We start from the raw sequence: 1,085,149 nt of genomic DNA, 5'->3' as shown, positions 1-1,085,149 counted from the left end.
TGAGAAATCCTGTGAATCTCCTGATAGAGATATACAGCTGTCATCACCAGAAATAATTTGAGGAAAACATTTATTTATTCTGACATTTCTTACCCTTCTTTCTATATAAAATATAATCAAGACAGCTTACAAACAATAAAACAAACAGTAATTAAGGAAAATTATTTAAAACTGTGTACAAGTAGATTAAAACTTTTAAAAACAGCAGTGAAGTTCCAAAAAAATCAATAGATTGGAAAAGCTGTCTGAAATAAAAGTGCCTTTGATGCTCATCAAAAAGCTAGCAGCAATGGGACCATGCATACCTCTCTTGGAAGACTATTCCAGATTCTGGACACGATGACTAAAAAGGTCATTTCTCTGGAGCCTGCCAGTCATACCTCCCATCACAGGGCAACGTAAAGAAGGACTTCAGGGGATGAGTGAAGTTGTCAGGCAGTCTCATGGTTAGAAGGCAATTCTTGAAACACTCTGATCCCAGGCTGGTTAGGCTTTGAAGTTTAAAAGAAGTACTAATTTGAATTGGGTTTAGAAACAAATGTCATGCTGGTAAAGGATCAGTGTAATCTGGATTCTAAGACTCAGTTTGTTCACCCTCATCCAATAGAACTCTCTGATCTGTTTCAGTGCAGAATGTTACGAAGTATGCTTTAATTTACATGGACGTGCATATCACATACATGTAAACCAAACACATACCTGAGGGATCTTTTGGCATTGAACTCTGGGCTCTTAGGAAAACCTGATACCCCTACAAGCTGGGAGAGTCAGAGACCGCAACAAGGTCTTTGAAAGCAATTCTTTTATTTATTAAAGAGGAATTTAAAATGAATTAAAATCACACATCAGGGGAATTAGAACTATATATACATTTGGGGAATTAGAATCATACATTAACACACACAAGGTTAAAGATAAGCATTTAAAATCAATAGTGAAGTGTTGCAGAACCCAGAGTCAGAGAGACCACGGAGTGAAGGAAAAAGAGATTCTTTATTTAACGCGTGGGCTTAAGGCTGGAATCATTTCCAAAAAGCCATAAGCCCCGAAATACATCAGCACATTGGTTTTATAGACATTGTGACACATATGAAACGGCTCCTCCTCCCCCTCCCGCGTGGGGTTGCAGTCCTCAACATTTCTTTTCCCAGCACCATTTTTTATAATACAAGAACTGGGTTATAGGGTAGCCATGATAAGGAGAGAACAGCAGAGAACAAGATATACAATTGTATGACCTTTGACAAGATAAGGAATTCCTGTGTCTCATCAGCTTACAACAATATATTCAAGGGAGAAAGAGCTCAGCAAGAACATGAAGCATGAGACTGCATGAGGCTACTTAGTCTGACCCCCGATATGGCTGCTACATTCCCCCCTTAAATGCATAATTTCATTACAATTATAGCATTTCTGATAACCATACAAAGCTTTTTGTGACATACATATTACTTAGCCTCTTCTTGGGCTATTAGAGCGTAGAGGGCAGCAGTTTTATTAGCTGAGACATAAAACAGATTGGTTAAACAGCGCATAAGACAAGGAACGCAGAGACATAACAGTATCTCCATGAACAACACTGGTAGAATTAGGATGAACAATGCTTTCAAGCCAGCTAAGATTTGGAAGCCAAGGGGTTAACTAATTGAGCTAATTGTTTTGTCTTATTGTTTTGTTAGCTACTATATTGTGCAGCTTGTTGATCTGTTCATCTACAGCATTGCCATTATCAGTTAAGTTAAAACAACAGAGCTTTTGGTGTGTCTCACAACTTAAATGATGAAGAAGGAAGAGGTAATCTATACCAGCTCTATTTTCTAGAACTGCACCCCTTAGATCACGCAACTCTTTATTTAACTATGACAATGCTCGTGAGGTGGCATTTATGCTTTTGGCTAAGCTGCAAGCTAACCGGTTGATCTCCAGACCATCAGCTAAGGCTAAACCTGGAACCCCAACGAGTGACATTGTTAAGGCCAATTTTTCTGAGTCAGAATATAACTGCACATGACTATTACAATTTTTAGTTAGTTGGAGTGCTCAAGGCTGCCGTCGACGGATTTTCTTGGGCCACAGGGGAAGAATTGGCACCAGTTCAATTGGTGGCTGAGGCAACATGGGTGGTTATTAGACAAGTTGGCAGGAATGAATGACCAAGTGCGGGAACTACATGTCTAAAACCATCCATGAGGCAAAAGTATGTGGGCATCATTAAAAGATATGTTTTGAATTTTATTACAGTGGAAGGGGGCCAGGGATAGCTTTATATTTTCTGGAAAATTTTTGACAATTAAGCATTCATGCACACGTAGTATTTGTTTCAGCAACGATGGGGGTGCGTAGAGTGAACTCTGTAGGGGGTAGGATCTTTGCAACCACGCCCCAATTAGCATTTTGGGAATAAGTTAAACTTACACCATGAACTCTTAACATGGTATCTTTTTGAATTTCCCCAGGATGTCTACAGACAGGTATTAGGCAAGAGCTAATAAGCTTGTTTGCAGGTATACCTCTTGGCAAACAAAAATGTTTTATTCTCGTGATGTTAGCCAGGTGGAGCCAGTAATTATCAGCAAATCACTGGGACAAACTTCTCCTTCCAGGCGCAGACCCCCCTTTTGCACCTTATTAAGGAAACACAATGCAACACTACTAACACTACAACACGCATGTTTGATCTTCTTTGGGATCTGACCGTACGCCGGGCAGCTATTCACCTGGCAAGCTGCAGTAGTGTCTAGTCCCCTTCTTCAATTCTCCAGTTGCAGGTCTGACCGTACGCAGGGGGACAGTCTCCCGGTGTGTCCACAGTAAGGTCTAGCCGCGTCTTCTTACTGCTTTTTCAGAATGATTTTTAAAGGATTTTCAGGATTTCTGTTTACAGTCTACTCTCCCCCTCTCGCTCTCTTGACTCGTGTCCAATGTATCCAGGGTTTAACTCTAGCTGCTTTCATAGCTGCGGGGGTGGAAAGTATGACAGTTCTCAGTCCTCTTCATCTGGGAGTCAAAGGGTTATTTTTCCCTCTTTAACTCATACTTTAACTCTTGGTTGGAAAGGATGAACTTCTGTGATGGGAATTGGGGGCTTATTTTTTTAAGACAAAGCGACGCTGGGCTTGAAGAACTTTGCTCAGTGTTTGGACTTCTTGTTTAAGGCTAACGTTTGCTTGCTCTTGATGCCGCTCTAGTGTCAATTATGAAGTCAATGTCACGGCCCCTCACAGTCAGTGTCATGGCCCCTCTCAAGCTGTCTCCCTCTTCGCCTATTCTGGCCCCTTTGGTTTTCTCTTTTGTGTATTTGATTTATTTTATTTGGGCATTCATGCCACTAATGTCCATCTTGTCCACACTGGGCACATTGGTTCTTTTTAAAGAATCTTTTGCCTCTGCCGGGTCTTCTTCTTCTTTCGTCCACGTCTTCTTGGGCCTCTGGGTTGAGGGAGGGGGTTATACTGGCGATAGGCATCTGAAAGACGCTCCAAGCACGCTCTGGGTCCTCGGTGGCACCTTGCAGCACTTTAGACACTTTGGTCATATTAACTGACTTCTTCATACCTGCCTTTCATGGCTTCTAACAGCAGGGTTTGATACTGGGTGAGGCGCTCTAGCCCCACTTGTGTTTTGGGATTCCAGCGGGGGGGGTTGACTTACAAGGAGACTTTATTGGGTAACTTACAGCACACAGGCGTACTTAATGGTTGGATCAGACAGCTTCTCTGAACTACGAGCTATTGGGCTAAATGGGTTTTATACCATACATGTTACCCATGAGGCAGCACAACACTAGCAAGCATTTTCAGCATAGGCTAGAAGTGTTTGGTTCTCAGGCACAGCTTCCTGTAAACAACTTCGCTTCCCAAAGTGCTTGATAACACTTTTATTTATTAGTATGGGAAGACAAATTTTTTCTCTTTCTTTTGCTTTCTTTTTCTTTGCTGATCTGCCTTTATTGCAGATCATGTTTCAAACTTTTTATAGAAAACTTTCTGCTCCATGCACCAGCCTTGTCTCTTTATTTGTCTTTTTCAAGTTAAACTCACTTACTTAAACCTTTCTGCCTTACACTAGTCCCAATGACACACATTTGGGATAGGCTCTTCTTCTCCTTCTAGTTACATGTTCTTCATCTTAAAGAACTATTACATTATTGTGGCTACTTTACCCCAGGTAATAAGCTCCAGGCACAATCAGCTGCTTTTAATTTACCCTGGGGGCAACTATGGCCATGCTTCTTTTCTACAAATGTTTTTTCTTTGTCTCTTTTCTTCCTTTTTTTTTCTCGCTTCTCTATCTGTCTGCTACTTTCTCTATTTCCTTCTTTTCTACTTGCCTTTGTCTTTTCTCCTTGTCATCCATCGGGAACCACACTTAGTATCATTTGGAGTTGCAACTAACACTAATTTGCAAATATCACATATATTTCATGATATTTAAGAAATCATAAAATATACACAACAAACTTTTTCTGCAATTTAACACAATGAATGGAAAACACTTTTTGCATGGTAAGGCATGATGGAGCAGATCCAGCAATTATACTGCTCTTCTGGCTGAAAGCTCAGGGCCCATTAAAATCAAGGGACGGGCATACCCACACACGCAAAGAGTTCTAGGTCACCATTTTTGCATCGGCAACTTTATGCTGCATGAGTTTTAGCAGAAGGAAATCTAAAAGTCATAGATCAAACTCAGCTTGCTGTACACTGAGCTGACTACAAACACAGACACACGGTCCACAGCGATGAGAGTTCAAGTTTATCCAAAGCTTCACAGCACTGTCCATGGCAAGTCTTTGACAATTTAAAATTTTAGTCCATGTGCAGAGTGTCTCTAAAAAGCCCAGATGATGATGGAGGCAAACAGAGAAGGCTCTGGGCAATGAAGATGAGATGTTTCCAGCAAAGGCTCTCCACTTTTGCATCAGTTTAAAAAGGGAAAGTGTGGCCCTACACCCCTTCTGACAGACAAGGGCCTTTAACTTTTTAGCAAGGCCTCTGTCTAAACAGAGCGGCACAGCTCAGCTCTCTAGCCGTGATGCTTTAACTTGGGCAACTCTTCTGTAAATTTTATTTTACTTCTGTCAGGTTCTCACAGACATTCTAAAAACTTACTCTTTTTTTTTCTCTTCTAACCTGGTACACGAAAGCACTGAAACACTGAGTGCCGAAACTCAGGACGCTGGGGGGTGATGGGCATCGCCTTATACTTGCATTTTTCAGGCAGCCATTAATCTTCAGGGAGGCGGTGGGGTGATTTGCAGGACTTCAAAGGCAAGCTTCTTAGTTTGTTTGTATTTGTAAATCCCAAGCTCAAAACAGGACATGATGAGGTACAGGGCAGCCAAATTCTTGCTTTGGCACGGGCAACAAATAACTCGGGTCAGCTTTCTTCGCTGGGGTCTCAAACAGGAAAACAGTCTTAATTTAAAGTTGTAACATCACTGACAGCGTCAGCCAGCCAGCTACACAGATCGCATTGTTTTTTAAGACAGTTGCTCCAATATCTTCTTTTCTTCTCAATCAGGTTGGGTCTCCCAGCTTACACAGTTTATTGCAGCTTTTAGGAGCATGGTAGTAGCGTGATTTTGGCTTGGCAAGGAACATGCTGTCTGGTTTCTCGATCTCTTCAGCACACACACTCAGGCAGTCTAACACTGGACACTCAAATCAGTGAGATTTCTTCATTGCAGGGAATCCCACGGCAAAAGCTTAATGGTTACGCTCTTCAGAAATCATATAGCCGATGGTCAGTAGCTACAGGCTCTATGCAATTCTAACACAGTTCAAAGCTAAACACGGTTACCTTGACAGAGATCTTCAACGTGGTCTTTCCGCTTCATTCTGCTTTGGGACAGTCTTATGGCACACTTTTCACTCGAAGCGGGGTCTAGCCTGTGCTCTGGGGGCTGATTCTTCACCTTTATTTTCTATTTTGCCTTCATCTTCTGGGTCTTCATTTTCAGTTTCCATTTCTTAGGGATTTCATCTCAATTAGGCGAGGTGATGATGTTGCACAACTCAGAAGGTTGTGGGCAATTTTCCTGCCACGCCTCTCTCGGCGCGCTAGGCTAACAGGTACTTCTTCGGCCTTACACTCTCACGCTTTGTTAAAAGCCAGACTGTCCTGCAACATTTTTCTAATTAACAGCCTCAGATCTTGTTCTTTTTTTCCTCTCAGCTCGACCTTGAGCTTTTTGCTGTTTTCTCTCTCTATTCTGAATCTTTTTAAAAAAACCTTTTTCCTTCTTTGTTTGACATACATCTCAAGGGGGTGCAAGGTTTGCTTCCCCCACCACCCATAGCCTCCCTCCTAAATTGAAGACAGACACAATTAGGGAATGGGAATTGGTCAGTGAGTAAGGGGTCTCACTGGCCGACACAAGAGGATTTTACACACCACGCACTTTGCTACTGGCCTGGGCACCCGGACGGTCAACGGTATGCGTCAGAAACCGCAGTAGCCACTCACACAATCATCAATCTCTCCACTGCATCCATATGTCCCTGCCACCCACTTTCCCCACTTTTTACCAGAGCGGAAAGCGACTTCCCCAGCTTCCTACTGAGTACTGGCGTGCTGGGTACTGGCGCCCACTCGGGGGTGTGATCAGGCCCCCCTTCTACCCGCAAGGAGTAGGTTCTTTTGTATACGTATACCACCAACACTGACCTTCTTCATAAGGCGGGGCCCTCTTTTTTTCTGCCCAGTGGCCTTTCTCCCTAAAGGCGGGGCCCTCTTTTTCCCATATACTTGCCTTTCTCCTGAAGGCTTCCAATGTGGGTTTCAACTCAATTGCAGCTGTGATACAGGCAGGGCTCAAGTTCCTTCCTCCGCTTCCCAAGGTTCTCTTGCTGCTCGCTGCCGTTTGGGCGATCCCGGTGCAGGCTTTCTCCCATTCACTCGACAAAAAGGTCGGTGGCGCCAAGAAAGGGAGGCATGCGCCGAGCTCGTCTTCCCGGTGCGGCGATCAAGAGCAGGCAACTGCCACCTGTCTGGCTCAGAGCCTGCCACATCCGAGTCACGGCACCATTTATGTTGCAGAACCCAGAGTCAGAGAGACCACGGAGTGAAGGAAAAAGAGATTCTTTATTTAACGCGCGGGCTTAAGGCTGGAATCATTTCCAAAGAGCCAGAAGCCCCGAAATACATCAGCACATTGGTTTTATAGACATTGTGACACATATGAAACGGCTCCTCCTCCCCCTCCCGCGTGGGGTTGCAGTCCTCAACATTTTTTCTCTTAGCACCATTGTTTATAATACAAGAACTGGGTTATAGGGTAGCCATGATAAGGAGAGAACAGAAGAGAACAGCAGAGAACAAGATCTACAATTGTATGACCTTTGACAAGATAAGGAATTCCTGTGTCTCGTCAGCTTACAACAATATATTCAAGGGAGAAAGAGCTCAGCAAGAACATGAAGCATGAGACTGCATGAGGCTACTTAGTCTGACCCCCGATATGGCTGCTACAGAAGTACACTGGAATGCTTAGGAAATTGCATGTGTGTGTGTGTGTAAGAAGGGGGAGAAAGTGTGGGGAAGAGAAGGAACTCCCCGCTTGATATTTTTGAATGGGAGTGGAATAGACTGTTCTGGGAGAATTGTGAGAGTGTTTTAGAGAAAATGCAGGGTTCTGGGAGAAGGTGGATGGAGAAAGAGCTAAAGCCTAGGACTTTTGGAGTTGGTATTGGGTGGAATATTAGAAAAGGGTAGGAAAAGAGAGAAGGAAATAGAAGATGATACAAAGATTTACCTCCTTATCTGCTGTCTTGTGAAGTGATGGGAAGCTCTGAGTTCCTTCTCTGAGAAAGAAGGGAGGAAGGTGGGGGGGGGGTTGCTCTTCTGAGCAGAAAGGATGGAAGGAGTCCTCTTTCCTTCTCTCCCTTGCTGCTCGTTCTATAAATTTGGGTTGCTGTTTTTATCCTTTTTCTCTCAGGATGTAGTAATCAGAATAAAAGAAAACAAATATTTCTTCCAAGATTACTCGAGGATGTTGGAAAATGGATTTTTAGGTGTTATACATGAAGGGAAGAAAGAAGACAATGGGATTCTCTTTCCTGATGTGAGGAAAGGATGGGAGTTGATGGGTGCATATCTCTGGCTTTCACAGGTCCAGGTGAGCAAGATAGCCAGGGGGATTTTGGTGATGGTCTTAAGCAAAGGTAACAAAACAGTCATGTAGGCATGCTTGCTTACACAATATTGAGTTTTCAGGGTCTAACAGCTTTAAAAGACATTGAATTCTTTATTTTTCCTTCTATTCGGCTTAAACAGGAAGATTAAAAATCATCATAAAATATTTTCATGGTGGGGGCTTCTGTAGTTGTTGTCCTGAGGCGAGATCTGAAATTTGCAAGTATTAACTGAGGAATTAAGGCAATCAGAGCACAGTGGCTGTCCAGAAATGGAAGAAGTCTGCATCTCCTCTTGGATTGTGCAAGGCATTAACATCCTGTGAGACCTGCTTTTCTGCTCTTCTCCAAGACCAAAAAACCATGGTCCCCATCCAGATACAGGCCACATTTTCCCAGATCAGCAGAATTTTGGGATACTTTGTAACCAGAACTTCTGCTTCCCCATAATTGAAGGATGGATGCAAAAGAGAGTTGGGTGTCATTACATACTGGTAACATCCTAACCCAAATCTCTAGATTATTCATCAGTTTCAAGTTTTATAGAATGAGAATCAAGGGCCACAAGGTGGAAAAGCAGTCTTCCTATATCACTTTCTGGGACCTTCCTCCAGGAAGAGCCAAACTCACCCCAGAATGGTGGCCCTAGTCCCATCACAGCCAAGCAGCCCAGTGTTGCTGAACAACCTCCAGACATGGGGCAAGATAAATGCCCCCCCCAAATTGGGTCCAGTGTATATTCTGCATGCACAAAGAGCCCTCCCTGCCACCCTTCTTCACTTTCTGAAATCTACCTGGAGGTGGGGAGTCCCATAGGCTACAGCAACTATACACAGGACTATCAGGCACCGCTAAGAACCATGGTAAACGTAGTCTGCATGAGGGTGGCATTCCTCGATGCAGCATCTAGAGCATATTGGTTGGCCTCCCTGCACCACTGCATCCAGTTAAGTTTGAGGGGCGGGGGAGTCATCCATTTTGGATTAGTCTGCTGTTGGAACTTTCCCATTTTCATGCCTTGCCCCTTTTGTATTTTAAAATCACAATTCCTCCAAAGAAAATAATGTTCATCTATGATTGTATTTCAGGCAATAATTAAGCCCTTGAATTATATTTAAATTATAAAAAAGTTTGCATTTCTCAACATGATGTATGTTAAAAATAATCAAAACAATAATAATTAATTAGGCTGTGGTGTATTAAGTAACATTTAATGTAACTGCTTTGTGGAAGCAAATACTTTTTCATTTGTAGCCCAATCTTCTTCAAGGCCCCAGGGCAGCTTACAATTAATACAGAAATGTAATTAATGCTTATCACAATCTATCCCACACATATGTAAAAATAATAAAGAACTAATACTCCTTAAGAGGAAAATAGTGCTAAGTACTACAAAAGACACAGTTCATAAGCTGGCATACTTTCAAGGGCCTTTGTTATAACACACTTGCCCTCCCCAGCAGTCTTCAGTATGGACTATTGCTAAACTTAGTTGCAGATTATAATTTCAATTCTTACCTTTTTAAAGCCCTAAACAGCTTTGTACCTGTGGTATCTTAGGAAACACCTTCCTCTATATTACAGACTACTAGGATTCTGATCAACATGTATGCAACTAAGGACTAAACGACACACTACTTTAAAGGCGTAGCATGTAGCTGATCCTAACTTCTTTAAACATTAGTGTTAAGTATGTGGAGCCCTGATCCAGATTGTGGCCACTGGTGAAGGCAGGGGGGTTTAAACCTTCCCACCCAGCCACTTCCCCTCCTGCCTCCCTTGGGGCAGCAGGGGCTAAAGAATGAATAAAACTTTAATTGGTGGTAAGGTGTTTTTTTTTCCTTTGGCTCACCCGCACCCAGGGCGGGGATTTAGGGGAGTAAGCAAATGGTTCAGAAGGTTTAGCTTCTGTGCGGTGGTTCCAATCCTGATCAGGGGCCTGTGCACTTAAACTAATTTTTTGTTTTTTAATCCAGGATCATCTTATAGAATCATAGAATAGTAGGGTTGGAAGGGGCCTACAAGGCCATCGAGTCCAACCCCCTGCTCAATGCAGGAATCCAAGTCAGAGCATCCCTGACAAATGGCTGTCCAGCCTCGTCTTGAAGGCCTCCAGTGTGGGAGAGCCCAGGTAATTGGTTCCATTGCCGTATTGCTCTTACAGTCAGGACGTTTTTCCTGATGTTCAGCCGGAATCTGGCTTCCTGTAACTTGAGCCCATTATTCCGTGTCCTGCACTCTGGGATGATCAAGAAGAGATCCTGCCCTTCTTCTCTGTGACAACCTTTCAAGTACTTGAAGACTGCTATCATATCTCCCCTCAGTCTGCTCTTCTCAAGGCTAAACATGCCCAGTTCTTTCAGTCTCTCTTCATAGGGCTTTGTTTCCAGTCCCCTGATCATCTTTGTTGCCCTCCTCTGAACCCTCTCCAGTTTGTCTGCATCCTTCTGAAAGTGTGGTGCCCAGAACTGGACACAGTACTCCAGATGAGGCCTAACCAGTGCTGAGTAGAGGGGAACTAGTACTTCCCGGGATTTGGAAGCTATGCTTCTATGAATGCAGCCCAAAAGAGCATTTGCCTTTTTTGCAGCCACATCACATTGTTGGCTCATATTCAGCTTGTGATCGACAACAATTCCAAGATCCTCCTCGCTTGTAGTGTGGTTGAGCCATGTATCCCCCATCTTGTAACTGTGCATTTGGTTTCTTTTTCCTAGGTGCAGAACTTGGCATTTATCCCTACGAAATGTCATTCTGTTGTTTTCTGCCCAGCGCTCCAGTCTATCCAGATCACTTTGAATTTTGTTTCTGTCTTCCAAAGTATTAGCTATCCCTCCCAATTTGGTGTCATCTGCAAATTTGATCAGCATTCCCTGCACCTCCTCCTCCAAGTCATTAATAACAATGTTGAAGAGCACTGGGCCCAGGACTGAGCCCTGCGGTACCCCACTCGTTACCTCTGCCCAGTTTGAGAAGGTCCCATTGAGAAGCACTCTTTGAGTCCAATTCTGTAGCCAACTGTGGATCCACCAGATTGTTGTTTCATCTAGCCCACTTTGAGCTAGTTTGCTCATCAGGATATCATGGGGCACTTTGTCGAAAGCTTTGCTGAAGTCGAGGTATATGATGTCTACAGCATTCCCACGGTCTACAAGGGAGGTTACTTGATCAAAAAATGAGATCAGATTTGTCTGGCAGGACTTGTTTTTGACAAATCCATGTTGGCTTCGAGTAATCACGGCATTGTCGTCAAGGTGCTTCCAGATGGATTGCTTTATGATCTGCTCCAGAATTTTCCCAGGGATTGATGTCAGACTGACATTATGCTATGCATTTAACGTACTGGGTAGTTTAGCCCTGATTCAGCAGTTCAAGTGAAGATGCATTTTGGCAGGCAGAGAATATTTCACCAAGTCTGAGTTTAAATTTAGTAAAACTTTGTTTCCTTTGAATTTTGTTGTCAAAGAAAAATAATCACCAGCCATAGGTTCGTAAGTCTTCCAATGCTTGCTTGCTTTTTTTAATACTTGTATACTGCCTTTCCACAGAACTCACCAAGGCAGTGTACAACAAAAGAAGGTAAAACAATACAATAAACTCTGATTTAAAAACCAGCGGTAAAATAATGCTAAACTATTAAGACAATATAAAAGGCCAGATTAAAAAGATGTGTCTTAACTCCTTTTCAAAAAGTTGAGAGAGTAGGTTCAATGGTAACTGTGAAGGGAGTGCATTCCACAGTTTGGGAGCGATATAGGAGAAAGCCCTTCCATGCATGCCCGACAAAGTGGGCCTCTATGAGCAATGGTGTCTTCAAAAGGTCTTTTCCTGTGTATTTTAATAACAAGGCAGGTTTATAACGAGTCAGGCGGTCCCTTGAAAAGTTAAAACCAACACCTTGTATTCAGCCTGCAAAACAACTGACAACCAAAGCAGATCTTTCAATATTGGGATAACTGGTTTTTTTAAAGTTCTGGCCCCAGTTCACGTTTCCTGCAGCTATCTCATATGGAAGTAGAGAGCATCCTGCACGTTAAAAGCATGTACTACCCATCTTTCCCTGTCTAGTACAGGCCCTCCAATATCTCTCTGCTGTCCTTTGATGTGGACTAATAGACTCCACCTGTGCCCATTATCAATTATGAGTATGGGCAAAGCCAAACAGTAGTCTTCCTAGGTTATTGATTTATTACATACAGTCTAAGCAGCCATGTTTTGTGTTCCTTAACTAAGGTTAACTGTTTTATTTCTGAATAAGGGGACCTGCAACAAAATGTTGTAGCATGGAGTGCTTTTGTTCAGAATTTCAGCCACACAATTCCATTCCCCCTCCAGTTTTCTGGTTTGGTCTTTTCCCTTCCCTGCTCCAAACAGTATTCTCTAGCAACTGAGCACACTCAGTCTGCATTTGGACTGATTTTTGGGTTCCCCCTAGATTCTTTTCCTAAAGATTTTTATCTTTCTGTAAACCTTGATATCCCCCAAGCCTTCTGATACCTCCCTTTTGTGCATGGGAGGTGCTGCTTTGGCTACCTAACCAATGGCACGCATGGACTGGTTAGGCTATGCCAGACTACCAGCCCAGTTAAGCCACAATAATTAATGGGACTCATGATTAATGTGTTTGTGCATCATGACTATTGTAATATGAGAATTTGTACTCGCAGTAAAGGAGAGCAAAAGAACATTTACAGCTAAATACTAAAAGTAGCAGAGGGGAAAAGCAACAGGCTATTTGCATGCATGGTGCTCTCTCTATGCCTACAGATCTACAACGTTTGTGGTCATGCTCTGACTGATACAGTACTAAAAATGCAGCCCTTGAGCTCAATTCAGATGTGTATTTTGCATGCACAGAGTATCACATATTCAAAAGCTACAAATATCTGGGTGGTAAAGGTGTATGGATCCACTGTTGGCTACTTCTAGGCATTAATTGCAGCAGTGGTGGAGAACCTCTGCCCACTGTGCCACCTCCCTCCCACCATGCAACAATTAGGCTTCTAGAAACCTGCATTGATGCTAATGGAGCAGGGGAGGGGGAGCCATTTAGGGAGGTGTTGCTTCTGGGGAAGGAAGGCCTAATTTTCCCTGCATGCTGAGACTTCTGGAAATTGCCACTGCCATGCACAATGAGGCTGTTTAAAAGACTCAATTTGTGCCAATGGAGATTTTAGAAGCCTAATAGCTGTGCAGGGAGGCAATTTTAGGGCGGATAGCTGGGAAGGGTTAAAACTGCACTTCCCCATTGCTCCCCCTTCCATTTTGCTGCCCCGCATGGTAACTAGGCTTTTAAAAAAACCTCCACTGACACCAATGGAGGCTTTTAAAAACCCTATTTCCTGGCAGGAGAGAGAAGAGAGGAACAATGGGACATAGGAGAGTGCTATAGAGCACAATGGTGAGAAGAAAATGCGGTGGATGGGGAATGTGAATGGGTGTCATGGGGGTACCTCCATCCCTCGTTAGTTTTGGTTCTGGACTCTCCCACCCACCCAGTGCTGGCAAGTGGCCCATGGAAGGTTGGAAACGATGGAAGGTTTCCCATGCATGAATATGGCCCTTGAAAAAGTCCCCCTCTTCCCCACAGCAGTCGAACATATCAATCACCTGCATCATTTGTACCTCTTTCAATCAAGGCCCCTGAAGTGGTTGTTGTTGTTCAGTCGTTAGGTCGTGTCCGACTCTTCGTGACCCCATGGACCATAGCACACCAGGCCTTCCTGTCCTCCGCTCTCTCCCAGAGTATGCTCAAGTCTATATTCATTGCATCAGTGATGCTATCTAGCCATCTCATCCTCTGCTGCCCCCTTCTCCTTTGCAGTCCAGGGGACTCGTAAGAGTCTTCTCCAGCACCACAGTTTGAAAGCATCGATTCTTCGGTGCTCAGCCTTCCTTATAGTCCAGCTCTCACAGCCATACGTTGCTACTGAGAAAACCATACCTTTGATTAGACGGACCTTTGTCAGCAAGGTGATGTCTCTGCTTCTTACTATGCTGTCTAGGTTTGCCATAGCTTTTCTCCCAAGGAGCAAGCGTCTTTGGCTACAAGCACCGTCTGTGGTGATCTTGGAGCCCAAGAAAATAAAATCTGTCACTGCTTCCATTTCTTCCCCTTCTATATGCCAGGAAGTGATGGGGCCAGATGCCATGATCTTCGTTTTTTTAATGTTGAGTTTCAAACCAGCTTTTGCACTCTCCACTTTCACCCTCAACAGGAGGCTCTTGAGATCCTCTTCGCTTTCTGCCATTAGGGTGGTATCGTCTGCGTATCTGAGGTTGTTGATAATTCTCCCGGCAATCTTAATTCAGACCTATGATTCATACAACCTGGCATTTCTCATGATGTACTCTGCATATAAGTTAAATAAGCTGGGCGACAATATACAGCCTTGTCGTACTCCTTTCCCAATTTTGAACCAATCCGTTGTTCCATGTCCGGTTTTTACTGTTGCTTCTTGTCCCTCATACAAGTTTCTCAGGAGACAGGTAAGGTGGTCTGGTACTCCCATCTCTTTCAGAATTTGCCACAGTCTGTTGTGACCCACACAATCAAAGGCTTTAGCATAGTCAATGAAGCAGAAATAGACATTTTTCTGGAATTCTCTTGCTTTCTCCATGATCCAGCGAATGTTGGCGATTTGATCTCTAGTTCCTCTGCCTCTTCGAAACCCAAGCTTGTACTTCCGGTAGTTCTCGGTTCTCATACTGCTGAAGCCTAGCTTGTAGGATTTTGAGCATAACCTTGCTGGCATGTGAACTGAGCACAATTGTACGGTAGTTTGAACATGCTTTGGCATTGCCCTTCTTTGGAATTGGAATGAAAACTGACCTTTCTAGTCTTGTGGACACTGTTGAGTGTTCCAAATTTGTTGGCATATTGAATGCAGCACTTTAACAGCATCATCTTTTATGATTTTAAATAGCTTAGCTGGAATACTGTCATCTCCGCTAGCTTTGTTGTTAGTAATGCTTCCTAAGGCCCACTTGACTTCACTCTATAGGATGTCCTGCTCAAGTTCAGTGACCGCACTATCATGGCTATCAGGGACATTCAGATCTTTCCTGTATACTTCTTCTGTGTATTCTTTCCACCTCTTCTTAATCTCATCTGCTTCTGATAGGTCCCTGCCTTCATTGTCCTTTATCATGCCTGTCTTTGCACAAAATGTTCCCTTGAGATCTCCGATTTTCTTGAAAAGATCTCTAGTCTTTCCCATCCTATTGTTTTCTTCGACTTCTTTGCATTGCTCATTTAAGAAGGCCTTCTTGTCTCTCCTTGCTATTCTCTGGAACTCTGCATTCAGTTGGATATATCTTCCCCTTTCTCCCTTGCTTTTCGCTTCCCTTCTTTCCTCAGCGACTTGTAAAGCCTCATCAGACAGCCACTTGGCTTTCTTGCATTTCTTTTTCTTTGGGATGGATTGAGTTGCTGCCTCCTGAACAATGTTACGGACCTCCGTCCATAGTTCCTCAGGCACTCTGTCTATCAGGTCTAATCTCTGAAATCTATTCCTCACCTCCACTGTATATTCAAAAGGGATATGATTTAGGTCATACTTGAATGGTTTAGTGGTTTTCCCTACATTCTACGATTTAAGCCGAAATTTTGCAACAAGAAGCTCATGATCTGAGCCACAGTCAGCTCCAGGTCTTGTTTTGACTGACTGTATAGAGCTTCTCCATCTTTGGCTGCAAAGGACATAGTCAATATCATTTCGATATTGACCGTCTGGTGATGTCCATGTGTAGAGTCACCTCTTGTGCTGTTGGAAAAGAGTGTTTGCTATGATCAGCGTGTTCTCTTGACAAAACTCTATTAGCCTTTGTCCTGCTTCATTTTGTACACCAAGGCCATGATTGCCTGTTATCCCAGTTAATTCTTGACTTCCTACTTTAGCATTCCAATCCCCTATGATGAAAAGGAATCTTTTTTTGGTGTTAGTTCTAGAAGGTGTTGTAGGTCTTCATAGAACCCATCAACCTCAGCTTCTTCAGCCTCAGTGGTTTGGGCATAGGCTTGAATTACTGTGATGTTGAATGGTTTGCCTTGGATTCGTACTGAGATAATTCTGTCGTTTTTGAGATTGTACCCCAGTACTGCTTTTCCCACCCTTTTTTTGGCTATGAGTGCTACTCCATTTCTTCTAAGGGATTCTTGCCCACAATAGTAGATATAATGGTCACCTGAATTAAATTTGCCCACGCTTGTCCATTTTAGTTCGCTGATTCCCAAGATGGCGATGTTCAATCTTGCCATCTCATGTTTGACCACCTCCAGCTTGCCTTGATTCATTGATCTTACATTCCAGGTTCCTAAACAATATTTACAGCATCAGATTTTCTTTTCACCCCTGAAGAGGTACTATCAAAAGTCACTTACAAGAACTGAGCAAGACCAGTTAAGTATTTTCTCATTCTCCATTCATTCATTCATTCATTCATTCATTTTTTCATTTCATTTCTATACCACCCAATAGCTGAAGCTCTCTGGGCGGTTCACAGAAATTAAAACCAAACAGCACACAATAAAACAATTTAAAATATATAGAACATTAAAACCACAATCATTTGTTTTTCCAGTGGGTGTGCACTACTTCCCCTGAAGGTTTAGTTGAAGTATGTAACCTACACCTCTCTTCCTTATCATTTTGCAGTCTGAAGCAGTCTTCGAATGGAATTGTAGTCCAACATCTGCAGGGCCATGGGTTCCCCATCCCTGCCCCATACTATCCAGGCCTCCTGAGTGATGGGCAAAAACTGAGCATCTGACTCCCCTCTAATCTGCAGTCCGGTACTCTTTAAAGATGGGCCAATGCCATTTTAGCAGCTACAGCAAAAAATTCACACCCCAAATGGTCTGGCACCCAAAATTTGCCTCTGGAGACAACCACATCTCTCTATGCCTAATGCTAAGGAACTCTGCTTGCCTAGCCAAAGTTGTAACAGCTCCTCCTTAGCATCTTTACTTGCCTCCTAGTGTTCCCTCACCATTTTGCTTCTCTGCATCCTGGAAGTGTAGCCCCAGGGACAGGATTTCACCAGTGCTAGAAGGCTTAAGCCGCCTTTTCTCCACACAAATCCATGCCTAACCCTTGCTTTCTCTTCCTGTCAAATAGTGTCCACACATCTGTATACTCTGCATAATGTTGTCTCTGTATGCTGGCCCTAAAGCATGCCTCTGAAAAAGAATGGGAATGCACTGTGGATCCTTCCTTTGGAGAGGTCCAGCACTGCAGGTTCTAGGCTCTGGATGATATCCCTTCGTTGAATTATGTTGCTTGTACATACAGATGCAGAATTTGTTAACACCTGAGTAACTCTATTTTTATACATTAGACAGTTACCTAAGCAATTGTTCCACCTCAGCGCCAACATCTGCGTCATCCAGTGACTCAGGAGACATACACCTTCTGTTTACAATCACATTAAGATACCTGGTGCAGGTGTTCTGCTGTAGCTCTTATGGAAAAGCATCCCTCAAAAGAGAGCTTGCTGCAAAAAAGGCCATGGCCTCATTGGTTTTGAACAGATTTCTGACACCACTGAATGCAGCAATGCTTCTTGTGGTTCACACCAATATATGGATAATACAATCACATTGCACTAGACAGAGCATCCATTTTGAATTGTCCTATGCCTTCTCACTTATTTTCTCAGAAGCATCAAGATTTGGAATTTGAGGAAGATGTTACCTAAACAACAACCTGGAGCTGGACTCTATAGCATATATTCGGATCGTGTTCATGAATTTGTTGTGGGCAGTTTTAGCCTTTTGGCAGAAAAGTGACTGCAAAATTAGATGCTCTTTCCACATTTGTTTAGTGATGCTGTTTGTAATGTTCGAGAAAAACATGTATAACCTGGTTGAATATGCAACTGCCACTCAGGCATTGTCATGTTATGCGAATCCAGCAAGCGTGGTTCACCTAACATTACCCTAAACATTACCGCATGCATTACCCTAAAACAGACCACGTTTTCACTCTGTTTCAACCTGCATTTCCTGGGTTCGCAGAACACAACAACCTGAGCAGGGACTGCATATTCAGAATGGCGGCTGCACACACCACAGCCTCACTCCTGTCAGGAGAACAGCCTTTGGATTTGCTAACAAGTGTGATTAATGGATAAGAGACCGTATTTTGCTATTTCTCCAGCTATTGCAACTGCCTTTGAGTGTGGAAAATACGGTCTCTTTTATCCTCTGCTGCCTCTGTCACTACTACTGAAGTGTAGTGTGGAGTAACGGCTAAAGTAATGGACTTGGCCCAGGAAAAACTGGGTCCAAATCCCTTCTCGGTCATGAAATGCTATCTGAGGCAAGTCGCTCTCTCTGCCTTACCTGCCTCAGATAATCGAAGGGATACACGTTTTGTTGGATGTGAATATGAACAAAGAGAGGGAAAAGTTACTTAATACAGGGAATAGAAGAAACACGGAACTGAAATCTTATTTTCCTAGGCTGCACGCTTCTTTAAAAATCCCATATTCTGGAATGAGGATTAATTATGCAAAATTGCTTACAGAAATGTGTTAAAGTTGCTTTATTTGATGCAAACTGGGCTAGACTATATTCTATATATTCATTAAATCTGGAAAAAAAAATCCAACTTTACAAACTGGAGAAATAGGTATATAGGGGCACAACGGGCAGACACTGTCATATTATGAGGCACAAATTAATATTAATTATGATAGCACTTGAAAACTAATTGGTTAGGTAAATGGATTAGGCTATGAACAATTGTTGTTGTTCAGTCGTTCAGTCGTGTCCGACTCTTCGTGACCCCATGGACCATAGCACGCCAGGCCTTCCTGTCCTCCGCTCTCTCCCGGAGCGTGCTCAAGTCCATATTCATTGCATCAGTGATGCTATCCTCTGCCGTCCCCTTCTCCTTTTGCCTTCAGTCTTTCCCAGCATCAGGGTCTTTTCCAGAGAGTTTTCTCTTCGCATTAGGTGGCCAAAATATTTGAGCTTCAGTATCTGTCCTTCCAAGGAGCAGTCAGGGTTGATTTCCTTTAGGATTGACTGATTTGACTTCCTTGCAGTCTAGGGGACTCGTAAGAGTCTTCTCCATCACCACAGTTCGAAAGCATCAATTCTTCGGCGCTCAGCCTTCCTTATAGTACAGCTCTCACAGACATACATTACTACTGGGAAAACCATAGCTTTGATTATGCGGACCTTTGTCGGCAAGGTGATGTCTCTGCTTCTTACTATGCTGTCTAGGTTTGCCATAGCTTTCCTCCCAAGGAGCAAGCGTCTTTTAATTTCATGGCTACAGTCACCGTCTGTGGTGATCTTGGAGCCCAAGAAAGTAAAATCTGTGCCATGATCTTCGTTTTTTTAATGTTGAGTTTCAAACCAGCTTTTGCACTCTCCACTTTCACCCTCAACAGGAGGCTCTTGAGATCCTCTTCACTTTCTGCCATTAGGGTGGTATCATCTGCGTATCTGAGGTTGTTGATAATTCTCCCGGCAATCTTAACTCCGACCTGTGATTCATCCAACCCGGCGTTTCTCATGATGTACTCTGCATATAAGTTAAATAAGCAGGGCGACAATATGCAGCCTTGTCGTACTCCTTTCCCAATTTTGAACCAATCGGTTGTTCCATGTCTGGTTCTTACTGTTGCTTCTTGACCCTCGTACAGGTTTCTCAGGAGACAGGTAAGGTGGTCTGGTACCCCCATCTCTTTCAGAATTTGCCACAGTTTGTTGTGAGCCACACAATCAAAGGCTTTAGCGTAGACAAAGAAGCAGAAATAGACGTTTTTCTGGAATTCTCTTGCTTTCTCCATGATCCAGCAAAAGTTGGCGATTTGATCTCTAGTTCCTCTGCCTCTTTGAAACCCCGCTTGTACTTCCGGTAGTTCTCGGTTTGCATACTGCTGAAGCCTAGCTTGTAGGATTTTGAGCATCACCTTGCTGGCATGTGAAATGAGCGCAATTGTGCGGTAGTTTGAACACTCTTTGGTGTTGCCCTTCTTGGGAATTGGAATGTAAACTGACCTTTTCCAGTCTTGCGGCCATTGTTGAGCGTTCCAAATTTGTTGGCATATTGAATGCAGCGCTTCAACAGCATCATCTTTTAGGATTTTAAATAGCTCAGCTGGAATACTGTCATCTCCGCTAGCTTTGTTGTTAGTAATGCTTCCTAAGGCCCACCTGACTTCACTCTCTAGGATGTCCAGCTCAAGTTCAGTGACCGCACTATCATGGCTATCAGGGACATTCAGATCTTTCCTGTATACTTCTTCTGTGTATTCTTTCCACCTCTTCTTAATCTCATCTGCTTCTGTTAGGTCCCTGCCTTCTTTGTCCTTTATCATGCCCGTCTTTGCACAAAACGTTCCCTTGAGATCTCTGATTTTCTTGAAAAGATCGCTAGTCTTTCCCATTCTGTTGTTTTCCTCGATTTCTTTGCATTGTTCATTTAAGAAGGCCTTCTTGTCTCTCCTTGCTATTCTCTGGAACTCTGCATTCAGTTGGATATATCTTCCCCTTTCTCCCTTGCTTTTCGCTTCCCTTCTTTCCTCAGCGACTTGTAAAGCCTCATCAGACAGCCACTTTGCTTTCTTGCATTTCTTTTTCTTTGGGATGGATTGAGTTGCTGCCTCCTGAACAATGTTATGGACCTCCGTCCATAGTTCCTCAGGCACTCTGTCTATCAGGTCTAACCCCTTAAATCTATTCCTCACCTCCACTGTATATTCATAAGGGATATGATTTAGGTCATACCTGAATGGTTTAGTGGTTTTCCCTACGTTCTTCGATTTAAGCTGGAATTTTGCTAGAAGCAACTCATAATCTGAGCTACAATCAGCTCCAGGTCTTGTTTTTACTGACTGTATGGAGCTTCTCCATCTTTGGCTGCAAAGGACATAATCAATCTGGTTTTGATATTGACCATCTGGTGATGTCCATGTGTAGAGTCGCCTCTTGTGCTGTTGGAAAAGAGTGTTTGCTATGATCAGCGTGTTCTCTTGGCAAAACTCTATTAGCCTTTGTCCTGCTTCAATTTGTACACCAAGGCCATGCTTGCCTGTTATCCCGGTGATTTCTTGACTTCCTACTTTAGCATTCCAATCCCCTATGATGAAGAGGACATCTTTTTTTGGTGTCAGTACTAGAAGGTGTTGTAGGTCTTCATTGAACCCATCAACTTCAGCTTCTTCAGCATCAGTGGTTGGGGTATAGACTTGAATTACTGTGATGTTGAATGGTTTGCCTTGGATTCGTACTGAGATCATTCTATCATTTTTGAGATTGTACCCCAGTACTGCTTTTCCCACCCTTTTGTTGACTATGAGTGCTACTCCATTTCTTCTAAGGGATTCTTGCCCACAGTAGTAGATATGATAGTCACCTGAATTAAATTTGCCCATGCCTGTCCATTTTAGTTCGCCGATTCCCAAGATGTCAACGTTCAATCTTGCCATCTCACATTTGACCACCTCCAGCTTACCTTGATTCATTAATCTTACATTCCAGGTTCCTAAACAATATAGTTCTTTACAGCATCAGATTTTCCTCTATGAACAATTGGCTAGTGGCAAATTCACCCATGCCTGCTCTAGTTTCTAAATGCAGGCAAGGCCAAATATACATTTTAAAGGTTTTTTCTACTGTAATGAGAACTCTGAAAGTTTGTATTTTAAATACAAAATCCCAGTGTTAGGTTTCTGTGGCTTGCATAATATTAGGCAGTGTGTGTGTGTGCATGTGTCTGTATGTCTTAGCTCTTTGTAGACATATGCTATCTTTGTGCACAACCATGGCCACTTACATTTCTAAGACAGTAATCTTACATTCATTTGTAAGAACAAAAGAACAGCCACACTGGATCGATTCCAAGTCCATCTAGTCCAGCATTCTGTTCACACAATGGCCAACCATCTGCCTGTAGGAAACCCACAAGCAGGACATGGGTGCAACAGCACTCTCCCGGTCATGTTCCCCAGCAACTGGGGTCCATAGGCATACTGCCTCTGATATGGGAGTATCAGATCTAGTAGCCATTGATAACTTCCATAAATTTGTCTAATCCTCTTTTAAAACCATCCAAATTGGTGGCCATTACTACATCATGTGGCAGTGAATTCCATAGTTTAGCTATGTGCTGTGTGAAGAAATGCTTCCTTTTATCTGTCCTCAATCTCCCACCAATCAGCTTCATGGTATAAACCCAAGTTCTAGTATTATGAGAGAAAAATTTCTCCCTGTCCACTTTCTCCACACTATGCATAATTTTGTACACCTCTTATCATGTCTCCCCTCACTTGCCTTTTAAGCTAAACAGTCCCAGATGTGGTAACTTTTCCTCATAGGGGAGTTGCTCCAGCCCCTTAATCATTTTAGTTGCTCTTTTCCCAAGTGTGGTTGCACCACAGATTTGTATAAGGGCAATACGATACTGACAGTTTAATTTTTGATTCCTAATTATGCCTAATGTGGAATTTATTTTTTCCACAGCAGCCACATACTGGATTGACATTTTCATCAAGTTGTCCACCACAACCCAAAGATCTCTTTCTTGGTCAGTCACTGCTAGCTCGGATCCCATCAGTTTATATTTGAAGTTGGGATTGTTTTGCCCCAACATGCTTCACTTTACACTTTCTTTCACTGAACTTCATTTGCCATTTTAATATCTATTCTCCCCATTTGGAGAGATCCTTTAGGATCCTTCACAAACATTTTTGGTTTAACCTCCCTAAATAAATTGGTGTCAGCAGCAAACTTGGCCACCTCGCTGCTCACTCCTAATTCCAGATCATTTACAAACAAGTTGAAAAGCATTGGTACCAATACAGATCCCTGTGGGACCCCACTATTTACATTCCTCTATTGGGAGAATTAACCATTTATTCTTACTCTCTGCCAGTTACTGATCTATCAGAAGACCTCACCTCTTATTCCATGACTGCTAAGTTTGCTCAGGAGTCTTTGCTGAGGGACTTTGTTTACTTGGACGTCCAAAAGACTTTTGACAATGTCTACCACATCATCCCTGTCCACGTATTTGTTGGAGCTCTCAAAAAACTCTAAAAGTTTAGTGAAACGGGAGTTAACTTGGTGGAAGCCATTCTTCTTGATTCTTTGTCAGTAGGGCTTGTCCTTCTATATAATCTATATGCTTACTAATTTCACCTTATTCACTTCCTGGGAGTAAGTCCTGTTGAACTCAATGGAGACATGTCTAGAAGTATGCTGCCATTCTGTCTAGACTGTGGGTGCTTCCAGATGAGGCTTGTATTGTGCAGTCACCTTGCCTCGTTCATGGAATTTTACTGGGGGTCCAGATGGCATCTTCCATTTGCAACCCTTCCATGTTTTCCTACAGCTGCTTCCACTTTTTTCTTTCCATAAAAAATCTAGTAAGGAAGAAAAGATGGAAGAGCTGCACAGTTAAATATTTCCAGACAGAGGGCTCCTAGTGCTACTAGCATTGTGCAGCTTTTGAAAGAAAAAAGCTGTTGCAAGAAAAAAGATAGAAGTGGTGGAAAAACATGGGGGGGGGCTACAAATGGAAGTCTACGGGTGCTTCCAGTTGAGGCTTTTATAGCACCATCCTCCTTCATTCATAGAATTTTACAGGGGGGGCCAGACAGCAGTGTAGCGACTGGGGGACAATGACAAATGAGGGCATTCCCCGCCCCCATGATCATTCTGCCCCCCCCCCCCAATGAAAATTTCCTTCAGTCCCCAAATTTCTAGCATTGCAGTAACTTAAAACTTCTTTAAGGCTTTTACAGTTTAGGCATCCAAAGAGGTGGCAGGGCAAAGTTACCAATGGAATGCAAACACAGCAAATATTTGGTGTCTTATCAGTATCAGAATGGTCCTTAGTTACAACACAGTACAATGAGAATTACATATAAGTAACTGTAAAATGGAGTACGAATATGTATGTTCAGGGAAATAAGATTAATCCATGCACCCAAAGTTGGGGCAGAAAAACAAACTGGAGCATTACTACAGAAAGACAGCAGGAAATGAAGAGATGAGATTGGAATTAATTTGTCCCATTCAGATGAAAACGTGTGAACACAAATCCTGATGGATGGGAGATTGCAACTGGAGGAAGGAAAGGTGTGAAGGCCAGTATTGTTATGCACTACGGAGCATCTCCCCCTCCCGTCATACTCAGCCAGCTTCTGTTAGGTGGTGGGTGTTATTAGTGCATCTGGTGGGTGAGCCTAGGCTTTTGGGCCTACACTGTGCAGCAGCCTAGCCTAGTCCAGGGCAGGACCTGAAAAGAAGCAGAGGGGTGAGTGAGCTGGCTCTCCAAGGCCCAGGAAGCCTAATGAGAACCTTACTTAGACCAGGCAATGGGGGGCTGGAATATTGTGTGCGTGTGTCTAGGAGACATTTCTTCCCTAGTTAAACAAGTTGAAAAATGTATCCTTTCAAGCTGGTTCCATTTCAAAATGGTTTTGAAGAGTATAATGTGGCTAGAGCCTTAGCTGCAATGGTTTTAGACCTCCACCGAACTGTGGAAATTATTATAATTCACCATATTTAACTTTTCTTGCGTGAACTTATGTACTATAGAGTGTGTGAGATTTGCTCGTTGAGCCACCGGAAGCAGGGTTAGCTGGCTGGCCCAGGCCTTTCTGGAGAACATAGATTCTGTGCTTACACAGTTTATTCTAGCACCTGTAATTTGGGGAGATGTATAGTTCCTATGTGACATGCTGTCAAGCATTTCCTTATGAAAAGTGATGTTTATAGGTATTAAATTATTTTTTAAAGTGAAACTTCTCAGCTGCTTTCCTGATAAGGCAAAGGAGACCTGGGTGGTTAGTTCTGGGAAGCAGCTGTCCCAGGAGAACTCGCAGTTGTGGGGCAATTGAGGCCTAGTAGAAAACAGCCAGAATGTGCGTTGCTCACAGATTCCACCCTTACAGAGCCTTTCCACAGAGGCAGATTGCTGTATGTGTTGCCCTTGCAGTGGTGGCAACAGAATACAGGATTGTATGGAATGATCCTGTGGGCTGTTACTTTTTAAAACTAAAAATTAAATTACATTCAATTAAAATGGTTAAACTGTCAAAACTGATTCAGCCAGCAAATGCTATTCTGCAGTCATTTTCAGTGGATATCTCCCAAGCCCTTGATGTCATAGCAGTTTCAGAAGAAATTACATCACTGAAAAAATGATGGCAGTTTTCAAAGCATTGAAGAAGCAAGACTGAAGACTATAGATGAAGGATACCAGTCAGATCATGCAAATGAAATAAGACTAATGCCAAAGAAGATTTGTAAACCTAGCTCTTGACGACAAAATATGCTGATGTACGAAGGCAACGTTGTCCAGTCTGTGAACGAGAGCCATTCCACAGATGATGAGACATTTAAGAGAATAAATTTCAGTGCAATTGATACAGTGGAAGGTGAAATGGCAGCTCGATTTTGTGAAAGGAATATGCACATTTCAGCTGCCATACAAACTCTAAAGAATATAGACACAGATAACTTTCTTGATCCAAGCAAGCTTACACCACTGTATGAACTTTCCAGATGCACTCCAGAAATTGAGAAACTTCAAACATATCTACTGAGCAAGTACAAGGACATGGAAGAATCCTGCAAAACCCCAACACTTCATGAGCTTACTAAAATGTTATACCTGTACAAGGAAGCCTTTGTACGCTGCAAAACTCACCTTTGGTGCATCTACAGCTGTGTGTGGAAATTCATTCTCAACTTTGACGCATGTGCTGACACCATACAGGAGTCCAATGCTTCATCAGTGAAAAGCAAACTTAGTAATCTTTGCTTTTGAAATTAACATTTGTGAAGGAATTCCAAGTGAACAGTTCCTCCACAAGTTTGCAGAGAAATCACGCACATTAGATTTCATTAACAGTTCAGATCATTATGGTAGGATGACTTGCACAATATACATTTACTTCCTAGTCACTGCTACTTAGTTTACACTACTATTTTGCATGTGGAAAATATTGTAAATTATTTGCTTTTTTGTACACTTCACAAATCATAGTTCCTAATTAAAATGCATAAAATTGGGGTTTATTTTTGTCACTACCTATGAAAACTTTTTTCTCCAGAAACTTGTTATAGTGACCGCTGTCCCAACCCTTTTGCCCTGCCCCCCATTTTTGTCTCTGCCCACCCAATAAAAATTGGCTCGCTGCACCCCTGGGTCCAGATATTGTTCTTTTCTTCCACTCCTAACCTGCCTGTGTTTTCCCACTGCTTCTCTCTTGCCACAGAAAATGCATTCAGGAGAAAAAATCGGAATAGCTGCATAATGGCTTCTAGTTGGTAAAATTAGGGCTAGGAGCCCTCCATCTGGAAACACCCTAGGTCATCTGGACCCTCTGTAAACTTCCATGAATGAGGCTGGTCACAATGTCTTTTATAAGCACCCATTGTCTTTTAATTGGTAACACTAAGAGCTGTCCATCATAAAGCATCCCAAACCCTCAGGAGTGCAGCCAAGGGCATCATTATAGAAAGGCCCACCTGGGCATGGGCCCTGGACCTTTTTCTGAGCTGTGCCCGAAATCTTTTGAACGGTCTTAATTGCCAGTTTTTTCCCATTTTCCCATTGACTTGCACTGGAAAACAAAAACGAACATAACTTTTTTTAGTTTGTATGATAGATATATGACATTTGGAGACCTGGTAGCCCCCATGGATATGATTGAACCTGCCCAATTTCAGGCAGTTAGGTCCAGTGGCTTTTGTGCTAGTCACAGGCAAAATTAGCTATTTTCAAGAAAATCCATCAAAGCAAACAGCTATATATTTTTTTGTGATTCCATATATGTGCATGGAATTTGGGGCCCTGGCAGCCCCTATGGAGCTGGCTGAGCATGCCAAAGTTCAGACAGTTAGGTCCAGTGGCTTTTGTGCTAGCCACAGGTAAAATTTGCTTTTTTCAAGAAAATCTGTCAACATAAAGAGCTATAATTTTTGTGTGCTTCCACCTAAGTATATGGAATTTGGGGACCTGACAGCCCCTATAGAACTGACTGAACCTGCCAAATTTCAGACAGGTCCAGTGGCTTTTGTGCTAGCCATGCATAAACTTTCCTTTTCTCAAAGACTAAAACAAAAGGTAAATTGTCAAGCCACTTGGGGGATTAGAGATCCTATAAGGCAGAAAAAAAACCTCTTGCTGCTATTCATGCCCACTGTTAGGACATGCTTGCGATGAAATTTTGAAGAGAGAGAAGGAAGAGCTCCATGTGAAATACTGGTATTTCACACACAACCTGATTTTACTGCCCCAAAGTGGAACCTTTGGCTTCTGCAGAAGTTTAGTAGCTTCAATACAGCAAAGGATCCAATCAGCCTCCACAAACTTCTTTCTCCCCCTCCACTTTAATTTCTCCTAAACAGATATAGGACTCAAATTCTCATAAAGGAGAACACCTCATAAAGTTAATGTAAGTACATGCAATCCTTACAAACCCTGCACAGCCTCCTAAATTCCTCTGAAGTACTACCTCTCTGAAAGGAGCCACTTCGCTTAGGGAATTCCCTCCCCCACCCCGCCCCTTTCCAATCACCATTCTTCTTTTCTTCTTCCTTCCCCTATCCTGTTCTGTCTTTCTCTTCTTTATTCTACCCAGAATGTATCTTGGGGAATTCTTAAAGAGAATTCTCTTTGGTGGGCAAGAGAAGTTCTCAACTGTATTTGACTTTATACAAACAGACAAGAGGGTTGGTTTTTCTCCTTCTCAAGTCTTTGAGAAAAGTGGGTTCACATGGTTGCAGAGAAACAAATCTGGGGCTGTTTTGTTTGTCAGTTGCCATTATCCAGCAATAGAAAGGGCTGTAGCTCAGTGGTAGAGGACATGCTTGGTATGCAGAAGGTTCCAGGTTCAATCCCCAGCATCTCCAGGTAGGACTAGGAAAGAATCCTGCCTGAAACCCTGGAAGAGCTGCTGCCAGTCAGTGTCAACAATACCAGGCTGGATGGACCCAGGGTCTGACTCAGTATAAGGCAGCTTCCTACGTTCCTATGAACAGAAAGCTTTAATAAAAATAGGAGTTTTTGGTTTGTTTTTTAAGTGGAGGGGAAATAAATACGGTTCATTTATACAAGCCTATGTATGCCTACTCAGAAGCCTCATTATGTTTAATGAGGCTTCCCCTCAGGAAAGTGTGCATAGGATTCCAGCACAAGTTACTTTTTGCAGGGAAATTTGCACCCTGATGTTCTGCATGTTTACTCAGAAATAAGTCCCGAGTTGTGAGCATGGTACTGCAAGCTTAATACAGTGCCTACCCAATTCCATCTAATGAATTGACTGCTCTTTCAGCTCAGTCCTATGCATGTTTTGTCCTTTGTGGGTTTGGGTTTTTTTTTTCCTTCCATGAACTCTAGCTTCAGTGGTGAGGGAAAGGCAGTTAGTACATGCTCAGAGTTTCTCCATAACTTAGCCCTAGTTTTGAAAACAGACTGATTGGCTGAATCCTGGTGAAGCCTTGACACAAGTTATGGGGAGGAAGATACAATGAGACCTTGTACATAACAAGGAGGAGGTAGAGGAGAGTTGCACAAAAGAAGACATCTTTTTTTATGAAGAGTTGCTGGAGGATGGTAGGATGAGGAGGAAAGAGAATTGGTAGGGGGGAATGTAAGTGCTCAGTGGTGAAAGAAAAGCATTCTGCATATGCTCAGAAGCACTCTATTTAAGAACATAAGATCCATGCTGCATCAGACCAAGGTCTATCTAGTCCAGTATTCTGTTCACACAGTGGCAAACCAGATGCCCACAGGAAACCCACAAGCAGGACATGAGTGCAATAGCACCTTCCCACCCATGTTCCCCTGCTGCCAACATTGGTGAAATGTAAATAAATTCTAGTAATTCTAAATATGCATGCATGCATATCCTTCAGATATTTTGCAGGGTTTTTGCATGGGGGGCACCTCTAAGGACCTGTGCATTTTCATTCAAATGTACCCAAAAACTATTGGGGAAGGGGGGAAGGGAAGGAAAAGCCAATCACTCCCTCCCCTGAATTGGAGAACTCCCCTTCCACATGAACTACTGCACCTATCCTTCTGAAACTTTGCTGGTTTCTTACTTAGGGACAACTAAGTTTCTTACTTAGGGACAACTAATGTCCTCTTTTGGAGACCTCAAAATGTCAAAATGCACAAAAAACCTTGTGGCTATCATTCTGAAATTTGGCAGACATGATCTCCTCTGATGGGGCAATGAATCCTGAAATGTGTATCCAGTTCTTCCAAGGAATTAAAACGTTATTGGCAGTTCCCTTTAAAAGAAAATCAAAATATAAACCCTGCACCTATTTTTCTGACATTGGGCAGGTGTAATCCCCTTCTAGGAGGCTACTATGCCTGAAATTATCATCCAGGTCTGACCAAAATAAAAAAGTTACATTTTTTAAAAAAAACTTCCAATGGTAGTCAACAGGAAGCATAAAAACTCATTTTTCCAAACCTTGACTCAGGTTTGGTGCTGAACTGAAGTGGTCCAACTATAAATTGGCCCAAACAGAAGTGGGATGTTTTCCAAAACGCTGAATCGGGGTCTTGAGTTGAAGGGGGGGGCACTGCACACTTATATATGTATGTAATCTACACACACACACGCAAGCACACTACATGTGTGCCCACACACGCACCTATTAGAGGAGTGCTTAGACTCGTGTGTCTAATATATATACACACACACACACACACACGAATTTGTTTTTTGGGCCTGTGCCCCGGATCTTTTAAGAACCTAGCAATGTCCCTGAGTGCAGCTAAGTCACTTTAGACTTAATGGTCTTATGGAGATCTCCTTTAGAAGGCTATGTGTTGGGAAGCATACAGCTAACATTTCTCTTCCTCCCTCCAACCATCACTCCATGCTTTAAACCTCCTTCTACGTTCCTAATATGTTAGACCAACAGCAGCAGCAGCCCTGCTCAAAAAACCAAAAACTCTTGAGCATGTTCAGTTTTGCATTTTAAAGTCACTTAAATCATAGCACCATCGTGACTACAGGAATCAAATGGGAGTTTGCTTCTGCTGCCCTCTTCACCTACTGCTCCCTGGGTGGTCTTTTTTTGGGGGGGGGGCCTGGGCTACGGCCCCAAAGTGCAGCCCGAGCCGCACCATTGTCAGCCCTTGCGTACGGATGCGTAGTTTCCCCAGATCTGCACGAGCGTTCGGTCTATCTTCACCAGGAAACACTTCAATGCTTCCCAAGGAAGACTTTGATAATGTTATAACGATATCCTGAGAACACAGATTTGCGCACGCTTTCAGGGCACGTGGGCGTAATTCCCACTCAATTTGGTGTGGTTTTTGCAGAGGACCGCGCTGCCCGAACTAGGTGTCGATGGGGAAGGCGGGGGCGAGGATCCAAGAGCTCGCCAACGAAACAAATCCACCTCTGGGCTTGCATTAGCGACGTTTCATCGCCAGCAGCTGCCGCCCCCGCGTTTCTCTGCCTGCACCGAGACAGATTTCCCGGCCAGCCCCAGGAACGCCTTCTCCAGGGGCTTGTGTGCCGCTTCTGTGGTCGCCAGGTTAAAATTGGGTGAGCAGCCAGGGAGGCAGGCGCCGGGGACGCTGGGAAGCGTTTTGCATCAGCGGGCGGAGAACCGGGCCCAGCAGCCGTTGGCTGTCGCCGCTCGAGTCACAACGTGTTGCGTTGGGGGACTCTGCAGCTTCTGCTGTGATGCCTGCAGCCGGTGCCCCCTCCCGGTGCAAAGCCCCCAAGCCCGCCTTTCCCCCTCTTCCTCCTCCTCCAATTCCAGATGTTTAATCGAAGACCTGAAAGGAGCTCTCTCGACTGCATTCAAGCGAACGTATTTCTGTCGGGCTTCCTTGACTGTTTTGCTCCTGCTCCTGCAGCAACAGCGAATCCCCTTGAATTGTTTTGCACGTTGCAGCGGCGGCTGGAAAATTCCGTGCAAGAGCCCGAATAATTAGCCTAAATAAATCCTGCCTCCCTTACTTGCTTTTGGATCTCCGTGGGGTAACAGCATCGTATTTAAGGGGGGGAGGACACACTCCCTTTTGGACCAAGTGGACTACTATGTGAAGGCCGGCGTCTTTCCATCCAGCCGCACCAGTATTTTTTCCCCCTCATATCTTTTGTTTTGGCGAGCCATCCTTTCTCTTCCTCCTCAGCTCTGGAACCAGGAGAGATCCTCCCTCTCCCCTACCCCACCCCACCAACTTCACCAAGGTAACTAGATAGGACGCCTTTCTAGTTCTCTCCAACAAGCGTGTTTCTCACCGCCTGCTGCCTCGAATGGCTTATTACTCAGCAGAGCTCCGATTACATGTTTACTGCCTTGTTTTGTTGCTGGTGTTTTCTTAGCTCCCCCGTATATGCTTTAAAAATATTATACGCCGGTGGCATTTTCATGCAAGCTCGTTTTGCGTCCTCTGATTCGGTGTAGCGCGATTTGGATCACGTCTCTCCTCCTTGCCCCGTTCTCGGTCGCAGCCTCGCCACCTGATCCTCCGTGCTAACTGCATGGCGCTTAGCGCGATCGTTGCCCGGGAAGGAGAGGGGGGCGCGGGCGGACAGATCGGCGGCGGGCGGCGGCGGCGGCGGATGCCAAGGGCAGCCTCCTGGCCCCGTTGCCGCAGTCTCCCTAAGGACTGTGCCCTTGTGCAAAAGAAGATGGTGCCTCTACTGCCGTTAGCAAGCCCGGGCCGCGTCCTCCTCCCACCACCACGCGGGCGCTTTCATTGGTCTCCTCCGGTGTTGTTCTCATCCCCGCAGGCTGGGTCCATCCTTGGCTCCGGATCTTCGGCCCGGTGACGGCCAAGCTTTCCTTGCTGCTGCTGGACTCGCTCGGTGAGCGCCACCCGCCCCGCCGCCGCCGCCGCCGCCGCCTATGCAACACATCATCGAAAACCATCCGGACATGGCAACGGCGCTGCTGGCTGGGGAGAAACTCAAGGAGCTGATCCTGCCCGGGCAGCAAGACGACAAGACGGGCTCGCTGGCGGCGCTGCTCCTGCAGCTCAAGCTCGAGCTGCCCTTCGACCGCGTGGTCACCATCGGCACCGTCCTCATCCCCATCCTGCTGGTCACGCTGGTCTTCACCAAGAACTTTGCCGGTAAGCACAGCCCTAGGCGGGCGCTGTAGTTTGCCTGCAGCGGCGCTTAGGGATCCCTTTAGACAGCGGCGTGACAGGCACCTGTCCAGTAGGTGAAGCTTTTCCCCATCGCTGCATCGCAAGATTAGGAAACGCTTCACCTGCTGGAATGCTGCCAGTCCTGGCAGCTGCTAGAGCTTTGCCAGAAAAAGAGTGGCTGGAGGACACAGTTAAAACACACGCGCCCTGCCCAGAGCAGTGAGATGAACGGGGGGGGGGGGGGTCATCGTCGTTTCAAATAAAAGAGGCAGTTACTGGAATTCCCAAGAAAACGACCCCAAACGGTAGACAAGACATATGACACGCGGCTGCAAGGAGCCAGAGAAAAGCAACAGAAGATGTGCAGGGAAGGGCCAAGGGCCTGACAGTATATCTAGACCCAGCGTAGTATAGCACTAAAGGCCCAATCCTGGGGAAAAAAGACATTTTTCTGTCTAAACGTGCACAGGATTGTATCCTAAGAGGCTGAGCTATGAATCCGGAGAGCCCTCCCACCCCAGATGAATCTCGCTTTTGCCATGTACTTCTTTGGTGCCCTCAGTGTGACAACCCCTTTCTCAGCCTTGGGCCCTCACCTGTAATATGGGGATAATAACAGTGAGCCACCTTACAGGGTTGTTGTAAGAATTATGACAAAATATAGGACTTCGGCGTGTGGGTGTGGGAAGACCTGGGTGGGTGACAAATGGAAGAAAGACAAGACGTCTGGATCCCCTGTAAAATTCTGTGAACGAGGCAGAGCAATTGCAAAGTAAAAGCCTTGTCTTTATTTAGGATTTTTATTTAATTATTACATTTCTAATCTGTCCAATAACTAATGTTCTCTAGGCGGATTACAAACATTAGGATGCACGCACTTAGGACAAGGCTGCAATAGAAAAGAGGGGGGAAACCAGAACTGTGGATATTAAGGGGAATGGCAAATGAGAGAGAGAGTTTGAGCGGAAGGCATGGTGCCTCTTGTAATGAAATGACAGCCAAAATTCAGTTGCAGGGAGTGGGGGGTCAGTAGCCTCAGTGCTTAGCACCAACCATAATTGTGGGGGAACAACAGAGTAGAAGAAAAGGCATAGAGCAGCCTTCCCCAACCTGGTGCCCTCCAGAAGTGTTGGACTACAACTCCCATCTTGCCAGCTGGTATATAGAGGGCACTAGGTTGGGGCAGGACAGGAAGGCCTGGCGTGCTATGGTCCATGGGGTCACGAAGAGTCGGACACGACTGAACAACAACAAGGTTGGGGAAGGCTGGTTTAGAACTTTGCTCCCCAGAATCCATTTACATGCATACTCCCGTGGGTATGCATTTTATCATTCCAGATCACTCCCCGCAAAGGAGGACATGCCCTCTGCAGTGGGTCCCGGACGCTTTTATCTACTCCTGTCCTGAAAGTCATGCCCATATTTTCATTGCAAGCAGCGATGCGTACAATGAGGCGTGTGGTTCCCATTCTCCCCAGTGGTGCCATTCTGTATTTGCCAGCATGCTCCAAAGAGGTGCTGTGCTCCCACTCCAAATAGGCACTCATTGCTCCTGTTCTTCATAGATCACTCCTTGCCATCCTTCCCATTCCCAGGTATCTTGGGTTTGGTCTTCTAGAGTTTCAGCCTAGGCCTTCTTCCATACATCTGGTTTTCTGTGTGGGTGGACATTTTTCTACAGAGGAACATTCCGGTGTGCATGCCCCCGGCTTCAGCCTGAAGCTGTACCACCCAGATATAGGTTTACCATCTCAATGGCGCTGTAGTTCTGCCGTCCTTCTGCCTTCCTCCTGGCATGCAGTTTCCTTGTGATTTGGTGCAGCTGCCATGTGTGTGTTTTTCAGGCCATTACAGCTGATGATCTCCTTCTTTGTGCCTGTTTATAACTGGCATTCTATTGCTGCCTGTTACTGGTAGGGCTTACTAAGAAGCACCACCTTGCATACCCAAAGGCATTCAGATTGGTTTTAGTTCGAAGGACTAGCAGCCAGTTGATAGGCCATTGCAGATGTATCCTGACTGATTGCCCCAAGGACTTTAGGTCTTCAGGTATTGCTAGGTATTACAGGTACACATCAAGCTGTTGTTCCAGGCATTTGGGAGATATATGAATACAACAGAATAGGATCTCTTTTATATGACAATTTCTAGAGACATAGCCGTTTTAGTCTGCTGTGACAACAGTCTTCTGGCATCTTAAAACAGGCGTGCAGAACCTGTGCCCCTCTAGATGTTGTGAGACTCCAACTCCCATCAGTCCCAGCCAGCATGATCAATAGTCAGGATGATAAGAGTTGCAGTTCAGCAATAACTGGAAGGCCGGAGGTTCCCCGCCTTAAAGACTAACACAGGTAGGCAACTTGGTGCCCTTGAGATGTTTTGGACTATAACTCCCATAATCCCTGGCCACTGGCAATGGTATTTGGTATGTATGGGAATTGTAGTCCAAAACATATGGTGAGCACCAGATTGCATACTCTGAAATAATAGATTTATTAGGGCATAATAGGGGAGATAATTTGGCTCTGTGCTAGTTTGAATCTTGCCTGTGCTGTAAACTCACGAGGTTGCTTTAGGGAAATTATTCTCCACCTTAGCTCCTCCGTAAGCAGTATAGTGATAAGAATACTGACCCACCTTATAGGATTGTTGTAAAATTACAACAGGGTAATGCTTGTGAAGTACTAAATAAATGCTAACTATTCTGATTTCCCAGTAACTTTCTGACACTGAAGCAATTGTATCCTTTGCAAACACTGCAGTACTTTGATATGATGGTAACTTTTAAAAATCCAGATATACCTGAAATAAAACTATGTATATGTGGATCTAAATATATTTTCGTAGAATTGAGCTTTCATATGAATACCTTGTTTTTTGTGGGGGCAGGTTAGAAATTATTGTCTCTCTCTGTGGGAATGGCTACTGGTGAATCTGTATTGAGGCATTTAAAAGCATTATATTTTCAGCTTGATTGACCATAACATCCCTTTCAGAGCTTTAGAAAATTAATCATATTGCCCTTTGAAATCTACCCATCCAATAAATTGTTCAGGATTTCAGTGAAGCCATATCGTTAGTCACATTATCCCTTGTTATTGTCCAGGGTGGGGAGTGGGAGTAAAGGCTCGGGAGGTAAGATGTAAGGTCATTTGTTTTGGCGTAATAGTAGGCAAGCTTCAAGAGGTGAAAAATTCTGTAAAACTTGAAAGCATGCACACTCTTATGCTGACAGTAGTTCTTTTAATAATAAATAACCCTTTCTATTTTATGTCCTTGATACATGTATTTATCAATTGGGGGGGGGATGTGAACAGATTTATCCAGGGGTCCTTATTAGGTTAATGCAACCACTTCACAAATGCCCTGAAACTATTGCTGTGATCCAGCAAACATCATCTATGTGTGAAAAATGGTTTCCACATGTGAATCAACTGTAGGAGGGATGCCAATGCCTGCTGCAGGCGGGACAACAGACAACATGCATTTACCCCAGAGATATTGCCAAGGAGCCACTAAGGTTACAGGCGCCATTTCTCCATCAGACGCTTCCTTTGTGCATGAGGCCTTCTGCTGTCCCCAGAGAGTTTGTGTGGAGAAAATCCATATCTGAGCCAGAAACCAGGGAGGTTGCAGCAGTTGCATTTATGTTTGTTAGCCATAATATTCTAACACTTTGAAAAGTCACATGGATATAAATTGGAAAGATGTAGGCACAATTCACCCATTAAAATCAATGGAATTGTATACCTGCTTAACTGGGAGTAAGGCCCATTGAACTCAGTGGGTCTTACTTTTGAGCAGACATAGGATGGCATTGGTAAAAGTGCTTAACTAGTAATACTGTCCCTGACTTTCATGACTCTTATTGTGGTGGTGGGATCAGAGTGCTCAGTCATATACATGTTTTCTTGGAAGCATCCCATTGTATTTAATAGGGTTTACTCCTAAAGAAGTGTGCACAGGATTGCAGGCTGAGTGATTATGCAGGATAGGTTCTTTAAAAAAAAAAATGTAACAGTGTAGGCCTATACATGCCTACTCAGAAATATGTCCATTGACTTCAATAAGCTATAATCTTATACACACTTATGTGGGAGTATGTCACATATTCTCAGAGGGTTTACTTCTGTGTAGACATGTATAGGGTTTCACTATTAGGCTATATAGGCTGTCAGTGTAAGACAACCAAGGAAGAACAGTGCTTAACTCTGAAAACCCATTCAAATGTCAAAGAGAATTAAAAGACAAAATCATACTTTAAATGAGCACACTCCACTTACAGTTCAATCCTATATACATCAGCCCCATTCAGTTCAGTGGGACTTACTCCCAGATAAGTGTGTATAGGATTGCAGCCTCAGAAATGGGGTTTTAAAAAAATGAGTCCAAATGATTTATATAAACATGTCCATATCATTATGTGGACACATTCAGATAAGCAAGTATACATTCAGTATTAGGAATATATTGAATGCAAATTAATACACAGTCATTAAAAAAAAATCCCAGTACAATGCTGAACCTTAAGATTGAAACACCACCAGGTAGTAGCAATAATCACAAATCTTTACAAGTAATTAAAAGTTCCTTCAAAATTTCCCAAATGCTAAAAGTTCCTTCAGAATGTCAGTGATCTCCAGGAACACTCGTCCCACAATGCCTGGCTCTGAGGAAGGACCTTCTCAGGGCCAGGCATTAGAGCCTAACCAGCTCTCTGAAGACCTGTGCTGGCCACTTTTTTGGCCAACATGGCTCTTCAGAGAACCCATGGGCCCACTCTGAGAGGATTTGCAGAATGAATGCAGCGGCAATGAGGTAGGGGGGTGGGAGTCGTGGCAAAGGGATGGGGGCAGGTGGGGCAGGAAACATAGCAGCGATGGCGGGTGGCAGCGATGGCAGGAGAGCGTGCCAGCACTGGGCTGTTTCCAGACAGAGGGCTCCTAGTGCTAGCAGTCAGAAGGTGCTGTGTAGCTGTTCTGTCTTCTTTTTTCCTTAACAAATTTTCTGCATGAAGAAAAACAACAGAAGAGGTGGGGAAACATAGGAGGGTTAAGAGTTTAAAAAAGGTGTCATCTGGACCCCCTGTGAATGAGGCAGGGTAGTAGCACCATAAAAGCCTTGTCTCAAAGTACTCTTGGTATAGTGGGTTTGCATATGCAGAACTGTTGTGCTGCATGCACAAGGCCCCCTGCCATTTATATGGGGCAATCATTATGCCAGGTCTGATGGCAATTAAGTCAGTAATGAACAGAGTATGGAAAATCCAGTGGAGAAAATCCAGGTTCAAGTCACTATCCACCCATAAAGTCCACTTGATGGCATTGGGTAAACTGTTTCACAGGAGCTCCGTGAATGATGAGCAGGATACAAATAAGGGAGAAAAAGGAAGATTTTTAAGGATACAGTTAGATCAGCGGTGGACTATTAAGACTAGCATAGTTACCGAGTTAGTTCATTTTAGTTTCCCACTTTATTGGTGTGTTCTGTTTCCAAGAGATTATATGCACAACTGTATATAATCTGAACATCTGGGATTTGGTGTAGAAGCACAGAATTTCTCTGTTTGGTACCAGCCTTTATATCCTCATCTCTGCTTTCAGGGCTTTTTCCTTAAAATAAAAAAAAAAAACAAGAGCTTGATCCAGATAAAGTTAAGCACTTTTAAGTCCCATTCATCTCAGCTACAGAGAATTATATGTTCATGCTTTTATCTCTCATTGAACTTTAGTGTTGTTTTGGCTAGTGATGGACAAACTCACCTCGATTTAGAATGGGCATAGCTGAAATTAGTATCTTGCTCCCCTCCCCCAAAATGGGAAAATAATTTGTTTTTTTCTTTCAATTTCTTTCATTGGGAGCACGGCAGGGTCCAAAATTCTTCCCTTCTCTCTCTGCCCTTTTCCCAAAACTTACCTGGAGAAACCTCATTGAAGGTCTCTCTGTGACACCTCCATTCCTACCTACCTACCTGATGCCTTGAAATGCTACAGTGACAGAATTCCAGATGCCAGGGACAGTGATAACTGAGGTGGCCCAGAGAACTACATTTCTCAGAATTCCTGGTCCTTGGGATACGAACACTGCAATGTTGGCCAAGAAAGAATGAATACAGGCCTCCACAGGGACATTTAATTTAATTTCATTTTTTACGTTTCTATATCGACCAACAGCCAAAGTTCTCTGGGCAGTTTACAAAGATTAAAACCTTAAAAATACAATGTACTAGCATAATATTAAAGCACTTTTTACATACAAAAAATAAAACAATTTTGTCAGCATTAAGAAATCCCAGGACCTGTTAAAAACCCTATCATATGCTGTCAAATGCCTGGACGTAGAAGAAAGTCTTAACCTGGTGCTGAAAAGATGACAATGTTGGTGTCAGGCAGACCTCGTGGGGCTCCCCCAAAGAAGGCCCACTCCCTTCTTGCCATCCACCGAACCTCTCTCAGATAAGACACTTGGAGAAGGGCCTCCGATGATGATTGTAGTGTATGGGTAGGTTCATACTGGAAGAGGTGCTCCGTTCTTGGCACCAGTAAGTGGGGATGGAAGGCAGAGCAGGTGTAGGGTGGGATCTCATGATGTCACTGGTGAACTGATTATGAGCTGGGACTGAATTTTGGTGTTTGGATTCAACTCAGTTCAGGGGGGCAAACACCTAAGCTCACCATGATAAGCCCTCGTTTCCAAACACTTGCGCTATCACTAGTCATGGCTTTAGAGTTTTGTTTTACATTGACACATAGCACACGGAACTCTGATTATAGTCTTTGCAAGATTTGTGGAGGAAAAGTTACCCTGGAAGTGAACTTAGGATAGCCAAACAACCTCTGCAGAAGATCCTGTATGCTAAGCAGATTTTCAAATTGTACAGTACAAATCCCAAAAAATAAAAACAATCTAAAGGATTTATCTAACCGATGAAAAATTGGAAACAAATGACACTATCGTATCATGCTGAGGGAGAAAAATGATTCTCTGTTCTGCTCTTCAGTGACCTAATTTATTGTTTCCTGAAATATTACAAAGTATATTTTTAAAATGTATATGTGTAAAATGTAGGGTGACAGACCATGTACCCTACTTTACAGAGGACAGCCATCTATTTAAAGGCATCTTCTGTTTCAAGGGCAGTCCAGTCCAAGCCCAGTTTAAAAATAAAGAACCATAGGAAGGGAGATCAGGAGTCCTGAGTTTACCCATCAACAGTGGTCACAGTCTTCCTCACAATGGTGAGATGTACTGTGTTTCTATATGAATGATACTAATTCCTTCTGAATTTTCACCTATACCTGTAAATTAGCGTATGTGAATGTCATGCAAATCTCTGTCCTCTTTTGTCCTGTGTTGGCTATGCATTTCCTCGATTTTGAGTGATATGTAAGTGGCCACCCTAGTAAAATAGCAAGATAGATTACAAAATTGCTTTATGAAGCAACCTTAATAGCTAGAATAATTGTCCCCCAAAATCAGTGAAAGTGTTACAAGCTGTAGACAGAGGTCTTGTTTTTAGTTTTTTCTTTCTTAGATGAGTATAGGAAAGGCCTGCAGAGAATATGGAATGAAGTGTGGAGTTCTTAAGGTAACCTTATTATTCTGATGTGCTTCTGGCCTTGTTATTCCGATATGTTTGCCAGAACAAACATTTCTCAGGGATTATGTAGAACAAGGAAAGAAATAGCATTTCAGATATAGGCTGAAAGATATGATATTTCAGATATACACAACACGACAAGCCATAGTTGAGAATGGGTTGAGTGTGGGTTGTCACTGAACGGTGGGTTGTTGTTGAATCATGGGTTGTTGTGTTGTGTGAACCCAGCTGCACTAAGAAAACATGGTTTGTTAACTACAACCAACCCATGGAGAGAAACCCTGGTTTGTTGTTGGGTTGTGAACTGTGGATTGTTCATGGTTAACAAACCATGTTTCTTAGCGAGGCTGGGTTCACACAACACAACAATCCACGGTTCAGCGACAACCCACACTCAACCTATAGTCAACCTGTACTGTGGTTTGTCATGTTGTGGGAACCAGGTCACAGAGTAGCTTTGGAATGCAGCAACTAGTGTGAATGTTCCCTAAGGTAAAGATGACAAGGAGCTATTGCTTCTGTGAACCAGATCATCATCTGAATTTGAATGGATCAAAGTTTTTTAAAATGGCAGCAATTAATTATGTAAGGGATATGTTCCAATATTTATACATCATTAATAACTACATGCTGTTGGACTTGGACTGTACCTACTTTATAGGCCTGGTACAGAAACCATTAAGGGAAAAATATGGCATGCTATTAAGTGTATTTTAGGAGCAGCTTAGGTTTTTAAAAAAATATTTTCCCATGCAAGGGCAGTTTTCTTCTGTATTTTCATCTAGCTGCTTATTGCATTTTCATTATTCATTACCCTTCTGTATTTATGGCACCACTGAGAAATATTATTACACCTATTTGCTAGTTCATATATTCCCGAGCCACATCATTTACATCCATATATTCTGATTATCCAAATTCACCGTGTTCCCCCATACAGAAATTCATAGTGTATTTATCAATGCAAGTATATTGAGGAATTGGAAGATCCAAAGAAGACTGATAACCTTTTGGGTGATTTGGATGAGATTTCACTTGTTTATTAACACATATAATGATGATATCAGTACTCTGATCAAAAGCATGGGGCTGTTCAAATGATACATCCCACCAAAACATAACACCCTTCTGTGTACTGTGAGATCAGGAGCAGGCCCAGAGCTCATTTATGTCTTCTTTCCGCAGTCTCCTGTGCCTCTCATCACATGTAGAAATGAACCCCCAAAACTGGGAGATCCTGTGGAAGTGTGTGAATGGTGTGGATTTTGTGAATGGAGGGAGGGGGAGAGAAAAGAGGTTAGCACAGGGAGAGAGGGAGAAAAGGGGTGTTCCCAACTAACTGTGGTTCTTTTTCCAACCCCTATTGGTTTTGGCTATACCCACTGCCTGTATGCAGCCTCAACAACTTTCCCCCTAAAGAATGTGGCCCTCAAATTTTAAGTAGTTGTTATTTTACTGTGAGATGTCACCTAGTCCTAAATATTCATACCGGGAAAGATGAATGAGAGTGTGAGCCAGTGTGGTGTAGTGGCAAGAGTGTTGGACTAGGAGCTGGGAGATGTGGGTTCTAGTCCCCACTCGGCCATGGAAGCTCACTGGGTGACTTTGGGCCAGTCACAGACTCCCAGCCCAAACCACCTCACAGGGTTGTTGTTGTGAGGATAAAATGGAGAGGAGGAAGATAATGTAAGCCGCCTTGGGTTCCTTGCAAGAGGAAAAAAGGTGGGGTATAAATGCAATCAATAATAAAGCAGTGACTTTAAAATGGTGTTTTAGGGTAGGGGCAGGCAGAAGGTAGATCTCCAGATGTTTGAGACTTCAACTCCCAGAAATCTTTGTCAGCATGGCCCTTGAATGTTGGGAGTTGAAATCCAAAACATCTGGAGATCTACTTCTTGCCCAACCCATGTTTTAGGGAACACTGGGGTTCCTTAGAAGCATATCAGTAGTTCTTCAGTGAGAAGAAAAGTAATGGTGGATACGTTTCCCTGACTATCAACCTGGCCTTGCAGGTAGTGATGGGTGTGTTCCAGGGTGCACTATTTCAAGTTGCACAGAGCAACAGTGAAACCAGATAGGCCTGCCCAGTGCTCTTCATGCCTTGAATCTGTGTATCCAAAAATATGTCCCAGAATTGTCTACAGTGCGCACGGGTTCTAAGGCAGACCTGTCTATATGGAAAGGATCCCCTAAAAGTTAGAAAGTTTGAAAACCGTGGCTCTAGAGTTATCTAGTTTCAATATCCAGGTGTAGGGGATATCCAAATATCACAAGGGGAGATTTGGCTTGCTTCCATGTTTCCTCATCACCTGATACATATTTACTGTCCTCTTGTTCCCATGACAGGAGTAGCAAATGGGTAAATAAATAGCTAGGAAGTGCTTAACAGTCCAATCGTAAACATGTCTACTCAGAAGTAGGTCCCACTTTATTCAATGGAACTTACTCCCCAGTAAGTGTGTATAGGATTGCAGGCTAAGTATTCCTTTGGCATAGTATAAAGAATCAGGAAAACACAGAGGTTACTGCAAGTTAGGGATCATATGAGTCGTTTCACAGTCGATGAGATTCTTGCTCCAGTTCATTCAGTTCGTTCCGCTTTCTGCTTCTGAGGATTGCTATGGCAGTAGATTCTGAACATGGCCTTTTCCCACTTCTGTCCATTTCTGTCTGGACTTGTGGGCTCACCAGAGTGAAGGATGATTCATTACGAGTTAAAGGCAGGGTTTTATTTTGTAGCAGTTCTGACATCCGAATGATAGGAGGAGAGGTCATTATTATCTCCACAATGGGTAAGTATTTAGAATTACAGTGTTTGAGGGTGCCCTTTAAGAAGCTTAAGGATAGATCCTAAAATAGGATAGATGATATAATATTGAGCCAAGTATGTCAAAAGTGATATTATTATATTTGACTGCCAGCAAAGATTGCAGAAACATACAAGGTTGTTTTTTTTAATATAGATCCTTTTTTTCTTTCTCCCAATGTTCTGGTTGTTGTTTGTTTATTTAGAAGACAGACAAGCCAGACTGTGCAGAGTTTAATAAAAAATGCATGCTTTGGCCTGAGCTTTCTCATTGCGTGTATATGAAACAGTTTTATTATACCGAAATGAGATCATGAATACTGTATTTCTGTATCTCTTAGCAGTTCCCTAGCTTAGCCCTCTTCTACTCTTCTGCTAGCAAATTCTCATGAGGAAGTAGTGGAGAAGACAGTAAGTTATAAGATTAATGAGTCAGTTCAATTGTTTTGTTTTAATCTCCAGTATGTCATCATTCCTGCATAATTCAGACTTTCACTGTATAGTTCACTTATTTGAATGGATTCATCTCTTTATGCACTGCATTATGTGTAGCGTCTTTCACTGAAAATTAATTTCATGTCCAGTAGTAGCTCTAAACCACTTTTCCTCCACCTCATGCAGCCTGATCCTATGTATATTTACTCATCAGTTGAGTCATACTGATTTTAATGGGGCTTACTCCTAAGTATGACTCCCAAAACTTCCTGACTGTTAGAGCAATACGACAATGGAACCAATGACCTAGGGAGGTAGTGGCCTCTCCCACACTGGAGGCGTTCAAGATGAAGCTGGACAGCCCTCTGTCAGGGATGCTTTGACTTAGATTCCTGCAGTGAGCAGGGGGTTGGACTCGACAGTCTTATAGGCCCTTTCCACCCCTACTATTGTATGATTCTTTGTAATATAAGTTTGCAGCTTTAATGGGCAGCACTTTGAAACAATCACACAGAGACTTGGTGCAGCTTTTGCTGGATTGAACTATTTGGAACTGAAGGAGGTGGTTTCACATGCTTCCCCATCCTGCATTTAAAGTGGAAGCAGAAAGCCCTGTGTTAAGTGCAGGATTTTAGGCTGGTATAGAGATTCTCTGGACCAGCTGAGGTTGCCAAACAATTTTCAAAGCCCCATGTAGAGCTCCACATACCTTCAGAATACTTCATTAGCACAAGCCCTATATGAGCTGAAATGGTTTGTGCTATTAAAGTATGAATGAGAATCAGAACCTTGGGATAAAATCCAGCCTGCACTCATTCACATGCACCAGAAATCAGTGAATGTATATTTGATCTTGTTGGAGAACTTCATTTTAATTCTAGCCCCACTTCAGCAGTTCACCTGAACCAAGTACTTAAAAATGAATGCACATGTGCTTCTCTGAGAACATGTGTGCCCTGCTGTGGCTTCAGTGCGAATGAACTGGATAATGAAATGGTGGTTCAGCTATTAAATAAGGATGGCAAAACGATAACAGATGACAAAGAAAAGGCAGAGGTGCTCAATTCCTACTTTGGCTCAGTCTTCTCCCAAAAGAGGGTCTATGACCCCCCTGGCAAAGGCGAAGTACAGGCTGAAGGGGCAGGATTGCAACTTGAGATCGACAGGCATATGGTCAAGGAACACCTCATTACTTTGAATGAGTTCAAATGTCCAGGGCCAGATGAACTGCATCCTAGAGTCATAAAGGAACTGGCAGAAGAACTCTCAGAACCGCTGTCTATTCTCTTTGAGAAATCATGGAGGACGAGTAAAGTGCCAGATGACGGGAGGAGGGCTAACGTTGTCCCTATCTTCAAAAAGGGTAAAAAGGAGGAACCTGGGAACTACAGACCAGTCAGTCTGACATCAATCCCTGGGAAAATTCTGGAGCAGATGATAAAGCAATCCATCTGGAAGCACCTTGACAACAATGCCGTGATTACTCGAAGCCAACATGGATTTGTCAAAAACAAGTCCTGCCAGACAAATCTGATCTCATTTTTTGATCAAGTAACCTCCCTTGTAGACTGTGGGAATGCTGTAGACATCATATACCTCGACTTCAGCAAAGCTTTCAACAAAGTGCCCCATGATATCCTGATGAGCAAACTAGCTCAAAGTGGGCTAGATGAAACCACGATCCGGTGGATCCACAGTTGGCTACAGAATCGGACTCAAAGAGTGCTTCTCAATGGGACCTTCTCAAACTGGGCAGAGGTAACGAGTGGGGTACCGCAGGGCTCAGTCCTGGGCCCAGTGCTCTTCAACATTGTTATTAATGACTTGGAGGAGGAGGTGCAGGGAATGCTGATCAAATTTGCAGATGACACAAAATTGGGAGGGATAGCTAATACTTTGGAAGACAGAAACAAAATTCAAAGTGATCTGGATAGACTGGAGCGCTGGGCAGAAAACAACAGAATGACATTTCATAGGGAGAAATGCCAAGTTCTGCACCTAGGAAAAAGAAACCAAATGCACAGTTACAAGATGGGGGATACGTGGCTCAACCACACTACAAGCGAGAAGGATCTTGGAATTGTTGTCAATCACAAGCTGAAGATGAGCCAACAATGTGATGTGGCTGCAAAAAAGGCAAATGCTCTTTTGGGCTGCATTCATAGAAGCATCGCTTCCAAATCCCGGGAAGTACTAGTTCCCCTCTACTCAGCACTGGTTAGGCCTCATCTGGAGTACTGTGTCCAGTTCTGGGCACCACACTTTCAGAAGGATGCAGACAAACTGGAGAGGGTTCAGAGGAGGGCAACAAAGATGATCAGGGGACTGGAAACAAAGCCCTATGAAGAGAGATTGAAAGAACTGGGCATGTTTAGCCTTGAGAAGAGAAGACTGAGGGGAGATATGATAGCACTCTTCAAGTCCTTGAAAGGTTGTCACAGAGAAGAAGGCCAGGATCTCTTCTTGATCATCCCAGAGTGCAGGACACGGAATCATGGGCTCAAGTTACAGGAAGCCAGATTCCGGCTGAACATCAGGAAAAACGTCCTGACTGTAAGAGCAATACGACAATGGAACCAATTACCTGGGGAGGTGGTGTGCTCTCCCACACTGGAGGCCTTCAAGACGAGGCTGGACAGCCATTTGTCAGGGATGCTCTGACTTGGATTCCTGCATTGAGCAGGGGGTTGGATTCGATGGCCTTGTAGGCCCCTTCCAACCCTACTATTCTATGATTCTATGATAACCTTTGCTGGAAGTGAATGCCTGTTTACAAGCAAGGATTAAAATGAAGATCAAAATGGCAAAGGGTTGGAACCTGGGGTTGCAAACAGTTGCCAGAGTGTGCAAACCTCATCTCTTACATTTTGTATCCACACCTTTCCAGGGCTGGCCCAACCATTAGATAGAGTGAGGCAGCTGGCTCAGGCAGCAGGTGATGGGAGATGGCAGCAAGTGTTGGAGGAGAGAGCTGTGTGCCATGTGGCCTGCTCTGCAACTCCAAAGTTAGCCTGCTGCCTTCAGGTGCAGTGAAGGACACTGTCAATATTGAAAGCAGATTCATCTGCCAGTCCAGTTTGGTTTTGTATGTGGAATTGGAGGGAGTGCCATCTTGTTCTTCGCCTCAGGCAGCAAGATTTTTTGGGCAGACCTTGCACCTGGCCCTACCCTTGGAGCTCTCTATAGCTATCTTTTTAGCATCCCAACATCTGGGATGCTCCATCCCATCTGATATTTTTGTTGTTACAAAGCAAGGAGGGGAATAAGTATTTTGTGGTCACCTAGAAAGTTATAGATGTGCCCCAGGAGTGTACCTTGCCCTGCTATGCAAAGTGCTCTTTTCCTTACTCCAGAAACAGCAAAATGAACTGAAGACTGAAACAGTGGCAAAGACAGAGAGGACCATCCAGCAGCTAGCTGTGCATTGGTTTCCTTTTATGCCTGGCATTTGAATCGGTACGATGCATTAGACAGATTGTTGAACTTGGCCCTATGAGATCTGAGTTCAAATCTCTGCTCAGCCAAGAAATGCACCGAGTTGCCTTGGGCATTTCTCAGGCCTAATTCATGCCTCAAAGGGGAATAATCAGAACCTGAGCAACTTGGAAGAATAGCAATTTGCAGATCTGATAAATAGCATTTTTCCAAAGAGGGGAGTGAGTCTGGTTTTCAACTTAAATTAACTAGGACTGCACAATTTTGCATTGGCAATTTAGGCAGAGATGAGTTAATACTGTTGTAATCATCCTACTACAATCATTTCATATCCTTTCTAAAATAATCCATTTTGAATGTAGCTAGTCAGAAAGTTCTTTCCAGGTTGTATGTGCATCATTCCTATGAAATTTCAGTGCAACTCTGTATCAGCTACATTGCTATTCTTGGACCCCAGAAATCTGGAAATAGACGAAGTGTGAATGCAATTTAGCTTATACACATCTAAGGGAGCTCTGGCAACTCATGCTTATTCCCAAAATAGCTCCTAGTGCTGTGCTACTTTCTTCATCAGTCTTAGTCGAAAGAAGGTTCTCTGGCTATATAAGGTGAAGATAGCAGTTAATGGTGCAAAGCATGATTTTCTGATTGGAAGACAAAAATCTGTGAAAGGGCTGTGATGTGATCTGAGCAAGTTAGAATTGGGGTTCTGCCATGCCAAATGATAGCTGTAGCTTTGATATGTGCTAAAATTAGAGTCTGGATCTAAACAACTGCTTATTTTTTAAAAGGCAGGAAGTTAACCATATCCAGTACCCTTTGCCCACAAAGAAAAGGTTAGAAAGAATTTCAGATGATTTGAATCAAGTCCTATGTTGAGTTCTTGTTAATGCAGCAATGATTGTGAGTAAAGGAGACAGCAAATGGATTTCCCTACTGTTACGTTTAACATATTCTATAATTGCTGCTGCTTGAACAATAAAGTCTTTATATGAGCCTGAAATAACTAACTCATATAAATACTGTAAACACAGTATCTGATGGGGCCTTTGTGCTCCTGCTGATTGTGTTGCACCAGCAGGACTATCCACTTACACAACAGGGAATTAGTGGTTCTCGAAGTAACCCCAGAAAGTCATTTCAGATTGGGGTAGGTCAGCAGAGCTCCCTTCAGTGAGCTCCGCTGACCTAACCCATTCTGGAAACCAGCATTTCCACTCATTTCAGGTTGCTTTTAGAACTGCTACCTCCGTGTTCTTCTAGCGATTGGTCTCGCTGGCTCACAGGCATGATAGAATATTGCCCAGTATGTATACATTTTCAAACTCTTATCATAGGCCCAGATGCAAAGAACCACACAACTATTTCTGCACAACCTGAGTTTCTTGAACAGCAGATCATCATGATGCACAGCAAATGGCATTTGAAATTGAGGGAAGTTTCAAAAGAGTTTATTGTGGAAGAGCAGGGCAGAGGGTCTGATAGTTAAATAACAGAAATCCGACTGGGCATGCTTGAGCTCTTGGGCATGTCTGAAGTAGCACTTTGGATCCCGGTCATAGGCTACTGTGAAGGAACAGAACTGTTCTCCATTTCTGTATTTAGTTTACTTTTAGGATATTATGGGGATAAATCTCTTGTGTGGGTATGCTAGACAGTTTCAGCCAAAAGGTTAATAATTTAGAGGTCAAAAGTTTAGTTAGAATGTAGAGGTCCGGAACTTTGCTCAGGAAGCCAAGATATTATAAAGTTCAACAAAAGGTCAAAGGAAGGGAGAAACTGTTTTTAATTCAAGAAACAGAAAATTCATTTGCCAAAACGAACAAGAAGCTACCCTCCTGATTGTAGTTGGGGAAAGAGAAAACTAATTTTAAGACATAAAAACCAAAGGCAGAGAAGCAGAGAGAAGAAGCCAGAATCCTAGAGGAAAGAAAGAGTCAGAGGTGCTAGAACTGGAGAACTGATTGAAAGGCTGGACCAAGGACTGTAAGGTATTGTTTGGAAGGGACCCAGATAAAATAGGGGTACAGTCTACTTAGGTTGGCTGGATGCATTTATCCCTGGTTATTTTATTACCCTATTGCTTATATGGGGTTTTTTTCATGTGTTATGTGTCTATCCACTCAGATTGTTTTTCCTTTTGACATTTTTCTTCAGTAAAAGTTAGGGCACAATCTTATGGCCCTGGGAGAGCATCCCAGGGACCATAGGATTTTTCAAAGTCCTGAGGCTGTAGACACTTCTACAACCTTGGGAGGGAGACTCTGTGTTCCAATCTCTTCCCTCACAGTTGAAAAAAATTAAAAGGACAGAGAGGCAAAAACCACCTCCATCATTCTTCCTTTTCTGTTGGCAGCAGCCTGGCAGGGCACAGGAATCCAGGAAGCCTCCAAAATCAGAGGCTTCTGTCTAGTGGATGGCAACCTGATAGGGTTGTGCCCCAAAACTTTGTTGAAATTTTGTCATCTCATTTTTGGGTACCTATCCCATGTCTAATAGGCTCCCCAGACTATCTAAAGTAGATACTTGACGGGAGAGTTTTGAGGTTGGCTTGGTGGAGGCAGCCAGAGAAATAAAGATTTCCACCTTGTGGCAGCGGAAAAGGCCACAGGAAGGGAAGGGCAGCAAGGGCTGTGGGAACACTGTTTTGCCTGTTTTCCCTTCCACTCACAAAACAGGGCATTGCCAGTCTGTGACAGCTACTAAAAGGCATTTTCTTTGGCAGTCATGCATACCTTTGCATGCAAAAGTCTCCAGTTAACAAAATCCTGTTCATCAGTAACACAGAACTTGAAAGACAGATTTTTGGGTCCCTTTATCTGCAAGGAGATGAGAGGGTGGAATGTGCAAACTGAAGGAGAACCCCAAAATCCTCTGCACAGATTACTCATGCAAGCCATCCGTATGCCAAATTGATTGGTTATCTGTACCTTTCAACTGAGGGCAACAATATGCCTACTTAAGGCTTTGTCTAACTTCTTTAGACGCCACCACAGGAGGCCTCCTATTGGCCCCAGTGCTCTGGCAGCTGCCCACATTAACGACGTAGTTACATTAACGGCATAATAAGCTGCTTTAATATTTGAAGGAATTTTATTTGTCCCCAGTTAGAGGCAGACATTTAGCCCCATCCATTTCCAAGGAACTCGCTTCCTTCAACTGTGTTTAGAATCGCAGTACTGCCTGCGCTTAGCTGTACATATTGTAGGAGAAGGTTTTCTGAGGAAAGCTGTGCACCACTGAAGATACCATTCTTAATTAAAGGTAATATTATCCTTTTAAAAAATAGAAACAAACTTAGTTAGAATTAATAGTACCACTGCTTACTAGTTGAGATTTTGTCTCAAGGTATTTTATTTTATTTCTGTGTTTCTATATCACCTCTATAATTTTGCATGTGCACCATTTTGATATTGTAGGAGCACGAGCAAACAAATTATCTGTTTATTTGAAACAGCATTGTCTGTATGAGTATATCTTGCATATGGAATTGTTTGGTGAGTGGAGTTCTGTCAGTTCTAAGCCACAGGTAGTATTGGGATCAGGTCCAAGTGGGGATTGAGGCCAGAAACTGGCTGTGTTCAGGCATAATGATAAATTAGGATTCCCAGCTTATTGTGTTCAAGCAGCATGCGGGTGTATGCAGCCCATTTACTCCCCACTTCATGCTAGTGGGTAAAACTAACCAGGAAGGGATTGTTTAGTGCAACATCCAAACCCAGGATCCTATTCTGTTGTTTCCAGACAAACCAGGATTCATAAGCCAACAAGAAATGTTGGTTTGTTCCTGGCTTACTATACAAGCTTGTCTGGAAGCAACAAACCAAGATCCCAAGTTCAGATATCACAATAAGCTAGGCCTTCCTGGTTAGTTTCACCCTCTCGCACAAACGGAAGAGTGAAGCAGGAGAGTCAAAGGTCTGTGGGTATTCACACATTGCTCCTTCATAGTAAGCCAGGAATGCAACCAGAGGTTGTCATAATTGAAATCAAAATCAGTGTAAGTAAGTAATGCATCTCGGATGTTGAAAGATTGAGTAGCAATATTCACCCAGGCCAAGTCTCATAGCTGAACCCAAACGATTTACCCCAAGGTCAGAAGGAGCCAATTACATGCCTTAAAGGATGGCTTCTCAGAAAGTATACTCTCCACAAGCCATGTAATTCGGCAGGTAGTGGTCTCGGCAGGTAGTGCTCTCTATATGGTGTCAAAGTCCTCCATTCACCTACTCATGGTGCACTTCATCAAATAATCATTCAAGGGGTGCCCGTTGTTTAGGTAGCTAGTGGATTTACATGTTTTTAAAATTTACATAGCAAAGGTGGAAAAAGCTGTGGCAAGCAAATGCCAGCTTTATTTCAACCATTTTAACCTATTTATAATTTATTTTCCAGAAAGAAGACGATCTGAGACATTTTTTTCTTTTAAACCTGTTACCAGGAACAATGGAACAGCTACTTTCCATTCAATTAAAAAAATCAAGTAATTAACACACTGCATTGTATTTTTATTCATGGGCCATTTGCCCATTCTAAAAGACTGCTAGGAGATTTTTTTTCTGAGCGGATTGCTGTAATGTTGTGGTACGTTATGGGCTAGGGATGTCAGAGATAGGGATGTCAGAGAATTCTGCGACGGATCTCTGTGAGGCCGAATGCCAGTGCTCGGCCCCCCGAAAACCATCGTGGAATGAAGCCCCCCCCCACGAAAGGCGTGCGGGACGAAGTACCCGCCGCCCCCACCCCATGAAAGGCACGCGAAACGGAGCACTTACCTGCTCCTGTCTGTGCTGCTGTGCGAATGACAGCCATCCTGCGGCCGCCATTCGCTTGCTCCTCTTCAGCCGTGATAGGCTACGTAAGTATTTACGTAGCCTATCACCGCGCGGGGGGGACCCCAGCGTACACAAATGGCGGTGGCTACCGCCATTTGTGTACGCTGGGGTTTTCCCCTTCCGTGATAGGCTACATAAAAATTTACGTAGCCTATCACGGCGAAAGAAAGGGACGCAAATGACGGCAGCTACGACAACCGCCATTTGCGTCCCTGCAGGGCTGCCCAGCAGCCGGATGTCCGCCTGCAGGCAGCTGGAGCCGGCCAGTGGCTCTTCAGCTTGGCCACAGAGTGGGGCCGGCCGGCCAGGATTCTGGGGGGAGGCACAGAGCACCTCCCACCCCGTTGAGGATTCCGGGGGAAGGGACGGAGCGCCTCCCCCCCCCCAGCGGAACCCGGTGGAGCCAGGTAAGCGCGGTTTCGTACACCCCTAGTCAGAGAATTCCGCCACGGATCTCAGTGAGGCCGAATGCCAGTGGGAACGAAGCCCCACCCCCCACCCCATGAAAGGCGCACGAAATGGAGCACCTACCTGCTGCCATTCGCACTGCTTTGCGAACGGCAGCTGTGTCTGCGGCCGCCATTCGCTTCTTCATTATAGCCATGATAGGCTATGTAAATTCTTACGTAGCCTATCACGGCTAACGCAGGGACACCATTTGCATCCCTGCGGAGGCCGTGATAGTGTCAAGGGCTCCTTGGAGGCCTCTCTCAGTCTAATCCAGTAGCCAAGTCCAGACAAAGACAAAGGGATTCTTTTCAAAGCTTTATTCCTCTTTTACAACTTAACAACTTTACTGTTAGCAACTAAATATGAGCAGCAGAGTACCTATGCCCTAAGTTGGAACAGTTGGTCCCCATTTGAAAGGGAATCACTGGCAGACCCTGAACTTAAGGGCTAGGGAGAGTCCCTCCCCTTTTCCCTTGGATCCTCTGGGCGCAACCGTTGTTTGTGCACCAACCGGGCACTACACCTCCATTTGGTGCCGCTCTCTGTGTCGGCGACGCGCGTCCATCAAGTCTGCTTCCCGTCCTCTGTCACTCCCAGGTCTGTTATCTAAGCTAGGAATGCCAGTGGGACGAATCTCCGTCAGCTGTTGGCCCTGGGAGCGTGTTCCTGTCCCAGGAGCGACTCCTCTTCCTCAGAATCAGAACTACTCTGGGATTCTATGGGCTCAGTGTCCACCCTGACAGATAGACTACATAAATATTTATGTAGCCTATCACGGGGGGGGGGGGGGGACACCGCAAATGGTGGCGGCTACAACGGCCACCATTTGCATTCCCTTTTTTTGCCATGATAGGCTATGTAAATAATTACGTAGCCTATTACGGCAAAAGACAGGGGCTCAAATGGCATAGCGGCCACCATTTGCGCCCCTGTATTTTGCCATGATAGGCTACGTAAATATTTACGTAGCCTATCACGGCAACAAAAAAAAGGGGAACACAAATGGCGGCCGCCGTAGCCATCGCCATTTGCGTTCCCTTTTTTTTTTTTTGCCGTGATAGGCTATGTAAATATTTACGTAGCCTATCACGGCAAAATACAGGGACGCAAATGGCGGCAGCTACGGTGGCCGCCATTTGCATCCCTGTGCAGGCTGCCCAGCAGTCGGATGTCCAGCTGCGGGTGGCCCCGGCTGGCGGCTCCGCAGAGTCGCTGCAGAGCCGGCCGGGGAGAATTTCAGAGGGAGGGACGGAGCACCTCCCCCCCACCGCGAATGTCACCCTTCGAAAAGGTAAGTGACTTTCGTATTATGGGCACACTCTAACAGGTGTGTGTGCTCTTGTGGAGTTATCACTTGTTCCAGCGGGGTTTGTGCATGAAAAGCTTTGGATGGATTGAAAACTATGTGCTTCATTACATTCTTTTGTCATATATGAGGCCTGTTATTCATATACAATAGTTCTCTCTTTCAGCTGAACTCGTGCTTTCTTTCTTATTTTTCATGCTGAGGCCTATTGTTGCAGAGGTCAAAGATCCAGATTATTAGTATTACCTAATTCCGTACAATGGGTTTAAATCTGAGCAATCTGACCATGGAACTTTGCCACATAAACCATAAAGCACTGAATTTATCAGAGAAGGAGCACTTTTCAATAGCATGGAATCAGCACAATGGAATACTTTAATTTTTGTGAACCGCCCAGAGAGCTTCGGCTATTGGGCGGTATAGAAATGAAATGAAATAAATGAATGAATGAATAAATAAATAAATGCCACCCTTAGGGGCAAATTACTTAACAAGTTCTGAGGATGGATTTTGCTGTTGCTTACAAAATATTTCATAAATAAACTTTTATTGGCAACCATATTTAGCCTTTTCTGGAACAGTAGCCGCATTAGTTGACTGTAGGAAAAACAGCAGTTTTGTGGCAGCTTTTATTGTGTCATAATGTTCTTGTGGCTAGATGAACAAGGACCAAACTACATGTGATCTATTGAAACAAATGGATCAGTTCTTGGCAATGTAAATTGCAAGTGTGGCCTCCCAATCCAGATCAAGTCTCTGTGCTCCCTTTAAAGTTTTAACCGTGTAGTTTAAAGTAAGCTGTAGTTTGACTGTAAGTGTCATTCTTAGTTGGCATATCTATCTATACACAAACACAGACACACAGCTGTAGAGTGGGGGAAATATGAATAATGAGGTCAGAGAGAAACGACTTGCAAAAAATACAGTCTATGAAAACTACATTCAAAGTTTATGCAAAATAAGTAAAGTGACTTTACAACACAGGAATGTTTGATAACGCAAATATCCTAGCATTGCCAAAGTGTTTCGCATGCCATACATTTTCTTGCTTTACCTCTTCAAGGGTTTATTGTTTTGAATGAAGTAGTACAATCCAGAATGGTTCTGATTAGTATGATTCCAGTTACTATAAACATGGATCACACATATATGAAAGTTCAAACTTTTGCTCAAAATTTCTCCCCAACTTTTAATAGGTCCCATTGTTATGATCAGAATGATGTTAATATTTCTATAGTGCTCTCCATGTACATGGCGCTTTGCAAAACCTAAGAAGACGGGTCCCTGCCCAGCGGAGCTTACAATCTAATACTGGACTCGGGGGAGCAACAGGGGAAGGGAAGGGAAAGCAGGAGTAAATTAGGAAGCAGTATGTGGCAGATTCAGTTGTATGTGCTTGTTAAAGGCTGACAGCAGGGCTGGAAAAAATCTGGCTGTTCAAATGTTGGACTCCAGTTCCCATCATCCCTGATCATTGGCTATAGTAGGTGGAACTGATGGGAGTTGGAGACCAACAATAGCTGGAGGGCCACACAATCCCCACCCCTGACTTACAGTCTCAGTTCAGTAGGACATGGGAACTAGAGGGTTGTGTGAAGAAGCCTAAAGAACCATACAGTTAAGTTCTGTGCGGGGGAGGGGGGTGTCCTCAGGCAGTAGTTCTCCATTCCACATGGCAAACTATTTTGGAAACTTGGGAGAGTGGGGAGTCTGCCCAAGCCCTTTGATATGCTAAAACAGCTCTTTAGAGGTCTGTTCTATTTTTGACATTCAAATGACTGTATGTCCCATGGCTTAAAGGACAAGGATATTGCTGCATCTAAAGCTTTAAGTCTAGAGTTCATTCATACTGCACTTATCAGATGTCAGGACCAAGATAAGACGAAACATGGGAGAACTGTGATGGGATGTTAGGGGAGGGCAACTTTAACACAGACATGGGATGATGTGCTTTAAAACAAATGCACTGTAATGCTATATAGACAGGGATGAATCCAGACTTAGTCATGCTTATAGTAGACCCATTAAAACCAGTGGGCCAAGGTAGTCATGACTAAGTTAAGCCCCATTTATTTCAGTGGGTCAACTCCAAGAATTTCCAAGTCTGGACCCAATTCATTCTACTTGGTATGTTTGAGAGGTAGAATTGTTGGTTTTGAGAGTTTGTGCTGCCTTTAGGATTAGGGATTACTTTCGCTTTGCAAAAGATTCCCATGACTGGATATGTATTGAGTGACTGGTTCATATATATAGTTTCCCTCAGACTGATCCTGAGAACTACTGCCGAGATTCTTCAGGATTACTGCTCATAATATTGTCAGGGAGCTAATGATGCATGTGAGTCATTCACACAACACATCTCTACATGCAGCCAATGACAGGAGCCATTAATAGTTGCTTTTGGCTGCAGATTCTTATGAAAGGCTATAACCTACATATAACCTTGCCATTTAATCAAGCCTGAGTCATAGGTGTGTGATCCTCATCTACATAAATTTGACAACCCTGATGTTCTCAGTATGCATCCCCAAAGGAAAAGGCTAATGGCATTATTTTAGGAGCTTATTGTCAGGACGCTGTCAATAATTTGGTCCATTTGCTTCAGCTAGTAAAGGAGCTTCTGTGAACTGTTATGAATACAGAATAGACTCATCCAAATGGATATCTAGTCTCAAACTATTATTGTGTCATCGCACATAGCTTAGCGGCTCATTTCCCCCTAGAGAAAGTAGAGCAAACATTTGCAAAAAAAAAATGGTAAATTTTCATATTAAAAAATGAACATTGATAGGGGAAAGTGCGCATTTGATGCAAATTGAATTGTAGTTTTATTGAAATAAATTAATTTGATGGACCCCCACATGAAAAATCCAATTCCAGCCCGGGTAATAATTATATAGAACATGGAAAATGCCCACATTATGATATGTGGGATATATGTGGAGATTTGTATATTGCAGATACTGTTGGCAGGGTCCTTGTGGCTCTGCGCCTTGTGTATATTCAACACACACCCTGCAGAATCCCGATCAGTAGAGGTTGGGCCACTGGTGAGGGGTAAGGGGTGCCCTCACAACAGTATCCTGAAGTGCAACAATGCTTTAACCTTTCTCCATAGAATGGATAGCAATCATTCATGTATATGGGGAAAACTAAAAGTGTACATATCTGGGATGGAAGCTAAACCTGCCCTGTGACCCCAACCGTTAAGACTTTAATGTGTTCCCATCTAAATAGGCCACTTCCCTGAAGTTCTGCAGATGAGGCCTCTATTGCAGATACTTTCCTTTACAGAGGTATAGTTGGGAACCGTAAGATGTAGAGGCTTTTTCTTTAGTGATTTCATAGTTACGGGATTTTCCCACAGGCTGGCCTCTCTAACTGTCTCTTTCCCAACCTTTAGAATATTGCTAACCACTTGTCATTTCCAGAGAGCTTTGGAATCTCTGGTTTAGTGGGCTGCTGGAGTGTTGCTGATGCTGTTATGTTCCAGTTATTATATTTGTAAGTTTTTATAATATTGTATTTTATAAATTATTGTAAGCCGCATATTTTAAATTAACAAATATCCATTCCTGAAAGGCTTAACATAGATCGAGATTCTGGATCATTAGATTTCCAAATTGTCTGCATTCGGACATGTGCTGTGCAATGACTGTGATTTAGTGTTATGAAGATTAGCCACAGCGTGCCTCAGGCTTGCACACTCCCCCGTCTCCACTCCTCCTTTGGAGTGGCTGCAAGGAGTTCAAAAGTTTTTGCTTGTCTTTTAGATTAACCGTGGCTTGCTGTGTGATCCAGACAAACTGCAGTTAGCCTAACTTAATGTTAGTAGGAACAAACCAACTTCAAATCATAGTTTAGGACACTGACTTATTTTCACTAACTGTTGTTCAAGATTAACCACAGTTTAGCATTCTGATGTAAGAATAAACTGGTTAATCTAAAATGAAAGTAGAGGCGTCTGATCTCCTTGCTGGAGAAGGAGAGGGGAAGGGGGAGCATGAGATCCCAGGGTTCACTGTAGCTCCTTCTTGTAACACTACCATAGTAACGCTATTCCATTACGTATGAATTGGGCCATTATTTACTTAGATGAGTCTTTCCCAACCTGGTGCCATCTGGATGTTCTGGACTTCAGTTCCCATCTGCCACAAGCAACATGGTCAGTGGTTGGGAAAGCTGAGAGTTGTATTATTATTTTTATTATCCTCCTCATCATCACACCTTTTTCCCAATATTGGGACTCAAGGCAGCTTTACAGCATTAAAAACTTTTACAGTTAAAACATATAAATAGAAATATACAAAAGTTAAAAATATAATTAAATCATCAATTATATTAAAATTGTATAAAATACCAAAATGTTAAAAGACAGCAACAACATAAACAATAGTATCAATCCATCATATTCTCACAGGTCCAGACTTTATCCCCAAAGGCCTGCTGGAACAAAAACATTTTTGCCTGCCTGCGGAAACAAACCCGGGGGGGGGGTAACCACTCTCGCCTCCCTGGGAAGAGAGTTCCAGTGCTTTGGGGCAGCCACCGAGAAGTCCCTCTCCCACGTTTCCACCAGGTGAGCCTGTGGTGGAGGTGGTGGGACCATGAGAAGGGCCTCCCATGAAGATCTCAGGTCACGAGCAGGCTCATAGGGGAGAATACGGTCTTTCAGATAACCTGGACCCAAGCTGTATAGAGCTTTATAGGTCATGAACAGCACTTTCAATTGTGCCCAGAAACAGACTGGGAGCCAGTGAAGCTATTTTAGCAGGGGAGTTGTATACTCCCTGTAGCCAGCCCCAGTCAACAGTCTGGCAGCAGCTCTTTGAACCAGCTGAAGTTTCCAAGCACTCTTCAGAGGCAGCCCCATGTAGAGCGCGTTACAGTAATCCAAATGGGATGTAACTAAGGCATGTGTTACTGTGGCCAAGTCAGACATCTCAAGGAATGGGCACAGCTTTAACTGTGCAAATGCAGTCCTGGCCACAGCTGAAACCTGGGCATCCAGGCTCAGGGCTGAATCCAGAAGTACGCCCAAGCTGCGAACCTGTGTCTTTGGGGGGAGTCTAACCCCATCCAGCACAAGCTGTATCCTTATTCCCCGATCTACCTTTCGACTGACCAGGAACATCTCTGTCTTGTCTGCATTAAGCTTCAGTTTGTTTGCCTTCATCCAGTCCATTGCTGCCGACAAGACACCCGTTTAAGCACTAAAACAGCTTCCTTGGAATTAGATGGAAAGGAAAAGAAGAGTTGGGTGGCATCGGCATACTGGTGACACCGAACCCCAAAACTCCAGACAACCTCTCCCAATGGTTTCATGTATCTAAGTTGTAGTTCAAAACAACTGGAAGGCACCAGGTTGGGAAGAATGACTTAGATCTTGAATAGGCTTCTAGGAAGATTTACTTGGCATTGGACTGTTTAACCTCAGCTACACCTATTTATAGGAAGTGTATTTTGTGTCAAGTTAAAACTGATATGATTTTGTGAATCCCAGTCTGTTGTACCTTTGTCCCCATACAGAGTGCATGGCATTTCATTGTAAAAGCTTTAGGAGTTCAGGTTACAAGAGATGACTATTAGTAGTTGTCTACAAAGATTTCTAGCTTGCAGTCATTTCTCATGAGAACCTAGATACAGTAGGAAGTAAAGTTGTTTGTTATCACTCCACCAGTCTGGTGTTTTATAACAACAAATATGGGGTTGGACTCAATGGTCTTATAGGTCCCTTCCAACCCTACTATTCATGATATTGCATCAGTTACAGATAGCTGTTCTTCTCTACTTCATTATCTCAAAAGTTGTGTTAAAATCTAACACCCTTTTGGTTTCCTTATCTCTAAATTCACTTTCACCACAGTTCCACAGTTTTGGAATAGTACATGATAGGATACAGATTATGTACCCTTTCTCATTGGGCTGTACATAAGCCAGGCCAGCTGAACATTGAAATGTGCTGTGAGGGAAGCTGTCACTTCTGCTGATACTGTAAATGTCTGAGAACATCTCTGTGTTCAGACAGACCTGTCCATCTTTGGAGCTGGTTTAAAAAGTTCCAAAATGTAGAACATGACTTCTGTTTCCTCACCACATGAGAGGGAAACAACTGCCATAGTCCAAGGTGTGGGATAATTTTAAACTACCTTTGCCTGGTTCAGCACAAGTAGTAGAATGAATTACAAAGAGAGGAATCTGGCACGGCAAAGAGAATATGGAACTTTTACATGCTGTTCAGCATGGAACATCCAAATCTTTCAAATATATTGTTTGAGCTTCTGTTCCTTTGAGAACTATGAGGAAGCCAGAAAGTTCACAGGCTTAGCTTCTCCAATTACAGTGATGCATTGAGGGAAAAACTGCACCACATGAATTTTGATCTGCTCCAGAACTCTTAAATGGAAAAAGAATATGGCAAATCTGTTTAGTCATGGGTTTACAAAAACATAGCCATTGTTTTGAATAGTAAATATGCTTGTGTGCACTGAAGGACATAGCACCAATTCTTGTTTTGTGTGGACGAGCCCTTGTTTACTATATAGCAGGGCTATCCTGTTTGCTTTCCAAAGTGTATTACAATTTGCATTGATAATGGTCACCAAGACAGTTTGTGTAAATGTTATTGATAATTCCTAGTTCAAGTTCACTGTAGCATTTTCAGGTGTATAGGTTTCCCAGGGTTTATGGAATGACATAGGAAGGCAGAATTTAACACTATAGGAATGGTGCAGTTTTTGTACACAATGCTATTTTAAATATACTGTAGATTAAAATTGATATAGCTTATAACATATTTATTTTACAGAGTTCCTTTTGTAGGTTAAATGCACAGCAGTGACTTTTCTCTCTGTTATACAGAGGAGCCAATATACTGTTACACACCACACAACTTCACCCGTGACCAAGCCTTGTATGCCAGAGGATATTGTTGGACAGAACTAAGGGATGCCTTGCCAGGAGTAAATGCCAGCCATTGGCCCTCCTTGTTTGAGCATAAGTTTCTTCCATATGCCCTGCTGGCTTTTGCTGGCATTATGTACATTCCAGCACTTGGCTGGGAATTCCTGGCCTCCACCAGACTGACTTCTGAACTTAACTTTTTGCTCCAAGAGATAGATAATTGCTACCACCGAGCAGCTGAAGGCCGTGCGCCAAAAATTGAAAAACAAATCCAGTCCAAAGGCCCTGGAATTACAGAACGAGAGAAAAGAGAAATAATTGAGAATGCTGAAAAGGAAAAGAGCCCAGAGCAAAATTTGTTTGAAAAATACCTGGAAAGGAGAGGGCGCAGTAATTTCTTAGCCAAACTTTATCTTGCGCGACATCTGTTTATCATCTTTTTAAGTATCATCCCAGTCACATACTTGTCCACCTATTATGCTACACAGAAACAAAACGAGTTTACATGTGCTCTCGGAGAACCTCCTGACAAAACAAGCAGTTCTAAGTTGCTCATCCGGGTGAACTGCAAACTGCCTTCAGTTCAACTACAGCGCATAATTGCTGCAGTAGACATTGTCCTCCTCTGCTTCATGAACTTGATTATTCTCATCAATTTAATTCATCTTTTCATATTCCGCAAATCCAACTTCATATTTGACAAACTGAACAAGGTTGGCATAAAGACTAAAAAACAGTGGCAGAAGTCACAGTTCTGTGATATCAATATCTTGGCCATGTTTTGCAATGAAAATCGGGACCACATCAAGTCATTGAACCGCTTGGATTTCATTACCAATGAAAGTGATCTGATGTATGATAACGTGGTACGTCAGCTGCTTGCAGCACTAGCCCAGTCTAATCATGATGTTACACCGACTGTGCGTGATTCTGGAATACAAACCATAGACCCCAGTATTGATCCTGCAGATATTGACCCTAATGAACCACTGATCATTAAGCGACCTCGAAAGAAAATGAAATGGATCCCAAGTAGCAATCCACTTCCTCAGCCATTCAAAGAACAGTTAGCTATTATGAAGATTGAGAATAACAAGCCTGAGAAGCCAAAGCCAGTGCGTCGGAAAACAGCAACAGATAGCCTGGTTGCCCCTTTGCTAGAGTCCAACTCAAAAAACTCTCAGCCATCTTCATCTCACAAAACTGAATCTAGCACCCTGTCCAACACAGGTAATGAGAAGAAGCATACACGCCACTTTTCCTTAGATGTTCATCCATATATACTTAGTAGTAAGAAACCCAAGCCAGAGATTCAACCCATTACATCTATGGCAACATCCAAAAGCCAAGGGAGTGGATTTTTAAGCCAAGAAGAAAAGGCCCTAGTGCACGTCACCTCTTCTCTCAAAGGTACAGTGATATTTCAGCTACTCATTCTATTGTGTTTAAGTCAAATGCAATAAAGCAGCCTACAAAATGGCTACTTACACTGGAGTTTTTCCGGCAATTACTCAGATATCATTGGGTTATGGTGGCTGTTTTCCACACAGTTGGAATTTCATACCACAGCAGTAGCTTCTCTGTTGGAAACCATGTGCGTCAGAGTGGCAGAGGCAGCATGCGAAGATGTTATTGCTGCATCATGGCATTCTTACCACACAGAAGTGGCAACTACATCACAGGAGTATGTATAAACCAAGCCTGAGACATGTCAACAGGATTTTTGTAGAATTTGCTGACTAATATTCATTATCTTACTTAAGCTTAAGATTTGTCACCCTTCTTGCCAACTTATTTTTACATTTTAACTATTATAACTGTGTATTTCAGGGGAAAAAATTATTGGACTTCTGGCCCATTTACATATTCTGGGGACTCAGTCTGGACTCATGTCAGCCCCTCACAAAATCATGCTATTTCTCTGGGAAACCATTGAAAGGTGATGATTTTTAGGAATCTGCTTCACTTCAAATGGCATGAACCTCAGAGTTTGACCAGAGCCAAAATAAATGTAGAATATGATCATATTAATAGGACTATGGGAAAAATGCAAGGTGGCGTCATGTGAAAATGTGGAGAGGTGAGGTTCTCCAGTCTGATATAATTTGCAAATGGTTCAAATTACAGTTTTCAGTAATAACTCAGGTTTCCAGTTCTCTTACGATGTCAGGATATTTAGAGTAATTATTTAAAATCATTATGAAGGATTTGCCCTCTCAAAAAATGAAACAAACATGTCCAAAAGCACTTTCAAAATTTTTACAATGAAAATTAGGTATATCTAGATTAGGAACATTATATCAATTTTATCACAATCTGTCATGGCTTCCTCCAAAGAATCTTGGGAATTATAATTTGAGGATACTGGGAATACTCTGTTAAAGATCCCAGCCACAGTACTGAAGTTCCCCGAGAAGAATGAGTAATTAAAGCAGTTTAACTCTAGAATTGATATGCTCTTAAAGCTTTCCTAGAGGCTTTGTACTGTAGTCAATTCATATACTCTTGAGTAAACTCATTAGCTTCAGTGCAGCTACTTTGACATAAGCAATTTAAGGACCTCTTCTTAAAATGTAAATTCTGGCTCCAGCTCTGCTCTAATTAACAATAGTGCTACATAATGTTTTCCTACTCTGGTCTTTGATTGTTTCCATGTGCTGATTATGACATAATGCTGTCACATTTGTCAAAAATTAAAATGTTCTGTTTATTTTAAGAATTTAAAGTCCAGCTTTCACATATGCTTCAAGACTAATTTTTTAAGACAGTGTAACAATAAAACCACGCATCAGTTCTTAAAGAACAATAAGAATAATGAACGAGTAGATAAACTTTAAAACAATAATCCAATTGGAGGCAGGCCAGATATCCTAAAAGACCATCAAATGTCATTAAAAACCTGGAAGAACAGGGCAGACTTTGCCTGCCACCTAAAAAATAGCAATGAAAGCACCAGCCAAACATACCTAGGGAAGAAATATCACAATCTGGATGCCAAAGAAAAGGCCCTCTTCAATAGCCTCTTCCTAAGTGGGAGTATGTGGCAAGGGCCCCTGATAAAGATCTTAATTGGTTTGTGTGGAAGGTTATCTTGCATTCTTTCTCTGGACGCCTTAGAGAATCCTTTGTATGTGTCTGTGGGATACCTTTTCTGTTATGATTATTTTGATGAGGAAACAATATCCTCAGCACTAAAGTCTATAATAACTTTCTAGACATCTATAGCTTCTGTGCCTGCTATAGGTCTTTCAGGGCCTGTTCACACATTAGCCTCTTAATGAGGCATCAGATATATCTCCAAGCTTCCAACCGCTTCTACAGGGTGCTGACAGCAAGAGGGCTGCTATCACCATGCACTAACCATCATAGTAGCCCCTTTTTACAACAGGAAACAAGTAAGTTACTGCCCCCAGCTGGTTTTCCTTGCAATCAGGAGCAGCCAACGCTAGAAAGAACAAAGAAGGAAAATAGCCAGGGTATTGACTTACTTGTTACCTCTAGTAAGAAAAAGATGTGGGCCAGTGAAATGAAGGTGAGTGAGCATTGGTTGCTCACTTTACATAAAACATAGAAAGTGGCCTTATACTTAAGAATCAGACCCGTGGTCCATCTAGCCCAATATTGTTGAAACTGACTGGCACCAGCTCTCCAGAGTTTTAGGCAGCTTTGCCTGCCCTACCTTGAGATACCAGAGATTGAACCAAGGACCTTCTGCATGCAAAGGATGTGCTCTACCACTGAGCTAAACCCGCTCCCCAGGTGAGGGTTAAAGGAGATTTTCAAGCTACAGTTACCTGTAGTGGCTGTTAAAACCAATGGCCACTACAGGGAAATGGTGGCATTAAGACACTAATGTGGCAGGTAGCCCAGAGCTGCATGGATGTGGGAAAATACAGCATACAGTTACCCAGCTCTGTCAGAGTGTACATCCATGGAATATGTTGGGGTCTCTCACAACTGCTTTTACAGAGATGAACCCGTAAAACATACCTGCCAGAACTGATCCTGTGGCAGTACGAGAAGTGAACAAAGTAGCTAATGATTTATTATGTACTGTGTTTCTGTTTCAGATTCTTCCCTTCCTGGAAAAGATGCCCTTTACTCACATGCCACATGCAGGACTGTGCCTGCCACTGGGGCTTTTCTCACCTGTAATCACAACCATATAGCAACTTCTGGTGTTGCAACACAGGTCACTCTGCCCCAGGTCAACAAGGCAGAGCCAGTGCCTGCCCTAAACTGTAACCCCACACATCCTCTTTTGCACATCAATACACTGTATGAAGACCATGAAGAAGAGGTATCAGATCTTATAGAGGATACTTTAGACAATAGGATTAACTCGCCAACAGAAGCAGGAGACATAATCTCCATACCTTCCACAAAGCAAATCATGTTGGCAACTTTTGACGAACCATTGGCAATAGTGAATTCTGCAGAATATTGACAAACCAGAGCTGATGCTGATCAAAGCTTGAACCTGATGGGCCGCCTCCCAGTACCACTGTAATGTGATCCATGCTGCCCCACAGATACCACCCACTGCATGAGCATGGAGTTCTGAAATGCAGACCATAAGTTTCACTAATACTCCAAATTGGTTGTTCAGGGTAGTGTCATCACTTCTATCAGTAGCCTGCAAAATATAATAACAGTAATAATAATGCCAACCAAATTATTCTATTCTTGGAACACCAAGAAACAAAACACAAAGACGTTAGCTGTAGCTTCATGAATTCAGTGTGGATTACTACAACTATCCAAATATTTAAAGTGCTTGAGCGCATGTCATGCAGTGTTTCTGAAACAAAGCACTTATAGCCTTGGTACTCCAACTCACTATGTAAAGTAATGAAGCACATAAATATGTCTGATACTTATTCTTCCATTTTAAAAGGCAGGAGTAAAATTGTATTTTGTCTCTTAAGGTTTAAAAAAGGGGGGTTTAACGACATGGCTGTACGCAGGCTTATTTTGGTTCACGGGTATTGGGCTTGCCAGTGACATAAGAGCCAACTGGGCTCACACCAGCATCAGTATAAAGAGAGTTGAAACTTGCCAGCCTGCTGCACTTGCAAATGAGGGAATCAAGAGCTATGCCCTGCCCTTTAATTACATTTATATGTGCTCTGAGAGGTGATGAAAATGAAGAGTTTATTTTTTTAACGTCTATTTTATTGTGAACAAGAAGAGAGTTTATTGATTCAGATGTTATCTTTTAGCAGAGTGGTAGAAAGACGGTTCTATAGCTCCTTATTTTTGTCAAAAGGGTGACAACTGCAAACCAGGTTAGAAACTTTCTAAGATACTTCACTGATGTGAAAACTATTCCAGTGCTGCTAAAAATATCCAATTAGAGCTAAGTGCACCATTGGTATGGAATTTCAGTGATTGTTACTTAGGGGTCTTTTTAAGGACTTAACTGCACTACGGCTCTCTTCACACCTGGCATTTTATTCCACTACAAACCGTTCCTTTTGATTCCTGATCCTTTTTGGGATTTAGACGGGCCCTGTATACAGGCATCTCCCATAGCGCATCCCTTCGCATTATATCTTTTCATGGCTGGGCCACGCTGCATGGAACAATCAGGACAGAAGGGGGCTGCTGGCTCCATACCCCCTCCCCTGATCATTGGCTCCTGTTAAATGAATGATGGCTCTGCCCCATCCCTCCACTCCTCCACAGCAGGAGAGATGTCGCAAGCCCTTCTAGTGATCTGGATAGCAAGCTATGGGAGCTGGTCTCCTCCTTCCTCTGAGGGAGAGAGAGTCTTCTCGGTGGCTTACCCTGAGGTTGCTGGTGCTGCTTGTCCTTCTGTACTAAATATGTCAGTGTGTGATGGACTAAATGCAGTATATTGCTTGCACTATTGAGTTTGAAGGGTATACCGATTTCTGGGTTCCCAACTACAGAACTAAGAAATCCACAAATGGACTTGTATACAGTCAATGCACCAAGCCATCCCTAGCAGCAGCACCCCCCTGGCAATCACTTCATGGGGAACACCTTCTTCATTAGATCCAACTTGCTCCCCTCACCCCATGCTGTTGTTGCTCTTCCCCCTTATTCTGGCTTCCCAACAACCCTGCAAGGTGGGCTAGGAGAAGAGATAGTGGCTGGCTAGGTGGGAGGGAGTACTATGAAAAACCACCTCAGCATTACTGCCTTATCTAAAACAACTCCACACCCAAACAGGAAACTATTAAAAATGACTATTCCAAGCTCTGCATGATGAATTTATTCAGGGGAGGAGAAAGGGCACTTTTAATACCCATTCAAGCCTTTCTCCTGCGTGTCTGAGAAGGGAGACTTCCCTATCACCTGGGAGGAAAAAAAGCCCATCAAACTGGTGGGCAAAAGGGAGAAGAAGCAGTCAGTAAGTCAATGGGAGGGGGAGGTTCCAAGTAAATGCATTGAAGGGGATGCACTCCTATGCATGCCTACTCAGAAGCAAGCCACACAGATTTCAGTGGCACTTACTCCCAGGAAAGGAAAGCCTTACAACTAGTGAGTTTACTCAGAAGTAAGCATTGCTCTATTCAAGGCGATCTTGGAGCCAGTAGTGGAATGGGAAAGAGGCAGAAATGGTGACTGCAAGCCCGGTCAGTAACCTTCCCCCCCTTCTCACCAGTTTGTTGTCACAACAATGTTATTCAACAGCAACACCCTGTTCAGCAGCAACACCCCCTAGCACACGCTCACACAAAGCACTAAAGGGGAAATAAACAACAGGGAGGAAATGGCGATTTTAGTCACAAGCACAGAAAATGCCTGGTTTTCCCGTTCTCAGATAATACAGAAAGAGGGAGTGGAAGTTGTGAGATAGCAGGAGGAGAGCAGCTGCGTCATCTAATGCTTCTGTGAAAACCAGTGGTTGAAGAACATCCCTGCTAAAAAAAAACTCATGTGTGAAGAGAGCCTACAGCTTACCACACACAGGTTAAGCAAATACAGTGTAATTCATCTCACATGTAATGCTTCTCTGTCTTAACATTTGCTCCTTGAACTGCTGCAGAATAAGAGCCAATTCAAATGTGCAGAAACACCATGTGGTACAGACGGGAGCAGAGTTAAAAATTCTTGGAAGACTTTTTCTGAGAAACTATGAGATTTTTCTTTTTCTCACCCTCCCTCGCTAGAAAAAGAAGGCCACTTTGAAGAAATTCTTTTCTTCCCCCATCCCTCACTATAATTAGCTCCTTTTGGAGACAAAAAAGAGGTACTGGAATTTGGGACTGTGTGGCCACCACAACAAATTCCCAAGCACGCTCATGTTAAGGAAATAAATGAACTCCAGTAGTGCTCTAAAGGAACATTTATTTTGGCCATGGGAAGAAGTGAGCTCCTCCCTTTTTCTGAAGGTTAACAGAGATAGGTTCTACAGTACAGGGGTGCCTTGTAATAGGGTTAAGTGTTAACCCAGTCCAAGGTAGCAGTGAGTGAGAGTGAGTGAGTGAGGGAAAAGTACAAACCAGCTGTACTAAAATATTCACAGGGACATTAGCTGTTCTTTAAAGAGGTGTTACTGGAATCATGCAGATACAGTTCTTGGTGGTTGTTCTACCAGGGCAGTACACAATGGGCTGCTTACACCCCCACCGATTCTCCTGCACACTGCCAATTCCCATCTGCAAGATTCACCCACCTCTTGTGGAACGGAGATTTAGTGCTTATGGGGGCAACCAGAAACAAACGAAAACAAGTGTTTCTGGAATGGGGCAGGTCAGCGGAGTTCACATAAGAGAGCTCTGCAACCTGTCCCAAACCAGAAATGACTATTTCTGCTTGTTTGGGGGCTTCCTCTGGGGAGCATTAAATCTCTGTTGCGCAAGTGGTGGGTCTCACTTGTGCAATGGAATTGGCGTGATCTACCGCTCCTGCAGAAGAAATTGTGGGGTGCAAGAAAATTGGTGGAGACATAAGTGGCCTGTTGGATACTGCCCCCATCTCCAGGCACTTTTTATTCAGTGTAGATGCTGCAGGTCAGCTTCTGGTTAAACCAGTTTCCCTTCAACATTCCCATCTGGTAAACTGGTAATGTGGAAAAGTCTGATGTAGCAGAACACTTAAGCAGTTGAATGGCTTTAAATGCAGGTGTAGCCTCATTGAAATCCAATGGGACACATATTTAAAGCTAAAACAACAGGCATGTAAGCACCCTTCTATTCCAGGCCACGCATTACAAAGATAATAAACTTGCAATATGTACTGTCATTTTCATACAATGTTTACCTTGCTTGGCCCAAAGAGCATCTTCTTGGCCTGTTTTTTCCTACAACTTGGATGTGCAAGTTTCTTAGAAATATATCTAGTGTAGTTTTCAAAAGGCACAATGAAAACATAGCACGCAATAACTGTCCTTGACAAATTTCCAGTGGAAGAAGTTTTTTTAAAAATTAAAGCAACATTAAAGAAAAAATCAATGATTTCTCTAGAGGTGGTTTCTGTATAACAGTAGAGGAATAACGCTGCACAAATGTATGGGTCTACAGTCTTGAATGTTTTTATTTTACCTCAGGCATAAATATGACACCAGTATTTATTGAAAATAGCACTGAACGCAAATAAATATTCTCAATACTACTCTTGTTTACTGTTTTATAATTAAAATGGTCATCCTTTGTTATAAAAGTATTTGCTAGGGAAATTAGTATTTTATCTAAACTAATATTGTGCTGGTCACTGTACGCATTAATAATAAAAAGTAAGTCCCTGCCAATGGCTTACAATCCAACAAATCGAATAAAAGCTGATCCAGGAAAGAGTGCATCCACATCGCCCACACAGCCTTGTTTTAAGTAGTTCAAGGTAACCATGGGATTTACACAAAAGCTTACCAGTTAGCACTGTGTAAATCCAGTTTATGCTGAAAAAGAGAACAATTTTCTCCAGAGGGCTCCCCCTCCCATATTCCACTGTAGCTGGTTCTTTTGAATGCCTTGCACTGTTGTCATGATCAAATAGGCCCTGCTGTTCCCACCCCACCCCACTTTCAAGCCTAACTTAGCAGCTTGCTCACCTCCTTCCATATTAACGTGTGACTTCCCTAAAAGGTGTCCCCAACCAGTCGTGTCCGACTCTAGGGTGTGGTGCTCATCCCCGTTTCTAAGCCGAAGAGCCAGCGCTGTCGGAAGACGCTTCCGTGGTCACGTGGCCGGCATGACTGAACACCGAGGTGCACGGAACGCTGCTACCTTTCCCGCCGAGGCGGTACCTATTTATCTACTTGCAATTTCTTACTTTTGAACTGCTAGGTTGGCAGAAGCTGGGACTGAAGACGGGAGCTCACTCCGTCACGCAGCACTTGGGTCTCTAACTGCTGACCTGCCGACCTTCCAGTCTGCAGTTCAGCGTCTTAATATAGATGATGTGATGTAGCTTGTGATTATATAGATACTTGTAACAGGCCATTCAGTGAGCTTTAAGGCTGAGCAGGGGGGTTGAACTAAGCACTCTATGCCCACATCATATTAGCCTCCATCCAAATATTGTTAGCCCTCCTCCAAAGTTGTTGTTTATTCGGTCAGTCGCTTCCGACTCCTTGTGACTTCATGGACCAGCCCACGCCAGAGCTTCCTGTCGGCCGTCGCCACCCCCAGCTCCCCCAAGGTCGAGTCCGTCACCTCCAGAATATCATCCATCCACCTTGCCCCTCTTCCTTTTGCCTTCCATTTTCCCTAGCATTTTCCCCACTGACCAGAGCCCCCGGACAATCAGAGTCTAATGTTTCCCAGACCAACCAAATGAATTAATCTAACCCAGGCACCGGTTTTTAATATCGGCAACAATATTAAAAGTTATTGCTTCTATCTCCCTTTTCAGAACCTGTCACCAAGCAGCTACTACTAAACAGGCTTGCAACTTAGTAACAACACAAGGCCTCGAATCTGGACAGTTCCACTCAGAAATCTTTTCCATAGCACAAAAACAGTTCTATACATAGCATTTTTCCATGGGGGTGGGGTGTAGTCCTTTCCTCTGTCATCTTCTCTACCTAGTGCTTTTTATTCATTCTCCCTGTGGTCTTTCCAGTCTCTTTTTGCTCTCAGATCTTCTACTCTCCCTCGGAAATGTCTCACAACCCACCCCCGAATCTCCTATGGCAACGCCTCAGGGCCAAAAAGGGAGCTCAGAGTTAGTATGGTGAGGGAGGAAGGTACTGAATTTTCTACTTCTGAAAGTCTACCTTTCTTCCAATCAAGTTCTTCATTGCCTACAACATGGTTGAGGACTTTTCTATGGCTGATCTAAACATCCTGTTTGCTGCGGGGGGTGGGCAGGTTTACACATTCTCCATACTTCCCAAACGAAAGAACATTTAGATAAATGAAAACTTTCATCACATTCCTTCGATTTGGCTTTGTCACCTATGATGGAGGTCAGCCCTACCATTGCAACTAACTGCCTCAGGTAACGGGCTGGGGGGCAGCAGTGGCAGCCCCCGGCTGTTCCCCTCTGTTGGAGGACAGAGCTGTGTATGCCACAAAAGCTGCCCCCGACCCCTAAATTAGCCCACTTGCCTCAGGTGCAGTGGAGAATGCTATCCTGTCACCAGCATAAAAGGAAGATTTAACTGTCAGTCCAGTTCACTTCTGTACATGGACTGGGGATGGTGGTGGTATCTTGTCCTTCACCTCAGGTAGCCAAATGACTTGGGCTAGCCCTGCTTTGATGGCAACATTATCGCCTAGTTAGATGCTCTTGTGAAGTCCAGGAATTGTCCTAAGGGCTTCCTCTCTTTTTTAATCCCCAAATCATGAATTATCTGCTATTTTTCCCCACAGATTATTTGCTGTGTCTATGTGTGTGTGTGTAAAAGATGCTCCTATGCCTTTCAGCTCACTTGTCTACTTGTACAGTCTCCAGTTGCTAAGGTTGTAATTGAAGGTTGTAATTCCTACTTTGGCTCAGTCTTCTCCCAAAAGAGGGTCTATGACCCCCCTGGCAAAGGCAAAGTACAGGCTGAAGGGGCAGGATTGCAGCTTGAGATCGATAGGCACATGGTCAAGGAACACCTAATTACTTTGAATGAGTTCAAATGTCCAGGGCCAGATGAACTGCATCCTAGAGTCATAAAGGAACTGGCAGAAGAACTCTCAGAACCGCTGTCTATTCTCTTTGAGAAATCATGGAGGACGGGGGAAGTGCCAGATGACTGGAGGAGGGCTAATGTGGTCCCTATCTTCAAAAAGGGTAAAAAGGAGGAACCTGGGAACTACAGACCAGTCAGTCTGACATCAATCCCCGGGAAAATTCTGGAGCAGATGATAAAGCAATCCATCTGGAAGCACCTTGACAACAATGCCGTGATTACTCGAAGCCAACATGGATTTCTCAAAAACAAGTCCTGCCAGACAAATCTGATCTCATTTTTTGATCAAGTAACCTCCCTTGACCGTGGGAATGCTGTAGACATCATATACTTCGACTTCAGCAAAGCTTTTGACAAAGTGCCCCATGATATCCTGATGAGCAAATTAGCTCAAAGTGGGCTAGATGAAACCACGATCCGGTGGATCCACAGTTGGCTACAGAATCGGACTCAAAGAGTGCTTCTCAATGGGACCTTCTCAAACTGGGGAGAGGTAACGAGTGGGGTACCGCAGGGCTCAGTCCTGGGCCCAGTGCTCTTCAACATTGTTATTAATGACTTGGAGGAGGAGGTGCAGGGAATGCTGATCAAATTTGCAGATGACACAACATTGGGCAGGATAGCTAATACTTTGGAAGACAGAAACAAAATTCAAGGTGATCTGGATAGACTGGAGCGCTGGGCAGAAAACAACAGAATGACATTTCGTAGGGAGAAATGCCAAGTTCTGCACCTAGGAAAAAGAAACCAAATGCACAGTTACAAGATGGGGGATACGTAAGGCTCAACAACATGACAAGCGAGAAGCATCTTGGAATTGTTGTCGATCACAAGCTGAATATGAGCCAACAATGTGATGTGGCTACAAAAAAGGCAAATGCTCTTTTGGGCTGCTTTCATAGAAGTATCGCTTCCAAATCCCGGGAAGTACTAGTTCCCCTCTACTCAGCACTGGTTAGGCCTCATCTGGAGTACTGTGTCCAGTTCTGGGCACCACACTTTCAGAAGGATGCAGACAAACTGGAGAGGGTTCAGAGGAGGGCAACAAAGATGATCAAGGGACTGGAAACAAAGCCCTATGAAGAGAGACTGAAAGAACTAGGCATGTTTAGCCTTGAGAAGAGAAGACTGAGGGGAGATATGATAGCACTCTTCAAGGACTTGAAAGGTTGTCACAGAGAAGAAGGCAAGGATCTCTTCTTGATCATCCCAGACTGCAGGACACGGAATCATGGGCTCAAGTTACAGGAAGCCAGATTCTGGCTGAACATCAGGAAAAACTTCCTGACTGTTAGAACAATGTGACAATGGAACCAATTACCTAGGGAGGTGGTGGGCTCTCCCATACTGGAGGCATTCAAGACAAGGCTGGACAGCCATCTGTCAGGGATGCTCTGACTTGGATTCCTGCATTGAGCAGGGGGTTGGACTCGATGGCCTTGTAGGCCCCTTCCAGCCCTACTAATCTATGATTCTATGAATACTACCTACTATCTCCCAGTCCAGGGACTCCTCTGTTGTCTCTGACACCTGCAGGAGGGTGGCAATTTAAGCATCCACTTTTGGAAGCAACTGTGCAATGTTTAAAAGTTAGGCTTCTTGTTTCCCCCAGAGAAGCATACTATATGGCTTTGATGGCAAAATGTTCAGGGACAGTAAAGTATACCTTTCTCTAACACACCAGTGACATTAAACATGGGGGGGGGGGGTAGCTGAAACTCACGCAGCCTATCATAGAGGTAAATCTTTCCTCCAAAAATGAAAATGTTCATATTGTTATTGGTGTGCGTGCGTGCGTGCGTGCGTGTGTTGGTTGGTTTTAAAGTACTTCACAAAATCTAGTGTAGGAGGGATGAGTTTTTCACATTGGAAACAGTTCACTTGCTTTCTCCCTCAGCCCCCAGTTGCTAAGTTTGCAAGCTGATATATGCTCACAGTTTATCTTTTACCCATCAGTGACATCAAACAGAATCAAAGTGTTGGTGTGTATGGATGTGTGTGTGGTTGTACACATGTGTGGCTGCTGCTCAGGAAAGTACTTGTTTACTTTTTGGAGCAACCCCCATTGATGTGAACAGGCTTTAAAACACTTCTAAATCAACAGTTGAGCAGGTTTAGACTGTGCTTTAATAAGAAACAGATATGCTAGATGAGATGGGCTGTCCCTCCCTATTCAAACCCCAGTTCACACTTCTGACCCACACTACCAGGGTTCCCACCTTTTCCTCTCCCCTCCCTTAAAGGGGCCTTGTGACTGAATCAGATGGATAACAGATAGAAATTCAATAGGCAGAGCTTCCCATTACCGCACCTTCATATTGTGAAATACTATACTTGCTTCATTTGTGCTGCAGCAGTTAAAGGGACAGGCAACTTAATTTCCGATATGAAAGATTAGTGGCTCAAACTAGAATTTAGTCCTGAACTAGAAGATTGATCCCAATTACTCCGAGGGGAATTGGGGGTAAGGGAAGGGACATGGAGAGTCTGCATTTGTTTTAATGACTCTGTGACAGTGTGCATTGTGGCTCTGTGGGGATGGGACAAAGGCTCTTTGCACATGCTCAAGGGCACCCATTCCTCTTTAATAGTACTTCACCTTACGTTCCATAAAATGTAGCCTGCCACTTAAGGGGGTAGGATAGCTATTATGTGACATAGTTGGGACACCGAGTTCTTGTTCTTCTTCCACTTCTGGGGATGGCCAGGAAGTTATCTCCTTACTCCTCTCCCTTGTCTAGTTCAGGCAAATCTCTCAACCCACAACTGCATCCAGAATCCAATAAGAGCCCCAGAGGGAGGAGGGGGTGTTTGCAGAGGGAGAGGAGGATATGACCTCTCTATAATATGTGCATGCAAACAGGTGGGCTGGGAGCCTTCTTTACTTTTCTGGATGGGGTACTGGATGCCAAGGAATCTGATATAATTTAAGAGGTGTTGGGGCTCAAAGCTTTGCAGGACTCTCTGTCTGGATGCAATGGAAAGGCATTCTGCTCATGCTCAGGAACACTCTTTTCTGTGCAATTTTCAGAAAAGACTCTGTGATTTGCATGAGAGGGAGAGAGTCCACAATTTGAAGAAGTGGGTGGGAGGGAGGGAGGATTTATCCGGGAGTGTGAAAGTGAAGAATAGTAGACACTGGGGAATGTGTGAGAGTGTGCGTGTATTTGTATGGAATATATGATCTGGTGGAAATAGTGAAATTTTCTTCTGAGAATATGCAGAGTACATTTCCTTCCCACCCTTAAAAAGTCCAGCCCTCAGGCATCAAGAAATAAAAGCTCAGGAATTTGAAGCCATCTTCAATAACCATCTTTGGCTGGCACCTCCTTCAGGTTTGTGTGCTTTGCTGCTTAAAAAAAACAAAAACACCACCACCACAGACGCCCTTCGGAACTTCTCCAGACTACCGGACAATGTGGAGAAATTGCCACCCACTTTCGCAACTCTAAGAATGTGGCTGAGAAAGGGAGGAGGTACTCTCCTAAATTTCTAATGAAGTACTTGGGGAATTTGCTCCCAGCGCTGGTGCCACCTATGGGGAATGTGCTCACAGCACTGCCACCACCTGTGGGGATTCTTATTTTTCTAGCAATTGCTTATGTTTCAGGGCTTAAGGAACTCTGCCATTATAACTCAGAGTTCCACAATTAGACCCTTTTCCACTGCCACCAATGTTCTTAGAATACTTTAAAACCTCCTAGTAGCTGGTATAAGAGGCTTAGGTGTGAGATGGGCACCAATACTAGAGACAAGATGAACTATTTAACAAGTTGGCTTATTAAATGGGTATTTTGTATGTAAGGGAATACTAATACTTACTTTTGGGTTTTCCAAAGAATGCTTACTGATACTTCTTAAGGACTCAAGAGACACTGTTGCTAATACAAGCCTCTTAGGGTGCAATCCTATGCATGTTTAGACAGAACAAAGTCCTACAACTCCCAGCATTCCCCAGCAGTCATGCTGACTGGAGAATGCCGGGAGTTGTAGGACTTTCTCCTGTCTAAACATGGATAGGATTGTGCCTTTAATGACTTTATTTTTTTTTACCTCAGGCCAAATTCCTTAAACCTCCACCCCAACCAGATTTGGGGTGGTCTATTCTATGATTCTATGATTTACTCACAAACAGATCCAGCCCTTGGGCACAGTATTTCTCCAACACCAAAGCTCCTACTGTTGTACTACTGGCTGCTTGGACAATTTATCTGATTTTTAATGCCTGCTTGTGTAACCATCTTCTGGTAAGATCTTAGGGAGGTTTCCTGGCATAACAGAGTCACCTGCTCCCTACTCCTGATCTTCACCAGCAATATACAGATATCACACAGGGAAAGAATAGCTTAATATTCAGGCCTCCGCTGTTCACTTTCTCCTCAGCATTTCCTTAATCCTTTTATCATACACCAACTGACTCTCCATCCACCAACTGACTAACTTCTTAACTGTTATTTTCCAACTGCTCTTTTACACCTAGCTAGAACCCCCATCCAATCAGACTCTGATGTTGGCAAAGCATTTTCTCATCAAAACATTTGTATAGCTGCCAGCCATCTCAAATGCTATTGCTGCGTGCACTGGGTCATACAGATGCACATCAAGGATGCCAGGGCATGCCTATCCAGGTCAGATATCATTGCTGCAATGCACCAGAATAAAAATGTGATGTCAACAGGAGGGCACTGGTGTACTGGGATGGTTATCTTCAGCCTCAAGGTCCTCAAGTATCACATCATCTGGATAGAAGAGAAAAGTGATATTTCTTGACACCAGCTTTATTTGACATAGGTGGGGACAATGGCTAAATAAGAAATGCATTGTTTAGGTTCCAGCTGCATTGATTGGTCTGTTAAATCATAATTAGCCCTTGTTAGTTCAGTGATCTGGGTTAATTAATGAAATGGGGAAGGGAAAACAAATCTACTTCCCTCAAGTGGCAGGATTTCCATTGGTGGAGGGTAAAAATTAATGAATTGTTTCGAGGGGGGAGGCTGTGCTTTTAAAAAAATAATCTTGTGTAGTGTGGTAAAGTGGCTCTTTCTATTCCTGCTTTGTTGTCCAGGAGGATGGATGGGTAGAAATGATGTGGTAGGCACCCACTAGCTACCTGTTGCCTTGCTCTAAAGAGTTGCCACATACTGCATCACAACATAGACATTTAGACTTTGGTTGGGAGGGAGGGAAGAGAGGTAACCCACAACAGATAGAATTATTTAATCAATGGCATCAGGGAATTAGACCCCCAGCAACATCTTCAGCATGTCCCTGCAAAGTTGAATATGGACTAGGAGTTATTCTCACCTCAAGACTTCCACCAGCGGATTGTCTCTCTGCCTCAGAGTCATCAGCTGAATTGTCTGAAGTCTCATTCATTACATCAAGAAGGGGAAGGAGCATTGTCTATAACCGAGTGTTGTCTAGTCATGTTTCATAACTTTCAACGTTAAAATGAAGACACTGAAGGGATCCCTGCCATTGGGCCCATGGAATAAATCTGACTATTTTACGGTTCTCTACACACAGACCAGCTCATAAAGACAGCAGATCTGAATAATGAAGACCAAACTACGCTTGCTACATTCCCCAAACCATTCTGACTAAATTATTGATTGAGAATGTGGTGAAGATTCCTGTTAACAGATTAAGGTCCAACATGGCACATTGTTCTACCTGGTGCATGTCCAGGAATCTAGCTGAGTTACCTTTGTTTTCTAAGAGGATTTTCAATGCTTGTGGCACCTACCTCCATGTCTGATGTGTGTAGATCTGTCGGAACATCCTGTTCTTCATTATGGCTGGCTAGAAAGGTGGAAAATACAAACCATCATGCTGCGTAGTGACAACCTTTGAAAAGAAGTAGGTGTGGGCTTTTCTGCTGTGAGATGAGCTCTTCTTCACCCCACCTTCAGTCTTAATATGACACAGGTACGGTCTCTGAGTCAGATGCTGTCATGTAACAATAGAAACCAAATGCACAGTTACAAGATGGGGGATACGTGGCTCAGCCACACTACAAGCGAGAAGGATCTTGGAATTGTTGTCGATCACAAGCTGAATATGAGCCAACAATGTGATGTGGCTACAAAAAAGGCAAATGCTCTTTTGGGCTGCATTCATAGAAGCATAGCTTCCAAATCTCAGGAAGTACTAGTTCCCCTCTACTCAGCACTGGTTAGGCCTCATCTGGAGTACTGTGTCCAGTTCTGGGCACCACACTTTCAGAAGGATGCAGACAAACTGGAGAGGGTTCAGAGGAGGGCAACAAAGATGATCAGGGGACTGGAAACAAAGCCCTATGAGGAGAGACTGAAAGAACTGTGCATGTTTAGCCTTGAGAAGAGAAGACTGAGGGGAGATATGATAGCACTCTTCAAGTACTTGAAAGGTTGTCACAGAGAAGAAGGCCAGGATCTCTTCTTGATCATCCCAGGGTGCAGGACACGGAATCATGGGCTCAAGTTACAGGAAGCCAGATTCCGGCTGAACATCAGGAAAAACTTCCTGACTGTCAGAGCAATACGACAATGGAACCAATTACCTAAGGAGGTGGTGGGCTCTCCCACTCTAGAGGCATTCAAGATGAGGCTGGACAGCCATCTGTCAGGGATTCTCTGACTTGGATTCCTGCACTGAGCGGGGGGTTGGACTCGATGGCCTTGTAGGCCCCTTCCAGCCCTACTATTCTATGATTCTATGTTCACCCCTCCTCCCATGTTCTGGCAGGCTGCTGCTTTGTTTCACCATCCCCTCCAAAATATATTACATGTTTATCTGTTCACACATTTGACATTTCTTTGGTAGGGGGCTTTTAAAAACGTTTAAAAATATTTCATAAACTACTCTGAGAAGTTAGGTAGGAGGTTTCAAGACTGACAAAAGAGGTGGTCAATCAGTGCTATGCATAGCCTTCTTTCAACACTGGAGAGGTGACTATGGGAGTGAAATAAAAGCTGGCCAATCAGCACTGTGTAAATCCAGCTTCTGTTGAAAATCAGAACAGTTTTCTACAGAGAATAAATTTGAATGTACAACCAAAATGTGTCTTGTGAGCCCCTTTTAGTGGGCTCATCACTAACATTTCTCTATACCATTATGGGAGAGGTAGTGGGGGGGGGTGTACACAAACTTTAAAGTAACTGTAATATGATCATTTTCCCCTCCCTGCCAGGCCCCCTTCATCTTTTTGCTCTCCACAGTGGGTGGTTCTTATGACATGCCTAGCAGTGCCCTAATCATGAAACAGACCCTGCTGGGCAGCTGCCTCACCTCTTTCCATGTTAACATATGAAACTTCCCAACGAGTGAATAGACTAAAAGGATCCCACCTCAGCAGGTAACCACGTATGGCAAGCAAAACCAGACATGCTCTCTTCTGGTGCTCTGTGAAGATTTTCCCAAACACATAAAATGAACAAGTGATTGTGTTTGTAAGACAGTTTGCCAGAAAGTGACATATATATTTCTTAGCAATGGAATATAACAAGTGGGGCCCACAACAAAATATTGCAGGAGTCCTGCTTGTGAGCCTTGATTCGGAACTTTCTATAGCTGAGGATCATTTTGGTGGGAACCCTACCCACTGCTTCTACTGCACATGTCCTTAGCGGGTTCCCGCCAACCCCGCAGGTCTCTTTTGATCCCCTTGCTGTTTGCCTCGTAGGGAACTTCATCCTTCACTTCACAAAGTGTTTTCTAGTGTAGTTGCTGAGATTTTTTTGTTGTCTTTTTCTCTCTCTTCTAATTGGACACAACTTCTTATTTGTTGGTCCTTCCCTTGATTTCCTCCCCAGATGATGCTGTATGTACTCAAGACGTAGCATCGTTGGAGGATTTGGGACATTTCACAGAACACATTCTAAGAACAGCCCAATCTCTGGGTACTGATATGCAACAATCCAGTGAACGCCTACAAGTTCCTGTATTTGATGCGGTGTATACAGATGCCTTGGCACCAGCAGCAATTCCCTTATCAACGTTGTTGCAAACTGTTAGGCATTCTGGGAGGGTACCCTCATCAATGACACCAACTTCAAAATGCCCGGAATCACTGTACCGGGTCCAAGAGAAGGATGTGGGGTTTCTTTTTACACACCCTTGGCCTAATTCTATCATAGTGGCGTCATCCCAGGGTCACTCTCAAAAGATCCATGCATCACCCGCAGACAAGGAGGGTCATAGGCTGGATCTACTCAGACATAGGATCTATTTGGTAACAGCACTGGGACTGCAAGTAGTGAACTATCAGGCTACTATGTCACGCTACCAGCTCTCTTTATTGGAGAAGATTCCCTCATTGTGCGGCTACTTTTCCAATGACGCGAAAGAGTTAGCAAGGGTTTTTCAGGCAGAGGCACTTAGACTCTCAAAGCAACAAATAAATATGACCTGGCATCAAGTACCATGTGAAGCAAAGGCCCTGGTCAGTGCAGTAGCATTATGGAGGCATGCATAGCTACATTCTGCAGGGCTAACACCTGAAGCCCAGTCTCTTATCAAAGACCTTCCTTTTGATGGGGAGGGTCTTTTCAATATGAAAATGGATAGGGCCATGGAAACCATTGAAAAGGCAACGATGACTGCCAGGAAAATAGGTGCAGCAGAATCAACTTATAGGCTTTGCCAATGGTATCAGCAACAGCTTCTATACCAGTCAAGACAATAGTCTGACCACAGTTTTCACTCCCAGCAATTGCAGCAGCATAGAAAACCATTTTCAACCAGCCATTTCTGTCAGTCCTGTGGAGAGTCAGATCCCACTCCTAAACAACGGCTTTGACTTGACCCTGGTATTTCTTCATCCCTCTGCCTCTCCTCCCCTTTTTGGAACTCTCCTGTCTCTTTTTCTCCTGAACTGGGCTGCTATAATTTCATACTCTTGGGTCCTAGCCATCATCCAACATGAGATCCTTCCTTCAGTTGGTACCATGAGAATTACACCACCGTCAGATGTGCTCCAAGTCAAAATGGAGTCCCTCTTGAAAAAGGGGGGCATCCAGCGCATCCTACTTTATCAGGCGGAGGATGGATTTTTCTCCCAGTACTTTATGGTACCGAAGTAAGACAGGAGATTTCACCCAAGACTGGATCTCAGAGACTTGAATGACTTCATAAGGCTCAGGAAGTTCTGCATGACCACTTTGGCAATTATCTTACCTCTTCTTTGTCAGGGACCATGGTTCACAGCTAAAGAGCTCAAAGCCTCATACTTTTGTATCACAATCAAGAGCTTGCACCAGAGATACCTATGGTTTGTTTATCATCAGCTCCGACATGTTCCAATTCCGGATCCTGCCATTCGGTCTAGCCATTGCCCCAAAGGTGTTCACAAAATGTATGGTGGTGGGAGGTGGCCAGGGAGCTTGGTAGTTAGGCAGAGACTAGGCATATCTGTCTCTGTCTCTCTAACCCCCTCCCCCAGCAGCTAAGAAAGCATCCAGGTTTCCTTCACTATAAGGAGATGGCTGGAGAAACTGATGATTTGGCTGCTCAGAGGTGAGATGTACTGAGCAGTGCTGCACTGATGTCATTTTAGACCCTGGACTTTCCCCCCCCCCAATTTTTTATTGTGAGTTTTAACAAAACAAAACAAAACGAAAACATAACAAAACCAAACAAAGAGAAAATAATTAAAAAAATTAAAAATACAACAACATATTCTAAAATCCTCTGTTTCAAATATTATAATATTCAAGAAAGAAAGAAAAAGGGGAGGGGGAAATAGGTTACTCATACACTTCAGTAAAAGCAGACCAAATATCCACATATAAGTCCATCTGCAAGTTACGCCTATATACCACTCTTTCAAATGTTGCTATTGTTGTTAAGTCTTCAGCCCATTGCATTATAGGTGGTGGGTTTTTATCCTTCCAATTTCGTAATATCAGTCTTTTAGCAACCAAAAGGGCATGAAAAATCCATTTATGTTGACCATGTGTTACATTCCAAGAAGTGGGTAAGTAATTCAAAAGAACATTTACATCAGTAAATATTAAAGAGCTTTTCAATACAAAATTTATCCGTATAATAACTTCCTCCCAAAAGGAGGCAGCCACTGGGCATTTCCAAAACAAAGGAATAAGAGAAGCATTGACTGCATTACACCTCCCAACAGTCAGCCAAATTTGACAAGCCTTTATTAAAAAGATGTTGTGGCGTCCAATAGACCCGAAACAAATGTTTTTGCTGAATAAGGCATAACCAAAGATCCATTGAAATGTCTGATACAGACACCAAGACGACAGTCCATTGATTAAACAGAATAGGACTTCCAACAAAATAGGACTCCTTCCCTGTTCCATTCCTGCTGTAAACCGCTTGTATCATATTTATTCATTAATAATAAATGTCTGTAAACATGAATTGTATGTCGATATATCTGATCAGCTTCAATAAGTATTTCCAATAGCGAAGGAGACTCCGAAGCATTAAAAGTAGCAGGACAAAATCTAGATATCAACAAATGTTTCAATTGCAAATACTGCCATTCCACTGTAGCAGGCAAATCAAATTGATCTGGCAAAGTTGAAAATAACAATAACTCATCATCAACCCCCACTAATTGATCCAGGGTAAAGATCATTTTATCTGTCCAGGTCCACCATAAAAACATTTTCTTATCAATTCTTATATCTAGATTTCCCCATAAAGTCAGTTTAGCATGGGAAAACTGATCAAACTATAATTGATGTGACATTATACGCCAAACTTCTCTAACTGCCAAAATTGTGGGAGGAGCTCTATCTTGATATGCCAAGAACCTAATGCCATCCATTTAAAGAGAGGCTCCAGACAAGAAGATTCCAACACTGACCAAAGCGGAAAATCTAATCTGAGTGGAAAAGACCAAAATCAGCATTAGAGGTCAGCTAATAGGCCCGATGGTACATAGTTAGATCCAGAAAACCGAACCTGCCTTCATTAATTGGAAGTTGCATCCTTTTTAAAGATATTCTTGATGGAGAGGAACCCTAAAAGAATTTACGAAACAAAGCGTTACATTTTTGGAAATATTTGCCAGGTATAAATATAGGGATCCCACGTATAACATAAATAATTTGAGGTATGGTGTTCATCTTAAGTATATTCACCTTACCCCTTAAACTCAACTTTAAAGATGCCCATCTATCTATATCTCGTGAAATATCATTAATCAACTTGTTTAAATTTAACCTAATCATTTGAGATATATCTCTAGGAATAATTATTCCCAAGTGGGCACCATCAAAATTGCCAATTGGCTAATACACTAGAGTATTCCCCTTCTCCAATCGGCATTATTTCTGACTTTGACCATTTAATTGAATAGCCAAACAATTCACCAAAGGTATTAATCAATTTCATCAAAGCTGGAAGCGATGACGAGTCTTGAGATAAAAAGCAAAGATCATCATCATAAAGGCTAATTTTAAATTCTAAACCAAAATGGACAAATTATTATTATATTTATTTATATCCTGCCTTTTTCCCAGTACTGGGACTCAAGGCAGCTTTACAACATTAAAACAATTAAAACCTATAAACAGAAGTATAAATAGAAGTATACAAAAGTTAAAAATATAATTAAATCATCAATAGTATTAAAATAGTATAAAATATCGACACGTTAAAAGACAACAAGAAATATAGTATCCATCCGTCATATTCTCACAGGTCCAGACTAGCTATCCCCAAAGGCCTGCCAGAACAAAAACTTTTTACATGCCTGCAAAAGCCTATCAAGGAGGGTGCCACTGTCGCCTCCCTGGGAAGGGAGTTCCAGTGCCTTGGGGCAGCCACCGAGAAGGCTGTCTCCCACGTTCCCACCAGACGTGCCTGTGATGGTGGCGGGATGGCGAGAAGGGCCTCTCCTGAAGATTTCAGGGCACGAGTAAGCTCATAGGGGAGAATACAGTCTTTCAGATAACCTGGGCCCAAGCCATATAGAGCTTTATAGAACATGACCAGCACTTTGAATTGTGCCCAGAAACAGACTGGGAGCCAGTGGAGCTGTTTTAGCAGGGGAGTTGTATGCTCCCTGTAGCCAGCCCCAGCCAACAGTCTGGCAGCAGCTCTCTGAACCAGCTGAAGTTTCCAAGCACTCTTCAGAGGCAGCCCCATGTAGAGCGTGTTACAGTAATCCAAATGGGATGTAACTAAGGCATGTGTTACTGTGGCCAAGTCAGACATCTCAAGGAATGGGCACAGCTTTAACTGTGCAAATGCAGTCCTGGCCACAGCTGAAACCTTGGCATCCAGGCTCAGGGCTGAATCCAGAAGTACACCCAAGCTGCGAACCTGTGTTTTCAGGGGGAGTCTAACCCCATCCAGCGCAAGCTGAATCCCTATTCCCTGATCTACCTTTCAACTGACCAGGAGCACTTCTGTCTTGTCTGGATTAAGCTTCAATTTGTTTGCCCTCATCCAGTCCACTACTGCTGACAGACACTGGTTCAGCACCCCAACAGCTTCCTTGGAATTAGATGGAAAGGAAAAGAAGAGTTGGGTGTCATCAGCGTACCGGTGACACCGAACCCCCAAACTCTGGACAACCTCTCCCATTGGTTTCATGTATATGTTAAATAGCATGGGGACAAAACAGAACCCTGAAGGCAAGAAGCCAGTGGCCACAAGCCAATGGCCAGGGAGTCAAACTGAAGTCTCCCAGCACCACCTTCTGGGTCCGCCCCTCCAAGAAGGAATGGAGCCACTTTAAAACAGCAAGGCAGCCCAGAAGGATACCATGGAATCTATGAATACTCTTATTTTGTCTAATAGCACACACCAGGGGTTCCAAACATAGATTGAATATCAATGGGGAAAGTGGGCACCTTGTCTGCTACCCCATCCAAGTAAAAAAAAAAAGCTGAGAATAAACCATTAGTTGTTACTCTCGTTCTAGGAGTTGAGTATAAAATTTTAACCCATTTCAAAAATTCTGTAGGAAAACCAAAAATAGTCAGTGTAATAAACATAAATTTCCAATGAATGAAGTCCTGGGGGTAGGGCATTTAGATGGCCATTCATATTCAGTTTTGAAGCACAGTGTTAACATTTCTCTTTCTTCCTGCCCCACCATTCCATGCATTACAACTCCTTCTACATTCCTGAGATATTAAAGCAAAATAGAGGGAAATCTTGTTTGACTCAGATGCTTTATAAGGCAATACCAGACCAGGACAATGTGGGCATCTTTGTTGGCCCCAGACACTCCATCATCCCCATCTGAATTTAGGCCTGAAAGTCATAGGAAAAGTGTGGGTGCATGCAGGGTAAGTTGTAAGCAAGCACAATTTCTGTAACTGCACAACATCATAACTGATCATGGGGCACATCTGCTAAGGCATCAGCCTTAGCTTCCAATTTCCTGGCTTTGTGGAGCTTTGTGAGATATCCTTAACTTTGGTCTTAAATCAGCAGCATGTTTGTTTGTTTTTAAATCAGAGGCAGTAATATCTGAACAGAAATTAATCATGTCATAGAGGGAGGGAGCAAGTAAGACTGTCTCTTAAAGGACCATACAACAGTCATGGTCTGCGTTAAAGAAAAGCACCCTTCACATTTTAAGTGAAAGGCAACATGAGTACAAAGGGGCTGTGAGGCTGTACCTCTTGTCCTGCCCCTAATGACACATGACTTGTCCTGTCTATGCATTAGTGTGGACGTCTGAGCCAGGGATGCCTAACCATATAGATATAGACCCATGTAGGCATTCCCAGATCCTGGAACCCTGTCTGATCAGGCTTTCAGAATCCTTTATCTCATGTGTAGAGGTCTACGCGCCTAGGCCTATCTGCCTCAGACATCCACACATTGGGGGCAGGGGAAGCCATGCATTATCTGGGGTGAGGGCAGAGGTATGGCCCCACAGTCCCTTTGTACTCATGTTGCCCCTTCACATGAGCAACTAATGAAGGGGGCTATAAAACATGTGTAGGCTTTCCCTTGCAGACATCCACTCCTAAAAGCATGGCCTGGTAACTCAATTACCCTTCTATCCTGACCTCTCAAAGTCATTTTGAGATGGTTAATATGGATTATAGTATAATTTTTATAATAATTCATCAACTACAGCTGGGATGTGTAACCTCTGGCATGCAGGCTGAATCCAGCCCACTGAGGTTCTGCATCCAGTCCTCCAAGCCTCCTTGAGTTCCTCCAGGGGGCAGAGCTTGGTCTCCAAACCCTGTCCCTTCAAGGAGTGCCTTCTGGAGCAATCCCTGCTGTTATCTCTGATCAGAGATATAATTCTCCCATCTTCCCATATCGCCAGTCCAAATCAGGCTGCAGACACTTACACAAATGCAAATAAAACGACTCCCCTAGCTGATCCAGCTGAGAAAGTCCGACTGAAGCTGTGGCTGTTGTTGCTTCCTCCCAGTCATGTTTTTTTTTAATTTGTTTTTAACAACACTGACTGGATATTGTCTCACCCGATGCCTGATAACGAAGGGATAAGAGCCACCTCCTCTTTATTCCCTTGCTCCCAACGAGGGAGTGCTCTGGAGCAATTCCAACTTTTGGGGAGCAATCAACAGCTTGCCCCTGGCCAAAAGTCATCCCCCCACTGTCTGCTCACCATTAAAAACAACAACACATGCACAGTATTTGCTGGGGAAACGTGTGCAGATCTCGCACATGCTCAGAATGTTCCTCCTAGCCAGCAACAGAATCTCCATGATAAAGAAGGAGGAAGACAGCACACTGCCCTGTTGCAACTTGTTGTAAAGGTCTGTTGCTAGCTCTGGGGTGGCTGGGGGAGGTAGAGAAGGGAGGCGGGAAACAACAGGCAGTTTGCTGCCCCCACCGCTCAGAAGTAAGTCCCACTAAATTCAGTGGGACTTACTTCCAAGTAAGTGTGTACATAGAATTGCCACAACTCTGTTCTGTTGTTCAAGATGGTTGAAGCAACAGGTTCAAATTACAAGAAAGGAGATTGTGGGTGTCTCTACACCTCCAGTTTATTGCACATTCATGATTGGCCACTCACTGAACTGATTGGCCCATTACATGACGTCGTCATTGTCCAGTCATTATCCCACCATTCCTGCCCACCTATCCTGTGTTTTCCTCAAACGGAAATAATGTGATCAGCGGAGCGGGGGGTCAGCAGAGTGGCATGCCGACCCTCTGACCTGCCAGGATGCCCCCCTGTTGTGCATTCCCATCGAGTAAATGGCTGAGTAAATGGCAGAGATTGTCAAAAACACTGAACAGGGAGGCGAGGGCCTGGGGAGATCGGGGGGGGGGGAGCTGTCTGCATGTCAGTCTCCATCCACCAGTAACGTGCAAGGGGAGGGAAAGGGGCAGGAACCAGGAAGGAATTATTGCTACACCTCCAGCACGTGTAATGCTTCTTCACAGAAAGGTGGCGATGCCACTGAGCAGCAACACCACCCCTGTGAGAAGGAGAGAAACAACCAAAAACACGACAGGGACAGCCATCTAAAGAGAACGACCCAGTCCTGCAGTGATACCGGATGGGGAAAGAACCGGCATTGATGTGGAATTCTCCGCCTGTATGATGGGGCCCTGGCACTAAGCCTTAGAAAAAACTTCTGGATGATGCAAGTTGTTCAACAGTCAAATAGACTTCTTCAGAAGGTAGTGCTTCATTAGAGGTTTTTAAGCACAGGCTGAATGGCCACCCATCGGGGATGCTATAGCAGTGGATTGGGGGGGGGGGGGCGTTGGACTAGATGACTTTGAAGGTCCCTTCCAACTAACGTTATCTGTTCAGTAGCTTAAAAATATCAACTTGTCACATCATGCTAACTGCATCTGGACTCTGGTAGCTATGCTGGGGGGGGGGGGCAGTGTTTGTTTTTTCTTTTATGGAGAACTTAAAAAAAAAAGTTCCCCCTTTTACCACATACCTTTGGAACAGAAAGCATCACTGTCACAGAATCATCTTCTGGTCTATTTTTAGTTCCTGCCCATCCCTAGTTCCCAGCAGTAACAACTCAGCAGGAACTACAAAAGTGTCTTCATCCAGATTTTCTGAAGTGCTAAAACTTTTAACACAGATGCTTCTATATTTGTCTGGCCTTGATATTTTTATTTGCACACACACACACCAGATGAGTACACCTCATCACAGCAAAATGAAATAACTAGATACATCACATATCATGCAGTACTATATCTGTCTATGCACCTTCATGTATCCTGGACATTTCTCATATCTGGACACTTCTCATGTATATGTCACAGTCATTTGATTTGTCCAGACATGGAGGTCTCATTATATATATAAAAAACCACATTCAGAGCATTTACATAACACAAAAGAAAGTGGCCCAATTCTTGACTGTACCACTTCAGACTGTATTTTAGGTGTGTGGGTGGCATTATTGAATGCTTTCCTATGTGAAAAACTCCCTGCATCTAGTAAACTAGCATATCAGGGAGAAGTTGGTGCACAGGGCAGGCATAACCATTCACTATTGTACCCTTTTACTACATACATAGGGGAGCATTAAAAAACATGCCTGCACTTACTGGTTAAAGTGGTACTGTCCAGAATTCTACCAGTCTTCACACTGTGTAGTATGGCTATTATATTTCAGTTATTATTATTTCAAAAGTCAATAAACACGATCATCCGCACCCCTGTGTGTATTAATTGATGTGCATTCATCTATGTGGATTGAGAGCCAGTGTGTATCATGGCTGGAGTGCTGGACTACGAGTCGGTAGATCCAAATTCAATTTCCCATCCTTCCATGAAGCTGACTGGGTGACATTGGGCCAATTGGGCCAATCACCACCTCTCACTCCAACTTACCCCGGCTAGGGCTGGACCTAAGGACCAAGATCCAGACCCCACAGCCCAGAGGACCCCCAAATGACCACCCAGAAGTGGCAAGTGATGTGGGCAGTGGAAAACAGACCTGCTGCCCTCATCACCTGGACTAGCAGCTGCATTGACACTGCTCAATGTCAATGCAGGTGCTGGCCCAGCATCCTTTTTTCTTATTTATCAAAGCATTTTATGGACAGGGGGCTGCTGGTTGGGCATGTACACTGTTACAGATGCTCATTTTGTTATTTGTGCTTTACAGATATACTATCCTTTTCTACAACAAAATGGTGCTTATTCTGAACTGGATATGTTTAGCATTAGGGGCAGCAGAAACAAACTCCATAGTATTCCTATAGTCATGACTTAGGTGAGATTAAAATGAAAAATTGCACATAGAATCTTTTTTAAGGTTGTCAGATAGTCGTCGTTTCCTCTAACATATTTGTAATGTAGAAGCAATTGTAAAGCATGGAATGGGGTGGGGGGTGGAGAAGAGAAATGTTAGTTGTGTGCTTCACAACTGATGTAATACACATGGCTGTCTAATGGGGGAAGGGAATGTAATATGCCACTACTATGCTGGCAGAACAGCCACTTTATCCTACATGTGCTCAACATGAGAAAAGAGAGGAAAAGACACCACTCAGAAATGGCACAAACACTACAGCCATGCCCCCAGCATCCATTAAAACACTGCCAGCCCCCACCATTTGGCCCTCATCACCCACATGCCACGTACAGAGAGAGGGAGCCAATGAGCTCTGCTAACAGGGACACACCCTCTGCATACCTCCTTACATCACCACACGCCAAACAACACCATGGTGCCCTCCACTCCAGGCAGCAATGGCACTGGTACTGCCAGTCCCTAGGCAGCAGTTTGAGTCCCCTTATGCTTCTCACAAGCACCGTTTTGGAGCACAACACATTGTCAGGTTGCCCCTGTTGCCTACTGAATCCTCCAATAGCCAGAATCAACACTCAGACAAAAGGGCTGCTTTCCAAGGCTTTAAGTCCATTCAGCATAATGAAGCTTACAGATGCTAATTGCCTGAGACTCAGAGGAGCTACGAAGGAACAGCCAACTAGGGGTTTCTAAGGGTTAGGATGTCAGTTGGTCTCTGTTTGGGGAAAACATGGCAACTCTCTGAACTTAAGGAGTAGGAGGGGAAGTTCTCCCCCTCTCCCATGGGGCCTCGGGGCGCAGCTGTTGCCGTCGAGCCAATCGGGCTGAGCGCCTAAGCTCGGCTCCTGCAATCTCTTGCTTGTGCCTGCGCCTCGCGTCTAAAAGCTCAAGTTGTCCCTCCCTTTCCATGCCTGGGTCACTGTCGTGCCCAGGAATGTGAGCGGGGGGGGCTCCCCCTCCAGCTGCGCCTCTGAAGTCTGAGAGAGTTCCTCTCCCACAAATTGTATCTCCTCCTCAGAATCAGAGCTGCCTTGGGACTCTATGGGCTCAGATACAACCCTAACACACATAAAGAGAGGGATGGCGGGCACACACAGTGCGATACCCATATAACAAAGAGCACACACACAGCCCTCCCTGGGACCCCACAATAAGCTTCAGGCCACCCAAACCATTCACCCATACCTCCAGCAAAGAGTCCTCTGTGTGACATGGGAGAAGTAAGCCAGGAGCGTGGAATGGAATGTTGACAAGGGAAAAGTCATGCCAACAGTTGCTAGGGGAAATAGAAGGTGAGCAGTTAAAAAGAAGAAACAGTTGGAGAAAGAAAGAGGGGACAGGGAGGAGGAGATGAAAGAAAGTGATTTGGGGGTGGGGGAAGAGGAGGTTTTAATGAGTGTCTGAGCAGAGATGAGGAGCCAACCCTGATCATCAAGGGACAGAACAGCTAGGAGAGATAGGCAGGAGGTCTGGTGCATGAAAGTCATCTGAGAAGCAAACAGTTGGACTGGGTTCACACGACACGCTAACCCACAATGGTTTATTTTCCAGAGTAAGCTATGATGGGTTAGCATGTCATCTGTGAGCTGTTTTCCCCACCCACAGTGGGTTATTTCCCCCAAAGAAGCCACCCTGGGAACCCACACTCCACAGTAAGGGTTATTTTACTTATGGTGGGTTAATGTGTCATCTGTCGCGCCAGCATGGGTTATGGAGATCGCCTACAGATCCACTTGGAAGAGTGGCCAAAAACGCTGCCACTGATCTGCTCCTCTTGAGCAATATCTGTTCCCAACATCAGCCTAGCAACAGATTGTGCTGCTGCCAGCGCTCCAACCCTTTCGCTGCCCAACTCCTCCCTCCCCTAAGTTGCTTTCACACACGTGGTTTGCAAACAGTTTCACCTGTGGTTGAATCCCCACTTTTCCATGAAAAAGCAAAGTCGTGCAATTATCCAGTAGTGCAATTGGTGCCTCCCCATAATGAGAACCTGTATATTAAATTTCGTCCCATTCCTGCAAACTTTCAAGGAGTTGGAGGCATCCCACCCCCTTTTTGTTGCACATGAGATACGGGACCCAGCAAAGGCTTGGAAATCCAGCTTGGGAAGTGGGGCTGCAGTAGGAGTGGGGGGCAGGAGCAGGAAGGAAGGCCTTGAAAAATGGGGCAACACAGGTTGGGTGGGGGTGCAGGGAAGCAGGTACAGATCGACACCAGGTTGAGAATGGCAGGGAGCTGGCAGAAACAGAAGAAGCCGCCCCTAGCACAAAGTAGGCCAGTCGGAGACAGGCTGGTGATGTAGTGGCAGCATGAGGGACGACCGGATATGGTTCCCACTGCAAAGGAAGCTGGGATACCTGCCTAGCTGGGCGGGAGGACTACAGGGGGAGGAAGGGCGAGGGGGGGAAATAAACTTCACTGTATAGCATGTCAGATCGTGTGATGGGGCACAGTAGGCTATTTGCAAAATAACCTACTCTGCGTAGTTTATAAGCCACCATGAGTTCACGTGACACATGAGCGGCCCCTTGGAGTAGAAAGAGCTGTGTGCCCACTCAGCAATGAGACCTGAGGAACCTCAAGGAGGCACAAAGGGGGCAGTTCCATTGTAAAGGGAGGGAGAGGAAATTAACTGTTGTTCATTTGAAATCCAAAGAAACTTCTTTGATATGGCTGAATCCTTTAATTCCCCACTTAGATCTTTATTTAAACAAATCCTGGCCCCAGCTGCTACATCCGTGAGAACACACAGAATCCCATCCGGCCCAAGACAATGGGTGCTCCCAAGCCAATAACAGCTAATGTATGTGGATCCAAATAAGTAACTGGGTGTGTGTACCCCATAATAGGCTTTGGGCCACCCCAACTCATACATCCACACCTCCAGGAGAGTGTCCTTGGCAAGATGGCATAGAATCTTATCTGGCCCAACACTTTATATGGATGCAAGGTAAGCATGGCGCCCTCCATGACAATAATAACAAAAGTACATAGAAATGAAGAAGGAACTAGGAGTAAGTCCCCTTCAGCTCAGTAGGGCTTGCCTCTGAGTAGACATGCATAGAACTGAACTGTAATTTTCCTTTAAAAGCAAGAGTTTCATGTTCTACTTTTCACTGTATTGTGAATTTTGCTTTGTTAGTGTTGGGTTTTTAATTAACAGCTATAATTTTTAATTTTTAAATTATAAGTCATGCCTATAGACCAGGAGGAAGTATTTGTTAAAGAACACCAGAGTAAACTGTAATTGTATTCAATGGCCTGTCAAGCTTTGTTTAGTAATAGATACTACAAATACTTACCTTTTAATGAGTTTTCATCTGTTGATTTACACTGTCATAAAATAAAAGAAGAAGCATATGGCTCTTGAGGCTCATTGATAAGGCATGGATGACAGGCACAGAACGGTGTTATGGTACAGGAGTAGCTTTAATCAAGTGCAAATGGGAGATTTTACAGCTTTTCCATCTAAGGAAATATTAATTAAACACTAACTGTATGAAAATGAGTAATTTCTAGAAAAATGTTGAAATCAGCTGAACTACTAAAACATATAGACATTGTCTCTCTCCCTCTCCCCTCCCCTCCCCACCCCACCCCACCCCACCCCACCCCACCCCCTACCACAACCTACCCATTCCCAATATGTGATTGGGGCAAGTGTATGAAAAGGAAAACTCCCTTATAGTACCTCTCAGTTCTTCACACCAGAGTCCACGAAAGCTTATGCCACAATATATTTGTTACTATTTAAGGTGCCACAAGACTCTGTTGTTTTTATAGTTACACAAGGCACTAACAATCCCTTCTATTAGCTGCCTACTTTGGCATCTACTTCTCAAACTTCCTGAATTATTTCTTTTGAAGATTTAATAGTATATTTCCTTTGACACACATTAAACTAGCTAGACCAATTACATTAGCAAACTTCAACTGAAGAAATGGAAAGGACTTAATTACCATCAGGTTAGTACGAGAACTGAGGCTAGCACTTCTGCCCCTCTGGGTTCCTTGCAGCGTTAATCAAACTGATTAATTGATTAAATAAATAAGGGCCAATTAAATTCTGGTCCCCAATTAATCACCCCTGCCCCCCTCTTACAACTATAGCCACCCCCAAGCCAACCTATTTGTTTATTTATTTGGAATATTTGTTAGCCACTCTTTAGCAATACTCTCAGAGCATCTGACAATAAAAATAACAAAATCACAATTTTAAAACATGTTTATTCACCTTAGCATTTATTGATCTGCGACACCTGTCCTTATGATTTTTAATTTATGGCCACTGGTTTTATTGTATACTTGATTGCTTTAGTTATAATTTATATTTGCATTGTAGTTTTAGCATTGTAAACCACCTCGATATGTTGTACATGTACGATAGTACAGATATATTTTTACAATAAATAATAAAACCAATGGGTTCAATCCAGACTTTGTCAGTGGGTGGATCTATTGAAATCAATGATACTTAAGTTGGTCATGACTAACTTGTCCCATTGATTTCAATGGGTCTTCTCTTAGAATTACCAAGTCTGGATCACACACAAAAACAAGACATGGTGGAACAATAAAATAAGCTAAAATGCCAGCAAAAGCATGAAAGGCCTCCTCAAATTCTAAAAAAAGCCTGTTCAAATAAAAAGATTTTCACCTGGTACTAAGTAAAAGGATGGTGTCAGGCACACTTCTCAGAGCAAAGAATACCAGAGACAGGGTACCACAACAGAGAAGGAATGTGGTGAGGACCTAGAGCATGGCCAGGTAGGTTCATATTGGAGCAGGCGGTCCTTCAAGTAATCTGATCCTAGCCTGCTTAGAGCAGCTTTCCCTACCCTGGTGCCCTCTAGATGTGTTGGGCCACAATGGCAATGCTGGCTGGGCGTGGTGGGAGTTGTAATACCACACATCTGGAGGGCACCAGGTTGGGGAAAGCTGGCTTAGGGCTTTGTAGGTCAAAACCAGAATTGAGTGCAGTGGTCCTCTGCCTTAGCTTGCCTAGCTGGAAGAAAGACAAAATGCTGTTTTCATCACCAGATCTGATGAGAACCCTGTCGCCTATTTAAAAACAGCCTCTCTGATTCTAAACACTGCCATTTTTGCCTGGTGTGCAGTGGAGGGCAATGCCAACATCCTAGTGCCTTATCAGTAGCTAGGCACTCTTGGGCAATGAAGGCTGTTCTTATCTCTGTATGGGGAGATCTACCTGCTGCAGCTTGCTAATGCCAGGTGTAGGCTGAAATACTCTGTGAGTTAAAAGAGCATCAGCAAAATTGTATTTCAGCTCTGGCAACAAAAAGCAACAGGACTCAGCAAGTCTGTAAGGTTTTGGCAATGTTCTTTATTAGGGGAGGTAACAAGGCTCCATGTTCAGAGGCATGATGACTTTGTCAGTTACCACCTTCTCTTTTGCCACCTCCTAAAGAGAGGAAACAAAGCCAGTTGGCACACTTTATATGATGTAATATACACAGAATAGAAACTGCACATACCCTCTTATTTGTTTATGTTACACAGAAAAATCAGATTTCAAGGGATGAAAAGAAAATTGGCTGGGTGCTTAGCTATAGAGCAGATGAAAGTGAATGACACCAACACGTTTACTGCTTCACTGACAAAGAAAAATGTGGTTATTATGGGAAGGGCTGGCTCTGCCGTGCAGCATGGTGAAGTGGCCTGCTTCAAGCAGTACTACAAGGAGAGCCAATGAAGGCACGAACTGGTGCCTGAACAGTGTAGCAAGACATTTTAATGTGTTGGCTCTAGGAAAGTGACACCATTTGGATTCCACTTCAGTATTAATTTGGAGAGTGTTTCCAGCTCAGTGTACCAAATAAGACCCTAACATTCAACTGTCAACGTAAATGCAGAAATATCTGCCCTCAAGCTATCCTCTCCAAAGCACTCTAAACTGAGTGGATATTTACAGAAAGAAACCATTACATCCTTAATAAAGTGGGAGATAATCAGCAAGATGACAATGTGGATTTTTACTAAACCAAGGCCCATCAGTATTATAAATGTTCCTTAAAGTTTTGAATATATGAGGCTTTTAATTTCCTAACAGAGGAACCCCAAGTAGGACAACTGTTACTAAACAGATGAAGCAAAGAATGATTCCTAGAGGACAAGGATTCCTGAATAAGAAATATTCAGGAATAACCGCCCAGAGAGCTTCAGCTATTAGGTGATATAGAAACATAATACATGCATACATACATACATACATACGTACATACATACATACCAGAATGCCGTTACTCAGGAGATTTTGGGATTTCTCTCTCACCATCATAGTTACCTTGAGGCAACTGCTCACTGGATAGACAGCAACTAGACATTTCACAGTGCAACATGTCAGGTAAATAAGAGATAGAAAAGTACACTACTGAGGTATGCAGTGCAGAGTTTGAGGACGTTACAGGTTAACTGACAATACTGTGTCACTGAAATTATTATAACAATATTAGACCTGCAGCACATACTCTGTAGCCAAGTATTAATAAAGCTTTCTCAGCTGCCTCAATTGATGAGAAATTCAACAAGTGCTATAAGACTGGAGAGCACTTCAAACACAAAAGGAAGAGCAGCTCTTAGCAGAATACAAAGAACTTGGACTAGGTGACAATACACTGCAAGAGAACATGGTAACAAGATGGAACAGCACTTAGCTAATGCTGGATAGCCTTCTTAACATTAAAGATGCTGTTGATCAGAATGGGGTTTCTTCATTAGAGTGGAACATGACAGAACATGTGGCTACTGTATTGCAACTTTGAGCGTCAGACCTAGGTTGCTCCCAGACAAAGGGGTCCTAACAAGTGAATGACAACATCTGGACCTCCCATAAAATACCATGACTGAGACAGGGTGATGGCAAAATAAAAGCCTTGTCTGGAAGCACCCTTACTAAGATGTCAAAATATGTTATTACTTCAAGGATAGTGGTCTACTGTGGTGTATTATTTAGTGTTAACTTTTCTAACAGTGATCCAGGGTATATCTCAAGGTCTGAGCAAGAAAGAATGAGCACATGAGATCTCAAACTTACCAAGCAACTGCTCTTGACCCAAGATACCGCAATGCTTGTCAGAGATTAACAAGGAGTCGCATCTCAGAAAGAACAAAGATGCTCCAGTGCAAAAAATCACCAGCTTATTTTTCCAAAAAAGAAGAAGAAAAGAGTGTTTCTTCATCCCTGCAGTTTATAATGTTGAAAGAGACAGTGAAAAAGTAGTTGAAAGTATCCAGGAGCATGCCAGAGATAGATGATGGATTCATTGAACCTGTAGTCTGATGAAAAACACATTATTTGCAACCTCCTCTATTTGCAGGCTTGACTGAAAGCTAAATGTTTAACAGTGTAATCCTGCAATTCATGTTTACTCTGAAGTAAGTCCCACTTCTGTTCAATTAGTTTTATTAAGGACTGCAATCTAAGCCTTTGTTCTCCCATTTTCTTGTGTGTGTGTGTTTTCTGTAAAACCCTGTTAAAAACTATAGTCTTCCTTTTCTTTCCTGAAAAATTAAGGTTTTTAAATGACATTTTTCTTTTGCAGTCTTAATTGTATTAATTTGCATAAATGTATATATTAAGATATGGATTGCTAAACTAACATCTAATGATTTATTTGATAAACATGTCTTTATTCTATTGCAGCCCTGTTTCCTATCCATTTTGCTGCTCAGTTATCACCTGAAATTCTTGAGATTCTCAAATGTTGCTGCTTAATGTTTTAATACCAATTTTGTGTATAGTTATAGTAATATATCATTCTAAAAAAGTTATACATAAGTTCATTTCAGGATACATTTGTGTGTTCTTTAACTCATTTTATAGCATTAACAGAAAACTTTCAGGACAGTTATCTCTCATTTAACAGCAACTTGAGAAAAAGTGTATACAGAATAGCTTAATCCATGAACATCCAGATGACAGAAGGAACATTTTTCAAGAATTAGAGAAAAAAAAATAGCCAATGGTCAACTCACAAGCACTATGTGTTTTAGAGAGAGAAACTGTAGCTGAATAATCAAACTGTTCTCATCTCTTTCCCTTTGCTCATTTTGGCCTGAAGGTGATTTATTTAACCTAAAATAGTGAAGCCTGACCCCTGGTGGGCAAAATACATTCAAAATATCTATATCGGATTATATTAACATGCAAGGCCAAATGTACCAAAAGGAACTGTTAAGCTTTATCATGGTGGCAGCCTGATTGGAGACAGCCCACCTCTGGAAGTTCCAATATGGATTTGCAGTGCAGGGCTGGATTTCCAAAATCTGGAAGGTAGCGCTTTCAGAGTGACTAACTCATCATAGCAGAGTTTCCAAACAAGACGAATTCATTGTAACCTCAGGTCCATAGAACTCATTTGTTAATAAGATCTTGCTAGTGTATAAACTTCCAGGATCTCAGAAAACTTTCTGGATGGATCTGGTAAAGTGACCTGTGTACCATGTTTGTAATAGACATAAACTATCAAGCAAGAAAAAGTAACACACTCACATAATGGGAAGGATCTAGTGGTGTCAAGCCACTAGTGTCATTGATGTTGCGCTTGCACAAACCAACGCTACAGCAACGTCATCAGCGCTTGCTAGCGCAATAGAATACCTATTGGTTTATGCTAGTGCAACATTAATAGTGCTAGCACCATGATGCTGTTGGGTCCTTCCAACGAAGGGAACACTGTTTGTTTATTGGTTATGTTTATTATGCTTGTTGTTTTGAGGAGGAGGATGTGATCCAATTTGATAAACCAATAAATAAATATATAAATCAATATTAAAATGCTTTCAAGAACTAATACAATCAAATTATACTGGGCAAAAAGATACAGAATGGCATGTTTATTCAGAAATAAGCCCTACTGGATTCATTGACTCTTACTCCCATATAAGTGTGTAAAGGACTTCAGCAACATCATCTGCATTAACTGCATTATCTCATTTCCACATGACTTTGACTGTGAATTATGTCCACCGTCTTTTATAAACATTCTCATATGTCTTCTTTTGATTGTTTGGCAATGTAGAAGTGAGAGTCTGAGGTGCAACGAGAGGAGACAGACGGAAAGGACTTACTCTTGCATAAGAGCAGGAATGCTTCCCTATATGAAAAAGCTCCCCGCATGCAGAAATCTAGCATTTAAGAAGGCTGTTCTAGAATTTTTCTCCCTAAAATTACAAGAACTGTCTTGCTAAAGATTCCAAAGATTCTCAATAACATCCACTGATGTCATGATTCAATGGTGGTTTGGTGTTGATGCTGCATTCACTAGGGATTGTAAGGAGCCAGCAACAATTTAGTGTAGCCCAATTTAGTGCAGCCCTGTTCTCATTAGATGTACAAATTGAAACAATACTATTGCTGTTATTTTCTCATTGGTTCCAGTAGAATAGTACACATTGTCAGTAAGAGAGCCAAGATATTGTAAAAAAACAAAACAAATAAAGATTCTCTGATATTAATATATTTGCTTTCCACTGTAGGGGCTTTTTGTGTCTCTTCTGTGGAAAATCTCTGTCTGGAGCCATTTGTTGGCCCTGAGAGTAGAAAAATAACAGGTTGCTTCAGCAGTAAGAGCTCATCACTTTAATGGGCAAAAAAGTGATTTTACTAAAACTCTTTAGAAAGTAGACTTTTTACATGTGTGTTCAGTTAGAAGAATACAGAGCCTTACAATGCAATACAACCAAATAATCCATACTGATGCACCTTATGCATTGCACTCAAACACCACATTTAGGGCTGTGTAACTGCTTTTGCTGACATTCATCCTTTTCTACTCTCATCTTTCCTTCTCCTCCCTCACTGTCGATTTTAAATTGCAAGCTCCATGTTGACACAGATTTGTTTATTGTTTTGCTCATGAAACTCTATGAAGTAGGGGTGGGCAACACATGGAGCTTGTTTCCATGCTATCGGCTTCACTTTGTTTGCAACTTTGTTGCGATGCTTCCCCAATCGCATCTTCTCCTTTTCCTGTTTCCACAGTCCTTAAAGACCCAGCTTATCATGGCTGTAGCCTGGGGCTCTGTACTGTTTCCACTGAGCTCTAATCAAATTATTTTCTTGATGGTTGGGTGGATTCTGGGTTATAGAATCATAGACTCATAGAATAGTAGGGTTGGAAGGGGCCTACAAGGCCATCGAGTCCAACCCCCTGCTCAATGCAGGAATCCAAGTCAGAGCATCCCTGACAAATGGCTGTCCAGCCTCGTCTTGAAGGCCTCCAGTGTGGGAGAGCCCACCACCTCCCCAGGTAATTGGTTCCATTGTCGTATTGCTCTTACAGTCAGGAAGTTTCTCCTGATGTTCAGCCGGAATCTGGCTTCCTGTAACTTGAGCCCATGATTTCGTGTCCTGCACTCTGGGATGATCGAGAAGAGATCCTGGCCTTCTTCTCTGTGACAACCTTTCAAGTACTTGAAGAGTGCTATCATATCTCCCCTCAGTCTTCTCTTCTCAAGGCTAAACATGCCCAGTTCTTTCAGTCTCTCTTCATAGGGCTTTGTTTCCTGTCCCCTGATCATCTTTGTTGCCCTCCTCTGAACCCTCTCCAGTTTGTCTGCATCCTTCTGAAAGTGTGGTGCCCAGAACTGGACACAGTACTCCAGATGAGGCCTAACCAGTGCTGAGTAGAGGGGAACTAGAACTTCCCGGGATTTGGAAGCGATGCTTCTATGAATGCAGCCCAAAAGAGCATTTGCCTTTTTTGCAGCCACATCACATTGTTGGCTCATATTCAGCTTGTGATTGACAACAATTCCAAGATCCTTCTCTCTTGTAGTGTGGTTGAGCCACGTATCCCCCATCTTGTAACTGTGCATTTGGTTTCTTTTTCCTAGGTGCAGAACTTGGCATTTCTCCCTATGAAATGTCATTCTGTTGTTTTCTGCCCAGCGCGCCAGTCTATCCAGATCACTTTGAATTTTGTTTCTGTCTTCCAAAGTATTAGCTATCCCTCCCAATGTTGTGTCATCTGCAAATTTGATCAGCATTCCCTGCACCTCCTCCTCCAAGTCATTAATAACAATGTTGAAGAGCACTGGGCCCAGGACTGAGCCCTGCGGTACCCCACTCGTTACCTCTCCCCAGTTTGAGAAGGTCCCATTGAGAAGCACTCTTTGAGTCCGATTCTGTAGCCAACTGTGGATCCACCGGATCGTGGTTTCATCTAGCCCACTTTGAGCTAGTTTGCTCATCAGGATATCATGGGGCACTTTGTCGAAAGCTTTGCTGAAGTCGAGGTATTTGATGTCTACAGCATTCCCACGGTCTACAAGGGAGGTTACTTGATCAAAAAATGAGATCAGATTTGTCTGGCAGGACTTGTTTTTGACAAGTCCATGTTGGCTTCGAGTAATCACGGCATTGTTGTCAAGGTGCTTCCAGATGGATTGCTTTATCATCTGCTCCAGAATTTTCCCAGGGATTGATGTCAGACTGACTGGTCTGTAGTTCCCAGGTTCCTCCTTTTTACCCTTTTTGAAGATAGGGACAACGTTAGCCCTCCTCCAGTCATCTGGCACTTCCCCCGTCCTCCATGATTTCTCAAAGAGAATAGACAGCTGTTCTGAGAGTTCTTCTGCCAGTTCCTTTATGACTCTAGGATGCAGTTCATCTGGCCCTGGACATTTGAACTCATTCCAAGTCATTAGGTGTTCCTTGACCATATGCCTATCGATCTCAAGCTGCAATCCTGCCCCTTCAGCCTGTACTTCGCCTTTGCCAGGGGGGTCATAGACCCTCTTTTGGGAGAAGACTGAGCCAAAGTAGGAATTGAGCACCTCTGCCTTTTCTTTGTCTTCTGTTATCATTTTGCCATCCTTATTTAATAGCTGAACCACCATTTCTTTCCTCTGCCTTTTACTATGCACATAGCTGAAGAAAGCCTTTTTGTTGTTTTTAGCATCCCTTGCTAACCTCAGCTCATTCTCAGCTTTAGCCTTCCTGACGCCATCCCTGCAATTCTGTGCTATCTGCCTGTACTCTTCCTTTGTTACTTGGCCTTCTTTCCACTTCCTATATGTGTCCTTTTTTTGTTTTCAGGTCATCCCTAAGCTTTTTGTGAAGCCACATTGGCTTCTTCTGTTGTCTTCCACCTTTTCTTCTTGTTGGAATTGTTTGTGATTGTGCCTTGAGAATTTCCTTTTTTAAAAGCTCCCACCCATCTTGGACTCCTTTTCTCGTTAGCGTCGCTTGCCATGGGACCTTACTGATCATTGTTCTGAGCTTATTAAAATCAGCTTTCCTAAAATCCAGGGTACGCGTTTGACTACACTCAGCTTTTGCTTCCCTTAGAACCAAGAACTCAAGTACAACATGGTCGCTTTCCCCCAGAGTTCCTGTAACTGCTACTTTATCCACTAAGTCATCTCTGTTGGTTAGGATCAAGTCAAGGATAGCCGATCCTCTAGTTCCTTCCTCTACTTCCTGTAGGAGGAAGTTATCCACCACACAAGTCAGGAATTTCCTGGAGGGGCCATGTTTTGCAGAATTTGTCTCCCAACAAATATTGGGGAAATTGAAGTCCCCCATTACTACTGCACCATGCGTCCTTAAAACATTGGCTATTTGCTTTTCAAAAGTTTCATCCTTGTCTTCTCCTTGATTGGGTGGCCGGTAGTAGACTCCGACCACCAGGTTCCTTTTATTCTTTGCTCCATTTATTTCAACCCAGATGCTCTCGATGGGGCTACCAAGCTCCTCCTCCTGTTTTTCTGTGCAGAGAAATGTGTTTTTCACATACAGTGCAACCCCACCTCCCTTCTGTTCCTCCTGTTCTTTTTGAACAAGTTATATCCTTCAATTGCTGTATTCCAGTCATGAGAGTCATCCCACCAAGTCTCAGTTATACCTATCAGGTCATAATTTCCCTCTTGTATTAAGAGTTCAAGTTCGTTCTGTTTGTTTCCCATACTCTGGGCATTAGTATATAGACATCGAAGACCATGTGCTTCATAGTCTGGCTTTCTTCCTACATGTGTCTGAAGACTATTATTGGGCGCTATCAGAGCTGTTCTCTCCGTTGCAGTGCATGCGCCTATGTCCATTGTTACCCCCAACATTACATCTCCCTTCCCCGTAGGATTCAGTTTAAAGCCCTCCTGATGAAGTTCTTCATGCTGTGGCCAAACACATTCTTCCCATCCTTTGTGAGGTGCAACCCGTCCCTAGCCAACAGCCCATCTTCCAGGAAGTATAGCCCGTGGTCCCAGAATCCAAATCTCTCTCATCGGCACCACCTTTATAGCCACTCATTCACCCTGAGTATTTTTCGTTCCATTTCTATCCCTCTTCTAACTACTGGAAGGATGGATAAGAAAACTATCTGGGCCCCAAAGTTCTTGAGTTTCCTTCCCAAAGCTTCAAAGTCTGATGTGATCTCTTCGTAGCTCCGCTTGGCGGTATCATTTGTTCCCACATGGATGAGAAGAAAGGGATACCTGTCAGTGGGCTTTATGAGTGCAGGCAACCTTTCAGTCACGTCTCTAATCTGTCCTCCCGGGAGACAACATACCTGACGAGTCCACGGGTCTTCGCGACATACTTGGGTCTCGATCCCACGCAGCAAGGAGTTTTGTCTGATTACCTCATCAGTGTTCCCGCCACCTCGGCCATGTTTCCAGGACAATGGAAGGAGAAGCTAATGGAGGAGTACCAGATTTTTTAAAAAAGGAAACAGCTTTGCTGTGAAAAGAGGCTTCCCCCCACCCTTTCTCCTTTCCCCTGAAAATCAGATGAACCTGCATTTCAGGAGCAAGCCTCATTGAGCACAATGGGAGTTACTTCCTGTCAAGGGCTCCTTGGAGGCCTCTCTCAGTCTAATCCAGTAGCCAAGTCCAGACACAGACAAAGGGATTCCTTTCAAAGCTTTATTCTTCTTTTACAACTTAACAACTCTACAGGTAGCAACTAGATCTGAGCAGCAGAGTACCTATGCCCTAAGTTGGAACAGTTGGTCCCCGTTTGAAAGGGAATTACTGGCAGACCCCTGAACTTAAGGACCAGGGAGAGTCCCTCCCCTTTTCCCTTGGATCCTCTGGGCGCAGCTGTTGTTTGCGTGCCAACCGGGCACTACGCCTCCTTTCTGCGCCTTCCATTTGGCGCCGCTCTCTGCATTGGCATCGCGTGTCCAGCAAGCCCTCTTCCCGCGCTCTGTCACTCCCTGGACTGCTATCTAAGCTAGGAATGCTGGTGGGAGGAATCTCCGTCAGCTGTTGGCCCTGGGAAAGAGGAGCGCGCTCCTCTCCCAGGAGCGACTGCTCTTCCTCAGAATCAGAACTACTCTGGGATTCTATGGGCTCAGTGTCCACCCTGACACTTCCCAGTAGACAGACATATGCTTGTGCTGGGAAAGGGGGGAGGAGAACACAAAGAGGGAAACCAGCCCCCATTTTAACCCAGAGGACCACACTGACACGCATCCAACAACAGCAATGGGTTTGTTGTGGGAAAGACAGCAGTACACACAAAGACAGAAACCAGCCCCCACTGTAACCCACAGGATCTCTGTAACGAAGCTGTAGAGTACTTTCTTCCTAAGGCAATTCATTGGAGTCCCAAGATCGTGCTTGGTCAAGATCCCGCTTGGTCGCTTAATCACACTTAAGGAATTGGGCTTTATATTGTGCCATTTCAGTTGAGGGGGAATCTTGGCAAGCCTCATCGACTGCAATGGGAGTTGCTTCTGAGGAGACACTAATGGGTTTGTTGTGGGAAAGAGACTGAAACCAACCCTCATTTTAACGCACAGGATTTCTATAAGGAAGCTGTGAAGGAGTTATGTCCTAAGGTAATGGACCGAAGCCTCGAGATTGCACTTAATTGCATTTAAGGAATTGGGCTTTGATATGTGCTGTGTCAATTGAGGGGCTTCTCTGTTATTTCTGTGGTCATTGAGAGGGCAAGCCTCATTCAGCACAATGGGAGTCGTGGGCTGAGTTCTAGTGCTTATTTTCAATGATGTTTTAAAAGTTGGTCCATTGGCATCCTGCTCCAAAACAGCGATGAAACTTCCAGAAAACAGGGAGGGAAAGGGTTGGGGCACTGAGGTCAGAGTGAGACACCCACAAAGATCGGGCTACATGCCCCATGGGCAGGTCTATGACACTGACCCCAGAGTGGTTGTGGAAACAGGTCAGTAGTGGAGCTGAAGTAAGCTGGAAAAGTCAGAGTATAATCAGTCTCAGAAGAAGTGATTTTTCTGCATTAAAATGTGGGGCTGGGGCTGAATAGCCATGACGTCATGGAAACACAGAGACTTCATCACACAGCCAGGTTGGAGTAAATCACTGGTGGAAACACAGCCATGGTCTGTGGGCCACATGGAGCCCCCTGGCCTTTTTTTGATGCCCCCACCTTGGCCCCAGCCAGTGCTGCACCACCTAATTTGACACTGAAGTTCAGAAGTGCAGATGCAGCAAAAAAGGAGCAATTTTTCTTTAAGGTAAGACATCTTGTTTTAAAGCAAAATCGCACTCCCCGAAGGCTTCCAGGGGGCAATTAATTTGGGGAAGCGGATAACCTATTTTCTGGCCTTCAACTTGCATCTACACCCAAATAATGTAGACATAAAAATCCATGATACCATATACTGAAAGCATAGGAGCCGTTCTAACAGAATTAAAATTATTAGAACAGGGCCAGCCCTATTTTAAGGCAGGCTGAAGTAACTGCCTCAGGCAGCAGATTCTAGGTGTCATGATAAGATGGCACATTATTAGATACTTATGGTGTAATGAATCCCCTTCATGGATCACTGCCTTGTTGTGGCGAAGGGGCTTGCGTAACTCAGTGAAGCCATAAGCTATGCCGTGCAAGGCCACCCAAGATGGACAGGTCATGGCGGAGAGTTCTGACAAAATGTGGTCCATTGGAGAAGGAAATGGCAACCTACTCCAGTATTCTTGCCAAGAAAACCCCATGGAATGTATCACAAGTCTAAAAGATATGACACCGGAAGATGAGCTTCTCAGGTTGAAAGGTGTCCAATATACTACTGGGGAAGAGCAGAGGGAATTTCCAAGTAGCACCAGAAAGAGTGAAGCGGCTGGGCCAAAGCCGAAAGGACACTCAGCTGTGGATGTGTCTGGTGGTGAAAAGAAAATCCGATGCTGTAAAGAACAATATTGTTTAGGAACCTGGAATGTCAGATCAATGAATCAAGGTAAGCTGGAGGTGGTCAAACATGAGATGGCAAGATGTTGAACATCGACATCTTGGGTATCAGCGAACTAAAATGGACAAGCATGGGCGAATTTAATTCAGGTGACCATCATATCTACTATTGTGGGCAAGAATCCCTTAGAAGAAATGGAGTAGCACTCATAGTCAAAAAAAGGGTGGGAAAAGCAGTACTGGGGTACAATCTCAAAAACGACAGAATGATCTCAGTACGAATCCAAGGCAAACCATTCAACATCACAGTAATTCAAGTCTATGCCCCAACCACTGAGGCCGAAGAAGCTGAAGTTGATGGGTTCTGTGAAGACCTACAACACCTTCTAGAACTAACACCAAAAAAAGATGTCCTCTTCATCATAGGGGATTGGAATGCTAAAGTAGGAAGTCAAGAAATCACTGGGATAACAAGCAAGCATGGCCTTGGTGTACAAAATGAAGCAGGACAAAGGCTAATAGAGTTTTGCCAAGAGAACACTCTTATCATAGCAAACACTCTTTTCCAACAGCACAAGAGGTGACTCTACACATGGACATCACCAGATGGTCAATATCAAAATCAGATTGACTATGTCCTTTGCAGCCAAAGATGGAGAAGCTCTATACACAGTAAAAACAAGACCTGGAGCTGACTGTGGCTCAGATCATGAGCTTCTTGTTGCAAAATTCTGGCTTAAATTGAAGAACGTAGGGAAAACCATTAAACCATTCAGGTATGACCTCAATCATATCCCCTTTGAATATACAGTGGAGGTGAGTAATAGATTTCAGGGATTAGACCTGATAGACAGAGTGCCTGAGGAACTATGGACAGAGGTCCGTAACATTGTTCAGGAGGCAGCAACTCAATCCATCCCAAAGAAAAAGAAATGCAAGAAAGCAAAGTGGCTGTCTGATGAAGCTTTACAAGTCGCCGAGGAAAGAAGGGAAGCGAAAAGCAAGGGAGAAAGGGGAAGATATATCCAACTGAATGCAGAGTTCCAGAGAATAGCAAGGAGAGACAAGAAGGCCTTCTTAAATGAACAATGCAAAGAAATCGAGGAAAACAACAGAATGGGAAAGACTAGAGATCTTTTCAAGAAAATCGGAGATATCAAGGGAACATTTTGTGCAAAGACGGGCATGATAAAGGACAAAGAAGGCAGGGACCTAACAGAAGCAGATGAGATTAAGAAGAGATGGAAAGAATACACAGAAGAACTATACAAGAAAGATCTTAATGTCCCTTATAGCCATAATAGTGCGGTCACTGAACTTGAGCCGGACATCCTAGAGAGTGAAGTCAAGTGGGCCTTAGGAAGCATTAGTAACAACAAAGCTAGCGGAGATGACAGTATTCCAGCTGAGCTATTTAAAATCCTAAAAGATGATGCTGTTAAAGTGCTGCACTCAATATGCCAACACATTTGGAACACTCAACAGTGGCCACAAGACTGGAAAAGGTCAGTTTACATTCCAATTCCAAAGAAGGGCAACGCCAAAAAGCGTTCAAACTACCGTACAATTGCGCTCATTTCACATGCCAGCAAGGTTATGCTCAAAATCTTACAAGCTAGGCTTCAGCAGTATGTGAACCGAGAACTACCAGAAGTACAAGCGGGGTTCTGAAGAGGCAGAGGAACTAGAGATCAAATCGCCAACATTCGCTGGATCATGGAGAAAGCAAGAGAATTCCAGAAAAACGTCTATTTCTGCTTCATTGACTACGCTAAAGCCTTTGATTGGGTGGATCACAACAAACTGTGGCAAATTCTGAAAGAGATGGGAGTACCAGACCACCTTACCTGTCTCCTGAGAAACCTGTACGAGTGTCAAGAAGCAACAGTAAGAACCAGACATGGAACAACCGATTGCTTCCAAATTGGGAAAGGAGTATGACAAGGCTGCATATTGTCGCCCTGCTTATTTAACTTATATGCAGAGTACATCATGAGAAACGCCGGGTTGGATAAATCACAGGTCGGAATTAAGATTGCCGGGAGAATTATCAACAACCTCAGATACACAGACGATACCACCCTAATGGCAGAAAGCAAAGAGGATCTAATAGGGATGTCAGAGAATTTCTCCACGAATCTCCCCCGAAATTGGTGGAGAAACGGTCTGCCCCCCCGCTCCCCCCCCCCCCGGGACGGGACTTACCTTGTGCGAATGCCCCTGGTGGCGGCGGCAGCGGCAGTTCGGCGTCGTCGTCTGCGGCAGCCGGTCTTCCAACTGGCTGCCGCTGCCGCCATTTCCAAGTTAAAAAAAAACAAAAACGTGATAGGCTACGTAAAGATTTACGTAGCCTACCACAGCTAGATTTTTAAAAAACACCATGATGGGCTACGTAAATGTTTACGTAGCCTATCATGGCTGAGTGGAAAAACAAACAAACCTGCACATACACAAATGGCGGCGCCCATGGGCGCTGCCATTTGCGTTCCTTATTTTGGCACGTGTAGTCTACGTAAACATTTTCGTAGACTACGGCGAAAATAAGGGGAATGCAAATAGCGTTCCCCTTATTTTCGCCTTAGTCTACGTAAATGTTTACGTAGACTACACATGCCAAAATAAGGAACGCAAATGGCAGCGCCTATGGGCGCCGCCATTTGCGTACGCGCGGTTTTTTGTGTTTGGCTGACTGCAGGGACGCAAACGGCGGCAGCTGCTACGGCCGCCACCTTTGAGTCCCGGCAGGACAGGATTCGCGGCAGGAGGGACGGGGCACCCCGCCCCCGGCCAGAATTTGGGGGGGGAGGGACGGGGTGCCTCCCCCCCGGCCAGAATTTCGGAGGGAGGGACGGAGCGCCTCCCCCCCACCGCGAATCAACTTTCGGGTTCAGGTAAGTGACTTTTGTACATCCCTAGGATCTAAAGAGCCTCTTGTTGACAGTGAAAGTGGAGAGTGCAAAAGCTGGTTTGAAACTCAACATTAAAAAAATGAAGATCATGGCATCTGGCCCCATCACCTCCTGGCATATAGAAGGGGAAGAAATGGAAGGAGTGACAGATTTTATTTTCTTGGGCTCCAAGATCACTGCAGACGGTGACTGTAGCCATGAAATTAAAAGACGCTTGCTCCTTGGGATAGCTATGGCAAACCTAGAGAGCATCGTAAGAAGCAGAGACATCACCTTGTTGACAAAGGTCCGTCTAATCAAAGCTATGGTTTTCCCAGTAGTAACGTATGGCTGTGAGAGCTGGACTATAATGAAGGCTGAGCGCCGAAGAATTGATGCTTTCGAACTGTGGTACTGGAGAAGACTCTTACGAGTACCCCGGACTGCAAGGAGGTCAAATCAGTCAATCCTAAAGGAAATCAACCCTGAGTGCTCATTGGAAGGACAGATACTGAAGCTGAAGCTCAAATATTTTGGCCACCTAATTTGAAGAGAAAACTCCCTGGAAAAGACCCTGATTCTGGGAAAGATTGAAGGCAAAAGGAGAAGGGGACGGCAGAGGATGAGATGGCTAGATAGCATCACCGATGCAATGAATATGAACTTGAGCACGCTCCGGGAGAGAGCGGAGGACAGGAAGGCCTGGCGTGCTATGGTCCATGGGGTCACGAAGGGTCGGACATGACTTAACGACTGAACAACATGGTGTAATCATATGGGATGCACCCTAGATACTCATACGCCTCTGAACTCAGAGGCGTATGAGTATCCAATGCAGAATAGGAGGTGCACCACGCCTCCCACTCTGCATTTTAGCTAGACGGGTGATTTTGGCCATCTAGCAGGGAGGGAAGGAGGGTGGGGACAGCTGAGGATACCTCATATTCTCACGTCCCCAGTCTCCTCCCCCTCCCTGCCCCCAGGAATGCCCCCTTTCACCTCCTACAGCTAGCGTTTCCGAGCTCGTAACAGCACCTAGCGTGGTTCTCTTCATGCTGGCGGTGGGGGGGGGGAGCACAGTTTCTTGGCTCCGACCTTGGAGCCAGGAAACCAAAATACCCTATGTTCCTCAGATGCTGTCTAGGGGGCATAGGAGTGCTCTCTTAATTTGTTGTTATTGTTTTTTTTGACTGCCAGGGTTAGGGAGAGCTGCTTGTGGGATTTTATTCCTCATGTACCACAACAGCTTGGCTGGTTCGGGGTGCTATGCACTTTGACTTGGTGGAGCACCATTATTGTTCTGTCTCAGGCAGCAAAATGTCTTGGGCTGGTGCTGGTTTAGGGAAGTGAGAGAACCACTGTCCTCTGTCATGCTTTTCTTGTCATTACACTGCCTTTGGTATCAGATTTACATTGCTATAGGTTTTGAAAACAAGAAGACATTTCAGAATCAGTAATATGATGTATCTTTTAGTGTACGGGCTCCTTCACACTGGGCTTTTATCCTGCAATTGAGATTGCTCCTTCACAGAAGTTTGTGGGCTCTTTACATGACTCTGTGATCCTCCTGTGACCCTCCTGCACTAAATGCCCTTTGCTCCATTTTTAAATAGATCGCAGATAATGAGCTATCAAATTACCCCGTTGTGTTCCACTTCAGTTTCCTCCGTGAAAAGAGTAAAAGTGGGAAGAAGAGGAGCGAGATCAGTGAAAGATAATGGAAGACTCAGATATGGAGAGAAGGAGAGGGTGATGAAAAAAGGAGACCAACCTCCCTCCATGTTTGACCTATATTTCCCCTTCTCCTTGGTATGATGGAAAGGTGTACGTGACAAAGAGCACATAGGTCAGCCGTGGTCTTTGTCTTGCAAACTGACCTAGCCTCTCTGCCCAGTGAGTCAGCACTATAGAATGTTAATGGGCGCCTGGCCAGATGTTGCCTTCTGATAACCTGGCAGATTGCAGTTTGCCAGGATTTTCTCAAAGAACTGACATCCCTTTCTCTCTCAGAGACTTGTGAGATAAGATTTACCGACTGTTTGGAGTGTAACTTGCCTGGGAACAAGATATGCCCCAACCCCGGCACCAGCTTGTCTGGCAAAGGGGGGGGGCGTTGCGGGTGGGTGGGGTAAGAAGAGGTGGCTGCTACCTATTGGGTACCCCCCCCATGGCACCACCAGCCAGGGGAGAGGTTGGCAGAGCCCTCTTAAGCTCTGCGCCCCCTCCCAAACCAACTCTCCTGCTCTCGCAGCTGCTAGGGCGAGGGAGAATCAACAGCTGAGGACTTGGCGAGGGGATGACCTCGCTCCCCTGCATTTCGCCTCTGCTCGGGGCCGCTCCAGGCGATGCCCGATCAGGCTCCCCTTCTTCTCCTCCCTCCTCGCCGCCGCTTGCTCTTGCATGGCGGCAGGCGCAGCGGCCGGCCCCAGCCAGTCCCCCTGGTCGGTGGTGGCCGGAGCTTGTGACCGCCTGTGGTGGCAGCGGCAGCCACACTGGGCAGCGCGCGCACCTGCGCCCCTTCTCCTCCCTCTCTGCCGCTGCTTGCTCTCGCGCGGCAGTGGGCATGGCAGCTGAATACAGCTAGTCCCCCTAGTCGGCGTGGCCAGAGCTCGTGGCCGCCTATGGGGGCGGCGACAGTCGCGCCACATGGTGCGTGCATCCTGTGTCTTCTCTTTGCACCTGCTGCTCACACCCAGGCCACAATAGCCGTGGCTGCCGGCTCCTCGACCTCTGGCTGTGGCGTGTGGGGCAGTTGCCTCTGGTTGGACCCGGTCGTCATCAGCAACAAGGGATCGCTGGGTTGGCGAGCCGCATGCCGCTCACGTTGCCCCGCGACGTGGCATCCGCTGAGCCGGCCCCAATCCGAGCTCTTGCCTCCATCCAGGCCTTCCCTGGGCCAGCTCTTCCGGGCTTTCGGCCCTCAGGTTTGGGGTATTAGTGGGGGAGGGCAATTGCCTTGACAGCCTCTTACAATTTAGGGTCCCTGCGTCCGCCTTCATTTGAGCAGGTTTCATCCTGTGGCTGTTTTGAGCACCCCTCCCCATTTCCCTCAAGCCATCATGCCCCCAGAGAAGGGATAGGGGGTGGAAAGGGGAAGGGTAAAGCTCCACGCCCTCCCCACAAAAGGCCACAACTTAGGCACAATTCTGGGTCAGAGCATGATGCGGGCCCAGTTTTTGCTTCAATTCTCTCACGTCTGGAAGAAGCAGAACGCGCTTCCAGGACTGCCCCCCACCCAAGAGGCCACGGTGGCAGACGCAACGTTCACTGTCGCTTTCCATTTCAGTGCGTCTGGACACCATTGAGGCCTACAGCTCATCTTCGCAGTCTCGCCTGGGTGGCACACCACCACTGGAGGCAGTCCACCCTCCTGGGGCATCTCTGTCAGCAGCACTGCAAGCAACATCATCCCCCTTGCTCGCAGGGGACCAGGGTGCAGCTGCCCCGGATGACCACACCCCCTATGTGATGCCCGGACCACCTGCAGCTCCATCAGTCACATCTCCACAGTAGCCCCAGCCGCTTAACTGTTTCTGCTAGCGTCTGGCAGGGTCCTGCCGGATTAACTCAGGATCTCTTGCCCCCGCCCACTCAGACGTCCACGTAGGTGGCAATATTAGATCCTTATGCTAATCTGGGGAGAGGAGCAATGCCTTTCAGGGCTACTTCTTCTCCTATTGGCTTTCACCTGAGGAGGAGCATGGCTGGCCTATGACGAGGCTTTCCGCAGAAGGGCCGCTATTACCCTTCTATGCGCTGGGACCTGAAGGAGCGGGACCATTGGCTCCAATTTATGACTCCTTCCCAGCCAGGTTTCAGCGACAGATCTGACAGTGGCCCTCTGCCCACTGCGGGTCCAGTGGTTCAGCACCACTGGCTGTGCTGGGAATACAGCTCCTAGAGCTCATGCTCCCAGAACCTGTGCCGTTTCCATCATGAGTGCTCCCTTTGTAGCGGTCAGCACCCATGCACCTCTTGTCCAAGAGCCCGGGGATGGCAGGGTCCCCCTAGGGAAGGCCAAGGCAGTAGGAAGCCTGGTGGCGGGCTACAGCCCCCTCCTAGAGGGCCCCAGCCCGGTTAGGATGGTGCCGCTCCTCTGGCTTTTAAGACGCTACCCCGACAGGGAGAATGCATTCTACTTGGAACATGGCTTCACACTAGGTTTTAGGGGGCCCTTTCCTGGGTCAGCATAGGCCATACTTAGCTCACAATCAAAACTCTGTCCTTGCCATGCATCGACGGGTTCCCAAAAAAATCGAGAAGGAAGTACCGGCAGGACGGGTTGTAGCCCCCCACCTCTTTCCACACCCCTGATACCTAATCTAAGGATTTCCCCTCTCAGAATAGTGCCCATGAAATCCTTAGAGAGTTTAGGCTAATTCACAACCTCTCTTCCCCAAAGGCCAGTCCGTTCATGATGGGATCCGTTCATGATGGGATCCCTGAGCATCTGTGCTCAGTGCGATACACCTCTTTTGACGAGGCGGTTGTCTCGGTCCGGGATCCTGGCCATGCGTCCCTGATGGGCATGTGCTACTCTGTCTAAGACAGAGTCAATGTTCTGACTTAATGCAAGCATTTGTTTCCCTTTCCTTTGACCTCAGTGCCCCTTCGGCTCGCGAAAAGACCAAGGGCCCGTCTGCCACATTAACATTCTGGGGATGCGAGTTAGATAACCTTAAGCAATGTTCTCGCCTCCCTCGGGACAAATTTCCGGTCCTTCGGGCACAGCTCCAGGCGGTTTTACATCTCCCTAAGCTCTCCCTTGGGGGCCCTGCAAGAAGTTGTAGGGCATTTTTCAATTTCTCATGCAGGGTAGTGGCCCCTGGCCGTGCCTTCCTGTGCTGACTTTGTTGGGCAATGCAGGGACTGTGGCTGCCGCACCATCGAACCAGGGTCACTTCCACGGTGTGCATGGATCTGCGGGTACGGCTTCAATTTTGCGGGACTGTAATGGCATCTCTTCCTGGAGTCGTGAGCTGCTCCTCAAAGCCAACCCACAGATTCACTCGGGTGCCGCTGGTACCCTGGGTTTCGGGATCATATGGCAGGTTCAGTGGTGCCTCGGGCAGTGGCCTGAGGGTTGGGCCGCCAGCGGAATTTGTTAGGCCCTTACCTTTCTGGAGTTCTCCCCTATTTACCCAGCCATGCATATTTGGGCCGACCTCATAGCCAAGTCAGTAGCCCTCTTTAGGTACGACAACATGGCCACTGTGTACGTTATTAATTCCCTTTCCTCCAGAAATCGGGGGGTCAGGTTGTTGGTCAGAGCGTTCATGCTCCAGTGTCTGCGTCACAACATCTGGTTCCGGGCCCGCCATGTGCCAGGTTTGGCAAACCCAATTGCTGATGCTTTGTCACGGAATCAGATTGACAGGTTCTGGGCCTTAGCCCCGTGGGCGCATCTGTTACCAGATCTCATCCTTGCAGTACTATGGGAGACAGGCGTACTGAAGCCATCCTGAATTCCATAGCTCCCAGTACTGGAGCCGCCTATGACAGAGCAGGTAGGGAGTTCCGTGCCTTAGGAGCGAACTTCAGTCGCAGGATTCATGGCCCTTACCTATAGATCATTTGTTGCAATTTTGTGTCTCTTTAAGGAACACGGGGCTATCTTCCAGGGCCATAAGTGGCAAGCTGGCCGTTTTTAGTCTTCTTGGCCACAACGGGGGTAGTTACTGACTCCAACTCAGATTCAGGGCTAGGCATGCAGTGTAGGGTTGTGGCACAGATGTCGCCTGCTTTAGCAGATTCTAGGCGCCCTCTCTCTCCAGATACCCTTCTTGGGTTCTGAGATTATAGCCCTCCATTTGCGCTTCCCAGTATGATTATGGCCCTCCATTTGTGCTTCCCAGCAGCTTTAACGGCCTTCTTCGGGGCCCTTGGGATTTCAGGGTTGTTTCGGGCTCTGAAGTCTGACTTGTCCGGGAGGGCCTTGAGATACTACGATGTACAGGTCTGTCCCACTGTAATCCACCTACACATTCGGAGTTCAAAAAGTGATCAGTACAGCAAGGGCATGGCAGTGGCCCACGGCCGAGGGCAAGTCGACGGGTTATGCCCCGTCAGGGTCCACACAGGTTTTTATTGGAATGCTGCGGGTCTGGGGAGGGACCCCTGTTTTCTCACTCCAATGGTTCACCATTGACAAAATTTCAATCTGGGCAGTCACCACATCAGCCCTAGCACGCTAGGCGTAAGTAATTTTTGATTCGGAACCCCTCTTTTAGCATTGGAGCGGTCTCCATGGCAGCCGCTTTGGTTTCCCTCACATGCACGTTATGGCGGTGAGAAGATGGCACGTCGAAGCATTCCGGCCTTGCATTCACAATTTGTCTACTTCTTCCTTATACAATTTTCCTTTCGCTTGCCCTAATGTTCTTATTCCTTAGACCGTCGGACTCGACGTACGCTGGTACGGGTGCTCTTATGTGGGCACAGAATGGTGTTTTGGGCTGCATGAAGGGCCTCTATATCGGCCTTCAGATCTCAGCTTCAGTTACACCAACATGTTATGATCCAGTGGCTTGGCAGACGGGGCATGCGGTGGGAGTCCCTCCCCCTCCCCCTCCCCCTGTTCCACCAAGGTTTGGTCAGTCTTCCTCCACAGGTCCAGCTGCTGCATGTTGGAGGAAATGACTTGGGCTGTAAGCCAGGCAAAGACCTCATTGAACAGGCCTTGGTTAATTTGCAGGTTGTCCAGCATACCTGGCTGGAAGTAGCCATATTGTGGTCCTCGATGCTTCCGCAGATCAGTTGGAAGGCTCAGAAGAATGCTGCCATTGACAGGGCACGTCGGAAAGTTAACAGAGAAATGGCTTGCAGGCTATGTGAATGTGGTGCTGGATGCACCACCCACCAGGAAATTCTGTGGACCAGGAGGGAGCCTTACAGGCAGGATGGTGTCCGCCTGTCTAATGCAGGGAATAACATATTTCTGTCTGATCTGCAAAGGGGCCTGTGAGAAGCCCTTCAACGCAGGTGGGGGGAGTTTTGCAAGCAATAGGCTTATTACTCCTGGTGGCAGCTAGGATGGGCAAAAGCAGAAAGAGATTAGGGATGGTGTGCATGGAGAGGCACCTTGTGGTGACAGGTGATGCCTGAGGTCCCCGAACGGGTTGTGTGGCTCAGAGGGGGGATAAGGGTTGCCTGGGAGACCAACCCTCCTCACTCGCCCACGTGTTTGGCAGCACTGGGAAGAGATGACAGGGGAATGTCTACCTCCCCCAGAAGGGGCAGTCCGGAGGGGTGGCGAGAGTGACGCCACCCCTCAGGCTGGGTGTGTTTTTGCCCAAGAAGTGCCAGCTAGTCACTGGCACAGTCAGCTGCCCATCCTAGGTACCCCTTTGCAGATATTTTCAATAAATATGGCCCAATTTTCAATCCCAGCCTTGTTGTTTGACTCTTCTTTGACCCATCTGCACTCACAATGTTTTTCTTTCTTTCTCTTCCTCTGAAGCAACTTGTTTGCTGCATAGTATAAAAGCATGTAACACTTTTTGTTCGAGGCTGATGTCTCTTTGAGACTTCTGCCTTGCTTTAGCAATAAACACATGTCTGATCCAGAAGCTTACCTATGTCTACTTGATTATTGGACCATCAGCTAGCCAACGAACTGAGGGGCCTTTTCCCTCTTACCACAGGGGGAAGGGGAGGGGGGAAAGGAAGCGCATGTAAAGGGAGTCAGTTGTGATCCTGCATTTAAAGCAGAAGCAGAAAGCCCCGTTTTAAATGCAGGATTTCAGGCTGGTGTAGAAATGCCCTACATGATTGCAAAGAGCACAGAAAGGGTTAATAAAGAACAATGAAGTAAGGCAAAGTTACATAAGGGCACTAATAAGGGAGCATAAAGTTCAACAGGCTGCGCCATCTTGAGTTATGTAATAGCTACAGATATTTGTCTTGTAACCCATGCTTCGGAGAAACATCCTACTACATTGATGGACTCATTATTTGCTTCAATGGTCATGGAATAAGAACTGTTCTGATGGGTTTTTTTCTTGGCAAAGCATGATAAATTAGAAGAAGCCTGGGTGGTTTCTGGTTTCCAAGGGCCCAGTAATCTCTTCCACTTTGATTTTCAAAAGAGGCACTGTTTGGCTGCAAACAAAAAAGGGGAATTAAAAGAGTGAATAGTGACATTGTCAGATGCTCCAAGCAGCCCTATAAACAGGAGCCTAAACATCTGTATGATGTCAATTCACCATATGAAATCTGTTCAGTGCACATTCAACTGACATGTGCCAAATTTGCTTGCCTTTAAAGGTTTTTTTTTAAACGAAGTGTATATCCCAGAGTTGGTGAAGAAGAAAATGTGCGAGCAGTGCTTGGGATCCTATGATGTCAATTCACCATATGAAATCTGTTCAGTGCACATTCAACTGACATGTGCCAAATTTGCTTGCCTTTAAAGGTTTTTTTTTAAACGAAGTGTATATCCCAGAGTTGGTGAAGAAGAAAATGTGCGAGCAGTGCTTGGGATCCTAAAAAAAATATTTGGGGTCCTCTGCAAAGGGGGATTTGACTGACTCTCCTAAAATCTGCCAGATCTCTAAGAATGTATCTGAACATATTAGCCCATGAATTTGGGGAAATTTTATTATTTCATAGGTAGGGATGTACGAACGTCACCTTTTCGCAGGGGTGATTCACGGTGGGGGGAGGCGCTTCGCTTCTCCCCCCGAAGTTCAGGCGAGGGGGGGAGGCGTCCCGCCTCGCCCGGCCGAAATTCAGGCCTGGGGGGGAGGCGCCCTCCCTCGCCTGGCCGAAATTCAGGCCAGGGAGAAGCGCCCCGTCTCCCCGGCCGTGAAAGAAAAAGTTAAAAAAACAAACAAACCCGTGATAGGCTACGTAACGATTAACGTAGCCTATCACGGCTAGATTTCCAAAGTCAGCTGTGATAGGCTACGTTAATCATCACGTAGCCTATCACGGGGGACTTTGGAAAAAAAAAGCGCGTACGCAAATGGCAGCGGCCCATGGGCGCCGCCATTTGCGTTCCTTATTTTGGCACATCTAGTCTACGTAAAGATTTACGTAGACTACGGCGAAAATAAGGGAACGCTATTTGCGTTGCCCTTATTTTCGCCGTAGTCTACGTAAATCTTTACGTAGACTAGACGTGCCAAAATAAGGAACGCAAATGGCGGCGCCCATGGGCCGCCGCCATTTGCGTACGCGCTTTTTTTTCCCCCAAAAGTCACCCGTGATAGGCTACGTGACAATTTACATAGCCTATCACGGCTGACTTTGGAAATCTAGCCGTGATAGGCAACGTAAATCGTCACGTAGCCTATCACGGGTGTGTGTTTTTGTTTTTGTTTTACTTTTTTATTTTGTAATGGCGGCGGCGGCAGCTGGTCGGGAGACCGGCCGCCGCCCCCGCTGAAACGCAGCCGAACCGCCGCCGGGACCCACCGCCGAGAGGGACATTCGCTGAAGGTAAGTCCCATCCCTGGGGGGGGCGGGGGGCCGGCGGAGAATTTCCCCAACACTTTCAGGGGGCTGAATGCCTCGGCGCTCGGCCTCCCGAAGATTCGTGGAGAAATTCTCCGCCATCCCTAGATGTCTGTGGATTACCAGCCTGGCATCAACATCCCTAAGGCAGCTGCTGGAGCCCTAGCTCCCTGGAAGTGCCCACCAGCACTCTGGGGCCGCAACTGCAGGTCTGTAGAAGCTGAAGTCACTTGAGCCTGAGACTTTGAGCTGTGAGCCGCAACATCCCTGGTCTCTCATGAGATGGTCTTAGGCAGATAACTCTCTTTCAGCATCAATCCCCCAGCAAAATGGGAAAAATAATACTTGCCTACCTTATAGTGTTGTTATAAAGATGACTGACGTATGTGAAATGCATATGAAACAGTTTGAACACACAGAAGCACTATATAAACATGGAGTGTTGTTATATAATAATTATGCATGATATAGATAATAAGCAAATAATATAAATAATTTAGTTATTATGTTGTTGTTGTTCAGTCATTAAGTCGTGTCCGACTCTTTGTGACCCTATGGACCATAGCACGCCAGGCCTTCCTGTCCTCCACTGTCTCCCCGAGTGCGCTCAAGTTCATATTCATTGCATCGGTGATGCTATCTAGCCATCTCATCCTCTGCCGTCCCCTTCTCCTTTTGCCTTCAATCTTTCCCAGAATCAGGGTCTTTTCCAGGGAGTTTTCTCTTCAAATTAGGTGGCCAAAATATTTGAGCTTCAGCTTCAGTATCTGTCCTTCCAATGAGTAGTCAGGGTTGATTTCCTTTAGGATTGACTGATTTGACCTCCTTGCAGTCCAGGGGACTCGTAAGAGTCTTCTCCAGCACCACAGTTCGAAAGCATCAATTCTTCGGCACTCAGCCTTTGTCATAGTCCAGCTCTCACAGCCATACATTGCTACTGGGAAAACCATAGCTTTGATTATACGGACCTTTGTTGGCAAGGTGATGTCTCTGCTTCTGACTATGCTGTCTAGTTTTGCCATAGCTTTAGTTATTATAATCCATTATAAAAGGACATGCAACAAAATTTCACAGTGTGGAGTGCTGCTTTTCAGTGTTCCAGCCAGCCAGGCCCTCGTCCAGGTTACTCCATTCCATCCCCCCTCCTTCCACCAGGCTTTTTTTTAAAAATAAAAACCTAAATAGACACCCAGCATTCCACGATCACTGAGCATGTTCAGTCCTCATTGGACTGTTTTTAGGGGAATGCCCCCTTGGAATCTTGGGGTTTTTTGGTGCTTCTGTCAACTTTGAGGTTCCCTTGAGCATGCTGATACTTTTCTCTTGTTCTCAGTGGCCCCAGTTTGGCTACATGCACTCACTGGCCAAGTTCACTATTAGAAGGAGTGACAATTATAATGGGTCTCAATCTGACAACATAGCTCAGAAGAAGGAACAAAAGGGATGCCTGTACTGATGATTCATTAATATGCAAACATATATTCAACATTCAATTCTCTTTGTGTTTTTAATAATTCTACGTGTTAAAAGCCACTAGCGCAACAGTCTGCATTTTTCAGCCCAAAGCACCACAGTACTTCCTGACTAGGAAAAGCCTTTGGCCTCCTGCTGTATAAAGTGATGCACAGCATGGGATAATCTCATAGAAAAGCACATTGTTTAATGAGGATGGTGCTGTGATCCGACCTTTACACCTCTGTGCAGAAGCTTATCGTAAAAAAGAAAGCCAAACACTTGTTTCATTCTTGTGTGAAGGAGAGCTTATAATAATCATTTACCTAACAGGACTCTCTTGATGGGTTGGTATTTGTGTGATGTTTATGTCATTGCCACTCCAGTACCGCCCTCCAAGCATATCACAAGTTTCACTGATAAAGAACACCCAGTAGATGGATGTCATGTCCTATGAAAGCTAAAGGAATTACAGCAAAGAAGCACGATGCCTCAGTATTATCCATAGTAACAGTCCAAGTCACCACTTTGCATAATCATTGATGCAATCTGGTAATTTTAGATTCTGGACTTAATGGTCTTTTGCGGGGGATGCTTTAAGGATAGGATGCAAGGGATGCTTTAGGTGGTAGTGGGCCTGTCTGCATGATCAAACAGCCCACCGTGGGTTATTTAAGCCATGGTGGGCTGCAGTGTGTGCAAGTGGCCATTTTAAATATTCACATTGCAACCATGGCCTGTTTTGTCATCCCAACCCAGTGTGTGTGTGTGTGTGGGGGGTGTTAAGCAACTCTCACAGAACCCATTACCTGTTTTAGGTTTATACCCATGGGCACCATGGCTCATCGTGGCTTAAATAAACCACAACAAGCAACAGCAATCGTGTGAGCCTGGCCAATGCGTGTTACTTCACTTGCTTCAAAATATGGTAAGCCAGCCTTGCTGCATTTGGGGGGGACCCCCGCTGGCCCTGGACCTCTGCCCCGAAGTCCTGCCCTAATGGCACCACTGTACGTAATGGCAATAGTGAACACCTACCTGATAAGAAAACATTCCACTTTATAGAATGCTACTTTCCACATGACAAATGACCAAAATACAGTTCCTTAAAAGAACCTGGTCAGTCTGTGCGACATATTCACAGTCTGTTGGGCATCAACAGTACCAGCAAGTCATCCTGCTTTAAATGCCAGCCTTCCCCTTCTCAAGATATGCTGGCTGTACTGATCATTGCCAAGTCCCAGCTGCAAGTGGACTCCCTTTCCTCTACACCAGTAAGGGTGTAGTTTTGGCCTCCTTTGCATAGGGCTGAGCTGACCTAGCTGGCAGCTCACATTTCCAACTGGATGCTGTCAAAATGAGTTCGACAGATTTGAATGAGTTCAAATCTCCAGGGCCAGATGAACTGTATTCTAGAGTAATAAAGGAACGGGCAGAAGAACTCTCAGAACCACTGTCTATTATCTTTGAGAAATCATGGAGGACGAGTAAAGTGCCAGATGACGGGAGGAGGGCTAATGTTGTCCCTATCTTCAAAAAGGGCAAAAAGGAGGACCCTGGAAACTACAGACCAGCCAGTCTGACATCAATCCCTAGGAAAATTCTGGAGCAGATGATAAAGTAATCCATCCGTAAGCACCTTGAAAACAATGCAGTGATTACTCAAAGCCAACATGGATTTGTCAAGAACAAATTCTACCAGACGAATCTGATCTCGTTTTTTGATCAAGTAACCTTCCTTGTGGACTGTGGGAATGCTGTGGACATAATATACCTCGACTTCAGCAAAGCTTTCGACGAAGTGCCCCGTGATATCCTGATGAACAAACTTGCTCAAAGTGGGCTAGATGAAACAACGATCCAGTGGATCCACAGTTGGCTACGGAATCGGACTCAAGGAGTGCTTCTCAATGGGACCTTCTCAAACTGGGGGGAGGTAACAAGCGGGGTACCACAGGGCTCAGTCCTGGGCCCAGTGCTCTTCAACATTGTTATTAATGACTTGGAGGAGGAGGTGCAGGGAATGCTGATCAAATTTGCAGATGACACAACATTGGGCAGGATAGCTTATACTTTGGAAGACAGAAACAAAATTCAAAGTGATCTTGATAGACTGGAGTGCTGGGCAGAAAACAACAGAATGACATTTCATAGGGAGAAATGCCAAGTTCTGCACCTAGGAAAAAGAAACCAAATGCACAGTTACAAGATGGGGGATACGCGGCTCAACAACACTACAAGCGAGAAGGATCTTGGAGTTGTTGTAGATCACGAGCTGAAGATGAGCCAACAATGTGATGTGGCTGCAAAAAAGGCAAATGCTCTTTTGGGCTGCATTAATAGAAGCATCGCTTCAAAATTCTGGGAAGTACTAGTTCCCCTCTACTCAGCACTGGTTAGGCCTCATCTGGAGTACTGTGTCCAGTTCTGGGCACCACACTTTCAAAAGGATGAAGTCAAGCTGGAGAGGGTTCAGAGGAGGGCAACAAAGATGATCAGGGGACTGGAAACAAAGCCCTATGAGGAGAGACTGAAAGAACTGGGCATGTTTAGCCTTGAGAACAGAAGACTGAGGGGAGATATGACAGCACTCTTCAAGTACTTGAAAGGTTGTCACAGAGAGGAAGGCCAGGATCTCTTCTCGATCATCCCAGAGTGCAGGACACGGAATCATGGGCTCAAGTTACAGGAAGCCAGATTCTGGCTCAACATCTGGAAAAATTTCCTGACTCTTAGAGCAATACGACAATGGAACCAATGACCTAGGGAGGTGGTGGGCTCTCCCACACTGGAGCATTCAAGACGAGGCTGGCAGCCACCTGTCAGGGATGCTCTGACTTGGATTCCTGCATTGAGCAGGGGGTTGGACTCGATGGCCTTGCAGGCCCCTTCCAACCCTACTATCCTGTGATTCTATGAAACAAAAGCTGTGGGAGCAGACAGACATCCTGCTGGAGCAACCTTGGCAAAGGAAACTGGACCTACTGGATATATCTCTGCTGTAGAATTGTTCAAGGAACAGGAGCTTCAGTAAGGCCATTTTGGTCCAAGGCAGAATGATGAAATCACTGCTGTCCTTTTGGAGGATAAGATATACTAGCTTTCCATTGGCAGCTAGGAATGTTTGTTTGTAACCAAGGAGAAACATTCATATTATTTCCCCCCCTCCCCATATATATAGTCTGAAGTGGTACTGTCTAGGAAGGGCTAGCTAGCTAGCGATAGAGCAAGCCAGTGTGGTATAGCGGTTAAAAGTTGGACTGGGACATGGGAGATCCAGATTCTAGTCCCCACTCAGGCATGAAGCTCACTGGGTGACTTTGGGCTCATCACTGACTCTCAGCTATTAAATAAGGATAAATAATATTAATTTCAGCTATTAAATAAGGATGGCAAAATGATAACAGATGACAAAGAAAAGGCAGAGGTGCTCAATTCCTACTTTGGCTCAGTCTTCTCCCAAAAGAGGGTCTATGACCCCCCTGGCAAAGGCGAAGTACAGGCTGAAGGGGCAGGATTGCAGCTTGAGATCGACAGGCATATGGTCAAGGAACACCTCATTACTTTGAATGAGTTCAAATCTCCAGGGCCAGATGAACTGCATCCTAGAGTCATAAAGGAACTGGCAGAAGAACTCTCAGAACCGCTGTCTATTCTCTTTGAGAAATCATGGAGGACCGGGGAAGTGCCAGATGACTGGAGGAGGGCTAACGTTGTCCCTATCTTCAAAAAGGGTAAAAAGGAGGAACCTGGGAACTACAGACCAGTCAGTCTGACATCAATCCCTGGGAAAATTCTGGAGCAGATCATAGAATCATAGAATCATAGAATAGTAGGGTTGGAAGGGGCCTACAAGGCCATCGAGTCCAACCCCCTGCTCAATGCAGGAATCCAAGTCAGAGCATCCCTGACAAATGGCTGTCCAGCCTCGTCTTGAAGGCCTCCAGTGTGGGAGAGCCCACCACCTCCCCAGGTAATTGGTTCCATTGCCGTATTGCTCTGACACTCAGGAAGTTTTTCCTGATGTTCAGTCGGAATCTGGCTTCCTGTAACTTGAGCCCATTATTCCGTGTCCTGCACTCTGGGATAATCAAGAAGAGATCCTGGCCTTCTTCTCTGTGACAACCTTTCAAGTACTTGAAGAGCGCTATCATATCTCCCCTCAGTCTTCTCTTCTCAAGGCTAAACATGCCCAGTTCTTTCAGTCTCTCTTCATAGGGCTTTGTTTCCAGTCCCCTGATCATCTTTGTTGCCCTCCTTTGAACCCTCTCCAGCTTGTCTGCATCCTTCTTAAAGTGTGGTGCCCAGAACTGGACACAGTACTCCAGATGAGGCCTAACCAGTGCTGAGTAGAGGGGAACTAGTACTTCCCGGGATTTGGAAGCGATGCTTCTATGAATGCAGCCCAAAATAGCATTTGCCTTTTTTGCAGCCACATCACATTGTTGGCTCATATTCAGCTTGTGATCGACGACAATTCCAAGATCCTTCTCGCTCGTAGTGTGGTTGAGCCACGTATCCCCCATCTTGTAACTGTGCATTTGGTTTCTTTTTCCTAGGTGCAGAACTTGGCATTTGTCCCTATTAAATGCCATTCTGTTGTTTTCTGCCCAGCACTCCAGTCTATCCAGATCACTTTGAATTTTGTTTCTGTCTTCCAAAGTATTAGCTATCCCTCCCAATTTTGTGTCATCTGCAAATTTGATCAGCATTCCCTGCACCTCCTCCTCCAAGTCATTAATAAAAATATTGAAGAGCACTGGGCCCAGGACTGAGCCCTGCGGTACCCCACTCGTTACCTCTCCCCAGCTTGAGAAGGTCCCATTGATAAGCACTCTTTGAGTCCGATTCTGTAGCCAACTGTGGATCCACATGATCGTTGTTTCATCTAGCCCACTTCGAGCTAGTTTGCTCATCAGGATATCATGGGGCACTTTGTCGAAAGCTTTGCTGAAGTCGAGGTATATGATGTCTACAGCATTCCCACGGTCTACAAGGGAGGTGACTTGATCAAAAAATGAGATCAGATTTGTCTGGCAGGACTTGTTTTTGACAAATCCATGTTGGCTTCGAGTAATCACTGCATTGTCTCATTGTCTCATTGTCTCATAAAGCAATCCATCTGGAAGCACCTTGACAACAATGCCGTGATTACTCGAAGCCAACATGGATTTGTCAAAAACAAGTCCTGCCAGACAAATCTGATCTCATTTTTTGATCAAGTCACCTCCCTTGTAGACCGTGGGAATGCTGTAGACATCATATACCTCGACTTCAGCAAAGCTTTCGACAAAGTGCCCCATGATATCCTGATGAGCAAACTTGCTCGAAGTGGGCTAGATGAAACAACGATCATGTGGATCCACAGTTGGCTACAGAATCGGACTCAAAGAGTGCTTATCAATGGGACCTTCTCAAGCTGGGGAGAGGTAACGAGCGGGGTACCGCAGGGCTCAGTCCTGGGCCCAGTGCTCTTCAACATTTTTATTAATGACTTGGAGGAGGAGGTGCAGGGAATGCTGATCAAATTTGCAGATGACACAAAATTGGGAGGGATAGCTAATACTTTGGAAGACAGAAACAAAATTCAAAGTGATCTGGATAGACTGGAGTGCTGGGCAGAAAACAACAGAATGGCATTTAATAGGGACAAATGCCAAGTTCTGCACCTAGGAAAAAGAAACCAAATGCACAGTTACAAGATGGGGGATACGTGGCTCAACCACACTACGAGCGAGAAGGATCTTGGAATTGTCGTCGATCACAAGCTGAATATGAGCCAACAATGTGATGTGGCTGCAAAAAAGGCAAATGCTATTTTGGGCTGCATTAATAGAAGCATCGCTTCCAAATCCCGGGAAGTACTAGTTCCCCTCTACTCAGCACTGGTTAGGCCTCATCTGGAGTACTGTGTCCAGTTCTGGGCACCACACTTTAAGAAGGATGCAGACAAGCTGGAGAGGGTTCAAAGGAGGGCAACAAAGATGATCAGGGGACTGGAAACAAAGCCCTATGAAGAGAGACTGAAAGAACTGGGCATGTTTAGCCTTGAGAAGAGAAGACTGAGGGGAGATATGATAGCACTCTTCAAGTACTTGAAAGGTTGTCACAGAGAAGAAGGCCAGGATCTCTTCTTGATCATCCCAGAGTGCAGGACACGGAATAATGGGCTCAAGTTACAGGAAGCCAGATTCCGGCTGAACATCAGGAAAAACTTCCTGAGTGTCAGAGCAATACGGCAATGGAACCAATTACCTGGGGAGGTGGTGGGCTCTCCCACACTGGAGGCCTTTAAGACGAGGCTGGACAGCCATTTGTCAGGGATGCTCTGACTTGGATTCCTGCATTGAGCAGGGGGTTGGACTCGATGGCCTTGTAGGCCCCTTCCAACCCTACTATTCTATGATTCTATGATTCAGCCTAACATACCTCACAGGGTTGTTGTGATGATAAAATGGAGAGGAGGAGGACCAACCCATTGGGGGTTGGACTCGATGGCCTTGTAGGCCCCTTCCAACCCTACTATTCTATGATTCTATGACCATGTAAGCTGCCTTGGGTCCCTTGCAAGAGGGAAAAAGCAGGGATATAAACGTAGTAATTAAATAAATAACTTCTGTGCTACCTTTTTTCCACCATGGAACCCAAGGTGATTACCAGGTTGTGTCCCATCCAGGTACTGACCAGATCCAGACCTGTTTAGCTTCAGCGAAGTAGTTGCATCATGTGCCTTCAGATTATGCTCAGGGACTGCATGCTAGTTCTCCACACAAGAATCAGACCTGACACTGCTTCACCTCAATAAGAACTAGGCCCCAGAGTAAAGCAGCCCCTGTTTGCAGGGTCCCAGATCACCAGATTCACAAACAGCTTGTTATGTTCATAGGCTCTGTGCAGAAGGTACAATCTCCACATGGAGACTGTGTGGGAGGCTGCTGCACTCCTCCTATTCCCCTTTCTGCACGTTCTGTGTACCCTGTTTCCAGTTGTGTGAACAAGACTGTCGTTAACGCCTGTATATCTGTATTCGTTACTTAGATTTATGCCGGTGTAATCGAATTCAGCTCAGCTGCATGCTGGAAGGAAATCAATCTATATCCAAAGACCTTTTAAAATATGTGAACTAAGTAGTGAAGGAGGTTGCTTTCTGTTTGCTCTCCGGTAGATGGTGATGTTTCTTCTTTTCAGGATCTGGGCAAGCTGGTTCTGGTTGGTCACTTCTACCAAGACCAGTAGAACTACATATACCACATTGGCATTCAGTTAACACAAGGGAAAAAACAGCTCAAAAATATAATAAGCCAGTGGCATTCAAACCTGTTGAACCAAGGACCATTGTGAACCCCCATACATGATAGCTCCACTAAGGACCATTTCCCACATGTTATTTTTTATGGTGCAATAAATGATCAATTATCCATAGGATGTAATTTTTACTTCCAATAATATTAACACTATTACAAGATTTTTCCTCTTTTCTTTTTCAACGTGTTTTATCTTCTTTTTAAATATATATATATCGATTGTGGAGTGGACATATTTTTTCATAAGATAGATTGCAATGATACAGTGTACTCTTATGTGTTACCACATTTCAGTCTTTGGTTCAAGTGGGTCTGAGGGAGTGGGTCTGAGGGGGTCAATTTAAGTAGCTTGATCTTTGCTACAATATAAGGGGTGTTTTATATGTGGAATTTGGGGCTGGAAATCCAAACCTCACCTCTAACCCTGCAGTATTAACTACATTGCAGGGCTGTCATAAGCCTCTCTCTCTCTCTCTCCCTCTCTCACCCTCAGCTCCCTCAAATGTGATATGGAGATATCAGACTCTATTCTTGTTGTAAGTCACCCTGAAAGCTGAATTATAGGGTGGCATATAAATATCTTAAATAAATATTGACATTGCAACTTGAATGGTCAGGGCTATTTTTAGTTATTTACAAACTCGACAAAATTAAATTGTTTCACGTGATATAAGACCTGAGTTAGAAAGAGCAGGAACTCAACTCTTTCCTGGTACTTTTTGTTTGGGATTGGTCAGATTGGTGCTCAATTTTGGATTTTATCGTTGAATTCTATGGGCAGTTCTCACTTTTCACCCTGGGGGACATTTAAAAATGGGTTATCTTATCTGAACCTGGAAATAGCCTATGCAGAGAATGGAATGCCCGTCTCTGCCTGTTTTCTTATCTCTTTGGTAAACTAGAACTTCCCATGAACCAGGAAGTCAATGGGCCTGTTCACATAACACAGTAACCCACACTCAGTGGTTGAGTGTGGGTTGTTCTGAACTGTGGGTCATTTGGGTTAGTTGTGGGTTAGCATGTTGTCTGAACACAGCACGTTTTCCGCAGGGTGGGTTACTGTGTTGTCTGAACACAGCCAGGATGGCTTGCTAACCATGCAATATGGCTTGTTAACCACCCTGAACAACCCAACAACAAACCATGGGTTCTCAAGGTGGCTCATTCCAAAAAAATAAGCCACAATGCACAGTTAACAAGCCATCCTGACTGTGTTCAGACAACACACTAACTCAAGGTTCAATAAACAACCCACGGTTCAAAACAACCCACAATCAACCACTGAGTGTGGGTTAGCGTGTTGTGTGAGCAGCCTCAGTAAGTGAACTGAAAGCACACAGACAGTGTTGTATCAGAGCCAGAGCTCACAGGGTCAAAGCACCAGGACTTTATGATTAGCAGGGATGATGGTGTCATCAGCCAGCCAGCCCTTCAGCTTCCCCGTTCCTTCTGAGTTTAGCTGCAATCTTCATAGTAGCTGGCAGTGGGTGGGATGGATTTTCCCAGCAACAATATGAGCTATTCCTGTTGTAATGCAAAGTATTTAGGGTGGGTGGGGTGGCTTGGTCCTGAAGGGCAATTAAGATCATAAGAACACAAGAGCCCTGCAGGATCAGACCAAGGGTCCATCTAGTCCAGCATTCTGTTCACACAGTGGCCAACCAGCTGTCAACCAGGAACCCACAAGCAGGGCATGAGCGCAACAGCACTCCCACCCACCTTCTCCAACAACTGGTGTACATAGGCTCACTGCCTCTGGTTCTGGAGGTAGCACATAGCCATTGATAGCCTTTTCCTCCAGGAATTTGTCCAACCCCCTTTTAAAGCCATCCAAATTGGTGGCCATCCCTCCATCCTGTGGTAGCATCTTCCATAGTTTAACTATGCACTGTGTGAAGAAGCCCTTCCTTTTATCTGTCCTGAATCTCCCACCAATCAGCTTCATGGGATGACTCCGGGGTCTAGTATTATGAGAGAGGGAGGAAAATGTCTCCCTATCCACATTGTCCACACCATGCATGATTTTGTACACAAGACCCATTAGCTTTACAGAAGACCTGCTCCTGGTGGAGATGAAAATTGCTGGAACTGGTTTGTTGATACGAATAAATACAGTTGCCTGAATGTTTGGACTCTCCTTGGGGGCATGGCTATGGGGACTCTCATGATGAGCACCTGCACTCCAAAACTGACCACTACATCCCTGAATGCAGAGAAGCATGTGAGAGGAATGAAGACTAGCATTTCATGTGAACTGATCCAGTAGCCCAAGGTCACTCCTAAGCTTTGTGGCTGACTGAGGATTTAAACCTAACCCCCCCCAATCTGAGTCTAGCAGTTACAACACTGCACTACCTCTCAGAGGGAGCAATCCTATAGCCGCTAGACAGTGGCTAGACGGTCACAGGATATCCTGTTTTCCGGGAACCGACCTCGGAGCCTGCACTCCGAGGTCGGTTCCCAGAAAACTAACCTCCCCCATTTCCACACTGCCTCCGAGGCAGCGCGGAACAGCCCTGTCTGCGCTTGCAAGAGGAGTGCAGAGTGGCTGAAAAGGGGCGTGTCTGGGGGCACTGAGGGTGGAAATGCCTGTACAACACATCCAATGTGTCGTACGGCAGCCTCCTCCCCCACTCAGCCCTCCCGTGGCTAGACAGCCGTAATCAGCTGTCTAGCCAACAATGCAGGGCAGGAGAAGTGCAGAGGGAACAATCTCCTCCGTGCTTCTCCTGCCCTGCTTTGGCTAGGCGGTCGCCTCTGAGTTCAGAGGTGGCTGCCTATCTGGATAGGATTGCACCCTTATTCAAGTTAAACCTTTAACAAATGATCTGAAATTAAAAGAGGGTTTGTGCTGCTTATAACAGCCCAACACATGGCAGAACAGCAAAACTCTGAAGGCATGTAAGTATCAGATACAAATGATCAGTAAGACAAGAGAAGGGAAAAAAGAAAGAAGTGAAATTGCTGTATGAATGATGAGTCGCATTTTGCCTGCTCTGCAATCTTATAATTAAAAGCAGCGTGATGGTAATAAAATTTCAAGTAAGTTGGGAGCAAGGCAAGCTTTCCCTGAAAAAATAAATTGGTATGTTCATCAGTAGAGCAGTTTAAACGATAAAAATGAAGCTTTCACAGTTAAGATTGATATAAATTTTGAAATATTAATGAGAAGCACAGAAAATACTGCAAAGAATGAAGGAGAGCAAGGCTATATAGCCAGGAGACAAACTTGCAGGAAAGGTTTAGAAAAGTCTTATGAGATGGATATAAAAAAAACGAAGTTGAACAATCAGGAATGGGGTGCTGGGAATGAAAGTTAAATGCTAAAAAGGGGTGGGAGAGAAGGAAATACAAGAGCATGACACATAGAAATGTATCGTGGCACTTAATGGAAATATGCATAGTATGGCAAAAGAAATATCTACTTATGTTGAAGAGAGCAGAGAGTAGCAGCAGGGGCCAGCATCTCCAGTGATGGAAGCATCAATATCATTTTATAAGTTTGCATTTTTTTAAGTTGAGCCATATATTGGCACTTCCAAGATAAAATATCTTGCATTTGCTGGGACTTAGTCCATTTGCTGGGACTTAGCTGGCACCAGCAGTTTTACTGCTGGTGAATCAGGTGAGGTGTCCAGAGCACAGCCTGGTCTGGTTTTCTTGGATGAGTTTCAGTTGGTACAGCTCGAGGACAAAGTGCTTGGACAGGTTCATACAACCACTTCCATATTGGATCCTTGCCCCTCTTGGCTTATAAAAACCAGCAAGGAGGGAACAGCTGGATGGGCTGGGGAGGTGATTAATGCCTCCTTGGAAGACGGAGTGGTCCATGGCCTCCTGAAAGAAGCAGTGGTGAGACCACTCCTAAATAAACCCTCCCTGGACCCGGAAAACCTTAATAATTATAGGCTGGTTGCAAATGTTCCATTCCTGGGCAAGGTCCTTGAGCGGGTCGTTGCAAGCCAGCTCCAGGCACTCTTGGATGAGACTGATTATCTGGATCCATTTCAGTTGAGGTTCAGACCAGGTTTTGGCACAGAAACAGCCTTGGTTGCCCTGTATGATGACCTATGTCAGGAGAGAGATGGGGGAAGTGTGACCTTGTTGATTCTCCTTGATCTCTAGGCAGCTTTCAGTACCATCATCCATGGTATCCTTCTGGGATGACTGTCTGAGATGGGAGTGGGAGGCACTGCATGGCAGTGGTTTTGCTCCTACTTGGAGGGTTGGCTTCAGAAGGTGGTGCTTGGGGAACACTGCTCGGCCCCGTGGATTCTCCAGTATGGGGTTCCACAGGGGTCTGTTTTGTCCCCCATGCTATTCAACAATCTACATGAAACTGTTGAGTATGGTCATCCAGAGTTTTGGAGTGCATTGTCATCAGTATGCTGATTACACACAGCTCTATTTCTCCTTTTCATCTTCTTCAGGTGAGCCTGTGGATGTGTTGAATCAGTGCTTGGATGTGACAATGGACTGGATGAGGGCTAATAAACTGAAGCTCAATCCAGACAAGACTGAGATGCTGTTGGTGGGCCGTTCTGCTGACCAGGTGGAAGGTGTTCAACCTGTTCTGGATGGGGTTGTACTCCCCCTGAAGGAGCAAATCTGTAGCTTGGAGTGCTCCTGGAACCACCTTTGTCACTTGAGGCTCAGGTGGCCTCAGTGGCATGGAGTGCCTTCTATCAACTTCAGTTAGTGGCCTCTATCTGGACAGGGATAACCTGGCTTCAGTTGTCTGGTAACCTCCAAGTTAAATTACTGCAATGCATTCTACATGGGAGATTACCAGACAACTGAAGCAATGCGAAGAGAAAACTCACTGCAAAAGACCCTGATGCTGGGAAAGACTGAAGGCAAACGGAGAAGGGGGCAGCAGAGGATGAGATGGCTAGACAGCATCACTGATGCAATGAATATGAACTTGAGCACGCTCTAGGAGAGAGCGCAGGACAGGAAGGCCTGGCGTGCTATGGTCCATGGGGTCACGAAGAGTCAGACACGATTTAACGACTGAACAACAAATTCTACATGGGGCTGCCTTTGAAGATATTTCAGAAGCTGCAGCTTGTGCAAAATGTGGCAGCCAGCCTCATAATGGGGACCAGAAGATCCACACATATAAAACCGACTCTGGCCCACTTGCATTGGCTGCCTATATGCTTCCGAGCTCAATTCAAGGTGCTGTTTTAACCTATAAAGTCCTACATGGCTTGGAACCGCAATACCTGGCAGCACACCTCTCCAAGTGCCTCCTCCAAGGGAAGCTCAGAAGGTGGCAACGAGGGAGAGGGCCTTCTTGGTGGTGGCCCCCCATCTGTGGAACGAGCTCCCCAATGAGGTCTGCCTGGCACCGACATTATTATCTTTTCGGTGCCAGGTTAAGACCTATCTCTTTTCCCAGGCATTTAGCAGTACATGATGAGTTTTAATCAGTCCTGGATGTGTCTTTAGTTATGACTGATGGTTCAAAGCTGATTTTAGTTATATGTTGTTTGTGTATATTGACGGTGTGCTTTTATGTAAATGGCCTTTAAACTTTGTATATTGTATTTTAAAGTTTTAACTTCTGTAAACTGCCCAGAGAGCATCAGCTATGGGGCAGTATAGAAATGTAATACATACATACATACATACATACATACATACATACACACAGTATTGGTGGCTGTGGATTCATCTATTAAATGTGTCTATCAAAGTGTCTCACATAATTCAAACAATGCTCTCTTTATTAGGCCCACAACATACTTCAAAGCATTCCATTATGTTATGGAATACTAGGCCAGATCTACACCTTGTGTCATAGCATTATGATCCCATCATGGTAACACTATATCCCTCTTGCGCAGTTATACCTCATAGGACATACAGTGACATTTGTTGCCGTATACTCAATAATGTGGAAGAAAAAGCAGGAAATAGCACTACAAAAGTGGTATAGTGAATGAGTAATGTGCCCCAACAGTTATCAGTGCACTTCAATACTGCTATAAAGCAGTAATGTAGATCTAGCCCTAGTGACACATCTTTGATTTTCAAGTTCTGCTTACTAATTCCCCTCTGTTACCCTAACTAGTGTGGAAGGAGCTGAAATTGTCTGATGGATGCAGCAGGGGGCAGGGGAAGGGAGCAAGTTGCCCAGGTACTGGAAAAAGAATGTTGGCAGTTGATGTGGTGGGAGCGGGAGATAAGGAAGAGCAGAGAAGAAGGGAGTCATGGCTGACAGAGAGGGAAGCTAAAGAAAGGTTTCATGAGAGGAAGAAGCAATCAGATGAAGAAATCAAGAATAAGCACCTGAGACAGCAGAAGACCAAGTGTAAAAGACCTGACAGAGAAAGAAGCAGTTACTGTGAACAGAAGAAGCATCCATTGCTGAAAGAACAAAAGATCTTTGCTGTGTGTCAGGCCTGACTGAAGAGAAAAGTAGGACTTTAGCAGGGTTTGTTTTCTGAAGCAACACCTCTGGAGGTTGTGGGAAGGAGAGGCAGGACTAGGGATGGCGGAGAATTTCTCCCCGAAACTTCGGGGGGCTGAGCGCCAACGTGTTCGGCCCCCCAAACAAGTTTCGGGGAGAAATTCCCCGCCCCCCCCCTGGGACGGGACTTACCTTTGCCGAATGTCCCTCCCGGCGGCGGGTCCGGCCGGCAGTTCGGTGGGTGTTCGTCCGGGGCTATTTGCGTTGCCCTTATTTTCGCCGTAGTCTACGTAAATCTTTACGTAGACTACAGCGACCAAATAAGGAACGTGAATGGCGGCTCCCTATGGGGGCTGCCATTTGCGTACGCGCTTTTTTTTTTTTTTTTTTAAGTCACCCGTGATAGGCTACGTGACGATTAACGTAGCCTATCACGGCTGACTTTGCAGATCTAGCCGTGATAGGCTACGTTAATCGTCACGTAGCCTATCACGGGGGCGTTTTTTTTAAAAAAAAAAACTTTGGAGTTTGCGGCCGGGCGAGGTGAGGCGCCTCCTCCCCGGCCTGAATTTCGGCCGGGCGAGGCGGGAAGCCTCCCCCCCCCGACCTGAACTTCACAGGGGGAGCAGCGAAGCGCCTCCCCCCCACCGCGAACAAGCTTCGAGGACAGGTAAGTGACTTTCGTCCACCCCTAGGCAGGACTGAAACAGACTTACTGTGGTAAAAGCATTACTGTTTGTTTAAACTGTGTTTATTTAAATGCTGGAAGCATTTATTCTGGCATCATTGTTATATGTATTGACTTCCCTTTCTTTATTATCTGAATTGTGTACTTTATTTTATAGATTTGTGTTGACTTAAACTATGCGGCCTAAGTCATGGTCACCACAGCTAAGTATATTAGAATATTGCAACAGCACCTCATAAACTGCCTTTATCTGCTGCCCCACACCTACGTAGTCAATGACGTTCAGTTCTACCTGCAGGACTCCACCTACCCAACACCGAACTAATGCGGTTTTAGGTGCCGTTTGCCCCATGCAAGTAGGGTTTTTAAAAATGTATATACTGCTTTGTTGGCTACTGTTTGCCCTGGGAGGAGCAAACCTAATTTCATGAAAATCCAGATTTAAACAGAATCACTTCAGAAAGTGTCTCCGTGTAGATGGGGTCCAGGTTTAACAGCATGAAAAACCATGCTTGCTATGGAGAGGGGTGTGCGTCATGTGCACGTTCACCTTGGAAGTGCAGAAGGACCAGAATAAATGCCCCATGTAGATGGGGCCCTGGGCAACTTGCTCCCTTCCCCCGCCCCCTTCTGCATCCATCTGACAATTTCAGCTCCCTTCTACACCAGTATTATTAGTTTGTTTATTGATCCAACAAGGCAATCAAATTTAATTAAACACCATGAGAGACTATATTTTCACATGAGACATTTGGAAGGCATACATTAAAATATATGTATTTTTGTTTTTGAAAAAAGAAGTTTAAAAGAAGAGAAGAGCAAAGTCTGTAAGGACTGTATACAGACACTCTTCTCTAATATACGTACTTTAGATGTCATGGCAGAAGAGTACAATCCTACCTCCCCCTATCTGATGTTGATTGCTGAAAGGGGTTAGGATCTGGTGGAGGTGTCCCACTGCTGGTTGTGGGGAGAGGGTTCATTGTGCCTGCAGAGAGGTCCACAGATGGAAAGCTACCACCGGCAGTTCTCTCGGTGGTGGTAGCAAGCATAAGGCCTCAAATGGGGTGTTTCAGGGTGGGGTGGACGATCAGAGGCTGCTCTGGATGTGCTTTATCCAAAGCCATTCAGTTTCCTTGAGAGAGGCACATTCGGGGCCCCTCAGGCTGTCACAGGAAAACACTGAAAAAGCCCTGCTCTGCCAGAGGGAAAAGGATGCTGTAGATGAGGCAGCAGATCCATCTCATTGCTTCCCCCAGTGCTCCCCACACACACCAACTCCACTTAGGATTGCTCTGCCCATCTTTCTTACTTGGAGTAGAAAGCTTACACCCCCTAACTGAAGGGTCTAATGATAATTTCTATCATTAGAAATATCATTTCTAATTATATTTTAAGTGGCTTGGAAAAACTGGAGAACAGCTATTTCTCTTTTCACATGATCTAAGAAACAGAGCAGCGCCAGTTTCCCCAGCATTTCTTTTGGTACATGCAAGCACTCCCAGCAGGCCTTGGGCACATATTCACATACATGGGATCTTTGAACTCAGGTTATCATAGATATACATCTGCAGTCATGGGAACATAGGAAGCTGCCATATACTGAGTCAGACCCTGGGTCCATCTAGCCCAGTATTGTTGACACTGACTGGCAGCAGCTCTCAAGGGTTTCAGGCAGAATTCTTTCCTTGCCCTTCCTGGAGAAGCCGGGGATAGAACCTGGGACCTCCTGCATGCAAAGCATGCAGTCTGTCACACTGAGCTATGGCCATGCCAGTCATTCCCATGATAATGGCAGCACATTTTCCAGCCAATGTTGGGAAGAAATCCTTCATTGGAGTCAATGGGGTATATCCCCCCCACAACCAGACACCAATCTCAAAAAAGGGATTTTCTTCAGGAATGCAGTGGGTGGAAAGGGTTAAATTCCCTCCTCTATGCCTGCTGCAATCCTGATTATTCACACACACACACACACACACACACACACACGCCCACACATACCAGCTCATGCTATATGCATTAAAAAACAAACCCTGCATGTGCACGTTAAATTCAAAGTTGTGTTTAACATCATATCTAGGTTGGTCCTAACTCGTTGCACTAATCGCCTTCCTAAAATCCTCTGTGGAAAAGTATCAATTTTATTCTGGTTAATTTTACTATGTTCTTTTAGGCTGCCATGACCGTAATGACCCACTTCGTCAATTGTACTCTGTTGTGCTATGAACATTTTAATGACCTATCTGGAAAAACAATAAATGTGATCTGGTCTGACAAAAAAGTAAACCAGAATGAAATATGAGTTTGTGTTTTGCAATTTCATTTGAGCCTCTCTCATGCATGACAGATCACTGATAATGCAAAAGAGAAAGCAAAGGAGCATTTCTAAAGCAAAGGAGCATTTTGCCAAATATACATTTTACATTTGCATTACAAACAAGCCAGCAGAAACAAGAGACACTTCACACCTTCTGACCTGTTTCTCCAAACAGGTCAGCCCATCATGGGTTAATGCAGAGGAGCTGCAGTGTGTGCCAGCCACCATCATGAATATGCAACCCCCGACAGGGAGTTGTGTTGTGTGAACCCAGCTGCTGGGAGTTATTTGAGGGCTAAACAACCATCACATAACCCACAGTCTGTTGTAGGGTTAAGTGAGGGTTGTTTAGACCTCAAATAACCTGTCGTCTGGGTTCGCATGACACAACAACCCCGAGTCAGGGGTTGTATATTCATAATGGTGGCTGGCACATGCTGCAGCTCCTCCATGGTAAATTAATCCACAATGGGCTGCCATGTTGTGCAAACTGGCTGGCTCTGTGAATCCCTATGTAAGAAGTCCCCTTCAGATGACCAAGATTCATACCTTGAATGGGCATGACAGGAGTGAGCTAGTGGCAATGGGACCTGTGCCTGACCTTTGCTCATTTGCCAACAGGGGCACTGTTAGGCACTTAAAATATTCGAGGCCCAACCTTTCTATTGTTATCAATTGATTTTTTTTAGCTTAATTGCCATGCAGAGGGAAGATGGGGAGGGGGCAAAGACCACAGGGAAGGGAGGGTAAACCTTCCCTCCCCCACTGTGATCTCCCTGGAAATCCACCTCCTCCTGCATAACAGCTAAGCTCAAGAAAAATCTCCCATTAGCTTAACTACCATGTGTGTCTGTGGAGGGAGCATTGCAGCATGTGGGAAGGGGTGTGTGTAAACCCTTCTCTCCCCAGCTGCAATCCCCCTCGAAGATAGTCCCCTGCATAGCAATCAAACTGAGAAGAAAACCTTCTATTGGTATCAATGGGCACTTAAGTATCTGGGGAATAGATTTGCGGCTGTGAAAAATAGATTTGCGGCTGGGGCCCCATGGACGTAGGCCTAGCAATGCCCGTTTGCCTTTGCCGGATAGTCTGCCCAGTCCCTCTGTCAGTACAAAATGTATGCCTGTCGGCTCTGTCCATGTGACCCTGCTTTTTTGCTTTGTCACTGGTTATATGTGCATACAGTGTCTGCCATACACTGATCTCAGCCCTATTGTACACACTTGGGGACTGTACACACAGCGTGTAGATTGGGTGTGCGATCTGCCAGCACAATCTCATTTCCCCCCACATATGTTTGCTCACTGTCTGTGATTCTGTCACTGGAAGCAGGCTAAAGTTGGCCTTCAGTTCTTAAACTGGCTCTGTTGCTTGCTAAAAAAAAAAAGAAAGAAAGAAAAGAAGTAATATTTGCTTTATTGACATTTTCTCAGAGTAAAAAGTAACTTCATTGCTGAATATTGAGATGGTTTTATATGACTGATTTAATTTGTTATGAAACATATGGCTTTGAAGATGTGCATTTAAGTTCTACTTTACTTGTGACTGTGGGCTTGTTTGTTGCATTTCAGAAATAAATTAAACATAGGGACACCATAGCTTGGGAAGTTTCCAAGATGGTTGTGAGTTAACATATGGTGAAGTGGTAAACTTGGATTTCTTCAAGAAATGAACAGAGGGGGGAAAACAGTGTTGACATGCTCCATATGTTAGCAAGGATTAATTCATGCATGCATTTTTACCAGAATCAGTTTTTTAAAAATCTTTAAAGAATCAGATACTTTTTTTAATCTACTGCCTGTGAATAAAATTCTACTGCAGTTAAAAACATTCTAAAAGTGTTACCAAATCATATGGGATCAGATATAACTTAGAAGCTTAAAAGCTCCCACTTCTCAGTTGCAGCTAGCCAGGGATGGTGACTGGAAATGTTAATTTAAAAGGAAATTAGTGTTCATCAGCTAAATACAGTGCTTTCACTAAACAATTTTTTAAAAGTATTTAAGCAATGTTTGCGCTACAGTCCAATAGACTTTGGTTGCTTTTATCTCCTCATGCTCCTGTTACAAATGTTCAATATAGAAAAGATCAAGGTAGTTAGTTATACCAAGGATGTAAATGCCTATTAACAACTCATCTCTTTGTGCTGGAATTATCAAACTGACCTTCTTCCTTTCCTCCCCCCATGCTCCGCCTCTCCTCTAGTATTTTAGTCCCTCACCCCTCAGTCTTATTTCTAGCTGGGGTGGGGGGTTTGCTCAGGTTACAGGAGAGTATAAGCAAGAACTGGAAGGATTAAAACTAAGCATCCCCTGTCAAGCCCACCCACAACATTCACATTATGCAGGGGAAGGAGGGCTGGGAACTCCGTTTACCTCAGAACATGTAGTTATGCCCTTTGTTTAAAAGTGGACAAAGTTCAGTTTCCTTTTCTTTTTTCCTTCAGCTACTTCACCATTTTACTTTATAATGACGTGTAGTATACCTGATTGCGGGTCCCAGGCTTAATTCAGCTGGAGGTTTATCCCACAGTGTGCATGTTTCCGAAAAACAGGGCTGTTTCCTGTCTCTGTCTGCCCTGAACAAGTTGGGCCAATGCAATACAAATGTCACACTACACACATGACCTGGGGTGCTTCCAGACAGAAGGCTCGGAACGCTCAGACGGCATTCATTGTGCAGCTATTCCATCTTTTCATTCTAAACTGATTTTCTGTGGTAAGAACAAAGACAGAAGAAGTGGTAGGAAAACATGGTGGGGTTACAAGTGGAAGACATCAACTTCTGGACCCCCTGTAAAATTCTGTAAATGAGGCAAGGTGATGGCATGATAAAAGCATTGTTTGGAAGCACCTCAGGTGCTTTCTCTAGTTATTTTACTAGAGAAATGCTATTATTTGTTTGTTTGTTCCTATATTGTTCAATGGGCGGTTCACAAAAATGCTAGCCATAGCCTGAGGCGGGAGAGAACTCACATCCCTTCCCCCTACACACATCACACCCCCTTCCTCTCATGTCCTCTTCCCTTTGCTGCTGCTGTTGGCTCTTAGGAGAACCTCTTAAGTCACAGGGAGGTGGTGTACATCACAGTTTCAAATCCCAAACGTAGTTAAATTGTCAGTGTCTCCAGAAGTACAATATATGGCCTTGGAAGCATGAAATGGATCTGATAAATGCATGTGTCCCCAGAAGTTAGGACTTGCAAGCATGCTTTTTTTTTTTATTACCACAGTTATCCAAGAAACAGTTGGAGAGATCTTGTTGATCCTGCCAGTAGCGTCATCTTGCCTCCAAAATTAAGCCATGAATATCTATCTGTGTCCACTTAAATGATACCCTGAAACCAGCTCATTAGTTATAGTTCATGTATAGTTCATTTAACAATCAGTTATAGTTCATTTCATTTCTCCAGCTATTACTTGGATACCTCTAGTTATCACACAAGTACTATAAATGACTGGTACTGCGTCAGCTCCACATTTTTGAAATAGTAGCTTCCACCACCTTTATTCAAATGAATTTTCAGCTGTGACTATCATGGGCCTCACTTTTTTTTACAGCAGCAAACTCTGACTACAACAGCTCCTGTGAGGTGTTTGTTCCACTTTAAATGCTGCCAACAAGTGGAGGTGAGGAATAGATTTAAGGGATTAGACCTGATAGACAGAGTGCCTGAGGAACTATGGACAGAGGTCCATAACATTGTTCAGGAGGCAGCAACTCAATCCATCCCAAAGAAAAAGAAATGCAAGAAAGCAAAGTGGCTGTCTGAGGAGGCTTTACAAGTCGCTGAGGAAAGAAGGGAAGCGAAAAGCAAGGGAGAAAGGGGAAGATATATCCAACTGAATGCAGAGTTCCAGAGAATAGCAAGGAGAGACAAGAAGGCCTTCTTAAATGAACAATGCAAAGAAATCGAGGAAAACAACAGAATGGGAAAGACTAGAGATCTCTTCAAGAAAATCAGAGATCTCAAGGGAACGTTTTGTGCAAAGACAGGCATGATAACGGACAAAGAAGGCAGGGACCTAACAGAAGCAGATGAGATTAAGAAGAGGTGGAAAGAATACACAGAAGAACTATACAGGAAAGATCTTAATGTCCCTGATAGCCGTGATAGTGCGGTCACTGAACTTGAGCCGGACATCCTAGAGAGTGAAATCAAGTGGGCCTTAGGAAGCATTAGTAACAACAAAGCTAGTGGACAGTATTCCAGCTGAGCTATTTAAAATCCTAAAAGATGATGCTGTTAAAGTGCTGCACTCAATATGCCAACACATTTGGAACACTCAACAGTGGCCACAAGACTGGAAAAGGTCAGTTTACATTCCAATTCCAAAGAAGGGCAACACCAAAGAGTGTTCAAACTACCACACAATTGCGCTCATTTCACATGCCAGCAAGGTTGTGCTCAAAATCCTACAAGCTAGGCTTCACTGTCCCAGGTCATTATACCATATATTGTCTCCCACATCTTTACCTTCTGAAATAGATAAACAGACACCATTGTCGAGTCTGAGTTTTTGCAAACATTGTGCAACATTATGTTGGAGAAATTGACAGTTTGATAGAGTGCCGCAGAAAGTTCACAGGACATAAAAAGTATCTCCACTGAGACACAAAGACTAATGCAATTGTTTCTGAAGCTCCTTGATATTTATGGTGATGTCTGTTTCTTTCTCTGACTATTCATACGTGTCCAGGGAGAAATAATGAGAGACAGGGGCTGGAAATGTGTTGTTGTTTATTCATTCAGTCGCTTCTGACTCTTCGTGACTTCATGGACCAGCCCATGCCAGAGCTTCCTGTCGGCCGTCGCCACCCCCAGCTCCCCCAAGGTTGAGTCCATCACCTCCAGAAAATCATCCATCCATCTTGCCCGTGGTCGGCCCCTCTTCCTTTTGCCTTCCACTTTCCCTAGCATCAGCATCTTCTCCAGGGTATCCTGTCTTCTCATTAGGTGGCCAAAGTATTTCAGTTTTGCCTTTCATATCATTCCCTCAAGTGAGCAGTCTGGCTTTATTTCCTGGAGTATGGACTGGTTTGATCTTCTTGCAGTCCAAGGCACTCTCAGAATTTTCCTCCAGCACCACAGTTCAAAAGCATCTATCTTCCTTCGCTCAGCCTTCCTTATGGTCCAGCTCTCGCAGCCATAGGTTACTATGGGGAATACCATTGCTTGAACTATGCGGACCTTTGTTGTCAGTGTGATGTCTCTGCTCTTAACTATTTTATCAAGATTTGTCATTGCTCTCCTCCCAAGAAGTAAACGTTTTCTGATTTCTTGGCTGCAGTCAGTGTCTGCAGTAATCTTTGCACCTAGAAAAACAAAGTCTGTCACTGCCTCCACATTTTCTCCCTCTATTTGCCAGTTATCAATCAAGCTGGTTGCCATAATCTTGGTCTTTTTGAGGTTTAACCCAGGTTTTGCACTTTCTTCTTTCACTTTCATCATAAGGTTCCTCAGCTCCTCCTTGCTTTCAGCCATCAAAGTGGTATCATCTGCATATCTGAGATTGTTAATGTTTCTTCCAGCGATTTTAACTCCAGCCTTGGATTCATCAAGCCCAGCATGTCTCATGATGTGTTCTGCATACAGGCTGAATAGGTAGGGTGAGAGTATATAACCCTGCCATACTCCTTTCCCAATCTTAAACCAGTCCGTTGTTCCGTGGTCTGTTTTTACTGTTACTACTTGGTCGTTATACAGATTCCTTTGGAGGCAGACAAGATGACTTGGTATCCCCATACCACCAAGAACTTGCCACAATTTGTTATGATCCACACAGTCGTATTTAGTCTGACCTCTCTGCCATGACCTTCCTGTCTTGGGTGTCCCTTCACGGTTTAGCTCATGGCGTCATTGAGGTGCTCAAGCTCCAGCACCACGACAAGGTAACCATCTCCTTAGCTGGAGGGCTGGAAACGTACACTGGAGAAATTTAAAGGGGAAATTTCCCCACATGAATCACATTCTTAACATGGTGGGTGAGCATAGATTCTCCGCCCTTCTCATCTCTAAATGAAAGACTCATCTGCATCTTTCTAGGTCTCCTATGACCATGGCTCTCTATAGCACAGACCATTTTAAGGCTCAGCATGGTCTATTTGGGGCCCTATATAAACATTATTGCAGTACTGTTGCCTGCAGTTACCTGGAGCCTGTTAATCTGAATGGGCTAGTATGTGGAGAGAGAACCACACTGATAACGGTATTGCATAAAACTCAGTGCTGCATATTGAGCGGTGCCCTCTTTAACTTGACTTGGGCCCTGTTTCTATGACAATGGAAGGAGAAGGGAGGAGTGGCTCACCTGCATTTTTGTAGGCACCGCTTTTGGTCCAGGCAGGGTTCCACAAGGGTGTCCATCACACCATTCTAACTTACTTTAGGGTGGGGGGGTGGGGTGAACGTCATCTGAGTGGCATGGGGTGTTCAACCAATAAGAGAGGCTTTCCCCCCCTCCAGGCTCCATAAGGAAAGTGAGAAGTAATTACTTCCCCTTGTGCACATTTGTAAGACAAGACTCCCAACAAGCCCCCTTTGTAGCCCGTTGCTGCTCTTGATCACGGTAATGGAGGGGCAAAAGAAACACTCCTAATGTGCGCATTTGTAAGACAAGCCTCCTAATGAGCCCCAAGCCTCACTGAACACAATGGGTGTTACTTCTGAGTAGACGCTATTTGGTTTGTGCTGGGAAACTCAGGGACAGGAGACAGGAAACACCCCTTGACCAGGGTCACGGTGAAAGGCACGCCCCTGAGCAGGGCTAGCATACCCGAGCTAAATGCAGGGGTTGGGGCATATAACAACTATACTGCAGAGAACCCAATGTAAGGAAAAGAGTCGGACTTTAAGCAGTCTCAGGAAATCCAGGTTTTCCCTGATAAGCTCCAGGGTGGCTGCTGGATGGCTATGATATCATGTATCCCTAACGACCTCAACATGCAGCCAGCTCGGAGTAAATCGCTGGTGGGAACACCCCCCTAGATTACCTGGATACTTTTACTTACCCAGGTAAGTGGATATAGACTGTGGACTGCTGGTCCGGGCTGCAACATTTTATGCTACTGTCTTTAATTTCAATATCTATTTGTTTTATATTTTTTATTTCTTTTTCTGTTTTTTCTGTGAGTCGCCTCGAGGGAGCTTTTCTGCCCCCAAAGTCACCATTAAAAATATCAAAATAATCAAATAAAGCTATTGGGCTCAGAAGAAGCTTTGGTGTGCAATTCCAGTATTAGATTCAAGAGGCCAGTCTGTGCTTCCTTTTATACACAAATGGAAAACAGAAATTTGTGCAGTGCCTCAGGGCTTGACAATATACAAACACTTCCATGGGCATGATACCAGAGAAATTCTCAGAGAAACGCCATGGTGAGATGAGCTGTGATGCGTTTCAGCAGTTCTGATGAGCAGGTAGGTTTCAAGCGCCATCTCCTCTGAAGCCAAGTGTGAAACAACATTACCACACACTCTGGAAGAAGCAATGCCAAAGAGATAATGAAAGCAGACGTTTCTGAGAAAGCAGAAAAAGATCTTCATTAAAATAAAAGTTGCCACCTGTCCATTTTTCACCCAGTTTATATTGCAAATTCCAGTGCCCAGATCTGGATGCCCAAAACATAAGGAAGAGATAAGATTAGTTAAGACAGTGTTTTCTACATTTCATCCAGCCTCCCTCTGCTGTTACTTGATTCCTGTCCTGAACCTGCCACTGGGACCCATGTTTGTGCTACTCAGCAGTGGAACCTAGTGTTACAGATTTGGCCTTTGCTGAGTGTTTTCAAACTATAGTCCTGGTATTTAGGAAGCCTTTAGTTGCCAAGTGGGGCCTAGAACCCGGATCTCCTGAGTCCCAGTCCAACTCCCCTCATTGCCAGCCAGCATTATCTTTTCCAGAATTAGGACAGAACATATGCGATCCAAGGAACTCAGACCTGGATCACACCAAGTGATCCAAGTGTTAGATTACATCTAATAACTGGATAACGCCAAGTGTTAGATTACATCTAATCTAACATTCTGTTTCCAACAGTAGCCAGCAGCAACATACCCAGCAGAGCTCATGCTGGTCACGGGAGTGTCCATTCTTTCTTCTTATTTAAAATGTATTCTCCTGTCTACAACAAATGGCACCTATTTCCAAATATATGTGTTTAGCATCAGGCAGCAGAAGCAAACTGTATTTTATTCCTGTAGTCATGATGGTGCTATCATTGAAGTGAGTTTAAAATGCAAAACTGTACATGCTCAGAGTATTTCTTTTGTGTATTGGGGTTTCTCTCTCTCTTATGTATCTGGAATGTAGAAACAGTTGTAAAGCATGGAATGACGGGGGCGGGGGGATGTTAGTTGTGTGCTTCACAACTGAAGTAATACACATAGCCATCTAAATGGAGTCCCTGTAAGGTCATGCAGGGCATAATCCTAAGTAGACAGGCAGCCGCCTCCAACCTCGGAGGCAACTGCCTATCCAAAGCAAGGCAGGAGAGGCATGGGGGGTGGGGTGGGCAGCCGGGAGAGGAAGCTGCCATACAACACATTGGATGTGTCATATGTGCAGCTCTGCTCTCTCCACCCTGGAACGCCTCCCGGCCCTGCCCCTTTTCAGTCACTCCGTGCTTGTCTTCCAAGCGCGGAGGATGGGGCTTGGAGGCAGCGCGGACGAGGGGGAGGTCAGTTATAGACCATATCCTATGGCCCGCTAGACAGTGTCTAGCAGCCATAGGATTGCTCTCACAGGATGTAATCCTATGCAAGTTTAGACAGAACACAGTTCTACAACTCCCAGCATTCCCCAGCCAGCCATGCTGGCTGGGGAATGCTGAGAGTTGTAGGACTTTTTTTGTGTCCAAACTTGCATAGGATTGCACCCTAAAGGTTCAATCCTATGCATGTCTAGACAGAAAAAAGGTCCTACAATTACCACGTTTACTGGGGCATGCTGGGAGTTGTAGGACTTATTTCTGTCTAAACATGCATAGGATTGCGCCTTAAGTACAGGATCCAAAATTAACTAGCTGCACCACTTCATTCTCCAACCAAGAATACAGAGCCCAAATGCTTGTATCAGTTATAGAGAGCTCTCTTGCTTTCACCTGAGAGGGAAAATTAGCAAAGGAGTTAGCGCAATGATGTTGATTCATGGAGTCCCTGCCCGTACCGGTACTACTCTACGATGTATATTTAGAAGTTCCACTGAATTCATTGGGACTCACTCCCAGGTAAGTTTGTTCAGGATTCAAGACACAGAATTTGGGTTATCTTAACAACAGTTTTGTTTTGCTTTTTCTAGTGCAAAGAGCACACAGCTCCGATGATCATTTGAATTCTTATCCTGAGAGCTCACAGACACATTTTTTCATTCTAGAACTAGACTTGGCAGCAGCCAATGAAGCAGAGCAGAGCAGAGCCGCAGAAACTCACAACATGATAACATCACATCTGGCATTTTACATTATGGAGAAGAGGAAGAAAAGACATGGCGCTGTTGCAATCACACATGAGTCATAACATCTAGTCCCAGCCTCACTTCTATAGCCAATGGCCCTGGTCATCATGGGACAATTAAAGAGGCATTTATACAAAGCTATGGATTCACTCTGAAAGTATTTATCTGCTTTCCTTTATGTGAAGGCTCTATCTGTCTATAAACTCAGTGTGCACTGAGAGTGCAATTTCAGTAAAATGGACAAGTGACATATACAAGGTTTCAAAGCTTTATTGGCTCATATCTGGAAGATTGTAAGGATAAAGTCGGCAGATGAGACTTCAAAATGATTCATTTTTAATGGGACATTAATAGGAGACAGGGTAATAGATATCACACATAATGAAACATTATTGGCACACTCCATAGAGAAACACATGTGATCAGTGTGCAGTTCTGTACCAAATTGTGGAACAATGTACAAGACCCACTCATGCAGTGCTCCTTGGAGTAACGTGAGTTTTATTTTTCCCTCATTCATTTCTAAATAGGAAGTTGCACATGGCAATTTGCATGCACACATGCATTTTCCATGCGCAAAGCACTCTTTTCACGTGTGCAACATTTTGCGTTGATGCATCCATTGATTTTTTAAATTTACATTTCTATGATTTGCTGGACTGTAAGGTATATACAAATATAGAGAAATAAAACATAAATGCAACTATCCTTTTAAAAGTACTCATACATAAGCCAAAGCTCTATCTGCTACTGCCTTACATAATGTCTATGTTACTTTTTTATATATGTACATACAAATGCTTTCAAAGCTTGGTGGTAATGATCAAACATTGTGCTTACTGTAAAATCCGTTTTTTTGGAGATTGGTTTTCTGATGGATTTTCCCATCCTGGCAGCTTCAGCACGGTTTGGGAGTCTTGAGTGACCTGTATTGCCCTTGTTGTAGGCTGCTGGAAGCAGTGCTGATTGGGGGAAGGGAAAGTTGCATGGGGAGGGGCCGTGGTGAGAGCAGAGGGCTAACCATGCCTACTCAGAAGTAACTTCAATTACACTTTTCCAAGTACAGGAGCAGAGGGGTTGGGAGAGTTCCTTTGCCTGTTGTTTTAAATAATCATTGGGCACGGGAGTGGGGAGGGGATGGTCAGCCAGCCCTGTTGCTTTCAAACTGCTCTGTTGTAAATGTGTGCTGGATAAACATGCTTACTTGGGTGTAGCTCTCTCCAACTGCACCTCACTGACTGCGGGAGGGGGCAGGGGGCAGGCAGGCAGCCCTATTGTCATGAAACTGCGCTGTTGCAAATGTGTGCATAACTTCAACGATTCTTAAAAGGGATTACCCCCAAATTACCCTTCTTCCCACTGAGAAATGGTGGCTGGGGGATGGGGTGGGGAGAGACACTGGATTAACATGTTTACTCTGAAGTAACCCTCCCCAATTGCACTTCACTGACTGTGGGAGTAGAGAGGGGGCGGGCAGCCAGCCTCTGCTCATTCACTGCCTTGCATTTACGCAGTTGATGATGTTCAGCTCTATTAGAGAGACTCCGCCCACACAACCTCGAGCAGATGTGGTTTCTGGTGTGGTTTCCGCAGGAAAGCAGGTTTTTCTCCAATGAATACACTACTTTACTGGCTGTGTGAGCTGTGCAATTAGTAAATTCAATTTGTTGAAAATCCGGATTTAAATGGAATCACCTCACATGCCATCTCTGTGCAGATGTGGCCCTGGAGAATCACAGATTATCCACCCCTCCATAAATATTTGGCCTTGAAGTTTGTTACACTAAAGATGATTTTGGCAGTTACAGATAATTAATCAAATGGTAATACAATCAAGGCATATTTATTTTTCTGTGACATTATCTCATTTTTGGTTTATACATGATTTACATTCATTATTTCCAAAAAAGGAATCTATTGTTCCCCACCACCAAGCAACTATACAGCACTGCATTGCACTTTCCGACCAACATAGTACATAAATCAAAATATGGCTCTAGACTTTGAGATCTAGAGGTCATTCTTCCTTTCATGAGGAAGAATGAAACACCACCTCTGAAGAACACTGCGTTGTAAAGAGCTCAGAAGACATAAAAGGGAACACTCTGAAACCTGATGGACAGATATATCTTTTCTCCCAGTACAACAACTGGTGATTTTTAATCTTGAGTTTGCCTCTGGAATCTGTCATTTCCCAAGCATAATGGGTTGGATCAAGATTTAGGTGTGTGTGACTGGGCTGCAGAACAGATTCTCCACTACCACCACCAGCAGCAGCACCTGAAAATGCCACACAGAGGGTTGAAGGACCCTGTTGAATGGGTTTGAGTTGTGCTGCAGGGGAAGGGGAATCCCAGAAAATCAGTCAGAGGCACCTTCCATGAGCGGAGCCCTTCCGTCCATAGAAAAAAGATCATTGATCCAATGAAATGTTTGGTAATAACAGACATACTCAAAGATAAAACATTACATAAAGTATTAGATGATACATGGGAAAGAACAGGAACAAATTATTCCTAAAAGGTCCCAAACTGTGGATTACACATCCATAAGTCTCTTTTCAGAGACATGGGGAACCTGAACCAGGAACAGTTGCTGAATTAAAGCCAATAATACAACATGATGTCAAACACATTTTTCATGTGAAGGTCCTATAGGTGTTACTCATGGGTACAAATGTTAGAAACTCTGGCTGCAATCCTGGGGATTTACCTGGGAGTAACTTCCATTAAATTCAGTGGGACTGCTTTCTGAATAGGAACATTTTATGTTATGACTGAAATTATCTATTATCTATCTATCTATCTATCTATCTATCTATCTATCTATCATCTTAAGTACTTTTGAAAGGGAAAGCAATTGAAATTACTTCCTCAGTCAATCTGTAGACCAATGTGATCTCTGAAAATGAATTTGTCCAGTAAAGTATTACTTAGAAGTGATGGCATGTCCCATGTTTCAATTATAATATAATAATTTCTATTTAGAGATGTGTCATTTTAAAGAAAAGGGAGTCAGCCAGGATGGCCACTGAAAAAGTATTGTAAGTCACCAAGTGGAGGAAAGTTCCTATGTTATGAAGACAGTATAGTAGCTGCACAATGCCTTTATCCTACACGGTTTTAAAATAAAAAAAAAACAATTGGCTAGTGAAATTGGTCTCTCTTAGCATAGACTTGCCTTGATTTATTCACTGCTAATCACCAAACAGACAATTCCAGCTTGGTATTTGACAGACTGAAGATTTTCTCTGATCCTTTTAAATTGTCCCAATGAACTGAAATACAATTTGAAGTGGCCATTTATATCTCCTACTTGCACCTAGTACATTGTTTGCATTCCATTTCAACAACTCTTAAACACAACAATAGCCCATGCAATGCAATACTATACACATCTTCTCAGATGTAAGCCCCACTGACTTTGGTGGGTTTTACTTCCAGGTAGGTGTGTAAAGGATTCCATCCTTAATTATTATTAAATGTCAGTGATCCCTTTTCCTAGCTCAACTGGAAACAGTCTCTAAAATTGCTGCCTTGTGCTGTTTGACCCCTTTGAGCAATCTGTGATATTTCTTCCCTTTCCTAAAGCTCCTCTATGAAGCTTGATTTTATTAAACTCTTATTTTTTTCCCGTCCATCCCAAAAGTGCTGGCTTGCTAAACAGTCAGCTGTGGTTTTACACACACAGAGTCTAACAGAGAGATACAGGGGACTTCCAGAGGTTTTTACTTTATAATCGTCCTGCCTCATTCATGGAATCTTACAGGGGGTCATCATCTACAGTTTGTAACCCTCCTGTACTTTCCCACTGGTTCTTCCATCCTTTATCTTACCAGAAAAAATCAGTTAAGAAGGATAAGACAGAATAGTAGCTGCACAATGCCTTTTCATTGGTAGCACTAGGAACCCTCCATCTAGAAGCACCCATCAACACTTCCCTAAAGGCTTTGAAAGTTAAACATTTTCCTATCCCCCAAGACTCCCATAGTATCCTCTTTTCTGGTCCTTGAACTAATCAAATAGAAAAATCAATATGCCACAGCTGTTCGCTTCTGCACACTATTTAAGCCAACATACATGTATTTTTATCCCAGCCTGCAGATGTTATACAATAGTTCATCTTGTGGGAAAGAGGCATAGGGAGGACAGATTAATTTATAAGATGGGGCGGGGGGAATAATAACATCAAGATCCCTCTTGGTTAAAAATTATTATGTATCTTACACCTAAGATTTTTTTGCTACAGTGGAAATATCATGCATTCCTTCCAATTTCCCAGCCAGCTAACTTAAAAATTATATTTTACAGATTTTTTTCAAGTCACCCTTCATCTTTTCCCCATTAAAGTTAACAGCAGTTTTACCAACAGTCTCAGCTGAAACATGATCTGATTCCCAATGCTGGTTTATTGCAACCAGGGAAAAGAGTGGGCTGTTATCAAGCAAGGCTATGGAAGAGCTTTGACAATTTGGTATATCTGGAATATTGCACATTCCAACAATGACTTCATACTTTTCATCTCTCTCTCTCTCTCTCTCAAAAGAAGATGAAGAACATCATAGTGCCGGGGGAGGGGGCGCATACATAAAATTAAACAAACATAGCTGTTCTGAGGGTGTTAATTCATGGAAAATGTTCCTGACAACAGTTTTAGAGGGAAACTTGCAGTCTTCTGGATTTTCAATGACTTTGCCAAAAATTAACTTTTCTATCAAAGGGCCCTTTGAGATTCTCTTTCACAGCCTGAAAGCTGAAATTGCCAATTATTTTTCCAGATAAGCCCCTTCATAAAACATCAAAGCCATCTTACAACACAAAGAAATGCACCTCACCTCATCTGGTCTTCCTTGGTCAAATAACAGAGAGCTAATAATGCTGGCTCCTTTCTTTCATAAGATTTCTTTAGTTTCACACAGGCAAGATGACCTTTAATTTTCCTCTCCCCCAACCAAGGAAAGTAACAAAGGCTGTGCTCCTACTTTCATCCTAAAATACAGGAACTAATTTATTATACAAATCTCTGTCTCCCCCATGCTATCTTCCCCACTCTTCCACTTTTACTTTCTTCCTTGTTGCCAGAGAAGTGAGCAAAAGTAACTCAGACAGAAGTATGGTGTTTCTGCAAGTCCAGTTTTTAAGGGGTTAAAAAGAAGGCTGGGTGATGAAATATTTCAAGAGAAAAACCACGTATTTTTCAACCCTACAAGAAAAGGGTGGAAATGAGGCAGGCTGTCTGGCACAGTGGCAACAACAGCGGATGAAGGAGGGCCATGAAACAGTGAAGAATCAACAGCAGTAAGAAGGGCTCTCAGCAAAGATTCTGAGGTGCTGTCGCAGCTCCAGAGGCAGGAGTGGCTGGAGGGTTTGCTCCTGTGCCCGGCCGGTGGTAATTGAATTGTTTGAAGGATGGAAGGGAATGACAGTACCTTTGGATGAGTGGCTGGGGAAGGAAAAGATCTCAGTGCTTTGCCCAGGTACGGTATGCACTGTATTCAGTGTGGAGTGGCACCTCTCGGTGGCTCAGCATGTGGCAGGATTCGAGCAGCCAGGAGGCAAGCCAGGATGATGCCCACCACCTGCATGAGTGCCAGCCCAAGCGCAGCTGTGGCAATGTAGAACATGTTGTCACTGACAAAGTCGTAGACCTTGCTGAAGCATCCGTCACGGTAAATGCCCCGAGCGTCTGACGGGAGAGGACTGTGCAGGCAGCCTTTGCGTGTCCTGCAACAGCTCACGGGCACTGAGCCATTGGGTGCCTGTTGTTCCACTGACCAGGGTGAGGAGAACCAGTCATGGTAACTCTCTACCCCACAGCAGTCCAACATACGCTGGATGGAATCCAGAGCCTCTGCCTTCTCCTCATCCTCGGTGTAGGAACGTATGGCTTCCCACAGCCCATTCTGGAAACCTTCAGCAATATCCTTGTGATAAAACAAACTAGAGAGCCCTGCCGCTAAGCCAGCCACCAAAACAGCCAGCTGAAAGCTCCCATAAGTGCGCAGGAGGCAACGGTGTTCTGTGGCAGCACTTAAACAACCCACGAAGCCCCACACAATGACAGCGGTGCCAGTAGCCAGCAAAATGAAGGGAGTATTGGGATATTCATTGGTGGACAGCACCAAGTAGGTGCCCAGTGAAATCTTGGCCCAGACACCAATGGTAAGCATGGTCAGACCTGCTGCCCAGAAGACAAAGCTGAAAGCCATCAGAAAAAGCTTGAGCAGAGTCATGATGCCTTTCAGGTGATGGAAGGTAAATTTCCTAGGTGCTGATACCTGGTTTAGGGGAAGGAGGCGACACTTGGGTGCTGCTGACAGATGCTCTTGGGTGCCACCTTTAGATAACGCTTTGTTAAAGTTGCAGTTAATCCTGAACTTGTAAGCTGAGGAATGGTAGTTGCCTTCACTGATCTGTCCTGAGAAATGCCGAATGATCTCAAGGAATGTTTTTGCCAGATGATGGTACTGACTGGTGCTCTTGTGTGCCGGTAGATGTCCTTGCTGGGTTCCCAGGGCAGGTGTTGCAGAGGGAAACCCGTGGAGCTCTCTGCCTGCTTTACCTGGTCCAAATCCAGAACGCAAACCGTTTTTTCTCTTTATAGCTGCCTGCTGCAGCTGGCACCATCAGCGGCCAGGCTTCCTGCAGAATACAAGGAAGATCACAAACCACAAAACCAGTTGGATTGTCTCCCTGGTCAAATTACTGACTTGGGCAATGTGCTGCTGGGCTTGTAATAAAAGCTGTTTCTGACACACCAGAGGCTCTCCAGGGAGATGAGGACTGCCTCCTTCCTGGGCTGTCACTCAGCCACTCCAGAAACTCCTGTCATTGCCTCTCCAGTTGCATGCCCCGCCTGGGTTGACTAGCTGCTGATTCGCTCATCATAGTCTCTGGTTTCCCTGTTCTAGCAAGCTTTTATGTTCAGGGATTGTTTTTCATTTAAGCACCACATTGCACAATCAACTTTAGTAGGAGAACTGATTTCCTTGCACAGCTACCTGCTAGTTCCTCTTTTTGATGGTTCTCATCTCAAGAGATAAGGGTTCTTTAAAAATATAACATATCTCCGCTCCGCTCTACAAGCTGATGATCTCAAGATTCTCAAATATGTCCCAGTCAGTGGCAACACTGAAAGATTTCCCCATTCCTGATTCTTAAGCAGGTGAATTCTGCTTCTCGTCTCAGAAGGTGCTGATAATTTGCAGATATAGATACACGTTGTCAAAATAAAATGTAAATGACCTATGCATTAATCTAAGGAAAAGAAAAAGTAAAGCAGAAAACCAGCCTACTGAGCTAAGGTAATAAGGCTTTCTGAGCTGAACACTCACTCCTCTGCTACCATTCATGCATAACAAGCAGTACGGAATTCCAGGAGGGAGAAATAAATAGATGGTTTAGATTTCTCTTTGATAGATTTATGGTGTAATAAATAGAGGTCTGCATAGTGGATCGATTATTCACTCTTTTCTTTGAATTGCAAGTCGTAAAATGAAAGGATTCTGCAGCAGGCAGCACAAGATAAGTCCTGGACACAATATATGGTAGTCCAAAATTATGAAAAAAGTGAATATTTCCTAGGTCCACTTTCTGTATCAACATACAGAGACCGGCACAGGAAGGCAATAAAATGTGTTTTAAGAAAATTAACAAAAAGCATATTTTGCTTCATTTTAAAGCAGTTATTCAATGCAGTTGAGGGTTTCCCCAAAAGTATTATAACAACAGTGTGATTGCCATAGAATTTAAGGCAAAATAATTATTTGTTTTTATTTGTTTCCTTGTGCAAGAAAGTGTTCCAACTGGGCCACCGCATGCAAGCCACATGAAATTGTTCGACATTGCCCAATACACTTTTGGGGCCATTTTCTCAGTACTAGCATAAACTTTCCATTTTTTGATATTTACAGTGGGGTGGAGAAAACTGTCTCAATGATGTAATGGGCTGCTCCATGCAAATGACTTACTGTGCACTTCATGCTTATGATATTACAATCAGGCACGCAGCCTGTCTCCTTGCAGGAGAAATGCCTGCGAGGCTTCCTGAAAAAATCTAGCTGCCAGTATCTTCCCTTTTAAAATCACCCAGGCCTGCTGGAAAAGGAAAATCAGCCTTGCAGAGTTTGAGAGAGGGGGAATAATTCCTAGCCAGGCCTTTCCTTACCAACTGGACAGCGTGGGTGAGTGGTTTAGGCACTTGGGTGGGACGGATTCTCAATTATAACACCCGACACTTCTAACATCTTAAATTAAAGGTTTCTTTTATTAAAGATTTAAGATAGAGAAAAGTACAGAAATCAGATGTTGCTTTTAAAAGAAAATACAACAAACCCATCAAGCTAGTGCTTACGCAGCAGAAATCCTAAGTTACTTAGGTATGAACCAGAGAACCTTTCCTTAGTGAAAGGGAGCTATCAGTATTTCCCTCAGCCATCAAAGACAGAGAGGTTCATCATATGAGGCTGAAATCCCACATCCCTACTGTTTATGGCAGAGCTTTCCAAACTGTGTGTCACGACACATTAGTGTGTCACCGGCAGTGTGTAGGTGTGTTGTGCGAAAATTGTGCGGAAGGGCACCGCGGAGCTCCCTTACTCACGATTGCTTCGCTTGGTCCCTCCCCCGGAACTTCCTAAAGCAGCTAATGTTAAAGCAGCTTAGCTTAGGTGCTTTAACATTAGCTGCTTTAGGATCACGTGGCGTCTTGACGCAGGACGCACGTGATTGGCGGTGCTGGAGCGGTACGGCGAGGAGTGTGGTAACGCTGGCTGCACGAGGAGTGTGGAGAATTCGAAGTTAGCAGAGCAATTAGTTGAGCAATTTGCAATCAGCTCGGGCGAGAGGCTTCCCCACGTCCTCGGTGCGGCTGCAGGGCAGCGGGGGAGAACAATGGCCCACTGGATGCCCCCAGAGCAGGGAGGGCTGCGCCGGGCAGGCGAGGAGCTTCGAGCCTGCGCTCCCCGGAAAGGTAGAGGCGTGGGGCGAAGAGAGGGGAAGGGAGGCACTGCCCTGGGAGCAGAGCTCGGCTGACGCCGGTGCGGAGAAGTGGCAGCGGCCACTAGCCCTGCGTGGTTTCGGGCGTTGCCTTCGCGGACTTCTGCACTGCACTGCCGCGCGGCCAGGCCAAAGTAACACACAGGTGGAAATGCCACCTGGGACTGCACTAAGCGGGCTGTCTGCCATCTTGGCCAGTCGGAACGGAGCTCAGTTGATTTCTGCCATCTATTTTTATTTTTACTCTGCTGTAATTGTGGATTAACCACCCACTGGCAGTGTACCACCAGAGAGTGCTGGAACTGGACTCTGGACATAGGCATTGCAAATATTTACAGCAGTATAGCCTTGTAGTGAGACATATATATTTACACCATTTTTGTTGGACTTTTACTTCTCTACTTCATGTGTTTTTGCAGCTGAGCTCCTACCTGGACCTATGTGTCCTAATATGTATTGTAAATACTTAATTTTGTTTATTTTTCACATTTTCTCCTGGTCCTGATTCCTATCTTTATCTCACTTTATCGCTGTGGAAGTGAAGCGTAGGTGCTGTTATTTTCATAAGAAAAAACAGAGAAAGATAAGCGCTAAAAACAGTCCTGTTATTTTCATATTTAGTTAATGCTAAAACCTAGAAATAAATTTGCATAGATTTATTCATTAAATTGCAGTTGAATTACCCGTAAAATGGATACCTTTCTAATTAAGAAAAGGAAAGCTGGTGAAGATGACGTTTGCAATGAACAAAATGTAGCGGCTATAGAGGAAGCTACGCAAGAATCAACTGTTGAATGGTCTGTACGTAAGAAGTGTAAAGGAACAATTTCCAAGCCTCGTTTATACAGTAAAGATTATATGAAACTGGGATTCACATTTTCTGGTAATGAAAACAATCGTTGTCCCCAGTGTTTAGTTTGTGGGGATATACTTGCAAATGAAAGTATGGTACCAAATAAATTAAAGCGTCATTTTACCTCAAAACACTATCATTTGTCAGAAAAACCAGTAGGATACTTTATTGAGCTTTCAAAATCTATAAAGAAGCAGTCTGCATCATTCACAAAGAGAATGAAGACATCAGGGAAAGCTCAAAAGGCAAGTTACTTGGTTGCTCAAATAATTGCCAGAAACAAGGACCCACACGCTATTGCCGAAACCACCATAAAGGAATCTTGCTGTGCTATTGTTCGAACAATGTTTGGGCCCGAATTTGAGATAGAAGTTAATAAAATCCCTTTGGCAGATAACACAATCGGAAGACGTATTCAAGACATGTCTGATGACATTAAGCAGCAAATGAAGGATATTTTTCAAGACGATAATATGATCTTTACATTGCAATTAGATGAAGCAACAGATGTCAGTGGGTTAGCACAATTATTGGTTTTTATACGCTTCATTCATACTGACAGAATTATTGAGCAATTCTTGTGTTGTCTAGAACTTCCAATGAGAACTAGAGGTGAAGATATATTTAAAACTTTTGATTGCTTCATGAAGGAAAATAATTTGCAATGGTTAAATTGTGTAGGAATATGCACAGATGGCGCACACTCAATGGTTGGTCCAACAAAAGGTTTTATAGCTTTAGCAAAGAAAGAGAATGAAAATATTATAATTACTCATTGCTTTTTACATCGTAAAGCACTAGTCGCGCAAACCATTGGAAATGAATTAAGAAAACTTTTGGACAAAGTGGTTCAGATGGTCAATTACATTAAAAGTAGACCTCTTCAATCAAGATTATTTGTGAAGACATGGGGGCAAGGTTTAAAAAGCTTCTACTAAACACAGAAGTCTGTTGGCTCTCAAGAGGTCGAGTGCTTTGTCATGTATATGAATTGAGGGAAATGATGCTTAAACTTTTTGAGGAAAATCAGCAAAATGAATTCTGCGATCTAATTCAAAGCAAACTTTGGTGCACAAAATTGGCATATCTTGCTGACATATTTGAATATTTGAATAAAATAAGGAAAAGGAGAAAATATCTTAACAGCGGTAGATAAAATTTGTGCTATGAGAGACAAAATAGCAATTTGGAAAAGGAAAGTGAAAGAAGGAAATTTTGAAATGTTTTCCAAAACTGCTGAGTGCCAGCTAAAATGTGATATCAGCTCGCTAATTGTTGACCATTTAACATTGCTTGGAGAGAAAGTTCATCATTACTTCCCAAATGTTGAAATCCAAGACTATGATTGGATCAGAAATCCATTTCTTTCAACTGCAATGAGGAATTTTTCACTTATTGAAGAAGAAGAATTAGCTGACATAAAAAATGATCGAAATCTGTTAATGATGCATGAACAGGGTGACTTAGACAGCTTTTGGATTCACATTTCAAAAATGCATCCAAACATAGCTAAAGCAGCATTAAAAATTCTTCTGCAGTTTTGTACTACATACATTTGTGAAGTATCCTTTTCAACGATGGCAAACTTAAAGACACTGAAACGTGGAAGCTTAAAAATGTTTGATGACGAAATGCGAGTGTCTTTATCTAATATTCCACCAAATATTGAAAAGCTGTGTTCATCCCATCAACCTCATACATCCCATTAAAATGGTAAGTAGTTATTGGTGTTATTCAACTTTTTTAAATTCTTGCACATATTTACATACTCATAAATGACAACAATGTATGCTATTATCTTACAAATCATATATTTTGAAAAATAGAAATGAAAGGTTTTCATGAGATATGTTGTATCCCCATACATTTCGTTATTACAATTCATGTATGTGTCCGTATCTCTTGTAACGGGTTAGTTTAACCTCCGGTTTGCTAGTAAAACTGAGTTACCATGTCACGAAATGATGCATGTCTAAAAAGTGTGTCACCAACACGAAAAGTTTGGAAAGCTCTGGTTTATGGGATTACGATGGGCTCTTTTACATGGGGGACACATGATTTGAATTGAAAACTTCCTTTCTTGGCAATGTTCTATATGTTTCATTATACAGCACCATCTAGTGGCTATATTATAGCACAATGCTGTCATTACATGCTGCCGATATCTCGCATTAACACTTGCTATCAGCTTATCTCCGATCATTTAAAAAATGGGATACAGCTCAAAAAACTTGGGAGACACTCTGGAGGTTGATGATGTCATGTAAAGGGCCACAAACTTCCATGAATGACCAATCATGAGCATGCAATAAAAGCCTCGTGTAGAAATGCTCAGAGACAAGCTATTTTATGAGGCCACAGTGGGGCCAAAGGGTGGAAGCCCTCCTATCCCCCACATCAGAGTCCTGATCCAGATCAGGTCTCCTGAGTTTACTTTAGAATAAAAAGGGAAAAAGATCTAGCTGTTAGCTGTTAGCTACGTCTTTAAAGTAACATGTAGTTTCACCCCAAGACTCTAGAATTCAAACCTGGAACTTCATAGTCTGAAGTTGGGGCTTGGCCTAGTCCAGTGATTGACCTCAGACTTCTTAAGAACAAAGTAATGTGAGCTGAAATTAATATAAAAATACGCAATCTGAAAACTGAAGTTGTCAATGGAAAGAAAAATACAAAATTCACAAGAATGGAAGAATACCAATATTCTTTTGTCAAACATTTGAAGTCTTTACTTTGAGTACTGAATTTTAACATATATTTGTGATTCCATATTTTGAATTCATATAGAACATCTTGACTTTTCAAACCAGTGCCAGCTCTAGGTTTTTGAGGGCCCTTGGGCAAGACACCCTCAATGCCCCCCAGTGAGTCTACCTTCACACCACCATTGTCATCAGCTCCTATTGCTCCTCATCCTCTTCATAATTGCTGCCACTTGCTTGCTTGACAGGCAGAGAGCCAGTGAGCAAGCAGGCCGCGGCATCTGCTGCTTCTCCTTCTCACCACCACCACTGTTGTCTGGACCAGAGGAAGAGACAGGTGAACGAGCAAGTTGCAATGGTGAAGAGGAGGAGCAACTCCAGGGGGCTCTCAACAGTGGGCTCTCTAACAGTCCACAGTTAGAGTGTGGACCCCCAGCAGGTGCCCAACCAGGCCTACTTTTGATCCCTGTTTCAAGCCCTCATATATGGGTTCACAAAGCTCAAATTTTGCTTGATCCATGTATGGCTGAGTTCAGTTATGGCTGGATTCAGCTGTTTTACATTGAATTCTGCCATTTTTCCATTGCACCATTAGTAGTAATAAAAAGAATGAAATACCTCTTTTTTTTTTATAAAGATACATAAAGTTGACTGGAAAAAACCTTGGCAATCTGTATTTGAGATCAGCCATTTGTACTATTCATAGTAAATGCAAGAAATTGATGTGGTTTAATGATTTACATGTAATGGCTTCTTTAACCTCAAAATAAAATACTTTATGCTCTTCTCATATGAGAAGTTCCAGGGCTGTGCTGTGAGGTTTGATTTAATGTGGATGACCACCACAGACTGATGGTGTCCTTTTTTAATATGTGCTTTATTAACAAATATACAAGCAGAATATAGTGGAGACAAATACTCTGCTATAAGCAAACAGCACATTAGGGAGAGAGCTGAGCAAAGCAACTTGTACAGACCCGCACCCCCAGTCAAAGCAACATCTTCAGTTTCAACTAATCTGGCTCCCTGTCTTTGTATAACTTCAAATTGCAAAAGTTGGTTCTAAACCGTTTCTCTGCCCCCTCCAAAAACTCTGGGGGACTGGATTCCAGTTCATGAGGAAAACCACCTCCCCAGTGACTGAGGACAAGTCAGGTTCTTAAATGAAGGACCCTGGCTATTCACAATGATAAAGAAGACCAAATTCACAATAATACAACATTAACGCTGGAATCCCATACCCACTTTGTTTTTGTTGTTCAGTCGTTCAGTCGTGTCCGACTCTTCGTGACCCCATGGACCATCGCACGCCAGGCCTTCCTGTCCTGCGCTGTCTCCCGGAGCGTGCTCAAGTTCATATTCATTGCATCGGTGATGCTATCTAGCCATCTCATCCTCTGCCGTCCCCTTCTCCTTTTGCCTTCAGTCTTTCCCAGCATCAGGGTCTTTTCCAGAGAGTTTTCTCTTCGCATTAGGTGGCCAAAATATTTGAGCTTCAGCTTCAGTATCTGTCCTTCCAATGAGCACTCAGGGTTGATTTCCTTTAGGATTGACTGATTTGACCTCCTTGCAGTCCAGGGGACTCCTAAGAGTCTTCTCCAGCACCACAGTTCGAAAGCATCAGTTCTTCGGCGCTCAGCCTTCCTTATAGTCCAGCTCTCACAGCCATACATTACTACTGGGAAAACCATAGCTTTGATTAGACGGACCTTTGTCGGCAAGGTGATGTCTCTGCTTCTTACTATGCTGTCTAGGTTTGCCATCGCTTTCCTCCCAAGGAGCAAGCGTCTTTTAATTTCATGGCTACAGTCACCGTCTGCGGTGATCTTGGAGCCCAAGAAAGTAAAATCTGTCACTGCTTCCATTTCTTCCCCTTCTATATGCCAGGAAGTGATAGGGCCAGATGCCATGATCTTAGTTTTTTTAATGTTGAGTTTCAAACCAGCTTTTGCACTCTCCTCTTTCACCCTCAACAAGAGGCTCTTTAGATCCTCTTCGCTTTCTGCCATAAGGGTGGTATCGTCTGCATATCGGAGGTTGTTGATAATTCTCCCAGCAGTCTTAATTCCGACCTCTGATTCATCCAACCCAGCATTTCTCATGATGTACTCTGCATATAAGTTAAATAAGCAGGGTGACAATATGCAGCCTTGTCGTACTCCTTTCCCAATTTTGAACCACTCGGTTGTTCCACGTCTGGTTCTTACTGTTGCTTCTTGACCCTCGTACAGGTTTCTCAGGAGACAGATAAGGTGGTCTGGTACTCCCCTCACTTTAAGAATTTGCCACAGTTTGTTGTGATCCACACAATCAAAGGCTTTAGCATACCCACTTTCTGGGGAGCAAGTCCCATTGGCTCAGTGAGACTTATTCCCAAGTAAACATGTATAAGATTATGCTGGAAGTTTGGTGAGCTTAGCTAATCAGCCAACCAAGGCAAATCCAACGTATTTCTCAATGACTATGCCGAGAACTACTGTAACATTTTAAAATAGTGGTGGCCTCTAGCAAGTGTAAACTGCAGGTGGATTGTTTAAAAGCCAGTAGCAAAACATACCACCTCTTTCTTTAGTGCTAAAAGGATAATATGCGTGTGCCTTTTTTTTCTTTAACTAGGGCAAATATCTAAAACACAGATAACTATTAAACACCACCGTAGGTTCTATTAGGAGGCCTAAATGACTGGATACAGTCATGGATTGGATGTGGGCTAACAAGCTGAGACTCAGTCCTGACAAGACAGAAGTTCTGATGGTCATGAGGGATTCTGATCCAAGACTGGGAATACAGCCTATTCTGGATGGGGTTGTTTGCCTTCTGAAGAGTAGGGAGAGAAATGTGGGGGTGATCCTGGAGCTGGCATTGCTCCTGGGTGCTCAAGTGGCAGCTGTGGCCAGGAGAGCCTTTGCCCAGCTTTAGCTGGTACACCAGCTATAACCCTTCTTGGAGAAAATAGACCTGAAGCATGCCTTAGTCCAGGCAGGGATCTTCACGGCAACGGATGAGAAGCGCATTGGAGTATTATCCGGATTTTCATGGAATTGACTTTGGTCCGTCAGGGACATAAGAAGCAACCCACCCACCCCCGAGTGTACTGTATCTTTAATTCATCTGGAAGCACCTTGACAACAATGCCGTGATTACTCAAAGCCAACGTGGATTTGTCAAAAACAAGTCCTGCCAGACAAATCTGATCTCATTTTTTGATCAAGTAACCTCCCTTGTAGACCGTGGGAATGCTGTAGACATCATATACCTCGACTTCAGCAAAGCTTTCGACAAAGTGCTCCATGATATCCTGATGAGCAAACTAGCTCAAAGTGGGCTAGATGAAACAACGATCCGGTGGATCCACAGTTGGCTACAGAATTGGACTCAAAGAGTGCTTATCAATGGGACCTTCTCAAACTGGGGAGAGGTAACAAGTGGGGTACCGCAGGGCTCAGTCCTGGGCCCAGTGCTCTTCAACATTGTTATTAATGACTTGGAGGAGGAGGTGCAGGGAATGCTGATCAGATTTGCAGATGACACAAAATTGGGCGGGATAGCTAATACTTTGGAAGACAGAAACAAAATTCAAAGTGATCTGGATAGACTGGAGCGCTGGGCAGAAAACAACAGAATGACATTTAATAGGGATAAATGCCACATTCTGCACCTAGGAAAAAGAAACCAAATGCACAGTTACAAGATGGGGGATACATGGCTCAACCACACTACAAGGGAGAAAGATCTTGGAATTGTTGTCGATCACAAGCTGAATATGAGCCAACAATGTGATGTGGCTGCAAAAAAGGCAAATGCTCTTTTGGGCTGCATTAATAGAAGCATAGCTTCCAAATCCAGGGAAGTACTAGTTCCCCTCTACTCAGCACTGATTAGGCCTCATCTGGAGTACTGTGTCCAGTTCTGGGCACCACACTTTCAGAAGGATGCAGACAAACTGGAGAGGGTTCAGAGGAGGGCAACAAAGATGATCAGAGGACTGGAAACAAAGCCCTATGAAGAGAGACGGAAAGAACTGGGCATGTTTAGCCTTGAGAAGAGAAGACTGAGGGGAGATATGACAGCACTCTTCAAGTACTTGAAAGGTTGTCACAGAGAAGAAGGCCAGGATCTCTTCTTGATCATCCCAGAGTGCAGGACACGGAATCATGGGCTCAAGTTACAGGAAGCCAGATTCCGGCTGAACATCAGGAGAAACTTCCTGACTGTAAGAGCAATACGACAATGGAACCAATTACCTGGGGAGGTGGTGGGCTCTCCCACACTGGAGGCCTTCAAGACGAGGCTGGACAGACATTTGTCAGGGATGCTCTGACTTGGATTCCTGCATTGAGCAGGGGGTTGGACTCGATGGCCTTGTAGGCCCCTTCGAACCCTACTACTCTATGACTCTATGATTCTATGATTCTAATTCCCAGCCTGCAGGCCTAATCCAGCCTGCTGAGTCTCCTGGGGTTCCTCCACTGATGTCATCAGGCTCACAGAGAGAGTGTGTGTGCGTGCGCGGGGGGCAATCCAGCCCATCCCACCAGTGTTCTGCACCTTTGCCTTGGTTGCTTCTCATTTAGATGCAAAACGCTGTACACTGTTCCAAACAGCGTTTGGAAACTGCATCTGGTGGAAAATGCTGCTGCCAGATTGCTTTCCAGTGTGCAGTTTACAGACCATATTACACCAGTTTCATTGACTTCCAGCTTGTTTGCACTGGCTTCCTATTTGTTTCTGGGCCGAATTTAAAGAGCTGGTTCTTAGCTATAGGGGCCAAGATATCGGAAAGCCTGCCTTCTCCCATATGAGCCTGCCCATTTACTATCTTCACTTGAGGCCCTGGTTATGTCCCACCACCAAAAGAAGCTAGGTTGGGAGGAAATGCAGGACAGGCTTTTCCTGTGGCAGTGCCTAGATTATGGAACTCCTTATCTAAGAATGTTAATTAGCCCCTTCCTTGCTCAGCTTCTGTTTTGCTCAGCATTTGATGGTTTTAATAAAGGTCTGATAGGTGGTTTTACTCTCTTGGGGATTGCATGGCTCTTAATTTTATTTGCTGTTTAAATTTGTTTTGCTGTTTTAAATCCTTTTAATGATTGTTTTGTACACTGCCCTGAGGGCCTTCTGGCAGAAAGGTGGTCTATAAATATTTTAATTAATACATTAAAATTTAAAAATGTAGAAAGGCTTTAGCTATGCCTTTGTTTGTTTGCACGTGTGTGTGTAAATAAGATTTAAAAGGGAGTGTTGAGGCTGACTCGGATCCCTTCATGGTGTGGAAAACGCTACAGTAGCCTTCCCAGCCTGGTGCCCTCCAGATGTGTTGGACTGCAACTCCCATAAACCCCAGCCAACATGCCAGGGATTTATGGGAGTTACAGTCCAATATGTCTAGAGGGCACCAGGTTGTGGAAGCCACTTAGATAATAGGCATGACGCTTTTATTGCATGCTCATGATTGGCCACTTACAGAAGTTTGTGGGTCCTTTACATGATGTCGTCAACTTCCAGAACTTCTCCTGCGCTTTCCTCCCTTTATCCTGCTTTCAAAAAAGTCGGAGATGAGCTGTAATAAATCTTAATGGTGCCATATTGGTGGTGTGAAATGCTGCCATTACGCTATAATTCAGCTACTAGATGGTGCTGTTTCATTGAACATATAGAGAATTGCCAAGAAGGGAAGTTTTCAGTTCCAAATCATGTGTTTGGTATCTAAAGGAAAGGAAAGGTTCCTCCTGTGCAAGCACCGGGTCATTACTGACCCCTAGAGGGACGCCGCTTGCACTGGCGTTTTCATGGCAGACTATAGCGGGGTGGTTTGCCCTTGCCTTCCCCAGTCGTGACTACCTTTCCCGCAGCAAGCTGGGTACTCATTTTACCAACCTCGGAAGGATGGAAGACTGAGTCGACCTGAGCCGGCTACCCGAGACCCAGCTTCCACTGGGATCGAACTCAGGTCGTAGGGAGAGTTTCGGTTGCAGTACTGCTGCCTACCACTCTGTGCCACACAAGGCTCATGGTATCTAAAGGAGCCCATTGCAAATCCGGAAAGACTCCACAAGAAGAAAGCCCTGGTAAGGATGCAGGATTTTTGCTTAATGTAGAGAAGCCCAATGTAAGGAGCGCCTCCACGCTACTGATACCTCCCTCTTGTGCATGAAGGGTGCCACTTCAACTTCATAATGATAGAATGTAAGCAACATTTGCTGAAATTCCCTCTTCAATATAACTATTAAAGGTGCAGGAGCCTTGTCCTCTTTTGCATCTGATTACCCTAATGACAGTCCCAGAGAACTTAATTTGCGAGATACTGAGCTAGCTATTTATGTGGTGCTCCTTAGGTGTGCCATTCTATTATCATCTCCCTGCTGTGATTGGCCAATGTTGCTAAGGTTCATATTGTCCCCTGGGTAACCTGGAGGCCTTAGTGAAGGTCATCTGGGTTGTTATATTTTAACAATGATATATGTGGTGTGGAAGCATCTTAGGCTGTTATCTCACAGTCTGAAGTGAATTCAGTTATATTGTCTGTAAAGCATTAAAAAGGAGATGTAAGCTCCCTCTAGTGACTAATTTATAATAAACCATTTACCTTGCAAAGCTAGCTCTACTTTCAAGAAGCCTCTCTATAAAATGGAAGAATTAAATATTGTTTCTGTTTTACTTTGATCTGTGGTGTCACTGTTTTCCCTCTATTGGATGTCAAATATTAGCTTATGAAATACTTTAATGTAAAATCATAATACCATGCAAAATTGTCTAGTTCATATATGCAAAGGAGGTAAAAAGAGAAACAAACACATGTTTCAGCTTTTCAAACAGTTTCAGCTATGGAAGAACTTAAATTAAACACTTAAGGCGCAATCCTATGCATGTTTAGACTGATTTCCATCTAAACATAAATAGGATTGCGCCCTTAGATCCTCTTTAATTTCTTGGTTTATAGGAGCTAGGCTCCTTAGTGTGGCTTTTGGCTCAAACCTGGAGAAACTCTTTGCTTGGGGCACGCTGACCCCATTTGCATGTAATGAGAAGCCACCATGGGTGAATTTCCCTAAGGGGCTTCTCATCACAGCAGCGGTGGCCATTTTAAATATTCAGGGCTCAATGAGGACATGCCATAGCTTCCCATTACATGCAAACCTGGCAAGGGTGGGTTGTTGACAAGCCACCCGCAACCCAAAAACAGCCCATGGGTTGTCAACTGCCCCAGCAACCCACCCTCGCCAGGTTCACATGTAACAAGAAGCTACAGCATGCCATGCCTTCAATGTTCAAAAGGGCCACTGCCGCCGCAATGAGAAACCTCATGGGAAAAAGCTAGAACGCACTCCCACTGTGCCCTGAATATTCAAAATGGATGCCACCGCGATGAGAAGCCCCTCAGGGAAATTCCCCCACAGTGGCTTCTCCTTATGTGCGAACCAGGTCGCTGTGTACAAAACCCCCAGTGTGACTCTTTCTTTGACAACACTCCCCCTGAGAAGTAGCCGGTGTCACTTTCCCTCAACATTGTCTTGGAGCTGGCATGACTGAGGCTTTCTTCACACCAGGCTTTTATCCTGCCATTGGGATCGTTCAATCACGGAAGTTTGCAGGCTCTTAACATGATGCCGTGACCCTTCAGGGCATCTCCTGCACTAAATGCCCTTTGTCCCATTTTTACATAGATCGCAGATAATGAGCTATCAAATTACCCCGTTGTGTTCCGCTTGAGTTTCCTCCATGAAAAGAGGAAAAGTGGCAAGAAGATAACTTAGGGCATTTCTACACCAGCCTAAAATCCTGCATTTAAAATGAGGCTTTTTCCTTCCGTTTTAAATGCAGGATCACCACTGACTCCCTTTACATGCACTTCCTTCCCCCTCACTCCCTTCTCCCCGTATCCGAGGCTTCCATTATCTTTCATTGATTTCGCTCCTCTTCTTGCCACTTTTCCTCTTTTGACGGAGGAAACTGAAGCGGAACACAACAGGGTAATTTGATAGCTCATTACCTGCAATCTATTTAAACACGGAACAAAGGGCATTTAGTGCAGGAGGGTCACGGCAGGGTCACAGCATCATGTAAAGGGCCCACAAACTTCCGTAAAGGAGCAATCTCAATCACAGGGAAAAACCCCAGTGTGGAGGAGCCCTCAGATATGGGGAGAAGGAGGGGGAAAGTGGACGGGGGAAAGGAAGCACGTGAAAAAGGGAATTGTTGTGTTAAGCTCAGTTTTAAATGCAGGATTTTAGGCTGGTGTAGAGATGCCCTGAGAATAAAAGTTATCAAGCCATTTCTTCTTGCATCGTTATTTTCATCATCATCATCATCATCTAAATCCCCTTCTCTCCCATCTAGCATGGAAGGAAAATGAGCTGCCCATGGAGAAACAGATCACTCAGTTCCTGCCCTAGTAGTTCGGCTTCTTCCCCACCCAACATGGAAAGAAAGGTAAGTGTGTGAATGAGTGCAGGGGTGGAGAGGGATGGAAGGAAGGAAGGAAGGAAGGAAGGAAGGAAGGAAGGAAGGAAAGTGTGTGAATGGGAAGTGGATGGATGTGTGTGAATGTGCATGTGTGGATAGGTGTGAAAGAGAGAAAGGAGAGAGAGGAGGGGGAAGTAGAAAGAGGGAAAAACAGGGCAACTCTTTTTGTCTGTGTTTGAGACTGAGCTGCTATCCCTCCCAGAGATGATGGATGAACTGGGGTGCTTGCATTTGAGTGTGTGTGTGTGTGTGTGTGTGTGTGAAAGAGAGAGAGAGAGAATGGAAGAGAGAATGCATGCATGATGGAAGAATGAAGGGGAGAGGAAAGGGGTGCCCTAGCCACTTTTGGCTTGGCCCCACCCATACTTGGCTTTGGACCTGCCCACCAGCAGTATTTTGTTTATCTATTTTATTTTAAATATTTCAAGGTTGTTGTGGTGTGATGAATCTAAAGGAATTTATAATCACATGCGGTGGGATTGCCCCCACCCCTGAAGTTTTGGGAACAAATATTCAACTATGCTAGTGATGTGATTCAACAAGCCTCTACTGGACTAATATCATTATACCTTGGGACAAATGCAAAAGTCTTTATTTGGACTGCAGCCAGGCTAAACATAGGAGCAAAGTGGACATCCAATGTAGAACTGTCTATTATCGGATGGAAGCAAAAGATACAAGACCTCGCTCTTATTTGTCTGTTTATTTCTTTTTTGCATATATATCCCGCCTTTTTTCCTCTTGCAAGAACCCAAGGCAGCTTACATTATCCTCCTCCTCCTCTCCATTTTATCCTCACAACAACAACCCTGTGAGGTAGGTTGGGCTGAGAGTCTGACTGGCCCAAAGTCAGCCAGTGAGCTTCCATGGCGGAGTGGACACTAGAACTCAGATCTCCCAGTCCAACACTTTAACCACTACACCACACTGGCTCTCTCTTTATGGGAAGAGATCATAAAACAACTCAAGTTCCAAAGTGGTCAAGCAACATCAGAACGTTTTATGAGACTTGGCAGCCCTTTATTGAATCAGCAAATATGAATACAGCTGCACTAGACCCATCAGCTTCCCATGGTCAGCTTTGGAGAGACTTTTTAGCCTTAAATAGCTTGGAATGCATTATACAACATGAACTGGACAACATGTTCCACCCTGTTGGATCATCAATATAGGACCAATAATCAAATGAAGTATGTTAAAATTATTGGTGTCTGATGTATTTACCGGTTTGTTGTTTGTTTATTACAAAATTTTAAAAACATATTAAAATAAATATTAGTAGGCCGCCTCTATAGGCAAGAGCCCTCTCCAAGTGGATTACCCAAAGAAATCCCATACAGTAAAAAGTCATACAATGATGAAACAGCAAAAAAATAATAAAATTAGAAAACTTCAGTCTAGATGGTACTAAAATCTAAAACACAATTGCAGCTAAAGCCCCAAAATAGTCCAATAAAACACAATCAAGAAAAGTCCAGAGAAAAACAAGTAAGAACATTTCTACATGAGGCTTTTATTGCACACTTGTGATTGGTTACTCATGGAAGTTTGCAGGTCATTTACATGACGTTGTCAACTCCAGGGCGTCTCCTGCGCTTTCTGACCTTTATCTCACTTTTTAAAAGATCTGAGATAACCCGATAAGGAATGTTAATCCGATATATCATCGGCCATGTGAAATTGCACAATTTCGCAATAACCAAAGCGCCATCTAGTGGCTGTAAAATGATACATATAGCCAAAAATGGAATTCCCCGATTCAAAGCATATATCTGCCCATGTAAAGGAACTGATCTTAATCCCGCAAAGAATCCGGAAACAAAAGCCCCAGTAAGTTGTGAGATAAAAAGCCTGGTGTGGTGAAGTCCTGAGTCTTCAGGCCGTTCCTAAGAGCTTGTAATGATGGGGCTGATGGACCCCTGATGGCAATGCATTCCAGAGATACTGGGCAACTGAGGAAAAAGCTCTCTCCCATGTATTTGCCCACCTAACTGCCCCCAGAGATATCTGGCCCCTGACCATATTCTCCCAAGGGGATGCAGCCTTTGGCCCCTGAAAGTTGGTCCACCTTGATCTAAACCATAAAAGAGGGAAAGAGAAGAAAGCCCCTGACTACAGCTTATGGGTCAGAAAAGAGTTCTCAGGTTTGTTCTACACATGCAACAGAGGTCATAGAATATTGGGGGGGTGGCATAGAATGTACCACTTTAGGCTACTGGTGGGGGATGCAATTTTTTAATTATCTCCCATGGTTTGATTTTTTTAAAAAACCTCCCTGAAAGTAAAAAGTACCACAACTGGGAGAAAGGCTGTAAGCCATCTGCCTATTGAGTTCAGCTTCTACATGCATGGATTTTTTTTTAATGTAGGGAAACATTCAACAATATCATCCCCCACCTGTAGTCTGCAATGGGTAAATGAACTTCTAACATATTTTTCCCAGCTCATTCAGCTGCATGTGCAGACCAGGGGTGCTTCCAGACAGAATGCTCCTAGTGCTATTAATTTGAAGGCACTGTGCAGCTATTCCGTCTTTTTCTCTTGAACAGATTTTCTTTGGAAAGAACAAGCACAGAAGAAACCATGGGGAAGTACAGGAAGGTTACAAGTGGAAGATGACATCTGGACCCCCTGTAAAATTCTGTGAATGAGGCAGGATAAAAGCTTGATCTGGAAACACCCAAAGTTTCCATGTAGGCAGATGAAAATAGAAAGATAATTCCTCCTGATGGAAGTTCCCAGAAGCCTTTGAAAGTCTGGTCCCTGGTAGCTAAGGAGAAGAATCACTCCCTCACAGGATGTCCTGCTCCTCCTCCTGAGTGAACATTGATGATTATAGTACAGGGATGGGAAATGTGTGGCACTCCAGTTGTTATTGGACTCCAATTCCCATCAAATCCAACCAGCACAGGTGGGGGTCAGTAATGATGGGAGTTGTAGTCCAGCAACATCCAGAGGCCACATGTTCCCCATCACTCTTCTAGGATGTCAGTGGAGAAAAGACAGAAATATGGGGGGGGGGGAGAAGTCTTTTGAGAGTTTTAAAGTCTCTCCATCACTGTAGTTTCAAATCTAAAATTGCTTTTCATTTTTCTACAAGAGCAGATATCACTTAAAATAAGAAGCAATCCTATGAAAAGCACAAAGTAGACATTGATATTGATATGGAAAAAACTGGTATCTATGCCAAAGCAGGAAAAGTGGCACATTCTATGTTTCCCAGGTTCTGGATCAATAAATGACCATCATAAAAGGCTTGAGCCAGTCCCAACCCTCTCCCCTTGGCAAAGTGACATATTCTATATTTCATACATCTGCAATGTACAGTGACTGGTGTACATATAAGTGTGTTTCATTGTCATTTACCAAAGAGCACAAATTTTCTGGTGGAGGGATGATGATTTCCCTGCACTAGTGTTACAGAGATGTAAGGGATTATTATTTTTATCAGACCAAATAATCACACGATGAAATGAATAATAAGGGGAAGGATTGCATAATTTTGTATCACAGGGCTCTGGAGAAAACTGAATTGAACAGGAGGGTGAAATACATTTCTGTAACACAGTGTTGTAGCAACTATTCCTCCCTCGCACACACACATATACACTCAGCATGCCCACAAACTACTGCAAAGCTACTCCAGAGATTTAGGGCAGAATGCATTCCATTCCACCCATCCAATAGTCCTGCAGTAGCTATTGTTACTGTCCTTCATTTTCTCCAGCATTGCTACACCGTGCCTCATGATAACCACCCCTACTAAATCCTGGAACAATGTTGGTATAACAGCTGCTGTTATGCCAACAAAGAAATAGTTAAATAACCTACCTGCAGTTACAGCAGCAGCTGTAGTTTGGGCAGATCTGACTTGAGAAGAAATTCCACGATGTTGGCACCACTGCTGAGAAGGCATATGGAAAGCTGCCTTATACCGACATAGACCATTGGTCCATCTAGCTCAGTATTGTCTTATACTGACTAGCAGTGACTCTTCAGGATTTCAGATAGTGGTCTTTCCCAGCCTTCAGTGCCAAGGATTTAATCTGGGAATTTCTGCATGCAAAGAATATGATCTACCACTTCCCTATGGTCCTTGTCATACCAGCCCACCTAATCTCATAAATCAAGGATGGGGAACCTCAGGCCAGGGGGCCAAATTTGGCCTTCCTGGGGTCCCAATCTAGGAACCCCAGAAGGCCATGCCCCTTTCCCCTGCCCTCCCCTACCACCTTTCTCCCAACCACTGATCATTTGGTGGTTTTCCACCTTTTGCACGTCCCCCCTCCCCATTTTAAAGGTTGAAATGCCTCTCCTAAGGCTTCGTTACTGGAAGTACAAGCCTTAAACTAAAATATGCTGGTATTTTTAGCCCCACCCATCACTAGATGTTCCCCCTAAGAGCTTCTCAGAAATTGAATTCAGCTCTCAGGCTGCAGGGGATTCCTCATCCCTGTCATAAACAGATAGAGAAAGCAAAGCCTTCATCGCCAATCCTGAAGGCCCTGACACAATTCTATGGAAGCAGGCAGATTCTGAAGTAACCTAAGCCATGTAAGGCTTTACAGATCAACACCAGACAGCGACCACGTGATTGCTGAGAGGGGAAGCTTTTAATTTTCAATGTTCCATAGACCTCAATGAAACAACGCCATCTAGTGGCTGTTTTAATCAAATTACATTCTGAGTTTAAAAAATGGTTCATTAGTTCTGGATCTATTTGAGACAGAAAAACCAGGAAATACCTCTGGATGTGCCCTGGAGGTTAACAACATTATGAAAAGGACCCGCAAACTTCCATGAGTGAGCAATCTCAATATCAGGATAAAAGCTCCATGTGAAGGAGTCCTTACACTAAGCATGGGGCAGGGAAAACAGGCAAGCATTGCAGATAGAATAAGAATGGAGTTACATGCCTAGAGGTCCTTAAAGTAGCTAATAAAACATTAAAAACAATAAAATTCAATGCAAAATGAAAACAATCAAATAAAATAAATTTAAGACTAGGAGATAATGTTAGTTTACAACCCAATAGGTTATAACAAAAAGGCCTGACCAAAACAGAAAAGAAAAATTGTTATTACCTCCTAAAAAGGACAATGGAATAGACCTCGCAGGTTTCCCCCAGGAAAGAGTTCTACAAACAGTGTAGTGTCACTTTTAATGGTGGTAAAACCAGCAGGCGACAGCCTCACTTCCTGATCTCAACTCATGGAGGAGTTGTCATGTGGGAGGAAGCGTGCCCTCAAACACTGTGGAGCATATGGTTATAACTCTTTTATGACAGCCTGGAAAAGGTTTTCCTAGCCAAGAAAAAGAGCATTTAATGATTGTTTCTGTATGATCTAAGATTTTGCACTTAAGGACTCTACTGATGAAGCTTGTGATTAATAAGATTTTACTGCATTGATTCATCTCCCCTGCGCACGCGCACACACACATTTTGTGAGTAAAACATTAACTATTCAACCAGCAGACAGTCTGTTGGGAAACACAGAACAAACAAGTGGGATGTATATTCATCACAGCTAGCTTAAATGTTGGCCTATGGTCTTTCATTTTGAATACATCAAATGGTAGTGCAAGGTATCAAAAGCATAAGCAGCTGTGTTTGCAAGATATTTTTATATGTGATACTAGAAGGAAGTGAGAAAAAATTCTACAATGTACAGGCCGCACTATAGAGAAAGCCTGGATTTCTGAGCTTACAAATTTACTTGACACATCAGAGTGAACGCCCCATATCTAAACCACACAGCCACACTTTCGGCTCTCTGCTCCTTTCTTTGTTATGCAAGCTACAAAAACTATAGGCACAGGTATGCTGTCATATTTTGCACAGTTCCACAAACCTTGTCTCTCCTCCTGTGCTTTCTGCAAGTTACTTGTATGTGTGACAAAGGAGAAACAGATTTCTAAAGGCTTGGGCTGCAGTGAGTTTTCAGCATGGGATAATCCAAGGATTTCAGTTTGTGACTCCCATGAACGTCTCAGTCATGAAAATAGCATGACTGAATTTGCAGAGCTCAATCCTATGCATGAAGTCAGTGGGCCATCCATGTACCTAATGTGTATCAGGTTGGAATCATGCAGTGCGATCCTATGCACATTTCACTGGAAGCAACTCTCATTGGGCCATACTCATATGTACATAGGCATAGGACTGCAGTCTTATAGCACAATCCTACGCATTTTATTTATTACAGAACTTTATATCCCACTTTTCCATGAACCATGCCCAAAATGGCTCAGAAGACTGAGTTCAATGGGAACGCGTATAGGCCTACAGCTATTTTCTACTTTCCCTCTTTGTCATCATGACGCCTCCTGATCCAAAGCTACAATCCTATGCACTTGCTCAAGAGGAAACTCCACCAGACTTAATAGGATCCAAGGGATCCGGCTTGTAACAGGTAAGACAGTTGTGGCAGATCTGGGAGACTTTGCACTAGAGCCAAATGCAGGAGCGTATGGATTGGACGGACTTTTGCAATCCCCTGACCGCAGTTTCACTTCACACTTATCACATCAAGCATAAACAACCCCCTCGACCCGGAGCCGCAACATGCGTGCGTGCGGAACATAAAATTCACACCAAAACATCCCTTCTCTTGCAGATAAAGGCAAGCCGCTCTCACAGCACATGCGCTTTGCTGCGCACCTTGGGAGCTGTAGTAGGCCACTCTTCTCCCCGCCCTTTGCCGTTTGAGCGGCAAGAGCAGGAAGCTAGGATGAACTACAGCTCCCAGAATGCGCCGCGGCGCTACTTTTTCTCCACCCTCCCTATATGAATGACTAATACAACATGTTGTCAGGCTAATGTGCTGCGAGTACCTGGGAGGGCTCGCCTCCTTTTGGATCTTCTTTCTTCTTTAACTTCGGTCCCGGAACCCTTTGGAGTTTCAGCTGGTGGTTCCGAAGCATAACGCATCTCCCTTGGCCGGGGGCGGCATAGCTTGCAAAGTAAGTACGGGGCGAGGTACTTATCATTTCCTGCTTAATTGCGCGTGGAGCACTGAGTTGGCTGGGTGTGTGTGTGTCGGGGTGGGGGAGCGAGGTGGGGGTTGCATTGCACTGCACGTCGAGGAGTGTCCACCGCATGTTGTTGGCCAGTCTTGAGCTGTGCAGCAACGACAAATCTTGTTTTATGTTCAGGCAATCCCCCTCCCTCCTTTCTCCAAAATGGCCAATAATTAGAGTGAATGGTAGCAAGCATAGGGGAAACAGAGGAGGGTATGAATTTCATGTTTCTTGTCCTGCTTGGAGTTTCTTTCCAAACGTGCTTTGTTATTGGCTTGTTGGGAGGGGGAAGAGGGGAGAAGTTTTTCAACCCATCGGGATGACTGTTCTGGGGCACCTCCAAACTCCCCCCCCCCCCACACGCACACACACTTTCCCAACTTAACTTAGTAAATGTCGCCTCTGAAGAATTTCTCCTGCGAGGGAAGGCTATTATGAAAGCTGCGCGTTAGCTTTCAGTAAACTTTCACTGGCATACGGTGTTGGGGAGGCTGCAATCTAGCAAACTTTTCTGGGCCTGCTTTTCTGGCCAAAGGCACAAGCTGACAATGCTACTTTTCAAAACGTGTGTCATACAGTACATAGCAAAAGCAAAGATAATATGATCTCAGCTAGTTGTATTTTTTTCTTCCTTCTCTTCTCCCCCTTTTCCAAACTAATTTTGAATTTTCCAGGAAGTCAGAAAGTAGTTCCTAGTGCTTTATGGCAGTTAAGTAATTGAGAACACAGTGCTTTTATGCTTATCACTAGAAGAACAATGTGTACAGTTGAGTTTAAATTTGCCAGGTACCAGCAGCTCCTTTAGGGAGCAATCCTATGGCTGCTGGTCAGTGGCTAGAAGGCCATAGGATATCTGGTTTTCCGGGTACCGTCCTCGGAGTCTGTGTTTCGAGGTCGGTTCCCAGAGAACGAGCCTTCATTCCCCTTCTGCGCTACCTTGAAGGCAGTGTGGAACAGCACTGCGCTCCGAAGAGGTGCACGGGGCGGCCAAAACGGGGCATTCCGGGGTGGGGAAGGCGGAAATGCCGGAATAACGCATCGAATGTGTCATCTGGCATCCTCCTCCCCCGCTCCGCCAAAATCAGCTGTCTAGCCACAAATCCAGGGCAGGAGAAGTGCGGAGGGAACAATCCCCTCCATGCTTCTCCTGCCCTGCATTGGATAGGCGGTCGCCTCCAAGTTTGGAGGCAGCCGCTTATCCCCATAGGATTGCACCCTAAGTGAGCAAAACTACTGCTTTTCAGTCATGGGTGTTAACTGGCAATGGCTTTGCTTATGAATGGGACTGGTAGTAAACAAAAATCTAAGATTATTTCAACAGGCAGCTTCACTGAAGACATAAAACTCGCTTTGTATTTTTACTAATGTCATGTTACAGAACTGCGTAAAGTCTCATCCACTTTCCATGGAGCTGAGATTACTCAGTAATTTTGAGGTAGCTCTGCCATTGTCGTAATACAGACTTGATTCAACAGAAACAACTTGGGTTATTAGTACAATGGCATGACAATATTCTGGGAGTACTGGCTTGTTCTTAAACCTTGAGGCATTTTGTGAAAGATAGGAATGTTTCACAGTAATGTTATCCTAGGGGGGATCTTCATGACAACGGAATGAGAAGTACATTGGAGTATTACATGGATTTTCATGGAATTGACTGTGGTCCCTCAGGGACACATGAGGCAAAATAAGCCGGGTGTAGCATACCTTTAAAATATGGTTTTCAGGGGTTACACAGCCCTTGCAAGGGACCTACTTCCAGGTGGGGTGGGGTGAGTAGTACTGAACATCATCAAACTGGCAGGGACTGCTCAGCCAATGAGTGAGGCTTGTTTCCTGCCCCTGTCCAGGCTCCTCCCTGCTACTACATTATTATGAATGGAGAGGAACTAATTTTCCCCATGTGTGCAGATTTCCCTGAAAAAGCCAAAATCTGCAGTTCTCCAGTGCAGCTTCTGAACACTCCCCCTGAGAGCTTTCCCCCACCCCAATTTTGCCCCATTCCAGCAATCTGCTGTGGAGTTATTGCTCCCACCCCATTTTCCCCCATGAGTACACTTTTGCCTATTACTTCCAATCCCCCCTTTCTCCTTCTCCTTGCTAGCAATGAGAAGCTCCCATAAACCCGAAAGATCGTTACTGTGATAAAGTGAAGAAGAGCCTTTACATAACAACAGAGAAATGACTTTACATCAGGGAAATTACAGAAAAGAAGCTTTGGCTATTGGGCAGTATAGAAATGAAATAAAGAAATGAATGAATGAATAGAAGCACAACATCGCAATAGCGATTTAAGAGAGCAATGGAGAAGTGAAAGAGTGCTTTAGGGCAAGTTACTAAAGTTAGCCTTTAACCCTTTTACTTCTAGGGAGCAAGATTTATTTCTTACTTCTGAGTAAACATGCACAGGAAGTGGGGATATGTTAAAGATTAAAAGCAGACTAGCTAAGGTGTGTGAATATCCCCACTACTGCGGTAATGTGAGGTAACTGCTGCACTTCTGGGGAACTTCTCAATTGGAAAAACTACTTCTGCTGGGGAAACATGAGGGAATGGGGTGTCCACATCCCCTTGACTATGTTACTACCAGGTCACAGAGGCATGCCCAGTATTTAATGTGGGGGCAGGGGGGGACATGGCACACTGAAGTAAAAGTGTCAGGGAGCTGCTTTCAGTTAAAAAAAAAAAAGTCAGAGTAAAAGGAGTTTCAGAAAATGGGACTTTCAAGAGGGAAGTACATGGTTGGCAGTGGATTGATGATGACATCATCTGTCGCCAAGGAACTCAAACTGCTCTAACTTAGCACTAAATCACTTGTGAAGACAGCCTAGCAATAACGTAGGTTATTGCTAACCCTACGTTATTGCTAACCCTAGCAATAACGTAGCTAGAAACAGCTGTGGAACCTGTGATCTAAAAGAAAACTCAAAAGGACTCATTGGTTGGATAGAAGACAATCCTGTGTGGTCCAGATCCAGGTTTTTACTTTGCTATACTGTGTTGTTCGTAAAAGCCCGCTTCCATGTTATAGCCATCATGTCAAGGCTGTCGTCATATGGTTGGCCCCTAGTGTATAGTCATTCATGAGGCAGACACTGCATGTACTGGGGGTGGACTGCAGGGGAGCCTCCCCGTAGTCCATCAAGCAAGGTCTCTAGGGTGTAGAGAGCATTGCCCAATGTGAGCCACTGAACATTAAATGTAATGACAGACACTATATGGAGAAGTTTAAAGTGGCCATGGGGTTCTTCCATGAGGCACAGTGAAGCATATTTTTAACTGCTATCTTTACAAAAATAGGATTTGGGATTATGTGATACAGTTTAAAACTAGAAATGTACAAGGAACACTGGATTTTTGCCTATTTTGTATTTTTCTCTTTTAAAAATACTCCCCTTTGTTGCCACAGGAAGGATGCCATTTGAATGTTCTGTCACAGATGCCAAAACGCCTTGGGCTAGCCATGGTGGCTGTAATGAACTGATCCTGTCAGCATGTTCTAACCATGTTTATTCAGAAGAAAGTACCTTTGAATGCTCAATGGGACTTGCTCCCTAGTAAGTCGGTTTTAAGTAGTAAGTAAGTTTTAAGGGAGCAATCCTATGGCCCCTAAACATTGTCTGAGGGGCCAAAGGATACTGGGGATTCCCCCCCCCCCCCCGCAAGGTTGGAGACAGTGGTCCGACCTTGGAAGGGGGAGTCGGAAATCCCACCACCCGTCCCCCATCCCATCCCAAATGACACAGAAAGAACTACACCAGCTGCCTCAGAGGTCAGAAAATCAATCTTGGAGAGGGGGAAAAGGGGGTGTTCTAGTGGGCAGGGAGAGGAGGAGACCAGAGAGGCCAGCTATCCTGAGCCTCTGCCAGCCCTCTTCCCTTCTTCTCTGAAGCACCATTGTTAGACAGGCTAAAAAGGCTGTGTAGCGAAATATGCAGGATGGGATGACAGAGAGGTGAAGATAGCCTCCTCCGTTCCTCCCACCCTGCATTAGATAATTGGAAGCCTCTCAGTTTGGGGGCTTCTGATCATAGAGGGTGCAATCAATAGGATCATGCTCTAAAGTAGCCTTCCCCAACCTGGTGCCCTCCATACGTATAGGATTACAATTCCCAGCATGCACCATCCAGTGTGGCTGGCTGGGGGGCATGCTGGGAGTTGTAGTCCCACATGTATGGAGGGCACCAGGTTGGGGAAGGCTACTTTAAACTGTCTCTTCCTCAAGGTGCTTTCTAATACCATGCTCCAGTAAAACTGATCCAGGGGACAGCCTAGCCTGCTGAACACTCAGAAGCCACATTTTGTCCCTTCATTGTTTCTAATGATTGCAGCAAGCCCAGGGTCAGGTGCAGGTCAGCCAAGATCTAAATGAGCCTGGGTCAACTGCAGACACTGGAAACAGCAGAGGTGACACACATTCAGCTGGTGGTGGGGTAGTCTGCAGGCTGTGTTAGTTTTACTTGGCAGTCTGCTGTGTGGGACCATCTCCTATTGGTCTAGCCCACAGAATGATAATCGAAAAAGATTTCAAATACCTAGGGCCAAAATCAAGTTCTTAAGGGCCAGCCACCTAAAGGGACTATTTGGAATTCTTAGCTCAATCATTAAAAAAAATCCAGTTATTCATTTTCTTAAACTTCAGGGAGCAGCGGTAGACTGTGTGTGACTGGAAGGCCGCACATGGGGTCTGTTCACACATAGGGGTGTACGAAATCAACTTATCTTTCCGATCCGGAGCGTCCGCGGTGGGGGGGGGATCTGTCCTTCCTCCTGGAATCCTCCCCGGCCAGCTCCACTCCATGGGGAGTCCTTGGAGCCGCCGTCCGCAGCCGGACTTCTGTCCACTGCCAGTCTGCGGCCGCAAATGGTATCCGGCGTAGGGGATGCCATTTGCGTCCCTGCTTTAGCCGCAATAGGCTACGTAAAGATTTACGTAGCTTATCACAAAAAGAGTAGCAATGCAAATGGCGTAGCGGATGCCATTTGCGTCCCTGCTCTTTGCTGTGATAGGCTACGTAAATCTTTACGTAGCCTATCGTGGCTAAAGCAGGGACACAAATGGCGTCCGCTACGCCGGACACCATTTGCGGCCGCAGACCGGAGCAGCGGCTGGACCGGCCAGCGGCAGGTAGGGTCCATCTGGGGAGAATTTCACAGGGTGGCAGAGGGGAGTGGTCCGTTCTGCCACGGACTCCGGGGATCCGTGGTGGAATTCTCCGCCGTCTCTGTTCACACATCACGTTACCCCATGATGGCTTATAAGCTATGCACAGTAGTTTACTTTGAAAATGGCCTACTGTGCCCCGTCACATGATCAGACAAAAAAGCTACGCAGAGTAGTTTATTCCCCCCCCACCACTCCTCCTCCTTCTGTAGTCCTTGCACCCAGACGGGCAGGTATCCTACCTTCCTTTGTGGTGGAAACCGTATCCCGCCATCCTTCATGCTGCCGCTACATCACCTGCCTGTCTCCGATTGGCCTGCTTTGCACTAGGGGTATCTTCTTCTGTCTCTGTCGGCTCCCTGCCGTTCTCAACGCGATGTCGGTCTGGTGTGCACATCACAGATGTAATGTGTGAGACAGCCATTAGTCCTTCTCCTCCTTAAATATGATCTTCAAGTGAAGAATTCCAGTCCAGCAGGTTTCACAGTGACAGTACATAAAATGATTGCGTCAGATGAGAACCTTGGGAAGATGAGCTAGTTTGATGGGAAACTTGTCAGGATGATAATTCCAGCATCTAATTATTTCCTGGCTTACATTAGCGCATGTCAAGCACTTCACCATTCACTGGTGCAAAAACCAGTATCAGTGGCGTAACCGTGAAATCTTGCTTGTGGCTCTGGTGGTTTCATGTCTCAGATTTAAAAGCCAAATGTTCATACTCAAAAGAAGTTGGAAGAGCACTGAGGTGGCCTATCCTTTAGGCTGAATAGTAAAATAAGAGAAGAGTAGATACTAGTATCTTACTTGCATTTTTAAGGTAATGATATTAATGTGTAAGTATGCCAGCGTGGTAGATTCCACAGTTGAGTGTGTGTTTATATATAAAAGAAATCAAGTTTCAGGATGGGTGGTAAGTCAGGTTCCAAACTTTGCGAACATGAGAGATTCTAATCTGTTTTGGAGATTAAAGAGGTGGGGGGGGGGTGGCGTTCAACAAGTTTCCTTTGCTAGTATTAGTTTTGAAAACTGTTTAAGTCTAAATGTAGAACAATTTCTCATCTATTCTAATGGTGTTAAGAGAGAGTAGGTACAATCCAAAATGCTTAGCTGATACAAAAAAGAATTGATTTCAAATTAAGAATATGTGACGTTTATAGAAATTTGGCGAGCCTGTCACTATCAAGATTGACGACAGAAGGACTGGAAGCTGGAGTAAATCTAAATTTTAAAACTTGGAAATTAACTTTTTTTAGATATAATCTTATGCAGAGAGAAAGAGAAAATTAAATGGTATCTCTCCTCCATGGTTTGAATACTTTCTTACAAAACAGTTTAGTTACAGTTAATCAACTGTTATGGGATATGACAGATTTTGAAAAACTAATAAGGAAAGATAAAGATATTTATCTAAATTTTATCAATTGCTTTTAAAATGCAAAACAGAACCAGGGATATATGATTAAATGGACTCAAAGTATTGCCAAAAATATTCCTCTGGAGAGATGGGAAAATCTGTAGTATAAAGGTCATATATTTGAATATGTCAGTCATGATTATGATGATGCGAGGTTGGGCAACTTGTGGCCCTTTAAATGTTTTGTCCTACAACTCCCATGATTCCTCACCATGGGCTATGCCAGCTAGGGGTGATGGGAGTTGTAGGTCAAAACATCTGGAGGGCCACAAGTTACCCACCCCTGGTATAAAGTGTGACAAAGTGGTATATAACTCCAGGTATTATAAATAAAATGAATAAGAAACACTTAGCTAATTGTTGGAAATGTCAAAGACAAACAGGAAACCTTCATCATATATGATGGGAATGTCCACTGGCAAAGAAATGCTGGAGGATAATTAATAAGATAATTGTAAAAAATACTAGGCTATGAAGTCCCATTTGACCCTTTGTTTTACCTGCTTAATTATATGGATAGATTTGTTAGTCACATAAAGAGCTAATATCATTAGAACTTAGGACATCATATACTATCTCCTCTCACTCAGCTCTTATCCTTATAACAAACCTGTGTAGTAGGTTAGCCAGAGAGACCAGGGTCACCCAATACACTTCATGGCTGAGCAGGGATACTGTGCTCTTCTGCTCTAAGTTCATTAATTAAGAATAGCTGCTCCCACCTGTTAGAGCAATCCAGTTTATTCAGCCAAAATAGCTGGTTGGTCAGATTTTAGCTTTTTAAAAGGGCTCTTGGCACAGCAGTTTGCATGGATTAAAGCCTCTGATTCCACACTCCCAATCACAGTGCATATGTTTGAGCAACATTGCAACTATAAATGTGCATTAAGAGAGTGCTTTGGGATGGGATGGATCAGAACCCCTTTCTGGTCATCCTGACTGTGCTTATACATGGATTATTTAAATATGTGAAGGTGTGCAGCTGACCTGTGTTAGTAAGGATAAGCCATGGCTCCCCTGGAACCGGGCCAAAGCAGTGAAGGCTCGGGATTATTTCATACTTTAATCGAAATACCCCCAAGCTTGGGAGTATTTAGGTGAAAGTATGCAATAATTCCAATCCTTCACTGCTTTGACCTGGTTCGGGGGAGCCATGGCTTATTGTAGATGAGCAATGGACTTGTGCTTGCTGCCTGATCGCTGCTGCCATTGGTCTGTGGGTTGTTTACCATCATGTAGAATTGGGAGCTCTGGTTTGTCTCTTCCCCTGACAAGCCAGAGTCATAGGCCACAATTTGTTGTTGGCTTTATAACTCTGTCTCTCCCCTGATAAACCAGTCTCCCCTGATAGAGTTCCCGGTTGGGACATAATGGTAGATGAACCACAGATGGAAGTTTTGTGGTTTGTTTAGCCACTCCCTCTTGTAGCAGGAGCTATTGGGCAGCATTTTCAGGCATGCTGCTCATAAATGATAAGCCAATATTCCCCCCAGAACCCTAGCTTATTCCATGTGAACTGGCCCCTGTGTCCATGCATAACTTGCATTTTGTCAACACTAACATAAACACAATGAAATAAACGTTTTAAAACTATGCACATAAGTGTGAATGAAATGGTGTTGCTTACTGAAAGATGTACAAGAAGAAAAATATGGAGTACTGTGAAATTGTAAACATGAGTAAAGTAACATTTTCTTTCTGCTTGTGCACTATCCTGCGTGAAGGAAGTTCTGTGACGCATCAAGACTGTAGCCAGAATTTGTGACTTGGGGTCAAAGTAGAAATTACATACAGTTGCATATAACATTCTTCCCTGCAGTTTTCTTTTTGAACAAAGCAATCTCTGGAGATTACTTAACCCAACTCTCTCTGGCTGTTTTTCTGCTCAAATTAGCTCCACCCCAATTGCTTTTTACCTTGCAGAGAATAATATAATTAAAGCCCTATGTAATTTCACTTCAGGTAGACCCATTGAAATCAACAGGACTTCATTTTGCCATTACTAACTTAAGTCCTATTGATTACAATGGGTGTACTTGAAGTATGACTAAGTCTGGGTCCAGCTCATAAAATTCATATGAGGATGCTTTCTGAGCAGAAAAATAGCATGAAGGCAAACGATTAAGCAGGAGCAACCCCCCCCACACACAATTATTTTATTCAGACTTGGAGCTTTCCGAGGCAGTATTTTGTTTTGTTTTGAAGTGGAGGGGGGGATATACATAACTGCATGTGATACCTAATTTTACGTCCTTGATTGTTATATTTCCAGCATGGTTAAACTACACCAGGTAACAAATCATCCCCCATATCCAGAAAGTAGGTTGACGTTGCAGATTAAGTGCTCAGCAACAATAGCCTGCTTCAGCAGACAGCCTGTGGCAATTGTGTCATAGGTTGTTCAAGTGGCAGGACTTTAGGCCATGCCTGTATCAGCAGCTGGGGTGTCTGGCTGGGGCACACAGAGAGGTCTGTAGCCCTGCCTTCTTCTCCATTGCTGTATTGCTGCTTGTCTCCACCTCAGTAGGTCAAGTTCTGCCACTCAAGTGTGTCCGCAACAGTACATATGCAGCTGCCTCTGCCTCTCGGTGCTTTTGCCTTCAGTAAGGGCAACACCACTGCACAGCCGGGAGGCTGTATATGTAGAGCAGAAACACACAGACTTGGCATGCAAACGATCTCAAGCTCTATCCACAGCAGCTCCAGTGAGTTTTACAGTTGAGCAGGGAACTGAACCCAGGTTGTCTTGGTCCAACCTTAGCACTCTATCCAGTACCCCACACTGGCTTTCAGATACCATTTTTCCCAGAAGGCCAGAGGTACATTTTGCCAGGCATCTCTGTAGCAAATACCAGCAGGATTATGGAACATCTGAGCACCTGAGTATGTGCATCTGCAACACACCTTGGAACAGCTCCTGAATCCTGTGTAAAGTTAACTTGAACATGGCACTGACATGTATACAACTGGAATTGCAGTGAAGCTCTTCCAAACTGGCCCACATCAGTTTACGCAGGTGGAAGACATAGTTAGGGTTTTTTCTTTTGAAGAGAAAGTGAATAGGGAACTGCTGATTATGCCTCAAAGGGATATTCATATTTTTGCGCGGTAGGTTTTTTCAAGTACAAAGTCCTTGTTTCATACAAATATCCTCTGAAATTCCTACGACTCGCTGTGGTGCATGAGGGTTAAAAAAAGAGAAGGTAATGCACACATTCACACAGTATATGGCTCCGTCAATAACTCTGCCAAGGATGAACTTGGTATAATGATTCATTGGTGTTCCTAATCTGTCCACACATTTCCAGAAAAGGGGGGTGATGCCATAGTTGTCCTATTTCTGAGACAATTCCTGTGATTCACCCAGTACTCACCACTGTCTTGTCCAGATAGCCCTCTGATGTAGCTCATTATTGCAGTTCTATTCTGCAGTGTTGGCCTGGACTTAACATGACCCTGACATGCCTCTCTCCAGGTGAGTGGCTGCCATTTGGCTGCTATGCAGAGCCTTACGATTAAGGACCAAATTACGTGTTGCATTATTAAATGCAGTTTGCCCTTTTTTGCCTGTGTTTTCCTCTTAAAATAGCCTTCTGCATAGGAGTAATGGTAAGCATCTGCCGCTGAAAGCTTCTAACAGTATTCTGCAGTTCAAGAAAACTGTACCAAAAAATCCGATATTCTGAATTCTTTGCACTTGAAAAATATATATCAGTTGTGCTAGGTGGGATTCTTGAGGCATAATTAGACTCTTGTACTGGAGTATTCTGGCGCAAACAGCTACTGTATTTGGTATTTGCTTCTCTCTGGACAACCAATTAAAGGATACAGAATAAAACTGAACTTGAGTATTCTCTGCAATGTGATCCAGAAGGACAACTTTATAAAGCATAAAACTAACTACATTTTAACAGACTACAATTGAAGTAGAATTAATGTGCAGAAAGGATGAAGTATATGCCTGTTGCTAAGACTTCTTCCACACATTTAGTTTCTTGTGTAACTTTGAATTATACACCTCCAAGCATCTAACAAGGATCATACTTCCTAGGTATCTAGAGATTTGAACTAGCGCCAAGGAATTAGGATTTTTTTTTCTTACAGTCTTGGTGTACAAGTCTGTTTACTTTGTATAGTTATGACTGTGAATTTGATTATTAGAAGACATGTCCCATAGCACATCACTCCAAAAGTGTGGAAGTAGCATTTAAAAAGAATTTTTTTTTCTTTTTATGGTTTTCTTGTGTTATGTTCTAACACAAGAGAACATAACTGGAGTTGTCTAGGGAATTCTTTGATGCAGATTGAGGTGACAGTAATGCCCATGAATAAATACAGCTGTTTCAGTACTTATTAAAAGTAACTGCTTCCTGGTGGATACCCAGGGTGTAAGTTTTGCATGTTGTAGAGATCCAAATTTCCTTTTGCATACATTACTTATAGCCATATTCATATTATGTGTGAAGAAGTCCTATTTTTTATTGCTGTTGTGTATTTGTCACAGTTCCATAATACTAATATTCTACATATTTGGAGGGGGTTGTATTGTTATTCAAGGTTTTCACATAGTGTAGCATATTAGTTTTATCAAATATATACATCATCACAGAGCCTTGCCTCTAATGCAGATAAGATGGATTCAGATACTAGATTCTCCTCTCACCATCACCCATGATCCCTGGATCGTTCCAGTCCCTGTACCTGTAAAATAGTATGTAGTTCAAATATATTACAAGGTTCCTTATGGTTTCTGGATTTCGAGTACACTGTTCATAGGTAAACAGAGCGCTATAGATTTCTACATAATGCTTTCAGAGATGTTCAGGCAAAGGAAGCTACTGGTGAGTGACCATTTATAAACCAGGGCTGTGCAGGGACCGCCCGATCTGACTCAGAAGCTGCTTTGCGGCTTCCAAGGTGGGCCTAATCTGGCTCAGGCAGATTTGGGGGAGGCCCTGACCAGCCTTGGCCCCAAACCCGAAGCGGGGTTTGGATGGCAAACCCCACTTCGGGTCCCCCCGACGCCCCCACGCAACTCCCCAGCTCTTTACCTGGGCAGCCGCCTCCTCTGCCGCCACCGTCACCACCTCTGTGGCACTGTGCCACCGCCTTCTCCGTTGTGCCTTCTTCTTCGCCGCCGTCTCTGCTTCCGCCGCCGCCACCTCCTCTGCCGCCGCCGCCACCTTCACCACTGTTGCCCACTGCTGCTGTCATTGTCTTCTTCTTCGCCGCCGCCGCTGCCGCCACTGTTGCCTACTGCTGCTGTCATTGTCTTCTTCGCTGCTGCCGCCAGCTCCTGAGGCCTGAGCGCGTGGTGAATGGTCTTCTTCCAGGGAGTCACCATTTTTGAAATGGCAACCTCCTGGAAGTTCCTGCAAGAACTTCTTCCCTGCAAGAAGAGTCACCGCACGTCCAGGCCTCAGAAGATGGGGGCGGTGGTGAAAGCAGGAGTGAAGCGCTGCCCGCCGCCTCCTGTCACCATCTCCTGAGGCCTGGGCGTGTGGCGACTCGTCTTGCAGGGAGTCGCCATTTTAAAAATGGCAACTTCCTGGAACTTCCAGGAGGTTGCCATTTTAAAAATGGTGATTCCCTGGAAGAAGACCAGTCGCCACGCGTCCAGGCCTCAGGAGATGGCAGTGGCGGGTGGCGGTGAAGACAGCAGCGGGGGGCAGTGGCAGCAGAGAAGACGGCGCCAAGATGGAGAAGGCGGCTCAGGTAAGGACCTGGAGGCACTGGGGGGGGGGGGCACTGGGCCAGGGGCTGAAGCTCCAAAGCTCACCAAGCACTTCAGTGAGCCCCCAACCTGCTCCAGGCCCCCTCCGCTTCACCTCGGAAGGGGCACAAAGTGGCCCGAAGCAGCCTGCCTTGACTCGGGCTTTGGGCCTTGGGCCGAAGCAGTGCACAGCCCTAGTATAAGCTGATTCTCTTTGAGTGCAGTGAGCAAAATGGCGATGTTCACTGTGGCCTGGTTGTTTGATGGCTGTTTGATACATGCTGTTTGATGGCTCTCACCGCAAGAGGGAGCAGCTAAACAAACTATGAACTTCTGTAGTTTGTTTAACTGCTCTGTGTGAACTGGAAACGCAGACTTGTCTCTTCCCCGACAAGCAGAGTCATAAGCCATGGTTTGTTCTTGGTTGATGACTCTGGTTTGTCTCAGGTGAGACAAGCCAGAGTTCTTAGTTCACACATCAAACCCCAGATGGAAGGTGTGTGGTTTGTTTAGCTCCTCCCACTAGCAGCAAGAGTGATCAGGCAATGTCCACCGGGACACCATCTTGTTTATGATAAACTGGAATTCTTTAGCATTCTGGCTTAGTGTTACGTGCAATCCAGCCCAATGTGAGTAAAGAATTATTTTGCTATAACGGTATTGCTAGTCTGTCAGACTTGAAGGACACGGGTAATGCCCAGTATTTTGGCCCACCAAGTGTGGAATAAGCCACACGTCTGTGATTCCAGGTGGGCTGAAAAGGGGGGGGGGAGTGTGTTTGCGTGTGTGCATGCACATAAGTTGAGTGAAACTCAAGAGGCATAAGTCAGACAGGCCTACACAACTGAAAATTAAGAACATATGAGCCGTGCGGGATTAGATCAAAGGCCTATCTATTTCCACATTCTGTTCCAACAGTGGCCAACCAGATGAGTGTGGGAAGCTCATAAGCATGACATGAGGGCAATTGCATTCTCCCACTCATAATCCCAGCAAGTGGTATTGGGAGGCATAGAAGTCCAGGCTTGTTCCCAGAAGGTTCTGAGGCACCCTTGAGTCCCACTGGCACAACTCTGTGTTTGCAGTGTCAGGGTTCTTGAGCCTGCTTACACAGCTTTATCTGCTAGGTTCTGAATGGGAAGTACTGGAAACAAATGTGCAGCTAGAGCTGACGGTAGTAGGAAATTATACATAATAAGCATAAAGTCTACACTATGTATTCCATGCTGTAGAGGTCTTCTATCCCTGTTTCCCCTTGTTCATTTAATTCTTGTTCAGGCATTCAAGAGAATGTGGGAGGGCGTAAAGTGGGTAGAGGGTCAGGGCCATGCACTCTGTCCCCACCCCATATATCTCTGGGTGTGCCGCCCCCACCACCTCAGTTCAGATCTTGCAATGTTGAACCAGGAATGTATGAGCAGGAGTCCAGTTCAAAACCGCTGACTTTAAAAGTATGAAAATTGATTTGCGCTGAGACTCAGCTGAAAAACAAAGAGCCAGGTGAGCCTCCAAAATATAGACAACGATCAGACCAGTTCAAAATTGGCCAGATTGCAACCTTAGGCACAGGTAGAGCTGACACAGGTGATCGAGCATGGTGTTACGCCCCCTTCGCTCTCCTCTCCCTAAGTTTCAAGGTTCCTTTAACACTTCCTGATCAAGTTCACCAACCATGTAATCAAACTCTTGAGCTCTCTGGAATTCTTTTTGGATTGGGCTGCAAATCTATGCATGCTTACCTGAGAAACATCCCAGTGAACTCCCATGGAACTCACTTCTGAATAAAATAGGATTGGGCTGCTGTCCATATTTTGTCATCCGTGGTAGCAGTGTTATAGTGGGAATTGATAAAAATCTTTCTTGGTACACGGTATGATAGCATGCATGCCACATTAATGTCAGGTAAAGTATATATGCTGTGCCTTGGTGTACTTTTCCCTGTAGTCTCCTGAGCCAGAGTGCTGGAAGTGGGATAGCTCAGCAGAGGCAGGTAGAAAAACTGGCCTGACTGGAATAGCCGATCCAGTCCAAGATTGCCACCCAGACCATTGGTGAATAACCTGGTTTTAAAAGATTTGCCCTATGCTTATTTATCTGCTATTTTGGGCTGCATTAATAGAAGTATAGCTTCCAAATCCTGGGAAGTACTAGTCCCCCTCTACTCAGCACTGGTTAGGCCTCATCTGGAGTACTGTGTCCAGTTCTGGGCACCACACTTTCAGAAGGATGCAGACAAACTGGAGAGGGTTCAGAGGAGGGCAACAAAGATGATGAGGGGACTGGAAACAAAGCCCTATGAGGAGAGACTGAAAGAACTGGGCATGTTTAGCCCTGAGAAGAGAAGACTGGGGGGAGATAGGATAGCGCTCTTCAAGTACTTGAAAGGTTATCACAGAGAGGAAGGCCAGGATCTCTTCTTGATCATCCCAGAGTGCAGGACACGGAATCATGGGCTCAAGTTACAGGAAGCCAGATTCCGGCTGAACATCAGGAAAAACTTCCTGACTGTTAGAGCAATATGAGAACGGAACCAACGACCTAGGGATGTAGTGGGCTCTCCCACACTGGAGCATTCAAGATGAAGCTGGACAGCCATCTGTCAGGGATGCTCTGACCTGGATTCCTGCATTGAGCAGGGGGTTGGGCTCGATGGCCTTGTGGGCCCTTTCCAACCCTACTACTCTATGATTCTAAAGGGGTAGCTGTGTTAGCCTGGTGCAGCAAAAACAACACCTTGTTTTGTGGCCTCCTAAAGACTAGCATGTTATTGTGGACTAGCTCAGGCATCATCAGATTGCATTTTGGCAGGTCTTTTGGTAGAAAATGATTTTGAGCTATCCTGCACCATTTGAGAGGCTACTTTATTTCTATTCTGTTTCTGACTTGAGGACAACTAGTTCTTTCAGGAGGAGGAAAGAGGAGAGGAAATAATTGAAAACTAGCTTGAATAAGTTTGATCAAGCCTAACGTACTTTCTAATTGCCTCTGGACAGAATTTTCAACCGTGGACTTCCCTATATATCTTTTTCTTTCACCTTTTTGGCCGAACAAGTAAGCACTAGACTCTAATAGAGTGACAGAGACAGACAGCACATCACGTCACTTTCTTGGAGTATCTTCAGTGGTATGATTTCTACAGTGTTGGTGTAAGCAGAAGTTGGTTGCTGGGGAGTGGGCTTTTATTGCAAAACACTACACAATTGTGTTAAACTGATATTTTAAAGAAATATTTTAGACGTTAATTATAACTCTCGAACTTCCTCTCTCTGTACTCTTTTGCAGGCCTTATCTGGCTGGTGAAGTTTAAAGAACATTCCAGTGATGGAGGGGGAGCAACAGCAAGAGGTAAATTTGGGAGCAGCAACATCCTGCATAGCTGATAGAAAGCGCTTCACTAATGTGTTTCGTATAGTAAAGTTTCTGGAGGGCTGCGGTGTTTTGTTTTCTTCTATGCTTTTAAGCGCTCCCAGACATCTGAGAGAGACAAATGTCTGATTTATTGTGGTATACATTTCCCATAGGCAACAGCTAATCTGTTCAGAAGTATAATAGTGTGCTGCTCTACAGCCATTCTGCTTTATCCAGGGCATAATTGGTGCCCAGTATGGAGTTGGTTTTGAGGTCCTGTAGTTGTCCAACAGACTATGTTGCTTGACTCACTCTTTCTCCTCTGCGCACCATGGTCTGTTGCCTGACAGTTCTGAGGACAGAAATGTCCTTATTGACCCCTTCTCCCCAGGGTTAACCCTTACCTTAATTTTGAGAATCCAGCCATAAATGATACTTGAGGGGAGAGGTCGAATATTCACACACAATTTGATATACCCCAAAGAACTCAATTGTGCATTCTTCCATTGACTTCTATGGAAAGGGCAATGTGGGCTTGAGTTCCACATAGTAAGGCTCCAGGAGGCAGATGAGGACAATGTGCTGGTTTTGGGGACCCCCAGACCTTGTGCAGATCTCACAGATATATCTGGAGTTGCTCATATCTTGGGATCACAGCCAGATCATTCTAACGTAAATTTCCCAAAAGTGAAATAATTGTACAAGCAGCAAACAACTTGCCTTTTAACACTGTCTATGTTGAGTTAATTTGCTTTTATATTTGTTTTCACTAGCAGGTGAACATGTTTGATTGAAAATCCTTCCTCTGACCCCTCTCTCTGTTCTTTGTTTTTATCCAACACAGACTGCTGCAGAACTGGCACCTTCACCTGATGTGCAGGGAGATGGGCCAAAAGGTGCTTCAGACATCGCACCAAATATTTGTACGTTACAGCCACAGACAGTAAAGTCACTTTGCCTCATAAATGTCTCTTGGTTCAAAGCAGTTAATCGCTTTTGTTAACCTTCCTTCCAAACTCTAGTTTTCACTGTGGGCTACATATGCAGCAGAATGAGGTGGCAGAGCGGACTATACCATTTCAGAGTGCAGGTCTAGTTAGCGTAGTGGCTGTCATGTTTTGAATGCTGCCATATATACAATTTCTGAGCCTAATTTACCTCACAAGGGGGTTATAAGGATAAAATAGCTCCTTGGAGAAAAGGTGGGATAATGTAATAAAATAAATACATCCAGTCAGTCCATATATAAAGTTCTCTTGTATTGAAATCTTGTAAGAAAACGGACTTCAGCATTCTGTTCCTTGACACAAAGTTAGTGCTTTATAACACACTAATTTCCATGAGCTAGCTGTGTGTTTGTATAAGCTGGCAGTGCCAGAACAGGAAGCATTTTGTGAAAAATTGCCTCTGCAAAGTGCAACACCTCCCCTCCCCCTGTTTGTTGGCTAGGGGAGGGGGTGAGAAATATGGTAAAAATGTTCACCTATTCAAAGTTAGGCAGAAAGCATTGCCCTCGCTCTGATTTGGCTTTGTGATGTTGTCATGTACCCAAATCTGATTCGCTATGCAACAATGGGATGTCAGTACTCTGCCTATAAAACCCCCTGATTGGCTCAAATCACCGTGACAAAAAGATTCTGTCTTGTTTTTGTTTTGAAATGGCATTGAAGCTGGAGATTAAGGGGGAAAGCAGCTGTGAGCAGGTGGCGTACAGATCATAAAAAGGGTAGCAAGATAGGGGTGTCCTGGAACTTTTCTCACATGCACACACTGAAACCCTCTGTTTTGTCCCCAAAATATTCATGGGCAAAAATTCAGCTTATGCCAGTATAAAAATTATTGTCCATTCATATCCAGTTCATAGATATTGAGGTTATTGTGAAAGGTGGAGGCTAAATACTTGAAGTAAATGTGTTTTTATTGAAATGTATGCAGCTGATGCAGATGCTTTAAAAATACTTCTGGAGATGAAGATGAAGAAGAGACAGAAGAAGCCTAGCCTTCCAAGCACTGTGACAGAACTAGCCACTGAAGAGGGCTCCAAAGTGTATGTTGTTGGCACTGCCCATTTCAGTGATAGCAGCAAAAGAGATGTAGTGAAGGTAAATTTTAATGCCTGGAGCATTTTTTCTACTACAGAGCCCAGAAGTCCTTATATTGAAATCCTTAATATTTTTAATGCTAAAAAGAAAGGTGTTACATTACAGTTGAGGTTGAAAATATAGAGGTGTTGTTAACTTTATATAAAACCAATTAATGTACCACTTCTAGTGTATACAGTGATCTCCCATACATATTTCATTCATCCTGATTATACACCTGTGAGAACATCTTCTTTCATGGCTGTTTTGAATACAGCTCTGAAAGCAAGGGCGTGGGATATAGTGTGAGGGAGGGACACTGGAAAACTTCTGGGGATAAAGGGGGGTACCCCTTTGAGGGTCTGATATGGGAAAAGCAAAGTTTGGGTGACAGAGAACTTGGGTGGTGGTGGCCTTGAGGGCTAATATGGAAAAACTAGAAATGTGGGGAGAAATTCTGATGAATACTTGTTTTCTTTGGTTAGCAAAATCACATCATTTTATTTTTTGTTTTACTGAAATGTTTTAAAAGTGTAAGCCACTCTGGAAGCCCTTGCACAACAATACAATAAATTGGATTTTAGAGATGTTCATTTCTGAGGTTTTTCTCTACTATAAATATGAGAGACCTCATATGCTCCTCCACTTAAACAAATAGTTTTACTTTTATAAAATTGCAAACTGGGAATTAGCTACTGTATGCTTAGGGATTTCTCACATAAAAATATCAATAATGCCTTCAGTGCTTTTTAATCTCGTCTGCAAGCATGCGACTAAATTCATCTTTTTCAGACAATACAAGAGGTGCAACCTGATGTAGTTGTGGTTGAGCTATGCCAATATAGAGTTTCTATGTTAAAAATGGATGAAAGAACATTACTAAAAGAAGCCAAAGAAATCAATCTAGAGAAACTTCAGCAAGCTATAAAGCAGGTATGAGTTCCTCAGTAACACAACCATCTATTTGTGTGTATGAGCTAATACATCACAAACTTATTTCAAGAATGCTTTCCCAGCTTTTAGAATTCACTGCAATTGAGGCTTGAACAATTATGCAATATGGTGCTTCAGAAGAGGTTGATTGCATAACCGTAATATTCGCATTTGGGGCTTTGTTCTGTAGGGAGTCTTTAAAAGCAGAAGTAAGTGGGAAGCAGATTTGCACCAGAGTAAAGTTATGAATGCCCATGGGAACTAAATGAAAGAATTAAAATCTATTCTGACCCTTATGAAATTACCACATTTTGCATGTAGGTGAATTTCATAAATATTCAGCTTTATATGCTTTCTGGGATAAAAGAGCTGCATCCATTTATGTATTTGCTGTCTGCATCTGTAGCTAAGCTAGGGATGCAACGAAAATTTCAGAGGATGTGGAAAGGACCAACTGGGTGCTTTGTAAGATCCTCTTCCCGCCACTGCCTTCATTAGAACCACCCCAGTTATCTGGGTGTTCCAAACCTTGAATCTGGAAGCAATAGAAGAGCAATTGCCTAGCAATCACCTTATTCATTCTCTTCTCACTTCTGTCTAGAACAGGCCTCAGGGTGAATTGCAGGGCTCTGTGAAGAGCCAGCATGATGTGGAAGGCCATGGTCCCAATTCCTGCTCAACCATGAAGATTGTTGAGCAGATTTGGGGATGCCATGCCCTGTCTTTCAAGGAAATTAGCCCTATATATAGGATTGGAAGGAAATTTTAAAATGAAAAGCAGAGGTAGCAAGGAAGACTTGTTTCGGGCATGTGCCTCCCCGCCACCTCTTCACCCATTTCTAAACTTGCGAGCACATAAAGATCATCCCAGTTTGCTCAGTGGCAGAGACATTTCTCACACAAAAGGTTGTAGGTACTGGCCCTGGAATCTCAAATTAAATAATTAAATAATTTATTTATTTGTCCCCATTTTGGGGGGCTATACTCTCACAAAGCAACATACAAAAAGGAGTGAGGCAAGATACAGAGATACAGTAGCCACATCAAACAAACTTACAGATTATTTTGAAAAAGCTGCACTGACACACAAGCAATTTATGATCTCCATTAAAGGCAGCAGTGAAGAGGAAGGTCTTCAGGGAAGGTCTTCATGGCCTTCATGGCATATAAGTGCCTATACTGAAGAGGCAAGGTGCAAGTCAATTGGAAGAGAGTTCAGCAGTTTTGGAGTCACCACTGAGAAGGCCTTGTCTCTTGCGCATGCCAGTCTAACCAATCTTAACAGCTCAATAAGACCCTTTAAAGCAGATCTTAGCATATGGGCAGGGTTATATGAGTGAAGGCAGCCCTAAAGGAATTTAGGTTGCAAGGCTAGGAAATGCCTTTGCTGGAAACTTTGGAGAACTACCAGTGAAAATAGACAGTACTGGGATAAATGGACCAGTGATATGACTTTGTGAAAGGCAGCTTCATGTGATCACCTCTTCTCAGACTCTGATCTAGTTTCCACTAAAGTTCAGACTTGATTGCATCCTCCTCCATACAAAAGAATGCCATTTACACATGCAAATAACATGGTGTGAGAAGGCTAGGTTCAAACACTTTTCTCTTGGACATATAGTTTTCTATGTGAAGGATGCAACTTGTGTGTTTATATTATATTAAAGTCATGTGTGTGAGGGTGTGTGTGCGTGCATGTGTGTTAAATAATTTATATGAAGGAGCAATTAGTCTGGAATGGTAGAGCCCAAGCACAGGTTTACCAATTCTTCAGTGAGAACTAGGTGCGCGAACCACATGTGAGTTTACCAGAATTTTTTGAGATTCTTTCTTGGCAATCTCATAGAACCCTAAACTGATTTCTACAATTCTTTCTCAAAGAAAAATTAGGATTTTTGTATCTGTGACTCCATGATCCTTTTCTCTCAAGGAACTCATGCTAAACCTTATTTATTTATTTATTTAGCTAGCTAGCTAGCTAGCTTGCTAGCTTTTATAGTCTACCCTGTCATGTATTCAGCCCCAGGCTCTTTGGAGGAAAGATGGAATGAAAATATAATAACTAAGTAGCCTAGGAGACATTTAGATGGGCAAAGCAGGTTGAACAAATCAGAGTTATGATTTAACAAAGTGTTACTCTGGCAGGCCTTTATGGCAGATTGTACAGTAGGTCTGGATAATCAGGAGAGTCTGATAAGCAGAGACTCTGAAATTATGGCATGTATTTTGTGTATCTTCAGCAATATACTGATAAGAACATAAGAAGAGCCATGCTGGATCAGACCAAGGGTCCATCTAGTCCAGCTTTCTGTTCATACAGTGGTCAACCTGCTGTCGACCAGGAAACCACAAGCAGGACATGAGTGCAATAGCACCCTCTCGTCTATGTTCCCCAACAACTGGTGTACATAGGCATACTACCTCTGATACTGGAGGTAGCACATAACCATCGGGACTAGTAGCCATTGATAGCCTTCTCCTCCAGGAATTTATCTAATCCCCTTTTAAAGCCATCCAAATTGGTGGCCATCACTACATGTTGTGGTAGCGAGTTCCATGGTTTATGCGCTGTGTGAAAAGTCCTTCCTTTTATCTGTGCTGAATCTTCCACCAATCTGATGGAGAATTAAGACATGTAGCATATCTTTGACATGATTGATTTTCTTTGAGTACTCTGGGCAGGCAAGACTCCCATTTCTGTATATAGTGGGCATGTCCATTGAAGTGAGCAGGCTTATTAACCAGTTGGCATCTGGAGAGCTGTTTGGTTAGTAGCCTATTAGCGCCTGAGTAAGTGTGGGCAAAGGGAATGGCAAAACAGAATCAAGCGGTGTATCTGGAAGTATACAGGGGCAAAGAGGAATCAAGAGATGTGTCTGAAAGTACACAGCCTTTGGCATATCTCTCTCAGTGTGATTTTCTCCCTCCCCCAAATTCAATTTAAAAACAGTCTATTTTTTTAAAGCCTTTTCACGTCTCTGAGATGCCTAGATGTTTCAAAAAAGGAGCACATGAAGCTGCTCCTTGCAGAATGAAACCGTTGTTCATCCAGCCCTGTATTCTCCAACTATCATCAGCCAGAGGTTTTTCCACACCTTGCTACTACAACTTCACAGTCGTAAGGACTGGCAAAATTACCACACAATCTTATGCCTACCTAGAAGTAAGTCCTGTTGAGTTCAGTGGGGCTTACCTCCAGGTAAGGGTGCGTAGGATTGCAGATTTACAGCACAGTCTTATGTCTAATGTCTACTCAGAAGTAAGTCACAGCTTTCCTGGGGGCTGCGAGGAAACAGTACAGCACAAGTTAAGCGATTATAGGCTTCACTATTCATTGTCTTCTGTACTGTGAAAAAGTAGCATTTGCAGAGCTGTGCCTGTATCTCTGTAAACCGGAAGGCCTAGCAGTCCCAGTTCTTAGCTGGTAAACTAGTGGAGCACTGTGAAAGATGAAGGCCATGATAATGCTGACATCTCATGTGTATCCAAGAGGTTGCACTTGTATACGTGGCATTCTGGTATTCTGTCTGATCCAGCAGGCTTGCCAGACTGATGAACCAGCACGGAGTGGTAGTGGCTGCAGCTGCTCAGTCAGAAAAGGGCCCCCACTCCCATGGTGTGCTCATTATAGGCTTCACTGAATGGTGAAGCCTATAATGACCTAGGTCTTTCCGCCCTTTTCCAAGTGCAGCTTAATACTTTGGCAGAGATGCTGAACAAAAAGGGACACAAGAGCCGGGGTGGTGGTGGAGTGTAGCCTTTCCCAACCTGGCACCCACTAGATATAGCAGACTACAATTCCCATCATCCCCAGGCAGCATGGCTATTGGCCATACCGTTGGTGGAGATTATGGAAGTTGTAGTCCAACACTGCTAGAGGGTGCCAGGCTGGTGTAGATTTCTAGATAGTCACACTCTTTTTGGCTGTTTGGAAAGAATTCAAGTGCCTAAGAGTGCAATCCTATGGCTGCTAGTCAGAGGCTAGACAGCCATAGGATGGGTTGGTTCCCGGGAACTGACCTCGGAGCCCACGTTCCAAGGTTGGTTCCCAGAGAATTGACCCCACCCCCTCTTGTGCTTCCTCGTAGGCAGCACAGATCGGCCCTGCTGTCCGCACTTGCAAGAGCAGTGCGGAACGGTGAAAACAGAGCATTCCCAGAGGTGGTTGGAAATGCCGGTATGACACATCCTATGTGTCATCCAGCCGCCACTTCCCGCGCTCGGAGGTCCCCCAGTTAGACAGCCAAAATCAGCTGTCTAGCTGCAAAAGCAGGATGAGGGGAGCAAGGAGGAGATCTGCTCTTCACTCCTCCTGCCCTGCACTGGATAAGAGGTTCCCCAAGGGTCGGAGGCAACCGTTGATCCACATAGGATTGTTCCCTAAGGGTGTTTCTACATTAAGCAGAAAACTTGCATCCTTACCAAGCCTTTCTGCTTTTGGTTTCTTTGCAGGATTAGGATGGGCTCCTTTACACGGCAGACACGTGGCTTGAATTGAGGGAGTGCCTTCCTCCCTCCCTGGTATGTGTGCAAATGCAGGGGAGTCTTGTTTTCATTGCTTAACTGAGTAGACATAAGATCGTGCTCTAAGTCTGCAACTCTCAGCACACTGACTTGGGAGTAAACCCCATTGAATTTAATGAGGTGCTCTAAACCAACAGAGGACATTGATTCTGAGCTTGGTGGGGTGGGGGATCAGATTTATCTCCCTTTGTTTCAGGGAGGCATTTTAATAGTTTTCTTCCGTGATCACAGTCTGCACATAATCTCCCAGTAAATCTGATTTCCCTTTTTCTTATTCTTAGGAGGATAGCATGCTGAGATGTGGTATTCTCTGAAAGATTAGGATGGATGAACAGATATGGAGGCAGGCTGTGGAATCCTTCTGCAACATTGCCCATGACAACAAATAAATGTGGCACTTCATTAACGTCATATAACTTGGCTAATTTGGCCAAGCCATACCATAGCAAGCACTTCAGATTGCCTCCTGGTTGTGGGCCTAGGTTAAAGGTACTCACATTAATGGCTCCTAACTAGCTTTTATCTCAATCAAAGCCAAATCTGGACACTGGGCTGGCTTTTCTGTGGAGGTTTGTACTTCAGCTGAGGTTGGCTAATGTATAATGTAAAACAGCAGGATGTGGCTGTGTGGGTTCTGCTGCTTTCATTGTTTGCCTTTCCCTGTTGGAGAGAGGTCTACAGGAGGCCATTTTTAGAAGCTGAGATTCTTGCATCTTCTCTGCTACCTTCATAGAATCATAGAACAGTAAGGTTGGAAGGGGCCTGTAAGACCATTGAGTCCAACCCCCTGCTCAATGCAGGAATCCAAGTCAGAGCATCCCTGACAGATGGCTGTCCAGCCTCATCTTGAATACCTCTGGTGTGGGAGAGCCCACCATCACCCTAGGTAATGGGTTCCATTGTCATATTGCTCTAACAGTCAGGAAGTTTTTCCTGGTGTTCAGCTGGAATCTGGCTTCCTGTAACTCGAGCCCATTATTCCGTGTCCCGCACTCTGGGATGATCCAGAGGAGATCCTGGCCTTCCTCTCTGTAACAACTTTCAAGTACTTGAAGAGCGCTATCATATCTCCCCTCAGTCTTCTCAAGGCTAAACATGCCCACTTCTTTCAGTCTCTCCTCATAGGGCTTTGTTTCCAGTCCCCTGATCATTTTCATTGCCTTCCTCTGAACCCTCTCCAGTTTGTCTGCATCCTTCTTAAAGTATGGTGCCCAGAACTGGACACAGTACTCAAGATGAGGCCTAATCCATGCTGAGTAGAGGGGAACTAGTATTTCCCAGGATTTGGAAGTTATACTTCTATTAATACAGCGCAAAAGAGCATTTGCCTTTTTTGCAGCCACATCACATTGTTGGTTCATATTCAGCTTGTGATCTACAATTCCAAGATCCTTCTTGCTTGTAGTATTGTTGAGCCAAATATCGCCCATCTTGTAACTGCGCATTTGGTTTATTTTTCCTATGTGCAGAACTTGGCATTTATCCCTATTAAATTTCATTTTGTTGTTTTCAGCCCAGCACTCCAGCCTATCAAGATCACTTTGAATTTTGTTTCTGTCTTCCAGGGTATTAGCTATCCCGCCCAATTTTGTGTCATCTGAAAATCTGATCACCATTCTCTGCACCTCCTCCTCCAAGTCATTAATACAAATGTTGAAGAGCACTGGGCCCAGGACTGAGCCCTGCGGTACCCTGATTGTTACCTCTCCCCAGTTGGAGAAGATCCCATTGAGAAGATAAGCACTCTTTGAGCCCGATTCCGTAGCCAACTGTGGCTCCACCGGATCTTTGTTTCATCTAGCCCACTTTGAGCTAGTTTGCTCATCAGGAGATCATGGGGCACTTTGTCGAAAGCTTTGCTGAAGTTGAGCTATATTATGTCCACAGCATTCCCCCAGTCTACAAGGGAGGTTACCTGATCAAAGTAGCTGAGGCTTGCCTTACTTTTTACTCTCATGTAAGCACGCGTTGCTCTGATTTGGATTGGGACTATGGCGTTCAGGGAGGGTTAAACCTTCTCCCCACACACACTCGTGGGGGTTAAAAAAAACAACTTCTCCATTGACTCCAATGGAGCACTGTGTTCCTCATCTGAATTGGGGCCACGTGTGCTCACACGAGAGTAAAAAGTAAGGCAAACTTCAGCTACATACTGTGCGAGCAGTGTAACGTGTAGTTTGGCTTTGTGTTCATAGTTTGTCTTGGAGCTCTTAAGAGTGTTCACAAAACTAAATGTGGTTGAAAAACTGTTCAGTATAGTGAGCTTCAGGGTCATAACTATCATACTTATATTTTCATCATTTCTCAATTCTTTTACTTCACGCTCAGTAATGTATTTTTGCAGTCAGTGACCACAGAAGTGACTCAAGGGTGTGGCAAGCTTGGGCTTGCGGAAGACTGGTTACTTTGCATAGAGCTTCTCAGGAGGCCAGGGGCCATGTTGATGGGATTCCTGGTTTGCCTACCATGACCTGGTTCGCACAACACAGCAGATTATGGTGGCCTAATTAATTAACCCATTCAGCACCAATGAAGCTGAATGGTGGGAGATTCAGAACACATAAAAGGAAGTACTTCATCTAGTGCATACTTAAACTATGGAATTTGCTGCCACAAGATGTAGTGATGGCTTTCAACTTGGGCAGCTTTTAAAGGGGATTAAATATATTCATAGAGGATAACGCTATCAATGGCTACTAGTCATGATTACAGATTACCTCCAGTATCAGAGGCAGTATGCCTCAGCATACCAGTTTCTGGAGAACATAGTGGGAGGATGCTGTTGCACTCATATCCTGCTTGTGAGCTTGCGGTAGGAATCTGGTTGGCCACAATGAACGGAATGCTGGACTAGATGGGCCTTTGGTCTAATCCAGCATGGCTCTTCTTATGTTCTTAGTGAAAGCAATTGCTGCCTCTACCACCATCCCAGATAAAACCACCATCCCAAATAAAACTTCTGTGCTTCAAGTAGCAGCAAATATTAGTACCGTGAACATGGCCAAAAACTGCTCTTACCTCTCCATTAGGGGACAGGGAATCAGATGGATGCTGTATAAAGCAGCCAGGGAAATGTACAAATGCAGGGTACAGGCAGGCTGTACTGTTGAGATGCAATGGAAGATTAAAGTGGCCCTCCCTCCATCAGAGCAGGTGGAGCTGTAATTGGCAGTATGTCCTTTCCCTTCTCAGTCCCTTTTGGACCACAGCTTAACTTGATAGTGTGGCTTGACCCTGGACCCTTGAGGAGGAAGGATCATAGAATCATAGAATAGTAGGGTTGGAAGGGGCCTATAAGACCATCTCGTCTAAGTCAAAGCATCCCTGACAGATGGCTGTCCAGCTTCATCTTGAATGCCTCCAGTGTGGGAGAATCCACCACCTTCCTAGGTAATTGGTTCCATTAAATGTAGTTTAAGTCAGTTGGCTATTCTGCTGTAGAGGAATGAATGCCTACTTGATTACAATTTGCATACTAGAGTGTTCCAGAAAGGTGTAGGATATCATCTGCTATATATGGTGCAGAGTAGAGTCCATACTGTCAAAGGCTTGCATAGACAGATCCCCTAGTTATCACTAGCCACTCTATCCACCGTGCAAGTGGGGTAACTGTGTGAGGAGACTGTCTGTCCATACTCTTATATGCATGTATTAGGTATTTCCAGATTGCTTGGCAAAATAAAGCTTTGTTCAGTCTCCTTGTATATGCGGACACCAAAATGTATATAGACAATGTGTTTCTAAATTGTGCAAACACATCATGTTCTGATTCCTTCCCCATCCCCCTTTATGCAGCAAGTAAATAAGTCTGTGATGTGCTTGATCCATTTTAATTACTATGTTAGGAATTACTCTTGCTATTCTCTGGGAGGGGTTATAAACAATAAACAGTATTATGCCAAAGCCAGAGAGATTAATTTAGTACTACTTTCTTTCCCCTTCCTTCTCAAGGAAACAAATTAGCAGATGACTAAAAGGCTTTTTAGCAACCATCCTGTATATACGTGTTGAAATAATGGGAATTGTGTTCAGCAATAAATCAGCTCCAAAAGGAGAGTTGGTGTTTTTCTCCTTTGCCAGAATGATTGATGTTTCTCCATGGCTATTAATGGCACGATGTCTGTCTTTTTTCTAAGCAATCTTTAAAATTATCTCATTCCTTCTAATGGTTTCCCCCTCCTCTACTAGAATGGAGTCATGTCCGGATTGATGCAAATGCTACTGCTGAAGGTATCTGCACATATCACGGAACAGCTGGGAATGGCTCCTGGAGGGGAGTTCAGGGAGGCTTTCAAAGAGGTGAGTTTTAAACAGAATCAAAAACAGCAGTGCAAATTGTCTTTTTTTCCTCCCTGAGTCAAAAATGCTGAGTGAACTGCAGGAGGCTGGTAACAAAAAAAAAATGATGTAGCTTTTCACTTAATCAGATTCTCTTGTATATTCCATTATATTTCCTACATAAAGACCTTACAGTATGTCTTGCTGGGAAATAATAAATCCTGGAGAGTCTTATAACTGCCCTGCTTCTCCCCTCCCCATACATGAGAATGCTTCAGCCATTTACAAGGTTTTCTAGTCTACGTTATATTCTCTCTCTATATATTCAGTATGATACATCACTTGTAGGGATGTGCAACGCTGGGAATTTCATGCTGTTTAAGCCTGATGGGATTTTTCAGTGTTTCCATTCCGATAAGCGGCAGACTGTAGTGGATTTTTTTCCAATTCTGGAACTGTTTGTAATTTTTACACACATTAAATAGACACGTGGGGGGGGGGGGAGGTCCCTGACTTGCGCAAATAGGATGTTTTCTTTTGGGGGATATTTAAATTTGAGCAAATGGGACTGTAATTTTTTTACAATTTTTTTTAAAGCAGCAATCTTGCACACCTGTGCACAATCGCAAGTCTACCTGTCTGGTATGTAGCCCCACAAAGGCATATTCCCCTTGTCAGTTTCATCCTCTCCACAGGCTGCTTCCTTTAGCCCAGCAGAGCCATATTCCTTACTTGTCAAAGAACTTGTCAATTTCATCCTCCACTTAAGGCTTCCCAGTGAGGGCATGCTGGGGGAGCCCCAAAATGGAGAATGAAAAACAGGTAAAATCCATTGAGATTTCACTCCCAAAATGGAGTTCTCATACATCCCTAATCATCTGTCACACTTGATACTTGGGTCAGTTGTTGAGTATAAAATCCCCAATCATAGTGATAACCAGGCCAGAATTTGATTTGATCTAATACCAAACATCTAAGGAGAAATAGATGGGGAGAATTTTGTTTATATTTGTAGACCAAGATTTATGCTGGTGCCATATTAAACTTTTTAGAGCTCTCTTTAGAATAGTCTCTTCTGCTTTCAGCAATTTATCTGAGGGAAACCAAACATTTAATTAGATGGATAATGATTTAATATTAGGAACTGCCATACCTCCGCCTTTGTATAAAAGGTTAACTGCTATCCTTGGTTTCCTAGACCAAATAAGCTCAATTTATTCATAGCCATTTATTCAAAAGAGTTGTTTGGACTTGCAATAAATAAAAACATTTTTGGAGGATGTTCATTTAAATTGCTGAGTTCCAATGATGTCCAAGACTTCAAATATCATTCCACTTCTATATGCAATCTGTGATAATTATGTTGTACAAAATTTTCTAATTGTCCAGTTAACCATACTCCCAGGTGTATGTATTTTACAGTGTTCAACCTCTAAAGCAAGGATGGGTCAACTTGTGGCCCTGCAGGTGTTTTGGCCTACAACTCCCATGATCTTTCACCATTGTCTGTGCTGGCTAGGGATGATAGCCACTGTAGGCCAAAACATGGGGAGGGTCACAAGTTGTCCACTCCTGCCCTAGAGTATAGCTGTTAAACAAATAAGCTCCTTTTTAGTTGTGCTCTGGATAATAAGGCCTGTCCACTCTGTTTTACTAATCTTTTATCTGATATGGTTCCATATATCACTATTAATTGCATTATCTCCTTACAGGATTTTTGTAGTTGAGATAAGGCAGGTGCAGTGTTGTCCATTTGTAATGATATCTTTGATGTAAAATATCCTAATTGTATTCGATAAATATTAAGATTCTTCCTATACATAAATGCTCTGTTGATAAAGCAAACAGTAGTGGAAGGAGTAGACAGCCCTGCCTATTTCCTCTTGTTAGGAAAAATCTGATTTGATCAGATCTGATCATTAACAATAACTTTGGCAGTGGGCTTAGCATATAACAATTTTACCCATTCTTTAAACTAGGGGTGAGGAACCTGTGGTCCTCCAGATATTGTATTACAACTCCCATCATCTCTGAACATTTGCCATGCTGGTTGGACCTTATGGGAGTTCGAGTCCAACAACATTTTGGAAGGCCACAGGTCCCACCAACCCTACCCCTGTTTTAAATGGACCTCCTGAATTAAAATGTGTTAACCCACAGATCACATAATTCCATTTGATTCGGTCAAATGCTTTCTCTGCATCTTAAAAAAAACAAAGTACATTCTTATTTTGATGTACTTACAGACTGAATTATGTCCACAACATGTTGTATATTACTTTTCCTATCCTTAATAAATCCCGTGTGATCCTAATCAATATAGGTAGAGTTCAGTTTATTTAATCTTGATGCTCTAATTGAAGTCCATATTTTTGATTTCTGATTCAGATGCAAGATTGGCTTATAGGAACTAGGAGGATAAATCTCTGCCTGCTTTAGGTATCGATATAATTTTTGCCTCGTCGCATGATTTGGGTAATTTGAGTGGCCTTCACCACTTGTTCTGAAATCAATCTTAGCTTTCCTCTCAACATAGAACAGAAACAGGCAACTTTGACAGTACTAAGGTCACAGCTCAAATATTCTATGGTGCTGCAGTTAGTTTACACAAACTACCCATCAAGAACTACTTGTCTCCATCTCACCTGCTGAATCTTGGAGTCAGCATTATTGAACCTAAAGACTTACATTCGTGTTGTTGTTTCTTCAGATCACAAGGTATAAAAATGAAATAAACATGTTTGCAAGGTTTTAGTTTGGTTACTGCTATTTTATATTGTAATTTTAAGCTTTTAAACTTTTATAGTGTATCTTATGTTATATTTTATGGTTTTAATTTTTGTGACCCACCCAGAGAGCTTCGGCTATTGGATGGCATAGAAATATAATAAATAAATAAATATTGCTTGCCTTCCATTTATTACATCTTAATGCCTCATTTTTTTAATGTAAACTTTGCAGTCATGAAGGTCAGAAACAGTCATAACAAATGCAAATAGCAGCTACTTTTAAAACAAATCCTGTCAAAGCCTTCCACCTCTCCCTGATCTTTAAAACCAACAAATCGGATTGATTCTCGTATGAGTGGAAAACCATATCTGAGGAAGTTGTATATGACAAATTGCTTATCTAGATGGATGGCAATTTGCTTGGGTGTTTTATAAAAGCAATGGTACAATTCCTTTTTATATAAAAACCCTGAAATAGTCTTTGTACAGGAAGCATGCCTTTCCTGGTACTGCAACTGAAAATGAAAATGTTACTTGTGTACTAGAACTTGTAGTGTCTTATCCTCCTGCTGTATGTAGCACTAACGAATGGCTAATGTGTATATTCTTTTGCAGGCTAGTAAAGTACCTTTCTGCAAATTTCATCTTGGGGACAGACCAATCCCAGTCACATTTAAGAGAGCCATTGCGGCACTTTCTTTCTGGCAAAAGGTCAAGCTTGCTTGGGGCCTCTGCTTCCTCTCTGACCCTATCAGGTAGGAATCAGTGTGGCAATTTGTGGACTTTAACGGCCAGATCTTTGAAGACACTGGATGCATTTCTGAGCCCTGTGATATATTTGCTGATGGCATTGGCGTGCCTTTTTGGTGCCAGTAATGGCATTTCTGGCTCCAACACAACAACAAAAGAATGGCAACAATTGTAACAATACTCACTGAAATGCTCTTTGGTATGCAGCTGTTGCATATATAAATACAAATCCACTGCTGCATATAATGCACCATCTAATACATAATAGATGCAAAATAATGCTGCAAGGTGCTGAACATTAATCACGTTTAAATGTAAACATGCAAAGAACCACATATGATAAAGGACCAGGTCCTTTAAACTCCTCTTCATTTGAGTGCTCCATGCCTAATCCACGCCAATGCCTCTTTGGAACAGTGGAGGTAGTGGACACAGGAGAAGCAATCTGAATTTGAAACCTGTCATGCAAACATCAGGTTGGATCCAGACTTGGTCATACTTGGAGTAGACTAATGGAAGTCTCATTGATTTCATTTTGGATCCAACTCAATGTCTGTCAAGCAGCACCTGAAAAAATGTTTAAGAACCAGGGTGAATACCAGGTACCTGTTTTACTTTTGTTGGTACTTGACATGTTTTCAGGATCTTGTTTATACTGTGTGTGTGGTTACTGGATTATTTGGTATTTTTGTTTACTGATATAGAGCTTCTTTTTTTTTCTACATGTAGGTCTCTTTTATCATGAAAATTTTTAGTTTATTTGTATTGATCATACGGACAGTGTCGTATCCATTATATATTGTCCTTTATCATATGTAGTTCCTTGCATGCTTCTCTTTCTGTGTGAAGTATATCTTTTCCTACTCTGTGCCTTGTAGCACTGCTTTTCTATTGTGTGTTACATGTACAGCAGTGGGTTTGTATTTGTCTAGACAACAGCTGTATGCATGAGAGCATTTTCCTATCTACAGTAGAATGAGCGATGTGCTTTGTAACAAGGGCCCGGTTGGAACTACAGCATGTACTAGAATGATGTAGCCAAGTTGCATATTTAAGGTGTGTGCATTGGCAGTATTTATATGGTGCTCTCAGGAGCATTGTACAGGGTCCATTGCTCCGTGAGTAGAAAATAAGAATCTAAATCAAAAATTGCCATACAATTTATATATAATCCAAGAAATCTACGTGCAGAAAAATATAGACCTATGAAGGAAATTTGCATCTAGGGAGAATAAAAGTAGCAAAAAAGAGCCATTCTAAGGAATTTAAGGTTTTACCATGAGTATAATGAAAATGGAAGGAACTGGAATAATTCAGAAGGGGGAGAAACAGCAGCTGTGCTTGAACTGATTTTTAAGGACTGTAAAAATATCTGCAAAGGTCACAGTGGCCAGAGGACATGAGTACCTCTGTGTAGTATTAAAAAATCTGCATTGTATACATATTCTCAGTTTGGGCAAAAGATTTAGTTGCTAGATTTATTAAATATACCATATCTAATTTCAGCAGAAATCTCAGATTATGAATAGAGCCACACTTAACAAATCACATTTAATGTGTGAATTGGCCCTGAAACTGCAGGCATCAGTCTAATTTCTGGCTGCACCTTTTATTCTTGATGAACTTTACAATAGCACAGTCTTATTACTTGATAATTATCACATATAAGCAAACCAGCCACACTGTGACACTAACACTCAGTAACAAGTCAGACCAGAACATTACATGCTGGTACTGGAACAATTGTAAAATGACGCCTAACTGACTTGCTAAGGACGTGTTTGTCTTGTACTTTCGCTTTGTGTTTTGCCAGCATTGAGACTTAAATTGTATTGAGCACAACATAGGCATAACAGTAAAGCAAGGCTAAACTTCTCTCCAAGGAAATAACATGTTATAATTAGAATGAGTTTTATATGCTTTTTTTCTCATCCACACCTCCCACTCACTACTGGCACCTACCAGGGTAACAACTGGTTTATTTTTATTTTCCTTCCACTTGGCAGCAGAAATGTCTGCCACGTTTGTTTACAGCTATTTCTCTGCAAGCAGATACAGACACATTTGATTGGCTTAAAAAAGGCATGAAGATTCTATACCACTAAATTCAGGGAATACACACAGCACTTTTTATATAATTACTTTAATATTGTGTGTGCGTTTACTATTCCTGCTGTATCTTTTGCAAGCTCTCTTTTAGTAAGGCTTTTTCTGCAGAAAGGTGTTCAACAAACTCAGTTGTTATCACTGCCACCACTTCTATGGCTGAGGAGCACTGTCCTACAGATTTGATGTCCTGTTGTATTACATGGCAGCTTAAATTGTAGGATTCTTGGAGGTGGGTTCAAATGACTAACTTCCACCATGTGGTGTGTTTCTCTCCCTCCCTCCCCCCCATCCCCTCATGATAGAAGGGATTCCCCCATGTGCAGCAATTAGCATGATGAAAATTAGCATTGGCACCAATGGGAGTTTTTCCCCCTAATGCTAATGGCTGCAGGGGGAGGTGCTACAGCGATAACGTCTGAGGAGGGAAGGCTTAAACCTCCCCTCTCCTCTCCAAGTGCTGCTGTTCCAATGAATATCACTCCCCACCCCCATGCTCAGTATTTAATTGAAAAATAACAACATGATTGCTAATTACGTTTTTAGCGTCACCTATAGTATTGCTTTCATCTCTGAGAACATAATACAGACATTCAGACTTTTTGTTTCAGTAAAGATGATGTGGAGAAATGTAAACAAAAAGATTTGCTGGAGCAAATGATGGCAGAGATGATTGGAGAGTTTCCCGACCTTCATCGAACAATCGTCTCTGAAAGAGATATTTACTTGACATACATGCTGAAGCAAGCAGCAAAGCGAACAGAACTACCTCGTGCTTCTGAAGGTACGCTAATATGTATGATCAGAAAATACACCATGTGGTGTGACCCCTTACCCATGCTACTCCTCAGGAAATCTAATTAATCTGTGTAAACAATGTCTGTGTTGACTTCATCAGAGAGGCTTGAATGATTCAGTGCTTCAAAGATAGTCCCTTGGCTAGCCTTTTTGGACTTTGTCTAGACATCAGAAGAAACTTAGAATCATTTGTGGATACAGTTCTGGATCTGGTTTCAGATTTTTAACTCTGCCTAGCACAGGACTGGTAGAAATATCTCAGCCTTGGTTTCCCAACTGTAAAATGGAAATTACGATGATTTGCCTCACATGATTACTGAGGATACGTTCGATAACATTGCACACTAGAAATGCTGTATTATTTTTGTAATAAATTCGTGGATGTTCAGATATTTTTTTCTGTTGGAAGAACTGGGCCCACATAGTGGCTCGATACTCGCATGACAAGATGATGGATCTGGTAGTGGATATTAAACTAACAGAAAGGTGGTAAATGAATGTCAACAAGCAAATAGTAATTCACCATCCAATTCCGTATCCTGCTATACATAGAAGGCCCCTTCGTGCATTACTTGCATGAAGCGCCAACATTTGTAGAAAGGGTTTGTGAGGCCATGCCTCCAGCCCCGCCTCCAGTGATGCATGTCTTCTTCCAGCCCCGCCAATTAATCATGAGCGTGGACATCTGAGGTGGTGAGGCCTACGTGTGTAGACTTCCCCAGCTCGTCGAACTTGATCATACAGGGCCAGGAGGAGCTGTGTATTGATCATGCGTGGAGCTAGGGGCACAGCTTCATTCTACATGCTTTGCTCTTTCACATGAGTGAAGCATGAAGGAGGCCTTAATGGCTGGATCAGCAATTGAAAGCAATCTGCCACCCAATCTCTATCTTGTTTCTGTAGTTCTATAATGAAGGTGCCACTTCTGAAAAGGCTTGTTCTATGGTTTGCACATTGAAGAGCGTTGTTAAGGTAGCTTGATTTCTTGAACCTCTCGAGCATCGTTTTTGTGCACCAGTTTTTAGAACTCAGAATCCTGGCTAGGTGAAAACTAAAAGGCCCAAGTAACTAAGTAAGTAATAGTATTCTCCCAAGTAGCTACAAATAGGTGCTGTTGCCAGGATGTCAAGAAGCTTAGTGGCTTCACATAGGTCTGTAAAAGTAAGAGTGCACTGACAATGAAGCCAAGCATCTTAGCCACATAGCATTTAAATACTTGAAAAGAGTACCCACATATGTAGAACTCCTTTCCCAGAGAGGCTTGCCTGGCCCAGTCCCTTGTTCTGTTCTCAGTGGCAGGTCTTTTAGGCTTTTTACAATCCAACCCTATGTGTGCTTCCTCAGAAGTAAGATTCATTGTGTCCAGTGAAGCTTACTCTCCAGTAAGTGTGTTTTTAGGCTTGCAGCCTTAGTTGTCTGGCGATTTAGTTTCTGGCCATTAATTTACATTGGTTTTAACTGCCTGCTGTGATCTGTAGTTTTAAAGATTTTACTGGGTTTTGTTATTTCTTATGTAAAATGCTCTGAAAGTCATGGCCAAAGAGTGGCCTAAATATATAAATGAATAAATGCTGAACATTGAATGTAGGGTCTTTGTTTGCTTGTTCCTTTTCTTCCCTGTCTTAGCTGAACCAAGAAGATGTGTCCCTTCTGTTGTAGTTGGGGTAGTTGGAATGGGTCATGTGCCCGGGATTGAAAAGAACTGGAACACTGACTTGAACATCCAGGAAATAATGAGGTAATTCTCTCTCTGGTAGGTTTAGTCATTTTCCTTACAAGTTACAATTTCTGCAGTTAGCCTGAGGGCAGGAATAAAAATGCCAGTGAATAGGTATAGGGACAGATGGCTAATTGCACTAGAGATGAAATAGGATGACTCTCTAGTGTTTCAGGTGATGCAGAAAAGTCCTTGGTTAGGCAGGGATCATCTTCTGGAAAATAAATATTTGGAAGAGGGGCTATTATGCGATCTTCCACATGAAACAAATGTGGGAAATTACATAACAGACTTCTGATCTTTTTTTCTGAGTAGTGCTGAGGCCAAAAATACAAAAATGATAATTTCGTGTCATCTGAGGCAAAGGTTGAGGTTTGATAATATAGAAAAGAGACACACACATTACAACACCCAAACACCAAATCAGAAAAAGAGGGCTCCTACATAACTATTTCAATGAAAATAATTTAAAATGCATCATATACAGTGAATCATCTATTACAAAATTATATGTACACTGTAGATACAGAGTGCCATAACTAAATATAATGAATTGCTGAAAAAGTCCTATGTATTTAATTTAGATGTAGATAAATGGTATAAGGAAAAATTGATTCATGTTTCCAGCACCCTAGAAAGTCAATTTAAATTGAACTGGTGTTCCACCTGTTTCCAGACTCCCTCTCTAAAGATGCACTGCAAAATAAAAAGGATTTTAAAAATGGCATCTATAATAGTATACATCATAAGATATAGAATGAGTACCCTGTTATGTTGGTTCATTATCTGATTCAGTAATTAAGGATATAGTAATGGGACTGATGTCTGAGTAGACATGTATAGGATTGCACTGTAGTAGTTAGTGTTTGAACTATACCATGTATGCTGTTATCCAGCAGATAACTGCCAGAATGGTGTAAGCTCTATAGTTGTTACATTAGTAATTTTTAAACAATTGAATGGTATATTAATATCTGAAAACTGCCATATGATGCATTGTGGATTTAACACACTCACCTGAGTTACAAAGTTAATGACAAATTGTAGTGCTTGATCAAAATAACTATTAGTCCTATTTCTCTGAGCATAGCTGGATAGTAAAGTTCTTTTTTCTCTCTGTGTGTTTCAGTGTGCCTCCTCCATCAACTGCCAGTAAGATCCTCAGGCTTGTTATCAAGGCCACAGTATTTGGACTAGTGGGCTACGGCTGCTATAGGATGGGACAAAGGACAGTTCGTTTTATTCTCTCTATGCCTGTTGCACAGAACTATCTTCAGAAACTGTCAGATGTAAAATCTCAGCATTGAATTGGAAGATTCCGGAACTTGCTGGGACAAAATGCAACATACCTAAAATTGGACCAGAGAAATGACGACTGAGAATTTCTGTCCCATAGTCTCATCTGATGCTGAGTTACAGTGTAACCAGTGGATTGATATTAAAAGCTACACCAGCTGTGACCTAAACTAATAAGCATTCACCCACCAACCTGATTAAATGTGTGGCATAGAAGCATATGCCAGTGTAAGGTACCTAAAGTATGTACACATATATATCATGCTATTATGTGTATATAGCATATTTATAAAGATGATATAGTAAATGGACAACACTGAGTCTAATATTCTTGGACATAATCCCCTGGAAACATCCAGTGTGTAAGCATAGTTGAAATGAATGAGGCCTGTACAAGAATGCAGTTCTTCATTTCACTGAAGCTTGCACAGGAAGACTTGCTAGTGAATTGTGTCCCTTGATCTCTTTTTCCAGAGGAACAATATGCTAGCTGTGCTCCTAGTAGAAAGCACAGTGGCCCATAAGGTATGTGTATTTTCGGTATAAGTAATACCAAGTTATCCTTCCTGGTGCCAAGCACCTATACAATTACTTAGAAGGACCTCTTCTTACTGGAAGACTTTTATACATAGTGGCTTTTTTTAAAACAGACAAACAAACTGCAGAAGCTTTTCAAATATCAGAAATGTGCTGGCTATTGTTGATAAACCTCTTTTACAAGCCTTACTGACTAAATAAAAAAAAAAGTTGCATTCAGCATTGTACCCAATGGACATGATCCAGCCAAAGTTATGTACTTTAAAATCCCATCCATTTTGATGGAAGAGTGCTTAAGTCTGGCTGGATCATGCCTTTTTTTTTTTTAGGCCTCCCGAACAATAGGTAGCATCCAGCTGTTCCCCAGTGCTGGCACTAATGACGTTGCGCTGGTGTAAATGAATGCCTGTGCAACGTAACTAGCACTTGCGAGAACAATGGGGAAAGTGGCAATTTGCTGCCAAGTTGCAGTGGCGAATCACTTTTTCGCATTGCCCTAGCAAGCGCTACTTACATTGTGTAAATGAAATGTTGGTTTTCGTACGTCATTAGCTCTAGCGTTGAGGCAGAATTCAATAATGCCCAGTGTTTTGTTTTGTTTTTTCCGCGAATAAGAGTTCAGCAGCAGTCTGTTTTGTTTTTTTCAGTTGCTGTTGGATAATTTATGTTTACAGAGCACACAGTTCCTCTGGATTAGATTAATTTTATTCATATTAGTAAACCAAATCATGTTGGCATGAATCTGAGTACTGCAAAGCATTTGAGAGACTATTCCCTATAGAGTTTTTTCTTCTCCTCTTTGGGGGAAAAATAAATCTGGAACTGATATGTGTGTAGTATTTACCCTTCATTTCTTGGATGCCATGTAAGCAACTTATCACAATTGCAGTCGAATGTAATAAAATACTGATTTAAAAAAGAATCAGTGGAATGTTACTTTATCATTGATCTGTCAGTATTTTTTGATTGCCTGGGGTTTTGTTTGTGTAGCATTATGGGTACTTTTCAACTATTGCAACTTTTTTAACATCTACATTGTTTAAAAAAAGTCATGTACATTTTGTAGACATTTATATGTCCTTAAGATTACTTTTGAGTGTGTAATTTTGCCACCCCACCAGAATATTGATCATAAAAATTATGATTGCTAATCAGTCCTGTGAAAGCGTCTTGCCTGCTACTGTGACTTTTATGCAATTGTCCATTGGCTGAAGAAAATACCATTTCTGGCTTTAGCCTTCTTTCCCCTCTTCTTTTGGGAAGATGGAGTTTGAGCACTGAGGAACTCAGCACTGATATCAGTAAAATCTATAACCTGATTGCATATTTATCAGAGCAAACATTAAGGTCACAGTTCCAAGGCCTTCATATGAGAAATTAATACCATTGCAGCCTGTCCTTTCTGTTAACTGGGCACAGTCCAGCACAAGTAAATGCACTTGAGTCCTGTTGAAAAACTAGAAGGACTTAAACCCAATTTAACAATGTAATGAGCGTATCTGTTTTTGGTTCTTACTTTAAGGAGGCTATAGACTTGATTTCTTAGTGGTGGTATTGCAGAAGTGGTGCTAAGGGGAGCTCACAACCTTCTCCAACCTGGGGCCCTCCAGATGTTTTGGATTTCAACTCCCATCAGCCCCCAGCCAGCATGGCCAATGGCTGGGAATCCTGGGAGTTATAACCTAAAAAATCTGGAGGGCATCAGGTTGGGGAAGGATCGATCATTTTAATGGATTCCAGACAGTTTTATTGAAATTAATGGAAGCGGTACACCAACAACTGCCCAATGTTGCTTCCCAACATCAGTGGGGGGAAAAGGTCGTTGAGGTTTGGTCTACCTTTTTTTTGTGTATCCTGTATTGCAATTATATGTACAACATTTGAGACAGCTTGCTCTAGAATTCCATCGCTCAGTTTTATTGAACAGTCTAGAGCAGGAATGACCAACATTTTGGGCTCCAAGGGTGATCTGGGTCAGGGGGCATGTGCATGCACATCCATGCGCACACACACCAGCAATCCTGATTCAGATCACTCTTTCCTCTTTGTAGGAAGATTGCTCTTTCCTCACTGGAAAGAATGATCTGAATGAGAATCTTCACTTCTTCTCCCAGCAATCTGTATAAGGATGTCTGGGGGAATTAGATGATTGCAGGTTGGGGGTGGGGGGAGTCAGGACACCCTTGGAGGGACCATATGTGGCCCCTGGGCCATGGGTTGTGCACCCCTGGTCTAGAGTAAGTGGGTTGAGATCAAGAGCTAGGCTAGGTGTAAGATATGTGGAAGAAATATCCTTTCACTTACCCTTCATCTTGACTAGCTTAGGCACTTGACTGAACAAGAACAGGTCACTTTAAACTATGTAAAATGATGGCAGAGGGTGTACAGGTTGATTTACACAGGTTACTCAGATTTGATTTACAAATCAACACAAGATGCAAGGAAATAAAGGGTCATGTCACTGGTCTTCTACACCCCATATTGCTTTACTGATTACTGTTTGGAAGAAAGAGGTTATGGGTTTGAAAGTACCATGTGTAAACAACTTTTTACCAATTACAATAATTTAATTCTGATGGATTCTCCTTTATTTTTAACTCTTACAAGGTTTAATAAAATGTTTACAATAAAACTAGTATACCCTTTGGGAATCAAATCATGTCACAAACCTGTTGGATCTTTTTAATGTGTCTCTTCCTCCCTGCCACCCCCCCCCCCCGACCCACCCAAATCTTGTAGGTTAAGTATATTATGTTTACTTTAAAGTATTCAGACTTGGGTAAATTTTACAAAACATTAAAAACAAGGTCAGTGCAAACATGTGAGCCTTAAGCTTGAATGGACTCATGCTAAATGAGGGACTTGAGGCATGCTGTGCTGTATGTTTTTCCACATGCCAAAAAAATAAAATAATAAAATGGCTATCTGTATGCAGGCATTTCATCTTCAGCACTGGATTGTGTGCTTTATTCAAAAGGGTATATGCTGTGTGCTATTCTTTGTCTCAAAGACTTCTTCCCAATGTAGTCAGTACACATAAAGATATACTCACTTGATTAGATTAAATGGGGCAGACCGTGTTTAATGCTACATTGAATGCTTCTTGGCTCTAAACCTCACTGAAATTGCTTAGTTAAATATGTCCCATGGATCCTGAGGAAGACGATTCATAGAAGTTTCTGTTGCCTGAAGAATACAAAACCAATTTATATTATTTATTCATTTATTTTATTACATTGCTATACCAACCTATTAGCTGAAGCTCTCTTGGCATTTCACAAAACAAAACATAAAACCATAAAATACAGTTACATAGCAAACATAATATTAACATCTTCAGTTTAAAACAGATTTAAACCCAAAGTAAAAACCAGAGTAAAAGTTAGAAGCCATGCAAAGATGTAAATGCACTACAATGATTTTTTTTAATGGAGGGGCTATAAAACGTGGAAAATAAAAACATCTGGTGCCGAAAAGACCACAACATAGGTGCCAGGGGAGAGTCTCTGGAAAGGGCATTCCAGAACTGGGGTGCCACCACTGAAAAGGCCCTCTCCTTTAGTAGCCACCTGCTTCAGCTCATTCAGCAGAGGTACTTGGAAAAGGAGGATGTATTCTACAAGACTATTACAAACTGAACTATGAGCTCAGGTTATAAATCTAGAAATACAAATCAGATTCTCTGGTTCAGCCTCAAGGGTTTTTAGCACCCTGGACAAAATATTAAAAGAGCTGTTCTTCCTCTCTGAGTTGAAGACTGAAGTTTATGGGTTTCGCAACTTTGCAGCTAAGTAAACTCTGAAGAGGGTTTTGTCCACAAGCAACGCATTATTAGCATAGCTGTGTGAGCCAGCTTCTTCCTCCACTGACATTTCCATTTGCCCCTTTTCTTTTGTACCTGTTTGAGACTGGCTCCCAGCTGTAGGTTACTCAACCCTGGATGACTTGCAGATTAGTGCAAAACTGATTCCTTTGAAAAGCATTGGGGTTTCTGATCATAAGAAGACCAATATACACTAGCATTTTAACATTTGGCTCACTTGTGTGGCACACAACATACTCCAAAACCTGATGACCTTATACTATTTCTCCCCCAATATTCCATTTTTTCCAGGCCCCCTTTTTTAAAGTTCCCCACCCTGTGATTGCTGTTTCCATGCATGACTGAGTGTTGTCTATCAATGTTATAACTCTAACCAGTGGGGATGGCCCCAAACCTGTAGAGCCTGATTTGCAACATTTTCCCCCACCTTTTCCTTTGACCTCAGGCAGTCGGGGGTAAGGGATTTGCCTGCAGGAAATCTGGGTTATTCTCCATTTTGTCTCCTCCAAAGACTGGCGTGGGTGTTTAGCCATTATTTTTTTGGCTGGTTATTTTTCAATATACACTTAGGCAACTGTGAATAACCACACAATCTTATTTTCAAACCTGCATAGCTATGCAGGTGTGTGCATTTACTGGATTTTTTTTTAAAGCAACCTGAAATGGCAGGGTGACTTCCAGTTCTCCCATAACTGCAGCACTATTCTGTGACTTGTGGCGTGCGCTTGTGTTACAAACACAAATAATAAAAGCACACGTCCTTTCAACAACTCCTACTTCCACAACTACAACACTATGCATCGATATGTGGCACTTAATTATATTATGAACAGAGCGGATCCTGTGCTGTATACACTGTGTGCCCACAGAAGCAACTGTGAGGTGGGAAGAGAACACCACACCACAGCCATGCCTCAGAAATACAAAGGGGCTCCAGTCAGTATAGATTCTATCCTAGGCATTCTTATCTGGAAGCGAGTCTCACACTGATTTCAATGCGGGTGCAACACTATGAACCAATAATAAAAGTGTTGGGCTTGTGTTAAATCACTGTGAGGCTAGTTTCTCTGCCCTCCTCCTTGCTCCCTGACATTCAGGAAACCAGCCAGCCCACGTTCTGGTCTGCAACGTGGATTTTAAAATCACGGTAAAACCAGGATTTTACAGCATCTATGATACAGCAGGTGTCTTCCCCTCCACACCAAAAAAACCCAACCACCCAAAACAAAGTATCAGCAAAGAGAAGAACTCTTGCTTTAACTTACATCACTTTATGTGAAGGATTAGCAGTGCAATCTTATGCATGTCTACTTAGAAGTAAGTCCCATTGAGTTCAACAGAAGTTACTTCCAAGTAAGTGTCTACAGGACTGTAGCCTTGATGTTTTGTTTAGTTAAGCATACGCAGAACAAGACTTCCACGTACAACTGGCCTTGGTGTGGGTCTAAAGGAACAATGCGACTCATTTAATTTTTGCTGCAATCTGGAGGGCGTTCTGTATAGCTCGAAATCCAAATCACCTTCAGCCCTTCCCTGACTTACACTATTAACAGTGGACTACATTGCAGGGCCGTCATAAGCCACACTCTTTCAGCCACTGTCCCTCCTCTGAGCTTGCAATATAGCAATAAGGAACTGTATGGGCATTGGTAGCGCAATTTTTTAAATGCTTAACTCAGAGATGGTAAGGGCACAATCCTACACGTGCTTGGACAGAAAAAGAGTCCTACAATTCCCAGCATTCCCCAGCCAGCCATGCTGGCTGGGTAATACTGGGCACAGTATTATTTTTAATTACATTTTTATACAGCCCAATAGCCAAAGCTCTCTGAGCGGTTTACAGAGATTAAAAACATTAAAAGTTCAGTATACAGAGATTCAAAGCTATTTACATAAAACACACACCAGCAGACAATATACACAACAGCACTGTAGGGCCTTTTTCTGTCTGGACAGGCGTAGGATTGTGCCCCGCGTAAGAGCGAAGTTAGAAAGAGCAGGAACTCCTTTCTCAGCTTTAAGGTGCGGGGAGGCTGCGGTAACACACGCGCTCTCTTCTTTTTTCCTAGCGGGAGCTGTCCCTCCTGTCTCGGGGCGGAATTGAAAACGGCTTCCGCGGCTAACCCGGAAATTCCCCATGAAGATACGGAGATTCCGAGGGAAAACATAGCTCGCCTGCGATTGGCTAGTCTCCTGGCGCCCTGTGATGGGGTGAAACTGGGAGGCACGTGAACACGCGCGAGCTCGGATAGGCCAAATGGAGGCGTTGACGCGAGGCTAAGCGCGCGACGACAGGCGGTCCTGCGGCGCTTGCTCGCTAGCGCCCTCTCTGGCGGACGGTGGCCGAAAGGCCGGCGCGTGGCCAATGTCAACGGCTGTGCGTCGCAACTGGCGCTGCCTCCGTCGTTCGCTGCCGTTGCCGAAGTCGCGCGCCGCCGCGCCAGCCCCGCGCCGGTCGGCTAGCATGGAGCCCGCGGCGGCCTCCTCTCCGCCTGCTGGCGAGGCTCCTCGGTGGCCCGGGGCGCTTCGCTTCGACAACCGGGCGCTGCGGGCGCTGCCGCTGGACCCGAGCGAGGAGAACGTGCCTCGGCCTGTGGCGGGCGCTTGCTTCTCCCGGGTGCGGCCTACCCCGGTGCGGAACCCGCGGCTCGCAGCTCTGTCCCTGCCGGCGCTGGCGCTCCTGGGCTTGCGGGAGCCGCGGACGCCGGAGGAGAAGGCGGAGGCTGCGCTGTGCTTCAGCGGGAACCGGCTGCTGCCGGGAGCGGAGCCTGCCGCGCACTGCTACTGCGGGCACCAGTTCGGCAGCTTCGCCGGGCAGCTGGGCGACGGCGCGGCGATCTACCTGGGGGAGGTGTTGAACCCGCGTGGCGAGCGCTGGGAGATCCAGCTCAAGGGCGCCGGCCTGACCCCTTTCTCCCGGTAACAGCCCCAGCCTCGTCTGTCAGTCTCCCCACCCAATGGAGGGAGAGGGAGAGTCCGGCCCAGGCTCCTTCTTGTCCCGGAAAGACCTTGGTTTGCATTGTATATGGTGTAGACTGCAAACCTTTGCCTTAGGGAGTAATAAATTTCATTGAATTTCCTGAGACTTACTCTGAATAAATATGCATAAGGTCAGGCTGTGTACCAGCTTACTCAGAAGTAAGCCCCACTGGTATCACTGGAACATACTCTCCAGTGAAAATACACGGCAGTGCAGCTTTATTCTGCTGTCTTCTTTCCTTTTCTCTCCAATCGAGGCTCCTTCCTGTAACCTGCCTCTGTTGTCAAAAATGAGGCTGGGATATGTAATGGCTCCATAGCATGCCTCTGAGCAGGTGCAGAATTCATTTTCCAAACCAGTAAAGCAAGAGTGGGGAACATGTGGCTTTCCAGATGGTGGTGTACTACAACTCCCTTCAGCCCTAGCCAGCATGGCCAATGGTGAAAGATGATGGGAGTATGTGTAATGTATAGCCCTGTTCAGGAGTTTATCCTGAACAGGTAGCTAAATATCTGAGTACGGTGGGGGTGTACACTCAGGCCCCAGTCCTTGCAAACAAGGACTAGCAGGGTTAACATGCATAGCGCAGCCCAAAAGAGGGATGATCCTGTTTCTAAAGCGATGTCAGAAGTAGCCATTCTACAGAAACCTTTTTTTCTAAAGCTGATTTGACTAATGGCACAACTTCATGTTCATCAGTCTAGAGTCCAGGGGTGGGCAACTTGTGGTCCTCCAGATGTTTTGGCCTACAACTCCCATCAGCCCTAGTCAGCATAGCCAGTGATGAGGGATGATGAGAGTTGTAGGCCAAAACATTGGAAGGGCCACAAGTTGCTCACCCCAGGTAGAGACTCTTAAATTGAGACTGTGCATAAATGGTCTAATACTCCACCCTATTTGGGGGCAGAGAAACTGGTTTCACCGAATTTCTCCAGGGTGAGGGCAAATTCTCCTATATTTCTCACAGGTAGGGATCACCATTGACAGGGATTATATAGCACAGCTTCTTCCCTTTTTCCTATGTTGTTGTTTTTTGCACTGCCAGTGGCAACAGTATCAACTGTGTTTGCAGCCTGGACCCCATTTTGCATCCTCCACAATACCCCACACCTAGCATTGTTCTTGGGCGTGGCGGGGGGGAATGTGGCCACCACAAAAAATAATGGTGAAGAAAATGTGGAGATATTTTGCCTCCACTCTAATTGTCATTCTTCAGGGTTCAGTATCTTTCTCCAAGTGTTATATTTTCTTCCATTATATTTCTGAGGGGTGATTGTGGATACATCTTGTCGCTAATGCAGGTGCTGATAATACCACTCCTTCCTTGCAAGCCCTGTAGTAGGTGTGGGGAGGGGCAGAGTTGCATCCAGCTCCAGGGAAAAGGTGGAGCTAGTGCTGTGCCAAAATCTGTCCTCCAATTTTCTGGAAGTTTTTTCCCCACGAAAGAGGCTTCCATTTTTCTGCCTTATTCTCAGGGCATTTTATAATTTATTTTGAATGTATTTTGTGGCGTTTTTGAGCTTACCTAATCGCTATGAGGTGGTTGAGGGTACTGTGTGTTTTTTCCCATTGCTCTACAGCCTCCCAGACTGCCTACGCTTTCTGAAATGAAAAGCCCTATGGATGGAATTAACTCATAACATCTTCCACTGGGCTTTAATTGAAGTACAGGAAGCTGAGGAGGCTGCCAGAGAGGTGATTGTACAATGAAAGACAAGACACTCATACACACTCCTCAGCCACCTTAAACAGCCACTGTTATTTAAGTGTTTAGGTTCACATACATAATTTTTGGATATTCAGTGCACTTCTTGGTGAATTTCATCCCACATGTAAATTATACTTCTAAAAATACTTTGAGATCTTTGATTTTTCATCCTTTATTAATTACAGACAAGCAGATGGTCGTAAAGTTCTAAGATCAAGCATAAGAGAATTCCTTTGCAGTGAAGCAATGTTTCATCTAGGAATACCTACAACCAGGGCTGGAACATGTGTAACATCTGATTCAGAAGTTATTCGAGACATTTTTTATGATGGAAATCCCAAAAAAGAAAAGTGTACGATTGTCCTGAGAATAGCACCAACATTTATTAGGTAAGCATCCGCTTGGGTTTACTGTTAAAACAGGTATTCTATATAGCATAAATGTGTTCTGCATATATTCGGTGTAGGATATACATTTCAGGTACTTGGGGCTTTTTCCTGTTATAATTGTAAATATTTAGCTTTAAAGGTTTCTGACTGTGTCACAGGGTGATATAGGCACTCCTCTATTTGGAATGCCTTCTATTATAGATACCATTATTAGTGGTCTCCAGGTCAAATCTTAAGTTAAGAAAATTGGTCTTTCTCTGGGCTGTGAGAATAAAACCTTAGAAGATAAGTTCTGAGAAGTGCAATAGTTGGTAGTTCCACCCTTGAAACATACTTCAATCACCTCTCTGTAATAACTAAGAAAATGTTATCAGTCTTTTTTCATTATTAAACGATATATAAAACATGTGCTGTCAAACAGCGAGTTTCAGAATTGGGTCTTACAGATAAAATTTGTATTAGTGTAGTAAAACTATACCGTAGCATCATTAGCTATTATTGCCACAGAAGCTGCCAAAATGCAAAATACAAAATGTATTTCCCTTTACAGTTAAAAATATTTTTTTTAAATATCAATAAAATATCCTACGAATTGATTCCAGTAATTAACAAATCATTCTTTTATTTTAACAGGTTTGGATCATTTGAAATTTTTAAACCTGCTGATGAATATACAGGACGTAAAGGCCCCAGTGTTGATCGAAATGATATCCGAATACAAATGCTTGATTATGTAATCAGCACTTTCTATCCAGAGATTCTGCAAGCATACACAGATAATAATGTTGAGAGGAATGCTGTTTTCTTCCGAGAGGTAAGACAGCTATTATCTGATAATTTAAAACATTGATTAGGTTTGTGTCCCATTCTTCCTCCAAGGCACTGGAGGTGACATTTTAGCATTGCATCAACCCTGTGGATAATTTAGGTTGGGAGATGGAGACTCCTCCCAAGGCCTCCCACTGGCTTTTATAGCTCAGCAGAGATTTGAACTCAAGTATCCCACAACCAAACTTGCTCATATAGCTACTGCGCTTTGCTAACTCTTAGACTCTGAGGGCACAATCCTATCTGGATAGTGAGCAGCCACCAAAATCAGAAGCTGCCGACTATCCTGTGCAGGGCAGTGGGAGCATGAAGGGGATCCTTTATGCCTAGAGGGGTGATTTTGTCCATCTAGGTGCAGCTTCAGGGAGGGAAGGGGCCTGGAGACCCGATAAAAAGCTGCGTAAAGCATTTTCCATGGTCTCCTCCCTGCCCCGGGACCACCCCCTTTCCCCTGACTCCACACTCCATTTCCGAGCACGGAGACGTAGCAGAAGAACTGTGCCAGCTACGAGTGGGCAGGGAGCATGGTTTCTGGGAATAGAGGCTGGAGTACTGGCTCCAACCTCAGTTCCCAGAAACCAAACAATCCTGTGGCCCTCTAGACAGTGTCTAGTGGCCATAGGTTTGCTCCCTCCATGCAACTTTTAGGTAACATCAGTATTTTGACTTGCAGTGTGTGCAGTGACACAAGTTACTCTTTTGTAAAGATTTACAAATTCCATTTTATGAAGAGTCATATTCCTTTTCATATCTGTGTCATGCAGAGGATTTCTCTGTGTGTGATTGTACTCCTTCATTTCAGATTTTGTAAGCACTTTGGAGAGTTGTACACCTGAAATAAGAAGCGGTGGATCTGTTGCATGTAGTGAGATCTGAAGTAGTTAGTACCCCATTTTCTTCTTTGTTCCGTGTGTGCCAGGGTAACTTCTTAAAAATGATACGTTTATTGGCTGTTGGAACTCTAATGATCTATGGTTAATGGCATATTTGAATATATAGAAGGAAAATGCTTGGAATGAACACTTGTAGTTATTTAATGTTTTATATCTATTTAATATAGTTATGGAGAGTGTATGAAAATATAACGTTCATATACAGAAACAGCTTGAAATCTAATTTAGTTGTATTTTAAGGTAACAAGGCGGACAGCAAGGATGGTTGCTGAGTGGCAGTGTGTCGGATTTTGTCATGGTGTGCTCAACACTGACAACATGAGTATAGTTGGACTTACAATTGACTATGGACCGTTTGGATTTATGGACAGGTTAGTGTAGCTCAGGTGCTTAAAGCATATAAATGCTACGTTGACTGTACAAAATATTACCAGTCTCTTTTCATTGTTTTATTTTTTGAAAAATAATTTGTAGTGGAATCTGGAAGAAATTAAAGCATGCCGTGATATATTTTTAAATGAACTCCTAAAATCTTTGTACTGGAATTTACTTATTGAAATTAATGGAGTGAGCCTGGAACAATTCTGCTGCATGTTGCAGCATTAATCTTGTCAAGCTTGTTAGATAGCTGGCACAGGTTTATATGCATGTGTTACCTAGCATTTTTTCCTCTGTTCTAGATTGTATTATCTGGTCTTGGATCAAATTAAGGTGGAATAATATAAGATCATGCTTCAGCATGTGCATAAGGTGGAATAATTCTAAAATATGTAACTTTATGTATTTCTTAAGATATCTTGTGACTGTCCAGTCATAAAAATTAATGTGCCAAATATTTCTGTTTTGTAGGTATGATCCTGAACATATTTGCAATGGGTCTGATAACACAGGCCGCTACGCTTATAATAAACAACCAGAGATTTGTAAGTGGAATCTAGGCAAACTTGCCGAAACCTTAGTCCCAGAACTTCCACTGGAAATCAGTATACCCATTTTGGAAGAAGAATATGATGCAGAATTTGAGAGACATTATTTGCAAAAAATGAGAAAGAAGCTAGGATTCATTCAGCTCCAGTTAGACGATGATAACAAATTGGTATCTGACTTCTTAGAAACTATGCATATTACAGGTTAGTGTACGTTGTACATAACGTTAAAAATAATAAGGTATCATTCATTTGATCATCCACATAGAATAATCTGGATCATTTGAATACATTGGAAACAATAATATGATACTAATATATGACGAAACAGTTAGAATTGAATTGTAGAAAGTTAAATTTAAAAGTTGAGAGACAGGCCCTGTTCACATGTAAACAACATCCCATCAGTTTAACAACACAGAAACAAACTATGGGTTAACCACTGGGTTGTTTAACCCCAGCAGTTTGGGTTCTCACATCAAGTTCCACAATCTATGAAAGAACCGTTTGTGGGTTGTGGGGTAAAAGGGGAAGAGATGGGCATGCCCACTCATGATCGACAGCCCATCAGTTTTTAAACCTAAGGTTGTCGTTTCATGCGAACCAGGTCACAGTGCTGCATAACTTGAACATAAAGTTTCCATTAAATCTATTAGGTGCGGATTTTACAAATACTTTTCGCTTGCTGAGCTCCTTCTCAGTAGACTCTGATCCTTTAAAGTTAGAAGACTTCTTAGATAAGATTTCAAAGCAGTGTGCATCTTTAGAAGAACTGAAAGTTGCTTACAAACCTCAAATGGATCCCAGGTATGATACTATGTGTTCAGTGTTCGTTCCAGTTTTTAAATTTATTTCTGTGGGAGGACAGATGAATTAATCGTTACCATTTTGGCTTTTTAAAGTTTTGGGAGTAAAGAAGCTGAAATACAGCCTGGCATTCAGCAGAGTTGAACTCTGCACAGATAAAACTTATGAAATGACATGTCTGTCCTCTCATATTTAAAAATGCCTCTAGAAGTCTAAATTTTGCTGCTATTATAATGTATGACTTTGTAGACTGTATGTTAAATAATAGTTTCTAATCTGCAACTAACACATAACTGAAGGTAACTCATTTATGTTGGTATTATTCAATTTTCCCCCTTCTCTGTTTCTAGACAGCTTTCAATGATGCTGATGTTAGCACAGTCTAATCCACAACTCTTTGCCTTAATTGGAACAAAATCAAATATAAATAAAGAATTGGAACGCATAGAACAGTTCTCTAAACTACAACAGTTAACAGCATCTGAATTACTTAGTAGAAATAAAGGGCACTGGAAAGACTGGCTGCAGAACTACAGGTGGGATTTATATTCCATTTATTTCAGCAGTGTTAATGGGGATTTTTTTCATTAATTGTAACCTATTGTTTGTGTTGGCAATCTCACATACACTACTCAATGTATGAAGTTTTCAAAGATGAAATCTCAGCATTGTGGTCTGCATATCACATCAGGGTGCTATTATAAACCATAGTCCTGTCCTCTTAAGATCCCTGATTTGGATGGTGAAGGAATGTGAATTCAAGTGTATTAGTTCTTTTGTTTTAAAAACCCTCTTTCATTGGACTAAGCTTTCTCTTCTTCTGTGTGCTTTCAGAGTTCGGCTAGAAAAAGAAATGGAACACATTAGTAATACTGATACTTGGAATGCTGAGCATGTAAAAATTATGAATTCAAACAATCCAAAATATATCTTAAGAAACTACATTGCTCAAAATGCTATAGAGGCAGCAGAAAACGGTGATTTCACAGAGGTAAATGGTGTTGTCAAACAATGCAGAATCAATCCAGTGGGTGTTCACTGGGTATGGAATAATTGAACTCTGAGGGTTCCTGGGGCTGAAAAGTGGTATAAGAATATGAATATGTCTTATTCATGTTTAAAAATGGAAAAATAAAATGCATGTTTTGCTGTAATCATTGTGTTCCTTCCCTCCCAGATAAGGAATGTCCTGACACTCTTAGAAAAGCCATACAAAGATACAGAATGTTACAGTGAGGTAACTGAGGAGGCTGAAGAAGAAGCTGTAGCTGCCACTGCTGCCTGCAGTTCAGCAACCCGGCGAAGAGTTCCATATAGCAGTAAACCTCCACTCTGGGCTTCAGAACTCTGTGTTACATGATCTTCATAACTGCCTTGTTAGCATTTTCCACAAAGAGATTGTGAACTTCTCAGTTGTGGATAATGCAGCAAGGCGCAACAGAAGTGCTATTAAGTCTCAAACAGATTGCTTGGATGTTGTCACAGTTTCACCTGAGCCATGTTCATTTTATAAGATGTGACAATCAACTGTCCATGCACACTGTAAATGTGTTGGGAGACAGACCAAAGTTTTACCTTTTAGCCATCATCCACAAAGTGCAAATTTTTATGCACACTGGTCTGAGAACATCCAAATGAAATTTGTGTTTGTGAAGACAAAAATAGCAAATCAGATATTGGATGTATTTTTGTCTGAAAATGGATTAATAGTACTTCCTAACAATGTTTATAACACTTATGCAGGGATATTTTAATTCTCTCTTGGTGGGGAGTGAGTTTAAGGCCATAATTACTTATTTGAAGCTACGTTTCATTTAACTGTAGTTCATTTATTGTGAACCCTCATGCTTGTATCATGTTTTTAAACAAATCATTGGGTACTAGGGAAAATATAGCAATAATGTGCATTACAAAAAGAGAACAGAAGCAAGAAATAAGTTTCAACTTAACTACATAATGACCTGGTTCACACATAACGCTGACCTAGCGGTTGGTGAATTCTGGATTGTCGTGCAAACCCAGCCATGCTAACAAACCATGGTTTGTTAACTACTAACAACCCAGAAAGAGAACCCATGGTTTGTTATTGGGTTGTGAACTTTGGATTATTTAAACCATGGGTGGTGGTTATACGTGAACCCAGAATTGTGGGTTGTTCATGGAGTGTTTTGCCAGGCTACAGAGGTAGTGGGCAAGAGTGGTTAAAAAAAAACCCAGCCCCTCTACATGCCAGTACTACAGCGCCACAGAGGCATTTGCGTTACAGGGAAAGAGCAGGCAAAAAAGGAGGGAAACAAGCCAAGGATTGAGAAAAGAAGCCACAGTTTGCTTTATTGTCTGCCAGATGGACCCTGGGTAGGTCAAGAAACCATGGGTTAGCATTATGTACGAACCAGGTTTACATGTGGGGACTGTTCACAAATCATGGTGGGATATCGTGGGTTAATTAATCCATGTTTTGCAGGGTGCGCACTATGCGTGAGCCGCTTCCATTTTCTGTAAATCTCCATTTGGTGCAATCAGAGGTTGTCAGCATGATGTACAAACCCATACTAATGGGTTATTTAGATGCCCATGATTTGCTGCCATGACATGCAAACCAGGTCCCAGTGGCTCAATTTCAGCTTGGCTGATGTGCATACAGAAGTGATGTATGCACTTGTGATGTATACCCTTGCAGTGATGTATACCCTTGCATGCATCTCCAGTTGGACTGGGAAGTGTGTATGCAAATGGTTGCTATGCTTATAGTTCAGGACTGTATCCTGATTTGGGTCTGTACGTGCTGTTTATTTCACTGGATCAGGTATAGTTAATGCAGTCCCCAAAAGGAGATGTTCATTGCTAATGGCACCAATTACTTGTTGCAGTAGTTGGGAGGACTGAACCTTGCCTTTTCCTCTCCTGCCCTGAAGATGTGATTAGCCCTGGCACTGAGTGCAACTTTAAGTTAGATTTCTCCAATAGGTCAGTTTTGTCAAAATGTATTGTGGAAAAATTGCTCAGTATTCAAACGCCTTCCACATGCAAATGTTGTGTTCTTTCACACTTTCATCTAGTATAGCTTATTTATTTTCTATATTTCAACTTTACTACCTCGGGGAAAGTCTTTCATTCTTGCAGTTTTTCCTATTTGGGTAACTGCTTAGTCATATTTTAATGTTAATAGCATTTGAACTTTAAAACTCAACACCTTTAGCATGTATCTCAGTTAGAAATTTCAGTAAATCAACTGGATCAAAACGTTTTCCAGAAGAGTTGAGGAGAGATGTCACTACAATAATTGGCTTAATGGTTGGGTGACTGTGGCTGCAGTCATAAGCACTGGTTGTTGTTTTTACAGAGTCCTATTAATCAGTAGGATGTACTTTCAAAATACCGTATCTTTATGTTTTCATTGATCTGGATGCACCACTGAGGAGATGTTGTGTCTGTTCTGCCTTTATAATGGAAATGCAGACTAGTGACTAGAAAAGTAAGAATACTTGATGAGGAATGTGGGATGGTGACAAATGGTATAGACATTTCTGCTTTTCTCACTTTTCAATTATTATTAGCAAGTTTTACTATTAGTAAAATTTAATTGTGGCTTCTGCAGGTTTTATGGACAGACTTGATTTAAAAATAGTGCTCAGGGCAAATGATGTGAATGGCTTAATGCCTGTAATCCAATTTGAGTTAATTTCTATGGGATTTTGGCCCAACCCCCCCCCCCACATGAATGTTTTTATTATGCTTTAAGTATTGCACTTTACATTTTCAATGGGTGTTACAGACTTTTCTTATTCTGCATATTATAGCAAAACTGGACACCATCATCCTAAACTCTTTTAATTGAAAATAAAGGAATTTGACCACGTTGATATTAAATGTTGTCTCATTATTTTTTAACTAAGAAGTCCAGAAGATAAACAAATACCTGCTACAAGCATGGTGTGTGCGTTGCAGTGCTATTTCTGAGCAATACATTTCTGAAGATTCCCACATTAGCATTGTTAAACTACTTTAAGCTGGATTGAGAAACCTTGCCCTATGTGCAGTGGTGTGGTGTGGTGTGAATAAGAGCCAATTAGTGGAAGCAAGAAAAGGCTGCAGTCCCATACACACCTGAGCATAAGTCCTATTGAGCTCAATAGGGCTTCTGAGTAGACAACTATAGGATTACACTGTGTGACATTTAAAAGTTAATAAAGGTTTGGCTGGAATCCTAGCAAAGTTAGGAGACGTTGGACTTGTGCTTTTCAAATAATAGTTCTCTGTACTACATAGCAAAGTTCTGTTGAATGCTGGGACTTTCAAAAGCAGTTTGTGACATAGTGCAGGAATTTGCTATTTAAAATGTGGAGTAAGGGTTGGGTGGGAGACAGTAAAATTTCAATAGGCATGACAAAGTTCTTGGTTGTGCTGAGAGTAGCTGTTTGGATTCTGACCTTTACACCATATGGGGTGGAAAAAGAGTGAGCAAATCGAGGGAGAGTGGCACAACCACAGACATTGCAGTGAGTGGCAGCAGGCCCCAATTTAAGAAAATGGTTAAAAACGTGAAAGTGAAAAGGTCATGTTTAGGAGCAGTGAATCAAGGAACCTAGAAACAGCCATGAAAAGCTCTGACAGGCTTAAACTCAAGAGATGTTGCTAATGACTTTGGAAACTGAAACAAGGCAGCCTTTTAAAACCTAGAGACGTGGAAGAATGTAGTTAGACTGGTTGGCCATGCCAGCTCCAGCTTCTTGGAAGCTTCTTGCACGTCTTCCCTGTGGATAAGATCTTCAGGGACCATGTAAGAACTGGGTAACTCTGGCTAAGACACACGTCAGGACACATACAGGCTATGACAAGGATCACATATTTGTTACAATTACCACTCACACAAGGTGGCAGAATGTGATTGGTTATTTGGGAAACTTGCTCGGGAGGGATTTGCCCGCGACTAGGATGGCACTGGATTGGACTGAGGCCTTCATAAAAACCCACTGGCTAGAATCCAAAATTAAGAGTATAGGCAAGCATAAAAGCCCAAGTGAGAGAGGCCATGCATCATTTGAAGAATAGGTAGAACTGTACTGTGAAACTAAAGCAGTCACGACTTGGGGTTTCTTGCTTTTCTACTATTGAGGGGATCGAGTACATCTTGGTTCCTTGTTACTGGGATAAAAGGACTGGTCTTCTGTTTTGCTTTACATCATATGATCCACTTGGATGAGGTATAAACCGTGCTTGATGTGCTTGTTGTTAATGTGTTGTGCTAGTATGCTAGAATAAACTCTGTGTGTGTGGAAGGGAGTGGGAGTGGGCAGTGGAGGCTGATGGCTCCAATTTCAGTTGGGCAGTGAATCTACTTGGGCTTTCAGTCAGAACTCTATATGAGCTATCCAAGGTGCTGGAACCTTTTTGGAGATAGGGTTCAGCCCTTTGGATAGCTCGTTTAATAATTCTGACTGGTTCTGGGTGAAAGCCAGAGCAGATGCACTGCCCCACTGAAATAGGAATCGCCACCCACCACCGAGAGTGGCTCTGTTTCTATTCCATTGGAATCTAAGGCCTGTGTGCTGTAATTAGCCCAAGAAAAGTGCTACAGAATGAACAGAATAAACCAGCTGAAGAATTCAGGTCAGGAAAGAGGTTTAAAAGAAAAGGAAAGAAACAAGCAAAAGAGCTATTGCATGGCCTCTCATTCTGTTTCCTTCTGGGAACTCTTCCCTATGGATAAATTGTGCATCAAAGGACTTACCTTGAAACAACTGCTAATCAAGACATGATGTGGGAAACTGTGAAGAGGATTTGTTTCATTAAAAAATCCAAAATAGTTGCCAGGGGGAATTCTGGGGTGGGGTGGGTTAATCCTTTCCCCCATGCCATTTTTCCCAGATTAAAATTGTGTGTGTGCACAACAGAAAACTGCTATTTGCCCCATGGAGCAAGACATAAAGACATTTGTAAATATCTAGATCTCCATCTTTATGCAATAGTATCCTTCCACAACTATCAAGTCATTCTTGGTATCAGTTCATGTGGCTATATGTTGTATGGTTGCTAAAACCTAAACGTGTGGTTAACTTTATCATGGAATGCAATTGTTTCGATAATCTCTGTATTGTGCTGTTTTTTACATTTCAGTTATGAAAATGAACATGCGTTTCCCATTCAAGAGCATTGCAATGTTTTTATTAATCCTGGACTTTCAGCAAGCCAAGACTAAGGTATAAAATAAATACATTGGTGCTTTAGTGGGAAGAAGGTAGATCTCTGGGTGATTTGCAGTAGATCGCCAAGTATTTCTGACTCCCAGTTATCTAACAATAGGAGCAACAAAATAAATTATGCAGCCTTAAATTATTTACCTGAAATTAAGAAAGCTTAGGTTAACCAGGAGTGGATTTTTTGTGTAAAAGGATTGTGAATTCTGATCAGTTGTACCCAAAACCAATTCCTGGGCTCAGAAGTCTTTAATTCTAAGGGTGCAATCCTATGTGGATTGACGGTTGCCTCCGACCCCGGGGGTGACCGCCTATCCAGTGTGGGGCAGGAGGAGTGGTGCGGAGTGGATCTCCTCCTCGCTCCCCCACCTGGCTTTTGTGGCTAGACAGCCAATTTTGGCTGTCTAACCGCGGGACCTCAGAGCATGAGAAGTGGCGACTGGACGAGACGTGGGATGTGTCGTACTGGCATTTCCAACCTCCCCGTCCCCCAGAACACCCCGTTTTTGCTGCTCCACACTGCTCTTATGAGCACGGAGTGCAGGGCCAGTTCGCACTGCCTACAAGGCAGCGTGGGAGGGGGTGGGGGGGTCAGTTCTCTGGGAACTGACCTATAGCCGTCTAGCTGCTGACTTGCAGCCATAGGATTGCACCCTAAGTGTATATTTTTTGTACCAGGTTCTGGCTGATGGATCTCAGGATTCTAGTAAAAAAACAAAGCAGATCCTGCAAGTCTGCCCACTCCTGCTTTAGTAGAAGCATGAAAGCAAACTCTCCGTTATTGGTGTGTAACTTACATTTGTAAAATGTAAGTTGGACCTGAGTTGCCTCTAGCAGCCCTAGAACTGGGGTGGGTAGAAGAAAGTAGATCTCCAGATGTTTTGAGCTTCAACTCCCATCATTCCTGACCACTGGCCATGCTAACAAGGGCTTCTGGGAGTTGAAGTCCAAAACATCTGGAGATCTACCTTCTACCCACTCATGCCCTAGAACATAAAAGTGGGTAAAACGAGTATGGGGAAGGTAGCAGTGGATGGGGCAGATGGGAGTAGAAGTAGAAGAAGGAGTTCATTAGAAGGTCAGGCCTCATCAGCCTAATATTTGTCTTAAGCCACCTAATTAGGAGACAAAGGTAGTATAGGAGCTTCCTTACAGCTGGAAGTATCGCTTATTAGGCTGCAATCCTATACATACCTACCTGGGAGTAAGCCCCATTGTCCCCATGGGAATTACTTCTGAGGAGACATGCATAGGATTGCATTGTTAAAAAACTCAATTGGCTGGCCATCATTCATGTGAGGCTAGAGAGGGGAGAGCAATTTTATGCCAAAACAATGGAACTGGGTTGAAGAAGACTGCCGCCTGTATCCTATTCGGAAGACAGCCCTGGTGTAAGGTCTGTGCAGGGCCAGCCCAAGACATTTTGCTGCCTGAGGCAAAGGACAAAATGGCGCCCAGCCCTTTCCACATACAGAAGCCAACTGGACTGGCAACTGAAACTTTGCCACTGCTCTGCCCCCTTCCACCCACAGCATTTTCTGCCTGATGCACAAGGCTGGGCCTATGATTAGGCAGTGTGAGACGACAGCCTCAAGCGGCAGATGCTGGAGGCAGTAGTGTCATTTCCCCCAGCTGTTCCTCTGGAGCCCCTCGTCCATTTCCCTCTGTTGGAGGACAGAGCTATGCTATACAGCCTGTCGTGGGGCCCCTCAACTAGCCTGCTGCCCTCAGATGCAGTGGAGGATGCTGTCCCATCACCAGTGTTGAAGTATGATTAAATGGCCAGTCCAGCCAGCTTCTGTATGTGGGACAGGGAGGGGAAACCATCTTGTCCTTGGTCTCAGGCAGCAAAATGTCTTGGGCTGGCCCTGCTGAGGCAGCTGCTTCATTCTACCTGATGGTTCAGCCATCTCTGGTTAAGTTTAAGAGACTTATACCAACCAACTATTTTGATGGTATTCATTAGGTCTGGAAGCAGTGGTTGCATGTCAACACAGGAAAGTATGCAATGGTTTCTAACTAGGTTGGATCCAGACATAGGCGTACTTACAGTAGACCAACTGAAATCAATGGGATTTACCTTAGTCATGACCAACTTAAGTCTGTTTGATTTCAATGGGTCTACTCTAAGAATGACTAAGTTCGAATCCAACCTATAGGGGTTCATCACACAGAGCTTTTATCCTGCTATTGAGATAGCGCTCTCTCAGAAATTTGCGGGCTGTTTGGATGAAGCCATTACCCTCCAGGGTGTCTCCTGCCATTTCCTCCAGCCTCTCTCCTCTTTTCCCCAAATGCAAAAAATGTGGTATTTTTTCCAGCCTATGGAACAGGAGCAGCATGACCTCCCCATGAAATTCTCCAATAGTGGAAGAAACCGCTGTGTCTGCCTGCTTTGGGCGCTTGTTTTCAGTTGTTGGGTGCGCTGTCAGGATGAGAATTGACAGGCACAAGGGCAAGAATCGCCTGCCGATTGCACCTCCTGCCTCTGCATTTCTCAATTGGAGGGAGAAGAGGGTAAAATGCCTCCCTGCAATGAAGGGAGACGCATCTGATCCCCCACCCCACCAAGCTCAGAAGCAACGTCCTCCATTGTTTCAGAGCACCCTATTAAGTTCAATGGGGCTTACTCCCAAGTAAGTGTGCTGAGGGTTGCAGACTTACAGTGTGATCCTATGTCTACTCAAAAGTAAGTCCCACTGAGTTCAATGGCCACATAAGTGTGGTTGCAGATTTACAGCACAATCTTACATTTTATGTCTATTCAAAAGTAAGTCTGAGGTTTCCTGGGGGCTGTGAGAAAACAGCACAGCAGAAGTTAAGCTATGAAAACAAGACTCCCACCCCCTTTGCACACATGCCAGGGAGGAAGGAAGGCACTCCTTCCCTCAGTTCAAAGCATGTGGCTGCCATGTAAAGGAGCCCTTCCTAATCCCACAAAGAAACCGAAAGCAAGAAGCTCCGGAAAGGATGTGGGTTTTTGCTAGGGTTTGCTTAATGTAGAAACACCTACAGTGTTTGCACAGGTCTGCTATAATTACATAATTTGCCCTGGGACTGGAGAGCAGAAGGGAGCACACTCTGGCCTGTGCCACTGGCTAGGAGACCAAGGGCAACTGGGGGATTGCACCCCTGCCTCCCAGGAGGAGCATCCTAGCGAAGGGAAGGCTAGCCTGCCCTGGCCTCATCTGCTGTCCAGAGAAGGAGGAGCTGCAGGGAGTTCACTTCCAGCCCTGGTTCCACTAGAGAGCTCTCTGCTCCAGTTGCCCTGGGACTCAAGAACAGGCAGAGAAGCACACTGGTCCATCCCTCACCCAGAGGACTAAGGGCTGCTGGGTTGTGGTATGGGATTAAGAATTATGGGGTGGGGGTGGGGTGGGGTATTTACCTGTGGCTCGTAGGCCATTTGATTGAAAGGCGAGGTAGAATCTTTTAAATAAATAATATATTTTAATTTCTCTTTACAGGCAGGAACACCTCAAGGTAGGTCGAGATATAGATAGAGATTGTTAGTAATCTTTTAATAATTAATTTTATCTGCACACAGTGCAGTATAGAGTCAGATCCCTGTTCGACTTCCCCATGATCATGGGCTGGATTTACAGTAGCTTCTTAATGAGGTATTTCATGTGAGAAGCCTCTCTATGCCTGTGGTGGATGGCCAGGAAGCATTCGTAAATGATGTCACCCCTGAAACGAGGGGAAGAGGTAGCAACGTTAGAACAAAGGCAAGATTGGCCATTATGTAACATGGGCGAAATGTGAGAGGGTGGGGCAGTGTTGTTAAAATGGGGCATGGCATCATTTATGGATGGGCCTTCCCTGATTCCAGTGGCTTATGCATCTGCAGCTAGAGATCCCCTCCCAGTGTTTGCTTTGACTAGAAGAGCAGCTGAAGGAAAATTGCTGGAGAACAACTTCCTTATTCCTCTCTGCAAGAAAAAGCACACACTGCTGGGAGTCAGTGATGGAGCACTCTCTCTCCCCTGCCTGGAGTGCTTAATGAAAGCTGCTCCCACTACTGAGGTAACTGTGCGAGCTCTCTGCTTTCCCTGAACTTGTTAAGTACCACTATCCTGTCCTGCATGGCCTGGGGAGAAAACCTTCTATGAACAATGAAACTTTGCTAGTTCATACAGTTCCTGGTTTAAAGTCAAAATACAGCCAAGCATCACCAGTTGGACAAATATCTATACTGAACTGGGCAATTATGAATTTGGATGCAATCACTACTTGGCTTGAGAGCGCTTGCCATTTGCAGTGCACGTGTACATGCGTGTGCATGCACACACACTCTTCTATCTGTCTCCACCCTAAGATGCCAGGCACAGCCAGGCTCTTCCCTTGACTCCCCAGGTGCTCTGCACTTTGCTTCTCTCCCACAAGGCTCCACCCACTGATCTGCCAGTTATCACCCCTTAGTTCCATGACTCCTCCGACTCCTTACAGTCTGAACATCAGGGGGCATGTCACTCCTACTCATTCTTCATGCTGTATTTTTAAACTAACTGCACATCTTTCCATTCAAGGAACTGATTGTACAGAAATATTTGCGGCAAACGCTTCCCTGACAAGTGGAGTTTACACGATCAAACCAAATACATTTCCTGAATCTTTTGAGGTAAGGCATGCTTCCACAATTACATTTTGAGCCCCACACATTCATTTCTTTTATATACGGTGGTAAGTTATCCTTAATAGTACCAAGTTCTTGGTACTATTGATTTGGTACTATTGACAAATTATGTATTTATATATAGATATAGATGGCCAGGCTAAAGCTTTACTCAGAAACTGCCTCTGAGAGCAAGAGAGATGGAGTGTTTGTCAGGTTATGAAGTTTAGATCTTTGGTTTCTGCTTATGCTCATAGTGTGCGCTATTTTTTTAAGCATGCACAAAACAGAATTAGCCCTTGTTATTTTGGAAGTGTCTTTGTGTTTAAGTAGGATGGCTGCCTTTCTAGGTCACTTGTTACCTTGTTCTGCCTCTCGCCATCTGAATGTGGCTTCTTGCCACTCCTCCTCAGCCTTGGGATCAGTCCCATATCAGTTTTCTTGGCTCCTACTTTTGCAGAAGAATGATAAGGAGGCACATTATTACTGTCTTGCAATAATAATAATTTCTGCAAACCACTTCCAGCTGGTGGGAAAACAGGTGCCCCCACAAAAAACAAAGCAAAGCAAAGATAAGAATCTGTGTGCTTTTTAGGTTGAGTCTTATATAGAAAATTTTGGTTGTTTAGTTTTGAAAAGTGCAGCGCATATGCATCAAGGCAGTGGAGTATGAGTTTTCTGTATCCAATTGGGAGCTGGATTTGGCTTGGCAGGAGATCTGAGGGGTCAATTTAAGTAGATTGCTGCAATCTGAGGGGTGTTTTGCATTGGGGAATTTGGCTGGGAATACAAACCAGCCTCAGTCCTGCCCCCAACCTGCTTTACTAAAGTGGGCTGTGGGTTACATTGCAGTGTGTTTCTTTCAGGGCAGCTCCCCAACTTCTAACAAGGAATACTGTGATATTATAACATCCTACTCTCTCCGCTCAACCTGCAACAGGGGGATAACAGCACTGGACAACACTGCAGGGGCATTGTGTGCTATTCTCTCAGCATCAGCTCAGTCCCCAACATGCAGTAGGAGTATAATGCCACTGGACAGCACTTCAGTTTTGTTGTCAAGCATTGTCTCAGCCTGACTCCCCATTTACAGCAGGGATGCAGAACCTCTGGCCTGCGAGGCCCCCCAATCCGGCCTGTGCAGCTCGTTGGGTTTCTTCTACTGGGCAGGGCTTAGGCTTCAAGTCCCACCCCCTGGAGGAATCCCCTTGCTACTAACTCAGATCCCAGATCGCAGATAGCAGCGGGGATTCCCTTGCTGGTGTGCGGCAGCAGCAGAACCCTGGCTGTTATCCCCAGTCTCAGATAAGGGGCGGCAGGTGCTGGGTCTCGCCTGCGCTGGGGAAAGCAGCCACTCTCCCACACTGGACAAGTCCCAATGCCCCCATCCCTGCTGCTAATTCCTATTTGAGATTGGAGATAGCAGTGGGGATGGGGGCTGTGTGCACGTGCGAAGCAGCCGAGTTTGCACCTCCGTTGGAGAAACAAAAGAGGCTCAGCCACTTCTCCTTTGCACATCCCGTTTCCTTCTCCCATTGTGGGAAGGATGGGGTTGAGAGCAACTGTTTTTCAGTGGCTCCAGTTCTCTACCCCAGCCCCCAGTGCAGGTGGGCTGTTGTCCCCATCCCATGGCCTTTGTCTTGGGAGGTGTCCAAGCTTTTCAACGTCTACATGAAATCTCATGGGGAGGTCTTGGCTGAAATGTGATCAGTTTGCTGGTGACATACCACTTTACCTCTCATTTCCTTTATCTGATCCTGAGGAGGTGAGGAAAACTCTGAGGGCTTCCCCAACATGGGGCTTTTATCTTTAATTACTCATGAGAGTTTGCAGGTCCTTTACATGACGTCACCAACCTCCAGTGCCTCTCCCACAGTTTCTGACTATTTCTGCAGATTAATTTGAAACTGAAATAATGAGCTAATTTTAAAAAGCGCTTTGAATTGGGTAGAATTTGTCCATGTAAAGAGGAAGTGGTGCTATAACAACAGCGCCATCTAGTGGCTGTATAATGAAATATATAGAACTCACAGATAAAAGGGGGGAAGTGGGGGAGAAGCGCATGTAAAGGGCTGATCTTAGTCCCTCAAAGAATCTAGTATAAGAAGCCCCAGTAAAATTGCAGGATAAAAAGCCTATGTGTGGGAGAAGCCCTAAAACTCTGCAGCCATCAGGTGGTTGGTTGGTGCATGGTGGCTGGATCATATTCAATTATCAAAAAAACCTGCCAGTTTAAAAGACCTGAGTTAAGGCTATCTCACATTGGCTCAAGCTCCACAAAGCCAGGAAACTGGAAGCTAAGGCTGATGCTGTCACTGATGTGCCCCATGATCAGTAATGCAATGCAATGTCACAAATTGTGCTTGCTTACAACTCACTTCCCATGCACCCAACACCTTTTCTTGGTCTTTCAGGCCCAAATCCAGATGAGGAGGATGGAGTGTCTGGGACTAATAAAGATACCTCACATTGTCCTGGTCCTGTATGGCCTTACGAGGCATCTGAGCCAGATTAAAGGTTTATTGGAAAGACATTATCAGCTGGGAAGAGAAAGTTAACAATTAGAAAACAATAGGGTAATATTTCTGATGGATGGTTATCAAGAACATATACATTAACTAAAAACATAATATGGTGGGCTTTATAGGTATTCTGTGAAAAGCAAGAAAATGGAGGATGGACTGTTATCCAGCGACGCAATGGAAAAGGTGTGGATGGTAATCCTGTGAAGTTTTGGAGACTTTGGGATGACTACCAGAGAGGATTTGGACATCCTGCATGTAAGTAAATTCAGATCTGGGGACTTACCTTTAAAAATCACTCTGCATGTGCAAGGGGCATTAATGTTGATCCTGAAAAATGTGTACAGCAAGAGCTGGTCTACACATGCAGTATAATCACATGTTAGTTTGCTTAAGGGGGAGGGGTCATCCGTTTAAATAAAGACTGACAACCAATTAAATGATTTCAATTGACCAACCATCTGCCTTTCAGCTGATCAGTTAAATGTAAATAAATGTGATGATCACCAAAACCTCATTGGTACCTTTTCCTTAGATACTGAAGGAAGTGTAGCACAAAAGTGTATTGCTGAATGGGTTGGATTCAGATTTAGAGCATGCAGCTGGGTTGGCAGAAGTGGATTTCCCCACCCCCTCCTCCCCACCCCCCTTGGCAATCTCTCCAAAAGGCCACACAGGTGGTGGAGCTCCCTGCTCAGTGGGGCAGGCTGTGGGACCGGGGGAATCCTTGAAAATCAGGAGGAGGTACTTTCCATGAGCACTTTTTTTTTCATATACATACACAGATATTAACCGGAACTCTCTTTGGGGGATCCGCTGCCTGCAGCCTACCCCACCCTCCAGGGTTCCCCTGACACTCTGTGCATAATGTTTGGCTCTACCTCCTCTCTGTACATACCCCCACTTCCACATGGGAAAGGTGGGCAGGAAGCTGAACATCCTGTGGCCTCTCTAAATTGCAGATGTGTTTCTCTCCTTGCATGCATAATCAGTGTAGCTCTCACCAACCATATATGATCAACACAGCTATTTTTCCCCCCAGATGAACACTGGGTGGGGCTCGAATACATCCATGCCCTGACCAAGCAGGGAGGCAAAACATGCTGCCTCCTAGTGGATATGATCAACTGTGAAGGGGAGCGGGGCTATGCTTTCTATGACAGCTTCAGCATTGGCAGTGAAATTGGAAATTATACCATTTATTTGGGAAACTACATGGGAAGTGCAGGTAAGAGATTCAGTGGTTACATGTGCAAAACAACTCTAGCAAGTAACAAGCAACATGTGGTTTCCTACCATTTGGGGGGCACATATACTACAGTAGCGATTACTAAAGAATGCGCTGATTGGCATCAGTAGTGGTACACCTGTCAGCTAGCACAACAACCTTCCTATTGGCGATGAGGAAATCTTAAACCCCAAAGAGGCTGGTCTGTACCTTGGATAGTTCCTTTAGGGTTTGGACTGGTTCTGACTGAACCCGGAGTGGATTCGCCGCCCCACTCAACCATCACCCTCTACTGCTTAAACCTCATGCAGTCACTTTCTTCTAGAGAGGTGAAGAAAGTAGGGGCATCACCTTATTCCCATCCTGAAGAAAGGGAAAAGTCAGGCCTGCAACCCTTAAAACTGAGACCACACTTTTTTTTTGTCTTGAGCAGGATTGGTGACCCTTTTCTGTTAAAAGCAAGACAAAAACTGTTAACTGGACATTAACAAAATTGTGGGAAACTGTACAGGTTAAGAAAAGTTTTGATAACATTTCATCTGGCTTAACTCAGGAAACAAATCCAGCTAGGTCAAAGTCCCCCAAGCTTTTTGTGTCAGTGGACACATTTGGAATTTTGAGAGTGTGTCATTGGCACTGTCACAAAATGGCTGCCATAGTTTGCATGGCTGGTCACAAAACACTCATTGCCCAGAAGGCAAACTGGTGAGAGTAAAAGGAAAGTAACTTGCCCATGAACCTAATTTCAAGGCATAGGTAGAATCCAAAACCATGCACGTAAATTTGGATCCAACCCACAGGCTGTTGACCAAATTTTATGGAGCCAGTCTAACCCAGAAGGGGGGCTGGGTGTGGAACTTTCCATTTAGCTGCTGCACAGGTTCTGATAGTTGTTGAAGATGTATTACTAATCTGTATTTTCAGCTAGAATCAGGTTTTTCACATACCCAAACAATACAACCTTAGGGTTGCATGGTCTCATATATCTGGTAATATAATTGATTTTAACAAAAATGGCCTTTCAAAATATAGTAATCACTAGAGTTTTAAAAAAATTGTGAAGAATGTCAGCTACTCTATCTATCCTGACACCTCCAGCATATATCACCCTAAGGATTTTATGTTTTCATTGCCAAGGAATTCAGTATTACCACCACTGTAGTTTGTAAAAACTCCTAAGAGCAGTGTTTTCTTCTTTTTTCTCTATTTAGATGTGTGTGTTCATTTTGGTGTATTATGTTGGGATTTTGTTTTTATATTACAGGTAATGTTATCTATCCTGAGTCACTGGGGATAGAATAGCCACATACTTTAAAAAAGAAGGGGGGAGGAGAAAAAAGAAAGCAGATATGGTACAGAAAACATGCTTGTAAGGACTAGATCAGGGGTGGGGAACCTTTTCCATCCCAAGGGCTGAAATCAAGCTCTCTGGGGCCACATTCCAGTGATGGGTGGGGCCCAAAATACAAGCATATTGTAGCTTAAAGCTCTCACTACCAGAAACTAAGCCTTAGGAGGGGCATTCCAACCTTTTAGAATGGGTAGAAAAACATGCCAAAGCTGGAAAAGCACCAAATGATCAGCATTCAGGGAAAGGGGGCGTGCCCATCTATGGGACCTCCTGGGGCCAGGTTGGCAGCCAGGAGGGCTGCATTTGGGCTGTGTGCCTGTGGTTCCCCACCCCTGCACTCGGTGATGCTAGTTGAGCCAGGTCACCTGCTACAGAGGACTGTAGATGGCTACCCTTTTTGCCCCTATGTTGTGATGCAGGCAATGAAAACGTTTGAAGTTCCCATTCTTTTTTAGGAGATGCATTTAGAGGAGATCATCAATCTGAAAGTCAAAATGCTCATCCCTTCAGTACACCGGACAGTGACAATGACAACTGTGAAGTATGTCTAAGGGGAGGGGAGCCATTCAGCAGCTGTGCTGCCCAGCTCTATGCCTCTGGGTGGTGGTTCAGTAATTGTGGCATGGCAAACCTTAACGGAAACTGGCATCCCACAAGCAACTGTAGGGGTTGGGTGTCTGGAGTGTACTGGAAAACATGGAGTAAGACTCATTCATTAGCTTTTAGTGAGCTCAAGGTAAAATGTACCTTGCAATAACGATGCAAGACAAACTGCCCAAGGTAGTTTGTATCCCCTTTGCATCCGTAAAACATCACAAATCTGAAGGAAAAGACAACAACAGCACAGCACAGTATGGAACATCTCTTCGCTACAAGGAATGGCAATTGTTTTAAATCTGTCTAGCAAGCCACTATATATGCAGCATGTATCTGTCAACATTTGGCTGATAAAATCTAGAAACCTAATTTCCTTTCATTTATTGACCATTTCGGTGTGTTTCAGTACAAGTCATTCCCATATCTATTCCTCACTCACTCACTTCTAATTTCTTGGTAACCAAAACTATTTTGGGGACAAGAATATGTTCCAATGCACAATGTTCCTATACATACTTCTACTGGGTTGGATCCAGGTTCTGCCATTTGTGGATGGAAGGCCTCTGTTTATGGAAGGTGCCTCTGCATGGTTTTCAAGGAATCCCTCTTGCCAACCCACCCCCATATTGTAGCTCATCCTTTAGCAGGGCCCCCGAACTAGAGATAAAACATTTCCAGAAATTTTGAAGCCATGGGAAAAAAACCCACTTTTTTTCCAGGGGGTTTCAGGAAGAAATGGAAATTTGGGGGGGGGGGAATGGAAAAATAAGCAATACTTAGTTTTGGAATGGAAATAAGAAATGGAATGAATAACTATACTTACGATCTTATGGAGAGGATTAAAAAACATTTTCACCATGGCTTATTTCCAGACATTTTACATCTCTAGTCTTTCTATAAAAGTGTTATGTCATTTTTCAAAATCATTTTGCAGGGAGTTAAGGCCGAGTAGCACTATATAAACACCATGTCTTTCATAATCTAAAGCTGTTAAATTTTTCCAATTTTTCAGAAAGGGCCTTAGAAGAAAACTGGATTTTTCCCGGGCCATCACATCCCTAATCCCAACCCTCTGTGTAGCATTTTCAGAAGACTGGATGGGCTTGCATGGGGACAGGGTGAGGAAACCTGCTTCTGCCAGCTCAGTTGCATACAGCTAAATCTGAATCCAACCCATTCTCACCCTGTAGAACAGGGATGGGCAGATTGTAGATCCAGATCTACTGGTAGCTCTCTGGTTGTTTAACAATAGTAGCAACAAAATGACCCCAATCAGCTCATAAGTTATACTGCTAAAATGAAGAAAGCAGAAGTGTTGCAGAACTCAGAGTCAGAGAGACCACGGAGTGAAGGAAAAAGAGTTTTTCTTTATTTAACGTGCGGGCTTTATGGCTGGAATCACTTCCAAAGAGCCAAGAGCCCCGATTTACATCAGCAAATTGTTTTTATAGACATTATGACACATATGCAAAATCTCCCCCGCCCCTTTTTGTGTGGGTTTGCGGTATTCAGCATTTCCTCTCCTAGCACCATTGTTTATAATACAAGAAATGGGTTATAGGGTAGCCATGATAAGCAGAGAACAGCAGAGAACAGCAGAGAACATGATATACATATCACTATGGCCTTAGCCTTGGTGACAAGTTAAGAGATTCCTGCGTCTCGTCAGCTTACAAACATATATTTTAGAGAGCAAGAGCTCAGCAAGAACATGAAGCATGAGACTGCATGAGGCTACTTAGTCTGACCCCCGATATGGCTGCTACATTCCCCCCTTAAATGCATAATTTTATTACAATTATAGCATTTCTGATAAGTGAATGCTCATAATAGTCTGCAAAGCACAATACAAAACTTTTTATAACATACATATTACTTAACCTCCTGTTGGGCTATTAGAGCGTAGAGGACGGCAGTTTTACTAGTCGAGACATAAAACAGATTGGTTAAACAGCGCATAAGACAAGGAATGCAAAGGCATAACAGTATCTCTATGAAGAACACTGGTAGAATTAGGATGAACAATGCTTTAAGCCAGCTAAGATTTGGGAGCCAAGAGGTTAAAAAATCTAGCCAATTGTTTTGTCCCATTGTTATGTTAGCCACTATATGGTGCAGATTTTTGATCTGTTCATCTACAGCATTACTATTATCAGTTAAATTAAAACAGCAAAGCTTTTGGTGCGTCTCACAACCCAGATGATGAAGAAGGAAGAGGTAATCTATACCAGCTCGATTTTCTAGAACAGCACCTCTTAGATCACGCAACTCTTTATTTAATAATGACAAAGAGCATAAATGCTCGTGAGGTGGCATTTATGCTCTTGGCCAAGCTGCAAGCTAACCGGTTGATTTCATCAGCCAAGGCTAGACCTGGAACTCCAACTAACGATACTGCCAGTGCCAATTTTTCTGAGTCAGAATATAGCTGTAGGTGGCTATTACAATTTTCAGTTAGTTGGAGTACTCTAGGCTGCCGTCGACAGATTTTCTCTGGCCACGGGGGATGAATTGGCACCAGGCAGCTAAGGCAACATGGGTGGTTATCAGACAAGTTGGCTGGAATGAATGACCAGGTACAGGAACCACAGGTCCAAAACTATCAATGAGGCAGAAGTATATGTGCATAATTAAAAGATATGTTTTGAATTTCATTACAGTAGAAGGGGGGGCCAGGGATAGCTTTACATTTCCCAGAATATTTTTTTGACAATTAATTATTTGTGCACAAGTGGCATTTGTTCCAGCTACGATGGGAGTACATAGAGTGAACTCTGTAGGGGGTAAGATTTTCGTAACTATGCCCCAGTCAGAATTTTGGGAATAAGTCAAGTTTATATTAAAATTGCTTAACATAGTCTCGTTTTGAATTTTTTCAGGATGCTTACAGACAGGTATTAGGCAAGAGCTAATAAGCCTGTTTGCAGGTATATCCCTTGGTAAACAAAAATGCTTTACTCCAGTGATGTTAGCTAGGTGAAGCCAGTAATTATCAGCGAATCGCTGGGACAGACTTTCTCCTTCAAGGGCAGACCCCCCTTTTTCGCACCTTACTGAGGAACTATAATACAACACCACTAACACTACAACATGCACATTTGATCTTCTTTGGGATCTGACCGTATGGTGGGCAGCTATTCACTGGGCTAGCTGCAGTAGGGTCTAGTCCCCTTTTTAAATTTTCCCCAGTTGCAGGTCTGACCGTACGCAGGGTGGACAGTCTCCCGGTGTGCCCACAGTAAGGTCTAGCCTGAGTCTTCTTACTGCTTTTTCAGAATGATTTTTAAAGGATTTTCAGGATTTCTGGTCACAGTCCACTCCCCCCCCCCTCGCTCTCTTGACTCGTGTCCAATGTATCCAGGGTTTAACTCCAGCTACTTTCATAGCTGTGGGGGTGGAAAGTATAACAGTTTTTGGCCCTCTCCATCTGGGAGTCAAAGGGTCATTTTTCCACTTTTTGGCCCATACTTTATCTCTTGGTTGGAAAGGATGAACTTCTGTGATGGGAATTGGGGCTTATTTTCTAAGACAAAGCGACGCTGGGCTTGAAGAACTTTGCCCAGTGTTTGGACTTCTTGTTTAAGGCTAACTTTTGCTTGCTCTTGATGCCGCTCCAGTGTCAATCATGAAGTCAATGTCACGGCCCCTCACAGTCAATGTCACGGCCCCTCTCAAGCTGTCTTCTCTCTCGCCTGTTCTGGCTCCTTTGGTTTTCGCCTTTGTGTATTTGATTTATTTTATTTGGGCATTCATGCCACCAATGTCCATCTTGTCCACACTGGGCACACTGTGCCTCTGCCTCTGCTGGGTCTTCTTCTATTTTTTCGTCCACGTCTTCTTGGGCCTCTGGGTCGAGGGGGGTATATTGGCGATAGGCATCTAAAAGATGCTCCAAGTACGCTCTGGGGCCTCGGTGGCACCTTGCAGCACTTTAGACACCTTGGTCATATTAACTGACTTCTTCATACCTGCCTTCATGGCTTCTAACAGCAGGGTTGTTGTTGGTTTTTTTTTATAAGGAGACTTTATTAGGTAACTTACAGCACACAGGAGTACCTAATGGTTGGATCAGACAGCTTCTCTGAACCACGAGCTATTGGGCTAAATGGGTTTTATACCATACATGTTAACCATGAGGCAGCACAACACTAGCAAGCATTTTCAGCATAGGCTAGAAGTGTTTGGTCCTCAGGCACAGCTTCCTGTAAACAAACTTCGCTTCCCAGGCAAAGTGCTTGATAACACTTTTACTCATTAGTATGGGAAGAGAAATCTCTCTCTTTCTTTTGCTTTCTTTTTCTTGCTCATCTGCCTGTATTGCAGATCATGTTTCAAACTTTTTACATAAAACTTTCCGCTCCATGCACCAGCCTTGTCTCTGTATTTGTCTTTTTTGCAAGTTAAACTCACTTACTTAAACCTTTCTGCCTTACACTAGTCCCAATGACGCACATTTGGGATAGGCTCTTCTTCTCCTTCTAGTTACATTTTCTCGTCTTAAAGAACTATCACATTATTGTGGCTACTTTACCCCAGGTAATAAGCTCCAGGCACAATCAGCTGCTTTTAATTCACCCTGGGGGCAACTATGGCCACGCTTCTTCTTTACAAATGTTTTTTTTCTTTGCCTCTTGCATTCTTTTTCTTCTTTTTTCCCCCCTTCTCTGTCTGCCACTTTCTCTATTTCTCTGTCTTTTCTACTTGTCTCTGTCTTTCTCTACTTGTCTTTGTCTTTTCTCTTGTCATCCATTGGGAACCACACTCAGTATCGTTTGGAGTTGCAACTAACACTAATCTGCAAATATCACATATATTTTATGATATCTAAGAAATCATAAAATATACACAACAAACTTTTTTTGCAATTTAACACAATGAATGGGAAACACTTCTTGCATGGTAAGGCATGATGGAGCAGATCCAGCAATTAAGGGGGGGAAGCTCTCGGGGCTATTTATCACTAGACAAGCTAGCCAGGGATTTACAATATCACACACACACACACACACCCCTCTTTTCTTCTCTTCCCCTTCAACTTGGTACACGAAAGCAAAGTGCCGAAACTCAGGACGCTGGGGGGTGATGGGCATCGCCTTATACTTGCATTTTTCAGGCAGCCATTAATCTTCTTCGGGGAGGCGGTGGGGTGATTTGCAGGACTTCAAAGGCAAGCTCCTCAGTTTGTTTGTATTTGTAAATCCCAAGCTCAAAACAGGCCACGATGAGGTACAGGGCAGCTAAATTCTTGCTTTGGCACGGGCAACAAATAACTCGGGTCAGCTTTCTTCACTGGGGTCTCAAACAGGAAAACAGTCTTAATTTAAAGTTGTAACATGACTGACAGTGTCAGCCAGCCAGCTACACAGATCTCACTGTTTTTTTAAGACAGTTACTCTAATATCTTCTTTTCTTCTCAATCAGGTTGGGTCTCCCAGCTTACACAGTTTATTGCAGCTTTCAGGAGCATGGTAGTAGCATGATTTTGGCTTGGCCAGGAACATGCTGTCTGGTTTCTCAGTCTCTTCAGCACACACACTCAGGCAGTCTAACACTGGACACTTAAATTAGTGAGATTTCTTCATTGCAGGGAATCCCACGGCAAAAGCTTAACGGTTACGCTCTTCAGAAATCATATAGCTGATGGTCTACAGGGTCTATGAAATACTAGGACAGTTCAAAGCTAAACACGGCTACCTTGACAGAGATCTTCATCGTCGTCTTTCCGCTTTATTCTGCCTTGGGACAGTCTTATGACACACTTTCCACTCGAAGAGGGGTCTAGCCTGTGCCCTGGGGGCTGATTCTTCACCTTTATTCCATTTTGCGCCTTTATCTTCTGGGTCTTCATTTTCAGTTTCCATTTCTTAGGGATTTCATCTCAATTAGGTGAGGTGATGATGTTGCACAACTCAGAAAGTTGTGGGCAGTTCTCCTGCCCCTCCTCCTGGCGCACTAGGCTAACGGCTACTTCTTCGGCCTCACACTCCCACGCTTCGTTAAAAGCTAAGCTGTCCTGCAACATTTCTCTAATTAACAGCCTCAGATCTTGTTCTTTTTTTCTCTCAGCTCGACCTTGAGCTTTTTGCTTTTTCCTCTCTCTATTCTGAATCCTTTTAAAAAATATATTTTTCCTTTTTTTTTAACATACATCTCAAGGGGGTGCAAGTCTTGCTTCCCCCACCTCCCATAGCCTCCCTCCTAAGATAAAGACGGACACAATGAAGGAAAGGGGATTGGTCAGTGAGTAAGGGCTCTCACTGACCGACACAAGAGGAATTTTTACACCACGCACTTTGCTACTGGCCTGGGCACCCGGACGGTCGACGGTATGCAACAGAAACCGCAGTAGCCACTCACACCATCATCAATTTCACCACTTCATTCATATGTCCCTGCCACCCACTTTCCCACTAGAGCGAAGCAGTTTCCTCAGCGCCTTGCTGAGTATTAGTGCCTGCTCGGGGGAGTGATCAAGTCCCCCCTCCACCCCCAATCGGGTGGGTCACCTTTTGTATACGTATACTAACACTGGCCTTCTTCATAAGGCGGGGCCCTCTTTTTTTCTGCCCAGTGGCCTTTCTCCTAAAGGCGGGGTCCTCTTTTCATTCCATATACTTGCTTTTCTCCTGAAGGCTTCCAATGTGGGTTTCAACTCAATTGCAGCTGCAGTATGGGCAGGGCTCAAGTTCCTTCCTCCGCTTCCCAAGGTTCTCTTGACGCGCACAGCCGTTCGGGCAGTCCCAGCGCAGGCTTTCTCTCATTCACCTGACAAAAAGGTCGGTGGCGCCAAGAAAGGGAGGCGTGCGCCGAGCCTTCCCTCCCGGTGCGGCGATCAAGAGCAGGCAACTGCCACCTCTCTGTCTCAGCGCCTGCCACATCCGAGTCACGGCACCATTTATGTTGCAGAACTCAGAGTCAGAGAGACCACGGAGTGAAGGAAAAAGAGTTTTTCTTTATTTAACGCGCGGGCTTTATGGCTGGAATCACTTCCAAAGAGCCAAGAGCCCTGATTTACATCAGCAAATTGTTTTTATAGACATTATGACACATATGCAAAATCTCCCCCGCCCCTTTTTGTGTGGGTTTGCGGTATTCAGCATTTCCTCTCCTAGCACCATTGTTTATAATACAAGAAATGGGTTATAGGGTAGCCATGATAAGCAGAGAACAGCAGAGAACATGATATACATATCACTATGACCTTAGCCTTGGTGACAAGTTAAGAGATTCCTGCGTCTCGTCAGGTTACAAACATATATTTTAGAGAGCAAGAGCTCAGCAAGAACATGAAGCATGAGACTGCATGAGGCTACTTAGTCTGACCCCCGATATGGCTGCTACAGAAGTACGGGGAGAACAGGAGTGGATTTTTGAGTTGAAGGACTGTGAGTTCTGGCAAATTCCTGAGGTCAGAATTCTAATTCCAAGTGTATGTCTTTTGTACCATGCTCCAGTTGGTGGATCTTGAAGTTCCAGTAAAAAACTAAGTAGATCCCACAAGGCTGAATCTGCCCTCCCTTGCTGTAGAACAGCACAAACGAGAAACCCACTTACATTCCTATATCTATATATTCCCAAGCCCCAACCCAGAGAACGGTGAGAAAAGGAAGAGGGGGAAAATGAAATCGAGGGAGACCTTTTTTAGGAAGACACCAAGCAGTAGACATGTGCCATGTATGCTTCAACAGGGGCAACAGCTTCCTGTCAGCTATTTTGAAGTTATTGCCAAATCTGAAATTTCTCAGGGGTTGCTCCTCCTGGCCTAGGCTATCTGCCTGTGTGCTGCTTGGATCAACATGTCCTGGCCCACTCTTCTCATCCTGTGTAAGTATGCAGTTTCCATGTTGCAAAATAATCCTCTTTGCTACTAGGAGCACATGCAAGAACCAGACTCTGTGGCCTGACACATCCCATGATGGTGGGAATTTCTCTCTGTGTGCTAGACTCACTTAAATAATCTAAATCCTTTCTTATTGACTTAAGGAGCACGCGTACAACATTCCATTCTTTAACTTTGTTTTAACTCCTCCAGAATAGTACCATCTTCTGCTTCCAAATCACAATTGTTCAATGAATTAGAATTGCCACTCACTCCAGCCATAAGCAGGCACTGAAAGATGGGGAAAATTGAAGGTAGTGGTGCTCTCTCGATCTACTGCCAAAAAGGTGGCTAAAGTATGTGAAAACCTAACTAAGCTAGGGGTTTGCTGTTCTTAATTTAGTGCTGAATAGAAATAATAGTTTAGCCATCTGAACAAGACAAAGGTAATGAACTCCATACATCACAATAATGATCCCACAAAAACTCTGAATCTCGATTCGAAGTTCTGAATTTAGAGGAGATGCTGAGTATGCTTTCTGCTGACCAGGGGCAGAGTTTCAGTGCCCTGTAAAGCTCTTTGTCCCTCCACCCAACTTGTAGAAGCAGAACAAACAATGCAAAGTACGAGAAATGAAAATTCACAGAATTCTACATTTCTTGCCATAGAATGTGCAAAGTATTTGCACGGAATTCTGAGCTTTTCTAAAGCAGATTCTAACAGCCTTAGAAATATGGGTATCTTTGGCTCAACATAAAGACTAGAAGTAGTCTTCTAGTCTCTTGCCAACCTCTTTAGCCCTTGAGCACAAGTTGAAACTTGAGTAACTGCGGAGGATATAAAACAAAATGGCTACAGGTAGTCACAAACGACAAGTAGTTTGGCCATGAAACTGAATACACTGCAGAGGTCGAGTATGAGCTACAAATGCCAAATCATTTCCTTTTAAAAAAGGAAATTCTCAAGGCACAATCACAAACAATTCCAACAAGAAGAAAAGGTGGAAGACAACAGAAGACACCAATGTGGCTTCACAAAAAGCTTAGGGATGACCTGAAAACAAAAAAGGACACATATAGGAAGTGGAAAGAAGGCCAAGTAACAAAGGAAGAGTACAGGCAGGTAGCACAGAATTGCAGGGATGGCGTCAGGAAGGCTAAAGCTGAGAATGAGCTGAGGTTAGCGAGGGATGCTAAAAACAACAAAAAGGCTTTCTTCAGCTACGTGCATAGTAAAAGGCAGAGGAAAGAAATGGTTGTTCAGCTATTAAATAAGGATGGCAAAACGATAACAGATGAAAAAGAAAAGGCAGAGGTGCTCAATTCCTACTTTGGCTCAGTCTGTCAGGGTGGACACTGAGCCCATAGAATCCCAGAGTAGTTCTGATTCGGAGGAAGAGCAGTCGCTCCTGGGAGAGGAGCGCGCCCCTTTTTCCCAGGGCCCGCAGCTGACAGAGATTCCTCCCACCCACATTCCTAGATTAGAAAGCTGTCCAGGGAGTGACCCAGCACCGATAGCAGACTGGTTGGATGAACAGTGCAGACACAGAGAGCGGCGCCAAATGGACAGCGCGGAAAGGAGGCGTAGCGCCTGGTTGGCGCTCAAAGAACGGTTGCGCCCAGAGGATCCAAGGGAAAAGGGGAGGGATTCTCCCTAGTCCTTATATTCAGGGGTCTGCCAGTAATTGCTTTTCAAACGGGGACCAACTGTTCCAACTTAGGGCATAGGGATGCTGCTGCTCAGATCTAGTTGCTACCTATAGAGTTGTAAGTTGTAAAAGAAGAATAAAGCTTTGAAAAGAATCCCTTTGTCTGCGTCTGGACTTGGCTACTGGATTAGACTGAGAGAGCCCTCCAAGGAGCCCTTGACACAGTCTTCTCCCAAAAAAGGGTCTATGACCCCCCCTGGCAAAGGCGAAGTGCAAGCTGAAGGGGCAGGATTGCAGCTTGAGATCAATAGGCATATGGTCAAGGAACACCTAATGACTTGGAATGAGTTCAAATCTCCAGGGCCAGATGAACTGCATCCTAGAGTCATAAAGGAACTGGCAGAAGAACTCTCAGAACCGCTGTCTATTCTCTTTGAGAAATCATGGAGGACGGGGGAAGTGCCAGATGACTGGAGGAGGGCTAATGTGGTCCCTATCTTCAAAAAGAGTAAAAAGGAGGAACCTGGGAGCTACAGACCAGTCAGTCTGACATCAATCCCAGGGAAAATTCTGGAGCAGATGATAAAGCAATCCATCTGTAAGCACCTTGACAACAATGCCGTGATTACTCGAAGCCAACATGGATTTGTCAAGAACAAGTCCTGCCAGACAACTGATCTCATTTTTTGATCAAGTAACCTCCCTTGTAGACCGTTGGAATGCTGTAGACATCATATACCTCGACTTCAGCAAAGCTTTCGACAAAGTGCCCCATGATATCCTGATGAGCAAACTAGCTCAAAGTGGGCTTGATGAAACAGCAATCCGGTGGATCCACAGTTGGCTACAGAATCGGACTCAAAGAGTGCTTAGCAATGGGACCTTCTCAAACTGGGGAGAGGTAACAAGTGGGGTACCGCAGGGCTCAGTCTTGGGGCCAGTGCTCTTCAACATTTGCACCTAGGAAAAAGAAACCAAATGCACAGTTACAAGATGGGGGATACGTTGCTCAACAACACTACAAGCGAGAAAGATCTTGGAATTGTTGTCTATCACAAGCTGAATATGAGCCAACGATGTGGCTGCAAAAAAGGCAAATGCTCTTTTGGGCTGCATTAATAGAAGCATAGCTTCCAAATCCCGGGAAGTACTAGTTCCCCTCTACTCTGCACTGGTTAGGCCTCATCTGGAGTACTGTGTCCAGTTCTGTGCACTACACTTTAAGAAGGATGCAGACAAACTGGAGATGGTTCAGAGGAGGGCAACAAAGATGATCAGAGGACTGGAAACAAAGCCCTGACTGAAAGAACTGGGCATGTTTAGCCTTGAGAAGACTGAGGGGAGATATGATAGCACTCTTCAAGTACTTGAAAGGTTGTCACAGAGAAGGAGGCCGGGATCTCTTCTTGATCATCCCAGACTGCAGGACACGGAATCATGGGCTCAAGTTACAGGAAGCCAGATTTCGGCTGAACATCAGGAAAAACTTCCTGACTGTTAGAGCAATACAACAATGGAACCAATTACCTAGGGAGGTAGCGGGCTCTCTCACACTGTTGGCGTTCAAGACAAGGCTGGACAGCCATTTGTCAGGGATGCTCTGACTTGGATTCCTGCATTGAGCAGGGGGTTGGGCTTTGTGGCCTTGTAGGCCCCTTCCAACCCTACTATTCTATGTATTTGACTCCACGCTGCACAACAAAATACCCATTTGACAGAACGCAAACTGCTGAGGCTCAGAGACAAGTAACTTGACAGCCAACCCACCTAGGGCTAGGCCAATACATTTAGCTGCCTCCCACTCAAGTCTTTCTCCCTCTCCCAGGATCACCAGACACACTTGCAGAATCACCCCCCCAAAGCTCCCCCTCTCAGAATCCCCCCCCACACACACACACAACTATTTCTCTGTTTTTCTCACATGTGGGGACCAGAGATATTCCGGGAAAATTAAGATGGCGGGCAGGTGCAGGCCAGTGCTTCCCTTTGCAGTGTGCCCACTCGCCAGGTGTTCCTTTTTTTATTAAATCAAAAGGGGCACTGGCATTGCAGGCACTAAGGGAGGTGTCTGGCAGTGCTGTGGTGCCCATTGTGTTGCACTGGGGAAGGCATGACTAAAGCCACAAAGAACTTCAGTGTTTCATCTTGCATTATGAGCAACTACAACTAAAAAAACGATCTCAAGCTTGTGTGTGTCTTATTCTCAATTCCCTTGTTCCTTTCCAAAAGAGGTAGACTTATGCCAGTATACAGGTTTTAACTTTCGACACTTGGACACTAATTAAAAAGTAGTATGTTTTTGCTTCACTTTTTATTACTCACACATTTACATAAGATTTTACAATGCCACAAGGAAGGATTTACACATTAACAAATTTACACTGATGCCCACGTTGCTGTATAGGCACTCTGCAACATGCTTTCCTGCACTGAGAAGGACAGTAAGAACTTCTGCCATGCTATGGAAAAAATGGGGTATCTTTCTAAATTTTAATGATATTTTCTATCGATCTCATTCCATTCTTTGACACCGTCTTTAATGGAAAAGCCTTTCTTCCTAGAAGCAGTCTGGCATTAGCAGCTTTCAGTAGGCCAGGTTTCATAAAAATACATACATAGCTGAGTCAGTGTTCTGTCATTACTTTGTATTATATATACAAGTTCAGTTATCTTTGTAGTAGTTATTGAAGTTGATGCGTAGTAGGAAATCTTCCAGGTGAGGCTGGTATCCCCTATTTACAAGCTTAGTTACTACTGCAGGGAATGGAAACAAAAAAAGAAAGCTTAGTACATTCAATCAATTCAACAAACTCAGTTTGTTTAAATGGCTCATGGCAAGAGATATGCAATGTAGCCTCCACAGAACTCTTTTTCTGGAAATGCAAAGTAACCCTGTAACATATCCGCATAAGAACATGCACATGCTTGATGGGGTGCATCAGCTGCTGCATTCTTTTATTTGTCCCAGCAGTTTCATTTCATTGCAGTTGAGCCTACCAAGGATACTATTTTTTGATACAGGTTCCAAGAGTGTTTTATCTTCTCTCTCTTCTGTTGTAAAAAAAATTACTTATTAACATTAGTAAGGTCTTGCTTCAGCAAACACTCCAGTAGGCACTCTAGTATAGCCTACTGTTGCTATAATAGTAGACTACACTCCAGTACAGCCTACTACTGCTACTGTTGTATTGAACACAGTGGGACTCGATTGTAGGATTGGGAAAAAAGCTACTAAAATGATAAAGGGGCTTGAGCAACTTCTCTCTGAGGAAAGGTTACAACATCTGGGATTGAAAAAGGCAAATGAGGGGAGACATGACAGAGGCATACAAAATGATGCATAGTGTAATGAAAGTGGACAGGGAGTCATTTTTCTCCCTCTTTCATAATACTGATTGGTGGGAGATTCAGGACAGATAAAAGGAAGTACTTCTTCACACAGTGCTTAATTAAACAATGGAATTTGCTAACACAGGATGTAGCAATGGCTTCCAGTTTGGATGGCTTGAAAAGCATATTGGACAAATTCATGGAGGAAAAGTCTATCAGTGGCTACTACTCCTGATGGCTATATGCTACCTCCAGTATCAGAGGCAGTATGCCTACGTCCACCAGTTGCTGGGGAACATGGGCAGGAGGGTGCTGTTGTACTCATGTCCTGCTTGTGGGTTTCCCGTGGGCAGCTGGTTGGTCTAGGACTAGGTGGGCCTTGATGTGATCCAGCATGACTCTTATGTATAAAGGATTGGAAAAAGAACATTATGGGGAGGGACTAGTTCAGTGGCTGAGCACATGCTTTGCATGCAGAAGCACCTAGGTTTAATCTGTGGCATTTCATTAAAAAATGTTGGAGATGGTGAAAACCTCTGTGCAGTGACATTGCATCAGAGACAACTGGTTAGATCCAGATTTACTCATACTTAAGTAGAGTGGTCTACTCTGACTAAATCAGGATCCAACCTAGTATGGGCAAAATGGACAAGGAGTCTGACCTGATGCAAGGCAGCTCCCTATGTTCCCTTTTGTACTTCAAGGGGTAAAAGGCTATATTTGATAGAATCGACTCGTGCTGGTGAGGACCATGCAAACTTTACACAAGCTTTAATGTAACAAGAACAAGCAGAAAAAAGCTTTTCCAGAAAGCAAACCCATCAATGAACACACCTGCTAATAATAACTGTCCTTGTTATACTATCCAGAGCATGGTTTTCCCTCACCGCCGCATCCCATGACTATAACATTTTCTCAATAACACAAGTCTTACCGTTGAATAAGAAATGGGAGTAGTATTTGAACGTGTTGTAAGATTGCTGCATTAGGCCAAAGTTGGGATGAATGGCCATTTGTTTTCCAGAATCAAAACTCCATGACTGCGATATTAACTGGCTACGGAACTTTAAAATGAGGCTAAATATGCTGTGAATTATGTTCATCACAGGGGCTGCCTTTTCAGTCAACAACCCCCTGTCAAAAGAAAAGAAAAATAAAATATTAAAGAGTTTTTATACTATTATCATAACTTCTATTCCTCTGCAGCAAATGTTTAAATTATTGCTTCATTTTTTAAATTGAAGTTGCAGAACTTGTCTGTATCCATTTTCATCAGTGTCTTCTATCCTGCTGGTCTTTGCTCAGGGATGTCATTTGAGAATAATCCAGGATAGGCAGGATATCAAACTAAAAAAAAGAACCAGTAACATTTTGAAGGTTTGTACTTTGTGTCCTTTTACCTTTATACAGCAGAGACTATATGCAGCTTGTACAGCTACCACTGGCCACCTTGCTCGCAGACATGTTATTCTGAGGCAGCTCCCTATGTTCCCTTGGTGGGCAGGTATAGCAAAAAGGCCTTGTGCTGCCAATCCATTATATCCTACTTACTAAGGTTTGAATTAGTTTCAAGTGTTGCTTTATACAACTCTTATTTAACACATTACTTCAGGAGACATTTCTTTCTCCATCTTCCTGCTCCTTCCATTTTCCCACTTCGGTTTTCCCCTCAGCTCTCATTCTGTCAGCATTGGCGCTCATTATCTATTTCTCTTTGCCCTCTACCACCACATTATGAGGCAGACTCTAGAATTCAAAATTAAAGCACAATTTAGGTTAGACTTGTTATCAACCTTTTTTTCTTCAAGCTTTTATGCTACTTACAAACCTCTGCTAGGGACACGAGTGAAGTACAACCATTAAATGAATTCCATTTGGGCAAAAGCACTATCAAACTAGACTGAAAGAATAGTAATCATGAGATTCTCTTCAATCCCCACACTGAGACACATGCTACTCCGTTTGCCCTATCCATGCCCAACATCCCATATGCACACCACATTTGCAGTACGTGGGGAGAGAGTAATCACATTTATCCAACCTTCTAGTTACTTGAAATGTGTTTATTTCTATAGGCAGACAAATTAACTATCTTCCATTTAATAGCTTTCTTACCGGAAGATTGCTTTGTTGAGGTATTCTGCATGTGTTCTGTATATTTCTTCCAGGTTTCCTACAGACGATAGTTTATTTCCAAATTCACACCAGGTCACATGCAGGATCTGATTGGCAATATATCCTTGAATAACTTTAACGAAGTGCTGCATTTCATGCTTATAAAGCTGAAGCTGTCGAAACTGAACTGAGTTTGATGTGTGTTTTATTAATGCTGAAAACCCCCAAAAGAAAGAGATTACTCACAGCGTCAGAAAAGATACAGTTGCTGGTTTAATAGTTATATTGCCATGACACCAGTTTGGAAACCAAATTAACAAACAAGTTTGTGTAAATTCACCTGTAATCAATCAATGGATCTACTTGGCTTCTTATGACTGGTTACCTGGGTCAAGGTGAGTCCTCTCACAAGGAAATAAGTGTGTAACTACTTATGCTAGGTGGAGCAAGAGTTGTTTTCATTACTACTGCATTAACTCATAGAGCAAAGAGGGAGAACATCCTTGGGGGAAAAAAAACAGTTGGTCTTTACTTCATGCTCTATGGAAGGAAGCTTAAAACCTCTTCAGTTCTGTTAGAGAAGACCTCATTCACTTTATTTTATGTAGGTTTGCATTTAGATAATCATGGAATATACATATAGGAGACATTTGGTAAATGTGTATGCATCCTGCTTATCTGAATAGGTTGGATTCCAGACTAAATAAATAACGGTAGTCAGATCTCTCTTACCTGTTCGCTTTAAGTGGAACCAAACATCTTTAAGAGTCCACACCATATGCTTCAATTGCAGGAGGAAGGAGAAAATCTTGTTGTATTTGTTCATGCAATTCTCAGTAATGACAATATTTAAGGGCCAGTCAACCTTAAAAAAAAATAACCCTATTACCACAGCAAGTCCCCCATCAACAAAATATTTTGCTGCTTTTTCATGTAAGGGTTCAAAGACTGTTGCTGTTAACAAAACTGAATGCATTTATAAGTAGCATTAGAGAATGGTCAGGATCAATTAATTCCAATTAATAAGGTTTGTCTGTAGGAGAAACTTAACACTTCTCAAATTTTCTGTGAGCCTTCTCACCTTATATCGTAGCTCTAAGCAGTTTAGGGCATCAGGCGCATTAGGCTTGAACATCTCTGGAAGGTACTTCAGTGCAAAAGAGAGATTGGAAGCCAAGTGAGTGTCTCCATGAAGACTGTATTGGAGTGCCTTATTTAAAATGGAATTGAGGACTAGTGGGTTCAGAAGTTCACCAGGTGTCTGTCCTGATCCAAGCTTGAATTAAAAAAACACTATGTTAGAGGCTGAGAATCCATTTGTCAGAATAACCCTTGCAAAAGTATAGAATGCTCTTTCTTTATTTTCATGTGAACACAGCCTAACCCAGAGAGTCTCGTACAGCCAGAGCATATGAGAGAGACTCTTTCATGTTTATTGATAATGATCAATAAAACTTCATTGGGGACTTTGTCAGTATTACTAGTGCCAAGGCCAGAAGCTGCACCATTTCCCAATATTTAGTAACACATACACACTGCAACATCATTGTTTCAAATGATAGCAGCCGGACATATAGTCAAGAAACAGACATTTAAAGAAAAACCTATGCAAATACCTTTTCAAAAAGCAAATCACTAAGTGACTGAGCAAACTCTCCATCTTCCATCAATAAAAAGTGCCTTAACGCTTCAAAATGCTTCTCAACATTCAGTTCTACAAAGTAGTAATCGACAATGGCTTTGTTCACAAGGGAAACACTAGGAACAAGTGAAAACATGGACCAATTACTTTAAAATATTACATTTAAAATTTCCATTGATTCATTCATCATTAAAGACAACAAACAAACATAACCACTGAGTGGCTGAGACGAATAACCAAATCCTTACTGGAACCACAATAAGGCAAACTTAAATCTAAGACAAATTACACTTTGAATTCTTAAATCAAACTTTATGTACAGAATAAATTAGAAATGTTCAATGTTTTGATCCTCAATTAACCCAAAATTAATTAAAGGCTCTTCCCAGAGGATTTACGCTAATGTGTCAGTGTCATTTTCTGGTCACCTGCAGAGACTGCTGTCATAGATTGAAACCACTTCTGAACAGAGATTTATCAGGGTGCTGAATGACCTAATTCCCAGAACTTGGGCGGGCCTGAAACCCTCTACAGCCCTATTCTTTTACTTAAATTCTTGTATTATTTACAAAAATAGAATACCATCTCTATAATAAACCAAGGGTGTTGAGAAGAGTGTAACAAGTCCTTTGTCAAATGAGGGAGCAATCCTACGCCTCCTTGACAGTGTCTGGGGAGCCATAGCGTTGTTCAGATTGTCTGACTTTGGAGCCAGTACACTGCACTCCCTGCTCCCCCCCCCCCATAGCCGGTGGGGAGAGAACTGAGCCAGCTAGCTCTCCACACTCAGAAACCTGAGCGTGGAGACAGGGAAAAGAGGCGGTTCCAGGTGTGGGAAGGAGACCATGGAAGCTGCCTTATGCAGCTTCCTATGCTTGCCCCAGTCTCCTTCCCTCTGGCTCCGAAGTGCTGCAGCTAAATTCAGGGTGGCCAGAGCGCAGAGAGGAGGATTACTTCCATGCTCCAGCCTCCCTGCATTACGATACTCGGCAGCCTCCAACTTCGGAGGCAGCCGACTATCAACATAGGATTGCACCCCAAGCCTAGTCATCCACTGTCACCCTTTTTAATAACACTCGTATATAACTATTTCTGTATATTCAAAATCAGCAATAGCTATCATGTCCCAACAAGCAATATCTTGCTGTTTCTCATTCAAATAAATTAGAATTTATTCTCTTAAATATTTTTTTTAAACAGCAATGCAAACTATGTATTACTACCAAGTAGAGCCAATGCTACTAAAACTACTTACTGACAAACCAAGGGGGCAGTAATTGATCGTTTCATCAGCACTGGAAGTGATAAGAGCTCACTTAGTTGTACAGCTGTTTCATCTGTTGCCGATTGTACTGATGGGTCCACAGGGAATGTATAGGATCTTGGGATCACATGATGCAGGAGATGGGAAATGGGAAGTTGTGCTACATTGGAGCAAAGGGTTTTTTTTTTACAAAAATTAAGCTAAGGATATCTATTTCTAAAGCACTTTGAAAACAAAATGCTATACAATAAATAACATTAAAGAATGTATACCTGCAGTTTACAATCTACAAACCCACTGAACCAGTTCACGCATCATGATGATGGTGTGGTGTTTAAGTCATGGGTTATTCATGACCACACGGGAGTAAGCAAGCGAGCATGCTGCCTCCTGACTGCTTGCCGCTTTCGCTTTGTTTCCACTTTGGTAAACGTGACATCTGAACCTGGCACTCTGCATTGTTGAGGAAGGAACCACTCAGAGTTTTAATCCAACAACAAACCATGCATTAAAACTCTGGGTAGTTTTCCCCTCAACAACCCTGAGTGCTGGGTTCATTTGTCACACCAAACAACCCTGAAACCAAAGTTTTCCCTCTTTTTTCTCTAGATGGGCCTGTGAGGCACACTAGTGGGGGCAGTGCCAGGACTGGAGAGGCCACAGGATTCTCATATCCTGGCTTCTCCTCTCTTGTCTCCACCCACTAGAACACCCGCTTTTCAACCTCTACAAGGTCCTCTGAAGCTCTCCAGGGACCATAGGATTCTCTTAAATGCTGTTTAAAAAACTGAAAGCAATAGGGATGTCTAGTATCAGGAGGCAAGGCATTTGAGGGCATTAATAATGAGGGAAAAGGTGCAAACAAATGCAGTTTCATGTTCAACCAGAAGTGGAGGAAGCAGTACCACCAAACACATATACAAGTTCACATAGGACTTGGCACAATAATTCTGCCACAGTCTGGTGTTTGAACTGCGATACCCAAGATGACTCTGCTATCTAACAGTTTCATAGAATAGTAGGGTTGGAAGGGGCTTATAAGACCATCGAGTCCAATCCCCTGCTCAATGCAGGAATCCAAGTCAGAGCATCCCCAACAGATGGCTGTCCAGCCTCATCTTGATTGCCTCCAGTGTGGGAGAGCCCACTACCTCCCTAGGCAATTGGTTCCATTGTCATATTGCTCTAAAAGTCAGGAAGTTTTTCCTGATGTTCAGCCGGAATCTGGCTTCCTGTCACTTGAGCCCATGATTCCGTGTCCTTCATTCTGGGATGATTGAGAAGAGATCCTGGCCTTCCCCTCTGTGACAACCTTTCAAGTACTTGAAGAGCACTATCATATCTCCCCTCAGTCTTCTCTTCTCAAGGCTAAACATGCCCAGCTCTTTCAGTCTCTCTTCATAGGGCTTTGTTTCCAGTCCCCTGATCATCCTTGTTGTCCTCCTCTGAACCCTCTCCAGCTTGTCTGCATCTTTCTTAAACTACTGGAAATCAGTTCAGGGACAGGACAGTTCAGGGATAGACTGGAGTGCTGGGCAGAAAACAACAGAATGGCATTTAATAGGGACAAATGCCAAGTTCTGCACCTAGGAAAAAGAAACCAAATGCACAGTTACAAGATGGGGGATACGTGGCTCAACCACACTACGAGCGAGAAGGATCTTGGAATTGTCGTCGATCACAAGCTGAATATGAGCCAACAATGTGATGTGGCTGCAAAAAAGGCAAATGCTATTTTGGGCTGCATTCATAGAAGCATCGCTTCCAAATCCCGGGAAGTACTAGTTCCCCTCTACTCAGCACTGGTTAGGCCTCATCTGGAGTACTGTGTCCAGTTCTGGGCACCACACTTTAAGAAGGATGCAGACAAGCTGGAGAGGGTTCAAAGGAGGGCAACAAAGATGATCAGGGGACTGGAAACAAAGCCCTATGAAGAGAGACTGAAAGAACTGGGCATGTTTAGCCTTGAGAAGAGAAGACTGAAGGGAGATATGATAGCACTCTTCAAGTACTTGAAAGGTTGTCACAGAGAAGAAGGCCAGGATCTCTTCTTGATCATCCCAGAGTGCAGGACACGGAATAATGGGCTCAAGTTACAGGAAGCCAGATTCCGACTGAACATCAGGAAAAACTTCCTGAGTGTCAGAGCAATACGGCAATGGAACCAATTACCTGGGGAGGTGGTGGGCTCTCCCACACTGGAGGCCTTCAAGACGAGGCTGGACAGCCATTTGTCAGGGATGCTCTGACTTGGATTCCTGCATTGAACAGGGGGTTGGACTCGATGGCCTTGTAGGCCCCTTCCAACCCTACTATTCTATGATTCTATGACAATCTCTGTAGGATTTGTTGGTATCAAGTCTGCTAAATCAAGTGTTTAGTCAGCATGGCATTACCCAAAAACCTTCTTTCCAACCTAGACATGTGGGAGCAGCTTTTCCATCAACTACTTGGATAATGAGTGCTTTGAGCAAGCTGATGGAAACCCACTGTATGGATCCCAGTCATGAAAATGTCATCCTGGGGAGGGAACTCAAGTAAACTTCCAGGTGGCTATGGATAAAGGGCCTCTAGAAGTGCTCTTAGTTAGTGTTCAAAAGTTATTGTGAAAAATGATATCCTACAGAAGTCTTTAGCAAGGGTCCCCAACCCCTGGGCCGCAGACCGGTACCGGTCCGTGGCCTGTTAGGGACTGGACCGCAGTAGGGGTGTGGGAACCCCCCCTTACCTTGGGTCTGCAAGGGGGGGGGAGGCGATCCGTCCCTCCCTGCCGCCCCGGAATCCTTGCTGGCCCTGGCCAGCTACACTCCGTGACAAGTCCGCAGAGCTGCCGGCCAGCTCCGTCCCTGTTCTTTGCAGTAATAGCCTATTACTGCAAAGAAAAGGGATGTAAATGGCGTCTGCTATGCAGACGCAATTTGCATCCCAGCGGCCGGAAGTCCACCCCTGGCTGGAGCTGGCCAGCAGCTCTGAGGACTTGCCGCAGAGTGGAACCGGCCAGGGCAGGGGAGGATTCCGGGGGGGGGGGACGGATCGCCTCCCTCTCCTGCGGACCCAAGGTAAGGGGGGTTCCCACACCCCTACTGCAGCCCAGCCCCATCCCCACCTCGGTCCGTGGAAAAATTGTCTTCCACGGACCAGACCCTGGTCCCAAAAAGGTTGGGGACCGCTGGTCTATAGTAGGGGTGAGGAACCTGTGGCTCTCCAGAATTTTTTAGACTCCAATTTCCATCAGCTCCAGCGGCTTGACCAATGGTTAGGCATGATGGGAGTTATAGGCCAAACACACATGGAGGGCCACTCCTGGCCTACAGAATTCTGGGGAGACACACACAGTCATTATCCCCTTGAAGGGAAACAACGTATCATGCCGTTACATTCTCCTAATGCGCCTCACTTTGAAACTACTCACACATCAAATCATAGCTGTCCTGATATTTTTCGAGACAGTATTGATCAGATAAGGATTTCAGATAATCTTCCTCTTTCTTCCATATGGCAATAGTGGTGTTTCCTTCTTCTTGGCTTTCAGATGCACCGACTACAGAGAGGTAAGTTTGCTGAGTCACAAGAACTAACTCATTTGATTTTCCAGGTTCCTCCACCTGCTGAAAATGCACACCTGGGTATTATTCATTTGGTTTAAAATATTTATATTCCATGCTTCATTACATTAAATTGTTTCAGAACTATTACAGGGAGATATATAGATTCATATGTTTAATGTGTGTGTGTGGGGTGAGGGTAGGTGAGGGTATAATCTGAAACCTAAAAACTTACTGCTCACCTGTAAATTCTGAGGAGGATTTGGAGAGAGATCTTCGGTATTATCTGTTGTGACTGCTATATTATCCAAAATTACTATTGTGGGGGAAAGGAAAAATGAAAAATACATTGTATTAACCATATACACTATTTTGATACAAACAAAAACTCATTTCAAAATATACAACCAACCTTTCATGTGTTACTTCAGTACCTCTATAATAATACTAAAACTCAGCACTGGACTTTCTTCTGTTTCATAAGAGAACTTCAGCTCTTAAAAGCTATGCTGCCTTCCATTTATTTTTATACAGGCACTAGGTTTAAATCAGCGGTAGGCAAAGTGACCCCCCCAGATGTTTTGGTTACAACTCCCATAATCCCTCAGCATTGGCTATGCTGATTAAGGCTGATGGGAGTTGTAGGACAAAACATCTGGAGGGCAAGAAGTTGCCCACCCCTAATTTAAATTCTAGGGGAAGAAGTACATGGGTCACATACACAAATAATTAATTCCTGTTTTAAGTTCCCATTCAGAACATAGTTTTGATTCAGTTAAATCTGACCCACAAACCAATTAATGTTATTTGCTAGAGTTTTCAGATGCAAACCAGCTGAGTTCCACTGAAGTCAGTGTCTGGGTTTGGATGATAGGGGGGGTGGGGAGGGGAGAAGCCATCATGGCTTCTTCCCCCGCCCCTGTGCATGCTGTGTGCATGCCTGTTATTTACATAACTACCCGCACTGCAGCTCAGGTTGGTGTGTCGTGTGAACTTGGTGCACGGAGCGGTGGGGGTGAATTCATACCACGAAGCCCCCCCCGCTGCACTGCACTCGCACAACACGCCAACCCGCGCTGCAGAGCAGGTAATTATTTAAACAACAGGCACACACGGGAGCGGGGGAAGAAGCCACGATAGCGTCTTTTACCCCTGTGATCACCCGAACACCCCCAATGAGTGCTAGCTGGTTCATCACTGACTTTTCTTTTTTTAAAAGAAAAAGATCTGCCAAATAACTTTTTGACTGACTGTCACTTACTCTTCTCCTCCTCACCCAAGCTTCCTTCTTGCTTTTCATTCAAGTTATCAGCCAACACATGATCAGATGGTCTTGATTCTTGTCCTTTATCATTCCCTTTGACTGTAGAGAATTCTCCATTGTACAGGAATGTCTGAACTGTAGAGCTAGATGCAGGACCAGAGGCCGCTTTAAGATGAGGTATCAGATCACTGTCACTTGAAGGGATCCACTCCCCTATTTGTATGCTTGACTGGGATGCATGGCCAAAGGGGTTCCATCGAGGCTTTGAACTTTCAGAATCAGAAACCAGCTCTCCAATTTTAAAGTGTGACTCAGAGGCATGCCCATGAACATTCCACCGAGGTCGAGAAGACACAACTTCAGAAACATTTTCCCCAAGTCTGATATTGGCATCTGACATGTGCCCATGGATGTTCCACCGAGGTCTAGTTGGCTCTACGTTAGATACATACTCACCAATCTTTATGTTGGCATCTGATGCGTGCCCATGACTATTCCATCTGGGCCTTGAGGGCTCTATCTCAGAGGCATATTCTCCAACCTGGATATGAGCTGCAGAGACATGCCCATGGGTATTCCAGTGAGGCTGACTGGGCTCTTCCTCAGAGGCATATTCTCCAATCTTAATGTGCGCATCTGAGGAATGCCCATGAGGATTTGAATGTGGTTGGTAGAGCTCAATATGAGATACATATTCCCCTATTTTAATGTTTGCATCAGAAGCATGGCCATGAACATTCCAACGAGGTCTCCTACTTCCAATATCAAAAATGTTTTCTCCAACTTTAATATGGCTGTCTGAAACTGAAGGCCTGAGAACAGTATTAAAGTCATATTCACTATCCAGGGGAACTTCAGTGATGGTTTCCCCTTTTGCTGCACCTTTTGGCAGAGAATTACTTCCACCTATCTGATCATTCAAGGAAAGATCTGAACTGATATTTTGCAAAGCTTCATCTAACAAGCTTGTCTCCTGTGCAATGGGGACAAGCGTTTGTTCTTGAGGTTTTGGTAAAAAATCTTCAAAATCCAGTTCAGACACGCTCTTTGACACAGCTGCCGTTTTCTCTGTATCGAGTGCCTGGGATGCGGCTCCTGTTTCTTCTGACTCAGAATAGTCATCAGGCTGTATAGTTGTTGGCTGTGCCAAATCCAATGATTTGTTATCTGAAGTATCATTTGTCAGTTCAGATTCTGAAGCTCTGCTGGTGTCTACAACGTTAGAATAGTCAGGCTCTGCAGAAGTTAACTGAAGTGTAAATAATGAAAATAATTACTACAACAGATATGTAACTCATTTATACAGCTGGGATACTTTCACCATTTCTTTCATTTATGGCTTCTCAAATTACTATGATGTGGCATTTTTACACTTTTAGGATACTATATTTTTAACTGACTCATATTATCTTTACTGAGCTTTCCAAACACTCCTAATAATATTAATTCATATTCATATTAATAATTGAAAATAATAATAATAATAATAATAATAGGTATTATTTATTCAATTTATGAGTTGCCCTATATCCAAAGTTCTCAAGGTGGCATACATAATAAAAACAAACACAATAAAACAGCTGTTTCACTCACTATGGAAATAGCCAGTACTTGCCTGCATATCAAGTGTACAGGCATGTATGGGCCTTTCTGTACTGGGCTTTTATCTACTTTGGATTTTGTCACAGAACTGAGATCCAAGCACTACACAAAGCATTTCCTTCCCTGCTTTTCTGCTGCATAACATGTACATGGCACAGTGGTATAGTACAAATAACAAGTGGAAAAAGCATTTTCGCTTTCAAAAATAATGCCACATTTTTCCTGCTCTAAAAAAAATTCATCAAAAGTGCTGTTTAAAAACAGAATCAAAACTGGAGGGTCACATGACCATCTAAAGAACCCATAAGCAGCTGAGTAGAGAATGATGAACACACAGTAAATGCCTCGTGTAGAAAAGCTCTAAATAAGGAAGTGGTAGAGCACATAGTTTGCAGGCAGAATATCCCAGGTTCAATCCCTGGCATCTCTAGTTACAAAGGATCAGATAGCAGGTTACAGGAAAGACCTCTGCCTGAAACACTAGAAAGCTGCTGCCAGTCAGAGTCAACTATAACTGGGCAAATTCCTAGACCTCGTGTAAGACAGCTTCCTACAGTCATTTTTTTTAAATTGCATGAGCCAGGATTGAACAGTGTATACATGCTCAACAAAAGATGGGCATAGTTTTCATGCATTCCAGGGAAAAGTAACACATCATCACTAGTCACATTAAGATGTGAAGCAGTCCTAATTTAAAGGCAGAGGGACAGGCCACCTATGTACAATTTCATACATCCCTCATCGAAGGCATAACAATAATATAGTGCAGTTTAAATGGAGGAGTTACTGTGCACATTCTTTGCAACATGCAGAAAGGCTTATAAAACACCGCTATAAAAAGAGGGGAAAGCAAGAAATGAAGGGAACTTCTAGGCAGCGCCCAGATAGGACTACATTGTGATCAAAATGTAAATAATCTAACATTTGTAATACAAAAAAATTATGCCATTTTGGTTCCCTATAACAGGAGAAGCTATGGGTGATCGTTTATTAGACCAAACTTTAAAGAAACAATTACACTTCTTATTACACAGAGATGTTCATCACACAGATCAGTAGCCCTGTGTAGCTACAAAGCACACCAGTTTCATCAAGTAGTTCGTCTAACACAAAAAATCACCTTACTTATAACTTTTAGAATTTGTCATCAGGTAATGTGTACAAGAAGCAGCACCAACCTGAAGGCTAGAAGCTCCAACCGGCAGAACTGCAGCTGAAACCTGTTTGCTTCGATATTCTGGAATTATGTCTACTTTCCTCCTGTACTTTCCACCAGGGAGTTTCGCAAGCATGTCCTAAGCATCAAATGGAAAATATCAAAGTTTAAACATATCAATACATACATCTGTAATCATTGTCAACATGCTTCCCCCCCCCTTTTTAAATATAAGATGTATTTATACTACCTCAATACGTTTTTCATCTTCCAACAGAAACTTGAGACGGGCTGTTTCTAATTTATGCCTCTGAATTTTCCATAAGGCTTTTTTTTCTCTACGAGCTGCATCTTCAGACAGTTTGCTGTAATGGTCAATTAACTCTTGCCTAAATGAAATAAAACAAAGAACAACTTCATCCTGCCATTTTGTACGATATATACTGGGATAAAGCCAAGCAAAATGGAAAGAGTTAAAAACTGCTCACACTACTCCATCAAAACTAAAAATGTAGCCCACAAACTCAAGGTACGAGCTAGCAAGATGCTGATGAAAGTCAGATAGTTTACAATGTATCATATAACATATTGAAGTTTCTGAGCTATCAGTGCTTCCAGAACTCATAACCATTGAGAAAATCTTAACCTACGTAAAGCCCAATTTCAACAAGTGAAAATTTGGATACTGTATGTTTGCTGTGTCTTCAGATGACATTGTGCTGCCCAATATTTGTACAGGATTAAGGTTGTTGTCACAACTCTACCTAAGGAAAAACATACTGCCTCTGAAAATGGAGGTAATATACGGCCTAATACTCTTATACTCTAAGAGTATGTCTAATACTCTTTTAAACTATCCCTGTTGGTGGACATCACTGCATCTTGTGGTAGTGAAATTCACAGTTTAGCTATGCATTGTGTAAAGAAGTACTTCCTTTTGTCTGTGCTGAATCTCCCACTTTTCAGCTGAATTGGATGACCCCAGGTTCTAGTATTATAAGGGAGTTTTCTGCCTATTCACTTTCATTTTATACACCTCTATCTTGTCCCCCAACTCAACTTTTCAATAAGCTAAAAAATCCAGGAAACTGCAATCTTTCCTCACAGGGGAAGTGCTCCAGCCATTTTACCATTTTGCAACTTCTTCAGCTCTTTTTCAGGTGCAGTGACAAGAATTGTACACTGCATTCCAAGTGTAGTTGCCGCTTTTGAGGTTTCTAGTTTGCTTGACACTATGTCCTGTCTGATGTACACAGTGTCACCCCTCAGTCCTTCCTATAAAATCTGTATCCAGAAATGACATGCCCATTGGTTCTCTCCATTCCACTAGGTTTCCAGTATGTCCACTATATCTATGTTATGTGTTGAAACCAAGTGCTCCTAACTCTCATATTCTGGCTTGGAGGCTTCTAGCATTAGAATAGAAACACAAATAAATGGTGTAACACTGTAAAGCTACAATCCTATACACCTGGGAGTAAACACCACTGAACTCAATGGGACTTATTTCTGAGTAGACATGTATAGGACTGCACTGTAAATGTCTCTTACCAAATCATGCCTTCCATTTTGAAATCAAAAAGCCTGACTGTGTTTTCTAGATCAAAAATTTCAAGATTGGCAGTGCTTTTTAGACCACACAAATATTTGAACATTTTTCAGCAGACTTTATTCCCTGTACTCCCTTACCTTGCCCTTTTCTCCAAGTCTTCTTCTAAAGCCTTCAGTCTTCTCTCCCTCTCTCTGAGTTCCCGAGCATAACTAAAATCATCATCAGTTTCCTCCTGTTTCAGAGCACGTCGGCGCTACATATAAATTCAGAAAGCTTCAGAAATAATTTTCCAAAAACACACATTGAGCTCAAATACATATTCAAAATACGTTTGGATACATATTTTGTATTCAAACAAGTTCAATATCAATATACATCTTCCTAATTTTATTTTTTAAGCTACCAGCAGAAGATGTGCATTCCACTTGAATGAAAACAGTACCTCTAGGTCTTGTGCAAATTGTTCTTTTAATTTCTGAAACTGCTCACGTTTCTTTGCATCCAATGTTATTTTCTCCAATATTTGTTGATCTAAGTATAAATTTTAAATGCCATAGTGTTATAAAAGAAAAAAGTCACTGAGGAAAACAAACTAGATTGCAAAGACAGGCATAACTTACCAGTAATGGCTTTTAGAGCTTTGCTAGCTGTTTCACGAGCATGAACAATTAACTCCTGTTTTTCAATTTCCATGCGCAAATCCTAGAAGGCAATTTCACATGATTCACTGTGATTTTCAAGGCTTCAGGTGTGCAGTTTCATGAACAAAGATCAAGTCAATGAAGCAAAGAAAACTATCTTAACTATCCTAACTATAAATGGGGATCTTAGTGAAGGAGTTACAGCTTTTGTAATTTGATAGCTTGAGTTTGCATTTTCTGATCCTAAAACTTGCTACACCAGCAAGTAGTTAGGATGAAACATACTGACTATTATGCCAAGATAACATACTGCCTCACTGACAAGGCTGAAATATTAGGCAGCAATGCAGGACATAGTAACAGTGTATTAAAAAAAATTATTGTAAATTTTAAACAAAAGAAAAGAAATAGTATACACTGATAACTTGCACTAAACTTTAAGCATAAGGAAAAAACCTGGGAGGCCTTATATAAACTTAAGTCCCACAGAAATGGAGAGCACAGAGGTTTAAAGAGATAATATACAAGAGAAAGGTTAGCTTAAAACTACAATTAAAAGCCCTGCTGAAATGTGAAACTCTGGTACCACCCTGCTTCCTTCTATCCATCCTGTTTTCTTCCATGGGAGGATAAAGAGAACAAAATTTCTCCACACTTGGAAAAATGCCCACCCCCACCCCCCGGTCTTTATTCATGCAGTGTGGGTGAGATGGGAAAGGGGTTAAGCCCTGATCCTTTTAAGAACGAAGCAGATTACTTTCCTTCCTCAAACTCCAGTCTTATTCCACAGGCAATGTCTAAAGGTCGACCTGTTTGCACTCAGGTCTGCTTCTAAAATTTTGGCCTCTAGTAGCAATTTTTACATTAAAGAGGCCTTGATTATCTTTCATTAAACATAGAACCCCAAGGGCTCACACAGAGATACAAATATCTGAACATTTTGTGGTGTAAATGCATATTATAGCAGACACATCCAATAAATCCATTATATACAGTTTTGTATATATCAGTCAAACATAGGCTGCCTAGATTAAAAGATGCATCAGTAAAATCTCAAATGTAATTCTCAAATAAGAAATCAGTGAATGTCTGGGACACTCCAAGTTGCTACTATTCTAATGGTATAACCCTATTACCTACTTACTTGGGAATATGCCCCATTGAATTCAATGTGATTTACTTCTGAGTAGACATCTTGCACTGTAAGTATTAGTCTCTATGTCTAGCACAATGGAATCCATGTCTAGTGCAGTAACGTTTACCAATACAAAATTAATTATTCTGTTGAGTCACCTTTTCTTCCTTGCTGATCGTACTATAACGTGCAATTCTTTCCATTCGGCCCACATATACTGCACAGTCTCTCTCAATCTCTTTTAATTCATCAAGGGAGAAAATTACAGAAATCCGAGGAACAGGGATATCAGACCAGCATATATAGTGCTGCAAAAAGAGTTATAAATATTTGAAAAAATAATCCAAACTTTTATACCTTGATTGTAAACCCGTAGGCAGATTCTTGCTCAGTTTTTAGCTTTAATACAACACGTAGGTTGTTTTAAGGCTGCAATCCTATACATATTTACTTGGAGAGTAATTCCCACTGTACTGGCTGGGACTTACTTCTGAGTACTTATGTATACAATTGCAGCCTTAGGGCACAATCCTATGTCCGCTAGTCAGCGGCTAGACAGCCATAGGATTGGTCGTTTCTTGGAGAACCAACCTCCACCCTCTCCCGCACCGCCTTGTAGGCAGTGTGGAGTGGCCCTGCGCTCGGAAGAGCAGTGTGGAGCGGGGGAAAAGGGGCATTCCTGGGGGTGGGGAGGGGAGGTCAGAAGTGTCGGTATGACACTTCCTATGTGTCGTCCAGCTGCTCCTTCCTGTGGTCCAAGGTCCCACAGTTAGCCGAAATCGGCTGTCTAGCTACGAAAGCAGAGCGGTGGAAGCACAGAGGACATCCACTCCTCACCACTCCTCCTGCTCTGTACTGGATAGGCAGTTGCCCCCGCGATCGGAGGCGACTGTCAATCCTGATAGGATTGCTCCCTCTGGTACTTAACTTTTTTTATATTGCAACTCCTCCTGATGCTGTTTGGGAGAAGTTCTGCTGTAAACAGTTCCATGGCAAATGCTATCTACAGATTCTCTCTTTCAGATTGTGTAACTGTGAAATGTTTAACAATCAGTATAGACAAAACATAATATAGCCAATTATAAAATGGGAACTTAAAACCTATGCTCCTTGATCACACAATCAATAAGATAAGCAACAAAGTCATGGTATCACAGAGCATAAAAACAAAATTTGCAATAGGATAAAACTATAATTAAGAGCGTAATCCTATGGTCCCTGGGCGAGCGTCCCAGGGACCATAGGATTCTTCGGATTCCTCCTTCCAAGATCGGAAACAGCGCACCGGAGAGAGACTTCGGAAGGGGAAGTCGGAGATCCAACCCTCCTCCCTTGCAGTCGGTGCAGAAAGAACTGCACCAGTTGCCCTGCGATGTTGGAAAAGCAACCTTTGAGGAGGAAAAAGGGTGCTCTGATGGACAGAGAGGGGAGGAGACCAGAGATGCCAGGATACGAGTTATCCTGAGCCTCCTCCAACCTCATTCCCTCCCCTTCCAAAGTGCCTTTGCTGGACGGGCTAAAAAGCCCATCTAGCAAAATATGCAGGGAAAGATGACGGGGAGGAGAAGATCCTTCCGCCTTGTACTGGATGATCAGACGTCTCCACGTTCAGGGACGATGGCCTTGTAGGCCCCTTCCAACCCTACTATTCTATGACTATTCTATGATTCTAGTCACCAAGGGTGCAATCCTATCATTTGTGCCCTAAGACTACAAACAAGTGCTCTACATGGAAGACCATCTTAGTATGAGAAGTGGAGGAAAAGCAAGGAATTTAATATTTTATTTAAATGAGCTAAAATTTAGTCTTTAACTAGAAAGACTAAAAAAAGGTCTCAATAATTGCTTGATTTCAGCCAATAAAAACCAATCCAAGTAGAAAGGTCTTGAAACACTTACAGAAGAAGCAAAAGCTTAAAATTTGGCAAAACTCCAGAAAAAAAGAATTTTAATACTAGAGGAGAGATCACCTCTCTACATAGACTCACTCTATGGACTTGGAGCATAGTTAGAACTAATCCTGGAGATTGCAAGGGGAGGCATAGCCTCTTCAGCTAAATCAACTTTCCAAGGAGTTAGGACTTCAAAGGTACTTGCAAACAATGGCAAATCAATTACTTTCAAGAACAAAAAGTACTTACTCTGGGACAACACAACTTTAGTAGGTTTATGGTTTTCCCACAAATGTATACGTCATTAGCAATATGTTTCAAGAACACAGGGACACAGTCTTCTACTTCTTTTGAAATCAAAAGGTACCCATGGGTCCAGTAATGTTTGTCTAGAGATCCAAAAGGTGAGAAAGGTCAGAAAGTGTGCCATATTTGGAATCTTTCAGCCCAATCAGTATTTAATGCAATGAGCGTGCAATTATCATCCATTTGTTGTACACAGTCCAGATTATTTCTTTTGAGGTTGCACTTCTGTTGCAGGGATATCACACATTCCCAATAAAGAGTCTTGTGGCACCTTAAAGACTAACAAGTTTATCCTGGCATAAGCTTTCATGGCCACTGGCCACTTAAGCCAGAACAGATTTGTCAGTCTTTAAGGTACAAGACATTTTGTTTTCACTGCAACAGACTAACATGGCTACCCTCTGGAAATTCACACATTTCCAGTACCAGTTATACTTCCTGTATTTTGTACCTAGGGAAAAGCACTACTTCATCTAGATCAGCGGTTCTCAACCTGTGGGTCGTGACCCCTTTGGGGGTCGAACAACCCTTTCACAGGGGTCGCCTATGACCATCGGAAAACACATATTTCCGATGGTCTTAGGAACCGAGACACCGCTCCTCTATCCGTCTCCAGGCGGGTCCGCCCACATGCAAATACGCTAGATAGAATCTAGCACCTTTGCGAGGCTCTGGGTGAGGGAGGCGAGAGAAGGGGAGGCGAAGAGGGAAGGGAGGCCCAGAGGCTCCAGCGCCGACGGTGGCGGCTCCCCTTACGGGGGTGACTGGCTGGCGGGGTCCGGCGTGCTCTGCCCCGGGGAGGCCGGACCAGGAAGCGCGTGTGGCCGGCTGGGGGGCTGCTGAAGCGGCAGCGGCCTAAGCGGTAAGAACGCGAGGAGAGAGCCAGGCAGGGCTGGTGTGTCTGTGTCCGCCGCCTGCAAGGCCTGGCTAGGCCCGGCTGCCTGCCGTGGGGTAGGCAAGGATGGCGTGTGGAGAAATCGGAGATGGCGGGAGGCAGAGCGGCCGAAGGGTCACCGCTTATGGGTGGGTGAGGGAAGATCTCCATGATACGAGGGACGGTGGGAGGGAAGGGCGGTGTCCAGAGCTGCACGCCGAATTATTGGGGGATGTGGGGAGAGAAGGGAGCCGAGGCCTGGCTGCTGTGGGCGAAGAGTGGCCCCCGCAAGCCAGGAGGGTGAGGGGAGATGGGCCGCGATGGTCGCCGCGGGTCGTGAGGACGGTGTGTGAAGCCGAGGTCTGATGCTGTGGAGTGGGCTGGGTTGCGCTGTGGGGCGAGGAGGAGACGGGGCCCCTGTGTGGGTTCGGGGATCCCTGAGGTGAGGATGAAGGGCAGCTGCGAAGCACTCCGCGGGGGGCAGGCGGGCTGTGGGGTTGGGACGCGGCGCGCACAGGCCTTCCCCTGAGGAGTGGGCTGGGCTGTGGGGGTGTGTGAAGGGGGCATTTTTATATGGGCTAAGGGAGGCCTATAGGGTGTGTGGAAGAAGGGCCCAGCGCAAAAGCATATGGGGTGGGTCAGAAGGCTGGGCGAGGACCTGGAGGTCGTGGGCCGCAGAGGCTTGTCCTTATGAGGTGGGCTGGGCAGTGAGGGGTGAAGGGGGTGTTTATGGGCAAAACGACCTGGGAGAGGAGCCCTATGTGGGATCGTGGGAAGCAGAGGCTAGTCCCTATGGGGTGGGCTGGGCAGTGAGGGGTGAAGGGGGTGTTAATGGGCTAAAGGAGCCCTGTCTCTTCTTGGGTGGGGGTTGATTAATCACTATGCTTTAATTATGTTCAATTTGTAACAATGAAAATACATCCTGCATATCAGATATTTACATTACGATTCATAACAGTAGCAAAATTACAGTTATGAAGTAGCAACGACAATAATTTTATGGTTGGGGGTCATCAGAACATGAGGAATTGTATTAAAGGGTCGTGGCATTAGGAAGGTTGAGAACCACTGATCTAGATGGTGCATCCGTGAATGTTGTGGTTGCTATGGGGAATTAAGTTATGCAAGTAACACTGGAGCCTATTAGTGTCTGAGATAGTAACATACCTTGTTTAAATCATTGCTGACTGTGCCCAACCCACCCACCCAGTTGGCATTTGTTTGACAAGTTTTTCTTTGTTCATATTTTATGGCCATAAGCCATAATAAAGCACGTATAGTGACAAGTAACATTTATAAAATATAAATACATTAAAACTAACAGATAAGTTCATACACAGGAGAAAGACAATGACAGTGTCAAATATAAAATAAAGATAACCCATCTCCTGAGAAAAAAAAATTATTCGAAGTGTCAAATAGATGATGCAGGCATTGAGGAAATTCTGACACAATCTGGCCAATACTAGATCAAAAGGTTAAAAGTACAAAGAATAGCAAAACCTCTCCCAGACGTTATTTTTCTGATTGTGCGGCAAAGGCCCTGCATTACCAAAGCAGTGTGAAAGGAATTCAAAAGCTAACGTAGCTCTAAACATATGTTTAAAGCTAACATACCTCTAAAGCCAAGATAATCCTCATTCACCTGAATCATGAATTCACCATACACATCTCTGAATACACCACTGTATACCCAATCATGGATAAACCTAAAACACAAAACACTGATCACCACACCTGAAAAAGGTACTAATGAATAACTTTTATTGAGTAAGGTCACCCTGTCCCAACATAAACAAGTAACATCAGAATACTATCACTACAATGATGATTCAGGTAAAATGGCAACTGTAAAGACCTATGGGCCTCATGTTCAGTACTGCCCTCAATGAAGGTGTTTAACTCCACATCATCCTGGTTTCGCGCAGGTTCTGAAATAGGTGAATTAACATTTATAGTCAAGTATGCTATAAAAAAGAGCCTTTTATTAACTGGGATCCCTGTTGTGGCGTATAATTCTATGGGTTTCTCAAAAGGGTCTCACTCTTGATTCTTTCAGGCCTCTTTAAAAAAAAATCTGCAGCTGTGGTCTGCAATGTTCAGAGAATTATTTTACCATGTAAAAAGAGTAGCTCATATAAAGTCTCCAGGACATATTTCACTATAAATACAGACCATTTTAAGATTTAGTTTTATTTTAATACACTAAAATAGCGTTAACTCCATTCTGAAAATCCCATTCCTTTTGCAGTTGAGGCAAAAATGCTCAGAAATGCCAACTATAGGAAACCAATTTGATCATTTTGGTTACACTGCTATTGCAATGTATAATTTAAAAATGAGGCACCTACCTTGTGTATGGTTCACAGCTTGTTTTTAGTAGTGACAGAAGAACTAGGTAATGTTCATTGCTGCAGTTATTAAGAGCCTCTTCATATAAATATGAAAGAAGTTTCACTCCCTGAAATATATACAAGCCAGTCTTTGTAAGGGAGACATAACACATATACAGGTACTTCTGCTCAGACTCAGCTGGTCATTTTTATCAGACAATTTTATTTTCATTGGCAAGACTGCTGGAACCTGCTCCATTGGTTGAGCAAAGCCTGTTGTTGTTGTTGTTGAATTTCTTATCGTGCAATACTATCCATGTTTAAACAGAAAAAAGTCTGGCTGGTTGGGGAATGCTGGGAGTTGTAGAATTTTTTCTATCTAAAGATGCATAGATAGGATTGTGCACTTACTTGCCTTTCTCTTAAAAAAGACCAAAGCCAACTTACAACAAGGTGATTAAAAATAAAAAATATGAAACAGATAAAACAATTTCCATTAAAAATTTCAGAACATAACAGACCAACTAAAACATCAGTACACACCATAATAAAAATAACTGATGCATAAAAAGACCATCATATGCCTTCAAATGCAGGTCAAGTAAAGTCTTGGCCTGATGCTAAAAAGATGGCAGTGTTGGTGCCAGGTGGACCTCACAGGGGAGCATTCCATAGTCGAAGGGCCACTACTGAAAAGGCCCTCCCCCTTATTGTAGACCTCTGAACCTCTCTCAGAGATGTTGATTGCAGTATACAGCTAGACTCATACTGGGAGAGGTGCTCCCTCAGGTACTGTGGTCTTGAGCTGCTTAAGGCTTTACAGGTCAAAACCAGCACCCTTAATTGGGCTCAGAAATGTATAGGCAGCCAATACAAGCCTTTCATTGACTTCCAGAGATTTCTATTTATTAAAGGTCATTGAGAGGCACCCAGTAGAAGAGGAGTACTTTATGTAGGATGCTAATGATGTTTCTTTTGAAAGTAGTATGTTCATGCTCATTTATATTATCTGGCATAAAATGTCAAGTAGTGATGAGCAAATACATACAGGCCGAACCAGTTGTGCCAATAACTTCATAAGATACAAAAGCATCCCAACTTGAAGTTTCCAAACCACTCTGAGAAAGCATTTTTATTTCAGTCATTTCATATATAAAAATTTACACATCTAAATTCGCTGTGATTTCAGAATAGAAACAAAATCATATACTCACTGTTGGAAATGAAGCGTCAGCACCTCCACTAATTCCCAGTGTAGTCACTCCTTTGCCACAAAGTTCAGCTAAATACCTTAACAAAAGCAACAGGTTACACTTGCATAGCATCCTTAAGTGTGTAAGAATTATCTGTCAGGAGCGCCCTAGCTGCCCCTTGCAGTCCCCACCAATAGCCAACTCAGGACACAGACGACGAGGATTCTTTCCAAGGCTTTATTCCTTTATGACTCTTTCAGATACTAATCACTAGCGACAAAGCAAGGAACAGCACTGGGGAAAGATAGCAGAGTAGCCTAAGCTCCAGGTAAGGCAGCTGGTCCCCATTTGAAGGAGAACCACAGGAAGACCCTGAACTTATGGGCTAGGGAGAGATCTTCCCTCTTTCCCTTGGGTCCTCAAGATGCGACTGTTGTTTAAGCGCCAAACGAGCGGTACGCCTCCTTTCTGTACCCTTCATCTGTCGTTGCTCCCTGCGTCTGCACCGAGCGTCCAGCAAGCCCCCCTCCAGCGCTCTCTCACTGCCAGGGTCACTATCTCTCCCAGGAATGCTGGCAGAAGGAATCTCTGCCAGCTGATGTGCTTGTGAGAGATGAGCGAGCTCCTCTCCCATGGATTGCTGTTCCTCCTCAGAATCAGAACTGCTCTGGGGCTCTATTGGCTCAGTTTCCACCCTGACATTATCATATGGGACCACTTGGTCCAGCATTCTGTCTCCCACAGTGGATAGTTGAATGCTTCTGGGAAGGGTGTGATACAATATCTAGCTATTTCCTTGTGGGGCCACAGCACCTGGTATTCTGATGCACAGTGCATCTGTCCATGAAGGTTCCATTTAGAGATCTGGCCCGTGAACTATTGACTGTTGACTATCGGGGCCACTAGGCAGTGGAACTGACTGGCCCTTGAAGGAATTGTACAAAATTATGAAAGGTTTAGCAAGAGTGAGCATACAGCTTTTTTGTTTTCATACCATTAATTGGGTCATCCAGTTAACATTGATGAGCACGAGGATCAGATAGACCATAGGAAGTCATTCTACACACGGTAAATAATTATTTACCTATCACAATACCATAGGATATGGTGATGCTTCTAGCTTAGATGGCTTTAAAAGAGGATGAGACAAATGCAAGGAGAATGTGTCTATCAACAGCTATTAGCCTCTCCCATCCCCCAGCAATTTCTACTGAGATTGCCGTTTCTCTGCCAATACTAGCAGTGGAGAAACAGTGATCTCAGAAGCCCAGAAATCATATTCTTTTACTTCACAGCCGAGTTGAGGGGAACAGCGGGGTAGGGTCCTGCCAGCTTCAGAGGATGCACAGGGAGAGCAGCCAATGCTTGCAGGTTGTGCATCCCTGCCTTAAGACGCTTGCTTTAGCAATTAGGACTAAATTAAATTTTGACAGCCAAATTGCTGTAAAGGACTGCTCTGTGCTTTTGGGATCAAGCAGGTGAAATTTCAAGGGCTACTGTCAGTTACCGTAGTTGGCGTCCTAGTTTTCTGAATAGAAAGCTGATAGTTAGAAGAGTTAAAGTTGGAGGAGTTGACAAAACACATGCTCGGTAGTACTGCAGGTATTTCCTCAGCCCACTTGTGAATGCCTGTTAAGAGGGAAAGAGAGAGAAGTTCTACTATCAGAAGTGGTTTGCATACAGTGTTCATTCAAAATATGTTTTACAGGAAGGTGGGGTATACGATCCTTGTTTTGTCTCTTTCAGGGGAGAAAGGATGTACAAGCTCAATTCACCCTGTATGGACAGTTATCCACTAACTTTTTTTGAATGAGGAGCGGCCAGAGTTCAGTAGCAGAGTACATGCTTTGTATGCAGAAGGTCTCAGTTTAATCCATACCCAATTAAAGGATCAGGCAGCAGATGATGAAAAAGCCTTCTTCCTAAGACCCTGGAGAGGCCCCAGGCAGAGTAGACAATACTAGGCTATCTGGACTATCCGACGTGATGTAAGTCAACTTCCTAAGTATCTCCTGCACTTTCTGCCAGGACACATGCTACATTCACACAAACTATTAACAATCTCACCATCCTTTTACCTAGCCATTGAAAAAGCACTAAGCTTCAAAGCACCTGACAACTGCATCTTCAAGAGGGTACTTGATCAGTCTAGTAGCTCCCTTCCATCAATTAACTTTGTTTGACAGCCCTTTCTATTTCAGCAGTTATTTCTGCCTGTACCCACAGCCCTTCTCATGAAGTGCCCCCTCTCCCCAAGCTAAAGCAATCCACTTTGGGAAATATATAGTTTTATTGATTGTATTTTCATTCACATCCCATCTATTTTATTGGTAAGACCCAAGGTACACAAAATTTCTTTACCTCATTCATCAGCACAAAAACACTATGAAACAGACCACTAATATTCACAGGAGATGGGACTTAAACTTAACTTCTGACCCCAAAACAAACACTAAATCCATTGCACCACACTGATTTGTATATAAGCATTCGCTTATGGCTTGTATTTGTTTAGAGAAATAACAAATTTTCTATAAACAACAGTGGCCACAGCTTTCCTCTGCTCCCCCAAATCACGTAGAGTCTGGGTTGGATCCAGAGATCCATGAGCAGAGTTCTGTTCAGGGCCATCTCAACTAATTTTCTCCCTGCATCCCCTGAATATTTGCTTTGGGGAACACACCAGAACAGTGTGGATCCAAGCTCCTTCTGCTAACAGAAGCACACCATTGGATCCAACCAATACATGTCAAATAAAGAAAAAAACATAATAGCACAATAAACCAAATTAATGGTATAAAAACTGCAGGCACTTTACCTGAAATACAAGTCCTTTTTTGTATGAGGAGTCCAAAACTGGTTGGACAGAGAAACGGCTCAGACGTGTGTAATAAGTTCCATATTCAGCAACTTCTGACAGGAGACTGTTCATGCTTTCAGGTGATGTTCCAGATATATATATGCCTTGCTTGACCACAAACATCTGAGCTGCCTAATGGGTTATAAAAAAGGTGGAAGTTGCCAATTAAATGTACAGCACATAAAATACTTACAAAATAACATAAAAGTCTTCAGCATTATAATTTGAACTACTAAATAGGTGGATTATTTGATTCAGAGGAAAAAACCTTTGTGACTAGGTTTGGACAAATGCAACAGGGGAAGCAACTGTCGTCCGAACCCGGCATGCAGCATGGCAGGGAAGAGCTTCGTACCCACCCTACAACCCACGACATGCAGTAGAGGTTGTAAGATGGGTACAAAGCCCCCTCCCCCCTCCCACCACCACATTCGGATGACACGCCAACCCACAGTGAAGCGTAGGGAACAATGCAAATGGTGGTCGCACAGGCAGCATGCATGTGGGAAGCAGCCATGATGGTTGCTTCCCCTGCTGCAATCATCTGAATGATCTGTAAGTCTACTTCGCAAAGAATCCACCAAGTAATAGCACAGCATCCCGCAAGCTGGTGCCCTCCAGATGTTTTGGATTTCAACTCCTATCAGCCCCAGCCAGCATGGCCAATGGTCACGAATGCTGGGAATGTTTGATCAAAACATCTGGAAAGCACCATGTTGGGGAAGGCTATTATAGCTTATTAGCAGCTTAGATATTACAGCAATGTCAAATGAATAAGTGAGATAAAAAGATAAACATGGTACATTTTAAAGGAAAATTAAATCAATATGTAAATTCATATGGAAAGTTTTATTATTCAGGTTATAGTTTTATTTATTTACTATTTATTTATAATTATTAATTATACATTTATATTAATATTTATAACCCTTAATATTTTCAGATGTTTCTGGATACCTGATTAAATGAAAATGAAGTAGATACCACACCAATAAGGACATTCAGAACATCCTTAACAATTTCTGGTTCTTTGACTAATACACGTTGTGGGAGCTGAAGTTTGTTACTGCTGAAAAGTTGCAATTCCTCTTCTCGAAGTCTGCAAAATTTGTCAAAGGCTTCTCTCCCAGCTTCAGAAAGATATGGTTCTTCTTTTTTCCCAGGTGGACTGTGTAAGCAAAAACAATAAATGTCCCAGGACTAGGTTCACAATTGCGCCATTAGAGATGCAACCACAAATCACAATTATACATTTCCTCTCCTGTACTTTGGCTTCATAGCTTCACAAGGGCCCTGTTTCCAAAAATAATGGAAGGAGAAGGGAGGAGTGGCTCAACCGCATTTTTGTAGGAGCCGCTTTTGCCCCGGACAGGGCTCCACGAGGGTGCACATCGCACCATTCTAACTTATTTTAGGGGAGGGGTTGGGGTGAACGTCATCTGAGTGGCAGGGGGTGCTCAACCAATAAGAGAGGCTCCCCCTGCCCTTCCAGGCTTCCTAAGGAAGGTGCAAAGTAGTCACTTCCCCACGTGTGCATTTGTAAGACAAGCCTCCCAATGAGCCCCAAGCCTCAATGAACACAATGGGTGTTACTTCTGAGTAGACACACATATGCGTGTGCTGGGAAAGAGGGAGGGGAGAACACAGGGGTAGGAAACCAGCTCCCTTTCTAACCAAACCGATACCGCGCAGGATCTCTCTAACGAACCTGTGAATTAATTACTTCCTAAGGCAATTAAGCAAACAACGGAGAATTGGAGCCTTGCAATCATGCTTTACAGCACTTAGGGAATTGGGCTTTAAACTGTACCATTTCAACTGGGCAGTCAGAGGGCAAGCCTCATTCAGCACAATGGGAGTTACTTCTGGAGGGACACTAATGGGTTTGTTGTGGGAAAGACAGCAGTAAACACAAAGGTAGAAACCAGCCCCTATTTTAACCTGCAGGATCTATATTCAGGGAAGAAGCCTCATTGTCTGCAATAGGAGTTAAAAAAGGTAAAGGTAAAGGTGTCCCCAACCAGTCGTGTCCGACTCTAGGGTGCGGTGCTCATCCCCGTTTCTAAGCCGAAGAGCCAGCGCTGTCCGAAGACGCTTCCGTGGTCATGTGGCCGGCATGACTGAACACCGAGGTGCACGGAACGCTGCTACCTTTCCCGCCGAGGCGGTACCTATTTATCTACTTGCAATTTCTTGCTTTCGAACTGCTAGGTTGGCAGAAGCTGGGACTGAAGACGGGAGCTCACTCTGTCACGCAGCACTCGGGTCTCAAACTGCTGACCTGCCGACCTTCCAGTCTGCAGTTCAGCGTCTTAACCTAATTGGTTTGTGCAGGGACAGGAAACACCGCTTGACCAGGGTCAGGGTGAAAGGCACACCCCTGGGCAGGGCTAGCATATCCGAGGTCAATGCAGGGGTTGGCCACACAGCAACTATACTGGGGAGAACCTGACTTGAGGAAAAGAATCAGACTTTAAGCAGTCTCAGGAAATCCGTTTTTTTTCCCCTGATAAGGTCCGGGGTGGCTTATCTTGGGGTCCTATTAAACCATTTAAATAAATAAATAAATAAAATATAATATCCAGGAGGCTTTGTAACATGTGCCCCATTTTCTCTGAAATGGCATCATTAACATTAGCCATTAAACAAACTTTTTTAGTTTTGCAGCCCCTCTCAATTTAAAAAAAAGGCTACATTTGTTAGGAAATGATAATGCTCTTATGAGAGATAAGTCACAGTGCCTTAACCTTGTTCATGTTTGGAGCACAATGTTGATAATCTGCCTTCCTTTTTCTGCTGGGATCCAAACAGATGCAAGGGAGTGCCGAAAGCACATGGGGTTCTGCCAGTTTCCCCTTATCACTGCAGCCCGCACATGACACTCAAAGCAATTCTGGAGATTTCCCCCAGAAAAGTAACATTTTGCAAGGAGAAAGGAGGGAGACTGTGCCCTTTTGGATCCCAATCTATACTTAGCTGCCATCCTCAACTCCAGGCCTTTCATTCTTCATCTGAAAAATAATTTTGGAAACTGAATTCTAGTTTCGAATCCAATGACAAACCTTGAACCAATACTGCATTAACTAGGGCAGCTTCCCATGAGAACAGCTTATTACAAAAGCAACCATTCTGAAGCCTAAAGACAGAAACGCACCATCCAATCCTTTCCCAGCATCTTCTCTTACTAGGTCCAAAGGTAAGCACAGCTTCCCAGAGGTCAATATCTGGTGTCATGCTGGGTTCCGACTGAGAGTCAGGGGTGAGATTGGATGCTGATTGGAATCCCTCATCTTCTGAAGGATCTATACTTTGGGGAACCTATAAACATAAAAGTACTTATAGTTCACATATATGCAAACAATTGTCTGTGATCTTTTGCCTGTCTTACAGCAGTTTCCCCTCATAATTGTGAGGAAAGAGTTCACTCCTTTAATTGCCACCCAACTCTGCCTGCCTTCTCAGATTGTTCCTGATGCATCTCCAAATAAAAAACAATTCCTAGTGCAGTACTGCATATTCTGTCTGCAACCTGGTAAAATTATTCTTACGTTTGAGATTTTCTTTAGTGACTGCTATTGCTATGTAATGCACAGGAGAGGTAAAAGACATATTGAGGACCAGCATTGACAGTGAACGCAAGTCCAAATCCTTGCTCAGCCATACAGTAAGAATGGGCAACAGAATACCTACACAACAAGAAAGTTACAAACGGAGAGGCTCATGCTGAACATTTTGTCGTTAAAGAATCAGTGAGACTAACTAAAAAAACATAAATGAATTTAATACAATTATCACACTGTACTTAAAGTATATTAATAAATACCTATACTAAATTTGAATAACTGTCACACAAAAAGATACCTTAATTGCAAGTCCAGACAAATCTGCACTGTCAGGCACTGGCGGTAGATCCAACTTGATGTCCATGTCATATGTACGACTGTGAACAAGAGCACCAAAGAGTGAGACACGGGTTTCTCTCTCAAACCTGTCACCCATTGGGCAGTTTTGTGAAAACAGTTCTACAGTAGGAAGACCTGTGCCGGGTGCTGCCTCCATGATCTGCAGTGTCTTTTGAATTGTATCATTAAACTGATGTTCCTCATTAGCAATAAAAGCCTGGATGTCAGCTTCAAACACACTAACATCATAATAATCGTAACCTTGGTATTTAATGTTTCTTCCAACGTATTTGTTGTTCACAAAGTAATCCTTTTTCGGGGGTAAACATTGAGGCGGCCCAGTTCCTGCAAGCTGTACCAGAAGATCCAGAACCGAAGTAATTTCAGTAAATGGTAAACAAGTAGACCTTTCCAACTCATCTACAAGCTCCTCCAGCCTGTCTGCTTCTGGGCTCATTCCAGCAACTCTCAAGTTGAAAGACAGCATTAAAATTTTGTTTTTCACTGGAAGCCTGGGAATGTTTGGCTGTACCTTCCGAGCTTCATCCAGAAAAAGATTACCAAACAAAGCATTGTACGCAATCTTCTTGAGACTTTTGTTGGACCTTTTTTTGCTGATCTTTCCCCTGCCCAAATGGACCTTCTTTGACAAACCTGCTACATGGGCCTCACACAAGTCACCAAATAGCTTTGTAATACTCTCCATGGCAGCATCAGTTACTGGATGTCTCTTGAAGCCAAGTTAATGTGAATCTAGCACTAAGAATCAGATAGGGATCCATTACAGTGCCTGGAAAAGTGAAAGAAAAAGAGAGTAAATAATTATCGTCTCCCTGTACTGGTTTCCATTACTTAATTAGTGCCATATCCTTATGCACTGCACATTAAGGCCTAGATTCCCAAATTGTGGGTCAAGAACCCTTCACCAGTCACCACAAAACCAAATGCCAGGATTCTGACAGTGCTCTGGTCCTGGAAAGCAGCAGCTAGTGGAAGAACCTGTTCAGATCCTGTACTTCAAATAGCTTGCCAGACCAATACTCTATCTTGTAATTCTAAGGCTCAAATTTTAGGTGTGTTTATCAGGGAGTAAAGTCTAATTGAACATAGCAGGACTTAGTTCTAAGTAAATAAGCATGGGATTGGGGTACACAAGAAATGTGTTACACAATTAGACAATTGGTCCATGTAGCTCAGAACTATCTCCACAGTCAGGGAGCAGCTTTCCAGGGTTTCAGATATGAGTCTTTCCCAGGCCTACCTAGAGATGTCAAGGACTGAAGCAAGGATCTTTTGTATGCAAAATATGTGCTGTACAGCTCAAATATAGCCCTTCCCATGTAAGGTACATACCATTTCTGTATGTAGATAGGGTTATATCTATGTGTATCTGTAATATACAATAGTTTTTTACAAGAGAAGTGGTGCTGCTGCTGAATGCCAGGTCGGTCCAAAATAAAATCTCCCTCATCCATGATTTGATTGTGGGTGAGGGGGCTGACCTGGTATGTATTACTGAGACCTGGGTGGGGGAACTGAGAGGGCTTACTCTCTCCCAGCTGTGCCCTCCTAGGTACTCAGTGCAGCACCAACACCGACTTGAGGGTCAGGGAGCGGGGGTTGCCATGGTCTATAGGAATTCAGTCCCTCTCTCTAGGCTTCCTGCTCATCTGAGTGCAGATCTTGAGTGCTTGTACCTTGTATTGGGTACCTGGGTCAGATTAGGGATTCTGTTAGTGAACCGCCCACCCTGCTGTCCATCAGACTCCCTGCCTGAGCTGATGGAGGTGGTCTTGGTGTTGAGGACCCCTAGGATGATGGTCCTGGGGGATCTCAACTTCCATGCGGAGGCCGCTGTATCTGGGGCAGCTCAGGACTTTGTGGCCACCATGACAACCATGGGGCTGTCCCAACATGTCATCGGCCCAACACATATAAAAGGACACACGCTTGATCTGGTTTTCTTGACTGGGCAGGAGGATGGTGATCTGAAAGTGGAGGAATTAACATCTGTCCCTTTGTCATGGTCAGATCACTTCCTGTTGAGGTTTAGACTCTTGGCAGCCTTCCACCTCTGCAAGGGTGGGGGACCTATTAAAATGGTCCGCCCCCAGAGATTAATGGATTTCGATGGATTCCAGAGGGCTCTGGGGGATTTTCCTGCTTGTATGGCTGGTGCTCCTGTCAAAGACCAGGTCGCTCTGTGGAATGCACAGATGATTTGGCCTGTTGACACGATCGCGCCCAAGCGCCCTCTCCCTCTGAGCAGAGCCTGGCCAGCTCCTTGGTGTACACCTGAGCTGAGGGCAATGAAGCAAGAGGGGAGACAGCTAGAACACAGGTGGAGGAAAACTCATGCTGAGTCTGACTGAACACAGGTTAGAGCTCATTATCGAGCCTACTCTGTGGCGGTGAGGGTGGCAAAGAGACAGTTCTTTTCCACCAGCATTGCATCTTCTCAGTGTCGTCCAGCAGAGCTTTCCCGAGTGGTTTGCGGCCTGTTACATTCTGGGCCAGGGAGAGAGACTGTGGAACCCTCGGTTGCACGCTGTGATGGGTTTGCACAGCACTTTGAAAACAAAGTCACTTAGATTCGTCATGAATTGGACACCACGATTCATGCAGTTCCATTGGTAGAGGCGTTCAGAGCACCGTCTGGTCCAGTTTTATTGGATGAGTTTCAGTTACTGAGGCCTGAGGATGTGGACAAGGTGCTTGGCCAAGTCCGACTGACCACTTGTGTGCTTGCCCCTTGCCCCTCATGGCTTATTAAATCAAACAAGGAGGGGATGTCCGGCTGGGTCCAGGAGATTGTAAATTCTTTGAGGGAGTGGTGCCAGCCACTTTAAAAGAGGTGGTAATTAAAAGAGGCGGTAATCAGACCACCCCTGAAAAAGCCTAACCTGGACTCGGAGGATGTTAACAATTATACGCCAGAGGCCAACATCCCCTTCCTGGGCAAGGTGCTTGAGCAGGTGGTTGCAGGACAGCTCCAGGAACTCTTGAATTAAACGGATTATTTAGATCCATTTCAGTTGTGGAACAAAAACTGCCTTGGTCGCCCTGTGGGATGACCTCTGCCAGGAGAGGGAAGGGGAAGTGCGACCCTGGTGATTCTCCTGGACCTCTCAGTGGCTTTCGATACTATCGACCATGGTATCCTTCTGGATAGGTTGTCTGGGTTGGGAGCTGGAGGCACTGCACTGCAGTGGTACCGCTCCTGCTTGGATGGCCGATTCCAGAAGGTGGTGCTGGGGGATTATTGCTCTGTGCCATGGCAATTATGCCATGGGGTTCCACAGGGCTCTATTTTACCCCCCATGCTGTTTAACATCTACATGAAACCACTGGGGGAGGTTATCCGGAGGTGTGGGCTGAGGTGCCATCAATATGTGGATGACACCCAACTCTACCTCTCTTTCTCATCAAACCCAGATGAGGCAGTGGCTGTTCTGAATCAGGGCCTGGGCACGGTAATGGACTGGATGAGGGCCAATAAACTGAAACTCAATCCAGACAAGATGGAGGTACTGTTAGTGGGTGGTTCATCTGCCCAGCTAGGTAATATTCAACCTGTTCTGGAGGGGGTTGCACTCCCCCTAAAGGATCACGTTTGTAGTTTGGGTAGTTTGCTCTTGGATCCAGAACTGTCCCTTGAGGCACAGGTGAACTCAGTGGCACAGAGCACTTTTTATCAGCTTAGGCTACGCCCTCATCTGGACAGAGATAGCCTAGCTACAGTTATCCACGCTCTGATAACTTCTCGTCTGGATTACTGCAATGCGTTATACGTGGGGCTGCCTTTGAAAACAGTTAACAGGGACTGGCCAGTGAGCTCATATTACGCCAGTACTTTTCCAGCTGCACTGGCTGTCAGTCCATTTCCAGGCCCAATTCAAAGTGCTGGTATTAACATTCAAAGCCCTTAACGGCTTGGGGCCAGGTTATCTGAAGGATCGCCTCCTCATGTGCCTGCCCAGACCTTAAGATCATTCTCAGCGGCCCTTCTCCGTGAGCTCCTGCCAAAGGAAGTGAGGCAGGTGGCTACTAGGAAGAGGGCTTTTTCTGCTGTGGCACCCTGGCTGTGGAATGAGCAGTGAGGTTCGCCTGGCACCTACATTGTATTCTTTCCGGCACCAGGTGAATACCTTTTTATTTTCCCAGGCGTTTTAGCATTTTAGCTTTCTAGACTTTTAGCTTTGCTGTTTTAAACCTGTATTTTAAATCCTTGCTTGCTGCTAGGTTTTATTCTGATTGTATTGTTATACTGTGGTTTTAATGTTTTATATATTTTATATTGCTTTATTGTGTGCTCTTTAGTTTTAATTTTTGTGAACCGCACAGAGAGCTTCGGCTATTGGGTGGTATAGAAATAAATAAATAAATAAGTATTTTTGACAGTAATAGAAAATGATTGCCTGCACAGTATGCCAATAGTTACCATTTTCCAAAACACCTTCAGAATAAGTTTAACAATTTGATTCTACAACTCAGAATTCCTTTTAAATAAGTTTCAAGAACAAACTCAGTGGCACTACTAGCTTCTGAGGTTTTTATATGTAACACTCCCACCATCACCACACCCCCAAGGCTAATGGTCAAATCTCAGCTTTTTCGGGCATAGGTCTCTCACCAGTGCATGACCCATGAAAATACTGCAAGTGAAAGGGTTGTCTCCAATGTCAGTCCTACTTAAGAGTAGTCCCAATGAAATAAATGGGACCTAAGTTAGACTAATGTCGGATACAGCCCATAGGAAGCGAACAAAGATCTGAGGATTTCCCCCCACACCTAGGACTCCTCAGCATTGTTTTGTTCCTTATTCAAAGATGGCGGCAAAATCACCAGAGTTTAATGCAGTAGGACAGGCTGTGGAATTAGGATGATTTTTCTCCAAAGCCAGCCCTGCTTCAAAAAGGCCTTAACCTGACAGAGCTAGGGGCTCAGTAGGGTTTACCACAGGGACGCAACCAGGCTCCAGTCAGGAAGCCTCTGGTCCCAGACACACATCTATGGGCATCTCTACACCAGCCTAAAATCCTGCATTTAAAACAGGGCTTTCTGCTTCTGTTTTAACAGCAGGATCACAACTCTTTTTCACATGCTTCCTTTCCCCCCACCCCTTTCCCCTTCCTTCTCCAGGTATCTGAGTCATCCATTATCTTTCATTGATCTAGCTCCTCTTCTTGCCAGTTTTACGCTTTTCGCTTTTACTCTCTTCATGGAGGAAACTGAAGCAGAACACAATGGGGTAATTTGATAGTTCATTATCTGCGATGTATTTAAAAACGGAACAAAGGGCATTTAGCGCAGGAGATGCCTTGAATGATCACTGCATCATGTAAAAAGCCCGCAAACGTCCGTGAAGGAGCAATCTCAAGATAAAAGCTCCGTGTGAGGGAGCTCTGTATAAGAACGTAAGAAGAATCAGGTCCACCAAAGGTTCACCTAGTCCAGCATTCTGGTCACACAGCGGCCAACCAGCTGCCTGTGAGATACCCACACGAAGGACAGGAGTGCAATAGCACCCTGCGGCCCATGGTCCCCAGCAACTGGTGTACCTAGCCATACTGCCTCTGGTACTGGAGGGAGCATGTAGCGATCATGCCCAGTAGCCGTTGATAGCCTTATTCTCCATGAATTTGCCCAATCTTAAGCCACCCTAGTTGGTGGCCATCGCTACATCTTGGAAGTGAATTCCACAGAGGGAGGGCGGTTGCCGGCGGCTTCCTTCCTTCCTCGCTTACTCCGCGGGCGGTGCCGGTGGCTGCAGGGCGGCGCGTGTGTGTTTCCTGGCTTAGAGAAGCGCGCCTCACCTGACGCGAGTGAGGCGCGCGTTTTTTGCTCCTACGCAAGGCCAAGAACAGCAGCGCGCCCGTCAACCTCCCTCAGGCCCCGCGTAAGGATGCAGACGCGGCCGCCCGTGCCTTCGCCCTTCTTCGGCCGCCCTCCGAACGTTTCAACCCGACGCATATCTACCTGCCGCCAGACTCGGAGGAAGGGACACGACGCGGGCGGGTCCGCGGCGAGGAGGCGGCGTCGGGCAGGCTCAGTAGAGACGAGCGCTCACGTGGGAGGGCGCGAGGCGGGGGCTGGCCGACCCGCGCCGGGGCTGCCGCTCAGTCGGCGGCTGGCGAACGCGGGCGGGGGGGCTCTTCTCTTCCTCCTGGGGAGATGGGGGGAGGCCGGATAAAAACCCGCCGTCCAGGCCCGGGAAGCTGGGGCGTGTGGAAGGCGCGCAGCTGGAGGGCGGGCTCCCTACAGGTCCCCGAGTATTGGCTTACGACAGCTGGAGGGCTCCGCTGTTTGCCGGCAAGCGAGCAGGTGACATTCGGTGCGCCGTGCTACCAGTCTCCGCCTGTTCTCTTAAAATGGTTCCTTTCTTGAGAACTTGTCGAGTCACCCTAGTCAGACTGAGGGCGCAATCCTTCGCATGTTTAGCCGGGGGGGGGGGAGTCCTACAACTCCCAGTATGCCTCATGTCTGGCTGAGGCATGCTGGGAGTTGTAGGACTTTTTTTCCCTTGGCGAAACATGCGGAGGACCCTAAGCTAAGCTGGTTTGGCCGCTGTAAGGGACAGTTACAAGGCCTGGCTCCCTTTTCATGCAGCGATTGGGCTCGTCCTAAAGGGCGCAGCCACAGTTCTTGGGCAAGGGTTTGGAGTTGTGGGGGGGGGGTTGCTTTTCTGTAGGCGACGCATGCACTATTCGGTTTTGCCAGAACCCGTGGAGGGAGGGAGTTGTGCACGCTAGCCGTGCCCCCGTGCCTCTTCAACCTGGGACCTTCTGCATGCAAAGCAGTTTAAAAAAATAAAGCCTGGTTCTCATCAGATACAGTCATGCTCTGCTGCCCACTCCAAAATCAGTATGGGGAGTAGTGGATGCTCATTGCAAGCACCAAATTCATTGGAAAATGATTCCAAAATACCTAGAGAACTTTGGTAGCACACATCCCACAGAACAGCATCTTCCTAACTAACCAACATCCAGAGTGTTGCATGGGTGTTTGGGGTCTTTAATAATTTCCTGCTTTCTTGTAGGGGTTTAGAGGGCACTCTCACTTTGCCAAAGCATCTATATGCAAGAGCAGCGAAGGGCAGGGAGGAAGGAAAAGAAGGCTGAACAGAAGGAGGAATCATGGGGGAAGAAGCAGCCCTGCTTATTTGCTTTAGCATGAGAGAGGCCTCCAGATGACCAAGGAAGCCAAGAAATGTGTGTGGTCGGAGAGCCACATATAAAAGGGAGAGGAAGGAGCACTAATGGCTCTCCCTGATCAGAAAAAGCAAACCAGGATTTTTGGAAAAGGATAGGATAGCTCCCCTTCCCTAGGCTTGCCCCTCACTTCATGCTATGTTCAGTGGATATCAAAACCCAGTCACAATCCCCTGTTATCAGGCAACAGTCAGACCTTCCAAATGTTAGTAACTTCACCAACATTGTTAAGATGTCAGTAACAAATGGATAAACATTAAAGATAAATATATATCGTACAGATAGATGCGAGTCAGTCTTGTTATATAACATTTGAGCAAAGATAGAAAAGTAAAATGTGAAACACGTACATTCAGTAACTAGAAGTGAGAAACATCAAAGTAAAATTGCTATACATTTATAAGCGGTTGGCACATGAAAGTTGAAAAATTATATTTGAATTAACAAGGTTCCAAATTCGGAATGTGCACAAATCTATAATTTCAGCAATAAACCCACTCACCACATCTGTGACACATATACTATCTTCTCACTTGGGGCTTCATCTCACAAGGCTAAAAATCTTGCAATTTACCAGGGCTTCCGGAATCTTTGTGGGATTAGATTGGGCCCCTTCCAAAAGGCTTTAACCCCCCCACACTAAATTTCTATGTGTTTCATTACAAAGCCACTAGGTGGCACTGTTGTTTTATGTGCAATAAAAGCAACTTTATTTACTTGTTTATTATATTTCTATACTGCCCCATAGCCAGAGCTCTCTGGGCAGTTTACAAAAGTTAAAACATTAAAATACAAGGTGCAAAGTTTAAAAAAACATTTACATAAAAATATACGGACTTTAAAAAGTATACCTTCATTTATATCGACTCCATGGTGGGAGGAGGGAAAATGCCGCATGGAAAACAACGCAATAGAGCTCACAAAGAGAGGAAGTTCCCTGGAGGAGGGATGTGTCGTATACAACCAGGGACGTACAAAATTGACCTCACCTGGCTTCGCTGGGTTCTGCTGGGGGGGGGGCGCTCTGTCCCTCCCCCCGGAATCCTCACCCGGGGTAGGCGCTCCGCACCTCCCCCCCATAATCCTGGCCAGCGGTTCTGCTCCGCGGGGATTCCGCAGAGCCACCAGCCGGCTCCGCTAGCAGCCGGACACCCGGCCGCTGGCTAGCAGGGATGCAAATGGTGGCGGCCGTAGCCACCGCCTTTTGCGTCCCTGTATTCAGCCGTGATAGGCTACGTAAATCTTTACGTAGCCTATCACGTCTGACTTTTTTAAAAAAACACGCGCATACGCAAATGGCGGCGGCTATGGCCGCCACCATTTGCGTTCCTTATTTTGGCCCGTCTTAGTCTACGTAAATATTTACGTAGACTAAGACGGTGAAAATAAGGGGAACGCAAATAGCGTAGCGTCCGCTATTTGCATTCCCCTTATTTTCGCCGTCTTAGTCTACGTAAATATTTACGTAGAGTAAGACGGGCCAGAATAAGGGGAATGCAAATGGCGGCGGCCATAGCTGCCACCATTTGCGTACGCACGTGTTTTTTAAAAAAGTCAGGCATGATAGGCTACGTAAAGATTTACGTAGCCTATCATTGTGGTTTTTTTTAACCTAGCCATGATAGGCTACGTAAATCTTTACGTAGCCTATCACATCTTTTTTTTTTTTTTTTTAACACTGGAAATGGCGGCGGCAGCTGGTCGGAAGACCAGCAGCCGGAGCCGTTGCCGGAGCCGCTGCCGCCCGGAAGATCCGCCCCAGGTAAGTCTCGTCCTGGGGGGGGGATCCGCGGGGGGGCAGGCTGTTCCGCCACGGAGTTCGGGGGCGGCCTCATCGAGATCTGTGGCAGAATTCTCTGCCATCCCTATATACAGCAGGGGTCCCCAACCCCTGGGCCGCGGACCGGTCCCGGTCCATGGCCTGTTAGCAACCGGGCCGCAGGGGTGTGCGAAACCCCCTCACCTTGAGTCCACGGGGGGGGCGGGGGGCGATCCGTCCCTCCCTCTTCCAGAATCCTCATTGGCCCCGGCCAAGTCTGTGGAGCTGCCAGCCGGCTCCTGCCGCTGGCGGACTTCCGGCTGCTGGGACGTAAATGGTGTCCGCTATGCAGATGCCATTTGTGTCCCTGTTCTTCAAGTAATAAGCTATGTAAATCTTTACATAGCCAATTACTGCAAAGAAGAGGGACTTTACGTCCCAGTGGCTGGAAGTCCACCAGCAGACACCCCCCCCCCCCCCCCCGGTCAGTGGAAAAATTGTCTTCCATGAGACCGGTCCCTGGCACCAAAAAGTTTGGGGACCGCTGGTATACAGGACCCACAAACTTCTGTGAGTAAGCAATCTTCATAGCAGGACAAAAGCCCCGTGTGAAGGAGCCCCTGGATTGAGTTAAAGGAGGAAACTGTTTTTCCAGTATGAGCAGAAGGCGGATTTGCACAGTACTCACTGGCTGACCCTTGTGTCAATCACAAAGCTACTCCCCCCGCTACCTTTCTCAGATCAGGACTGAACTGAATGGATGGCCTTTGTGTCAGTCCCTCCCTCTCTTTTCAGAACACTTTTCAAAGTAGAAAAGGGGTCGTGGGCCGTATGCGTGTGCACATTTGTTTAAGAAGTACTGAACAATGTTTAAGCAAATAATCATGTAGGCACTTGGAGGGAAAATGAAACAACCCCCCATAGCAAAGTTGATAGCATGGGGTGGAAAGATAGCTTTCCATGTAGACACTATATAACGGTAAAAAAGCAAAGATGGCTGGTGTGGATAAAGTAGATCTCATCTATAACAAAACATACCTTACGCTGTTCTGGTTTTCAGGTACATGTGTAAGCAGCCTTGAAGTAAAAAAAACCCCTCATAACCTTTCCTGTCTTGATTTGGCCAAAAGGAAGGCAGAATTCTCAATTAAAACATAATTATTGATTGTAGTGTTCAGTTGTATTTTTGAGTCAGTTCATAAGAATTTAAGAGCCATGCTGGATCAGACCAAAGCCCCATCTAGTCCAGCATCTTATTTCCCAAAGTAGTCAAACAAATGACTATGGGAAGCCTATCAGCAGGACATGTGGGCAATAGCTCTCTACCACTGTTGTTCCCCAGAAATTGGTAATCAGAGGCATGCTGCCTCTGGAGGTAGTATGCAGCTACCATAATTAGTAGCCATTGATAGCCTTAGGGTGCAATCCTATGCTTGTTTAAACAGAAAAAAAGTCCTACAACTATGCTGACTGGGGAATGCTGGGAGTCGTAGGACTTTTTCTGTCTAAACATGCATATAATTGCACCCTTCCATGAATTTGTCAAATCCCCTTTTAAAGCCATCCAACTTGGCTTTAAACTACATCTTATGGAAGCAAATTCCACAGTTTAACTATGCTACGTGAAGTACTTCCTTTTGTCTGTCCTGAATCTCCCACCAATCAGCTTCATGGGATGGCCCCAAGTTCTAGTTTGTGTATCCACTTTCTCCACCTTTTTCATGTCTCCCTTTTACTTGCCGTTTTTTCTGAAATTAATTGCCCCAAAGGTATCCTTTCCTCATAAGGGACTTGCTCTTTTGTCCTTTTCTGCACCTTGTGTTCATACAAGTCACTGTCTAACTCTTGCCTCCATCACTCTTTACAAGTAAACCCCACAAAAGTTAGAATTTTAAAAAGTTAAACCTTAATAAATTCTTGTTTCATATAACCTGCAACTGGTTTCAGAGATACCGCAGAGCTCTCTCTGGGAGCCTTCAGCAAACCTGCACTCCAAATAGAAGCAAGTTCCAATACTACAAATTAAATTTCATAGGAACATAGAAAACTGCCTTATTATTGATTGACACTGACTGGCAGGATTTTTCCAGCCTTACCTGGAGATGCCAGGAATTGAACCTGAGACTTTCTGCATGCAAAGCAGGTCCTCTACCACTGAACCACAGCTCCTCCAATGTCATCCTTTGCTTGATCACTATCTAGACACATTTGATCTTTCTATAGCCACAAGCAAACACTACTTACACCCACTGTTTCTGTAAGTGTTGTCAACAAATAGGAAAATGAGATGGGGTGATGATATCACATTTCCCTTTCGGAGGGAGTAACCTGTCTAATCAAAAAGGTGACTTGAACATTTTCATATTTCCGGCCTCCACTGTCTTTCCTAAGCAGAACCAAAGTTACATTTGCTAAGCATGGCTATGCTGAAAATCCTAAAATGGCTGAAAACTGTGCCAGACAGCAACAACAGGGATGAATGAACCTGTTTGGGCAGCATCTTCATTGCAAGTGTAACATGTAAATTGGCCCCAACTCTCATTTTACACTCTATTAGGGGATTTCATGAGGTTATTTGGTGGTGGTGGGGGTCTCTTCTCAGTTCAAAGAAAAAGTTGCAAGTTTGACAGCACCATTTCTACCAACTTGATGTAATCAGCTATATATACAAAAATACCATACACGGACTCGTATACACACACACACACACACACACACACACTTCAACAACATGCTCATATCAAGAAGTAATATAGTTGTAAATTAATCTTGCAGTGCCATTCCTGATGTGTAGCTCATGCATTATTCTTTTATCTGCTGATTTTCTAGACAGTACATTTTCTTCTCCTTTTTTTCTGTGCATGTAGGTCAAAGGAGAATGCCAAAATGACAGCCAAGTAAATTTCATCTTTCAGCTGTGGAGACCTTTGCTACACACAGTAAGGGGAAAAACAGAATAGGGTTAGTCAGATTTTACAGCTCAAAGCCCCAAAATGAATCCTTTTTCTCCTGCACTTCTCTGATGGTAGATCATTCAAGACCTTGCAACAATGGAAAACATTTTACGAAGAGCAGGATTCAATTTAGTGTCCATTTTTCATTTTGTTTTCCTTCTGTAATCAATACATATCTGATTACTTGCCTGAACACTGGAGCATTTTCCAATCCTGTTGAAGCTGCTGTCTTAAATCTTTGATCATTTGTATGTTCTCTTTTAAGTCTGGTGCATGAGTTCCAAAGGAAGGTATAAAGTCACCTGTCAAGGGTTTGGTTATATCTTGCAATAGTGTGACCTCTGTATCCTTTAAAAGACAAGACAAGAAAATGGACATGATGTTTTGATAAATCTGTGCTGAATAGTTTCAAAAATAAAAGTGTGCTATTTTAAAACAGTGTGCAGTAATAGGGCCAAGCATATAAGTGACAAAAAGGAGGGTTTTCCTGCAAAGTAGTCTTTGTTGCCCTGTATATTGGATCAAGGGGTCATTTGCCTCAAATACCAGTTTTATGTGAAAGTTATGAGCAGCCACTCCTGATCACCACAATAGCCCTCGCTCACTTCACCACTATGAAGGTAGAGAAAGCTAGATAGTGGTTGCTGACAAATGTCCTGCCTCTAGGGCAGGGTGGGAACATTTTTCAGCCTAAGGGCCAAATTCAGTTTTGGAGACGCTGGGGGGGTCAGATTTCAGTGGCGCACAGGGCAAAAATACACACGTACCCTCAGCATACTGTAGCTTAAAGCTCTTGCTGCCAGTAACTAGGCCTTAGGAGAGGCATTTCAACCTTTTAGAATGTGGAAAAAACTGCACAAAAGCTAGGAAAGCACTAAACAACTAATTATTATGAGAAAGAGGGTGGGGCCTGGGGCAGAGGGCATGGTTATTTGGAGAACTCTGGGGGGCCAGATTTGGCCCCCAGCTCTGAGGCTGTCATCCCCCCACCCCACCCCACTGTACGGAAAAATGGGGAAATGTGAAACAATATAGGCACAGTCCAGAAGGAAAGTAGCACCATCCCTGGTACCCACTCTTTACTATGAAAATATAGTTTTGCACTGGAAACAGACAAGTCGACTAAGTAGTGAATAATAACTATGTTCAACATTTTATAGAATGCAATGCTGTAACAAAATTTAAATGCGGAGAAAGACACAACAAGGCATGTTTTCTCTGGATCCTTCATAATAATTGAAAACTTATTCTGATGTAAGAGTAGTACAATCCTTTACCTGAATCAGAGCAAGAATCTGAGACTGTGCTAGCCCTTGCAGTAAACTGATAAGCAAGGAAATCCCATTTTTTCCAAGGCTCTGGTTTGGTCCAACTACTACAACCATTAGGTCAGGCTGATAGTTGTATGCTACTGGAAGAATAAATCCAAGGACAGCGGAGAAGAAGTTGTTTGTTTCAACATCCTTCAATTAAAACAAAAAATTAAAAGTAGTTATATAAAAGTCACACACACCTAGAGCCTGGAATCCTGTGTGATCAAGGTCCTGAAACCTGAGTAAGCCACCTTGCATAGATGTGGACAGGACAGTGGTTATAGAAGGATCTGTGCGCAGTTGGGGGCTGGGCTACAGTCTTGACCCTACAACCCTTTTCTATACTCTTTACACTCCTTCACATGAGCAATGTGTGGCTAAGACTGCATACTAAGCTCAGTGTGACACTGCCAGGCTGTAATTTTCTAAGCATTTTTATACCAGTTATCCCACACACTTTACATGTCAGATGTGTTTGCAGCACATACATTGGCATGTCATGCAGCAAACAAGTAAAATGCAGGCAGCTTATATGCATAGGCACATGTCCTTAAAAACGTAGACACATACTCGGGATCCCTGATTGGACCAGAGTTCCCAAACACATATATCTCATCATCTACACTTTAAATTAGGGGATCTTGCTGAATGTTTAGCTCAGCTCCATGCTTGGGCTCTTTCATCATCAGTAAATCATGCCTGGGGGGCGGGGAAAGGATCAGAAAAATATTCAGCATACCTCTTCCCAGTTTAGAGATATATTGTATTTGGTGTTAGTTTGTTCAGGTTGTTTAGCAGACATATTGATCAAGAGGACTTTGCTGTAAAATAAGAGCCATTTCAAAACACCAAAGAAGGTAGATTCTAACTAGTAGCCAAAATAAAGACTTTATAAACCACAGTAACATCAAAACCAAGCAAATGGGCATATCACATTTGGGGAAGAAATAAGAGAAGCTGGCCATAAAGGATTGCTATAGCAACTGGTTTCTTCCTGTTATTTCTAGCAGATATATTTTCAAGATACGTCGCAGAAAATAAGTTATTTTGACAACAGTAAAACAAGCTTAAAGTTCAAACCCATGCATGTTTACAAAGAAGCAAGTCCCATTGATTTTAATAGGGCTTACTCTGAGGTAAGAGTGGTCAAGATTACAGCCTTAGTAATGAGTCTATCTAAGTTGTTCTCCTTAATGTCACGCCGAAACTGTCCCAAATCTCCAGCAGTAGCTCAGTTCTAGGTTCACTGGATTTATAGTTTGCAAATGTAAAGCAACTGGGCAAGGGAGGGGACCCTTACCCATCATCCAAGTCAATTTTCATATCCATGTCACCAGCAAATACACACAGGACCCTAACAGAAAGAACACTGTAAATGTTATAACTTCATATGCACATTAAAATATATGTATCACTTAAACGAAGCAGCATATCATACATAAAATCTGCCTGTGAGCTACACACATAAAAAAGGGACATAGCAGGCAGTACAAGAAAATTAACAAAATATAGCCAGCTAACAATCAACTCCCAGGAAAAAAAATTAAGCCAGAAGAATAAACTGCTAACAGGTGCCAATAAATTAAGCAGTGCCTTTATACTCTAGGGGCACATATCCAAAGTTATACTTTCTAGTAGCCATGTAGTCTACGGAAAACTATTTTTAGGATTACAGTGTCTACAGCAAAAAGTGTCTCAGTTCATGGAAGGCTCTCCAGAATTGTTGTGCATCATGCACATGAGAAGTGCCAAATGTCAAATGTATTTGCACCAAAGTAACATACTGAGAGCCTCTTCACACATTGTACTTGTGTTTCTCACGTCTAATCTTGTCCCCTGGGCCCATCAACCCTATCACAAATACAGTTGATCAATACACATTTGTCACCATGCACATCAGATGAAACGTTTGATCCTAATAGAAGACAGTATGTAACTTCCAGTGCAATCTGCTCAGACATAAGCCCTATTATGTTCAATTGGAGTTATCACTAATGCAGCTTTACAGTTCAATCCTATACATCTCAGAAATAGGTCCCATTGAACTCATAGTGCTTACATCTGAGCAGACATGTATAGAATTGCACTGTTTAAAATGTTACCATGCGAAATGGCACAAATCATGACAGGATCAGTATTTTCAAACCTGTCAAGAATTATTCCAAGCATCACTGTCCTTTAATACTATTGTAAACATTCATAGTAAATAGAAATAAGTAGCTATAGAAGTTAGCCTTTAATGTAACAGCACCACATGAATTGCACACACAAAAGGCACTGGATAGAAAATACTTTTACCCACTTTTGTACGTTCAGATTACTACAGTGTTTTAAAGCAACGGCACAAGAAAGTGAAGCTAGAGATGATATTGCAAGACCATTGGTCACCTATAAAAAAACAAAGAATACTTTAATCATCATTTCTATTATGACCTAGTCAAGATACCTGTATAAGCAAAGGTAATAAAAAACAGTTACCCTCAAAGCTGTTTATCACATCAGTATCTAGATATATATATTTTTTCAGTCTTTCTGCTGAAGAGGCAATAAATCCACCTTTTCCAATAGGAATATGTCCCTATTTGGAAGCATGAACACAGTTTTCTGTGGATTTGTCCAAAAGTCAAAATGAGTCGGAAGTGGGGATAGAAATTTAGCTATTGTCTCCTAATAACCAGAGTGCTGAAATGTAATGGGAAATGTTTTTCACGATGCCCATACTGCAAATACTGCAACATTTATATCAGAGAAAAGTGTTTTGAAGTGCGTGTTACAAAGGCAGGGCACACTATTTTCTATTAGAAGGTCTGTTTTAGCCATTTTTACACCCATTTCCGAGTATTCCAAATCAGAAATAAGGCATGGGGGTGAAAATGGCAGGATCAGGACTCTGGGGGCCAATAGAAAACATCACTGCTCCTGAGGGCATAACTCTCCTAAAATGAGCAGCCCGTGAAAAATAAAAAGGCTAACTTCAGTGGCTTTCAGCAATCACCTCAACATAAAGGTGGGGAAGTTAGTGATGTATTTCTGAGGTACATATATTCCTGGGCCCAATCCACTACATGCAAACATTGGCCTGGGAGGAACAGAAAGAGGGATGTGCTTCCTCTAGTAACTAGGTGTGCCTCTTTACAAAATGGACACCTCCCATTTTGAAAACCATGGACCTATGTCCATTGCAACTATAAACAGGGATGCATCTACATCAGCCATAGAAATAAGTCCAAAAAAGTTACTAGTACAAAGAGGTTTTATCAGCCTGGTTGCCCATGTGAACCAATTTAGTTCATTTGGGGCACATTAATAACCTGAAAAGGTGCAGGGAGGGGGGAACTGTTTAGACAAATGTCAGAGATGACTTTTGAGATCCCTTTCAACTCTATGATCCTATCCTTTTGAGTGTCTTTCAGCTCTATGATTCTATCCTTTCAGGGATGATGTGGCAGCAGTTTTCCTTGCATTGGCAGGGATTAGATGATCGTTGATGTTCCTTCCAACTGTGATTTCCCACAGGTGAGTAGGCGGGATGTACAAACTTGCTTTATACTAATTAAATATTTTATGCTGGAGCTCAAGAAGTTTATAACATTGGTTATAAATAAACGGTGGTTCTCTGTTTTGAGAAAATGGTTCTCATATGTGCAGCCTAAGCTTTCCTTCTCTCCATGTAGGTTGTTTATGAAGTATATTGGAATATTACGTATTACCATTAAAAGGATTTACATCCCGCTGTTCAACTGCAGAACAATGTCCAAGACAGGAATGCATACCCAATCAGATTTGAGCATAGCAAAATAGAGAAAAGTGCAGTAACTGCTAGACTGAAGACGGTTCAGAAAGCCTAAGATGCACATTTATGATTGCAGATATTACCTCCTTTTTAATTATTTTGTCAAGAACAGCCAACATGTTCATAAGCGACTTGAAAACCTTTTCTTCTTTCACAAGCTCAGCATCAAATCCACTGTAAAATATATTTTTTAAATGCTGGTTATAAATTAGACAGTTTGGAACAACGATACATATGCTGATCAACATGTAGAGCTTTTCAGCTGCAATCTTATACCCACTTTACTCCTGTGAGTAAGTCCCATTGAACTCAATGGGCCTTACTTCCAAGTAGACATGTACAGGATTATTACACTGTTACTGTATACCAGGTTATACAACTTGGCGACAATGGTTCTGTTGTTTCTCAATAAGCAGCCTTATTTTAATTACAGAATGTTAAGCACCATCTGGCCTATTTTACAAAATGAGAAAACCAAGGCCGACAGATGTTAAACGGACCAGAAAAGTAGTGAGCATGTATTCTACACTGCACATTGCTTCCAGTCCTCTTCCTCAAATGGTTGACATGTTGCACATCAATATCAGAGAAACTGCGAATGAAGTTTGTTGCACATGCTGCCTCACGCCCCTGTCCCTGGCCACCCAGATGGGACTCTGTTTTTAACCAGCAGTGAGGAGAGGACCAGGAACAGGCTAGTCTAGAACAACCAGGAAGCTAGATGCAAAAAGGGAAAAGAGACTATGGAAGGACGAGACTCTCCAGCGGTGGTGACCTGCAAGGTGTGTGCCATGTTTGTTTTCTTGCCTGAGAACAACATGGCCTACACTTGCCACAAGTGCAAGTTGATCACACTGCTGGAAGAAAAAGTAAGAGGACTGGAGCGCTGAGTGTCGACCCTCCAGGGAATAAGAGAACACGAAGAGTTCTTGGACAGAACAGTGGAACTATAGCAGCAAAGTGAAGAACAGAAGCTAGAAGAGCAACAGCAAGCTGAGGCAGAAGAGGAAACTGCTGAGGTGACGAAAAATGAAGTAGAGGATACTCCTTGGAAAAGGGTGACAGTTAGGAGTAGAAGAACTAGAAGACACTCGGCACCAGTGGAGGTAGTGGAACTAGGGTACCGTTTCCAGGTACTTGAAGATGAGAATGGAGGACAGCCTGCAGAGGAAGAATTACAGGGGAACCTGCATGACAGTGAGCAAGAGGCTGAAGGTCACCCAAGCAGAGGCAATGAAACCAAGGCCTACAGCTACAAGAAGAGAAGAGGAGTAGTAGTGGGAGACTCCTTGCTGTGTGGGATCAAAACCCAAGTATGTCACGAAAACCCGTGGACTTGCCAGGTATGCTGTCTCCCGGGAGGACAGATTAGAGACAAGACTGAAGGGTTACCTGCACTCATAAAGCCCACTGACAGGTATCCCTTTCTTCTCATCCATGTGGGAACAAATGATACTGCCAAGCGGAGCTATGAAGAAATCACATCAGACTTTGAAGCTCTGGGAAGGAAACTCAAGAACTTTGGGGCCCAGATAGTTTTCTCATCCATCCTTCCAGTAGTTAGAAGAGGGATAGAAAGGGAAAGAAAAATACTGCGGGTGAATGACTGCCTACGAAGGTGGTGCCGACAAGAGAGATTTGGATTCTGGGACCATGGGCTATACTTCCTGGAAGATGGACTGTTGGCAAGGGATGGGTTGCACCTCACAAAGGATGGGAAGTTTGGCCACAGCATGAAGAACTTCATCAGGAGGGCTTTAAACTGAATGCTATGGGGAAGAGAGATGTAAAGTTGGGGGTAACAATGGACAAAGGCTCATGCGCCGCAACAGAGAGAACAGCTCTAATAGCGCCCAATAATAGTCTTCACAAACATGTAGGGAGAAAGCCTGACCATGAAGCACATGGTCTTCGATGTCTATATACTAATGCCCAGAGTATGGGAAACAAACAGAATGAACTTGAACTCTTAATACAAGAGGGAAATTATGATTTGATAGGTGTAACTAGGACTTGGTGGGATGACTCTCATGACTGGAATACAGCAATTGAAGGATATAACTTGTTCAAAAAGAATAGGAGGAACAGAAAGGGAGGTGGGGTTGCACTGAATGTGAAAAATACATATCTCTGCACAGAAATACAGGAGAATGAGCTTGGTAGCCCCATCAAGGGCATCTGGGTTAAAATAAATGCAGCAAAGAATAAAAGGAACGTGGTGGTTGGAGTCAAGGAGAAGACAAGGATGAAACTTTTGAAAAGCAAATAGCCAATGTTTCAAGGAAGCATGGTGTAGTAGTAATGGGGGACTTCAATTTCCCCGATATTTGTTGGGAGACAAATTCTGCAAAACATGGCCCCTCCAGGAAACCCCTGACTTGTGTGGCAGATAACTTCTTCCTACAGAAAGTAGAGGTAGGAACTAGAGGATTGGCTGTCCTTGACTTGATCCTAACCAACAGAGATGACTTAGTGGGTAAAGTAGCAGTTACAGGAACTCTGGGGGAAAGTGACCATGTTATACTTGAGTTCATGGTTCTAAAGGAAGCAAAAGCCGAGTGTAGCCAAACCCGTACCCTGGATTTTAGGAAAGCTGATTTTAATAAACTCAGAACAATGATCAGTAAGGTCCCATGGCAAGCGACTCTAACGAGAAAAGGAGTCCAAGATGGGTGGGAGTTTTTTAAAAAGGAAATTCTCAAGGCACAATTACAAACAATTCCAACAAGAAAAAAAGGAGGAAGACAACCGAAGAAGCCAATATGGCTTCACAAAAAGCTAAGAGATGACCTGAAAACAAAAAAGGACACATATAGGAAGTGGAAAGAAGGCCAAGTAACAAAGGAAGGGTACAGGCAGGTAGCACAGAATTGCAGGGATGGCGTCAGGAAGGCTAAAGCTGAGAACGAGCTGAGGTTAGCGAGGGATGCTAAAAGCAACAAAAAAGCTTTCTTCAGCTACGTGCATAGTAAAAAACAGAGGAAAGAAATGGTGGTTCAGTTATTAAATAAGGATGGCAAAACGATAACAGATGACAAAGAAAAGGCTGAAGTGCTTAATTCCTACGTTGGCTCAGTCTTCTCTCAAAAGAGGGTCTATGACCCCCCTGGCAAAGGCGAAGTACAGGCTGAAGGGGCAGGATTGCAGCTTGAGATTGATAGGCATATGGTCAAGGAACACCTCATTACTTTGAATGAGTTCAAATCTCCAGGGCCAGATGAACTGCACCCTAGAGTAATAAAGGAACTGGCAGACAAACTCTCAGAACCGCTGTCTATTCTCTTTGAGAAATCATGGAGGATGGGGGAAGTGCCAGATGACTGGAGGAGGGCTAATGTGGTCCCTATCTTCAAAAAGGGTAAAAAGGAGGAACCTGAGAACTACACACCAGTCAGTCTGACATCAATCCCTGGGAAAATTCTGGAGCACATGATAAAGCAATTCATCTGTAAGCACCTTGAAAACAATGCAGTGATTACTCGAAGACAACATGGATTTGTCAAGAACGAATTCTGCCAGACAAATCTGATCTCATTTTTTGATCAGGTCACCTCCCTTGTGGAATGTGGGAATGCTGTGGGCATAATATACCTCGACTTCAGCAAAGCTTTCGACAAAGTGCCCCATGATATCCTGATGAGCAAACTAGCTCAAAGTGGGCTAGATGAAACAACGATCCGGTGGAGCCACAGTTGGCTACAGAATCGGACTCAAAGAGTGCTACTCAATGGGATCTTCTCAAACTGGGGAGCGGTAACGAGCGGGGTACCACAGGGCTCAGTCCTGGTCCCAGTGCTCGTCAACATTTGTATTAATGACTTGGAGGAGGAGGTGCAGGGAATCGTGATCAAATTTGCAGATGACAAAACATTGGGCGGGATAGCTAATACTTTGGAAGACAGAAAAAAAATTCAAAGTGATCTGGATAGACTGGAGCCCTGGGCAGAAAACAACAGAATGACATTTAATAGGGATAAATGCCAAGTTCTGCACCTAGGAAAAAGAAACCAAATGTACAGTTACAAGATGGGGGACATGTGGCTCAACCACACTACAAGCGAGAAGGATCTTGGAATTGTTGTAGATCACGAGCTGAATATTAGCCAACAATGTGATGTGGCTGCAAAAAAGGCAAATGCTCTTTTGGGCTGCATTAATAGAAGCACAGCTTCCAAATCCTGGGAAGTACTAGTCCCCCTCTACTCAGCACTGGTTAGACCTCATCTGGAGTACTGTGTCCAGTTCTGGGCACTTTAGGAAGGATGCTGGAGAGGGTTCAGAGGAGGGCAACAAAGATGATCAGGGGACTGGAAAGAAAGCCCTATGAGGAGAGACTGAAAGAACTGGGCATATTTAGCTTTGAGAAGAGAAGACTGAGGGGAGATATGATAGCGCTGTTCAAGTACGTGAAAGGTTGTCACAGAGAGGAAGGCCAGGATCTCTTCTTGATCATCCCAGAATGCAGGACACGGAATAATGGGCTCAAGTTATTTGAAGCCAGATTCCAGCTAAACATCAGGAAAAACTTCCTGACTGTTAGAGCAATACGACAATGGAACCAATTATGTAGGGAGGTAGTGGGCTCTCCCACACTGGAGGCATTCAAGATGAGGCTGGACAGCCATCTGTTGGGGATGCTCTGACTTGGATTCCTGCACTGAGCAGGGGGTTGGACTCGATGGTCTTGTAGGCCCCTTCCAACTCTACTATTCTATGATTCTAAGATTAGGCATATTGTGAGTACACCAAAAGTGGAGTGCTGAAAATGTGTGGCCAGTCTGAGACTCTTATGTGTGATGGAATTGTCAAAAAATGAGGGCTTTCTTGACAGTGGCAATAAAAGGCACTGAGAATGTCCTGGTATGTACATACAACAGGGCAAGGTGGTGGAGTAGGCTGGACCATTTCAGACTGCAGATGGGTAATAGCACCTTTGAATGTTCCTCCACCTGAACAGTTTTGTGAGAGTAGAAAACTACCACCTCAGACGGAAAGGTAACTGGAGGTAATACAACATTCTCTCTTGCTGGGCTGTTTTTCTATTTGAAGAAAGTTTAAATGAGATAGATAATTATCCACTACTTTTACTGCATGAACAATAGAGCTTGACAAGTAGAACCTGCAACAAAACGTTGCAGTGTGGAGTGCAACTAGTCCATCTCCCTCCCTCGCGCGCGCACACACACACACACACACACACACACCCGTTTCTAGGTTCCCTCCCCCGCAACAGTCAGCTAACATTTTGTGGCTGTTGAGCATCCTCAGTCTTCGTTAGAGGCGGGGCAGGGCAGAGTTAGCCCCTTAGAATGTTTCCACCTAAGGACTTCTTGTACTTCTGCAAACCTTGAGGTTCCCCCGTATTTGCTGATATGTGCCTCTTGTGTGTGGGTTGTGCTGTTTTGGCTACATAAGCAATGGCACTCACTGCCTTCATGTTAGAACTAGAGGGACTATTTAGGCCAAATTAGATATGTCGGTGGCGGTTCTGTGTGTTGAAACCCAGAACTCAGGGGTGGGTGGTCTGATACAAGGAGCAAAAGGGATGTGTGGGTGAGAGAAATTGAACACCTACCCCCCACACACACACATTCCCCAAGTGCTTTTCTCTCAGCCACGCTCAGGTCTGGCATCAGAACCCACAGTTGGAAAATGCATCTGGGGAGAGGGACTATGTAAACATAAGTTGCAGATGAGTTGATGTATATTCCTCACTCATGTGGTCCTTAAATCAGACACAACACGCACTCAAACACACACTTTCTGCATGATTGTCATGCCTAGTTTTTCCATTAGTCATTACTGCAAAACCTGATTTTAGCTTTAAAATGGGCACTGCTTACCTAGAGCCAGTGGTACGAAATAACCCTGGAAGGCGGGGCTAGCCTGGGCCATGATGTCAGGGGTGGGCCCAGCAGCCTTCCTGCCCCTGCTTCACCACGTGAGTGCGCCTTACATGCACGTAATGTGTAAATAGGGGGTTATAGCTTCTACTCATTTCAATGGGGAGCAGGTTGAGCATATGCTTATCTCCATCACGGCACTCTGTGGTATACACAAGTATTTACTGTTGGCTACTTCATGGCAAACCCCGGTGCTGCCCTGGGGAAAGTATGGCTAACCTGATCGTGCTTTTGAGCTCTGTCATGTCCACTCCCTTTTCATTCTGAACAGATGATGGTAGCAAGCGTGTATCATTTTCATCAACAGCTGCTGCCGTTTTAACAGAAGGTCTTGGAAACACAATGCTTTTCATATGCAGCTCCAAAAACCTATCTGTTCTGATGACTTCCTCGCTATTCGCCTTTCCAGCTTCCTGTGGAGTTAGGAGCTGTGTACCAGTTTGTGTAGTGTCTGTCTCCCCCATCTGATAGGATCTGGTGCTGAGGTCTTGCAATGGAGTTGCATCTGGGGAAAGAGAACAAAAGCTGAACAACACAAAACACAGTTTGTATCTTAATAAAAGACAATCTACGAGATGATGAACACTGCTTATATCTACAGAACTGAGCCTAGACACTGTAACTTTTCCAAGACTAGTAAGTTGTCTTCAAGACTGAGCAGTTTTCTTTTTTTTAATACTTTTTATTCTATTTTTATCTTTTTAAATGAAATAAACAGTACCAACAAGCTAATCAATAACTACAGTTTCCCAACAATACAATATTCTTAGGAGGACACAGCAATAACAGAAAGGAGAAAAAGAAAGTCCATTACACACCAACTTCAAATCCAATTCTACTTAAGAATTATACCTATAACATTGGCAATATTCATCAATCTTACAGCAAGGGAGCAGGCCTACAATTCATTTTCAGTAACCATATATTGCCCTTCAGTTAACATATAACTATAAAGCTTAACAATTTAACCAGCCAAAAATCTTACTAACCAGTTTCATAATAATGATAATAGTAATAAAAAAGAAATAATAATAACAAATCACTAATTGAATATCATATAATAAAAACAACCTTACAGCAATCACTAATGTACTTTGTACTAGATATATCAATGAGTGTGCACATTTCTATACACCCTCAAACAGTAGATTTAAGTACAATATATCATATCCATTTTAGAGAAAAGAGATTTTTAAAAAGAGGAGAAAAAAATAAAAACTAAGATAAAAAAGACGGATCTATATATGAGCAATTATCTCTGGCCTAGCTTAAATTTTACAGACTAAACATGGCCAGTTATCAAAACATGTTTGTAAATTCCAGTTCATGGGGCTGAGACAGAAATCTCACGCATTTTTCCGTTCAGCCATGCCTCCGCCATTTTGTGATTTAGAAACTTCTTCATCTGACCTTCAGAAATAAAGCAGGAAATTTTAAATGATATTGTAAGTTCATTTGTTTTGCCAGATTTTTCGCCTTGATAAATTGCCTTCTTTTATCAGCAACTTCTTTGGTGTAATCCGGAAATAACATAACTTTATCTTGTTTCGAAAAAAGATTTCCACCCCCTCTTGCCAAACTCAGGATATATTTTTTTGTTGAGATTCTTGCAAATTGGACTATAATTGTATAACCAGTCCCTTTGGCATTTGGCACAAGGAATGCCTGCTCAATATCAAATAAATAATCAGATGGCACAGGGAAGTATCTCACGCAGAAGCTTATCTACAAAAGTAGACAAATTTACATCACCAGGTAAATCTTTAATGCCAGTGATACATACATTTGCCCTGCACGTAAAAGCCTCCAGTTGGGAAATTCTGACAGAGAAATTGTTGAAATAAGCTTGTGATGCAGTTTCATTCGTTACAACTCGATCTTCCATCTCGTTAACCTTTGCCTCCATTTTTTGCCAAGAAGTGTTGATTAAATCCACAGCTCCTTGCAGGGCGGTGATGGAATTTTGAATTATATCCAACCTTTTAGCCTGTTCAGCAAATTGCGAAGATAAAGTTTTTATCAGAGCAAGTAATTCCCCTATATCTTCAGTTCTCGAAACCTTTGCCAGAGGAAGTACGAGGGGAGTAGGTGGAGATCGTTATTTATTTTTTTCTCCTTGACATAGCCATCCTTCTCTTCAAACAGATCTTGCAGGTCCTCAAATATTGCTAATATTTCTTAAACCATTCCTTAGATATTGTTGGTATTTCTTAATCTCTGCTTCGCAGAGCAGACTAATCTTCCAAGACTTCATCCAGATGCGCTCTTTGCCTCCCCTTTTAAATCCAGGGGAGAGATAAAAAGGTTTTTCAACCTTTTAAAAAGCTGTTTGAGATAATGTCCTGCGGAAGCTCCACGGAATGCTGCCAGGGCAACATTGGCTCCAACTGGAAGTCAAGACTGAGCAGTTTTCTGGAATCCAGCCCTCTAGCCCAAATATATTTGTTTAGACAGCTCAGCAGAAAGAAACATGATAGTCTTCCACAAAGGACAGGTTAAATGTTATGTACATTTTGCTCAGAGTCGTGCTGTAATGTTACCCTTTTTTATAAGACTGCACAATATTTAACAACCTGAGGAAAAACATGAAGCCCCATTAAATGTATTTCTTAAAACTTTTTAAAAGAAATTTAGCCCCAATGACATTAATTCAAGGGTATTTCTACACGCGGCTTTTATCGTGTGCTCGTGATTGGTAACTCAGAGAAGTTGGTGGGTCTTTTACATAACATCGTGTACCTCCAGAGTGTCTCCCATGGTTTGTGACAATTATTGCGTCTTTTTTCTTAATGGTGATAATCCACTATTTTCTCTACAAAGCATGACAATTGCACATGTAATTGTGCAATTCTGCTATACCACAGTGCCATGTATTGGCTGAGTAATGAAACATATAGAACTTGCAGAGAAAGGAAATCCCCGGAAAAAAAAAAAGCACATGTAAGCATGTGTAAGTAAAGAAGCCGATCTTAATCTGGCAAAGAATCGGGAAGCAGAAGCCCTGGTAAAGGTACGGGATAAAACCCTGGTGTAGAGAAGCCCCAAGTATGGGCTTAACCAGTATTTTAGATCGAGCTATTCACTCTAAACTTGGTGTTCATTTCCTTTGTACGTCAAACAATTTGTTTGAGTACTGAGTAGGGAGACAAGAAATATCAAACTGAAGGCAATTCTTGTTCACTCAGTCAGTTATATTGTCCCTCATACAAAAGCATCTACATCCAGTGACATCAAAGTCTAGCCAAGGTTTCAACTGTTCCACTTAAAATGATGAAGGAGTGCAAGAAGTTACTCCAGTTGAGGATCTCCTCCAGAGTATCTAAGCCTGACAACATTTCTGTCAGTTAGGGTGCAATCCAATGCATGTTTAGACAGAAAAAAGTCCTACAACTCCCAGCATTCCTCAGTCAGTATGAAGAATGGCTGGCTGGAGAATGCTGGGAGTTGTAGGACTTTTTTCTGTCTAAACATGCATAGGACTCTTCCCTTAATAAATAAAATGGTTTTGCTTTTAATCCAGAAACAGTTTAAACACCTTTTTTCTGCATCCATGTTATCAACTGCATTGCAACTGAGAAGAAAACAGACAAGTCTGCCGTTACCTTCATACATCAAACACTTCCAGTATGGCTTGTGTGCAGCTCTCACATTGTGGATTGATTCCACTGCACTACAAAAGACAGAGTACAGGAAATGTTATCTACAAAATGCAAAACACGAAAAAAAAAGAAAAAAAATCTATTCTACCCAATCTCCATTAAAAAAAAAAAAGACTAGCACAATCCTACTGAGGTAGACGGTCGCCTCCTGCCGTGCTCTGGCTGCCCTATGGTTTTCCTTAGACACCTGATTTTGGGCGTCTAAGCATGGCAACGGGGCCGGAGACTGCATAGGAAGCTGTCTAAAACAGCTTCCTCAGTCTCTTCCCCTCCCCGCCCCCAGGAACGCCCCCTTTTCACCCTGTCTGTGCTCCACATTATGAGCACGGACAGGCATGGAGGGACAGCCTCTGCGATTCTCTCCGCCCTGGCTACGAGGGGGCGGGGAGCATGGTTTCCCAGCTACAAGCGCATAGCACTGTTTACGAGCTTGAAGCTGGGAAACTGAACAATCCTATCCCCCCCCAGACACTGTCTAGGGTACACAGAATTGCTCTCTAAGAAGAAGAATCTGCAAAGATGTTGCATTAGTTACTTGCAATGGCACATGATGGAAAATTAGAGGACAGTTGAAACAACAAATAGTCTTGTTGTGGCATTTTAAAGATCAAGGACTTGATCAGATGAGGCCTTTAATGTGCTATCGCTTGCGCAATTTTGCAAGCTGCCCACCCAACATCGTCATGGTCCTGCAGCCACCCTGCGATTTCCCCCTGCTTTGCCCATATTTTTTCACAAGGAAAATCAGTTCATTTTTTTTCTGGTACCGCAAAGAACCACTGGTGAAATCCGTTTTTGGGACCTTGCAGCATTTCTGTGGGGGCATAGTTGTGACATCTACTGGGGTATTTCTAAATAGCATGTCTGCGTAGCACATTTTCACTCCTCTTTGTGTCATTTCATTTCCGGATGGCGTAGTACAAACACGGCTGTTTTCCCCCGATTTTTTATTTTGACGGCACAGTACTTGCACACTTCTGGAGTTACCTCCTTTCGAGAATCCCCATTCGCAAACTTCCACCATAACAGTCTTACACAATTCCTCTTCATTTAAGAAAATGTGCGCACACCAGTGAATTGACTCACCTGCATGCAGGTCCACAGAGGGTGTGGGGGTGTAGGGTGGGGAAGAGATGGCAGGGGGAAGGACAAAATGTAGGTATGTGGATGGATCAGTGCATTACCTACCGGGGGGCAGGAAGAAAACTGGCAGTCTGATAGATACCATGAAATTCCATATTTACAGAAAAAACTGAACACAACAAGCTGTGCCTGCAGGAAGTCTACTGTGTGATCAGACCCCTCACAGATATATTATGGCATTATAAGCGAAGCTTGTTAGATATAACATAGCTACCTAGGATTGCTCTAACCCTTTGCACCTTTCAGTTGTTCTTTGTAATGTCCAGGATCTACTTTCTAACATGCTCAGACACATCTCTGCAGAAACCTCTGCAGAGGTTGAGATGCCTCTCCTATGGCTTAATTGCTGGCAGTAAGAGCTGTAAACGAAAATATGCTGGTATTTCAGGCCCCGCCCCTGTTGCCTTTGGCCCTGCCCACCACTGGAATGCAGCTCCTGAGAACTCCTCCGAAATTGACTTTGTCCCTTGCGCTGAAAGAGGCTGAACACCCCTGAACTAGACTTACAGAGATGCTTGAAATATTTGAACAAAGCAATTATAATGCTGCAGTTTTGGCTTAACCGGATTACATTAACTAAGGATGCAATCCTATGCATGTTTGGACAGAAAAACGTCCTACAACTTCCAGCATTCCCCAGCCAGCGTGACTGGCTGGGGAATGCTGGGAGTTGTAGGACTTTTTTCTGTCCAAACATGCATAGCATTGCGCCCTAAATAACCTGGGAACTCCAGTCTGTGAAGAGGAGCCGACACCATATCTATGGAGGAGTCCCAATAGCGTGTGTGCCTCCTATACTCCCCAGATGGAGCAATTATGGAATTAGACCACATTAGAAAAGATTACAAACTTGGCTGATTATGAGTTCCGACAAATAAAGGAAACACAAAAAACAGGTGTGGCTTTAAAAAGGCAAAGGACGAACATGACACGCATGCACGCGTGCACACTCTCCTATAGATCAGCCTCCCCCAACTTGGTGTCCTCTGGGTCTTTTGGATGACAACTCCCATCACCCTGACAACTGATCATGCTGGTGGGGACTGATGGGGGTTGTAGTCTAAAACGTCTGGAGAACACCAGGTTGGGGAAGGCTGCTAAAGATTAACTATGGGCACAAGCAAAACTGTTTACTCCATGCTAACAAAAAGACCCCATATTTGGCATTTGCTGTGCTCAGAATATGCTGTGTACACTGTCATCAAACCAAGGGTAACAGCTCTTTTATCGGCTCTCTCTCCAAGATGCAAATTTTCAGAAACTTTGCCAGGGCAGAACAAAGCAAAGATTAGGACAAATGACAAAAAAAGGGAAAGGTATATTGATGGCGGGAGAAGAATTGTGCTAAGGTCAGCAAATGGTACCAATGGGAAAGAGAGAGGAACTGTGAGTGCCTCTGATGTTTGAGATCTCTTCAAATGCTTTCCACGTTTCTACGCTATTTGGTGGTTTGGGGGACAGGACAGGGGAAGAGATCACTAGAAACCTCAGTTCTCAGGACAACGAACTTTGCACTTTATATGAATTTCTGCATTTGTGTTGCAAAACCCACAGGTGTGATGGACATGCACAGTCCTCCCAATGGAAGAAAAAAGTAATGGCCCATCTGTTTAACCATTGTCAGTTAGGTGAAAATCAACACTTTCTTTCATCATGTGTTTAAGGATGAGAGATAAACTGGTTTCCCTCCCCTGGTTTCCTGCCAGTGTTTTATTAAGCATTACACGATGCACAGTCCAAACATCAAAACAGTTACTATAGACCAGGGGTGGGCAATCTGTGGCCCTCCAGATGTTTTGGCTTACAAGTCCTATCATCCCTCACCACTGGTTATGCTGACTAGGGCTGATGGGAGTTGCAAGTGAAAACATCTGGAGGGCCACAAGTTGCCCAGCTAGGGCTGACGGGAGTTGTAAGCCAAAACATCTGGAGGGCCACAGGTTGCCCACCCCTGCTGTATACCAAGCGCTATGCCCAGCCTCTCCTCCCTAATGTCTCTGCAGCCCTGGCTGCCTGTTCAGAAGCTGCAGCTGGGTGCAACATCCCATGGCCCATCTCTTGACAAAGGATAGACCAGGTGGTTGATCCAGGGATGTTGCTGGACTACAACTCCCATAATCCCTGACCATTGGTCATGCTGGCTGGGGCTGATGGGAGCTGTAGCCCAAAACATTTCAAAGGCACTAGGTTGCCTACCCTGGGGTAAACTGCTGAAAGCCTAGTACACTAGCATGCCAGAATTTGCACTGGCTTCCTATATCCTCTTTTGGACACAAACTAAGCTAAATTGGCTGTGAGCTAGGAAACCCAGAACGGTTTGAGTCCTACATATACTAAAGACTACCTCATGTATTCCATTGTAATCTGAACTGCCCTCCTAGCTCCACCTACTATGGATATCCCTTTTGACTACAATATACAGTATGTTTGACTAATATACAAGAGACAGGCCACTAAACACACACACAGGCACCCCCTACACCCAACATCTCATCCAGGTTACAGTTTGGTTTTGGTATTGGGAATACCTGATTTCTGTAGTTAACTATGAAGTCTGAATTTTAAACGAAGCCTTCATTTCAACTTCTTCATGAGTATAAAATTCCAAAAATACTACCAGAGTCTTCCAAAAACAGTAGCCCCAGACAAGAACATGGGGTGCAATACAGCCAATGTTAAGCACAAGACTTGCTGATTTCAATTGGAAACAGCTAGGCATGAGATTAGCATCTCCGCTGAGATCAGTGGGACTTAAGAGTGCTTAAATTTGGCTCAGTTAAATTTGGCACATATATAGATCATGCTTACACATACACATATACATATACCTTAAGCATGGTGCCATCTCTCCAGACAAATGTGGTAAAGGATCTCCAAGCAACGTTTTTATAGTCATGCACACGGATTCAGACAGTGACCTCAAATGATATCCACCCTAAGTGTGAACAAATGGATGAAAAGCACAAGGCAGCGTATCAAACACAAAAAGAAAGATAAAGGATGTTGCAGTGTTAAAGCTCTGGGCATTATGTAATAAAACAACTCATATGCACAAGGCACCCAGCGTGTAATGGTCTCAAGGCATTGTCTGAGGGCACATGATGGGAGATTACCTGGGAAACCAATGTAAGACACCTTAATTTCCATGAAGGAAGAATGGCGTGATAGAAATGTTGTTGTTGTTGACAAGAGTTGCTATTTAATTATGAATAGTAGGCTGTGTGAAGACTGCCAGCCGTCTTTATGCAATGTTCCAGTCAAGGTCTTTGTTGTTCAGTCGTTCAGTCGTGTCCGACTCTTCGTGACCCCATGGACCATAGCACGCCAGGCCTTCCTGTCCTGTGCTCTCTCCCTGAGTGTGCTCAAGTTCATCTTCATTGCATCGGTGATGCTATCTAGCCATCTCATCCTCTGCCGTCCCCTTCTCCTTTGGCCTTCAGTCTTTCCCAGCATCAGGGTCTTTTCCAGAGAGTTTTCTCTTCGCATTAGGTGGCCAAAATATTTGAGCTTCAGCTTCAGTATCTGTCCTTCCAATGAGCACTCAGGGTTGATTTCCTTTAGGATTGACTGATTTGACCTCCTTGCAGTCCAGGGGACTCGTAAGAGTCTTCTCCAGCACCACAGTTCGAAAGCATCAATTCTTCGGCGCTCAGCCTTCCTTATAGTCCAGCTCTCACAGCCATACATTACTACTGGGAAAACCATAGCTTTGATTAGACGGACCTTTGTCGGCAAGGTGATGTCTCTGCTTCTTACTATGCTGTCTAGGTTGGCCATAGCTTTCCTCCCAAGGAGCAAGCATCTTTTAATTTCATGGCTACAGTCACCGTCTGCGGTGATCTTGGAGACCAAGAAAGTAAAATCTGTCACTGCTTCCATTTCTTCCCCTTCTATATGCCAGGAAGTGATGGGGCCAGATGCCATGATCTTCATTTTTTTAATGTTGAGTTTCAAACCAGCTTTTGCACTCTCCTCTTTCACCCTCAACAAGAGGCTCTTGAGATCCTCTTCGCTTTCTGCCATTAGGGTGGTATCGTCTGCATATCGGAGGTTGTTGATAATTCTCCCAGCAATCTTAATTCCGACCTCTGATTCATCCAACCCGGCATTTCTCATGATGTACTCTGCATATAAGTTAAATAAGCAGGGTGACAATATGCAGCCTTGTCGTATTCCTTTCCCAATTTTGAACCAATCAGTTGTTCCATGTCTGGTTCTTACTGTTGCTTCTTGACCCTCGTACAGGTTTCTCAGGAGACAGGTAAGGTGGTCTGGTACTCCCATCACTTTAAGAATTTGCCACAGTTTGTTGTGATCCACACAATCAAAGGCTTTAGCGTAGTCAATGAAGCAGAAATAGACGTTTTTCTGGAATTCTCTTGCTTTCTCCATGATGCAGCGAATGTTGGCGATTTGATCTCTAGTTCCTCTGCCTCTTCGAAACCCAGCTTGTACTTCCGGTAGTTCTCGGTTCGCATACTGCTGAAGCCTAGCTTGTAGGATTTTGAGCATCACCTTGCTGGCATGTGAAATGAGCACAATTGTGCGGTAGTTTGAACACTCTTTGGCGTTGCCCTTCTTTGGAATTGGAATGTAAACTGACCTTTTCCAGTCTTGCGGCCATTGTTGAGTGTTCCAAATTTGTTGGCATATTGAATGCAGCACTTTAACAGCATCATCTTTTAGGATTTTAAATAGCTCAGCTGGAATACTGTCATCTCCGCTAGCTTTGTTGTTAGTAATGCTTCCTAAGGCCCACTTGACTTCACTTTCTAGGATGTCCGGCTCAAGTTCAGTGACCGCACTCTCATGGCTATCAGGGACATTCAGATCTTTCCTGTATAGTTCTTCTGTGTATTCTTTCCATCTCTTCTTAATCTCATCTGCTTCTCTTAGGTCCCTGCCTTCTTTGTCCTTGATCATGCCCGTCTTTGCACAAAACGTTCCCTTGAGATCTCCGATTTTCTTGAAGAGATCTCTAGTCTTTCCCATTCTGTTGTTTTCCTCGATTTCTTTGCATTGTTCATTTGAAAAGGCCTTCTTGTCTCTCCTTGCTATTCTCTGGAACTCTGCATTCAGTTGGATATATCTTCCCCTTTCTCCCTTGCTTTTCGCTTCCCTTCTTTCCTCAGCGACTTGTAAAGCCTCATCAGACAGCCACTTGGCTTTCTTGCATTTCTTTTTCTTTGGGATGGATTGAGTTGCTGCCTCCTGAACAATGTTACGGACCTCTGTCCATAGTTCCTCAGGCACTCTGTCTATCAGGTCTAATCCCTGAAATCTATTCCTCACCTCCACTGTGTATTCATCAGGGATATGATTTAGGTCATACCTGAATGGTTTAGTGGTTTTCCCTATGTTCTTCGATTTAAGCCGAAATTTTGCAACAAGAAGCTCATGATCTGAGCCACAGTCAGCTCCAGGTCTTGTTTTGACTGACTGTATAGAGCTTCTCCATCTTTGGCTGCAAAGGACATAATCAATCTGATTTCGATATTGACCATCTGGTGATGTCCATGTGTAGAGTCGTCTCTTGTGCTGTTGGAAAAGAGTGTTTGCTATGATCAGCGTGTTCTCTTGGCAAAACTCTATTAGCTTTTGTCCTGCTTCATTTTGTACACCAAGGCCATGCTTGCCTGTTATCCCGGTAATTTCTTGACTTCCTACTTTAGCATTCCAATCCCCTATGATGAAGAGGACATCTTTTTTTGGTGTTAGTTCTCGAAGGTGTTGTAGGTCTTCATAGAACCGATCAACCTCAGCTTCTTCGGCCTCAGTGGTTGGGGCATAGACTTGAATTACTGTGATGTTGAATGGTTTGCCTTGGATTCGTACTGAGATCATTCTACCGTTTTTAAGATTGTACCCCAGTACTGCTTTTCCCACCCTTTTGTTGACTATGAGTGCTACTCCATTTCTTCTAAGGGATTCTTGCCCATAATAGTAGATATGATGGTCACCTGAATTAAATTCGCCCATGCCTGTCCATTTTAGTTCGCTGATTCCCAAGATGTCGATGTTCAATCTTGCCATCTCATGTTTGACCACCTCCAACTTACCTTGATTCATTGATCTGACATTCCAGGTTCCTAAACAAAATTGTTCTTTACAGCATCGGATTTTCTTTTCACCACCAGACACATCCACAGCTGAGTGTCCTTTCGGCTTTGGCCCAGCCGCTTCACTCTTTCTGGCGCTACTTGGAAATTCCCTCTGCTCTTCCCCAGTAGTATATTGGACACCTTCTGACCTGAGGGGCTCATCTTCCGGTGTCATCTCTTTTAGCCTTGTGTTACGTTCCATGGGGTTTTCTTGGCAAGAATACTGGAGTGGGTTGCCATTTCCTTCTCCAGTGGACCACATTTTGTCAGAACTCTCTGCCATGACCTGTCCATCTTGGGTGGCCCTACACGGCATAGCTTATGGCTTCACTGAGTTACGCAAGCCCCTTCGCCACAACAAGGCAGTGATCCATGAAGGGTTCACTGACCTTGACTAGAGGGTTCACTAGACCTTGACTAGAGATGCCTAGTCAAGGTCTAGGGCGTCTCTATATTAAAGAAAAAACCCGCAGTCCTACTGCTGTGGAGCCTTTCCGCATTTACCACGGTCTCCCAGACGGCGATCACGTGATTGCTGAGAGGGGATGTGTTTAATTTTCAATGTTCCACAGATCTCAATGAAACAGCACCATCTAGTGGCTGTTTAATAGTGCAACAATGAATGTCCACAGTAGGGAAAATCTGGGATATTTAAATACCTCATTATCTCCAGATCTTTTTAACATGGTATAACAGGGAAATACTGCTGGATGTGCCCTGGAGGCTGACAACATCATGAAAAGGACCCACAACCTTCTGTGAGGGACCCACCATGAGTGCATGATAAAAACCTTGTGTGATGGCGTCCCTTGTCACATAGCCACTGACAATCGGCACACTGATGGGTGTGTGCCCAAACCCTGCCAGTGTTGGCTCTGAGCATGTGGTGAACACATCATGAGCACCCACTGCCAGGGGTAGTGAGCACATTTTGGCTCCACTGCAGTATTGTACCCACTTGCAGCAGTTTCATTCTGAATAGGTGGGAATGTCAGCCATTGAATTGTAGCAGAGAAGGAAAAAGGGATGCACTTGGCAATATAACTGGGCTTGCCCCTCCGTAAACCAGTACATGGTCCCTGGGGCAAGCTCTGCCCCTTTCAATAGTGCCCTTGACTGAAGCCCCATAGCGCTCACCTGGAATTTCTTAGAATTGAGCTGGCTCCTACCTGTGTAGCCCCATCCCTTCATGGGCGTATCAGTCTCCTGGGCTCCATTTCTTAGCATGATGCTAGAGTTCAGTGGAAACTAAGGGCTGGGTTATTTTTATTTACAGTGAACAGTGAATGTCTGAAATTTCGTGAATGTTGAGAGTCATGTGAATATTGACCTGGACAAATTTGGCAAATGTCCAAAAAACAGCAAGGAAAGTTAAAATGGTCAGCTTCCTTCTTGCCATAACTAAGTGCAGAGGATAGAGGGAGGGGAAAAATCTAATCAAAAGGGCTATAAAGCTCAGAATAATGGAGAGTAGCTCTCACAAAATGCCAGTTCTGGCAGGTATGACCAAAACTGATGCTTCCTCCCAACCAGCACTTTGAAGTTACCTAATTTGCATAAGGCCTGCCACATGAGATAGTGGCAAAAGATAACTCACTGTGAATACCCAGCTCCACTGAGAGAGGAATACTGACGAATGCTGACAATCACCTAGTTCAACACCATTCACTGGTACCATTTAAAAATGGAGAATTATATATATGTTCAGACATTTGTCTGGGATTTTTGGCAGCATCCACATGGAGATGTCAGCTTATACCAAAACTCTGGACATTCACTGTGACATGTATACGCTAGCCTGTGCACTTCTAAAGTGCTGCTGTTAGTAGCTGGATAAACTAAATAAGCAGAACATACTATAATGAGATGTATATAGACTCTTGTATTATTTAAAGTTTACCTCTAGAACCAGACATAACTTTCCTTTTGCTAAATGCATTAGGAAATTAGTAAGATGGGAAAAGCATTCCGGTGTAGCACTCATATGACCCTAAAAAAAAAATGGAGAAATACAGACATGAATGCTTCATCTTTGACACTTGCCTGTTTGTTCTTATGTAGCAGATTTTAATATTAAAATCAGGGGGAAAGATACAGAAAAACTACAAGACCTATTTACCTCTGGGTCACCAATCCCAGAGTCATAACCAGCAGAAACCAAAACCAGTTCTGGATCAAACTGCAATTAAAAAAAAAATACATCAAGCCCAAACAAAACTTTCAAAGCATTTTAGTTTTATTCAGTTTTATTTTACTTACTAAATTAATGTATATACTTACTGCTCTTTATAACAGATCTCAAAGCAGTTTCCAAATAAAAACACCAATACAGAACACAAAAACTAATAAAACAATACTATGAAACTCTAAATGTTCTTGGATGAAGTTATAGAAATCTTCTATAAATTCAGTTCTCTAATGCACTCCTAATAAAGTTATAGAAATCTTCCGGTAGTGCATTAAGCAGAGATAAGGCTCTGGAAGAGACAGAAACTGAGGAGGGAGGCTTCACAAGTACTCCATTGGTACATTATAATAGAAGAACTGTTGAACTGGACTTAGTATTCTGCTATGTCTCCCATCCTCTGAACCAGGGAAAGAATCCAGCGCTGCCCTCCATTAGCAGAGCTGGCCACTGATTCTGGTCCATGCACAGCCGAGCCCTGCCAATTCCATTCTGCAATCAGCCCTACCACTTGAGGAATGACGATTTAGCACTTCAAAGCTAGGCCATAAACAAGTGGAAACACTCGTTTCTGGAAGGGGACAAGCTGGTGGAGCAACCTTATGCAAGCTCTGCCAGTCTGCCCCCTTCCAGAAACAAGCGTTTCCGCTCATTTCAGGTTGCCTCGGAAGTGCTAAATCACCTTTCTGCAAGCAGTGGGAGCTGCTCGCAGAATGGAATTGGCAAGCTGGCTGCATGTGCAAGGACAGCGTTGGATTCTGCTCCAGGTGTGGGCAACTTGTTATTCTCCAGAAGTTTTGGCCTCTAACTCCCATCAGACCTAGCCAGCATAGCCTGTGGTGAGGGATCATGGGAGTTGTAGTCCAAAACAGCTGGAGGGCCACAAGCTGCCCATTTCTGCTCTGAACTGTGCAGTACATGTGAACACATAAAGCTGTCTTGCACCAAGTCAGACCATTGGTGGATCTCACCCAGTTTAATCTATTCTGAGTGGCAGCATATCTCCAAGGCCTCAGCCAGAGGCTTTTCCCAGCCCTGCTGTCTGCAGTCCTTCTGACTCAGTGGTGAGGAACATTTTTTCTGCCAGCGATCGCATTTCATTGGGGGTAGTGTTTTGGAGGAGGGAGGCACATGCTGATGGGTGGGGCTAGAGATGGTGGTGAGAGGAGACAGAAATACCTCACACCGTTTCTCTCTTTAGATCATCACAAAGTAGTCTTCCAGGCAGGGGTTTTAAGATGCTACTGGCTTGCTTTGTTAGCAGGAATTTTTGGACTGCCCACACAACGTTGTTAGTCTGCAGTCATCCCATGTTTTCCCCCACTTCTCCCATATGAAATCCATTCATTATTTTCTGGTGCGCCATGATATGCAAATAAACAGTGGTGCAGTGGCCTGATTTCTGGAGCTTGGGGTGTTTTGTGCAGGTGTGACATGTAAGGTGATGTTGCTGGGGGCCTGTTTTCATGGCTTCAGGCTGGCGAGACAGACGAGTTTCTCCCTCGCCCAGGAAGCCAATCACGCTTCTCCTTGCTGCTGCTGCTCTTTCCTTCATCACCCACCCACCCCCAAACACACACGCTCCTGTTTTAGCAACAAACTAAAGGGTGGTACGTGTGTGGGGCCACTAGTAATAGGTGTACAGAGATTTTTTGCACTGTTGCTTTCTCTCCAGAATTGCGCAATTCTGGAAGTCCAAAGGGTCACTGCTGCACTTTTACTACTGTATAAGTGCACATGGCCCTGATTCAGATTGTGACTGTGGTGTTCTGGGAGGAGAAAGCCCCCCCCTCCGATTTTCCCCTGGAATTTCCAATGGTGTGGACAGAAGGATGTGGCACTTTCCTCCAACACTGTGGGCAGTACACGGAAATTCTGCTTGCACATTACAGAAGAAGTCCAGTGATTGGTGGTGCTAGGAGAAGATCCCTGGAGTGGGGTGATTATGATCTTGAGAGTACTGTGGTAATTATCTTAATGGAAGCTCATCTTCCCCCCACACTTTCTCTTTCACATCCTCTCATCCAGCCTCTTCCCCCTGGTTCCCTATATCCATCCAAGGGATATCCCAGGGATTCAACCTAGCACCTTAATCATACAAAGCATGTACTATTCAACTGACCTTATGACACCATGCTTAAGAGAATGATCCTCATTCTCTAAGAGCCCCTCAAATGATTACCACCTCAAGGTCTCCATTTACTTTCATCTGGGCCAGTTGATAATAATTACATATTTGTATATTCACCCCTGAACCAATATAGTTAGGGTTTTTTTTGTAATTCTGACAGCTATCATCACCCATGCAAATATTTTTTTTAGAAGCAACCATATAAACTTTTAATATAGTCACTGTTTTTCCATAGCTGAAGATTATTTCTCAAGATGCCAATACAAGGAATACATTGCAATGGCTTTTAGATACTTTTTAGTATACAAGTATAATCTGTGTGCATGTGTGTGCATGCGTGCGTGTGTGTCTGCATCAGAATTTTTAAAACTTACCTCAAAAGCCAATGGAAGCAACACATAAAGAAATGTGGCTATATAATCTGAATTTCCCATTCCAACCTGCAAAGCCAATGCATAAAACAAAATAAAGAGCCACTTTTAAAACTGACAAGTACGCCTAACATCCCATTAAGATCTATATGGAAAAAAATATGAGGCTTTGAATAAGGAGGCATTGTAGCTTTTACAATTACCTGTAGGATCAAATCCTGAACTTTTATTCTGAATGGGAAAAGCCTTAGAGAGCAATCCTATGGCCCCTAGACAGCGCCTGGGGAAGATGTTTTCGGTTTCCCAGCTCCAAGCTCATAGACAGTGCCACGAGCTTGGAGCCGGGAAACCGTGCCCCCTGCCCCCTCCCCCTCATAGCTGGGGCAGAGAGAACCGTGGCGGCTGCCCCTCCATGCTCATAACACAGAACATGGGCAGGGCGAAAAGAGGGCATTCGCAGGGATGGGAGGAGACTGTGGAAGCTGTTTTAGGCAGATTCCTATGTGGTCTCCAGCCCCATTCCTGCCCCCTCCCCAAAGCCACACTTAAGACGCCAACGTTGGGCATCTAAGGCAAACTGCAGGGCAGCCAGAGCACGGAAAGAATTGTCTCCTCCATGCTTCAGCCTCCCTGCATTGGATAGGCGATTCCCTCCAACTTCAGAGGAAGTCAGAGACGACAGTCTATCTCAGTAGGATTGCATCTTTAGTCACCTGTCTAACGCTGGACTGAGTTCTAGCCAGCAACATGCAGGTAGAAGAATGTGAATGTGTGATTCAGATGCAGAGGTTGTTTTGTTTGTTTTCATTACACCATCTCCATGGAAGTCATTTTTTCTCAGTGCATAATCCATTAGCATACGTGGGAATGTCATATCTCTGCAGTGCTAATTACAGAGTGGGATCTCTGCTACGCACTAAGTATGTGTAATGAGGACTTTGTTTTAAAACAAAAAAATTACATCAAATGCACACCTGCTAGACTTTATTGCTGCCATGCTGACTGGGACATGCTGGGAGTTGTAGTCTGACACTTTTGGAGGGCACAAGATCAGGGAAGGCTGCGTAATTGGATTTGTATTATTATTCTATCAAGTGACATTTACCTTGTTCCAAGGTACATTTATGTTGAATCCTCTCCCTTTTCCCTGACCAACTGCATCATAATTGGATTCGCTGAGTGAAGGCCAGAATTGCTGGTGCTCAAACCGATGCCAGGAAAAATAGAGAACGCTGACAACAAAAACAAAGCAAGGTGAATGATGTTATTACAGATCATCTGAAGCTTTTCTACCATGCACAAGCACCTTGTCTGCAACACCAGAAAGAATTGGAAGCATTACAATGTTGCACATTTATAAGATGAATGTATCAATCTTGTCACAACCACTGCCAACATAAGTCATTCATCATTATTACAGCAAACAGGCAAGCCACTCTCAACCTTGGTTCTCCAAATTCAGCCAGCAAGTTTACAGCTGAACTGGGATTTCAGTCCCAGAATTTCAAAGCCCAGAATTCTATCCACTGGCTTATACACACCCCAACCAGAAAAAGAGTTGAATTTCTTATACTCCATACACGTTATATAAGAAAGTGATTCTCAGAAGAATTACAAGGTAAGATGGAAAACTAAACTGACGTTATAAATAACGACGAATTCCAACAGTAGGGATCAAGTATAAAAAAACATATAGCATGATGCAAGATACATAAGGGTAATTATGTTAAAACTGATCATTCTAAAGGTGTGTTCTCTCTCTCTTTCTCGCATGCTTATGTATGTGTGTGTATATGTCTGCCTGTTTGTACACACACCCTGACTTGAACATCACTATTGATACAGTGTCAGTTGAGGCGTCCAGAGCATTGTTTTGTGCAGTTTTATAGAATCAGCTTTAGTTTTTTTGTTGCAATGTTTATTTTTATAGTGTTGAATATGCATTTTAGTGTAAACTGCTTAGAGATTTTATTATATGAAGTGGTATTATATAAATATTGGAAACAAATAATCAATAATTATATACATTCTCTCTCTCTCTCTCTCTCTCTCTCTCTCTCATGTATTTATTAGAATGATGTTCAGTTTTAATGATTTGTGTATTTTCATTTTAAGGATATCCTCTGGTGAAAAGCATCAAAATGAACTTTTCTGTTAGATGCAGTTTTCTATGAAAGATACTTGATAACCCACTTCCAGAAGAATTACAAGCATTTTGCAAACAAATATGCAAAAACTCCAAATAAGCAAGTGAAGAACAAACCTTGGCTCTTCATCAAAGAGATACTGAATTCCTTGTCCGTGGTGCACATCCCAGTCGACAATGAGAATTCTGCATGAACCAATGATAACAACATTCACCAGAAGAGCGAGAAATCGTCAAGGCAAGAAGGTAATAAATAGAGACAAATATATACTCAACCTCTGCAGGCCATATTTTCTTTGGGCATATTTTGCTGCGATGGCAACATTGTTGAATATGCAAAAACCATTGGCTGCATTCCTCTGGCTGTGGTGTCCTGGAGGCCTGCAACCAAGCATGACGTGGTTACATAGCCATTAATTGAACTAGGGAATACCTAGTTTTTTTGTCAAGCGGTGTTTCCACATTGTTACCTTACTAGAGCCATCCCATTACGTGCTCTTCCTGACATCACAGCATCAACCAGTTCCAATGCTGCTCCCACAGCCAATTTGGCACAGCGATACGTGGTCTGAAGAACAGGAAATGTCACAGTTCAAATTCTCCACTGCTGTTTCTGAGAGGAATGAGCAATTGGAAGCACACAAATGGGAACTGCAATAAAATGTTGCCGTATAGAGCGCTCCTGTTCATGGCTGACTGGCTGGGAACCTGCCCTCTTCCAGGATACTCCATTCCGTTCTCCCTCTCACCTGGCTTTCCATTCCCTCCCTTCAATAGCCAGTCAGCATTCCAAAGACAGTGTGGTGTAGTGGTCAGGGTGTTGGACTGGGACTTGGGAGAACCAGGTTTTAGTCCCCATTCAGCCATGAATCTCAGTCAGTGACTCTCAGCCTAACCTACCTCACAGGGTTGTTGTTGTGAGGATAAAATGGAGAGGAGGAGGATAACGTAAGCTGCCTTAGGTTTCTTGCAGGAGGGAAAAAGGCAGGCTATAAATGTAATAATAAATAAATGCTCATTAGGCATGCTCAGTCCTCAGTGGGCCCTTTGTAGGGGTTCCCCCTGAGTTTTTTTCTTCCTAAAAATGTTTACTCCTTCTCCAAATGTTGGTGATCCCCCAATACTGCTCATACCTTCCACTTATGCATGGATAGTGCAATTTTGGCTTCATAAGGATCAGCACTCAGACAACTGAGATTGCTATTCACATATATGATTTAAAAAGAAATTTATGAAAGTGCAACATTATATATAGGAAGCGAACATGTTCGTGCCTACATACCGGATGAAAGTAAACAGCATCATAATCAGCTGAGGTTTTTCGAAGTTCTTCTTCCTTCATTTCCTGAGTGCTCTTCACAGCTTCCAAGTAATCCAGACTAGAAAGGAAACAAAGAATGCTTCAGACCTTTTAAGAGCGACCTGGCATGCTGGCTGGTTTGACTAAGGCTGCAGTCCTACAGGAGTAAGCCCCACTGAACACGGGGAGACTTACTTTTAAGGAAATATTCATGCATATGGCTGGACTGTAAAGCACCCACTGGTTTTTGTGGCCACTCATGGACGAGAGTGTGATGGTGAGCCGTTATCATAGGCAGCCACCTACCGCAAGCTCAAATGAGCTCCAGGCCTACAAACTGAACCTGTGTGGAAAAACTGGACTGCATTTTTTATTGCGTCCCCAGACTGAGACAACGCGAACGGGTGTGATTCTCTGCCAGAAACAGCTACCCATGGCTCAATCAATGGAACTTGAATTTGAATTTTTAGTAAGGTACGTGGTTTGGGGGCCCAAGTCTAGGAAGCATTTAGATTAAACAGTCAATAGCACCCTTTATTGGCACATTGTTCTTGAGTACTGCTGCTATGACCCAGTGCAGACATAGGATTCGTTAACTCCTAACGACAAATAGGAGATCAGGAGCAGGCCTCGGGCTATACTCATCCCCTCTTTCTTCTCACAGGTAGGTTTCCCACCCACCCCTTCTGCTTCTGGAGCTAACCATGATGCAGTGTTCTGTCTACACCAGGGGTATTGAATCTCAGGCCATGACCCTCCATCATTTGGTGGTTTCCTGGCTTTTTTCTCATTCTAAAAGGCTGAAATGCCTCCTGTAAGGCTTCATTACTGTCAGTAAGATCTTTAAGCTAAAATATGTCAGTATTTTTGGCCCCACCTCCTTTTACCTTTGACCCCACCTCCCACTGGAATGTGGCCCCCAAGAGCTCCTCCGAAATTGAGTTCAGACCTCAGGCTGAAAGAGGTGCAACACCACCTGGTCCATACCAATGTTAGTGCTAATCCTGGTTAGATTTAAGCAGGGTTTGCTACCATGGTTAGAAATGGTTTTGCAATTAACTCCCAAAAAGGGAAAGGGAAAGTTTATGTAGCAGTAGCAAAGGGGGTGGGGAAGGTGTACCCACTTCAAACCCACTGTAGGTTTGAACCAAAGCCACCCGCTGAGGTTCATGGCTGAGCTGGGAAACTGAAGGGCTTAAAAAAAAAAGAGGCCCAAAGGACTTAGCCTTATTAGCCTAATGGTTAATCCAGCCCTGTCTCCATCACTCCAAAGAAAGAATTTCAAGATAGGATTTAGGCTAACTTGCGTTGGGCTTGGGTTGTTGCTAGATCCTTCCCACAAACCTGATCAGCATGACGCATTTCCAATCTTTCCCTCTAGGCCTCATCTACTTTTCACAGGATCATGGCATCTGACGCCATCACTTCCTGGCATATAGAAGGGAAAGAAATGGAAGCAGTGACAAATTTTATTTTCTTGGGTTCCAAGATCACCATGGACGGTGACTGTAGCCATGAAATTAAAAGACGCTTGCTCCTTGGGAGGAAAGCTATGGCAAATCTAGACAGCATATTAGGGAGCAGGGACATCACCTTGCCGACAAAAGTTCGTATAATCAAAGCTATGGTTTTCCCAGTAGCAACGTATGGCTGTGAGAGCTGGACTATAAGGAAGGCTGAGCACCGAAGAATTGATGCTTTCGAACTGTGGTGCTGGAGAAGACTCTTACGAGTCCCCTGGACTGCAAGGAGGTCAAATCAGTCAATTCTAAAGGAAATCAACCCTGACTGTTCATTGGAAGGACAGATACTGAAGCTGAAGCTCCAATATTTTGGCCACCTAATGCGAAGAGAAGACTCACTGGAAAAGACCCTGATGCTGGGAAAGATTGAAGGCAAAAGGAGAAGGGGGCGGCAGAGGATGAGATGGTTCGGTAGCATCACCAATGCAATGAACATGAACTTGAGCACACTCCGGGAGAGAGCGGAGGACAGGAAGGCCTGGCGTGCTATGGTCCGTGGGGTCACGAAGAGTCAGACACGACTTAACGACTGAACAACAACTTTTCACAGTAAGCAGGGATTTCATTTCCCATCTAAGGGGATTAGGTTTTAGCTTGGGCTTTTTCATTATAGGAACAAATTGTATGTGTAAAGTTTAAGAAAAATATCAAGGAGTGAAGGTCTTTTCTATTATTTCTGTAATGGGGACAGGGGTGGAAACACATTACAGCAGACCTGTGAACCAGCATGATCTCATCCTCAGTTCCTTCTCTGACAGGTACATTTATGCATCTTTCAACCAGATTGTAGCGTTGAAGGTGTTCATAGCAGGAAGAAAGCCTCTCAGGAACTTCAATATTACAGATTGGGCTAAAAAAACAGACAAACAGTTTCTTTTTGCAGTAGAAGTATCAAGGAACCATCTATATCACTAACGAGAACATACAGGTTTTTCTTCTTTCTTTCCTAGAAGGAAAAACTAAAAGCTATCTGTCTGTCTGTCTGTCTGTCTATCTATCTAGTACATCTTTCATCACTGGATGATGAAAGTCCCTCATAAGTTATTTTTTATTAACTTTTAAAATGCTTTCAAACTCGGGTTCCCAACATAGTATCCATGCTAGGGCACCAGTGGCCACCTCCCTCAGCACCCATTAAGCCCCTACCCCCACTTTTTAAACTTAAATAAAATCAACCTGGTGGCCAGGGCCCACTGTGAAGCCACCAACTTCATTTCCCCAGAATGTGAGGTTTGCTGTAGCAGAGACAAATTTAAAACACCTCCTCTCAGCTCTACCTGTTAACATTTTCAATAGAGTTCACAACTGACAGGCCCAAGCATTCACAGAATTATGTTTTGCAATGGAATGGTATGGGGGCATGAGGATGGAGGGATGCTCTCTGATGAAAGACTAGAAGTGTAAGGGCAAAGTGAACAACCTCTGACATGATATGCGAGACTAGGCCACTGACGAAGAACCCTGCATGGGGGGCCAAACTAGATGGGATTTGAAATGCGGGATTGCATTTAATCTGCACAATTTTAAAAAAATGTAAATAGCACGCCATGGGAAGGGAGCAGAACTGAGACTGCAGCTGGCAAGGAGTGGGAGTTTAATCCTTCCCCACCCACTCCTGCCATGGTCCTGATGAAAAATCGACACCCCCCCCCACACACACACACGCAGTATTTGCATTGGAAAGAAAGCTCCTCTTGATATCATCAAGAGACATCAGTTCAAATTTCATTTTGGACCGATGCTGATACTCCCTCTCTGCAGCTCTAAACCTGGATTAGAGGATGATTTATTAGAAGATCTCTCTATCCCACATGTTTCCAATTCTGAAGAGGCGCACAAGGTGGGTCACATAAATGGTAACACTAGATAATTTCTACTAGTCATGGGTTGCTTAGCAGGAAACAGGATCACCGTTGTAATTATCTAGTGGCTGCTGAACATGAAAACTAAACATAATTAACTTACTCATCCCAAAGTAGCTTATGGCTGGTCATTTCCTCATCATAAACCAGTGCTGTTCCAGAAGCCATGACTCTTCTTGAAAGAAACATAGAAACATATCACAGAACATTTGCACATGTTTCAAGCAGAAACAGAATGTGTTTCCAAAATGGAAGTGGCACAAGAACATTCAGACGTCCATAATTATTCTGTTTAGCACAGTCTGAAGTCATGTGGAAGACCACAGGCGCCATGAGAAAAATAGTCCCATTGGCCCTTTTGGACGTTAATGCTAAACCAGTTTCCCCAACCAGCCCTCCAGATACGTGGTACCCTCCTCATTCCCAGCCAGCATAGGGGGGGCACCAGATTGGGGAAGGTGCTAAACCATACTTCAGCTTTGTGGAAACAAGACTCTTGAGTGAGCCTCAGCTTGAGCATTCCTCCCTCCCCCCTTCTGGCATGTGGAGGTGACTGGAAGCATCCTCTTTCAAACTAGCCACAGTTTGGTGTTACATCTGACAAAGGACAAACTGTGGTTATATGGTTTATTGATTAATCCAAGAACAAACTGTAGTTTCTGATTGTGGCTTGTTTCAATAAACGGTAGTTTAAACTAACCACATTTGTAGGTTTGGATGTAGTTTCATTCTACAGGATGTAGTTTCATTCTACTACTAGTATGCAGGATGTAAACCTGCAAACTAGCTACCATTAGTTTAAACCAGGAAATGCATGCTTTCAATTTGCTCATATGCCATGTGCCTGAAGTGGGAGAGCGGACGGGGAAGGTCTCACACCCGAGACTTGAACAAGCTCATTCCTATAACTCTAAAGTATGGTTTAGTACAGGGGTAGGCAATGTGGTGACCTCCAAATATACTGGACTCCAACTCCCATAAGCCCCAGACAGCACGGCCAATGCCCGGGGATTACGGGATTTGTAATCCAAAATATCTGGAGGCCATTATGTCTGAACCAGGTCCCTAGTTTAGCATTATGTATGAACTGGGCCACAGTAATTGAAGATTATGATATTTGGGGCCTGCCCATACAAGCCACCCACATACTAGTGATATTGCTCTAAAATGATGTGTGGGAAGAGGAGTAAGGAAATATCCATGGATTAATGAGCTGCAGCAATTTACTATGGGATTTCAATGAGGGAAAGACTTCATATCAATTACTATTGCATCCATGCATACAGACAGCTGGAATGTAAAGCAGGAATCAAAAGCTATTCCCCCTTCTTAACAGTTATTAAAGGCACAGCAGCCTGTTCCCCTTTTCAGCCTAGAATGAGCAGCGCTCAGCAGGTTTCTCAAGCCCTTGGCTCAGAACCCAGCCATGCTGACTCCTAACATCTCTCTGCATTCTCTTACCTGTCAGGTGTGATGCACAGGGCCAGAAACTGATTTCAGCACTACAGCCAAGTATCCCAGAATACAGGAAGGAATAATACAGATGAGTACCTCTGAGCATGTCCAAAGCATCTCCCCCTTGCCACTGAGAGACTACAGCATGTGTCCCAATCCTTTTAGGTTGCTACCAGCACAGAATGGCTTCCAAACATACTTAAGAGCCAGCACATCTCAAATGTCTATGTATTCTACAGCAGGGATTGGCAGATGGTAGTTCTCCAGGTGTTTTGGACTTCAACTCCCATCATTCCTGACCACTGGCCATGCTGGCAGGGGCTTATGGGAGTTAAAGTCCAAAACATCTGCAGATCTACCTTCTGCCCACCCCTGCTGTAGAATACATTCACATTTTAGAGGTGCTGGCTCTTAAGCGAGACTGGCCCTACCATTCTATAGGACCAGCCCTCCTATTAGGAAAAATGAAGTGGCTGCCTCAGGCCGTAGAATTTTGGTGTCATGAAAAGGCAAGAATTGGTTAGTTCTTGTTATATTGTTGTTATATTTTTCCTGGGAGGGGAAAAAGATGCTTGTGGGATTTTCTGCTTCAGGTGCCAAAATAACTTAATTAGCCTTGGGAACAATTCACCTTGCCAGGGGTGGCAGGGGGGATGGGGACAGGATGGCCATTTACTGCTCTGCCTCAGGCAGCAAAATGTCTTGGGGCAGCCTGGCATTCTATGAGCAACAGCACGAGAAGGGGCCCTACAAGCAAAGTAATGCCTCCTTGTGTGGAGGAGCTCACTCAAATACATTGGTACATGCATAGCATGGCTCCTTTTTATACTCAGTGAATGCACGGCTGGCATGCCAGTAGCAAGGTGAGCCCACACAGTCCTGCAACCACAGCTCAATTTTTTAAACAGGTGAGCCCCCCTAAATTAAGCCCTGGTCATGCACTGAGGTAGAACCAAGGCAGTTAAGCTGACCATCCCCCCCCTTCCCCAGAACCTGGGGTGCTCCAATATTGGACTACAACCCCCATCAGCCCAGCAAGGATGGTCAATGTTCAGGGATGCTGGGAGTTGTAGTCCAGCAACAGCTGGCAGGCCACAGGGTTCCTCACCCCTGCCTCACTTGACAATCATCTCACACACACACACACACAAGTCTTTTTCTACAGAGCGACATTCTCTATGGATTGAAACTGTAGCATGAAAGATCACCCGAAAACGGTCGCCCACCCCCTCAATAAAGGGCCTCTGAAGGCTGGAAAAGGATACAAAAGATGGCACGTACGTTTCATGCATTTCTTAGGGCGCCCCACATTTTTCTTTTCTCTTAATAAAATCGAGGAATTAAATCTCAGGCAGGGCAAAACCTGGAATGCGCGAAGGTAATCAAAAGCATATCTTACTCTGAGCACGTGCAGAGTGCAATCTCCCCCCCCCCCCAAAACACAAACAAGACTAAGGGAACAGAGTTGCCGGGGCTCTAGCATTTCCCTTTGCCTCGCACTGATTTTATTCCAAACTTAACTTTAACCTGCCTAGAGCGACAAGGATCGATGCTTCTCCCTGGTCCCAATCAAAGCGGTACAACGTTAATCAAACGGAGCCGACGAAGACCTTTGCACGCATACCCAACATGGGTCCTCCGCCAGCCCCCGAAGACTTCTTCCCCCTCCCCGCGGAGGCGGGACGGGACAGATCAAAAGGCTTGAAGGGCGGAGAGGAAAACCTGCAGTTCCTGATTGGCTCGGCAGAGCACAAAGAATGCTCAGCCGGACCAATCAGAATCAGCAATGCAAAGGAGACGAGGGAGCGACAGTCAACCCAAGAAAGAAACGACTCCCCTGTCCCGCCTCTCCCTATGCCTTACTGTCCTCATTGGGCCGGAGGACTGCTAGCTAATCCCTCCTTTGCCTATAGAAGAGGGAGAGAGGTGGGAAGGGAAAGTAGTATTCAGGCGGTCTGCTCTATGACGGCGATTTGAGGTTCGGCCAGCCGCAGAACTAACAGGGCTGCTGCGTGTCATAATATTATTTTATGTTTAATTTGTATTTGCTACTTTTCCTGCCTTTTCCTGCGAGGAGCCCAAGGAAAGTGGAAATGATCCTCCTCCTCTCCGTTTTATCTTCACACCAACCCTGTGAGGTAGTTAGGCGGAGAGCCTGTGACTGGCCCAAAGCCACCGAGTGAGCTTCAAGGCCAAGTGGGGATTTGAACCCAGGTCTTCCCAGGCCTAGTCCAACACTTTGCCCAGTAGAGGCTGGGGCTTCGTTTTTGGTGGGGCTATGAATCCGTTCTGGATTTCAGTTGCTCTAACCACTGCAGCACTGTAACCGTCATATGACCTGAGCTCTAACCACTGCAGCACTGTAACCGTCATATGACCTGAGAGCCTAATTTGAACATTGCAGACTCCTCCCACACATCATCCTGGGAGCCTGAAGGTGCAGGCAGGTCAACGGTAGGCATGGTCGGGCACCTACCAAAGGCTCACATCCCCACAGGGGCCGCTGAGAAGAGCTCCTGGACTAGCTCGTCCTCTTCACTATTGCAACCTGCTTCTTCACCTGCCTCTCACTCTGACCCAGACAATGGTGGAGGACAGAAGAGGGGCAGCAGAAGCCACTGTCCACTTGCTCACACACACTCTGCCTGTCAAGCAGGAAAGTGGTAGCAATGATGAGAAAGAGGATGAGGAACAATAGCGGCTGGTAACAATGGTGGTGAGAAGGTGGGCTCACTGAGGGAGGGGGCCCATTGAGGCTGTCTTGCCCCAGGCCCCCCACAAAATCTAAAGCACTATGACTTCACGATCAAGTCAGATTTTTCTCCTCCCCTGTTCCCTACCCCAAAACCTGCATTTAGTAACATCTTGCCTAATGAAGAAATCTAGAGATCTTGAAAGCTTGCACATTTTTGTGATATTTTGGTTGGTTTAATAAAGGTATTTCCCCAATATGGATTTTGTCATTTTTCTTACAGTTAGACATAGCTAGCTTTGTTGTTTGTCATAATATACATTCTTTCTTCCACCACCTTAACCAGAAATGTGTCATTTTTCGTTAGAGTTGGTTCATGTGCCACCCTTGGCTTGAGGGAGACAAAGAGCCAACAAGGGTTTTCTGGACATTTGTTCTGATTTAGCTAACAAGGATGAGGAATCACAGGTATAAACTGAATTCAAAAGCCTATCCCCCGAATATCTGGGTACTTTCCCTTGGAGGGCTCCTACAGCTACCAGCCAAAAGGCATTGTGCAGCTGATCCATCTTTCCCTCCTTAGCGGAGGGACTCCTTAGTGGTAAGAAAAAAGATGGCAGAAGCAGTGGGAAAACACAGGAGGGTTACAAATGGATGACTAGAAGTCTTTGTCCTACACCCCCTCACCCCCAAGAGATTGGAATTGTGCCTCCAATTTTTAATATCCACAAGTTCTATTAAAAAATTAACAGGGCCAATATGCACCTGTAGGTTTGTGTGTTTAAAATTTAATTTTTAACGTAAATAATATTGTGGTTCGATGAAGATGCTTGAAGTTACTTTGGTTTCTGGCTTACATAGGCATGGAAGTTAACAAGATATATCAAAATTTACATTTTTTACGTTTACATTTTTACATGATACTTTGTGCTACATCAACACAAAGGCAACATTGTTCATTTGAGCAAATATTGTTTATTATGGAAAACATGTACTGCTAACAGGCGCTGACATTTTGTACTGCACAGCCTTGTAAAGGTTAGGTAGAAAGTATCAGCTCGTCATATTTCACAGACTAGTCTTTTTCCACCTATCTTCACATCCATTTTCAATTGTGACTATTATGGCCATCACTTAAAAAAAACCTCAGTTCTTCGGCCTCAGTGGTTGGGGCATAGACTTGAATTACTGTGATGTTGAATGGTTTGCCTTGGATTCGTACTGAGATCATTCTATCGTTTTTGAGATTGTACCCCAGTACTGCTTTTCCCACCCTTTTGTTGACTATGAGTGCTACTCCATTTCTTCTAAGGGATTCTTGCCCACAATAGTAGATATGATGGTCACCTGAATTAAATTCGCCCATGCCTGTCCATTTTAGTTCGCTGATTCCCAAGATGTCGATGTTCAATCTTGCCATCTCATGTTTGACCACTTCCAGCTTACCTTGATTCATTGATCTGACATTCCAGGTTCCTAAACAATATTGTTCTTTACAGCATCGGACTTTCTTTTCACCACCAGACACATCCACAGCTGAGTGTCCTTTCGGCTTTGGCCCAGCCGCTTCACTCTTTCTGGCGCTACTTGGAAATTCCCTCTGCTCTTCCCCAGTAGTATATTGGACACTTTCCAACCTGAAGGGCTCATCTTCCGGCGTCATCTCTTTTAGCCTTGTGATGCGCTCCATGGGGTTTTCTTGGCAAGAATACTGGAGTGGCTTCTCCAGTGGACCACATTTTGTCAGAACTCTCTGCCATGACCTGTCCGTCTTGGGTGGCCCTGCACGGCATAGCTTATGGCTTCACTGAGTTACGCAAGCCCCTTCGCCACAACAAGGCAGTGATCCATGAAGGGGTACTAGAAAATACCTTGTGTTAATTGTGGGTTGTTTCCAATGCTAGTCCTACATAGAGTAGACCCATTGAAATCAATGGGACTTAAGTTAGTCATGACCAGTTTAAGTCCCATTAATTTTATGGGTCTACTCTAAGTAGGACTAACATGATCCTACTTAGAGTAGACCCATTGAAATGATTGATTTCAATGGGTATACTCTATGTAGGACTAACATTGGATACAACCCTGTGTTCTTGCAACACTCACCAAAATCTCTCATGTAGTGAACTTTAAAGTAGAGATTTAAAAACAGATTATGGGCTAGTTCTCACACAGCCCCAGTGATGTACCTTTTGGAAGTTCATAGCTACTTACACTGTGCTTCCTCTAGTCTCCCATCCAAGCACTGATCAAATCCATATTCACGTAGTGTAAGCAATACTACAACACCAGGCACTCCCAGGCCATTCACAGAGTTTTACAGATTATAGGACATACTCAAGCAAGCCTTATTTTATCCAGAACATTTTATATATGATGTGGGGGTGAGCCAGCCTGAAATTTGACCCCACTAGGCCTATGAATGAAACCACTGCAGCTATGAGCAAATGGAAACCATCACACATTTTATGTCAAGCTGGGAATTTAGAAGCTTGTTAAAAACAACTACCACCTTAAGACTGGATTAATTAAGCATCTTTCATAAACAGACACTTAATAGAAGGTTCAATGTTTTAAAAGTTCATATAGTTAATATGAATGCTGTTGCCTATGTTTCAGCTTAGAATAGCTAAAATGCAAAGTAGAACTGAAAGCCATGATTTATCATTGTTGCAATCTACCAAACAATGCATTGCTCAGAAATTCAAGAAGAGGCTGTAAAGCACACACAGAAGGAATGTAAAGCTTAAATAAATAACAAACAAATCAATGCTCCTTTGTTTTGGTTTCTGTCATTGATTTTACTATTTAACAAATCAGTTAGCAATAAAAAAGTAGTCAGAAGCCAAATTGTTATTCAATCAAACGTTTAATTGGTTTGTTGCACTAGTTTAATGTCAATTAGGTATAGGCACATTCTTTTAGAAAAAGCAGGGGAAAGCTGATGTAGAGGGATGCCGTGTGTTGGCTTCAGAGTTTAATGTCAATATGCATAAGACCAGCTCAAGGACAACTCCAGAGCTGCTACAGGCTGAAAGGATTATATGAACTGTTTCTCAGTGTGGAGGGCAAAGCACTCTGCACAGATTTATATTCACTTGCTATTTGTTCCTAATGGCCAGGGAAGAGCTATGGCATTTTAAAGTGATTACCCCCAGCACTGAATAACTACAGCCACTGCACATCTTAGATCAGAGGTGCAGAATCTCAGGTCTGGGGGTCAAATCTGGCCCTCTGAGGATCCCCAGAAGGCCTCTCTTTCCCCTGGCCCCACCCCCTTTCCTCCAACCACCAATTGTTTGGTGTTTCCTGGCTTCTGCGTAGTTTCCCCCCATTCTAAAAGGTTGCAGTCCCTCTCCTAAGGCTTAGTTACTGGCAGTAAGGGTTTTATGCATGCTGGTATTTTTGGAATGTGGCCCCTGAGAACTTCTCTGAAATGGCATTTGGCCCTTGCACTCGTCTTAGATTATGGGAGAAGGCCTTCTGTGTCAGAAAGTGTGGCTTTCAAACAATCTTGGCCTCTGGCACCTCTGTTTCTAAGCAAATAGCAATAAAGGTACAAAAAGATACAAAAGCTCAATAAAATAATTAAAATGACAGATGTGACCCCATTAGATAAGCAACAGGTGGATTCTTTGACAGGTGCATCCCACTGCTAGACCAATATGACATCACTTGTTATGACCATGAATTCTGATACTATGATTATTATGATATCGCTGTGGTTGACTCAAACCATGCATAAATAAAACATGTGGATAAGTAAACTCTTTCCTTAATTTGGGCCTAAGACTTTAAGCAATCATGCCACAAATAACAAACAAAAGAGCTAATGCTCGGGTTATCCCATTTGTTCAGTTATGCTAGGAGAGAGCTAAAGTTTAGCACAAGCCTTGGCTTAGCAGCTCCACCCACTTGTTCATGAACACAGTTGATTCTAGGGATCAGAGCTTGATCAGCAGGAACCCGACCATGGCTGAAAGGGAGAGTCCAGTTGGTCCAGGCAGTGTGCTGGCTATGCTGGTGGCTGCTCTGCATTCAAGCTTTGTAATGGCTGAGCTGGTTCCGGTAAATGTTGCTGCACCGCCCACAGTAGCAGAGCAGACAGCCTGGGTAGCACAACCCTTCATGGCAACTTTTTCAGACGCTCCATCTGGTATCCGGAAAGACAACAGCAAGATGGGAGAGGGAGACAAGTTACACAAGAACATAAGAAGAGCCATGCCAGATTAGACCAAGGGTCCATCTAGTCCAGAATTCTGCTCGCACAGCGGCCAACCAGCTGCCCACAGGAAACCCACAAGCAGGACATGAGTGCAACAGCACCCTCCCACCCATGTTCCCCAGCAACTGGTGTACTGCCTCAGATACTGGAGGTAGCAAATAGCCATCAGGACTAGTAGCCACTGTTCTGAGTAACAGCTGGTTTTTATACTTTCAAAAATGGGAGATCAATCATGGTTTGCTTCTTTCTGGTTGCAAGCGCTCCTGGGAGCAGTTCCAGGTGAAAGCTGAACTTGTCACATTGCCTGGTAGAGCCCATTTGAATGTACGCAAACACTCCTTCCCCATGTCATCTTAAGATTTTCACCATGTAGACTTTATGACTAATGTCAAGTCAGATTTCCCCCCCTCCTATTCCAGCTTAACCCCTCCCCCCTCTACTTTTCGTTATGTCTTGCCTGATAAGGTTTTGGAAGCATGCCCATTTTTGGTGACCTTTGAGTTGGCCTAATAAAGGTACTACACTAATATGGATTCTGGAACAAGATGGGTGTTCGCCACAAGGGGGCAATAGTTAATCATCTATCCATTTCTAAATGCCAACTAAAGATTATTCTTCCCACACTTCCCAGATGGCCTTCCACTTTCAGAAGGGAGAGATTTGCTCTGTTTGTGCTTTAATTTTGATTGATTGCCTTTTTTTTTTTTTTTGGTAAAAAGGCAGGATAACAATCAAATATAATACAACATAAACATAAAAACAACGTAATGCACTTTTAAAAAGCAATGTGGCAGACAGCAGAATCAACTAGGACAGTAGCAGAGACCACCTAGGAACCAATAACAATAATTTTGCCTTGGTTAACTTGATATTTAAAGTTAGACATTTATTCATGAAGTAACCAAATGGTGACATTGCTGTGAGGATAAATTCACAAAGGAAGCTGCCAGCCGTCTGTTCTATCTACCATTATGATGAGGAGAATTTACCACTTGATCAGATTTCTGATCCAGTGGAACAGAGCTGATGCAAAGTTTGAGGAGGTCCTGGGCAAAGTGCGCTCTGATAGGCCCCCTTAGTGGGCCCTGGCTGGCTTACCTGGTGGTAGTGGTAGGCAGCAACAGCAGCACTCCAAGCAGCACCAGGTGGCTGGGGTAGCTGCCATTTTAATTTCTCACAATGGTCCCAGTATAACATCGCTACAGGGCATTGTGCAAGATTGAAATGGTGGTTAGACAGAGGGCATCTCTACACCAGCCTAAAATCCTACATTTAAAATGAGGCTTTCTGCTTCTGTTTTAAATGCAGGATCACAACCACCCCCTTTTTCATGCGCTTCCTTCCCCCCCTTCCCCCCTCTTTCTCCCGGTATCTGAGTCTTCCATTATCTTGTATTGATCTCGCTCCTCTTCTTGCCTCTTCTTTTCATGGAGGGAACTCAAGCGGAACACAATGCGGTAATTTGATAATTCATGATCTGTGATCTATTTAAAAATGGAACAAGGGGCATTTAGTGCAGGAGACGCCCTGGAGGAACACAGCATCATGTAAAGAGCCCGCAAACTTCCGTGAAGGAGCAATCTCAATCGCAGGATAAACATGTGAAGAAAGCCAGAGGCTCCTGGCACTGCTCAGAGTGCCAAGGCAGACTTTTTTTTTTTTAAGGGGGGGGGGCTCAGGGCAAGCATTGACAATGGCAATACCAAGTGCTGATGCCAGGCCCTGCAGTGGAAGTGCATGGTAAAATTCTCCTCCTCAAGGCAGATGACCGACACCTTAAGCCAGCCTTCTCCAAGCTGATGCCTTCCAGATGCTTTGGACAACAACTCCCATCAGCCCCAGCCAGCATGGTCAATGGGCAGGGAAAATGGGAATTGTGTGACCCAGAACATCTGGATAGTACCAGGTTAGCGAATGCTGTCCTAAGTGAATTTTGTGTTCATTGCAGTAAGTTATCACTTCATAACTGGCTATATATACTCACAAAATAACTAATAATAAAGGGAGACAAAATGTGCTACAGTACAAATATTGCACTAGAAAATGTGTGCCAATTTTGCAATTGCTTTGGAACACAGGACTTCTGCTACATAAATGCAGCATGACTGTGGTTCTTGCTAGAATGTGCCATCTATGCATGTACACGTGTATGTGTCCACACGCCACCCTTGCCAACATTCTGCTCAATATGTGGATATGGAAGGGCAGGAGCAGGAGGCATGTGTTGGCTCTATTTGTGTGGAGAGGGCTCTTGTGAATGCCTTTATAATGAATTAAAAGCAAAATTATGATTGTAAGTGTGTGTCTGTGTATGTAAATAGGTTATATCTAGATTTACACTGGATCAACTGCACTGATGGAAGTGGACTTCCTAACCCCCTCCTTCCCATGGCAGCCCCTCTAGCCTCCTGAAAATGCTTCACGGAGAGTCAAGAGACCCTGATGAATGGGGTGTGCTGTGGTGTGTGGGGAGATGGAGATCCCCCAAAATTGGATAGAGAAACCTGTGAGTGGAGTCCTTCTCATGGAAGACAGTTCCTGGATCCGATCTTGTGTGTGTGTGTGTGTGTGTTGTGTGCATGTATGCCATATGCCACATACCCCTCCAACTTCATCAAAACAACATTTTCCTTGCCATTTAGTGAAGTTCAGCAAGGTGTTCCTTAGAGTTGCTTGAGAACTTTCTGACTCAGGTTGCTGTAGGTTGCTACTTGGAAGTCTACAAGATCCAACAACCATTTGTCCTGATTTCTTCCGTGCCTTAGGAGCTCTGTATACTTTTATTTTTTAAAAAAACCTGATATGAGTTTTTGATATGGGTATAATTGCTGAAATCTCTAAGAACAGAAATCAAAAGCACACATGAACAAATGAATTACCGAAATGTACGAATCCAACCAAATCGATGCACTGAGATTCCGATCCAGCACAGTCAACAGTGTCATCACTGCACGATTCAGAAAATGGAGCATAACAGGCTGGGCACTGCAGGCCATTGAGCTTGGTATCTAACTGTGGCACTGAACAAACAGGAAGAGAAAGTCAGCTTCTTGGAAGGATACTATGTGTTAAGAACATAACTTGTTGCACAGTAGCATCTCTTTGGCCTACATTGTGTGTGTGTGTGTGTGTGTGTGTGTGTGTGAGGGGGGAGATATTTGTTCCACCCACTAACCCACAAGAACTTTTCCCCCTGAGATGGAAGAGATGCCTAGTTTGAGAGCTTGGTTACTCATTATACCAACCACAGTTTTTAGACTGTAAACTCTTCATAAATGTACAATCTTGTAAGGTAATTTTGGGGTCAAATTACTACAAGTTATGTTAATTGTGTGCTGTGTAGCTGGACCTTTTTTTCTTTTTAGGCCTGATTCAGATCAGGACCAGGCTCATTGGGAGGAAAAGATTAAACCATCCCCCACATTTGCTTCCCCAAATCCCCCCCTAGTCACAAAATATGGGGATTTTTAAGTGTGCAGGTGGGGGGGGGGAGCTTCCATTAATTCCAGTGGATAATAGCTCACCCTCACCCTCTTGACCTAAACCCATGTGGCATGGGGTGGAGGCAAAGAAGATTCTGAGGAAACCGGGCACAGCATTGCGAGAACTCTCCAAATGCAGCACCAGGCCGCTTCAGAGTCTGTTTGCCTGGGGACTTCATATAATCATAGGAGGTGGTCACGGGCTGGGAGGGGGGGACCAGTACAACATCCTAAGAGCTCTCAGAACACAGGGCTGCATCTCCTTCGAATCTCCTGTCACTCCCCATAATAGGTTTAGGGTCAAAGGGATGGAGTAAGCTTGCTCGCGTTCATCCCACATCAAAGCTGTTCTAGACCCAGTGATAATTTTGGAGCTGAAGTATGGGGCTGTGAGGAAGCCCCCTCCTTTGGTCCCAAACCCATATTTTGCTAGGCCTAAAGGAAGGGTGACCTTCCCTTCAGCCACGCAAACCTCTGCTCCTAGCTGGCTGATGGCCTGCACCTCAGACATACCTGTGCTGCCAGGATTTTCCCCAGAAGCAGAGAGCAGCACAGGTACTGTTGCAGAACCCAGAGTCAGAGAGACCACGGAGTGAAGGAAAAAGAGATTCTTTATTTAACGCGCGGGCTTAAGGCTGGAATCGTTTCCAAAGAGCCAGAAGCCCCGAAATACATCAGCACATTGGTTTTATAGACATTGTGACACATATGAAACGTCTCCTCCTCCCCCTCCCGCATGGGGTTGCAATCCTCAACATTTTTCCTCCTAGCACCATTGTTTATAATACAAGAACTGGGTTATAGGGTAGCCATGATAAGGAGAGAACAGAAGAGAACAGCAGAGAACAAGATATACAATTGTATGACCTTTGACAAGATAAGGAATTCCTGTGTCTCGTCAGCTTACAACAATATATTCAAGGGAGAAAGAGCTCAGCAAGAACATGAAGCATAAGACTGCAAGAGGCTACTTAGTCTGACCCCCGATATGGCTGCTACATTCCCCCCTTAAATGCATAATTTCATTACAATTATAGCATTTTTGATAACCATACAAAGCTTTTTGTGACATACATATTACTTAGCCTTTTGTTGGGCTATTAGAGCGTAGAGGGCAGCAGTTTTACTAGCTGAGACATAAACCAGATTGGTTAAACAGCGCATAAGACAAGGAACGCAGAGACATAACAGAACTTTTATGAACAACACTGGTAGAATTAGGATGAACAATGCTTCAAGCCAGCTAAGATCTGGAAGCCAAAGGGTTAACTAATTGAGCTAATTGTTTTGTCTTATTGTTTTGTTAGCTACTATATTGTGCAGCTTGTTGATCTGTTCATCTACAGCATTGCCATTATCAGTTAAGTTAAAACAACAGAGCTTTTGGTGTGTCTCACAACTTAAATGATGAAGAAGGAAGAAGTAATCTATACCAGCTGTATTTTCTAGAACTGCACCTCTTAGATCACGCAACTCTTTATTTAACAATGACAATGCTCATGAGGTGGCATTTATGCTTTTGGTTAAGCTGTAAGCTAACCGGTTGATTTCCAGACTATCAGCCAAGGCTAAACCTGGAACCTTAACCAGTGACATTGCTAAGGCCAATTTTTCTGAGTCAAAATATAACTGCACATGACTATTACAATTTTTAGTTAGTTGGAGTGCTCGAGGCTGCCGTCAACGGATTTTCTCGGGCTACAGGGGAAGAATTGGCACCAGTTCAATTGGCGGCTGAGGCAACATGGGTGGTTATTAGACAAGTTGGCAGGAATGAATGACCAAGTGCGGGAACCACATGTTTAAAACTATGAGGCAAAAGTATGTGGGCATCATTAAAAGATATGTTTTGAATTTTATTACAGCGGAAGGGGGCCAGGGATAGCTTTATATTTTCTGGAAAAATTTTTGACAATTAAGCATTCGTGCACACGTAGCATTTGTTTCAGCAACGATGGGGGTGCATAGAGTGAACTCTGTAGGGGGTAGGATCTTTGCAACCACGCCCCAATTAGCATTTTGGGAATAAGTTAAACTTAACACTGTAAACTCTTAACATGGTATCTTTTTGAATTTTCCCAGGATGTCTACAGACAGGTATTAAGCAAGAGCTAATAAGCCTGTTTGCAGGTGTTGCAGAACCCAGAGTCAGAGAGACCACGGAGTGAAGGAAAAAGAGATTCTTTATTTAACGCGCGGGCTTAAGGCTGGAATCGTTTCCAAAGAGCCAGAAGCCCCGATTTACATTAGTACATTGGTTTTATAGACATTGTGACACATATGAAACGGCTCCTCCTCCCCCTCCCGCATGGGGTTGCAATCCTCAACATTTTTCCTCCTAGCACCATTGTTTATAATACAAGAACTGGGTTATAGGGTAGCCATGATAAGGAGAGAACAGAAGAGAACAGCAGAGAACAAGATATACAATTGTATGACCTTTGACAAGATAAGGAATTTCTGTGTCTCGTCAGCTTACAACAATATATTCAAGGGAGAAAGAGCTCAGCAAGAACATGAAGCATGAGACTGCATGAGGCTACTTAGTCTGATCCCCGATATGGCTGCTACATTCCCCCCTTAAATGCATAATTTCATTACAATTATAGCATTACTGATAACTATACAAAGCTTTTTGTGACATACATATTACTTAGCCTCTTGTTGGGCTATTAGAGCGTAGAGGGCAGCAGTTTTACTAGCTGAGACATAAAACAGATTGGTTAAACAGCGCATAAGACAAGGAACGCAGAGACATAACAGAACTTTTATGAACAATACTGGTAGAATTAGGATGAACAATGCTTTTAAGCTAGCTAAGATCTGGAAGCCAAGGGGTTAACTAATTGAGCTAATTGTTTTGTTTTATTGTTTTGTAAGCTACTATATTGTGCAGCTTGTTGATCTGTTCATCTACAGCATTGCCATTATCAGTTAAGTTAAAACAACAGAGCTTTTGGTGTGTCTCACAACTTAAATGATGAAGAAGGAAGAGGTAATCTATACCAGCTCTGTTTTCTAGAACTGCACCTTTTAGATCACGCAGCTTTTTATTTAACAATGACAATGCTCGTGAGGTGGCATTTATGCTTTTGGCTAAGCTGCAAGCTAACCGGTTGATTTCCAGACCATCAGCCAAGGCTAAACCTGGAACCTTAACCAGTGACATTGCTAAGGCCAATTTTTCTGAGTCAGAATATAACTGCACATGACTATTACAATTTTTAGTTAGTTGGAGTGCTCGAGGCTGCCGTTGACAGATTTTCTCGGGCTACAGGGGAAGAATTGGCACCTGTTCAATTGGCGGCTGAGGCAACATGGGTGGTTATTAGACAAGTTGGCAGGAATGAATGACCAAGTGCGGGAACTACATGTCTAAAACCATCCATGAGGCAAAAGTATGTGGGCATCATTAAAAGATATGTTTTGAATTTTATTACAGTGGAAGGGGGCCAGGGATAGCTTTGTATTTTCTGGACAATTTTTTGACAATTAAGCATTCGTGCACATGTAGCATTTGTTTCAGCAATGATGGGGGTGCGTAGAGTGAACTCTGTAGGGGGTAGGATCTTTGCAACTACGCCCCAATTAGCATTTTGGGAATAAGTTAAACTTACACCATAAACTTTTAACATGGTATTTTTTTGAATTTTCCCAGGATGTCTACAGACAGGTATTAGGCAAGAGCTAATAAGCCTGTTTGCAGGTATACCTTTTGGCAAACAAAAATGTTTTACTCTCGTGATGTTAGCCAGGTGAAGCCAGTAATTATCAGCAAATCCCTGGGACAAACTTTTTCTATCTAGGGGCTGGCCCCCCTTTTTGCACCTTATTAAGGAAACACAATGCAACACTACTAACACTACAACACGCATGTTTGATCTTCTTTGGGATCTGACCGTACGCTGGGCAGCTATTCACCTGGCAAGCTGCAGTAGGGTCTAGTCCCCTTCTTCAATTCTCCAGTTGCAGGTCTGACCATACGCAGGGGGACAGTTTCCCGGTGTGTCCACAGTAAGGTCTAGCCTGAGTCTTCTTACTGCTTTTTTAGAATGATTTTTAAAGGATTTTCAGGATTTCTGTTTATGGTCTACTTTCCCCCTCTCGCTCTCTTGACTCGTGTCCAATGTATCCAAGGTTTAACTCTAGCTGCTTTCATAGCTGTGGGGGTGGAAAGTATGACAGTTTTCAGTCCTCTCCATCTGGGAGTCAAAGGGTTATTTTTCCCTCTTTAACTCATACTTTAACTCTTGGTTGGAAAGGATGAACTTCTGTGATGGGAATGGCTTATTTTCTAAGACAAAGCGACGCTGGGCTTGAAGAACTTTGCTCAGTGTTTGAACTTCTTGTTTAAGGCTAATGTTTGCTTGCTTTTGATGCTGCTCCAGTGTCAATTATGAAGTCAATGTCACGGCCCCTCACAGTCAATATCACGGCCCCTCTCAAGCTGTCTCCCTCTTCGCCCATTCTGGCCTCTTTGGGTTTTTCCTTTGTGTATTTGATGTATTTTATTTGGGCATTCATGCCACTAATGTCCATCTTGTCCACACTGGGCACACTGGTTCTTTTTTTAAGAATCTTCTGCCTCTGCCGGGTCTTCTTCTTTTCTTTTTTCGTTTACGTCTTCTTGGGCCTCTGGGTCGAGGGGGGTGTACTGGCGATAGGCATTTGAAAGATGCTCCAAGTACGCTCTGGGGCCTCGGTGGCACCTTGCAGCACTTTAGACACTTTGGTCATATTAACTGACTTCTTCATACCTGCTTTCATGGCTTTTAACAGCAGGGTTTGATACTGGGTGAGGCGCTCTAGCCCCACTTGTGTTTTGGGATTCTAGCGAGGGGGGGATTTACTTACAAGGAGACTTTATTGGGTAACTTACAGCACACAGGCATACTTAATGGTTGGATCAGACAGCTTCTTTGAACTACGAGCTATTGGGCTAAATGGGTTTTATACCATACATGTTACCCATGAGGCAGCACAACACTAGCAAGCATTTTCAGCATAGGCTAGAAGTGTTTGGTTCTCAGGCACAGCTTCCTGTAAACAACTTCGCTTCCCAAAGTGCTTGATAACACTTTTATTCATTAGTATGGGAAGACAAATTTTTTCTTTCTTTTGCTTTCTTTTTCTTTGCTGATCTGCCTGTATTGCAGATCATGTTTCAAACTTTTTATATAAAACTTTCTGATCCATGCACCAGCCTTGTTTCTTTATTTGTCTTTTTCAAGTTAAACTTACTTAAACCTTTCTGCCTTACACTAGTCCCAATGACACACATTTGGGATAGGGTCTTCTTCACCTTTTAGTTACATTTTCTTCATTTTAAAGAACTATTACATTATTGTGGCTACTTTACCCCAGGTAATAAGCTCCAGGCACAATCAGCTGCTTTTAATTTACCCTGGGGGCAACTATGGCTACGCTTCTTTTTTATAAATGTTTTTTTTTTGCCTCTTGCCTTTTCTTTTCTTTCTCTCTCTTCTCTATCTGTCTTCTACTTTCGCTATTCCTTCTTTTTTATTTGCTTTTGTCTTTCTTTCCTTGTCATCCATTGGGAACCACACTTAGTATTATTTGGAGTTGCAACTAACACTAATCTGCAAATATCACATATATTTTATGATATTTAAGAAATCATAAAATATACACAACAAACTTTTTCTGCAATTTAACACAATGAATGGAAAACACTTTTTGCATGGTAAGGCATGATGGAGCAGATCCAGCAATTATACTGCTCTTCTGGCTGAAAGCTCAGGGCTCATTAAAATCAAGGGACGGGCATACCCACACACGCAAAGAGTTCTAGGTCACCATTTTTGCATCGGCAACTCTATGCTGCATGAGTTCTGGCAGAAGGAAATCTAAAAGTTATAGATCAAACTCAGCCTGCTGTACACTGAGCTGACTACAAACACAGACACATGGTCCACAGCGATGAGAGTTCAAGTTTATCAAAAGCTTCACAGCACTGTCCATGGCAAGTCTTTGACAATTTAAAATTTTAGTTCATGTGCAGAGTGTCTCTAAAAAGCCCAGACATTGATGGAAGCAAACAGAGACGGCTCTGGGCAATGAAGATGTGATGTTTCCAGCAAAGGCTCTCCACTTTTGCATTAGTTTAAAAAGGGAAAGTGTGGCCCTACACCCCTTCTGACAGACAAGGGCCTTTAACTTTTTAGCAAGGCCTCTGTCTAAACAGAGCCGCACAGCTCAGCTCTCTAGCCATGATGCTTTAACCTGGGCAACTCTTTTGTAAATTTTATTTTACTTCTGTCAGGTTCTCTCACAGACATTTTAAAAACTTACTCTTTTTTTTTTCCTTTCTAACCTGGTACACAAAAGCACTGAAACACTGAGTGCCGAAACTCAGGACGCTGAGGGTGATGGGCATCGCTTTATACTTGCATTTTTCAGGCAGCCATTAATCTTCGGGGAGGCGGTGGGGTGATTTGCAGGACTTCAAAGGCAAGCTTCTCAGTTTGTTTGTATTTGTAAATCCCAAGCTCAAAACAGGACACGATGAGGTACAGGGCAGCCAAATTCTTGCTTTGGCACAGGCAACAAATAACTCAGGTTAGCTTTCTTCGCTGGGGTCTCAAACAGGAAAACAGTCTTAATTTAAAGTTGTAACATCACTGACAGCGTCAGCCAGCCAGTTACACAGATCTCATTGTTTTTCAAGACAGTTGCTCCAATATCTTCTTTTCTTCTCAATCAGGTTGGGTCTCCCAGCTTACACAGTTTATTGCAGCTTTCAGGAGCATGGCAGTAGCGTGATTTTGGCTTGGCCAGGAACATGCTGTCTGGTTTCTCGGTCTCTTTAGCACACACACTTAGGCAGTGTAACACTGGACACTCAAATCAGTGAGATTTCTTCATTGCAGGGAATCCCACGGCAAAAGCTTAATGGTTACGCTCTTCAGAAATCATATAGCTGATGGTCAGTAGCTACAGGCTCTATGCAATTTTAACACAGTTCAAAGCTAAACACGGTTACCTTGACAGAGATCTTCAACGTGGTCTTTCCACTTCATTCTGCTTTGGGACAGTCTTATGGCACACTTTTCACTCGAAGAGGGGTCTAGCCTGTGCTCTGGGGGCTGATTCTTCACCTTTATTTTCTATTTTGCCTTCATCTTCTGGGTCTTCATTTTCAGTTTCCATTTCTTAGGGATTTTATCTCAATTAGGCGAGGTGATGATGTTGTACAACTCAGAATGTTGTGGGCAATTTTCCTGCCCCCCCTCTCTCGGCGCGCTAGGCTAACAGCTACTTCTTCGGCCTTACACTCTCACGCTCCCACGCTTTGTTAAAAGCCAGACTGTCCTGCAACATTTTTCTAATTAACAGCCTCAGATCTTGTTTTTTTTCCTCTCAGCTCGACCTTGAGCTTTTTGCTGTTTTCTCTTTCTATTCTGAATCTTTTTTTAAAAAAAACCTTTTTCCTTCTTTGTTTGACATACATCTCAAGGGGGTGCAAGGTTTGCTTCCCCCACCACCCATAGCCTCCCTCCTAAATTGAAGACAGACACAATTAGGGAATGGGAATTGGTCAGTGAGTAAGGGGTCTCACTGGCCGACACAAGAGGATTTTTCACACCACGCACTTTGCTACTGGCCTGGGCACCCGGACGGTCAACGGTATGCGTCAGAAACCGCAGTAGCCACTCACACAATCATCAATCTCTCCGCTACATCTATATGTCCCTGCCACCCACTTTTCCCACTTTTTACCAGAGCGGAAAACGGCTTCCCCAGCTTCCTCAGCTTCCTACTGAGTACTGGCGTGCTAGGTACTGGCGCCCACTCGGGGGTGTGATCAGGCCCCCCTTCTACCCGCAAGGAGTAGGTTCTTTTGTATACGTATACCACCAACACTGACCTTCTTCATAAGGCGGGGCCCTCTTTTTTTCTGCCCAGTGGCCTTTCTCCCTAAAGGCGGGGCCCTCTTTTTCCCATATACTTGCCTTTCTCCTGAAGGCTTCCAATGTGGGTTTCAACTCAATTGCAGCTGCGATACAGGCAGGGCTCAAGTTCCTTCCTCCGCTTCCCAGGGTTCTCTTGCTGCTCACTACCGTTTGGGCGATCCCGGTGCAGGCTTTCTCCCATTCACTCGACAAAAAGGTCGGTGGCGCCAAGAAAGGGAGGCATGCGCCGAGCTCGTCCTCCTGGTGCGGCGATCAAGAGCAGGCAACTGCCACCTGTCTGGCTCAGAGCCTGCCACATCCGAGTCACGGCACCATTTATGTTGCAGAACCCAGAGTCAGAGAGACCACGGAGTGAAGGAAAAAGAGATTCTTTATTTAACGCGCGGGCTTAAGGCTGGAATCGTTTCCAAAGAGCCAGAAGCCCCGATTTACATTAGTACATTGGTTTTATAGACATTGTGACACATATGAAACGGCTCCTCCTCCCCCTCCCGCATGGGGTTGCAATCCTCAACATTTTTCCTCCTAGCACCATTGTTTATAATACAAGAACTGGGTTATAGGGTAGCCATGATAAGGAGAGAACAGAAGAGAACAGCAGAGAACAAGATATACAATTGTATGACCTTTGACAAGATAAGGAATTTCTGTGTCTCGTCAGCTTACAACAATATATTCAAGGGAGAAAGAGCTCAGCAAGAACATGAAGCATGAGACTGCATGAGGCTACTTAGTCTGATCCCCGATATGGCTGCTACACAGGTATACCTCTTGGCAAACAAAAATGTTTTACTTTCGTGATGTTAGCCAGGTGAAGCCAGTAATTATCAGCAAATCACTGGGACAAACTTTTCCTTTCAGGGGCTGGCCCCCCTTTTTGCACCTTATTAAGGAGACACAATGCAACACTACTAACACTACAACACGCATGTTTGATCTTCTTTGGGATCTGACCGTACGCTGGGCAGCTATTCACCTGGCAAGCTGCAGTAGGGTCTAGTCCCCTTCTTCAATTCTCCAGTTGCAGGTCTGACCGTACGCAGGGGGACAGTCTCCCGGTGTGTCCACAGTAAGGTCTAGCCTGAGTCTTCTTACTGCTTTTTCAGAATGATTTTTAAAGGATTTTCAGGATTTCTGTTTACAGTCTACTCTCCCCCTCTCGCTTTCTTGACTCGTGTCTAATGTATCCAGGGTTTAATTCTAGCTGTTTTCATAGCTGCGGGGGTGGAAAGTATGACAGTTTTCAGTCCTCTCCATCTGGGAGTCAAAGGGTTATTTTTCCCTCTTTAACTTATACTTTAACTCTTGGTTGGGAAGGATGAGCTTCTGTGATGGGAATGGCTTATTTTTTTAAGACAAAGCGACGCTGGGCTTGAAGAACTTTGCTCAGTGTTTGAACTTCTTGTTTAAGGCTAACGTTTGCTTGCTTTTGATGCTGCTCCAGTGTCAATTATGAAGTCAATGTCACGGCCCTTCTCAAGCTGTCTCCCTCTTCGCCCATTTTGGCCCCTTTGGTTTTCTCCTTTGTGTATTTGATTTATTTTATTTGGGCATTCATGCCACTAATGTCCATCTTGTCCACACTGGGCACACTGGTTCTTTTTTAAGAATCTTTTGCCTCTGCCAGGTCTTCTTTTTTTCTTTTGTCCACGCCACGTCTTCTTGGGCCTCTGGGTTGAGGGAGGGGGTTATACTGGCGATAGGCATTTGAAAGACGCTCCAAGCACGCTCTGGGGCCTCGGTGGCACCTTGCAGCACTTTAGACACTTTGGTCATATTAACTGACTTCTTCATACCTGCTTTCATGGCTTTTAACAGCAGGGTTTGATACTGGGTGAGGCGCTCTAGCCCCACTTGTGTTTTGGGATTTCAGCGGGGGGAGGGTACTTACAAGGAGACTTTATTGGGTAACTTACAGCACACAGGCGTACTTAATGGTTGGATCAGACAGCTTCTCTGAACCACGAGCTATTGGGCTAAATGGGTTTTATACCATACATGTTACCCATGAGGCAGCACAACACTAGCAAGCATTTTCAGCATAGGCTAGAAGTGCTTGGTTCTCAGGCACAGCTTCCTGTAAACAACTTCGCTTCCCAAAGTGCTTGATAACACTTTTATTTATTAGTATGGGAAGACAAATTTTTTCTCTTTCTTTTGCTTTCTTTTTCTTTGCTGATCTGCCTGTATTGCAGAACATGTTTCAAACTTTTTACACAAAACTTTCTGCTCCATGCACCAGCCTTGTCTCTTTATTTGTCTTTTTCAAGTTAAACTCACTTACTTAAACCTTTCTGCCTTACACTAGTCCCAATGACACACATTTGGGATAGGCTCTTCTTCACCTTCTAGTTACATTTTCTTCATCTTAAAGAACTATTACATTATTGTGGCTACTTTACCCCAGGTAATAAGCTCCAGGCACAATCAGCTGCTTTTAATTTACCCTGGGGGCAACTATGGCCACGCTTCTTTTTTATAAATGTTTTTTTCTTTGCCTCTTGCCTTTTCTTTCTTTCTTTTTTTTTCTCTCTTCTCTATCTGTCTGCTACTTTTTCTATTTCTTCTTTTTTACTTGCTTTTGTCTTTCTTTCCTTGTCATCCATTGGGAACCACACTTAGTATTATTTGGAGTTGCAACTAACACTAATCTGCAAATATCACATATATTTTATGATATTTAAGAAATCATAAAATATACACAACAAACTTTTTCTGCAATTTAACACAATGAATGGAAAACAATTCTTGCATGGTAAGGCATGATGGAGCAGATCCAGCAATTATACTGCTCTTCTGGCTGAAAGCTCAGGGCTCATTAAAATCAAGGGACGGGCATACCCACACACGCAGAGTTCTAGGTCACCATTTTTGCATCGGCAACTCTATGCTGCATGAGTTCTGGCAGAAGGAAATTTAAAAGTTATAGATCAAACTCAGCCTGCTGTACACTGAGCTGACTACAAACACAGACACACAGTCTACAGCGATGAGAGTTCAAGTTTATCAAAAGCTTCATAGCACTGTCCATGGCAAGTCTTTGACAATTTAAAATTTTAGTCCATGTGCAGAGTGTCTCTAAAAAGCCCAGACATTGATGGAAGCAAACAGAGACGGCTCTGGGCAATGAAGATGCGATGTTTCCAGCAAAGGCTCTCTACTTTTGCATCAGTTTAAAAAGGGAAAGTGTGGCCCTACACCCCTTCTGACAGACAAGGGCCTTTAACTTTTTAGCAAGGCCTCTGTCTAAACAGAGCCGCACAGCTCAGCTCTCTAGCCGTGACACTTTAACCTGGGCAACTCCTTTGTAAATTTTATTCTACCTCTGTCAGGTTCTCTCACAGACATTTTAAAAACTTACTCTTTTTTTTTCTCTTCTAACCTGGTACACGAAAGCACTGAAACACTGAGTGCCGAAACTCAGGACGCTGGGGGGTGATGGGCATCGCCTTATACTTGCATTTTTCAAGCAGCCATTAATTTTCGTGGAGGCGGTGGGGTGATTTGCAGGACTTCAAAGGCAAGCTTCTCAGTTTGTTTGTATTTGTAAATCCCAAGCTCAAAACAGGACACGATGAGGTACAGGGCAGCCAAATTCTTGCTTTGGCACAGGCAACAAATAACTCAGGTTAGCTTTCTTCGCTGGGGCCTCAAACAGGAAAACAGTCTTAATTTAAAGTTGTAACATCACTGACAGCGTCAGCCAGCCAGCTACACAGATCTCATTGTTTTTTAAGACAGTTGCTCCAATATCTTCTTTTCTTCTCAATCAGGTTGGGTCTCCCAGCTTACACAGTTTATTGCAGCTTTCAGGAGCATGGTAGTAGCGTGATTTTGGCTTGGCCAGGAACATGCTGTCTGGTTTCTCGGTCTCTTCAGCACACACACTTAGGCAGTGTAACACTGGACACTCAAATCAGTGAGATTTCTTCATTGCAGGGAATCCCACGGCAAAAGCTTAATGGTTACGCTCTTCAGAAATCATATAGCTGATGGTCAGTAGCTACAGGCTCTATGCAATTTTAACACAGTTCAAAGCTAAACACGGTTACCTTGACAGAGATCTTCAACGTGGTCTTTCTGCTTCATTCTGCTTTGGGACAGTCTTATGGCACACTTTTCACTCGAAGAGGGGTCTAGCCTGTGCTCTGGGGGCTGATTCTTCACCTTTATTTTCTATTTTGCCTTCATCTTTTGGGTCTTTTCAGTTTCCATTTCTTAGGGATTTTATTTCAATTAGGCGAGGTGATGATGTTGTACAACTCAGAACGTTGTGGGCAATTTTCCTGCCCCCCCTCTCTCGGCGCGCTAGGCTAACAGCTACTTCTTCGGCCTTACACTCTCACGCTCCCACGCTTTGTTAAAAGCCAGACTGTCCTGCAACATTTTTCTAATTAACAGCCTCAGATCTTGTTCTTTTTTTCCTCTCAGCTCGACCTTGAGCTTTTTGCTGTTTTCTCTTTCTATTCTGAATCTTTTTAAAAAAACCTTTTTCTTTCTTTGTTTGACATACATCTCAAGGGGGTGCAAGGTTTGCTTCCCCCACCACCCATAGCCTCCCTCTTAAATTGAAGACAGACACAATTAGGGAATGGGAATTGGTCAGTGAGTAAGGGGTCTCACTGGCCGACACAAGAGGATTTTTCACACCACGCACTTTGCTACTGGCCTGGGCACCCAGACGGTCAACGGTATGCTTCAGAAACCGCAGTAGCCACTCACACAATCATCAGTCTCTCCACTACATCTATATGTCCCTGCCACCCACTTTTCCCACTTTTTACCAGAGCGGAAAACGGCTTCCCCAGCTTCTTCAGCTTCCTACTGAGTACTGGCGTGCTGGGTACTGGCGCCCACTCGGGGGTGTGATCAGGCCCCCCTTCTACCCGCAAGGAGTAGGTTCTTTTGTATACGTATACCACCAACACTGACCTTCTTCATAAGGCGGGGCCCTCTTTTTTTCTGCCCAGTGGCCTTTCTCCCTAAAGGCGGGGCCCTCTTTTTCCCATATACTTGCCTTTCTCCTGAAGGCTTCCAATGTGGGTTTCAACTCAATTGCAGCTGCAATACAGGCAGGGCTCAAGTTCCTTCCTCCGCTTCCCAAGGTTCTCTTGCTGCTCGCTGCCGTTTGGGCGATCCCGGTGCAGGCTTTCTCCCATTCACTCGACAAAAAGGTCGGTGGCACCAAGAAAGGGAGGCATGCGCCGAGCTCGTCTTCCCGGTGCGGCGATCAAGAGCAGGCAACTGCCACCTGTCTGGCTCAGAGCCTGCCACATCCGAGTCACGGCACCATTTATGTTGCAGAACCCAGAGTCAGAGAGACCACGGAGTGAAGGAAAAAGAGATTCTTTATTTAACGCGCGGGCTTAAGGCTGGAATCGTTTCCAAAGAGCCAGAAGCCCCGAAATACATCAGCACATTGGTTTTATAGACATTGTGACACATATGAAACGTCTCCTCCTCCCCCTCCCGCATGGGGTTGCAATCCTCAACATTTTTCCTCCTAGCACCATTGTTTATAATACAAGAACTGGGTTATAGGGTAGCCATGATAAGGAGAGAACAGAAGAGAACAGCAGAGAACAAGATATACAATTGTATGACCTTTGACAAGATAAGGAATTCCTGTGTCTCGTCAGCTTACAACAATATATTCAAGGGAGAAAGAGCTCAGCAAGAACATGAAGCATAAGACTGCAAGAGGCTACTTAGTCTGACCCCCGATATGGCTGCTACAGTACAACCCTTGACCTGCATCCATTTTTAGAGTTATGTGAGGCAATGAGGTGCATGGAATGGTCCTCCGCTATTTTTCAGCAAGGGTGGGAAACTCTACCATAAGTCAGAGACACTTGCCACTCCCCTGCCCTGCCATTTCACTGCTTCAACATCCATAATCTAAGAAAGGAGCTTACAAATAGACAGAGGACAGGAATGGTGCAGAAAACAACAACTTTGTGGTGAATTCCCCCACCCGCAACCCCATAATGTCTAGAAACCCTGGCCACATGCTGCAGAAATGATCACATTGTGAGTTTCTCCATCCTGCTCAACGCCACTGGCCGCCACTGGTGGGGTGCAGTCAAACTCACCACATTATGACACTATGGCTTGCTCCACACTTTAGGGTTCTCCTTCGGGTGTACAATGAAGATGTGGGTGGTGGGCAGCGGCAGGCTCCATCTCCTGCTATCCACACACTAGAATGCATGGGTGCAAAGTATGTTGCCGATGTATGTTGGGGACTGGACCCTTCTGCCTGCCGGCCATTCACATATTCATTGTAGGTGAGGAGAAGAGCCGTGATCTGTGAAGAAGGCTTACTCCAGCTCTACATTCCAGCAACAGGAAGGGGGGAACTTGCAAAGGGGCACCATTTTCAACCCCATCCTTGTGGCAGGTGCAACATGTAACCTGGATCCTAGGGACGGCTTCATAGTGGGGAACTTGTGGTTCTCCAGATGTTTTCGCCTACAACTCCCATCAGCCCTAGCCAGCATAGTCAGTGGTGTGGCATGATGAGAGGACCACAAGTTACCCACCCCTGGTATAAGCAATCCAAGTAATCTCTTAGGATAGTAATATTTTTAGGGGTATCAATGAAGCACTGAACAGCCAGAGAGCCTCAGCATCCTATGAGACATTGCAGGGGCACCTGGGCTGTATATCTTATTGTGCAATGCCCTTGCTTGGAGAGGCAAAGTGCCTGGCCACACCTCCTTTAACAAAAGGACCGAGATGTTTGTGCAGTGGGATGTGCAAAAGGACCAGGGAGTACAATGGCTACCTACATTTAGCAGGAGAGGCTGTATTGCAGGCATCACCCTTACAGCAGGAAACACTTGTCCTTGATCTTCCTTTTTTACCCAGGTTAATATCAGCAGAACCAGCTTCACAGACACTGGATGGAACACAGTTCTTAACAATCCCCTGAACCTTTAATTCTTCTGCAGGGGGGAAAAAGAGTTGGGAATTTGTAGCAGATAATGAAGATGGACAGAAGTTCAAAAGTGAATCATTTATTTAAATTCACATCCCACAGAGAAGTGGGAAGATTTATTTTTATTATGTTATTTATTTATTTAAAACATTTGTATCCCACCTTATATCATTAAGATCTCAGGGCGATGTACAGATAAAATAAATTTAAACAGTATAAAACAATAAATAATTTAAACAGCTAAAAACATATTAAACCATGAACAAGCTGATACTAATTAAAATCTAAAACAATAAAACAGTTAAAACAGTGTGCTACTTTAGGGAATGCATTTAGCCCTCAAAGGCTTTGGTAAAAAAGCCATGTTTTTACTTGGCACTGAAATGAGACCAATTTCAGGCCTCCAAGGGGAGGGCATTCCACAACCGGGGTGCCACAACAGAGAAGGCCCTCTCCCACGACCCACCATAGTGCATGTCTCACACTAGTGGGAAGCAGAGGAGGGCCCCTCCAACAGATCTCAGTCCTTGGATAGGTATGTTAAATTAAAGATTAAAGATTAAAGGCCTGTATGGTAAGCCACCTCTCACATTGATGCAATCACAATGCTTTTCAATTTTATTTCATTTTTTAAAATTATTATTATTAGCTTCCCAGACAATCTTGAAACAGATTACAAAATGAACTCTAATATACATAAATAAAATACAGGCAACAAAATACTAACTTAATGCATAAAACAAAAGCACGAATGTTAAAAGTCCATGCTAAGTGCAGAATGCTTTCAAAAAGGAAAGCCTTTACCTCCTGGCTAGCTAGGCAGAGAATACCATAGAAAGGAGGCCACCACAGAGAAGACTCTTAATAAGATGGCCACCTGTAACACTTCCAATGGCAGGAAAACCTATAGCAGGCCTTCTCCAATCTGCAGCAACAAAACATGAGTACCATTTTCTAAATTCTGACAATCATAAACCAGTTGTAATGGAAAACACATTATCTGGTGCTGCTTACCCCATTGGCTTTCAAATATAGTGATGCCACAAAAATCATGCTCTGGGGGGCAAGTCTCCATTTCACCGGTACAATTGTAGCCTAGTCCTGTGCAAACTTCACATTGCAGAGCAGTCCCTGGAAGAAGAAGAAGAAAAGAGGGGAGCGGGGGGAGGAAAGGTATTGTCTTAATTGGTTTTACCAATTGGCTGTCACTTCTGTCATTTCAGCTACTTTTCAGGGAAGGAATGACTGGACCTAAGGCACTGTCAGGATGGAAGTTCCCCCTGCAGCTTCGCATCTATTTTACTGAAGCAGAAGTATTTGCCTGTTAGGGTCAAAAATGGTCTCCATGGTTAACTTAGAGGAGTAATGGGTGTGTGTATATAGTTGCATGTTTACAAGGACTGGGAGGAAAAGTAGAGCACGTGTCATACATTCCTAGCATCTGGATTAGTGTCAGTCTAAACAGTACCAGCTCAAAGTTTTGGAGGGCCCTTGGGTAAGACCACCCCAATGGGCTCCTCTCTCTCAGTGAGTCTACCTTCTCTCCAGCATTGTTGCTAGCTGCTGCCTCCCATTTCTCATCATTGCTATCAGTGAGCAAGGAGGCAGTGATAGCAATGATGACAAACAGGAGGAGCTACTGCACTTCCTTCACGCCACCACTATTGGCTGGACCAGAGCAAGATGTACAAGCAGATTGCAATGGTGAAGAGGAGGATCAGGTCCAAGGGGCTCTTGTCAGAAGGCCCTTGCTGGGGTGTGGGCCTTTGGCAGGTCCCAACCATGCCACCCTTGATGCTGGCCCTGCAAAACAAGTCCAAAGGGCCTCATGTAGAGAAACATCTTGAGATGTTCACTCTTGATTTTCATCAGTGTAGGAGACAAAGAATGAGTCCTAGCACCTTGCTAAGATGAGGCAACATTAGCAATAGACATAACCTGTTGCTCTGGTTCATATACCTGTTCATCCCCAGCTAAGAAACTTTCTGACCGGTTTTGGGTGAGTCTTCCTTTCTAAGCTTAAGCTACTTCACAAGATTGTTTTTGACAAGACTGTCTATACATATTCTGCCCTTTAAAAAAAACAACTAACTTCTGCAGCAAAGAAGTAGAATCCTAAGACTGGCAATATTATGTAAATTAGACAAATTTGCACAAATCTGCATAATTTGTCTAATTGACATAATAGAGAGCTCCGGCTATTGGGCGGTATAGAAATAAATAAATAAATAAATAAATAAATAAATAAATAGAATTTTGCAAGAGATACAGAACCTAGAACTGTGAAGCCCCGGTCCCTGGTCTGCCTTCTGAGATTTTGTTAGGCATTGCTCACACACTTTCAAATTTATCTTTGCAGCTGTATAGCCTAGAAACACGCTTTCAAACGAGAGAAAAAGATTCTCAGATGCTGATTTCTATGTCCAATACCAAATAGCATATGATCACAGATCAAATTTCTGCGACTGCAGAATCATGGACAACATACAGCCCTGGTTTCTGTTGAGGATTAAACAAAACAAGGAAGGATATTGGCTGGATCTACACTTACCACCTTTTTTCGCTTCCAATGACGTTTCACCGCCCGCCTTTCACACTACGCAGTACCCGCCTTGAATTGGAACCGGAATTTCCCACTTCCGTGCTCCTGCTTTCAATACCCTGATATCCCGGTATTTCCTCTTAATGTGCTCTGATTTTCTGCCTTCACTACCGTATCCGGTCGTAGTCCCCTCCCCCGCCTGTCCATATACAGCGGTGTTTGTATTTCCCTCCTGTCCAATCACAGCTCTCGACATCCCCATGTCTTCTTCTGGCTACTGATCGCATAGCTTCCTCAGCAGCCCCCATTTCCTCAGCAACAAGCAAAGGGCTGGATGTGTGCATGCTTGTCTAACCTCGGAAGCTAAGTGGGGTCGGCCCCGGTCAGTAGTTGGATGGGCAACCACCTGGGAATCAGGCTTCCTGCATTGAGCAGGGGGTTGTTGTATCCCCTCAAATTAGACTAAGTTTTACCCCCTCCTCTCCCCCGCTCCGGACGTTTTTTTTTAAATTAAGGCGTTATTCTCGCAGAATCAGGGCTTCTCCACTATGTTTTTTTTCCAATTCAGGCATGATCTTCGAAGATTCAAAGTTGTGAAGCTTCTCAAGACCCCAAGCTGACAACCCAGCCTGAAAATATCATCAACCCAAGTCACTGTGTCAGACAGATGCCAAAGTAAAATAATTAATCAGATCCAGATTTTTTGTGGGCCAACAGAGTTTGTTTGTCCCTACAATCATCCTAGATTATCCTCTCAAATGGGAAAACAACATGAGAGCCATAAACCAAGATTTCTTGCTCACCCATCCCCCAATAATCCACTTGGCACATCTTTCCATTCAATTGAACATGCTTTTACTGAAACTGTTCTTGTTGTTGTAGTGTAGTGGTTGTTTTATTCTCTAATACCTTACTGCAAGAGGGCCTTGATCTGAAGCAATGTGAGACTGATTAACAGAAGTATAATCTATGGAACCTTCAGCAAATGAGATCGTTACCTTGTCGTGGTGCTGGAGCTTGAGCACCTCAATGATGTCATGAGCTAAACCGTGAAGGGACACCCAAGACGGGAAGGTCATGGCGGAGAGGTCAGACTAAATACGATCCCTGGGGAAGGAAACGGCAACCCACCCCAGTATTCTTGCCATGAAAACTAAATGGATCAGTACAACCAGAGATATGTCGGTATACCATCGGAAGATGGGACTCCCAGGTTGGAAGATGGTCAAAATGCTACTGGGGAGGAACAGAGGATAAGTTCAACTAGCCCCAGATGTGATGACGCAGCTAGCTCAAAGCCGAAAGGATGGCTGGCAGCCGATGGTGCTGGTGGTGAACGACAAATCCGATGTTCTAAAGATCAACACACCGTAGGAACCTGGAATGTAAGATCTATGAGCCAGGGCAAATTGGATGTGGTTCTTGGGGAGATGTCAAGATTAAATATAGACATTTTGGGTGTCAGTGAACTGAAATGGACTGGAATGGGCCACTTCACATCAAATGACCACCAGATCGACTACTGTGGACAAGAGGACCACAGAAGAAATGGAGTAGCCTTCATAATTAATAATAAAGTGGCTAAAGCAGTGCTTGGATACAATCCAAAAAATGACAGAATTATCTCAATTCGAATTCAGGATAAGCCATTTAACATCACAGTGATCCAAATATATGCCCCAACCACAGATGCTGAAGAAGCAGAAGTAGATCAGTTCTTTGAGGATCTGCAGCACCTACTGGATAGTACGCCAAACAAAGATGTTATTTTCATTACAGGAGACTGGAATGCTAAGGTGGGTAGTCAAATGACACCTGGAATTACAGGCAAGCATGGTCTGGGAGAACAAAATGAAGCAGGACATAGGCTGATAGAATTTTGCCAAGACAACTCACTGTGCATAACAAACACTCTCTTCCAACAACCTAAGAGACGACTTTATACATGGACTTCACCAGACGGTCGACAGCGAAATCAGATTGACTACATTCTTTGTAGCCAAAGGTGGCGGACATCTATGCAGTTGGTAAAAACAAGACCTGGAGCTGATTGTAGTTCAGATCACGAACTTCTTATTGCACAATTTAGAATCAGACTAAAGAGAATAGGGAAGACCCACAGATCAGTTAGATATGAGCTCACGAATATTCCTCATGAATATGCAGTGGAGGTGAAGAATAGATTTAAGGGACTAGATTTAGTAGATAGGGTCCCGGAAGAACTATGGACAGAAGTTCGCAACATTGTTCAGGAGGCGGCAACAAAAAACGTCCCAAAGAAAAAGAAAATCAAGAAGGCTGTCTGCTGAGACACTGGAAGCAGCCCAAGAAAGAAGGAAAGCAAAAGGCAACAGTGATAGGGGGAGATATGCCCAATTAAATGCAAAATTCCAGAGGTTAGCCAGAAGAGGTAAGGAATTATTTTTAAACAAGCAATGTGCAGAAGCGGAAGAAGATAATAGAATAGGAAGGACAAGAGACCTCTTCCAGGAAATTAGAAACTTCAGAGGTAAATTCCAGGCAAAAATGGGTATGATCAAAAACAAAGATGGCAAGGACCTAACAGAAGCAGAAGAGATCAAGAAAAGGTGGCAAGAATATACAGAAGATCTGTATAGGAAGGATAATAATATCGGGGATAGATTTGACGGTGTGGTTAGTGAGCTAGAGCCAGACATCCTGAAGAGTGAAGTTGAATGGGCCTTAAGAAGCATTGCTAATAACAAGGCAGCAGGAGATGACAGTATCCCAGCTGAACTGTTTAAAATCTTGCAAGATGATGCTGTCAAGGTGATGCATGCCATATGCCAGCAAATTTGGAAAACACAAGAATGGCCAACAGATTGGAAAAGATCAACTTATAATCCCATACCAAAAAAGGGAAGCACCAAAGAATGTTCAAACTATCGAACGGTGGCACTTATTTCACATGCCAGTAAGGTAATGCTCAAGATCTTGCAAGGTAGACTCCAGCAATTCATGGAACGAGAATTGCCAGATGTACAAGCTGGGTTTAGAAAAGGCAGAGGAACTAGAGACCAAATTGCCAATATCTGCTGGATAATGGAGAAAGCCAGGGAGTTTCAGAAAAACATCTATTTCTGTTTTAATGACTATTCTAAAGCCTTTGACTGTGTGGATCATAACAAATTGTGGCACGTTCTTGGTGGTATGAGGATACCAAGTCATCTTGTCTGCCTCCTGAGGAATCTGTATAACGACCAAGTAGCAACGGTAAGAACAGACCATGGAACAACGGAGTGGTTTAAGATTGGGAAAGGAGTACGGCAGGGTTGTATACTCTCACCCTACCTATTCAACCTGTATGCAGAACACATCATGAGACGTGCTGGGCTTGATGAAGCCAAGGCTGGAGTTAAAATCGCTGGAAGAAACATTTAACAATCTCAGATATGCAGATGATACCACTTTGATGGCTGAAAGCGAGGAGGAGCTGAGGAACCTCATGATGAAGGTGAAAGAAGAAAGTGCAAAAGCTGGGTTGCAGTTAAACCTCAAAAAAACCAAGATTATGGCAACCAGCTTGATTGATAACTGGCAAATAGAGGGAGAAAATGTGGAGGCAGTGACAGACTTTGTCTTTCTAGGTGCAAAGATTACTGCAGATGCTGACTGCAGCCAGGGAATCAGGAGACGTTTACTTCTTGGGAGGAGAGCAATGACAAATCTTGATAAAATAGTGAAGAGCAGAGACATCACACTGACAACAAAGGTCCGCATAGTTCAAGCAATGGTATTCCCCGTAGTAACCTATGGCTGCGAGAGCTGGACCATAAGGAAAGCTGAGAGAAGGAAGATAGATGCTTTTGAACTGTGGTGCTGGAGGAAAATTCTGAGAGTGCCTTGGACTGCAAGAAGATCAAACCAGTCCATACTCCAGGAAATAAAGCCAGACTGCTCACTTGAGGGAAGGATATGAAAGGCAAAACTGAAGTACTTTGGCCACCTAATGAGAAGACAGGATACCCTGGAGAAGATGCTGATGCTAGGGAAAGTGGAAGGCAAAAGGAAGAGGGGCCGACCAAGGGCAAGGTGGATGGATGATATTCTGGAGGTGACGGACTCGACCTTGGGGGAGCTGGGGGTGGTGACAGCCAACAGGAAGCTCTGGTGTGGGCTGGTCCATGAAGTCACGAAGAGTCGGAAGCGACTGACCGAATAAACAACAATATCTATGGAACTGAGATTAAAATGTATGCTCATACCACGTGATTAGTAAAAGCATACTCAAACTCCATTGTGCAATTCCTTTAAAGCTTCTTTTCACTTACGCTATCTTGATAACTCACCCATATCCTAATAGATACAGGTATAACTGTACTGGTGTTTGGTCATTGTTTTTGGTTTCGGCTTTCAGCCTGCTTAGATATGTGCTCCCGTGCAGAAATCCTGGAATGTGTAGCCTCAAAAGAATTAAGAACATAGAAAGCATCCTGGTGGATCGGTGTCAAAATAATTTGACTGGCCTGGGTATTATGCACGTTGACTGGGGAATGAGGGGGGGGGTGCCATTTGCTGCTCCAGCTCAGGCAGCAGAATATCTTCGGTCAGCCCTGTGGATCAGACAGACCAAAGGTCCATCTAGTCCAATATCCCACTTCCCACTCTGGGTAACCATATTCCTCTGAGAAGTCTGCAAATAGGACACGGATGAAATAACTCTCCTCCACTGTCGTCCGCCTTGAAACTATTTGGCCATTCATCCATAATACCTTAAATAAAATTTAAGAAAATTTTAACAGAAGTTCACACACACAAAAGTTCACAAAATCACGAGGTACTGCTGAATGTAGGGAAATAGGGGGAGAAGGACGATGTGCTAATCTGACTTTTATTCACCTCTTTTAAAATATAATAAAAGATCATTGCATGAGGATTATTTTCCTGGAGTTGTACACCTAACTCTCCAAAAGTTAAACACACCCACCCACACAGACACACAAATAAAATAAACCTTAAGAGGAAAAGTTCATAAAACAGCACAGACATGCAGGGAAATGTTTGTATCTTATGACTAGTTTCATTGCTATATATGCATGTAGGGCGCATTACACCTGTGCAACCACATTCTACACAGCAGTCAGAAAACAGCATTAGCCAAGTTCTTTGGGAAGAATTATCACATCTTCCCAGCAACAAACCTTGGTTGAAAAGCCCTCAGAGTAATTTCAGTTCTCCGGAGACATTCTGTCATGGATTTAGTGGGACATTTGACTTATAGCGCAACCCTATATATCAGGGATTGTATAGGACCTCGAACCTCTTTCAGTCGGAGGGCCAAATCCAATTTTGGAGAAGCTCTCAGGAGCTGCATTCCAGTGGTGGGCGGAACCGAAGTCAAAAGTTGGGGGGTCCAAAAGTACTAGCATATTTTAGCTTAAAGCTCTTCCAGCCAGTAACTAAACCTTAGGAGAGGCATGTCAACCTTTTAGAATGAGGGAAAAACATTCAACAGCTGGGAAACCACCAAACAATTGGCAGTTGGGAAAAAGAGGGAATTACCATCTGGAGGGCTGGATTGAGACCTCAGGTGAGCTGGATTTGGCCCACAGGACTGAGGTTCAACACCCTTGCTATACATGTCTTCTTGGATTTACTCCCAGGTAAATCAGTATACGATGGTAAACTTATTTTATGAATAGAATGATGCTATTTATATCTCACACATTTCTATGAGTGGCTGTATAGCCGTCATCAGTGGAATGAACATTTTAAAAACAAAGAGCATACAAATATTTTATTTATTATTAATTTATTTATACAAAAATGTGTCTGGCGCTTACGTGCCACTCGGGGTGGCTAACAACAATGAAAAACAACCATAAAACACAATAAAAGGCCAAAACAACAACATCAAAGAACATACGATGTCATAAAAACAGAGCGAATAAAACAGGCGTCGGATAGAAACTCATTTGATCAATATGACGCACAGCTACCTGAACAGGAAGGTCTTTGCCATCCTGCAAAACATCGTAAGAAAGAGGGCAAACCAAGCCTCCTGGAGCAAAGAGTTCCACAATTATGTACCACAGAGCAATAATATTTGAAAATAAGGAGCATGATGTACATAGTTGGGAGTACGATGTTCTGGAACAAGGGGTAGATCTTTATAGTAAGGGGTATCAGTGAATCCGTTCTGTAATTAGTTCTATGTATCCCCACATACATACAGACATGCCACATGCGCGCCCATGCACATGCACATCATAGCATGTGTAGGCAGTGCACCAATCCCCCTGTATCATATATATAGTGCCACCACCATAGAATGAGATACTCACCTCTGGCTATCAGTGCGGAGAGGAGGCAAAAGCCAAGGGAGGCCTGCATTGTTGCTGGGTAAGGATTGAGTTAAGCCTCTGATGCAGCCAGCTCTTCAGCTAGGAGTTATAGTCATACAAACAATTACTGCAAATGAGGGAGGAGTGTTCCAAAGCATCATTCCTCCTCAAGGCCACACTGGAGAGGAAGTTGTGCAACGATGGCTTATTTATTACATTTTTATCTCACCTTTCCTCTAAGGAGCCCAAGGAAGCATGCATTTCCCCACCCCCATTTTATCCTGACAACACCCCTGTGAGGTAGCTTAAGCTCAGAAAGAGTGATTGGCCCTAGGTCACCTAGTGACCTTCATGGCTGAACAGTGATTTTGAACTTCCTCAGCCTAATCTCTCCACAAGCAGGATCTATGAAAACATCAATGCCAGAATCTATTGTCAGGGGGGTTTGATATATTCATCAGTAGGGACATTAATGCTAACAAAACCTGGTAGTCAACAATGATCTTTTCATACAAAGGAAGCAAAACCCAGGTAAGTGTCTGGAACTACTCACTGCTCAGCGAAGTAGGGTGCGTATAACAATATTATAGACCAGAGGTGGGCAACTGGTGGCCCTCCAGCTATTTTGGCGTAAAACTCCCATCATCCCTCACCATCGGCTATGCTGCCTAGGGCTGCTGGGAGGTGAAGGCCAAAACATAATGAGGGCCTCAAGTTATCCACCCCTGCTATCAGTGGAGGCTGGTGGCTCCGATTTCAGTGGGGCTGTGAATCCATTCTGGGTTTCAGTCAAAGTCAGCCAGAACTCTAAAGGAGCTATCCAAGGTCCTGAACCTATGTTGGGGATAGGTTAGCTCCTAACTCTGGTTAGCTCCTTTAGAGTTCTGGCTGGCTTTGATTGCACCCCAGAATGGGTTTCAGCTCCACAGAAATCAGAGCCACCAGCCTCCACTGCCCGCTATAGAACACCCTCCAATTTAATGCACAGTTAGGAATAGGACAACTTGATCCTAAGAATTAGAGGCAGTACACACATTACATGCAGTTACGTGTTCCTTTCCACTACCAGTCTAGCCCTACTCAGGCATTACTCCTTTGCAGGGCAGTCTCCTGGTGAAGCAGGATGGGGGCTCAGCTTCTCACCCCATGACCGACATCACGTCCCTGCGCTAGGCTCCGCTTTGAATGTGTTTGTCTGCAAAGGAACCCCAACACACAAGCCGCTGCAGGCTCTGTGTGATCAGGATGCCCATGCAAGTGGGTGCCCAGTTCATGTGGAGCCCATATGTGTGAGCACTGCATTCAATGTGTGGGCATTGGAGGGGGGGTGGCGCAGGGACATGATGTTAAAGGTGTTGCCTAAAGTGCAGTGCCATTCCTGCTTCAAAACATAAGTGCCCTACCTGTAAGTAATGTGTGAACAGGTCTTATCGGTTGTTGTTGTCCCCCCACCAGCCCCACTCCACAGAAAAGCTGCAGAGAGAAGAGGAGGGAGGAGCTGCTTAACCCTTTCCCTTTCTACTCAGTGTCTGCGGAAAATGGTCATCCTCATGCTGCTTTTCTCTCCATGGTGGAATGTTTTGGGGACACTTGCAGACGATCCATCTAGTACAGCATCCAGATTCCGACAGTGGTCAACCAGATATCTCCTGGAAGCTCACAAACAGGGCACAAAGACAACAACTGTCTCTCCTGTGATGGTGTACCATAGTAGCTAAGACACTTCAGGCACAATCCTAGGCTGGCTGAAGAATGGTGAGAGTTGTAGGACTTTTTTCTGTTTAAACATGCATGGGATTGCACCCTTAGTGAGCTATGGAACAGGAAGCCCTGTGTTTGATTCTTGCTTCTGCCATGAGTTCACTAGATGGCCTTAGGTCCAAACTAGACATGTGTCAGGGTGGAAACTGAGCCCAGAGAGCCCCAGATCAGCTCTGATTCTGAGGAGAAACAACAATCCGTGGGAGAGGGGCCAGCTCATCCCTCACAGGCTCAGCACCTGGCAGAGATTCCTCCTGCTGGCATTCCTGAGATAGATAGTGACCCAGGCAGTGAGGAAGTGCGGGAGGGGGGCTTCTTAGATGCTCGACGCAGACACAAAGAGCAATGAGCGATGGAGGGCACGGAAAGGAGGCGTAGCGCCTGTTTGGCGCGCAAGCAACGGCCGCCTCCCATGGACCCAAGGGAAAGAGGGAGGATCTCTCCCTAGCCCATAAGTTCTAGGTCTTCAAGTGACTCTCTTTCAAACGGGGATCAACTGCCTACTTGAAGCTTAGGCCACTCTGCTGTTCCTTGCTTTAGTCGCTGGTGATTAGCATCTGAAAGAGTCATTAAGTTGTAAAAGGATTAAAGCTTTGAAAAGAAATCCTTTTGTCTGTGTCTTGAGTTAGCTATTGGAATCTACTGAGAGAGGCCGCCGAGGCGCTCCTGACAACATGGTACAAGAGGTCTGGGATCAGATCTCCCAGTATCTTTGAGGAGGGACCATGGCACAGTGGTAGAGCATGCAGAATGTCTCAGGTTCAACCCCTGGCATCTGTAGTTGAAAAAGATAACGTAGTAGGTGATGGAAAAGGCTGCTGGTGACCCTGGAGAGTTGCTACCAGTCAGAATACACCATGATATGGGCAAAATGGCTGATCTAGTCTAAGGTGGCTTCCTGTGTTTCCCAATATTTTCCCCCAGCACCTGGTACTCAGGGATGGATTCAAAAACCTCCTTCTTCAACACAGTAATTAAAAGTGCAGGGAGTCTGTCCTTGTACATTGGCATTATGAAGATGTTGCTTCAAAACAGTACACAGGCATGCCAGTGTGGCTGTTAAAAACCTAGGTGTAACGACCAGTGAGTCACACCCTAGCTTCCTTTCAAACCCACAGACACATGCGTAAACAAGCTTCAGACTTCTCAAACATGACAAGGCTCCAGCTACCTCCCACAGATCTCTTCTCTTCCCAACAGGAAATGTATCCCTGACTGACACACTACTTTGGCCCCTCCTTCCGCACGCATGCCTGGCCCTTGATGGAAGTGGCCAAGCTCTGCTTGCTCACAAGGAGCTACACCCTGCTTCCAGATTCTAGTCTTCCAGGTGTGTGAACCTCTGCATTTAACAACTGCTGTATTTTCAGTGGAATCTGATCATAAGGGTTGGCTTGTGCTCCTGCAGTGCTGTTTCATAGGGCTAGGGCTACCTTTGCTTCTGGCTGCATACAAACACATTAAAAGTGAATTCTGTGTTTACATAATGGTGTTTTTTTTTAAAAAAAAAAAATTGTGTTCAACAAGCTGTTCCCTAGTATTGCTGGGATGGTTCTCTTCTCCTGCATTTAATGTTTGATATGTAAAATTGGATTTATCGGGGCTTTTAACAGCCTGAAAGCTGCACCCTCTGAGCTCCGAACGTTGCTGGCTAACCCTCTCCTAGATCTGCTATTTGACTTGTCAGTCCCTGACACAAAGTGGGTACTAATTGCTTGAAGAGAGATTACACAGAGAGGTTTGGTAGGTTGCCTGCCTGCCTGCCTGCCTGCTTCCATTCCTTCCTGTCTGCCTGCTGCAGTATATAACAATACTTTTTTTAAAAAAACAGTGTGAATCTTTCCTATCTCTTTTTCTAATTCTGCCTGCTTTTCTCTTTCTTTCCTTGGCAGTTCTATAAGTAACAAGCATGCACAAGTCATAACTTACTGTGCCACTACACCCAGTGGTGTAGTGAAGGGGAAACACATGGGAGCTCAGCTCATGACATGGTCTGTCAGAGTGCTAGGGTAACTAACTGATTCTTCTTGCTCTGGCAAGTGAAGGAAGTGATAACGAGGCTTTCAAGTTTTACTGTTGTTTGCGAGGGATTAACATAAGGGGTATGCAGCCCGTGCCATCCCTTATGTTCATGTGTTGGACTAAAATTCCCATAATCCATTATCATTGGTAATGCTACATTGGACTTATGGGAGTTGTGCTTCAAAACAGCTGGATGGCACCTGGTTGCCTAGGCTTTAGGCCCATTTCAGGGAAGCTCTCAGGAGCCACATTCCAGTGTTGAGCAGGGCAAATGGGGTGGGGCCAAAAATACAAGCCTATTTTATCTGAAAGCTCTTAGTGTTAGTAGCTAACCCTTTAGGAGGGGCATTCTAACCTTTGTGAATGGGGAAAACTGCAAAAGCTTGTGGTCAAAGAAAGGGGATTGGTCCAGGAGAAGGGGGCGTAACCATCTGGGGAACTCCAAGGAGCTGGCCTGGGACCCAGGTGAGCTGGATTTGGCCTACAGACCAGAGGTTCTGCACCTCTACTCTAGGGTCTAGAGGAATTTTATTTATGTATTTTTTAAAATGTATTGGCTGCCTTTCAGAGTAGAAGCCCTCCCAATGCAGCTCACAGCAATAAAATACATAAAAATAGTTAAAAAATTAAAAGTGATAAAACATAAACACAATAAAATGGCAATAAAAACAACAATAAAAGCTGACAATAAAACCAGCAACAGCAGGAATAACAGGAAATCAGAGAATCCACCGGGGTTGCATTTTTGGATTCTCCTTGGGGCCGTGACTATGAGGATTATCCACAGTTGTTAACCTGCTACATATAGTAAACCTGCCCAAAATAAGCCACCTTGAAGTGGCAATCCTACTCTGCTCCAGGCAGTAAAATCCGGTTGTTGTAGCTCAGTTTGATTTTGTTGCCAGGTTGCACCAGGGAAATGCCTGCATAATGACATAGCACAAGGGAGAGTCAATGTCTCAGCTGTTAAGCATCTGCAGATGTTTCTTGTTTCTCAGGTTAATTTAGCATGATGCTATCATTGGGGCTGTAATAAACTCCCATTCCACATTTCACAGGAAAAGTCTCCTTTACTGATATCTCTATGCTCCATGGACTTTTAACTGACAATTATTTCATACACACATGTACAGTTATCTGCCTGTCCAGGATGTTGACTCTAGAAATTACAAGTGGGACCTGCAACAAAACGTTGCAGCGTGGAGTGCTCTTGTTATAGGAGAGTTGCTTCCATCCCATCTTTTGACCAACATGTAATTAACCCTCAAAAACACCGGTAAAAAAAGCAAACCCAACAAATGCTTTTAGAATATCCCCCACCCTTTCAGATTGCACATCTGTGGGCAGAGGTTGTTGGGTGGGGGTGAGGGGTTAGGAAATGGACCTGGCTTCGCACGGGCTGGAATAGCCCTTAGTTTGATACAGCAAAGCCTTCAAGCAAATTTATGCAGCTGTCAGAACTGGACACATTGTGCTTGCTCTGTCTGAGTGAAGTTATGCCAACTGGCACCCCTAGACATGACTGCACCATGATGCACTCTATAGCTCCCTGAGAGTGGGGCTGGTTCACTCCATTCTCCTGACACGGGAGGGCAGCCCTATGACTCTGTTTCTCAGACTACTCCCCCTGGCTTCAAACTGCATCGACTGCAAAGCTATGGGGTGATCAGGGAAATCTGCCCCTAATGGTTGCAAGTTTTAACCACACGGACACATTTAAATTAATTAATTCATTTCAATAACAATATAACCCCAAGGTGCCTAAAGCCTCCTAAGTATGCATACCAGGTTTCAGGTGTCTAGGTTTCATGGGCTTGGCACTTTGGCACAGATAGATGGATAGACAGGCAGACATACATCCTCTTTTATTATTATAGACTGGCTTTATAATTTAAACTTAAATATATAAAAAACAGGGCTTTGAAGCTAGCTACATTTCCTGCCCTGCCCCACCCCGCCCTGCCCCAATTCACTCCTCCCCTCTGAAATGATGTCGCTCTGAAAAAAACAAATCTTTGGGAAATCTCTTTATTTGATTTACACCCTGCTTTCCACCAGGAAATGTGCTCAATGGAAACCCATACATTAGAACCCCTCAGATTCTTTTTTAAAGTTCCAGAGATAAGGCAAAGTTTGCCAGGCAAAGTTTCAGCACTGAAAACAAAACAAAATAAATATCCTCTCGTTGTGACTGAGAATATAGGTATGTGTGGGGGTAGGGAAAATGTGACAAAATGAAATTTAAGAATAGAGACATTTTGCCCTGTAATGGGTTAACATTTTCATAAATTGGATGGTTTATGATGCAGTACAGCTTGAGTAAAAATAGTAAACATCCCTTTTCTAGAGCACATCTAGTCTAAAAGCAAAATGTACTGCTCTACAGCACTCCTCTGACTAATAGAACAATGCAACTCCAATATGTTGGGGGAACTGGAAGCCCCACTTCAGCCTTCCCCAATCTGGTGCCCTCCAGATCTGTTGGACTCCAACTTCCATCATTCTCAGCCAGCACGGCCAGCTATGCTGGTTGAGAATGACGGGAGTCGCAGTCTAACATATCTGGAATGCACCAGGTTGGGGGAGGGCACTGACAGCAAAAAAGGTGAGCTTAGGAAGCAGCACTTGGGGGAAAAGTAAGACAAAACACCCAGGCTAGGGTGGTGGTGTGTTTTTTAACCAATATACTGCTTATGTGCAGCTTCTGTTGATTCTCTGGCTTTTGCAGGAGAATGCATATTAGAAGTTTATTTATTTGAAGCATTTTACCCTGCTGTTCAGCTAAAGAAGGTTCCCAGAGTGGCTTACTAAGATCAGTCTTTGCCCTCAGGCTTATACTCGAAAAGACATGACACAAAAGCAAAAGGGACTGAGAGGGAAAGAGGAAAAAAAGCAAACTCAGGGTTTGGTTTTGTTACAAAGTTCTTATAATGACTGGCTGAAATGGAAATATTCCAAGGACCCAACAGGGCAGGAGAAGCCAAAAGAAAAGGGACCCAGAACTCAGAATAGCTGTCATGTGGCCAGGGATTACATACTCCAGAGATGGGCCTACATTCCTGGGCCTAGAAGATCTGAGCAGCACCCATGAGAACAACATAGAAAGATAACCACTGACAGTAAAGGGTCCCTTGCAGCCCTATAACTCTTTTATTCCATGTGATGCTAAAAAAGAAGAGAAAATGGAGCATAAAGGTGATGAGGCATGTGAAGTATTTCCCTGTTTGATTGCTTGTATAAATTGCAAATGTCACAATAATTACATAGACATCTAAACCCCAAGAAGGCATCTTTAGGCCTTAGGGATTTTATAAATAGTTTTAATTATATCTTTATAAAATATTATACAATATGATACAAACGTATTTCCAAATGTTTTAAAGAAACAAACCTTGTCATCAGAGGCTGCAGCTTAAGAGATCCCGCATAAATGATTCACACTTGTACCAAGTTAACAATGGAAGTAGAAATCTACCCATGATGTTATACTTAACAAAGAGATATTGTGGTAAGGCTTTATATTCCTTTTAAAATACACTTGTATTTACAAGACACATTTGCCCTGACACACAACCTATTCGTGGTATGGAAGCTCTGATATGTACACTGTCTATTCCCTCCCACCCCCATGGCTTATCCCTTCATATAAAAACGGAACACATTCATGTATCTTATAGTTCCAATTTAGCTCCCTCCATTGAATTGAATCCCCTTCATGGATCACTGCCTTGTTGTGGGGAAGGGGCTTGTGTAACTCAGTGAAGCCATAAGCTATGCCGTGCAGGGCCACCCAAGACGGACAGGTCATGGCAGAGAGTTCTGACAAAATGTGGTCCACTGGAGAAGGAAATGGCAACCCACTCCAGTATTCTTGCCAAGAAAACCCCATGGAACGTATCACAAGGCTAAAAGAGATGACGCCGGAAGATGAGCCCCTCAGGTCGGAAGGTGTCCAATATGCTACTGGGGAAGAGCAGAGGGTATTTCCAAGTAGCGCCAGAAAGAGTGAAGCGGCTGGGCCAAAGCCGAAAGGACTCTCAGCTGTGGATGTGTCTGGTGGTGAAAAGAAAATCCAATGCTGTAAAGAACAATATTGTTTAGGAACCTGGAATGTCAGATCAATGAATCAAGGTAAGCTGGAGGTGGTCAAACATGAGATGGCAAGATTGAACATCGACATCTTGGGAATCAGTGAACTAAAATGGACAGGCATGGGCGAATTTAATTCAGGTGACCATCATATCTACTACTGTGGGCAAGAATCCCTTAGAAGAAATGGAGTAGCACTCATAGTCAACAAAAGGGTGGGAAAAGCAGTACTGGGGTACAATCTTAAAAATGATAGAATGATCTCAGTACGAATCCAAGGCAAACCATTCAACATCACAGTAATTCAAGTCTATGCCCCAACCACTGAGGCCGAAGAAGCTGAGGTTGATCGGTTCTATGAAGACCTACAACACCTTCTAGAACTAACACCAAAAAAAGATGTCCTCTTCATCATAGGGGATTGGAATGCTAAAGTAGGAAGTCAAGAAATCACTGGGATAACAGGCAGGCATGGCCTTGGTGTACAAAATGAAGCAGGACAAAAGCTAATAGAGTTTTGCCAAGAGAACATGCTGATCATAGCAAACACTCTTTTCCAACAGCACAAGAGACGACTCTACACATGGACATCACCAGATGGTCAATATCGAAATCAGATTGATTATGTCCTTTGCAGCCAAAGATGGAGAAGCTCCATACAGTCAGTAAAAACAAGACCTGGAGCTGACTGTGGCTCAGATCATGAGCTGCTTCTTGCAAAATTTCGGCTTAAATTGAAGAACGTAGGGAAAACCACTAAACCGTTCAGGTATGACCTAAATCATATCCCTTATGAATATACAGTGGAGGTGAGGAATAGATTTCAGGGATTAGACCTGATAGACAGAGTGCCTGAGGAACTATGGACGGAGGTCCATAACATTGTTCAGGAGGCAGCAACTCAATCCATCCCAAAGAAAAAGAAATGCAAGAAAGCCAAGTGGCTGTCTGATGAGGCTTTACAAGTAGCTCACGAAAGAAGGGAAGCAAAAAGCAAGGGAGAAAGGGGAAGATATAGCCAACTGAATGCAGAGTTCCAGAGAATAGCAAGGAGAGACAAGAAGGCCTTCTTCAATGAACAATGCAAAGAAATCGAGGAAAACAACAGAATGGGAAAGACTAGAGATCTCTTCAAGAAAATTGGAGATCTCAAGGGAACGTTTTGTGCAAAGACGGGCATGATAAAGGACAAAGAAGGCAGGGACCTAACAGAAGCAGATGAGATTAAGAAGAGGTGGCAAGAATACACAGAAGAACTATACAGGAAAGATCTGAATGTCCCTGATAGCCATGATAGTGCGGTCACTGAAATTGAGCCCGACATCCTTGAGAGTGAAGTCAAGTGGGCCTTAGGAAGCATTAGTAACAACAAAGCTAGCGGAGATGACAGTATTCCAGCCGAGCTATTTAAAATCCTAAAAGATGATGCTGTTAAAGTGCTGCATTCAATATGCCAACAAATCTGGAACACTCAACAGTGGCCACAAGACTGGAAAAGGTCAGTTTACATTCCAATTCCAAAGAAGGGCAACGCCAAAGAGTGTTCAAACTACCGCACAATTGCGCTCATTTCACATGCCAGCAAGGTGATGCTCAAAATCCTACAAGCTAGGCTTCAGCAGTATGCGAACCGAGAACTACCGGAAGTACAAGCTGGGTTTCGAAGAGGCAGAGGAACTAGAGATCAAATCGCCAACATTCGCTGCATCATGGAGAAAGCAAGAGAATTCCAGAAAAACGTCTATTTCTGCTTCATTGACTACGCTAAAGCCTTTGATTGTGTGGATCACAACAAACTGTGGCAAATTCTTAAAGTGATGGGAGTACCAGACCACCTTACCTGTCTCCTGAGAAACCTGTACGAGGGTCAAGAAGCAACAGTAAGAACCAGACATGGAACAACCGATTGGTTCAAAATTGGGAAAGGAGTACGACAAGGCTGCATATTGTCACCCTGCTTATTTAACTTATATGCAGAGTACATCATGAGAAATGCCGGGTTGGATGAATCAGAGGTCGGAATTAAGATTGCCGGGAGAATTATCAACAACCTCCGATATGCAGACGATACCACCCTAATGGCAGAAAGCGAAGAGGATCTCAAGAGCCTCTTGTTGAGGGTGAAAGAGGAGAGTGCAAAAGCTGGTTTGAAACTCAACATTAAAAAAACGAAGATCATGGCATCTGGCCCCATCACTTCCTGGCATATAGAAGGGGAAGAAATGGAAGCAGTGACAGATTTTACTTTCTTGGGCTCCAAGATCACCGCAGACGGTGACTGTAGCCATGAAATTAAGAGACGCTTGCTCCTTGGGAGGAAAGCTATGGCCAACCTAGACAGCATAGTAAGAAGCAGAGACATCACCTTGCCGACAAAGGTCCACCTAATCAAAGCTATGGTTTTCCCAGTAGTAATGTATGGCTGTGAGAGCTGGACTTTAAGGAAGGCTGAGCGCCGAAGAATTGATGCTTTCGAACTGTGGTGCTGGAGAAGACTCTTACGAGTCCCCTGGACTGCAAGGAGGTCAAATCAGTCAATCCTAAAGGAAATCAACCCTGAGTGCTCATTGGAAGGACAGATAATGAAGCTGAAGCTCCAATATTTTGGCCACCTAATGCGAAGAGAAAACTCCCTGGAAAAGACCCTGATGCTGGGAAAGACTGAAGGCCAAAGGAGAAGGGGACGGCAGAGGATGAGATGGCTAGATAGCATCACGGATGCAATGAATATGAACTTGAGCACGCTCCGGGAGAGAGCGCAGGACAGGAAGGCCTGGCGTGCTATGGTCCTTGGGGTCACGAAGAGTCGAACACGACTGAACAACAACAATGCGAAGAGAAAACTCTGGAAAAGACCCTGATGCTGGGAAAGACTGAAGGCCAAAGGAGAAGGGGACGGCAGAGGATGAGATGGCTAGATAGCATCACTGATGCAATGAATATGGACTTGAGCACGCTCCAGGAGAGAGCGCAGGACAGGAAGGCCTGGCGTGCTATGGTCCATGGGGTCACGAAGAGTCGGACACGACTGAATGACTGAACAACAAAAATTGAATTGAATGAGGTTGCCCACAATGTACCGGACATCTTCATGTGCACCAGAGTGCACATGGAACAGTGGACCAAGGCTCTAGCATGCTGGAATAAAGGCTCTAATATAACAAATGCTGGAAACTGTATAATAAAGAGCTATACATTCCTGTAATGTCTCCACTTCCATGTCACCAGGGTCAGCTGGGAATCCCATCTCTGCCAACGGAAGACTTGGTTGACTAAAACATGACCTTGTTCAATTGCCCCCATGATGAGATACACCATGGGACAGTGAACATGAATTATTTGCTGAGTACAGTTTTCATTGATCAGCAACCACTTTTCAATCACACTGCAAGCTTCATAAATTGAGAGCAACCCCTGGTTAACAAACTCTACCTGGCAGTCAATGCTATGCTCTTGAACACTGAAGACAGATCATTTTCTGGATAGCTTCACTTTCACTGCTGTGGAGGGGACAAAGAAAATATGTATGTTGCTTCTCCTGTACAAATGTTCCATATCATGCTTGGAAATAATGGGTGCAATCTAGAGGTTGTTAAATGTGCTTAACAGTGCAAATCCTATACATGTTTACTGTGTTCAGTAGGACTTACTCCCTAGTAAATGTGTTTATGATTGCAGCCTAAATCCCATTGATCTGAGTGGGATCGAAGCACAATTTTCTCTGGGTTTGCTTGATGTTTACCTGTCCTAATCCAAAGAACCATGGGCAGTATCCAGTGCTGCCCATGCACCAGCGGGGCCCAGTGCCATCACAATGGGAAGCTAGTGCTTCCCAAAGCAACCGGAAACAAACAAAAATGCTTGTTTCTGGAACAGAACAGGTCAGTGGAGCTAGCAGAAGGGAGCTACAGGGATCTGTCTCATTCTGGAATGAGCGTTTCGGCTCGTTTCCGGGTTTGCTCTAGGAAGCACTAGCTTCCTGTTGCACCAGTGGTGGGTTCTGCTGGTACAATATAATCCGTGGAGGTACATGGGCAGCACTGGATACTGTCCCATGACTATAAGTCGCACACATACTGCTGCTCAGGCAAACACGCAGCATTTTGGGCTAGTGCTTTCACATATGGATATGTATCCTTTGTAGCATATGGATATATCAAGTGCTTGGCATTTATCCACAATCGCTGGCAAATTATCCATTGGAAGTCACTATCTCGAATGACTAACATCAACATTTGACCTTTAAGACCTCCATGAACCAATAGCCATTTGAATAGGCCATACAGAATGCAATATTCAAATTATAGAATATGGACCACCTATATCCACAGTGTTGAACCTCTTTCAGCCTGAGGGCTGAATTCTATTTCAGATAAGTTCTTGGGGGAGGTGCATTCCAGTGGTGGGTGAGGCCAAAGGCAAAAGAGGGTGGAGCCAAAAATACTAGAAATACCCAAAATGCCAGCATGTTTTAGTTTAAAGCTCTTACTGCCAGTAACTAACCCTTAAGGGAGGCATCACAACCTTTGAGAATGGGGAAAAAAACTGCACAATAGCCAGAGAACCTCCAAATGATCAGTGGTCAGGGGAAAGGGGGTAGGTTTGGGAGAAGGGGATGGTGCCATCTGGAGAACCTTGGAGGGCTGGATTTAGCCCCTGGTCCTAAGATTCTGCAGTCCTGGTATATATGACCTACATTGGAATAAAAGATTCAAATTATAGTCAGTGGAGAATCTAATGACCAACACCATTCATACTTTAGTGGTATTTGTATCAGTAAGGACTTACCAAAATGGTTGGCATCAAAACTATCTAGCACCCTTTTGCGTGAAAGGAACTCATCAACCGCTGGACAATTCTGGCAGATAGGCTTTGGAAAGACTGGGAGAGAAGAAAAATGTGTTAGGTCTAGGGTTGTGCATTTGATTGTCTGACATCTACTAAAGCAACATTAGAACTTTTCAGTAAGAAGAAAGATAAAAGCCAACACAGGGGCTCTGCAAGCTTCCAGACACTCCTCTTAAATGTCTCATTCCCTATGGGTTTTTATTGTTTCTGAGAAAGTTACATAGATAACCCATTCATATGCTAATTTGTTGTGCTATTCTTTCAGAAAGTCATCACAGGAGTGTCAATTGTTATATATCTATGGCCATTCAAGGCATGATCCCAAATCAAGGTTTCAAAAGATCAGCAGTATTTTTTTTAATCCGCATAAGCTTTGGATTAGTTTTTTTTTGTTAATCCTTCAGCAAAATTCGAAGATGGCCAATATGGAAAAGGATACTATCAGCAAGCATATAACTGCATTACAAGTATAGCAAACTGGCCATTGTGTTCTGAGCAGGCAAAAACTGCACTGGAATTAGTCGTTATTGCCCTAGAAGTGAGATCTGAGAGTTCTAACTGAGAGATGGGGGTAACTTGGATATGGGAATGGTTAAGTAGTAAGTATGTCCCCATCAGTTCTCTGTTCTCAATCACACCTTCCCAAAACTACTTTTCTAGAGGGGAAAAAGGTTTGTCAGGACTCTAAAACACATGTTTGCATGTAACATATAGTCAACCCCTGAGAGCTAAGCAACACATTCAGCAAAGTCATGTGATACCATTTTTCCTGGGCTTGAGGAAGCTCATGTTTTTAAAATATTCTCTTTTTTTACTGTTAAAAAATACACCCCACCTCACCCCTTGCTCCACCACCACACACACAAAACTCCTCTCTGCATATAGAAAATTTGCCAGAATAGAGAGGACAAGTCTAGAACCATTCTCTCAGAAGGATTTGTTTTCTACTTATGTGCAAAAATACTCTGGGGTTATGTCTGTTTTTAATAAAATATTTCATATCAGCCACCCACGTTGACCATATAAAGTACCTCTGAGAACAGGTTTATATTCTTTGCTGAGGGATGCAAGGCACATGTCCTCATCTGCAGGGAATCTGTCACAGTGCAAACTGTGGGGCCAAGAGTGTTCTTGGCATCCTCGGACAGGAGCACAGCTGTCTTGGACTGCAACACACATACTCCTGCAAGGATGGATGAAGCTGGTGGAAAAGCAGGTCAGAGCTTGTTAGCAAGACTAGTTTTGGAACATCATTAAAACAGTTCTATGTCTCTAATCTGTGAACTCTTGTATAAAGTGTCCCATTCTTATTGGTGATTTTAAAACAAGAACAGAACAGCATCTTTATGGAGAGAAAAAAGTCATATTTGACTGTTAACTGCTAAAAATGGACATTTATTTCATTTTTCATGTTCAACCTTGTGTCTTGGGACTGAGAAGAGTTCTTTCCATAAATAAACAATATGCTAATATACAGTATGGTGCTTAGAATTCACCAATTAAACTACCAGTTGGATTGTAAGCTCTAGTTTTTAACACAGCTATTTTCTTTGTTTTTGTAACAAACAAGCTTTTAGAAGATGCACAAAAGGACTGAACTGGGAGTAATTCTGTATTTAATTACTAAAAGTAGTTGTCTGAAGATACACCTCAATTTGATCTCTAGACATCTGAAGATACTCAATGTGGGTACTCCAGGTTGTTGTTGTTGTTGTTCAGTCGTTCAGTCGTGTCCGACTCTTCGTGACCCCATGGACCATAGCACGCCAGGCCTTCCTGTCCTGCGCTCTCTCCCGGAGCGTGCTCAACTTCATATTCATTGCATCCGTGATGCTATCTAGCCATCTCATCCTCTGCCGTCCCCTTCTCCTTTGGCCTTCAGTCTTTCCCAGCATCAGGGTCTTTTCCAGAGAGTTTTCTCTTCGCATTAGGTGGCCAAAATATTGGAGCTTCAGCTTCATTATCTGTCCTTCCAATGAGCACTCAGGGTTGATTTCCTTTAGGATTGACTGATTTGACCTCCTTGCAGTCCAGGGGACTCGTAAGAGTCTTCTCCAGCACCACAGTTCGAAAGCATCAATTCTTCGGCGCTCAGCCTTCCTTATAGTCCAGCTCTCACAGCCATACATTACTACTGGGAAAACCATAGCTTTGATTAGACGGACCTTTGTCGGCAAGGTGATGTCTCTGCTTCTTACTATGCTGTCTAGGTTGGCCATAGCTTTCCTCCCAAGGAGCAAGCGTCTTTTAATTTCACGGCTACAGTCACCGTCTGCGGTGATCTTGGAGCCCAAGAAAGTAAAATCTGTCACTGCTTCCATTTCTTCCCCTTCTATATGCCAGGAAGTGATGGGGCCAGATGCCATGATCTTCGTTTTTTTAATGTTGAGTTTCAAACCAGCTTTTGCACTCTCCTCTTTCACCCTCAACAAGAGGCTCTTGAGATCCTCTTCGCTTTCTGCCATTAGGGTGGTATCGTCTGCATATCGGAGGTTGTTGATAATTCTCCCGGCAATCTTAATTCCGACCTCTGATTCATCCAACCCGGCATTTCTCATGATGTACTCTGCATATAAGTTAAATAAGCAGGGTGACAATATGCAGCCTTGTCGTACTCCTTTCCCAATTTTGAACCAATCGGTTGTTCCATGTCTGGTTCTTACTGTTGCTTCTTGACCCTCGTACAGGTTTCTCAGGAGACAGGTAAGGTGGTCTGGTACTCCCATCACTTTAAGAATTTGCCACAGTTTGTTGTGATCCACACAATCAAAGGCTTTAGCGTAGTCAATGAAGCAGAAATAGACGTTTTTCTGGAATTCTCTTGCTTTCTCCATGATGCAGCGAATGTTGGCGATTTGATCTCTAGTTCCTCTGCCTCTTCGAAACCCAGCTTGTACTTCCGGTAGTTCTCGGTTCGCATACTGCTGAAGCCTAGCTTGTAGGATTTTGAGCATCACCTTGCTGGCATGTGAAATGAGCACAATGGTGCGGTAGTTTGAACACTCTTTGGCGTTGCCCTTCTTTGGAACTGGAATGTAAACTGACCTTTTCCAGTCTTGTGGCCACTGTTGAGTGTTCCAGATTTGTTGGCATATTGAATGCAGCACTTTAACAGCATCATCTTTTAGGATTTTAAATAGCTCGGCTGGAATATTGTCATCTCCGCTAGCTTTGTTGTTACTAATGCTTCCTAAGGCCCGTTTGACTTCACTTTCTAGGATGTCCGGCTCAAGTTCAGTGACCGCACTATCATGGCTATCAGGGACATTCAGATCTTTCCTGTATAGTTCTTCTGTGTATTCTTGCCACCTCTTCTTAATCTCATCTGCTTCTGTTAGGTCCCTGCCTTCTTTGTCCTTTATCATGCCCGTCTTTGCACAAAACGTTCCCTTGAGATCTCCAATTTTCTTGAAGAGATCTCTAGTCTTTCCCATTCTGTTGTTTTCCTCGATTTCTTTGCATTGTTCATTGAAGAAGGCCTTCTTGTCTCTCCTTGCTATTCTCTGGAACTCTGCATTCAGTTGGCTATATCTTCCCCTTTCTCCCTTGCTTTTCGCTTCCCTTCTTTCGTGAGCTACTTGTAAAGCCTCATCAGACAGCCACTTGGCTTTCTTGCATTTCTTTTTCTTTGGGATGGATTGAGTTGCTGCCTCCTGAACAATGTTATGGACCTCCGTCCATAGTTCCTCAGGCACTCTGTCTATCAGGTCTAATCCCTGAAATCTATTCCTCACCTCCACTGTATATTCATCAGGGATATGATTTAGGTCATACCTGAACGGTTTAGTGGTTTTCCCTACGTTCTTCAATTTAAGCCGAAATTTTGCAAGAAGCAGCTCATGATCTGAGCCACAGTCAGCTCCAGGTCTTGTTTTTACTGACTGTATGGAGCTTCTCCATCTTTGGCTGCAAAGGACATAATCAATCTGATTTCGATATTGACCATCTGGTGACGTCCATGTGTAGAGTCGCCTCTTGTGCTGTTGGAAAAGAGTGTTTGCTATGATCAGCATGTTCTCTTGGCAAAACTCTATTAGCTTTTGTCCTGCTTCATTTTGTACACCAAGGCCATGCCTGCCTGTTATCCCAGTGATTTCTTGACTTCCTACTTTAGCATTCCAATCCCCTATGATGAAGAGGACATCTTTTTTTGGTGTTAGTTCTAGAAGGTGTTGTAGGTCTTCATAGAACCGATCAACCTCAGCTTCTTCGGCCTCAGTGGTTGGGGCATAGACTTGAATTACTGTGATGTTGAATGGTTTGCCTTGGATTCGTACTGAGATCATTCTTTCGTTTTTGAGATTGTACCCCAGTACTGCTTTTCCCACCCTTTTGTTGACTATGAGTGCTACTCCATTTCTTCTAAGGGATTCTTGCCCACAATAGTAGATATGATGGTCACCTGAATTAAATTCGCCCATGCCTGTCCATTTTAGTTCGCTGATTCCCAAGATGTCGATGTTCAATCTTGCCATCTCATGTTTGACCACCTCCAGCTTACCTTGATTCATTGATCTGACATTCCAGGTTCCTAAACAATATTGTTCTTTACAGCATCGGATTTTCTTTTCACCACCAGACACATCCACAGCTGAGTGTCCTTTCGGCTTTGGCCCAGCCGCTTCACTCTTTCTGGCGCTACTTGGAAATTCCCTCTGCTCTTCCCCAGTAGCATATTGGACACCTTCCGACCTGAGGGGCTCATCTTCCGGCGTCATCTCTTTTAGCCTTGTGATACGTTCCATGGGGTTTTCTTGGCAAGAATACTGGAGTGGGTTGCCATTTCCTTCTCCAGTGGACCACATTTTGTCAGAACTCTCTGCCATGACCTGTCCGTCTTGGGTGGCCCTGCACGGCATAGCTTATGGCTTCACTGAGTTACGCAAGCCCCTTCGCCACAACAAGGCAGTGATCCAAGAAGGGGCACTCCAGGTACACCTAATCTATTCGAGAAAGGAGAGACCTTGTGTCCAGCTTCCTTCCCATCTTCTCTCTTTTTAGACAAAAGAGCTTTTTCAGCAATCACCCAGAAGGGTAGGCTACTCAGCCATGGCTGTACTTACGTGTCCAAACAGACGGGTGCAGACAGGGAGCACAACAATGTCCCCACGTGGGGGTGGCAGCCTGTCTGTGCCAGATGCTGCCATCCGGCGGATTTCAGAAGGGCCTCTGCCATGCTGGTGTGTCCCATTAAGGTGGGCAGCCTCAGCGCCATGGCACATGACCATCTCCTTAGGGATAGCTGCACACTTGGTGGATAATCCAATATCAAAACCCACCGCTGGCCTCAGAGCCAAGACAAGGATGAATGCTGCAGGAAGTATCTTGTGCTCCCAAATACAGAGAGCATTCAAAGTCCTCCTCCAGCAGGGCTGCAGAACCTTGACAGATTGCGCTTTATATATTCCCCAGAGCTCCCTTCATTATCAGCCACTTATCAAAACCCTCAAGGCAAGAAGTGGGCTAATTACTCATTTAGGTGATTGATGTGATAACCGGCCTGATAGACATAAAAATATAGGCTATTTTCTTTAAGCAACCAATGTATGCCTAAGATTTGGAGGTGTGGGTATACTATTGGAAAAATTGTGATTGGCCCTCAAGACTTTTGCTGTATATGGGTGAAACTGAATTAAGGCAGGCTCCTGGGAACAGCGTGAGGGCAGACAGCCTGTCTCCTGGGGCTGGGTTTGTCTCCTTGGTTTCAGACATAGCTGGTTTAGTTGAAAATACAGACAGGGTGGATTATCAAGAGAAAATGTTTTGCTTTTGCTAATTCCCTCATGTCTCTAGCTCAACTTAGAAGTGTCCAGGAAGATTTTTCTGAAGGGGGTCAAGTACTAGACAGGAGCCAACTGTCTGCCATAAAGAAAATATTGTTTAAAGAAGCCTTCCTGCAAAAGCATTCCTAATTTCAGGTGTGTGTGTGTGTGTGTGTGTGTGTGGAGGGGGGGATTGGTCCCCTAATAATGATGTCAAAACAGTCATGATACTTGCAGTGGTTCTAAAATCCTTCTACAGAATCACAAGTGCTGATTTATAGTGAAATGTATGAACAGACACAAGTTGAGGTTTATGACTAAATGGATCCTTTTCCAAATGTGTCTTCAGAAATTTAACTTGAATTTAGGATCATAAACACTGAATGGAGGTCCACTGCACAAAATGAAAAACAAAAGGTAGCCTTTCATGGTTAAGGCTGCAATCCTATACACACTTTCTTGGGAGTAAGCCCATTGAAATCTATTGGAATTACTTCTGAGTAGACATGCATTGGATTATGTTGCAGCTATAGCAGTAGTTCATCACCTCTTTTATGGAATCTGTGGTTCCCTTCAGCAAATATTTGCAGACCCATTATATGCTGCTCTTGTCTCCTATGATTTGAGCTCTACTTCTGAATTTTTCTCTATGGTGTCCTTTGCGTGAAAGGAACATCTGTGTCCAAAATACATCTGCAGTCTTTTGTATTGCATTTCATTCTCTTAACTCTATGTAATCCTCCCAGATAAACTTTGGTTATTGGGTGGATTAAAAAAAGGACTGGAGGTTTTCTGCAAGAGGAAAGTCTCCACTCAGCAAAGGTCCCCTCGCCTGATTTTGGGGGGACCCCCTCCCCCATCTTGCCCCATTCAGCAACTCTCTGTGTAGTGTTTTCAAGGGCCTGGGGGATGCTGCTGTGGGAAGGAGGGGGCAGGGAAGCCCACTTCCATCAGTGCAGTTGATCTAATGTAAATCTGGATCCAATCCATCATAAATAAATCTGCAGTGTTCAAAGCCTCCTTTTATTATCTTCTTCACAGATCTTTCTGTATTTTTTAAATGAGCCTCAAATCACACAGCCTTTACTCTGCCAGTAATTATATGGCTCTAAGAGAACTGCACTTTTGAAAAAGTGATATGTGAACTGTAGTTAATGAAATGAAATCTGTGGACAACCAGGCATGTCAATGCTTTTTTAGCTAGATAGGCAGGGGAATATGTTCATCTGTCTGATTCAATACATGACAGGGCAGGTGAAACTTCATGAAAAGGAGAATTTTGGAAGGGGCCACTCCTCTCATTATACTGAAATAGTAATGGTGAGCAGATGTAAAGGGAGACCAGGCTTCTGTATATTAACAGTTGTCTAGAAGGAGACTGCAGGAGGTGAACATTCCTCGGCCTGGCATGATGAGCTGTAGTTGGAAAAATGCTCCCATCAGCAGCAATGAAAGGCACAGCTGTCCTGCTTTGCATCTTATTCCTTGATGCCTTTTATTACGTTTTGATCCCTTCAATGAAAGCACATGGTTCTTTTCCCTCCGCCTTTAATTGTAACAACAATCCTGTGAGGTGGGCTACACCGAGAGATAGTGATGGGCCCAAAGGTGATCCATCGAGCTTCGTAGTTGAGTGGGGATTTGAACCCAGGATTCCCCAATCCTAGTCTGTCACTCTAACCACTACACCACACAGGCTCTAGCAGAAAAAGCTGCACCTGCTAAATGTGTCCCAGTGCCTCTGCTAAATATGTCCCAGTGCCTCTGCTAAATACATTCCCCATGGAATGTAGCAAGCATGGATTAAATATTGCAGAATCTTGCTCTCTTATGGACAGAAAATTAACAACAGGGAGAGGCCATGCACTGTGTTTCTGTGCAGTTCCTAAACATTTAGAATTCCAAGGACCTCACCAAGATACATTATCTTGGTAATGCTGACTTGCAAGAACCCTAAAAGGTAGGCCAGTGTTATTATCCCTATACTGTGGGAGGCTGATTGCTACGAGATAATGGGTCATGTAAGGTTACCTTATGAGTTTATGACAGAGGGGAAATTTGGAGCGGGGATTCTTGGTTCACTACTCGTGCTGCATTAATGGCAAGAGCATGCTTTCTAGACCATCAAGAACTGTCCACTGTAAACAAACTGGAAGTTAGGATAGACTGGGGTTTCTAATGCTGGTCATGAAGGATCCTTAGCCATTGATACCTGCCTGGAAAGGAAGATGTTTAGCACGTGCCCCTTTCTCTGTTACCTGTTACACTTTCTTGTCCATGTAGCCATTAAAGCTATAGGAGCCTTATCTGGATTAGGTGCTGGCAACCCGATATAAAGTAAACCATTGATCTGGCCCAGGACATCTGCTGTTACAGTTGCAGTCAGCAATTTCTTTCTTCTGCTGGTAATTCAAAAAGTGTGTCTGATTTCCAACAAATTAGAAAATAATTTCCCCATGGAAATGGGAAGTGGGGAGTGTATATTATTTGGAATTAACTAGTTTTTATATGCAACATTAATATCTTGCTTCTTGCTTTGGATCCTATAAATAATGTGACTCAAATTGTGCGTCCTTATTTAAACATAAGGGTTTATGGGTTGGTTAGTCATACTTAGAGTAGACCCACTGAAATCAATCGGACTTAAATCATGACTAAGTTAGTAGATGCCAATGGATCTACTCTTAAGTATGACTAAGTCTGGATCCAACCCATTCAAATGTCTACTGCGCTTTCTAATGAATCAAGTAATGGCAGCAATTATCTTATTAAGAGTCTGACAGCGTGCGGAGTTTGGTGCATCAAAAGTATTTGTAATTGGACTTAGGATCACCTCACTCTGCACAGTATTGAACTGTAACTCACACAGTAACCTGTGTTGCAGTCATGGGGGCTGAGCGATGTGTACTCTGGACATAATAAAGAATTATAAACTCAGTGTTGCAAGCAAACAAACAAACAAATTTCTGCACATTGAGAGCCCTATTTCTGTGCTGGGAAAGCTCCGTTCTTTTACACATACACATTATGCAAGCTAAATCAAATTTTAATACTTGCACTTATTTTGCAAAGTTTGGTTCTGAAAGTGTTTTCCTTCCCCCATCCCCTCAAAAGTAGCCACTTTTGATCAGAGCAATGGTGCTAAGGGAGGTGTGTGTATGTGTGTGTATTTGCTACCAGGCCAGGTTTAAGGTTTTGTTATTTATTTATTTATTTATTTACTCATTCGTTCATTCATTCATTTCATTTCTATACTGCCCAATAGCCGAAGCTCTCTGGGTGGTTCACAAAAATTAAAACCAAGGAGCACACAATAAAACAATATAAAATATATAAAACATTAAAGCCACAGTATAACAATACAACCAGAATAAAACCTAGCAGCAGTGCAGTAATTTAAAATACAGATTTAAAACAGCAAAGCTAAAAGTCTAGAAAGCTAAAATGCTAAAATGCCTGGGAAAATAAAAAGGTCTTCACCTGGCGCCAGAAAGAATACAATGTAGGTGCCAGGCGAACCTCACTAGGGAGCTCATTCCACAGCTAGGTGCCACAGCAGAAAAAGCCCTTCTCCTAATAGCCACCCGCCTCACTTCCTTTGGCAGAGGCTCACAGAGAAGGGCCACTGAGGATGATCTTAAGGTCCGGGCAGGCACATATGGGAGGAGGCGATCCTTCAGATAACCTGGCCCCAAGCTGTTAAGGGCTTTGAATGTTAATACCAGCACTTTGAATCGGGCCCGGAAATGGACTGGCAGCCAGTGCAGCTGGAAAAGTACTGGCATAATATGAGCTTGTTGGCCAGTCCCTGTTAACAGTCTTGCTGCCCTGTTTTGGAACAGCTGAAGTTTCTGGACCGTTTTCAAAGGCAGCCCCACGTATAACGCATTGCAGTAATCCAGACGAGAAGTTATCGGAGCATGGATAACTGTAGCTAGGCTATCTCTGTCCAGATGAGGGCGTAGTTGGTATACCCGCCTAAGCTGATAAAAAGTGCTCTGTGCCACTGAGTTCACCTGTGCCTCAAGGGACAGTTCTGGGTCCAAGAGCACCCCCAAACTACGAACCTGATCCTTTAGGGGGAGTGTCTGGATTGAGTTTCAGTTTATTGGCCCTCATCCAGTCCATTACTGTGCCCAGGCACTGTTTAAGAACAGCCACTGCCTCACCTGGGTTTGATGAGAAAGAGAGTTAGAGCTGGGTGTCATCCGCATTTTGATGGCACCTCAGCCCACACCGTCGGATAACCTCCCCCAGAGGTTTCATGTAGATGTTAAACAGCATGGGGGATCAGATGTACAGCTGATAAGATTTACAAATCTTATCAGATGTACAGTGGTATATAAACCTTGTAAATAAATGTGTGTGTGTGTGTTTCACCCTGTGTGTCCCCCATCTAAATCATCCCCATATTATTTTATTATTATTTTATTTAATAGATTTATATACAGCTTACTATATTTAAAAAATATCTCTGCTATTAGTCCTGCAAGTGGACATCATAAAGATAGAAAGCAATTGTTGTGTTTTAGAAACACTTGAAGTCTTGTTTCAAGCTCATGTCTCATCAAGACATCTCAGAAGAAAGTTGGGTCTTCCCATGGCTCTTTTTAGTATTCATGAATTTGAGAAGTAGTTGCTGCTGATAGCTCCTGATAACCTGAACAGATGGAGCCCAGCCTTTCCCTTATCCTCTTTGTTTTTCATTTCCTTTTACTGCTCCTTCAGAGATTGGAAAAGATTAGCCAAGATTGGAAAAGATTAGCCAGAAGCCGGCAACCAGCATCTTGTTTTAACCAGAAAACTGGAATTCTCTTCAAAGGCATTCAGGAAGTTGCTTTAGCAATGGAAGGTCAGAATGGGCTATATTCTTCTAACAAGAACATTAGCCAGCTGCAATTATTTTTTGCTTAGGTCAGACAAGGAAAACAAGTTAGACAATAACTAGAGCAAGTAAAGGAAGGCATCTTCTTAAACTTGTGTCTACCCATAAAAGCTGATTGAGAAATGACATAAAAATCAAATTGCCAGGTTTATTTATATTCCCATTTTTCTGCAATTACTGCGCTCCAATGGGGTTTTCACCAAATATAAATATAACAATATTCCATACCAATCAATCAAGTTAATTACAAAAACAGATAATCAAAACTAACAATAATCACTGTTAAAAGGTTGAAGGGAGTTAACTTTTTTAGGGCAAGACCCTTTGGGGATTGAATCCCTTATCATTCATTTTTTATCTCCCCCCACCACCCGAGTACGGTTTTGCACTTCTAAGATTCAGAACAATTCCATGCATCAACCAAAACTGAAAAAGAAAGAGGCATAAGTGTTATGACATTAATTAAAACAAGATAATGTCTGTGAGGCAAGGCACTACTTACATATCCCCAAGGGTTGCACATACCCAGTGGGAATTTGACTTTTTTCTTTTAACAACCTCCCTCCACCCAATCCAGGCAAACTGCTTTGGATATTCCTCTAAATTTGAAAAGTGGTTCACCACATTGCATTGATGGAAGGGGATGCTGTTTCAGAAACACAAGTTCAAAACTTCCTTGAGCAATGAGAACTAGCCACATTGTTATTTTAATCCTGGCCAATGTGAGTAGCCTGTCAGTCCAAAAAAGGAAGAATGTCTCTCCTGCCCACCCCGCTAAACATACACATTATATTGGCTGGTCTGTCTGTGGTTCGTGATGTCCAAAGTGAATGAGAAATGTCTCTAGCCACTTCATAAGTGCCTAAGCCAAAGAACAACTGCTTTGAATGAAAGGAAACAAGAAATACATACTGGCTATTTGTGGTCCATTGAGAAAGTTAGCAAGGTCATCTTGTCTGCCCCCAGCACTTTTTTTTTGTCTGCCATTTGTGGCCAGCTTTCTGATGAGTGTGATTAGAAACAGCTATCAAGAGCTGACAGTCATGTCTGGCATACTCCAGCTGGTACGAGCAAGGGCTCATTCATTATTAACGTAAAACTCCCCAGTGAGTAAAGTCAGTGTTCGCTCACCAGTGAACACTGACTTTACTCTGGCAGGTCCATACATTTCCCCCTTCAGCACTAATCTCACATCTCTCTGAATATCCTTTCCATTTACAGAAGTTGCCTTAAAGAAAACAAGACTCCTGCTGTAACAGATGTGGATGTTTCTTTTCCATGATGATAATGATGATGATGCATGATACAACACAAAAAAGGATAGGGAGGAAAAAGGCCTTGGGTGATAGACCTGTACTTGCTTATACACAGCCCGCAACCTAAAACAACTACTCCTTAGCAACAACAAACCATATAAGGAGGATATAAACATAGTGGACCCTGCAACAAACCCAGATGCCAGTCCTATCCCCATATCTACTCTGAAAATGCTATTACAGGACCTAATAATTAATCAACCTAATAGTAACCAACTGCTAACAACATTAGGGGATGATTCAGTTGCTCATCTTCCAATGTGATATCAGTGAGCAATGGCCTTCTGCATTCTTCATAGGTCAAATAAGCCACTCCCTATGGAAAAGAATAAATTGACACAAATCTGACAGCAGAAACGGCGATATTCAAAAACCAGTGGCAGAACACTCTGTCACAGACTTTAGAGTGGCCATTATGGAGCAAAGGAATTTCAGAGGGAGATTAAAACGAGATTGAATTCTATCACCAGAGGCTTGAATCGGGATAAAGGATTTTTATCACACTTAGGCCCACTTTGGTCGTAACAACTACCCATGGGCTATTTCAACCATGGGTAGTCATAACTGCACAGGAGCGAGTGAGTGTGCTGCCTCCCAGCCACATGTCCACTTCTGCTTTTCTTCCATGCTGGTAAACAATAACGTGACATGTGAACCCAGAACTCTGGTTTGTTGAGATAAAATAACCCAGAGTTTCAACCCATGGTTTGTTGTTGGGGTATTCCTCGGTTGTTTAGCAAAGCGGAAGTGGGTGAGTGGTTAGGAGGCAGCACGCTTGCTTGCTCCAACATGGGCACAACTACCCATGGTTAAAACAACCATGGTTAAAAGAACTGCCCAGAGAGCTTCAGCTACTCCCTGGGGCAGGGTGGCATAGAAATTAAATAAATAAATAAACAACCCATGTTACATCTGAACTGGGCCTGCATGTGTTAATTGGCTTACCTAGGGCAAGAGTGTCTGTGTTATCAGTGTTATTTTATTTATTTATTTATTAAATTTATCAATCGCCCATCTGGCTGGCCACCCAGCCACCCTGGGCGATGCACAACACACCATAAAACAATTTAAAACAATAAAATTCTACCATAATTTTTTTTTTAAATACCCTAACCCACCCCAAATGCCTGCCTGAACAACCACGTTTTTAATGCACGACGGAAGCTCATTAAAGAGGGGGCATGACGGAGTTCCCTAGGGAGGGAGTTCCACAGAGTGGGGGCCACCACAGAAAAGGCCCTCTCCCTCGTCCCCACCAGTCTAGCTGTCCTGGCTGATGGGACAGAGAGAAGGCCATCCGAGGCTGATCTTGTTAAGCGGCCTGTCTGGTGTGCTCCTTAAGATAGGCTGGGCCGGAACCATATAGGGTTTTAAAGGTCAAAACCAACATCTTGAATTTGGCCCGGAAAACAACTGGTAACCAGTGCAACTCCTTCAGCACCGGAGTGATGTGATCTCGCCGGCGGCTGCCTTTAATCAGGCGAGCCGCCGCGTTCTGTACCAGCTGCAGCTTCTGAACCGTCTTCAAGGGTAACCCCACGTAGAGCGCATTACAGTAGTCTAAACGAGAGGAGACCAGGGCATGTACTACCGATGGGAGCAGATGGTCGGGAAGGAAGGGGTGCAGCCGCCGTATCAGATGGAGTTGATACAGCGCTGTCCGGCTCACAGCTGACACCTGAGCCTCCATGGACAGCTGGGAGTCCAAAATGACCCCCAGGCTGCGGACCTGGTCTTTCAAGGGTAGCCGTACCCCATTCAACACCAGGTCAACATCCCCCAGCCTCTTGTCTCCCACCAAAAGTACCTCGGTCTTGTCAGGGTTCAGCTTCAGCTTATTCCTCCCCATCCAGCCACTCACCGTCTCCAGACATTTGGACAGGGATTCTACGGCCAACCTTGGTGAAGATTTGAATGAGAGGTAGAGCTGCGTGTCATCCGCATATTGATGACACTGCACCCCAGACCTCCTGATGATAGCCCCCAGCGGCTTCACATAGATGTTAAATAGCATCGGGGAGAGGATGGAACCCTGTGGCACCCCACAAGTAAGTGGCCACGGGTCCAAAACCTCCTCTCCCAGTGCTACCCTCTGGTACCTGCCGGAGAGGAAGGACCGGAACCACCGCAATACAGTGTCTCCAATGCCCAACCCGTCCAGGTGGTCCAGGAAGATACCGTGGTCCAGGAGGTCGAGGAGAGGTCGAGGAGAACAAGGAAGGAGCACTCACCCCTATCCAGAGCCCTCCTCATATCATCCACCAAGGCGACCAAGGCCGTTTCTGTCCCATGCCCAGGCCTGAAGCCCGACTGAAATGGGTCTAGATAATCAGTTTCTTCCAAGTGTGCCTTCAACTGCACCGCCACCACCCGCTCAATCATCTTGCCCAAAAATGGCAGATTTGAGACTGGGCGAAAGTTGTTCAGAACTTGAGGATCCAAGGAGGGCTTCTTTAAGAGCGGTCTTATCACTGCCTCCTTGAGATAAAAAGATAAAAAGACGCCAGAAGTAGCTAGTGACTTGGATACGTAGGCAGGCCACGTGACCAATGAGTCAGCTTAAGTCGAGAGTATGCGTAGAGAGCTGATGGAAAAGTACTGAGCCATTATGGGTGGGTATAAAAAGGTTGGAGGGGTGTGTGTGATGTTGGGCGGAAGGTGCTGCACCTTTATCCCTAATAACACCGCTCCTGATGGCACAGTGGCAAAAGCACTGCAAGGTCTTACCACCCTATCTGAGGAATTGGCCAAAAATTCCGGGATCAACAACCCCCTCACCATTTGGCTAGAAAAGTGGTTCAGCAAATGGAAGCATTTGGCAGCTTCCGTCCTTATCTCATTGGTAGTGGTGATAGGAATCTTAGTGCTGTTTGGCTGTTGCATCATCCCATGTGCCAGAGGCCTGTCCCAAAGATTAATTGAAAGTGCTTTGTCAAAACAAATGCTCCTACTATACGACACAGCCGAAACGACCAGCTAAGCACTCGGACCACCAAAACCAAGTTGTGAGACATGAGTAAAGCCTTAAAGGGGGGAGTGTTAGATAAAAAGACGCCAGAAGTAGCTAGTGACTCGGATATGTAGGCAGGCCACGTGACCAATGAGTCAGCTTAAGTCGAGAGTATGCGTAGAGAGCTGATGGAAAAGTACTGAGCCATTATGGGTGGGTATAAAAAGGTTGGGCGCACCACGCCCTGTGTCCAGACTGCTCTGTACCCATTTTGCAAAACGATTAAAACTTTGTTGGCTCCACTGTCGCCTGCCTGGCCTTTCATTTAACCAGAAGCAAGAACTTTTTCTAACATCAGCAACAACCCAGAGTTAGCCCAACAAATCATAGGCTAACCCTATGTTCAGTTAACCCTAGGTTGTTCAACCCACAAACAATCCAGAGAGTTCTGGGTTTGCATGTCACAGCCCCCCGCCCCCAGAATGGGGTGTTCCTGGTTATTAATTGAAAGTGGAAATGAACAGACCATGGGAGGCAGCATGCTCATCACTTTGCTTGTTCCCAGCAATTCCTGGGTTAAACAACCCAGGAATTGCAGCATGACATGTGAACTGGGTTATAGTGGGCATAAGGGAAACCTGGTGGAATGGAACCAGTAGGATATGGTCTTTTCTGGATATAAACTCTATGAAAAGGACAAGGAAGGGTGTACTGGAGGTGGTTTCACTCTGTACGTTAAAAAGGGCATAGTGTCAAGCAGACTAGACCTTAAATGGGGTAGACTCATCCTTAGAAGTTCTGTGGGTGACAATACCAGGCTCCAAAAGTAATTTAGTACTGGGGACATGCTATTGTCCCCTGGACCAGAATGCTCAGGGTGATCTTAAGATGGAAAATGAAATCAGGGAGGCATCCAAATGAGGAAATGTTGTAATAAAGAATGACTTCAATTGCCTCCACATTGATCAGATGAATTCATATTCCAGTCACAACAAAGAAATTAAATTTCTCAGTGCCCTAAACGCCTGTACCCTAGAACAGTTGGTTATGGAACCAAGCCAAGGGAAGATGACCCTGGACTTAATTAATCCTAAGTGGTGCTGCCCAGGACCTAGTCCGAGATGTGAGTGTTGTTGAACCAACTGGAAACAGTGAACAAATTTAATTTATATTTAATTGGGAAATTATACAACCGTGATCGTATAATGTTTTGTATAATGGCAACTGCTTATTTTGTTTTATGACCTCTTTGTCCTTATATAAAGGGTTGGATCCAGATTGAAGCTTCATAAACTGTGTTGGCAGGACTGGACTTCTCTGTGCTCCCTCTCCATGGTAGCCCCCTGAAAATGTAACATAGAGAGTCTGAGCTTTTCTACATGAGGCTGTTAATTGGCTGTTTCTACTGTTCCATCACAGAACTGAGATCCGAGTACCACATGATGTTTCCTTTTCTGCTTTTCTGCTACATAACCTCTAGGTGGCACTGTGGTAGAGCAGAATAGGGCAAATACACAAGAGGAAATCACACTTTCTTTCCCTTTCACAATTAAATGCTGCATTTTCCCTGCTCCAAAAAAACCTTGCTGAAAGTGCTGGTTAGACATAGAAGTGAAACTGGAGGGTCACAACATTGTTGAAAGAACCCATAAACAACTTTGACTTGTTTACTATGAGTTGCTACCCTGTCAAGTGCACGATAAATGCCCCATGTAGAAAAGTTCACAGGAATCCCTGCTGAATGGGATGAGCTGTGGGGTGTGTGTGTGGAAGGGATCCCTAAATATTAGCCGGAAAGACCTTCTGCGAGTGGACCCTTCTCCTCTCATTTTTCCTCTGGTGGAAGGCCAATCTTGGATCCAACCCTGTATGTTTTGTTTTGTATATTGAAGAAAATGAATTATTTTAAAAACAAAACACAGAAGTGCACTTTTTCCCCATGCATGGAGATGATATCCGTGTAGGAAAAATGTTTTGTTCCACATAGGGCCATACACGTTCTGAAGCACATGTATCCTTCGCTGGATCAGGACGAACCAACTGTTCTGGGGGATGACTAGGGCATCTCTACACCAGCCTAAAATCCTGCATTTAAAACGGTGCTTTCTGCTTCCATTTTAAATGCAGGATCACAACGACTCCCTTTTTCACGTGCTTCCTTTCCCCCCACCCCCTCCTTCTCCCCGTTTGAGCTTTCCATTATCTTTCATTGATGCTGCTCCTCTTCTTGCTGCTTTTACTCTTTTCATGGAGGAGACTGAAGTGGAACACAATGGGGTAATTTATAGCTCATTATCTGTGATCTATATAAAAATGGAACAAAAGGCATTTAGTGCAGGAGAAGCCTTGAATGATCACGGTATCATGTAAAGAGCCTGCAAACTTCCATGAAGGAGCAATCTCAATTGCAGGATAAAAGTTCTGTGTGAGGGAGCCCTGAATCCATCCCACCACACCTTTTCCTCCCTCTAAACGCAGGCTTGGTGATCCTGCCCCAGCTCTCGGCCCTGGCATTTCAGCCTAGGGAAATGTATGCACAGCAGCCACCTGCTTTGTGTAGGACTGAGGCTTGTGCTTTTTTGCAACAGCCCCTGGAAGCGTGTTTACTTTTGTTTTGCTTTCCTCTCATCTCCAGTGCAAATTTTAAACTAGGGCCTACCAACTTTTATCAAGAAAATGGACATCAAGTGGATACAGCCCCCTGCTGGATAAAATAGTGAAGATTTGTATAGTATAACTATATTCCAATTGGTTATGTCAACAGAATTAGTGAATGGTGTGGTAGCAGAACTCTCCAATTCACGAAGGTATGTTAGAGGTTTGTAAAATATGTCTTTCTTCTGGCAGAACTCACTCATACTTTGACCCCATCTAAATTGGGTGTGTGTGAGTGTCTATGTACAAACACACATTCTTCCAAAGCACTCGAGTTTCAAAATTCCATGGCAACCTCACAGATAATGGACTTGACTACTGGTGTCCAGTGCTGTCAGACCATATAGCTACTTCATGTTTAGAACTGATCAGGAGTGATCTGTTAAGCACCCTGCCCTGTACCCACAGAGTGGGAGACATCTGTTACTACTAAGGCTGCCAGTATTTCACATTGATCAGTCACATGCTAGGTACTGCAGAGAAAATGGCTGAAACACAATCCCTGCAATTTACAATCGAGGGACAAGACAAAAGATGGTGGAAAGACCATGTAAGGATGCATGAGGAATGTGGATGGGATACAGCAGGAGTGAGGAACTTGTGGCCCTCCAGATGTTAGACTCCAGCTCCCATCAGCCTCTGTCAGCATGGCCAATGGTCAGGGATTATGGAAGTTGTAGTCCAACATCAGCAAGGAGACAAGTTCCCCACCCCTGGGGTAGGGGACTATCAGGTGGCAGCAAAGATATAGATGAGGCACCAGTGATTCCAGAAATGCTTTGATAAGTAGCTACGTTCCCCCCCTGCCCCATGTAATTTTTGTTTAACATTGATTTGGTTCACATGTAATAACACATTGTTTAACCCATTAGTTGTTGGGGCCACATAGGAGAGAGCAAGCACGCGGGCTAGCAACTGCTTGCCACTTCTGATTTACAAAGCAACCCAGGGACATTCCATTCCTGGGTTGTTTGCTGTGATGTCCGAACCTGGCGTTCTGGGCTTTTGAGGGAGAAAAAAACCAGAGCTTTAACCCATGGTTTGTTGCTGGGTTAAAACTCTGGGTTCTTTCTACCTCACCTACCCAGAGTTCCAAGTTTGGATGTTGCATCAAGTAACCCAGGAATGGGACATTCTGGGTTGTTTTGTAAACTGGAAACAAAGCGGAAGTGACAAGCAATTGCAAGGCGGTATGCTATTTGCTCCTGTGTGGCCCCGACAACCCATGGGTTAATCCACCCATGGGTTATTGTTACATGAGAACCGGGTGACTAAGTCCAAGGAAGAGTTCTTTGAAACTTGAAATGGTTTTGTAATTTTTGGTTGGTCCCAATAAAGCTATAATGATGCTGTTCCTATTTGAATTTTGAGAAACATCTATACTTCTTTACATGTTGACTGTATTTTTGAGGTGCATTGAGAAATAATGTATACCATGTGTACTTTATATGGGATTATAATAAAATTGAAAACGAAAAATCCTTATCTATTACAGCTGGAGTCTTATTTTCTGTAAGGCACCTTCTGTAAATGGAGAGTTGGAGAGATGTCAGATTAGGGCTAAAGGGAGAACTGTGTAGACCTGTCAGAGTAAAGTCAGTGTTCACTGGGGAGTTTTACTTTCATATGGATTGAGCTCTTGCTGATATTAGCTGGAGGCCAGACATGATTGTCAGCTCTTGATCTGCTGTTTCTTATCACAGTAATCAGAAAGCCAGCCACAAACGACAAAGAAAGTGCTGGGGGCAGACAAGATGACCTTGGTGACTTTCTCAATGGATCACAAATAGCCAGCATGTATTTCTTGTTTCCTTTCATCCAAAGCAGTTGTTCTTTGGCTTAGGCACTTGTGAAGCAGCTATAGACATTTTTCATTCACTTCCGACACCACAAAGCACAGGCAGACCAGTCAATATAATATATGCGTTTAGTGGAGTGGGTGGGAAAGAGGTTCTTCTTTTTTGGAATGACAGGTTACTCACATTGGCCAGGATCCAAAAAACCATGTGGCTAGTTCTCATTGCTTAAGGGAACGTTGGACTTGTGTTTCTGAAACAGCATCCCTCCCATCAATGCAATGTGGTAAAGCACTTTTCAAATTTAGAGGAATATCCAGAGTAGTTTGTCTGGATTGGGTGGAGGGAGGTGGTTAAAAGAAAAAAGTAGAAATTTCCACTGGGTATGTGCAACCCTTGGAGATATGTAAGTAGTGCCTTGGATCTGACATTATCTTGTTTTAATTTAATTATTCTTACACCTTTTTTCTTTTCTATTGTTGTTTGTTACATTTAGTAATTCAGGAAATGCTTTGTTAACGAGCTATATTCCCCCCCCCCGCTTGTTTTTTCTTTAAGATTGAGTCCGAGGAAGAGATCTGTGAAACTTGAAAGCTGGCTCATGGTTTTTGGTTGGTTCTAACGAACCTATAATGATACTGCTCCTATTTCAGTTTTGTGAAGTGTGAAAAGAAAGCTAATTAGTTTTGCGTAACATTTAGCTTACATTAGCAATGGTTAACTCAAATCCCACTGATTTCAATGGGTCTACTCTAAGTATGACCAAGTCTGGATTGAACCCATTTTATTTATTTATATAAAGATTTCTACCCCACCCTTCTAAGGCTTATGCACAACTCAGGTCAGCTTACAACAATTAAAATCATAGTAGCAGCATAAAAGAATCAACACTATAAAAGAAAATATGGGAGAGCAAGGCACAGCAGATAAAATCAGCCAACTTCTGATAAAAACATTATCTGTCCAGCAGGGCAAAAGCCTGTTGGATTAAATAAGTCTTTACTAGCCAGCAGAAGACACCCACAGAGGTGGGTGGTGGGGGTGGGATATGAATGTTATGGGACCACTGAATTTAATGTTCCACAGTTTGGGTACAGCTACTGAAAAGGCCCTTTCTCTTGCCACAGTCAGCCATGCCACACTCGAAGATAAACGACACAGAAAGGCCTCTGTGCCAGATCTCAGGCAGCAGGTAGGCTGGTATGGAAGGATACAACCAAGACACTTCAAAATCCTACCAAAATGCACACAAAAATATACTGTATATAGAACAATGGGGGAAGGTCCTGGGGAGATACTTCCACATCAGCCTTGCAATTGCATGCATTGAATAGCACTCTCTCTCCCACCACAAATCTGTGGGTTGCATGAAGTTAGGGCCCTGTGAAATTACGCCACAGGATGCAGATTTCCTGCCTCAGGTCTAGACGTACCTTATATCTTCATTTCATACTTACACTACTTCTGAAAATGCTTTACTTTTGTAAACCCAGCTCCTGTTGACAATTGTTATGTACATCCTCTTGTTCTCTCCCAGTTCCTTCTATATATCTGCAAATCTATAGCAAAGCCATTTAATATTTTTGTATTAAATGTTTTTATGTATTTTAATGTATAATTGTATGGTTTTTATATTGGATTTGTTTGTTTTTAATGCTGTATATATGGCCTTGGAATACCTTGTGGATGAAGGGCAGTTTATAAATACATTGAATAAATAAAATTACCTCATTTACCACTGACAATTCTAGTTGAGGCAAAAGGCCAGGCAGTTTCAAGGCTTGTTCTTTCCACTGGCTTTCATAAATGTGCGCTCAGGCTCATAATCTCCTCCTCCTCTTAATAAATGACTGTAAAATAATTAATGTCTTCTACTGATGCTTGTATTTCTACTTATATTCTTTTAATGATGGCTATATACTTGACTGCATTTCTGAAGATAGGATGGGAAGTCTTACTTTCTGTAATCACTAGATAAAACACCTGACATTTTCCAGCAGACCTGATCTATTGGGATAGAGATAGCAGAAGCAGTTGCTACAAGCTCTTAAGCATCATCAGCCATAGAAAGTGATGTGCCTCAGTCATACCAATCCAATCAACCAAGCAGTTTCGTTATTTCATAATGGTTGCCCCTAGATACAGGCAAGTTAATAGGCAATGCTGCCTAGAGACGTCAGCACAATATGATTTCTAGAGCAGATTATTACTGACTCAACTATTCCAGGACAGTGATCAGGATCTATGCTTTTCAAATCTGAGAGGCGGCACTACTTGTAAAAATAATGGCCGTTATTCTTTACTAAGAATAAAGTGTGAAGAAAAACCTTTGAAATCTATATCTGCACCTGTTGGCTGGATATCTGGATTTCTTGGATATGGTGGATTCTTGTGTCATGTTCAACACAGAAAAGGTCTGTGATCAACACAGAAAAGGTCTGTGATACAATTTACATTGCATTGAAAAAGAAAAAATCGATCATTGCAACAGTTTCTAGGAGAGCCGTAAAATGTCTAATTTTAAGAGACCTCAAGGTGCATTTGGCAATGATCTGAGAACAGGAAGTCCCAAAGAAGCAAAGGCAAGAGGGAATAGTTGTATTAGTTATTGCAGGTTAGGCAAAATCATGCCCAGAGATTAATTTTGCTGTTCATTAGCTTTGTTACTGAAAGGGGCCAGTTTCCAGGCATGGAGATTAGGAGTGGTTGCTAGGCGGAAATGTCATTTTATGTGCTTATAAAAAAGCACATAGCCTTTTATATACCAGAGGAGTTACTTGGCAACAGCATTGGAGGACAACATGAACAGCATGTTTATGTGCATGGAAGTGTCCTTCAGGAAAGGACCCCATCTCTACCTTACCATCACTCAATATTTGCTTCCAAAAATACACCATTGCTCTATGGAAACTTTCTGGCAGAAAATGAATAAACCAGGTTTGAAATACTTTTCAAATATATGAGTAGATCGGATATGGGCTGATGGAAGGCTGCTGGAAAGTTTGGGTCTGGTGGCCTTAGATCCACCATATTCCAAGCCTCCTCAGTGTATATATAGCAAAACTGTGGAGAGATCCTTGCAAACAGAAGTCATAGTTCCATCCTTTATCGGTCTTTTAGGCAAAATCCTTTACATTACCTCTCAATCAAAAAGATCATTAGGAGTAACAATCATTTTGAGAGAGAAACCTGTTCTCTTTGCTATTAACATGGACTTGGCTGTTTCTGTAAGGGAGCTCACCTCCATGCCAAGGATAAAATTCACTGGAAGCACATTATGCCACTGCATGGACTTCTCTTCTGGACACCCAAGTCACAAAAGACGTGGGTTTTGACTTATAAAGGCTTTTGACAAATTGGGTTCAACATACCTATAAAAAGATAGCAGTCTCCTCCTCCGAGTCTCTGCAGGGCTGACAGCCTAGACCAAGCAAGCTCTGCACATGTGTAGGGGCAGGCATCTTCTGGGAGCAGCTTGGTCTTGACTCAAGTAATAAAATTTCTGATGGAGTAGTCAGGCCCATCTGGTCTATAGCCAGATGAAACCCTGCTGGCCCCTTGTGTCACCTGATTGCCGCTGAGTGTTGGACTGGGAGCTGGGAGATCCAGGTTCTAGTCCCCACTCGGCCATGGAAGCTCACTGGGTGACTTTGGGCCAGTCACACTCTCAGCCCAACCTACCTCACAGGGTTGTTGTTGTGAGGATAAAATGGAGAGGAGGAGGATAATGTAAGCCGCCTTGGGTTCCTTGCAAGAGGAAAAAAGGGCGGGATATAAATGCAATAATAAAAAAAAAAATTCTGGCCTACATCACTGGTGGTGCTTAAACACAGTGGAGGACTCCCTTCCTTTGGTGTATCACTATAATGATACAGAGTAAGGTCGGCCTTGTTGCCAGGTTCCCCTGTTTGAGACTTCCAGTGCCTTATGCAGCCTCCACTTGAGACAAGAATTGAGAGCAGCTTCTTGAGGTGACTATTTCTATGCCTGGTTAGAACAGTAAGGGCAAATTCAGGGGCATTTTCCCACAAGGTAATTGCCAGTGCTGAATTTTTTTTTTTAAAGTCATGTGATGTTTTTCACTTCTCCTTTAGCTATGTCACTTGATTTGAATGGAATAGTTTATATTTGGGTTTCAGTTAATTGCTAGCCGACTAGAAAAAAATGAATAAAATAAGAATGTGGTACTATCAACTATTATTGCTGGGACTGGATATAGACTAAAAAAAAGCATTGCAAAAGGGTTCGTTTTCATAATACATTTATAGTACAATATAATCGTATTTACATTTTGCTTTAAAAGCAAACACGAATTGGGTTCTTATTCCCAAGTTTCCGAGCACCAGTAAAATTGGCAAATAAAAAATAGTGCACTACCTCCTCCAATCAGCAGTTGTATCTTACAAAATATTATTTTCACCAGAAGGGCTTATTATTTCTGTAATCTCCAGGTCTTTCATTACCCTTTTTTCATATCTCAGCCTTTTAAAAGAGGCATGATTAGCTTTAGTGGGAGCTCCCCTTTTGGATGCTAGCTTTCTTTCTGTGAGTTTTATTATGGATTCACAGCAAAGAAGAAAGGGAATATGTGAAAGAAAGCAATGAAATTGGGTAAAATCCATTTTCCAGTAAGTGTTGGGGAGAGAAGTAGTGGCAGAATACATCTTTTGCATGTACAAAGTCCCAGATTTAATCCGTGGCATCACCAGTTATTGGAGTTCAAGCAGCAGAGTTGGGAAGTATTTCAGACTAAGGACTTGAAAGAGCTGCCAGTCAGAGCAGGCAGTACTGGGCTAGATGGGTTGATGTTCTGACTCAGGAAAAGTCACCTCTTTGGATTTTAAGTGCATATATCTAGATATTTTGGCAAATTTCTTCCCCTGTTCATTTCAAAAGGAGAACACTAGAGGCAATATTTTGATATTTCCTTGATTTTCTTCTCTTTACTTGTACTTAGCAAAATAACTGTTTGTAAATAAAACTGACCACTGATTCATTCCATAGGAATCAAGTGCATTGAGTTGTCCTTTTCAAAGTGAATCTCTCCAGTTAAATGTTTAAGTAGGCTGTTTAGTAATGACAACATAATGCATGTTTCATGTCATCTCAGTTTGAAGCACTGGTTCAAGAAATTCAAGCCACTTCACACAATTTACTTTTTGTTCATATGCAAGCTATCTTGATCCTCCCTGGCATTCGTTTCCATGGTCACAGCGGCCATTTTTCTAGCTGCTGCTATGACAGGATTGGCTGCCGACTATGTGCCTTCTAAAGAAGTTCAGACATTTACATGGACATCTGTCAGAGAAGGTCAGGACATATTTCACATTGATGAAAAATATACACGGTGAACCAGCCCATTGCCATCATAAATTGTGACTACAAAGAGAAACTATAAACTGTGTGGTCTTGGGGATTTGTTTTTTGGGGGTGGGTGGGATACATACTAGCTCTAGGATATGATGAATGTGGGGCAGGACGAAACATCCAACCTATCATGATAAACTATTTTTAAAGGCATCCAAGCTAAAACTCAAGACAAATATTCCTTAGAATGGAGATTAAACAGATTACATCCAGTTCATTTATAAAAAGTTTGTACAATTAAATTATATTTTTAAAAAATTTACACTGTCCTTCCTTCACTTGGTTTCTGAGCAAATTGGTCCTTGTGGTTACACTGCTGTTTCTTTTGACTCAGGTAACTGTGGAGGCTTAAAATTTAGCACTTCTTTGTATGTGATACCTGGAAATGTTAAAAATGAAAACATCAGAAACATATTCCTTTTACATTAAGAAAAACAATGCTTATCATCAGAATTCCTCTAACAATGTTATCATGAATGATAACCATTTGAGGAAAAATACCTCTCAATAGTTTATATTTTGAAAGCCTATGATCTAACTATAACTAATTATAGTTACTAATATTAGTTATTACCAAGCCCAGCAAGCTGGATGATGTCGGAGGGGTGAGCTGTCTTGAAGCCCCTCTCCTTCCCATGATGCAATTGGTGGCGCCCCACCCATTTCCCTCCCTCTCTATGTGTCTCACTCTGCACGGAGAAAGAAGCCAGCTCCTGCAAGTCCAGGCCAAGTTGGATGTCTCCTTCTTGTCTGCCCATGTCCCTAATGGGGTGCGAGCAACAGGGGAAGGGCCTTGGATGGGGTTGCAGGGCTTTGTTATCTCTGATCTCCTATGAGGAGGGGATGTAGTGCACAGGGGAATCTCTGCATGGCGATTCCTCCCCCCAGGTCAAGGGACAGGACTGAATTGGACAATCCCACAGGACTTTCTTCTGTCTAACATGCATGGGATTGCGTCCTAAACTAGTCCTTTGCCTGAAGATTGTCCTTCAGCACAACAATACTGAACATACACTTCCATTCATCCAGGGGCAGATCCATGTTGTCAAAAGTGTCGTCGTATTTCTCTGCTTCGTTTTCCTCTTCAGAATCATGAATGGCCTCAAAGTAAGGATGTGCTAAAGCTTCTGCAGCAGTTATTCTCTTCTCTGCATCTAACACCAGCATCTTTTCCAAGAGGTTTACTGCTGGCTCAAAGAAAGAGAGAAAGTACATTCAAGGACAAGCATGCAATCCAGCAAAAAGAAAAAAAAGGAGAAATATTTTAAATCAAGATTTTCATTTTTTAATAGGAAGTCAGATTTAGGAAACAGTATCAAGCATGTGCTTAAATATTTTGCTAACTGAAGATCATCAAGATTGGGGATGCTTCTTGCATTTTTGGAGGCTGTTTGATTCTTCAGACATGGCTCAAAGGTGGCTAGATTCTACAGTAAAGTACCCCTAGCAGGAAGACCTTAACTTATTAACTGCATACGATTGGCCAATCTGAGCCTATCAAGAAGGGGTAGGAAAGGGGCTACTGAAAGAACAGACAGCAGGCGTTTGCCTTTCTGGCTGACAAGAGATAGCCATACAATAAAATATGTGATATTTATTTATTATTATTAGCACTGAGCGGAATTTTTCGACCTATTTATTTTCGACCATTTGTTGTGGGGTGGGGGGTGGGGAGACTGCACCCAAAAATTGAAAGAAGGGGTGAGAATTTTGGAGAAATTTCTCAGGGTGCAGGGCTTCGGTGCTTACCTTACTGTAAGAAGGTGGGAGAGAGGTGTGTGTGCTCCTTTTTTTACCCCCCCCCCCTTCTGTCCTTGCAGCCTCTCTAGCTGCTTCAGCTTTCTGGAAAGCCTTCTAGAGGACTTAGCCAGGACTTTCTCCCTTGGGTCTTTCCTCTGCAGCTGCCCGCTGAATGCCTGAAAGTGGAGAGAGGAGTTGTTGTAATTTCTATTCTTGTTGTTATTGTTAAAAGGACTTTTAATAACAACAAAGCAAAACCAAAAATGCCTCGCTCAGCTTTCAGGCCCTCAGCAAGCAGCAGCACAGGGAGGCCCCAAGGGAGGAAGTCCTGGCTGAATCCTCCAGGGGGCTTTCCAAGAAGCTCAGGCAACCAGAGAAGCTGCAAGGGCAGACTGGGGGCAAATGGTAAAAGAAAGAGCAGCCCGCCCTTCAGCCACCTCCTTACAGCAAGGTAAGCACCAAAGCCCTGAACCCTGAGACGTTTCTCCGAAATTCTCAACATCCCAATGAAAGAGGCAGAAAAACAATTACCTGTTTTGCAGGGAAACAAAGATATTGCAAAAGAGCAGGAGGGGGTTCGGCGCAGCACTAATTATTATTGCCATTTATATCCCGCCCTTCGAAAAAAATATTCCAGGGCAGGTAAAAGCAGCATTATACTTTCAAATGATAGAACTTTTACATATATCTGCTAAACAAATGCATTCACAGCAGAGCTAACCAGGCATAAATGCCCAGGTGAACAAATAGGTCTTGGACTGGCACCAAAACGATAGTAAGGTTGGTGCCAGGCATACCTATTGATATACTACAGGTGGCCTCACATAATTTCTCCGAGTAGCTACTGGCTGGGGTATTGCATACAAAAGTCAAAGAGATGTGCAAGATGAAAGTATGGAATCTTTCCTTCAACATAAATTTTGAAAATATTTATTTTTGCCTCTTACTAATAAAGCGGAATTTTTTTAAAAACATGCATTCAAAACTGGCCATCCTGATATAGATAGATCACTTTTGATTTAAAAAATACGAAGAAAAGTATCCTAACGTTCAGAGAACAGTAAGCATCTTGAAAAAGCTTGTTAGAAAAGGGCAGAAACTTCAGCCACACTAATTGTTCACTGCTATGCTACAACACAGGTTCATAACTTGTGACTCCCATATATAGTTACGTACCTAAAGGATTTGCATACTTCAAAACGGCAGCAAAGTCTTTCTTCTGCACTTTTGGAAGACTTTTGATATAATTTTTTGCCTTGAAAGAAACCCAAACAGTACATTAAAATGTATTTACAATAAGGAAAATTAATGTATTTCTTTATTTTGGTCTGCCAAGTCTTACTCTCAGAGGTATTCACTAAGTTCAGATTCACTTCTGACTCAAGTCCTATTCAGGTGTTCCTGGAAAAGTGTTGTTGAAACACATGAGGAGGGGGAATGCTCCAGCCCCACCCCCCTCTGTCATCACTCTTGTCACCCTGTACACACAGAGGGCAACAGTCAGAAGAGGAGAGCCTCTTCTATCCGTGGGGGCACTCCACATGATTCAGAACGCTGGATGTATTACAGTGTTACATAGCAATTATTTGAAAAGGGTCTTGGTTGAAAATAGAACCATACTACATTTCTAGAAATATCATATCATGTAGTCCTCTTGGGACGGTTACACACTTCAAGCATCAAGGGGGTATTTCCTGTTTGAACACTTCCAGGTATCAAAAAGCTGTCTGTTGAAAGCTTGCACTTCGGGAAGAAGGGTTCTCATCTGGATTTCCTTGATCTGCTATTTTTCTATGTTCAGGGAGGTCTTTTAAAAAACAACAACAAAAACAACACATGGCATTCAAGTATGCCATTCCCCAATCTGAACTGGCACAATCCAGAAAGTCAGTACCACATGGCATACTGAATATGTACATCAGGAAGCACATAGAAAGAAGGGTTCTCGCCCAGATTTCCTTGACCTGCTACTTTTCTATGTTCAGGGAGGTCTTTAAAAAAACAAAAACAATAACACATGGCATTCAAGTATGCCATTCTCCAACTAGAACTGGTACAACCCAGGAAGGTCAGTACCACATGGCATTCTGAATATGTAATTTGGCTCTTAGAAATTGGGCAACAGAAGCTACTTACATCTTGGCTTTGTAGTTTCTGAACAAAATCTTGAGTTGGTGTGCCTGTTATTTTCATAATTTCTGTGAGCTGGTCCAGATCTGGTTGCCAAAGTCAGGAGTCAAATCTTACGTCAGTATGTCGAAATGAAAGGCATGAGATAACTGATCTGATTTTATGGCAATTGAAGCTGGAACATGCCACACAAGTATAAAAAGGAGAAGGGTTTTGAGCCTCTACAGAACATAGAGACCCCTTCTTATATCTTCTCAAAACTACTACAGTTGGCTAAGAGTGAACAGCATTCAAGTACCAACGGGGAAGATACTTCTACAAATATTCATTGGTGGATCATCTCCAGTGTTGGATTTTACCAACACTTGGGCCTGACAATATCCCATATTAAGATGATTAATTTTTTTCACAAACTTTAGGAGCCACATTAAAGATTCAGATTCTCTCTTAAAATTAATTTTTGTGAACTGCCCAGAGAGCTTTGGCTATTGGGCACTATAGAAATGAAATCAGTCTATCAATCAATCAATCAATCAATCAATCAAAATTAGTTCTAAAAACCTCCTCCAAGCTTTGGAGGGCAGCCAGACTTTCCTGGTCTTTACACATCACTGACTTTCAATAATATTTGCTGAGCTTCTACAATGGCCCACAGCAGAGAAGGAACAGATATGAAGTTGAAAAGCTGAGCTGACATAAAAATATAGAAGATAAACTAAAAAACGGCCGTATATGCCAAGGATTATAGCCAAAAGTGTAGGGTTTTACCTGCAATTAATAATGCAAAGTACCTGTGATGAACTATTAAGGTTTCTTTCTTGCAAATTTCAGCAAAAACACAAACTTAAAAAACTGACTTGATGTTTACACGTTAAGTAGCTCAACAGATAATTATTTGACTTTTTTTGAATTCACTTACTTGGAGACCTGAATTCTTACATACTTCTTACATCTTAATGCCAGGCATTCATCATGAAAGGATACGATCATTGCCTTTGAAGAGTGGTCTGCCTGTTATCATCTCAGCCATTATACAACCCACTGACCAGATGTCAACTGAAATACAGAAAATATTTAATTGACAGAATTTAATTACTGCGTGATACTTCTAAATGCAGCTAATCTATACAGAAAAACACAACCTTTAAAAAGCAGGCAATTAAGTCAAAGTATTGCTGCTCATAAGTGTACAATGTGTATTTGGTTTCTGCAAATAGGACTACTCCTTACCAGGAACCCTGTATGTGCATTTTAGAGGCTTTGTAGGACTGGACCTTCTTTTTTTGCTATTTTCAGAAATTGGCATCGATGCAGGAATACAAGTAGCTGTGATTCTGAGTTAGGGCTGTTTGTTGTACTGTTAATCTTTAGGTCTGGCAAAGCATCTCAGAGGCAACCGCCTATCCAATGCAGGGCAGGTGGAGTGCAGAGGGGATCTTCTCCTCCGCGTTCTGGCCACCCTGCACTCACAGCTAGATGGCCGATTTCAGCTGTCTAGCCATGGGACATCAGAGCGGGGTGGGGTGGCTGGATGGCACATAGGAAGCGTACCGGCACTTCCGCACTCCCCACCCCTCCCTGCCCATGGGAATTCCCCCTTTTGCCCGGACCCATGTTGCTCATCCAAGCCCAGAGCCTGGCGATGATCTGCACCGCCTACAAAGTGGCAGGGGAGGAGTTCCCAGAAACCGAACAATCCTATGGCCATCTAGCCACTGTCTAGCAGCCATAGGATTGCACCCTTAATAAATAGTGTCTAATTTAGCTAATTGCTGGCAGTGCAATAAAGCTAATGATTCTTTTAAACGTATGTTTTCGCAATGCCCAGTAGTTGCTTCTTTTGGGGAGGAGGTTACTATGCAGATAAATTTTGTACTGGAACAGTCTTTAATATTTGCTGATGCACAAGCTATTTTACATTATTTACCTGCTTCAAGGAAATTAAAAAATGTACAGTCAGGACCAGAAATATTGGAACAAGGATAACTGTTTTGGCAGTTGGCCTCTGCACACCACCACATTGAAGGTGAAAGGAAACACACCCTGATGGGAGCGAAGTCAGGACTTTCTGCTGTAATTCAAGGGGTTTGACAAAAGTGAGGCACTAACCATTCAGGAAGTACAGCCAGTGGCATACACCCCCCCCCCATTGTTGGTGGCTCATAAGTAATGGAACGAATGGCTGACAAGCAGCTGCATGGCCAGGTGTGGCCTGTTTCCTGAGTACCCCATGACCAATCAAGCAGATAAAAGGCTTGGAGGTGGTTCTGAGTGTTACATTTGCATTTGGTAGCTGTTCACTGGAACTTCCAACATGAGGTCCAAAAAGGTGTCCATGCGAGTGAAGGAGGCCATCACTAGGCTGAGGAAACAACATAAACCCATCGAGAGAGATAGCAAAAACAGTGGGAGTGGCCAACACAACAGTTTGGAACATCCTGAAAAAGAAGGAATTAACTGGCAAGCTCAGCAACAGCAAAAGCCCTGGCAGACCACGGAAGACAACTAAAGTGGATGACCACAGAATTCTGCTCATGGTGAAGAGGAACCCTTTCACAACATCTAGCCAGGTCAAGAATGCTCTTGAGGAGGTAGGCATGTAATTGTCAACATCTACAGTCAAGAGATGGCTTTATGAATGTAAATACAGAGGCTTCACAACAAGGTGCAAACCACTGGTAATGCTCAAGAACAGACAGGTCAGATTAGCTTTTGCAAGCAAACACCTAAAAAAGCCTGCCCAGTTCTGGAATAAGATTCTTTGGACTGATGAAATGAAGATTAACTTGTACCACAATGATGGGAAGAGAAAAGTATGGAGAAGGAAAGGAACAGCTCATGATCCAAAGCATACCACATCGTCTGTCAAACATGGTGGAGGCAGTGTTATGGCATGGGCATCTATGGCTGCCAGTGGAACCAGGTCATTGGTGTTTATTGATGACCTGACTGCTGATAAAAGCAGCAGGGTGAATTCTGAAGTGTATAGGGCTATACTTTCTGCTCAGATTCAGCCGAATGCTGCCACAGTGATAGGACGCCGCTTCATATTGCAGATGGATAATGACCCCAAACATACAGCAAAAGTTACCCAAGAGTTTCTCAAGGCAAAGAAGTGGGATGTTCTTCAATGGCCAAGTCAGTCACCTGATCTCAACCCGATAGAGCATGCTTTTCACTTACTGAAGACAAGACTGAAGGCAGAAAGACCCACAAACAAGCAGCAGCTGAAGGCAGCTGCAGTAAAGGCCTGGCAAAGCATCTCGAGGGAGGAAACTCAGCATTTGGTCATGTCCATGGGTTCCAGACTTCAGGCAGTCATTGACTGCAAAGATTTTCCTCCAGGTATTAAAGGCGATCCTTAAGTTTGAAATGATGTTGGTTTGTTCCATTACTTATGAGCCACCAACGATGGGTGTGTGTGTATGCCACTAGCTGTACTTCCTGAATGGTTAGTGCTCCACTCTTGTCAAACCCCTTGAATTACAGCAGAAAGTACTGACTTCGCTCCCATCTGGGTGTGTTTCCTTTCAACTTCAATGTGGTGGCGCACAGAGGCCAACTGCCAAAACAGTTATCCTTGTTCCAATATTTCTGGTCCTGACTGTAAATGGATTCTCTGCACCCTTTTGACAGCTAAAAGACTGATATTATAACAATAAAAGGATAAACATTCACTACTCATAATGCAATGGACTGAGGACATTACAACACTTTCAATATTTGAACAGTTGGCATATAGCATATACACCACCTTCAAATGGATACTTGTTTGGTCCACTTTTGTTGAAGCCTATGGTTCAATATTGGGAAAGGAGTATGACAAGGCTGTATATTGTCGCCCTGCTTATTTAATTTATATGCAGGGTATATCATGAGAAACGCCGGGTTGGATGAATCACAGGTCGGAACTAAGATTGCCGGGAGAATTATCAACAACCTCAGATATGCAGACGATACCACCCTTATGGCAGAAAGCGAAGAGGATCTAAAGAGCCTCTTGTTGAGGGTGAAAGTGGAGAGTGCAAAAGCTGGTTTGAAACTCAACATTAAAAAAACTAAAATCATGGCATCTGGCCCCATCACTTCCTGGCATATAGAAGGGGAAGAAATGGAAGCAGTGACAGATTTTATTTTCTTGGGCTCCAAGATCACTGCAGATGGTGACTGTAGCCATGAAATTAAAAGACGCTTGCTCCTTGGGAGGAAAGCTAAGGCAAACCTAGACGGCATAGTAAGAAGCAGAGACATCACCTTTCCGACATATGTCCGTCTAATCAAAGCTATGGTTTTCCCAGTAGCAACGTATGGCTGTGAGAGCTGGACTATAAGGAAGGCTGAGCACCGAAGAATTGATGCTTTCGAACTGTGGTGCTGGAGAAGACTCTTACGAGTCCCCTGGACTGCAAGGAGGTCAAATCAGTCAATCCTAAAGGAAATCAACCCTGAGTGCTCATTGGAAGGACAGATACTGAAGCTGAAGCTCAAATATTTTGGCCACCTAATGCAAAGAGAAAACTCCCTGGAAAAGACCCTGATGCTGGGAAAGATTGAAGGCAAAAGGAGAAGGGGACAGCAGAAGATGAGATGGCTAAATAGCATCACGGATGCAATGAATATGGACTTGAGCACACTCTGGGAGAGAGCGGAGGACAGGAAGGCCTGGCGTGCTATGGTCCATTGGGTCACAAAGAGTTGGGCACGACTGAACAACAAATGTATAATTGCAAGAAAGTTGTATGCATTTTATACAAATCCATCAATGTATATATAAAAAAAGGGGCGGGGGATTTCAGGTGCCCTAGGCACCATGTTGGAGAGTCCTTCATGGGTGCCCTTGGAGGTGCCCATGGGCAATGCGTTGGGAACCCCTGGGCTAGGAGATAGATGTTTCTCTCCAGACACCTGAAAGGCCTCCATGACAGCTTAATACTTGACAGATATCCTCCTTTTTTGCTCAAGATATATAAAGATTTATAAATACAATTAACACAACAGAGACCAGGGGAGGAGTATAAAGTATTCCTCCTTGGTTGGTGTACCAAGAGACCAGGATAACCATAGGGTAGCTTTTTGCAATGATGCCATTCATTTGCAATTTGAAGTGATCAAATTATAGCTGCAGGAAGCTCAGCATGGAAGTCCAGTGTTAATCTTAGCACAAAAACAAAAATTACCTGTTTGTGTATAATGCATCCAATTAAGTATAACCTCCGGGGCTCTGTACCATCTGGTAACCACGTAGCCAGTCATCTCACTGTCTGTATGTCTTGCTAGCCCAAAATCCAGAATCTGTTATAGAGGAACGAAATGCACATTCAATTTACAGCTCCAAATCCATCATAAACACACTGGGTTGGACCCAGGTTTACTAACAGAGTAGACCCATTGAAATCAATGTGACATTTCATGACTAACTTAAGTTCCATTGATTTAAATAGGTTTATTCTACATATGAATAAATCTTAATTGCTCAATTTAAAATAGGGATAATAAAGAAACAGAACATGTTGCACTGATATTGCTCCAACTGAAAATCACATTAGAAATAGCATATAGCACATTAGAAATATTTCTGATTTCAATTATTTTCCATTATAATGCTGGTAATAAATTTGAGCTGCTGTGCTCAATGTGTAAAAATTACTTTTAGCTTTTTGCTAGGAGCTCCTGTTCCTGATCAATGATAGTGTCATAGCTTAATTTGTACCAGGGCTCTGACCCAGCATCTGTGTTCGAAACCAGGGATCAACCTTTGGAATAAATGAAATCAAAGATAAATTAACGCCATGGGAAATATCATTTTTGATGATAATTCTCAAGACCTACTGGCTAAGATTTATGCTTGTTTAATTTCTTATTGTATTCACTGTAACTTTTTTTGGAAAGAAAAGAATATATGAAGTAGGAAGACATAAAATGGCCAGTGAGCGGATGCAAAGTATATTTTCTTCACCAGTGACTAAGTGAAGAAGGTTCCCAGGCATCAAGGATTGGAGGAAGCCTTCAAAGTCATAGGCTAATGATTTCAGATAGACTTGCGTCCTAGCATCTTTTTTTTAAAACAGAAATTAAGCATTGGAAGGGCTACTACGGACATCTCACTACTATACTCAATTAGCTTATTTTTACTTGCCCTGTTGATGATTTTTTTTAGCCTTCATCTGTTCAAGTCTTGAAGACATAAACTCTACCTTCCTAACTTTTAATTAAGAGAACAACAAACTTGAAATCTATGTTGGGGTGTTAATTTAACAAAGCTGCAGGTTACACAGAAATAGTGAGGGGATTCACAGGCAACATTTTTGTTGTAAATTTTTATAAAAGTAAATGTACATTAATAAATGTATTGTTGTTGTTGTTGATGATGATATAGATACATCCATTTACATAGTTCCAGATTTCCCAGTCTACACAATGGCTGGGTTCACACAACACGCTAACTCACACTCAGTGGTTGTTGTTGAACTGTGGATTGTTTGTTAGTGGGTTGTCCGAACCCAGGACATCTTCCACAGGGTGGCTAGTTAACCACCCTGAACAATGCAACGACAAACCATGGGTTCTCAAGGTGGCTTGTTTGACAAAAATAAACCACACTGCATGGTTAATAAGCCGCCCTGTAGAAAATGTCCTGGGTTCAGACAACACGCTAACCCATGGTTCAACAAACAACCCACAGTTCAACAACAACCCACACTCAACCACTGAGTGTGGGTTAGTGTGTTGTGTGAACCCAGCAATGGAAAGGTCCATAGCTCAGTGGTAGAGTACATGCTTTGCATGCAGAAAGTTTCAGGTTCAGTCTCCTTCATCTCTAGTTAAAGGATCTGGTAGCAAGTAAAAGGAAAGGTCTCTGCCTGAAACCCTGGAGAGATTCTGCTAGTCATAGTAGACAGTATTGGGCTAGATCGGGAGTAGGGAACCAGTGGTAGTCCAGAGTTAATTGGACTACAACTCATATCATCCCTGACCACTTGCCATGCTGGCAAAGGCCGACTAGAATTAGATCCTAACAGCATCTGGAGGGCCACAGATTACCTACTCCTGGGGATAGATGGACGAATGGTGTGATTCAGTACAAGGCAGTTCCTACATTCACATCTATTTTATGTTACAAATTTATAATAGGCACATAGCTAGGGACAACTTTCATTTTCATTCTCTTATAAAGCCTTCAGACTAGATCACATTCTTCACAAAAGAAGATCATTGCCAGAAAAAAACATTAATCATGGATCCCAGAAGAAAAGGCAAGGGATATTTTGTAGCTGTGCATCCACTGGTACTTATCTACTGGTATTTTTGTAGGTGCACATTCACAGGTACAAATATTCCATGCAACTTCTCCAACACTCACATGGACTACAAAAAAAAAAATTCAGATGGCAACATCAAGCCTTTGGCCCTGACAATGGTCACTGGCAATTTAGGAAGAAGTTGTGTGTGTGCATGCTCCTGTTCAGCATTTCACAAGTTCCAAATTTAGCTATAGAAGTTTGTGCACGTGTAGTTGCATTCTCTGGGAACAAAACGTCCCAAGGCTGGGTTCTTTATTGTTTCGGGAGATATACATATATGTTGTGCATGGAAGCATTGTTTTGCATGGTGCTTTGTAAGCTGTCACAGGCTGCATTTACTTGAAAGGATGTGCAGTGGAGTTACATGAGAACTGTGTAATATTGTGATTACGCAGACTGGATGCAATCACCACCACTTCAACCCTTCTCTAAGAGATGGTAATTTTTCCACAGGGCTTACACTTCACTTTAGAATGTCTCCGGGCTAATAAGGTCTGCCTGCTTTGACAGCAGTGCTTTACATTACAATATCTTCCTAGATAATAGGCCTATGGAGCATTGCTGTTCTCTTAAAGATGGATGTGATGCACAGCAAGTTATCCTTTTGGGAACATAATGGCGCTTTTGGAGCGAGTACTGTCAATAGCTCGAAGTTCCTTACATTAATACATCCATTTTACAAGCTTTATTTTCCTATCTCTTTGTCAGCTATGGTCTATTTCTTGGTCAGTTACAAAATTTGATGTTTCAACTAAAGCTATCAAGGAGGGAGGACTGAATTATTTTAGAATTTAGCCCCACCCACCACTGGAATGTGGCCCCCAAGAGCTTCAGGCTGAAAGAGGTTCCCCGCCCCTGCTGTTCAGCCACAATATATTAGTGGCACACAAGTGCTGCATGGATATTATATGGGCTGGTGCATGGGGTAACAACTTTTCAAACTGTGTGATAGCTGTGTCAATGGTTCCAAAGGCACGGGCTTTTGGGACACTGCGCACAGGAAGCGTTGCATTTAAATCAGCCCTAAGAGCTTGCACCTATCATCAGCTGCAGCTAGCACCCCACAGTGCCTCTCTTAGCTGGCCTCCAGGGCAGCAACAGCCATCAGTGTGGTTACTCTGGCTCTCAGGAAAAAGCCCCAAGGCACAGGGCAGTGTGTAAAGGAACTTTGGGGAGGCCAGGGAGGGAGCAGTGGTAAAAATGTGCCATGGGAAAGAGAAGATTTGAAAAGTAGGAAATGTGCAAGGAGACAGCTGGGCACCGCTTGCCTCACCTAATTCTGCTACAACTGTGTTGCAAGCCTTGGCTTGTGCCGTATCAAATATAGCCAAGGATAGGATTGGGCTGACAGGCTGCAAATCCTACACTCAGTTACACATGCCTAAGGGGTCAGGTGGAAAGGGATTATAACCTAGGTACTTAAAAATATTCACCTAATGTTTTATACTCTATTCTCATTTCCATGGAAAAACAGCTACCATAATCTTTAAATACACATTGCTCACTAACAAACGCACGCTGGAAACAATCTCTCTCGCTGCATCTGACATCATCGCTAGCACTCCAGGTTTTCAGCATTGTCCAAAGAATCACTTGTAGTGAAACAATAGCTTTGTTTTAGAGAAATACAGACGTCCTCTCAGTTTTTGATATTCTTGTTCATGCTAATTAGCACTTTTGCAAGGAACCAAGCATCAATCTGAAAGCGCCTATTCATTGAATAAATCTACTATTTATTCAAATATCAGACAGGGAGGGTATCACAAACATGGTCTCTGCGTACTAGCTGGGTTTTTTTCTTTCTGGCAGCAGTAAATGGGAATTCCACTTTACAGAAACTGTTTTTTTAACTGTACAATGGAATTATAAAGGCAGCAAAACTCAGAATTGCATATCAGCTGGGCTGAACATTCATCATACTTTCTTCTCACTTTTCTTTCTTGCACCAGTTCATAGTGGTTGGACCCAGATTTTGGTGCATGCAATGAGACTGACAGAACTGGACTTCCTCACCCTCTTCTCCCCACAGCACCCCTTCCAGCCCTCTGTAAATGATACACAGAGGGCTGGGGGACTTTGTGGAATGGGTAGGCTATGGTGTGAGGGCTGAGAGGGAAAGGGAGACCCTTGAAAATCAGATGGAGGCACCTCCTGTGAGCAGAGTGAAAGGTACCTTCACAGGGATCTCCCCTAGCTTCCCTCTCAACACCACAGCTTACCTCATTTGCCAGTCCTGGTGAGCATACATACATCTGGATACAACCCAATGTCATTTTTTTAAAAAAATTAAAACTTTTATTATTTTAGAAATGAAAAAAGTTATAATATTATAGTCAATGGCTGGGTTCACACATAACAACCCAGAGTATGGGTTGTTGTTGAATTGTGGGCTGTTGTTACATGTGAACCCTGCACTATGGTTGAACTATGGGTTGTTAACCAAGAACAACCCAGGAAGAGAACCCATGGTTTATTGTTGGATTGTGAACTCTAGGTTGTTCATGGGTTCATACCCATAGTTAAACCATAGTGCAAAGTCTGCACATAACAACAACCCACAATTCAACAACAATCCATGATTCAACAACACCCCATACTCAACCCATACTCTAGGTTTTTTGTTACATGTGAACCAGGTCGTAGTCTTTCTTATATTAAGAAATTCTTCTATTAAGAAATGCCGAAATTACATGCACACTGTCTCTTACAGCAGATATTTTTGCACCCAACCCTCCACTCTTCCTCTTCTGGAATATAAAAAGTAGCTTGGTTGCTCAAACACAGAGGTGTTGCTGCAGCAAAAATTCAGGTGATCGCCCAAGTACATGTGCTGAACTAGGATCAATGCTTATAGTTTGGCAAGTCCTTTCTGCTTTGCAATGAATTCCTAACAGTGCTGATTTCAGCAAGTACCTTTGATTCTAGCATATACCAAAACTAACGGTCACACTAGATCACTCTCAGCTTCAGTCATATCTATGCTACTAACTGAAAACCAGTTTAACTGCTGTGGCTTCTGACAAGAAACTCTGGCAAGTGACGTTTTGGTGAAAATGCTAAGAATTATGAATGAGAGCCTATCCAAGTGATTAAAAATCCCTGCATTTCCCAGTAGCACTTTACTCACACTAGGAGCAGGAAATACATCAGTAGTGGTACTGGATTAGTGCTGTATCTCCTGCTCATTCCCTTGTTTTACACCACTTAGGGCACAATCCTATCGAGATAGGCGGCTGCCTCCAAACTCAGAGGTGACCACCTATCCAAAGCAGGGCAGGAGAAGCACAGAGGGGATCATTCTCTCCACGCTCCTCCTGCCTTGCATTTTTGGCTAGACAGCTGATTGCGGCTGTCTAGCCGCAGGAGGATGGAGCAGGGAAGGAGGCTGCTATATGACATATAGGATGCATCGTACAGGCAGTTCTGCCCTCCCTGCCCTGGGACACCCCCAGCCACGCCCCTTTTCGGCCACTCCACACTCCTCTTGCAAGCGTGGAGGACAGGGCTCTTCCATGCTGCCTCCAAGGCAGTGCGGAAGTGAGGGGAGATCAGTTCTCTGGGAAACAACATATCCTATGGCTGTCTAGCCGCCATAGGATTGCTCCCTCCATAAAGTACCTTTGGCAAAATTTATGCTTGGCAAACAAGTGCTCAGCTTTGCTGTCTTCTTGTAAGCAATGAACTCCTCAGCACCTTGGGTGAAGTCCAATAATTATCAATGAAAGCAGTAAAGGACAAGCCTCTGAAAAGGTGGCTAAGAGCTTATGCTGTAGGCAACAATCATTACATGTAGTGGAATGCTCTGGACTGGATTGTTAGCCAGCAATTCTGAATAGTTATTTCAGGCTTGTGGACAGATTATTTCATTATTTCAGTGGAGATAAAAACAGACTACCATAGAATAATGATATAATTTTCTGCCCCATCCTACCTTTAAATGGCTTGTATCACATTTTTTCTAAGTGACAACCTTCCAAATTTCCCTACATCCATTTTTATTTCTTCAAATCCCTGCAAACTCATACTGAGCATTTACATAGTATTCTTTTTGGAAAAAAAGTAACTCCAGCATTCACATTTCTTACCTTTAGTTCACAGTCTTCATTTACTGCTAGGTTTCCAGGTTTTAGGTCCTATAAAAATATGTTAAAAAACAACCTTGAATCAGAATTCTCTATAGACAGAAGAACAAATGCATTGTTAAAATTTAAGCATTTCTTTCAAGTGATGGCAGTGTTTTAGGTTGCTCAAACAGCAAACAACAACAAACATACACAAACAGCAGCAATCCTCATGCACAAGAATTGAACTGTTGCCCAAAGCTGAACGTGGGTAGGTAATGTCTGCAGGGTTATTTATTTATTAAATTTCTATCCTGCTTTTCCGCTAAAAATAGTGCTCAAGGCAGCTAATGATAAAATACAGATAAAATACAAAATGATAACTAGAACATAAATACACGATGATAAAGATATCAAGTAAAACACATCAGTAAGAAATAAAGAGCATCTACCAGATTAAGACCTATTTCAGCAAAAAACAAAAAAAGCCCCCTTTGCTTAAAAGTCTAAAGCCTGTCTGAATACAAACGCCTTAAGATTCTGCTAGTGGTGACTGAGCCATAAATAACAATAGCAGAGATAATAAGCAACAATATTTAAAAACAAAATTAAACCCAAACAAACCCGCACCCAAATCTCAAGCTACATATTTCAGGTAAAATGGACAACTGAATTTCTGAAATGTTCAAGATCTGAAGATGTTCTGAAAATTGACTTGAAATTGCCATAGGATCACCCCACAGTGTCTCACTACCCTAGACCCAGGCCTAGTCAAGCCTAGACCCAGGTGTAGTCAGGCCTGTCTTGCTATTGTTGCCATCATCCATACAGAGGACAAGGATGATATTTCTCATCCCATGGCAGTAGTTTCCTAGGCTAAGGCCTGGCATGCCAATGTGGGCTGAACTTTGGTTCCTAATTTATGATACAAGGATTTATATATTTACAATCTACTATAATATCTCTTCTTGAACAAACCACATACACGGGGTTCCTGGTAATTAACTACACAATGGGGTGTTTTCTCTTCATGTCATGATATTCACACTAAATTGGCAATAATTTCTGGGGTACCTACAGAAGGACACCGTTTTAGGATACATTCAAATTGCGACATTTTAAAGAATATAGAAAAGAAGCCACGAAATGTCAGGTATTTGTTGAACAAGGAATGCAGAACTTCTTGTTTGTAGTCAATTTTTTTAAAGAAACCCTCTAGGTACCAAGTACTGAAAGTGGCAGTGAAACAGTTAATCTTTGTATTTCTTTTTCTCCTTGCCATAGCTCGGATCAAAGACAACATAAGAATGTGTGTGAATTTTCTCTCTCTAATGAATAGACTCAGAACTGTCATCATTGCTGTTTTATTAATCAGCAACAGTCCTTCAGCTTAGCAGTACCAGCACAGATCTGCAATTTTATTTTATAATCAGGATCAAGGCCCTAATTATTTGTTTCTGTAGAGTGCAAATGAATACTTGATTGACCACTACATACTGTATCTCTGTAGTCCAGCCTGTGTTTGGGCCAAACTGTATGTTCTGCTAATCGCATAGGTGTACCTGAGGCTAATATTTTTCTTTACTCCAGTGTGATCCCTGTTCAGACTGGGACCAGTGCACTCCAGGAAGGAAGGATTTAATCAGCCCAGCTGTCCCCCCCTCCATTCCACCGTTTTTTAAAAGAAAAAGGTTTAAAAAAGAAAAAAAGCCTCCATTAACTCCAATGGAGATTCCCCCCACCCCTGCAGGGTGGGGGGATTTCAGGAAAAAATGGGGGGGATATTTAATCCTTCCTGATCCGAATTGGGACCCCCAAAGAAGAAAAACATCAGGCTCAGCTACATCTATGCAATTAGCAGAATGTGTAGTTTGGCCCTTTGTTTTTTAAAAGTCAGACACTATGTGAGAGAACCATCCAAAACTATAAAACGAAAACCTGAAATGAGGTATTTCACTTACCCTATGAATTATGCCTGATGAATGGATATACTGTAGGGGAAAAACAACAACCATATTTTATTTATTTCATACTGATAAAGATTTTTCATGTTGAAAAGGGTTGTGACTTTTGATATAAGTTTTGATCAATGGAAACTAGAAACCAAGATGGAGAATTGTAAGAGGGGCTAGTAGCTCTCCTTGTCACAGTATGAGTGAAGGCACAAGTCCTGTCCTCTATAAAACCTAACACTGGTAACTGTAAGAATGGTATCTCATTGGTGCAGACAAATGCGCTCTCTCTCTCCCCCCCCCTCTCGGAAACCACAGTCTTCCCAACTAGCACAGTTCAAAAGTCACTATCTCTCTCTTTATGGCAAAGACTAAACATACTGATAAAATGTATGTTCTACACAGACGAGTGGCTGAGCTTGTCTATAACATAGTTCTACCTGGATTGTTTTTGTTTTTCTTACACACATGGCTGCTAATGCTGGAACTTGACATTACTCTGTGCTTGCCATGCTAGGGTTAATTCAGCCACTTTAATCTTAGCCTTAATTTCTTCCTCCATTGTCTGGAGCCTACAAACGGCTGAAACTTTAATAAGGGTACATGTACATAAGCATATCAAGGGGGCCTTTCACAGAAAAAGAAATATTGCAGTCTTATGGAGTCACATAGCAGAAGAAAACTGCCATGGAAATATTTCTAAATAAGTGAAGTTTCCCAATGGCCTAACAACAAACAGGAAAAATGAACATTTCCTGCCAGCCACAACACTCTTGTTCCAAAGCACTCACATTGATTTGAATATTAGTACCCTGGAGAAAACTGATTGAGGATTTGCAAATGTGTGTGCCTGTGCTCTGTCGACTTCAGAGCACAGGCATACAGTTGCAATCTTTAATCAATGTACTCCAGAGTAGTCATATTCACATCAATGGAAGTGCTCTAGAGAGTTATGTATTACTGCTTAAAGCAAACTTCACTTATTTCAGCTGGACTTCGAATTTCCTTAACTTTCCCAGTATTGCACACAGCAGCTAGGATCCAAAGGTAAGTTAATTTAAGGAAAGTCATGGAAGGAACATTTCATGTCCCTCCTCTTCCCATAGATACCTGTGACCCCTGAAGCTACTCTGGAGAGTCGAGGAACCCTCTTGAACAATGTGTGATGGGCTGCAGGAGAAAGAGGGAATCACCCCCAAAACCAAGCTTTGATCCTAAGAGAAGTTAACTTAAGGAACTTTGTGGAAGGAAGTTTCCCATCCCCTCCTCTCCTTCCCCACAACCCATCCCACATTGTTCAGGAGGGATCTCTGACCCTCCAGACCACCTTTTTGGGGGACAGATGTAGCTGGGGGGGGGGGATGAAAATGTCTTCCTGTGAACTTCCTTAACTTCTCTTAGGATCCAAGCCATTGGCCCTATTCACATGTGCTTGGGGAGAAGGTGGTTAGGGTAACCATGGAGGGGGCGGCTTAGCAAAACCATGACACTTGGGCCTGCCAGACAATTGAGGAACCATATGGTGCTGCATGGTTCTGCTAATCCCCCCTCCATAGTTACCTGGCGATCATCCTGGTATGGTGAGCGTGCATCTCGTCATCCTCCACAGCGTGAACAGGCTCCTGACATCCACTCCAGTGTGGCTGTGTGACCATAGAGAAAGTTTGTGGCTGCTAGAGCATCACCAGCAGTGCTGGATGCTCTAGCCGGTGGACTCTGTGGTCCAGCCTGGAAGTCCTCCGGAGCCCGTTTTAACAACTGGGGAGCCCACTAGATAATATGGTAAGCCACACCGGGGGTCCTTAAGCTTGTTGCAGGGTGGTGGTTAGCCAGGGTGGCTTACTAACCATGAGGAACATGGTTTTCTCCCCCCACAGGACATGCTAAGCTATCATGGTTAGTAAAAAACACCTAACCATTATGGCTTAGTGTGACGCCTGAAGAAGCCCATTATCAATTAGCGAAAGTGTAGAGAAAGTACGGAAGGAGAGGGAGAGAGAGAATGCAATGACATATTGCTTTGTTATTCTTGCAGAGAAAACAGGACTAGCATTTGGGACCAATTCACACAGAGAAGCAGTGGCATGGTTGCTACTTTAAATGCAAATGTGTGGAGGCTGCGCCAAGCAGAAAGCCCTTTTATGTGCAGCAGCTCAGGCCGTTTCCATCATCAGACGGCAAACTGGGGTTTGAGATATGGAGCAACTGTGTATAATCAAAGGAGCATGTGAGGAGATAAACACCAGCAAATAACATTAAAATAAAACACACACAACGGACTCAGCAAACTAATAGCTTAATAGCACAAAGGTGAGCCAAGGACAGTGTAAGTGGGCTTTGCGTTATCGCTGCTGGAGGCACAGAAATGTCCCTCAAGGTAAATAATCTCCTTACTGGTTTTTCTTTCCCCCAGATAGTCTATGTTTGTTTAGGTTGAACACAAACTAGACAACAGATCCAACATGTAATGATGTGTGCAGCAGGTGAGGAAATAATGGCTATATTATGAGCTTATTATGATGCACATCCATATGGAGTTGAAATTGATATAAGCAGACACAGATGTGTGGGTCTACACTGAAAACATCTGGGAATCGGCAAGAATGGCCTTGGAAGTTGTGTTTGCACAGGTCAAGTTGCACTGCTCTGATGGGGGACAAATTGCCTCAGTAAAGCTAAATACAGCACAAAAATGTGTTGAGATAGACATCAAAGTTAACCCAAAAGTTAACATGTTGGCTAAGGGCAGGTCAAGCTGTCTTAGACAAACTTCCCCTGCGGATGTTTCCCATTTTGTCTGTCGTACAAGGTAGTGCCCTTTTTTTCAATTTGGTTTTCTTTGTTTGTTTGTTGGCTCATTTAGGATGTTCTGTGCAACTGTGCAATGTGAGAACATTCACCATGCTCTCCAAAGATACAATATACATTTAAAATCCTAACGGAGATGGCAGAAAAACATCCTCTTCAAATCCAGACCAAAGAAACCAGAAAATAGAACCATTTGGAAAGAGATGGACCAGTGTAGAACTGTAGGTTTTGCTCCAGCTGATGAACAGCTTGTCCTACAAACAAGAAGGCAAATCATTCCTATTGCAGACTATAGAAAAATTACAGCAAGCAGATCAACCATTTTTTCTCTCTAAAATTATTCCTCAGTATCTGATGACCTCATTGAAATTAGAATTCTGTCCCAGGGTTTCTTTTTGAACACTAGGCTGCCAGGACAACTTTATCTTCTTGTTATGTAATGCTTTGGACTCTTCATTTCATACTGATATAATGGGCCAGTTCAGACAAACGTGAGAGGCTGTGTGTGGTAGGGAAGCAAAATCTTAGTTTCCCACCTACCAACTATGACTGTCCTGGCCCAAGCCCACAAAATTGCACAGATGATTCCCAGCTTGCATTTATTTTAATGAAAGGAGCAACAGAGAATAGCTGAAGTGACATAGGACAAATACATATCAAAACACAGTAAATAAGGACTCAGGAATTATAAAGTATCACTAAAGCACAGAAGTCCTAAGAGGGAATCAACATAATCAAGGCACTCATTAAGCAGGCATAGTATGTTTTGCTTGTTTGGTTTCTGGTAAATACCCGTTCAGCAAAGGTAAGGGATGCATTTGGTAGCAAGATACATTTTCTTTTTCCTTCATTCTGTTATTTTCAATTAACAGGTGAGTTACACAGGTCTTTTTGATGGGGGTGGGAATATCACTCGTGAAAGTGTAAATATTAAGGGATTAAATGTTGAAATTTCCCATGTACATTAACATCCCATTTTCTGTCTTCTTGTATGCATTTTTCATTTAGTTATTCAAACTGATTCTATGCAGGCAAGTTCTTATTATCGAGGTATGAATACAATTACTACAGGAAAAAACCTGGGTTTTAACCAGTCAATCTAGGTCAAGATACAGCAATCACATTTCAGTATGCCAAGCCTGGGGGAGGGGAGGGATGGAGAACCATATCATAGTAATAAGAACAGACAGCATGTCTTTTAAAGATGTCCCTGTCCTTTTCATAATAAAAACAAAACTTGATAAGAACATAATGTTTCAATCAGAGAAAAAGTAAAAATCCACATAATACAGGTTGGCCCTGATCTAGTACGGTCCACATGCATCCCAGTAAAGGAAACTGTCAGGAGGGGAAGGACTAAATCTAGTCCTCTGCTCCATCTTCTGGAGTTTGAAATCAGAATTTGTAGTCCAAAGTCTGATTATGAGCAAACCTGATGGAATATGTAACATTACACCACGATGCAGAGATAACATTACACCATGAAAACTAGCCAGATCCCCACACAAACAGGGTTTATAAAACCATTACCAATCCTGATTTCAAACTCTTTTTACAAGGGCAGTCCTACTTTGTGTCAGTGCAGATGTAACACTACACTGTGGTTAAAGCAAATCATGGAAAGGATTAGAAATATGTGTGGCAGGGACCCTGCAGCAGCATGGCCTCAATTTCACAGTTAGGAAAATGTCTGCACTGGGTCTTAGGAAAATGTCAGTGTATAAGAAACAACAGCAAAAATAGAGGGATCTAACCTTTAGGCCCTTTAACATTTGATAGACCAGAAACTGGATCCTATCTTCAGTTAGTTTCTCGTGCTTCATTATTTTACCCAAGTCTGTTCCCATAAATGGCATGACAAGGTAGCTAAAAATAGAAATCAAACACAAAATAATTTAAGTTTTAAAAAGAAGAATCTTAACAGTACATTAATAATGCAAAACACAATAATTTCTGACCATTACTTAGCTGATAAAATAACCACTCATAATAAAGGTGTTGGGTTTTCCTCCGAGGTGATATTTTGCAAACTTTCAATGCAAGACTTTCCTTTTCATCGAACATAATCAATCCATCTATGCTTTAGGACATGGAAGATCGGAGAAAAGGATAACACAGGGAACAGGAATGTTGTCACTTAGTTAACTGTATTTTATAAAGCAACCTACAATATTAACAAACATACAAACAAAGCAAAATCTCCCTTTTCGACTTTTTGGTTGCTTGGATTAAGAGACAGAAAAAGTTGCTTAGATAAAGGGTGTCTCTACATTAAGCAAAAACCCACATTCTTTCTGGAGCTTCCTGCTTTCAGTTTCTTTGTGGGATTAGGGCTCCTTTACATGGCAGACACATGGTTTGGACTAAGGGAGTTCCTCCCTCCCTCCCTGGCATGTGTGCAAAGGAGGGAGGAATCTTGTTTTTGTAGCTTAACTTCTGCTGTACTGTTTTCTCGCAGCCCCCAGGAAAACTTGGACTTACTTCTGAGTAGACATAAAATGTAAGATTGTGCTGTAATTCTGCAACCCTTGGCACACTTATGTGGGAGTAAGCCCCACTGAACTGAGTAGGCGTAAGATCACCCTGCAAGTCTGCAACCCTCAGCACACTTGCTTCGGACTAAGCCCCACTGAACTTAATAGGGTGCTCTGAAACAACAGAGGACGTTGCTTCTGCGCTTGGTGGGGTGGGGGATCAGATGTGTCTCCCTTCATTGCAGGGACGCATTTTACCCTCTTCTCCCTCCAACTGAGAAATGCAGAGGCAGGAGTTGCAATCAGCAGGTGATTCTTGCCCTCACGCCTGTCAAATCTGCTCGGGTCTCCTTCCGTTCAACCCTGCTCCCATCCTCAATGCCTTCGTCATCCTGACCGTGCCCCCAACAACTGAAAACAAATGCCTACAGCAGACAAACACAGCGATTTCTTCCGCTATTGGAGAATTTCACAGGGAGGTTATGGCACTCCTGTTCTGTGGGTCTGGCATAAATACCATATTTTTCGCGTTTAGGGAAAATACGAGATAGGCTGGAGGAAATTGCGGGAGGTGCCTTGGATGTTAACAGTGTCATGTAAAGAGCCCGCAAACTTCTGAGAGAGAGCCATCTCAATAGCAGGATAAAAGCTCTGTGTGATGAACCCCTTAAAGGTGCCTAGTGTGAGTAAAAAGGCACCTCTTCTTGTACAAGAGGGCAGGTCCACAATTTCTGCTCACTCCTTTGCCATAATGTACACCAGGGGTGGGCAACTTGTGGCCCTCTAGATGTTTTGGCCTACAACTCCCATCAGCCCTACCCGGCATAGCTAATTGTGGGGTATGATGGGAGTTATAAGCCAAAATGTCTGGAGGGGCACAAGTTCCTCAATATACACTATTTTCAATAGTCCCCCAACCCTTGCAGTTGGCTTTTGGGGAGCACTATGGGCTACACTGGAAGGAAGGGAAAGCCCCATGCTGTGAGTAGAACACTGGCCACAGCTTTCAGGATTCAAGCTCAGATCTTGGAAACTCTGTTCACTGTTGAAGAGAAAACCAAAAATATTCTTAAAACTCTGAACACTGATAAAGCAAAATTACAACAATTACATTAAAAAATATATTTCATAACTCAAGGTTAGCTAAAGAAATCCCTTTGGATTTCTACTATATTTAGACATCAAACTGACTTACAACCTACTGTTATAGATGTTTACTCAAAAGTAAGTCCCACTGAATTTAATAGGACCTAATCCTAAATGTGGATAGGACTGCCATATAGGCTGTTACGGAAATTCCAACCTGTATTCTTCGATCAGCTACTGAAGCTTCCAAGGGGAAGCACTGCAGTTCGCATAAAAATGATTGAAAAGGTAGAAGGAGAGTGGAAAAGCTAGAACATGTTCATCTTCTTAAGGCTATATTTAGTGTAGAGGAAACAAACTAAGCTCTCTAATCAATAACTTGGATAAGCAAGGAACCAAGCTTAATCTTCAGAGTGCTGATAATCTTGAATAATGATAACACAGACATGCACTCTTCTCCTATGATTTTATTACAGCTAATATGCCAGAGCTCATGAATATTTCAAAGCCAAATGGAAATAGCTCACTAATTGCTCCATCAACACACAGGTAGTTAACGAGAGTAATTTACTGACGCAGCAACTGCAAAGTCTTGAATAAAAACGGTTATGGTTTATATTGCTGTGTACATATTGAACAAGAAAAAGCAGAAATCCATACACATTATTAAAAGTAGGCATCATCTGTGTAAAAGTTCAATGGTAATTGAAAAATGGGAGGAAACAAAAGAAAACCTGCATCTATGGAAGCATTAATTGCTAAAACAATCAGATAGCACACTGAAGGAACATCAGGGGGAAATATGCATTGAACTATAAATGTCAGTAATACTTTCCAGTGTGAACAGTCATCCTAATCTTTATTTCAGGGAACTTGAAATGGCCACCTTGAGTGCCATTTTTTGGTTGAAAGGTGGGATATTAATTAATTAATTAATTTCTGTTTGATGGGTCATTTTCACTAATAATGAAATGGCAGAGAGCTCTCCTCTCCAGCTGGAAAATAAGTCAGGAGTTGCACACTTCCACTTTTTCAAGATAATTCATTAGCCACTAGAATAGCTGCTTCAGGGCAGATATGCAGATAGGTGGCCACCTCCGAACTCAGAGGCGACCACCTATCCAATGCAGGGCAGGAGAAGCAAGGAGGGGATTGTTCCCTCCACACTTCTCCTGCCCTGCATTTTCGGCTAGACAGTTGATTGCGGCTGTCTAGCTGTGGGAGGGCTGAGCAGGGGAAGAGGCTGCTGTACGACAGACTGGATGTGTTGTACAGGCATTTCCGCCCTCCCCGCCCCAGAACGACCCCCGGGAACGTCCCATTTTGGCCACTCCACACTCCTCTTGTGAGTGCAAAGCACGAGGCTTTTCCGCACTGCCTTGCAGGCAGTGTGGAAGTGGGGGAAGGTCGGTTCTCTGGGAACCGACCTCGGAGCGCAGGCTCTGAGGTCATTTCCCAGAAAACCAGATATCGTATGGCCGTCTAGCCACCGACTAGCGGCCATAGGATTGCTCCCTCCGTCCACTTTTTAATATAAAATCAGATCACATCAGCCAACACTCTTACAATTTTCCCTTCAGTGAGGTCAAGATTAACAATGTCTAAGGGGGGGTTATTTGGCGGTTGTTGTTTTTTTTAACTAAAGTTGTCTACAACACAGCTACTTTTAAGTTGCACATTCGGTACTCTAACAAATATATCTTAAGCACAGTTGAAAGTGGGAAGGCATTCTGGTTAAAAAAAGGATACATATATGTAGATGAGCATGAACACACATGCATGGGGACAGATTTACACCTTACATAGTAGATGTATCTTCTGCAAGTCCACTGGTGATTCCTGGTAAAAATCTAACCATTAAATGTGACTGTCAGTGACTTCATTTTACCAAGTTTACAGACATATGATCGCTCCAGCAAAACTACAGTGCTCTCTGTGACAAATATTAGTGTGCTGTATACAAACATGAAAAAGTAGCTCCCAAGCTATGTATAGCTCAGACCTAGCTGTTTTTGCTTCAGGAAGGCAATTTTATAGATATACATACCAAAGCAAATGAGATCAGAATCGAGCTTTCATACACATTATATTGGTCCAAAGCGAAGAACAACTCTTTTAAAGCAACCAAGTCCCATGAGCCCATGGTAGAACTACAAATCATAATACAGAGCTCCAACATTTCCATAAAATTATAAACTTACAAGTCATTAAATTTATCCAGTGACACATCTGGTGTGAAGACATCTAGTAGTCCAATTACCTGCGAAGGAGGGGGGGAACATATAAGACAAAAGACTGGCATTTTACAATCACAAAAAAAGGAAAGCACTTGAAAGCTATTATTCACAGGAGAAGCACTGATCACTTACCCGAGGATCATCTTGGCACATGTCATACTATATGTAATGCATATAGAGCACCCTTCCGCAACCTGGTGCCCTCCAGATGTGTTAGACTGCAACTCCCATAATTCCCAGCCAGCAACTGAGAGGAAGTTTTACTTGTAGGATGGAGTTTTTCCACCTCCTCTCCACTGTGGACCTCCTAAAGCCACTCCTGAGGGCTAGGGAGCCCTCAAGAACAGTGTGGTATCTAATGGAATAGCGGGCTTTAGCTAGAGTGGGAAGTCTGTGCAAATCGTGCTCCCCCATGTGCAAGTGGAAATGCTATTGGTTTGCATGTGGATCCTGTTGGATCTAGTTCATAGCATCAATAATGTTCTCACCAGCTTAATTTGCAGGAAAGTACAAGGGTATCTCTACACCAGCATCAATCCTGCATTTAAAACGGGGCTTTCTGCTTCCGTTTTAAATGCAGGATCCCAACGATCCCTTTTTTCACCCGCTTCCCCCCGCCCTTTCCCCTGTATCTCAGTCTTCCATTATATTTCATTGATTTTGCTCCTCTTCTTGCCGCTTTTCCTCTTTTCATGGAGGGAACTCAAACAGAACACAACGGGGTAATTTGATAGCTCATTATCTGCGAGCTATGTAAAAATGGAACAAAGGGCATTTCGTGCAGGAGACACCTTGGAGGTTCATGGCGTCATGTAAAGAGCCCGCAAACTTCCATGAAGGAGCAAACTCAACTGCAGGATAAAAGCTTCGTGTGAAGAAAGCCAAGCTCTGCTGTGGCCCTTTAGATCAGGGATGGGCAACTTGTGGCTCTCCAGATGTTGCTGGATTGCAGCCCTCATCAGCCCTAGCCAGGATAGCTAGGGCTGATGGGAGTTGTAGTCCAACAACATCTGAAGGTCCACATGTTGTCTGCCCCCTGCTTTGAGATTAACTAGCTTATTTGGCATGAACTTTCATAGACAACAGCTAGCAGAAGGTTAATAGTGTGAGAACTAACGATAATGGGAATTCAAAATACATTCTGATTGCGGCTTGTTGGAGTATAAATACAATGCCAAACCTAACACTGCTGGAGCACTAACACTAAACAACTGCTAATGCAATAAACATGATTCTTTTCAATGGAACTGAGTATTCATAACTAGGAGTAGGACACAGAATCTTGATTCACAACCACACTGATAATAGCTAGACAAAATAGATAAGCATTAAAGCAACTGGATAGAATTTCATAGCCAAAGTTGTGCCAAGAACACCATCAAACTATCAGCTGATATAACAAAAGCCTTACTTCTATGCAGCTTAAAAGAAATCTGATTTAGTGACTTAGGGTGTAATCCTATGGCTGCTAGTCAGCGGCTAGACAGCCATAAGATAGGTCGGTTCCCAGGGAACTGACCTTGGAGCCTGTGCTCCGAGGTTAGTTCCCTGAGAACCAACCTTCACCCCTTCCCATGCTGCCTCATAGGCAGCACAGAACGGCCCCGCGCTCCGTGCTTGGAAAAGGAGCATGGAGTGGTGAAAACAGGGCATTCCTGGGGGTGTGCCAGGGCGGGGAAGTCAGAAATACTGAACAACACATCCAATGTGATGTCTGGCCACTGCTTCCACACTCCGACTTCCTGTGGCCAGACAGCTGAAATTGGCTGTCTAGCTGCAAATGCAGGGTCCCCATCCATGCTTCTCCTGCCCAGCATTGGATAGGTGGCTGCCTCTGAGTTCGGAGGCAGCCACCTATCCCGGTAGGATTGCTCTCTCCAGTGGACAGTACTTTGCACAATATGCTATTGATCTAAGTGTGATGGAGAAAAGGGCAGCCCACACTGGCTGACCCAGTTTGCATGTCACGGCAGCAAATCATGGGTTATCTAACCACAGATTTGCGGGGGCATGTGCCACATATGGGACGCTTCCAGTTTCTGTAAACAAGCTCCGATTAGTCTGATCATAGGTTGTGTTGTTGTTGTTGTTGTTCAGTCGTTCAGTCGTGTCCGACTCTTCGTAACCCTATGGACCATAGCACGCCAGGCCTTCCTGTCCTGCACTCTCTCCTGGAGCGTGCTCAAGTCCATATTCATTGCAACAGTGATGCTATCTAGCCATCTCATCCTCTGCCGTCCCCTTCTCCTTTTGCCTTCAGTCTTTCCCAGCATCAGGGTCTTTTCCAGAGAGTTTTCTCTTCGCATTAGGTGGCCAAAATATTTGAGCTTCAGCTTCAGTATCTGTCCTTCCAATGAACACTCAGGGTTGATTTCCTTTAGGGTTGACTGATTTGACCTCCTTGCAGTCCAGGGGACTCGTAAGAGTCTTCTCCAGCACCACAGTTTGAAAGCATCAATTCTTCGGCGCTCAGCCTTCCTTATAGTCCAGCTCTCACAGCCATACGTTACTACTGGCAAAACCATAGCTTTGATTAGACGGACCTTTGTCGGCAAGGTGATGTCTCTGCTTCTTACTATGCTGTCTAGGTTTGCCATAGCTTTCCTCCCAAGGGGCAAGCGTCTTTTAATTTAATGGCTACAGTCACCGTCTGCAGTGATCTTGGAGCCCAAGAAAATAAAATCTGTCACTGCTTCCATTTCTTCCCCTTCCATATGCCAGGAAGTGATGGGGCCAGATGCCACGATCTTTGTTATTTTAATGTTGAGTTTCAAACCAGCTTTTGCACTCTCCTCTTTCACCCTCAACAAGAGGTCTTTAGATCCTTTTCACTTTCTGCCATTAGGGTGGTATCGTCTGCGTATCTGAGGTTGTTGATAATTCTCCCAGCAATCTTAATTCCGACCTGTGATTTATCCAATCTGGCATTTCTCATGATGTACTCTGCATATAAGTTAAATAAGCAGGGCGACAATATGCAGCATTGTTGTACTCCTTTCCCAATTTGGAACCAATCGGTTGTTCCATCTCCGGTTCTTACTGTTGCTTCTTGTCCCTCGTACAGGTTTCTCAGGAGACAGGTAAGGTGGTCTCATACCCCCATCTCTTTCAAAATTTGCCACAGTTTGTTGTGATCCACACAATCAAAGGCTTTAGCGTAGTGAAATAGCGTAATGAAGCAGAAATAGACGTTTTTCTGGAATGCTCTTGCTTTCTCCATGATCCAGTGAATGTTGGCGATTTGATCTCTAGTTCCTCTGCCTCTTCGAAACCCAGCTTGTACTTCCGGTAGTTCTTGGTTCGCATACTGCTGAAGCCTAGCTTGTAGGATTTTGAGCATCACCTTGCTGGCATGTGAAATCAGCGCAATTGTGCAGTAGTTTGAACACTCTTTGGCGTTGCCCTTCTTTGGAATTCGAATGTAAACTGACCTTTTCCAGTCTTGTGGCCACTGTTGAGTGTTCCAAATGTGTTGGCATATTGAGTGCAGCAACAGCATCATCTTTTAGGATTTTAAATAGCTCAGCTGGAATACTGTCATCTCCGCTAGCTTTGTTGTTACTAATGCTTCCTAAGGCCCACTTGATTTCACTCTCTAGGATGTCCGGCTCAAGTTCAGTGACCGCACTATCATGGCTATCAGGGACATTCAGATCTTTCCTGTATAGTTCTTCTGTGTATTCTTTCCACCTCTTCTTAATCTCATCTGCTTCTGTTAGGTCCCTGACTTCTTTGTCCTTTATCATGCCTGTCTTTGCACAAAACGTTCCCTTGAGATCGCCGATTTTCTTGAAAAGATCTCTAGTCTTTCCCATTCTGTTGTTTTCCTCGATTTCTTTGTATTGTTCATTGAAGAAGGCCTTCTTGTCTCTCCTTGCTATTCTCTGGAATTCTGCATTCAGTTGGATATATCTTCCCCTTTCTCCCTTGCTTTTCGCTTCCCTTCTTTCGTGAGCTACTTGTAAAGCCTCATCAGACAGCCACTTGGCTTTCTTGCATTTCTTTTTCTTTGGGATGGATTGAATTGCTGCCTCCTGAACAATGTTACGGACCTCCGTCCATAGTTCCTCAGGCACTCTGTCTATCAGGTCTAATCCCTTAAATATATTCGTCACCTCCACTGTATATTCATAAGGGATATGATTTAGGTCATACCTGAATGGTTTAGCGGTTTTCCCGACGTTCTTCAATTTAAGCCGAAATTTTGCAACAAGAAGCTCATGATCTGAGCCACAGTCAGCTCCAGGTTTTGTTTTGACTGACGGTATAGAGCTTCTCCATCTTTGGCTGCAAAGGACATGATCAATCTGATTTCGATACTGACCATCTGGTGATGTCCATGTGTAGAGTCACCTCTTGTGCTGTTGGAAAAGAGTGTTTGCAATGATCAGCGTGCTCTCTTGGCAAAACTCTATTAGCCTTTGTCCTGCTTCATTTTGTACACCAAGGCCATGCTTGCCTGTTATCCCGGTGATTTCTTGACTTCCTACTTTAGCATTCCAGTCCCCTATGATGAAGAGGACATATTTTTGGTGTTAGTTCTAGAAGGTGTTGTAGGTCTTCATAGAACCGATCAACCTCAGCTTCTTCGGCATCAGTGGTTGGTACAGGAGAGTAAATAAAAGCAGCATGTATGACTCCACTATGCATGCTTAAAGGGATGTTTAGTTTGGCCCTGAGATTTGGATTCTAAGATGTTAATTTAAGTTCATGGAAGGAAAATTTCCCACCCCCTGCTCCTCCCAGCAGCTACCCATGCCCATTCTACATTAACAGGACTCCCCCTACTCTTCAGAGAGGCTTTTTGGGAGGCTCAGGTGGCTCCAGGGGAGAGAGGATGGGAAACTTCCCTTTCATTAATGTCTTTAAGTTAACTTATCTGAGGCTATAATCCTATACCCAGATCTGGATGTAAGCCCCACAAAACTCAATGGGGCTTACTTCTGAGCAGATATGTATACGTTTGCACTGTTAGGATCCAAGCCATTGTATTTGCCCAGATATAGATATGCATGTGCTCAGGGAGAGGTAGGGCTGCTGGCATGCAGGAAATAAAATATGGTGTAAGCTGTCTTTACTAGCATTTGATGTTACCATCACATCCTGCTCGTTTAATATTTTAAACGTCTATTTTTGACCTTCCTATTATTCATATTATGGGAATACGGAAAGCATGGTAGACTTTTTACTGTCACAAACAGCTGCAATTTAATGAAAGTTGTAAATGGTAGAAACAGAATAGTTTGGAACAAGGGGAGCTGGCACACTTACTAATGTAATAGAATGATTATAGGTAGAAATATGAAGATATTCACAGACATTATATATATGTGCACATATGTATAAATAAAGATATGAGAGGATGTTTGGGATAAGAGCAGTAAGTTTTGTACATATAATATGGACACCTTGCCTTTATTTTTTAAAGACATCCACAAATATACGTCAGATTTTGTATGAAGATGCAATGATTTAAAAAACAGACATCTAGTCAGGTGTTAACACATTTGAAATATTTCCCATTACAGCTCTAATACCAGACACAGCGTGCACGAGCGAACTTCCTAAAGTGTAGGATGAGCAGAGGAAGAGAGGTTTGCTGACGTTTGTACTCACGTTTTCATGTTTCATGTGTTTCAGGAGCCGCAATTCCCGGTAGGCTCGTTTGGCAAAAAGCTCAGATTGAAAGGGACGGTACAACTTCTTGATAGCTACTTTGGTTCCACTTTTCCTGTCAATAGCTGAGCTTAAAGGAAATGGGAACAGAAATTCTGTAAATCAAAGCTAGACAGAAGGGTAAAGTTGTATCTCTTCGAACAGAGACAGCATGTTCACTGGCCAAGTCGAGGGAGAAGTCTCGAGGAGCAACCAGGCAAGGGTGGCAAAATTCAACTCCTGCCTTCACTGCTTCTGCCACAGACAGGATGAGTGTGAATGAATAAGGATGGGTGAGTGTCAGAAACTACCTCCAACCTTCCCTTCTTAACCTGGCACTAATGACAAAGTAGCTTGCTTACTCGTTTGTTCAGAGCAGAAATGAGTGGATGGACAGTCAGTTACAGAAATGTACTGTAACCCTAACCCTTATATTGGATCAGACTATTTGTCCATTGATCCCAGTATTGTCTACTCCAGGGGTGTTGAACCTTAGACCCACAGGCTAAATCTGGCCTACCTGGGGGCCAAAACCTGACCTCCAGATGGCCCCCACCTCTTTGCCCCAACCACTGATTGTTTGGTGGCTTTCCAGCCTTTGAACTTCCCCTGTCCCATTCTAAAGGCTGAAATGTCTCTCCTAAGGTTTAGTTACTTACAGTAAGAACATAAGGATGCAATCCTCTGTGTGTTTAGACAGAAAAAAAGTCCTACAACTCCCAGCATTCCCCAGCCAGCCAGGCTACCTGGGGAATGCTGGGAGTTGTAGGACTTTTTTTCTGTCTAAACATGCATAGAATTGCTCCCTTCAGCAATTTTGCAGTTGGCTCCACCCTTTTTGCCTTTGGCCCCACCCATCACTGAAATGCAGCCACTGAGAGTTTCTCTGAAATTGAATGTGGCCCTCAGGCTGAAGGGGGTTCAACACCCCTAGTCTACTCTGACTAGTAGTGGCTCCCCAGGATCTCAAGCAGACATCTTCCCCATCACCTGCCACCTCTTTCTTTGGAACTCAAGATGCCAGCATGTGTTTACCACTGAACCATGTCCCCTCCCCCAAAAGATAGAGCCACTCTATCCCCACCCTTGTCACAGTGGGTTTGGGACTAGATTGTAACCCAATAAGCTAAACCACTCTGTGGTTAGAGTTGGGTGGATAAGACAGATCAACGTTATAGAGCTTGAAGGTACCATGGCAGATACAACATTTTAATACATGTCGGCTCATAAAATGCACAATGTGGACTTTAACGTGATGCCTCCTGTGAGGCCAGATTTTCCTGCCTCAGCAGTGCTGTGCTTCATTCACTGCCCAACCCCCACAAACACAGCAAGAAGAACAATCACCAGAGCCAAGAGATAAGGGATAAATTGCAGTGGTAGGCAGGAGATAACGTTGTTATTGCAAGAATGGTATTCCCTAGAACCCAGCACCTAAATGTTTTACTTTCCTATTTCTTGCCTCTGCTGACCAGCTGAGGACAAACAGAAATCCAGAGCATGACAGTTGCTATGTTCTTCACATACCCTCACCCCTCAATTGGTTGTCCTCAGCTACTGAGAGTAGAACCTAAAATGACAACTTAAAAATCCCCCCACCCCCAGTTTTGATGCTTTAATTCACTCATTTGTAAATCAGGATGCTACATGGGTCTTCATGACTTTTTTGGGGGGGCCCTTCCTCTCAGCAGCCATAACTAAGCAGCATATACTTTGTCCCAGGTTCAATCCTTGGCATATTCAAGGAGGCTGGGGAAAGACTTGTGTCTGAAACTCTGGAGAGCTGCTGCCAATCAGTGCAGACAATATTGAGCTAGATGAGCCAATGGTCCGACTCGATATAAGGCAGCCTCCTATGTACATCTATCGCCCCTCACCTTTGCTATTCAAAGTCCTCCACCCTCAAGAAGCCCCGATCTCACCCTCCTTCAGGTGACAATGAATACTTTCAATCTCCCAAGCTGTTCTGTATGCTAGAGCTCTCTCACAGAATATCTATGTCACCTCTACTGCCCTTGAATTTCTTAGAAAGATATTAAAAGGTCATCTTTGCTTGTAAAGAAAGGTGTGACACAAAACAGGCCTAAAAATAGCAGGCAGTATAAACACCTGGAATGTGAAATATTGACCAAGGAGCACTCCTAGAACATGTCAACATGTGGAACGGTGCAGTGAGAAGCCAATAGAAATAGCTACCGCTGCCCCCCCCCCGCCCAAAATGTGAATATTCACAAAGGATAAAGTTTATCCATGCATTTGTTTTAGAATTCATTCAGATGTAACATTTAAAACTGATGTAATCAATAAGTGAAGTGATCCTGCAAGCACATAAATGTGGAAATATTACACTGCAATAGGTAAGCCATGTTATCCAGGATCCTGTTAATAGATTCGTCCTTGGAAATCTTATATGAATGATTCCTATATTAAGGCTTCCAAGAATATGGGTTCAACTTCTCAAGAATTTTTCTCTCTCTTTCCTTGTCACAAAATAATCGATAAGAATAGAGGGGAAAAGAAGAGCGAACATGGACTGTGCCAAGACCCCAAGAGCCACCTCTCTCTTCTGTGTCTAAAAACTTGTGAAAGGGGGTAACATATGCAGAATACCATCCAGGAAGCCATGGGCAAGCCAGCATTTTAAAAAGAACTTCAGTTACCCTCAAAGGCAGGCATATCTTAATGGTGTTACATTTTAACAGGATTGTAGATAGGAATGCAAGATGACAGAACACTCCTATGTTGCTTTAAGGGCATATCCATGTGCTAATTTCCCCTGATCCAGCACAGTTCTTCTAATGTTCTTATGAAAGCCTTAAATCAGCATATTTTATGTATTTATTTCTGATATTTCTATCCCACCTTTCAGGGCAAGCCTTCTTAAGGCAACTTACAAGAAAAAAAATTAAAAACCAAAATAATACAAGAGTGTGTCCAATCCCCTGCCCCATGTAATATGGGAAGTACCCTGTGTCTGGCCACGCATTTCTTTGTGCCTATTTATGTATGGGTGGCCAAGTTTCACAGGACTTGTCAGTGGAATACGAGAAACAGAAGGAACTGCAAAGACATCAAGCTGTAAGGCACTTGAATGGTAGTCACTGAAAGGAACCTCATCTAGCCCACACAGTCCTTTCTGTAGATCATTCCATATCTGAAAGTCTATATTTTTTGCTCTAACACCTTCCTGTGTCTGACCCATAACTGGTTCTAGAGGTGCAATTTCCTCAGAACTCCCTACAACTCCCATAAGCTGGCTAGGGCTGATGGGAGTTGTAGGCCAAAATATCTGGAGGGTCACAAGTTGCCCACCCCTGCACTAGTGAGATCAATCCCCACAGTGTGCTGGAGGCAATTAAAGACAAGGTTCTTTTTCCCTTCCCCTGGCAGGGGTCTTCTTTGGCATTTAACAAGAGGCAGAAATTCATCAGGTGAACCACAGCAATGCAATGATGGGGAAAAGCCCAACCTGTGAATTCTGTTATGCAGCTATTAAAGGCATAGGACAGAAACCTGCCAGGAAAAGACCTATATAGCGTCTCAGAAATGATTGGGAATCGCTTCTCTAAAAGGAAATTTTGCTCCTCACCCACCCCAACACACACACACACACACACACACACAAACACACCAGGAAGTTCCTATCAGCACTATAAGTAAGACAAAAGGGTGAGTCACTTCCAGAGGGTCTAAATGGCACATCTTGCAAGAAAATATTTTCGGGAGGCGGGGGAATTAAAATTTCCCCATAGATGCTTATATGACTACATTTCTGTATTATTTATTTCAAATATGAAATTCCCACATGCGTGCATAATGTCCCAAAATGTTTTCAAGGCGGAACTTCAAATAAGTCTTTCTCGACACAGAAGTCAGAAGTCTGTATTACGTCCCCCACCCCATAATCATAGAATATCGCTTCCCCCTGATCTTTACCTAGACAGAATTTTTGTATTTTTATATTTCAGTATGAAACAGCAAAAGTTAGGAGAGCTGGCCCTCAAATAAGCCGAAGTCCCACTAGCGGCTCAAAGTCCTGGGTTCAAATTCAATGCCCGCCCCCAGCAGCTAGTTTGATGGGCAGGACAGGGAGGGGGATGCACCCATTGAGTCGGTCAAACTGGAGGACCGGGTAGGAAGACGAGCGAGGGATGGACCACCATCGCCCACGCCTTTCCCTTCACGGGATCTGCGCGCAGCCCCGCTCAGCCGCACTCCCGTGGAAAAGCAGAAGTTGAGGCAGGGAGGGAAACGAAACTGGCCATTGTTCCTGTCCGCGGCAGGGACAGAGTCCTGCGCCGGAGGCGGTGCGGGGACAAGAAGAGAGGAGGAAGAGCTTCCTCCTCCGGGGCTGCGAGGTCCAGTACTCGCCCGCCCGGAGAGGGGCCGAGGCGGACGCGGAGCGCCCTCCCCGCCCCACTTCCTCTGCAGGCAGCCCACTCACCAGACGGCGCCGTAGGCTCCCGAGCCCACCGACTGCAGCTCCCGGTAGCGCTCTCTCACCTCCCAGACCGTCTTGGTGATTTCCTGGCGACAGAAGCCTTTCTTGGGGGAGGACATGGCAGCTCGCTTCCCCCCGGCTTTCGCGACGAAGAGGGCGGCGGCGGCGGCGGCGAGAGGGAGCAGCGAAGGGAGCTCCTGAGCCGGGAGGGGGCCGGCCTCGGAGCCGCTCCTCGCCTTTGCGCGCGTCTGCTCCGCGCGCCGCTCGCTCGCTCGCGTGTGTCTCCGTCTCCCTCTCCCTCTCTCCCAGCGTCTATTGAACGGCTTTCCCTTCCTCGGAGGGGAGGGGAGGGGAGGGGAGGGGAGTCGCTGACTATGAATGAATGAATGATCGGAGCGGCCCCACGGCCCCTCTCCCCTCCCCTTTTCCAAGCTGTTGTGGGAACCGGTTGAGAACGGCGCTAGATGAGCCCTTTGCTCAGCCCCCAGGCCCGAAAGGAGAAGCCTTTTGTGTCTTCTGAAACGAAGGACCGCTCTTGTTCCCCACTGTTGTTTCTGAAAAAAAAAAATCACGTGCGAGGGCTGCTCTTCTCTGAAAGCCGCCGCGATCTCCGAGCGTGAGCGAGAGATTAGTGTTAGCTTGAAAGGAGTCTTGTGATTAGATGTGATCGTTTTAAAAGGGACAAAAGTGGGTTAAATTTTTTAAACCGGGTTGCAAGACTTTTCGGCCTGATCCTGTGCATGTTTATTCAGAAGTAGATCGAGGACATTGACAGGGCCGGCTCCAGAGGGTGGCAAGACTTAATATTTGCCGGGGCCCCAAGCACAGCAGAGGGCCCGCCACCCTAATTGTGCTATCATCTCCAGTCCATGCTGAGCAGGGTCTCCAACCTTTTGGGACACATTTGGAAATTTGATGAACTGTCCTGCCACGTAACGGGCCAAAAAGGCAGGTGTGGTCTGAGCCCCAACACACAAAACAATTTCTGTGAACCCAGTTTTCCTCACCAACAGAAACCCATTTCACAGAAGGCAATTTTTCTTTTTCTTTTCCTCTCCCCTCTCTGCTAATCAACTCATTCTCCCCCTGGACTATCACCCATGCACATATGCATCTGTGCTCTTGCTCTCTCTCTCTCTCTCTCTCTCTCTCTCTCTCGCCAGGGATCACTAGCCATACACACATGCACTCTCTCACTCCCACCTCTCTATCCATTCACACATACACAACATCCATGTATGCACATGCATACACACAAGCACATATGTCCCTTCATTCTCTTCCTCATTACAAGCAGACCAAAAAAAATGCTCTCTCTCTTTCAGGATCCCTCCAGAATCTGCCCTCTTGGGATAGTCCCAACCCCTTTCTCACACACACACAAACACCCATCCATTCAGATATACATGAACACAATCCTCCCCCACGCTCCAGGTGCTCCTAGCTGGCTTCCCACTGCCCTCCCTAGCCCTCTGCTGCTCTCTTTAGCCCTTCCCTCAGTTTACCAGACAGTAGTGACCGGGGTCTCTCCCCCCCGCCCCTCTTCTTCTTCTTCTTCTTCTTCGGTGGCTGGGCATGCTTCAGAGGAAAGCATCAGTCTGGAGCTGCCCGCCATCTTCATTTCCTAAGAATGTCTCTAAGCCTCACATGCAACCCAGCGGCATTCATGGGAAATAAAGATGGCAGTGGCTGGAGGATCTTGCTTTACTTTAAGCAATCCTGGCTGCTGATTATTCCCCCTCCCCCAAATTTTAAATTTAAAAAATGGGGAAGGGTAGGGTGCCTCGGCAGGCACTGTGGAAGTTTTCTGCAAGTGTATTGGTGCCCGTGACACTATGTTGCCTACCTCCTGACACAGAGTATCCACAAAGATCAGATTCAACCCCGGAGGATTCAGTTTGCATGTCCTGGCTCTTGGGGGGGGGGTGTGTGTGAGGGGGGGCAGCACTTTGGGTGCTGTACACAAGGTCTCAACAAATCTTGAAGCCAGTACCGATCATTGAATCAATTAATCAACTTTAATTTAAACATAAGAACTGCCTTGTTCCTCCAGACTAACAATGTATTTAGTCCAGCATCCTGTTTCCAAGAATGGCCACCCAGATGCTTCTGGGAAGGCCACAGCAGGGCATGATGGCTAAGCCTCCCCTGATTATCCCACCCCCACCACCCAGCATCTCCTATTTAGATGTATACCGCCTCTGGACATGGGAGCTCCAATTAGGTGTGAAAGTCAAGCGGAATGTCCAAATTCAGAAGCAGAATACCTGATGAGTTTTCTTCTATTTAGAGTTTGGCTATTTTCCATTGACTTAAAACGCCCCTCCCCTCCGCACTGCCACCACTATAAAACTTCTGCCTATGGGTCTGTTTACAGCAGTGGTGTCAAACCTCTTTCAGCCTAATGGCTGAATTCATTTGCAGGGAAGCTTCAGCTCTTGGGGCTGAAAGTGAAGGGGGTGGGGTGAAAATGCCAAAAAGCACCAGCATAATTTAGCTTAAAGCTCTTACTGCCAGTAGCAACCTTAGGGAAGGCATTTCAACTGTTTAGAACGGAGGAAAAGCTGTGCAAAGACCAGAAAACCACCAAATGATGGTGGGGAGTGGGAAACACCTGGTGATGTGGGGAAGTGGGTGTGGCCTTCCGAGGAATGCTAGGGGCAAGACTGGCCCCCCAGGCCTGCGGTTCAACACCTCTGATGCATAGTTTTAAATGGAAGCACATGAACAATCTTACTCTTTCCCCCGAAAGGATATTCTCCACTCTGGATCACTTAATATGGCATGGCTACACTTTTGCCACCTTTTGACCTCTCTTTCATAAGCAGGGTAGCTAAGGAGTGGGAAAGTGCATTTCCCCCATTTCTCCAATATATGATTATGAGTGGAGCTCGGAGTTGGTTTACTTGTGATTGCAGATATTCTTCTCTATACCCCTGAGCAAGTGTCTGTGTGACTGACTCATTCACCATGAGCAAAAAGCAGTCTGTTTTGCATGCCATGATTAATCCACCTTGACTTTGCTTCTAAGTGGGATGCAAAAATTGGCCTCTTCTGCTCATGGCAGACGACTCACCAAAAGGGAGACTTGCCACAGGGTGAAGTAAAAGAGGCACTGCAGTGACCAGTGTTTACGAGAACTGGCCCCCATTTCAAATGGTCCCAGAAGAGTACCCATGTTAGGGCTGAGTCAGACAGTCTTGAAAGTAGTTTTTCCTTCTGTGTGTGGTGCAAAAAGCAGTCATGAAAAGCATGACAATATGCCTTATTTTCCATTGCATGCCTGGGCTTGTGGAGGCACCACAAAAAATAAAGTTTGATAAAATTATTGTCTCTCTGCATGATGGGAAATAGCACTGTCTTCCCCTCCCCCCCCCCGTGTGTGTGAGTGAGTGAGAGAGAGAGAGAGAGATGCTTTAATAGAATTGGCCCTTAGTCTCTAGCAGCAAGACCACAAAATCTGCAATAGCATATTGGAGGATAACTGTTTTATCTGTTATGAGCTTTCCTAGCCAGCAGCTGACTTCATCATATGAAAAAAGTGGTTTGACAAGGCTGAGTTAGACAATAGGATAAATTAGGTTAACAAGGCGAGAACTAAACATAACAGAAATACAACATAAATCCCGTTGTAGGAGTATGGTCCATCTGTTAGTCTATAATATTTATTTCTGCAGACATATGTGTATGCTAGTTTTGGAATAGGAATCAGTTGCATAACTTGTGGAATGGTTGGAACGTTATATAGAAATATCTAACAGTTGTTGGGGCATAAAACACAAAAGGAATGCATAATCAAAATGGGAAACAATTCACTTTTCCGTTTGTGAAAGTTATGAATAATCCTTGTTTGGACTCTGAGAAGCCAAATAAACTTATGAATTCTAGTTCTGAAGCTCCTTGCTTCAACTGTCTTTTGACAGACATCGTGCGCACACACGCACACGTGCACACACACACACGGAAAGCTGCTTGGAGTAGAGATTTGTTATTCCATGTGTGAAGTGGTTTTCCACACTGGATGACCTGTCTGCTACACTAACACACCCCAGGGGTTCACCTTGGCTGACCTGTGTGGGAAACATCTTTACACGAACAGCTTCCCATTTGGTATGGTGTCCATGTAGTTTCCTGTTCAAGTGGCTCCCACACCATTAGTGGGTGTATATAAATTAATTTATCCCAAGAGGTGTTCGGGCAGCTGCTTCCCAACTTTGGAATGTTTCCGAGAATTCCACCATGTAAGCCAAGCCGTAGCATAGTGGTATCTTACAGGGGGTTGCTTTGTAGTAATTTTAGTAGGCTTTATATTTTAACATTTTCTGAACATGTAACAGCTCACTTGTAACCCAAATTTAACCCTGGTTGTATGTTTGCATCAATATCTAGGATGTGATTTAACACACTGTTAATTGCAGCGTGCTAATGCAGTGATATGCCATTACAGTTTGTGTAAAATGGAGGCAGCTCACATGGAGGAGTGTGTTTTCAAGCCCAATTTAAAGTGCTGGTTTACACCTTTAAAGCCTTAAATGGTTTGGGACCATATTATTTGAAAGACCACCTTCATTCATATCAGCTTGCCCGCACTTTAATAGTGGCCCTTCTCACTTACCTTTTTTGAGAGCAGTTGAGTGGGCAGGTACATGAAAGAGGACCTTTTCTGCAATGGCCCCCCACCTCTGCAATGCGTTGCCATTGGGGATCCATCAGGTCCCATCATTGCAGGCTTTTAGGAAGGACCCGAAGACCTACTTGTTTACTCTGATTTTCCCCTATGTTTTACTGGACTGTCCTGTTCTGTAGCTGCAGTTATGCTGTAGGTTGTTGTTGTTGTTTTTAGCAACGTTTTATTGCTGGTTTCTGTTTTATGAACATTTGCTGCCTTAGTATTGTATCATTTTTAATTATATAAATGTCAATATTGTAAATCTCCTTGGGAGGGCTTCTACCCTGAAAGGCAGCCTAAAAATATTTTAAATAAATTTAAATAAATAAAAGTATAACTTTTTATGCTCTCTAGAAATCAATCACGTTTTAGCAGTATTTTCAAAGTCTTAATAATCAGTTCTTTTTAGGAAAAAAAGTCAAAGTACACAGCGGTGTATGCTATGTGATTGAAAATTATGCTGTGTTTGTGAGCATAGGCAGAACAAATACCTTTTAAAAAGTACTACATTTTCCTGTGTGTAATTAATGTTTGTCACCCCTTGGAACATGGGAAAGGCTTCCTTTCAGCTGCCTTCCCCCACCCCTGCCCAAACAATGTTGCTGACATTAGCTCATTCAGGACTGTTGTTTTCGTGACTCCCAGTCTTTGGGTCTTCTAATGCGCAGCAGAGGGTACTGATGAAGATGAGGCACACTCTACTTTCTCAGAGATAGGATAGTTAGTGTTTTATTCAGTGCCCTGCTGGCCAGAGGCCATAGCCCTGCCATAATCCTCTGTCTCAAAGGATGAGTCCCTGGCAGAACTTCCATCTCCCCAGCCTCAAAGAAATCTCAGGCTACAAAGTCAGGAGAGGGCCCTTTAACAATCCAGTCAGTTTCTACAGGAGGGATGGAGCTGACCACACTACAGGTCTTGTCAGCCTACATAAGGTTTGGGTTGGCTTTAGCTCCCTGCTGAGACAACATCCTCCTATTGTCCTAGTAGGAGAGAATTCCAGCCAGCAGGACCCACTTGGAGTTATCTAAGATTCTACTTTCTTTCTGCCTTGATCTTGCTACCTGCTTCCCCTATGTGCCTTAAGGGACCACAGAACAGGACAGTTGTCACTAGAGTTCACATTTGAGGTAGTTTAAGAATGTGTAGAAGATTTTGGGGGACACCATAAAATTCACAATCCCTGTTTTCAGGCGAGTTCCTACAAACCTCATCCCACAGGGGAAACCTTGGTTTGTAGTGTTCTGCCCACCTTCTTGAACTCAGCACAATAGTCATGTTATAAGTGCAACTAAGGGTGCAATCCTATGCATGTTTAGAAAGAAACAAGTCCTACAACTCCCAGCATTCCCCAGCCAGCCAGGCTACCTGGGGAATGCTGGGAGTTGTAGGATTTTTTCCTGTCTATACATGCATAGCATTGCACCCTAAGTGAGTTTAATTATAGATATAAGACTCAACTGAACATTCTGTTAAACACATGTGGCCCTGATTTGGACTGGGACCATGGCAATTTTGGAGGGGAAAATTTAAGCTTCCCCCCTTCCCATTTTTGTCCCCAAATTCCACCACCCTTCCATGGGGGGCAGAGGTGTTAAAAAGGGGGGGGACCCATCCCTGCAGGGATGGGGGCTCTGCATGATTAGCAGAACGTTTAGTTTACCCCATTTACACAGAGAATCTAAAAACAGATTTGTCTTACGAAGTCTTGGCAAGCTGTGAACCATGATAACTACTAGCAATGGAGCTCCTCCAGGAACTCAAATGTCAGGGTGGTAGGAGTGATGACTTTTTAAAACCATACATTCCTTCAAATACCCCATCTAAACTATCAGACCTGAGAACGGTGTACCCTGAAATCTGATTGGCTTCTGTACCTACGATACTGCAGCCTATTCCCATATTCTCTTGCCTACATCACTTGTTTGTTCCAACATTTTAGTAACCATTACTGCTCCTGAGAAATCTTCTAGACTACAAAGCTGCCTGTTTGTTCCCTTTGTACGTATCTTTCAATGACTAAGTCATCAAATGTTTTGACCATGTTCCTAGGTTCTTCTTATGACATTCCCATATCCTTGTCAGGTTATGCTAACTCCAGCTTTGGGGTCAGACTGGTGCTATAGCTGTGTGCTGTGATGCTTTTTGATAGGCCTTTTGACCTATACTAATGATTGCAATATAATCTGTGTACTGATCATTATGTGTTTAATAGAGTAAATATGTGTGATTATGTTTGTATACATGTTTTTAATACCACCACTCCCCTTCACATAGCACACAGCGCAGCCTCAGGACACACTTCATTGCCTTTGTTTGGCTTTTTAGTAGTTACTGTAGGCTTGTCCCTGCATAAATGACACATTGGGAAAGGCAGCTCTCTCTCTTCCTATAGCCCTCTGACTTAGATGTCAGAGAAAACAAAAATGTTCCTGCTTCCATCATCAGAGACACTTTGGCCCCATCTACATGGAGGATCTACTCCAGTTCTACTGTGCCTCACAGACAATCGTGGCATATGACATTTTCCGGCATGAAAACACGTAGTTGCTGCGAGGAGCGGGAAACATCATATGCTATGATTGTCTGCAAGGCGCAGTAGAGCTGGAGTAAATTCCCTGTGTAGATGGGGCCAGATTGTCCCACTGTGCCAGCTTCAGTGTGGTTTGGGGGTCTGTGTGGCCTCACCTAGCAAGGCTGCCTTCAGCACGGGCTGGGGGAGCGCCACGCTGACAAGAGGAAGGGGAAGTTGCATCATATTTGGAGGACTGGACCTGTGCATGACCGTGCTTTGTTTTTCCCCCAATGAGTCTTAAAATCAGCACATTGCTGCGGAACGACTTTTTTTCTTTTGAAACCTCCACTTCTGCCCCGAAAGTAGCCTGCTACACGTCTGCTTAGAAGTGATTCCCATTGACTTGCGCTGCACTTACGCAGCAGGGAGCAGGGAGAGGGGGCGGGCGGGCGGAGAAGCCTATTGTTTTGAATCTCCGCCTCTTCAGAGGAGCGGATTATTGGAGGAGTGGAGGAATGCAGCTTCTCTCATAACGTTAATGAGTTTGACTTGGTCTCTTTCCCCCACAAAGGAGCCTGTGCTTTGGATGAGCCTGGTCTGTTGAAACCTCCACTTCTGCCCCAAAAGCAGCCCGCTACACACGTCTTCTCAGAAGTCGTTCCCATTGACTTGCACTGCACTTAACACGGCATGGAGTAGAGACCGGGAGGGGTGGGGTGGGGTGGCGGAGAAGCCTATTGTTTTGAATCTCTGGGAGATGCCGGGAGGCTCCACCCACATATGCCTGAACTAATGCCACTTCTCATCTGCCACGCAGGGGCAGTTCTTTTTTTCTGCTTTAACTGGCTGCGTGAGCCATGGGAGGAGCAAATTTGATTTTGTGAAAATGCAGTTTTTAACTGAATCGTGTTGGAAAGTGTCTCTGTGTAGATGGGCCCTTTGACTTCTCTTAGAATAAAGCCGTTTTCCTCCCCCTTTGCAGCACTGATTGCTTTGCTGATTGGTTCATTTTTTTCAATGTACAGCATCACTTTTGACCTGGCACAGACTCTGAAGTACAGTTCATTCATCATTCATTTATTATATTTCTATACCGCCCCATAGCTGAAGCTCACTGGGCGGTTCACAAAAATTAAGAGACCATTAAAATACATTATACAAAGTATAAAACCATTCACGTAATGACATAGCACAAATAGCACACACAACAACATATTGTTGTTCAGTCGTTCAGTCGTGTCCGACTCTTCGTGACCCCATGGACCATAGCATGCCAGGCCTTCCTGTCCTGCGTTCTCTCCCGGAGTGTGCTCAAGTTCATATTCATTGCATCGGTGATACTATCTAGCCATCTCATCCTCTGCCGTCCCCTTCTCCTTTTGCCTTCAGTCTTTCCCAGCATCAGGGTCTTTTCCAGAGGGTTTTCTCTTCGCATTAGGTGGCCAAAATATTTGAGCTTCAGCTTCAGTATCTGTCCTTCCAATGAGCACTCAGGGTTGATTTCCTTTAGGATTGACTGATTTGACCTCCTTGCAGTCCAGGGGACTCGTAAGAGTCTTCTCCAGCACCACAGTTCGAAAGCATCATAAAACAATTTTAAAAAGTCCACCAGATACAATGAAAGAGACTCCTTATATGCTGCCAAATGCCTGAGAGAAGAGGGCAGTTTAACCAGACGCCAAAAAGATGACGATGTTGGTGCCAGGCGGACCTCATTAGGGAGATTATTCCAAAAATGGGGGGCCACCACTGAGTAGGCCCTCTTCCTTGTTGCTGCCCGCCGAGCCTCCCTCAGATGAAGCTCCTGGAGGAAGGCCTTAGATGCAGAGTGTAGTGTATGGGTTGGTTCATGCCAAGAGAGGCGTTCCGTCGGGTACTGTGGTCCCGAGCCATATGAGGCTTTATAGGTCAAAACCAGCACTTTGAATTGGGCTCGGAAGCAAATAGGCAGCCAGTGCAAGCGGGCCAGAATCAGGAGGGCCCCCAAGCTACCCCCAAAGCAGTTTATGGCTTTGTTGTTTGAAAAGCAGGTGGTAGCTTCTTACTGTAAAGCAGGACTCTAGTAGAAAATGTTCAAGTTAGAGCATTTTTGTTTTGTTTTTAAAAACATACACACCAAACAATGAGCTGGATATAGTGAAATGTAAGGAAACTTTATTTTTTTGAGTAATGTGGGTAGTATTTGATTTGCTAGTAATACTGTAATACCATATTACTACGGTAATACTGACCAAATGCTAAACCTAGTATGAAACAAGGTGCCAAGGTGGGTATGTGTGTGCTTAAAAAAGCAAAAAACATAAACCCAACTTGGAATCTTTATTCTGAGTGCACATGCAGCCCAATGCTAATATTTGTGCAGAAGTAATTTCTACTTATTTCAATGGACTTACAAGCAAGTGTGTAAGATTGTAATTTCAAGTTGTAAGTCTTGATCAATGACAAAGTTGATAATTTCAGCTGCATTGCTAACCTTCCAAATTTTGAAGGAAGTTCCGTCAAATGTGTTAGTCCTAATCCAGAATAAATTAGCAGCCCCAATACTCACTGAAATCAACAGGACAAGTTAATCATAACTACCTTAAATCCCATTAACTTCAATGAGACTTAGATGCAGCTGCCCTTCTGATGGTTCAGAAATAATGTATTTAGGATTAAGCTACTAGGACGTTGACTTTTCTCTCCACCAGTAAAACCTTGTTTCCTCTAATTTTCCTTTCTCTCCTCCCAATCCCAATTAACCTTTTCATATTTTGTTTTAAAACCAGTATATTTCAATCATTGTATGTTCACTGGGGCATAAACTGTAGGCAGAGGAAAAGAATATTATTCTCATCAATCATTTTCCTTATGCTGAAAATACAGTAACATGATACTAATGACGCACTTCCTTGGAAATCATTCCAAGGCACAGTCACTTCAAAAATGGTGGAGTCAGTATCAAGGCATCAGTTGCCGCCTTCTCCATTTTAACTTTCCTTTTCTGGCTCATTGGAAACAATTGATCGATTGTAGTTTAAAACCACCTGATAAGTTCTCTGGCCAGTGTACAAGAACATAATATAAAAATTTAAACAAAGAATAAAAACAGCTGAATAAATAAAACAAGCAGCAAAGAATGAAACCATCCCAGCACATGAAACCAAATTAAAACCACCAGCAGCAAAGTGCTGAAAACACTAAGAACAGTTCTTAAAAAACCTGGAAGAATAAAAAGGTCTTTACCTGACACCAAAAAGACCATAAAGTAGGCACCAGGTAAGCCCCTCTGGGTAGAGCATTCCACAAATGGGGTGCCACCGCTCAAAAGGCTGTCTCATAGCTACCTGCCTCACCTCATTTGGCAGGGGCACCTGGTGGAAGGCCTCAGATGATGATCTTAATGTCTAGGAGATGTTCCTTCAGGTAACCTGGCCCCAAGCTCTTTAGCACTTTAAAGATCAAAACCAGCACTGAATTGGGCCCGGAAATGGACTGGTAGAAAGTGCAGATGGAGAAGTATTGGCATAATATGGTCACATTGGCCAGTCCCAGTTAACAGTCTAGCCGCCCTATTTTGGATTAACTGAGGATTTCTGGACTATTTTCAAATGTAGACCCATGTATAACACATTGCAATAATCTAAACGGGAAGTTACCAGAGTGTGAATAATTGTCACAAGGCTGTTTCTATCCAGACAGAGTCGTAGTTGGTATAGCAGCCTAAACTGATAAAAGACTGAGCCACTGAGGCCACCTGTACCTCTAGTGACAATGATGGATCTAAGAGCACCCCCAAACTACAAACATGCTGCTTTATGAGGAGTGTAACCCCCTCCAGAACAAACTGAATACCACTTAACTGGACAGATGGACCACCCACAACAAGTATCTCTGTCTTGTCTGGATTGAGTCTCAATTTATTGGCCCTTATCCAGTCCATTACCCTGCCTAACCACTGGTCCAGAATAACAACTGGTTGAAAGTTATCAGGTAATATTAATTATGCTTTTGAAATGTTATAAATATATCAAGTATAGAGTTAGTGGCAATCACATTTTAATGAAAAATCATGAATATTAATTCTATACGCAATATTTGTCTTGGCTATTGTTGCCTTTCATTTTATTTAACATAGTAAGTTTTTGTCATTGGGGGGGATGTTGTTTCTGTTTAAACTATGTTCATTATTTTAAGTTTGAAAAGTGGAATAATGTGGGAGGGGGTTAATGGTTAGGAATGGATTATTATTATTCCCTTTATTTTACAAATTTCACATTCAGGATGATTTATGCTAAATCTTCACATTATATGATTGTTTTCATCTCTTTCTTTTCTCTAAACTAGATGCAATCTATTGGGGGGAAAAATAAACACTTAATTGATAAATGATTGGAAAAACCCAATGGCCCAGTTCACATGGCATGATAAGATAGACCTTTTTGAATTCTGTTTTACCACGAATGAGCAAGTGTGCTGGTACTGTTGGCTTATGACTCTGGCTTGTTAGGAAACCAGAGTTCTGGGTTCATACATCATGCGAAACAAACCATGAACAGAGACTCCCTGGCTTGTTTAGTCACTCCTGCTGGCAGGAGGAGCTAAGCACAAGCTATCATGCAGTGTGCACCAGCATGCTTGCTCATTTATGGTAAGAACTACAATTTTTTTCTGGCTTACTGTGACGTCTGAATGCATACCACAAGAAGTCATACCAGTGGGAGACAGGACAGAGGGAGAAAGAAAACTTGACTTCACCTGGCTCTCACATCTGAAAGTGAACATCTTGGGAATGCTGGGAGTTGGAGGATGTTTTTCTGTCTAAATGTGCACAGTGACATAACTTCCATGCAAACAAGCTTAGTATAACCATGTGCTAGATATGCCCACTTATTAACTAACATATTCAACATTCTCCAGATTATAAGATTTCTCCAAAGAATCTCCAGTTTCAACTCACGCACAGCATTCATATGTATTTGCCTAAATCAAAATCAATTGCCAGTATCAAAAATCACAGGAAAAAATGCTTTGTTTTTAAAACTGTTTATTGGCAGGGAAGGGAAAGACAGGCACTCCGAAATTACAGAGAAAGTGCTCCAGTGGGGAGCTAGATCTTCAAAGCACTCAGATCTGTGCCAGTAACTTCACTCGTTAGGACTTGACACTGTGGACCACTTTAGGGCTAGTTCACTAATCAAACTGTGCTCTGCAGTTTTCTACTATAGGAAAAATGATGACAGATTTTAATGACATCAGAAAACAATGATCTGACTGACTTCCAACTGTTGCTCAATCACTCATGTTCATGAAACAGCTACAGGTATAACTACAGGTATATATTATGCCTAACTTACTACAGTGACCTCTCTTCCTAAAGGCACTAGCTATAAATTAAGAAAAGAAGGAAAACAAAACATAGTATTAAGGTATCTCTTAAAAACAATAAATTGCTTGTATGGACTTCTATTTTTGTTTCAACATACATTCATGCTTTAACTGTACAACTTTAAAATAATAAAAAATCATCATTTTTGGCATCACAACTGATAAAATGGGACATGCAGAGAAGACACAGTTAAAAAAAAACTTCAGTGCATCATTTGTCAGAATGAAGCAGTTCCTAATGTTCTGTAATTATTACATTCGAAATACAAAGCAAAATCCACCCCTAGATACATTTTTCTTCAGCATTATTTATCTGCTTTTCCACAGCTTTTCCAAGATCTTTGGATCATAAAATCTATGCTTGTGGTATATGAAATTAAATTGCAATGTGATGTCTTTAATAGTCTTCATAGTACAGCACGGCAAAAAGATAAGGTGTCTGGATTTATTGTTCAATTTCAAGGCTATCCATCTTTAAATCAGGTGGTTTAAAGCTGATCACTTCTTCATATGTAAGTTCTTTTAAAAAAGGAAGAGAGAAAACAGTGTGGATATGAAATATGAACAATTTAGATATGTATCAGAATTTGACGCCATACACACTCCATGAACTCAGAAGGAACACACAATATTCAAGGAATTTGCTTTTTATGGTATGAATAATTTGTTTTCTAATTTTATTTGTTTGATTTACCAAGAGCCTGATCTTCAGATTTCCTGGGCCAGTAACTGGGAGTTGGATCCAGATTTAGGTGCATGCAACTGGGTTGGCAGAAGTGGACTTCCCTGCCCCCTCCTCCCCGTGGCAGAACCTCTAGTTGCCTGAAAATCCTACACAGAGTTGGGGGACCCTGCTGAATGGCATGGGTTTGTGGTACATGGGGCCAACCCCCATTCAGAGGGTCTGCTAGCCTTCTGTGTAGCATTTTGGAGGGGTAGCCGTGGGGAGGCGGGAGTGGGGAAATCTGCTTCCACCAGCCCGCCTGCATGTGCCTAAATCTGAATTCAACCCTATATTCTTAAAGATGGGCTGTGCTGACTATCACAAATCATGATGATGCACCACCGGAAACAAACCTTTCTCTAGCACTGGGGATGAATGTTCTGGTTCTGCTAGAGAGACATCTCAAAATACAGCCGGAGGGACCCTGGAGACATGATAGTTCTCTTCACAGAGAGCGCTTCCATGTACAGATATGCACAAAAGGGGTTATATTCTGCCATCGGTGCAGTTCAGGAAACTCATAACCTTTAGTTTTATGCTTATATCCCTCTGTTTTAAAAGCTCAGAGTGCTTCCAGTGGTCTTCCTTCCAGGTACTGATTAAGTATAAACCCACTTAGGGAGCAATCCTATGGCCGCTAGACACTGTCTAGAGGGCCATAGGATATGCTCATTTCCGGGAACTGACCTTGGAGCCTACGCTCCAAGGTCGGTTCCCAGAAAGCTGACCACCCCCTTTGTCCGCGCTGCCTCCGAGGCAGTGCGGAGAACCCCCGTCTTCTGCACTCGAAAGAGGAGCATGGAGCGACTGCAAAGGGGCATTCCGGGAGGTGTTCCGGGGCGCGGAGAGCAGAGCTGTGCGTACGACACATCCAACATGTCGTATGGCAGCTTCCTCTCCCAGTCGGCCCCCCCGCTGCTAGACAGCCGAAAATGGCTGTCTAGCAAAAAATAGCAAGGCAGGAGAGGCGCAGAGGGAATGATCCCCCCCGTGCCTCTCCTGCCTTGCTTTGGATAGGTGGTCGCCTCCAAACCTGGAGGCAGCTGCCTATCTAGTTAGGATTGCGCCCTTAGTTTTATTAGATGAAGTTGGCCTAGTTTCATCCATGATTTCACATGTCCGAAGTAGCCCTGGCAGAGTGCCTGTGAGCGGTGGGTCTGTAATGCCTTTCATTTTATATAAAGAAGATGGTTTTCTATTAAATGTTTCCAAATTCTGCAGAAATAGCCTTTTTCTTTTTATATCTCAAAATAAAGCTAAGCAAAAAATCCCCCCAAGGGTCTGATAGCCATTGAGCTAAACCAGGCGAAGAGATTTCATTTCTTTGTGCAGTTCTTTAGTCCTAAAAATGGAATCAAAGGGTTCTTTAAAATAGTCACAAACCCTGATTTTCATTTTCTGTTTGCCTTCTAGAATGTTGAAAAGACTCCATGAAACTGATAAAGAACTGCCACTTGAACAAATCTTTAAAGAGAACTCTTATGTAAGACTGCCCAGGCACCAAATTATTCGCTGTATGGAATGAAAGTACGTATTTCCTTGAATACAGCAGCAGAAATATTAATTCTGCTACTGCTTGGAGAAAAAAAAAATTGAACAGCCCAGTATACCAACATAAATTAAGTGTCAAAATATACACCCCTGGTATTTTTTCCTGCCACTTCTAAATGGAAAAAGTGCTATTGGAAGACATTTTCTGAAGCTAGATAAAATCACAGCAGAAGTCATGAAAAAAGAATTGCAAGCACAGTTTCCATGATCTACTCATATCCTCCTGAAATGGGGTTTCAATGAAAATTTAATGGGGTCTTACTGTTAACCTGGTGTGAAGCAGCAGGTGCCAGCTATCTAAATATCAAGCTAAGGGGTGGCACCTGCTTGCGGCGTACTAGGTCAGCAGTAAGACCCCATTAAATTTTCATCTAAACCCAATTTCAAGAACATATAAGTAGATCATGGAAACTGTGCTTGCAATTCTGCGCAGCGGATGGTTTTTTTTTTTTTACCCCCAATAGTTTAAAAGCCAAGCACAGGACATATAACTATATTTGCTCTGGAAAAAAACATTAAGAAGAATGATAACATCAGTTGTATTTTCAGTTTAATGTTGTCTATGCAACTGTTCTAAGGAAGCCATGTTTTGTGGAAAACAGTTTCTTAGCAAGGAAAAATAGATAAAACGTGAAGCCTTTCTGTCTAAAGCACAGCCAACTGTAGGCCTGGCAGAACTTCAAATGCTGAAAATGTAGGCACAATTCAGGATGGATGATATGTATGCAGGCAAGAAGGAGGACACACTTCCATCTACAGTTGTAGAATGAAGGGAATGATGATGATGATGATGATGATGATGGGTTGGATCCAGGATCTGCTTTCTGTGGATGGAAGAGTTCAGCTCACAGAAGATGCCTCTGCCTGATTTTGGGGGATCCCCTCTGCCCCCTCACCACAGCTCACCCCATCCAGTAGGGTCCATTGACCTCTGTGTACCAATGTAATGGAGTTGGAGGGGCTGCCATGGGGAGGACAGAGTGGGGAAGTACGCTTCTGCCTGCCAAGTTGCATGTGGCTAAATCTGGACCCAACCCAATGTATTATTCTTCCTCCTCCTATTTCTATACTGCCTAGAAGAGTTTACAATAAAAACAAAAAACAGTAAGTCACATCTCAAAAATCATAAAAGTAAAAAAGTATAAAACCAATTTACAAAATTGCTCTCAAATTCATAAATATCCAATTCAGCAAGTTGTGAAGAGGACCATTTCAGTTCTTCTGCTTACCTTCAGAGTCCTGTTGGAATAAAATATTGTAATACATTTCCTAAAAACCTTCACATGTCTTGTCTAATCTATATTAGATGACAGGAAACCAATAGCCTACATAGGCTATGGAGGGAGCAATCCTATGGCCACTAGTCAGTGGCTAGATGGCCATAGGATATCTGGTTTTCCAGGAGCCAATCTTGGAGCCCATGCTCCAAGGTCGGTTCCCAGAGAACTGACCTTCCCCCCATTCCGTGCTGCCTCACAAGAGGAGCGTGGAGCGGCCAAAACTGGGCATTCCAGGGGGCGTTCCAGGGCGGGGAAGGTGGAAATGCCAGTACAACTCATTCTGTGTGTCTGGCAGCCTCCTCCCCCGCTCCACCTTCCCATGGCTACACAGCCAAAATCGGCTGTCTAGCTGCAAATGCAGAGCAGGAGAAGTGCGGAGGGAATGATCCCCTCCATGCTTCTCCTGCCCTGCATTGGATAGGTAGTTGCCTCTGAGTTTGCAGGCTCCCGACTACCTATCCCCATTGGATTGCACCCTAAATAGAACTAGCTTTGTCCCACCATTTTTTGTACTTCTATAGCTGTATGCCCACCAGAAATTATCTTCAGTTTGTTTACCTTTATGCAAGATTATTATTTGTTGATCATTCTACCATAGGCAGGAATTCCAAACATGGAGATATTTAATAAAAGTTGTGCTTTAAACATTTTTATTTTCTCCTCTTTTATTTTTTTCTTTAAATTTCAATCACAGAACAAAACAATTCCTTACCTTTCCATTCATCTATAACCCGTTCTTTATTCTCTATTGATTCATCATACAGTTCCGCCTCAGGTTCATCGTCAGGATCATGGTATTGTACAAAGTAAGGATGAGCAAGTGCTTCTGAGGCAGTTATTCTTTTATCGCTGTCCAGGATAAGCATTTTCTCAAGAAGATCCACAGCTACAATTTTAAAAACAAAACTCAAAATAAAGTTGCTAATCCATTTTACCTTATCCAACAAAAAAGCGTACAGATATTTTGGCCTTCAAAGTCAAAATGTACATGCCTTCCCCAACCTAATCTCAAGGTAGCAATTCGTTTCCTATTCAGGATGCAAAAATATATAAAAATCTATTTTAGAGGGAGAACATAGCATAATCAACATCTTTGCTAGGTACAATTTTATGCAGTACATTTTGTATTCAAGCATCATTCCCAATACAAAATGCATGCAGTCAGTTATGAAAGGCACCCAAGTTGTAGAAATTATGACTTTCCCCTTCAAAATGCAGATGAGCCATGATGAATGGGAAAGATGAGATCTTTCATGTTGCTTTTTGAAGAAAATAAGTATTCATGTACATAGGTATCCCACTTAAGTGATGCCATATGCACTCTGAAACCAGTTTCTACATACAAAATCTATTGTACAAAGCATCCTTTAATTACTAGCATGAGCACAGCTTATTAACTGCTAGTTAGCGATTAGCATAATCACAGCCAATATGTGAAGGCTGTCTGGCAGGAAGTGCTAATCTGTTGTGATGTCACATCTGGTTGCCATTGGCTTAACCCTTTTGATATTACAAGAGGCTGGACAACCTTGAACCAGGTAGCTATACGCTAATGGGTACATAGACTTTGAATTAAAAAGCCTATGAGTAATTTTGGCTAATTTTTTTATTGAAAGGGAAAAGACAGACTAGTATCCACTTGCAGCTTAAGTGTGCAATAGACAACTTGATCCTCAAAACAAGGCTACATTTAAGTGAGGGATGTTGAACCTGTTTCAGCCCAAGGGCTGAATTATATTTTGGAGAAGCTTGGGGGTGGGGAGGTGGGAGATGCATTCCAGTTTTGGGTGGGGCCAAAATTGTCAGCATATTGTAGCTTGAAGCTCTTACAGCCAGTAACTAAGCATTAGGAGAGGCATTTCAACCTTTTAGAATGGGGGGAAACTATGCAAAAGCCAGGAAACCACCAAACGATTGGTGGTTGGGGCAAATGGGGTGGAGCCGGGGGAGGGGCATGGCCAGTTCAAGAGCCATGGAAAGCCTGACTGAGATCCCATGCAGGCCAGATTTGACCCACAGGCCTGAGATTCAACACCCCTGATTTAAGTGTTGCATGGTCATCACCCCTTCACACATCTGTGTGAGAGTTGTATAGGCAAAAGAATGCAGGGTAGAGGGGTGGGTATCCTTGAGGAAACCTTTTCCCCTGCTTGCAAATAACACAATTTGGGAGTGGAATATGTAATGGGACCTACCATAGTAGTGGTCCATAGTAAGTACCTGTCTTCACAGGGCTGTTGTGCTGGTATTTGCCAAACAAAAGGAGGGAGGAAAGAAAGGAAGATTCCCTATCCCATTCCACTATTCAACAAATAAGGGCTGATAATGTATTATCATTCTCATAACCACCAAAAGGATAGTTTCTGAAAAGCAGGAGTCACATGGTAGTCTCTTATAAGCTAGTTTACAGTTCCTGAAACAGCATGGGGAGATGGCCCCTGAAACCTCCATTGATGCAGTTACTAACTCTTCTTCAGATTTCTGAGCAGCTACAGAAGGGAGGTGATGCTGAGTTTAAAGGTCTCAACTCAAAATGAAAGGAGAAATCCTTTTGGAATTCCTCACTGCCCAGTGCAGTACTTCTGTTGCTAGACCTAGTATTCAACTGGAGATATTTGGACATTCACGTCACTGTATTTTTTCCATCAGAGTTGACTATGCCTCTGTAAAACATCCATACTAAATACTTAAACCTCAGAAATTCTTACCTAATGGGTTAGCTCCGCGAAACACTGCTTTCAGATCCTGTTGCGGCATCTGCGGTAGAGATTCTATGTACTTTCTGGCCTGCAATAAAGGAAGGCATATATGCATGCACTTATGTCTCTGGTCAAAAATGAATGTTCACCCTTGGAAAAGTAACATACATAACTGTTATGGTATCCAGACCTGAAAATAACTGCATTTAATTACAATCAGCCATCCCTGAAGATGTGCAAGGTTTACAGATATCAGTCTGGAGGAAGAAAGGTTACAGAATTACAACCAGGTGATGGAGGCAGTCACTTTTCAGGTTGTTCTTTTCAACCAGCTCACCTTTACTAAAAGTAGATTTAAATTAGGCACTGCAAAGTGTCTGACATAACCTCCTTTATTAAATACATGACTGCAGAATCTCCACAGTCCTGTAGAGATTAAATAGAATGGCTATGATCTCCAAAAAGATGCTGTATCTTCTGTTCCCAGTGAAGCATGTATAGTCATTATCTTAACAGGAATATCCTCATAAATGTCAAAACATACTATCATAGCAATAAAAAGGGAAAGAGTGCCATTCTCTCTCATGTGCAAATTAAGACCCAAATGGTAATTCTGACTAATTATATCAATTATTTTCTATTCCATGTTTTCTAACCCACATCCCTACTTTTCATATCAAAAAGCCATTAATGGATGTTAGCAGCTCAAATATGCTTGATCTCAGCATGGCAAACCCATCCTTTCCCTGTTCTACTTTGGCACTCAAAATTGCAGCCTTCTGAGGCTGTTTTTCATTAAAAAAAACACACCACAAACACAACACAAAAAACTGTCAAACCTATTTACGTGCATTTGAACATTAAGTCTGACTCTCAATGGGACTTCTGATTAAGATTCAACAGGAGTTTGACTATATCTTGTTTACTTGCCAGTCTTTCTTCCAAGTTACAGTAAGTTCCTCGGGTAACCATTGTTTAGAACCTAGAGCATTAAATAATTCTGATTCTGGGAACATCACCAAACATTTTAGGATAGCTCTCCACCTGAATTAGTAATGTACATCAGTTTCTATACAACACGTAGCAAACAGAATCCAAGCATGCATTCATCCATGATACCATGGTCCACTACTCTGCACAGAATAAGGTCCTTTGTTCACACTCCAGACAGATGTGGAAGTCTGTCGTCTTCTCCCTGCTGATGATAATGGATGTCAACAAAATCTAGTCTCTAAAGGGGAATCCAATGGTATCTGTCCACTGAAAAAACAATATATGTCAGCGGAACAGTTTTCCCATCCCCCTGCAGACCACTGTACTCTCCAAAAATCTGCTCTGGACTGTTTGACCCCAGGGAGCAGATGGGGGGGGGGGAAGTGGGGGGGCTGTAGGGCGGAAGGGAAAGTTCTATTCCAATGTTGAAAAAGCATTAGTCAGCTTGTGCAACACTGGCAAAAAACTTGCCCAAAAACGGTCTAGGGAAAAGAACAACTTCTTTAGGTGGGCATCCTCTTTCTCCCTGCATTTGGGAGAACTGGAGGTGTCATCCATTTCTCAAGATTTCACAATAAGTCTGCATTCCAGGTCATAAACAACCCAACTTCCTAGGGGATAACACATCTGGCCACCCTACAGCTGAGCTCCTAAGGAAATATTCATTTCCTCAATATTAGCAGTGGATAGGAAACAGGAACCCTGCATGTATGTTGCATGCAGGAACATGTATGTTGCACTCAGAATGTGGCTGGGACTTGGAGAAGGAAGTCTGTTTCCAAAACCGATGGTATTGGAACTGTTAAAAACTGCTTTCCTGCCTCCATACACCTAGTTTGAGCACATCAGCGTGATTCTTTGTCTTCTGCATCATTAGAGAGGTAATAACTACAAGCCAGGAGAAAGAGCACTTTTTTCCTCCTTGAATGACTGTCGGCTTACTTTCTTCCATTTGGATTGCAGTCATATTGTTCTTGCATGATCGGAACCAAATGGTAACCACTGAATCTTTTAAATTCTTTGAATCTAAGAATCAGTTAGTATAATTTACAAGATCCTTTCTACAGAAAAGTTTTCAAGGTCCATGTCACTAGAAAGAAAATCACCTGGATAGTATGAGATGGAACAGAGCTTTTCTTGTAATTATTTCACTCACTGTTGCCTCTTTCTAAGCTTTCGGCAAAGTAAATACATTTGTTAATTTTGATTTGCCCTCTTCATCCAGTGAAGTCAGGCCCAATTCATACATTATTCTTAACCATCTTGATTGCTGTTTTTATATCCATAAATACATTTTTATTTCAGTTGGCACTTGGATAATTTTATGGAGCTATGTTTTAGTGAATCCCCTTCATGGATCACTGCCTTGTTGTGGCAAGGGGGCTTGTGTAACTCGGTGAAGCCATAAGCTATGCCGTGCAGGGCCACCCAAGATGGACAGGTCATGGTGGAGAGTTTTCACAAAATGTGGTCCACTGGAGAAGGAAATGGCAACCCAATCCAGTATTCTTGCCAAGAAAACCCCATGGAACGTATCACAAGGCTAAAAGGTATGATGCCGGAATATGAGCCCCTCAGGTCGGAAGGTGTCCAATATACTACTAGGGAAGGGCAGAGGGAATTTCCAAGTAGCGCCAGAAAGAGTGAAGCGGCTGGGCCAAAGCTGAAAGGACACTCAGCTGTGGATGTGTCTGGTGGTGAAAAGAAAGCCCGATGCTGTAAAGAACAATATTGTTTAGGAACCTGGAATGTCAGATCAATGAATCAAGGTAAGCTGGAGGTGGTCAAACATGAGATGGCAAGATTGAACATCGACATCTTGGGAATCAGCGAACTAAAACGGACAGGCATGGGCGAATTTAATTCAGGTGACCATTATATCTACTACTGTGGGCACAAATCCCTTAGAAGAAATGGAGTAGCACTCATAGCCAACAAAAGGGTGGGAAAAGCAGTACTGGGGTACAATCTCAAAAATGATAGAATGATCTCAGTACGAATCCAGGGCAAACCATTCAACATCACAGTCATTCAAGTCTATGCCCCAACCACTGAGGCCGAAGAAGCTGAGGTTGATGGGTTCTATGAAGACCTACAACACCTTCTAGAACTAACACCAAAAAAAGATGTCCTCTTCATCATAGGGGATTGGAATGCTAAAGTAGGAAGTCAAGAAATCACCAGGATAACAGGCAAGCATGGCCTTGGTGTACAAAATGAAGCAGGACAAAGACTAATAGAGTTTTGCCAAGAGAACACGCTGATCATAGCAAACACTCTTTTCCAACAGCACAAGAGGTGACTCTACACATGGACATCACCAGATGGTCAATATCGAAATCAGATTGATTATGTACTTTGCAGCCAAAGATGGAGAAGCTCTAAACAGTCAGTAAAAACCACACCTGGAGCTGACTGTGGCTCAGATCATGAGCTGCTTCTTGCAAAATTTCGGCTTAAATTGAAGAACGTTGGGAAAACCACTAAACCATTCAGGTATGACCTAAATCATATCCCTTATGAATATACAGTGGAGGTGAGGAATAGATTTAAGGGATTAGACCGGATAGACAGAGTGCCTGAGGAACTATGGACAGAGGTCCGTAACATTGTTTGTTGTTGTTGTTCAGTCGTTCAGTCGTGTCCGACTCTTCGTGACCCCATGGACCATAGCACGCCAGGCCTTTCTGTCCTGCGCACTCTCCCGGAGTGTGCTCAGGTTCATATTCATTGCATCGGTGATACTATCTAGCCATCTCATTCTCTGCCGTGCCCTTCTCCTTTTGCCTTCAGTCTTTCCCAGCATCAGGGTCTTTTCCAGAGAGTTTTCTCTTCGCATTAGGTGGCCAAAATATTTGAGCTTCAGCTTCAGTATCTGTCCTTCCAATGAGCACTCAGGGTTGATTTCCTTTAGGATGGACTGATTGGACCTCCTTGCAGTCCAGGGGACTCGTAAGAGTCTTCTCCAGCACCACAGTTCGAAAGCATCAATTCTTCGGCGCTCAGCCTTCCTTATAGTCCAGCTCTCGCAGTCATACATTACTACTGGGAAAACCATAGCTTTGATTAGATGGACCTTTGTCGGCAAGGTGATGTCTCTGCTTCTTACTATGCTGTCTACGTTTGCCATAGCTTTCCTCCCAAGGAGCAAGCGTCTTTTAATTTCATGGCTACAGTCACCATCTGCGGTGATCTTGGAGCCCAAGAAAGTAAAATCTGTCACTGCTTCCATTTCTTCCCCTTCTATATGCCAGGAAGTGATAGGGCCAGATGCCATGATCTTCGTTTTTTTAATGTTGAGTTTCAAACCAGCTTTTGCACTCTCCTCTTTCACCCTCAACAAGAGGCTCTTGAGATCCTCTTCACTTTCTGCCATTAGGGTGGTATCGTCTGCATATCTGAGGTTGTTGATAATTCTCCCGGCAATCTTAATTCCGACCTCTGATTCATCCAACCCGGCATTTCTCATGATGTACTCTGCATATAAGTTAAATAAGCAGGGTGACAATATGCAGCCTTGTCGTACTCCTTTCCCAATTTTGAACCACTCGGTTGTTCCATGTCCGGTTCTTACTGTTGCTTCTTGACCCTCGTACAGGTTTCTCCGTAGACAGGTAAGGTGGTCTGGTACTCCCATCACTTTAAGAATTTGCCACAGTTTGTTGTGATCCACACAATCAAAGGCTTTAGCGTAGTCAATGAAGCAGAAATAGACGTTTTTCTGGAATTCTCTTGCTTTCTCCATGATGCAGTGAATGTTGGCGATTTGATCTCTAGTTCCTCTGCCTCTTCGAAACCCAGCTTGTACTTCCGGTAGTTCTCGGTTCGCATACTGCTGAAGCCTAGCTTGTAGGATTTTGAGCATCACCTTGCTGGCATGTGAAATGAACGCAATTGTGCGGTAGTTTGAACACTCTTTGGCGTTGCCCTTCTTTGGAATTGGAATGTAAACTGACCTTTTCCAGTCTTGCGGCCATTGCTGAGTGTTCCAAATTTGTTGGCATATTGAATGCAGCACTTTAACAGCATCATCTTTTAGGATTTTAAATAGCTCAGCTGGAATACTGTCATCTCCGCTAGCTTTGTTGTTACTAATGCTTCCTAAGGCCCACTTGACTTCACTCTCTAGGATGTCCGGCTCAAGTTCAGTGATCGCACTATCATGGTTATCAAGGACATTACTATCATGGCTATCGAGGACATTAAGATCTTTCCTGTATAGTTCTTCTGTGTATTCTTTCCACCTCTTCTTAATCTCATCTGCTTCTCTTAGGTCCCTGCCTTCTTTGTCCTTTATCATGCCCGTCTTTGCACAAAACGTTCCCTTGAGATCTCCAATTTTCTTGAAGAGATCTCTAGTCTTTCCCATTCTGTTGTTTTCCTCAATTTCCTTGCATTGTTCATTTAAGAAGGCCTTCTTGTCTCTCCTTGCTATTCTCTGGAACTCTGCATTCAGTTGGAGATATCTTCCCCTTTCTCCCCTGCTTTTTGCTTCCCTTCTTTCGTGAGCTACTTGTAAAGCCTCATCAGACAGCCACTTGGCTTTCTTGCATTTCTTTTTCTTTGGGATGGATTGAGTTGCTGCCTCCTGAACAATGTTACGGACCTCCGTCCAGGAGACCCTGCTGCTGGGAAAGATTAAAGGCAAAAGGAGAAGGGGACGGCAGAGGATGAGATGGCTAGATAGCATCACCGATGCAATGAATATGAACTTGAGCACGCTCCAGGAGAGAGCGGAGGACAGGAAGGCCTGGCGTGCTATGGTCCATGGGGTCACGAAGAGTCGGACACGACTTAATGACTGAACAGCAATGTTTTAGTGAATACTTAAAAGATACTGGTGCTTTTAATGTTATTTTAATGCTTATGTTGTGTGTTATTTTGTTGTTAGTTTAATAATTTGGATATTTGTCATTGTACTTGTTACTGTATTTTGCTACTGCATATGTAAGCCACCTTGTGAGGACATATAGAAATCTATGTACCAACAACAACAGGTTGTCTGCATCATCCTGCCAAGTGATAAGGAGTATTTTACCATACATACGGCATAGATGTATGGCAGAATATGTGGTAGAACGGTTGTCTGGGATTATATCCACTGAAAGAAGCACTTCCTCTTCCCCATGTATCTGCACCAAAGCAAAATACGATCTATCGAAGGTACGAAGAGCAAGATTCAGATCAGTTATAGTTTTGCGCTACAGAACAAAACATCATTTTACGAAGAACATCATTGTACGAAGACATGACCATGTGGATGTGTCCTCCCACGCCCCCACCATGCCCCCCCCAAACTATGGTTTTTCCAGTTCATCATTTTACAGCTGCATCTAAAAGAAGGGTAGTTCTTTCATGGATTAATGTAGCATAACTGAGTTAAAACATGTATGTAAATTCTATCAGCCGTAATTCATCCCCCAGTATTATTTGCTTGGGTATCTCCCTAAATACCTGCATTTTTAATTTCTCTCTATATCAGCTTTTTATATGTTGGGTAACAAAGCTCCTGTCATTGCAGCCTATTTAACAGCCATACTTTTTATTGCATGTAATCATTATTTGGTCACAAAATGGGAAGAGAATGAATCCCTTAATTACCCTTTTAATCTCAGTAACATTAATCTTTCAGTTACCCTTTTAATCTATGCAATAATGGTATTTAAGTTATAATTTGCAGAACAGGCTTTTATTTTAAAAATGCTACTGGTAAGCATTTCATTAAATATAAAGACATACTTGATTTTAACTGCTGTCATGCACTCATAATTCTGGTGAATATTTGGAGGATCCACATTTCCAGTTTCTCCATGTTAAATGGGCAAAAATACATAACTACTAGGGACAAGAATAATCTGAACATATTATTTGACTGGTGTGTGTGTGTGTGTGTGTGTGTGTGTAAGTGAGAGAGAGAGAGAGAGACAGAGACAGAGACAGAGAGACAGAGAATGAATTTAAGCCCGTTGGGAGCCCACTGTCAGAACCTTTTATATATATACAGTACTGTGCAAAAGTCTTAGGCCACCACCAGCTTTGTTGTTTTAGCAAAGTTTTAATGACCATCCATGATTATTTTTCGGTCTCTGTATTAAGATACAAACAGAAAATACAGGAAATACGTACAGACAAAAGTCAGTATTTAGTGTGACCTCCCTTGGCTCTAAGCACATCTTGAGCTCTTTTGGGGAGACTGTCCTGAAGTTTTCTGAAGTAATCTTCTGGTATATTATACCAGGCTTCTTTCAGCACTTCCCAGAGTTCTTCTTTAGATGTAGATTGTCTTTTATTTCTTTCTCTGTCCAGGTGATCCCGTACTGCCTCTATAATATTCAGGTCTGGACTTTGTGGATGCCAGTCCATGACTGTTGGTGTTTTATCAGCTGTTTTCCTCGCTAAATATGATTTCACTGCATTAGCAGTGTGCTCGGGATTGTTATCATGCTGAAAAATGAAACCATTCCCAATCAGGTGCTTTCCAGAAGGAATGGCATGATGAATTAAAACCTGTCTGTACTTTTCAGCATTCATGATCCCATCAATACAGACAAGATCGCCAACACCACTGGCAGAAATGCAGCCCCAAACCAGTACAGACCCCCCACCATGTTTCACTGAAGGCTGCAAGCACCCATTCATCCATCTCTCTCCAACTCTTCTTCTCACATATTGTCGACGATTGGACCCCAAAATTTCAAACTTGGATTCATCACTCCATAATACTCTTTTCCACTGATCCTCATTCCAATCTTTGTGAGCTTTAGCATATCTGAGCCTTTTCACCCTGTTCCCTTTCCACAAAAGTGGTTTCTTGGCTGCTACCCTTCCACGAAGACCATTCCTGGCCAGGTGCCTGCTGTTACGCTAGTATATGGGGAAGTCACACTAAATACTTGCCACTTTAGCCTATGGAAGCTGTTTTTTCTGATTTTTTTTCTAGTGCATACAAATTTCCTGTATTTTCTGGTTGTATTCTAATGAAGAGACTGAGAAATAATTATATATGGTATTATACCATTGCTAAAACAACAAATCTAATGGTGGCCTAAGACTTTTGCACAGTACTGTATATACACACACACTTATTTACTTATTTACAATTGCTGTGGGTACAACTGCAAACACATAAAACAGAGCAAGTGATAAAACACTACTTACTGCAGGGGTGAGAAATTCATGGCTCTCCAGATGTTTTGGTCTACAACTCCCATCAGCCCTAGCCAGCATAGTCAAGGGCAAGGGATTATGAGAATTGTAGGTCAAAACATTTGGAGGGACACTAGTTGCCCACCCCTGACTTAATTAATTAATTTATTATTAAATTTATTAATCGCCCATCTGGCTGGTCACCCAGCCACTCTGGGCGATGTACAACATAGAATAAAAACAGTTTAAAACAATAAAATTCTACAATAAAAACATTTTCTAAAATACCCTAACCCACCCCAAATGCCTGCCTGAACAGCCATGTTTTTAATGCATGACGGAAGCTCATTAAAGAGGGGGCATGACGGAGTTCCTTAGGGAGGGAGTTCCACAGAGTAGGGGCCACCACAGAAAAGGCCCTCTCCCTCGTCCCCACCAGTCTAGCTGTCCTGGCTGATGGGACAAAGAGAAGGCCATCCGAGGCTGATCTTGTTAAGCGGCCTGTCTGGTGCTGCTGGAGGCGCTCCTTAAGACAGGCTGGGCCGGAACCATATAGGGTTTTAAAGGTCAAAACCAACACCTTGAATTTGGCCCGGAAAACAACTGGTAACCAGTGCAACTCCTTCAGCACTGGAGTGATGTGATCTCGCCGGCGGCTGCCTTTAATCAGGCGAGCCGCCGCGTTCTGTACCAGCTGCAGTTTCCGAACCGTCTTCAAGGGTAACCCCACGTAGAGCGCATTACAGTAGTCTAAATGAGAGGAGACCAGGGCATGTACTACCGATGGGAGCAGATGGTCGGGAAGGAAGGGGCGCAGCCACCGTATCAGATGGAGTTGATACAGCGCTGTCCGGCTCACAGCTGACACCTGAGCCTCCATGGACAGCTGGGAGTCCAAAATGACCCCCAGGCTGCGGACCTGGTCTTTCAAGGGTAGCCGCACCCCATTCAACACCAGGTCAACATCCCCCAGCCTCCTCTTGTCTCCCAGTAAAAGTACCTCGGTCTTGTCAGGGTTCAGCTTCAGCTTATTCCTCCCCATCCAGCCACTCACCGTCTCCAGACATTTGGACAGGGATTCTACGGCCAACCTTGGTGAAGATTTAAACAAGAGGTAGAGCTGTGTGTCATCCGCATAGTGATGACACTGCACCCCAAACCTCCTGATGATAGCCCCCAGCGGCTTCACATAGATGTTAAATAGCATCGGGGAGAGGATGGAACCCTGTGGCACCCCACAAGTAAGTGGCCACGGGTCCGAAACCTCCTCTCCCAGTGCTACCCTCTGGTACCTGCCGGAGAGGAAGGACCGGAACCACTGCAATACGGTGTCCCCAATGCCCACCCTCTCCAGGCGGTCCAGGAGGATACCGTGGTCAACGGTATCGAAAGCCGCTGAGAGGTCGAGGAGAACAAGGAAGGAGCATTCACCCCTATCCAGAGCCCTCCTCATATCATCCACCAGGGCGACCAAGGCCGTTTCTGTCCCATGCCCAGGCCTGAAGGCCGACTGAAATGGGTCTAGATAATCAGTTTCTTCCAAGTGTGCCTTCAACTGCACCGCCACCACCCGCTCAATCACCTTGCCCAAAAATGGCAGACTTAATGGTTGGATCCAGGCTTGGCCATACTTAGAGCAGACCCATTAAATTCTATTGAAATCAATGGGCCTACTCTAACTGTGACTAAGTCTGGATCCAATGCAGTGTCTTCTACAGTTCCAGCATAAACTGCTGCAATGTATCACCAATTATCTGCAGCCCATCTTGGACAATTATACTTCTTTGTCGATGGCCTTGTTTGGTATGTCCATTCTCATTTAAAGACTCACCATCAAAAACAGACAGCCTAACAATGATGGGGAAAAAAAGGGTCTAGGCTCTGCAACAAAGCCAGATGTCAACCCTGTCCATACATCTCCTCATACAACACTATTGCAGCAGAACCCAATAACCTCAGACATACATTTAAGGGTTTAATACCAACATATCCCCCCACATGATATATGGCGCCATTACCAGTGAGCAATGCCCTCCTGCTCCTACAGAAGACAAACATCAAGTCTCTGTGCAAGGTAGAAAATGGTCATAAATATGACATCAATAATGGCAACATTCAGAAAATGAAAACCAGTGGACATTTCAGGTTCCTAGGCCACTCTACCACTAACCTCAAAGTCACCATACAAGACTTTAAAGAGTGGTTATAGCATGAAACATACGAACTAGAATTTATTAGCAAATTCAATTTTATTCAAATTCGACTTCATCAAGATAGTGCATTTCTTTCCTGCCACAGGTGTTATTAACATAGCATAGCTAGAAAGATAGTATTATCGCCAGTATTTGATTTTGTGAATGGGTCACTCTGTATCTAATATGCCAATGAAGGATAACACTTTATGATGTGACTTCAAATCCACAGAAGCTTATGCCACAATACAGTTCTGATCCCTAAAGGTGCCACATGGCTGTTTGTTGTTTTCATTACTAACCTGAGTGCCCCCTGGAATATATAAAAATATGTAGGAAATACCTGCATAATTACGTGTCTACTTGCACCTTTGTACACTGACTGGGCAGGGAGACTGCTTGATGCATGTTTAAAGATGCTCATATATGTTTGTTGTGGGGATCATGTCTTCCTGCATAATGTGTGGTGCTGTCCTGCAAGTGCTTCCCTATGCACTTTTCGTTCACAGATTGCTTAGATATGTTAACTACAAACCAAATCCTTTTGCTGGGTTTCCTGGGCTTCACAAACCCACAATGGGATTTTATTAAAAACACTTAACACCTTTTAACATTCTAAAATTTAACACCCACATTCAACTTAGCAAAGCTTTTGTTCCTGTGCAATTCATGAAACCAATATGAGCCAGCTAATTGATTTTAATGAAGAATTAATGACTGCTCTGGTGAAACACATCACACTTACGTGCTCTGATGAGATTTTCTTGAGAAGTTCAGAACTGGGTGTACCAACCACTTCCATTATTCGTTTTAGCTGGTCAATATCTGCAAGGATTTAAGAAAACTACAGGAAAGAGAGGAAGATGGCAAATGAGTCACTTGCTTAAATTAACTGCCAAACCCACAAACAGCCTCTGCTTCCTCTTCTCTGCCATCTCATGAAGAAAGGATAGAGAGAATGTGGACATGCAGGTATGGGCATGAACACCAGTGTGAGAGAACTGTTTGTGTGAGCCAAGGCAGCAGGTCTTTGCCTATGCCATAAAACCTCTTTGCAGACACATTTTGTAACCAGACATATGAAATTGGTACATGGGACTACATAGTAGTAACTACAGCGGGGAAATTAAAGCGCGTTAAGATCTTAGCTAAGAGAACAGTTTGAGTAGAAATCTCAGATTCTTATTTAGTATAAAAGGGCAAGCTGTCACTAGTCAACATATCATATAAAATTTGTAGTTTTAGTGTTAGGCTATTATCTATCTGAAACAACTAAAAAATATTATTAAGCAGACACTCCTTAGAAAAAATAATTACATAGCTTTTTGTTCTGCCAAAGAATTGACAATGATTCAAACACCAGGAGTGATTCCCAAAGATGGTGAGCTTTTCCACATGAAGCATTGATCATGTGCTAATCATTCCCTACTTATGGTTGTTTACAGGTTCTTTAGACAACATGACCCTCCAGTTTAGCTTCTGTTTTTAAACCACACTTTTGCCGAGTTTTTTTAAGAGCAGGGATAATGAGGTATTTGTGAAAGCAAAAGAAAACGCTTTTTCTTCTTGTGTAATTGTGCTATTCTGCGATACCACAGTGCCACCTAGAGGTTATAAAGTGGAAAAGCAGGAAAGGAAACGCTCTTTGTGTAGTGCTCAGATCTCAATTCTGTGACGAAACTGAAGGTAGATACAGAGGATTAACAGGCCTTGTGTAGAAAAGCTCCTTGTCTTCAGGGAGGTACATAGCTATCTTTCCCTCTCCACAGATGAATAAGAAGAATCCCCTCCACTCATGGTCCTCAGGAACAGGATCGCCATCTTTTGCATCACTCATTCTCCAAAAGCCCTGTTAACAGGTGCAGAGGGGGAGCTTTCACCAGGTCTTGACACTAGTCATCAATCTTCTCACACAGGAAGCAGCTTGCCTAGTTCCTTTGGCTACTTTGCTAGAAGTGCTACTTCCAACGTGAGCCAACAATGTTGCCTGGATACAGAATGTAAGCTTATGGCTTTCAGGTTGAGATGTAGATTCAAAATGACATCACCATCTGAAATCCATCATTCCAATGGAATGATGGATCTCAGCCCACAATCAAGTTATTTTCAATATGTTCCAAAGAACACGTTATTTCTCCATAGCTCTTGGTGCTGCCAAAGCGGAGAGAGATCCTACGTTTACCAGGCGGGTTATGAATTTCTCAGCAGCTCTGTTCCATTTATTTCAAGCTGTGTTTGTATTTGGGTCATTATTTAAATGAAGCCTACAAAAACAAAGATTTTAGGCAGCATACTGTGGCATAAGGACATGACATTGTTGCTCTTGATGGCTGTTATCATGCCCAGCTGTGAAAAGCAGTCACTTTTAATGATGAGCAACATGCTTGCTGTACCAATTTTATTAAATGACTAACAGGGTCTTAAAAGCATTTCAGGGATGAGAGGTGCGCAAGACCTGTACTATATTTGCAGTTGTGTAATTTAATGGTAGAGGGAAGGATACAGTCGTTTCCAGGGAAAAGGGCCTTCCCTTTCAGGAGCTCTGCCATGATGCATCCAACTGACCAGATGTCAACTGCCAAAACACAAACAAGCCAAGAGTTTGAGGGGTCTCCATATGACAAAAGTCTTCCCATACAAGCCCTTAAACTACTTTTTTTTCAATAGCACAACACAAAGAATAAGGAAATATGTTCAATCTTACCTGTTTGATTATAATGCATCCAATTTAACATGATTTCTGGGGCTCTGTACCACCGAGTTGCTACGTAACCTGTCATTTCGTCATCAGTTTGCCGGGCTAAGCCAAAGTCTAAGATCTACAGAAAAATGAATGAAAAGCTTCCCATTATTTTTATTATATAAACGTTCACACTTTTCTTTATTCTGCCTATCATGACTCATCTAAACCAGGGATTGGCAACAGAAATGTCCGGTCCAAATCTGGCCCTGATTAGACCACCAGCCGATCCACTGACCACCATGAAATTTCTGCCTTCTCTCTATCACCTGAGCAGATTCTGCTGCAATGCCCCAGTCCATTCAGTGGCTTAAGGCATATAACAGAAAGTCATGGGGTACAGGGAAAAATCTATATGTGGTGTTGCTAGCTAGAAAATCATGTAACCTCTGTAATTTCTTAGGGCCAAAACAGACATTATTTTAAATCTGTATATCTAACAGCTACGTCTTTCAAATTTTTTTTTTTTTAATCCGGAGTAGGTGCAGGAGCCCTGATCCAGATCTTTAAAGCCCCTCTATCCTCCACACTAGGGTCCCAGTCTGGATCCAGGGCCCTGCCTCTACTCTGGAGTAAAAATGAAAAAAGACATTGCTGCTAGATAAAGATTGAAAGTAATGTCTCTTTGGGCCCTTACTGGAATCCAGAAGCGATATGGATCTCCTGGGTTATTTCTCTTCCAATACGACTTTTCTGATTACCCCTCCCCTTCAATTCTTGGAAGAGGCCTAATGACAGCCTAGAACCAATTATGAGGCTGCCCGGAAAACCGAATATCTCTGTGAGGGAGGGAGCTAATGGTGACACATGTTGCTGGGACAGAAATGGTAGCGGTGAAGAAGGATATTTGGTATATATTTTTTGTGTCCCTGGCCTTAGGGACATAGGAAGTTGCCTGATACCAGGCCAGACTATTTGTCCATCCACCCCAGTATTGCCTACTCTAGCTGGCAGCGGCTCTCCAGGACCACAGGCAGAAGATTTTCATGTCACCTGCTACCTGATCTTTTTCAACTGGAGATGCCGGGGATTGAACCTGGGACCTTCTGCATGCAAAGCGGGTGCTCTGCCACTGAGCTATGGTCCTTAATGAGTGCAATCTTTCCTTCCCACTGTATGATCTCACCTGAAGGACAGTTGAAAAACATACACATACAATCAGAAGACAATATTCTCTAGCCATTACGTTGATGATCATTGATCAGGAGTAACAGAGCAACCCATTTTTTTTTTCAGTAAGGTTTTTGTTTTACTAGGATTTGTCTGCTAGGACCCTTCATAGACTCTGTCTTCTAAGTAAAAAATCTGTATTATATGGGAACCAGTTATATACAGGAAGTCTTGAACAGCTGTTTTCATAGGCAAGAGAATGAATCTTATGACAAACTTTGAGGCTATTTAGCCTAGAAAGTTTGTCAGTAATGTGTTCAATCTGTCGCACCTGCTGCTCTTAAATCAGGTTTTTAATCTACCTTATTTGAATTTTTCATGAGTCTTAAGGGAAGAACCAGGGACAACATATTTTAATATGTGCCCAATTACTGTAAGTGTACAGTGAATTAGAGACTGACATCTTTAAGATGGTAACCTGATCCTAAATATCTGGCTGCAGCACCAATTCACATCCCTGACAAAGACATGTTGTTCTACTTTCAGGTATCATCCTAATCACTGACCAGTTTGCATGTCACAATAAGCCAGGATTCCTGGGAAACCCTGGCTTATCGAGACTGATCAGTGTGTTCACACACACTGCCCTATTGCTCCCACTTGGCTTCTCCTGACAGTGGGAGCAGCTAAACAAGCCACAGACTCTCCACAAGCCAGAGTCATAAGCCAACAAGAAGCCATGGCTTATGATTCTGGCTTGTTTGGGGAGAAAGACAAGCCAGAATCCCTAGTTTGGATATCACAGTTAACAAATCACAGATAGAAGGTTCATGGTCTGCTTAGGAAGCTGCCTTACACTGACCCATTCACACATAACGACAACCCAGAGTACGGGCTGAGTATGGGTTGACACTGAATTGTGGGTTGTCTATGGGTCCTTAACCACAAACAACCCAGAATTCACAACCATGGGTTCTCTTCCTGGGTTGCTTGTGGTTAACAACCCATGGTAAACACAGTGCTGAGTCTGCACATAATGATAACCCACAATTCAGGGAGAACCCATACTCAATATTGTTTCCCGCCTCCCAGCTGAGCAGAGCAGAGCAGAGCAAGCTGCTCCAGCTGGTCCAGGGACTACAGAAGCAGGCAAGCTCCCAGAGTGCGAGCGAACAGGGGGAGCAAACAGGAGTTGGCCAGGGGAGTTGCAGTGGTTGAAGAGGCAAAGGAGACAAAGGAGACAGAGGCTAAGAGGTAAGTGGGTTGCAGGAAGCCCACGGGGCTGCCCTTTATCCTTCTGAATGGCTGTGAGCTCACCAGGTGCTTCTGAGAGCTCCAACTGAATTGGAGGGGTGTGGCCTGAGTACTCCCAGCAGCTGACTGGGCGGGAAGCTTCAGTCTGTTTCCCGCCTCCCAGCTGAGCAGAGCAGAGCAAGCTGCTCCAGCTGGTCCAGGGACTACAGAAGCAGGCAAGCTCCCAGAGAGCGAGCGAACAGAGCGAGCAAACAGGGAGAGCAAACAGGAGTTGGCCAGGGGAGTTGCAGTGGTTGAAGAGGCAAAGGAGACAAAGGAGACAGAGGCTAAGAGGTAAGTGGGTTGCAGGAAGCCCACGGGGCTGCCCTTTATCCTTCTGATTGGCTGTGAGCTCACCAGGTGCTTCTGAGAACTCCAACTGAATTGGAGGGGTGTGGCCTGAGTACTCCCAGCAGCTGACTGGGCGGGAAGCTTCAGTCTGTTTCCCGCCTCCCAGCTGAGCAGAGCAGAGCAGAGCAGAGCAAGCTGCTCCAGCTGGTCCAGGGACTACAGAAGCAGGCAAGCTCCCAGAGAGCGAGCGACCAGAGTGAGTGAACAGGGGGAGCAAACAAGAGTTGGCCAGGGGAGTTCGGCAGGGGAGGTCAAGGGGGAGGCCCCTAACATTTTTTTATTATTTTTATTTTTTATTTTAACTAACTTTTTTCCATTTATTTGTCTTGTAACACACACTTTCACATCAGTGGGACTCTGCTTTTAACCTCTACTGAGTAGAGGAGCAGGCACAGGCTAGTCTAGAACAATCACAAAGCTAGACACAAAAAGGGCAAAGAGGCAATGGAAGGACAGGACTCTCCAGTGGTGGTGACCTGCAAGGTGTGTGCAATGTTTGTTTTCTTGCCTGAGAACAACATGGCCTACACCTGCAACAAGTGCAAGTTGATCACGCTGCTGGAGGAAAAAGTAAGTGGACTGGAGCGGCGACTGTCGACCCTCCGGGGAATAAGAGAACACGAAGAGTTCTTGGACAGAATGGGGGAACTACAGCAGCAAAGGGAAGACCAGAAGCTTGAAGAGCAACAGCAAGATGAGGCAGTGGGAAATGCTGAGGTGAGGAAAAATGGAATAGAGGATACTCCTTGGAAAAGGGTGACAGTTAGGAGAAGAAGAACTAGACGCCACTCTGCACCAGTGGAAGCAGTGGAGCTGTGGAACCAATTCCAGGTACTTGCGGATGAGACTGGAGGACAGCCTGCAGAGGAAGAATCACAGGGGAAACTGCATGAGAGTGAGCAAGAGGCTAAAGGTCAGTCAAACAGAGGCGCTGAAACCCAGGCCTACAAGAAGAAGAAGAGAAGAGTGGTAGTAGTGGGAGACTCCTTGCTGCGTGGGATCGAGACCCAAGTATGTCGCGAAGACCCGTGGACTTGCCAGGTATGTTGTCTCCCGGGAGGACAGATTAGAGACGTGACTGAAAGGTTGCCTGCACTCATAAAGCCCACTGACAGGTATCCCTTTCTTCTCATCCATGTGGGAACAAATGATACCGCCAAGCGGAGCTACGAAGAAATCATGTCAGACTTTGAAGCTCTGGGAAGGAAACTCAAGAACTTTGGGGCCCAGATAGTTTTCTCATCCATCCTTCCAGTAGTTAGAAGAGGGATAGAAAGAGAACGAAAAATACTCCGGGTGAATGACTGGCTACGAAGGTGGTGCCGACGAGAGAGATTTGGATTCTGGGACCACGGGCTATACTTCCTGGAAGATGGGCTGTTGGCTAGGGATGGGTTGCACCTCACAAAGGATGGGAAGAATGTGTTTGGCCACAGCATGAAGAACTTCATCAGGAGGGCTTTAAACTGAATCCCACGGGGAAGGGAGATGTAATGTTGGGGGTAACAATGTGTAGCAGCCATATTGGGGGTCAGACTAAGTAGCCTCATGCAGTATCATGCTTCATGTTCTTGCTGAGCTCTTTCTCCCTTGAATATATTGTTGTAAGCTGATGAGACACAGGAATTCCTTATCTTGTCAAAGGTCATACAATTGTATATCTTGTTCTCTGCTGTTCTCTTCTGTTCTCTCCTTATCATGGCTACCCTATAACCCAGTTCTTGTATTATAAACAATGGTGCTGGGAAAAGAAATGTTGAGGACTGCAACCCCACGCGGGAGGGGGAGGAGGAGCCGTTTCATATGTGTCACAATGTCTATAAAACCAATGTGCTGATGTATTTCGGGGCTTCTGGCTCTTTGGAAATTATTCCAGCCTTAAGCCCGCGCGTTAAATAAAGAATCTCTTTTTCCTTCACTCCGTGGTCTCTCTGACTCTGGGTTCTGCAACAAATGGACATAGGCGCATGCACTGCAATGGAGAGAACAGCTCTGATAGCGCCCAATAATAGTCTTCAGACACATGTAGGAAGAAAGCCAGACTATGAAGCACATGGTCTTTGATATCTATATACTAATGCCCAGAGTATGGGAAACAAACAGAACGAACTTGAACTCTTAATACAAGAGGGAAATTATGACCTGATAGGTATAACTGAGACTTGGTGGGATGACTCTCATGACTGGAATACAGCAATTGAAGGATATAACTTGTTCAAAAGGAACAGGAGGAAAAGAAAGGGAGGTGGGGTTGCACTGTATGTGAAAAATACATATCTCTGCACAGAAATACAGGAAGAGGAGCTTGGCAGCCCCATCGAGAGCATCTGGGTTGAAATAAATGGAGCAAAGAATAAAAGGAACCTGGTGGTCGGAGTCTACTACCGGCCACCCAATCAAGAAGAAGACAAGGATGAAACTTTTGAAAAGCAAATAGCCAATGTTTTCAGGAAGCATGATGTAGTAGTAATGGGGGACTTCAATTTCCCCGATATTTGTTGGGAGACAAATTCTGCAAAACATGGCCCCTCCAGGAAATTCCTGACTTGTGTGGCGGTTAACTTCCTCCTACAGAAAGTAGAGGAAGGAACTAGAGGATCGGCTATCCTTGACTTGATCCTAACCAACAGAGATGACTTAGTGGATAAAGTAGCAGTTACAGGAACTCTGGGGGAAAGCGACCATGTTGTACTTGAGTTCTTGGTTCTAAGGGAAGCAAAAGCCGAGTGTAGTCAAACGCGTACCCTGGATTTTAGGAAAGCTGATTTTCATAAACTCAGAACAATGATCAGTAAGGTCCCATGGCAAGCGATGCTAGCGAGAAAAGGAGTCCAAGATGGGTGGGAGCTTTTAAAAAAGGAAATTCTCAAGGCACAATCACAAGCAATTCCAACAAGAAGAAAAGGTGGAAGACAACAGAAGAAGCCAATGTGGCTTCACAAAAAGCTTAGAGATGACCTGAAAACAAAAAAGGACACATATAGGAAGTGGAAAGAAGGCCAAGTAACAAAGGAAGAGTACAGGCAGATAGCACAGAATTGAAGGAATGGCGTCAGGAAGGCTAAAGCTGAGAATGAGCTGAGGTTAGCAAGGGATGCTAAAAACAACAAAAAGGCTTTCTTCAGCTACGTGCATAGTAAAAGGCAGAGGAAAGAAATGGTGGTTCAGCTATTAAATAAGGATGGCAAAACGATAACAGATGACAATTAAAAGGCAGAGGTGCTCAATTCCTACTTTGGCTCAGTCTTCTCCCAAAAGAAGGTCTATGACCCCCCTGGCAAAGGCGAAGTACAGGCTGAAGGGGCAGGATTGCAGCTTGAGATCGACAGGCATAAGATCAAGGAACACCTCATTACTTTGAATGAGTTCAAATCTCCAGGGCCAGATGAACTGCATCCTAGAGTCATAAAGGAACTGGCAGAAGAACTCTCAGAACCGCTGTCTATTCTCTTTGAGAAATCATGGAGGACGGGGGAAGTGCCAGATGACTGGAGGAGGGCTAACGTTGTCCCTATCTTCAAAAAGGGTAAAAAGGAGGAACCTGGGAACTACAGACCAGTCAGTCTGACATCAATCCCTGGGAAAATTCTGGAGCAGATCATAAAGCAATCCATCTGGAAGCACCTTGACAACAATGCCGTGATTACTCGAAGCCAACATGGATTTGTCAAAAACAAGTCCTGCCAGACAAATCTGATCTCATTTTTTGATCAAGTAACCTCCTTTGTAGACCGTGGGAATGCTGTAGACATCATATACCTCGACTTCAGCAAAGCTTTCAACAAAGTGCCCCATGATATCCTGATGAGCAAACTAGCTCAAAGTGGGCTAGATGAAACAACAATCTGGTGGATCCACAGTTGGCTACAGAATCGGACTCAAAGAGTGCTTATCAATGGGACCTTCTCAAACTGGGGAGAGGTAACGAGTGGGGTACCGCAGGGCTCAGTCCTGGGCCCGGTGCTCTTCAACATTTTTATTAATGACTTGGAGGAGGAGGTGCAGGCAATGCTGATCAAATTTGCAGATGACACAAAATCGGGAGGGATAGCTAATACTTTGGAAGACAGAAACAAAATTCAAAGTGATCTGGATAGACTGGAGTGCTGGGCAGAAAACAACAGAATGACATTTAACAGGGACAAATGCCAAGTTCTGCACCTAGGAAAAAGAAACCAAATGCACAGTTACAAGATGGGGGATACGTGGCTCAACCACACTACAAGCGAGAAGGATCTTGGACTTGTTGTCGATCACAAGCTGAAGATGAGCCAACAATGTGATGTGGCTGCAAAAAAGGCAAATGCTCTTTTGGGCTGCATTCATAGAAGCATCGCTTCCAAATCCCGGGAAGTACTAGTTCCACTCTACTCAGCACTGGTTAGGCCTCATCTGGAGTACTGTGTCCAGTTCTGGGCACCACACTTTAAGAAGGGTGCAGACAAACTGGAGAGGGTTCAGAGGAGGGCAACAAAGATGATCAGGGGACTGGAAACAAAGCCCTATGAAGAGAGACTGAAAGAACTGGGCATGTTTAGCCTTGAGAAGAGAAGACTGAGGGGAGATATGATAGCACTCTTCAAGTACTTGAAAGGTTGTCACAGAGAAGAAGGCCAGGATCTCTTCTTGATCATCCCAGAGTGCAGGACACGGAATAATGGGCTCAAGTTACAGGAAGCCAGATTCCGGCTGAACGTCAGGAAAAACTTCCTGACTGTAAGAGCAATACGAGAATGGAACCAATTTCCTGGGGAGGTGGTGGGCTCTCCCACACTGGAGGCCTTTAAGACAAGGCTGGACAGCCATTTGTCAGGGATGCTCTGACTTGGATTCCTGCATTGAGCAGGGGGTTGGACTCGATGGCCTTGTGGGCCCCTTCCAGCCCTACTATTCTATGATTCTATGATCTATGAATCCATATTCTGGGTTGTCATTACATGTGAACCAGGCCAGTGAGTTAGGCCACTGATCCATCTAGCCCAGTACAGTCAACACTGACTGGCAGCAGATCTCCAGGATTTCAGGCAGGAATTTTTTCAGCCTTATCTGAAGATGCTGGGGATCACACCTGGGACCTTCTGCATGGAAAGCCAGCACTCTACCACTGTGCTATGGCCCCTTCCTTATTGAGCCACTCCCACTAGCAGGTGGAGCCAAGTGGGCCAATCAAGCAGCATGCGCAACACATTTGTTTGATCACGATAACCCAGGATTCTCCAGAATTGGACATGGGAACTGGTCCAATGTGTTGCAAGATCAGGCCCTCCCCCTATAATATATTACAGTTCTCTAAACCAGTGCCATAGTTTTGGGATGAAAATAAAAACATTCTCTATGACAATCAAACTTTTATCATATACTCAGATACAAGTAGCGATTGGGGCAAACTTTCAACAGCACTTAAATAATCTACAAACTTAATTACCATTTTTATAAGAGACTTCAACCACTCAGGAAGTGTAGCCTAACTGAATCGTTTCAGGAACAGTTAAGTGCTTTGAACAGTGTAATCCATACACCAATTAATTCCAGTGCACATGCTTCTCGGCCATAGTATTTACTGGTGCTCTTCTTCACAGGGTGGAGGAGCAGGCACAACCCTCCCATTCATCACACACATGACCTACATGAAAAGGGTGCTCTATTTGGGGGGTGAGGGAAGATGCATCCTGTAAACTGGGTGTCAGGTCACCTGCATGGTATATGGGAGGAGTGTGCTCCACCACATAAACAGAAGCGCTATATATTATGGTGAGTTTTGCAGGCCACAACAGCCATGCAGAGATACAGACAAAATCCACAAAGTCCACAAAGTCAAATAAGGGATACAGCAAAACATCTAATCATGTAAAATTATGTTTGACATGAAACTTAAGGTTGATATGAAACATAACACTAGATCAGCATTCTTTCAGTTTTCCCCCTCCCTAATCATTTATTTTTGAGAAAGTTTTACATTTACAAGGTAGGAGAATAACCAGCAAATGAAATGAAACACAGGCCAAAGGATGACACTTTTAGTTTCAATAAAAGACATATTGAGCTGTACATATCTTAGAGATTGTCTCCTTATATCTCATAGCAATCCCTAAGATCAATAAGAGGTGATGTTAAGACCCACAAGCCACGTGCTAGTTTCAAATAACTAGGGCACACGGAACAGCATTTTGGTAGCTGCTTTACAGTTACAAAGCTCCTTTTTCTCTGAAGATTAATTAAATCCAGAATTTTATTATTTGTATTTGTTTTGATATTTATAGCCCATCCATCAATAAACTTGTTTAATAGGAAAGGGATTGTTTTAGTGTTTCAGTCATTATGCTTCAGTAACTGTGATCTGTAGGATGTTTCTTGAACACAGATTCCATCCTGGATCAGATCCCCACAGAAGTCCCCTTGTTTCAGAGATCGTACCCCTTGCTGGGTTACTGCATCCAGTCCTGGCAGCTGCGCCTGCTACTTCCCATGCTGGACTGGAAATGTAAACATAGTGATGAGCATATGCTGCTGCTATTGGATGTGATGATCTCTGGATTGGGACTTATATGTATGATTTTATATTTGCCTCTGTTCTTAAAAGTGATCATTACTCCTTTGGAATAGAGTGGAAGAAAAATATACATAAATAATATCAATTAATAGAAGATCTTCTCTCATGCTACATGACAAAAAGTGTGATAGAAATATTATTAATCAAGACTTCCTAAGGTGGGACTTGGTATGTTAGCAGGAAAGCCAGAAATATGAGCATCCCTAATCAAATCAGTAGAAATCCGATCATCCATCAAGTGAGAACAAAAGTTATTTCTACCTGTTGGTTGGTATGTGTATTACCATAACATTTTAGTTATTATGTATCTTCTTTTCAAACTACTAGTCTTGAACTGCAATTATAGCCATAGTAGTCCAGTTGTAAACTAGTTTGACATCAGACTAATTGCAAAAGAAACCAACCCCATCTTATTTAATCCATACAAGCAATGTACCGAACATATAACATAGGGAAAATTATTATTAGGGGAACATTTCCAAAACTGGAGATTTCAAAGATGGCCACCACTTCAATGTGATCTACCAATGATGATCTATTTGTCAAATACATACCAAACTATCACATGCATCAACAAAATACATCTGTTGCTTTCCATCTTCAATAACTTTAGGTTTCCAGTGACAGAAGATATATAATTTGGTTAAAAACTTCTGAAGACATAACAGCAATGCACATCATATACTGATGAAAAATTTATGCTGAAACATTTTAGACCAGTTCCAGTAAATCAATGTTGTACCAGTGTACAATTGTCAGTAAAACACAAACAACATGTGGCCAGGGGAGTTGCAGTGGTTGAAGAGACAAAGGAGACAAAGGAGACAGGTACTGACAGGTATCCCTTTCTTCTCATCCATGTGCCGACTGACAGGTATCCCTTTCTTCTCATCCATGTGGGAACAAATGATACCGCCAAGTGGAGCTACGAAGAAATCACGTCAGACTTTGAAGCTTTGGGAAGGAAACTCAAGAACTTTGGGGCCCAGATAGTTTTCTCATCCATCCTTCCAGTAGTTAGAAGAGGGATAGAAAGGGAACGAAAAATACTCCAGGTGAATGACTGGCTACAAAGGTGGTGACGACGAGAGAGATTTGGATTCTGGGACCATGGGCTATACTTCCTGGAAGATGGGCTGTTGGCTAGGGATGGGTTGCACCTCACAAAGGATGGGAAGAATGTGTTTGGCCACAGCATGAAGAACTTCATCAGGAGGGCTTTAAACTGAATCCTACGGGGAAGGGAGATGTAATGTTGGGGGCAACAATGGACGTAGGCGCATGCACTGCAACAGAGAGAACAGCTCTGATAGTGCCCAATAATAGTCTTCAGACACATGTAGGAAGAAAGCCAGACTATGAAGCACATGGTCTTCGATGTCTATATACTAATGCCCAGAGTATGGGAAACAAACAGAACGAACTTGAACTCTTAATACAGGAGGGAAGTTATGACTTGATAGGTATAACTGAGACTTGGTGGGATGACTCTCATGACTGGAATACAGCCATTGAAGGATATAACTTGTTCAAAAAGAACAGGAGGAATGGAAAGGGAGGTGGGGTTGCACTGTATGTGAAAAATACATATCTCTGCCCAGAAATACAGGAGGAGGAGCTTGGTAGCCCCATCGGGAGCATCTGGATCAACATAAATGGAGCAAAGAATAAAAGGAACCTGGTGGTTGGAGTCTACTACCGGCCACCCAACCAAGAAGAAGACAAGGATGAAACTTTTGAAAAGCAAATAGCCAATGTTTTCAGGAAGCATGATGTAGTAGTAATGGGGGACTTCAATTTCCCCGATATTTGTTGGGAGACAAATTCTGCAAAACATGGCCCCTCCAGGAAATTCCTGACTTGCGTGGCAGATAACTTCCTCCTACAGAAAGTAGAGGAAGGAACTAGAGGATCAGCTATCCTTGACTTGGTCCTAACCAACAGAGATGACTTAGTGGATAAAGTAGCAGTTACAGGAACTCTGGGGGAAAGCGACCATGTTGTACTTGAGTTCTTGGTTCTAAGGGAAGCAAAAGCTGAGTGTAGTCAAACGCGTATCCTGGATTTTAGGAAAGCTGATTTTCATAAACTCAGAACAATGATCAGTAAGGTCCCATGGCAAGCGACGCTAACGAGAAAAGGAGTCCAAGATGGGTGGGAGCTTTTAAAAAAGGAAATTCTCAAGGCACAATCACAAACAATTCCAACAAGAAGAAAAGGTGGAAGACAACAGAAGAAGCCAATGTGGCTTCACAAAAAGCTTAGGGATGACCTGAAAACAAAAAAGGACACATATAGGAAGTGGAAAGAAGGCCAAGTAACAAAGGAAGAGTACAGGCAGGTAGCACAGAATTGCAGGGATGGCGTCAGGAAGGCAAAAGCTGAGAACGAGCTGAGGTTAGCGAGGGATGCTAAAAACAACAAAAAGGCTTTCTTCAGCTACGTGCATAGTAAAAGGCAGAGGAAAGAAATGGTGGTTCAGCTATTAAATAAGGATGGCAAAACGACAACAGATGACAATTAAAAGGCAGAGGTGCTCAATTCCAACTTTGGCTCAGTCTTCTCCCAAAAGAGGGTCTATGACCCCCCTGGCAAAGGCGAAGTGCAGGCTGAAGGGGCAGGATTGCAGCTTGAGATCGATTGGCATATGGTCAAGGAACACCTAATGACTTGGAATGAGTTCAAATCTCCAGGGCCAGATGAACTGCATCCTAGAGTAATAAAGGAACTGGCAGAAGAACTCTCAGAACCGCTGTCTATTCTCTTTGAGAAATCATGGAGGACAGGGGAAGTGCCAGATGACTGGAGGAGGGCTAATGTTGTCCCTATCTTCAAAAAGGGTAAACAGGAGAAACCTGGGAACTACAGACCAGTCAGTCTGACATCGATCCCAGGGAAAATTCTGGAGCAGATGATTGTCAAGGGCTCCTTGGAGGTCTCTCTCTGTCTAAACCAGTAGCCAAGTCCAGACACAGACAAAGGAATTCCTTTCGAAGCTTTATTCTTTTTTTACAACTTAACAACTATACCGATTGCAACTAGATCTGAGCAGCACAGTACCTATGCCTTTAGTTGGAACAGTTGGTCCCCATTTGAAAGGGAATTACTGGCAGACCCCTGAACTTAAGGACTAGGGAGAGTCCCTCCCCTTTTCCCTTGGAGCCTCTGGGAGCAGCTGTTGTTTGCGCGCCAACCTGGTACTTCACCTCCTTTCTGCGCCCTCCATCTGGCACCGCTGTCTGCGTCGTGCATCCACCAAGTCTGCTATCTGTGCTTGGTCACTCCCTGGACTGCTAACTAAACTAGGAATGCTGGTGGGAGGAATCTCCGTCAGCTGTTGGCCCTGGGAAAGAGGAGCGCGCTCCTCTCCCAGGAGCGACTGCTCTTCCTCAGAATCAGAACTACTCTGGGATTCTATGGGCTCAGTGTCCACCCTGACAATGATAAAGCAATCCATCTGGAAGCACCTTGACAACAATGCCGTGATTACTCGAAGCCAACATGGATTTGTCAAAAACAAGTCCTGCCAGACAAATCTGATCTCATTTTTTGATCAAGTAACCTCCCTTGTAGACCATGGGAATGCTGTAGACATCACATACCTCGACTTCAGCAAAGCGATGGCCTTGTAGGCCCCTTCCAACCCTACTATTCTATGACTCTATGACTCTATAACATTGATATAAAATATATAACAATGCATCCAAGGATATTTAATTTGTATTATCTCTCATCAGTCAGATCACTGTGAGAAAAGGCTGGTGAATTAGAATAGCTGACACTATTGTAGTATCCACATGACACTTGTACACTGCATTCCAGCTTTTCCCAACCTGCTCTCCAGATTTTGGGACTACAACTCCCAGCATTCCTGACCATGGGCTATGTTGGCTGGGGCTGATGGGAAGTGAACCCCAAAGCATCTTGGAGGGCTCCAGGATGGGGGAGGTGGCTGCAGCTCATGTTTACTAGAGCTGCATCAGCCATTCTTGCAGTTGTTCTAATGCTTACACCTTAAAGCATAAGTGGCTCTGGAGGGGCTGGTGTCATGTGTGTTGTTAAAGCATACAATATGTTTTCTGAAATTACCCATCCATAATCTTCCACACTCAAACCATCCAGTTGCCCCATCCAGCCCTGTACTTGAGAGTACACATGTAGACTGTGGTACTTAGCAGTTACTGTAGTTGGAGGAAGTTTGTGAACTTCTACAAGTGATGTATTTCTAGATTAGGGATGTACAGATTTTGTTAAATCCATTCTGTCTGTGTTTTGCAGATTGTTAGGCTTCTTTCATTCTGTTGCCTGCTCACTGAAGGAATCGGATTGTTAAAATCAGAATTTCATTCTACTTCTGCTCATTTGACTTGCACTAATTTCATTCTACCTGTGCTAATAACTAATGCGAATTAGACATACTGTGCATTAACTAATGCACATTTGCATAAGTGCTCATTAGTGCAAATTCTCCTAAAAGTGAAAAACTGGTCTGCAGGTCCACAGAATCCGCGTGACTTGGAAAAAGCTGGCCCACTGTGGAATCTGCAGGTCATTTTCATAGAAACCTGAAGTCATCTGAATCCATTACAGATTTCTCTGACATCCCTATTCCAGATACTCTCTCACAAAAGTGTCTGTAGCGCAGTGTGTCTACAGTTTCATCAGGTGACCCACTCGAGAGGCAAACAATTTCCATTTCACTAGCTTTGAAGATTTGTATTTTGTTTGCCTTCTGGTAGAAAACCTTTACTTGTTTGATGAAATTTGCATTACTTCTTAGTGTCTGCAAAAGCACACCTTTCCCCATGCCAAACAAATGAGAGGTACTGTTACAGCCACCAAGCGCATGTGTAAATGATAGGTATGGAGTAGTTTCAGATCCAATTTCTTCCTTCAAACATTTAGGGCACAATCCTATGTATGTTTAGACGGAAAAAGGTCCTCCAACTCCAAGTAATCCCTGCCATCCCCTAAACATGCGTAGAATTGTGCCCCTAACCTTCCATACTGTTGGCTGGTTCTTGAGAGTTTTAATTTCTCTCTGAGGTGAAGACTGAAACCATTTTTCAGTAGACTGACATTTATTTATTTATTTCTATACCGCCCAATAGCCGAAGCAATCTGGGCGGTTCACAGACCTTGGACTATATCTATTCTTTCATCCAGACATCCAGGGCCTGAAAATGGAAACATGTTTTCTGAGAGTATGAGCAGTTACTCTAGGAACTAAGAGGATTACATCCTTGAAGAAAGGACCAAACTCTCACAGCAGCTCATTTAATAGTTAGATTGCTTTAGAACAGATAGATGTACAAAGATCAAGCATTCAGCAAACATTTATCTGAAAGAGTAATGAACAATGGTTCATGAAGATTCTTGCAAAGATTGTACTTTCTTACCCACTATCACCACAGTAACATCTAAAACATGCTAGCCTAAAAACAGACACTCCTCTGTTTGATATTTGCTTTGAAATGTACTTGGTCCATTTTTCACTGAAATAATCAAAATAGCATGAATCCTACCCTTAATTCACAGTCTTCATTTACAGCTAGGTTACTGGGCTTCAGGTCCTGCATTAGAACAAACAGTTAAGAGTGTTAAAACAGGGCTAAAATTAATAAGGTGAAACTAGTCTTATAGCTGTTTCAGTCCAGCAAGCCTGACTGATGATGCACACGGTGCATTATATCACTGATGCAACTTACCCGGTGAATGATTCCAGCTGAATGAATATACTGCCAAACAAAATGAAAATGTGTAAGGTCAGAAGCTGAAATCAAATGCAAGTGGTAAAAGATGGCTATTAGCAGTCATTCGCTCTGACTGGTGGTCTTCTACAGAACAAAGATTTAGGTTAGCTCGCATTTCCACCTGCGCATCAAGCACACAGTGAGGAAAGCAAGAAGCAAAAAATGCCACAAAGTAACCATAACCGAAATTTGTACTTCAACAAATATATATTTTAAAGTATTAATACTGTCAGATACGAAACACTGATAGCCTTTTGCAATATCGTCCTTCAGAATTAAACTATAAATTTCAACTAGAAAGCCATATATTCCTGGGAGAAGGTAAAATAGGAAAGGAAGAGGAGTATCAGGTATACCTCTGAATACTTTACAAGTTGAGATACCTCTCAACCCGGATGCAGAAAGGATATTGCATTGTAGATGGGAAACAAATTCTCCTTCTCCAAGATGCATGGAATCCCAGAACTGTCAAGGTCTGATGTATATGATTCTTTGCCCCTTCCAGAGGAGTACTCTTCTCCTCTTCCTGGCAAGCACGGATAACACAGCAATAATAATAGAGTAGACATACTGAAATCAATGGGTTATGATCATGACTTACTTGTCCCATGGATTTCAATGCGTCTACTCTTAACTATTATTAATCTAAGTCTGGCTCCAACTGATATACATATAATGGGTGTATGTATGGGGGTGTATGTGTGTGTGTGTGTGTGTACCACTTAATACAATACCATCTCTAATCAGTTACAAATGACACACACACACATATCACTCACACGCACAGTCCCAGTATACACCTGCTTAGGTTCAGCAAAAAAGATAGTGTGTGTGTCTGTATCTTCTATGTGTATACACACACACACACACACACACACACACCCTACCTTTGCAATGGCCAACCACAGCGCTGGGACATGTGAAGTATAATAAATGAGCATTCTTGAGCATGTACAGGGTTCTTCTCCCTCTCCACTGAATGACCACAACCAGATCCCATCCATCCAGCTGTTTACGGCTGTATTTAGGTAAAAGAAAGTGCTTTTCAGCTGCAAATGGTATACAATATGCCATTTACGGCTGCACCTTTCCTGCTATAAGCTAATGGCAGCCACCATTAGTGTGTTGTGTTTTTTTTGGGAAGCTGGACAACCACCCTGCGGGCACTCCTCCAGACCTGGAGGTAAGTGTGGCTGGTCCACCATGGACTCGGGAGGTCAGATTCTTTAGAATTTGCCCTCATTTGAGTCCATGGCAGATTTCTCCAGCATCCCTAGCTGTAACTCAGGATAACGCTTTATACAGCTGATGAAGTGGCCTGTATCATACAAAGGTTTATGCTGTAACAAATGTTAGACTTTTAAGGTGCCACAAGACTCTCTGTTGTTTAGATCAATTTCAACGTTGTGATGAACTAAAATGATTAGGGATTAAAATGTTATTTTTAATAGAATTAATATTTTAATACAAGTAATATAATATGATGACAGGCATCTTCTTAACAAAGGCATTCTCTCCTGTGTGTGAGAGAAGCAAGGAATGCCCCTTCTAAGGAGAAGCCCACTACAGGAAACATAAACATGCGTTAAAAACAAAGGTCAATGTCAATTCTGTTTATAAATTGCCTTTCTATATATTAGCTTTTCTCAACCTTAAGCCCTTCAGATGTTTTGCACTACAACTCCTTGCGTTCTTGACTACTGGCCATGCTGGCTAAGGCTGATGGGACTTGAAGTCCAAAACATTTGGACGGCAAGGTTAGGGAAGGTTGCTATATATACTATGCTGAAGGTGGCTGAGACAAAGAAAATAGATACTGACCTGGTTCACACGACACGACAATCCACCATGGATGCTCATCCATGATGGACTGTCGTGATGTCTGAAACTGAATTGCAGTTTCCACAATGGGGATTATTTTTCACAGACAAGCCACTCTGAGAACCCAGAGCTTGTTGTTAGGTTGTTTAGGCTGGCTTGTTTTCAAGCTGGCTTGTTGTGACATCTAAAACCAGCAGGGCGACTTCATCGTGTGGGTTGTCGGGAACGGCTAGAGAGCCATCCGGCAAGAGTGGCAAAAACCTTTGCCACTCCTTATGATCTCGCTAGTGCTGCCACCATCTTCCCTCATCTCAGTACCCTCAGTACCCTCAGTTCTCAGTACCCTCCACCCTGTATTCCTAAAAACTGGGAAGAAAAGACACCAGAGACTGTCTGGAACGCATTCACAACTTTAAAAAAAAGGGGGGACTTGTGCAAGTGAGCAGATCTGTGGCTATGAAATTTGCATACTTTCCCCCTCCACTTTACTACTCTACCATGAAATCTGCATGCATTTTCCAATCCCACTCACTGCTCTGCCTTGAAATTTGTGTGTCTTTACCTTGAAATGTGCATATCTTTCCTGGTCCCCCTCACTCCTTGCTCTGCCTTGAAATTTCTGTATCTTTACTAATCCCTGCTGTGATTACACAGTCACTGCTGTGTAACCAACATGTATATCTCACAGCTAGTAGGGTGTGAAGCAGCCTTTAAAAAAAAGGGGTTCTCTAGCAAAGCAAGTCCTGAAGTGGTGGATGAAATTGACAAGGGCACTGACAAGAGGGGGATACCAGTATGCTGGGCTAAACAACCCTCTCGTGAAAGACCCCCCCCATTTTTTTTTAAAGTTTGCAAACATGTTACCACATTCATAAGGTCTCACAAAATTAATTCCCTCTGGCAATTTGATGTGTGTGTGTGTGGGGGGAGTTTCCCTCGTAGCTGGCAACTCTGGCGGACCAATGGCAGAAAAGGCTGAACCAGGGACCAAGGAAACGACGTGTTCTGCGGCAAAGGCACCTGGGAGATTTGCTGGGACCCAGCAAGAGGACTGAGGGGGACTTAGAGGGGAAAAAGCCACAGAGCAACCAATCGTCTGTTGGGCTATAGCCTATTTTCAGGGTGGCTTAGCGTGATGTGCAAACTTTTTTGCCTTTTTCTTCAGAGATTTTTTAAAATCTGCAAATATGTGTAGATTTAATTCATTAATGAATTGATCAATCAACTGAGATTAATGTGATCAATCAACTACGTTTCTTTAACTGAGCAATAGCCCTAGCAAAAAAAAATTTAATTAAAAAGCAAAGACAGAGAGAGAGAGATTCCAGCTTCATTGAGATAATCTTTCTAATGCACCATTTTACTTCCTTCCTCCTTTAAAACACATCTTCACAGGCTTTACCTTAAGTCCCCGAAGTAACTGATAAATAAGAAACTGTATATGGTCGTCTGTCAATTTCTGGCACTTCACAATATTATTCAGGTCAGCACCCATTAAATTTGTGACAAGATACCTGTAAATACGAAAGAAATTTATCTGTGGCTTGTAGAAGATATTTATAGCAGAACTGTATACATGTCTACTCAGAAGTAAGTCCCACTGAATCCTATAACTGTGTATAGGATTGCAGCTTTCATTGTTTTAAAATTCATTTTCACTCTGTCATTTAGTGTGGGGTTTGGGGGTAAATAGCTGGTACATGAGAGATCTTGGTGAGGCTGGGATCAGTGGGCACTAGCATGATTCAGACTTCCAGACACTGGTTATAACTGGTGTCAGTTGACACACTGGCTGTGTTCACACAACACACTAACCCACACTCAGTGGTTGAGTGTGGGCTGTTGTTGAACCATGAGTTAGCATGTTGTCCAATCCCATGATATTTTCCAGAGGGTAGCTTGTTAACCATGCAGTGTGGCTTACTTTTCTCAAAAACGCTACCTTAAGAACCCATGGCTTGTTGCTGAGTTGTTCACAGTGGTTAACAAACCACACTGCATTTGTGGAAAATATTGCAGGTTCGGACAAAACACTAACACACAGTTCAACAAACAACCCACACTCAACCACTGAGTGTGGATTAGCGTGTTGTGTGAACCCAGTCAAAGAGGGCTAGAGGTGACTGAGCTCAGCATAATGATTCTGTGATCACAAGGTTGGATAAGTTGCTGTTCTTCTGATGAAACAACTCTTTTCATCAGAGGAAGACTCCTTCCATTGTCCAACCCACAAAGTTTGATGGAAGTCTGAGCAGTACACTGAAGATGAAGGACAAAAGCCAAGGTAAAGGGATAGTATAGCAAAAACATGAGGATGGTAATGAATAGCACTGGGCTGGGGAACCTGTGGCACTCCAGACATTGTTGGGACTCCAACTCTCATCATAGAATCATAGAATAGTAGGGTTGGAAGGGGCCTACAAGGCCATCGAGTCCAACCCCCTGCTCAATGCAGGAATCCAAGTCAGAGTATCCCTGACAAATGGCTGACAAGCCTCGTCTTGAAGGCCTCCAGTGTGGGAGAGCCCACCACCTCCCCAGGTAATTGGTTCCATTCTCGTATTGCTCTGACAGTCAGGAAGTTTTTCCTGATGTTCAGCTGGAATCTGGCTTCCTGTAACTTGAGCCCATTATTCCGTGTCCTGCACTATGGGATGATCAAGAAGAGATCCTGGCCTTCTTCTCTGTGACAACCTTTCAAGTACTTGAAGAGTGCTATCATATCTCCCCTCAGTCTTCTCTTCTCAAGGTTAAACATGCCCAGTTCTTTCAGTCTCTCTTCATAGGGCTTTGTTTCCAGTCCCCTGATCATCTTTGTTGTCCTCCTCTGAACCCTCTCCAGTTTGTCTGCATCCTTCTTAAAGTGTGGTGCCCAGAACTGGACACAGTACTCCAGATGAGGCCTAACCAGTGCTGAGTAGAGGGGAACTAGTACTTCCCGGGATTTGGAAGCTTTGCTTCTATGAATGCAGCCCAAAAGAGCATTTGCCTTTTTTGCAGCCACATCACATTGTTGGCTCATCTTCAGCTTGTGATCGACAACAAGTCCAAGATCCTTCTCGCTTGTAGTGTGGTTGAGCCACGTATCCCCCATCTTGTAACTGTGCGTTTGGTTTCTTTTTCCTAGGTGCAGAACTTGGCATTTATCCCTATGAAATGTCATTCTGTTGTTTTCTGCCCAGCGCTCCAGTTTATCCAGATCACTTTGAATTTTGTTTCTGTCTTCCAAAGTATTAGCTATCCTGCCCAATTTTGTGTCATCTGCAAATTTGATCAGCATTCCCTGCACCTCCTCCTCCAAATCATTAATAAAAATGTTGACGAGCACTGGGCCCAGGACTGAGCCCTGCGGTACCCCACTCGTTACCTCTCCCCAGTTTGAGAAGGTCCCATTGATAAGCACTCCTTGAGTCCGATTCTGTAGCCAACTGTGGATCCACCGGATCGTTGTTTCATCTAGCCCACTTCGAGCTAGTTTGCTCATCAGGATATCATGGGGCACTTTGTTGAAAGCTTTGCTGAAGTCGAGGTATATGATGTCTACAGCATTCCCACCGTCTACAAGGGAGGTTACTTGATCAAAAAATGAGATCAGATTTGTCTGGCAGGACTTGTTTTTGAAAAATCCATGTTGGCTTCGAGTAATCATGGCATTGTTGTCAAGGTGCTTCCAGATGGATTGGTTTATGATCTGCTCCAGAATTTTCCCTGGGATTGATGTCAGACTGACTGGTCTGTAGTTCCCAGGTTCCTCCTTTTTACCCTTTTTGAAGATAGGGACAACATTAGCCCTCCTCCAGTCATCTGGCACTTCCCCCGTCCTCCATGATTTCTCAAAGAGAATAGACAGCGGTTCTGAGAGTTCTTCTGCCAGTTCCTTTATGACTCTAGGATGCAGTTCATCTGGCCCTGGAGATTTGAACTCATTCCAAGTCATTAGGTGTTCCTTGACCATATGCCTATCGATCTCAAGCGGCAATCCTGCCCCTTCAGCCTGTACTTCGCCTTTGCCAGGGGGGTCATAGACCCTCTTTTGGGAGAAGACTGAGCCAAAGTTGGAATTGAGCACCTCTGCCTTTTCTTTGTCATCTGTTGTTGTTTTGCCATCCTTATTTAATAGCTGAACCACCATTTCTTTCCTCTGCCTTTTACTATGCACGTAGCTGAAGAAAGCCTTTTTGTTGTTTTTAGCATCCCTCGCTAACCTCAGCTCATTCTCAGCTTTAGCCTTCCTGATGCCATCCCTGCAATTCTGAGCTATCTGCCTGTACTCTTCCTTTGTTACTTGGCCTTCTGTCCACTCCCTATATGTGCCCTTTTTTGTTTTCAGGTCATCCCTAAGCTTTTTGTGAAGCCACATTGGCTTCTTCTGTTGTCTTCCACCTTTTCTTCTTGTTGGAATTGTTTGTGATTGTGCCTTGAGAATTTCCTTTTTTAAAAGCTCCCACCCATCTTGGACTCCTTTTCTCGTTAGCGTCGCTTGCCATGGGGCCTTACTGATCATTGTTCTGAGTTTATTAAAATCAGCTTTCCTAAAATCCAGGGTACGCGTTTGACTACACTCAGCTTTTGCTTCCCTTAGAACCAAGAACTCAAGTACAACATGGTCGCTTTCCCCCAGAGTTCCTGTAACTGCTACTTTATCCACTAAGTCATCTCTGTTGGTTAGGATCAAATCAAGGATAGCCAATCCTCTAGTTCCTTCCTCTACTTTCTGTAGGAGGAAGTTATCCTCCACACAAGTCAGGAATTTCCTGGAGGGGCCATGTTTTGCAGAATTTGTCTCCCAACAAATATCGGGGAAATTGAAGTCCCCCATTACTACTACATCATGCTTCCTGAAAACATTGGCTATTTGCTTTTCAAAAGTTTCATCCTTGTCTTCTCCTTGATTGGTTGGCTGGTAGTAGACTCCGACCACCAGGTTCCTTTTATTCTTGGTCCGTTTATTTCAACCCAGATGCTCTCGATGGGGCTACCAAGCTCTCCTTCTGTATTTCTGTGCAGAAATATGTATTTTTTCACATACAGTGCAACTCCACCTCCCTTTCTGTTCCTCCTGTTCTTTTTGAACAAGTTATATCCTTCAATTGCAGTATTCCAGTCATGAGAGTCACCCACCAACTCTCAGTTATACCTATCAGGTCATAATTTCCCTCTTGTATTAAGAGTTCAAGTTTGTTCTGTTTGTTTCCCATACTCTGGGCATTAGTATATAGACATCGAAGAACATGTGCTTCATAGTCTGGCTTTCTTCCTACATGTGTCTGAAGACTATTATTGGGCGCTATCACAGCTGTTCTCTCTGTTGCAGTGCATGCACCTACGTCCATTGTTACCCCCAACATTACATCTCCCTTCCCCATAGGGTTCAGTTTAAAGCCCTCCTGATGAAGTTTTTCATGCTGTGGCCAAACACATTCTTCCCATCCTTTGTGAGGTACAACCTGTCCCTAGCCAACAGCCCATCTTCCAGGAAGTATAGCCCATGGTTCCAGAATCCAAATCTCTCTCGTCGGCACCACCTTCGTAGCCAGTCATTCACCTGGAGAATTTTTCGTTCCCTTTCTATCCCTCTTTTAACTACTGGAAGGATGGATGAGAAAACTATCTGGGCCCCAAAGTTCTTGAGTTTCCTTCCCAAAGCTTCAAAGTCTGACGTGATTTCTTCGTAGCTCCGCTTGGCAGTATCATTTGTTCCCACATGGATGAGAAGAAAGGGATACCTGTCAGTGGGCTTTATGAGTGCAGGCAACCTTTCAGTCACGTCTCTAATCTGTCCTCCTGGGAGACAACATACCTGGCGAGTCCACGGGTCTTCACGACATACTTGGGTCTCGATCCCACGCAGCAAGGAGTCTCCCACTACTACCACTCTTTTCTTCTTCTTGTAGGCCTGGGTTTCATCGCCTCTGTTTGACTGACCTTCAGCCTCTTGCTCACTCTCATGCAGCATCAACCCTAGGCAGCTTGGCCAATGGTCAGGGATGATGGGAGTTGTAATCCAACAGCATCTGGTGGCAGCGGGGGGCACAGGTGCCCTACTCCGAACATAGGGAAATAGTGGTTCAAAAAAGGAGTATGAGATAATCCAGGGAAGCAACTTTTCAGTATAACTTTCTCTTATTCAGGCAAGGGACTACAGATGAATGTCTTATTTATAAAAACACCATCATGCAGGTTCTTACTGACCATTTAAAAATGTAATGTACCTTCCCTAGACAGAACTTCAGCATGCCTGATTAAGTGAATGACACCCACAACCTGAGGGTAGTTCACTCCTTGGGTAAAAGTGTGTCCACTTAAGAAATGGAGGACTCTAGAGGAGTCCTAGTCATACAAAAATAATTTTCTTCCCTCCAGTTACATTCCTATGGCATCTTAATACTTTTTAAATACCTTGTAGTTTATAAAACATTAACATCACCTCTTGGTAAGTTTGAACCAAAAAGAGAAACGTAAAAAAGGATGAAAGAAACAAAAGAAAGTCATTCATCTTGTACCGTATTAGTGACATCAAATGGATGGGAAATTATGATGCCAATGCCTGTCCAAAGCCCATTTCAACTGCCTTGATCCTAGGAAACCATATTATTTATGTCTTACTAATTCCGACAGAAGAAGGTCAAGCACATGTTTAACTGTTCCACTGAAATCAGTGGGACTTAAATACGCATAACACTTGCTGGATTGGACCTACAGCGTTTATCTTAGTTGCTTGCCAACTGTCAATGTTTAGGTTGAACTTTACTTACACTTCATTAAAATTTTCTATTGATGCTGCAGGTGTAAAAACATCTAGTAATCCTATAACCTGAAACAGAAAAGAGGAATTTCCATTTTACCTAAAGAAACGCAGGAGATAATGCAGTATTTCCACTACCTGTACCTACAATCTCCTAGAACAAAGACTATGGCAGTCCAACACAGGGTCAGGTATACTTAAGCCTAATGACATCAACTGTGTCTTACTCTGTGATAGATTCTGGGCCCACTAAGGGTGCAAACATACATACATGCAAATTAGGACTTGCTTCGTGCTACATCCCATCTCAAGCCCATCTTTCTCCTACCTTCACAATGTATTTCACAGGTGCCCTTGTGTGCGAACTGAAAGGTAATTCAGTAGTCTGTCCTCCTCTTTCCCCCCACCCTTCACACAGGCTGCCTGCCTTTATATTTTAAAAATGCTACATGTATATTTATTCAATTAGATGAATTTTCCTTAAAAGCAGAATCAAGTTATTTTATTTATTTATTTACACACACACACACACACACACTCCTTCAGAGAGGGCAAAGGTGAGTTAGGGATGTCATCAGTTTCTAGCCAATCCACACTTTTCACAGCTTCTGCTGTAAACATATAGAAATGGATTCCCCTGGGCTCAGTCTGGGAGAGAGGATTTTACATCTAAACAAAACATGGCGAGCACACTTCTTCAGTAGGCTTACTGATCAAATTATGTTTTATCGTGGCTTCTAATTCCAATGTGCAGGAATCCTATAATCATAATTCTTCTAGAACTACAATTTGCTGAAAAAGAGGAAGTATGAAAAGACACTAAGGGAAGGACAGTGTGAAACCACAACCTTGCCCAATCCTATTATGTTCTGTTCAGCACTATTATGTCTGAACTGACCCTGTGTATTGATAGCAAACCCAGCCCTTTTTAGCTAAAAGAATGCTCACTGAAATTTAAAAAATAAGGCATCAGTATGTTCCAAAATGGAACTTGGGTAATTTGATGGTAAAATGTAAGATACCTGATTTCCTGTTACAGGACATTAATAGTTAGTAGTTCATTATGTTATAGTCAAATAATGATCTACATTTGTTTTGCTCTGTATTTGCACCAAGACATTCAGCCTCAATCAACACATTTTTATATACTGCACCTCGACTTTATGATTATCTTTGTTTCGTAGCACCATCTTTTAAATGTGTCATCAATATTGTGGCCTCATTGTCCAAGCCAGTTGTGGCACCGGTGGAGGGGAGGGGAAGGTGTAATGCCTCCTCAGTAGTCAATCCCCAAATCCTCCAGTGTCCCAGTCCTCTTACTATCTGCCCTGAAGGAAGATTACCTGAGTTAACTTGCTTGAGGCTGCCCAATATGTGCCTATATCAGAACAGTATGTCTGGCCTTCCCTTGAGTCCAAGGAATCTTAATGAAGGGGCAAAAGAATATAACAAGGGGGCTCAAACTGTCCTGGCTTTTTGAAGTGCGCAGCACAGAACAAGTGGTCCCTGTATGTACTTGAGATTTTCTGATGAATAGTTCAATAAAACCAAACAAAAGATGAATTACAAGCTTTACATTAAAGATTTACATAGCACAATCTTTTCACTCACATTTTCATGTTTCATATGTTTGAGTAATCTAAGCTCCCGGTACGTCCTTCTGGCATGAATAAGGGACTGGAAAGGTCTTGAAAGCTTTTTGACTGCCACTTTCTGCCTTGTTTTGGTATCATACGCTGAACTGAAACATAATCAAATATATAAAAAAATAATTTATAGAGTTTTCCACTTTCGTCTAATTTTAAGCCAACTATATTCATTTCTTTTAGTTTTCTTTTAAAACTCATCCGTAGTTGTGTTCCTTCATTCATTTCATATAGAAAAAATGTATCAAATCTTATTTGGAATTAACTACATTGTACACAACATTTATCATCCATCTACACACAAACGTACACTCACATAGATACTATTGAACTAGCAGAGAACCTCAGACATCCAAAGCAATTAAATACTTTGAATTCATTTTAATAGGCTGATCTTATGGTCCACTGTGCAAGACAACAAATGAATTGGTCCTTCTCAGCGTTCAGTGTTGTGGCATTACAGTAAAATGCTGCTCTGGTGAATCTACTCAGAACCAGACAACTATACTAAAGACCTACATGGTTCAAAGGCAAACTAAGATGAGACTGCTAAGGCAGGACAGTAGAATAACAATGCTAAATATAATCCTATTGGCATGAACAAGACAAAGGACACCTCTTGCACTGGTACAAGTCTACACCTAACACAAAACAGGAGTATAAACTCAACAACATGAGTAAGAGACGTCAAAACCAACAACCCAACAAACCAGAGGATACATCCCAGAAACAGACAAGCACTACCTCACATTGGGGCAATAGCAGGTCTTTACAGGCACTGACAAGGTCAACCTCGGGATGGTGCCAGGTGCAATCTGAAACCATCTCAGTACCTAGAAGAGCATAATTTGAATGTGCGCAACCTCCTTCCACTCTCCATCTTAAGATTGTCACTAAAGGCAGACTCCATGGCTTGAATATCAGCCACTCCCCACTCCCTTTTGCTTTGTTTACCATCCTGTGCGATGAAGAGTTCTGGAGAACTTGGAAGCTTGCACAGTCTACTTTGAGTTGACCTAATAAAGGTATTACTGTGATATGGATTTTGGCCAACACACCTACTTTTGCTTTTTGTGAAAAAAGATAAAGAAATAGCTTGCATTTTACTAGATTCAGTTGATCAACTTGCATTCTCTTTGACTGAGTGGGCCTGTGTACTTTGGTTAAAGCTTACACATTTACAATACAAGCAAACGTTTAGTTGTGTTTTCTTTAGAAAAAAATATTGCCTTACCACTTATTTTGTGACTTTCATTATTTCATGACAGCAACCCCTTACAGAAAATTGTACTCTTAGCAAATTAGTATTTCTTGTGATAACAACACAAGGATTATCCCCAGGTAATATCCTTCTCCCATCTGCCATGACAAATAACCAGACAATTATCTTCATTAATTTGGCTTCCTATCTCCCATGTCTCTAAGTCAAGGCTCCCTAGGGAGCACTACGATCTGCATGCCGGGCCCCTGGTGAACAGATGGGAGCCTCTATTAATTACAGAGTCTGCCACCCTGTCTAGGTATCTCAAGTGTTAATCATGCCTGCCACACATTGGTATGCTGTGTGTAATCTTCTCATATACACCATTAATTAAAATCTACCAACTTGCAATGCTATAAAAGGCTGCCCTAGGCGCCACTGACAATAAATAAGCCTTCAATATAAACGCTTGAGGCTTCAGTTGAAGCCTTGATGATTCAAAATCTCAAAATGTCCTCATGAATCCCTTTTAATATCTGCTGATATTTTGGACAACATTTTTCCTTATGACCTAGAAGCGGTGGTCGCTATAACAGCTCCCACCATCACAGCTATCACAACCAGATCCATACTAAAAATAAAGCCATTAAAACTATGGATTTGGGTCCTCTGTACATTCGTTCCATCTAATTGGCATTTTGCGCACAAAGGGGCTTCTAATCCGAACACAAAGTATAGCTACAGGTCCTGCCCCATTATTGCTCAGAACCCAAGGACAATGAGGAAACTTAGTGTGTGCCACTCCCCCACAAAGTTCCCATCATAGCAGAGAAAAGGAAGCTTCTATACATTCAGTGCTCCTTGCATGCATCACAGTTTCTATGAAGGTCTGGTCTGCGTTCATTATTTTCAAATCAAGTATGTTCAATCAATGGGACTTATTTCAAGATCTTGGAACAGACCAGTATTTTAAAATTTGAATGCCTTTAACTTTCCATTCCTAAATGCATGTTAACATAAAAAATATTAAAGGCCCTTAAAGTGCTGAATTTTAAGGACTAATGCAGCCTTGCATTGAAAATATGCCTGGTCATCATAGGCAACCAGGCATTTCATGTAGGTGAGTCCAGGTATTCCATGCAGGCAAGTGAGAAGGCTAGCAGAGAAGAGACAGGCTGTTCCATCCCTATACCAGTCTGCTTTGTTTCTGGCTAGCTGTGGAGGGAGGATTCTCTTCTTCTACAACTAGCAGTGGGCTAGCGGTAGGAGATGGCATTCTTTCTCCACTAGTCCAATAGGTAGAAGGCATTTTATTTTTTTACTAGCCTGCTAAGAGGCTAGTAATTTTTCATGTTGGCTGCAGAGAAGGGGGCTTCCCCTCTTCCATGACCAGCATGGAAACATAGGCTACTAGCATCTTAACAGACTTGTAAAAAAGAAGAAGAAAAAAAGCAGGCTAGTAAATTTTGTTGGGTTATTTGCAAGGCTGAATTGAGTGATCCTATGGTCCCTGGGATTGCTCATAAAACCCTTCTGAGGTTGGAGACAGTGCTCTGACCCCGGAAGAGGGAATAGGAGATTCCCCCCCTCCCCCATCCCCTTGCAACTGATATGGAGAGAACTGTGCCAGCTGCCTCTCCGAGGTCAGAAACCCAACTTTGGAGAGGGGGAAAAGGGGGCATTCTGGACAGTGGGGATGGGAGAAGACAAGAAATGCCAGGATAGGAGTTATCCTAAGCCTCTTCCAGCCTCCTTCTCTCCCCCTTGGAAGCCCCCTTGCTAGATGGGCTAAAAAGCCCATCTAGCAAAATCTGTAGGGTGGGAGGACGGGGAGGTGAACATTGTCTCCGCTGCTCCTCTCACCCTGCATTAGATGATTGGAAGCCTCTGAGTTAAGAAGTCTCTGAGTCCCATCGATTGTGCTCTTAATGTCCTTTTTCATATGTATGTATGCTTTAAGGTGTATTTCTTGTAATACTAAAATGTTTGTCTTAACTTATTCCTGAAAGAAATCTAGCTTGATCTCAGCATTTGCAAAGCTTATCCTGATAACAATAGTGTTTAGGAAATGTAATTTATAATATTTTTACCCCACTTTTCAAAGCAAAATGTCCGGGTTGGCTTTCCCCTGTTTATTTTTATGTCACTTTCCCACCAAATTATGCCCAAAGCAGCACACAAGAAATAAAATGAACAGCAATAAATTTAACAATTCAGAAAGTTGTAAAACCTATTTTAAAACACTCATGATAAAGCAAACAAAAACAGCAGTATTTTTCAGCAGCAACAGAATCACCAAAAGCCATGAAAAAACTGTGTATCACTGAGAGCCATGAAAAGACAATTTAAAAGCCTGGACAAACAAAACCATTTTACTTGGTGCCAATAAACTGATAAGAGAAAGGAGTTCTAGAGTTGTGGTGCCACCACCAGGAAGATCCTTGTAGCCACCTTCCTTGTCTCAAGAGGGCTAGGACTTCTAGAGTTGGGCTTCCAATGATGACTGCACAGTTCATATGGGAGCAGACACTCTTTCAAATAACCTGGTCCTAGGCCATTTAGGCCTTTTAGGCCTAGGCCATTTAGTTCTTGGTGGTATGGGGATACCAAGTAATCTTGTCTGCCTCCTGAGGAATCTGTATAACGACCAAGTAGCAACGGTAAGAACAGACCACGGAACAACGGACTGGTTTAAGATTGGGAAAGGAGTACGGCAGGGTTGTATACTCTCACCCTACCTATTCAACCTGTACGCAGAACACATCATGCTACGTGCTGGGCTTGATGAAGCCAAGGCTGGAGTTAAAATCACTGGGAGAAACATTAACAATTTCAGATATGCAGATGATGCCACTTTGATGGCTGAAAGTGAGGAGGAGCTGAGGAACCTTATGACGAAGGTGAAAGAAGAAAGTGCAAAAGCTGGGTTGCAGTTAAACCTAAAAAAAACAAGATTATGGAAACCAGCTTGATTGATAACTGGCAAATAGAGGGAGAAAACGTGGAGGCGGTGACAGACTTTGTCTTTCTAGGCACAAAGATTACTGCAGATACTGACTGCAGCCAGGAAATCAGAAGACATTTACTTCTTGGGAGGAGAGCAATGACAAATCTTGATAAAATAGTGAAGAGCAGAGACATCATACTGACGACAAAGGTCTGCATAGTTCAAGCAATGGTATTCCCCATAGTAACCTATGGCTGCGAGAGCTGGACCATAAGGAAGGCTGAGCGAAGGAAGATAGATGCTTTTGAACTGTGGTGCTGGAGGAAAATTCTGAGAGTGCCTTGGACTGCAAGAAGATCAAACCAGTCCATACTCCAGGAAATAAAGCCAGACTGCTCACTTGAGGGAATGATATGAAAGGCAAAACTGAAGTACTTTGGCCACATCATGAGAAGACAGGATACCCTGGAGAAGATGCTGATGCTAGGGCAAGTGGAAGGCAAAAGGAAGAGGGGCCGACCAAGGGCAAGATGGATGGATGATATTCTGGAGGTGATGGACTCGACCTTGGGGGAGCTGGGGGTGGCGACGGTCGACATTAAGCTCTGACATGGGCTGGTCCATGACGTCACGAAGAGTCGGAAGTGACTGACCGAATAAACAACAACAAAGGCCATTTAGGGCTTAAAAGTTAATACTACCACATTGAATTATGCCCAGAAACAAACTGGAAGTACTGGCCAGGTAAGTTAATTTCTAAAAGCATTAGTCAGGCACCAGGCTATTCTGAACCAACTGAATTTTCCAGAGAACCTAAAAAGCAGCCCCATATAGTCTGATCTGGATGTTAGCAGAGCATGAATAACCGAGGCCAGGTCACATTTTTCTAAGAAGAGTCACTGCTTTAACCAAAGTAGGTTGGAGACACTTTAAATTACAGAGGGCACTTGAATATCCATCTGAAATGCTGGATTTTACAGCCTGCGGACCTGATCCTTTACAGACGGCATAACTTCATCCAGAACACGCCAAACCTCCATTTTGTGGTCAGCTTTATCATCAACCAAGAATACCTCAATGTTATCTGGACTGAACTTCAGTTAATTGGTTTCATCTACTCATTACCAGGTCTAGAATCTGTTCACAAAGTCTAATGCTCACCTGATATGGAGTTGGGTGTCATCAGCATACTGATGGCTCTTCACTTCAAATTCCTGGGTAATCTCTCTCTGTCTTTCACAAAAACTTTTGAAGGACCCTCTATAACTGTATGAAGGTGTCTGTGCCCTAAGACTGGCATCAGAGGCCCTTCTTGTTGTCCCACCACTGGGATTAGTTAAACTGGTGGGCACTAGAGACAGGGCCTTTTCAGTGGTAGCCCCGGGTTTATGGAACCCCCTTCAAAGGGATGTGCAGTTGGCTCTGTCAATGATGACCTTGACTTTGAAGGCCTATTTATTCCAAGATTGCTTTTAACTGAGCTGATTTTATTCAGAATGCTGCTGGCTTTTAGATTATTATTTTTAGGTCTTCAGTTTTAGACTATTTGTTTGGATTTTTAATGGTTACAATGCTGCTGCCTGAAGAGTATTTTAAAGACTATGTTAAAGAAGTTATGGTTTGCTCGCTTCTCTTGTCTTTTGTGGTATGTTTTTAACCTTGTAACATATTTTAATTGTATCATTTTATTGTTATTTGAGATCCTTGTATTATCACTGTAAGCAGCCTTGAAAGGCCTTTGTCCTAAAAAAAAATTCCCCTAAATAAATAATACTTATAAAATAATTGAACAGCCTAAGAAACTTTGCAGAACCCCACAGCATAAATACTATAGGGTAGAACAATTCTTCTGAAACTAATCAGTCAGGTTAGCCCAACAGAACTCAGTGCTTCCAGTTCTCACCCCCAACAGATGGTTGAGAAGGGTACTATGGACAATGTTATCAAAACCCGCTGAGAGCTTTAGGTCCTAGGAGAGTTGAGAGTCAAGGAGAATTAATAGTGTCTCCTCCTGTCCTTCTCCTGGCATAGATCATCCAAGGCAGTTCCAATTCCAAAATTGGGTTAGATCAAACAGATATAATAATCAGTTTCATCCAGGAATATCTGGAGTTGGATGGCAACAACTACCCCAAGCATCCTGGCCAGATATTTAGAGTCCAGCCACAGCATTTTCAGGAGGGACTGCACAATTGCCTCCTTCAAGATATCCAGTACCACCCTTTCCCTCAATGAAGCATTAATTGTCTCATTCAACCAGCCAGTGATCTCCTCCCATCTAAATACAATGAACCACAATGAGCAAGGGTCAAGCAAGCAGATAGCAGACCACTCTCCCCCAACTACTCTATCCACATCTTCATGTTGCAAAACCTGATATTCATCCAAGCACCACCAGCCACTAGACCAGACACTGGGAACATACTGTATTTGAATTGAAGACAACATAAGACCCAAATTAGAACAAATCTGAATGGTTTTATCTGTAAAAGGTCTAGCAAAATTGTCAACTGTAAATGAACTGGCGGGAAAATAAAGGATAGAGATGAAAGAGGAATGAAAAGTGGAGTTGGCTGGTCTCTAACTTGAATGTTTCCTGAAAACGTCATTGGATGAAACCATAGAACTCTTAGAAAGCAATACACTAAGTGGCCCTATGTTGGCTTGAAAAGGAATGATGGCTATTGGAGACCAGGAATTGTTAAACTGTATCCTAGGAGTCCAGAAAAAAAAAAAGATGCACTTAAGTCCCATCAAACTCAATTGGGCTTTAGTGCATAACTTGAGTCCTATTGATTTCAGGGGGGACTTTAGCATGCTCAACACTTTCGAGATTGTACTTTGTAACTGCAATCATTTTGGATTCCAACTGGAAGCAGGATTGAGATCTTCATTTTCATTTCACTGGACAGAAAATAAGTTCATAGCTGGATGTTCTGAGTATATTCTAGACATATTTTTTTTTCAGTTGGTGCTTGTTTTAAAAGCTTTCTGGTCCCCTAATAACTGCAATTCCTTCTGAAGTTTATTTTTCAGAAGTTTGTCCCTGGAAAGTCTTAACAGAAAGAAGGAGAGAAGGATGGAAAAATGGAGAGAGGAAAGAAAGGAATCAGAAATGGTAAGAAACAAAAAGGTGAATAAAGGAAGAGATAGTTTGCATCCTTACTTGCTGTGCCCTCCTTATCAGGAACAAGATACAAAAAGCAGTTTCGTTACCTTGGTTTCTCTGTCCTATACCTCTTCATTCCAAGTACTATTTTTATACTCTCTCCTCCCGCATTTTCATATACCACCCACCCCAAACCCTGGGAATTCTGAGACATTTGTTGGGTCTAATATGATGAATATTATCTTTGGGCAAGAACGGTCTCTATATGTCACTCTTGACTGGAACAAGCCAGTGGGATCTAACTATGGGAGACATAAACAGGCCTCTTATAATGCCAAGTGTCTTATGGTGCATACATACTTGGTCAAAAGCAAGCAGGAAAGTAAAAAAGCTCCATTGAGATCTTCCCTTCCTGCATGCTTAGCTCCTACGTTTAACATAGATTCCCTGGTAAATAACCAATTGGTTCAAAATGTACTGGGATTTGTTTCTTCACTAATCATTTCCCTTGACAGATTGTTTTTTGCTACACATTTGGGAGCTTCCCTTTCACCTTATCACTAGAGTACCCAGCACATGTTCTAGTCAAAAATACATGGCCACAAGCATTAGGGTCGAAGTAAATGTTACGGCTTCCATGTGTGCATGCTGTGGTTCATCACACAGGTTGAATACCTTTCTCAAAGACACCATATACAGTCACACCACAAATATAGTGAAAAATGTTCCAGTCTCCAAATATCATGAGAAACGCTGGGTTGGATGAATCACAGGTCGGAATTAAGATAGCCGGGAGAATTATCAACAACCTCAGATACGCAGACAATACCACCCTAATGGCAGAAAGTGAAGAGGATCTAAAGAGCCTCTTGTTGAGGGTGAAAGTGGAGAGTGCAAAAGTTGGTTTGAAACTCAACATTAAAAAAATGAAGATCATGGCATCTGGCCCTATCACTTCCTGGCATATAGAAGGGGAAGAAATGGAAGCAGTGACAGATTTTACTTTCTTGGGCTCCAAGATCACCGCAGACGGTGACTGTAGCCATGAAATTAAAAGATGCTTGCTCCTTGGGAGGAAAGCTATGGCAAACCTAGACAGCACAGTAAGAAGCAGAGACATCACCTTGCTGACAAAGGTTCTATAATCAAAGCTATAGTTTTCCCAGTAGCAACGTATGGCTGTGAGAGCTGGACAGTATGGCTGTGAGAGCTGGACGTATGGCTGTGAGAGCTTCGGCTGAGCGCCGAAGAATCGATGCTTTCGAACTGTGGTGCTGGAGAAGACGCTTACGAGTCCCCTGGACTGCAAGGAGGTCAAATCAGTCAACCCTAAAGGAAATCAACCCTGACTGCTCATTGGAAGGACAGATACTGAAGCTGAAGCTCAAATATTTTGGCTACCTAATGCGAAGAGAAAGCTCCCTGGAAAAGACCCTGATGCTGGGAAAGATTGAAGGCAAAAGGAGAAGGGGACAGCAGAGGATGAGATGGCTAGATAGCATCACCGATGCAATGAATATGGACTTGAGCACACTCCGGGAGATTGCGGAGGACAGGAAGGCCTAGCATGCTATGGTCCATGGGGTCACGAAGAGTCGGACACGACTGAACGACAACTCCAGAAAGAGTTGCTGCATACGAACGGTCACTATGTGGGGTGACTTAAAATGGTCTCCATGCGTATTAGCAAACTTATTAAGTTAAAAACTCGTACAGAAAGATTCCGTCACCTCACCTCCAAAACAAAAAGTTTTATTGTTTTGTAGAATTTCAAGGAAATGGGTGCATGATGGAGTGTTCAGGAAGTTAAATGAAATGTGAGAGCATAAATAGCTTTCCTGAGTAGTAAGCACCCAAGAAAACAAAGGCCTAGCATAGGAATCTCTGCCAATCTCCCTGTATTGCAAAATTCATCTGCCCTTCCCTTGGTTTGCCTTATCCATGTTTCAACATTATTGCTGCATTCACACTTAATGCTAATCCCAAACCCCTTGTTTAACAGGCCAGGATACACCTGAGGGGTGTGCACCTGTAAACAGCCCCTTTCCTGCCACCTGCACCTCCCACTGCATAAGCAGCAAAACAAGGCAGGATTTGGCACTTAACCATGTCTTCCTGCAACATGCGAATCTGGAACTATGGTTCAGTACTTGCAAACAAGCCAGGATCAGAGGCCAGTTTTAAACCAAGGTTTAAAGTTGCTTTATGAATCCTGGCTTGTTTGAAAGCACGTAACCATAGTTCCCAGTTCACATGTCACAAAAAGCTATGCTTAAGTATTGAATCCTGGTTTGTTAACTTGCTCACATGGAAGGAAGAGTGTTGTTCATGCATATACTGCTCATACTGGATTATTAAGCCAGGATTTGGGGTTTAGTGTTATGTGCAAACTGGGTCTCTGTCTATGTTAGCACTAACCATGGTTAATGCCAACAAAGGTTCCCATCTTAAGCAACATTTGAAACCAGGGTTTAATGTGGGTTTGCAAGACCTGTTCAAGAGGCAACCTGGTAAACATTAGGGCAAAACTAGATGAAATGCAGTTACACATTTCACATATCATTAAGTTGTTTGACTTTTTAAAAGAGCAGCCATGATGGCCAGACTGGGACCAGAGTACATGAGGACAATGTAACTGTTTCTCCCAACACACACTATAGTCCCAACAAAAATCCGCCCCCCTCCCACCCAGGTGATATTTGCCCGAAAGGGAAGCAGCCATTGACATCAAAAGCTGCTTCCTTCATGGGGAAGCAGGAGCTTCAGGAAGGGCCAAGTTATATCTAGACCGTGGCCAAAAAAAGGCGGTAAATTAACCCCCTCCCTGTGGTCTAATCCTGCTTGGGGCCCCTACGGCTACTACTGGGGAAACAAAAAACAAAAACAAAACAATTGTGTGAAATTCAATTATGCATTTCACGGATAGTCTAGTACGGCCCTTAGTCATAGCTCACAGTTGTATGCTAAACCATGGCTAACCATTTGCATCAGATTGTAGAGGAAGCTCCTAAACATGTCACCTGCTCCCAGTCTCTTAACAATGTTAAGTCTCTTAACTTCTGTAAACCGCCCAGAGAGCTTTGGCTATGGCTATGGTATAGAAATGTAATAAATAATAATACCATAATAAATAATAAGAAGAAACTGGAAGTGTTAAGTCTGCATCGGGCTCAAGCAGATAAACTGAAATATATTTGTATTGAGCAAGACAAACTGGTGTAGGAACATGGACGTTTTCAAATGTCAGAGAACTCTTTCACTAAGCAGAAATCTGTGCTCTGTAAAACCTGAAACCATCCATACTCCAGCATCAAACTACACTGGTCCAGAAAAACAAATCATTTTATCTGCTGTGTATCTCCAGTTCTATGGGACAATCATGGCAACCACTATCTCCTGAAGTACAGGTGCAGGTTAAAACACAGCGATGAAAATCAAAACACAAAGGAGAAGAGATTAGTAATGGATTTAAAATTATGAATCATTCTGCCAGAGAGTTGACCCTTGTTTCACCCTGTGAGATGAGGTTATTATACTGGAAAGTGGCGATGGAGATTTGAATATTGTTGGTTATTACTTTAGCTCCTGAACAATCAGGGTCAGTTAGCTGAAATGAATGTCCTAACATGAAATGAATAGAGCAATGCAGAATAAGTAAAAGCCTTTCTTAGCTCATGCTATACTGAAGATGAAAAGTGATAAAACATGCCATCTTTTATCAGCTTTATAATAAGCAACTAGAACAAGAAAAACTTATCTATTATGTACAAATATCCACCCCGAACAATATACATGTGTCCGTTAACCAATTTTTATGTACACAAAGTTACAGCTGATATCCTACACATCTCCCAGTGCTGAAAAGTCTATTTTTTAGGCCGAGTCATGCAAATACATTTTTGTTAGAATACTTTTGGATAACCAAGGATAAATAGTCCCAGTGAAATCCATCTTGAAAGAATGAGCTGTGGTCAGCACAGATGATATTATTCATGAGTATAAAAAAACCCATGACACACTTATTTCAATAAGGGCCTTATGAACTTCTCAAGTAATGGCACTAGACATATAATTAGTGCTGAAATAATAAATGTAAGGGCTTTCAAATATAAGAGCATGGAAGTTACTAGCCAATTTCTGTGATTCTACAGATATCTTCTGAACTTCTCACATGAATTTATGAATTTCTTGGCAACCAGTGTGGTGTAGTGGTTAGAGTGTTGGAGTGGGAATCGAGAAATCCAGTTTCTAGTTGCTGCTTGGCCATTAAGCTCACTGCGGGACTTTGGAACAGACACTTACTTTTAGCCTAACTTACCACACAGGGTTGTTGTATAAAACAGAGAGGAGAAAGAGTTAAGCTGCCTTTGGTTCCTTGCAAGGGGGAAAAAGGCAGGATATAAATGTACTGATTAAAAATGCCTATGCCACGCATATATGGCATTTGTAGCAGCAGGAAAGAAAAACCACCTCCATATGAAAGCTTTATCACCTGGTTGCCTACAGCTAATTTCACTTGTCGCAGGGAGTCAAGTAAGCAGATGTTTACAAATTATAGAATGTCCCAGGCCTGGATCTGCTGTCTAGTTCCACAGATCTCAAGTCAAAATTGCATGTTATTTTGTTTTCTGCCTTTCACTCAGAAGAAAAGGGCCTAACAGCCTTATCTTATTCATATTTACTTGGAAACAAGCCTTACTGATGTTATGGGGAAAATTATGCTCAAGTAAATGTACACAGGAGTGTGGCCAAAGCCAAATAAGCTGAAGGGCACTTAAATACACACACACACACACACACACACACACTCACACACACTTAATGGTACTTTTAAGGGCTGGAAAGGTAGAAAAAGATTGGGAGGGGAAGACTGGGTGGTTTACCTGCTCATATGGCCTTGGGATATCACCACTATTATCAGTGTGGGAGTTCCTAGCAATGGCTACTTTACAAAAGAAAACACTGGTATTTTCTATGAACACCACATAATAAGATCAACATGCTCTTATATGAAGGAAAACAAAACTTTTTCATGCAGCCCGATCCTATACATCAGTGGTGGGTAGATCTTCAGCGGGTAGATCTTCAGATGTCTTGGATTTCAAGTCCCAGGAGGCCTGACCATTGCCCATGCTGGCAGGGGCCTCTGGGACTGGAAGACCAAAGCATCTGGAGAGATAGATCCCACTGAGTCTAAGAGATTACTTTTATTAAGTAATCCTAATGGGCATAGGATTGCATCTTTAAGTATACATTTAGATCCTAGATGCAGCTGTTTCTGATGCCTTACTATTTCAACAACTAGCCATAGCAATGCACATCTGAAGGTGCAGTTTGGATCTACATAAGATAAAAAGGAAGAAAATCAATTGTAACATCTCATTTATTTTCCCAGATGAGCACTTAACAACACTAAATGGCAGATCTAAAAAGTTGATGCTTCTCTGGAATATATAAAATGTAACTATAACTTTACTGGCTTATCAGTTAAAAGCCAAATAATCAGATTTTAAAACATCCTTAATAACTATTATGTCACTTGTTTGTTTTGTAGAATCTCAAACTTGTAATATTTATAGACATTTCAGTCCACAGTGATCCCTTGCAGGTAAATTGTCTGTTTTAACCCACAGAGGAAAGAAAATTTAACTTGCCATTTTATCAACACCATGAGAAGTGCTATAAGATGGAGGTCAGCAAATAAGATTGCCAACACACACACGCATATTAATTCTGAATACAGAAGGTTAGGTGACAATAAAACCATTATTCAAGCTTTCACACCGCAATTTGCAAAGACCTATTTCCATGCCTAAGAAGGGTTAAAAACTGGTATGACTATTTTCTTAACATTAATTTTCACTTTCACACATTTATCTGATACAACATTGGTAGGAAGTGGTATTTGATGTCAAGCTCCAAACCAGTTATGTTCAGAGAGAAATGTGGAAGATACTGGGTATTTATTTTTAATGCCTGTGGTGTTGTTGTTGCTGTTGTTGTTGAGGGCTTAAACAATTACTAAAGTTAACATTAAGGTTTTAAGGAATGGAGTTCCAAGTGCAAAAACAACAATCAACTTGGCACCCTTACAAAGCAAGCCTTAAGACAGCTAGTGCATGTAAATAAGGCAACTGTGGCTGCATTGTATCCCACTGAACTCACTGTATAGGATTGCACTACAATACTTCCTATCAGTAAGGTCACTGTTATGGGCCTGGATAAAGGCAAAGGATAAAGAAGCCCCAGGCAAATCTACTCAAGTAGCTGAATAACACTTAGGTAGAACTAAAGCAGCTCTCATGTGAAACACTATTTTTTTCTACTGAAACCATCATGCCTTCCCCAAATTTTGAACTATGTAACGTAACTGGACAAAGTGTAAACATAAGGGCTAAACATTTACTAAGGTTATGCCATGATCAGATAACTGGTAGTTTTTGTCCTGGAAGGCTAATGGGTCAGCTGCAGACAATATGGAAAATGTTGTACAAAGGTTGTGCAAAGCCCATGCAAAGACAGTAACTTCATAGTCCAGAGGAAGGCCTGGAAGTGAAAGCAAATTACACAATACACTCACAGGCTGCTCACATCAAACTGATAAGGATAATTCTGGCTGCAATGTGCAGAAAGAAAAACAACTAAAATAGTAGCCCTTCTTAGCCAATTCAAAGCTGTCTTTGACTGAGTCAGCATATTGGTCCATCTAGCTCAGTACTCTGACTGGGAGCAGCTCCTCAGAATCTCAGGAAGAATCTCTCCCAGCCCTGTTACTCAACACCATTTCAAAACTGGAGATACCAGTGAGTCAACCTGGGGCCTTCTACATGCAAAGCATATGTCTACCACTAAGTCATGAGCTTAGGAGAGTTTCTGAGCCTTAGCAGCTCACATTGTCTCTAGTCTGTAAGGTGCAAGGCAGATTAGAGGCCCAGCCTCACAATTCCAGGGATCCTAATTCAAGATCCACAGTCATCAAACTAATTATTTATATGGCAGCCCCATTACAATCACCAACATTATTAACAACGTAATGTGAAGACAGAAGCTTAGCTGCCGTTAAGATCACAACAGAAGCTCATAGTTTGATTGTTTATCTGCTACATCTATATCCCATAATTCCTTTGAAGAACATATATACAGGGTCACCAGGACATTTCCCACACAATTATTGCCCAGGCCGAACTGCACTGAGGTTCATATGTTGATCTTTATCAGTTATTTTAAGCCCCCAAAGCTTTTTTTTTTTTTTTTAAGACAGGCGTTTTACAAGTTAATCCTATTATTCAACTATACCAGACAGCTACTATGCTAGTAAAAAGCCCCAATCAGACATTATCCATTTGAAGGAAGGGGTCCGTGCAATGACCAGAGCAGGATTACATGGCTGGCACTGTCCCCAGTGTCAGGCACACCCCTTGGCAAGCCATGCCAATGCGTGGACATCCATGGGGAAAAGCCAGTGGCATGCCCAATGCTGGGGGCAGGGCTAGCAGAGTGACTCCAAGTCACCTTGTGGAGCCCCCTTGTATTGCCCTGGCCGTGGGCATTGAACTCTTAGGTTAGAGGTGCCAAGATAGTGATAAATCAGATTCAAAGATTTACTTACAAGGAGACTTTATTGGGTAACTTATAGCACACAGGCGCACCCAATGGTTGGATCAGACAGCTTCTTTGAACCTTGAGCCATTGGGTCAAATGGGTTTTGTACCATACATGTCAGCAATAAGGTAGCACAACACTAGCAAGCGCCCCTAACATTCATTCCCAGCATAGGCTAGAAGTGTTTGGTTCTCACGTACAGCCCCCTACAGCTCAGCATAAGTACATAGCTTCACTTCTCAGGCACGACCTGATAAGGCTTTCTACTCATTAGTAAGGAATGCGCTGAGAAGGCTGTTATCGGCCTTTTGACTCATCTGCACATGCTCAGAGACTTACTAGCAAGGGAATTGCACCAATAATGAACTTAAGCAAGCATTATGGATCTCTAGGCCCCTCTAACAGTATAAATGACTTGGCTACGCTCCTGGGGCCAATACACTGCTCCACATCAGTAACGATAGTCACAATTCTATGCACCCCAAGCTGCAAAACCAACCATTTTGAGCACAGAGGTGTTATTTATTTGCCCTTTAGTTAGTCATCCCTGGTTGTTGAGATTTTGTTTGTTTGAAGTGCTCCCTTTGTGCAAAATGCTCCATCACAAAGTCCTCATTGTATGCTTCTAGTTTTTTAAGACATGGGGCAGATGGCTGTAGCTTGATATAAGAAAAAGGTGTTTCCTTGCTGGATCTTATACACTTCTGGTGGTGTGCCATGATTGGCTGCATAGTTAGTTGGGATACTATTCTCCACTGTGACAGTGGAGAGGGATAAGGTCTGGTAATCATCCGGGAGGTCTCCATTAATGGGAGTGTTTTAACTCACACTACGCCTTTTGCTGGCATGACGTTACAGCGTCATCAGGGATATTTATTTATTTACTGTATTTTATCCCATATTACAATTATTGTCTCCCAAAGTGGCTCACATCAATGCATAAATAAAAAAAGCAGGCCCTGCCATCAGGCTTACCAACTAAAAAGACAAGATACACAAGGGAAGGGGAGTGGAGGAAAAAGAAAGGATAGAAACAATCTCTAAGTGAACATAAGATTCTGACTAATGGCCACTCCTCTACACCATTTCCCCAATTCCATCCAGTTTCTCCCCTTGCACTGGGGACATGCAGCTGGTGTATGACTTATTGTAGCAGTTGCTTCTCATTGGTACAAGAGTATTGCTACATCAGTGCAGCTTCCCCCCCGTTGGCACAGCACCGTCCTCTGCCAACACAAGAATGTTTAGAATCAATCATATCCAGCAGGCGTAAACCGAGGATAGGGCTTGCACTATTTCAGTGCTTATGCAGAATCAATAACTTTATGAAGCAAGGATTCACAGGGTATCTCACATCCTCTTGTTTGCCTGTTCTTCTTCTCATGCCATCAATTGCTTGAAATAAATTCTGAACTCCACACACCTCTTCATACTTGATAGAATGAACAAGCTATTCGTGGACCCAGAAAAGAGGCAAGTCAAAAGCCTCTAATTATCCATGAGCTCTTTACCTTGCTTCCATCTTATTTCTACCTTAGATTAAGTCCATACTAGTGTAAATCAAGAAGAGACTGAACCAAATTACTGACTGCGTAAGAAGACCTGAAAATATATGCATTTGCAGCATTATCCTCTTTTGAATAGTCTCTTCCTTAATGTTCAATCCCTTCCACAGGCATCAGTTACTGGAATTCCTTTATAAGTCAAGCAACAGGATACATACACTAAAGAACCTGTACGCCATGTGGAAGCAAACCTGCTGTGCAATGCGTGTGACACACCATGTTTCCACTTCCACCATTAAGCCTGAAAAAAATGGTACTCTCACTGCGCGAATGCTTTTCAGTTAAATTGGCACTTTTAAAAAAAGCAGGTGCAGTTAGGAAAACAAGGCACTATACAGGTAAAAATGGCCAGCTTGTAGCTCAAGAGCTATTTTAAAGGAAGTTTCCAGGAAAAGCAGACATGGTTCTGATAACAAGAGCCTTCTGGGTTTATATACAGGTAATTCAGTCTTTTCTCCCAGAATTGTTTCCTTAGGTGAAATGAAAACAATAGAGATGTATTCTTAACCAGTTTAGTCAAACTGATTTAGATAGGTAGACATTTTCTCTTAATTTTACTATCCTTCTTTTCTATTTTTTTTAAAAAACCACCTACAGGGAAGAGGGAAAATTGATCCCATAGGCACAATAAACTGTAAAGGCAAAACACTGCAACAAATATGAAGAGGAGCAAGCAAAAATTGATCTATGCTGGGGTACAAAGTGTAAGGCCAGAGAAGGAATACCCCATAGAATTTCCTCCCCTTTTCTAATGTAATGGCTAGCCATGGCTATGTTGCCAACAGACAGGGTTTATGAGGCCTCAGTTGCTTATTCCTGACCTACATAGTGGAAACATGTAATTACTCTATTGTGTAACTTAATCTAAATACCTCAATTCTAAATTTGCCACTTAAGGCCACTTGAAGCATACCAGATTTCCAAGAGGGATAACACTTCCGCATTGCCAAGTATGAAAACCATGTGCAGAAGACGGCGCATGGCAAATGAACACATGTCTATCTGACTACAGTTACTCAAGACTCCTGACAGATGTAGACGCAGCAAGCATAAGTGCGTCACCATCTGTGATCATACACATGCACAGAACAGTCTTTTCTCCCAGAATTGTTTCCTTAGGTGAAATGAAAACAATAGAGATGTATTCTTAACCAGTTTAGTCAAACTGATTTAGATAGGTAGACATTTTCTCTTAATTTTACTATCCTTCTTTTCTATTTTTTTTAAAAAACCACCTACAGGGAAGAGGGAAAATTGATCCCATAGGCACAATAAACTGTAAAGGCAAAACACTGCAACAAATATGAAGAGGAGCAAGCAAAAATTGATCTATGCTGGGGTACAAAGTGTAAGGCCAGAGAAGGAATACCCCATAGAATTTCCTCCCCTTTTCTAATGTAATGGCTAGCCATGGCTATGTTGCCAACAGACAGGGTTTATGAGGCCTCAGTTGCTTATTCCTGACCTACATAGTGGAAACATGTAATTACTCTATTGTGTAACTTAATCTAAATACCTCAATTCTAAATTTGCCACTTAAGGCCACTTGAAGCATACCAGATTTCCAAGAGGGATAACACTTCCGCATTGCCAAGTATGAAAACCATGTGCAGAAGACGGCGCATGGCAAATGAACACATGTCTATCTGACTGCAGTTACTCAAGACTCCTGACAGATGTAGACGCAGCAAGCATAAGTGCGTCACCATCTGTGATCATACACATGCACAGAACAGAACAGATTCATACAGGGAGTCACATTTGAAGCTGCTCTTGGAAGCAAACCCACTGTCCCTTGGGTATTGACTTGGATCCTAAGTTGCTCCTCCATTCATGTAAGGGAGGGGAGACTGCTGCCAATGCCCTGCAACATCTGCAGCCCTCACCCCCTGCACCATATCCCCCGCCATTCCAATGGGCCCTCCAATCCACAGGACCAGATTTAAAGGGGGGGGGGTGGGAGGCTGCAGAGGGAAGGGGAGGTGGGAAAGCCCATTCTGTTCCATCCTCAGAAGGAAAATTAGTTTGCCCACCACAGTACTTAGAATCAGGGTGGAACTGTAGTTTTTACATTGATGGTGTCTCTACCATTATGAACCACTTTACTTGGAAACAAGTTCCATTCAACTTAATGAAACAGATTCTGTGAAAGTGAGCATGTTAATTATTTCACATAATTATTAAAAGTACCTGGAAAGACAAACAAGAACTGGGTTTGGGCAGTACACATCACATAAATCCTTTTACACCCATTAGAGGTGGTACTTTCAGGGTCACATTGTGTCCCAACTTAAACTCAGAGAACGTGCTGTGTATCTAATTCAGTGCTTCTGACATCTGACAGGTAAAATTGGTCCTTCAGATGTGGCATGAATTTACAGTAAAAAAATAGTATGACCAAGAACACCTTGTCACCTGTGGGTGGACATTTCCGTTGAAAGATCCACTCCCTCTCTGACCTGTCAGGCCCTTTGACCTAAAAATTAAACTTTAGAGATGTGACTGGGAATTGCAGTTCATGACTAACTAATTACAAAATCATTCCCAGAGGGTAGCAGTGTTAGTCTATTACAGCAAAAACAACAAAGATTCTTGTGGAACATTAAAGACTAATTATACCAGAATGAATTTGTTAGTCTTTAAGTTGCCACAGGACTCTTTGTTGTTTTTAATGACAAAACAGCAGGGTTTTTTTTTTGTTTTTTTTTACTTATTTGCTATCTCCTAAGGAGTTCAGGGCCATGTACATGGGCCTCCCTGCCCATTTTGTCCTCACAATAACCTTGCGAGATAGGAAGCTGGCAGATGACCCAGTGAATTTCATGGCTGAGAGGAAATTTGAATCTACAATTTTCCAGTCCATCATTCTCCATTCCACTGCAACACAGATCTTGAATAGATAGGTCTAGGGTTCTAGGATCATTACAATAGCTCATTATTATTTATTACATTTAGGAGTTTTATTAATTTTTCATTCAGAGCACTCTAAAGCCAGGGTCCCCAAACTTTTTGGACCCATGGGCACATTTGGGAATTTTCAACCCTGCTGTGGGCACTGCCACAAAATGCCTAATCAGCAGATCACCACTTTGGCATCTACCTGTGGAGTCTGTGGATCTTATGCTGCATCTTATTCAGGAAAACTTTTGTTTCATGTCTATTGGACACTGCAACATCTCTTTAATAAGGAATTGTCTAATTTGGTTAGTTGCTGGTGGTGCAATACAACCAGCATACAGTGCTGGTATTAACTGTATTAAACATACAGTGCTTTGCGTAAGTATTCACCCCCCTTTGACTTTTCCACATTTTGTTGTGTTACAGCCTGGAATTAAAATGGATTTAATTAGGATTTCTTGACACTGATCTACACAAAACAGTCCATAATGTTGAAGTGGGGAAAAATCTACATATTTTACAAATGGAAAGAATATGGCACAACCGCGACTGTGGCTAGAGAAGGCTGTCCACCAAAACTCAGTGACTGGGTAAGGAGGGCATTAGTCACAGAAGCAACCAAGAGGCCAATAGTAACTCTGAGGAGCTGGAGAGATTCACAGCTGAGATGGGAGAAAATGTCCATGGGACAATTATTACTCAGATACTCCCAAAAGCTGGGCTTTACGGAAGAGTGGCAAGAAGAAAGCTATTGCTGGAAAAAAAAACCCATATCAAATCCCATTTGGATTTTGCCAGAAGGCATGTGGGAGACACAGCAAACATGTGGGAAAAGGTTCTCTGGTCTGATGAGACCAAAATTGAACTTTGTGGCCCTACCGCAAAACGTTATCTGTGGCACAAAGCCAACAGTGCTCATCACCCTGAGAGCACTGTCCCCACAGTGAAGCATGGTGGTGGCAGCATCATGTTATGGGGATGCTTTTCATCGGCAGGGACTGGGAAACTGGTGAGGACTGAGGGCAAGATGGATGGAGCCAAATACAGGGCAATACTAGAGGAAAACCTGTTTCAGTTAGCAAGACACTTGGGACAGGGACGAAGGTTCACCTTCCAGCAGGACAATGACCCTAAACACATAGCCAAAGTTACAGTGGAGTGGTTTATAAACAAGAACCTGAATGTCTTAGAATGGCCCAGTCAAAGCCCAGACCTCACTCCAATTGACAACTGTTGGCATGACTTGAAAATTGCTGTTCACCCAGTCGCCATTCAACCTGACAGAGTTTGAGCAATTTTGCCAAGAAGAATGGGCAAAAATTGCAGGTTCCAGATGTACAAAGCTGGTAGAGACCTACCCAAAAAGACTCATAGCTGTAATTGCTGCCAAAGGTGCTTCTTCCAAGTATTGGCTCAGGCGGGTGAATACTTATGCAAACCAACAAATGCCAGCTTGTTTTTATTTAATTAACTTTTGTGCCACAATAAAAATATTGTACACCTTCAAAATGTTAAGTATGTTGTGTAAATCAAATGGTAACAATGCCAATTAAATCTGTTTTAATTCCAGGTTGTAACACAACAAAATATGGAAAAGTCAAAGGGTAGGTGGGTGAATACTTATGCCAGGCACTGTATGTTTTGGCAATGTCCAGTAGTTGCTTCTTTTGGGGAGGAGGTTATTATTTTATACTGGAACAGCCTTTAATATTCACTGATGTACATGTTCTTTTACATTATTTATCTGTTTCATGGAAATTAAGACATGGTCAGTGTAAATGGATTCTCAGTGTCCTTTTGACAGCTAAATCACTGATATTACAACATTGTAAGGATAAACATTCACCTCCTGTAATGCAATGGATTGAGGACCTTACAACACTTTCAGTATTTGAACGGGTGGCATATAGACGCCACCTTTAATGGGATATTTATTTGGGTATTCGGCCCATATGTATAATTGCTAGAACGTCGTATGCATTTTATATGTATTCATTGCTATGAATATAAATAAATCCATGTGTGTATATTTTAAAAAGGGGGTTAAAAAAAGGTTTTTTTTAATTAAAAAAACACTCTGCGGGTGCCACACTAGAAACCCATCTGTGGATGCCATTGGAGGTGCCTGTGGGTGCCATGGCACCCATGGGCACTGCGTTGAGCACCCCTGCTCTAAGTGATGTATACTGTGTATAAAATGACAGAATAGTAACAATCAGTTAAAGAACCTAAGAACAAAATTACAAAGCAGCATTTTGCCTCAGAGAAAAAAAAAGTGAAGCTGAACCTCTGTATAATATATGTATTATATAACTCAATGTGGAAAAAGTCTTGTGTCTAGAAGAATTTGCATCCGTAAGTATTCTTCTATATAATTGAGAATTACTTACTTTTCTGTTATGCCATATGAAGAGTTCTGTGGCTAGTGAAAGCTTACATACTCTTTTACCGACATTTGGTCCAACAAATGATACCCCTGTGCCAATATTTACAGCCTATCAAAGTCTTTTAAAACTGAACATTTCTCTATCACACAATTCTGGACAACTCAACTGTCATAGGGATAAAATAATAATTGATTTTTATTGAGCCGGGATTTACCTTTCATTTCTGCAAATTTGTATGACAAATTATAACTCACAGGTAAGATTTGAAAAAGTGTAACTATGAAAGAGTACTATGACCCCCTGTTCTTTTCTATATATATGCTGCTTCTCATGGTCAAACTGGCATTGTTTCAATGGAGATTTGTGTTCTGCTGCCTTGAGTCTTAAGTCAACACTCCTGTTAACCAGTTTGTCGAAAGCCACATAACTTATACAAACATGTATTATTACGGAAGCAATCATGGGAGCAAATGAGAGACAGGCAACCCAGGGAGCAAAATAACCTAAAACAGATACCACAGAACAAAAAGCAGCTGCTTTTCTTAGAAAGGTGTTACCAATGAGATCTTGATCAGTTGTGTCTATAATTCTCAGTATAATGCTACATTTGCTTCTCAGAAACCAAATTTTATTTCTGATTCACACAATGACTCTGCAAAAATCACTGGCGTTGCTACAGTGCTGAGCACAAGATGGTTAAAAAAATCAATGTTTTGACAGATGGACGGTCTGTAAATACACACTCATTTCTTTCCTATTACTACGATTATGGACCAGTTCTCCCATGGTATTGTCCAAAGTGATGCATCCATTCGACTTACCTAATGCCAAATCTTGCAAATCATGAAGGCTTTTGTCTCCATGATAATCTTGAGGATAAGAAGATATGGTTAGGAAGTTTTGTCAGCACCATGAGATCACTTTCTCTTCTAAATGACTAGCATGTATGCAATATAAGGGAAGGGTGTTAGAACACCTTGGTGTTAGAGCACCTGCTTTGTCTGCAGAAGGTCCCAGGTTCAATCCTTGGCATCTCCAGGTAGGGCTAGGGGAGACCCTTGTCTGAAACCCTGGACAGTCACTGCTAGTCAGTACAAGTCAAACTGAGCTAGATGGACCATTGATATGATATGACTTAATATAAGGAAGCTTCCTATGTTCCCAATGTATGGCCAGTTCTTCAAGCATATAAAGAGGTCTCATTCTGGGTCAGACTAGGCCTGTACCGTCTGCTACAAGGGTGCAGAACCTCATGCCTGGAGTCCCAATCCAGCTCTTTGGGAGTCCCAATCCAGCCCTCTGAGGCTCACCAAAAGGCCATGTTCCCTTCCTCTGGCCCCACGTCCTTTCTTGGTGGTTTCCTGACTTTTGTACAGTTTTTTCCCTCACTCTAAAAGGTTGAAATGCCTCTCCTAAGGCTTAGTTACTGGCAGTGAGAGCTTTAAGCTATGCTAGTATTTTTGGCCCTACCCCTTTGCCTTCAGCCCCACCCACCTCTGGAATGCAGCCCCTGAGAGCTTCTCCAAAATGGAATTTGGTCCTTGGTCTGAAAGAGGTTCAACACCCCTAGTCTGCCCCAACTGGCAAAGGATTTCAGACAGAGGTCTCATTCAACCCTGCTACTTGAGATCTCTTTTTTAATTTGGGATGTCAGGGATTGAACCAAAAATCTTCTAATACAAAGCATGATCACTTGGGGGTCAGGATATCTGGAAGTCCATCAACCTTGTTTATGAAGCCGCTGGGAGTCTTCATTCATCTTCTGAGGCCCTGTAACACGTCCAGCTCCTACCTCTTAGAGAGGTGAAGTTGGTGGAGACTAGAAACATGGCCTTTTATGTAGCAGCACACTGGCTGTGGAATTCCTACTCCTGGGAGGTTAGGTTGCTACATTTGCTTCTCAGAAACTAAATTTTATTTCTGATTCACACAATGACTCTGCAAAAATCACTGGTGTTGCTACAACACTGAGCACAAAGTGGTTAAAAGGGTTGGCTCCCTTAAATAGCTGGTAAAAACGATATTGTTTTGCCACACTTTCAGAGATTAATGCCACTTCTTGATTTTAGAGGGCTCCCCTGTTTTCTTGTAACATCTGTATCTTATCTGCCTTGTCCTAGCTCCTTCAAAGTTTTGCATTTTATCTTTTTTAGTTTTATTGTAAACCACCTCAACCACTCATGAGTGGAAGGGCGATTCAATCAATCAATCAATCAATCAGTCAATCAGTACTCATTCCCTGAACCATGGCTCCTCTCCAGGAAATCAATATTACAAAAAAGCAGAAAAAGGGAACTCAAAGCTTCAAGAAAACTGTCAGTGTTTCTGGGTCACTCTCAAGATGTTCATGAGCCAGGGGCATGCATGGTTATATCATTCTGAAGAAATCCTGATGAGCACACTGATATCCTGATGAGCAAACTAGCTCAAAGTGGGCTAGATGAAACAACAATCTGGTGGATCCACAGTTGGCTACAGAATCGGACTCAAAGAGTGCTTCTCAATGGGACCTTCTCAAACTGGGGAGAGGTAACGAGTGGGGTACTGCAGGGCTCAGTCCTGGGCCCAGTGCTCGTCAACATTTTTATTAATGACTTGGAGGAGGAGGTGCAGGCAATGCTGATCAAATTTGCAGATGACACAAAATTGGGCGGGATAGCTAATACTTTGGAAGACAGAAACAAAATTCAAAGTGATCTGGATAGACTGGAGCGCTGGGCAGAAAACAACACAATGACATTTCATAGGGATAAATGCCAAGTTCTGCACCTAGGAAAAAGAAACCAAATGCACAGTTACAAGATGGGGGATACGTGGCTCAACCACACTACAAGCGAGAAGGATCTTGGAATTGTTGTCGATCACAAGCTGAATATGAGCCAACAATGTGATGTGGCTGCAAATAAGGCAAATGCTCTTTTGGGCTGCATTCATAGAAGCATCGCTTCCAAATCCCGGGAAGTACTAGTTCCCCTCTACTCAGCACTGGCTAGGCCTCATCTGGAGTACTGTGTCCAGTTCTGGGCACCACACTTTAAGAAGGATGCAGACAAACTGGAGAGGGTTCAGAGGAGGACAACAAAGATGATCAGGGGACTGGAAACAAAGCCCTATGAAGAGAGACTGAAAGAACTGGGCATGTTTAACCTTGAGAAAAGAAGACTGAGGGGAGATATGATAGCACTCTTCAAGTACTTGAAAGGTTGTCACAGAGAAGGCCAGGATCTCTCCTTGGATCATCCCAGAGTGCAGGACACGGAATAGCACTCTTCAAGTACTTGAAAGGTTGTCACAGAGAGGAAGGCCAGGATATCTTCTCGATCATCCCAGAGTGCAGAACACGGAATAATGGGCTCAAGTTACAGGAAGCCAGATTCCAGCTGAACGTCAGGAAAAACTTCTTGACTGTAAGAGCGATACGACAATGGAACCAATTACCTGGGGAGGTGGTGGGCTCTCCCACACTGGAGGCCTTCAAGACGAGGCTGGACAGCCATCTGTCAGGGATGCTCTGACTTGGATTCCTGCATTGAGCAGGGGGTTGGACTCGATGGCCTTGTGGGCCCCTTCCAACCCTACTATTCTATGACTATTCTATGACTAAATGCATCTCGGGCTCATCAGCAGCCATTGCTCAATCCACTCAGGCACAAAATGTTCACTGCCAAACTATAATGTTCACTGACATACTGAGCATGTGAAAACACACACTAACCATGAAATTCTGTGGTTCCTAAAACACAGAGAACAGACATGCCGATGCAATGCATTCTGGGGTTTTCCAGCACATCATACCATCCAACCAAGACATTCAACTTTCTGTATCCTCCAACCCCCATTATATATTTACTTGAAGCAATTTATTTGGGATTCAAATGATGGCTTTTTTACCCAATACACAGTGGAAACCTCAAGCAAATGGCTTCTTTAAAACACAATGGACTTCAATAGCACTGTGTCGAATTTTTCAGTCTATTTATTTTCGACCTTTGGTTAGGGGGAAGGGGTGAAAAGTTGCACCCGAAAATTGTGGGAAGGTATGAGAATTTTGGAGAAATTTCTCCAGTGCAGGGTTTCAGTGCTTACCTTACTGTAAGGAGGTGGCCGAGGGGTGTGTGTGCTCTTTGTTTTACCATTTTCCTCTGTTCTATCCTTGCAGCCTCTCTGTTTGCTTGAGCTTCTTGGAAAGCCCCCTGGAGGACTTTCTCCCTTGAGGCCTCCCTGTGCTGCTGCCTGCTGAGTGCCTTTATTTATTAAATGTATTTATTAAATTTATTAATCACCCATCTGGCTGGTCACCCAGCCACTCTGGGCGATGTACAATAATAGAACAGTTTAAAAGAATAAAATTCTACATTAAAAACATCATATTTCTAAAAAATACCATAACCCACCCGAAATGCCTGCCTGAACAACCATGTTTTTAATGCATGGCGGAAGCTCATTAAAGAGGGGGCTTTCCCAGAAGCTCAAGCAGCCAGGGAGGCTGCAAGGACAGAACAAGGGGAAATGGTAAAAGAAAGATCACCCCACCCCCGCCCTTCAGCCACCTCCTGAAGGTAAGGTAAGCACTGAAGCCCAACACCCAGAGAAATTTCTCCAAAATTCTCAACATCCCAATGAAAGAGGCAGAAAAACCATTGCCTCTTTCACAGGGAAATGAAGATATTGCAAAAGGGCAGATAAGGTTTCACCACAGCACTAGACTTCAGTGCCACCATAGTTTAAACAAGAAGCTAAGCGAGAGCATCCCAGCCTCACCTGCATCACACCATGAGGTTTCAGCAGAAGCCCCCATGCGATGCCTGTGTTCACTTGAGTGATACCAACAACGATATCAGAAAGAATGGCCCAGTTGTTGTGACAAGCCAACTGGGTTAACACTTGGCATTTATATAATACAATTCAAGTACTCAAAGCACTTCTCAGAAATCTTTACAAAAGCCAAGTAAAAACATAAGAAGAGCCCTGCTGAATCAGACCATCTGGTCCACTTCCCGTTTGTAACAGGGACTGTCTTTGGGAAGCCCTCAAGCAACCCACGAGGGTTTCCTAGTCCTCCCCCCATTGTCCACCCCTTGCATCTGCTATACTGCTTCTGAATATGGAGTTTCCATTTGGTTATCTGGCCTGACAGCTGTTGATGGACCTATCCTCCATCTTAGCTAGTAGTCATCAATACGTCCTGTGAGTTTCATATAACACTGATATGTTGTGTGAGGTAGTCCTTCCTTTCATCTGTTCTGAGCCTACTGCTGACCAATTTGAGCATATAACACCTATTTCTGAGAGTCTGAGCATACAGCACTGATTCTGGCCTGCTTGCACTGGCTGCCTGTACATTTCTGAGCCCAATTCAAAGTGCTGATTTTAACCTATAAAGCTTTACATGCCTCAGGTCCCTGATGGAGCACCATTCCCAGTATAAACCTACCTGTTCACTACAATCAACATCTGAGGCCCTCCTCCAAGTGCCTCCTCCAAGGGAGGTTTGGAGGATGGTAACAAGGGAGAGGGCCTTCTCGATGGTGGCCCCCCTGACTCTGGAATGCTCTTCCTGGTGAAGTCCGTCTGGTGCCAGGTTAAGACTTTTCTCTACTTTTTCAGCACAAGGTTAAGACTTTCCTCTACTCCCAGGCATTTGATGGGCTTCTTGATTCAGTTGTTTTATCAGGTCTTGGAATTTTATTGTTAACGTTTTTAGCAGTTTTAAATTGTTTTTAAAATGTTTCTATGTTTTAATCCCTGTTGCAAGGTACCTTGAGTCTTTTTCTGGGAAAGGTATCTAATAGATAAATAAACAAATAATATGAGAGCAAAATCTATCCTTATTCATACCATTCATAATTTGTATAAACGTTCCCCTTTAATCATAAATTTTCTAAGCCCAAAAAGCTTCAACTCTTTTAACTTACCTTCCTAGGGAAAGTTATTTTCTGTACCTTTTCCATTGCTAGATGTTGTGTCTAGAACTGTCCAGTATTCCAAATACAACTTCGCCGTAGATTTATATCAAGGCATTAAGATACTGGCAATTTTTCTTTCAGTCCATTTCCAGATAATTTCCAACAGGTTTTGCCTTTTTCCTGTCACTGGACACTGAGTTGACACTTTCTGTGAACAGTCTACCACAATCTCAAGATCTCTTTCCTGGATAGTCACAGGATCTCTTCAGAGTATAGCTGAAGTTATACTCTTCATAACTTCAGTATATCTCCCCCATTGGGGAAGATATAGATATAGATATCTACCCCAATGTATATTCTGCACTTTGCACTTAATTACATTTAATTGTATTTGCTATTTTGGATCTCACATTTATGAATTATTTAGCATCATGTGCACACTTGGGCTACCTCACTGCTCACCCTCATCTCCACATCAGTCATGAACAAATTAAATGGCACCAATCCAATGCAGTTCCTTTGGGAACTCCAGGGTTTACTCCCCCGCATTTTGAAAAAAAAAATGCCCGTTTACTTTCAACTCTGCTTCCTACTGACCACACAAAAACAGGAGCTTGGTAGTACATGAGATGAAAAATTCTTAGTGTATTTTCTGTTATATTTATATCCCACATTTCTCCATGAAGTCCTGAGGATCATACATAGGGTTTTCTCAGGTAATCCTTCATCTGGCTACTGACCAGACCCAGAGATCTACTTAGTTTCCACAACTTAGACTTCATGTACCTTCAGACCATGCCATAGGCCTAAGCATGAGACAGCATTAATATTTCTAAAAAAACATTTTTCTGCTTGCACAACACACAGAGTTAACACATGACCACCCCCACATGATATGCAACAATTGAATGAGTAAATGAAAAACGAGAAAATGGTTTCAGAGGAAGGATTCTTATGCCACCATCCAATCCTTTTCAAGCTATTCAAAGCTTGGAGGGCAGGGGGAGGTGGGACTAATATTTTGCTCATTTAAAGTTTATGTTTCTATAAGGTTCAGTGTACTTCCAGTATATATTGCTCCCAGTCTCCCAAAGAACACTTCAGATTTGAGTATAACAGCTACAGGAATAAAAGCATCATCCTGCCAAAAGTCCGTTCATGGGTGCAGTTCAGTGGTGAGAAAGGAGGTCTTTAAAAATAGTCTGGGGAAGCCTCTTTCAGTAGATGGCATGGCTCAGGGTTACCCTTAGCAACCCATGAGGAATTTAAAGCTGAATGGCATTGTGAGAGCAGCTTAGCCGTGTGTCTCTGCTCCGAAAGCAAGTGGGGGCAGGGAAGAGACACAAAACCCTGTGACACAGAACATGGGGCAATAGGTCAATACACACACACACACACACACACACACGTGTATTCTATGAAGATACCCATCATACAGTCACATCTCACACCAGCGATCCACAAATACACACTTAGAATTTGCACACACACTCATTCACAAAACAAAAGACTCAATTCAAACAAGAAATAACTTTGCGTACTATATGTATATTTTTTCTTAGAGGTTAAAATGACAAAGGATCTTGTGGCACCGGAAAGACTAACACATTTATTATACCTTACGCTTTCATGGACTATAGTCCACTTTGGCAAATGTAGTACCTTTTAAGAGGGACCTGCTTCTCCTTTGATCGCCTTCCCTACCTTGAATGTCTTGTTCTCCACCCCAAAGGCAATTTTCTATATCAAAGTATGATCTATTTGTGTACATACACATATGGGTTGTTTTTCTGTACACACAATGTTACCACGCACACACCCCCCTCTTCCTTCTGGCCTACAAATGTATGCAAAATGGTATCACATATACACTACATGCACCTTTCCTTTCAAACCAAGCTGCTAATGAAGGCAGAACGGTATCACCCTCGAAGTGTATGATGAGTATTCACTGATTTAGGATACTCTGGGGATCGCCCCTCCACTCAATGAACGCTCGAGGTGATGTGTACGCAACGCACATGCACACTTCTCCCGATATGTGCACAGGCCTGCAAACCTGCATGCTCCCAGGTCTCACCGGGCATTCTGCCAAACACCCTGTGCATGTGGACGGATCCGTACTAGAGCACGCACCCAAGGAGGCTCTCTCTATACACGGCACGAGTGACAGACCTACACGTCCGAAAGGCGGGGACCCTGCCTCTTGGGTCCAGTTCCACGCCGCCCCCCTGGCTACGTTCAGACGCCGGAGGGCGCCTTGACGCGGGCTACATCTACTGTGTGTACTCGATTTCCACACACGCCCAGCCAGTTTCGAGAACGCACAAGGCAGGCCTAGCGGCTCCCGTGCCAAACCGCTCCTCCGCACTGTTCGCTCCCGGCTCCAGCAGGGCGAAAGCCCCCCCGGCTAGAGTTGAGCCTTGCCTGAGGCTCCCCGTCCTCCTCCCCCCGCGCCCCCCGGCAGAAGAGCAGCACCTGCCCGCTCCCTCCGCTCGCGGAGCAGCCGCCACCTACCACACGGAGCCGTAAGCTCCCGAGCCCACCGGGGTCAGGTGCTGGTAGCGCTGCGGAACCTCCCACACGGTCTTATTCAATTCCTGCTTATAGAAGCCGCCTCGCTCAGACATTTTCCGGAGCCGGCGCTGGCGGCGGCGACGACTGAGAGCCTGGGAGTTACCGCTGGAAGTGGAAGCGCCAGCCAGAGCCGGCGGAGAGGAGGGGCCAGGAGGGTGGGGAAAGGGGAGGAGGAGAGGCCAAGACGAGGCGGCGGCGGCGGCGGGAGCTAGAGGATGAATGAAGAGGCTGAGAAGGTGAGGGAAAGGGAAGGAGAGGGAACATTCAGAATAGAGGGGAAGGGTTTCCCTTCAGAAGGAACCGAAAGTGAAGCGTGCGTGAGTGATCTCGGAACTGGCTGGTAGCACCTCCCGCTGGACAGCCCAATATAATGTGTTCGAAGAATGAAGGGGGGGGGCGGTCCTCTAGATGTTTTGGACTATGATGCCCAGCATTCCTGAGCATTGGCTGTGTTGGCTGGAGCTGATGGGAGTTGAAGTCCAAAACATCTGGGGAGCACCAGGTTGGGGAAGGATGTCTTAGATAATTAAAAAAGGGGGGTTGTAACACCTTCGGCCTTGTACACACAAACACAGATTCTGGCGCTGGTGGAGGATGCTCCCCCGTTCATGGCCCACTGCTCCAAATCTTGCCCCTACCTGAGCAAAATGCTTCATGAGGCAGCCCTTCCCCAACTTGGGTCCTTCCAGATGTTTCTTGGGAGGGGACTACAACTCCCAGTAGCTCTGGCAGCGTGGGCAAGGGTCAGAAATGATGGGCATTGTGGCCCAAAACATCTGAAGGAAGCCATGTTGGGGAAGTCTGGAGGTGGGAGAAAGTGGCACAAGAGGACGCGATGCCTACAGGGTCCTTTTTCTACCCCAAATCTTACTTCCATGCATATATTTCCTTGGAAGTGAGACTTCTTTTTAAGGAAAGATGGACAGAGGCTCTGTATTTCATTTTTGTGTTGACCAAACTGGAGAGATGGGGTTTCCCTGCATCAAAGAACCATTTCACATTTTATGTAGCAAGCCAGATGCACTGCAGTGTTTGCTGTGGTAAATGTTTAAAATGTGAAGGAAAGATGCATGCCTCCAAACTGCTCAGCAACACATGATGGACGAACCCCAGGGAGCCACAACTGACCACAGCGCCTTGGTAGGTGGCTGCTGTGTTTAGAGGAACATATTCCCCCTTCACACTTTCATGTTTATCTAACTAAGGTAAATTAACAGATTTTCATTTGGAACTTTTGTTCCATGTCTGAAAATTAGCAGCCTTCCATTCTCCCCAATGGAATGTTCTATGTAAATCTAAATGCCTGCTTACTTAAGCATCCTCCCTCTGAACCTGCTCCAATAAAAGATCTCTTTGCCACTTTGGTATCTTTTAAAAGGTAAACTTCTCAGCCAATTGTGGCATGGCAAATAATCCCAGAGAAGTTTGTTAATTCATACTATCATTAAGAAAAATTGGGGAAAACATAATAATAGTCCCCAAAGACCCTGTTCCACTGAGCTCAATTCCATAAACAAGCATAATCTCTGAATTATATCCACTATAATATCCACAGGATAATATCCACTATCATATCCACAGGATGAAAGAACATAACCAATCCGTTGTTCTGTGGTCTGTTCTTACCGTTGCTACTTGGTCGTTATACAGATTCTTCAGGAGGCAGACAAGATGACTTGGTATCCCCATACCACCAAGAACTTGCCACAATTTGTTATCTAATAATCTCTGCGTAAAGAAAGCACCTTTTTGAAGAGAATTGGATAGTGATTTCCAAACTGTGTTACAGGGAACCCTAGGGATCCTCGACAGCTTGTTTGGAGAGTTCTTTAATGAGAAGATCAGGCTTCCCTGAAAGATAAGCTTTCCAGGGCCAGCTCTACCATTAGTCAGAATGAGGCAACCTCTTCAGGCAGCAGATTCTGGAGGGCAGCGGCCTCTCAGCTGTTCCTCCTGACCTCCCCACACCCCAAGCCATTCCCCTCTTTCGGAGGACAGAGATATATGTGACACACATCTTGCCCTGCCTCCCCCCCAAAACACTGAATTGTGCTTTGGTAGAGTGGAGGACGCTATCCCATCGCCAGTGATGAGGTAAGTTTTAACTGCCAGTCCAGTCAACTTCTGTACGTAAAATGGCGGGGGGGGGGATCTTCCCCTTTTCCTCAGGCAGCCAAATGTCTTGGGCATTTGGGCCAGCCCTGTTGTTTGCACACCATGGTCAATCTTCCCTTGTGATGTGCCACCACAGGTGTGTGTTAGATGTGTTATAGATCGTATTCTCAGTTCAGGCAACACAATAGTGAGGCCCAATAGGACAGGCTAGTTCCCCACATGAACTGATGTGTCCCATAGAATATATTCCAGAATCTTCTGCATTGGGCTTCTGTTAGAATAAATATTACTCTCTGAGGAAAGAGATCACAATAAAGATATATGTTAATATAACAGAGTGTTGGATTGCTAGGACTGGGGAGACCCAGATTCAAATCCTCATGCAGCTGCAAAGTTCATGGGGTGACCTTGTACTAGTTGCTCTTTCCCCAGCAAGACCTACCTCACAGGGTTGTTACGAGAATAACATTGATCTCCTTGCAGGGAATGTGGAATACAAGTATAATTAATTAATAAAACAATATAGCCTTTTAAAAAGCAGATACAGGTGATTAGAATGAATATCTCATCATTGTTCATGCATGATCTACCCACCAATAGAAAACATGCATATTTATGAGCATATTTATGACAATCATATTTACCAACTGTTTCACCTGTATCCTCAAAACCATCTTAATTTATGAATGAGAAGTCATGTACAGGAAATCAAAATTATATCTTGATTGTAAACGCAGTTCAGCAAAGCCTTAGGGTTCCACAGAAAACCCTTTGAAAACCAGAACACTGCTATCAAAACTCCATAATCAGTCTGGAAACCAAGAGGCCAGGCATGTAAAATTTAGAATACATTATGGACATAATCCTGTGCACATCTGCTCGGAAATAAATCCTATTGAGTTCAATGACTTTCTTCTCCCAAGAAAGAGTGTATAGGATTAAAGTCCCAATTTCTATTATTTCAGGAATTTTAACTGTTGCAGGAATTATCATGAATAATCATGTAAGACAGCCTTCCCCAACTTGGTGTCCTCCAGATGTTTTGGACTATAACTCCCAGCATTCTTGACCTTTGGCCATGCTGGGTGGAGCTGATGGGACTTGAAGTCCAAGACATCTGGAGGTCACCAAGTTAGGGAAGGCTGAATTGTAAGGCAAAAACTATAGCTTACAACCTAAGAAAAGTGAATGTAAGGAAGTCCATGGGAATTTCCCCCCCCCCATCTCCTCATACCCCCATGCAGCTGCCTGTGTTCCCCTCCAAAGTCTCTCTGGAGGGTCGGGTGGCCTTCCTAACAATGAGAGATGAGAGTTTTGGAAGGGAAGGATCACCCCAAATCTGGGCAATTCTCCCCTCCCTCAGCAGCTCCCTGTGCTCCATCCCACATTGTTCAGGGCCCCCAACCATCTGGAGAGAGCACAGGGGGCTGCAGGGGGAGGAGGGATGGGAAACTCTCAACTTCCTTCATTAAATTGACTTTATAATCCAAGCTAATTGCTTTAAGTTGGCTTTTTTAACTGGATGATCGTAGACAGCAACTTACGGCATCATTAAATATCGGGTAACTCTTTTGCTTTCACAGTAAATATAATAAACTTGCACTTTCAATGAAAGGCTTGGTGTACATGCCCTTCTATTCAAGATGTGCAGTGAAGAAAAGATAGAAGGCCTGAGGTTGTAATGGAAGACCAATAGTTCTACAACTAGGAATGAAGTGTGGCTGTGCTAGCAAAAACCTGGTAGTATTTTTTGAGGAGGAGGGGGGGATACAAAGAGGGAAGAAAGAGATCAGAGGCTGATGTGGCCATGATAATGGGGAGTAGGCCTAAGAGAATCTCGACTTGGCCATGAGAAAGAGGCCAGAAGAGTGGGGTGAGCAAGGCTGACAGGCACAGGGTTCTCCAGAATCTGATGAGGGGTAAGGTGCCAATTTAATATTTCATCTGAAACATTCTTAAGGTCTGACTTGATCTGAGCTGGTCATCCATGTACAGTTGATGTGGAATTTCTGCATTTTTAATCAGCAGTCTTGATGACCATTACAAATCAGCATATTATTGATGTACAGGCTGGAGGCAGCTGGGATGAGGATGTATCTATGGCTTGTGCTTCTCTCTTTTTTTAACAGCCAAAGGTTAGTTGTTTCTAATTTGTATCCTATACAGGGAGATGCATATAAATTGGATGAGTAAATGTGTTCTCCCCTCAATCCTTCTTAGCGGCAATTTTCAGTGGCACGTGGTGCCAGATGGAGTCAAATGCTTTTGGAAATAAATGAAGCAGGCAAATATTACCTCTAGTGCTTTAGAGGTTTTTCTGGAGCTTTTTTTTTTTTTTTTAAATTGTTTACAAGCATGTGTGTTGCAAAGTAGTGGTCGGTGGTTTCCTTTTTAGGGAGGCAACCCATTTACGCTTCATGAAGAAAGTTGTAGATTGTTATATATATAATAATTCTTTTCCTGGAAAACAGCTTAGCAATACTGCAGTGCATTCATTTATTGTATCAGCATTGACTTATTTGTTTGCTTATTTAATTTATATCCTGCCTTTCAGCTAACAGTAAAATACAGATTGAAAACAAAATCTTAATTATAACATAAAAACAAGTACATTAAAAAGACAATTAAAAACACAACAATAAAAGAAATAGCATCCAACCAATTAAACCTTCAGCAACAGACCAGTTTATATGCCAAAAGCTTGCCTGAATTAAAACATCTTTATATTTTACTCATTCCAAATATAGATGTTTCCAGGCTTGGTTCTGTAAATGGAGGATTTTTCAGGTGTCAAGTGTACTGACTCAATGTGCTGAGAGACCTATAAGAATGAAGCCTATGCTTAACTTTAGCTGGATCATGCCCAAACACAACAGTTAGCCATCTTATGGCATAGTTTAATTTTAATGTTGTTTACATGTTGGGAAATACTATAATGTGAACAGGTAGATGTTCTTTGATTAATCATTAAGTTGTCTGAAAAATATGGTTCCTATTTTTAACATGTTGATTTTATCATCATCATTAGGAGTTGTGTTCTGATGATGCTAACTCCATGTTTTCTTTTTGGGCTGGTGGTAAATCTGTTCAGGAGGAAGTTGCACTCTCCTTAAGCATCAAGTTTGAAACTTGGGAGTGCTGCTAGTTTTGGTCCTTACTTTGGAGACCCAAGTGGCTTCTGTGGCATGAAGGGCCTTTCACTAGCTTAGCTTGGTGTACCAGCTGCAATCTTAGATAAAGATATAGCCTTGGTACAGTTATGCACGTCATGGCAAGAGCTAGACTTGATTACTGCAATGCATTATAAATGGTGCTGCCCCTGAAGACAGTTCAGAAACTGCAGTTGATTCAAAACATGGTGGCAAGATTATTAACTGAAATGTGCCAAACGAACATCTCACAAAATGAATTTAAAAGCCTCTACTGACTTCTAATTTGTTTTTGGTCACAAATTACAGTGCTGGTTTTGATCTATAAAATCCAGTTTGGCTTGGGATCAGGATATCGCCCATATGAACTTGCCCACTCTTTAAGATCATTATCAAGGGCCCTCCTGCAGGTGCCCCCAGGCCAGCTTTAAAGATGAGGTGGTTGGCAACCACAGACTGGGCCTTCTTGGTGATGATATCCTGGTTTCTCAACTGGTACCTATTCTTCTACCTTTTGGGTGCCCAATGAAAATAATTCTTCCAAGTGTTTAATTAGATGACTTTGCTGGCTGGCTGTTGCACCCAAGTTCTGTTTTATTTTTTGTTTTTGTTTTTATTAACATGCCTATGTATGAAGTTTTGGCTGTTATCATTTATAGTTTTAATTATTTTTTATTTTTACTGCTCCAGCTGCTGCTGCTGGTTTTATTATAATATTGATGACCTACCCCATGCCAGTTCAGGCTCTCCCACCGCCTGAAGTGAGACAGCATGCCTATATCGCTGCCACCGTGCACCCCCACCCTTGCTGTCATGGTCATGCCCCCCACCCATTACCATCAAGGGCCCCCTCATCCCATCACACCCCACCCCTTGCCACTTCCTGCTCTTTGGACAGTCATGTCAGCCAGAGAAAGTGGATGGTGTGGCTCTTCAGAGAGCTGGCCAGTCTCAAATACCTGAACCTGAGGGTATCCTTCCTCACAGCCAGGAATTGCCTGGAGAGGTGTCCATCCTCTGGTAGGGTACAGGCTACCCTCAGAGAAAAACAGGAGGGATGGCTGCTCTGGAAAGCCCCACTGGTCACTTTTTCGTTGTAGCATTTGCCACAGTGAGAAAGTGGCCATTGGGGCTCTCGGAGGCGGGCCTTCCTCAGGCGGGGGGGGGGAGGAGTGCACAATTCACCGCTCTCCTTGTTACCTTGCCTCATGGGAAGGCTTGCCCTGGACCTTCAGCCAGTACCAGCTCCAGATTTGTGAGGGCCCTTGGGCAAGATGCTTCAATGGCCCCCCTCCCTCAGTAAGTCAACCTTCTCACCACTATTATCGCCTGCTGCTATAGGTCTTCAACCTATTTCTCATCATTGCTACCTCTTGCTTGCTGGACAGGCAGTGACTGAGCAAGCAAGAAGTCAGTGGCATCTACTGCTCCTCCTCCTCCTCACCATCACCATTGTCTGGGCCAGCGCAAGAGGCAAGGGAACAAGCAGGTTGCCATGGTGAAGAGGAAGAGCAACTCCAGGCTGTAAGTGGGCCCCTGCTGGGGTGTGGGCCCTTGGCAGGTGCTCAACCATGCCGGCCCTGCCTACTTAATCAGAAGCATCAAGTCATCTGAATTCATACCACCAATGAAGGAAAACAGGCCTGAAGGCAGCATAGTTGTCCTTATTGCAGCCATTAAAGCTCTATCTTCTTTCCAATATCCTGTGTTTCTTTGTTATGAAATGTCAGAATACTTCTTGTATGTGATGCCCTCAGATTTGTTCCAGGAATCAGATTCCAATGGCAACATGCTGACCTCGCCTTTCTTGCCAAATGCTTATTTGGCAACCTTCTCTATTGCCCAAGGTCCACTTGTACTGCTCCTATCTGAAAATGAGCTCTATTATGACAAGCTACTCATTTCTTAGGTATACTAGAAACACTTTAAATGTGAGAAGGCTCAGACAATGGTTCTATTTTCCCCCTCAGGTCTGAATTATATTTATAAGCATTTTGAAATGGGAAATTCATATGACATTTCCTATGCCCTACTAATTGGGTATAGAGAAATGGGGGAGGGTGTGTCTCCTACTATGTCAGCATTCTCCAACCTGGTGCCCTCCAGATATGTGGAACAACAACTCCTATTATCCCCAGCCACCATTGCCAGCTTCCCCAACCAGCACGGAGGGCATCAGGTTGGGGAAGGCTCTGCTATGATCTCATGAGATCAAGTCCCATGAGAGTCTCAGGGCTACTACTGCAGCTTAGGGTGGCCAAGTGTCCTGCTTTATCCTCTATTGGAAGGTGTCCTCTGTTTAAAGGGCTGTGCAGTCCAAATACTGTTTAACGATAATGAGCAATACCAAGGGAGAGCAAGGACCTTGAAGTTAGCACCTGGACAGCAAACTGAGCAGTCATACAGGTCATCGTCTTTCCCTACTGTGGTGAGATGCCTTGTACTTCTATTGAAATGCCAGTACTTATTTCTAAATCTGCATCTGTACCTGGTACCAATTGGTACATGCAAATTTTATGCAAATTGGTGTCTCCTTTTTTGGTGATGCATTTCCCCTTTTTTGGCAGTGCATAAGTGGCACCCCTACCACAGCTCCATATAGTCCTTCTTGCCACTACGTTGGAAATGGGCGGAATGGAGGAATGCCAGTTGCTGACTCCCAGCATAAGCCTCTGTTCATACAAAACATCCTTTGTCCAGGGCAAAGGTCATGCAACTCAGAAACTCACTCTTGCACCCTGACAGCGAATAAGTCGACACATTTGGGTACATCACGAATTGGCCTGTGGTGATTGTGACTTCATCATTCCCAGGACTGTGTGCTGAAAGAAAGAAAGAGAAAGAAAGAAAGAAAGAAAATCAAATGTTATCAACAGTGCAACAAACATTTTGCTGCCTGTATAATTTACACACCTTATGTATGTTTATTTTGCAGAAACTATTCTTTCTGCTAGTTAGGGGAGGCTTGGAACTCCAGTTCATTTATCCCTCTGGTTCCAGAAATTTCACTTGGCATTCCTCACACACTCTGAACCCCATATTCATATTCGTAGGGCTAGAAGGAGAAGGTAAGTATGGAATTATATGCTCAGCCTCCAGTTCAGCACGTGCAATATAATCACAGAACACACACAGCCATGCAGCACAATCCCAGGGGTGGGCAACTTGTGACCCACCTGAAATTTTCACCTACAAATCTCATGATTCCTAACCAACATAACCAATGGTGAGGAATCATGGGAGTTGTAGGTCAAAACATCTTGAGGGCCACAAGTTTCCCAGCCCTGTATATGTTTCTTCAGTATTATGTCTATTGTGTTCAATGGCTTTCTAATAAGCCTGTTAAGGATTGCAGCCCCAATAATGTTTCAGAGAATTCAGGGAGCTGATTCAAAACACTAGCACTGGGGAGTGTGGGGAGAGGGGAACTAAATGGGTAATGAATTTACCCTGCCATAAATGAGAGACTGAATTGTTCCCACTCATTGTTAATTGAGTATATTTCTCATGCATTCAGACTTGGCTAATTCTTTGCTAAATTATCCAGCAATGGCCAACTTGCATCACCTCAGGTGGCCAAAATACCATTAGCAGGTTTTGTGAACACACTCAATTGGCATATTTGTCATTGCTGTGGAATAACTGGGGAAATGTTTGAGCCATTATAGCAAATGCTGTTTTGGGACTTTAATATATAAATCCAGGCAACAGGGCAGTTTGTCCAATGTAATGACATATTTGTGACAATAACCAGACAACTTGTGACAATAACCAACTGATAATGTCTCCGTTTAATTTGCCTACTTTACAGAATTTGCAATATGGACAAGACCTAAAGCAAATAATGAGCAAAAATATTTTCCCCAAATGAAGAAACAAGTACTATTTTCACAATTTTAATCAGCATGCAAAGGAACTTAACTGCAAATTACTATCCTTTGCAGATTTGCTTTGTCATGAGCTGCCAAATATTTGGTTTGCCTAAATATCCACCCTCAATTTGTGCCAGGGCTCACCAAGGCTCAGCTCCAGAATGTGCCTTCAGTCATGGGAGTTGAATGCATTATCATTTCCAGGTAAAGGAAGAACATCTTCAGCAGCTGGCTACCCCCAGGTTTACAGGGTTATCTGGGAATATAGTGTAAATTGACCAAACCTACCCAAATAGGCAGCAGTTTGCACAGTGGCAAAGAGACTGAGCTACAAATTAGGAAGTCACCAGTTCAAATCTTGCTTCTGCCATGAACTCGTTAGGTGGCCCTAGGCAAGTCAAAACAACACAGAATCTTGTGGCGCCAGAAGGCCTAAACTATAAGTGACATGAAATGGACAATAAATTAAGCACAGTAGCATCCAGAAAGTGAACCTGCCACATGGGCTGGCCTAGGTTCAGGTTGATGGTGGAATGAAAGTTGTTGAAGTCCTCAGTGGTGCAGCTAGGAATGGATCTCAGTCAAAGGCACGCAGCCCAGCAGTACCCCCAGAGAGTGGCAGGTGAACAGGAGTTAAGCACGCCTCAGTTTCTCTTAGCCTCAGTCCCCCCATCTGCAATATTAGGGATAATAATACTGACTTACTTTACAGGGCTGTTGTAAGGAATACAATTACATAATGCACGTGGATCACTTTAAACAGTGAAAGCACTATACAAATGTTTGAATTTGTCATATTCATTTGTTGAGCCAGTTTTTTTCTGTATATACAAGCTGACTAGAGGAGAGCATACTTATAAGCAAATTGTTTACTACTATTATGTGTTATGTCAGTATACCCATAGAGCAAAAAACAAAACAAACAAACAAACAAACCATCCCTGGAGCAAAAACCTCTAGGATTCTTTTACAACTCAAAGTCAGGCCCCCTTATTCTGGGCTGGAACTAACTTGAAAAATAACTCTTGGAAATAACAGGTAGAAAGATACTTCACTGTCGGGAATGTACTGTCTGCAAGAACTGCTTTATATTATGTCATGTAAGGCTGGCCTCGGAAGCCGGTTCCTTCTTACACACCGGGGGTTTGAAGGCAGAACATTTACGAGATTCTATGGCTTCTAGAACAGTTGTTGGGTGGCCACGTACATTTCACCAAAGAAGAGGACAAGACAGGATACATATTTGCACACATTTTGCACGTGGCCATTTATACAGCTAGATGCTAAGTTTGAAATAAGTACTATAATTCAAATAGAAATACAAGACACCCACAGGGGTGAAGACTGTGACCAGATTACTTGTGTGCCTGTTCAGCCTGCTGTCCAGGTGCTGCTAACTGTGGATGGGCAACTTCAAGGCCCCTGCTCTCCCTTCTGAGGGTTCTTTATCTTTAAACCAGACAGTCTTTGAAACAGAGGAAACCTTCACCTAGAGGACTGCCCTCTGTAAGGCAGGACATAGGGACACTTTACAAAGTTGTGTTTATAAATCAATAGCTGAAACTCAGAGAATGATCAGCGGGGAGGGCAAGGGAGGGACACTCCTCTCTCTTATAGTCAGACATTGAGAGCCAGTGTGGTCCAGCAATTAAAGTGTTGGACTGGGACTGGGGAGGCCTGGGTTCAACTCCCCATTCACCCAAGAAGCCCATTGGGGGACTCTGGTCCATTCACTGACACTCAGCCTAACCTACCTCACAAGGGCGTTGTGAGGATAAAATTGAGGGTAGGAGGATCATGTATGTTACCTTGGGCTCCTTGGAGGAAAAGGCAGGAAATAAATGTAACAATAAATAAATTGCAGGTATGAGTCCTGCATTAATCTGCCTTTTGATTTGTCTCGTAAAAGACTACGCAGTTTATTTTTAATGACCTTTCACATACTTTTTTTTTAGTTTACTGGTGTTTTGTACTTGTCATGGGGTGTGGGGGGAGATGAGGAGAACTGTTCCCTTTTTTTTGCATAAAATTTTCATCCAAGATCCTAAGTGTTTAAAAACAAAGTTTATCTTCTGTTTTACTTTCTTTTTTGTTTTGTTTTGTAAAACACACGCACACGCACACCATAGGAATACGTTCTGCATTCTAAAGCCAGCTCCAGCCTGTTTCCAAAGCAGCAGCAGCAACACCCACCCATCTTTTTCTGGGAACCATCAGTAGTGCTGCCAGGACTCTATGGAGCATTGCCAGATCAGACTTCCTTTCTGCAGAAGTCAGCACATCCATCCTCCTTTGACTCACCCTCCTTCTCCTTTAAAGGGGCACTCCCACATGGGTAAAAGACATTGCCACATCTCAGAGGAGAAGGAAGAGATTTTCTCAGTTGCTTTCCCTGAACTCACAAGTCCCCTGGCTATTTTGGATCTATAATCTAATCTCAAAGGAAACGCTTTCAGAACGCAGAGATCAGTATAGGGAAAACAGATAAAGAGCTTATGGACTGGGGGAGTAGAAGGGAATGCTTAAGAAACACAAGGCTATTCCCCCCACCCCCCATGCCTCTGAACATATATGGCGCTCCCATGAGTTCTTGGATCAAATTATGGATTATTTATTTATTTCTAGAGAGTATTAGTTGCACTATAGAAAATAGCTCTCAGGGTAATATACAAGCAAACAAATTAAATTAAAGCAAACAATTTGGACAGAATGGGGGAACTACAGCAGCAAAGGGAAGACCAGAAGCTTGAAGAGCAGCAGCAAGATAAGGCAGTGGGAAATGCTGAGGTGAAGAAAAATGGAGTAGAGGATACTCCTTGGAAAAGGGTGACAGTTAGGAGAAGAAGAACTAGACACCACTCTGCGCCAGTGGAAGCAGTGGAGCTGTGGAACCGATTCAAGGTACTTGCGGATGAGACTGGAGGACAGCCTGCAGAGGAAGAATCACAGGGGAACCTACATGAGAGTGAGCAAGAGGCTGAAGGTCAGTCAAACAGAGGTGATGAAACCCAGGCCTACAAGAAGAAGAAGAGAAGAGTGGTAGTAGTGGGAGACTCCTTGCTGCGTGGGATCAAGACCCAAGTATGTCGCGAAGACCCTTGGACTCGCCAGGTATGTTGTCTCCCGGGAGGACGAATTAGAGATGTGACTGAAAGGTTGCCTGCACTCATAAAGCCCACTGACAGGTATCCCTTTCTTCTCATCCATGTGGGAACAAATGATACTGCCAAGCGGAGCTACGAAGAGATCACGTCAGACTTTGAAGCTCTGGGAAGGAAACACAAGAACTTTGGGGCCCAGATAGTTTTCTCATCCATACTTCCAGTAGTTAGAAGAGGGATAGAAAGGGAACGAAAAATACTCTGGGCGAATGACTGGCTACGAAGGTGGTGCTGACGAGAGAGATTTGGATTCTGGGACCACGGGCTATACTTCCTGGAAGATGGGCTGTTGGCTAGGGATGGGTTGCACCTCACAAAGGATGGGAAGAATGTGTTTGGCCAGAGCATGAAGAACTTCATCAGGAGGGCTTTAAACTGAATCCTACGGGGAAGGGAGATGTAATGTTGGGGGTAACAATGGACGTAGGCGCAGGCACTGCAACGGAGAGAACAGCTCTGATAGCGCCCAATAATAGTCTTCAGACACATGTAGGAAGAAAGCCAGACTATGAAGCACATGGTCTTCGATGTCTATATACTAATGCCCAGAGTATGGGAAACAAACAGAACGAACTTGAACTCTTAATACAGGAGGGAAGTTATGACTTGATAGGTATAACTGAGACTTGGTGGGATGACTCTCATGACTGGAATACAGCCATTGAAGGATATAACTTGTTCAAAAAGAACAGGAGGAATAGAAAGGGAGGTGGGATTGCACTGTGTGTGAAAAATACATATCTCTGCCCAGAAATACAGGAGGAGGAGCTTGGTAGCCCCATCGAGAGCATCTGGGTTGAAATAAATGGACCAAGAATAAAAGGAACCTGGTGGTCGGAGTCTACTACTGGCCACCCAACCGAGGAGAAGATGAGGATGAAACTTTTGAAAAGCAAATAGCCAATGTTTTCAGGAAGCATGATGTAGTAGTAATGGGGGACTTCAATTTCCCCGATATTTGTTGGGAGACAAATTCTGCAAAACATGGCCCCTCCAGGAAATTCCTGACTTGTGTGGCGGATAACTTCCTCCTACAGAAAGTAGAGAAAGGAACTAGAGGATCAGCTATCCTTGACTTGATCCTAACCAACAGAGATGACTTAGTGGATAAAGTAGCAGTTATAGGAACTCTGGGGGAAAGCGACCATGTTGCACTTGAGTTCTTGGTTCTAAGGGAAGCAAAAGCTGAGTGTAGTCAAACGCGTACCCTGGATTTTAGGAAAGCTGATTTTAATAAACTGAGAACAATGATCAGTAAGGTCCCATGGCAAGCGACGCTAATGAGAAAAGGAGTCCAAGATGGGTGGGAGCTTTAAAAAAAGGAAATTCTCAAGGCACAATCACAAACAATTCCAACAAGAAGAAAAGGTGGAAGACAACAGAAGAAGCCAATGTGGCTTCACAAAAAGTTTAGGGATGACCTGAAAACAAACAAGGACACATATAGGAAGTGGAAAGAAGGCCAAGTAACAAAGGAAGAGTACAGGCAGATAGCACAGAATTGCAGGGATGGCGTCAGGAAGGCTAAAGCTGAGAACGAGCTGAGGTTAGCGAGGGATGCTAAAAACAACAAAAAGTCTTTCTTCAGCTACATGCATAGTAAAAGGCAGAGGAAAGAAATGGTGGTTCAGCTATTAAATAAGGATGGCAAAACGATAACAGATGACAAAGAAAAGGCAGAGGTGCTCAATTCCTACTTTGGCTCAGTCTTTTCCTAAAAGAGGGTCTATGACCCCCCCTGGCAAAGGCGAAGTGCAGGCTGAAGGGGCAGGATTGCAGCTTGAGATCGATAGGCATATGGTCAAGGAACACCTAATGACTTGGAATGAGTTCAAGTCTCCAGGGCCAGATGAACTGCATCCTAGAGTCATAAAGGAACTGGCAGAAGAACTCTCAGAACCGCTGTCTATTCTCTTTGAGAAATCATGGAGGATGGGGGAAGTGCCAGATGACTGGAGGAGGACTAATGTTGTCCCTATCTTCAAAAAGGGTAAAAAGGAGGAACCTGGGAACTATGGACCAGTAAGTCTGACATCGATCCCAGGGAAAATTCTGGAGCAGATGATAAAGCAATCCATCTGGAAGCACCTTGACAACAATGCCGTGATTACTCAAAGCCAACATGGATTTGTCAAAAACAAGTCCTGCCAGACAAATCTGATCTCATTTTTTGATCAAGTAACCTCCCTTGTAGACCGTGGGAATGCTGTAGACATCATATACCTCAACTTCAGCAAAGCTTTCAACACAGTGCCCCATGATATCCTGATGAGCAAACTAGCTCAAAGTGGGCTTGATGAAACGCCCAATTTTGTGTCATCTACAAATCTGATCAGCATTCCCTGCACCTCCTCCTCCAAGTCATTAATAAAAATGTTGACGAGCACTGGGCCCAGGACTAAGCCCTGCAGTACGCCGCTTGTTACCTCTCCCCAGTTTGAGAAGGTCCCATTGATAAGCACTCCTTGAGTCCGATTCTGTAGCCAACTGTGGATCTACAAAAAAGACAAATGCTCTTTTGGGCTGCATTAATAGACGTATAGCATCCAAATCCCAGGAAGTACTAGTTCCCCTCTACTCAGCACTGGCTAGGCCTCATCTGGAGTACTGTGTCCAGTTCTGGGTATCACACTTTAAGAAGAATGTAGACAAACTGGAGAGGGTTCAGAGGAGGGCAATAAAGATGATCAGAGGACTGGAAACAAAGCCCTATGAAGAGAGACTGAAAGAACTGGGCATGTTAGCCTTGAGAAGAGAAGACTGAGGGGAGATATGATAGCACTCTTCAAGTACTTGAAGGGTTGTCACAGAGAAGAAGGGCAGGATCTCTTCTTGATCATCCCAGAGTGCAGGACACGGATTAATGGGCTCAAGTTATAGGAAGCCAGATTCCGTCTGAACATCAGGAAAAACTTCCTGACTGTTAGAGCAATACGACAATGAAAAAAAAAAAAGAAAAAAAAGCGCGTATGCAAATGGCGGTGCCCCATGGGTGCTGCCATTTGCGTTCCTTATTTGGACAGTGGTAGTCTACGTAAAGATTTATGTAGACTACGGCGAAAATAAGGGCAACGCAAATAGCGTTCCCTTATTTTCGCGTAGTCTACATAAATCTTTACGTAGACTACCCCTGTCCAAATAAGGAACGCAAATGGCGGCGCCCATGGGGCGCCGCCATTTGCGTACGCACTTTTCTTTTTTTTTTTTCAAAGTCACCCATGATAGGCTACGTGACAATTTACGTAGCCTATCACGGCTGACTTTGGAAATCTAGCCGTGATAGGCTACGTAAATCGTCACGTAGCCTATCACGGGTGTGTGTGTTTTTTTTTTAACTTTACTTTTTTATTTTGTAATGGCGGCAGTGGCAGCTGGTCGGGAGACCGGCCGCCGCCCCCGCCCCTGACAAAACGCCCCTGAAACGCCGCCGGGACCCGCCGCCAAGAGGGACATTCGCCGAAGGTAAGTCCCATCCTGGGGGGTGGGCTGGGGGGCCGGCGGAGAATTTCCCCAACACTTTCGGGGGGCCGAATCCGTCGGCATTCAGCCTCCCGAAGATTCGTGGAGAAATTCTCCGCCACCCCTGAGTTCATGCAAAAAAAACGTCCAAACCCACAAATGACAAAACATGCATAGGACTGAGCTGAAGGGGTAGTCAATTCATTAGACGGAATTGGATAGGCACTGTATTAAGCTTGCAGTACCATGCTCACAACTCAGGACTTATTTCTGAGTAAGCATGCAGAACATCAAGGTGCAAACCTCCCTGCAAAAGTAACTTGTGCTGGAATCCTATGCACACTTTCATGAGGGGAAGCCTCATTAAACATAATGGGACTTCTCAGTAGGACTTCAGTAGGGAGTTCTCAATAGGATTGCATAAATTAGCAATATTTATCTCCCCTCCACTTAAAAAACAAACCAAAAAACGCCTATTTTTTAAATTAAAAAATATTTAAAATATCTTTTCTGTTAAATATTAAATATGTTTTTTAAATATTAAAAAAAATTAAAATATTCTTTCTGTTCATAGGAACATAGGAAGCTGCCTTGTATGGAGTCAGACCCTGGGTCCATCTAGCCCAGTATTGTTGACACTGACTGGCAGCAGCTCTTCCAGGGTTTTAGGCAGGATTCTTTCCTAGCTCTGCCTGGAGAAGCTGGGGATTGAACCTGGGACCTTCTGCATGCCAAGCAGGTGCTCTATCACACTGAGCTATGGCCCTTTCTATTGCTGGGTAATGGCAACTGACAAACGAAACAGCCCCAGATTTGTTTCTCTGCACCCGTGAACCCACTTTTCTCATAGACTTGAGTGAGAAGTACAAAAAACAACCTCTACAATCTGTTTGTATAAAGTCAAATACAGTTCAGAACATCTCTTGCCCGCTGAAGAGAATTCTCTTAAAGAATTTCCCAAGATATGCTCTGGGTGTAATAAAGAAGAGAAAGAAAGAAAGAACGAGAGAGAGAGAGAGAGAGAGAGAAAGAGAACAGAAGAGAGGAGGGAAGAAGAATGGTGATTGGAAATGTGTGTGGGGGTGGGGGGCAGAGACAATTCCCTAAGCCAAGTGGCTCCTTTCAAAGAGGTAGTACTTCAGAGGAATTTAGGAGGCTGTGCAGGGTTTGCAAAGATTGCATGTACTTACATTAACTTTATGAGGTGAGGTGGCTGAGGGCTTTTTCTAGCTTTTTTAAAACTGTAGAACCTGTTTAAAAGCCTTAGCAGTTCTTCAATCATGACGCCACATAGTCCTAACCCTCCTTCTGAAATAATTTGAGTCCTACAGCTATTTCAGGGAAATTAAAATGGAGGGGGAGAAAGAAGTTTGTGGAGCCTGACTGGATCCTTTGTTGTACTGAAGATACTAAACTTCTGCAGAATCCAAAGGTTCCACTTTGGGGCAGTAAAATCAGATACTGTGTGAAATATTATTATTTATTAAATTTATCAATCGCCCATCTGGCAATCACCCAGCCACTCTGGGCGATGTACAGCATATAATAAAACAGTTTAAAACAATAAAATTCTGCAATAAAAACGTTTTCTAAAATACCCTAACCCACCCCAAATGCCTGCCTGAACAACCACATTTTTAATGCACGGCGGAAGCTCATTAAAGAGGGGGCATGGCGGAGTTCCCTAGGAGGGAGTTCCACAGAGTAGGGGCCACCACAGAAAAGGCCCTCTCCCTCGTCTCCACCAGTCTACTGTCCTGGCTGATGGGACAGAGAGAAGGCCATCCGAGGCTGATCTTGTTAAGCGGCCTGCCTGGTGTTGCTGGAGGCGCTCCTTAAGATAGGCTGGGCTGGAACCATATAGGGTTTTAAAGGTCAAAACCAACATCTTGAATTTGGCCTGGAAAACAACTGGTAACCAGTGCAACTGCTTCAGCACTGGAGTGATGTGATGTTGCCGGCGGCTGCCTTTAATCAGGCGAGCTGTCGCGTTCTGTACCAGCTGAAGCTTCCGAACCATCTTCAAGGGTAACCCCACGTAGAGTGCATTACAGTAGTCTAAACGAGAGGAGACCAGGGCATGTACTACTGATAGGAGCAGATGGTCGGGAAGGAAGGGGTGCAGCCGCCGTATCAGATGGAGTTGGTACAGCGCTGTCTGGCTCACAGCCGACACCTGAGCCTCCATGGACAGCTGGGAGTCCAAAATGACCCCCAGGCTGCGGACCTGGACTTTCAAGGGTAGCCGTACCCCATTCAACACCAGGTCTACATCCCCCAGCCTCTTCTTGTCTCCCACCAAAAGTACCTCGGTTTTGTCAGGGTTCAGCTTCAGCTTATTCCTCCCCATCCAGCCACTCACGGTCTCCAGACATTTGGACAAGGATTCTACAGCCAACCATGGTGAAGATTTGAACGAGAGGTAGGGCTGCGTGTCATCCGCATATTGATGACACCGCACCCCAAACCTCCTGATGACAGCCCCCAGCGGCTTCACATAGACGTTAAATAGCATCGGGGAGAGAATGGAACCCTGTGGCACCCCATAATTGAGTGGCCATGGGTCCAAAACCTCCTCTCCCAGTGCTACCCTCTGGTACCTGCCGGAGAGGAAGGACTGGAACCACCGCAATACAGTGTCTCCAATGCCCAACCCCTCCAGGCAGAGGATACCATGGTCAACAGTATCAAAAGCCGCTGAGAGGTCAAGGAGAGCAAGAAAGGAGCATTCACCCCTATCCAGAGCCCTCCTCATATCATCCACCAAGGCGACCAAGGCCATTTCTGTCCCATGCCCAAGCCTGAAGCCCGACTGAAATGGGTCTAGATAATCAGTTTCTTCCAAGTGTGCCTTCAACTGCATTGCCACCACCTGCTCAATCACCTTGCCCCAAAATGGCAGATTTGAGACTGGGCAAAAGTTGTTCAGAACTTGGGGATCCAAGGAGGGCTTCTTTAAGAGTGGTCTTATCACTGCCTCCTTGAGGGCTGATGGCATCACTCCCTCCTCAAGGGAAGCGTTCATCACTGCCCTGATCCCCTCACCCAGTCTCTCTCTGCAGTATTTCAGTATTTTCTGCAGTAAACCAGTATTTCACATGGAGCTCTTTCTTCCCTTCCTTCTCTCTCTTCAAAATTTCATTGCAGGCAAATTCCCAACAGTGGGCATATAAGAGCAGAAAAGAAAAGTTGGGTGAGAGATGTTTTTTTCCACCCCCCAAAAACACCTACACCAGAGATTACGGAAAGTGACTTCCTAATGGTCACCTTAAACACCTTCTGATTGGGATCTCTAAACCCCTGGGTCACTTGACAGTTTTTACTTTTTGTTTTAGACCTTGAGAAAAGGAAATTTTATGCATGGCTAGCGCAAAAGCCACTGGACCTAACTGTCTGAAATTTGATAGGTTCAGCCAGCTCTATAGGGCCTGCTAGGTCGCCAAATTCCATGAATTTATGTGCACAAAAAATTATAGCTCTTTACTTTGACAGATTTTCTTGGAAAAAGCATATTTTACCTGTGGCTAACACAAAAGCCACTAGATCTAACTGTCTGAACTTTGGCAGGCTCAGTCATCTCTATAGGGGCTGCCAGGTCCCCAAATTGCATACACTTATATGAAAGAACAAAGACATTATAACTCTTTTCTTTGACACATTTTTCTTGAAAATAACAAATTTTACCTGTGACTAGCACAAAAGCCACTAGGCCTAGGGGCTGCCAGGTCCCCAAATTCCATGCATGCATGTGGAAGCACAAAAAAATTATAGCTCTTTGCTTTGACAGATTTTCTTGAAAATAGCAAATTTTACCTGTGACTAGCACAAAAGCCACTGGATCTAACTGCCTGAAATTTGGTATTTTCAATCAGCTCCATGGGGGCTACCAAGCTTTCAAATTTGCATATATTTATCATACTAACTAAAAAAGTTATGGCCGTTTTTGTTTTCCAATGCCAGTCAATGGGAAAATGTTTTTTTAAAAAGGCAATTAGGACAGCCCCAAAGATACGGGGCCCATGCCCATGTGGGCCTCTTATAACAATGCCCCTGTTGCCAACCCTAATTTTTAAAAATAATAATATCCTCAGCATGTGCAGTTTCAGTTTAAACTCAAATCATAGCACCATCATAATGCTATGGAGTTTGCTTCTGCTGTCCTCATGCTGAATGCATTTACTTGGGAATAAATTTCTACACCATTCTGGTGTAGAAAATGGATCATCTATATTTTAGAGGAAAAAGAATAAAATGAGCATCTATAATCATGAACACACCTGGCCAGCTGCCCTGATTATAAAATGTTTTAAAAATAAGTACAAAGAAAAAATGCTGTAGTGAGCAGCATCAGTCCCAGTGGGCCTGTTTGCCACTGCCTCTATCATTTGCCACTCCCTGGGTGTCACTTGGTGACCCCCTGGGCTGTGGGTTGCTGGAGCTGAGCCCAGCTGCACCACTGTTCCACTGGCATCCAAGCTCCCATTCCTTTGTGATCACCTATTTAAACTTTAAAAACTAAGCATATTCACTGCATTCATGTAATTAATGTTATGTCTAGTTTGGCCCTTAGTCTCATAACCAATGGCCATGCTGACTGGGGTTGATGGGAATTGTAGTCCAACACATCTTGGGGGCACCAGGTTGGGGAAGACTGCTATTGTAGCTTAGCTGGCAGTCCTGTACACAGTTTGGCTGCTTAAAACGAATTGGAGTCAATGGTGTCTAAGCAGTCTGTGTGTACAAGCTGTGTGTAGCCTTATGTCTCAATCGTCAGTATCCTATGCTGCCTGCATGGCAGTGCAACTCACCACTAGTACAATGGGGCACTAGCAGTTCTTAAAGCAACTGGAAATGAGCGCAAACACTCATTTCCAGAATAGGGCAGGTCAGCAGAGCTCACAGAAGGGAAACAATCCCAGTCAGGAAATGAGCATTTCCACTAATTTCCAGGGTTGTTTTAGGAAGTGCTGTCTCTCCACTGTGCTAGTAGTGGGTCCCAACAGCACAGTGGAATGAATGGGAGGGTAGTGGCAGTATTGGATATTAGCCAGTAGCCCATACATGTATTCATAGATGGAGAAGGAACTGTGCATGTAGTTCCTGATGCTACAAAGACCCATCCAGCAGCCAATCATGTAGTTTGGAGTAGTGGGAAGGGGGAGTAGGAATATTGGTTGAGGCCATAGTGCTTCCCCAGTCATTAGGAAGTCCTAGCAATGAATATCTTCCAACATTTCCCCTGACTGCCATTAATACATTTTCCTGCTATTCATCACAAATAAGAGAACATGCCCATAAAATCAAGCAAATCTCACTTTTGGGCTTCACTTTTGTTCCTGTACCCAACTTTGAAACAAATCTAGTTGCAAAGACTACTTCTTCATAACATCTGCTATGATGCTAAGTTTTCTGTTTGCTTGTGCAACTCCTCTTTAACAAAGTAGCACATAAACGTGGCTATATAAGAATCAACCTAAGGTTTGAGTGTCCCCTTTTAAATACAAAATGCTATGGTTAAGCAGAATATGAACTCGAAAAGTGCCAGCCTTGCATATTTTGCTGAATTCAGTATGATACATGATGGGAAAACATCAGTTACCACACTTCTGTCTGTGAGGCAGCTATTGAAGTCACAGTAGCCATGCCAGAGGGAAACAAAATAATTGGCTACCCTAAGGCAAAACAGCTAAGTCAAACAAAAGAATGTGCAACATGCCAAAAGATCTAAAGCAGTAGCTTGGCAAGCTGACGGTAGCTGACTTGAAGATTTTACAAACTGATCCAGTCGTGAGTAGGCACTCACAAATACCCCAGAAGATGAACCTGGACAGCTTATAATGAAGGTCAATGCAGACTGCAATGTACATTGAACCTGCCAGGCTAAATAGCAATGCATAACCACCATGCTTCCACACATTAAGTACATGGGTACTGGTGTCTGCACAACATAGTACTGTGTTAAGTGCATTTTATAGAAGGGCAGTGTTCTCTGTGGGCCAAAACAGACACACATTAAAAAAAAGAGCATTGCAAACATGGAACATAGGAAGCTGCCTTATACTGAGTCAAACCATTGGTCCATCTAGCCCAGTATTGTTGATTCTAACTGGCAGCGGCTCTCCAGGGTTTCAGGCAGGATTCTTTCCTACCTGATGTCATGTTTCGAACCTGGGACCTTCTGCATGCAGAGCAAGTACTCTACCATTGAGCTAGGGCCCCTCCACAATACACATTGTGATTTCTCTCATCTATGTATATCTGTAGCCTAGAACTGATTCAAAAGCTTTTGTGCTAGAGCCATTTGGCTAGTTACTCCATCACTGCTACCAGCTTGCCTGAGACAGGATGAGGCCGTGGCTATGGGGCACTTTCTCTCCCAGTAGCAGCAGGAGAGGAGGCCCTGAATAGCTGTGTGTATAGATCTCTGGAAGAATGACTGGAATTATTTCTGATAGCAGGAATTATCCTGATCTCCTTACCACATATTCATTCTACATGTGTTTGTTGGATGAACAGGGCTAGACTGTCATACAAACAAGCTTTGAGCATAGAACCTTGCACAATATGATCTTTATTCAGGAATTGGAAGAACAGTAGGTGGCTCAGAACTTAACTCACCCATGATAGATTTCTGATTGGTAATAAAGATATACAAGCAATCCAGTGCTAGCTTTTAAAAAAATCTGGATTGCACATTGCACCCTGAGGCTCAAATCTGTGCATTTTTAAACCCAGATCTGGCCTAGTCCATACAGAAACAGAGCAGACGATCCAATTTCAAAAGCAAAAATAGCATACAGGCTGTGGGCGCTAAACTTCCTCTCTCTTATCCTTTACTTCCTTGCTGTCTGCTCCCAACAGCACTTTTCATCCACACAGGCTCTGATACCAGAAATGAACCCACTGGGTTGAAATACACACACACACACACACACACACACACACACTTAGGGAGAAAGCTAAAGTGAGGTAGTGTCGGAGGAGAGTTCATATACCTTATCTGAGCATCCCAGGGCCAGCCCTACCATTAGGCACAGTGAGGCAACCACCACAGGTGGCAGATAGGGGGGTGGCAGTGGCAACCCCCTGGCTTTTCTTTCTAAGTCCCTGGCCATTCCTGTCTCTTGGAGGGCAAAGTTGTGTGTGCCAGCCTATTCTACATTTCCTAAACACCTTAAACAGGTTTGCTGGAGGATGCTATCCCACTGCTAGTGTTGAAGTAAGATTCAACTGCCAGTCCAGTCAGCTTCTATTAGTGGAATGGGGAGGGGGATGCCATCTTGTCCTTTGCCTCAGGCAGCAAAATGCCCTTGGAACATGCCATTTGCTTGTTAAGTTAGACTTCCCTGCTTCCTGTGTGAACTGGACAGTTCCAGATTTGATCATAAGCATCTTGAGCCTGCGAACTGACATATTAGCACACTGCTACAAATATAGTACCCATCAACAGAATCTGCTCACACATCCACCAGAGTCACCAAAGCGTAAGTTTTGGATAATAAGAAAACTAGGTGATGTACTTGCATGTGTGACCCAGCCTCATGTATAATTCCAAACATTTTTGATTCATCATCATGACTCAGCTATGTTGACACAAACTTATAATTGGCTTCATATTTAGTAGGGTGTTGAAACAGGATCATTCAGTCGACCTGCCCCTTTTGGCCTCATGCAGGATGTTGCTCTGGTTGTATTGGGAGGTTGTGACACACATAGCTATACATAGCCTGAGGCTGTAGGTGGCAGACAGCTAACAAGCTGAACAATTAAGCATATGATAAAATGTATCCTTGATAGTTTCTGTGTTGCTGTCAAGGGCTCCTTGGAGGGCTCTCAGTCTAATCCAGTAGCCAAGTCCAGACACAAAGGGATTCTTTTCAAAGCTTTATTCTTCTTTTACAACTTAACAGCTCTACAGGTAGCAACTAGATCTGAGCAGCAGCATCCCTATGCCCTAAGTTAGAACAGTTGGTCCCCGTTTGACGGGCAATTACTGGCAGACCCCTGAATATAAGGACTAGGGAGAATCCCTCCCCTTTTCCCTTGGATCCTCTGGGCGCAACCATTCTTTGAGCGCGAACCATTTGGCGCCGCTTTCTGCGTCTGCGCCGCGCATCCCCCCCAGTCTGCTATCTGTGCTGAGTCACTCCCTTGGACTGCTCTCTAAACTAGGAATGTGGGTGGGAGGAAGCTCTGTCAGCTGTTGGTCCTGGGAAAAAAGGAGCGCGCTCCTCTCCTGAAGGAGCGACTGCTCTTCCTCAGCATCAGAACTACTCTGGGATTCTATAGGCTCAGTGTCCACCCTGACAGTTTTTTTATAAGAGTATTTAATACACACGTTTTATAAAATGATGTACATTTTATAAAATGATGTACAGAGTTACAGGAACTCTGGGGGAAAGCGACCATATTGTACTTGAGTTCTTGGTTCTAAGGGAAACAAAAGCTGAGTGTAATCAAACGCGTACCCTGGATTTTAGGAAAGCTGATTTTAATAAACTCAGAACAATGATCAGTAAGGTCCCATGGCAAGCGACGCTAATGAGAAAAGGAGTCCAAGATGGGTGGGAGCTTTAAAAAAAGGAAATTCTCAAGGCACAATCACAAACAATTCCAACAAGAAGAAAAGGTGGAAGACAACAGAAGAAGCCAATGTGGCTTCACAAAAAGCTTAGGGATGACCTGAAAACAAAAAAGGACACATATAGGAAGTGGAAAGAAGGCCAAGTAACAAAGGAAGAGTACAGGCAGGTAGCACAGAATTGCAGGGATGGCGTCAGGAAGGCTAAAGCTGAGAATGAGCTGAGGTTAGCAAGGGATGCTAAAAACAACAAAAAGGCTTGCTTCAGCTACATGCATAGTAAAAGGCAGAGGAAAGAAATGGTGGTTCAGCTATTAAATAAGGATGGCAAAATGATAACAGATGACAAAGAAAAGGCAGAGGTGCTCAATCCCTACTTTGGCTCAGTCTTCTCCCAAAAAAGGGTCTATGACCCCCCTGGCAAAGGCGAAGTGCAGGCTGAAGGGGCAGGATTGCAGCTTGAGATCGATAGGCATATGGTCAAGGAACACCTAATGACTTGGAATGAGTTCAAATCTCCAGGGCCAGATGAACTGCATCCTAGAGTCATAAAGGAACTGGCAGAAGAACTCTCAGAACCGCTGTCTATTCTCTTTGAGAAATCATGGAGGACGGGGGAAGTGCCAGATGACTGGAGGAGGGCTAACGTTGTCCCTATCTTCAAAAAGGGTAAAAAGGAGGAACCTGGGAACTACAGACCAGTCAGTCTGACATCAATCCCAGGGATTGATTCTGGAGCAGATGATAAAGCAATCCATCTGGAAGCACCTTGACAACAATGCCGTGATTACTCAAAGCCAACATGGATTTGTCAAAAACAAGTTCTGCCAGACAAATCTGATCTCATTTTTTGATCAAGTAACCTCCCTTGTAGACCGTGGGAATGCTGTAGACATCATATACCTCGACTTCAGCAAAGCTTTCAACAAAGTGCCCCATGATATCCTGATGAGCAAACTAGCTCAAAGTGGGCTAGATGAAACAAAAATCCGGTGGATCCACCTTTGGCTACAGAATCGGACTCAAGGAGTGCTTATCAATGGGACCTTCTCAAGCTGGGGAGAGGTAACGAGTGGGGTACCGCAGGGCTCAGTCCTGGGCCCAGTGCTCGTCAACATTTTTATTAATGACTTGGAGGAGGAGGTGCAGGGAATGCTGATCAAATTTGCAGATGACACAAAATTGGGCGGGATAGCTAATACTTTGGAAGACAGAAACAAAATTCAAAGTGATCTGGATAGACTGGAGCGCTGGGCAGAAAACAACACAATGACATTTAACAGGGACAAATGCCAAGTTCTGCACCTAGGAAAAAGAAACCAAATGCACAGTTACAAGATGGGGGATACTTGGCTCAACCACACGACAAGCGAGAAGGATCTTGGAATTGTTGTCGATCACAAGCTGAAGATGAGCCAACAATGTGATGTGGCTGCAAAAAAGGCAAATGCTCTTTTGGGCTGCATTCATAGAAGCATCGCTTCCAAATCCCGGGAAGTACTAGTTTCCCTCTACTCAACACTGTTTAGGCCTCATCTGGAGTACTGTGTCCAGTTCTGGGCACCACACTTTAAGAAGGATGCAGGCAAACTGGAGAGGGTTCAGAGGAGGGCAACAGAGATGATCAGGGGACTGGAAACAAAGCCCTATGAAGAAAGACTGAAAGAATTGGGCATGTTTAGCCTTGAGAAGAGAAGACTGAGGGGAGATATGATAGCACTCTTCAAGTACTTGAAAGGTTGTCACAGAGAAGAAGGCCAGGATCTCTTCTTGATAATCCCAGAGGACACGGAATAATGGGCTCAAGTTACAGGAAGCCAGATTCCGGCTGAACGTCAGGAAAAACTTCCTGACTGTAAGAACAATATGACAATGGAACCAATTACCTGGGGAGATGGTGGGCTCTCCCACACTGGAGGCCTTCAAGACGAGGCTGGACAGCCATTTGTCAGGGATGCTCTGACTTGGATTCCTGCACTGAGCAGGGGGCTGGACTCGATGGCCTTGTAGGCCCCTTCCAACCCTACTATTCTATGATTCTATGATTCTATGAGCGAGTGGCGTTTCATGTTGTAAATGTGCACATCCCTGAGGTGACATTTGAACCCTGGACTTCCCTGTTCTTATCTCATGTTCTTAACAGTAAACCATAGCAGTTTTCTTCTGACATCTGTTAAATACAAATATGCAGAATATTACTCTAAAATCAGTATGAAGGAGATGCTGAACAGAAACCATTGGCACCAATGGAGTTTCCTCTTCCCTTTCTTTAGCCCCCTCATGGGAGTAAATTCGGAGGGGGGACAGGCTGTGTAGGAACTTACAAACTCTCCTACCAATGCATGGTGGCCCCAATCCAAACCAGGGCCCCACATGCTTTGTACTTTAGACTCTGCTCAAGACTTACCTCTTCATGTGGGCTTTCCTTTAACAGTGATCCAGCCAGTATTATTATGGTTGACTAGTGATTATTTTACTGTGTTTTTGTTGTAACATTTTATTATTTTATAATTTCTGTAAACCACTTTGATAGCCCACTAGAAAGTGGTAAATAAATCTATGTAATAAAGAATAAAGTAAAAAAGAGTTACAATCAGCTACACACTACGCATTTAATGCAGTGTGTAGTTGAGCACTGAATTGCCACATGAAGGCTTCCCACAAATAGCAGAATCTTGGTTGCATCATTACTTACCACCAGTAATTTTAATGACATCCTCCCACACATACTTCTTTATTGAGAGAACAAGTCTGGTCATAATAAGGTTGGCTTTTGCTATGACAGTCTGTATGTCCCAAAGAAAACTATTTCCCCACATTGAACTTATCATACCAAAATCCATTTCCAAACGTAGAGGAAAAACCACACACACTTACATTAAGATTGCTTCTCTTGGCACCAAAATCTCACAAATACTTTTCTAGTCCTGCTTACATTTAATACATGGGGTGTTTCCAAACAGAGGGCTCCTAGCGCTAACAGCCAAGAAGGCATTGTGAAGCAATTCCGTCTTTTCTTCCTGAATGGATCTGCTGTGGCTAGGAAAGAGATGGAAAAAGTGGTAGGAAAACATATGAGGGTTGTGAGTGGAAGACAATCTCATCTGGGGTAATATCCAATGTTAGTCCTACTTAGAATAGACCTATTGAAATGCTGAGTGCCGAAGAATTGATGCTTTCGAACTGTGGTGCTGGAGAAGACTCTTACGAGTCCCCTGGACTGCAAGGAGGTCAAATCAGTCAATCCTAAAGGAAATCAACCCTGACTGCTCATTGGAAGGATAGATACTGAAGCTGAAGCTCAAATATTTTGGCCACCTAAAGCGAAGAGAAAACTCTCTGGAAAAGACCCTGATGCTGGGAAAGATTGAAGGCAAAAGGAGAAGGGGACAGCAGAGGATGAGATGGCTAGATAGCATCACTGATGCAATGAATATGGACTTGAGCATGCGCCGGGAAAGAGTGCAGGACAGGAAGGCCTGGCGTGCTATGGTCCATGGGGTCACGAAGAGTCGGACACGACTGAACGACTGAACAACAACAATTGAAATGAATGAGACTTAAGTTAGTCACAACTAACTTAAATCCCATTCATTTCGATGGGTCTACTCCAACTAGGACTAACACTGGATACTACCCCCGGACTGTGAATTCTGTGACTGTGGCAGGGCGGTGGTGCTATAAAAGTCTGGTCTGAGAGCACCCGTACATGCAGTTTGCTAAGAGTTTTTCCTTTACTCAAATGTAAGTGCAGGGCCCCCAGTCCAGATTGGAGCCACAGTACACCAGGAGGAGAGGGGAGGTTTAATCCCTCTCCTAATCACACCCCCGCTCCCTCCCCAAATTACCCCCCTTCCACCCTGAAGCAATTAGCAAGAATTACTCTTATTAACTGCTGAGTGGGTGGGGCTGGTTTTGGGGGTGGGGTATAAGTGGTTGGGGAGGGAAGGACTAACCTTCCCCACCCTGCAGTCTGCAGCCCCAATCCAAATTAGCTCCTCTGTTTACTTTGAGTAAAGAAAAAAATCCATGCAGAGCTGCACACTATGCATTATGAACATAACGTGGACTTTGACCTGAATTCACATGACAGCTCAGAATGGTTGTTCAGGAATTAGTCTAGCAGAGGGCAGGGGAAAGAGACCATGCATGTAGGGATGCGCAAAGGAGCGATGTTTCAGATCAATAGGATTCTCCAAATATCATCTCACTGCTCAGCTCATGCCTTATTCCTCTTTGAGATCGCTGCTCGCTTTGCACGAACGGGAAAATTGCAGAAATTCCCCTAATTTTGCGCAAATTCGCTCCATAGACTTAAAACAGCCCTGATTCAGTCTTCAAGGAAAGTTTGCGTAAATTAGAAGGTTTGTGCAAAATCGAACTGGGAAGTTGTGCAAATCAAACGTAAGCACATGTCCAACAATTTGCAAAGATTTTTGGCAGACACGTCTTTGCACTTGCATTCAAGCCTTTGAACAGAGCATGCTCGCATGTTTTGAAAGCAAAACTGAAATTCTCATACATCCCTACATGTGTGTATATTGACAGAAGTAAATGGACAAGTTAGTCCATATGGATGGACATGTAGGAATCCAATTTGTGATGTGACTCAAGGCTGACAGCCACTATCCTAGGGGTGGGGAACTTTTTTCAGCCTTACTGTCAAATTTAAATTTGGAGGAGCTCTCAAGAAGTTCTCAATGGCAAAAGGGGTGGGGCTAAAGTCACAACAAAATACAAAACATACTTATACAATCCCTACCTCATGCCTGACTAGGGATGCAAGAGGAATTTGGTCTTTGAGAATTCCTATGCAAAAGATTTTGCACTTCTCTGAATACTGTGACTTGGTTCTCAGCAGCTTAAACTCTCAGGAAAGGTACTTAAGGCTGCAATCCTATACCCACTTACCTTGTGCTAGTTTTGAGTAGACCTATGTATAGGATTGCACTGTAAATTAATATTTTGAGAGAAGTTATACATTCAAATAGGTTGTTAAAAATAAAAATGTATTTTGAGAGGTATTTTTTTTTAAATATCACAGTTTAGTGTGGAAATGGAACGGAACAGAATTATGGTTAGAATCATGCAAAAGTGACAAGGACCAGAAGTAGATTTGCCCATCCTGAGCCTGACAGTTGACAGAGGCTGTTGTCATCACCAACCCCAATAATAAATATGCACATATTCAAGCCTATCCTGTGCAAATGCTGGCGAATGGAAAATGGTAACCTTACCAGGGATCATAAATATTTATAGAGGTGATTTAAAACATGTAGACCGTTCTTACAATCTATCTTTTTTTCTAGTTTACATGTACATGCCAGGAACCCTCTTATGTTGAATCTGGTGAGCTCTACAGGATCTAAAGTTCATTAACCTTTCTTCAATTCATTCATCAGAATGACGTTTCAGTTCTTGGCTGATTGGTTTTATCTGTATTTGATTTTAAAACGTAATTTAAGATATATAGAGCAATACCAGTTATTCATTTGTGGTCATGCCTTTGCAACATAGAGTAAGCTGCAGAAATTAGTACCCTGTGCTAATCAATCGGACAAGCTGGGTGCAATCCTATGCATATTTAGACACAAAAGTCCTACAACTCCCAGCATTCCCAAGCCATCATGGCTGGCTGAGGAATGCTGGAAGTGGTAGGACTTTTTCTGTCTAAACATGCATAGGATTGTGCCCTTAGTCATGTCTTAACCCAGGGGTGGGCAACGTGTGACCATCCAGATGTTTTGTCCTATAACTCCCATCATCCCTCACTATTGGCTATGCTGGTTAGGGCTGATGGGAGTTACAGGCCAAAATATCTGGATGGCCATAAGTTGCCCACCCCTGTCTTAACTTAAGCCCCATTCATTTCAGTGGGGACTTAGTTGAACTAAGTTAGTCTGGATCCAACCAACTGATCTAGAATGGGTTCATTGGTCTGAACCCATACGGCTATTGTTTCATAAAAATGATTACTATGTTCTCATTATAATAGTGTTTCCTTCTATAACCCTGAACTACACCATGCCATTGTGACTGCAAAATAAGAACCTCATTCTTTTCAGGTGTTTTGTGCATCCCACTGGTTACTCTATGCACCAATTCACAACCTATTTTTATTTTTGAATTGCAACAAGCATCAAGCACACAAATGCCACAGTGTTTATCTCCACTTCCATCCCAAAGTGTTCTTTCAATAGGTAAATCTTCAGACCAAGAACATTCCTAAGTTAGCAAGAGCAAAATGCAAAATTATGAGGTGCACACCCCAAATATCTAAAGAATGTACAACAGGTGATTCATGATGGCACAATTTTCTTGGAAATGGAGTACAACCAAAGCAGAATAATGACACATAATGTCCTGAGTGTCTTAAACCTGACAATTATTATTCTTGTAAAAATATGCAACACATAAAACTATGAGGTATGTGTGTTCTTAAAAAATTAAAATATCTGTTTTGCAGACTGCAGGGGATTGCAGACTAAATTGGCAATTTAATTGATTTCTATCCTGCTTTTTCACACACACACACACACACACACACTGGTGCTCAAGGGGGCTACGAATAAAGTCCAGATTAAAAACAAAATCTTAATTAAAACGTATCATAAAAACAATTAAAAACACAACAATAGAATAAAAAGCACCAACCAACTAAAAAGCCCTTCAGCAATAGACCAGCTTATATGCTAAAGGCTTGCCTGAATAAAAAACATACTTGCATGCCAGTGGAAGGACAACAGAGAGAGGCTGATCTAGACACCCTCAGCAGAGAGTGCCAGAGCGTGGAAGCAGCCACAGAAGAATGCACACAGGGAAACATTACAGATTATATCATAAGCATCTAATAGAACAATTGTTGATAACAGTAGTATTTGTAACCCCACCATATTGGAAAGGCCCGGTGAATTCCTCAAGTGGAATTCTGAACCCTCCTGAAACTTCAGAGCAGGCATTTTCATTGAGATTCTGGCAGGGAGGGAAAGGGTTAAACTTTCCTTCCCCACCCTCTGCTGTCATGATGCTACTTGAGCTTCCCCTGGCTATTTACATTTTTTAAAAGCATGTACATTAATTGCATTCACACAATTAACATCATATCTAGTTTGGTCCTCATCTACCACAAATAGCCAGTTTGTTCTCCAGTGTCTTTCTAGATACAAAGTTCCATTCAATGGAGGCTGGTGCCTCCGATTTTGGTGGGGCTGAAAATCCATTCTAGGTTTCAATCAGAACCATCCAGAATTCTAAACGGGCAATCCAAGGTGCTGAACCTATTTTGGGGATAGGGTTTAGCACCTTGGATCATTCCTTTAGAATTCTAGCTGGTTCTGACTGAAACCCAGAATGAGTTTACAGACCCACCTAAACCGGAGCAACCAGCCTCCACTGGATCATTCACCCATATCTCAAACCCGTTCGTTCGTTCGTTCGTTCGTTCTCTCTCTCTCTCTCTCTCTCTCACACACACACATTACAAACACCCCACACATCTATTCACACAACACACACCCATTCTCTCTCTTTCTCTCTCTGTATCTGTCACACACACACACAATGGATATCCTTTGAAAGCACAGATCCCCGCTACATCTGTGTTTTCAAAGGTCCTTGAAACTGAGGATCTATCAGGATCCACACCTTCGGCCACGGAAGCGTCTTCGGACAGCGCTGGCTCTTCGGCTTAGAAACGGGGATGAGCACCGCACCCTAGAGTCGGACACGACTGGTTGGGGACACCTTTACCTTTTTTAATTTTGCATTCAAATAATCACATGCAGAGGAGGATCCTGCAAATGCATTTCCATATATAAACAGAGATAGGAATCATATGTGAATGAGCATATTATATCACAACTGGGAGTTGGAAGGAGGAAATCATATAAATAATTCTGAGATTCCACCAGGGAGCAATATCATATACTGTTCCTGAGGCAAATATGATAGGACATAATTATTATTATTATTAATAATAATAATCACCATCATCCTGGTACATCCACAGTGGTCTGAAGCTATATGCTTACTTTGGCTTGTTATTATTCTCTAACATGTCCTCAGGATCCCCAAAAAGGTGATCCTCCAAGTTTTCTGCTAGCACAGAGTAATGATAGCTTTTGAAGTGAAACACAGGCACTGAGTAGACAGCTTACGGCTGTAGACCAACCCCATGTGATCTGAAGGTTGGTTTCCCACATTCTTGTGGGGAGATCTGGTGGAATTGCTTTTTTTTTTTTTTTTAACCCTCAGGGAAATCAAAATTATCTGAAGATTTCTGCACTGTGCTTTTTGGTACAGTAGTATAATATGATAAAATGTCCTTTCTTGAATCAAGAGTTAATAATAATAAAATGTAACTTTTGCAAGCCCCTATCAAGCATTCAAAGCACTTCACTCACATCATCTAGTTGTAACCCTTTACGACAGTACTGTCAACCCTTTACAATATCCCTAGGCTTTATCACACAAGGCTAAAAATCCTGCAATTTACCAGGGCTTCTGCTTACGGAATCTTTGTGGGATTAGATCCGGTCTTTTCCACAAAGCTTTTTTAAAAAACTAAACTTCTATGTGTTTCAGGACAAAGCTACTAGGTGGCGACCTTAAACAGTACACCCTCATTTATATCTACTCTATGGCGGGAGGAGGGAAAATGCCAGACTTTCATCATCATGGAAAACAACCCAATAGAGCTCACAAAGAACGGGAGGTTCCCTGGAGGAGGGCTGTGTCATGTACAGGACCTGCAAATTTCTGTGAGTAAGCAATCTCCATAGCAGGGTAAAAGCCCCATGTGAAGCCCCCTGTCAGTCCATATTATTGGGGGGGCGGGCTGAGGCTGAGAGAGAGAGAGAGAGAGAGAGAGAGAGAGAGAGAGAGGCTTGCCTAAGACAACCTATCAAGTTCATGGCAGAAGTGTAATTTGAACCAGGGACTTCCTGATCCATAGCTCATTCTTTTTGCCCCTGTCTGTCCATAGTTTGTTCCCATGTTACCAGGTACCATGTCCATGAGATGGCCAGTGCATGTAGAATGATTTTTATCTGCAGAAACCCCCCTCATCCATGAAACTCAGTCGGTAACCTTAGGCCAATCAATCTATCTTGGCGTAACCTAACTCACAGGGTTCTTGTGGATATAAAGTGGGGGAGCACCATGTACACCACTCTGAGCTCCATAGCCAAGTCTTTGTTAGAATGATGTTTCAGAATCCCTGGTTTTCTGTAACTTGTGTGTAGTTTTGCATATATCCCAGTGTATGTATGGCTCATGGGCAGTGGTGTAGTGGTCATGTTTGAAGTGTTCATCATCATGACATTTTCCATAGCCTTCAGGAAAATCCACAAATGCAGTTACCCACTCAAGACCAAGCCAGTCCAGAATACTTTGTATTACAGTAGCGTACAACAATTCCCTTGTTGCTGGGAAAAATCCATTTCCCCAGAACTGTAGCTAAACTCAGAGGAAATGGGGGGAGGGGTGACAACATTATCGTCCCTACTAATCAAGAAGTTCCGGCATACTGAGGCTGTGAGCCCTGCCTCCACTACGCCCCTGGGGTTCATGGGGTGCAGTAGATAATTGAGTCTGCCCCTTGAGCCACCATTTTGTGTCTGGCTCTGGTTGACAGACATCAGCATTCCGGGGGAGGGGGGAGATCCTGCAAACTTGACATCTGTTCACTCCTGGTGAACAGAAACTCAAGTTTAGACATAACAAAGGAAACAGAAAGGGGGAGAGACAGACTGTTATCTCTATACAATAGCAAACAAAACCAACAAGGTACATTTGGATTAGTTGCAGTTAAACAGGTGATCTGTTTTTCTTCCGATTACTGGAAATACTAATGCTTCCATCAGCATATTTTGAATCAGCATACAGGTATCCCTGATTTAGGCCATTTATGTCTAGAAATCCATGAAACAGTTGTCACAAATTTGAAGACAGTGTAATTTTAAGTTCCAAAACTTATCCTTGGTATTGTGTCTTAATCTACCAAGCATTGCTAAAAAACATTTGTTGTTGTTGTTGTTGTCCAGCTCTTCGTGACCCCATGGACCATAGCACGCCAGGCCTTCCTGTCCTTCCCTCTCTCCCTTATCTGCTTGTGGCTTATTACACCATCTGCCTTTTGTCTGGGCTGCCAACATTTGATGTAGACTATTTTTCCTTTACAAATATTTCCACATTGTATCCAGCTCTACCCTGGAAGTCCTTGTCCAAACATGTCTATAATGTATTGCCAATACTACATCTGGTTAAAGAAAACTGATTATTTTTTCATTTAAAAAATGTAGCGTAGGGCCTGGCATGTTCATGCAAAAATATGTGGAAATGGTTCATATTTCCTCTTTTTCCTTGCCTTATTTCTCCCTCCCACCACGCTCTCGCACACAGTAACACTGCACGGGTGGGAAGATACACTGCCCTTCTATGTTCTAAATCAGGGGTGCAGAAACTCAGGCCTCAGGGCTAAATCTGGCCTACCTGGAGTCCAAACCAGCCCCTCAGGGTTCCCCAGATGGCCACACACCCTTCCCCTGGCCACACCCCTTCCTCCAACCACCAATCATTTGGCAGCTTCCTAGCTTTTAATTTGTACAGCCTTTGCCCCATTCTAAAAGGTTGAAATGCCTCTGGATTTGCCCCCGGGGCATGATATAAGCTCTCAGTTGAGATTAGTGATGGGCGAACTTACTCCAGGCGAGTTCATTATTTCCTCAGAAACTAACCAATTTATCCATGTGAGCTCAGATGTGAGCTCTCCTTTTATCCCAGATCTCTCTGAGTATGCAAATTTTTGCACAGGTTCATTGTCACAGTGCATCTTGGGTGCTGTAGATTGGAATCATGTACTCTGACATGATTCCATGCATCACCACATACTGCACTCCCTTCCTGATTATTTTTGCATGGCCGGCCTGCATATTATGTTTACTCACCATCACCGATATATAGAAGAGAGAAGATGGACCTCATGGATCCAGAGCTGTGGTGACAATGACAAGAGAAGCAAATCTCTGTGTGTGTAAAAAATAATTTTTATGTGTGTATATTCATATTCCCCTTCATGGATCACTGCCTTGTTGTGGCCAAGGGGCTTGCATAACTCAGTGAAGCCATAAGCTATTCTGTGCAGGGACACCCAAGATGGACAGATCATGGCAGAGGGTTCTGACAAAATGTGGTCCACTGGAGAAGGAAATGGCAACCCACTCCAGTATTCTTGCCAAGAAAACCCCATGGAACGTATCGCAAGGCTAAAAGAGATGATGCCGGAAGATGAGCCCCTCAGGTCGGAAGGTGTCCAATATACTACTGGGGAACAGCAGAGAGTATTTCCAAGTAGCGCCAGAAAGAGTGAAGCAGCTGGGCCAAAGCTGAAAGGACACTCAGCTGTGGATGTGTCTGGTGGTGAAAAGAAAATCCGATGCTGTAAAGAACAATATTGTTTAGGAAGCTGGAATGTCAGATCAATGAATCAAGGTAAGCTGGAGGTGGTCAAACGTGAGATGGCAAGATTGAACATTGACATTTTGGGAATCAGTGAACTAAAATGGACAGGCATGGGTGAATTTAATTCAGGTGACCATCATATCTACTACTGTGGGCAAGAATCCCTTAGAAGAAATGGAGTAGCACTCATAGTCAACAAAAGGGTGGGAAAAGCGGTACTGGGATACAATCTTAAAAACGATAGAATGATCTCAGTCTGAATCCAAGGCAAACCATTCAACATCACAGTAATTCAAGTCTATGCCCCAACCACTGAGGCCGAAGAAGCTGAGGTTGATCGGTTCTATGAAGACCTACAACACCTTCTAGAACTAACACCAAACAAAGATGTCCTCTTCATCATAGGGGATTGGAATGCTAAAGTAGGAAGTCAAGAAATCACCGGGATAACAGGCAAGCACGGCCTTGGTGTACAAAATGAAGCAGGACAAAAGCTAATAGAGTTTTGCCAAGAGAACACGTTGATCATAGCAAACACTCTTTTCCAACAGCACAAGAGGTGACTCTACACATGGACATCACCAGATGGTCAATATCGAAACCAGACTGATTATGTCCTTTGCAGCCAAAGATGGAGAAGCTCTAAACAGTCAGTAAAAACAAGACCTGGAGCTGACTGTGGCTCAGATCATGAGCTTCTTGTTGCAAAATTCCGGCTTACATTGAAGAACGTAGGGAAAACCACTAAACCATTCAGGTATGACCTAAATCATATCCCATATGAATATACAGTGGAGGTGAGGAATAGATTTCAGGGATTAGACCTGATAGACAGAGTGCCTGAGGAACTATGGACGGAGGTCCGTAACATTGTTCAGGAGGCAGCAACGAAATCCATCCCAAAGAAAAAGAAACGCAAGAAAGCCAAGTGGCTGTCTGATGAGGCTTTACAAGTAGCTGAGGAAAGAAGGGAAGCGAAAAGCAAGGGAGAAAGGGGAAGATATATCCAACTGAATGCAGAGTTCCAGAGAATAGCAAGGAGAGACAAGAAGGCCTTCTTAAATGAACAATGCAAAGAAATCGAGGAAAACAACAGAATGGGAAAGACTAGAGATCTCTTCAAGAAAATCGGAGATCTCAAGGGAATGTTTTGTGCAAAGATGGGCATGATAAAGGACAAAGAAGGCAGGGACCTAACAGGAGCAGATGAGATTAAGAAGAGGTGGAAAGAATACACAGAAGAACTATACAGGAAAGATCTGAATGTCCCTGATAGCCATGAGAGTGCGGTCACTGAACTTGAGCCGGACATTCTCGAGAGTGAAGTCAAGTGGGCCTTAGGAAGCATTAGTAACAACAAAGCTAGCGGAGATGACAGTATTCCAGCCGAGCTATTTAAAATCCTAAAAGATGATGCTGTTAAAGTGCTGCATTCAATATGCCAAGAAATTTGGAACACTCAACAATGGCCGCAAGACTGGAAAAGGTCAGTTTACATTCCAATTCCAAAGAAGGGCAATGCCAAAGAATGTTCAAATTACCACACAATTGCGCTCATTTCACATGCCAGCAAGGTGATTAGGGGTGGACGAAAGTCACTTACCTTTCGTCGAAGCTTGTTCACGGTGGGGGGGAGGCGCTTCGCTGCTCCCCCCGTGAAGTTCAGGCCAGGGGGGAGGCTTCCCGCCTCGCCCCGGCCGAAATTCAGGTTGGGGGGGAGGCTTCCCACCTCGCCCGGCTGAAATTCAGGCCGGGGAGGAGGCTTCCCGCCTCGCCCGGCTGCGAACTCGAAAGTTAAAAAAAAACACAAAAAACGCCCCCATGATAGGCTACGTGACGATTAACGTAGCCTATCACGGCTAGATCTGCAAAGTCAGCCGTGATAGGCTACGTGACGATTAATGTAGCCTATCATGGGCGACTTAAAAAAAAAAAGCGCGTACGCTAATGGCGGCCCCCATAGGGAGCCGCCATTCGCGTTCCTTATTTGGTTGCTGTAGTCTACGTAAATCTTTACGTAGACTACAGCGACCAAATAAGGAACGGGAATGGCAGCTCCCTATGGGGGCCGCCATTATCCGTACGCGCTTTTTTTTTTTTTTAAGTCACCCGTGATAGGCTACGTGACGATTTACGTAGCCTATCACGGCTGACTTTGCAAATCTAGCCGTGATAGGCTACGTTAATTGTCACGTAGCCTATCACGGGGGCGTGTTTTTTTTTCTTTTATTGGAATGGCGGCGGCGGCAGCCGGTCGAAAGACCGGCTGCCACTCCCGCCCCGCACAAACACCCGCCCGACCGCCGGCTGGACCCACCGCCGGGAGGGACATTCGGCGAAGGTAAGTCCCGTCTCGGGGGGGGTGCGGGGGTGTGTGAAGGATTTCTCCCCGAAACTTGTTCGGGGGGCCGAACACATTGGTGCTCACCCCCCCGAAGTTTCGGGGAGAAATTCTCCGCCATCCCTAAAGGTGATGCTCAAAATCCTACAAGCTAGGCTTCAGCAGTATGCGAACCGAGAACTACCGGAAGTACAAGCGGGGTTTTGAAGAGGCAGAGGAACTAGAGATCAAATCGCCAACTTTCGCTGGATCATGGAGAAAGCAAGAGAATTCCAGAAAAACATCTATTTCTGCTTCATTGACTACGCTAAAGCCTTTGATTGTGTGGATCACAACAAACTGTGGCAAATTCTTAAAGTGATGGGAGTACCATACCACCTTACCTGTCTCCTGAGAAACTTGTACGAGGGTCAAGAAGCAACAGTAAGAACCAGACATGGAACAACCAAGTGGTTCAAAATTGGGAAAGGAGTATAACAAGGCTGCATATTGTCACCCTGCTTATTTAACTTATATCCAGAGCACATCATGAGAAACGCCGGGTTGGATGAATCGCAGCTCGGAATTAAGATTGCCGGGAGAATTATCAACTACCTCCTATATGCAGATGATACCACCCTAATGGCAGAAAGCGAAGAGCATCTAAAGAGCCTCTTGTTGAGGGTGAAAGAGGAGAGTGCAAAAGCTGGTTTGAAACTCAACATTAAAAAAACTAAGATCATGGCATCTGGCCCCATCACTTCCTGGCATATAGAAGGGGAAGAAATGGAAGCAGTGACAGATTTTACTTTCTTGGGCTCCAAGATCACCGCAGATGGTGACTGTAGCCATGAAATTAAAAGACGCTTGCTCCTTGGGAGGAAAGCTATGGCAAACCTAGACAGCATAGTAAAAAGCAGAGACATCACCTTGCCGACAAAGGTCCATCTAATCAAAGCTATGGTTTTCCCAGTAGTAATGTATGGCTGTGAGAGCTGGACTATAAGGAAGGCTGAGCGCCGAAGAATTGATGCTTTCGAACTGTGGTGCTGGAGAAGACTGTTACGAGTCCCCTGGACTGCAAGGAGGTCAAATCAGTCAATCCTAAAGGAAATCAACCCTGAGTGCTCATTGGAAGGACAGATACTGAAGCTGAAGCTCAAATATTTTGGCCATCTAATGCGAAGAGAAAACTCTCTGGAAAAGACCCTGATGCTGGGAAAGACTGAAGGCAAAAGGAGAAGGGGACAGCAGAGGATGAGATGGCTAGATAGTATTACCAATGCAATGAATATGAACTTGAGCACACTCCGGGAGAGAGCGCAGGACAGGAAGGCCTGGCGTGCTATGGTCCATGGGGTCACGAAGAGTCAGACACGACTGAACAACAACATTCATATTTATCTAGAGTCTTAATAAACGTTACTACCAAATGACAATGTCATTGTGGATTATGAGGATAATTTAAGGCTGCATTAATGGCAGTTTCAGTCCTCTTACCTGACCTCTTACCCAATTAAAATGCCTCATCATACATATGATGGTTAATGCATTTGCACATTATGACTCATATATTATGTCAAGGCTGATGAACCATACATATGATGGTTAATTTTAATTGTTGAAAATGGAAAACCCTCAATAAATCATTGTACACCATTCAAAGCTACAACTCCTCATGCTGCATATGAGGGCCAAGGGCCCCAATCCAGACTGGAACCCTAATGTGGGGGAGAAGGGCTTTTAAGTTACAGATGACACTCTTGCACCTACTCTAAAGTAAAAATGGGGAAAAAAAACAAATTGTTGCTACATATTGGTGAAGCAAACAGCTGTTTTGGCCCTAATTCTGCTTCCTAAGTTCTTTCAAAGGTTGGAAATGACTTGTTAGGCCCCATGGAGCTGACTTAGGGTAGGGAGAGGGCTTGAAAGCAAGGTAACACTACCTGGCTGTTTACCATGGGGAAAAAGTGGTGTGGGAAAGGTTACAGTTAAATGGAATGCACTGACATATAAAAGAGCTTCTAAAGGTAGTCCTCACAATTCATGCCACTTGAAAAGAGCATGTCTTTGTCTTCTTATAATATTTATAGCTAACCTTGCTTTCTTCCCCACACCCCAAGAAATCCAAGGCAGCCAATCAAGTTAACGAAATGAACACACAATGGAAATCAATGAAACTTCCCAAATAATGCCAAGCAGTAGTGAGAACAGAATTATAAGCAATTATTCTGTAAATGCTAGCAACGTTTTCACGTTCTTTAACAAGAAAGAAAATATTGGCACTTTGTGAGTGCTAGTTTCAAGCTTGGGGGTTGGTATGGGCAAGATGTTCTCCATGGTTCAACTTCCCTGCATGGTCCCTACCTCTTCATCATCACTGCAGTTGCCATTTGCTGGTCTCTCTCTCTGGGCCCAATCTGGAACACTTCCCAGAAAGAGAGAGAAGACAAGGTATTGAGAGGTTACTACTCTGTCTTGCCCCTCTCACTGCACACTTGTGAGAGAGTAGGGCTGTATGAGAAATTAATTTCAGTTCATTTTTTTAATCAGGATTTACTCAGTTTGCACCTTCCACCCAATCTGCAGATGAAATCCATATAGTCCCAAGCGTACAATGTGATTCATGGACCCCCCACCCCTACCCCCCCTGCATTAAATAGAATGCATACACTTGCAAAATGTGCTTGAAAAAATGCATATGTTAAAGCATAGTTGTATGCATTTTTCTAGTCAATGGGAGAAGATGTGTACATTTCAAGGATGTGCACAATTGATGCATACATTTGCAGAAGTACACAATATTATGCACAGATTTTCATGCAAAAAGAGGAAAACAAAGCTTGCAGTCTGATATAGAGTTTTGAGATCGAATTTGGAGAGCTTCAGAGAATTGTAGTTTTGCTGATTTGTACATCCCTAACAGAGAAGGCAGGTAAGCAGGCAGCAACAGCAAGGAGAATGAGGAGAGTAAGGAGATGCCAGGGACAGCGGGTTGCATCTGCAGGTATGGGCCTCAGAAGGTGTGCAGCTGTGCTGACCTGTGCCATGTGCCCTGTGCTTTGTTCCACTGAAACTCAGGCCCTTCAGTTTCCAGGCCTTGCATGAAGTCCTTTTTCCATGCTTCAATAGGTGGACCATTTTTAGACGATAAATCACTAGTATTTATTTATCTCTATAGTAGCGCTGGCAGTTTTGTAATTGGGGTTTTCAAATAGGGACCATGGAGTTTATCAATGTTGATTTCAAAGAAGCACGAGTTCTACTTGCTTGTCATTTCTCGACCCATTACATCAGGGGTGGGCAACCTGTGGCCCAAATGTTTTGGCTTACAATTCCCATCATCCCTCACCACTGGCTATGTTAGCTAGGGCTGATGGGAGTTATAGGCCAAAACATCTGGAGGGCCACAAGTTGCCCACGCCTGTGAAACCCACAATATCTCTGCATTAGGTAGAAGTCGGCAAGTTCAGTCTTTTCTGACAGTGTGATTCCCATCCATACTTGCAACAACAAAGAAAAGGAACATAAGAGATCAAATTTAAATGTATATTGAAATAAAATAAATAATTCTCATTGAAACACAGAACAGTAATACACAGTCAAGTGGCAGTAATACTCTTGATATTATTGAGAGTCTGGTTGCTATTGCTTCATAGCAGCAAAGAAGTCACAAGTGTCCTTCAGCTATTAACAGGGTGCACAGAAGACAGAAAACCCCCAGTGAGCTCACAGTCCTTTTACAGTTGTTGCAGACTTCTTGTGCAGGAATCTAAATCTTCATTCTTAGTTGCTTGTATCCTAAAAACAAGCCAAGCAGGCCTGTGAATAACATAATAGACTGAGGGCCTTCCCTCTGGAGCAGCTTTCTCTTCTTGAGCAAGACTGGACTGCTGGAATCTTCTCTCTACATACATAATTCAAATATATTTTTCTAATAGTATTTAACTGTATCTTCAAATATAGGCAGATACATATTTTACAATATTACAAAATTATGACTCTGCTATTAAAGTCTATATTAATCCCACCAAAACAATGTCTAACCATTCCCACAAGTAATCTTTGATCCCTAATTTGGTCTCAACGCAGCTTTCTCTTCATGAGCAAGGCTGGACCGCAGGAATCTTCTCAAAGAAGCCAGCCCACCCAGAAGAGCGCTTCCTGAGCATGCTCCAATCACTGATTCTAGAAAGGGCGGGGGGAGCGCGTAATAATCCCACCCAGTGCCACCAAACACAGGCATGCTAGATTTACTATTCTCTTAACAACGTTGGGAGCAACAACTGAAGCATGGGTTACACCTGCATTATGCTAACAGCTTCTCTCTCTCTCTCTCTCTTCATTGTAAGGTTCATAAAGATAACTTAGAGTTTCAGGATTTATTTATTTTTTTAATAAGGGGAACGCCTGTCAATATCTCTTTTGCATATAAGGTGCCATTGTTGTTTTCCCAACTGCATCTGGACAGCGTGTGTGAGCTGACAGTTTTAAACAATGCTTCCTGATTGACTGATTATAATTCTACTGAATGTACAACTATATTTGTGGCATTTCCTCTATGGGCCCAAGAGAAATGAGGAACGTACAGCATCAAAGTAGCTTACTAAGTAAAGTGGAAGCTGAAATTATCGACTAATGAAACATTAACAATTAAATCTGGCTTGTTTTGTTCTCCACCAAGTGGCTGAAATTGGACTGTGCCAGAGAGACCAAGGCCTGCATGATAGGATTTGGACTACCAATTGTCAATGGAAAGAACGCTGGGAAAAGAACTGCCTCAAATGACACAATTGCTTCTCCAGTCACGTGCAATGCAAAGATGATTTGTCTGGTATTCAGTCTTGGGAATAGTATATTATTAAGCATCTCTACCTTGCCTTTCAATAATGCACCTCCTATCAGTAAGATACCCAGGGCAGTGAACCATCCCTCCAAAATAATACAATCTTTTAAATGAATACAGCATAAAATTAGTACTAAGTCACAAGCATTTTATGCACAAAACGCCCCAGCAAAACAAACTAAAATAATGAGCAACAGCAGATTGACACAGCAGCACTATGTAGTGGACTGATAACATACCATTTTTCTAAATGCCTTCTGGAATTAAAAAGTCTTTAGCCTCTGTCAGAACACGAGAAGGGTGGAGGATAAATTGTTTCCTACAGGAAAGAATTTCAAAGCATGGGAGCAATTGCGGAACACATACTGTCCTGTATAACACCCCATCCACCTCAGATGTGGGGGCAACACAGAGCAGGGCCTCTGCTGATTATCTGAGTGATCAGGCAGATTCAGATTGGAGGAGATGGTCCTTCAAATATCCTGGCCCCAGGCCCTTTAGGACCAAAGGTCAGCAGCAGCAGGACTTTGAATCTGGCTGGGAAACAATTGGTTAGCCAGTGGAGATGGGTAAAGGGAGAGCTGTCATCAAGAGTAGGTATAGTTGGGCACCTGCTGAGGGCCCACATCCCAACAAGGGCCCATTGACAAGAGTCCCCTGGTCTCCTCTTCTTCACCATTGCAACCTGCTTGTTCACCTACAACTTACTCTGGCCCAGGCAATGGTGGTGGTGAGGAGGAGCAGGAGATGCCATGGCCTACTTGCTCAATGGCTTTCTGCTTGTCAAGCAAAACAAGTGGTAGCAACGATGAGAAAGAGGATGAGGAGCAATAGCAATGAGTGACAACGGTAGTGATAAAGTATAGTCCCTGAGGAAGGGGGCTGTGGCGTTCCTGCCTGGGTTCCACCTTTTCCCCAGCCTCCACCTCTGAAACCAAGGAAAAACCCCCCTCAGGAAATGCCCGCTTTCACCTGGATCAGTTGTTCCCACTGACACCAGCTTCAGGCATTTTACTCTCTCTGGGTTCCAGAAAAGCTAAATATGCTCAATTGTTTCTTTCAACCCACTACAGAAGAAGTAGCAAGGAACTAGATTTAATAATGGTAGCGTAACAATCCCCTCCATGGATCACTGCCTTGTTGTGGTGAAGGGGCTTGCGTAACTCAGTGAAGCCATAAGCTATGCCGTGCAGGGACACCCAAGACGGACAGGTCATGGCAGACAGAGAGTTCTGACAAAATGTGGTCCACTGGAGAAGGAAATGGCAACCCACTCCAGTATTCTTGCCAAGAAAACCCCATGGAACGTATCACAAGGCTAAAAGGTATGATGCCGGAAGATGAGCCCCTCAGGTCGGAAGGTGTCCAATATACTACTGGGGAAGAGCAGAGGGAATTTCCAGGTAGCACCAGAAAGAGTGAAGCAGCTGGGCCAAAGCCGAAAGGACACTCAGCTGTGAATGTGTCTGGTGGTGAAAAGAAAGTCCGATGCTGTAAAGAACAATATTGTTTAGGAACCTGGAATGTCAGATCAATGAATCAAGGTAAGCTGGAGGTGGTCAAACATGAGATTTCAAGATTGAACATTGAAATCTTGGGAATCAGCAAACTAAAATGGACAAGCATGGGTGAATTTAATTCAGGTGACCATCATATCTACTACTGTGGGCAAGAATCCCTTAGAAGAAATGGAGTAGCACTCATAGTCAACAAAAGGGTGGGAAAAGCAGTACTGGGGTACAATCTCAAAAACGATAGAATGATCTCAGTCCGAATCCAAGGCAAACCATTCAACATCACAGTAATTCAAGTCTACGCCCCAACCACTGATGCCGAAGAAGCTGAGGTTGATCGGTTCTATGAAGACCTACAACACCTTCTAGAACTAACACCAAAAAAAGATGTCCTCTTTATCATAGGGATTGGAATGCTAAAGTAGGAAGTCAAGAAATCACCAGGATAACAGGCAAGCATGGTCGTGGTGTACAAAACGAAGCAGGACAAAGGCTAATAGAGTTTGCCAAGAGAACAGGCTGATCATAGCAAACACTCTTTTCCAACAGCACAAGAGGCGACTCTACACATGGACATCACCAGATGGTCAATATCGAAACCAGATTGATTATGTCCTTTGCAGCCAAAGATGGAGAAGCTCTATACAGTCAGTAAAAACAAGACCTGGAGCTGACTGTGGCTCAGATCATGAGCTTCTTGTTGCAAAATTCCGGCTTACATTGAAGAACGTAGGGAAAACCACTAAACCATTCAGGTATGACCTAAATCATATCCCTTATGAATATGGCAAATATAAGTGGAGGTGAGGAATAGATTTCAGGGATTAGACCTGATAGACAGAGTGCCTGAGGAACTATGGATGGAGGTCCGTAACACTGTTCAGGAGGCAGCAACGAAATCCATCCCAAAGAAAAAGAAATGCAAGAAAGCCAAGTGGCTGTCTGATGAGGCTTTACAAGTAGCTGAGGAAAGAAGGGAAGCGAAAAGCAAGGGAGAAAGGGGAAGATATATCCAACTGAATGCAGAGTTCCAGAGAATAGCAAGGAGAGACAAGAAGGCCTTCTTAAATGAACAATGCAAAGAAATCGAGGAAAACAATAGAATGGCAAAGACTAGAGATCTCTTCAAGAAAATCAGAGATCTCAAGGGAATGTTTTGTGCAAAGATGGGCATGATAAAGGACAAAGAAGTCAGGGACCTAACAGAAGCAGATGAAATTAAGAAGAGGTGGAAAGAATACACAGAAGAACTATCTATACAGGAAAGATCTTAATGTCCCTGAAAGCCATGATAGTGCAGTCACTGAACTTGAGCCAGACATCCTAGAGAATGAAGTCAAGTGGGCCTTAGGAAGCATTACTAACAACAAAGCTAGTGGAGATGACAGTATTCCAGCTGGGGTATTTAAGATCCTAAAAGATGATGCTGTTAAAGTGCTGCACTCAATATGCCAACAAATTTGGAACTCTCAACCGTGGCCACAAGACTGGAAAAGGTCAGTTTACATTCCAATTCCAAAGAAGGGCAATGCCAAAGAGTGTTCAAACTACCGTACAATTGTGCTCATTTCACATGCCAGCAAAGTTATGCTCAAAACCCTACAAGCTAGGCTTCAGCAGTATGTGAACCGAGAACTACCGGAAGTACAAGTTGGGTGTTGAAGAGGCAGAGGAACTAGAGATCAAATGGCCAACATTCGCTGGATCATGGAGAAAGCAAGAGAATTCCAGAAAAACATCTATTTCTGCTTCAGTGACTATGCTAAAGCCTTTGATTGTGTGGATCACAACAAACTGTGGCAAATTCTGAAAGAGATGGGAGTACCAGACCACCTTCCCTGTCTTCTGAGAAACCTGTACGGTTTCTCAGAAGACGGTTTCTCAGAAACCTGTCAAGAAGCAACAGTAAAAACCGGACATGGAACAACCGATTGGTTCAAAATTGGGAAAGGAGTACGACAAGGCTGTATATTGTCACCCTGCTTATTTAATTTATATGCAGAGTACATCATGAGAAACGTCGGGTTGGATGAATCACAGGTCGGAATTAAGATTGCTGGGAGAATTATCAACAACCTCAGATACGCAGACGATAGCACCCTAATGGAAGAAAACGAAGAGGATCTAAAGAGCCTCTTGTTGAGGGTGAAAGTGGAGAGTGCAAAAGCTGGTTTGAAACTCAACATTAAAAAAACGAAGATCATGGCATCTGGCCCCATCACTTCCTGGCATATAGAAGGGGAAGAAATGGAAGCACTGACAGATTTTACTTTCTTGGGCTCCAAGATCACTGCAGACGGTGACTGTAGCCATGAAATTAAAAGACGCTTGTTCCTTGGGAGGAAAGCTATGGCAAACCTACACAGCATAGTAAGAAGCACAGACATCACCTTGCTGACAAAGGTTCGTATAATCAAAGCTATGGTTTTCCCAGTAGCAACGTATGGGTGTAAGAGCTGGACTATAAGGAAGGCTGAGCGCCGAAAAATTGATGCTTTCGAACTGTGGTGTTGGAGAAGACTCTTACAAGTCCCCTGGACTGCAAGGAGGTCAAATCAGTCAGTCCTAAAGGAAATCAACCCTGACTGCTCCTTGGAAGGACAGATACTGAAGCTCCAATATTTTGGCCACCTAATGCGAAGAGAAAACTCACTGGAAAAGACCCTGATGCTGGGAAAGACTGAAGGCAAAAGGAGAAGGGGACGGCAGAGGATGAGATGGCTAGATAGCATCACCGATGCAATGAATATTAACTTGAGCACACTCTGGGAGAGAGCGCAGGACAGGAAGGCCTGGCGTGCTATGGTCCATGGGGTCACAAAGAGTCAGACATGACTTAACGACTGAACAACAAAAGCGTAACAATTCAATCAACACATGGGAGTTGGTATTAAAAAAAACAAAAATAAAAGATTTCTTTGTAACATGAACAGTCATATGTTATTATTAATTAATGTTTGGTCATAACTTCCCTACCTGCTCTACCCCTTCTAAAACCCGAAACACAAATCCCACTTACTAGACGCTGTTTCCACAATCCCTACCTCACTCCTGTCTGTTCATTCCTTATATAACCTCAGAACACCCCCCCACACACACACATCCCTCCCACCTTTCACTCCCTCACTACTAAACAGTTAACCCTATATTACCTGGGTCACATTTAACAATGAAAACACATACATTAACATACCATGCATATATTACAGGGGCCCATGAGGGTCTTTTACCCAAAGGCCCTCCAAAACTAGGAGCTGGCACTGGGTAAAGCACTCAAGTTATATGTTTTATGCAGTTGGTATCAATAATGATTCTTGTTGCAGCTTTTTGGACCAACTGAAGTTTCCAAAAACTCTTCAAAGGCAACTCCATGCAAAGCATTTTACAGTAATCCAATAAGTATATCACCAAGGCATAGATCAGACACCTCCAGGAAAGGGCACAGCAGCCAGGCCAACCTACAAGGAAAAAAAAATTCCTAACCACTGACAGCACCTGAACACCTAGAAAAAGCTCCAGATCCAGGAGCACCATCTAAACTATGAACCTAAAACTTACAGGGGAGTGCAACCCCATCTAAAACAGGCTGAACACTGAAATCTGTATTGGCTATTTTGCCAACCAACAGTTCTTCTGCCTCATCTGGACTAAACCTCACATTATTTGCCCACATCCAGTCCTGCAGTGATATCAGGCAGTGATTTATAACCTCTACTGCCTACCTTGGATCAGATAGTAATGAGAGACAGAGTTAAGTGTAATTTGCATACTGCTGATGATGCACCCCAAATCTCCATATAATCTCACCCAGCAGTTTCATGCAGATATTAAACAACCCTGAAGACAAGACTGAACCATGTGGAACTCAACCTCCCCAAACCTGGTGCCCTCTGGATGTTTTGAACTTCAACTCCCATTAGCTCAAGTCAGCATGGCTAATGGTCAGGAATATTGGAAATTATAGTTCAAAACATTTGCACCAGGTTGAGGAAGGACACTGTAAACCAAAAGTCACAGGGTATGGTAGGAATTCCTTTTGAGGTATATGCTCCAGGAAAGAACTTAAAACTATCTTCCCCCTGCCCCCCCAGCAAGGCACCCAGAAATATATTATTATTGGTGGTATCCATCTGCTGAGAGATACAGAATGGCCAACAGGGAGACACTTCCCCTATCCATCTCCCTGCTTAGGTATCCATCAGAGCAACCAAGGCTGTTTCAGTCCCAAAACCAAATTGGAACCTAGATTGAAAAGGATCCAGATAAACACTTTCATTCAGGAATATGGATGTAGTAGTGCACTAGTAGCATAGGAGAAAATGTGGAGCAGCACCAAAATACCAGAAGAGTGAACGAAGTGGCCGGCCATAAGCTGTCCCAAGAAAGCGGTGATTTATTTTATGAACACCACATTTTACATAATTTATATTCAAGATGATACCACTTTGATGGCTGAAAGTGAGGAGTAGCTGAGGATCCTATGACGAAGGTGAAAGAAGAAAGTGCAAAAGCTGGGTAAACCTAAAAAAAATAAATAAAACAAGATTATGGCAACCAGCTTGATTGATAACTGGCAAATAGAGGGAGAAAACATGGAGGCAGTGACAGACTGTCTTTCTACACGCAAAGATTACTGCAGACACTGACTGCAGCCAAGAAATCAGAAAACGTTTACTTCTTCAGAGGAGAGCAATGACAAATCTTGATAAAATAGTTAAGAGCAGAGACATCACACTGACAACAAAGGTCCACATAGTTAAAGCAATGGTATTCCCCGTAGTAACCTATGGCTGCGAGAGCTGGACCGTAAGGAAGGCTGAGCAAGGGAAGATAGATGCTTTTGAACTGTGGCGTTGGAGGAAAATTCTGAGAGTGCCTTGGACTGCAAGAAGATCAAACCAGTCCATACTCCAGGAAATATAGCCAGACTGCTCACTTGAGGGAATGATATGAAAGGCAAAACTGAAGTACTTTGGCCACATCATGAGAAGACAAGATACCCTGGAGAAGATGCTGATGCTAGGGAAAGTGGAAGGCAAAAGGAAGAGGGGCCGACCAAGGGCAAGATGGATGGATGATATTCTGGAGGTGTCAGACTTGACCTTGGGGGAGCTGGGGGTGGCGACAGCCGACAGGAAGCTCTGGCGTGGGCTGGTCTATGAAGTCTTGAAGAGTCGGAAGCGACTGAATGAATAAACAACAACAGTTATGATTTCTATTTAAGTGATATTTAATTAGGGGACACTGATTTGTTTCAGTGACCCTGAGGAAGACCTACTATCAAAATGCATTGGACATTTTTCATTAAATAAATGCCTGCTTCAGCACCAGCTTGAGGCCAAAAACTCCCTTCACTCTTCTACATTAATAGACTGCCAAATCTGTCCATTTTAAATGTGCACGTATGTGATTTGTGAACATATGCAAATGAGCAGTAGCCATTAACAACCTTAAAGACCAGTGTTACAAGGCTTGCCCTGGGACTGGAGAGCAGAAAGGAGGCACACTTTGGCTTCTGCCAACAGCCAGGGGACCTAGGGCTGCTGGGAGGCTGTACCCAGGAATAATATCAAACCAAGGGGGTACCAACCTGACCCATCCATTTGCCAGAGAAGGAGCAGTTGCAGGGAAACGTAGTAAATAAATAAAAATAAATAAATAAGGCTGGATAGCTAATAGCAATTCGAAGGATGAAGGGGAAAAACTGTGTGATTCATATAGGCACTCTTGAATAAAAAAGAAAATGCTGAAGGAAAAAACAGATAATTTTTTTCTACTCCACTTGAAGAAGTACTAGAAATAGCAGATTACCACTAGAGGGCTCTCAGTGCTAGCCAAACAAAAGCACAAACTGTTTTTATGTGCACCATAGTTCCAAATGTTTTGTTGCATTTCTCTTTGTTTTCTGTAAAAGATTTTGTGAAGTTCAGCAAGCTGCAGGGTCAGATTACCAAAAAGAAAGAAAGACCTGGAACCAAACTTGCAATGTTAAGGGGGAATATGTTGACACCTCAGCCCCACTCCTTTCTTTGAATACTTCCACAAGGAGCTTGAGAAGTATGGAAAGATTTGGCATCAGCTTCATCAGTTTTGCTAATCCTTGACGTTTGACAGAGTAAAACAAGCATGCCTGTTCCTTCACGTTAAGCGACTGTAACATGACACTGAATGTGCTACTCTCACAGGTTCGGATGGGAAGTCCCGCCAGCATAGATTTGGACAGGGAACCCCATTACATTTGTAGATATAATACACAGCCGCCGCCATTGCAACAGGCTGCAGAGCAGAGAAAGAGAAAAGCAGCAGAGCTGGATTATTTTGCTACATCACTTGGGAGACCAGCTGCCTTTGGACTTCCCCCAACTGTCACCTAGTGGCAGCTATTCCCACAGGCTACCTGAACTGTTTCCATCCCAGCTAGTCACTGTAAGAACTGTCAGGGCTGGCATCAAAGGTAGGCACAGTTGGGCACCTGCTGGGGGTCCACACGCTCCAGCAAGGGCCCACTGACAAGAACCCCCTGGAGTTGCTCCTCCTCTTCACCATTGCAATCTGCTTGTTGACCTGCCTCTCACTCTGGCCCAGACAACTGTGGTGGTGAGGAGGAGCAATAGATGTGCCTGTCTACCTGCTCACTGACTCTCTGCCTGTCAAGCAAGTGGTAGCAATGATGAGAAGGAGGAGGGGGAGCAATATCAGCTGATGACAATGGTGGTGAGTAGCTAGGCTCACTTGGGAAGGGGGCCCACTGAGGGTGTGTTGCCCAAGGGCCCTCGAAGACCTAGAGCCAGCACCAAGAACTGTAACCTAAACTTGCTTTTCTCTTCCTCCCTCCCCATCTCTTATTCCTTGTGTGTCATATCTTAGATTGTAAGCCTGAGGGCTATTTACCTTTGTAAACTGCTCTGGGACCCTTTTTGGCTAAAGGATAGGGAATATATGCTATAAATAAACAAACCAACACCTCATTATATACATTTCTAAGAAACAGAGGTATCCATCCAGTATGGAACCAGTTTAAGGCAGGAGTAGTCAGGATACAGGCAGTGGTCAAAGCACAGGATTACCAGGCAAGTAGGGGGGCTCCAGGAGAGAGATCTGAGGCATAGCCAAGATCAATACATAGGAAGGTAGTCAAGCAGAGATGCAGTCAAAAACCCAGAGTCAAGCAGGAGTCCAGAGGTCAGTCACAAGGCAAGGTCAGAGAAGCCGAAAGTAAAGCATTTTTCCCAGCAGTTAGTAGGCTCTGGCTGAAAGCTGATATAGCCAGAACTTCCAGAGTCCCCACCCAGGGCTCAGCTGCAGTTCATTACAGGCTCTCTGGCAAAAGTCCTACTCAGGAGAAGGGCCTTGCTCACCAGGAGGCCTTTACTCTTGAGGAGTCCTTTCCTGCAAGCAGGCACTCCTTCACCTGGCCATGGTCTTAGCCTGTACCTTCAGATGCTGGTGTTCTCGGAGGCTGGGTGGTGGCTCAGCACCCCCCGCCCCCGACTCAGAAGCAGAGCTTTCCACCCTTCTGAAAATCTGAAGACCCAAGATTTTCTTGGTCAGCCCTATTGAAGAGGATTCTTCCAGGGCGGACATGACAGCCACATGAAGCCATCACTATCCATGTTAGTCTGTTTACTGGAGAAACTGGTTCAATTGCCTCAGAGGAAGGGTATCTTGACTTGAAAACATGTTGAGCCTTAATAAATTCTCCACTTTCTATGCACCTTTGAGGGTTTCTCTTCTCTTCCTTCAGCCAAAGGAGTGCTCTTTCAAGAACTTTATTTATTTATTAAATAAAGAAGGCATCTTTGCAGAAAATGAGCAAGTTTTCCTTGTAACTTCATCAGGGGTTGGTTTCTCCATTAACAAAACTGTCAGAAAAGCCTGAAATCTTCCCTCTGGCAGCTTTAACTATTCACCCCCTGGCAGCAGTCCAGTTTGAATTATAGATACTTTACACTATGAGGCAAATCTCGGCTAAGGCAGACAGGATCATTATGGAATGTAATTGTACATTTTTGTCCTTGTGTAAACAGTTCTTTCCTCTCCTTTTTAATGTGTCAGAAACTTTTGGGGTTAGGGGCTGACTTCTTAAATCAACATACTAGGCAAAGTCATAGGAAACATTATTCCCTGCAACCTGCCTGCAGGGATTTCAAGCCCAGCTAACAAGGTGAATTCACAAGCAGAAACCCAGATACAGTTACAGCTGCTAATGATCGCACTGAAATTGCAGCTGTGGGTTCTTAATGCCAATTTTGAATGTTGGGCTTGCAACGAAGACATCTTAACTAACCCATTATTTTGCCCGGTTCTATGCCACAGCTGTAGCTGACCGATGTGTCTTTTTTGTGGGAAACTTGGCAGAAATTAAATTGGGAACCAGGAACACAGAATGAGGTGAAGGGGAACTCTATGTAAGACAGAGTCAACTTGGATCTAGTCAAGTGGTGTAGCAGATAGCAACACATTTTTGACCACAGTTATGAAGGCCACATCCACATGACAGATGATGCTTGAAATAGATCGTTCTTATATTTTAACCGATAATGCTTGAAAGCAGTTTTCCAAAGCAGTAGGTGCATCAGGCTTACTCAAACACAGGCAAGTCCTGTGTGAAAGGCAGCTCACTAGAGACTTCAGCTTCCTGTGAAAAGAGAGGAGATGTCAAATACCTGAAAGTCAGCAAAACATGGCTGGTACACCGCTTTTGGCTTTTGTTATAATAGGTCACAGTTATATCCAGCAAAAGGACTGCAAGGGGACTAGGGGCTCCTTCACACAGAGGTTTTAGCCTGCTATTGAGATCGCTCAATCACAGAAGTTTGTGGGCTCTTTAGATGACCCATGAACCTCCAAGGCATCTCCTGCACTAAATGCCCTTTGTTCTATTTGTAGATCGCAGATAATGAGCCATCAGTTTCCTCTGTGAAAAGAGGGAAAGTGGCAAGAAGAGGAGCAAGATCAATGAAAGATATGGAAGACTCAGATGGGGGGGGGGGTGGAGGGTTTAAATGCAGGATTTGCGGCTGGTGTAGAGATGCTCTAGAAGCTGAACTCCAGTATAGAGGTCAAGAGGGAGGAGCCTAAGCAAGCATTGCAGATCTTGTTTCATTCTCAATAAAGCTTTAGTCACAGCATGTAGGCCTCTTTCATGGGCTAAGAAAGCACATTAAAACATGGTGTCAGAAGTGAATCTCTTGTTCTGACAACAAAGAAGGCTCAAGGAGCACTGTTTATAAAGGCAGCAAGCACACTGATGGCAGAAGAAGATATTATGGTAATGGCAGCCAACATGATTACAGTTGCAGGGCCCATGGCCATGGCAGGTGATATTTTTAATAATTGGATATTGTTCAAAGCACAGTGGGAGAATTATGAAAATTGCAACAGGATTGGATGGTAATGATAAATGGATTAGGGTTACAACACTGCTATCAGAGATTGGGAAAGAATGTCATTTGCTCCAGCAGCACCTTGATATTCCAGCAGCAGATAGACAAGATCCATCCAAATTACTAGAAGCCCTTCAAAAGCATTTTGAGCCTACTAGAAATGTCAAGAACCTGATGAAACCATAGATCAATATATTGCTAAACTGCGCAAAATGGCGGATTCATGTGCATATAGCACTTTGAAAGAAGAATAGATTAGAGACAGATCTGGTTATAGGTATTAAGGACAAGGAAGCACAGATGAGAATGCTCAGAAAGCCTGCCTTGACTCTGCAGGAAGCCACAGACATATGCAGGGGTAGTGAACAAACTCTAGTGCAAATACAAGAAATGCACCCTTCAAACGCAGACAGCATGCATTATGTCAGCAAAAATAAACATTCCAACAAGCATATGCCATCATGCAAAAACAGTGCTGAGCCCAGAAGATTTCAAAGTGAGAGTTGTGGCTACTGTGGCAAATTGCATGATCCTGGCAAACGTACAGCATTTGGAACTATATGCAGAAACTGTGGCAGAACAAATCATTATGCAGACGCTATCGGCAAACAAAAACTGCACAGCATGTGAAACAGGTAGACGATGATCTTTGCAGTAATTGAAACAGTGATATTTTCTACATGCGTGACATAAAAACAATGCATACTAAGGGAAAAAAATGGTTTGTCAAACTTGTATTAGCACCTTGAACAGAAACTTTGCAATCCTGGCTCAAGCAAGAAACAGAATGCCAAACAGACAGTGGTGCATCTGTAAATGTAATGGGTTACAGAGACTTTCTCAACATTATGCAAGATGGAGAGGCAAAACCACCACCAAGTAAAGCCAAACTGAGATTATACAATGGCACAGTCCTCACACCACTAGGGCAATGTGTGCTGCAGGCAGAATACCAAGGAAAAAGACAACAGCTAGAATTCCAGATTGTGAATTCCAGGCAAAAGCCCCTCCTATCAGCAAGCACAAGTGAATGTCTGAAACTAGTGACATTACATATTTCACAATACAAAAGCACAAATCCTAAAAAATTACCATGATGTCACTGAAGGACTTGGATGTCTCCCAGGCACCCTACATTTCAAAGTGGATGAAACTGTGGAGACAGTGCAACATTTGCCATGTAGAGTCCCCATAACATTGAAATAAAAAAATATGACTGCAATAAGACAAATGGAAAAGAATAGAATCATTGCCAGAGTGACAGAACCTACCAAGTAGATATGCAGCATGGTAGCCATAGAGAAATCTGGTAAACGTCACATCTGTATAGATCCAAGCAATTTAAACAAGGCATTGTTATGAGCTTGCTACCAAATGTACACTATAGAAGAAATCTTACCAGACCTTGCCAAGGCTAAAAAAATTTCAGAGTTAGATGCAAAAGATGGGTACTGGCAAATCTTATTAGACGAAGAAAGCAGCTACCTTACTACATTTTGGACCCCAGAAGGCCGTTATAGGTGGCTGAGAATGCCTTTTGGCATAAAACCAGCAGCAAAGGAGTCTCAGCACCGCCAGCAAGATGCACTGGTGGCTCTCAAAGGAATCAGTGTAATTGCAGATGACATTCTGGTGTATGGATGTGGAGATTCAATGGAGTGTGCTATAGCTGACCATTACAGCAATCTGATCCCTCTGCTAGAAAGAGCCAGAAAAGTCAATCTAAAACTCAATAAAAATAAGATGAAGCTATGAATGACAGCAGTACCCTACATGGGTCACGTCCTAACATCACAAGGTTTGCAACCAGATCCAGAAAAAGTGAGGGCTGCACAACAGATGCCTAAACCATCCAATACCAAATATCTTCAGCAGTTACTAGGGCTGTGTTTCCACCAGCGATTTACTCCAACCTGGCTGCGCGGTGCAGTCTCTTGTGTTTCCATGATGTCATGGCCATTCAGCACCAGCCCCTCATTTTAATGCAGAAAAACCACTTCTTCTGAGAGTGGTCTGACTTTTCCAGCTTACTTCAGCTCCATTACTGACCTATTTCCACAACTGCACTGGGTTCGGTATCATAGTCCTGCCCATGGGGCATGTAGCCTGGCCTTTGTGGGTGTGTCGCTCTGACCTCAGTGTCGCCTTTCCCTCCCTGTTTTCTGGAAGTTTCATCGCCATTTTCGAGCAGGATGCCGAGGCACCAACTTTTAAAACTTCATTGAAAATAAGCACTAGAACACAGCCCATGACCCCAGTGAAGGGGTGTTTTCTCCCATTGTGCTGAATGAGGCTTGCCCTCTCAATGACCACAGAAATAACAGAGAAGCCCTTCAATTGACAGGCACATATCAAAGCCCAATACCTTCATTATGATGAAGTGTGATCTTGAAGCTCAGGTCCATTGCCCTGGGACGTAACTCCTTCACAGCTTCCATATAGAGATTCTGGCGTTAAAATGGGGGCTGGTTTTCCCACAACAAACCCATTAGAGTCTCCTCAGAAGTAACTCCCATTGTGGTTGATGAGGCTTGCCTTTGAATGCCCACATCAGAACTTACAGAGAATCCCCCTCAACTGAAATGGCACATTTTGAAGCCCAGCTCATTAAGTGCGATTAAGCGATCAAGTGGGATCTCAAGGCTCTGATTAATTGCCTTAGGAAGAAAGTACTTCACAGCTTTGTTATAGATATCCTACGAGTTACAATGGGGGCTGGTTTTTGTCATTGTGTTTACTGCTGTCTTTCCCACAACAACCCCATTATTGTCTTGTCAGAAGTAACTCCCATTGTGGTTAATGAGGATTCTCTGGGTTAAACTGGGGGCTGGTTTCCCTCTTTGTGTCTCCCGCCTTTCCCAGCACAAGCATATGTGTGTCTACTCAGAAATAACTCCCACTGTGCTCAGTGAGGCTTGCTCCTGAAATGCAGGTGTATCTGGACTTTCAGGGGAAAGGAGAAAGGGAGGGTGAGAGGGGGGAAGCCTCTCTTCACAGCAAAGCTGATTCCTTTTTAAAAATCCAGTACTCCTCCATTAGCTTCTCCTTCCGTTGTCCTGGAAACACAGCCAAGGAGGCGGGAACATTGATGAGGTAATCAAACCCAACCCAGACTCCACCCAGACTCCACCCAGCCATCAAGAAAATAATTCGATTAGAACTCAGTGGAAACAGCACAAAGCCCCAGGCTACAGGGCTGATAAGCTGGGTCTTTAAGGGCTGTGGAAACAGAAAAAGGAGAAGATGCGATTGGGGAAACATTGCAACAAAGTTGCAAACAAAGTGATGCTGATAGCATGGAAACACACCCTAGGATTTCTTAATTACCTAACCAAATTTCTTCCCCACATTTCTGATGTATGTGAGCTTCTAAGATGATTCTTGGACACAGATACACCTTGGATGTGACTACCCCAACATGATGCAGCCCTCCAACAGACTAAATACTTGGTTACCAGACATCCTGTGTTGAAGTACTATGACATGAATGATAATGTTACTATCCAGTGTGATGCCAGTGAAGCTGACCTGGGTGTTGTACTTTTACAAAATGGGCAGGCTGTTGTACTTGCATCGAGGTCTTTATTGCAGACTGAATGGCATTATGCGCAAATTGCAAAATAACGTTTTTGACCAGTACACACAAGGTCCAAAATCCATCAGGGATGACAGCAATCATAAGCCTCTAGAATTTATTTTAAAGAAATCATTGTTATCAGCTCCAAAATGCCTCCAACACATGCTTCTTAGGTTACAAGGCTATCCCCTGAATGTACAATATAAAAAAGGAGCTGAGATCTACATAGCAGGTCTCCTGTCCAGGGCACCCTTGCCACAAGAAAAGCACACTGATAAGCAAGACTATGAGATACTCAATTCCCTTGAAGCACAAGCAACACAAGACAAGAGGAACTAGAAAGCATTAATCAAGCTGCTTATATGCCCATCTCACAGGAAGGGCTTCAAAGAGTCCAGGAAAACACTTTACAGGACAAAGAGCTGCAGGAATTGATCTATTATTTTAGCAGGGTGGCCAGATACCCAGGAGAAAACTCCAGTGTCCACTTGAGCCTACTGGAACTATGCCAAAGACCATGAGGAAAGACATATTATCAAGAATACGTCACAGTCATTCTGGAATAGAAGGATGTTTGAGGAAAACTAGAGATGTGATATACTGGCCAATTATCGCTAATGATGTCAGAGACCTTGTAAGCAACTGTGATGCATGTGCTGAATTCCAAGCAAGTCAGCAGAAAGAACCACTAGTGATACACAGCATTCCTAACAGACAATGGAGCAAGGTGGGAATTGACCTTTTCACAGAAAATGGCAGCAAATGATTTCATTCTAATAGACTACAATTCAGATTTCTGGGAAATGGATAAACTGCCAGATACCATACCAGCAACAGTAATAGAAAGAATCATGAACCATTTCAGCAGACTAGGCATACTTGACTGTGTGATTTCAGATAGTGGACCACAGTTCACTTGCAAAGAATTTGCCAAATTTTCAAAAGACTGGGAAATTCACCACATAACATTATCTCCCTACAACAGCCAATCTAATGGTTAAGCTGAATCAGCTGTCAAAATTGCAAAAACTCTATTAAAGAAAACCGCAAGAAATAAAGAAAACATTTGGCAAGCTATTCTGGAGTGGAGAAATACTCCCATTGCTGGCATGACTAGCAGCCCACGATCCTTGGTGCCTATATCTCTTGCATTATTGAAACGTAAAGTTGCAACAAAAGTCACAGATCACCTGCAAAACAAACACAGTAAAACTAAAACCTACTGTGATGGGGATACAAAAGAGTTACCACCAGTACACATTAGAGATTCTGTATGTGTCCAGTTATTTCCTCAAGACAAGTCATTTCCCTGGACAAAAGGAACTTGTATGGGACAAATAAATCCCCACACTTATATTGAAGTTAATGGATGGTCTTATCGATGGAATTGCAAGTTTATTTGTCAAATGAGGCCTCAAGGACTCCAAGACACCTCAGATGTGGTGGATGATGATATGCAGGACTATTCTACCATTCCATATTCTCGTGCAGATGCATGCCAGATTCCTGACCCTGAGCCTCAAAATCAAGAGACATATGCAACTGCATCACCAGCACAGAACAGCAACAACATGCAGGATCAAGATATTTCTGTACACAGTGACAATGTAAAAAGCACACGTACCCACAATCATATCAAAATACCTAAATGATACACAGGTTTTGTATTAAATGACTGATAGGCAACTTAATTATCTGTCATTCAGAATCAGTACTACTTCCAAGTTAAATGTTCTACATATTTAGTTAGAGCAGTTATCTTCATGTTACTTACGTGTTCTCTCAACAAATATGACATTGGGGATGTTATAATAGGTCGCAGTTATATTCAACAAAAGGACTGAAAGGAGACTACAAGATGAACACCAGTACAGAGGTCAAGAGGGAGGAGCCTAAGCAAGCACTACAGATCTTGTTTAAGAATAAACCTTCTCAGTAAAGGTTTAGTCACAGCCCGTAGGCCTCTGTCTTTCATGGGCTAAGAAAGCACTGTTAAAACACTTGGGGGGTTACAAGGTGTGCAGGCTACAGCCTTGAAGAATTCCAAAACTGTCTTAGCCCTAAATAGCAAATTCCTCCTATTAAAAACAACAACACAAAGTATAGAGCAAAGTAGCATAAAATACATTACACGTGGCGCTTGCAAGAACACTGTAACACCACATGGTGTGTAAATCACCATGGCCGCCTGACCATTAGCATGGTTACTCGGAAGAAGGTAAGTCTCACAGAACTTAGTGGGAGTTATGCTGTAGTATATATGCATAGGATGAAATAGTGGTGTTGCTCCCAATAATGTCCACCTCAGCAGCCTCACTTCAGTTCTCATGCAACCAGCTAAACCGGTGTACTGCTGAACAGGGCAGTCTTCTTACGCAAGAGGCAAGGAAGATAAATTCTCTCTTTTTCCTATTTTTCAGTCACCAGATCCCATTCTCTTATTTATTCATTTATATTAAATTTATATATGGCCCAGCTGTCAGATACCCATGGGGCAGTTTGTAATAATAAAAAACAACAATACAATAACAGCCCAGACAATAAATACCAGAAAAAAATTAAAATGTTAAAGCATGAAACATAATAAAAACATTAAAGAGACAGAAGTAAGGTTAATAATCAGGGCAACAGATTAATGATTAAACGTAGACATGATACAAAAGAAAAAACATGAAGGGAAGAGGAAAATAAGAAAATGCAGGTAGCAATTTAAGTTATATAATAGTTGTTATGATGACCAGGTATAATGGCCACTGAGAGGTCAGTTCTGGTATGGGAAGAGCCAAATGGCAGTTGGAGTGGCTTGGGGTGTCTTGCTTCTTTCTCAGATGAAGCCAAGAGGTATGGCTGCTAATAGAGACTGTACTAGGCAAGGGGCTTGACAGAGTGATGACTGGTCAACTCCAGTCACTCTGGGATGAAGTTGATTTTCTGGTCCATTCAGTTGGCCTTGAAGCCTGGTTTGGTGACAAAAACTGCCTTGGTAGCCCTGTGGGATGACCTTTGCCAAGAGAAGGACAGGGGGAATGTGACCCTCCTCTGTCTCTTGGACCTCTCAGCGGCTTTCAGTACCATCAACCATGGTGTCCTTCTGAATAGACTTTGTGTTGGGTATGGGAGGCACCCCTTGGGGTGGTTCTGCTCCTGCTTGGAGGGCCAAGTCCAGAAGATGGAGCTGGGGACCATTACTCAACCCCTTGGCAGGTGTACTGTAGTGTCCTGCAGGGTTCTCTTCTTTCTCCCATGCTGTTTGACATCGATACGAAACTGCTGGGAGAGGTAATCTCGAGATCTGATTTGAGGTGTCTCTGGTATGAGGATGACACTAAGTTTTGTCTCTCTTTTCCATTAGATGCAGGTGAAGGTCACAGGCAATAGAATCATTTTCATAGAAACAACAGCCCATAAGTTGGAAGATATCTGAACAGGATAGTCCATGAGAATGATTGCAATAGATTGAAGAGGCTAATGCTGGGCCCAGAAAAAGCACGTTTAGGTCATGTTCAAATTTAAGTGCGTGTAACTGGTTGCATGACTGAAACCCCAGCTGCTTAAAAGGGGGACAGTTGTGAGCCACAATGTCCCCAGATCATAAACATTGATATTGATCTGGCTGTTCAGGACTTTACACTGATGTTGTACAGCAGGAGTGGGCAACATAAGCCAGTCCTCCCCCCCCCCCCCCGGTGTTTGTTGTGGGCCTCATTCACTGCTTCACTACTGCTGAATTTGTTGTGGCAGCAAAAACTGGACTGATTTTAGAAGCAGAATTGTGCTCCTGGAAGCTTGATTCTGCTTGGAAACAAGGAGTGTGCTCCCATGGGCCTCATTTCCCTACTCAATCAGTGCAGTGTTTACCACCACAGTAGTGGTGGCAGCAAATTCAGTGGAGATGGGGTGTGGCCCCTGGTGGGTTCCGGGGAGGCAATGTGCCCCCAACCTCCAGAAGTTGCCCATCCCTGTTGCACAGGGATAGATCCTCAGAAGGGCTTAGGTCTAGTGCAGGGGGCTTGAACGTCTTTCAGCCTGAGGGCCGAATTCCACTTTGCAGAAGCTCCCAAGGGCCACACTCCAGTGGTATCAGGGCTGAAGGTAAGAAGGCCAAATATACCAGCATATTTTAGCTTAAAGTTATGACTGCCAGTAACTCAGCCTTAGGAGAGACATTTCTGTTGGATAATAGAAACAGCTCCGCATGCTTCCAGGCACTAGGGGGCGATAGAGAACATATCCAGAGCCACTTATCTCGTTCATCCCCCTTGTCGTCCTGTAACTTGATGGGTTCCTTTCTCCAACTCCTTTCTTGTCCTCTTTGCCTCTGCAACAAGCAACATGTGCTCTCTCCTTGAGGGAAGCAAGGAACCATATCTACTGCCTTTGCTTACTCACATGCCCACATCCAGCTCCAGGGGGTGCTTGTAGTTGAACAGCGTTAGATAGCTGTTACTATCTAGCTGATATACATTATACGAGATGTATAAAAGCCTGATAAAGTAAGTTGATTTGAACTTTTTCTAAACTAGCTCTAGCCTGTGTGTATTTCCTCTAATATTTAATGCTGCGTTACTGCACTTTCTACATATAAAGCAACTTGGCTCTAAGTCATAACAGACTTTCCAACAGTTTCAGCCTTTTAGAATGTGGAAAAACTACAGAAAATCAGGAAACCACCCAACAGTTGGTGGTCAGGGGAAAGGGGGAGAGGCCAGGGAAGGGGCTGTGGTCTTCTGGGACACCCAGAGGGCCGGATTGGGACCCCAGGAAGGCTGGATTGGGACCCTGGGCTTGAGGTTCTGCATCCCTGGTCTAGTACATTACAGATTCAAGCACATCTTTCATTCACTGAACTATGCATGCTTGCAGGCAAGGCTTTTATTGTAAAATTGCCCTGCCTCATTCACAGAATGGGGGCAAGGAAGTGGGGAGATAATGTTGTTTCCCATTTGTAACCCTCCTGTGTTTCCCCACTGTTGCTTCTCCCTGCTTTTTCTTACCACAGAAAATCTGCTAAGGAGGGAACGACAGAATAGCTGCACAGTGCCTTTTACTGGTAGCCTTAGGAGCCCTCCATCTGGAAGCACCCAGGTTACAGTTAGGATCATGAAGCTATGAAACAGCTAATGTGAAAAAATGCAGGAGGGAGAGGGAGAAGTGTTTGCTTGTCTATATTCAGTACTAAAATGATCATATGCCTTAAATAAATTATGTTGGCTCAGTCTTTTATGGGGTTGTCCAACCTTTTCCACATGAAGGCATTTTAGGAACATGAGGTTGAGCTTTCAGTTTATTTTTTTATCCAGGAGGATAAAATTGGCTTTGTTTTAAATTGGCTCCTAACATGAATATAAAACCTGCTTTGGTTGGGATGTTTATTCAGGTTTTTCTTCCAAAATCTCTCTCACATAAACAGCAATGAGGGATAGGAAGTGATACAAGAGAGACAAGTGTGTTTTCAGGGCATATATATGTTTAAGCTGGTTTGATACTCATTTTCTTTTGCCAAGCAGGCCTAGAAATTGCAGTTCTGTGAGGGGGCAGGGGACCTCTAATCCAACATTTCTCATCAAGCTACAATTCCCAGGATTCTTTGGGGGAAGAACAGCATCCAAACAGCAACATGGATTCCCTGCCTGCAAATCCATTCCCTCGCCTGAGGTAAACACAGAGGGTTTTCCTTCCTAGCAACCCTAAAACTTGGAACCTGCTTTAGAGATCAGCGATCTGCAGGCCCCAATCCCACTGGGCGAAGGGATTGTGCTTCTTCCCATTTCGTTTTATGTTATTCCTCCCCCTGCCTTGGTTTTTCATCATGCTCCTCTGCAATGCTGCAAGAAGATCCACAGCTGTGCTTCTCACCTAAAAACTAGCCACTCTCCTTTAAGAGTTCCTGGCTTGTGGGACTTGGGCCAAAACTGCCTTTCATTATTATCTTTCAGCCTTACTAACAGGGCACAGTGTGGGAGCATGTATGCACAGAATAACATATTGCCCTCGCCAACTGCCCCTTATAAGAGGTTGTCTGAAGCCCATGTTGGGAGACTGAGGAGGGACAGGGCTGTCAGAGAGTGGAAGCTGTTTCGCTCTGGACCAGAAACTGGCCCCGTGGTGGAGTTGGAAGGTGCAGGGGATCCTTCCTGGAACGTTTAGTCTGTACGTAAGTGACAGAGCCCCCTTCATGGATCACTGCCTTGCTGTGGCGAAGGCGCTTGCGTAACTCAGTGAAGCCATAAGCTATGCCATGCAGGGCCACTCAAGACGGACAGATCATGGTGGAGAGTTCTGACAAAATGTGGTCCACTGGAGAAGGAAATGGCAACCCACTCCAGTATTCTTGCCAAGAAAACCCCATGGAACATATCACAAGGCCAAAAGATATGACGCCGGAAAATGAGCCCCTCAGGTCGGAAGGTGTCTGATATACTACTGGGGAAGAGCAGAGGGAATTTCCAAGTAGCACCAGAAAGAGTGAAGCGGCTGGGCCAAAGCCGAAAGGGCACTCAGCTGTGGATGTGTCTGGTGGTGAAAAGAAAGTCCGATGCTGTAAAGAACAATATTGTTTAGGAACCTGGAATGTAAGATCAATGAATCAAGGTAAGCTGGAGGTGGTCAAACGTGAGATGGCAAGATTGAACATCGAAATCTTGGGAATCAGCGAACCAAAATGGACAAGCATGGGTGAATTTAATTCAGGTGACCATCATATCTACTACTGTGGGCAAGAATCCCTTAGAAGAAATGGAGTAGCACTCATAGTCAACAAAAGGGTGGGAAAAGCAGTACTGGGGTACAATCTCAAAAACGACAGAATGATCTCAGTCCGAATCCAAGGCAAACCATTCAACATCACAGTAATTCAAGTCTATGCCCCAACCACTGATGCCGAAGAAGGTGAGGTTGATGGGTTCTATGAAGACCTACAACACCTTCAAGAACTAACACCAAAAAAGATGTCCTCTTCATCATAGGGGATTGGAATGCTAAAGTAGGAAGTCAAGAAATCACCGGGATAACAGGCAAGCATGGCCTTGGTGTACAAAATGAAGCAGGACAAAGGCTAATAGCGTTTTGCCAATCCCTGTGGAGCGGAGCCGGCCGGGAAGGATTCCAGGGGGAGGGACGGAGCACCTCCTCCCCCATCAAGGATTCCGGGGGGAGGGACGGAGCGCCTCCCCCCCACCGCGAAGCAGATCCACGAAATGGTAAGGGACTTTCGTACATCCCTAGCAGACAAAGTTCCGTCTAATCAAAGCTATGGTTTTCCCAGTAGTAACGTATGGCTATGAGAGCTGGACTATAAGGAAGGCTGAGTGCCGAAGAATGGATGCTTTCAAACTGTGGTGCTGGAGAAGACTCTTACGAGTCCCCTGGACTGCAAGGAGGTCAAATCAGTCAATCCTAAAGGAAATCAACCCTGAGTGCTCCTTGGAAGGACAGATACTGAAGCTGAAGCTCAAATATTTTGGCCACCTCATGCGAAGAGAAAACTCCCTGGAAAAGACCCTAATGCTGGGAAAGATTGAAGGCAAAAGGAGAAGGGGACAGCAGAGGATGAGATGGCTAAATAGCATCACGGATGCAATGAATATGGACTTGAGCACGTTCCGGTAGAGAGCGCAGGATAGGAAGGCCTGGTGTGCTATGGTCCATGGGGACACGAAGAGTCGGACACGACTTTACAACTGAACAACAAAGTGACAGAGGCACAGGCCAGTTAAGTGGACAGCTTGTAGGTTTTGTTTGGCATTTCAGTGCATCCTTTGTTTGCTCCCTTACCCTGTTTGTTTGTTAAATGTTAATTATTGGTTTAGTTTATAATTTAAGAACATAAGAGCCATGCTGGATCAGACCAAGGCTCCATCTAGTCCAGCATTCTGTTCACACAGTAGCCAACCTGCTGCCCATGGGAAACCCACAAGCAGGACATGAGTGCAAGAGTACCCTCCCACACATGTTCCCCAGCAACACATGTTCCCCAGCAACATAGGCATACTGCTTCTGATACCAGAGGTAGCAATTTGACTTGTGGCATGTATTTTGTGGTGTCTGATCAGGACCTAAGGGAGGAGATTTCCCCCTATGTGTTCTAACTACTGAGAAACGCTACCCAGGGTAAGTTTTGAACCTGGAAAAGGGTGGTGGTGAATAGAAGTCCAAGCAGGGGACAGAAAAATTACACCTCTGGACACCACCTCATGCCCCTTTCTAGTTGCAGGGCTCTCATGAGAGTTTGCTTGAACTCTCGCAGGGCTTGGCCGAGTTCCTGTGAGCTCCTGTAAGGGGAAGTGGGGACGTGCAATGGGAGGATGGGTGAGTGGCTGCTGCTGCAGAAAACCCCAGAAGCCACTCTTTCACAATGGCAATGCCATGGCGGGAGAGTGGCTGGTGGGGCTCTTCAGAGGCACATTAGTCCACATGATGGTAAGGCCAGCTCTGTGGAAAGACATGCGGGTGTGCACGTGTGTGTGTGTGTGTGTGTGTATGTAGAAGGTGGGGGAAATGTTGCAAAACAGGTTCTACAGTTTTTAAACTTACCACCGGTAAGTTATAGTACCACTAGAATGGAACATACATTACTTGGTAGCACACTGAAACTGTAATCAGTGAAAGAAGTAATTAAAGTGGTCTGGGAAGAAACAGAAAATTGAGATAGAAGTAGCAGCAGGATAATGGGCTGGGGAGTGCACAACCAATTTGGATGGCTTTAACAGGGGATTAGACGCATTCATGGAGGAGAAGGCCATCAATGGCTACTAGTCCTGATGGCAATACTTCCAGTATCAGAGGGAGTACGCCTATGAACACCAGTTGCTGGGGAACATGACCAGAAGGATGCTGTTGCACTCATCTCTACTTGTGGGCTTCCCAAAGGCAGCTGGTTGGCCACTGTGTGAACAGAATGCTGGACTAGATGGACCCTTGGTCTGATCCAGCATGGCTCTTCTTATGTTCTTAGTCCATGTGCTGTGCAAGTGAACCAGGCACTGCAGTAACAGTAAAAAGCCTAATGTAGATCCAGCCCTGATTTTGCATATTTTACAAGAGTAGTGTCCCTTGTTTGATACAGAATTTTGAGAAGGTTGTTTTCCCCCTTCTCCCTGACCCCAGTGCCCAGGAGCCCATTTCCAGCACATGAAGGTGGAATTTCTCATATCAGTTTCTCATGTAACTTCGCATTGCACATGTAAAGTTTATGCTGGATCCCAAGAAAAGCTTGGAAAACTAGACAGGAAGCTCTGGTGTGAGTGGCAGGTTGAGTACTCTTTTGCGCCAGCCTGCATTTCCTTTTTAAACAGAAGGCAAGCAAGGGACACATGAATTTTGTTACAAGCAGCATTGCTGCTCACTAGGGTCTCACTGCAGTCTATGTTAAATATACCCAATGCCTGCCCCCCTGCCCCTTGAAATGGCTGCCATTCTCAAAACACATAAAAGATTTTCATTGGATCTATCAGAAATACACAAGCTGAGTGCTTATCAAGGAAAAAAGGCAGTGAGCATATCATCCTTATTTAGGTAGCATCTGTTTTCAAACAGAAGTGCCTTTTCATTACATTACTTCAGGGGTAAAGTGCCATTGCTACATTCCTGGGTACTTGCTTACACCAGCAATTTATATGTTGCCTGCTAAGTTAATATAATAACCAGCTAAAGCTGTTTGTTTCAGGTCCTAGAGTGGATTGAATTCATTTAAGTTTCACAGAAATCTAATTTCTCCCCCCATAATAAAATCCATCTATGGCTCTTCGGTGGTTTGGAAATCTCTACCAGGTGACTAGCGATTTAATATCGTTACTTCACATTTTGTGCGTGAACATAATGCTTGGCAAAAGCACCCGACTGACAGCTTGGAAAGCATTTCTACTTTTATTAAAATAAATGGGGCTGAAAGAACAGCAGTAGCACAATACGGTATCCAGCTCCAGCATATTTCAGACTTGCAAAATTGTTCCCTCAGTGGTTAAGACAATAGGACAGTCCAATGCAACCATGTAGGGCTTTCAGCTATGATTGTTCAGAATGCCAATTGCTGTGCTCGGAAACAATCTACTTTGGGTGTTTACACATGACACGCTGAAATTGGTCTGCAATGCAAATATAAAAGCTACACCGGTGAGATGATATCTTGACATTCTCTTCTGTGTGCTATTCAAACTGTTGCCCAGAAATCCTGCCCTGCAGAGTGGAGGCCCTATGGTGAAAGTTAATACAATATGAGGGAATGAACACACCAAGTGCAGGCGGTCTGATATATAAATTAGAAAGCAATCCTATGGCCAGTAGACAGAGTCTGGGGGGCCATAGGATACTTCACACTCCTGGATCTGAGGTTGAAAGCATGCTCCAACCTCAGACCCAGGACTTCGAGCTCCCCATCCCTCCCCCTCGCAGCCGCTGCAGAGAGAACTGCACTGGCTGTCTCTCCAAGATCGCAAAAGCAACCTCAGACAGAAGGGAAAGGGGGTATGCTGGTGGGCAGGGAGGGGAATGGATGGCTTATGCCATATTCCCAGGCCCCCCCCCCAGCCTCCTTCCCTCTCCCTCCCTGACACCTCAGCTAGATGGGCAAAAAAGCCTGTCTAGCTAAATTCCCGAGTGGGAGGCACAGCGGAGGCGAAGTTTGCCTTGTCTGTGCCTCCCGCTCTGCAATGTACTCATAAGCCTCCAAATTCAGAGGCTTATGAGGATCAAGGGCGGATCCAATAGGATTGTGCCATTAAGTTTTTAAGTGTCATTCAACATTCTTGTGCTGCTGCTGGGTCCCAAGCATCCTTCAGGAAAGAGAGTGGAAGGAGGTAGCAGAACATAAGCAGAGTGGCCCTAGAAGAGGAACATTCAAAAAATGTTTTAACTCTTTTAACCATTGTTTTATTCTTTTATCATGTTGTTCACTGCTCCGAAATGAGGAGTGGTATATAAACATTGTAAATAAATAAATAAATAAATGGAAGGATAGCAGACAGTCTGCTGCAGTGGTGGGGATAGTAGAAAGCCAGGGGAAGCACATCATCTCCTTTGTGCTACTGTGAACAAGGAGCCATCTGGAGACTAGAGAGTAGCATCTCAGACTTCACTGCAGGGAGGTCTGCCCAGCAAGCCCATTAGTTGCTTGCCACGCTATTTCTGGGGGTGGGATACTTAGGGATGTCAGAGAATTTCTCCACGAATCTCGGGGAGGCCGAATGCCAGCGCATTTGGCCCCCCGAAATTGGTGGAGAAATGGTCTGTCCCCCTGCCCCGGGACGGGACTTACCTTGTTCGAATGTCCCTGGCGGCGGCGGTTTGGTGGCAGTTCGGCGGCGGCCGGTCTTTTGACCGGCCGCTGCCGCCATTTCCAAGTAAAAAAAACACACACACAAACAAACGTGATAGGCTACGTAAAGATTTACGTAGCCTATCACAGCTAGATTTTTAAAAAACACCGTGATAGGCTATGTAAATCTTTACGTAGCCTATCACGGCTGACTTTGGGGGGAAAAAAAAAAAGCGCGTATGCAAATGGCGCCGCCATTTGCGTTCCTTATTTTGATATGTGTAGTCTATGTAAACATTTACGTAGACTACGGTGAAAATAAGGGGAACACAAATAGCGTAAACATTTACGTAGACTACACGTGCCCAAATAAGGAACGCAAATTTGCATACGCACTTTTTTTTTCCCCCCAAGTCAGCCGTGATAGGCTACGTAAACATTTACGTAGCCTATCATGGCTGACTGCAGGGACGCAAACGGCGGCTAGGGCCGCCGCCATTTGCGTCCCGGCAGGAGAGGAGGTTTTGTGGCCGGAAGGACGGGGCACCTCCCCCCGGCCAGAATTTCGGGGGGAAGGGACAGGGCACCTCCCCCCCCAGCCAGAATTTCAGGGGGGAGGGACGGGGCGCCTCCTCCCCAGCCAGAATTTTGGGGGGAGGGATGGAGCGCCTCCTCCCCACCGCGAAGCAAGCTTCGGGATCAGGTAAGGGACTTTCGTCCATCCCTAGATACTTATTGGGGGGGCAACTCAGGTAGTGGGTCACCCCCAAAAGCATGGCACCAAAGGAACTAATCCCTCTGGGGTTGCCACTTTGGGGTGGAGCAAGGGGCAAAAGCCATGTTAATTTTTGTTGGGATGGTGATAGAATGGGAAGAATGGTTGGTTGCATTTTTATTATCATTTAACAGCTCTTGAATATTAGGAGCATTAACTAGATCCCACTGTTTTGGATAACTTTGACCAATTTACCAGTAGTCCAATTTGCCATTCATGAGCAAGGTATTGGAACTAGTGGTGGCTTCTCAACTCAAGTCAGCCTTGGATGACACTGATTATTTTATTCCATTTCAATCTGGCTTCTGGACTGGTTTGGGGACAGAAAGCGTCTTGGTCACCCTAGGAATGGATGCAGGTGAGGATGTCTCAGCAGCTTTTGATATTATTGATCATGGTATTGTTTTGGACTATCCAGGATGGGACTGGTGTCACAGTGTTATGATGGCTCTAGTCCTTTCTGGGCAATGGACCCAGAAGGTAGTGCTGGGAGACTTCTGATCCACCACATAGCCATTAACATTTGGGTCATTTTGGGTTCTGTCTTGTTCCCCATGCTATTTAATATCTACATGGAATCGCTGGGAGAAATAATCAGAAGGTTTGATTTGATGAATGATCAGTATGTGGATGACACACACCTCTGCCTCTCTTTTCCACCTGCTAATCACAGAGAGACTGTAGAAATCCTGAAGAGGTGGCTGGAGGCAGTTTGTGAATGGATGAGGGCGAAGAAGCCAAAGCTTAATCCATGTCAGTCAGAAGTACTGTGTGCTGGGAAGCCTGCTAATCTGGATAGAGGTTTGCAATTGGTTTTGCATGGGGCTGCGTTTCCCTTGAAAGACCAAGTAGGAAGTCTGGGAGTTGGGGGCGGGCGGTCTTCTTGACAATGGAATGAGAAGCGCGTTGGAGTATTATCCGGATTTTCATGGAATTGGCTTTGTTCCATCAGGGACATATGAAGAAAGATTAGCTGACTGTACTGTACCTTTAAAATCCAGTTTTCAGGGGGTCACACTGCACTGGAAAGGAACATACTTCCAAGGAGCCTGGGCTGGGGTGGGTAGAACTGAATCTCATCAAACTGGCAAGGGCTGCTCAACCAATGAAAGAGGCTTGTTTCCCAGCCCATGTTCAGGCTCCCCCCTGATTCCACATTATTATGGAGAGCAACTAATAGGCTCCTAATGAGCAACTAACGAGCGCATCTTCCCCCACAATTTCACCACATTCCAGCAATCTGCCATGGAGTTCTTGCTCCCAGCCCATTTTTCCCCATGTGCGCACCTTTGCCTTGAGAAGGCAAAATCCCTGGTTCTTAGGTGCAGCATCTGAAGGGTCCCATGAGAGCATTCCACCCCTCCCCCAATTTCGCCCCATCCAGCAATCCGTCGTGGAGTTATTCCTCTCTCCCATTCCCTATAATGTGCTCACTTTTGCCTTGAGAAGCCAAAATCCCCAGTTCTTGAGTGCAGCATCTGAAGGCTCCCTCTGAGAACAGGCCCCCGCAATTTCACCCCATTCCAGCAAACTCTTGTGGAGTTATTGCTTCCATCCCCACCTCCGCTTTTCTCTTTCTCTGGGCACTTTCTCCATGCTTTGCAATGACAGGCTCCCAAGACCTCACCAGATCAGAGAAGCAACTTTACATAACTTTAAAGAAGCAACTTTACACAATATCAGAGATGCTATTTAACACAACAATGGAGAAGCCAAGTAATGCAAACGTCAGAGAAGTGCATCATCACAGAGGCTAATTACTGGCAAAATGTGAGTGCAGGGCAATTCTGAAGGCTGGAAAGGCTCAGTGAGGTCATGGCCAGGTGAAAGAAACACCTCTGGGCAGGGCTCTAATGCCAAAGTAAATGCAGAAGATAGGAGCACATAGCACCAGAAGTGCAGGGAACCTGAATTAAATAAATAAAACTATAAAAGAGTAAAACTATAAAACAGTAAAAATAGTCTCAGAAAATCCAGCTTTTTTCTGGGGTGGCTGCAGATTGGCCACGATGTTATCTGCCACCAACGACCTTGAAATGCTCCCAACTGGCAGCAAATCCTCTGTGAGGTCAGGCCCTTGGGCTTGGCACTATTGATGGAGAAGGCAAACTCATGAACATGCCACAAATATGCACCCCTCTCAAATCCTGCCCCCTTCATTTGATTTACCTTGTCATGTAAATATTTTGATCACTGATATTCTGTTTTCTGCTTCTAAACCAGTATACTTTTGCAAGTTTAAAAAAATAAAGTTGATGGAAACTACTTCTTCATGCAACACATAAATCTATGGCATTTATTGTTTCTGGATGTTGTGATGGCTTGCTAACATGTGATTTAAAAATAAAGCATGACACTGATGGCAATAGTCAGTACACTAGAAATATGTTCCGAGGCAATATAGCTCTGATTGTAAGATGTTGGAGGTTATCCTGTGCCCATCTATGGCACAAACCAATTCTGGCAAGCTAACACAAAACACCAGAAACAGTGAGAACTTTTATTGGAAGCAAAATCAGATTTCATAGATGAGCTTCTTAGCTCTCACAGCAATAGCTTAACGGTTACAACTTTCCAGAAATCACATGTTGTTGTTGTTCAGTCGTTCAGTCATGTCCGACTCTTTGTGACCCCATGGACCATAGCACGCCAGGCCTTCCTGTCCTGCGCTCTCTCCTGGAGCGTGCTCAAGTCCATATTCATTGCATCAGTGATGCTATCTAGCCATCTCATCCTCTGCCGTCCCCTTCTCCTTTTGCCTTCAATCTCTCCCAGCATCAGGGTCTTTTCCAGGGAGTTTTCTCTTTGCTTTAGGTGGCCAAAATATTTGAGCTTCAGCTTCAGTATCTGTCCTTCCAATGAGCATTCAGAGTTGATTTCCTTTAGGATTGACTGATTTGACCTCCTTGCAGTCCAGGGGACTCGTAAGAGTCTTCTCCAGCACCACAGTTCGAAAGCATCAATTCTTTAGCGCTCAGCCTTCCTCATAGTCCAGCTCTCACAGCCATACATTACTACTGGGAAAACCATAGCTTTGATTAGACGGACCTTTGTTGGCAAGGTGATGTCTCTGCTTCTTACTGTGCTGTCTAGGTTTGCCATAGCTTTCCTCCCAAGGAGCAAACGTCTTTTAATTTCATGGCTACAGTCACCATCTGCGGTGATCTTGGAGCCCAAGAAAATAAAATCTGTCACTGCTTCCATTTCTTCCCCCTCCATATGCCAGGAAGTGATGAGGCCAGATGCCATGATCTTTGTTTTTTTAATGTTGAGTTTCAAACCAGCTTTTGCACTCTTCACTTTCACCCTCAACAAGAGGCTCTTTAGATCCTCTTCGCTTTCTGCCATTAGGGTGGTTGCGGATCTGAGGTTGTTGATAATTCTCCCGGCAATCTTAATTCCGACTTGTGATTCATCCAACCCGGCGTTTCTCATGATGTACTCTGCATATAAATTAAATAAGCAGGGCGACAATATGCAGTCTTGTCGTACTCCTTTCCCAATTTTGAACCAGTCAGTTCTTCCATGTCTGGTTCTTACTGTTGCTTCTTGACCCTCGTACAGGTTTCTAAGGAGACAGGTAAGGTGGTCTGGTACCCCCATCTCTTTCAGAATTTGCCACAGTTTGTTGTGATCCACACAATCAAAGGCTTTAGCATAGTCAATGAAGCAGAAATAGACGTTTTCCTGGAATTCTCTTGCTTTCTCCATGATCCAGCAAAAGTTGGCGATTTGTTCTCTAGTTCCTCTGCTTCTTCGAAACCCCGCTTGTACTTCCGGTAGTTGTTGGTTCGCATACTGCTGAAGCCTAGCTTGTAGGATTTTGAGCATCACCTTGCTGGCATGTGAAATGAGCGCAATTGTGCGGTAGTTTTAACGCTCTCTGGCATTGCCCTTCTTGGGAATTGGAATGTAAACTGACCTTTTCCAGTCTTGTGGCCACTGTTGAGTGTTCCAAATGTGTTGGCATATTGAGTGCAGCACTTTAACAGCATCATCTTTTAGGATCTTAAATAGCTCAGCTGGAATACTGTCATCTCCTCTAGCTTTGTTGTTAGTAATGCTTCCTAAGGCCCACTTGACTTCACTCTCTAGGATGCCCGGCTCAAGTTCAGTGACCGCACTATCATGGCTATCAGGGACATTCAGATCTTTCCTGTATAGTTCTTCTTTGTATTCTTTCCACCTCTTCTTAATCTTATCTGCTTCTGTTAGGTCCCTGCCTTCTTTGTCCTTTATCATGCCCATCTTTGCACAAAACATTCCCTTGAGATCTCCGATTTTCTTGAAGAGATCTCTAGTCTTTCCCATTCTGTTGTTTTCCTCGATTTCTTTGCATTGTTCATTTAAGAAGGCCTTCTTGTCTCTCCTTGCTATTCTCTGGAACTCTGCATTCAGTTGGATATATCTTCCCCTTTCTCCCTTGCTTTTCACTTCCCTTCTTTCCTCAGCTACCTGTAAAGCCTCATCAGACAGCCACTTTGTTTTCTTGCATCTCTTTTTCTTTGGGATGGATTTCGTTGCTGCCTCCTGAACAATGTTACGGACCTCCGTCCATAGTTCCTCAGGCACTCTGTCTATCAGGTCTAATCCCTTAAATATATTCATCACCTCCACTGTATATTCATAAGGGATATGATTTAGGTCATACCTGAATGGTTTAGTGGTTTTCCCTACGTTCTTCAATGTAAGCCGGAATTTTGCAAGAAGCAGCTCATGATCTGAGCCACAGTCAGCTCCAGGTCTTGTTTTGACTGACTGTATAGAGCTTCTCCATCTTTGGCTGCAAAGGACATAATCAATCTGATTTCGATATTGACCATCTGGTGATGTCCATGTGTAGAGTCGCCTCTTGTGCTGTTGGAAAAGAGTGTTTGCTATGATCAGCGTGTTCTCTTGGCAAAACTGTATTAGCCTTTGTCCTGCTTCATTTTGTACACCAAGGCCATGCTTGCCTGTTATCCCGGTGATTTCTTGACTTCCTACTTTAGCATTCCAATCCCCTATGATGAAGAGGACATCTTTTTTTGGTGTTAGTTCTAGAAGGTGTTGTAGGTCTTCATAGAACCGATCAACCTCAGCTTCTTTGACATCAGTGGTTGGGGCATAGACTTGAATTACTGGCAGTGATCCATGAAGGGGTGAAATCATATAGCTGATGGTAATTAACTATAGGCTCATTATTTAGTTCAAAGAACAGTCAAAAGCTAATAAATATAACTGTGTCAGAGATCAATACAACTTGATTTCCCTGTTGCAATCCCTACAGTTCAGAATACAGGGCAAGGGGTTTGAATGATTCCTGGTGTAAACCATCCCAGGCAATCCAAGACAAGGGTTCTAGAAAAAGACCTAAGTAAATTCACACATGCAGAGATTTATTCCAACCCTGAAATCTTCATTGCTACCTCCACACTACATAGGTCAAGGCCTATCAAATCCAGGAGTCAAAACATAGCTTCAACAGTAAGTCCAAAGTAAACCCACATATGAAGAAATTTTGATGACCATAGCTTCCACATTGGTAGCTCCACACTACATGGGTCAAGGCATAGAAAAATCCAGGAGTCATATCCAAGCCAGCAGACCTTCTGAGCTATTGAAGATGAAGATACACAATCCATAGCAAACAAGAATTCAGGGTCTATGAAAACTATAACAATACATTCCATGGCAGATTCATAATGATTCACAGATCAAACAGATACTTCAGGTGAAATAGATAAAAGTCCCAGTGAGAAGTGTTTCCTGTAGCTCAGACAGAGGGAAGTCCCAACTTGAAGGGTTACATTTGTAAACGACGGCTCATAAAAGATGGACATTAAAGGCAATGTTCTCAGCAAAGGCTCCCAGCCTGGGCATCAGCTTAAAACCAAGTGTGGGGCTACAATAACATACCTCCTAACAATCTAATTGATGGGATGGGTGAGGTGGGGTTAGCCCCTAAATGAGTGCTGTGCCAAACAGGGCATTTCTATTCTGCCCGCTTAAGTTGACGTATCAACTTGTGTGGCACCTCTGAATCCTTCTGCTAGTTTCTCTCCGAGAAGGTGTTAGCTATCTTAACTACAGGTGTGACATTGAAGGTCAACCACTAGCATCTGGACAGGAGAGACTCAATCACCACTGCTTTTCTCTGAGAAAAATGACAGAGATAAGCTCACACTTATTCTGATATTCCGCAGGCTGATTAGCCCCCACCCACCCTTCAACTTGCCATGACGTGAATAACGACGCAGAGCCAAACTCTTAGGCTGCGGGCTTCTCGCTACTGAACTGGGTTCCAAACCCTTCCAGACCACTTCTGTTCAGATTCTGACTGTAAACTATAGAGCCCACTGCCACGCTCGGGCTGGGCCCCAACAGCAACAAATTATAGAGAGTGGCTTGATTGTGACCCTCTTGTCTTGATTGTGAGCGGCTGATGTAGCTTGCTACTGTCAGAGGCTGTGGGCTGGTTTACACAATCAAGCAGCCCACCGTTGTTTATTTAAGCCATGGTGGGCTGTGGTGCATGCAGGTGGCCATTTTAAATATTCAAGTCACGACTGCAGCTTGTTATACTTCCAAACCTGGCAAGAGTGCATTTTGGAGTGGTTGACAAACCATCCAGAACCCTAAAACAGCCCATGGATTCTGGATGGTTTGTTAACCATGACAACAATCCACCCTTGCTGGGTTTGGATGACACACGCCACAGTTACAGCTTGAATATTCAAAAGTCTCCCAGCACATACCAGCAGGTGCCACAACCCACAGTGTTAACCCACTTAAATAAGCCACGGTGGGATGCTGTGATCATGCAAACCAGGCCAGTTTATTATGTTTCATGAGCCTTTGATCTGTTACATCATGGCAATTCCTTATGCTGACCTAGGACTTGGATTAAGCAGGGTATCAGTTTACATTACCATAATGCATCTGAATTTAAAGTGGTTCCTTATGAATCTAAAATTTTTGCTTCTGAATTTAAAGTAGTTGTTTCTGAATTAGATTCTGTCTAACAATATTTTGAATTAAAACCCCTGTCCCACATTTCTGGATATCAACATTTCATTAGGAAGCAGTTTAAAGCCCTGCCAGAAATGATTTTGTACTTAATAGAACATCCCTACATTTCAATCATCATATTGTATGTTCCGTACAGCTGTATTGCAATAAATACTGTTTGCAGTAAAGAGATCTTAATCATGAGCACTTCAGCTAACATTTGTTGAGAAATCCAGCCATATAGCTAATTTTAAAGATTAGCATGTTTCATTTTAGATTAGTCTTTTGCAGCTGAAAAGAAAAACTGAACAGTTTATGGGAAATGGTAATGAAATGGTCCAATATTATACACAACGTGAATTGAATTACTTAATACTGTCCACTTTCAAACACATAATTTAAGCTCATAGAATTAGGCAAACAAATCACTAATAATCTGTTTAGATCTATATCTAAACAGTATATAACGTTATAAATAAATAATAGCAACAGGATTGGGGAACCTATTTATGTTTGCAAGGCTATATGCAAAGAATATGCAAGAGAAAGACTTATGTCCTAATCCAACCAACTGTTCTTGGAATGTTTCAGTGGGTTGGATCCAGACTAAGTTTAGCATGCTTTAGTCCCATTGAGATCGAGGATTTCAATGGCACTAAGCATGACTAATATAATTTGGATCCAACCCAATGGAGGGAACCAATCTGCATATGTTTCTTTGTATATGGAGCTCTGCTTCTTCCATCGAAATGAATGGGAACTGTTGTGCACTCCAGAAATCCATCAGCAGTTCACAGAATATCAAGCAGTGAGGGGTCACTGCATACAACCAGATAATTAATAAATTAATCAATCCAGATACGATAGAAAACAACAAACAGCACTTCAGACATGTTTGACACCTTAATCCCACGTGGACTCAACCTGTAGGATAATATCTGACATCACTTATCTACTATGTCACTCATTTGCCTGACATCACTATGCCTGCCTCCTTGGCTACGTTGATTCACATCGGAGGAACTGAAGAAGGTGAAAACTGAGTCCTATTTAAGCAAATGTGAGCAGAAGCCCCCTTCAGACCTTCTTGCTCAATATTAAGGTCAAGAACAGGGAGAGCAGGTATGTTGGGGTTAGGAATGACATATGTGACCCTGTGGCCCCTATACAGATTGGTATTTCCTATTCAGGAATAATGCCTGAACAGGGCTAATAACATGACAAAATCTTAAACTTATTTGTGAAGAGCAAGGATCACTCATAATGAGAATTTTCCATAGCAGAGCATAGAAGCTGGATCCTCCAATCAGGGATGACCATGTGAGGCTGGTCACACCTGTAGGGGCAGATTTGTGATGCTAGGGAAATGTGGGTCCTCAGAGGAGCACCTTGGGCACCTGGGTGATTGGTAGCTTCCAATCATCCCCAAAATAGCGTGGCCACTTGTGAATCGCCAAAAAACAGGACAGAAGAGATCGATTTGCATAAAATTTGCATATGCTGATATATATATGTGTAGATGCAAATTTAGAAATAAACATTTAAATAGAAATACAGTACATTTCTGAAATACAGTGTGGAAGGTGTCCAGTGACCTCTGTGCCTTCCTCAGTCTGCTGTCCAGGTGCTGTTGATGGGCAACTTCAAGGCCCAGCTCTGCCTCCTGATGGTTCTCTATCTTTAAATTGGACAGCCCTTCAAAGACACCTTCAAAATAGAGGATAGTCTTCTACTAGTCCTTCAAATAGATGAATGCCCTCTGTAAAAGAGGACGCATCACCCTGCCAAGAAAGTGTAAGTAAAAGATGAGAGCTTTGTGAGGTTTCAATCTAGACAGACCCATGGGGGGAAATTCCAGGTAGATTGCTAGGAAATTGAGAAGCTACCCTGGGTGTTTTTTTTAAAGAGACAGACACTTCATTCTCAGGCCTTTCTCCGCAGGGCCTTCTCTGAAGATTTCAACAGATACCGAGTGGGAAAATATATATGGTAGGAGCCATTCTACAAGGAACTCAATATCACTTAGCACTTCTTTAACTCAGCAGAGTGATGCTACCAGTACATAAAAAGCCCCCCCCCTGCATTAACAGCCTTGTGTGGCACAGAGTGGTAGGCGGCAGTATTGCAACCAAAACTCTCCCCATGACCTGAGTTTGATCCCAGAGGAAGCTGGGTCTCAGGTAGCTGGCTCAGGTCGACTCAACCTTCCATCCTTCCGAGGTCGGTAAAATGAGTACCCAGCTTGCTGGGGGAAAGGTAGTCACGACTGGGGAAGGCAAAGGCAAACCACCCCACTATAGTCTGCCATGAAAACGCCAGTGCAAGCAGCGTCCCTCTAGGGGTCAGTAATGACCCGGTGCTTGCACAGGAGGAACTTTTCCTTTTCCCGCATTTTATGCAAGTTAAAACCTTTTGAAGATTGTGTGTGTTTGGGGCAGGTGCCATGTAATTTCTCTTTTGTACAGATGTGTAGTACACCATCAACATTACATATACTACTAGTGTCTGCAAAATGGCCTCTGTGTATCAGTGTAGAAAGGACAATGACATACAAGTCTGTGTAGTATAGACATGATGAACATCACCTTAGGCTTTTCATAGCCCCAGAGTAGATCATGGTGGCTTTTGGTTCTTGGTACTAATCTGGATCATCGGGCTTAAGTCAGTTGTTAGGTGGCATTTGATTGTTTTTATTGCAGTAGTGACCAGATGGGTGCACGAAGATGTTTGCCATAAGGGGGACTGTATCCCTGTAACCCCCCAGCTTAGCAGCAGAAAATATTCCAATATCTAGCAGCATACTTTTCAGTAGCAAAAAGCAGCGGTATTCTCAGTCTTCTCCTTCATGATCCAGTCATCCCTTGGCCTTTTTTTTGCTGCGGTTGGATGTTAAGGTCAATAGGTTACAAGGAGCTAATGGTAGAAAATGTCAAGGTCAATGAGTGTGGCAGCTAGGTGGGTTCCTAAACAAAGTGAGTACTGTTGGCGGGTCCTCTTGGGAAGACGTCTGGGTACCACTGAATTATCTTCCGTAGACAAAACACTGAAATGTACAGTCGGTGCCCCAGGCCTGATTACAGTCAGCATAAAGTGCTCCGCATGCAGATTCCATGAGATTGTAATCTCAGAAGGACAATTTTAAAAGATGTGTGCTTTTTCCTGTCACTCCCTGGGTAGACTATATATCATACTATTTAATTATCGTGACTTTTTTTTACTCCCCCTGTCCATTCACTGAGCTCATTTTAAATTAAAACCTCTCCTCTCTCATTTATCTGATGTTCCTTAACAAGAATTCCTTTGGATTACTTATGTGCTTTTTGCAAAACAGCGATGGTGGGTGTTTGGTGTGCTTGTCATCCAGCGAAAGCCAAATTTTGATGACAGACATGAAACAACATTTCAGGAAATGTGCATTGCTGGCATGTTTCAGGCATGTCTGAACAAATCACTGCCTGAAGCTTAAACCTGTGGGGAGTTTAAAAAGGTGACAAAAGCAAGGAGTGATGCCATGACTTCCCAGGCTTATACAGGGCTAGCAAACTCCACTGTCACATGACTAACCAGGGCAAGTGAAGAAATGGAGGTTTGATGCAGAGTTCAGCATCATGAGAATCTCAGCAAAATGAGGTTACAAAAAATCTGGGCTGCATGCTAAAAACAGAAAACATCATCCTTGTGTCAAGGTGTCCTCTTCTATAATGTGTAGTGAAATTTGCTGTCTTCCTTATAGCAACAGCCAATGATGTGGAGAAGGGGCAGAAATATGTCTCTCAATGACATGATGTTGAGAGTTTCCCACCTGTGGCAGCCAGTGATGCAGAGCAGGGGTGAAATGCAGAATACAATGTCAGAGCACACGTAAGTTTTACTACATCATATGAACTATGGAGAAGGTGGGAACGTAACCTCACCTTTTTGGCAGCAGCTCTCATGTTTCCCATCACATGCAGATTTGCCCCCTGATCTAGGTTTCTGAAAAGCAAGTTTCTTGTTTCTAAGGTAGAATTAAAGGTGTGCATGGGTAATGCCTGGCAAAATCTCTGAAATGATGGTGGCAGCAGGGTTTTGAAGATGGTATTTCAGTGTCATACCTAGATCTTGGCCAGTCATCATGACTAATTCCATGGATTATACTATGAAAGCAAATGTCACTGTATAATTTCTGTAGGTAGGATAATTCATCTCAGTGTTGAATTAAAAAAAAAACAAAAACTATAGGGCCCTTGATACAGTAGCACATATATGCTATAGCAGACTCTTGTGTGAGCATTGTCCTGGGCTGAAAAACCTAATCCAAAAGCCTAAACTTGCCACTGGACTGGGAACTGTGGGTACCAGATGCAGTTGATCTATACTGCACTGTTATGAGTGGAAAGCACATTCCAATATGCAAACGCACACTCCTATGTACATTCTCAAGCACCTTGCCACATGTTAACAACCTGCTTATGCACTAGATCAGAATCAGATCCATTAGGATGGCACCTGGATGGTTTGACATGTTTGTGTCACAAAATCTTGCACACCACTAGTCAGTTGGCCCCATTTCAGTGGTTTGCAACAATATGAACAACGAGTTGTAGTGGCTTCAGGACTATTTACATTGTGATTACACTGATATACCCCACATCCATACCCTCATGCCTTCTGAGTCCCCTGGATGTCTCAGTTGTCCTGCAATACATTATTTTTATCCAAAATACTTGAGCAAACACAGCTGCCAGGAAGCACCAGTTGTTAGCCTGGTGGCATCACCGAGGATGGTGTGTGTGTGTGTGTGTGTGTGTGTGTGTGTGAAACATCCACCACTGAGGAAGCAGTACTTCCTGAGATCCCCTTTTCTGCCCCATTTTTAAAAGTGGAAGGGTCCTCCCCTCCATTGCATCTGCTCACTCTACAGTTGAAACAGTATGTATTTGAACTCACGCCTAACACTGGATCTCTGTTACTGGCACCTGACTTGACTGGATCAGGCCCATAACAAAATATTCTGAGCTGGCTGAATCAACACAGATACATTTTCTCTATCAACTCAGGCTTGAAATGGAGATACATGAGATACCAAGTCTAAATATTCAAAGCTGGATTCAAATTGTAGGAACATAGGAAGCTGCCTTAGGAGCTAGACCAGCCTTCCCCAACCTGGTGCCCTCCAGATCAGATGTGTGGGACTGCAGCTCCAGTCATCCCCAGCCAGCATTAGCTGGAGATGATGGGAGTTGCAGTCCCACACATCTGGAGGGCACCAGGTTGGAGAAAGCGGAGTCAGACCACCGGCCCATTCCTCAGCATTGTCTGCACTGACTGGCAACAGCTCCCCAAGGTTTCAAACAGGAGTCTTTCCCAGACCTACCCAGAGATGCCAGGGACTGATCCTGGCATGTACAAGGCATGCACTCTTCCTCTACTGCTCAGCTATGGTGTTTTAGAAAACCCAAGAGCAAAAAGGAAATAAAGTAAAGCGAACAGAAGTGAAGCATCTTTTCTGTTAATGTTCTGATGCTAATAGAAATAGAGCGATAAATGGGAGGCATTTGGAATCTGAATCATCACCCTAATCTTGTTTATTTTATAGAGCAGAAGGCTGAAGAGACAACAGTGGCAAGCTTTCTAATCACAATGAGCAAGGAGGCTTATAGTGGTGTAGTGGTAAATTTAGAAGGGCAGGCACCCATCATGACAGTCTCTGTACCTGTACCCCCAAGGCCAATCCCAAAATGCTGGTAGCTGTGGTGATCCATATCAACAAACTAGTTCTACCAGTTTTCATCTACACCAGGAGCAGGGCTTTTGTAAAGCTAACTGCTCATTCAAGACCAAACCACCCCAAAATATTTAGGGTTACAAGGGGGGAGGCAGATACCACCACAGTTCCTGCTAATCAAAAAGACACGAAACTTTGACCTTGAGAGCTCTACAACATGGCAGGCTTATTTTCTGAAATGTTATGATAAATTTCACATACAGGCCACAATCTGTGCGAACCTATCTTTCACCATCCCTGTTTAAAAAAATTGGAATGCTTAGAACCTTACATGACCTGTTTGTTTCAACAGGTCTTGAAAAGGAGAAGTGCTCATAATGTTGCATTCACAGCCTTACAAAGTTATTATTCTTCTGTAGAAAGCCACAACCTTGGTTGAAAGCTGTAGTGGCACTGACATAATTATTGGACATTTCTACAGCTCATCTGCTCCGCAGAACAAAGCACAGACCCCGCTAAATGCAGAGAAAAATCACAGGCTAATACACTTCACTATTCAGTGCAGAAAAAAGGGCAAGTACACAGCTACTTGTCACCATTAAGCAGTCATTTCTGTAACACTGAGATAAAAGCTTTAGAAAGAATGGAGGATTCAACTGTAGCCCTTGACTTGCCAAATAGAACAAAGCAGGATTACTGACCTTCTGCAGTGTGAGCCAAATGGCCAGTAATGAGAAATAAATTGCAAGAAGAGGGGAAACAACCACAATCAGGTAGGGGTTTCTCCCCTGTATATTAAAGAGAATTTGAAGGGGCAGCAGTACAAATGCTACACATGCAGAATGTCCAAAAACCTTATAACCTAGCCACTAGGTGTCCCCCTGAGACTTTTGTTCACCTGAAAGAAAACAGTGGGACCAAATAAGAATGGTGGCTGAAATCTCTTTCTTACTGCTACTTTGGATGCCAGGGTCATCCCACGGGGCCTTATTCACCAGATGTGGGTGAAGGTGGACTGAAACTCCTCATCTATTTGTAGTGGATTTTGGTGTCTGGAAAGTCTGTTTGCTGTGGGATTCATAACATTGGCTCAGCTTAAACAGATGTGGACAGCCTATTGGAGAGACCAGCAGATCAGGATAGGGACAAAGGCTGGCCTGAACTCCTCACCATTCAGGGAAGAGTTCAGTCCCAAGTCCAGCTTTTCTGTTTATCAGTTTGTGACATATACTGTATATCCCACCTTAGAACTCAAGGTGGCATACATAGGATATCCAGGAGGCCTCCCACCCAGGCACTAATGAGACCGAAACCTTCTTAGCTTCTGCAGGATTGCTGTGTCAAGTGCCTTCAGATCAATCAGCATGGGAGTTGTAGCTTAAAATATCCGAAAGGTGCTGGAATGGGGAAGGCTGCCATAGTCCTTCCTAGACTTTTTGCTCAGCTGTATCCAAAGCCCCGCACCCTCTCTCCTTGGATTATATGTATTTCTTTGGCTTTGAAAATTGAACCTTAGGTTTTAGGATTGGAAATGCAAGGGTCCCCAACCTTTTTGGTCAGTGGGCACATTTTGAATTTTGAGACTGTTGTGGGAGTTCTCACAAAATGGCTGCCATGGGGAGAGGCTTGCCCATTCATAAATGACTAGTATGGTGTCTATGGCCAGTGCCAAAACACTCATGTTCCCAGAAGGCAAACTGGTGAGACTAAAAGACAGTAACCTGCTCAAGAACCTGTAACCTATACAAGACAGAGGGGGCTAAGCTACGAAACACAAAGCTACTGCTTGGAACCCAAATACCAATGGTGCTGGAGGAAACACTTTGCTTTGCAGCATGCCAGCCCCCTAAATTAACAAAAATAAAAAATATTAGGAAATAAAAATAAAAATAAAGAGGGGAAGGGAGCCTGGCGGGTGCCAAGAGGAGTGTCCGTGAGCCCATTGGTGCCCATGGGCACCATGTTGGAGACCTCAGTGCTAGTAGTTTTCAGTGGCCATCAGGCCTTTGAAGCAGCAGCCCTTTTCTGGTGACACTCTGATGGTATGAAAGGAGCCATCTTGAAGCAAAGCAAGCTTCACCAAAAGCAGGGCTTTCTCGTTCATATTTCAAAGCTGCTTACCTTAAAAAGAAACACCCATTAGGCAATTTCACCCCTCCTGCAACCCCACTTTCTCATATATATATATATATATATATATATATGTGTGTGTGTGTGTGTGTGTGTGTGTGTGTGTGTGTAGGCTGGGCCATTTCTCTACTTGTTCACTACTATTAAAAAAAAGAAAAGAAAAAGAATGGGATATATGTCATCCATGCCCCTCCCATCTCAAGCAAATATTGCCTGGCATGAAGTTTACATCCTCCCAACAGAATTAAGGATGGGCTGTTTCCCCACTGATACCCATTCCTGCTAGTGCTATATGACTAACCCTAGTTTTCTATTATTATTTCCTGAAAGAGCTCTGAATTGCCTCTTTTTCCCTGGAAGGAGGCTTCACACATAAGCTTTGCTTTAAGAGGAGAATGTTGCTCTTACAGCAGGTGCTGCAGAATTATATAGGTGCAAATCAGCAGAATAGAACAGCAGGAGGACAGCAAAGAAACCGGGCAAGGCTGATCACAATGAGATTCCAAGAAACACCCTTGAGGCAGCTTTACAATTGTCAGTGCCACCACAAACCCAGATGCAGCTGCAGGAAACACGTATTTTTAATATCCCAGTGATTGGCACTCAGGCCATGCAACCAGCAAGTGTGATCTCGTACTGAATAGGGCCAAACCACAGGAGAGAAAAGATTAAGAGTATCAAAGGGACACTTTTCTCCCCATTTCACTTCTTTCTTGTTACACACTGGATTAAAGGGGGGGGGACGCATTTTGCTCAACATTCAATTTTGAGGAGAATTAAATTAGTCCAAAACATTGTTCAGAATTAGAAGAGTGAAAAGGGGATTTTAGGAACACAGTGTGTGGCTTGGAGGTATTTTTCTCCATCAAAACCAAGCTATAGACAGCTTTAAAAAGGAGCTATTATTGTGCTCTACCCAACCAACGAATCATTTTTCCCCGTCTTCTGATAAGTACTTTTGAGATTTTTTTCATATATATAAAAAAACACCTTTTCTGATTCAAAAAGCAATTTATCCCACAGATTGTATAGAGAGATGTTAGCTGAGCCATTTTATTCTGTTAAGCACTATTGGGCTTTTCCCTTTAAGAATAGCTATTCCGGTAGTCAGCCTGGCTATGGGTCCTTGGTACAACTGACATATATTCCCTTCTTTTGGAAAATTCCACCCCTCATTCAAGATCATAGTACAGTTCAAACCTAACAGAATCCTTATTTTAGATCATTGTTGATTGCAACTGCCCTTGTTTTAGAAGCTTTGAGTCAAAATCTTTGATTCATCCTTCGTATTCAAGGTTTGTAAGGGAAAAGGGAATGTGCGAAAAACAACAACCAAGTACAGGTTATTTATTCCTATTTCTTTTTCTCTTGGTAAATGCAGTGAAGAGAGATGAATACTGAATGCATTGTTTATATAAAAAAAATTCCAGCTACACCCATAGGGAGTCAACAAGACTTCAAATAGTTAAACTAATGCTTAAAACCAAAACTGGGGCTTGGTATCCCAAACAGGCAGATGCTTTTGTGTTGGATTTTCAGGAGCTTTTTTACTCATTCTACTTACCTCTGTGGAGTACGGAGCTTCCTGCTTGCCGCTCCACATCCCAAGTTTACTTCACCTACCAACTGGGTTTCCAGAGCTGATGTGTAAGGAGTACATTATACATCACTGAGCTGTCATGCTTGTCTTGGGATTTCTTTGACCCATGCTTGTCCCGTGCTTGCTTCTGTATAATATCAGGCCCTCTGTCATTCATCTCCTTCATTATTGACGAGGAGAAGGATGTTTTCCCAAGGTAGTCCTTGGATGGGAAATCCTTCTCTTATCCATTTGTAGCCAAAATACACTCCCCTGGAGCAACCTGACCTAGGCAATAATCAAAGATTACTTATTTCTAAAGTTCTATCCTACTTTTTTCATCAGTTAACCATTAAAGCAAAGGGGTCAGTATTTGGGAATATATATTGCAGGTTAGAGACCCTTGAAACAGATTGGGGCAACAGCAGGTGGGCAAATTACAACCCCCCATCCCCTACACTAGGGTCTCAAACTGGATTGGGACCCCTGTGCTTACTCTAGAGTAACATCCAGATGATATCAAACTGAAACCCAAACTTGTTTTGCTACTAAGTCTTCATTTCTGAGACTCAAGCTGTACAAAAAGCCCCTTCTGAGTGTTGCCTTTATACCTTTATACCTAACGTGAAAGGGAGCCCAGAATATACTGCAAAGAAATACTTCTTAATGACTCTGAAGCATCAGATTCTGACCTAATGCACAATGATCCCTTAAGGGAAGGTTGCCGAAAAGCCAGCAATACACAGTACTCACCAGTCCATTCAGTTCAGTCTTAAAATAAGTGAAGTACATACTTTAGACAATTCAAGTATGACACTTTGTGGAAAAAATTGTATTTGATTTACAATAACAGGATTTACAAATAATGATGAAATGAAACAGATTATCAAGTTTGGATACCTTTGTTGATCAGACAGAAGGCAAGTATAGAAGCTTAGTTTGACACAGAATTCTTAGGTAAAGTGGTCCAAACAATTCATAGTTCCTTACATTCTAGATGTGCTGAGTTTTGTATACAGATGACAGTAAAAGTTAACTATAAAAGGAAGGACATGAAGAAAGACACCCTGTTTCTTTTCCCTTTTACTTCTACAAGAACGCATTGACAATTTCCACTGCATCCAAAGAATGTTGTCATCGGTGTCACATTGCTAGCAACTCACTCCACAGAAATCAAGAAGAGACCACCAACACATTTGAGAATGAAGGATCAGGCCAAAGGTTTAGATCAGGCTTTGCCAACCAGGCACCCTCCAGATGTGCTGGACTACAACTCCCATGGGAGTTGCAGTCCTCCATATCTGCAGGCATCCAGTTGGCAAAGAATGGTTTAGATTAACTCCAGTATAGGGAGAAGTAGCAAATGAAACTCTGCTACTGTGTTAAGAGCCAAGCAAGTTTAAGGTATCACAGGACAAAAACGACAGCAACACCAAAAGGTACTGAGCACTGATGGCAGCGCTCCACAAAAAATGCTACTCAACTGCCAAAAACTATGGTGAGAAAGAAATGTAACAAAGATTGTTTTTTTTTTGTGCAACATAGCAATTTAAGATAACATACCAAGCTTTATCAAATTGCCTGGAAGCTGCCTAATATTGTAAACACACATTACATTTTTGACAAGTTACTTTAATTTCCACAGCAAAGTTAATGATGATGATTCCATCCATTGTAGCATTCCAAGGCTCAAGTGGTGTTTAGGCCAGACGGGGCATGAGATTTTCTTACAATGAGTATTTTACATTACAAACACAGGCTTTTTGTTTTGTTCTGTTTTTTTTTTTTAAGAAAAACCAAAGAGTAATCTTCCTCGGATAGTGTGAAGATTCAGTTCTTTAAAAAATCCTATGAACCATTCCAACAAAAGATATACATATTTGAATCATGTCAAACAGCACGCTATTGGCAAGAAGCTAATTACAGGCATTCTGCTGGTCAATTTCCTCACAAAAGTCATCAAACCACACATAAATATTTTTGATATGATTCTCTTTACAAAACCATTCAGATCCACATAATTAGTACAAGTAAGGCACATTAGCATATGTAATAAAACAATTAAACCCAAAAGAAAAAGAAAGGCCAATTTGATATGCCACAATTTCTGAGTCAAATTAGGATTTGTCACCAGTACTTTTAATCAGAGATGATAAAGAGGCTGACTTATCACTCCTTAGGGCAGTCTACAAGTAAACCAGATCCAGATTTTTCAGCTCCAGAGCCATGTATTTCTACATTTTGAATAATGGACCTCTGCTACCATTGTCTCACTATTACTAAAGCAGCCCTGTACATCACATTGCGCTTTTAGGTAGCCAAAACTGACTTTGCTTTGGCTGAACAGACTCCACCCAGGCTATTTCACCCTCTGTATGTAATTCGGAATCCATCAGCAATGGTTCTGTGGCAAGTGGGAACAATTACTTCCCTAAAATGTGGAGAGAAAGACTGTCCATTCCCAGTTGTCTTCCTGCCAGTGGGACAATGGACCACCTTTGGCTCTTTGGAAGTACCTGGTGAACTTGCTCTAACTTCACACTGAGCACCTTAAGTGCTTTGCACATTCCCGACATTCAGATTTTATGCTTAAGTGCACACATGTGGTTGTTCAAATTTATGTTCTTAGGGACATATATGCACCTTTCAAGTTAAAGGATAAGGCCATCCCAATTAATCTACAGTGTAGTCCATATTGACCCTAGAAAAGTGGGTTTGAGGGAAGCAGCTTCAACCACTGTTTTTAGCACTTAGTTTTCATGTAAGTAAAAACTAACTGTTTTTAGTTTTCATGAAAAGATGTATGGTACCAAAATCTACTGCAATGTCTTAAACAGAAAAGTCATAGCAAATGTGTCTTTTATTCTACTCATTATGAGCAGAACAGAGACAACAGGATTTTCAAAACAGTAGGAAAAAATATTATTTCCAATTATTAAAATTAAAAAGGGGATATTGCATTTATTTTTCCAATATGCTATCACTTTTCTAGTACAAATATTGCTTAAAGTATAAAGAATGCTATAGGTAGTGAATTTACTAGCATAATGAATTCTAAAAATGCTGATGTTTCAAGATTGTACTATTTGATTAAATGAGTATAACTTTACCCACCCCACCCCAAGGACTTCCCTCATTTCCCACTGTAAATTCATTTACACACAACACAAGCTTTTAATTAGAAGCATAATTTACAGTAAAAACTCTTTACATTACAGCTTTGCTATAAAAAAAGAAGAAATCTCTTTTTTTCATTTAAAGTTGTAATTACACATTAAAAAATAGAACACTATTTCCTTATTAGGAAGAATGAATTTACACATCTTAAGATCAGACTTCTTTATTGCAGCTTTCAAATCAAAGGTCAGTCACTTTATGCTCTAAAGCAGCTGCTATCTGTTGTAATCGGAAAGCGAGCTGCATTTTCTGTGCAGCTGGGTCCTCTTCTAGTGCATTTATGATCTGGAAGAAAATAAAAGACCCAAGATTCAGAGCAAGGCCCTAGATAAGATATTCAGCTTCAGTTTTCAAGGTCACACATTTATGGAAAAGCCCATGGATTTTACAGAAGAATGCAAAGGCCAATGGACTTTGAAAGGTCTTATGGCCGTGTATGTTCAGAACTGCAGCAGGGCTTCCTTTCTCTTAAGGGACATATCACAACATTATGATCCCTGCTTGCCATTGAGGATACATTCAACACGGATCTGCAGTTTTATTGCAGCTGCACATATCTATAAGTACACTTAACTGGAAATGCTGGCAAAGCCTGCCTCTCTACCAATGCATGGCTCCAGTGGTGTAGTTAAGAAATTTTAGTTTCTGCAGTGCAATGGTTTTTGGGCCCTTCTCTTCAGATGGTAATGTCTATGCCTTCACCTACTTCAAAATGTGGTAAGACGCTCTGCTGCGTTTGGGAGCCCTTGTGCACATTCAGCTAAGTGGGGTCCTGGACATCTTCCCGAATGTACTGCCTTGAGTGCACCACTGTACAGCCCATCAATGTGAACAAGTCTCCATCCATCTTCCACAGTTGGAAGTTCCACAGTATTCCACAGTAATAGCACAGTTGCTATTAATGACTATGCACACAGAGACCTGATAGATTTGTTTGGGGCATCACCACTCTGGATTCTTCTGAGAATACTTTAAGGATGTCAGGGTGGAAACACCCATTCTTTTCTGGCATGTCAGAGCTACAGTCCCTCTGTAAAAGCCAAGCGCCAGGTAAGCCAGGAAATCGCAGCCTGAGGTCTATCAGTTGGCTGAATCCTTCTTCTCGCTGGTGACCCTTTTATACATAATCAAGCTATTTCAGTGGTGGAAACTTACCTCATCATAGTATTTGTTAGTATACTGGTAGAGCTGGTGTAAAGCCACAAGGGTGTTTAATGAGTCTGTGTGTGCCTATTAAATTAAACAAGAAGAATGTGTCAGGCCACAGATCTTGCTCCTTAAGAACTTTAATGAAACATATATAGGTGCACCAGATCTGATGCAAATCCCTTTTCCATATCCAAGCTTTGGTGCTTAAATCGTTTACTGGAGAGGAAGTGAAATTGATGATTTTCAGAACACTCATGCCAAAGTTTCTTGCTGGATTAGTTACAGCCACCACACTGCTTTCTCCATCATAGAAGGTACTATATGTACATCTTAAGCAGCAGCCTTAGTCACATCATAAGCTGGCTCCAAACAGAAAATGCTCCAAATAGCACAAGGCTCCTATGGTTAAGCACCTAAGAGCAACTCTACTGGGTCAGACCAAAAGCTCACCTAGTCCAGCATGCTGTTTCCCACAGTGGCCAGCCAGATGGCCATGTGAAGTTCACAAACAGGAGGACATGAGTGCAATATCGCTCATGTAATTCCCTAGTGACTGGTGGTCAGAGGCATGCTGAATTATGGAGGTAGCATTTGGCCAACATGATGAGTAACCGCTGATAATCTTATCCTCCATAAATTTCTCTAGCCCCCTGTTATGGTCATCAGAAGAGTTGTGATTTAAATCAGTTCCATCTAAGTTGCATCCTTCTGCAATACTTTACATTTGCTATTGCAACTTGCATTAAAAAACAACAACACAATGAAGCAAATAAACAAATGCAGAAAATCTCCATTTATCTAACTGGAATTTTACATTATCATTTAGAATGTGGCATATGCAATTCACTAAATAAAGCCATTTTGAAACTAGTCATGCTTTCCCCCCATGAGCCTTACATATGGTAAGAACACTTTCATTTTCTAGATGCCAGTATATTCAGTTAAGCTATTAGGAATCCCAAACACTTAGAAACAAAGAACTGGATAGCAGCAATGAAAGTGTGCATACAGTGCATCAAACCACAATAAAAGTGTTAAAATGACTTTGGGAAAAATTACCTTAAAGGGGTGTTTGAACATCCTTTTAAATCAATAATTCACAAACAACACAATATATCATAATTGTATGAAAAATAATAATTCAGAGGACAGGTACAAGTTTTAATTGGATGTGAGCACAAAATGACAAATATGGTAAAAAAAAAATAACCCAAGAGAAAAGAAGTATGCAAGCCAGTGCCTCATCTATCTTTTCCAATTTCAAGAGAAGAATTTCCAGTTTTATACTTACTCTAGAAATCTCTGCTAAATGTGTATTCATGTCCTGGTCACTCACTTGTACCATTTGTCGAATACCTTTATAATAACTAGAAACAAAAAACAATTACTTTAGTTTTATTTTGTGCTTTGCACTGATTTCATGACATTTTCCTGATAGATATAGTTTGACCAGAACTTTTAGAGATGTCTGGGGAATTTGATGTTTGCAAATTTCTATCAAAATAACGTGATCTGCACTTCTCAGACTAATGTGAGAATTAGAACTTCGCTATCTGTTGGATTTCTCACTAAGAATGTTGTAACACAGTTCTCAGCAGTTTCAATGTATCAAAATAGGCATTTAGATATTATTGAAAGGATGCTTTTTTAAACACTGCAGATTAATGTGGAAATTGGTTGGAATTATGGGTAAAAGCATGCAAAAGTGACATAGACAGAAAACAGACAGATTCATCTGTTCCTGAAACTTTTCTGTAAGATAACATCTCATTAAGAATGCCTCATTTTGTTTTCTCTTTGGCTGAACATGTAACAGGCTTAATTCACCAAGCACAGCTACCACAAAGTATCGATTTAAGAGGCCATACAGTAAGGGAAACCACACACTGAGCACAAAACACTCAAACTTTATTCTGTGGAAACTTTCTCTAAGCATCTGAACAGATTAGATTGTGCCTCAAAGCTTCTTGGTATATTCTTACTCTTACATATTTTTCCTACTGAGTATTCTATAGCACAGAGGAAAAAGTCAAAACATACATGAGAAAAGTTTTAAAACTCACCTTTTTCAAGTTGCTTTCCCTTGAATCTGCTTTTAATTTTTGCTGCTGTGTTATATTATTTTATTTTTAACTGGCCTGCATTGTTAAATAATTGTCTGGTGCTAAGTAATTTCTATTTTTCATTAATTTTTGCTTTGTTGTTAATTTATTTGTGGGATCTTTTTGTTTTTATATTATATATTTTAAACCTTGACTATGCGAGCTGCCTTATGTCCTAAAAAGGTGTCATATAAATGTATATAAAATGAAATGTAAACATTAAAAGTCTTAATTTACATCATGATCAACAAAGAGAGGGAGAGTTTAAGTGGCACACATGGTTAGTGTTACATCACTGCATTAGAAATGATGCAGAGTTTACCAGGGACAGTTTTAAACTAAATGTTGCTATGGAGTTATTATTGCTCCAAAATGTAGTAGGTCCCAAGAACAGTATGCACTCATTAAGCTAAATAAAGCCTGACACATTAATACATAATTTCATTCAGTCTGATTAAACTAATATCTTGTTTTGAAAATGCATGTTTTAACTTCACAACTGGCTGGCAGGAACTAATGGCAAGCTATCAAGGCAGCCAAAATTTGTGGACCCCTGTTAATACACATTTGACTTAACTAGGATGAACTGGACTCTATGCATCATTTCACAGATGCGTCTTGAAAAATCCAAGAATATTTGTAATGGTGATGTCCCATTTCATGTACATTCATTTCTGAAAGCCACGTTTTATGAAGAAAACAGGTATACATTCTAAATATGATAAAAATGGTCCAAATACACATTCTCTACCATGGAAACAAAAGCGTGAATGTGTGTTCAAACTACTTCCCCCATCCTTTAGAACATAGTCTTACTCCTCTTAGAACCATCAGTGTTAACGGCTTGCATAATTTTCGATAGAACATGTATTCTTCCTTGTCCAATTCATGAAATTATTTTTAGCCTGTCAAATTAATCTGGGGAATATTTCTAATGACACATGCTCCTAAGAACGTGAGAAAAAGAATAGGGCCTTTGTCACCAAGAAAACAGACACAGACATCTCTCTTTACTTACTCTTCTACCATCTTCTTATATGTAGATATTTCTTTTGCATATAGTAACTTGTTACTTGGAGAATCCTGTAAAATGGAAGACAGACAAAGATGACTTTTCAAGTTCAATCCATGTGTTAGATTTTAGCTAGAATTTTAGAGTTCTGTGTTGATGGAAGATACATTCATTTCAACTAAATGCTTGTCCTAGCAAAGCATTTGGAAAGCTGAGTACTGGCATACTTGTGTTGCACCATGCACCAAGGTAAAAAGCCCATGGCTTCCAAAGACTGTGCTTCTCTCTATATGTGTGTAGGGTAGAAACCATATCGACCATCTGCCTTTTCTAAAGAGCCACTGCCTCCCTTCTTCATGATGTGCATTTACCATAGAGGCAACCAGGTAGTGCCTAATTTGTGCTATTTCCCACCTTTTTTCAGGAGAAGAATCACACTCATTGGGCCTGTGTATTTACAGGCCTATGCATGGAGCACCTGCTTCACAATTATACCTTATATGCACAGTCCAGGCAAGAAGGGGAGTGTATCCTCTCCATCACTGCCTAAGAGGATTCTCGGCTGGATGAGTGTGTAAACTGGTATTTTCCTGTGGTCTCAACACAGATCCAGTAGTAGCTAGAGATCTTTTCTATTTCTTCCTCTCACTCCTCAAACCCCACCACTCATGGCTGGCCTACCTCTGTCCTGGAGTCAATGATAGACAGTGACTTAGGATTTTATAAGCACTTTTAAATGTGCTCTGGATATTCCTTAGACTCACCCCATTTCTCTTTAAGCTATAGATGGTTACATAATGAATAAAAAATTGCTTCGGAATACTATTGGTCAAAGCAGGCAGGGAGAGAAAAAAGTCTTGTGAACTGCATTTCAAAGGTATCAACCACATTCCTCCAGATAAACAGATAGGATAGTATTAAGATAGAAGGAGAATATGGTACGAACTAAAAAATGGTGGTGGTAGTGGTTGTAGATAACTGGGGAGCAGTAATGCTAGGGCAGAGATCCATTAAGTTTGAAAAGTCAGCCTATAAACCTGATAGCAATACCTCCTAATAGATAAAATAATATGTTAAGCAGTAGTCTGATGTATTCCGAAAACATCAGAAAATAACAACTGTTTTATATGTTGCAGTAGATTAAGCATTGGACTTGCCCTGACCCTATGAAGCAGCATAAGCAGTCTTACAAGCAAAGGCAAAATGAACTGATGTATGTACTATCCTCTATGATCATGGTTTTGTCTATCATAATGTACTTAAAACATTCTTTCTCTTACACAGACAAAGCGCAGAATGTGAAACACTTACCCTGCTTAATTTGTGCTCTGTTCTTGTGCAAGCATCCATGAAAGTCTGTGCAATGACTGACAAGGAAGCATCCACTACTTCATGAACATGAACATCAAAGATGAAATGGGGGTTTTTCAATATGTTTACCCAAAACCTAAGTGGCAGGCTGTGGAGCAAGCAAAGAAGTAGTACATTATGAAGGTAAATGAAGAAAATGAAGCCCTGTCAAGCAGAATGTATTACTATGCCTTAAACTGCTCTGCCACATTTTCTGATTATACCCTTACATCATTAAATGAATTAGTATCCAGAAGATGCTCCTTTAATCTTATGCTAAAAGCATGTAAAAGGTCTACAGTGCAATCCTATACTTGTCTACCCAGAAGTAAACCCTATTTAATTAAATAGAGCTTACTCCTAGGTAAGTATGTACAGGATTGCAGCCTTACTTTAGTAGACACAGATAGCAAGGGAATAAATGGAAGCTAGCATATTCAGCAAAAACTGTGCAGCTTTGTTATACAGTGTCAGTTTGCACGATCAAAACAGCCCATTGTAGGTTTTTAAGCCATAGTGGGCTGTGGTGCGTGCTGGAATGTGCATATTCAACACCTGGGCACAGCTTGTCGTGTTGTGTGCACCCTGGGACTGTGGGCATAACCCAACAACAGACCATGGGTTATGTGAGGGTTGTTTAACCCTCACATAATCCATGGTCCCCAGGTTCACACAACATGACAAGGGCGGAATATTCAAAATAGCTGTCCACACACGCTGCAGCTCACTGTGGCTTAGATAAAAAAGCCAAGGTGGGCTGTTTCATTGTGTGAACCAGGTTGCTGAGTTGTGTGCAACAATAAGGCTGCAACTACCTAGTTAAAGTGCGGATCCTTCAGCCTTCATGCTGTTGCTGGATATCAGTTCATATGGGAAAGCCCAGCTGCAGAAAGGGGTGGGAAATCATCATGGTAAATGTTAAAGGGGGAAGTGTGCAGGCTGCCACACTGGTGGTACTCTTTCTGCATATTCTGTTCCACCGACACCTTTTAGTGCAGGGAACATTCTACATCTGCCTGTATTTTAAAGTTTTCATATTTCTCCTTCAGTGGCTTTGCAGAGATGTGTCTGCAGAATTTGCCCTCACTTTGAGGGCCACTGCCTCAGATTTAAAGGACTGTGCACAAAGAACAGTTGCTTGAAATAGTGGGTTAGATCCAATATTGCACTAGTGGACTTCTGCTTGTGCAATGGGACTTACTCCAATCCTCTGGAACAGCTTTGGGAGGTGCATGGGGGCCTGCACGGGGGCGGGGGAGCTGTTTTGCTCATGCATGACTGGCACTGGATCTAACCCAAGGCTGTAATCTAGTAGCCACTGCATGTGTTATGCTCCTGTTGCTAGTTACGTGACTTGGATCTCTGAGTGGAATGTATCCCTTTCCCTTGCTTTGCCCGAAAATGTGAGGGCCCCAGCTTATACTTCTGGTACAAACTTATTTCATTCTTATTTTCAGTGGTATTAAAAATAAATAGCCATGCTGCCAGTGAATGTCTTGCCCTTTTTAACCCCTTCTCTCCTCCCCCCCAACAGTTTACCTGTTTGTTTTCCAGATGTGAATAGTATCCTCATCTTTGATATCATGCTTTTCTGCTTGCTCATCAAGAAAATCAAAGAAGTATTTCACAGCTGGTGGCACAACATGGTTTGAGTCAAGTACACTGTGAAAAAAATTATCTACAAACTGCTGAAGTGTACCCTGAAGGGGGAAAAATATACAAATACATTAAAAATTGAGGTTATAGTGCAAGTGTAGCATTTTCCAGAATATTCTTTCAAATTTACAGGAATGTTTTCTAAACTGATTTATAGTAATCCGTGCAGGACTCTGTCCCCAATGACCAAGGAATCACAATAGCTTGAAGTGCAGCATTTTTCATCTATAAATGGGTAGTAAATGCTCTTATGAACAACATGAAATGAACAGCCATAAGAAATGATCCACTGAGCTCAGGAAAAATAATTCTCTGCTCTGTTTAAAGAGGTGGGAATTTCAGCATGGTTGTCCAGGGAACACAGAAGGCAACACTCTGAAATGGCTGGACAAGCAAAAGAGGGAACTGATAGGGGAGTCATGCACTTATAATTGTGCTTCCGGGAATACATTCTGATAATACTGTTGTGAAGGCTTGTGGATTTTCCTGTTTGCTTTTCATACAATTCAATAACTTTAGACAAGAGTTCAATGTTAACTGGGATGAGGAGAAACAACAAAAGACTTCTGACACCCACTCAGCCACCTTGCTAACAAGTCCTGGATTTCCACAGAAAATCCACCTAGCCTGGCCAGATTCCAGCTGATCCTGTCTCTTCTGCCATGCCACATTTTCGGTAGATACCATTAAGCAGACCCCAGATATCTTTTTGCATGGGCACTCAGCTCACAGTGGTATTACATCCAGCTTTGTAGTTTACAGTGCATCAGGCTGGATGTGCCTGATCTTGTCTGATCTCGGAAGCGAAGCAGGGTCAGCCCTGGTTAGTACTTGGATGGGAACCGCCTGGGAATCAGGCTTCCCGCACTGAGCAGGGGGTTGGACTCGATGGTCTTGTAGGCCCCTTCCCACCCTATGATTCTATAAACACAGGCACAGACACAATAATAACAAAGCTCACAGGGCAGTGTGAGTGAACTGCTTCTGGTGGTTAATCCTATCTAGATGGCTAAAAGAAAGCATTTCAGGATGGAAGTATACTCTACTCAATGTGGCTTTTTCAAGGTCATGAATAATATGATTCCATCTAGTTCCCCACAGCTTTGCATTCAATAAGTTCAAGCTATCTGCAGAACAACTTGTCAGTCAGATGTTCTCTGCACTGAGGCAACACCAAGTCAATTAGAGGTATGTGCAAATGTATGTACAGTTAGCCTTTAAGGCTACTAGATGGAGAAACACAAACAAAGTGTGCAGTGACCACAGTTGTGCTGTGCATTTAACAGAGGGCGGCACTGATCTGGCTGTGTCCTCCTCTTAGGTTCAACCGCTTTAGACTTATATGCTCATGGGCTATTAAATGCTAGAAGAAGGAGAAGCAAAGCCTCAGACAGGGTCATGGCAAAGGTGGGGAAAGGAGCATGGCAGTGCAGGCAAGTGGAGCAGGGGTTGGTGACATCAGATGCCACAGAGACTAACTGGAATGTCATGGCCTATTGTGGCATGACATTCAGTGAAGGTTCATGCCACAATAAACCAGCTGGTCTCAAAGTGCCTTGGGGTTTGTCCTGTTTCAACTGCTGTTGTAAGTTCTGACCAATAGCAAGAGTCTCTGAGAAGATGAGTGCTGAGTTTTCCAACTTTCCAACTTTTACCTCTTGCAATTCTTTGTCATATAACACAGTCACACAGTACAGCATTTCTGGATATGCAAAATACAGGCTCATAAGCACAAGATAAAGACACTGGGTTGTCTTGAGATCGATGGGACTCAAATTAATAATGACTACCTTATTCCATTAATTTTAATGGGTCTACTCTAAGTATGACTAGGTCTGGATCCTCCTATTATTTTCATTCTAAACCTCAGCCCTAAAGAAAGATTCCACACAGTCGCTCATTACTTTATCTATTTATACCTAACACAGCAAATTAAGAGTATTCCCTAGGGATGATGGCTATTAACTTGATGTTTCAATCTTACCTTCACAGAGAGAAGTCTTGTCAGGTAGATTTCTGTAATAGCTTTGGTTCTCTCCTTCTCTTTCATGCTCCCTCTTTTAGATTTACCTTCATCAACTTCATCTACTGGCCGTACTAGATGCCAAATCTTGTTTTCTTCTTCCAGTAATGCATGCCCTGAACATAGTAAAAGCAACACATTTTAAAGCAATCATAATAAAATTAAATCCACTGCTCAAGCACTGATTGCCATATCATAAATAACATGCCAGAGAATTGCAACTAATTTGCATATTTAGTTGCCTGTAATTAATATTATTTGCATATCATGAACACGATGTGCTAAAATCCATGGATGTGCTGGTGTTGTTCTTGTTTGGAAGTTCTTATTTTCCAAAGTGAAAAAGTTGAACTAACTTATAAATAAATAAATAAATAAATCTGGATGCTTTAAAACAAACTTTAGCCCAACAACTTCAGTGCAGGATCTCCAATGGATGCATAGACTTCCAAATGAACAGGGGATTTATATTCATTACAATGAGGAAGAATTAGCTGCATTTATAATGCGATTTGAGGTACAGGGCATTCCTAGACACTGATTTATGAGGAAGTCCCTGCTTGCACAGAAACCCACATGTGCAATGAATTCTGAATGTGTTAGAATTCTTTTGACATTTTCTCCTGCCATTCATCCTACTGTACTTTTCTCCTAATAAGCACATTTTCTCTTACATTTTCAAATTGCAAACGTAGGGGTGTTTTTTAAAAAGAAGAAAAGGCTTGGATTCTCAGAATTTTAAGAGCCCATAGTCCATGTAGCCCTATAGTAATGCCTCAGGGACTGCATCCTGCTCTACACTGACTCAAAACACCATCTTTTAGTTTCTGTGTGAAACTTGTGTTTTCAACCCATCTTTCCTCCTAGGTAGTTTTATTCTTCTGAAATTAGATACGGTGCTCTTTGCAGAACAAAGCATGTGTATTCTTGCAAGTGGGGCATGTGATCTTGCAAATACTATTTGTGGGTGTATTTATACAGTTTATTTCAGTTTTTCAAAAGAGGGACTAAAATACACTCTCGCAGGAAGGAAAGGTGCCAAAAGGCATTGCATGAGCCTGGGCCAACTATGAGGAGACCTTCCCGCCATAGACAAGTCTAATGAAGAGCATAAGTATGCTCCATACACTGAATTATACAGTATGCTTGAAAGCAACATGGTCAACACAGTTCACGATATAAACATGCAAGCAATTACAGTTCTGGATGTCAGATAAAAAAAGTTTGACCTATGAAACTACATAAACGTTCCTCTGTAGCTAGCAGTTGATTGCACAAGAGTCATGTGATCCCAGCTTATGCTCCTCAAACAGTTGTAGCTCAGTCACAGTGCATAGACATCAATTAAGGCCAAAGCATAAAAACAATACAAAATAATATTTGTAATGAGGCTGAATGATAGCTTTTTTTGTGAAGCCTACCTTTTGAGCTTCCTGCAGTTTAATGATATTAAACAATCAGAGAGAAAGAGAAAGCAATTCCTACTACATTGCTCTTGTTTGTTGTAAGACTGATAATTGTACAAAATATCTAAAATGTATTTCACAAAATACATGCCAGTTCAACTGCCAGTCCAGTCAGCTTCTGTATGTGGAAAATGGATGGTTTCAAAAGATAATTAGAAAATGCAGAACCTAGTTTTCCATTAAGTTAATGGGACTTTAAAAGGGCAGGTCCAAGGTATTTTGCTGCCTGTGATGGAGGACAAGATGGTACCTCCTTCCACTTCCACATACAGAATTGGCAGTTGAATCGTACTTCAACCCTGGCAAGAGGGCAGTATCTTCTATGGCATCTGAGGACAGCAGGCAGGCTGTATGGCACACACGGTCACGTACTCTAACACCTCATTGTTGTTCCCTTTCCCTCAGCGTCTGCTACTTGAGGTGGCTACTTTCCTCTGCCTAACGATATGGCCAGGAACAACATTCACCTGGTTCATTTTGCAGATAGTAGGGGTCTAACTCTGGGATCATTTTAAAATAGTTTGGATTTTTCCTGTACTTAGAAATTAAATCTTAAAGCAATCATAGGGAACCTTTCTGCCATGAAGAGCTAAGTGCTGGCCCATGGGAGAAGTCAGTGGGAGACCCCTCACAGCTGATGGTGGGTGGTGCCAGATCCACTGATGGGTGGAGCCAGAACCTAAAATGGTCAGAGTTTGCAGCACTGCACAGCTCTCTCTCTCTCTCTCTCTATCTCTATCTACGCTGCCCCTTTCCTCTTCTATCTGTTTACGCCATCCTATTTTCTTTCTCTCTCTCTCTCTCTTTGTGCCACTTCACATTAAATTAGGTTCCCCACCCCAAGCCTTAGTGCTTGAAGACTAGAAAAGACTCCATGGAGGGCAGGGTCATCAATGGTGCTAGTCATGGTGGCTGTATGCTACCCGCAAGTAACATACTACTCACCAGTTGTGTGACAAACAGGATGCTGGACTAGATGGGCTTTTGTCCTGATCCAGCAAGGCTACCCTCACATTCTCTTGACTGGAAGATCAGAATGAGCTGGCGTGGTGGAGAGGCTATGAGTGTGAGAAGGGAAGTCTCCGGTTCAGATCTCACCTCAGCTTCAAACTCACCAGATGGCAGTATGCAAGCGGCTTTTTTCTCAGCATCAAAATATGCAATATGGAGGATAATCCTGTCCTACCTTACGAAATTGTTATAAGATACTGAGATAATGTACATGATGCATTTTTAATGCCGTAAAGAGCTTCAAAAATGCCTGCTATTATTATTACCAATGTAGAGCACTGACAGACACATTTTATGAATGAGAAGTTATCTGACAGATCAACAAATCTTCACTTCTCAACTGGAATGCAAAAAAATGGGAGCAATCAAGCTAATTTCCCCTTTGGAATGTCCCATTGAAATGAATGGAAACACCACAGGAGTGGAACATTTGTGTGACTTCCATTCATTTCAGTATGCATTTGGAAATGTGAAATGTTGCTGCACTTAATTCACTAGACCTTATAATCAGAAAACACATCTCTCCCTGGAAAAAAAGAAAGCAGAACTGTTACTAAACCATTTGGACATTGTTCCACTTTTTTTGGAACGAAATGTAAGTCCATTTTCTTTGTATATTATTAATGGAAATCAACTTCTTAAACTGCCTAGATTCAGATGAAATGACTTCATTAAAACAGCCAATCCAAGGATTTTTTTTTGGTAAGCATACAAAAATCCTTTTCAATACACTATTTTTGTAAAATTGGCAAGGGTGGACTTTGTATTCAGGCCTCATAACAACCTGTTTTGGGGGGGAGAAAACATTTCTTGTCTTTTTTATGCAACAAAGAACCCCACAAATCACTGTCAGTGTACACTGTAGCTCTGTCCTGGCTCTGTAACATTTTATAGCTTTCCAAATAAACAAGCTAGCAATGGATAATTCTAAGAGACCTAAGCACTAATGAAAAAAACAACAACCAGTAGCTAGGAACGAAATATGGCCTTTCCAGAATTCTCCTGCAAGCCATTTCCTGTGTGAAAAGGGACATTGGGTAAAAGCTGTAGACGCCTCCATCTTTGCAACTCGGTAGATAGTTTTTGCTACTCAATAACTGTCTCCACATATATGTCATCAGAATATCCCACTTTTTGTGTAAGTAGATCCTAGTTAAAAGGACCTCTTGATTGCAATATACTTGTTACCTCAATATCTTTGTCTACAGACAAACTTGAGAAACATGCATATGGTTTTTCTTTATTCTGTTAAGTTGAAAAGACAAAAATTATATTTGGGGTTATAAAACTCTGGAAAGCTCAACTGCTTTTGCCAGCCTGTGGTACTAGTACAGTAAAAATATAGTAGCCCTCGTCTCAACATCCTCTCCTCAGCCCCCATTGAATTTGGTTTTACTTAAGAATGAGAGCTAATGTCCTATGTTCTCTGTCCTGCTCTGTTCACACAGTAATAAGACAGACGTTGAAAAAGTGAGACACCCCATCCAACCAGCGGGATTAAAACCCAGCCCCCTTCCCTTCGAAAGAAACCGGAATAGCAAAGTAGCTTGCTATCATATATGGTCAGAACATGCAAAATCCAACTGAAAAACAAACTGGGCACTATGGTGGTGCAGTGTGTGTCTATACACAGAGAACAGTAATAAGATGTATTGCAACACCCAGAGGTTGCCACACTCCCATCCCTTATAATAGCGGGTATCGCTAACACTGTGAATAGCTTTAAGAAGCATTTAGAAAAAAATGGCAGCACCATCTCATAGCAACTGATATGAAAGCACTGAAAAACAATGGGCAAAAAGAATGTCCCTAAATCAGGATGTTTATTTATACAAATTACTACCCCATCCCATCCCATCCCATCCCATCCCATCCCATCCCATCCCAGGGGCCCAATGAATGCTCTATGACCATCTGAAGCTGCAGCATTGTTGATGCTAAGCTTGTGTGATCCTAATTAATCACTTGAATGGGAGACTACCGGGTTCCCCTTGTAAGTGCATGATATAAATCATCATCATCACCACCACCACCACCACCACCAAAATCATCTTAGACTTGAGGTTCTTTAAGTAGTGGAATGATCTCCTACAGTAAAATCTTATACATTCTTACTCAGAAGTAAGTACTGTTGAATTCAATGGGGCTTACTCCCAGGCATGTATGTATAGGACTGCAGCCTTAAGTCCTATTGGTATTGGAGACATCTCTTTCTACACCACAAAATTACAAATGGAAACCACCCTGTTTCTTGTGTGCTGGTATGATTCTGCATGCTGAGAACAGCTTAAGCTATAGTGATGCAAGGGCCAAATCAGAACCAGGACAACATCAGCATCACCCACTGGCAATACTTGCTCTGTTTGCTTTTGGAAGCTTAAAAGGGCCAACACATTGTACTTACTTTCCTCTGGCATGTCTTGTTGGTGGTCCTCTGGCTGTTGGGACACCCCCATTTTTGACAAGATGAGAGTAGCACCATCTCGTACCTTCAAGAACATACACAGGAAGAAATGGTTAAGAACAGCAAAAATATATCTTACTTCCATGTAATTTCTACCTCCCACGTAGGCAGTTTCAAAATATTAATTTGCCAACCTCTTCCTTTTCCTACAGTGCCTTTAACTGTTCGTTTAGATGTGCACACGGCTGTCGCGCAGACAAAAGGGCTTATTCCTTCATTCCAATAGAGTCTGCGCTTCAAATATGTATCCACTTGTGTGCATGGAGCTGTGGCCAACACTGAAGTGAATTGGGATAAATGCATGATCAGAGTTTCTAATCAGAGCTAAAATCCACTGACTATGAAAGATTTCCCCCCTAAACTGAATACTCAAGCCCTGAGATTCTTTGAATATGGGAAACTGACACTCACTAAAGAGCAGAGAAGATGCACTGCATTCTTCAAGTTTGAAAGTGTTACTGGAAGCACATCTTGCCTGAGGCATAATTGACAGGCAGTCTTGTGTACTAGCTCTATACAAAGCTAACTTTTATCCTGAGTAAAGAATATGCTTCAGTTTCCAAAGAGACTGCACTCTATAATTGCCCAGTTGCAGCAAATGACAATGTAATTTTGGAGTCTTTTAGGATTTGAGATTGGCCTTTATAAAGCAACAAAAAAGATCAACTCATAGATTTGATATGAAGAGGAGGGCACATTGTCTCACTCGAACAGCTTTTGAAGAAAAGCTGCGTAGTACTAAAAAACATTCAACAGATCCTAACAACTGTTCCAAAATGCTTCCTTACATTATAGTGCATCAGGGTATTGATGCGTTTCCACCTGCCGTCTCTTTGGGATGTTAAATCCAAGTCTGAGAGTATCTGTGCAGTCGAACCTGGACGCCATTCTGAAGAGCAATTACAAGAAGAAAAACACATTGTATTGATGTGCAACTAAAAACAAAATGCATCAGAAATGAGCTTCCATTTAGCAAACCACTGAAGCCTTACAGAAATCAGTAACATCTGCTCTCCCCCAACCCCAAAAGTTAGTTGTGCTTTAAAAAGAAAAACAAACCATCTTTCTCTCCTGAACCAAACAAGATGAATCAGAAATGTGTCTACCAGCACAATCCTATGCATGTCTACTTAGAACTAAGCCTGACTTAATTCAATGGGACTTACTCCCAGGTAATTATATTTATGATTGTATCCTATTTGTAGCAATTTTTCCCAAATGCATCAGAATATGTTTGTAAAAAAAGTCAGAGTATTTAAGCAACTCATGATGTATGTTGCAAAGAGGAAAAACGCATTTAGAGTGCAATCCTATCCAAGTTTTTCTGTCACAACATGCATAGGATTCTGCCCTTAAGTGTCCAGCTTTCAAGAAGTCAAGTATACAGCATTATTGAAAATATCAGTTCCTTTAAGAACAAATCTGATTTTTATGAACATTAAGCTTTTAAAAAACCCATTCTAATTACTCTTAACCAGTTAACAGGTCTTTGTTTCATTAACAACTAGCTGAATTATAAATTACTACATGGGTTTGCATATTTGTGAATAGATTTTAAACCAAATGCTCTGAATATAGGGGAAACAAGTTAATCCATTATTAATATAAATCTAACAGTATAAGTACACAAAAATATACTTATTCAGTTCTGTTTGCAAGTATCCCCTTTTTGACACCAGTGTTTATTACATACATATTAAAACAATAAGAACAGACATGTACCAAGGACTACACTGTCAGGCTTTGGCCACTGCGAATAAGGCAGATTCCGATAGACTTGGTCTATGATCTTCTCCTTTACTTGAGAAATAGTATCACAGTTGAGCACTTTTACTGGTACAGATTCCGTGCCTTCATCTTGTACAATCACATTTACAGTCTGGAGGGTGGGAAATTTCAAGGTTATTAAAATCAGGCAAAAAGACCAATGCTGGCATTTTTTAAAAGTTTTCTTTTATTCCCAAAGACTGAAATTTAGGCAGATCCTACAATACTTTGTGTGCACTCATTACCACATTGTGTCATATGTTTGTGATGGAAATGTGGGTCATACCACATTGTTAACTAGTCTATAAGTCATTTTAGTCTTCTGATCATTTTTTTTTTCTATTCAGAGAACACAGAAAAGACCCCACAATGGATTTTCTCCTTCAATATCTTTCTATGGCTGGATCTTGGGGACTTATTAAATACATGTTTTAAACAGAGACAAATCATTAAAGTAGCTGGACTATCTGCCATCTGTGCCTGCTTAGATAAGTCAATTAACAAGGTAACATAACAGAAGAGACTCAGGTTATTATTTACTGCTCAGTCAAAACAGAGAAAGCAATCCTCAGGATAGCTACAGTTGTTGGGGATGCTTGATTCTTGTTCCAAAGGCATTTCTTTCTTCTCATAATGCTACAAAACCGCCAAATAAGCAGCATCTATCCATTTTGACTAAAACACTTTTCACCCCATAAATTACAGGTGGCAAACTCAGTCTACAGGAGTCGTACAATAGCCAGTAGGCAGCAACATTTCAGCAAAGTCCAGGATAACAGACCGGTCATATAACATGAGTGAGCTATCTTGATGCACACTTTTCTTCTTGCAGATAGATTTCTACAAATCGTCTACAAATCTAAGATTTATCCCAAATAACTTTCATAATTTGGGTTGGACAACAGAGTATTCCTATATTTAAGGTTCTGGACTGTACTAGCAAAGGAATGGATCCCAAATAATGACTGTGGACTCACAAGTGGGTAACAAGGCTGCCGCTTATTATATTGGCAAATGAGGCAGCATTTGCACATGCTTGATTTAACTTGGTATGGTAGATTAATGTTGGTAATTAACTCAGCTGATAATTACTTTTCCTGCAATTAAGCTTCTCAGGTTTACAGACTGAAAGGACTGGGAAAGCACACAATTCTAACAATCCATTTCCCCACAACAGAAAGAAAATACATGTGCTGATGCGTTTTACTTTCATCATCTCCTATGAGTGGGTATTTGGTATTAAGTGGGTATTTATGGTGTTAAGCAGAACAGAAATGGGGTGGTAGGCAAAACCGCCCAACCATCTTTGATGGCATGGGATGGGTCATTTAAGAAAGGACCAAAAGTTCTTGACTGGTTCCCTCTGTAAATGTTTGGACTTACAGCACTAGAAGACAATATCTGCAGAACACTTACTTGGGCCAACACATATAGCAACCAAACAGTGGGGGGTGGGAATCCTGTCTATTCATATACCTAAAACATCATAAAGCAAGGGGGACTAATGAGGCATTTGTGGGTACATTCTTCAGCTCACACAAATGAGCAGTGCCGACTCTGTCCCAGGCTGTTTTTATTTCTCTTTTATTAAGTATATTCCTTCCCCTTTCCCTTGAAAAGAGCTGCAAGCTGTGTGCAAAATTCTTACAAAAGCTTCGCTCTTCCCACACTCTCGTCACTAATGTTCTTTCCAAAAAATATATTGAATGTGCTTTCAAACAACACTTCATAAATGCTTAAGAAAAGGTTTCATCTGATGCCACTGATGTGCCATTGCACAACTCACTGTCAAACAAAATGAAATGGCTTCTCACAGTGTTAATAAACTTGGAGAAATCTCACAGCAGAGCGATTTTTTAGTCAAAGAATATGACAGCACAGTTCTGCAAAGCCCAGTCCCACAGTTTCTGCATATTCATTACTTTTTATCCTTCATAAGCAAGTCAGGGCCAAACTAGAGGTGACTTTGCAAAGATGCATTTAATGTACAGGTTAAAAAAAAGAGAGAGAGAGAGAGAGAGAGAGAGAGAGAGAGAGAATTGCTGATAATTAACAGGAAAGAGCAGGCATGGAAGGGGAATTTAACACTTTCCTCCCTTGCCGAAGTCTTCAGGTAAATCCCTCCTCTGAAGCTAGTATTTGAATTTGGAAGATATCTCCCACTGGCACCAAGGGGAGATTTATCCACAAAGCAAATACCAGCTATAGACGAGGGAGATAGATATATTTAGCAGGGGAAGAAAGTGTTAAATTCCCTGTCTGTGCCTGCTCTGATCCCATTATCAGCCACTCCAGCTGATGCAATATGCCTTTTAAAAGTGAGTAGAAGTCTCCTTTCAGACCTTCCCCTACAATATGGATAAGCTAGGCACTAAGCAAGCAGAGATGGGGCGTGCGCGCACGCACGTGTGTATGCCCATGTCTCCTCCCCACTTTGAGCCCTCATGTGAGCATGCTGAATGACTACATAGGGTTGAAGTCAGTGGCCATCACAGCTTCTCATGGTGGAGAAGAAGACATGGGCAATTAAAAAACCCATTTATGATTATTGTCTGTAAGAGAGACTTCACAGTGGAAGATGCCATTTATTTTGTTCATTTGTTTTTGCCCAGTCCACTAAAATACCAAAGGCCCTATACCAAATTACTGCGTTCATGGTCAGGACAACCAAATTAATCTCTCTCTCTTTTTGTTGTTGTTGTCCTATTGCATATCTCTATCATCCCTATTTTACATAAATACATTAACTGGGAGACAGATAATGTTGTATTTCAGTAACATTTCAATTGACTGATACCCTGAAACACTGAAGGAAACACTGAAAATGGCTACATACCAGTTGAGAGTATTCTACATCATCTCCCAACAAACCAGTGTCATTCAGTGTGTATTTGGCCTTCATTTGCACAGCATCCACAGGCCCTTTCTCCACCTGATGTTTGATAGCCTTGAACAATTTATAAAGAGGTTCTCCAGCATTGTCCTGTTGAAATTGGTGAGGGAAGACAATATTTTACTGGCTACCTTTCAAAAGAGAAACAGTGACTGCTTTCAAATGTAAACTGTAGTCTGGCATGATGAGAACAAATAGGAGCATGTCTCTGGCTTACCAGCTCCCTCCGCCCCATTGTAATGCGGATGTATAATTTTCATTCTCAGTATGTGGCAAAGTTTCCCATTTTATCCAAACAAGCAAACTACAGTTTGTGATTGCCTGTAAACCAACCTATGGCTTGCTGAGATCAGAAGTTACTGATCTCTGCATGTAAGGAGCACATGAGCTCAGGGCTGGTTTGTACACTAAACTGCGGTTTGGCATTATGCCTGAATACAACAAATGTCAAGCATGCATGCATTTCAGACTTTACCTTGAGGTACTGATATAGACAAATTGACATCCAATTAGAAAGCATCCTCTCCACAACCGTTTCTGATCTAAAAGAAAAGAACACACTTGTGTTGAAGTGCATGGATAGCAACTGTAGCCTGTCCACATGCATTGGTCAAGCACTAAATTAATTGCCAGAATCTCTCGCAATGTCCTCCTTACCCAAGGCATACAATGTCATGTAGTCACAAAATAGGTAATGGGACTGTGGTGCTCATGAAGGAAGCTCACTGGATGACCTTGTACCAGGCACCATTTTTTGGCCTGACCTCTCTCAAGGTGGTTTTGAGGATAAAATAGGGGAAAGAAGGATATACATTTTTCCCTCTTTAAGTTCCTGTGAGGAATGCTGGGACAAAAATAAAGAATATACAGTATATACAGTATATAACACATCCTCTCAGTGGGGAACACGGTGACTTGTTTTCCTGTCACACGAGGTAGGAACAAGCTGTGTTGTGAGCCGTGGGAGATACTAAAGTTGTCCAACATAAGCGCGCTCTCTTGAGTATTTCTCTCAAATAATAATTTCACAGTAAGGACCCCAGAGATTTATTCTGTGTGGCAGTTAATTTAGTCCTGACCTAAAGAACATCCTTAGGGCACTTCCCTCTCGCTATTGCTATAAAAACATTTATCTCCTTTCAATATTATAATAGTAAATAGGGCTGCACTTCTGACATGAGATGCGCATGTCTGAATTTACCGATCTTGTGCTATACTGTTAAGACAAAAATATAACAAGTTACTAAGAAAACAGAATACCATACTCTCAAACATGTAACAAAATATAAAGACAAGTCAATGTAACATTACTATAGTGCTAAGCAAAATTAATTATAGACAGAAGAAAACAAATTAATTAACCAAGTAGACTGTGAAAACACTAGACCATATACATCAGGTAAACAGTATAAAAATAGATTATATGGAAGTTTTCAAAATGGCATTTAATCAAAAGACATTTTAGAAGACGAAAGTCCCACCATTTGGCATTTGTAAAAAGAGTCAATGGCTACTCTCTTCAGAATCCTGGTTAGGGCTGACTCTACCATTAGGGAGAGTTAGGCGGTCACCTCAGGCACAGGTAATGGGTGATATGGAAGGCCCCCTGACCATTCCCTTCTGCTGGAAGATACAAATGTATGTTCCATGTTACCTGACCTGTCCCCTTCCCCCGCCAAACTAGCCTGCTGTCTTCAGGATTCCTGCATTGAGCAGGGGGTTGGACTCGATGGTCTTGTTGGCCCCTTCCAACCCTACTATTCTATGATTCTATTATTCAAGTGAGGTGGAGGAAGCTGTCCCATCATCTGCCAGTCCATTTGGCTTTTGTAGGCAGAATTGGGAGAGGGTGCTTACACCTTGTGCTTTGTCTCTGGCTGGCCCTGATTCTAAAGTATAAAAGCAAATCTTCATCATGTCTTGGTTTCTGTATGTAGTCTTAGATGTATTGGAGGAGGGGGGGAAACAGGCATAATCAGGTGAGATCTGTTCTATGATCTGGTGAAAAAGAATGTGAGTTTTTCAATGGAAAGTGGGCAACTTCCATTGGTACTGGTTTATCAAAGAAATTGTCCCTACCTTCGGAGCATCAGTTTAGGATTTTTAGCCACAACATACTGCTCCATCAGCTCCAAAAACAATGTCCTCATGATGTCAGTATAGTATTCTAGCTTCCCGTGCAAAGCCACCGTCAAGAGAGATGCAAAATATACTTTTGCACGAGCAGAAAATTCCTTTTGGTTTTCCAATGTGTGAATGAACTAAACAATTAAAAAGAAAAGACAACAGGTACATGAACAACTGAATGTTGTTCTTATTACTCAGAATAAGAACACAGTTCCAAAAAGATAAAACACTGGGGCAAATAATATTCCAGAAGTACCGAGTACAATCTTTGTGTTCTTAGGCTAAATAAAGTGACACTTTTGTTTAACTCATCCATTCAGCGTTGTTTGTCATTTGCAATATGATGAGTCACTTGAACAATGAGATATCACAATGAGATTTGGTATGTTCAGGACATTATTCTATGTTTCAAGTTTCAATACCAGTTCATCATCTACTCTTTCAAATAAGAAAGAAAATGCAAAATAAATTGTAACGTGATCTCTGCTGTGAAGACTGAGATAGCAGAATAAAGTTGTTATACACATCCAAGACCTCATTTACATTTCATGTTTGAAATGCAGCTTGATGAATGTGAGTATGATGTCTTTATTTTGTCCATTTATATCCTCTTTTTTCCATCTTGGAACTCAGGTGGTTTCCCATCCAAGCACCGATCAGACCCAAACCTGCTTAGGTTCAGCAAAGTTATTGCATCATGTGATCTCAACCAGGTACCCTCCAAATGTGCCTTTCCCCAACCTGGCACCCTCCAGATGTTTTGGATGTCAAATTCTTTCACCCCTAACATGGTCAATGGTCCAAAACATCTGGAGGGCACCAGGTTGGTTAAGGCTGCCTTATACCATGCCCTGACTTTCTGTTTATCATAGAAAGGTGGGATATAAATGCTGAAAGAAATACAAGTACAAATAAAATCTGTACCATTATTTTCAGATGGGCCTGGAAAGATGCAAAATTCACCTCAATGCAATAATTGCCTTGAAGACTGAGATATCAGAGTGAAATTTAGTATGTACGTTGTTGTAACATAATGTTCTATTTGAAGATTGAACACCTGCACAATTAATTGCAATTAATTGTGCAATTCAAGACTGTTCCTGACTAGTATACACTGAACTGTATTAACCAAATTACACCTTTGTACTTCCTCTGAAATAAAGTTTGGTTTCACAAAACAGCCAGAATCTGGGATTTCTAAAGCATTTATCTGTAAGTTTATAATAACACATTATTAAGATATACATCCATTCAGTTTCTGCCAGATGGAAAGTTTTGATTTAAATAACTTTTAGATCAAAATCAGGATTAAGAGCAACATTTAAAATATTGGCTCTATTTAAAATTGTTATTCCAAATGGCTGGTGCAGTGATCCAAACTGATATATGTATCTAATAGTAGGAGCCAATAGTATTTCAACTGAATATCATATTCTTCCACAGATGAAATGATGGGAACAGAATAAAAACGATGCATTATTTACATCACAGACTTTTACAAGATGCTCATTACACAATATATGTGGGCTAATTTTGCTATTGTTGTAAATATATATCAGGCTAAAATGCTTTTCAGAAACACAAAAGGTGACCTTTCATTTTCTACTCACATTGATGAGAAATGATTTACTATTAAGCAGATTGGAGAATTGATTCAATGCCTGTTCTACGGTTGGCCGCCTAGCTTCAGGAATGTCCAGTTTCCCAGTAATCATTACATCTTTTTCTCCATCTTTGGACGGCAGAAAGAAGACTCTGTCCGTATAAGTTTTGTAGTCCAGCACAGGAATTCCTGCTTCATTGATGTCATTTGTCTGATCTTCCATTTCTATCATTAGATCTACAATAGGCAACATTTTTCAAACTTTAGCAGAAAATATACTATTGATTTAACTTTTGCTGCACTGAAGAAAATAATCAAGTATGCCACTCTTTTTACTGTCAATCCTTTCAACTTTCTTTTCCATGGTTGTTCATTTAGCAAAACTTGTATCTTTCTTGTAAAGCTCATTTTCCCACTGGTAGCTCACCTAATGCAACTGTTTCTTTTTCTGAATTAGTCCTTGGCAGAAATAATCCTGACATGAGTTTTGATTTTGAACATGCTTGTGAATAACTGCCTTTGACTAGGCCTACTTGTGAATAAATGTATTTAGTATTCCAGTCTTAGATCTCGGTTTTAACGAGCTCCTGGATTTTTCTTATTGTTGATTGTTTAAAATTGTTTTAGATATATGCATGTTTCTCTGTGTGCTGTCTGCTTATATGTTTGTATGTATATAGTTTTTACACTACTGTAATGGTTTTTGCTTTTTGTTAAAAGAGAGCTTCAGCTATTAGGTGGTAAAGAAATGTAATAAATGAAATGAATGAATGAAACCATCTGGAGCAGAAATCACCTCCGTCTTGTAACGGCACAGAACAAGGATGTACCATGGTACCACTGATACATATGAGCTCTACTTACCCAGTATACATTTCAAGGCAATTTATGGTTTGTTGTATTCACCTGCATACAACCCACTGAAACCGAGGGATTCTCATGCTGTTTGGCAAAAGACTTGAACCAGTCTCCCAGATCAGATTCTGTATCCACTAGACCACACTGGCTCTTCATAATTATCCACTAGTGAAAGGTCCACCAATCTTGCATGTGTATATTGGAAGGCAATTGCTACAGTCAGAAAAAGGTGTGGGACTAGTCCAGCTTTCCAAACTCTGCCCCTGCCCTGTTACCTCAAATCAGGTATGTTTTCAGGTCCAGAGGAATGCTTTTTCCTCCTGATCCAAGACCTACACCACATCTCGCCCATCCCAAATCCTACTATTGCTTTGGGCTGGGGCTGGGGAGATGGATGAAGCACTGGAAACATTGTCCTGCCCATAGCAATGTTTAACTGTTTTCAAAAGGGAAATGAGAAAATTGCTCATTCCACTACAGTATTCCTATTAGTGAATGTGAGGCCACCCACTATGAAGGGTGGAGGACTGAATGTGCCCACTCCCTGGCCAAATATGTTCCAGTAACCCCAGCCATTAAAAATCAAGCTTGCTACTCTCTATATTATACCCTCACCCTGACTCCCACTTATGGCTCATGCTAAACTGTGACAAATTCTGGAAACTGAAATGGATAAAATGAACAGACAGTTTGCTTCAGATCACTTCGGGGAAAGCCTACTTTGAGGGATTTGGCTTTGAGAGATTTAGTAACCTCCCATGTGATTTCTACAGTGCACTTTATGGCTACCTTTGAAGTTGTTTGGAAGCTACAGCTAATGCAGAATCCACGGCCTGCCTCTTTACAGGACAAGTCACATGGAACACATTACTAATGTCTTAGCTCACTTAGACTGACTCTTTGCTTTTGAGCCCAGTTCAAAGTGCTGGTGATGACTCTAAAAAATCTAAATGGTATAGGTTCCATGTACCTCAGGGAACACCTCTCAATGCCCTTAGCTCAGTGGAGAAAGGGTCTGTTCCACATCCCATCCTTTACAGAGATGACGACTGCAAGGACATGGGGCCAAGTTTTCTCCATAGTGGCACCCCTCATCAATAGTAAAAACATGGCATGTTTAAAACTTTCTGCAGACTGATCTCTGTGCATGTGTGTTTTGAAACTACCACATTGTTTTCAGCTTTGGCATTTTAAGCTGGTTGAAAATTCATTGCAGAACTGTTATGATTTTATTGTGAGTTGTTTTTATTTTGGATGGAAGATACTTCAGGTGGCATGTGAGCTGCAGGGAATATTTAAACAAGCAAAAAGTACACCGCTGATTTTATCAGGAACTTGCGGTTGAGTATTCAATGAATCAATTGTTGTGCATTCACATTTGCTGCACAAGCATATTGTGCACACTGAGGTAAATTGCATCATGGGCATTTAATGTCCATGACAGAAATTTAAAAACAATTATAGACATTGTGGCATAAGCAGCAATGTTATAGAACTTGATAAGATTACAAAAGATGGTTTCACTCAAAAGAGTTCATATGTGTATATGTATTCACCCCCATTCTCATGAATGTATGGCAACATGCAGAAAATCTTATGAAGCATAGTGGATTTTCATATGGCTGCTAAGAATTTTCAAACCAAGATTCTGTCTTTTCAGAACTGCAGTATTTGACCCTAATTCCATTTATAGTAAAATTTTGTTTGGAGTTGTTGATGATGCAAAAATAATCAGAATCCAAGGCTGGAATTCATGAAGAAATCCCTCCCTAAAATGTCACAGACAACTGAAAAAGTGGAACATAAAACAGAGGCTCATCCATTTTCCTTCTGGGGGGAGATAGTTGCTATTCATGTAAGTCTGCTATTTTATCGATGTTTCTCTTTTTATTGTTTTCTAATTTCAGCGATAGATATAACTAGAGCAAAGATCAATACCCAACAGAAAGCATAACTATTATATTTGGCAGGCTGAAAGAAGGTTATACAGTTCATCAGATTATTACTGACAATATATCAGGTTGATCCAAGAGCTTTTAGGTTTCGACACAGGGGACAATTACTTTGCCACCTTTCAGAGCTGTTTGAGCTAGAGGGCTTTTAGTTGTCTGACTGACTAGAACAGCAAGTTAATTAATCTAATGGCCTGTTGTCTCAGCAATTTGTATTGACTACATCACTGACCCTTGTTCCCTTTCTTCCATAAAAGTTCCCTGCATTCAGAGAGCAAGCTATCATGTACTGGTGAGGTTTGGAACTTCTTTGCAGGTGCAAGCCCCCAGCAATTCCAGGACAAACTTAGTCTGACAAAATGGGGAATGGAAGAATTTAGAGGTCAGCATGAAGGGAAACAATCAGGAGAGGCAGCATTAAGACTTAGGGCAGGAAGCACAGCAGAAACTAGACAGGAGCTGGCAGGTCAACATATAGGATATGCTCCGTGTTGGACAAAGGTGTGTTCACATATAATGCTAAAAAGAAATCCTGGCTTAATAAGCCAGGATATACATGGGGGCATGCACCCACAGGCAGTCCCATTCCTTCCACTTCATTCATTCACACAAAGAGGCAAAACAAACCAGGATTTTAACCATATGTAATCCACACCTTTCAGGGTTGCTTTTAATGCTGTAAAATGTATCTGAATTAATGTACACTGTATGTTTTCGTCAGTGACTGAAGGGTTAATGAAGGAGTCTCAACTGATCATATTGTTCTAGGTGGAAGGTTGAAAGCTCTGGGGAATGAACAGTGAACTAGCACAGATTGGCAGGTTTTCCCCACCAACTGGTTACAGAGAGTGCTCGACTGTGAAGCAGGGAGAGAAGAGAACCCTGCCTCCCATGTGTCCTGAGGAAAAGGTGGTTGGTGGAGTTTTGTTGTGGCCCTGGCTTGTCGCTGCAGCCTCTTTACCGTTTTGCATCCCAGCTAGGTTCTGTTGCTGGCTAAGCAGCATCTTTGGCGACCAGGATGAAAACTCCAGAGGAAGGATTTATGTCCTGAGGAGAAAGTCTGACTACAGAAGCTCCCATTGGGCTTGAATCAGCCAGCCAGCTTCCCCACCTAAGGAAGTTGTGAGTCTGGACAGACTTCAGTACGCAAATTAGATAGTTTGTTTTGAGATCTCAAAGAGACCATCCAGGTCTGTGAATCCTCTCATGTTTCTGCAAGTGCTCTGGTTTTCTTCCTTTCAGGACTACAGCAAGGGGATTTGTATAGCAACAGTGTTCTTTGTGTAAATCCATAGGTGTAAGTTACCTAATAGGTTTTGTCTGCCAGGTTCCCCACTTTTAATCCTCTCATTTTTTCCACTTTCCCCTTATCTAAGTTATGGTTCCCTTTTGACAGTAAATCTTTTTACTGTCAGTCCAGGTGTGTGTGTTACTGAACTGTTAGGGATGGTAGTAACTGCAGTGGTGGGGGCGGGGTGGAGAGGGAGTTCCAGCTGCTGGTTGCAGAGAATGAAAGGGGCCTGTGTTAAGGTTTTCTCCCTAAGGAAAAAGAGCCCAGGAGTTTCACATAGGTTCTAGTCCAGCTCCCCAGACCACTGAGGCGAGAAGCTCCCCGTAGCCAGAAATCATATCACAAAGTCTGTGAAAATTCCCTGATTTTGGGCTGAATGATCTGTTAAGTCTGCAATGTCTTGGGAAGTCCAATTACCACAATGCTCTCCCAACACTCTATAATCAGGATAGATCCAGTAGAGGAGCAGAAACCTTTTATGCACAGTATTCATACTTCTCGGCGATGATGATCTCTTGGCTCCAGGAGGCTTACAGGAATTTACCTTTATTTACTATGGAACAAGAAGGCACCATGTGTGTGTCTGTCTTCATGTAGTCTATGATCAATACACTTTTTGACTCTATTTTTTGGTCTTGTTTTAAACATCAGCATTCTCTTTAATTCTACTCATGAGATTTGCCAGATGTCAGGATCTGACCTAAACAGTTCAGGTTTGTTATCACTTTTCCTACCATGAAAGTTTATCAGCTAAGGAATACTACTGACATACAGGGCTGGTTATCATGATAAATGGGAAGCCAATGCTATTCTCCTTACTTCCATCTTCATTCCAGAAGCTACTCCTATTTGATCTTTTATAAATACCTTCTATTCAAATGCTTATGATAAACTCAACTTGGTCTATCTGCTTTTTATTTTTTGTATTATGCTCCGTTGACTAATTCATTTTGATGATGTTGGTGGTGGTAAGCTCAGCTCTACCCCCAAGATCTGCACATATAATGGGACTGTCCAGCACCAGCCACAACTAAATTTTAGAAATGGGCTCACTACAGAAGACACAAGAAACAAACAAAACCCAAATTGAGTATCATTAATTTTGTGTGAGCGCATATAATACAAGGGCTGCCCGGACATAAACATGATAATTATGTAGAATGGCTTATGCAAAACATTACTCACATTCATGTACTACAATTTCAGGCCTCAGGAACACTCCTTTAAGTTATTTTTATGTTGGCAAATATTCCTTCTTGTTTTCTTAATAAACATAACTAGCTCCAAATATGTCACACTCCAGAAGCAGCCTTCAGTACTTCTGTTTAAATTAGTTACATGTATTAAGTTTTGGAAAAGCTCTCAAAAGTATCAGGTATGGTACCCAACGGCAGGCCCCCCAGGCCAAAAGGTACCCAACAAGCTACTGGGGAAGAGCAAGGGCCTCTGACAAGTAATCATGGCAAAAATGATGTGTCTGGGGCAAATCCTGCAGGAACCCCAGCTGTTGATACAGCCAAAGGTGAAAGTAGGGGTCTGCGCTGTACAGAGATCCATCGAATAGCAACATGGAATGTCAGAGGAATGAGTCTAGGCCAATTGGATATTGTTAAACAAGAAATGGAGAGGCTAAAAATTGACCTCCTTGGAGTCAGCGAGCTACACTGGACTGACAATGGCTTTTTTCAATCTGAAGACTTTACTGTTTATTATTCAGGACATGATGCTAAGGGAACAAATGGAGTGGTGTTTATTGTAAACAAGAAATTTGCTCGAGCAGTGGAAAGCTTTTTGACGGTCAATGATCGAATTATGACCATTCGTATTCGTGCCAAACTCCTCAACATCACAGTTGTCTAAGCCTATGCTCCAACGACCGACGCAACAGAACTTGAAATAGAAAGTTGTTTTGCCACCATACAAGAAACCTTGAAATCAGTATCCAAGAAAGACATCGTTTATACACTAGGTGATTTTAATGCAAAGTTGGATGCACCCAAGTAGAGACAGGCATCACAGGTAGATTTGGTCTAAGGGAAAGGAACGATGCAGGCGACCGTCTGGTACAATTTTGTCATGAAAATCGATTTCGAATCATGAATACATGGTTCAAACAGCACAAACATTGCTTATACACTTGGACATCGCCAAACGGACTTTATCGTAATCAGACTGACTATGTCCTATGCAAATATAGACGGACCAGCTCAGTACTTGCGGTCAAAACATATCGAGGCGCCGACTGGTTCAGATCGTAATTAGTTGGTGGCAAAAATCAGAGTTAAATTATGTAACATTGAAAAGACTGCACCACCAGGAAAGTTTGATGTCTCCAAAATGCCTTCTATTTACTTAAGTGAAGTGAAAAATAGGCTGGAACTGCTGGATACAGCAGAAAAAATGCCCGATAAACTGTGGCAGGAAATTTATAAGATCATCACTGAAATAGCAGTTGAGCATATACCATATAGGAAGCCAGAGAAAAAGTGTAAGTGGCTCTTGAGTGAAACTATCAAAATAGTGAAGCAGAGAAAAATAGCCAAAGCAAAAGGAAAATGGGAAGTAGCAAGAAGACTGAATGCAGATTTCTAGAGGGCAGCAAGGAAAGATAACGACATTTATTGGGGTGAGCGTTGCAAACAGTTAGAAGAGGACTACATGAGGGGCCATATCAGGAATGCATTTATGCAAGTTAAAAAGATTTGAACATCATTTACTGCTTGCAAAGGTATTATTAAAAACAAACAAGGGAAAGTATTATCCCACCAACAAGACGTCAAGAACAGATGGCGAGAATATACTGAAGAGCTGAATACTGGTAGCAAAGATGCACTGCCGCTGGATGCTGAGGATTGTGAAGTTGAAAAAGAACCATCCATTCTTGAGGAAGAGATTGTGTGGACTATGAGACAACTACCAAACAACAAGGCCCCAGGCATTGGCAACATCCCTGCAGAACCGTTAAGGCCTGTACCATCCAAAATTATCAAAGTTTTGTGTCAGAAAGTCTGGGAAACCAATGAATGGCCACGGGACTGGAAACGTTTAGTCTTTATTCCACTACCAAAAAAGGGAGACTCCAAAGACTGTTCCAATTGCTGCACAATTGCTCTCATACCTCATATTAGCAAAATTTTGCTTAAGATTATACAAAAGTGCTTGGCACCAACCATTGAAAGGAAATTACCAGAAGTTCAAGCTGGCTTCTGAGAGGGACGTGGTACTTGTGACCATACAGCAAATCTGCAAGGGATCATGGAAAAATCTCATGAATATCAAAAGGTCATTTACTTATGCTTCATCAATTAAAAGAAAGCTTTTGACTGTGTTGAGCATGACAAGTTGTGGAGAGCTCTACGAGATCTGGGGGTACCAGCACATTTGGTCAAGTTAGTACAATCACTGTACATAAATCAGGAAGCTACTGTTCGAACATCATATGGAGATACTTATTGGTTTAAAATAGAGAAAGGAGTACAGCAAGGCTGCATTCTTTCACCTTTTCTTTTTAACCTCTATGCTGAAATGATCTTGAGGAAGTCAGAGCTTGAAGAAACAGAAATCGGGGTAAAGGTTGGCGGAAGGATTATAAATAATCTTTGTTATGCTGATGACACAACTCTCCTCTCAGAAACCAAAGAAGGTCTAGAATATATGATCAAGAAAATCAAGGAAGAGAGTGAGAAGTTTGGCCTCTCCTTAAACATCAAAAAGACCAAGCTCATGTCCACTGCGAAGAATGGAAATATCAGCATAGTAGTTGATGGTGAAGAGTTTGAATGTGTGGAAGAATTTATTTTCTTAGGATCGCAGATCAATCAAAGCAGCCCAGAAATAAAAAGTCGAATTGCGCTGGGTCATGCAGCAATGATGAGCAAGAACCGAATATGGAAAAACAAGGACATCAGCTTGACAACTAAATGCAGATTAGTTTGTACCACCGTGTTTCCCATAGTTGCCTATGGATGCGAAAGTTGGACAATGAAGAAACAAGACCGAAAGAGAATTGATATGTTTGAGCTGTGGTGTTGGAGAAGGCTCCTGCGCATTCCTTGGACAGCTAAGACAACAAATAAGCAAGTATTGGAATGTATAAAGCCAGACATGTCATTGGATGGAAAAATCATGAAACTGTGATTGACATATTTTGGCTATGTTATATGGAGGAACTCACTAGAAAAAGCAATTATGCTCAGATTGGTTAGCGGTAAAAGGAAACCTGCCGCCAAAGAACAAGATGGCTAGATACCATCAAAATGGATACCAACCAGAGCATGGAACAGCTCAAAGAAATTGTACAAGATCGGGATATGTGGAGAGAGATGATCCATAGAATCGCCAAAAGTCGGACATGACTGAATGGATAATATCATCATCATTAAGGTTTCAGATCAGACATTTTCAGATGGTGGAGTATAACAGCTCTTTAAAATTATGTAGAAAGTGATCCAGACTGCAAGCTCATACACAGTCAAGTTGCTTAAATCCTGCTGAAAACTGGATTGACAGCACAGTTCTGTGCAGGTGTTGGAAACTTATAAGGCATTGTAACTAAGCTTATTTTAAGGCAAACAGCTATATGAACCTGCCATAAGATTTTTTGCTTATACATAAGAGCAGCATAGATGATAGTATAGGATGGGATAGCTAGGATAATCAAAGATTACTGGGTCTGGTAAAACACTGGTTCAGTAGGCCTAGCCTGTGTCAGAGTAAAATTTTGGGAAGTATTTGTATGGGCTAGTAGAGTCATTTGTACTTGGAAGAGAGAGAAATTTAAGATAACAGGTTGTGGTTAATGTACCTTTTTAAAGATATGTTGCCAACCCCAACGATGCTTAAGCAGAAGTTAGGGACTTTTCGAGTTTCTCTGGAATTAAGTCAAAATGTCTAATTTGACTCATTTGACATTTTCAGAAGGAAGGCACATAGATTTAGAATTAGGGGCTTAAATGAAGCTAGACCACCTTGTAATAACCAATCAGTAAGCTTATAGCATAATGGATACCATGTATGGTATTAGATAAAGACTTGGCATAGGACTTGGGGGTATAAAAGAAAGTTTTACCTGATGGGGGAGGCCCTGCCTTCTATCCAGACTCTAAAAATACTTCTTCTTCTTCTTCTTCTTCTTCTTCTTCTTCTTCTTCTTCTTCTTCTTCTTCTTGGAGATAATGGGGGGAAAGATCCTCTGCTGGCAGATTTGTTTAAGTCTAAGTCTTTTCTTTCTATTTCTGTATTAAGTATGAAAGGTGTATGTGCATGTTACATTTCCCTAATAAAGGCATTCTATTTTCTTTTAAACTGTTGTCTGTGTGTGGAAATAAGCACATCTCACCAAATTTTAGTAGACAGGAAATAGGAATCTGTCATAAATTCTAAACTGAAGGTTTATAAAAGAATCTTTAGTAAATTCAAATTTCCTTAAACAGGACCGCAGCCCCTAGATTTAAAAACAGGATTTCACTGTTAACAAACGTATCATGTACCAAAGGAAACAGGTGTTGTAATTGCAAGCCAGTAATTTGTATCTTTAGTTACATTCTACCAGATTTTTATTTGTAATTTGTGACTTCAGAAACCCATTACCTCCCTACAAATTAAATCATATTTGGAACTCTCTATCAAGCTACAGCATAAATTGCAAAAATTAACTGATTTCCTACTGTACTGCAAATTGATTTACAGTCCTAGTAGAAACATTTTACAGAATAAAAGATACACGACTATTTCCCTACTGCCAATTTAGTTCCTGGTACTTATTATTTTCTTTTTACATAAAAAAGTCTATTGGTTTCTTTTATGCACTCTCTTTTTATTGATGGCCTTTGGATCTAATTTCCAGAAGACTATGCAATGCGTATGTCAACATACTGTAATCAAGAATGCTTGTGTTGCCTGCATATTCTCAGAAGCCAGTTTGAGGCAGACAGCAGCAGAATTTCAGCCCATCTTATGATTTCTCGGGAGGGTCCACAAGAAATTGGGCATCACTCATACCTGTAAATTCCTTTTTGCATCGGTCTCTGACGCTTTCCTCCAAGCCTTCAAGTTGTGATTTAATTTTTTCGTATTCTCGTTCTGCTTGTTGGCTTTTCCGCCTATAAGGAATACAAACACAGAGTACAGAAAAGTTACAGGCTGTAAAAATAAATCATTTTACAACGTAGCCAAGCAAAAAGCCAGAGGGATCTTTAGAAAAAGTCTTTTTCCTCTTGATCTTTTAAAGCTGAGAAGGCAGAGGAAAAAGAAAACAATAGGCCGAAAGTTTAAACTAGCATAAAATTAAGACAGCTCTATTGATTTTACAGCAGCAAGGGGTGCTTAAAAATCTACCCCAAAGAACTAAACATGTCAATGTTCAAGAACATGTTTTATTCAAAATAACACTATTGACTGTTGAATAAAGTTGAGTTATAATTGCTACTGGCTTTTTCCACAATTGTTTTATGAATTTGGACTAATGGCTGCATCAGAGGTTTGTTGTTTTTATCAGTATGGTACTTAATGCCTAAGGTTAATGCAGTTTTTCAACAGTTAGACATGTGCAAATTTCGTTTCAAATTTCACTACCACAAGGAGCAGTCAGCTCACCCTTTACATAATTTTTCTGAATATGTTTCTAGGAATTAACCAACATGCATATATCTATTCAGAAAGGAAACACCCCAGTTTTTAATGCATGGGCCTTAAGAATCATGTTGTGAACAGCATTTTAAATAACTCATGGGTGTAGTCATGGATGTACACCAGGGTTGCATAACTTCAGGCCTGGGAACAAAATCCAGCCCTCCTGGGGTCCCACTCCCACCTTTTGAGGTCCCCTAGATGGCCCTGCCCCTTTGCTCAGCCCCCACACCTTTTCCCCCAACCTCCAATCATTCGGTGGTTTCCTGGCTTTTGTGCAATTTTTCCCCCATTCTAAAAGGTTAAAATGCCTCTCCAAAGGCTAGGTTTTTAGCAGTAAGAGCTTTAAGCTAAGATATGCTGGCATTTTGGGTATTTTGGCCCTGCCCTTTTCCCCATTTTGCCTTCAGTCCCACCAACCACTGAAATAGTTGGGATGCAGCCCCTGGGAGCTTCTCTGAAATGGAATTTAGCCCTTGGGAGGAAAGAGGTTCTGCATCTCTGATGTGTACCATGTGGACATACAGAATGTGTGGAGATTTCAGCAGCATGACTCCTATCCAAGGGCTGTGGTATCTAAACAGGCCCCCACCCATTGCTACCTTTAAGATGATTCTAATAGAAAATATTTTCCATCCACAAAGAAATACACATTAAAAAGACATCAGAATGCAAAATCAATATGGATTTTCCAGGAAAGATCCCTGAGCAAAAGTGGTAGGAAACTAATATCCTGACTGTAGTTCTTTCCTGCAAAATCCACATGTATTTTGCATTCCAAGTTAACACAGTTCACACATTTTCTTTCATGCCGTCCTGTGAAGAAAATATGTATCAACATTGCCCCTTCGCTGCTTTCAGTATCATGTTAGTGAGAACCAACTGACTTTGCCAGTGGCCAATAACAGGTAGTTAACCTAACTCCCTACTCTTAAATACGTGCACACCTGTGTGAACAAAGGGAATCATCAGAAATAATTTTCTTCCTATTTCTCTGCCGAGCCATTTTCCTTCACTCTCAGCATTTGGCATTTCAGTAATGTCTCATGATGGAAAACCACATCTTACCTGTAGCAACAGATTGAGATGAAGATAATGGCCACCATGGGAATAATTACCAGTGGCAAGATCAGGCTCAGGGGTACATCGCTCACTTGTGTATACTCCACTCTTCCTAGGACCCATTCTTTGAAGCCAAATTTCACCTAGATAAATAATTGCACTTGTAAGGCTCATAATGAGAATCAGACAAGGTGATTTTATGATGTATTATGATGCTTAGTCCTGTGTCTTTTTGTTCAAGCTCAAAATAGAGGAAGTAACCAAACCTCTCCACAGAGGAAGCTCTAAAGCAGGCTGCCACAACAGGAAGGCTATGTCTTGCATTCCAGCCACCAGAAGGTGGCAGGAGATGGAGCACGGTTTCAGATGGAGCACAGAGGCCAGGCAGTTTCATGTAGGAGCAGGCAATCCTTCAGATGTTTAATTTATACTACAGACTGCCCTTTAGAAAGCTTACAACTCCATAAAGTTGTAAACACTTGTTAACATTTGTTCTTAAAAACAAATGTGCCTTGAACAGACATTTAAAAGTCAGTAGTAAGGGGGTATGATGATTTCTGTACACACACTGTGAACTTTAAACACGCCTCCCCCCTGCTCCGCCCCTTGCAGCACAGTACCTCATGGACAGGAACATTCATTTTCCAACTCTGTTTCATGCAATGCTCCAGCTGAGTTGCATGTTAAATTCAAAGTAAACCTAGACAGGGCTGGAGTTTTTGCTGCCTCAAGTGACTGCCGTGTCCAGTTTGAGAGATATGCCAAGGGTTCCTGGAATGCATCTCTCAGATCACATCCTGATATATGGACACCCCTAGAAGTACTAAATGAACTCATGTTAAAGTATCAGTTAAGCAGCCTTCCCCAATCTGGTTCCCTCCAAATGCGCTGGACCAGAACTCCCACTGGCCATGCTGGCTGAGGGGTGATGGCAGTTACGGTCCAACACATATGAAGGGCGCAAGGTTGGGGAAGGCTGCAGAATAGCTTAGGCCTTACCAAACAAAGGCAACAGCTTGTCTACATTCTCTTTCTAGACAGGGAGGGCAAGTGGCAGAACGGTTTTTCTTTGGCCAGTGTTCTGGGGAAGAACAAATTATGTGTAAAGGAGAGCTCTTTATTAATGTAATTTAAAACAAGATAGTCCCTTTGCTACACTCTTTATATAGAACATAGAACAATGTGACATACGATGAATTCTGGCAGGTTATTGACCGTATCTCTCTTCTGCCTTTGCTTGGGTGGAGGCTGTTCTTCAGGTGGTTCACAGTACAAATCTTTCTCAGTCAGTGTTGTGATGTTGCAGGGCTCCTCTCCCACGAATGCACGGGCCTCATCCATCGTCATAGCTTTGTTCAGATTATTACCCTAGACAGAAAAATAGAACACTAAGATGCTTTAGCTATCAGCTTATTTTCTTATTTCAGGGTGTTTTGATATGGGCCAGGGAGGGGCGGGGGGAGATATCTTTTGTACAATTTCATTTTAAAACAGAAGAGCTGGATTTGATATTTACGTGGAGGAGGAAATACCCTCAAGATAGTGGACATACTGTGGTAATCTACGGTCTTGTTTATGTAAGTTGTTTCTGCAGGAGCATGACATGAAGAGGACAGGCCTTCATTTACAATGTCCAATACCCTCCCCTTTGTGGCAACAGGAGGTATGAAGAAGATCAAAGAATGTCAGAGGACCTAGAGCTGGAAAGCACTAAATTCCAGATTTCAGCAGCAGGTATGAAGGGGAAACCTTGCTGATAATAATAATAATAAAAAAATAGAGGTATATCTTAGCAGCAAAAGATAGATCCCCCTCCCCTAAAAGTTAGGAAAAAGCAATTTATTCCCTCCATCACATTGTAGCAATATTTGAAAATAGTGATCAGAATTATCCCAGTTAACTATATGCATCAGCCTATGCTGATTTACACTGGAAAGTAACCTCCCCACTCCCTGCCACATATAAATACAGAACAGCTATACATGTAGGAGGGGGAGAAGCCATTTTCCTGACACACTTACCTTTGCATGAATAAGTTTGTTGACCTGCTTTTTGACACCATCAGTGAAGTTTTCAAAGGTTGGATCAGCAACATACTGAAAGTCTTTTTCCACTGTGTGATAATCCATTTTAATAAGTAAAGCAATTATATAGTTTTCTGGATCCTCCAGTACTGGTGGAGATAAGAAGACCATTGCTGTGTCATTGATTTTTGAGATAGTTCTTCCTTCAAACTAAAAAACAACAACACAGAATATTGGCCATTAGTACTGAAAATATGTAATTTTCCTTTATCATCCAATACAGAAAACCCAGTATGCATCACTGTTATAATCTCATACGTTCTGGTGCATTTTTTGAAAGCTGATGATTTTGGCAGGCGGGGTGTGTGTGTGAAATTGTCCAACACTGAACATTTCTCTGAACGACAACTGTAGATCCTCAGTAAGGTTTTGCGGATGGCTTTAGGACAGATAATGGTGGTAGATGCATTTCTAGCATACAAACAGGAATGAACAGTACATTTCTGAACCTAGTGAATATATGTTTAAGACGGGCTCAATTCTCACCACCTTTGACACAGTGAATGGGTGAATTTACTATTCATTTTTGAAACAGTAATGTGAGAATTTTAACTTTTGTGAACCTCCTAGAGAGCTATAGAAATGGGCGGCACAGAAAAGTAGTAAATAAATATAAACAAACAAACAAACATAAATAAGATTAGTCATTTCTATGCCTTCAGCAAAGGAGATCGTTACCTTGTCGTGGTGCTGGAGCTTGAGCACCTCAATGACGTCATGAGCTAAACTGTGAAGGGACACCCAAGATGGGAAGGTCATGGCAGAGAGGTCAGACTAAATACGATCCCTGGGGAAGGAAACGGCAACCCACCCCAGTATTCTTGCCATGAAAACTAAATGGATCAGTACAACCAGAGATATGTCAGTATACCATCGGAAGATGGGACTCCCAGGTTGGAAGATGGTCAAAATGCTACTGGGGAGGAACAGAGGATAAGTTCAACTAGCCCCAGATATGATGATGCAGCTAGCTCAAAGCCGAAAGGACGGGTAGCAGCCTGATCGACTACTGTGGACAAGAGGACCACAGAAGAAATGGAGTAGCCTTCATAATTAATAATAAAGTGGCTAAAGCAGAGCTTGGATACAATCCAAAAAATGACAGAATGATCTCAATTCAAATTCAGGGTAAGCCACTTAACGTCACAGTGATCCAAATATACGCCCCAACCACAGATGCTGAAGAAGCAGAAGTAGATCAGTTCTATGAGGATCTGCAGCACCTACTGGATAGTACGCCAAACAAAGATGTTATTTTCATTACAGGAGACTGGAATGCTAAGGTGGGTAGTCAAACGACACCTGGAATTACAGGCAAGCATGGTCTGGGAGAACAAAATGAAGCTGGACATAGGCTGACAGAATTTTGCCAAGACAACTCACTGTGCATAACAAACACTCTCTTCCAACAACCTAAGAGACAACTTTATACATGGACTTCACCAGACGGTCGACAGCGAAATCAGATTGACTACCTCCTTTGTAGCCAAAGGTGGCGGACATCTATGCAGTTGGTAAAAACAAAACCTGGAGCTGATTGTAGTTCAGATCACAAACGTCTTATTGCACAATTTAGAATCAGACTAAAGAGAATAGGGAAGACTCACAGATCAGTTAGATATGAGCTCACGAATATTCCTCATGAATATGCAGTGGAGGTGAAGAATAGATTTAAGGGACTAGATTTAGTAGATAGGGTCCCGGAAGAACTATGGACAGAAGTTCGCAACATTGTTCAGGAGGCGGCAACAAAAAACGTCCCAAAGAAAAAGAAAACCAAGAAGGCAAGATGGCTGTCTGCTGAGACACTGGAAGCAGCCCAAGAAAGAAGGAAAGCAAAAGGCAACAGTGATAGGGGGAGATATGCCCAATTAAATGCAAAATTCCAGAGGTTAGCCAGAAGAGATAAGGAATTATTTTTAAACAAGCAATGCGCAGAAGCAGAAGAAGATAATAGAATAGGAAGGACAAAAGACCTCTTCCAGAAAATTAGAAACATCGGAGGTAAATTCCAGGCAAAAATGTGTATGATCCAAAACAAAGATGGCAAGGACCTAACAGAAGCAGAAGAGAGCAAGAAAAGGTGGCAAGAATATATGGAAGATCTGTATAGGAAGGATAATAATATTGGGGATAGATTTGACGGCGTGGTCAGTGAGCTAGAGCCAGACATCCTGAAGAGTGAGGTTGAATGGGCCTTAAGAAGCATTGCTAATAACAAGGTAGCAGGAGATGACAGTATCCCAGCTGAACTGTTTAAAATCTTGCAAGATGATGCTGTCAAGGTGATGCATGCCATATGCCAGCAAATTTGGAAAACACAAGAATGGCCAACAGATTGGAAAAATTCAACCTATATCCCCATACCAAAAGAGGGAAGCACCAAAGAATGTTCAAACTATCGAACAGTGGCACTTATTTCACATGCCAGTAAGGTAATGCTCAAGATCTTGCAAAGTAGACTCCAGAAATTCATGGAACGAGAATTGCCAGATGTACATGCTGGGTTTAGAAAAGGCAGAGGAACTAGAGACCAAATTGCCAATATCCACTGGATAATGGAGAAAGCCAGGGAGTTTCAGAAAAACATCTGTTTCTGTTTTATTGACTATTCTAAAGCCTTTGACTGTGTGGCTCATCACAAATTGTGGCAAGTTCTTGGTGGTATGGGGATACCAAGTCATCTTGTCTGCTTCCTGAGGAATCTGTATAACGACCAAGTAGCAACGGCCATGGAACAACGGACTGGTTTAAGATTGGGAAAGGAGTACAGCAGGGTTGTATACTCTCACCCTACCTATTCAACCTGTATGCAGAACATATCATGCGACATGCTGGGCTTGATGAATCCAAGGATGGAGTTAAAATCGCTGGAAGAAAGATTAACAATCTCAGATATGCAGATGATACCACTTTGATGGCTGAAAGCGAGGAGGAGCTGAGGAACTGTAGCAGCCATATCGGGGGTCAGACTAAGTAGCCTCATGCAGTCTCATGCTTCATGTTCTTGCTGAGCTCTTTCTCCCTTGAATATATTGTTGTAAGCAGACGAGACACAGGAATTCCTTATCTTGTCAAAGGTCATACAACTGTATATCTTGTTCTCTGCTGTTCTCTTCTGTTCTCTCCTTATCATGGCTACCCTATAACCCAGTTCTTGTATTATAAACAATGGTGCTAAGAGAAGAAATGTTGAGGACTGCAACCCCACACGGGAGGGGGAGGAGGAGCCGTTTCATATGTGTCACAATGTCTATAAAACCAATGTGCTGATGTATTTTGGGGCTTCTGGCTCTTTGGAAATGATTCCAGCCTTAAGCCCACGCGTTAAATAAAGAATCTCTTTTTCCTTCACTCCGTGGTCCCTCTGACTCTGGGTTCTGCAACATAAATGGTGCCGTGACTCGGGTGTGGCAGGCTCTGAGCCAGACAGGTGGCAGTTGCCTGCTCTTGATCGCCGCACCGGGAAGACGGGCTTGGCGCATGCCTCCCTTTCTTGGCGCCACCAACCTTTTTGTCGAGTGAATGGGAGAAAGCCTGCACCGGGATCGCCCAAATGGTAGCGAGCAGCAAGAGAACCTTGGGAAGCGGAGGAAGGAACTTGAGCCCTGCCTGTATCGCAGCTGCAATTGAGTTGAAACCCACATTGGAAGCCTTCAGGAGAAAGGCAAGTATATGGAATAAAAGAGGGCCCCGCCTTTAGGGAGAAAGGCCACTGGGCAGAAAAAAAGAGGGCCCCGCCTTATGAAGAAGGTCAGTGTTGGTGGTATACGTATACAAAAAGAACCTACTCCTTGCGGGTAGAAGGGGGGCCTGATCACACCCCCGAGTGGGCGCCAGTACCCAGGACGCCAGTACTCAGTAGGAAGCTGAGGAAGCTGGGGAAGCCGCTTTCCGCTCTGGTAAAAAGTGGGAAAAGTGGGTGGCAGGGACATATGGATGCAGTGGAGAGATTGATGATTGTGTGAGTGGCTACTGCGGTTTCTGACGCATACCGTTGACCGTCCGGGTGCCCAGGCCAGTAGCAAAGTGCGTGGTGTGTAAAATCCTCTTGTGTCGGCCAGTGAGACCCCTTACTCACTGACCAATTCCCATTCCCTAATTGTGTCTGTCTTCAATTTAGGAGGGAGGCTATGGGTGGTGGGGGAAGCAAACCTTGCACCCCCTTGAGATGTATGTCAAACAAAGAAGGAAAAAGTTTTTTAAAAAAAGATTCAGAATAGAGAGAGAAAACAGCAAAAAACTCAAGGTCGAGCTGAGAGGAAAAAAAGAACAAGATCTGAGGCTGTTAATTAGAAACATGTTGCAGGACAGTCTGGCTTTTAACAGAGCGTGAGAGCGTAAGGCCGAAGAAGTAGCTGTTAGCCTAGCGCGCCGAGAGAGGGGTGGCAGGAAAATTGCCCACAACCTTTTGAGTTGTGCAACATCATCACCTCGCCTAATTGAGATGAAATCCCTAAGAAATGGAAACTGAAAATGAAGACCCAGAAGATGAAGGCAAAATAGAAAATAAAGGTGAAGAATCAGCCCCCAGAGAACAGGCTAGATCCCTCTTTGAGTGAAAAGTGTGCCATAAGACTGTCCCAAAGCAGAATGAAGCGGAAAGACCATGTTGAAGATCTCTGTCAAGGTAACCGTGTTTAGCTTTGAACTGTGTTAGAATTGCATAGAGCCTGTAGCTACTGACCATCGGCTATATGATTTCTAAAGAGCGTAACCATTAAGCTTTTGCCGTGGGATTCTCTGCAATGAAGAAATCTCACTGATTTGAGTGTCCAGTGTTACACTGCCTAAGTGTGTGTGCTGAAGAGACCGAGAAACCAGACAGCATGTTCCTGGCCAAGCCAAAATCACGCTACTACCATGCTCCTGAAAGCTGCAATAAACTGTGTAAGCTGGGAGACCCAACCTGATTGAAAAGAAAAGAAGATATTGGAGCAACTGTCTTAAAAAACAATGAGATCTGTGTAGCTGGCTGGCTGACGCTGTCAGTGATGTTACAACTTTAAATTAAGACTGTTTTCCTGTTTGAGACCCCAGCGAAGAAAGCTGACCTGAGTTATTTGTTGCCCGTGCCAAAGCAAGAATTTGGCTGCCCTGTACCTCATCATGTCCTGTTTTGAGCTTGGGATTTACAAATACAAACAAACTGAGAAGCTTGCCTTTGAAGTCCTGCAAATCACCCCACCGCCTCCCCGAAGATTAATGGCTGCCTGAAAAATGCAAGTATAAGGCGATGCCCATCACCCCCCAGTGTCCTGAGTTTCGGCACTCAGTGTTTCAGTGCTTTCGTGTACCAGGTTAGAAGAGAAAAAAAAAGAGTAAGTTTTTAAAATGTCTGTGAGAGAACCTGACAGAAGTAAAATAAAATTTACAGAGGAGTTGCCCAAGTTAAAGTGTCACGGCTAGAGAGCTGAGCTGTGCCGCTCTGTTTAGACAGAGGCCTTGCTAAAAAATTAAAGGCCCTTGTCTGTCAGAAGGGGTGTAGGGCCACACTTTCCCTTTTTAAACTGATGCAAAAGTGGAGAGCCTTTGCTGGAAACATCGCATCTTCATTGCCCAGAGCCTTCTCTGTTTGCCTCCATCATCATCTGGGCTTTTTAGAGACACTCTGCACATGGACTAAAATTTTAAATTGTCAAAGACTTGCCATGGACAGTGCTGTGAAGCTTTGGATAAACTTAAACTCTCATCGCTGTGGACCGTGTGTCTATGTTTGTAGTCAGCTCAGTGTACAGCAGGCTGAGTTTGATCTATAACTTTTAGATTTCCTTCTGCCAGAACTCATGCAGCATAGAGTTGCCGATGCAAAAATGGTGACCTAGAACTCTTTGTGTGTGTGGGTATGCCTGTCCCGTGATTTTAATGGGCCCTGAGCTTTCAGCCAGAAGAGCAGTATAATTGCTGGATCTGCTCCATCATGCCTTACCATGCAAAAAGTGCTTTCCATTCATTGTGTTAAATTGCAGATAAGGTTTGTTGTATATATTTTATGATTTCTTAAATATCATAAAATATATGTGATATTTGCAGATTAGTGTTAGTTGCAACTCCAAATGATACTAAGTGTGGTTCCCAATGGATGACAAGGAGAGAAAGACAAAAGCAAGTAGAAAAGAAGGAATAGAAAAAGTAGCAGACAGAGAAGAGAGAAAAAAAGAAGAAAGAAAAGGCAAGAGGCAAAAAAAAAAACATTTGTAGAAAAGAAGCGTGGCCATAGTTGCCCCCAGGGTGAATTAAAAGCAGCTGATTGTGCCTGGAGCTTATTACCTGGGGTAAAGTAGCCACAATAATGTAATAGTTCTTTAAAATGAAGAAAATGTAACTAGAAGGAGAAGAAGAGCCTATCCCAAATGTGTGTCATTGGGACTAGTGTAAGGCAGAAAGGTTTAAGTAAGTGAGTTTAACTTGAAAAAGACAAATAAAGAGACAAGGCTGGTGCATGGAGCAGAAAGTTTTATATAAAAAGTTTGAAACATGATCTGCAATACAGGCAGATCAGCAAAGAAAAAGAAAGCAAAAGAAAGAGAAAAAATTTGTCTTCCCATACTAATAAATAAAAGTGATATCAAGCACTTTGGGAAGCAAAGTTGTTTACAGGAAGCTGTGCCTGAGAACCAAGCACTTCTAGCCTATGCTGAAAATGCTTGCTAGTGTTGTGCTGCCTCATGGGTAACATGTATAGTATAAAACCCATTTAGCCCAATAGTTCGTGGTTCAGAGAAGCTGTCTGATCCAACCATTAAGTACGCCTGTGTGCTGTAAGTTACCCAATAAAGTCTCCTTGTAAGTAACCCCCCCCCCCCGCTGGAATCCCAAAACGCAAGTGGGGCTAGAGCGCCTCACCCAGTATCAAACCCTGCTGTTAAAAGCCATGAAAGCAGGTATAAAGAAGTCAATTAATATGACCAAAGTGTCTAAAGTGCTGCAAGGTGCCACCGAGGACCCAGAGCGTACTTGGAGTGTCTTTCAGATGCCTATCGCCAGTACACCCCCCTCGACCCAGAGGCCCAAGAAGACGTAAACGAAAAAAGAAAAGAAGAAGACCCGGCAGAGGCAGAAGATTCTTAAAAAAGAACCAGTGTGCCCAGTGTGGACAAGATGGACATTAGTGGCATGAATGCCCAAATAAAATAAATCAAATACACAAAGGAGAAAACCAAAGGGGCCAGAATGGGCGAAGAGGGAGACAGCTTGAGAGGGGCCGTGACATTGACTGTGAGGGGCCGTGACATTGACTTCATGATTGACACTGGAGCGGCATCAAGAGCAAGCAAACGTTAGCCTTAAACAAGAAGTCCAAACACTGGGCAAAGTTCTTCAAGCCCAGTGTCGCTTTGTCTTAGAAAATAAGCCCCCAATTCCCATCACAGAAGTTCATCCTTTCCAACCAAGTGTTAAAGTATGAGTTAAAGAGGGAGAAATAACCCTTTGACTCCCAGATGGAGAGGACTGAGAACTGTCATACTTTCCATCCCCGCAGCTATGAAAGCAGCTGGAGTTAAACCCTGGATACATTAGACACGAGTCAAGAAAGCGAGAGGGGGAGAGTAGGCAGTAAACAGAAATCCTGAAAATCCTTTAAAAATCATTCTGAAAAAGCAGTAAGAAGACTCAGGCTAGACCTTACTGTAGACACACCGGGAGACTGTTCCCCTGCGTACGGTCAGACCTGCAACTGGAGAATTGAAGAAGGGGACTAGACCCTACTGCAGCTTGCCAGGTGAATAGCTGCCCGGCGTACGGTCAGATCCCAAAGAAGATCAAACATGCGTGTTGTAGTGTTAGTAGTGTTGCATTGTGTTTCCTTAATAAGGTGCAAAAAGAGGGGTCTGCCCCTAGAAAGAGAAGTCTGTCCCAGCGATTTGCTGATAATTACTGGCTTCACCTGGCTAACATCACGAGAGTAAAACATTTTTGTTTGCCAAGAGGTATACCTGCAAACAGGCTTATTAGCTCTTGCCTAATACCTGCCTGTAGACATCCTGAAAAAATTCAAAAAGATACCATGTTAAGAGTTTATGGTGTAAGTTTAACTTATTCCCAAAATGCTAATTGGGGCGTGGTTGCAAAGATCCTACCCCCTACAGAGTTCACTCTACGCACCCCCATCGTTGCTACGTGTGCACGAATGCTTAATTGTCAAAAATTTTCCAGAAAATACAAAGCTATCCCTGGCCCCCTTCCACTGTAATAAAATTCAAAAAGTATCTTTTAATGATGCCCACATACTTTTGCCTCATGGATAGTTTTAGACATGTAGTTCCCGCACTTGGTCATTCAGTCCTGCCAACTTGTCTAATAACCACCTATGTGGCCTCAGCCGCCAATTAAACTGGTGCCAATTCTTCCCCTGTGGCCCGAGAAAATCCGTCGACGGCAGCCTCGAGCACTCCAACTAACTAAAAATTGTAATAGTCATGTGCAGTTATATTCCAACTCAGAAAAATTGGCCTTAGCAATGTCACTGGTTGGGGTTCCAGGTTTAGCCTTGGCTGTTGGTCTGGAGATCAACCGGTTAGCTTGCAGCTTAGCCAAAAGCATAAATGCCACCTCACGAGCATTGTCATTGTTAAATAAAGAGTTGCGTGATCTAAGAGGTGCAGTTCTAGAAAACAGAGCTGGTATAGATTACCTCTTCCTTCTTCATCATTTAAGTTGTGAGACACACCAAAAGCTCTGTTATTTTAACTTAACTGATAATGGCAATGCTATAGATGAACAGATCAACAAGCTGCACAATATAGTAGCTAACAAAACAATAAGACAAAACAATTAGCTCAATTAGTTAACCCCTTGGCTTCCAGATCTTAGCTGGCTTGAAGCATTGTTCATCCTAATTCTACCAGAGTTGTTCATAAAAGTTCTGTTATGTCTCTGAGTTCCTTGTCTTATGCGCTGTTTAACCAATCTGTTTTATGTCTCAGCTAGTAAAACTGCTGCCCTCTACGCTCTAATAGCCCAACAAGAGGCTAAGTAATATGTATGTCACAAAAAGCTTTGTATAGTTATCAGAAATGCTATAATTGTAATGAAATTATGCATTTAAGGGGGGAATGTAGCAGCCATATCGGTGGTCAGACTAAGTAGCCTCATGCAGTCTCATGCTTCATGTTCTTGCTGAGCTCTTTCTCCCTTGAATATATTGTTGTAAGCAGACGAGACACAGGAATTCCTTATCTTGTCAAAGGTCATACAATTGTATATCTTGTTCTCTGCTGTTCTCTTCTGTTCTCTCCTTATCATGGCTACCCTATAACCCAGTTCTTGTATTATAAACAATGGTGCTAAGAGAAGAAATGTTGAAGACTGCAACCCCATGCGGGAGGGGGAGGAGGAGCCGTTTCATATGTGTCACAATGTTAGATAAAAAGTTCTTGCTTCTGGTTGAAAGAAAGGATGCCAGACAGGCAGCAGTGGATCCAACACTATTTTATTGAACGTTTTGCAAAACGGGTGCAGAGCAGTCAGCAGTCTGGACCCCGAGCTAAGCAAGCATAAGTCTTTTTATACCCCCTCCCCTTTACAATTTTTTGTTAGCCACATGTCAACTGACTGAGCTGTTAGCTGACTCCTTAGAGCACGACTGTGTCAACATGTTTATTTCTGATTATGCTTATGTGACTGTCTCACCAGACTTCCCCTTTTTAACAGATGTACACTGCCACTGGACATGTGTCCGGTGGGCTCAATAATTATGACTAATAGCTCAAAGGTCTAGCAAAGAGCTGACAGCCAAAGAATAAGAGGACAGTCTTTTTCTAACAATTCCCTCCTTTAAGTCTTTACTCATGTCTTAAAGCGTTTTAAAATGGGGTTTCTCTATCAGCACAATAAAGCAAGAGCATTTGTTTTGACAGAGCAGTTTCAATTAACTGCTGGGATTTATAAACAAGAGGCGATTGTGGCTCTTGGATGGTTTCTTCGCCTGTGTCCCTGGCAACTTCTGGTGGGGTGCCAGGGAGCAGAGGACCGTTGCCCGTGTCCTCCTGTTCTTTCCAGGTGACAGAAGGAAGCAAGGGTCGCCTAAATGGCTTTATCCAGCTGCAATGTGTCCATTTGCTAGAACCCACAAGCTTTACACACGAGTGGCTGGTTGGTCCCACCAAATAAGGCCCCTCCCACCCTTCCTTTAAAGCTTTTTTATTCTACTTTTTTAGCAACACCTCGTCTTTTGTCTGGAAGAGATGGATAGGTGCATCTAACAGCAATCTCTGGAACGGAACGGAATAAGCTCGTAGCTGTGAAAGAACAGACTGTAGAGAAGTCAACTGATCTCTTAGCATCTGATCACCCATCTCCCACTTGACTTTCTCCCTCCTTCTGCAGTGTACCCGAGGCAGGAACCTAAACATTAGCTCAAAGGGGGACAGCTTTATGTCTTTTCTTGGCATTTTTCGAAGCTTTGTCAAAGCTATTGGCAGAGCCTCTACCCAAGTGAGTCTTACCTCTTGCTGGAGCTTGGTTAGAGTCTCCTTGAGACTCCGACTGGTTCTTTCAACCTGCCTACTCGCCTGGGGTCTCTAAGGGCAGTGTGAGTGCCACTCTACCCCCAGAGCTCGTGCCAACCCTTGCGTAACAGCTGAGGTGAAATGTGAGCCCTGGTCGGACTCTACAACCTCAGGCAGGGAGAACCGGGGCACCACCTCCTGTAACAACTTAGCAACTACAGTTTTTGCTTGACAGTTTCTGCATGGAAACGCCTCTACCCACCCTGTCATTTGACACACTATTACAAGCAAGTATCTGCAACCCCTACACGGTGGCATTTCAGCAAAATCAATCTGCACCCTCTGGAAGGGATAATGCACCCATGGTCGCCCTCCCCTTGGTGGAGGGGGTGCCCTGGGGGAATTAATTTTCTGGCAAACCTCACATGTTGCTGCTAATCGATGGGCGCGTACAGTTAGGCCAGGAGAGACAAACAGCCTCCTGCAATAGTCAATCATGGCTGATGCCCCAGGGTGTCCAAGAGAGTGATGCACTTGTTCCAGGATAGCTCCCTGCAGGGTCTGCGGTAGGAGCAGCCTCCCATCTGTCATCTGGATCCATCCGTCACCGCGGGGACTTACTCTGTGTTCTTGCGCCATCTGTAACTCGGAAGGGGAGTATGTGGGGGCTCCTCTCTTCTGGGTAAGACGAGAAATGTCTCTTGGATTCTTTCTTTGGCTGCCCTCTTTGCGGCCTCATTTGCCCTTAAGCAACTCGGCCAGCCTCTTGGCACGACATCAAGGACCTTGGAGTAATATCCCACCGGCCTCCAGGAGGGGCCCTTTCGCTGGCAAAGTACTCTCCAGGCTACGCCTTTATTTTTATGCACATAGAGTCTAAATGGTCGACTGGGATTTGGTATGGCTAGGGCAGGTGGCGACACAAGGGCAGCTTTGAGACTGAGGAAAGACTTGTTTATCTTTTTAGTCCATTTCCATTTATCTAATTTATCTTTTTGCAGTGCCTCATACAGCGGTCGCACCGTCTCCCCATCTATGTAGACAAGAGGGTGGGCAGCTGGCTGGGGTTGAGGCACATGGAGATCTACCCAGGAGGAGATTTTATATCCCACAGAGTTGCGTCAGGGCAGGGCCCCTAGAGGTCTTTATCACCAATGCTTTTAAAGGTGTAGTTGGCCCCAATGTCAGCAGAAGAGCTGGAATGGCTAATGGCACGCAGACTGACGGAGCCCAATTTGCTTGAGACTTTTGCAATAGACTCCCTGCTTGCATCAGGAGAATCCAAAAGAGGGGGAGCCTTTACTGCTTGCTGGGTGCCTGGCTGCTGCAGGGCTCTATTGACTTGCCTGCGGAACATCTTGCGGATGCTGCCTCTTGATTTTTTTTTTTTTCTCATCATCAGTTCATCCACCATAGACTGCAGGCAGATGCTCAGCATTATGGCCTGCAGGCTGGTAATTGTGACCCACTGTAGGCAGTCTTTATTTATCAGGTACTTAAAGGCAAGTTCTAGCTTCACCTCTGACTTGCCAGCGGTAGGGCCTGATGTCTTGTTGTGCACGGGGACCGAGGAAGTGACCCGCCAGCAGCGCATTCGGGTCACCTTGAAACTTCCCTCCTTGATCTGGTCATTGCGCAGCTTGACCTGGAAGTTCAGCTTACTATTCTCAGCCCCCACAATGATGTGGCAGCCCTTTTCGGGGAAGTCTGTGATGCAGGGGTCAAATTTGAGATAGCTGTAATACTTGAGGGTCTGTGCCAAGTGGATGAACTCCTTCTTGGAGACCTTATCTTGTAGGGACTTCAGCTGACGGTGTTGCCAACTTGGCACGAGAGGCCCTTCCGACCCCGGCCCAAACTAGGGGATTGACTCTGTATTCTATTAAGCACCAGTCCTCGTCTGCCTCTGGGGCGGGCTCTGCGACCTTTGAAAGGGCCATTTGATAGTTACTGCTCTGTTGCTTGGGGAGCTGTACTTCTATCCTTCCATCAGAAGTGAAAGCAATCTCAATTTGGAGCTTAGTCAATAAGTCCCTTCTTAACAATGCCACCGGACAGGAGGGGGTACAGAAAAATGCATGTGCTAGGTGTGTTTTCCCAACCTTGGTGAGCAAGGGACAAGAAAGGGGCACTCGGGTTGCCCTTCCCTCGACCCCCATTATGGTGGTAGATCCCCCACTTCCCGTTGGTGGTTGGCTAAGAGGGGAGGATGGACAGGGTGGCCCCTGTATCTACAAGGGCATCGTAGGAGCAGCCCCCAACTTTAATTTTGACTATGGGGTCCCGTCTTGCCTCAGAGACGGCTCAGAGGGGGCTGGGCCCCGGTCTGTCTTAGTCTCTTTCTTGTTCATGCAAAATCCTTTCTTCCCCCCCCCCTCCACACCCTCCTCTCTCTCTTTTTGCTTCAAGGCTTCACAGTCACGCTTCCAGTGCCTAATTTTCTTACAGAAGGCACACTGGTCTTTTCTCAGGGAGGACCCCTTCCTCCCTCCTTTTCCTCTCTTCTTAGCTCCTCCTTTGTTGGGTCTGAGAACCACAGCGAGGAGCTTCGCTTGCCTCTTGTCTTTCATAAACTTTCTGAGCTCTACTAAAACACTTAGGTCAGCCACCAATCTTCTCTCAACTTTCTGCAACTTCTTTCTGATGTCTTGGCAACTATTTCCCACAAACTGAGTCGTGAGAATCCTTAAATTATTTGGGTCCTTCAAGTCAATATCAGTATACTTGGCGAAGGCTTCCCTTAGCCTTTGGAGGAACATGGCAGGAGGTTCGTTTTTGTCTTGTTTTAAAGTCAGGACTTTTTGCAAATTGGGGGCCCCCCGCGCGGCTTGCTTCATGCCCGCTAAAACGAACCAAAAATACTCAGCATGTAGCTGTCTCTGTGCCGCCATGGCTACCCCCCAATCGGGCCGTCCTGTGGGCAGAGCTGCTGCCATCTCATCCTCAGTTGCCTGGGGGTGTTCCTCTCTAAACCTGGCCCGTGCCCCCACAAGGATGGTTGGTTTCTTATTGACCATCACAGGAAGGGCCAGAGACATGCATTTGACAACCCACGGAGCGGGCTTGCCGCCAAGGGGTACGCAGGTCGCCCATGAATCGATATAGGGGAACTGGTCTCAACTTCCCCTCTGTGTTACTATTATACGCACAGCAGATACCAGGGTTGGGTCAAAAGACCCCTCGGGTGGCCATTTGGGTTCTACTACCGGCCATTCCCGGGCACAAAGAAGGACAAGGCGGTCCTTTGTCATCTTAGTTCTATAATCTTGCTTAAAATGTGACCAGTTGCGCAAACAACACTCCAAGGGCATATGGGACTCTCCTGTAGGCCTGGATTGGGACCCGCCCATGACGGTGGGGATTTCAATCAACAATTCTCGCGCTTCGCCCTCCTCTGACCCAGCCCGTCTCTGGGGTAAGGAAATGCAGATCGGGGCTCCTCACTCGCTTCGCCCGTAGGCGTCTCACACAATCGCAAACACACCACCTTCCCGCGTTTATCCCCTAATGTAAGCTGTTTCACTTACCCCAAAAGCCTCTTCTGTCCCGCCCAGCATTGCCCCCCACCCCAGCAACTAACCAGAGAGTGGCACATGATGAAACAGCAGAAGCAAACTCCATTTTATTCCTGTAGTCATGACAGTGGTATGATTTAAGTGAGTTTAAAATGTGAAACTGCAAATACTCAAGAGTATTTTTTATTTTATCATGGTTGACAAACTATCTTGTTTGTTTCTTGTATCAGGAATGTAGAAACAGTTGTAAAGCACGGAATGGTCATTGGGGGAGAAGAGAAATGTTAGTTGTGTGCTTCATAGCTGAAGTAATACACCCGGCCATCTAAAAGCCAGCTCCCCGGCCCCCAAATAAGATTTATTATGTCTAAGGTCTAAAATTACCTAGCGGCATCGCTGCCCTGTCCTGGAGATCCATTGAAAACTAAAGTCCTTAAGAATGTGACAAGACTCAGATTGTGTTACGTGGGGGCTCATTTTAAAAAAAACAAATTTGTTCTTAACAGACTGAAAAGAAGTAGTGCAACAACATGAATGTTATGAAATGCTCCAAAATTTAAGATATATGATTTTCATATGCTGTGGTCAAACTATTTTTTCCCAAATATATTTTATTAATTTCTTTTACAATTAATTTTAACAACATTCATCATGAAAAAGAAGACTTGAAAATAAACAAATCTTATACAATTATAATGCTGTCTCACTCAATCTTTTATCCAACAAACCATCAAAACTATTTTTGATGGTTTGGATTTTTAATCTTTTTTCTCTACTGCTTTAGTATTTCAAAGCTGCTTTATTCTAGTTGTTGTCAAAAATGTTTTAAAATGATTAAGGGCGTAATACTAATCCGATTCTGGCTGTTTAGCCATGGGAAGGTGGAGCAGGGGAGGAGGCTGCAGGACAACACATAGGATGTGTCATACCGGCACTTCTGCCTTCCCTGCCCTGGAACGCCCTGTATTGGCCGCTCCGCACTCATCTTCAGAGCACGGCGCACGGGGCTGTTCTATGCTGCCTGTGAGGCAGCGCAGAAGAAGGGGGGGAAGGTCAGTTCTCCAGGAACCGACCTTGGAGTGCAGGCTCTGAGCTCGGTTCCCAGAAAATCAACATCCCATCGCCGTCTAGCCACTGACTAGCAGCCATAGGATTGCTCCCTAATATGTTATTTTAACGTATGTTGTTCACTGCCTTGTGTCTGTTGAGAAAAGGTGACATATGAATGTTTTAAATTTGTAAGAGAACTTCAGTTTTGAACCTTTTTGGATTTTTCACCATTGTAACCATATTGTGAATATGAGTAAAACCACTGGATTTTTTTGTATCTATAGGTTCAACTTAATGCCGGCTCCTAAATATATCCATATTCCCAAAATTATAATGTTATAATGATTGCTGATTATTTGAACACTCTGCTTGAAACAACTACCAATTTATTGTTGCAAAAGTAATGATAGCAGGTAAAACACCAACCAGTTTTCAGCAGGGCAAAAGCAGATATTGAGTTCTTGGTAAATATCAACAATGGTAAAGAAATGTTAATGTGTAAAAGTTACAAGGTACACTTGTAAATATTGACCATTACTAAAAGTCAATATTAGAATTTCACTGGTGTATGTCTAAAAATTGGGGAGATTTGCATCTATTTCTAGGTAACATTCACCAAATTTTGGGCCATTTACTGAAACAGACATTACAACGTATTTCCCAAAGTCCTGGATCAGTGTCTGAACACAATGAAACTAACAGAGATATTTCAAAGCCCTTTGGACTAGGACCTGTTTAGACCCTGTCCAGACAGTATTCCTCTATGAAGAAGGGACGATTGCTACCTTTAGTTGCTCCGGTATTTGCCTCCTCCTCCTCCTCCTCCTCCTTGATGATGTATCTCCAAAAGGCTTAAATGTAACTTCCACAGAGAAATTCTGAATAATATCAAAACCAGCTCCGACTACAGTAATATTTCGTCCTCCACTGAAATACAAAAGCACAAATAAAAACATGCATGCTTTCTACTTCTATTTATGATCAACTTTACATGAAAGTGACTACCTTGGTTATTCTGTACCCTATAGTTATTCTGGGTGGAGGAAAATTAAATGTACGTTGAAGAGACAACGCCTGATCTTACTAGCTGTTTTCCCTCCCTAGGAAGAGTAAAAAAGAATTATGCTTCCTTCCAGTTCTAAAATCTGTTTTTGAGTTTTAAGTCACATTTCTTTGTTCCTTTAAAAACATTTGGCTACAAGGAAGGCTGAGCGAAGGCAGATAGATGCTTTTGAACTGTGGTGTTGGAGGAAAATTCTGAGAGTGCCTTGGACTGCAAGAAGATCAAACCAGTCCATACTCCAGGAAATAAAGCCAGACTGATCACGTGAGGGAATGATATGAAAGGCAAAACTGAAGTACTTTGGCCACATAATGAGAAGACAGGATACCCTGGAGAAGATGCTGATGCTAGGGAAAGTGGAAGGCAAAAGGAAGAGGGGCCGACCAAGGGCAAGATGGATAGATGATATTCTGGAGGTGACGGACTCGACTTTGGGGGAGCTGGGTGTGGCGACGGCCGACAGGACGCTCTGGCGTGGGCTGGTCCATGAAGTCACGAAGAGTCAGAAGTGAACGAATAAACAACAAACTTTTGAAGATCCTCCAAAACCAAAAGTGAAACAGATGGCATAAACAAAGGTGTTTGTTGTTTTTTCTGTGACAGACAGCTCAATTATATTACACACAGACCATGTGAGAGTCCTTTTCCTTTCCCCAGAGTGGCATAACTTGGTTTATTGTGTTTATTGGTTGTTTGTGTCACTGTACATTGGCTTAAGTAGCCCATTAGAAAAAGGATAGATATTTTTTTCAATCAAAAAGCCACTTGGCTGTAAATGGGTGTTGGCGCAGGAATCCACCGGGTTGCAGACTACAGCAATCCCCACCATAATCAACCAGCCCCCTCCCTACAGCAGTTTAACACAGTGTGCTGTGCAATATTGGGCAGAAATCTTTGCTTAATTGTTGTGAGGCTCTCGCCACATTTAATAAAGCTCTGCACACAGTCAGCAGAAAAAGCCAGCCCAGTGCATGTAGAGGGTGGGCAAACTTTGGCCAAACTTTGCTGTTTTACCTGTTGGTTAGGATTTTCCTGGCTGTTTACCTTCTCTATAGGGATTATTATGATCTTGTTCATTATTTTAGCAAGTCTCCACAACAGATACTGTTATGCCCAAGGCACACTACTAGGTCAAGTAGACACAGACATTCTCCTCAAAGGTTCTGGTAAGGCTGTGATTTTGATGAGGTCGTATATTTCTTGGGCCAGCATGTGCAACTTAGTAACAGGTCAGAAATATATAATATTGGGTCCTACTGACATAGCAATAAAAACAATCAGGCAATGTGGTTTCTGCCACTGTGATGCACCTTGAATAACAAGAAGCACAACATCCATAAGTGCTTTCATTTTTGAGGTCCAGGTTGGTGGCCTACTTTTAGAAAGGAATATATTCAAAAGACAATTGCTAAAGCTGATGATTACATAAAGTCAAATTCTATGACCAGCAGCATAGTCTTAATGCAAGAAGTAGCACCATTTGAATTCCAGGTTAAGCTATAGATAAGTGGTAGAGAACATGCTTTGCACAGAGAAGGTCCCATGTTCAGTCCCTGGCATCTTTAGGTAAGGCTGAGAAAACTCCTGTCTGAAACCCTGGGAAGCTTCTGCCAGTCAATGTAGACAATACTGAGCTAGATGGATCCATGGTCTGCTTCAGTATACGGAGCTTTCTATGTTAATGACCAGACTGAGGGTTCTACTTTTTGTTCAGCAAAAATCCACTTTTGTAAATCAATTAATTTTTTTAGATGGACTAAGCAGTCATATGAACATCTGATAAATCTGACACTTATGCTTAAATGAAGAGAGCTCTGCCTTCCCTGACGGTAATGACTTTTATTTTAGAAGAAGAATATAATTATGTCACATTTATTGTGATTGGTTAGACCCAGGGTGGTAGTTAACTAATAATCACATTGAAAGAAAGAAAAATACTTTTTCAGCTCATTAAAGCTGAACACATCTTTACAAAACAGAAACATTTCATTACCTGCGAATGCTGGCTTCAGGGGTGATCTTGCTAACTGTAGGGTTTTCACTATAGGTAAATTGTTCATTTTCTATTATTTTTTCATTGCGTCCATGATGCACTTTCACAGAAACTGGCCCTTCCTTGCTACTATTTCCAGTAACACAAACTATTTCTTGTCCAAACTGGATACTAAGTTAAAGAAAAGAAGAACATATCATGTTATAAACAATGATATTATCAAATTATTGTTTAAAAAATATACAACTTATTTTATCCAAATGGCCTGAGACACATCACCATTGTTTCATCTCACATATAGATTGAATGCTGAAGTTAAAAGGGGATACATTTGGTGTATGGATTATAGAAGAGAAACAGTGAATTAGGATAATCAGGAACATCTGAGAAATCAGATTCACTATCATGCAACAGAGGAATCCCTTTGGCATGGAGGAGGGGAAGAAGCGAGGACATGGATGGCAAAATAATGGTGTGGCAACCTAATGTGAGGACCTCCTTAAGAAGCCTACTGCATAAAATGTCATAGGCCGGTCCATCATGGCACTGTGCAAGCTACGGCTCCAGGTTGTTTTTGGGGAGCCAAGGGAGCTCTTCTTGCATATGATAAGTTTTAAGTCCGTCTTCCTTCCAGGTCCCCTAACAAGTGGACTAGAGTTTTTATTGTCAGCAGACAGCTACTCAATAACATTGGAGTGTTCCTGCCCACCCAATGCCAGTAAATCTTTGGCCTGTTTTGACCCAGGCCTGTGTGTGATTTTATACCCCATTCTTCCCATTCTCAGATGTCAGAGAATTGTCCTAATTTTATGGTCCTTTACCTTTATGAGAGACCTGCCTACTACAGTTCACCTCAGTGGCTAGTGGCTTTTTCACTGTTAATTATCCCTCCCCCGTTTCTGAGATTCACCTAGGGATGTACAAAAATTTTGTTCCTATTTGCAAATCATACAAATATGTCCCATTTGCAAACATGAATGTGAGCAGGAGCATAATTTTTGGGAAATTTTAGCAATTTCCTGAGCTTGTGTTCTCACTCAAAAGTGCGCACTTGCGCAAGTTTGCACTTCTGAAAATGTGCATTTCCCCCTCAAAACCACATTTTCATGCTTTCATTTATGCGGGGAAAGTATGCATTTGGGGGATGTGCTTGGAAAAGTGTGTTCTTTCAATGTTTGAAAATGTGCACTTTTCCTATTCGGAAAAAAAAACACGTTCGGGAGCGAAAACAAGGCAAGACAGGCCTCAAGGCGGAAAACAGTGCTTGCTCTCTCATTCCTAGACCCACCTCATGAAATAGGGGTGGGGGAAGTTGTGCCTCATTCTAACCTGGGAAAACTCTGCAGACCCTTGTGGACAGACCCACAAGAAAGTGATGAGAACTAAATTAGTATAAATAATTAGTTATTAGGTGTTATTCGAATACAACCCTCCATTCTCTATTTCTCTTTATTTTGAATCTTGAATCTTTGGTAGTTAGCTTAATGTGTCTGAACTGCCTTCACTGAAATCTATTGTGTAGGGATGCAAGAATGTGAAAATGATGGCTGTGATCTTTGATCTTTGATGGCTGTTTTCACTCATCTAAGTGGTTGCTTCATACTGAAGTCATTTACTGCTGAAGCAGAAGTATGAATTTACACTAGCAAGATGTATGAAGAGAGATAGAGAGAGAGAGAGAGAGAGAGAAAGAGAGGGAGGGAGATTGATTATTTCCATCTAGTTATCAGGATGGTTTGGGGGAAGCAGGAAATGGGGAGGAACACATGAGGTGAGGCTAGGACAGTTCAGGTTAAGCCAAGATGACTGAATATTCTACTGACATAGGTTAGAAATCTATAATATACATGGCACAACCATAGCTAAGAGTGGCGGGGGGCGGGGAGAGAACCAAGGTGTGTGAGCAGCTAGTGGGTGCCTTATACTTACACTTTACAGGGTTCTTTATCAAGGTAAACTTTAACATCTTGAATAGAGCCAGTGTCCAAGTTTGTGCCACTTATAGTTAGGGCAGTCCCCCCAGCTTGGGGACCTTTCTGAGGATGTATTCCTGTAGGTTCAGGATCCTGTGCGAAGAAATAGTTACAAGCTAGTTAAAATCAGCTTTTACTCTAACAAAGGCACTTTCTAAACATAGTACTAATACTTACCTGTAAAAAAATGGATCAGTAAAGAAGAAATGAAAGTGATTATGAAGATGCTCATATTTGAAACTTACACCACTATAACCTGCTATTGATTTCAAGGCTCAAGCTACAACACAGTGGATTAGCTGCCTGTACATTTTTTGAAGGTTTCCCTTTGAGCTTACTGTAAAATGCTTCCCCACAAAACATAGTTTTTGGACATAATTATACATCAATGACATGGGCCACAAAGCACGTCTTGAGTTTTATGGGTAAATGTGAAAGCAATAACTAGTTTTGATATTTCCACAGAAGGCATCACTAGCCACCTATCCCCAATAGGAAGCTGGCTAATTTGGAAACTATCACATCGGGCAGTATCCAGCTGTGTCATTCCATTAGCGCAAATGAAGTTGCACTCACAGAAGTCAGGTTCTGAACTATGTGCAAGAGAAGAATCAAAGTACAGTTATACTTGTGCAAGCACAGCTATGCAAGTGGCTGTGCATTATGGTTGTGCAACCCATTGCACATAACTCTTGTGCAACCCTTTGTGCAATGGATTTCACAATAGGTTGCACAAGGGTTATGTGCAATGGGTTGCACAATGGGTTCCACAAGCATAATGTACAACTGCTTGTGCAACCGTTTGTGCAGCCGTAACTTTAGCTGTTGCACAACTGGTTGCCCTAGTGTACATGTGCAATGGAAAGATTCAGTAGAGTTCCACTAGCGCTATTGAGTTTGCGGAATGACACTGTTGGGTACTGCCCATTGTGTCTAGTTTAAAAGCAGGCTTGCACAATTTGTGACCCACTCAGCCATATACAGCCCAAAAGAAGCTTGATAAACTTCCTGCCTAAGACTGAAAAAGAGGGAAGTTCTCACTGTATGGCTAGTGGGCTGCATTCAACTTGGTGGATCACATGTTCTGCAGGCCTGACCTACAGACTGGGTCTTGCAATGCTGTGAAAACTTGCTGTTTCCTAAGTATATAAAGAGGCTCTGTGACCATGCAAAAATTGCTGACCTACTAACAGGTTTTTCAAATTGTAACCCATACCTGCCCTGTATCTAAATTAAAGCCTCTCATGCAAAAATGCCATTGAAATTGCTGCTGACATCAAAAAGGAGCAATGAGAAAGGAACGTATACACCGTTCCCTCTGATGCTTCTTCCACATTTCACTGAGCTCTATTAGCATAGGGCAGGGACAGCAGACATGCACGTTCAAGGTAAAGGCAGGCCTTCAGACATGAGGGTGAAGTGGGATTCATAGCATCCTTAACCAGGACCAGCCCACTTCCATCAGCTCAAAGTGAGCAGATCTGTAAAGGCTGAACTAAACCCATGGCTTCCACTTTTTCAGCACTGCAAAAGCATTATAAAAATTAATTTCCCGATTTTTTACAAAATGCCAGCAAAGTATTAATCAGTTATACATCTCATCTTCTGCAAACACAATATACTGATATAGAAGTGTATACAATACACTATCTCCCTTCATCTACTTTACTCTTCCATAAGCTTCAAACCTCAAACAATTCCCTTGTTGCTGTTATTTAACATTTTAAAAGCCCCTTCAATATACTTTGACTAATTGGAACTGATTGCAGCCATACCAACTTGCCTATTTTCTACGGTTATTTTTTTCATGTCCTCTGTGCACCACATTTATAAAGACATTCCATTAATAGCTAGAATAAGATAAACACTGCAATCCAACGCATGTTTACTGAACAACAACAACAACAAGTTGCATTTCATTCAATGGATCTTACTTGCTGGTAAGTACAGCCTTAATTCCCAAATGCAGGACTTTCCAGGAATGTCAAAGTTCTTCCACATGGGAAGGGACGAATGTGTACAGTCTCTAGAATTTAGAGCACATGAGATAAAAGAGAATGTGGATACTGAGCATGGCTGGCCTTCTCATGACGTGGACTGAGATGTCTGCAGCAGACGGCAGAGCAGGACGAGCAGTGAAATGCTCCGCTTTCCCCAGGAGAGCCTGCCATCTCCAGCAGGTGCTCTGGAGAACCCATCAGCCACTCTCACCAATGTACTTGCAGTAACGAGAGAGCAGCTGGCGGGGTCTCTGGAGCAGCCACTCAAATTGTGTCTCCTCCTTCCCTTAGCTTTGCTGCAGCCACAGCGCTCTGGCTGGCAGCGCTCTTGTGACCATGAAGGGGCACAAAGAGGAGGTGGGGCAGGGAGGAATGGGGTGTGAGGCAGTGATGTGTATTCTTCCCTCAAGTGCTGAGAGACCTTGGACCGGGGCTGGTACTGGTAGAATGTATGATTAGAATCCTGGTTCATTTTGGAAAAAATACACATTAACACTTGGAATCCCACAGTATTAAACTGGAGGTAAGGATGGTCTATGTTTGAAAAACAGAATGTGTTACTTTTAGTAGATAATTTAAATGCTTTTGTAGGAGACACATACGTACACAGGGGCAGTAATTTATGAGTTTGTAGCATAAGAATTGGCGGAAAACTGGAGTACACGGCCACTGAATCAGAAATGGCATCCTTATTGTAAGAGAATAGAGAGATATCAATAGAAGCCTCTGTAAACCCATATGTTTACAACCAGTATGGCATAGTGAAGCAGTGCAGAACCTATGCCTCTCCAGATGTTGTTGGACTCCAATTCCCATGAGTCTCAACCAGCATAGCCAATAATCAGGGATGCTGGGAGTTAGACTTCAGCAACATTAGGAGGCCCCCAGGTTCCCCATTCTTGGCATAGTGCACTGGACTGAACTGGGGAAAGGAGGCTTCAAATCCCAACTCAGTCATGAAACTCACTGAGTTATCTTAGGTTAGCCGCACTCTCTCTGTCTAACTACCTCATAGGATTGTGGTGAGTATAAAATGGAATAAGTCCCCATGTATGCCATTTTGAGCTCTGTGAAGAAAGTGATGGGAACAAGAGCACTCCCAGGGGTAGAGATATACTGCATTTTGCTACAGGTTCCACTTGTGAGAAAAGACTTTTAAGGCACTTTATGTAAAGTGCCAAAGGTTAGAAAAGTAGTAATTCAGATGGCTTGAGGGAAACACTGAAAATATTTGAATAAGCAGATATTTGTAGCCATTTGCCTGAAAGCATGCTTAGATGGCACTTTGGGGGTTGGGCGTGTTTCTATTGTATTTTCTTTAAAAAGAAAGATAACCGTAATCTATTAGCATCTTCTCCTTTGTTTTTGTTTTTTTTAAACAAAACAGGACACCAATTGACAGAAGGACAGACTGATCGATGGAAAACTTTTCCTATTTTCTTCTGCCCTGCTGTTCATAATGCTTTTGCTTTGAATATGGTACACATCTTGTTATGTTTTATTGCTTAGATTACTTGCCAAAAGATAACATGAATCTTTTTCTTTCTGTACCGGAGTAAACGTCTTACGCAGTAATAATGCCAATTCATCTTCTATCCAGGCATAGCCTCTTGTGGAGTGTATCAGCTTAAGAGCTACAAGAATAAAGGCCTTGTAATAGGCCAGGGCTTGATTTTGCAACACATAAAACAGACTACGTTGGGCTAGGCTTGTTTTCTAGCTGTGGCTGGAGTATATTCACTGCATGCTGTGAACTGAATTGCAACTGTCTGTTGCTCCCCTACAGAAACAAATATTAGATATGATCCTAGCTACAAAAATATGAATGTGCATAGACATAGTCATACTTTGTACAAACACATGGGTTGGGAGGTTACAGCACAGCACTTTATTGCTATTTCCTGTGGAGTTCAATTTGGATATTAAAACCTAAGCCATTTTCCTCTATAGCAGGAGTGCAGAACGGGAGGCCTGGGATTCCAATCTGGGCCACTAGGGGTTCCCAGATGGCCATGTCCCCTTTCTCTGGTCCCACCCTCCTTTCTCCTGAGAACTGATCATTTAGTGGTTTCTCAGCTTTTGTGCCGTTTATTCCCCATTCTAAAAGGCTGAGATGTTTTTCAACCTTTCAGAATGGGGAAGGTTTAGTTACTGGCAGTAAGAGCTTTAAGATAAAATATGCTAACTTTTTTGGCCCCGCTCCTTTTGCCTGTAGCCCCACCTGATTTGCCTTTGGCCCTGCCCCCCACCAGAATGCAGCACCTGAGAGCTTCTCTAAAATGGAATTTGGCCTTTGAGCTGAAAGAGGTTCAACACTTTCAAACCTTTGTCTTTCTCTTCTTTCTTTTTGCCTCATTTTTAGTGTGCGTACTGAAAACCTTGTGGATAGTAACAAAGCTGGTTATAAAAGCTATGCACGTCATTTTTCATTTTGGAGAAGTCTTTTTTGCAACATAAAAACACACACACTTCCTTGTTCTTTTAATATAATCATCTGGTACTCAAGAAAGCTGTCTCAGCACACCTAATGTTTTCCTTAATGGGCCAATAAAGCAAGCCATAAACCTTTTTAGTACTATAAATTTAATGAATGAAATTGAATGAAACTGTGCACAATGTCAGGTTTTAAATCTCTTACTATTTGGTTAGACAGTGCTGATCTCATGATGAAACAGTTACATCTAGCTTGACAACCAGTATCAAATTATCTCCTATGATCATAGCTAATCAGATTGTGAAAATTTGTTCCTGAACATAGAATAACTATTTTCAACTTGATCTGTCCTTAGTGATTTGTTCAGTTACCCAAGAAGACTAGAAATCTTATCCAGAATTTGGAATTAAAGACGATTCCATTTTTCCCCCTGTGGTGGCTATTTGAACTATGAACTTTTTAAGATGATCAGGATGAAAGCACATTATGACTTTACAGTTGATCATTCTCATTTTGGAAGCTATCCTGATCAACTGATAGGACTTTTTTTTTAAAAAAAAATGACAGCATTATCTTTTCACACTGTGTTAGTCATTAACAAGGAACATAAATCATTTGGAGACTGGCTTGCTTGTGGTTAAGCATGATCTGCTGCAACATTTTATAAAGCTTTGTTGAGCTATCAAATGTTCCACATCCATAAAAGGCTGAACACTGCTTTTACTTTACCAGATACAGAACAAGATTATCATGACATTTATGTGCTGCTTTTTTTTTTTGCGCCACGCAATGGCCCTTGAAGCAGCTTAGTTAATTACACACACACACACACCCATAACAGCACATTCCTAAGGGATTTATTCAAACCGCTCCACCTATCCTATGCTCTGCTGGCCAGAACTAGGCATTGCTGGAGGAGCGGTAGAGGCTTTTACAGGCTCCTGTTCCTCTGTTTTGTTTTTTAGAGCTAGGCAGACCTCTGACCCCATTCTGCTCACTCACTCACCTGGGAGCAGGAGACAGAGAGGCTTGTGGATGTGGTGTTTCTATATCCTCTCCATTCCCTCCTCTCCCTGCCCACTGGCATACCCCCTTTTAACCAATCCTAACCTCTTTTGAGGATGCTGTTGCATCCCTGGAAGAGAAACCAACACAGTGTTTTCCACGGCAGCTGGGAGTGGTGTGGGGGAAATCCCCACTTGGATTTCTGCTCCTAAGATCATAGCTGTGTCTATACCTTTGGAAGGGGAAATCTGCACTATCCCATGGTCCCTGGGACACTCTCCCATAAGTTTGCTCTGTTAATTAGTTAATAAAATTACATATAATCTATAAATAAATCAACAAGCAATAAAGCTTTAAATCACTGTAACTGGTTTTTTTAATGATTAACTTAACCACTTTGGTCTCTTGGGACTGAGTGGGCCATAATTAAAATGGAAAATGAACAGTTAATGTAAGCAATTCAGGAGACTGGAACAAGCGAGCATGGGCCTAACGTCCCTTGAAAATGATAAGAACTGCTTTGGAGGACATTCATATAATGAGATAATAAACTTTTAAATACTAATTCAAAAATAGCCAAAAATTCATCCCCCTGCCCCCGATTTTGGGAAACTGCTTACTCATCTATTGTTTCTGAAGCATGGCCCTAGAGCTTTTTCTCAATATTTTTTGTTTTGTTTTTGTTTTGTTAAAGAGAACATTTTAGGGGAACATTTAACTTCATCTGCAGAAAAAGCTATATAACAAGAAGAGATTTAAGATCAATTCTGTTCTCTAAAATAAAAAAGAATGAATCTTCTGGTAGATCAATCACCCACAAACAATGCCCAGAGGCGATCCCAGAAACAAAGGCTGTTAAGACAATATAAGCAAACTAGATTGCCTGGTTTGAACTTCAACTACTGTGCCAGAAGCTGTAAAAGATCATGCCATGCTTCTGGAGATGCAAGTATACAGCGGCGCTATACTATATTTTAAAAATCCTTTTGTAGTCTGAAGTGGTTTCTGTCTCTCCATGAAATAGGAAAGGCAAGCCAAGTGAGAGGCTGAAAACATCAAAAGAATTTACACACAAACTGCTACTGGGCCAGATTCAGTATGTATTTGGCATAACTGCATATTTGGTATATAAAACCACAGGAAAAACAAAAGGCTAGGTCAGAAAGAGAGAGAGAGAGAATTATATATTTCTCGATGCTAGCGAGAAAAGGAGTCCAAGATGGGTGGGAGCTTTTAAAAAAGGAAATTCTCAAGGCACAATCACAAGCAATTCCAACAAGAAGAAAAGGTGGAAGACAACAGAAGAAGCCAATGTGGCTTCACAAAAAGCTTAGGGATGACCTGAAAACAAAAAAGGACACATATAGGAAGTGGAAAGAAGGCCAAGTAACAAAGGAAGAGTACAGGCAGATAGCACAGAATTGCAGGGATGGCGTCAGGAAGGCTAAAGCTGAGAATGAGCTGAGGTTAGCAAGGGATGTTAAAAACAACAAAAAGGCTTTCTTCAGCTACATGGATAGTAAAAGGCAGAAGAAAGAAATGGTGGTTCAGCTATTAAATAAGGATGGCAAAACGATAACAGATGACAAAGAAAAGGCAGAGGTGCTCAATCCCTACTTTGGCTCAGTCTTCTCCCAAAAGAGGGTCTATGACCCCCCTGGCAAAGGCGAAGTGCAGGCTGAAGGGGCAGGATTGCCGCTTGAGATCGACAGGCATATGGTCAAGGAACACCTAATGACTTGGAATGAGTTCAAATCTCCAGGGCCAGATGAACTGCATCCTAGAGTCATAAAGGAACTGGCAGAAGAACTCTCAGAACCGCTGTCTATTCTCTTTGAGAAATCATGGAGGACGGGGGAAGTGCCAGATGACTGGAGGAGGGCTAACGTTGTCCCTATCTTCAAAAAGGGTAAAAAGGAGGAACCTGGGAACTACAGACCAGTCAGTCTGACATCAATCCCTGGGAAAATTCTGGAGCAGATCATAAAGCAATCCATCTGGAAGCACCTTGACAACAATGCCGTGATTACTCGAAGCCAACATGGATTTGTCAAAAACAAGTCCTGCCAGACAAATCTGATCTCATTTTTTGATCAAGTCACCTCCCTTGTAGACCATGGGAATGCTGTAGACATCATATACCTCGACTTCAGCAAAGCTTTCGACAAAGTGCCCCATGATATCCTGATGAGCAAACTAGCTCAAAGTGGGCTAGATGAAACAACAATCCGGTGGATCCACAGTTGGCTACAGAATCGGACTCAAAGAGTGCTTATCAATGGGACCTTCTCAAACTGGGGAGAGGTAACGAGTGGGGTACCGCAGGGCTCAGTCCTGGGCCCAGTGCTCTTCAACATTTTTATTAATGACTTGGAGGAGGAAGTGCAGGGAATGTACTGATCAAATTTGCAGATGACACAAAATTGGGAGGGATAGCTAATAGTTTGGAAGACAGAAACAAAATTCAAAGTGATCTGGATAGACTGGAGCGCTGGGCAGAAAACAACAGAATGACATTTAATAGGGACAAATGCCAAGTTCTGCACCTAGGAAAAAGAAACCAAATGCACAGTTACAAGATGGGGGATACGTGGCTCAACCACACTACATGCAAGAAGGATCTTGGAATTGTTGTCGATCACAAGCTGAAGATGAGCCAACAATGTGCTGTGGGTGCAAAAAAGGCAAATGCTCTTTTGGGCTGCATTAATAGAAGCATAGCTTCCAAATCCCGGGAAGTACTAGTTCCCCTCTACTCAGCACTGGTTAGGCCTCATCTGGAGTACTGTGTCCAGTTCTGGGCACCACACTTTAAGAAGGATGCAGACAAACTGGAGAGGGTTCAGAGGAGGGCAACAAAGATGATCAGGGGACTGGAAACAAAGCCCTATGAAGAGAGACTGAAAGAACTGGGCATGTTTAGCCTTGAGAAGAGAAGACTGAGGGGAGATATGATAGCACTCTTCAAGTACTTGAAAGGTTGTCACAGAGAAGAAGGCCAGGATCTCTTCTTGATCATCCCAGAGTGCAGGACACAGAATAATGGGCTCAAGTTACAGGAAGCCAGATTCTGGCTGAACATCAGGAAAAACTTCCTGACTGTAAGAGCAATACGAGAATGGAACCAATTACCTGGGGAGGTGGTGGGCTCTCCCACACTGGAGGCCTTCAAGACGAGGCTTGTCAGCCATTTGTCAGGGATGCTCTGACTTGGATTCCTGCATTGAGCAGGGGGTTGGACTTGATGGCCTTGTAGGCCCCTTCCAACCCTACTATTCTATGATTCTATGATTCTATATTTCTCCTCTATCTAGCAAACCAGCAAAAGTTTTTAGTAATAGTTTATTTGTTCATGATATGCTTCATATCCTAACACTGTGGACCAAAGCAAATGTGTGCAGGTGGTCCAGCATACCTGGCTGGAAGTAGCCATATTGCAATCCTCACTGCTCCCATGGATTGATTGGAAGGCTTGGAATGACACTGCCTTTGGCAGGGCATATTGGAGGTGGACAGAGAACTGGCTTGGCCTATGTGAATGAGGTGATGTATTCACCACCCACCAGGAAATTCTGTGGACAAGGAGGGAGTGTTACAGGCAGGACGTTATCCACCTGTCTACTGTAGGGTATAACATATTTCGGTTTGATCTGCAAAGGGGCCTGCATGAAGTACTTCTATGCAGGTGGGGGGAGTTTCTCAAGCAATAGGCTTGTGACTCCTGTGGCGGCTAGGACAGGCAAAAGCAGAAAGAGATTAGGGATGGTGTGCATGCAGAGGCACCTTATGGTGACAGGTGATGCCTGATGCCCCCCCAATGGGTTGTGCGGCTCGGTGAGGGGATAAGCCTCCTTACTCACCCAGTGAGTGAGTGGGAGAGTCACTCACTCACTCCTCACTCACCCAACCCTCCTCACTCACCCAGGTGTTGTGCAGCACCTGGAGGGGGTGACAGGGGAAGGTCTACCTCCCCAGAAGGGGCAATCCAGAGCGGAGGCAAGATGGGTGTGTTTTCACTCAAGAAGTGCCAGCTAGTCGCTGGCACAGTCAGGTGCCCGTCCTAGGTACCCCTTTGCAGATATTTTCAATAAATGTGGCCCAATTTTCAACCCAAACTTTGTTGTCTGAGTCTTCTTTGACTCATCTCCCCTCACAATGCCCATATCCTTTTAGCAGAAAAAAAAAAAGCTATTCCTCTTTAGGATTGGGCGGGGGTGGAAGAAAAGGTAATTAGCACAGAATTAGTGTGAAGAGTCAGATGGAGGAAAGGAAACTACCTATAGCTTGGTGACTTCTCATTAAATTAACAGCCCAAAACGTATTTTTCTTTTACTTTTGAACGTATTTTTATAAACGTATTTTTATCACCATACATTCACATTCAGTCCTGTAATCATGAAGGTTAGAAATGGAAGTATGGTGGTAGTTGTGTTAATGAGGGCTAAAATTTCACAGCCGAAGCCCTGTGTGCTGCCACCACAGCCCCCCCGCCACTTGCCAGGCATGGACTAACTGCAAAGCTCCAGCATGCTCCTTGCTTTCTAATTCTGGCCTAGCATTCTATATTATCCAGCGTCTTCCTTCTTGTGACTTGACCATATCCACTTCCTCTGTGCTATTAGACAGCATGAAAGCTGAAATTGCACAAGCGGAAAAATAAATGCTCACGAGGATAACCTAACCCCGACATCCCATAACATGATACATTTCAGTAGTTCTGTTTTAAACTCTAAAAGTAGCAGCTAAATTCTTTAAAAACTTTTCTCTGTATGTTAACAGCATATAGCATGTACACCTCAGAGGGCCACTCAGCTATGCTTTTATAGGCATTATAGGATGCTGCAACTTCAAGCACTATATCTGTGACAAAGTAGTACTATTCTTTGGCATGGTGACAATATGACTGTATCTCAGACTCTTTTTACTTAGGCCACGCTTTTGAATGAAATGAGAGATGTGGAATGTGTGGCACTCCAGATGTCATTGGACTCCAGCTCCATCATCCTGGCTATGCTAGCTAGGGCTACTGGGAATTGCAGTCTGCCACCATCGGGATGGCCACATGTTCCTCACCCCAGAATCAACAATCCAACTGAAAACATTTTGAGATCAAGATTTGTAGTGTTATTCAGTAGCTGTGTATTTATCCTTGCCCTTAAGATTACTGGTTCAGGCGGAAACCATGATCTGTTTTCTAAACTAGGGTTTGTTTTAAAGCTGAATTCTTTTCTTAAGGATGGGTGAGAATTCAAGCAGGAATGCTCAACTGTACAAGTACCCCTGCTTTATAACAAGCAGAACTGACGTATGCAGAGCCCACCTTGACTAGTTCTCCCACCTCAACCCTTCTTGGTTTACCACTAGCTGGAAGTCTTCTCTCAAGGCAAAACACCCTTAACCTCGGGGAACAGCACAGGGTAGCAGCCAACAGAGGGATCTCATGAAGACTCAGTGTTCAAGATGCCTGACCAGTGCAAATGATGCACACAGCATAATTTCCTGCCATGGAGTCAAGGGGAGGATTACAAGCCTCATGATTCTCTGGCAGGAAATGATGCTCTGTACATAATTTGCTGTTGCTTGGGCACACTGCCAAGACTCCCTAGCCTTCATCAGAGCTCTATGCTGGCTACTGACCCATCCACTTTCCCCACATGACATTCTCTTTGGTAAGGATGGACAACTTAAGGCCCTCCAGATATTGTTGGACTGCAATTCCCATCATAAGAACTTAAGAAGAGCCATGCTGGAACAAACCAAGGCTCCATCTAGTCCAGCATTCTGTTCACACAGTGGCCAACCAGCTGCCCATGGTAAACCCACAAGCAGGACATGAGTGCAACAGCACCCTCCGGTCCATGTTCCCCAGCAACTGGTGTACTCAAGCATACTGCCTCTAATACTGGAGGTAGCCTATAGCCATCAGGACTAGTAGCCACTGATAGCCTTCTCCTCCAGGAATTTATCTAGCCCCCTTTTAAAGCCATTCAAATTGGTGGCCAGCACTATGTCTTGTGGTAGCAAATTCCATAGTTTAACTATGTGCTGGAGTGTCACCACTGGCTATGTCCAACAACACTGAGAGGGCCACAAGTTGCCTGGACCTAAGGTAGGAAGATAGAATTGCAGCTAGAGGAAGGTTTGTATCTATGCTCTTCAGTGCCTGCAGAGTTCACTTGAACTTTCCCAACGTAGACTTTAAGGCTCATGGGACTTGAATGGTTTTTTGGGGGTGAGCATAGGGCTGCTCATCTATCTCTTTTTCTTCTATAGTACAGACACTGCAACCATGTTACCCATAACAATCTAACTGTTTACTATATTTAGTAAATTCTGTTTTGAGATGAATTTCAGGGTTCCTAATGCAGGAAATCTGAGCACATTTTCCCCAAACCATTTATCTGAACCTAGGGATGTACGAAAGTCACTTACCTTTTGACGAAATGTGATTCGAGGTGGGGGGGAGGTGCCCCGTCCCTCCCCCCTGAAATTCTGGCCAGGGGGGAGGCGCCCCGTCCCTCCCCCCCAAAATTCTGGCCGGGGGGGAGGCGCCCCGTCCCTCCCACCACGAATCCTGGCCGGCCGGGTCTGCAAATGGCGGCGGCCATAGCCGCCGCCGTTTGTGTCCCTGCAGTCAGCTGTGATAGGCTACGTAAATGTTTACGTAGCCTATCACGGCTGAGTAAAAAAAAACAAAAAAACCGCGCGTACGCAAATGGCGGCGCCCATGGGTGCCGCCATTTGCGTTCCTTATTTTGGCACATCTAGTCTACGTAAACATTTATGTAGACTACGGCGAAAATAAGGGGAACACAAATAGCGTAGACGTTACGCTATTTGCATTCCCCTTATTTTCGCCGTAGTCTACATAAAAGTTTACGTAGACTAGACATGCCAAAATAAGGAATGCAAATGGCGGCGCCCATGGGCGCCACCATTTGCGTATGCGCGGTTTTTTTTGTTTTTTGTTTTTACTCAGCCGTGATAGGCGATGTAAACATTTACGTCGCCTATCACGGTATTTTTTAAAAATCTAGCCGTGATAGGCTACGTAAATCTTTACATAGCCTATCACTTTTTTTGTTTTTTGTGTTTTTTTTTACTGGAAATGGCGGCGGCAGCAGCTGGTTGGAAGACTGGCTGCTGCAGCTGCCGCCGCCGAACCGCCGCCACAGCTGCTGCCGCCAGGGAGATTCGCCCAAGGTAAGTCCCGCCCCGGGGGGGGCGGGGGGGCAGACTGTTTCACCACTGATTTCGGGGGGCCGAATGCGCTGGCATTCGACCTCCCTGAGATTCGTGGTGAAATTCTCTGACATCCCTATCTGAACCGCACCTTTCTACCAAGAAAAATGGTACTCAAGGTGGCTTATGATCGTAAATAAAACAGTAATAGAATAATGCATTAAAACACAATAAAAACACAGCAATAACAATAAAAACAGCATCCAACCCAAAGGCTTGCGTGAATAAAGAGGTCTTTGCCTTCTGCCGGAAGGACAGCAGAGAAACCTTGAAGGAATAAAGGCCAATACACTGTTTACATTTACGTTGGTCCCAATGGTAAAAGGAAAACAAGATACTGTGTGTTAAATAAGGCAAAGACTGACAAAGACATACTCACCTGATATGTAAACTGCACTTCATTTGTTGATCTGCCTAGTGTTCCATTTATCTGGACTTCAATTTCACCTTTTGTTTGTTCTAGCACACTTCCAACTTCACAGACTATCCTAGGTGGAAACAAGACAAGTTTGTATGTAAAAATCTAAATGTTATATTTAACATTTATAGATTCCCTATAATCTATTGATACACACACACACACACACACACACACACACACACATATATATATATATATATATATATCGCTTTAGATTAGAAGCCTCAAAAGCAAGAAATGCCAAATAAAATATAATCAGTCATAAATATTGCTCATCAGGATCTTAGCTGGAAGCCAATGTTGCACAAGCAGAAGTCCTTGACCAGGTTCAGATGATCAGCGGAGAAACATGCAGTGTCAGTTGTTTCCCCTACCCCTGTGCATGCCTATTGACCAGGATTACCCTAATTACCCATGCTGTATCACAGGTTGCCGTGTCATCTGAACCCCGCAACCCTAGTTGCACCTTGAATATAATTTCTAATGTGCAAGTACTAGAAAAAGGGAAGGTGCAGATTAACATTTCTATCTGCCAGTTGGGTATATGAGAAAATAACTCCCTGGGAAATACAAACTTAGAATTTTTCCAACCCACTCACAAACCACGCGGAGTGGTCCCCCAGTTCTCTTGCTGTCTTAAACCCAAAACTATTAAGTACTGCAAGGGGGGAAATACCTGATGCCAAACTATGTCTCTTTCCCCGCCAAATTCTGAGAATTGTATCTCTGATTATATCTGTCTGTATCCATCCTTTCTCCTGTCATGTATACCACATCCATTCTCCTCGAGGCATATATTCCTGCTTGCTCCCTAATCCAAGGTGGGGTACCTTTAAATGGTTGGGTCCACTGTGCCATAGCCACTAATATAGCTGCTTGGTAATAATACATAATATTATTATGTAGGGACTGAAAATCTTCCTCTAGCTTTTGTTTTACATTTTGAGCCTGTTATACATTCAAGTTTTACTTTTTGATCCCTCTCCATACGTATATGGTGATGGCTCATATTATATCCAAATACATTACCAAATTCATTTAACTTGTTTTTGAGAATTCAACATGGCCTTATAGGGTCTTGCAACAAAAACACAGCATTGCCTTCATATAGCACTGTTGTACATTCATATGGATTTAGAGTAATGCCTTTTATACCCCCTTCTTGTCTCACCTGCTGAGCTATGATTTCAATATATAAATTAAAAAGTAGTAGTGACAATGGACAACCTTGTCTAACACCTCTTCGTAAATCCGAATCTCCTAGAAGTATTATCATAAATCTCAATTCAATGGAATCAAATGCTTTTTCAGCATCTGCAGAGTAGAGTGATGTTAGTTGTTTTGTCCTCTGTATATGATCTATCAAATGTATCATTTCCTGAGTGTTCCAAGCAAGTTTCCTCCCCTTCTTAAAGCCTGTTTGATCCTCTATTATATAATCTACCAAAAGGTTATTTACTCTGTTGGCCATTACTGTTATCATCAATTTATAATGGGTATTTAATAAGGATATTGTTCTTTAAGGTTTTGGTTTCTCAATGTTTTTTCTTTGCTTATAGATCATCATTATATGTGCTTCATTCCAAGAGGTAATTATTCTTTTTCTCAATCATGCCTCCTTAAATATTTTAAACAGTCTTAGGGTTAGCAAATGACTTCATTCTTGATAAAGTTCCCCAATAATACCATCTGGGCCTGGTACTTTACTGATATTAATATTTTTATTGTAAATTTAACCTTTATAACAGAAATTTCTGCCTCTAATTAGTCCTGATGGTCCTTGTTAAGCCAAGTTACATATGCACTATCCAAATAATTATCGATTTCTGCTTCAGAAAGGTTATTAGATTTATAATAATTAGATTCTCATGGAACAGCGTAAATTTCTTGGTCATTTCTTAGTTTGTATATACTCTATCACCATCTAGCTTTTGTTTACAGTTTATTTTATGTGTATGTCCTTTACCCTTCAGGAGATTTGCTCCACATTCCTATGCTGAGATCAAAAAGCTTCCATAAACATATTCCATGATTCCAAATCTATAAACTTGACCAACACATTCCTTGGGACTTTATTCGTTTCCACAAAACCACTATTAATACTATAAGCAGAGTCAATATACATTTCATCTCTTGTCTCAGCTCCAGTGATATCTCTAAAATACTCTCCCACATATCTTTCTAAATTATTGCCCTCGGCTTCCTCCATCAGTCCTCTACTTCCTTTTTGAAAACTCTTAATTTTGATTCCAATTTTCTGATTCTGAGAAAAATAAACTCTGAATATCTCCAAAAGTCAGTTGTTGTTGTTGTTCAGTCGTTCAGTCGTGTCCGACTCTTCGTGACCCCATGGACCATAGCACGCCAGGCCTTCCTGTCCTGCGCTCTCTCCCGGAGCGTGCTCAAGTTCATCCAAAAGTCAGTACTCTATCTCTAATAGGCTTTTTGGATTGACTAGTAGCTAGCTATCTTATGGCTGACAAAATAATGTGTTATATCTTTATATTTGTTCATAATCCAAACTCATCCTATATTGCTGTCTCCTTAATCCAAATGTTTAGGATTTACAAGCATTATGAATACTGCAGCAAAGAACCCCTTCGAAACAATTCATCTATAAGTTCATACATCTAAACGTAATAGAAAGTAGATTTAATAGAATCCAGACCAATTAATCAAAATCCTTCCATATAGCCCCAACTGATTACAAATGACAAGATTCTTCCATACAGCCTCAAATGATGAATTTGTGCTTGCAATTATATCCAGGTTTCCCTAAGTGGGGTTGTCCCTGACACAGTTCAGGTAGAAACTGCAAACTGGCTCCTCTTCTCCCCCCTTCACGAAGTCACGGGAGGTGGTAGAGTCCTCACAAATGCATCTGGGTTAGTGCTGGAATCCACAGCAATAAGGTGTTTTGGGACCTTCTCCCTATCCTCCATTCCTTTGGTTAAATGTTGTTGTTCAGTCGTTCAGTCGTGTCTGACCCCATGGACCATAGCACGCCAGGCCTTCCTGTCCTCCGCTCTCTCCCGGAGTGTGCTCAAGTTCATATTCATTGCATCGGTGATGCTATCTAGCCATCTCATCCTCTGCCGTCCCCTTCTCCTTTTGCCTTCAGTCTTTCCCAGCATCAGGGTCTTTTCCAGAGAGTTTTCTCTTAGCATTAGGTGGCCAAAATATTTGAGCTTCAGCTTCAGTATCTGTCCTTCCAATGAGCACTCAGGGTTGATTTCCTTTAGGATGGACTGATTTGACCTCCTTGCAGTCCAGGGGACTCGTAAGAGTCTTCTCCAGCACCACAGTTCGAAAGCATCAATTCTTCGGCGCTCAGCCTTCCTTATAGTCCAGCTCTCACAGCCATACATTACTGCTGGGAAAACCATAGCTTTGATTAGATGGACCTTTGTCGGCAAGGTGATGTCTCTGCTTCTTACTATGCTGTCTAGGTTTGCCATAGCTTTCCTCCCAAGGAGCAAGCGTCTTTTAATTTCATGGCTACAGTCACCGTCTGCGGTGATCTTGGAGCCCAAGAAAGTAAAATCTGTCACTGCTTCCATTTCTTCCCCTTCTATATGCAAGGAAGTGATGGGGCCAGATGCCATGAACTTAGCTTTTTAATGTTGAGTTTCAAACCAGCTTTTGCACTCTCCACTTTCACCCTCAACAAGAGGCTCTTTAGATCCTCTTCGCTTTCTGCCGTTAGGGTGGTATCGTCTGCATATCAGAGGTTGTTGATAAGTCTCCCAGCAATCTTAATTCCGACCTGTGATTCATCCAACCCGGCATTTCTCATGATGTACTCTGCATATAAGTTAAATAAGCAGGGTGACAATATACAGCCTAGTCGTACTCCTTTCCCAATTTGGAACCACTTGGTTGTTCCATGTCTAGTTCTTACTGTTGCTTCTTGACCCTCGTACAGGTTTCTCAGGAGACAGGTAAGGTGGTCTGGTACTCCCATCACTTTAAGAATTTGCCACAGTTTGTTGTGATCCACACAATCAAAGGCTTTAGCGTAGTCAATGAAGCAGAAATAAGACATTTTTCTGGAATTCTCTTGCTTTCTCCATGATGCAGCGAATGTTGGTGATTTGATCTCTAGTTCCTCTGCCTCTTCGAAACCCCGCTTGTACTTCCGGTAGTTCTCGGTTCGCATACTGCTGAAGCCTAGCTTGTAGGATTTTGAGCATCACCTTGCTGGCATGTGAAATGAGCGCAATTGTGCGGTAGTTTGAACATTCTTTGGCGTTGCCCTTCTTTGGAATTGGAATGTAAACTGACCTTTTCCAGTCTTGCGGCCATTGTTGAGTGTTCCAAATGTGTTGGCATATTGAATGCAGCACTTTAACAGCATCATCTTTTAGGATTTTAAATAGCTCAGCTGGAATACTGTCATCTCCGCTAGCTTTGTTGTTAGTAATGCTTCCTAAGGCCCACATGACTTCACTCTCTAGGATGTCCGGGTCAAGTTCAGTGACCGCACTATCATGGCTATCAGGGACATTCAGATCTTTCCTGTATAGTTCTTCTGTGTATTCTTTCCACCTCTTCTTAATCTCATCTGCATCTGTTAGGTCCCTGCCTTCATTATCCTTTTTCATGCCCGTCTTTGCACAAAACGTTCCCTTGAGATCTCCAATTTTTTTGAAGAGATCTCTAGTCTTTCCCATTCTGTTGTTTTCCTCGATTTCTTTGCATTGTTCATTTAAGAAGGCCTTCTTGTCTCTCCTTGCTATTCTCTGGAACTCTGCATTCAGTTGGATATATCTTCCCCTTTCTCCCTTGCTTTTCGCTTCCCTTCTTTCCTCAGCTACTTGTAAAGCCTCATAAGACAGCCACTTGGCTTTCTTGCACTTCTTTTTCTTTGGGATGGATTTCGTTGCTGCCTCCTGAACAATGTTACGGACCTCCGTCCATAGTTCCTCAGGCACTCTGTCTATCAGGTCTAATCCCTGAAATCTATTCCTCACCTCCACTGTAATTCATAAGCCAGGTTATAAATGTTTAGTATATAAAACTTTCTTGAGCACTGCCGTTGGAAATGTGAATTTTAACAAAATATGACTAAAGGAGATAACTTACTAATGTATCTAATTCCAAAATAAACTAATAAGCAACAAACAAACTGGACTTGTAGCTATAAGATCATAAAAATAGGTTGTTGGTATTACACATCTTTTAGTTATAGGTGTAAACTACAGCAAAATAAAGATAAACATGGCAAGAGACTCTAGAATTATAGTTCACACATATTAAAATGGTTACAATACATACAGTCAGGGCCAGAAATATCGGAACAAGGATAATTGTTTTCGCAGTTGGCCTCTGTACACCACCACATTGAAGTTGAAAGGAAACACACCCAGATGGGAGCGAAGTCAGGACTTTCAGCTGTAATTCAAGGGGTTTGACAAAAGTGGGGCACTAACCATTCAGAAAATACAGCCAGTGGCATACACCCCCCCGCCATTGTTGGTGGCTCATAAGTAATGGAACAAACCAACATCATTTCAAACTTAAGGATTGCTTTTAATACCTGGATGAAAATCCTTTGCAGTCAATGACTGGCTGAAGTCTGGAACCCATGGACATGACCGAATGCTGAGTTCCCTCCCTCGAGATGCTTTGCCAGGCCTTCACTGCAGCTGCCTTCAGCTGCTGCTTGTTTGTGGGTCTTTCTGCCTTCAGTCTTGTCTTCAGGAAGTGAAAAGCATACTCTATTGGGCTGAGATCAGGTGACTGACTTGGCCATTGAAGAACAACTCACTTCTTTGCCTTGAGAAACTCTTGGGTAGCTTTTGCTGTATGTTTTGGGTCATTATTCATCTGCAATATGAAGCGGCATCCTATCAGTTTGGCAGCATTCGGCTGAATCTGAGCAGAAAGTATAGCCCTATACACTGCAGAATTCACCCTGCTGCTTTTATCAGCAGTCAGGTCATCAATAAACACCAATGACCCAGTTCCATTGGCAGCCATATATGCCCATGCCATAATACTGCCTCCACCATGTTTGACAGATGATGTGGTATGCTTTGGATCATGAGCTGTTCCTTTCCTTCTCCATACTTTTCTCTTCCCATCACTCTGGTACAACTTAATCTTTGTTTCATCAGTCCAAAGAATCTTATTCCAGAACTGGGCAGGCTTTTTTAGGTGTTTGCTGGCAAAGGCTAATCTGGCCTTTCCGTTCTTGAGTGTTACCAGTGGTTTGCATCTTGTTGTGAAGCCTCTGTATTTACATTCATAGTCTCCTGACTGTAGATGTTGACAATGACATGCCTACCTCCTCAAGAGTGTTCTTGATCTGGCTAGATGTTGTGAAAGGGTTCCTCTTCACCATGAGCAGAATTCTGCAGTCATCCACTTTAGTTGTCTTCCATGGTCTTCCAGGCCTTTTGCTGTTGCTGAGCTTGCCAGTTAATTCCTTCTTTTTCAGGATGTTCCAAACTGTTGTGTTGGCCACTCCCACTGTTTTTGCTATCTCTCTGATGGGTTTATTTTGTTTCCTAATGATGGCCTCCTTCACTCGCATGGACACCTCTTTGGACCTCATGTTGGGAGTTCCAGTGAACAGCTACCAAATGCAAATATAACACTCAGAACCACCTCCAGGCCTTTTATCTGCTTGATTGGTCATGGGGTACCCAGGAAACAGGCCACACCTGGCCATGCAGCTGCTTGTCAGCCATTCTTATGAGCCACCAACGATGGGTGTGTGTGTATGCCACTGGCTGTCCTTCCTGAATGGTTAGTGCCCCACTTTTGTCCAACCCCTTGAATTACAGCTGGAAGTCCTGATTTTGCTCCCATCTGGGTGTGTTTCCTTTCAACTTCAATGTGGTGGTGTGCGGAGGCCAACTGCCAAAACACTTATCCTTGTTCCGGATATTTCTGGCCCTGACTATAAATGCAAAAGAAGTTATATATGTAAAGTCACTTTAACAGGCATATTCGTCAGGAGAAATCTTTGTTGTACATTTCCACAGTCCAGGCATATAGATGCTCCCCACCCCACATGCACACACAAATCTCTGGCATTCAAAACATTTGACAATTACTTACCTGGTAGAAACAGAGTAGAATTCTTCTCTAAATCTACATTCAGTGCCTGCCACAATTATATTTTCAACATCTTCAGCTTTTACGCCCAAATTAGATCCCTTTATGGTCACTAAAATCCCACCATCTAGTGGTCCATTCTTTGGTTCAATCTGGGTATGCAGAAAACACATTTGAAAATGTCACAAGAGCAAGTGAATCATTGAACTGTTGAATTTTTAGACCCTCCAGAGCAGTTACGGTATTCTGAACTTCAGGGAATTCCAGTCTAGTATTAAATTGTTTTTTTTTTAAACATATTGAAAGGTAATATATTGTAGATTGGAATATTACCTTTGTGTATAAAAGGTAGTGAAGCCTGTGTGGGGTGGAGAAATCTGCTCTATGGGAGTTGTTTTCAGATGTAGGAGTACATCAAAGAATCCTATCAATATTTCTTTTTTTCCATGGCAGTTTAAGAGAAAGTGATATATAAATTTTTACTTGGAGATTTAACTATTAGGATGGAATGTGACAGAACTATATTTGCTAAGGGGTCAGTTCATGGCTAGGAAAGGTTGTTGGGATATTTGTAGATCACGGGTGGCCATCTGTCAGCTCTGATCCATAGAGAGCAGAGCCGCACAGACCAAAGACAGAGCAAACAGATTTGCACGTAGTTTCTGATCTGCCTGACATCCCTCCCTGCTCTATGTTTTAATGTACTTCAGAGGACTCTGGGGCAGGCCTTGCTGCTTCTGCCCACAAGCACCTAAATTCTGAGGCATATGGCAACCGGATGTAAGAAATGGTCCATTCTGGAAGGAAGAAGAAAGAAAATGAGGAATGAAATGATGGAAACTTGAGATTCAGCAACCCTAGTACTGAGCTTTCTATGGACTTCCTCCAGCATTATGTGGGCTGCCTCCTGCTCAAAAATGCTAACTGTCTGCTTTAAAAACTGAGAGCTAAAACATTTTCACTATGGAATTTTAAGCTAAAAGCTTTTCCAAATAGCATAAAATCAGTAATAAGCTGCAACACTTCAAATACCTAACTAAAACAGAATTCTATTACAGTTTATTACAACGCAGCTGCTCATCAGGTTATGACTATTCTGTATAACATTTCTGCCTAGCATTTTATTTGGTTTATAACTTTGTCATGTTTGCTTGAAGAATATGATGCTTACTCTTTTGAAAAGAAAACTACTGATACCTTTTGTTAGGTGGATGCTTTGCCTTCTGAGGTGGGTTCTTAGAAATAAATCTTTTTAGGTACTCTGCTTACAAGTGTTCTTTGCTGCTCTGTCATGTTTTGATAAAAAATATGGGTCAGAACCCAAAGCACTGGGCTAAGTAGTTTGACAGGCTGAAGGGGGGCTGACATTTCTCTTGAACTACAGCTGTTTATGTCACACAAGGAACTACTTTTGAAAGTCCAGGAACATCAAAAGAATTTTCTGAGAGATGTAGAGCTGCCACCTCTCTGTTTCTCTTGTCCTTTCTTCCTCACAGCAACTTTTTAAAATTGGAGTTTATTAAGCCAAGAGCGTTATGCCTGAAACAGTCCATTGTGTTAGATGTTATGAGGAAGAAGGCTACAGCATGTCTCCTTCCTAAGCTACTCTCATAACATAGCTACTCTCATGCCAGTGACACTCCTTCCTGGTACCTGGGACAATGCTGGCAAGGAAAGGAGCCATGCTGTGAACACCTCCCATGTGATCTGGGACCTCCAATATTCCCTAGTGGTGCGAGGAGACACACGGATGAAGTGTTCTAGTATCACTAAGGTAATGTTGGAAGTCCTTATGAAAAGGCTACATAGGATTTGGAAATATAGCCTCTTACGGGCTTTTTGATCCAAGAACCAACTGTAACTCTCTACTAATATTTATCATATAGCACTGGGGTGGGGAACCTGTAGCCCTCCAGATGTGACTTCAGTTCCTATCAGCTACAGCCAGCGTGGCCAATGGTCAGGAATGGTGGGTGTTGGAGTCGATTGTGTGGAGGGCTGCAGGTTCCCCATCACTGACTTAGCGTGTTTGGTGTAAGTTCTCAAAGAAAACACACGGAGATTCTTTATTATAGGGCTTGATAAACTTTGCTAAGAGACCTCAGAGTTTCAGAACTGTTTTGCAAGTTGACTCAAGTAATACTCCTTCAGAGTATGTAGTATTCAGAGACAGTGTCACGAAATGATGTGGAATTCACATACCTGAGTAATGACTGGAGCAGGGCAGTTCTTTGTAGAAGCTGAGCATTGTTTTTCGTAAACACAGCTGTTGCTGTCTTTACACCAGACACATTTATACTGTGAATCAGCCGCAAGACACAAGCTGCAGTCACCCCGACCATAGGAACAGCTGTATAAAGTCACTATAAACATTGCAAACAAGTCTAGTCTCAGTTACTACTCCACAAGTCAAAGCAAGCCAAAGCCCACATAAACCTTGATGTCACCTCATCAGGGAAGCATTATTAAGGTGTACGGATGGCCACTGGCACATGTAACTAGCACAACCTTAGCATCTGACCACCTTTTTCTTCTCCAGCTCAATAGTACAAGTCCATGTACAACTGCATATGCTGAAGGAAGCCATCTGATGTGACAATAAGAAAGGCTTGAACACACAACTTTAAGGGATGCGGTCACATGCCCAAACCGCATAGCTTCCTCAAATTATTAATACATGTATATACTATTAATATGTATTGCAATGTATAGAGGAAAGTAAGATTATGGTTCCTACATGAAACAATTTGTAACCCAGAGATGACAAGGGTAAGAAGCAAAGAAACGAGGATGGAAAGGAGCAAAATGGTGGCCTTCAAGTTTCTTTTTTGTGGGTTTAGTGGACTGGATATGCACAAGCAGACAGACTACTGTTGGGCTGTGAATGAATTTTCCCCAGATCAAACTGGATAGATCAAATGGAAGTTTTGTTATTGTGGTGCAAGTGTTGACTCTAGTGTTCTACTGAGTCATCTACTGATATTTGCTTTATTGGCTGTCTTTCCTCAGGTTGGCACATTGTAGCCTGAACTGTAGAAGAGAAAGGCAGGTGGGTAGATCTACTTTTGGGCAAGGATACTGGACTAGAAGACCTTTGCTACCTTTCAACTTTCTTAGTAGTTGGCATGTTTGCAAACAAGGGAAAAATAAATATGGAGCAAAGCTTGCAAAAAATAGAGGTCCTGAGAAGGAAGTTGAAGTATAATGGAGAAGTGATACACTTATAGAGAGAGTTCCAGCTACAAGGGACAACATAGGAAATAGGAAAAAGTTTAATAAAAGCTATTTTGTTAATTAAATATGGTGGATTCAGTTCAGATAGTTTTCAAAATTAAATGCACATATGTTGATGGGCAAGGAAAGTTATAGTCTGTTCACATTTGTAGAGTATTTTTATTAATCTAAGAGATAGCTATTCATATATAGCTTTAAGATAAACAGACCACTCTAAAGTTTCCAAGATTCTACTAACACTATGAAGTTGTGAAACTAAAATCAGAATTCAAGAAGTGTAGCCAAATAAGAATTTTCATTCATATATTCGCACAGACACCAATATGCTTTGATCTGTTTCTCTACCACTTTACATTTAATTCTGAGCTCCAGGGAATCCAAGGAATCTGGTAGCATGCACCGAAGGTTGACAGATGAAGTTAGGGACCATGGGTGGGAGGACACTGCAGAGCATTTGAACCCTGATAAAGAATGCCCTGCCACTTCTGGTTATCATGACCATGAATCAGAGAAAGATGGAGTGCTTTGTGTTGAGGGATAAAATTAACTGGAGCTGATTCTATGATATGTGAAAACATCTTGATATAAAGTGGTATCCATCAAATGGCTAGAGAACAGTAAGGTCTAATTTCAGGACATGTGGAGTAAATCCAGGATGCTGAATAATTAGGACTGTGGGCCAGCAACAAGTGTCAGTCATTAGTGTTTTAGCACACTTTTATGAGCAGACAGATGATTGCCATCTTAATTGGAAGCAATGAGTACTCCAGTTTAGTAACTACAACATTTTAGTTCTAAGTAACTGCTTTGTGAAAAAGAAGCTGAATGTAAGTGTGTGTGTGTGTGGGGGGGGGGAATGTTTGATAATTTGGCTCAGTAAAGCTATCATTGACCTTAATTCCTTGGTGCTGGGGAAAAATAGTCCCCAGAATGACTACACATCCGGAAGAACTCACATGATGCTCAAAGAACTCTTCTAATGCATCACTGTGCTTAGAAGCAGTTTATTTAATACAGCATCATCTTACTCAGCATATCCCACTGTGTTTATTCAAAGTGGTGTTAATTTGCTGGCTGAAAATAGGGTTATTTTTACTGGGAATGGGAAATTTAGATTTTGTTTTCTTTTTGCTTGTATGACACAGTCCATCAACTCTAGTGCTTCAAACCTATTCAAGGTAATATGGTTGCAGACATGATGCTAAGACTTTTAACATTTTGCCTATGATCATTGAATGATCTAATGTAGAACTAAATGATCTTCCCTAACAACTTATGTTGAGTCTACAAGGCCAGGATATTGGGGGTAGAAAATTCTTAATAGTAAACAAAGAAAGTTGTCATGGAAATCAAAGCCAAGACAGCCTCACAATCTGCAAATCATTTTCAGCAGAGTTAACCAACTTCATTTGGAAAGGAATTGTGAAAAGAGCAATAAAAGAAAAACAAATATTTTCCCCATTCCTTATTATCCTCCCTTATTATCAGGGGAAGCCAGAAAAAAAAAAAAGCTTTCTCATCCTTAGCTTTATACTGCTGGATTTTTTGAATTATGGAGGCCCATGAAACTCATTTTAAATAAAATTTTAAGTAAAAAAGCATGTTATAAAGGGTCCCCCTTAATAATTATAACACAGTTAATATTTTGTTTTAAATAGGCTTTTCATGACCAACAGAATAGTTTTCTAGCATTCGAAGGGTTAATTCGGTAGATATGCATTTCCTTTAATATCATGAATCTTTCAAAAGTTGCTTAGCCTGATGTTTCAGGTCTACAGGTGGAGGCATTATGGACATATAATACAATTCTACCACAGAGGAGTGAATTTGAAATTTCATGCTGTAAGCGAACTGGTACAATAACTGGAATAATGTACAAAGAAGCTTTTCTTTTCTATTTTCAGTAAATCGTTTAATCTCTTTCTGTACCTGTTTAACATATGGGGGCTAAACCAGATATTACTTTTAAAGATATAGCTAGCAGCTATGTCTTTTCTTCCGTACCCAAAATTAAGTGCAGGGGGCCTGATCCAGTTTGGGTCCCTTCTGTGAGGGGTTGAGGGGGTTTAAGTCTTTGTCCCCACTGTGGTCCTGGTTAGGACAAGGCCCCATTGCCAAAGAAAGAATCCATTAGAACAAATGTTTGTTTCTGATTAACAGTTACATGTACTATATTGTTTTATTTAGTTTTACTAATCAAAGCAAAGAGTGTAACAACAATATGATATTTATTTAGAGTTATTAGTGTCTTTTCACTGCTTGTGAGATGGTGCATAGTTTGCTGTATTTGACATAATGGGAATATTTTGTGTGAGGTTAGTATTTTATATTCATTGCATATAGTTCTTGTTGCCATCTTTTCTATTGTTCCTGAAGAAGCTGACATGTCAGAACATGTTGGGCATGCCACCTTGTAAAACCAAATTATTTTTTTTCAAGTGTTATTTTGAGGATTGCCCTCCCTTCTTTTTGGCTTCTTTCCTTCCTCTTAGCAACACATATCTGGCACTTTTTAAATTCAGTGCTCACACACTGGTAATCAATTGTTGTGGTACTGAAATGTACAACAGATGAAACTTGTTAGCTTTCTTCTCGCCTTCCTCATATGCATTGGTTGGGTTTCTGTGGGAAATGTACAAAAATGCGATTCACCCACTGTGAATGCAATTCACCCTCCGCCCCCATTGTGTGGTTGGCAAGGGAAAAGGCTTGCAGGTAGTTTGAGAATCTGTGCCATCCTTCCCCAGCCTGGTGACCTCCAAATGGGTTGGTCTACAACTCCCATCAGGACAACAGCAAATAGTATGATAAAATACTGTAAAAGACTATTTCCCTTTCTCCTCACATCCTTCTTGCGATTCATTCATAATAAATTATAATTCCCCTCTCCACATGAGACATTCCAAGCCCAAGCCCTTTCTGTTCCCCATAAATTTTATTTATCCTCCCTGTAGATGCTTCTTTTCCTTTTTAACCTTATCCACTAGCCAGAGTCTACTTACAGGGGGAGGTGGGGAACGACACTTCACTCTTACTCCCATGAAAGCCTCGCTGAAACCCTAGATTATTTTCCCACCCCTTCTTCCTCAGCCCCCTTTTTCATCACAATCTCCCTCCTCACATTGGAGTGGCAGGCCCTCTACACTCACCCACCTTTTAAGACCGAAGGCCCCCTTGTACTCTGGGGAACCTTCTCACTATCCGATGCCCAGAAGAGGGTTCATAACCTGCTTTCCCCACTAGCTGATAAAATACATGAACATTATCCATTGGGTATCCAACATCTGTGCGCTTGCGCAAGTTAGCCTGGTTCTGTATGATTAATTTAGAGCTTTGGTAAGGAATAATCCCCTAGTCCACCAACTTGACCTTGACTTCCTTATATAGATGGCCCACTAGATGATACATGCTTTTAATGGAAGTCATTTTCAAAGTTCTGATTCGGCCTTAAGACTGTGCACTCACACATTCTGTCATTTGAACTGAACATTAAGGTGCCATAGGTCTAACTCACAAAACAGGCTGATGGAATTCCATTTCAGAATTTGAATTCCACCAGACTGCCAGCAAGACCTTCATGTCTAGCCAGCTGATTAAATATACTTTTCATCTGTGCATGCAGAAATGAGAATGACTCCTGTCTTTGCAAAAGGCAGCATTTGAATGGTTTCCAAATTAGATCTGTAATGTAGTGAAAGCTCTCACAGCAACACACAATACAGAGACAGAACTCAAAGTGTTAATCAGTTTTGCAACTGATCAGCTCATTAAATGTACTAGCAGCAAGCCAGCCTTTAGATTCCAACCCTTATCCATCATTTTTAGATACTAGCTGTGAAACCATTGATAAAACAGGACAAAGGATAAAAGGGATACATTGGATTTCACACTCTTCAGAGTCTCCAGTGGCTATAAAAAGACATTAAATGCCAGTGTTACTTGGTGTTCTCTAAATGTGTTATAGAAAGAAAGGATTCATTTATACTTGGAAATTCAATAATTGTTCATCTTCTGTGTAGTAACTACCAGAACAACCAAAGCAACTAACGTTCATGGTGTTTAAGTTCAGCTACATTAAGGACCTGCAACTGATTTTTTGTAATAAAAAAGGAAAAGCTGGATAGCATTGGTATATACAAAATATCTCTCCCAGTTCTTTCCTGCTTCCCTTTTATCATTATTATACACTTGAATGTGAATGGGAGTGTTGACTTTTAAAATTCAGTTGTACCCTGCTGTTTCCATCAGACTTTAAAATAAAATAAAATAATGAACATACCAATCAATAAGAGTTTTTTTAAAAAGCTATTTGGGTATATAATGAAGAATCACTCTTGCCTTCTGGAAGGGACTAGAGGGTAATCTAGTCTAGACACATACAGTTTAAGAATTAGATCTCAACATTAATTCTTTGCATTTATTCCCAGCTGAATTATTCCTTTCTGAAGATGGTTGACCAAAAATAGACAAAGCATAAGGATGCCACTCTACCGTCCTTACCGGAAATGCTGTACCAAATACATGCTAGAATTTCATTTGCCTTTTGTGTGGTCACATCCCATCCATTGTTCACAGTTATCCCATATAAGATAAAGTATGTTGTTTGGGTGGAGAAGTTATTAGTATTGTAAAAAGAGAGGGTATTTCTCTTTAAAATGTTTTTTATTTGCAATATCCACTAAAAATAAATCTATTAAATACAACTACACCTATAGACTGACTTGCAGCTATGTAAGATTTATCAGTATGGACCCATTAGTTATTAAGTGCCACTGAGTCACGGTATTAAGCTAAATAATGACTAAAAAGAATTTCGAAGGTCATGACTGGCTTCATTCTAGCATAATTACTCATTGTAGATGGCCCACTCTGCCTGCCAGGAAACACACTGTTCACACTGGACCTGTGCCTGGACAAAAATACTTGCAAGATTGGGACTGTAATCAGAAACAGCCCCAAGCTAACTGATCTAAAGCAGAGGCAGTAACAGCAGCACTACTACAGAAGAGCAAATCCTGGCTGACAATACATGGAGTGGTACCATTTGAATTTAAAAAAAAGGTGGTCTTTTACTTGTAGACTTGGCTGCAGCATATGATACAAAGCTTTTGATTAAAACTACTTAGTGGTCCCCAGATCTGCTACTCTTGCAGAAATGGATCAGTGTGCATCAGAAGTTGGAAGGAGTTAGATGATGCTATCAAAAAACTACAAGATGGATTATTGGAAAAATAATATTTTTCCCAGCCAAGCAAGCAAATGTCCAGAGAACGTTTGGCCGAAACACTAAAACTTCATGTTAATATATTCCCCTAGCAAAGAATAGTGTTTTACATAACTGTTAAGTCAATGCTTCTTATAATTATAATATCATCTTTAAAAATTATGAAAACTTTTTAAAGGTTTTAAATCTTAGAGGTACCATTCTAAGATTTTGATGGAATAAATAATTTTACTTTTAATGCCCCCTCTCCGTTTCTGTGTACTACATACTTACCGATCAGTTTGCTATCAATCTTGCCTTTATCCGTTTTAATGAATAAACTAAATGGTAGCGTTTCATTTGCAAAACTGTGAATCTGAAGATGGGAAAAAGAAAGAAAACAAAGACAGTCAGAAATTATCTTACGTCTCAATCCATTTATCCCAAATCATGCAGCTTACTACTACTACTACAGTCAGGTTACTGCTGCATCTTCAAAAATAATGGCACCAATGCTTCTACTAAAACACTGAGGTGTTGCATTCATGCTCATATTATTGTAACACTTGTTACAACAGAAATGGTTGTAACACTTCAGAAATAATAGGAAATACATAAATGTATCAGAAAATGTTCAAAATGCCGTATTACTTCATCCTCAAAAGCACACGAAGTGGCAGTGGCATGTTTACTCAGATATGTTTTTAGAGAAATATATGAGTGCTTTTTTGTTTGTTAAAGAAATGTATCATTCAAAGAACTGAGAAAAACATGACTACAAACACACATAAATACAGCTTGCGTTCTACAAGTATAGATACCACAACACATCTACAAGTATAGACTACCACTGCAAATCTCTCTCCTTGCAAAATACGTAAAGGTGTAATTTCCAGAAAAATCCCATAGATACATTCTTGGCTGCTACCAAAAATGTAGGATTACCATCAACATTCACCAGTAAAGGTAAACAGTTCCTCCAGTGCTAAGCCCATAATTTTTCTCAGGTATGTCATCAAAGTCAAACTATCTCCAGTTTCTTAGATTTCTGATAGCATGCACAGAATGTATGTCGCAGGAAAGGAGACAGATTTCCTGCAATGTGGGACCAAAAGGAGCATCCAGAAGTAGCCTGCTTATGGACACAACTTCTGGAGATTACTATCCATCTCCCTCGACATAAAAATACTGTGAACAAACATCAGAATGCAGCCGATTATATGTGAATTGCAGGTAGCAAATGAGCTTCTTGGTGAAAAATAAGACCCTCCTGATTTTACATGCCATGAAATCAGCCTGGGAGTTGTGTAATGGTGAATGTACTCAGCCTTACAGCAAGACGTAACCTTGTTTAAGAAAGCAAAAGAGAAAGCAATCCTTAAAAAACACAATGCCTAATATTTACCATTGGGCTGTCAAAGAAGAAAGTTCCATCAGATGATCGTTCCACCATGGTCTCAAATCCAAAGTGGTTATTTCCAATTCTGAAATGGCTATCCTTTGAAAAAGAAATATTTGACTTATAATCTTTATACAATCACTAGACCAGCAGTAGCTTATTGTGCAATATACCTACAAGTTCTGGAAATAACTAGATGAAATGGAGAGTAATAACCATTACATTGTGATAATTTCAGTCACAAATATAGTGCAAGAGAGTGTAGACACTTAAGGCCAGGACTTTGAATCATTTGTTGATATACCAATAGGTAGCTACTTACAAAAGAGGGCACAGATTAGCAAAGAATTTGCATATGTTAATTGAGATGTGTAGATGGAAATTAAGAAATAATTTAAATAGAAATACAACACATTTCACCACAGTGGTAAGACTGTTACCAAGTGAACTCTGTGTCTGCTCAATCTGATGTCCCAGTGCTAACTGTCGATGGGCAACTTCAAACTCTCCTTTATCTTTAAACTGGACTTGGACTGGACAGCCTTTCAGACAGAGGACATCTTCAAATAGAGGACTATCCTCTATAAAGTAGATTGCTCCTAATAATTTCCACTCTAAAGTAGATAGAAATATGCACAATATTTTATCTAAGAATTGATTTCTTTACATCCAATAAAATGCTTCCTTTACGGCAGGGGTAGGCAATATTAAGGCTTTTATCTCAGGAAAGCTCACTCTTGATCATCAAAATAATCAGCCTGCTAGGGGGGAAGACTACACAGGACTGTGCGTAAAAGCTTGGGGAGGCTAAATACGGCTTGTGGCCATACGCTGCCAATCCCTCTCTTAAGATTCTCTCTCTACTTCCGAGGAAGAAGCCAAATATTCATAGATTTAAAATACTTAGATCAGTAGATTTAGAAAAACTGAAAAAGCAATGGGAGGGACCGCAAACAACCACTGTTTGCTTGATGCTTTTTTAAAAATCAGTTTTATTGTCACAACTCTGTGAGGCAGGTTAGGCTGAAAGTGATTTCCCCAGTGAGTTTCATAATTATGCAAGGATTTCAATACAGGTCTTACTAATCTAAGCCCAACATACTGTCTACTACACAGGAATTATGCAATACAAGCAAAGAGAGTTCAGATGAAGCATAATTGATAGAACAGGTTTGGAGGTGGACTTTCCAGGTTCTAATTCCACCTCCACCCCACTTAGGTTCCAACTACATGTTATGTTAAATATGTAGCATGCAGCTGACCCTCGCTTTCATTTTACTCACACGTAAGTGTGTGCTCCCAATGTGGATCACAGGGAGCAGAGGATTAAACCTTCCCCACAGCTGCTTGTTTTCCAAAACTGCCCCCCCTACACACGAGGGCTAATAAAAGGGGGGGAAAGCCTCAGCTGGAGCCAATGGAAGCTTTGTTCTTTCTTTTTCTAAGTGCCTATGTGGGGGAGGGGAGGAGGATGAGAAAGAAGGCAATTTAAGAAAACATATGGCTGGTGGAACTCCCTTCCCTGTGTGCAATCTGCATCACTCTTAGTTGTGAGTAAAAAAAGGAAGGATGGGTTTGCTGCATGCTACATATTTAATGAAATGTGTAGCATGACTGTTGGACCTTAAGTTCACTGTGAGCTTTGGGGAAGTCACTATCTCTCAGCCTAACAGGTGAGTTCTAAGGATAAACAAAAATAAGTATACTGTTACAGAAATAATGAATTAAAAGTTCACCAAGTTGTTGTAGTACCAGTTAGTTCAAAATGATAGCCTCTTAATAAGGTTTAAATACAAACACAATCAATGTTCTATTGATTTACAAACATAATTTAGAAAGAAATGATTGGGCTGAACATTAGGAAGAGCTAACAATGTGATTTGTAACACAGCAGAATTTTCCCATTCTAAGAACATGGCAGACTTCCTAAAGAACACACAAATACCAAACACGGTAGGGAACTAACTATGAAGCAGCAAATAGCACAGAGACTGCCAAAGGAATGCCCTACAAAATCCAACAGATGGAGAAAGTGAACATTCTGTCATAAAATCTACATTTTATGTGTTCATAATAGCATTCCCCAACCAAAACTACCATCCTAGGATCTGTCAAATGAGGAATTCCTACATTTCAGCTATGTTACGATATTGAAAGGGATGTTCATGAACACACAGTAGACAGAATTTGGGAGAGTTATTAAAAAGATAGCTTGCTGAGAGGTTGTGGCAGGACGGCCTGAGGTGTCCCAACCCAAGAAACTTTTTGAGGAAAGAGTTGATTCTTTGCCTTTTCTTGGCCACAGCATGAAGAACTTCATCAGGAGGGCTTTAAACTGAATCCTATGGGGAAGGGAGATGTAAAGTTGGGGGTAACAATGGACAAAGGCTCATGCACTGCAACGGAGAGAACAGCTCTGACAGTGCCCAATAATAGTCTTCAGACACATGTAGGAAGAAAGCCAGACTATGAAGCACATGGTCTTCGATGTCTATATACTAATGCCCAGAGTATGGGAAACAAACAGAACGAACTTGAACTCTTAATACAGGAGGGAAATTATGACTTGATAGGTATAACTGAGACTTGGTGGGATGACTCTCATGACTGGAATACAGCCATTGAAGGATATAACTTGTTCAAAAAGAACAGGAGGAACAGAAAGGGAGGTGGGGTTGCACTGTATGTGAAAAATACATATCTCTGCATAGAAATACAGGAATATGAGCTTGGTAGCCCCATCGAGAGCATCTGGATCAAAATAAACGGAGCAAAGAATAAAAGGAACCTGATGGTTGGAGTCTACTACCGGCTACCCAATCAAGGAGAAGACGAGGATGAAACTTTTGAAAAGCAAATAGCCAATGTTTTAAGGAAGCATGACATATTAGTAATGGGGGACTTCAATTTCCCCGATATTTGTTGGGAGACAAATTCAGCAAAACATGGCCCCTCCAGGAAATTCCTGACTTGTGTGGCGGATAACTTCCTCCTACAGAAAGTAGAGGAAGGAACTAGAGGATTGGCTGTCCTTGACTTGATCCTAACCAACAGAGATGACTTAGTGGATAAAGTATCAGTTACAGGAACTCTAGGGGAAAGCGACCATGTTGTACTTGAGTTCTTGGTTCTAAGGGAAGCAAAAGCCGAGTGAAGTCAAACGTGCACCCTGGATTTTAGGAAAGGTGATTTTAATAAACGCAGAACAATGATCAGTAAGGTCCCATGGCAAGTGACGCTAACAAGAAAAGGAGTCCAAGATGGGTGGGAGCTTTTAAAAAAGGAAATTCTCAAGGCACAATTACAAACCACTCCAACAAGAAGAAAAGGTGGAAGACAACAGAAGAAGCCAATGTGGCTTCACAAAAAGCTTAGAGATGACCTGAAAACAAAAAAGGACACATATAGGAAGTGGAAAGAAGGCCAACTAATAAAGGAAGAGTACAGGCAGGTAGCACAGAATTGCAGGGATGGTGTCAGGAAGGCTAAAGCTGAGAACGAGCTGAGGTTAGCGAGGGATGCTAAAAACAACAAAAAGGCTTTCTTCTGCTATGTACATTGTAAAAGGCAGAGGAAATAAATGGTTGTTCAGCTATTAAATAAGGACAGCAAAACGATAACAGATGACAAAGAAAAGGCAGAGGTGCTCAATTCCTACTTTGGCTCAGTCTTCTCCCAAAACAGGGTCTATGACCCCCCTGGAAAAGGCGAAGTACAGGCTGAAGGAGCAGGATTGCAGCTTGAGAACGATAGGCATATGGTCAAGGAACACCTAATGAGTTTGAATGAGTTCAAATCTCCAGGGCCAGATGAACTGCATCCTAGAGTCATAAAGGAACTGGCAGAAGAACTCTCAGAACCGCTGTCTATTCTCTTTGAGAAATCATGGAGGACGGGGGAAGTGCCAGATGACTGGAGGAAGGCTAATGTGGTCCCTATCTTCAAAAAGGTTAAAAAAGAGGAACCTGGGAAATACAGACCAGTCAGTCTGACATCAATCCCAGGGAAAATTCTGGAGCAGATGATAAAGCAATCCATCTGTAAGCACCCTGAAAACAATGCCGTGATTACTTGAAGCCAATATGGATTTGTCAAGAACAAGTCCTGCCAGACGAATCTGATCTCATTTTTTGATCAAGTAACCTCCCTTGTAGACCGTGGGAATGCTGTAGAAATCATATACCTCGACTTCAGCAAAGCTTTCAATGAAGTGCCCCATGATATCCTGATGAGCAAACTAGCCCAAAGTGGGCTAGATGAAACAAGGATCCGGTGGATCCACAGTTGGCTACAGAATCGGACTCAAAGAGTGCTTATCAATGGGACCTTCTCAAACTGGGGAGAGGTAACGAGTGGGGTACCGCAGGGCTCAGTCCTGGGCCCAGTGTTCGTCAACATTTTTATTAATGACTTGGAGGAGGAGGTGCAGGCAATGCTGATCAAATTTGCAGATGACACAAAATTGGGCGGGATAGCTAATAGTTTGGAAGACAGAAACAAAATTCAAAGTGATCTGGATAGACTGGAGCGCTGGGCAGAAAACAACAGAATGACATTTCATAGGGATAAATGCCAAGTTCTGCACCTAGGAAAAAGAAACCAAATGCACAGTTACAAGATGGGGGATACGTGGCTCAACCACACTACAAGCGAGAAGGATCTTGGAATTGTTGTCGATCACAAGCTGAATATGAGCCAACAATGTGCTGTGGGTGCAAAAAAGGCAAATGCTCTTTTGGGCTGCATTCATAGAAGCATAGCTTCCAAATCCCGGGAAGTACTAGTTCCCCTCTACTCAGCACTGGTTAGGCCTCATCTGGAGTACTGTGTCCAGTTCTGGGCACCACACTTTAAGAAGGATGCAGACAAACTGGAGAGAGTTCAGAGGAGGGCAACAAAGATGATCAGGGGACCGGAAGCAAAGCCCTATGAAGAGAGACTGAAAGAACTGGGCATGTTTAACCTTGACAAGAGAAGACTGAGGGGAGATATGATATCGCTCTTCAAGTACTTGAAAGGCTGTCACAGAGAAGAAGGTCAGCATTTCTTCTCTATCATCCCAGAGTGCAGGACACAGAATAATGGGCTCAAGTCACAGGAAGCCAGATTCCGGCTGAACATCAGGAAAAACTGCCTGACAGAGCAATACGACAATGGAACTAATTACCTAGGGAGGTAGTGGGCTCTCCCACAATGGAGGCATTCAAGATGAGGCTGGACAGCCATCTGTTAGGGATGCTCTGACTTGAATTCCTGCATTGAGCAGGGGTTGGACTCAATGGCCTTGTAGGCCCCTTCCAACCCTACTGTTCTATGATTCTATTTTAGACTTCTTGCACTGGATGCTTACCTACAAAAGGACTAAGGTGATTTGGAAAGGAATCTGAAGAGTAAGTTGGATTATTTGAAAGAAGGAGAAAGTAACTTTATGATTAAAGCAATTCTGAATAGGGCAAAGTTATGGAAGATGCAGCAGATTCAAGCACCAGGTACAGGCTTAGGCTCTGAAAGACATGGGAAGGCACACAAGCAGAAGTGTTGACCAAATACAACATTTGAAGGTCAACAGAACATTTATATTTCAGGGACTGACGACTGCCAGAACCCCATCCTTCAGGAACACTGCAAGGAATTTAAAGGGCGCCTAAGGCCATATAGTAGACTGTGCTGCAAGCAGCCATTCCTATATTTCCATTCAGTTCATGCCAGAAAGCTTCCTTCTATCAGCAATCACATTCTGCTAATTTCAGAATTTTTAAAGAAAAGGGCAGCCAGACAATTTTCTTGAAAAGAAAATCATATTAATGTCTACCCAAAGACAAGGCTGTGCCCACACTGCGCAGATTGAGTGGGACTTGATGCCAGCTTTCCTAGTGTCTAATGCCATCCTGATTAGCTAGTTATTGACTTTCATTCCAGTGTGTAAAAGAACAACAACAACAACAACATGATACTCTACACAGTGGAGCATTTTCAGTCTTTACACAAATGATTGCACTATAATTAGTGCCTATGGATGTGTTCTCCGAGCCATCAATAAACACTAAAATCTAACTGTTGTGCAATTATCAATGTTTGTGATACAACTGCTGGTACCATTCAGGGGTGTCACTTCAGTGGAAGCTGGTGGCCTTCAACTGTAATTCCTGCCTTCTCCAATGGGTGCCCAGGCAAGAAAACACCCTTGGGTAGTGGATGGACTGATTCAGACTCCTCTCTGGAAAGTTCTTAAGGTGTCATTCACAGGTTTGTGGCATGGTAACCTATTCCCCTTCTCGGATATATTTTAAAGTGTTTCTGCCTCAAGGGAAGGGGACTCTAAAGTCCAGTGGATTCAGGGACCGAGACAGATGATCAAGGTCATAACTTTCAAGAAGAATCAGGGAGCTTTATCACAGTATAAAAGGACACTGTGTCTTGGCGGTGCTGTTTTACCCAATTGGATATATGACAGATGAACTGTATTATCATAATTTTGCCATTACTTTGCAGAGGGTCTTTGGGAATTAGGGTATTACTTTCTACTGCACTGCATGACTTAATAACATTGTTTCACTACGTCTGGTGCTATAGACAAAACATCTTCAATAGTGAACACATTTAGAAATAATTATTCTTACCAGTATTCCTCAGAACACTGCTGCACCAGTTACTTCAAGGAATATGCGTGGGCACAGAGAGAATAGGATTACATATGTATTCCTGTTTATAGCTTAAAGCAGCTGCATTACACCCACCCTCATACTTCTATTTTTTCCTATTACAGTTGTATCTATATCCTGAAATTAAAATCCCACAAATATTGATTGTTGTATCCAAGCTAAAACATAAAAGCCTTACATTTAGACCAGCTGTCCACTGAGCTCTCAAGAGGCTTGATTTCAGAGACTTTGGGGAAAAAGTAAAACCTTGCTTAATGGACCACTGCACAATGACCTGTACTCAAATAAAAAAAACCCCTCATGCTAGCCCTAGGCTGTAAGCATGTATCCTAAACTACAGGATTATTGCATATAAGGTATACCTTCTTGAATATGAACACCAGGCATTTTTTACATAGCCATTGAGGCATGGATATGGAAGTGAAGAAAAGTGGCAGAATTCTGCTAAGGAATGGACAAGATGGCTGAAGAAGAAGCAAGCCAAAAAAAAGAGAAGAACCACCACTGATGTGAGGCCCACACTTGGTGACCATTCTGGATCCCTGGGGACAACAGGATCTGGGGTGCAGAGGGCACCTCCTCATTGCTTTTCATGACTGCAGGCCATTCTCCTTCCTCCATATCAGTAAATGGTCTCTAATCAGGAGACACACTGATGGAGAAGCCACAGATGCCCCTCAATCTGGACCCTGGGAAAATAGTGGCAACTGTAACAGCAACAGCTTAAGAGCAATTTGAGAACTACTGCTGTAAGAGCTGTTTATATAATTCACTTTCCATTACATATAGTAGAGAGGAGAGCTATTTTGCAACATTAGGACATTTTGCTTACCAAGGGAAAGGGAAAAAAGCAACAAACAGTTTTATCACCACTGATAAATTTATGGGAAATAATTTTGGCTAGAGAACAAATCTATGAAATTTAGCAGGCACTTAAACAAAAGATATAGTCTTTAGACAAACATATTTCTCTGTTCATTATAACATTAGGTCCAATACAATACATTCCAAAAGTAAACTAATGAATTAAAAAAGATCCAGGTTCTGACTGCTTTCCCCACATAGCATAAACAGTTATTATATTGAAGTTTATTTTTATGCCTTATATAATTTAGCTAAAGTATAATAATATTTCTTAATATTATGCCAATACAACTATGAATACAGAGAAAAACCATTACAGCTCAATTGTCCTACATGTTGCATGGATATGTACGAATTTGTCTAAATTTGCCCTCAAGTAGAGAAAAGTGAATGCACTGAAATAGTTGTTTGGCATGTGTAATATTTTGTTTTTATCAGCATGAAAGTGGTTTCTAATACTTTGTGATAATTCACCAATTTCTTATGAATGTTAAGATCCACTGCACCAGTGGAGCTCCCCTCCCTTCAGGAATTCTGCCATTACTGCAGGAAGCCGATCCATGTATGCATTCCTTCATCAACTTGCAAAGCCCATGTACACAAGAGCCGCACAGGTGAATTGGATCATATTACGGACTGCTGATTGTGATGACATACAAGTATCATCTAGTAAAGAGATTTACTAATGGTATATGAAAGCAAGCCAAAGGAATGGCACAATAATCAGTCATGTATATATGCAATGGCTACTTGTAATTGCACAACATTTTAATACAATCTATTATATCCAATGGTGTCATTCTGCTAGCATAAAGCTTCTCAAGCTTGTGGAAACCCTGTTCCTATCCTTGTGCCAAGTGCCCAATCGAATACTTTGATTCTGCTTGCACAAGGCATTCCACAACCTTTTCCGCAAATCATAGCAGATGTTGTTGCACCAGGTGTTGTACAAGGGGTCCACAAGCAGTTGCCCAACTCATCACGACTTAATTAGGCCAGGTGTTGCTTGCGCGAGTTGTTCTGCTTGTGGTTGTGCGACTGCTAGTGGAACAATGCCAACTTGTGTAATTTTTCCCCAGTAACAACACCGCATTTAACCCAAGGAGTTTGTAAACAGAGGAATTCCAAAGAGGACACTCATAAGATTATTTGGGAACTGCTGTGCTGAACGCATGAAAGGTTATTCAAGCACTTCTTGTAATTTACCTGATACTGATCTAGATTCTTTCCTTCAAAATATACTTTTGTTGAGTCTTCCATAGGTATTATTTTAGGGCTGGGATTGAGAAAGTGTGGACATTCTTCTGCCTAGGAGACAAACATTTCATATATAATAAAAAATTATATATTTGGACAATTGAATTTTTTTTTTGTTCTGAAGATCTTCATGCTTAAGTACAGAGTGACAGATTTGAGTACAGGCCTTCAAATTAGGCATGCTAAAAATAACTGCAGCATATGCCAAACTATCACTCTCATTCTTGAAATTTCTTTCCACTCATTGAAGTAAAACAGTAAAATGGTCAGTAGGGAAAATACTGAATTGTTTCCTAATCACATTAACTTAACTCAAAAATTTATTTTCATGCACAGATCAAGGAGTAAATGTTCATCTTTCTTTGCAATTTATTTACAATTGTTTTTAGAAATAAATATAATACAATGTGTGTCTATTATGTGTGTGTGTGTATAATTTTACCATGTTTTGTTTAATCACATCTTCTTCTATAGATGAGTCTTCACAGATATGTTTCTTCCAGTCCCACTGGCAATTCCATCTACTGCTTGCACAGGAATAGCACCTGTATGGATAAATCAGAAGGTCTGAGCTGTTTTTAGATTGCTTTCTCACCTGTTTTTTTCCCCCAAAGCCTCACTTACAATTTAATTTTATATACCAATAAATAATATTTCATTTTCAGGAGAAAAGAAATAATATGGATGCTCGGTACTTCATGGACAACCAAGGACATCGCCCCAAATTCTAGATGCAAGGTACACAAATGTGTTTTTCAATAATGACTTAAAAGAAACTACCACTACCACAAAGAAAGTTGGAAAGTCAGGAATCTGGGAGGAGCCATGTCATCATGGGATGCAAGACTGTATTGAAATATGGTCAGCCGCAGTCATAGTTTTGTGCCTTCCAAAGTAAACAGCTGACAAAGCAAAAATGGACAGAACTCATTGCTGTCTTGGATATATTATCACCACAGGTCAGATGCAGTGGAACCAAGACATAATCAAGGCCAAACTACAAGAAAAGATGATGAAGTAGGATGCTTTTTTCACAATATACTTTATGGAAGGGACAAGTGGGGTAATAAGAATTCTTCCACCTACTCAAGACGAAAAGACTGCGCTATAAGAATTTATTTATCACTTTTCTACATCCAGAAATATAGGAACAGTCAAGAGCCACTTTGCATGTCTCCCTAGATGTCCCATAGGAAGTCTTTCTCTTACTTTGAGAGACATGACTGTAAATTCAAAGGCATTATTAACTATAACAGTATTGTATATGGCACAGGGGCTGGGAAGACAAAGAATGAAGTTAAGCAGCTAGATACTTACGGTTCATTTTCATTATGATTTATAGCCTCTCCACAGTCATAAAAAGGATATGTGTCCGATGCAAAAAATATGTCTGTTCCAAAGGTCAGATGTAGTGGAACCAAGACATAATCTACCAAAAAATATTTGAGATTAATTTGATTGAGAATGCTTTACAGTTTATACAGCTTGGTACAATGTTTATGCCCATTCAGGTCATAATATAGCGTATTGAAGCATTTCTTGAACTTGTTGGGTTATAGCATGAATCTTCCATTCACTTTGAATGAAACAGCACTAAATGTTCAGGAAGTTAAAGGACAAAAAGCTGATGGGAAAGTATGATTAAATATTTAAAAGTCCTGAAGTATTACTATAGGCAAATGGCTCTTTGAAAGGGATTATCATTTTATTACTGAAAAATGCAAGTCAGAAAAATGAAGAAAAATAAGATGATAAATTCAAGACAGAGTGAGAGAGACAGATCCTTTTTCTTAGAGACTTTATATTGACAGTGTGTGCCATTTACATTTTATGAATTCTACACTACGAATAAAACCAGTGATGTTAGACTTTCTGAAGTAAACAATACATGCTCAAAAAAATAAACTAAATCTAACATTTGGGGAAGCTGGTCTATTGCATAGACCTCCTCTATATCCACGTTTCTAATCTGGATTATTACTGAACTAAGGAAGAAGATCTATATACAGAAATCAACTTCCTCAATGAAGCTCCCAGCTATTCTTCTTATGGAAATCATTAAACCCTTCTGACAAGCTATTTCACAAGCTATTGAGCAATTTCAAACTCAGCTTTCCTCTAGCATCTTTTTGAAAGAGTGGTGACAGCTTAGATTCAAGAGCACTTTATGAAGAATCCTGCTCAAAATTCCAGGTTGTTTTTCACTTTAGCCCATACTCTGGGGTCACTTGAAAATGGGATCTTTTAAGAAAGGTTCTAGTTAATTCATATACATATAGAATTACTTAAGAAGAGCCATGTGGATCAGATGAAGGATCCATGTAGTCCAGAATTCTGTTCATACAGTGGCCAACCAGCTGTCGGCCAGGAAACCACAAGCCGGACATGAGTGCAACAGCACCCTCCCTCTGGTACTGGAGGTAGCACATAGCCATCAAGCTTAGTAGCCATTGACAGACTTCTCCTCCAGGAATTTGTCTAATCCCCTTTTAAGCCATCCAAGTTGGTGGCTATTACTACACCTTGTGGTAGCAAATTCCATAGTTTAACTATGTGCTGTGTGGAGAAGCCCTTCCTTTTACCTGTCCTGAATCTCCTACCAATCAGCTTCATGGGATGACCTCAGGTTCTAGTATTATGAGGGAGAAAAATGTCTCCCTATACACATTCTCCACATCATGCATAATTTTAATCTCTATCATGCACTTCTTACCCTCCTTTCAGAATCCAGAATTCTATCTTTTAAAAACTGATATTTACTAAAAGCATAGATTATTTCCATTTGTCAAATCTCCTCAGGAGAAATGGGTGTAATCAGACGTGTCTGTTACATTCCACTGGGAACCACTGACTCTCACATGCATCTGCAAGAGATGGCATCACGTAACAAAGTGTGTGCTTTGAACTTGCTAGACAAATGCATATAAAGGAAAGCTAGTTTTGAAGCATGAAGTAGCTCTAAGAGGGAAACTGTTGTCAATGTTTACAGGAAAAAAAAAGTTTACTACAGGTCTTAAGCCAATACAAAGATAAATGGGTTGGGAAAAAAGAGGTTGTGCCTTCCTAGCAACTGCTAAAAGTAGTTTGCTTCAAACTTGGAAAAGCATACACATAAATGAAGTGTGAGACACTGCTGTCTCTTTACCTTGTCCTTTTATTGTTGGAGGGATTGTGTTAGGAGGATGACAGATAATAGTCTCTCCTTGTAACTCTGCCTGATGGCTCATTTCACCAAAGTGGCACCAAAGCTGGTCATCTTCATTTAAATCTGGCAAAGGGCTTAGAGTCAATTCTACCTGGAAACACAAGCAGAAGGAGGCCGGTAGAAAGCAATATATGTGAACAAAGCTGTCAGTTTCCTACTGGGGATAGCAGAGAGGAAAGGTAGCAGGGACGAAAGCAAATGTAGAACAAGTAAAAAAACACCCAAACATGCAAGTTTTAACACTACAATAATGCCCTCTTCATTGATAGCTATTGTTATTGCAACCATAACTCAATGGTAGAGTGCATGCTTTGCATGCAGAAGGTTGAAGGTTCGGTCCCTGGCATGCTCAATTTTAAAAAGAATCAGGACAAGGAGCTTTCCAAAGGATCTAGGAAAGCTCTTGCCAGGCAGAATATATGGTCTAGATCAAGGGTGTGAAACCTGTGGCCCTCCAGCTGTTGTTGGACTGCAGCTGTCATCAGTCCCAGCCAACATGGCCAATGGACAGGGATGATGGGTGTTGTAGTCCAGCAACATCTGGAGGGCCAGTCTCCCTGAAGTCTGACTTTGTATAAGGCACTTCCACATGTTCAACTGTCTTGTCAAAGGATGATAACACAGCACGAAGGATTACATTCAAAAGGAGTGACAAAATGATATTAGGCTGGCACCTCATGCCATTACAGCATGCCTAATACACTGATAAACTGTAGCTCCCTCAGCTATTAAGTTTTAAAAATCCTTCTCTCCTTTTGCTGCTTCCAGGCCAGGGCAGGAGTTTCTATATTGTAAAACCTTAGGGTTGCTCATACAAAAATCTGGCCAAACCTGATTTAAAAAGCATGATAACAATGGCTTCTAAGTCACTCTAAGTAAGGAAGGGGACATTTGCATAAAATTGTATTTGGAGGGGGGACTGGTTTTTAAATTGGAGAGTAACTGGACTGGCTGACAACTGGCTGTCCTGGGTTTATTTGAGGGGGGGAATATACCTGTTCCCCCTTCCTGTGAGAGTTACAAAGAAACCACATATACTGCATAGCCTGTGCTGATCTCTGTAAGTTGTTTGGACCAGCAGATCACAGTGTAGACTGAAGAACCATACACATTTATACCGTGGGAAATTGGAACCGCTGGCACAGAGCTCCTCACTGGTGAAGACTTCCATAAGAACCCAAGGTATGTTTTGATAGTTCTCAGGAACTGTCCAGTTCCACCAGGGAGAAAGTCTGGGGATTCCAGCAGAGTAGAAATAGAAGCAGCTACGGGGGCCAAAACAGACATTAAAATCTGTATCTAGCAGCTCTATTTTCATTTTTACTGTAAACATGGAACATTCAATCTAGATCAAGACCCTAGTGGGGGGGCAGGGGGGCTTTTAAGATCCAGATCAGGAACGCTGCACCTACTCTAGAGTAAAAATGAAAACAAGACATAGCTGCTGGATATGGATTTAATGTAATGTCTGTTTTGGCGCCTAGTAAGTGTCACATCTGTGACTGAAAATCCTTCTTTTGCCCTTTCTGGAAGGAACTCTTGATGAACCCTTGGCAAAGATGGAATTATGTTCTCTCATCTCGCCCTAAAATCTGTCCCTAAAAAAAGAAAAGAAATAATGCCTTGACTGTGTTTCGACAATTCTCTTTAGTCTCCAGACTCTCTTTTGTGCAGTTTTCTTTCCAGCACAAATGCAACATCTATTGAGCAAAAGAAGTTATTTAAACTTTTCCAGCATAATTAAAGCATGTTAACCACACAACAATAGCCAGAGGACACAGCAGGAGCTACAAGTCAGGCGGGAAAGAATCAAGACGCTTGTTTTGAAGGGACAACAAAGACAAACTTTTCCCCAAACACCCATTCAGTACAGGAGAGATGAAGCAAAGCTTTGGCTGCTAAGGGACAGAAATGAGAAGTTTTCTGACAAAGGGAGTGATGTCTGGTGCCTTCATGAGCCTTAGGGAAAAATGCCAACTGAGCATTCAAATGTTTGATTATTTCTCTCATAGAAGGCAAGAAGCAGCCAGAAAGTAGGTGAGAGAACAGGATGGGTTAAAAAGTTGCTTGGATTGACTGGATGCTTGAGAAGACATAGAGTTATCTGAATGTTCTCTTTTTTGCAATTATTCCTCATTCTGCTGTTTTTCCCAAATAGCCTTCCATTACTGTGTGTCCTTTGTAATTGTATGGGCTATTTTTCCAACTGAGACAGTTTTACCTTCAGGAACTATAGCATTCCTGTGGTGAGAAAATGAACTGTACTAAAAGGTAAGCCTAGCTGTAGGCTAGGTGAGCCTAGAGTGTATATTGGAGTGAGAAGTTGGAGTGTGCATCTTATTGTCCTAATATAAATAACAGAAAACACATTTCTTTTCTTGGTAGCACTTTTTTTCCTTCAAATTGACTATTTTCTTTATTCTAGAAAGTAATAGGCTTGCCCTGTCAGTTCATATACATGCATGTGATTTAATAGTTCTAAAAAGGCATTACTTGTCTTAGGGCACAATCCTATGCATGTTTAGACAGAAAAAAAAGTCCTACAATTCCCAACATTACCCAGCCAGCTTAGCTGGCTGAGGAATGCTGGGAGTTGTAGGACTTTTTTCTGTCTAAACATGCATAGGATTGCACCCTTAAATTGTTAACTGTATATCTTGGAGTGCTCTGGATATAGGGGAATAACAGTCTAAACAAGTTACGTACTTGTGAGTCTCAGAACAGAACGGACACCTGGTTGCTGGCTCACTGTAAAGCTTTTGCATCTGTCTCTCATCAGCAAAAGTCATTTTCAATGCTTTCAACATCTAATACTAAACAAGAGGTCTGTGTAACTGTGAAGCTTCCTTTTACCATTGTAAAGATAAATGTATCTAACAGGAAGTAAAACAGAAGTATTTTTCTTTATGTACAAAATATACAGCTAGTAAAGCTAAGTCTGTGAGAGGTCGCCCACCACCACCCTGGTCCCACTACCACGGATGTCATCTCAGGAAGAGCATCTAATTCCAGATAGTGTCCATGATTAGGACTCCACTTTAGGGTTTGGTTCTGAGTTCCTCATTAAAGAGCCATTACGTTTACAAGGGTGTTTTTCCCAATGACCCAGTTCGGTCATAATGATCTCAGTCTGATAATCAAAAAATGAGTGTTGTGCTTGCATGCTTCCTCCTCCTTTAATGCAAGATTTCTGGGGTTAGTTAACCCTCAATTTCCCATTATGTCTGAGCTGGGGAACTGTGATTTAAGCTCTGCCTGCAAACCAGGATTGCAAATCAATTCTTGTTTGTAGTCAGACCCTGGTTTGGATGTAAAATCTCAGAAGTCTTACATTAAGGCATGTGACAAAAGGCAGGATGGAGTAAATTTGGTTTCATAAACAACTCATCATGCCACAACCTGGCCTGTGTTTACAAGTATGCTGAGAACAGGATCCTCTCAAAGCTGTGAAGTCCCTGGCTGGATCACGTGCCCACAGGTAAACGTACATGCAAGCTGGCCATTTAAAAGGATAGCTTTCACAGTACATGCAAAGCCAGACTTGTTGAAAAAGCCGCTGCCACCACCACCAGGCCTTCCCTGTGGACTTCTGCCTGGCAGACCACCAGTCCCTGCAGGACCAGGCCCCCAGGTACAGAGCCAGCTGTGCTGCTCCACCTGCCCCTCCCTGGAGGGGCTACATAAGCTGGCTGGCTGAGGTAGCCTGGGAAAGCCAGGGCCTGCAGGAGAAGCCACCACCACCACCACCACCGGGGAAGAGGCGTGCTTGCCGCCGCCGGGCCTGCTGCCGCCGCCGCCGGGCCTGCTGCCGCCGCCGGCGGGCCTGCTGCCGCCGCCGCCGGGCCTGCTGCCGCCGCCGCCGCCGGGCCTGCTGCCGCCGCCGCCGGGCCTGCTGCCGCCGCCTCTGCCACCACCACCAGGCCTTCCCTGTGGACTTCTGCCTGGCAGACCGCCAGTCCCTGCAGGACCAGGCCCCCAGGTACCGAGCCAGCTGTGCTGCTCCACCTGCCCCTCCCTGGAGGGGCTTCATAAGCTGGCTGGCTGAGGTGGCCTGGGAGAGCCAGGGCCTGCAGGAGAAGCCACCACCACCACCACCACCACTGGGGAAGAGGCGTGCTTGCTGCTGCTGGGCCTGCTGCCGCCGCCGCCGCTGCTACCACCGCCACCAGACCTTCCCTGTGGACTCCTGCCTGGCATTTTTAAGGGGATTTTAATTGTTTTGTTTGTTTGTTTTATTTTGTTGGGGGGGATTTTGTTGTGTTTTTAGGGGTGGGTAGCCTGCCTGATAGGCGGGAGCGAGGGGGCATGTGTCCACCTCATGGATGCAGTGGGGGGAGTGTTGGGGGCCAGAACATACCGAGGCTGGGCGGCAGGCGCTGGCGGAGCGCTAGGGGCAGGCCATGCCAGGTAAGGGGAACAAGGGAGAGATGTGTAGTATCTGTCCCCTGCTCCGGGCCTGTCCAGAGCCAAAGGATGGCTGGGGGAGGCGTGACCCCATCTTCTGGCCTTCGTTTGCTGCTCTGCAATGCCAGGTCTGTTACCCAGAAAACCTCCCTCATCCATGACATGATCCTGGATGAGGGTGCAGACCTGGCATGTATTACGGAGACCTGGCTGGCCGAGGCTGCTGCTCCAACCCTTGCAGCCATGTGTCCAGCTGGATTTTCGTATGCACAGCAGCCGAGGGCTGGGGATCGGGGAGGGGGAGTGGCTGTTATCTACCGAGAGTCCTTGGTCTTCACCAGACCCCCTCTCCGGGAGACCAAGGTTGCTGAGTGCATGTACTGGAGGTTGGGCCCGAAGGGCAGTCTGGGGATTCTGCTCGTGTACCGTCCACCCCGCTGCACGACTGACTCCCTGGCCGAGGTGCTTGAGGTGGTCTCTGATGTGCGTGTACAGTCCCCTAACTTACTGGTGTTGGGGGACTTCAACGTACATTCGGAGGCCATCCTCACAGGAGCACCTCGGGACTTTATGGAGACCATGGCCTCCTGGGAGCTGCACTATATTCTAACTGGGCCCACCCATGTAGCCGGTCATGCACTAGACCTTGTGTTTGTTTCTGGAGAAGCGGGGAGTGATCTGGAAGTCGGGGGTATATCCACCACCCCCTTGTCATGGTCAGATCACTATCTGGTGATGTTGGACTTCTCGGTTCCACAACCCCTCCGCAGGGGTGGAGGACCCATTAAAATGGTCCGCCCCAGGCGTCTTATGGATCCAAATGGATTCCTGAAAGCGCTTGGGGATTCTCTGGGGCATGCCAATGGCCACTCGGTCGAGACCCTGGTGGGTGGCTGGAATGGCGCAATCACTGGGGCATTAGATCGGGTGGCTCCGAAACGCCCTCTCCCCCTGAACAGGGCTCGGACTGCACCATGGTTCAATCTGCGGTTACGAGCTCTGAAACAGGAGGTGAGACGGCTAGAGCGCCGGTGGCGGAAGTCTCGCTCCAAAGACGATCAGACACGGGCTAGAGCTGTATCTTCAGCCTATCACGTGGCGGTGAAGGCAGCAAAAAAGGAATATTATGCTGCCTCCATCGCGTCTGCAGAGTGCTGCCCCAGGAGGCTGTTCCAAGTGGTCCGGAGCCTGGTCGGTCCTGTGGCTCCGGAACCACTGGAGCATTCTAAGGCCTCCTGTGAGGCTTTGGCAAGGCACTTTGCAGATAAAATTGATCAGATTAGGTGTGTTACTCTGCACACTGTGGATACAGTTAGTGAGCAAGAGGCGGCCTGTGGCAAACCGGTTTTGTGGGATCGGTTCCAGCTTCTTCCTCCTGATGAAGTGGACAAGGTGCTTTCATCTGTAAGGCCGACCACCTGCTTACTTGATCCTTGCCCATCTTGGCTCATTATGAGCTGCAGAGAGAGACTGGATGAGGGGATCAAGGCAGTGGTGAACGCCTCCCTTGAGGAGGGAGTTATGCCATCAGCCCTCAAGGAGGCAGTGATAAGACTGCTCTTAAAGAAGCCCTCCTTGGATCCTCAAGTTCTGAACAACTTTCGCCCAGTCTCAAATCTGCCATTTTTGGGCAAGGTGATTGAGCGGGTGGCGGTGCAGTTGAAGGCACACTTGGAAGAAACTGATTATCTAGACCCATTTCAGTCGGGCTTCAGGCCTGGGCATGGGACAGAAACGGCCTTGGTCGCCTTGGTGGATGATATGAGGAGGGCTCTGGATAGGGGTGAATGCTCCTTCCTTGTTCTCCTCGACCTCTCAGCGGCTTTTGATACCGTTGACCACGGTATCCTCCTGGACCGCCTGGAGGGGTTGGGCATTGGAGACACTGTATTGCGGTGGTTCCAGTCCTTCCTCTCCAGCAGGTACCAGAGGGTAGCACTGGGAGAGGAGGTTTCGGACCCGTGGCCACTTACTTGTGGGGTGCCACAGGGTTCCATCCTCTCCCCGATGCTATTTAACATCTATGTGAAGCCACTGGGGGCTATCATCAGGAGGTTTGGGGTGCAGTGTCATCAATATGCGGATGACACGCAGCTCTACCTCTCATTCAAATCTTCACCAAGGTTGGCTGTAGAATCCCTGTCCAAATGTCTGGAGACGGTGAGTGGCTGGATGGGGAGGAATAAGCTGAAGCTGAACCCTGACAAGACTGAGGTACTTTTGGTGGGAGACAAGAGGAGGCTGGGGGATGTTGACCTGGTGTTGAATGGGGTACGGCTACCCTTGAAAGACCAGGTCGGCAGCCTGGGGGTCATTTTGGACTCCCAGCTGTCCATGGAGGCTCAGGTGTCAGCTGTGAGCCGGACAGCGCTGTATCAACTCCATCTGATACGGCGGCTGCGCCCCTTCCTTCCCGACCATCTGCTCCCATCGGTAGTACATGCCCTGGTCTCCTCTCGTTTAGACTACTGTAATGCGCTCTACGTGGGGTTACCCTTGAAGACGGTTCGGAAGCTGCAGCTGGTACAGAACGCGGCGGCTCGCCTGATTAAAGGCAGCCGCCGGCGAGATCACATCACTCCAGTGCTGAAGCAGTTGCACTGGTTACCAGTTGTTTTCCGGGCCAAATTCAAGGTGTTGGTTTTGACCTTTAAAACCCTATATGGTTCCGGCCCAGCCTATCTTAAGGAGCGCCTCCAGCAACACTGGAGAGCTTCGGCTATTGGGCGGTATAGAAATAAATAAATAAATAAATAAATAAACACCAGACAGGCCGCTTAACAAGATCAGCCTCGGATGGCCTTCTCTCTGTCCCATCAGCCAGGACAGCTAGACTGGTGGGGACGAGGGAGAGGGCCTTCTCTGTGGTGGCCCCCACTCTGTGGAACTCCCTCCCTAGGGAACTCCGTCATGCCCCCTCTTTAATGAGCTTCCGTCGTGCATTAAAAACGTGGTTGTTCAGGCAGGCATTTGGGGTGGGTTAGGGTATTTAAAAAAAAAAAATATGGTAAAATTTTATTGTTTTAAATTGTTTTATGGTGGGTTGTACATCGCCCAGAGTGGCTGGGTGACCAGTCAGATGGGCGATTAATAAATTTAATAAATAAATAAATTTAATAAATAAATAAATAAAGTATTTTGAGATTTTGGGAAGAAATATCTTATTTATTACTCTCATATGAGAAAACAACAGATTAAACAAGTGCTATAAGGAATTTTGGTGGTGCACAGTGGTGATGGGGCAGAAGTGTGCCTGTGGTGGGGTCCGGAGGGGGACAATACAGGCCCTGGCTCCTGGAACTTGACCTCTCCTGCTTCAGTGTATTGTAAAACAATTATGCACACAACTATATGCAAGCATATCCCTTCCCCCCAAATAATGTTTTCATACATTCTTTACATCTTTACAATGTACACAAATATTTTGATGCATTTACCTTGCCTGGGACTCTTCGGCTCATATTTTGAGGGTGGGCACTTGTAATATTCAAGCAAATACCATCTAGGCTAGAGAGCCAGTTATTTGCCTTCACTGATCTTGTACATTCTTTTTTCCTTGTGCATCTGAAATAAATGACAAAACATAAAATTATCCAAAGTAATTCAAATTTTCAAATCAGCATTCATTAATCAAAATGCAATGGCATTCAAGTATATGTGAACTGGCAGAGGAAAATGCAGAGAATATGTGCTTAATATTTCATTTCTTTCCTTCAGTTTACTTATTGTTCTTTATGACAGAATAATTACCTGTGTGCATTTTCAAATGACAACAGTAAACATACAAATATTTATCTTAAATGCAATTCATTGTACAGCAGTGAAAAGCCTGTGCTAATGTTCAAGAAACATGTAACAGGAAAGTAGTGTAGCAGTTAAGAAATGATACGGTGCCTATGGTTTGTATACATTGGGACTGTTTTGCTTATATCTTAACACTCTTGAAATTTGTCATCAGGTCTTAACTTTCAGCCCAAGGCTTAGTTCAGTGGGCTAATAACTGAGCCAGAGGAAAAACAAACATCCCGGGCTTTGGGATTGGCTATTTCTCAATGCTAAAAGGAAAGTGAACTTAAGGAAAACTCTTGAAATATGATCCATTTTCAGGTTTTTGCGATCATTACACTGAATAGAGTAGCAGTGGTGGCAACAAGCAGAGCACAGGTGAAAATATTATGGCCTCTGGGTGGCTAAGTGTTTTATGGACATGCCTTCATGAAATGTGGAGAAATAAAAATATGATGAAATATTATGCAAAGCCTAATATTTCATCATATTTTTATTTATTTACATTTCATGACGTCAGTAAAATATTTAGCTATGTTATGCATTGAAGAACAGATTATGCAGCAAACTGCAGTAGAAGCCAAGCTATTTTTACAAGACGGTTTGACTTCTGAAAAACAGACTGTCTTGTGGCACCTTAATAGCTTTATCCTGACAAAAGCTTTCCTGGACTTCATCCAATATATAACTTTTGTTTTAAGTTAAAATTGGTGAACGTAGGAACAACTCACTCAGTACTGCCTACAACAGCATTCCTTAAACTAATGTTTTGGACTACAACTATCAGCATTCCTGACCATTGGCCATGCTGGCTGGGGATGATGGGAGTTGAAGCCCAAAACATCTGGAGGGCACCAGGTTGGCTAAGGCTGGCCTACCATGACTGGCAGTGGTTCTCCAGGGTTTGATACAAGAGTCTATCCCAGCTCTACTTGGAGATGCTGGGGATGGAAACTGTGACTTTCTGCATGCAAGACACATGCGCCACCACTGAGCTATGTCCCTTTTCAGAGGTACAAATATTGCTTATGATTTCATACAGGTAAGCACTACATTTGTAAATCTATCATCTGTCTGTCTATCTATCTCCACACTGACAATGATTTCCAAAACCACATTTTATAGGACCCATCCATGCACCCAGAGTGCATTGGTTTGACTGCCATTAGTCACATCCATTCCACTAAATGATCACTTAGCCTTTTAAACCACCTTAAGTTTCAAAACTTGTTGACTGACTCGCTAGGAGTGCTAGTGCAGCCCTAAAAGCCTGAAAGGCAAACCCTTGAAAGTGCTCCTGGACATCTGCTTGGCCATAAGCCAGAGAACGTTAATCCCCATTAAAATAATGGTATTTCAGTAGTGCTAACATTTTGTCATCATATAAGAAGCTTTTACATAGAGCACATTATAAAGTCGTCTGTAGCACATTGACAACATTTTAACACCATTTTACATATTGATATGAATATTTTAGTTCTGCTTTTCAGGATGTGCTTTAGCCATACAATTTTGTTTAAATTCTCTCTGTGATTAGATTATATGACTGCAGCCAGCATTACACTTACTCTCTGTTTCGGTTCTGATCATTTTGTTTTATTGGATATTAGTGTTGTATTTGATTGTGAGGTATGAGATATATGTTTTTAAATTGTTTCAAATGATTATATTGTTCATCATGCAGAGCACTGAGGTTATGGGGCAATAAAAATATAAATCTGGCTGAAATTAGATAACCAGGGGCCTGAACTAGTCAGGCTGTGGGGCTCTCCAGGTTGCCAGTGTATTAAGCACTGCCAGAACCTAGGTCTTCCGGGTCCTAGTCCAGTGGAGGCTGGTGGCTCCTATTTCAGTGGGGTGGTAAATCCATTCTGGGTTTCAGTTAGAATCCTAAAGGAGCTATCCAAGGTGTTGAACCCACCTTTAGAGATCTGACTGGCTTTGGCTGAAACCCAGAATGGATTCACTACCCCACTGAAATAGGAGCCATGAGCCTCCACTGGACTAGTCTCATATTTTAAGCTACTACACCACACTGTCTAACATAACATTATACTATAAAACACAAATGCAGTCTGGAATGCTCCTATTTCCAGCCATGTCCTCCTCCAGGATATTCCATTCAATTTCCACCACACCTCACTCCCATCCTGCAATGGTCAGTCAGCATTCAATTACGAACAGAAGAACGTAAGAAGAGCCCTGCTGGGTCAGACCAAGGGTCCATCTAGTCCAGCATTCTGTTCACACAGTGGCCAACCAGGTGTTGACCAGGAACCCACAAGCAAGACATGAGTGCATCAGCACCTTCCCACCCATGTTCCCCAGCAACTGGTGTACATAGGCATACTGTTTCTGATATGGAAGTAGTATATAGCTATCAGCACTAGTAGCCATTGATAGCTTTATCCTCCAGGAATTTGTCTATCCTCCTTTTAAAGCCATCCAAATTGGTTGCCATGACTACATCTTATGGTAGCGAATTCCATAGTGTAACTATGTGCTGTGTGAAGTACTTCCTTTTATCTGTCCGAAATCTCCCACCAATCAGCTTCATGGGATGACCCCAGGTTCTAGTATTAAAAGAGAGGGAGGAAAATGTCTCCCAATCCACAGTCACCACACCATACATAATTTTGTACACCTCTATCAAGTCTCCTCTTACTCTCCTTTTTTCCAAGCTAAGCAATCCCAGCTGTTGTAAATTTCCCTTATAGGTGAGTGTCAGGAATGAATCTGAGCATGTGGAGATGTCTGGCAGTTCAGATTCAGAATGGGAGCAGCCAGAACAGGGGAAGGCCCCCTCCCTAGTGAGCTCAGATACGGCAAGACTTTCTTCCCAAGACCTTGACACACGGGTGGCCCAGCCTGAATGCCCACCCCCCTTTCCTCCACCATGAGAACCCAAGTTTCGGAGGAGGAGGAGAGCGAAGGGAGTGACTTGAGAGATGCTAGGGTCCATTGCAGAAGGAAGTGGGGGAAGTTAGAGGCAGGGCACAGACGCTCCGCCAGGTTGGCCACTCGTGAAAGCCAATGTAGGAGGGAGCCACCCTAAGGGAGGGGCATCTCTGTGAAGGTAGTCTGGCCAAGAGGTCCATGCCCAGATTGCTGGCAACTTCTTTAAGTTCCACTTTGTCTCTTCTATTGATATTTGTAGATGTGCGGATTAGCTGTTTCACTGCAGTCTGAGAGTTTCCTAGAATCTGCATTTGAAAAGAAGCTAGTCATTTACAAATAAAGAGGTGCAGCTTGAAGCCATGTTTCCTGAAGTGTGTTGATTGTGGAGGGAGAGGATGAAAGAACAGTGACAGCAAGTTGCTCCAGCCCCTTGATCATTTTAGTTACCCTCCTCTGCACTTTTTCCAGCTCTATAATATCTTTTTTTTAGGTGTGGTGACCAGTACTGTACACAGTACTCTAAGTGTGGTCACACCATAGCTTTGTATAAGGGCAGTATGAGGTTGGCAGTTTTATTCTCCTTTCCTAATTATGCCTAACATGGCGTTTGCTTTTTTTTACAGCAGCTGCACACTGGGTTGACATTTTCATCAAGCTGTCCACCCCCACCCCCCAGATCTCTTTCTTGGTTGGTCACCACTAGCTCAGATACTTGAAGCTGGGATTTTTTGTCCCAACATACATCGCTTTACACTTGCTTGTCACTGAGACACTGAGCAATCCTCCTTGGGCTGTTTGGAGCGTTAAGGTTTTTTTTCCTAAAGTTCTTTTGGTACTTCTTCAAACCTTATGGTTTATCCAGCCTTGCTGACACCTCCCTATTGTGTGTGGATGGTGCCGTTTTGGCTACATAAGGATCAGCACTCCTTGAGTTTGATATTAGTATACATGTTCAAAACAGGCCATTTGCCTACAAAGACCTTAAACACTTCATAACAATGAGGTCACGCATAATCATCAGAAGCCTTAAGGGAACAACTAATTTCCCCCAATGACCAATGACCTGGTTCACACATCACACTAAGCCACGGTGGGTTGTCACCATGGGTGGTTGCAGGGTGGCTTAGCATGATGTCTGAACCCAATGCAGCTTTCCATCATGGGTTGTTTTTTCCACCTTCAGGGAGATTTGCACAAATTTAACTTTCTTTTTAAAAACCAAACTTTTGGGGAGATTTGTGTAAATCCACTAAGGTGCAGTAACTAATGCGGTAAAGTGGAGTAGTTACTGTGCTTTAGCATATTTGTGCAAATCTCCCTGATTTTTTTTTAAAAAAACAAAAACATCAAATTCATGCAAATCTCCCCAAAGGTGGGAAAAAAACTACATCCGCCCCCTCTACTCTGCTAATTAGTGCAAAAACATTCATTAGTGGAGTAGCAGTAGGCTGCTGAAGTTGTGCTGCAAAGGCCCATGTGATATGTGCTGGGACCAGGCAGAAAGACTAAGGGAGAAACAAGCTATGGAAGCCGCAGAGCACCTGATTGTCTGTTGGGAGTAACGTGGGTTAGTGAGCAAACAACCAACCCACCATAGCTTATTTTCAGGGTGGCTTATCATGATGTGGGAACTTGCCCAATGCCTTCAAGTTTGTAAGGAGCGACTTTCCGATCCAAATTAAATCCTATGGTTTGAGGCCACACAATACTGCTGCATTTCAGGCCTGCATGCACAGGCTTCCCATTAAGCTTCTAGGTCATTTTACTGAAGTTGTTTAAATGTTTATAGAAGGAGTAAGATCCCTGAAATCCATCTCCTTCCTATAATTAAGTATACCTTGTGTGCCAATAGCATGCACTTCATATCACAAAATCCCATATGGTTCTGCCATGGGGTTAATTAACCTGGAAGTTTGAAGCAGAGTTTTCTGACTTATACCCATACTTACTTCTCTTACTTATTAAAAAATAAGCCTGAAGACATTCAAAAGGTCTGGTTCAGCAGATTTTAAGCTTACTCCTGAAGTATAATTTAGTTACCAAGACCAATAGTCAGCCAAGTGGCAACTGCTATGCCAGTGTGTTCGTAATAGCCTCAGATGAGGCCGGACCTTCAGAATAAAATCGACTGGAGATTTTTTTTTTTAAACTCTAGACAGCCACAGGTGGAGGCGGCATTTACAAAATGCCTTGTAAAAGCTAGCAGGTTCATCTAATTGACTACATCTAGCCCTCTGAAACAGGGAAATAAAACGTTTGGGAACTGCAGAAAATCATCCAGCTCAAAATAAGCAATGATAATAAAAAAAGAAAGGCACAGATGGGAAATCCATGTATTCTCAAAGGAAAATTGATTAAAATGGGAAAGAAAGGCTTTCTTTCAGTTTTTCCTAAAACTATCCAAATATATTTGTAATTTTCAAATGAAATTGGTTTTACACATTGCTTTCAGATCTAAACATACCTATGGGCAGTGACACCAAAGGTGTCATTCAGCAAACTGCTAGTGGAGATCTGCTGAATTTTTCCATTATGCTTGTACATCGGGTTGCACAACAGGTTCTGCAAGTGTAATGCACAGTAGGTTGCACAACACGTTGCAGAAGCATAATACGCCACTGGTTATGCAACAGGTTGTGCAACTGTAAGGCACAACAGGTTGATAATGGGTTGCATAACAGGTTGCACAAGCATAATGCACTACTGGTTATGCAATAGATTGTGGAAGCATAATGCACAATGGCTTGCATAATGGCTTGCACAACAGGTTGCGCAACCAAAATGTGCAACCGGTTTCACAACAGACTGTGCGGTAGGTTGTGCAAGTGTAATGTGCAACAGGTTGCCAAGCATAATGCACAAGCGGTTTCACAATGGGTTGTGCAACAGGTTGTGCAAGTATAATACACAACCGGTTGCACAACCATGCTTGCGCAAATACAACTTTAGTTGGATTCCCCTCTTGCACACAGTTCAGAACCTGGTTTCTGCTAGTGTAACATAATTTGCACTACACAGCTAGACACTGCCCTATATATAAAATAATTTTAGAACAGCTTAATTTCCACGTCTATCCCAATTGCAATTTTACTATGGTGTCAAGATGTTCAGTTAGAATTTTCTGTTCAGTAGCACAGAACAGGCTTCGTGTACAGAAGATCTCAAGTTCAATCTCTGGAATCTCCAAATAGGCATGGGAAACTCTGGAGACCTTCTGCCAGTTAGTGCAAAGCCTAGACAAGACCGACCTAGATGACCCAGTGGTTAAAAGCAGTTTCCTATGTTCCTATATTTCTGAAGAAAAGCTATGACAGTTCAACAGAGTAAAAAACAGCTGCAATGTAAAGATATAAAAATACAGTAATAGATTTAAAACAATAAAAACTGAAGAACTTAAAATGCCTGGGAGAATGAAAAGCTCTTTACCAGGCGTGAAAAAGACCACAATGCATGCACCACACGAACCTCCCTGGGGAAAGGTTGATCGATTAAACTGAACAGAAGATGCAGCTAGTAAAAAACGGCACCCACCACATTCATGGCAGTTGTATTTGGTAGAAACAGAAGGTACAAACAGAACTGTTTGCCACAGCATCCTGAACAGTTTAAATTTCCAGTGTGGCTTTCAGTACCAAACAAAAACTTTGTGCTCTTCCAACACCAAACAGCTAAAGGTACAAAAAAGGAACCAAAATTCATAATCCAATGATTTATAAGGACTTTTTTTGCAATTGGAGGGGCTGCATTAAGGAATGTTTAGAGTTAAAATACTAGAAGAAGACTATCAGCAGATAAATACGAGATGTTCCCCAGCTGTGGCTTGGCAACCACCATTATCATGCAAATTATATACAAGCTATAGGGACAAAATATGCAAATTAGTTTCCACCCTGCTGCTCATTATATGTTTACATTGTAGTAATTTGCGATGAAGAATTTTTCCAGTTCTGACACAAATGCTTCCAAGAAATTATTCAGCACCCGTGACATTGTGAAAAGAATTAACTTGCATAATATGATAAACCCCTCTTAGCTGTAGCTTGCAATACTTACTTTCCCTCTGTTACACACCAGCCACAGTAAGGATCCCGGGACTGAATACAGAGATTACAGGTTGAGTAACTAGCACATTCTTGGACAGGCAAGCGAAATACCTAGGAACAAAAAGTAACATAAATAAGTAAAATATGAGAGACTTTTAATCAGAAATAATGGAAAACTGTTTTGGTCACTTACAGATAACAGGCAGTATCCAATACTGCCACTGCACTCCCGCTTGATCTATTGAGCAAGTGGGACTCACCACTCACATAATACGGAGCTAGCAGTTCTAAAATGAACCCCAGAAATGAACAGAAATCTTTGTTTCTGAATCTGGACAAGGCAGTGGAACCTCCTTCTACATGCTCCACTCACCTGCCCCATTCTGGAAACTAGGCTATCGACTTGTGTCAGGTTGACTTTAGAACCGCTAGCTCCCCATTGTGCAAATGGGGCATCCCACTGGTGCACGGGCAGGCCTGGATACTGCCCATTATCTCTATAACTGATATACCGCAGTAAATAATTTGTACTATACTCTCCATGAATAATTCAGCCAAAACAGGAACAGAAAAAATATTTCTCCTCAAGCAGATCCACCGCATGCTCTCCATCCAGTACAGATGGATGCAGGTCATGTGTTGGGTTGGTCCAGCACACACCCAATGAAGATGTAATGTATGGATTTGTTTGCATAATAAATACCTGAGGTATACAAAAAGTCACATTTATGAACAAAGTACATGATGTGAATGAAGATTAGGGATCACCTCTTCCAGTGTTCCCAGTTTTAATTAAACACAGCTGCAAGTGGTCTCCGATTTTCATTTTAGCAGTGACACTTGGAGGGGCTATGCATTAACACTTTCCTGCACTGTTTGTTTGATATAAAGTCTCTTACCCCAAAGCTGTAATTTGCCTTGTTGGAAAAACGTACAGGTACCTGTATACTTTTCACTAAAAATATAATAATCAGGAAATAAAATTATGTGCCTCATGTATCTCATGTGGTTCATTTATCGCATTGTTGCACTCTAATCTATGACTCAAATATTCTCTTTATGATGCAAGATTTTGGACAGTTACTGTGTATTGTGGCATCAGGTGAAAACACTTCTTTTTTATTAGATGATTGGGCTTATGTTTTACAATGAGTTAGTTGACAGTGGTGTATATGAAATGTTTCATACTGACTGGTTGCTGTGCAACTGTATTGGTTTTATACTGATACATGGCATATTCTGACTCACCCTGGGATCGTTTTGTGATGAAGGATGGGATACACATTTTATAAATAAAAAAAATAACAGACACTGCAGGCTGGGCATTTTCACAGATATAGCTTTGAATATTGGCACATTTTACATCTCAGTACTACTAGTAGGGGCTTAATATTTACTATGATGTCATGTTTGCATATTCTTCAAGGAATAGTATTTCTACCCATACTAGTCAGTTTATCTAGAACCAAAGAAATATCCAAAAGAGTACATCCAAAACATGCTACACATTAATTTATTTACAATGCTTTTATACCATTTAATATATTAAAATCCCATGTTAAAATCATGCTGAAATTCAGATACCACATATGGTCTGTAATCCTAAACACACTTACCTGGAAGTTTAATAGGATTTATTTCTAAGTGAATGTGTTTAGAATTGGAATGTCCTATTTTGTAAGTATTGGCACTGTTAAATTCCTGTAATATCCTTCTCCGACCATAAAGATGGCTCTCAGTCATACCACGAAAGCGTTTCATAATCCTGGCTCTCAGAACCAAGTCATTAGAGAATGCATAACTCGCTACAAATTGTATCTGAATTTACTGATTAAACAATCTCTCAAAGAAACCTTTTCCAGTTTAGATTATACTAAACATGTCTATTTCATAAACAAGCTCCTGTTTATTGTTAATGGTACTTCAAATTTGGGGAGAAGGAGAAGTAGGGAGGGAACCTGAGCCACAAAACAAGCAGGAATAAAGACAACTGTGTTCTATTATCAAAAGGGAATAATATTAAGTTGGAGAGCGACCACATCTGCTTAACAATCACACCACTTTGGGGATATAGCCCACCCATTGCTGGCATGTGGCCCCGGCTGTCCTTGCCTGGAGCCAATTTGGTCCTCGGGTCAAAAAAGACTCCCCACCCCTGTTCTAATGGCATCTGCCACCTACAGCTGAGCAACTGGAATGAATATCTCCAAAATTATTGGTCACAGACCATGCAGTTCAGTGGATAACTGCATATTGGACTAAGGTCAAACCAAGTATTACACTGGAAGATCTATGACTGATATCTTCTAGAGCTTTTTTGGCTTTTGATTTTAATAAAATGCAGCTATCTGCAAATTCTGTTTGTGGAACCAGAAAAGGGATGGTACTGTTAAACCATTTTCCTGATCTACATCAGGGAAGCTGCTATTTTGTTCCATTGACATTAAAAAAAAAAAATAGAGATACCTCTATCATGGCCGTATTTTCGCCCCTGTGGAGGTCTTGGTAAGGTTCCTCTTTCCCCAAATTCTTGACTATCTTTTCTACACCAAGAATAATCTACTTTTCTATCTCTTTTCTATTGGCAATCTATACCGCAGAGCAAGATCTATCCTGTCCTAGCATCAACTGTGTAGACTGATTAACGTCCGTTGTTTGATGTGGCAAAAATCGACCTCCCCACTCAAGGGACTATATTGGTATGTTTCTGTAATTCTCACTTAGCATCAGAGCAGTAAGTTGATTGCTCATTAAATTATCCTGCCCTAAAGGCACAATCCTATGGCCGCTAGCCTGTGCTCCCAAGTCGGTTCCCTAAGAACTGACTTCCACCCCCTCTCACACTGCCTCATAGGCAGCACAGAATGGCCCCATGCTCCGTGGTCGGAAGATGAGTGCGGAGCGTCGAAAACATTCCTGGGGGCGTGCCGGGGAGGGCGGAAGTGCCGTTCCAATGCTTCCTATATGTTGGCTGCGGTCTGACCCCCGCTCCACCTTCCATGGCTAGACAGCCAAAATCGGCTGTTTAGCCACGAATGCAGGGTGGCTGAAGCATGGAGGGGCAATCCCCTCCATGCTTCTCCTGCCCCGCATTGGATAGGGGGTCACCTCCGAGTTCGGAGGCGGCCACCTATCCCAATAGGATTGCGCCCTCCGAAACTTAACTTCAAATTTGACATATTTACCACTTCATTAATATTACCAAACATTTTGTACCTTGTTTGCAGTCATCACATACAAGTTGTCATGGTAAACATCAAGGACAAGATCCCCCTTGATAGGCTTGTTTTTTTCAATAAGAATGCTACCATACTCCTTTGAGGGATTAGACAAAGTCACCTGAAATACAGATTGACTGTGTTATTTTAGCTATTTCATTTAAAGAAGAATAAACATTTAGACTTATGAAATTTTTGAGATAAGAATTAAGAAATAATTTTTGAGTTACAACAAGGAGGACTTGTCTTTCAAATGCCAGTGGCCATTCAAAATTTTACCATATTCAGGCCAAAGTGTCAGTTTCTATTTGGCGAGCATTCCTTGCCATTTTCTTTCATGTGTTATGATAGAAATATAGTCCAGATGTCAAAATTACAAGATAAATCAAAAATTAATCTGCAATCTAATTTCTGATCCTTTTTCTTGATTACAGATATCCAAAAGCCTCAAAAGACCTTTGTATCAGGCTGGAGACTGTCTGGGATGGCTCACATATAATACTAAAGCATGGTTTAGCATTACATGCACAACATGAGCTTGAATGAACTCAAGTGAAATGACTGGTTCACGCCCCCTTCCCCCATGGACGTGGAAAGAGGACTTCAGCAGAGTTTAGTTCACTTTCTCCAAATCCTGGCTTGTCATTAAATTGTGGTTTAAAATGAACTCTGTTTAGTTAAACAAGACAGCTTCACAACCCATGGTTTGAACTTGGCTTGTTCAAAAACTGATCAGAGTTTGTTTTAAACTATGATCTCTGGTTCATATGTAACAACCAGGTAGAATTTTGGAGACAATGAAACTGAAGTCTGCTGAAGTCCTCCTCTGAGGTGCATGGGAGGATAGGGAGAAGGAGCGTGTGAGCCCAACACTTAAATTAGGCTCGTTCAAGCTTAAGCATGTATGCTAAAATATAGGTTAGTGTTATGTGCAAACCAGCCCTCTAGGTTCTTTTAGGTAGTTTTGCTTGGTGAAGATACTGAGTCAGCTTAGCCATTAGGTCTGAACTTTGGGCTCATGTGCTCCTTCCTCCTTCTACACACTCCAGTTCCCTTCCTGACTGCGTTATCCATGACAAGTCAAAGTTTGCTGTTATAAGCAAACTGTGGTTTGCACAATTTTCTTTGCTTTCAAACCAGAATTGGAAACATAATTTGAAATGGGTTTCCAACTCTCATTTGTAGGCCAAATATAGTTTTCACAAAATACAGTTTGCCCATTTTGGACATAACAGTGAACAACACTTTGCCAAAAATCTGAGGGAGAACAAGAACCTGTGGCTTAGAGTTGATGGCTGAAAGCAATATGGCCACAATGACTGCACTGGCTCATATAGTTTTCAATTTCCAAATCATGGTTTGGAGATGGAAAAAGTTATATCTGCTCTGCACCTTTGTTGATTTATCAGGTTTTTGTAGAAGAAGGGAGAAGAAAGATGTATCAACATGAGGGAGGATTCTTACATGGTGTAAGATTTAGAATTATTTATACTTTGAATAAATGAAGACCTTCGTTGCCCTAACTATACTAAACACAAATTGCAATAAACTGGAAGCAGGATAGGTTTCTTCCAAGCTATTGGACTAACATTCATTCAAATTTAAATGACATGGACAAGTATAACGTTCAAGTCTTTGAGAAGGTCATCTTTGAAGGTTGAGTTTCTGTTGATTTTGGACTGAAGGAAGGATTACGACTGTTCACAAATTGTGACTTTATAATCTTCAGGTATGGTTAGGATTTTTATGCTTACTTTTAATATTTTGGCTTATATGTCATTGTCACAATACATTTAAAATAATTATTTGAAATCTTGCCAGATATTCTTGATTGAAATGCTGTTTGGTTAAAAGTCTAGTGACGTCTTGGTTAACCTTATGTCTATAGTTGATTCATGATGACCATAACTATTTATAGTCGAACCCCCCACCCCCGCAAACACACACTATTTTAAAATTAAAACATCTGAAATTACCTTCAGGATTCTGCCATCTGATGTTCCAACAAATACTACTGTGTTCTCATTCTCCATTGTAAAGGTAACTGCAGTTAAATTTATACCTTCCTTTTTGAATAGTGGTTCTGCAGAAATTCCCTCTTTGCTTCCCAAAGGATATGGTAAATGTTCAGAACCACAAGGAAAAGTTCTACTTGAATTCTAAGAAATGAAGCAAGAAAAAGAAACAGCTCATTTCAACTTCAAACTCTGAAGCTAGGATTAAGCTGAAATTATTCACAACTTCTCAATTTTGAGCAACTTTGGCACCACAAAACTTTGACCGTGTTTTGAATGACACGCTTTTATGGGATGTTCATGTTGTTCCCTACAAAGCATACACTATGGGCACTGCCATCTTGGATCACTTTGGTCTATGCATCCAAATCAGAAACAGAGGGCACACTGCCATAGTGTGGCACTCTTAAGAAGCTACTTGAATGTTTCCCCAGAAGTCCTTACTCAGTGAAACTGCTGCTGACACGCTGTTGCTAAAGCAAGCAGCTTTTCTGTCTGTAAAAACCTGCTTACATCAGTGACAGCAGCCAGAGTGCCTCTGAAGTGTGGAAACCATGATGATAATTCAAGTTTCTTCCTGGAAGGATGGTTGCAAATTCACCCCCAGATATGCACATTTTCTGTGGGCTGGGTATTTTGAAGACAACCAAATTCAGGCCCAAAGTGCTATATCTATTGAGGAGCTGTTTATCTATGCAAGTGGCTGCAATAAGTTACCAGGAGACTCCTCTGTACATCTCCGCAGGGCATCTATGTCTGTTGCTTGGATGGAAGGGAGCCTTTTGGGAATGCCCTTGCTTGTGCTGGCTGTAACAGGAGGATCTCCCATGCTTCAATGGAGGCATTGTGGAGGTCTGATAAGCCTCCACGAGGAAGTTGAAATCAGCGGCACACTGACTGCTAAAGACAGGTGGTCACTGTGTGCTAGTGAACCCAACCTTGTTTTAGCCTCCCCAAAACTAGTGACTTCATTCCCCCCCCCCTATTCAATGTATAAAATCAATTTATTTCCTTCATAATTTGCCTTATGTATGTTGGGTCTCTGATCACCATGACAACTGCTATCCAAATACTTTTAAAAAATCAAAAGAGGTAACAAATGAGTATTGACTAGAGAAAGGACCAAACAATTAAACATCTGACGCTCTGATCTAGTCTATTCAATTCACATAGTAAACAAGGGCTTAGCATTCTGGACTGGAGAATTTTTATCAATATTGAAGTGACTGACTTGCATGGGAGCTTTGTGTTTGCAATAGAGCTCCTGAAAGAGCTTTAGATCTCACTGCGGTTTTAAACACTGTAGGAGTTTTTTTAAAGAAGTCTAACATGAATTTACTTCAGTCTGCAATTATAAATCACATGAAATTTGGCATTTGTCTTAAGTGTAAAAGAATAACCATGAATTACTGACTTCTAATATCATGGTATCTACCTATTTACTTCTAATATCATGGTATCTACCGATTGGGAGCATGGTTGAGTACAGAGAGTATTTGGTAACTATCTGTAGGATTCAGGAATGCAAATAATTGGGTATTAGGCAATATTTTATTCATACTTTTAAAAAAGTCATAAAGTTGGCTTGATTTCAGATGCAAGGTATCTGGCCATAAGAGTTACCGTAAGTTTGTCATAATTTCTCTGACAACTTAATATTACTCTATCCACATTATTCCCCCTAAGAATTAGAAAAATTCAGTTTCCAAACTTATCTTTCCATTTTAGGTTTTTCAAAAGGATTAGAAACAAGATTGATAGCAAATGACTTTTTTAAAGAGAGAAAGCCAAGTCTGTCCTTCCAAACTCTCATCCATTTTATTGAAATCAAGGCCTGTTCAGGGGGTCTGTAATGCAAAACCCTAACCTTGGTTTCTGCTACAAATGATAGAAATGAAAAAAAAAATGGACATGATCCAGCCAAAGCAAAGCACATATAAACTGGACTGTTTTTAATGGGGGACATTCAAGCACATGCTTAAATCTGTCCTCTTTGGGTGGATTGTGTCCATTTTAAATACCTCAATGAACAAGTTCATACTTTACTTTTGAAAGATAAAAATGAAACATTTTGCAAGTTGAGGGATTAATCTTAATATATATAATTGTAATATAATATTGCCAGAGACAGGGAGGTGGGGATTGTAAATGTTATGCAGAAACAACTTTGGAGCCAAAAAAGGACTCATGACCTGTGCTGAAGTATTTCAACTCTCAGCCAGACTGAAGATGAGTCTACAAAACATTAGGTTACTGGTCAATCTTTCTGTAGCATCTTAAACAAAAGTTTTCATATTACCTGTGGAGATGGAGCAGCACATGGAGGACCTTCTGTTCTAAATGGTTTGTAAAATACACCTCGTTCATCCTTCTTGTAGCATTTGTCCCTGTTTTCTTCAATTTTTGTATTGATCTCCTGTAAGGAAAACACACACATGGCAGATTCCAAGGAGTCTTTTTCCATCCTCCTGAAAAGTCCAATGACCATTTTGTCCTGTTCTTGTCCTGGTGATGTCACATTATCTTTTGGTTTCTGCCCAGGTACAGCGACATAGACTGCATTACTTTGGTTGTAAGGGCCACTATCATCTTTACATTCCAAGTCCATTTCAAAGTAGGAATGATAAAATTCATCTTCCTTGCAGAGTCGTCCAATTAGTGTCCGATTTACAGTGAACATCCTCTCATTCTGATTAAAAATAAAATATACAAATTGTTTGTCTTCAAAGACATAAAGAAACTGTTGGAAGCTTGCAGAAGGATATGTTGATTTAATAGCAGTAGGATCTGCATAAAGTTCAAAAATCTCTCTCCCATCCTTATTAAAAAGCTGTCGAGTGCTGATTATTATCCCGTTGTCATTATGCCCATTTCCCTTTCCCACAAACATCATTCGACCTTTGGACAAAGAGGTTATTAGGCCCACTGTGGTTACATTCTCATCGTTACTTGCAACGAATGATTTCTCTCCACTGCCATTCTCATAGTAAGTTCTGTTTGAAATGTTCTCAAGCTCTCTTATGGAACAGATTCCCCTGAACAGGCTCCCACAAACTACGATTTTTTTCTCCTGTGTGTCCAGCAAGAGTATCTTGTTGAAATTGTCAGTCATTTTTGCATCAGTACACTGGCTTTCATCAATGGGAGGAGTGCACTTTTTGTTATCCAAATGTGGCCCAGTTGATACTTCATCCATCGGCTGACGGAGTTTCAAATTTTTTTGAAGTTGATGCAGGGCATTTACTGCTCCTAAATAGACTGTCTCCGTTTCATAGTTCACCACCATGTGGCTCAGTTCTGTCTTACTCAGGTATGAATCCCATTTCTTAGGCCTCAGTGCACAAGTAACACAGTAGTAGCTCAGAATGCTCAGTGTCCAAATCCATACAGCCATTTCTGTGCAATACCTGAGAGATAAAAATAGAAAAGATATTACATATAGCTAAAATGAAATAAATATCTTTTGGAGATGTCATTTTTTAAAAGAGAGTTAGCTTAAGCAGAGGCTGTCTCAACACTGAAAGTACTGAAGGTTTCAACTGGAAGCCATGCCAAGGGCAATTTATTGATGTCTTGACCCAATACATGATCAGGCTTTCCAAATGATGTGGCTGAAAAGGTGACTACTTTTCACCAATTTGGTCCTGTGTTTAGACTTTCCTTACCAGCCGAGATTGTTGGCTCGGAACTGAGAGGCAGACCAAGCAACAAGGACCAGAAAGAAGGAGTACAGAACCAGATAAGGATAGGGGCAGGAAGAAGACATTACTTTCTTACTACAGAGCTTTTTTAAGCATCTCCAAATAAAAGGATGCCCATTAATTAACTCATTTACAGATTTATAACCTGTCCTCCTAATGCAAATGCATTGTTCATGGGAGAATACAGCACAGTCATGTTTGATAATTTAAAGAGCAAGTTTGCCTTATTTCTATATACGTCAATAAGATTCTAGGAGCGTTGTGAAAGCTTGACAAAGTTAATTTTAACCAAAACCTGAAATTAAAAAATACAAGACAGTTTTTTCCAGGTTAAACTTCCCTATTCATATTTTCTTTATGTATTTTTACATATTTTATCATTGTATTCATGTTATTAACATGCATAGAATAAAATAAATACAGAGTATCTCTTGAATAAACCTAGGCCTATCTGCTACACTTTGGAATTGCTGCACTTGGAATAGGAACCTTTTCTTATAGAAGAAGCTGTCAACATTAGTACTATTGAGCCTCTCTACCCAATATGAAAAAAATATGGGTCTGTCATAGAAAAGGGCAGGCCTGCATCCAGGTCTTCCTCTCTAATATGTAGTAAAACTTATTCTATGTCCTGATGACATTACTTTGTGCATTTTCCCACTAGTGGCAGCCAATTATGTGGAGAAATTTGGGAACACATTATATGAATTGAAAACTTGACACAGGGCTGCCATTTTTGGCAGCAGCTCTGTGTTTCTTGGACAGCAATCCTATGGTCCCTGGATGAGCATCCCAGGGACCATAGGATGGCTCAGAATATCCCTTCTCAGATCTGAGATAGTGATCTGACCTTGAATTGGGGAGCTGGAGATCTGCCCCCCCCTTGCACCTGGTGGAGAGAGAACAGTGCCAACTGCCAATCTGGGGCTGGAAAATCAACCTTGGAGATGGGAAAATGGGGGTGTTCCAGTGGGTGGGGAGGAGACTGGAGAGGCCAGGGTATGATTTTCCTAAGCCTCTTCCAGCCTTCCCCCCCACCCCCGAGGTGCCTTCATTAGATGGTCTGAAAAAGCCCAACTAGCGAAAATCTTGAAGATCAGAGGCTGAGGAGGCAAAGATTGCTTCTGCCATTCCTCCTACCCTGCTGGCTTCAGCCCAGCAGGGCACAGGAACCTTAGAAACCTTTGAGTTTGGGGGCTTCCAAGCAGTGAGGACACAGTCCATATAGCTGCGCCCTTACAAACTATAGTTCTAACACTGGCATCATGCACTGCATGTCGCTACTTGGCTTCCTGATTCTTTCATATCAAGACACAAGTTGAAGAGCTAGCAACTCCGTGCATCTCTCTTCAGAGGCTCAGCTTAGTTTTGGGGTAATCACTGAAAGACAAAAAAGTGGGAAACACTGTCTAATGAAGAGAAAGCGCACAATGAATTCTGGAAAAATCTGGATTCAGTTTATCCAGTTGCTAACTGCAGAGGGAACTTGAGAAAATATGAGCGTCCCACTCTTCAGGTGTTAAAATAGAAAGTTTGTAAATATCTGTTTTCTTGGAAGATTAAATTGCATCGATTAACACCATTTCTTTTTAGGAAAGATGCTTTGAGGAATTCCCTCATGAAAGGCTAATGCTTTCACAGCTATTTAATGAATTCCTAAAAGAAATAGAATGAATGTGGTGTAAAAGTTTAAGTTTTTTCAGTCTTTTCTTCTAAGAATTAGGGTCGAACTAGACATGATGGTTGCAGATATGTACTGAAAAACAGAAGAGCCACATAGGTGAGGGGAGCTGATCTCTTCCCATGTCTTGCCCTCCCTGAAGCCCATCTCCACACCTTCTTTTCTCTCAGACACTTGTGGCCCTCCACATGTTTTAGCCTTCAGCTCCCATGGTCCCTCATCACTGACTATGCTGGCTAGGGCTGATGGGAGTTGTAGGCTAAAACATATGGAAGGCCACAAATTGCCCTTGCTTGCTTTAGAGGTCCACACATTATTTAGACCAGCACCATTGGTTCAGTTTTACAATAAGTCTAATTTATGAAACTTACAAAACGTAAAAATAACATCCTCTGCTACCAAGAGGAACTGAAGAATTGTATAACTTCAAGCCTTGTTGACTGAAGAAAATATTGATTACAATTAATGTCATTAAAAAATACACACATTAGCAACCCAGGTCTTTTGGCAGATCCTCTCACCAGTTCTACTGTTTTGATGCCTGTTTCCAATGTCTTTCCCCATCAATAATTACTTGGGACCCAGCTGTTGTTACTCTTTTCTTTTCTTTTTTTACTAGCACTCATAGTCAACAAAAGGGTGGGAAAAGCAGTACTGGGGTACAATCTTAAAAATGATAGAATGATCTCAGTACGAATCCAAGGCAAACCATTCAACATCACAGTAATTCAAGTCTATGCCCCAACCACTGAGGCCGAAGAAGCTGAGGTTGATCGGTTCTATGAAGACCTACAACACCTTCTAGAACTAACACCAAAAAAAGATGTCCTCTTCATCATAGGGGATTGGAATGCTAAAGTAGGAAGTCAAGAAATCCCCAGGATAACAGGCAAGCATGGCCTTGGTGTACAAAATGAAGCAGGACAAAAGCTAATAGAGTTTTGCCAAGAGAACATGCTGATCATAGCAAACACTCTTTTCCAACAGCACAAGAGGCGACTCTACACATGGACGTCACCAGATGGTCAATATCAAAATCAGATTGATTATGTCCTTTGCAGCCAAAGATGGAGAAGCTCCATACAGTCAGTAAAAACAAGACCTGGAGCTGACTGTGGCTCAGATCATGAGCTGCTTCTTGCAAAATTTCGGCTTAAATTGAAGAACGTAGGGAAAACCACTAAACCTTTCAGGTATGACCTAAATCATATCCCTGATGAATATACAGTGGAGGTGAGGAATAGATTTCAGGGATTAGACCTGATAGACAGAGTGCCTGAGGAACTATGGACGGAGGTCCGTAACATTGTTCAGGAGGCAGCAACGAAATCCATCCCAAAGAAAAAGAAATGCAAGAAAGCCAAGTGGCTGTCTGATGAGGCTTTACAAGTAGCTGAGGAAAGAAGGGAAGCGAAAAGCAAAGGAGAAAGGGGAAGATATATCCAACTGAATGCAGAGTTCCAGAGAATAGCAAGGAGAGACAAGAAGGCCTTCTTAAATGAACAATGCAAAGAAATCGAGGAAAACAACAGAATGGGAAAGACTAGAGATCTCTTCAAGAAAATTGGAGATCTCAAGGGAACGTTTTGTGCAAAGACGGGCATGATAAAGGACAAAGAAGGCAGGGACCTAACAGAAGCAGAGGAGATTAAGAAGAGGTGGCAAGAATACACAGAAGAAGTATACAGGAAAGATCTGAATGTCCCTGATAGCCATGATAGTGCGGTCACTGAACTTGAGCCAGACATCCTAGAGAGTGAAGTCAAGTGGGCCTTAGGAAGCATTAGTAACAACAAAGCTAGCGGAGATGACAGTATTCCAGCTGAGCTATTTAAAATCCTAAAAGATGATGCTGTTAAAGTGCTGCATTCAATATGCCAACAAATCTGGAACACTCAACAGTGGCCACAAGACTGGAAAAGGTCAGTTTACATTCCATTTCCAAAGAAGGGCAACGCCAAAGAGTGTTCAAACTACCGCACAATTGCGCTCATTTCACATGCCAGCAAGGTGATGCTCAAAATCCTACAAGCTAGGCTTCAGCAGTATGCGAACCGAGAACTACCGGAAGTACAAGCTGGGTTTAGAAGAGGCAGAGGAACTAGAGATCAAATCGCCAACATTCGCTGCATCATGGAGAAAGCAAGAGAATTCCAGAAAAACGTCTATTTCTGCTTCATTGACTACGCTAAAGCCTTTGATTGTGTGGATCACAACAAACTGTGGCAAATTCTGAAAGTGATGGGAGTACCAGACCACCTTACCTGTCTCCTGAGAAACCTGTACGAGGGTCAAGAAGCAACAGTAAGAACCAGAGATAGAACAACCGATTGGTTCAAAATTGGGAAAGGAGTACGACAAGGCTGCATATTGTCACCCTGCTTATTTAACTTATATGCAGAGTACATCATGAGAAATGCCAGGTTGGATGAATCAGAGGTCGGAATTAAGATTGCCGGGAGAATTATCAACAACCTCCGATATGCAGATGATACCACCCTAATGGCAGAAAGCAAAGAGGATCTCAAGAGCCTCTTGTTGAGGGTGAAAGAGGAGAGTGCAAAAGCTGGTTTGAAACTCAACAATAAAAAAACGAAGATCATGTCATCTGGCCCTATCACTTCCTGGCATATAGAAGGGGAAGAAATGGAAGCAGTGACAGATCTTACTTTCTTGGGCTCCAAGATCACCGCAGACGGTGACTGTAGCCATGAAATTAAAAGACGCTTGCTCCTTGGGAGGAAAGCTATGGCAAACCTAGACAGCATAGTAAGAAGCAGAGACATCACCTTGCCGACAAAGGTCCGTCTAATCAAAGCTATGGTTTTCCCAGTAGTAATGTATGGCTGTGAGAGCTGGACTATAAGGAAGGCTTAGCGCCGAAGAATTGATGCTTTCGAACTGTGGTGCTGGAGAAGACTCTTACGAGTCCCCTGGACTGCAAGGAGGTCAAATCAGTCAATCCTAAAGGAAATCAACCCTGACTGCTCATTGGAAGGACAGATAATGAAGCTGAAGCTCCAATATTTTGGCCACCTAATGCGAAGAGAAAACTCCCAGGAAAAGACCCTGATGCTGGGAAAGACTGAAGGCAAAAGGAGAAGGGGACGGCAGAGGATGAGATGGCTAGATAGCATCATGGATGCAATGAATATGAACTTGAGCACGCTCTGGGAGAGAGCGCAGGACAGGAAGGCCTGGCGTGCTGTGGTCCATGGGGTCACGAAGAGTCGGACACGACTGAACGACTGAACAACAACAACAACATACAATCAATAAGCCCGATTAATGAACTCACAAGCAACAATGTACAGTGGGGTACATGCACCTTCAGAAGCAGCCAATACTCGATCAGCTATTAGAGAACCCTAATTCTGTATGTATACAAGTCTGGCAGATGGTGTACAGGCAGCCGTGCCCATATTAAAAACAGAAGAAACCAAACGTTAAGCAGTTGGGAGCCCTATTTTCAGAAATCTGAAGTAGCCAAATTAGAATAAGTTGGAGAGACTTGCTTGCAGGAGGATTGCAAGAACTTTAATTTAGGAATTACTGAGCAACTTTCTACAACGTTCTGGAACAGGCTACAGAAGTGACTTTTGAATTAATAATGTTGGAAATTAAAGCCTACTTTTTTCAGACAAGATCCAGGAACAGGAGAGCAAGCAGGAATCTAGTGTGCTTCTCACAGACCTTCCCTAGAAAACCCATATGCACATTGAACTCTAACAACATTTATCTATTTATTATTTAAAACATTTATATACTGCTTCACATCTAAACAGTTTCCACATCTAAATGGATATGCAAAATGATTTGCATATTCACTGCTTAGCAAGCATAATTTTGAAAGATCTTCAATAAATGTTATATTGGGACTAGCCCTGTGATGGCTGGGTAGTTTTTTTTGTTTTTTGTTTTTTTTAAGGAAGTAATACTAGCAGTCAATGTTTTAAACAGAACAAAACTGATAGTGTAATGTTGCAATGTCTCTCTATAAATTTTATGCTAATATACACAAAGGTTTATATCTAGATCTGTATTCACCTTTCATAATACAAAGGATGTCACCCCCCCCCCCTTAAAAAAAAAGGATACCAGATACCTTTTCCTAGTCTGGAGTTTTTGATGTTAAAAAAAGGGGGATTCTAGCAACATCAGCCCTACAATATACAAAAAAAGGCTCTCTCTTTTTCTTTTTTGAACAGTGGAATAACTTCAATGGCTTCCAAAGTACAGACATCCCACCCCTGGGGAAAAGAAGCAAATTATGATAAGGCTTGCATAGCACAAACTATTATTCTAAGGGAAAAAAATCAGGAAGAGACAATGTGATCCAACAGTCTCACTCCAACCATTAATCACGCAAGCATCTACAGCTGACATGATGTGGAAAGGATTTGGAAAGCTCAAAGGAAGCTCAAGCCAGACCTAAGAGCTCCAGACTGGCAAAGACAAATGCCAGGCCTCCAGAAACAACAATTTAAAACAAGAAAACATAACCTAGCAGAGCAGGAACTGCCGTGGGGGTGGATGTCAACAGCATGGCGTGCCAAAGCAAAGGATGGAACTGGAGTGGGGTGGGGGAATGAAGAGGAAGAGGATCTGGTTGTCTGTGCCAGAACAGAAGTCTAAGTTGGCAGAAAGTAAACCGCTTGGTGGTAGGTAGGCAAGAACTGCTTGATTGGCTAATGAGACCAAAAAAGTCAATATCCAATCTGCAGAAGAGTTTCAGGCAAGAGAGGGAAAATCAGGTACCTGTGCCCAGAGACCATATTGATTTTTCTAACAGCCCACTAATTCTGCTTCTTCCTGGCAGCAGTTGCTGCATTTTTATGACCAAATACATAAATGAGGGTAAGTGGCAGTGCATATAGCTTCCCTTGAGATGTTAAGCCAAGCTGCTGAAGAAGAAAAGCTATAAAGGCTCTGATTTAGAGATGGTACCTAGCAAAGAAGGCAGAGATGCCAGACATGACTATAGCCCAGCTGTATCAAGCTCCTTCTGCTCCTAGACAAAGACTTGCCCCTGCTGTTACAGACATCTGAGCAACTTTGACAATGGTCCCATCTAATTATTTCTTTGCTTATTGAAAACATTTGTTAGTTGCACTTCAAGGTGCAACGTCCATAAAATAGATTAAAAATGATAATACTAACCAGCAAACCCCCCCAAACTAAAACAACACCAAAAAATAAGTAACCAACTACAGTAAGCAGAAGAGCTGTGTTTAACACTCCTTTGAAAATCCCACAGAAAGAGGGAACTATGTACCTCAGGAGGAAGAGCTCTAGCCACACAGTTGTCCTATCATGTGCCAGATGGCACCTGAACATTTTAGGAATGCATGGAGGTATAATAGTCACCACTACTGTGTGTATGTGAGTGTGCACCTCCCCGCTTCCATTTCAACATTCTAAAGAGTTACATCATGCATGTCTGTTGTAAATGTTACCTAGCTGAAGTATAAGGTAGGACAGTAGTATTATCCCTTTATTGCAAATAAGAGATAATCATGTGGTTTTGTGAGATTGAAATCGGAGACATCTTAGCTCACTGCTTGCGCTCTCAACCACAATACCACACAGACTTTGACTAGCCACAGTTTCATTTCCTATCTCATTTCCAACCCTGATGCCATTTCAAACCTAAGAAGAAAGTGCATTGATGTACATTTAAAACCTAAAAAGTGCATGCCCTTCCTATTCCAATTTATGATCAAGATGTGATAGGGATGTGTGCACATCCCCCCAATTTCTATTATTTTTCCCACTTCAAAAAGGGCACTGTGTGTACACATGACAGGTTGTGAGTTGGTCCAAGGCCATCTTCTGAGTTTTACAGCTGAACGAGGATCTGAATCTGTGTTTTCCATATGCAAGCCCAGCACTCTAGCCATTGCACCATATTGACATTCTAGTTACATCAGCATCTGGGATTACGTGAAAAATGATTGTTTGAATTAATGGACACTGCTTCTTTGAAGTGATGACCCATTAAGTTTGCAGCAGGTTCTGGAATCTCGCTATTCAAAAGGTCCTCTCTTGGAGGTAGGCATGCGTAGTATAATTGCCACATTATAGTTTCCATTAATCTTCAGATGTCACAAGACGGCACTCCACATGTTTAAGATGAAATGCTTGAAGTGTTTCCATATTTGTTCAGCCTTCTACAAAAACCAGCACTGAAGCCTTTGCCTTGATTCCCTAAACCAATCTTTCCTCTCAAACCATATTTAAACCTGGATTCCCACAATAGTTCAAGTCCAGGGTTTCTCTCAGAGATCTCATGGAATTGTGAACTATAAAGAGTCTTTGACACAGCACCTTATTAGCTATGCAGTCCTTTTCAGCACCAATCTCAAGCTGTGTGCATTCTTTCTTCTTCCCTCCAAAACTATCAAGGCCCCTCACTTGCCCAGTACATCTGTTGGGATTAACTGAATTGCAAAGCACTCTTCCCTGAGAAACCTGTTCCCTTCCTGCCCCCATTCACACCCTACAGGGGCTGCTGTTACCCATTTACATTTCAGTTTAAGTTAATTCCTTTTGACTAAAAAAAAAGTCTTCAAGTTATTTCCAAGGGTCTCCACTACAAGGATGGCAATAATCAGTTGCAGAATGAAAATATTCAGGAATCATGTGATGTGCAATGTAAACAGGCCATCGTTACAGTGATGACTGTTTTGCAGGTGTTCCCTGCCTAATACAAGACAGTAATAATGCTCAGCTACTAAGAAAGGTGAAGTAGTACTTTGCATGCAAACTATTTTAGCTGGCACAGTAGTTGTATCGCAAACGCCTTGTACAAGCTCCCTTTTCAACAGTAAGAATAAAGGATGCCGGAGGTTGCGTACTAAATAAACCAATTCCACTGACAAAAAATTGTGACTTTAAAAGAGATCATAAGATGAGGCAATTGTTTTCAAAGACAGCACCTTTTCTTTTTTAAAAAGAATTGGGCCAGTTTTAAGATCCACGGGCATAATTACATGTTTTTACTACGCATGTCCAACAATCTGAACATAAAACGAACTGTTATCTGTGCCACCTGCTCACTGGCAAGACTGGGGGCAGGAAACCGCCAGTATTTTCAGCATCAGAAGGAAGAAAAAATGCCTCCAGGGAGCCAAGAGGAACTGGATATCTGGGCTTCAAAAAGAGTCATACTTAGCATTTTCTAGTTGCTGGAACCAAAATAATTCATGGCATTTTCCTTCTCAGGTGGGATAAATGTATTGAAAAGAAAATGTGTGCTTTTAAGAAATGCACCAGTGGAGGACGGACTGGTTTTGAAGTTCACTTAAGTTCACATTCTTTGGTATCATATTTCTCCACTCACATCTGATGAATGGAGGGACAGAAAAATTGATATGAACCATGAAATAAAGGATGATGGTGATGGAGAAAGATACACGTTTACAGATTCATAGAGTTTACTATGAAATGTTCTTGATATAACACTAGAACACCTGTTTTCTTTCTACGAGTATAATAACGTGCCCTTATTTTAATTATGTGATTATCACAGTATCATGCAATGCCTACTTGTTTTCATAACCTGGTGGATCGTCAAACTTTGGTCATTTATCCAAAGTGCAGCCAGTCAGACCAGATACCCATGAAATGTGAGAACACAAATGAGAGAATGACCACATATAAATTCAATTGAATTGGACTGACAGTTTCATTCAGTTTACACAAGACGGCTTGTCCTGTTATTAAGTTAAACACGATGATGAACTACTTAAATGTTTAAAGGCTTCCTACCTAAAATAATTATTTATATGCAGAGTACATCATGAGAAATGCCAGGTTGGATGAATCACAGGTCAGAATTAAGATTGCTGGGAGAATTATCAACAACCTCAGATACGCAGATGATACCACCTGTCAAGGTGGAAACTGAGCCGATAGAACCCCAGAGCAGTTCTGAGTCGGAGGAGGATCAGCAATCCGTGGGAGAGGAGCCAGCTCATCCCTCACAGGCACAGCAGCTGGCAGAGATTCCTCTTGCCAGCATTCCTGAGATAGATAGTGACCCTGGTCACTATCTGGTAGTGAGAGAGTGTGGGAGGGGGGCTTGCTAGACGCTCGACGCAGACAGCAGCGAGCAATGGAGGGCGTGGAAAGGAGGCGTAGTGCCCGTTTGGCGCGCAAGCAATAGCCGCATCCCGTGGACCCAAGGGAAAGAGGGAGGATCTCTCCTTAGCCCATATGTTCAGGGTCTTTAAGTGATTCTCCTTCAAATGGGGACCAACTGCATACCTGGAGCATAGGCTACTCTGCTGTTCATTGCTTAGTCGCTGGTGATTAGCATCTGAAAGAGTGATTAAGTTGTAAAAGGATTAAAGCCTTGAAAAGAATCCTTTCGTCTGTGTCTTGAGTTGGCTATTGGAGTGTACCGAAAGAGGCCGCTAGGGCACTCCTGACACCACCCTAATGGCAGAAAGTGAAGAGGATCTAAAGAGCCTCTTGTTGAGGGTGGAAATGGAGAGTGCAAAAGCTGGTTTGAAACTCAACATTAAAAAAACGAAGATCATGGCATCTGGCCCCATCACTTCCTGGCATATAGAAGGGGAAGAAATGGAAGCAGTGACAGATTTTACTTTCTTGGGCTCCAAGATCACCGCAGACGGTGACTGTAGCCATGAAATTAAAAGATGCTTGCTCCTTGGGAGGAAAGCTATGGCACACCTAGACAGCATAGGAAGAAGCAGAGACATCATCTTGCCGACAAAGGTCCGTCTAATCAAAGCTATGGTTTTCCCAGTAGTAATGTATGGCTGTGAGAGCTGGACTATATGGAAGGCTGAGCACCGAAGAATTGATGGTTTCAAACTGTGGTGCTGGAGAAGACTCTTACAAGTCCCCTGGACTGCAAGGAGGTCAAATCAGTCAATCCTAAAAGAAATCAACCCTGACTACTTATTGGAAGGACAGATACTGAAGCTGAAATATTTTGGCCACCTAATGCGAAGAGAAAACTCCCTGGAAAAGACCCTGATGCTGGGTGTCAAGGGCTCCTTGGAGGCCTCTCTCAGTCTAATCCAGTAGCCAAGTCCAGACACAGACAAAGGGATTCTTTTCAAAGCTTTATTCTTCTTTTACAACTTAATAACTCTACCGTTAGCAACTAGATATGAGCAGCAGAATACCTATGCCCTAAGTTGGAACAGTTGGTCCCCGTTTGAAAGGGAATTACTGGCAGACCCCTGAACTTAAGGACTAGCAAGAGTCCCTCCCCTTTTCCCTTGGATCCTCTGGGCGCAGCCATTGTTTGCGCGCCAACCGGGCACTACGCCTCCTTTCTGCGCCCTCCATTTGGTGCCGCTCTCTGCGTCGGCGTCGCGTGTCCATCAAGTCTGCTTCCCGCGCTCTGTCATTCCCTGGACTGCTATCTAAGCTAGGAATGCTGGTGGGAGGAATCTCCGTCAGCTGTTGGCCCTGGGAAAGAGGAGTGCGCTCCTCTCCCAGGAGCGACTGCTCTTCCTCAGAATCAGAACTACTCTGGGATTCTATGGGCTCAGTGTCCACCCTGACATCGGGAAAGATTGAAGGCAAAAGGAGAAGGGAACGGCAGAGGATGAGATGGCTAGATAGCATCACCAATGCAATGAATATGAATTTGAGCATACTCCAGGAGAGAGCGGAGGACAGGAAGGCCTGGTGTGCTATGGTCCAAGGAGTCACGAAGAGTTGGACACGACTTAACGACTGAACAACAACAACCTAAAATAATATTGCTGCCTGGTCCTCCACCTAGCTTAAATTGGGAAAGAAAACAACTGTGAGTGATAGTTACAGCTCCTGCCTATACATTTAAACCTATTCTACCATATTCTGCCTCCATCACTTCAAGCTCAGCACACTAACATGGGCGACTAGCTAGAGACCAGAACTCAGCCTCCCAGGCTTACCTGAAAATGCTTTGCAGTATAGACTCAATCAAATATCATCCAGTTTGCACTAACCATAGTTTAGAACTTCAACCATGGCTTGAAGCTTCCACATGGGCAACAGGCAAGAGCCAGGTTTAGAACTGCTTGTCAGGTTTTGTTTTCTGTATTTTCAGCACCTGTTTCATCAATTCACTCTTAGGGTGCATCAGGCTTTGATGTTGGACCAATGGCTGTAACTGTGGTCTGTCAATTAAGAGAAACCATAGCTAGCATGAAATTTGGGTTGCAAATCCACTTTGAGCCATAGTTTCCCATTCTGGTTTTCTGGCTGATGGTAAACCACGGTTTGTCAATTCAGACATGACACAAAACCGTAAATATTTATTTATTTTATGTATTTATTACTTTTCTAATCTTCCCAATAACTATTGTCCTCTGGTGGATTATGCCTGTTTAACCATGAATTGGCATGATATCTGAACTGAACCGTAGTCTTTGGCTCCTACACATATATCTGTTTTACAACATGTAACAAATTCCAAGAGATTTTCTTGGAAAAAAGAAGAGTCAGAGAGAAAAACGTGCACATATCATCGCCACCACACATAACATTTTGGTCACAGTTATTCTCTCCATGCACCATTTCAACTGTTCCTAATGTAAGGCCATCCATCATCTAAGACTTAATGTTACCAACATTCCAGATAAACATGATATTGTCTCACATCTATGGCTGAATCTGTTTATACTACAAATCCCAAAGCACAGATTACTTGCACTTAAAGTAAAGGTGTGAATTCCATAGCATTCTACATGAAACAGTTTTGTATGGTTCACTTTTCAGCCTTTTCCCGTAACTTGTTTGGCTACCAAGACCTTGCCTGATATAGCATTCCTTTTTTAAGGTAATAAATTATTCAAATCCATTATGCACTATTTATTACAGAAATCAACCTGGAGAAAAATCTGAAGAAAAGGTCAGAGTATTTCTTTTATGGCATTCAAGTATCAACATATGATTAATGAGCTTCCGTCGTGCATTAAAAACGTGGTTGTTCAGGCAGGCATTTGGGGTGGGTTAGGGTATTTTAGAAAATGTTTTTATTGTAGAATTTTATTGTTTTAAACTGTTTTATTGTACGGTGTACATCGCCCAGAGTGGCTGGGTGACCAGCTAGATGGGCGATTAATAAATTTAATAATAAATAAATAAACAAACATGAATCATCAAATCCCTATTCAATCAGCCTGAATATATTTGAAAGGGGAGATGCGGGTATTAAGAAAGGGAATACTAGACACTGTGAAAACAATTGCCTGTACATATAAATTTGACAATTAACCTCAGCTTATGAACAAAAAATGTACTACTTAAAAATATATTAATAACCAGAAATGAAACAAAGCAAAATATATAAAGCCCCCTTGCCCAAAGATAGAAATACAGGTGCTCTGATCCAGACGAGATGTTTTGTGCATGAAACATCACTTTCAAGACCACAAACTTCAGGAGTAAATAAAATACTGCTCCAAATGTTCTTCTGCATGTGAGTTTTGTCTCTCTCAACTGCATTTGGATGTGCATCCACATTCTGATGCAACTAGTCAGAAGTAAATTCACACAAATAAAACTAGATCAGGTTAAGAGCATTTCCAAATATGCATGTTATGGAAATAGTGTGTCAAATCCATAAATGCTACTTTATTATCAAGCACAACTTCCCAAGAGACGTAACAACATTCCATTTTGCTACAGTAAAAGAACTCTTATTTTATTATATTCCAGGAGCCCTTAATTCAGTGTTTTATAAGGCAGGATGAATGTCAGTGCATTCCTAAAACTATGGTTTCTGAACTAAGATTTTGTTCAGACTAGTTATTCCACAATTATATAAATGGAATTCTCAGTAACTGTTACTGAAAATTAATTAATGCTTTGCCAACATTCCCAAACTCTTGCTAGGTTACTTAAATGTGATTAATTCTGCAGTGTCTGCAGAATTAATCACTGTCTGACTGCTATTTTGTAAGAGCACAGGACAGATGTCTCATGCTTTTCAGTGGAAGCAAAATATTTAAGTTATTAATCAATTAATTAATTATTTTTCTATACTGCCCAGAAGCCAAAGCTCTCTGGGTGGTTATTCCTTTGCATGCACAGGATTTGCTGTCCCCACTGAAATGAGCAGGCAGCCTGTCTATGCAAGATGTCCCTGTCATCAGCCTGTCTATGCAAGATGTCATCAGAGCAGATATGGGGATCTGGCAATTGTGTTCCATTTAAGATGTCATAGTATTCTAAAATGTCATAGTATTCCAACAGTCCTGGCATAACAAACCACAACACGCACCAGCAGCGTACTTATGTACAAAGCAAAATTGCTTCTGCTTTACTTCTCCCGTCATATGCGTCACATCTGGAGATGCACGCAGGAGTGCATAGCGCAATCCCACATCCTGGAAGATGTAGGAACATCAAAAATGGCAGCAGGAACATCTACTCCTGGATTACCACCTAATCTCCTGCTACCCAACAGTCTCTCTGGCTGAGCTGACTGAGGTAGTCTGGAGTGTGATGTTGAGAACCCCAAAGCTTATGGTCTTGGGGGACTTCAATATTCATGCTGAGGCTACTTTGTCAGGAGCAGCTCAGGACTTCGTGGCCACCATGTCAACCATGGGCCTGTCTTAAATAATATCTTGCCTGACACAGGTGGCAGGACACACTTTGAACCTAGTTTTCTGTGCTGAATTGGAAGAAAATGGTCTGCAGGTGTGGGAGCGAGTAGTAACTCCTTTGGCATAGACAGATCATTATCTGATCAGTTTTGACCTTCAGGCCACCTGTAACCTCTGCAGGGGTGGGGGACCAAATTTGATGTTCTGCCTCCAGAGACTGATGAATCTGGATAGATTTTTTAGGTCTCTTGGGGATTTTCCTGCAGGCTTAGCTGGCAGTCTTGCCAAGGTCCTGGTCACCACTTGGAATGAAGAGATGACCCAGGCTATCAATATGATCACTCTCAAATATCCTCGACCTAGTCGTAGAACAGTGTCAGCTCCTTGGTATTCCGAGGAGCTGAGGGCGATGCAATGACTATGTTGATGATTAGAGCACAGACGGCGGAAGACTCGGAATGAATACGATTGAACACAGGTAATAATCCACTTGCAATCTTATTTGGTAGCGGTGATGGCAGTGAAGAAATCCTACTTCTCAGCCACCATTGCATCTGCTCGGTGTTGTCCAGTGGAGCTCTTTCACATGGTTAAAGGCCTCTTGGATATAGGCCTTGGAACACAAGAACTCAAAGCCTCAAAAGCCTGTTGTGAACAATTTGCCCGACCCTTTGCAGATAAAATTGCTCATATTCATGCTGACTTGGATGCCACTGTTTTGACAGGGTCTGATATGGACAGGGCTGGTGCAGCATTTAGTCATGCGATGGATACCTTTTGGCTTGTGCAACCTGAGGACCTGGACAAACTGCTTGGAGGACTCAGGTCTACTACTTGCCCTTTAGATCCTTGCCCAGCTCTGAATATCTGGACTCCAAGGTGGTAAATCCTCCTTGAAGGACAGTGAGATCCCCACAGCTTTGAAAGAAGCTGTGGCGAGGCCCTTGCTGAAGAACCCAAATTTAGATCCTATGGTTTCAGATAACTGTCACCCTGTGTCAAATTTGCCATTATTGGGCAAGGTGCTAGAGCATGTGGTGGCCTCACAACTCCAAGCCACTTTGGATGAAACTGATTACTTAGATCCATACCAATCAGGTTTCAGGCCTGGTTATGGGATGGAAACAGCCTTGGTCACCCTGGTTGATGACTTACGCCGGGGAATGGATGGGGGGAGTGTAACCCTGTTGGTTCTTTTGGACCTCTCAGCAGCTTTTAATACTATGGACCATAGTATCCTTCTGGATCATTTATCTGGACTGGGCTTGGGAGACACAGTTTTAAAGTGGTTCTGGTCCATTCTGGAGGAGCAGTCTCAGAAGGTGGTGCTGGGGGACTTCTGTTCTACCCCATGCCATTAGCCTGTGGGGTGCCACAAGGTTCTATCTTGTCCCTCATGCTTTTTAACATCTACATGAAACCACTGGGGGAAGTCATCAGTATGCGGATGATACTCAGCTCTACCTCTTGTTTCTATCTGCACATCCCATGGAGGCTGTGGAACTCTTGAATCGGTGTCTGGAGGCTGTTTTGGGATGGATGAGGGTGAACAATCTGAACCTTAATCCAGACAAGACATAGGTACTGTGAATTGGGAAACCAGCTACTTTGGATGGAGGTTTACAACTGGTCTTAGATGGGATTGCCCTCCCCCTAAAAGACCAAGTGTGCAGTCTGGGAGTACTCCTGGACTCTGAGCTAACTGGGGAAGCTCAGGTGGCTGCAGTCTCCAGGAGTGCTTTTTATCAGCTTAGGCTGGTATGCCAGCTGCAGCTCTATCTGGAGAGGATGGACCTTGCCTCAGTTATCCACGCACTAGTGACATCCAGGCTGGACTAATGAAATGTGCTCAACATGGGGTTCAGACGGTTCAGAAACTCCACTCGTGCAGAATGCAGCCACCCAAGTAATGGTGGGGGCGAGGTGATTTGATCATAGAATCATAGAATCATAGAATAGTAGGGTTGGAAGGGGCCTACAAGGCCATCGAGTCCAACCCCCTGCTCAATGCAGGAATCCAAGTCAGAGCATCCCTGACAAATGGCTGTCCAGCCTCGTCTTAAAGGCCTCCAGTGTGGGAGAGCCCACCACCTCCCCAGGTAATTGGTTCCATTGCCGTATTGCTCTGACACTCAGGAAGTTTTTCCTGATGTTCAGCCGGAATCTGGCTTCCTGTAACTTGAGCCCATTATTCCGTGTCCTGCACTCTGGGATGATCAAGAAGAGATCCTGGCCTTCTTCTCTGTGACAACCTTTCAAGTACTTGAAGAGTGCTATCATATCTCCCCTCAGTCTTCTCTTCTCAAGGCTAAACATGCCCAGTTCTTTCAGTCTCTCTTCATAGGGCTTTGTTTCCAGTCCCCTGATCATCTTTGTTGCCCTCCTTTGAACCCTCTCCAGCTTGTCTGCATCCTTCTTAAAGTGTGGTGCCCAGAACTGGACACAGTACTCCAGATGAGGCCTAACCAGTGCTGAGTAGAGGGGAACTAGTACTTCCCGGGATTTGGAAGCGATGCTTCTATGAATGCAGCCCAAAATAGCATTTGCCTTTTTTGCAGCCACATCACATTGTTGGCTCATATTCAGCTTGTGATCGACGACAATTCCAAGATCCTTCTCGCTCGTAGTGTGGTTGAGCCACGTATCCCCCATCTTGTAACTGTGCATTTGGTTTCTTTTTCCTAGGTGCAGAACTTGGCATTTGTCCCTATTAAATGCCATTCTGTTGTTTTCTGCCCAGCACTCCAGTCTATCCAGATCACTTTGAATTTTGTTTCTGTCTTCCAAAGTATTAGCTATCCCTCCCAATTTTGTGTCATCTGCAAATTTGATCAGCATTCCCTGCACCTCCTCCTCCAAGTCATTAATAAAAATGTTGAAGAGCACTGGGCCCAGGACTGAGCCCTGCGGTACCCCACTCGTTACCTCTCCCCAGCTTGAGAAGGTCCCATTGATAAGCACTCTTTGAGTCCGATTCTGTAGCCAACTGTGGATCCACATGATCGTTGTTTCATCTAGCCCACTTTGAGCTAGTTTGCTCATCAGGATATCATGGGGCACTTTGTCGAAAGCTTTGCTGAAGTCGAGGTATATGACGTCTACAGCATTCCCATGGTCTACAAGGGAGGTGACTTGATCAAAAAATGCGATCAGATTTGTCTGGCAGGACTTGTTTTTGACAAATCCATGTTGGCTTCGAGTAATCACGGCATTGATGTCAAGGTGCTTCCAGATGGATTGCTTTATGATCTGCTCCAGAATTTTCCCAGGGATTGATGTCAGACTGACTGGTCTGTATGATCACATAATGCCTATACTGAGCCAGCTGCAGTGGTTACAGGTGCATTTCAGAGCCCAATTCAAAGTGCTGGTTTTGACCTTTAAAACCTTAACGGTTTGGGACCAAGTTACTTGAAGGACCGCATTCATCCATATCAGCCTGCCTGTACTGTAAGATCAGAAAGAGAGGCCCTTCTCATTTGCTCCCCCCCACCCGAGAGCAGTCAGGTGGGTGATCACACATGAAAGGGCCTTCTCTGCAGTGGCCCCACACCTTTGGAAGAAGTTGCCATCGGAGGTCTGCCATGCTCTGTCATTGCAGGCTTTTAAGAAGGCCTTCAAAACACACGTTACCATGGCTTTCTCTTGATTTGACTGCTATTGTTGCTGTTACTGCCATTGTCATTGTTGCTGGTTTTATTGTTGGCTTTTATTGTGTTTTTATCACTTTTAATATTTTCACTGTTTTATGTACTTTATTGCTCCAGGCCGCCTTAGGAGCGCTTCTGCCCTGAAAGGTGGCCAAGAAATGTTTTAAATAATAAACAAACAAACAAGAGCAGGATTTTCCTATCTTTTTGGGTTGGTGAGCATATTTAGAATTTTGAGAGTGTCATTGGTGCTCTCACAAAATGGCTGCCCTGGAGGGGCTTGCTCATTCATAAAATGGCTACCATGGTGGGCATAGCCAGTCACAAAACACTCATTTCTGAAAAGGGAAACTGGTAAGACTAAAAGAAAGGTAACTTTTCCAAGAACCTAAGTAGAAAACGGAGGTGGCATCTGAATTCCAAAACAAAACACTACTCTTTTGAGCCCAAATAAAGATGGTGGTGGAGGGCAGCACTTCACTTTGCAGTGTCAGCTCACAAGTAAAAGAATAATAATAAAAAAGAAATAAAAATAAACATTAGGAGGGGCAGGGAGCCTGGCAGGCATCGCAGGCACTACATTGGAGACCCCAGGGGTAAACCAACTAGGAAGGGGAATTAAGCACAGCTTCCTGTTAAGTCAGAACTGCGGTCTATAGTTAATTGCTTCCAACCAAGTTCAAGATTAGCTGCCAGCTTTAAACAGGGTTTAAAGTTGGCTTATGAATCCTGGCTGCTTTGGAAGCAATTAACCATAGTCCGAGATTCAGAAATAAAAGGAAGGTATGCTTAATTGAAGCTTCCTGGGCTCATTTGTGCTCATGCAAATGGGGTAATGATAGGGCTGGTTTACTGAGACAGTTTTGATGGCTTAATTTGACGTGCAAACATGGCCAATAACTACATATAATAGATTTGAAATAGAAAGCTAATTTTTGTTCTTTCTTTCATTCTTTTGTTTAGGCCCCAAGTTTTAAGTCACAGTTAAGGTGGGTAGTATTTTTTCCAGCAAAGTTTATATAGTTATGGCAAATTATTCTGTAACAATATATGATTCTTAATTGACAAATATTTTCAACAGCTGTACAAATTTGTACTTTTTAACTTGTGTGTATTTTAATCTATAAATCTCTCTTTTATATCATCAAGTAATATTAGAACATTAATAAATTCTAATGTATCTACAGGGCACAATCCTATGCCTGGCTGGCAGGGGAATGTTGGGAGTTGTAGGATTTTTTTCTAATTAAATATACAAAAGATTGAGCCCACAGCATTTGAAAATTAAACTTTTGAAACACAATTGTTACTTGGGTGTTTTTTTCATCTGTGTTGTTTTGCTCTATTATGTTGACCGATTAACATCATATAAAAAAAGTCCTCCTGTATCAGCTGTATTGTTTATCATAATAAATTTTATTATTATACATTTTTGATACTATGAAGGAAAGAAAACAACCCCCTCCATTTTTACTTCAACAGTATTTCTCTCATAACAGTTTATATTAATCAATATACATTTTCAGACAAAATGCACTTAATGATTTCATGCTGTGACAATGTAGTTTACAGCAACTCTGAGGCTGTTCATTATAAATTATGATCGAAACTGCTAGTCACCACCTAGATGAAAGTTACAAGTCAACTCTCATCACATACCAGGTATTCTGAGGGCCCCTAGAGACGGACAAAGCAGGAGGTCTGCCAAAATCAATGGCAGCATCTGAAAGACCACCCAGAATGGTGGTGTGGATTAAGTTTTGGATTTCCTCCAAGCCATATATATATATATATATATATATATATATACACTCTTTAGAAAGTCTACAGAAGGGAAAATAGGAAGACAGTGTTATGAGCCTGAAGTTATTTTAATAGTGTGTAGAAAAAACTTTGGATTTTTTAAAACCGTAAAAAAAATCTCTCATATGTCAAGCAACTGCTGCAAAATTCCTGTGGCAGGATACAATTTGAAAAAAAAAGATAATGCAAGACATGGAGTACACACCCTAGAGTGGCACTCACTCATTCTTTGGACTTGACGGGTGGCATCCATGTCAGAGTGCTGGTGTCACATACTGTCTTAAGGCTCTTCCAGACATTTTTCCTGTGATCATACTCCTTTTGTGAATAACTAGCATCCAGACATCTGGATTCCTGAAAAACTAGTGAAAATAACATCAATCACCTTTGGTAGCTGGTACCTCTCCTATGAGATACTTCCCATTTCACTTCACGACTTGCAGTTACCTTCCTAGGGAAGGACCTTGTTTCCCAAATGGGAAGTACTATTTTTGTTATTTCTTTAACACATTTGTACCAAGGCCTGAGATGGCTACCTAGTCACTACATGTTCAATTATATTTGAGTCTGAGATAGGTCTAAAGTCTGAGACAGGTTTAAAGCTGGCTAAATCATACCTATCTAAATATAACTTCTGCAAGAGTAGGAAGATGTCCACTTCCTTTAAATAAGATGTTCTCTGCCACTTCCCTAGTTTATTTGCTGATGTCTCCCCTGGGGGAGTGGGGGGCAGGGTTCAGACATAACAGTAAGCCAAAATTCTTTTGAATTCTAGCTTATCCAGAATGAGCAGTGTTTCCTGTTTGGCTCCACTTGCCAACAGGAGTGTCTAAACAAACCAGAAAGCCTCAGGTCCAAGGTTTGTTAGCGTTACACCTGAACCAGGATTCTGGGTTCCTTTTCTAACAAGCAAGAATCATGAACCAAGATCAAACCCTGGCTTATGATTCTGGCTTCCTAGGAGAGCAACAAGTAAGGGATCCCGGTTCAGATGTAACTCTAGGGGGGATTTCTGGTTTGCTTAGCCACTCCTCCTAGCAGAAGGAGCCAAGCAGGAGTAATTCTGTTTGCTCGTACGTTTGCTCGTTCCATTATATTCAAACTGGGCCAATAGATTTTAGGCAAAAAGGCTTCACCACTTCCCTCTGTATTCATATTCATATGTTCTGACATGGAACAATAGCAGGGATTAGAATGTTTTTTAAAACACACCTAAGACACCATATCTACCAGCTAAAGAAATACGAAGATATTTAGAAGAAGATGAAGATATGCTTCTATTTAAATTATTGGTTCTGCAACAAAAACTATTCAAGTCACCATCAGCAGTTAAGGAGCAAACAGTAATGTTTAGTGGATTTCTATGTCTTCACAGGAGCATCACTCTTTATAGGGTGGCCATCTGTCCTCTATTATAGAGGACAGTCCTCTATTTGAAAGACTGCCAGATGACCATCCTCTATTTGAAGGTGTCCTCTATTTGAAGGGTTGTCCTGTCCCGCTCTGGTTTAAAGATAAAGAACCACATGAACTGTTTTTAAGAGTTAGCACCTGGATAGAAGACTGAACAGGCAGGCACGCAGGTCAGTCTTCCACACTATTGTGAGATGTACTGTATTTTTCTTAAATGACAGTAAGTTTCTGGATTTGCATCTATACATATGAATTGGAATAGGCAAATTTTTATGTAAATTGGCATCCTCCTTTGCCCTCTTTTTGGTGATTCATAAGTCGCCTCCCTACTCTGAGACAAAAAAACTAAGCTTTAATGGATTCTCTGCAGCTGCATTTATTTAAACACTTTTTTAATAAGTAAGAATTGTAAAATTATGAAAAAAACAACAATTCTTTAAAAAGAATTAGTCAATCCAAACAAGAAAGGGGACTGTTTCTAATTTGTACTAAAGGTTTTTCATATCAATAAAGGTATCAGGAGAAGTCAGATTTTATTTCACTCTAACAGACTGTAATGATTACTATCACTCTATTATTTGTGATACAAAAATAACCCTTTCCTTTTTCCTTTTAAAACAAGTTTTATTCAACAATGAACTCTTAAGAAACCACATCTTGTATTTTTTTGTTTTTCTCAGAAAGACAGATCTGTCCACCAGTGCCCCCATACCAACTTCAAGTACCTGATCCCATAAAGTCATAATTCCACATTTTGAGAAGACAAATTTTATAAAGTCAGCAGGTACAAACTGCGGGTCCTAATGTGTAACATATGAGGCATACCTATCTGCACTGACAGATATATCTCAAGTTGCCACTTCCCCAGTTTTAAAAAAGTCATTGGGTTTTCAATTTTAAATCACTAGTAGACACACTACAATTTTAAATGTGCATACAATTTTAATGCACAGACACAAATAAGCAACAGCAGTTTCTGCACTGATAGTGGTGGCAATTCTCATCTTGTTAGCAAAGAACTAGCTATTTTTCTCGAATCTCCCCTTTTTTGCTTCCAAAACCTTAGTGCCATTTCCAATCACCATAGGAATAAGGACCAGAGCTATAATCAGGGCTCGCATTTATCTTTAAAAATACAAATACAACTGGAAGAATGGCTCACCCTGCATATTGTATATTTTGGTGGTTTCTGTTAATTTATTAATTAATTAAAATACTTCTGTACCATTTACCATATTAAAATCTCTAAGCAATTCACATTAAAATACAACACAACAATATAACAGCCCAGATAAAATATGTGTGTGTCCCACTGACATCTTGATTATTAAGCCCAACTGAAATACAACACTGGCCATGGGCACAACACATCTCCATGTAAGCTTTCTTGTTTAATAAGCTGGCCCTCACTTGCCAGCAGTATTATCATACTAGCAGCACATCTGTCCAAGCCACAGTGATTTCAGATGTTGGGTTAAGAAGAAAACCTGCTTTTCCTAATCACAATTGAAGTCCTAGCACATACTCTCCAACATTTCGCAGACAAAAACAGGGACATTCTTGTAATACCAAGGAAGTGCTTGAGTGACCCTTTCCCTAACTAGTATACACTAGAGAAGGCTTTTCTTTGCCTGGTGTAGACTGTTAATTTCTCTGCACCAGGCTGCTCTCTACTGGCTTCAGAAGTGGGGTGTGTTAATAAACTGGCCATACCGCTGTCCTTCACTATCCTTCAATTTGTACTTATAAAACAGCAGCAACTCATAGCACTTTTAGCAATATTTATGTACTGGACAGGTAGTTATGGTGTTGTGGGATAGGAGCAGTGCAATGGCATTGTGTATTTAGGTGAGTACGTTTACATGCAAAGTCCGTATGGATCCACTCCCTAGAGATTTAATTGGAGAAGGAAGCTGAAGCCTAAAGAATGGCAACACACATTAATAATACTTAAAAAGGGATAGTTTAATCTGGTTCAGACATACATTTCCTGGAGTGCTAAACTGTGATTTAGCAGCTCGGAATGATCTGTACTTTCCCACTCGGATCCTCCTTTCCTTGGGGTGCCAGTCCTGGTTAGCTGACGCTAGAGTTCACTGTCATGTCCAAAATAGGGAAACCTGGTTTAATGTCATTTTACTAACCAGGATCTTAAACCATGGTTTGTATGTGGTTCAAGATCTTGGTTAGTAAACTGACATTAAAACACACTTTCCAGTTGGGAACTGTAGTTTAAGCAAAATGGGATCAGTACACCAAGGAAGGGAGGAGGTGAGGCAAGGGAGAGAGTGTGCAGTTCCAGTGCTTATTCCCAGCTGCTAAACAATGATTTAGCAAGCCGACAAACCAGGCCATTCTTTAAATGGAAGCAATTTCATGGCTGTATTGGCTGGAACAACTTCAGTCATGAATGCATGTAACTGATAATGTAGGAAGATATAGAGAAAACTTTGCTTTCACTTTACTGACTCCTTCCACCAGACCATTAACTCTAGCACTACTGTAAGAAGAGTTGGATGGTGGGATGTCTGGACCCAGAGACTGGGCAAAACATGTATCATCAACTGTGAAGGGTAATACATGTAAAATTAGACAAGTCTCTCTTTTAGAAACACTGATATTTTATATGTGAGCACTTTTCACACATGCACAAGTCTCCACTGATCAGGGGTCCCCCATTTGTGCCAGCATACAAGGTGTGAGGGAGGATGGTGGCCCAGCCCCCTTCCCTGCTGTACAGGCTGTATGACCACGTAGCATGCTGGGAGAACTCCACAGCATCCAGTCAGCAGAGCTGTTGGTTCCTGGGGCACAGCTTAAGGGGGGCAGACCTGGGCAGGAGAATTCCCTCTCTGGTCTGCTCCTGGGACATATAAGAAACCTCCACATGTGGCCTCGAGCCTTCTGTAGTCAGGTATGTGCACTTGAGTGCAAAACTCCCTAAATAAGATTTTTTTTCTTACAAAAGTAAAAAACAAAGCAAACGAAATCCGTCACTTCTCATTTATAAAAAAAAATGGCTAAAGCAGGCTGCGTACCACACGTACAATACTTCACAGGTGACTTGCTTGTTTATAGTACAAAGGTCATCTTCAAGTACCACATTTGGATTTCCCCTGGACTAAACAAACAAGGCAGAGCATTCCACAATGCAAATGAATTTGAGCATGACTACACAAAAGGAAACTGCGGTAGTAAGCCCCATTGGTCCAGGTATCTTTTTTGCTTTTAAATTAGTCATTACTACCAAACAAATACCTCTCCTGGGATTTTTACTTTTGTATCACATTGGTGAAAACTAGTGTTAAGAGATTACAAGTACACCAATCAATTTTATATTACAAAGCAATCAATCTACAATTTGAAACTAGAATCAAAATTTCAAAATATAGGTTGTTGTCAGTGGCACGGCAGTTCACTAAATTGACCAAAACCTTAATCTAGGTATATTTACTTTATAGCAAATTTAATTGATTTCAGTGTAATTTACTTCCAAGTAAGTGTGTTTAGCACTGGAACCTTTTTAGGATGAGAGTACACATTTTAAAAAGAAAGGGGGGACACCCTTTGATACAGCTGTGCAAAACTGTAGATCAACATCCCAAGTTAAGTGGCAATTTGGCACCACACAAACCTATAATTTCAATCTCTCCATTAATCTTGAATGAGAAAATGTACATTTATTAACTCAAAAGTTACATACATTAACATCTATTTTACTGTGCCCTTGAGCACCTCTATGTGCAGACAGTACTTGATTAAGAAATCTTGTACTTTGCTTTCACAGTTTACATGTCGCCCAATTCCATTTCCTCATCTGGGTATAGCATTTCCACCTCAGACCTGAACAATTTTAAAACTAGTGAATGTACTTATGAAATCCGAATAGAACATGGAAACTAAACACTACCAGTGCTGCAAGGAATGAGCCCAACTTAAAGTTGCACTGACATAGTCATTCTTGCATTGGGGCTGTTCACACAACACACTAACCCATACTCAGTGGTTGAATGAGGGTTGCTGTTGAACTGTAGCTTGTTTGTTGAACCACAGGTTAGTGTTTGTTGAACCATGGGTTAGCGTCTTGTCTGAACCCAGGACATCTTCCACAGGGTGGCTTGTTAACCATGCAGTGTGGCTTGTTAACCACCCTGAACAAACCAACAACAAACCATGGCTTCTCAAGGTGGCTTGTTCAAAAAAAAAATAAACCATATTGCATGGTTAACAAGCCACTCTGTGGAAAATGTCCTGTGTTTAGACAACACACTAACCCACTGTTCAACAAACAACCCAGGGTTCAACAACAACCACACTGAATGTGGGTTACTGTGTTGTGCGAACTCAGACATTGTATCCTAAATTGGGATATATAGTTTACTGTTAAAACACAATTTTGGTTTTTACTTCATGTATCTGAGGATCTTTTATGGATAGGACAAGAGACAACAATGTAGTGTAGGGCTAAGAAGATGGACTGTGGGACTCTCCAGTTCAAATGTCACCTCGCTAGTTGAACTCACTAGTTGTCTTTAGCCACTTTTCTCTCAGCCTCAGCTTGTAACTGTAGCTACAATATAGGGATAATACTGGTCTACCTTACAAGACTGTTGTAAGGATTACTGAGTTAATATATTATTATATAACATCATTACTGAAGTCAAAGAAGATACAATGGTATGACATACTGACAAACTTAACTGAAAAGTTATGCACAGACACACAAATACAAAGGCAGCGGTGGACAAAATATATTGGCTTAGAAGTTACTAAGTGCTTGCAGCCAAGAAACACATAGTTGTGAAATGGAAGCATTTTTTGGCTTCCAGCTTCTATAAATAGCTCACATATTTTTGTCCGGCTTGTAGCTCGTTAGGTCTTTTCATGTGTTGGTTTTGTCTGCCTATGTTTTTCCCCCTTGATTTGTCTAATTACCTTTTCTCTGCCTAATTTTCTATTGTAAATCTCACTTTATTTTCCACATCTTTAGTTTTCTTTCTATACCTTAAGTGCCTAATATATACAAATAACCATAAACCTCTTTCTTCAGCTGTGTTATCTTAGTTCAGGGCAGGGGAGATAGAACAAGGAAAACCTCTCTCTGCTGCAACCCCAGTCTGTCTGGTAAGACAGCAGTATACATTTTTACAGTGTAACTAGAGCACAATCTGCTACACAATCAAACTGCACGCAAACACGTGTAGAGAGAGAGAAAAAAGGGGGAACAAAAGGCCATGAAATGCAAAAGGTATAGTCTGTAACATTATATTTGAACATATGCAAAGTTCAAATATAAGACAAGCACAATGACTATATACAACATCAGTCATTGGCTGATTATGACACTGACATAATCTTAGTCTCGTAATTTAACATCTTTAGATAAAGAACCTTGGTTCAGATTGAGTCCAAACAAATGCAAACAAACTTACTGAGAGTCTAAAGATCAATCAGGATCCTATGATGCCCACCGTTCTTTAAACATGTATTCCCCCTCTCTCCCTATTTTCTAAAGGAGAGCTCAGTGGCTGACCTTTGTTTCTAAACACAGGGCAATGAATGCTATGTTCTTGGGCACCGCAACCTGGCAGCAGCTTGTACTGATCTAAATCTGCCTGTGCAGGAGGTGGAAGCACTTGCTCTCTATTTCCATTCATCACCTTTCACTCCAAATTTACACAGCCACATAAACAGTAACTAGCACAGATCTGACAGTAGCACCTACCATGCCCATCTAATTAATGGCCTGTCAGTGCAGCTATTATACAATCAATTTTTTATGGATGTACAGCATGGTCCTAAAATGATTTTCCTCCAGTTTTGGATAGATGTCCAACAAGATTTTAGTCCTAGGAGCATTTTTCTTTTAGGCAGTGAGGTGTGAAAAAAAGAAATAAAACAAAAGAACAATGTGCAGCACTGTTGATTTAGGGACATTTTCCTGGAGGGTTCTCCTGAAGAGACTGAATTCTAAACACAACATTTTTTTTGCAACTGGCTTAGAGGCACCAAATATGTGCAACAGCATGTTAACAAATATGCTCAGTTCTTCTTAACCATTCAACATGTTCTCTTTTGCCTATGGCATCTGTTTATGAACAAATGAGACTGGAAAAAGTGTCAGATTTGTATTTATTTGTTTGCATTGCAAAAAATAATTCAAGTTAATGGGTGTATCACCTAAACTCATACTGGAAACTTGACCTCTCTGTAAGGCACTGCTAGCTGAAAATCCCCCTGATAGCATGGCATGTGGAGCTCCTCAAGGGTTTGAATGGCTGGGGATTACCCAGGGTTATTTTAGTACAAGCTTTAAATTGTATGTCTTTGTTAACAAAACTATTCTGCATAGTTAATTTTATAATTTCTTTGCTAGTATTCAGTTGTTTTTTGTTTTGAGGTTCTCACCTTCCCCAAGGCATATTATGAATAAAATTAACTGAATAAATTGTCTTGTTCCTTATCCTTTTCATTAAACAGAACCTATTCTGGGTCCAGAAACAACATTGCCAGCTGACCAGCTGAGGAAGCTTGAACAGTATTTTTTTAAATATAAACACAGGAGGGCACATTCTGAGAACCTATGACCTAAAACTAAGCTGTTGCCTGAAAATCCTGTCCATGTAATACTCCTGTGTGCAGTACACAAAGGTTTGGAGGATAAAGAGCTAAAGCTTCAAAAATTTAGCCTGTCCCGGGATTTAGTTTTCTTTCTTTTTTTTTCTTTTTGCAATACACTCTACATAAGCAAAAACAGACAGAGTAACCTAAAGTTTTGTGTTTTTTTTATGTTGTGTGGATGCCAAGTTAAGCAATAGCCTATTATTTATCACTAGAATTCCGCTTCATGAACATACAATGGAAAATGTAGCAGCTCAAAGCAAAACTGGATCAAAATCCTTGGTGGCTTCACATCAGAGCTGCAACGGACAGCTGTCTTCTTTGATCTCCTGTTTCCAACCACCCTGAGGTGTACTTTCATTTCTTAAACTAAAGAATACATGAACAGAACTTGAAATCCTGCTGATGCCAATAAGCTGAACAAGGCCTTCTGCCAAAATTTCACAAAACCAGACTCCCTGTTTGATACAAACCCATATGGCTTCTGTTCAATATACCTTTTCTTTCTTAGCCTTAAGCTATTTCTTTAAGTGAAGACCCAAAATGAAACAAGAAGTCATGTATACCTATATATGATATCAACAAATAGGGACATGAGTGCCTAGATTTCTGTGCTAAATCTCCCAAATGTACAATTTTAAATACCGCCTTTGTCCTAATGGAACAAATTATGCACATTTTGGCTAAATGCACTTCATTTGTAAATGTATCTACTCTACCCCCTCTTTTCAAGTTTGGAGTTTTTGTTTCAGTTCTTTTATCACGGACCAGAAAAGATTATGCTGTGTTGTTTTTTTAAAAAAATTAAACTCTAAAGAAATAATACGGGGGGGGGGAGGGGGGCAGGGACAGATCATGGTGTTACCTAGCAAAATGGTAACACTGTTTTACTACCAGATGTAATAGCAGAGAATTCCTCTAGCTGCCAGGCACACAAATTCCAGTTTTCTTCACTAAACATTTTTCATAAGAGCTAAACATTTTGCTTAAAATAAAATGTAAAACTCAGAGGATTGCATGGTATTCTTCATCAACTATGCTACAGTCTTATTTTTATTTTCATGGACAAATGCAGTTACTAGACACTTGTATCAGAGAAGACGACTCATAAGGCAAATTGCATGCCAGCTGGTTGCTTTACTTCCTCATTGGCAGTTTTCTTGGGAGTGGAGAAAAAAAATAAAACCCTTTGGGGTTGCTAGGCAACTGCAGGGTGGTATATTAACCACTTCCGAGCCAACCTGAAAGCTGTTGATAAGGTTTGTCTACCAACTACAGTTCTATTCTCCATCAAAGCCAATATAACTAGGCATGGCATTAACACTACACATGAGCACACTTCACTTTACCTGGGTGTATCAGATGTGTGTGGGAGAAAGGAATCATGACCGCTGGGCAGTAGTCATGGGATCCTGGGTCAGCTGTCACACTGCTCGGAACATGGATAGGCTTTTACACATTTTGTGGAACAAATTGGGAGCCCACAGTGTGGGCTGATCAACAGCTGCAGGCCATGCCATTTGGTGTGTGCGTGTGTGTATCTATGTGCATATGTACATAATTCAGCATGGCTAAGTTGGAAAAACCCTAGGCACAGTATGAAAGGCTGCAAAAAATAAGCAATGGAAGAAAAAATGCTATTAGCATGACTAGTTCCACCCTGTATGCCTAATTAGTGAGGCAATCTTCAAAAGATTTCTAGTAGGCAGTCTTAATCACAGACAACCCCTTTCCTCTTGGGTTATTTGCGTGCTACTCTCATGACTCTCACAGTGAGGAAAAATGAATCCTTTTAATTTTTGCCTTTTAAAATGTTTGCCCAGTGTATCATGCCCTACAATATCCAGTTTCAGTGTCTGCTCAGTTTGGAGTGGAGTATTTTGTACTTATGGAGGATAACAAACTTGAGTTTATTATACAGTAATACACAGTTTTAGAAAATATTCCACATGCACACAACCCCTTAAAAGTATGATTAAAGTATATTTATTATTTTGTATTTACAGTTGTCACTGTCCACAAAGTTGAGTAATTCATGCATAATTTAACACACAAATAATACCATAGATTTCCTCCATTATTTCAATTATGATTAATATGTCATGTCATTTGAGCTAAAGAAAATTCTAACTATGTAAAAAAAGATCCACAGAAACTCTTGAAGTAATCCATCATCATTTAGATTATATAACACCAAGGCAGTATTGCTAACATTCTCTAGAATCTCTACATGCACAAGATCTTGCTTTGCAATGAAGACCCCACCAATGCTTTTCACTGCTGCTTGAAGTGCATTTAGCTTTTTGAACACTATTTACTCCTAGATAGCACAACAACATGGCTGAATTGATCCCCTGTTGGCAATGGGGATATATTAAAAGCCCTCAGGTTGTCTCATATGTTAACTTGATCAAAGCCTCTGGTACAACGCCATGGTTGTGAAATGTTCACTATTCCCTTGTGCTCATAGCTTTCCTTCAGCATCTTGGATCATAGAAGTTGGCTAGAAGAATTCAACAGAAATGTGAAGCTGTGCTTGGGAGTATGATGGGCGAGAATTTTGTTTGGTTCATATTTTGATGCAAATGTAACTAATTCACACTCCCCAGACTTATGCAGAAACCAGATTGCACACTGAAATCTTCACATTTATAAACGTTGCAATCAAGTTTATCAATTAAAAATGCACACCAAAAAGAATGTATTTTGAAAAAGTGCACCCAATATAACTATATACAATGGGGGAGGGAACACGTACTTTTGAAAAAGTGTTCACAATAATGTGTATATTGGGAGAAATGTGCACAAAACCATGTATGCATTTTCACATGGACTTTTTAAAATAAAATTCACAGACTGATGCAGAAACAGGATAGAACAAACTTAATGGTGGAGATCTAACAAACTGAACGAAAGTGAACATGGCAGATATGCCCATCCCTACTTGTGAGTATCTGCATTGTATTTATTATAGGGATGTCGGAGAATTCCGCTATGGATCACGGTGAGGCCGAATGCCAGTGCATTCGGCCCCCCGAAATCTGTGGTGGAATGAAGCCCCCTGCCCCCCCACCCCATGAAAGGCACGCGAAACGAAGCACTTACCTGCTGCCATTCGCGCTGCTTTGCGAATGGCGGCCGCGTCTGTGGCCGCCATTCCCTTCCTCATTATAGCCGTGATAGGCTACGTAAATACTTACGTAGCCTATCACGGCTAACGCAGGGATGCCATTTGCATCCCTGCAGGGGCCGTGATAGCCTATGCAAGTATTTATGTAGCCTATCACGGAAAAAAACAACAACAGCGAACACAAATGGCGGTGGCTATGGCGGCCGCCATTTGCGTTTTTTTTTTTTTTTGGCCTTTTTAGCCTACGTAAATATTTGCGTAGGCTATTACGGCAAAAGAAAAAAGGGAACGCAAATGGTGTAGTGGCCATTTGTCGTAGCCGCCATTTGCGTTCGCTGTTTTTTTTTTGCCACGATAGGCTACGTAAATATTTACGTAGCCTATCACGACAAAATACAGGGACGCAACTGGCGGCAGCTATGGCAGCCGCCATTTGCGTCCCTGCAGGCTGCCCAGCAGCTGGATGTCTGGCTGTGGGCGGCCCCGGCCGGTGGCTCCGTGGAATTTCCGTGGAGTGGAGCCAGCCGGAAAGAATTTTGGGGGGAGGGACGGAGCGCCTCCCCCTCACTGTGAATGTCACCCTTCGAAAAGGTAAGTGACTTTCATACATCCCTAATTTATAAGACAGACATTTCCACCAGGCTGGAAGTTATCTTACATGTCCTTGTCCCCCCAAAGGTGAAAAGATATATGACCCCGTAGACATTCCACGGCTGTACCTCTGTTTCATCACATGGCAGCATATATATAAGAACAAACAGACTTACAATGATCATGCTGACACCACTTCTGTGTAAAAAAGTGATCATGCAACTTGCACTCTAATTTCCACAGGGAACATGGCACAGTATGGCTAGCAATATGGCTTCTATCTTCAGAGGAAACTCTACGTTTGATCTAATGCTCTTTTCAACCTGGATTCACAACTAATTATATAATTATAAGAACAAATTGCATGCATAATCCTGGGGATCTGGATGCGGGAAAGGAAGAAAAATGAGTTCTAATAAAATATTTTGGATACACGTATGTGAAGAAAGCTGTATCATCCTTTACAAATACTTCCACACTCAAAGGGAAGTGATCTATATACAGCAAAAGTCAGGAATCAAAAAAAGGCTTTTTCTAGAAGCAGATACCAAGATCTAAGGAACTACAGCTAGGGAATGCTGTGAGAGATACTGGAGAAGAAAGCATCTTGTTTGCAGTGGAGGCAGGGAATACATATGATGCTTCTCCAAAACAAAGCATAATTCTTGACTTGTGGCAAGTTGCTTCTCCAAAGCAAGCTCATTCTGTTTTGTAGAGCACAAAAAGGAAAAAAAAAACACCTCTGGCTTAAAGTATATATGACCAGGCTTAAGATGTCTGCAACTTGCTGTTGTGCAAAACGTTCAGTCCTTCCCTCATATGTTTAGCAATCAGGAGGCTGCTGTCACAAGCACCGTCTCAGTCCAGAGCAAATTGACCCTGAACCTGCTGTGTGATGCTGGAAAGCAAGGGCAGTAATCAGTACGCAACTGGCTAACCTATCTCAGTTCACCTGGAACCAGCGACAAAAGCTGCATGTAAAAGCACCAAGAAATGGCGTATGGCTGCAGACACCACAAAGCAGCAAGTCTAGCGGCTTGCATGGTCTCTTCCACCATCAGTGGGCAATGCTTACTTGCTTACTTTATTTAAAACATTTCTATCCCCTATATCATTAAGATCTCAGGGAGGCATACAGATAAAATCAATAAAAACAGTATAAAACAATAAATAATTTAAACACTTAAAAACATATTAAACTATTAAACAAGCTAAAACCAGTTAAAAACTAAAACAATAAAACAGTTAAAACAATGGGCTAAGGAATGCATTTAGCCTTCAAAGGCTTTGGTGAAAAGCCATGTTTTTACTTGGCGCCGAAAAGAGACCAATGTCTGCGCCAGTCGGCCTCCAAGGGGAGGGCATTCCACAACTGGGGTGCCACAGCAGAGCAGGCCCTCTCCCACATCTCACCATAGTGTATGTCTCGTACTGGTGGGATGCAGAGGAGGGCCTCTCCAACAGATCTCAGTTCTCGGGCAGGCATATATAGGGAGGGGCGCTCCCTCAAATAATGAGGTCCCAAGCCACTTAGGGCTTTAAATGTCATCACCAAAAACTTGAATTCTGACCGGAAGCATACTGGCTGTCATGGGCTCCTTGGAGGCCTCTCTCAGTCTAATCCAGTAGCCAAGTCCAGACACAGACAAAGGGATTCCTTTCAAAGCTTTATTCTTCTTTTACAACTTAACAACTCTACCGTTAGCAACTAGATATGAGCAGCAGAGTACCTATGCCCTAAGTTGGAACAGTTGGTCCCCATTTGAAAGGGAATTACTGGCAGACCCCTGAACTTAAGGACTAGGGAGAGTCCCTCCCCTTTTCCCTTGGATCCTCTGGGCACAGCCGTTGTTTGCGCGCCAACCGGGCACTACGCCTCCTTTCTGCACCCTCCATTTGGCGCCGCTCTCTGCGTCGGCATCACGCATCCATCAAGTCTGCTTCCCGTGCTCTGTCACTCCCTGGACTGCTATCTAAGCTAGGAATGCTGGTGGGAGGAATCTCCGTCAGCTGTTGGCCCTGGGAAAAAGGAGTGCGCTCCTCTCCCAGGAACGACTGCTCTTCCTCAGAATCAGAACTACTCTGGGATTCTATGGGCTCAGTGTCCACCCTGACATCATCCCCACTCCCATGAGGCCCCCCCTCGTGCTCCTCCCCTGGGGCCCCGGGTTGGTGGGGGTACAGCTGGTGGAAGTGACTCAGCAGCAACAGAGCATGCACATTTTCCGTAGGTTCCAAGGATCGCTCATCAGGCCCGTACCCCTTCCAGTTCACCAGATATTGCAAGTGGCCACGAGAAAGGTGGGAGTCCACAATCTCCGCGACCTCAAACTCCTCCTCCCCTCCACCAGCACTGAGCCGACTGAGCGATGAGGGTTGCCAGAAACCAGGGGGGACAGCAAGGACTGATGAAAAACAGGATGGATCTTCATGGAGGGGGGGAGAGCCAGGCGAAAAGCAACTGGGTTAATCTGGGCCGTAATCTGGAAAGGCCCCATGTGGCGAGGCGCGAGCTTCCTTGCGGCCGAGTGAGAGGGGAGGTATTGGGTGGACAACCAAACCCAGTCCCCCGGTTGCAGAGACGGACCCGGCTGGCGCCGCTGGTCTGCAGAGGCCTTGTAGGCTGTCTTGGCTTGCTCGAGGGAGTCCCGTAAGAGGTGGTGTACCGCTTGCAACTCCTCTAAAAAGTCCTGGGCCGCTGGCACCGAAGAGAGAGCTAGGGTGGATGGAAAGGCCTTGGGGTGGTAACCAAAATTGGCAAAAAATGGAGTTTGGCGGGTGGAAGCATGGCAGGCATTGTTATAAGCAAATTCTGCGAGAGGCAGCAAGGAAAACCACTCATCCTGCTGGTAATTTACATAACAGTGCAGATATTGCTCCAGAGTCGCATTGGTGCGCTCGGTCTGACCATCCGTCTGTGGATGATGGGCGGAGGAAAGACAGAGCGTCACATGGAGCAACGCCAGTAGCTCCCTCCAGAAGGGCAGTGAATTGGGCCCTCCTATCGGAAATGAGACCCTCAGGCCATCCGTGGAGGCGGAAAACATGCGCCACGAACAGCTCCGCTGTCTCCCTGGCTGTGGGCAACCCAGAGCAGGGGATGAAATGGGCCATCTTAGAAAACAAATCCACCACCACCAGAATAGTGGTCTTACCATGTGAGCGAGGCAAGTCAGTGATGAAGTCAAGGGAGAGCAGTTTCCAAGGTCCTGAGGGTGTAGGCAGGGGGTGAAGCAAGCCTGTGGGCTTGCCTGAGGGGCCTTCGCCCACCGGCAGGTTGGGCAGGGGGCAACATAGGACTTGACGTCTTGACACACACGAGGCCACAAAAAATCCCTTGTCACTCCATGCAGGGTCTTGGCGACGCCAAAATGCCCAGCGGTGGGGGAGCCGTGGCACGATGGAGGACCTTCTCGCGGAGGGGTCTAGAAGGCACATAGACCTGGCCGGAATGGTAAAGCAGGCCACCTCACAAACAGAAGGGGGTAGAGTGGGGGGGGCAGAGGCTAGACCCAATTCCTCTACCTTTGTGCGAACAAAAGCATCCTGAGCCTGTGCAGAGAGAAGGAGCTCCTCCCAAGAATGAGGTACCGCAGCTGCCGCCAGGCCTTGGGGGGGAAGCCGGTCAGCCTCCTTCTTGTCAAACACATCCTGAAAAGCTGCATACTTCTCTGGGAGGATGACGGTAGCTGAAGGACTGCCAGAAGCAGACAAGGAGGGGGAGGAAAGGGCTAAGGCCTGGGCCGGGACTGGCACCTCCTCCGGGAGGCAATGCTCCCGGCAGTAGGGAGACGCAAACTCCACTTGCTGAAGGGTTGTGCTTAGAGAGTCAGGAAATACCCAGCACGATTGGGCATAAGGGAACCTTGGCTAAGTGAAACTGAATCTGCTCAACGTGGGGCTGGGTGCGCATAGCGAGCAGAACTGTAATCCGGGTCACCGCGCCTGAAGAGAGAGGACGCCCATCAATGGTCTCCACTGCCAAGGGGGCAGGAAGGGGCAGGGTAGGAATCTTGTGGAAAAGGGCGAAGGTCTCATCCATGAAACTGGTCGCCGCCCCCGAGTCCACTAAAGCCAGGGCCTCCACCCCCCCCCGAGAGAAGCAGAGGTGAACATGCAGCAGCAGATGGGAGGGTGGGGGGGGGTTGGGGAAAGCACCCACCCGGTGGGGAACTGACCACCACAACTGAGGCCCCCAACAGGCTTGGGGGGCAGCCTAGTCAGGCTTGGGGATGAGGAGGAGGGGGAAGGAGAGGAGGAGGCAGCGGAGCAGTGGATGTCACTCGACAGGTCTTGGCGAAATGCCCCAGCTTTCCACATCGAAAACATCGGCACTCAGCACGGCGGCGCTTAAACTCCTCTGGCGGCAGCGAGGCTCGAGTAGCTCCCAGCTGTATTGGGGTCTCCTCTGCCCCCAGCGTCGGAGCGGGGGGTGGAGGAGGAGGCAGGAAACGTGGGGGAATGGGAGGAGGGAAATACCGGCCCCTGGCTCCCCACCGGGACTGCCGGCGCCCCTCCAGTCAACTATCTATCTGAAGGCAGGTGTGGATGAGCTCCTCCAAAGTAGGCGGGCTGGGCGCGCGCACCAACTCATCCAAAATCTCGTTGTTCAAACCATCCAAAAACTGAGCCAGTAGCGCAGCATCATTCCACTTGCATCAGCAAGCGAAAAGAAGTCGCGTAGCTGGAAACTGAGTCCTTACCCTGCCGGAGGCGGCGAATCTCCCGAGAAGCCGTCTGCGTGCACAGGGGGTCACCGAAAAAATGGGCCATGGCTGTCATGAAACCTTGATAGTCCCCGAGCAGGGGGTCATTAGTGAGAAGAAGTCCTGAAGCCCATTTAGCTGCCATGCCTGACAGCAGGCTAACGACGAAACCCACACGAACCTGTTCCGTCTGGAAATCCTCAGGTCGAAGGCGCATGTACAGCTCTGATTGGGCCCTGAAAATCTGAAAAAGTTCTTTCTCACCAGAAAACTTCTCTGGCAATGCCACCGGGCATTTACGGCGTGGGGGAAGCGGGGGTGGGGTGGGGGTTGAAAACTAGCCTGTAGATCTTGCATGGCCGCCGACAGTTGAGCCATCTGATCACGGAGCAACTGGTTCTCTTGCAGCAGAGCTTGCAGCGCTGGGTCCCCAGCACCCTCCATAAGGCAATCGGAGAGAGAGAGGAGAGAAAAAAAAAGAGGAACGGGGACCAAGCTGTCAAGGGCTCCTTGGAGGGCTCTCAGTCTAATCCAGTAGCCAAGTCCAGACACAGACAAAGGGATTCTTTTCAAAGCTTTATTCTTCTTTTACAACTTAACAGCTCTACAGGTAGCAACTAGATCTGAGCAGCAGCATCCCTATGCCCTAAGTTAGAACAGTTGGTCCCCGTTTGAAGGGCAATTACTGGCAGACCCCTGGATGTAAGGACTAGGGAGAATCCCTCCCCTTTTCTCTTGGATCCTCTGGGCGCAACCATTCTTTGAGCGCGAACCATTTGGCGCCGCTCTCTGCGTCTGCGCCGCGCATCCCCCCCTGTCTGCTATCTGTGCTGAGTCACTCCCTGGACTGCTATCTAAGCTAGGAATGCTGGTGGGAGGAAGCTCCGTCAGCTGTTGGCCCTGGGAAAGAGGAGTGCGCTCCTCTCCCAGGAACAACTGCTCTTCCTCAGCATCAGAACTACTCTGGGATTCTATGGGCTCAGTGTCCAGCCTGACATCGGCATTCTATCAGTTTGGCAGCATTCGGCTGAATCTGAGCAGAAAGTACAGCCCTATACACTGCAGAATTCACCCTGCTGCTTTTATCAGCAGTCAGGTCATCAATAAACACCAATGACCCAGTTCCATTGGCAGCCATATATGCCCATGCCATAACACTGCCTCCACCATGTTTGACAGACGATGTGGTATGCTTTGGATCATGAGCTGTTCCTTTCCTTCTCCATACTTTTCTCTTCCCATCATTTTGGTACAAGCTAATCTTCATTTCATCAGTCCAAATAATCTTATTCCAGAACTGGGCAGGCTTTTTTAGGTGTTTGCTGGCAAAGGCTAATCTGGCCTTTCGGTTCTTGAGTGTTACCAGTGGTTTGCACCTTGCTGTAAAGCCTCTGTATTTACATTCATAAAGCAGTCTCTTGACTGCAGCTGTTGACAATGACATGCCTACCTCTGCAAGAGCGATCTTGACCTGGCTAGATGTTGTGAAAGGGTTCGTCTTCACCACAAGCAGAATTCTGCAGTCATCCACTTCAGTTGTCTTCCGTGGTCTGCCAGGCCTTTTGCTGTTGCTGAGCTTGCCAGTTAATTCCTTCTTTTTCAGGATGTTCCAAACTGTTGTGTTGGCCACTCCCACTGTTTTTGCTATCTCTCTGATGGGTTTATTTTGTTTCCTCAGCCTAATGATGACCTCCTTCACTCGCATGGACACCTCTTTGGACCTCATGTTGGGAGTTCCAGTGAACATCTACCAAATGCAAATGAAACACTCAGAACCACCTCCAAGCCTTTTATCTGCTTGATTGGTCATGGAGTACCCAGGAAACAGGCCACACCTTGCCATGCAGCTGCTTGTCAGCCATTCGTTCCATTACTTATGAGCCACCAATGACGGGTATGTGTGTATGCCACTGGCTGTACTTCCTGAATGGTTAGTGCCCCACTTTTGTCACACCCCTTGAATTACAGCTGAAAGTCCTGACTTCGCTCCCATCTGGGTGTGTTTCCTTTCAGCTTCAATGTGGTGGTGTACAGAGGCCAACTGGCAAAACAGTTATCCTTGTTCCAGTATTTCTGGCCCTGACTGTATGTATATGCACCACATATGCTCACACATTGTATAGTATTCCCAATACTGAAAATGTATACATTGCATTAAAGCAAGGAATATTCATATTCTATATTTAAGGTGGTGGTGGTGGGGAACCCGCTGCCATAATAGATAAACCAAATTCTGCAACTTGTGTAAACTCGTAAATAAAATTACATATATCTGCTTATTTTGCCTATTCTGTTCCTGCTTGTCAAGGGATGGGCAAAGTGCTATGCAAGGCACTGTCTGACCACTGCAAATTCTCTTAATCCCTCCACACTTCACCTTTGCGATTTCACTCATACACTCATAAGCATGTCTCTACAGCCAACAAGCACTAGAAACACGATTATTTAGAAATTATGTACGACACTAATACATTTTCAGGATGCTGGGTTCTGAATTCAACACAAAATTACACACTTTTGTCATGATTACATTAAAGGTTATGGATCAGCCTTCCCCAACTTGGTGTCCTACAGATGTGTTGGACTACAACTCCCAGCATCCCCCTGCCAGACATGGGGGAAGACTATTACGGATTATATGCTGTATAAATAAGATCAATATCATTATTACTGTGATACCACAAATCAAGCAGAATTCATGGACAGGTTAAGTGAAAAACTTGTTTTGCATGATTAAATAAGGCACATGTTTCCACCACTTTTCATTAGTATGGCGCTAGCTATCATCTCATTTTGGTAAATTAGCTATCACTTTTTCTCAAACTGCTATGCTGACACAATGCAAGTTAACAACCGTGTGAAGGTCCTAATGAACAACGGAGAAAAGGCTGGAATGTCTCCCTAGACAGGAAGTGCCTTGCATGAAGTAGTTGGAAACCAGGCTGCAGTCCAGGTGAGAGCTGGATTTACATTTCAGGGACTTGCACTAGTTTCTCAGTACAGCAAATACCTTGACACAAAACAGATTGCTGTTGTCAATTCTAGTAGCCAAGTCAGGAAAGATCTATATGCTATGAGCTAGCACCTCTGATGGTGTACATATTTTATTTAAATTGCACCACCCCCTACTGATGTGGGAGACACTTGCCTGCTTCCAAGGACAGACTTCGGTCCAGATCTGGATGCTATTAAAGTAAACTTACAGTAAGCTTTTTTTAGAAAATGTAAAATTTTGTTCTATCTTGATCATATGATGGTAGGAAAAAATTGGGGGCTGTGACCCAGATACTGAACTGTAGAAGTGTTCAGAGAGTAGCACCAGCTGCCCTTGCTGTGTGCATGTTTGGCATGGTAAAAGATCATTCTGTCTGGGAGTCTGAAATATTTGCTATCAACTAGCTCTGGGAATTCCATGTCAAGGAATTGCCATTACCTGTGGCTTGATCTACAGATTAGTGTTCCATTAGCATCTGTAATCAACAGAATTTTATTCAGACAGTGTAACTTGTCATTTGATATTGTTAATGTGATCAGAAAATGGATATATCCTGTTAATTTAAGGACTGAGACACTCAATGGGGGTGGGGTGGGGGAAGCTGGTACAGAGGTTGTACTACTATACGGTTGAAGAATAAGGATGGCAGACAAAGAAGCCGGTCTGGTTCTTTGTTTGTAAACTGCTCTATAGTAATTTGCCCCTCCCAGTTCTCCCAATTTCTCTTGCACAAAAAGGCGATAAGTGAGAACAACTTTCTTTTCAACCTGTTTCTGAATACGTATTACCATGGACTGCACTGGAACCCCTTTAAAGTGACAACATTATTATCTCCATATTCTGAAGCACATGGTTTTCGATGTCTATATACTAATGCCCAGAGTATGGGAAACAAACAGAACAAACTTGAACTCTTAATACAGGAGGGAAATTATGACTTGATACGTATAACTGAGACTTGGTGGGATGACTCTCATGACTGGAATACAGCCATTGAAGGATATAACTTGTTCAAAAAGAACAGGAGGAATAGAAAGGGAGGTGGGTTGCACTGTATGTGAAAAATACATATCTCTGCACAGAAATACAGGAGGATGAGCTTGGTAGCCCCATCGAGAGCACCTGGATCAAAATAAACGGAGCAAAGAATAAAAGGAACCTGGTGGTCGGAGTCTACTACTGGCCACCAAATCAAGGAGAAGACGACGATGAAACTTTTGAAAAGCAAATAGCCAATGTTTTAAGGAAGCATGATGTAGTAAAGGGGACTTCAATTTCCCCGATATTTGTTGGGAGACAAATTCTGCAAAACATGGCCCCTCCAGGAAATTCCTGACTTGTGTGGCGGATAACTTCCTCCTACAGGAAGTAGAGGAAGGAACTACAGGATCGGCTATCCTTGACTTGTTCCTAACCAACAGAGATGACTTAGTGGATCAAGTAGCAGTTACAGGAACTCTGGGGGAAAGTGACCATGTTGCACTTGAGTTCTTGGTTCTAAGGGAAGCAAAAGCCGAGTGTAGTCAAATGCATACCCTGGATTTTAGGAAAGCTGATTTTAATAAACTCAGAACAATGATCAGTAAGGTCCCATGGCAAGCAACGCTAATGAGAAAAGGAGTCCAAGATGGGTGGGAGCATTTAAAAAAGGAAATTCTCAAGGCACAATCACAAACAATTCCACAAGAAGAAAAGGTGGAAGACAACAGAAGAAGCCAATGTGGCTTCACAAAAAGCTTAGGGATGACCTGAAAACAAAGAGGGACATGTCTAGGAAGTGGAAAGAAGGCCAATTAACAAAGGAAGAGTACAGGCAGGTAGCACAGAATTGCAGGGATGGCGTCAGGAAGGCTAAAGCTGAGAACGAGCTGAGGTTAGCGAGGGATGCTAAAAACAACAAAAAGGCTTTCTTCAGCTACGTGCATAGTAAAAGGCAGAGGAAAGAAATGGTGGTTCAGCTATTAAATAAGGATGGCAAAACGATAACAGATGACAAAGAAAAGGCAGAGGTGCTCAATCCCTACTTTGGCTCAGTCTTCTCCCAAAAGAGGGTCTATGACCCCCCTGGCAAAGGCGAAGTGCAGGCTGAAGGGGCAGGATTGCAGCTTGAGATTGATAGGCATATGGTCAAGGAACACCTAATGACTTGGAATGAGTTCAAATCTCCAGGGCCAGATGAACTGCATCCTAGAGTCATAAAGGAACTGGCAGAAGAACTCTCAGAACTGCTGTCTATTCTCTCTGAGAAATCATGGAGGACGGGGGAAGTGCCAGATGACTGGAGGAGGGCTAACGTTGTCCCTATCTTCAAAAAGGGTAAAAAGGAGGAACCTGGGAACTACAGACCAGTCAGTCTGACATCAATCCCTGGGAAAATTCTAGAGCAGATGATAAAACAATCCATCTGGAGCACCTTGAAAACAATGCTGTGATTACTCGAAGCCAACATGGATTTGTCAAAAACAAGTCCTGCCAGACAAATCTGATCGCATTTTTTGATCAAGTCACCTCCCTTGTAGACCGTGGGAATGCTGTAGACATCATATACCTCGACTTCAGCAAAGCTTTCGACAAAGTGCCCCATGATATCCTGATGAGCAAACTAGCTCAAAGTGGGCTAGATGAAACAATGATCCGGTGGATCCACAGTTGGCTACAGAATCGGACTCAAAGAGTGCTTATCAATGGGACCTTCTCAAACTGGGGAGAGGTAACGAGTGGGGTACTGCAGGGCTCAGTCCTGGGCCCAGTACTCGTCAACATTTGTATTAATGACTTGGAGGAGGAGGTGCAGGCAATGCTGATCAAATTTGCAGATGACACAAAATTGGGCGAGATAGCTAATACTTTGGAAGACAGAAACAAAATTCAAAGTGATCTGGATAGACTGAAGCGCTGGGCAGAAAACAACAGAATGACATTTCATAGGGATAAATGCCAAGTTCTGCACCTAGGAAAAAGAAACCAAATGCACAGTTACAAGATGGGGGATACGTGGCTCAACCACACTACGAGCGAGAAGGATCTTGGAATTGTTGTCAATCACAAGCTGAATATGAGCCAACAATGTGATGTGGCTGCAAAAAAGGCAAATGCTCTTTTGGGCTGCATTAATAGAAGCATAGCTTCCAAATCCCGGGAAGTACTAGTTCCCCTCTACTCAGCACTGGTTAGGCCTCATCTAGAGTACTGTGTCCAGTTCTGGGCACCACACTTTAAGAAGGATGCAGACAAACTGGACAGGGTTCAGAGGAGGGGAACAAAGATGTTCAGAGGACTGGAAACAAAGTCCTATGAAGAGAGACTGAAAGAACTGGGCATGTTTAGCCTTGAGAAGAGGAGACTGAGGGGAGATATGATAGCACTCTTCAAGTATTTGAAAGGTTGTCACAGAGAAGAAGGCCAGGATCTCTTCTTGATCATCCCAGAGTGCAGGACACGGAATAATGGGCTCAAGTTACAGGAAGCCAGATTCCAGCTGAACATCAGGAAAAACTTCCTGACTGTAAGCGCAATACGACAATGGAACCAATTACCTAGGGAGGTGGTGGGCTCTCCCACACTGGAGGCCTTCAAGACGAGGCTGGACAGCCATCTGTCAGGGATGCTCTGACTTGGATTCCTGCATTCAGCAGGGGGTTGGACGCGATGGCCTTGTAGGCCCCTTCCAACCCTACTATTCTATCATTCTGTGATTCCGCAGACAAGATCTTGAACAAACTGGAATGCCAAGCACTAACAGCAGAGCCATAAAACAGGTCAGACACATACGACAGCCCTTCTCTGCAAAGATATACCTTTCATTTCAATGTCACAGGCCAAATTCTTAACTTATTCTTCTCTCTGATTTAGAAGCAGAATTACATGTCAAACATGAAGGACAGTCATTAAAAGGAACTCCATCATATGTCATGTTTTTCAAGCAGTCTCAACTGTTGTGAAGATGTGGGCTCCACAAATTTTGCCTTGCCTTGCTAGCCAACCAATACTGTGTGGTCATCAGAATATTGCCTCTCCTGTTAGAACCTGCTCCTTGATCTTGCAGCAGGGTGGAGGATTTTGTCCCTGACCAAGTGTTGCACCTCTACGTGAGGTCATGGCCAATCCTCTGCTTCTGTCCCTAACTCCACATTGGGAGATAGGAAGAGACAAGTCACAGTTCAATAGCCGGGAGACCAAACTTCTGGGTTAACTAGGCACAATATTTATCTCTCTCTTGGATGGAAGTGAGAGCTACCTATAAAAAATAATGAAAACAATTGAGAATATTTGCTGTGATTGATTGGGTGGTTGCATGTCCACCCAGGAAAAAATAGTAGAAGTAAAAACATTTTAGTTTTTAAACATTTAAACACTTAAAATTGCCCTGCCAATACTAATGCAGCTCATTACTCCCATACATGTTGGGGTGGGGCTGCAACTGGAAAAGAATGGCTCATGACAGCCCTGAAATATAGCCCATTGTTACTATTTCAGGTTAGAGGTGAGGTTGAGATTGATCCGGATTTCCAGCCAAAAAACCTGTATCCAAAATACCCCTTAAGTTGCAGCTAAGGTCAATCTAATTAAATTGTCCCATCTGTCCCCCAGATACTTCAGATCCAGAGCTCAGCTATACACAGAAGCCTTGCATTTCATGTGAACAATTTAACAAATTTAAAAGTGCAATGTATATGCAGGCAAGGCAGTGCATTATATGCAGACATACCGCACTTTTAAATTCTTTACATTGTTCACATGCAATAAAGCCTGAGTTGGAAGGATCATGAACTACTTGTCTTTGCTGCTACCTTTTGTTGGGAGCATACTGCTGCTCAATGACAATTATGCTAAAGTTCGGGATTTCTGAAGGCAGATTTTAAAAAAGAGTGTCTAATGTGGAAGAGGAAATTGGGCTTTGTGTGGGAATGTTGCTAGGCCCCAGCCCTAGTTGAAGTGCCTCAGAAGAGCAGCGCAATTGTGACAAGGAATATCACTCTCCTTCAAGCTGGAGAATAGAGTGGAGGTTTACTTGGCTGCCGGGCTGCCAAGAAGGGCCTTGGTAGCCCAGCATCAAAATGAGAAGTCCCTGCCTCTCTCTTCAGAACATGAGAGGAGGGTTGGGGCTTGTTTTGGTGCAGGCTAATGAGGTGCTCCAAGCACCTGGACAACCAGCAGAAGACAAGAACCCCCAACCCAGCAGGAGACACGAAGCTCAGGAGGGATGGGGCTTCCCTCCTGTCTTGATTGGTGCAGAGTTGTGGTGTACTTCCAATACTCCAAACGTGTCTGTGATGTTGTGCAGCTGTGGGAAACAGTCCCTGTCCCTTCCGCAGCTCCAAACAGGAGAGGAGGTCTAGGGCTTATTTCATCAAGCTTTGCCAGTGGGTGACAGAACACCATGGTCGGTAAAATTGACAACCCAAGGTTATGCTGTCCTGAACTCCTTGAAGGAAGGGTGGAATCACAAATATCAGTACTTAGATAGAATACTTATTGCATTGCTTTAAAATGTATTTATATTGGGTGGTTCCTCCTTGGTACTTTTCAAGTACTCCTTGCAACCTTCCAGGTGCCTACAGGGCTGCAAGTGGCTAATTGCTCTAACACTGTAGATGCTATGTTCCCAAACTGTGGCTGATCATGTCTTTACACCAGTCCTCTGCTTGTACTTACACTGCTCCCACTTGCTAACTGTTCCTAATTACCAAAACAAGTATAGCAGCCCTATGGATTTCCCACACTTCCTCCCACTATGTGTGTAGGAGATGCTCATAACAAGATCCTGAAGAATTCAGAGTGTGTGTGTGTGTGTGTGTGTATACACACACACACACACACACAGCAAAAATACCCTTTCACTTTTATTCCAGCTTGACTAAATCAGTCACTTTGTATGAATCTTCACAGTGTGCCCTGATCCTACCTTCACTATTGGAGAAAATGCATACTATGTTACCGTAACGTGAGCAAGACTGGATAACACAGAAGAAAGACAGGCATATCACTGGTTCAGAGCTAGGTATAATGACAAAAAACAAATCAATGCTCAGCTAGCAAGTGTTCCTAGTCTCAGAGATAAAAGACAAGGAAATTATGTCTATCCAGGAACAGCTTGTCACGCATAAAAAGCATGGGGAACCGTCTGTGTGTTGCTCTTATGGCTTTTTAAAACCTTGCAATAATTAGATCCAGATAAAGACAGCAACACTAATAATTAGGACTTCAACTAGCTGAGACTGTAATCAAGTATGTTTTTGAGAGTAGATTTCAGAACTGTGCATTTCTATGACACGATACACTGAGTTAGCAGTATGAGGTTTAATATTAAATATTTTTAGCCTTTTGATTAAATATGTTATCACTCCAGCCAAAACAAGTTCACTTTGGTCAGTCTTCTCATTTTGTAAAGCAGAGTTACTTGCTAGCAGGGCAAAGCTACCAGAAGAAAAGGCTCAATTTGTTTGTCCATTTAAAAGAAAAAGAAATTGGGGATATTAAGCTGAGAAGCCATTGTTTTCACCACAGGCTATTATTAGATATGAACACAGTTGTGGGGGATAGGGAATGCAAGTGAATAGTTAAGTAATTAAACAAATGTTTTATCCTGATTAAAAATAGTTCTGATTAGCTGGAATACTGCTTCCAAAATGTTTCTTGGCCAGATAACCCCAATGTTGCCTAACCAAGCCAAGTGAAAGCCATGCATATTTTGTAGCTTCTAAAATATTAGCCAACTTTTTCTCTAAAAGCAAGTGGGTTGAATTTGGAGTGCATATTTATAATACACGATAGTTCTATATTGCAAGGACTTCCCTTTGCAACATTATCAACCACCAAGTATGAGAAAACAGAATGTTTAAGAACACATTAGAGCTCTGTGCTGAAAAGCCATGATTTATTTCTGAATTACTCTTTCTTCCCCCAACCCCATCCCATCATAGCACATTTGCCTTTGTTCTGAACTCACCACTTGGTCTTCCCAGTAACAGAAATTCTATTACACACCACATCCTCTAGCTCACACACTCTATGCAACAACCTATACTTGCTCTCCTGATCTTTTAAATAAAGGTCCAGTACAGAATCAAACACTTATCCATACAAAAATCTGTTTTAAACTAGGAAAACCATGTTGGATTGACTACCTTGCATAATATTTGCTCGCCTGTATAATATGACAACTTCCATAGTAGTCTTGTTAGCTGGATAAGTATCAGCACTTTATTAATCACCCTTTAAGTGTAATGCTCCCGCTATGTGATTTATGTCTATTGAAGCTAGACAATTTATGGAACTATAAACTCTGATATACTGTATAAATAATTTCAGTTCACTCAAAGCATGTGTGGTGGAAAATGCCAGCCCCCCACTCCAGTACTAGTTACCAACAAACAAACAAACAAACAAACTTTTAATAGACCTTTCACAGAACTAAAATTAGATTTTAGGTTCCTATTTTCAGAGGGAAGCACAATGATTCTGGAATAAAAAATGCAGGAGAAAATTACTACAACAAGAAATCAACCTGCGTGTGCACGCACATGACTTCAAGCCCTGGTGGTGGAAATTACCAGCTCTATTATTAGTAGCAAGAAAATGTTGAAATGCTCAGACTCTTACCTCCTATTATGCTGAATTCTACTAGCTGCAACAACTGATGCGTATCCATTTCCTTATTTAACTGTTCAGGAGTTTAATGAGCTTGTAACCATTTCCATTAATGAAATATGCATTACACAATAATGTTGGTGTATTTCACTATAACAAGGTTGTAAGTTAATATGACACTACAGAATCCTAAGGCTGAATCTGCATTTTCATACATCTTCTTTAGTAAGCCCAAGTAAAACACAGGAAATTAAATAGAATTCCAACACAGAAGAAAGCAATACACTTACCAATAAAAGACCCCAGCACCTTTGGTTTTCTCTAGATATATCATGCAAAATTGCCAGCTAGCTTCTTGTCCTTAGTTGTTGATCAACAGGTAAGTTTATTTGCATACATTCGTATGAGCAAATGAGCACTTTTCTCCTCCTTCCATCATGATAAAGTGTTTAAATTGTAAAGCATCTACAAAGACACAAGACATTGCTAAAGGAGTCACATGATTCTCTGGCTCCTTTCAAGCCAGTTGGGTACTTGCACCCTCTTTTACTGTCTCTGTTTCCTATCTCTGAAGTTTGTATCAGGATAGACACACGATGGCAGGAGCAAACAAGGGCACCCTTCTGTATGGTGCCTCTTATGCACTCACTGTCTCTTCACTTGTCCGATTTGTTTTTCTATGCATGTTTGCAGAACAGAGAGTCCTGCCTCCCACACAGCAGTCACTCCAGTTCAATGCCATCAACCTGGAATGCATGATGGGAAGTTTGGCAGAGAGGCTGCAAAGAAGCCCAACCAAGACAAGCGGACATTAAAGGGCACATTCCATTTTCTTCACAAGCCACAAGGACAAGATCAGTCTCAAGATACTTAACAAGAGCAAGGGGAAGATTCCATTGTCTTGAGTTCTGTCAGATAGTGATTTGGGTGACTGCCTGGAGTGGCAACTCCCTAGAGTCTTCCTTCCTCATCTTTCCCTGGTCATGAATTCTAAAAGTCATCTTGCTAGTTGTGACATTTAGTAAGCTACATCTGCAGGAATAGGTTATTTATTTATTTATTTATATTTATTTATTGCATTTATACCCCGCCTTTCTCCCTCTCGCAAGGAACTCAAGGCGGCTTACATTATCCTCCTCCTCACCGTTGTATCCTCACAACAACAACCCTGTGAGGTAGGTTGGGCTGAGAGTCTGTGACTGGCCCAAAGTCACCCAGTGAGCTTCCATGGCCAAGTGGGGACTAGAACCTGGATCTCCCGGCTCCCAGTCCGTCACTCTCACCACTACACTACACTGGCTTTAAAGTTGCTTATTTTCTTCACCCTATTGCTTAGCAGCTGCCAGACACAACACAATGACCTTGTTCGCATGATCAAAGAGCCCACCATGGCTTATTTAAGCTATGGTGGGCTGTGGTGTGTGCCAGAGGCCATTTTGAATATTCAACACCTGGCTGTGGCTTGTTGTGTCATGTGAACCCAAGTGGCAGAGGTCTGTTGTTGGATTATGCGAGGGTTGTTTAACCTCACACAACCCCTGCCATCCAGGTTCACATGACATGACAAACCGCAGCCAGGCACTGAATATTTAAAACCCGTCCGGCACACGCTACAGCCCACCATGACTTAAATAAGTTATGGTGGGGTGTCTTTATTGTGCGAACTAAGTCAGTGCATTTAGGAATTTATTGGGTTACTTTCCTGTTCCTTTGTTGCAAAAGGAACAGGAAAGTAACCCAATAAGTTCCTAAATAAAGATTCCTTTCTGAGCTTAAAAAACCACAGTCTTGCCCTTAACGTCTGGCTTGAGCAACGTCTGCTACCTCCCCCCTTTAATTTGTGAAATTATCCAACCACTATTTTCTTCTATGGAAGGAAATCTCACTTTTAGCAGTTTACTAACAGTACATTGGCTTTTGCTTTTCACACAGGAGGCTAGAAATTGATTTGCTGTGTTGAGTTTGACATTTCATACTGCTGAAATGAGGCACAATTATGGAACAATTATTTTTAAATGTGTGATTGTGGTTCTATAAAAGCCCTACAAATAAGGCCAATTTTAGGAGAAATTTCTTTTACCTTCCCTACCTTTTTTATGCACAGTTGGATATCCATTTACTTTTCATTGCGCTTTTAAAAATGTTGCCTACTGGATTATTCTTTTTAGGCGCTATATGTCTGGTGCCAAGACAGCAGAAGAAGGGTGAAGAACTGGAATTGTACAGTCACACTACTAGAGCCTGGTATTTTTTGTAGAATGAAGTATTTCCTTTACGGTACTGTTTTCCATGAGAGTTTGAGTCAATTAATGTTATTTCTGACATGCTAATATCCACTGGCTTTACCAGTTCATCTTTGAAGTGGTGGTAGAGGAGAGGTGTTTAGAAGTGGAGGCTTATTTTGAAATATCCGAAGTTAACAAATCAGAGCAAACCATTCAAAGCCCTGTTTTTTCTCTCTCTTTTATATGTGGTAATTGTGGATCTTTTGGGGGTAGATTTTAGAATTTTGGACAAATGGTTCTCCGCATGAACACAAGGCGCTGAAGTTACCACATGCACACTTTACCTCTTCCAAAAGAAATGTATTTGTTAATTCTTTGGACAAACATGTAGGATAGTAAAATTGCTAGTCTTGAAGTAACAAGAAATATTGTTTGCAAATAATAATTTATTCATCCAGAGAAAATTATTTGGACCTTTACTTTCTTTATTCAAATAAGGGAAGCAGATAGAATGATAAATATGTTACTTTCCTGTGTTACTACACACTTCTTTTAACCGTATTATCAAGAGTGGGGGGAAAATCATAGCAGATTGCTAATATTTAGAAGGAAACACTCTCAATGTTTGTGACAGAAGGTTTAATGCTATCACCATCTGACAGACTCATCTTTTTAAAAGGTTTCAGAGTAACTACATTTCTGGCTTTTAAAATATTTCAATATTTACAGGCTACATTCAAGGTAAGCACTAGTCTTACCAGGTGTCATAATTTGACCTGGACACTTTGGGTCTGTATCCTTTGTCACACCTGAAAGACGTTGATCCAGAGACTACTCTTGGGGTAGGGGCCTAGAAATATCTGGCTACTTTAGTAAACCAAGTATTTCTTTCAAGTCCATCCCCTTTCTGGGAAGAAATCCAGTAGTAACTGTTGTCTTCTTTTAAATTACAGAGAATGATTCATGCATCGGTCTATGAAGTGAAGTATTCATTGGCGGCTCAAGCAGGGAAATGGGTTATTAAATCAGTGTTCCTTAAGCACGTTTTGCTTCTGAAGAGGATTCTTTGAATTTCAAGTCATTTGCTAATTATTGTTACAAGGCATATAGAAATCTAAATTGCTTTTATATCTTTTAAGACAAATGTCCTGATCCATAAAACTCACACAAAACTGCTATAACTGAACTCGCATGATCCAGCAACATTGGATCACATCCAGCAACACAGCATCACATGTGTTCATGCATGCATTACCCCAATAAGCACCCCATGAGGAGACCTGCTTGTGCACTGCATTTCTGTGGCTGTGGTAGCATACGCCTAACCTCTTCCTACCCCAGTGATCCTTTGTGACAGTAGCACAATTGTGAAGGCACAGCAGAAAAGATGTAGATGGATTCTGATGAATGCTTCGATGGAAACTGCATCCCAGTTTGGTGAAACTTCCACCAGCCTAACAGTAAACCAAACTTCATCACTAGAGGGCTTTGTAATTTACCTTTGGACTCTATGCACTGATAGTACATTATACATTTATCCAGAACTCCCATAACATGATACTCTAAGCTTAAACTTAAATGTAGTAAAAGATTTTGCCAGCTTTCTCTACCCATTTATTGTTGAACTTTCATTACTGCTGACTGCCCTCCAAAATCCCATGAATTCTAAACCTTTCCTCTCCATCCCCCCTCCACACTAGATTTCCCTAGTTTCTGACAGAATATTAAAGCTCTCAAGTCATGCAAAAAAGAAAGCTCACTTTAAGACAAATTTTGCAACCCAAATAAAGCAAGCACAGTGACGTTTGTACAAAGTTGCCAAATTTGCATGATTTATTCAGTTGCACAATTTTCAATGTTTAGCACAGAAATAAAATCAATAATACTTATGCATACTTAAGCGTGTGTAAGACTACAGCCTATACTTACTAAGGCTTTTATTGAACTCTTTGTTCCTTTCATTCTGGGGGTGTAATTTAATATACTAGTTTAACTTCATTCTGATCAGCTGTCAAACTTAAAATGTTCAGCACCTGACTTCCAGTTAAGCTTCCCTCCCTGCCACCTTTAAAAAGAATCAGTTTCACTGAGTATATTTTGGAAAACTATGGTTGATTAAAAATGCCTGTCACCTATTTAGTACTTTCGGACAGACGTAATACTAGAATCTGGCTGTCAATACTCGAAGTGCATTGTTATTAAAAGCCCATTCACACTCACAATGTGCTGATGGAGCTTTCGGAACTGAGTTTCAAGACCACCTAGTCATAAATTAGCATGTAAAATTCAATTTCTGGTTTACAACCTAGAACCAGCAGCAGTGGAATCCTCAAAATTTACATGCAAACATGCAAGCCACACTTAGCTTACCTTTTACCCCCTCTTTCTCCTTCCCACCTCCATTAGCCCACAGATAATCAAGAGCTCTCACAGGGATAACAGCAAGGAAGCTTCAAGTCTGCAGCATACATTTTTCTAAATGTTGCCATGGTGATCTCCAGAATGTTGATCCCCTGAGAAATCAACTCAAAATTCAGAGCGAACTGGGGCAAGGCAGATAAATGACACCAATGCAAAATGCCACCTGGGAAGATGTTATATCTGAAAAACGTATGACCAAGAAACAGAGTGGTTTGGAAGTTACATGAAGTACGAGAACAGTATTACTGAAGTAAACAGACACCACAAAACTGATATTGTAGATCAAGCTGCAGAGCCAGTGACTAAGATAAAAACCTGACATTTCACACATAAGGACTTGAATAAACTACTTCCTGCACAAGTCTACATAGAGTTGTTCCATTAATCATCAGTTCAACCTAGTAAGGTGGATGAGGCTGAGTGACAGTGACTCAGCCATTAAGGGCACAATCCTTTGCATGTTTAGACAGAAAAGTCCTACATTTCCCAGTATGCCCCAGCCTGCATGGCTATTGTAGGTTATTTTTTCTGTCTAAACATGCACAGGATTGTGCCCTAAACCTACTTGGATGGTCTTAGGCAAGTGTATCTCTCCCCTGTCCTCACTGTGCCTTGACACATTCAGTCAGCATGTGATTGGAGAGTATTTGCTCTGCCCCTGAGCTCTATGCATTCATCAGAAGCTGTGACAGGGAATGAACACACACAGGCTCTTCCATGTGGCTAGGAATCATGTGTGATCTGCACAAAGTCTCTTTTGAACCCTCTGCTAAAAATATGGAGATCACGGGAAGGGCAATTCATACAATTCTGCTTCTCCTTCCAAGTATTCACTCAATGTGTGATTGGAGATGAGAACAAGGCTTCTATTACACCCCACTACCTTTCTGCAAGAGTGTTTGGAAATGACTGCTCTATCATTTGCATACAACAGTAACAATATAATTATTGAACGTCTATTAATTTCTGATGTATTTCACGCAGTTTGGATTATTCCTGTAAAGAGCAGCCCAAACTAGTCATCATATCCATGCAAATGAAATTCAGCTCAGCTAACTGCAAAAGTCAGCTTTGCCCTCTAGCAACCATGTTTCTCTTGACGTTGAGAAAAACTAGGGAATTAAAAATGTCTGTTCAAATACCAGTCACCCATACTGATAAGTGACAAGGTAACATTTGTAAATTAATTTTGGGGGTGGGGTGGTGGGAACATGTTTTACACATCTTTCAATCATCACTGAAAGATGTGTGTGTACAATAAGCATTTGCAAAAGGCTTCAAAAAATAGAACAGAAATCCACAAACTGGAATAATGTCAGAGATGAACCCTGTTCAGACAGTCAAGAGAATGCATGAAGGCTTAAAATGTGTACTGGGACAGGGCCAGCATGCATGACCCTGTCCCTATGTCTCCGAATACCTTGGACCCCCCCCCCCAGTTCAGACCTTTATAAGTAAGGTCCTGCAACTGCACAGAGAGTTCTACTCACACTCAAGTAATCTGACCTTTCTGGTTCAACATGGCATGGTCTGAACTGCGGGGGATGGGGATGGTGTGCCCAGAGTCATAGGGAGCAGGGCCAGCATGCATAGCCTCATCCTGCTACGCACTTTAAGCCATCATGCTTTCCCCATCAATGGGGCTGTTCACACGACAGGCTAACCCACACTCAGTGGTTGAGTGAGGGTTGCTGTTGAACTGTGGCTTGTTTGTTGAACCATAGGTTAGCACTGTTTGTTGAACCATGGGTTAGCATGTTGTCTGAACTCAGGACATCTTCCACAGGGTGGCTTGTTAATCATGCAGCATGGCTTGTTAACCACCCTGAACAAGCAACAACAAACCATGGCTTCTCAAGGTGGCTTGTTTGAGAAAAATATACCATACTGCATGGTTAACAAGCCACCTTGCTGAAAATGTCCTGGGTTCAGACAACAAGCTAACCCACAGTTCAACAAACAACCTACACTCAACCACTGAGTGTGGGTTAGCAAGTTGTGCAGATCAAGTCCATCAGTTTATTGATCCAGTCACCAGACCTCACAATAAGATCTATACAACAATAGAATATGGGAAGATAAAATACAAGGCCATAGCTTGACTTACAGAAATAAAATCTTAAAACATAAATCAAATAGCTCTATTTATAAAATAAAGACCACAGAAACAATAAAACAGAACACAAGCAGAAGATTTAGTCCAGTTTGATAATATTTTAGACCGTATCCCTTATTGCTCTCAGCAAGTACTTAGCTGCAATTTTTGTAACAGACTCTTTTGTATCAGAAAGAATAAAAAGAACATAGCATTCAGACGATCTTCCTGGATACAAAGAGATTCATGGGTTAATTAACTCATTATGGAGATCTTGATCAAAATTACAGAAGGGAAAAACACGGCTTGCTTCCAATTTCTTCTGAGCCACAAGGACATAGTCTGTTGGGATAAGGTATCCCCCTAAATCTCATATCCAAGAAGGCAGAGGGTATCACATTAAAACGTGCAAGGGTAAACACCTTCCTATAATTTTAGATCCTTAATATTTGCAAGTATTTGGCCTGAGTTACCAGAAGCTGGATGAATGCCAAATGCCAAGGGGAGCAGGTCTTATTTGCTGCTGCTGCAAGTTAAACTTGAAAATCTATATCTTTAATACACTGTATTATACAGGATCTAGCCTTATCAGGGCCATATAGGAAAAGCAGTGATGGGGAGAACCCTAGGTTGTATTCTTTGTCATTCAGCATCTTCATCCATATACATACGGATGTAGGTGGACCAATATTAAGTAATTGGATGGATAAACAGGAAACGTTAAGTGAAGCCAAAGTTTCAGAGCTAGAGATCAGACTCTGGCTTCTACAGAGTACAGGCCTGCCTACAGTCTCAAAGCTGTAGCTGCCACACATTTGGGGACAGCAAAGATTGCCCTTAAAAAGCTGGTTTGAACTTCTTTCAACATTTGAACTGTAGCTCAGAACCCAGATTTGAGTGCCTTACAGAAGCTGAGCAAGTGATTTGCAGTGAAAACTTGTAAGACTGAAAGGAGATATGATGCCCCTCCCCCGAATAAAATAAATGCTGAATGGCAGCCATATTATTCCATGCGTTATCAATAGTGTAATTCCAGTGGAATGTCCAAGATTAAGGAGAATGAGAAAAAATCCTGAATGCTTAAAAGTTGAAACCTGTTCAAGTAAATTTCCATCTAGAGACCAACTAGACTTTCTGAAAATACTAAAACCTTAGTCTTATCATAGTTGATTGAACACCTGAACAGGGCTATGGTCCCCAAACTACACAACACATTCAGTGAACACATGGAAGGAGATGGTGGATTGTGCCTGCTAAATGCTCCACACACTCCTGCTGTGTGTTCAGCAGAAGTTCTAAAAGGGACTTCTGTCTGTGTGCAGCTGTGTACAAGAAGGGTCGTCCCCCGGTTCAGGAGCCTTCACGGTTCTCCTGCATGAGGATGGAGCACTATGCCTTTTCCCTCTCAAATCATTAGACAGAACATGTGAAATGGGCTTTGGGCATAAAAATGACCAAAGAATTCCCAGAGAACAGTCTGGAGGCATATGGCATGGCTTTAACAACTGCTGAAATGTATTATGCTGAAACATATGGCATGTGGCATAACTCACATTGTACAATTCCCTCTCTCTCTCTCTCCCCCCCCCCCCGTGTGTGTGTGTGTGTGTGTGTGTGAGAGAGAGAGAGAGAGAGAGAGTGTTGATACCCCACTTTTAATCTGGTAAGACCCCTCCATCAATGCTTATTCAGATCACGCATTTGAAAAGCAACAAGATGTCTTGCTTTTTTCTCAGTGCCATCAAAGCTAATGTAACAGGAATGAGTCCTCTGGTCTCCTCTCTGGCTTAAACCGTGGGAATTCACCCCCACAGTTTAGTTGTTTTTGGGTTCTTCGAGCAATCCTGAAGTTAGTGTGATGAGGATAATCCCCACTCCACCCCCACCCCCCATCCCTGAAGTTCAGCATGATGTCAGTTATGAGGTCCTGGGGGAAGCCTGAGGGCAAGCAGGGCAAGGACAACCAAAATAAGTGGGCTATTTTCAGTCAAAATGTAGTGCAAAGTCTTACAATGCAATTATTCCATGGAATCCAGAGCTCAGTGCAAGCCATAAATATTTACAAGCCTCTTTTTGAATGTCCACTTTGACAGCACATATTCTTAATGCCCAAATGACAAGAGGTGTGGGTAGCAATTCAATCTCTGCTCTCTCTCTCTCTCTCTCGCTCTCTCTCCCTCTTTTCCTAACTTGCCATTTTAGTCTTGTGGCAACATCTTTAAAATTTAGAGGAGTAGTTACACCTTATTTATGCAGGAAGTATAGCTCCTTTGAAGTCTTTTGGTTAGCTAATGTACTTAAAAATGCAGTCATACCTGTTTCATCTCCTTTAACCAATATAATGTTTTAACCTTCAGCCCAGTTAGTCACTGCATAACTACAGGCAGGACTTTACTTAATGTCACCTTCTATGCACTTCCGTTATACATCTTACACAGTCTAATGAGTATATACTGCTTATACATCTTACACATAGCTAAGGTGACTGATATTTATAAATTCTATGACTAGGGTTTGTATAGCACAGAACTCCATTTTAAGGGTGAAAGTAGCCAAAATCTTGTTCTTCCCTATAATGCTGGAAGGAACAGTTCTTTGTAACTGAGCATAAGCCACATTAGGATGTTGAGACACACTAATTACTATTCCTTTATTCTCTCACCCTCTGTCTCTCTCATAGCAAAAGGGCATTTTTGCTATATTGAAATAAAAATATAAGAAGAAATGCTACCCTACCAATATTTCTTGTAAATTGGCCAATTAGTTTTTGTGAGTTTTCCTGATAGCCTGTATTTTTGTGCAATACCTCCTAAACTGTTTTAGGCGATCCACCAAAAGCATTTTGTCTCTCTTTGGAAACTACACCTTTCTATCCTAATCTGTTACCTGAAAAACAGTTTCTCTATGGTCACAGTGTTCTGAACACAGATGCTCAGCACTCCATCAAAACTTAGGTTCAGGCCCTCTAGTATATTTAAGCACTAGCATATTATGGAAAACAGATATTCCCAAAGGTTTGTCGAACATCCTACAAAACTGACATGTCTTGCACATGACAGGTCTGTTTGAAGGTATTACTATTCCTGAAATGAGAGCTGCTATTCAAGGACATCCTTATTTTAGCTCTTCCCACACATGTATTCATTTCTGTCCTTATCACAGACACATTCATTATTGAAAGTCCTAGCAGGGCTATGTTGACAAGGATGGAGGAAGGCGAGAATAATATTATGGCACTTGATCTCCTGTATTCTTCAGAAATGGTGTTTTATTTATGAAGAACATTTGACAGCCTTCAGCGGGATGCACAAGTTATGAAGGGTACAATGGCCCTTGGCAGTTGCACTTAACAGTTTTAGCATACTCTTCATTTAGAGACATGAAACAGCCACTCAGTCATACAAGTGTAAGAGGAATCACCCCTGCCCTTGTTCCTACAAAATCGCTGGGTAATCTAATTTACAGGATTTACTCACAGAAATACATTCTAATGTGATCTGTAATTAAGCCATTTGCAATACAGACCAATTTACACCTCGTACAGTCATATATATTTTCCAGTGTCAGATACTTTCAATAAGGCAGCAATAAAAAACTAATAAGCCTAGTAGGCTCAGCCACATAGATCCAGGTCAGACAACATGGCCATGGGTGCCAGGTGGCATATATAACCCCCGCTCAGGGATTGCCATGTGCTGTGAACCCAGCGACTATGGGTTATATGAGGATTAAACAACCCTTGCATAACCATGGGTGATGTGAGGGTTGTTTAAGCCTTGCATAACCCATGCTCACTGGGTTTGTACAATATGACAACCCCTGAGCAGGGCCTGCATATTCAAAATTGTGTTTTTACTATTGCATTGGTTTTTGTTATGTGAATTTTACTGTTATATGCTGCCTTGGGAGGGATGCTGCCTGAAAGGCGGCCAAGAATTATTTTAAATAAAAAAAAAATTCAAGCAGAACCTACCAGTCTTGCAAGGGATTGGTAGGTTCTACAGCAGTCCTGGGGTAAAAAGTGTGGAAATGAAAATAACTGTTGATGTTCATTTCCAGCAGGTGCAGGAGAGTGCAAGTAAGTAAAAAAAGAAATTTTTCAAAAAAGAAAAAAAGAGTGATGGGTGCGAGGCTGTGGTTGCAACCCAGAGCACCCTTTCTGGAATCTTGCATGTAGGGGTGAGCGTTGTGGATTTTAAAGGAAATGTAGTGCTGTAATAAGGGGTTATTTGGAATCACAACTATTATTCTGCTTCCAAATGTTAATTGAAGAGCAATTTCTCAGCAGAGCTTAAAAAGCCAGAGTGTGGAAACGGACCCTATCTCCAAACAGGAGTAGCATTCCTGAAGTCGCAAGGGTTCTCATAAAAAAACCCTGGAGTGGTAGATAAGCAAAGCAGGAAACCTTCCACCCCCAAAAGCAGCAGCATAAAAATGCAGAAAAGGGGAATGGGAGTATAATCTCTGTGGGTATAATATTTTAATTAGTTTGCTCTCCCTTGCTTAACTTGAGTGAACACTCTTTCCATAAAGACATTTTCTACTTGAAATTAGGCAAGTCTTTCACTTGTAAAACAAATAACAATCTTGTTTTCAAGCTTCTTAATTCCTTTTGGCTAATCTTGTACCAAAATACACTGTTTTCTTCTACTGGGGGAAAAATAACATAACTAGCAAACAGACTAACTTTCACCCAGCCAGGTATGTATGTATGTATGTATGTATGTATGTATTTAATGTATTAATCGCCCATCTGACTGGTCACCCAGCCACTCTGGGCGATGTACAACCCACCATAAAACAATTTAAAACAATAAAATTTTACCATAATTTTTTTTTTTTAAATACCCTAACCCACCCCAAATGCCTGCCTGAAAAACCATGTTTTTAATGCACGACGGAAGCTCATTAAAGAGGGGGCATGACGGAGTTCCCTAGGGAGGGAGTTCCACAGAGTGGGGGCCACCACAGAGAAGGCCCTCTCCCTCATCCCCACCAGTCTAGCTGTCCTGGCTGATGGGACAGAGAGAAGGCCATCTGAGGCTGATCTTGTTAAGCGGCTTGTCTGGTGTTGCTGGAGGCGCTCCTTAAGATAGGCTGGGCCGGAACCATATAGGGTTTTAAAGGTCAAAACCAACACCTTGAATTTGGCCCGGAAAACAACTGGTAACCAGTGCAACTGCTTCAGCACTGGAGTGATGTGATCTCGCCGGCGGCTGCCTTTAATCAGGCGAGCCGCCGCGTTCTGTACCAGCTGCAGCTTCCGAACCGTCTTCAAGGGTAACCCCACGTAGAGCGCATTACAGTAGTCTAAACGAGAGGAGACCAGGGCATGTACTACCGATGGGAGCAGATGGTCGGGAAGGAAGGGGCGCAGCCGCCGTAACAGATGGAGTTGATACAGCGCTGTCCGGCTCACAGCTGACACCTGAGCCTCCATGGACAGCTGGGAGTCCAAAATGACCCCCAGGCTGCCAACCTGGTCTTTCAAGGGTAGCCGTACCCCATTCAACACCAGGTCAACATCCCCCAGCCTCCTCTTGTCTCCCACCAAAAGTACCTCAGTCTTGTCAGGGTTCAGCTTCAGCTTATTCCTCCCCATCCAGCCACTCACCGTCTCCAGACATTTGGACAGGGATTCTATGGCCAACCTTGGTGAAGATTTGAATGAGAGGTAGAGCTGCGTGTCATCCGCATATTGATGACACTGCACCCCAAACCTCCTGATGATAGCCCCCAGCGGCTTCACATAGATGTTAAATAGCATCGGGGAAAGGATGGAACCTTGTGGCACCCCACAAGTAAGTGGCCACGGGGCCGAAACCTCCTCTCCCAGTGCTACCCTCTGGTACCTGCCGGAGAGGAAGGACCGGAACCACCGCAATACAGTGTCTCCAATGCCCAACCCCTCCAGGCGGTCCAGGAGGATACCGTGCTCAACGGTATCAAAAGCCGCTGAGAGGTCGAGGAGAACAAGGAAGGAGCATTCACCCCTATCCAGGTGAATATGGTATATGCAGTTTGGCTTGAAATGAGCCACAGTATTTTTTCAGCCAAATGTCTTAACAGTGTTTCACATTTAGTCTTAAAAATGGTTTTTATAAACATGATAGCCCTGAACTAGAAATGTTCTTGTAGTCTAATTAAATTAGTCATCTAACTATAAATGGAATGGACTTCTCATCTTATAGCAAACTACTAGACAGAAATACTGTGCCTCAGTGCTAGCATAAACAGGATGCTTCTTGTGAAACTCAACATAGCAAGATGTTATAACAAAGTGTAAGAAAATTGGTCCTACAGATAACAGGCAGAGTTTGTTTTTCCATTTTGTTTCCCGAGACCTTGTCTAGTGGATCTCTGCTTTGCATAAGTCTTGTATCTTCACTCAGTTATGTTTCCAGAGTAGCTGCACTATACAAAGCTGTTACTCGCACCCCTAATCATTCTTAACCCTTTGCTTCTATCAGGTTTGTTAAACATGGCAGTCTTTCCCATTTTTCGTTATTGAGGGCTGTTTTGATTGCTAGGCACACAACTAAGACTAAGAGGAGGTTTGATATTGGAGTAATGGTTGCTAATGTCACAAAGATGATAATGCTTCTCTAAAGCAGGGGAAAGCAGTGCTGTTCTTCTATGCAGGTCCTTGGGAAAGAGGGCATTTGTGGAGTTCTTGCACAGATGGAAGCTCACAGGCAAGACAAACACAGATTTGTGTTTGCAATCCTACCTTCCCCAAGGTCTGCTGGTAAAGCAGTTCAAATGGAGAAGGCAGACAAACAGACCAATAGAACTGTGGAGCATTAGTATAGAAGATGATCTTAATACCTTTCCCCCAAAAAGACTCTATAAATAAACTGGGATTTGGTGTTTTGTTTTTTATACTTCTATCTTACTTAGAGGAAAACATAAGAAATAGGGCACTAGTTTACATTAAGTCATTCGATTTCAACTAATTTTGGAAATGCTCATCGAATAAAAACAAGACACATTGCCTTTTTCAAAATGTGCTCATATGAACAGCATAAAAGCAACATAAAAGCTCCAGGCATTTCTTCATATTTAACTGAAAGCAGAAGCAAACGAAGCTGGTGCATTCAAAACAAAACTGGCATGTTCCTATAAGCCATTCTGATCTATAATTACAATGCTTTGGGTCTAAACCTCTTCCTATGTAACAGATTAAATGGCACTATTAAAACAGAAAAGTAAAGGCACACAGCCCATCCCACAGCAATACAAAAATGACACTTTCATGCAGTCTGCCCCAGTCCCTTAATGCTGGTCTTTTTTAGAGATGGAAAAAGATTAGTATCCGTTCATCACCACCCTTATGGACAATTTTCCCCAACCTGGTGACCTACAGATGTTTTGGACTGCAACTCCCAGCATCCCTGACCACTGCCCCTAACTAACTGGGGTTGACGTCCAAAACATCTGAAGGACACCAGGTTGCGGAAGGCTGCTTTAGAGGCAGAGAATTGATGAGCCTAAAATACTTGTAATAAAGAAGTAAAATATATTTACTATACTTATTTTTTAAATGGGCTGAAAGGGGCCTCATGCTCCAGAGAACTGTCTGAGCAAGCAATTGCATAAACAACTGGACTACACAGAAGGACTTTGACTGGGAAAACACAATTCAAGCCTCAAAAGGCTCCATTTTACAACATCCATTATTCCAGCTGGGGGAGCAGGGGAGATGAACAAAACTTTAGTCATCTCCCTCGCTCCTACAGAAAACTTCACAGAAAGCCCAACAATTACCCCAGTCGTAAAGGTAACTGAGCAAGTGAATAGGACATAGTTACAATAGTAATACATTTACGACCGAAAAAGCACTCTGTGTTCCTTACGCGCTATCAAGTTGAACACAGCCTGTTTACTTGGTTGTGACCCAGAGAATCACTACATTTATCTGAGACTGTGGGCCAGATTAAATGTTCTCTCTAGCATGCATTGTGGAGCTATGTGTGCTAGATTTCTTTACCTCTGTGTAAGAATGCATGGCCCCAATTTGGATTAGAACCATGGTGCTACAGGAGAGGAGGCTTTAGGCTTCCCTCATGTTTTCAGTCTAAACTTAAAAAAAAGGGGGGGGGTAAAAAAGAGTACATCCAATGTAACCCTTTTTTCCTTTTTTTTAACCCCTCCCCCTGCAAATGATGTGGATGGAATTTCAAAATAATTCAGAACAAAAATAGGAGGGGGGTACTTAAAGCCCCCCTCTGAAGCATCATGGTCCCAATCCAAATCAGGGCTGCATTCACTTACTCAGAGGTGAAGAGATCTAGCATGCTAGCTCCACAATCCTGTCAAGGTCCCAGGTGTCATGCCTCCATTCAAGTTGTCTTCAGGGGAAGCACCAGAACCTCTCAGAAGATCCTGGCACTAGTTAAGATGGTCCGGGAGTCTCAGGGGTGATGCCTTCGAATGTGCCCCCTGGAGAGGCAGAGAGCTCAGCTTCTGAGGCAGAGGGGATGCGGAGCTACCACTTAGCCCCCAAGAACACCATTGCGTTAAGATCCACGAAAGGATGGTGGCCAGGCAAAGGAGTGCTCGCTTCATGAAGAGGACTACTCATGACTTGGGCTGTCCTCATGAGGAGGACATTTGACAAGCCTTTAACATACTGCAGCTGAACCCTGGGTGGGGCTCTGGTAACTCTACCTGGAACTGGAGAGCTGCTGGAAACAATGCTGTTGCTCTTATACTCTAATTTTGATTTGTGTTTGGACTTCTGTGTTATTGATCTGTGGACTTCTGCCTGATGCTGCCTTTTGGAACTCTGATTATACTTGAGTGATATCCCGTGTGCTTGACCTTGGCTGTGTCTCTGACCTCCCTCTGGCAAATACATATTTGTCTGATAAACTGTGCTTGACTTTTGGCTTGCTTTGACTTCTGTATTGCAAGTAGCTTTATGTTTGCATAACAGGGAACTGGATTTAGTCGAAGCAGGACAAATGTGTGCAAGAGACAAAACATTTATTTTGGCCCTTACTTCATGCATCTGTACACTATCAACATGTTCCCCTTCAAAAACCTCTTGTGATGAATCCCCAGGCCACTTTAACTCAATGGAGTGAAAGAGGAAGCTTGCTGTAGGGCCCAGCAACTGAAAAGAGAACTCTGAGGAGCTCTTTCGGTGTGTGCCTAGATGGCACGCATACACTTCTGGATCACAACTATTATACAGAATAAGAACAGAGGTCTGTGGTGTTGCTAATGTTAACAACTACTACCACAGCTTCTGAACATGGCCAGGTACAATTACGATGAACAGTCTACAGTTCTGAAGAAGTGGGAAAACTTCCTTCAAGGTCTTGTAAATTCAAATATTGAAATGGACTTTTATTTCTCCCCCACCCCTGTTGCTGGACAAAGTAAAACCATGTGTAATTTCTAAAAGTGTTCTGATCATGATAGAAAATAACATTCATCACACAAAAGATACATAATCATGTGATCATGAGAAGTCATGAATGTGTCATTCTAAATAAGTCTAGAAAGGTGAGAAAAGTGTCCAAAGTTGGCCCATCATCTTCAGAAACATACCGTGCTGCCTAAACAGGAGCCACTGGAAAGAGCAGCAACCAGACACATATAATCTATAAGCAAGGAAAACTAGAGGGAAGCAAGGGAAATAATATTTATGGACCATGGCCATAAATTGTAATTTGGAAGATAATATTAAGAAACAGACAGATTACTTACACTAGCCTAATACCTACTTCTGTTTCATTCTTGGAACTCAAAAGCTCTTGATATTGTTCTGAACTTTAGTTGGAGTCATGAAACACAATCAAATATGTCTCTTGAAAATCTTTAGGAACAGAATCATTACCATAGATACTGAGAAATGTTTAAAGCTATTTTGTCTCTATGTCAAACACACAATGTATTCAGACATGAGTTCCAAATATCTTAACAATAAGACGTTTGACTTATTAGGCCTACTATGGAGTCTACTGAAACTGTTGAAACTGACAGCACAGCCCCATACATTTGAAGAATACATAGCCACTAAGAGCCTAACTCTACACCCAACCTAAACCTAAGGTTCAAGAGCTCTGAATAATTCAGGCTGGTAACAGAACGAAGGCCTGATTTAAAACATGGAAGTTGGTTATACTAAATAATTTCACCTGATACATTCCCCATTCTGTTTAAATTGAGTTTCTGGCCCTTGCACATACATGGGGTAGATAAACGGTAGGCTGGCAAGTATAGGGGCCAGCAAGTCAATTTAAACTGGAAGCTGGCCACATGGAATGCACCAAAACAGATAAGTGCTTTTCATGAGACTAGCTTCATGTTTAAATCAGGCCCAGGCTGGAATTATTTCTAGAGCTCTAATTCTCACTGCAAGTAAGATCACAAGTTCCTATTGAGTATGTTGCATCAGAACTGGGGCTTGCAATGTTAACATGTGAGGTGATTCGTTTCAAAGCACATATTGACTAAGTTTCACACTCAACAGTAAATGATACACAAAGATGATGCTAAGAAACCCAGCATTCAAGATACACAACACAGTTCGGGGATGCCATTAAAAAGGTGAGGAAACCACTTCTCACTTTTTCTATAAAACAGCTAACCTGTATTCTGCCAGCTGCTCTCTTTCAGATTTTGACATTTTAATTTGGTGTTTATTCCTGCCTGATAATTCTCAGAATGTCATTTGCCTGACCAAAAATGAAGTGCATTGGAAAATTTGAAACTAGAGAGTTTGCTAATGCAGTATCACTATATAGTAATATACCCACTTCATTCTAGCTCACTTTTTTTTGTTCAAATGACTGTTTAACTCAAAAGAAAAGAAAACAGCCAAACAACCAAAAACATCCATCTTGGAGAGGGATGGTAGCTCAGTGGTGTAGCACTTGTTTTGCACGAAGAAGATCCCAGGTTCAATCCCTGTTATCTCCAGCTAAAAGTATCAGTAACAGATGCAGCGAAAGATGTCTGCCTGAGACCCTGCAGAGCCACTGTCAGTCAGAATAGACCATACTCGGATGGATGTACAAACAGTCTGGTGCAGCGTAAGACAGCTTTCTACATTCCTGTTTGAGTAGATGTTAACACTCCAGTTAATTGAAGACTGGTTTATGAGTCTCTCCTTCCCCTCTGCTGTGTGCCTTTGTTACTAGCTGTAATGTTGCTTCATTCCAAGATGGGCCAGAGGTGAAACAGCATGGAATTCCTCTAAATCTGAACCGTTACTTCAGCTGTACTGTTCAATTAAGTTGACATGCCTTTTCTATCCAAGTTTTCCTGTTTCAGTGGCAGGTCTCTCAGCCAAACTACCTCTTTTTGCTGCATTTTTTGTTTATTGTTTTCCACCTTCTCTGCTCAGGATTGCAACAAAAAAGGGGGGACATATAGCAGTAAGCACTCTGCACGTTGTGGAGGCGGCAGCAGGGGGGGGGGAATCAACAGTACAATTTCATTTTGGAAACAAACAGGCCACAATTCCTATTTACAAGGCACAGGATTACTTTTGGAGAGACATATGTAATGTGTTACTACTAGCCATTTGAGTAAACCGCATATTGAACATGCCCAATTACCTAATAAATATCACAACTCATTAGGCTTACTAAAAGGACTGGAGCAAAACAAAAAGGAGCCACCTATACTCAGTCTGATTGTGCTGACTATGTAGCTGAACTAAGATAAAAAAGGAAGTACAGTATAGAATGCAAGGTAGCAACTAGCATTTGTAACTGTTGTAAATAGTGAGAGGTAGATAAATTACCTGTCATTGTATCTGTTGTTGACTTCAACTTCAAGCACCTCTCCCACTTACCCATACCTCATTGCTGAAAACCTTCAAAGGAAGGTCTTCCCAGAACCTATCTATATTTGTAAAAATCATGCTTCTTTGCTGCACCAGCCAGAAATAATTTTCTGCCTGTACATATTGAAAGGATATGCCTCATGGATCTGAACTCCAACACTGGGGGGACGGGGACGGGGGGACAGCCCTCCCAAGTTTCTAGCTGTGATATTGTACAACTCCTCCCTTCATCTTGAGCAAGCAACTAAACTGCAACACTGACAGCAATATAGTTGATGTTATGAAGTACAAACAGAATAAGGCCACTGTTTATACATCGTCATAATGTATTCTACATTTGAGAAAGAGTTTTATTGAAATTGTTCTTAGCTGTTTAAATTGTTTTTACATTTTGTATATTTAAATTTTTATGCTGTATTTTATCTTGTGAATTGTTGTGAACTGCCTAGAGAGCTTTGGCTATCGGGCAGTATAGAAATGAATTATTATTATTATTATTAATAATAATAATAATAATAATAATAATAAAAACATTTCACATCTCCAAAGTCAGGCTAGTTGCAAACGTCCATTCTAAAACCTTTGATCATTGATGAAAAGATTATTTACATGTGGAGGGGCAGCACACATGGGCTGCCTCACTTGACTGCAAGTGCATCTGAGCATCCAGAATTCTGGATCTGGCTGCTAAGATTCAAAATGTTTGTTTACCTATTTATTTGAAGTATTTTTCTGCTGCTCCTCAGCCAAAAGGGCTCCCAGAGCAGCTTACATATAATCAATTAAATGATGCTGCACACAAACACTGCAGTTATACTATGCTGATTAGTGAATATTTAGAACAGTTTTTATGAAGTTAAGCATGGACTGATTTCTACTAAATTAGTGGAAATAATTTCAAGGTCATGCCATAAATTGTCTGTCATTTGATCGGGAAGCATAGCAATGGATAAGAAATCCCCCCATAACATTAGGATAAGCAATATATTCCCTAGGGTCAGGAATATATTTACACCTACCCATGCAGCTGGCATATAAATACATTTTGAAATAATACACTGAGCTAAAAGGCAGTAGTGCAATCCTAAAAGTGTTGTTCCTGGTAGCCTCCTAAATGGATGCTACCAGGAACAACACACACACACACACACACACTTTGACACTAATAAACCTACTTATCTCAAATAAGTAGGCTAAAATGAAATCCAGCATGAATTTCAACATTTCTCATTCTTCTTGCCTGCAAATATTCTACATACATGCTACTTCTCACATTTCTGGAACTGTTTCCCCATGGATGGTAGGATCCAAAATGTGTTAAAATCTAGATTACACTGCTATCACATCAACAATTTGAAATATTTTGAAGTTACTCTTAACACATTAAAACAGTGGTCTAATGCAGGGGTGAGCAGAAGATAGATTTCCAGATGTTTTGGACTTCAACTCCCAGAAACCCCTGTCAGCATGGCCAATGATCAGAAATGCTGAAATTGAAGTCCAAAACTTCTGGAAATCTACTTTCTGCCCACTGTATGGTGCTGGATATATTTGTGAAAGCCAATGTAACTTCATATTGATCACTCAATTTGCCAAGGCCTCAGTTTCTCTGCAAGTTTTGAAACAGTCGCTTTTGTGCTCAAACTCTTCTGCATGTAGTCTATTATTACTGTTTGTCCTTCACTGTCCATTGAAGCCCACTACCCTGTTTACTCACAGTCTTTGACAGAGCATGTACAATGTGGCTGAACAATTTTGTAATTATTTTCTACTGTAGTTATCATACCCAGGCCCATTTGGTCAATATCTACTGAATGCATAAACTCTAATGTTCTAATAAAGCTTCCGTCAAGTGCTCGCCTCTTATATACTGGATGCATTGCTGAAAACTAATTTTGTCTGTCATAGCAGTTGGATAGAAGCAAAAGCATTACTTAGGGGAAACGTTAGCTGTTCAGAGAAAGCATAGCATGCACGTGATGAATAACAGGACTGTACATGTCCTGATTTGATGTACAGAACATGATTTGAATTCTAATGTACAATGCTACTTTTACTATTTCTTATTTTACCCAACTGCTCAGATGTGACCTGTCAGAATTCATGGAGTCTAATTAGAATGTCTAATCTGTATTAGAAGCAGAATTACAGGCCTAAAACAGGCCAAACTGTACCTAACCTATGCAGCTTTGATTAATTGTCTTTTTCTGGTACTTACAGTGAGTATGACACTTGCTTGCCCTCATGATGCTAAGCCATAGGTTAGCATTATGTTTGAACTGGGTCATCATAAGTAAACAGGCCATTGGGGAACCACAAAGTCAAGGTGTGAAGTGTTTTTGCTGGTCCGAACTTAATTATATAAGAAATAGATTTTGCAACATGACAGCCCTCAAATTGGTCAAAAATTGAAGATCTTTACTCAAACTGCCTGCCTTGAAAGATTTGACTCATGTGAGTACGCCAAAGACAAATTAAAATTTCGAAAAAGGTGTTATGGGTCAAAATCATTTTCATTGTTATATAAAAACAATGTCACAGTATATCAAACAAGATTAAAAATGCAGCCAGCCATTCATAATGTTGCTTGAAATGGAATCAAAATCTGTGCACTCAGAGAATCCCCCCCTTCTCCCAAAAGACTTTGCAACGGACATACAACTAACATATTTATGGAATGTAGCTCTGAGAGTTTTCCAGTTCACAGGACTGTTGACTGCAAGCAGAATTTACTGATTACTGTTTTATTCCACTTTGTAGATATGATCTGATTTGGTAGAGCTTTGGCTGAATCAGTACCAATAACTGCATGAATAACAATTGGTAATGCTTTTACACACAAGTGCCTACAATAACTGAATCCTTACAGAATATTTATACAAGCCTGTACAGTAAGTTCAACACGCTTTAGAAAAGGGTAGGCAACATATGGTACCAAGTCACTTTCATGCACCATCAACTCCTGAGAAAGACAACATAGTGTATATGGGACATTACCTGATGGTGGCTGAAATGTGTTTGAATATGTTATAGTGAAACTCCCCAAGACTACAAAGAAACAACTAAAAATGAAGTTCAGTTTGTCTTTAAAACATCAGGATCTTTTAAGGGACTATTCATCCACCTCTTTCCTGGCCTGCCCCAGCTCTTGGGTTTAATAATTACTGAATTATGGCAAACCCGGAAGAGAACCTTCCTGCTTTTTTTTTATTGTGGCTAACCATGCAGCTGAAAGTATTGGAAGCAGTACCAGACGCAGAAAAGCAAAGGGGTATGTTGACCACATCCACCATTTGGATTGTACCATCAAACAGATGATTTTCCTATTGTCCCATGAGGACTATTAGTGAATGGGTGGCTTGTAGAAATTAAATCTGCTCAGCTGAGAACTATGCAGGTATCCAAGTACCAGAAAAATGCCACACAAATGCTTTGTCCAGGCCTTGATTGTGCTAACAAGGACTCACTCTGTGATGATACAACTGGGACAACAAGATAAAAATGAATATAGAAAGGAGCACATGTATAATTGCTGTTAATGTTTCTGGCGTCCTCCTGATTCCACAGTATCAAAAGTGAGAGAGATGAGGCAAAGATAACTACTCATGTATCTGCCTGGAAATGATTTATTTTCAACTCTTATTGTGAAGACCCAGAGAATCCCACCTTTCTGTTCTTTTTTTAAAGGGGGTGAAGTATATTTCTAGGACGTTGTTCTTAACGTAAGATTGAAAGAATGTGGGCAGTGTTTAGTTAAATCTCAGAAGTAACAAATAGCTGAGAAGGGGAAAGGAAACGGAATAGGATTTCCACTGGTCAGGTGACAACAACTTCAACTGACTCTTCCTGTAATCAGCATAATTATGCAAATTAAGCAGGCCTGTAGATATGCTTACTCTGCATAATTTATTTGGATCACAGAATTCCGCTTTTGATAGCACAGTATGTAGACCTGTCTTCACTTTAGAAAAAAGAAAAGACATCCCTGTCTTATAATGGGCACTCTAAATACATACTGAGGGCCCTTCAAGGGAAAGAAAATAACTCTACCTTCTTGATCTTTAATTTTTATGCTCCAAAATATGAATTCTTATTGCTTAGTTTACACAAGAAGTTATAACACAATGCTAGAAAAGGAGTTCAGAATTCACGTGTAGATAGATGTACATGTAGCTCTCCCCCCACAGCCAGCAATAAAAGGAATGCATACATGGTTTTAAAAAGAAAATGATAATAAAGAAAACATGGTAATCACTCCAGTAGTATTTTTAGATGTTTAAAGGTGCAATCCTATGCACGTTTAGACCGAAAAAAGTCCTACAACTCCCAGCATTCCCCAACCAGCACATAGCTGACTTTTTCAGTTTAAACGTACATAGGATTGCACCTTGGCCCTTAGACATTGGCTGAGAGGCCGTAGGATACTGTGGATTTTCATCTCCAAGGTGACAGATAGAGCTACAACTTCAGAGGTGAAAATCCTGGCTCGGATCCCCGCCCCCCTGTGTTGCTGCAGAAAGCTCTGCTGCAGCTCCTGTGTCATGACCTCGGATGAGGATGGGGAGAGGAAAAAGGGAGTGGGCTGGTGGGCAGGGAGAGGAGAGGAGAGGAGGCCAGGATCCACTGTTCCCTGGGGACTTTCTAGCAGTGTAAAAAAAAAAGCAGGACACAGTGGAAAAAAGCAGGACACAGAGGTGAAAATCACCTCGGTTGTTCCTCCCACCCTGTTGGCGGCAGTCCAGTAAGGCACAGGAACCACGGAAGCCTCTGAAATTGGAGGCTTCCATCTAGCAGGCGGCAACCCACAGTGTTGCGCCTGAAACTGGACCTGTTCTTATGATATTAGTAAAACCCAAAGGACGCCTGAGAACTGTCTTCCAAATGACTGCACGAAGGACTTGATTTTTTTTATAAGCTATAGTCCACATATGCACAAATATACACAAAACATCTACGTAATTTCTCCTTAAAATGTTATATTTGTCTACCATTCTGAACCAAAAGGCTCCCAGTCTGCTATCAGTTTTTTAAAAAGGAGCATCCACTGACAAATGCAGAAATCCGATCAAGTTTTGCAACAGGGGGAAGTACTTACGTGCGCTGGTTCTTCTTTCACTTCACTTATTTCCCACAGATACGTTCTCCCTTTTTTTTTACCTAAAAAAGGGAAAATGAATAGGGTTTTTTTTATAGTGCATTGTATATTATAAACATATTTCATTTCCTACCTCCTGCCAACCCCAGTTTGCAGAACAGAAATAAAGGGTGTCATGATGCAACAGAATCCTTAATGTGAAACTAATCAACAGGGCCTTGCTTTAGGAAGCTATTTTCTTTTAAACAGCTAACTAGGGAGGAACTATACCTTAGCACAGCCTTCTCCATCCTGGTGCCTTGCAGATGTGTTGGACTACAACATCTATCATTCCCAGCCAGCATGGTCATGCTGGCCGGAAATGAGGAGTGTTGCAGTCCAACACATCTGCAAGGCACCAGGATGCAGAAGTCTGCCTTAGTAGAAGGTCCCAGGTTCAATCCCAGGCATTTCTCAGGTAGCAGAACAGAGAAAGGCCTCTGCCTTGGAAAGCTTCTGCCAGTCCAACTAGACACACCTGGGCTAGATGGACCAACAGTCTTACTCAATTTAAAAACAACTTCACTGTTGCTTGTGGTTTGCTTTCACCACTGGCCTAGATAAGAAGTCACACCAAGTTTCAGCTTGGGAGAAGGGAGAAAGAACTAGCTGCAGAAACTCAAAACACATTTATATCACAGACATTGCACCTGATGATCTTTCATATAGATTGAAGTGCCCTCAGATCAAGGTGGTGAATAATAATACTGGTGTAGAATAGAGAAATAATCACAATACACTTGTCAAACCTGGACATTTGGTAATCAAAATGGTAATCGAAAATATTATAGAACTTTGGATGTGATCTTTTGGCACATGGGAACTTTTGCAACTGACCATGGAAAAGACATTCCACAACTGACAAGCAACAACTGAGAATGCCTTTCTACCTCTTCCTATAATAAATCCTTAGCTCATGAATGATATTTAAGAAATACCACTTGGCGTAGCCTTGGATATTGTTACAGACCTAGCCAGGAGGTATATATACGCCTGTGCCTTTCTCCCCAATCCAAATTTTATAGGTGGGAAACCAACATTTTGCAAAAGTGTAATCTGAGTCCAAAATTAGGTTCCAGAGTACCCCAGCGTAAGTCTTCCATGCCTCTTTCTCCCCACTCATGTGGACCCCTCAGTGGCAATGGGGAGTGATTGTGGTAGGTGCCAATAATTGGCTTTCCACCAGGTAGGCCCTTCACTAAATGCTGCCATCATTTCCCATGTTCTTGGCATCTATGGAAAGTGCTGTTCATGCTTGTGACAGCGCTCATAGACGTTGGGAGGCCTATTGCAATGCCTGACATCAGCCTTTTCTGCCTCTACAGTAATTCAAGGAAAATGGAGCAAAGAGAAGGCTTGAGTTGAGCATTGTAGTGGGAGACAGATTCAATTAGGATCAGGCCAGGACTCCAGATAGATCTGAGTCTGATTCTAAGTAGATTAGGGGGTGGGGTGGAGATAAGTAATTCAGTATTCAACATAAACACCCCATCACTACTATTTTTTTTTTTTTAAATAATGGAATATATACAGTAATGAATATAAGAGGAGCAGGCAGTCTCATAAATGTTTAGGTACCAAATAACTACCAAGGTAAGTGAGAGCATCAGTGGTTGAATTCTTTCAAGATTGTTTATTTAACAACACTGGACGGAAACCATGAATGACCAAGGTTTAGCACTCAGGGTACTTACTTAAATTCAGATGCCTGACAACTTAATTACAAGGCAGCTTACATTTGAATCTGAAGGACCTGTGACAAATCATGAGAGATTTACAACAATACCATAATATTCTTGATTAAGACTTTTTAAAAATCAACTGCAGATACATTGTGTTATGGACAACAAACAGAAGAACAGTGCTAATGGCACACTGGGATTGCTTTGTAATTTTTTCATTTTATTTTGCAAAGGTATTCAGAAGTATGCAGTGCTACAATGACATGTTAGTGGAATTTGCTGCTGGAGGATGGCATATCCTCACTCCCCTGTGGCAGAACAGGCTTTACCTTGTGTGTTATACAACTACATTATGCCACACTTTGGAGTTACAGATGCAGCTGTGAAGATAAAGCTTGGTTTTATCCCCTTCCAGGCTTTTATCTTTTCTCCTGTATTCACACACACACACACACACACACTTGACTTATGTTGCTTTGTATGAGCTGGATAACTTCAGGCCAGCTTTCCCCAACCTGGTGCATTCCTGACCATTAGCCAGACTGGCTGACACTGATAGAAGTTGAAGTTGAAAACACTGGAGGGCACCAGGCTGGGAAAGTTTGCTTTAGACTATTGCACTATGAGGCATCTGGATTCACTATTTATTTCTATAAGGCTTACAATAATGGGTATATGAGATTGTGATGTTTGAGTCATAACATAACTACCATTGAAACCACAACTATATACCCAACACCCGTTTTCCTTCCTAAAATGTCATTTATACCATCCCAGCTGGTAGTCTGTGTAACAATATTCTTTAACACTTGTGGGGGTAGATTTTTTGTTTGGTTTTCAGTATTTTTCATCAAGCATCCAGAAGAATGGTGGATGCTTATTTGTGTTTGCAGTAATTGTTCAAGGAACATTCACAGTAGTGCTAGTACAAGATTATCTTCTGGCTCTAAGCATTCAAATTGCAGCATGCATCTTGGGACACAGCGACTCAGCACAAGCTGGAAGATTACCTTACAAAACATGAGCTTCAGCCAAGTGGATTATCTGACCTCTGACACATCCAAATAGCCGCAAGTCAGTGTTTCACACAACACTGCCATATTCTTTACACCATGGACTCCTTGAAGGCAATGGATGAACAACACAGATGGCACAGCAATCAAGATCATTTAAATATATAAGCAGTCCAGCAAGTCTAAAGACCTTTGGTAACTGGAAGATTTCCTCTTGACTAATGACTTGGAACTTATTTTTCCTTTGGAAATCTACTGTCCCACCACACAATATTGCCAAGAATATTTTATTCCAGCAGGAAGAAAATTAAGTTGATGCATAGACATAGACAGATGGCTTCTCCAACAGATATTTCCACAACATCAATACTAATAATCAATTTCAAAGTTGAATAGGATGCTGCTTTTAGAAGGTGTTTTGTTTTTTTAAGAAAAAGAAAAAGGATATTGAAGTATTTTCAACAGTAAAAGGACATTCTGGAAGAAAGGATGAAGTAGCTGGAACCCTGCAAAATGAAATCAACTTGCCTTGGAATCGATTTACACTTTTAAGCACCTGTTGTGTTTTGCTCCCTATACAGGTCAAGGGTGAAGGTATACATGTGTCTCCAAATCATGTGGACCCATGCCAGGGAGGCACATCCAATTGCAGCTCTCCAGAACATCTTCACTGAATCTTCCTAGGTATTTGTAAAGGTACATCTCCCTTCCAAAATGTCTCTGTGTATATGTTTATACTGATGGAAAAACATAATTGTTATATTAACTGTGAATTGGCCTTCAAAGAGAAAACAATTATTTTTAGGAGCTGGAGTGGTTAATTAAAATGTAGAGATGACGATGTGCAGTTTTTGATAGATTTTCTGCTGTTGGAAAAGGTTCATAACTCTGTGGGTACAAGAAATATAAATATGTAACAAATTGTGCTGCTTAATAGAGGCAGCGGGGAGAAGGTAAGTGACAAAACCTAATCATGGTATAGCTAAGTGCCTGTGATCCTTGCACAGTGTCAGTGGCTTGGAAGCCACAGCATTCCATCAGAATATTTTCTGACCTACTGGGTAATTCTAAAGGTGAAAGCAAAGTCCCTTTATTCAACTCTTCATAATCTGTTGCTCCTGTGACTTCCAGTGAGGCTTACATTATTATTACAGATCAGTCTCAGATGACTACATTCAGTTTGCTTTCAATTTGAGAAAAGACATGTAAAGAACCAACTATGTGAAACTTGCTATCATTCCCCTTAATTTAAACACACTCACATACACACTCCTGTAGCACCTGAAGAGAAACTGATAGTGGATAAAATTATGTTGTATGAATGTGAACACAAAAGAAAACTCTTATGGAACTCTCGAGCTGCCTTAGCTAACCTTGTTCCTCCAGATGGGCTGAACTGCAACTCCCACTATGGCCATGCTGCCTGGGAATGATGGGAGCTGCAATCCAACACATCTGGTAGGCACCAGGTTGGGGAAGGCTGCCTTACAGTCATACAGACTGCAGGTTTCATTGCTAATTCATCAGCTCATGTAAAGACATGATATGGTGTGACTGTGATTTCTGACAAATCCCAGGGAAAGTCGGTGCAAGATTAATTGGGAGTCAGCCTAAGGTGCTTTCAGAGTGCATGTGCTAGAATAGCCTTTCCCAACCTGGTGCCTTCCAGATGTTTGGACCATGACTCCCAGCATTCCTGACCATTGGCCATGCTGGTTAGGGCTGATGTGAGTTGAAGTCCAAAACATCTGTGGGGTACTAGGCTGGGGAAGGCTGTGCTAGAACCTGTAAGAATATTTTTTTCTGTCCTCTAATGAGAAGAGGACCTTTCTGCCCAACATACCACACACAAGAAGGTTTTGCCATGTAGACTACCACACATCCTGGCTTAATTTATTGGTCTGTTAACACATATCAAGCCAGAGTGGCCCAGTTCTGATGTAAAGGGTGCAGTATAGTTAAAAAAAAACCAAGCCAGGATCTATGTGCCAAAGCCAGTACACAAATGGAAAGGAGGGGCAAGGGGGAAGCATGCAGCCCTTATGCTTGTTCACAGCTTCATAAACTATATGGAGCTTCTAACAATAGTCTGAAGAGGGCAAACATTACTGAGCTAGTACCACTGACCTGGGGGTATCTTTTTTGAGCATATTACTCTAGACCGGGCTTGGGGAATGTGTGGCCCTCCAGATGTTGTTGGTCTATAACTCCCATCAGCCCTAGGTAGCATAGCCAATGATGAGGGACTTGCAATCCAACAACATCTGGAGGGCCACATGTTCCCCACCCTTGCTCTTGACAATGCGCTTACTCTCTAGGGTTGGGGTTGTGTTTTGCAGAAATGTGTTTATGATTGTGTGTGTGTTTGTGAGACAGTGATTTGGGATGACCCAATGATCCACATATGACCCAATGATCCTCTTTTGTACAAGACAGGAAAAACAGCAGAAGCTCTATTGTCTTGTCTAACTACTATAAAAAGCACTCCATAATTGTTTTACCTATACCCTATTTGCAGCCCTTAAAAATAAAGTGGAAAAAGAAGAGATGTATAGGAGTAATTAAAGGCGCCACTAAAAGCTGTGGTTGCCAAATAACTTGGTGGAGGATCATAAGGAACTGACACTGTCTTAAATCGAAATGTAGACAAGTTTACCTTAAGTGTTTCAAAAGTGATAGAAATACTTGATGAAGGCACTTAAGAGATCACAGACAAACATCAGTAGGAATCTCTTTTTCTGTACTGGCCGTGTTCAGACTTACAAGCCTAAAAAAAAGACTTACTCTTTTTTTATATATAAAATATTTTCCAGTTGCTACATTTTTAAAAATATAAAACTACAGACATTAACTACTTCATTCTACTATTTCAGGAGCAGAATATGTACCTCTCACTATTACTTTCAGATTATATGTAGAGTTTGAGAGCTTTCTACCTGAAAATACACCAATATTTTCTCTCTTACATTTGCGTTCATCTTTTTCTACATGAAGATATCACAGACATGGTATTAGCTCAGGATCCCCTCCCTTATCTCAAATATCAATCTGATGGAGCTGGGATTTGAAATAGAATCCCATTTCTAATAGGTGAAACTAGATCCTTACAATTCCAGCTTCACTGGAGGCTGAACAATAAATGATTTTAAAATACTGAGCAGAGCTGGAGGATACTGTTTTATGGAGTATTTTATACGACGTCTCCATCTCCCAAAGCATTTTATTGCTAAAGTGCACAGAGTGCCTTAGAAACTACATTTGTCAATTTTTGAAATTTGCAACCCATGCTCGATACCACCATGCAGCTAACTCCTCTTTGCTCAGTGAGGCTAGTGATGGTTTTTCACAGGCAAATCACCTCCATGTGATCCCTACCTATTCTCAAGCACTGGGTCTGCCCTAGGGGGCTTGGGATTTTAGTTTCTTTGAACAGCAGCTCCTCCACCCCCAGCTGATATATTGAAAACTACTTCTGAAACATTTCTGGGAGGTTGCTGTTTGATAAGAATAAGGGATAGTTCTCAAAAGCAGCTGCGAGCAAAACCTGAAGGATGAAAAGACTAGAGAAAAAATAAATAAACATTTGTGCTTTTTTTTTTTAGGTAACTAAAGGAGAAAATTACACATAATAAAACAGGTTAGCTATTTGCTATGTCCGTGCTGAACACTATGCTGTGCTAATAAGCTATTCTGGCACTGCTTTCAGCAGCAAAGAAAAAACAAAAATCTATGACAACCTATATAATGGGAAAAATAAAGAGAATTAAAATGAGCATTAACTTAAAATCGGTTCACTCAGTCAGAGTTGTTTTTAGTATATTATGCAAATGTTAATAGTTAACAGTATAATACAACACAAGAAAAAGGAAGGTTAAGTGGGGATGAGGGAAGCACATACTTCAGTGACAAAGTATCAAGTGGACATTTAGAGGTTTAAACTCTGGCTAGTATCCAGTGATGTCGTCTTGCTGACACTATTGATGTTGCACCAGGATAAACCACTGCTTGCACAACATAACTAGTGCAATGGAAAAAAGCAGCCATTTGCCACTAAATTCTGAATTTTGTCAAATTTTGAGTTGGCTATGCTTGCGCAACATCAATAATGCTAGTGGGAGTACACCATTGGATCTGTCCCCTGTCTGCCTTTCCCCCCACCAGTATTAGCTGGTGGCTAGATTACACTGACATTTCCACCTAGTTTAATCAGGCATTCCTTTTTGCTATATCAGGAAAGGTACACAATTTTTGGTGAAATGATGACTCTTCATTATGAAATAAGTCAGCCCATTTCTCCATTTCTGCCATGAAAACAGAGTCACTCTATAAAGTATATTACTCCAGTTTTGGAGAATTGCATGTTTTTCTGCTAGCGGCAATTGCACTGCAGGCTGCTATTACTGCTGTCTCACAGTTTGCTCATTCGAGAATCTCACGATCACTTCCCTATGGATAAATATACAAGCCAGTCCATTCCCATGATCCTTCCTACCACCAAATCAATTCCTGAATCAGACTCCCTGAATCAAAGGATAGGCACGTATGTTTGATAGTCCCCCGTATGCATTATTATCCCTTTTTAATCCCATAACACAGAGCTCATGCAAGATTATCGTAGATCTCATAGGGAAACCTGCATTGCCTCTTGATCGCACTGCATACTGTAGCATAACTTTCAACACATGCTGTAATTTCTGTATCTAGCCTTTCAGTCTATTTATTCAATATAATTTAGTTGAGTACTACTCAGCTCTGAAATCAGGGTACCAAAAGATTTATGCTTTTAAGAGGCCATTTTCTGATTAGGACATTATTTGTGAAAATTTGGCACTGTCAAACACAGGGCCTCCAATTGCACTATCATATATTATCAAGGGAAAGATCTGTCCATTTCTTCAACCATCTTCCTGTGTTAGGCAATCCAGGATAGCAATAAGTAGCAAAGAAGGGAGGGAAGTGACATTTAAAGATGGGGGGAGGGGGGCACTGGATTTAAAGCAAAGAACACAGCGAAAAGGAGACAAAGTACAAATAATGGGCAAAATGACAGTCAGTGACAGCCAAATAAAGAACCACCTCAGTGATGGGGAAAAGTGGATGATGTAGACAGCTGTGATGATGTATTTCACTTTTTGTTGAAGATAGAAGTTGATTTGAATTAAATACAAAAGTTTTGCAATTTGCAGCAGATTGCGTGAGCCTGGGGAGTCTGAAGCCCATATTAACCAAATTATGCCATCCTAATCTGTGCAAGTTATTTTCCAGCAAGTGAAATTGTTCAAAGGAGAAGCTTTGAGTAGAGGATAGGGTGGAGTGGGAGAAGAGAAACCAACAAGATCCCTGGAGGTGGGGTGCGGTGGGGTGGAGAAGAGTTCTCTCTCCTCTCTCCAGAAGGGCTGAGAACAATCTACTAACCCAATAGGTTTTAATACCCCTTTCTGTTATTTCCCTTGTGTGTAAGCTCTACATGTGAGGATGGGGAATGGGGATGAGCACACTAGCTCTGCTCCCCTCTCCCTGGTTGCTTTTCTCATCACCCTCTCTATACATGGAGGGTGACTGTATCTGTAGATTTTTTACAGTATCTGTAGATGCTCTCCTCAAGATTTTTGAGCTTATAAGGGAAAGTTTATAAATTCTTAATAGAACAAAACCAACATGATTTGATGGGAACATTGTAAAGTTATGAGGCAATATATGTAATTATCAATTGACTAGAATAATATTGTGAATTATAATGGAAATACGTATTCAATATTACGTTGTACTACTACTATTACTAACAACCACCACCACCACTGCAACAACCACAACAACCACCTGCTCTGGAGGGTCCCCTATGGAGTAGATTTGGGAGGGTTGCACAGGGGAGAAGAAACTGACATGCAGTTCCACTGGTGGACAGACATGATTAGATTTCACACTTAGTTTTCTTTCTGAAAACCAAAGACAGTCAGTCTCAGTCTCTCTCTCTCTCTCTCTCTCTCTCTCACGCACACACACGCACACACACACTTCCATTAAATCTACTGATTTTTGCCATACGGTGCTTTTTTTCCCAGCCATTGCTGGGACAAAGTACTGGGATTAAAAAAGAAAGTTTCATGATACAGGGAAGCAGAATTAAGTGCTCTTCTTTTGTAATCACACATATGGCTGTGTTTGGGAGACATTTTACTATCCCAAGATGCATCTTAATATGGCTTAGGGTAATAAAATCCCCTTTCCCCCATTATGTCAGTTTCTTCATTTCTGTTTATGATGGCTATTATGATATAGAGTGTCAAATTTTACCATTTTTATAGAAATAGTCAAGCAGAAAGAAAAGAAAGCTAATGTATTGAGGGAAAACTCTCACAAACAAACAAACAAACAAACTCCCCTATCATGTGAAAGCTAAGCAATCATGTTTTTTTTCTGCTCCATTTATATTAACAACTTCTCATGACAGGAAAACAGTACTTTGGTTCAGTTTCCTTTCCAAAAGAACTGGAATGAAGGACGAGCTGCTTTCTGAAAGGAAAGGGTTAAAACACTAGGGACAGTGTCAAATTCTCGTAACTAATTTACTCTTCCTGTAGGCATGGAGGAAATCCACAGTGGCCACAGACATTCCTTACTCCTTTCAATGCTGCTCTTTGTGAAATGAATGTTAATGGCCAACCAAAGTGATCCAAACCACAAACAATAAAAACAGTTTAAAAAGTGGCTCCACTGAAACACCATGAAATCTTCTTTACCGGTTTTAGTATTTCTTACTTGACTTCCCATTTTCTACTTTTCGCTCATAAGTCATTTTTTGTACAATCAGAATGTGCTTCTCCACATAATGTTTATCAGTGGACAGGGAACACATTATTCATCAGTTTAAGACATAAGAAAATCAGCTGGAATGGCATTCCTCACAATGTACAGAGTCTGCAGTTATTGTACTGAAGACTCAGGAGAAGAACTCTCTCTGTACTCTTGCACAAGACTGTAACACCCCAAACCCACACAATAAAATCTGATCCATTGTTTTACGTGTGTGTGTGCGTGCGCATATGAGAGAGAGAGAGAGAGAGAAGGGATGCACAAACCTAAAGCTGAAATGCGATACATGCTTTAAAAAATATACCTAACTTCCTAAGTTGAGAAGTGTGTGCATATGCACACACTTTCTATCTAAACCTGTATCTGTTGCATTTAAGCAGTTGAGGGAACAGAAGGTGAGCTATATTGTTCCAAACTTTAGATGGGAGATCTCATAATTGGATGTTCCTCCATACAAATAACTCTTTCCATATAGAAAACCACATCACAAGGACAAGAGTTCTCAACCTAGTGTCCTCCCTAATGCAGGGAGGGTTAGGGGGGTTATATTGGGGAGCATCCCATTATGTGAGCTCTCACCTGAAGTCTGAAATAGCACCTCATCTGATCTTTGTGAGAATCAGGGAAAAGAGAAGCCTGAAAGATGCCTGGTTTCTATCCATCTCAGTACCTAGCCAAGGATCACTTTCTAAAACTAGCCGAACATGTGTTCAGCCACTGTAGCACAGCTCTGTTTACTATGCAAGTTAACACTGTTGGAAGCACCATCAACCCTGAAACCTATGAGCCAAAACAGACATTTCTATAAGACAGCAATCCTACGGTTCCTGGATGAGCTTCGCAGGGGCCATAGGTTGGTCCAGAAAATCCCTTCCAAGTTCAGAGATAGCACTCCAACCTCAGAAGAGGGAGTCAGAGATCCTACCTCTCCTTCCCCACCCCCTTGCAGCTGACGTGGAGAGAACTGCCCTGGCTGCTTCTCCGAAGTTGGAAAATTGACCTTGGAGAGGGGGAAAAGGAGGTGTTCTAGTGGGCAGGGGACTAGAGAGGCCAAGAATTTATCCTGAGCTTCCTCCAGCCTTGTGTCCCCCCCCCCCGGTACGAAGTGCCCTTGCTAGATGGGGTCAAAAAACTCAAAGGTTGGAGGGTGGGGAGGCAAGATCACTTCTGCCGCTCCTGCCACCCTGCCAGCTTCAGCCTGGCAGAGCATAGGAATCTCAGAAGCTTCTGAATGAGGGCTTCCGAACAGTGAGTCCATAGGATTGTGTCCTAAATCTGTGTCTAGAAGCGATGGCTCTCTTTTTAAAACAACTCTAGAGTGGACGCAGGAACCCTGAAGCAGATCTTAAAAGTCCTCCACCCCGCATATACACTATGATCCCAATCTGGATTGGGGCCCCTGCACCTATTGTAGACTAAAGATGAGGAAAAAAGAGACACAGTTGCTAGACAGATTTAAAGTCATGTCTGTTTTGGTCCTATGACAGATCATAGTCCAGCACTTTGTATCTTGCCCACCAGTAGAATGGGAAAACAAAATCATTTGCTGGATCCTTAAATAAGATTTTCAGCAAGCTTTAACTAGATAATGGTTAACATATAAAGCAATTCATCTTAGCTGCTCTGGGGCCAGAAAGGTTTCCAGCTTCAAGACTAGCAGTGCCAAAACAATTTCAGTTAACAACACCAGTTTGGGTATTTCACACATTTACCGTTGTGTCTCGTTATCCATACATTAACACTGCTTTTGCACATTTGGTATGTTTTATAAATGTACTTCCACTTGCAACAAAGAGAAGGCTGGAGACTGCATGAGAAGGTAATACCACCCAAAAGCCACATTAAAGCCAAAACAGACATTTCAAATACGTAACTGCTAGCTCCATATTTCTTTCACTTTCACTCTAGAGGAGATGCAGGGGCCCTGATTTGGACTGAGACCCTAACGTGGGGGTTGCAAGCACCACGTCATTACTGACCCCTAGAGGGACGCCGCTTGCACTGGCGTTTTCATGGCAGACTATAGCGGGGTGGTTTGCCCTTGCCTTCCCCAGTCGTGACTACCTTTCCCCCAACAAGCTGGGTAGTCATTTTACTGACCTCGGAAGGATGGAAGGCTGAGTCGACCTGAGCCGGCTACCTGGGACCCAGCTTCCACTGGGATCGAACTCAGGTCATGGGGAGAGTTTCAGTTGCAATACTGCTGCCTACCACTCTGCGCCACACGAGGCTTTAACTGTCCCTTTCCCCACTATGCGCCTGATCCAGATTGGAGGCCTGCACCTGCAATTTCTATGGCAAAATAAAGCAAATGGATCACTATTTTGCCATAGAAATGGTATGCATAGCGGAGGGCAATCTAGATCTTTAAAGTAAGCAGCTATATTTTTAAAGTAATGTCTGTTTTGGCCCATAGTGTCTGGATATTAGGCTTGTTTGTGTATGGCCTAGATGGGAAGAGAAGCTCTAGGTCTGTTAGTTATCTATTCTACTTTTCAAAATTGTGACTATCGGAGATCTCAAGGGAACATTTTGTGCAAAGACAGGCATGATAAAGGACAAAGAAGGCAGGGACCTAACAGAAGCAGATGAGATTAAGAAGAGGTAGAAAGAATACACAGAAGAACTATACAGGAAAGATCTGAATGTCCCTGATAGCCATGATAGTGTGGTCACTGAACTTGAGCCGGACATCCTAGAGAGTGAAATCAAGAGGGCCTTAGGAAGCATTACTAACAACAAAGCTAGCGGAGATGACAGTATTCCAGCTGAGCTATTTAAAATCCTAAAAGATGATGCTGTTAAAGTGCTGCACTCAACATGCCAAAAAATTTGGAACACTCAACAGTGGCCACAAGACTGGAAAAGGTCAGTTTACATTCCAATTCCAAAGAAGGGCAATGCCAAAGAGTGCTCAAACTACCGCACAATTGCACTCATTTCACATGCCAGCAAGGTGATGCTCAAAATCCTACAAGCTAGGCTTCAGCAGTATGCGAACCAAGAACTACCGGAAGTACAAGCGGGGTTTCGAAGAGGCAAAGGAACTAGAGATCAAATTGCCAACTGGATCATGGAGAAAGCAAGAGAATTCCAGAAAAATGTCTATTGCTGCTTCATTGACTATGCTAAAGCCTTTGACTGTGTGGATCACAACAAACTGTGGCAAATTCTGAAAGAGATGGGAGTACCAGACCACCTTACCTGTCTCCTGAGAAACCTGTACGAGGGTCAAGAAGCAACAGCAAGAACCAGACATGGAACAACTGATTGGTTCCAAATTGGGAAAGGAGTACGACAAGGCTGCATATTGTCACCCTGCTTATTTAATTTATATGCAGACAGTACATCATGAGAAACTCAGGGTTGGATGAATCACAGGTCAGAATTAAGTTTGCCGGGAGAATTATCAACAACCTCAGATATGCAGACGATACCACCCTAATGGCAGAAAGCGAAGAGGATCTAAAGAGCCTCTTGTTGAGGGTGAAAGAGGAGAGTGCAAAAGCTGGTTTGAAACTCAACATTAAAAAAAACTAAGATCATGGCATCTGGCCCCATCACTTCCTGGCATACGGAAGGGGAAGAAATGGAAGCAGTGACAGATTTTACTTTCTTGGGTTCCAAGATCACCGCAGACGGTGACTGTAGCCATGACATTAAAAGATGCTTGCTCCTTGGGAGGAAAGCTATGGCAAACCTAGACAGCATAGTAAGAAGCAGAGACATCACCTTGCTGACAAAGATTCGTATAATCAAAGCTATGGTTTTCCCAGCAGTAATGTATGGCTGTGAGAGCTGGACTATAAGGAAGGCTGAGCGCCGAAGAATTGATGCCTTCAAACTGTGGTGCTGGAGAAGACTCTTACGAATCCCCTGGACTGCAAGGAGGTCAAATCAGTCAATCCTAAAGGAAATCAACCCTGAGTGCTCATTGGAAGGACAGATAATGAAGCTTAAGCTCCAATATTTTGGCCACCTAATGCGAAGAGAAAAGTCACTGGAAAAGACCCTGATGCTGGGAAAGATTGAAGGCAAAAGGAGAAGGGGACGGCAGAGGATGAGATGGCTAGATAGCATCACTGATGCAATGAATATGAATTTGAGCACACTTCGGGAAAGAGCGGAGGACAGGAAGGACGGGGTCACGAAGAGTCGGACACGACTTAACAGCTGAACAACGACAATTAATAGATTCAGTCTATAGCATACTTTCTGATCTTTCTCAATCCACTATATCTTTTAATGAAGCAATCTTAAAAGGAAGCACAAGAAGATCAAAGAAGGAACACCAGGAACTTTGGGGAATTCAAAGCAATACATTAAAACTGACAGTCCATATATCTGCACACATCCCAAAGCCTGCTTTAGTTATTTCCATCTCATTCTTTTAAGTACAGCCATAGACTTGCAAGTGTCAGTTACTTTCCTGATATAAGAACATACCTTAAGGGAGCAATCCTATGGCCCCTAGACTGAGTCCGGGTGGGGGTGGGGATAGGATAATTCAGATTCCTGGATCCAAGGTCAGAGGTAGTGCTCCAACTGAGGATACCGAAATCTGTGCTCCCCATCCTTCCTCTTCTCCCTCCCAGCTGGGATGGAGAGAACCACACTGGCTGCCTCTCTGAGGCAGCAAAGGCAACCATGGAGAGGGGGTAAAGGGGGGGGGACATGCTGGTGGGCCAGGATGAGAAGGGACTGGGGAAGTTGAGATATGACATATCCCGAGACCTCCCGTGCTTCCTTCCCTCCTTCTCCGATGCACTCCAGCTAGATGGGAAAAAAGCACAGGATATAGCTCTGCACAGGATGCCTGTAAGCCTTTGAGTTTGAAGGCTTACAGGCTTCACCACAGAATTGCACCTAAAGGCGACTTTATATGAAGGCTGCTTGGAACTACCTCTGAGTGCTGGCCATGACACAGGACAATTGATGCTTATTAGTTCACTATGCAGATCATCCCTTGCTGTTTTTCCCGGTGGCTTCCTTTAAATCAGGGATAGGCAACTTGTGTCCCTCCAGATGTTGTTGGACTCCAGATGTTGCTGTTCCATAATCATTCACCACTGGCTATGCTGGCGAGGGTTGATTGGAGTTACAGTCCAACAACATCTGGAGGGTTACAAAATGCCCACACCTGCTGTAGATGAGCCAGCAACTTGCAAGAACCGCACAATGTACTGATATTTTAAGAATTAAAGATAAGCACTGCATAGGACCATAATCGACAAAAAGTCATCACTACCACTCATTTCCTTTTTGGTTCGTTTTCAAACTCTGGAATTTGCAATCAGGAGGAGGTAGATAGCACCTCTCAAGTGATGGGCATTTGGACAGGTGCTGTCAGTTGCTGATCCTATAAGCTTTATGCGGTTGTCCCTAAAAATGAGCATCAGGAATCAGCCCTTTGAACTGACAAAGAGATTTAAATTTCCGTGGTTAATTAAAATTAGGAAAGATTTCACAGGAAAGCTTCTTTTCTGTCTCTTTACCCTATTATTTACCATCATCTTTAATCTCTAGGGCAGGGGTTGGCAATGCAGTGCCCGTGGGTACCCCAGCACCCTCCAAGATCCCCAGGTGCACCTGCCAGATCTCCTGGGCCCCTGCAACCTTTCCTTCCTTCCTTTCTCTTTGATGCTGCTACACACATCATTCCTTTCCTCCCCTCACTGCCATGCATTCCCTCCACCATCCTCAGGTCCTTCATTCCATGTTGCCTGTGCAGCCACGGCAGCCTTTCCTCCTTCTTCTGCTGCTGGCACTGGGAGACACTATAATGGTGTGTTTAAATTGATTATTTCTGGAATAGAACCAAGTACTCCTGAAGCAGCTCTTTGCAAATCTAAGCACTTGGAAATTTCAAAGAGTTTCACTGCTAACTTTAAAAGGTACCTAGTATGAACATTAAGATCTAGGAAGTTGGTTTGCATCTGGATTTTAAAAACAACACAAACAAACCAGCAACCCCAGTCTACTGATTGCCAACTTAATAAGTGGAGCACATTACAAATTCTGAGAAAAAACTCTTACCTATATTAGAAGATAAAAGAAAACCACTAGTTATTGTTACACTCCATTCCCTTGTCTATGCACCACAGAAAACACTGTAACTGATAGGATGGTGAATGAAGCAGTGATTCTAGGACATATTTGGGCAGGCATTTGCAAACTTTCCAACCTGGCAACTACAGTCTAATTAGCACAGAAGGTCAGTTACTTGACATCATTTCTGAAGGCAGAATTGTGCTTTAAGAAGCTTAGATGAAATATGCAAGACTAATGAAAGACACCCTATCAGATTTCTTTTATTAAAAATTTTGCGTGCCGTCACATCATGGCCTGTTCTGGCATGAAGAAGAACACAGGAGTTTATCAGATCTTAATTCCCTTTACTAGGCCAAGAGGGCTAATCTGAACATGCCCCTACACTGGCGTGGAGGAGGAACTGGAATTTTCCAAGTGAGTAGCACCTACTACTGCTTACTTCACTGTAAGGCCAAAACTAGAAATACTTAGTATGCATTTCATAAAATGTTTTTGTTTCGCACCTCTTACTCTACCTGTGTTGTCACTCCTTCAACCCAGCAGACCAAAGTCAAGACCAGACCTAGCAGGGAGAAGATAGTCATAAAAACAATAAAAGTGCATGCAGTGCACACTGGGACCATAGCATCATAGAGTGGAGTTGCAGGCCACCTTGTCCAATCCTCTGCTCAATGCAGGAAACACAGAGCTGGAACACTGTTAACAGACAGCTATCCAGCCTCCAGCAAAGGAGAGCCCACCACCCATCTAGGTAACTGGTTCCATTGTCAAACTGTTATTGAGTTTAAGAAGTTTCTCCTAAAGTTCAGCCAAAATCTACCTTCTTGTAACTAAAGAACATTAAATCTAGTCCTGCCTTTTTGGTTAGCAGAAACTGAGTCTTTGCCCTCTTCTATGTTAAATATTCCCCTTCATGGATCACTGCCTTGTTGTGGCGAAGGGGCTTGCGTAACTCAGTGAAGCCATAAGCTATGCCGTGCAGGGCCACCCAAGACGGACAGGTCATGGCAGAGAGTTCTGACAAAATGTGGTCCACTGGAGAAGGAAATGGCAACCCACTCCAGTATTCTTGCCAAGAAAACCCCATGGAACGTATCACAAGGCTAAAAGAGATGACGCCGGAAGATGAGCCCCTCAGGTTGGAAGGTGTCCAATATGCTACTGGGGAAGAGCAGAGGGTATTTCCAAGTAGCGCCAGAAAGAGTGAAGCGGCTGGGCCAAACCCGAAAGGACACTCAGCTGTGGATGTGTCCGGTGGTGAAAAGAAAATCCGATGCTGTAAAGAACAATATTGTTTAGGAACCTGGAATGTCAGATCAATGAATCAAGGTAAGCTGGAGGTGGTCAAACATGAGATGGCAAGATTGAACATCAACATCTTGGGAATCAGCGAACTCAAATGGACAGGCATGGGCGAATTTAATTCAGGTGACCATCATATCTACTATTGTGGGCAAGAATCCCTTAGAAGAAATGGAGTAGCACTCATAGTCAACAAAAGGGTGGGAAAAGCAGTACTGGGGTACAATCTTAAAAACGATAGAATGATCTCAGTCTGAATCCAAGGCAAACCATTCAACATCACAGTAATTCAAGTCTATGCCCCAACCACTGAGGCCGAAGAAGCTGAGGTTGATCGGTTCTATGAAGACCTACAACACCTTCTAGAACTAACACCAAAAAAAGATGTCCTCTTCATCATAGGGGATTGGAATGCTAAAGTAGGAAGTCAAGAAATCACTGGGATAACAGGCAGGCATGGCCTTGGTGTACAAAATGAAGCAGGACAAAAGCTAATAGAGTTTTGCCAAGAGAACATGCTGATCATAGCAAACACTCTTTTCCAACAGCACAAGAGGCGACTCTACACATGGACATCACCAGATGGTCAATATCGAAATCAGATTGATTATGTCCTTTGCAGCCAAAGATGGAGAAGCTCCATACAGTCAGTAAAAACAAGACCTGGAGCTGACTGTGGCTCAGATCATGAGCTGCTTCTTGCAAAATTTCGGCTTAAATTGAAGAACGTCGGGAAAACCACTAAACCGTTCAGGTATGACCTAAATCATATCCCTGATGAATATACAGTGGAGGTGAGGAATAGATTTCAGGGATTAGACCTGATAGACAGAGTGCCTGAGGAACTATGGACGGAGGTCCGTAACATTGTTCAGGAGGCAGCAACGAAATCCATCCCAAAGAAAAAGAAATGCAAGAAAGCCAAGTGGCTGTCTGATGAGGCTTTACAAGTAGCTCACGAAAGAAGGGAAGCGAAAAGCAAGGGAGAAAGGGGAAGATATACCCAACTGAATGCAGAGTTCCAGAGAATAGCAAGGAGAGACAAGAAGGCCTTCTTCAATGAACAATGCAAAGAAATCGAGGAAAACAACAGAATGGGAAAGACTAGAGATCTCTTCAAGAAAATCGGAGATCTCAAGGGAACGTTTTGTGCAAAGACGGGCATGATAAAGGACAAAGAAGGCAGGGACCTAACAGAAGCAGATGAGATTAAGAAGAGGTGGCAAGAATACACAGAAGAACTATACAGGAAAGATCTGAATGTCCCTGATAGCCATGACAGTGTGGTCACTGAACTTGAGCCGGACATCCTAGAGAGTGAAGTCAAGTGGGCCTTAGGAAGCATTACTAACAACAAAGCTAGCGGAGATGACAGTATTCCAGCCGAGCTATTTAACATCCTAAAAGATGATGCTGTTAAAGTGCTGCATTCAATATGCCAACAAATCTGGAACACTCAACAGTGGCCACAAGACTGGAAAAGGTCAGTTTACATTCCAATTCCAAAGAAGGGCAACGCCAAAGAGTGTTCAAACTACCGCACAATTGCGCTCATTTCACATGCCAGCAAGGTGATGCTCAAAATCCTACAAGCTAGGCTTCAGCAGTATGCGAACCGAGAACTACCGGAAGTACAAGCTGGGTTTAGAAGAGGCAGAGGAACTAGAGATCAAATCGCCAACATTCGCTGCATCATGGAGAAAGCAAGAGAATTCCAGAAAAACGTCTATTTCTGCTTCATTGACTACGCTAAAGCCTTTGATTGTGTGGATCACAACAAACTGTGGCAAATTCTGAAAGAGATGGGAGTACCAGACCACCTTACCTGTCTCCTGAGAAACCTGTACGAGGGTCAAGAAGCAACAGTAAGAACCAGAGATGGAACAACCGATTGGTTCAAAATTGGGAAAGGAGTACGACAAGGCTGCATATTGTCACCCTGCTTATTTAACATATATGCAGAGTACATCATGAGAAATGCCGGGCTGGATGAATCAGAGGTCGGAATTAAGAATGCTGGGAGAATTATCAACAACCTCCGATATGCAGACGACACCACCCTAATGGCAGAAAGTGAAGAGGATCTAAAGAGCCTCTTGTTGAGGGTGAAAGAGGAGAGTGCAAAAGCGGGTTTGAAACTCAACATTAAGAAAACTAAGATCATGGCATCTGGCCACATCACTTCCTGGCATATAGAAGGGGAAGAAATGGAAGCACTGACAGATTTTACTTTCTTGGGCTCCAAGATCACCGCAGACGATGACTGTAGCCCTGAAATTAAAAGACGCTTGCTCCTTGGGAGGAAAGCTATGGCAAACCTAGACAGCACAGTAAGAAGCAGAGACATCACCTTGCCGACAAAGGTCCGTCTAATCAAAGCTATGGTTTTCCCAGTAGTAATGTATGGCTGTGAGAGCTGGACTATAAGGAAGGCTGAGCGCCGAAGAATTGATGCTTTCGAACTGTGGTGCTGGAGAAGACTCTTACGAGTCCCCTGGACTGCAAGGAGGTCAAATCAGTCCATCCTAAAGGAAATCAACCCTGAGTGCTCATTGGAAGGACAGAGAATGAAGCTGAAGCTCCAATATTTTGGCCACCTAATGCGAAGAGAAAACTCCCTGGAAAAGACCCTGATGCTGGGAAAGACTGAAGGCAAAAGGAGAAGGGGACGGCAGAGGATGAGATGGCTAGATAGTATCACGGATGCAATGAATACGAACTTGAGCACGCTCCGGGAGAGAGCGCAGGACAGGAAGGCCTGGCGTGCTATGGTCCATGGGGTCACGAAGAGTCGGACACGACTGAATGACTGAACAACAACAAATGTTAAATATTCACGTATTTAAAAGCCCCCCCCTTCTCTTCAGTAAATGTAACCCAGTTCATTCAACCTTTCCTCATAGGACTTATTTTCCATACTACTGACGACCTTCATTGCCCTCCTCTGAACCTGTTTGAATTTGTCTATATCCTTCTTAATGTGCAGCCCCCATAAGTGGAACCAGTACTCTAGATGAAGTTTGACAAGTACCAACATAAAGTGGCACTATTCCTTCACTGTGGTTGTATTAATGCAGCCTGAAATGGCATTTGCCTTTTCTGCAGCAGTATCAACTGTTGATTCATATTCTCCTTGTGGTAGACTATGATTTTCACATGTACTACTGTCAATCCAGGCATCCCCCATTGCTATACATGTGCTTGGTTGTTGCCTAAATGCATAAGTTTGCACTTCTCTACTGAATTTCATTTTGCTAGTTTTGGTCTGGTATTCCTTTCTATAATGGCCATTTTGAATTTTATTCTTGTCTTCTAGAGTGTTGTTGTTGCTGTTGTTATATCATTAGCTACTCCCCTCCCTTTTTTGTCCACAAACCTGATAAAGGATTCCCTCCACCCCTTCATCTCCGTTACAGATAAACACTTTGAAGAGTGTTGAGCCTCAGACAGAGTCCTGCAGCACCACACTTGAAACCTCTCTCCACTCTGATGAGAAACCAGTGATGAGCACCCTTTGAATATGGGTTTCTAATCAGCTGTGAAACCACACAGATAATGTAGCCCATATTTTATCATTTTGCTGACTAAGGTATAATGAGAGATGTTTTTCAAATGCGTTGCTCAAATTAAGATAAATTACATCCACAGCATTCCCACAATCCACTAAGTTACTAAGCCAATATATAAGATTAGTCTGGCAGGATTTATTTTTATCAAATCCATGCTGACTTCTACTAATCATTGCATTGTTAACATGGTGCTTACAAAATTATTCCTTTATCATCTATTCTAGTATCTTCCCTGGTATCAGCGTCAGACTGACTGCTCTGTAATTTCCTGGATGAGTCGCCTCTGTTAAAATCATGCATCAGCTTTAGGATTTGTAGCCTAAATCTTCAACCCAAAGTGCTGTCAGCAAAGCAGAAAGCAGAACGAATGGCTAGGACTCTCAAGTCCAAGAACTGTGTGTAGAAACTACACTTCATAGTAAGCCTACTAGGACTGAAGTGTGAAGGCTTCCTTGGCCATCTTTCTTACTTGCCTGGCAGGTAAACAACAAGATAAACAATGGTCTTCCTAGCCTAGTAATTACCCTCCCTTTTGCTTCTATTCCTGATCAGTCAATGCAGTGGCAGCAGCTACTGCTGCTTCTTGCAGGTGCTTAAGGAGAGGGAGGGCTTGCTTCTCTTTAGACTGTGCCTCCTTCCAAAATCATCAGGAACACAAGTGAAAGGAGGAAAAAGGCATTATTTTACTTCCGAGGGCTTTCTCCCTACTGAAAAGGCAGCTGCAAGACAACAGATGCATGAGGAACCTTCACAAATAATAACCTTAAGAGCAGTATAAAATGGAAAGTAGTAGGTGTCCTAAATATAATGAAGCCTCACTACTTCTTCAGTTCTTACAACTCATCAGATAAACCTGTAGGCCCTTTGTTAAATATTCCATGATCAAAAACCTGCTGATTTAAGACTGGTGTTAAGGCTCCCTCATGTTGTCTCAAGCTCTACAAAGCCAGGAAATTGGAAGCTAAGGCTGATACGTTAACAAACATCAGCATTTATATTTATCATTTATTTTATTATTACATGTATATCCTGGCTTTATTCCTCTTGCAAGGAACCCAAGGTGGCTTACATGGTCATCCTCCTCTCCATTTTTATGCTCACAGCCACCTTATGAGGTAGGTTAGGCTGAGTGTCAGTGACTGGCCCAATGTGCCCAGTCAGCTTCATGGACAAGTGGGACTAGAAACTGGATCTCCTGAGTCCTAGTCCAATACTCTAACCACTACACCACACTGTCAATTTGTACAATGTCACAAATTGTACTTGCTTACAACTTATCTTCCATGCACCCACACTTTTCCTTGGTCTTTCAGGCTCAAATCCAGATGGGGAGGGATAGAGTTTGTTGATGTAAATAATGAACAGGCATGAGTAAACTGACAGGAGGATCCCTCTACCAATACAGTGAGGTTCAAATGCTTCATAAAGCAATGCAGGACCAGGGCAATGGGGGCATATTCACGGGTCCCAGACACTTCCAGGCAGGCTTAAGCTTTGACTCTAATTTAAACCAGCAGGAGATTTTTATCACTGTATTTCTCTGGTTTCTGAAAAGGAAATATGTCATTACAGTCTTGGTAATCCCACCTCTCCCCAATGTATTTGAATCTGATTTCGTGCCAGTCAACCTATATGATATATGGGATTATAAATAATTAACAAATGGTACTCATGATTTCATTTCAAAGTGCGCACAATGTTTTTTTTAGGTGCACATCTCAAACGAACAATAAACGTAGGTAACCATGTTTGCTAGTTAGAACAAAATTGTATGGTGTATGTGTGGCCATTTATACTGCCATGTGCTTTCTATGGATAGCTATCTATAGTGGATAAAATCAATTGCTACTTTTCACAAGTAAAAAATATTTATTATATTTTTAGTCCATCCAATAACAAGAGTTCTCTGAGCAAATTAATTACACAAATTATGTAATACTAAAAGAATAAAAACACAATATTAAATAAAACCAACAATAATCAGCACAGTAAATAACCAGTCTACACAAGAGATACAATCTACAAATTTAAGTTCTAAAATCTAAAATCTTTAAAATGTCTGGAGGGAAAAACGCATGTCTTTAACTTGCACCAAAAGATAACAGTGTGTGCCTGGTGAGAATCCTTGGGGATGGCATCCCATAAACAGGGGCACCACGACTGAGAAGGCCTTATCTCTTGTAACCGCCCACCTAACTGGGCGCACACAGAGAAGGGCCTTTGAAGATGACCTATGGGTTCGTGAAAGTACCTATGGGAGGAGATGTTCCTTTAGAATCTAGATAACTCTGGCCCCAAGCTTTAAAAGCCCTCCCAGAAATGGACTGGAAGCCAGTACTTACATATCCATGTTTGCATTGCCTGCTGTCTTATGTAGAGCAAAATACCTGTCTATAAATGTGTCTGAGGGTGCAATCCTATGTGGCTAGACAGCCAAAGGATTGGTTGGTTTCCGGGAACTGACCTCGGGGCCCATGCTCGAAGGTCGGTTCACAGAGAACCACCTCCCCCCCACTGCAGCCCCATAGGTGAAGTGGATTGTCCCCGTGCTCCATGCTCATAAGTCCAGCACAAAGCAGGGCAAAAGGGGGCGTTCCCAGGGGCAGGGCAGGGAATGCAGAAGTGCTGGTACGACACTTCCTATGCGTCGTCTGGCCTCCCCACCCTGCGCTCCGATGTCCCACAGCTAGACAGCTGAAATGGGCTGTCTAGCCACGAATGCAGGGAGGCTGGAGTGCGGAGGAGAGATCCCCTCCACACCCCTCCCACTGTGCGTTGGATAGGTGGTCACCTCTGAGTTCAGAGGTGGACGCCTATCCCCATAGGATTGCTCCCTTAGTGTACTGTTTGGAAAACACTTTCACTTTCTAGCAAGAGGATGGAAGCTGCTAAGAACACAATGGTAAGGGGTAGGGGTGAAGAGAATATAAAAATAAAGTTACATGAAGAGCCAAACTACATGTTACTTTAAATATGTAGCTACCAATCACGTCTTTTCTTCCTTACTCAGAGGTCAGTGGGCCTCCCAATCTAGATCAGCTGTAACCTTTTGCCCTCCTGCTATGGTTCCAACCTACTTTGTGGCCCCATGCCTGCAATTTGCATTACCAAAAAGGGATCCATTACAATTAATGGAACCCTTGGGAGCAATACAAATCATAGGCATAGGGCCCCAAATCCAGATTGGGACTGCAGCAGAGGGCAGAGAGTTAAAGCCCTCCAACTTCTCTGTGCTATGGTCCAAATCCAGGTCAAGTCCAATGCTTATATTTAAGTAAGGAAGAAAAAAAAAGATGTAGCTCCTAGTCACATTTTTAAAATAACATGTAGTTTGGCTCTAACATATAATACTATTATAGAATTGAGACAGTCTGTAGCATTATACCAGAGTAAAAGGAGTGTTTGAGAGTGATGTATTGGATTGCAAGAATTCATAGGATCATAGAGCTGGAAGGTTGTCCTTGTCTACAGTGCAGGATGCAGCTACAGCATCCTTGACAGACGTCCATTCAGCCTCTGCTTAAACACCTCCAGTGAAGGAGAACTCACCACTTCCTGAGGCAGTTGATTCCACTGCCTAACAGTGAAGTTTCTCCTAAGGTTTTGCTAAAATTTGCTTCTCTACGACTTCCAACCATTGGTTCTAGTCCTGCCCTCTGCAGCAACAGCAAACAACTTTGCTCCATTTTCTGCCTGGCAGCCTTTCAGACACTTGAATACCACTATCATGTCTGCTTTTAACCTTCTCTTCTCCAGACTGAACATACCCAGTTCTTTCAACTGTTTTTCATACAATTTGGTTTCCACACTCCTCACCATCCTAAGTCACTCTTTTCTGGACACACTCCAGTTCGTCACACCTGTCCTAACAGCCGCCCGAGACTGTTGTATACAACCAGCTGGCAATGGAGTTGTGATCCTTGAGATTTTCAAACACTTTTTCCACAGTGACAAGAGGCCTTGAACTACCTTGAAATAATTTTTTCATAAACAAATTGTAACAACAATGTAATAATTCATAATTGTTTATTTTTATAACTGGTGGACTGTAGGCTTATTTGCATCGGTGGTGCGCTGGTGCATAGCTAATTGTAAAAACGAAACAAATAGAAGATTAGATTAATTATTCAGCAGCCACTGCATTTATTTCTCTCTGTAACTCTATTTAAGGTTCATAGATCTCTTTATGCAAACGAATTGATTCTCATCATAATATTGCAAGGGAGTTTTAAATTTAAAATGTATCTCTCCCCCACCCCCAGAGAATCATTTCCTTTACTGCTGATTTTAGCCAATCATGCTTGTTTTATCTTAATTTTTGCTTTGTTTTTAAAGATGGCTTCTTGATTGTAGTCCATAGCAAAAATAAAGATAATTCTTTTCTTTTCTTTTTGAAATGACAGATAAAATCCAAGCTTGTATATGTTTCACATTTCAAAAGATGGAATATCTGCAACAATTGAGAAGTTAGTCAATGAGTTCAGAGATGATAGTGAAACCTATATATTTGCCACACTTCATGGTTTGAATAAAAAGAAAGCTACAAAGATTATCCATAAACTATAAAGAGAAATATACACATCCTTTGAAGAACAATTCATCTGCTTTGAGATCTAGAAAAGACTTCAGACACTGTCATTTTCACATTTACTGTAAAGTATTTGGAAGAATAGTGTTAGAGAAAAGGAAAATCTTCTCACTGGATCCAAGTTCACATTAGAATGGAACTAATACTCCCTAGGTCAGGTGAACCAAGTGTTTGAAAAAGTGTTTGAAAATCTCATTGCCAGCTGGTTGTATACATCCACCACTACACACAGAATTCAGCTTTCAGCTGGCTTTCAGCACACAAAACTGGCACGCAATGGCATGCTGTCTATGCAAAAAGTAATGTTTGTATCAGTGCAGACACCAGTGGTGATGCGGCACAAACAGCCACATCAGTGGGGCATGCAGCACAACGGTAGGAAGGGAGCCTAGCAGTGCTGTGCTTTCGAAGTTCAATTTCAGTAATGATGCCTGAGGCTGAAAGGCTAAACAGTCCATGGTCATGAAATAGCTCAGTGTTGAAGGAGGCACACTCTCCTCTCTCTCCCCACAAGGTTTTGAGGCGAGAAAAGATGAATTTATCTTACACAGATGGGTTTCTCACCCACTCTTGCAGAGCAAAAGCTGTTAACAAGAATCAGATGTGCAGTTTTACATTCAAGATATGGATGTGCCTGATCTCGTAAGCTAAGCAGGGTCAGCCCTGGTTAGTACTTGGATGGCAGCCTGCCTGGGAATAAGGCTTCCTGCATTGAGCAGGGGGTTGGACTCAATGGTCTTGTAGGCCCCTTCCAACCCTACTGTTCTATGATTCTGTGAACTCTCTCTTCTCTCTCTCACACGTGTACACACACACACACACACACACACACACATATACACACACTATAGAGACCAAAACAAAATGCCTACCTATTATATTTGCACATATTTAATACTGATGTGGGCTCTCTGAACCTATTTGCATGTTATTTCAGTTGTAGAGTTTGGGGATCTTAGTAATGGAATTGTTGTTTATTCGTTCAGTTGCTTCTGACTCTTTGTGACTTCATGGACCAGCCCATGCCAGAGCTTCCTGTCGGCCGTCGCCACCCCCAGCTCCCCAAGGTCGAATCCCTCACCTCCAGAATATCATCCATCCATCTTGCCCTTGGTAGGCCCCTCTTCCTTTTGCCTTCCGCTTTCCCTAGCATCAGCATCTTCTCCAGGGTATCCTGTCTTCTCATTAGGTGGCCAAAGTACTTCAATTTTGCCTTTCATATCATTCCCTCAAATGAGCAGTCTGGCTTTATTTCCTGGAGTATGGACTGGTTTGATCTTCTTGCAGTCCAAGGCACTCTCAGAATTTTCCTCCAGCACCACAGTTCAAAAGCATCTATCTTCCTTCACTCAGCCTTCCTTATGGTCCAGCTCTCGCAGCCATAGGTTACTACAGGGAATACCATTGCTTTCACTATGCGGACCTTTGTTGTCAGTGTGATGTCTCTGCTCTTCACTATTTTATCAAGATTTGTCATTGCTCTCCTCCCAAGAAGTAAATGTCCTCTGATTTCCTGGCTGCAGTCAGCGACTGCAGTAATCTTTGTGATTACTGAAAGACAAAGTCTTTCAGTAATCTTTGTGATTACTAGAAAGACAAAGTCTGTCACTGCCTCCACGTTTTCTCCCTCTTTTTGTCAGTTATCAATCAAGCTTGTTGCCATAATCTTGGTCTTTTTGAGGTTTACCTGCAACCCAGCTTTTGCACTTTCTTCTTTCACCTTCATCATAAGGTTCCTCCTCCTCGCTTTCAACCATCAAAGTGGTATTATCAGCATATCTGAGATTGTTAATGTTTCTTCCAGCGATTTTAACTCCAGCCGTGAATTCATCAAGCCCAGCACGTCACATGATGTGTTCTGCATACAGGTTGAATAGGTAGGGTGAGAGTATACAACCCTGCCGTATTCCTTTCCCAATCTTAAACCAGTCCATTGTTCTGTAGTCTGTTCTTACCGTTGCTACTTGGTCGTTACACAGATTCCTCAGGAGGCAGACGAGATGATTTGGTATCCCCCTACCACCAAGAATTTGCCACAATTTGTTATGATCCACACAGTCAAAGGCTTTAGAATAGTCAATAAAACAGAAACAGATGTTTTTCTGAAACTCCCTGGCTTTCTCCATTATCCAGCGGATATTGGCAATTTGGTCTCTAGTTCCTCTGCCTTTTCTAAACCCAGCTTGTACATCTGGCAATTCTCGTTCCCATGAATTTCTGGAGTCTACCTTGCAAGATCTTGAGCATTACCTTACTGGCATGTGAAATAAGTGCCACTGTTCGATAGTTTGAACATTCTTTAGTGTTTCCCTTTTTTGGTACAGGGATATAAGTTGATTTTTTCCAATCTGGTGGCCATTCTTGTGTTTTCCAAATTTGCTGGCATATGGCATGCATCACCTTGACAGCATCATCTTGCAAGATTTTAAACAGTTCAGCTGGCATACCGTCGTCTCCTGCTGCCTTGTTATTAGCAATGCTTCTTAAGGCCCATTCAACCTCACTCTTCAGGATGTCTGGCTCTAGCTCACTGACCACATCATCAAATCTATCCCCGATATTATTATCCTTCCGTATATTCTTGCCACCTTTTCTTGATCTCTTCTGCTTCTGTTAGGTCCTTGCCAACTGTTTTTTTGATCATACCCATTTTTGCCTGGAATTTAACTCGGTTGTTTCTAATTTTCTGGAAGAGGTCTCTTGTCCTTCCTATTATATTATCTTCTTCCACTTCCGTGCATTGCTTGTTTAAAAATAATTCCTTATCTCTTCTGGCTAACCTCTGGAATTTTGCATTTAATTGGGCATATCTCCCCCTATCACTGTTGCCTTTTGCTTTCCTTCTTTCTTGGGCTGCTTCCAGTGTCTCAGCAGACAGCCATCTTGCCTTCTTGGTTTTCTTTTTCTTTGGGACTTTTTTGTTGCCGCCTCCTGAACAATGTTGCGAACTTCTGTCCATAGTTCTTCCGGGACCCTATCTACTCAATCTAGTCCCTTAATTCTATTCTTCACCTCCACTGCATATTCATGAGGACTATTCGTGAGCTCATATCTAACTGATCTGTGGGTCTTCCCTATTCTCTTTAGTCTGATTCTAAATTGTGCAATAAGAAGTTTGTGATCTGAACTACAGTCAGCTCCAGGTCTTGTTTTTACCGACTGTATAGATGTCCGCCACCTTTGGCTACAAAGGAGGTAGTCAATCTGATTTCGCTGTCGACCATCTGGTGAAGTCCATGTATAAAGTCGTCTTTTAGGTTGTTAGAAGAGAGCGTTTGTTATGCACAGTGAGTTGTCTTGACAAAATTCTATCAGCCTATGTCCTGCTTCATTTTGTTCTCCCAGACCATGGTTGCCTGTAATTCCAGGTGTCGTTTGACTACCCACCTTAGCATTCCAGTCTCCTGTAATGAAAATAACTTCTCTTTTTGGCGTACTATCCAGTAGGTGCTGCAGATCCTCGTAGAACTGATCTACTTCTGCTTCTTCAGCATCTGTGGTTGAGGCGTATATTTGGATCACTGTGATGTTAAATGGCTTACCCTGAATTCGAATTGAGATCATTCTGTCATTTTTTGGATTGTATCCAAACACTGCTTTAGCCACTGTATTATTAATTATGAAGGCTACTCCATTTCTTCTGTGGTCCTCTTGTCCACAGTAGTCGATCAGGTGGTCATTTGATGTGAAGTGGCCCATTCCAGTCCATTTCAGTTCACTGACACCCAAAATGTCTATATTTAATCTTGACATCTCCCCAATAACCACATCCAATTTGCCTTGGCTCATAGATCTTACATTCCAGGTTCCTATGGTGTGTTGATCTTTAGAACATCGGATTAATCGTTCACCACCAGCACCATCGGCCGCTAGCCATCCTTTCGGCTTTGAGCTAGCTGCGTCATCACATCTGGGGCTAGTTGAACTTATCCTCTGTTCCTCCCCGGTAGCATTTTGACCATCTTCCAACCTGGGAGTCCCATCTTCCGGTGGTATACCAACATATCTCTGGTTGTACTGATCCATTTAGTTTTCACAGCAAGAATACTGGGGTGGGTTGCTGTTACCTTCCCCAGGGAAGGTAATGTAATCGAATTACATTACTGTAATGGAATAACAGACTATAATAAAGTTGGATAATTTTGAAAGGATTCAGTCAACAAACTCCATAAGTGAACAAAGGCCTCACTTTTCATTTGGAGAATTTCCTAGTCATCTCCATTTGGTTTCATAAAAATAGACATGTATACTGGTTTGTGGTCAGTAAAACAATTTGCAGTGCATTGCAAGTTTCATGTACATGTGAGTTTGATTCATCAGTCTCACTGTTTTAGTGAAGGAAAAGGGTATTATGTTGTGCATAAACTTTCTGAGTCACATAACTAGTGGCTGAAGATTACATGATGTTTCCCTTGTTGCAACAGCTGAAGGCCATAAAGTGATATGATAGGTAAGATGGAAGACATCATGAGTAATCCTGGGCTGTGCACATCTGAATATAAAATGGTTTCTCCTGTGGCTGGGGTTCAACCCTTAAAATGACCCAAGCAGGGAGCAAGAAAGCAAGAGCGTGCTTTTAAAATAATAAATAGAAAAGCTCAAAAATAATTCCTTCATATTACCTTAATAGCTGAAGAAAAATTTAGTTTAAGATCGCGGGTGGCTTGGGAACAACAACAAAGCCTGGCCATCTAAAATGGTCCAAATGCTTTCGTTACATCTCAAAAGGGTACATAGTTTGTCAAGTTCTCTTTTTCCATGGAGAATTACTCAAAACCTTACTAGCATGATCTATTTGTTACTTAGGGTCTACTTCAACTCCCTCTTTTTATGTGGACACAGAAATATCATTTGCAATATATGGTTATGTGAACCAGATGGACAAAGATTCTCCAGCACCATGCACAGGAACAAGAAAACCAGTACTTTCCCCTGGGATATCCAATCTGAAAGAGAAGTCCATGTGCATCTAGGATTTTAAATACTATTTCTTTCCAATCAGGCTACTGTCACTTGGTCTGCAATTCTCAATTCAAGTGCTTCTGTTCAAATGCGTCTCTCAACCCACCTTCACAAAATGTTAATGGTATGATCATGACAGAGGAATATAATACTTATTGTGCACAAGGTTGACTTGGATATCAGGTGTCAGGGTGGACACTGAGCCCATAGAATCCCAGAGTAGTTCTGATGCTGAGGAAGAGCAGTCACTCCTTCGGGAGAGGAGCGCACTCCTTTTTTCCCAGGACCAACAGCTGACGGAGCTTCCTCCCGCCCACATTCCTAGTTTAGAGAGCAGTCCAGGGAGTGACTCAGCACAGATAGCAGACTGGGGGGGATGCGCGGCGCAGACACAGAGAGCGGCGCCAAATGGTTCACGCTCAAAGAATGGTTGCGCCCAGAGGATCCAAGGGAAAAGGGGAGGGATTCTCCCTAGTCCTTATATTCAGGGGTCTGCCAGTAATTGCCCTTCAAACGGGGACCAACTGTTCTAACTTAGGGCATAGGGATGCTGCTGCTCAGATCTAGTTGCTACCTGTAGAGCTGTTAAGTTGTAAAAGAATAATAAAGCTTTGAAAAGAATCCCTTTGTCTGTGTCTGGACTTGGCTACTGGATTAGACTGAGAGCCCTCTAAGGAGCCCTTGACATCAGGGTTAACTGTGATTTAGTTCTATATTAATCAGATTGCAATACAGATCCACCTATTATGAGACACAATGAAAGTAAAACAGAAGGCCAAGTGCTTTGTGTATCTGACAATTTTACTTTTGTGTGAAAAACAGCAAGTGAAGGCATTAAATGCACATTTGTGAGAAAAGTTAATAGTCATTTTACCTCAAGAAAGGAGGCTTAATAAGCTATCAATTTTCATATCAACTACTGGTTCGAACTCAACATTTACACATTTTTACTAATATTCCAGCAATAGCATCAAGTGTCTTCAGCCAATGTAATATAAGATCTTGCAGGGTTATTTCTGTAGTGCAAATGTAAATGCAGAACTATGCATTCCTTCAATCTATTACAGTGTACATATGAATCAGTAAGATTCTTTGGAAGGACGTAAGTTCTGCAAAAATGTCCAGACGATCGTCTCTTGACTGGGCACTCTTCCTCATTAAGCCTCATAGCAGTCATAACAGGTAGACCAGCCCGGAGACACTGACCTAAATCACCTAGGGCCTCTTTCATATATCATCAGTTCACCAAGTCCCTTGCCAAAGCACACACTCCTCTCCTCCACACTGCAATGCACCTGGGATGCAAGGGCTTTCTGAGTGAGGCTGTTACAGAGGAGCTCCAGATGTGCAGGCTCTCTGGCACATGTAGTGTGCACTGAAGACTTAACTGGCAATATCCTGGCACCTTGGCTCAGGAATCCATTTTGTTCTCGAAGGGTTATTCTGAGAACCATATTAAGGTTCTGGAACTGCTACACAGGCAAAGGAGCCATAGAATTTCCATCTTTCCTCCTTGATTAAATTTTTTAAAAAGTTTCCTATATCTAGGGAAAACGTGCAAATGCCTGCCTGATTGCCATGCGGCTAACCAGCTGAGTAACTCACAAGTGTATCTTCGAATCAGCTAATCAAAAACCTGACTGGAAAATAACCAGTCCACTCCTGAAGCTTCCCCACCTCTCAGCCAGTTCAATACCCTTAACCTAGATCAACCTTTGTTTTGAAGATTGGGCTGTGCTACTCTACATAGCCAGCTAGGACAAAAAAATTAATCAAGAGGCAAGGAAGCTCCCTGCACATTGTATTCTGTGGCTAGAGCCAAACCTTTGCTGCCTTCATTTAAACCCATCCTTGGTCCAAACTCTGAGCCATCAAACTGTTTGCTCCCTTTGTTCTGAACCCTATAACTGCCTTAGCATTTTGGCAATCAGTGCTAATTCTTTCTGCATCGGCATCCCTAGGAATATCAGAGAAATCTGCAATGGAATCAAACGAGTTGGATTTCTATGAATCCGGCCCATGGATTCTGCAGTGGACTGCTTTTCCCAAGTCACATGGGTCCTGCGGACTGTTTTGTTTTTTTTTACTTTCTGGAATGTTATGCAAATTTAATCATAAAAGAATCCGTAAAATAAAAAAATACTGCCATAAATGCACATTTTCCCCATAGGAATGCATGAAAATGTGCATTGTGTGTGTGCATGGGTGGGGAGGGATTTACACATTTTTGTAAGCATGAATTTGCACAAATGCAAATTTATGCAGATGCAGGAAAATTGAAAAAAATCTGAATCTGTCAATGCATGAACAATTGAATGAAAGCCACCTGACAATACACAAAACACAGGCAGAACGGATTTTACAAAATCTGTACATCCCTAGACATCCCTCACATTGGTGTTTCTCAGTTTTGAGAATAACACTGGGGTCAGATTGATCTTTAATATCATTTCTGATTACTCTTTCCTACTTTATATCATTCCTCTGCTCTACTTTGGTGCCTACCAAGGTTTCCGGCATCAGAGTCCCCCAGTTTCCTGTTCTGTTCACCCTAGACAGATTCTGTAGACCTGCATATCCAGACAAAAAGCTTTGCGCCCCAACAAAGTGTCCCACTGAGTCCAGGGCTGGGTTCCACATGTAAGGGAGAACAACCTGCTAGCCTTATGATAAGGGGACTGTGACTTATGCATGTGAAATTGGTTCTGAGTCCAAAGGGTGGAATTGGTCCAGAAGGAAGCTACAGCTTTCAAAAGCAGCTAACAAAAAGTCTCAAGATGAATTCTAAATTCCTGAATTTAATTGGAAGCACTAAGAAAAAGCCCATTGGCAAGGCTCTAAACAGCTTAGGACCAAATCTAGCTGAATGAGCGCCTTCTCCCATATGTTCCTGCCAATTCCTCAAGTTGTCTTCAGAGGCTCTTCTCTGGGTATTGCCACCCACAATGGTGTGACAAGGGGCTACCAGGAAAAGAGCCTTCTCTGTAGTCCCCCCCTCCCCGACCTGCTGAATGCTCTTCCCAGGGAGTTTGACCTGGCATCTTCACTGTATACATTTAGATGCCAGGTTCTTCCAACAGGCATTTAATTTTTAATCTGTTGATCTGATAATTAATTTTACTGCTCCTTAATATTTAATATTGTATTATGTTGACACTTTTATTGCTGTATATTTTGGTTTGGTTATTTTGTTGTTGTCATGTTGTGGTTTTTTGCTTTTATGATTGTAAACTGCCCTGAGGACATTTGACTGTTGGGTGGTATACAAATCTAGCAAATAAAGAACTATAAGGGAGCAATCCTATGGCCACTAGACAGCGGCTAGACGGCCATAGGAGATCGCGTTATCTGGGAACCAACCTTGGAGCCCACGCTCTGAGGTCAGTTCCCAGAGAACCAACCTCCTCCAACTTCCGTGTTGCCTCAGAGGCAGTGCGGAACAGCCCTGTCCTCTGTGCTCACAAGAGGAGCACAGAGGGGCCGAAAAGGGCCATGGCTGGGCGCGTTCTGGGGTGGGGAGGATGGAACTGCCTGTACGACACATCCTATGTGTCGTACAGCAGCCTCCTTCCCCGCTCCATCCTCCTGAGGCTACACAGCCGCAATCGGCTGTCTAGTGGAAAAAGCAGGGCAGGAGAAGCACAGAGGGAACGATCCCCTCCGTGGTTCTCCTGCCCTGCTTTGGATAGTCTGTCGCCTCAAGAGTTTGGAGGCAGCCGCCTATCTAGATAGGATTGCTCCCTAAATAAGACTTCTCTGCCTACAATTTTTAAACAAACCTGTGATGGTTCCAGGGTTCCTCATAACAGCTTAGCCTCAGTTCAGTCACTCAATCATCACCACAAGTGCCAGGAAATCAAATGTCGGACTCTATTGGATCTATCCGCTATCCAGCTCTCTCTTGATAACTTGGATACTCAATAGTGCCTCAGCAGCTTGAGGCTTTTTTGTAATTCAAAACTAAGCTGAGAACCTTGAGGGTAGCAGCATTTTTCTAATTTTTGGCAAGCAAACAGGAAGTGAAGTACTTTGCATTCCCCTTCCTCTAAAGGCAAGTAATTATAACCACTTCTGCTCTATTTCATTTCTTTTTCTCCTACATCTAGCTATTTCCATTCTGTGGCCCACCACTTCACCAGCACTTGAACTCCTTGATCATATAGCCTTTCAATTCCCCAGTAAACATTTGGTGGTCCAGATCTCCACTTTCATTCCTCATGGTAGGAAACTAGAAAGTCTTATGGCCACGGCAACCACTTTTTAAATACTCTTTTAATGCCTCTAGGTTAATAATTTGGGAGAGGACATATGATTTTTCACAGGGAGGCCAGATTTGGCCTAAAGACTGCCAATTGCTGATCTCTATCTAGTCTAGACAGCATACATGGGAAAAACACATATCATTCCCATGCAACTTTCCAAAAGCAGAGAAGGTTCAGTGAAAGTTCTAAAATTCAGAAGATGCATGACAGAATTATGGATATAAAGAAAATGTCTTTTTAGAAATCACATTCCAAACACTGTTTCTTCAGAGTAAGCCTTCTAAAACTGGCACATTTTTTGCCACACAGATCATAAGTCACGTGATCTACCCAAGGGATTATATTAACTACAGCTGTTTTTGTGTCATAAAATAACCTATTCAGCTACAGTATTTTGACGCCAAATAGTGCTCAAGCTAAACTACCCTTGTCTAATGGCTATATGCATGTAATACACTAAGGCAGTTCATTCCCATGGTTTCCATTTCTCTAACATAATACTAAATGACTTTGAAGCTATCAGAAACATGTCACAAGGCAAGGACAATAGGACTGAAATCCAAATTTCAGTGGTAATGACAAGTTTTAGGCATTTCAAAAATTCAGACCTGATTCATTTCCCTTTAGGAGCCAGCTATCTTTGCAATGTAACATTCCACTGCAAGATTTGCAAGTTATACCTTATCTTTCTTTTAAACAAAACCAAACCACACAGAAACATTCACATCTCCTCAACTCTTTCAACATACCTAAAGTCAATATTAACCCTTGTATTTTTGCCCACAAAGTGAATAATTCAAACAAAACTGAAGAGCTTTAAAACAGTCAACTGTGTTTTAATCCTGCCTTGTGTTTTGGGATTTTTTAAAGGACATTTGGACAACTCTGGCTGTGGTCCACACTGGTTAATCTATTCAAAACAACCTACCGCTGTTGAAAAGAAATTCCTGAGGTTCCATTTTGCTGGAAACCAGTCAGCCTGACGCACAAATGAAAATGATTAAAACAAGCCTGCAGGATCAAGAATGCTTTTGGAGAGGACCATGAAACAAGTAGAACAAGTTACTGATACTAAGCAAGATAGACATTACATTCCTACACAACCCTTCCTGTTCCTTGCAACTTGACAATTAAAGTAGATGTGTTGCAGCTTCATTTTCTTTAAACACCCTTTTCAACTTGTTACATGTCAGTATAATACCTTTACTGTCAGAGCCAATATTAATTAATCATTGCACCAAACTAGTTTTGCAACTTTCAAAAGCAAAATTTCTGTGTCTTTTGAATAAGAAGCAAAATAATTTCCCACCCCTTAAGTTCCAGTCATTATAGCTACACTTTGGAGTTTCACTTGGTGGGGAAACATACAAAAACTATGTATCCTTTGCAAACAGTCTCCTGATGCCTGACCGTGAACAACAATACAGAAGATTTGGCACTTTTAAGGTCTGAGCAGTGGCTTGACATCTGGTGCCTTTGTGTACATGTTGGCTCTCTTTTACCAACTACATTGCCAATAAATTAGAATCTGTTAATTTTCCTTGACTGCAAAGCAACCCTGGTCAGGACCCAAGGCATCTGATGGATCTTCCTTGCCCATAACAACTGGTGGGTATCCCTCACTCTCCATGGGTCTGTTGTGAATTTCCCACCTCCTGGCTGTATTGTTTAGTACAGCTGTGCACCGCTTCGAAGCTCAACCCCAAATCCAAAGCAAAGCAGGGTGCCTCGGATCACTTTGGTCTGAAACTGGAGCACGTCCGAAGTGCGCCAAGGTGGGTTGGGGGGCTATGAAGCACTTTGGAAAGCCCAGACAGCCTGTCTGGGCAATGTACGTCTAGGAAGGGGAGCGGAAGAGTTGGGAGGGGGGAACTGACTGAGCCTTTGTGAGTGACATCTTCAACTACCAACAGGGCTGAACTTGTAACCCACCAGCCTGCAAACACAGCGGTGGAGGAGTGGTTGAGAATATCAGGAGAGATTTCTGCTTTGTTTGTCATTTCAGTGTGAGAGAGACTTGGTAGGTGACAGGAGAGTTTTGCATTGTGTGTGCATCTTGAGCTTACTGTTCCCTTAACCAGCCTTTCTCAAATCCTTCATTTTTCTTCACTCCTTCCTCTTTCATTCAATCTTTATTCAGTCTTTTTAAAAAACAAACAAAAAATACTAAGAAAAATCTAGTTAGCCTTTAATTTGTTTCTTTCCTTGATCTCTGACTGCTCCCCTTACTTCCCTTTCCCCTTTTTCAAACCTTCTATTTTATTCTTTTTTAAAAAAAATACACACACACCCTTTTCTCTTCTGTTGGGGTTTAGTGTAGTTACTCCCATTTCCCCACCCTGTAGCTTTTTTTTTTTTTTTTTCCCTTTCTGCTTTTCTGTTGCTTGTGGGTGTTGCTGTGTGAATGCAGCTGATCACTCAAACAAGCCAGACAAGCAGATTGTGGGCAAAGCATTTCACATTATAGCGGGCAAAGCACGCACACACATAACATTATATCGTGAAGCATAGGGGTACAACCACTCGTGGTGCTGCTCTTGGCACCTCTTGGCAGAGGTGGGTGTGGGTGGAGTGATGCTGCAACCAGCAGCACCAGCAGCCAGGCTGGCTTACCCCCAGGTCGTTTACTACATCCTGCCCTTTGGTAGCAGCAGCAGCAACCGGAGGCCACTGAGAGCAGTGCCTGGAGGTCACTGTTCCAGGAAGCAGGCGCAGGCAGCAGCCGCAGCCTGGTAGAGGGAGGTGCTAGAAGTAGCAGTGCCCTGGCAGAAGGATCAGCATCTCCTTCTTTACTGGGAGAGGGGAGCCCGCTGATGGACCTGACATTGGAAGTCTTGGATGTTCTTGGTGTGGTGGAGGGTCAAGAAGAGGAGATCCTCAAGGGTGTGGGTGAGGAAGAGCAGCAGGCAGAGGCTCCCTCTCCACCACCTGACCCCACTTATATTGTTCCCCCTGCTCCTGTGGTTATGATGGCCCTCAGACTAAAGGCAGGCAATCTCCATCTCCACAAAAGTGGCAGGGCAGCATCGTCTGGGGCAATTTGTGGTGGAAGTGGATCCCAGCACAGCTGTCTGCCGCCACTGCAAGGCATCCAAGACCAAGGGGGGAAGCCAGGGCACAACACCACCAGCAGCCTATCGCCCATAGCTGCCTCTCCTCCTCCTCTGCCAGCCTGCCTAACTGTTGCCAGGGTGAAGTAGCTAGGCTTGGCGGTTTCAATACCAGGAGCCCAAGGCATCCTTGCACCCTGCTGCACCCATTGCCCATGGCTGCCTCTCCTCCTCCTCTGCCATTACTTTTTCCCCAGGTAACATGTATTTAGCCAAAGACAGGTCTATGAGAAGAGCCTGAGGTCATCCAGTGTGAAGCTGAATAGGAAAGTACTATGGGAGAGGGGTTATTTTGCACTTCAAAAAAACCTACACCAGAGATTAGGGATAGTGACCTCCTCCTAACTGTTACCTCTTGAACACCTAAGTTATCTGATTATCCCCTTTGTTCCTCTCTTTTAAAAATATATAGGCATAAGTACAGATGGATAAGTAGCACCTAAGCTTAAGTCTTTCAGAATAAATTCAGAAAACAGAATTCCTAGTTCATGAGCAAAAAGGCTAAGGTACATTAATCTTTTCTTACATAATTCTCTTTGGAACCATTATGAGATGTTACATCACTGTCCATCACAAACTCTCCAAGGTATGTATTTTGTGTATTAAATTCCATTCTAAAAGAAACTCGATTAGTCTTCAAAATATTTTTCCTTCCAGATAATGGCTGGGATCCAAAAAGAAACTTGTGCTTGTAGTAGCCAAGCACCATTCACAGATACATTTTTTTGTCTTTTGTATGAACAATGTATGATAGAAACCTGCATAAAGAAAATAAAGCCTTGCTCAAGAGATTTTGTCCTACATGAACCACTTTCCAAATAATTATACCACAGGGGAGCGGTGTTGTAATGAAGGAGTATCTGGCTTGGACTATGAGACCTAGGTTCAAATCCATGCTCAACCATGAATCTCATTTGAGCCAGTTCTACTCTCACCCTAGCTTACTGTCATAGGGCTGTTGTGATAATAAAATGGGAGATTATATACACCATGCTGAACTCTTTGGGGGAAAGGACCTGATGATGATGCAGTGAATTAAAAGTTGCAGATGTGTGCATTCTCCAGTCTCACACATGGCTCACTTTCTTGCACTACTGTACTGCACAACTCTGTGAGAGATTATTTTCTTTCCATTAGCAGGTTTTTTTTATCTTGGCTGAGAACCTAATTTTCTCTTTTTTTAAAAAAAAGGTACTCATACAAGAACAAATACAGAAGTAGTTCTTTTATTTCTAGTCCACAGATCATAAAACAAACAATTCAGACACCAAAAACACATAAGCCAAAATTAAACATATATATTCTGTTAATCCCCTTCATGGATCACTGCCTTGTTGTGGCGAAGGGGCTTGCGTACCTCAGTGAAGCCATAAGCTATGCCGTGCAGGGCCACCCAAGACGGACAGGTCATGGCAGAGGGTTCTGACAAAATGTGGTCCACTGGAGAAGGAAATGGCAACCCACTCCAGTATTCTTGCCAAGAAAACCCCATGGAACGTATCACAAGGCTAAAAGATATGACGCCGGAAGATGAGCCCCTCAGGTCGGAAGGTGTCCAATATGCTACTGGGGAAGAGCAGAGGGTATTTCCAAGTAGCGCCAGAAAGAGTGAAGCGGCTGGGCCAAACCCGAAAGGACACTCAGCTGTGGATGTGTCTGGCGGTGAAAAGAAAATCCGATGCTGTAAAGAACAATATTGTTTAGGAACCTGGAATGTCAGATCAATGAATCAAGGTAAGCTGGAGGTGGTCAAACATGAGATGGCAAGATTGAACATCGACATCTTGGGAATCAGCGAACTAAAATGGACAGGCATGGGCGAATTTAATTCAGGTGACCATTATATCTACTATTGTGGGCAAGAATCCCTTAGAAGAAATGGAGTAGCACTCATAGTCAACAAAAGGGTGGGAAAAGCAGTACTGGGGTACAATCTTAAAAATGATAGAATGATCTCAGTACGAATCCAAGGCAAACCATTCAACATCACAGTAATTCAAGTCTATGCCCCAACCACTGAGGCCGAAGAAGCTGAGGTTGATGGGTTCTATGAAGACCTACAACACCTTCTAGAACTAACACCAAAAAAAGATGTCCTCTTCATCATAGGGGATTGGAATGCTAAAGTAGGAAGTCAAGAAATCACCGGGATAACAGGCAGGCATGGCCTTGGTGTACAAAATGAAGCAGGACAAAAGCTAATAGAGTTTTGCCAAGAGAACATGCTGATCATAGCAAACACTCTTTTCCAACAGCACAAGAGGCGACTCTACACATGGACGTCACCAGATGGTCAATATCGAAATCAGATTGATTATGTCCTTTGCAGCCAAAGATGGAGAAGCTCCATACAGTCAGTAAAAACAAGACCTGGAGCTGACTGTGGCTCAGATCATGAGCTGCTTCTTGCAAAATTTCGGCTTAAATTGAAGAACGTCGGGAAAACCACTAAACCGTTCAGGTATGACCTCAGTCATATCCCTTCTGAATATACAGTGGAGGTGAGGAATAGATTTCAGGGATTAGACCTGATAGACAGAGTGCCTGAGGAACTATGGACGGAGGTCCGTAACATTGTTCAGGAGGCAGCAACGAAATCCGTCTCAAAGAAAAAGAAATGCAAGAAAGCCAAGTGGCTGTCTGATGAGGCTTTACAAGTAGCTCACAAAAGAAGGGAAGCGAAAAGCAAGGGAGAAAGGGGAAGATATACCCAACTGAATGCAGAGTTCCAGAGAACAGCAAGGAGAGACAAGAAGGCCTTCTTCAATGAACAATGCAAAGAAATCGAGGAAAACAACAGAATGGGGAAGACTAGAGATCTCTTCAAGAAAATTGGAGATCTCAAGGGAACGTTTTGTGCAAAGACGGGCATGATAAAGGACAAAGAAGGCAGGGACCTAACAGAAGCAGATGAGATTAAGAAGAGGTGGCAAGAATACACAGAAGAACTATACAGGAAAGATCTGAATGTCCCTGATAGCCATGAGAGTGTGCTCACTGAACTTGAGCCGGACATCCTTGAGAGTGAAGTCAAGTGGGCCTTAGGAAGCATTAGTAACAACAAAGCTAGCGGAGATGACAGTATTCCAGCCGAGCTATTTAACATCCTAAAAGATGATGCTGTTAAAGTGCTGCATTCAATATGCCAACAAATCTGGAACACTCAACAGTGGCCACAAGACTGGAAAAGGTCAGTTTACATTCCAATTCCAAAGAAGGGCAACGCCAAAGAGTGTTCAAACTACCGCACAATTGCGCTCATTTCACATGCCAGCAAGGTGATGCTCAAAATCCTACAAGCTAGGCTTCAGCAGTATGCGAACCGAGAACTACCGGAAGTACAAGCTGGGTTTAGAAGAGGCAGAGGAACTAGAGATCAAATCGCCAACATTCGCTGCATCATGGAGAAAGCAAGAGAATTCCAGAAAAACGTCTATTTCTGCTTCATTGACTACGCTAAAGCCTTTGATTGTGTGGATCACAACAAACTGTGGCAAATTCTTAAAGTGATGGGAGTACCAGACCACCTTACCTGTCCCCTGAGAAACCTGTACGAGGGTCAAGAAGCAACAGTAAGAACCAGAGATGGAACAACCGATTGGTTCAAAATTGGGAAAGGAGTACGACAACGCTGCATATTGTCACCCTGCTTATTTAACTTATATGCAGAGTACATCATGAGAAATGCCGGGTTGGATGAATCACAGGTCGGAATTAAGAATGCCGGGAGAATTATCAACAACCTCCGAGACGATACCACCCTAATGGCAGAAAGCGAAGAGGATCTCAAGAGCCTCTTGTTGAGGGTGAAAGAGGAGAGTGCAAAAGCTGGTTTGAAACTCAACATTAAAAAAAACTAAGATCATGTCATCTGGCCCTATCACTTCCTGGCATATAGAAGGGGAAGAAATGGAAGCAGTGACAGATTTTACTTTCTTGGGCTCCAAGATCACTGCAGACGGTGACTGTAGCCATGAAATTAAAAGACGCTTGCTCCTTGGGAAGAAAGCTATGGCAAACCTAGACAGCATAGTAAGGAGCAGAGACATCACCTTGCCGACAAAGGTCCGTCTAATCAAAGCTATGGTTTTCCCAGTAGTAATGTATGGCTGTGAGAGCTGGACTATAAGGAAGGCTGAGCGCCGAAGAATTGATGCTTTCGAACTGTGGTGCTGGAGAAGACTCTTACGAGTCCCCTGGACTGCAAGGAGGTCAAATCAGTCCATCCTAAAGGAAATCAACCCTGAGTGCTCATTGGAAGGACAGATAATGAAGCTGAAGCTCAAATATTTTGGCCACCTAATGTGAAGAGAAAACTCCCTGGAAAAGACCCTGATGCTGGGAAAGACTGAAGGCAAAAGGAGAAGGGGACGGCAGAGGATGAGATGGCTAGATAGCATCACGGATGCAATGAATATGAACTTGAGCACGCTCCGGGAGACAGAGCAGGACAGGAAGGCCTGGCGTGCTATGGTCCATGGGGTCACGAAGAGTCGGACACGACTGAACAACAACAACAACAATTCTGTTAATACAACATTATATTACAAGATCAAACTCAGAATGACTCAACCTCACTTAGTATCTGTGACCTTATTCTAATAGCTGTGGCAAGGAACTTGGCTGTGTTTTCAGTGATCATGATGTTTGTATCTGCCAAAAATATAGAAATATAAAACTCATCACAATGTTCTGAATAAAAACAAAGCATCGGGAAAATAAAATGAACTCCCATATCCTATAGACAAGAACAAATATAGGAACTTGACACTAACCATTTCCCAAAACTTAAGAAACAACAAGAAGAATTTAGACTTCCAAGTTATCACGACTTCAAGCCAAGACTTCTAAAACATGGGTATGATCAATAACAGGCTCTTGATTGTCCAACTCCAGCTGTCTGGAAAGCTCAGATGGTGTACAGCAAAATTGTCACATTTTCCAGCTTGCCAGGAATCTTTTCTTTAAAATGCAAAACATTCAGATCTTAATAGTTAAAGATATGGCTTATCTAGAGGTCAAGAATTTCCTGAGATCTAGAATTTCCTGCACTGATAATTTCACAGTTTATTATTTAAAACATTTACAGCCTGCCTTTCCTCCAGAGACCTCAAGGTGGCTAACAACAAAGATACAACAATAAACTAAATTTAAAACAACCCTTACAATTTTTGTAACAATAAAACAGCAGCAGACAGTAACATAAACCAACAGTAAAAATGTTTTTTAAAAGCCTTTTTAAAGAAGTCAGTATATGTGAATTGGCTTTTACAATAAGTGTAAAAGGCCAAAGCAACCCCTCTAGAAACTTCAAAGAGTTATAAGCAAATGTAAATCAGAGTTTAAATTTAAACTGAAGATTACATCCAAAGTATCCTAAGAAATGTCAGACCAATGTAAAAGCAATTTTCAACAAACACACTGAAATTTTATACCCTTCAGCAAGGCCCCACAGATCCTGGTGTTTATACATCATGTTACATATATACAGTCAGGGCCAGAAATATTGGGACAAGGATAACTGTTTTGGCAGTTGGCCTCTGTACTCCATCACATTGAAGTTGAAAGGAAACACACCCAGATGGGAGCGAAGTCAGGACTTTCAGCTGTAATTCAAGGGGTTTGACAAAAGTGGAGCACTAACCATTCAGGAAGGACAGACAGTGGCATACACATGCACCCGTCGTTGGTGGCTCATAAGTAATGGAACAAACCAACATCATTTCAAACTTAAGGATCGCCTTTAATACCTGGAGGAAAATCCGTTGCAGTCAACGACTGCCTGAAGTCTGGAACCCATGGACATGACCCAATCCTGAGTTCCCTCCCTCAACATGCTTTGCCAGGCCTTCACTGCAGCTGCCTTCAGCTGCTGCTTGTTTGTGGGTCTTTCTGCCTTCAGTCTTGTCTTCAGTAAGTGAAAAGCATGCTCTATGGGGTTGAGATCAGGTGACTGACTTGACCATTGAAGAACATCCCACTTCTTTGCCTTGAGAAACTCTTGGGTAGCTTTTGCTGTATGTTTGGGGTCATTATCCATCTGCAATATGAAGCGGTGTCCTATCACTTTGGAAGCATTCGGCTGAATCTGAGCAGAAAGTATAGCCCTATACACTGCAGAATTCACCCTGCTGCTTTTATCAGCAGTCAGGCCATCAATAAACACCAGTGACCCAGTTCCATTGGCAGCCATACATGCCCATGCCATAACACTGCCTCCACCATGTTTGACAGATGAGGTGGTATGCTTTGGATCATGAGCTGTTCCTTTCCTTCTCCATACTTTTCTCTTCCCATCATTCTGGTACAAGTTAATCTTGGTTTCATCAGTCCAAAGAATCATATTCCAGAACTGGGCAGGCTTTTTTAGGTGTTTGCTGGCAAAGGCTAATCTGGCCTTTCTGTTTTTGAGCGTTACCAGTGGTTTGCACCTTGTTGTGAAGCCTCTGTATTTACATTCATAAAGCTGTCTCTTGACTGCAGATGTTGACAATGACATGCCTACCTCCGCAAGAGCGTTCTTGACCTGGCTAGATGTTGTGAAAGGGTTCCTCTTCACCACAAGCAGAATTCTGCGGTCATCCACTTTAGTTGTCTTCCGTGGTCTGCCAGGGCTTTTGCTGTTGCTGAGCTTGCCAGTTAATTCCTTCTTTTTCAGGATGTTCCAAACTGTTGTGTTGGCCACTCCCACTGTTTTTGCTATCTCTCTGATGGGTTTATTTTGTTTCCTCAGCCTAATGATGACCTCCTTCACTTGCATGGACACCTCTTTGGACCTCATGTTGGGAGTTCCAGTGAACAGCTACCAAATGCAAATGTAACACTCAGAACCACCTCCAGGCCTTTTATCTGCTTGATTGGTCATGGGGTACCCAGGAAACAGGCCACACCTGGCCATGCAGCTGCTTGTCAGCCATTCGTTCCATTACTTATGAGCGGATGTGTGTGTATGCCACTGGCTGTACTTCCTGAATGGTTAGTGCCCCACTTTTGCCAAACCCTTTGAATTACAGCTGAAAGTCCTGACTTTCAAACTCCTGCACCCTTTAGCAAGTTGGCTATGACTGGTGGACCACCCCTTGCCCTTCCTCGTCATCACTGCTCTGGGTACTTTTGGTAAAAGAACAGATTATATATATAAAAAATTATCATCCTCACCATCCTATCTCTTCCCCCTCTCCCTCTTTATTTTTTCCAGTGGTTGTTTCAGTGCCTACTGGTAGAAGGACACCTCAGTCCCCATCTCTCTGTCTGTTGTCTGTTGCATGGGGTAGGTAACAAGCTAGATGCAGAAATCTGGCTCATTTATTTAGCAGCCCTAAAACACATTTACTAAGGATTAAATCTCAGTGAAATTAATCAGACTTGTTTCTGAGTAAACATGCTTAGGATCTGCAGTAGGAGGCAAGAGTTAAAAGCAGAAGCATGAAATAAACAGTATGAAGTAAAATACTAGCACACATTAGTTCGACTTTCCTGCAGAAATGCTTTACTTCCCTATCTGGTGTGGTGAGAAGGTGAGATTAAGAACAATATTAACATGGCTGTAAAAAACAACTTTCCAACTGCACCTGCCATTGCTATTCCAGGTTTTGTGAAAACAGAATATATTTTGCATATAATATATGTGGGGCACAGCGGTAGGATGCATAACATATAGGTAATACTGATGTATAACATACAGTTAATACTGCCACCACTCCACCCTCATAAAAACACTTAAAGAGATATATACTTGGAGCCATCCTACCAGAAATTTACAGTACTCCATGCATTAGAGCAGGGCTGGGGATCCGTGGCCCTTCAGATATTGCTGGACTACAAATCCCATAAACTTTGACCATTGGCCATGTTGGCTGGAGCTGGTGGGATGCTGGAGTCCACAGATTCCCCACCCCTGCATTAGAGGGTACTGAAGGGTTGAGCAAGTAGATCAATGTAACAACGTAATTCTTTCCTCTCAGCTGAGAGGACCATCTAGGATTAAACCTGGTTGATATCTTATTTTAGCCTGGCTTGTTTTAACTGTGTTAAATGTGCTGTGTTAAATCCTATGATGGACGATTAGAACACTTGACCATGTTCAACAAAATTAGGGAAACTATGGCCAGCACTAGCCATAGTTTGCCTCCGAACCATGATTTGAAACAAATGCAAATTATGATTAAGCAAATCAGAAGAGAGAGAGAAGGAACTTGTGTGGAAGAGGAGGTAGGGAGGTGAGCTCTATAGTTTGGAGGATTGCTAAAATGGTGTTTGATGTGAGTGAGAGCTAAAGCACATTACTCATATCACTTTGGCACACTTTTGCTGTTTTGTCCTCTAAATTAAGTTATTCACTATGTGATGCCTGGATTTCTTCCCTTGCCACTTATGCTTCACCATTTTCTTGTGCTGATCTTCTAATTGAATTTTATCAGCCACTTGCAATGCCATGTAAAAGAAAGCAACATTTGATGGAGCAAGTAGTCCTAATGCAACTGAAAAATGTAATACATTATTGCTTTAATTTTGTATAAAATATAATAAAATAGAAATATATCTTTTATAGCAGATATATGCCCACAAATTCACTTTGTCAGATATAAAAGTTGAATTGTGAAAAGAAGATTCAGGTTGCATGCCTGGCATTACAATCAACATTTGCATGCAACTACGTATTTTCACAATTTTTGTGGGCAAAGGATCACGTAAACCAAGCCTTTAATACATATAGTACCTGCAGCACGTGTTAGGTCATATGTGTGTTCCACTCTCACGCTCATCGTATTTGCACCTAAATGAACTAGCCTTCCATGTATTTATCCTCCGTAGCTTAATAGGTGGTTACTGTGTGACAATTTGATATTTACATGCTAAAATTGAGATAAAGAAAAATATAGTCTACTTGACATTTTGCCATTACTGTGGTGTACTATGCTTCACAACAACTTCATTATGGATTGAGTATTTGGAGCAATTTATAGGCACCTCCATTTCAGTTACAGGATTATACTATGGTCTTGAAACAGTACTTTGGTACTAACTATGGCTAGCTTTATTGGTGCAGTCATAAAGGAAATGTTAGTTCTAACACTGAATAGTTCTAACACTCATACAAGAAAGGAACAGGGAGGAGAAAGCAAGAGGTGGGAAGAATGCATATTCCCAGTAGCCTAATGGTGATCAGAAAACTGGGTAGTGCACCAAGCTTGCTTTAGAAGAGAAAAGCAAGGAGCAAGACAAGAGAGACTGGCTGTCAGGAGCGCCCTAGCTGCCTCTTACAGTCCCCTCCAATAGCCAACTCAAGACACAGACGAAAAGGATTCTTTCCAAGGCTTTATTCCGTTTACAACTTAATGACTCTTTCAGATGCTAATCACCAGCGACTAAGCAAGGAACTGCACTGGGATAGTTAGCAGAGTAGCCTAAGCTCCAGGTAATGCAGTTGGTCCCTGTTTGAAGGAGGACGGTGGGAAGACTCTGAACTTATGGGCTATAGAGAGGTCCTCCCTCTTACCCTTGGGACCTCAGGACGTGACCGTTATTTTAGCGCCAAGCGAGCAGAGCGCCTCCTCTCGGTGCCCTCCATCTGGTGCTGCTCCCTGCATCTGCACCAAGCGTCCAGCAAAACCCCCTCCCCTGCTGTCTCGCTGCCAGGGTCACTATCTCTCTCAGGAATGCAGGCAGGAGGAGGAATCTCTCCCTGCTGCTGTGCCTGTGAGAGATGAGCAAGCTCCTCTCCCACGGGTTGTTGCTCTTCCTCAGAATCAGAATTGCTCTGGGGCTCTATGGGCCCGAAATCATCCCTGGTCCCATGAGGCCCCCCCTCGTGCTCCCCCCCTGGGGCCCCAAGTTTGTGGGGGTACAGCTGGTGGAAACGCCTCAGCAGCAACGGAGCATGCACATTTTCAGCGGGTTCTCAGGAGCGCTCATCTGGCCGAAACCCCTTCCAGTCCACCAGATATTGCAGGCGGCCGCGAGGAAGGCGTGAGTCCAGGATCTCTGCAACTTCAAACTCCTCCTCCCCTTCCAACAGCACTGGCAGCGTGGGGGAGCCGGCTGAGTGACGAGGGTCACCAGAAACCAGGGGACAGCAAGGACTGATGAAAAACAGGATGGATATTCATGGGGGGGGGGGGACAGCCAGACGAAAAGCAACAGGGTTAATCTGGACCATAATCTGGAAAGGCCCTGTGCGACGACGCGAGTGAGAGGGGAGGTACTGGGTGGACAACCAAACCCAGTCCCCCAGTTGCAGAGACGGACCCAGCTCTTGTAGGCTGTCTTCACTTGCTCGAGGGAGTCCCTTAAGAGGTGGTGTGTCATTCGCAACTCCTCTAAAAAGTCATGGGCTGCAGGCACAGAAGAGGGAGCTAGGGTGGACAGGAAAACCCTGGGGTGGTAACCAAAATTGGCAAAAAATGGAGTTTGGCGGGTGGAAGCATGGCAGGCATTGTTGTAAGCAAATTCTGTGAGAGGCAGCAAGGAATCATAGAATCATGGAATAGTAGGGTTTGAAGGGACCTACAAGGCCATCGAGTCCAACCCTCTGCTCAATGCAGGAATCCAAGTCAGAGCATCCCTGACAAATGGCTGTCCAGCCTCGTCTTGAAGGCCTCTAGTGTGGGAGAGCCCACCACCTCCCCAGGTAATTGGTTCCATTGTTGTATTGCTCTAACAGTCAGGACGTTTTTCCTGATGTTCAGCCGGAATCTGGCTTCCTGTAACTTGAGCCCATTATTCCATGTCCTGCACTCTGGGATGATCAAGAAGAGATGCTGGCCTTCTTCTCTGTGGCAACCTTTCAAGTACTTGAAGAATGCTATCATATCTCCCCTCAGTCTTCTCTTCTCAAGGCTAAACATGCCCAGTTCTTTCAGTCTCTCTTCATAGGGCTTTGTTTCCAGTCCCCTGATCATCTTTGTTGCCCTCCTCTGAACCCTGTCCAGTTTGTCTGCATCCTTCGTAAAGTGTGGTGCCCAGAACTGGACACAGTACTCCAGATGAGGCCTAACCAGTGCTGAGTAGAGGGGAACTAGTACTTCCTGGGATTTGGAAGCTATGCTTCTATTAATGCAGCCCAAAAGAGCATTTGCCTTTTTTGCTCCCACAGCACATTGTTGGCTCATATTCAGCTTGTGATCGACAACAATTCCAAGATCTTTCTCACTTGCCGTGTTGTTGAACCACGTATCTCCCATCTTGTAACTGTGCATTTGGTTCCTTTTTCCTAGGTGCAGAACTTGGCATTTATCCCTATGAAATGTCATTCTGTTGTTTTCTGCCCAGCGCTCCAGTCCATTCAGATCACTTTGAATTTCGTTTCTGTCTTCCAAAGTATTAGCTATCCCGCCCAATTTGGTGTCATCTGCAAATCTGATCAGCATTCCCTGCACCTCTTCCTCCAAGTCATTAATACAAATGTTGACGAGCACTGGGCCCAGGACTGAGCCCTGCAGTACCCCACTCGTTACCTCTCCCCAGTTTGAGAAGGTCCCATTGATAAGCACTCTTTGAGTCCGATTCTGTAGCCAACTGTGGATCCACCGGATCCTTGTTTCATCTAGCCCACTTTGAGCTAGTTTGCTCATCAGGATATCATGGGGCACTTTGTTGAAAGCTTTGCTGAAGTCGAGGTATATGATGTCTACAGCATTCCCATGGTCTACAAAGGAGGTGACTTGATGAAAAAATGAGATCAGATTTGTCTGGCAGGACTTGTTTTTGACAAATCCATGTTGGCTTTGAATAGTGGTCTTACCGTGTGAGCGAGGCAAGTCAGTGATGAAGTCAAAGGAGAGAAGTTTCCAAGGACCTGAGGGGGTAGGCAGGGGGTGAAGCAAGCCTGTGGGCTTGCCTGAGGAGGCCTTCACCTGCTGGCAGGTTGGGCAGGAGGCGACATAGGTCTTGACATCCCGACACACACAAGGCCACCAAAAATCCCATGTCACTCTGTGCAGGTTCTTGGCAAAGCCAAAATGCCCAGCAGTGGGGAAGTTGTGGCACTGATTGAGGACTTTCTCGCAGAGGGGTCTAGAAGGCACATAGACCCAGACGGAATGGTAAAGCAGGCCACCTCGCAGAGAGAAGAGGGTAGATGGGGGGGCAGAGGCTAGCCCCAATTCCTCCATCTTTGTGCCGACAAAAGCATCCTGAGCCTGTTCAGAGTGAATAAGCTCCTCCCAAGAGCAAGGCACCGCAGCTGCCACCAGACTCTGGGGGGGGGGAGAATCAGAGGGGGGGAGGGACTCTCCTCACCCCCTGGCTGGAGGTCTGGCTTACGAGAAAGAGCATGTGCTTGTAGGTTGTCAGAGGCTTTCACGTGGCAAATCTTAAGGTGGAACCGGGGGGAAAACGCGACCACCTAATCTGCCGCTGGTTTAAGGCATGGGCTGTCTGAAGATGTTCCAGGTTGCGATGGTCGGTTCTGACTTCAACTGGGTACTGTGTCCCCTCCAGAAGATGATGCCAGGTCTCCAAAGCCGACTTGATGGCCAACAGTTCCTTCTCCCAGATGGTATAATTCCTCTCAGACATGTTCAGCTTCCTGGAATGGTAGGAGCAGGGTTGCAACCCGCCGCCCTCCCGATCTGGCTGAAAAAGCACCGCCCCCACCACAAAGTCAGAGGCATCAGTTTGCACTACAAAAGGATTCCTCGGGTAGGGATGTAACAGGATCGGCTCAGAACTAAAAAGCTTCTTAAATTCCTTGAAAGCCTGTTGGGCAGATACCGTCCAATGAAAAGGAGATTTCCTGCCCTTAAGGAGGTCCGTGAGAGGAGATGTCAGCCGAGCAAACCTGGGCAGGAACTTTCTGTAGAAATTTGCAAAGCCCAGAAAACATTGCAAGTTCTTCTTGGTGGATGGAGCCTGCCAGGAGAGGACAGCCTGGACTTTTACAGGATCCGTCCTGATACCCTCAGCTGAGATAATGTAGACGAGATAGTCCAAAGATGTTACATCAAACACACATTTCTCCAGCTTGGGATAAAGATGGTGCTCGCGGAGGCACTGGAGGATGGCGGAGACATGGTGCTGATGGTCGTGGGGGTCCTCAGAAAATATAAGTAAATCATCGAGATACACAATGAGGAAAGTGTCCAAACAGTCCCGGAAGATGGCATTCATAAAATGCGAAAACGTGTGTGTGTGGGGGGGGTGCAGGTGAACCCAAAGGGCATCACTAGGTATTCATAAGCTCCGTACCGGGTGCTGAAACAGGTCTTCCACTCATCCCCCTCCCGGATGCGAATCAGATTGTAGGCTCCACGCAGGTCTAACTTGGTGAAAATCTTGGCTCGCCCCAGACGCTCCAGCATCTCTGAGGGGGAGGGGGTACTTGTCAGGGATCGAGACCGAATGCAGCACTCTGAAGTCGTGCACTGGGCAGAGTTCTCCCATCTTTTTGTGAACAAACATCGTAGGGGCACAGGCGGGGGAGGAGGAGGGACAAATGAAGCCGCGGCTGAGATTTGTGTCCAAAAACTCCTGCAGAGCTTGAAGTTCTGGCTCCAACATCAAATACAGCTGGCCGGCGGGGATGGTAGCCCTGGGAATGAGGTTAATGGCACAGTCAAAAGGGCGGTGAGGTGGGAGCTGGTCGGCCTCCTTCTTGTCGAAAACATCCTAAAAAGCCGCATACTTCTCTGGGAGGATTACAGTAGCTGAAGAACTGCCAGAAGCAGACGAGGAGGGGGAGGAAAGGATTAAGGCCTGGGCTGGGACCGGTGCCTGGGTTGGGAGGCAATGCTGCCAGCAGTAGGGAGACGAGAACTCCACTTGCTGAAGCCCCCAAGAAATCTGAGAATCATGCTTAGAGAGCCGGAAACACCGAGCACGATTGGGTATTGGGGAATGTTTGCCAAGTGAAACTGAATCTGCTCAACGTGGGACTGGGCGTGCAGAGTGAGTGGAGCTGTAATCCGCGTCACCGTGCCCAAAGAAAGAGGATGCCCATCGATGGTCTCCACTGCCAAGGGGGCAGGAAGAGGCAGGGAGACGAGAACTCCACTTGCTGAAGCCCCCAAGAAATCTGAGGATCATGCTTAGAGAGCCGGAAACACCGAGCACGATTGGGTATTGGGGAATGTTTGCCAAGTGAAACTGAATCTGCTCAACGTGGGACTGGGCGTGCAGAGTGAGTGGAGCTGTAATCCGCGTCACCGTGCCCAAAGAAAGAGGATGCCCATCGATGGTCTCCACTGCCAAGGGGGCAGGAAGAGGCAGGGTAGGAATATTGTGGAGGTGAGCGAACGTTTCATCCATGAAACTGGTCGTAGCCCCAGAGTCCACTAAAGCCAGGGCCTCCACCTCACCCCACTGGGAGGAGCGGAGGTGAACATGCAGTAGTAGATGGGTGGGTGGGGTGGGGGTTGGGGAAGGCACCCGCCTGGTGGGGGGCTGACCCCCACACTGGAGACCCCCAACAGGCTTGGGGGGCAGCCTAGTCAGGCCTGGGGACAAGGAGGAGGAGGAGGAAGGAGAGGAGGAGGAGGCAGTGGGGCTGCCAGTCTGGCGTGGCAGGTTTTGGCTAAATGTCCCAGCTTTCTGCACCGAGAACATCGGCGCTCCGTGCACTGCCGCTCTAGTTCCTCTAGCAACAGCGGGGCTCAGGTAGCTCCCAGCTGCATTGGGGTCTCCCCGCCCCCATCGCTGGGGTGGGGGAGGGGGCAGGAAACGTGGGGGAATGGGAGGAGGGAAATCTCGGCCCCGGCACCCTGCCAGGTCTGCCGGCGCCCCCCCAGTTGACTATCTATTTGGAGGTAGGTCTGGATGAGGTCCTCCAAAGTAGGCGGGCTAAGCATGCGGGCCAACTCATCCAAGATCTCGTCATTCAAACCGTCCAAAAACTGAGCCAACAGCGTGGTATCATTCCACTGTAAATCCTGCATTAGCAAGCGAAAGGTGGTCGTGTAGCTGGAAACTGAGTCCTTGCCCTGCCTGAGGTGGCAAATCTCCTGTGAAGCCGTCTGCGTGCGCAGGGGTTCACCGAAAAATCTGGCCATCGCTGTCATGAAATCTTGATAGTCCCCTAGCAGGGGGTCATTAGCGAGATGAAGCCCCAAAGCCGATTTAGCTGCCATGCCTGAAAGTAGGTTAATGATAAAGCCCACACGAACCTGTTCCATCAGGAAATCCTCAGGTCAAAGGTGCATGTACACCTCCGATTGGGCATGGAAAATCTGAAAAACTCCTTTCTCACCAGAAAACTTCTCTGGCAGACCCACCGGGCACTTGCGGCGGGGGGGGGGAATTGGAGGCGGAGGGGGTTGAGCAGCAGCTTGCAAAGCGTGAATGACAGTCGTCAGTTGAGCAACTTGGTCACAAAGTTCTCTTGCGCAAGAGCTTGCACCGCCAGGTCCATAGCACCATCCAGAGGCAGTAGGAGCAGAGAGAAAAAAGAGAGAAACGGGGACCAAGCTGTTAGGAGCACCCTACTGCCTCTTACAGTCCCCTCCAATAGCCAACTCAAGACACAGACGAAAAGGATTCTTTCCAAGGCTTTATTCCGTTTACAACTTAATGACTCTTTCAGATGCTAATCACCAGCGACTAAGCAAGGAACTGCACTGGGATAGTTAGCAGAGTAGCCTAAGCTCCAGGTAAGGCAGTTGGTTCCTGTTTGAAGGAGGAGGGCGGGAAGACTCTGAACTTATGGGCTATGGAGAGGTTCTCCCTTTTACCCTTGGGTCCTCGGGACGTGACCGTTGTTTTAGCGCCAAGCAAGCAGAGCACCTCCTCTCAGCGCCCTCCATCTGGCGCCACTCCCTGCGTCTGCGCCGAGCGTCCAGCAATACCCCCTCCCCCACTGTCTCGCTGCCAGGGTCACTGTCTCTCTCAGGAATGCAGGCAGGAGGAATCTCTGCCAGCTGCTGTGCCTGTGAGGGATGAGCGAGTTCCTTTTCCATGCTCTTCCTCAGAATCAGAACTGCTCTGGGGCTCTATGAGCTCAGTTTCCACCCTGACACTGGTGAACCCCAACAGTCTACTATTAATAGCGACCCACAATTACATAAGTAAATAGGTTTAGGACTAGATTAATTTAAGGCCAAATAACCTAGGCTACTATATCCACTGCTAATCCTACATCCCCTTAAGGATGCTAGTATTATATACACTTATCTGTGAACAAGCCCCAATGTGACTTACTTCGGAGTAGATATGTAAAGGATTGCACTGTAAGGGCTCAACCCTATGGGGATAGGCAGCCGCCTTCAAATTTGGAGGTGACCACCTATCCAATGCAGGTTGGGCGGAGCACGGAGGGGATTTTCTCCTCCTCACTCTGACCGCCCTGCATTTGTGGATAGACAGCCAATTTTGGCCGTCTAGCTGCAGGACTTCAGAGTGGGGTGGGGGAGGCTGGACAATGCATTGGAAGCATCGTACTGCCGTTTCCACCCCTCAGGAATGCCCCTTTTGCCCTGCTCCATGCTGCTCTTCTGAGCATGGAGCTCGGGGATGATCCGCACCAGCTATGAGGTGGCAAGAGAGTGGGTGGGGAGGTGGTTTTCTGGGAACTGAACCAGTTCCCCAAAACCAAAGAATCCTGTGGCCATCTAGCTGCTGTCTAGCAGCCACAGGATTGCACCCTAAGTCACTTACAGAGTAGTTGTATCATGTTTACTCAGAAATAAGTCCCACTACATCTAATGAAGTTTACACCCTAGTAAATGTTTACGATTGCAGCCTTAGGCTACAGTTACCTGGAAGTAAGCCCCATTAAACACAGTGGGACTTATTTCTAAGTAAACATGCATTGGATTGATTAGGTGATTAGACAGCTGTTGTTCAGGAATTTCTTCTTGTTCAGTTAGAAACAAACTTTCAGTTGTTTTCCTATTCACTTAGCCTAGGCAATGATGATCAAGAGAAAATGATGTCTTTATTTAGATACAGGGCACAATTCTAACTGGGAGGCAACTGCCTATCCAAAGCAAGGCAGGAAAGGCACGGGGGGGGGGGTTGTTCCCTCCACGCCTCTCCTGCCCTGTTATTTTCCGCTAGCCATTTTTGGCTGTCTAGCCGTGGAGGGCCAACCGGGAAAGGAAGCTGCGTGTACGGCACATCCAATGTTTCTTACATGCAGCTCCACTCTCCCCGCTCCAGAACGCCCCCAGCCCTGCCCCTTTTCAGACGCTCCGTGCTCCTCTTCCAAGCACGGAGAACAGGGCTTCTCCGCGCTGCCTCTGAGGCAGCATGGACATGGGGGGAAGTCAGTTTTCTGGGAAAACAGTGTCTAGTGGTCATAGGATTGCTTCCTTAGTTGCTCAACCTGTAAGTACCTCTCAAAACCATGGAATATTGGTTTCAATTAAGATGTCACCAGAAAATGTAAAAACAGCATACTGAAGCATCCTGGTTTTCTTCTACAGGAACTATTGTTACTTGAGTTTTTGCACATGTTAAGTATTTGTCTCCTAACTACTTGGGATTACTCACTCCACTAGAACTTTCTGATTACAGCAGGCTACTATGAGGGTTTATCTGGATTTGTTATGCCAGTCAGGTTTTTTTAAAGCATGCTAAATCATCAGAACAGAAGTGTTGTTACAACGTTTGAGTGTGATTACATTTTTAATACATACATACATATATATGTGTCATATATATCCTTATTGCAAAAACCTGTGGGTTTGGTTTTTTATATTTACTTCTTCGATTTTCTAAGTGCCACAGTTTCATTTAGTTTCATCGCTGGTGGTAAAATGATCATAGAATCATAGAATAGTAGGGTTGGAAGGGGCCTACAAGGCCATCGAGTCCAACCCCCTGCTCAGTGCAGGAATCCAAGTCAGAGCATCCCTGACAAATGGCTGTCCAGCCTCGTCTTGAAGGCCTCCAGTGTGGGAGAGCCCACCACCTCCCCAGGTAATTGGTTCCATTGCCGTATTGCTCTGACACTCAGGAAGTTTTTCCTGATGTTCAGTCGGAATCTGGCTTCCTGTAACTTGAGCCCATTATTCCGTGTCCTGCACTCTGGGATGATCAAGAAGAGATCCTGGCCTTCTTCTCTGTGACAACCTTTCAAGTACTTGAAGAGTGCTATCATATCTCCCCTCAGTCTTCTCTTCTCAAGGCTAAACATGCCCAGTTCTTTCAGTCTCTCTTCATAGGGCTTTGTTTCCAGTCCCCTGATCATCTTTGTTGCCCTCCTTTGAACCCTCTCCAGCTTGTCTGCATCCTTCTTAAAGTGTGGTGCCCAGAACTGGACACAGTACTCCAGATGAGGCCTAACCAGTGCTGAGTAGAGGGGAACTAGTACTTCCCGGGATTTGGAAGCGATGCTTCTATGAATGCAGCCCAAAATAGCATTTGCCTTTTTTGCAGCCACATCACATTGTTGGCTCATATTCAGCTTGTGATCGACGACAATTCCAAGATCCTTCTCGCTCGTAGTGTGGTTGAGCCACGTATCCCCCATCTTGTAACTGTGCATTTGGTTTCTTTTTCCTAGGTGCAGAACTTGGCATTTGTCCCTATTAAATGCCATTCTGTTGTTTTCTGCCCAGCACTCCAGTCTATCCAGATCACTTTGAATTTTGTTTCTGTCTTCCAAAGTATTAGCTATCCCTCCCAATTTTGTGTCATCTGCAAATTTGATCAGCATTCCCTGCACCTCCTCCTCCAAATCATTAATAAAAATGTTGAAGAGCACTGGGCCCAGGACTGAGCCCTGCGGTACCCCACTCGTTACCTCTCCCCAGCTTGAGAAGGTCCCATTGATAAGCACTCTTTGAGTTCGATTCTGTAGCCAACTGTGGATCCACCGGATCGTTGTTTCATCTAGCCCACTTCGAGCTAGTTTGCTCATCAGGATATCATGGGGCACTTTGTCGAAAGCTTTGCTGAAGTCGAGGTATATGATGTCTACAGCATTCCCACGGTCTACAAGGGAGGTGACTTGATCAAAAAATGAGATCAGATTTGTCTGGCAGGACTTGTTTTTGACAAATCCATGTTGGCTTCGAGTAATCACGGCATTGTTGTCAAGGTGCTTCCAGATGGATTGCTTTATGATCTGCTCCAGAATTTTCCCAGGGATTGATGTCAGACTGACTGGTCTGTAGTTCCCAGGTTCCTCCTTTTTACCCTTTTTGAAGATAGGGTGAAAGGGTGATGGCTGAAGCTAAGTGAAATTTTACTCTATGCAGCTATTCCATGCAGCAAAATATTTTCTTTTAAAAAAATCATTACAATCCACAGAGTCCAGAAAACTGAATCTTCAGCAAAAGCTTGCAGTTCTTTGCTGATGCAGTGAAAGGTAAAAAAAAATAAAAATAAAAAAAAATTAACAGGTTGTGCTGCTACAATCAGTCATCTTTTCCTTATATAGAACAATGTATACTTCTTATTAGCAAAACCTGTTGTAGGGTACCTAGGTAGATTATCTGCTAACATAATTAGGAGTAAATAGATTGAGATAGGTTCTTTCCAAAGTACTTTGCAATACATACGGTAGTAGTAGTTTTGAGCTCCCATTTCACTGATGCTTTAGGAAGCAGCAGTGGATGAACAAGAAGGTTTTTAAACATGTATATGAATATTCAATGGTCTTAATTACCTGTTCAGCAAGGCAAAAAGTGCAACAAGCATCCACTCATTAAATCTAGAGGAGTCATTCCCTCGAAAGCAATTAAAAATGATGGAATGGTAAACTCTTCAATTAACTGCACTCCTGTCATGCAAGCTTATTGATAAAAGGCTTAAATTTTTGTGCAGTTGGACACGCAAGTATCAGCCATACCAAAGTCTTTACCCTGTGGACCTTTCAAATAAGTCCACAAAAAGTGGCTAGACCACCTGACAGGGAAGTCATCTGTAACACGTTGACACTTGAAAGAAAAGACCAGCCAGATCTCTTTCAATTTACAACAAATGCTTGTCAGATCACCTGGAGGAAAGTCTTTTTTCAGATGAACAGTCTGAGGCAAATAGCTGTGCTGCCTGATTGTCTAGAGACAATTATTATTCACCAAAGGTGAAGTGCAAGTAACTATTTACAAGCCTGCCACTATACGTCTGCTTGAGTTTCTTTCCAGTAAGGCACTGTTTCCCCTTCATGGATCACTGCCTTGTTGAGGCGAAGGGGCTTGCGTAACTCAGTGAAGTCATAAGCTATGTCGTGCAGGGCTACCCAAGACGGACAGGTCATGGCAGACAGTTCTGACAAAATGTGGTCCACTGGAGAAGGAAATGGCAACCCACTCCAGGATTCTTGCCAAGAAAACCCCATGGAACGTATCACAACGCTAAAAGGTATGATGCCGGAAGATGAGCCCCTCAGGTCGGAAGGTGTCCAATATACTACTGGGGAACAGCAGAGGGAATTTCCAAGAAGCGCCAGAAAGAGTGAAGCGGCTGGGCCAAAGCCGAAAGGACACTCAGCTGTGGATGTGTCTGGTGGTGAAAAGAAAATCCGATGCTGTAAAGAACAATATTGTTTAGGAACCTGGAATGTAAGGTCAATGAATCAAGGTAAGCTGGAGGTGGTCAAACATGAGATGGCAAGATTGAACATCGACATCTTGGGAATCAGCGAACTAAAATGGACATGCATGGGTGAATTTAATTCAGGTGACCATTATATCTACTACTGTGGGCAAGAATCCCTTAGAAGAAATGGAGTAGCACTCATAGTCAACAAAAGGGTGGGAAAAGCAGAACCGGGGTACAATCTTAAAAACAACAGAATGATCTCAGTACGAATCCAAGGCAAATCATTCAACATCACAGTAATTCAAGTCTATGCCCCAACCACTGAGGCCGAAGAAGCTGAGGTTGATGGGTTCTATGAAGACCTACAACACCTTCTAGAACTAACACCAAAAAAGATGTCCTCTTCATCATAGGGGATTGGAATGCTAAAGTAGGAAGTCAAGAAATCACCGGGTAACAGGCAAGCATGGCCATGGCGTACAAAATGAAGCAGGACAAAGACAACACGCTGATCATAGCAGACACTCTTTTCGAACAGCACAAGAGGAGACTCTACACATGGACATCACCAGATGGTCAATATCGAAATCAGATTGATTATGTACTTCGCAGCCAATGATGGAGAAGCTCTAAACAGTCAGTAAAAACCACACCTGGAGCTGACTGTGGCTCAGATCATGAGCTGCTTCTTGCAAAATTTCGGCTTAAATTGAAGAACATAGGGAAAACCACTAAACCATTCAGGTATGACCTCAATCATATCCCTTATGAATATACAGTGGAGGTGACGAATAGATTAAAGGGATTAGACCTGATAAACAGAATGCCTGAGGAACTATGGATGGAGGTCCGTAACATTGTTCAGGAGGCAGCAACTCAAACCATCCCAAAGAAAAAGAAATGCAAGAAAGCCAAGTGGCTGTCTGATGAGGCTTTACAAGTAGCTGAGGAAAGAAGGGAAGCGAAAAGCAAGGGAGAAAGGGGAAGGTATCTCCAACTGAATGCAGATTTCCAGAAAATAGCAAGGAGAGACAAGAAGGCCTTCTTAAATGAACAATGCAAAGAAATCGAGGAAAACAACAGAATGGGAAAGACTAGAGATCTCTTCAAGAAAATTGGAGATCTCAAGGGAACGTTTTGTGCAAACACGGGCATGATAAAGGACCAAGAAGGCAGGGACATAACAGAAGCAGGTGAGATTAAGAAGAGGTGGAAAGAATACACAGAAGAACTATACAGGAAAGATCTGAATGTCCCTGATAGCCATGACAGTGCGGTCACTGAACTTGAGCCGGACATGAGTGAAGTCAAGTGGGCCTTAGGAAGCATTATTAACAACAAAGCTAGCGGAGATGACAGTATTCCAGCTGAGCTATTTAAAATCCTAAAAGATGATGCTGTTAAAGTGCTGCACTCAATATGCCAACACATTTGGAACACTCAACAGTGGCCACAAGACTGGAAAAGGTCAGTTTACATTCCAATTCCAAAGAAGGGCAACGCCAAAGAGTGTTCAAACTACCGCACAATTGCGCTCATTTCACATGCCAGCAAGGTGATGCTCAAAATCCTACAAGCTAGGCTTCAGCAGTATGCGAACCGAGAACTACCGGAAGTACAAGCTGGGTTTTGAAGAGGCAGAGGAACTAGAGATCAAATCGCCAACTTTCACTGGATCATGGAGAAAGCAAGAGAATTCCAGAAAAACGTTTATTGCTGCTTCATTGACTAAGCTAAAGCCTTTGATTGTGTGGATCACAACAAACTCTGGCAAATTCTGAAAGAGATGGGGGTACCAGACCACCTTACCTGTCTCCTGAGAAACCTGTATGAGGGTCAAGAAGCAACAGTAAGAACCAGACATGGAACAACCGAGTGGTTCAAAATTGGGAAAGGAGTACGACAAGGCTGCATATTGTCACCCTGCTTATTTAACTTATATGCAGAGTACATCATGAGAAACGCCAGGTTGGATGAATCACAGGTCGGAATTAAGACTGCCGGGAGAATTATCAACAACCTCAGATATGCAGACGACACCACCCTAATGGCAGAAAGCGAAGAGGATCTGAAGAGCCTCTTGTTGAGGGTGAAAGTGGAGAGTGCAAAAGCTGGTTTGAAACTCAACATTAAAAAAACGAAGATCATGGCATCTGGCCCCATCACTTCCTGGCATATGGAAGGGGAAGAAATGGAAGCAGTGACAGATTTTATTTTCTTGGGCTCCAAGATCACCGCAGATGGTGACTGTAGCCATGAAATTAAAAGATGCTTGCTCCTTGGGAGGAAAGCTATGGCAAACCTAGACAGCATAGTGAGAAGCAGAGACATCACCTTGCTGACAAAGGTCCGCATAATCAAAGCTATGGTTTTCCCAGTAGTAACGTATGGCTGTGAGAGCTGGACTATAAGGAAGGCTGAGTGCCGAAAAACTGATGCTTTCGAACTGTGGTGCTGGAGAAGACTCTTACGAGTCCCCTGGACTGCAAGGAGGTCAAATCAGTCAATCCTAAAGGAAATCAACCCTGACTGCTCCTTGGAAGGACAGATACTGAAGCTGAAGCTCAAATATTTTGGCCACCTAATGCAAAGAGAAAACTCTCTGGAAAAGACCCCGATGCTGGGAAAGACTGAAGGCATAAGGAGAAGGGGACGGCAGAGGATGAGATGGCTAGGTAGCATCACGGATGCAATGAATATGAACTTGAGCACACTCTGGGAGAGAGTGCAGGACAGGAAGGCCTGGCATGCTATGGTCCATGGGGTCACGAAGAGTCGGACACGACTGAACGACTGAACAACAACAGCGAAGGCACTGTTTAAACTGACAGGTATATTTCAATCGTCTACTGTCTTAAAGGTAGTTGTATATTATTCTTTTGAACTTTTTTCAATCCCAAGACAAAATTAATGTGATCAAACAGAAAGGACCTAGTATCACTTATTCAAGATATATTCTGGGGACAGGCACTGTAAAATTATAACCTTGTCTCTTATGACTTAGGTTGTGCTAAGATATACACTTTCTTGCAATGAAATTGCAAGCAGAAATTCCACCGTCACGTAATTTTAAGAAGGAAACAAGAACACCTTCAAGCGTTTCTCTGATCTGCCTGCTTGGCCTTTGTCATAGGGAATACCTTTCACAATCTTCTCTGCTATTTCCCCCTTTCCTCCTCTAACCCCACCTTGGTTCTTCATAAATTCGCTACAGCCCTATCCAGATTGTGGCTGAAAATCAGAGGCAAATGCTCTGGACCCATGGTGTACATAAGAAGGATCTCATTTGCTTTGTTAGTGACCCACTATTTTGTAAGTATTGCATTGTTCAGGGAAGGCTTTGCAATATTAGTTTTCTTTTGGAAAACAGCACTGGGGAGCTATTTTTTTTTTTAAGTAAATCTACAGAAGTGCAGGCTAAATGTAAATGAAAGGGACACATCAGCAAGTGAACGCAGTGATATTGATCCCTCAGTGGCTTGGAACCAGAATATATGAAGGACCATCGTGTCCCTAATGAAACTGCCCATCCTTTATAGTTGCCATGTGAGGCCCTGCTTCCTGGCTAAGGAGGTATGGCTAGCGTTAACTGTAGGCGAGCACTGCTGGTTATTTATTGCATTTATATCCTGCCTTTTTTCCTCCAAAAAGGTGGCTTACATGGTCCTTCTCCTCTCCATTTTATCCTCACAACAACCCTGTGAGGTAGGTTGGGCTGAGAGTCTGTGACTGGCCCAAAGTCACCCAGTGAGCTTCCATGGGCGAGTGGGGACTAGAACCCAGATCTCCCGGCTCCCAGTCCAACACTCTAAACACTACACTACACTGGCTCTCATTTATTTAGTTTGTCTATTTTAATCATAGAATCATAGAACAGTAGGGTTGGAAGGGGCCTACAAGGCCATCGAGTCCAACCCCCTGCTCAACGCAGGAATCCAAGACACAGCATCCCTGACAGATGGCTGTCCAGCCTCGTCTTGAATGCCTCCAGTGTGGGAGAGCCCACCACCTCCCCAGGTAATTGGTTCCATTGTCGTATTGCTCTAACAGTCAGGACGTTTTTCCTGATGTTCAGCTGGAATCTGGCTTCCTGTAACTTGAGCCCATTATTCCGTGTCCTGCACTCTGGAATGATCAAGAAGAAATCCTGGCCTTCTTCTCTGTGACAACCTTTCAAGTACTTGAAGAGTGCTATCCTATCTCCCCTCAGTCTTCTCTTCTCAAGGCTAAACATGCCCAGTTCTTTCAGTCTCTCTTCATAGGGCTTTGTTTCCAGTCCCATGATCATCTTTGTTGCCCTCCTCTGAACCCTCTCCAGTTTGTCTGCATCCTTCTTGAAGTGTGGTGCCCAGAACTGGACACAGTACTCCAGATGAGGCCTAACCAGTGCTGAGTAGAGGGGAACAAGTACTTCCCGGGATTTGGAAGCTATGCTTCTATGAATGCAGCCCAAAAGAGCATTTGCCTTTTTTGCACCCACAGCACATTGTTGGCTCATATTCAGCTTGTGATCGACAACAATTCCAAGATCTTTCTCGCTTGTCGTGTTGTTGAGCCACGTATCCCCCATCTTGTAACTGTGCATTTGGTTTCTTTTTCCTAGGTGCAGAACTTGGCATTTATCCCTATGAAATGTCATTCTGTTGTTTTCTGCCCAGCGCTCCAGTCTATCCAGATCACTTTGAATTTTGTTTCTGTCTTCCAAAGTATTAGTTATCCCTCCCAATTTTGTGTCATCCACAAATTTGATCAGCATTCCCTGCACCTCCTCCTCCAAATCATTAATACAAATGTTGATGAGCACTGGGCCCAGGACTGAGCCCTGCGGTACCCCACTCGTTACCTCTCCCCAGTTTGAGAAGGTCCCACTGATAAGCACTCTTTGAGTCCGATTCTGTAGCCAACTGTGGATCCACCGGATCCTTGTTTCATCTAGCCCACTTTGAGCTAGTTTGCTCATCAGGATATCATGGGGCACTTTGTCGAAAGCTTTGCTGAAGTCGAGGTATATGATGTCTACAGCATTCCCACAGTCTACAAGGGAGGTGACTTGATGAAAAAATGAGATCAGATTTGTCTGGCAGGACTTGTTTTTGACAAATCCATGTTGGCTTCGAGTAATCACGGCATTGTTGTCAAGGTGCTTCCAGATGGATTGCTTTATCATCTGCTCCAGAATTTTCCCTGGGATTGATGTCAGACTGACTGGTCTGTAGTTCCCAGGTTCCTCCTTTGTACCCTTTTTGAAGATAGGGACCACATTAGCCCTCCTTCAGTCATCTGGCACTTCCCCTGTCCTCCATGATTTCTCAAAGAGAATAGACAGCAGTTCTGAGAGTTCTTCTGCCAGTTCCTTTATGTCTCTAGGATGCAGTTCATCTGGCCCTGGAGATTTGAACTCATTCCAAGTCATTAGGTATTCCTTGACCATATGCCTATCGATCTCAACCTGCAATCCTGCCCCTTCAGCCTGTACTTCGCCTTTGCCAGGGGGGTCATAGACCCTCTTTTGGGAGAAGACTGAGCCAAAGTAGGAATTGAGCATCTCTGCCTTTTCTTTGTCATCCGTTATCGTTTTGCCGTCCTTATTTAGGAGCTGAACAACCATTTATTTCCTCTGCCTTTTACTGTGCATGTAGCTGAAGAAAGCCTTTTTGTTGTTTTTAGCATCCCTCACTAACCTCAGCTCGTTCTCCGCTTTAGCCTTCCTGACACCATCCCTGCAATTCTGTGCTACCTGCCTGTACTCTTCCTTTGTTACTTGGCCTTCTTTCCACTTCCTATATGTATCCATTTTTGTTTTCACGTCAACCGTAAGCTTTTTGTGAAGCTACACTGGCTTCTTCTGTTGTCTTCCACCTTTTCTTCTTGTTGGAATTGTTAGTGATTGTGCCTTGAGAATTTCCTTTTTTAAAAGCTCCCACCCATCTTGGACTCCTTTTCTCGTTAGAGTCGCTTGCCATGGGACCTTACTGATCATTGTTCTGAGTTTATTAAAGTAAGCTTTCCTAAAATCCAGGATACGCGTTTGACTACACTCGGCTTTTGCTTCCCTTAGAACCAAGAACTCAAGTGCAACATGGTCGCTTTCCCCCAGAGTTCCTGTAACTGCTACTTTATCCACTAAGTCATCTCTGTTGGTTAGGATCAAGTCAAGGATAGCTGATCCTCTAGTTCCTTCCTCTACTTTCTGTAGGAGGAAGTTATCCGCCACACAAGTCAGGAATTTCCTGGAGGGGCCATGTTTTGCTGAATTTGTCTCCCAACAAATATCGGGGAAATTGAAGTCCCCCATTACTACTACATCATGCTTCCTTAAAACATTGGCTATTTGCTTTTCAAAAGTTTCATCCTCGTCTTCTCCTCGGTTGGGTGGCCGGTAGTAGACTCCAACCACCAGGTTCCTTTTATTCTTTGCTCCATTTATTTTGATCCAGATGCTCTCGATGGGGCTACCAAGCTCATATTCCTGTATTTCTGTGCAGAGATATGTATTTTTCACATACACTGCAATCCCACCTCCCTTTCTGTTCCTCCTGTTCTTTTTGAACAAGTTATATCCTTCAATGGCTGTATTCCAGTCATGAGAGTCATCCCACCAAGTCTCAGTTATACCTATCAAGTCATAATTTCCCTCCTGTATTAAGAGTTCAAGTTCGTTCTGTTTGTTTTCCCATACTCTGGGCATTAGTATATAGACATCGAAGACCATGTGCTTCATAGTCTGGCTTTCTTCCTACATGTGTCTAAAGACTATTATTGGGTGCTATCAGAGCTGTTCTCTCCATTGCAGTGCATGCGCCTACATCCATTGTTACCCCCAACATTACATCTCCCTTCCCCGTAGGATTCAGTTTAAAGCCCTCCTGATGAAGTTCTTCATGCTGTGGCCAAACACATTCTTCCCATCCTTTGTGAGGTGCAACCCATCCCTTGCCAACAGCCCATCTTCCAGGAAGTATAGTCCGTGGTCCCAGAATCCAAATCTCTCTCATCGGCACCACCTTTGTATCACCTATTTTCATACTGGTTTTACTGTTTGCAATTCCAGGACTGTATTTTTATTGCCGTGAACCACCTTGGGGGTGCTATGGGGCTGAAAAGGACTATACAAATGTTTCTATACAAAGAAATTGTCACAGCTCATAGTCAAACTATGGAATTTGCTACCACAAGACATAGTGATGGCCACCAATTTGGATGGCTTTAAAAGGGGGATAGGCAAATTCCTGGAGAAGGCTATCAATGGCTACTAGTCCTGATGGCTATGTGCTACTTCCAATATCAGAGGCAGTATGCCTATGTGCACCAGTTGCTGGGGAACATGGGTAGGAGGGTGCTGTTGCACTAGTGTCATGCTTGTGGGTTTCCTGTGGGCAGCTGCTTGGGCACAGTGTGAACAGAATGCTGGACTGGACGGACCCTTGGTCTGATCCATCATGGCTCTTCTTAAGTTCTTACTCCAAGAGCTGCATCTGACCAAAGTCTACCAAACTCTAAAAACACACACACACCTCTATCATCCTGGTCTACTAAAGCTCAGATAACAAAATCTCAGAGCCAAACTACACCTTACGTTAATCATGTAGTGTGTAGCTGAGGCTTGCCTTTTAAAAAAACCTCTAGTATAAGTACGTGCAGCCCTGATTTGGATCGGGATTACCACACTCTTGGAGGAATGCGTTAAATTTCCCCCCACACACATGCTTTTTTCTCTCATAATTCCTGGGAGTGGGGGGTGTCAAAAAAAGAAAAGAAAAGAAGTCTCCATTGACTATAATGGAGACTTTTTTTCTTTTCTTTTTTGTAACACCCCTGCATGGGGGGGGGGCATTTTGAGAGGGGAACATTATGCCTGGGAAGGTTTAACCCACCCCTACTGCAGCACAGTAGTCCTGATCTGAATCTGCACAAACTTATACTAAAGAAAAAGAACAAGCCTAAGTTACATGCTACATGATTAGCGTAACATGTAATTTGGCTCTAACAGAGACATGGTAGTAGCTTGAAATGCAACTGCGCACAAATAGCAATTCACTATTTAAACCATATGGGTAAAGTCCAACATAAGTCCTCCTTAGAGTGTAGCAGCCATATCAGGGGTCAGACTAAGTAGCCTCATGCAGTCTCATGCTTCATGTTCTTGCTGAGCTCTTGCTCTCTAAAATATATGTTTGTAAGCTGACAAGACGCAAGAATGTCTTAGCTAGTTAGCAAGGCTAAGGTCAGATAGTGGATATCATGTTCTTGCATATTATGTTCTTTGTTTATCATGGCCTATAACCCAGTTCCTGGGATATAAACAATGGTGCTAAGAGAGGAAATGTTGAGGATTGCAACCCCACACGGGAGGGGGAGGAGGAGCCATTTCATATGTGTCACAATGTCTATAAAAACAATGTGCTGATGTAAATCGGGGCTTCTGGCTCTTTGGAAATGATTCCAGCCTTAAGCCCACGTGTTAAATAAAGAAACTCTTTTTCCTTCACTCTGTGGTCTCTCTGACTCTGGGTTCTGCAACAAGAGTAGACTTGTTGAAATAGGTCCCATCTATTTCAATGAGCCTGCTCTAAGTTTTACCTAATGAATTTCACCTTGCCACCACAAAAGGTCTCCCCACGTCCCCCCAAAACTGAATGAAGAAAATAAGCAGGCTGTGATTTAGTGAAATCCACCAGATCCACAAGGCCAGCTGATGTTGCCCATTATTTATGTGATTCCATTTTAAAAAGCCACTACAATATTGATTAATTATACAAAGCAAACCTTGTGTTGTATCAATAAAGCTAATTTCTCTCCCCTGCCCTGACCCCTGACTTCTAGGCCCTTGCCATTGGCTGGAGGAATATGATGTTTTCCATCGACAATGGAAGCTCAACATTGGACCTTTGATCATTTATGAGATAGGCATTTAGATTTGTACTATGTACTGGATGCCAAGCTGAACAGTTAATTATCACAAGGAAGGTATTCTCTAACATTTTTAGATAATCTAATGAGTAAAATAGTGTGGTGCAATAGTTGGAGAGTCTTCGGGGACATGTCCCTTCCCCGCCCCCACATCTGGCTTGGATTTAGAGGTAGAGGAGAGGGAGAGATGAGCAGAACGCGATTGGCATTCCCAGGGTGGTACCACTGGAAAGGAGACGGGCCTTCTGGCCGTTTTAGGCTGGGGGGCCCTCCCTTCCACCTCTTTGAAGTGCAGCTCCCTCCCTCCCACCCTGTATGCAGTGTGGGTTTTCACTGGTCATCCTTTTGGGCTCCTACCTCACAGGGTTGTTGTAAGAATAAAGGGGGCAGAGGTAAGAGAACCATGTATGCCACCCTGAGAGCCTTGAAGAAAGGGCAGGATAAAAAAAGAAATAACAGAGGTGGGAGTGATCTTGTAACTCATTCAAACTTGCTAAATGGCACATATTCAGATTGCGAATTAAATGTAGAAAGTGACAGCTAATGTTTGAAAACCTGAAAGAAATGCAGTTAATTAAAATATGCTACTCAGTTGTCTCTACTGGACACAGATGCAAGAAAGTGAAATGAAAGCTGCCACCTGATGTCATCATGTAAAACTGGTGACAGGAACTTAGTTTTCTTTTATTTTTCTTTCAAAGCATAAAAGTAGAAAAGTGCAAGTCTGAAGTGAATGCTTGAAACAGCTTTTCTCCCAGATAATTTCTACTTTAAAGGCACAAAAAGAGGAAGGAACTGTACACATTTCAGTACTTTTTACATAAATGCAAAATATTGCATATAATTATCTAGTCTGAAAACTGAGGTTATAATTTTGGATAAAAACCCTACATAGTTTCCTACATTATCTGTTCTTTGTTTTTTTTAAAAATGGTAAAGTCTGGGCAGGCAGGCAGAGGGTACAGAGCCATTCTGTTCAATGAAAGATTTGGGGGAAAGATACAGGAAGCATCTCCCACTATTCCTCTTTCAGTGACACAAAGCAATTATTGTTGCTGGTGTAATAGCGTTAGACTCATAGGCGTAAATAGAGCAAGGATAACTGTTTAGATTTTATTCTTCAGACCAGATCTTATTAAACTGTGGACCTCTGAAAAAGGTGCATATTAGACATTCCCTGCACTTTCTAGTAAATTATTCCACCCTCCCAAAATGATTTAGTGCACAAGACTAAAATGTTCCCAGCTTATTAGAAAAGGCAATATATTCCACTTATTTTCTCCTTTCATATGTAAGCCTTCTTTACTAACTTGGTTGAAAATAAACTGGGAAGTGCTATTTCAAGTTCATCCTCTTATTAGGATTACAGATTCACTCCAGTTTACCCAGATTCACTTAGAAATCTGCTTTAAAGTACAACAGATGTCAACTTTTCTTGCAAAACCAAGGAAAGCCTCTCTATTCTATTCCCATCTGGATAACAGTGATATAAAGAGGCAGAAATATACTCAAGTGGAAATGTAGGGAGGTTGGGTAGTTCAACTAAATTTCCAAAGATCAGTGCAATTCTTTTCCAGTCACGTTAAAATGCTTCAGGTTTTGTTTAGAAGAACATCTATGGCAACATGAGCTAATATGATACACACTCCTATGAAAAGGAGTAACTTAATTTTATTATTTGACAGGACTAAGTAAAATAATCTTACTCTTGAAACTGCAATCCAAAAACACACTTGCCTATTGATAGTTGACTGGACTTACACCCAAGCAGATGGGATCAGGGTGCCACTATAAACCTTCCAACATGTCAGTCAAGGTGCTTTAATGTAAAGAGTATCACATCCCCCATTTTTGACAGTTTTGCAAGTTCTTAGAGCATTTTGGATACCTGTCAATGTTATTCTACTATATATATATATATATATATATATATATATATATAATAATAATAATAATAGGTTCTTCAATAATGCAGTGATCTCTCTTGTCAGAGTAAAATTCTGTTATTAAAAACAAACATCTAAACTTGGTAATGGAACAAACATAAATATGCATCTTATATAACTCACGTCAGAGTTTGATTATTGTTTATGGAGCTGAGAAAGGATAGGAGTGAAATCTGAGCATGCAAAAGTGCAGTTAGGCACATCAAAAGTGTTTACAAATGGCCATCAGCTTCTACTGGTGGAGACTAGGGCTTTACTTAGGCAAAGCTATGGGTTGCAGTATTCACATAGAGATTTAGAAATGCACATGTAAATTAGTCTGAACAGACTCAAAACAACATTTCTTAATGCTTTTTTTTAAATAGATAATATGGGCTACCTCTGACTTTATACATATTAGCATTCTTCAGCTGTGAAATAACGCAGGTGATTTCAAAATATTTCATTCCTTTGTTATACGAGACATCATTTGTGAGACAGGTATGAACTACACAATATCACATCAGGCTGCACAAAAGACTACTTAATAAAGAGCTGATCATCTTTGAATTCAGTTTACTGATACTGGAAAACATAATTGCTCAGCATAATGCAAAATATAAATCAATCACCTTTCCTGCCAATTTGTAGTGTATTTACTGTGCCAAAGTATGTGTCAATCTCCACATATTTCTCTCTTACCAAGACAAAGATAACTAGCACACAGAGGAATTTTTTAAAAAATGAAATCAAACATTACTTTGGAGTGATTTAATTTAGGGGAAAGAATAACTTCCTTCTTTTAAGAAAGACTATTTTCAGGTAAACAGATATATAAATTCCACTTAGTAGTATTACAAGACAACTTTTCCTTCAAAGAAAATGAAGAACTTTGATCTTTCGAGCTAAGGTCTGAAACAATTCCCTTCTGTCTAGCCAAAGGAACAAGGAACAAACATCATTACTGATGCAGGAGTTTGAGGACCTAAGTAGTCTAAGTCTAAGTACTTAGAGGACACCGATTGAACTGAATGGGACTTAAGTCAGACAAACATTGGATACAACCCCTAGTACCCTACCTGGTTCAATTATGAAATTTTTCATATGGTAAACCATGATTTATTGGACTGAGAAAAATCCTTGCACCCATGCACCTTCCTTCCCCTTCCCTCCTACACCTGTCTTCACAGATCTCATCCTGGTTTGATATATTACTTTGTAAGCAATGATTAAAGCACAATTTCCCAGTTTCGACAGCACCAGAAACTGTAGTTCAACACATCATTATGTTATCTACAAAGCTGGGTGTTCTAGGGAAGGAGAGAGTGTGGGGGGCACCAGGCTCGCTGTTAGTCTTGGTTTATCAGACCAAGATCTTTACTGGACCATAGTGTGAATCGGATAAAAATTCCCAGCACACAATTCAGATCCTCCACTGTGTATGCCTCTCTTGCTCCATCTCAGGGATCAGGGACCTACATGCACCAAGATCTAGGCATGAAAGCCACCAGAGTGCTTTTGATGGAGTCCCAAAGATGTGATTACAGAATGCTGCATACATATGGTGCACCTACTGCTACCAAAACCAGGGTTACTCCATAAGGACACAATGATCTGTTCGGCACTACAACTGAGAATGAAAAAGCCACGCATGTGTGCATAATTGTGTGTGTGTGTGTGTGTGTGTGTGTATACACACGCTGGAGAAAGAGAGAGATAGCTACGGGGAAAAAATTGAATCTGTATCAAATCAGCAATGTTTGGGGGTCAAAGTTGCTGAAATATAAATGAATGATACTTGTCTTGGTGAAAAATAAAAATTAGAAACAACCTGATATCACTGAAACAAAAACTACAATGTAGATGAATGCAGGTTCAATTTATTTATACAGGGCTTAAAAAAGGTATACATGCAGGATTGCTAGCTATCATAAGGGCACCAAAGTGTTCCTCATAAACATGATCACTAGGCACTCTCTCATTAACTGTGACTCACTGCTGCTATATTCTACAGAACATTTGCATATATAAATAAGCCACTGTGGCTTTCACTAAACAAACTCCAATTTGGAATGATCATATGGGTTTCTCTTGTTCACCTTAAAAAAGCAACTAACTTCTTATTTTTGATGTACAGAATTATAGCTAAGTGTTGCCATTGATGTGTGATTTATATATTAATGAGTAAACCTTTAACAGAGGATTAAATATTTCATAAGGGAAACTTCATTTCATTTCCCTCCTGTTTCAAGCGAAACCAATTAAATAAAACAAAAATACGTCATGTGTATTTTGGTGTTTTTAAACTTTAAGCAAATAAAAAGGTGTTTTTTTAAATTAACAATTTAATTTAAATTGATTTCCTTTTGAAAATGGGAGAAAAAGTAAATGTGATACACTCAAACAAAACTGAGTTAGTTTTAAACATTGTTTCAGAAAATTAAAAAGGAATATTTGTCTTCCCCAATATGGTACTTATATATTTGAACTTTTATTTTAACATGCAAGAATTTACATTTGCCTTGGATGAATTTCACTTTAAACTTTTCAAATCAATGTGCCAAGCATTCTTAATTCACAGAAAAGTTTATTGCAAAGTTGGCTGCCACAGAAAAGTTGACTCTAACAGGAAACATTCTAGCACTTAGAGGCTAAGAAATATTTATGAGATTTGTGGGTGAAGTGGTCCTGCCTCTGGGATATTGATCACTGCTTCACTTGCTAAAATGACATTTTATTTTACAGAGGAATAAGCTCTCTATTTACCTTACAAAATATATCTTAATTTGTTTGGAAATGATTTATGAACAAGGCTAATCAATGCAAGCTTCCATTTAAAAAAATTACACTTCTACAGAGCTTCAATTGTCCCTTTAAAAGCAAAGTATGTGATCATCCATCATTATCAAATTAAATATTAAACACGCATGCACAAAACCAACTATTGCAGGCATAGACTGTACCTTATTGAAGATAACCTATGAAGTCTCTGCTCCAAAAATTAGCCAGCAATAATCAATATGAAGCCCACAGCAGAAGGCGCATTTTAAAAACCCTTGGAAAGTTCGTATCGATCAAACTTGTGTGTGCTGCCTCCAGTTTCGAACTGTTTTCATAGTTGTATTTACATATTGTAGCTTCTCCCTTCAAGCATGCTCCTTAGAAGCAGCTTTTAAATGCCCAGTGTACTGAATGGAGCACATCACTCTCTGTTCTCCTAGCAAATAGCTTGGCTCTGGAATGCAGAATAAATGATTCAGAAAGGGAGAAATGGAGGCTGCTCTATGCTCGAGGGTTTAAGCAGAAAACTGGCATGCACAATGTAAAACAGATGTGTCGTAACAAGTTTAGGGGTGGGGAAATCAGTTCATTTATGGTATGAGAATGCTGGCGGGGGGGACACACACAGAATGACAGTTACAAAGCATGTGGTATAGTTAAAAAAAAAGAGGTAGTAAGTTGGCTCACCTGATTGAACCTGTCACTCTGTACTGGACATATTTTGAGACTTGCTTACATAACCAAGGTTACCTGAAGTGGTTTAACAGGTTGGGAATTCAGAGTTATTTTGAAGTTAACAATTCTCATCTATATGGAAAGCAAACCTCAGTGTATTTAAGCCATTTGCCATTAGTCACTATATCCGGAGTGCTTCAAGTGAATTAAGAGTTCCACTCACCCTCTGGAAAGTCAGAGAGCTAGTTTTTATTTACTGTGTTAATCTGTCCACACAGATAGTACCCATCCAATTTTTTGCATAGTCATTAGTCTGAAGAAAAAACAGAGGTGAGACAAGAATCTTTAATTAGACATGGGTTCTTCCCCAATTTTCAGCCTGCTTCAGCTTCATGTTGGGACACGAGCAAAGCCCTTTATCACTATTCTGAAAAGTTGATATCAAAAGTAATTTCTCTTAGGAAGCATTTCTGAACCGGGGGGCTGGGGGCCACTAGTGGTTCTCAGACCACTTTCTTGTGGACCTCAGTGCTGCAATCCATCCAGTACTTCCAACAGGAGGGAGGTATGAAAGAAACTGGTAGTATGGGAGGATAGGTTCGAATTAAGTGTGAAAGGAGAAGGGAAGAAGAAATGACAGGAGATGACTAAGAGGTATGTGTGGGGTGGAGGAAAACAATATAAAAGAAAACGTTCTTCACTTAGAGCCTCTGGATCAGCCAACTCTGCCTGAAATGGGGAGGCTGAGTCATGATATCTCCAAAGCCAATGTCTGTTCTTAACTTCAAGACACTGAATTATGGAACTCCCTGTGGCAAAGTCATTGTGGCAAAGAATTTAGCAATTGTAAAAGAAGGATTAGGTATCAATGTAAAATTATATAATTATATAATTGCTAGCTAATAATGCCAAACTGCTCCTCCAGCTGCTGCCATTTTGTGACTGGCTCAGGCCCTGCAATACCATTTTGTGACTGATGGGCCTTTAGGCATTTTCAGCTCTCTCAAGTGGGCCCTGATGGTAGACAGTTTGAGAACCCCTGTCTTAAGCAAATCACTATTTATCAGTTTAATCACATTATATTCTTGATAACTTATAACAAGCAACACTATAAATACTGGAGGTGACCTATAGATAAATTGGTAATTTGATCTGATGTGATTCCACATTGTTTGGTTAATACGAAAGTCACTAATCATTGGGAAGATGTGGCATTGTTCTAATACCAGCACTAATCTACCTTGGTTTCCCTCACTGGGTACAAATTAGCCATGGAAAGTTCTACCTATAATCCTAGAGATTTCTACTCTAAAAATATTTCCAATGATCCCCTCTGATACTGTCATACATTATAGCTGCCTGTGCTCACATAATGCTTGCCATATGAATACACTAGAATCGTACTGGAAACTTTGCAGTTCAGGAAAGATTACATCTACTGGCATTCCTGGATGCAGACTTAAAAGCCACAATGGTGGAAGATAGATATATTTCATCTGTTATATAGTCACCACAAACAAGTTTCCAACAACAATAAGATGTAAGGAAGAGCAAAAGGGGGAAATATGCAGGACGTGGTATGAGAGGTATTATAAATCAATGTTATTGACTTACCTTTTTTATTAAATCTACCAGTCCTGGCAGGACAAAAGAAGCTAGCTGAAGACAGCTTCTCCGCTGAGAAATGAAATGTTCAGTGAGTTTACATGCTGCCTTGTCAGTCTACTACCAATATGAGAAGCACAAGTAGATTCTGAAGCAAGCAAACAAGTTTGTTCAGCGTCTTTAGAAAACTGTCAGATTTGTACTTCTTCCTCTTTTGCCAGATAAAACTGCTCGCTACTCTAATCCAGCGGCCTGATCACACTCTCCCAAATCCTCTATGTCCATTTAAAGTGTTCTTGACATATGTTTCAAAAAAGGAACAGCTTCCCTCATATAACTGTTAGGTTATGCCTTAACTCTACATGCATGTAGAAGTGGCCACGCAGGTAAATTGGACTGAAAACCCAAACACAAAAGAACATTTAAAAATATCCCAGGATGAGAGATGTTCTTAATATCATAGGATTTTAAACCTACAAAAGTACACCATGATGATTTGTGGTGATTATATGGATAAGTGGGGAAGGAGGAAAAACACACTCCATAAAGTTATTTATTTATTACATTTCTATACCACCCAATTGCTGAAGCTCTCTGGGAGGTTCACAACAATTAAAACCACAAAATACAGCATAAAATACATTATAAAATTTGAAACTACAGTATAAAAGTATAAAATATAAAGTATAAAAGTAAAAACCAGAATAAAACCTACCACCAATGCAGAGATTTAAAATACCATAAAAGGCTTTAAACAACAGAACTAAAAGACTAAAATGTCTGGGAAAATACAAAGGTCTTCACCTGGCACTGGAAAAAGCAAAATGTAGGTGCTAGGCGAGCCTCTCTGGGAAGCTCATTCTAATAAGCCTACAAAGCATAAGCCTTCTCAACTTTTTCTTTTGAGATACTAGACACATTTTTATTGAAGTATACTACATTGCTTCCTTATCTGAACCCATTTCCTGTCGAAGCAGATGTTTTCAGTAATAAGTTTCTTAACTGCTAGCTGCAGCATAAAATATAAATATGAAGTAATAGAGCTGGGACTGATCTCCCAATCATACATTTCATCTGCATTCCATTATGAACATAGGACCTACACAAATACTCTTCAGTGACAGATAATTAACCACCCTGGCAGTGTATGCCACAGAACAATGATGGACGCTTGGTAAATAATAAAACAACGAAAGAGCTATATCGCTAATCAGTACAAAGTTCAGTTTGGTCCAACACTCTGCCTCCAACAGTAGCTACTCAAATAACCTTTGAAGCAGTGCATGATGGAGATAGTGAAGGATGAATTCGTAGGGTTAGAGTGTCAGACAAACGACTGGGAAGACCCAGGTTCAGAGCCTTACTTTACCTTGAGGCACATTGGTTGTCCTTGGACCAGTCGTTACCTCTCAGCCTAACCTACCTCACAGATCTGTGCTGAGGATAAAAACAGTGGAACAGAACCATGTATGCCACTGGAGGAAAGACAAGATGTAAATCTAAACAAATCAATCAATAAAATCTGATGCTATGGACAAAAAGGAAATGTTTGATCATACGACCAATACACCTATTATTCTGAATGTGTAAAATTCTTTTTGAATCCATTTATATGGACCAGGGTATAGTCTGAGAAGACAGGATGCAGCTACCTTGTTGAAGCTAAAAAAAAAAAAAATCTGTTTCTGGTCAGTGCCTGGAAGAAAGAACACCAGGGAACCACCTTGTAAGACACCTTGAATTTCACGATACAAGAAAGTTGGGATATGAATGTACTAAAATAGATGACAGTGGCTTCACCGTATTACTGAGAACCTTTGGTTGTTCTGTATGAAATCAACTGGGTAATTCTGGGCTCTAAAATTCCACACCATTCAAAATGTCATAAACAGTGTTAACTACTTCTATATCCAACTCAAATATGGAATAATATACTAAGCTTCTGATGAAATCATTATATCACCACTGATTTTTTTAAAAAAAGAACAAAACCTTTAAAAAAAAGTGTAGAAACCATGATGGTATCATTTTCTTCCCATGACAGTGCTAGATGCCTCCAAGATTAAGTGTAAATACCTTAAAATATTTTGTGACATTGTGTACAAACACAGATATGCAACTGCTGGATGAAATCATAATGAAATCATGCTCAGTTCCACAGAAGTCTATGTTTAGCCGACTTAAGACTTGTGCATTTCTATTGAAATGTAATGACTTCAAACCATTTAAAAAAAAGGAAAGTTAAGAACTACTTTGAAGCACATCAGTATTATTGTCACCTCTTTTGTTCCTCTCTTCCACTTAGTAAACAAGTGAACAAGCCATGAAATTGCCTGGTTTCAAATTAACCCATCCATTCAGCTACTTCATAGTCACCCAAGCTTATTATGCTGCAACAGCAATAAAGCAAGGGCTTAACTGTGAAATTTTAAAAATACATTCATTTGTTTACTCACACAAAGCCATATGTTTGGTCATTACCAAAGGCAATATTAGCATTAAAATCAAATCTGCACTCCCCCTTTTCATAGTTAAAATTAAGAGAGAGAGAGAGAGAAACAATTGGACCTGAACTTGAAATGTACGTTAGGTGACTGTTTGATTAAACAGCCTGTTATCCATCATCAAGAAAACAGCAGTAAATGACCCACTATTAATTTCACAGTCTTTTCGGAAGACAAGCTCCCCATTCCATCCATTATATACGCTGCATTAAATGAATCTACTATAGATTGCATTAAAAGCTGAAGTGATGCTGACACACCAAGAAGTAAATGAAAGACTTGTGTTAGGGTAAGCACAATGAAAATAGGAAGAAAAGTTGGCGAAATGATGTTTTGTGGGGGTAGAGAGGATACCTAACTTTTGACAGTGACTTTGTATAAATGGCATCAGCATAATGTACATATATCATGGATACACTTAGTAAAAACTTGTAAAAGCAGATTTAGCAGTGGTAAATAACAATGGGGATTTTGTGTACACTGTATGGTCTAGGGAGTACCTGCTAAAGTTAAGATGTGTGAGCATTGTTAGTCCTTTGGATGGAAGATCAGTGGGGGCCCAATATAGGAGAACGATACAGGTTATCAAGTGGAACAGACAGAAATCTCTTATTTGCCCTTCTCTCTGATATATAATGGGCACCTGTATTCCTAAAGCTAGACTGCACTACTAAGAAGAATTTCCTGCCCCCCTCGCAAATATCAATCTCTCATTTATTGATTCAAAAGTGAAAGCAACATTAATGGCAGGGAAAGGTAACTTGGGCAGGTAGAAATCTTGGGGCTGTGCAGATGAATCTAGGGCAATCTAGGATGTGTAGGCTGGTATGGAGCTTAATCTCCACTGTGATTCAAAAACCGAGCCATTATTGTTGTTACTCATTAAATAAAATATTGATTAGACTGAAACGTTAATGTATTAATTTCCCCACATTCAAATTATGTATGTATGTATGTGTGTATGTATGTATGTATGTATGTATATGTATATGAATAAGATAATGGAACCAGGACTAGACAGTTCTGCCTATCTCAGTCTTGCTGTTAGCCATTCACTCAGGGTGAGTCATAGTTCCTTTCAGTCAAGTATTGCTAAAACCTCTGTTCAGACTGCCTGCATCTGGGCAGGCTGGTAACAGCACTGAAAAACTTTCTGTTGTTGTTCAGTCATTAAGTCGTGTCCAACTCTTCGTGACCCCATGGACCATAGCACGCCAGGCCTTCCTGTCCTCTGCTCTCTCCCGGAGTGTGCTCAAGTTCATATTCATTGCATCGGTGATGCTATCTAGCCATCTCATCCTCTGCCGTCCCCTTCTCCTTTTGCCTTCAATCTTTCCCAGCATCAGGGTCTTTTCCAGTGAGTAAACTTTCTGTATTTATCTGCAAAACTGAGTTATATTTAAAGGGTTCTAGAACAGGACTCTAAAACAAGGTCAGGCATGTGTCAATCTACAACAAATCCTTTATAGATATTTTATTGTGTGTTATTATTTTATTTATTGTTTTCTTTATTCTCTGTCTTTCAACAGATTCCCAGGGCAGCTTACAAACAGTTCAAATTACAATAAAGCAAGCGAAACAAAAACGTTAAAACAAAAACCATTAGATCATGCCACATTCTCTTTCTTTTTTGAAGAAATGTCTACCAAAAAACTCTCTAAGTAATGAAACTACAGAACAGACTAGCTACAGCAGATTTAATTAGTGTAAACCAAAGCACCCTTGGGCAGAGTGTTAACCAACATTTTTATCAGTGTTAAGAACTCCCCCCCCCCTTCTGAGGATTGCTATGAAAAGAAATAAAAGTGCTTGGCTATCCAGAAAGCAGTGCCCTCCCCCTAAATAGGCTTTAGATGTCCTTAGTGACATCCACATATAGACAACTCAGATTGGTGTTACCATGGTAAAACATAGCCATATTCATTACATGATTCCCAACTGGTCAGAACTACTCTAAAAAGGGAAAAGAAATCCTAACCAGGAAAAAAAGGGCAACAAAGCCACAGAAGAAGAATGGCTTTAGCCAAGTTCAAAAAGGTGAACTGTCATACCTTTAAGTTTTTTTTTCCCAGGGGAAAGGCACTACTTTCAACCCAAAAGCAAAACTCAAAATTTCATTGCAGCTAGTTTCAGTTTTACAATCAGGGAATGAACAGTGAAATTTCAAATACATGCCATAAATATCATGTATTATTGTTCTCTTGAAGCAGATTCAGAAGAATTTAGAAACAGACAAGGGGGAAAAAACACATACAGGTTTGTTTTCTGTTGTGCTTCAGTCTTGCTCTATTGAAGAACGACATTTTTTTAAAGTTACTGAATGGTGAGGAGTGCAACAATCTAGGTGGCCACACAGTATCTCTGGTAACTGAAACACTGGGACCTGGTCTCCAGGAATCTCTTTCAATGCAAGTGCTCAGCTCTGGAAAATATCCAGTAGTGGTGATAAAAATGGCTTTGAATGCATGCACAGAGAGGGGAGAAGATCAGAATGGGATAGAACAAGATCTATTCTCTCACTGGAAGATTCAAGTCTCCACTTCTTCTGGAAACAGCAGAAACAAAACAGTTATCCCAAAAACTGTTCAGAAACTTCAGCTGGTCCAGAATGCTATGGCCAGATTGCTGATGAGGTGGGTTACAGGGCGTACAGTAGCTTCACAGGCTACTGGTCTGTTCCAAGCAGAATTCAAAGCACTGGTTATGAACTATAAAGCCCTATATGATTTAGGACCAGGCTACCTGAAAGACCACCTTCTTCTATATGAGTCCTTGACACCTTCTGGAGAGGACCATCTTTCAAGACCAGAGGTACGTTTGGTGGTGACACAAGAGAGGGCCTATTCTGTGGCTGCTCCCAGGCTGTGGAACTCTCTCCTAAGGGAAGCTAGATTTGCTCCCTCTCTGTTATCCTTCCAAAGGCAGACAAAGATCACTTTAATCAAGAAGGCCTTTGGCCTGTAAATGGGTCTGTGGGTTGGGTGCTGTTTTTATGCTGTAATAGTTATGCTTTTATTGTATTTTAATGTGTTTTATTGTTTGAATCTATTTTAAGTTGTTTTGGTAAGCCGCCTTGAGTGCCATTTTTTGGGAGAAAGGTGGGATATAAATCAAATAAATAAATTAAATGATTGCACTCTTGGAAATTGGTATGGGTAAGTTTATATTATGGGCATGCCTGAAAACTATTTTTCATACAATTTGCACCTAAACATGATTACACCAGCCTCCCCCAACCTGATGGTCTCCAGATGTTTTGGATTTCAACTCCCAGAATTCCTGACCATTGGCCATGCTGGCTAGGACTGGTGAGTATTAAAGTTCAAAATATCTGGAGGGCACCAGGTGGGAGAAGGCTGCTCTACGCCACCATGAGTTCCCTGGAAGAAAGGTCGAAGGTTGGATGTAAAGGTTAACCACCACATCGCATTTGTGGCCCACATCCTGGTATTTTAGTGCAGAAGACCACTTCACACATTACATTTTAAGGTGTACACCTATAATTTGCATTAAAATAAACCCTTATGATTTTCAAGAGTGAAAGCAAAAAATATGTTTTCTGATATTTGCACAATATAGGGTCACATGGAAGAATTAGCTGCAGTTCCTGGTCAAGGCACAAGTGCATAGTTTGTGGCAAGCTCAATTTACTCGCACACAAATATCTCAATATCTTCAAATCAACAACTGCAATCCTTTGTGTGCTGTTCCCTTGGCTGTATGGTCCAGTAATGTGTACTGGCCATTGTCCACTATTGGGCTCTTTGTCTTTAAATTGATGCCAAAAATTCACCCTGCCACCTATTCACCCATCACCACCAAACGGAACTCATTTTTATTTTGCCACTTCTTATGGTGTTGTGCAGCCTCAGCTCCTTGTAAATCCTACAGAAAAGAAAGCCACCCCGCCTCTCAACTCTGGATTCCAGCAAGATTAGTAATGAGAGATGTGTGCAATATGACTGATTATATATTTGTACACATGCTTATAGGTGCATATATACACTTTGTTGCAGGTCCCCACTAGTATTTGTATGTACTTTTATGGGGAAGGGCCATAGCCCAATGGCAAAATACATGATTTGTATGCAGAAGGTGCCAGGTTCAATCCCCAGTTAAATTATCAAGAGCTGCTTCCAGTCAAAGTAGGCAATTCAGAGATAGTCGGTCCAATAAGGCAGCTGTGTGTGTCTGTGTGACTGTGTGTGTGATTCACTCTCTTTCTCTCTCTCTCTCTCTCTCTCTCACACACACACACACATGCTCACACCCACCTGGTTGTTAAAATAAAGGAGTAAGCCCATAGTGATCAACTTCTCTTCAAAAGTGTCATTCCAATATAATGAGTGATGAAAAGTAAGATTTTCTTAGGCAGCATTCGTTAACGTAAGAGCCATTTTGTTCACTTCTGCTATAAAGAGGTGGGCAAACTGCCATTTGGCCATGCGCTTTTACAAACTGTGAAATCTCCTGCAGATGGTTCTCCCCTCCTTGCTTGAAACTCTAAGAGACTCATCTTTTCTAGCTATGCCAGCCGTTAATGAGACCATGGGTCAATCTGCCTCCCAAGCACTGTTATCGATGAAACTTGGTTTGACATTTATCATAAAACCATTGGGCATTTAAACACGATAATACACTGACACAGTAGGGCAGATCATTTCACTTAACTTAAAAGAACTTGCCGTTTTAACACACTGCAATGCTGTAAGAAAAATTAGTTATTCATTTTCTTACAGTTAGGCTAATGCGAGCAGCACACAAGAAAACAAAGTAAGTATGTTGAGAAATGGTACAAAAACAAATCTGCTTTCAAAATTCTTTAGTGATGACAGCTACATTTGATAAACAGAGCTTATTTTAAATATCTTTGTTCTGACTGCTTATTTCTCATAAGGGAACCTATTTACACAGATAGGTAAAATATGCCTAAGCAAGAAAATAAGGTAATTTATTCACTAACCTTGTACATAATTCTCTACATTCCGAATATATAAAACACATGTAACCACTAAGTATTATTATTAATAATGCTGATTTGGGTAAATGCGCCCACTTTAAATTTAATCAAGGTAACTTGCAAATTGCTGAGATAATGCTTTCACACTCCAGCAGATAATATAATGCGTTGAAGTCTATAACACTACAAAGATTAAGTTGTTCACCATCACACTAACGGCATGCAAGTCTTCAGGAGCTCTAAGTATAATGGCACTTGTAGACCATTGGCATTTAGGAACATGGAGTTTTGCATGGCCAGCAATATTTCTGATTCATATTTTTAAAGCTTTGCTTTGCATAAAACTAAGGAAGGAAGACCATTCTTCTTTACTATTACTAGTTTAATATTTGGTCAATATTTTTCTTTTGTATGATTATACCGATGTTCATGCTCAGGGGGAAAATACTTGTTCCTCTTGAAGAAGCAATATAATCGAGTTCCTTTTAGAAATTGATAGTTTGGGGAGAAAATTGAATTTGGCATACATACGTACATTCATACATAAGTAAAGGAAGGAAGGAAGCCAGAAAGTGAAACTATATTGGTGAAGACTGTTGCTTATTCCACCTCACAAAACACATGGAAATACTGAGATATGAGCAAAGGAAGCCAGTAGTCAACTTTTAACCTGTTGAATACATTTACTACAGCAATTTTGCTATATTGTACTTCCTTTTCAGGCATACTGCTCCTTCAATTAAGCAGGCTCAGGAATTTCTAGAATGTGAAGAATAAAGATGAAACATTAAAGACACAACATGTTCATAAATGGATGGAAGGTACATTTTGATTCCATACAGAACAAACAACTTCTAGTACTTTCTACAAATAGTTCTGAACATCACTCATGACAAAGTATTGAATAGCAGTAATATACATGTTTTAGCAGGCTACAGGTCACACTACTTCCCTTGCAAGCACCCTTTTTGAAATTTGTAAAGACAAGAAGTTCTCTTTTATGTGAACTGAAGTTCTCTAAGAGACAGGTAGGCAGAAAGCAGATCAGGATCTGCTGATAGATTGCTGGATGCTTTGCAGTAGATCGGGTCCCCAATGCCCCAAATTAAGTTGTTAGAATTACTAACACTAATATATATGTAGGTCACCGTGACATATAGCTCATGGGATGTACTAGGTCATTGGCCCTAAGCCACCATTTTGTATTTTGCTCTACTGTCAGACAATATTTTGCACCTGACTCCAGTTAGTGACCTCAGGATTCTGGTAAAAGCAAAGAAGATCCTGTAAACCTGAAGTCTGCCCATACCTGTTCTAAGGAATAAGAATAATTAGCACTAGGGCCTAAAGAAGGCTGGAAATAAGACATGGACAATTTGGAACCAATGCTCAAGGAGTCTTTGGAGAACAGAGATTGTATTTAGCTATCTTCTCGTGTTCTCTTTCAAAGGTATCATCTATTCCATGTGGATGATAGTGAGACTGCAGCTACTCGTTCCAACCTTGACCTGCATCTTCCCATTAGCACTGCCCCAAATATCTGTGTGTTGGGTGGACCATGAGAACAGGCTACACACATGACAGAGAACCTTGGCAAGAACACAGTTTCCAGTTGCATAAAGAGTTGCATTATCTAGTGCCTGACATTCTTTCAAACATACAAAGAGGTAGGATTGGGCTGAAATGGCCACCCCCAATTTGCCACTCCATTCACAGGGGGCAAATTGGAGCTGGCCATTTTGGTTCTGTTTCAATACACAATATAATCCGCCAAATGTTTTGGGAGGGGGAAAGGGACTTACAATTTTAACACAGAGGGGCTTCTTACCTTTTTAAAATTCTAGTTCTCACCTTTATTAAAACAAAAAACAAAATCCTTTCTTTCTCTAACTTTTTAAAATCACTGCTTCAGTAGCACACTTACAGCAATGGCGCTCTGACCACTTCTGTAGCCATTCTTCCTTCCAAGAAGAATGAACCAAAAAGCTAGGAGAAAAAAAGGGAAGACCCCCACAACACATCAAAATTATAAGCCCTCTTCCATCTACTCCGCTCCAAATTGTTTCAGCTCTCGTCTTCCATGTTACTTTAGAGTTCAGCCAAAATGCTCCCCACAACTCTAGTGAACCCCCAAAGCAAAACGAAAAGAGACCAGCCCTAGTCAGAGCAAGAGACCAGTGGATGCATGGAGATCACTGGCAGGACCAGTTGGTATGATTCCTCCCCCCTCCTCCATATATTCACTGAATGAGTAGTAGATAAAGGAAAGAGGAGAGCTTTGCCAGGTGTAATAAGGAAAGAGCCAAAGCTCAGTGGTAGGGCACATGGTTTGCATGAATTTGGTCACAGGTTCAATCCTCAGCAACTCCGGGTAGGGCTGGGAAAGATCCTGCATGAAACCCTGGCGAGCCACTGTCAGTCAGCCTTGATAACCATGAGCTAGATAGACCAATGGACTGACTTTGTTAAAGACGGCTTCCTACAACTGTATATCAGAATGGTTTTTTTAAGTTCTTGCTTGACCTCAAGAAATAGGTGGTCTTTCTGAAATAGAAGGCAAGGCAGAAATATACTTCATTATATTTTAATTTTAAATGTTCCAATTAGAAGTAGTGCAGGCATAATGCTACCTGTCCCTTAGGTATGGCTAAGGGATCATGTGCTTCTTTCTACAACAGCCCCTGACTTCTCAGATGTGAATTCCTACCAATGTCCTTAACCATGGTTTGTCACTCTACATGAATGTTAACCATGTGGTTAGTACTAGTATGGATAAGCAAATAACCTGCACATCTGAAACTAAACTTTATATATCAGGTTACTACAGGTTTCTCTCTCTCTCTCCTCTTATGGCCAGAACAGGGTTTCCAACATCTTTGCAGCTTCTGCAAAATCTTTTGAGTAACCAAAGGGAACAAAGGAATCCCTTCATCTATCATAAATAGAACACCTCATGACAACAGATTGTATTAACTCAGGAGATGAAATTAATCCTATGAAAGTAGGGCCTCCTACTTAATTAGAGCCATTCCAGTTTGTAAAAAGAAGCAATTTTGCAAGATCAATACCATTTTCAGCTGTTCAATATAATGAGTGCAGCACAAACAACAATGGTGGTGTACTACTTTATACATGTCAGGGGCCATGTTTAGTCAAGTAATTTCAAGGTTAAATTAGGCTGACTTTAGAAGAGAGATTCATCTGCTTTTATGTGATCTGTTATGTAAAGAAACAAAACCCCTATTGAATCTTCCCTGCTGATAGGCAAATTAAGTTGGCAGAATACATTTTCTCCCAACTGCTCAGTATTTTTCTTAAGGGGACAGTAAGTAAAAGAAGTTCAAGTTCACATTAAAGATGCAGTACACAGGGCAGTCCTCTGTTAATTCTATCTAAAACTCTGCCATACAATGCAGCCAAAACTATTCCTGGAGATTTAACTAACTTGGGCGACTTACTGTGCCACTGGATGTGCCCCCAGATGAAGATCCAGCTTCTTGGAAGCAATTTCTACCATTACAGCACTTGGAAAAGTACTGCCAAGATCATGGAAATTACTGTTGAGAAGCTGCATTTGGGTCATGCCAGATCACACATTATGTCTTCTATGTGATCATGGATGCATGCAAAGCCGATGTGGTCTGGGACAGTTAATATGTAGGAGCTTTAGACCATGTGAATCATCTTTGATGTTATATGATGTATAGTTTAAAAAAGATAAAATTAGTTCTCATAAAATATATCATAAAAGATCATGAGGCAATATGAATTGCAATCTAGAATTTCCAAACATGCTGCTTTAAGGAAACCAAAATGCATCCCCATAGAGTCACATGTAAGGAAACTTTTGCCCACTAACTAAATTCAAGTACAGCTCAAAGTACGTAGCTGGTTTGCTGAAGTTCGTTAAATAGTTTTGCTTCCTAAAGCTGTATTCATGGACTCTGAAGTCAGATTCTCTTAGTTTAAGTTCTGTGCATTAATTAAGCCAAATTAATTTTATTTCAAAATCAACTAAATGAGTTTGAACAAAGGGACATGCTACATTAAAAGTGAGCCTTCTACTCCGGCACTAAGAGGGACCAGCAATTGTTACTGAATATTATTGCTGGGGGCGGGGGTGGGAGGATTGGAGAATCAATATATTTTAGTTCTGTGTTATGAAACAAAGTGCCTGGATTAATGTTTCCAGGATAGCACTATACAAAGAAGTCTCATCTTTCAAATACTTCTTGAACTTAGTGCTCCATAACCATCACTAAGTGCATAAATATTTTATACAGCATCACTTAAGAAATATGTGGTTTTCTGCTAATTCTAAGTTAGAGAATAGTATGTTTAGGAAGTGACCTTGAATCATCAATAAATTGGATATTAATGTTGGTATGCATTGTCTCCAACAGCATTTGCATCAGGAACCAATTTTTCTACATTAAAGATGGAACCGGTTGTGAATGTTACAGGTCTACACATGTGGGGCTGAACTGGAAAAATGTATAAAGTTATCTTCTGCCAACATCTCCCTTTTAAAATCCTATTTCTAGTGTTACTGACACAACAGAGGTCTACCAAGTATAAGGGTGACTGGAGAATGAATGGAGGAACGTGTCACGTTCCTTGTCCTTTCCCTTTGCAATCAACACACACCAGGAAACAAGGCTTCAGGCTAAGGCTACTTTATTCGTTAATGACTAGCTTCTTTACAAATGCAGATTCTAGGAAACCCTCAGACTGCAAAGAAACAGCTAATCCACATCTCTACAAATATCAATAGAGGAGATGAAGTGGAAGTTAGAGAAGTTGCCAGCAGTCTGGGCATGAACTTCTTGGCCAGACTTGCTTCGCAGGGATGCCCTTCCCTTAGGGTGGCTCCCTCCTACATTGGCTTCCACAAGTGGCCAACTTGTCAGACTGTCTGAGCCATGCCCCTAACTTTTCCTACTTCGCTCTGTGATGGACCTCAGCAACATTCAAGTCACGCCCTTCACTATCCTCCTGTGAAACCTGGGTTCTCATGATGGAGGAATGGGGGAGCCATTCAGGCTGGGCCATCTGTGTGTCAAGATCTTGGGAAGAAAGTCTTGCTGTATCTGGGCTCACAAGGGAGGGTGCCTTACTCTGTTCTGGCTGTTCCCATTCTAATTCCGAATCTGAGCTGCCAGACATCTCCACACGCTCAGATTCATTCCTGACAGAATGATTGACAGCAGGGGTCAGAACTGAATGATAGCTGGAGTTAATCCCTAAGTCAGGGTGGAAACTGAGCCCATAGAGCCCCAGAGCAGTTCTGATTCTGAGGAGGAACAGCAATCCGTGGGAGAGGAGCTCACTCATCTCTCACAAGCACAGCAGCTGGCAGAGACTCCTCCTGCCAGCATTCCTGGGAGAGATAGTGACCCTGGCAGTGAGAGAGCGCTGGAGGGGGGCTGGCTGAATGCTCGGCGCAGATGCAGGGAGTGACCACAGATGGAGGGCGCAGAAAGGAGGCGTACCGCTCGTTTGGCGCTCAAACAACAGTAGCGTCCCGAGGACCCAAGGGAAAAAGGGTCTACGGCTTTCTGGAAATTGTGGCAGCAGGTTATTTTGGGGAGCATTAAGGGAAGTCAGGCTCAGTGAACCAGCAGAGTGACCTACCCAGTGACTTCTAGGGCCTTATAGGGATATAGCACAATAATATAGGGATATAGCACAATATAGGGCTATAGCACTATAGGGATATAGGGATATAGCACAATAATAATATAGCACAATAACTAAATACAAACGTGCATTTCTAAACAAAAGACAGACATTATTTAGCAACTTTAGATTATATGCAAAGCAAGGATGCAGATATAGGTAAACATTCATATAATCTGTGAAGTTATGGAACATCTTTCCATGAGATTCCAAGAGATCTTTCATCTCTTGGCAGATGACAACAAACCTTCATACTATATTTCTATACTTGCACTTTATTTCCCAGGGCACCTAATGTGTATTCAATCTCATTCAAGGGCTTTAAATGGCAGCCAGAAATTGATCTTTCCTTTTCTTGCTAAAGTTCACAGAGGTCACTTAATACTCAAGTGACTGGAATGAGCTAAGTGCCTCCGAAGAAAAAATCTGGCATGTCTCTGGAAACCAGTCCAACACTTATAGCTGCAAGAGTCTTCACTAAATCAAACTTTCAGAACAAGCCAGCATAGTTAAAATCCGTGGCTTATGGCATATATGAAGTATATACAAATTGCCATATTTGTTTTTATTGAAACAACATTTTGATAACATTGTATATAATAAAAGACCACACCACTTGAGTTTAACACACACACAACACACACCAACTCATCCGCGAACAGAATGGAGGAGAAATATATAACCCACTCAGAACTGCTCACTTGGGTGATGGGCACTGCAGTACACCCTCATCCTCCTTTTCACTTTCCCCTTCTTTTAAGAAAGAGAATATGATATATTTAGTTAGGCATATGTACTCAGGGTTATTGTTACATGTAGGAATATACACAGACATAAAATTTACAGCTGGCATTCCTTCTATTTCCTACACAGAAATCACTTTTGACTAGAAAAGTTGCCTTTTTTCAAGCGACCTTTAGAGGCAATACCTAACTCTGTTAAGTATACATTGTTGCCACTCAAAGTGAACTGGGACAAAGGCAAATCAAGGATACAATGGGATATATCCCAACCATTAAAAGAAAGAACACTTAACAGGGAATGTTAAAAAGATTTTCTTCTATAGACTATTTTCTCTTACTGTATTATGAATTTATAATTTGGCAAAGCCTATGGTTCACAGCTGAAAGCTAACTTCCAAACGTATATAGTTCTGGATAAAAAAAGAGATCCTTTTGTTGAAATAACCTTGTACAAATGAGATGAATATATAATCCAAGCATTAAGATACATAGCAATAACTGATTACAATGTCAAAATCCCAGGTGACTTTCAGAACAGAGACTTCATTCAATCTACAGAATTAAAGGAATGGGCTTCTTTATTCTAAGGAGACTTAGGGTGCAATCCTATGGAGGTTTGGACAAAAAAAAGTCCTACAACTCTTGGCATCCCCCAGCTGGCATCGCTGGATGGGGCCTGCTGGGAGTTGTAGGACTTTTTTCTGACTAAACATACAGAGGATTATACTCTTAGATAGGAATTTGGGGTGGGGGGTGGGGAAGAGTGGACTGGGTATGACTTTCTTATACTTTCTTATACTTAGACATCTTCTTAAAACTCTTCTCTTCACACAGGCTTTCCCTGAAGTGTGAACCCCAACCAGCTTTAATAGCACCCAGTAGAGTATGCAGTTTTACTACTGATTAATTTTGTTTTATTGTTATATTTATTGTTGTTTTAATGCCATTGTATTTTATGTTCACTACTTCGATATCTCTGTGGAAAGTGCCATATAAATTTGAATAATAAATAAATACTTACACTCACCTCCAAGTCAACACACTTCACCTGGGCTTTAGTTAAGCCACTCCACTATCTAGCTTGCCTAAACTGTGAAAATGTTACTTTCTGTATTATTTCTACACCCAAATCAAGGAGGGAAAATAAAGCCACCAAATATTTTTGGAAGAGTATTTGGAACTTTAAATCTGGCCATTTCCCCTATTTTTGTGAGAAAGGCTTTCCCAAGAACAATAGTCCTGGAGTTGGCCTGAAAAATACAGGTATGGTAAGCCAATTATTATCTACTCAAGGATCATATGTACGCATAGCAGCTTTGTATTTCCCTGATATTACACTTATCATTGGAGTGTTTTCCATGTACCCTTGTGAGCAAAAATACACGTGTGAGAAGGGCCCCAAGTAGTCAATGGAAGACCTTCCATGGATGCTGATGGTTTCATATAGAAAAATGAAAAGGACAAAGTTGTACAGGTACAAGCTAGGCACTCCAACCAGGTGGCTTTTCATGCCACTCACCATCTACTGATGGATTTGCAGAACAATCCTATGCATGTTTACTCAGATGTCCAGTTCTTATTTGGACTTGCTCCCTAGTAAGCATTTTTGGATTGCATCCTTAAATTGTATATGTTAATTATCAAGGAATATATATGAGTGAGTATGGAAGCAAGGTTGAATAAGCACTGACCTTGTTCAGCTGTAACTCCAAACTATATCTTAGTCCTATAAGAACAAGACTGGGTGAACCTTGTGCTCATGCACAATCCCCTCCTTCGTCCTCATCTAGCACAGCCATGAGGACTTCAGAAGCATTTGCTTCAATTAACAGTGGCTTGCTGTTACTTCCAAATTGGTAAAAACTGTGGTTAGCATTACTTACAGCTTGTTTGAACAAGCCAACTTCAAACTATGGTTTATTACCATAGCCTGTTCAGACAAAGCATAGTTAAAGCAAACTACAGTTTGTTCCTAATCAGATATAGCGACATGGTTATTCAAACACAGAAGCAAATGCTTCCTATCTCCTCCTCACAGCTGCAGGAGAAAAGGAAAGGGGAAGGGAGAACGCACAAGCCTGAGGCTCATTCTTGTAGTGCTGAACTATGATTTAGTGTGATGTCTGAACAAGGCCGCTGTGTGTGATACCCCAACAACTTTATACAGGAAAGTTACCATTCTCCAAAGTTGAAGTTAAGAAGTATTCACCAATTCATAGGAGAACTTGTGCAAATACATCAACTACATTAGCCCTTTCCTTGAATTACAGAGAAAGCATGACTAATTTACAGATTCCTTCAGAATTCTCTTCTTATTTTTTAATTCTATCACTTTCACTTATCTTCATATTCTTTAGAGAAAGAAAGGGACAGCTGGATTGGATTTACTGAGCATCCAAACATACTGAAATTGTTCTGCTTAGTATTTTTGCTCTGTTCAGTGGACTGTTATCTGCTGTGCTAAAAGAGACAAAGCGATAATTTTAAATATTGCTAATCCAAAATAAAGTATGACAAAGCTGATCAAATTACAACACAATTTTAGCTATCAGCCTTAATAAAATGTCAAAAGCACAGTTATATCATGAAATGTACAAGACAAGGCAGACAGCTGTAATATCCCATGTATTTTTTCCCAGGCTTTGATGTCTACATTTTAGCCAAACCCTTGTTAACTGCACTGGATTAAAATAATTCTGGGATTTACTCAATGTTATTAGGAATAGGTGAAAATGCAAACTTCTAAATTAAGTGCATATTCCATTTAGGTTGCTGTAAATTTCAGGTTGTTGTTCCAAAAGCAGAAGTCTCCTCCCACCTCACAAAAGTGCAGATAACAGAACCTTGGGTAAAGACGATTTCCAATGTTGTAGTTAGCCTAAGAACACAAGAACCCTATTGGGCCAGACCAGAGACCTATGTAGTCTACCATTCTATTCCTACCAGATTCCTATGGGAAGCTCATAAGCAGGACATGGGTGCAATAGCATCCTTCTGCTCATGTTCCCCAGCAACTAGTTTTCAGAGGCATACTGCCTCTAATACTGGAGGTATACAGCCATCATGATTAGTAGCCAAAAATTTAAAGCAATAAACCCTTAAAACAATTAGTTTTTCTACATTGAGATCCAAGCTCTACACAAAGAGCTTTTCCTTTTACTGCTTTTTCACTACATAACCTCTAGGTGGCACTGTGCTACAGTAGAATAACACAATTACACAAGTAGGAAAATATACTTTCATTTACTTTCAGAAATAATACTCCATTTTTCCTGCTCTAAACAAACAAACAAACCAGGAAAGTGCTCTTAAAAACAGAAGTGAAACTGGTCACAATGCTGTCTAAAAAACCATAAGCAACCATGTGTAAGGAACAATGAGTCCACAAAATAAATGCCTCATGTATAAAAGTTCAATAAGAAATAAAAACATTAAAACAACTACATAATTTAAAAGGTTAAATTAAAACAATGCAACCACACCTCTTCTTAGCTGTCATATTCTGGGCTGAGTCAGAAGGACTCTACCAGAAGCAGGAAGAGACAAAGCAAAAACATGCTAAGCAGAAACTTTCCAAGTGGCTGCTTATAAAGTTTACAAAAAAAGGGCAGCTGTGACCATTTTGCATAACCTTTTGCAGATGAAATTGCTCATGTCCATTCCAACTTGGACTCTGCTTCTGAGACAAGATCAGAGATTGAAGATGCTGTCTGGTCAAGCTTTTATTCAGATTTTTATTCAAAGCCTTCAGATTGTTGACTATGTCGATGTGGACAGACTCCTTAGAGAAGTGAGATCAACCATGTGTATGCTTGACCCTTGCCTACCTTGGCTCTTTAAGCAGCAAAATTTGGCATCCCTCTGGGTCTCCCCCAGGCCAGGCAGGATGGGGGACCCCACTGGGAACCTGTCTGTCAAAATGGGGTGAAGAAAAGCAGAGGAAATCTTAGGGTTTCTCGAACACCAAGGCATGCCCACCCACCACACACCCCTTCTCCCCCCCCCCAATAATTTTCCCACAGCCCAGGTAAAGGCTTCCTGTCGCGGCTTGCCTTTTAAAAGGCAAGCCATGACAGGACAGCATTACCCAGGCTGGGGAAAAAATGGGGTTTTTGGGGGGGGGGAATCAGGGCCCCTTGCTCAGGAATGGCTTGCCCCCACAAGCCATGGTGGTGATAGGTGGCTTTCACCCCCCCCCCCAGATCTCCTGCTTTTTTTTGTTCTTGGAACTCCTTTTGCGCAAAACAAGTTCCAAGAACAACACCACAAAAAAGCAGAAAATCGGGGGTGGGGAGCCAAAAGCCACCCTCCTGCCAACGACTGTGGGGGCAACACAGTACTTGACGGGGAGTTGGATTTCATGCCCCCATCTCGATTTTCGCCAGGAGGGCTTTGAAAATGTAATGTAAGTGAATGGAGTAATGAACTCCACTGGCTTGTTCTTTTCAAAATGCCTCTTGTGGAAATCAGTGGGGGGGGGAATCCCAACCCCCGCCCCACTGTGGTTCCCTGGGGTAACAGGGCCCACAGCGGGGAGCGGTCCCCCTCACCAATTTTCACGAGGGGCCATTTGAAAATATAACGCAAGCCAACGGAGCTCGTTGCTCCATTCACTTACATTACATTTTCAAAGTCCTCCTGGTGAGAATTGGGGGTGGGGTGAAATCCAAACCCCCACCAAGGACAATATTGCCCCCACAGTCCTTGGCAGGAGGGTTTTTTTGCCCCACCCCTGCCCCTGATTTCTGGATTTTTCTTTATTTGCCCAAGCCCTGTTTTGCAGAAAACGGAGCTGGGGAATTTTTTTTTTAAAGGGACCTGACCCAATCATGATCAGGCAGGAAGGGGGCATGGGCAGCGGCTTGGGTGTGAATGGCGATCACGCCCTGCAGGGCAAGAGCAGCAGGGGTTTCTGCTGCTCTTGCCAAGTGGTTTGCTGGCTGATGCCCTTTACCCACAGCGGAGTGCCGGATAACATGATAACCCATGATGGGTTAAATAATCCTTACTGCAGACTGTGGGTTATCAGAATGGCTTAATTTAGCAAAATAATCTCTCATGGATGTAAAAATGCTCGACAGACAACATGATAACCAACGACGGCTTAAATAAACCACCGTGGCTTACTTAGCCCATCATGGGTTACTGTGTCGAATTAACCCAGTCACTGGCTTCCTATGATATTTGAGAATAACTTTTCTCTAAGTAAAATATGAAGCACAAAAGTCTGCAATTCTACCTCCTCCAACCTGCACCAACATAAATTATGCTGATGGCTAAAATGTCATACTTTTAACTGTGACTCGAATACTGCCTTAAGATTAACTTGTTACTTTATGTAGGAAAAAAAGTGGAAAACAATGCAGTATTTATGGCCATATATGCAATGCTCATATCTTGTTACATGCCTTTTTAAGAGTCCTTGACAGAAGCAGAAGTTGCCTTGAGGCAAAGAAGTTCAACAATTACTAACTTTAGTTACCAAGCTACAGCATTCAGATGAGATGTTATAGGATGACATCCTAGGAAAAGTTAATTTCGGTCCTAAGTGAATAGAGATATCGGTGCTGCAAATTGTTAGCTGATGCATAATTAATTCTAAAAACTTATAACCACATTGCAGTCATTGAAGTCTTCTCTGTGAAGAGAGATGGGAAAGATAATGAAACCGTTTATCTTCGAAGCAGTGAATGAAATGGGAAACAATCAAACTATAAAAAGTAATACCAGGAAGCAATACACCGTCTCCCTCAACACCAACTGCAAAGCTAAATCAATTAAATGATGTGGTATAAAACATTAAGCTATTTGCTTCTTTAAACTAATGGGAATGAGTGATGTTTTTAATGAGCGCGACTGCTATTTGAATGATGTGAGCTTAGTATATTGCTATGTGTAAGAAGCCAATATAGTTTTAATTTAGCTCTCAAAATGTGGGTTCAAGTTTCTGTTTTCAGTAAGTTAAGTAAATCTTCAACAATTAACAGGAAACCTTCTGCTCTTCATCCTGATTTAGATAGTTCATACAGTACAATATAGTTTTTATTGGACAAGAAAGTCAATCTAATTTTTTGTACAAGGTGATTTCCCCAATGGTGAAGCTAAACCGAGAAACAGGCAATAGTAATACTTTACATTTATATACTGCTTTCAAGTGTTCAAAGTGCTTTCATAGATTTTGTTCTTGCAATCTTTAGAACACTAAGGTGGGTCAATATTAAGACTACCTAATGTGCTCCTTAGATCATTAGAGGGCCGCGGTGGCTTAGTGGTTAAGACGCTGAACTGCAGACTGGAAGGTTGGCAGGACAGCAGTTCGAGACCCGAGTGCTACATGACGGAGTGAGCTCTGGTCTTCAGTCCCAGCTTCTGCCAACCTAGCAGTTCGAAAGCAAGAAATTGCAAGTAGATAAATAGGTACCGCTTTGGCGGGAAAGGTAACAGCGTTCCGTGCACCTCAGTGTTCAGTCATGCCGGCCACATGACCACGGAAGAGTCTTCGGACAGCATTGGCTCTTCGGCTCAGAAATGGAGATGAGCACCACACCCTAGAGTCGGACACGACTGGCTGGGGACACCTTTACCTTTAATGTGCTCATGGCCAAGGTAAGATCAAACCAGGGATTTTCTTGGTTGATAGTTCAGCCTCTTCACTGCTACAGTATGTTAGTTCTTTCACTGAGGCTGCAATCCTATACATACTTTCCTGGGAGTGATCCACTGAATGTAATGGCACTTACTTGATTGCAGTGTAAGTTTCTTTAAAGTTAACTCGCAGTATTCAAGAAAGAAATGCAAATGTTAATTGATTAGACCAGGGACAAACAGAAAGTAGATCTGGATCTACTGGTAAATCTACTAGTCTACTAGCACATCTGACTTGCAGTAGATCTCCAAGGATTTCTAATACCCAAAATGAGAGCAAGTAAAATTGCAAAAAGAAAAATTCTGCCGTGGCTAGCCAATTTTGTATGCTAATTGCTTACCTCTCAACATCAGCCCTTGTTCCTCATCTGTAAAATAGGCGTATTACTTGATGGCCTTTGACTAGATCTTTATTCAGCTCTGCTGGCCAATTTTAGAATGCTGTGTTAGAATTCCTGATCTCTGTTAACTCACATGTAGATTTGTATATATCTCAGAGTATGGTTCAAAATACCCCATGAGCCACCATTTTGTTTCTGGCTTTGGTTGGTAGACTTCAGTGTTCTACCAAGAAACAAACACAACAGATCCCGCAAGACTGAAGTCCGCCCACTCCCAAGTTAGACCACATAAGGACAAGGTTTCCTTTGTTGATGTTGGAATCACAGAAGCACATGGAGAACTTTCTCTGTCCATAGCCAATGATACGAAAACCTTTGTTACATACATTATACAATATATATATATATATATATATATATATATATTTAATGGAGCATGACCATTAAAATAAACTCTAATTTTACTGTATCGGTGTCTAAATATTGGATGCATACACTCCCCACTCCCCCCCAACACATTTACAGGAATCAGTTGCCTTGTAGTGCGTTAACATAAAACTGGAATTGTTACAGAAATACCCTGTTAGATAACTACTTGATACAGGTGCTTGAGAACAAAAAAGCAAACGAACAAGTACAACAACAGGTAGAGGAATATCTTAATTTTTAACTGTTCATATAAGTCTAAGAGGGAGAATTATCTTGACTAAATAAATCACCTTTTGTAAGACAGACCACTGCTGGCATTTGGTTGGAGCCTAGAGCTTATACTGGAAACTATTCCTTCAAAATGCATTTTCCACCGTGATTTAACATTCAGAAAGCTGCTTTTACCACAACATGAATGAACAAGTAAGATAGCTTCCCACTTTTTAACAAGGCACTTACAGTAGCTCTGTTTGCATGGGCCACTGTTTGCATTATAAAGTAGAGCTGGGCACAAATGGCCTCTCAAAATTCTCCAGAGTATTTGTGGGAAGAGAAATGGGGGGTGGGGGTGGATTTCACTGAACTTCTCCAAGGGGAGAAGTTTCTCTAACAGTTTCTCATAGATAGGACTCACAATTGGCAAGGGTCATAGCACAGCTTCTTTCTTTTTTCTGTTTTTTCTGCTGCCACTATATGTGTTGAGGCTTCCACTTTTCTGCATCATTCTCAGGGCATTTTATAATTTGTTTTGGTGGTGTTTTTGAAGTTACTTAATCACTGTGATGTGGTGAAGGGTGCTGCATGTGTGATTTCTTTCTATTACACATCTCCCAATTGCTTTGCAGCCTCCCAGGCTGCCGGTGCTTCCCAATCTGAAAAGGCCCTATGGGAGGAATTATTTTATTACGTCTTCCCCTGGGCTTTAATTGAAGTGTGGGAAGCTGAGAAGGCTAGAGGCTGCCACAGAGATGATTGTACAACGAAAGACATGACACTTGTGCACACTCCTTGGCCACCTCCTAAGTAAGGTAAGCATAAGAACCCTGAACCCAACCCATGAGAATTTCTCCAAAATTTCTTCTCCTTTGGATTTCTTTTCAAAAGCAATTTCTTTTCTATGGTTGACAAAAATATGAGATAAATGTTCGGCGCAGCACTATTATAAAGGTGAGCTGCAGCAAGCTTTGGGCTCATGCACTAATACCCCTCCCCTAGGTAACTATCATGTTATATTATGGCTTCAGTGAAGCCATAAGCTATGCCATGCAGGGCCACCCAAGACGGACAGGTCATGGCAGAGAGTTCTGACAAAATGTGGAGAAGGAAATGGCAACCCACTCCAGTATCCTTGCCAAGAAAACCCCATGGAACGTATCACAAGGCTAAAACATATGACGCCGGAAGATGAGCCCCTCAGGTCGGAAGGTGTCCAATATACTACTGGGGAAGAGCAGAGGGTATTTCCAAGTAGCGCCAGGAAGAGTGAAACGGCTGGGCCAAAGCCGAAAGGACACTCAGCTGTGGATGTGTCTGGTGGTGAAAAGAAAATCCGATGCTGTAAAGAACAATATTGTTTAGGAACCTGGAATGTCAGATCAATGAATCAAAGTAAGCTAGAGGTGGTCAAACATGAGATGGCAAGATTGAACATCGACATCTTGGGAATCAGTGAACTCAAATGGACAGACATGGGTGAATTTAATTCAGGTGACCATCATATCTACTACTGTGGGCAAGAATCCCTTAGAAGAAATGGAGTAGCACTCGTAGTCAACAAAAGGGTGGGAAAAGCAGTACTGGGGTACAATCTTAAAAATGATAGAATGATCTCAGTACGAATCCAAGGCAAACCATTCAACATCACAGTAATTCAAGTCTATGCCCCAACCACTGATGCCGAAGAAGCTGAGGTTGATCGGTTCTATGAAGATCTACAACACCTTCTAGAACTAACACCAAAAAAAGATGTCCTCTTCATCATAGGGGACTGGAATGCTAAAGTAGGAAGTCAGGAAATCAATGGGATAACAGGCAGGCATGGCCTTGGTGCACAAAATGAAGCAGGACAAAAGCTAATAGAGTTTTGCCAGGAGAACACATTGATCATAGCAAACACTCTTTTCCAACAGCACAAGAGACGACTCTACACATGGACATCACCAGATGGTCAATATCGAAATCAGATTGATTATGTCCTTTGCAGCCAAAGATGGAGAAGCTCTATACAGTCAGTCAAAACAAGACCTGGAGCTGACTGTGGCTCAGATCATGAGCTGCTTCTTGCAAAATTTCGGCTTAAATTGAAGAATGTCGGGAAAACCACTAAACCATTCAGGTATGACCTAAATCATATCCCTGATGAATATACAGTGGAGGTGAGGAATAGATTTCAGGGATTAGACCTGATAGACAGAGTGCCTGGGGAACTATGGACGGAGGTCCGTAACATTGTTCAGGAGGCAGCAACAAAATCCATCCCAAAGAAAAAGAAATGCAAGAAAGCCAAATGGCTGTCTGATGAGGCTTTACAAGTAGCTGAAGAAAGAAGGGAAGCGAAAAGCAAGGGAGAAAGGGGAAGATATATCCAACTGAATGCAGAATTCCAGAGAATAGCAAGGAGAGACAAGACGGCCTTCTTAAATGAACAATACAAAGAAATCGAGGAAAACAACAGAATGGGAAAGACTAGAGATCTCTTCAAGAAAACTGGAGATCTCAAGGGAACGTTTTGTGCAAAGACGGGCATGATAAAGGACAAAGAAGGCAGGGACCTAACAGAAGCAGATGACATTAAGAAGAGGTGGCAAGAATACACAGAAGAACTATACAGGAAAGATCTGAATGTCCCTGATAGCCATGATAGTGCGGTCACTGAACTTGAGCCGGACATCCTCGAGAGTGAAGTCAAGTGGGCCTTAGGAAGCATTACTAACAACAAAGCTAGCGGAAATGACAGTATTCCAGCTGAGCTATTTAAAATCCTAAAAGATGATGCTGTTAAAGTGCTGCATTCAATATGCCAACAAATTTGGAACACTCAACAATGGCCACAAGACTGGAAAAGGTCAGTTTACATTCCAATTCCAAAGAAGGGCAATGCCAAAGAGTGTTCAAACTACCGCACAATTGCGCTCATTTCACATGCCAGCAAGGTGATGCTCAAAATCCTACAAGCTAGGCTTCAGCAGTATGCGAACCGAGAACTACCGGAAGTACAAGCAGGGTTTCGAAGAGGCAGAGGAACTAGAGATCAAATCGCCAACTTTCGCTGGATCATGGAGAAAGCAAGAGAATTCCAGAAAAACGTCTATTTCTGCTTCATTGACTACGCTAAAGCCTTTGACTGTGTGGAACACAACAAACTCTGGCAAATTCTTAAAGTGATGGGAGTACCAGACCACCTTACCTGTCTCCTGAGAAACCTGTACGAGAGTCAAGAAGCAACAGTAAGAAGCAGACATGGAACAACCGATTGGTTCAAAATTGGGAAAGGAGTACGACAAGACTGCATATTGTCGCCCTGCTTATTTAACTTATATGCAGAGTACATCATGAGAAATGCCGGGTTGGATGAATCACAGGTCGGAATTAAGATTGCCGGGAGAATTATCAACAACCTCTGATATGCAGACGATACCACCCTAATGGCAGAAAGCGAAGAGGATCTCAAGAGCCTCTTGTTGAGGGTGAAAGAGGAGAGTGCAAAAGCTGGTTTGAAACTCAACATTAAAAAAATGAAGATCATGGCATCTGGCCCCATCACTTCCTGGCATATCGAAGGGGAAGAAATGGCAGCAGTGACAGATTTTACTTTCTTGGGCTCCAAGATCACCGCAGACAGTGACTGTAGCCATGAAATTAAAAGACGCTTGCTCCTGGGGAGGAAAGCTATGGCAAACCTAGACAGCATAGCAAGAAGCAGAGACATCACCTTGCCGACAAAGGTCCGTCTAATCAAAGCTATGGTTTTCCCAGTAGTAATGTATGGCTGTGAGAGCTGGACTATAAGCTGAGCGCCAAAGAATCGATGCTTTCGAACTGTGGTGCTGGAGAAGACTCTTACGAGTCCCCTGGACTTCAAGGAGGTCAAATCAGTCAATCCTAAAGGAAATCAACCCTGACTGCTCATTGGAAGGACAGATACTGAAGCTGAAGCTCCAATATTTTGGCCACCTAATGTGAAGAGAAAACTCTCTGGAAAAGACCCTGATGCTGGGAAAGATTGAAGGCAAAAGGAGAAGGGGACGACAGAGGATGAGATGGCTAGATAGCATCACCGATGCAATGAATATGAATTTGAGCACACTCCGGGAGACAGCGCAGGACAGGAAGGCCTGGCGTGCTATGGTCTATGGGGTCACGAAGAGTCGGACACGACTGAACAACAACAACAACAAAGGTAACTATAGTTTCTGCAAACAACACAGCTTCATAAATTATGGCATAAAGTTTGCTTGCTTCCACTAACCATAGTTAAGACTAACTGCAGTTTGTCCAGATTCAGGTAACACAGCAAGCTATGACTGGTCTGAGAGTGAAGCAAAAGCTTTTGAATTCCTCCTTCTGGATGGACTGGAGGAGAAAGGGGATAGCGCATGAACCTGAAGCTCAATGCAGCTAGTCACATGCTAACACAGCCAGTGATAATCCAAGTAGGTAAAGGGGAAAATATATAGTCTGTACATCAGTCCAAGGAGATTAACTACAGTTTTAGGGAAGAATGGGAGAATAATTCAGCTGATATGTAAAGCCAAACACAAGATAATCTTTACTCTTCTCTCATTCATAAGGAGATTTCACAATTCAATTTTGAAATCTCCACATTTTTCAGTACAGAACCAATCATGTAAGGGACACCAAACGGATCAGTGAGTGAATCAGAAGCAGCTGAATAACACTGTTTATTTCCACTACTGTTCAGTTTTGAGATATAAAAAGGAAATGTTAATTGGTAACTGATTGCTTGGTTTGTTTCACTATTTGTTTAAAGAAAGGTAGAATGCCAAGTTTAAAATCTCTCAAAGTTCATAGCTAGAGTATGTTCAGAGATCCCTTGGGCTTACTTTACTTTTTCTACACCCATTGTGGGATAGCCTGCAATAATAATTTTATTTTGTTGCTGTGTTTTTATTTGTGTGTTTATATTGTAGCTGTACACTGCTCTGAGAACCCTAGCTGGGCAGAAAAGGTGAGATCTAGATGATTTTAAAAAGAAAGTAATATACAAAAAAGTTTTAAATCTATTGTTACCTGCCTGAGCCTTGGAGTAGAGGGGGGCTATTCAATCAAACATTAAATATGGGTAATCAGTGAAAGGAACTGGCTGAGTAGACTGAAATATTATTACATAGTACTTCGAGCGTTCACAAAATTTTCCATACATTCTCACAGTAATACTTACAACAACCCAGTAAGGCAGGTCATTAACATCCTATTATGGCAGATGGGAAGGGCTGCAGGGGATAGCGGCTTGCCCAAGGCTACCTTGTGTCTTCAGGACTAAGGTCACCTCCAAAATCAGACTGGAGTAAACAGCAGACATTCAAGAATAGGAATACCAGTATGGCTGTAGCCTTTAGCCATTTTATTTACTACAGTAATTCCCCAAGCTGTGTACAAAAGGCAGCCTCCTCCAACGGCGGATAATTCTTGTGTGCATCTGCGCTAGAAATGATTGAGTGATCCAACTGCACCAGATGCAGTGATACAGCAGAATTTACCTGCCTCCACTGCAAGCTGATTGGAAGGCAGGCAGGCAGGCAGGCCGGCCAAAGTAGTGAATCATACAGAGACACAGCAGCAGCCTCGGCTGGGGCTGAGAACTGTGGGCTCACAGAAGGTTTTAATTACAGGGTTTAATTTTTGTGCACACTAGCAGTTGTCACACAGCAGCTTTGGAATGGCTATGCAGATGATATTGTCAAACAATTAATATACATAAAGTGTGCAAACCTTTTCGATTCCTATTTTGCAACACATACCATTGTCTGATTCATTGGGTCACATCTGCACCAGTCTCTCTTCCTTTTTTTTCTTTTATTTTTGGAAGAAGGGAGAGGAAATCAAACCCTGCAATCTAGTCATCATACTGCCAGTGACTTAATGGCCATTACCGTGAAGAGATTCTTTTGCGATATATATGAAAAAAAGTCAGGGTATCATTGGGGCCTTTCAAGGATAATAATGTGGTTTTACCCTGCAATTAAATCAGTACAAATGTGCAGTTATAATACTAGATTCAGCTGCAATCTTTTAGTCACACAAATGCAGCTAAAGTCCCATGTTTAAAAAAGAAAATCCATTATTGTAGAAGCACAATTATTTGTTTAATTCATAGCTTCTCAGTTCCTTTTTACTATACTAAATACCAAATGTTTTGGGCAGGTACTCAGAACTGTTAAGCAGAGCCAAGTACTATTCCCAGTACCCAGAGCAGGTCAAAACTGTCTCTCACATACTGAAAATCAAAAATCCCCCCCCAAAGGCCTCTTTGACTTCATCAGAGCCATCAATATTCTGAACAAACATGCTCATGTAAGCAGGAGGAAGAAAACACTCCACAAAAACATTTTAAAAATAGAACTACCACTGGGATTTCATCTCCATTGTCTGCAAGAAACATTCTGCAATACTTAGTTTATGAAGCTTCTCACTATTTCCCATTAAAAATGTATTTAAATTTGCAAGTTGAACCACAAGTGTTAAAAGCACATTCATTCAACTAAAGAATGAAGCAAATACCATAGGTTTGTATATGCTTTAAAATATTAATTGAGAATTAATGCTCTTAACAGGAAGAAATAAATGAAGTATTATTATACTGAACAAACGAAGTGATCTGTTAAATTAATTTCTGGTAAGTATGTATAGATGCTTTGATTCTCATTTTTAAAAATGGAAAAAAAACTACTCTCCTGAATGATGTCCATAGATTGTCATAGATTGTTTCCCCCAGGGGTGGGGAAAACCACCCACACTGTGTTGTTTCCCCTGCTGATTATCTGAACACGGCCACTGATTGAAAATAATGTCTGTTTTGGCCCTTACTGGTACTAGCAGATGCACTCATCTCTTGCGTAAGTCACAGGCTTCCTTCCTAGTAGGTTTTACTGTTAAGTTTCCCAGAACGCATTTCTACGCTTTAGAAAAAATTCACTACTGGCCTATATGGCTTTTGCTTTACTTCTGGAGGCAACATACCAACATAGTACTATAAGAATCCCAAATTTAAAAAAGAAAGAGGAATTCAGCTGAGTGCCATTGAAATACTGAAAACAGGAGTGCTTGTCAGCTGAGGGAATTAACCCCTGTACTTTGACTTGGCCACCTGGTATTCCATTTCTCAATCTGTGTGCTGGTCAGCTTTATTCCAAATGATATGTGCTACAAACATTCAATTCTATATTGTCAGTTTGAATATCCATTCAATCCCACATCAGTTTTCAAAAAGGAAGGTGAAGAAAATGTAAAATAAATGCAGTCCAATAGATCCTCCGCGCTTCTCCTGCCCTGCATTGGATAGACAGTCACCTCTGAGTTCAGAGGCAGCCGCCTATCCCGACAGGATCACGCCCAAACTCTCATAAACCTGACCTTTGGCCATGTAGGCTCAGGCTGAGAGGCTTGGGGTCTGACAACATCTGGAGGGCCAAAGGTTCCTCATTTCTGCTTTAAGGAATTACAGCTACCATAGTCCACCTTACCCTGTCACTCAGTCTGGGAGACACAGAGGAGGGAGAAAGGAAGAGGCAGAAGGAACAGAAACTCCCTGCTCCTGTCTTGCTGATAGAGCAAGAAGGGACAGGGATGTGTGTGGAAGGGCAAAGGAGATGGGCAAGGTGACAATTTGAGTCCTTGGATCAGCTCAGGAAAGGTATTCTGTATTTTCCCATTTGTGTGTGTGTATGGGGAGGGGGGGACAGGACACCAGGAAAATCCCAGTCCAATCCAAGGAGAGCTTCAGAGGGCTCACCTACCTCTACAGGAAAAGTCTGTGGAAATGTACAGACCCTTTCATACATCTATAGTTTCTATGCATATACCTTTGGATCCCGAACAAATGTCATCCCAGAATTTAGCAATCTGAAATATTTAAGAAGATATAGCAACTTAATATCCAGTTCTAGCTCCCAGACTACTGATACTAGTATCCAGGAATATAAGACATTATAATGCTCTTATATATATATCTAACTTTTAAGCTTTTAAGAAGGAGATTTTCAGTTTCACTAATTTTCTTTCTTTTCCAGCAGCTCGGTTTTAATCTATGTGTATGTTTATGTTTAATATATGTGCCTGAATAATTTGCACCATGAAAGCTAATGGAAGGCTCTAAGACAGCCAAGACGAATTTTGCCAAAAGTCCATTCATTTCCGAGAAACAGAATAATATCATAACTTAATTCACAGAAATTCAAAATAACTTTATGATGCTTGATATAAAAGCTTCCTTTACATTGCTGTATTCAGAAAAGGATGCTGCTGTGCAGGTATTTTGTCCTATTCAAACCACCATAGTCACTGTTCACAGTATGTTTTTAGAAAGTTTGCATATTTTCAGATTAAAATACTGAGACTGTTTACCATATACACAAAATGGGTGACTTAGGTTCAGAAGCAGGTTTCCATTTGACAAATCAGATTACATGCCTTATTGCACTACACATTTTTAGAATGCTGTAGTCCCAACGGATAAAATATTGTCGTTCCCTATTAGTTTTTCCTCTTCTTTTAACCAAGATGCAAATGGAACCGCTGACTGACAGTCTCTCTCCCCCAATTCTATAGGGAGTTTTCCCCAGTGACAGAATGTTTTGTTTGCCTGTTGAATTTTCACTCTGCTGCTATGACTGCTGGCAATCTAGCCTGCATCCTCTGGGACCTATTTCTTCCCCATAATTAGAAAACGAAAGCACTCCATTAGTTGGTCCTGGCATAATAACTTACTACAAACTTATAAACCAATATCTGTGAAACAAAATGTAAAACCTTTAAAGTGAAATGTTGTTAGGGGGAGAAAAGGGGATTACAACATGCATGCTGTTAAAGCACTCTAAAAAGGTAATAGATTTATGTGGACTAATAAGTTCTAATTGAACGAGGCTGGCTGGAAGTATAGCAATACCCTTTGATGATGCTCATGTTTTCTCAAAGTGCCTTTATCAAAGCCCCCCCCCCCCCCCGTTAATCCTATCAACAATTCCCAGGTGAAGTATTTTAGCAGTCCCCACTGGGATTTGAATGCATCTCTAATGCATTCTTTTCTCAACAGCAGTCAAAAGCCTGCACTCCCCCATCAAATGTCAACTAATTTTCAGAAGCTAACGGGCATTTTATTGAGTGCAGATTAAAATACTATTCTAAGTGTTAAAATAATTCATTTAAATACAGGATTGTTCAAAATATTCAATGAAACAACCTTGAGAATTTGGCTTTCATTTTAAAGAAGAGCTTAAAAAAAAGCTTGAAGTTTTAATCAAAGTCAAACTCATCCTTTACCAGGGGATTCGGATTAATGAATTAAATCACATATTCCTGTAAATTTCAAGGAGCTTTTAAGGTTAATCACATCTGAAAATATTATGATTAATTACAATACATCATTTTCCTAATAGGTATCAATACTGTGGAAACCTGCATTGCTCTTAATATGTTGGTTCTTTTGCAGTGGTTGAAACATTTTCCAGACATTAATTCATCAATGGATTCTAATGCAAAGACCCCTGAGGCACATAGAATATTCTCAGCCCTTGAGAGACTCTAAAGAAAGATAACCAAGTAAATCAAAATATGCCATTTAAATATGAAATGAGCCTAAACAAAATGAAAACAATGGCTGGTGCCTCTCTGGACTGTATTTGCAATATAGGTTTTTCACTTGTCATATCAGACTGAAAAATGGAAAATACAAGTGGGACCTGCAGTGTGCAGAGCTCCTGTGCAGGGTTCTGGCCAACCAGCCATAAACTTTCCCACTGTAGGCCATCCCTGCCTGCCAGCACCCATGGTTTTCTGCTGCCCTACCTGTCTAAAAAATCACTTGACTGAGGTTTGTCAAATGCAAATGAATTGCTTTCGCCAACATATTTACTCCCCAATCACTTTTATTGTCCACCCTTGTTCTCTACACCTTTTACTTTTGTAAAGAATCTAAACCAGACTCCTTTGTACCCACTATCCTAATCTGACACTCTAACCCTAGAAGTCCCCCATGCAGTGCCCATGGAGTTCTCAACTCCCTTCCCCCTTCAAAGAAATGTTTTTAATAAAAACCTTGGGAAAAGTTAGAGTAGTCCTCTTTCTCTCCCTTTCTAGCCTCTAGACTTGCTCTTTCTCTCCCTTCTATCCCTTTGCCTTGCTATTTTCCCCTCCCTCCCAGTCTGTAGTTTTGTTATTCCCCCTTCCTCTTTAGCTCACTTTTGACCAGCCAGGCTCCCACGGCAGCCATTATGTGACTAGTCGCATCCTCTGTGGGAGCCTTTTTTGGTGGTGCCCACAGAAATTTCTCAAATTCCCAAATGCGCCCAAAAAGGTTGGGGACCCCTCCTCTAACCCAGGGGTGGTCAAACCTAGGGTTGGGCTATGGTCCAATTTGAACACAACCAACAGGGGGCTCCACCCCTGCTGCTCCGCTGAATTTGCTGCTGAAGTCTCCATTTTTTGCTTCCACGCTGCCAGATTTTGGCAACAAACCATGGCTTGTTTTCCTTCACACAAGGCTTAATACAAGGAAAAATCAGCCCTTTTTGAGGTTCATCAATGACCAAGAATTTTGAGGGCAGTAGGAAGTGTTACGGGCTGCATGTCACCCACCTGCACTATAATGCACTGGTTCTTTTGCCAGTATTCTTTTGAGGCTCTTTTGTTTCCCAAGACCCGGAGAAAGCTTTAAAGTCTCCATAATCAGAAACCTGTTGAGGCTATAAAAGTAAAGTGCCTTTTAAATATTAAAAAACATACGTAGTCAGGCAGTCTCTGTCGCATTATTCTGGTCACGCATTCTTCTAAGTAAGGACTGTTAAACCATGTTCCCTGCATTTAACCACATTGTCTGAATCCAGGTTCCATAATTAAATTTTCTCTTCGGTTTTACTTTTCAGGTGCCTGTAAATTACAGGCAGATGTTTTCATCAAATTATTCCTCAGGGAAAGTCTAAACCTGTGCTGCACTATCTATACTAAAACAAAAAAGCACTTCATATGCAGCTGGTTATATGCTTCATGCCAGAATATGCTTGCTCATTAACAAACCACGAATGTCAAATTCACTTAGTTTTTTGTCAGTGTTATTTTACTCCTCTGGTTGCTGCTGTTTCCCTTTCAAGATTCTCTCTTGTTTTCCATAGCTACAGTTGTCAATTCCTTGATTTATGGACAATTAACACATTAATGCTGGACCACAAAATAGCTGCTAGAAGCTTTACATTTCGCAACTGGTGCAATGAAAACCTAAAGCTGGGGTAGGCAGAACAGGTTTCTAAGCCCACTGAGTCTGACAAGCCCCCTGCCACTTGCTTTAACCATTGCTTGATAGTTCCATCTGTAGCCTGGTCCTTTCAGGGTAAAGGCCTTGGCAGCTAGATACGGCCCATGGGGCTTACACTGCCTACATTTGTAGCTGATCTGCACATCATGACAGCAATTCCTGGGTTGTCTAACCCAACAACTGAGAGATCAGAAGAGCGTGTGAACTGCAGGCTCATTGTTTCTGCTTTCAATTAACAACCCAGAAATGTCCCGTTCCTGGATTGTTTCATGAACTCGGAACTCTGGGTTGTTCATGGGTTAAACCACCCAGAGTTAACTGAACAATTGCCCATTATTTGTTTGTGTTATGTATTCTGGGGGGCTACTGTGGGTTAGTTATTGTTTAGGCATCAATGACCAACTGTTGCTATGCTTGGGCCAGATCAAGTTGTGCAAAGACCTTCCCTCCACCAAGAACAGCAAGGAGTTGATTGACAGCAGGCACTGGGTATGGATCCTGCTTAAGTGCCTTATTCACAGTGCACTTGTAAACCCCACACAGTCTCATCTTCCCAATAGGCTTTAATACCAGTACAATGGGCATAGCCCACTGGGTCTGTGTAACTGGTTCTAGCACACCTTGCTTGATGAGATGCTCAAGCTCTTCTTCAATTTTTTCCCACAATGCAAAAGGCACATTCCTGGCTTTCATGCAAACTGGTGCAATAGATGGATCCAGATGGAGTGACACTGGTTTCCCTTTGTATTCTCCCAATTCTTCAGAAAATACCTGTGGAAATTTATTAACAATTGCCGCAAGCCGACTTGTAGTAAGGGTGTGAATTCCTTGAACGCTATGCCCTATTGATGAGAACCAGTTTCTCCCCAAGAAGTTTTTCCTCTGCCCCTCCACAATTATAAGTGGAAGCCTCCCTTGGAAAGAGCCATACTATACATCTACAGTGCAGCATCCAACAATATCAACCTTCTTTGCATTGTAATCATCAGAATGCATGATGGACTTGACAACTTTGGAGGAAGGGTCCCAGAAAATAGGTGCTTAAAGGTGTCTCTGTTGACCTTGCAGCTGAGAATTCTCAGCCAGCTTGCTCTGGATAGCATTTACATTATCTGCATCTCTCTCGAGTTCTGTGACATATAGTGACACAGTCTCAACGTGCTAATGCCTTTCTTGAGCCATTGCAAATGTCAAGTTTGGCTTGGAGAGGAGGCGTCGTTGCAATGCTTCACCACAAAGACCACAGGCAAGGCGATCCCTCAACATATCCTCTAGAAAATTCCCAAAGTTGCAGTATTGAGAAAGATGACACAGTTCTGCAATATAAGTGGCAACGCCCTCTCCAGGTTGCTGCATTCATTTGTGAAATTTAAATGTTTGCACAATAAGTGAAGGATTTGGTGAAAAATGTATCCTCAAGAATCCTAAAAGTTCATCAAATGTCTTAGTTTTGGGTGAGGCAGGAGCAGTGAGGGATCTTATGGCAAATGTCTGTGGCCCACAAACAGTTAAGAGCACAGCTTGCTTTTGTTCAGCATTAGCTATCTTATTTGCTTCAAGATAGAATGAAAGCCATTCTGCATAAGAATCCCAGGAAGCAGGTTGACTAACATCAAACTCTTCAATATGTCCAAAAGCAACCATTTGATTTTAGTTCTATGTAATAAAAGGAGTTGCTGACATTCTTACTTAAGTGGGCCTAGCTGACTGCTTACCAGTTAGCTGTATTCATTGGATTCACACTCCTTGTTGCCTGTATAGCTCTCAGGATGCCACCTTCGTCACCACAAATTGTTGTATAGGTAGAGGTAAGACTCAGCAGGCCTCAAACACAACTGTTCTTTATTTATCACACACAGAACTTAGCAGAAGCTCCATCCACTGCTGCTACTCCCAACTCTACAGGAGCTGCCAAAGTTCAAAACAATAACTAACCCACAGTAACCCCCCTAGAATACATAACAGTTTGTTACTGGGTTAACTCTGGGTTGTTTAACTCAGTCTCCCCATCCCCACTGCCTCATAGGCGGCACAGAATGTCCCCGGGCTCCGGGCTCGTAAGAGCAGTGCAGAGCATTGCAAAAGGGGGTGTTCCTGGGGCAGGGAGTGTGGAAGTACTGGTATGATGCTTCCTACGTGTTATCTGGCCTCCCCACCCCACACTCCAACGTCCTACAGCTAGATAGCTGAAATCCGCCATCTAACCATGAATGCAGGGTGGCTGGAACATGGAGGAGAGGATCCCCTCCATGCTCCTCCCACCATGCATTGGATAGGCAGTTGCCTCCAAGTTTGGAGGTGGCCGCGAATCCCAATAGGATTGCTCCCTAAATTGGCTATGGCTACACATGGAAGAGCTTTGAGGACAGATAAAAGGAAGTAGTCCTTCACACAACTGAATGATAGAATTCACTGCACAAGCTGTGGTGACAGACACTAGGATTAGAGAAATCAAGGAAGGATAGATCTACCAATGGTTACTAGCCATGACAGCTAAATAGAACCCCCATGTTCAGAGGCACTAAGTCTTTGCGCCAAGTCTTTTTAAAGCATCCTCCCATGAAATAAAGTAAGAGACCCATGGAAAGCTCTGCTATGAGCTCTACTTTACAACAGTAGAATTTTGCACTAACGCTAGATAGTATAAGGAATATGCAAGATCTATTTGTTTTCAGCAGTTCCTTCATTCAATACTCATCGCATATCAAAATGTTTATGGACAATGAATGACAGAAATTTTCCTTATCTTAAGAAGGCCAGAGCATCTTACCAGAAAACATGAAAACACTTTCTACCAACAGATCTTGAAACTATAATTACTAGATTATAGAAAGCTAACTCTCAAACACGCTTCAAAAAGAAGTTCAGATTTTTTTTTTTTTTCAGTAATAATGGAAACCCATAAGAAATGTCAAGATTGGTTGGCCAATCTTAGGTTTATTCAATTATTACATATTACTGGGACTTGATATTTTAACATTTCAGAGAGAATGTAGATTTGTAAAGGTTTTTTTTTTTAAATTTCCAAGCATAAAACTATTTTCTTATATAGCACATTCATACTCTTCCGAAGTTAAAAAAAAAAAAAAAGACAAGTCAAAAAAGTTCTTACCTGCAATCAGTCATATGGCAACGTTTGCTCTTCAGAATTGGGAAGAGACTTCACTGCAAGTTTTCTTCAAATATCATATAATGCTCTAAAAATGAGGAAGATGATGGATGGATGTAAGCATTTTTTCCTTCAGAAATCTCACTAGCTCCCACAGCACTCAACAACTCTAGCCCTTGATAGGCCTGCCAAATCTGCCAATAAAGGAAAGAAAGAAAATTATGTAAACATCAAAGGCCAGATGAATGCTAAAAATAAAAATAAAAATGCTAAATGTTTACCTAGCTGGCCACAGAATAAAAAGCAGCCATATTGTTAGACCCATGTTTGAAGAGGTCCCATGTACTCTTGTGCTGTCTTTGCTGGTTAAAAAGATATAGTCACCACTGGTAACAAGGCTGGCATATTTGGGAGCCCCTGTTTCAATCCCTTTCCCAATAAAGATATTTTTTCTGTCTGAGAGAACACTTTCTTCTGCATCCCTCCACACCACAGGAACCAAGATCAAGTCTGGAAGTCATATTGTGAATACCACCACCATTTGGGGAAAGGGTACAAGAAACAGAAATAGGCTTTTTGGTAGTAAGCACCAACCTGAATTGCCTCCCAAGAGAAACTCACCATGTTTGTGCCACAGGCCCTTTCAGAACGGCATTTACGACCCTACAGTTCCTCAGGGCTTTGAACTGAATTGTAGCTGCTGGTTTTATAATGGCCCCTACTGTTTTGTATAGCATTACTGATGATTATTTAATTGTTTCATCATTTCAATGTTATTCTAAACTCCATGGCTTAGATACAGAGGACTGTGAGTGTAATGAGGAAATGCATTAGTGTTATTCCATTTTGTGGAAGGCTTCTCACAGTGCAGTCCCAGTGTTACCAGGAGTTGTCTTACAGCAGCCGTCCCAACCCGCCCCCTCCAAATGTTGTGGACTACAATTCCCATCAACTGCAACAACTGCCCATGCTGGCTGGGGCTGATGGGAGTTGTCATCTGCAACATCTGAAGGGGGGATGTTGGGGAAGGGTGCATGAACAAGGAAAATACAGGCTGAATAGTGTATGACTTCTAACGGGCCAGAGTTGGAGTATGAGTTTTTGAGTAGGAGTTTGCGCCAGGTCTTACACACAATCTTACACCAGTCTGCTCATCTGGAATTCATTAGGAATATTTTTTAAATAGCCTGTATAAAACAGTTTTAAATAAACTGCACACAGTAACTACAGCAACCAATTCCATACAGTTAGTGGGTGTACTTTTATCTGAATGCATGTATTTTTACATAAAATCTCAAAAGATACGTGCAAGTTCACATTATCATTTAGCTAGCAAGAATAATGTGAAAAATATTAAGAACTGGATATCATGTATTGTTATTAACAAAAAAAGAATAATCTGTTCACTTCCCAGATGAGACCAAGAAAAGCATGTCTAGACTGCATGTATTAATCAAGCTTCATAAAACCTACAACCTTGACAAAAAGTTATGTAGTAAAAATGTAAGTGTAACAACTTTGTAAATGAGCTGAATTCAGGAATTATACAGAAAACCATTTTCTACCATTGGCTTGTTTAGTCTACAGTTTGACGCACTAATACCACATATACCAGCATATGGAAACACACATACCCTGAACAAATTCCTCCATTTTTCCAGCCACTGCAATCCTTCCATTTTATTGAAAAGTTACCACCACCACATCTAGCACCTATGACATTTTCCAATCAACAACTAGGAGAAACATTGAGAGAGGTATATGAAATTGTGTTCTCCTTTATGGCCTCCACGTTCTGTCTCCAACATCAATTAAGTTCAGACATGAAAAAATCTAGTAGTTCAGATACCAGTGGTATTTGCTTCTGGCATCAGATGCCACATTCCTCTTTGTGAGCAAACAAAAATGTACAATGTTTGCAATAGTAGCTGTTTCAAGGGCAACAGCAAGAAACACAGTGAAATGCATTGACCAATAAAAGCCCTATCTCACTGCCTCACCTTAAGAGTTTATTTTAAGCACATTTTAAGACTTGTTAATGAATGGACATTACTGGAGTAGAATCAGATAATATTTAATTTTCATTCATATCCTTAGAAAACAGGCACAAACAGAATTTGAGCCTTAAAGCCAATAGTAACCGTCTTCCAAACCCTTTAGTATATTATGTATGAATCACCTATGATCTCATTTCCTCCTCCCTCAAATGACTTTTCCCCGTTTTCCCCATTACCTCTTACTATTTCAACACTGAGTACATATATTTCATTACCTCATCATACTTGAAATCTCTACTGAAAACACACTCGGCAACTGCCATCAATGTGGAGTGATTTAAAAGGACTTCCTGCCACTGCTGGCAATCTAGTCTGCCCCTGGAGAGACTTTTGTCTTTAATGTCAACTAAGCAGCTTGAAGGCATGAAGAAGGCTTGCAATACACACATGGGACTCTGCGCCAAACCTGCCCTGTTCTCTTCTGTCCACAGGGAAGCATCATGCCCTGCTTGCAACTGTGATTTCTATTCTGCGTGCACACCACACTCCCCCAGTACTATGGAGAACAGGGCAGTCCCCCAAGCTCCTGGTGTGCACCAGGAATCCTGCAGAGCTTTCAATCATGTCATGTGTCACTAAAGTTACTAATATTGTACAGTTAGTAATAGAGATGCCAGTGGATGAGAAAGAGAAACAAAACATTTTTTTCTTAATCCAAGTTCAAGTTCTTCGAAAATGCATTATAAGACATTCCAGAGTTCTTTTTAATAAAATATTTTATCTATTTTAAAATGAATTAAAATATTTATAAAGCCAACACTTATCCAGAAACAGCTGGTCATTACAAATTGTTACTGTCAAAAGGTTTGATGCCCTCATTGGGTTAAAATAGTTGCTTTAAGCTATATTGCTTCACTTTATAAAACCCTTTTACCCCAGCCTATGAAGTGTCTTTTCTTCAAAAATAATAATAATAATTAATTACAGTCGAAGTCCTCCAGCACAAAGCATCAGCTACACAACGTTGGGGCCTGATACGGCACACTGCAACATGCTATTTCAAGTGCAGCCACTAAATGAGCTTCAATTTACCCTAATAATCATCACTGGAACAGGAGAAAATAATTACATATTTGTCAAAAGAAGAACAATTTCTCAGCATTTGCATAGGCAAAAGAACTGTCTCAGGCAGCATTGTGGCTCAGCCAGCATTGTTAGTAGGTGTGAAATGAGATTGAGTCATGCAGGCAGGACACTCAATCTCCGGGAAGAAAAGGAAGCAGGGGACAGTGCTAGCCTAGGCACCCTGATGCCATAAGATTTATATGGCAAAATGGATGCCTGTCTTCGTGTAAGCAATTTGTTAGCACTTCCAGCTGAACAGAGAAAAATTAAATGCCTAATGATGAAATATTAAGAATAGATGGGAATGGCAGTGAAAGCAAAAACCTCTTGAGAAACCCACTTAAGTTGCATTTTTCTGAAGAAGCTTAAGAGAAAGCTTAATTTCTTTGGCACGTGTTCTGAAAGAGAAGTCAAAGCAATGAGACCGGAGCGCCTAATGCCATTGCCTCTAGAAATACTAAGTGAATAATCCCTGTACTCAGTAGTTGCACACAGTATCAAGACAGATGTGTGTGTTTTGAGGTGCAGACTTGCTACCATTTCCCCGAGGAACCAAGCCATTCATGTGGTGAAATAAAAAGAAGCTGGAATTGAGAAAAATATTTTGCTGTGAAGATCTAACATTTAACCTCTCTCTCTGTCAGATAAGCCTTTGAGGACATATTGTACTTAGGACAGAGTTATTCTTGCTGTAGGTATTTTAAATAGTTGAAAGAAATGATCCACCAAAAGACGTTGGGTTTTGGGGCAAGTATAAACGCTACACTGGGACACTCATTACCTCTGAAAATACCTTAATATCATTATCTCAGCAGTAGTGAAAGATGCTTTGTCGCCATCTCCCATAATAGCACTTCCTTTGCACAAATGCTTTAAAACATTGGCTAATGTGTAGTCCTGCCACAGAGGCCTAACATATGCTTCACACTTTACTGCAATGCAGTGCAGGGAGTAGTTTTGCAAGGCAGCATTGGTGGGCAGGGTAGCGATGGAGAATACATTTGTTTGGCCTGAATTTTTATATGAACTTAACAAGTTTGTACCTACTGAAACTATTAGGCCATTGATGGGTGGCCTATTAGTTTAAGAGGCAGCATGCCTATGTACATTAGCTGCTGGGGAACATGGGCGGGAGGGTGCTGTTGCACTCGTGTCCTGCTTCTGGGTCTCCTGTCAACAGCTGACTGGCCACTGTGTGAAGAGAATGCTGGACTAGATGGACTCTTGGTCTGATCCAGCATGGCACTTATGTTCTGAAAAGCAAAATGGGGCTACTGAAAAATAGGTAATGGTTTCTATATAGTTGGAGAAATCCTTAGGTACACAGAAATACATACATTTGTAAGTTAGAAAAGATTTTTTTTTTAAGCCAAAGAGCCCAACAAGGACCTATGAGCTTGCAGGACTTAAGGAATGCTGATGATGGTAGTTCAGCTCACCCCATTCTCTGGAGAAGAACTTCCAGATTCATACTGAACACCAAAATACAGGCACCTCTGTCTTTGCTGCCACCTCTTGTTGAAGTGTGGCAGGGAAGAAGATGCGCTACTGCCCAATCACAGCAATCTAAAATCCTGGATTTTTCCACTGTTTTTTATGGCTAGCTCTCACTTCCACCCTAGGAGACAATAAAAAAAGAATACAGCTCGAAACAACATCGTGTCCATCAAAAGGTTATTGATACTGGCACTGGCATTTTGGGGAAGGACTACCTAATCCTCAGCATATGATATATGCATGCTCAGTGCTGCCTGAGACATTACGTTTTTAATTTGTATGTGTAAAAGTGGGCATGGAACAAACTCACATTTACCTATGCATATTACCATACCTGTTGTTGTGGTGAAGGGGCTTGTGTAACTCAGTGAAGCCATAAGCTATGCTGTGCAGGGCCACCCAAGACGGACAGGTCATGGCAGAGAGTTCTGACAAAATGTGGTCCACTGGAGAAGGAAATGGCAACCCACTCCAGGATTCTTGCCAAGAAAACCCCATGGAACATATCACAAGGCTAAAAGATATGACGCCGGAAGATGAGCCCCTCAGGTCGGAAGGTGTCCAATATGCTACTGGGGAAGAGCAGAGGGTATTTCCAAGTAGCGCCAGGAAGAGTGAAGCGGCTGGGCCAAAGCCGAAAGGACACTCAGCTGTGGATGTGTCTGGTGGTGAAAAGAAAATCCGATGCTGTAAAGAACAATATTGTTTAGGAAGCTGGAATGTCAGATCAATGAATCAAGGTAAGCTGGAGGTGGTCAAACATGAGATGGCAAGATTGAACATCGACATCTTGGGAATCAGTGAACTAAAATGGACAGGCATGGGCGAATTTAATTCAGGTGACCATCATATCTACTCTTGTGGGCAAGAATCCCTTAGAAGAAATGGAGTAGCACTCGTAGTCAACAAAAGGGTGGGAAAAGCAGTACTGGGGTACAATCTTAAAAATGATAGAATGATCTCAGTACGAATCCAAGGCAAACCATTCAACATCACAGTAATTCAAGTCTATGCCCCAACCACTGATGCCGAAGAAGCTGAGGTTGATCGGTTCTATGAAGACCTACAACACCTTCTAGAACTAACACCAAAAAAAGATGTCCTCTTCATCATAGGGGATTGGAATGCTAAAGTAGGAAGTCAAGAAATCACCGGGATAACAGGCAGGCATGGCCTTGGTGTACAAAATGAAGCAGGACAAAAGGTAATAGAGATTTGCCAAGAGAACATGCTGATCATAGCAAACACTCTTTTCCAACAGCACAAGAGACGACTCTACACATGGACATCACCAGATGGTCAATATCGAAATCAGATTGATTATGTCCTTTGCAGCCAAAGATGGAGAAGCTCTATACAGTCAGTCAAAACAAGACCTGGAGCTGACTGTGGCTCAGATCATGAGCTGCTTCTTGCAAAATTTCGGCTTAAATTGAAGAACGTTGGGAAAACCACTAAACCATTCAGGTATGACCTAAATCATATCCCTGATGAATATACAGTGGAGGTGAGGAATAGATTTCAGGGATTAGACCTGATAGACAGAGTGCCGGAGGAACTATGGACGGAGGTCCGTAACATTGTTCAGGAGGCAGCAACGAAATCCATCCAAAGAAAAAGAAATGCAAGAAAGCAAAGTGGCTGTCTGATGAGGCTTTACAAGTAGCTCACGAAAGAAGGGCAGTGAAAAGCAAGGGAGAAAGGGGAAGATATATCCAACTGAATGCAGAGTTCCAGAGAATAGCAAGGAGAGACAAGACGGCCTTCTTAAATGAGCAATGCAAAGAATTCGAGGAAAAACAACAGAATGGGAAAGACTAGAGATCTCTTCAAGAAAATTGGAGATCTCAAGGGAACGTTTTGTGCAAAGACGGGCATGATAAAGGACAAAGAAGGCAGGGACCTAACAGAAGCAGATGAGATTAAGAAGAGGTGGCAAGAATACACAGAAGAACTATACAGGAAAGATCTGAATGTCCCTGATAGCCATGATAGTGCGGTCACTGAACTTGAGCCGGACATCCTCGAGAGTGAAGTCAAGTGGGCCTTAGGAAGCATTACTAACAACAAAGCTAGCGGAGATGACAGTATTCCAGCTGAGCTATTTAAAATCCTAAAAGATGATGCTGTTAAAGTGCTGCATTCAATATGCCAACAAATCTGGAACACTCAACAGTGGCCATAAGACTGGAAAAGGTCAGTTTACATTCCAATTCCAAAGAAGGGCAACGCCAAAGAGTGTTCAAACTACCGCACAATTGTGCTCATTTCACATGCCAGCAAGGTGATGCTCAAAATCCTACAAGCTAGGCTTCAGCAGTATGCGAACCGAGAACTACTGGAAGTACAAGCAGGGTTTCGAAGAGGCAGAGGAACTAGAGATCAAATCGCCAACATTCGCTGCATCATGGAAAAGCAAGAGAATTCCAGAAAAACGTCTATTTCTACTTCATTGACTACGCTAAAGCCTTTGATTGTGTGGATCACAACAAACTGTGGCAAATTCTGAAAGAGATGGGAGTACCAGACCACCTTACCTGTCTCCTAAGAAACCTGTACGAGGGTCAAGAAGCAATAGTAAGAAGCAGACATGGAACAACCGATTGGTTCAAAATTGGGAAAGGAGTACGACAAGGCTGCATATTGTCACCCTGCTTATTTAACTTATATGCAGAGTACATCATGAGAAATGCCGGGTTGGATGAATCACAGGTCGGAATTAAGATTGCTGGGAGAATTATCAACAACCTCCGATATGCAGACGACACCACCCTAATGGCAGAAAGCGAAGAGGATCTGAAGAGCCTCTTGTTGAGGGTGAAAGTGGAGAGTGCAAAAGCTGGTTTGAAACTCAACATTAAAAAAACTAAGATCATGGCATCTGGCCCCATCACTTCCTGGCATACGGAAGGGGAAGAAATGAAAGCAGTGACAGATTTTACTTTCTTGGGCTCCAAGATCACTGCAGACAGTGACTGTAGCCATGAAATTAAAAGACGCTTGCTCCTTGGGAGGAAAGCTATGGCCAACCTAGACAGCATAGTAAGAAGCAGAGACATCACCTTGCCGACAAAGGTCCGTCTAATCAAAGCTATGGTTTTCCCAGTAGTAATGTATGGCTGTGAGAGCTGGACTATAAGGAAGGCTGAGCGCCGAAGAATTGATGCTTTCGAACTGTGGTGCTGGAGAAGACTCTTACGAGTCCTCTGGACTGCAAGGAGGTCAAATCAGTCAATCCTAAAGGAAATCAACCCTGACTGCTCCTTGGAAGGACAGATACTGAAGCTCAAATATTTTGGCCACCTAATGCGAAGAGAAAACTCCCTGGAAAAGACCCTGATTCTGGGAAAGACTGAAGGCAAAAGGAGAAGGGGACGGCAGAGGATGAGATGGCTAGATAGCATCACTGATGCAATGAATATGAACTTGAGCATGCTCCGGGAGAGAGTGCAGGACAGGAAGGCCTGGCGTGCTGTGGTCCATGGGGTCACGAAGAGTCGGACACGACTGAACGACTGAAAAACAACAACAACAACAACAATTACCATACCTATGCATACCACCACACACTAAAGATTCAGGGTTAGTTACATCTCCTTGTTATATGAATTCATCATGGTAAACACTTGCTGTTACTACATGCATCAAGTGACACGCAAACATTGCCAAGTAACTACAAAATGTTCAACCCTCAAGAATTCTGATTTAGTGGTTGTTCAAGAACCAGCACACTCAACATATGAACATATCCAGGTAGAGTCTTTATGTATGAGATACCCCTGTTGCTGAACATTCAAACCTACAAAAAATAAAATAAAAATACAAACACCAGGCACTTGACAGACAAAGCCTGAAGCAAGAGATTTCCCATCTCCTGTTAGATGACAAGACTTCCGAACACAAATACCCTATAACACTTTGACAGTGTCTTTCTCTCAAAGCTTTTCTGGCTACATTAGGAAGTAAGGTCTGACCATGGTTCTGACCAATACTGGAGCAATACCTGTTTCACATCTTATTTATAAAAAAAAACCCATTTCCTAAGGCAACCCCCCACCTTTTTCCTACTTCTGCATGATCAGCTGCTGAGATCTGAAGCACAGAGTTCCTGTTTACTACCATCACCTCCATCCCAGTTGGGTGAATCATTGTGGTTGCTAGAAGAGCGACTCAAACAGTTGTTGCATCTGCTTTTTGGAAACTACTGTTTGTCTAGTCCAGATCACACCACCTCGCTGCAGCCCAGGGAGGTCGTGATACCAATCAGGCATAAAGAGTTAAGAACTCCCTGTAGCCAGTCTTCACAGAGGACAGGCTGTGGGGAAACCAACTGATCCAAGCATAACACTTTAAAATTAGTCCCTTACTTCTATGTTTTCGCTTTGTAATAGAAACATTTATTTCTCACCTCAGCCTTTTCAGAAGTGTGAAGATGTGATGTGCTCCCACTTGCCTCAATGTTTACACAGTTGGTAGTAAAGCAATAGTGTTTTTTTAGTTTGCTTTGATGTTCTCTCCTCTTTACTCCATCTCCAAAGAGCACACACCAGATGATGATAAGGAAGTCTATCAGTACTTCCATCATAGCAGGGCAGAAGTGAAAATGAAGTAGTTTTTGCATTTCAGATTTCCCATTTGGCACTATAGCCCATTTATACAAAACAAGTTGTACAGATGCTTATAGATTTTCTGTGGAAAGCTTTTAAAAAGATAACCAGTGTTATTTTAAGGTTATTGTTTTAATAACCACTTTTTAAAGGCTAGAACAAAAATACATGTCATGGCTGCTTAAAAAGAACAGAACTCTTAAAAACAATAGTTGCATGAGAAAAGGCATTTCACAAGAGCAACTGGTGCATATTTATTTCACAGACTTCCCACTGCAAGCCACCCACCTCACTGCTGTATTGAAAGCCATCCATATTACAGAGCCACCTTTCAGAGGTGAATTTGCTTGTCATGAAGCATCCTATGACATTCACAAAAAGTGTCTCGGACTACGAATACCAACGGTCCCTAGGTTCAGGCTAGTAACAGACAATATGCAGACCTTTTCCCACTGAAGGCTTATCATTCCAGAAGGCTCTTCCCCCACATAAAATGTTAGAAAACATCTGTGGTATTCACTGAAGGAAGTTCAATGTTTCTATCATATGCCTGTTGAGCGCAAAGTATTTATCCTCCCTCCATTCAGTTCATTTTGCAATCTGCCTTCCCTTTGATACATGTCTTTCATTAATGTACCCGATCCACATACGCATGAAAGTATATTATCAATAAAAACTAAAAAAGCCAAACCACAGAGCAACATTGGCGAGGCAGTTATCCACCCTTACTGGCTGGTTGAGCATATATCTACGGAATATATTTTAGATAGGTAATTAGACATGAATGGACAGAATAAGCAACTTCTACCGTAGGAACTGTTTGTCTAAAAAAAAGGGGGGGGAGAAAAGCGCAGCTTGAGGTGCTCATAACAATGCTTCAAATACGTCTCTCTAAAGGTATGTTTGGCATGCAAATGATTAAGTGGCTTCAAATTAAAAAACCTTACCAAGAAACAGGAATATTCCAAATTTACTAAAGCGGGAGTATCTATATCCCAATATATGATCCACTACTTTGAAGTTATTTTCAACTCTACATAGCGATTATACCTAATTGGAGAGCTGTTCATTTATCTTTGGCTTATATAATTCAGACCTGGCTGAAAGCTAAGATACATGATTTTAATATTGAGGGAAGTACCCTTGGAGATCTAATGGTCCAATTCGCAAGTGCCAACAGCAGAACAATGATCACTTCAAACATAACTTTGCTGATGGTGCTCCACATGGAATGCCATTCATATTGTTCCAGAAATTTTCATACCACCATCACAAAGCACAGATAAGAAAAATAGGGCTTGTGGTGAACATTTCTAGAAACTTCCCAGAAGCATGTGAATGACATGGTACATGGAGCAGCCTCAACTGAGAACATCTGAAGCTTAGTTATGCTGCTGTTGCTTCTTCCTGCGGGCTGGACTGTTGTTTGTTTGCATGGTATCTGAAGACATCCTCTTAAAACAGAGAGGGAGTACCGCACAAGAAGAAAGATGCCATTAAGGTAAATATACAAAGTTGCATAAGAGAATTCCAGTACTTCAGACAGTGGCATTCTAAGGCCCAGTTTGCATGTAACAACCACCCATGGGTTGTTTACACGATAGGTTGTCAGGGCCGTGACTGAAGGAACGAGCACACTGACTCTCACGCACTCGCCATTTCCATTTTGAATCAGCTTTAAGCAACAACCCAGGAACACCTTGTGAAATGTCCAACCCTGAAACTCTGGTTGTTTAGGGTTAAACAACCCAGAGTTTGATCCAACAATCATCCATGATTTGTTATTGGGTTAAAATTCTGTGTTGTTTGACCCCTAACAACCCAGAGTTCTGAGTTCGTTGTTGACTAAAGCAGATCAAAAGCAGAAGCGATGAGCATGCTGAAGGCTTGCTTGCTCATGGCCACACCAGTTCATGGGTTAAGCAGGTCTAAATGGACCTTTCTCCCTCCCCCCTCCTCCACCCAACCCCCCCCCCCCATTTAACTACAGTTCATGGTAATTCTAGACTATATTATATATCATTGTAAACCATCCCATGGGCAGCAGCTGTACCACTGCCTTGATTGATTTTCAAATTCCATATTTAAATCAAAGGTGTAAGATAGCTGATAAGACATTAGCACCTATTTTGTGGAAGAAATGGACTGCCAATAGTTTCATACAAATTTTTCATCTTACTTAAATCCACACACACAATCAGCTATACTTCAAAGACAGGGTAACAGAGTGTTGGAAATACATCTGAACAGACTTCATCCACACCACCTAACTCCCAATGCCACCTCGGTGGCAAGCAGCTGTTTTAAACATTTGTCAACAAACTGAAGTTTTATTGAGAGGTTACATTCTGCAGACTCTCAGACTCTTCTTATCCCAACCACTACCACATTATGTAATTATCTGATTACAGAATACATCAATAAAATGCCTTGTTCTTGAAAGAAAAAATGCCAAATTGCTGCTACACTAGGCCAAGTCACTGCTGAAGTGTTCCTTTCAGCAGTTTCACTTGCCATGACTGCTGCTCTAAGTGTTTTATTTTAGATTAAACAAAGGCAGACTGAGCATTAGAAGGTGTGCTTTAACAAAATAAGGAAACACATTTGTTCCCACATAGTATTTACCTTTCAATAAATTTGTCCTTGTCTGCAATTGGCATGCAGTTGTAGAACATTATGTTAAAGTGGTAGGAGAATGAGGAGAGGAAAAGGAGAATGTTCTAAGCAAGGCTACACACATTTGGAGACAGGGTTCACCAGAGCTCAGTGATAGAGCCCTGTGGAATGGAAATGCGGAAGATCACTGTATTATGAGAAGTTAGTGGTGTACAGCAATAGCTCCTTCTGAATCTCATAATTAGCCAGCTGCACTCCTATCATATTTTCAGACAACTGCTTATTCCTGGATAGGTCCTGGCAGGGCTGCAAGGTTGGCCATCTGCTAAGGGAGTGGCGTGTTTGCTTAGAATAGCTGTAAGATATAAAATAGGCTTGGCATTCTTCTTGAAGAACCTTAGTGTAAACCAAAACCATGGAAGTTGCTACATATCGGCCATTACAGAAGTATGTCCATTGCCATTCTGAGCGGGTTCCCGGTGACTGAAGGAGTGCAAGCATTGCTTATTTTGTCTGTAATCTGGTGACAAACATCTGTTAACCTTCACTCATTGGTTTGGTCATTGCTTTTGGATCTAGTAAAGGAAGGACACCCTGTCTTAAAGTGAGAGGTCTCAGACAGGGCACAGCTGAAGTAGTGATCAAGATTCTGTTTCCTTGAAGCATGTGCAAATGCCTTTTGTTCATCACTGACTCAGCTCAACCAAATCCATACAACTTGGATGAGGGATCAAAGGATATTGCACAAGATTCAACTTCCAGGATGATTTGAAGCTTTGCATTTTAAAATTAAGCACTGCTTCCAATTACCTGTTATCCCATAGCCCATAACATTTTACACGTCTTCATTAATCACTCCAAAGTTCATTAATCTTTCTGGTGATATAGAAACTTTAAAAACCTTTCTCCAGTAGAATTCCCTGAATCAAATACACATGCTGGGTTCCCAATCATTTTACCTGGCAAAAAGGCATTGTGTAGGAAGCCACAGAAAGGATGAAATTGATCAGAAGAAACATAAGGACATTAGAAGAGCCATGCTGGATGTCCTTACCCAGCATAACAGTTAACTAGCCTTAAAAAGAACCATGTCTAGTCCAGTATAGTGCCCAACCAGCTACCTGTGGGAAGCCCACAAATAGGACATGGATGCAATAGTACCCTCTTGCTCATGGTCCCCAACAATTGGTATACAGAGACATACTACCTCTGATACTGATAGTCTTATCCTCCATGAATTTAAAGCCTTCCAAGTTTATGGTCATGACTACAGCTTGTGGCAGCGAATTCCATAGTTTAACTATGCACTGTGTGCAAAAGTACTTCCTTTTATCTGTCCTGAATCTCCCACCTTTCACCTTCATGGGATGGCCTCAGCTCCTAGTATTACGTTGTTGTTCAGTCGTTAAGTCGTGTCTGACTCTTCATGACCACATGGACCATAGCACGCCAGGCCTTCCTGTCCTCCGCTCTCAAAGGCTTACAGGCATCCTGTACAAACTATATCCTGTGCTTTCTTCCCATCTAGCTGGAGTGCATCGGAGCAGGAAGGAAGGAAGCACGGGAGGTCTCGGGATATGTCATATCTCAACTTCCCCAGTCCCTTCCCATCCTGGCCCACCAGCATGTCCCCCCCCCTTTACCCCCTCTCCATGGTTGCCTTTGCTGCCTCAGAGAGGCAGCCAGTGTGGTTCTCTCTGTCCCAGCTGGGAGGGGGAGGAGGAAGGATGGGGAGCACAGATTTCGGGATCCTCAGTTGGAGCACTACCTCTGACCTTGGATCCAGGAATCTGAATTATCCTATCCCCACCCCCACCCGTACTCAGTCTAGGGGCCATAGGATTGCTCCCTTAAGGTATGTTCTTATGTCAGGAAAGTAACTGACACTTGCAAGTCTATGGCTGTACTTAAAAGAATGAGATGGAAATAACTAAAGAAGGCATTGGGATGTGTGCAGATATATGGACTGTCAATTTTAATGTATTGCTTTGAATTCCCCATAGTTCCTGGTGCTCTTTCTTTGATCTTCTTGTGCTTCCTTTTAAGATTGCTTCATTAAAAGATATAGTGGAATGAGAAAAATCAGAAAGTATGCTATAGACTGAATCTAATAATTGTTGTTGTTCAGTCGTTAAGTCGTGTCCGACTCTTCGTGACCCCATGGACCAGAGCACGCCAGGCCTTCCTGTCCTCCGCTCTCTCCCGGAGTGTGCTCAAGTTCATATTCATTGCATCGGTGATGCTATCTAGCCATCTCATCCTCTGCCGTCCCCTTCTCCTTTTGCCTTCAGTCTTTCCCAGAATCAGGGTCTTTTCCAGTGACCTTTCTCTTCGCATTAGGTGGCCAAAATATTTGAGCTTCAGCTTCACTATCTGTCCTTCCAATGAGCACTCAGGGTTGATTTCCTTTAGGAAGGACTGATTTGACCTCCTTACAGTCCAGGGGACTCGTAAGAGTCTTCTCCAGCACCACAGTTCAAAGGCATCAATTCCTTGGTGCTCAGCCTTCCTTATAGTCCAGTTCTCACAGCCATACGTTACTGGGAAAACCATAGCTTTGGTTAGACGGACCTTTGACAGCAAGGTGATGTCTCTGCTTCTTACTGTGCTATCTAGGTTTGCCATAGCTTTCCTCCCAAGGAGCAAGCGTCTTTTAATTTCATGGCTGCAGTCACTGTCTGAGGTGATCTTGGAGCCCAAGAAAGTAAAATCTGTCACTGCTGCCATTTCTTCCCCTTCTATATGCCAGGAAGTGATGGGGCCAGATGCCATGATCTTTGTTTTTTTAATGTTGAGTTTCAAACCAGCTTTTGCACTCTCCACTTTCACCCTCAACAAGAGGCTCTTTAGATCCTCTTCGCTTTCTGCCACTAGGGTGGTATCGTCTGCGTATCTGAGGCTGTTGATAATTCTCCCGGCAATCTTAAGTCCAACCTGTGATTCATCCAACCCAGCATTTCTCATGATGTACTCTGCATATAAGTTAAATAAGCAGGGTGACAATATGCAGCCTTGTCGTACTCCTTTCCCAATTTTGAACCAATCGGTTGTTCCATGTCCGGTTCTTACTGTTGCTTCTTGACCCTCGTAGAGGTTTCTCAGGAGACAGGTAAGGTGGTCTGGTATTCCCATCACTTTAAGAATTTGCCACAGTTTGTTGTGATCCACACAATCAAAGGCTTTAGCGTAGTCAATGAAGCAGAAATAGATGTTTTTCTGGAATTCTCTTGCTTTCTCCATGATCCAGCGAATGTTGGCGATTTGATCTCTAGTTCCTCTGCCTCTTCGAAACCCTGCTTGTACTTCCGGTAGTTCTCGGTTCGCACACTGCTGAAGCCTAGCTTGTAGGATTTTGAGCATCACCTTGCTGGCATGTGAAATGAGCACAATTGTGCGGTAGCTTGAACACTCTTTGGCATTGCCCTTCTTTGGAATTGGAATGTAAACTGACCTTTTCCAGTCTTATGGCCACTGTTGAGTGTTCCAAATGTGTTGGCATATTGAGTGCAGCACTTTAACAGCATCATCTTTTAGGATTTTAAATAGCTCAGCTGGAATACTGTCATCTCCGCTAGCTTTGTTGTTACTAATGCTTCCTAAGGCCCACTTGACTTCACTCTCGAGGATGTCCGGCTCAAGTTCAGTGATATCATGGCTATCAGGGACATTCAGATCTTTCCTGTATAGTTTTCTGTGTATTCTTTCCACCTCTTCTTAATCTCATCTGCTTCTGTTAGGTCCCTGCCTTCTTTGTCCTTTATCATGCCTGTCTTTGCACAAAACGTTCTCTTAAGATCTCCGATTTTCTTGAAAAGGTCTCTAGTCTTTCCCTTTCTGTTTTCTCGATTTCTTTGCACTGTTCATTTAAGAAGGCCTTCTTGTCTCTCCTTGTTATTCACTGGAACTTTGCATTCATTTGGATATATCTTCCCCTTTCTCCCTTGCTTTTCGCTTCCTTTCTTTCCTCAGCTACTTGTAAAGCCTCATCAGACAGCCACTTGGCTTTCTTGCATTTCTTTTTCTTTCATAGAATAGAATCATAGAATAGTAGGGTTGGAAGGGGCCTACAAGGCCATCGAGTCCAACCCCCTGCTCAATGCAGGAATCCAAGTCAGAGCATCCCTGACAAATGGCTGTCCAGCCTCGTCGTGAAGGCCTCCAGTGTGGGAGAGCCCACCACCTCCCCAGGTAATTGATTCCATTGTCGTATTGCTCTTACAGTCAGGAAGTTTTTCCTGATGTTCAGCCAGAATCTGGCTTCCTGTAACTTGAGCCCATTATTCCATGTCCTGCACTCTGGGATGATCAAGAAGAGATCCTGGCCTTCTTCTCTGTGACAACCTTTCAAGTACTTGAAGAGTGCTATCCTATCTCCCCTCAGTCTTCTCAAGGCTAAACATGCCCAGTTCTTTCAGTCTCTCTTCATAGGGCTTTGTTTCCAGTCCCCTGATCATCTTTGTTGCCCTCCTCTGAACCCACTCCAGAGGGAGATTTGGGATGGATTGAGTTGCTGCCTCCTGAACAATGTTACGGACCTCCGTCCATAGTTCCTCAGGCACTCTATCAGGTCTAATCCCTGAAATCTATTCGTCACCTCCACTGTATATTCATAAGGGATATGATTTAGGTCATACCTGAATGGTTTAGTGGTTTTCCCTATGTTCTTCAATGTAAGCTGGAATTTTGCAACAAGAAGCTCATGATCTGAGCCACAGTCAGCTCCAGGTCTTGTTTTTACTGACTGTACAGAGCTTCTCCACCTTTGGCTGCAAAGGACATAATCAATCTGATTTCGATATTGACCATCTGGTGATGTCCATGTGTAGAGTCGCCTCTTGCGCTGTTGGAAAAGAGTGTTGGCTGTGATCAGCGTGTTCTCTTAGCAAAACTCTATTAGCCTTTGTCCTGCTTCATTTTGTACACCAAGGCCATGCTTGCCTGTTAGGCCATGAGAGAGGGAGAAAAGCATCTCCCCATCCTTTTTCTCCACACCGTGCATAATTTTGTACACCTCTGTCACATCTCCCCATACTCACAATTTTTTAAAGCTAAACAGTACCAGATATTGTAACCTATCTTCACAGCGGAATTGCTCCAGCCCCTTGATCATTTTGGATGCCATTTTCTGCACCTTTTCCAACTCTACAGTATCCTTTCTTAGGTGACCCAAACTGTATATAGTATTCCAAGTGTGGTCACACCATAGGTTTGTATAAGGACAGTATGATATTGGCAGTTTTATTTTCGATGCCTTTCCTAATTATGCCTAACACAGAATTTGCCTTTTTCACAGCAGCTGCACACTAGGTCAACATTTTCATTGAGCTGTTCACCACAACCCCAAGATCTCTTTCTTGGTCAGTCACCACCAGCTTGGAACCCATCAACATATACATGAGGTTGGGATTCTGCATCAGTTTACACTTGCTTACACTGAACTGCATTTGGCATTTTGATTCCCATTCTCCCAAACTGGAACTCTTCACAGTCCCTTTTGGAGGTCTTTGCAATCCCTTTTTGTTTTAACCACCCTAAATAATTGGGTGTCATCAGTAAACTCAGACACCTCATTGCTCACTTGCAATTCCAGATCATTTATGAACAAGTTGAAAAGCACTGGTCCCAACACAGATGCCTCCATTGTGAGATTTTACCATTTATTCCTACTCTCCGCTTTCTGTTCTTTAACCAGTTACTTATCCATAAGAGAACCCCTCCTCTTATTCCATGACTGCTAAGTTTGCTCAGGAGTCTTTGGTGAGGGACATGGTCAAAAACCTTTTGGAAGTCCAATTAAACAATGTCTACCAGATCACCCCGGTCCACATGCAGTTGACGACAATATTCAGGTTTCAAAGAAAGGAAAAGTATGAACTTCTTGGATGTAAAATGCACATCATGCAGAACCATCATAGTCTGCCTATCTCTGTGACATGCGGGGGTGGGGCAGGGAATGTAATAGGGAGAAAACACAGGCACAACAAACATCACAACTGAGGTAAGGAGGCTTTCCCACTGTGAGCAGCTACCTGACTGAGAAGGGAGAGCTTTGAAGGTGCAAACTGGGGATAGCTGACCTCAAGCATTACTCCTCCCATCAGAAATGGGAAAGCACCGAAGGCTCTGCCCTACATGTAACATTTTGTTGTGGGTCCCACTAGATTTTTCCCTAAGATAAAGGATGGGACAATCATCCCATGCAAGAGTTTGCAAGGTACAGACAAGAACCTCAGGAGCCTTAGTTATTCAACTTTGAGTCTACACATTTTGGCTGGTCTTGTCAGACAACCAACATTTCTGCTTGCCATAACTCTGCTTCCACCTGCAGGGGGAGGGGCAGCTCTTGTCTGACATCACATCATGCTCAAGACTTAATGTGTCAGCTGTGGGGGGGGGAGGGGAGAGTGCTCCTGTCCTCTTCCCAAGCTCTGATCTGGGAAGAATCTTGGGCTATTGTGCCAAGTCTCAGAGACACGCTTTCCAATTATCTCCAGGGTTTAGCACACCACTGGGGAGGGACCCCATCCTTGTCCAGGCTCAGAAGTACAGGAATTTTCCCTGATGTGTTCACCAGGTAGGCCCTTGTTTATCTATTAACACAAACTCCAAAGGATGGACCAATCTGTATATACATTGCTGATGTGTGCTATCAAAATCACAAATTATGGAGATGCATTCTTAATGTACAACATAGGAAGGAGGGGGAGAGAGAGAGAGAGAGACAGACAGACAGACAGACAGACGGCTGGACAGAAAATATAGACAGAGACTGTAGACATTCACCTGAGTACACTCATTACCTTAATGTTGTCAACATTTGAATATTCAGGATTCCTCCATAACATGTGCTGTGTCAGTATATAATCAAATAAGACAAACAATCCAGCTAGCCTCATTAAAGGCAGGAGGAAGTTCTCTCTGATAAAAACTGGATGTAATCTGTTTAAACAGCTCAGGTCCAAAGTTCAGCATTAACTAAAATCAATAATTACAGGTCGGCTCTTGGACAATTCAATTAGGAAACGATCCAAATGCAGGAGAAGGAAAAGGTTTAACTACAATGTTAAGACTTTAAAACATTTTAAATGAGGATATCCATAGAGCCCAAGGCAATATTATGGAACAAAACAAAAACATCATTTAACAAATTGGTTGGGTGCTATGTGCGACACTGAATATAATTGCTAATAATATTCATCATTAAAAACTGGAAAAATTGTAAGTGTCAAGGTGGAAAGCAATCATTTTTTTAAAAAGATATGAACATATAAAAATATTCATCATCCTCTTTTTTATGATAGGGCAAGTAACTATTAAAAACAGCCAATGGCTCAGTTCAGACAATATCTTGGCTCAATAAGCTGTGATATGAACAAGTCTTTTCCCAACGCATGCTGCGCCTCTGCTGTTGCCTTCATGGTACAAGCAAACAAACAAGGAAGCTTCTAGTTACCCATTTTTTCGAATTCAGAAACAGTTGCAATCCTTTTGATATAAGAGGTCTAGAAACAACCCCAAAACTATCCTCTCGCCATCCACTCTTATGTTAAAAGAGTATGCTTCCAACAGTAAATGTCTAACTGTCTTTATATAGAAACTCCTGGGTACTGTGCATCCAAGACAGAGTTCAAAGGTTTCCCAGACACCATGCCATCCCTTAATTGTCTATAGAAACCCTGGATAATTGGCAGCCCTAGCAGGGATTGAAACGTTTGTCCATGGGCAAGTAGCAGACTTGGAAAATCGGGCAGCATACAGAACAGCTCCCCTTTCCTCTAATGGATAACTTGGAAGAGGGAAGTTTCTCTCACTTCCTTTCCTAAAACAAGCCTATCTTGCTGCTGCTACCTTCGGAAAAAGTCATATGGGAAGGGAGAGAAACATGGAAAACTCGTCAAGGAAGAAAGTTAAGTTTCTTTCCAGATGGCAATAGCAGTGAAGTACTGTTTGCCACTGTACTGAAGCCTAGTGCAAGGGCAAATACCCTTCCTTTCCTAAATTCTCTGCACATGCCACACAACTTGGGGAAGGGAGGAATCTGTGATAATGGCTTGCCTAGTTAGCCAAGGCTAGTTTTATGGAGTCTTGCAGATCATCCAGCAAAGCTTGTTACCTGCACATAGCAACACATCTGCAAGGCCTGATACCCAAGTTGCTTTTCACCTCACAACATTCCAAACTCAGTTTGGCATTCTATTTATAAACATTAGCACTTCTCTGTTATGCTTCTGTGTCAGAATAAAAGGTCCTAAAATACTGGTTCAATTCAGACATAGATCATGAGCAGAATTTGAGCTTTTTTAAGAAAAAACCCAAACCCTATGGTATGGAACTGATTGCCTCTTTCAACCTACTGGGCACTCCCATATATAGGTGCAGCAACTACAGCTTATCAAGTCAGACAACAGGAGACATCATAGTTAACACAAACCATGGTTTCCAATCGCACGTCAGAATATTCAGAAACTGGAAGGATAGCCATTTATTTATTTTATTTATTAAATTTATTAATCGCCCATCTGGCTGGTCACCCAGCCACTCTGGGCGATATACAAGCATATAATAAAACGGTTACTGGCCTTAAAAGTGGCCACTCAGGAAGAAAGGAACTTCAAAGGGAGACCAGAGTGTAAAATTCCTTAATTATAGCTTATCAAGAAGTTCAGTTCTATCACTTGTGGCCTGAATCATGATTACAGGATTTATCCCATTATAGCTCTTAAATATCCTGGCACTGGTAAGCTATTTGTGTTACCATCAACACTGCTTTGTGAATGATCACTGTAACTATTGTATACATATTTAAGCTTTAATGCAATTATCAATTTTATTATTTAATAGATCTATATACTACTTACCATATTTAAAAATATCTCTAAGTAGTCATCATGGTCTGTATTTATTGCATTTCATTTCACTCTGACTTCACAGTTTACATTTTCTTTCTCTATACCCCAACTCAGAGTAACATTCCGTGCATCTGATGAAGTGGACTATAGTCCATGAAAGTTTATGCTATAGTAAATGTGTTGGTTTTTAAGGTGCCACAAGACTCTTTGTTGTGCAGAATCATTGATACTTATTCTGATTTGTTGGCCAATAATAAAACTATGGTTTATCAATTCAGGCCTCACACCAAAACATAATAAAATTTGAGTATGGTTGCATGCTGCTGCTGGAATTAAACCACTATAGGCATGACTACATCCTACATTTATATGCTGCCTTTTCTGCCAATGTACTCAAGGTAGTTTACAGTGGTTTACAATGTAACAGACATTATACAAAAGGAAAAAGGGTGGGGGTGGGGAGATAAGAAATATATGTGCCATCTCTTACATAGTGTTATATAAAGGTTATATAATAACAGTTCTAGAACTGACAGGCCAGCTTGCTATCTCACTTCTCCTTCTGATGCAGTCAGGTAAAATGGCTAGTGATGGAAACAGTTCTGACTAGGCATTAACCTAGGAGAGAAGACCCATGAACTTTTGGACTACAAACCATGTCATTAAGTTAAGTTTTCTCCAGACTACTAAGATGTAATTCAAACATTAGTGTAATGCCATGTCTATACCACATATCAGATGTAGGCCTCAAGTGGAATACTTTCCCCCCACCTTCCATTGAGCATAATAAGTATTCATTCTGGAACCATGGAACACAAAAGTGAAATATGTATATTCATAACTCCAGACTCCCAAGTCCAGGAAGATAATCAGGACCTGTGGATCAGCCCACCAGCATGGCAATGAATGGAAAAGGATATTAAAGGCAATGAGATTAATACAGCAGTCTAGCCATGGGCACCTTATCAGAGAAATAGGATTCAGGTTTTGACAAGCTGCTTTGCAATTTACAGAATAAATGTGTTGCTTCTCTCTAAAATGTAGGATGCTGAGAGCTCATTCAAAGTAAAACCACTGCAATGAAAAAGACATGCCAGCATTACAAAGATCTCCAGAGACAAAATTCAGGTATATATTTTACCTCCCACTACTAGATTTTCAAATATGGCATTCCCCTTTTTTAAAATGATGCTATAGTATCTTCGCTCTACAATGGACTTCCAAGAGAGTCATTTTTAGATACAATCTCCCCCAGTACAGAACAGTGTAATTATTCCTTGTAAAAAATTCAGCAATTTTAGGGGGGGGGGGATGGTCTGCGATACTCGTCAATCAGTAATTAGCTTCTTTTTAAAGCTGATCTGGCAAAGGAAGTGAGAAAACATGTATAGTTTTTTTTAACTTACATCTAGATGGGCAAATGCTTTCTACCATATTTTACTTAATCTATTACATCATAAGTATAAACTCATCAATGAAGCACATATGAATGTTCAAAATCTTTTCTGTTACAAGTAAGATTATTTCACAATGAGAAATGCAAATGTTCATTGAGTTGACAGGACATTAACTGGACATTAGCTGTGTCTGACATTCACATGGCTTGGGGAAATACCAAACAAATGTAATGAAAGATAGGACCCCTGGGCCTCATATTTAGAGGCACCCAGTGAACTCAGTTCAATACAGCTTTTGGACAGAATGAGGACCAAACTACACTTAGAATATAGGAAACTGCCTTATACCTACTCAGATATTAAACTGATAAGAACAGATTCTGTGTTTAATCTTAGCCCCAAGGCCAAGACCAGATAATATTTTCACATCTTAGCCAAAAGGCCAAGAAGTGAATGGTGCCTGGCTGTTCTTAGTTGGTGGAATGATTTGTCTGCTTAATTCTGATAATGAACAAGACTCTGGCATGCTAATGATGGGTTCCAGGGGAAGTATGGCTGAAACTTAAAGGAATTGTACCGAGTCAGACCAATGCTTCATCTAGCCTCGTATTGTTGACACTGCCTGGCAGCAGCTTCCGGGCAGGAATTTTTCCAGCTCTACCAGGAGATGCAAGGGATCCTGTCGGCAAAGCATGTGCTCTCCCACTGAGATACGGTCCCTCTTCAGTTTAGCTGTATAGTTCTGGTATTAAGTGAAGGTTCCCTCTCCTCCCAACACACACACACAAACTACCAGCATGGGGTGGGGATCCAGATTAGAACCTAGCATTACTTTCCACTTACAGCAGTATTATTTAAAACATGTACATACCACCCTTCATCCTGTCTGGATTCCTGTGGTGTACAAGCAATTTGACATAATGCAAATAAAATAATGAAAGAGATAGAATACTGCAAGTCACACTAAAAATATTAACAATTTAAAGTACCTGACTAAATCAGAAAGGTTCTGCTTGGCTCTGAAAGGATTACAGTGTGGGCATCAGGAAAGTCGCCTTAGGGAGCGCATTCAATAACTAGGGCACCATTGCTAAAAAAAGAAAAGGCCTCTTCCTTGTGACTGAATAGTGTCCCTTTGATAAAGTAGACATATAGAGAAGAGCATCAGCATAGGATCTTGAGGTAATGCAAATTAATAATATATAATAATGTCTGCATATTTGATATGATACAAACTGGCATGTAATTGGGCAGTTCATACAGGATAAAGCTATCAAGGGCTACTAGTCATGATAGCTGTATAATACTTCCAGTATCAGAGACAGTATGCCTCTCAATACCAGTTTCTGGGGAACATGAGCGGGAAGGTCGTATCGTGTTCATGTCCTTCTTGTGGGCTTTGGATAGGCCTCTAGTTGGTTTCTGTGGGAACAGAATGCTGAACTAGATTAGCCTTTGATCTGATCCAGCACAGCTCTTCTTATGTTTTTAAGATTACCCTCAAGTATCAAGCAGTCCAAATATCCCTAAAAGTTTAGGTTAGCTAGACACACACTATTTTAGAATAATCAGGCACTTCCTCTAAAGTTAATAACTACACATGAGTTACATGGAGCCAGCACAGGAGATCCATGCGTGAAACCAACACAGATGCACATTGCTCCGCTGATCCAGTCTCACACAGGATCACAAAGGATCACAGACCCTTTTGGTAAGGGGCTTCAGTCTCAGGTGCTACTTCTTCTTTGGTCCTTACCTTCTCTAAGGTGCCACTTAATCTCTGATAAGACATACTTCGATACTTCTGAATCAATGCGTATTATTGACTTCCACATTTGTCTGTTGGCATTTACAAAGGAGACTGATATAATTTCTTTTCCAGAACCAGGTCAGTCTACATACACGTACACAGTGCACTAAGTGAGGTCACCGGCTTTTCTGCTGTAAGCAATTAAATGTGTGTTCACAGCTTGTTTAGGCAGTAAGTAATTAAATTTCACCTGCTGAGGCTGAAGCTACTTTGTCCTGGATTGCCAAACAAAAGACTCTTCCATAGGCAGGTTTGCTACTAAGCAGAACTGCAGGAATACTAGAGCTATCTCTGCAGTAACAGTGGAATACTAACAGGATTGAAGTGTATGTTTTTAACTAAATTACTTAAATGACAGAAAGCAAAGACACCTAGGGCCTTTCCACATGATCAAGCAAAGCATTTCACAACCACATCTCTTCTTTTATATTATGTACACACAAGCTCTGATATGCTATCCCTGTGTAATTGATGGGAAGGGAGGAAAGAGTAGGTAGGCTAGCCTTGCTATGGGAAGGAAAAGCTGTGCTCCTACTGGGAATATTGCTCAGCGTTAACACACACTACTAAAATCTAAATACCAATAGTGTGTAGAGTGTTGTGTAACTTTACAGCAGCCTTCCCCAACCTGGTGCCCTCCAGATGTGTTGGTCTTCAACTCCCAGGCTGGGAATGATGGGAGTTGCAGTCCAACACACTTGGAGGGCAACCAATGGCTGCAACAAAGATGCACTGTGCACTAGCTAAGAAGAACGAAGACTGCTGGATCAAACCAAAAGGTCTATCTAGCCCAACATCCTATTTCCAACAGTGGACAAGCCACATGTCTGTGGGGAGCTCACACACAAGGCATAAAGGCAACAGCCCTGGTTTGTCCACAACATCTGGTATTCAGAAGCACAGAGGCATCGTTCAGCTGCCATGGGGTCAAAACAGCCTTTCTTTTAAATCCGTAAGCTGCAAATTTCCCTCCTCTATATTTACTCTAGGTTAGGCACAGGGGTGCCTCCCAATCTGGATCAGGATCCTAGTGTGGGGGATGGGGTTTTTAAGATCTGGACTAGGCCCTCGACACCTACTCTAGAGATGGAAAAAAAGGCATCGCTACTAGGTACAGATTTAAAGAAATGTCTGCTTTGGCCCACAGTGATATACACACAGACAGATCTATGTCCCATGCTTTTTAAAGCTAGTGACCACTGCCATATGCTGTGGTAGTGGATTCCATAAGTTAATTATGCATTGGGTAAACAGCTAACAATTTAATTTAGAGCCATATATTATTAAGACCAAGTACACTTCAGAAAGCGAAGAGGATCTCAAGAGCCTCTTGTTGAGGGTGAAAGAGGAGAGTGCAAAAGCTGGTTTGAAACTCAACATTAAAAAAACTAAGATCATGGCATCTGGCCCTATCACTTCCTGGCATATAGAAGGGGAAGAAATGGAAGTAGTGACAGATTTTACTTTCTTGGGCTCCAAGATCACCGCAGATGGTGACTGTAGCCATGAAATTAAAAGACGCTTGCTCCTTGGGAGGAAAGCTATGGCAAACCTAGACAGCATAGTAAGAAGCAGAGACATCACCTTGCCGACAAAGGTCCGTCTAATCAAAGCTATGGTTTTCCCAGTAGTAATGTATGGCTGTGAGAGCTGGACTATAAGGAAGGCTGAGCGCCGAAGAATTGATGCTTTCGAACTGTGGTGCTGGAGAAGACTCTTACGAGTCCCCTGGACTGCAAGGAGGTCAAATCAGTCCATCCTAAAGGAAATCAACCCTGACTGCTCATTGGAAGGACAGATAATGAAGGTGAAGCTCCAATATTTTGGCCACCTAATGCGAAAACTCCCTGGAAAAGACCCTGATGCTGGGAAAGACTGAAGGCAAAAGGAGAAGGGGACGGCAGAGGATGAGATGGCTAGATAGCATCACGGATGCAATGAATATGAACTTGAGCACGCTCCGGGAGAGAACGCAGGACAGGAAGGCCTGGCGTGCTATGGTCCATGGGGTCACGAAGAGTCGGACACGACTGAACGACTGAACAACAACAACAACACTTCCTTGCACATGCATCCTTACATTACGGAAGCATTCATTGTGGAGGCCTATTTTTGTAGCCTGAAATAGCATCTGAGTCTGCTGTTGATGGTTAGTAATGTGGTAGTGATATCAGGGTCTATGAACCTTTCCAGAGACATGTAGGATGTCTTATATTTCCTTTCCTTTGGCAAAAGCCCCTTATCTTGTGGGTGGCAGTAGGGCTGGGGCTGGAAGCATTTATTTTAATCAAAACTGTCTTTTCACTGCTGACAGTTCTGTGCCTACATTGAAAAATAACACCCTGCATTCTTCTTTTTATCCGTAAGCCATGCTAGCACTTTATGTGCTACTTTGAGAGTAGGGCTTCATGTTAGACCTGCTTTTTGGCAGTAGTTCTTACACTGGCAGTACACCATAGTACAATTAATTGATTTCAGGGATACTGACATGACCCAGTCTTGCAATGGTTATTAACAGTAGTTGGTCCCATTATTATAGTATACTGGAGAGCATTCTGCCATCAGTGGGAAGGGAACAGGACTACCTAATACCACTAATGTTATACCTCCCTCAAGTATAAACAGACCTGAAGGTGGCTGAACTAGCTAGTGAGCAACTACAATTGAAGCTGGTTTGGAAAAAAGAAGCAGATACATATACCAAGCAATAATAATAATAATAATAATAATAATATCAAAATAATCTTAAAGATAAAAGGAACTGGATCCTTAAAAGAAAGTGTTTTATAAATGACTAGTCAATATGCAAGTGAAATTTGCTGGAAAAGGGTGAACTGTGGAAATTTAAATAAATAAATGTGGCATAGTCAACGGAGGGTCACTTAATTCAACTACTTAAAGATAAGGATTGCAAAGTAATACAACTCTGTTTTCAGTGTAGGGTTATTAAGGCTCTTTGCAAGCATAGCATTCAACTATGGTTGCAGAACACAAATCCTAGCTGAGAGCTACATCTGACAACTTAACATGACTAGTAGCATGTTTGCAAACCATGGTTGAGGAATACATCTGTACCACACAAATGATAGGTTAGGCAGTTTTTCCTAACCTCTCCACTTGAAGGTGAAAAGCACATTTTGCTAATGTATGAGTGTCATCCAGGTAGTAGGCCTTAATCTGGCAAACTAAATCATCATGTGCACACTGTGTGTGTGTGTGTGTATGTATAGTAAACATCACATGTAGAATAGAAACAGATCCAGAAGACAGCTTAAAACACATTTATTTATGCATGCATATAGGTCAGCCTTCCCCAACCTGGACCCCTTCAGGCATTTAGAACTACAACTCTCGTCAGCCACAGCCAACAAGCATGTCCAATGGTCAAGAATGCTGGGAGCTGTAGGACAGAACATCTGAGGCAACTAGGTTGGGGAAGGCTGGTATAGACCATTTTTCTGACAGTAACAAAATTAGTTACACATTTTGGATGAACTAATTTACTTGAGTAGAATGTTCAATTGTAGAATTATCAGATTACAGGAATAATAAGAAAGCAATACCATTACAACTGTATGTTAAATTCCAAACTTAGATTACCAAGGATAAAGTTTGTTACTAGTTGTCCTCCTCTAAACTTCACAACAGATCCCTGGTTTTCACTACAAGGCCCGCTGGCCAATGGTGGCTCGCAGAAGCGCCACTGGAGGTTCACTAAAGCTCAGGAGGTAAAGCAAAAGGAGCAGCGAATTGTGCATCTCCCCCTGCCAGGAGGACCAACTGCCACACTCCCTCCCTTTGTGGGAGGAGGGGTGTCCCTGGGGATCACCCATAGTACAGGGAATGTACAACCACTAAGGAAGGACCCTTCAGCATGTTTTGTTATTGTACTTATGTACACCACCCAAATATCTGCAAGGATGAAGCATGCTTTACATTGTTTTTAATAAATAAAGACAAAGTTTGCTAAAAAAAAAAAATCCATGCAACAGATCCTGGATAATTGTAGGTGGAGCATTGCATTACTTGAACTACTTTACTATACATCATATTTTTACAGCATCTCTTTTCATATTTAGTGGTAGTATATTGCATTTTAATTATTTTGTTTTTAATTATTTCTTTGATGCTTGCAACGGATTAAAAGTCTAGGAAGAGAAATTCCTCATTTCACCACGCACCAGATCATAAAAATAGTATTGGCTGTATTTGTGAACTTCTGTTACAAATTATTTAATCATTACTTTGTACCTACTAACAAAGCAATTAGGGAGTTACTGAATCTTCACTCAGATACAGTATACAAGCACAGTTAAGGTCACATTTATGGAAAGAGAATTCTGAAGGAGGTCCAAGGCAGGCCAGGTAACTTTTTTATTATTATTTGTAACTGGTTTGGCAAGTTTGAAAAATTAATTTTTTTAAAGTCACAAAAGCAATTTGTTTACAGAGCTAGAAAACTGTCATTTAGCACAATACAGGTGCTTCTAATTGGAGAACTGAATTAATTTTCTGCATCCCCAATGAGCTGCTATTTTATGAAATTGGCACACTTATTCATTCTGACTGCTAATTACTGAGGAGAAGTAAGATCATAAATGCTGTGTTCGACCTTTCAACAAGGGTCATTAAAAATTATAAGCTTTTCTTGGATTTCCAATATTCATGAGGTGCTCTGAGCCATATTCTTAAGATATATAACATTCAAAAACTACCAATATTGGCCACAACTCAATTAGTTAATTTACATGCCAGTAAGCAAGCTAAAGAGGTAGCCGAAGCTTCTCTTGACAATTTCTCTGCAGGAACTGCCATTCCTGAAGAGTCAAGCCACAGCTCCCCTGCACTTTTTTTTTTTTTTTAGCAGCTTGCCTCTTCTGGAGCAGTACCTTTAAAGACAGGTCTTTGCTGCATACATGGTTCCCTGGTTCACAAACAAAATATTTCTTTGGATTTAAGTTCTTTAGTTTTAATTCCTGTCAGATACCACCACATAGTAAAATTATCCCCAGACATAGAATATGTCCATCTTGCATAGGCCCCCTTCTCCTTTGAAATGAGTTCTTTTTTTAAAAAAACGTCATTAATTCAAACATATCATCTCCTACACTTTGACATGGTTCACACATCATGGCGGCAACTTGTGGGTTATTTAACCCATGATTTGCAGGGACGTGCACCACCTGTGAGATGTTTTGACTTTGCATAAACAACCTCCCATTTCCCCAATCAGAGCTTATCAGAATGACATGCGAACCTGGAATTATGGGTTGCTTAGGGGCTAAACATCCCAGGAGTTAACTGAACAACAAACTATGGGTTAATTGCTGGGTGTTTAGTCCCTAAGCAACCCATCTGGTCAAGGTTCGTACATCATGCTGACAACCTCCAATCGTGCCAACTGGAAGTTGTTTACAGAAAATTAACCCACAATTTGCTGCTGAAAGCTGCCATGATGTCTGAACAGCCCCTTGGTCTCTAGGTATGTATGCGAACACAAAGAGTTTGCTGTGTCCATGCAAAGGGATGTAATTATTGTTCAAAATAAATATTTGGCTCACTGAAGACAGCCCTTATGAAATACACAAGCATTATGCTTACATACAATTAAAGGAACAATATACAATCCTAGATTAGCAAAATACACATTTGTGTAACTTAGTTTAATAAACTAAATACATTTTAATTAAGAGAATATATTGTTACTGAGACACTAAAATGAACAGTACAGAAATATCTACCTATGGCATAAAACAAGGATCAAACTAATTTTAACAACTGAAAAAAGCTTTTGTTTGGACTAGTATTATAACAAATCTGATCAGCATGGTGCCAGAGTCCATTTTAACAGAGTTCTAGAGTGAATCCAGGTCTCCTTAATCTGCAAGTGCATTGACAGTAAAGTTGCTGGTTTTAATTCACTTAGGGAGCAATCCTATGGCTGCTAGTCAGTGGCTAGAAGGCCATAGGATACATCAGTTCCCAGGAACCGACCTCAGAGCCCATCCTCTGAGGTCGGTTCCCTGAGAACTGACCACCCCCCCGCGCGCTGCCTCACAGGCAGCTCGGAACGGCTCCGTGCTCCGTGTTTGGAAGAGGAGCGCAGAGCAGCGAAAACAGGGCATTCCTGGGGGCATTCCGGCGTGGGGAAGGCAGAAGTGCCGGTATGACACATCCAATGTGTCATCCAGCAGCAGCTTCCCCCACTCCACTTTCCTGCAGCTAGACAGCGGAAATTGGCTGACTACCCACAACTGCAGGGCGGCTGAAGTGCGGAGGGGATGATCCCCTCCACGCTTCTCCTGCCCTGCATTGGATAGGCGGTCACCTCTGAGTTCAGAGGCGGCCGCCTATCCCAGTAGGATTGCTCCCTTAAAATTTCAGAGGCTAGCTTATGTTAGTCTGAACAAATGCTTCAAAGGACTTTTTAGACTATGCACTTCCTTTTCCAGCTGTGAATAAAGATTCTTTCCCTCTACTAATTCAAGTCAATCATTCTTTGCCTCTCAAAATTCATCTTTCAAGTTCCCAGTGATCCAAAAGCTCCTTTTAAGAACACACATTCCTTTCTAGAGCTTAAAAAGACAGAGAATACCTTCTTCTCAGAACACTACTCATATTTATTGACTACTGTTTTAAACCATGAACTTCAAGTTAGATATAAAATCTAGTGGTAAGTGACCAACAATATTGTTGGGAACTATATATGAGGGACCTCTAAAGTGACAGCATACGTTACAGCTCTAAATATTTCAACCTTCTGAAGGGAACTCTCTGATGATCTGTTCCAAGTGGTCCAGAGCCTGGTCGGTCCTGTGGCTCCGGAACCACTGGAGCATTCTAAGGCCTCCTGTGAGGCCTTGGCAAGGCACTTTGCAGATAAAATTGATCAGATTAGGTGTGTTACTCTGCACACTGTGGATACAGTTAGTGACCAAGAGGCGGCCTGTGGCAAACCGGTTTTGTGGGATCGGTTCCAGCTTCTTCCTCCTGATGAAGTGGACAAGGTGCTTTCATCAGTACGGCCGACCACCTGCTTACTTGATCCTTGCCCATCTTGGCTCATTATGAGCTGCAGAGAGAGACTGGGTGAGGGGATCAAGGCGGTGGTGAACGCCTCCCTTGAGGAGGGAGTGATGCCATCAGCCTTCAAGGAGGCAGTGATAAGACCGCTCTTAAAGAAGCCCTCCTTGGATCCTCAAGTTCTGAACAACTTTCGCCCAGTCTCAAATCTGCCATTTTTGGGCAAGGTGATTGAGCGGGTGGTGGCGGTGCAGTTGAAGTCACACTTGGAAGAAACTGATTATCTAGACCCATTTCAGTCGGGCTTCAGGCCTGGGCATGGGACAGAAACGGCCTTGGTCACCTTGGTAGATGATAGGAGGAGGGCTCTGGATAGGGGTGAATGCTCCTTCCTTGTTCTCCTCGACCTCTCAGCGGCTTTCGATACCGTTGACCACGGTATCCTCCTGGACCGCCTGGAGGGGTTGGGCATTGGGGACACCGTATTGCGGTGGTTCCGGTCCTTCCTCTCCGGCAGGTACCAGAGGGTAGCACTGGGAGAGGAGGTTTCGGACCCATGGCCACTTACTTGTGGGGTGCCACAGGGTTCCATCCTCTCCCCGATGCTATTTAACATCTATGTGAAGCCGCTGGGGGCTATCATCAGGAGGTTTGGGGTGCAGTGTCATCAATATTGGGATGACACGCAGCTCTACCTCTCGTTTAAATCTTCACCAAGGTTGGCCGTAGAATCCCTGTCCAAATGTCTGGAGACGGTGAGTGGCTGGATGGGGAGGAATAGGCTGAAGCTGAACCCTGACAAGACCGAGGTACTTTTGGTGGGAGACAAGAGGAGGCTGGGGGATGTTGACCTGGTGTTGAATGGGGTACGGCTACCCTTGAAAGACCAGGTCCGCAGCCTGGGGGTCATTTTGGACTCCCAGCTGTCCATGGAGGCTCAGGTGTCAGCTGTGAGCCAGACAGCGCTGTATCAACTCCATCTGATACGGCGGCCGCGCCCCTTCCTTCCCGACCATCTGCTCCCATCGGTAGTACATGCCCTGGTCTCGTCTTGTTTAGACTACTGTAATGCGCTCTATGTGGGGTTACCCTTGAAGACGGTTCGGAAACTGCAGCTGGTACAGAACGTGGCGGCTCGCCTGATTAAAGGCAGCCGCCGGCGAGATCACATCACTCCAGTGCTGAAGGAGTTGCACTGGTTACCACTTGTTTTCCGGGCCAAATTCAAGGTGTTGGTTTTGACCTTTAAAACCCTATATGGTTCTGGCCCAGCCTATCTTAAGGAGCGCCTCCAGCAGCACCAGACAGACCGCTTAACAAGATCAGCCTCGGATGGCCTTCTGTCTGTCCCATCAGCCAGGACAGCTAGACTGGTGGGGATGAGGGAGAGGGCCTTTTCTGTGGTGGCCCCCACTCTGTGGAACTCCCTCCCTAGGGAACTCCATCATGCCCCCTCTTTAATGAACTTCTGTCGTGCATTAAAAACGCTGTTGTTCAGGCAGGCATTTGGGGTGGGTTAGGGTATTTTAGAAAATGTTTTTATTGTAGAATTTTATTGTTTTAAACTGTTTTTATTGTATGTTGTACATCGCCCAGAGTGGCTGGGTGACCAGCCAGATGGGCGATTAGTAAATTTAATAATCATCATCATCATCATCATCATCATAATGATCTAAGAGCACATTATGTAAGACAACATGGTTATAAAATAAGGCTACAATCCTATACCCACTTACCTCAGACTAAGCTCCCTTACACTCCGCTGGACTTACTTCTAAGTAGACATACATAGAACATAAGAAGAGCTGTGCTGAATCAGAGCAGTGGCCCACCCAGTTCTGCATTCTGCTTCCACAGGGGCCAAACAGATGCCTACAGGCAATGCACAAGCAGTACATGAGCACAATAGCACCATCCTGGTCATGCTTTCCAGCAACGGCTGTACAGGGGCACATTGCCTCTGATACTGGAAATATTATACAGACTAGTAGACACTGATAGCCTTATTCTCTATGAATTTTTCTAATCCCCTTTTAAAGCCATCCAAGCTGGTAGCCATCACTACATTTTGTGGTAGTGCTGTGTGGAGTACTTCATTTTATCTGTCCTGAAGCTTCTGTCATTTAGTTGCATGGAATGACTCCAGGTTCCAGTATTATGAGGGCGGAAGAAGAACCCCTTTTCTCTACACCCTTGGTTTTCACTGCAAGGCCTGCAGGCCATAAGTAGCTCGCCGAAGCTCCACTGGCAAGTCTCTAAAGCTCAGGTGGCAGAGCAAAAGGAGTGGCGACAGGAGGACTGGCCACCGCACTCCCTCCCTTTGTGGAGGAGGGATATCCCTGGAGATCACCTACAGTACAGGCGATCTGCAGGGACACCCTTCCTCCTACAACATCTAAGGAAGGACCCCTCAGAGCCAGGCATTTCAGCATGCAAACACTCTGAAGAGCCACTCTTCAGAAAGGGTGGGAGCAGCAATGCTGTAGGGAGGGAGGCAGACTGGGTGGGCGGGCATGGCAGAAGGGAGGCAGACATGAGACAGATGTGGCTGGTGGGTGTGGAAGAAGGGAGACAGATGCTGCAGGCAGGGTAGGAAGGGTGGCTCTCACACTGATTTTTTTTTTTGCCAAAGCGGCTCTGACTTGAAAAATAGTAAAGACCACTGCTCTACACGATGCATTATTTCATACACCTTTATCATATCATGCCTTTCTCACCTTTTTGCTAAACTAAAAAGCCCTTAAAGTTGTCGCTTTTCATCAGAGGGAAGTTGCCCCAGCCTCTGGATCATTTTGATTGTCCTTTTCTGCACTTTTTCTAGCTCTGTGAGGATTTTATTAGATCCCTGTAAAAATAAAGACTAACAATAATAAACTATATTCATTCCTGGCATAGGGACACAAGCAAAATTAGTTATATCTACATTTTTTAAAATCTCAACTACTATGTAAAAAAAACAGATGTTCTTACTGCTGAACAAGTAAGAAAACTTTATTTTGGATGACACTAATATGTGGCTGGTTTAAATATAAAACATAAGGCCTTGCTATACAGAAATCAGATGGCTAGATAGCATCACCGATGCAATGAATATGAACTTGAGCACACTCCGGGAGAGAGCAGCGCAGGACAGGAAGGCCTGGCGTGCTATGGTCCATGGGGTCACGAAGAGTCAGACACGATTTAACGACTGAACAACAATACAGAAATCACCCTTCTTCAGTACTGTTCATTAAAAGGATATAATGGTAGTAGATAAAAGTCATGCAAATTTTTTTAAAGCAAGGAATATTTAGAAGATTAGCACAACGTAGCATAAACAGTTATTTTTCAACTAATGAGCCTTAGAGGCACAGACCCACTTTGTCCCATCCCAGAATCTCTTCTGGAGACAAGAATTGGAAATGGAGAACAATAAATAGCATTTCTCAATAAACTGGGCAGTAATCATTCAAGAGCCCACCAGTTTATCAATAGCCAATATGATTTTGCATTACAAGATGGACTGGAATTGCACTTATACATGGCTGTAATACAGCCCTTTTCAAAATACTGTATAGCCCTTCTAATTTGCTATACAGTATTCTCCAGTTTGTTCCACTTGGAGAGAAGCAAATATATTTATTTCAATCAAGCATTCCCTTGTGATGCGTAAATATTATATAGGGATAAGTTGAAATGTCTCATTGATTAAGGAATTAAGAGACTGAACCTGTCACATACTGGAAGTGAAAATTGCTCTTAGTAGTCAGTGACCAAAACATAAGGCAAGAGCTTGGCAAGATCATAGCTGCCTGCCCAGTATCAACTCAGTATCTGTCAATTTGAAGATGTATATGTTGTATGTGATCCATCCCCAATAAACTTGAGAGATATTTCTACCCAGGATTCAAAAAAATGCACGTGTTTTTTTAAAAAATGTATATATTAAGTTTTTCTCAATACCTAGTTTAATCTCTCCCTATATAAAAGGAAGTGTTTGTATGTCTTCGATGAACTCGAAAACCGCCTATCCGATTGTTATGAAACTTTCAGGATTTGTTCTACCTCTATCTGGGATGGTTATAGGCATAGTGAAAATTCCGCCTGCCCTCTTGAAAAAAATGGTGGCCACTCAAAATTTTAAAAAATTTACTGCTTCAATACCATTTGATCGATATCAACCAAACTTCGCATCATGATTCAGTATTGCAGCAAGTAACCATACATTTTGACCATGTGATTATCTATAATCATAGAAAAGGATGTGTCTCTGTCTGTCTGCTAAGGGGACCCTAGGAATGTGCACTTCAGGGTTATTTTGTTTTTAAAACACATTAATTTAAATTAATTTAAGTGTGTCCATGTGATTGAAGTCTTCACTAACTAGCACATAGCTTTGCACTCCATACAGTTTAAGACAGCAGCAGATTAGTAGGTCGAGGGACACTGTTATATGCCAGACCATCCCCCTGCTGTGGGGCAGCCCCCCTCAGGGACAGACCCCTCCCTCAGGAGACACCATGGCAGGGCTGTGCCTAGAGGTGTCAACTGGTGTGGCTTCACTTGATGGGGCGGGCACAATGTGTCCCACTCAGACAGCTGTGTCAGTTTGTGTGAAGGCTTCAGTATATCAATGTAAGGGCTATTCCTCCCATGTGAAGCCGGGTCCGTTTGCTAGTACAAAATAATCTGGACATATACAGTATAGCTGAACCAAACTGAATCAAAAGCTCTACCAGCTACTAACAGTCACGGGCATTTCATTTTTGTTTATTACTTGGTTTTGAGGGGAGAATGGGGCTGTGCCAAGGCAGAGTGAAGCAGAAAAGAGCAACATGAGGAAAAAAGAAAAGAAAATACAAAATAATTCAGAGTATAGGTGCCTATATTTCCACATGTAATCTCACAAACTGTCATGGGTTCTGGTGTTAGAAAGACTCTGTACGGGTCTTTCTAGACAGACCTTTCTAGACATACATGCAAAATGTATACAGTGCAACAAACAATGCAAGACCAGTTAGTAAGAATGAAACAATAGCGTAACATTACTGTATGTAGTTGTAAATTAGCATGATTTAGTGGTCAGATTTGCACAACTGTTTAGGAAATATAGGAATTAGCATAAATGGAAAAGTTTAACTCCGTTATTTAAATCACCCTCTTTTCTTGCCGATTTAAACTGTTGTTTTAAATTTCCTTGACTTGTCAGGAGTGGGTAACTTCATGGTCCCTGGAGGCCAATTTCACACACACACTCGAGCCCCTAGGGCCATACCCGTGCTGCTGCGCACCACTGAATTTTGGAGGCGGCAAGGGCAAAACAGTTGATGGCCACCACCGACTGCTTCACTGCTGCTGCCGCTGCTGCTGCCGCTCCAGCAACAAGCACCCTTGATTTATACCCATCTATCCTGTTTCCTGTTTCTACAACAAGCATATCAGGTGGGGCAGAGAGAAAGCCTACTATGCCGTTTCAAAGACTATTACAATAAATTGTAGTAGTCTTACTTTACAATACTGAAGATTACAGATACCCATCAGGACAGATAACACATGCAGAAATTAGGAAATAGATGGGGGAGAAATGGGACTTGGTGGACTTGGCAACTCTTGGTACATGGCTGGGTTCTTCCAGACAGAGAGGTAAAGCTGAAATGTATGGCCCAGCTACGTCACATTGTGCCACATGCTAGTCTTGTTGCACGCGCAAAAGAATTCTTTACTGAGCAACTTTCCCCCCAATAAGTTAGCCTGAAAAAGAGAACAGCCAAGCAATATTGTTCAGGAATCTGATCAAAGCTTGTGAGTCCATACCGTCACCCAGAATTGAAGCTAAGTACAGAGCAGGGAACTGGGCATGCAGAAATGCTTGCCACGCACACTCCCCCCTCAGTAGATACTGATGAAAGTGAACTCGGTGCCCTATCCTTAACTGAGCCAGGACAGCTTGGGATCTTTCAGAGATGCATGGCTATCCTACATGTTTAAATTTTATGTGCTGGTGGAAGAACAGTGAATGTGCTGTACAAGATATTCTTACGCAAAATATTAAAGGTAAAACAGACCCAGGATTTGGGCATAAAAACAAAAGCTCCCAGTAAGTATCAAAAGCTTTATTACACATAACAGGCACTGCTGAAACTGCTCCCTGAGCATAATGGAACATATGAAATCAATACTATTTCTAATGAGATTTGGACATGACTTCAAGGACAATATGGTTACTTTACTACCAGTATGTCCAGGATGGGGAAAAGATGTAATCACAGAACTAATAGTACTGAACAGAAATGAGAGAAAATGAATAATCATTCAAAAAAAAAAAAAAATCGAAAGGAGCATCTTCATATGTTATGAGCACAGCAGCAACATTGACCTTCTTCAGATGGGCCTGAAACTTCAAAGGACTTGAAAATTTGGCTTCATCCATTATAGCCATTTTGGAACAGTTAGCTGCTCCAATGAAGGAGTAAGTGGATCAATGCATTTTCCCAGCAGATGCAGTAAACTACATCCAACACTAACCAGAAAGAAAAATGGGCATAATTTCAGATTTCCTCAGGCTGCAATATGCATCTGCACACTCACAGTATCACAGACCTAGCACAGAAATACTTTTGTCTACTTGGCCACCATTTAGCAGCAGCTGGGGAGGACTACAAAAACCACAGCTAAAAAAGAAAAAGAAAAACTGGAAATGGAAGAGACTACTATGATGAAGTGGTTCTTGCCCCCTTTTCATTTTGTAATACAAGATTACTGTTCTCAGAAATATGTGCGTGCGCACGTGTGTGTGCGCGCATGCGTGTGTGTGTGTGTGGGAGAGAGAGAGAGAGCGCACGAAGGTGCGGGTTGGTTTAGAATTTACTGAAAGAATCAAGAGACCCAGAGAAATCATAGTGGGAGTAGCTAAAAGAATTTGGATTCCTCTCCATATTAACAAGGACTGCCAATTTCAGGATCCTGATAACCTTTAAAGTAATTTATGAAGTATCTTGGATGGTGAACATTGTTTTGTCCATCTAACTGTTTTAAAACTCTTGCTGTTTTTTTAAGCCTGCCAGTAATTTCTAGTGGTACAGTCATCCATTGTCTGTGGTGGTTTGACCTTAACTCTTCCGCTGTATACGATTCCAGGCCAGGCCACCTTGTCAAGCAGGAGCAGCTCAGGATTTCATTGCTTCCATACAAACCATGGGCCTGTCTCAGCTAATATCTAGGCCAAAACATGCCGCTCAGCACAGAAAGATCAGGGATCTGAGGGGTGGGGGCTGAGCACATGCGGATGGGGCCAATATGTGTGGCCCCATCCATGTCCTTGGTTTTAGTCTTCATGCATTCTGTAGAACATGTAAAGTAGGCTGCTATTAAAATGGTATTCTGTAGCCAACGTAGGAGAGATGGCAAAAGGGCAAAACACAACAGCAGAATGGTTCATTAATGCACATGTCGTATTTGCAAAGGGGTTCTGCTAATCTTCTCTGTATAATTTCACTTTCAGTATAGATTCTACTAAAGGAATCAGTTTCAAACAGGAATAGAAGGGATGGAGTTACAAGGATTTATCATGGTTAAATGGAGAAGAACATCATTTGTTATTTAGCCATCCCATCTCAGAACTGTAAAATGGAAATGGCTATTTCAAAATGTGCACCAAAATACTGTAACAGGTTCTTGGAGCACATGAACATCAAGCAACCACCCAACTAGTGTGCAGAATGATGGAGGTGTAATTGAAACTAGGAACTACTGTTATTATTTCTGTTATGCATATATACGTTAAAAAGCCTCAACAGATGTTTAACATGAATGCCTCATACCCTAAGAGGTAAGCACGAAAAAAGAGGAGCTTTGTGACAACATGTGACACTATCCAGAAAGATACGTCCAATTCTCACCAGGAGTGCTAGTGGCATCCCAGTGCTCCTCTGCAACCCAACTCACAATTGTCTGTATGTCTACTCAGACAGAAGTCCTACTGAGTTCAATGAGGCTTACTCTCAGATAAGTGTGTGCAGGATTTCATTGTAAGAATATGAAACCCTGGTCCAAGTTGCTGGCTTGTGCATTTTGCACCAGTGTCCCGAATGCATTGGACAGGTTTTTACGGGCAATTTAAAAGATTCAAATAATCAACATGTGTTGTACAGATTCCTGCTCTGAATCTTTTGCAGAAATAATAAAGGCCTCAGAGAGAGGAATCTGAAGATGCCTGCCTTAAGGGAAGCTTTAATTTTAGAATCATTTTTTCATCAACTGCTAAACCAGCTGTAAACTAATCATTTTTAATTAGTAGTCAAGTGTGACAGATACTGATAATTAAAAGTATGAGTGAGAAGGAAACCAAGTAGCAAGAAATTTACTGCATTAACTTGTGTGCCAAGCTATACAAAACCACTGTTAGGGTGCAATCCTATTGAGATAGACGTCACCTCGAACTTCCTCTGAAGTCGGAGGCAACCACCTACCCAATGCAAGGCAGCTGAAGCATGGAGGAGAATATTCCTTCCGTGCTCTGGCTGCCCTGCAGTTTGCCTTAGATGGCCGATTTCGAGCGCTGAAGTGTGGCTTCAGGGATGGGGCAGGAACGGAGCTGGAGACTGCATAGGAAGCAGTCTAAAACAGCTTCTACAGTCTCTTCCCCCTCCCCACCCCTGGGAACGCCCTCTTTTCACCCTGTCTGTGCTCCATGTTACAAGCACGGACAGGCACAGAGGGGCTGCTGCTGCGGTTCTCTCCATCCTGGCTATGAGGGGGAGGGGCAGGGAGCACGGTTTCCAGGCTACGAGCTCATAGCACTGTCTATGAGCTTGGAGCTGGGAAACCGAAAAATCTTATCTCCCCCAGATGCTGTATAGGGGACATAGGACTGCTCTCTCCATCTCCTTCTCCAAGTTAAGGGTGCAAAATATATATTTTGTCTCTTCCTAAATGTAACTCATAACTTTAGTTTTCCTACATGCCCAGAGGAGCTTACTGTACATGTTTTGTATATCTCCTGGTAGAAATGATTGTGCTTACATATCCACCCATGCACTGTACACAATTATGAAAGCAGCATAAGTTTAAACAGTGTGTCTTCACAAATAAGCTGCATTTTATGAAGCTTCAGGCTAAAATGTCTGGAAGGGAACATGTGTCCAATTCAGGAACTATGAAGAACAGTCGTGTGTTTACTGAAGCTGTTAATTGAGATGATGCTAGTTTGTTCTGAGAAAACTTTCATCCTATTTTCTATGGTTGAGCAGAAATTAGCTAATTAGTGCAACAGAAACCAACACTTTAGATAGATTTGTTTATCATACCAAAACACCATGTTCACTGAATATGTCTGAATGATTTGAGCAGAAATGACTGGAAGGCCCAATGGGCCTAGTTCCCTCTTTCCACACAAAAATGTTCCTTCTAAGATTACAGTCAGGGCAGAACTAGATGTTCTGTCTGATGCAAGGCTGCCTCCAACATGGTAGCCCCATGTCTAGTTCTTCCCCTCTCTGTGTAATATTTGGCACACTTACCACCGTTGTGATATCTTGTTGTACATTTCTATGCACCCACTAGTGGCAGCCAATGATGTGAAGCAGGGTCAGGCAAACGCACTTACCCATCTTGTGAATGATGCCAAACATTAGGAGGCAGAGAAGGGTGAATTCAACAATTCATTTCAGCAGCAGTCTTGGATCAGTAGTGTCTAGTGCCTATGTCAGAATCACGAACCAATACAGGAGGAGCACTGGGAAAGCGTAGCAACTAGTTTGACCAAGGATGATGGCCATGCTTGCAGGTAGCCCACACCTAGTTAACTCTGGTAAGCAAGTAGTGCCACAAGGAAACCAAATAGGCAAGCATTTGTTTCTCCATCAGGACATTAACGAGCCACAAATGATTGGTACAGGTACATACTAGTCAAAAGGGCTAGCTTTCACCAACTTATTTACGTGGACTAATGTAACCTTACAAGACATATGAAAAATGTATTGACAGTTTTTCTTTAATCATCTTGGCTCAAGTAGAGAGGAAACACATAATGTAACATTTTGAAAGGTTTATAACAGCAACAACAACAACAGCAACAATGGCAGCAGCAGCAGCAACAACAACAACAACAACGATGTTCCTGATTTACCATCTCTACCTAGTAATTGCCCAGGTGCATACATTTTTAAATGCCCATTAATGAAAAGTACAGATTTGTCACATTAAATCTTAACAGCTTTTGGGGAGACATTAAACTTCATAATCAAAACCTGCTTTGAATTTTCATTAGGAATCACTGATCCAACAGACTAACAACTGTAAATTGGATCTAAAAATAAAATTAAGAACAGAGGCATTAAAAACACAATTTAATGTGTTGATGAGGCAGCAGCAGTTCAAATGTAATGAGCTAAAACATACCAAACGCAAATTCATAAAAAAGTGTTGAACTACTGACTGTCATGGAAGCAAAAGTATAGGAACTCTTTTTTTGTAATTCTTCTACAATTTTGAAAAACAGAGCCTTGGTGCTTTGTAGATCTTCGGACATTTATTGCACTGGTAATTTCAGGCCCTAGTAAAACCAAAACTAGTTGTGACCAAGTTACATTGAAAGCAAGTTACACCTAACTTAGGTTCCCTTGTTTTCAATGGGACTTAGGGCGCAATCCTATGGCTACTAGACAGTGGCTGGACCGACCATAGGATTATTCAGTTTTCAGGAACCGACCTCAGAGCCTGCAGTCTGAGGTCGGTTCCCAGAAAACCGCCTCTTGCCCCTCCCCTGCTGCCTAGTAGACAGTGCAGATCATCCCCGGCTCTGTGCTCATAAGACCGGTGTAGAGTGGGAGGAAAGGGGGAGTTCCCAAGGGTGGGGAGGGGATCTCGGAGGGGCCAACACGATGCTTCCTATGCGTAATCCAGCTGCCCTCCTACTGCTCCAAAGCGCTGTGGCTAGACAGCCAACGAAATCGGCCATCTACCACAAATGCAGGGTGGCTGGAGCGCAGAGAAGATCCTCTCCATGTTCCGCCTGCCCTGCACTGGATAAGCGGTTGCCTCTGAGTTCAGAGGCAGCCTCCTATCCCCATAGGATTGCACCCTTAGTCTATACTAACAATCAAAGCTCTTAACTGCTTGGGGCCAGGTTATCTGAAGGATCACCTCCTCCCATATATACCTGCCCAGACCTTAAGATCATCCTCAGCAACCCTTCTCTGTGAGCCCCTGCCAAAGGAAGGGAGGCGGGTGGTGTCAAGGGCTCCTTGGAGGCCTCTCTCAATCTAATCTAGTAGCCAAGTCCAGACACAGACAAAGGAATTCCTTTCAAAGCTTTATTCTTCTTTTACAACTTAACAACTATGCTGATTGCAACTAGATCTGAGCAGCACAGTACCTATGCCCTACATTGGAACAGTTGGTCCCCATTTGAAAGGGAATTACTGGCAGACCCCTGAACTTAAGGACTAGGGAGAGTCCCTCCCCTTTTCCCTTGGATCCTCTGGGCGCAGCCATTGTTTGCGCGCCAACCTGGCATTATGCTTCCTTTCCGCACCCTCCATCTGGCGCCGCTCTCTGCATCTGCGTCGCGCATCCACCAAGTCTGCTATCTGTGCCTGGTCACTCCCTGGACTGCTAACTAAACTAGGAATGCTGGTGGGAGGAATCTCCGTCAGCTGTTAGTCCTGGGAAAGAGGAGCGCGCTCCTCTCCCAGGAGCGACTGCTCTTCCTCAGAATCAGAACTACTCTGGGATTTTATGGGCTCAGTGTCCATCCTGACAGGTGGCTACTAGGAGAAGGGCTTTTTCTGCTGTGGCACCCCGGCTGTGGAATGAGCTCCCTAGTGAGGTTTGCCTGGCACCTACACCATATTCTTTCCGGCACCAAGTGAAGACCTTTTTATTTTCCCAGGTGTTTTAGCATTTTAGCTTTCTAGACTTTTATCTTTGCTGTTTTAAATCTGTATTTTAAATCCCTGCATTGCTGCTAGGTTTTATTCTGGTTTTATTCTGGTTGTATTGTTATACTGTGGCTTTAATGTTTTATATATTTTATTGTGTGCTCTTTGGTTTTAATTTTTGTGAACCACCCAGAGAGCTTCGGCTATTGGGCGGTATAGAAATGAATAAATAAATAAATAAATAAATAAATACTAATGCCCAAATTAAGCCAAAATTAATTGTGAGTACTATGGGTATGAACATTTCCAAGGTATGAAAAGATGACTCATTTATTGACATTTCTAGGCAACCTCATTCCAAGAGACTTGCATCTATAAATAATTCCCTTCAGTTTAAGTGTTTCCTGTGGTCAAGTCCTATAGCACATCTTTCAACTCCCAGTTCCTAGGCAGAGAATTGCTCAGGTGCTGACTCAAATACAGTGTTGACTCAAATAAATTAACTTTCTGCAAGGAATGAACACCTCATTGATCCAGGAATGCCTTCCCTTGTTTGCAGAATGAACAGTAGAGTCCATTACCACAATGCAAGAATTAATTTTGATTGCATTTCATTAGAAGACTTTTCCAGACCCAGGTCTGCTTGAACAGTAAGGCAAAATGGTAAGACATCTATCGTATACTTCTGCAAATGTAATATGGTAGAGGGGACAATCTGAAAGCTATTGTTATTATGTAGCAATTAGGCCCACAGCAGGGATAAGAAAGAGTTCCTAGTACTCTGTAAGTTTCTAAAAGCAATCCCATGCCTTTAAACTAAAATGTAACAAAATGCTCATCTGCTCTTCATTCAATCATATAATTTCACCCTAGAATGCAATTAGTAAACCCCCCCACCAACATCCTCCCTTTAAAAACAGTAATTAACACAAGCATCACTAGCAATATGGGGATACAAACCGAAAACAAACCAGATCTCCTGAAAAAAGGTAGAAACATTATGCTTTAAAAAACAGCTGCCACCCACTACCTGAAGTGGTTCAGCTGTAGAGTTCAAGTAGCATAAATTGGCCACATCCTCTGAGTTTCACACCCTCTAATCATGACAGCACTGGAGATTTTTCAGGGGACTGCGATCTACATAAATTCCTTCTCAGCAGCGAACAAGCATGCATGCATACACACGCACACTCTCTTTATAGTACGCAGAGTTTTTAAAAGCAACTATAACCAGAACTCCATATATTATTATTGTTGTTGTTTATTCGGTCAGTCACTTCCGACTCTTCGTGACTTCATGGACCAGCCCACGCCAGAGCTTCCTGTCGGCCGTCGCCACCCCCAGCTTCCCAAGGTCGAGTCCCTCACCTCCAGAATATCATCCATCCATCTTGCCCTTGGTCGGCCCCTCTTCCTTTTGCCTTCCACTTGCCCTAGCATCAGCATCTTCTCCAGGGTATCCTGTCTTCTCATTAGGTGGCCAAAGTACTTCAGTTTTGCCTTTCATATCATTCCCTCAAGTGAGCAGTCTGGCTTTATTTCCTGGAGTATGGACTGGTTTGATCTTCTTGCGGTCCAAGGCACTCTCAGAATTTTCCTCCAGAACCACAGTTCAAAAGCATCTATCTTCTGTCGCTCAGCTTTCCTTATGGTCCAGCTCTTGCAGCCATAGGTTACTACGGGGAATACCATTGCTTGAACTATGCGGACCTTTGTTGTCAGTGTGATGTCTCTGATCTTCACTATCTTATCAAGATTTGTCATTGCTCTCCTCCCAAGAAGTAAATGTCTTCTGATTTCCTGGCTGCAGTCAGCATCTGCAGTAATCTCTGAGCCTAGAAAGACAAAGTCTGTCACTGCCTCCACGTTTTCTCCCTCTATTTGCCAGTTATCAATCAAGCTGGTTGCCATAATCTTGGTTTTTTTGAGGTTTACCTGCAACCCAGCTTTTGCACTTTCTTCTTTCACCTTCGTCATAAGGTTCCTCAGCTCCTCCTCGCTTTCAGCCGTCAAAGTGGTATCATCTGCATATCTGAGATTGTTAATGTTTCTTCCAGTGATTTTGACATCAGCCTTGGCTTCATCAAGCCCAGCACGTCGCATGATGTGTTCTGTGTACAGGTTGAATTGGTAGGGTGAGAGTAGGGATGGCAGAGAATTTCTCCCCGAAACTTCGGGGGGCCGAGCGCCAACGTGTTCGGCCCCCCGAACAAGTTTCGGGGAGAAATCCTCCGCACCCCCCCCGCCCCCTGCACCCCCCCCCCGGGATGGGACTTACCTTCGCCGAATGTCCCTCCCGGCGGCGGGTCCGGCCGGCGGTTCGTCGGGTGTTCGTGCGGGGTGGGAGCGGCAGCCGGTCTTTCGACCGGCTGCCGCCGCCGCCATTCCAATGAAAGAAAAAAAAACAAAACGCCCCCTGATAGGCTACGTGACGATTAACGTAGCCTATCACGGCTAGATTTGCAAAGTCAGCCGTGATAGGCTACGTCAATCGTCACGTAGCCTATCACGGGTGACTTAAAAAAAAAACAAAAACGCGTACGGATAACGGCGGCCCCCATAGGGAGCCGCCATTCCCATTCCTTATTTGGTCGCTGTAGTCTACGTAAATCTTTACGTAGACTACAGCGACCAAATAAGGAACGCGAATGGCGGCTCCCTATGGGGGCCGCCATTAGCGTACGCGCTTTTTTTTTTTAAGTCACCTGTGATAGGCTACGTGACGATTGACGTAGCCTATCATGGCTGACTTTGCAAATCTAGCCGTGATAGGCTACGTTAATCGTCACGTAGCCTATCAGGGGGCGTTTTGTTTTTGTTTTTTAAACTTTCGAGTTTGCGGAAGCCTCCCCCCCGGCTTGAACTTCGCGGGGGGAGCAGCGAAGCGCCTCCCCCCCACAGCGAACAAGCTTCGAGGACAGGTAAGGGACTTTCGTCCACCCCTAGGTGAGAGTATACAACCCTGCCGTACTCCTTTCCCAATCTTAAACCAGTCCGTTGTTCCATGGTCTGTTCTTACCGTTGCTACTTGGTCGTTACACAGATTCCTCAGGAGGCAGACAAGATGACTTGGTACCCTACCACCAAGAATTTGCCACAATTTGTTATGATCCACACAGTCAAAGGCTTTAGAATAGTCAATAAAACAGAAACAGATGTTTTTCTGAAACTCCCTGGCTTTCTCCATTATCCAGCAGATATTGGCAATTTGGTCTCTAGTTCCTCTGCCTTTTCTAAACCCAGCTTGTACATCTCGCAATTCTCGTTCCATGAATTGCTGGAGTCTACCTTGCAAGATCTTGAGCATTACCTTACTGGCATGTGAAATAAGTGCCACTGTTCGATAGTTTGAACATTCTTTGGTGCTTCCCTTTTTTGGTACAGGGATATAAGTTGATTTTTTTCCAATCTGTTGGCCATTCTTGTGTTTCCCAAATCTGCTGGCATATGGCATGCATCACCTTGACAGCATCATCTTGCAAGATTTTAAACAGTTCAGCTGGGATACCGTCATCTCCTGCTGCCTTGTTATTAGAAATGCTTCTTAAGGCCCATTCAACCTCACTCTTCAGGATGTCTGGCTCTAGCTCACTGACCACGCCGTCAAATCTATCCCCAATATTATTATCCTTCCTATACAGATCTTCCGTACATTCTTGCCACCTTTTCTTGCTCTCTTCTGCTTCTGTTAGGTCCTGGTCATCTTTGTTTTTGATCATACACATTTTTGCCTGGAATTTACCTCCAATGTTTCTAATTTTCTGGAAGAGGTCTCTTGTCTTTCCTATTCTATTATCTTCTTCCGCTTCTGTGCATTGCTTGTTTAAAAATAATTCCTCATCTCTTCTGGCTAACCTCTGGAATTTTGCTTTTAATTGGGCATATCTCCCCCTATCACTGTTGCCTTTTGCTTTCCTTCTTTCTTGAGCTGCTTCCAGTGTCTCAGCAGACAGCCATCTTGCCTTCTTGGCTTTCTTTTTCTTTGGGACGTATTTTGTTGCCGCCTCCTGAACAATGTTGTGAACTTCTAGTTCTTCCGGGACCCTATCTACTAAATCTAGTCCCTTAAATCTATTCTTCATCTCCACTGCATATTCATGAGGAATATTAGTGAGCTCATATCTAACTGATCTGTGGGTCTTCCCTATTCTCTTTAGTTTGATTCTAAATTTTCACCACCAGCACCATCGGCTGCTAGCCGTCCTTTCGGCTTTGAGCTAGCTGTGTCATCACATCTGGGGCTAGTTGAACTTATCCTCTTTTTCTCCCCAGTAGCATTTTGACCATCTTCCACCTGGGACTCCCATCTTCCAATGGTATACTGACATATCTCTGGTTGTACTGATCCATTTAGTTTTCATGGCAAGAATACTGGGGTGGGTTGCTGTTTCCTTCCCCAGGGATCGTATTTAGTCTCACCTCTCTGCCATGACTTTCCCATCTTGGGTGTCCCTTCACAGTTTAGCTCATGACATCATTGAGGTGCTCCAGCTCCAGCACCACGACAAGGTAATGATCTCCTTTGCTGGAGCTATTATTATTATATTATTAATATAATAATAATAATATAGTGCCATCAATACACATAGCACTGTACAGAATAAAGCAGGGTCTAGGGTTAAGAAAGCTCATGCCCTTCAGATGTTTTGGACTATAATTCCCATCAGCCCAGTCAATGCCCAGTGGTCAGGGTTTATGGGAACTGTGGTCCAAAATATCTGGAGGAGACCAGTTGCCTACTCATAGTTTAGACTAATCATGGCCAGCCCTACCATAAGGCAGAGGAATTCAGCTGTTTCAAATGCCAGATTTAAAATGCTTATTGAAATGGAAATAAATTGTCATATGTTTATTACACTTTTACAACTCTGGGATCCTTGTTGGCTCACAAGGCTACTCAATGCATATTATAGCTTCCACCATCCCCAATTCTGAGCAGACATGCCTGTGTTTCTGCTCCTTTGAGTCAGGAAGGAAAGCTTGGAAACAGCATAGGTGAACTGTTCTACCCTCTCCAGTCTCTGATGGCAGAGGTGTTTCATTTCTCCCTCAGTTGCATGAAATACGCAGGAAGGCACACTGAGAGAGTAAAGGTCGTTAGCTTACATAGTCACCACTCCACAACCCGGTTGGTCCATGTAACAGAAGAAGGAGTGGAGGAATGATTGACAGTAGAGGCTAGAATGGAATAATGGGTGGAATTCATGTCAGTTGGAAAAGTCAGTCAGAAGCGGGAGCTGATAGAGCGAGTTGGTTAGGAGACAGGCAAGTGAGATAGTTAAGGAAAAGACAGACGAGAGTCCTTTCAGTGGCAGTGTATTAATTTGGGGAGTATTACGGGAAGTCTGGACTGCTAGGGGCCAGAGCTTTACCCAGTTGGTCCAAATTAAAGAAAAGTTTATTGAAGAATGAGGTTTTGGTTTCAAATAGGTGAAACACAAAAAGAAAAATGAAAGTTTAAAACACTTCTTATAGTCTAGACATGAAATACTTCTAAGCAACATCTAGTTACTCATATCAAGCATGCATGAGTCAGCTTTGATGTTCAGAAGTTGACGATTTTCTATAGCACAATACTGGACTTATGAATTATGTGGATCTGGACAGTGGGATGAGAGAGCAGTTTGACCTATCAATCCAAAGGAAGAAAGCAGGAAGGGACACAGCCATTAGGAGTAGAGACTAGCTACCCAGTTTTGACATGTATGCCACATAGATGGTGTTTGGACATCTTCACAAGGACCTGGAGACAAGGCCATAAGCAGGAGGGAGAGGCAGAAAGCCATCCTGACAGGCGTAACAGAGCCTTAAAGAGAAAGGCTCTAGGAATATAGCCTCCTTCCCTACAACACTGCTGTGATTTTCTGTGTCAGATTTCAAAATGTCTAAGTATTGGCTGTCCCAAGTCCAAAGCTACCCATTTATGGCTTCCTTGGAAACTTACTGATTGCAAGCCCACAGACACAACTGCCAAGTCAGCGCAAGCACAGAACTTCATAAATTCAGATTGCTGCTCACAGGATGGTGCCAATATCTTGAAAGATATGTCACTTCTAAAGACATCTTCAGAGTTTGAAACTGCCGTCAGATGTCAGTGCTTCACCAACACAAAACAACTGCTGTGGCACAAGAGGAGGCTTGTAACAGAAAAGCTGAAGTGGCATGATATAAGAAGGCAAACAGGGCAGGAACATCCTGCTTTCCCCACTCCCTGAGAGTCTAAACAGCCCTAGATTTGCCAGCCCCAAGGAGCACATGAGGGAGAAGACCAGCCCCATAGCCCTTTGGGTCTGTTGTGGCCTTGCCTTAAAAAAAAGTCTCTTACATGGTGTTGGTGATCTGATCTGATGAAGAATCAGTAACAGCTGCAGATTGCTCAGAAAAGGGACAAAGATTCCCATCATACAGGAACTGGAAGATTAGCACACCAGCCTTTGACTGGCAGATGATATGGAACAGACTCTAGGACTGGGTTGCCAGTCAGTGACACACTACAAAGCAAACCAGCTCATTTAGCCTACAGGCCTTCCACCAGATCAATTTCTGGAAGCATCCATGTGCACACCTTTAACATTTAGTTAAGCTAAGTGCATGACTTGCTCAGTGAACTGATCAGATAGGCAGTGTAGAGTGAAGCTGGGGGGGTAACCCTAGGGTACCATTATCAAATGATATTTTCAGGAAAAAATCCCATTAAAATACAATGTACTTCTTTAGCCTCATTTTAAAACTAGATTAGAAAGGGTAAACACCTCATCATTTTCCACTTTGCAGCAAAACTGCTGGATTAAAGCAATTAATTGTGGAAGAAAGTTGCAATTGATGTGAAAATGAATCTGTATTTATAAAGAACTGCTCTGGTTTTAAAAGCTTATTTTACACTTTTCTGTGTGTGGTATGACAGCTTATTAGCAGTTTCCTTGGATTTTGCAGCATCAAGTATTTGTCTTCTAAAACAAAGCCTGAATGGTATCTTAAAATCCCAAGGAAGCCCTGCAGATTTCATTCATGTGCATTTTAGAACCATGTTGCCCTTCGCAGACTGTTCACATCTCTATCTATATATGAAAGTCAAAAGTCAGAATGGGATTTCCATCATGGGTTGTTTTTTGCAACTCTGAGAACCCATGGTTTGTAGTGAGGTTGTTTAGGGTGGCTCGTTCTCAGGGTGGCTTGTCACAACTTCCAAAACCTGGCAGGGCGATTTTATCATGGGTTGTTGAGAATGGCTAGAGCCTCCCGGCAAGAGCAACAAACCCCCCCGCCGCTCCTTGATCTCACCACCACCATTCTTCCCCATCCCTTCTCAGTGCCCTCTGCCTCAGGATAGATTTTTAATCCCCCCCCCCCGAAATCATGAAAGAAGGACACAAGAGAGTGTCCCGAACACATTCACAATTTTTATGTTTTTAATTTATTTTTGGTCCTGTGAAAGAGCACAAGAGTGAATGTTTACTGCTAGGAATTTTGCATAATTTCCTCCTTTAGTTTACTGCTCTGCCTTGAAATTTGCATATGTTTACTGATCCACCTCATTTGTCTGCCTTGAAATTTGCAGACAAATTTTTACCCACTCAGTTCCCGCTCTACCTTTAAATTTTCATGTTTAGTGATTCTGCTCACTGCTATCTAACCCTCATGTACATCTGATAGCTAGCAAAGCAGACCAGTGGAGGGAAGCAACAAGCATGAAGAGGGAGAGGGGAGGTGTAAGCGGCTGGTGGCTGCGGTAGAGAAGGAGCTTTAGGGGTGGGTGTTATTAAGTCAGTAGAACATGAAGCAACCTTTTTTTTTTAAGTGTTTGCTAGCAAGGGAAGCTCAGAAGCAGAGGATGAAATTGACAAGGTCACTGACAAGAGGGGGATATTGGTATGCTTGTCTAAATAGCGGACAGGCGCTCTTGAACACTTATGCAAGACCATGAAAAAAAATTGTGAGTGTGTTCCCACATTTATAAGGGCTCAGAAAATTATTTCCATTTTGCAATGTGAAGCAGGAGTGGGGGTGGGGGGAGTTTAGCTGGGGAAGCTCCAAAATGGAGGATGAAATTGACAAGGACATTGACAACAGGAGGATATGGCTATGCTGGGCTCAACAGTAGGCAGGTGGTCTTGTGTCCTTTGTACTTGCGCAAGACCCCTAAAATAAAAAAGTTCAAAATAGTTTGTGAACATGTTCCCCATTCAGAAGGACTCAGAAATTTAAATCCCTTTGGTGATCTGATGCAGGAAAGGGGGGGGGGGAGTTTCCCTCATGAACTGGCAACTTCAGCAGACCAACTGCAGAAAGGGTGCTGATATAGAGGAACAAGGAAACAAGGCTTTCTGCCACAAAGGCCCCAGTATATGAGTTGGCAATGGCTGGGGGGACTGAGAAACAAGCCACAGCAAGCCACTCAGTGGGTGATCATCTGTTCAGACAAACCACCAACCCACTGTGCCTTATTTTCAGGGTGACTTAGCATGACATGTGAACTCACCCAGTGTGTCTTATTTCCAACTAAACATGCACAGGAGTTGGCTGAAAAACAGCCTCTTGAGCTGAAAGATTGCTTTTGGGAAAACATAGTTCATGGGACTATATCCAGCAGATGTATGTATAGCTCACTGAGTCGACTTTCATATCTATTTCTCCTGTTGAAACCCTTCTATAACCCAATGCTGGTGGCAGGGTGTGGGTGGGGAAACATATTTCCCCTCCTAGTTGCCAACAGAAATTTTTAGGTACTGGGTGACCAGATGCCTGGAATATCTTCTTCAGCCATGCCATGAGTCATTCCACAAGTGGTAAGAATTTATTCTAAAGCAGTTTCTGCCACCAGCTATCCCATGTTGTCTGTCATTCATATTATCATTTCTCTTGGTACACACCTGATATTATTCACTATATACATGAAGGAGATATTAGAAGAGGAGGGACAGATGACAGCAAATAGAAAAACAGTACACAAGTCCTCTTGCCTTTCACTCTGGACTGGTAATAGCCACCATCCAAACTTCAGAACAGACAAAACAGGAGGCCCTTACTACTACATATCAATCCCACAAACTTGACAGTCAGTTCCACTGCTATGCTCCCTACAGCCACCTGTTCTTTAAAAAATTATTTAAAAAATATTTAGCAGCTGAAGTCCCAAAGCATTTCTTAGCTGCCCTGCTGTTTCCTGCATGTATCCACAGAAGAATGATTGAAAAATTAGGTTTAACACTACTTGCTGCCTCTCTTTATATAGACCAGAAAGAGACCAGATAGGTTTACAGTCTCATGAAGTTACAACAATATTGTTTTGAAGGGCCACCATCACAGAATTATCAACTATCTGGAGGTTCACATGCACAATATGCAATTTTATTTCAACTGAATCTCTGCTTATACAACAGAATGTAGTTCTTTAACCTTCCTACTCACCAGGGAGGCTCCCCTCCCCAAATATACTCCCAAATTTAGAAATAAAAAGTAGAGAATGTAAAATACAAAAATGCACAGAACAAGGGGGCAGTTTTCTTCCTTTATAAATATACAGGCTGGGTTCAGATGGCATGCTAAGCCATGGTGGGAAAGCAACCTGAGTTTCCCATGATGGGCTACCATGTCATGTGAGGCGGGGCATTTTTCCCCACCCATGATGGGTTAATTCCCCCAACTGAGCCACCCTCAGAACCCATGCTTTGCAGTAGGGGTAACAGCACCCATGGCGAGTTAGCGTTTTGTCCATCAGGCATGCGTGGGTCGAATAGAGCCACCACAGAATTCCACGGGAAAAGCGACAGAAAAATCTGTCACCACTCTGCTTCTTACGGGCAATCTCCATGCTCAGAAACTGCCTAACAACAGATTGCATGGCTGCCATAGCTCCAGCCCGTGCACCACCCAGCACCACCCTCCCGCTCCTTTGGAGAAGTGCTCCACAGATAACATCGCTCTTGCTCTCGCGCCTCTCTTATCAGCGGAGTGACCTTGAGAGTGTCTGCTTTCCAGGCACAAGCAGCTGCGGTGGCAAAGGAAACCAACACCTTCTGCCTGTCCACTTCCCAAGCAGTGCCACCCTTGGCTGAAATGCCCCCCACCCCCAGCCTGAGGCACCACAGTATAGGGACCATGACCTCCTGGTTCCCCCCCCCCCTTACATATTTATGTAGAAGTAGAGCCTCCCCGCCTCTTGGGGAAGATGCCTAAAGCTCTGGGAAAGGCAGGGAAGCACAAGCCCTCATGAGCATAGCAGCTCGTATGCTGCTCACCAACACCCATCCTAGTCCTGCAACTCCCCAGAGAGGGTGAGCCTCCCCAGTTCTTTCCCTTGTTACTGTCCCACAGATCCTGGCACACCCTAATGTTAACTCCCACCATGTGCTGTTGGCACAAGGGGAAAGGGAGACATCCCAGGTACAACAGTAGCTCACCAGTGGCTTCTGGTGAGATGGCAGGCCCTGTGCCCCAACACATGGATACCCAGGAGGCCAGTGGTGGCAATTACTCCCCACCCCTCTTCTCTGATGGCCTTTCAATGGAGAACTCCCAGTCCCAGGGGAGCACCACCATTCCCTCTGGGGGCCCCTCTCCAGGGGAATAAACCAGGGAATAAACATGAGAAAGTCAGGACACAGTAGTGGACCAAAGCAGAAATAGGCACCTTTATAGCACTGTGGGGGAGCCCCGAGGCCTGTGACATCATGAAAACTATCAGACATGAGAACCTCTTCTCCTGGTTCTCCCAGCAGATGCTACAGCACGGCCACTCACGCACTCCCCAGGCACTGCAAGGAGAAGCTGCATGGCCTCAAAAAGAAATTCAAGGAGACTGTCACATACAACAGCCGGAGTGGGGTCGAGCCATGCACCATGTCCTACTATGACAAGCTTGCCCACATATTAAGTGATCATCAGGATGTCACACCTGGATATAATGTGGGGTGCAGAGTCCTGCTCAGCCAACTCCTCCAACTCAGGCAATGGGTGATGAGGAGCTGTGCCATACCCATCTGCAACTACTCCTAGAGCCCGGGCCCCGCTCTATGTCCCCAGCCATACCCCAGGGAACCCATGAAGAGCACAGCCAAGGGTAACAGGTTGCCACCCTTGCCTCTGCCTCGATCCCCTAGCCCCTCACTCCTACCCAGAGCTGCAGCACCAGGGCTGGTCCGCCTCACATCTGACACAAGCTTGCCTGTGACCATCTCCTCAGGCAACAGCCGCCCCATCTTCTTCACCCCCGTTCTCAGCAGGGACCCATAGGAGGGCACCTCCCATGTAGATACACAGACACAGCAATGCACAGGCATGGGCACTGCCACCCATGAGGCCATCTTTACCGCTTTCCCCAGAGTCATGCAGACAGACCTGAAGCAAACAGTTCCAGAACTGCAGCCTCTGCGGCTGGTGAGGAGTGGTGATGAGATAATAATGACAAGCCACAGAACTGTTGAGATTTCCTGGAGGAGGATAGTGATGCAAAGAAGAGGGGGAAAGGGGAGGTAGGTGACATGGAATTTGGGATCCAGCCTTTGCCAACACAGGTAGCGGCAATCTGATGGGCACTGGGCAGGAGGAGCTACCAGGACAGCAGCACAGACCACACTGGGAGGGAAGGGAGGGAGTGCAGGGACAGAGTGGACCGATATTGCCATTATCCCGAACCCACACTTTCAGGCCGAGTCTGGGAACAGGTGGTGGGTATAAACTACGGCTTCAGAATCAGGGCGGTGGGCAAGGATGGGCACTGGGCTGGGAGCAGGCGGCAGCAGTGGAAGGGACATGTCCCTCATGCCAAGCAGACCAATCAGAGAAGGGCTGCTGATATAAAGGGAGCATTAGGGCCAGTGGGGGCTGTTTTCCACCACAAGGGACACTGGGATACGTGGCTCTCAGGGCTGGAGGACTACAGAAGAAGGAAAGGCCGGGGGTGGGTAAGCCCTGTGGGCAACCACACTGAGGAGCGTGGTTGCATGATCGTTTGACGGGAGCACAGGGCACTGTTAGCATTACTAGCTAACCACCATGAGTTAAGATTGTGTGTGAACATGCCCAATGTCTCTGGCTATATGAGAGCTCTTGTATGATAAAGGAAATGTCAACATAATTAATTTTAAGCGAACACCTAGCATGCTTTTCCAGTTCAGCTATTTCACAGTGATGCTGTTGGTCCAATTACAAAGAACAAAGAGATATGGAACCATAGAAGTGCATAAACACAAATCTAGGAAGAATAGTGGAAGAAATTTTGGCTGCAATCCTATAACTACTTACTTGGGAGTAAGCCTCACTAAACTCAAAGGGGCTGACTTCTATATAGTCCAATGTATAAAGAACAGGCTTCCATTTTTACTTCTTTTTTTAACTCGTTTGCATATAATGCTTTTTTTATTTTAATCCATGGCCTGTTGAATTCTGGGTTGTCAAGATGTGCGAACCCAGCTACATTAACAAATTACGGTTTGTTAACCATGAACCATCACAACATGGTTTGTTGTTGGGTTGTGAATTCTGGGTTGTTTAAACCATGGGTTGTTGTTACATGTGAACCCAGAACTGTGGGTTGTTCATAGATTGTTTCACCATGCTACAGAAGTGACTGGCAACAGTGTCCAAAAAATCCAGCCACTCTACATGCCAGTACTACAGTGCTGCAAAGGCATTTGGGATACAGAGAGAGACAACAGAAAAGGAGGAAGGAAACAAACAACCCAGGGATTGAGAAAACAAATCATGGTTTATTCAACTGTCACAAAAACAAACCATGGATTAAATAAATCATGGGTTAGTGTTATGTGTGAACCATGTCTATGTGGGGTCTCTTGCAGCCCTTAAATGGCACCAATGTCCTCAGCATGAGAGTCCAGAGTAACCACCACTTCCAGACAGAAAATTAAAATGAGCATTTAGCTTGTTAATCTAAATTTGTTTAAACAATTGCCCACATTTTCTACATCGCATCGAACCAGTACCTGACCTCTAGTTTGTTTCCATTCAGTACATGAAAAAGAATGCACACAGTCTCAATTGTGAGTGATTTTTACCACCTCAGTTTGGATCCCACTGCAACACTATGGCAAAACTGCTGTTATACTGTTTGATGTTGCACCAATAATCAGATCTTTTTAAGGATTCATAGAGGATGCACACCTCACTCACCATCTTTAATCTGAATATAATTTTGTAATCCTGGAGTAATCTGGGCACAACTTCCCTGGCACAGAAACATCTCCCCTTCCCAGTTTTGAATATCAAATCTAACAAAGAGATCTATGCAACACAGAAGTTATCATACAACACTTTGAATAAAAGTGGTCCAAATAAAAGCATATCACCTGGACACGTTTTGTGCTGCAAAAACTGATAAAACATAATGATAAAACATTAAACATCAACAATAGCTTTATTATCACGGTGTTGAACAGCTTTATTTGTATGCTGGACATCACCAACACTTTGGGAAAGCTACTGTTAAAATGTATCTATTAACAAATTGTTTTAAGTTTAAAAAAAACTTATTTTGGCTTTCAGCAAGGGCTTATTCATTTATTTGTTTTGGCTTCCTCTACAATTTTTTTTTAATGTCTGCAGTTAACAAGAAAGCAAAGAAACATGCTTGCATTTCATGTAGAAACTTCTCGCTTCTGGAATAGGAGTTTTTCTTTTCTAACTGTTATTCCCTCAGACCTCCGACTTCGATGTTCAGAAATGGTACAGGCAAAGAAGACCCCAAACAAATGCAAACCAAAAATGAAATAGTTGATTTCATGCAAACACACACAGAAAAAGTTGGTCTGCTGCGGAATCCACAGGTCAGATTCATAGAAATTCAATCTCATTTGGATCCCTTCCAGATTTTTCATCATCCCTAATTCTAAGTAAGGGTTTTTTGTTTTGTTTTGTTTTTCAGTCCTTCAGTCGTGTCCGACTCTTCGTGACCCCATGGACCATAGCACGCCAGGCCTTCCTGTCCTGCACTCTCTCCCGGAGCGTGCTCAAGTTCATATTCATTGCATCGGTGATGCTAGCTAACCATCTCATCCTCTGCCGTCCCCTTCCCCTTTTGCCTTCAGTCTTTCCCAGCATCAGGGTCTTTTCCAGAGAGTTTTCTCTTCGCATTAGGTGGCCAAAATATTTGAGCTTCAGCTTCAGTATCTGTCCTTCCAATGAGCACTCAGGGTTGATTTCCTTTAGGATGGACTGATTTGACCTCCTTGCAGTCCAGGGGACTCGTAAGAGTCTTCTCCAGCACCACAGTTCAAAAGCATCAATTCTTCGGCGCTCAGCCTACTACTCAGTAAACAGATTTGCTCTAGCCCTCCTTGAACCAATGAAGCTCAGTTGAAATTCTGCTGAAACTGACTTTTATTGGCCATTTCCACACTAGTCTTCACTTACTTCCTTTATAAACCAGTTCATCTCTTCGAACTGTATAAAGCTAAGTCTATCAAGACATTTTACATGTGGCTGCCTACTAGCTGCATGGTTTAACATGGCAGAAATACTTGGTTAAGTCCAAGATTCTTCCAGATACAGGAACAAAACAGTGGTTGTTCAGAGAACAGTCAAGACAAATCCTTCACAGAATGTTTCCAGAAGTCTGTATGATGTCTCTCTAGATAGATAGATAGATAGATAGATAGATAGATATAGATATAGATATATAGATATAGATATAGATATAGATATAGATATAGATATAGATATAGATATCTATATATATATGGCTTTAAAAAATACAGAAGGGGAATGAATGTGTCTTCAAATTCAACATCACTGATTAAGAGCCATGAAGCAAAAGCAGAAATTTATTGCTGGGGAAGGGATTTGATGTTTCAAAAAAACACAAACAGATTGTGTAAATTAGCAATTAGATTTCCCAAGTCAGCAATAGATTGTGTGAGACATAAATGCAACCATATATGCAAGCTTAAATCCAGACACATTTTTAAAGCAACTAAAATAGTAGCTTAGCCATATTCTAAAGAAACAAAGTTGGCCTTCTGACCAACTGCGTCACAGGGGAAGAGAGATCTGGCTTTCTCATATGCGTGTGTTTTGATATCCATGATAGGGAAAGCCCACCAAACCCCAAACAAATGCTCTTCAGCACAGCCACAGAAAGTATAACATTTCAAAGTGGGAAGTGTAATGGTGTTATAACCTTTTGACCAGTATAGGCTCAGACTGGCCCTCAGTGAAGTCTACCAGCAACGTTGAGGCAGAGAGGTGAAGACAGGCAGTAACTTTGCATTAGATTCAGATAAATTAATCAGAGAAAAAGAAGAGATAGAGGAGTGGGCAGTATTTCCCGAAGAGTTGCAAAATCCAAACATAGCTGGAGAAAATAAATGGAACCTTCAAGGCAGAAAACATAAAGCACTTGAACTAACATAAATCCTGAAAGATTTTCATGCCAGAAGAAACAACAGCATCTTAACAAAAACACTTCCCTATACTAAGATGAGTTCAATTATATGTACATCTATCAAGAGGAAACAGCCTGAGGTGTTGAACAAGTGAATGTTCTGTACCTATTGTTCTTCTATTTTTTTCCTCTTTCTCTCAGTTTGTATCTCAGCCACACATACTTGTTACCCCATCTCATCACATACTTTTTTAAAATCCCGGTGTTACCTTGTGCAAAATGTGCTCAAGTCTTTTAAACTGTGTGTTCACAATTATCTTCAATCTTGTTCACCCCAGTTTGGTGGTACACTCCATTTGGTTTGTTTATGGTTCCATACCAAGATCACTATCTATACTCCTGTCTTGATCACTGCAACATCTTACGGTGAAGTGTTCAGCCGTGGGTGTTTTCCACTCCCAAAGGGAGACAACACTGTCTCCTTGCATCATATCAATAATGAACAGAGTGTATTAGCAACTTGCTCTGAGGCGGTAAAAAAAAGAAATTTATATCATCACAGGGGGCAGAAGAAAGTGTGGTCCATTGGCTCAGGATTACCAATTCATCAGTATCCCATAGTGTAAAGCCCCATGCCAGAATTCAGGGTATTAGACTATTCCTAATTCATACACTTAAATGGAGTTACCACATAAAGAGGGAAAGGCACAATTCCAAAAAACAGGACCTTCCTCTCTTCAGGAGACTGACTATTCAAGCCAGAGTAGAAAGATTTCCCTTCAGGGACCATCACATATCCATTGATCCCTCTTCAATACACCCCATATGTTGCTCTTGGGGTTAGGGGGACTTTGCTATAAGATTATAATATTTCCACTCAATCACAAAATTGATTGTTGAGAAGGGCTTTGTTTGGATATCACAAAGGCAATCTCAGGCTTGGGTACTTCTTCTCCCTCTCCTCCTTCAGTGTGGCCAGAAGGAGGAGAGCTTTTGCAGCTTGTGTTATCTGAACCCAACAAACTGTGATTAACCTTAACTGAGGTTTGTGTAAAACAAGCATGGGCTATGGGGCTTTGTTTCAACAAACCATAGTTAAGATTAATCACAGTTTAGGGTTGCATGCAATGCTAAATTGTCATTAATTGGCTGCCTACACAAATCACTGCCCTTTCTATAGCGTGTTGGACTGATTATTTATAGTGTGGTATGGATATTTTACATTTTGCTTTAATACATTTTATGTTTTCAATGTCATTTTTAATTTTATTTGGCCTCTGTTTTATTTGGCCCCAAACAATTTGATTTCATCAGATTATAAGCCCATAAGGAACAGAACAATTAAGACAGTCTGAGCTCATGGGACACAGCAGGATAGAAATCAAAATCAATCAATCAACTGATCAGTCAAGGTAACTTTCATGCTGCCCCTTTCAGCACCCTCAAGATTAAGTTAGCCCCTTTCCTCAAATAGAACCTAATTACTAAACCAGGAGGAGTCTTGTTATAGGAGTCCCATCCTTGACAGTGGAATCGTAAGGCTACCCCAAGACTGAACCCAGAGAGATGGATTTGTATACATATATATTCTGTTTCAATACCAGAAAAGTAACTGGTGTTGCATTGCTGCCATATGTTGTTATTGTTTTTAGTATAGGTTTGTGTCACTACTGTCATTTTTATTTATTACTGTATTATGTTTGATTGCTCATCTTGTATTGGAAAACACTTCTAAATTTCATGTGACATAGGATATACTATATATGTGTGTGTGTGTGTGTGTGTGTGTGTGTGTGTGTGTATATATATATATATATATAATAAAAACTTTTGAGCACTCTACCAGTTCTTGCAGGAATCCCAGAACTTCCAGATTACACTTAAACATTTTGGGCTGTATCCAATGGGGCACAACCACTAATGGAACTACTCTAGCATAACGCCAATAGTGTTAGCTGGCAGTTGCACCCCACCAGGTGCTGCCATTCAATGGCAAAATATTATTATTAATACTAATAATTATGGAAGCAAACAACAAGAAATATTTCATTATTTTACCATTGTTATTATTTATAGAACAAAAATACTATAGTATTTTTTTTCAATTGAGTTGATCTGAGAATTTCCGCAACAGAGGGTAACTGTTTCAGAATAAGAGCGCTGCAAAGAATATGTACATCATGCCAATCAACCGTAATGTGGCATTTGTAGTGTTCAGACAAATAGTATATATAAACAACATCAGCTACATGCAACTGAGTTTAATGAGCCACACTTCTCTGGCTCATAATATATTGCCAATATGGCCCTTAGTAATAAACAAATTGCTCACTTTTATCCTAGAACAAGACATCACAGATCTTGAATGTTGCCTGCTTTTAGGATTGCCAAATGAATCTCTATGACAGAAGGTGACAGTACATTGTGGGATGAGGAGCTAGGCAGGCTTGGAATTGTTCATTTGATTATTCAACAAGGAGCATCTCTAAGAGAAATCTAAATTATGTGGCTTAGTTAAAAAGTCCCCAAGATAGTTTGTGGCTCATATTATCCCTTTTAAAATTAGTGAATGGAATGCAATAGCATGGCCATTGACTGGCCAGTGCCATTATGATTTCTTTAGGCAACAGTAGCAAGCCATTTATGAAACAGGGCTTCAATAAATCCACTTGTGCAAGTAAGTGTGGTGCTGCCCATTGGTGATCATGGTGAGTGGCCAGTCTTCCTCCCAACTTTGAAGGTGGAAAGGTGGGCAGGGATTCCTTGGGAAGTTAGGTGGCCATCCCCAACTTTTCCCCAGCTCCAAAATTGGGAGGAATGCCGGGGATTGTTTGACATATGTGGCCAGGGCTACGTGGCCAAACCAGCACCCTTCCTACTGGCCTTTTCTGCTCTGGAGCAAGGAAGGCAGGTGTGGAGGGAGGTGTTCCCTTGCCCGATCTGGGCAGTGGGGAGGACGCATAGGACTCAGCTGCCTAAAGTTACATGAAGTACCCTTAAGCAACTGAGTCCAACGGAGGATTCTCCCTCGCCCCATGTGGTCTTTCCCATAGGAAAGGGGCTTGGCATGGAGGAGAGGGAAGGGCTGGCAACTGCAATTTTTGGTTTGGCCAGCAAGACGAGCCAAAAAATGGTAGAACCTTGCATAAAACCATACTTGGCCCATGTTGAGAAAATGAGGTAAGTAGCATTTTATTTATTTTGTTGCTGTATAAAACACTGTATAGAACGCCCCCTTCATGGATCACTGCCTTGTTGTGGTGAAGGGGCTTGTGTAACTCAGTGAAGCCATAAGCTATGCCATGCAGGGCCACTCAAGATGGACAGATCATGGTGGACAGTTCTGACAAAATGTGGTCCACTGGAGAAGGAAATGGCTACCCACTCCAGTATTCTTGCCAAGAAAACCCCATGGAACGTATCGCAAGGCTAAAAGATACAATGCCGGAAGAAGAGCCCCTCAGGTCGGAAGGTGTCCAATATACTACTGGGGAAGAGCAGAGGGAATTTCCAAGTAGCGCCAGAAAGAGTGAGGCAGCTGGGCCAGAGCCGAAAGGACACTCAGCTGTGGATGTGTCTGGTGGTGAAAAGAAAGTATGATGCTGTAAAGAACAATATTGTTTAGGAACCTGGAATGTCAGATCAATGTATCAAGGTAAGCTGGAGGTGGTCAAACATGAGATGGCAAGATTGAACATCGACATCTTGGGAATCAGTGAACTAAAATGGGCAAGCATGGGCGAATTTAATTCAGGTGACCATTATATCTACTACTGTGGGCAAGAATCCCTTAGAAGAAATGGAGTAGCACTCATAGTCAACAAAAGGGTAGGAAAAGCAGTACTGGGGTACAGTCTCAAAAACGACAGAATGATCTCAGTACGAATCCAAGGCAAACCATTCAACATCACAGTAATTCAAGTTTATGCCCCAACCACTGAGGCCGAAGAAGCTGAGGCTGATCGGTTCTATGAAGACCTACAACACCTTCTAGAACTAACACCAAAAAAAGATGTCCTTTTCATCATAGGGGATTGGAATGCTAAAGCAGGAAGTCAAGAAATCACCGGGATAACAGGCAAGCATGGCCCTGGTGTACAAAATGAAGCAGGACAAAGGCTAATAGAGTTTTGCCAAGACAACACGCTGATCATAGCAAACACTCTTTTCCAACAAAAGCCTTTGATTGTGTGGATCACAACAAACTGTGGCAAATTCTTAAAGAGATGGGAGTACCAGACCACCTTACCTGTCTCCTGAGAAACCTGTACGAGGGACAAGAAGCAACAGTAAGAACCGGACATGGAACAACCGAATGGTTCCAAATTGGGAAAGGAGTACAACAAGGCTGCATATTGTCACCCTGCTTATTTAACTTATATGCAGAGTATATCATGAGAAACGCCAGGTTGGATGAATCACAGGTCGGAATTAAGATTGCCAGGAGAATTATCAACAACCTCAGATACGCAGACGATACCACCCTAATGGCAGAAAGCGAAGAGCATCTAAAGAGCCTCTTGCTGAGGGTGAAAGAGGAGAGTGCAAAAGCTGGTTTGAAACTCAACATTAAAAAAATGAAGATCATGGCACCTGGCCCCATCACTTCCTGGCATATAGAAGGGGAAGAAATGGAAGCAGTGACAGATTTTATTTTCTTGGGCTCCAAGATCACCGCAGACGGTGACTGTAGCCATGAAATTAAAAGACGCTTGCTCCTGGGGAGGAAAGCTATGGCAAACCTAGACAGCACAGTAAGAAGCAGAGACATCACCTTGCCGACAAAGATTTGTATAATCAAAGCTATGGTTTTCCCAGTAGCAGCGTATGGCTGTGAGAGCTGGACAATAAGGGAGGCTGAGTGCCGAAGAACGGATGCCTTTGAACTGTAGTGCTGGAGAATACTCTTACGAGTCCCCTGGACTGCAAGGAGGTCAAATCAGTCAATCCTAAAGGAAATCAACCCTGAGTGCTCATTGGAAGCACAGATACTGAAACTGAAGCTCAAATATTTTGGCCACCTAATGTGAAGAGAAAACTCCCTGAAAAAGACCCTGATGCTGGGAAAGATTGAAGGCAAAAGGGGAAGGGGACAGCAGAGGATGAGATGGCTAGATAGCATCACTGATGCAATGAATATGAACTTGAGCACGCTCCAGCAGAGAGCGGAAGACAGGAAGGCCTGGCGAGCTATGGTCCATGGGGTCATGAAGAGTCGGACACAACTTAACGACTGAACAACAACGAACAACATAGAACACTGGTAGTAGGGTGGGGGCTGAAAGAGAGTTAACAGTGGGAATCTAATGTGTAACTTCAATGTTTCCAATTTATCAACTCCATAGATGTGTACATGTCACATGTGTACATGTGAAATGTTGAAATTCTGTATTTCTTACATGGCAATTTTGCAGATTCCTGCAAGTCTCCAGAACTGGTAATTGTTTAGGAATTAATTTAATGCAAACTAATTTTGTATAAGAATGTCGGTTGAATAACCCAGTCAGTCTGTTTTCTATGAAAGCACTTGCAGATGTCTAGATCTGACTTTTGCATTGGTGTAGATAAAACCATTTAAGGAGATAGGCGGCCACTTCTGAACTCAGAGGTGACTGCCTATCCAAAGCAGAGCAGGAGAAGCACAGAGGGGATTGTTCCCTCCACGCTTCACCTGCCCTACATTTACTGCTAGACAGCTGATTTCAGCTGTCTAGCTGTGGGGGGGCTGAGCAGGGGAGGAGGCTGCTGTATGGCAGTTCCGTCCTCCCTGCCCCAGAACGCCGCCAGCCATGCCCCTTTTCAGCTGCTCCACACTAGGGTTGGCGGAGAATTTCTCCCTGAAACTTTGGGGGGCCGAGCGCCAACGTGTTCAGCCCCCCGAACAAGTTTCAGGGAGAAATCCTCCGAACCCCCCCCCGCCCCCCGCACACACACCCCGGGACGGGACTTACCTTCGCCGAATGTCCCTCCCGGCGGCAGGTCCGGCCGGCGGTTCGGCGGGTGTTCGAGCGGGGCGGGAGCAATGGCCGCCGCCATTGCAATAAAAGAAAAAAAAAACGCCCCCTGATAGGCTACGTAACGATTAACGTAGCCTATCACGGCTAGATTTGCAAAGTCAGCCGTGATAGGCTACGTCAATCGTCACGTAGCCTATCACGGGTGACTTTAAAAAAAAAAAAGCGTGTACGGATAATGGCGGCCCCCATAGGGAGCCGCCATTCCCGTTCCTTATTTGGTCGCCGCAGTCTACATAAAGATTTACGTAGACTACAGCGACCAAATAAGGAACGCGAATGGCGGCTCCCTATGGGGGCTGTCATTAGCGTACGCGCTTTTTTTTTTTTTTTAAGTCACCCGTGATAGGCTACGTGACGATTGACGTAGCCTATCACGGCTGACTTTGCAGATCTAGCCATGATAGGCTACGTTAATCGTCACGTAGCCTATCAGGGGGCGTTTTGTTTTTTTTTAAAACTTTCGCGTTCGCGGCCGGGCGAGGCGGAAAGCCTCCTCCCCGGCCTGAATTTCGGCCGGGCGAGGCGGGAAGCCTCCCCCCCCTGGCCTGAACTTCGCGGGGGGAGCAGCAAAGCGCCTCCCCCCCACCACGAACATCCTTCGAGGACAGGTAAGGGACTTTCGTCCACCCCTACTCCACACTCCTCTTGTGAGCGCGGCTGTTCCGTGCTTTGTCCAAGGCAGTACGGAAGTGGGGGGAGGTCGGTTCCTGGAAAACCAGATATCCTATGGCTCTCTAGCCACTGACTAGCGGCCATAGGATTGCTCCCTCTGAGATATTATTTACATCTTCTCTGGAGCAATTTACACCTCCTACATTCTTTGTGATTTGAATGCAAAAATTACTGCATGTTTGTGCCATAAACAGGTGTGTGTGTGGGGGGGGAGAGATTTCTATCTCAAATTCTTAGAATAAAGTAGATACATTTACAAGTCCATCATAGGTAGAAGACTCTGATGGAACAGTAATCAAGAACAATCATCTAAAATCCAAAAGAACCTTTGTAAATCAGTGCACCCTGGATTACTTGTTTCATCTAAGAGAACTCAGAAACTATCTAGACTTTCATGTAAGACCAAATTTAACCATCCACACACAGGAGAGATACCATCAGATGCAGAAAACCCCAAGGTTTGCTGAAGTACACACACACATACACACACACACACACACATATGAGGGGAGCACAAAAATTGCCAAATGAGAACAGAACATGCTCACTGGACACAGAATGCAGACTTACGTTTGGAACAAAAACATGGAAAACTGGGGAAAGGAATTAATGGAATGGCATATCCTGGGAGAGAACATGGGTAGCTGGCTGGTACCCTGAACAGGAGCACTCCACACTGCAACATTTTGTTGCAGGTCCCACTTGTCATCCGAAATACTATTTTTTTCCCTTAAAGATTCTGTATTCTGCAGCTCCTTAAGCTCACCACACCTGTCTCTTTTAAGCAAGGTGACAACCCCTTGAAAGTCTGGGATCCCTCAATTCATCAGAATAATTGAATGATCGAACTTGCTTTTCTTGGCATGGTCCTGCATGTCATTCAAAGCAGTGAATTAATTTAGAGGCTTACTCGATTACATGTGTCACACCAATGACCATCTGCTTATAGCTCCAAAGTAGCATCTTTATTGTTTTACGACATAAAATAAAATAATCTCCCTGGGAGTCAGTGGAAAAGAAAAGGCAGTCAGTGAAAAAGGGAAAAAAGGCAATGTGCATTTTGAAAATAAGGTTCTTAGAAACAAATATTGGGATTAGTCTTCAATCCAGTAACAGAGACCTGGCAAAGATGTATCGATCACAGCAAATAGATATTGATGGCTTCGTAATGATTTTATGGGGAAGGTCCCATAGCCAGAGAGCAAAGTTCAGCTGGAAAGAAGTTTAAGGGCAATAAGAACATAAAGTTAAAAGTTTGGGATCCATGGATTTGGGGGGGAAATGATTCTTAAAGTTCAGAAAAATGATTAATCAAATGATTAAGTTAAGGATCAACCTTTCAAGTACTTTCTTCAAGTACTTGAAAGGTTGTCACAGAGAAGAAGGCCAGGATCTCTTCTTGATCATCCCAGAGTGCAGGACACGGAATCATGGGCTCAAGTTACAGGAAGCCAGATTCCGGGTGAACATCAGGAAAAACTTCCTGACTGTAAGAACAATATGACAATGGAACCAATTACCTGGGGAGGTGGTGGGCTCTCCCACACTGGAGGCCTTCAAGACAAGGCTGGACAGCCATTTGTCAGGGATGATCTGACTTGGATTCCTGCATTGAGCAAGGGGTTGGACTCGATGGCCTTGTAGGCCCCTTCCAACCCTACTATTCTATGATTCTATGCTTCTAGGAATCATGAAAGTTAAGGAACCCAAAATACACACTCAACTTGGCAGTGCTGTGTTAAATTGCAAGAGAACATTCAGAAATGGTGTAGCTGGAGGCAAAATGTCCCCGAGGTCAGTACTTCTAGTACCTGATGGAATAGACCCCTTCAGCTCCTAAAGGTAGTATCTGCATCATATCACCTAAGGATGAAAATATTCCATTCCTTTCGGAGATAAATTCAGACAGCAGGCAAGCACTTTCTCTCTCCCCTGCCCTCCCCCCCACTTACCTAAACCCAGCCTCTTGTGGTAGTTTATATAGTAAATCAGAGCAGAATATCCCATATAGCATGAATTTAGAAGAATTGCAAACTAAGAATTAACTTCGCACAGGCTTGGTTTGTGGAGTTGGTTTTCTGGTACGTGTGTTATTTTAATTGCTGCTTGTTAGTTATATTATTTTATTTATTGTTTTAATTATTTTATTATTGGTGTGCTCTTATTTTGCTGCTGGTTTTATACTTTTACAGCATTTTGTAAGCCCACCTTGAATGCAGTTTGGTAGAAAAGCGGAATACATTTTAAAAATGAATAAATTCAAATACATCCCAAACCACAGCAACACTGACCTATTCATGTAAAGAAAAAATATGACTTGATGATGCCTTTATGTGATGGAGTGAGAGAATTAATTATTGGCCTTTAAAGAAATGGCAGGATGAAATGATGCAAGGGTATATTAATAAAATCTGGCTGGTAAATCCTTTCGTAGCTGAAGCTCAATCTCTCTTTGTAATGCAAGCAACCAGACTGTTTTCATCTTTACCATGAATTGACAAGCTGTATATATACACACAGCTTCTCATCGATTCTCTGCTTTGGATAACAATTCATTTGAGATTCAAGTTTTGAGGCATGCCTCTCCAAAGGGTTCTCTGTGGCTTTTCTTTTTATGGCCTCTCTTCCCCCTTGACATTTGGCTCTTCCTGTTTACTTCTTCTCTGTCATTGAAAGAACAAGCTCCCAGACCACCCCCACCCCCATCCCCATTCCTCCTGCCATTACCAAGCAGCTACATTTGTTCCCCGAGGCTATCCCCAACAATAAACCACCCTACGCTTGCCATCCACCTGATCTCCAACTATCCTGGCTCCCTCTGCTCCCAAGATATGGTACTTTGAAAATGCCTGCTGATTTCAATTAGGACCACTTTACAGATATCCCTTAAGGCAGTATCCCTTGAACTTTTTCCACTGAAGCCCACATATAAGAAAAAGAACCAAAAAAATACCATACCTTCCCAGTTGCCAAACCCACCAATAGCCATCTCTTTGACAGGTGAACACAAAGAATCTGTGCCAGCACTGTATATATGCAACCTGCCCTGTATACTTAAGGATCTGTGGATTGGGGTACTAATCTAGTACAGATATTAAAACAGGTGATCTCAAGACTCCACACTAAAACTAGCCAGCCAGGCAAAGATCAAGGAAACAGAATGGCTGCTTTAGCCAGGAACCCCAATAGGTTTTCTGACTCTCCGCCATGCTCATGGTTAACAGCTTAGCAGTTTTGGTGGGTGCACTAAACCCTTACTGCTGGAAGCAAAGTGGCTTCTGCATACTGCAGGAATACCTCCCTAGAAGGTATTCCTTCTATACCTCCCTATTGCTCAGTTCCAGATACCTTGTATATAGGAGTGGGGGGAGCTTATATTTGAAACTAAGGGAAAATAATGGCTAGCAGTTTAAGTTTTGTTTACTGAGTGAGGGTATACAAATTCTAAGCATACCCAGTTGAAATAAACCTAGAAAGTAATAAGGTCAGGGTAGCATTTGGGCTGACAGTTGGCCAGTCAGCAAGGGCACACACTAAAGGGAAGTCCCTGGCAGATGGACTTCAAAGCATCTTTCAGGAGATGAAGCATTCTACATATAAACCTGGTCTGCATAGTTTATATTCCGAGTTCTGCAACACAGGGGATAGGAAAGAGAAGGATATTGACAACACTGTCACAAATCAAGCAGCTAACCAGAAATCAGGGGTTACAGCAATATACAGAGTGGCCCAAAAGTAGGTATACAGTATAGTTTATTTGCATTTTATTACACTGTTTACTACATTTACATTTGTTTAACACTGTTTAATCCCGTAAGGGCTCGAAATGTATTCCATCAACATTGCAACATTCCTACAACATGTCCTACAACACCTTTGCTGGACAGTTCACCCCACACTGTGACGCCTGGCTGGTTCAGTTGAGATGTGACAGTCAAATGAGGATTTTCATCTGCCCAATACACACAGTTATGCCTGTTCACGTGGCCTGACAACTTGAAAGAAGCCTCATCTGACTAGATGATCTTATCAACAAGGTCTGGTTCATGGAGACTTCCGGTTGGAAACAATGTTGCTCTGGTAGCATCCCATGGGCGCTAGCGTGGGAGCTTTCTCAAGCAGCTTTTTAAAAGGTTGAAAAACCTTTTAATTGTCCCCTGGAATTAAAAGGGGGGCAAGGCAACATCTGGATAATATCTTGCAGAAAACATCTTGGATTTGTCAAAAACAAGTCCTGCCAGACGAAACTGATCTCATTTTTTGACCAAGTATCCTCCCTTGTGGACCATGGGAATGCTGTAGACATCATATACCTCGACTTCAGCAAAGCTTTCGACAAAGTGCCCCATGATATCCTGATGAGAAAACTAGCTCAATGTGGGCTAGATTAAACAACGATCCAGTGGATCCACAGTTGGCTACAGGATTGGACTCAAAGAGTGCTTATCAATAGCATCTTCTCAAACTGGGGAGACGTAACGACTGGGGTAACACAGGGCTCAGTCCTGGGCCCAGTGCTCTTCAACATTTGTATTAATGACTTGGAGGAGGAGGTGCAGGGAATGCTGATGACACAAAATTGGGTGGGATAGCTAATACTTTGGAAGACAGAAACAAAATTCAACGTGATCTGGATAGACTGGAGCACTGGACAAAAAACAACAGAATGACATTTCATAGGGATAAATGCCAAGTTCTGCACCTAGGAAAAAGAAACCAAATGCACAGTTACAAGATGGGGGATACGTGGCTCAACAACACTACAAGCGAGAAAGATCTTGGAATTGTTGTCGATCACAAGTTGAATATGAGCCAACAATATGATGTGGCTGCAAAAAAGGCAAATGCTCTTTTGGGCTGCATTAATAGAAGCATCGCTTCCAAATCCCGGGAAGTACTAGTTCCCCTCTACTCAGCACTGGTTAGGCCTCATCTGGAGTACTGTGTCCAGTTCTGGGCACCACACTTTAAGAAGGATGCAGACAAACTGGACAGGGTTCAGAGGAGGGCAACAAAGATGATCAGGGGACTGGAAACAAAGCCCTGTGAAGAGAGACTGAAAGAACTGGGCATGTTTAGCCTTGAGAAGAGGAGATATGATAGAGCTCTTCAAGTACTTGAAAGGTTGTCACAGAGAGGAAGGCCAGGATCTCTTCTTGATCATCCCAGAGTGCAGGACATGGAATAATGGGCTCAAGTTACAGGAAGCCAGATTCCGGCTGAACATCAGGGAAAACTTCCTGACTGTTACAGCAATACGATAATGGAACCAATTACCTAGGGAGGTGGTGGGCTCTCCCACACGGGAGGCGTTCAAGACGAGGCTGGACAGCCATCTGTCGGGGATGCTCTGACTTGGATTCCTGCATTGAGCAGGGGGTTGGACTCGATGGCCTTGTAGGCCCCTTCCAACCCTACTATTCTATGATTCTATGCAAAGTACCCCCCTCGAGATAGTGGGGGGCTAGATTCCAGGATTATCTCTCCAGAGCTTTACCAATGCAAAAAGCTGTACTGAGACTCCTATTTCATAGGAGAAAACAGGGCTGATGTGTTCCATAATAATATATGCTTTAAGAAATATCAACAACTTTTGAGGGATGATTTAAGAAATGTTAACAATATTTGAGAACATCTGAGGACCTGCAAGATCTGTTTGAGAGAAACATGCCTGCGTCGAGGAAAAGAAAGGAGCCGGCATCAACTCCCCCTGCACCCTCTGTGTCAAAAGTTTCGAAAACAGAAGATATAGGGGAATTATTTACTCTGATAAAGACTTTATCTTCGTAATTTACGGAGCAAGTCAAAAGACTGGATTTAATCCAAAATTCCATCACCGCCCTGCCAGGAGCTATAGATTTAATTAATATATCATGGCAAAAAATGGACATGACAATTAATGAGCTATAAGACCGAGTGGCAGGAAATGAAACTATGACACAAATTTGTTTTAAAAATGCCTCTGATAGAATTTCTCAACTGGAGGCCTTCACGAGGAAATCCAATGTATGTATTATTGGGATTAAAAATCTGTCTAATGATGTAAAATGGTCTATTTATGTGGATAAACTTTTGCATGAGATGGTCCCTATCCCATCTGATTATTTACTTGATATTGAGCAGGCATTTCGTGTGCCAAATGCGAAAGGGACTGATTACACAATCATAGTCCAATTTGCAAAAGTCTCCACAAAGAATTATATCCTGCGTTTGGCAAAAAAGGGTGGAAGCCCTTCCTGGAAACAAGATAAAGTTATGTTATTTCCAGACTACATCAAAGAGGTGGCGAATAAAAGAAGGCAATTTATCAAAGCCAAAAATATAGCAAAACAAATGAACTTACAATATTACTTAAAATATCCTGCTACACTTTGTATTGTGTCTGAAGGTCAGATGAAGAAATTTCTAAATCATGTAATGGCGGAGGCATGGCTGAACGTAGAAATGCGTGAGAATTCTGTTACACTCTCAGGAACTGGAATCTTTAAACAAGCTTTGTTAACTGTTGGTGCTTATTCTACATGATCCAGGCTAGGTCAGAAGATAAATGATTATACATATATTCGTTTATTCTTTCATCTTTCTTTTTTTCTTGCTTTTTATATTTTTTATTTCAAAATAGATATGGTATGCTGTATTTAAATTTATTGTTTGAGAGTAATTGTGCACATGCATTTATATATAAAATATATTACTGATGGTTGAAGGTTTATCTTAAGTTTTATTATTATATAACACTATATTTCTTATTATTATTATTATTATTATTATTATTAATACAGGCTATTGGGAATGAACTGTAGACCTGTTTCTTTGATATAAGATTGATAATATGATATTGAAATGTAAGGTTGTTTATTAAATGGTAAGATTGTTAAGGTTAGAGATATAGTTTTAAAAATGGAATGGCATCGGAGGCCGGGTGGTATTGGAGTTTAAACTTAATTCTTTAAAGGGCAGGTAGAGGGGGAGGGAAGGGGAAAGAATCTTCTTTTTTCTTCACTTCCTTTCCTCCTCCCTTTTCCTTTCCTTCCCTCCCCTTCTCTTTTTGTTATTGTGGTGACCTCATCAGAATATTGTATTGTTGGTAAATTGTAGTATTGATCAGGTTGTTGGTAATTTTGGTATTGTTTATTTCATTTATAAAGATAAAATAAATAAAAATATATTCAAAAAAAAGAAGGAGGTCTGGTTTGTTAGAGATTTGGTTACGCATCATCTCACAGAATTGCAACCGATGGTCTGGGTCGTCCTCCAGAAGACCATGTAACAGTCTTGGACGGTACAGCTTCCATTTCAATTTACGCATTAAGTGTTGCAAGGACGTTCTAGGTAGGATAGCTCCTTAGGCGCACGTCATGTGGACTTTTTCGGACTGTTCACAAATGTCAGAGCGACTCTCATCTCATTTTGCTCTGTCACAGACGTCCTAGGACATCCAGATTTTGGTGCATTAGCCACTGCCCCTGTTGCTTCAAATTTATCTCTAAGATGATAAATTGTCAGACATGTTGGTGGAGGAGTGTCAGATACTTCTTGCCACGCTGTATGCACCCGCTCGGCATTTTCAGCTTTCCAGTATTGCTTTAGAATCCACTTTCTTTGTTCTTGACTCAAGTTCACTACCATCATTCACAATATCAGTAAAAAAAAATAACTAAACCACTGTATACCTACTTAAGGGCCTCACTCCCCTCACTCTCTACACTTAACTGATTTAACTGTCACTCCCTGACACTCACTCTTCCCAACTGTCATTCTGACTCCACCCACACATCTTCTACTCACACATTCTCTCCCCCTCCCATCAACATTCTAAACAACTGTGTACCTACTTTTGGGCCATCTGGTATACCTACCTTGGTGTGGATAATGATCCAAGCTCCAGCATCTTAAAGAGAGAATCTTTATGTCATCCAATTTTTGGGAACCACAAGCCGCTTTAGACTTACCGAATTCTATGCTGGCATCTCAGAGAATTATACAGGAAAACCATTTTCTTGGCAATCTATGGTGTTTTCTGACATGACAACTCGGCTCAGAATACAGTTTGATTCTGATTTGTTTGAACTAACCACAGTTAGAATTAACCACAGTTCTCAGAGTTCAAATGTAATAGGATACTGTGGTTGGTTCAAAAGTGGAAGCTTTCCTCCTCCTTGAATGGAGAGGGGAGGGGAACACACAAGTCTGATATTCGTGCAGGCTTGTTTTCATAACAGGAAACTATGGGAAGAGAGCCTACTTTGCAAGGAAACATTATCTAAATCTTGTGATACGTCCCAAACCTCTCACTGATCAGCAGAGCCACCTTTGGCCCCTACCTCTCCACAGAATAACCCGTTGCAATCCTTTGTGCATTACAACTTGCAGCACCCTTAATCACTGTACTTATTTGCCATTATTTGCTACAGCAGTGCACTAGCTCAATTTTCATTCCACTTCTTCAACAGGATTGTGTCCACCTATACAGCGGGGGGGACGGGACTTGTGGTTCTCCGGATGTTTTGGCCTACAACTTCCATCATCCCCCACCACTGGCTATGCTAGCTAGGGCTGATGGGAGTTGGAGGCCAAAACCTCTGGAGGGCATAAGTTGCCTAAGCCTGCTATAAGCAATCTATATTCATGTCTTTGGCATGGTTTAAGATATGCCCAATTTCTCAGGTGTCTTACTAAAATAGCATACATTTCCATGAGTTTGTTTTATTCATATAATTTGTTTTAATTACACAATTGGGCTAGATTTCTTGTACCGAGAGATGCAGCTGGTGATGGGGACAAGTGCAGGCCAAAGCAGGACATGGCCAATTGCCCCGAAGTCAGTATTTATATGGCCCATTAAGACAACATGAGACTAACCATTCACAACAACATTTGACATCATGCATCAATCCTCAATAAACTTGTTAATAAGCTTCTCCTATAAGCTAAAAGTGATTATGACGTTGCATATTTGGGAGGGACCAAGATATGATGAGGTAGAAAGATGCCAAATTAAAAGAGAAAGCAATGTATTCCAAGTAACATGAGCATAGACATGTCTTTGGCTCTTAACACTTGATCGTTGCCAGATTAGGACACAGAATTTTAATTAAATCCTACTAGGAAGCTGCAGTGAGCATTAGAGAATGACTCAGAACAGTAATTACTGGTTGGTGCCATCATAAGGTACAATTTTAGAAGCCATGCAGGTGTTACTCTTTTACAAATGACTCCAAAAATTATAATCAGACAGTCCTCTAGGTAATTTCGCAGGGAAAGATATAAAAGTTTGAAATGCATTTCCAAGGTGTCCCAAAAGAGGCATAAAAATGAGGGCTATGCTTTAATGCGACTGAGCTAATTGGCTGTCAAGTGTTCAAAAACAATTTCCCTTCTACTGGAAGGTTTGGTTTCACTGATGTGTCACACAGTGGATGTTTGCTGAGGACCTAGCAAGCCCTGTTTTCCCATAAAGAGGTGGGGTGAATACTGAAATTCACATAACACAAACTGCTCACCCTTCTAGCACCCTGTTGCAGACACAGTGCTAAACTACTGTTAAAGGATTACACCACTTCATTATATAGTTATAGGTGATATAGCCATTTGAATTCTAATGGAGACTTAAAAAACAAAACCTCCCCCCACATGTTTGTGTTTGGGGGAAAACTGGAGCCCACCCCTGAGGCCCTCCTCTAAGAGGCTCAGAAGGTGGCAACAAGGGAGAGGGCTTTCCAAATGGTGGCCCCCGAATCATGGACTCATCTCCCCAGTGATGCCCGCCTGGCACCAATACTGTCTGTACTGGCACCAGGTTAAAACCTTCCTCTAGCCTCAAGCATTTGACAGCATTCAATAGGATTTTTAACAGATTTCCGGCATTTCTTATTGTTGATTGTTAAAAACTGTTTTATGCTGTATGTAAATGGTTTTTATATTTGTTACAATATTGTATTTTTAAGGTTTTTAGGCTTTGTAAACCACCCAGAGAGCTTTGGGCAGAATAGAAATGTAATAAATGAACATAAAAACGTCAGGAAAAATTAGGGTGGGGGATGGTTTAAATCAACCCTCCCTGAGCACCATAGTCCTGTCCAAATCAGGGTAATGCGCACTTTACAAAAGAGTAAAATGTAAGACAAGCCTCAGCTACATGCTACACAATTAGCATAATGTGTATTTTGGCCCTCAATCAACATTAGTGACTGAATACAGAACCCCAGGAATGGTACCTATTCCTTATTAAATAGTGTGGAACACCACTGGAGGCGGCGGGGGGAGGGGGAGATATGAAATTAAGAGGTACAAACCATCACCATCCCTCATCTCTTTGCATGCAAGCAGAAGTACCTTAATACAGTGCAAGGCAACATACATTCTAGATATAGACACTAGGAAATAGGTTTCAGGTCTCGACATTTATGCAGACCACAGTAATGAAGCTTTGCTTTCAGAACACGTATATAAAACCTATTTGCCTGCTTCTTCTCTGTCCCTACTACACCTAAACAAAATTGATTCACAGAAAATGTTTCATATCTAACAGTTTATACTATCCATCAAGCGACTGAAGAATATATAACTTTCAAACGTATTAAAAACGTACTCCAACATTTAATCATTTGCAGCAGCAATTCAAGGGACTGGAATTTTCCTCTTGGAGTGTTTCAACAGTTCCTTCAATTACTCATGAAATAGCTGGATGATAAAATGGGAGCAGATTTGGCTGGGGCAAAATGGTCTCTGGAGAACAGAAAAAGCAATTTACTCAGCCCTGACAACTGTGGTCAGCAGTTTCTCCAGGGCATAAATTACAGACCCCTCCCCCCACCCTTGGCACTAATCAGACCTCTAAATCAACTGCCCCATTTTACAGATGAGAAATTGAAGCTGAGGCACAGAAACTTACACACCCGCCCTATTCTCTTAAACAGACAGAGAATCTATTTCCCCCCACTTTATCCTCAGTCGTACATAGCAAATTTGTATCCGTCTGCCAACTCTCTGAAAAACTGATATGAGAAAATATACCAATAATGCTGCCTGCCCAAAGATTTAGATCCCAGTCCTATACCACAAGTTCAGGGCCACATAAGTAAGAATTTTCCAATCCTTCTGATTTTATCTTCACAAAAACCTTTGAGGTAGGTTAGGTCACAAATAGCCTAAGGCCACATGGTGTCATGACAGAATGGAGATTTCTCAGGTTTATTTATATTATATCCTACTCTTCTGCCAAAAAATGGTGCTCAAGGTTGAAATCCAACCCCCTAACCAATTCAGCACACCAGAACATGACAGTCACTGTACACCATAGAAACCACTTATTAGCACTACTTGCTTACTAATTACTATAATGAGCTTTGCTTTCATACAAGGTAGAACTAGAACACCTATTTTCATCAGTCACAGACTAGTGCTTGTGCACAATCCATGGACCAATGATACCACCCACTGGCTAGAGCTGTCCCCTCAGTATGAGAGAGCCACTATATGGAAAAGAATGCATTTATGCAAGAGCTTTTGTTCCTATGCCCAAATAAGTAATCAACTCTATTAAAGACTGGATAAGGCTTCATATTTTTTAATTATGTGAATAATGTATCAAAAAGTTATACAAGTCCAAATAATAAATGATTTCATTTTAAATACAAAAAGTATTTAGGGTGTTGTTTTTCAAAAAAAGATTGGACTGCTATTGGTATTCAAAGAAAATGCCAACATAATGCCAGACAAGTACTGTACCAACTCAACACATCTACCTTGGGTGTGCCAAGGAATTCCTTATACCATGTATGCAGTGACTAATGCCTGTGTACCTACTCTCATGTTTATCAGATCCTGATGTAATACCTTTTAATGAAATGTCAAAACAGTTTAAGCCTTAAATAATAATAAGATAACTATTGATCTCTGATGGAATAGCAGAGTGAACCAGAATATAACAAGGCACAGTTTAACCCCTCTCTCTTCCTCCTACAGGTTTGCTTTCTGCAACTTCCTCTCATGCAGGAGTGGGGAACCTCCAGGTCACAGGCCAGGTACAGCCCACTGAGCCTTTGGAACCAGCCCATGGCCTGTCTCCTAAGCCCTGTCTCCCACCCCATGCTGGAAATCAGCCTTACAAAAAAGGTCCCAATCTCACACATAGGACCTTTTGTCTAAGGTTAACAGCCTGCCTAGGGTAGTGGTGGCAGCACCTGGGAGGGAAGGATTATCCCCCCCCCTTCCCCACGTGCTGCCACCTTCCAAAAATAATGGCAATTAGTTTTAGAAAAAGGCCCCATTCATGTGAATGGACCTTTAAAAAAATAAAACTAATTGTCACAGGGGGCAGCTGGGGAGGAAATGGTTAATAAGGGAAGTTATTGACCTGGTTCACACAATTGTGGTATGGTAAACAAGCCACAGTGACTTGTTAACCCTTCTGCTCATGCCAGCCAGATTTCCCTAATTACCCTCGCTGGTGCAGCTTGCTGGACAACATGGCTTGTTTGACGGTGAAGCAGCCCACAAATAATCCATGGGTGGTGGCTTATTTATCTCACTGAAATCATATAAACCAGCCCAATGTTGCTTTAGTCCCACCTGGCTTGACTTTGGCTACACCCACCACTCACATGCCTCCCCAAGCTTACACAGAATCATAGAATAGTAGGGTTGGAAGGGGCCTACAAGACCATCGAGTCCAACCCCCTGCTTAATGCAGGAAATGTATGCAACCCTTAGGCTGAAAAGGTTTCCAATCCCTGCAAAAGCAACTTGCTCCAAAGACTATTAAATGGAGACAGAGTTTCATTTGTGTTGGAGTAAATCAAACCTCCTTCACAAACCCACTCAAGTAAGTCAGCAGTTACCATAACACAGCACTTGCCAAATTAACATGTATCCCCATGGCTGAACTGGTATAAACTAATTGGTCCCTCAGGTCTGGTGTCCAGCTATGGGAGGGTACATCACCATTCACTTTGCATTAAAAATAATGAAACGGCATTGTAGCTAATCCATGAAGTGACAGATTTAAAGGTGCCGCCAGTACATTAGTCCTCATTAGTCCCCACCAAAGATCCTGGTATGCAGCTGGACAGGAAGTTAGAAACTGGTAGAACTATTCCAAATTCCAGAGTCAAGCAATACTTTTTTTTTGGGGGGGGGGGTAGGAGCAGAGCTATGAAATGTACAAAGGACATCTAGTCTGATTCAGTAGGATTCATCAACCTGTTAGAAACCAGCTTTGGCTGGCGTATTTCAATTTTATGATATATGCTTGATTTGAAGATAGATTTTTGGCTTGGCTTAGAAACTGTGTTTTTCAGAGACAGTAATGCTATGGCTAATAATTTCATACCATTTCACATCATTTCACACACTTCTGACACCAAGAAAAGTGCAAGGAACGGGAGGAAAGCACCCAAAGGAGTAGAAAAGCTTAACAGGGAAACCACAGTTTAAATACCAAAGCCATCCTTCCATTAAAAGTTAAATGTACGGTAATATAGCTGCTAATGGGAAATGAATGAACTCTACTTGGATTGATTCAATCCAGTCCTACCTCCCATGGAAAACAAGGTATTACAAACCTCTTAGGCACCTGACAACAAAGAGAAAGCCTTTCTGATAATTTAAAAAGAAGCAAGCCTTAAAGTGTGGTAGCTTGTCATGTGGCAAAACTGGGCAACTGAAGAAGATCCCACTCCACTGAGAGACTGGAGGTTGAATTCTATAGGTCTAAAACTCTTCATATTCAGCTTGATTACAGATATCAGCCAGATCACTTCCTGCATTTTTGTTGAGCTGTTGGAGAACTCAGAGTCAGAGAGACCACGGAGTGAAGGAAAAAGAGTTTCTTTATTTAACGCGCGGGCTTAAGGCTGGAATCATTTCCAAAGAGCCAGAAGCCCCGAAATACATCAGCACATTGGTTTTATAGACATTGTGACACATATGAAACGGCTCCTCCTCCCCCTCCCGCGTGGGGTTGCAGTCCTCAACATTTCTTCTCCTAGCACCATTGTTTATAATACAAGAACTGGGTTATAGGGTAGCCATGATAAGCAGAGAACAGAAGAGAACAGCAGAGAACAAAATATACAATAAGCAAAGAACAGGAACATGATATGCAATTCTACGCTGACCTTAGTCTTTGTTGACAAGATAAGAAATTCCTGTGTCTCGTCAGCTTACAAACATATATTTCAGAGAGCAAGAGCTCAGCAAGAACATGAAGCATGAGACTGCATGAGGCTACTTAGTCTGACCCCCGATATGGCTGCTACATTCCCCCCTTAAATGCATAATTTCATTACAATTATAGCATGTTATTACGCAAATAGACATTTTTGGTTTGCGAAGCATAACACAGGACTCTTATAGCAACCCTCTTACTTACTATCTTGTTGAGCTATTAGAGCGTAGAGGGCGGCAGTTTTACTAGCCGAGACATAAAACAGATTGGTTAAACAGCGCATAAGACAAGGAATGCAAAGGCATAACAGTATCTCTATGAACAACACTGGTAGAATTAGGATGAACAATGCCTTAAGCCAGCTAAGATCTGGAAGCCAAGGGGTTAACTAATTTAGCTAATTGTTTCCTTATTGTTATGTCAGCCACTATATTATGCATGCAGATTATTGATTTGAACATCTACAGCATTACTATTATTAGTCAAATTAAATGATGGAGGAGAAAAAGATAAAAAAACCTGTTTGCAGGTATATCTCTTGGCAAACAAAAATGTTTTACTCTCGTGATGTTAGCCAGGTGAAGCCAGTAATTATCAGCGAATTGAGGGACAGATTTCCCTCTCTAGGGGCAGACCCCCCCTCTTTGCACCTTATTAAGGAAACACAATGCAACATTACTAACACTACAACATGCATGTTTGATCTTCTTTGGGATCTGACCGTACGTTGGGCAGCTATTCACCTGGCAAGCTGCAGTAGGGTCTAGTACGCTTCTTCAATTCTCCAGTTGCAGGTCTGACCGTACGCAGGGTGGACAATCTCCAGGTGTGCCCACAGTAAGGTCTAGCCTGAGTCTTCTTACTGCTTTTTCAGAATGATTTTTAAAGGATTTTTGAAAAGGAAAGAAATCCTTTCAAAGGATTTTTGTTTATAGTCTATTCCCCCCCTCTCGCTGTCTTGACTCGTGTCTAATGTATCCAGGGTTTAACTCCAGCTACTTTTATAGCTGCGGGGATGGAAAGTATGTTTTCAGTCCTCTCCATCTGGGAGTCAAAGGGTTATTTTTTTCTCTCTTTAACCCATACTTTAACTCTTGGTTGGAAAGGATGAACTTCTGTGATGGGAATTGGGGCTTATTTTTTAAGACAAAGCGACGCTGGGCTTGAAGAACTTTGCTCAGTGTTTGGACTTCTTGTTTAAGGCTAACATTTGCTTGCTCTTGATGCCGCTCCAGTGTCAATCATGAAGTCAATGTCACGGCCCCTCACAGTCAATGTCACGGCCCCTCTCAAGCTGTCTTCTCTCTCGCCTGTTCTGGCTCCTTTGGTTTTTTCCTTTGTGTATTTGATTCATTTTATTTGGGCATTCATGCCACCAATGTCCATCTTGTTTATACTGGGCACACTGGTTCTTTCTTAAGAATCTTCTACCTCTGCCGGGTCTTCTTCTATTTCTTCTACGTCTTCTTGGGCCTCTGGGTCGAGGGGGGTATACTGGCGATAGGCATCTAAAGGACACTTTAAGTACGCTCTGGGGCCTCGGTGGCACCTTGCAGCACTTCAGACACTTTGGTCATATTAACTGACTTCTTCATACCTGCCTTCATGGCTTCTAACAGCAGGGTTTGATACTGGGTGAGGCGCTCTAGCCCCGCTTGTGTTTTGGGATTCCAGCAGGGGGGGGTTATTTACAAGGAGACTTTATTGGTAACTTACAGCACACAGGCGTAAGTTACCCATGAGGCAGCACAACACTAGCAAGCATTTTCAGCATAGGCTAGAAGTGTTTGGTTCTCAGGCACAGCTTCCTGTAAACAGACTTCGCTTCCCAAAGTGCTTGATAACACTTTCATTTATTAGTATGGGAACAGAAATCTCTCTCCCTATCTTTTGCTTTCTTTTTCTTGCTGATCTGCCTGTATTGCAGATCATATTTCAAACTTTTTACATAAAACTTTCTTCTCTATGCACCAGCCTTGTCTCTTTATTTGTCTTTTTTCAAGTTAAACTCACTTACTTAAACCTTTCTGCCTTACACTAGTCCCAATGACACACTTTTGGGATAGGCTCTTCTTCTCCTTCTAGTTACATTTTCTTCATCTTAAAGAACTGTTACATTATTGTGGCTACTTTACCCCAGGTAATAAGCTCTAGGCATAATCAGCTGCTTCTAATTCATCTTGGGGGCAACTATGGCCACGCTTCTTCTCTACAAATGTTCTTTCTCTTTGCTTCTTGCCTCTTCTTTCTTCTTTTTTCTCCCTTCTCTATCTGTCTGCCACTTTCTCTATTTCTGTCTTTTCTACTTGCCTCTGTCTTTCTCTACTTGACTTTGTCTTTTCTCCTTGTCATCCATTGGGAACCACACACTCAGTATCATTTGGAGTTGCAACTAACACTAATCTGCAAATATCACATATATTTTATGATATTTAAGAAATCATAAAATATACACAACAAACTTTTTTGCAATTTAACACAATGAATGGAAAACACTTTTTGCATGGTAAGGCATGATGGAGCAGATCCAGCAATCATACCGCTCTTCTGGCTGAAAGCTCAGGGCCCATCAAAATTAAGGGATGGGCATACTCACACACGCAAAGAGTTCTAGGTCACCATTTTTGCATCGGCAACTCTGCTGCATGAATTTTAGCAGAAGGAAATCTAAATGTCATAGATCAAACTCAGCCTGCTGTACACTGAGCTGACTACAAACACAGACACACGGTCTACAGCGATGAGAGTTCAAGTTTATCAAAAGCTTCACAGCACTGTCCATGGCAAGTCTTTGACAATTTAAAATTTTAGTCCATGTGCAGAGTGTCTCTAAAAAGCCCAGACAATGATGGAGGCAAACAGAGAAGGCTCTGGGCAATGAAGATAAGATGTTTCCAGCAAAGGCTCCCCACTTTTGCATCAGTTTAAAAAGGGGAAGTGTGGCCTACACCCCTTCTGACAGACAAGGGCCTTTAACTTTTTAGCAAGGCCTCTGTCTAAACAGAGCGGCACAGCTCAGCTCTCTAGCCGTGATGCTTTAACCTGGGCAACTCCTCTGTAAATTTTATTCTACTTCTGTCAGGTTCTCACAGACATTGTAAAAACTTACTCTTTTTCTTTTTTCTTTTAACCTGGTACACGAAAGCAAAGTGCCAAAACTCAGGACGCTGGGGGGTGATGGGCATCGCTTTATACTTGCATTTTCAGGCAGCCATTAATCTTCTTTGGGGAGGCGGTGGGGTGATTTGCAGGACTTCAAAGGCAAGCTTCTCGGTTTGTTTGTATTTGTAAATCCCAAGCTTAAAATAGGACAGGATGAGGTGCAGGGCAGCTAAATCTTTGCTTTGGCACGGGCAACAAATAACTTGGGTCAGCTTTCTTTGCTGGGGTCTCAAACAGGAAAACAGTCTTAATTTAAAGTTGTAACATCACTGACAGCGTCAGCCAGCCAGCTACACAGATCTCACTGTTTTTCAAGACAGTTACTCCAATATCTTCTTTTCTTCTCAATCAGGTTGGGTCTCCCAGCTTACACAGTTTATTGCAGCTTCCAGGAGCATGGTAGTAGCGTGATTTTGGCTTGGCCAGGAACATGCTGTCTGGTTTCTCGGTCTCTTCAGCACACACACTCAGGCAGTGTAACACTGGACACTCAAATCAGTGAGATTTCTTCATTGCAGGGAATCCCACGGCAAAAGCTTAATGGTTACGCTCTTCAGAAATCATATAGCTGATGGTCAGTAGCTACAGGCTCTATGCAATTCTAACACAGTTCAAAGCTAAACACGGTTACCTTGACAGAGATCTTCAACGTGGTCTCTCCGCTTCATTCTGCCTTGGGACCGTCCTATGGCACACTTTCCACTCGAAGAGGGGTCTAGCCTGTGCCCTGGGGGCTGATTCTTCACCTTTATTCTCCATTTTGCGCCTTCATCTTCTGGGTCTTCATTTTCAGTTTCCATTTCTTAGAGATTTTATCTCAATTAGGCGAGATGATGATGTTGCACAACTCAGAACGTTGTGGGCAATTTTCCTGCCCCCCCCTTTCGGCGCGCTAGGCTAACAGCTACTTCTTCGGCCTCACACTCCCACGCTCCCACGCTTCGTTAAAAGCCAGGCTGTCCTGCAACATTTCTCTGATTAACAGCCTCAGTTCTTGTTCTTGTTTTTGTCTCAGCTCGGCCTTGAGCTTTTTTGCTGTTTCCTCTCTATTCTGAATCCTTTAAAAAAAAATCTTTTTCCTTTTTTTTTTAACATACATCTCAAGGGGGTGCAAGTCTTGCTTCCCCCACCTCCCATAGCCTCCCTCTTAAGATGAAGACAGACACAAAGAGGGAAGGGGATTGGTCAGCGAGTAAGGGGTCTCACTGACCGACAAAAAAGGAATTTCACACCACACACTTTGCTACTGGCCTGGGCACCCGGATGGTCAACGGTATGCTACAGAAACTGCAGTAGCCACTCACACAATTATCAATTTTCATCACTTCATTCATATGTCCCTGCCACCCACTCTCCCACTTTTCACTAGAGCGGAGAGCGGCTTCCCCAGCTTCCTGCTGAGTACTGGCCGGCTGAGTACTGGCGCCCGCTCGGGGGTGTGATCAGGCCCCCCTTCTACCCACAAGGAGTACGTTCTTTTTGTATACGTATACCAACACTGACCTTCTTCATAAGGTGGGGCCCTCTTTTTTTCTGCCCAGTGGCCTTTCTCCCTAAAGGCGGGGCCCTCTTTTATTCCATATACTTGCCTTTCTCCTGAAGGCTTCCAATGTGGGTTTCAACTCAATTGCAGCTGAGATACAGGCAGGGCTCAAGTTCCTTCCTCCGCTTCCCAAGGTTCTCTTGCTGCTTGCTGCCGTTTGGGCAATCCCGGCGCAGGCCCTCTCCCGTTTACCTGACAAAAAGTTCGGTGGCGCCAAGAAAGGGAGGCATGCGCCGAGCTCTCCCTCCCAGTGCGGCGATTAAGAGCAGGCAACTGCCACCCGTCTGGCTCAGAGCCTGCCACATCCGAGTCACGGCACCATTTATGTTGCAGAACTCAGAGTCAGAGGGACCACGGAGTGAAGGAAAAAGAGTTTCTTTATTTAACACGTGGGCTTAAGGCTGGAATCATTTCCAAAGAGCCAGAAGCCCCAATTTACATCAGCACATTGTTTTTATAGATATTGTGACACATAGGAAATGACTCCTCCTCTCCCTCCCGTGTGGGGTTGCAGTCCTCAACATTTCTTCTCCTAGCACCATTGTTTATAATACAAGAACTGGGTTATAGGGTAGCCATGATAAGCAGAGAACAGAAGAGAACAGCAGAGAACAAAATATACAATAAGCAAAGAACAGGAACATGATATGCAATTCTATGCTGACCTTAGCCTTTGTTGACAAGGTAAGGAATTCCTGTGTCTCCTCAGCTTACAAACATATATTTCAGACAGCAAGAGCTCAGCAAGAACATGAAGCATGATACTGCATGAGGCTACTCAGTCTGACCCCCGATATGGCTGCTACAGAGCCTTGCTAAGCAGCATGGCTGGTATTTTCCTATAAATCGTATAGAATCTGTACATTCGGGGGGGGGGGGAATCTAAATACCGTAGGACACTAACAGGATTTTATTTTTAACAACCCAAACTGTTTAACCTTGAAATTTACATCAATAATTTAAATGCCATCAACATAAAATGTTTACAGATCCAATTATGGTATTGTAGTTTGAATAATCTTCAAGAAGTCAAAAAAATGTGATCACACCCGGGGCTTTTCATTCTTCCATCTGCAACAAAATGAGTTCAAGAAACAGAATACACAAATAAATAGGATTTTTAAAATTGGTGGGTTCATCTATGTCAAGAGTCTGTGAAGTTAAGAGCTTTCCATCATTTATATTATAGTTATTTCACTAGAAGGCTAGCTTATTGGCAGAACTGAAAGTCTTCCACCAAAACACACATACACATGTCTTTTAAAACCTACTTTCTATGCAATATTTTTGCTACTCAGTTTTTTCTAATATAAAAACAGGCAAACGTCATGAGAAAAAAATTATACCTGTAATTTTCTTTTTCTGATTAATGGAGACATGATGAGACAAAACTGACGTGCTTTGATTATGCCATCAATGAAAGAGCTGTCTGTCTGTCATACCAAGGAATCTTATGTATAAATACAGGAAGATTAGTTTGAAATGTACAACATTTGACAGAATGGCAGAAATCACTTCTACCAAGCTCATTCTCTTGCAGAGCAGTTTACACATTGCTTCTTCTTCCCCTCCCTCTTATCACCCCCTGCTATTCAAGCAGCACTTGCATTTGAATTCAATTTCATATAAAAAGGGGCTCTCTTTTCTCATTATGACCCAAATAGAAGTTTTATGCAATTTCTGTTTTAATGCTTAGAAACCAGTTTGGCCACAATCTCTAAGTGGGCACTATGTATTAGGCCATACAGAGCAAAGTCTACTCACCAAGTGAGTTAGGCAATGCCCAAAATGTTTAGATAAGCTATTTGGACAGGGGAGTTCTACCCAACAATTTCCATACCTGCTACAGAATCCTTCCCTTGCTTTACAAAGCTGGTGCAGTAACCATCCAAGAGTTTTAGTTTTAACTCAAACCCATAAAATGCAGGAGTTATTTCACACAACCAATGTAAAGGTCTATAAAATAGCCACTGACTTCATGAGCCAACTTAGATCTGAAGCCGAGGACATCTTGACAGGCTCTCATGGCTCACCCAGGAACAGCATGAAGTTCTTCCTGTGCATACTGGGATACAACGAGCAGATGTTTGGAGAGGGTGGTATACAATACATTAACATCGTTTCATGGACAGTAGGCTCTCTGGCTCATCCCAGCCAGCCAAGATGCAATACCTCAAAAGCATTCCCCAGCAAGGCAGCGCTGTCAGTTTTATGTATAATCATCTTTCTAAAGGCCGCAATAACAGCCTTTTAGTAATCAACTATAAACCTTGAACCAATAGGAAGAAAGCAGCATTAACAGTCCAGAGCAGCAGCACTAAATATAGCAGCATATTGTTTGGAGAATAACTACTTTCATTATAAGCCTGTCACATTGGAATTGCCATAGTGGAGTTGACCATTGGTCTTTTCTACTCCAGCCTTTGCTCTTATGTAAAACTGTCTTTATGGCTTAACCCTTATCTATATTCTATTACCAAGCTGACTGATAATGTGTAGACACAATTTAAAAGCACTCACCAGAGTTTCACAGACTTTAAATAGAAGTGCATTCTTTGTACATATACAAGGTCAGCCCAAAATAAAATCTCCCTCATCCATGATTTGATTGTGGATGAGGGGGCTGACCTGGCATGTATTACTGAGACCTGGGTGGGGGAACTGGGAGGGGTCACTCTCTCCCAGCTGTGCCCTCCCGGGTACTCGGTGCAGCACCAACACCGACTTGAGGGTCGGGGAGGGGGGGTTGCCGTGGTCTATAGGAATTCAATCTCCCTCTCCAGGCTTCCTGCTCATTCGAGTGCAGATCTTGAGTGTTTGCACCTTGTGTTGGGTACCCGGGACAGATTAGGGATTCTGTTGGTGTACCGCCCACCCCGCTGCCCATCAGACTCCCTGCCTGAGCTGACGGAGGTGGTCTCGGACTTGGTGTTGAGGACCCCTAGGATGATGGTCCTGGGGGATCTCAACTTCCATGCCGAGGCCGCTGTATCCAGGGCGGCTCAGGACTTCATGGCCGCCATGACAACCATGGGGCTGTCCCAACATGTCATCGGCCCAACGCATATAAAAGGACACACGCTTGATCTGGTTTTCTTGACTGGGCAGGAGGATGGTGATCTGAAAGTGGAGGAATTAACATCTGTCCCTTTGTCATGGTCAGATCACTTCCTGCTGAGGTTTAGACTCCTGGCGGCCTTCCCCCTCTGCAAGGGTGGGGGACCTATTAAAATAGTCCGCCCCCGGAGATTAATGGATTCCGATGGATTCCAGAGGGCTCTGGGGGATTTTCCTGCTGGTATGGCTGGTGCCCCTGTCGAAGCCCAGGTTGCTCTGTGGAATGCAGAGATGACTCAGGCGGTTGACACGATCACGCCCAAGCACCCTCTCCCTCTGAGCAGAGCCCAGCCAGCTCCTTGGTATACACCTGAGCTGAGGGGAATGAAGCAAGAGGGGAGATGGCTAGAATGCAGGTGGAGGAAAACTCGTGCTGAGTCTGACCGAACACAGGTAAGAGCCCACTATCAAGCCTACTCTGTGGCGGTGAGGGTGGCAAAGAGACAGTTCTTTTCCACCAGCATTGCATCTTCTCAGTGTCATCCAGCGGAGCTTTTCCGAGTGGTTCGCAGCCTGTTACATTCTGGGCCAGGGAAAGAGACGGTGGAATCCTCGGTAGCACGCTGTGACAAGTTTGCACAGCACTTTGAGGATAAAGTCGCTCAGATTCGTCATGAATTGGACACCACGATTCATGCAGTTCCATTGGTAGAGGCGTTCAGAGCACCATCTGGTCCAGTTTTATTGGATGAGTTTCAGTTACTGAGGCCTGAGGATGCGGACAAGGTGCTTGGCCAAGTCCGATCGACCATTTGTGTGCTTGACCCTTGCCCTTCATGGCTTATTAAATCAAACAAGGAGGGGTTGTCCGGCTGGGTCCAGGAGGTTGTAAATTCCTCCTTGAGAGAGGGAGTGGTGCCTGCCGCTTTAAAAGAGGCAGTAATTAGACCACTCCTGAAAAAGCCTAACCTGGACACAGAGGATGTTAACAATTATAGGCCAGTGGCCAACATCCCCTTCCTGGGCAAGGTGCTTGAGCGGGTGGTTGTAGGACAGCTCCAGGCACTCTTGAATGAAACGGATTATCTAGATCCATTTCAATCGGGCTTCCGGCCTGGTTTTGGAACAGAAACTGCCTTGGTCGCCCTGTGGGATGACCTCTGCCAGGAGAGGGACAGGGGGAGTGCGACCCTGTTGATTCTCCTGGACCTCTCAGCGGCTTTCGATACCATCGACCATGGTATCCTTCTGGATAGATTGTCTGGGTTAGGAGTTGGAGGCACTGCACTACAGTGGTTCCGCTCCTACTTGGATGGCCGATTCCAGAAGGTGGTGCTGGGGGATTATTGCTCTGTGCCATGGCAATTGTACCATGGGGTTCCACAGGGCTCTATTTTATCCCCCATGCTGTTTAACATCTACATGAAACCGCTGGGGGAGGTTATCCGGAGGTGTGGGCTGAGGTGCCATCAATATGCAGATGACACCCAGCTCTACCTCTCTTTCTCATCAAAACCAGGTGAGGCAGTGGCTGTTCTGAATCAGTGCCTGGGCATGGTAATGGACTGGATGAGGGCTAATAAACTGAAACTTAATCCAGACAAGACGGAGGTACTGTTAGTGGGTGGTTCGTCTGCCCGGCTAGGTGATATTCAACCTGTTCTGGAGGGGGTTGCACTCCCCCTAAAGGATCAGGTTCATAGTTTGGGGGTGCTCTTGGATCCAGAACTGTCACTTGAGGCACAGGTGAACTCAGTGGCACAGAGCACTTTTTATCAGCTTAGGCTGGTATACCAACTATCCCCTTATCTGGACAGAGATAGCCTAGCTACAGTTATCCATGCTCAGATAACTTCTTGTCTGGATTACTGCAATGCGTTATACGTGGGGCTGCCTTTGAAAACGGTCCGGAAACTTCAGCTGGTCCAAAATAGGGCAGCAAGATTGTTAACAGGGACTGGCCTGCGAGCTCATATTATGCCAGTACTTTTCCAGCTGCACTGGCTGTCAGTCCATTTCCGGGCCCGATTCAAAGTGCTGGTGTTAGCATTCAAAGCCCTTAACAGCTTGGGGCCAGGTTACCTGAAGGATCACCTCCTCCCATATGTGCCTGCCCAGACCTTAAGATCATCATCAGCGGCCCTTCTCCGTGAGCCCCTGCCAAAGGAAGTGAGGCGGGTGGCTACTAGGAGGAGGGCTTTTTCTGCTGTGGCACCCCAGCTCTGGAATGAGCTCCCTAGTGAGGTTTGCCTGGCGCCTACATTGTATTCCTTTCGGCACCAGGTGAAGACCTTTTTATTTTCCCAGGCATTTTAGCATTTTAGCTTTCTAAATTTTTATCTTTGCTGTTTTAAATCTGTATTTTAAACTCCTGCACTGCTGCTAGGTTTTATTGTGGTTGTATTGTTATATTGTGGTTTTAATGTTCTATATATTTTAAATTGTTTTATTGTGTGCTGTTTGGTTTTAATTTTTGTGAACCGCCCAGAGAGCTTCGGCTATTGGGCGGTATAGAAATTAAATAAATAAATAAATAAATAAATAAATTACAGAAAAATAAGCACTGCCATCAAAATTTATCCCCCAGTCCACAGAGGTCAGGAGTTCTCCCCTTAGGATGTCATAATTCATCCATTCAACTACAGTTAAAACCAACAAACGTGCCAGTACTAAGCATGGCCAACTTGAAGCTACCACTCTTGAAAGGAGAAAGATCACATTTCACACAGGAAAGTTCTTTTTATAGAGCCCCAATACAATCTGTACTCATAGGCCACTGCTGACTAAGTAGGCTCGAGTTTGGCTGGCCACTTTCTAACCCATCCCACAATGAGGTAGGCCAAGAAAAACACACTATACTGGAAAACGCTACCTAAGGAAGCTACATCAGTCTGCATTAAGAGCTTTTTAATTCCTTATGGAACAGGCAGCTGAGAGAGAAAAAAATACATTCACGTGTCTTGCAAACACAATGAATTCTGCCTGGTGACCTTTTAATGCTGAGCTTATAACCAGAGAGGACAACCTGGCACTAAAGACCAGGCAAGTTACTGATTCTATAATCTTTCATGAAGCATTTCATATGTGCCAACCCCTCGTATACATAGGTTTATGTATTTGATGGCTTACACACACACACACACACACACCAGTCAAAGCATTAAAAGCTTCAAAAGGATCCCCCCCCCCATCTGACTGCCTTAGGATTATTAAATGTGAGCCATTGATCATCATCAAGGAAACATTAAGAGAACTGACAGCACTGATAGGCCTATGAGCACAACATGGGCTTTGGATTACAGCTGATCAAGGGAAAAGCAAGAGGAACAGAGCCAATATTGATCTTTATAAAGAATACCAAATTAATGACTGAAAAGCCAGCATTCTGTAAGTAGAAATGCAAACAAAACTGTCAATAGCAAGACACACATCTTGTAACAAACAGTAATTTCCCCCCTTTTCCTGTTCTTCACCTCAAGCCCTTCTCTCCTTTCCTGCCACCCTATGAAAAGGCAAGCAACTCTAGAACATGACAACCACTATGGAAACAGTTCTTGCAGAGCAATTTATCTGCTTGACAGCTGACAAAAGATTTGAAGATAGGGAGAAGCTTTGACAGAGGAGTTAAACTCTTCCTTCTGGATGGCTGACAACTACATTGTGCATAAATGACCAGTTAAAGAGATCTTTTGTTTACATTCTGCATGCTAATGATAACCTTGCTCCAGCAGCCAATTTTTCACAGCAACTTAAGCTTTCTAGTAGTTAAAAACCACTGAAGGCCACTTTCTCATTATTTTAGTAAAACAATGCTACAGAAAAGAGTTGCACCCATGCCTGAAGATGGGTGGACACACATATAGAGAACTTGCTTCTGCTGAAGCAAGATTTGGTGGAAGGATGCAGGGAAGAAACAGCATGGTAATATTATGGGGAATGTCCAACTGTGCCCCAGTGCTAGCGCTAGAGAGGTTGCACTAGCATAAACCAACACTTGTGCAATCTCAGTAGTGCTTGTTAAGGCAATGGGGAAAAGCTGTGATTTGCCACCAAAATTTGTTGTTGGTACCAAATTTCAGCAGCGAATTACTACTTTTCCCCATTGTCCTCACAAGCACTAATTACATTGTGCAACTGCTGGTTTACACTAGCACAATGTCATTAGCGTTAGTGCTGGGATACAGTTGGATACTACCCTATAGCCCCACTCACAATGTCATAGGATGCATTACTCACATTAACAGTTCGCTGTAGGCTAATGCCACCTTGCCAGAAAGGATAAATCTAAGTGTGAATTATAACCAAGAAGGAGAATACAATACTGTCTTTGCAGATTGATGCAGACCCTAGAGGGAATAATACATAGCAAGTAGACCCCAGGGGTTCTAATGGCAAGAGCATGGGATTTCTGGAGAGCCATTAAAAGTGACAATCAGATATTTGGCCTTTTCCTGGCCTCTGCAACTGACCAAATGCTCACATGTCAACGTGGAGTATTTATTTTCGCTTGAGCCAAGGGGTAGAGCCAAGGGGTACCTTCCCTAATGATAGTTAAGTACCCTCCCAGTGTTTCTGAGGAACAAGTCCCCACTCCTTATTTTCCATTTTACCTCAAACTAAGTAACATCTCCTGGTAAGTGCAAGATGAGAGCTATACCTGTCATGTTCACATAGTGGGAGATGAAAGAAACACTTCATTGGAATTGGGTTTCTCACACATTCTTCATTTCATTATTACATACCAAAGAATATTTAAGCACTACCCAGTGTGTTTACAGTAGGTCCGGGCAGACCTCAGACTTGTGGGATCTATTTGGGGTTTTTTTACTAGAAACCTGAGATCCACCAGCCAGAACCTTGTGCAAAAGATAAACTTAGAATTAAAGAATTCTGACCCCATGAATTAAGTTTTCAGTAGCAGAACTGATTGGACCTTACAGTCCTTACACACACACAAATTGACTCCTGGATTTACCCCAAGCATATTCATTTCAGCAGTATAATTTAGAAGCAGGACACACACACACTTTACTGCTATAATTAAACAAGTGGGAGTAAGAAACCTTTGCTAGCCTATAGCAAATCATTCAGAAATCTACAAGTAGATCCAGATCCTGCCCACCCCTGCTACAGAATTAGGTGATTTCTATACCCCAAGTAATTTTAACCAGAAACACAAGAATGGTAGAGCAACCACACAGTTTCTCTGAATAAAAATGAAAATAAGGATATTCAAGATGGTATATAGTATCACATCAGAATATTAGAAATAAATCACTTTTTGAATACAGTATGAATACACTCCAGTCAACAAGAAGCAGATAATAAAGTCTGGTAATTCAAATTCTTTCATTTAAAATACAAAATCATGGGTCCATAGACTCACTCAGGCCCATTAAAAAACATTAAGGGAGCAATCCTATGGCCTCTAGACAGCCCTGTGCTCTGTGCTCACAAGAGGAGTGCGCAGTAGCCAAAAAGGGGTGTTCCAGGGCGGGGAGGGCAGGAACTAGATCAGCTGTCTAGCTGATAATGCAGGGCAGGAGAAGCATGGAGGGAATGATCCCCTCCATGCTTCTACTGGCCTATACTGGATAGATCATCGCCTCCAAGTTCGGAGACGCAAACATCCCACTTCGAAGGACAATTTGGTCTGAGATCTTTGCTCAGAATCAGCCCATGCTACTGATTTAGAAAATCCTATGGACATTTATAAAGGTTCCAAGTAAACTTAACCATGGTTACATACTTCCAGTTTCTATTTTACCAGCAAGGTGTTTGTTGTGATGCAGGTCAGGCTCACTCCTGTGGCAATCTATGGGACAAATCCATACAGCAAGGTCAAAAGGCAGGCAGAGGTCAGAAACACAATGTTACCAGTCAGGAAGAGAGGCAGTCCAAAGCAGGGTCTAAAGTGAAGTTGAGATCAAGCTGTCAAGGGCTCCTTGGCGGCCTCTTTCAGTCTAATCCAGTAGCCAAGTCCAGACACAGACAAAGGGATTCTTTTCAAAGCTTTATTCCTTTTTTTCAACTTAACAACTCAACTATTAGCGACTAGCTATGAGCAGCAGAGTATCTATGCCCTCAGTTGGAACAGTTGGTCCTCGTTTGAAGGAGAATCACTGGCAGACCCTGAACTTATGGGCTAGGGAGAGTCCCTCCCCTTCTCCCTTGGACTCTCTGGGCGCAACTGTTGCTTGCACACCAACCGGGCACTACGCTTCCTTTCCGCGCCCTCCCATTTGGCGCCGCTCCCTGCGTTGGCGTCGCACATTCAGCAAGCCCTCTTCCCGCGCTCTCTCACTCCTGGAACCGCTATCTATGTCAGGAATGCCAGTGGGAGGAATCTCTGCCAGCTGTTGGTGCTGGGAAGGATGAGCGCGCTCCTCTCCCAGGAGCGGCTGCTCCACCTCAGAATCAGAACTACTCTGGGATTCTATGGGCTCAGTGTCCACCCTGACATCATCCCCACTCCCATGAGCCCCCCCTCGTGCTCCTCCCCTGCGGCCCCGGGTTTGTGGGGGTACAGCTGGTGGAAGTGTCTCAGCAGCAATGGAGCATGCACATTTTCCGCGGGTTCCCAGGTTCGCTCATCTGGCCCATACCCCTTCCAGTCCACCATATATTGCAGGCGGCTACGAGAAAGGCAGGAGTCCAGAATCTCCGCAACCTCAAACTTCTCCTCCCCCTCCACCAGCAGTGGCGATGGCGGGAAACCGACCGAGTGATGAGGGTCGCCAGAAACCGGGGGGAAAGCAAGGACCAATGAAAAACAGGATGGATCTTCATGGAAGGGGGGAGAGCCAGGCGAAAAACAACAGGGTTAATCTGGGCCGTTATCTGGAAAGGCCCCGTGCGGCAAGGTGCAAGCTTCCTTGTGGGCGAGTGAGAGGGGAGGTATTGGGTGGACAACCAAACCCAGTCCCCCAGTTGCAGAGATGGACACAGCTGGCGCCGTCGGTCCGCAGAGGCCTTGTAGGCTGTCTTGGCTTGCTCGAGGGATTCCCGTAAGAGGTGGTGTACCGCTCGCAACTCCTCTAAAAAGTCATGGGCCGCCGGCACCGAAGAGGGTGGACGGGAAGGCCTTGGGGTGGTAACCAAAATTGGCAAAAAATGGAGTTTGGAGGGTGGAAGCAAGGCAGGCATTGTTATAAGCAAATTCTGCGAGAGGCAGCAAGGAAAACCAGTTATCTTGCTGGTAATTGACATAACAGCGCAAATATTGCTCCAGAGTTGCATTGGTGCACTCTGTCTGACCGTCCGTCTGCAGACGGTGGGCGGAGGAAAGACGGAGCATCACATGGAGAAGCCCAAGTAGCTCCCTCTGGAAATGGGCAGTGAATTGGGGGCCCCTATCTGAAATGAGACCCTCGGGCCATCCGCGGAGCCGGAAAACAGCTCCGCCGTCTCCCTGGCTGTGGGCAACCCAGAACAGGGGATGAAATGGGCCATCTTAGAAAACAAATCCACCACCATCAGAATAGTGGTCTTACCGTGTGAGGGAGGCAAGTCAGTGATGAAGTCAAGGGAGAGCAGTTTCCAAGGTCCTGATGGGGTAGGCAGGGGGTGAAGCAAGCCTGTGGGCTTGCCTGAGGAGGCCTTCGCCCACTGGCAGGTTGGGCAGGAGGCGACATAGGTCTTGACGTCCCAACACACACAGGGCCACCAAAAATCCCTTGTCACTATGTGCAGGGTCTTGGCGACGCCAAAATGCCCAGTGGTGGGGGAGTCGTGGCACTGATGGAGGACCTTCTCGCGGAGGGGTCTACAAGACACATAGACCCGACCCGAATGGTAAAGCAGGCCACCTTGCAAAAAGAAGGGGGTAGAGTGGGGGGGGCAGAGGCTAGCCCTAATTCCTCCACTTTTGTGCGAACAAAAGCATCCTGAGCCTGTGCAGAGTGAAGGAGCTCCTCCCAAGAATGAGGCACCACAGATGCCGCTAGGCTTTGCGGGGGAAGAATCAGAGGGGGGGGGATCTTCCTCACACCCTGGCTGAAGGTAGGGATGTACGAAAGGCACTTACCTTTCACAGATTCTGTTTATGGTTGAGGGGGAGGCATTCCGTCCCTCCCCCCGGAATCCTCGCCGGGGGGGGAGGCACTCCGTTCCTCCCCCCCCCCGGAATCATGGCTGGCCAGCTGTGCTCCGCAGCGATTCAGCGGAGCCACCGGCCGGCTCCGCCAGCAGCCGGACATCCGGCCACTGGCTAGCAGGGACGCAAATGGCGGCGGCTGTAGCGTTGCCCTTATTTTCACCGTAGTCTACATAAATCTTTACGTAGACTACAGCAACCAAATAAGGAACGGGAATGGCGGCTCCCTATGGGGGCCGCCATTATCCGTATGTGCTTTTTTTTTTTTTAAGTCACCCGTGATAGGCTACGTGACGATTTACGTAGCCTATCATGGCTGACTTTGCAGATCTAGCCATGATAGGCTACGTTAATCGTCACGTAGCCTATCACGGGGGCGTTTTTTTTTTCTTTTATTGCAATGGCGGCGGCGGCAGCCGGTCGAAAGACCGGCTGCCGCTCCCGCCCCGGACGAACACCCGCCGAACCGCCGGCCGGACCCGCCGCCAGGAGGGACATTCGGCAAAGGGAAGTCCCGTCCCAGGGGGGGTGCGGGGGGTGGGGGGGTGCGGAGAATTTCTCCCTGAAACTTGTTCAGGGGGCCAAACACGTTGGCGCTCGGCCCCCCGAAGTTTCGGGGAGAAATTTTCCGCCATCCCTAGCGTGATAGGCTACGTAAATCTTTACGTAGCCTATCACTTTTTTTTTTAAACTGGAAATGGTGGCAGCGGCAGCCGGTCGGAAGACTGGCCGCCGCAGCCGCCGCTGCTGAACCGCCACCAGAGCCGCCACCGCCAGGAAGATCCGCCCAAGGTAAGTCTCGTCCCGGGGTGGGGGCGGGCTGTTCCGCCACCACTTTCGGGGGGCCGAATGCGCTGGCATTCGGCCTCCCCGAGATCCATGGCAGAATTTTCGTACATCCCTAGCTGGAGGTCAGGCTTACGAGAAAGAGCATCCGCTTGTAGGTTGTCGGAGGCCTTCACATGGCAAATCTTAGGGTGGAACCGAGAAAAAAAAAAGCGACCACCTAATCTGCTTCTGGTTTAAGGCATGGGCTGTCTGAAGATGTTCGAGGTTGCGATGGTCGGTTCTGACTTCAACTGGGTACTGTGCCCCCTCCAGAAGATGATGCCAGGTCTCCAAAGTGGACTTGATGGCCAACAGTTCCTTCTCCCAGATGGTATAATTCCTCTCAGACATATTCAGTTTCCTGGAGTGGCAGGCGCAGGGTTGCAACCTGCCGCCCTCCCAATCTGGCTGAAAGAGCACCGCCCCCACCACAAAGTCAGAGGCATCAGTTTGCACTACAAAGGGCTTCCTGGGGTCAGGATGTAACAGGATCGGCTCAGAACTGAAAAGCCTCTTAAGTTCCTCGAAAGCCTGTTGGGCCGATGCTGTCCAATGAAAAGGAGATTTCTTGCCCTTAAGGAGGTCCGTGAGAGGAGAAGTCAGCCAAGCAAGGCTGGGCAGGAACTTTCTGTAAAAATTAGCAAAGCCCAGAAAACATTGCAAGTCCTTCTTGGTGGATGGAGCCTGCCAGGAGAGGACAGCCTGGACCTTGGCAGGATCCATCCTGGTCAGGCGAGATAATGTAGCCAAGAAAGTCCAAAGAGGTTAGATCAAATGCACATTTCTCCAGCTTGGCATAAAGATGGTTCTCGCGGAGGCGCTGGAGGACGGCGGAGACATGGTCGTGGGGGTCCTCAGAAAATATAAGTAAATCATCGAGATACACAATGAGGAAAGTGTCCAAATAGTCCTGAAAGATGGCATTTATAAAACGTGAAAACATGGGGGGGGGCATAGGCGAGCCCAAACGGCATCACTAGGTATTTATACGCTCAGTACCAGGTCCTGAAAGAGGTCTTCCACTCATCCCCCTCCCAGATGCGAATGAGATTGTAGGCGGCACGCAGGTCCAACTTTGTGAAAATATTGGCTTGCCCCAGGCGCTCCAGCATCTCAGGTATGAGGGGGAGGGGGGACTTATCAGGGATGGAGACCGAATTTAAATTTCTGAAATCATGCACTGGGCGGAGTTCTCCAGATCTCTTGGCCACAAAGAAGGTGGGGCGCAGGCGGGGGAAGAAGAAGGGCGAATGAAGCCATGTTTGAGGGTTTTGTCCAAAAACTCTCGCAGAGCTCGAAGTTCCAGCTCCAACATCGAATACAACCGGCCAGAGGGGATGGTCGCCCCCAGAATGAGGTTAATGGCACAGTCAAAAGGGCGGTGGGGGTGGGAGCTGGTCTGCCTCCTTCTTGTCGAAAACATCCCGAAAAACCGCATACTTCTCTGGGAGGATGACGGTAGCTGAAGGACTTCCAGAAGCAGAAAAGGAGGGGGAGGAAAGGGTTAAGGCCTGGGCTGGGACTGGTGCCCCCTCCAGGAGGCAATGCTCCCGGCAGTAGGGAGATGCAAGCTCCACTTGCTGAAGTCCCCAAGAAATCTGAGGGTTGTGCTTGGAGAGCCAGGAAACACCCAGCTTGAGTGGGTATAGGGGAACCTTGGCCAAGTGAAACTGAATCTGCTCAACATTGGACTGGGTGCGCAGAGTGAGCGGAGCTGTAATCCGGGTCACCGCGCCCAAAGAAAGAGGACACCCATCGATGGTCTCCACTGCCAAGGGGGCAGGAAGGGGCAGGGTAGGAATCTTGTGGAAGAGGGCGAAGGTCTCATCCATGAAACTGGTCGTAGCCCCAGAGTCCACTAAAGCTAGGGCCTCCACCCCACCCCACTGGGAGGAGCGTAGGTGAACATGCAACAGCAGATGGGAGGGTGGGGGGGGTTGGGGAAGGCACCCACCCAGTGGGGAACTGACCCCCACACTGAAGGCCCCCAAAAGCTTGGGGGGCAGTCTAGTCAGGCTTGCGGATGAGGAGGAGGAGGTGGGGGAAGGATAGGAGGGGGAGGCAGAGGAGCTGCGGATCTAACGCGGCAGGTCTTGGCGAAATGTCCCAGCTTTCCATATCGAAAACATCGGCGCTCAGCTTGCCGGCACTCACGTTCCTCTGGCGGTAGTGGGGCTCTGTAGTTCCCAGCTGCATCAGGGTCTCCTCCACACCCACCACAGGGGCAGGGGGTGGGGGAGGGGCAGGAACCATGGGGGAATGGGAGGAGGGAAATCCCAGCCCCCGGCGCCCTGCTGGGTCTGCCGGCACCCCTCCAGCCGACTGTCTATCTGGAGGCAGGTCTGGATGAGGTCCTCCAAAGTAGGCGGGCTGGGCGTGCGCACCAACTCATCCAAGATCTCGTCGTTCAAACTGTCCAAAACCTGAGCCACCAGAGCAGCATCATTCCACTGTAAATCCTGCATCACCAAGCAAAAAGTTGTAGTGTAGCTGGAAACTGAGTCCTTGCCCTGCCTGAGGAGGCAAATCTCCCGAGAAGCTGTCTGCGTGCGCAGGGGGTCACCGAAAAAATGGGCCATCGCTGTCATGAGACCTTAATAGTCGCCGAGCAGGGGGTCATTAGCGAGAAGGATACCTGAAGCCCATCTAGCTGCCATGCCGGAAAGTAGGTTAATGATGAAACCCACACGAACCTGTTCCGTCTGGAAATCCTCAGGTCGAAGGCGCATGTACAGCTCTGATTGGGCCCTGAAAATCTGAAGAAGTCCTTTCTCACCAGAAAACTTCTCTGGCAAAGCCACCGAGCACTTGCAGCAGGGGGGAGTCAGAGGTGAAGGGGGTTGAACCGCAGCTTGTAGATTCTGCACGGCAGCCGTCAGTTGAGCCATTTGATCACAGAGCACCTGGTTCTCTTGCACCAGAGCTTGTACTGCCGGGTCCCTGGCACCCTCCATAGAGCAATAGGAGAAGAGAGGCAGAGAGAAAAAAAAAGACGAACGGAGACCAAGCTGTCAAGGGCTCCTTGGTGGCCTCTTTCAGTCTAATCCGGTAGCCAAGTCCAGACACAGACTAAGGGATTCTTTTCAAAGCTTTATTCCTTTTTTACAACTTAACAACTCTACTATTAGCGACTAGCTATGAGCAGCAGAGTACCTATGCCCTCAGTTGGAACAGTTGGTCCCCGTTGGAAAGAGAATCACTGGCAGACCCTGAACTTATGGGCTAGGGAGAATCCCTCCCCTTTTCCCTTGGATCCTCTGGGCGCAACCGTTGCTTGTGCGCCAACCGGGCACTACGCCTCCTTTCTGCGCCCTCCATTTGGCGCCGCTCCCTGCGTTGGTGTCGCGTGTCCAGCAAGCCCTCTTCCCGCACTCTCTCACTCCCGGGACCACTATCTATGTCAGGAATGTCGGTGGGAGGAATCTCTGCCAGCTGTTGGCCCTGGGAAGGATGAGCATGCTCCTCTCCCAGGAGCGGCTGCTCCACCTCAGAATCAGAACTACTCCGGGATTCTATGGGCTCAATGTCCACTCTGACACAAACACAGGTGAGCAATCCAGGCCAAGCACAGTCCAAAGAGCAGGTTTTAGAAAGAGTCCTGGGGTCAGTGACATGGGAGCTCAGTTCAACAACACACAATGTCAAGAAAGCTAGGTTGCAAGGTACTATGACTTGGAGCTGAAAGAAAGGTTCTGGCAGCTAGTAGGCCTCAACTGAAGGCTTATAAACAGGGTCTCCAAAGCCCTGACCTAGAACCCAGCTGCAGCATGTCAGAAGCTTATGGAAGCAGACTTCCCCATGAGGAAGTCCCTACTCCTGATGAGTCCTTTACTCCTGAGGAGTCTTCCTTTATAAATGAGCACTCCTCATAGAGGTGCTTCTGGTCTGCCTCTTGAGACAATGACATTCTTGGGGGTGAGGTGGAGTTCCCCTTCTCTTGTGGAAATGCACCTGCAGCCATCCACTTCGGGGCCTAGACTCCCCCTTGTCTCCTGACATGGACTGCTCCTCAATGTTGTTTGTCTCTGGGAGCTCTAGCTGCTCCTCTGAGAAATATTCCTCCAGTGGGGGCAAGACACTTGTTCAGAAAACCCTGGAAGTCAGTTGGCTAAAAGCAAGCATGAGGAACAATCAAACAGATGGACTTGTGAAACAGAAGCATTATAGCGAAGGGATCATTGGCTTCTTCATAATGTAGTGGACCTCAAGATGCATGCCTAGAAAGTAATGTCTGAAGCTGAACAGAAGTGGGTAATGCCTTTATTTCTGCAAACTGTCTGCTTCTCTGGGAGAAGAGACCATGCTATGAGAGCATACAGTCCCTCTTCCCAAACCTTCATTTTGGACCTGTCAAAAAAACTGAACACCAAAGAATCTGCCAAGGTATACATCTGTATTTATCAAGCACATTTACTTAGAACTAAGCTGCTGAGAAATCAATGGGCTTCCAAGTACATGTGTTTAGAAGGGTAATGTTCATTACAACTGTGGGGGATTTTGATGAAATATACAACCTGTGCTGTAAAGTTGAAAAACAATACTCCAAACACAAAAAACAATGAAGTATGAATTTGGCACACCTGTGTTAAAGAAGAACAAATTATCCCAACCAATAGCAGCACCTGCAGGGTTATATATATTTTTTTCCAACTGAGAAGCACATATCAAAAAATAACAAATGGCCTAGTACAAGGATTAAATATCATGCTGGTCAGTGGTATCACCAGCCTTCAGTAAAGCCAAATATGTGCATTTCTTAAAAGGACCAAACACTAAGGAATCCCCTGTAGACAAGATGTCATCAGTACAATCTTATATGTCTACTCTCATAAGTAAGTCCTATTGAGTTCAGGTAGGTGCATATAAGATTGCAGCCTAAGTGTACTTAAGGGGAAGTCACCTTAATATTGGGACATTTCCTCTTTAAACAAAAGCAGAACTCAAGGTATACATTTTTATACATCTCTCCTTAGAAGCATACCCAACCTTGTTTAGATAAACAAAGTTTTCTTTGTTCCTATTTACTGCTTCTTTTACACAATGTGTTGTAAATTGGACAGATCAAACAGAGAAGGGCCTTTGAATGAAGAGACAAGACACTGGCATTTTTGTTTAAGCTAAAATTAAACAAATCAGAGATGCCCTGAACTCTATTTATAAACTGTTCCTGAAAAAAAATCATTTAAAAGGAAGGGAATGAAGTTTTTAAAACAAGTTTAACTAAGCCTGCCAATAAGAATAATTAGGGGGCTTCTGCCACATAGAACAGAAAGGTCTTCCATTCCCTCAAAATGTAGTTCAGCTTAAAAACACAATCTTAATTTAATTATTCACCAATCCAATGGACCTAACGTTGCTGGCAGATATTTTGTTATTTTGTTTATAGAATATAAAAGTATATGATATCATTCATCCAAGGAGCTTGGGGTAACATATATGGGGTTTTCTTCTTTTCCCAGCAACACTAAGTTAGGATAGGTTAGGTTGCAAAGGACTGAGTGGCTCAAAACCAATCACTGAGTTTCATAGCTGAGTGGAATTTGAACCCAGCACTCCACAGTCCAACATGCTATCTGCTAGATCATGCTGGCTGCCTTTTGTGCTATATGCTTGCATATAAAAGGGAATGCTAACATTTTAAAAGGATAATGGAGGACCATTTATTCCATTTTTATGGATTTTTATGGATTTAAGATTGTCCATTCAAATGTAGCCCTAGTTCATTATCATTAGAAGATGCTCCAAGATGCAGACTGCAATCATAAATCCACTTTCAACCTCTTCAAGCCTAAAAGGACCATAATTACCTCTAGTGTGGCACTCTGCACTCTCTGGTCACACCATTTCAAGTTGTAATTTTCACATCATTTCAAGAAATTTGAAAGTGATTGGGAAATGCCTCAACTGGATTCAAATTATAAATTAGAGCCTGCCATGAACTGTTTTGTAGTCCATGTGAGTGGCAAGAAAAATCAACTCAATTCAGTTCAGGGCCTAGCATGGACAACAGCTTTGTCCACGTCACAAATATTCATGTATGCACCAACTGATCTATGTATCATTTATGGCCAAGGATAATTTGGTCCACACACAAAGAGATGCCAACTCAAAAAGCTATAGTTCAAAAGAGTTCTAAATATATCAAGAGGGTTAAGAAGCATTGCAAGCTGAACTCATTCGGGAGTGAAATGAATGCATATTTGAATGCATTTTAAAGTGACCTTTTCAGTCATTAAGATCTCAAGATTCATACCTGTAAAAATGGTCCTCCCTGCTGTAGTCACTGTGATCCTACCTACTTTGTTATTCTATGGTAAGGATAATCAAATTGAGACTGGGCCAAATCCAGTCTCCAAAGAGGTACTGCTAGAATCCCTAGTTGCTAAGAAACAAAATTAAGGGCACCAGAAAAGAAACCGTAGCAGCAACAGGATTTTCAGGAAGGCCACTTTGGATTTGGGGTCTTGTCCCACCAAGCCCCCATTCCCCACTTTCAAAGGACCCTTTCAAACTGGCTCTATGGCAAGGCTAGTTTTTGACCAGCATCCAACCAATGATAATTAAAATAATGTCCAGCATTAGTATTGGGCTATATTATTCTGTTCCTCTTATAAGAGGAACAGAAGAAGGTAAATGCACTGAGGCACTTTGAAAGTCTCTAGGAAATAAGCAAGTAACCAAATTGCACTTTGAGGAAGACAACTCTAAAGAATATTAAAATTAACTTATCTTTAAAGGTTTCTAGGGCATATAAGTTGCTATAATGAAAGAAAGACTATTTGCCATCGATATTGTACTTGCATATTTCCCAGCATCTAAATTGTTTCAGTAACAAATTGTATAGCAAGTTCGGCATGGCAGACATGTTTGTAAGTCAGAACAGCCACTGCACAGGGTATTTCTTGAAATCTTGGCATTAGCCATGCCTTTTCCTAAGCTTCAGGACAGCTGCAGAGCCAGTCCTGCCATGAGACCGAATGAGGCAGAAGTCTGTCCAACTCGTCCTTTTATAGACACACAAAGTGAAGAACAAACAATAGCTTAGGTCAGGAGTAGGCAACCTGGTACCCTCCAGATGTTTTGGACCGTAATTCCCATAATCGCTGACAACTGGCTATGCTGGCTGGGGCTTTGGGGTTGTAGTATAAAACATCTGGAGGGCAACAGGTTAATGATCTCTGGCTTAGAACTTCAGGGAAACTCAGTTTTACATGCCTAACACCTATATGACATACTAGTTTCATTTGAAGATACTGACAAACTACAGCAGACATAGCATAGCAATCGTAGCCATATTTCAAGTAAACAGAATGATTCATTGTATCCTGGCATAGTTTTAGTTTGCCCTGCAGAGAATCCTCTCTACCAAAATGTCTAGTCTTCTTTTTAGTAGTCCAGTCCTAACCAACTTTATTTGGGAAAAAGTGTCGCTCACCTTTGTTAGACTTAAATCTTTAACATACAGAATATTGCAGCTTTGATCCCCAAATACACTCATCAAGCTAATCTATAATAAAATTTATACTGCACTCTATACCAGAGCACATTCCAATTAACCCCAAAACATACAATATAATATAAACAAAGTAAATAATTACACATTAAATAAACTACGAATCAAAATTGTAACTACTTACAACCAATCTATTAAAACAACAAACCAATTTGAAACCTGATTGTTTCAAACTGATTGTTCCTCAGTCCATACACCAGTGATCTACTGAAAAAATGATTGGAAGTAACACAGTGTGTGTGTGCGCATGCACGCACGTGCAGAAATATAGACAAGAGCATGGATGTTCAGAAATGTATCCTGTGAATCCTGCTCAGGGCCAATTTTGTACTTTACCTTTGTAGCATGAATGCTGCTTCCACTTCATCCTATCTCCCTGCAGTACTAACATTTGAATCAGGGGACCCATATAGAACAGGTAGATTACACACTTATGTCTAGAAGAAGGAAACCTGCCCTTTCAAACACTGCTGATGTGGGAGGAAAAACAAAATTGCAGAATTGGCACTCACACAGTGTATATAACATATGGATTCAGCTCTTGGCTTAATGAACATTATCCATGAGCTACTTTCGATTTTTCAGACTTTTGTTTACTGACCTGTAAAACAGAGGCAATACTTTGAAGTCTCCAGCCAATGCTATTTGGATCAATTAGATAATGTAACATTACTTTGAAATTTTAGTAGATAGCAAGCATCATAAAACCGAAGCCATTCATATACAATCAGAAGTGCTGGATTAAATACGAACTCCCTTTGATGTTAAAAAGTTAGTCTTCCTTAAATATTCTGAAGTAATTAATCTTTGTGTCATATACCCTTTATGTCTGCTGCACCAACCGTTCTCAACATCTTGTCATTCAGACAGATGGGTTCTTCCACCGGCATCTTTCATAAATTCACCCGCAATTCATAACTCAAAATTGGAATTAGTGACACCATGATACATTTTGATGAATGAGATGCCTTCTACCCCCGCAATGCTACATTTCTCACAGGATAGAATAGCACCCGCCTAACTTAGTGTAACAAATAGCTTGGGTACATTTTTTGCACCACCCACACACTGATAAATCCATTTGATGAAAGAATTTGGAAATTACTATAACCCTAATGTCTCAGTAACTATATCCGTGGCAAGAAAAAGAAATGTATTTATTCAGAAACTACCTTCTGCTGTCTCAAACAATATGGGTATGCAATATAAAAGGAAATGACCCTTACTATATTTGGTTTTTCTGCTGTAAAATCCACGCTTGCCTCATCAGGTCTGGGCAGGGCAAGGGATCAAATCTTTACAGTGCAATCCTACATATTTTTTTAAAATTATTTCAAGTAAGAAATACAATAATACAATCATTTCAATATACTGTATATAAACCATACCATACGAATCTCCATAAGATAATAGTATAATAAATATCAACAACATTTTCCAATAAATTATACACCTTTTTCCTATGGTCCTTTCACTTTCTCTTATCAGATTAAATTGCATCCAACAATATTTATGGATTTACCACGTCATTATGTTTATTATTCCAGAGTCCCATAACAAGTCTCAATTTTCTTATAAAGTTATTTTCCTGTTGTGCTACCCCACACATGTTTATGAAGATTCTGGCTTTTATCTAATGCTAGTCCTATTTGGAGTAGACCTATTGAAATGAATGAGACTTAAGTTAGACTAACATTGGATAAAAACAGTTAAGTCCTCCCATGTTCAATGGACCTTACTCCCAGGTAAGTATTTATAGGATTGCATTCCTTGTCTCTTTTCCAGCTGGACAGTTATATACATACTGTTCTCAGCTTTCTATCTGTTAAAAGTATCCTATGACATCTTAAGAGCCAAAAATGAAACACACAAAAACAAAAGCCAACACACACACACACACACACCAATAAAACCACCAACACATTTGTGAAAACACAGCAGTTGCACTCCACACCCCAGCATTTGAATAATATGCACAATGTATAGGACTCTCCTTTCAGAGGAGGCTTCTGTTGCATTTTGAATCGACCTGCCTAACACAGAAGTCCCTCCCTGTGAATAAAGTTCAGCCAGCAGAGAGGTTTCCCCTGGTGTTTTTCCATAAGAGCCTAAACTAGTGTCTCTAAGATGCACATAAAATTCAGTCAGAAACAGCTGGCAGCCAAGAATTTCTGGCACTCCTATGAATAAAAGCAGCTTAGCAGTAATCCCCTATGGAATGTATCCCTGAAAGAAAAAAAAGAGCCAGGAAGGAATACACTCAATCTTAAAATACTTAGTTACTAATGTATCTATTCTCTAGAAACTGCATTAAAATATCATGCCCTGTCCAAACTGAATATGTGCCCAAGCAGAATTATGACTTTGAAACTTAACTTACTGTCAAATCCATTTGGGTTATGTAACTACCAGTTTCTTCTTTAATTTTTTATTATGTAAGACATCAGAAATATTATATTAATTATGTCACTACAAAGTTAACAGTACAAGTATGTAATTCTTTTGGGTTATATGAAAAATTAAATCAAGTGGGGTATGTTCCAACCAATTTCCATTCAAAACAAATGCAGAGAGACATGAAGTACTTCCTTTTATGCCTACTCATTCAATTCAGTGGTTGGAGGGGCCATTACCTTCCCTAACAGCAGGAGCTGTCTTTAGGAGCTGTTCCTGCTACCAGTTGCTGATCTGTTTTTCCCAGACTGCTTTGGAGAAATGGCAGCTACTACCAGGCACTACTTTTTTCCCCTGACAGCTGCCATTTTCCCCATAATGGGATGAAACACCTGGGCCATTCTGGGAAAGAGGCCACTGATACAAGCTCTTCTCACAGTGGGACCTCAAAAAAAACAACACACACACACACACACACAAAAACACCAGAAGACAAATGTGAGTACTGAAATGAAGGAGATTGTAATCAGTGAAATACAAAAAGAATGATGCTTTCGGCAATAAAAACAGAGTCCTGAAATAAAAATAATTTTCTTGTACATTCCCCAAATTAACAGTTCTTGTATAGAACCTAGAAACCTAGAACTTGATTCTGTACTGAATTTGATGTTCAAAGAGCGTAAGACTGTTAGGCCAGGGCTGAAATCCCAGGCACATTTATGTAGGAGAAAGCCCCACTGGACACAGTCGGATTTCAAAGTATATAGGATCAGGCTACAGCTGCCAAAGCACACAATTGCATTACCATGGGGATACTGCTGAAAACAAGATTCCTAGGAAGAAGTTCTTAGCATCATGCCAGGTGTAACTTTTGGAATGATTTTCAGGGCAGATGGCCATCGCATCACATCTGAATTTATGTTCCTAATAGCTGCTGGTGAAGGCATGAAGGCTCTCCAGGGGATCACAATCATCTACAAGGTAAGCAACTCTAGCAATTGCATTTAGTGAAGATTTTGTTTTGGGAGACATCCCCATGGCAATTATAATGTGTATTCCAGCTCCAACAACTATTTAAAAAGGTACCAGGACATTCCTAAGGTTTCTTAGAACTCCAGAAAATCTCCCAGCAGGGGAAGTTGCACTATGTGGTCATTTCTTAGAAGGAAAAAGAGTTACCTACATTTTTCATCACATATGAAGAAAGAATAAACTCCGTGTTTTATTTATTTATTTAAGCTACTTGTATACTGCTTGATATCCTAAGATCTCTCTAAGCAGTTTACATAAAATACATAGAAGACAATATAAAAACCAATGTAAAAACAATGTAACATAATAAATACATTAAAATCATTGCAAGAATAGTAAAACAGATCAGCAAGATTACAAAAACGGAGTTCCCACCACTCAGATCACACATGGGAGAGAATTCCAGAGGATGGGTGCCAATACTGAGAAGGCCAGCTTACAAGCCATTTTCTGATGACACAAGGCTGGTTGCAGAATGACTAATAAGGCCTCCTCAGATCTCAGGGATCAATTTGGTGTACATAGGGGAAGACGGTCTGCTAGGAACCCTGCTCCAGAGTTTTTTAGGGCTTTCAATGTCAATAATGGACAGTATATAAATGTAATAAATAACTAACATTAATTAATTAATTAATATCTATATACTACTCCACATCAAAAGATTTCGGAGCAGTGAACAACAAAGATAAAAGAATAAAACACCATGTTAAAACAATTAAAACATTTAAAAAGAAACCTATTCTGAGTTTAATAACCCATAGCTGGTCACTCAAGGAAGGCCTCTTGAAATAACAGTGTCTTCAGGAGGCACCAAAAGCAACACAATGTTGGCACCTGCCTGACCTCTGAAGGCAGGGAGTTTCACAGGACGGGGGGCACCACACTGAAGGCTCTTTTATGAAAATTATGAAAATTGAGCTGCTGATAACTGTACATTCAAGTATTTAGAAGGTTCTAGCATTTTCATAACATATTGTTTAAAGAAGGTTTCACTCAAATCAAACGTAACTTGCCCAATGGCTCCCACAAGATAAACAGATGCCTACAATTGCAATGGGCAGTACCTACTGCACCCAGGATTAGATAGATTAGATAAACACAAAATGCATGCAACTACATCATCCCAGCAACTATTCCTTCAGATTATATTGAAGTAGGAAACAATGTCAAAACCTGCTCAACAGGTTTTTTTTAGTGTTTATTCAAATGGGCATAGAGGAAAAAAATACCTTTTCCTCCTTAAAATGATTATCTTCATGTCTTAATACAAACATGACTAAACATTTTTAAACAATGCATGTATAGGTTAGTCTCTCTTTGCAGCTGGCATTAATTGCTAATCTTGTTTTAAACTGCTACTATGTTCCTGTAAAAAACGTTTTCCTCCTGATTTTTTTTTAAATTCAGATTTGCGCTATATAAAAAATGAGTCCCGGCATTAAAACATATCTAGCAGTAGAGTACCTTCTCTATTATGCATTCCCTCCTGCTGCTTTAGCGTTTTTTGGCACCAAACTGCACTAAAAGTGAATGTATGAGAACAAGATACTTTAGTGCTTTGATTTAATAGTTCTGTCTTCTCAAATTATGCTATAAAACTACTGTCTTGTATTTTGGGTTTTTGCAAAAAAAAAATTGACGGGGGGGATTGGGTTAGGTTTTGTGTTTGCAGATGAAGTTAAGGCAGATTATGAAGATTTGAAAGAGAGAGAGAGTCAAATATAAAGTACCTTTCCTAAAATGTATATAGTATAATTCAGAGTGTAGACAGCTATTTTAGTAAAGTCTGGAAGAGTGAAAGCCTATTAAACAATTGTGAGATACTTGTTTCATCTGACCTCTAAAGCCAAACAGGAAACAGCCTGACTGAGGGGAAGGGGGGAAATTTGCTTTGAAAATCTAGCTCTGGGTCCATGCTCTCATGTGGGAGCTTCAGGTGGTTGATAGCTGTGTTGGTGTTTATAGTCTCCCATTTATATTCAGCTAGCAATGTCACAGTGGAAGACAGAGAAACAACACATATCAATATTATGTATCCCAGGAACCAGGATCACAAAGAATTTTAGAGCTTCCATTATGGTTAAAGAAATAAAAGAAGTTTAATACCTTTTCTTGCCTCCTTACTACAGTTAAATATGGGGGGGAGGGGCTGCTAGATAGAAGTATTCTCTCCTGTATAGGAGGCATCTCTATCTAGCCACCCCCTTCAGCCATTTTCTATTTAGCTTTAATAAGGAGGCAAACAAATTCATTCAGTTTAGCACTATACCTGTTGAATTGCCAGCATAATTTATATTCTGCTTCCACCTAAATAAAATACAGAATAGTTGTTTTGCCGCTGTATCATCAAGCTCTCTTGTGGGAAACTATTTGATACTGCTCTTGAAATTTGCAATTGCTTGATCAATACTTAGGAGAAGAAAAAACCAGCAGCTAACCTGTTATTTGCCATCATAACTTAGTGATTACTGGAAAAATTAACCTCAAGCAGGAAATGACCAATTGGCAGGACCAACAACAGTCTCCTGACTTGTTTGCCACTCGAGGGTGACCCTTTACACTCATAATGGAATCCTTTTCTCAGTGGTACCTTGTCAAAGTGAAATAAACTGAAGTTTGGCTACCTTTCTAGTTCATCCGTGTCCAAACTGGAACAGTTGTTCTCTCTAAGTAGGGGTGACCAGTCTACAGATAGCAACTGTCTTGTTTATCAGGACCCTCCAAATACTCAGCCACAGAGAACATTTTTTGAAAGGGGACGGGGAGCAACATCCTGCGTCAGCCCACAGTAGAGATGCAGACTCTGAGAACTCAATACCCCCTGAGAAACTCAAGAGGTTGCAGAGATCACACCTAAGGAAGTCCCCTTAGGTGGGATGCCACCTGGGGAAGCACCTTCTGGCAGTGACGATCTCACTGCCCCCTACTGAGTCCTTCAGATCTAAGCACACATTCACCCTTCATCACCCCCAGGATCTCAGGAGTGATAGCAGGCCCAGCCAAAGTTCATGGTCCTGGAACTCTGTGCCTGGTTCACATTCCAAGGCACCCTATCTAACTAGTCTACTCAAGAGGAAGGGGCAGGGCCGGTGTGTACTCTGGATCTTGGAAGTTGTTCCAGAAAGAGGCAAGTCTTTCCATGAACCATCTGAACCTGGCTGGATAGTGCTGATGCAACAGTTCTGTGAGATAACTCCAGCTTCCCTTACTATCTAGGAAGGCTAGAATGGGAAATTGTGCCTATCCAGCCTTTAATGAGGCAACCATTGAGTGCTCAACCATCTTGGAAGAGTACTCCATACTCACAAATCAAGAAGAATTTCAGAGTGCACCATCTTGTGCTATTGCCTCTTCCTTGGACATGTGTGTCTCCATTAACTTTGAAAGTAGCAGTCTTCTCTACTCATATTTTCTAAATGCCATGGAGATGCAGACTGGCCACCTGCATTGTAGACAACTTAAAGGCTGTTTTGCAAGAGACCTCAATAAACTACACTGTGAGTTCAAGTACAAGAACAGTTTGGAAAACACACTTCAAACACTTCTGCAACTTAAAGAGAAAAAGGCCCTTCTCATCAAAATGATGACCTCTCATGTGGCCCCGAGATCCACCTTTCAGAAAAAGAGGGGCACCTCTCCAAATGCCAGTAGTGATGACTTCCATCAACTCTTTACCAAAAGGCAATCCCCATCAATTATCTATCCGTATCACAGTTGTTCATTCTGCTAAGGAGTAGAACTGGCACACTGATAAAGGACAACATTACGAACACCTCCGTAATTTCCCAATGTTCATGTTTTTATTGTCTTAAGTTTACTGTGTCTCCAGTCGAGACTATGCCAAAGGGTAATCCGCATACAATTCAGAAATCTACAAATCCTGCCCAAGGAATTGGAACAATGGAAACAAGCAGAGTAGTTTATGTAAAAAGATTTCAGAGACAGGGAAAATGGAATTATGAGCTGTTACAGCTTGTTATACTGTTTGGACAAATTACAAAATCTTGTAAAGCTGATAAGGCATTTATTGAAATGATGACTAGAAAAGAATCTCAAGCTGCAGCATTGGTTTGTGGCAAGCCTACAGAAAGTAAGATCATAGAACTCAGGGATGTTTGAGAATTTTGTTTCAGTTTGCAATCACTCAAAAATTACCCATTCACAAGCCTCACAAATTCCTGAACTTGTGCTCATGTTTGCAAAATGTGCACTTCTTAAAAACACAGTTTTTAAAATGTACACATTAAGAAATGCACAATTTTTTAAATGCACACTGTTAAAAATATGAATTTCATTGTTTTAGTCAATGGGGGGGGAAGTGCACACTTTTTTAAAAAAAATCACACATTAAGAAAGGGACACATTTAAAAATGCACAATTTTTAAAATGCACAATGTAAAGCATGCATTTTTTTTTAAATGCACACTTATAAATTTGCATTTTCTTGCTTTATTCAATGGGGGGAAAGTGTGCAATTTTGAGAAATGCACACTTTTCCTGTTTGAACAACCTGAAAAAACAGGTCACAAATAAGAATGGGAGTGAGCCAAACAGAGCATTGAAGGGAAGTTCGAGGCAAGCTCGAGCATCCCTGGTTCTTCCATCCCTAGACTCACAGAGGAACGTAACCAAGAATCTGAGCCTTCCTAACAAGAACTTGTTTGTGTGATCTACTTAAGCAATTTGTCACCTCCAGGATATCCTGAGGGAGATTCATATTGATGAAAGCAAAAAATCACGCTTTAATAAAAATGGTGAAAAGACAAGACACTGTGGCAGAAGTAGAACCCCAATGTCATTAATTTCCAGGGATGTGACGTTAGTTTATTTTTATCTAGAACATAAGGAATTCCAACAAAGTAGAGTTGGAGGAGAAAGATGAGTTTTGCAAGAGAGTTTTCTCCAAATGGCAAAAACTCTGAAAGTGTTAAATGGAAAAAGAACAAAAGGGGGGGGGGGGATGAAGCTACAGAGCCACAAGCCAAAATTCATGCTTACGAGAGTGAGTGTACCAGGACAGTCAATTTCATTGCATTCTCAAGATGAACTGGAAGAAGAAGCTGCTACTCAGCTGCCACTTCCCTCTGCTAAGAGTATGGAGGCAATACATAGGATGGAGGAAAATTGAGGTAATTCTGCTGCTGAAGTACTTCCAGCGAACATCAAAAAGGCACAGACAAGAAAATGGACAGGAAAGAAATATCAGCATCTGCCCAAAAGCTTCAGAGATTTGATTTGTGTGTGAGCATGCACTGTGATGTGAGGCATTCACTGCAGTCAGACATTATTGGGACGTCCTGGTGGGGAGTGTGGGAGAATGGGCAGTGGGGGATCACCAAAAATTCTGAAGAGTAATGGCAAGTTCATCTTTAGTTCCAAAGGAGGCAATTGGATCCTGACATGCTGCAAACTTGTCAAGGGCTTGGAATGATCTATGATGGACTAAACACTCAAAATGAAAAATCCAAATCCAAAAAGGTGTATCTTTTATTTTACAACTGGATATTGTTCAGCATATGAAGAATGAAGTTGTTCCTTATGTACTGAAATAGTGGTTAGAAAAAAAAATTATACAAACACACACACACACACATATATATATGGATGGCACATCCAATCAGACACTGACATAAATTACATAGAGCAGTATCCAACACGACCGGAGAACTTAGGTAAATTAAATTAATTAAATTTTACTTAGGTAAATTAAACTGCACTAGCATAAGTGAGGTCTAGGACAACACCAATAGCATATGTGGTGCGATGGGTTTCCTCAGAAAACCGGTTGTGCCAGCATACACTACTGGCATTGCGTTAGAGCTCACTTATGATAGCACAACGTAATTTACATTAGCAGTAGTGCTGGACTGGATACTGCCTATAATGTAAGTTACATTGCACTAGTGTAAAGGACCAATAATGTTAGCTTGCACGATGGTTTCCAGAAAATCTACAAAAGGCCACACCTTTCCTTGGAAGGGAGAGGAAGACCCCAACCAAAAACAACTGCAAGGTGGAAGGAGAGGGAGTGTGCTGCTTGCTGCGACCTCTGCTTCTGCCCCTGGGACTCCTGATCCACCACATCACTGTGAGAGCTGCCTCTTCGCAGGATTAAGGCCCTGACTCAGCAGCTTCTCCCAGGACTGCCACCCCCTCCCAGCCCAATTGCGTCATATTCCTGGGCTGGGAGCATAAAAGCTAGGCTCCTGCAGGGGCAGGGCCGCCACCAGCGGAACAGTCACCGAAGGGTGACAACAAAGGAGTTCACCCCTTTGGGGGAGCACTTTGGGGGAACGCAAGGGCCCTGCCCCTTATCAATGGAGGGGTGGGGGGTGTTGGTTACACATCTATCTTTTGAGGGATGTGTCTCAAAGAAAGAAGGGGAGATGAAGGGACACAGGGAGTAGCCATCACAGCTATACAGGGCAGAGGGAGATATGGTGGGGGGAGACAGTTGTGTGTTCAGGGGAGCGGGAACCATAACAGGGTCCTGGTTGTCCCCAAGCAGTCCCCAAATACAAATAACCTAGATAGCCTTGGCAGCAGTCCCCCTGGGTTGAAAGTACCACTGGTGAATGCCAGGTGAGTGAATGGTAAGACAGCTGCCATCCAGGACTTGATGCTGGATGAGCAGTCAACTTAGCACGTATTACAGAGAACTGGTTGGATGAAGCTGGGGGTGTTAATCTATCTCAGTTTTGTCCTCCAGGGTTTTCTGTAGGACAGCAGGCTAGACCTGGGAGTGGGGGCGGGGTGGAGTTGCAGTGGTCTATTGTGATACTATCCCCCTCATCAGGTGCCCTGGCCCACAGTCTACTGAGTTTGAGTGTGTATACTTAAAAGTGGGTGCTCGGGACAGAATACGGATTCTGTTGGTGTACCGCCCACCCCGCTGCCTTCAGTCTCCCTTCCTGAGCTAGCTGGGGTGATCTTGGCGGCAGTGATGGAGTCCCCTCAGCTTGTTCTGCTGGGAGACTTCAACATCCATGCTGAGACTGCCCTGTCAGGAGTGGCTCAGGACTTCATGTCCTCCATGATGACCACGGGTCTGTCCAAGTGGTTTCTGGCCCCACTCATACAGCAGGTCACATGCTACATTTAGTTTTCTATGCTGGGCAGGATGATGGTGATCTGGGTGTGTAGGAACTTTCTGTTGTTCCGTTGTCATGGACAGATCACTGCCTGGTGGGGTTTATACTAGCTGGAACTCAGTGCCTCTGCAGGGGTGGGGGACTGATTAAACCGGTCCACCCCAGGAGGCTGATGGATCCGGATGGTTTCCTGACAGCTCTCGGGGATTTTCCTGCTGCGATTCTGTCAAAGCCCTGGCTGATCTCTGGAAAAGGGAAAGGCCGGGTGGCGGACACCATCTGTCCTGAGTGCCCCTCTCACGGAGTGGAGCCAGACCAGCACCCTGGCTCTCTAGGGAACCGGTGGCGATGAAGCGAATGAGACGGAGACTAGAGCGACATTGGAGGAAAACTCGGAATGAGTCCACCTGAACACAGGCTAAAGCTTATCTGAAAGCCTACTCTGTGGCAGCGAGGGCAGCAAAGAAGTCTTTCTTTTCTGCCACCATTGCATCTGCAGGGAGCCGGCCAGCGGAGCTGTTTCGAGTGGCCAGGGGCTTTCTACATCCTGGCCCATGTGATGGAAATTCTGACCACTCGACAGCCTGCTGTGAACAATTTGCTCAGCACTTTGCTGATAAAATCGCTCGGATCCATTCTGACTTGGATGCTGTAGTTGATGCAGATCCTGTGGATGTCACTTTGGCTCCTACTTGTTCAGTGTTGATGGATTCTTTTCAATTTGTGCAGCCTGAGGATGTGGCGAACTAAGAAGGTGGTGTTGGGGGATGCCTGTTCGACTCTGTGGCCATTAGTTTGTGGGGTCCCTTAAGGTTCTGTTCTGTCCCCATGCTATTTAATACCTACATGAAACCACTGGGAGAGGTTGTCCGGAGTTTTGGAGTTCGGTGCCACCAATATGCTGATGACGCCCAGCTCTACTATTCCTTTCCACCAGATTCCAAGGAAGCTGTTTCTGTCCTTAACCAGTGTTTGGCATCAGTAATGGACTGGATGAGGGAGAACAAATTTAAACTTAATCCAGACAAGACAGAGGTGCTCCTGGTCAGTCAAAAGGCAGATCAAGGAAAAGGGATTCAGCCTGTGTTGGATGGGTCACACTCCCCCTGAAAACTCAGGTTCGCAGTTTGCGGGTGCACCTGGATTCAGCCCTAAGCCTGGATGCTCAGGTTTCAGTGGTGGCCAGGAGTGCTTTTGCACAGTTAAAACTAGTGCACCAACTGCGCCTGTTCCTGGAGATGTCTGATCTGTCCACGGTGACACATGCCTTAGTTACATCCCATTTGTATTACTGCAACGCGTTCTACGTGGGGCTGCCTATGAAGAGTGTTCGGAAACTGCAGTTGGTTCAAAGAGCTGCTGCCAGACTGTTGACTGGGGCTGGCTACAGGGAGCATACAACTCCCTTGTTAAAACAGCTTCACTGGCTTCCAGTCTGTTTCTGGGCACAATTCAAAGTGCTGGCTATGGCCTATAAAGCTCTATATGGCTCTGGTCCAGGTTATCTGAAAGACCGTATCCACCTTTATGAACCTGCCTGTGTCCTGAGATCTTCTGGGGAGGCCCTTCTCTCAGTCCCACCACTGTCACTGGAACGCTCGGTGGGAACCCGGGAGAAGGCCTTCTCGATGGCTGCCCCACGGCTGTGGAACACCCTTCCAAGGGAGGCTAGGATGGCTCCCTCCTTGATGTGTTTCCGGAGGCAGGCTAAAACATTCTTGTTCCAGCAGGCCTTTGGGACGTAGTTGGAACCTGAGGGTAAGCTGGTAAAATGCTGTTTTAAAATGCTGTTTTAATGTTTTAATATAATTTTAATTGTATTGTTGTTTAATCTATATTTTAAGTTTTGTATATTTTCATATGTTTTAATTTTTGTAAGACACATTGTGTCCCAGTACTGGGGAAAAGGCGGGGTATAAATAAATTAATAATAATAAATCTAGCTGCACCAGCTAATGCTACTGGAGTGCTAGAGTTCCCTTATGCTAGTGCAATGTAATTCATGTTAGCGCTACTGTGCAATTGGATACTTCCGAGAGAGAGAGAGAGAGAGAGAGAGAGAGAAAGTTCAAAAGTTTGGACTGCCCTGAAATAAAGTCGGAAGGTACTTTATTTATTTTACACATGCTGTGGGAAGAATCTGGCAAGGAGGTTGTTTATTTAAAAATTATCACCCCATTTACTGGATTTAAAAGCCAAAAGTGATGAAGTGAGCTCACAGGAAAGGGAAATGAATTAATGTGTGGCAAGTACTAGGTTACCCCCTCTGCTTGCTAGTTAAGCAATTCCCCAAGTAGGAGATCAGGACCTACCAGTGTGTCAACAGTGATCTTGTACACAGTTCACCACAACAAGTACTGGAAAGAGACATTAAAAGACACTTGGGTTATAGCCTTAGATACAAGTTTCATTGAAATAAACTGAACTTCTATGTAAAGGAACCTTAATACAAGAGTTGTTCCAACTAAGCTTAGCTGAAACATGCCTCTCCACAAAGACAGGAGGCAAAAGGAACTAAGGGTGCAATCCTATCCAGATAGCGGCTGCCTCTGAACTCGGAGGCGAACGCCTACCCAATGCAGGACAGGAGAAGCACAGAGGGGATTGTTCCCTCCGCACTCCTTCCGCCCTGCATTTTCAGCTAGACAGCGGATTGCAGCTGTCTAGCTGCAGGAGGGCTGAGCAGGGATGGTGGCTGCTGTACAACACACTGGATGTGTCATACAGGCATTTCCACCCTCCCTGCCCCGGAACAACATGCCCCTTTTTGGCCGCTCGGCGCTCCTCTTGTGAGCATGGAGGATGGAGCTGCTCCACGCTGCCTCCGAAGCACAGCGGAAGTGGGGGGAGGTCGGTTCTCCAGGAACTGACCTCGGAGCGCAGGCTCTGAGGTCGGTTCCCGGAAAACAAGATATCCTATGGCCATCTAGCCACTGTCTAGCAGCCATACGATTGCTCCCTAAGAGTAAGCTTCTGTCTCTGACAAGAAGCATCAGATGCAGAGAAGAGTGAAAGAGCAAGCTGTACTGGTGTATAATATAGAACTATAACACATTCCTCTTGCACTATATATACTAGTGATATCTGCTTATGCCTCAGTTGGGGCTTGGCCCAGGAGGAAGTAATGTTGCTTAGGATGTTTGTCTTCAGCTTCTTCTTATGCAGGTTCCGTGCCAGTTCACAACGCAAGCAGCTGTGGCTATAGAACATGAACAGCCCCATCTGCAAGGCAAGGTACCTCGTTTTGCATGGAGGCTACTGTGATTGCTTCTTCCTCTCTTATTGAATGCAAATAACCAACATGAAAGCAAGACAATGCCATCTAGATGAAAAATTGAATATCCAGCCAATCGTATGCCCAGTATGGAGTATGATTTTAGATCAAAGTAAGACAACCCAAGTAAAATTTCTAAAACCAGAAGAGCAATTCATTTTTTTTTAATGTAAGAAGCATGGATTCATTTTTAAAAACGTGGGTGAATTCAAATCAGAAATTCAGATGCAGGAAAGCAAATACAGAAGTAATTTGGGCTCTACAGTAAGGGAGGCATAGAAAACCAATGATCCCATTGACTGCAAAAATGTAGCATATGAATGTTTTAGGAAAAATCACAACTTTTCTAATCAACACTGCTTACCTTAGATCTCTAGAATTAACTGGAGATGTCGTAAGGAAAGTGATCCCATGCCTCGAAGTGATACTATGGGAATTGGCTGCTAGCGTAATTATTTACCAGAAATGGAAAGGACTGTTTTAGATGCCAGAAACCAAAAACGTGATTCCATTTTTAGCACAGGCTAATTACCTGAAAATTTACTTTTGGACCCCGTAATAATCTGGGCCCTGTATGCCACAGGGAGCACCTACTCTTGCATATTTCTCCCTGCTTGTTGAAATCATCTGAAGACATCTTGCTCTACATTTCTTTAGTGTAGTGAGATGAGAGAATGAAGACCAGGGCCTTCTCTATTGGAGCTAAATCTTCTGTTTCCATTTTTACTCTTGAGTAGGCACAGGGAGACAGATCCAGATTGGGACCCCAATGTGGGGGGTAGGGGAGCTTTTAAGATCTGGATCAGCTTCCCCTGCACCTACTCTGGAGTAAAACTGAGAGTCAGGGCACAATCCTATGCATGTTAGATAGAAAAGGTCCTACAACTCCCAGTCACATAGGATTGCGCCCTAAGCTGCTAGACATAGATTTAAAGTAATGTCTGTTTTGGCCCTCTCAAAGGATCCTTGTTTATGATTTCCACCACCTGATGAAAACATTTTGATTGTTTCAAAAGGCATGCATGGGTTGATCATGCTTACTAGTAAGATTGGTTTTACTGTTCCTGAATCATCTCAGGTTTTGTTTTTATTGTGTTGTGCTGGCTCTAAATGGCTTCAGTGCACAACTTCCACGTGGAAGACAACTCAAACGTTTTAATTATTTCCTATTTGTTTCTGGGTACAATTCAAATAGCTGGTGATGCTGTTTAAAGCCCTGACTGGTTCAGGACCAGGATCTTTGAAGGACCATACCTCTTGTATGAGCCTGTCAATTTATTGTGATCATTTTCAGAGGGTTGCCGTATGTCCCAACAACCCCAGTGATATACTTAGCTGAGACTAGGGACAGGGCCTTTCCACTAGCAGCACCTAGGAAGCTCTGGAACACCCTTCCAAGGGAGGCATGTCTCACTTCTTCACTGATGTCCTTCCCGCAGCTGATAAAAATCTTCCTTTTCAGGAAGGCAGTTTTCTCTCATTTTGGAATTTTTAAAATAATTTATTGCTGTTGTGTTATTTTCTGCTGCTTTTCATGATTAAACATGTTTTCATGTTCAATTTATATGTTGTAAATTGAAAGGCTGTTTTTACATTAATTTCTTGGGTTTTTAAAAAATTACTACTATTTGTTGTTGCTAGCTGCTTTAAACTCCTAGGAGTAAAGGTGAGGTATAAATGTTTTTAAATGAAAATAAAATTTAAGGCAGATTGATAATCTGGTCATGGACCCACTTGTGCTCCTGGAGGCAGCTGTGGCCCAGAGTATCCTTTATCAACTTTGGATGGTTTGCCAGCTTGCCCTCTGCTGAAAAATAGAGACCTGGATACTGCCCCACTTCCTTTGGTGTCTACTAGATTAGAAGATGGTGATGCATTTTATGTGAGTCTGCCTCTGAAAGTAGTCCAGAAACATTACTGGTTCAGAATGCAGCTGCCCAACCACCGACTTATGTAGTCCAGCATAATCACTATTGAAGCAACTTGTTTCCAGGCCCAATTCAAGATACTGTTGTTGATTTTTAAAGCCCTAAGTATATCAGGCAGCCCTTATGATTTCATCCTGCCCAAGGGAATTTAAGATCATCCAGGGAAGCCCTACTCTAGATGACATTTTTTGTGGTGCTGGGGCGGGGGGTGCTTGATTGTTATCAACAAAGACCAGGGCTTTTTCTGTGGTAGTCCCAGTCCTCTGGCATGCCCTCCTGAAGCGATCTACATTTCCACCTTACTTGCCTCCTTTCAGAGACAGGGGGAAATGCTTTTATTTAACGAAGCCTTGAGAGCTAGGTCTGATGTTGTTGAGGCAATTGTGTGTGTATATATAAAATACGTCAGCTTTGATGTTTTTACGGATGTTTAAATTGTTTTCCCTTATAAACCATCCAGAGTGTGTGTGTGTAAAAATCACCAAGCCTACACATTTCGTCCAAGGTCCCAGGCTAGTACCACAGATGACAAGGCTTGGCAAGCTAGTTTTTCACATTAGCATGGGGGGGGGGGGGAGCCAGTAACAATTTATCATTTGTTTACATTTGTGAAATGCACTTACTTATTTACAACCCAAAGGATTAAAACGAGAAGATAATGACTAATTGCTACAACTGGGAAAAGTAAATTCAAGAGACCTTATAGAGTACACCTGTACATGATAATCTTTGAACAGCAGCAGCATAAGCAACACAGATTGCAAAATTATAATTAACAAGTACAAATGTTATGCAGCAATTGAGATGCTATGTTTTGATAACCAGATTAGCCTGTGAAAGTGAAATAATCTCCAAGGCAATTTGAGATCTTGATGTGTTTAAAAACATACACAAAAATGAGCTGAAGAAAGAATATTAGAATTCTGCAAAACACTTTCTGTAATCCTCCATACTGGGTTTAAACTTAACATGCTAAACATTATACTGCTACCAACAGGAAGTTAAATCCCAGAAGGTAATCCATGGCATTGCCAGAACTACACAGAATTGTGTCAAGACCAAAAATGCAAGTGCCTTCTTCCATAAACTAAGTCTTTTGCCTTCTAATGCAAATTTAACAAAACGATGGAAGTATAATTACAAGCTCTTCAGTACAGAAGCTGCATACCTTCATATTCTGCACACCTTCATATTCTGTTTTCCCCATTCCCACTTTTCTTAATCTAGAAACAGAAACTGAAATCTAGTAGGGTTTTCTGCAAAGGAAAAGTGAAGAAAATGGAGTCCCAGTTCCTCCAAACTGCATAGAATAAAGGAACAAGTTATATAAGCCCCAGTTTGCACAAACATCTGACTCCAACAGTATACACAGAAAGTCACACAACTACTGTGTGAGCAATCAGAGAACTCTGTTATTGAGTGGTCAGTCTAAATTGAATCCATCCATCCATCCATCCATCCATCCAATGAAATACTGCTGGCACATGCTAAGCTCAGTGTGCATCAACTTTTAGCATGCAACTGCCCAATTATATCCATTTGTAATGACATACTGTGAGTCAAATCTGTACAGGATCAGTCAGTGCACACTGATGGCAGTCCTGTGACCCCTCCTCAGCATGTGTTGTTGGAGCAGGCTATCAAGATGATCAAGAGTATTTTTGCATTGCAGTAACACATGGGACCTGTGTCCTAAGAATGGACTACAAGTGCCAGCTATGAAGCATCTTGAGCTGGGGAATTGCTTCCAAAATAAATGCTTGAAATATGGCCTAAATGCAGAGCTTGGCCACAATTAAGACTCGTGAATCCATCATAAACATTTTAAGCAAGCTCCTTGTACTAGCTGACGCTTTCAACTAGGAGTCCAAAGTGTTAGTACTGCTATTTTCAAACATCCAAAGTCATTATGAAACTCCTCAAAATGACAAGATGAGCTTAGAGGTCATCAGTTTTGGGGGAGATGCTTTACTATATATTGATATACACTTAGGGGATGGTTTATGTTCCTTCAGAGCTGAGTCCTGCAGATATACTGTCAACTTAATCCATGCTTTAACCCACACGTAGAACATTAGGCTGGACGGGGAAGATTTAGGTTTAAACTCCCACTCCACCTTGAAGCTCACCAGATGGTCTTGGACACCTAACCATTTGTACATGGAAAGATTATACAGAAGTGATTACCTACGATTGCAGAGTTTTGCTTAAAAGGAAAATATTCCAATTAAAAGCTAGATGTAGTAGCCTTAGAAATATGCCTCTTCCATGAAAGATGTTATCACTGGTTATTGTAAAACCAGTTCATTGTTAGATCAGCCCTACATGCTTGCCGATCTCAAAAGAAAATATGAACAGGCATACTGGAGGTTTTAGCAAAGGAGAATGCATTCAAGGCAGTTTCCTTCTAGCGCCCTCTTGGGTGTACATTTCAGAGAAACGAAAAGGCAAACAATGGTCATACATTAGCCTTCACTTACAGAGAGAAACTATTATTGCCATGGAACAGCCCTCCCCACCTAGTGCTCTTCAGATGTGTTGGACAATAGCTGCCATATTGGAATTGATGTCCAAGACATCTGGACGTCACCAGGTTGGAGAAGGTTGCCATGGAGAGTTCTTGGCATCATCATTATTCAGGATCTGAAAATGTGTGTTACAATATTATAAACTTCCTTTCTATGCAAGTATTCAAGGTGCTATGTAAAACAGAATTAAAAATTGTAGCACTAGGCAAGTCTTCCAACACAGTCTCATAAAAAAAACTCACTCTTTTGTGCATTACATTATTCTCTCTACCTGCCTTGATGTCACTTGCAAAACCTGATTGGTTATCGTAATTCTGAGCTTTACACATGAGAAGGAAACATGACTAGGTGAATATGAAATCGTTATTTGCAGGCTATGGGAAAAAATAACCACTCCTCCCTTCAATTAATATGGAGGAAACCTACTTCTGTGGAAACTCACTAACTTTTGCAGTTTAGCTACAAAGGCAATTTCTGCTTGAATAAAAGCCTTTAAGATAAAATAATTAGATTACTGTTCAGTTTCCAAGGGGGGGAAAGAACGCAGACGAAATTTAAATTGTTTATCTGAATTTGTAATTTATGTCTTTCTTTTTTTAAGTGATGTACGTTCATTACAATTACAATTGGAGTTTTCATGGCTGTTAAATAATTCACTAGGGGAAAATAAGTTCAGCTGCTGATGTGACCCATGATGCATATTAAAAACTTTTTTTCTTTTTCTTTTTTTTTTAGTTTTTCCTCTACTCCCACAGGGGTAGGAAATAGAACAAGTAGTACTATTGCTTTCATTGCCTTAATATTCAATAGGCCAAACATAATGTTTCTGCCCACTCAACTTCATTCAACTACTATAGTGTATCAATCATATTTGACAGGCTTTAACACTTTGTGGAATTCCATTACTAGCACCAAATAAACTTTCATTTGGGGGTGTATTTAATAAATCAGTGTATCTGTTGGCCTAGCAGACACTGCAAATCAGAGAGATCTGATCTCTGGTCAAGTAACCCTAAACCAGAGGTGGGAAACCTCAAACCTGGGGGCCAAAGCTGGCCATCCTGGGGTCCCCAGATGGCCATGACACCTTCCCCTGGCCCCTCCCCCTTTCCCCCAATTGCCATTCATGTAGTGGCTTCTCAGCTTTCATGCAGCTATTCTAAAAGGTTGACCTGCCCCTCCGAAGGCAGCAAGAGCTTTAAGGTACAATATGCTGGTATCTTTTGTATTTTGGGCCTCACCCCTTTTGCCTTTAGCTCTCCGCAGTGCCTTCAGCCTATCACTGCAATGTGGCCCCCGAGTTTCTCCAAAACTGGATTCAGCCATCCAGCTGAAGGGGGTCCCCCATCCCTGCCCTGAACAATCCAAACTGGCCTGAGGTACAGATATTTTTAAAACAACCACATTAAATAAAACAAAGTGTCAACTGATATTTTTCTTTGAAACATGACTTCACACTAGTGTTGATAGAGAGAAGCATCCAAGCACCAAGTATTCAAATTCTTGATCCTTGATCTTTATGAAAGAGAAATGCTAATAAATTCATGAGTTTAGTCAGATGTGTAAAAATATATTAAATACATTAGAATTGTTTGTATGACCACTTCTGCTCAGGAGGTACTAGGGTAGCAATATCCAGCCACACACTACTACAATACAGAGCTATTGGGTAAACCCAGGGGTATCTTCACACCCTTGGCATTCTGGGCCCTACTGCTGGCATAGAAAAAAAACAACAGTGCTTAACTGCTGTTGCCCAATTTTCCCATCAGCTACTATGATCTTAGTGTTTACTCAACCAGACACCTGTTGTATATGGGGCATTACACTCATATACATGATGGCTGTGGGTTGTATAATTCATTCCCACACTAAAGATAACATTTATTTAAAGCATTTAACCCCACTCTTCAGCCAAAAAGGCTCCCATAGTGGCTTATATACATTCAATGAAACAAGACAGTCCCTGTACGGTTTACACTCTGAAAGACAACACAAAAGGAAAAAGGGATGAGCAGGGAAGAGAAAAAGCAAGCACAAACAAGCACTAATTCTTAACAGAGGGGTAGGCAACCTGATGCTCTCCAGATGTTTTGGATTGCAACTCCCACCATCCCTGACCATTAGCCATGCTGGCTGGGCTGATAAGAGCTGTAGTCCAAAACACCTGGAGAGATGACCAGCCAGCTCAGGGAGAAGAGAAGCAGAGCCAAATGGAGTGTCTCTCTCAGCAGAGCAAATGAAGCAGCCCTGCTTCCCTCTCCCTCTGCTGCAGCCTGATGGGACAGCTGCTGCCAAGTGGCAGTAAACAGGAGAAGCCACTTTCTCTTGACCTGTGCTCAGGACTATGCTAGAGCATCAAATCCATTATGAGCAGGGATACAAATATCAAGATGTCCAATAACTACTGACGCCTGAAAAATCAGGCCTGGTGACCAGGATCTGGGCTGCTGAAGGGGGCACGCAGCATGGTTCTCCTCATCCCATGAGAAGCTGCTGTTTGTAGAACTGGGCCAGTGCCTCTCTGTACTCCCATGCTGCCTACTTCACTCCTTTCCTACCTCTGTCTGCCCCCTCAGCCACATTGTGCTTTCAAGTTCAGATTGGCTTTCAAGTTCAGATTGGCTTATGTTGCTCTCTGCACTCAAACTGAACTAGCAACAATGGCAGAGCCCTAGCCACCACTACTCTCTCCTAGTCCACCTGAGTCTTATCAGTGACAGCTCCTAGTGAAACCTCAAGGCTTGGACAATGACAGTATTTGAGGCAGCTCAGGAAGCTGGAGAAAGGGAACAAAATGTGCAGGATCCTGCCTACATGGCTGGTCCAAGACATTTTTCAAAGGACAAGATGATGCTGCCCCTCACCCCCCAATGCCATTCCATCTACAAAATCAGAGCAGACTGGCAATTTAATCAAAGGGGATGCAAGTCAGGATGTGTGGCGCTCACCCTCTAATCGCTGACTGCCACTCCCCACCCTCCAGCAGGTGCCTCACTCTGCCTAATGGTAGGGCCAGGCCACCCTTCCTGTCACTGTCAATGTCAAGTCTCCAGCTTACTCCCCGTTTCTAGAAAATCTTGCTAACTACAAAGTTTAACAAAATAAAAATAAAAATCTGAACTAATAATTCTGGGAGTTAACAACAAAATAACCAGTAGTATCTTTGACTAAACTTCCCTCACGAATAGCATATCTAACATAATTTCTTATAGGTATCAGTGGTAATCCCTCAAATGGCATAATTGCTCAAATTAAGCACATACGAACAACATTATTCCCCTATCTCCTATGATACTTGGTCATTTCATAGGAGACAAGGTTCAGATTTTGGATGTTGATTATGATAATGATAACTAGCATTCACAAACATGACAATTAGCTAAGAATGTGGTATCAATGTTAAATTAACCCAATCAGCAGTATTAAGGAGGCCTAGGTCTTATACTGTAGCATTCCACAGAAGATCAACCATATGTATCTCAACATATTTGCAAGCTACTGTACACTGTTTGCTGATTACCAGATGAGAGCAGTAAGAGAATATTTTAAAAACTGGAATGCTCTCCATTGGCTACTCAAGTTTAAAGTTCATCAGTGCATGACAGCATCGGGCCTCATATAAATCCATAAAATGCATGTTACTCAAAATATGCTTTTAATAAAAATGTCAGTAATGTAATGCAGTTACAATCACAATACAAGGTATCAGCTGCTGCGAGAAAGGCAGGGACATTTGCAACAAGAACCATTTCTTAGGAGCCATTTAGAGAGCAAGCTAAAAAAAAAACGCCTTTGTTCTTCTTGCAATAAATAACTGCAGAAGAAGGGTTATCTTCCCAGCATGAAGCCAGGAGGACTGGAAATTTGAAAGCTAGTAAAAAACCAGAACAACCCTGGAAGTCTTGGCCGGACTCCTCCAGCCATCTGCGCTACCAGAAAACCCAGGAGTTCCACAAACAAGGTTCATGATAACGTGGATAATAATCCAACTGGATAGGCAGAAAATTCCAGTTCTGAAAAAAAAAATGCAATTGCGAGAAACAAAAGTTTTGAGGCAACTGTTTTATATTACTCGGTCAGGCACCATGGTAAATGTAGTATTTATTAGCAGTGTGAGAATAACTGCTTGTTGCAATTTCTTGAATCACTTCTATGTGCTTTCCCTAGAAGACATGGACAGGATACTTATTAATTTATTACTTTGGAGTTGTGAAGGCAACCATAGACAAGTTGGACCCTTGCCATCATGACTGGTTAAGTCCATCAGAGAAGAACCTAATGGCCTTTCAGCCCAAGTTATCAGTTCTTCCTTTGCAGATGGGTAAGCTCCCTCAAGTTAGATTATTAGACCATTGCAATGCATTACACATGAGGCTATTGTTGAAGATGGTACAAAAACTTTGTTATATCCAGAATAGAGCTGCAACAGTTCCTAGCTGAGATTGAGTGTTATGAATATATTACTCTAGTGCACTGGCTCCAGATTCATTTCCAGGCCCACTTCAAAGTATTAGTTTTAACTTTTAAAGACCTTTAGAGATTGGAACCAAGATAGTTTAATGATTGCCTTCTCCATATGTACCCACCTGGACTCTGAGATAGACAGAGGCCCCTGCTGTGTGCCTCCACTGAGATGCAGTGGGGGGCTGTAGGGAAAGATTGCCTTTTTGGTGGTAGTCCCCCAACTTGGGAATGCCCTCTCAAGAAAGGCTATCATGGTGCCTTCTTTGATTACTTTTTGGTGCCAAGAGAAGACTTCATTATTCACCTAGGCTTGTTAATTTATTTTATTGCTCAGGTTAAAGCCATTCATACCTCCACTGTAGGATTTGAGGCTGCTTACATTGCTATGGATTTGTAATTTTATCTTGCATTTTATATTTTAAATATTTGGGGAGGTGTTCTGTATTTTTAAGTTGTGTATTTGATTATTTGCTGCCTTATGAACTTTGCTGAAATGCAAGATATCAATAATCTAAATAACTAAAAGGCTTAGGGTGCAATCCTATGCATGTTTAGACAGAGGAAAAGCCTACACCTCCCAGCATGCCCCAGCCAGCATTGCTGGCTGGGGCATGCTGGGTATTGTAGGCTTTTTCTATGTCTAAACATGCATAGGATTGTGCCCTTAGACACATTTATTTCTAAAATTGATATCCTACATCTTCAATATCAATTGGCATTTGCAGGGTGGGTTACAAACAAAATAGAAGCACAGCACTAGAGAAACCCACATGCAAAACAACAATTATAGTACAGCAGCACTGAACGAAGTATTCAGGTAAAAAAAGAGAAACTTACAGCAGCCTAAAAGGGCTTTAAAAACTTTTAAAGATTAAAAAAATTCTTGGAAAATAGAAATATCCTTGTATGGAGCCAAAGTAACAATAAAATAGGTTCCAGAAGAGCTTGTAGGGGTAGGGTGGGGGGAGGGCACCACCACCAGGTTTTACTGGCTAAAACTCACCTTACTTAGATGGTGTGGCATGAAGAGAAGAGCCTCAGATGAAGATCTCCATGCACAATCAGGTTGGTGGAAGACAAGACAATCCAACAGACACCCAGGTCCACTTTGAAAGATACCATCTTTGGACAAAGAAAATCTTGCCAGTTTTAGACCCATGTCCAACCTACTTCTTTCTTCTTCTTTTTTTTTAGTAAGGTGACTGAGCATGTTGTGGCAGAGAAATTCCAAGCGTTCCTAGAAGACGACACATCTTTTCTTGACCTTTTCAATCTGGCTTTCAGCACAGTCATGGAACAAAGACTGCTTTAACAGTTTGTCTTAATCCTGGTGAAAGATCTCCATATGGACACTAACAGGGGAGTTAGCAAGAATACCTGCCTGTAGTTCTTGTAGGAGCTCTCACAGAATAACAGAATCATCGAATAGTAGGTTTGGAAGGGGCCTATAAGACCATCGAGTCCAACCTCCTGCTCAGTGCAGGAATCGAAGTCAAAGCATCCCTGACAGATGGCTGTCCAGCCTCATCTTGAACGCCTCCCGTGTGGGAGAGCCCACCACCTCCCTAGGTAATTGGTTCCATTGTCGTATTGCTCTAACAGTCAGGAAGTTTTTCCTGATGTTCAGCCGGAATGTGGCTTCCTGTCACTTGAGCGCATGATTCTGTGTCCTGCATTCTGGGATGATCGACAGGAGATGCTGGCCTTCCTCCCTGTGACAACCTGTCAAGTGCTTGAACAGTGCGATCATAGCTCCCCTTAGTCTTCTCTTCTCAAGGCTCTCTTCTCAGCTGCTTTTGATATTGTAGATCAGGGATGGACAGAAAGTAGGTCTTCAGATCTTATGAACCTCAACTCCCAGCATTCCTACCCACTGGCCATGCTGACAAGAACGTCTGGGAGTTGAAGTCCATAAAATCTGTAGAGCTACTTTCTGCCCACCCCTGTTAGATCACACTGTACTTCTGGGCTGGCTAGGACAGCTGCCCTCTCAGAGAACACACCTAGCGGCTCAGGGCTTTTTTTGTCCTGGTCACTTAAGTGAGTGATCACTGAGGAAGCTACATCAACTTCCTTGGACTTTTTACTTGGGTCCAAGTGACTGTCGTAGCAAGAACAAGGAGTCTTGTAGCAAAATTTACTGTCGTTAGGCTAAGTGCAGCATTCAGCATGGGGAAGGTTAAAAATGTATCAAGTTGGGAAATTGGGTTTACAAACTGAAACTAGCCACCACCTCTGAAGCAGTCTCTCAGAGGGGCTACTATGTCTGCCGATGGCATCCAATCCCCCCCGCCCCCATTAAAGATTTACAGCCATTTGTTGATTTCTCCATTATCATAGAATAGTAAGGTTGGAAGGGGCCTCGATTGGCCATCGAGTCCAACCCCCAACCTCCTCATTATATCCAATGAGGAGACAATGAGTTGAAGCAAGGCTCCCCTTTGAATCCAAACCCACATAAGATGCCAATCCAAAGTGTTCCACTAAGTTCCAGAGCAAAAAACATTGCTGTGCATACTCCTAGGCTTTACTGCTTTCCTTGTCCTCATGATTAATGGTGCTAAGATGCAGAATCAAACTGAAATTTAAAGCATGTTTTCCTGTAGCCATACTTGAAATATTACCAAAGATAAAATGATTGCAAAGAAGGCCCATCCTGGCCAAGGTTATTATTTCTGGCTCTGAAACATGTCAATATGGTTGGTAAGCCTCATATTCTGCATCATACTTATCACCAAGTAAGAAATGTTAAAGAAACATCTCCAGTACTAAAAAGATAATGAGGAAAAATCTAGTAGCTACCCAAGTAATATCTGTTATTCAAAACATAGATTTTCAATTCAGGTCAGAGTAGTATTTCCTCCCAAGAGTGTAGAGCATGGCACTTCAAAACCAATTTTGAATTCTTAAAACACACATTATTGATTTCAAGATAATCTGCATTGATCTATTCATTTTTGTAAAATCTGAGTTGGTGCTACTTTAGACTTTGCATAATAATCTTTGATAATACCTATCTGCTTTAATTAAGCATTCCACTGTGTGCAGTTATTTAACAACTAAAGCCCATATACAACAAAGCACTGCAGCTTTCTCGTACAATATAGAAATGCTTAAATGCAGGGACACCTCAAACAGAGTGACCTATTTCTGTTCAGGTATATAAAGATATAGATATCAGATATATCAGGCACCATAAGCTGCCCTACCTTATTTCAGTGATTTTATGATCAATGGGGCAAGTGCAACAGAATTGTTTCATTCATTTCATTTTTCTTTCTCTGTGCAGTGTGTGGGTTGCCTTACTTATGTGGGCTATCCAAAGGTATATGCTCTACAGAAAATCTTCTTGCATGAAGTCCACACTTTGCTTGTGGCACAGTATGCTCCAGACTACATGAACTAATGGAGAGATGGAGAATTGTTCTTCCTAGTGGACGTCATGGCCTGCTTCATGCTCAACTACAAAGATTCTATCACAAAAACACAGCCTTCATGGGGTGAGGGTTTTTTAGGATTATTTTTACGATCCTGCACCCCAGCATTAGAACTTGCCATCTAGGACTTGAAATTATGAGTTACTATGATCAGGACTTAAACATGGTAACTGCATAATTCTACAGTGAATATTCATGGCATCCACGGAGCTTTATTCTGTTTGAAGAATGGAAGCACAGCTAGGAAAACAGTGGTTATTACTATTATGGCACTGCTGTTAACATTATATCTGTCAGTCGAGCCACAGCCACCTTTCGGAACTGTAGCCACAACCACATTTTAGCAGCACATCATGTACTGCAGACCTTCATGGACTAAAGCTTGCAATTATATATATTTTTTAACAGTCAGATGAAGATTTCAGAGATTAGTAAGGATTTTTTTTATAACCTCCCCCACCCCTAACTGCTTCTCGGAATTATCAGGTATTTCAAGGATATGTTCAATTAGAGTTATTTCACCTTATGACATCAATCCATCCTCCCATGCATTTTCACCTTCCCACACTAAAAGGCAATTAATATTTTCTTATACTACTCCCAGGAGGCTCAGATCCAAACATGTTTCAACATAATAACCACAGGTTGCTGCAAGCCACTTCATACAAATTCCTGAAGGATGATAGGAACTAACATTTCAAAGCTTGTTTGGAAACTTACTGAAATCATTCCAAGCTTAAGATACTATAGACCCTGATTCAAGAATTCCCTTCTATAGAAATAGAACAGCATTAGTACACATTGGGACAGCCAGTGCCAACAGCTGGAGTTTCCAAACAGCCACCCAAATCCTGAATCCTGTGAATGGGGCAATGAGAGCACTGGAGCACAAACTTTATTCTCCAGCTGTCCCTTGGGTGAGTCATAATCCCCAGATCCCCAGTTTTCATTTTTAAAAAGCAAGTCTCTATCCCAGGGGTCTCCAACACAGCACCCACAGTTGCCACTTCACCCACCTAGCTATTTCCCCCCTCTGCTAGTGAATGGAGCAATTTCTCCATTCCCTTGCACAGAGGGAAAGAGCCCCCCTCCTGTCGAAAAACAGCTGGGAGTGAAAGTCCACCCCCACCAAGAACCCTTGGGGCAACATGGTTCTTGGTGGAGGTTGACTTTGTCCCCCCACACTGATTTGCGGCAGGGGGACTTTTCCTCTCCCTATTGAAACCAATGGACAAATTGCTCCATTGGTTTTAATAGGGAGAAGAAAAGCTCCCCTGCCAAAAAAAATAATTGGAGTAGGGGTGAAGTCCAGAGAGACAGAAGGAAGGAAGGCAGGGGGAGAGAAAGAAAGAAAGCCAGCCAGCCAACCAGGGAGAGCGGGAGATAGGAGTCAGAGAGAAAGAGAGACTGAGGGGGGGGGGGGAGCCAGAGAGATGCACATAAGGAAGGACAGGAAACAGAAGCCAGAGAGAGAAGATCCAAAGAGACAGATGGTCATAAGGATGGAAAGAAGGAGCCAGAAAGAGAGAGGAGCCCGGGATGGGGGAGCCAGAGAGATAGATGGACAGAAAAATGGAAGAAAGAGAAGCCAGAGACAGGGAGAGAGAGAGGAGCCACAGAGAAAGAAGCAAACAGGAGCCAGAAAGAGGGGGGAAAGGAGAGACAGAGAAAGAGAAAGAGAAGGAAGGAGGCAAAGAGAGAGAGAGAGAGAGAGAGAAAGACAGAGTGAGTAGCACACAGAGAGTGCACATTGATGCATGCACACACAAACGCAGTTAAGGAGGGGTACTCCCAACATTTTTGTGTTTGGCCCTCCACCCCGCTTGTTGTTGTTCAGTCGTTCAGTCGTGTCCGACTCTTCGTGACCCCATGGACCATAGCACGCCAGGCCTTCCTGTCCTGCGTTCTCTCCCGGAGCGTGCTCAAGTTCATATTCATTGCATCCGTGATGCTATCTAGCCATCTCATCCTCTGCCGTCCCCTTCTCCTTTTGCCTTCAGTCTTTCCCAGCATCAGGGTCTTTTCCAGGGAGTTTTCTCTTCGCATTAGGTGGCCAAAATATTGGAGCTTCAGCTTCATTATCTGTCCTTCCAATGAGCAGTCAGGGTTGATTTCCTTTAGGATGGACTGATTTGACCTCCTTGCAGTCCAGGGCACTTGTAAGAGTCTTCTCCACAGTTCGAAAGCATCAATTCTTCGGCGCTCAGCCTTCCTTATAGTCCAGCTCTCACAGCCATACATTACTACTGGGAAAACCATAGCTTTGATTAGACGGACCTTTGTCGGCAAGGTGATGTCTCTGCTTCTTACTATGCTGTCTAGGTTTGCCATAGCTTTCCTCCCAAGGAGCAAGCGTCTTTTAATTTCATGGCTACAGTCACCGTCTGCGGTGATCTTGGAGCCCAAGAAAGTAAAATCTGTCACTGCTTCCATTTCTTCCCCTTCTATATGCCAGGAAGTGATAGGGCCAGATGACATGATCTTAGTTTTTTTAATGTTGAGTTTCAAACCAGCTTTTGCACTCTCCTCTTTCACCCTCAACAAGAGGCTCTTGAGATCCTCTTCGCTTTCTGCCATTAGGGTGGTATCGTCTGCATATCGGAGGTTGTTGATCATTCTCCCGGCAATCTTAATTCCGACCTCTGATTCATCCAACCCAGCATTTCTCATGATGTACTCTGCATATAAGTTAAATAAGCAGGGTGACAATATGCAGCCTTGTCGTACTCCTTTCCCAATTTTGAACCAATCGGTTGTTCCATCTCTGGTTCTTACTGTTGCTTCTTGACCCTCGTACAGGTTTCTCAGGAGACAGGTAAGGTGGTCTGGTACTCCCATCACTTTCAGAATTTGCCACAGTTTGTTGTGATCCACACAATCAAAGGCTTTAGCGTAGTCAATGAAGCAGAAATAGACGTTTTCCTGGAATTCTCTTGCTTTCTCCATGATGCAGCGAATGTTGGCAATTTGATCTCTAGTTCCTCTGCCTCTTCGAAACCCAGCTTGTACTTCCGGTAGTTCTCGGTTCGCATACTGCTGAAGCCTAGCTTGTAGGATTTTGAGCATCACCTTGCTGGCATGTGAAATGAGCGCAATTGTGCGGTAGTTTGAACACTCTTTGGCGTTGCCCTTCTTTGGAATTGGAATGTAAACTGACCTTTTCCAGTCTTGTGGCCACTGTTGAGTGTTCCAGATTTGTTGGCATATTGAATGCAGCACTTTAACAGCATCATCTTTTAGGATTTTAAATAGCTCGGCTGGAATACTGTCATCTCCGCTAGCTTTGTTGTTACTAATGCTTCCTAAGGCCCACTTGACTTCACTCTCTAGGATGTCCGGCTCAAGTTCAGTGACCGCATTATCATGGCTATCAGGGACATTCAGATCTTTCCTGTATAGTATAATCAATCTGATTTCGATATTGACCATCTGGTGACGTCCATGTGTAGAGTCGCCTCTTGTGCTGTTGGAAAAGAGTGTTTGCTATGATCAGCATGTTCTCTTGGCAAAACTCTATTAGCTTTTGTCCTGCTTCATTTTGTACACCAAGGCCATGCCTGCCTGTTATCCCGGTGATTTCTTGACTTCCTACTTTAGCATTCCAATCCCCTATGATGAAGAGGACATCTTTTTTTGGTGTTAGTTCTAGAAGGTGTTGTAGGTCTTCATAGAACCGATCAACCTCAGCTTCTTCGGCCTCAGTGGTTGGGGCATAGACTTGAATTACTGTGATGTTGAATGGTTTGCCTTGGATTCGTACTGAGATCATTCTATCATTTTTAAGATTGTACCCCAGTACTGCTTTTCCCACCCTTTTGTTGACTATGAGTGCTACTCCATTTCTTCTAAGGGATTCTTGCCCACAATAGTAGATATGATGGTCACCTGAATTAAATTCGCCCATGCCTGTCCATTTGAGTTCGCTGATTCCCAAGATGTCGATGTTCAATCTTGCCATCTCATGTTTGACCACCTCCAGCTTACCTTGATTCATTGATCTGACATTCCAGGTTCCTAAACAATATTGTTCTTTACAGCATCGGATTTTCTTTTCACCACCAGACACATCCACAGCTGAGTGTCCTTTCGGGTTTGGCCCAGCCGCTTCACTCTTTCTGGCGCTACTTGGAAATACCCTCTGCTCTTCCCCAGTAGCATATTGGACACCTTCCGACCTGAGGGGCTCATCTTCCGGCGTCATCTCTTTTAGCCTTGTGATACGTTCCATGGGGTTTTCTTGGCAAGAATACTGGAGTGGGTTGCCATTTCCTTCTCCAGTGGACCACATTTTGTCAGAACTCTCTGCCATGACCTGTCCGTCTTGGGTGTCCCTGCACGGCATAGCTTATGGCTTCACTGAGTTACGCAAGCCCCTTCGCCACAACAAGGCAGTGATCCATGAAGGGGCTCCACCCCGCTACAGCAGCTTATTTGTGCTGGTGCCCTGGGCACCTTTTCAAAATGCCAAATGTGCCCACAGCCCCCTACTCTAGGCCTTGTACAAGCAGAGATGTCAGGCAAAATGTGGAGGCACTATTCTTTCCAGTCATTTCATGAAAAATGAGACTGCTGTGACCTTTCAGTGTTTTCAGCCAATTAATGAAATCATAAGAATGATTGACACACCCATTGTCTCAAGAAGGAACTTTCTAACAGTGTTGCCAGGACTACTAAAATCTCTACTGAGTAGATGATCCACTGAAACATATGCTGATCTACTGATTTGTCTGAACAATATTCTCAGATGTGACAGTCTACTTATATTCAGATATTTGCATGAGTGAATATATATATATATATATATATATATTTACACACACACACACTCTCCACAACAAAGCAGCAAGAAATTTCTGCACAAATTTCTCCTTCAATGAGACTCCTTAATAAAGTAAAAGCAGCAAGAGGGCAGAGTGTCTGATGGTCTGAAAGGGTTAAGTGTGCTTTGCAACTGGTGGGATGGTCTGCTTAGCTACTTCTGCCAGAGTAAGTCTTCCTTGCTGACTTGCATTTGCCTGTAGATCCAAGTAAAGCATTTTCAGAAGTTTTCTTGGTGGTCTACTAACTCAGTCCATGTCTATGATTAATCAGTCTGTATGGCCCAACTCAGTGAGCTCCAAAGACAGAAGATAGCAGCAGTTCTGATTCAGTTACTGGTTGGATCACCTTTGCCTCTTTCAACCCAATTGTGTGTGTGTGTGTGTGTGTGTGCGCGAGAGAGAGAGAGAGAGAGAGAAAGAGAGATACCAAGAAAAAGCAAATATAATGAGAAGTGGGAGGAGAAAAAGAACTGTATTTGTGGGTGGTTCTTTAAAAGAAAGCGCCTTTTTTGCTTACTGCAAAGTATGTGACTGATCTAGAAATCAGGCATTGATAAAGTTGACACAGAAAAGTATGTGCCAGTGAAAAAGTCATAAAAATACTGCTCAAATGATCAAGCAACCAACCTTGCTAGCTATGAGTTCAATATGTGGACATTCTCCGGTAGAGAAAAAGGCAAAGGAAAGTGAAATCAGACTGGTTGCATTTGTGGCAGAATGCCGTTTGCCCATAAATACGATGGAGCAACTTCCATGACTTGTTCAGAACATTCACAAAGTCTCTATCACAAAAACAAAAAAACTACATGTAATAGAACAAGAACAGCAAATCTGAAACAAGAACTTGAGATAACCAGTGCAGACCTAATTAAAAAAGGGATGCGTCCACCTATGAGTCAAAGCAGCAAAGGCCATTGCAATGTGGCCTGACTGCCCAACAGGAGGCAGGGTACATGTCTGTTTATTAATATATAGTCTTAAGACGTACTGAGTTTTTTTCTTATACTTCTATTGAAATTTGAGCCTTGTGACCTGGCAACACTGCTTCCTTAGTTCACTTTTATGCCTTTTTTTAATCTTCCTTTGTGGAGATGTGACTGTCGCCCCAGAGAAAACAATTCAGAAATCCAGGATTTAGGGGAGCTATGACCAAGCATTAGTGTGCCTCCCAAAAACAAAGGAATAGCAGCAAAGATGGGAGTTCACAATCTTTCTAACTGAGGTCTTATTCCATATCAAAAAAAGTTTTGATTTTTTTTCTGAGTCAGTAAACTTTAAAAAAATTATCCAGCCAATGCAGATAAAGTCCATCAGTATTATACATATTGCAGGAGGCAGAGCTCTGGCTGACAGACCAGTTATGCCAGCAAATAACCCATGGTTTATTGTTGGGTTAACCACTGGGTTTACCCCTAAACAACCCAGTGCTTCAGGTTCACACAACTCGCTTACAATGTATGACCCAGCCAATTAAAAGCTTAAGTGAGGGGCATGTGGGAGGCAGCACGCTTGTTCACTCCTATTCATGCACGGTAAATCGTGGGTTAGTTATGTGCGAACTGGCCCAAAGTGTCATATTTGGTTTTGCTATTCTAAAACTTCAAAGATTGACAATGCAATCCAATGCAAACTCAAAAGTAAGCTCCACTACTCAAAAGTAAGCTCCAGTGAGTTCAATGGGGCATACTCCCAGGAAAGTACATATAGGATTGAAGCCATAAAGGATAACTATTGAAGCAGGAAGGTCACAGGCTAGCAAAATTTATGAGAGATGTCCATCTTGGTGATATAACCCAGGAAACTGAGACAAGAAAAGAATATGCGAACAGAAAAAACCAGGGCATCCTTAATGTGAGGGAAAGTAAGGTGTCTCCCTCAGGCAGCAGAATTTGGGTAGCACTCAGTGCAGAATAGCACAGGACAGATAGATCTGATATGCCAGGCACAATCCATTAGATGTGGCCATAGTCATTCACACCTTAATAATCTCTTGACTACTGTAAGACATTCTGCATGGGGCTACCTTGAAGGATGTCCAGAAACTTTAACCTTGGGCAAAATGCTGCTGACAGGTTGTTAGTTGGTGCTAGCCAAATGGGCCATATTACTCCAATTCTTTATGATCTACACCGACAGCACAGTTGCCAGTAGTCTGTTTCTGGCTACCTATTTCATTGCAATTCAATTACCTTTAAAGCCCTAGATGGTTTGGCAGCCAAACACCTTAAGGATTTCCTACCCCTGTATATACCCCCTCATATGCTCCATTCAGCATGTCCCTACTGACTGTGGAGCAGAATCTTTTGGGCTGTGGTGCCTTGCAGGCTTCCCTATCTGGTCCTTTAGGTACCAGATTAAGACTCCTTCTGGGCATACTAGATCTGATGTTTTTGTTTAGTCTGCTAACTGATTTCTGTTTTCCATGTTGTTTTGATTTTTTGTATTAAGTGCAGCTGTTTTTGTAGTGTCTGTTTTCTTTTGTTTTAACTTGTGCTGTTTGTTGCTTTATATTCTTATCACTGGATTATTTTGCTGTTGTTGTAAGCTGCTTTGTTTCATGGAGAACATCAGGATAAAATGGTTTTTAAAGATATTTAAATAAATCATAAAGTTCACCTGCCCATGGAAATGAATGGTAGCTAGGCAACAGCACAGTAATCCTGGTGAATTGTACCCCATAATATCAGGTCAAAAGCGGGGGTCCCATTTAGATTTTCTGCCTCAGGCACTACTCTTGGGCCAGCCCTGAGCACAGGAAGCAGCAAGCAAAGCAAGGCCAAAGATAGGCAACACAGAACCAGACCCACATAAAACCTAACCAGGATTTCTTCTCATTCGGATGCTGCCAATGTGTTGAAGGGAACCTTCCATAGAGCAGTCAAGTCTTCTAATTTTACAGAATAATATGTATCAGCCAGGGGACCCATACGACCAAACATTCCCTTGCACTTTGCTCCCACACTCCTGCCTATTTGCACATACTACTCAGATTTCTTCACACCAGAATGAGTACTAGACCAGAAAATAATTGGTACTTTAAAAGAAAGAGGCAAGCAAGATCTGCGATACAAAACTTCTGTCTTGTATAACTGGCATAAGAAACTAAAAAAAAGGTCCATAATGCATTAAAAACCAAGAAGGGAAAAAGGTGTCACTTGTTTTTATCCTTATCTTATGAACTGGCACAAGAATCTTGCAATTCCGTCTTTGGTTATGGTTAATAGCAGATTCAGAAAAGTTACCATTGAAAAATAAAGTAGTAACAAGTGTCAATAGATTCTCTATTTGTTCCTTTGGAATCAAGTCCGTGTTCCACTTTTCCATATTAACAAGCATGCCTGTCACTGAAGTGTAAAGCCAACAGCTATGTAGAGAATTATAGCATACTGAAATTTCTCAAACTCATGCTACGCAGTAGGATGGGGTTTTTTTAACCACTCACTCTAATTTTGCAGAGGATTAGATGTTTCAGATAACAGGAGGAGAACAATAAAGTTTAACTGGTGATTAAGTAGCTAGGGTCTTGAATTCCAGGTTTCCTCTTGTTATTTTTACCACGCCTGCCACAGATTTTTGCACCAGGAGGCAGTGCAAGCAATTGTACAGAGTTGGATCCAGACTGAATCAAACTTAGAGTAGGCCCACTGCATTAGCTTAAAGTAAACTTATTGAAATCAGTGGAAATTAAGTAAGCCTAAGTCTGGATCTACCCCATAGTTACTATTTAGTATTCCAATTCTTGGGTTTTGTCCTCTCCACACAGAAGTTAGTACCTCAAAGGAGTACAAGTCTTCCTATTATTGTCCAAGTCAAACAATAATAACCCACTGGGGTAACCCATTTCCCAGCAATTGGCCCACTCTTCTCTATCCATTATTAGAGCCTTTCTCCCCTCTTTTTATGCTGGATTTGTTGTGCCACTGCATCCGTGTTCACTATTTTCACCCATTCACTAAATGTCATCTTTCGCCTTGCTACTTCATGACCTAGAAGCCCAGTTTGTGATAAACACTCAAGATTTCAAACCACTGGCCTCCTTTGGGCATCCAATGTATGGGAGGGATGGTATTGTGCACATTCCATATTAGGGAATAAACCCCAAATTGTTCTGGGAGCAGGAAGCACCTATGCATATAAAATGTATGAGGACCAAATATCTGGAAAGGGACAGAAAAAAAGAAGAAAAAAAGACTTTAAAGTTGCAATCCTATGCATGCTATGTATTCAACTAGGGAGGGAATCACAGCGAAGTCAGCAGGACATATATTTCAGTAAACATGTATAGCACTGTGTTGCAAAAATGCAACAAGGCTGCTAGTCTAAATGCATCCTTAAACACTGTGAAATAGTCCCACTCATGTGTATCTTTGCAACAGTGCAATATACCAAAATGTATGCAGACTTCAAATTCTTCAACCTAGTATGCTGGATTGTAGCAAGAGATGTTGTGTATGGTGTGCTGTGTATGGCCAAATACAACAGGTGAGCACCAGTTAGTACACGTTAAGAAACCTTACTTTTGGGGAAAGGCAGCTGAGAAACAAACAGAATTGAAAGTCCATCTAACCAGCTGAACTTCAAAGAGGGAAATAAAAAGGTAGTACTTTGATTTTCCTAGGTTTTAAAAGTGACAAAAGTCGTTATGAATGCACCATCTCTGGTGTATATATTAATTATTCAGGCACACAGAAAGGCATGCTGTGTGTGCGCGCACATGCATGTATATATACATACATACATACACACAACACGTACGTTACCTTATCTTTTGGTCTTTGATTAACTCACAAGCCAACTATCTTCTCATACAAACGGGAAGTACCACAATCACACATGTGTAAAAGGACAGACTCACTTGGAACACAGCATACGAAAGCCCCCAAAGACAAAGCTGCACAATTCTAAAGCAAATAAACCCGAGTGACTCACAAACCGTGCACAGAGCCCAATTTGCCTACAGCAAACTGTGTGTACAGTATCCCCCAAAAGCTGTTGTATGAGAAAGTTTTACCCCTTTGTCTTTCGACAACAAGACAAACCCGCCCTCAAATGCCAAAGCAGATTCTAAAACTGAGGGCCAGTTGTCTTGAGAAGTGTCAAAATGCCACCAAAAGAACCAATGACTGGACACACACATGAGAATGAATGGGATCTGAGTGAATGGATTCTAATTATCTGAATGGTGGAATGGTGGTTATGAAGCTCTCGAGAAAACTAATATGCTATAAAATCCAGCTCTGTTATCCCACAAACCTAGTGCTAAAAAGGCAGGGGAAGAAATCTGTCTCACACACATACATATACTGAAAAAGATGATCTTTCCCCAATGTTTCTGACCGGAATCCCCCACCAGTTTGGTTATTATTATCTTTTTTAAAAGGCGGTTACAAGAAGAAGGGTGGGTGAAGGAAACAGCTCACACCACAGCCCTTAGGAACGTTCCACATTTTGCTAAGCCTGGTGCTGCTAAGTAGCGCAATCAAAGTCCACAACCACATAGTTGAGTGGAGAGAGCCAAGGCTTTACCCTTAATGGAAACCATCTGCTGCTCAAACAAGGGAGGATGAGCTATTTTTATTTATACATACATACACACACACACACACACACACACACACAGAAACACAAACCCACCAGGGCAATCAAGTCCACGTTTCCCTTCCCGGGCCTCATTCCAGCCCCAGTCGGAGATTCAACTAGACGCCTTCGGGCTGCTGGATCTTGGAACTTCCCTAACGCATGAAACCGAAGTGGCGGCGGGATCGATGGAAGTCGCCCTCCGAATGAAAGCGACGCGAAGCGCTTCCCAGAGAGGGTTGGTTGCCGCTGGATTTGTTTGTTCGACTGGATCAGCAAATCAGCATTCCCGGGAGGGGTTTCGGGGCTTTCAACAGGTGGAGCCACCCTCCGCCACAGGAGAGAACCGAAAAGCGGGAGGGGGGAGAGAAAACTTACCCAAGTTGGAGCGCAGAGGCGGCTGGCTGGGGCCGGTCGCGCCTTTGTGTGCGCGGCTCCCGGGCGGCGGGCTCCGCCGCCGGCACCGCCGCTCCCTCCCAAGTGGCGCGCCTCAGCCGAGCAGCCCCCCGAGGCAGCGCGCAGCACCGGCAGCCGCCGCCGCGGCCAAAGGGCAGCCCATGTTCCGAGGAGGCGGAGGCGCCGCGTTCACCCGCCGCCGCCTGAAGCCAAGCAGCCCCCACAAGTCAGGGCAAGAGCGGCAGCGGCTTTCCGGAGAGGAGAGGAGAGGAGGACAGGCGGCGAGGGAAAGGGGGAAGAGCGAAGAAAGGCACGCCGCCACAGCGAGCAACGGACTCATCACATGATGCGCCTGAGCGCCCGCCTCTCCCCTCCGCGCTCGCCTCCTGCCAGCCCTGCCCCAGGAAGCGGGGAAAACAGCGAGGAGGAGACACACCTGTAGGCGCTGCTGCTGCACATATCCGTCGCCGGCACAAAGCCAGACAGGAAACTGGGAGGGGAGGAGGAGCAGGGAGGAAAAGGATCAGTAAACGCCAAGGAAGCCGGCGAAGGAGAGGGGAGCCCCTCGGCCCGCTCTGCGGCCCCCGCCTCAGCGAAAAGCTGGACGCCTTCGCCCTCGCCGAGTTTCCTAGTGCACGGGAGAAAAGAAAAAGGAGGGGCGCCCTCACGCTTTCGGGGTCTCTCCTGGGCGTCTCCGCGTTGTTTATCTGCCAGCCGCTCAGGCTTCCCGGGGCGCTGAGGGGGTTTGGCTTGCTGACGTGACGGGGAGGGAGGACTTGGGTTGAGTGCTCTGGGGGCAAGATGGCTGGGTTTGCGTGGGTGTGCGACCGGCAGGCAGGGCTCCGCTTCCTCCTCCAACCCGGTTGGGGGTCCTCCACGGTATCGCGTGACCTCTCCCATCACGCCTTACCAGAGACATTTCCCCCATTCTCTCCAAACGTGCAGGCTGGCTGGTTGGGAAAGTGCTATTAAGCATGTGTAGAGTACCTTTTTCTCTCTTGAGTAGTCACTTTGGGCAATTTCTGTTTGTCATATTTGTACCCCACTGGAATCTCCTGCAAGGGTTTCAGGGCAGACGAAATACCTGAGGCCATCTCGTTCGTTCTTTTTCTGAACAGTGCTGTGAGTTCAACTGAGAGATTTAACTGCCACTGAACAGAGCCTTGAACCCTAGTCTTCCACAGCCCAACACGCACAGCATGCTCCCTCTCACTGACTTTATCCTAACCAGTGTTTATTAGACAATCCCATCAATTTATGAACAGCTTATTTCTCTTTTTAATTGCTGTCATTACTATAGATCACTGTTATGGATCTGCACAGAATAGATCCTTATTACCTGTCGGCTTAAAAGACTGAGAAGAGAGCTAAGACTGAAACCCACTTTCTTTGGAAGTAGGGCCTATTGTTATTTTAGTATTGTGCAAGAAAGAAAATGCCCCCCCCCCCGGAAGTCTTGTGAGAGATAAATGGGGTTGTGCATCCTAAAACGTTATGCAAGTTCTGCTCAATTTTCCTCTGAACTTAAAACACTGCACATGCTTGCTCAGACATAGGTCCAACTAAGTATAATAGGACTTTTCCCTGGTTAAGTCTGAAAAACATTAACACTTCATTGGAAGCAAGTTCCATTGAATTAAGTGGCATTTATTTCTAAGTATGCATAGTATGGAACTGCAAGTATTTTTGTGGTTAGAGCTTTACTTATTTAATGTCGATACACATTTCATGGGCACAGTACCTATTTTCTCACCTATGTGTGCAGGCTGCTAGGGTCTAATAATAATACTTGGCAAATATAACATATTTCAGGTTTTATTATCTCAGCATTTCCCTATATTATCTCAGCAATTTTTACAGTCCTTTATACTACGGCAAGTCAGTATATTTGGGTGAGGGAATACTAGCTTGTTTAGTAAATTGGTGTCTGATGTGGAGACTATGGCTCACACTCTTAGACACCACGCTACATCAGGATTAATACAGCTTGACTTTGCAATTTCCTCTTGTCCATACAAATCAGTTCTATCCCCACCATATGCTGAAGTGAACCAGGAATCTAGCACCCTAACAAAGATCAGAACACTGATGCAACTGTGGTGGTAGGAAGGACACTTATCCAAAAAGCTAATCAAGTATATATGTCCAGGCTTGGAAAACATGTAAGAGGCAATTCAAAGGAAAGGTGTGAACTATAAACCCCTCATCCTGGTAGACATATAAAGGTAGCATAAACGTGGTATTCATGACTGTAACCCCCAAATATGAAAATGCTAAAAGGAATATGCAGAACTGTTAAAATGGGATTGGAGCCTTCCTGGAGGGAGGGAGGGGGCAACAGGGTAAACAGACCAAAAAAGGCAGAGTGGCTCTAAGAACACCTTGGTAGGATATATTTTAATTTACAGAGGGTATCCACGTTAGTCTGTTGCAGCAAAACACATATACACACATCTTAAAGACTAACACATTTATTTTAGCATAAGCTTTTATGGACCTTAGTCCACTTCATCAGATCCATGGCATATTATGGAGAGGTTCAGGTTTTTTAGGAGCCTTATACCAGACTATTTTCCGTCTAGCCCAATGTTGTCTGCTCTGACTAGCACTGGCTGGGGATGATGGGGGTTGTAGTCCAACACATTCGGAGGGCACAACGTTGGCCAAAGCTGCTCTCGGCTGGCCCGCCTTTCAACAAAATACTGGAACGGACCCTTTGCCAAAGGAAGCATCTCTTTGAAGCTCCCGAGGCTTACTTGTGCCTTTGGTTGCCTCTGCTAATGTTTTTCTCTCGCCGTTCCGCTTGCCCAAACTTTCCTACCTGCCATTCCACTTTCCTACCCTCCAACCCACTTCCCTTAAGAGCCCCACGGCCGCGCCTTTCATCCGTTGGGCGACTATTTTTAGGGATCTCGCACCTAGGCAGCGGCTGGGGCCAGGTGGGTCTGGGATACCAGCCACTCCGTGCTTCAGGGGGCTACGCGTGACGCCGTGATCCAGCCAGCCGGTGCCCAGGTGGTGGCACCGCTTTGGCGATTCACGGCAGCGAGCGGATTACAGCGGGAAGGAGAGGTCGCGGCGGCGGCCGCGCTCGTTCTTGATTGCTGGCTTCATCTGCGCCTGGCTCCCACCCCTCCAGTCCAGCCCGAGAAGCAGCGAAAGCCAGCGCCGTTTCCCACGCCCTGCTTGGCCAGCAGTGCTGGGGATGTATGACCGCCTCGAGTCCGGAAGCCGCATTCCCTGATGCAGCCTCTTCGCTGGCCTTTGCCCATGGGAAGAACGGCTGATTCTCCTTCCTGTCCCTTATGGGCGGGGAAGCGGCGGCGGGGAAACTGGGTCCAGACGAATGCGGGCGCGAGACTCCCCCGCCCTCCCTTTCTTCCCTTGTTCCCGGGTGCGATCCTTTCACTTAAGGTGGGCTTGTGCGCAGCTCTTTTCTTCACCCGCAAACATCTGCCGGGGCTGCGGAGACGCCAAGAAGCCTTGAATTCGGTCCCTGCCACCGCAGAGAGAGCTGGGAGACGTTCAAAGTAGAATAACCTTTCTGTCTCGTGTCCCAGCCTTTTGTTTTCCCTACCCCATAATTCATGAGAGAAGGGAGAGGAAAGTGAAACCACTGGGAGCGCCAGCAGCTCCTCGCTCTCTCCAAAGCTCAGAAGGTGGAGCGCCTCGTTGCAGGGTCGAAAGTTGTGGCTGCGATGCGTCACCAAATGAAGCCTAGGGAAATTACGCTGCTGGGGAGAAAGGGAATCTTTGGAATCGCCCTTGACAATCTACCCCAGGAGGGAGAAAGTGAAATGTTACATGGCTAGATCCCTAGTTTCCAATACAATCCTATTCATGGCTACTTAGATGTAAGGCCCACTACACTGAATTCCGTGGGCCTTACTCCCGGGTAAGTAGGTATAGGATTATAGCCTTAAATATCAATTTATTACATTTCTATACCTTCCATTAGCTGAAGCTGCCTGGGCAGTGCACAAAACAAAACTTAAAAACCATAAAATACAATAACAAACGTAAGTTTAAAACATAATAAAGCCAGAGTAAAACCAAGATGAAAGCCAGCAGCATTTTAGTTCGTTTGGGGATGTTGCCTGCTATGATAAGTGGCCCAAAGTGGAGCTGAAGGTGCAGCTCTTGATTTAAGCGCTATGGATACATATTTCCTTTCACATGGCAAGATCAAATGTGGGACCTTATCCTAGCTAAACCACTTATATCCTGCTACTTGGGAATCCCTATTTAACACTGATAACCTGCGATAATCTTACATTTATTTATTTAGATGTTTGTATCCTCCCATCTTGTGCCAGAGGCAGCTCCCAAACAGATGGGGAAGGGCCCATTCAAAACATCACCGCATAAAGCAATTTTCAAAGTATGCAAATAAAAACACCAGCAGCAGTAGAACAAAACTGTACCTTCACCGGAACAGCAGCTCAATGGGATCCGCTGAATGCCCTCAGAAATAAGACGGTTTTTACTTGCTGCCGGAAGGCTAACAGTGAGGGGGCCAAAGTTCCTATTATCTTCTGGAGGCTGATTCCTCCCTCTTCTGTGTGGATGGTGCCATTTTGCCTGCATAAGAATCCTCACTCGGAGGATGAGTTCACGATCAGTATATACGCTAAATACTCATGAAACAGTAGGAGAAAAAGCCAGCCTGCTATTAAGAACATGTCTGATTGTGTATTCAGGGGATGTTTAAATTGCACACAAAGGCCAATGTTGTTAACCTATTCATGTTAAGTGTTCAGGATCGAAGCCCTTGCAATCCTGAAGAGTAACTCAACAGTGAATTGAACTTTAATTGCAATAGAAGCCATTCATTTTCATAATTGGAAGGTTCTAAGTTCTAGTTCATAATAATATTTGAGGGAAATAGTTGCAAGTAATAAAAAAAATAGAAGGGAAAACTACATTTGTGTGAGAGAGAGACATGGGAGGGGATAGCCACATTTGCATGTGTTTAGCCATGGGACTAAAATTCATCATAGGCCTCTGGAGCATTGACTCATCATCACTGAAATCTCTTGAATTGGCTGTTCCATCTGTAAAACTTAGGGATGTCAGAGAATTCCGCCATGGATTTTGGTGGGGCCGAATGCCAGTGCATTCGGCCCCCTGAAATACGTGGCTGAACGAAGCCCCCCACCCCGCGAAAGGTGCGCGAATCGGAGCACTTACCTGCTGCCGTTCTCGCTGCTTTGCGAATGGTGGCCGCGTCTGCAGTCACCATTTGCTTCTTCATTATTGCCGTGATAGGCTACGTAAATATCTACGTAGCCTATCACGGCAAAATACAGGGATGCAAATGGCGGCGGCTACAGCAGGCTGCCCAGCGGCTGGATGTCCGGCTGCAGGTGGCCCCGGCCGGCAGCTCTGCGGAGTTGCCACGGAGCGGAGCCAGCCGGGGAGAATTTGGGGGGGAGGGATGGAGCGCCTCCCCCCAACCGTGAATGTCACCCTTCGAAAAGGTAAGTGACTTTTGTACATCCCTAGTAAAACTAGGGTATTATTGCCTTGCAGCTGTGCTATGAGGAATTAGGGATGGCGGAGAATTTCTCCCCGAAACTTCGGGGGGCTGAGCGCCAACGTGTTCGGCCCCCGAACAAGTTTCGGGGAGAAATTCTCCGCCCCCCCTGCCCCCCGCACCCCCCCCCCCGGGATGGGACTTACCTTTGGCGAATGTCCCTCCCGGCGGCGGGTCCGGCCGGCGGTTCGTCGGGTCTTCGTCCGGGGCGGGAGCGGCAGCCGGTCTTTTGACCGGCTGCCGCCACCGCCATTCCAATAAAAGAAAAAAAAAACGCCCCCGTGATAGGCTACGTGACGATTAACGTAGCCTATCACGGCTAGATCTGCAAAGCCAGCTGTGATAGACTACGTAAATCGTCACGTAGCCTATCACGGGTGACTTTAAAAAAAAATAAAGTGCGTACGGATAAAGGCGGCCCCCATAGGGAGCCGCCATTCCCGTTCCTTATTTGGTCGCTGTAGTCTACGTAAAGATTACGTAGACTACGGCGAAAATAAGGGCAACGCTATTTGCATTGCCCTTATTTTCGCCATAGTCTACGTAAAGATTTAAAGGGGGCCGCCATTTGCGTATGCGCTTTTTTTTTTTTTTTTAAGTCACCCGTGATAGGCTACGTGACGATTTACGTAGCCTATCACAGCTGGCTTTGCAGATCTAGCCGTGATAGGCTACGTTAATCGTCACGTAGCCTATCACGGGGGCTTTTTTTTTTTAACTTTTAATTTCGCGGCCGGGCAAGGTGAGGCGCCTCCTCGCCGGCCTGAATTTCGGCCGGGCGAGGTGGGAAGCCTCCCCCCAGGCCTGAATTTCGGCCGGGCGAGGCGGGAAGCCTCCCCCCCCCCGGCCTGAACTTCACGGGGGGAGCAGCGAAGCGCCTCCCCCCCACCGCGAAAAGCTGCGAGACCAGGTAAGTGACTTTCGTGCACCCCTATGAGGAATAATTAGTTACTTTTTGCCCAAGTGCCTTGGAAATTAACAAAGTTATAAATGGCCATAGGTAGTTTTTCCAATATACTTACCGTTAAGTGAGAGGGGATTTCATTAAATTAAACTTAATTTTACCTCTTGATAATTAATGTTTCTCCCTCCCCTTAAAACTATCTCTAAACATGCTGCTTTGAAGATAACAAGAAGCTGCTATAATTGTTGCTATAATTACATTTGTGTTCCTGTCTTCATCCAAAAACAGTAGGAGGAAGTGTGTGCGAGAAATTATCTTATTTTACAGTTTAATTTAGAGCACTGAGGTATCTTAAGCTGAGATATTGGCCCTGTTCAGATGCGCCTGGGGAGAGGGTGGTTAGGGTAACTATGAGGGAGGGGTAGCGAAACCATGACATGCATGCCCATCACACGACCGGAAACTACGTGGCACCATGTGGTTCTACTAAACTCCCCTTCCCCCCATAGTTACCTGAAGATCTTCCTGGCATGGTTAGCACTCATCCTGTCATCCTCCATGGTGCGAATGGGCTCCCGGTGGCTGCTCTGGCAGCTGAAATGGCCACACAACCATAAAGAAAGTCTGTGGGAGCTAGAGCATCACTGACAGTTGCGGATGTTCTAGCCAGAGGACTCTATGGTTGTGACTTGGAAGTCTTCCAGAGCCCATTTGAACCATTGGGAAGCATGCCAGATGACACGTTAAACTACCCTGGGACCTCTTAACCCTGTTGCAGAGAGTGGTTAGCCAGACTGGTTCCGGAACCATGGTTAGCAGGTTTTTCTCCCCTCACACAACACACGAAGCCACCATGGTTACCGGAAATCCCCTAACCATCATGGCTTCATGTTACGTGAACAAGGCCAAAGCATCTGGACAATGATCATCAAGTATGTTTCATGGCTGAACAGCTTCTTGAACCTGGGTCTTACCAAATCAAGTCCAACACTAACATCTACATGATACTGCTTCTCCAGTTTTCATCCTACAAGAATCTCAACATAAATTCGAACAGCCAAAGTAAAAATAAATAAGAGGAACATTGTTTCTGTCATCCAGTTGTTTGGGGAAATGTTAGCAGCAAAAGATTAGATCTAAAACAAAAGCCTCAGGTCATACTTGATTATTTCTGCACATCTGTTCTGTTTTACATGGAAGAAAAACAAGCAGAAACTCTGGGTTATCATTGTCCAACCTAACAGAAACCTTTTTGTCATCATATCTCTTTTATCAAGATGGTCTTGGTTTATACAAGATGGTCTTTCCTCATAAGTCTGCTTTACATTATTAGATTTTAAACATCCAGTTTGGTCATGTCCTAGAGTAAGGTATTCATACTTCATCGTCAGAATATTATTCCTGCAGTCTGGAGATGGTCATTCAGAGTAATCCAAAGGTGAAACTCTAGGGGTGCTTCCAGATGAAGGGCTCTTAGTGCTAACTATCACAAGGCACATTGTATAACAATTCTAGGGATGGACGGATTACTCACCATCCATTCTGTGGTCTTTTCTGCTGGGGGGGGGGAGGCGATCCATTCCTCCCCCCCGGAATCCTCTGGAGCAGCTCCACATCCAGAGGATTTTGCGGAGCCGCACTCCAACTCCATTGCTCTGGTAATGCGGCCATTATTAATGTTTCTCTGTGAGGAATACAGCCACAAATGGCGTAGTGGACGCTACTTGTGGCCATAAAGCACTGGGTTTTTTTACTTCCTGCTAGCTGGGGATTTCTCAAGCTCTTGTAATGAGATGTTCGTCAGAACTTCAACTGAGGGGAAGGACCAGAATATCACCCAACAGCAGCTGGCAGATTTGAAGTGTGTGTGTGGGGGGGAGAGAAGTATTTTCTAGCTAGAGTTACCTAGAAGCATTTGAGTTGTGCCCTTGGAGATGGTGCTGCACAAGTTGCTTTAGGGAAATTTGATGCAGGATCAATGTTATCTGCTTACAGGAACATATTTGTCTTCACTATGTTCTGCTTTCATTTTTGTAAATAAATGTTACAAAGACGCCACCAGATGGCATTGGTGAAAGCACTCCTGACCATCACCACATCCTGAAATTCTAGACGGATCCTAGATTCAGGAGCACACTAAGAGAGCATGCTCAGGAGTGACCAGGAGAGGTTTAACTCACCAGTGATATGTAATTATATATGCCACAAGTCTGCCAACCTTCAGTCTTGTCTGGATTCATCTTCATTCTACCTGCTGATGATATCCTGTTTCCAATCATAACCAGGCATTGGGAAAGATAAAAAGGAGAGCAGAGCTAGGTATTTTTTTAGCATGCTGATGGTGCCAAACACCATGTCTCCATTTGAGCTCAGCTAGCAGCCCCATGTGTACCTTAAGGTTGACAGATAATAGGATGGATCTCAGGTTCCGCACAGGACAGTTCCATGAGAGGAGTTATCCATCATATTGGTTATCTACTACTACTGCCTGATAACAATGAATAAAGTAATCTATATCATGATCAGTTGTACTGTGGACCACAGGAAGATGTAAAACAGGGGTGAAGAACCTCTTTTAGCCTGAGGTCCAAATTTAGCTTCAGAGAAGCTCTTGGGGACTGCCTTCCAGTGGTGGATGGGGTCTTAGGAGAGGCATTTCAACCTTTTAAAATGGATTTAAAAAACTGCACAAAACCTGGGAAACCATCACAAGATCCATGGTTGAGGGAAAGGGGTGTGGCCCTCTAGGGAACCCTGGAGGACCAGATTGGGACCCCAGGAAGGCTGGATTTGGCCCCTGGCTCTGTGGTTCCCCACCCCTGATGTAATAGGATGCAATTGCCATTATGAATGCTTTGTCAGAGATCACCAACCCAAATCCCACAAGTTCTGTGTCATTCCTCACTTACTGAAAACTGAAAGACTCCTAGATCAAATGATCCAGGTGGGCATGAAGCTAGGGGGCAACAGCATCCTGGCAGCAACGTTCTATGAAAATCAGAAGAAATGAGTTAAGAAGACACATAGATTTATAGTACACAGAGTTTGCTTTTATCAATCCCTGAATTTTGATGGGTATCCCCCCACTTCTCTGCAAGCACTTGAAGGACAGTATAATACAGTGGTTAGAGTGTTGGACTGGGGCTTGGAAGATCCTGGTTCTAGTCCCCACTTGTGCATGAAGCTTACTGGGTGGCTTTGGGCCAGTCACTGACTCTTAGCCTACTACCTCACAGGGTTGTTGTGAAGATAAAATTGAGAGGGGGATGACCATGTAAGCTGCCTTGGGTTCCTTGGAAGAGGAAAAAAGGTGGGATATAAATGTAACAATAATTATTATTGTTATTAACAACTACAACAACAACAACAACAGTCCAATAGAAGTTAGCAAGATTTGATGAGATGAAGCAGGCAGTAGAAAACACAGTAAGGGTGCAGTCCTATCTACTGTGCCCTTTATGCTTGCAAACCTCTGGATCAGGAGACTTATGAGTATCCAGTGCAGAGTGAGAGTGCATGGTGGAGGCAAGGATTGCCTTCGCCGTGCTTCCTGCTCTGAATTTCAGCTAGACGGGCTTTTTTGCTTCTCTACTGGTGGCATCTTGGAGGAGAAGGGAAGGAGGCTAGAGAGGCCTCAGGATATCGTGTATCCTGGCCTCTCCAGTCCCCTCCTCTCCCCGCCCACCAGAACACCCCCTTTACCTCCTCTCTGAGATTGCTTTTGCGACCTCAGAGAGGCAGCTGGTGCAGTTCTCTCCATGCCGGCTGCGAGGGAGAGGGGAGTGCTGATTCCTGGGTCCAAGGTTGGAGCACTGTCTCTGACCTAGAATCCAGCAGTCCAAAGTATCTTATGGCTCCCCAGATGCTGTCTAGGGGCCTTGGATTGATCCCTAAGAGTGCAATTCTGTACCCACCTACCAGGGGGTAAGCCCTATTAAACTCAATGAGACTTGCTTCTGAATAGACATGGATTGCACTGTTAGGCTAAAATCCTCAGCACACTTAATGGTGAGCAAGTCTCCATTGGACACAATGAGATTTACTTCCAAGTGTACATGCATAGGATTGTGCTTTATATTAGCTTTATGCACTTTGCAATTTTCTGACAAAGCATACATTTATCTGAGAATCTTGGAGAACTAAAATGCTGAGTGAGGGAGAATGGGGTTATGAATCCTTTCAATAGTGTTTTTGCATGGTTTTGTCAATTTCCATACTGGTGATATGGATCTGCTAGATACTTGTTAGAAAAGTTATGAACTGAAGATTTCACCATTTTTTAAAATTAAGGTAATTAAACTGATCTCCCAAGAGAAATGGGGTATCCATAATTTGGACAAATATGTGATTTATTTATTTATTTTCTTATTTCACATGAGAAGGTGTTAAGATTTTGCAGGAGGCAAATGATATCCAGCATTTGAAATTTCCTTTGGAATTACCTTGTTCTATTTCTCTCTTTTGGCAGAAACAGATGGAAGTTGATTTTCTCCCAATTACTCTGACCTGAGAATAACCACACTTTAATGCAGAGCTAATGAGGTGGAAAAGGTACAACAACAAAAACCCCTTAAACACTGTAAATGTAGACAGTGAAATATAGCTATATGACAGGCAGAACAACAGCAAATGACACATGATTTATTGATTAGTTTCAATCATATGATGGAACCACAGCAAGTCATTCACAATGCTGCTATTAGAACTTGGAACCCAGCCTAGGAATACAAAGGTGAAAGACAAGCTCAACTCTTGGAGTGATACAATGGCACAGGCCCAGCTCACTTCAGTGTGTGTGCGTTTTTGCACTGGTATTGCACTTCGAGCAATATGGTGGCAGCTTTGCCAGTCAATTCACTTCTCCCTGTCTTATTTATTTATTTATTTATTTATTTATTTATTTATTTGACTTGTACTCCACCTTTCCACCAAAAATGGCACTCAAAGCAGCTTACAATCACTAATAAAACTCAATAAAAGCAATAATAAAAGCAATACATTAAAAACAATTAAAAACACAACAGTACCAAAGTAAAAACAGACTCCAACCCATCAGACCTGCTTACACACCAAAGACCCATTTGAATAAAGCAGTCTTGGCCTCCTGGTGGAAGGACAGCAAAGAGGGAGCGAACTTAGTCTCCTTTGGCAGGGAGTACCACAGCCAGGGAGCGGCCACCGAGAAGGTCCTCTTTTGTATCGCCACCAAATGCTCCTCTGAAGGTGGTGGTTTTAAAAGAAGGGCCTCTTCAAAAGATCTTAAGAACTGGGCAGGCTTATATGGGAGAAGGCAGTCTTTCAGGTATTAATTCTGGTCCCTTACCTGAACTGCAATTGATTTCATTCACTGGCAAAGTGAAACCGGTCTCCTCAGCAATGTTCACACGATAGAGTGCTTCTCCAAGTGCTTGGGCTGTCTGTTCAACCTCTGTTCCAACCAATAGGATGATATGCAGAATGAGGACTAGCATATTAACACAAAAAACGGGCTAGATATGTTATACCAGGGACGGACAGATGGCAGTTCTGGATCTACTAGAAGATTTCTCTGGATGCAGTAGATTAGCAAGGGTTTCTGTTCCCAATTAGCAACAACAACAACAACAGCCTTTTCCCACAACCCTAAATTAGGCTGTTAGAATCTCTGATTCTCAGATGTAGATTTGAACTCGTATATGCAGGTTATCCCAGTATATGGCTCATGGAGTACTGTAGATATTACTCTCATAAGAGCATAAGAGGAGGCATGATGAATCAGATCAAGGGTCCATCTAGTCCATCATTCTGTTCACACAGTGGCCAACCAGTTGCTTATGGGACACAAGTACAATAGCGCTGTCACGTTCCTTCATCCTCCCCCTTCACAATCAACACACTCCAGGAAGCATGGCTTCGAGCTACACTACTTAATTAGCTAATGACTAGCTTCTTTACAAATGCAGATTCTAGGAAACTCTCAGACTGCAATGAAACAGCTAACAAATTTACAAATATCAATAGAGGAGACGAAGTGGAAGAAGTTGCCAGCAGTCTATGCAAGAACTTCTTGGCCAGACTTGCTTCGCAGGGATGCCCCTCCCTTAGGGTGGTTCTCTCCTACATTGGCTTTCATGAGTGGCCAACCTGGCGGAGCTTCTGAGCCCTGCTTCTTACTTTTTCCACTTTGCTCAGAGACAGACCTTAGCATCCCTCAAGCCACACCCCTCACTCTCCTCCAAAACCTGGGTTCTCATGGTGGACGAAAGGTGGAGCCATTTAGGCTGGGCCATCACTGTGTCAAGGTCTTGGGAAGAAAGTCTTGCCATATCTGAGCTCACTAGACAGCGTGCCTCCCCATTCTAGCTGTTCCCATTCTGAATCTGAGCTGCTAGACATCTCCACACGCTCAGATTCATTCCTGACGAGCACTATCCCAAGTGTTCCTCAGCAACTCATGTACAGAAGCATACTGCCTGCCTCTGATACTAGAGGTAGCATGTAGCCATCATGACTAGTAGCCATATCCTTATCCTCCATGAATTTGTCTAATCCCCATTTAAAGCCATCCAAATTGGTGGCCATCACTACATCTTGTGCTAATGAATACCACAGTTTAACTATTCATTGCGTGAAGAAGTATTTCCTTTTATCTGTCCTGAATCTCCTACCATTCAGCTTCATGGGATGACCCTGGGTTCTAGTATTATGAGAGAGGGACTAAAATCTCTCCCTATCCAGTTTCTCCACACCATGAACAATTCTGTACAACTCTATCACGTCTCCCCATACTTGCCTTTTTTTCCTAAGCTGAACGGTCCCAAGGTTGTAAACTTTCCTCACAAAGGAGTTGCTCCAGCCCCTTGGTCACTTTAGTTGTCCTTTGTCTGAACCTTTTCAACTCATCAATATTGTTTTTGAGGATATTGTACTCTTTCTATAGAAAGAGCTGGATCTATGTTTGGCTGGATCTAGGAAGTCATGAATGTTTCACTCAGGGAGTAGGTCCCAGTATCTTGAAGGAGGTGGTTGTGAGACTTCTCCTAAAGTTTCCAAACAGTTTTCAAGTGCAAACCCACATCTAACTTTATGATCACATTATGCCTATCCTTCCCAACTGGACAATGGCTCCCACTTTGTTTTCAGGGTCAATTCAATGTGCTGGTTTGGAACTTTAATGGCTTTCCCAGCTTGGGACTGGGATACCTGAAATACCCGTTGCCTCCACACATACCTGCCTGTGGAATGCTCTCCCCAGGGGAGGCTCACCTGATTCCTTGATATAATTTCAGAATGAGGTAAAGGGTCTTTTATTTTCCCAGGCATTTTGATCTTCTGCAAATTGCTTTTATGTTGCTTTGTATTTGTTTTATTTCTCCACATTGATTTTATACTGCATTTATGCTATGGTGTTTTAATGTTTTTGTTTTATTGTGATGTTTTACTTTTTCTAAACTGCCCTGAGAACTTGTTGTAAGGCATGGTATAAATCACTCAAAACCAACCAACCAACCACACATTGCAGTAATAACCCCGGAGATTACAAAAATATGGATACCATGCCCAGTTTATTCTTTTCAAGAAGGTAATGCAGCTGACATACCAACCAAAGTTGATGAAAGGCACTTCCTGCTACCAATACCACATAGCATCCATAAACAAAGCTAGATGTAGAAGCACCCCCAAACTGCAAATCTGATGTATAAATGGTTGTGCCAGAACTGGTTGAATTCCACTTTCATGGTCTGATCAACCACCTATTCAAAGAATCTATTCTTTTCTGGATTAAGCTTCACTTTAGTAGCACCCACCCAGCCCATTAAGAAGACACCTGTTTAGGACATCCACAATTACACCTGGATTAGATGAAAAGAAGACATTAGAGTTGAGAGTTATATATCCATGACACCTCATCCAAAGCTCAAGACATTGCCCAGCAGTTTAATACAGATGTTAAATAAGGAAGGGGAACAATATTGAGGCATTAGAATTTTGTAGTTCAAATGCCACAATGGGGACCAACAGTTCCAGAGCACCGCTTCTGGAATCTGTCTGTCAGGCATCACCAGAATGTGGTGTCTACAGCCCCCACTTCAGACAGATGATCCAGAAGAATAATGGTGAAATGGCCTAAGCTGGCTGGGGAATGCTGGGAATTGTAGGACTTTTTTTCTGTCCAAACATGCATAGGATTGTGCCCTAAAATGGTTGAAGGTATTGAAAGCCACTGAGAGGTCTAAGAGTATTAATAGGGTCACACTTGCCTCATCTCCCACTTTTTGTACATATACAAATAATGCTGATCTTCACATTTTGCAATCATCAATATTCAGAAATATTTATTATGCATTTATTATTTAAAATATTTTTATCCCACTCTTCAGCCAAAACAGGCTCCAAAGCAGCTTAAAATCAATCAGCAAAAAAAAGAGACATTCCCTGCCTGCAGGCTTACAATCTAAAAAGACAGGACATGCCTATGCTGGGGTGGGGAGAGAAGAGGAAAAAATTAAGTGGACAGTCAGCAGGGCTCTGAAATGGCCCTGCTTTCCCTCTCATCTCCTGGGGGCAGCGGGGGTGGGCGGACAGTCCAACTGAGTTGCAGACTTACATAATATTTGCCTAGGATTGCCACCATTCACATGTGAATCTTGGCATTCATCAAATTGCAAACATTCACTGTAACATACATATGTCTGACAGCTATTCACTGTAACATACATATGTAGAGCTATTATACAATGCTTGCATTAAGACAATGAGCTCTGAAGTCATAAGGATATAAGATCCAACTGCTGCTACATTCTGTGCTACAGAGAATGCTATTTTCTATTTCCTTGTCATCTTCCTGAACTTACGTTATACTTTCAGTTTTTAAAATGGTCACTTGGTTACTTTTTGATTGTTTATACTTCTACTACATGTCAAGGGCATGCCTAATCAATGGGAGATGTCAGAGGTGAAGGGTGGGGAGTACGGTGTCTGTGTATATGCACTTTGATGTGGCAGTTAGTATTTTTCCTTTCTGCTTGGTGATCGTCATGGTGCTGGCTTTGTGATGTGAAAGTGTGATGAATCTGGAATCATGATAATCATGCTTTGGACATGTGCTTCCTTTGCTTGATGGGAGCAAAGATGGTGGCTGCCACATCCTGCACTCACATAGTAAAACCACTCCACAGTTAGAAAGCAGGACAGATGGTAATTCCAGAGGTAATTCCATGAGTTCCTGTGATGTTGTAGCATACACTGACCAAGACAGAGGAGTTCTTGATTTCATGGAATGCATTGCCAAACACCTTTATGATTGATGCACAAGAATTCATTACTTTGCATTTAGTCTGTTAGTCCCTTGTTGGGTTTTGTTGCATTTACCTTGAGGGGAAAAAAGGCTGCCAAACATATTTTATCCAATAATACAGAAAACCTCAGAGAAAGGATTCAAACCACTTTTATTAATGAAATACAGATTGCCTCATGCTAGCAACACACAATGTTTCTTTTGTGTGTACATCTTTCCTGTTAAAGATCACAGTTTATACAAATCCTGCTTTTCTTTCTGTTTATACAAATTTATCTTTCTGGAAAATCTGATGTGTAAGTGTAGATTTAAAATAAACAGAAAAAGAAGGAAGATCTGAATCCTCTTTGTGTGATGTACAATTGAGCACTGTAGATAATTTGCCACTAATGTTGTGAGGCTGCATGTATAAGATTCTTTACTCTTCAGCCGTCTTTGTACACCTGGTTTAAATTTATACTCATCATTTTAATAGGCAGGCAGGCAAGAGGAATTTCTTTTTTGTTTACAGAAAAAGAAATAGTTGGTACTGATACATGGAAAATACAGTTTTTCAGACCTCAGTAATCTATGCTTCAACAGGGTTGTGGGGATCGGGATCTTTTTGTATTGAGAATAGGCTAGCCGCAGTCCAGTGTCCATACAATAGTCAGCAGAACTATGCAGCTTTTTGCATTCCAGCTAAAGCAGAGTGTGGCAGCTCTCTTGTAGCCACCTGCTGCCATCTGCCCCAGTTCCTGCCGGCTAATAAGGAATCTAGGCAGCAGGCATGCCAGTAAAAGGCAGGTGTACTGTGACATGGGAAATAGGTAAGAAGGATAGCTGGCAAACAGAGGTCATGAGGAAGGTGAGTGAGGGCTACTCCAAGCTGATCTCACAGGATCCTGTCATATCTTCCACAGGAGTGATTACAAGCACAAAATGACAGAATAAATCCTCTGGTCAGCAGCTATTTGGAATTTTTGGGATATAGTGATGATATGATGGTCTCTACCATGTTTGCTGCATAACATTTGTCAAATGATGGCATTCTCAGGGGTGCCCTGTCCAAGTAGGTGAACTAGGTGGTTGCCTAAAGCACCAAATTAAGTGGGGTGCCAAATTTGAGGGGCGGAAATATAAATAAAAAATACAAATAAAATTGGAAAACTTCGTGTCCCTTTTTTATCTGAACTCAGAAACATTGGTTGGACAGACAGAAAAACTGAATAATTATGACTCTGTTTAAATAAATATGCTTAAAAAACATTAAATGTAAAATAGGAGCAAAATGTTCCATGGTTTACAAAAATCCTCAGCCTAGATCTGCCCTTGGGGCTTGGGGGTGCTGATTTCATGGTTCGCCTAGGGCATCAGTTGCTGGCAGCTTGTCTAGGGCGGCCCCTAGGCATTCTGTATAGTAGGCTCTTCCCTCAAAAGTGTGCTTATGGTCCCTGAACACGTGTGTGCATACCTCTACACACCCATGATCTGCAGACAGGCTTGCTCTATCCGAGAACTGAGGTTGCTGCTCCCTCTGTCCCCCACCCCCTAAAGTTTTGTCTCCATCCTGTGAAATTCCTCCTATCACGTACATGGGTACACAATCACATGGAAGAATATAATGAATGAGTCAATGCAGGTGGGAAGCCAGGAGCCCTTTCGGTGACTGTAACCATATCAGCAGCTACAACTGCAGCCAGGCACCCTTTCGGTGACTGCAACCACACCTTTTTTCAATGCAAACAGACCTCAAAGAAATGGCTGTCCTTTCTCCATTGACAACCCTGGACATATTTGCCAGCTAGCGTATTGAGCAAACACCCTTAGCCTCCGTAAAAAAAAGGGAGCCTTTTCTTGATGCAGTGAATATCATACTGTTAGCAGTTATGTTCTTAATGTGGAGCAGGATGAAAGAAAGAAAGAAAGAAAGAAAGAAACCCATTTCAACAGAGATTATGCTATATTATAAAGTGGACATTGTATCACTCTGTTACAGATGGTGAAGGAAAAGCTCTCTTTTCCCTGCAAGACAATTGGCTAAAAAGTGATTTGAAGGTAGGGAGAAATGGGTGTTCTCACATCATTATATTCCAGCCCCAGCTTCTGAATTAGCCAATGGAAATGCTTATGCACTTACAGGCTCATCTTTTGTGTGCAATAAGCGGAGGGAAATGAAAGCCTGCTTGCATAGGAAGTCCTGTTAGTATGGCCCCTTTCAACAGAGATCATTGAAATTCCTTCATCCCGGTCTTGGGGCAGGCAGACAAAGAAACAACAGCTGGAGGCAACTGAATGTGACAGACTCCATCTGCATGCAGCACATAGCCTGTGTGTCAGGAAAGCCTGCCTGCTTTAGCTTATTTTAAATACTTGTGCCTGCATCCAAGTATAAATTCAACACAGGTCAAATTCAACCCAAGTATAAATCCAGCTCAGTGTGGGTGGGGGCACCACATCTTGCAGCACAGATATGCATTGACTCAGAAGTAAGTACTGTTGAGTTCAATGGGGCTTACTTCCAGGTAAGTGGGCATAGGATTGCAGCCTTAAAGAATGTTCATATTAACTAAATTTATCAAAGTACTCTGCAAACACTTAACCAAGATGCAGAAGTCTAAAGCAAACATAAGATGCTAATATTACACCAAGTCACTGATGTTTAAAAAATTCCTTGAATGCCATAAAATAGATTAAAAGAGCATCCCTGAAAGCAAAGCCTTCAAACTGATGTTTTCAAAAGAGCAGCAGTTTCAGTTCCAGAATAAAGTAAATCTGTCTGCAGTGTGTGTGTGTGCGCGTGCGCGAGCGCGCATTCACATACAATTGGATCATTTCCAGCATCATGAGAAATGCTAGGAGAGCCTCCACATTTTTGTCTCTGTGCTCATGGCAGACTATGTGCATTTGCCTCCAGGTGTAGGCTTTATTTACTTATTTGATTGGAGTTGTACTCTACCTTTCTACCAAGAAAACTGCACTCACGGTGGCTTACAATCATAGATAAAAAAATTGTTTAAAACAGGTATATTAAAATGCAATTAAAAAAACAGCGGTAACAGAACCACCACCACCCCAGCACCCAACCCAACAGACTTGCTTATATGCCAAAGGCTTGCTTGAATAAAAATGTATTTGCCTGCCAGCAGAAGGACACCAAAGAGGGAGCAAACCTAGCATCCCTCTGCAGGGAGTTCCACTGCTTGGGAACAGCCACTGAGAAGGCCCTCTCTTGCGTTAGTACCAAGCACGCCTCTGAAGGCAGTGGTTCCGAGTTTCCCCTGGAGTACTTAAAACACAGGCAGGCTCATATGGGAGAAGGCGGTCTTTCAGGTAGCCTGGTCCCAAGCTGTATGGGGCATTAAAGATAATAACCAGCACTTTGACTTATGCCTGGAATCCAGTAGCCAGAGACACTGCTGCAACAAGGGAGCCACGTGCTCCCTGTAACTGCCTCCAGTCGACAGTCTGGCTGCAATGTTCTGGACCAGATGAAGTTTCTGAACAGTTTTCAAAAGCAGCTCCACATAGAATGCATTACAGTAGTCCAAACAGGATGCAGTGACCATGGCCAGATCAGACATCTCTAGGAACGGGTGCAGTTGGTGCACTAGCCTCAGCTCCACACACTCCTACCCATTGGAGAAACCTGGGCATCCAGGTCCAGGGCGGAATCCAGGAGCACACCCAAACTGCAAGCTTGATTCTTCAGAGGTAGTGTAACCCATTCCAGCACATGCTGAGTCCCTATTCCCTGACCTGCCTTTCAACTAACCAGGAGCACCTCTTTAGCTTTTGGAATGCCACCACAAACACCTGAAAAGCAACAGAGTCCTACGTGTGACACTAGATGTACTTCACGATAAGGTGGGAGCCAACACAAACCTACCCGTACTCTGCGCTCAACATCTAAGGTCCTCCTCCAGGTGCCTCCTCTGAGGGAGGCTTGGAATGTGGCAACAAGGGAGAGGGCCTTCTCAGTGGTGGCCCCCCAACTGTGAAATGATCTCCCTGATGAGGTCCGCCTGGTGCCAACATTATTATATTTTCAGCGCCAGGTTAAGACCTATCTCTTTTCTCAGGCATTGGGCAGCATATGATGAGTTTTTAAATCAGTCCTGAATCTGTCCTATGGTTTGGCTTATTGCTCAGTGTTGTTTTAGATATATGTTGTCTCTGTGTATAATGTTTTTTTGTGTGCTTTTCATGTAAATGGTTTTTAAACTTTGTATATTGTATTTTAATGTAAACTGCCCAGAGAGCTTTGGCTATGGGGCAACAACAACAACAACAACAAAGTCTGTTTGTGGGAATAGACTTTTAAGTATGGCTTGGGTGAGTCGTGGAGGAGGAGTTATAGATGGAGTCTCAGCCAGACGGTTGCAGTCACAAAAAGGGGAAATGGAATCACACTATAGCTGATTTCTTCAGTGCTCTGCTTGTGAAGAACATCCCATATTTTATGAAGTTTCATCTGTCCAAGTATTGGGAGGAGGCAGGAAGTGCCTCCCTTTGCCCTCACAGTGGAAAGCACTTCAGAGAGATGACCACCAGTGGTGGAAACATTAAGTAGAAAACTGGGGGTTCTGGAGAGGCCTGGGAAATAATAACTAGGGTGTAAGTATTTCAGGAAGGAGCCTGCAGAGAAGCTAAAGAGCACTGCAAGGAGCCCAACGTCAGGAATGTGGGAAATGCTGTTCGGAGACAGATGTTGCTCCAAAGACTGCATTTAAAATATTGTTGTGGGTTTGTGGAATTTCCAGATCGCAGAGGGGCTTGGATGTGTTTTCTGGGTAGGGGGTTATGCTTGATTATGAAGGGAGTGGTGACTCAGTTATGTTAACAACTTTAGAATTTGCCTGGTGAGACTTCAGGACAGCAAGACAAGCCTTCTCATGTTTTGTGCACCACTGTAACCCATAATTAGCTCTTGGGATAGGGTCATTGCTCAGTTTCTGAGGAGAGAGCTAAAAGGTTCAAGGGAATGCCCTGAATTTGGAACTCTTTCCCTTAATCCTAGATGTGTGGGTCTGGCTGTGGTTGCTCACTGGCCAAAGAAAGGCATTCTGCATATGTGCAGAGGCACTCTTTTATTAAGTCATACGGCATTGAATCAGCAGGTGTTAAGGCTGAGCCCCACTAGACAGGTATATAAAGGCTCTCCATATACTAGGGGGTGAGCGTGGATCTGGAGATGCTTTTACACTTCAGCGCTTGGGGTGCCTTCCTCCAGCATTGCCCCCTGCCCAGAAAGGTGAAACCCCAGCAGCGCGCCAGGCAAGGGAAAGGTGAGCTATGCACATAGCAGCTGTTGGGGGGGGGGATTTCTTCTGGTGTTTAAAAATGTAAAATCTAAGCTTGATTTAGCTCTGTTTGCTCCTGTAGGTCTTATTTCATGCCACACATATTCTGTATTTGTATTCATGAGGTAAATACATATTCTGTACTTATGAGGTAAATTAGTGATTGGGCTGTGACTGGGTATGGGTGCTGGCTCAACACAAGTCTAGAACAAACTACCCTTTACAACAGGGGCAGGCAACTTGAGGTCCTCCAGATGAACTGACCTACAACTCTGATCATCCCTCACCATTGGTTAGGCTGGCTAGGGCTGGTGGGAATTGTAGGCCAAAACATGTGGAGGGCCGCAACATGTCCACCCAGTGTGATCTTGCTTCAGCTGTGTGAAAGAATTGGCTGGCTTCACAGGGTTTAGGATCAGACCAAAAGCTCCTTGTTTTTAGAGGCAAACAAGCAAAAAAGAAAAAGCTAGCTTTTATTCATTATAACTTCCCTTGGGGCTCTAGATGCCTCTTAACTTAACTTTCATGTATCTTCTGACTGAAAGCCATAGACCTTCCTTCATATACGTAGCTGCAGATAAGTTATATGTGACAATTGAATTTAGCTCGTAGGTGATCTTAGCATTAGTATAGGCTCTGAGGACGCTCTACTAGCATGTACCTACATTGTCACTCATTAATCAGTAATCCTTCATAAGCCGGCCGTGTCATCCTCTGTGCGCAGTTGCTCAGTGTGCATGTTTAAATAAAATACCAAAGCAGTCAACTGTGAAGGGATATTGGCAGCCTGTTTAGTTAATGTTGTTCACTTTTTGAAGCAAAGCATTCTGTTCTCAGGCTGAACAGAGATAAACCCTATATTGCACCAAGCCAGCAAAATGGTCTTGTTTCTAACTCCATTTGTTACTTTCTTCTAACCTGTCAAAAGACTTGGGCAAGGGGAAAGTCCCAAGTTTGCACTTATCTCAGTGCAATGTCTGTATGATATTTAGCTTTGAGGGGTTGTCAGACTTGGTCTACACATTAAGCGGAATGTGATAGAAAGAGGTAGTAGGTTTCTGAGGTATTAAATGGACAGTACCATTTCAAACATAAGTAGGGGATACACGTTTGCATTTTTAAAAAATCCTTGCAAGTAGAAAGCCAGCAAAGCAGGGAGTTGGCTGAGTTACAGTCCACCCTTTCACCTCAGAATTCTATACACACGGCAGTGCGGAACACATGGCCCTCCAGATGTTGTTGGACCACAACTCCTATCAGTCCTGACCATTGACCCTGCTGGCTGGGGCTCATGGGAGCTGGAGTCCAACAACCCAGGTTCCCCACCCTGTGCTAACTCATTCTACTGCATGTATAAACAACCTCTCATTCTTGCATCTTCAAAATCAACACCCATTGTGTCAGATTGGTTGTTTTATTTTAAGGGAAGAATGTACCTTGTGGTTGCAAAGCATCCATTCAAATACTACACTAATTCTCAAAAATAATGCTCAAAGATGATTATCTACAAAATGGGCTTGACCTGAAGGTGTTTACTTTCAATACTACCCTCTATCCTAGACCTCTTTTTGAGATTTGGGGTAAACCATTCATGCCCATGGTCTCAAAATATAGTCTATGATTCTGTTATGAGTTCCTAATATGAAACATATTGCTAGCCTACTAAAAGAAATGGAAATTGGCAGTGATGGAACAAACAGCCTTGGGGTGTGATGGATTTTATTGCTGCATGTAAGAAAGGGAATCAGGAAGAGGTAAAGACTTACTGCCTCATTGGCTTGACTTGTATGCTGAGGAAGATGCCAGAGCAAATGATAAAGCAATTAATATATAACCTAGAGGACAATGGAGTGATGATTAGCATTTAACACGAATTGAAGATCAAATCATTCCAGAACAACCTAGTTTCTTTCTCCAGCAAAAGAACTGGTTAAACAGGATTGAGAAATACAGTTGCAGCAAAATTTCTGACACGGAACCCACCCCATATCTTTCGATTAGCATGTGTGCGCATGTGCACAGGCACATGTGTGCAAACATTATTTATTTATTACATTTCTTTAGCCTGCCCTTCCTCCAGAGAAATCCAGGTGGTGTATGGGATCCTTTAAACCTCACCCCTGATTGGCCCATTAGGATGGGCGATGGATGGTGGCTGGCTATGGGCCACACACTGAACTTTATGGCTATGGGAGAGGAGAGGAGACCTCCAGTTTCGCCACTCCTCATTGTCACACTGTGGTTTTTTGTTGTTGTTGGTTGGAGGACTATACTTCTTATATTTGATTTATTCTTACATTTATATCCCATCTTTCTTCCTCCAAGGAACCCAAGGCGGCTTACACCAATCCATTTTATCCTCAGAACAATCCTCTGAGGTAAGTCAGTGACTGGTCCAAAGTCACACAGTGAGCCTCACAGCCAAGTGGGGACCAGAACGAGTCCCAGTCCAACACTCTAGCCACTACACCACACTAGCTCTCTAGCTTGATTAACGCCAATTTGTGAGTTCCTGGGTGAAGTGTGATTTGAAAACAAGGACCTTTGAGCTCATAGCTTTTCATTATAGTCACTTACACTTCATTAATCATTGCTCAATATAGCGTCATCATGGTACCCAAACTTGGAAAACTTTCTGAAAATGCCATCTTTCACCTTTCTGGACCTTCCTTTCCAATATTTTAAATGTGAACAATGTTACTCTTAATGTTCTGTCTTAAGGAGCGCCTCCAACAACAACAACAGGGACATCACTCGTGATCAGCCTCAGTAGGCCTTCTGTCTGTTCCATCAGCCAGGACAGCTAGGCTAGTGAGGACTAGGGAGAGAGCCTTGTCAGGAGCGCCCTAGCTGCCTCTTACAGTCCCCTCCAATAGCCAACTCAGGACACAGACGACGAGGATTCTTTCCAAGGCTTTATTCCTTTATGACTCTTACAGATACTAATCACTAGCGACTAAGCAAGGAACTGCACTGGGGTAGATAGCAGAGTAGCCTAAGCTCCAGGTAAGGCAGTTGGTCCCCATTTGAAGGAGAACCGCGGGAAGACTCTGAACTTATGGGCTATGAAGAGATCCTCCCCCTTTCCCTTGGGTCCTTGGGACGCGACCGTTGTTTTAGCGCCAAACGAGCAGAGCACCTCCTTTCGGCGCCCTCCATCTGGTTCCGCTCTCTGCATCTGCGCCAAGCATCCAGCAAGCCCCCCTCCCCCGCTCTCTCACTGCCAGGGTCACTGTCTCTCCCAGGAATGCTGGCAGGAGGAATCTCTGCCAGCTGCTGTGCTTGTGAGAGATGAGCGAGCTCCTCTCCCACGGATTGCTGTTCTTCCTCAGAATCAGAACTGCTCTGGGGCTCTATGGGCTCAGTTTCCACCCTGACAGGCCTTTTCTGTGGTGGCCCACACTCTGTGGAATTCCATCCCTACTGATCTCCATCATGCCCCCTCTTTGATGAGCTTCTGCCGAACTTTAAGAACCTGGCTGTTCAGGCGGGCATTTGGGGTGGCTTAGGGTTTTTTAGAATGGTGTTGTTTTGTTATGTTGTTTTGTTGAGTTGATTATGTAAATTCATTGGATTTCGTGTTATTAGTATTGTACGCCACCTAGAGTAGGGTAGCTGGCCAGATGGGTGGCTAATAAATAAATAAATAAATAGTCCTTAACCCCACAGAGTTATTGTGAATGGACATCACCATTTGTGAGTCACTAGTGTGCTATTTGGTGTCTAGAAGAAAGCCGTTAGCATTATGGCAAGAACAAGAGGCCCTTCAATTTACTGGCTGTCACTTTAACATTGTGCTAATGTTAACTTGTGGGGTTTATGGCATGAAAAATATTTACAGAGCTCAACGCCTTTCCGTTTCAGCCTCCTCTTTGTCATACAAATGCTGCACTGTATTATAAGGAAGGATATTATCTTTCTGTTTAGACATACTTGAACCATAACCCACAGCATATCACAAGCAGAAGTCATTCACAACAGAAGTATGGCATTTTTAAAAAGTATTCTAATTTATAAGGACCATATTCTGCTATCATTAGGCAGGAAAGCCTACTGCTGGAAACTGATGGGAATTTAGCTTTTAAAGCACCACAGTTGGAGACTGACAAGAACTTAAACCTGATTCATGTGCCTAAAGCAGTACCTCAAAATAATTAAAAAGGGCTGTTGTTCTGAGCCAGGGCTGTTGAACCTCTTTCAGCCTGGGGGCTGAATTCCATTTTGGAGAAGCTTTTGGAAGGGGGTGGGGTGCATTCCAATGGTGGGCAGGACCAAAGGCAAACAGGGTGGGGCCAAGATAAAAAAAATGCCCACATAGTGAATGAATTATCTTTATTGCTAAAAGCGATAAGCCATCACAAACTGATATATATAAGAATAAAATAAAATACAAATAGGACAATAAGTTAAAATGGAATACCATAAAAATAGTAAGATAAAATACAGTAAAAATGGTAAACAGAAATACAAGAGTAAAAAGAGAATAAAAATGCAAGATCACATTGACACTGTTCGCTGATAATAATGTATATATTACTGCTCTGGTTGCAAAATTTGCCCTGGCTGCAAGTAAGTTAAGAGCTAGGCGCCAAAACCACCCATAATGTATCCCAACATGGGGCCCATATAAATTTTGTTCTCCATTATATGTGTCGCCCTAGTATCCTGTTGGGGAGCTTTTGAGCCATGTCAGTGTGATCACCCACATAGTTTAGCTTAAACCTCTTACTGCCAGTAACTAAGCCTTAGGAGAGGCATTAAAACTTTTTAGAATGGGAAAAAACTGCACAAAAGCCAGGAAACCACTACACAATTGGTGACTGGGGAAAGGGGTTGGGGCCAGGGGAAGGGATGTGCTTATATTGGGAAGTCGTGAGGGCCGGATTTGGCCCTCAGGCCTGAGGTTCTGAACCCCTATTCTGAGCAGGTTGTTGTTCAGTCGTTAAGTCGTGTCCGACTCTTCGTGACCCCATGGACCATAGCACGCCAGGCCTTCCTGTCCTCCGCTCTCTCCCGGAGCGTGCTCAAGTTCATATTCATTGCATCGGTGATGCTATCTAGCCATCTCACCCTCTGCCATCCCCTTCTCCTTTTGCCTTCAATCTTTCCCAGCATCAGGGTCTTTTCCAGGGAGTTTTCTCTTCGCATTAGGTGGCCAAAATATTTGAGCTTCACCTTCAGTATCTGTCTTTCCAATGAGCAGTCAGGGTTGATTTCCTTTAGGATTGACTGATTTGACCTCCTTGCAGTCCAGGGGACTCGTAAGAGTCTTCTCCAGCACCATCTTTGCAGGTCCTCATATGCTAAATCACTACCCACTCCCTTATACATATACACACACAACTTATAACTGACCTTATTTTTAAGATGTCATTACCATGTTGGGTGCATGCAATGAAACACATGTGATATCTGTTATAATGATAGACCAGTAAATATTTCTAATTTATATCTATCTACCCCCACATTCTTCACAAACTCATTCAAAGGGCTATCCCAGTTTAGCCCATGAGGCATATTAGGGCAAGAGACTTTGAATAATCCTTGCAGAACAGAACCTGAAGTGTGTGCTACTACACCAAAGGAGAGCACTTTATGAGACTCCAGCTTCTTTGCAAATCAAAACAGATGCAATTTATAAAAGGTTTAAAGCTTGCAGGCAGACACTTAACTCAGAAGTTACAGACAGAGCGCGGGGGGTGGGGGAATCTTCACAGCAATGCTTTGACATCGCTCTCTGTTTTTCTGCACTTTTTAAGGAATTCAGCATTGCTCTGTAAGGGGACCCATTGGGCGGAAAGAAGCAGACAACCCTCCCCCTCAGCCTGGGGCTTTCATAGGTCACACAGCACTCTAATTTTCATTATTTGGGGATGGCTTGGGGGGAGTCCCAGCATTCCCAATGCACGTCAGCATTCTGAAAGCCTTGTCCCGTCCCCCCTTCACCTTGTCCTGCCCCCTCCCCCTCATGAAGCCAATGCTGAATACGTATCCAATGGCCCATACCCCACTAGCCCCTATAATAATACAATACTATACAATACAGTGTAGTCCCAGCAGCATCGTTTCCCTTGCGGAAAAGCCAGCAGGACTTTGGGGGCATAAACATCACATGATTGACCTATCGAGATAGCGCATTACAACTAACGTGCTAAAGTGCTATTTTGCTCCGTCGATGCCACGAATGTAAACAATAGATGCTATGTAGTGGTTAAAGTGTGCAACACATGTCCACTGTAGTGATTCTGTCTTTCTGATACATCCGGGCTGAGTGCTCCAGAATGAGACGGGGATAATTGAAGGGGATAACTACTGTGTCTAAAGCCATCACTCTGCAATTATGATAGAGTGCAAAAGCAAGATCCTGAAAGCTGTTAATCAGTCTGCTTTTCCATTCATAAATGCAGGATCTGTGGATCCACACCTGGCTACAGAATAGGACTCAGAGTACTTATCAATGGGACCTTCTCAAACAGGGGAGAGGTAACGAGTGGGGTACCGCAGGGCTCAGTCCTGGGCCCAGTGCTCATTAACATTTTTATTAATGACTTGGAGGAGGAAGTGCAGGGAATGCTGATCAAATTTGCAGATGACACCAAGTTGAGCGGGATAGCTAATACCTTGGAAGACAGAAACAAAATTCAAAGTGATCTTGATAGACTGGAGTGCTGGGCAGAAAACAACAGAATGACATCTAATAGGGACAAATGCCAAGTTCTGCACCTAGGAAAAAGAAACCAAATCCACAGTTACAAGATGGGGGATACGTGGTTCAACAACACTACAAGCGAGAAGGATCTTGGAATTGTTGTAGATCACAAGCTGCATATGAGCCAACAATGTGCTGTGAGTGCAAAAAAGTAGGGATGTACGAAAGTGACTTACCTTTCGCGGATTATGTTGATGTTGGGGGGGGGAGGCATTCCATCCCTCTCCCCGGAATCCTGGACGGAGGGGGGGAGGTGATCCGTTCCTTCCCCTGGGAATCCTCGATGGCCGGCTGTGCTCCGCAGCAGCTACGCGGAGGAGCCAGCCAGGCCCAGCCCAGAGCAGTCCGCAGCCGGATTTCCGGCCACGGAGGTCTCTGGGGAAAAAAAACACAAAACCACATACACAAATGGCGGCGGCTACAGCTGCCGCCATTTGCGTTCCTTATTTTTGGCCGTCTGAATCTACGTAAATATTTACGTAGACTATGACAGCGAAAAAAGGGGAGCGCAAATAGCGTAGTGGGCGCTAATTGCGTCCCTTTTTGATTCACCGTTTTAGCCTGCGTAAATCTTTACGTAGGCTAAAACAGCGAATCAAAAAGGGACGCAAATAGCGCCCACTATGCTATTTGCGTTCCCCTTTTTTTCGCTGTCATAGTCTACGTAAATATTTACGTAGATTCAGACGGCCAAAAATAAGGAACGCAAATGGCGGTGGCCATAGCCGCCGCCATTTGCATATGCGTGTGTTTTTTTTTTAAAACCCACCCAGCCATGATAGGCTACGTAAAGATTTACGTAGTCTATCACGTCATGATTTTTTTTTTTAACCCAGCCATGATAGACTACGTAAATCTTTACGTAGCCTGTCATGTCTTTTTTTTTTTTTTTTAAACAAGAGTGGAAATGGCGGCAGTGGCTGCCAGTCGGAAGACCAGCCGCCGCCGCCGCCACCCGGAAGATCCGCCCCAGGTAAATCTCGTCCTGGGGGGGATCCGCGGGGTGGCGGGGGGGTGGCAGGCCATTTCGCCACAGAGTTCGGGGGGCCGAATGCACTGGCATTCGGCCTCACCGAGATCCGTGGCGGAATTCTCTGACATCCCTACAAAAAAGGCAAATGCTCTTTTAGGCTGCATTAATAGAAGCATCGCTTCCAAATCCCGGGAAGTACTAGTTCCCCTCTCCTCAGTACTGGTTAGGCTACATCTGGAGTACTGTGTCCAGTTCTGTGCACCACACTTTAAGAAGGATGTAGTCATGGCCAGGCAAAAGATGCACCCCTGTCAGGACTATCATGCCGAAGTTAATGTAGAGGATTGGGGCAAACAGCATTTGAAATGGAGGTGAGCCAAATTAAAGAGATAAAACAGACTAAAAGTAGTCTGCAAAAATCTGGTTTTTCTGCTGGTAATCTGCAGACTGACCACGACGTCATGTACCGCAAGCAAAGTTGAAATGTTCCCAATTCACAGCAAATCCCCTGTGAAGACTGGCCCAGGGTAGAAAACTTAGAAGCATATATATGAAACTTCTGAATCTTTTGTTCTTGCTTTCAGACATGTGGAGGTGTGACATAAAATAGTGCAAATGTTTAACATTTATATCCTAATTTCATTGGGTTTATTTCCTATCTGATCAAGAAAGGGATACAGGGGTTGAGAATTTAAAGATCACAGATTCCTGCATGTATAACATTGGCTTGTAAATGTTAGATGTTTTGCACATGCATTTACACCTTTAATAACCCTTGCAGAACAGAACCTGAAGTGTGAGCCACACCACTCAATGCTACTGATTACTCAGTGCTAGTGATGGGCAAGCTCCCCCTGGCCTATTTGGAATGGGCCTGACTCAAATGAGCTAATTTGGGGCTGATTTGAAATTGGCTGCACCACTATCTGTCCGCTAACCCACACAGCCAGCCCTTCCAGCACTCACCCATTTCCCAAACTGACACTGGTGAGGAGGGCCACAAGTAAGATGTTGGAAACAAACAGGGTGGCCAGGTGTCCTTTTTACAGAGGATAGTCTTCTATTTGAAGGGATGTCAGAGGACTGTCCTCTGTTTTGAAGGCATCCTCTCTCTGAAAGGCTGTCCAGTCCAAATCGTATTATGAGCTCCTGCACTTAAAAAGTTACCACTACACCACTGGAGAGCACATTACTGGAGCACTTTTATGTTGTAGGCCAAATGAGCACATGTTGAGCCAAGTTTTGGAGGGGTTTGGCTCAGAATAGAGTTGGATGGGGGTGAAATACTCTAATTTGCAACTTTTCACAATTACTCAATACTTGATGAGTGATAGCTAAGTGTAGTAACTGAACTTGGGGGGGGGCATTGTATTTGAGGTGACCTGTAGTGGCACATCTGTGATTTATTTTCACATATAAGGCATGACTTAATACTGCAGTTACCAACTGATGAGCATCACATGTATGTATGAACTCTCTCCTCTCAGTTAGGTTTGCCAAAAGTTGGCAGTTATGAGAAGCTTCTGCACTCTGACCATCAATTTTCTTTTGTGTTTTTCACAGAGCTGGGACCTGAATTTCAATTTTTCCATGGTGTGGCATTAAATCTTTTTGCTGCTGCCAAGCAGAGATGGCCCTGCTATTCCTGTTTGAGTGATTTCAGTTCCCCAAGATTCCTGCATATTCCTTTAACAAAAAATCTCCCAGTGATCACTGATGACTGAGTATAATGATAAGTAGTCATTTTTTACTTATCACCAAGCTTCTTGCTAGCATGGAATACACAACAGATTTCTTGAATGGAGACTGTTGTTATAGGCTTGGCCCTAAGAAAGCAACTTCCATCCTGATTTAATTGTGTTATTTCACTGAGCTGACATTTAAAGTAGATAATAATTCTACAGCTGCAGACAACTGCTATTTAAGGATTACCTATTAGAAAGGAGAAATGCAAAAATGACATCAAACAGGCTAAAGAGGTGGAATATTCTGTAGGAGAAAAATAAATATACTCTGGAAGGAAAAAGATTTTGATTTATTCAGAAGCGTGAAGAAATTCCTCTGCAATTCGTAATCTGTTTAATGTTTGCACCAAATATATACCAGAAACAAATCTGCTTCCTGGAATTTAAAAACACAACCAGAAAAACTACTAGACAAAAGCTATTTGAAACAAGCCAGTAACATGATATTTTGTTCTATAGCAGAGCACTTAATGCTAGAAGGACTTCCAGACTCCTGGGTTTAAAATTTAATAAATTCTTGTTTCAATACATATAAGCAGGTTATAAAAATGAAACAGTCTGTCACAAAGATTTACGTTGGCTTGTGTT

At 43.1% G+C, this 1,085,149-nt stretch overlaps 10 protein-coding genes, 2 long non-coding RNA genes, 1 other non-coding gene and 2 pseudogenes across 43 annotated transcripts; 5 read left to right on the top strand and 10 right to left on the bottom strand.

The window, feature by feature from the left end:
• The first annotated feature begins 30,108 nt into the window (after positions 1 to 30,108).
• PANX2 (pannexin 2) lies at positions 30,109 to 64,459 on the top strand. The gene is made up of 4 exons (XM_084811830.1): positions 30,109 to 31,337; positions 31,884 to 32,224; positions 59,971 to 61,422; positions 64,083 to 64,459. The coding sequence occupies exons 2-4, from the start codon at positions 31,999 to 32,001 to the stop codon at positions 64,457 to 64,459; spliced, it is 2,055 nt and encodes a 684-aa protein (XP_084667956.1). The 5' UTR covers positions 30,109 to 31,337; positions 31,884 to 31,998.
• Positions 64,460 to 149,900: 85,441 nt separating this feature from the next.
• Positions 149,901 to 150,638, bottom strand: LOC146340078 (tetraspanin-7 pseudogene; annotated as a pseudogene).
• A 21,564-nt stretch (positions 150,639 to 172,202) lies between these two features.
• On the top strand, positions 172,203 to 212,770 carry TRABD (TraB domain containing). 4 transcript variants are annotated; one of them, XM_084810940.1, is made up of 10 exons: positions 172,203 to 172,380; positions 188,014 to 188,076; positions 188,924 to 189,002; positions 190,015 to 190,181; positions 190,953 to 191,093; positions 199,806 to 199,916; positions 203,240 to 203,379; positions 206,092 to 206,264; positions 207,905 to 208,031; positions 209,125 to 212,770. In XM_084810940.1, the coding sequence occupies exons 2-9, from the start codon at positions 188,053 to 188,055 to the stop codon at positions 208,018 to 208,020; spliced, it is 951 nt and encodes a 316-aa protein (XP_084667066.1). In that variant the 5' UTR covers positions 172,203 to 172,380; positions 188,014 to 188,052; the 3' UTR covers positions 208,021 to 208,031; positions 209,125 to 212,770. The 4 variants fall into 4 exon arrangements, with proteins under 4 accessions (XP_084667066.1, XP_084667062.1, XP_084667064.1 ...); XM_084810936.1 differs by having other exon boundaries at positions 207,905 to 208,016; positions 209,125 to 212,764; XM_084810938.1 differs by having other exon boundaries at positions 207,938 to 208,016; positions 209,125 to 212,720.
• LOC146340076 (uncharacterized) lies at positions 208,450 to 215,798 on the bottom strand. Its single transcript, XR_014784461.1, has 3 exons — positions 215,557 to 215,798; positions 212,881 to 213,014; positions 208,450 to 209,344 (listed from the first exon to the last, which is right to left on the bottom strand). It is a non-coding gene; the product is annotated as an uncharacterized LOC146340076 (long non-coding RNA).
• Positions 215,799 to 215,982: 184 nt separating this feature from the next.
• On the top strand, positions 215,983 to 224,423 carry SELENOO (selenoprotein O). Its single transcript, XM_084810935.1, has 9 exons — positions 215,983 to 216,570; positions 218,525 to 218,728; positions 219,362 to 219,542; positions 220,690 to 220,820; positions 221,299 to 221,579; positions 222,032 to 222,182; positions 222,533 to 222,718; positions 223,017 to 223,173; positions 223,360 to 224,423. The coding sequence occupies exons 1-9, from the start codon at positions 216,017 to 216,019 to the stop codon at positions 223,549 to 223,551; spliced, it is 2,037 nt and encodes a 678-aa protein (XP_084667061.1). The 5' UTR covers positions 215,983 to 216,016; the 3' UTR covers positions 223,552 to 224,423.
• Positions 224,424 to 232,722: 8,299 nt separating this feature from the next.
• On the top strand, positions 232,723 to 239,053 carry LOC146340074 (angiopoietin-related protein 5-like). The gene is made up of 4 exons (XM_084810941.1): positions 232,723 to 233,000; positions 235,642 to 235,774; positions 236,559 to 236,744; positions 238,551 to 239,053. The coding sequence occupies exons 1-4, from the start codon at positions 232,806 to 232,808 to the stop codon at positions 238,850 to 238,852; spliced, it is 816 nt and encodes a 271-aa protein (XP_084667067.1). The 5' UTR covers positions 232,723 to 232,805; the 3' UTR covers positions 238,853 to 239,053.
• A 9,977-nt stretch (positions 239,054 to 249,030) lies between these two features.
• On the bottom strand, positions 249,031 to 287,216 carry TUBGCP6 (tubulin gamma complex component 6). 10 transcript variants are annotated; one of them, XM_084810916.1, is made up of 27 exons: positions 287,051 to 287,180; positions 280,726 to 281,556; positions 280,019 to 280,182; positions 277,822 to 278,032; positions 276,823 to 276,996; positions 275,512 to 275,633; positions 274,026 to 274,101; positions 272,830 to 272,939; positions 272,096 to 272,187; positions 269,548 to 269,687; positions 267,565 to 267,714; positions 266,251 to 266,332; positions 266,073 to 266,161; positions 265,768 to 265,883; positions 264,329 to 264,467; positions 264,101 to 264,217; positions 261,318 to 262,569; positions 260,299 to 260,372; positions 259,924 to 260,119; positions 256,503 to 256,671; positions 255,222 to 255,363; positions 254,687 to 254,881; positions 254,338 to 254,470; positions 253,606 to 253,819; positions 252,425 to 252,624; positions 250,776 to 250,914; positions 249,031 to 249,120 (listed from the first exon to the last, which is right to left on the bottom strand). In XM_084810916.1, exons 2-26 carry the CDS (start codon positions 281,470 to 281,472, stop codon positions 250,823 to 250,825), a joined length of 5,196 nt encoding a protein of 1,731 aa, XP_084667042.1. In that variant the 5' UTR covers positions 281,473 to 281,556; positions 287,051 to 287,180; the 3' UTR covers positions 249,031 to 249,120; positions 250,776 to 250,822. The 10 variants fall into 10 exon arrangements, 9 of the variants coding, with proteins under 9 accessions (XP_084667042.1, XP_084667044.1, XP_084667037.1 ...); XM_084810918.1 differs by lacking the exon at positions 249,031 to 249,120 and having other exon boundaries at positions 250,444 to 250,914; positions 261,333 to 262,569; XM_084810911.1 differs by lacking the exon at positions 249,031 to 249,120 and having other exon boundaries at positions 250,445 to 250,914; positions 286,746 to 287,216.
• A 5,158-nt stretch (positions 287,217 to 292,374) lies between these two features.
• HDAC10 (histone deacetylase 10) lies at positions 292,375 to 329,244 on the bottom strand. 13 transcript variants are annotated; one of them, XM_084810924.1, is made up of 22 exons: positions 329,097 to 329,225; positions 327,582 to 327,622; positions 326,224 to 326,295; positions 324,974 to 325,108; positions 322,718 to 322,814; positions 321,906 to 322,003; positions 321,712 to 321,816; positions 321,553 to 321,621; positions 320,395 to 320,521; positions 319,293 to 319,358; positions 316,722 to 316,781; positions 316,503 to 316,592; positions 311,330 to 311,436; positions 307,302 to 307,369; positions 303,919 to 304,204; positions 297,880 to 297,970; positions 296,306 to 296,391; positions 295,304 to 295,357; positions 294,743 to 294,824; positions 293,968 to 294,153; positions 292,879 to 293,038; positions 292,375 to 292,666 (listed from the first exon to the last, which is right to left on the bottom strand). In XM_084810924.1, the coding sequence occupies exons 3-22, from the start codon at positions 326,286 to 326,288 to the stop codon at positions 292,641 to 292,643; spliced, it is 2,058 nt and encodes a 685-aa protein (XP_084667050.1). In that variant the 5' UTR covers positions 326,289 to 326,295; positions 327,582 to 327,622; positions 329,097 to 329,225; the 3' UTR covers positions 292,375 to 292,640. The 13 variants fall into 13 exon arrangements, with proteins under 13 accessions (XP_084667050.1, XP_084667051.1, XP_084667052.1 ...); XM_084810925.1 differs by having other exon boundaries at positions 329,107 to 329,190; XM_084810926.1 differs by lacking the exon at positions 329,097 to 329,225 and adding an exon at positions 328,857 to 328,930.
• Positions 329,245 to 333,051: 3,807 nt separating this feature from the next.
• LOC146340071 (phospholipase A2 inhibitor and Ly6/PLAUR domain-containing protein-like) lies at positions 333,052 to 354,305 on the bottom strand. Its single transcript, XM_084810910.1, has 4 exons — positions 353,863 to 354,305; positions 352,700 to 352,855; positions 337,372 to 337,512; positions 333,052 to 334,420 (listed from the first exon to the last, which is right to left on the bottom strand). The coding sequence occupies exons 1-4, from the start codon at positions 353,921 to 353,923 to the stop codon at positions 334,212 to 334,214; spliced, it is 567 nt and encodes a 188-aa protein (XP_084667036.1). The 5' UTR covers positions 353,924 to 354,305; the 3' UTR covers positions 333,052 to 334,211.
• An 18,451-nt stretch (positions 354,306 to 372,756) lies between these two features.
• LOC146340070 (secreted frizzled-related protein 2-like) lies at positions 372,757 to 386,914 on the bottom strand (annotated as a pseudogene).
• An 11,117-nt stretch (positions 386,915 to 398,031) lies between these two features.
• MAPK12 (mitogen-activated protein kinase 12) lies at positions 398,032 to 435,361 on the bottom strand. 2 transcript variants are annotated; one of them, XM_084810909.1, is made up of 12 exons: positions 435,035 to 435,361; positions 430,552 to 430,681; positions 424,900 to 424,958; positions 420,893 to 421,004; positions 416,340 to 416,369; positions 414,403 to 414,450; positions 408,194 to 408,308; positions 404,001 to 404,072; positions 403,023 to 403,102; positions 402,063 to 402,141; positions 400,160 to 400,333; positions 398,032 to 399,525 (listed from the first exon to the last, which is right to left on the bottom strand). In XM_084810909.1, the coding sequence occupies exons 1-12, from the start codon at positions 435,148 to 435,150 to the stop codon at positions 399,455 to 399,457; spliced, it is 1,086 nt and encodes a 361-aa protein (XP_084667035.1). In that variant the 5' UTR covers positions 435,151 to 435,361; the 3' UTR covers positions 398,032 to 399,454. The 2 variants fall into 2 exon arrangements, with proteins under 2 accessions (XP_084667035.1, XP_084667034.1); XM_084810908.1 differs by lacking the exon at positions 416,340 to 416,369 and having other exon boundaries at positions 435,035 to 435,234.
• An 11,868-nt stretch (positions 435,362 to 447,229) lies between these two features.
• Positions 447,230 to 522,478, bottom strand: MAPK11 (mitogen-activated protein kinase 11). Of its 4 annotated transcripts, XM_084810904.1 has the most exons (13): positions 522,306 to 522,478; positions 492,139 to 492,268; positions 490,538 to 490,596; positions 485,185 to 485,296; positions 481,917 to 481,946; positions 481,734 to 481,781; positions 467,905 to 468,030; positions 466,869 to 466,983; positions 466,668 to 466,739; positions 464,910 to 464,989; positions 453,843 to 453,921; positions 451,847 to 452,020; positions 447,230 to 448,098 (listed from the first exon to the last, which is right to left on the bottom strand). In XM_084810904.1, exons 1-13 carry the CDS (start codon positions 522,416 to 522,418, stop codon positions 448,025 to 448,027), a joined length of 1,212 nt encoding a protein of 403 aa, XP_084667030.1. In that variant the 5' UTR covers positions 522,419 to 522,478; the 3' UTR covers positions 447,230 to 448,024. The 4 variants fall into 4 exon arrangements, with proteins under 4 accessions (XP_084667030.1, XP_084667031.1, XP_084667032.1 ...); XM_084810905.1 differs by lacking the exon at positions 467,905 to 468,030; XM_084810906.1 differs by lacking the exons at positions 467,905 to 468,030; positions 481,917 to 481,946.
• Positions 522,479 to 522,537: 59 nt separating this feature from the next.
• On the top strand, positions 522,538 to 618,513 carry LOC146340067 (uncharacterized). Its single transcript, XR_014784459.1, has 4 exons — positions 522,538 to 522,601; positions 524,016 to 524,459; positions 602,555 to 602,682; positions 616,962 to 618,513. It is a non-coding gene; the product is annotated as an uncharacterized LOC146340067 (long non-coding RNA).
• Positions 609,044 to 1,054,537, bottom strand: PLXNB2 (plexin B2). Of its 3 annotated transcripts, XM_084810902.1 has the most exons (38): positions 1,054,118 to 1,054,537; positions 914,019 to 914,209; positions 804,413 to 804,474; positions 732,611 to 733,718; positions 730,273 to 730,455; positions 728,295 to 728,417; positions 725,089 to 725,189; positions 717,789 to 717,915; positions 709,888 to 710,038; positions 708,060 to 708,171; positions 707,185 to 707,287; positions 706,692 to 706,793; positions 697,966 to 698,058; positions 696,855 to 696,936; positions 690,326 to 690,486; positions 688,127 to 688,275; positions 681,017 to 681,125; positions 667,913 to 668,049; positions 665,984 to 666,154; positions 663,713 to 663,854; positions 647,849 to 648,061; positions 647,019 to 647,195; positions 645,834 to 645,970; positions 644,139 to 644,239; positions 634,045 to 634,274; positions 632,387 to 632,568; positions 630,783 to 630,849; positions 630,251 to 630,397; positions 627,370 to 627,526; positions 626,436 to 626,536; positions 625,588 to 625,672; positions 620,668 to 620,822; positions 618,567 to 618,727; positions 616,989 to 617,136; positions 615,684 to 615,748; positions 613,855 to 613,930; positions 612,570 to 612,644; positions 609,044 to 611,699 (listed from the first exon to the last, which is right to left on the bottom strand). In XM_084810902.1, exons 4-38 carry the CDS (start codon positions 733,703 to 733,705, stop codon positions 611,595 to 611,597), a joined length of 5,523 nt encoding a protein of 1,840 aa, XP_084667028.1. In that variant the 5' UTR covers positions 733,706 to 733,718; positions 804,413 to 804,474; positions 914,019 to 914,209; positions 1,054,118 to 1,054,537; the 3' UTR covers positions 609,044 to 611,594. The 3 variants fall into 3 exon arrangements, with proteins under 3 accessions (XP_084667028.1, XP_084667027.1, XP_084667026.1); XM_084810901.1 differs by lacking the exon at positions 804,413 to 804,474 and having other exon boundaries at positions 1,053,797 to 1,054,476; XM_084810900.1 differs by lacking the exons at positions 804,413 to 804,474; positions 914,019 to 914,209; positions 1,054,118 to 1,054,537 and adding an exon at positions 781,064 to 781,462.
• LOC146340066 (U6 spliceosomal RNA) lies at positions 952,337 to 952,440 on the bottom strand. Its single transcript, XR_014784588.1, has one exon. It is a non-coding gene; the product is annotated as a U6 spliceosomal RNA (small nuclear RNA).
• Positions 1,054,538 to 1,085,149: the final 30,612 nt, after the last annotated feature.

The sequence above is a fragment of the Heloderma suspectum genome, chromosome 7, assembly GCF_057233095.1.
Source record: "Heloderma suspectum isolate Gila_16-S chromosome 7, 16-S_ref, whole genome shotgun sequence".
In the NCBI taxonomy this organism is placed as follows: domain Eukaryota; kingdom Metazoa; phylum Chordata; class Lepidosauria; order Squamata; family Helodermatidae; genus Heloderma; species Heloderma suspectum.
This window is presented reverse-complemented; position numbering and strand designations above follow the sequence as displayed.

Coding starts and splice junctions, on each gene's coding strand:
- MAPK12 (XM_084810909.1), bottom strand. CDS start 435,150: ATGTCCTCCCCCAAGAAAGGCTTCTGTCGCCAGGAAATCACCAAGACG. Junction 416,370..420,892: donor AAATGTTAAAGGGCCTAAAG/GTTAGATCCCTC, acceptor TTTCCCCTACAG/TATATCCATTCATCAGGCAT. Junction 400,334..402,062: donor GAAGTATGCAAATCCTTTAG/GTACGTAACTAT, acceptor TCTTTGAGCCAG/CAGTAAACCTCTTGGAAAAG.
- PLXNB2 (XM_084810900.1), bottom strand. CDS start 781,107: ATGATATATCTAGAGAAAACCAAAGGTGCTGGGGTCTTTTATTG. Junction 647,196..647,848: donor ACAAACTTATTCATGCAAAG/GTAAGTGTGTCA, acceptor TTTTCTGTCTAG/GGTAATAATCTGAACAAAGC. Junction 644,240..645,833: donor ATCTCAATCTGTTGCTACAG/GTAAGATGTGGT, acceptor TATTCCTTATAG/GCGGAAAAGCCAACAAGCAG.
- HDAC10 (XM_084810921.1), bottom strand. CDS start 326,309: ATGTTTCTTTCAAGAAGAGTCATGGCTTCTGGAACAGCACTGGTTTAT. Junction 321,817..321,905: donor AATGGGATGGCTCTAGTAAG/GTAACAATGTGG, acceptor GCTTGGTTGCAG/GCCTCCAGGACACCACAGCC. Junction 296,392..297,879: donor ACAAAATAATTAAAAAGGAG/GTAATATCTGCA, acceptor GTTTTTTTATAG/GTGACCAATGGTCTTGCAAT.
- LOC146340074 (XM_084810941.1), top strand. CDS start 232,806: ATGACTCCTCCGACTCCTTACAGTCTGAACATCAGGGGGCATGTCACT. Junction 235,775..236,558: donor AGGATTTGGACATCCTGCAT/GTAAGTAAATTC, acceptor TTTTCCCCCCAG/ATGAACACTGGGTGGGGCTC. Junction 236,745..238,550: donor AAACTACATGGGAAGTGCAG/GTAAGAGATTCA, acceptor ATTCTTTTTTAG/GAGATGCATTTAGAGGAGAT.
- TUBGCP6 (XM_084810911.1), bottom strand. CDS start 281,472: ATGGAGAGTATTACAAAGCTATTTGGTGACTTGTGTGAGGCCCATGTA. Junction 278,033..280,018: donor TGCTGGGAAAGGATTGGATG/GTGCGTTTCTGT, acceptor TTGCTTACACAG/TCCACCTGGGAAAAAAGAAG. Junction 269,688..272,095: donor GGATTATCTTGGCTTTAGAG/GTATGTTAGCTT, acceptor TTGGATCTCTAG/ACAAACATTACTGGACCCAT.
- LOC146340071 (XM_084810910.1), bottom strand. CDS start 353,923: ATGGAGACTTGCCCCCCAGAGCATGATTTTTGTGGCATCACTATATTT. Junction 352,856..353,862: donor TATATTTGAAAGCCAATGGG/GTAAGCAGCACC, acceptor TCCCCCCTGCAG/AAGAATTAAAGGTTCAGGGG. Junction 337,513..352,699: donor TACAGCCTCTCCTGCTAAAT/GTAGGTAGCCAT, acceptor CTGTTTGTTCAG/TGCCACAGTTAGATACCAAG.
- MAPK11 (XM_084810904.1), bottom strand. CDS start 522,418: ATGTCTGAGCGAGGCGGCTTCTATAAGCAGGAATTGAATAAGACCGTG. Junction 468,031..481,733: donor ATGAAGACTGTGAATTAAGG/GTAGGATTCATG, acceptor ACTGTCCTTCAG/GTGAGATCATACAGTGGGAA. Junction 464,990..466,667: donor CCTTTTCCCTGGAAACGACT/GTATCCTTCCCT, acceptor AAATCCTTGCAG/ATATTGACCAGCTAAAACGA.
- TRABD (XM_084810936.1), top strand. CDS start 188,053: ATGGAGGGGGAGCAACAGCAAGAG. Junction 190,182..190,952: donor GCAAAAGAGATGTAGTGAAG/GTAAATTTTAAT, acceptor CATCTTTTTCAG/ACAATACAAGAGGTGCAACC. Junction 203,380..206,091: donor TTCCTCTCTGACCCTATCAG/GTAGGAATCAGT, acceptor TTTTTGTTTCAG/TAAAGATGATGTGGAGAAAT.
- PANX2 (XM_084811830.1), top strand. CDS start 31,999: ATGCAACACATCATCGAAAACCATCCGGACATGGCAACGGCGCTGCTG. Junction 32,225..59,970: donor CTTCACCAAGAACTTTGCCG/GTAAGCACAGCC, acceptor TCTGTTATACAG/AGGAGCCAATATACTGTTAC. Junction 61,423..64,082: donor CGTCACCTCTTCTCTCAAAG/GTACAGTGATAT, acceptor TTTCTGTTTCAG/ATTCTTCCCTTCCTGGAAAA.